This window comes from Dermochelys coriacea, chromosome 8 (assembly GCF_009764565.3).
Source record: "Dermochelys coriacea isolate rDerCor1 chromosome 8, rDerCor1.pri.v4, whole genome shotgun sequence".
Taxonomy (NCBI): Eukaryota; Metazoa; Chordata; order Testudines; family Dermochelyidae; genus Dermochelys; species Dermochelys coriacea.
In genome coordinates this window covers 71,962,945-73,116,377 of record NC_050075.1, presented here as the reverse complement: position 1 = coordinate 73,116,377, position 1,153,433 = coordinate 71,962,945, and the positions used below count along the sequence as shown (strand labels likewise).

General features: G+C 40.3%; 2 protein-coding genes and 6 long non-coding RNA genes across 15 annotated transcripts; 6 read left to right on the top strand and 2 right to left on the bottom strand.

The window, feature by feature from the left end:
• The first annotated feature begins 8,202 nt into the window (after positions 1 to 8,202).
• LOC122455455 lies at positions 8,203 to 11,583 on the top strand. Its single transcript, XR_006273669.1, has 3 exons — positions 8,203 to 8,284; positions 9,706 to 9,739; positions 11,256 to 11,583. It is a non-coding gene; the product is annotated as an uncharacterized LOC122455455 (long non-coding RNA).
• Positions 11,584 to 193,927: 182,344 nt separating this feature from the next.
• LOC122455454 lies at positions 193,928 to 219,778 on the top strand. Its single transcript, XR_006273668.1, has 3 exons — positions 193,928 to 193,987; positions 218,382 to 218,483; positions 219,492 to 219,778. It is a non-coding gene; the product is annotated as an uncharacterized LOC122455454 (long non-coding RNA).
• Positions 219,779 to 256,991: 37,213 nt separating this feature from the next.
• PTBP2 (polypyrimidine tract binding protein 2) lies at positions 256,992 to 346,302 on the top strand. Of its 6 annotated transcripts, none has more exons than XM_038412561.2 (14): positions 256,992 to 257,236; positions 259,379 to 259,409; positions 282,451 to 282,526; positions 298,579 to 298,751; positions 299,314 to 299,457; positions 303,431 to 303,595; positions 303,680 to 303,790; positions 320,771 to 320,966; positions 341,382 to 341,521; positions 343,001 to 343,034; positions 343,454 to 343,546; positions 344,234 to 344,450; positions 344,558 to 344,635; positions 344,796 to 346,302. In XM_038412561.2, exons 1-14 carry the CDS (start codon positions 257,061 to 257,063, stop codon positions 344,926 to 344,928), a joined length of 1,767 nt encoding a protein of 588 aa, XP_038268489.1. In that variant the 5' UTR covers positions 256,992 to 257,060; the 3' UTR covers positions 344,929 to 346,302. The 6 variants fall into 6 exon arrangements, with proteins under 6 accessions (XP_038268489.1, XP_038268487.1, XP_038268490.1 ...); XM_038412559.2 differs by having other exon boundaries at positions 256,995 to 257,236; positions 341,367 to 341,521; XM_038412562.2 differs by having other exon boundaries at positions 256,996 to 257,236; positions 344,799 to 346,302.
• Positions 346,303 to 479,126: 132,824 nt separating this feature from the next.
• DPYD (dihydropyrimidine dehydrogenase) lies at positions 479,127 to 1,021,847 on the bottom strand. Of its 3 annotated transcripts, XM_038414838.2 has the most exons (23): positions 1,021,660 to 1,021,847; positions 985,749 to 985,859; positions 951,195 to 951,277; positions 855,248 to 855,335; positions 841,510 to 841,671; positions 818,186 to 818,382; positions 813,857 to 813,938; positions 808,308 to 808,395; positions 756,477 to 756,584; positions 753,088 to 753,257; positions 750,296 to 750,506; positions 733,430 to 733,614; positions 722,796 to 723,011; positions 673,998 to 674,162; positions 624,169 to 624,237; positions 614,696 to 614,779; positions 594,083 to 594,203; positions 591,076 to 591,195; positions 556,498 to 556,640; positions 540,309 to 540,488; positions 497,140 to 497,286; positions 485,775 to 485,915; positions 479,127 to 480,722 (listed from the first exon to the last, which is right to left on the bottom strand). In XM_038414838.2, the coding sequence occupies exons 1-21, from the start codon at positions 1,021,696 to 1,021,698 to the stop codon at positions 497,242 to 497,244; spliced, it is 2,667 nt and encodes an 888-aa protein (XP_038270766.1). In that variant the 5' UTR covers positions 1,021,699 to 1,021,847; the 3' UTR covers positions 479,127 to 480,722; positions 485,775 to 485,915; positions 497,140 to 497,241. The 3 variants fall into 3 exon arrangements, with proteins under 3 accessions (XP_038270766.1, XP_038270770.1, XP_043346576.1); XM_038414842.2 differs by lacking the exons at positions 479,127 to 480,722; positions 485,775 to 485,915; positions 497,140 to 497,286; ... (7 more) ...; positions 722,796 to 723,011; positions 733,430 to 733,614 and adding an exon at positions 735,876 to 735,915; XM_043490641.1 differs by lacking the exons at positions 479,127 to 480,722; positions 485,775 to 485,915; positions 497,140 to 497,286; ... (10 more) ...; positions 753,088 to 753,257; positions 756,477 to 756,584 and adding an exon at positions 798,677 to 799,281.
• Positions 546,053 to 573,056, top strand: LOC122455485. The gene is made up of 3 exons (XR_006273705.1): positions 546,053 to 546,458; positions 551,101 to 551,261; positions 572,925 to 573,056. It is a non-coding gene; the product is annotated as an uncharacterized LOC122455485 (long non-coding RNA).
• LOC119860747 lies at positions 691,851 to 704,959 on the top strand. The gene is made up of 3 exons (XR_005294623.2): positions 691,851 to 692,020; positions 703,704 to 703,946; positions 704,639 to 704,959. It is a non-coding gene; the product is annotated as an uncharacterized LOC119860747 (long non-coding RNA).
• On the top strand, positions 931,502 to 951,891 carry LOC122455484. Its single transcript, XR_006273704.1, has 3 exons — positions 931,502 to 931,512; positions 932,617 to 932,620; positions 951,189 to 951,891. It is a non-coding gene; the product is annotated as an uncharacterized LOC122455484 (long non-coding RNA).
• Positions 1,021,848 to 1,100,901: 79,054 nt separating the features above from the next.
• LOC119860674 lies at positions 1,100,902 to 1,108,283 on the bottom strand. Its single transcript, XR_005294602.2, has 4 exons — positions 1,107,477 to 1,108,283; positions 1,104,709 to 1,104,822; positions 1,104,252 to 1,104,561; positions 1,100,902 to 1,103,232 (listed from the first exon to the last, which is right to left on the bottom strand). It is a non-coding gene; the product is annotated as an uncharacterized LOC119860674 (long non-coding RNA).
• Between the last annotated feature and the right edge of the window lie 45,150 nt (positions 1,108,284 to 1,153,433).

Sequence of the window (1,153,433 nt, the reverse complement as noted above, 5' to 3'; positions counted from 1 at the left end):
AGGAGAGGGGGGAGGAACTGGATGCAATACTCCAGATGTGGCCTCACCACTGCCAAATGGAGGGGAGTAATCAGTTCCCTCAATCTGCTGGCAATGCTCCTACTAATGCAGCCGTTAGCCTTCTGGGCAACAAGGGCACACTGTTGACTCATATCCAGCTTCTCGCCCGCTGTAATCCCCATCAATAGTAATTGACTATTACAACTATTTCTTAAAAAGAAAAGGAGTACTTGTGGCACCTTAGAGACTAACAAATTTATTAGAGCATAAGCTTTCGTGAGCTACAGCTCACTTCATCGGATGCATCCGATGAAGTGAGCTGTAGCTCACGAAAGCTTATGCTCTAATAAATTTGTTAGTCTCTAAGGTGCCACAAGTACTCCTTTTCTTTTTGCGAATACAGACTAACACGGCTGCTACTCTGAAACTATTTCTTAATTATTTGTATTAATGTAGTGTCTAGGAACCATGATGAAGGATCAGGGCTCCTGGGGACTAGACACTGGACAGACATATAATAGACATTCCCTGCCCCAGGGAGCTCTCACTCTGTACAACAGAGGAAATGTCATAGGTGGATGAAACAAACAGAATGGAGTGGCAGGGAAGAAAAAAGCAACAGTAAAATGAACAGAGTTAGCAGAAAAGCAGAAGTCACAGTTCATGGCTTGGAACTGAATTTGCTAGAAGTAATACAGGGGAGCTGCATTATCAGTGCTACTGCTTATGCACCAAAATATTAATTACAGGAGAGGTAGGGACCAGGCAAAGATGGCCTTTCTAAGCGAACATTAATTAAGAGAAATTATGTTCATAATAGTTTTTAGGCCTTAATTGTTTCACAATCAAACAACTATTTCTCTTAGTTCTTTAGACATTTGTTCAGGGGAGAAGGAAGGCTGAATTGTCCATCCGCATAATTAAAATAAACAGGTGCAGGTTATTATAACAAATATACTATGATCTATTTCACCAGTTTTTTCCAAGTGGCTGGACAATATTGACAATAAGTTGTCCAGAAGAAAGTGTTCTCTGGATATCCAGAAATCTAGTGTAGCATTAGAATTAGTGATATGGGTGGAAATGGAATAGGATGCAGACCCAGAGATAGCAGGGACCCTAGGAAGCAATGTGACTGTTTTTTCCTTTCCCACTTTCCAGTTAATTTCTTTATAAACTACTAGCCCATGACCATTAACCAGCAAGATGAGATTTCATCCAAATAATAAAACAAAAAAAGGACACTTGCAAAATACCAGCTTGTACTGGTATAGTAGATTGGTGTGGAGACACAGAATCTAAGGCAGCTTATTATGATATAGTGAATGGTCCCTAGATATTATAGTATATTCAGACCAAACATATTTTGCTTCAGTTCTCTTCCTAATTAGGAACTTTAAATAATTTTACTGTCATTGCTGTGCAATAACAATCAGGTGCAGGCAATGCCCCAAGTGTCTTGCCCTAAATATTGTAGCTCTAAATGTTCAAACAAAAAACACTTTCCCCTCTTTCTTTTGATTTGTTAACTTAAGATGAATGACTTTGCTGTCAGAGCCATGCAAGGAAAATGAAATCAATGGCAATGCCCTATGTGTTCAACCACTCAGTCTTTCTAGTCTTAGACATTAGAACAGAAACTTCAATATAAAAAAAAAATTCATATTCATTAACTTTCTAGAATCTCCTGTCGTTGTGGAATCACTGCAGCAAGTTGAAAATGATGTATGAAAGGAAAAATCCGGCCTAGCTAGTGCAGAGAGGGGGGAAAAGGAGACAGTGCTGAGCAATCATTGCTGTGCTGATTCTAGCAATGTTTAGTGCAGCCTGTGAGAGGAAAACTCATCAACGCCAGAAGATTCAGGCACAAGAAGAAAACTAATTATTTTAAGGGTTTTTTTTCGTTTCTTTATGGCTTTGCTCATTTTCTCCAGCACTCTTTCCTCTCAACCAACCAGAGTTATAGCTTTAGTTGGGCAGTGTACTAACATGTATTTTTAAAGTTTTGTTATTCTTTAGGGGTCTCCTGGATTTTTACGTCATAAATGAGACATTTGTCTTTCCCTTAGTCTCAAAATAGCTTCCTGAAGAGCCAGGAAATCAGGAAAGACCTCTCTATCATTTAGAACAGATGCTGTAGTCTAGGCTAAATCCATTTAGAGGGTGGGTGGGTAATAAAATATCTAGACATGGAAAATGGTACCTCTGTATTGAGGTACTGACATGTTTAAGAATTGTGTACGTTTGGGGAGGTGGAAGGGGGGGCTTGTCTACCCTTGGAAGTTAATGCACAGTAAGTTAGGATGTGAATTTAAAGCGCCCTAGCTATTCTGCACTAACTCCCCATGTGAACACACTTACTGAGTACTAAGGCCTTGTCTACAGTAAGTGGTTATTTTGGAATTAGCCAAGTTAATTCGAAATAAAACTGATTCCATCCACATGACCAAACCATTTTTTTGATTTAAAGGGCTCTTTAATCCGATTTCTGTACTCCACCTCAGCAAGTGGAGAAGCGCTAAAATCGAGATCACAGTTCCAAGTTATAGGTACTGTGGACGCAATTTGATGTTATTGGCCTCTGGGAGCTATCCCAGAATGCTCCCTTGTGATCACTCTGGACAACACTCTCAACTCCGATGCACTAGCCAGCTAGGCAGTAAAAGCCCCGGGAACTTTTGAATTTCATTTCCTGTTTGGTCACCATCAGCACAGTCCACCATCACATGCGACCATGCAGAGTCCACCATCACAAGAGACCACGCAGTCCTGGATTCACATGCTCCAGCATGGTCTGAACGGGAGGTACTGGATCTCATCGCATGTTGGGGAGACAAATCTGTTATGGCAGAACTACGTTCCAAAAAAAAAAACGCAAATATGTACGCAAAAGTCTCCAGGGCCATGATGGAAAGAGGCTACTCCAGGGACACAGAGCAGTGTCATACAAAAATCAAGGAGCTCAGGCAAGTGTACCAAAAAGCCAGGGAGGTGAATGGGTGCTCTGGGTCACAGCCCCATACATGTTGTTTCTACCATGAGCTGCATGCAATTATGGGGGTGACACCACCACTGTCCATGGACACCTGCAAGGGGGGAGTTGCACGGAGCGAGGAGGACAGTGCACAGGTGGCAAGTGGGGAATCCGTTTTTCCCCCCCTAGCCAGGAACTAGTCTTAACGCTGGAGCCAATAGCCTCCTTCCACTCCCAAGGCAGGCTCCTGGACCATGACCCTGGAGAAGCACTTCTGGTGAGTGAGAGCCTGATCGGAGCCGGGGGGTGGGGGGAAACCCAGCCGTGCTGGGCTGTTCGCATTTAGTTTAAAGAGCTCATCCCTGCTCAGAGCCTCATCGGAGCCACATGGTGTGTGTGTCGTGTGAAGCGATCATCTCGGAGAGCCCGCAGGCCCTCCTTTTATATGGAAAACCAACCAGGCATTGCTTGTTATGGGAAAGGGGGCCTGGCAGTTTGAAAGCATTGAAATGAATGCAGAAGAAGCAGAACCCTGCGTGCCCCTAGGGCTTACCATAGCTGCCTGCAAGCTGAATTCTGTTGCCCGGCCGCATGTGATGACTTACTCACACCAAAGTGGCAGGCACTTCAGTATAAGAGGCAAAATGTGACCTTGTACAGAAAGAAAATGTGCTGTGTACTATGAATTGCCTGTTTCACTGAGAAAGCGTGTCCCCTTTGTTCTCTAAAATGCATCTTTTAAAATACTATCCTCCCTTTTTCTCCTCCTGCAGATGCAAATGTTTCAATGCAGCCCCTATCTACTCCGTCCCAGAGGCTGGTCCAGATTAGAAAGCAGAAAAAATGAACTTGGGACGACATGTTTGCTGAGCTCATGCAGTCCTCCCACACTGATAGGGCCCAGCTGAATGCGTGGAGGCAAACAATCGCGGAGTCCCAAAAAGCGTTAAATGAACACGAAGAAAGAAGGGATGTGTGCGATGAGAGCAGGCAGGATGCTATGGTCAGGCTCATGGGGGGAGCAAACTGACATGCTCCACTGTATGGTGGATCTAATGCAGGAAAGGCAGCAAGACCACAGACTGCCGCTGCAGCCCCTGTATAACTGCTTTCCTTACTCCCCAAGTTCCATAGCCTCCTCACCTAGATGCCCAAGAACACGGGGCTGGGGGGAGAAGGCTACGGGGACCACACACAACCCCAGAGAATTGCACAAGCAGCAGAAAGCTGGCATATCTGAAATTTTGATTTGGTTTCTGGGGACTTGTACTTCCCTCCTCTTGCACCCCCCTAACTCAATACTCACCTCCTCCCCCAGTCTGCCTTCTGATTTCTCTCAATGTGTTGTGCAACAAATAATAAAGAACAGTTTTTAAACAATTGTGACTTTATTTCCTTTCATATATATAGGGGGCAGGTAACTTCAAAAGAAACAAACACAACTGTCACACCGTACCCTGGCCAGTCATGAAACTGGCTTTCAAAGCTTCTCTGATGCACAGTGCGCCCTGCTGTGCTCTTCTAATCGCCCTGTTGTCTAGCTATGTGAAACTGGCCATCAGGTGAGTTGCCTCAACTTTCCACCCCACCATAAATGTCTCCCCCGTACTCTCACAGATATTGTGGAGCACACAACAAGTAGCAATTACAATTGGAATATTGCTTGTGCTGAGATCTAACCGAGTCAGTAAATTGTGCCAGTGCACTTTCAAACGTCCAAAAGCACAATCTACCACTATTCTTCACTTGCTCAGCCTATAGTTGAACTGCTCCTTACTACTGTCCAGGGTGCCTATGTTCGGTTTCATGAGCCATGGCATTAAGGGGTAGGCTGGGTCCCCGAAGATAACTATAGGCATTTCAACATCCCCAACAGTAATTTTCTGGTCTGGGAAGTAAGTCCCTTGCTGCAGCTGTTCAAACAGACCAGAGTTCCTGAAGAGGCGAGCGTCATGCACCTTTCCTAGCCATCCCATGTTAATGTTAGTGAAACGTCCCTTGTGATCCACCAGTGTTTGCAGCACCATGGAAAAGTATCCCTTGTGGTTTACCTACTGGCCACCCCGGTGTTCTGGGGCCAACATAGGGATATGCATTCCGTCTATCGCCCCGCCGCAGTTAGGGAACCCCAGTGCATTAAAGCCATCCACAATGGTCTGCACATTTCCCAAAGTCACTACCCTTGATAGCAGCTGGTCAATTATTGCGTTGGCTACTTGCAGCACAGCAGCCCTCACACTAGAATTTCCCACTCCAAACTGATTCCGAACTGACTGGTAGCTGTCGGGCATTGCAAACTTCCACAGGGCTATGGCCACTTGCTTCTCAACTGTGAGAGCTGCTCTCACTTTGGTGTCTTTGCACTTCAGGGCAGGGGACAGCAAGTCACAAAGTTCCATGAAAATGGCCATACATATACGAAAGTTTCACAGCCACTGGGAATAATCCTATACCTGCGACACTATGCGGTCCCGCCAGTCTGTGCTTGTTTCCTGGGCCCAGAATCGGTGTTCCACGGCATGAACCTGGCCCAACACCACCATGATCTCCCAATCGCCACATGCCATCCTTCTAGGAATGTCTGTGTCCATGTCCTCATCAGTATAGTAATCACACTGTCATCGCTTCTTTGCCCGGTTTTGCAGGTACTGCACATACTGCTGGATAATATCTGAGGTATTTACAATGGTCAAAACTGCAGCGGAGAGCTGAGTGGAGTCCATGCTTGCTGCGCTATGGCGCCTGCACGGGTAATCCTGGAAAAAGGCCGTGAAACGTAGGAGAGCAGAGTGGCAGCGGAAGAGATGCTGTTTGGTTTACGATAGCTGAAAAAAGGCAGGAAATGGTTGTCTTCTCTAGCTTTCACGGAGGTGGGAGCCCAGGACAGACAACATGGAGAAGCTCGGTAGCACGGCAAGAGCGGGAGAGCAGAGTTGGCGGCGGAAGCTGTGCTGCTCAGTTAACGATGGCCGAGCAGAGTTGGTGGCAGAAGCAGTCGAAGAGGAAGAGAAAGAGTAGATACTTCTAGAGATTACATAGAAAGACGAGAGGAAATGTGAGGTGGATTCATAGTACCAGGAGAGAAGCAGTGCACTGTACTGCACTGACTGCTGAAAGCAGTATGGCATCTCCATGCCAAAAAGGTGCGAAACAATTGTCTGCCATAGCTTTCATGGAGGGAGGAGCGACTGATGACACACACCCAGAAACACCCACGAGAATGTTTTTGCCCCATCATGCACTGGGAGCTTAACCCAGAATTCCAATGGGCAGCAGGGACTGCGGGAACTGTGGGATAGCTACCCACATTGCACCACTCTGACATTCGATGCTAGCCTTGGTACTGTGGATGCACTCCGCCGAATTCATGTGCTTTAGTGGGGACGCACAAGACCGAATGTATAAAATTGCTTCCGAAAACTCGAATAGAATAATTTCAAAATAATTTTGTACTGTAGATGTACCTTAAGTGTCCTAAGGCTTACTGCACTTCAGGCTGTACTACACAATCCCATAATTCAGACTAGGGGTGTGTGAATTGCAGCTTGCCAAAGTGTTGTGCTGTAACTCCCCTGTGTGGATGCTTGTAGTGCAAATTAAAAGGTACCTAGTTCTCATTAATGTACTCCTGTCTGAAGTTCCTAAGGCACAGTGTTTAGGACATCAGGATCCTATGAGCTACAGTGTACCACTGAAACTTCTTCATGCTTCTCACTCATAGATTATTCAATTTTTTGTAAGGTGCTTTTACTTACTGATTTTAGGGTCAGGCTTTTGTAATTTATGCACTATTTAACAGTTATGCTATTATTCACATATATATCAGTGGGCAGAAGCAGGTGGTTTTTCCTTTTGTTTTGAATAAAGGTAAATATTTTTTCATCTCCATCTCTATTTCTATGTGATATATTTTAAGTCACTGTGATGCTCAATGTTTCTTCAGCAAAGGTAATCAACCTCCAAAGCAATTAACCTGCACTGCTTTACTTCCAGACACAACCACTTTATTACATTTAGCATATCTAATATGTTTTTGATGTTTGCACACAAATGCACTCTGTTGCTGAAGCCCAAATTTTCAGGCTGCTTTTTTGTCCTCTCTTTTTCTGAAAATGTTGTTTAAAACAAACTAAACAAAAAGCCCAATCTCTACCATGTTCCAGCCGCCAGCACTATACCTCCTATTCAAACAAAACTTGTTTTCCTTTTTGATCTTCAGAAATCTACCTTCAGAATTTTTCAAACACTGCAATGCATCAAACGCTACAGCAGATGGTGCTTTTTGATGATGTCTTTCTACATGAAGCAACATTTTGTAGTGTATGCTGCATTATCAAAAAATCAAACATGTAATTATGCAAATATGTATGCCTTTATAATAATCAAGTTTTATTGTAAATGGTTGATGCACATCAATTTGATCCTGTAGTGCTGCTTTAAGTGCAGTTTAAGTGGCTTTTCAGTGTACCCAGAGGCAACACAAATGCATCTCTGGAATATTAATAAAATCCTGAATCTCTGAGACTCCAACTGGTATAGTGTTGCTTATCCTGATTGAAACTAAATGCTAATCCTTTCCTTTATTTAAAAAAATCCCCTTTGTTATTTAAAACACTGATATTAGTGTGATATGAAGGGCCATTTTATTTTAAATTGTATTGTAATGTAGTTGTTAAATTAATGCCTAATCATATTATATTCAGTTTCCACAATGTAAATTTGATGAGACATGAATCCAATAATTTTACAGCCGTGAATATACTGATCTATTTTAACATGTCCAGTTTTTCTAATTCTGTAAATTTATATAGTAAATGTCTGTTCAGGTTTCAATCTTGGATGCTGTAGCCTTCTAAATAGCTGATTCCTCAATGTTCACTTGAGATGGGTTTGATTGTAAAATTTGTGAAGCTTAATACTTCTGAATAATTTTTTTTCAACCAGGATTTCAACAGCCATAATGAAGCACAAACTTTATTACTGGTCTGATCTGGCTTTTATACATTGATTAACTTCATTGGTCTAATGACACCCATCTCTATGAATGCACATGCACACATTCTGTTGTAGTTAAACCAAGCAGATGGACTGTGGATACTGATAATCCATGATTGTAAATTCTGTTTTGCTTTTTTGTCCCACATGATGTGAAAGACGAGATACAAAAGGAACAGATTATTTTGCTTGTGAGAGGAAATGGCTCTGTAATGTGCTTCTTCTCCTTCCAGGTCCTTTAGGCTGGATGTTTGCTTTATTTATTGGGTTTGCTATAAATAGAGGCTCTGCTCCTCTGTATCCCTGCTTCATAAGGTAAAGAATGTATGCACTCCTTTCGTTGTGTTCTTCTGGCTTTCCACAGACCTCTCCAGAGTTAATTTTTTGTATAGTCTGTGCAGCTTGATTGAGGTTTTTGTCCCCCTTTATTATGGATTTTTGCATTTAATTTACCTTTCCTTCAGTCTAATTCTCCCACTTCTTAACTGATATTTTCGCTTCATATTGCTAACCCCTGTGTTTCTATCCTGTGTCCCCGCCTTGTCTTCTCTCAACCCTATTTTTAGCTCCCTCTTTTGTGTGTGTTGCAACCATCTCCACTTTTTCCTGTCAAATATTTTCTTCCTTCTTTTCCATCCTTCTCTTCAGCTGCTGTTTTCCCAACTCTTTTTCCAATTTCCACATTTAGTTTCATAATCTTACCTTAAGTGTTTTTCTTCCTCAGTCTTACTTCCTTCTCTTTCCTTTACTGTATCTCTCTGTCTTCATTCTTCCTGTTGTTTCTTCATTCCCCCCCCCCCGTTTGTCTCCACTCACAGTAATTTGAAATATTGCAGGAATTAACTGCCTTTGTGAAATTTTATTGACATTGCTATGAGACATTGCAGCTGCTGACATGATATTTTCACTACCAAGTCATCCCCTAAACCTAGAGGATAAGAATTTCTTAAGGCATCAAAACACAGCTTTAGAATGCACCCCAGAATATTGACAAGCAAGGTCTCAATACAGATCACCAAATGATGGTGTCTAGAGTCATTTTCAATAGATTTGGCAAGTTTTAGGAGAATTTTCTTTCAAAAAGAGAGGATTTCCCCATCCCCAATTAGCATCCTTGTGCTTTGGGAAATTGAAACTGTGAGGACAAAAAGGGATTTGCATCTGAGCATACACTAGGCCGAAATAATTTCTAGGTACAGTTTTTTATATTTAACATGTAAAATCACAGAAACTTTGATTTTAAAGTGAAATGCCATAGTAATAAAATCCTGCAGCAATAAACTGTCTTCTCATACCAAATGGATAGATGACTCTATAAGGTCAGATCTGATGGGGGAAAAAATATTTTTCAAGGAAAAAACAGCTTTCAGGAGACCTAAAACATTAGAAGAGTTTCAATTATATTTAAAAGCTATGTAAATAATAGAAACCACTTTTGTAAATGTAAGCTGCAACTCTCCTTCAAACAATGCAATCTTTCTTCCAGTCTGTGCAATCTGGAAAGTGAAATTTACTGATCAGTCTCTTTTCATCAGCTGCAGGAAATGCAACAAATCTTGAACAGTAAAAACTAAATTCAATGTTTAAAATTTCAATTTTAAAGTATTTTTAGCAAGGGTGAAGAATTTTGTTTTTAAATGCATTAAAACCTGATAGTGTCCCTTTAAATGTGTATCTTGTATATCCATAGTATTAAAGCAAATAAGCTGCTTGACTAACCTTGTTTGATTATGCAGAGAGGAAATCATCTAGATGTTTGAAGCTGAACAAGTGAGTGGCTTTTATCAGTACTCTAAATCTGTTTGTATCAGAAAAATCAATTGTACCACTGCCTTTTGATTGTGTTTAATATGTAAATACCAAACAATATCCTGCTCAGCTTCTGCTTTAATTTCAGCTCAGGTGACATTACAAGCTTAGTTTAAGGATAAAAACATAATAGTAATATAATCCACATCCAATACCTTGATTTCAATAGCAAAGCAAATCATGCGATCACATACTTTCTGAAAGTTTTCTTATAAGATTTCTTCTATATTGGAGAATGCTACAAATGCAATTCACCTAGGTCCTATGGGTGACAAAGCTTTAATTAGCTACCCATAGTTTTCTAATGTGATTTTTGCACTTCTAAAAACAGAAATGGAGATCGATATACTTTCATAAATGCCGGTTGTAATTACATTACTGATGGTTTGTAGACTTCTAGGCTTTCCATGTAACTTTCTAAAGAATATGTTGATATTTGAAGGGGATGATGTCTGAAACATATTTTAAAACTGGAAAACATTTTCTGTTCAACTGTCTTTAAATAAGAGGATGATATGCAGAATTTCATAAAAGTGTTCATTTTCATACTGAAAATAAACCATATAGAAAGTAATGCTCAGTAATTGCCTGGTTCTATATATGAAAACATCTGATTAGGGAGGTGGCTAGCAATTTGCCAGGGATTTGCATGCAAGCAAACAAGCTAAATTTGGGCAAAATGGTGGGTTTACTACTTCCAACTGCTTGCATGGTGTATAGATCATGATATCCCTTGGTTTTACTTTAAAATGTATCTCCCACACTTCACTACTACTCCAGATACTCTGATGGTTCACCTTAGTCCTGCCTTGACAGGCTCCAACCCTTAGGGTTGTATTTTTTAAAAGAATTAGCTTTAGGGTTTTTGAATGTCTTTAGAGATTCTATATCCAGAACCCTGGATCCTGACCCATCCTCATTCTGATCTTCAGGAAAGTTCTGATATGAATTTCACAACTTTGACCCCATCACAAAATGTAATATTTCATAACAAACTCTTGTGCTAAATTCCCCAACATACCTCCAAATGAGAATCACTTATCAAAATAATGATTTCATTTACATGCTATAGATTCAGCCATTTGTAAATATACCACTCTTCTTGGGATGATGCATCCATATCCAAAGTCTGAAGCAATATCCTCACATGTGCATTTACTCTGTGGTCGGTCTTACTCTGAAATAGCTTCTATGTTGAAAATAAAATCACTATTTTGGAAAACAAAGCTAATATTAGCAGCAGCAGTGGATTTTTTCCACCAGCAAACTCTACCAAATCCCACCATTTTCCACTCCCTTCTTTCTTGAAATTTCTCAGTGCAGAGGTAAAATTATAGGCATGCATCATATCTTATTCAATGTTTTCTATTTTTTTAATGTATACATTACAAAGCCCTCCCCAGCTCCCCGCCCCAAGCCCCCCCCCCCACCTATTCAAGTTTCTGACTCTTTTGACATTCATTAAATCCACAATCAGACAAACAAGAAGAAAACTGGAAGCCTCTCATCACCTCCAAAAATGCAGAAAACATCAAATTCAAGTGTCAACAGAACTCCAAATTGTACCCCATCCTCTGAACAAACATGAGCCTATATTCTAACCTAAGACAAGTATGGGCTTTTCTGTCTAATGGTCTACAGATTCTGGCTTCTTTTTTTTTAAGCAAGCGTAAAGTTTACATTGTCAGCAACTGCCCCTCTTTTTAATCAGAGGAGCTCCAGCTTGAGCTCTGCACAAGGAAGAAGGTGGGTCTCTCAGATAGATTCGTTCAAAACCTTAAATTTCACAATGGACAGTCAAATTTACAACACCCTCTTTAGTGTTATCTAGACAAATAATATATGAATATTGCTTGTTGCCAGGGAGGTTTTTCTTATATGATGGTTTTATTATATGATCTTTGTTTATTTTTTCCCCTCAGTCATTCAATGAGGAAACAAAAAACATACTATGTGATTTATGGAACCAATCAAAACTAACAACACAATTCATTTAGTGAGCCAGTGAGTACGAGAAATTGGAAAGAAGCAATTCAATAATTTTGAAAAAATCCACAGTCTGTTCTGGGAACAGAAAAAGAAAAATGTGATGAATAAAACCCTGATCCCACAATCTGCTTTGTATGAGTGAACCCCGTGACTGCAGGAAGCCCCATCAAAATCAGTGGTATTCCTCGTAGGCACAAGGTTTTGGCTGCTTGGAACAGGTTGTGGGATTGGGGCGTCAATTCTGATTAGAAGTATGCAAAAACCATCTCTTCTGGGTTTGGTTATGAATCTGAAATTGTTTCCTTGTATGTTTGAACAAATCCAAGTTGAATTTCAATGGAGTCTCCTTCACATGACTGCTGAGGAAGGATTTATGTTTCTGGATAGGAGCCAGATAAAATTTGTTCTTTTGGGTGACTACTTTGTGTTTTGTGGCTTTAATCTGACACTTAGGTAGCAGGAACCCCATATTTTCCAACACCACAGAACTTCTCATAGTCCCAATGTTCTATGTCTTGTCTGGTAAAGGTTCCATTAGAACGTACTGCCATTTTTGTGGTTGTTGCTCAGATCTTGTCCAAACTAAGAGGAATCTATAGTACAGGGAAGTAGTATTAGTATACTGTACTGTACTTTACAACAGGCCAAAGAATATACCCAGCCTAAGGTAGTGAGGCTAGCCAGAACTGACAATCAAATGTTAAATAATTAAATTGACTTAGCTATTAATTGTAAGTGAATGTTGTTTTAATTACACTTTAATAATGCCATGCCCTTTATAACCCAAATTAATGTTTTCTGTGTCTCTGTTTTTGAAGTACATGTCAGTTTAATTAAACTATGAATGGTAGACAGATTTTTAAGTACTTTATATTCTTCACTAAATTGTATCTGTTCAACAAGCATAAACAGGAAAATAGACTCAGTTAGGAGCAGATTCACGTTCTGCCTGGTAAATCATTCATCGTCAGATAAGATGATGAGGGGTGCTTGTTTTTCTGTATGCTCCCAGTGATAAACAAATCCACTTTTATACTATAATATTCATTGAAAAAAAACTATAAGGCTACTCATTTTGAATGTTATCCACAGGCCTGAAAATTGTTCATTGTGTTTCTGTAAAGTCCATGTACAGACAGCAATATCATCAGGGTTTGAGGGTTGTTCACACTTAGTCCATTTTTGTTTGTGGTGCTTATTAGTGAAATATTTTTGTGACCTAAGATATGATACTCTCAGGGCAAGGAATGAGGAGTATTTTTGTTAGCCTTGCTGTATTGCCGAATTGTGACTAGGATCTATTAAGAGGTATTTGATTTGACAGAAATTTATATTTTTGTCAAGTAAATGTTGAACAAAGCCTAACCTTCAGTTGGATACAACTCAAGAGAACTAATCAATAATTATTCTTTAAAGATTAAAAAAGGCTGGAAGTGTGATGAGTACATTCCTTTAGTGATAAGGTATACAAATTTGTAGCTCTTAATTGGCTAAGACACAGAATTTGGGAGAACAGGGTAGTGAGACTTCACTTACAAGATAACAGGTTTCAGAGTAGCAGCCCTGTTAGTCTGTATTCGCAAAAAAGAAAAGGAGTACTTGTGGCACCTTAGAGACTAACAAATTTATTTGAGCATAAGCTTTCGTGAGCTACAGCTCACTGCATCCAATGAAGTGAGCTGTAGCTCATGAAAGCTTATGCTCAAATAAATTTGTTAGTCTCTAAGGTGCCACAAGTATTCCTTTTCACTTACAAGATAAATGGTTATTATACATTCCATTGCATATAATATAGGCAGCCAAAGCTGTGACTTATTTTAACTGAGACAGCTATGCCCTTCCTTTGTATGGCAGATCAATCAATAGCTGGGCATGTGATCTTGTTCACTATTATGTTAGTAATGAAACCCTCGTGTGATGTGACAACTGTAGAATAACATTTGGTCACAAAGCTGGTGTTAACAAGCACAACTGGCACTCTGGTAATTAGAATGATTTCTGGTCTACTTTCACAGATTGTCGATAAATGCAGTAAACAACAGGCTGCTTTCTTTCAGAACAAGTTATATTAAGTCATCATATACTTGGCAATGGAGCTATTGTACCATACTCTTTCTTTTTTTTATTCAGACTAGGGCGAAATGGAGAGACATTTCTTTTGTGACAAATAAAATCACATTCCCTAATAGAAACTTTATATTCTTTATGCAGTGATCACCTAATTAACCTCAGAATTTGACTGTTGGAAAGGTAATTTATTTTTCAGTTGCACTTTAAAGGTAGACAGATGTAAGTGCTCTTCCTATAACTTCCAATAGTCCCTTGTCTGACAGAGCAACATATGCTACAGAGTGGGATGTATTTTGTGGCCTGTTTATGCTCTCCAGAAGCACTACACAACAAGTGGAATAAATATTGTTTGGAGGTAAACTGAGATTTTGGAAGCTCTTCACATGTTGTCCAGAGACACATGCTTGATCACATTCAATAACTGTAAAATTTATTACATTAAACAAAATGTCCAAATTCAGGCTTTTATTGAACCAACTTCTGCGGGGGTGAGAGACAAGCTGGGACCGACATGTCGACAACTACACTACATAGTATTTCATTCTGCCTTGTTATATGCAGGTGCAACTCCCCATTCACTTAGATAGGAGTTGTGCCTAGTTTCATCCTGTATACCCAACATATTCTATTTCACTCTCTTTATGAAAATACTTGAAAGTTAGATATCACTTGGTCTATTCACCTGTACAGGGGAGTAAGGAGGAGTTAGGACACTCCCTGTCTCCCCCAGGCTACCTGGGCCTTGGGTCTGTGCATATAGGAAGCAAGTGGGTGTGGAGGGATAGGAAATGGCTGGGGCCTTGGCTCCATCTCCTACTCATTGATGAGTAGAGGATAGAGCCAGCTGATGTTTGGGGTACCATAGCTGGTGTGGTATATAGACCAACAACAAATCACTGCACCCCCCCGTCCCTTCCACTCTGGAGCAAGAAGGAATCGGGAGAGGAATCACAACTCATTGGCATGTGTCTGTGTCACAATATTTCCTAGGGCTGCTTTTGGGTGCTTCATCTTTTACATCACTTTTTACTCAAAGCTGTGTCTCAAGTAAAAATCTAGCCCTAAATAGTTCCTCAAGAATTCTTGCTGCCACCTCTTGAGCCAAGAGTATCCATTGAATCACGCTGTCATTGCTGAGAACCCAAAATGAAAAATACCCGAAAACGAACTTCAAAATATCATCTTGACCATGGAACCACGCCCTCCAGAACAAAGCTGGCCTCATACAGCTTGACACACATCCCATTAAGACCTTGCCTAACCTTGACCATCCTGTTTGCTGACCTAATTTCCATACCCAGGATGGCTTCCTGATTTTTTTTAATCTGATTGTCACTTTCCAAAAATAATTTACAATTTGAAAATAGAAGAACCCTCAAATGTAATGTCATTCAGTTTAAAAAATGAGAATTGTCAAACTGGGAGATTATGAGAAAGGAGATGCATCAGTGTAGAGCTGGCCAGAATTTCTTTTTCTTTTCATTGCAAAATTGAAAACCAAAAAGCTTCCGGCTGAAATCCAAAAGCTGATGATTTGGAAACTTTTTTCATTCAGAAGTTTTTTAATTAAAATGAAACATTTCAACATTCCTGAATGTAAACATTTCATTTTGGTCCATACATCTGTGCTCTTTGAAATGGGACTAGCTCTAAGCACGTTAAGGAACTGTTAACACGTGTCAGAAAGGACAGTTTGCCTGCAGCAGACTAGCATGAGGAAGATTCACACCCTGCCTTGCTCAGTCTAATTGCTTATGGAGACAAACCCTAAATTCCTCAGGAGGAGGGGAAATGGTGCACAATGCCCAAATTAATTTATGGAAGAAGATAACTTAAGAAAATAAATTGGGATAGGATGAGAAACACAAAGGATATAAAAGGACTTTGTGCTTTTTTTTAAAGTCTCCATAATAACAAACTTCACAACTTTCACATGCAGAAAAAGTTTGCTTCAGCTTGTATTTTGCTCAAAGCATGTTTCAAAAGTTGTGTTATGCAGGGAATCTAATATTTCAAAATGCATCCAAGTTAAACATATTGATTCAAGGAGAGTGTCCTTTAATCATAAGCTTGCTAGCTTACTCAGTATGGCACTCTTCAAGAGTAGAAGAGCTTGTTTTTACAAGTTTATCAAATATTGATTTCAAGATGAAGATTTCTCTGTAGGAAATACAAGCTGAGCGAGGACTAATAATGCCACTTGTTTTTACACCACTCAAAACTTTTCATGTTGTAACTCTTCAAAGACTAGTTGCACTATCAATACATGTTTCTTTGATAAATGCTGTTTTTTAACACCTGTTTTTAACATCTCCTCCCCCCTTCTTCTTAATTGTAGCCTACTGAGGAAAAAGAAGGACTTTCTTTGAGCAGATGCACTTGATATTCCATAGGACTGGTTGGCAGAGAAGCTATACCTTCTTGAGATCAGACAACAGGCGGGTTGCGAATTGTATAGGCTTGTTATATTAGTCATAGGAATTCTCTATGAATGCTTGATCATCAAGAAGACAAGCTTCATCAGTTCATTTACAGAAACTCAGTATAAGAACTATAGTTTCATAGGATCAAGTTAGTAGTCATTCCCTGAATTAGTTTAACTGTGTCAGTTGTAAGAATTATTTGAATATGGCAGTTCCATGAGAACACAATAAAGGGCCTTATCCTGTAAGTTGCTGAGCACTATCAACTCCCATTAACTTTAGTGGGAGTTGAACGATGCATAGCAATTTGCAAGAGGATCAGGCCCCTAAGGAATTGCTGGTTACAAAGGACACTTGAATTAACAACCTCTCTAAATTTAATTTGTAACATTACCTGGCTTCATTATCACTATATCATTATAACCCTATTTCTCCGGTGTGTGTGTGTGCGTGCATGTGTGTGTGTGTATAACTTCAGTACCTGAAAAGATAATGGAGCAAAAAATCAAACAATCAATTTGTAAGTATCCTAGAAGAAAATAAGGTGATAAGTAACAGTCAACATGGCTTTGTCAAGAATAAATCATGTCAAATCAACCTAATATCCTTCTCAGACGGGGTAACAAGTCTTGTGGATGGGGAGAAGCTGTAGATATGATATGTCTCAACTTTAGTAAGTCTTTTTTCATACCGTCTCACCTGATAGTCTCATAAACAAACCAGAGAATATAGCCTAGATGAACCTACTATAAGATGGGTGTACAACTAATTGGAAAAACATAAAGTAGTTATCAATGGTTCACAGTCAAGTTGGAGGGGCATATCAAGTGGGGCCCTGCTGGGAATGGTCCTCGTCCCAATTCTGTTCAATGTCGTCTTCAATGATTTGGATAATATCATAGAGAGTACACTTATAAGCTGGAAGGGGTTGCTTTGGAGGACAGAATTAGAATTCAGAATGATCTTGACAAACTGGAGAAGTGTTCTGAAATAAATAAGATGAAATTCAATAAGGATGAATGCAGAGTACTGCACTTAGGAAGAAATAATCAGTTGCACAAATACAAGATGGGAAATGGGAGTTATAGTGGATTACAAACTAAATATGAGTCATCAATGCAATGCTATTGGGGAAAAAAAGCAAACATCATTCTGGGATGCATTAGCAGGAGTGTTGGAAGCAAGACATAATTCTTCCACTCTACTATACACTGATAAAGCCTCAATTGGAGTATTTTGTTCAGTTCAGGGCATCACACTTCGGGAAGGATGTGGACAAATTGGAATAAGTCCAGAGGAGAGCAACAAAAATGATTAAAGGTCTAGAAAACATGATCTACAAGGAAAGATTGAAAACATTGGTGGAGAAGAGAAGACTGAGGGATACATAAGTCTTCAAGAATGTAAAAGGTTGTTTTTAAAGAGGAGGCTGATAAATCGTTCTCCTTAACCACTGAGGACAGGACAAGAAGTAATCGGCTTAAATTGCTGCAAGGGAAATTTAGGTTAGACATTGGGGAAAACTTCCTAACTGTAAGGGTAGTCAAGCATTGGAACAAATTACCGAGGTGGGTTGTGGAATCTGCATCATTGGAGGTTTTTAAGCACAGGTTAGACAAACACCTGTCCGGGATGGTCTAACATGGGGTTCTCGCAACCAAATTTTCAGTGGCCTCAGAGTGTGGCTGCCAACTCTTGCTCGTGGCCACTGTGACAATTTTTCCTAAAATGCTTAATTAACTTTGGGAAAAACAAATAAATACACACATCCAAATCATTGTAATTTATTTATGTAGCAAGAAGGTATTAGGAAGTAGAGCTCCCCGTTCAGTGCACCCAAACTTTGCTCTTATATTTGTGCTCGCAGTGTGTCATGGAGTGGGAGCCCCTCACCCTGCCGGGGAGCTGCCAAGCCCTGCAGCAGCCTGGAGCCATTGAGCTATTGCAATAGCTACAGCAACTGAAAACCATGAGTGCGGCCCCAGGTGGGGGAAGTGCCAACCCCTCTCTTTCCCTGCCTCCTGCAGCCCTTCTCTGAGAGTCCACCATGGGGAAGATGGGTCAGGAACTCACTGGCTACCTGCAGAATCCCAGGCTCTCTGTGCCTTGGCTGGGTGGGAGTGGGAGAGCTGCCCAGGGGATTGCCCTCATGACTGAATGCCGCAGCTGCCTCCACTGATGAGAGCCGCCTCCAGCACCGTGAACTCTGGTGCCACATGTCTCCAGAGGCATTGCCCAGAGCCACTGAGGAGGCTGCATGGTGCAGGGCTCCAATCCCTGCTGGTGGTGCCAGTGCAAACACCAATATGGTGCATCTCGCTGCCCTTGTTAACAGCCAGTCAGGAGCAACAGCTGGGTGCTGCAGGGAGACGCCACTGCTTTGCCACATCCAATCTCCGCCCATGCTTTGGCTGCAAAATAATCCAGTGGTGGCCACATTTGAGAAATGCTAGATAATATTTAGCCCTGCCTCAGTACAAGGGACTGGAGTAGATGACCTATCAAGGTCCCTTCCAGTTCTACATTTCTGTGATTCTATTATTTCATTTTTCTCTGTGAAAAATGTCTAGGAGATCTTGGCCCAGAATAAGCTGCCCATTATCATTTTGAACTCTACAGAGACACAGCATGTGAAGTATTTGGCCATTTTGCTATTTTTTGTTTTATTTAACATGCTTTGTTTGAATGCATGGCTCTGAGAAGCACAACACTATTTTTTCCCCCATGGGAATCTATTGACAAAAGGCTCAGATATATTGCTGATGTGGCATCAAGACTATGTTCAGCTGTCAATGGGAGTTCCTAAGGGATGAATCTTCTGTGCTGGAGGGTGGAAATCAGAAAATAAAATCCTAGTTGCTGCAGTAGATTGGGTTCAAGCAACAGTAGCTGTGGTAAATAATAAGTGTGTTCAAATAACACACAAGATGGATGGTTCAGTAGAGCAAATGTGAAAGAACTATACATTTGGAGGAACAATCTGTGCAATCTGAGAGTAGATGGAGAAACTCGACAAGCAGTTGCTTGTCCTTCTAGACTCATTTTGTACTCCAGGCTTTTGAAGAGAGACATACCACACAAATTACTTTGTTACAGGATGGAGATTTGGCATGCTTCCAGCTATATTGCTAAAAAATATTGCATTCAGTTACGTATATTTATACAGGTGCAACTGAGAGTGTGTACAAATAGGTTTTGTGGAGAGAAAGAGCATACCAAATTTATTTTATAAGAATATATATTGAATTCTAAATGGGTTTAAAATATTTTCATAGGTAAGATTAAAATGTATTTCTAGATCAACAGTGAAATTGCTGCTGATTTTCAAAGAAACGAAAAGAGCAAAGTGTGATTATGGACAAAGAAGTGTCTTTATAAATGCCATCCTGGCATTCTGTGTTTATTTTCCATCAGTTACTTCCATATCAGATTTGTTCAGTGTACAAGTCAACATAATTTTTTCTAAGTGCCTACTTCGCAGCTCAACCTAGTTTCTGAAAATCAAGCTTAGTTGTTGATGCCTTGCACTTAACTTCATCACCAACCTTCAGCAAAATATACACATTCTGGAATCGGAATAAAGCACCAATGTTGATGACATTGCACTAGGTGGTATATACTACATCTTACTGTTCCACATCCTTTCTGGTTCTTCTGTGCTGACAAAAAATAAAAACTTGAGTTTGTTAGCAAGCTGAACAGGTATGACTCACAAGACAAAGGCCAATCTCCTACTGCAGGGTTTCCCAAACTTGTTCTGCGGCTTGTGCAGGGAAAGCCCCTGGTGGGCCAGGCTGGTTTGTTTACCGGCCGTGTCTGCAGATTTGGCCGATCGCAGCTCCCACTGGCCACGGTTCACAGCTGCAGGCCAATGGGGAGCTGCAGGAAGCGGCAAGGGCTGAGGGACGTACCGGCTGCTGCTTCCTGCAGCCCCCATTGGCCTGGAGGAGTGAACCGTGGCCAGTGGGAGCCACCTGTGGACGCAGCAGGTAAACAAACTGGCCTGGCATGCCAGGAGCTTTCCCTGAACGAACGGTGTCCCAAGTTTGGGAAACACTGTCCTATTGATTCATGTGCCTAACTGCCATTAACATTAATGAGTGTTATGGACATTTATTGATGAGAGAACAGGCACTTCAGGAAGCAGATAAATGTAAGTAATACGTTGACATTTTTATAGAGTCACTTTTCTGATTGTAACAATCAAGTAATTGAAGGTTTAGACTCCCTGAAAATAAAAACTGAATAATGTGTTTATATTAATAGCTGGTAAAATCTAGTGAGGAACATTCCATCTGTTATTCATGGAGATTGTCAGTATCTCTGTTTGGGAGAACAAGGTACCATCATATCTCCGATGAATGGTTGTTAGGCTTACGCTTAATAAAACATCTCTTGACCCCAATTCTCTCACTAATCATCTCCCAGCTTTCATCTTTCCTGCAGGGAAAGTTAGTGAGAAAATTGTCATGAGGGAAACTCTGTCATTAGTTGAAGTTCTCTGATTTCCTTGACTCCTTTTAGTATGATTTTTTTTTAAAAGCCTGTGTGGGCATGGAAAAGGGATAGTGTGGGCCTTCTTGGTAAGTGATCTTGTAGTGACAAAGATGGTGCTGACTCTTTAGGTCTTTCAGCAATTTTTTTTTGATAGATCTAGAGCATATGATCTATTCTATTAATGTGGCTAATGGATGGCTCAGCTCTTTCTACTCAAAGTGGTATTAACAGGGACCTATTGCACTAAGACCTGTTTCATGAGGGATACTGCAGAGTTACCTTCCTGGCCAGTATGCATGTGGGGGCTGCAGTGCCATTAATAGGCTGATTACTATTAGAAGTCATATTAATATTACATTAGTACCTCATGTCGCAGTCATCTAGGTGCTTTATAAATAAACAATGAGCACAACCCCTGCCCCAGAGATCTCTCAGTCTAGGCAGTAACACTCAGAGATGTACTGTACAATTTATCGGTTTTTCACAATTTCTTCCCCAGATTGGGATGTGTGAGGTAGTATCTGAATTTCCATCCAAATCAAGATGACTGGATTGGAAAACCACCCAGAGAAGATGGCAACTCAGCTGAAGGATTCATAATGCAGGCTCCCTGAGTAGTGTCAGGCAGCTTCTGGATTTCCAGGTAGCAGCTGGAGCCAAGAATGCTTTTTTCCCCTTTGGCTTTTGATTGAGAGATTATAATCTTTTCTCCTGCTTTCGGCTGCAGTCACCCATCTTTTATCACCCCCACATTGGATTATTGCAATATGCTCTATTTAGGGCATATTTTCCAGGTTCATTTTTAAGGGTTGAGTTTTTGATTTATAAATCCCTTTTCAGCTAGGGTTTAATTAGGGCTTGATTAAAGAATAGGAACCATAGGCCCATGTGTAACCTTTGGTGGGCTAGAATTTACTTTGCAGTCCTTCTCTAGTGCCTAAAACCCCCCAACTCCCATAGAAAACCAAATTCAGACCCAGAATTCAGTCAATAAGGATTTTCAGCAAGGATTGCATAGGGTCAACCTCCCCACAACCAAGTCCAAAAGAACAAAAGGAATGAATTTAAGAATTAAGTACCAACTTTATAAAATTTTATAATGAAAAAACAAACACTAATAACTTAATTTATGCAACATAATGAGGCTACTTTATAATCCACATTACATTATTTTCACAGTTATACATAAACATAAATAAAACAAATTAAATTTAAAAAGTTCACTGTGTTTATGTGAGAACTGACAAGTAACTCAGAGTTCCCAAAAATGTAGGTTGAGTTCATCTGAGTCTTGCTTACAGTCTTTGATCACTAAAATCTGTACAGTCTACTGAGTCAAAAGCATGGCATCAGTATCTTCTCTCCTCTTGCTTGTAGAAACATCCAACTGGAATCCATACAGACTCTTCCTCCTCCTCTGCTGAAATCACTCAGTTAATCATCTCACTAATTAACCAAATGCTCAGATTAAGTATATAAATAAAAAAACCTGTTACAAGAAAAATACAAAACTGAGAATAGCTAAATATAAATGACTCTTTCCCCATCTTCACATTTAATGTCATAAAAATAAAGGGAAGGCTAACCACCTTTAAATCCCTCCTGGCCAGAGGAAAAACCCTTTCACCTGTAAAGGGTTAAGAAGCTAAAGATAACCTGGCTGGCACCTGACCAAAATGACCAATGAGGAGACAAGATATTTTCAAAGCGGGGGGGGGGACAAAGGGTTCTCTCTGTCTGTGTGAGTCTTTTGCCAGGACCAGAGCAGGAATGCAGGTCAGAACTCCTGTAAAAAATCAGTGAGCAATCTAGTTAGATTCTGTTTTGTTTAAATGGCTGATAAAATAAGCTGTGCTGAATGGAATGTATATTCCTGTTTTTGTGTCTTTTTGTAACTTAAGGTTTTGCCTAGAGGGATTCTCTATGTTTTGACTCTGATTACCCTGTAAGGTATTTACCATCCTGATTTTACAGAGGTGATTCTTTTACTTTTTCTTCAATTAAAATTCTTCTTTTAAGATCCTGATTGCCTTTTCATTGTTCTTAAGATCCAAGGGTTTGGATCTATGTTCACCTATGCAAATTGGTGAGGATTTTTATCAAAACTTCCCCAGGAAAGGGGGGTGTAGGGCTTGGGGGATTTAGGGGGGGGAAACGTTTCCAAGTGGGCTCTTTCCCTGTTATATATTTGTTAGACGCTTGGTGGTGGCAGCAATAAAGTCCAGGAACAAAAGGTAAAATAGTTTGTACCTTGGGGAAGTTTTAACCTAAGCTGGTAAAAATAAGCTTAGGGGGGTTTTCATGCAGGTCCCCTCATCTGTACCCTAGAGTTCAGAGTGGGGAAGGAACCTTGACACAAGAAAAATACAAAACTGAGAATAGCTAAATATAAATGACTCTTTCCCCATCATCACATTTAAATAAGAGAAGAGTTGCTGAATCATATTCAATGGGTGAGACAATTTAACTAAAACAGTTTGGCTAAAATCAAATGACTAGGATTGTCGATTCATTACGGTAATTACAGTTAACTCATGCGACTAACTCAAAAAATTAATCGTGATTAATTGCACTGCTGAACAATAAAATATCAATTGAAATGTATTAAATATTTTGGATTTTGTTTACATTTTCAAATATATTAATTTCTATTACAACACAGAATACAAAGTGTACAGTACTTGCATTATATTATTTTTATTACAAATATTTGCAATGTGAATGATAAACAAAAGATAGTATTTTTTACTTCACTTCAAACAAGTACTGTAGTACAATCTCTTTATCATGAAAATGTAACTTACAAATGTAGATTTTGTTGTTCTTACATAACTGCACTCATAAATAAAACAATGTAAAACTTTATAGCCTACAAGTCCACTCAGGCCTACTTCTTGTTCAGCCAATCACTAAGGCAAACAAGTTTGTTTACATTTATGGGAGATACTGCTGCCTGCTTCTGATTTACAATGTTACCTGAAAGTGAGAACAGGTGTTTGCATGGCACTTTTGTAGCCGGAGTTGCAAGGTATTTACGTGCCAGATATGCTATATGTTCATAAGCCCCTTCATACTTCGGCCACCGTTCCAGAGGACATGCTTCCATAATGATGACACTTATTAGAAAAAGTGTTAATTAAATTTGTGACTGAACTCTCTGGGGGAGGATTGTGTCTCTGGCTCTGTTTTACTCGCATTCTGCCATATATTTCATGTTCTAGTACTGTAGTCTTGGATGACGTCTCAGCATCCATTGTTTGTTTTAAGAACACTTTCACTGCAGATTTGATAAAACACAAAGACGGTACCAATGTGAGATTTCTAAAGATAGCTGCAGCACTCGACCCAAGGTTTAAGAATCTGAAGTGCCTTCCAAAATTTGAGAGGGATGAGGTGTAGAGCATGCTTTCAGAAGTCTTAAAAGAGCAACACTCCGATGCGGAAACTACAGAACACGAACCACCAAAAAAGAAAATCAGCCTTCTGGTGGCATCTGACTCGGAGGGTGAAAATGAACATGCATCGGTCTGCACTGCTTTGGATTGTTATCGAGCAGAACCTGTCATCAGCATGGATACGTGTCCTCCAGAATGGTGATTGAAGCATGAAGGGACATATGAATTTTTAGTGCATCTGGCATATAAATATCTTGTGAGACCAGCTACAACAGTGCCATGTGAATGCCTGTACTCACTTTCAGGTGACATTGTCTCCTGCAAATGTAAACAAACTTATTTGTCTGTGCAATTGGCAGAATAAGAAATAGGACTGAGAGACTTGTAGGCTCAAAAGTTTTACATTGTTTTGTTTTTGAATGCAGTTTTTTTGTACATAATTCTACATTTGCAAGTTCAACTTTCATGATAAAAAGATTGCACTACAGAACTTGTAGTAGGTGAATTGAAAAATACTATTTTGGCTTTTATAGTGCAAATATTGGTAATAAAAATAAATATAAAGTGAGCACTTTACACTTCGTATTCTGTGTTGTACTTGAAATCAATATATTTGAAAATGTAGAAAACCTCCACAAATATTTAAATAAATAGTTTTCTATTGTTGTTTAACAGTGTGATTAATCACGATTAATTTTTTTAATCATGCGATTAAAAATAATCGTGATTAATCACTTGATAGCCCTACAAATAACATTTTGAATATACAATTAAAATAAAAGCAATTATGTTTCCCTTCCAATTTCCCCTTTCTTGGATTAATACTGTATGGGCTCGTTAGGGTTATCCTTGGAGGGTTAACAATATCACTAATCTGCTGCAAAATGCTTCCGGAGAAGTGGGCGGTGAAGAAACCAGCTTGCATTCTATCCCTGTGGCTCAGCTTCTCTCAGCCCACACAGGAGACATGGCCTTTTGTAAAGCAGCTCCCCTGACTACTTTCCTCAGCGGAGTCCGAGTCAAGCTACAGAGGACCTATTGAGCATACCCAAACTACCCACCCAATTCCAGAAATTTCTGGGTGTGGAGTGCTAGTTGTGCATTTGCTCAGCAGCAATGACCCAGGCACAACTTATTCCTACCATGTTAAAGTGGCAGTGCTTTAATGTGGCAGTGTAGTCATGGCACCAGTGCTGGAAGAGAAACCATCTCCATGAGGGGAGAAAGTTGCAGTGCAGTAAAGTGCCAGTGTAGACAAACCCTATGTAATAGCTCCCTGTTATGCATGTGTAACCTACGTGCCTAAGACCTAACCTCCTGCAGTCATGTGATTGCATCAGACACTAACCTTTTATTTAAAAACTAACTTTCTAGACCTTGTGGTTGTGAACTTTCTAGACCTTGAAAAATTTGACTTAAATGTAACCAATGCAGTGGCATCTGCCTGAGTCTGCAGACAGCCTGAAACAATAGCTCTAAGAGAGGCGAATTTCTCCATGTCTCTCAAAGGGGGGTATTACTGTGATGAACTGTTTGAGGGTCCCCCTGCCAGCCACCACCCAACAGAGGACTGTGTGTGTGTGCCAGGTGCTTGGGTTAGCATTGCAAAGCCTCTCTGCTATCACTTCTGCCTCTTTGGGAAAAGGATGGGGACTCCTTCTGCTGTCCCATCTGCTTCCCATGGGAGAGAAGCCCCCTGCTGTCACTTCTGGTGATGGTGGGTGGAAAGCGGACCCCTGTGCTGCTGCTCTTCTGAGTGGACAAAGGTGACGCTGCTACTCCAAGTGAAGTCAGGGCCCTGGCTTAGGGGAGAAGCTGTGGTGGCAAAGCTATGGGAGGGTCCTGCGTTTTGGTGTGCCTACAGCTGCCAGTTACTTGAAACAGGACCTTGGTTCAGGCTGTTTTACAGAGTGCCTCACTACCTATGTTCCATCCCAAGAGCTGAGATCAATTGGGGTGTGCTCATTGGCAATCCCTAGATATGTCTGGTGTGGCTGGAGGGGGAGCAATGAATAGGCCATTCTCCACAGAGTGCCCTTGCCTCTGGAACTTGCTTCCCACATTCTTCTGACCCAGCCTTAGTTACATGACCTTCTTTGCAATTAGCAAGGTCTGGCTACTTACCCAGTCTTTCTCCTGTGGGGGTGGATTTCCTGGCATGTTCCAGACATTGTGTCAATTTAGTTACATTTTAATTTTTGTCATGTTCATAATTGTACTCATGTGCCAAGAGGTCAGCATAGATAGCTTGATAAACTGAAAATGCTAACAGAAAATCCAATCAAGTGAACATCATTTGGTTTTTGATGGCTTTACCTCTCCTTGTTTCAAGCCCAGGAGGCAACCTTAAAGCTGATGAAAAGATAAATTCAATTACACTTAAAACTGACTTTGGCTGTTAGTATTCATCCTGCCCTTACCTAGCGTTGCCATCCATCCTATTGCAATCATTTAAATTTGCTCCAATAGTAGTTTGCCTATTAGCTTTGCTAATGAATTTACTAGTGCAAAAGACCACTTGCAGGGCTACCCTAAACATAATGAATGTAATTATTTAGCACAAAACCAGGGCAGCCTCTCTTTCTCTCTTGACAAGAATAATTCTTTGTTCTCTCATTAGCCATGTGCCTTGGTCTCAGTAAACTAGTTATTGACCTGCTCATTTAAGGAGCTTCACTCTAAATGCTGCTTCCCTTATTTAACTCAGTTAAGTTCCTATAAATTCTCCTTACCATGCAGTACTAGCATGTAAAAAGTAGCCATTGCTCATTTGTTGTGAAGAAAACTAGAAGACAGAAAGTGATTCTTAGATAGATGCTCAGCCTCCTGAGTCCTGCTTGCTTTCCCCTGGTTATAATGGATACAAAACTGTATGGTGCTTAGTAGACATCATGTAAACGCTATAGGAAATCTGAGCCAATGAATTATGGAGACAGACCCCTACTGAGTACTGTGTGTCTGAACAGACTGCAGATAGAAAACAGCTTAAGCAAGTGTCTTTCACATGACAAGAATACATAAATTAGAAATGAATTGAGAATGTTTGATTAATTTTTTAGTCATCTTAGAACCAGAGTACCACTGATTGTGATATATATAAACCACTAATTACTCTCAATATGTTGAAGACCTATATAGAATTATTTTGTATGTGCATAGCTTCTATCATCATTTACTTTTTTAAAGTCACATCACATTGGGTCACATTGGTCCTGATGTCTTTCTGTCAGGTAGGATGTGTTAAGACTTAATAAGATGAGACTTGCATAGCATAATGTGAAACAACATTGGATGACGTGTTAGAAATGAAAAGAAATCTGCAGCATTACATCCATTGCCTGGCACACTCCACTGCAGAAATTCAGTGCGAGTTACACATATCCTAAGAAGGAAGAATAGGGACACAATTTGAATCTTTCTTTCTTTTTTTTTCTTTTCTTTATTTTATATATAAAAATAAAACAAGTAAGAGTTAAAATCGAGTGTCCCTATTCTTCCTTCTTAGGAAGTTTGTAACTCACACTGAAAATATATGTACACACACACACACAATAATTTCTTTAATAGAACAGCTTTTAGGGCAAGTGTTTGCTATCAGAAAGTTTACTTTGCAAGATGCTGGTATTTTTCCACTTCTCCTAGGTAGATTCAGGAAATAACTGCTGAATTTTAAATTTAGCATTTGTCTGTAGGAATTTAATTGTGCTGCAAGAAGTTAACAATAAACACCCCACTTTGGGGAAACCTTGTTAACATTTTTATGACATTTTTATGTTTGAATAATGGTGCTTTAATATATATCTTTCTTGACTGCAATTCCCAGAGTCCTTATAAGAGTAACTTGGCTTGATAGCTCAAGAATTCTAAGCTAAAGAGGAGACAAATTAGGAAGGAGTCTACTGGGGGAAAACAAGATGGGATGAACTACTAAGTATGGTGTGCGGCGTTCAGAGGTACAGCCTTCATCTTGAGATTGAGGACTTTCTGTGGCCCAACTCTGCAGTCTTATCTATGAAGGCAGACCCCCGGCAGCCATGTGGATCCCAATTGTTTTCCATGGGACTTCATGCAGGCACAAGGCTCTGCTCATATGTCTCAGACTGCAGGATCAGGACTTATATTCATACCCACAGTTCATACACATACACAGTATGTGTAACTCCACTAAAGTCAGTGGAAATATGCCAGTGTAAAACTGGTGTAACTAAAGCAGTGAATCAGGCCCAATATTTTTCAGATTAGCAGGAGGTAACAGGGAGGCTTGCTTTTAAGGGCTAGAGGAGTTAGTTAGCCTACTCTGATTATGATGGAGATGCACTTGGGTTGGATCAGGTGATTCCAGTAAAGGCCCACACTTACCTTCACAGATCCAAACACACCAGAAATCTGTTATCTACAGCCAGGCACTCAGATACCACAGAACATCCCGCATCTTGGCAGGGGGTCAGACTTAGATGATTCTTGAAGTCCCTTCTAAGCCTATGGCTCTATGATTCTAAGAGCAGCAGGAGGCTACAGTGAAGGGGTGGTTGCTTGCTGAGTTTGCCAGAGGTGCAGGAGGCCTGGGAGGTAAGCTGGGAAAGAGAGGCTCTGTTCTTTGGGCTCTAAGACCCACATGATAATGGCTGTGTTGTTTTCAGTGTTGGTTTACTGCTTTGGGAGAATGACTAACAGCTAAAAGCCTGGCTAGAAGGCTCTGTGAGACTATTTCTTTAGTGTGAATGCAATAGGAGCACCTGAAGAGGGAGAAATTGTTAGCAGGGCACCAGAGAGTGACCACAGGCTGTGTGGGGGTCCACAGGAGGTGGCTGACTGTACTATGCTGAAAAACTGCAGCTACCTCCCCTGTATAAATAAACACCAAAAAAACCATCAAACAAAACAAACCCTCAAAGATTTTGCTACAGAAGACACTAGAAATTCTCACTTGTAGTGGACTGAATATTTCTTGGAAGGGATGATTTGTTTTGGATGCCATCCCTTTTCTGATATAGCATCGAGTCTTATTTGAGAGAGTAGCAAATGATGCCAAGGCTATGCCGCACAGCCTTTTCCCCTGCTCCTAGCACAGAGGATGTTAGATCTTGATTTCAAAACGATAAAAGGCATCACATATTTCCTGTTTACTGATATATTTCTGGATCACATAGTTGCTCTCTGCAGATCCAAGCTAGCAATTTAATATGAAGCACATCAGTAAGTAAAGAAAATAAGACAACTGCCATCCTTTAATTCTATTCCCCTATTTCTTCCAACCTCTAATAGTCATTGCTTTTCTATGGGAAATGATTTGGCACTGAAATATTATAAGTTGCAAGAAGATGATTAATACATCTCATTTCTTGCCAGATGTTCCCATTACATCATCAGTAACTAAACCTTGCAGTTTACATTTTAGATATTTATTACAAAAATCATATTTGAGGCTAGTTTGAATTTAGACAGAGAATCCTGTTAATAAATGATTCTTTTCTAGGACTGTCCCTAATGGTAGGTTTATAAAGATTTATTCAGTTACATTTTAAACCATAAATTGCAGATAAGAATCCAATATGATACTGTGATACAACTGAATATCAGTATATTATTTATAATATATTTGATACTTCCACAGTTAGATAAGTGAGGAATGATGCAAAACATGGTGTGTACGATATGAGACAGCTGCAGACTTCGAGCGTAGTTATGCCTATGCCTATGCATATGCAGAGGCAGAACTGTGCTGGGGCTGGGGAGAAGTGCGTTACCCAAGCCTTTTACTTAAAAATTGAACAAAAATTGTTAAGGTACCAATGAGAGACATGCGTATATAGAACCCCACAATGCCCTTTTTACAGTCACTTTTTAGATTAGAACTTCACTGTAAAAGGGATTTGGGCCATGGCTTCCTCTTCATTCTTGACTTCAACTAGCTTCATTAGGCCACTAAAAAAAGAAAAGGCACTTCTCTGACATTTTACAGGCTTTTGATTACAGTATTTTAAATGACCCTTCAAGAAGCCATTACTTATTGCAGCTTGTTGAGACTTTGGGGAATTTATAACTGGAGTTATTATTTTTACTATTATTATTGGTGGAGAAGTATCACGATTGAGGCCTCAATGTACTAGGGAACACACAAGAAGACGTAGCCTCTGCCACAAAGATCTTACAATCTACTGGGAAGCAAAACAATAGGGAAGAAAGGGAGAGGTGGGGAAAAAAGAAACAGTGATTTCATAGTCTAGTTTTGAGTACAATTTGATGGATTTGAAAACATTTTTTCTTTACTATAAATACATAAGAAAAACATAAACTAATATCCTCAGGCTAGGATGCTAATTTTGAAGCATTGCAGCAGAAGTGGGTCTTGAGAGATATGAAGGAGGAGCCAAAATCATGGTATTATATGAAATATAAACACTTAAGAGTCTGTAAATGAATGTGATGTATTTTGCTCCAGCGTTCATCCAACAGAAGGGAAAATCTGTCTCTGCATGCTGTAAGATTATCATTAGTTTTTAATAGTATTAATGTTTATTATTGATAGATGATTGACTTTAAGTGCCTCATAAATAATGATGTGGATTTCTGGTGTCCGCCTTAGATTTGTATGCAAGGCCAGTGGGAGTAACTTTCACTCTTTAGAGGGACAATGCATGAATTCCTGGAGGTATGCTATACTATAAGCTTTAAGACTTCTCACATTTTAGCACTGAAAAACTTGCAATGATTTTTGACCCTTTCTTAGGCCATATAGATTGTTCTGAAGCCTCAGGATGACGGGAAGTTCATCACCATTCTTTTGGTTAATCCGGGACTGCTGGAAGGTGCATTACTCACTCTAAGGCCCTGTTGGATTTCATAACACTTAAACACCTGTGTCCATCAAATAGAACACACAGGATCTCAGCCAGAGCTGTTCTTGACTTTGTAATTTCATTGACTGACAGTTTAATATCTATTTATTTTCACATCTGACTCCAGTAAAAACAGGCTGGCATCCTGAATGTCAGGCTATTATGCTGACAACTGTATTTCTTCATTATTTTAGGAAGGGGGAGAAAAGGATTCTTCAAAAGTAAAGAGTTCTTTTCAAGCACCATAACTGTAATAAAGACCAAATTATAGTTCATATATAATTGGCAGTAACTAGTGATAGGTTGCTTGCATATATTTATATAAGAGAGGGGGCATACAATTTTAGCTTAACTCGTAAAACTAACTCTTACTTCTCTACTTTGAAATGAGATGTATAATTATATTCTTTAAATAGCTGGAATAGCTGCCATTATTATGGTATTTTATAAACAATGTTTTCTTTGCTGAAATTAAATGCTTAGAATAGGGTTTCTTATTTTGATCAAATTTTGTTCAGCCTCTAAACAGAAACAAGTGGTTTTTTTCCATCCAGATTCTGTAATATTGAAACTACTTAAGAAAAATGTTTCAAGAAGAGTGAAATATAAATCAAATCTTTAAATCAAAGGCTGTGATGGAATTCAGAAGGAGAAAAACAGAGCATAAAAATGCTTGGGCACTGGCCAAAAAGTAATGATTCTGTAATAATGTTCTCCAGATGTTAGGCGGCTAAACCAGTCCAAAATTGTAGTTGCTTATATACTGTCAATCATTCTATACTATATAAGCAGAAAACTGTTGTTTTTAGTTCAGTGGGTTGTGATTAGTACTGTAATTATTCCAACTCCCCAGAACTTGTTAGATATTTGTGGGTTCTCTCATTCTAGCAAACACTGGTAACAGTGTACATTACCACTGAGTTACATGGGGTGCATCCACTGAAGAACAGCCCTGTTATTACACACAGTTACACAAACCTACTTCATTCCCTGAACTACTGTGTTATTACAACTTGTAAGAAAGAAACCAACATGTCTTTGTAAAACACTTTGAGATACGCTGAGTATGAAATACAAACTCCACTCTATACAGAAAATAATTATTCACAACATTAACACTTTTTACCTTTGTAGTATAGCTCCATGGAATCGTATTCACTTCAGTCTGGCTTCTTAGCAGTTACAATGTAATTACTATCATTAATTTTAAGATTCCTGAACGCAGTAGTTTTGGAGAGTTTATGAGGTAGTCTTTTTTAGTAGCTCATAAGGGCCTGATCCCAGTGCCTGCATAGCTTGGCTATATGAGAATCTGAACTGAGTGCAGGGTAGCACAAAGATGTGCTTTGGGGGTGAGGAGCATAATCTTCCATCTTTACCTGGGTGCAGAGCTCAGAGTATAATAACCTACCCGGCAGCGCACTATATTTGATGTTAGGCTACTGTATCTATGTAGGTGTGGATGAACTTACCACACATTACCCCTTCCCTGGCTCCCGCCTCATCCCAAATTCTTCCCTGCATCTGCTCTATCTGTACCTGGGCTCTCTCCAAATAGTGCAGCTTTGCACTTTGTTCTTACTGCATTCAGTGCCTTATATCACCTCTTCCTTGGTAGAGAAGCTTTAGCCCTGAAAATGTTACAGAGAACTTTGGTATTTCTGTCCCATAACGTCCAACAGAATTGCACTAATTACACAAGATGATATAAGTCAGAGGACATCTCAAAACCAGAGATGATGCCGTTTACAAATGGTTGTGATACAAATGAAAGATCCAAAGGATTAGCTTTTTGTGTCAACTTGGATAAAGTAAGTGTTTCTTCTAGCTCTGTTCTTAACATTTTGCACATCATCTGAGAGACTGTAAGGCAAAGACGTTTCCTTGCAAACTAAAAACATTTAGGAGCAGTTTTTCTAAGTTATTAGGCACCTAAAGATGGAGATAGACACATAGGGGGATTTTCATAAGTGCCTAGCTCACATAGAAATCAATTTGAATTAAATGCCTAAACACTTGTGAAAATCCCACTAAGCACCTACCTGCATCTGTAAGTGCCTAAATACCCTTAAATATTTGGCCCTCAGTGGGCTAAGGCATTATTTGAATTCAGTGCATTCTGCTATAAAAGAAAGAAAGTATAGTATCTTAAAAACAAGCCATTGGAGCATGTTTGTGATGGAAGAAATAGAGAAACAATACAAGCCGTTGTAATTGCATGATCAGCATTGTGAGATTTTTGCATCCTCAGATGAGAAAAGGTGTCTGTACAGGGAGGTGAAGGAGCAACATTTTAAATACTGGTGAATGATTGGTATTTTGAGTGTGTTTAGCATATAGTCAAGAGTGCGGCAAGGACAAATGGGAACCTTATATGGATAAAATAAAATAGAACAGGATTTTAAAAGCTTATGCAATTTTCTATTATAATGACACCCTTAATAACAATATGGTATCTCTGCAGAGATATAAACAAACAGAATACAAAATGAGATAATATCATAAAACAGATGCTTTATTTGTAGTGCAAGTGCCGTGAAACATATACCAACTTTAAATAAACACAATAAATGCAATACAAAAGTTTGTTTCCTTTGTTACATGGATATCTTTTATTGTGTAATTCTCTTATTGTTACAAAAATAATTTATAACATGATTCATGTTTCTGTAGCCATATGTAATATCTGACCTACAATTTACCATCACTGATTATAAATATATAGAAATTGGGAATGAGATGGTGGGATTTATTTGTTAATTGAAGCTGTAGTACCAATAAAGTGAGCATTTACAGAACGGATGGTTGCTGGCATTAGATGTTATAGTCATCTCATGCATCTTACTGCGGTCTATTGCTTGTATTTTGCATGTATGTTGCTGTTAGCTGAATTAAAAGGAACTTTAATATCCGATTAAAAATTAAGTTTGTCTCCTTTACAGTACAAATGGGCAAAATAGTTCAGCAAAAATAAGAGCTGACCTGAACCTGTACCCAAAGCTCCAAGTAAATTAAAGCTAAAAAATTGTTTGGGTTTAAAGAAATAATATAGGTTTTATTTATGTACTTTGTCTTCTAATTACTTATTATTTATTCATTCTTCTTGCATGTCTTTGCCTTTCCTCATTTCAGATGACAGTAGGAAAAACTGAAATTCTCACAAGAGTGACTTTTCTCAGACAATTTTCAGTCTAGTTTTTTTTTTGATGCATGCGTGTATTTTTAAATCAGTATTAAATTTGTTGACTCCTAAATGAGCTTGCTCTTTCATTTTGAGAGAGGAATAAAAGGAGTACTTCAATGAATTTCCTACACCATTCATTATATTGCATGTCTTGATCATGTCCCTGGTTATCCATCTCCTCTATATGCTAAAGGATAGATCTTTACTTCTGAGAAGCTATACAGATTTACACTAACTCGAGAGCGGGCACTAATGTTTTAAATGTTTCTTCCTATAGCATTGGAAACGTTTCTAAGCCTCTCATAATTTTGTTGTCCTTTACACAATATCATTTTTCCTATCTCTACAATTTGCACTATTCTGCTCCATCTCCCAGCTCATTCTGTCCCGTAAGCCAGTGTTTCTCAATAGCCAGTCTGTGGCAGTATCCTTGCTGGTCCCTGAGATTTCCCTAATACAGAATATTAATATTTAAAATGTAAAGTTTTTTTTGTATTAATTTACTTATTTCTGAACATTAACTAATAAATAATCAGACTTGGTTGCCATGGTGCTGATAGGCAAAGCATCTTTGTGTGAATTTGTTGGAAGGCAGTGTTAGCAGTGAGAGAAATTTAAATTTTAGTAAAACTTTTGCTTAGCTAAATCAGACAAGGTCATTGTCAAAGCAGTTACCTCTGGATCCATTTTTTAGAACTCCAGAAGTTCAGAAAAACATAATAGAAATGCAAGTGACTTTGAATGTGATAAAGAAGAAGGGTTAGAAAAGAAAAGGAAATGGTTTGTCCTTCAATAAAAATATGATTAGTCTTACATTAAGTATGGTTTTGTTTCTTTGTTGCAAGTGAGGACGTAGAATGCCCAAAACCTCTCTGTGTTGTGTGTGGCACGACTCTGAGCAATGATGCTATGAAACCTTGAAAAATGATTTGACACTTTGAAACTAAACATCCGAATTTAAAAGAAAAGCAAGTGGAATTCTTCCAATGGACTCAAGATGAAGTGAAGGGGCAAAAGAAACCTATTGCATACCGCTGCAACATCAAATGAAGGTATGTTAAAAGCATAATTTCTGCTGTCCCTATGCATAGCTAAATGCAAATTGCCATTTAAAGTTGGTGAAGAACTAATCCTGCCTTTAGTAATACATGCCTGTCACAAATTCTTGGGTGAGGCAGCTGCCAAAAAGTGAGTTGCATTTCACTGACGAATAATACTGTTCCACATTGAGTCACTGACATTGCAGAAGATAGTGAAGCTCAGTTGGTAGAAAGGGTGAGAGCATTAAGTTGTTTTGCAATTGATTTGGATAAGTTAACAGACATTTCTAATGCAGCAGTTCTTGTTTGTGTGCTATGTCTATGAAGACACATTTCATGAAGATCTACTCTGCTGTAAAGAACTGCCACAAAACACAGCAGATGCTGAAATCTTCTGAGTCCTAAATGAGTATGTGACAGGACACAAACTTCAGAAGGACCCCTGCATTGGCATTTGCATGGATGAAATAGTTTCAATGATAGGAAGTCATTCAAGTGTAATGGTGAAAGTGATGGAAGTTGCCTTGACTACTCCAGCAACACTGCTTTATTCATTCAGAGGTCTTGGCAGCCAAGAAATCATCTCCAGAGCCTAATGATCGCCTCAGTATAGTTGTTAAAATTGTGAATTTTGTGAAAGCAAATGGACTCAATTCTTGCCTCTTTGCTACAATGAAGAAATGGGGTTTGAACACATCACTTATTCTTACAACCTGAGGGGTGCAGTGGTTATCCCATGGCAAAGTATTCAACTGAGTGTATGAACTGTGATGTGAACTTGAAACCTTTCTATCTCAAAAGAAGTCTCCTCTGGCAGCATATTTTCAGGATTTACAATGGCTTGCCAAACTTGCATATTTGGCAGATTGAGCTGATTGAAATGATCAGATATATCTCTCTAAGCGGGAAGTATGTCGAGTGTCTTTGTATTGGCTGAAAAGATCACAGCCTTTAAAAAAACCTAAACAAAACTCTAAGTCTGGAAAGAGAGAGTCAGATGCAACTATTGTGACATGTTCCCATCTATTGCATTTCTGGCTATTGATGACAGAAAGGTGTGGATCTGCCTCTCATATGTGAAATAATTGCATCACATCTAAAATCAGCCTTCCAAAAGTTTGAGGACTATTTCGCATCCGACTCTGATCCACAGAAAGGAAAGCAATGCATTTGTGATTCTTTCTCCTCTCTAGAAACTGAAACTTTTTTGTCACCATCATTGGAGGACAAGTTGCTGGAACTGTCAAGTGATGAGGGTCTGAAGTTACAGTTTCATGAAGTGACTCTACTTATTTTCTACATGAAAGTCAGAAGTGAATATTCACAACTCAGTGAACTCGCTGTCAAAACTTTGCTCCCGTTCCATTCCATGTACCTCTGAAAAATTGGATTTTCATTGATGATTGCAACGAAAACCAAATACTGCAACTGGCTCAGCGTTGGAAAGACCCTCTGAGCGTCCTTGTCAAACATTCATCCCTGGATTGAAAGACTTGTGTCTACAAGACAGGCACAAACATCTCATTAACAGTATGGTGAGCAAATCCATCTGATTTTTTTTGAAATTTTTAAAAAACTAAATCAATTGAATGATCTCTAATGCACAAAATGAAGTATACTGTTGTAGAGAAAATTATTGGTACCCTTCATTGAAACAATGTTTAAAAATCAGGTTAACATTTTTGTATCGCACAGCTGGTCGAACTGGACTTTATTTTAACAAATAAACAGAACTGGAGTAGTAGCCCTGTGTTGGTTATATGACTGTCCAACACCTTGACAGATGGTGGTGCTTAGCAATGGTATAGGAAAGGAGCCCAATGTGCAAGCAGCAAATCTTCGCACAATGGCTACAAGTTCACTTGCCAGATGGAAGTTGATGCATACTCTGGACCACCTGCAGGCCTCAGCCTGGGCTCCCTGATGGCTTGCTCTCTATAGTGATTGTACCAGTCTTAACCCAGCTTCTCCAAACTGAACGATTTGTGGGTAGGATTGTCCCAGTTGTCACTGGGAATGCTGAATTTCTTGAGCCCTTGCTTGACCTTGTTGCTGTATCAGAGCTTTGGCTTTACTCTGTGTCACAGGCAGTTCTTAAACTGGCCATAGAACACAGCCTGGTCAGATTATCTTGAGCCATGAAGTCTGAAGTCATGGTATTAGATGAGCTCAGCTTTCATGGAGAAACAAAGTCAGGGTCTTGCACAGGAGTGATAAAAGCAAATTGTGTTGGTAAGCAAGTAAAAAATGCTTTACATGCAGATAGTACAGAAAAGAAATGCCTGGCAATATTGGAAAAAACAGCAAGAAGTACCAGTGAAACACTCTCTCTTCCTTTTTTTTTTCTCCTGTCTTAAGTGATCCATGACAGTGTAGGAAGGCAGCAAGCTGGTTCCTGGTATCAAAAAGGTTGAGAAACACTGGCATAAGCAATACTGGGTATAACAAGCTCACTACTGCCATCCAGTCTTCAGCCTCAACTCTTCCCAATCCCCTACATAGACTTAGTCTCCCTTTGTCTTGGCTTAAGCATAGATTCACAGATTCTCTTTTCATGTTCAGCATCTCCTATTGCCCTGCTTTCTCCCCAGCAGATGGATGGGATAGTTGATCTAGGATGTGTGTTGCTAATAAGTTGGACAGAACATCAGTGTGGAAGCTGAAGTCACTGAATATGAGTGTGTAGAATTTTAAGGAGAAAGAGAGCAATTATTTTTGCCTTTCACTTTCACTGAGTGATCCCTTCTGTTCTGCTTGATTTTAAGGACCACAGAAGTTGGCTCCTTATAGGAAATATTTATTTCCTATTGTGTTTGGCATTATTTTAAAATAATTTGTGAAGCTGAATGAATATGATGAGAGTGGAACATTTGGTGAGGGTAACAAAGTTCATATTCAAAGGAGCTATACTGGAGAATTAACATACCTGCCTTTTGCTGCAATATCTGTCTCACATTGCCACGTACTATGGAATAATTCTGATGCTCCCGTTCTTTTATTTCACAACTGATCAAGACAGTGTACCACAGATGTTCCCCTTATTGTTTAAAGGGGGAAAAAAGCAGTTTGATATGTCATTTATCAGGCTGAATACCCCTTTACCTTACCCAATGCAGGTTTAAATCTTGAACAGGGCACATAGTTCAAACTTGCCTTGAGCATAGTAAGGAAGTAATTACATAGCTGTCGAGAGAAACCCTAATATCATTACAGATAACCTGAATGCCCAAGCAATCACTGGCTATTATTTTAAATGGTTTCAAAATACATTTTAAAAATCTTAAATTCAAATCATATGGAAATAATTCAAGTTATCAGAAAAGTGTTTTGAGATAATTCTAAATGTCAGTGTAGCGTATTTGTGACTATTGGAATTTTAAACAGAGTTGCATAATATCTTTCATGAAGTAAATGTCATTTTGGTAAACTAAAAGGGACAACAATATTGAATATTGAAAGGTCATTTAAAGCGGTGAGTTGGTTTTAGTTACTATTATTAAAGATCCAACTTTATTACCTTTACACAACATTATCCCACCAAACCCTATAAAAACTTTGGCAGCAAAGCATGTCTGATTTATATACACACACACACACACACACACACACTGTTCTCTCTGTCTCCATAATTCTGAGATCTTTGATTCTTTTTTTGTGAGTACCAATTTCTCTAGTGACTAGCACTAGATGATCCTCACTCTGCTTCTGCTACAGTGCATCAAAAGAGTCATACGTTACAGTTGCAGTCAATGCTGCAAACTAGAAAGAACCTCTCATTTTTGCATTCCATTTCTGCCTCCCACATATGACATATATCACTTTGCAAACAATTGTTTAATAGTTTTGAACTGCTTAGGAAATTGGCAGCTTATTCCATTTGTATAAAAGGAAAATTAACACTATGAAGTGTCTTGTGCAGTTACGATAGCATCTTGCCTTTGTTTTCAATTAAATATAATCTCTCTATCCTCCCTTTCTCCATCCATCCATCCATCCATCCATCCATGAATGACCTAATGGTATTAATATTCTACAGACTGGACAGATTCATTTAGGAGCAAATATTGCCCCTCTCTCTGTAGCTGCAGAGGCTTCCCTTGCAGCAGGATCAGTGTAGGGTGATGATGGTGGAGGAATGAATTCTTGGGGGGTTGGGAGAGATGTATACACCCTGTTGTGGCACAGAGCTCAGATTTGGAGTGGTGCCCTGAATGTTTGCAGCAGGGGTCAGGGTAGGTGAGTATGGGACTATGGGAGAAGCAGGCAGGAACATTCACTGTTATGGAAAATTTTCCTTTTTTTCACAACGTGTAATAGCAGAGGGAGATACTGCTCTATGGCCTGGAGGAGGGTTCCTCCCCCACAATCCTCTGTTAAACTGTCTGTTGTATAGCCCAGTACTTGAGCTGTGTGCTGCCTGGGTATATTTGGTCCTTAATAACTGAGCCACCTACTCACAGATGTTAACAAATATTAGTAGTAAAAGAATGCAAATTAAAGCAGCCAGCCAGGATTTATTTTGGAAGCCTGTCTGAAATCAAAGCAAACTTTAAAGAAGAGATGAGGGGTAGTTTGGCAGATTTTGCTCTTTGTTAATGTTTTTCACTTAGCATCATGTCGGTTCCTATGCTCACAATGGAGTGTATATGCTTCTTTTCTATTAATTTTCCAGACCAGCTTTATTTCCAATAGATCTAATACAAGAGGGACTACTGTTATTCCTGTCTAGAATTTGCAGACTGGTTTCAGAGTAGGGTTCCCTTTAAAGTGCACACCTGTGGCGCAGCTGCATGCACCTTTTAGCAGTCTCTGCACTATGCTCTTCCAGTGGCGCTCCCCTTGCTTACCTGCTATAGCCTCAGAGCCTGGAGAATGAGGGAAGCCCACATGAGAACTACAGCTTCCAGCTCTTCCTGAAATTGGGCCGGTCTGGGGAAAGCATGCTACGCGTGAAGATTGTGATAGCATTCTCCCATGCCTTAGAGGGGGAATAAACATCCTTTGCCCTACCCTTAGGTGCGGCAGTGGGAAAATCATCCTGGGCCCTCCACTCCCATCTGTAGGGTTTAAATATTACAGGAACTTGTTGCAGAAAAATAGACTGACTTAGAAAGGGAACAATGGAGTAGACTTCTCATCCTGATGGAAGGGAAAAAGCCTAAGGGCTGAAAGACCTGACAGCCATTGATCCTTTGAGGGGAGGGAAGTTGGGAGCAGAGACTCCCCACTACAGCTGGGTTTTTTAAGTGGAGGAGGAAGGGAACAGAGTTGTCCATGTGCTGCTTCTGTTACCTCAAGAACAGAGGTGGGAGCCAAGGAGCAAAATGAGACAGCAAGTAAAATAACCCCGTGATGCTGTTCTTTCTTCAGAATGGGAAGAGGAGCTAGAAAGCAAAGTGACCTGGGAGCTCTTTTAGCTAATATACAAGGAAGGTATCCCAAAATGAGCCTGTGTACAAGGCTCCATGTGGAGGGGGTGGTTGAATGTGTAAGTGGGTGCATGGAGAACTAAGTGTCTTTGTACTCAGAAGAATCCATTTTGCATTTACTTTATCTGTCTCCTGTGTCTTCTCTGTGGTTACCAAATGCAATTTTTTGGTTGCAAAAATGACAAAGAAATTGCATGCAGATTTTCAGGATCAGTTTTAAGATAATACCAGTTTTGTCTTTGAAAACTGCCTTATCCTTTTTAGACAACTGTATGTGTGTGAGGAGGGGAACATGAGGAATCTGCAGAATATTTCTCTTTTCACAGAATCAGGGGGGAAATGTAATTTTTATGTGAATTGTATGAATTATTTTGCACAAACTAAAACCTGACTAGAGCAGATGTGTCCAACTGTGAAGTTTCTCACTAGCATGGCAATGAAAAATTTACCACTTGTGGCGGCTGTAAAGATAGACATAATGCAATATTAATATTGGAGTACTACAGCAATGTCTGTGTTGAACCTCTGAGCATACTCAGTGCAAACTAAATGTTTCTAGAAGCCTGAGCAAAATCAGGCCAAAACTTGGGCTACAGTTTAGCTGACTTGAACAACCTCCTGATGTCAGTGTAGCCAGTCATAGGAGAATCATCCAACTGTGGGAGGAGCCTCGAGTCATCATAACTTCTTTCCCATCATCCTCCTGGCTCCTCACAAGGAGGGAATGGCTGGGGAAAGGGGGCACTTCTGCAGTTTCCTTGTCTACCTGCAATCTCTGATGCCATGTTGGTCCCTTGGAACCATTGTTAGGTGACAGATTAGAGCTGCCTAAGGGAACCGGCCCGGTACCCTAGGATTAGGTTAGCGCAAAGATGGCTCAAAGCTGCAGCCAAGGATGTGGGCCTCTGCTGATTTCAGTACTCAGACAATTAACAAATGTGCCATGTCTTCACTCCAGCCAACCTGTTTCCTGAGTCCTTTCAGTAGTAATTCCTGATGACCAAAACATATGCTCCTTATACCCACAGTAGTGTTAGTAATTGATTCTCTGACAGCAGCGGGACAGTCAGGTACTGTAGGGAGGTGGAAGGGCAGCTACATTGGAATGAAGTTCCCCCTAGCCTTTTTTTATAATCTAGACAGGCCTAGAAATCAAATGCCCAGGACTAGAGCTAGTAGGCTACTAACAAAACCTGGCTTTTAATTGACAATATAACTCATGAAACTGCAGAGTGACAAACTTAATTTTATTTTTCTGTCAAATGGAAATAATGACACAAAACAATTCAATTTATTGGTTTTCTTAATGCTGTGAAGTTTTTCACAAGCTCTCTGTAAATGTTGTAAGAGTCTCTCACAAAACTTAAGTCAAAATATTAAATTACTTACTTATGGCTGGAGAGGCCCTTTTCAGAAAATCTTAACTTTCTCTCCTGACGTTTGGATGAAAATCCCAAACCTACAAGCACTTACATTGAGAATTTACCTTTCTCCTCTCTGGATATCCCTGACTCTTCTTGAATGAAAGGTTTTTAAAATGCTGTTTTCCATGCTGAATGTTTTCTCCTCTGGGAGTCAGGGCCACTGATGATTTCACTAATCTAAAGTTAAGCTTACCTCACACACACTAAAGTAAAATTGTACAGTGGCCATGAAGATGAGCAGAGTGTTTCTTTGCTTTCAGCAGTTCTGTTGGTTCCATGATTGAAGCAGTTTCTTCCCTAATAGCTCTGTGCTCTGACGTTAAGGCAGTTTTTGATCTTGGTCTGCACATGGGAGCATCAGAGCTGTCATGATCTTAAAAACTGAAGTTTGCAAGCCCCAACAGGGGCTTCTTTGTGGCCCATGTGAATGTTTTAGGAAAGCATGTATTTTGATGCTCATGATAAAGAGACATAGTGTAGAAACACTGTCCCAAACTAACAAAAAAATAAACACAAAGCCCATCCATGTGAGTTATTGGAAGTGTGTTACAATGCTATGAAAAAAGCCAGGGTTTGATTTCCAGCCTCTCCTCTCCTGGACTAGTAACCTACTTGACAGTACTTGATGCTTTGCTTTCAGGTAGAGGGCAATGCTTCACATCCCTTTACAGTGAAACTTTTGGTAGATCAAGGAGTGGCAATGGCAGACTCTGAAGAGAAACTCCATCAGTCCCCTACAGCTGGAAAGATGATGGCTCTTCCACAGTTCCTTTAGGCAAAGAGGACATTAAGGTGGTGATGATGGAGGAGGAGGAAGATGATGGTGCAGTATTTCAGGTCTCCATCAGGAATGCAGGGGACTCCTTACATTAAGAAAATGTTTAAAATCTGAAAGATAGTATTTCTACCCATTTTGCCTTTTATAAATATTCGGTACTGAACACTCTAAATGTGGTGCAGGGAATATGATTAAAAGAGTTGAAATGCTTTTATTACTTAAATATCAGCTTTGTATAATATATATTCAAAAGCAGATAATCATCTAAAGGTGATATTTAATATAACACTGTTCTTTTTTTTTTTTTTTTAAATTTCTTATACGTCTTACCACTGTCTGAGGCAATGCTCCAGTGACTACTGAAATATAATAGCTGCTTTCTCTCTCAGTACACAATTTGACAGCATTTATTCTTTCCTTCAGTGAACATAATTACTTCACATATGGAATCTGTGATAGCCTACAGGCATCTGAGAGAAACCAGAATCATACAATCTGTCCCCTTTGTGAGCTTAATTTACATTCACAAGTGTCATTTTAACAGTGCTGGCACCATGTAGGATAAAAATTACAGGTCAGCTGCAGCATGTCACAGGGAACTGTGCTTAAGTCAATAACATGGTATTATTACATTCTGGATAATTTTACAAGGTAAATCTCACAGGAGGAATTTGACCCCTATTTCTTAGTTTTCTGCTTTTTGGTTTTCCCCATAAGGTAATTCATTTAGAAATGAATGTTGCAGAGCTGCAAACATACTAACAGTTGGTCTGCAGCAAATATTTGTACTGTGTACCATATCCTTCAGGATAACTTTGTAACATCATTTAAGGTCAGAGTGAAGCTGGCATGTTTTAAAGTTTGCACTGTTCACTCTTGTAAGTGATTTTTGTTCTGATTCATGTAATCAAAATACTAAAACTTGTAGCCTTCTGCCCTTTAATTTTGCTCAGTTGACAGAGAGATTTTAGAGTATTGTGTGACTGACCCTTTTTTCTGGCTGGCTAAGATAGCGCAATACTAGACATTGTGTAGTGTCTCTTGTAAAAAGGAAAATTGGTGTGAGAGATGGGGAGAGATGTTGTGTATACAGGTATAAAAAGAATATGCAATTTCTCCTTCCAGCACCAGTAATATAAATAGAGATACATCAACTGGGCTGTTTAACTGCAGGTGAGAATATCCATATTTGGATTGTGACAGGGTCAGGCCAGATGGCTACAGGAGAGTGATAGAAGGCAGATATATTAGCCCCAGGTTAAGTAGGTCCCTTTTCCCTGGGTAAGGTAACAGGGAAGGTTCCAGAACAATCAGGAACTTTCTGGAAACAATTAAGGCAAACAGGCTGATTAGAACACCTGCAGCCAATCAAGAGGCTGCCAGAATCAATTAAGACAGGCAGGCTAATCAGGGCACCTGGGTTTAAAAAGGAGCTCACTTCAGTTTGTGGTGTGCGTGCAAGGAGCTGGAAGCAAGAGGCACAAGAAGCTGAGAGTGAGAAGGCATACTACTAGAAGACTGAGAAGTACAAGCATTATCAGACATCAGGAGGAAGGTCCTGTGGTGAGAATAAAGAAGGTGTTGGGAGGAGGCCAGGGGGAAGTACCCCAGGGCGTTGTAGCTGTCATGCAGCTGTTACAGGAGCCACTGTAGACAGCTGCAATCCAGAGGGCCCTGAGCTGGAACCCAGGTTCCCCCCAATCCCAACTCCCTATTTGATACCGAGGAGTTGACCAGGACTGTGGGTTCCACCAGAGGGGAAGGTCTCTGGCCTGTTCCCCGATCCACTAGGTGAATCAGCAGAGACTGCGGGGATTGTTCTTCCTTTTCCCAATGCTGGCCAGTGATGAGGCTAACTGAGTGAACGGCAGACTTGAGTCACGAAAGTGGCCTAACTGAGGGCTGCTGTGAATGTCTGAGGCAAGCAAATCCTCCAATAAGCACAGGACCCACCAAGGCAGAGGAGGAACTTTGTCACGGGATATAGACTCTTGGATACTGCTACCTACTCAAAGTTATTCTTAAAAGGTAATCTGGGTTACAAATGACACTTAAGTAAATCTGAAAAAATCAATTACATATTATCATTTTTTCATAAAAGTAATCTATTACTGATTACTAAATAAGTCATGACTCTCAAAAGGCTCCACAATTTGTTTTGAAGAAGCACCCAAAAGTTCATATGCTTAACCAAGGTCTTTCTAGTCTTCAGACCAAACACATACCCCTTCACTTTCTCTATCCAGCACTCATTCCTTTCCCCTCTGCAATAAGCAGCTCTTATGTGCTGTTAGTATTGTTTGTTCTAATAGCACAAATTGAAAAACTCACATTTGTAATGATTTGTTTCCATTTCATCAAAATTACGGGTCATTGAGTGAAAAATGAGGGTGACTACAAGTGAAGATTACTTCTGCCAAACTACTTAGTGTCCTATGTTAATAAAGACCACAACAAAATGGGAGTAGAGGGGGTAACATTTCCTGTGTATATTGGTAAGACCATTGCTGGAATACTGTGTCCCATTTAAAGGATGCTGAAAAATTGGACACAAATGATTTGAGAACTACTCAGGTCATCAAAAACTATTGTCTATAAGTACCTATATGGAGAGAGTATTTCTAATATTAATGTAGTAGATCAAATGACAATGGCTGGAATTTGAAATTAGACAAATTCAAACTCGAAATAAAATGCAAATATTAAGTGAAGGTAAATAGCCATTGGGAAGTAGTAGATTACCATGAGAATAGTAAATTATCTGTCAGCTGAAGTCTTTCAGTCAAAATTGGATGTTCCCATGCAAGATATCCTCTAGTTCAACCAGAAGTAATAGGCTTGATATAGGAATTCTGAATGAAATTCTATAGCCGGTGTTATGCAGGAGGTCAGACTAATCCATAATGGTCCCTTCTGGCCTTAAATCTATCGAGCCAAATCCTGAAGTCTTTATTCAGCCTTTTATTAGGAAAACTCCCATTTAAGTGAATTGAAGTTTTCCTGAATAAGGACCCAAAAGATTTGGCCTACAAAAGAAAATAACATTCCAAAACCCTTTTTATCTTAAGCAGGAGTTTTCAGTTTTGCTTTTACCCATTAAATTATTACATGCTTGAAAGGCTAGGTCAGGAAGCAAAAGATATGGAAGGCAGCGTGATGTTATTCTTTCTGCCCCTAGAATATTATTCCCTGTTTGTCTGTCACTGGGGAAGACAGCAATGTATGTGCAATACATACCTCTTAATAGGCATATGAAAAATCTTACTGATAAGCATACAAGGTGGATTTTAAAACAAAGGTGATACTGCCATAGCAACACCACATTCACTGGGATACCCAGTGGTTAACCTATCCTCAGACTCCAAAATTAATAGAATATTTGCTTGTAGAATGAGAATGATCTTTGTGCTTTTTTCATATAAATTGACAATCATGGTCAAGTTCCTACTGGACTGATGTTCCTACCTCTGAAAACATTTCACAGTTGGCACATCTTCCTGACAGTAGCTTCAGTGGTAACCCATTGAATGAGCCACTGAGACCAAACTGCTTTCTCAGATTTAGACCTGGACCCACCCTCTCAGCCCTAGTAACTGGTCCCTTCTTGTCGGGTACAAGGCACATTGTGAGGGTGCTCCATGGAAGCTTTCGCTGCTGCTGCCTGTTTTGTGGATACATGTTGTGGAGGTCTCCAGTGCTGTCAAGAAAGCATCACCTTTCATAAGACACTAAATTCATAGATTCATAGATACTAAGGTCAGAAGGGACCATTCTGATCATCTAGTCTGACCTCCTGCACAGTGCAGGCCACAGAATCTCACCCACCCACTCCTATGAAAAACCTCACCCATGTCTGAGCTATTGAAGTCCTTAAATCATGGTTTAAAGACTTCAAGGAGCAGAGAAGCCTCCCTCAAGTCAACCATGCCCCATGCTACAGAGGAAGGCGAAAAACCTCCAGGGCCTCTCCAATCTGCCCTGGAGGAAAATTCCTTCCCGACCCCAAATATGGCAATCAGCTAAACCCTGAGCATATGGGCAAGATTCACCAGCCAGATACTACAGAAAATTCTTTCCTGGGTAACTCAGATCCCATCCATCTAATATCCCATCTCAGGGGATTTGGCCTATTTACCCTGAATATTTAAAGATCAATTACTTACCAAAATCCCATTATCCCATCATACCATCTCCTCTATAAACTTGTCGAGTAGAATCTTAAAACCAGATAGATCTTTTGCCCCCACTGCTTCCCTTGGAAGGCTATTCCAAAACTTCACTCCTCTGATGGTTAAAAACCTTCGTCTGATTTCAAGTCTAAACTTCCTGGTGGCCAGTTTATACCCATTTGTTCTTGTGTCCACATTGGTGCTGAGCTGAAATAATTCCTCTCCCTCTCCTGTATTTATCCCTCTGATATATTTATAGAGAGCAATCATATCTCCCCTCAACCTTCTTTTAGTTAGGCTAAACGAGCCAAGCTCCTTAAGTCTCCTTTCATAAGACAAGTTTTCCATTCCTCGGATCATCCTAGTAGCCCTTCTCTGTACCTGCTCCAGCTTGAATTCATCCTTTTTAAACATGGGAGACCAGAACTGCACACAGTATTCTAGGTGAGGTCTGACCAGTGCCTTGTATAACGGTACTAAAACCTCCTTATCCCTACTGGAAATGCCTCTCCTGATGCATCCCAAAACCGCATTAGCTTTCTTCACAGCCATATCACATTGACAGCTCATAGTCATCCTATGACCAACCAATACTCCAAGGTCCTTCTCCTCTTCTGTTACTTCTAATTGATGCATCCCCAATTTATAACTAAAATTCTTGTTATTAATCCCTAAATGCATAACCTTACACTTCTCACTATTAAATTTCATCCTATTACTATTACTCTAGTTTACAAGGTCATCCAGATCCTCCTGTATAATATCCCGATCCTTCTCCGAATTGGCAATACCTCCCAGCTTTGTATCATCTGCAAACTTTATTAACACACTCCCACTTTTTGTGCCAAGGTCAGTAATAAAAAGATTAAATAAGATTGGTCCCAAAACCGATCCCTGAGGAACTCCACTGGTAACCTCCCTCCAACCTGACAGTTCGCCTTTCAGTAGGACCTGTTGCAGTCTCCCCTTTAACCAATTCCTTATCCACCTTTTGATGTTCATATTGATCCCCATCTTCTCCAATTTAACTAATAATTCCCCATGTGGCACGGTATCAAATGCCTTACTGAAATCTAGGTAAATTAGATCCACTGCATTTCCTTTATCTAAAAAATCTGTTACCTTTTCAAAAAAGGAGATTAGGTTGGTTTGGCATGATCTACCTTTTGTAAAACCATGTTGTATTTTGTCCCATTTACCATTGACTTCAATGTCCTTAACTAATTTCTCCTTCAAAATTTTTTCCAGGACCTTGCATACTACAGATGTCAAACTAACTGGCCTGTAGTTACCCGGATCACTTTTTTTTCCTTTCTTAAAAATAGGAACTAAATTAGCAATTCTCCAATCATTCGGTACTACTCCTGAGTTTACAGATTCATTAAAAATTCTTGCTAATGGGCTTGCAATTTCAGGTGCCAATTCCTTTAATATTCTTGGATGAAGATTATCTGGGCCCCCTGATTTAGTCCCATTAAGCTGTTTCAGTTTCGCTTCTACCTCAGATATGGTAATATGTACCTCCTTATCCTCATTCCCATTTGTCATGCTACCATTATCCCTAAGATCCTCTTTAGCCTTATTAAAGCCTGAGGCAAAGTATTTGTTTAGATATTGGGCCATGCCTAGATTATCTTTAACCTCCACTCCATCCTCACTGTTTAGCGGCCCCACTTCTTCTTTCTTAGTTTTCTTCTTATTTATATGGCTATAGAACCTTTTACTATTGGTTTTAATTCCCTTTGCAAGGTCCAACTCTACTCGACTTTTAGCCCGTCTCACTTTATCCCTACATGTTCTGACCTCAATTAGGTAGCTTTCCTTGCTGATCCCTCCCATCTTCCACTCCCTGTATGCTTTCTGCTTCTTCTTAATCACCTCTCTAAGATGCTTGCTCATCCAGCTTGGTCTACAACTCCTTCCTATGAATGTTTTCCCCTTTTCTTGGGATACAGGCTTCCGATAGCTTCTGCAGCTTTGATTTAAAGTAATCCCAGGCCTCCTCTACCTTTAGATCCATAAGTTCTTCAGTCCAATCCACTTCCCTAACTAATTTCCTTAATTTTTGAAAGTCAGCCCTTTTGAAATCAAAAACCTTAGTTGCAGATTTATTTTTGTTAATCCTTCCATTTAGTTTGAACTGAATTAGCTCATGATCACTTGAGCCAAGATTATTCCCTACAACCATTTCTTCTATAAGGTCCTCGCTACTCACCAAAATTAAATCTACAATGGCATCCCCTCTAGTCGGTTCAGCAACTACTTGATGAAGGAATCCATCAGCTATCGCATCTAGGAAAATCTGAGCCCTATTATTATTACGAGCACTGGTCCTCCAGTCTATATCTGGGAAGTTAAAGTCTCCCATGATCACGCAGTTTCCATTAGTATTTACTTTATTAAAGACATTAAAAAGGGCTCTATCCATATCCAAATTAGATCCCGGCGGTCTATAGCACACCCCAAGCACTATCGTAGGAGAGGCTTTACTAGTTTTCTTCCCCAATGTAATTTTTGCCCAGAGGGACTCTGTCTTATCCATTGCATCGCTTCTTATTTCTTTACATTCTACCTCATCATTGATATACAATGCTACTCCACCACCTTTACCTTTGTTTCTGTGTTTCCTAAACAGCACATACCCTTCAATACCTGTAGTCCAGTCATGACTACTATTCCACCATGTTTCTGTTATCCCTATAATATCTGGTTTCACTTCCTGCACCAGTAGCTCTAGTTCCTCCATTTTGTTACCTAGGCTCCTTGCATTGGTGTTTAAACATCTTAATTTTTGCTGTTTGGCCTTGCTCACATTTTGTACCCTATTAGGCACAGTCATTCTACAGCCAGTATAACCTATTAGACTAGTATCCACACTGCCCTCGCTCCTTATATACATTCTCCTACCCACAGCTGTATCCTTTCTTACTTCGTCTTCTTCCCTCTCAATGCTAAAATCTGGCGTGGAGATTTCCTGGACATCTCCCATCTATCTCCCCCTAATTCCTAGTTTAAAGCTCTCTTTATCAGTTGTCCCAGCCTCGATCCTAGAAGTCTATTTCCTTCCCTACTCAGATGAAGTCCATCCCGAGAGAACTGTCCTCTGTCCATGAATGCCTCCCAGTGGCCATACGTCCCAAAGCCCTCCTTATAGCACCACTGCCTAAGCCATCTGTTGACAGTCATAATCTTGTCACACCTTTGTTGCCCTTCTCTAGGAACAGGAAGGGTCCCGCTAAAGATCACCTGAGCCTCAATTTCCTTAAGCGTCTTCCCCAGGTTAAATTAACTTTAAAGAAACAAAAAGTTTATCCATGAAAAGTGTATGGACTTTCGTATTAATGTATTAAGTGAACAATCCCACAGCCAAAGCATAACTAGCAAATTTTAGGCACATTGCTAGTTCCCATCAACAATGTAATTACAGTATATTAAATTCCATCTCTGGCATTCAGTCAGCTGGGAGGATGTAATTGGGAAGCCAGCTAGTCCCATCAATGACTTATAAAGCTCAGGATTCCTAAAGTGGTTTCTGCCAGGCATTGGGGTTCTAAATAAACCTTTTATATTCTCTGCAGTTTAGTGCCCATAAAAAGTGACAGACTGGAAACCAAAGCCCCATATATATCCACATAAAAACTACATTCCTCAGCCCTGTTTTGAGGATGGATCACTTCTGTGGGTGAGAGTGGTTTGGTTTCTATGTCCAATCAATGTCTTTGTTCTCTGCTGCGACTGTTAACCTGGTGGCTAGATGCTACTGTGCTGGCAATTAGTATTAGACTGGCTGAGGTTTTTGTGAAGTAGATGAATATCTGTCTGCTAGGAAGTACACTGAGATCACCAACTGATTTCAGATTGGCTACTGGACAGCGATCCGGTGGTAATAATTTTCATTCATATGGCTTGGATCAGATTAGACTCTATGATAGGCTTTGGACATAAACTGTCAATTTTGCTTTTCCAAAGAAAATCAAAACAAAACAAAAAAACCCAACAACCCAGTGAAATTTTGTACAGGTGAATTTTTCTTGAGTCAAATGAAAATCCTGCACTAGACTGGGAATTGGCCTTGCTTTGCCTGACAATAATTGCTACTGTTTCCCTACATTATCCACAATCCATCGTGCCCTCAGAATACATGTTCTTCACTGTTTTAGTGTCATTATGACAGAGAGAAGAACCCTGATTTTAGATCAACCAGTCTTCCATGCCTCACTTATAGAAAGCTGAGTAAAGAAAAATCTACCGATTATATATGTGCCTTTTTAATTTACCACTCAGAGGATGAGGCTGAACAGTAATGGTGATTAACGTGATTTTAACATAGATTAAGTGTTTTTTTCTTCTGAACTGTCATTTAATCTTATTTCTCCTCCTCCTTCCTTAAAAACAGACGTCTGATCTCTGGTTTGTTCATAAATACAATATCAAACACCTCCTGTATGCCTCAGATGTAAAGCACAGCTGCATATGTGCCACTGCTGAGTCACCTGTAGAATGCTCTGCCTGTCAGTTGTTTTACACAGTGGCGGTTAGCAGAGGAATCTGCTAGAGAGAAAGGCAGAGTCTACAATGTAATTAAGAAGATTTTTGCCTTCCCACTGCTCTCCGTTATCTATTCTTCTTGTCATGTTTCCCCTGGCTTTTTACCTTCCTGAAATAAAATTTTACTTGGTGAGAAAACAATGCTTCCAATCCAGTCGTTTTTGGGGAGCTGACCACCAGACATCCTTTTTAAAGTGCTAATTGCCTAAAGATTGTTCACAAATATTTTGTTGCTATTAGCAGGTGAAATGGTTTTGACTCCACTGTATCTCAAGAAACATCTTCAGCAGCTGTTAGCTCTGGTGACATCTTTTAGTGAGGGCATATTGGTGATACTCCAGTGTCATTGCTGCTTGCTCCCATTTCTATATTTAAGATTGATTTTATATATGTATGTTTGAGTGTGGGTATCTGCTGTATGCTTGTGTGTATGTATGAATGAGAGAGAGAGCAAGAGATAGAGAAATTGATTTTTAAGTTAATTTTCCTAAAGTTTGGGATGGAGGGTGTATTTGTGCCTTACAAAATAGAACCTTTAACTTTGTTTCCATGCTATTAAAATTAGCTTTTTGTTTATACATGAAAAAATCTTTGAAGGCCTTTTCAGAAAAGATGTGCAGTATGTCTATCTGCCCTAAACTACAGCTTTGCAAAGTTTTTTCTCTGTGAATTTTTTTTGTTAATGTTAACTGACTTAGTAACAGAAATCCTGCACTTACACAGGTACCCCATCCCACTTTTACACACATTTTCTACATTGCTCTCTCATTTCCTTTCCCCATATATAACCAGTCCCTTCCATTCACTCCTGCTTATTCAATACATTCATCTACACATTCTCATTCCACCCAACCGTTACACCACATACACTCAAACATACACCTACACTGCACCCACTCAATTGCACATCCATCCTGTGCGTGTGCATACACACATTCTGCATTCACCCACGCACTCCCATTTGTCCACGCTTACATTGACCCCCTACACTTTCACTCCTGCATTCACTGACATTCACACCCACATACCTACTCTTGTCCGTGGGCTTGCACATGGCCACACACAGTAACACACCCAACAGCTCATGCATCAAACTCCCATCAACTCACATACTCTCTCATTCATTATCACTCACTCGCCCACCTACCCTTTGTCACCTACATTCTTGTGTATGCCACATCCACACATAACCTTGCCCATACTCTGCCCAGGGGACTGGCAGGGAGGGAGGAGTTCTCAGCCTTTTATTGGCAGGATCATTGGAAATCCCTTTCACAGTCCTTGTTTATCTATGTCTATAGCAGCATTTCTCAAATGCAGCCACTGTGCCCGCATGCGGTCATTAGCAGATTTTTTTGTGGCCACGACAGCCTCCAGAGCATGGGAGGAGATTTGGGGTGGCAAAGCAGCAGCTCCTCCCTGCAGCACTCAGCTATTGCTCCTCAATAGCTGTTACCAAGGGCAGAGGGATGTACTGCCTTGCTGCTTGCAGTGGAGCCACCATCAGGGATCAGGGTCTTGGTGGCTCTCGGCAGCGCCTCTGGAGACTCGTGGGGCCGATGTGTGCAGTACTGGAGGCGACTCTTGTCAGTGGTGGCAGCTGTGATGTTTAGTCGCTGGGGTTCTCCTCCCACTCATCTTTCCTGGGGTGGGCTCTCACTGAAGGGTGCAGGGAGGTAGGGACAGAGAGATGGGTTTATCAGAGTGGCCATCAGCAAGAGCTGCTAAGTGGCACCTGGAATAGAGCTGCAAAGGGGGCTGGCTGATTGACTCAGGGAATATCGGGGCAGCACTTTGGTCCTGCACGGTTGCCTCAAGTCCTTTGCAATTTTTAATTAATATTTATTTCTTTAATATGGTACTGTTGCTGTTCTTAAGAGCTGCCTCTTGTAGCGGTTGATGTCAGACTCTAGCTACATTTCAAATGTTGCCCTGGTGTGTAATTTGGCTGGAGTCTGAGAGATATAGAAACCTTAGACAATTTATAAAAAAAATGTTAAAAGGAGCCATTTTGAAGGCCTTTTTAACGAAAATAATTGTTTTAAGGTTCTTAGAACAGACAGCATGTGAGAATTGTAGGTAAACCTGAAGTTTGAAAACAGGAGGATTTGTTTCTTTATGAGGGGAAATTAAAAATATCAGTCTTAAAACGGCATGCTAACTGCAGCAAGCCTGTCATTTCCCCATCATACTGAGACTTTCTTCTGTAATTAGGAGGAGGAAGACAAGAGGACGTTGGCAGTCTGTTTCACTAAACCCTTCATAAGGCATAAGTTAATACAATGAGCTCAATGGGAATTGAAGATGGTCTCATCTCCCAGAATCAGATCCCTAATCTTTTTTTAATCTGTAGATCACAATCCAAAATGAAGGCAAAGTCACTTACCTTAAAGGGGTCCTTCTTTGAGATAGGAAAACATGCACAGGGTCGGTCCTAGATCAAATGATGACTTAGGTGAGGCGTGTCTCTGGCGTCCCCAAGCTTTATTTGTTAAACTTTTGAATACCATTATTTTTTATTGCATTTGTAGTCCGTTTTATGATTTGCATGCATGATTTGTCCCTGTCATATAAGACGATAAATTTTCACACTAGGATCTGTGAATCTGTATTTATTCATGCCATATATAAGCAAATAAAAAATGTTTCCTCTAAGCTTATAGAAACTTTTTAATGTTAAGAATAATTGAAATGTATTAACATCAAGAAATTGAACTGTGCACAACAATGGGTGGACCAGTTTTAAATAGTGTTACAGAGGGTGACAGCCTTAGAATGTTACCCCTTTAGATTTGCCCTTGCTGCAATCTAGATTGCAATTGAGCTTTTTGCTTTCTATACTGAGCCCCAGAAGGCTTCTTCAGGGAATCTTTTATTTTCTACAGGGGAAAATAGAGTATTAGGGAGAGCAAAAGTCTATATTCCATAGTCTTAGAAAGTCATCAAACATTACATGTAAAGCATGGCAAAAGAGCAGGTTTTTTTTTATATTGTTGAGTAGATAGAGGTTTGATAGATATATAATATGCTATAAGACTCTTTTTTTCCCGTACACATGTGCTGTTGGAGATTGTTGTTGTTTGAATGGAATGAGCATGGTGAGTGGCTATATTGCAGGCAGAAAAGCAATGCTGATGGGCATTCAGTCCTATTCCCCTTTTGTTAGTGCAGTGGACTACAAGAAGAAGTAACTTCATTATTTAAAACTTACTATCAGTAATGGGTTTGGGCAAAACCAGGTGTATCTTACTTACATATTTTGATTTCTTTGCTGTTAATGCCTACCTTGACCTTCCCATCATTGTGCTGTGCATAGTATTTACTAAATGTATTTTTATTTTGTGCATGGCTCACACATGTACAAGGCATGTGCAACTACTTGCCATGGAAGAATCCTGTAATTGCAACTGGTGTGTTTGAACTGAGCCCTTTAGCTTTATCCATTTAACCATTATAGGTGACCAGACAATTTTGCAACAGTTTTTTTCTATCTCCCAGGGGCTAAATTAAGTGGAATATCAGCAATTTTCACCATGAATGAATTTGGCCCCTTTTTTCCTATTTAAGAAATATTGCCAAACACTTCACAAAAATTAGAACTTTGAATTTAGAATGCTAGGGAACTGCCTCCTCTACTATGTACAATTTCAAACAAAATATTTATTGTGAATGTATCCGATTAATCATGTTTATTAATTATAATTGTCAAGTATTATTCATCTGTTATAAAACAAATTCTTTACTGGAAAACCATACCAAAATAATGTTGTTTTTCAAACAGAAATAACTTAAATTGAAATAAGACCCTCTAATACCACCATCTATGCAAGTAAATTACTTTCAAAGTAATTAAATATGCATATCTGGGCTATGTAATGTACAGATGAACCAAGTTTTATGGTGGCAATATGCTTATAAATCCCTTAGGTATTAAAGATGAAGAATCAATGGCATTTTGTATTCGTACAACCATGAATAAGAAGAAAAATGATATTTTGGCTGTTGCATAATTTTTAGGAATGTATATTTTTATTAACTTTTACTAGTTAATTAGTATTTTTGGCAAATAGAAAATACAGTCACTATATCTATTATCTGACATTTCACAGAGACTTAGCGCTCCATAAGATATTTTAATGTTGTATCTGTGTCTGAATTTATGACCGTAACACACTCGCTTATCTTCTGCAGGTACCTAGGAAACAGAGCAATGCTGAGAAACCAAAATCATTATGTTGAGTGAATTCATTACTGTTGGACTCGTCCCTCCATGAAATAGCACTATGCAGCCAATTGGAGTTCATGGTCACAGCCCTTTCTTGGATCATCAGGGTTTATAGTCCATAACAAATACAAATACAGAACGAAACAATAACAATATGCTACCTCTGACCTACTATTCCATCTTATGAGATTTTGTCTCTGTCATATATGCCAGAGTATAGTGACTGACTGACTGTACCCTTTGTTAAGAGGCAGCCTGTGCCCTGCCGATGGATTTCAGCATTCCATTGCACCAAAATGGAGCAGTCACTTAGGATGCAGAAAATTGTGAGGGACATGCTGGCTAATTGAGATAGGATCTCAAAAAAAAAAAGTACTGTTGGTTATGGCCTAACATGAATATTAGCTGCTGCTATATCTATTACAACATCAGTGACTTGTTTTTATAAGATTCTGCTTCCTAGAGGTGTGTAGAAGTTGAACTGGGACTGCTAAACACTACTGAAATGTTCAGCTAAGCAAAGCTGTCACCAGGAGGTCTGTTTTCCAAGATGAATAATTTAGCCCAATTTGCAGGCAAAGGTACCATAAAAGAAAGTTGAAATTTCTATATTTGGACATTCTAATCCACCCTTTGAGAAGATAATATGGCCATTTATATGCCTACCAAATTGATCATGGAAATGCAGGATTTGGCCAGTCCATATTTGCAAATTAGCCTCTCATACTTCACATAGAGATTACTCAGTAAATATTGCAAAATATTCATCTATTAAGCATATAACTTCTTTAAAATCCACATTAAATTCCTATTTGAGATGCTCCATTTTAAGCTTTAGCTCACATGCAGCATTCTCCAGAGGAACCTCATATTCAGCGTAACCCCATGAGATCAGTAACAAACACAGGGCATTAGATCAGTTCTTTGGTGTCTCTTTATATTTAATCCCAAAGCGAACACTGGTGAACAGGTGGCAACAAGGGCTGCATTTCTATGGTTTAAACTTTGTGCTCATCTATGTGAACCTGCATGGATGTGTGGCATTTAAGATCAGCTGCTGCCACCCACCTATATTACCAGATGGGAAACTTGATGAGACCTGCAGTGTGGACAGCTTCGGGGGAGAGAGGGGGGAGTTGTATGCCTGGGAACACAGACATGGGCCCCTCTTCCAGAAGGAGATGGGAGCTGATTGGCCCCTCACTGCCCCCCTCATTAATTTAGAGCTCTGCCCAGGATTTTTCTCCCTTTATCTGCCCCACCCTTCCTCCCAGTAGTTGTAATATAAAAGCTGAGATTTTAAGATGCTACGCGTTTGACTGATCACCTGTTTTGGAGTCAGGAAGGAATTTTTCCTATTGGGGCCAAATTGACAGAGACACAATGGGATTTTTTGCCTTCCTTGCAGAATCATGACACACATTTGGTCAAGTAGCATGAGGATTTAGAAATTAATATTAGTAATTTGTAAGAATGTGTTTTTTTAAATTCATTGCAAAGTGTGGCTGGTGTCCAGTTTTAAGGCCAAAAGGGCCAGGTTTCAGGCATGGGCAGCAGGTAACATAGGCCTCCCCAAACAGCCTGGCATGGCCCCACCCACACTTCGCCCCCAAGCTCTCTCCTGCCTGCTTCCAGTTCCCTTCCCGCTTTTCTGTGGCAGAGAGACTTAAGCAGGCAGGCTAGGGACAGTGCTCAGAAGGCCCGAGGCTGGAGATGCTGGGGTAGGCAGCCTGGTGCTGGTGCTTACAAAGCCTAAGGCTGGGGGCACTGGGGCTGGGCCAGTGCCATGCCACATGTCCATCTGCCCACCTGGTGCTGGGAACTCAATGCTTGCCCTGCGCTCCAGGGATGGGGATGCTCCAGTCACCTGGCCTACCTGGTGCTCCTGGGGGGTGGGCTGGCAGCCGCAGCATCGGTGTATGCTCTGTGGGCTCCAGCAAGAGAAGGGCAGGGCCTTGGGCAGAGGGGAAGGAGCCTGGGGCTAGCCTCCCCCATCGGCGCATTCACGAACCACCCATGCTCAGTGGTGAAAGAGACTTGAGATTTCACTGGTGGACCTGTAGCCTAGGAGAGAAGGGGAAAAGTGAAGTCTTCACAAACCAAGGTTGTTCTCTGATACCCTCTATCCTCGTGGGGGTGAGAGGATTCAGTGAGCTGAATCCTAGTGTAGGCTGAGGAGAGACTCCCTTGAGTTATGGGTTATATGGTGTGAGCCCTGGAACCCTTGCACTGGTCCCTCTTAAATGTCTGGTATGTACCAGAAATGGAAGCAGGGCATAAAGCTGTGTGAATAACTGATTGCTCCCGTCACTGGAAGCTCTGAAAACCTTCAGTCCAGGTCTAACTGAAACTGAAATTTTTCAAAAAGAAAAGCAGTACCGGTGGCACCTTAGAGACTAACAAATTTATTAGAGCATAAGCTTTCGTGAGCTACAGCTCACTTCATCGGATGAACTCACGAAAGCTTATGCTCTAATAAATTTGTTAGTCTCTAAGGTGCCACCGGTACTCCTTTTCTTTTTGCGAATACAGACTAACACGGCTGCTACTCTGAAACCTGAAATTTTTCAGAAGTTTCAACTAATCGAAAAAGTTTTTAAAATGTAGGTTTAGGTCAAACAAAACATTTAGTTCAACCCAAAACTAATGTTTTGTTTTGGACATTTTTAGCCCTTTTTAATAAGTCAGTAGGTGAGAGAGAGAGAGATTCTGTAGTGAAGGGATTAGGGCATTCACCTGGGAGGGGGACAAGCACACTCCAATCTTTGCCCCAGAGCAGGGATTTTAGCTTTGGTCTCTGACATCCCAGGTAAGTTCCCTAACTACTGGGCTATAAAAAGGCAGCTGTTGCCACCTTCTCCTTGGTTTTGTGGATGGGGCCTGTATCTTCTTGTGAATCTAGCTTAAAAAAAAATCAAACACTTCATTTTGATAATGTTGATCTGTTTAGAGACTTCTAGAATTTTTTCTTTTTTCATTTCAACAGAGTTTGGCACAGTTGACACCAATTCACAAAATATTTAAGTTTAAAAAAGTTTTAGCCAATTTTTTTTACCCAGTTCTAGTATAAACCTCCTCCCCAGTGTTCAGTTAATAAAGTTATAGCCTGCTGCTTAAATCCATCCCTGTGTCTTTCTTCATTCACCTGCCTATCCGGGTCAGTGTGCTGCTGCTTTTATACACTATGACATTCTTTAGAAGAGCAGGTTTTTGATTTTTCTTAATTAATTGACACTCCAGCAAATGTAGTCAAAGTTTGGGGCAACAGAGTGTATCATCTGCTAGAATTAGGCTTGGCAAAATTTTATTTTTTATAATTTTGACATAATATTGATGATTATTAAACTTATTTTTTTATTTTTGATTTAAATTTTCACAGTTGTGGGAAATTATTGGGGTGGATCTGTGACGGGGTGGGACTCACCCTTGCAGCCCCTCCTGCTGGTCATCCAGGGAATTATTGTTTCCAGGCTCCAGAGTGCCTTCTGCAGGCCAATATTGTGCTTGCCGTTGGGCCCCGAGACCCTCCCGGACCCTGGTGCCCCTTTCACGCCAGGGTGCTGCCCCCTGGCAGTAACCCAACAGATCTGGGTCTTCCCCAACCTGGGGGAACCCCCACCCTCTATCCTTGCCTTGTCTCAGTCTTTGGCTACTGCCAGTCACCATCTAGCCCCTGCTCCCTGGGGCAGACTGCAGTACAATTGCCACTCATCATTGGCAAGGAAGGTCCAGACCTGCTGTTTCTGCCTACCCTTGGGTTGCTCTCTGCAACCTCAGTACCCTTTTCCTAGGCCTTCATCAAGGCCTGCAACCTGGGGGTTTCTAAGGCTGGAGCTCCCCAGCTCCTCTGGCTTTTCCCCAGCCCTGCTCCACTGATAGGTACCCAGCTCAGCTCCCAGCAGTCAGGCCCCTCTTTCTCAACATCTAGAGAAAGTGTCTGTGTCCTCCTGGCCCACTGCCCTCTTATAAAGGCCAGCTGGGCCCTGACTGGGGTGTGGCGGCAGCTGTGGCTGTTCCCCCAATCAGCTGAGGTTTGCTGCTTTCCCTAGCAGCAGCCCTCTTGCAGCCTCAGCCCTCTCCCAGGGCTTATTTCAAGCCCTTCAGAGCAGGAGTGGGTGATCACCCCCCTACAGGATCATGTAATTATTATTTAATCATAGTAGACATTGAGATTCAAAAAGTTAAACTTCATAATCATTTACACACACATTGTCAATATCACGTGTCAAAATATACAAAGTAAATAGCCTTAAATCAAACTCTAAGTTCTCATATAGCATTTTTCTTTCTTTGCCTCTCTGTAAATTTTGATGGATAGCAATGGAAATAGTTTTTCTTTAGTTTGTGTGTGTATGGTGACATTGACATTTTTCAACAATTATTAATAAAAAATGGAATCCTTCCAAGCCTAGGTATAATGTAGCAATATGATGAAGGGTCCAGCAGTATCCTGTGTATTTTCAAGCATGGTTTATGCTAGAGATGGTTGCATCTGTCTATGTTCACAGCCCTAATTCCCATTACACAAACACTCTGTGACTTGGGAGTTTTAATCCTTAACCAACTGATTCCCTAAGATTTGCATCTGGGGAGTGACCATTGTCTACACGTGCTACTGATCCCCACCAACTTCTGCCTAGCCTACAGAGCACTGCACATGCATGTGCTTTACTTCAAGGGCTCTTCTGTCGCAGCTGTCTCCAGAATTCAAGTACATAAAAGATTGTTCTTCGTAACCTCTGAGGATAGGACAAGAAGCAATGGGCTTAAATTGCAGCAAGGGTGGTTTAGGTTGAACATTAGGAAAAACATCCTAACTTTCAGAGTGGTTAAGGACTGGAATAAATTGCCTAGCGAGGTTGTGGAATCTCCATCATTGGGGATTTTCAAGAGCGGGTGGACAAACACCTGTCAGGGATGGTCTAGATAATATTTAGTCCTGCCTTGAGTGCAGGGGACTGGACTAGAAGACTTTTCGAGCTCTCTTCCAGTTCTGTGAATCTATGAATTCCTCACCAAGGAGGGTTCCACAGTATGCAGGAAAAAGCCGCAGCAGGATATGGAAGGGAATACCTCGTCCTCTGAGGTACTGGTTTTTTGGAAATAGGTAGCGAGAACAAGCTCTATAGGGCCCTACAGGACTCACAAGTAGAAACGAATGTTGAGACCAAGGTGTAGTTTGTCTCATTATAGATGTAATCCCCTCTGGATATATATTATTCTAAGACTCTAGGGAACACGAGCTGGACTATAGCAGCAATGACTGCAGAGGCTCAGGACTCTGTTACTCAGGTTGTCTAGAGTCCTGGGTGGCGATAGAACAGGTTGGTAGTTACTTCCAGAACCAATCATAACCTAGAATTCAGAGACAAAAAGGTTTCATTTTACTTTCAGTTTTAGTTGTTGTTGTGTTGGAATGGAGCAGAGAGAGAGAGAAGCATCACAGCCTGGGAGGTCCCCATTAAGCTTCCCATACCTATCCAAAAAGAAACTGAATTCTGTTGACAGTTACTGGATTGTTGAAGGGTATTAGCCCAGCAGAGACCGGCAGCCCAGGAGGCCGAGGACTGATTCCAGGTAAGTCTATCAAGAGCCATCCTAATTTTCCATTTGACTCCAGACCAGAGAACCTCAGGATGTTACTGCTCTTTTCGGGTGAAGACCTCCTAAGAAATCCCATGCCTCGTTATTTTTTATGTGAGTTTTAAGTGAAATTTAAATTTACAAAGACAGCCAACAATTATAGCACGGCAACACTCAGTATAGAATTGATTCTTAACTCTCTATCTGCCTTGGCAGGTGCTGAGAGGAAATGGGGTGGTAAATGTTGAAAGGGGGAGGGTTTAAGGTATTGTTGCATTTTATTATTCTAGTGACTCCTATTCTTTCCTTATACCTTATCCTTATCCCTATACCTAATAAAGTCCCCCTTGTTGCTGTATTGTTACTTTGGACATTGTGATAGTTAGTTATTTTATTCCATATGTATTGGACTACACTCCTAGTTTATTATTTGGTTGTAAACATTTTCTGAAAGGGCAGCAGACTGACTAGGTTGCCAAGATACAGAACGCAGGACCCATACCTCTTGGTTGAGAGAGAAGAAGCTGCTCCAAGCAGCAAGCAATAGGGAGAAGACTTACGCCACACTTCAGGCTTGGGGTCACATGTGGACAAGGGGCCAGCAATGAAATTTAGACCTGGATTCAGATTCAGATTCTGAATGCATGCATATACATGACACCAGTGCAAAATATATGTATATATTAGAGGAGTTCAGAAGCAGAGTTTTGGTTCAAGCTCAGGCTTTTGTTAAAATATTCACAAATCAGCACTGTGGGTGCTGGAGCATGATTTCCATTAATTGTGTCATCCAGAGGTAATCCAGAAGTGACATCACATCACAGGTCATTCATTGGGTATCCTGTGTTACGTTAGGGGTATTCGAATTCTCTCAATGTATAAGCACTATCTCCCATTTATACTCCCCCCCCCACACATCTAGTTTCCAGTTACTTAGACAAAATTGAGTAAAGAAGCTTCTACCTGAAACCTTTTTGCAGGTCGTGGTGCTTTTAAAGCGTTAAAAGCTTTTTTTGCTGAAAAGGTGCCTATTTTCTTATCATATTTTTTCTGGAAAAAGGACATCATTTGAAGTTCCTTTTAGGCAGCTACATTTCATTGTAATACATTATGCCAGGACACATCACTCACATGAAGATTTTATGGACGGAAAAAATGCCCTTTCAGATGCCCCCACTCACCCCAACCTTTGAAATGTGGTGGTTTAACAAAAAACCCTACTTTACCAAAAGAATTATGATACTTGAAAAACTGTATTATGATTGCATCTGCCTCGATTACATAAATGTTACTATTTAAGGAGGAATATAGAACTTAATGTGGAGAACTTAGTCATTGTAAAAAAAAAACCCTGATGTTTTTGACCTTTACTGGTGTGTTTTGAATGTTTTTTGGTTTTGTTTTGTTTGCAAAATGGTCCTGTGCTATTTCTTATGGTTACTGTAAGACGAGAAACGGGCTGAATTTAAATGAAAATGAGGTGTCTAAAGGAAAGTGGGCTTCAGTGTCACATAAGAAGCACTGTACATTTCCATTTTCTCTGATCCTCCAGCTCGCATAAGGTTTCACCTCTTCACCTTTGAACAAGATTGCACTAACTTTTATCTTTAGTTTTGTTCAATTCCACAGAAGGAGCTGCTTGAAACATGTTATCATTTTAGATGTTCTTTAAGAAAAAAAAAAGAAAAGAAAGATGATTGAAAGCTGTGCCCTGGACTAAAAGCTGTAGATTTTGACTTGAACATGGGCTTTGAAGCTAATGCATTATCAAGAGCCGTTTCTGTACATAAAAAACACAGATGTTTGTTTATTTTCACGGGCATTTTTAACATTGAATTCCACTTTATTTAAACATTTATCTGTAGTAATGACATATTTAAAATATTTTGCCCTTTCTCTGTTTTTATTCAGACTTCTTTGCTTATATACTAAGACTGCTATTTGAGCCTCAGTAATATCGTGATATTAATTCATGATACTGGCATTTAATATATTATTATAATTGCTATGTAAGCAAAACAATAACTTAGGTTCTTGATTTTTCTTCAAGATCTAGGAACAGGTAAGAGGACAAAATGTGAAGTATGAGATTGTCAAGAAATCACTCTTAAATTAGCAAAAATACAGATAATGCCAAAATAGAGATTTACTCATTCATTGGCATGGTTGTTATTATCCTACTACAAGCCAAATATTCACCTGAATGTTTAGGTGCTTTGAATCACAGGTAGCATTGTTTGGAGACATTCCTCCTGTCTCTTGATGTAGAGTGGTTGCCAGAGTCAAGCGTTCCGAGGAAGGTTTGATTCAAGCTTAATTCTAAGAGTGGGCAAAGGTTTGAGGTTGTGTTAGGGAAGTTATTTTATTCTAAACTGGTTTACCCAAAGTTATCTCTGTGGCCCTGTATTGAATCAGAGTGGCCTCCCTCCAGACTCGATAGCAAAGGAATGCTACCCTTCCCCTGTTGGGAAGAGTCAAACCCACCCTACCCTCCTCACTGGAAGTACCAAGGTGGGACAGGAAATATCAAAGGAGGACCTTGTATATATCTACATCTGTAAGTCATTCATGCGTTGGACATATAGCATCCACCTCCATCCACTCTTGAACATCAGCTATCCCACTTTGAGCCATAAGTTCCCTGTAGACTCGTTCTGCCTCCATGGCCTCTTCTTCTGTAAAACCTTAAAATTGTTCTCATCTTCATCTTCTTCCTCATCTTGGTTGTCGTCGCTTTCAGTGACAAAAGCACTTTTGAGACCATGATGCCAACATTTCTCTATCATTGACGGAGTGATTGCTAGCCAGGCTGTCTCGCCTAAGTTAAATACATCCAGCAAATTCAGTTTCTTGATTACATCCATTATGCTACTGTTGTCCTCAACAATTTTCTTTACTAAGGCTTTACGATAGTTCATTTTAAATGTGTCTATAATGCCTTGATTGAGGGACTCTATTTTGGACATCGTGTTCTTAGGAAGGTAGCTCACCTTTATCTTCCCGTCTTTGCTGGTTAAAGTCTCAAGTGGGGGGTGGGCGGGACAGTTGTCAAGTAGGAGCAATGCCTTTGGGCTCCAGGTTTTGTCTGCGTAGGTGGCTCCGGACAGCTGGTACAAAATATTTATTAAACCATTCCTCGAAAATATCCAATGTCATCCAGGCATTTTTTGAATGGCGATGAATGAAAGCAAATCCATGTTCTTATGGTGGAAAGCCCTAGGTGACCTGGATTTGCCTATGCACAGAGGTTTAAGTTTATGTCAACCGGTTTTATTCACGCAGAAAAGTATTGTGTCTCTCTCTTTTATCAACTTAAAACCTTTGGCCTTTTGTTCTTCGGTCCTAGAAGCAAGTGTTCTATCTGGCAGCTTACGGTAACATAAGCTGGTTTCATCAGCATTATAGATTTGCTCCGGAGCATGACGATCTCTTGTAACTTTAGCGGGTATTCGTCGCAAGCTTTTGTATCTGCAGAATGCGTCTCTCCTGAAATTGTGACTTGCTGAATGCCATAACTTTTTAAAAATGATTAAGCCATCCACTGCTAGTTTTAAATTAATTACCTTGATGTGCAGAAGCATCCTCACCCGAGCGTCTTATATTGAGATCCTTCTTCAATTTCTCCATTTGTTTCCTTATAATGTCACCGGAAATTGGCATGCCATTGGAGCGTTCTTGGGTAAACCACGTAAATACTGCTCTATCTAGTTGGTTATCCTGGGCAGTTTTTAGGCGCTTCCTTTCCAGGCCTTCACTTTCATCCAGTTCAACTAGCATTGATCGTAGTTTTTCCTCATCTTTGACCTACCCCCTTAATGTTGATTCCCCCACTCCTACGTCTTTTGAGACCTTCGCTTGGCTCATTCCTGATTTCAGTCTGTCCAAAGCTTCCAATTTTTCTTTGACTGCCCATGCCTTTCATTTCCATGCCTGTGAACTACTTGTCATCACATCAGTGGTATTTTAATATTAATGCTAATAATTTTTTTCAATTGTTTAGAAAATATCAGCACAAAGTTACAATGTTTCCAAAATACAAATAGTGAGACAACTTAAGCTTAATAGATACTGCACACAATTTAGAAATGAGATTAAAATAAGTGGGAGAGATGAGAACACCTAATTGGACCATGGGCAGACAACATACGTTTACCCCTGCCTTCTCATTGTTGCACATTCGTTCCACAACTTTGATACATGCACATTTGTACAATGTACTGTATGTATGTAATTTGATACAAGCCACATTTTAAGAGCTGAGGCGCCATCACAGATGGTTTTGTAACAATTTTAAACTGGCAAGGCGGCAGCAGGTTCGTCAATGACAAAGTTAGACTGAACTTTTGTTTTTGATAAATTAGTCATGGTTATAAATACAAAGGCCATTTTTATTGTAATGGCCATTGAAAATTAGCTACCACCTCCCACATGGTTTTGTTGTCCATGAAATGAATTTAAACTTTCAATGATTTTAAACTATCAATGGATTTAAACTGTCAATGTTATAACTTTAATTAAGACTTGCAGACAAGACTGGTTTTTATGCAATGAAGATTGGAGTGAAAGTTTAAAAATGCTGTAAATGCGCTCAGCTTTGTATTTCGACTTTCGAACCAAGGCAGGCTTGTAAAAATATACATACTGAATATGTATGCAGTAATCATTACATGTATAAACTGGGATTAAACAGAATAAAAGTACTGTATGTTATAGATGAGACAGAAAACCATTTTTGCTTTACTGCGTTATATCCGAATCCGTGTTATATCGGATCATGTTATATTGGGGTAGAGGTGTACTGGCCATTCCAGACTTGTATTAAACTTGCAAGGTTACAGCTTTTCTCTGACCTTGGATTGGTAGATGCTGCCACCACCCAAGTGCAAAATCCCTTTGAGAACCCAGGAAGGTGCACTTGGGAATTCCTTCCTGTGGGGTACCCTCAACCCCTTTTATCCCTCCTCCGGGGAAGAGCTGAGAAGACAAACAAAGGAAATCAGCTGTTGCCACCAGCTAATTAAACAATATGTGCACAAACCTCTTAAGACACAAAATCCAAATCTGTTCTTAAAAAAGGTAAATTTTATAAATTAAAAAAAAGAAGAAAATATAACTGGGACTTAGGCTTTTGCTAGATTTAAAAAAAACAACAACTAAAAGAATAGCTCTCTTGAGGTCCAGCTTAAAGGTTACCAGCAAAATAAAAGCAGCTGGGGTTAGCACAGAGGAGTCCACAAGCCATAAAGAGATAAAAAGAGATAAACCCTAATTGTGTCGTCCTTGACATTCCCTGATCTACTTGAATATCTGGGGTTTCAAATAAGTAGTTTCTAGGTATGATACTGATGATTTTTCATACCTGCACAAGCTTCTCGTAGCATAACTGCTCCATCTGCCTCTCCCCGAGAACAACAACAGAACAGACAAAAGGGGAGTCTTGTTTGAATTTTTAAAAGTTCTAGCCTTCCTATTGTTCTTTTGGTCAGGTGCCCACTCACTTCTTTTTACCTGTGTGTAGACTTTTTAACCCTTTACAGGTAGAGCAATTAGAGAACAGCTACTAAGAGGGATTTTATAGCTACTGGCTGTCTGGGTGTCCATAAAAGGGAGCTACCCCTCCTCCCCCCTCATTTATCATAGGAGCCATGCTGGCTGAGTTGGATAGGAAGTAGCCCAGGGAACCAGACTTTGGTCCAGTTGTACTGCCAGGAAACGAAGCAGCATGTTTGTGTTTCCCTGCTGATACAGTGGCGGGACCACCCGCCACTCACAGGGCCTTGGGCTGGGACCCAGGGGGAGCAGGTTGGGGCCAGGTCCCCCAAACCGTTCTGCCACTGACTCCCCTGCTGCTAACCCCACACCTGGGTTGACTGCACACTTCCCCTAGACAGAAGGCCTGTACCTGTTGATTGCTGTCTGCTCCAGACAGGGGGTTGTGGGCTGTAGACTGCTTGTTGCTCTGTCCCAGCCAGTGGGGCCAATGAGTCCATCTATTGTTGTCTGCAGTAGTGTGGTGGAGTTGTCTTCCTCCTCACTTGAAAGTGAGGGACCACTACAAACCTATTCAGTCCTTGTACACTCTGAGTCTACCACCAAAAGCACCTATTTTGAGTTTGATTTTAGTACTAAGGATGCCCATCACTACAGTTAGGGTCAGTTGGCAGATGCTATCACTAGGTTCCAAAGTCTCCATTTCGTGACCTGTGACGCGTTTCTTCAGGTGGGGGGCTCTTCCCATGCAATTCATTTCCCTTGACAGCTGTTAAATCCAGATTAATAGCCACATTAACTTTATTTAGCATTTGATTCCTCTTGTTTTATTCCAGATTAATAGCCACATTAATTTTGTTTAGCATTTCATTCCTCATGCTTTATTCTTAGCTTTGCTATGCAAACAGATTTTTCTTCCCTATGGCCTCTCATTTTCTCTTCACGTAAGTATCATAAAGATTTTTACCTCAAAAAAGTTTAAGACTCAAATGACTGAAATTAGGAATTGCAGAAAATTGATAAGAGAAGCAAAGGGACACAAAGAGAAATCTGAGGTCAGCAGAGTTAAGGACAATAGGGAGGAGTTTTTAAAATATATTAGGAACAAAAAGAATCCTAACAATGATATTGGTCCATTACTAGATGGAAATAGTAGAATAATCAATAATAATGGAGAAAAGGCAGAAGTGTTCAATAAATATTTCTGTTCTGTATTTGGGGGAAAACAGATGCTATAGTCTCCTTTTAAGTAATTACAACACTTCCCATTCCACTAGCATCTCTGGGATGTTAACCAGAAGCCATTAAATTCATTTTTAAATCTGCAGGCCCAGATAACTTGCAACTGAGAGTTTTTAAAAAGAGCTGACTGAGGAGCTTGCTGGATGATTAATGTTGATTTTCAATACATCTTGGAGCACTGGGGAAATTCCAGAAGATTGGAAGAAACCTAATGGGCATCTTTTTAACCCTTTTTAAAAATTTGATCTTGGTAATTATAGGCCTGTGAGCCCAACATCGATTGTAGGCAAGATAATAGAGCAGCTGCTATAGGTCTTGATAAATAAAGTATTAAAGGAGAGTAATGTAATTAATGCAAATCAACATGGGTTTATGGAAAATAGATCTTGTCAAACTAACTTGATATCTTTTTTTATGATGAGATTACAAAGCTTAGTTGATAAAAGTAATAGTGTTGACATAATATACCTATCTATCTATCTATCTATCTATCTATCTATCTATCTATCTATCTCAATAGCTAAGTGTAAAGGGAGAATTGTCATCAAGTGAGTGTGTTTCCAGTGGGATCCTACTGGGATTGGTTCTTGGCCCTACACTATTTAACATTTTTATCAATGACTTGGAAGAAAACATAACATCACCACTTATAAAGTTTGCAGGTGACACAAAAATTAGGATGAATAATGAAGACTACAGGTCACTGATTCAGAGTGATCTGATTCACTTGGTAAACTGGGTGCAAGCAACCAATATGCATTTCAATATAGTTAAATGTAAATGTATACATCTAGGAACAAAAAATGTAAGCCATGCATATAGAATGGGGGACTGTATCCCAGGAAGCAGTGACTATGAAAAAGATTTGGGGGTTGTGATGGATAGTCTGCTGAACATGAGCGCCCAATATTATGATGTGGTCAAAAGAGCTAATCAGATCCTGGTATGCATAAACAGAATCTCAAGTAGAAGTAGGGATGTTATTTTACCTCTGTATTTAGCATTTGTATGGCTGCTGCTGGAATACTGTGTCCAGTTCTGGTACCCACTATTCAAGAAGGATGTTGTTAAATTGGAGAGGGTTCAGAGAAGAGCCCTGAGAATGATTTAAAGGATTAGAAAACATGCCTTATAGTGATAAACTGAAAGAGCTCAATCTGTTTAGCTCAGCAAAAAGACAGCTTAAGGGGTGACTTGATTACAGTCTATACATATCTACATGGGGAACAAATATTTTATAATGGGTTCTTCAATCTATCAGAGAAAGGTATAAAATGATCCCGTGGCTGGAAGTTGAAACTAGACAAATTCAGGCTGGAAAAAAAAGTGTATATTTTTGACAGTGAGGGTAACTAACCATTGGACGAATTTATCAAGGGTCATGGTGAATTCTTCATCACTGAAAGTTTTCAAATCAAGATTGGATGCTTTTATAAAACACATACTCTAGGAATTATCTTGGGGAATGTATTGCCTGTGTTAGACAGGAATTCAGACTAGATGATCACAATAGTCCCTTCTGGCCTTGGAATCTATGTTCTCATGAAAAAAATTGTTAAAAGAAATGATCTGCATATCATATCATATCTGGTCTGAATTTATAGAAAATCTATTCTACATAGACACTATTCATGTTGTTACTTAGGAAGTAAGAAAAAAATCTTACTTTTCTCAAATGTCCATCTTCTTCCCAGCAATTCCTGTTCTCCCGTGAGCTTTTTGCAGGACACTATGCCAGAGACCTAGTCTCCAGTATCAAGTGTTTCATTTCATCCTCCTCCTTTAGTCTGCCTGGACACCATCAGTTATACTTTTGGTACTTGATCTTTTTCCCACTGTTCCTCACTACCAAAGGTATTTGCACAGATATCCATTCTCTGAAGGATCTGATGGTTTCTTATTAACTGTAATGCCCATTGCGTCATGCCCAAATCCATTCAGGACTGGATTTGCTGCGGGTCAGGTTCTGTTTTTCCTGTCCCGCTGTTGCTCACAACTTATTTTGAAAGTGTTCTTGCTGTCTTCCAGTCCCACATTCCCCTCTTGTTTCCTCTCACCAATGAGCCTCACTTGTGAACTGCTTCCATGCTGACCAGCTTCTCTTGGTGTCTGATCCATTTATACATAGTTGTTCATAATTCATCTATCTACTCTAGATCTACAATACCTGTTGCCAGGAGCTACCAGCAAGTTTCAGCTGGCTGGTAGCAGATTACAAAGGTCAGATTGCCTTCTGGGCTGGGGTATTGGCAGTGGAGAACCTTGTCAGCTGCAACAGAAACCAGTGTGTTTACGATGGAATTTCAAGACATCTCACTGAACAAGGAATTCCCCAGTACCACTAACCAGACCCAAGAGAAAATCAGAGCATTGGGGATGATCTACAGGAGGACAAAATAATAGATATGGGAGGGCATCAACATATTGTCAGTTTAGTGAGTAAATAAACCACATTATGAGAGACTGTCCTAGTGCATGTCTGCAATGTTTAGTGGACACAATCTTGGTTCCCAGCATTGTTATGTCCAGAAAATGTCTTTGGAAGCCAATGAGACCAAGGCTGCCACATCCAGAACCTCAGGTCCCAAAGAACTCCTCTCAAGTGTCAGGACCTGTTCAGAGACATGCAGCCTGATCCACTCTGGTAGGCAGTGCAGGTAGAACTATGACCAGGCAGAGCTAGTAGAGCACCAGGCATTAGGCTCTGTAGCCTGATAAAACCAGTCTGGTTCTTGTGAAACATTTTCTGATGGGTTTCAGAGTAGCAGCCGTGTTAGTCTGTATTCGCAAAAAGAAAAGCAGTACTTGTGGCACCTTAGAGACTAACAAATTTATTAGAGCATAAGCTTTCATGAGCTACAGCTCACTTCATCGGATGCATTTGGTGGAAAAAACAGTGTCTCTTTTTTAACAGAGGAGAGATTTATATACACACACAGAGAACATGAAACAATGGGTTTATCATACACACTGTAAGGAGAGTGATCACTTAAGATAAGCCATCATGTGCCAGCAATGCCCCTCTGCCATGTACATTGGCCAAACTGGACAGTCTCTATGTAAAAGAATGAATGGACACAAATCAGACGTCAAGAATTATAACATTCAAAAACCAGTTGGAGAACACTTCAATCTCTCTGGTCACTCGATTACAGACCTAAGAGTGGCTATCCTTCAACAAAAAAGCTTCAAAAACAGACTCCAACAAGAGACTGCTGAATTGGAATTAATTTGCAAACTGGATACAATTAACTTAGGCTTGAATAGAGACTGGGAATAGATGAGTCATTACACAAAGTAAAACTATTTCCCCATGGTATTTCTCCCCCCCCCCACTGTTCCTCTGATATTCTTGTTAACTGCTACCTTGCTTGTCACCATGAAAGGTTTTCCTCCTTTCCCCCCTCCCCCCCCGCTGCTGGTGATGGCTTATCTTAAGTGATCACTCTCCTTACAGTGCGTATGATAAACCCATTGTTTCATGTTCTCTGTGTGTGTATATAAATCTCTCCTCTGTTTTTTCCACCAAATGCATCCGATGAAGTGAGCTGTAGCTCACGAAAGCTTATGCTCTAATAAATTTGTTAGTCTCTAAGGTGCCACAAGTACTGCTTTTCATTTTCTGATGGGAATTCCCTCCACGATGTACTGCTATTGCCATTAAAAAATTCAGCAACAGTGACATATCTTAAAATTCATGAGGTTTGAGATTTTCAGTCTACATACAGGGCTAGCATCTATTGGGCAATGTGAGTCATTCTCCCAAATTAAATAAGATTTACTTTTCTTTTTCAAGGAAAATGCAAAGCACATGAGATTTAAATTGCTACAATAATGATTACCAACATTAGCACAACATAAACTTATTTAAATGACAAATTAAAATACATTAGAATATTAATTGTGATTTACTGCTGGGTTCTTTCATTCAAAGTAAAAAAAAAAGCTCTTTGGTTTATTTTGTAGGATTTTTTAAAACATACTCTAAGAGTAGCATTAAGCAGTGTCAAGGTATTGGGCATTTCTTGGGTGCTTGAAGGCATTAGAGCCTTCCCCTCTGCCTTGCCCTTTGTTTAGTCATTTATACCTCTGCAAAGTGAGTGCAAAGTAGATGTAAAATCAGAGTGGGAGCATTCTACACTCACTTTGCAAGGTGTAAATGACCACACAATGTACAAGGGAGGCTTTAAGTCTGCACTGCATGTCCCACAACGTATACAACGTACCAGCAACGTACCACAGCCAATTAATGCATCTTGTGTTGTGACTTATTGCCTGTCTGGGGAAGATGAAATGCTAGTAGGCTCTATGCTCTGTTTCAAGTCAATTAAAGGCCATTAGACCACTAGAAAGTGATAGGTTTCAGAGTAGCAGCCGTGTTAGTCTGTATTCGCAAAAAGAAAAGGAGTACTTGTGGCACCTTAGAGACTAACAAATTTATTAGAGCATAAGCTTTCATGAGCTACAGCTCACTTCATCGGATGCATTTGGTGGAAAAAACAGAGGAGAGATTTATATACACACACACCGAGAACATGAAACAATGGGTTTATCATACACACTGTAAGGAGAGTGATCACTTAAGATAAGCCATCACCAGCAGCAGGGGGGGAAAGGAGGAAAACCTTTCATGGTGACAAGCAGGTAGGCTAATTCCAGCAGTTAACAAGAATATCAGAGGAACAGTGGGGGGTGGGGTGGGAGGGAGAAATACCATGGGGAAATAGTTTTACTTTGTGTAATGACTCATCCATTCCCAGTCTCTATTCAAGCCTAAGTTAATTGTATCCAGTTTGCAAATTAATTCCAATTCAGCAGTCTCTCGTTGGAGTCTGTTTTTGAAGCTTTTTTGTTAAAGTATAGCCACTCTTAGGTCTGTGATCGAGTGACCAGAGAGATTGAAGTGTTCTCCAACTGGTTTTTGAATGTTATAATTCTTGACATCTGATTTGTGTCCATTCATTCTTTTACGTAGAGACTGTCCAGTTTGGCCAATGTACATGGCAGAGGGGCATTGCTGGCACATGATGGCATATATCACATTGGTAGATGCGCAGGTGAACGAGCCTCTGATAGTGTGGCTGATGTGATTAGGCCCTATGATGGTATCCCCTGAATAGATATGTGGACAGAGTTGGCAACGGGCTTTGTTGCAAGGATAGGTTCCTGGGTTAGTGGTTCTGTTGTGTGGTGTGTGGTTGCTGGTGAGTATTTGCTTCAGATTGGGGGGCTGTCTGTAAGCAAGGACTGGTCTGTCTCCCAAGATCTGTGAGAGTGATGGCTCGTCCTTCAGGATAGGTTGTAGATCCTTGATGATGCGTTGGAGAGGTTTTAGTTGGGGGCTGAAGGTGATGGCTAGTGGCGTTCTGTTGTTTTCTTTCTTGGGCCTGTCCTGTAGTAGGTGACTTCTGGGTACTCTTCTGGCTCTGTCAATCTGTTTCTTCACTTCAGCAGGTGGGTATTGTAGTTGTAGGAATGCATGATAGAGATCTTGTAGGTGTTTGTCTCTGTCTGACAAATGCGGTTATATCGTAGCGCTTGGCTGTAGACAATGGATCGAGTGGTATGATCTGGATGAAAGCTAGAGGCATGTATGTAGGAATAGCGGTCAGTAGATTTCCGATATAGGGTGGTGTTTATGTGACCATCGCTTATTAGCACCGTAGTGTCCAGGAAGTGGATCTCTTGTGTGGACTGGTCCAGGCTGAGGTTGATGGTGGGATGGAAATTGTTGAAATCATGGTGGAATTCCTCAAGAGCTTCTTTTCCATGGATCCAGATGATGAAGATGTCATCAATGTAGCGCAAGTAGAGTAGGGGCATTAGGGGATGAGAGCTGAGGAAGCGTTGTTCTAAGTCAGCCATAAAAATGTTGGCATACTGTGGGGCCATGTGGGTACCCATCGCAGTGCCGCTGATTTGAAGGTATACATTGTCACCAAATGTGAAATAGTTATGGGTCAGGACAAAGTCACAAAGTTCTGCCACCAGGTTAGCCGTGACAGTATCGGGGATACTGTTCCTGACAGCTTGTAGTCCATCTTTGTGTGGAATGTTGGTGTAGAGGGCTTCTACATCCATAGTGGCTAGGATGGTGTTTTTAGGAAGATCACCAATGGACTGTAGTTTCCTCAGGAAATCGGTGGTGTCTCGAAGATAGGTGGGAGTGCTGGTAACGAAAGGCCTGAGGAGGGAGTCTACATAGGGAATCCCATGTAGAACTGAACGGAATTCCTTAGGTTTCTGTTTTCTTTTCCATATTTAACATCATGCAAATATCTGCTTAAAAACATGCACACACTTTGCCATGGATTGTCACTCTGGCAAGGGTTCAGTCTTATCTTTCTGTCACCCAATCTTTTCTTAGGGGAATGCATTAACATTATCCTGCGCTGCACTCCCTTCAGGCACAGCCCAACATAGTTCTAAACTGACAAGAAATATAATTGTGAAAATGGTTGCAAATTCTGTAGGGCTCAGTCTTGCGAGGTGCTGAGCATTCTGGCCTCAAGCTATGATTCAGGAAGTTACATAAGCATGTGCATAACTTTAAGCATGCCCCCATTCAAATAAATGGGACTACTCATGTGCCAAAAAGTATGTGCATGCTGAAGTGTTTTGCTTGATCAGGGCCAGAGTGCTGAGCATCTCACAGAGTGAGCCCTTAACAAAAGCTGTAAAGAGAGAAAAGAAAATTACAGTCACTCCTGGTTACTCAGAACACGAATTAGCTTTTAAAAAGCTGCTTTAGATAATTTAGGCATTTTGTGTACTACAGCAAGACATGAATTATAAAAATGCTAATAATAATGTAATTCAGTTAGGGTACCCTTGAAATTAGACCCCTTCTGAGAGGCTGCACTGTATAATGATAATACTCTGCCATTTGTTTCACACATTTAACACTTCAAAATGGGAAATTTTGTTTAAAAAAACCCATACAAATCCCAAAACTACCAGATGTTCCAGTGACCTGAATGTTGACTTTAAAAGAAGACACAACGAGATATTATGTCAGGGTCAACAGCACAAATTAATCCATGTTATTCTGCTGTCTCATTCTGCCTCATCTTACATATGAACAAGACCTATGACTTTTGCATTGTTAGGGTGCAAGTATTTTTCTACATGGGGGAGCTTTCAGGGTAGAGGTTTTGGACCCACTGCCACTAATCCTCAACTCACCCTGAAGTAATTAGATTCTTGCTTGAGTAATTTGAATGAAAAATGCTGCATTTTTATTGGGGCTGGGAAATGGGAATTAACATATTTAGAGCACTAGTAAGAGTAGAAAGAAGAGGGGTCTTGATAGCAAAATAGAAGTATGTTTTGCTGTTAATTACATCTCCTGTGCGTTTAATGACTTAAACAACCCTCCTCTGTATATTTGTATTCATTATGCTTTTACATTTACTTAAACATATTAGTGATCAATGTGACCCAAGTTTACAAACATTAAAAACTATTTCAAGTGATAATTTACTCAAAACAGTCTTTTTGTCTCATTTTAAATCCCTTCTTTTTTTGCTCCTTTACTTCTCTTGCAACTGCAAAGATGGTAGGATGACAGTGACCCCAAAAGTGAACCTGTGATTTGTTTTTCATTGATTTATGGGCTTGTAGTCAATAAACTTTATAAAGGAAAGTATCAGACTGAGCAATCAATCAAAGATAAGCAGATTCCTGTCCTTTAAAAGCATTTCACCCCAGTAAGAGAGAGCCTCATTCATCTTTTGCAAGCACTCTTGCAGCTTATAATTGAGAGAGAATTCATTGCTGACTACAGGCAGTTTTGCAACAAAACTAGTGTTGCATATGAGCTGAGATTTTTAAAATTCATGACACCGGTAGCCTTCACTGCCATTTGTAAGTTGCCATATCATTTGCAATCTCAAAAATGCTAGGCTGTCTCTTTGCATATTATTGCCAATTGTTTCTCTCTCTACAGTGTTTTCAAGGCAACATTGCGGTTTTAAACTCTCAGAGGTATGGACTGTCATTCTGTAGCATTTAGACAAATTAGCATTTGTCTTCTTTTATCAGTCTACAAAACAAAACATAAAAAAGAGACACTGTTTTTTCCACCAAATGTATCCGATGAAGTGAGCTGTAGCTCACGAAAGCTTATGCTCTAATAAATTTGTTAGTCTCTAAGGTGCCACAAGTACTCCTTTTCTTTTTGCGAATACAGACTAACACGGCTGCTACTCTGAAACCTATAAAAAAGACTGTGTTCCCATTTGCTCTTATAGTAGAGTCTGAATTTTCTCTACCAATAAGGCAAGTGTTATCATGCATGTTTTGCTGTCAGTAGCACAGATGGTGTGCATATGCAGATTGGTGATTTTCTAATCCATATAGTGGCATTTGGGAATATATGTAAGTATTGTAATAATGCATTAGTCAGGAGTGATGTTGTAACACACTGAGATCATACACATAAATCTAAGACACCATGTCTAGACGCTCCAGGGAAGATGGCATGCCATGGGTTAGAGCAGGCATTAAGGGAGTGCAATATTTCAGATATGATGGGAATATAATGCAATTTGCAGACTTTAATAAAACCATTGGGGAATTAATTTCAGTAAGGGAACATTCTCTCCAAAAACATTCATATTCTTAGTTTGCTCCATGGATAATCAGAATGAGAAACTCTTTACCTGTTATCTCAGGCATAAACACAGTATGATATCTGTGAATTGTGCTAGATCTTTAATGTGCCGAATATGAAAATAATCCCTTTATAGGTAGTGCTTTTGCAGTATAAAACTGCATTATGCAAACAATGCACAGACAGCATAAACCTTGGGGATTCAGAATTTGAAGAGTTTACAAATTAACCTTGTGAGTGTTGGTTTGAGCATGCTCAGAGAGTGCACTCACTGACCAACTGAACCTGCAAAGTTTTAATTACTAGCTTTTGATGATAAAGTATTAAATTAGGATGTGGAATTTATACTTGTTTTGCATATATGTCCCTTTTCTGCTGAAAAGTTACAGATTTTTTTTAACTCCCTTTGCTACCTTGGCTGACTTTGGCTATTTTGCTGCCTGTATCACTCTTGGCATATAATTTTAATCAACCAACCTCTGTTTAAATTTCTGCCAGTTGGTAGCTACTCACAAGCAAGTAACTTGCCGAACCATTCCAGCAATGCTGTGATAAAAATGGCACTTTAAACCTGGTCAAGGATGACAATCATAAGTATTTTCAAGCAGCGAACTCAAATGGAATACATAACATAATAAAAAGAGCTTTTGGTCAGTGAAATTTGGCCAGTGGCCATGTTGGAATTTAAGAGATTCTTATAACAGTAGTCCTATCAGTTAGATTTCCACTTAAAAGTTGTCTTCAGTAATAGCTCCATCAACCCAGCTATGCCATGTCATTGGAAAGTTGAACATAGAGCCTTTAACACAGCTGAAGATTTTAAATTAAAATTAACACACTCCTGGTCACAATACCCAGTGAAATTTGTGTCCACTGCCCCCAATACTACCACATGGTTCTAGTTTCTGGGGAGACTCTACTAGGCCTTGTTAGGTGTGGCTCATTAAGTGTTTCTTACAAATATCTTAAGTGAAAGGTACATTCACACATCAGTCTGAATGATGTTTTTACTCAACCCATAACAAGGTTTCACTCAGCTCATAACAGTACCAGAGGGAAAATACTTTGGAACCTACAGCCATGTCTACACATACAGCGCTGCAACAGTGCAGCTGTACCGATACAGCTATGCCACTAGGATGTGTGGTGAAGACGCTTTATGCTGGTGGGAGAGAGCTCTTCTGTCGGTATAAAAAACCCACCCCCATGAGCAGCATAAGCTATGTCTGCTGGAGAAGTTTTGCCAACATCGGTGGTAATATAGAAATAGCCTAAGTCTGAAACATTAGAGGCTTAATGATAAATCTTAGGTTTTTAATCTATACTAGTGTGATATTACCCAGGATACAATCTGGACCAATGAATACCTGTGTCCCCTCGGTTCTCCAATCCAGAGTGCCTTTTACACTGCTTTGCTCTGGAGTTACCACTCCTGGTCTGCTCACACACACCCTCCAGCATGTAAGTTACTCCCAGTTATATTGTTTGAGTGCGATAGACAGGCACTCCTGAATTACGCTACAGAAAAACACCAGCAATTTCCCAGTCCCAGACTTTCCCCAGAAATGTATTTCTTGTACTGCCGAGCTCTTTCCTGGATAATACAAGCTCAGATAAAGTCCCTCATTTATTAATAGAAAATGATATGCATAAATCCTCTTCTCCCAAATGGAGTTTCCTAAACACTTCAGTCCAAACACACTGGTTAGATAGAACAGTAAAACAAATTTATTAACTACAAAAGGATAGATTTTTAAGTGCTTGCCAGTAATAAGCCACAAAAGTCAGAAATGGTTACAAGAAAATAAAAGTAAAATGCAATGGATGCCCTAACTTAACAAGTTAAGCAAATTCAAAGCAAAGGTCTCTCACACCCACATATTTCAGCAATCTTTTTGGCTGAATGTCTTTCAGTTAGGATCCCTCCCCCAGTCCAATGCTGCTTCCTTGGTTCTTCAAGGGTCGTTGATGGTGTAGATAGAGAGAGAAATTGAGTCATCTGCTCTCCTCTCTCATAACTCTTTCTCTTCCTTGAGAATCATCTCTAGCTGAGGTTCAGGAGACAGAAAGTTTGTGTAGAGAGGAACCCACAGCCATTTCTTTGTCAAGATGTAGATTTTGCCCACACCCTCTTTCCTACCATAGAATAGCCACTTAACCAGGTGATGATCCAATTGATTTTGTTGGCACCTGGATGAGGCATCAGCTAGCCTTTTGTCTCTGGGGAAGTGGTTTGTGACTGCTCTCCAGACTTGGAACATGTCCTAATAATATCATACAGTAGAATCTTATAACTTTACATACGATATTGCCACACATTTTACCAGGTCAATAATGATCAGAAAATTATGAGTTTTCAAATGATACCCCACACGGCATATTTTGTACAAAATGTATCATAGTCTTGTAAAAGGGGTGAACAAAGAGGTATAGACTATCACAACTTGTTTCACTGGAGGGATATTACTGGAAGGTGCTGGGAACCCAGAATTGCAGTAGAGCCACAAGGCCTCCACATGGATAGCAATGGCTTCTTGTTAATCTCCTGGGATCTTCAAGGATTCTGGGTGGTTCCCATGGCTTTTTCATTGGTGAACCTATTCTCCCCATCTCTCCCAAATAATAATGCAAGAGAACCACCATGAGGGGATCCTCATGGATATTTCCTTGCTCTAAGCCCTCCTGTGGCCTTTACCATTTTGGCTCTTTATTATGATATTTGCCCTCTTTTTGTCTCTTCCTTTCATCCATCTGATTCTATCTATGCTCATTCTTCACTTTGTTACATATTCATTTCTGTGTCTCTCATCATCACAGGTATCACATAATAAAGTATCTATGGCTTCAATAGCATGTTACTGATCATTATTTAAGCTTACTTTTTGCTGTCAAGGCCAGAAATGTATTTTTATCTCAAAAGGTCCTTTTCCTTCTATCTTGCCTTACGTTGGCACTGGATGTTTGCTAAAATTCTGCTCTGCTCATGCTGAAGATTTTATTCCACCTATTTTGAATATTGCCTTTCTCTCTTTTATGATCTTCCTATGTCCTTACTTTCGAAACTTAAGACTCCAGACAGTCTGAAATTTAATATGCAGTATTTAAAAAAGAATATGTTAACTTGTTAGTTTTGGAATGCATTACTAATACCAGTTCTAGTAAATGAACCGCACCACTGCTTGAATTCCATAAAATATGACATTTAAGCCAAATGCTAATGATCATAAGAACCAAATCCTGAACCCAGATTCTATGATGAGTAGCATGCCCAGGCTCTGGGCACACATAAGGTCAGGGAAAGGAATTCTTTTCTCCATGGAGGCTACTGCAGTCTAATGTCTAGTAGCGCCTACCTATCAGATAGACCTCTGTCAGGGGAGAATGGGAGAATCCCTAAAGCAATAGATCCTGTAGTCTGCCCAGGCCTCCCACCCACTTCACACTTCCTCACAGAGAGATTGCACAAAGCTTGGCTCTATGTCATACAGATGTATTCTTTCTCTGCATCACTTCCCTCTGAATCCAGCCCTTTTTGTCTTGAGCAGTAGAATCCCACTAGTTCCACTGTCGGGGGCTCTGCATGGAGGAACTGACATGGAGTGAGAGCTGGATTTGCCCCTCTCCCTGATGTTTATGTATCTAAATATGTTTTGAAACAAAGGCATTATATGGGCCTAATTTTCCTCTCATGGTGTAAATCAGGAGTATCTCCATAGTGGCGTTTTTTTTTCCACCAAATGCATCCGATGAAGTGAGCTGTAGCTCACGAAAGCTTATGCTCTAATAAATTTGTTAGTCTCTAAGGTGCCACAAGTACTCCTTTTCTTTTTATAGTGGCCAATGGCATTTCACCAGTGTAAACCTGGTGTAGGTGAGACTAGACTGAAGCTCTTAATAAATCAGTACAATGTAATGTAAATGTACAAAAGTGTTGGAAGGTATTGCTACTGTGCCCATTATCTCCTCCCCTTTGGTGCCCACTATCATTGTGCAGTTATCCCCAGATGGGAATACGGTCTTCATAGTCTTCTCTGAGGCAGTAATTCAGGTTTTTCCATGCCCTATGTGACACTGCACTCCATATTCTTCATAGAGATATTATTATGATACGATTATGACATAGTTATGATGTGTTTTATGCAAGATAATCATGTGAGATGTCACTGGAAAAGTTATGATTTGCGGAATATGATTATCCTATTTGTATGCAAGTATCATTTTTGTATCTGAAGTTATAAATATTGACTGTATCTGTATCTCACATGTAGTTACACCTGGGTAATGCCTACTAGACAAAAGGTTCTCAGTCTAGATGGTTGGCTGGGAAGGGCCCATTCAAGTTAATGAGCCATTAGAGAGAACAATAGGCCTTAGGAGAAGCTATGGGGAGCCTGGGGAGCAACCTGGGGAGCCTTCCTGAGGACACCACTGACAGCCTCCGAGTAATGGAGGCTGTGACACTACAGGGACATCTGACCAGGTCACTTGGTGCTGGACTCCATCTTGGGATGTCAGTATTTTTCCACTGAGTGGTGTTGGAACCAAGCTTTGAAACAAAGGGTTCCTGCCATATGCAAAAGCTATATAAGGCAGGGGAGTAGTATCATTGTGGTTCTTCACTGACTCCCACACCTAAAGAGATTCCTGGAAACACCTCAGGAACAAAGACTGAACTCAGGGAAGTGCTGGACCCTGGCTAAAGGGATTTTTAGCCTCAGAATTGAACACCTGGGGATTCCAAGGTGTAAGCAAGTGCAACTTGCAGCCTCTTTGTATCATCACTTAGGGTGAGAATCTGCTATTCATAGCCGATCTATGTAGTGTATTAAGCTTAGTTTGTGTTTTTTGTTTATTTGATAGGTAATTTGCTTTGATCTGTTTGCTATCCTTATAATCTACATCTGCATGGAACTGCAGCTGCGTGTGTCCCTACCTGTATGTGTGCTGGTGAAAGTGCAGGCTGGAGCATGTCATAGAATCTTAGAGTTGGAAAGGACCTCAAAGCAGGACCAATCCCCAATTTTTGCCCCAGATCGCTAAATGGCCCCCTCAAGGATTGAACTCATAAACCTGGGTTTAGCAGGCCAATGCTCAAACCACTGAGCTATCCCTCCCCCCAGTAGTACAGTGTAAAAGGGAACTCAGGCTGGTGGGTCTGGGGGCTCAGTGATATTCCAGTTCCAAGTGGCACCCCGGAAGGAACCGTCACACCGTAATCATGAGGAATGCAGAAAAGCTAAATGTATTACCATTGTCCTCCTGCAGACATCTTCCTGTAGACCAGGAAAGCCACAAAGCAGTCACCTTAACCTTGCACTTGGTCTCTTGCCTGATTAGATGAATTGCAGTTTTATTGTTGCTCCCAAACCTAGAGCTCTTACATGATGGCGGTACTATGTACCTGAACTCACCAATGCTTTACACATTTTATCAATATTGTTTTCTCTAGCTAGAAATTTGAGACCTGATATCACATCCTATGAATAATATTGATTCTGTTCAGGCTGAAAAACTATTTAATTCCACATCAGCTCACCTTGTTATTCAAATACACTACTTTGGAAATTCAAGGCATGAGTCTGTACTTCATTATACCACTTTTATATTGTCTAAATGTAAAACTGATGTAACTAGTCAGGAATCAGATCTTTTGAATATAAATGACATCTAATTCCTACTTTAAAATAATTTTCAAAAGTCTGGATTAAATTGACAAATACATAAAGCTGAATGTAAGTCCTCATCTTATCTCAGATATTGCAGATAATATGGGACAATATAAAATGAATATGGAATACTACAAAAGCCTTAAATAAATGGCATGTGAGTTGCAGTGTCTAGGCTAAAAATAAAAAGTTAACAATGGATTTTCTGCCAAAGCTCTGAATAAACTGGCATTTTTCAATTTAAGTCTCAATGATTATCTGTTTACTTCTGGTTTGCTCCTTTGAACAATTTTATTTTATTTTCATAATTTATTTTTTGGAAAAAATAAATAATTTTAAAAAATAATTGTTTATCAGATAAATGTGTTCTAGACAACACTGTTCATAGACATTTGCCTACTGATGGACTGAAATGGCTTCAAGCAGATGTGGTTATTTCATAACAGCATGGTTTTTCCATTTGTTTTTTTAACATCCTTCCTGCACCGATGTTGGTGCACAGGGCAGAAAACAGTTTCTTCCATTCCTCTCCATCATTTACTGCTGCTTCCATTTGGATAACTTTTAAAACCATATAATTTATTCGCTAGATTTCAGTGGTTTCTAAGGTGTTACCTAAATTTGTGTTAACATAGTGAACTTTAAGTTTTAATACACATTTTCCTGAACTTTCTTTTGTAATCAATAAGAAGTACAAAGATTGTGGTACAATGATGTTGTGTTCTGAAATGAACAATAATATTATAGAATAAGATGAAAAAATAAAAAGCTGAAGGTCAGTGTTCCATCCTTTACTTGCTCCATTGTGTTCAAGTGACATTATACTAAATATCTATGAGTAGCCCAAATCTCAAAAGTTAGTGCCAAAACCAAAAACCTGTGTTTTCTGATGAGACAACATTTTGAATGCATTCCACAGTGTCCAGCCCCATATTTAGAACCTGAAATCAACCTTTGGCTCATACCATAATGTGACAGATTCAGACCAGAAGAATATAAGGCAGTGCTGGAAGGCAGGTATATCAGCCTTCAGAATGAGCAGGCCCTTGTTCCCTAGATAGCCAAACAAAGGCTACTCCAGGCCAATTAAGACACCTGAGGCCAATTAACCAGTTAAGGCCCTTAGGCTAATGGAGACAGCTAGAACCAATCAAGGTCCCACTTATACTGTTTAAAATCTCTCTTTCCACCGCCCTCCAGGAGGTTGAGGTGAAAGGAGCTGGAGAAGAGGAAGCATTGCTGAATCCTGAGGTGTAAGGGTGAAGCTAGGAAAAGGGGACCACGGGGGAAGTGGCCCAGGGAATCAAAGCGGTATCAGTGTGAAGGGAAAACCACCAACAGCTGCTACCATTATGGTCCCCAGGCTGGAACCCGGAATAGAGGGCAGGCCCGGGTTCCCCCCCGCCACCCCATACTCTACAGAGATCCCCTGGAGAAGGGAAGCAGGACTCGGTCCAGGCAGGAGGCTGAACTGTGTCTACTGAGCTCTACAAATCAACAGAGACTGTGGGATAGTCCCCCTTCCTAGCTCCCATACTGGCCGGTGATGAAAGTAACTCAATAGGCTGTGACTCTTGCTGCTACACTGAGAAAGGGAGGTCACATTGGGGCCTTATCGAGTTTCTGAGGCCACTGAAATGGCCCAGAAGCACGGGACCCACCAATACAGGCTCGGGACTTTGTCACAGTAAATTTTTATTTTATGTGCTTAGGTGTCAGTTTGAGCATCCAAAATTGAGATTTGGGAATCCTATTACATCAAATCTGTTTGAAATTTTAGGCCATGTGTAAAATGTCTGAAATTAGATCTTGTATGATCTAGTATACAATGGATTCATTTCATTTATATATGCAGATGCAACAATGAAAATTGAGGGTGTTGCTTTTTAAGTCTGGGGTATGTTATATAAATAATAATGAGAATGCAGTTGTTATCCTCAATATTTAATTTCCAAGGTTTTGTAGGTTTGTGTAATATTGCTTACATGTAACTTTAAAAAAAAATTGTTAATTGCCTTCTCATTATAACAAAGTCAAAATATCACATTGCTCAATTACATTTTATGGAGGAAACACTGAAAAACAGTTATAGGAAGATAAGCCTATGGATTCTTAAGAAAATTATGACAAAAGGCTAAGCATCTCTCCTTTATAATTATGAAAATTAGATTTTGCTAGTATTTTTCCTTCAAAATCTGTTTCATCTCATGGCTGTTAAGCTATGTATACGTAAGAAAAACAAATCTATTTTGTATAGAACCTAGACAGAAAGTACACACGTTTGCTTTTCAAGGGAATGCCCATCAGAATTTGTGGTAGGCGTCTAAATGTGGAGGTAAGTAATAAGCAGATATTGACTTCTGTTGAGATCAATATTGAGATTTGTTGACCTAAAGAGGTTAAAATTGACTGAAGAGTAGGACAGTAAATCTTGTAATTGACCAAAAAGCAGAAGTCAATATATGTATTATTATAAACATTTTTCTTTTGGTGGAGATAATAGGGGTGGAATGGTTTTAAGATTTTAAATTTATATGGCCATGATAAGTGTATTGTTTGTTATTTAGCCAACTGATATAGAATTCCTGCCATTTTTTGTAATTATAGCTGCATCATGTTGCAGAATTAAAGCTCATACCAACTGTCTAATCATAAACCCTTATTTTCATTGTTGTATAACTCAGCAATAAAAGATTTTCATCAGATTGAAATTTGACATACAATATCTCTGTGTAGGAGTCATTTTTATTTGAGAAGGGTGAAAGAAGAAATTTGGGGATGGGGGGAAAACACTTTTTGAGTTTTAAAAGACTAAAGAAAAAACTATTTTTAAAATACTCTTTGATGCTCATATAATTCAAAATTGCATTTGTTTTGTTAAACTTTTGCAAACTACTTTCACTCTACATCTATCTTTGTTTCTGTACAAAGCAAGAAATTACTTGATTTAATAAAATGTTGGTAATGCAAAAATATATGTTCAGTTCTTCCAAATATTATTAACCTTAAGTCAGGCTTGATATGCTTCCATTCTAAACTTATTTTGTTCTGCATGCTGTATTTTCTTTTATGTGCTTGCATTTGACTATCCATACGTGTTTTAGATCACCCATTAAATTTAAACTCTGCCTGTTCACATTTTAGTTAATGCATTAGAATTTAGTCCAGTGACTGAAATATCATTCCCAGAGTACACTTTTAAAAATTGAATAAGAAAACTGAAATCTAACACCCTGAAAACCATTTTAAAAAATTTAAAAAGTCACCATTGTGATTTAGGACCATAAAAGCCACAATTATGGTAGAATATGAGTAATATCTAACACAGCATGATACCTTGTTAACCAGCTTTCCAATGCATCTCATCATTGGAGAACACTTTGTGTGACCCATTTCCCACCATAACTATATATTTTTTCGTTTCAGTGCTTTTCGTTTTTTGGCTAGTGAGTTACATTTACATCTACTTGTGTCTTTGCTACCAACACCTATGCTCCAACTTAACTTTGAAATTTTTACTGCAAACTCCTTTCCTCCATTCTCCCTGATCCATTTATCAGTCCCCTCTGGTCTATCCAAAATGCTCTCATCAAAATCATCTTCCTTATCCATGTACTCCATGAATATCCATGACATACTATGTCACCTGCATCTGCAGGCCTCATCCAAAGCCCATTGCAGTCAGGGGAAAGATACTCACTGACTTCTGTGGACTTTGGATCAAGTCCTGACACCCTCCCTTGTTTAGTATATCACACTGAAACTGTTTGTACTCTCATTTCAGGCCCTGCACAACTCTTCCCCTGCCTACATGTTTGACCTCATCCTGGCTCCTGTCATGTTTCTCCCCACCTCCTTTGCTTCTCCAGTAAGAATGACACCAACCACAGCCCTACATCAAATTAATTTACAGTTTCCTTTTTCATTCTTCTAGTGATGGATAGACCTGAATTTGGAAATAGTTTTGGTGCCCCCAAAATACATTTTTGGAGAATTAACTATTCACCAAAAGAAAATTTCCCAGCACTACATCGGGGCCTAGTAAGCAAGAAGGGTTTAACTGGCAGTTCTGATCATTTATGTATTTGTTGCGGAGGTATGGTACAGGACTGATTGAGAATACAAGAAATAATTCACTTTACAGTCCTGAGAAACATCAGCACCGCTTATGCCTACATAATACCCCAAAGAGCTTTCTTATTGATTCAAATAATGTATCACTTATACATTATATGGAAAGACAGGCAGGGATGTATTTCACATTAAATGATTAAATATCCTGGTCTGGCCAGGAAAGCCTGACACTGAATGATGTAACTTGGAATCCAAATATAGACAACCAAATTCCTGCAGTGTTCTAACCTGTCCTGTCCTTGTCAGCCACTCTAGAAGCCTCTCAAAAGCTGTTTAAATATTCAGAGGCAGAATACTCTGAAATTGCTTTGTTGAAGCACACCCAACTCTGGGAAAATGCTGACATTTCAGAAACCACAGCACATAGTTATATTGCTGCTCAACTTGCCACAGTTCCCTTCCTTTGTCTTTGCTAATTCTTAGGTCAGTTTTAAATATTCTGACAACTTTTGATGCTCAAAATCTTCCAGGATCACAAAATATCCACATGATCTCCAGTCTACTGAAGCTTCATGTGTATCTTCTGAAAAGACAATTTCCAGCCTTCCCCTTTGCTATGCATATACTATTAAATAACATATATTGAACTATATTTGTTGCAATGTGTTTTATTGGTTAGCACCAAGGTGATGCTGGGGCTGATAGTATCTTAAATATATAGTCATGATGTGGAAGTAATGTGTCTGCTCCAGCTCCTATTAAGTGAATAATAAAATTCCTATTGACTTCAATAGGAGCAGGCCCATGGATACTGAGGGACTGTTTAAAAACTGTAAATTATAATTCTCAGATCCTATGTCTAACTCACATGTGATTGTTACAGGAAAATCAGCTGCAGTTAGTTTTATGAACTGCCTAAATGACTGCATTGCCTGTGATGGTCTCCATGTACAAATGTGTTCTCAACAAGTGAGCTGTAAAATTAACTTTGCCAAGTAAACAAGGAAATGCTACCTTCAATAATGTGCTTTTCTTCAAAACCAGACTGGCGCTCTGTCTCCTGCCAACTGAGACATACCTTATTGACTTGGATGTAGTATTTAAGTAAAGTATTTGCAGATAATATATATTGGCTTATCTGAGCTGCTAAAAATTGGATTGAATGTTCCATCTGAAAATAATACTTGGTTTCCGGCTGGAAATTAGTAAATCTGTGACTTCTCCAGGAGTGCAGCATGTTACCTTTCCTGATCACGATGAGTCATTTGGGCTTGCAAATGGGATATTACACAGATACAATGTCATATAATGCCACGTAGTCATATTAAACATGCCTTTAAAATGTGCTGCAGTGGTGTGTGCTGTGTTCTAGTGTTAGTGTCCATAATGTTCTTGAACCAGCAAACCTCATAATCAGCCAGCCAATCATAATTCTATTCTTTAGTTGTTTTTGATATCAAAGATTCTTCTACTGCTGCAGAATCACTTTGCTTGAGTTAGGGATATAAATAACTGATAATAATAATCTCTCCGTTGTTTACTTCTTGCATCAGAAAATGGTTGACCATAGAACAGTGTTGAACAAGGGAAAACCAAACTCCAACTAACTTACAGTTACAGAAGGGTGCGTGGATAGTGAGTTGTGAATATGGAAATACTTCCAGCTTCATTAAGCTTGTAAGCCTAAAGCAAGCTTTATTAAAGTCATTGGAGGATGTTACATAAGAATGGCCATACTGGATCAGACCAAAGGTCCATTTAGCCCAGTATCAGGTCTTCCAACAGTGGCCAATGCCAGGTGCCCCAGAGGGAATGAACAGAACAGGTAATCATCAAGTGATCCATGCCCTGTCGCCCATTCCCAGCTTCTGGCAAACAGAGGTTAGGGACATCATCCCTGCCCATCTTGGCTAATAGCCATTGATGGACCTATCCTCCATGAATTTATCTAGTTCTTTTTTGAACCCTATTCTAGTCTTGGTCTTCACAACATCCTCTGGGAAAGAGTTTCACAGGTTGGCTGTTGTGTGAAGAAATACTTCCTTTTGCTTGTTTTAACCCTGCTACCTATTCATTTCATTTGATGACCCCTAGTTTTCGTGTTATGAGAGGTAGTAAATAACACTTCCTTATTTACTTGCGCCGTACCAGTCATAATTTTATAGACCTCTATCATATCTCCCCTTAGTTGTCTCTTTTCCAAGATGAAAAGTCCCAGTTTATTAATCTCTCCTCATACAGAAGCTGTTCTATACCCCTAATAATTTTTGTTGCCCTTTTCTGAAGCTTTTCCAATTGCAATATATCTTTTTTGAGATGATGCGACCACATCTGCACGCAGTATTCAAGTTGTGGGCGTACCATGGATTTATATAGAGGCAATGTGATATTTTCTATCTTATTATCTATCTCTTTCTTAATGATTCCCAACATTCTGTTTGCTTTTTTGATGGCTGCTGCACACTGAGTGGATGTTTTCAGAGAACTATTCACGAGTCCAAGATCTCTTGTGGGTGGTAACAGCTAATTTAGACCTCATGATTTTATATGTATAGTTGGGATTATTTTTTCCAATGTGCATTACTTTGCATGTATCAATATGGAATTTCATCTGCCATTTTGTTGCCCAGGCACCCAGTTTTGTGAGATCCCTTTATAGCTCTTTGCAATCTGCTTTGGATTTAAATATCTTGAGTAGTTTTGTATCATCTGCACATTTTGCCACCTCACTGTTTATCCCTTTTTCCAGATCATTTCTGTTGAAGAGAGAAGAATTTGAAGATCACCAATGCAAATTGATTCTAGCTGTTCTATGAGATTCATGGGAAGGCTGTGCTTTAATTTTTTCTCTCTAAAGCACAGTGCACATCTCTGGCACTATATAAAATGATACATAATCATGAGAATATTGTTTTGAACTTTCTCTCTGACTGCAGTCCAGCCTACCTTTTCAAGAAAGCAGGTACGCCTTGTCTATCGGTGGCACACATTCATCAGTTCCTTGATAAAATGTTACAATAGACGTGTAGTTTGTGGTTATCACTTAGAGTTATATGCAGGAAGAAAGAGACTCACTAGCAACTCTCCCATAAAACAAGTTCAGTGCTGAGACCAGATCATCATCTTTCTTTTCCTCCCTCACCTGCAGTTTCTGTTATAATCAATAGTACGGTTTAGGGTCCTAGCTCTGTGCTGCTTGTTGCTCAGATATATTTAAAAGAGGATTTCAAATGGCTACTTTTTGTTACTTAATCCCTGCTCCCCTCGCCCCACAAGCTCACGAGCTTGCTGGTTCACTAGAGTTGGCAACCAAGTAAATATTTTTTCAGCTCTAGTTATGGTTTGTGCCTTTGAGAGATGACTGATAGTTCAGTTCAGACATTTGAAATTCAAGTGAAGTTGCAAGTGGAAACTGGTGGCTCATTACATTATGAGTCTGGGCAAATAGAAAGGTGCAGAAAGTGCCTACGTATAATAATTGGAAGATATTTACCTTTGCTGAGGTCAAGATCACAATTTATTAACTGAAGAGGTAAATATTGACTGAAACTTTGGACAGCTCCCCGCTCCCTCCTTTTTTCTTTTTTTTTTTACCTAGAGAAGGTTGTAGAGAACTTGCTGAATGACTCAATTGCCATGTAGTGAGTTAGAGACTCACTTTTGCATTTTGCCTGCACTTTTTGCTCATTTTGAGTTATGATTCTTCTGAGGGCAAAGAGATTTACAGTGTATTTTAGAGGGATATTTAAAATAATGCTAATTATTGGGGATTTAATTGATTCTGTTATTCAGAAACCACAAGCCTTTTACTGAAATAGTTTTCTGATCCTAAGGGCTTTTACAGTCTATTACAACCTTAAACTGACTGTACTTGGTTCTTTACTTTCCCTCACATTCTCTCTGACATCTAAGAATCCATTTTGTAACATCTAAAAACACCATGGTATTTTTAGAAGTGGTGACTCCTTGTGCCACTGACAGCCTTTTCACTCTTGAGAAAAGGCTTTTTTAGTTGAATTATTCACCAGCCTTCTTACTCAGAGAGCTCTGTTTAGCTAGAGTTGACATCTCAACACTATACTGCTGTTCTGCCTGGAAAAACTAGGGTTTGTCAGATTGTACTCCACCCAACAGCTGTTTCATCCTGCTGATGGGATGTGACATACTGTACAACATCCAATGGTAGCAAATGTGCAGGTACACAACCAGACAGGCTCCTTTTGTACTTTACCTTTTCTACTCTTTCAACAAACCACTGTACTCCTTGAGTAAGCCCTCTTACGGTTGGGGTTAAACTTAAATATTATCTATCAAAATATATATTTCATAACACACACAAAAAAACCTTCCACCAGAGAAAGTATGTGCTTTTGCTAAGAAACATATTTTGGGCTCCTAAGATATTTGTGATGCTATTCTTTACAGCCTGCCTGATAACTCTAAATTACATTAATGCCCATTCCAGGTATTTGGAGATGATTTTGAATTAGTTGTCTGTAAAAACATATCACTGCAGCTTTTGCACTTAACTTTTTAAAAGATTTGTTTATCCTTATTTGCTGCTGTTACTGATATTTTTGTGGAGCATGATAATGTGCTCAGTGCTTTACAGACGGACAAGAAGAAATGATCCCTGCCCCAGAGAACTTGCAATTTTCCAGGAATTCAGAAACATATAATTTGGTTCAGACACAAATGACGCACTGTGTTCTGAGCACCTTCCCTAAGCAACCAGCCCAAGGTAACGCCAAACATTTTAAATTGTTAAATTAACCTGGATTCACAACCTCCTCTCCAGTATAACTAAAGATTATTCAGACTTGGGTGTAGATCCAGCAGCACTCTCTGCTGTGGAATTCAATGCTGTTTCTCGTATTTAATTTCTCTGGGCCAGCTCAGGCCCTCCTGACACATGCACATGTCTCCCCTGTTCTACTTGGAAGGAAGGGCCTGTCAGCCACTTCTGTAGCACATCCCTCCTTCAACACCCAGTGCAAAAGCCGGAGTAAAGTTAGCACAATCACAGACTATAATAACTTTGCCCAGAAGCCCCCTCCTTTGGGTTCTGGAGGCAGCCTGCCATCAGAGGCGCCATCTGAGGCACAGAGCTGCTGTGGAAATACAAGGCCCCTGCATGTATGAACCTGTGCTACCCCCATCACTGAGCACGTTAGGTTTGTGGCCAGACTCTGCTTTCTTCCATGTAGGGGTGTGATCAGGCACTCTGTTTTAACTTTTATTTTCCCTTTCACTCTAGTCTTTCTGCCCCTTTATGGATATGTCTACACTGCTGTCTCTGGCCTGTGGGACTCAGGATAAGAGGCTGGAGCCTGAGCTGAAATGTTTACAATTAAACAGCCCCAAAGCCCAGGCCCTACGAGCCCAAGTCAGCTGGCATGGGCTAGCTGCAGGTGTCTAATTGCAATGTAGACAAATCATATGTTCTTTGTGTGAGTCTAGGGAAGTCCTAGTTTGTTTCTATTCAGTGTTTTTCCTCACCTTTTCTTATTCTTCTCTCATTTCCTTAGATGATAGACTCATTTCTTTTGTTGTGTTGTTGTGATTAGGAAATTGGTTTGTTAGTTTCTGAATATACTCTCGTTAATTTTTTCACCCCACTGTTAAATACCTCGTTTCCAATGGGCAGTGCTGGAGTGCAGTGGGGTCCTTTGTATTTTTAAACATTACAAAGTAACTGAAGCTTTTAGCATGCCAACATTACTTAGTGAGAATCAGAAATACCCTTCTAAAGCAATTATTGGATCATGCTGGAAAATCCACCTATGAATAGAGTTATATTTAAAGAGTGAAGTCATAGTTAATTCAAATAATCTATATGTTCCAGAAGGACATAAGTCTTTAGTACAGATGTATGTTTAAACCTTTCTGTGCTTTGAAAACCCCAAAACATAAGAACTTAAACTGATTATGGAATTAAGGTTTTCCTGTCTACAAAATGTTTAAATTATTTTGCAGAACTGGAGCATTCATTCCAGCAGTGCTACAATTTAGGTAAAGAGAGATTATGTTTCATATTGAATATTTAAGAGAGATTAAATCAATCTGGCATAGTGCCTCATATATGATCTGATCAAAAGACTCCCATTGACTTCAGGGGGCTTTGGATGAGGCTCAGGGCATGGCTACACTTGCAGATGTAGAGAGCTTTTAGTTAAACCAGCCTTTGGAGAACACAGTGGGGAAAGCACTGCAATCTGTCCACATTGACAGCTACAAGTGCACTGGTGTGGCCACATTAGCAGCTCTTGCAATGGCCAGAGAGAGTGGTGCATTGTGGTAGCTATCCCAGCATGCAAATGGCTGCAACATGCTTTTCCAATGAGGGGAGTGGAGTGTGACAGGTAATGTGTTGTATGTATGTGTGGGGGAGAAAGTGTGTTTTTGGGGGGGGGCTGAGAGTATGTCAGCATGCTGTCTTGTAAATTCAGACAGCAGCAGACCTCCCCTCCTCCCTCGCCCCCCCTCACTCTTACACACACACACACACACACCCCATTCCACAGTAATGGTTGCTTTGTCTCGGAGCAGATAAGCATGTCAGCTGTCAGAAACGCAGCTTTCAAAGGGCATATCTGCATTCCTGCAGCAATTCCAGAATAATGACAAGAGTGGCCACTTGACTTAAGGGGATTATGGGACGTTTCCGGAGGCTGATCAGAGCACAGTAATGCAACACCTCATTCACACTGGCGCCCAGGCGTTTTAGCCAACGTGCAACAAGCGTTAATCTTCTCACTGAGGTAGAGTACCAGGAGCACTCTAGCCGTGGAGTCAGAGCACTCTATGTGCCTTGCCAGTGTGGACAGGTAGTGAGCTAGGGCACCCAGGGCTGCTTTAATGCGTTCTAACTCACAAGTGTAGTCAAGCCCTCAGAAAACACTTTTTGATTTGGGATTACAGCAAGGTAAACGTGCTAAAGGAAATGAGTTTGAAGGACTTATCACGGTTCCCAATGGAAACGAATCCACATCACAAAAATATTGTATGGGCCTGATCTAAAGCCCATTGAAGTCAATGGAAGTATTTGAATCAGGTCGTACATGCTGCTCTACATATAGCTTGACATAATTTAAAGTGATTGTCAGCTTTAGGATACTGCTTTATATGACTATTTAAAATTGTCCTTTGCTTCAATCTCTTCCATGTGTAAAATCTCACCTGTTTTGGGCCATGGTTCAAATAATAGCATGTAAGAGCTACAACAATCTACCTTCTATTCAGTGCCACCGGACTCCTCATTGCTTCTATTCAGAATGATAGCCCTGCCCATTTAACAAATGCATTCACTGTATTTAAGTTTAAATGGTTCATTTCCCTTTGCTGTCTATCTGTCAGCTGCAGAGTTCTCCCCCAGTATCTCCTCTATGGTCCAGTATTAAATAGTTTTAAACAAGGTTCAGACCTTGTTATACAGAGACTTCAGCATGCTTAGTACCATGGCAAATACATCATGAAAAATCTTTTAAACATTTTTTTTAAAGATACAGAAAAGAAAGAAAAATAGTTAGTATTTTGAATGCAAAGTATTAAATAAGGCTTTCATTTAAACAACATCCCTTGTTCCTTTTCCCTTCAGCTGTAGAGTATTTGGAAGGGGGAAAATCACATTGTTTACAATCTCTCAGATAGTAATAACTGTCCTTTTGGGGGGAAAGAGGAAAAGTTGGGCTGGAGCTATTATTATTGCTGCTGCCAGGGCCGGCTCTAGGAACCAGCTAAGGAAGCTGGTGCCTGGGGTGGCAAATCAGAAGGGGCCGCACTTTGGCCATTCTTGGGGCAGAACTCCAGCGTTTTCTTTTTAAATTTTTTCCTTCCTTGGTGGCACTTCGGCGGCAGCTTTTTTATTTTTTCTTCTTTGGTGGCCGTTTTTGTTGCTGATTGGTTTTGCTTCGCTGCTTGGGATGGCAAAAAAGGTAGAGCCAGCCCTGGCTGCTGCTGTTAAAGTCTGATCCTGGTTCCCAGAAGACAAAACAAGACAAACGCACATGAGGGGAGAGAAAAGAATAGTCAAGGGAGAAAATGCAGCTTCTGTCTTTGGTGTTGACTCTCACTTGCAATCTTACTGCGGGAGAGAAACAGGCACAGCACATAGGTTTATCAGCCACTCTGAGATATGGCAAACTTGTACCAGCATTGGGTGGTTTAGGGCACTGCTTTTAGTTGTCTTTCTGGTCACAAGCTTCCAGCAGTGTTTGACCAGCCTAGCCAGATTCTTATTAGACAGAAGGTAAAAGGAGAGTTCTAGGAAAGAGAAGAAATAAGGTGGGGAAAGAAAAGGACAATTGTGTGTGTCAGGATGGTGGGGGAAACAACAAAGGTTCACATCTCAAGTATTCGGGATTCAGCCAGACCCACTGGAGGTGGCAATATCATCTGGGTCCCTCTCTCTGGCCCAATCTGCTTATCATAGCTCTCAGGATCAGGATGACGGAGGCCTAATAATGTCAGGGTGGATCCTGGGGTCCCAGGAGATGGTGGGGTGGCAACCATGAGGATAAAGCTCACTTCTTCCTCCTCTTGCAGTCAGCAATTGTTGCATTCTCTTAATTCCCCACCCATCTCTTTTCTTTTAAGGACCCCAAAAAGTGAGTAAAGGGAGGAACAGCCCAACCCCTTATTATTCTGTTCACAAGTTAGGCCTAGTTTCTGATACATCAGTTTTGGGTTATTGATTTCTGGGCCCACATTTCTCTTGTTTACCTGCCATTCTCTTAACACAGGGATTAAATTGTATCAGTAGGCCCTTTTTTTGGGGGGGGGGACTAATTTAGTCTTTCTATTCCACTTTTGCACCTTTTCCTGTCAACATTTATTGTTATAAATTATGAATTTTTTTTAACTTCTACTCATTTCTTACAGTTGAGTTTACAATTAGGGTAAATCTGTAAACTCCCTTATTACAATAGGTCATGCTCTCCCCATTCTGCCTCTACTAAGAAGAGTGATGGGCAGCGCATGAACTGCCTGAGGCCCTGCCCCTTCCAAGCACCCCACCAGAGGAGCCGCCTACCACAACCACCAGCCCCCGCCCCAGGCTAGAGCCTCTAGCCCCTGAGTGACCCCAGCCACCCCCTTGAGCACCCAGAGGGTGAGTAGCACAGCCCCAATCCCTGAGCACCAGGAGGGTGGGCGGGCGGCACAGCCTGAGACGGGCCCACCCCTCCAGGGGGACTGGAGCTGCACCAACCAGAAGCAGGAGGAGGGCCTGGGGGTGGAGCATGGGCGGGGCCACACTTGGCTGTTTGGGGAGGCACAGTCTCCCCCAGCCTATGATACCCCCACCCATAAGTAGATTCAATGGACTGTCTTCCTTGTGAGGAAAATCCATTCCCCACCTCCACAGCTGTGATTTTGCCTTTGGAAGTTGTGACGGGGCTGTTAGCAGCTATAAATAGGACCCCTTTTGGGAACCAGCACTTGGTCACTTAGAGCCTTCAGGGCACTGGGTAGTTCGATTAGGAAAGAGTTAAATAGTCTGTGTTTGGAAGGTTAGTGGGGATTACTTGCACACATAGGAATCTGATGAGGTAATTAATGCACCAGCTGAATAGCTCAGAGAAGAAAGCAAGCAGTATAAAAGACTGCGTCAGGGAGCAGAAGGGAGGCTGTTCTGTCTGCTGCTATATTTTGTTGTACCTGGAACATAAGGCAAGAAATACTAACAAAGATGCTTAGTGAAGGTATCTGGTGAGGTGCATGTGCTGCTTAATCATTGGAAGGGCTTATCAACCAGAGTTTCCAGGGCTGGAGGTAGAACCTGTCTAGGCAGCTGAACAGATTAGTTGGTTATTTGTTAGATGGAGTTCAGCTGGCTTGGGAACTTGGCTTTAGATATCTATCATACATAATAATTAAGAATCCAGTTTTATATGTCGCAAGAGATTTAAATATATTATTTATTTGATTATGGAAACTCCATTTAGGTGCATCATCTAATTTTCAGCAAAGTCCTGCACATTTTTACCTTAGTTTCCAGCTGGGTTGAATGGTACATAAAGAGGTCATGACTCCAAAGGTCATGCTATAAATCAGTGGTTCAGTGTGGATTAGAGCCTCATCTGATGTAAACTGTCAGAGTTCTACTGAAGCCAACAGTCATGAAAATTTACACCAGCTGAAGATCTGCCCCAGGAGTGTGCAATTCCCCATTTATTTTTATTCCAACCACTAGACCAATCATATAGCTTCCTCTAATTTTAGAGGTTTATTGAAAGTAGGGAGATATTATTAATGGTCTTCTAACAAATTTTCTTCAACCACTGCTTCAAAAGTGGAGCAGTGTTTTACTTTTACTTACTTTTAAAACATACACCTTCACACTTTATATACACACCACAGACAATTTAGTTTAATTTAAATTTAGATTTTGCCCTCACCAAAGAGTGATGTGCCCTGTATATTTTTTTTACTGCCAGATCATGATTTACTAACACCATTTGGGGGGTTAAAGAGTGCATGACCTTTCTCCATATTAATATTTAAAGCTTACCTTGCACACACAATCAGATGCTGACACAAATCTCACAGGACTAAGGTTCTTAACCTTTCAAAGAAGCAATGCCACATTGAAATACGTACAGTATTACTAAATTCAAAACAGAATATGTAACACATGTCCCAGTAGCCGATATGAGTCTGCAAATTTCATTCTGTGCAAAGCAGTTTCACAAAAATCTATTTATTTAAAAGAGAAATGCAGTACCACGAAGGCCAACACTTGACATCATAGCAAAGGCCAACAGCATAATGTGAGGCACAGCAGGAACAAGAGTAATTTTACCATTCGGTCCTCAGTACAAGAGCCGTTTAGGGCCCTTTTCAAAGTAATACATAGATTTTGCTCTTTTTAAAAGGTGAGCATTTACTTACGGTTTTGTACGGATGCAAATTAAAATAATTAAGAAACCAGGTGATTGTTTTTGCAACTGAATCAGCTCCAAGTGCGAATACCTCGCAGTTTTACCAGCTAACCCAGCTGATGGGAAAAAGAGACCTGAGTTATTTAATAGAAAGCCAAGTTGTTTATGATTAACCTTTTGTAGTGTAGTACTAATCTGAATGCATTTATTTTTCACAATTTTAGCACGCATGTAACTTGTCACTGTGAGAACCAAAATTATCTATTGGGCATCATTTGTCAACCCCATAATATCTAAGCACTACACACAAATTAAAAAAACATGAATTAAAAAATGGAGTTGGCTAGGTGTGGGGGGTGACAACTGAGTTTCACATCCTGTTCTGGGTGTATTCAGACCCCCTGATTGAGCGTAATGTTAGCTCTCCATCATGCTAAAGGTCTAATCTGGGGCTAATTTTTGAGTGTTCCATAGAACCGCCTTCATTTGAGGAATGCAGTAGCAAATAAGTGAGTTTTACATAGGCTTGGCAGAATTTGATTTTTATTTTTATAATATCAACAGATATTGATGTTTGTTTTAAAGAAGGGGTGGGCAAACTGCAGCCCACAGGCCACATCCAGCCCAACAGACCATTTAATCTGGCCCACAGCTCCAGCTGGGGAGCAGGGTTGGGGGTTTACCCCGCTCTGCGCCCTCCCAGGAAGCAACTGGCATGACCCCCTCCAGTTCCTACGTAGTACAAGGACATGTGGCCAGGCGGCTCTGCGTGCTGCCCTGTCCACAGGCGCCACCCTCACAGCTCCCATTGGCTGTGCAGTTCCCAGCCAATGGGAGTTGCCGGGGTGGTGCCTGCAGACAGGGCAACGCACAGAGCCGCCTGGCCACACCTCGGAGCCGGAGTGGGGACATACTTCCAGGAGCTACTTGCAGTAAGTGCTGCCTGGAGCCTGCACACCGGAGCCCCCACTGCACCCCAATCCCCTGCCACAACCTTATTCCCATCCTGTGAACCCCTCAATCCCAGCCCAGAGCTCCCTCTTGTACTCCAAGCCCCTCATTCCAGCCCCACTCTAGAGCCCGCACCCCCAGCCAGAGCCCTCATCTATCCCTGTGCCCCTATCCCCTGCTCCAGCCCTGATCCCCCTCCCACCCTCCGAATCCCTTGGTCCCAGTCTGGAGCCCCCTCCTGCACCCCAAACTCCTCATCCCCAGCCCCACCCCAGAGCCCTCACCCCTCACACCACAATCCAGAGCCCCCTCCTGCACTCTGAACTCCTCATTTCTGGCCACACCCAAGAGAAATAGTGCAACTGTAGTAGTGATTTGAAGCCTATAAAGTGACACTCACAGATACTGATCATTACAGTCTGTTATATTCGCCAGCTGTTAGCGAACAGCCAGAATTCTGGTAACCTCTGATCACTTTGTCTGCCCTTTATCCTGCCATATACATACAGTAGCTGTAATAAAGAGGATATGGGGACAGCTGTTTGGGAACTCTGGGCCTTGCCAGAGTTGGCATTGTAGGGAAAATAAAGCCCTCACTTCTCTGACACACTGTGCTGCTTGCTGGGAGCTCTGTAGGCTCTCAATTGATCACATGTGCTGATTGGGGTAGTGGTATAAAAAAGTATAACCCTTTCTACCCGATCTTGACTTGTGGTGTTTCAGACTTAATAGGTTCAGGTTGGTCCTGCACCTGGAAATATAACGTCAAATAAACTTTACCATCTTTGCAAGTGATGGTGGTTCATCTCTTGGGTTTAGTCCTGCACAGCCTCAAAGAGTTTTAATATTGCTTTTCTTTCTGCTTTCTACCCAGGCAATAGACTTTCTAAGGTGATCTCTTTCATCTTCTTCCTTTTTCCAGACTATGTCCTCTCCAACCCCCTAGAGGTGGCATGAGATAAGGAAGAAAGCACAATAAAGTATTATAACTTATAGTTAGTCAGCAATGATAAAGGAAAAGCAAAGGCGATGTGGATGCTTTTGCTCTTATGACAGTTCTATACACTTTGACTTTCTTTGTTAGACAGGTTATACAATCAGCTAACAAAGAATTTTCCTCTAAATCTGTAACTACTGGTGCTTCTAAGAAGGAACTATATTTACTGCAATTTATTCTTTGCAAACAAGATTTGATCCATTTGATTCTAAGTCAAATGCTGTTTCACTCAAAGACTAATTTAGAACACCGTATTGATAAATCTCAGAAAGATTTTAGTGAGTCACAGCATAACTTGAGTGTGAAATCACTCACAGGAGTAATCATTAAAGACAAAATAATATTATAGTGAGAACTTGAGAATCCGAAACATTTTGCAAAATCATACAATATTCATATTTTAGGTATTCCTGATAACATAAATGGGACTGAACTAACTGATAAGCTTTCTCATCTAAAGAATTCACTTACTGATTCACTCCTATTCATTTTTAAACTTTTTTGCATTCCCATTAAGTCCCCCTAAATATTCTTGTTACTGGTTCAATGCTTTCAACCAGTATTCTCATGACTTCTTTAGGATGTACACTTGATTATGAATGATTCATACATTGAGCTTGGAAAACTAAGGTTAACATCTCTTTCAGTGTTGAGAGAGTGAACATCTTTCCTAGCACTAAAAACAATTCCACCAATAAGAAAGATGTCTCATTTTAAAATTTGAAATTCTCCGTGTATCTGTTAGGTTTCCAGCTAAACTCAGACTCATTAGGAAATGACAAGATCTTTTAGCTATCTGGGCGAAATTTTTTAGGCACCCAAAATTATTTTTTCATACAATTTTTTGAAATTGCCAGTGAACTGAAAAAATGCATTATTTTCTCAGCTCTATTCTTTATCTTGTATACATGATCAGACTAATAATAAATAATATAAACCAGAGCACTGGGATATTGGTAGCTGTCTCCTTCTTCCTCGACCCTCTAAACTCCGTCAGCATGCCTGGGGAGATGGAAAGGCCCTGATAATTATTACCCTTTGGGGACTTTTTTGGGGACATTATTCTATATGTTTGGTACAGATGGTGCTTGGTGCCTCAGTTTATATAATGGGGATAGTATACCAACATTCCTCCTTTTGTGAAGTGCTTTGAAAGTACATATTAGGAGTGCTACATAAGAGGTAGGTATGATGATGATGCACTTTGTTTTATGTAATACACAACTGCATATTTAGAATGTCTTGGCACAGTGAGAGGAGGGGGGATAGGTCAACACAGACTGAAGAAGTAGGTGCTAGACCCAGGATTCCCCTTTGGCCATTCCCCGTCTCCTATGCTAGCACTGCAATAAGATGAGATTTTACAGCTTCTCTTCGGAGTAGAAGGTAGGGCAAGGGCCAGCATATGGGGACATCTGCTGAGAGAATAAAATACAATAAATACCAGTATAATGGGATGAAATATGTATTGGTTTGTACAGCAGACATTGATTATTCAGTTTGATCTACTGCAAAAGTAAGTCTAAACATAATTGTAAATTAAAGTCAAAGCACTTGCTCTTCTTTTTCAACTTCAGTCTTTTATTTTTTTTTCCAGAAATATCTTGATCTCATGATTAAACTGTGAGAAATTTGGCGGGGGGAAAGTATTTTTAAATGAGATCTACCAGGGTGTCCCCTAGGACTAAAATTTTAACTGAGCTTGTATTAATTACTATTGCACTTACTGTTAGGCCAGCTCCATGCTGAGTTAAGGGCTTGGGGCTTTTATCTAACCCTCCCTTTCCCTCTGTTTGTTCTTCATATAGGATGATAAGAACCCCTACAGTATGCAAATGTATAATGCATTCTATTCTTGTTTCTTTAGACATAAAAGGTTTTTTTAAAAAGGCGAGTTGAAGATATGGGAATAAAGATGTAAATCTTCAGAAACAGGAAAACTACACTTCCTCTGACACTTCACAAACGAAGCATGGTTTTCATAAAGAGAAGTTTGTTAGGAAACCCATGGAGATCAGAATTTCCGTAATTTGCCAGGGAAAAAAATATGTAACACATGTCACTGTATTTTCTTCAGAACTGCAATCCCCACGAGACCAAAGTCTTTACTACTTAATCACTGCGGTAATTAGAGATGAGATTGGTGAATGTTAGTTGAACGTTGTGTCACTTTAAATGTTAAAGCACTTTCACATTATTTTCCCATTTCCTTCCTTCATTCTCATCTGTCCACTGTCTGATTAGATACTAACAGAGCTGACCTTTTCTCTGATGCCTGGTCAGCTTTGCTGTTTGTGTATTAAGAGCTGCATTGGTTTGCACTGATATAAGGAGAGAGTAAATTACTATCTTTATTATTTTTACATTAATTTTCCAAAAAACTAATACAGTGGTTAGTACACAAGATATGTTATGTAAATCAAAACATTGAGAACCATACAAAGAATTCCACTGACATATAACATACAATGCCTTGAAACCTACACAATCTATATGAGATTTATTGCATTGCAGGATCAATGATAGCTGCTACGGTGATATAAATAGTAGTGATGAGCCCTTAAAACATGCTAAAAATCCTCACACAGCAGTATGATTAAATCATGTCTGAGTGAAGTACACATCTATAAATCCAGAATAATTTAACTGGATTCTGGGATCTGATCAACGTATAATGCAGGGAAAGGTACAGAACTTCCCTGTTTCTGAGCCCCCTGAGGGGCTACTCGAACTGAACATGCTGTGTCTCATGGCCACCTGTGAGCCCTGGGAAGCAGACAATAGCTGCAGTGTTCTGCAATTCAGCCATGTCCCCTCCACACCTATGTTCTGCTCTGACCACTCCTCCTTTCAAACTCAGAGCATGGTTAGTGTAGAGACTACACTATTATTTCAGGTGTGCACTAACCAGGGAGGCTCCCCATGCAAGGGGTATTCTCAAGAGTTGTTTTTGCCGCCTTTATGTTGCCAGTACAGTATAAAGATGCCTCAGTGCTCTGTAGCTAAGAGTAAAGGAGGCAACCAAGTGGCTAGCCAAAAGCAAAAGTCACTGCAAACCTCTATCAGAAGGGTTTTTTTTTTAAATATAATCTTTTCACAGATATTATGGTTTTTTTGCTTCCTGACATCTCAGATCTCTGCTTGTCAATTTTTTTAGCTACTATTTAATAAAGGTGCAAAATAAATCTGACAGAAGTGGCTGTAAAACTGAAAACTAAGTAGGCAAGTGTCATTCACTTGCCTAGTATCAAATATCACAAACTACTTTGAATGACTTATCATAGGCTGCAGTATACAATGGAAGATTTCTGTGGCTATTCTTTTAGGCTGAGATTGTCCTTTACACTTTTGATCTTAATCTTTATTTTTCAAAACATCAACTCAAAGTTGTTTTTTAATGTTGCTTTCTTGAATAGCCTTTGATGAAGAGATGGAGCCTTTCAAAGGTTAGATCTGGACAACCGAGCAATGGCACAGCTATGATGCATCTTAAATCTCTCTCTCCTCCCCCCCGGCCACTTCTTGAACTTACATGGCTTAGAGTCCTTCTTGATGTTCATACTGTTGAAATTGGCTGAACTGTCTCTCAGGATCTGCTTTGGTCTTTGCCAAAAAGAAGCTCTAAATTCTATTCCTGGCCCATAGACTCATTTCTTACAGATAGAAGCAGAAAATCAATGGGATCTAAAGTTCATCTTAAATGACAAGTTTTATGACTAAAGACCTCTTTTGAGAAAATGTGACAGATTATAATGGCTTTTGAAATGCTTTAAGAAGAGGGAAATACACAATAAAAATTACATGCAAAGAAAGAAAAATATAATTCAATAAGTATGTTTTAAGTACTAACAACAATTATGCTTCTAAATACTTACTCCACTTTAGACAAATCTTTGCTTTGAGTCATGCACAACATATTGCTAAGAGAAAATAATTTTAAGAGTCAATTATGATTGATTTACTGCACTATTATTATAAAAAATAAGAAATCTGAAAGGTGCACACTAAAAATATCAGCAAAATAGACACACAGGTGCAGTAATGTAGCTGACTATGTTAATTGTTTGTTTATATTATTGTCATTCCAAAGGGTTCCAGTCAGGGATTGAAGTGCCATTATTGTAGGCACAGTACAAACACTTCTTCATGTGACACTCCCTGCCCCAAAAAGTTTATAGTTTAGATTACAATCATAATCATAAGGATGTGCAGTGTAACTATTCTACAGTTCACTGGAATTCTACATTAGTCTACATGCAGACATACTATGTGTGACAAAGATCTGGTTAAATACATAATACAATGCCAAAAATAACTACTGTGCAATAATGATACAATAATCAATTTTATAACTGACACCTAGGCTTTGTTAGGGAAGTAATAGTAATACACATGTACCAACTTCTGATTTTCTCAGATATGAGAAATGCCACACCAGTCTAAGTGAAATGAGGAAAATAATTAATGCATTATAGAAACCTATAAAACTTGCCAAAGTAGCTTTCCTATACAGAATAATATTAAAGTTTTAAGGTCTAAAATCTGACATACTGTAGCTGGCCCCCATCGCCATAGTATCTGAGCAATTTACAATCTTTTATGTACTTATCCTCAGGTTACCCCTGTGAGGTAGCAAACTGCTATTATCTCCTTTTTACAGATGGGAAATTCAGGCACAGAGAGGCTAAATGACTTGCCCATGGTCACACAGGAAGTCTCTAATGGAGCAGAGACTTGAACCCAAGTGGGAGTGTCTCACCTTCCTCTGCAGTACATGGGCGTGGGTTACATGCCAGATTATCCGGGTATATCTCATTTAATAATTTCCCTGCCATTGCAAGGGCCTTGAGCACTGGTACACCCTATTCTGTCCCTCCTATTCTCTTCCTGTGGCACATAACAATCTAGTTTCCTGTAGGATGTAATACTTTGGTCTAATTTTGGTTGTTGGGATTAGTGTGTGAGTGATGGGTGGTGTTGGTGGCTTTTTATATATAGGCAGTCAGTGTAAAAAAGTCCCCTTTGGGTGTTCCTCCCACCTAGTTGGAGCCCCTGGACTCTCACAGTTATCAGTACTGGGTGGACCCAGCACAGGTCCCCCTATCTTGGGTCTTACAATGGACCCCACCCTTTCTGGGCCTTCTTCTTACTGTTGGGGATCAAAAGGGAAACAACTATTTCACTGCAACTCTTCACTGCATCCTTCACAGAGGATGAACTCTTCCCGGAGCCAACTCAAAAGAGAAACAACCAGTGGTATCTTTTTACTTCAGAAGTATGGTCTAGCAATTTTATAGGGGTCGGTCCTTCTGCTGAATTGGGCTCTCCCTGTCAGGCTTACCCTGGGAGTTCACTGTACTCCTCATATGGTTGGGGAGTGGGGATCTCCAGTATGGGAGTTGCTCCTGCTGCTCCAGGAGCCACTCCAGCCATTTGTGGCTCAGGGGTATCCTTCCCCCTTTGCTGACCCAGCTTCCTCTTTTTTTAAAGGCCTTCTTCCTGCCATGCATGATTGGGGAGGCAGAAGGGTGGGATTACACACAGCCCCTTCCCTATCAGTATGGTATTTATACATCCCATCACAGTCAGACTAGGTGATCTAGTGGTCTCTTCTGGCCTTAAACTCTAGGACTCCTAAATTCTAGGCTAGTGTCCTCTACTGGACCACCCAATGTACCATTGAAAAAGTTTCTCTTTCCAAGGGTATACAGCTCCTATTTTGAGACTTGGCAGGTCACAGAGTTACCAAGCCTTGAACCTCTTACTGTTGCAGGACTGAATATTGCCTGTGCCAAGGTAGGATAATTTAGAGGGGAAATTCCAAAATTTGTTTGCTTTTTTCCTCCAATATTAGGCCTCCATAGATTTTAAAACAACGATACAAAACCATGCATAAAAATCTCAAATTATGGACAAGCAACAAACACATTATAAAAGAACCCAATTATTTTTCCATTTGGTGAGCCTAAAAAAGAAAAAACTTACTTGGGATAATTTATAATGGCATTCTTTCAATACAATGCACTTGTCATTTTTTATTAATCTTTATAATTAATACTAATCTCATACTGTGATTTGTAAAAAAATCTCTCTCTCAAAATTGTGTTATATTTATAAGTGTATTTCCATGGATACAAATAGGGAAGAATTTTTAAACAGGTTTTGCTATACAAAATCCAAAGGGCTCAGCTATTTAAACTCACCTTTGCCCTATAATTGGGCACAGATTAATTAACAAAATGTTTTCCCCAAAATACTCCTGCACCCTCATTATTATGTATGCAACCAGGACACACCAGCAATATGGAAATAAAAGGTACCTTTAAACTTTACTATGGCAACATATTTTACTATCCTGGTTATTCTTGCAGCTGTGATAAAATAATCCCCAAAGAAGTTGAAGTTTGCTATTTCCATAGCTTGTCTGTTACTTTAGGAGTAAAGACTTGCAGTCGGCCAATCAGATTACATCTGTCATAGTGCCACACAGCTTTATTGTCTCAACCTCTGGAGAACCTAATTACTTAAGTATTTCTTGAATAAATTTAAGAAACAGTCATAGTCCATTTGTAAAAGAACATCTATTACCTCTAGTGCAAAATGCTTTGCCAGAGGTTGGGATAATAAAAGCTGCATGAATGTCAATCCTATTACTAAATGGCCAGGAGACAGTCTATATGAAATGTACTAAAAAAAAAAGTATAAGACAAAACCTGAGTGGCTAAAAAACTGGATCAACACTGAAAGGCTTTGTGACTAGATGTGCATTCAGAGAAGTTTGCCTGAACACCTGCTGCTGCATTTTAGTGAGAAATTCAGTTCAAACCTTAAACTAGGGCTGAGCCTTCAGGTTCCAAAGTCTGCCAAAAATAGTAGTAATTGCGTAAAGCTGAATATCTTGATATTTTAATTGTTTTGTTTTCACAGGTTTTAATGAGTCTCAGTCCAATTTATAGGGGCAATATAAAAAGAGGTCTGGTCTCATGCTATTTACATCCTCTAGGAACTGAAACATTATGAGACGACTAGCTCTCACATTGTTTTAAAATGTGTCTTTCAAAAAAGCCAGTGAAAATGTATACACATATAGCATTTGGAGTCACATTCTGCTCTGATACACATCGTTGTAAACTGATTTGGTTGCATAGACTGTACACAGGGACAGAATTTGAACCCAGTACAAATCACTCGGTCCCAACCATGAGCCTTGTCTAAAAATTTGTTCCATTTGAATTAGAATAGCAGGAGGAGTTACACACCATAAATTAAGAACTAAATTCTGGGCAGCAGTATAGTACCAGGTGGTACTCTGAGTACCTACTCTGCTCTATTGCTTTACTCTGCTTTAACCCTCCTTATCATAGACCACTGAAGTTTTGTGCTCGATTTGGTAAAGCATTCCTACTTTTTTCAGTTGCAATGACAGTCCAGTTGTGAAGTTTGGGGCACATGTTAAAAATGAGCCTTGTCAGAGAAGAGACAAAACTGCTAACGTAACAATCCCTATAGTAATGAAGATTCAGTTATTTCTGATTTCGCGATGCTCTCCATCTCTTTCTAAACACAGGATGTAATTTATCCTGGCCTGTGGAAAAAAACCATCCTTTTCTCATCTGAAATAAGTAACCCTTTATCTCTCTCTGAGATCGTCAAGCTCCTTCCCCCCCCAAAAGCAAAGCATTTGGTTTCTGCAAGAAAGGGAAAAGACAATTGTGAAATATACTTCATTTGGTGATTTTAAATCCACAGCGTATTTTAGACGTTATTCTTGCTTCTGTCAAAGGAATTCCAGTGTGTTTGGAAAAAAGCCACAGACTATAAAAATAAGCTTCCTTTTAAATCCGTGTCACAGTAAACTGTCATGGAGTGTTTTATAAAAACATGAAATTTCCATATTTTCTTCAGAAAAGATAATCACTGGTGAGATAGGTCTCACACAAAGTTCTGAATTTCTGCTTGTGGTCCAGACCAAAGGAAAAGTACAAAACTGTAAATGTTTGTCCTCTAAAAACAGCTAACCTCCTGCTCTAAATACTCTATATTTTAAATGTACTTTACATGAACTTGTGTATCCAAGTGAGACATCTCCAAGACATGTTATAGATTTTAAAACACAGATTAAGGTGGACACACAAGATCAACTAAAATTACCAACCAAAAGAGTGTAGTCTTTGGAGTAGTCTATTTCTCCCCTATGTGGGAGTTATACATACAGAAATAGAGGGATTGATGTATCCAGAGCAAGGTTCAAGTACAGCACAGGTGAAACTGCTACCAATTGTTCTGTGGCCTATGGCTATGTAAAATGAGTTTGTGCCCTCAGTCCAGTTCCCTACGTCTAGTTCATAAATACCATCACCACAACTGTCCCCCTTGTTCTCAGTCTTAGCAGAGAGGTCAAGGACTGAATGGTTATGGAGACTGAGTTATCGTCTCAGTCCTTTGATGGACTTTACTAGGTCTGTCTCTGTTACCATAGTTTCCATTTTGTTCTCTTGATAAGAAAAAGAAGCATTTTAGTGTGTGTTTCACAGAGGCCTTGATCAGTCAATTGACATAGGTTCCTTGCCTGCAGTGAGGTTTAAGGGAGTGTGAAGTGACTATGCTGAGGCCTGTAGAGTGGAGGTAAAAAATCAGTCTTTTTTATTTTTGTGCTTGCTTTTTAGGCTTGTCTCTGTTGCTTGATAGCTGCTGTGCATTATAGTCACATGCAAGGGAAAGGACACATTTAATGCAGTTAGATAAGATCTCAGGATAAAGTGTATAATTCGTGGCTCATTTCAGAAGCTCGCAAATGTTGTCTCCATTAATGTGCCTATTAAGCTTTTTTGCTGCAGCATCTTTAAACAGTGTCCCACTAACATTAGTTTTTCCCCTTCTCCCTGGTCTCTCAATTCCATTTTAAAATTTCAGGGCTGCAAGGACAATATCTTTCCTTTACCAATGCACTTACAAGTCATAAAGGCTTTGTGTGCAGTTAAAACCAAATAATAATAACCCTTCTGTACAACCAATGGCTGACTTCAACATTATTGGTTGGTTTTTTTTAAAGATCCATAACTGTCTTAAATCACTGCTCCCTCCAGCACTAAAGAAGCTATAAAAATTTCAGGGACAAGCCTTTACTGTCTATCACTACTTCCTATTTTATTGTCAGTAGCAATTTCAATTCATTTTATTTCTGTGTCAGTGTCACTCCAACTTTTCTCCTCAGCTCTATATTGTGGCGAGAACTCAGCGGTAATGCAGTTATATAAAATAATATTCCCTGTTTCTACTCCTTTTATTTAATAAATAGGTACCACAAGCCCATCTGCAAAAATCCAGCACAACAAAAATTCTTAAAAGGCAGCTTGTATTTCTCTTAACCTAATTGCTATCCTCTGCTCAAAGGATAGGGAACCCTTTTTATTTCTGTTTTAACCTCCATACAGAGCATGACAAGCTTGACGACTCATGGTGTTTAAGTCATTACATTACCAGTCTAACTTCTTCACTCTCATATCCGTTCCAGATTATACACTATTCACATACAATCATAGACATGTAGGGCTGAAAGGGAACTTGAGAGATCAGCTAGTTCGAGCCCCCTGCACTGTGGCAGGACCAAGTATACCTAGGACATCCCTGACAGCTATATGTCTAACTTATTCTTAAAAACCTCCAATGATGGGGATTCCACAGCCTTCCTTGGCAACCTTTCCAGTACTTAACTATCTTTATAGTTTTTGGAAGTTTTTCCCTAATATCTATCCTAAATCTCCCTGGCTGTAGATTAACTTCTTATTGCTTGTTGTACCTTCAGTGGAATGGAGAACAATTGATCACCGTCCTCTTTATAACAGCCCCTTGTGACGGGTTCATTCACAGAGACCCCTTGGACTGTCACCTGACGTGCTGGAATTACCTCAAAGCCCATTTTCCCTGCCAGCTTGGGACTCCAGAATCCTGCCTTGTTGAGCCAGACACACTAGTCTGCTGCAACACAGACCCAGGTCTGGTCCACGCCGCAAAGCTGCAGACTTTAACCAAAAACTGCTCAGCAGGTCACCTATCTCCAGCACCCAGACACCCAGTTCCCAATGGATCCACACCCCAATAAAATCAATTTACTCTGTATAAAGCTTATACAGGGTAAACTGATCAATTGTCCACCCTCTATAACACTGATAGAGAGAGAGGCACAAGCTGTTTGCTCCCCCAGGTATTAATCTCTTACTCCGGGTTTACTAATAAACAAAAGTGATTTTATTAAGTATAAGAAGTAGGATTTAAGTGGTTTCAAGTAACAAAAGACAGAACAAAGTAAGTCACCAAGCAAAATAAAGCAAAAACACACAAGGTCTAAGCTTAATACATTAAGAAACTGTTAACAGGTAAAATCTCACCCCATATGTTCTAATAAGCCTTCTTTCACAGACTAGACTCCTTCCTAGTCTGAGCCAAATCCTTTCCTCTGGTACAGTCCTTGCTAGCAGACATCTTAGGTGGAAGCTAGAGGTTTTCTCATGACTGGAAGTCCCCTTATTTTGTTCCACCCCCTTTTATAGCTTTGGCACCAGGCAGAATCTTTTGTCTCTCTTGGTCCCCTCCCCTCTTTCTAAATGGAAAGCACCAGGTTTAAGATTGATTGCAGTGTCAGGTGACATGGTCACATGTCCTGTGAGACCTCATTCTTCATTAGCCATGGGCTGGCCAACATGTACACTGGCAGGCTTGCAGGTAAATAAAGCCATTCACAACCAATTGTCCTAATCAATGGGAGTCGTCAAGATTCTAAGCCACCATCAATGGCCCACACTTTGCTAATTTCAATAGGACCTCAGAGTTATACTTCATATTTCTAGCTTCAGATACAGGAATGATACATACATACAAATAGGAGGAATATATTCAGAAGATTATAAGCTTTGTAATGATATCTTACAAGAGACCTTTTGCATAAAGCATATTCCAGTTACATCGTATTCACACTTATAAGCATATTCCATAAAACATATGGAGTGCAACATCACACCCTAACATCTCTGAAGACCGTTATCAGGTCTCCCCCCAGCTGTCTTTTCTTAAGACTAAACATGCCCTGCTTTTGTAACCCCTCTCCATTGGTCAGGTTTTCTAAATCTTTTATCATTTTTGTTTCTCTCCTCTGGACTCTCTCCAATTTGTCCACCATTCTTAAAGTGTAGCGCCCAGAATTGGACATAATATTTAATCTGAGGCCTCACCAGTGCTAAATAGAGTGGGACAATTACTTCCCATGTCTTACATATGACACTCCTGTAAATACACCCCAGAATGAAGTTAACCTTGTTTGCAACTACATCACATCATTGGCTCATACTCAATTTGTGAGCCACTATAGCCCCTGGCTAACATGACTAACCCAGCTTGTTTTAATGTACTTCTAGATTGGTTTGTATATGTTAATGTTGGGGGCAAACTAAATGAGAGCAATAAAGTTTAGCTGCCCACATAAAATCAAAAGGCCTGAGCCTACTCGGAGATAGGCATGTGAGGCTACCATTGAAGTCAACAGGAAACCATTTGTGTGTGTATACAGGGGCAAAATTTCAGCTAACAATCAGGCCACATCCAATGGTACCAACCCATATGTTTGCCTATTGGCTGATCTAATAGTTTGTCATTTAAATATGACCCTGAGGAAATCTGAGACCCACATTCTTTCTAGGGCATAATCAGTTTCACATCCTGCCTGCCTAGAAACAGTGATCCTGTTTTGTGCAACCACTCTGAAGAAAAGGGGCCCTTTCAAGCGTTCTAACAGATTGATATATGGAGGTGAAATGAATGGATGACAATAAGACAAGGATCAATGACTCTTTGAGGGTTACTTACTTGTTTCTATAGAGATCAAAACTTGCATTATGAACTGCTAACACACAGCTTCTTGCATTCCACCCTTCCATTTCCTATCAGCTAAATCATGTGCAGCAGATATCCTGCTGGGACTACAACCCCATCCTTAAATTCTGTTTCTGTGGCCTAAGCCTATTTTTCTGGGCTCTAACATTGCAGGATCAAATAGGCTTTGTCTTTCTCTTTCCCTTGAGGATTTTCTGCCTACCTAGAAAAGGTGCCTTAACACTTAAAATACTCAGCTTCCAATGCTCCAGCTCAAAGCAGCAATATAATGGACATGAATGGGACTGTCTTAAGCTCTGTCTTCTCTCTGAGTTTTCATGGCTCCTCTTGTGCAACCTGACCTTCTATCTGGCTCCTTGAAGACTATAGGCCATGTTTTGTGCTCCTGTTACTTTCTGGTTCTTTACCATTAGTTCTGTTTCTCCTTAGCTTCTTGGCCTCTCTTTCCATCTATAGCTTAATGCAATGGGCCACAGGAGACCCCTCTCATCACAGTTTAAGGCTTTTACATCTACCTCATACAGGGTATGAAGACCTTCCCTTTTAATGTGGCTTTCCTCACTTCATGTTACAGCACCGCTAAGAGCTCACCCATATCACCTTGATTAAGTAGGCTACATGAAAGTTGTGTAATACCATCTTTCTGTACTACCAGTATAACTGAGGCTATGTCTACACTGGCAACTGAACAACACTTTTGTCTTTCAGAGCTGTTAAAAAACACGCCGCCCCCCCCCAAAAGAGACACAAGTTTTGTCAATGACAAGCACCAGTGTGAGCAGTACTTTGTCAGCAGGAGTTTTCTCCTGCTGACAAAGCTAACCCCGGTCAGTGTGTGTGTGGGGGTGTGTGTGTGTGGAAGTTTTTTGTCAGCAGGAGAGCTGACAAATAGCGGCTACACAGCATGCCTTTTAGTGGCACTGCTGTAGTGACACAGTCATGTTGCTGAGAGCTGTGTCGTGTAGCCATAGCCTAAGACCTTGACTGACTAATATTAATTTGCTTTAATTATCTAACCTCGCACACCAAGGAAATGGGGCTACCGTGATAACATGGATCACACTGCTAGATACACTGAATATGCTATGTTTCTGAATAGACTCTATATTGTTGTTACTGAACTCACTTTGCACTGTATCTAATTTTTTGACGTGAGAAATGTAGAGCCTATATTGTGTGTTGTAAAAGCCTTGAGATAGTCACTCTTGTTGTTGTATTTCCAAGAATTCTGTGTCTCACTCTGAACAGTGATGAGGCTTTTCTCTCTTATGATTAGCTTCAACCATGAGCAATGCAACCAGCTGATTTGAGCTCTGTGTTGTGCAGGAGGACTTCATGCCCATGCAATACACTGGCCAGACTGTCCCTGTTTCCAGCTCTGGGAACTCTCTGCCTGATCTCCCAGTCTAGTGACACATACCAGAGAGGAAGGCATCTCACCACTTGGCTCAATCCCACCATTCAGCAGCAGAAATGGGGAGGCAGCTCTACAGTGTTTCCAGCTAATCTCCCTTCACCCAGTAATAGGACTGAGAGATCAGGCACCTTTCTGTCCAGATCCCTTCCTCCTTTGACAGTAGAGAAAATAGGGAAATGTGGTCTAGATGAAATTACTATAAGGTGGGTGCACAGCTGGTAGAAAGCAGTGTTCCTCTAATTTTTCTCATGCATGTGCAGAATGAATTTTGCTATGTGCTATTTTTGATGTGTGACACATCACCTCCATATTGGTGCACATAACAAAATTCATGTGGTGGGGGTGCAGCTGAGGGGTTCAGAGTGTGGGCGGGGCCTCAGGGCTAGGGCAGAGGGTTGGGGTATATGGAGGGGTGAGGGCTCTGGCTGGGCGTGTGGGCTTGGAGTAGGGCCGGTGATGAGGGGCTCACGGCTGGGGCAGAGGGTTGGGGTGGGGGAGTGAGGGCTCTGGTTGGGAGTGCGGGCTCTGGGTTGGGCCGGGGATGAGGGGTTTGGGGTGCATGCTGCCCTGGGGCTCTGGTGAGGAGAGAGGACTCCTCCCAGTTCTCTCTCCCTGCAGCAGTAACTTTGCTGGGGGGGAGAGGCACCTCTCCCCCAGCCGTGGCAGGTCCAGGCTGGGTTGGGGTCAGGGAAGGGGCACCTCTCCGCCGGCCGTGGCAGGTCCGGGCTGGGGGAGAGTCATCTCTACCCGTCGTAGCCTGAGCGCCTGCACAGCACTTAATAGGCTGCTGTGCAGCTTAGAGAGAACTTAGGTTGAAAGACTGTATTCAAAATGTAGTTATCAATGGTTTGCTGTCAAACTGGGAGGCTTATCTAGTGGGGTCCCAAAGGGTCAGTCCTGGGTCTGGTACTATTCAATATTTTCATTAATTACTTGGATGATGGAGGGGAGAATATGCTTATACAATTTGTAGATGACAATTTAGGAGGCATTGCAAGCACTTGGGAGGGCAAGATTAGAATTCAAAATGACCTTGACAAATTGGAGAATTGGTCTGAAATTAACAAGATGAAATTCAATAAGACAAGTGCAAAGTACTACAATTAGGAGGAAAAAAATAAATGCACAACTACAAAGTATGAGATAATTGGCTAGATGGTAATACTGCTGAGCTGGGGTTTATAGTGGATCACAGATTGAATATGAGTCAACTATGTGACGATGCAGTTGTGAAAAAGACTAATATCTTTTGGGGTGTGTTAATAGGTGTTTTGTATGTAAGACACGGGAGGTACCGGTACTCTACTTGGCAATGGTGAATACTTGGCCTCAGCTGGAGTATTGTGTCCAATTCTGGATCCACACTTTAGGAAAGATGGAGAGCAACAAAAATTATGAAAGGTCACATTTTCTAAACCTATGGGGAAAGATTAAAAAAACTGGTCATGTTTTAGTCTTGAGAAAAGAAGACTGAAGGCGATTTGATAGCAGTCTTCAGATATGTTAAGGGCTGTTATAAAGAAGATGGTGATCAGTTGTTCTCCATCTTCACTGAAGGTAGGACAAGAAGTAATGGTCTTAATCTGCAGCAAGAGAGATTTACGGTAGATATGAGGAAAAACTATGAAAAGAGGAAGGCAACTCACAGCTTGATTTCCTCTCTCCCTGCCTTACCTCCCGAGATCATGAAGGCTGGCCCTGATCTTTCCCATACAACATCGCCTATGTTGATGTTTTTGTACCTTGATTGGAAAGGAGAGAACTCCTTTGTTGGCTCTGGGCTCTCCCTCTGATGAACAGTCTCCTGATGATGGCAGAGAGCTTTAGTTTGAGTATAACTTCTTTAACTTAGACAGTATGCTCCCAGTCTTGCAGTGGGACCTGTTTACTAATGTATTGGAAAACAGGTGATGACACAATTCCCCCAAGATGGTAAAAGCACAATTCAATATTAGTGTTGTCTGGGCCTAATTGTGTTTAGCCATGTCCAAAAACCCAGCAAACACCCTTGTGCAAAAATCCTTGTGCACATTCCTCCACTCCAATACAACCGCATATGTAATTTAGTTGGACACTTTGAAGGGAGGTTTCATTTCCTTTTCTTGCTATATCATTTTAAAGGGTCCCTTCTGGCCCTAAAATCTATGAATCTGAATGTTTAAGGACTGATTCTGCTCCCATGTTCACAGTTTTCCACCATTGACTTTGATGTGTAACTCCACTGATTTCCAATGGATTTACTTCTGGTGTCTCTCTACTAGTGTAAATTAACTACTGGTGTGAATATTAGGGAACAACCTCATGTTAAAATTCTCTACCACTCCTTCCCCCATTACAATGTCTAGAGGTTTATAAGTATTACATTTGGATTTGACTTTTTCCTAATCGTATTTCCATTACTGAAGAAAATGGACAGCACTCAAGACTGTCCATTCTTTTCCATGTTCAAACCCTTCTCCCTCTGCATTGCTGCTTATTAGTAATGCTGATGGTCTGGGAAGTGCTAACCTGGATCTGGATTCCTTAGCTTTTATCAGCCATAAAAGGGACACAAGTATAATATGAGGTTCGTGGTGATTTCTTTCTTAAGCGCAGCATGTTCTAAAGTGCCCAGTAATGTACAGTATATAGAAAATGTTAATATCTATTAAACATAGAGAATGCTACATGTTCTGGGTACTTTATACAGTGGCTCTCAACCAGGAATCCATGAGCCCTTTCAAGGGGGCCACAGGGCCCCGCGGCTGAAGCCCGATCCCCGGCACTGCCCGCGAGGCTGAAGCTGAGGGAGGCACAGGGCTAAAGTCCCGATCCCCAGCGCCCCCTGCGGGGTTGAAGCCGATGGAGGCATGGGAGGGAGGCCATGGAGCTCAATCTGGGAGGTTCTAGGCTTAATCCTGGAGTCCCGAGCCCTGATGCTCCTACGGGGCAGAAGCCCTGAGCCAGGGTGGGCACAGTTGGGGACACAGAGGCCATTGCCATTCCTGCCCTGATCTGCAGCGCAAGATCAAGGAAGTCCCTGGGGCAGCTCCAGACATCCCCCATCTCTTCTCCCCACTCCCTGGCCAGGTTGGAGGTGGGAAGCCAGAGCTAGGCAGTGTGGGGCAGCTGCTGTTCTGACTGGTGTCATGAAGCAGGCAACCTCAGTGTTCCTTTCTCTCCTGCTCATGCCCCAGGTTGAAGCTGCTTCTCAGCTCCCAGTCCCCTTTGGTCCCCAAGAGGTAGCTGGTAGAGCCCCCAGATCGGGAGACCCGGCTCCATGGCTGGAAGACCCCTCCAGGAACAGGGACCGGAAGGGAGTCCTCCCAGCACTCAGCCCCTAATATCCCTCTCCTTAGACCCTGAGCTATGCCCTCTCTGCATCCTGAGCTACCCCCTGCCCACACATAGCCGTTAGCCAGCCCCGTCCAAGCATCCTGAGCTACCCCCTCTCTGCACCCCCAACCATTCCATGTGTGTACACAGCCCTACCAACCCCCTCCCTGTACCCTAAGCTGTTTTCAAACTTTTTGAGCTAAGCCCCCCCCAGCTTTTGAGTTATAATTTAAATATATAAACTCCCTCCCTGGGCCCCATCATGTGGAGTTGGCTTGAATCCTGCTGACTCCTGACCCTCCCCCCCAGTAGAAGTCAAACTACGCCTATGCCCAAGGCCCCTGCCCCGAGTCCCTTCCCACCCCGCCCCACCCCTGCCCTGCTGGGCCCTCAAGTTTTTATAGTATGTCGAGCAGGGCGTCAGAGAGAAAAAGGTTGAGAACCCTTGCCTTACACAGAAAAAATGTGGACTTTTTATATTCAGTTCCTAGGTGCCAATTTCCTTGGTTTTCCCCCTTAGGTTTTTCAGTCTGTTGCAGTATGTCACAAAAGAAACTTCATACATTCTGCTGCTCCTTTCCCCAGTTTCATGGGATACAGGAGAATAAGTCACTGACCACTCACCCTCTGGAAGTACCTGTCAGGGACTTTCCCCAGGCTCACATTTTTGGTTCAAGAACAAGTTACAAAAAATAAGAGTTACTGGAGTTTTAAAACCCATTTTCCTTGCTATCTAGGGTTCTGTTAAAGCTTTCCTCTTAAGAAGCTTATAATAATATAAATAACCTATAGAAAAACTGGTCTTCAATCTGTTCCTATAAATTCCTACAGGTCCATGGGTTCAGGAATTGTATATTGAAACCATCAGCACCTGCAGGCCTCAGAGTCAGAGATAACTATCAGACAATTCTCTCCTATCAAAAATACTCTAGTATATTCAAAATGGAGAGTGGAGATGGGGAGGAAAAGGGAAGAGATGAACCAAAGAAGTGCACTCGGAGCAAAGAAAGGAAGCAGGTGCCCCAGGAGTATGGGCTGAGGAAAGAGGCCTCTGTGTCTCATAACTCCAGTAGCTGAGCTACAGTTAGCTGCCTCTACAGTGCCAATGACCATCTGGCTTAATGAGTTCCTTGGCTGCCCTTCTCTGTGTACACATCTTCCCTTCAGTTTGTGAGGATCCAGGCCATCACTTCACCTTCTAGGGCCACTTTCGCAGAAATAGCAGCCATTTTAGCAACAGCAGCTAAGCTAGGCATCCTCCTTTGCAGATCATTTGGATTTCTCCTATTTGATTGGCTTTGTACTGGTACAGCTTTTGGCTGATAGCACTGAATACCACTGCCAGGACAGGCTGCATACTGCAATGTTGTACCTACCTGGCTTTCAGAGATGCGCAGGAAATAATTAGTGAAAACTAATGAAGAAAAATGGAGTACAGTAGGTTCAGCCAGCTGCATCTGAGTATGAAATGGATCCATTGTAAAACAAAATAAAACATGGTACAGTGGCATTGCAGAAGCTCCAAATTCTTAAAGGGATACTGTCAGATTTCCAAGATACCAGAGAACAAATATACCTACAGTACTTGTTAAAATGTCTGGAATATTATTAATCATGTTTATTACAGTAGTTCCTTGCCCAACCAGGATCAGGGCCCAATTTGTGGGGCACTGTACAAGACACAGACTAAGATAGTCCCTGCCCTGAAGAGCTTACAATCTAAATAGACAAAACAGACATGGCAGGGGAAAGAAACCGAGTGATCAATGTGATGGCAGCAAACATGTTAGTTCCATAATTTTTGAGAGGAAGGAGTTTATTTAGGAGGGGAAAAGCTAAACAGACAAAGGAATGGAGAGAGTTGAGAGGAACAGAACAGGTGAGAATGGGAAAGCTAGCAGGGACAGTTGTGGAGTGAGGCTGAGGTGAAGAGGCTGAGATAGGGGAATGAAAGCAGTTGGAGCAAACAGCCCATCAGTACTGGATAGAGAGAGAACACAATAATTGGGCAGACTGAAAAAATACCCTACGTGTTCAATCCAGAATTCATATAATGTAACACAGCAGTTCTCAACTGGGAGTCTGCATCTCCCGGGGGTCGCAAGCCTTTTCAAGGGGGCTGCAGGGCCCCGTGGCTGAAGCCCCGATCCCCAGCACCCCCCACAGGGCTGAAGCTGGGGGAGGCACAGGGCTGAAGCCCCGATGCCCAGCGCCCCACATGGGGCTGAATCTGGGAGGCATGGGGCTGAATCCTGGAGTCCGAGCCTTGATGCTTCTTTGGAACAGAAGCCCTGAGCCCATTGTGGGCAGAGCTGGGGACATGGAAGGCATTGCCCCTCCTGTCCCAAACTGCAGCACAAGATCAAGGAAATAGAATACATTGGTCTCTAACAATACTTTATTAATCCAAAGTTCTTAAAGCCTGTCTGGTCAACATTACTTTTTTGTTTTTTTTTTAAAAGCCATTTTAAATTGCAGAATTCTAAAAATAAAATAAAAGAAAGTGTGACGGGTTGGATCACAGAAACCCTCGTGGGGCTGCCAACTGATGTGCCAAGACTACTTCCGCCCCTGCTTTCCCTGCCAGCTTGGGACTCCAGAACCCTGGCTGTTTGTGCCAGACATGCTTGCCAGTCACAAACACAGACCCAGGTCTGAACCATGTCCCACAAACTGCAAGGTTAACTGAAAGCAGCTTAAGAAGTGTTCCTGTCTTTGACACTCAGATGCCCAACTCCCAATGGGGTCCAAACCCCAAATAAATCCATCTAAGCCTGTATAAAGCTTATACAGGGTAAACTCATAAATTGTTCGGCCTCTATAATACTGATAGAGAGAGATGCACAGCTGTTTGACCCTCCCCCAGGTATTAATGCATACTCTGGGTTAAATAATAAGTAAAAAGTGATTTTTTTAAATACAGAAAGTAGGATTTAAGTGGTTCCAAATAGTAACAGACAGAACAAAGTGAATTACCAAGCAAAATAAAATAGAACACACAAGTCTATGCCTAATACAGTAAGAAAACTGAATACAGATAAAACCTCACCCTCAGAGGTCTTCCAGTAAGATTCCTTTTACAGACTAGTCTCCTTCTAGTCTGGGTCCAGCAATCACTCACACCCCCTTGGTTACTGTCCTTTGTTCCAGTTTCTTTCAGGTATCCTTTGAGGGTGGAGAGGCTAACACTTGAGCCAACTGAACACAAAATGGAGGGGTCTCCCAGAGGTTTAAATAGACTTTCTCTTGTGGGTGGACACCTCTCCCTCTCACTGTGTAGAATCCCAGCTATAAGATGGAGTTTTGGAGTCACATGGGCAAGTCACATGTCCATGCATGGACTCAGAATTTATGGGTTGCAGCCATGGTTCACATGCTACCTTGAATGTCCTCAGGTAGACTTCTTATGTGGTTTGGAGCCTTCCAAGCTCCATTGTCCATTAAGTGTTTCTTGATTGAGCACTTATCTTGCAATTCCTTTCTAAAGAAGCTGCCCAAATGCCTTACTAAGGCTACTTAAAATCAAACCAGTACACTGCTAATATTCATAACTTTGAATACTAAAATGATAATTGCCTACAAATAGAATGAATAGATTCAGTATATACAGATATATGTTACATGGCATATGTAGCATAAAATGTATTCCAGTTATGTTATATATACATTCATAAGCATATTTCCATAAAGCCTTGTGGAGTGCAATGTCACAGAAAGTACACACTAAAATAGGTCAATTTAATCTTTTCCTTGCAATGCTATAATTCACAAAAGAGTCAAATGAATTGTAGTCAAAATGAATTAAAAAATAAAGCCCTGAAAAACAATATTCCCTTTGGACTATCTGATAGACCATGGAATGGAAAATACTAACAACTTCCTATTATAAATACTTAGGAAAGGGCATCTTGAATACTTAGCAGTAGAAAAAATCAGGACAGACAGAGGTACTCTAAAATAGGCTAGAAAATGCCTGCATGATAATAGGATTGATACAAGAATAATGTGTTTTCTTTGCATCTAAAATCATGATGCTACTTTGTCTTGGTTTTACTGGGGTTCTCTCTCCACCCCTACTTTTGAAACAAATTACTTTTATCAGGAACATTCACTGATACTTTGCTGTTAAAATGCTTGCTAGAAATATCCAACACATGCAGAGAAAATTATCTCTAAAGGTTAACACAGTGAGATTCATACATAAAATGTCAAAGGACAGCTCACATCTTCCCTTTCTCTTTCCCCTCCACCCCTCAAAAAAATCACTCAGTGGCTGTCAGAGACAGTAATCAAAGCTTTTAAGTACTGGGGGCACTACCAGATATCAGCAGTACTCAGTGGTGTTAGAGCTGTACAATGTGTGCTGTGCTTCTGCAAATGTGAGAAGCAGAGCTGTGAGAGCTGTGAAACCCACCTAACAGGCAGGATCCTGTTTCTTTCAAAATAATCCTCCCTGAACTCTTCAAGACAGACAGCCTAAGATGGGCTCAATTTAAATCAACGGATGATCTGAGGGTGGAAAATTGAGGGTGGAAAGATATTAGAACTTAGTCATAGAAGAAACATATAGGACTCTGATGCCAGTCATTATTATTTGAAGGATGCAATAATATCTAGCAAGGAATGTCTGATACAATGAGATCTGCAATAAGACATTATGGGCAAAGGGGAAGGCCCATTTGCCCTGTAATGGTGCAATACAATAATGGAGGGTGTTAGAGTGCATTTGGTCAGTTGCTTCATGACATTACAGGGACACAAAAAAATTAGCTCCCCAGGCTTTGATAACTTCATGTCAGTTATAGTGTATTGTATTCCCTCACATTCATAATTATTCTCTTTCCCTAAAAAGAGAGACGTGTTGTAACAAACCAGTAGTTAATTAACTGTTCCCAGTCATTGCAATATGTGGGCACTAGATTACCAAGCCAGAAAGCCAGGGCAGATCAGAGATGCTACAAGATTTATGGCCAGATTGGATTTTTTCACTACATTGTAGCCTTTTATTCTGAATGGATTCTATACATCTAACATCACAAACATCATCAGAAACTATGGGCCTTTCTTCAAACAGTTTTGCATGTAACTACTCACATGAATAGTCCCACTGAACTTAATGCACTGCTCATGGGTGCAAGTGTTTGCTGGATCTGGCTCTATTGCAGCAGTCACTGGAGCAGCAAGGAAGATTCTCCCTCTTTACTGCAAAGAATATCAGTTATTCTCCACATTGTGGTTTTGCTTAAAACTGTTTGTTGCTTACGAACATTCCCCACTGCATTCCAGCTATAGGCTGGAAAAACTGCAGCAGATACTATATAATCAGGACAGGCCACATGTCCAAGTCTTCTCTTCTGGTCATCTGAACCTCACAGCTACTCAGCCTTATAGAATTATCCAGCCTGAACCTTTGAATGAATTCCCAGATTTATACCACAGGGATGCAAACTTCTTACCTTGTCTGAAACATGGAAGAGAATCTCTTAGGTGCTGAGCACACACACATGTTAACCCCCACTAATTAGTGTCACACACTATGAATGTACAGTGGCAATGTCCCTTCATGACAGTGGTTTCTGCCATCTCTCTCACACACGCACGCACGCTAGGGCACCACAATAGTCATCTACTATATTGTTTAATGGGAATTAGAAGGAAATGAGCTGTTAGCCACTTCAGTTGCTCTGAGGTTTATTCTAACATGCAGCAGTCATGGGTCTTTTATATGACAGATGTGCTTTTTTCATTGTCAACCGTAGCACATACTATAAAACATTCACCAATCTCAGGGCCAAAATTCATCTTTTTTAATGTCCTGTCTGCAGGTATTTCTCAAAACACTGATAGGCCTGGATTTACTTGGGGTTTTTTTGTTTTGCTTTTTTTTCTGTTGTCTGATGTGGCCTCTTTCCATGATTCCTAAACTTGCCACAAGTGCCCAACAAACTTCCAGACATACACAATGGTTAGATGTTATAGCAACGGTCTCTGCTTTTCCTGTTGTGCATGCCCCAGTGTACATGTATATGGCCTTGAATCACACAGGGAGAAGTCTCTCTCAATCTGGCATTTCCTATCTCAATTTGTGTTCGACTAGATTTTTTTCCTATAGGCCTTCTACAGACTTTCATTTAGTGACTTTAATTGGTACAGATGTTTTGCATCTCTAACACAGGATGTTAGTAAAGTGTCGCTCCTTAAGACAATCATATACTGTGTAAGCTAGTTCAAGCAATGTGCAGTTCATGCAAATGTGTTCATTTTCTCGCTCACATTGTTTTATATCACTGGGTCCATGTCAGTGATAAAGCCATGGAGGACACTTTGGGAGTGAATAAGACTATTATCTGTTCTTTAAGCTTTGATAATGTGTTGACTCTTAAATATGCTTTGGTAAAACCTGCACAGAATGGAAGTCTTGTACACCTTTTCTGTCATTTATAGTGGCTGAAAGCTATATATTGAGAAGTTTCTCTTTTTATCTATATATCCCAGTGGTTCTCAAATTAGGGGTGCCACTTGTTCAGGGAAAGCCCTGGCGGGCCAGGCTGGTTTGTTTACCTGCCGCGTCCACAGGTTCGGCTGATCGCGGCTCCCACTGGCCAAGGTTCGCTGCTCCAGGCCAATGGGGGCTGCGGGAAGTGGTGCGGGCCAAGCGATGTGCTGGCCACCCTTCCCGCAGCCCCCATTGGCCTGGAGCGGCGAACCATGGCCAGTGGGAGCTGCAATAGGTCAAACCTGTGGACGCAGCAGGTAAACAAACCGGCCCGGCCCATCCTTTCCCTGAACAAGTGGCTCTCTAGTTTGAGAAACACTGATATATCCTATCAGTTTTCATGTTAATATGGTTATAGCTGCTATCTGGCACTTGGCTTTATTCTGTTTGCCACTGTATTATACAGGTGCAGCATTGTGACAGTTGCAAAAAAAAAAAATCTCAGATGATACATGAAACTTTGGTGCCATGACAAGCAAAATAATTTAAGGCCCCTTTTGTTCATCTAAGTGCATAACAGGAAACCATGAATCTTAGGTTCATAAGACCCGGATTTTGGGGCCTATCAAACCCTTAAAGCCTAGTTTTGGAGGGCCCACAAATGTAAAGGAGATTCTCAGCTTTCGTTTTGTTACAAACAAGTTTATATCCCTCTCCCATATGTATCACCTTAACAAAATGAATTGATATACATCAATGTAAAGCCATCACTGGGGTTGAAGGTGTGTTACTATTTTTTTTTCCAAAAGATAAAGTTATTCTCAGTCCCCAGGGCAGCCTCCCAGGGCTAGCCATTAGGCTGTGGCTTCAGTTTTCACACAAGTCCCTCCTTTTTTGAGAAGACCCCAAATCTGTTTGTGGCTGTGAAGTGCAATGCTGCCTGATTGCCACAGGAAACCAGCTGGGAGGAAGCATATGGCAGCCATAAAGCCATCAGTGGCAGAATCAGTTATTCTGCTGACCAGTCAGTGTGTTGTCTGCCACAAAATGGGGCAATTTGATAGCATGAGAGGCTGCATGGTCTACTGGACAAAGCCCAGGACTGATAACTAGGGGTTCCTGTTTTCCTGTCTAGTTCTGACATATGTTCCCTTGGAAGTCTTGGTAAATCACTTAATTTTTCTCCTTAGTTTCCCCGCATCTGTGAAATAGAAGTGAGGATAAATCCATGAATATTTTCGAGATGCTCAGATACTATAGTAGTGAGGGCCATATGAGAACCAACCTAGACAGACTACTGTCCTATTCCCTGTTCTTAAAGTGTTGGGGAGTTACATTAGTTTGTGAACATGCTATCTTTTCTTCAGTGTAAGATCATAGCATTGTTAGGTTTCACACCTATTTTTATTCCTTTACAGCACTTTCTGCATTAACCATGAAATCAGAAACACCACTATATTGATCCATCCAAGGATATTATTGGGGATCCTGATGACTGATGGAGGATAAAAATAGAGAATACTAGCTGCCATACCAGGCCTCTCAACTGACTCAACTTCAAGTTTTAAGCTCAACTGATAAACCTTGTGTAAGTGTTATTGCATTTGTAGTATTTGCGAAAGGTGTTGGCTTAATAGCCTCAGAGATCCAAGACCTAAATGCAAAGAACAACTGTGTATGGTCAGCAGCTTGGTGCCTCAAACTTGACGTGGAAGGATTATCTTTAGGACTGAGATGATAAGTCCATACATTAGAGGCTTTTAAGAAAAGGTTAGACAACTGCCTGTCAGGAATGCTCCAATTATTATGTAGTCCTGCCTTGAGTTCCGGGGATTGGACTAGATCAGGGGTTTTAAAACCGTAGGTCGTGACCCAGAACTGGGTCGCAGAATGGAAGGCGCTGGGTCGCAGTGGCTCTGGTCACCACCGCCGACTGGGCCGTTAAAAGTCCCATTGGTAGTGCTGCCTGGCTAAGTCCTACCTGTTCTGACACCATGCTGTGCCCCGGAAGTGGCCATCAGCAGGTCTGGCTCCTAGGCAGGGGGCCATGGGGCTCCACGCGTTGCCCCTGCTCCGAGCACTGGCTCTGAACTCCCATTGGCCAGTTCCTGGCCAATGGGAGCTGGAGGGGGCGGTGCCTGTGAGTGAGAGCCACGCAGAGCTGCTTCCGCACCTCCACCTAGGAGCCGGACCTGCTGCTGGTCGCTTCTGTGGTGCAGCGCAGTCTGTGGTGCCAGAAGAGGCAGGAAGCCTGCCTTAGCACCCCCTGCAGTGCTGCTGACCAGGAGCCGCCAGAGATAAGCCCATGCCCCAACCCCACATCCCAATCCCCTGCCCCAGCCCTGACCCTCCCCAAACCCAGAGCCCCTTCCAGAAGCCTTAACCCCTCATCCCCGGGCCCACCCCAGAGCCTGCACCCCCAGCGCAGATGTCGTGAATAGTGTGAATGTTGTGGCTCAGGCTTTCAAACCCACCTGACCTCCTAGGCTTGAGAGCCCAAGCTGCAACATTCACACTATTTTTCATGCACTAGCTGGAGCCTGCTAGTGTGAGTCAGTCTAGCCAGGTTGGGAGGCACGCTTCCAGTTCCATTGTAGACATACTCTTAGTGAGAAAAGGCTTCACATTATATGGATGGGGCTTGCGAAGGAGCCAAATGAACATACAACAGCTAAACTTGCAGCACTCTTAAAGCTTTTTTGGTCATTCCCACTAATTAACAAACCACCCATCACCATCGGTATTTTCTGAAAGGGTAAACTGCAATGACTGAGATTTAAAACCAAGCTAGCAAAAATGCCTAAAAGCAACTCTAAAATGCCAGCCAGGACTATTTCCAATCCAAAGATCAATGCTTATGCTGGCTGGAGGTCCAGTGATAGTAGAAGAGTCACAGGCGAGATGAACCCTATCAGAACTAAGCATACACACAGCAGGCCTCTATAATAGCAATGCTAGAAGACAAGTTTTAAAGGTCAGAATTATTAAAGGACATTAATTAGCAATCAGACTATGTTCAAACTGCCTTAGCAAATTTAGGCACTATGTATGGCCACATGCTGAAGAAGGTGCAGCCAGCTGAAACATATCAGTATACTTTAAAACAAAATGTATCCTGCTCAGAACAAAGCTTGAAAAACATAATGAGAAAACAATGTGACTTCCCACAGATTGGATATGGTGGTGGCAGTACATAAGCTACTGCAGAACAAGGTATTAGTTAACCAGATGAGAATAAATAAACTCAGAATCTTAGGCTCCCTATCAGGGAAGGAATGAAAAGAAGGGGAATCCTCTTCTGAACAAAAGCTACGGTGTCAGATAAATGAGGAGTGCCTACAATAAGAGAAGTCTATCAAAACAGAGAATGAATACAGTTTTTAGGTCCTGATGTGAAATCCACTGAAGACAATGGTGGTCCTTCTGTTGGCTTTAGTGGATCCTGGATTTGGCCCTTAGCAAGCCCAGTAAGATAGTCATTTCTGTCATGGATTTCAGGTATAGAGACAGAATCCTGAAACTGACCAACACAAAAGGAGAGAGAAGTTAGAACAGAAACAGTATACTGATTTCCGCAGTGCTTGGATCAAATGTATAATCTAAGAGCATGGCCAACCAGAACATGGAAGCCTCTGTGTTTATAGTAGTGCAGTTAGACAACAGCATTTCGCCTGTAGGTCAAATATTACTGCTTTGAGATGTATTCTGTTATGGGGCTAGGGAAATACCTGCTCAAACTGGTAATATCTTACCTTTTAACATGATAAAAGAAAACTATTGGAGAAAACTGATTCACCTACATACATTGTTTTAAGTTTCTTGCATTTTATTAGAGGTGTGGCCAGAGAATTCAGAGCTAAATCTGGATTTAACACTCCAAATTCTGAAGGTGTTTGAATTATGGTTTTAACTTGGTGTATTATAGATATAAAGGCTGTCTATAGAATTTGGATCTGAATTTGGATTTCAATTCTAAACACTGAACCTGCCAAAGCCTGGGGAACTAATTGTTAGATTTCTTGTCTCTCTCTCTCTCATTGTCATTCTTTTCCCCAGCATTGGGCCTCAGCAGATTAAGCAGTGCATTACACGTTCTACACATAAGGTGCAAAGACTTTACTGCGTGTAATTAGCCAAGAGCCTTTAATTTGGGGATGTTTTCTTATGCTATAGATAAGAGGTTGAAGTAGAAACAATACAAATTGGAAAGCTATAGTGGGTATGTTTTTAACCTTGTGAATGGCTCGGGAACCCTCCCTCCCCCCAAGGAGGACATATCTTAGAAACAGAGAATCTCCAGCCCAAAGTCAAATGTATTTAATATCTCAGGTATGGATTTCAATTGGACTGGCTCAACATCCACTGATAAAAACAGCATAAGACTTCTATTTTTGATGGGGTCATGTAGATTGAGGTGAGAACTCTCCAAAGATTATCTGCTGAATGCCAGTTTTTAATGAATCCAATTTGTCTTTCTTTATTAAGTCTGCTATTATCCCTGTTTAGTCTTGTCACCAGCCCATTAGCTAGAATGTTCATAGCACAATTTAGAAGAGAAATTAGCCTATAAGAGCAGCACTTATCATCAGTCAGTTTGCAGTTTATTTAATATAGTTTATAGTTTATGAATTCAAGAAAATGTAGCCTTCTATTTGGAAATGAATAACTGCTCTGTACAGGGCAAAATAAGGGGGTTGCATTCAAATGAGAAATGTGTAGAAATAACACCGTGTTGGTAATATATGTACAGCTATGTGGCTATTCCAATGAATCAGCATACCTACAAGCACAGCTATTTCAAGCCTATAACTTGGGACCAGGAGGTTCTTTAGTAATAAGTGGATCTGGATGACATTTTTTTTGGCCCATAGTTTTTCCATTGAAAAATGCAGTTTCATGTTGACTGACACTGTTCATGAATTTAGGTAAAATTTGGCAAATAGTTTTCAGGTAAAGAAAAGAGGAGGGGTAGAATTCCAAAAAAGTCAAAACATTATGTTTTGACATTTTCAAAATGAAATGTTTCAGCTTTTCATTTTGAAATAATGCTTTATTTAAAAGTTTAGCTCTATCTAAACAATCAAAACAAAACAAAAGGGTGGTAAACACCTGGAAATGAAACAAAACATTTAGTTTCAGGACAAACAAAATGTTCTGTTCAACCCAAAATGAATATTTTTTTCAATTCTTCGGTTTGGCAACTGAACCAAAAAGTCAAATTATTCACCAAGCTCTAGTTAGTAATAAGTGATTGTCCACAAGTTTGGCATCCAATTTCAATAGGATAAGCATCCAAACAATTAGTCAAGCCTGTTGGGTGATGGAATATTTAAATACCCCAGAGGTGGTTAAACACCATGTAAATGGGATAAGTATAAAGCCTTAGAGTAGGGTTTGCAAAATGACTTGATTTTGTCCAACTTGAAAATACTGTGAGAAGAGCCTTTCTTATGTCAGTTATGTATTTCCATTTTTTTCAAATCCCAAAATATCAGGCGTAAGCTGTATTAAACATGCTCTTAAAATGATATACCAACATTTTTCAAAATTCCAGAAGATTTCAGTTCAATGTCATTGCTGAGTGAAGATTTGGGCAGTGGCAATCAGCCTTACAGAGCTGTACAGCCACTTCATCAACGAATGGAGTCACAGAGAGCCATGAATTAATCATGAAATGATGCCCTGGCATTGTTTTGTGATGCTCAACATGACTTCGCCATGTGTTGATGTAACACCATGATGCAAATGTTGCAAATATTTGGACACCACATCATGATTATTTTGTGCTATCTGTTCAACATCAACTTTCTCTCTCTCTCTCCTCCCCGCTTTGCTGCTTATCCCCATCCTAGTTGATAGGCAGGAATTTTGGCATTTCTTTTCTTCCACCTTCTTTTCTACAGCTACTGAGATGGAGAATTAAGGAGGGATCCTGATAACTCCATTCTGTTTGCTTAGTGCTCCCACATCAACTTGTGTGTGAGGAACAGTGTGAGGAACCCTCCTGTGACCACAGCAAGCACAGCTCCAATCACATCCTTCTGTTTCACAAGAGTCTCAGAAGATGCCCAGAAGAGTTTCATGTAGCTCTAGGACCACAGGGTGCTATAGAGAATCCCATTAGGTAATCAGGGTTGATTAAATTGACTGAGCTATGAGAGAGCACCATCCCCTCTCCCTCCCCAATGTTGGATAGGATTGCAAGGAGACATTTCCCTATCCATCTGAAATTCAGTTCCCTCTTGAATTTTTTGGATAATTTGTTAAACTCATAAGCTACCATGTTAGCTTCTCATTAAGGATAATTTAGATGAAGTAAATTCATCTCTTGCAAACTAAAGTTAAAAAAAAACTCTGCAGTTTTCCTGTGTTTTTTCTCAAGCTCAGACACCTTTTTCTTTTCTTTCAGGCAAATGCACTAGGACCCCTTCACCTTCCATTCCTTCAGCCACTCGACAGCATGAGTCTCTAACAAAGTTAGGGGCAACTGACAATTTAAATCTACTTTCAGCTATGGCTGAAAAGTCTATTGTAGATGCAACCTTGAGTTTTCATTCTATAAAGGTCTACTCCATTCTTACCACCCACACAACTGCTACAATTTCCTGTCTGTACTTCCCAGCTGCCTTGGGAATCTTTTATTCTGCCCCATCTAGAAGATGTATGCAGTCATAAAATTCTATGACTCATGTAACATGCTATTTACATTGGTGATAATGAGGATTGTGATCAAATTGGAGATGGAAAATTTAATCAGTCTAATTCCGGGTTGTTCTTCCTGCTATTTTACTAGAATACACAAGAGGCTGCTGAAAGCCAGCATTTGTTTTGGGATATAAGCTAATGTTCTGTTTTAAAAAATGTTCTTTAAGGGCTGTAGAATGTTAAATAAAGTTGATCAAGGTCTGTCCTAAGTTGACATAAACGAAAGAAAAATTATAGATAAAGGGATGTTAATTCTTTGTGGTTTGTTTGAATTAGGATGATAATAATTGAAAATTGTTGAATTGGATAGTATTTCAGTGGTATCTCTTTCCAGTGCCTAGTGATCAGAATTGCACAATACAAAAACTACCCCCATAGTTGACATTGATGCCTATGGTTTGACAGCTCTGGAAATGAAAGTTATCTATCCAAAGAACTGGTACATACTTCCCTAAAACAGCTTGGCAGCATGCCTAGTCCTGGCATGCTAAATTTCGGGGGTGAATGCAGTACATTATCCACATACAGTCAGGCCCTTCTGCTAAATGTGCCAGCAGGGTGCCAAGTGTGGGAATGTGGACATAAACAAGAGAAGCAGATTAAGATCACAAACTAATTTCACAATTAATTACTGAATGGTATTACTCAGATAACTTTGGAACACTACTAACCTGAGCCAAATATAAACCAGTGACTTGGAGGTGAAAAGCTACATATACTTTTTACCAGTTGCCTGAGACATACAGTCCCCATCTGCTAATAATAGATATCAGTATCTATTTTGTTGTGCAAATATTTGTTCAAATGTTTAGTCTGTTGTTTAGTATAATTGTTTTTATTGTGGTCATTAGCTTTCATTTTCTACTTAGGGATTCCTTAAATCCTATCTTGGAGCCCGAAGGATCATTGTCCTTCCATTCATCTGCCTTCACTTGTCCGTTTCTCCATATGCCTCCACTAGCTCCCTCTGCTAGAATGCTACCACTAGAATCAGCTGGTGAAACACTAGAAAACAATGGCAGGCATGCCTTCTATCCTACCCCATTGAATCCAATACAATGGAACTGAAAGGGGTATAAATTGGGGCAGAATTTGTCTCACTTAATTTTATTTATATTACTGTAGTTCTTAGAGGTCCCGGTCAGAAATTAGGGTTGCACTGTGACCAGCATTGTACAAACAAATAAAGGGCAATCCCACATCACCTGTAGCATGGCCAGGAATGGAACTGAGTTTCTTGGACATATATATGGGGTTCCAAATCTCCAATCTCTTACTGATAGATAGGCTCCCTTTGTCTGGTGATTTTAAGAGGAATTCATGAACTTTAAAATCTGATACTGATGATCTTTTTTGGACTAGGGATATTGAATTCTAGTTTATCGAAGTAGACAGAAGAAGACTTGATGGTTGATAGCTAGATAGGTAAAACATCCAGATGCAGAGCTATACTAAAGGTTTGATAGTCCCTAGACACGGATTTGTGATCTCGGTCCTCTTCGTTTTGAAAATGAGACACATAAAAATGACATGCATTTTAGAAAACTTTATAATATATTATTATCTAATATAAAAATCAGTTAATGAAATGCAACCAAATGAAAATAGCTCAGGATATTAAGTAGAAACAAAATATACATTCTCTTTATGACACTAATCAATGGTATCTGTGAAGAAACAATAAGAGTACAGCATTATTAGCATTAGGAATATTTTATAACATTTTATGGACCAATCCTGCCGTTATATCTGTATAGACTGATTCCTCTGTCAGCTCAGCCCTCTTCTTCCTACCCAAAATTTTTTCATCTTGGAAAAATTCCCATTTTTAGGAGGCTTGTTATAAGGCCACATGGTATGGACCTTTGACTGATTAGCAGTTATATAGCAAGGTCCCTTTATGCTGCCATAGAAGCAAGAAAAATTGAAAAGTAAATCACAGTTAATGTATTGCATTAAATAACAAAATGTTCCCAGTCTTCCCAGCTGCCCTCATAAGTCACCAGAAAACTTTTTTAAAAAAGCAAAGAAACCTTCCACTTTTTGAACCGTTTCCTTTTCAACAGTATTGTGCAATTATGCCTCTTCAGAGGCAGTTAATTTGTAAGCAGAATATCAATAATTTATAAGAGTATTAAGGGTATTGATCAACAAGAAGAGAAACGTGCTTGATTTCTTTCTTCAATCCATAAAAAACCCTTTACTCTTCAAATATAAGGCAAGTATAGTATGGTTTAAATACATATTTAGCAATTGTTTTCCTATTTAAAGTGCAATCATTCATCACGGAGCTAGTGGTAACTTAAAAGAGCTTTGTTGGGATTGAAATACAAGCATTTAAAATAAATGACTCTTCTTCCTATCTTGGCTTCACACCTTCTATCATGCTATCCCCCAAGCTTTGAAAGAGCCTCCCACATCCGTGCATCAAACGCTCACTTTCTCTTCCTCCAAAGGCTTCTGAAAAACCCATTTCTTTGGAGAAGCTTTTGAAGTTGATTCCAGTAACTATGACCTTCACCCAGTAATAAATGATGTGGATCCCTACTGAAGGCAATGAATTCCATGCATATGTGGAGCTCATTACTGTATTAGGGCCTTGATCTCCTCACCTGCTCATGTCCAAACCATTCCCCCGTTAGAGATAGACTCTGACCTTCAAAGACTTACAGGTGTGTTTAATTGTAGACATTGTGAATAGTGCTATTGAAGTTAATGAGGATCTTAGTAAGTGCAGGAGTCTACCTATGTAGAGCTCACTGCATTATTGGGGCATTATTCTCTTCACCTACCTGAACCATTCCCCTATGTTATCAGAGTTGTCTGACTAAGGCTTTATCCTCTGCGTCCTCAGTGCAGGATCTGGCCTTTAGATTGTAGGACCTTTGAGGTAGATGCGGACATTGGCTTTTTTGAAAATGTACACAATGTAATTTACATTCCTCTCTTTCTGTGTCAGAGAGAGGATCAAGAATTATATAAATCAGGGAAAATAAATGATTGGTGAATAATTTTATTAATCAGATTCCTTTTGGAACACTGATCTCATTATTTGTTTGCCAGACAAGCTTCTATTAAATCTATTCAAACTTAAAAAACTAAAACAAAAACAAAAAACAAGCAAATAGCATTGAACTGAGCTATAATTAGGGTAGCTGAGAAAGACTTGTATAATTAGCTGGGCTTTGTTTATTATTATTCCTGATAGTTGGAATTGTTTTCCACATGTAATGGGGCAACAGCAGTGGTAAAGCTAAGAACCTTTGATTTCCAGTTTAATAATGAATGGTCCAGTCTTGCCATGTTTACTTGTGTAAGTAAGAAATACTTGTGTTAACAGAGCCATTGAAGACAATAGGGATTACTCATGTCAACTAGTGTTACTCACAGATGAAGGCCTTCCAGGATCAGGTCTATTAGTGTAGAAATAAATGTTTAACACAGGCCATAAAAACTCCCCCCCACATAATTCCGAGAGCATGTAATTTAGAAAACATACAATATTGATTTTAAAATTGTCTGTCAGTGATGGAAAATTCACCATGACCCTTGATAAATTGTTCCAATGGTTTAATTTCCATCACTTTGAAAAATTATGGTTTGTCCAGTCTGAATTTGTCTAGCTTCAACTTCCAGCCATTGGATCATATCATCCTCATTATTAAATATTTATTCCCCATGTAGATACTTATAAACTGTAATCAAGTCACCCCTTAATCTTCTCTTTAAGTTAAATAGATTGAGCTCTTTAATTCTATCACTATACGGAATAATTTTTAATCCTTTAATCATTCTCAAGGCTCTTCTCTGAACCCTCTCCAATTTATCAACATCCTTTTTGAATTGTGAGCACAAGAATTGGACACGGTAGTCCAGCAGCATTCTTACCAGTGCCAAATATAAAGGTAAAATAACAATTCTACTCCTATTTGAGATTCCACTGTTTATACATCTCAGGATTGCATTAGCTCTTTTGGTCACAGCATCACATTGGAAGCTCATATTCAGTTGATTATGCACCATGACCCCCAAATGGTTTTCAGAATCACTGCTTCCCAGAGCAGAGTCCCCATCCTATAAGTAAAGCCTACATTCTTTTTTCCTAGATATATACATTTATCTTTAGCTGTATTAAAACACATATTGGTTGCTTGTACCCAGTTTACCAAGTGATCCAGATCACTCTGAATTGGTGACCTGTCCTCTTCACTATTTATCACTGCCTCAATTTTTGTGTCGTCTTCAAATTTTATCAAAAATTTGTTTTGTTTTCTTCCAGGTTGCTCAGAAAAATGTCAAATAGTGTAGAGCCAAGAACTTACCTCTGTAGGACCCCACTGGAAACACCTGCTCAATGATCATTCACCATTTACAGTTAGATTTTGAGACTTATCTGTTAGCCAGTTTTTAATCCATTTAATGTGTGTTGTGTTAATTTTATATTCTAGTATTTTTAATCAAAATGTTGTGCAGTACCAAGTCAAATGCCTTACAGAAACCTAGGTATATTATGTCAATACTGTTTCCTTTATCAATCAAATTTCGCAATCTCATCAAAAAAAGATATCAAGTTAGTTTGACAGGATCTCATTTCTATAACCACATGTTGATTTCCATTACTCTCCTTTAATTTCAAACTGAATAATAAAAAGATGCAAATCTACACAGCAACAACAGAAAACCCTTTGCATCAGACTTCTGAAACCCAAAGCCTTTGGTTATTGCACAGCTTTACTAATGAGTGTGTTGCGACTGAGAGTGCTGTACAACTGTCACCATACTGATGAAGTGATTATAATTGCAGTGCCCAAAACTTGATGCTCCAAAGGGGAAGCACAGTGTGGACAACAAACAGCTAACATGTTTTAAAAAATTGCACCTGTCTAGTTTAGGTGTAAAGAGCTGTTTAAAATCATGTTCAGTAAATTGTGTTTGTGCTTTTAAAAAGGACTTCGTTTCCTAGTGTAATTAAGGCCTTATTTTGTTACTTTTGACTTCTTCCTAAAACCTTCCCCCACTCCTGCCCCCACCTCATTCTCCATGCAAGATCTTGCCAACTCTTTCAAGTCCACTATTGAAAGTCTATGGACAAACCTGTGCAGAACATAGATTTCTGCAAACAGGAAGTGAATCATACAAAGTGGAGGCTTGCGCCAAGGGTTTGCCCATACACATCTTGCTTATTTATTTTTGTATTTAAAAAACGTCTATAGGCAAGAGAATATTGCTGCTGTGGAAGTATTGTGACAAATTATGATTACAAAAATATCATGTGGCCACCAGTTTACATAGCGCTGTCATGTGGCTTTTCTGTGAAAGAAACTGGAAAAGACCGGGAAGGTAATGCTGCAAATATGAGATAGAGCAATTGATTTTTGTTTTCAGAGTATCACCACTTCCCCGTCCTCCCAGTTTAATTCTTGTTTAGAGGAGTATTTTAGAAAGTAGTGTGTGAGAAGGATACCTACACATGATATTACCTTCTGCATCATATATCCCAAATCCTTCATACAGATGTGGCAATAAGCTCCAGAATATGGTTTCTTTGGAAAGAGGCATTTGCTAGATCATTGATTCTAATTTCAAGAGAACTAATATCTGCTCTCATCTAGGAAAATAATAACTGTTACAACTTGAGGTTGTTTGGAATTCATTATGAAGCTGTGTGAAAGAGCATGTGCGTTAAACAGGTTCAGTGCTAATTAATACCTAGACTTCTAAGGAAGTAGCTCCTTGCTCCTGGGGTTAGGCAGTGTGTGAAAAGAACAATAACCAGGGAGCTGTCTGCAGGCTGTTTCAGGAATGAAGCAGAGAAGGAGTTCATATAAACTTTAGGAAACAAAGCTTCAATCCTGTTCCCTTTCAAGTCAATGGACATTTTTCCAATGACTTCAATGGAAGCAGGATGAAGTGTACACTCTCATTCCCACTGGTACCAAGTCAGTAGGATTACAGCAATATAATTAAGAACATAATTTGGCCCTAGATCTTCAAAGCTTAGGAAAAGTTGCCACACAGTGTTTTCTGTCTGACAGGTCTTCAGCGTGAGTTGGTTTTTCCTGAGAGAACTTGCATTATCTCATTTTGCATTCAGGCTAGAAATCACAGAATGAAAGCTACAAGAATTTCTTGACTAACCTTTCTGTCTGTCTGTCTGTCTTTCTCTCCCTGGGAATGATTTCTCTTCATCAGCTCAGTTGCAAAGACTTTTGTTCATTTGGGTCATTGTAGCTGGTCGCTCCTGTGTCTGTTGGTGAAGTCTAGATTTACATGAAGCACAAAGTTTTAACAATATTTGGAAAATGAGTTCCCAGGATCACTTTTCTCCAGCATTTGATGTGGAAAGCAGTGGTCTCTGATGCCCTAATAATCAGCCTCATTTTCATAATATTCAAGAATCAACTGAACAATCATCTTTGCTCATTTTATTACCATTAAAGAATTTCTAATAATTTTAATCACTGCTGAATTACTTGCAGCTTTCTTTAAAGTTTAGTCAATAAGAAGATTAAAATATAAATGCCATTAAATGTGCTTTAAATATCATTCCCATTGAAATACTTCCAGGTCCTGTATCCTCTTAAAAATAATCCCCATTCAAAACAGAAAGGAAATGTCATTCATATGAGTTTCTTCTAAATTTAAGCTCTGATTATACAAGGAATTATGTACAATAGCTTTGAAAAACTGACAATTAAAAAAACACACACACAACACCAGATCCTTTTATTTATGACATTTTAAACCCTCATCACATTAAGGAAAATTTTCAGCATTGTTGTATCTTGTGCTGCCAGCCTCGCTTTTAAGTTTTCACTGGGCAACTTCATATGAATTGATGGTCCTATAAATATAAATTTAAATTCAATCAAGCGGTTATTTGAAGGTTGTGTGAAGATGGGCTGGGAGTATCTTGGTTCTCAGTGTAAGGGACTGTGGTGTAGGCAGTCTGTGCTACTGGTCACAGCTGGGCTGGGGTCCACACATCAAGGACTGTAGTTGGTGAGCAGTGGTCAGAGGGATTGCTAGAGCTGAGTTCAAAGAAGCAAGAGTCAGGGTTAGAGACCAAGCTAAAGTCAGGAGGCAAGAGTCAGAGTCAGGCTGGGATCAGAGACTAGAGATCAGGAGATGAAGTGAGGTCTGGAGTCACAGCAGACCAGAAGTCTGTGTGGTTGTCCAGACAACTTCCTGGACTACCCTCCACGGTTAAATAGTGTTCTTGGCCAATCAGAGGGCCACAGGATATTGTCACTCTGGATCCCTCGGGCGGTACTTCCTGCAGTGCCTACTCTTCACATTACTCCCTGGCTGGGGATCTTCCTGGCCTCCCAGTGGCACGGTGGGAATGTCAGCCATCCCAGGCTCTGCAGACTCGACTTCTAGTCCACAGATCCTTACACTCAGTCCTTCCTCCCCTCAGCTTTGCAAGGGAGGAAATAACAATAAGTGTTGTTATAAAACTTTACATCTTCACAAGGCTGTAGAAACATCAGCTAGTTGAATTCTCACAACACTCTTGTGTGGAAGGGCAAGTGCTATCATCACCATTTTACAGACGGGGAAACAGAAGCATGGAGGGGAAGTGATCCATACCTGGCTCCAACTAACTCAATAGCAAAATTCCAGTTGTCTTCACTGGGAGGAGGATCATGCCCTAAATGACTTGCTCAAGGCCACACAGCAAGTCAAAAGTGGCCATAATAGGAGAATGAAGTGGGCTTGATTCCTGTCTACACTAATGCCATGAAAAAGGCTTAGGGCCTGATTCACAAGGGGGTTTAAGCACCTAACTGCCCTTTAGTCACCTAAATCCAACATTTAGGCACCACTGGCATTCAAAAGCCCCCATTCAGCTGCCACCTAATCCTGTAGGTGCCTTAATTCCCTAGGCACGTAAGTTTCCCCTGATAATGTCCCCTAGGTACTTACATTTCTGCTGATAGGCATACACCGAGCTACCTCAGTCCTGACACCACTCAGCAGTGTGGCCTCACACCTTCATTCACACCTAAACCCCAGCAGATTCACAAGGTAGGGTCCCTCATCCATCTGACCTCCAGGGCCCGATCTGGTAGATGTGTCTCAGAGACAGCTTTACAGCACGTCTACCAGATCAGGCCCCACACAATACACAGCAGTGGAGTGGAGCTAGGTGCTGCCCTCCAGCCTGGAGTTAGGCACCTAACTCAGTCTGAGAGGCTAGGCCTTAGCATTTTCTTCTGGCTGGCTTAGGCAGTTACTTACTCGCTGTGCTGAATGTCTGTGAATTCCTTTTTCAGGCACCCAACTCGCCCCATGCATTAGACAGGGTGCCTGGGCACCTAACTTGGAGCTGTGAATTCCACTTGGAGGGAGGGCACAATACAAAGCCCAAACTAAGTCCCCCTTGTGAATTTGGCCCTGGTAAATGAGACTCAGTGCCAGCCCCAGGAGTTCCTGTGGCCCATTTCTGTTCTTACTTCATTAGATGACCACAGTGCCTCCCCTCTGAAGTCTGTGATAAGTTTTGTAGGTCTCAGGTATTTCAAGCCAGTCACCTAGTATGCAAGGTAGAAAATTGGGCTGGAGAGCTTTAGAGTCACTCTTCCCCCATGTTCTATGTTCTTAGATTCAGCCTTTTCATAGACAAAACCTGGAAAAGCCTCAATGGTAACTATAAAACCTTTCAGCTAAACAATAGTGTGGTGGTGTTCAGTGATCACTCAGTGCTTGCAAGAACTCTGCTTAGTCTGTGTCCAGTTTCAATTGGCTGTACATAACAACTAGAGCTTCACAGTGCCCCACCCAGCCTCCGTGTCTGGAAAGCTCAGCCTTAAAGGAACAGTCTCCAATATTACAGTGTGTGTAATGGGGGTTGGCCCCTGGGGCTCCTGAGATACCATCCAACTCAGGAAAATTACCAAATACAATCAAATAAAAGAAATTCCAGGTATACATGTTTAAATGAGTAGAATAGCTCTTCCAGAGAAATAGGCCCTGTGGGGGAAGCTTCTCAGTGCCCCAGATTGTGACACTCACATGCCAGTAGGGGACTGCAAAGCAGCAGCAGGACTTCAGGGATGATGCTTGCACTTCACTGAATGGCTCAGCTGTCACAGCAGAGAACTGAGGGGTACTTTGATATGTGCTCTTAGGTAGTCAGAGTATGTCTGTGAGAGATCAGGGCTCATTACTGTCAGGAGGAAAAAGTTTCTCGGCAGGACCAGTGAATGTTTGCCCCGTGGTTGCAAATAGTAAATCTTCACGCCTGGTGGTGATGTGCGGCATGCAAGCAACTCAAGGACACAATGTGCTCATTCCTTCGTACTGTAAAATAGGAAATAGCAATGGGAAGGAGGATGGCAGAGATGGCATTGGGCTGAAGAAGAGAAGGAATGACTAGTCATGACTTAACAACTGGAGGAAGGGTTATGATATGAACACAGGGTTCATATGATATGACCCAAGGACCTCTTGTGCCAACTGGCAGAGGGACGGGGCACATAAATGTTACAGGGAGCCCATGTCTGGTATTTACATTCTAGTTCACCAAAGTGTGTCATGTAAGATTTCCATTGAAAACCTGTGTCACATAGGTCTTCGTAATCTTTGCAAAATGTATGTGTGGATAGTATGTAAGGAAATGTGTGAGTGTGTGTGTGTGTGTGTGTGTGTGTGTATATGTATACACAAAAATACAAAATTATGTTCTGAAGGCTTTGTAGTTAAAGGCAGGTCACCCCCCAGAGGTAGCGTGGCTTAAGTCAGATTCTACCTGACAGGCGATGGAAGATACTTATCTCCCTTGCTGACCATTTTCTATTGCATGTCTTACAATGGACAAGTTAGTTTGCCTACTGAGGCAAGTCTACACTTAAAACACTGCATCAGTCCATTTGCACTGGTCCAGTTGTACTGTATCAGTCCAGTTGCACCAATGCAACAGTCTTTAATGCAGCACTTTAATGAAGAGGCTGTATGCTGGCAGGGAAGAGCTCTTCCATTAGTGTAGTTAATCCACTGCCCCTAGAGGCAGTAGCTGTGCTGGTGGGAGAAACTCTCCTGCCGACATAGTGCTGTCTACACGGGAGGTTAGGTCAGTTATAACTACATCACTCTGGGTGTGGATTTTTCACGCCCCCAGGTGACATAATTATACCAATATAGGTCAGTAGTGTAGAACAGACCTCAGTCAAATGCTAATGAAGAGACTGTGGGGACTTCAGAAGGAACATTAACAGGAAGAGGAAACAGCCAAGGGAGAGGGAGGAAGACCAATCCTGTTTTACAGGTAAAGAGCAAAGGACTGGTCTGGTATATCTAGAAGGTACCCTTCATCACGTGGAGGCAGGTTAACAGTGGGCTTTGGCTCATAAAAGGAAGGTCTTAGCCTTCCTGGTTGAAAACATTGTAAGAAGGACTTTGTGGTAAGAAGTACATTAGTAGACAAGAAGGCCTCTTATTAATTGAGTTTAGGCTCCAGAATGCAATTTATTTTATATGAAACCTGTTGTTTCCAGTATTTCTGTTTGCTATCGTATGAATCTCTGTTCTCTGCTAAATAAACATACATTCTCTAGAAACAAATCTAGGTGCTGTGTGTTAAGCGGAGCAGTGTTTGAAGGCACAATTAGGAAGCAGCGATGTAATGTTCCTTTGGGAACACTGGGTCTAGTAATTATGTGAGTTTCCAGTGGATAAGGGTCTAGACATCACGAGGGGGGATGCTTGGGGGTTGATGTTTGCTTATGTCTAGCCTTCATGAGGGACAGCGGAGCCCATGTGGCCTGAGAGAAGAGTGCTTGTGTTGCCTGTGGCTGGGAGAGTCAGAGACCCCTGTCGGGTACAGACAAGGTTTCCTCATGCTGAGGGCAGGTGTAGCCTCACAACTCTGGATGTCCCTGTGAAGCATCACATGGATTGAATCATAGGCTGGATAGTTTGAAATGAAGAGAATCATACATGCTTGTTTGAAAGGAGGGAGCATTCATGAGTAAGGAGTTTCAGTTAAAGTTTGGAGAAGTTTCTGCTCTTCTGGATGCATCTCCTGAATAAATTGAGCTTCTGATACTTTTAAAGGTTCACCTGTCACTAGGTCTAATCGCGGATCTGAACCCAGGATATTCAGAATACAACCCTGGTGCACACAGTGCATTAACCAACTGTACCATCGAGGCTCTTCCCTGGCTTTTATTTAGGTGGCTAATCCAAAGTGCCCAGACTGGGGTGGGGGTGGGGGAGAGAGAGTTTGTTTGTGAGTGAGTGTTTGGCTTATCTCTAGTGGAAATATACAAGTGGTTGCATACAGATGGTCCCTGATAAATATTGATTGTGGATTATACCATAAATGTGTGCTGAAGCTATGAACTAATGAGAAACACTGAAGCAAACATGTTTAGGACAAAAGCTTTTAAAAGCAGGCCAAGAGAATTCTCATTCCAAAAACAAGTGACATGCATCTATTCTTTCTCCACTTGGCTAAGCAACAGCAGGAATGTTTCCTACTAAACAGCCTCATTAACATAAGCATAACTACAGGGTAAATTTTCAAGCTCATTCCAAGTGAATTCAAGTGGGGGGGAAATATTCTTTTAATATGCGCAATTCATGCAGACAATGATATGAAGCTAATTCATTTCATCATATTATCACCATATCATATTAACTTAAAAGAAATAATAATGCAACATGGAAATGTTTGCATATTAGAGACAACTCTCATTGTACCCTATTAGCACCATATCATATTAGTATTGCATTAGGCTATTATGCTCCAGTGCTAAAATGATGAAATCCCACTGTGAAAACTGATATTGAATTCTTGTAATGTTTCAGAACCATTTTTAGCACTGCATATAAATAATTCATGGGAGCAGATCTAATGAATTGATGTGGGGAAAAAATTCCTTGACATTGTGAGAGTATTTATGAATGTGAAGTCATGAACGGGATTTTTTTTTTAGTGGAGATGGGCTGGGACTGAAATATCTGGCTTATCACCATCCCCTGCTTATGCATTAAGCATATAATGCTGGAGTGGGCAGCCATGTTTATGTGTTAATCCTGCAAATGTGGTGTCTTAAAGGTGGCTGTGTCACAGTGTGGGCCAATGTGATGATGATCCACCAGGAAATTCTGCAGAATGGTGTAGCTCCGTGAAGCATTAGAATATGGTGCCTGAGTAAGCAAAAGCCCAGCATACGCAAGTCCTTTGGAATATCTCTGCAATCTGTGATACTTGTCTGGATCACCTGTAGATTTTTGCTTGCTTTCTGAAAATGAGATTGTATGATTTTCCAGTGTTTGTCTGAGAAGCACTGAGCTCGGCCTTTCAAAGCCACCTGATTGTTGATTGCTTGCAAAGAACCTCTGAATTAGAAAGCATTTGGCTATGCATGCAGAGAAGAAGTGGTTATGGTGAAATATAGAGCAAGGGCAGATGACCTGCTTTCAGTTGTTTGAATGGCAGATTGATCTTCAATTTACTCCTTTGTTACAAGACTCTGGGGCTCACTCTGCTTATGTTTGAGTTTCCTCATGTCCCATTTTTAATTGCCTGCTTAAATGTCAGATCCCGCAATCTATTCTAGACTATATTTCCAAGCAGCATCACCTTACAAAGCTGCAGAACTGGATAATAACCAGTTGGTTACTAAAACTAACTTGAACCCTAAAAGTCAGTTTCCTTTTCTTAGGCTTTGAGGATTTAGAACCCAATTCTATTCTATTCTTAGGTACATTGGTGCAAACCCAGAGTAATGCTATTGACTTAAATTGATTTATTATAGATTTACATAGGTGCAATTGAGAACAGAGGTTGGCCCATTGTTTCAGTAGCTTTCAGAAGTTCAGCAGAGTACCCATATGGTGTCAGGGCATATAGTAAACTTAGATGGACAACCTCCTCTGGGATAATGAACACTATATCAAAAAATTTTACCATTCCCCATGTTTACTTTTCTTTATTACAAACCTGAATGCACCAACCGAGCTTCCACTAAAGATCAAGGAAGCAAGCTTAGGAAAAATATTTGCCCATATGCACAGCAGGTAACGATTTTGCAGAAAACGTCTATAAAAATCAGTAGGAGTCATGCGCTGTGCACTAGTTTGTACATTTAAGGTCTAAATTTTCACTACTGAGCCACAGGGCATTTTGGGTTTCACAAGAGCCTGGGAGGTGTCACTGCATCATGGCCATATTCATAACATTTTTTTTATTTTGAGTGAAAGAGGATTTGGTGAAACAGTCTTGAGATCCCAGTAATGACTAAATCAGAGAAAGAGTAGATTAGGGAGATGCAAAATTTAAAAGTACACTGTGATCTATTTACAGAACTTACCAGTTGTTTTCTTTAGGTTGGGTTGGGAAGGAGATCCAATAGAGAGAAGGGCCACCGTAACATTTTGGGAAAAAGTTTGCTTCTCCCTCAGCTCACCTTTTTTCTCTCCACTCTCAATTTTAATTTTTCCACCCCTTTTCTCCAGAAGATACTGCTACAGCCTCTGCAGCAGGTGCTGTTACAGCTCTACTTAGTTTTCAGTTTTCATGTCCAAAACATGAACATTTTGCAAAATGTCTCAGTTTTTCCAAATGATTCCCAAAGTGAGATTGTATTCTATTTGCCAGAAGAGCACGTTGGTTTCTTTAGTGAATCAGAAAAATTTAACTTCAGCTAGTCAAAAGGACAACTTTCCATATATTACAAACTGCTTTTTCATTTCTGCCTGGGGAAGATATTTAGGGGGAGAAAGCATTTTATTGTGGATGAGCCTTTTTTGTGCTGAGCTCCAGATCCTAAAGTGTAATGATAGTGTCCACCATGGTATTAATTTACTTTGGACTGGATTGCTCGTGTTTGGGGAGGTTTTAGTATGGTTGGGTGAACAGTTTAGCAAAAAGACCAAGCTAGGTCTAGCATGGTGAGTTCAAGTTGCTCGAACTGAACATTGCATCACACACCAGGCCATACTGGTTTCAGAGAGTTCAGTGCTGGAGCATGAGGAGGAGGTCAGCTGCTTCCCCATAGCCAGATCAAAGGATTGCATGCTCAGGTTTCAGAGCTTCTCAGAGTGCTGGCTCCTAAGCTAGAACCACAATGGGAAAGTATTTACCTCATGATATGAAGACCATCACACAGTAACACAATTTGGGTTTGGCAAAATTTGAACTTTTAAATTTGACCTAGCTTCTTTGTTTGGCCCCTCCTAATTGTCACTTGTGAGGGCATGTGTACTGTGGTAGAGAAAATAATTTGAATGCTGGCTGGAGTAAAGATATAAGGTGCCATAAATAAATGACACTTCAGAGAGGATAATTCTTGTGGTATCCCTTCCTCCCTCTAATATTAAACATTACAATAAGCCACACATAAACTTTACATCTATTTATAATTTATTTACAAGAGACCATTTTCTCTGTGATACTGCATAGTTTTCATGCAGGCTAGAGCATTTGTGTGATCTATACCAAAAAGTAATGGGTGTGTTAAATTTTGGCGTATGACCCAACATTGAAATATTCTCCTGAGTGGCAACATTATATTTCACTGAATTCTTTTCATTAATCTTGATGGGAAAGAGACCCTAAACAGTTACAACAAAATTGGGCTGTTTTGGAGACTGTTTTTACAGCCAATGTATTCTTTTAAAGGATTCTACCATCCTTTTGTGGTTTACTAAATTTGTTTATACAGCTTGAAAACACAGATCAGTACAACCTAATTTTTTTCCTGTTGCTGTTTTTCATGGATAGTTACTGTGAATTATTTTGCGTGAGTATGACAATAATTACTCATGAGTAATTGCATAACTATAAATCTCAAACTTGCTTATCATAATTATGTATCATTGAATATAATGACATGATGGTAACGCTAGTTATTAATGAATACTGCACTGTACTTCTTTTTTAATTGTGAATTTATTGCTGGAGAAAGGTGCCAGATTGGTGTTTTGTGAATGAAAATCCTCTAGGCAGACACAGGACTGATGATAGCAGTGCAGTTCCCATACGTTTTCCCACCAGTTCACTTCAACCCTGACCCATGAGACCACCACAAAGGCCTGGTCTATGTTTAAAACTTAGTTCAACATAGGTACAATTCTCAGAGGTGTTAAAGATCCCCAACCCTGAGCTCTACAGTATGCCATCCTAATTGCCCATGTAGGTGCACTGAGGTGGATTGAAGAATGCTCTTGTTGATCTAGCTACTGTCACTCGGGTAACTGGTATTCCTACACCAAATGGAAAAGCCCCTTCTGTCACTGTAGGCGGTGTCTACACTATGGGATTATGCTGACATAGCTATGGCTCCATAGCTATGTAGCTATAGTCCCCGTTGTGTAGATATGGCCTAAGAGTGAGAGAGTTGTTCAACATCAGCCACATTCAGTCCTTTGTGCCTCTGATCAGATTGCCAACAAGAGTACCTCCTGTGATGGGTTTTGGATGCACATCTCCTGGAATCTGAAGTGAGATCACAGATTGATTTCATATAGGCCACAAAGCAACCATCAAATGGTAATGACTTCCGATCACTACCAACCTGGGCTGGATTTGCATAGTCCAATGGTGAAAAGCTTTGTATTCCACTACCAGTTTCCAGAGCCATGCAGTCCTTCTGTGCTGTATAGCAGCATTTTCTAAAGTTTTGAAAGCTAATCTCCCACTCCAGGAAGATAAAACCAGTTGCACCCTCTGCCATCTTTCCATGGGGAAATTTGCCTTCCATTATCCCCTCACTACTCCGTAGTGGCACGACCCATACTTGGGGGAAATGCTGCTGTACATTAACAACTAATGTTTAACAAGTGTTTAATTACAGATTTGGCAATAATTTCACGCAGACATTTAATATGAGGTTTTATTACAAGTGAAAACATTTAATTGTTGGAATTATGTTTGAAATTTTAGACATTTTAAAAACAACCCTTCCAACTGCATATAGGATTTCAAGCAATGATCTCTATTATGACAGTATATTTTTAGCTATGTCTAAATTATCTATTTTCCCCCTGCCTTCTCCCCCCCACCCCCCAAAAAAAACCCCAACTAGTTAACACAGAGTTTAGAGGCCAGATTTTGGTGCAACTCAGGAAGAGGTTGAGCAAAGGTGGTTTTACACTACCATCACATTCGCATGATTATGACTTGGCTCCTAGTGTAAGTTAGAGCAGCCCCAGGGCCTGTTCTAACTTGTGTCCACCTCTCTACAGTTGTCTGTGTGCTGCCCGGGAGCTAAGATTCCCTGTAACTCTGAGCACTATGAACATACTCCTTCCCATCCCTTGGCCTGCTCCCAGAGCCTGCAAGAGGCACAGGCTACATCAGCTAACATCTGTTTTGTGTAGGGTGACCAGACGTCCCGATAAAATCGGGACTGTCCCGATTTTTAGGTCTTTGTCCCGTGTCCTGACCGATGCATGGTTGGGATGCTATTTGTCCCAATATTGCACCTTTGGCCACTCCGGCGTTTTGTTTTTTTTTTCTTCGGCAACTCCGGCTGCTTTTTTTTTTTTTTTTTTGGCTTCTCCCGATGTGTCCCGATATTTTCTCCATTTAATCTGGTCACCCTAGTCTTGTGCTGCTCCTGCACCAGGCCCATTGTAGCCCCCCTTTACGTGGCTGGGAAGTATGTGGGGGAGGAGGGGCAGAGCTTGGGCCAATATCCAAACCTAGATTGCTAAACTACAAGTAAATTGGCAATTAGATTGTGCAGCAATCTATCTATAGTCTTCCTCTTAACCTTTCACTTCATCACTCTCCAAAAATGTAGCCTTCACTACTTTGTGTCTGTTTTCACTATATTTACCAGAATCAAAATCTGAAAATATACAAGATTTACGATGTCCACACACATATGAACTGCTAATTTCTCTTTTAATGATTTAATGTCTCTTAAAAACAGATGAGTTTGACTAACAAAACTCTTGGAGGAGTACTAGCTGACTTCAACAAATCATTTATCCCTTTCTAATTGTTGTAGGGTTCTCTAAAATTCATGTGGGTTCAACTCAAGCTTATAGAAATGAGCCAGAGCTGCCAAGTTCAGATCCAGATCCAAACCTCCCCAGAGTTTGAGGGACATAGATCCAGTGTTCTGGTACAAACCCATCTCTAAGCAAAAGCATGAGGAGAAGTGCAGTTTCAGCTCAGAACTTGCTCATAGCAACATGGAGAAGGGAGGGGAACTATCTTCATAGCAAGGAAGAAAACCGCAGCAACAGCAGAAGCAAGTGCTTCAGCCTTAAAGAGACAAGTGACAGCTCAGCTTTTAGATGGGAAGAAACAGTATAATTCTGAAGGAATTGCTTAGATGGAGGTTATAGTTTAAATGACATTGCAGAGAAGTTTGGTTTTTGGAAACACGGGCAGCTGGGTCAAGCGGATCCAGAAATCTGAAATATTCTGGATGGCCTTTGGTTTAGTTGTGGAAAGAGAAGCTTATCATCTAAGTTTGCTGTTCTGTAGCATGGCTGATACATCGGATGACAGTCCAAATGAGCTACCTCATGCGGCTAGATTTCACTAACCTGATGCTCCTTTGTTGCTCACAAAAGGGCAAAATTTAACAGAAGAGCTGCTATGTTAAATAGGAAGGAAGAAGACTAGTGCCAGGTTATGGGGCAAGCACAAAATGGGTTTGTGGGAGACTGAAGATTCTATACTGATGGTAGATTACAGGAGCAGAATCAGCAATGCCCAAGAAAAGAGGTGCAGGGCAGGAAATAGAAACGGAGTGAAGCTGCATGATGGTTACGAAGAACTGTTGGAGCTGTCTAGGCTGGGAGTGCTACTAACAGAGGGATCAGGGATACCATCAAAGGAACAATCTTGTGGTACACATAACAGACCAACAGTGAATGGACAAAACCTTGAATTTGAAGTGGACAGTGGAAGAGCTGTTAGGGTAATTTCAGAAAAGAACTGCAAGGATGAGGCTCTGCAAAGAGCTGAACGAGATCCTGCATTGTCCAGTAACTGTGCATTGGCTGTTGGTCTCTTTTATGTTCAAAAGGAAGCTAGAGAAAGGAGAGAATCACTCTCAACAAACAGGACATGTAATAAAGGGTTTTGAAACACCACTACTAGGGCTGCAAGTGGTACATGGCCTGCACCTACAGGTCTTGGAAAGTTGTATAGCATCTTTGTTCAAAAGAGAGCGATACAAAAAGTATAGCCACAAGTTATTACTGGCAGTGCAGTACACAATAATGCTCCCGTCCTGCTTCCATTGAAGTCAACAGCAGAGCTCCCCTTGATTTTAACCCCAACAACTATGATTCTCTTTGCTCTTATTCAGCACCACAATACACGCAGACATCCCTTCCGGGGAAAACCAAAGAAGAATTCAAGAAAATGTACAGTACTCTGGTCATTTCCCAAAGAGAGGATCCCACCAAGCAATACAGCAAAGCTGGCTGGTAAGATATGGCCCTCACACAGCTGAACAGACACATGTATAGAGAGTGCATCCTGCATTTGGCCAGATATCAGCTATGTAGTCAAAAGCCAAGTTACAGTCAAACCTTGCTCATTTGTACCAGTGACTGGGAACCCTCTGAGAATTACTAATTTTTATCAAATTACTGAGAAATTTGAGCATTATTGTGTAGCACACTTTTTGTCACTTATAAATAATTAATATTCTTTATTCACTTACTTTGACCAGGGTCTTTTTTTAAAAGTAAGAGAGTGCTCCATTGCTGACTAGTTTGCACTGTAGCGTGTTTTGTAAAAACAAGGATTGCTGTTAATCTAGCCCTCTGTTATTAAATCTTTTCTAAGACATAGGCAGGGAGTGCCTTTTATTTTTTAAAATGTAAACTATAAAAAGCATTGATTGGTGAGATTCCACTGTAGTCCCAAAACTAACTGACTCAGCAGCAGGCTTTTGGCAAATCCCTTCTTCAAAAGTGAGAATACCAGTAACTACATTTGTCAACCTGTTCTGGAAGTGCTGTTTTAATCAACTCTCATTTGGCATAATATCAGCTCTAGAAATTTTTCAAAAGCAAAATCTCTCAAATCATGATAAAATTATCTTTGCTACTGAAGATGTTCCGGACATGGTGGAGACCACACTGAAGATTTATTATTTTTAAAATGTCCCCAGTATGTCTGGCACTGAGACACCACCTTTAACATGGCCTCACAGTGAATAAGCAATACAAATTTAGGGAAAAGGAGATCATATCTGTAGGTCAAAAGTTCAGCAAAAATGAGAAAATTCAAGGCAAAGCTGAATGCCAAGTGTAAAGGGGGGGGAGGGGAGAGGTGTCATTATTATTACCCTAATTGCTTTTTTGGTTCAGATGCCTATAAAGGCAAAGGTTTGGGTCAGTTAATGTCATGGACTCTCAATGCTGATAACAGACTTGCCCTGCTCTGCACATAGGCACATGGCCCCCGGATGCTGGAGCCCCAAGTCTCCCCTTACCCCCCCCACGGCCGGAGGAGCTCCGGCCTGCCCGCCTCAGCTGTGCCAGCCGCCCCCAGCAAGTGCCAGGCCGGCCCCAGCTCTTGGTCAAGCCACTGGCCCCAGCTCCTGGCCAAGCTACCAGCTCCCCCAAGCACCAGGCTGGTCCCAGCACTGCCCCAGGCAGCCAACTCCAGCAGCAAGCGAGGCCCCTGACGCAAACCCTCGCCCATCTGGGCCGGCCTAGCCCGAGTGCTGCCTTGGGTCACCCCTGGCTGCCGGCAGCCTGAGATCCAGGTTGCAGCCTGGAGCTGAGTGCACCTGCTGGTTTAAGGGTACGGGGAAGAGGGAGGGATCTCGGGGAAGAGAGTGGGCGGGATCCAGGGAGGCTTAGCATGCCCTGGCCTTCAATACCCGCCACCGTGTATAGGCAATTGTTTCCTATATTAAAACAAGTGATCTGATGTTCCAGTAGCTTACAGATACCTATATCTGACCAGTAAACGTTTGTAAGTCTATAATTAGTTATCATAGTTTAAACAGATTGAGAAAGTAACTGGAGCCTTTTTGAATAAACATAATTGTCAGTATAGCAAGACCCCTGCATTATGAATTCCACCATGATTGCTGTTGCAGAGATGGCATTAGACGAATATCATTTTGTCAATTAACCTTTTTCAATTCATAGTTTTATTATAACCTAGAAGAGTCCATTTATGAAGACTTTTTTTACATGACTCTTGCTGCGTTAAATATTTCTACTTGCTCTTTACCCTTTGAATATATTTGGTTACACTTGCCTGGCATAATGTATAATCCTAGGTCACAAAGCTGTAGCAAACCCTTTTAATTTATGGAGGGTTTCATTTTAGCCTACTATTATAAAGATGTCAAAATTGCCTAAATTTCTGACAATAACATCAGGCTGGCTAAGGACACACAAATAACTGTGTTCCTGTGACCAACAACTTTACCATCATTTAAGCTTTGTTTATGTAACCGGCAGGGCACCCACTTTTCTTGACTAATTAATAATTAAAAAAATACTCATCGCCCAGTATAATGCTCTGAATAATTACTCTGTAATAACTGAAAAGCACCATGTCAAACTCAATATATCCCAAAATATTTTTCTTTCCTAATTATACTTTACTATTAATACAAGGCATAGTCAATAATTGATTAAAATAATAATATGATGAGATTGGCTGCTTCTACAAATAAAGTTTGTTTACACTATACTTGGTGTTTTTCCACTGAAAGAGAAAAAGAATACTACCTATTTTAAAACTGTTAAATAATGTCACAAAAACTGTTCCCTGGACTCTCTATATATTTTAAAAATAATACTTCATTGTTGAGGGAAAAAAGCAATAATTGCTATTTATGGAGGACCTACACAAAAACAATATTTTAAGATTAACTCCTCTCTTCATTGGCTTTGAAGCAGGAGTCAGCTAACAATACAACTTGCCCTTGCTGTGCTGACAGAGTCCAGTGTGCAAAAAAGAAATTAAACAAAAAAAGACATTTTAATTTCAAGGTTCACTGGAAAAAAACATGAAAAAAAAATCAATGTTTGCCAAATCGAAAGACAAATTCAGAAGGGAAATAAAAATATTTATTTACAAGATTGAGGGTTTTATAAATAATGGGGAGTTGAAAAAACAAAAAGAAAATATGTCAGTCTTAGTTCTGGATATCTGTGTAAAATTTCTGATTATTCATGTATAATACAAGACATCACGAAAACAGACAATTATATTGTTAACAGTTCCATATTTATTAGAAAAAATTATAATAATAAGGCTAGTCACCAATGTGCATGAATTTAAAGTGAATGATACTGCAAGGTATTTGGAATACCCTACTCAGATCATATTGCTTGTGGCTTTCTTCCTTAGAATTTCACAATTTTCCACTCTTCTTTTATTCTCTCTCTCTCACACTAGGCAACTATTCTTCTTAAATTCTTCTCCTACGTGGAAAAAAACACTCTTTTCCTTCGCAGGCCCTCCATGCTGCTTTCTAAATAGATCAAAGACTTCTGAATACAAAAAACAATGGCCAGGTCTAGAGCTGGATGGTGAACTGGGTTTCTGGTTTGGATAGTTTTCACTCTGAATAATAAGCATGTGACTCTGCCTAAGGAATAGGGTGATATGTGCTTTAGAAATGCTGATGGATCAGTGAGATAGAATCCATTTTGTACACTGCTACTTTTTCGCTCCCATTTCGCTATCAAATCTCTGTGTGTGGGTACCACTAAGAAGGGTCCTGGATTCCTCTGAGGCTAAACTGTTTATTTTATTATTACCATATAGCAGCACAGGTGTGCCTGGTGCTTTACAGATAAGTAAGAAGACAAGGTCCTTGCCCTGATGAGTTTAGAATCTATCTTATATAAACAACACAATAAAACTGATATCATTTCTGGAGGTAGAGTGGGGTCACCTGACAATGTAGTTGTCCCTTGATAAATTTGCCAGAGAATGATTCCACTCCTTGGCGAGCCCTGTTATACCGCTAGAATAATTATTGAGCATACCCAGGGGAGTAGGCAGTTTGCTTTGGCATGTTGCCTTACCACTAATTTAATATTGGCTCATCTCCAGTCCTGATATATGGTATGTGCGGGTTTTTTTCAGTTCTGGAGCCACTGTTTGTTTTTAAAATGGGGAACGAAGACTGGCTTTTCTGAACAATTCTTTGTAAGAGTTTGTGCTAACATCCTGCTATTCTGATGTTTTCCATATGGGGGCACGAATGTAACTGGACACTGCAGCTACAGCACCAGCAGTGTTAATTCTCATACTCAGTCCTAATGACTTTGGAGGGCTTTACGAATCTAGACAGGGAGCATCAACTGATTTATTTCTTTTTTCTTGTTATTTTTCTCTCCATTTGTTCACTAAGTTATTAACCACAAACAGAGAGAAAAGATAAAAAAACCCAGACACTTCGATAATAAGAGGAAAATGTCTCTCAATGCCAGGGCTTTCTACTATACCACACAGATGACAGGGTAAAGCTTTCTCTTGGACAGAGAAAATCATGGTCAGAGAGCCCGCAGCCAATGAATCCTTTGGGACAGATTTTCTGTTTATGATATTCTAGCTCCTGTTAGGCAGTCTCTATAAGGAAAGCCAGAAGAGAGAGCTCAAGCTTCACCTATTCATAATATTCCACCCTCCATCCCCCCTCTAAAAACCCTCCCAAACCAAACAGCCCACTAACCCACTGACATTGTTTTAATTTCATAACAATGGGTAATTCTAAGTAACTTTGGTATTTAGTATTTTATCTAGATTAAAAACCTAATTTCCATCAGTGTTTTTAATGAGCCCCAATTTAATCTAGACAGGAGAGGGAAGGCAAGAAAAACAGAGAGAGAACAACAACTGATTGCTTTTGTTGTGAAATGTACATTGCTCCTTCCTTTTGGAAGGGAGGTGCATAAGGTCAGGGATGGAGCTATTGTTTCTTCGGTGCCATCTGGAGCTTCCAAAATCTGAACAATGCCTGTGATCACAAAACAAACATACACACAAAACAATTCCTCCAAATTAACCACCAATATTTTTAATTAGAGTCTCCAAACACATGGTCTCCTTTTGCAAGCCCTTATGTAAATGTATAGTCCCTGTGAAGGCAACTGACTTTTCATATGAATCAAAGGTTACAGGATCAGGCCTGTATTTTCCATCATATTTGGAAAGCCTTTCTCCCTATTTGTCATTCGACAGTCAGATACCAGAGTCATCTATAACAATATTTATCACTTACATTTTGTTTCTAACATTCAAAGCACTTTATAAACTTTATCAGTTTAATTCTCACAACAGCTGAGAGTGGTAGTATTGGTATCTTCACTTTACAGCTGGGGGAAAGATGGGATGAGGAGGTTAAGAGTTATTCAAAACCAGAATGGAAGATCTAGGATTATGAGATCTAGGATTAAAACTCAGGATTTTACAATAACCAGCCCCTTACTTAAGTCACTAGACTATACTTCTCTCTTTCCTTCTCTGCTTTCAGTATAATAGTAAAGATTTCCCTTCTTCCGGGCTTCTTATGAAGTCTGCAGACATTGGGCTAGACCTGCTGAATGGTATCAAAAACATTGATAAATTCTATATATTTAGCCAAGTTGCCACCCCTACATTGTACTAGCCTGATGATTGCAGACTATGCTGGTGCGTTATAGAATTTGTCAATGTTTTTGGTACTATTCAGTTGGTCTGCAGCTTATTCCAGGAAGATTTTAAAACTTGCAGGGACATGGCTCAGATCCTCATCTTATGTAAATCAGCACGACTCCACTGACTTTAATAAAGCTATGCTGATTTACACTAGCTGAAGATCTAGCCCAGTGTCTGCCAATATGAGAAGCAATGAATGAAGTGTCAATAGATAAAACTATAATCACAATTTTGGGAAAGGAAATCAACAGCTACTGTACAAGAAGATTTTCAGTCTAATAAATTAAACTAAATTAGGCTGCCACACTGAATGGTGGCATAAAGCCATGGTTGCTGGCATGATATAACATTATCACATAATAGGTGAATATGACATGTACAGTAGGTGTTGATTTCCTCTCTCAAAATTGTGATTACAGCCTTAACTACTGACACTTCATTCACTACCAGTTCCTCAGCTCCCTTCTCCCATGCTGACAAGAAATAGCAGGCAACCTAAAATTGTAGGCCTTGGAAGGATCATATGAACATACTGAACACACTGATGATGATTAATTGGTTTCCTTAGCAACTGAGAATTCTGAGATTATATTCCCTTGATTATTGGTGTGTTCAGTGTTAATGTGAATAGTGGAGAGGAACCAAAGTAGAAGTGTAGCATCCATTAATTGCGTGCTCCCACAAGGACTGAAAGAATACCCACTCTCAGCAGACTACCTGACCCACAACAATGAGATGGTGCTCTTTAAAACTCCAGCCTAATAACAGACACAACCCTCATTTTGTAAAAAAGCAGGCAAGAGCCTTTATTATACGGAAAGAGTTTGAATCAATATATATAACTCAAAGAATGCCAGCTCTTATTCACAGGGGGGAATCACCTTTCCCACTGTTATTATGCCACCTTGTTAACATATGGGGCCGGATTCTCTGCTGCCTCACACCTTATGTAGTCATTTACATCTGTGCAAAATGGGAATACAAGGTTATCATATTAGAATTTTCCCTGCACTTATACCAGTGGTAGCAATATACATCCATTTTGCACTCACTTTGCATAGCTGTAAATGATTACACAAGGTGCAAGCATTAGCGGGTCAGACCAATGGGAGGTTTTGGTGAGCAAGGAATGCAGGCCCTTGATGGAGCAAAATAATGTCAGTTTCTCTTCCCCAAAGCCACCCAGTAACATTCAGCTTCAATATTCTGCTTTTTCTTCACATGCAGGAGATGCTACTGAGATCAACGGGAGTCCCTCACATGTAGGGAATGCAGAATATGAGAGCTGAATACCTCTGACCTTCATGGTAAGAAATTTTCCATAGATCTGTAAGTACAATGATGTTAATGTCAGGCTTCCAATGGGGCATTATAAACCGTGAGGGGTGCACATGTGTGTTTGTTAAAAAAAATACTAATATTGCTTTAAAAAAATAAAAAATCAGAGAGGCCAGTACACTTGGATATTTTGCTTACAATTATGGTGCACTATGAAAGGAAGACATTATGCATATAGAACAGTCATAACAATTCTCCTGATCACTTGTTCATTTACTTGTTCATTTACAGTTCATTCTCCCGATTTACTTGTTCATGCAACATACAACTGAAGCCTCCTGCTAGCACTTGGACACAAAGTAAGAGACTACTCATTTCAAAGTAAGCCTTATACTTTGTTGTCTTATAGGAGGTTTCTTTCCCCCTCCACTTTTTACTGATTTCTGTGTAAGCTCATAATGGGCTAGATTCTGCCCGCGCTTACCCTCTCTGTCACATTACTGAGACCAGTGGGGTTAACTGATGACAGCATTGGGCCCACTGTCCTACATTTATTTCACAATTTGTATTTTATTAAGTATACTTCCTCTAAAACATGTAGACACAAAACTTCAGGTCATCAGAGAAGCCATTTTCCTGCACACCTCTGGCTGCAGTGCTGCTGATACAGGTGAGAGCAGAGTTTGAAAGCAGTGGAACACCATGGGACCCACTTGCAAGGAAGTGAGTACGTTGAAAGAAATAGGAGATGGGCTTATCCCTGAACATATTGGAGAAAAGGAGATTGCTGACTAAACAGGAGAAGCTTCAATTCAACACCAAACATTATGTTCATGTTTCCTTTTTCAGTTTAGCTGTTACTGCTGCTTAGTGTGAGTGTGGCTTACTGAATCAATACTACTGGGTGACTCATTTATGGTCAGGAGAAGTGGCAAAGGAGCCAGCAAACACAGTAAAAAACAGGGGAGTTTGAGTGGGAGTTCTGTGGGAGGCAGCAAGCCTCTATTACTTAGGGGCAGTGAATTCTTGTGTGGGTTTTATTTTTCAGTTTGCAGAAGCTGGTAGGGGGCAGTATGCTGTGAGAGAAGCAGAGCAGGGCTTACTTGTTTTGGGCTCTCATAAAGGCAGTGAAGCAGCCAGCCAGCAGCACAGGACCCAGCAAACAGAGCTGAAAACAGGGAAGTTTGAGTGGGAGTTTGTAAGGGGAGTTTCGGGGAAAGAGTGCAGTGTTCAGGTTTTGTTTTGGCATTGGTTTGGGGTTTTCTGTGTTTTGCTTTCCTTCACAGGAGTTTAGGCAGGAAGGCTATGACAAATGCAGAGGCAGCAGTGGTAGCGACCCAAGGAATGGAAGAGACAATGAAGATGACTGGCTGTGGAAGCTGCGGGATGTACGTTGCTCTGGAGTGGATACCCAAAAAGAGCTTTGTTTGCATGACGTGCCGCCTGACAGAGTTGATGGAAGAGAAGATGCAAGGTTTGGAGATGCAGGTGGAAACTATGGTTGAATTGTGAGGGGATTCAAGCAGATTATAGAGAGAAGGCAAGAAGAAACTGAAGGGAAAACTCAAGACTTGCAGATGCAAGCTGCACTGGAGAACTGTGAAAGTAGACGGCTGGAGGAGGAAAGTGGAAGCATGTGACTATGGGAACCAAGCAGAGGAAAAGACCAGCTAGTGAATGAGAAATAGAGCTCAGGAACAGGTTTGCTGAGCTGGAAAATGAAGAAGGAGCACAGCAGGCAGTAACACAAGATGGGAGGGCAAGGAAGAAGATAAGAGCGGCTAGTCCTACAAGAAGAGGGGAAGAGTCAATGGAGATAGCCAGAGTTCTGAGTCCCAGGAGGACAGAGGCTGACTCTCAGAAGATTACAAGTGAGAAAAAAAGACAAGAGGACTTGCAGCCAGAAAGACCAGGAGGAAGGTCAGAGAATCACTAACACCAGGAAGAGGCAGGCCTATGAGATTGGTGACTCTCTCTTAAAAAGAACTGACAGTCAAGTCACCTGAGTTGATCTGGAGAACAGAAGGGTGTGCTGGGAGCTAAATTATGAGATGTGGACCTGAGGCTGAGGAGGAACCTAACGGGAGCAGAAAAAAATCCACTGAATGTCCTTCACGTGGACAAATGATACAGCTAGATTCTCACTAGAATGCATCAAGGGAGACTATATCAGGCTGGGGAAGATGCTTAAAGAAATGGAGGCTCAGGTGATCTTCAATGGGATTGTACCTGTCCCAAGAGGAGGAGAATGAAGGTGAGACAAGATTATGATGATCAACGGATGGCTCAGGCAGTGGTGCTATAAGGAGGACTTTGTTCGACCACTGGGAGGACTGTTCTCATGGACTCCCTCTGAGTAGGGAGGGAAACAAACTTCTGGGATGGAGGTTGGCACAATGATTAAAAGAGCTTTAAACTAGGAAGTTGGGGGAGAGGGTTGGAAGATGCTCCTGATTCTAATATTGACTGGAAAATCAAGAAAGAAAGAAAATACAACAATGGAGTAAGAAAGAGCAGTGGGTAGGAGAATGGACATTAAGAGGAAAGATAGTGCCAATACCAATTACACTAACAGTCAAGTAGGCAATATTGGCAGAAGAATGACTGTACCTAATCGGGTGGAATCTGGGCAAAGCCAGGCAGAAACAACTAAGATGTTTGTACACCAATGCAAGGAGCCTAGGTAACAAAATGGAGAAATTATAATTACAGGTGCTGGAAATGAAACCAGATTTTATAAAGATAACAGAAAGAGACATGGTGGAATAGTAGTTATTACTGGAGTATAGGTATTGAAGGATATGTGCTGTTCAGGAAAGATAGAAATACAGGTAAAGATAGTGGAGTAGCATTATATATTAATCATGAGATAGACTGTAAAGAAACTAGAAGTGATGGATTGGATAAGACAGTCTGATTGTATCAAAATCACTTTGGGGAAGAAAGTTACTAGTAACTCAACCATCATAGTGCTTGGGGTATGCTACAGACCCTCAGAATTTGATATGGATAGAGACCTCTTTAATGTTTTTAGTAAAATAAATAGTACTGGGAATTGTGTAATTATGGGAGATTTTAACTTCCCAGATATAGATTAGAGGACAAGTGCTACTAATAATAGCAGGGCCCAGATTTTCCTGGATGTGGTAGCTGACAAACTTCTTCAACAAATAGTTGCAAAACCTACAAGATGTGATGCCATTTTTGCCATTTGATATTTTTGAGTAGTGAGAACCTCCTAGAAGTATTGGTTGTAGGGGACAACCTTGGTTTGAGTGATCATGAGCTAATTCAGTTTAAACTAAATGGAAGGATAAACAAAAATAGATCTGCAACTAGAGTTCTTGATTTTTAAAGGGCAAACTTAAAAAAATTAAGGGAATTGGTTAGGGAAGTGAACTGGACTGAAGAACTCAAGGATCTGAATATGGAGAAGGCTTGGAATTCTTTAAATCTAAGTTGCAGAAGCTAGCTGAAGTCTGTATCCCAAGCAAGGGGGGAAAATTCGTATTGCAGACCAAACTGGATGAGTAAGTATCTCAGACAGGTTATTAAGAGAAAGCATAAAGCCTACAAGGAATGGAAGATGGGAAGGATCAGCAAGGAAAGCTACCTCTTGGAGGTCAGAAACTGTAGGGACAAAGTGAGAACTGCCAAAAGCCAATTGGAGTTGGACCTTGCACAGGAAATCAAAACCAATAGTAAAAAGTTCTATGGCCATAGAAAGAAAAAGAAAAATAGGAAAGAAAGAAGTAGGTCTGCTACACCCTGAGGATGAGGTGGAGATTAAAGATAATCTAGGCATGGCCCAACATCTAAATGAATGCCTTAGTTTTGAATAAGGGTATTGAGGAGATTAGGGACAGTGTCAAGGTGGCTAATGGAAAGGAGGATATGGAAGCAGAAAATACCACATCTGAGATGGAAGGCAAACTCAAACAGCTTAATGGGACTAAGGCTTGGTCTACATGCTGGAGCCATGAAATTGACAAGAAAAGCGGGGCTGTCACCACGGGATGGGGGTGGCCCCCCATGCTCCCCACTCCCAGCTGAGCTGCGCCTGCCTGACCTGGAGCTGCTGCCTGGGCTCTTCACTCCCTGAGCTGGGCTGCATCCACCTGGCTCCCTGCTCCAACCTGGACTGCTGCCCAGGGCTTCCGCTCCCTGCTGGATGCCCAGCTGCACGGATGGTCCCGGCTCCCTGCTGGGAGTCCGGCAGCATCGATGCTTCCCCCTCCCCTCTGGGAGCTCGGGAGCCACCTGGACTGCGGGTACAGAGCTCCCCGCTGGGAGCCGAGGCAGCAGCTGAGGTGCCGAGAGTCTGCGGGGGCAGCCAGGCTCCCAGCAAGGAGCCTGTGAGTGGAGTGGAGAGGCTAGGCTCTCAGCCCCCCACACTGCCCCCTGAAGTCGGGGGAAGCACTCCTGGTAAGGACATGCACCACCGCCAGAAGGAGGGTAGTGTGTATATGAGCCACTGAAGTGATGACTGTGGTGGTTGTAAGTCGACCTAATATAGGTCGTCTTAAGTTTCTAGTGTAGACATGCCCTAAATCAGGGGGCCCAAATAATCTCCGTCCAAGAATATTAAAGGAGCTGGCACATGAAATTGCAAGCCCAATAGCAAGGATTTTGAATGAATCTGTAAACTTGGAGGTCATACCCTATGACTGGAGAATTGCTAATCTAGTTCTTATTTTTAAGAACAGGGGAAAAGGTGATCTGTGAAACTACAGGTCTATTAGTTTGACCTCAATTGTATGAAAGGTCTTGGAACAAATTTAGAAACAGAAAGTAGATAAGGACACAGAGGTAAACAGTAATTGGGATAAAATACAACATGGTTTTAAATGCATCCGATGAAGTGAGCTGTAGCTCACGAAAGCTTATGCTCTAATAAATTTGTTAGTCTCTAAGGTGCCACAAGTACTCCTTTTCTTTTTGCGAACATGGTTTTACAAAAGGTAGATCGTGCCAGACAAACCTGACCTTTCTTTGATTTTTTTAGACAAAGGAAATGCAGTAGATCTAATCTACCTGGATTTCAGTAGGGCTTTTGATACAGTCTCACATGGGAAATTATTAGTTAAATTGGAGAAGATGGGGATTAATATGAAAACTGAAAGGTGGATGAGGAAGTGGTTAAAGGAGTCATACTGAAAGGTGAACTGTCAGACTGAAGGAAGATTACCCGTGGAGTTCCTCAGGGATCAGTCTTTGGACCAATCTTATTTAACATTTTTATTAATGACCTTGGCACAAAAAGTGGGAGTGTGCTAATAAAATCTGTGGATGAAAGTTCGGAGGTGTTGCCAACATGGAAGAGGACCAGAATATCATACAAGAAGATCTGGATGACCTTGAAAACTGGAGTAATGTAAGTGGGATGAAATTATTTGTGCAAAGTGCAAGGTCCTGCACTTAGGGACTAACAACAAGAATTTTTGCTATAAGCTGGGGACTTATCAATTGGAAGTGACAGAGGAAAAGGAAGCCCCGGGTATATTCGTTGATCACATGGCTATGAGCTGCCAATGTGATGCGGCTGTGAAAAAAGGCTAATGCAATCTTAGGATGCATCAGGCTAGGTATTTCCAGTAGATATATGGAAGTGTTAGTACCATTATATAAGGCACCTCATCTGGAATACTGTGTGCACTTCTGATCTCCCATGTTTAAGAAGGACAAATTCAGATTGGAACAGGTGCAGGGAAGGGTTTAGGATGATCAGAGGAATTGAAAACCTACCTTGTGAGAGGAGACTCAAAGAGCCTAACCAAACTAAATCTGAGTGGAGATATGATTGCTCTCTATAAAGACTTCAGAGGGATAAACACCAGGGAAGGAGTGGAGTTATTTAAGTTAACAGTGTTGACACAAGAAAATGAATATAAACTGGCCATCAACAACTTTAGGCTTCAAACTAGATGAAAGTTTCTAACTATCAGAATAGTAGAGCTGGAACAGCCTTCCAAGGGAAGCTTCCAGACAGCTGCAGCGGCACAGGAGCTAGCAAACAGAGCTCTAAACAGAGGAGTTTGAGTGGAAGTTCTGTTGGAGAAGAAGGTAGTTGTACTTGGTTTTGTATTTTTAGTATTTGTGTATGTGTGTAGGGGTTTTGTGCTGGAAGAGCAGCTGAGCCTGATTAGGGGGTGGGGCTTTGTGCTGAGAGAGCAGCTGAGCCCTGCCTAGGGGGTGGGGCTTCTGACTAGGGGCCCTATAAAGATAGCCAGCCAATCAGGCAGCGGCACAGACAGCTGCAGTAGCACAGGAGCTAACAAACAAAGCTCTAAACAAGGGAGTTTAGATTGTGGTGCTTGTTTGGGGTTTGCTTTTGCTGGGGGTGTGTGGTCTTTTTGGTGTGGCTTGTGTTTCCCGGATTAACAGGATTTAGGTGGGAAGGAGATGACAGATACAGAGGCAGCTGTGGGAGTGACTCCTGTAGTGGAAAACACATTGAGGATGACTGGATGTGGAAGCTGTGGTATGTACATGAGCCTGGAGGGGGGAACCGGTAAGAGTTTTTTCTGCATGAAATGTCATCTGATAGAGCTGATGGAGGAAAAGATCTGAGGTTTGGAGATGCAGGTGGAAAGTCTGGTTGAGTTTAGGAAGGGGTTTGAGCAGATGATGGAGCAAAGATATGAGGTATCTGAAGGGAAAAGCTCAGACTCACAGATGGAAGCAGAGCTGGGGAATTCTGAGGAGAGACTGGATGAGGAAAGTGGTCAGTGGAAACATGTGACTCAAAGAACCAGGCAGAGAAAAAGACGGGCTAGTGAAGGAGAAATAGAGCTTAGGAACAGGTTTGCAGAGTTGGAAAATGAAGAAGGGGCTCAGCAGGTAGTCACTGAAGGTGGAAGGGCAAGGAAGAAGAGAAGAGAGGCTAGTCCTATAGAAAAAGGGGAAGAGTCAAGGGAGACTACACCAAATATGAGCCCCAGGAGGATACAGGATGGGTTGAAGAAGATTGTAAGGGAAAATAAGAATGGAAAGAACTTGCAGCCAGAGGGAACAGGGGAGAGACTGGAGAATAGCACTGTCACCAGGAAAAGGCAGGTCTATGTGATCAGGGACTCTTTATTGAGAAGAATAGACAGGCCTGTAACTAGAGCTGATCCTGAGAATAGAAGGGTGTGCTGTCTTCCGGGTGCTAAGATACGGGATGTAGACCTGAGGTTGAAAAGGATCCTAAAGGGAGCGGGAAAGAATCCCCTAATTATCCTTCATGTGGGAACAAATGATATGGCTAGATTCTCGCTGGAAAGTATTAAGGGAGACTATGCTAGGCTGGGGAAGACGCTTAAGGAAATTGAGGCTCAGGTGATCTTTAGCGGGATCCTTCCTGTTCCTAGAGAAGGGCAACAAAGGTCTGACAAGATTATGACTGTCAACAGATGGCTTAGGCAGTGGTGCTATAAGGAGGGCTTTGGGATGTATGACCACTGGGAGGCATTCATGGACAGAGGTCAGTTCTCTCGGGATGGACTTCATCTGAGTAGGGAAGGAAATAGACTTCTAGGATCGAGGCTGGCACAACTGATAAAGAGAGCTTTAAACTCGGAATTGGGGGGAGATGGATGGGAGACGTCCAGAAAATCTCCACGCCAGATTTTAGCATTGAGAGGGAAGAAGACTAAGTAAGAAAGGATACAGCCGTGGGTAGGAGAATGTATATAAGGAGCGAGGGCGGTGTGGATACTAGTCTAATAGGTTATACTGGCTGTAGAATGACTGTGCCTAATAGGGTACAAAATGTGAGTGAGTCCAAACAGCAAAAATTAAGATGTTTGTACACCAATGCGAGGAGTCTAGGTAACAAAATGGAGGAACTAGAGCTACTGGTGCAGGAAGTGAAACCAGATATTATAGAGATAACAGAAACATGATGGAATAGTAGTCATGACTGGACTACAGGTATTGAAGGGTATGTGCTCTTTAGGAAAGACAGAAACAAAGGTAAAGGAGGTGGAGTAGCACTGTATATCAATGATGAGGTAGAATGTAAAGAAATAAGAAGCGATGCAATGGATAAGACAGAGTCCGTGTGGGCAAAAATTACAACTAGTAAAGCCTCTCCTACGATAGTGCTTCGGGTGTGCTATAGACCTCCGGGATCTAATTTGGATATGGATAGAGCCCTTTTTAATGTTTTTAATAAAGTAAATACTAATGGAAACTGCATGATCATGGGAGACTTTAACTTCCCAGATATAGACTGGAGGACCAGTGCTAGTAATAATAATAGGGCTCAGATTTTCCTAGATGCAATAGCTGATGGATTCCTTCATCAAGTAGTTGCTGAACCGACTAGAGGGGATGCCATTTTAGATTTAATTTTGGTGAGTAGTGAGGACCTCATAGAAGAAATGGTTGTAGGGGACAATCTTGGGTCAAGTGATCATGAGCTAATTCAGTTCAAACTAAATGGAAGGATTAACAAAAATAAATCTGCAACTAAGGTTTTTGATTTCAAAAGGGCTGACTTTCAAAAATTAAGGAAATTAGTTAGGGAAGTGGATTGGACTGAAGAACTTATGGATCTAAAGGTAGAGGAGGCCTGGGATTACTTTAAATCAAAGCTGCAGAAGCTATCGGAAGCCTGTATCCCAAGAAAGGGGAAAACATTCATAGGAAGGAGTTGTAGACCAAGCTGGATGAGCAAGCATCTTAGAGAGGTGATTAAGAAGAAGCAGAAAGCATACAGGGGGTGGAAGATGGGAGGGATCAGCAAGGAAAGCTACCTAATTGAGGTCAGAACATGTAGGGATAAAGTGAGACGGGCTAAAAGTCGAGTAGAGTTGGACCTTGCAAAGGGAATTAAAACCAATAGTAAAAGGTTCTATAGCCATATAAATAAGAAGAAAACTAAGAAAGAAGAAGTGGGGCTGCTTAACACTGAGGATGGAGTGGAGGTTAAAGATAATCTAGGCATGGCCCAATATCTAAACAAATACTTTGCCCCAGTCTTTAATAAGGGTAAAGAGGATCTTAGGGATAATGGTAGCATGACAAATGGGAAGGAGGATATAGAGGTAGATATTACCATATCAGAGGTAGAAGCGAAACTGAAACAGCTTAATGGGACTAAATTGGGGGGGCCCAGATAATCTTCATCCAAGAATATTAAAGGAATTGGCACCTGAAATTGCAAGCCCATTAGCAAGAATTTTTAATGAATCTGTAAACTCAGGAATAGTACCGAATGATTGGAGAATTGTTAATATAGTTCCTATTTTTAAGAAAGGAAAAAAAAGTGATCCGGGTAACTACAGGCCAGTTAGTTTGACATCTGTAGTATGCAAGGTCCTGGAAAAAATTTTGAAGGAGAAATTAGTTAAGGACATTGAAGTCAATGGTAAATGGGACAAAATACAACATGGTTTTACAAAAGGTAGATCGTGCCAAACCAACCTAATCTCCTTTTTTGAAAAAGTAACAGACTTTTTAGATAAAGGAAATGCAGTGGATCTAACTTACCTAGATTTCAGTAAGGCATTTGATACCGTGCCACATGGGGAATTATTAGTTAAATTGGAGAAGATGGGGATCAATATGAACATCAAAAGGTGGATAAGGAATTGGTTAAAGGGGAGACTGCAACGGGTCCTACTGAAAGGCGAACTGTCAGGTTGGAGGGAGGTTACCAGTGGAGTTCCTCAGGGATCGGTTTTGGGACCAATCTTATTTAATCTTTTTATTACTGACCTTGGCACAAAAAGTGGGAGTGTGCTAATCAAGTTTGCAGATGATACAAAGCTGGGAGGTATTGCCAATTCAGGGAAGGATCGGGATCTTATACAGGAGGATCTGGATTACCTTGTAAACTGGAGTAATAGTAATAGGATGAAATTTAATAGTGAGAAGTGTAAGGTTATGCATTTAGGGATTAATAACAAGAATTTTAGCTATAAGTTGGGGACGCATCAATTAGAAGTAACGGAAGAGGAGAAGGACCTTGGAGTATTGGTTGATCATAGGATGACTGTGAGCTGCCAATGTGATATGGCTGTGAAAAAAGCTAATGCGGTTTTGGGATGCATCAGGAGAGGCATTTCCAGTAGGGATAAGGAGGTTTTAGTACCGTTATACAAGGCACTGGTGAGACCTCACCTAGAATACTGTGTGCATGTTTAAAAAGGATGAATTCAAACTGGAGCAGGTACAGAGAAGGGCTACTAGGATGATCCGAGGAATGGAAAACTTGTCTTATGAAAGGAGACTTAAAGAGCTTGGCTTGTTTAGCCTAACTAAAAGAAGGTTGAGGGGAGATATGATTGCTCTCTATAAATATATCAGAGGGATAAATATAGGAGAGGGAGAGGAATTATTTAAGCTCAGCACCAACCAAGTGAAGTTTTGGAATAGCCTTCCAAGGGAAGCAGTGGGGGCAAAAGATCTATCTGGCTTTAAGATTCTACTCGATAAGTTTATGGAGGAGATGGTATGATGGGATAATGGGATTTTGGTAAGTAATTGATCTTTAAATATTTAGGGTAAATAGGCCAAATCCCCTGAGATGGGATATTAGATGGATGGGATCTGAGTTACTATAGAAAATTCTTTCCTGGGTATCTGGCTGGTGAATCTTGCCCATATGCTCAGGGTTTAGCTGATTGCCATATTTGGGGTCAGGAAGGAATTTTCCTCCAGGACAGATTGGAGAGGCCCTGGAGGTTTTTCGCCTTCCTCTGTAGCATGGGGCATGGTTGACTTGAGGGAGGCTTCTCTGCTCCTTGAAGTCTTTGAACCATGATTTAAGGACTTCAATAGCTCAGACATGGGTGAGGTTTTTCATAGGAGTGGGTGGGTGAGATTCTGTGGCCTGCGCTGTGCAGGAGGTCAGATTAGATGATCAGAATGGTCCCTTCTGACCTTAGTATCTATGTATCTATGAATCTATAAGGGCAGTAAAACACCTAACTGGCTTCAAGACTGAGCTTGATAAGTTTATGGTAGGGATGGTATGATGAAACTGCCTACAATCAGGTCCAACTCTACCTTTTTTGCCACCCCAAGCAGTGAAAAAACCTGTGGCCGCCGACTTGCCACCGTGGATGGCAGGAGAGAGAGGAAGCTGTCACCAAATTGCCACCACAGCCGGCGGAATAGAGAAGCTGCCGCAGAATTGCCGCCGCTGCGGAAACTCTGCCGCCCCTTTCTGACTGCTTCCCCAAGCATCTGCTTGGAATGCTGGTGCCTGGAGCCAGCCCTGCCTACAATGGCAGGTAGCTGATCTGTGACTGCTAGTAGGAAATATGGCCTGTGATGAGACACTTCATGGGAAGGGCTCTGAATTACTACAGAGAATTCTTTCCCAGGTGTCTGGCTGCTGGGTCTTGCCAAAATGCTCAGGTCCAACTAAGTACCATCTCTGAGGTCAAAAAGGAATTTCTCCCCAGGTCAGATTGGCAGAAACCCTAGAGTGCGGGTTGTTTTTTGTTGTTGTTAGGTTTTTTTGGCCTTTCTCCGCAGCTTGGGGCACACGTCACTTGCAGGTTTAAACTTGTGTAAATTCTCTGTAATTTAAAGTCTTTAAACCATGATTTGAGGACTTCAGTAACTCAGCCAGAGGTTATATGTCTATCACAGGAGTGGGTGGGTGTACTTCTGTGGCCTGCAATGTGCAGGAGGTCAGACTAGATGAACATGATGGTCCCTTCTGACCTTAAAGTCTATGAGAAGTTTGGCTGGGTTGTTTTTGTTTTGAGGAAAAGCCAGGAGTACTTAACACTGAGTAATAATTACTGACCCTGCCCCCACACATTTTTGCCATTATGGACCACATTAATTATATTCCCATTTTCACATTCTCCTTAAGAAACAAATAGTGCTGCCATCTTCACTCTTACCCAGTACGATTTCTATATAAAAATGACCAGCTGCTATGTTATAGAGAAGTTACTACTATTGCTGTTGAAATGGGGAATGTATCAGAAATAACCTGACTGACCTGCTACTATTATCTCAGAATCAAATTGTGGACCAGATCATTCCCACATCCCCATCTTCACTATCCAGGCCCAGAGGAAAGTCTCCATGCATGGACCTCCTCCCTACTGCACAGAAGGAGGTGGACTTATGTGGAGGTGCCAGCTATATTCCTGGCATATCTGGTCCCTCATGGGTTAGGCTCTGCACTGAGGGCGAATAGGAACTGGTAGGGCAGTAGGGATGCTAGGATAGTACCCATTGCCCTGTACCCCTGGCTGTGGAGAGATTCCCTGAGAAGAATAATGTAACAGTTTCAGGGTAACTGCACCTGGATTTTCCCCTCTGTGGTCTCTCGAGGGCACTCACTTAGAGATTTCTGGCTCCTAGCCATAACCTCTCCTGGGTGGAGACTTGCATTTCACTTCCTTCTGAGCAGGGGTTTTAAGGCTGCACATCTCCCTGCTCTACACAATATCCCCAGCAAGCCAGTCTGCCTAAAAGGCCAGTGCCTGTGTTTTGCTTTCTCTCTCAGGGCTATGAACAGTGTATTGCCAGCAGTTACAAGCACAATTATCATTAAGGTAAAAGCATTATAGCAAAGGTATATAAAACCAGACATGCTGAACCTACAGACATGCTGAAAAGCTTACTAAAGGTCACCCCCCGCGCCAATATAGGAATCTGATAGGTGTCAGTCCTTCAAATCCCACAACTGGGTTTTCCCTATGGTTACAACTTTATATCAGTCTTTAGATCAGAAACCAGGACAAAGGCCCCAAGTCAGTTTAATCTCAGGCTGTTTATCCAAAAGTTCCTTTTTCTTGGTGTCTGGAGAATCCAGTTTCAACCAGAATATGTGAACTTCCCCAAGAGGTGGCAACTCTCTGGAGGTGTTATAACCTGAGTGATTTGCCTTAATCATGCCCTATTATTTTCATTTCCTGAAGGAGATGTAGAAACCCTCCCTGCCATGGAGTACACATGATCCCTGGCCCACAATGATACATAATACATACTTAATGCAATATGGGCTTCCAGAGATACTGCAGGAAGTTGCCCATCAGTTACAGATAATACAATATTATTTTTTCTGCCGAGTTCCTACCATCAGCTGTGAGCCAAGCTCCAGTGGAACTGTACTGGGAGGGAGCCAAGCTCCTTCAGTAGCCTAGAGATGGGGCAGGAGGAAAAAGATTTCCCTGTGGCTTGCCTTGGCCTCTTGTAGATTCCCGTAGATCTGCCAGCATGGGAATAGGCCCCATTCCAATATCCATGGATAAGAGTAAGTCCATACTGCCAGAGATTTCCTCCTTCCTGCATGGGGGTATGTTCTGGGCCTCTGTGTACTACATACTAGACCAGCGGTTCTCAAACTATGGGTTTAATGGGGTCGCCGAGTTGGCTTAAACTTATTGGGGCCCAGGGCTGAAGCCTGAACCCCTCTGCCCTGAGGTCTTCAGCCCTGGGTGGCAGAGCTCAGGTTACACGGCCCCTGCCTGGGGCTGAAGCCCCTAAGCTTCAGCTTTGGCAGCCCCTCTCAGAGCAGTGTAGCTTGTGCTTTGTCCCCCCCCCACTCCCTTTCCCCCCACCCCCAGGCAGTGCGTCTTGGGTGGGCTCAGTTTTTGGTCCCCCCTCCTGGGATCGTGTAATAATTTTTGTTGTCAGAAGGGGGTCACGGTGCAATGAAGTTTGTGAACCCCTGTACTAGACTTCAAGGGCTTTTCACTGGTCCTATTGTAATGTGGAATTTTCAGCTATTTTTCTAAATATCATTTTTGTATCATCACATTTCTGTTCAAGGTGCCCATCATTAAACTCTGTCTGAGCTCAAAAACATGTAGCACTATTGTCCAAAGGAATTCTACATTCATATCAAAGACATTAGGTGAATTACCCTTACTCTCTTGTTACAGCTGCATGGGGTAGCCAGGGTGAAGTCAAATCATAGCAACACTTCCAAATATATTATAAACCCAACACAAATGTCCTTAGACACTTCACAAATTGAACTCTCATATACACTTACTGATATAGTGCCACCATATTAAAGGTGTTGAAATACACATTGTGTAAGCCTGAGGGGAAATACAAAATTAATGCAGGGAATACTGCATCTTGTGGACTCTGTAGGCCATATACATAAAATAGTATCTTGAGGTCTTAGCACACCATTTTCACGGCTATCAAAGCTAACTCTGTTCCACTCTATGCTAGTATAATGTCATAATAGTAAATAACTGAATAACAGCTCCCCACTCGTAGCTGGGCACTTCCATACTAGGAATCTTTAGATTTGCAACTATTGACTTTTAGCAATGCCTTCAGACTATTAGTTTTGAAACGACATATTTGCACAGACTTCCTAAATGTAACTTGTCTTTGGGTCTCCCTTATTTAAAAATATAATCATTTGATATGGTTTTCAAAGTATTAACAAAGCTTACTGTAAGCCAAATTCCAATGGAGCCACATTAATTTACACTAGCAAATAATCTCTAAACCTGTCCTGTCCCTTCAAGAATTAGGGAACAACTAAGGTGGCTATTGGCAGAGCCATTTTGTAAATGCTACCATGGGATTGCCTAATTCTCCCCCTCTCCCAAGAGATCTTTTTAGAAATGAATAAACAACTATCAGATAAAAACATATTTACCTGATGTAAACATCAGCAGGAACACTGCTATTTGTGAATGCTATTCTAAAACAGTAAAAAGAACAGGAGTACTTGTGGCACCTTAGAGACTAACAAATTCATTTGAGCATAAGCTTTCATGGGCATGCATCCAATGAAGTGGGCTGTAGCCCACGAAAGCTTATGCTCAAATAAATTTGTTAGTCTCTAAGGTGCCACAAGTACTCCTGTTCTTTTTGCAGATACAGACTAACACGGTTGCTACTCTGAAACCATTCTAAAACAGTGTATTCCTTCTGTTTCCAGGCACAGCATAAACAAAGGACTAGTGGCTTGGATAGCTTGTTTTTGTCAAATATATGATAACCCTTTTAAGTTACACAATTCAAATCCCTAGGTCAGCCCTTCAGAAGTTTCTCCCTGCCTGAGACAGGAAATGAACTGAGGTGTTGAGTCAGATCGGTGCTCTTTATACATGGAGCTGATGTCATCAAGCTTTTAGTATGTTTTTGTCTCCATCTGCTGGTCGGAGATCTCATCCACTCTTTGCATAGCAATATTTGAACAGCGGAGAAAACAAAATTTGAATAGAAAATATTTAGTCCTGCCATGAGTGCAGGGAACTGGACTTGATGACCTCTTGAGGTCCCTTCCAGTTCTATGATTCCATGATAATATTTTTAAAACACTTCACAGACTTACTGTTGCTGCCTTTTTAAGCTCTTCCTATTTTACAAAAGGAAAAGGATGAACTCAGTGATATGAAACTAACTAGTTATATTTGAAATATTGATGACATACATTTTCTGAAATATGGTAACAGGGTATTACTGGATGCTGTATGCATGTTTATGCTCTCTGTAATGTTTGATTAATGTGCACCTAATCCTTCATTCTGCTAATAGACCATAATATATCTTATCAAGAGATGGATTATCAGACCACTGGTATTAGTGGTTTAGAGAAGTCCATTTATAATGCAGCATCATCAGCTACTGTGTCTTCAGCAAGTAATTCTTGCCTAGAAAGCTGTTTCACTAAAAATGATTATTTTGCCAATTTGATTTTTTTGCTTTGAATATGTTTTTCAGAAGGCAAGCTAATCTATCCTAAAAGACTCATAATATTAGCAAAACATAAATGGAAAATAAACAAGGAAAACCCTTAAAAATCTGAACTATATTTGTCCAAGACTTTGAATTTAGACATGCAAATGATGTATTGGTAAAAAATTAGAGTACTTAACTGATCCATGCTGCTCTTCGTTGCAGAAAATAGATGCTATTTATACATCTTTGTGTTCGGCATTCCATTTTTCTTTCAGGGTTGTCTGTTGCCATCCCTAATTTTCATCATTTTCTATATAAAATTGTTTTGAACCATATCACTTTTCATAATTTCTCAAAGTTGCTTAGTTAAAAAATTCTGTTAATTATCTATATAATAAGATTTCCGGATTGTCACTCTGAAGCCTAGAATGTCTGTTGTATCAGTAGGAAGTGATGGAAACAGCTACAAGCATGGTTGAGAACTCTTTTTGTTCAGCATATCACCAGGTTCAATCATCACTGGCATAGGTCCATCAATGGCTATTAGCCAGGATGGGCAGGGGTGGTGACCCTAGCCTCTTTGCCAGAAGCTGGGAACGGGCAACAGGGGATGGATCACTTGATGATTACCTGTTCTGTTCTTTCCCTCTGGGACACCTGGCATTGGCCACTGTCGGAAGACAGGATACTAGGTGGACCTTTGGTCTGACCCAGCATAGCCGTTCTTATTCACAGTTTGTTACCATCCATTTTTAAATTCTTAGCCCTTTCAATTTAAGAATTACCCTGTGTGATGTACAGCTAGAGTAAGGCATGTATCCATACTATGCAGAGAGACCAAAACAGTTGTGATATCAGATGTCAACCAGTCACCATCCTTACTCTACAGCTAATTTGCATGCACAAATGTCATTGATGATGAAATATGGAGATGGCACAAATGATGATTACTTGGCCCAAATAGCATACCTATGTGACCGAATGGGCTTTCAGCTACTAGCAAAAAGTAATTGTCACAGTCCCTGGATAAACTGCCCCTGCTGAAACTCTGTTCCAGTCCCCCCATGTGCACCCCTTTCAAATGGCAAGCTTGTGCATATACTTTTCTGTGGGATGGAATCCTGTGATCCAGCCACTCTCTGATCTTGGTTGCCAACCATGTTATTTAGCAGACCTAAATATTATGTTATTTAGCAGTTTTCCTCCAGGAGCCTGTGGACAGTAACAGTATACTATGACACGGGCACATATTGGTACACAATGCTTAAAGAAGTGGATTTAAAATAACAGACCTATATCTATATTTTCTTATCCATGGCTGGCATTCCCCTTGAGCCCATAGGATAGACCTGACTTAGCCATGGTGCCTCTCTGTTCTCCCTGTCCACCATGTTACAGCTTGTTTGCTGCAGACCCCTGACTCTCAGGCAGTCTCTATATGAGTGTCAGTCTCAGAGTGGGCTGACCACCTCTCCCTCCACCTTTGTAGGGCAAATCTTTTAACAGACCATTGTCTTATGATCTCCAGATGCTTAGCCTTGGCAAACAGCCCTGTTGTCAGGGTTGGGACTGAGGGAGTCCCTCTTCACAGCTATAAACCTGGCTATTGTGTTGGAGATGTTCCTTATCTAGGACATTGTTTTGCCTTTCCTGCCTGGTTTGTTTAGCAATTACTTTTGATCTAACTATGCATTCAGGCAGGGTAAAAATCACACCAAAAATCTGATGAGAATATACTATTTATATAAAAAAACCCCAGCCATTTCTCAAGTCTTCACCATAATAACAACCATTATCCTTTGTCTGTCTTGTCTATGTAGGCCCTTATCACCCACAGCGTTTAAGTTTAGGGGTCTTCTGCACTGAGTTTGCATTGAATTCAAGGCTCAGACCCTTAAAAGTGGAGCCGTTAGGAGCACGGACTTTTCTTGGTATGTTTTGCACAGCACAATGGGGCAACTAGAGGCTATCATAAGGCAAACAAAATAACAATTTACAGCAATCGGTTTACAACTGGATTCGTTTAGTAGAAAAGATGTTGTGAATTAGCTTGCTCCATAATAACTCCCCTTATGAAAAATGGTATATTTGATTATCCTTTAAAGGCTTTAAAGTTGATAGGCTCTAATTATGACTCTCTTGCTCACACAGTCATCAGTAACTTGGAATCCCAAGCGTGCTGTGTTTGTCATGTGCCTTCTATAAATATTTGTGTCCAAATTCTGACCTCCAATCTGCACAAGGAAAAAATGACAATTTTTGGGTACCCACTCAGAGGTGGGTGCCCTGCAATTTCTGAAAATCAGGTCCCTTAAAGGGGTCTCAAGTTGGGCACCCAAAAACTGAGGCATCCAATATTACTAGCCACTTTTATAAATGTAGGCTATGACTCCCATTGAGTCCATTGGCAACTGTGCATGAAGGCAAAATTTAGCTCTTTGGTTTTACAGTGGTTTCAGCTTCAACCCATGTTGCAGGAGGATGACAGTCTTTTCAATATTAGATATATATTTTCCACGTAAATTACATTTAGGGAGATAGTAATACGTATCTGGCATTTGTCAGCCTTGACAGATGGGAGATTTTTAAATGCACTTCTATATATCTGCAGAATACTGACCTATGTTTCCTTACAAATTACTACTCTCTGAATTGTTTTAATACTATTCCTGTTTGAATAAGGCAGCGGTGGTGCACTCTTTATGGCTCTGAAGGCCTGACAAAGGGTGAGCTAGGCCTTTAAGTGAGGTTCCACCCCCTAATTGGCCTGTACCTGCTTCCTCCAAGGTCACAGGACTACCACAGAGCCTTCTTGGAGAGGAAGTGGAAATAGATGCTTAGCCACTTTCTCAGTGTAGAGGTATAGTTAAAAAGCTTGTGGGAGGTCCTCTGTGAGAAAATAATCAGGGCCTGGGTAGGGTCTATAGTGGGATTCCTGTTGAAAGGGAACTGAGAAAGAAAACAATAGGAGGGACTGGGAAGTTGGCCGGCCAGGCTAGGAATCAAACCTACTTGTGGGGTAAGAGTGAAGTAGAGTATTTTGATCCTGGAGCAGAAAGCTATTTCTCTGCATTTTGCTGGGGTAAACGGAGGCTACTCTGTATCTCAGCACTAATTACTTGGAGATAGTGAGTGGAAAATCTGATTAGTAAAAGGAGTGAAGGGACTTGTTTGATTTGTCTGAGCTGTCTGCTCACCTTGGGGGGGGGGGGGAGTTTTGTTTTTGACTAGAGGCCAAAAGCATCAAGCTACCAATGACTATTCGAAGTGAGGAGAAGCTGAAATAGCAGCCACATCTGATAATACAATAAGTAAGTACACATATCAGGGTGCCACGTTAGCAATTTATCAGGAGTTCAAGGGTTGCAGTTAATTTGCATGTACTTATTTAGTGCCAGGGCATTCTCCTAAATGGAAAAACAAGGTAGGGACAGGAGGCTCCAAGTGGTTCTACTAAGGAAGCTCCATCTGGTCATAACAACAAACAAACAACAACAAAAAAACCCACTTTTCTTTTTGATGACTAAGAAATATGTGCAAACCCCAAAACCTTATGATGTAGCCCTGTCAAACCCAACTCTTTGTGCTAATGCTCTATGTTGGAAAACTCCCCCAAACAGGTGCCTTTTCCAGAGGTCTGTGTTATGAAGCACCTAGTTCACTTTGGGAAAGAATAAATTAATAGCCCATATCCTGAGCTGGTGTAAATCTGAGTAGCCCCACTGATGTCAATACTACATTGACTTACATCAGTTGAGGTTCTGCCCCACTATTTGCAAGAGAGGAAGTTGTTAGTATACAGTGGGTTGGGTTCAACATTAAAAAATCAGTTTGCTGTTTATGAATGCTATGGGATGTGCTACAGAGAACTGTGTCCCACACACTTCCTCATTTCCCTGTGTTGAAAGCTGCACTATAAATAGGATGTAATTATCTAGGAAATCATTTGTCTTTTAAAAAGACATATACTCAATAAAAATATTCATCAACTTTCTACCATGTTCCAGATTAACAGAGAAAAAACACCATGGAAACACCAAATGGTACAGATAAGGAAGTTCTGAAATACCTAGACCTCCCTTAATGCTAACTTAAAATTCATACAGTTTTTTTTTTAAAATTATCCCCCTCTTTATTGTGTTACTAATAATACCTTGATTGAAACCTGGTTTGTTTGAAGGAAAGGAAGGTTTGCTAGGGCATCCCTACACCCTGGTGATTTCTGGCTGCTGCATAAACTCCTTAGGGCTATTAGCATGCAGAGAAAGTCAGAGCAATCCATGGAGAACTGGTGTGATATAGAGAAGTACCAGGATTGGTAGAGCACAAAGGTAACTTAGATCCAGACCATCCTCATCATCATGCATCATTTGGCTGCAGCTGAGTATCTGGGCTCTGATATCTAAAGCAAATGTCACTAAGTAACAACTCTTACTCCTAAGGCCCCAGCTTTTATAAGATTATCAAACATGTCCTCTTTCCCATTTTGGACTGAGTTTGTGGTTTTTGTTTTGTTTTTTATTGCGACTTTCTGGCTACTCAAACAACCATAAACTGTTCCAGGGTATAGGATCATGACAGCACAAATTTAGGATTAGTGTGAACAACAACTAATTAACAAGAGTAGACAGCACCCAGTGAGGAAATAACTTGACTAATCAATAACATATCAAAAGGAAAGCCCCTGTAAAGTAAACACAACTCTGGTAAATTGCATTGATTTCAAGGTTTGTTTAAATGTGACAACAGCTCTTGATATCCAGCAAAGTTTCAGGAAAAGCCTGAAAAAATTCAAATCTCATGAGTTACATTACAGCATGGATGTAAATAGTGGAGTGGCAGAGAAGTGTAAAAAGTTTCATCCTTTATTTTTTATCTTTTACAATTTTGTTGTAAGCTTGGATTCAATGGGCCAGATCCTGCTGTCACTCATGCCACACTAACCCTACTGAAACCATGGGTATCAGTGGGAGCTAGAGTTGGTCTAAGAAGCCTAGATAATATTTTAAGGGCGTGTGATGGGGTAGACTAGGCCTAGAGGCCTGCTGCTGGAGGCCTCAGGGTCCTGCCACACCCATACCAGGAAAAGAGTAGTAGATGAGTCCTCCAAGTTGCATAGAGAGGCTGCATGGGACACAACCAATCAGGGGGAGGCTGCAAGAAGCAAGCCATTCAGAGGGTTGCAGGTTAGTATAAAAGGAGCTGCAATGCAGACCACTGTTAGTTGCTGCTTGGAGTCTGAGGAGTGATGGTGGTGCTCCTAGTGGGCTGAAGGATTGCAGCGCAGCCAGGACCCAGGGAAGTGAGAAAGAACTCCTGGATGGCTGCTGGGCCTGAACATAGAAGGGCCCAGAGCTAAGGGTAAAGTATTTGTGAAGGCTGGGGCTGGGGGGAAGTGACCCAGGGAACTGAAAGCAGATTAGTTAAAGGGACATGGAGGCACATTGCTGCAATTCTTAGGGTCCATGGGGTTTGAGCTGAAGTGGTGGGTGGCTCAGGCTCCTTCCCTCCCTCCCCATAGGCCTCTGGGAAAGTTTCCTACTATTGGACAGCGATAAACTCCCAGAAGGGGACCTGAACTGTTAAGAGGCTCAGCTGGAGCCAGAGTGGGCAAAAAGCCTCGGGGGTGGGGGGAAGCTTGGCCACCTACCAGGGCCAGGTGCATTTAAACACTTTGTTGGACTAATACCCCAGAAGGGGTTTGTTTGAGCTGTTTCCATACAGACTACGTGTGACTTGGCCAGAGAGCTGACTCATTAGAAACTGCCAGAAGGGGTCACCACAGATTGAAAGAGGTGCAGACACACACCTGAACAAGGGGATGTTTGAGAGGTGGGTGCCATGCCATTACAGGCAGTAAAACAATCAATGTATCTAATATGTGGAGAAGAGAGGGTGAGGGGAAGTTTCAGCATTGCAGTAGCAAGCCAATTGATGTAGTGGAGTAGAAGACTAGCTAGCAGCATAGAATAATGAAAACTTTCTTTCCCTGGAAATAATAGATTATAAAAATGAGAATGTGGCAGTTTCTTGTCTCTTCCATCCATACTGATCTGTGCCACTTGCTTTGACTTTGGAAATAACTTTTTAAGTCTGCAGTCATGTGTCTGGGTGGATTGTGTCACTTCTCACAGATTAAAAAGGGTTGGGCTAGGTCAGTACGTTGATGGATAACCCAAGACCTGCTCACTGAGTGATATTTTTAACACTGTTAGACTGAGGTATGCTTATTTAACTGTCTTCATTTGGTTATTATCTCTGGGTTGTTAGAAAAGTTATGGTCAGAATAATAGGTATCTGACATCCCAAAGAAAGAAATAGACAATGAGATCTTAGTACATGTGGTGTTCCCATCAGTGTAGTGCCTGAGTATTTGGCTGATGCCACATGCTGTATTAGAAATGTAAAGCCAGAGTCACTCAGATAATCCCCTGCAGCAGCCTTCTTAAAAATACTGAAAACAGAGTTTGGAACAACACTGTGTGATGTTTGACATCCGCATCTATAACATAGGGGGGAGAGATAGCTCAGTGGTTTGCGCATTGGCCTGCTAAACCCAGAGTTGTGAGTTCAATCCTTGAGGGGGCCATTTAGGGATTTGGGGCAAAAATTGGGGATTGGTTTTGGTTTGAGCAGGGGGTTGGACTAGATGACCTCCTGAGGTCCCTTCCACCCCTGATATTCTATGATTCTATGAGTTCCTAGCAAGAACTTAAGGGTTGACTCCTCAGCTTCTGTTCTGGCTCTGTTGCTGAGGCAAAGCAACTGAAAAGATGTCCTTAAGGGACAACTGAGGACTTCCCCATGAGGCCCATTTCTCCCCTCATGTAGTTTCTGCAGACCTGAAGCAGCTCCAAGTTACATCAGGGCCATTTGGCTTCCCAGCCATCAGACCAAGATCAGAGAAGCAGATTTTTGTTCTGCTTTTCTCAATTGTGCCACATGTAAACTTGGCAAAGCTGTTTTCAACCCTACCATTCAACCTCCCACTCCTTTCTGTGACATTCTAGAAAAAGTTATATGCATAGCGATTCTAGTCGTGGGACTCAACACATAGTCTGGTCCATCTTTTACTGTATTTATCAATCAACCATGTTCTGAAGTTCTTCCTCTAAAATATGGCTACTAGTAAAAGAGCACTGTTATCACAGGAAGCCATCTGAAGTGGCTTATGTAATAAATATAGCTTCTCAATTGGAAGCTACTTTTAAGTGACATTGAAGTAGTAGTATGTAATTCTCTTGCATACTGGTGTCTGAAATGAAAAGTCTGTCTTGTAATCTGTCAATCATTTAAGATGTTCTCAGTCCAGTGTTGTTCAGCAATCAGTTTTGGTGCAGCTGGAAATGTTGTTACCAACTGATGAGCAAGTTTGAACGCTGAAAATAAAGAATGCCATTCATTCTTCAAGGTAAAGAGGGAGACTCTTCATCCAGTAGATGCTGCCACTGTTACAGCTGCTATTATAGCTTCTGACACTGATAGTGATGAGAGGTGCATAATGTCAATACAAGACGAGAGGCTACACAACAAAGTGAAAAGGAATCCTCTGAACATGAATCCCGTGACACCCCAGTAGCACTTAATAGCCATGACTTTCCTGGCTAGACATAGGACTAAAAGGCCAGGCATTTGTATCAATTAAATTACTACCCAACTAATAAATAAACACAGCAACTTGTTAATTAGTTGGATGTTTATTATATTGACTCTCTAGTAATTTGTGTTGCCTTTCATTTTCAGTAAGTGCATTAAATGGTGCTATTTTCCCTTTTTAGATTTATATTTTTTTCTTCAGTTAAATATAGTAGATATTTAGTGAGAAGAATTTACGGCTGGACCAGGTTTTCAAGTGCAGTTATAATCTTCCACTATAAACAGGGAATGTATTAGGATTAATTCCCACCATCAAATTACCACGGGTGCATCTCTGCCAGTAGTGGTGCAATAATGGGAGCTACCCAGAAAAAACTAGTATAGAGAAAGCTCCTGACTGAACGCAAAGTCTGCAGTTGTATATTCTCTGCATACCTCACAGGAGCTGAGAATAGTCTGAGCCTAGGGATTCACCATTGCCACAGCTCCTCATTAAAACTACTTTATTCTAATAAGAGATAAAGCACCTGCCCACCCTGTTGTATGTAAATGTTGCTATTTAGTATATGTATCTGTCCAGGTTTTTAAAACAGAAGCCAGAGTCCCAACCCATTGCTCTCATCAATGCCATAGGTAGAAGAGATGAGGGGAACCCCACACTGTGTGAGATATGGAGACATACCCCCTCATTGTACAATTTTCCTAGCTACATGGACTTCCCATCAACCCACACTGTTGCAACTCTAGTGTGTTCCAATTTAATTTAATCCCGCAAAACTAGACTTCTGAGATGCTGGATGGACAGACTTTCTCACGCATTTGCTAGTTTTGCCAGATGGAAAAAAATCCCTTCCAGACCCCCAAACAAACCCTAATGATCACCCTAGCCCCTGATTTTATAAGAGATTAAGCCCATTAGGTATGGGTGAGGCTGGAACAGAACCAAACTGGCAACTCGCCAGCAGCAAGAGCAAGGAGAAGTCACCCCATTCTCTCACCCTGGCAGGTGAGAGCCAATCAGCTAGCCCCTCACAGCCCTGCTATCCAATGGTAACAGGAGTAAGTGGGTCACGTTCAGTACAGTAGCTGGATGTCATGTGGGATAGTGCCCAGCAGGAGAGAGGGGAAGGAACAAGAAAGGACCAGAGCCCTGCTCTTCACTATACACATGCTGTGGGCAGGGGGAACTAACAAGAGTGCATGGAGTGACTGGGGCAGTGCTACCACTTGGGAATATCTTCTCTCCCTGCCACCTAACCAGATTTGGGAAATGTTCTCATTGCCTCTGACCCCATCAAAATCTCTCACTGGCAAGTGAGGTGAGCATTTCTCTCTTCCGTTGAGCCAGAGCTGATGGAAGAAAAGAACTGAGGTTTGGAGATGCAGGTGGAAAGTCTGGTTGAGTTTAGGAAAGGGTTTGAGCAGATTATGGAGCAAAGACATGAGGTATCTGAAGGGAAAAGCTCAGACTTACAGACGGAAGCAGGGCTGGGGAATTCTGAGGAGAGACTGGATGAGGAAAGTGGTCAGTGGAAGCATGTGACTAAAAGAACCAGGCAGAGGAAAAGACGGGCTAGTGAAGGAGAAATAGAGCTCAAGAACAGGTTTGCAGAGTTGGAAAATGAAGGGGCTCAGCAGGTAGTCACTGAAGGTGGAAGGGCAAGGAAGAAGAGAAGAGTGGCTAGTCCTATAAGAAAAGGGGAAGAGTCAGTGGAGACTACACCATATATGAGCCCCAGGAGGATACAGGATGGGTTGAACAGGATTACAAGGGAAAATAGGAATGGAAAGAACTTGCAGCCAGAGGGAACAGGGGAGAGACTGGAGAATAGCACTGTCACCAGGAAAAGGCAGGTCTATGTGATCGGGAACTCTTTACTGAGAATAGACAGGCCTGTAACCAGAGCTGATCCAGAGAAAAGAAGAATATGGTGTCTTCCAGGTGCTAAGATACGGGATGTAGACCTGAGGTTGAAAAGGATCCTAAAGGGAGCAGGAAAGAATCCCCAAATTATCCTTCATGTGGGAACAAATGATATGGCTAGATTCTCGCTGGAAAGTATTAAGGGAGACTGTGCTAGACTGGGGAAGACGCTTAAGGAAATAGGCTCAGGTAATCTTTAGTGGGATTTTGCCTGTTCCTAGAGAAGGGCAACAAAGGTGTGACAAGATTATGACCATCAACAGATAGCTTAGGCAGTGGTGCTATAGGGAGGGCTTTGGGATGTATGGCCACTGAGAGGCATTCATGGTCCGAGGACAGATCTCTCGGGATGGACTTCATCTGAGTAGGGAAGGAAATAGACTTCTAGGATCAAGGCTGGCACAACTGATAAAGAAAGCTTTAAAATAGAAATTTGGGAGAGATAATTGGGAGATGTCCAGGTAACCTCCACGCCGGCTTTTAGCATTGAGAGGGAAGAAAACGAAGTAAGAAAGGATACAGCCATGGGTAGGAGAATGTATATAAGGAGGAAGGGCAGTGTGGATACCAGTCTAATTGGTTATACTGGTTGTAGAATGACCGTGCCTAATAGGGTACAAAATGTGATCAAGGCCAAACAGCAAAAATTAAGATGTTTGTACATCAATGCAAGAAGCGTAGGTAACAAAATGGAGGAACTAGAGCTACTGGTGCAGGAAATAAACCAGATATAGGGATAACAGAAATATGGTGGAATAGTTGTCATGACTGGACTACAGGTATTGAGTATGTGCTGTTTAGGAAAGACCGAAATAAAGGTAAAGGTGGTGGAGTAGCATTGTATATCAATGATGACATAGAATGTAAAGAAATAAGAAGCGATGGAATTGATAAGACAGAGTCCGTCTGTGCAAAAATTATATTGGGGAAGAAAACTATTGGCGCATCCCGGGATAGTGCTTGGGGTGTGCTATAGACCGCTGGGATCTAATTTGGATATGGATAGAGCCCTTTTTAATGTTTTTGATAAAGTAAATACAAATGGAAACTGTGTGATCATGGGAGACTTTAACTTCCCAGATATAGACTGGAGGACCAGTGCTAGTAATAATAATAGGGCTCAGATTTTCCTAGATGCAATAGCTGATGGATTCCTTCATCAAGTAGTTGCTGAACCGACTAGAAGGGATGCCATTTTAGATTTGGTTTTGGTGAGTAGTGAGGGACTCATAGAAGAAATGGTTGTAGGGGATAATCTTGGCTCAAGTGATCATGAGCTAATTCAGTTCAAACTGAACAGAAGGATTAACAAAAATAAATCTGCAACGAGGCTTTTTTATTTCAAAAGGTCTGACTTGCAAAAATTAAGGAAATTTAGTTAGGAAAGTGGATTGGACTGAAGAACTTATGAATCTAAAGGCAGAGGAGGTCTGGGATTACTTTAAATCAAAGCTGCAGAAGCTATCGGAAGCGTACATCCCAAGAAAGGGGAAAAAATTCATAGGCAGGAGTTGTAGACCAAGCTGGATGAGCAAGCATCTTAGAGAGATGATTAAGAAGAAGCAGAAAGTGTACAGGGAGTGGAAGATGGGAGGGATCAGCAAGGAAAGCTACCGAATTGAGGTCAGAACATGTAGGGATAAAGTGAGGAAGGCTAAAAGTCGAGTAGAGTTGGGCCTTGCAAAGGGAATTAAAACCAATAGCAAAAGGTTCTATAGCCATATAAATAAGAAGAAAACTAAGAAAGAAGTGGGGCCGCTAAACAGTGAGGATGGAGTGGAGGTTAAAGATAATCTAGGCATGGCCCAATATCTAAACAAATACTTTGCCCCAGTCTTTAATAAGGGTAAAGAGGATCTTGGGGATAATGGTAGCATGACAATTGGGAATGAGGGATGGAGGCAGATATTACCATATCTGAGGTAGAAGCAAAACTGAAACAGCTTAATGGGACTAAACTGGAGGGCCCAGATAATCTTCATCCAAGAGTATTAAAGGACTTGGTACCCAAAATTGCAAGCCCATTAGCAAGAATTTTTAATGAATCTGTAAACTCGGGGGTTGTACCGTATGACTGCAGAATTGCTAACATAGTTCCTATTTTTAAGGGGGCAGGGGAAGTGATCCGGGTAACTACAGGCCTGTTTGACATCTGTAATATGCAAGGTCTTGGAAAAAATGTTGAAGGAGAAAGTAGTTAAGGACACTGAAGTCAATGGTAAATGGGACAAAATACAACATGGTTTTACAAAAGGTAGATTGTGCCAAACCAACCTGATCTCCTTCTTTGAGAGAGTAAATTTTTTTTCTTTTTTAGACAAAGGAAATGCAGTGGATTTAATTTACCTAGATTTCAGTAAGGCGTTTGATACTGTGCCACATAGGGAATTATTAGTTAAATTGGAAAAGATGGGGATCAATATGAAAATTGAAAGGTGGATAAGGAATTAGTTAAAGGGGAGACTACAATGGCTCCTACTGAAAGGTGAACTGTCAGGCTGGAAGGAGGTTACCAATGGAGTTCCTCAAGGATCAGTTTTATTTCTGACCTCGGCACGAAAAGTGGGAGTGTGCTAATAAAGTTTGCGGATGATACAAAGCTGGGAGGTATTGCCAATTTAGAAAGGATCGGGATATCATACAGGAGAATCTGGATCACCTTGTAAATTGGAGTAATAGGATGAAATTTAATAGTGAGAAGTGTAAGGTGATGCATTTATGGATTAATAACAAGAATTTTAATTATAAGCTGGGGATGCATCAATTAGAAGTAATGGAGAAGAAGGACCTTGGAGTATTGGTTGATCATAGGATGACTGAGCCGCCAATGTGATATGGCCGTGAAAAAAGCTAATGCGGTCTTGGGATGCATCAGGAGAGTTATTTCCAGTAGAGATAAGGAGGTTTTAGTACCATTATACAAGGCACTGGTGAGACCTCACCTGGAATACTGTGTACAGTTCTGGTTTCCCATGTTTAAGAAGCATGAATTCAAACTGGAACAGGTACAGAGAAGGGCTACTAGGATGATCTGAGGAATGGAACACTTGTCTTATGAAAGGAGACTTAAGGAGCTTGGCTTGTTTAGTCTAACTAAAAGAAGGTTGAGGGGAGATGTGATTGCTCTCTATAAATATATCAGAGGGATAAATACCAGAGAGGGAGAGGAATTATTTAAGCTCAGTACCAATGTGGACACAAGAATAAATGGATATAAACTGGTCATTGAGAAGTTCAGACTTGAAATTAGATGAAGGTTTCTAACCATCAGAGGAGTGAAGTTTTGGAATAGCCTTCCAAGGGAAGCAGTGGGGGCAAAAGATCTATCTGGCTTTAAGATTAAACTTGATAAGTTTATGGAGGAGATAGTATGATGGGATAACATGATTTTGGTAATTGATCTTTAATATTCGTGGTAAATAGGCCTGATGGGATGTTAGATACCCAGGAAAGAATTTTCTGTAGTATGTGGTTGGTGAATCTTGCCCATACGCTCAGGGTTTAGCTGATTGCCATATTTGGGGTCAGGAAGGAATTTTCCTCCAGGGCAGGTTGGAAGAGACCCTGGAGTTTTTTCGCCTTCCTCTGTAGCATGGGGCATGGGTCACTTGCTGGAGGATTCTCTGCTCCTTGAAGTCTTTAAACCACGATTTGAGGACTTCAATAGCTCAGACATAGGTGAGAGGTTTTTTCACAGGAGCTGGTGGGTGAGATTCTGTGGCCTGCGTTGTGCAGGAGCTCGGACTAGATAATCATAAATGGTCCGCTTCTGACCTTAATATCTATGAATCTGTAACATGATTTCTTGGCTTCTCCTGGACTGTGTGTTTCTACCTCTTCTCCCCACCCCCGCCCCTACGTTATGGACCTTAGCCTAAGACTATTTTTTATCAGTTTAACTAAGGAAAATTTTATCTCTAGCTTTTCATGGAGCAGTCTCTACCTATGCTTCATTGCATCTTCCAAACTGACATCCTGCATTGTAATCCCATGACCATCACTTGCATCTCTTCTTATTTCCAATGGTACTATAGGGCTATCTCTAACTATAAATGACATCCCATAGTAATTAACCTATCAATGGTTCCTTGCCTGATATGCATTTGTGAGGTGAACATGTTCACTTTGGAATGAATATATTGTGATTTCGGAACTGTCATCATCTGGTTCTTTGGCAACCATATTAAGTTAAAGGCTTTGTGGGGTACCTTTGAGACCTATTAATTGGAAATATGAAACCAAAGTTTTCATACAGGTCCTGAAAGATAGGAACGTAGGTCCATTGTTAGAGACTCAAATGAAAGTGACCCGCATTTCAGAAGCGCTAACTGTTCATGGCCTCATTAATGGTTTTCTGAAGCTTTGCCTCTGGAAATGCAAAAATGCTTATCCCTTTCAACTTGCCCCCATTTTTGCCACAGGGTAAATATTCAGACATAAAGGCCAGAACATTCTTTCACTGCTGTGAAGGACAGCGGAGCACTTTTACTTTTGCAAAGCTTCAAACAAGCCTTCCTTTTACTGAAAAGAGAGATTTCAGTTACAGAATCAGTTGTCCATCATGAATACAAAGTGTCCTCAACCTTGACTCTGTCTTGCACTCGTTAACTTAGATTACATCAGGCCCTGCTTAGTTTCTGCAATTTTGAATAGGTGTCAGACAAATGATTTTTTTTAATCGGTCTTCAGTACTCTGGCTTGACTTGCAACCTAGCATTTGTCTTCACTGCAAACTTCACACAAGTTCTAACTTAGGTGTTGGTCCATGCTTGAGTCCTGTCCCCACACACAAACTTAATGAGAATTTGGTGATGCTTTTACTAAAGCTGGTCAGAAAAATTCTAACAACATTTTTTATTGACCAAGGCAAATTTCAAGCTAAATGTTTTGTGGAGATGGCTTCACTCAATGACGTTCACTGGAGCCCTGCTTTGGGGCAGCCTATCAGGCAAATTGCCTCAGGGTTAGGGACACTAGGGCTTCCAGGGCGTGAGATTCTGGGACTATCCACCAGGTGGGAAGACATTGCTTTTGGCAACATAAAAATGTCTCCTAAATAATCACATTCTTTATTGGCAAAAGCCCTAGTCTAAATATAGCTATACCAGCAAAATTGTGTTTTTGCCAATACATTGTCATATCGTATAATTATAGAGACAAACCTTTTCTACTCTAAACCTAGCTTAGGTGTCATTTCTTTTTATAATTGTCTGTGCTTTATGCTTAATTGGCTAGGACCTTCAGTATCACTTCTGAAGCTTCAGGCTGATGGGGAGTGGAGGGATTTATTTAAAAAAAAAAAGTGCTCAGATTCTCCCTCCACCCCCCCCATTTTATTTAAATCAGCCAGCTCTCTAATATTTTCGTATAAATGTGCTTAAAATTAGTGTACAAGTCTATTTAAAATGCAAACTAACCAGCCTGGCCCTGTTAGAAGCAGCAGTTAGGCTTGCATTTGTGAGGCTGTAACAATTAGACCATCTCCTTCCTAAAATTGAATCAAGTTTTTGTTTTTGCAGCAACAAGGAACAAAACCTGGAATTTATCTTATTACAAGGCCTACTCTGGCTTGGTTGGTAAATTTCAATTTTTATTTACTTTTCTTCACCCCACTCTCCCCCAAATGCCTACTTTTGAATTCCCTGGCTGCAGTCTTATCATTTGCAAGTCTTTTATTCTCCTTCAGAAGACAAAATCAAGTCACTAAGTTTGCAAAGCTCTGAAAGTTGCTAAATGGCCCATTTTGGGGTTGTTGGAAAATGGAACTGTTGCTTGTTTTCTTGGCAAAAGCAATGCTTTGGGACAACTTTGAACCTGTTATGTATCTGTGTTCTAAACAGAGGTCTGTGGTGACTAGAGGTAGGAAATTTTGCAGCAAACTGAGGCTCAGCCTTTTGAATGCTCAGCAGGACACTTAGGCCTTATTGACAATAAAAATGCTTTGCTGGGACTGGTATTCCAGCATAGCTAAACTGGCTGAGCCCCTTAGTATAAATGCAGTTTATGCCAACACAAAAGGGATTTTTCTTTTGGTGTAATAACATCAACTCCCCAAATGACATTAGCTCTGTCAACAGAAGCAAGTTTGTCAGCATAGTTGTATCTACGCTGGTGGTTTTATTGACATAGCTATGTTGGCTAGGGGTGGTTTGGTTTTGTTTTGTTTCACACCTCTGACCAACAGCCTTACTCTTTAGTCCCACATCCTTGCCCTGAGACATTTATATAGCTAGGCCCATCCTCCTCCCCTTTGACTGACTGGCAGCTCTGACCTGTTGCTCTGCTGAGCTGCTTCTTTCCCCTACTCATTTGCTTCCCACTCAGCCTCCTCTCTGCCAGTATAACTCATGGTTTTTAGCTCTGGAGGTCCCCAGTTCAATCCCTGGTGTGTTGGTCAGGAGGCCATGCATCACAGTGCTACTGTGTCTGACATTAGACATACTTCCTGTAGGCATGAAACTTGCCATTTTTCTTGGCCAGATAGCAATTTTACTTGTTCTGGACAAAAGGAATCTTTCTAATCTTTCCATCAAGGACTCTGCCACTTGGAGTGTTAGGTCCACATAACATACTGTAAAGAGGATGGGTTTGTAAAAAGTCAGGGGCAGCATTTAGCAATCAGAACTATAGTAGAAAGGACTCTGGGAAGATGGCTGGGTTGAGAGGATGGGGTGAGGATGATTCTCTCAGTTGACTGGAAAGACCCCTATTTAAAACCTTTTCTTTAGAGAGTGGCTGAAATAAGCTCTGGTATTTGGCCCTTAACAGAACTGGACACTTTTTTATATTGATTTTTCTGTTTTACAGTAAAGCACATCACATCTAGGCAGATCTTAAATACATTTGTGGAGAATCTTTTCCTGATTCTGACCAGCCTGTCACTTTTATGGACAGTAGAGTCCTACAAAGAGTCCCGATGAAACTTGACTTTGCTATCCTATGGTATCCCAGCATTCAAAACAGAGCAAATGTTCTCCAGAAATACTATCTGCTGATCCTACCAGTATGTCAGAACGTATAGGTCGGGAGCACTAAGACATTTTTTTTTATGAATGTGTTAATTTCCAACTGGTAGTTTGGTAGTCTATAAAATTGAAATACTGTATCATTATCTGAGTTTTCTTTACATCATTTTTATATTGAACAAACACTACATACTAAATTCCCAAAGTGAGATGGGGGGAACAAGGGCTATAAGTCCCACTAAAAACCCTCACAGTGACAGGAAATGCGTGTTTAATTCTCTACCTTCTGTGCTGAACCTGTAGTGCAACAGAACAAGGTACCAGTGCTGGAAAACTACAAAGACTTCAGTCTTCCCTGGGAATCCTTAGGGCATAGTTTAAGGAAACAGGGTCATGTGTTGGACATTGTGTCTTGTGTGATGGTGTCATTATCTCTTATGTATTAGCAGGCTACTAATGCTGACATCTAATTAGCACCAAGAAATGATTAACTCTCAACAGGGTCAAGGGAGAGAACTAAAATAGATCCTGATGTGAGCAATTAGGTCTTATTAAATAAATTAAAATACTAGTGAATCTAAGTTCACTCTCTAGCAATATTATTTTTGTCTGTACTGCACACTGATGGCAGAAATCATGATGATGTAGTGTTGCATCCACTATTTAAATTTAAACAGCCACATAATCCAAACAGATAGCATAAAAAACCCTCCTGAGCTTTGTCTAATGGACAATTTATCATGCAAACATATGCATTCATTAGGAAAAAATTTTATTCAAATATCAGTAAAATAAATGGAGTCTGTTCAGATTCCTTGTTTCTGTAACTGGATGTTCTAGACTATGGAAACTAAGTATATAAAAGATGCTTAAATACACCCTCATAATATGCTAACATTTATGTTTGTGCTTTTTTTGCAAAGTAGTGTGAACAGCTCATAGATGGCAAATCAGATAAACATGGAGCGGTCAGCCACTAATATGTTTTTACGAGCCACCATTGGCCAATTAATTTCTCTCCTATTTTTAATAGGGCAGAAGTTTGTTCAATCTGAGTTTGTCATGTAAAATGTACCTACCTAGGCTAATAAAGCCAGTGCATTCAACCAAGCCTAATCTGCATGCAGTTCCCCTACGTATATTGTAGTAAGGGGTTGTCTTTTAGTGTATTAGCAGATCTCCAAATATCACTACAAAGATGAGAAACCCATGTTCTATTCTCGCATGCTCTCAGTCTGGAAAGCTTGTTAATTGGATTTGTTTAAATGTTAACCCTATTTAATTCAGACTCCTTTAATGTAGTGAGGTGAGTTCATGGCAGATTCCTCTAGACATAATTACATTTCAAAAAGTTTGGAGTCTGGTTTGGTTAAGCACCAGAAGTCTGGATGCATATCCCAAGTTAATTTTAAAATTATGGCGTTTCCTTCATCTCGCTTCCCTCTGACTCTCCCCACTCTCCACACTGGGCCATCCTCTACTGTTTTACAGACCTCCTTCACTATTCCTGTGATTTAAAAGCCCATGTTAGACTCGGGTATATAAATTGAAAAGAAACGGCAAATTTTCTTTAAATTTTAAGGGCACAATTTTGTAATGGTCTCTGTAATTCACAAGCAAATATTGTGGATACATCCCATTTGTAAGCAGAAAGCCTTTGTTTTAATACGCAGTTTGTGTAGACATACAGTTACCTTATTTTGTCACACCAACAGGCATTTGTGAACTGTACGTGCATCCTTTGTGGGGATGTTGCTGGAGCCTTGCAGGAAATTTGGGCCTTCAAAAGGAACCATTTAAAAACAGCTTGGATGAAGGAAAGGCTATTGGGTCATTCTATTGCTAGAAGGAAGAGAAGTCCAGCCAGCCTCCTTTCAAGCCCCAAAATACATGACCAGAGGATGGAAAGGCTGCTCAACTTTTCTCAAAGTCTTGTGGGTAGACTTAAGAAGGGGCTGGCTGCCTGCCTCCTCCCCCACGCTATGTGATGAGGTAGTAGGCACTTGCAAAGGCATCTCTGGGGTGTGCAAGCTTCAGCTAAACTAGACTGCCCTTTGCAGGGGTATCCCACTGCTAGAAGAGTAGGGAATGTCTCACTAATCCTCTCTCCCCAAGAGGCATTCCTACTGCGGGTCAGATTTGGAAGGAAGCTTGCCGTGAACCCATACTAAACCCAGTTTATGAACGGGTTCTCTTGGGTTTTCATTTGAATGATGGTCAGAGTTGCAAAGAGTCGGGAAACTTCAGTTTCCCAGCAAACCAGCTCACTTGATTACTATCCTGAAAATATTCCTTATAAGGATGACCATCTAAGGCTTTGTCTACACTAGCACTTTTGTTGGTAAAACTTTTATCAGCCTGAGATATGAAAAAACACCCTCCTGACTGACATAAGTTTCACCAACAAAAGTGCTGATGTAGACAGCACTATGTCAACAGGAGAGGCTCTCCTGCCAACATAGCTAATGCCGCATGTTGGGGGTGGTTTAATTATACCGGGAGGAGAACTCTCTCCTGCCGGCAAAGAGCAGCTACATGGGATACCTGTATCACTGTAAGGACTATAGTGTAGAGATAGCATAGGCTATCCTTTGATGCAGCAGTCCTCCTTACCTGATTTTGCTTGCAGGGTATGGAGTTAATTCATTTGAAATAGGCAATTTTTAGCAAACTCAGAGGCTAATTTAATACATTTATTTAAATCTGAACATTCAGGATTTTTGATGTTTTGCTTTATACTCTGTTATTGAGCAAATAAATATGAGGGATCAGCTAACATGCAAAGCATTAAAGCAGTGAGAAATTTGCCTCAGTACTTAGCATTAAAACATTTGGGTTTTAGACCATGACTTGAAAAAGTTATCATAAACACTAACAAATGCAAAGCAGCTTTCAAGATGACTTTTGTTATAGGCATATTCCTGAACTATTCATCTGTTAAATGCATTTTGCCTTGAATCATATGTCATGTTGCCAAAAAGAGTTGTTTCCATGCCAACTTGTTTGCAACATGGGGGGGGGGGGGGAATCAAAGCTACTAACATCTGCAAGATGTCGATACTGATATAAACCACTTGCAATGAAAAACACAGGACTGCGGAAGGGTTTGCCAAATAGACACTATATATAGGGTAGAATATCATAAACTGACTATTTCCATTCCTTTTTTGGCTGCAGTCTTGATCTAATCTCCTTGCCAGAAAAGCTTTGCAGCAAAAGAAACATCAATACCCTCCCAAGTGCAATTCTCTAGCAGGAATTACTGACTTTTTTTTTTTTTAACTCAAGCACTTACAAAAGCCACTTAATTTAAAACACATAAGAACTAGTGTAAGAAATAGCTGCCTCACTTTCCACATTTCCTTTCAATTCTTGCTGCGGCCAGGTCTCTTTTTGTAAAGACTCTATTCATTAGTAAGATTAATGAGACCTGGTGTCTGAGACAGGATTCCATTTCATAGCCACTACTATCTCCACATTCCCTTTTTTCATATAAAATAAGATTGTTCATTTATTACTTAGTATTATGAAATGCCATGGGCTACAGCTCTGAAGCTTGAACAGTTCAAATATCTAGGTATATTTAATTTTGAGATTATCAAGGAGCTGTTGTATTGCTAGTGCAGTCAGAGGCAGCAAGAGCTTTTTGGCTTGAAGGTGTTAAAACATGTCTAACTTTTAAAACCTTCCTCAGACACATAGGTAGAAATCCATTATATTTGTAGAGTATTGTTTGTGCTTAACTTGGATGCAGCACATGATATATGCTGTGTATATCTCCCTATAATTACACACTATTGCAGTTGCTAGTAGTACTTCAGTTTCTGAAACAGCTTACATGATAGCCCCTTGTTTTCATATGCTCTGGTCTTTCCAAAACATCCATCTTTGAGGATGAAATTGTCCATGCTTTTGGCAAGTATAAGCAATAGCCCTTCAGCTATTACATGTGGAAGAGTGCATGTATATATGACTTTTAAATACCATATTGTCACATCAACAGGCATTGATTAACAGAATTAGGGTAACTGTATGTGTACACAAACTGTATTTAAAAAACACAGGCTTTCTGCTTGAAAATGGGATGTATAGCCACAACACTTGCTTGTGAATTACAGAGGCCATTACAAAAGGAAAAATTAATCAAAATACATTTTTTTTAACAGAGCTACAGCAAAAACAGTTGAAGTTTGAAACTGTGCGTATGGACTGTATGGTTTGTGAACTATTTTAGCAATGCGCCTGGAAGCCTTGGATCCTAGAGGATCTCCCAGTTTATCGCAATCTCTGGCGGCAGCACACTGTGGCTGCCTAAGGCTACCCTGGCCCCACACTACTCCTGGAAGTGGCCACTGCAGTCCTGGGGGGCAGGGGTCTCCCTCTGCGCACACTACTCCTGCCTGGAAGCACCACCCCCGCAGCTCCCATTGGCTGGGAGAGCTGTGGGGGCGGTGCTTGCAGAGAGGGGCAGCATGCAGAGCCACATGCCCCCTGCCCTTTCCACCCCAGGGGCACCTTGGCCCCTTCTGGGAGTGGTAGGCAGGAAGCCTGTCTTAGCCTTGCTGCACCTGCTGCTGACTGGGAGCCACCGGAGGTAACTGCTGCCCAGTGGGAGGCTGCACCCCAACCCCCATCCCTGACCCCCCTCCTGGAGCCAGCACCCCAAGCCCCCTCCCAGAGCCAGCACCCCATACCCCCTTCTGCACTCCACCCCCCTGCCCCAGCTCTGAACCCCCCAGAGCCTGTACCCCCTCCTGCACCCCAATACTCCACTCCAGCCTGCAGCCCCCTCCTGCTCCCCAACCCCCTGTCCCAGGCTCAGCCCAGAGCCCACACCCTCTCCCGAACCCCAACCCTCTGCCCCAGCCCAGTGACAGTGAATGAATGTGGAGGAAAGTGAGCAATGGGGGGGGGAAACAAAGTGAGTGGGGCCTCCGGGAAGGGGCAGGGTAGATTCTTAGAGTCAAAAAGTGATGTTGGGCATAAAAAGGTTGGAGACCACTGCATTAGGCTATTCCCTGCAAAATGCTGAAATATCTCACTGAAACACCTGTGGCAAAAGCCTCTCAAAAGAAGAGGCCCTTAATATCAAAGACAAGGAAAACATTGTGGTAGGGATAAGGCAGGAATTTTGTAGAATTTTTTAGGGTGTGGTCATAAATTTGGCTGCATTTCATAATCTAAGATTTCTAATTTAAAGAAGTTTTGCTGTCTTGGATACAAACATCACAATGTAAACTTTTAACCTGCCTCTGTTAATCCAGTTTACAAAAAGCTGTCTCCAACTAACCAATAACAGGAGCAAAGGTGGACACTTGTTTGGGTTTTTTTTTAACCTCATTATTCACTTCATTGAGGTTTGACCTTCAGACCACAATTGGGACCATTTAAATGCTTGCATAATTACAGTAAAAGATGCTTAAAGGGAAATGAAATGCTGTAATCCTTGTTATACAAAGGAAAGCTGTGAAATACAGAACTTAAGCTTCCAACAGCAATGGCCCTTTCACATATTTATTTTATATTTTTGTTTTTCTGGTTACATGTGCAGCTTGCTATATATCACTCATATTTTAAAATATATACATTTAACCAGAAAAATAAATATAAATAAATGTTTAACATTGTCTCTTAATTGAGGGTTACTATCAACATAAAAAAATCTCACTTCTATGAGAGTACTGTAATTGAAAGCGATGAGAGGGAAAAATTATTTTCTGCAATTTTTTAAAAGTATATTTAAAATAGTATGGTCAATCAATTCCTCTTTTTAATATGGAGTTTCCACACAGGAGGAGAGAAACATCTTTAGAAATAGGACAATGTGATTGTAAAACTATAGAAACTGGCATTGGGACTCAAACCTGAAACAATTTCAAAAATCAAATTAAAAAATAAACTCAATTTCAAGTTGATGCTCTTATCTGATGTTAATGCTGGAACCATAACTTAGCACTTTGTGATTGTTCTGTTTCTCTTTGCTTTACTGCAATGGGGGCTGCATGTTATGTACGATTACTAATATTACAAAGAAATAGACTGGTCTTGAATAGGTGGGTATATTTTAAACTGGAGGACAGTGTTAAATTAACGGAGATAACGTTTTAATAAAATGGCTGAATAAAAAGTGACAATTCAAAATGAGAACCTGCTCTGAGGATATGTGTGGAATGGTCCATATGTTAAATGTTCTACCCATTACTCCCTCCCTTACTTGTAATCGTGGAGTGTGCCAAGCTCTTCATCTTTATAAAAAGAACCGGAGTACTTGTGGCACCTTAGAGACTAACAAATTTTATTAGAGCATAAGCTTTCGTGCTTCATAGGATGCATAGAATGGAACATCTATAAGAAGATAGATATACACACATACAGATAAGTTGTAAGTTACCATACAAATAGTAAAGGAGTACTTGTGGCACCTTAGAGACTAACAAATTTATTTGAGCATAAGCTTTTGTGAGCTACAGCTCAATTCATCCGATGAAGTGAGCTGTAGCTCACAAAAGCTTATGCTCAAATAAATTAGTGAGAGGATAATTAGTTAAGATGAGCTATTATCAGCAGGAGGAACTTTTGTAGTGATGATCAAGATGGCTCATTTAGACAGTTGACAAGAAGGTGTGAGGATACTTACCATGGGGAAATAGATTCAATATATGTAATGACCCAGCCGCTCCCAGTCTCGATTCAAACCCAAGTTAATGGTATCTAGCTTGCATATTAATTCAAGCTCAGGAGTTTCTCGTTAATCTGTTTTTGAAGCTTTTCTGTTGCAAAATTGCCACCCTTTGTTGCAAGGATAGGTTCCTGGGTTAGTGTTTTTGTTGTGTGGCTGCTGGAGAGTTTTTGCACTTGCAGACAGCCCCCCAACCTGAAGCAAATACTCTCCACCAAACACACATCACACAACAAAAACACTAACCCAGGAACCCATCCTTGCAGCAAAGCCTGATATCTGTTCAGGGGACACCATCAGCCCTAATCACATCAGCCACACTATCAGAGGCTCGTTCACCTGCAGATCTACCAATGTGATATATGCCATCACGTGCCAGCAATGCCTCTCTGCCATGTACATTGGCCAAACCAGACTGTCTCTACACAAAAGAATAAATGGACACAAATCTGATATCAGGAATCATAACATTCAAAAACCAGTAGGAGAACACTTCAACTTCTCTGGCCACTCAGTAACAGACTTCAGGGTGGCAATTTTGTAACAGAAAAGCTTCAAAAACAGATTAACAAGAAACTGCTGAGCTTGAATTAATATGCAAACTAGATACCATTAACTTGGGTTTGAATAGTGGCTGGGTCATTACACATATTAAATCTATTTCCTTAAGTATCCTTACACCTTCTCATCAGTTTTCATCTTTATATCATTCAGTCCCTAATAATGTGTAATGTCGGGGAGGTCAGGTCACTGGCATGACACCTCACAATGGTAACCTTTCAAAGTTTCAAACCTTTCAAAACTCAAAGTGGACATTTTGAGATAATTGATCTAGTTGCACAATTAGGCTCTCTTAGGATATGTATAAGCACATAACATAGTCTACCAAAGGGGATGATCATGTCATGTTACCCCTTCAAATGCACATTTAATTTCGTTTTTGAGTCCCTTTCCGGATTGCATTGCTATTTGTGATAGACTCAGGCCACTTGGGTACAGCAGAGTAGTAGAAGGCAGATATACTAGCCACTGGATAAGCAGTTTTCTGTTCCCTGACTGACCAGAGCAGGTACTGCTCAGGCTAAGGAGAACACCTGACTCTAAATAATCTGCAAAGAGTCAGGTGAGGCTGTTAAGCTAATGTGAACACCTGACTCTAATTAAGGCCCCTCTGATACTATAAAAGGGCTCACTATAGTCAGGCCATAGAGAGCCAGAGGAGAGGAAGTGCAGCTGAAGGACTGGGTAATGAAGACACCCTCAAATCACTGGAAAGGGAGCCCTGAAGTAAGGGTGAAGAAGGCATTAAGAGAGAAAAGCAGGGGAGCTGTGGGGAAGTGGCCCAGGGAAATGTAGCAACTCTGGCAGTGAAAGGTTGGCTGCCAACACCTGCTGCCATTAGGGTCCCTGGGCCAGAACCCAGAGTAGAGGGCGGGCCATGGTTCCCCCCCCCAAACCCACCACTACAGAAACACCTCCTGGGAGGGTCAGGACAGGAGGCTAAACTGTTCTTGAATAAGCCCGTAGGGACAACAGAGACTGTGGGAGTTCTCTCGCCAACCTTCTTGCTGGCTTATGATGAAAAGGGCTCAGTAAACTGTACCATTAGAGAGAGAAGGGCTATGTGGAGAGTCACAGTGAGCCTTTGAGGCTAGCATAAACCACCTGGAAGTGTGGGACCCATAGGGACAAGGTCGGAGCTCTGCCATACATTATAAAAATGTAGTTTTGATCACATACTTTGATATTCTGACTTCATCCATAGGGACACACCCTCGCTACATGTTCAAACAAATCCATAAGTTGCCAGCCATTTTTTCTAACTGGCTCTATGCCCACCCGTGCCTATGCCTACCTTCCCCCAACCTTCCTTGGGTGTGAAAAATTCAGGAGTGAGGATCTGAAAGACTAGGGCTCCCCTCTAGTGAACCATAGTAGGACAACCACCTTAACAAGCTGCTTTCATAATGGAGTGACAAGCTTCAATTGTCAGGCAAAACTGCCCCTCTCCCTGCTCATTTCGTGCCCACTGTTAATAATACTTAGGTCTTGTATAGTGCTTTTCATCAGTAGATCTCTGTGCTTTGCAAAGGAGATCACTATCACTATCTGCATTTTACAGATGGGGAAACTGAGGCACAGAGCAGGGGAGTGACTTCTCCATGGTCACCCAGGAGACAAGTGGCAGAGTCTGGAATAGAATCCAGGTCTTCTGATGCTCAGTCCAGGGCTCTATCCACTAAGAAATACTGCCTAGACTATGATATGGTTGAAGGCAGCAGAGAGTGGGAAAGAATTGTGGGCAAAGTTATCTGAAAAGTGGAAAGCTTGTTCCTTTGCTGCAAGGGAGGGGGATTTTTGTATGAGAACTCTCCTGTGGTTCCCCAGAGCCTATTGATTTGAATAAGCTTCAGACTGGGCCCAAGGCCCACTCTGACACACCCTATCATGCCTATCAAACTGGGACTCCCACTGCTGAAACTACTTATGTTCAAGAGATGAAGCATTTAGGAAATAAGGGAGAGAGGCTAATAAGGGCTGTAGCTAGGGAATCTGGGATAGAGACTATGCAGGGGCAATTTAAATTTACATATTGATTGGTTACTTAATCTTTGTGGGGTTTTTTATTATTATTTTATTGAGGGTTTTGATTTTTTTCAGTAGTCTCCCTGGCAATACTCCAGGTGAAATCTAGATCTTATTAGTTCTTTGGCTACGTTTATACTAGTTAAGATCACAATTCAGTTCATTATCTGATTTCAGGACAACTTTCATTTCCACAATGTATAACCACCTTCTATGACAATCACTAGCTTGAATTTAGTGATTATTAATCAGAACGGTGTCTTGAACTACTATTGGAATTTTGGAAATGTTTTCATTATTCTAGGCTTCATTAGGGGAAGTCTAGGCTGGCAGCTGAACTGGTTAGCTTCCAATATGTTTTACCTTGTTAAGCTATTTTTTAGTTTTGACTGAGTATTTTTTTTTCCTGATTCAAGCTTTTAGCCACAATTCTCAAGGTCTTTGACACCTCAGTATTTTTGCTTGTTATAATTGCTGCATTTGTTATCATTTTTATAAGAGTGACAGACATTGACAATTTCTCCTGTGATGATCCTGGGGTTGTAATAATCGGGAAATTCAGACGGGCTCCAGTTCTTACATTAGGCTTAACATCTTTGAAAATACATTTGTATTCAAACAACTTGAGCGTGTTGTTCTGACTTTGCTGTGCTTTCAGTGCAAGATTTAAGAAGATTCTCTTCTGGGATTTCAACGTGATAATTCAAATGAAATAGTTTTAAAGTTGGAAATTGGTCATTTAGAGTGAAACTGAAGGTGCTTTTTATTAGATCAGTCAGTACAATTGATTACAATTCGTTATTTTTGTTAGGCTTCCAAGGTTCCACAAGTTAGTTATTCTGCACTTACATTTCTATAGGTTCCTTTTTGGTGCTTTGTGAGGAGGAATTATTCATTCCATTTTCACCATCATAATGTGCATATACCTCAAGGTTTAATATTATGCCTCTTGCTGTTTTCACTACCTATTGGTGCCATTTGTTATGTTCCTGGCATTCACATGGAGAAGTTAGATAAAAATATAACCTTCCAGAAAGAGTATTTTGTAATATAACATTATTTTTATTTGTAGAATTCAGAATGATAGCACACAGGAACCAAAAATCAGAGAGACGCAAGGAAGGCTGCTCCCTAAGAGAGAGATGCATAATTCACCCCACGTCATTCTAGGCTGTCTGTAAGCAGACTGACTGCTACTAGACCTTGCATAATGACAGGTTTCAGAGTAGCAGCAGCGTTAGTCTGCATTCGCAAAAAGAAAAGGAGTACTTGTGGCACCTTAGAGACTAACAAATTTATTAGAGCATAAGCTTTCGTGAGCTACAGCTCACTTCATCGGATGCATTTGGTGAAGTGAGCTGTAGCTCACGAAAGCTTATGCTCTAATAAATTTGTTAGTCTCTAAGGTGCCACAAGTACTCCTTTTCTTTTTGCTACTAGACCCTGATTGCATGCTTCTTCCTTGCAGGCTAAGGGGTTCTGCAGGGACCAGGAAAACTCCCTGAGCACTTAAAGTGAAAGCTTACTGTTTTCAATATACTGCCATCTTACTGAATCTGAGATTTGCTTACTGCTGTTGGCTGAAGATGTCAGGATGAGGATTTGAGTCTTGACACTGAGATAATATCTGTAATCTAATCTTTCACTTTTAAGATATTTTATGATTGTGTTAAAAACATTATAATTACACATGGACAAGATTAGAATTTTTTCCTGACTCCAATGGACAGAATTAGCATTCAAATCCTGATTCACTTCACTATTATAAATAAAATCCTATTTCTTTAAATCCTGATCCAAACCCTATTCTCTTCCAGGGTTTGGATTGGGCCCTTAGACATTGAAAAGTACTTTTTTTTTCTTTTCTTTTCTTTATTATTCTGATTTTTCTCTTAGTGCTGATATTGGGATATTAGCAACAGCACTTCATACAGTTATTAGCAGCCTAATCTTTCAAAAGGATAAAAGGGGCTATTTGAATGTGGATACAACTTAGTCCCTGGCCCTGTAATTCCTCCACTGAACCCTTGTAACAGTGTTTTGGCTCATCTTCCTGATTCTTCCATCTCTTACTTATAATCTTCATATTTCTCAAGTGGCTCATCTCCGACTTTGTTCATCTCATAATGTGCTCCACTGCGAGGGCCCGATTTCCAAGACCATGGCACCTACAGTTGGGGCCAGATTTTCAAAAGAGCTCTGCCACCATTTAGGCACATTGTTGTTTGTTTGTTTTTGGTAATGCCCACAATGTGCTAGATGCTTTCCAAACGCTTATGCACAGTCCCTGCTTTGAGAAGCTCACAATCAAACATGCTCAGCAGCCAGCCACTTAGCCCTTATTTAAGTGCCTAAATGGTATATGAGGGCACTCAATGCTTTGCAGGAGGTTGTTTGGCACTTTGCAGACTGGAACCAGTACTGAGTACAATTCTGCTCCACCTGCCTTAATTAAATAACACAACAGCCTTTGTGTGGTTGGTCAAGACAGATTTCACTCATAATAAAAGTAATGTATCAGATAAGTTGAATGAATATAATCCATTTAGGTTGTACTCAAATGCAGGGCATGAAAGTTTAGTAATTTTTGTCTTAAATAATTGCCCCTCCACGATGCTGCTGTGTTTAAATTAGGGTGGAATGTCTGCAAGTACTCTATCTTTAGATAAATGGGATATATCCCTGTGCAGATGCTAGAATAGATAATGCTCTCATTTTTACAGAAGTTTCATCACAATACCAAACAGCATTGTCCTGCAGGGATACAAAAAGCACTGGCTTTGCTTCAATCATGTAAAATAAGCATTATGTAATTATGCTGCCTTTTGTCCCAATAAAGTCTTGAAATAAGCAACGAACGCTATGCACTTTCCAGCGGTAAATAGAAATGCATCTGCTTTGATTTCTCCCAAACTTTGCATAATTGCTTTGATCTTTATCATGAATTACATTTCAGCACATATTAAGTTTCGTGGTCTATGTTGTCAGTTTAAAATTTGGGGTTTGGGCACAGATATTACAGACAAAATCAGAGGAACAGGATCAGAATATATTCTGCACTAAAGTAGCTGGTCTAAATAGCAGCAGTACTGATGTACATTGCATCTCAAAGAGAGAGAGATCACGAGTTACATCACTATGCTTTTGAAATAGGCTTTATAAATTCTATTTCAAAAGCTTGGGATAATTGGTGTTGCACTTTAATACTCAAATGGGGAAACCATCCTGTAAGCATGTTTACTGGTGTTAAATGGCTTCAATAGAAGCTGCACTACAAACCGGGGCTGTGCAACAAAACACAAATACATAAAACCTAACTCAACTTCTCTAGTAAAAAGTGATACTATATAATATGATGTACTCCGAATATAGGATTCATTTCTGGAGCATGGATATTAAGTTTAAAAAGCCCAACACACATACTTCTTTTGAAAAGTTTAGCCTGGTCATCAAGAACCTTTATATGAGGCCATTAATACTAAAAAGAAATCTACTGCCAAGATATTGCAGTAAAGGACTAAATTGAAAGTAGAACAGGAGAGTCGTCTTGCTACACTGTGCCAATTATATTACCACATTGTTTCTTCACTGCAAGACTGATAAGAATTTACAAGTGCCTAGAGCCCAAGGGACTTGACCATGTCTGGTGAAAACTAGAAATCGATAGGAGTCTATAATCGCAAGCAAACTGCATCATTTTCATTGGGGTGAAAGATGACAGGCTTCACGTTGATGCTACAGAAACTGTTACGCCAAATGTATTTCTGGAAGCTTTCTCATCATGAGCAATACATTACTATCGCACAATACAAGCACCTGTTTTCTTATTAAAGGATCTCTTAGTGAAGTAAATGACTTGCCTTTTAAAAACAAAGGACAACACATTATTAGCCTTTCCATTAAGAAATGAATATTTTGTAGGTTAAGATAAAAAGATTTATTTTCTGAATATGGTCTGTATTTATTGGCAATCCTTGTGAATGGGCAAATGTTCTACAGCTTTTGTCAGTATACCACAAATTCCTCTCAATTCTAGCTTGAAGCAAACTCCATCTCCAAAGCTGAGAGGTAATTTAGTCTCCAGGGTTATTCAGCATGGACTTTTGCTTAAGCAAAGCCTACCAATTCAATGTGACGATGAGAATCACTATCCACTAGGGGCCAAACTAAAACCACCAAACATTCGATTTCATTGCTGAAACTCTTTTATTCTCCCTCCCCAGTTGGAATTACATACATCTTTATTTTCCTTGATTTTGAGCCCATTACATGACACATTCAATTCTACACTGTCCTTGAGCTTTGTAAATTTTACACTGAAACTAAAAGGTTCAGTTGTTCTATAAAAATATGCAGTAATTATGAATACTATGACTGGCTATGTCCATAGGGCAGGCAGGATGCTAAAAGTGAGCCTATGGATAATAAACATAACAAAGATGTCAGTTTCTAGACATGGGGAAACAGTATCAGTTGAGGGATTTGAAAACACTTAGTTAGCTTGCAATATTGCAAAAACCGAATCTAGTCTACCTACTCCATTGAGGTAGGGATTGTGGGTGCACGATGACCACTCTCAGCAGAAGTTTAGTTTATTGAAGGCCTGATCCAAAGCCCACTGAAGTCAATGGAAAGACTCCAGTTTGCAATGCTTATCCTGGGGTCTTTTTGGTAAAATATACTTCTTAGGCTGAATTTTCAGAAACTTCCATTAATTACTTCCTGCAGTTTTTTCACAGTAATTTTGTGAGTGATCTGAAAGACAGGTGCTCTCAAACTGCAAGGTAGATTTATTTATTATTAGCCCCTCGAAGTTCCTGCTGAGGTCAGGCCCCGTTTTCTGAGGTATAAGAACACATTGTAAGCGATGGTACCTGAGTAAAATTTTCAAAAGTGACTTTGAGGCACCAGATTCTAAGAGGAATTTAGGAGCCTAACTGCCTTGTTCTTCTTCAAGAAGTGTCTCTGGGGTGCTCCACTTTAGATGAATCTGCATACCTGTGCCTGCGATTGGAGAATTTCAGTAGCAATGCCTGGTAGGGTCACACACGCTGTCCCCATCTTGCACCACCTCTGGTGGTTACATAGCGCTGTGTGACTTAACTCCCCTCCCCCCCATGGCTTGAGACTGAGCAATGGGCAGTGCCTCCAAGTTTTGCCTTTATCTTAAGTATTGGATTTAGTAGTTAGCTACCTTTCTCTTCCCCATTTATTTTTTTAAAAAACATTTTTTTTCCTTAGATTAAGTATCTTATACCCTTTAGCATAGTGTAGATACCCTCCCTCATGGAAGAAACATTATTCGAAGGGGCATGCCTGGATCCCCAGATTTTAAATGCTGCCTAACTTTCCAGGAGTCAGTCCCAGTCTCTGACACACTTGCAGTGTGTCCACTGTCTCAGTGAAACGCACGTTTTGCAATAGTGCTCCCACTGCCATAATCTTAAGATTTGTGCACCAGAAAAATCATTAACTAAAACTCCTCTTGGTGGAGAAGTCTCTGCCCAGTGTCTAATCTGGGATCACGGACCCCTTCTGTGCACTGCTTTCCAGCAGCAGCATCTGACAGACATTCACCACGACCCTCTCAGAGAAAAGAGTACACCGCTAAAAGAGGTGGCAAAAAAATGGGCTAGGACTTCTTCTCAAGAATTTGCTAAAAAGAGATGATCCCTGACCCAGATGCTATCAGTACCGACCGCACCACGGCAGACCACTTCTGAAGAGGTGGGATCCTCTGGTACCGTGACAAAGATCCTAAGCAGGCAGGCTCGGAAACTTACCATCTTTTTTTCAGCACTGCCGGAGCATCTCAAACATGCAGTGCAGCAGTCTGTGATGCCACCTTCTGCCTCTGTTGCACACCGTGCAATCTTCAGTACTGACAACCACTGTAATTTCATCGGCCACAGTGGCCCTACTTGGATCCATGGATGGCATACTGTCACCGCTATTCTAAGCCTCCCAGTACCCACAGGGAAAGAGTGAGACATTCTCCATCACCTTCAATACCTGGACTCTGAATCCCCGGATGAGGCACTTGGAGGACTGGAGGAGACTTCTGGTCAGGAGGTCACCCCAGCTACCAATTTTTTCCTCCTCTCCCCAGACAAAGGCATCCTGTCCCCACCACCCTTGATGCGTGATGATTTTAAATAATTCCAAGAGCTGTTTAAGTGGATTGCAGACCCATTAGAAATACCACTGGAAGAATCTGCAGTCTCTCAACACAAGTTGTTGGACATTCTGCACACGTCAGCTTCATCCAGTATTGTTCTCTCTATATCTGAGGTGCTCATGGACCTGGCCAAGACCATCAGCAGAGCCCAGCAACAATTCCACCCACTTGTAAAAGAGTGGACAAAAATATTACATGCCCTCCAAGGGAATGGAATTTTTCTTTTCACACCCCACACCAAACTCTGGTGGTAGAGGCCATGAATGAATGGGACAGACAACATAACTCCAGATCCACCCCACATGATAGGGACTGGAAGCAATTAGATCTCTTTGGGCATAAGGCCTACTCATCAGCAACCCTACAATTCAGAATCACCACTCTGTGACATGGATGGCCAAATACAACCATTCCAATTATTCAGAGATGTCTGAATGTATTGATTATCTGTCTGAGGACAAAAAAAGAGCAATTTAAAGCAGTCATCTGAGAAATCCACTGTCTAGCTTGAACAGCCTTACAAGCCTCTCTCAATTCGGCAGACACAGCAGCGCAATCCATCGTCACAGCCATAGTCATGTGGCAAGCTTCCTGGCTCTACCTCTCTGGTTTCCCCAAAGAGGTACAATCCACCACAGAGGATGTCTCATTTGAGTGAATGAAACTGGTCACAGCTAAGACTGAGTCACTTCACACCCTAAAAGACTCCAGGGCTCCTATTCCCATTATTTCTTAACCCAGGGAAAAAAAACCAGGATGGAGGACCATTCTCAAGCTAAGGATGTCCAGTAAATTTATGAAGACCAAACAGTTCAGGATGGTCATGCTAGCAACAATAATCCCAGCACTAGAATAAGGGGACTGGTTTTTGATCTCTTGGATGCCTTGATCTCCAGGATGCCTATTTTCACATTACAATATACCCTTCACACAGAAGGTTTCTCATATTTGTTCTGGGACAACCAATACACAGTAGTCCCTTTCGGACTGTCTATGGCTCCCCGGGTGTTCTCCAAAGTTCTTGCAGTGGTGGTGGCTCACCTCCGCAGAAAAGGGGTTGTAATAGCGGTGACCAGGATGACTGCTTACTCCAAGCCTCTACTTGAGAATATGCCTTAGAAGCTACCCAAAAGACAATAGCTCTCTTCACACAATGAGGTCTACAAATAAAAAAGCAAAAATCAATGCTTATACCAGTACAGAGACTAGAATTCATTGGGACTTACCTTGATGCTCAGGAGGCCACAGCCTCTCTACCACCACACAGATTCACACAGTCACTCTATTCAATCTGATCACTTCAACACAAACCAGCCCAAAGACATCAGCCAGGACCTGCCTTCAACTATTAGGCCATATGTCAGCAATGACATTTGTGGTGAAGTATACCAGGCTACACGTGCATTGCCTTCAAGGCTGGCTAAAGACAGTTTTACAATCTGCACAGACATGGTGTGACGTTGCACTCTACATGTTTTATGAAAATATGTCTGTGTGAATATAATGGAATATGCTTTATGCGAAAGGTCTCTTGTAAGGTATCATTACAAAGTTTATAATCTACTGAGTGTGTTCATCCTATTTGTATGAATGTATCATTCTTGTATCTGAAGCTAGAAATATGAAGTATTACTCTGATGTCCTATTGTAATTATGCAAAGTGTGGGCCATTAATGGTGGTTTAGAATCTTGATGGCTCCCGTTGACCAGAACAATTGGTTGTAAATGGCTCTGTTTACTTATAAGCCTTCCTGTGTTTCTGTGAGTCAGGCCAGAAAGAATGGAGGCTTGGGTCTCACAGGACATGTGACCCAGTCACCTGGTACTGGAATCCATCTTAAACCTGGTGCTTTTCCATTTAGAAGGAGGGGTGGGGATCCAGAGAGACGCAAGATTCCCGCCTTGTGCCAAAGCTATAAAAGAGGGGTGGAACAGAACAAAGGGGGTTGCCAGTCATGAGAGATGCCCTAGTTGCCACTTGAGCTGGGACTGAGGAGGAATCTTAGTCTGTGAAAGAAGCTTATTGGAACATCTCTGAGGGTGAGGTTTACCTGTATTCAGTTTCTTAAATGTATTAGGCTTAGACTTGCTTGTTTTGTTTTGTTTTTGCTTGGTAACTTACTTTGTTCTGTCTGTCGTTACTTAAAACCACTTAAATCCTACTTTTTATACTTAATAAAATCACTTTTGTTTATTAATTAAACCAGAGTAAGTGATTAATACCTGGGGGAGCAAAGAGCTGTGCATATCTCTCTGTCAATGTTATAGAGGGAGGACAATTTTTGAGTTTACCTTGTATAAGCTTTATACAGAGTAAAATGGATTTATTTGGGGTTTGGATCCCATGGGGAGCTGGGAGCTGGAGATGGGAATACCTGCTGAGTGGTTTTTGGTTAAAGCTTTGGGGGCATGGTTCAGACCCTAGGTCTTTGTTGCAGCAGGCTTGCATGTCTGACTCAACAAGACAGGGTTCTGGAGTCCCAAGCTGGGCATGGAAAATGGGCTCAGAGGTAGTTTCAGCAGGTCAGGTGACAGTCCCAAGGAGATCTCTGTGATCAAACCCATCACACACAATATAAACAAGTGCCTTATGATGACAATCCAAATTAAAAAAAACCTCTAAACCATGGACTCGACCACACGATGTTTGTGGAGCAGTTCTCTTCACACAGACCTCGTCCATCAATGATACTTACAATGGATGTTTCTTTAATAGGTTGGGGAGCATACTTGCACAACCACACAAGGCAGGTTGTCCCCCTCAGAATCTAAAACTACTGGAACTATGAGCAGTAAGCAAGGCACGCTCACATTTCCTGCCCATGATCAGGAACAAAACCATAAAAGTGTTGATGGACAACAATGCTTGTGTGTTTTATATGAAACCAACAAGAAGGGGTACAATCGCACTCCCTATGCACAGAAGCAATGAGATTGTGGAACTGGTGCATCTATCACAACATCTCTGCCTCCTACCAAACAGGATGCCAAAACACCACTGTGGACGCATTGAGCAGAAAAGTCTCTCAGGACCATAAATGGAAAATAAACACCAAGTTATTACAGAGGACATTTGAATGCTGGGGTTCTCCAACTATAGACTTCTTTGCTACAACCCAGAATGCCAAGTGCCTACACTTTTGCTGAAGAGCAGGCTTGAGACCCCAATCTCTGGATGATACTTTCTCATCAAATGGGATGCACCTATACTGTAGACGTTTTTCCCCCAAGCCCTTTCCTATCCATGGTCATACAAAAGATAAGGACTGAAAAATCCAGAGTCATTTGATATGTGGCAATCATGGTTTTCCATCAATGTTGACGAGTTCTCAGTCTTCAGTCACATTACCACTAAATAATTCCTCAAAGGTGTTTGTAACCTTTAAGGTTCCATGGGGGCTTGTATTTTGTGATTAATCTAATGCTTCGATGCCTTACTGTACCCCATTTGAACTCTTGGTGATGTGTTCTCTTCTCCACCTCTCAATGAAGGTGGCTTCTTTGTCACCATCACATCTATGTGATGAGTCGGAGAACTTGGGGCTGTCATGGCACACCCCCATAAGAAATATACTTCAAAAACAAGCTAACTCTAAGGCCACATACAAAATTTTACCTAAAATAGTTTCCTCATTCTGTCTCCCATCGTTCTTCACAAAATCTCATGGGAAGAAACAAGAAATGATGTTCCACACCCTGGATGTCAGAAGGGCACTAGCATTTTACACTGAAAGGACTAAATTCTTCAGAAAGTCATCAAAGTTAGATCTTTCTATCATAGAAAGAAATAAAGGAGCCGCCATATCCAAGCAAAGGCTGTTGAAATGGATCTCCTGGATGCATCTACCTTTGCACTACCACCAACTATAATCCCCACTTGGGCCCCTGCACATGCCACCAGATCATTTTCTATATCAATAGCTTACCTCAAGAATGTACCCATCATGGACATCTGTAAAGCAGCAACCTGTGTGTCAGTGCATATATTTAGAGCACCAAAAAATAGAGCGGGACTTTGACATCAGATGCTGTGCTTAGAATTACTGTCTTATCCATCACAAATGCAACTCTGAAACCCCTTCCTTCCAATGAAGGGCACTGGAGCACCTATAGGAACACTCCTTGAAGATAAGTTACTCACCCTGTGCAGTAACAGAGGCTCTTTGAGATGGTTGTCCCTCTGAGTGCTCCACTACCCACCCTCGTTCCCTCTACTTCAGAGTTTCCTGCTAGAGACTCTGATGGAAAAGGAACTGGGAGGCTGGTCACTCAGCTCTAGGTAACCATTGGAGGTGGCATGAGATGGGGATAATGCATGTGCAGCCCAACCAGGCACTGCTACTGAAATTCTCCAGTTGCAGGGGCAGGGATGCATATTCACCTAAAGTGGGGCATGTATGGGGACAAACTCAAAGTTACTGCACAGAGTTGCTGAACAGTGTGAGTAACTTTCTCTTATGTGCTGAAGTCCAACATTAAGGCTCCACTGACCATTCACATCACTGCTCAGCTGCCACCTAACCCTACGGGTGCCTCAATTCCCTATGCACCTACATTGTGCATACCCAACAGTGAAAAAGCTGCCTATGTTCTGATGCCACCTCTCAGCTAATGAGCTGTTTGGTACTCTAGGGATTCATAAACTTGGCATTCTTTACCTATCTCGCCTGAGGGGCCTGATCCAGTAGGCATGCTCTGAACATGCCTACCCTGCTCAAAATGCAACTGGGCCAAGCAGGTTGGGAACCTTTTGTTGAGGAGATGGGTGGGTGTCCCAAGCTCCCCAATAGCCCAGTGGTTAGAGCACTCACCTGGGATGTGGGACACCCAGATTTGAAGCAGAGGCTTAGAGTATTCTGGGTGGGGGAGTCTCTCAATCTCTCCTGTTTGGAGGATCAGGTTCAAGTCCCTGCTTCCACATCCCAGGCAAGTGTCCTAACCCCTGGATTATTGACTATAATGAAGTCTGTCTGTTCTGTCTCGGTCTCTCTGCATCTTAGCCAGACAGACCAAATTCCAGAAGAGGATTCACAGTTGAGAATCTGGAGTGCAGGGAAGCACCTCCCTTCATCCCAAAATGAGGTGCCTAATTACCTCAGAGGACTCAGTCCTCTCCTCAGTATTTCCTCTTGGCTACCTTAGACAGCTCCCTGCTGACCTTGTTGGCTTCTCTGAACCCCTCTTTTAGGGATTCAATGCACGAGGAGCCTGTGTGCCTAATACAGGGCTATGAATTCCACTGGTGCTAAGTCACTTAGGTGCTATTGAAAATCTTATACCTGTCCTGAAGATTTTACAGCTTAAATAAACAAGATGGACAAAGTGTAGAAAAATGTTATGGATGAAGAACTGAAGTACAGAGAGAGGAAGTGACTAGCTCAAAACCCATTAGTGGCTGTCCTAATACTTGCAAATAGCAAATGATCACAAAATAATGGTGAACCGAACTTTGGTGTTTCATGAAACTATTCACCAATTACTTTTTGTATTAGACTGCACATAGGACTGTTCAAATATCTATCTAGAAGTAATTAATATCTAACAGGAAGACTGTGCCAGGCCTAGGAATTGAACTGATGAGAGTCATAGTCTAGGGCATTAGCCACAAGACGATCCAATCTCTCTGATAATTGGAATTGTTGTTTTTGTATGCAAATTGCATCTTTTGGAGGCTACCATTGAACTAAAATCAGGGGTACTCTATTAATGACTGGTTGATTGCTTTTGTTTGATGTTCTAATTCTACCACACAACAATGGGATTTTATAGCAACAGCAAAGAGTTGGAAGTCAATGCTGTGAGTCTGTTCTGACCCAGAGGGTCAGGATGGGGATGGGGCTGGGGCCGGGGCCGGGGCCGGGGGGGGGGTAAGGAGTACATTGAGCACCCTCTAGACTGCTGCTGCTACTGAGCTTAAGTATCGTTCTGGTAACTTCTGCAGCCAATCAGGTGGCTCAGTCAATCAGACTGCACATAAGTAGGACATGGATCTGAATTGCTCCTGGTTTTGGTCTTGCAAGACAAAACCCATGCTGACTAGATTTTTTGCAAGACCAAAACCACCCTTTCAGTTCATACTTTGTTTTAATTGAAAAAGAAGTTAGCTAAAACCAGAACCCAAAGTTCCTGAAATTGAAAGATTTGTAGAAAATGAGATCTGAATCTGAAATGTCCAAATCTGCTTTTGGACTGGCAAAACCAAAACATAACCAACGCGAGGGGGGACAGTCTTCACAGGAAAGATGGACTCAAGCCACAAAATATGTTCCCCTTTTTTTCTGAAGATACACAACATTTTTACTGGGGATAAAATATGTTATGTGCCTGAGATCTAGTTAGATATTTTGAATTATAACTATTAAACTTGGTTGAATAACACAACAAGTGATTTGTGAATATTTTCATGAACAATGGTACTGAGTGTGGTTCACCATTATTTTGGGGATAATATGATTTGCCAGTAGCAAGAAGACAGTTGCCAGCAATTTGTTAAAATGCTAATGACTCCTAAAGATTTTACAAATTTTAACATAAGTAAATTTAATGTGAATTTTTGGATGAATAAATTGCATTACTTGGTGTTTTTAGATTAAATTTTCTAAGTAGGAGAATAATAATCAGAGACCAGGAACAATACCATGTGACCAATCACAAGCACAAAAGTAACAGTTGAAGTCAACTCAATCTAAATGTGTTTGCATGAGTTATTTGGATACTAACAAATATATTTGCAGGAACTGAGATCAGCCTACAAATGGGGAGAGCGGGGAGTGCTAAATTTGCAATAAGTAGTTTGATCAGCTCTAACTACTGTGTGTACTGGTGCTAAGTAGCAGAACATACTTTGCCTCAGTCTTTAATAAGGCTAAAGAGGATCTTGGGGATAATGGTAGCATGACAAATGGAAATGAGGATATGGAGGCAGATATTACCATATATGAGGTAGAAGCGAAACTGAAACAGCTTAATGGGACTAAATTGGGGGGGCCCAGATAATCTTCATCCAAGAATATTAAAGGAATTGGCACCTGAAATTGCAAGCCCATTAGCAAGAATTTTTAATGAATCTGTAAACTCAGGAGTAGTACCGAATGATTGGAGAATTGCTAATATAGTTCCTATTTTTAAGAAAGGAAAAAAAAGTGATCCGGGTAACTACAGGCCAGTTAGTTTGACATCTGTAGTATGCAAGGTCCTGGAAAAAATTTTGAAGGAGAAATTAGTTAAGGACATTGAAGTAAATGGGACAAAATACAACATGGTTTTACAAAAGGTAGATTGTGCCAAACCAACCTAATCTCCTTTTTTGAAAAAGTAACAGAACTTTTAGATAAAGGAAACGCAGTGGATCTAATTTACCTAGATTTCAGTAAGGCATTTGATACCGTGCCACATGGGGAATTATTAGTTAAATTGGAGAAGATGGGGATCAATATGAACATCAAAAGGTGGATAAGGAATTGGTTAAAGGGGAGACTGCAACGGGTCCTACTGAAAGGCGAACTGTCAGGTTGGAGGGAGGTTACCAGTGGAGTTCCTCAGGGATCGGTTTTGGGACCAATCTTATTTAATCTTTTTATTACTGACCTTGGCACAAAAAGTGGGAGTGTGCTAATAAAGTTTGCAGATGATACAACGCTGGGAGATATTGCCAATTCAGAGAAGGATCGGGATATTATACAGGAGGATCTGGATGACCTTTCTAAACTGGAGTAATAGTAATAGGATGAAATTTAATAGTGAGAAGTGTAAGGTTATGCATTTAGGGATTAATAACAAGAATTTTAGTTATAAGTTGGGGACGCATCAATTAGAAGTAACGGAAGAGGAGAAGGACCTTGGAGTACTGGTTGATCATAGGATGACTATGAGCTGCCAATGTGATATGGCTGTGAAAAAAGCTAATGTGGTTTTGGGATGCATCAGGAGAGGCATTTCCAATAGGGATAAGGAAGTTTTAGTACCATTATACAAGGCACTGGTGAGACCTCACCCAGAATACCGTGTGCAGTTCTGGTCTCCCATGTTTAAAAAGGATGAATTCAAACTGGAGCAGGTACAGAGAAGGGCTACTAGGATGATCCGAGGAATGGAAAACTTGTCTTATGAAACAAAAAGAAAAGCAGTACTTGTGGCACCTTAGAGACTAACAAATTTATTAGAGCATAAGCTTTCGTGAGCTACAGCTCACTTCATCGGATACATCCGACGAAGTGAGCTGTAGCTCACGAAAGCTTATGCTCTAATAAATTTGTTAGTCTCTAAGGTGCCACAAGTACTGCTTTTCTTTTTGCGAATACAGACTAACACGGCTGCTACTCTGAAACTTGTCTTATGAAAGGAGACTTAAGGAGCTTGGCTTGTTTAGCCTAACTAAAAGAAGGTTGAGGGGAGATATGATTGCTCTCTATAAATATATCAGAGGGATAAATACAGGAGAAGGAGAGGAATTATTTCAACTCAGCACCAATGTGGACACAAGAACAAATGGATATAAACTGGCCACCAGGAAGTTTAGACTTGAAATTAGATGAAGGTTTTTAACCATCAGAGGAGTGAAGTTTTGGAATAGCCTTCCAAGGAAAGCAGTGGGGGCAAAAGATCTATCTGGTTTTAAGATTCTGCTCGATAAGTTTATGGAGGAGATGGTATGATGGGATAATGGGATTTTGGTAAGTAATTGATCTTTAAATATTCAGGGTAAATAGGACTAATCCCCTGAGATGGGATATTAGATGGATGGGATCTGAGTTACCCAGGAAAGAATTTTCTGTAGTATCTGGCTGGTGAATCTTGCCCATATGCTCAGGGTTTAGCTGATTGCCATATTTGGGGTCGGGAAGGAATTTTCCTCCAGGGCAGATTGGAGAGGCCCTGGAGGCTTTTCGCCTTCCTCTGTAGCATGGGGCATGGGTGACTTGAGGGAGGCTTCTCTGCTCCTTGAAGTCTTTAAACCATGATTTAAGGACTTCAATAGCTCAGACATAGGTGAGGTTTTTTGTAGGAGTGAGCGGGTGAGATTCTGTGGCCTGCGCTGTGCAGAAGGTCGGACTAGATGATCAGAATGGTTCCTTCTGACCTTAGTATCTATGAATCCAGGAAAAACGGATTCTTTCCTTTGTCACAGCTAACTGAATGGATCTAATTCAAAGGACTCTTGCACACTTAAATCTTGCATGTTTTACTAACCTATACTAATCTCCCACAGATAATGGATGAGCAAGATTTGCCAGATTTGACCCCATTGGGGAAAAGTTCAAATTTCTACCTTTTCTGCTGGTGAATGGAAAAATACTTTTGCTTTACAAGTTCTGATTTCATGTCAAAATCCCTAAAAGCATAGAGTTTTAAACCCTCAATCTTATTCAAAGAGGTCTTTCAACTTCAGTCTGAATCTACATCAGTGGTGACTCTGAATCCTCCGAAGGTCATTATGGAATGGCTACATCATCAGGGAAAATTAGTAGTTAAGTTTAGTTGGAACAAATGGGAGAAATGCTGCAAGTTAAATGGATTTCATGACGTTACTTTTACTCTGGGTGGTAGTTCCAAATAATGGAATTATGCTGGTATAATTATCCAGATATTATGAACCTGTATCTAGGGGTTTTCCATAACAAGATTTCTTAGAAAATCATTGATATAATTTGTATTCACAACAGGTATTGGTCACAGACAAATCCACCCATTCAGCAATTTGGTAAATCTCCTATTACCCATCATAGAAGAATTGGGATTAATATATTTAGCTTGTAAAACAATGCAGTCCGTCTCTGAATTGCAATCAGAATTTATACATTAACTATCATATATGCTAAATAGGTTGTAAATCAATTCCTTAGGTTATTAAAATTCTAGTCTATCACCTACACTTTGAAGGCTATCGGTAGTCTGATGTTGGTAGTGCAATCAGCTGCCAACTGGATTTGCTGGAGGAAGTTGAGAAGTGAATTCTCTAGCAGAGAGATTCCACTTTGGGGTGGAGAAGAAGCTTTAACTTGCAAACAGCTTCCAGAAATCCAGTAGAGGTATTTGGAAAAACCCCTTAATTGATGATCTATAAAAGTCTAAATGACTATTCCAGCACAAGTTGGAGTCGTAGCTTAGCTAGAATGTCGATGATTATAAATCTATATTCTTCAAGTGTGCACAGGACTAATAGGTAATTATGCTGCATGTTTGATGCATTCTGTTCTGGAAACCCTGTGCTAACTCCACACTAAAAATAACCTATTAGTTACAAGGGGAAAAACACTAGCAGCCTTCAAATATAAATAAATAAAATCCAGCATTTTAAACTCCTAAATGTATGTGACATATATTTATAGGTTAATAGTACCTTTGAGGACATAAAACTGTCAGTGATTAACAGTATATTTATTTTTTACAAGAGCTGTTATAAAATTCACACATTTCTTATCTCCTAAATTATAATTAATCTGCTTGTGTGTATTGCCCATCCCAAGATTTCTGCTGTGCAAAACTGGCATTTCTCATTAAAATGAATCCTGGAGGCATTTTGTTTATTGTTTAGACTGTGAGAATTGCTAACTTTTTTTTTCACTCTGTTTTCTAAATGTTAAATGTAAAAGAGTAACACATTATTATGCATTCTATATCACAAAAAAAGTAAAATTGCTGAATGGCACTTGTAGAAGATGTATCCTCTTTTAAATCTTTGTTATAAAGATATGTCCTAAACGGAGAGAGAGTAAAATCTAGAAGTCAACTGATCCTCTTTTTATGTGCAATTCAGTTGTGCCTTTCTACAGTGTTTTAAGGGGTTATTTCAACAGCATTCTAGGTGTTTGTTTATTGAAATGCTGCCTGTGATAAAAGAACATTTATATGTCTTTTATGCATCTCTTCCCTCATGTCACAGATAATTATTTATTAATATAAACCCTGCCAAGAGGATTGGCTGTATCAGGAGTAGAGCAGTGAAATAATAACCTAATAAAATTCTACCAAGGCTGCTCTTGTCGCATCGCAAGTTGAGAAAACCAGTAGTTGTATTTTTATCACACTAATTCCTAAATTCAAGAACAGGTTTTTTGTTTAACTGTGCTAAGAACATAAAAACAGGCTTTAGCTATTCCATTAGGATAGTCTCTTTCTGTTAATTGATCAAAGAGTTGGTAATGTCAGCACTGCTCTACATATATGCCTATAGCAGTTCTTCAGTATTTACACAATGATGAGGATTATGGTTAGTGAGGCTGCTTGTAGTTGTTTAAAATCAGCTGTCACATGAGTGAAATGAACAGTGTAATGTACATTGGGAAGATTTGCTCTCCTCCCCACAACTACATCAGTGTTATGTAGGGGCCTCTTACATGACTCTTGATCTAAATATTTTCCTCCTTGTGTTCAGACTGGTGATGCTACTATTACCACGTACACAGTATGTAGCCTATACATAAACACATTAAGCAACATCTTGGCTTAATAAATACTGGGATTCACAAGGCTGACTGAAAGGTTCATGCTTGCATTTGGCCATTTGTTTACATTTCTAGCCAGATATTCATCAGAGGGCTGGCCAATATGACGGTTAAAAAAGTTTATCTGGAGCATTCCAAAAGAAATGGAAAGCTTTGAAATTTAGGAAGCATTTTGTATAAATACAAATTTTGTGATTTCTAAACTTGCAACTATTTTATTAGTGAGGAATTTGAATGATTATTTTTTTCTCAAGTGGCAACTTGGGCCCTGATCCTGAACCTATAGAACCTTTCCATTGACTTCACAATGTGGTTGTGGTTAGGCCTTTTGGGAATATCAATAAACTCTTAAAAAATATAAACTTTGGATGAAAAGAAAACCGAGATACATGAATCTGGAGAGCTAATGTGCACTAAATCAGTCAAAGGTAAGAAAAATTAAGTTAAAGCTAACTCATAAAATGTGCTGAACCCTCTGTCTCTGGCCCAGCAAAACTTCAGTGACTTCAGTAGGACTACTGGTGTTTAAGCATGTGCTTAAATACTCTGCTGGATCAGAACCACAGCAACTTTCAGAATCAAGCCCATATTTATCTCCTTTTAGGAAAAATTGTTTCTACAACTTCAATATCAAAGTTCATGGTGATCCTTACTGTGCTTTCAGCTTCTGATATCAGTATCTTTATGCTTTCCATTTACTACATTTCCATTTTAATAATCCCTCAATATTTCACAGAAGTAACAACCCTGCAAGTATCAGAAAGACAACTTTCCTGATGTTTCTCCTCTAGTGTTCAAATGTTATATTTACTCTGGCAAAACCTGAAGGGAGTTGTCTGCAAAATTATAGACTTTAACCACCACAGAAAATAAATGCCACGTTCCGTGAGCAGGAACCAACAGGGTTTTTTTTCTTTTCATTTATTTGACCAAAGAGTCTAGCCGAGGAAAACTTAGTCTGCTCGAAAAGTGATCAGCTTGTCTCAGCTCTGGCTTCAAAGAAAAGATTGTCTTTTGGAAAGAGAAATAATCATCTTTTTCTGATCAGAAGATTATTTAGTTTGGAGTGGACTGTTATCTCAGAATAAATGAGAAACAGCTAAAGTAGCTAAATGAAAACTCGGAGACAATTTTTTGCTTTGTACCAAAAGTGGTGGGAATATTATACAAATGGGTGTATTTTCATTGACTCAATTTGATGGCACTTTCCTTCAAAGCTATGAAGCAGCACAGATTCCCTGCTTATTTGATAGCCATCAAAGTCCCCAAAAGGAAATATATTTTCAAATGCCTTTGAGTGTTAATGGTGTCCTTCATGTATGTGGGACCACAAACAATACAGTGGATAAAACAAAAATGTCCTATTCCTGTTGTGTAATGAGTTCCTACTGCAAATAGTTGGCAGTTTATTTAAATCCTTCCCAGTTTGGGAGTGAATGAATGTGAATAATTGACAAAGTTGTTTAAATAGAATAACTGAAGATGGTGACTGTCTTAAAGTGTATCAAGATTCCTTTGCAATGGGATTCTAAAATGCGTAGCCTGCTTGGTTTCAAATCAAAGTGAACATCCTCATCAATCATTCAGCAGGGAGTACACTGTAATCCTCAAACTTCTTAGTGATTAAAAATTGGTTGGATCACTTTGAGCATCAACTTTATCATGTGATATCATCTTAAAGTAACTAGCAAGCCATTGGCCTCTCCAAACCACCCTACCTGAACTAGAGGAGGCCATGCCCTGATTCTCATGGGTGACTTTAATTTTCCTGATATCTGCTGGGAGAGCAATACAGCGGTGCATAGACAATCCAGGAAGTTTTTGGAAAGCGTAGGGGACAATTTCCTGGTGCAAGTGCTAGGGGAGCCAACTAGGGGGAGCGCTTTTCTTGACCTGCTGCTCACAAACCGGGTAGAATTAGTGGGGGAAGCAAAAGTGGATGGGAATCTGGGAGGCAGTGACCATGAGTTGGTTGAGTTCAGGATCCTGACGCAGGGAAGAAAGGTAAGCAGCAGGATACGGACCCTGGACTTCAGGAAAGCAGACTTTGACTCCCTCAGGGAACAGATGGCCAGGATCCCCTGGGGGACTAACATGAAAGGGAAGGGAGTCCAGGAGAGCTGGCTGTATTTCAAGGAATCCCTGTTGAGGTTACAGGGACAAACCATCCCGATGAGTCGAAAGAATAGTAAATATGGCAGGCGACCAGCTTGGCTTAATGGTGAAATCCTAGCGGATCTTAAACATAAAAAAGAAGCTTACAAGAAGTGGAAGGTTGGACATATGACCAGGGAAGAGTATAAAAATATTGCTCGGCAATGTAGGAAAGATATCAGGAGGGCCAAATCGCACCTGGAGCTGCAGCTAGCAAGAGATGTCAAGAGTAACAAGAAGGGTTTCTTCAGGTATGTTGGCAACAAGAAGAAAGCCAAGGAAAGTGTGGGCCCCTTACTGAATGAGGGAGGCAAGCTAGTGACAGAGGATGTGGAAAAAGCTAATGTACTCAATGCTTTTTTTGCCTCTGTTTTCACTAACAAGGTCAGCTCCCAGACTGCTGTGCTGGGCAACACAAAACGGGGAAGAGATGGCCAGCCCTCTGTAGAGATAGAGGTGGTTAGGGACTATTTAGAAAAGCTGGACGTGCACAAGTCCATGGGGCCGGACGAATTGCATCCGAGAGTGCTGAAGGAATTGGCGGCTGTGATTGCAGAGCCCTTGGCCATTATCTTTGAAAACTCGTGGCGAACGGGGGAAGTCCCGGATGACTGGAAAAAAGGCTAATGTAGTGCCCATCTTTAAAAAAAGGGAAGAAGGAGGATCCTGGGAACTACAGGCCGGTCAGCCTCACCTCAGTCCCTGGAAAAATCAGGGAGCAGGTCCTCAAAGAATCAATCCTGAAGCACTTAGAGGAGAGGAAAGTGATCAGGAACAGTCAGCATGGATTCACCAAGGGAAGGTCATGCCTGACTAATCTAATCGCCTTTTATGATGAGATTACTGGTTCTGTGGATGAAGGGAAAGCAGTGGATGTATTGTTTCTTGACTTTAGCAAAGCTTTTGACACGGTCTCCCACAGCATTCTTGTCAGCAAGTTAAGGAAGTATGGGCTGGATGAATGCACTATAAGGTGGGTAGAAAGCTGGCTAGATTGTCGGGCTCAACGGGTAGTGATCAATGGCTCCATGTCTAGTTGGCAGCCGGTGTCAAGTGGAGTGCCCCAGGGGTCGGTCCTGGGGCCCGTTTTGTTCAATATCTTCATAAATGACCTGGAGGATGGTGTGGATTGCACTCTCAGCAAATTTGCGGATGATACTAAACTGGGAGGAGTGGTAGATACGCTGGAGGGGAGAGATAGGATACAGAAGGACCTAGACAAATTGGAGGATTGGGCCAAAAGAAATCTAATGAGGTTCAATAAGGATAAATGCAGGGTCCTGCACTTAGAATGGAAGAATCCAATGCACCGCTACAGACTAGGGACCGAATGGCTCGGCAGCAGTTCTGCGGAAAAGGACCTAGGGGTGACAGTGGACGAGAAGCTGGATATGAGTCAGCAGTGTGCCCTTGTTGCCAAGAAGGCCAATGGCATTTTGGGATGTATAAGTAGGGGCATAGCGAGCAGATCGAGGGACGTGATCGTTCCCCTCTATTCGACACTGGTGAGGCCTCATCTGGAGTACTGTGTCCAGTTTTGGGCCCCACACTACAGGAAGGATGTGGATAAATTGGAAAGAGTACAACGAAGGGCAACGAAAATGATTAGGGGTCTAGAGCACATGACTTATGAGGAGAGGCTGAGGGAGCTGGGATTGTTTAGTCTGCAGAAGAGAAGAATGAGGGGGGATTTGATAGCTGCTTTCAACTACCTGAAAGGGGGTTTCAAAGAGGATGGCTCTAGACTGTTCTCAATGGTAGCAGATGACAGAACGAGGAGTAATGGTCTCAAGTTGCAATGGGGGAGGTTTAGATTGGATATTAGGAAAAACTTTTTCACTAAGAGGGTGGTGAAACACTGGAATGCGTTACCTAGGGAGGTGGTAGAATCTCCTTCCTTAGAGGTTTTTAAGGTCAGGCTTGACAAAGCCCTGGCTGGGATGATTTAACTGGGACTTGGTCCTGCTTTGAGCAGGGGGTTGGACTAGATGACCTTCTGGGGTCCCTTCCAACCCTGATATTCTATGATTCTATGATTCTATGCCATTTACTTGATAAAGTGTCCCCTGTACCATACCTTAAACCACATGCACATTAGTTCGTAAAGCAAAATTTAATGAATTCCTTTTTAAATGACCAGTGGAAAATCAAATCCTTCAGTTCAGTTTCCAAAAAAGAGGAAAATATCCTTGAACTATTTAATTTAAAAAGCACCCAAAAAAATTGGTCACATCCCAAACAGTTACTCAAATATAGAAGTCTGGAACCATTTTAGTAGATTAAACTCTAATCCTTCTTCCCTAAAGTGGAAATGCTATTTGATTAAACTAATTAAGATTTGATTAATTTGATTGATTTCTGACACAGTATTAGTTTAGAGTGTAGTTTCCTAAAGGTTGAAGAAGGTGACAACATAGAAACAATTCTATTTTATTCTCATTATTAAAAATAGAAACAAGGAGAGAAGTTCTAAATTTAGTACCAAAACTGTCTGTTAAATTGAATTTGCCTTCAAAAACAAGATTAAATGTTTAGTAAGTAGGCTATTTTTGTAATGAATGAGCTGAAATTCAATATCCTTCAATAAGCTTTTGCCCTGCATGAATAGAGCCTGATCACAACTGCCTGTTTTTAGTTAAGACCTGTTTTTTTAGCAACTTCTGCTTGAGAATAAAACTAATAGCAGCAATGAGATACCACTACACCCCAAAACACAGGTTTAACTACATAGAATGTTCTCTGAATCCAGGAACCATCTGTATTCTTCTTAAATTATAGAATACACAAGTAAGTTAATCCCTCAGTGTTTTGACATCACATTAGAGAAATATTCAGCTTTGGGAACTTTTACTAACCAATAAGAATATGAATGTAGTTACTTCACTTTAATATTACACAATCTGGCTTATGGGAAGTAAGTCATTCCTACCGTATCATAATTCTCTTGTTCTTGCCAGCCACACTTCTATAGGTAGGTATTTGATTTTTTTTTTACCATATTGATAAAATACATTTGTTAGGTGAGCTTGCAAGGATTTTAAAGAGGTAATCTATCTTTGATTAATTTCTTTAAACATTCATTCGTTCACTGCTGAAGTGGGCTGGATACATACAATTTTATTTGGATCTGAAAGACTCTGATCCCATTACAAATTTCCTGAACTATTTGTTCCGTGGTGTTTATTTTAAATAATTTTATCTGACGTCTCCATTACCAAGAATTGAGGTCCAGGTGCTGGAGATCTGAGTTCTTGAATTCTGCTTATGTCATAAATAAAAATAAATTTGATAGTTTCATCCTAGTCTCCATTTATCGTAGAAATATGATATCCACATATCAGAGAAATGCCATGCAGTTAGGCATGACTGGCAGTCCTCTGCTCAAGAAAGACCCAAGACTGAAGTATCAGGGATGTTGCAGGTTAGACTCAAGATGCACTGGTAAAAACAGTGGGACAGTTTACATAATCTACACTAATGTGAACTATGAGTCCTGCTTCTGTTGCATTCACTGGAAAAAACTCCTATTGGCTTTCATAGCGCATGGCCAGGCATAGTGCCTGATCCTGCTAGTTCCATTAGCACTGAAAACACTGACAAATTTAAAAAAATAACAAAATGGAAAGGATCCTGCCTTATTGGCTGGCACATACACACAAAAAAGATGTGCTGGTAGTTCATAAAGGAATGAGAGATCACTTAAAGTGAAGAGGTTGGCTTCATCGAGGGTTGGCTAAACTGGGTCCTATGTGAGCACTACGGATGAACCAGTGATTTTCCTGATTTTCTTATTCATATGACATGAACTCAAAATGCTTTTTTTGTTTGATTCAGGTTGTCATGTATTTGAAGTGTTTTACAGACTTATTAAAATTTCAACTTATTTCCAGAAAAGACAAACTTCATCACTGGCAAGGAGTGTCTAATTTTGTGTTTAAAATTTCACTACATGTAATTCTGCATTGAACTTCTATACAGCTTACAAAAGTAAGATATTCTATCTACCACATTTATGTTTCAACTCCCCAAATTAAGGCAATCTATACAGAAATGTTCATTTATTAGCAACTGGTGTTTGACAGTTTATTTCATGTAAGCCTCCAGCTTTCCTTGGCAAGCTTATTTGCATAATGTGTTATTATGTCTAAATGGAAAACTAAATGCCTCCATGTTGTCTTTAAATGACAAGTGCTTGTCAGCTTCATGCAATATTCAGAAGTAATAGATCCAAATCACAACAGCACTCACTGAGATGTTTAAAAAAACTTCTTGTGTATCCTTCCTTGACAAATTTACACTTTGATACAGAATTGTCAATTAGAGTTTCCATGTGTTAAACAGTTCAGTTCAACTGTGAAGGAATTTACTGTAGCTTTATTCAGCAGTGCTTTGAGTAATTACAATTCACACTGCTATTTCTTTCTTTGAGACAGTGCAGCTCAGGGAATAATCTTCAGATGACCTTGTCAAGATATATCCAAGAACTGTGGCTTTAATTATTTTTGAAAACATGAATGCTCCATGACAATGGTTATGAGATCCCTGGAATATCTCTTATGAAGTTCACATTTTAAATAGTCCTTGGGTATGAAATTTTAAAACTTACACATCTATGTATTGAACTGTGATTTCTTAAAATAGAAAACTGGCATTTTGTATATTGTTTCAGGTTACCAAAGGCTTCATAAATAAAAGGACTAAGAATCAATACCAATGTAAACCTCATCTCTATTGCACATGTGTCCTGGGTATCTACAGAATATTAACTACTCTCATAAAGTCCTGTCTTAAACTTCCACCATGTACTAAGCACATTGTAAATCCTGAAGTGGAGTCCTTAGGTTAGTGGTGGGGTTTTTTGGGGGGGTTGTTTTAAAATCTGGGGGCATGGGGTATCTGTTGTGTTGATAAGGGAGGTTGAAGGTTGTCTAGGGAGATGTTAATGAAGTTGTTGTTCACTGTTACAACTCTAAACAGTTAAGTGTGGTCTAGGGTTTTGTGTCAAATTATGCCATCTTATTTCCATCATAACAATCACCGTTATTTTTTAAATTCTTTATTAAAGATGCAGAAAAAGAAGAAAAACAGTTTTAAACATGTGAAATGTAAAATATTAAGTAAGACTTTCAATTTAATGGCATTCCTTATTCCCTTTTCCTTTTTGTTGTATAACATCTTTTGTAGGGGGAAACTTGCTGTTTGACAGGCTTTTTTAGATGGTATCAAAGATACTCCGTTATTTTGGGGGTAAAGTGAAAATATTACTTGAGATGATCTGGAGCTCATCTAGAACAGTTGTTGCTGATGCTGATCCTCCTTTTTTTTTTTTAAAAAAAAAAGACAAAACCAAAGAAACACACAAAAAGGGCGAAAAGAAGAATAGCAAAGAGAGTAAATGCAGCTTCTATCCTTGGTGCTGCCTCTTATTCGCAACCTTGCTGCTGGAGAAACATTGACATTCAGCACATGGTCTTATCAGCCATTCTGAGACCTAGTAAACTTGTACCAGAGTGTTGCTTTAGCTTCCTCTTTGGTCACAGGCTTACAATAGTGTTGTAAAGGTGGGCTTGTCTTGGGTGGCTCAACCACATTCTTTTTACATGGAATACAAAAGAAGAAAGAGTGGAAAGAGGAGAAATAAGACGGGGTGTTTCTGGACATCATTTATCTGGAGGTCACTAAATGGGAGGCATTGGGGAGAACAAGAACTCAATCCTTATATCCCAAGTGTTCAGGATTTGGCCAAAGCCAGCGGAGGGGGTGATGTCAACAGTTCACTTTCTTGCCTGGTCTAGTTAGGATGCCTTTCAGGATCAGGATGGCAAAGGCTTATTGGAGTCATGGTGGATCCGAGGGTCCCAGGAGATGGTGGGGATGTCAGTCATGATAATAAAGCTTGCTGTGTCCAATCTCTGTCACCCCTCTTCCATTTAGTGATCCTCAGACAAGCAATATCCAGGAAAGAGTCACAACCTAATCTCACTAACATTAACCATTCCAGACACATTTTGGTGCTTTCAATTATGAATATTTTTTCTCATTTCTAGAATCTTTCAGCTCATTGCTATGCCAACATATGACTTTACCTGTCTTACAGAACTCTTCTCGCAAGTCCCTTTAATCTAAGCAGTCCACTTTGTACCCATCTGTTTGTCTTCAACTTTCCTTGATGTTCATAAACAATTTTATGTTACTTTGGCAACTTAGAATAAGGCCTCTGCACAACAAATTGTCCAGTGATAACCAGTCTCTCTCTCTCATATATAAATTTTAAGCATAAAGAAAACCTGGCTTCTGTTCATGGTGTGTACAATAGTTGTGGAAATGAATTGGTAGCCTTTCTATTTGTTGAGATTGTTGTGCATTATCACCAGGAGCATGGCTTGAGACATGACACTTAGACTGAGCAAGGTGCCCAGTTGTGATACACTAAAAGAGACTGAAGACACGAGTTGCAAGCTGAGCCTCCGCAAGATAGCTCCTTGTGTTCTGCATTTTGTGTAAACCTTTAAGGCTGAAAATGTGCATAGTCACCTTTTTTCTCAGTGAAAATCTGTCCGACACTTTTAATCGGTCCTCAAATATTCAAATCTTAAGGCTGAGTACCATATTGGCTGACTTACTCTGTACCCTCTCTCTTCTCTAAGATAGATGTTTGAGATGACGCTTTGTTTTCAGGACAGGCAAGGCAATGTTGACAAGAAACCAGAAGTCTCACCCAAACCTGAATGACTGGGGCTCATTCCAATGCTGCATTCATTCTGTATATTAACTTGTGGTAGGAAATTAAATGTGATGGTTTCATCTGACTCATCAATTTATTAACCCCAACCCCTTTCCTTGCATAACCGCAGTGTAATCCCTGCCTTGCTAGGAGATTCTGCATTTGAAAAGTCTTTTGTTCAGAGTAATATGTGTCTCTACTTCATTTGTTCCAAAGACCTGTTCATGAATCTGGAAGTGATCTTCCCAAGAGACCAAAACTGATAGTTCTTGGGATTTCTTATTTTCATAGTTTTTTTTTTCTGCTTTTCATATCACATTTATTTATTTTTAATACATATTTCTTATCCATACACTAACACTGTATGGAAATACTTATTTCCACAGTAAAATGTATTCTATTTTGTTAAGCTTTTATTAGGACCGTTCTTTAACAGGATCAAAAGCAACTTGAACCCTCTTTGGTAACTTTCCAGTGATCATTTACATACCACACAATTGACCTGCACTAGCAAGAACACCTTTCACACCATTCGAAAAGTTCTGATGCAAAACCTACCCCTTGCACAATACAATTAATAGGAAAGGCTATCAGAGTATGTGTATAATGAATCTGGGAGCGGGCCTCCCAGCCCAGTCCACAGACTAATGACTGTGCACTAAAAATAGCTGTGTAGGTGTACCAACTCAGACAGAGCTTGGGCTCTCAAGCACATCCCATCCCCCAGGTTTGAGAATTCAAGCTCTAATCTGAGTCGGTATGTCAAAAAACGTCTACACAGCTATTTTTAGTTTGCTAGCCTGAGCTCCAGTAACAAATCTGTGACTGGGAGACGCACTGCATCTGGGGGTGAAAGACAAATGCTAAGTCTTCAAGTACAATACTTTCATTAAAGAGCTGAATAAAGATCCGGTCTGAAAGGCAACAGTGTGATAAAATGTGTGAATTCCTGAGGGCTTGCAGAAACAGGCACAGATTCTGTGCTAGATTCTGCAGTGCATGGCTGAAAATCAAGTGATGGTTGATGAGCTGAGTGTTTTTTAGAACTAGAGCTTGGAGTTTTTTCAAAACTGGTTGGTAATCTATTTAACAAGCTTTGTTTTGCAGCTTTATGTCAGGGTTGGGAGCACAGCTGGAGGGTTGTGAGTTATTGTTAATTAGGGACAGACCTGAATCTGGTGTAACAGTGAATCCACTGAAAAGGAAGACTGCAAACAGGCAATTCCCTAAGGGAGTTCAGAGAGGCAATATAAAATAATGGAATGGTTCAGCAGTTTTATTAAAAAAGAATAAAGTCCTGAGGTCTGACTAGGGTATTTTGCCAAAAACTCCAGCCAGTGCAACCAGTGATTTAATTGAGACTAGTGCTAAAATCCTTGGCACCCTTATTGTAGACAATGAAGCTAATTAAACCCACATTTATGAATTGTTTTGGTCACCCCAAAGCTGTGCTATTTGGCAAAAAAAAAAAAAAAAAAAAAAGGCTTTGCGTGAAAACTTTCATCCAGCTATTCTAGTGACCACTGGGCATGGATCTTTACCTTCCCAAAGGCATTCTCTCTTCTGCCTCCTAAGCAGCCACTCTTTGAATTCTCTCAAGGAATAGAAACTATACAGCCACATGCCACAGATAACAAACAGCCAAAATCCACAGTTAACCAAACGATTTGTTCCCATAAAGTGTTCAGTGAACATTTTGTTAATAACAAAGATGTTAATAAAAAAAAATCTAGTACTAGTTAGCGAATAATTCACAAATGGCAATAAGGGTTCAGTTTGTGGGAGAATTTATTCACAATGAATAATTCAATCTGCTCTAGCTAACTGTACATTAACTTCTGTGAGCGGATCTGAAAATTTGAAGTCTGGAACTTTTATATTCAGTAATGTCAAGAAAATTCTGCATGCCAAGTGGCAACTTAAATCGCCTCTTTGGCTGTAGTTTCTCAAAATAATGCACAGCATCAAGTTCATATGTTGTTTAGCTTTCTCTGGTTTTTTTTTTAAAGTTTGTTCAAAAATAAATAAATTAAGATTTATAGTTTCATCTTGATGTGTAATGATTTTTATGTGCAACTCCCTGTGCATCAAAATGAGAATTAACCCCCCTGGTGTCTGAAACTGTGTACAGTTGCATCAGAAAGCTTTTTATTTCTGTTAATCTACCCTTGTTGAAAGAATAGATTTAATTATCTGAAGAGATTGCAATCAGAATAGATCTTAAGGTAAAAGAAAAGTAGCTAGCAATATGAAAATTTTAAAAGCATTACTATTAATTTTTTTATCCTATTACAGAAAAGGTTTTTTTAAAATAAAAAAATCACCCTTCTTATGATAACCTTTATTTAAGATTAATTGTGCATCTAGAACTCTCAATGAAGGATGCAACATTCAAGGAAACCATGTTGAGTTTCAGTAATTTCTAAAGTCCAGTGATATTAAAATGAAATGGGACCCTCAAGCCAACTTTGGAGGTGGGCAATTATGACACATTACTGTATGAATCACACACTGTGATTAAACTATTAGGAGGTACTCAGCATTAGCACTTGCTTTGAAAGGGGCACTGATTACCATTTGTACTATGCATTTTGGTAATCAGAAATCATTTTAGAAAATACCACATTAACTGAACAAATATCCCCCTACCTGCACTACATTTACTGATTTTCCCCCTCCCCACACTAACATTATGCATGTAAGTAAATAAAATTACGTTTTCCTACATGGTATTAGCACTTCATCAGGTACTTAGCTCACCAAATCAGTGTTCTGTCAGAGGAAAGCAGGACCATTGTATTACAGAACAAATACTTTAAAATACCTCCAATCTAATTTTTTAACTTTGATTTTGAGTTTGGCTGCAAACACAATTTATAAATCATCAGTCACTTGTGATTTATAAAAATGGCTTTATCCTCTCGTATGGCTAACAGGAAGTGGCAACATCCACTTTAGAACTCCTGACTTATTTCTACTAAATTGCTGTTGATCAGCTTTCAGGAATTCATTTTGTGGAGGAATCTTCAGGGTCTATCTTCTTGTAAAACATTAATGGGCATGTATTCTGCAAAAAAACTAAATTTTCTGGCATATTTTGACACCTAGAACTATGGGTAATTTAAGGAACTTTGAGCTAACTATTGTACAAAATATTAATTTTACTGCAGCATTTTTGTCAATGACCTCCATGCATATTTTTATGCACATGCGTGCATACACACACAACTTTTTTACTCAAGTCTTTGCACAATCATATTATGATACTGTGACAGAATGCTGAGCAATAGCACCTGAGGCAGCAGTCTGATCACTGCAAATCCAGTTAGTTACCTCAGAGCACACTTGAGTATGGGAACTACTCCCAATTGATGGGCTGGGTGGGTTTTAAAAGGCTAATTAACTCATTCACCCAGATGGTACAAAAGGCACAGGATGGTAGTATGAAGGGGAGGAAAAGAAAAGAGCAGCAGCTTGTAGAGTCAGAGCTGTGAGTGCTATTTCAGCTCTTTACATCAGGAGCTGAGGTCTTCATGTTACTGTTGGAATAGGTTGCATAGAGTGTAAAGGTAATAGAAAAGACCACTGTAAATAAATAGCATGGGGTGTTATACTAGAAGAAGCTACTAGCTATTTGCTGGCTAGAAAGTAGTAGGAGAAAGTCCATCCAGCCACACATGTGGGCTTGTCTGGGATCTTAGTTGGTATTTGGGTGTGGTGGCTTGAACAATGGAGGAGACCCTGAAAAACAATAGGAGGAGATGCTGAAGATTCTAAAAAGCTTCTAGCAGTCTCACCATCTGGCGAGGCAGGCCTTGCTCGCCAGGCAGGCTGAGTAACAGAAGAGTCGGCAGGACTTAATAGGAGAACAAGCCAACATGCAGCAGCTTTTCCAGAAGGTGGTGAGTCCTCTAGTGGAGAATGGCAACTGAGCACAGTCCATGGGGATCTGTATGATGGGCCATGTTCCTGGACCCTGTTGCTAGCCCCTTATTTGACCAGGGAGCTCAAGTCACCTCTATCACTGAATGATGAGCAGGTCAGATACTAAGAGGGTCAAGGCGGCCATCCTAGATTGAGTCAGCCTCTCCAGTGAGAAATACAGCCCAAACCTTTGAGGTTCGAAGTGGACTGGAGTGGTGTGGTCCTGGGCCTTTGACTAAATGGTGGTAGACTAGGCCATCCATTGGCTGAGGCCAGACACTCAAATGGTGGGGGAGTTAATGAAGTCTCTGCTGTTGGAACAGTTTATTTGGGGCCTCCCTGAGATTATATAGGTGTGGGTTAGATAGCAGCAACCTGCCACTTTGGATGCCTCTGTAAAATGATGGAGGCATTCATAGAGGTTGCCTTCCCGCAGCAAGAGGGTTGATCCTATAGAGGATCAGAAGTTTGGGGAACCCAAAGCCATCTCTGAGGGGAAGAAGGAAGAGCTCCAGCTGGGTCTCAACCGATTACCTGTTTTCAATGTGGACATCCAGGATCCATGGGGGAAAAAATACTGCCCATACTTGGAATGTAGTTTTGCAGCTAGTTCAAGACGGCAGGAAAGGCCAAATGAAAGACATTGTCCACCATTCCAGTAATGGCAGGAAGGAAACCCCCAAAAGGCATGGTAGACACAGCCTCCACTTGCTCTCTGATCTAGAAGGAGTTGGTGAAACCCCACTGATTCCATGGGCAAGTGAGAGACTAGAGTGTCCGGGGGCACAAGAGTGCTGCACTGTGGCAGAGGTACCCCTGTCAATCCAGGGAAGGTTTAATTGAAAGCGCAGTGGGGTAGTGAAGCGACTGCCTCTACCTAAACTGATTGGAGATCCTGCCCACTGTGGGAGGAGAAAGTAGTGTTTTGAGCCCCAGCTGGAGAAACCGAGAACTTGAGGAGGAAATGGAACAGGAAAGGAAAACCAAACTGGTGGGAGCAAATTTAGAACCCCCTAGACCAATGGTTTTCAAAGCCGGTCCGCCACTTGTTCAGGGAAAGCCCTTGGCGGGCCAGGCCGGTTTGTTTACCTGCCGAGTCCGCAGGTTCGGCCAATCGCGGCTCCCACTGGCCGTGATTCGCCACTCCAGGCTAATGGGGGCTGGGGGAAGTGGCGTGGGCCGAGGAGTTTGCTGGCCGCCCTTCCCGCAGCCCCCATTGGCCTGGAGCGGCAAACTGCGGCCAGTGGGAGCCACGATCGGCCGAACCTGCGGACGCGGCAGGTAAACAAATTGGCCCACCAGGGGCTTTCCCTGAACAAGCTGCAGACCGGCTTTGAGAAACACTGCCCTAGACAACAGAGCTTTCGGCCCTACCCAGCTGAAAGGGGAAGAAAAGATTCCCCCAAAAAACTGAGGGGTGGGGATAGACATCCTGAGATCCTTAAAGACAGAGGGATGCATGGAATCCTCCACACTGCAGCCCCAAGGAGAAGAAGCCCAGGTGTGGTTGTGAGAGCCCAAGGCCCTGAGCAATCAGTGGAGGAGGGGAGTGCCCTCAGTCCACCACCAGATACAACAGGGGAGAATAGGGAGAGCAATTCCCCAGAACACCCATGGTGTGATGACTTGTGGGCCGTAATGGAGGTGGCCTCTCCCCACCAAGTGTGATTTCTGTGGGTAGAAAACGTGTGGGCACCACAATGATCTAGCTGATCACCCTGGGGTAGGGATTCTCAAACTTCATTGCACCGTGACCCCCTTCTGACTACAAAAATTACTATATGACCCCAGGAGTGGGGACCTGAGCCTGCCCAAGCCCCGCTGCCCCGAAGGCTTTGGCTTCAGCCCCAGGCAATGGGGCTCCAGCAAATCTAACGCCAGCCCTGGTGACCCTATTAAAATGGGGTTGTATCCCACTTTGGGGTCCTGACCCAGTTTGAGAACTGCTGCCCTAGGGACTTAGACTCCATCCTGGAGGATGGTTAATAAGCAATAAGCAAGGGAGAGCATGGGGAAAGAAAAAGCTGATGGACAGGTAAGGTGGGGGGAGATGTGACAGAGTGCTGAACCAGCAGTCTGATTGCTGTGTTTCCAACTAGATGGGTGTGCTTGGTGGAACTGACTATGGGAACTGCCCCCAATTGATAGACTGTGATGGGCTGGAGGGAGTTAAGAAGCTAATTAACTTATTACGGTAGAACCTCAGAGTTGCAAACACCTCAAGAATGGAGGTCGTTCGTGACTCTGAAACGTTTGTAACTCTGAACAAAACATTGTTCTTTCAAAAGTATACAACTGAACATTGGTTTAAGATAGCTTCTTTACTATGCAGAAGAAAAGTGCTGCTTTTAACCATCTTAATTTAAATGAAACAAGCACAGAAAGTTTCCTTACCTTGTCAAAAAAATTTAAAACTTTCTTTTTTTTTTTTTGAGTTTACATGTAACGTAGCACTGTGCTGTATTTGCTTTTTTCCCCCTCTGCTGATGTCTGATTACGTCCTTCCAGTTCCAAATGAGGTGTGTGGTTGACTGATCAGTTTGTAACGCTGGTATTTGTAACTCCAAGGTTCTATTGTAGCTCAGATGGTACAAAAGGCACAGGAAGGAAGTGCGAGGAGGGTGGGGAGGATGTGGGGAAGAGAGAAAGCAGACTTGTAGTTTCAGGACCATGAGTGACCTTTCCCCTCCTTCCCTCAGGAGCTGAGGGCTCCATGTTATTGTTGGAATGCAGTTGTATAGTCTGTTAAAGTGGCGGAAAAGAACACTGTATATTGCATGAGGCATCTAACCAGAAGGTCTCCAAGCCATTGGTGAGCTAGACAGTACCTAGAGGCAAGTCGACCCTGCTGCATTATATTCTATCATTTAATGTTGCACATTTTATTATAAAATCTCAGAAACATACTGACAAAAAGGAATGGGAAGAGAAAATGAGCAGTTGCTCAGAACAGTTGTAAGCTTACAAAAAACTAGCTGCCCACTCATGATTTTTTTTGGTAATATATAATCTAAAGAAAGTGCAACTCAAGTCCTAAAATGCCTCTGGCAGTTGAGTACAAACTTAATGCCTTAAAGATGCAAACTCATCATCACTATATTTTGATCATCATCTCTTCTTGTTCATCCTGCCGTACCATTTTGATTGCTTAACATAAGGTCTAATGTCAAGTAATAATAAAGCAATTACAAGAATTACACTTCATTCTAAAGTGCACTAGGCAAGGACTAAATTAAAGGACATAATTAATAAAAATGTATTTAGGACAAAATATGTTTTAATCCCTATATTTCTGCCAGCATCAACTAAGTTGGCATTCATTCAAGTGCTAGGTGTATATGTGAGCATACTAGCCTTCCCCACACAGCCCCTCCAGTAACTTCAGGAAGCCAAGCCAGATTCCCATTTCATCCAAGTCCCACCCCGTTGAAGTTCTAGCAATGAAAATGAAGCAGTATTTGTATTGTTATGATCTTTCATAGGGTTTTTTTTCCTCTTCAAAGGGAGACTGTACCAAGTTCTAATTAAAAGCACCCATTCATTTATTGTTATGGAATGGTCATAATTTTACTGATAAATTCCTCAGGCTTTTTTTGAACTTACTAACAATTTATGATTTCCTATACTGAATAAAGTCTCGTACAATACCTGTAGGTAGGACAGTTATTAAAAGAGAAAACATGGACTCGTGGCTAAAGCACAAGTCTGGGAATCAGGAGAACTGGGTTTTTATTCCTGAGTCTATAACACTGTACCTGTGTGGTCTTGGGCACTTAACCTCTCCTTTCTCCAGCTGCCATATCTGTGAAATGGGGATGATATACTTCCCTAACTCCTGGACCATTATAAAAATTAATCCATCAATGTTTTGTAAAGTTCTTAGGGATACCTCTTGAAGAAATGGAAAGGAAATGCAAACTATTTATTTAATTACCCCCTTATTAGTTCACAAACCCAAGTTGCTAATGGTCAAATCAAAATTCTCATTCATTCACTTTACTCTCAGAGAAGTTGTAACCAGTCAAAATCTGCATGTTGTCCCAATTTCTCTCAACTTACCAGTTTTTACTTGGCCAGGTTTGTACCTCACAACTCTTGTTTAATAGATGGGGCCAAATTCAGCACTCATTTACAATTCCACTGAAGTCAGTAGGGATAGGACCTAAGTCAGCAGTGAGTTTAGCCCATGTCACATGTATCAAATCCAAAACCAGTAGTAAAAATCATAATTCAGCAAAGTTGGAGAAGTACCATTTGAAATAAATACATTGGGCTTGATTTTGAATAAGGTTAGGCATGCATTTGTGACTAATTTGTGTGCCTAATTATCATGACTATGTGCAAATCAAGTAATTATGCAGGCAAATAACCATAATTAGTTTTATGTGTAATTATTCAATTACCATGTACAATGACTGTAACTGGGTGTGCAAATTAACCATGCAATTGTGCATGCTTGCTCAGCAGACACTTATGTGCCTAATCTTTTTAAAAATCACACTCATCTGAGTCTTTTCCACTTTCTCTTCCACTGCATGAGTGTTCTTATTGCAAGAGTTTTCTACTAGCAATGCTATTGCTATAGGTGAAGACTTGGAAGCACTATCATTCTGTTCCCTCCATGTTCTGGTGATTTTTAACTTTCCTTCCCAAAATACCTTTTATGCTGACAGACATTTCTCATGTTTGTTCTTCTCATAGATTCAATTTTTGTTTAATTGAGTGGGGAACTAAGGTGTATTGAAATATATTCAGTCATTTTTCAAACATGAACAATTTTTTAACCATGTAAGAATATATCAAAATGCCTCTTCGTGCTCAGAAAATGCAATGATTTACTGTTAAAACATCAAACTTGGCATGCACCTAGTCCTCAGTGAAGAAAGGATGCTGAACTACATTAGAGAACTTTTTAAATAATGCTAATAAAGAAACCTACTGCATGGGACATATTGTGGGTTCAATTTTCAAAAGCACGCAGCTCCAATTGAAGTTAGTGGCAAAACTCCCATTGGCTTCAGTAAATCAGCCTTAAGGCATTATTTGACTTTTAGTATCAGGCATACTGACTTTTTGCCAGTCTTATGTTGTTTGCCTTACTATGTGAAGGCCCTGATTCAGGAAACATTGCATGTTTTTAACTTCAAGCACATGCATTTAAAGCCCACTGACTTCATTAAGACTTAACCACGGGCTTACCTGAATAAAGATACTTTCCTGAATCGGGGCCTAAATGCAGGAAGCTTGCTTGTACAGAGCTTCTAGAGGGTCTACTTCACTACCATCTAAGGATGGGACAGAACCATAAATTTCAACTCTTGTACAAAATTGTGAAATTTGATACTCATAGGAATGCCATTCTCATTTTATTTTTAAAAATTCAAAAATCTTTGTAGTTGAGTTCTTAAATGCAGGAAAGTAAGGACACTCAAATGTGTGGCTCACTCTAAGCCACCCTAAGTTATGGAGCTCCAGAAGCTGCTATAAGTGACCGTTTCAGTCTTACTGCAATCATGTTCTGCTCAGCTTCCCAAGAGACTCATTCTGTGCCTGTGTATTCCTCTCATTCCTCCCTTGTGTTCAGGGTGTAACACATTCCGTCTGATTAGACTGGACACCGGTTCTTTAGTACTTCTGCCTGCCACAGTATTCATAGATACCTTCCCCTCCCCATCTCTTTGGGTGGCATTGTAAGGGGAAATAAGTGCCACTTCCTCCATAGTGTATTGAGAAGTCTTCTCAAAGTTACTCTTCTTAACAAAAGGACTTTGTTTCCATTGGTTCTGGTTTTTGTGTCTTGTGTGAGTGATGCATCTTCCCCCAGCCCATGGATACTCATCTCATTGTCTTTAGTAAGCAAAGTTTAACTTGCTCCTGTGATAATGATCTGACTTTTTGTCACAAGATCATGAGCTTTCATCACAAAGGAGCTTGGATATTTGCAGATTCTATTCAGGTGTAATGGGACTGTGGTCCCCTTACTAACATTCACTGGGGGTGTTTTGGTTGGCAGCCCCAGTACTAAAAGAAAGGGGAAGGGTCAATGAGAAATCAGGACCCTGAGACCGACAGTCCCCAGAACCAATGGGGAGAGGCCAATGCTCCAAGTCACCCTGAGGTGGGCAGGCTAATCAAGGAGTCAGGAAACCAGGGTTAGTCCCCTCCTCTGTGCGAGCTGGAATTGCCTGGGTCAGACAGAATGGGGCCAAGGTAAGGAGAGAGCAGGGACCTAAGCTGAGCTGGGGAGCAGAGTTGTTCCAGCCAGAGGGGCCAGAAAAGCAGCCCAGAGACAGCAGACTTTCTTCTGGGAGCAGAGCTGCAGCCCCAAAGCCAGAGGCACAGCCTAGAGAGAGCAGACTTGCCCTGGGAGAAGAGCTGCAGCAACCAGAGCCAGAGGGGCCAGAAAAGCAGCCCATGAAGCAGGTCACTGCTGGGAGCAGAGTCACAGAAGCAGCCCACATAGCAGACTTGTGCCGGGAGGGGAGCTGCAGCAACCAGAGCCAGAGGGGCCAGAGACACAGCCCAGGGAGCTGGAGGCAGAGCAGCAGCTGTGCTGAGGCAGAGTGGAGCTGAGACAGAGTGGTGGGGCTACAGCAGTCCAGAGCTGGATGCGGTGAGCAGCTGGGGAGAGTGAAGGGGACCCTGGGCAGCAGGCCCAGCGCAGGGAGATGTCTCAGCCAAGAGGCTCTGCAGGCCAGACTTGGAGGGGGATCGTAACCCTGACAGGGTGGGGGCGATGCTGGGAAGAAGGATGCTGCCACTTAGAGCTTGAGGGGGGTGTGGCCACTGCCCTAGCAACCCTGCAGCACAGCCAGAGCCGGAGAAGGAGGCCTGGGACTTACAAGGAGCAGACTGTGAACTGCCCGGACATTCCAGAGACACTGTTTGTGATGTTCCCTGCCACAGAGTGGGTTAATGTTTTCCTTCAACCTTTCCCATTTTTCCTTATTCCTTTTAAAGCTAATTGCTGATTTAAATAAATTTTTGCTTTAAATCATATGTTATGATCAGTGGGGTTAGGGAAGTGACCAGTGCAGAGAGAGTACCCTGGAGTGGGGACACCCTAGCCCCTGTCCTAGGTGACCACAGCAGAGTTGGGGGTCGAGCCCCCCAGGAATCCTGGGCCCAGCCTTGTTAGGGTTACAAGGACATACCAGGCAGGAGAGTGGAAGGGGACTCCTCGAGGGCAGGAAGGCCTCTGGGTAAAGGAAGTGGGAGCGAGGACTCAGATCCTTTCGCTAGCCCATTTCACCAGGGTAGTGCAGAAGCCAGGAAAGTTCCCCACAATAGCAGGACCATTCCGCTGCTTAAACAGGTATCAATTCCTCCAGCAATGGCAAGAGAGACAGGCTGTTTAATAGTGCATAGTGCCAGTATGCAATAGTTAAAAGAAGTGAAAATACTTTCCCAGTTGAAAATGCAGAGGGAATTTAGGCAGGCAGAATGTGCTTACTTGCAGAGAATTAACAAGCCACATATTGTGCTGCACCTGGGAAGGGGGAGGGCACTATCAAAGACCTGCTATGTCTCCCTGAGTCTCTGCCAGACTCGTTGCATCACATTGACATGTCTGCCATTTAGTGCAGCTTAGAGCAGCCCTCAATGTTCCCCAAAGGATCAGCTGCCTTTGGCAATGTGCTCTGTCCCTTCCCCTTCCCGGTTAAAACACATACTCCTGTTCCAGTGGCTACAGAAACAATGCGGGTTGCGCCCAGCCTCCACTTTTGCAGAGCTTGTCTGAGGCTGGGTACTACTAGATCTTTAATGACCATAAGTGATCGAGATCTTGGTTTTATGTGTCATGTGAAAGGTGGCATTTTCATAAGCACACTGCTCTCTTAACACCATGCTTGAGCACGGTGTCAATATTGACTCGGTGTGAAGAATGCCATCTACTGAATCTGCAGCACCACTTCCTAAAACACCTCAAGGTTCCTTGGTGGTCTCACATGATCAATGTAGTAGCCCAGCCTCTTTAGCTGGTGAATAGTTTCTGAGTTCCGTTATTACACAATTGAAAAACATGCAGTCCATTCTTTAAACATATAAGATATTAGGAATTCATTCCCCATAAAGTTTAGCTACTTTATGAAAAAACTATCCCTTTGCTTCTTGAAATTATCACAATAGATAGAATATGGAGAGCAAGTATCTTCACATATCTACAGAATAATTTTGAATTATAACCTCTAGAAGAGGATAATTTTGAAATATCCATAAATGAGAATAATTGGATTGAGTTCCTACACAGTAATATGGACACTGAATTTGAAGTGGAGAGACAAATCTGTAATTATAAACAATAAAACATTGGAAGTTGTCATTTTACACTTTTGCTGACTTTACAGAGCTGCAGCTGCCTTATGGAAAGCTTTGCTAGACACTTTATTGTGGTGAAACAATTCTGCTTATATAGCCTATATTTTCCATATTTATTTATCCTTATTCTGTGTAAGTGCAGACATTTGCATTAAAAAAGTGTCTTTGTTTCTTAAGAGTTCATCTGCTTTGCTGCTTATCATGCACACACTGAGAAAATGAGAACAGTGAGAAACCACATTTCCCTCAGGTTAAGAATGCCTTCTGCCATAATAAACAGGAGCAACCTGGTGATCATATCTGACCTAGTGCCCCGCCTCCTCCTTATTGAGACAGATTCAGTCAAAGATGTTGCATGTGATTGACAGGATATGACCTTGGGGAAACTCAGGAGAATTCAGGACAAATTGGAATTCTAAGTAATTTATTTGGAATTAAAAATATTACTCCAGCTGTTTATAAAAATCTTCCCTCACAAGACGTCCTCACACCAACACTGGAAAGATTAATCTCCAATAATTGCGCAACCCCCCCCCCAAACCTGATAGCATTAGATTAAAATATAATGATTTATTAGGGTTGGGATGGATATTACAATTGTATATTTAAAGGGGAATCTCTACTACATGATCTTTGTGTTAGGAACTCGGATTTTGATGAAACTCTACTAGTGATTTCTGTGCAGTATTTCTTTTTAGTTATTGAATACATTGTACTGAATTAAGAACCATTAAGTAAATATTACTTGTGTTGTGGTGATGTCCTAAGTGCTGTCAACACATAAAACAGCCCATGCCCCCAAAGAATTTACAGTTGAAGAATTAATTCAATCTAATGTACTAGTTGTAAATAACGAGTGTGCAATTTTTTTAAGCTGACACTGGGTCTGATTTTCAGAGGTTTTAGGTACTCATACAATTGCAGTTGAAATCAATGAGAACAGTTGGTGCTCGTTATCTGAGGCCCACTGAATTTAGAACTTGCATAGCCCAAAGCACATCTTCAAAGTGTTTTAACTGTTCTTGACAGCACCTATGTGAGTCAGATAAACACTATTTCCATTTTACAAAGAGGGCTGCATTGGAGCAAATTAAGCTTTGGTTTAAGCAGATACAACAACTGTTAAAGTTACTTGGTGCTGCATCTTCTTAAGCCAGAGCTGAATTTGTTCTAGAGAAGTTACGTGACTGGCCCAACGTCACATAGCCACTTAGTTTTAGATCTAGGGCTTGAACCTCATCTCTGAGTGTTGTATTAACCTAAGTGTATTGCAGTTTCTTTAATACTTGGTCCACTATGACTCACTATGTTGTTAGGATTTCTAGTATCTTGATATTTTAGCAAAAGGTGAAATAGCAGGCAATATTAATAATAAACCATGAATTCCTGAAGGACAGATATCTTATCATCTAGGTCCTGATTCTATTCTCATTGTAGTCAATTGCAAGACTATTATAGTGGGAGCTAGGTTGATAGTAATGCTTTAGAACAGTGGAGAGGAGGGTAGCCAGAAATACAAATGCTATGTACCAAAGAATATAATTTAAGGGCTAAAGTATCATTTCACCTCAACTTTTATATGCATACACACACCATGTTAGTGTCTGTCAAGCTGCTACCTAAGTTCGGCATTTCTTGATTCATGCATGTACATAGCTCTGAGTGCACAAAACGCAGAAGCTATGTATATAAATGGTGGTGCACGCTCAAAACTAAAGATCACACTGAAATGTTAGCCCTTAACATAAGGGGTCAGCAACCTTTCAGAAGTGGTGTGCCGAGTCTTCATTTATTCACTCTAATTTAAGGTTTTGTGTGCCAGTAATATATTTTAACGTTTTTAGGTCTCTTTCTATAAGTCTATAATATATAACTTAACTCTTGTTATATGTAAAGTAAATAAGATTTTTAAAATGTTTAAGAAGTTTCATTTTAAATTAAGTTAAAATGCAGAACCCCCAGACTGGTGGCCAGGACCTGGGCAGTGTGAGTGTCACTGGAAAATCAGCTTGCGTGCCACAGGTTGCCTACCCCTGCCTTAAATCATAGTAAGGTGTAATGACACATAATACACCAATAAACAAAATATTTTCATAATGGCAATCCATGCAACTGGAAAGAAGGAGATTTTGTACGTGACAATGACTTTACTATATGCTTGTTGCATTCTTTGAAAATGGAGCCTGTGGCATTAAAAAACAAGAAAACTAACAATTTGCTCACCCCAGAAGTCTTCTTTCAAATGACAGTGCCAAATGAGCTTTCATATGTATTCCTCATTTCACCTGTGCTGGGGAAGACTTCTGCAATTTGGAAATGTGAGGCTGCAAGTCACTTACGGCCAAATTTGCACATGAAGCACCCCCAGCCATGAGGCTGAACTTGTAAAATATATGAAGGGGCAGCAAAAGGCATCTTGGCCCTTGAACCACACAGCTCCTCCAAGGAAGATACTTCAGCCATGTAGCCAGAGTAGGTATGAATGCTCCTTCCTAACCCCACACAGCAGTATAGATGTCTAAGAGGATCTACTGCTTTGCAGATACTCATCCCTTTCTCTTGTAGGGAACGTAGGCCGTATTTGGATTTAAGCCTCAGTAACTTTAGTTGGCCAAATGTTCAATGATATTTAGCATTATTAAAAGATGTTTGAAGCAGCTTTCTGGCTTGTAGGCCAGTGGATATTAGGGTAAGGTAATCTGCTTGCCGAAACCTCTGCCCCCATTTCTTAGAGTTGCTTTCCTACTGTCATCATTAACTCATTGTCATGAGGAACTGCGGGAATGGATGGATGTGCAAATGGTGTTGAGTCATTAATTATATGTAAACAATGGAGATACCTCTCCTTAGGCCCAAAATATCTGTATGCCTACCAGCTACTTATCACATGGTAGTTCTTGTATCCTTTTGTTGAGAGACATCTGTTTGCTGTTATCAATTAATTGTTACAAGACACACAAAGCTAATCTGGAATCTTCAGTATGACTTCAAGATGCCAGATCACTGGCTCTCAGAGGGGGCATGGATCAGTGTACATGTCACGCTCCCCATCAGTGCCCGGCCGGGGCCGCGGAAGCTAATGATCCACCCAACTGACCAAATTCAGTGATGAACCCTGGTCACATGTCACCGGGGACATGTTGTGCATACTCTAAGAAGTGGCTCCCTCAAATTACATCTGCCAGGCTGTAACACCTAATTGGTCTTTGAAGATATCAGGGTATCCCCTGAGGAGGAGTAAGAGGAAACTGATCCCTACAAAAGACCCAAACCATGGAATTGAAGTGTCTTGCATTGATAACACCCAAAGTTGCATCCTGCCCTGTGCCCTGGACCAGCCATCCAAAGAAGGTGAGGTGAAAGACTCCAATCACTGGCTAAACCAAGCCTGAAGTCTTCACATGTGGGAGGGAAGCTTGGCTTCTCTCAGAGTTGTAAAGCTTTAAAATGTATCCAATCGTTGATAGAAATACTGGTAAATATCAATTTAATTCCAAATTAAGATTAAGTATGTGAGCTAAGATGTTGAGGAAAAGAGGTGAAAATCCTTCTGTAGAGCAATTTGAGGACACATATTCGACTAGGGTGACCATATGTCCCATTTTCACTGGGACAATCTCTTTTATTTTTTTTTTAAGCCCTGTCCTGACCATCCTGATTTTTTTGGCAAAAGTGGGCATTTGTCCTGTTTGCTCTTGCTGACATGATTGGCAAGAGCAAATGGGACAAATGCTCACTTTTGTCAGAAAACTGGGACATCCTGCAGGGTGGGCAAGCGGCGATTCCCAACCCAAGCAGGGAAGGGGAAGGCAGGGCTTGAGTGAGCAGCAATACCAGTCCTAGCCTTGTGTAGGGGAGCAAGCAGCTCAGGCAAGTAGCTCAGGCCAGCCCCTTTTGGGGGAGGAATGGGGGCTCAGGAGAGCGAATTGGGTCAGCCCTGCACCGGGGGCGGGTTGGTGGGGAGGGGAGGCAAGTGGCTTGGGCCAGCCTGTGCAGCGGTGGGTCGGGGCTTGGGCTAGCCCCACTCAGTATCCCGTTTTCCCTTTGGGAATATGGTCACCCTATATTAGACAGACACCCTCTCATACTGTTTGACCCTCACTGTTCCCCAAAGTAGACACTGACACAGAAGCTTATTGGTGGTTCATTTCTCTGTGTCTGCAACACTTGTCAGGCTTTTGACATACTCACTACACCTAACATGTTGTTGTCATAATCTGTATCTAAAGGTGTAAAGTAAGGTATCCTATACAAACTGGTAACATACTGGTTCCGAAAATTATTGTGTGGTGTATATATGGTGTATGTATGGGGTGTGGCAAAGTTATAAATATGTGCTAGAATTATGTTCTTAATGTGTCTGGAAAACAATGCATAAGTCAAGTCTGCCCTAGCCAAAGAATATGTAGTGGTGTGTCTGACCAGCCTGGCAATCAGGCAGAGATAATGACGATAAATTTATGTATAAGATAAACAAAGCTAACAAGCCAGGGAGAAGATAGCAGGAAAGAGACTTTGTCTGGGCTTAATTCTCAAAAAAACACATCTCAAAGGTTTACTGAACCTAAAAGAAGGGGAGAGAACTCCTACGTTGTCCTTCACTTGAAGTAGCCTAAAGCACTGGGTTTCATGTATTGGGTCCTGCCTAAAGGTCTAGCCAGCCATGTTGCAAGATTATGGTACAAAACTTCTTTGAACAAAGGGCTCTAGTTTGTCAAGTTTTAGTCTCAGAAGCATATTTTTACTTCTGTTAGTAACTGTTTCTAACCTTACTCCTTATACTTGCTGTCACTTAAATCTGTCCTTTAGTTAATAAACATGTTTTACTTTTACCATAAACCAACTCAGTGCTTTGATTGAAGTGGATGTCAACCCCAGTTAAGCTTGTCAACCCCAGTTAAGCTAACATGCTACTGTCTCTTTAAAGAGCAGCAAACTTGATAAGGTTTTGTGGATGCCAAGAGGGGCTGAGCACTGCAGCAAAAGAAATCTCTGAGGAACTCAGGAACTGGGGTTCACGGTTACCTGGTAGGCAAGGTTTGGACTGGCAGAGTCCTGAAGAGTTTGTTGACAAGTCAAACAAGCTAGTGTGTTAGCTTCCTGGCATGTAGTTTAGCAACAACAAATCTTTCACTTGCTCAGGCTGAGAGGGGTAACACAGTGGCTCACAGTTCTGGGGACCCCAGTAGATTGTCACAAACACTAATCCCTTAAATCTATTGTCTGAACAGTAAAATCTCTAAATTAAATGAGTGTTCTAAAACTGTTATAACTTGGGATTCTATAAATCATTTTAAATCGGTGCAAAACTGCGAGAAAGATGCAGGCATGTTTAAATGAGGTAAGGAAATAGATTAAATAAGCTTCACTGTCCACATAAATTGCATCAAACTTTTGTTTCAGGGACAGAGCAGCCAAAGGACAATGCTACCAAGAATGTGGTTCTAGGATTTGTTTCCTCTGTTATAAGACTTTAGTATCCTCATATATCTGTCTATTAAGATATTTAAAGGTGTTTTGTAAATTCCTTGGATAACTGTAACATCTAATTTTTCTATTGATGATCTACTGATGATCACATGAAATACTTTTGCACTGTTAAATATGATAATGAACAGGAAGCATTTGTTGGTCAGTAGTTTAGACAGGATTTACTTTTGCTTTGAGAGTATGTAGGTGGGCCCTTTTGACTGGATTACAGAAAGTGAGTGTAGTAAATAAAATCTGATCCCAAATATATTCCATTCAAATGTCATAAAAGAAAAGAGACCTCTTCAGCCTGTGAAGATGTGGTAGCTGTAAAATGAACCACTTTAGGAAATGATTAGTCATTTAAATGATCAAATTAAATGACACTGATTCCAAACCACTGACTTCTGTAGTATTATGTCCATGTTGTGATTGCCCCGTATCTTTAAATTTACCATTAAAACAGATGGTCCTTATCTAACTAACATATCTAGTTGTATTGCTATCATAGCATTATCAGGGATGGGTGGACTGTAAATAAAAGTATTCCAAACCCTCACACATCATCTAAATCATATTCCGTTTTTTGGTGGATGACCTGTACACAGAGTAATGGAAATACTTTTTTTTCCCCTCTCTGGATTTGAATCACTCTCACAACTCTTGATCAGTTGTGGAGCTCCTATAGCAATAAGTAAGATAAAGGATGTACTTGGTTTACAATAACATGGTGATATTGCATATTTTCTTTCTGCATTTATGTGAACCAAAGTACATTAGCAGCGTATAGCATCCTGTTATGGAACTCTTTGAAGAAATATAATTAGTTTTCTTGGCATGTCACAATAGGAAACAGGAACTTGAAGATCTATTGGATAGCATATCCCATACCCTAGAACAGTGGTTCCCAAACTTGTTCCGCCGCTTGTGCAGGGAAAGCCCCTGGTGGGCTGCGCCGGTTTGTTTACCTGCCACGTCTGCAGGTTCAGCCGATCGCAGCTCGCAGTGGCCGCGGTTTACTGCTCCAATGCTCCTTCAGCCCGCGCCGCTTGCATCAGCTCCCATAGACCTGGAGTAGCGAACCGTGGCCAGTGGAAGCCACGATTGGCCAAACCTGCGGATGCGGCAGGTAAACAAACCTGCCGGGCCCGCCAGGGGCTTTCCCTGCACAAGCAGCGGAACAAGTTTGGGAACCGCTGCCGTAGAAGAATTAAACATTCTGCTTCAGAACCTTGTGATTTTCCTGAGAAAATGTAGCGTTGGTGATTGAAATGTGTTGGCTTTTTCAGTCTTCTTTTGGTGCATAGTATTAAATCCAGGTACTGGGAATGAATGTTTATTACTTTTATTAAATATCAGGCATTTACAGAGACACAGGAGAATAGATGTAATCACAGGAAAGAAACTTGCCTCTGAATTTTTATACCATGTGTCTTCAAACTCCCATTGCTAACAGACATTGTACAAAACCAGAATTAGTAAGGGCACTGCTACTTCCATTTTTTTTTTTTTTGAGCAAAGATGTGATCACAAGGTATCGATTTTACTTGAACTTTGTGGCTATGTACTTAAAAGATGACTAGGAAATTTTCATTTGGATCAGCCGATGGGCCCAGAGGTGAGTCAGCTCAGGACTGCAATATGGATGTATGGAAGTGTCTTCATCCACATGTGAGCAAAGTTCTATGCAGAAACTATATTAAATTCTTAAAGGCAAGCAAAGCTACTTTGTTAGGTAGTCCTTTAGATAGTCTTACAGTTTGTTTTGATCTGATGATATCATTTGCATTGGGAGTGAAGTATGGCAATAGAAAACTCATAAGGACAGCATCAGTGGAATAGATATAGAAAAGAAAAGGTTAAAATTCTTTTTAAGTCTTCCATGCTTGTAAATGTGAGAGTTATTGCTGTGAAAAAGGAAGGGGACATAGCACGAAAATAAGTATACAATCCTGTTTCAGAAAGTTTGTTAAAAGCAACAATGATTATTAAACACAGTATTTTGGGTTTTATTGTCTCAGGAGCAAATCCTGTTCCTTTTCTCTTGAGGGCAGCAGGGTTTGCATCTATCACTGCCTATGCAGCTGAGGGTAGAGTACTCTACAGAACAGATCTACAGAATGGGGGGAAGATTTGCTCCGTCAGACAGTTCCCCAGTACCTAGCTCCGCTATTTGGCCTGTATGTGGGACTGGTCCTTAGTGAGCTATAATGATCTCCATTGTGGCTGGTAAGGGGGAATTTGCATTCAGAATAAAAGGGAGGAGTCTATGGGCAGGGAGCCCTGTGTGATTTCAGTTACCTGATTTGCTTCTTGAAGATTCTGGGTGGTGGTGGAATATTTGGCAAATGGAGATAGGAGTGGTGGGAAACAGAGGGAAAAGGAACCTTGGCTGGGTCTGGCTAAACCAGTTCTTGTTCATCTAAATTTTTCTGGAGCATTACTTTATGGATTAACAAAAACAATAAGGAGTCCTTGTGGCACCTTAGAGACTAACAAATTTATTTGGGCATAAGCTTTCATGAGCTAAAACCCACTTCAGTGGATGCATGGAGTGGAAAATACAGTAGAGAAGTATAAATACACAGCATATGAAAAGATGGGAGTTGCCTTACCAAGTGGGGTGTCAGTGCTAACGAGCCAATTCAATTAAGGTGGAAGTGGACTATTCTCAATTGCTGGCACATGATGGCATATATTTCAATGCTCCTCTGCCATGTACATTGGCCAAACTGGACAGTCTCTATGCAAAAGAATAAATGGACACAAATCTGACATCAAGAATTATAACATTCAAAAACCAGTAGGAGAACACTTCAATCTCCCTGGATACTCAATAACAGACTTCAAAGTGGCAATTCTTCAATAAAAAAACTTCAGAAACGGACTCCAACGAGAAACTGCAAAACTGGAATTAATTTGAAAACTGGACACCATCAAATTAGGCCTGAGTAAAGACTGGGAGTGGATGGTCACTACAAAAACTAATTTTCCCCCTGCTGATACAGCTTCTTGTCAGCTCTTTGAAATGGGCCACCTTGATTACATTGAACTCGTTAGCACTACAAAAGTGATTTTTCCTCCCTTCTTGTCAACTGTTGAGAATAGCCCACTTCCACCTTAATTGAATTGGCTCGTTAGCATTGACCCCCCTCCCAACTTGGTAAGGCAACTCCCACCTTTTCATATGCTGTGTATTTATACCTCTCTACTATATTTTCCACTCCATGCATCTGATGAAGTGGGTTTTAGCCCACAAAATACATTATGCCCAAATAAATTTGTTAGTCTCTAAGGTGCCACAAGGACTCCTCGTTGTTTTTCTTGACACAGACTGACACGGCTACCATTCTGAAACCTGTCATTATTCACGGATTAAGGATCCCTACAATGGACCTCAGTTTGCTTAACTCCAACTGATATTAATGGAAGTTCCATATGAGCTGGAGAATTCGGTGTTTATAAAAAAAAATTAAATCTGATTACATGTAGGATCAATTACAGTGTCTCGTACTGATTAGCTCTTACTCTAATACTAATAGCTAATACTCTCTTCTACTTGGCATGAAGTGTTAATAGTCGTCTTTTTTTATTGCATACAGTTTCAGAGGAGTAACAAAATTAATTTTGTGATCAATCCACAGTCATGAGGAAGTTATGAGACTTAGCTGACCTTTTGCATTAGTTTTGTTCATAATAATTGACTAATAGGGAGCTGCAGATTAATGTTTTTGGTATTAGTCCAAATACCAAATTTAGTTGAGATTTTAATATAGCTCTTACCTGATCCCTAAGCAGTGTACAAAATTAAAATCACAAGGATAAATGTCCTTCATACACTTAAAATACAAACAATAGGAAGAATAAAAATAATTTACTGTCATGAAGAGCAACTACAATACTGTCAGTGTAGAATGCAGATAACATTGTGAAATGTTACTGTTTTCTATTTTAATGGTACATCAAATTATTCACTAATTACTGTTAGTACATTGCATGTTTAACAATTATTTATTTATTTAAAGTATGCACACGGTGCTTAGCAAATAATGAATAATGTTGGTACTTCACTGCACGATGTCAGCACTTAACTAATAATAGTGATAGATAAAAATAAAGCACTGATTAATACCCAATATGTAACGAACACTATTTTAAGTTAGTCAAAGCTTGGGCTCTCAGAAAATAATCGAGATGGCCCTGTAAGGATTCAGCACTTTTATAAAAAAACAAAACAAAACAAATAAAAAAACATACCTATCAGTTATCCATATCCAAATGCAAAATTCCAACCTCTGGGCATGTGAGTATGTTAGATACACATGTCCACTCAATAAGCTCACCAAATAAGCTCTTAGATAGGCAGATTTGCAATGTATGGTGGCAATTCAGACGATGTAATCTGCTACATCAGTGCATAGCCCATTCACATGCACTGAACTAGGTGCTGTACGGAGCAACATCAAACCCAGAATGGCAGTGGGATATGACATTTCCTGAAACACCTTTGAACCGATGCCCATCAATGGTTATCCAAATTCCTGACGTGGCTTGTTAAGGAGGGTAACCTGCCAAGGATCTGGAAAGTGATTGCCCTTCTAAAACCCAGAAAGGACCTACACAGTGCAGCAAGCTACTGACCAATCTCTTTGCTATTTGTCGTCTTCAAAGTCCTATTCTCCAGCATATATCTCCAGATGCGGAGACAACGCTCAATATCAACCAAGCTGGCTTCCAGAAGGGTCAAAGCACATGCAATCAAGTTCTAGCTCTCTCTACATATATAAAAATGGGTTTCAACAGAATTTGACGACAGGAGCTGTTGTCTCAGACCTGATAGCGGCCTACGATGCAGTATGGCATCCTGATCTTCTGGTAAAACTGGCAAGAGCTCTCCCAGCATGGGTGGTGGACAGTGTTGAACACCTACTTCATGAGAGGCCTTTTTGGGTACACATGGGACATAAAACAAGTGCAAAATCCAATGGCTTACCCTAAGGTTCCATGCTTGCGACCACCTTGTTCAATTTTTACACAAATGACCGTTGACTCGGTCACGCATGTTTATCTATACTGATGACATCTCCTGCAGTACCCAGTAATGCTCTTTCACTGGATTAGAGAACATCTAGAATGCCAGCCTGGCCAAATTGGCAGACTATTGTAGCGGTTGGTGCCTCCAACCAAGTGTGACCAAGACGGTTTTGAGTGTCTTCCACCTCTACAACATACTCACTAACCATGAGTTAGATGTCTTCCTCTGCAGAGAACGAATGGAACATGAGGCAAAAAACAATCTATCTTGGTGTCACACTGGACCACTCTTTGACTTACCACTCTTTGACCATCTAAAAAGGACTGCTGCCAAAGTCAGGATCAGGAATAATCTAATCAGCAAATTAGCCAGTTCAACATGGGGTACAGGTGCACAGAAACACTTCTCACATAAGCTCTGGCTCTGTGCTGTTGCTCAGTGGAATACTGTACCCTTGTGTGGTGCCATTTGCCTCACACTAAATTGGTCAACATCAAAATGAACTTGACCATGTGCATTATTACAGACACCCTGTGCCCCTCTTCTATTTCATGGTTAACAGATCTGAACAACATAACTCCTCCATGCATTTGTTGCAGAGAGTCTACAGCCAGATTGGTGGAAAAACTACGTGCCAATCCAGGTCTCCTACTGTACACAGACATCTTCAGTCACCCCAGAGCACAACTTATATTGAGGTGTCCAGTGTGGTCTTAACTGTCAGATTGGAATCTGTCAGAAGCAACCCTATGGAAATGATAAATGTTCAGCTAGAGACTTTTGGAATGGTTTCCTTGTCACTGATCTGACCGTTTGACCACTGGGATTTAACCTGCCATTCACCTTTGGACTCTGCTGAATAGGTTCCTAACTGGCCAAGGAATATGAGCAGCCAACCTCTTCACATGAGGTCTGTGCAATGGCCCACTTTGTCAGCGTGGTCTCCATCACATGTTGTCAATGCATGTCCACTAACCAGACTTCATTGTGGCCTTAGGGTCCTACATTCTACTGATGAAGTTGCTGTCAGGTGGCATGGCAAGCACTGCAAACGCTAGAAGAAGATGATGAGCACTCAGTGCTACGATGCACATTGATTGCTGTTAGACTTTGCAGGATCAGGGCCTTTGTTTGTATTGTTGTTTCTATAAGTATCATTTTACCTGGATACTATTGTAGAATATTTCCATTAAAAAAGGGAAAATTAGCATCTAAAGCATTTACTATTCAACCAAGTGCACAAAAAGGTACCACAAAGGAATAAATTTTCTAACCAAAATGAAGAAAATAAAAGTTTTGCTGGAAGCAAATGCTGTTTAGATAAACAACAGTATATGTGCATTTTTCAGCATGGAAATTGCTCTTTAGTAAGGTCCTTCACTAATAGTATGAAAATGTGTTTATAGAGCCTGTAAGTGGTTTCTATAATAAGATTTTCTTAAAATGGGTTGGAATATTGAATTAAGTTCTATAGAAATGCTTGAAGTATAGTTGTAACTAACTTACAAATGATACATTATAAACAGGTTTCAGAGTAGCAGCCGTGTTAGTCTGTATTCGCATCAGATCCCATCCGATGAAGTGAGCTGTAGCTCACGAAAGCTTATGCTCAAATAAATTTGTTAGTCTCTAAGGTGCCACAAGTACTCCTTTTCTTTTTACATTATAAACTCTATCAGAAAAAAATAATTTTCATTTCCATCAAAGTAGTTTTGTGTGGCTTTGAAGTGGTAAGCATGGGGTACTTTATATTGCAATTTATATTGTCTTGAATACTTAGGGACAGATTCTATGCTTGTGATCTGGCTGTTTTGTATTGCAGTACCAGCATAGCCTGGCTCTAAAGATGGATGAATAGTGTGACCAGGACACCTTATGGCTTGCTGCTCTTGGGCAGCCATGGCACAGGGTCACTGGCCTGCAATGAGCAGCTATAGGATCACGGGACTGCAAAAGTGAGCTTTAAGATACCTTTGCATACATTTTCTGCATTTTTGGTTGTAGTTGAGTATCCTGTGTTTTAAAATTATAACCAGATGTTTAACCAGTGATACCTGAGGACATAATGCACACCAGATGAATCAAGTCAAAACCTGATCCATGTTGTGTGTAAATCAAAAAGGGACAGCAGGTTGCATGTAATCTTTAACATAATGACACTAGTCTACTGAGATGCTCTAATAAATTTGTTAGTCTCTAAGGTTCCACAAGTACTCCTTTTCTTTTTGAGGTATTTTAGACTCAGTAATCAATACTTGGAATTTTTTACATTTGTTTGCCCTCCAATTTAGGGGCAGATTCTGCTAAACTTGTTCACCTTCAGATGGCTTTGGATATGGTATGTTCTCTCCCATCTGATCCAAGGCCTGTTGTGCCTCCAAAATACCAGCCAAATAGATAACAAGGTCTGTTTGTCCATAGCCTCAGCTGGGTCTTAAAGATCTCTTGTAATATTAGTTCATATTTTTGATCCCATGTGTTGTAGTGATTCTGATCTGGGGAACCCCAAAGCATATAAGTAATAATCTACTCTTCCACTGACCAGTTGTGTGACCTGGGGCTATCTACTTCAGTTTCTCAGCTTCCTCATCTGTAAAATGGGAATAATGATACTGCTCTTCCTTTGTAAAGTGCCTTGAGATCTACAGATGAAAAGTACTACATCAGAGCTAAGTATTATTATTATTAATTATGGAAATTTGGCATTTAGCCTTAACTAATCTTTTCAATTCCTATTCTAGCTTAATCCCAGGTAGAGAACATTGTAGGTAGCTATAGGCTTGAAGGTCAAAGGCATGGATTACTATGGCAAGACCTGCATGTCAGCCTCTGAGTCAACCATAGTTGGAAAAAGACACTTCATGCCATAGTTCTCATTTCAGAATCCAGGAGCAGTAATGGATGCAAACAGAAAAGATACTTACGTTTTCTGTTGATATTTTGCTAAGATATATGGCTACTATGAATTCCCACTCAATTAAAATTTATCAATGGTATTGCTGCTAAACTGGGAACTTGTGATACTGAGGAAGACAAGGATCAGTTGCTTGTTGAATATTCAGTGTGCCAAACTGCAGATACTGATGCATCCTCTACCCCTCTAGCACCCCCCCAACCCCATTGCAGCAAATGGACGGTAACCTCATATTACGAGTTATTGGAGCAGCATTCTTAAACTGTGCTATAGAACAGATGTACTGCCTCTTCGGGAGATTGATGAGAATTCTGCTGTGACTGCCACACTCCAGTGCAGAGCACTTGCGGTCATTTAGCATGTTAAGAAAGGTCAAAGCAAGATTACATCAGTCTCTGAACCTAAAAACTCAGAACTCTTTGTTACCTATTAGGATGAATGGAAAAAAAGCTGTGTTTTCATGTGCAACATCCCAAAGAATTGCTTGACACAGAAAAGAAATGTACTGCTACTTAATATAAGGAGCACTTGTCTAGATCTCTCAAAACTAGATCTCTCAAAGCAAGTACAACAGTATAGTATTGTCAAGCTGCCTTTTTTGGCAAGGATGACTTCCTCAACAAATTGTATATAGCTTTAAGTAATGAAGCTCTTATATTAAAAATTCATATATTTGCTTTACTTTGTTAATTGGTAATGAATTTGACAGTTTAAAATAAGAATTATGGATGTAGGATGAAATAATACATGCATTTAAAGAAGAGTACTGGATCATGATGTACACACACACTCCATAAAACAGGATAATAATAAATAAATAATGCATGCATTTTTAAAGGCTGGTGTGTCACATCACTCTAGATGGTATTTGAGGGTTATGAGAATATCTCTGTGTGCAGAAATTTGCAAGAAGCCTGAAAAAGAACTTGTGTTGTCGAGGGGCAAGGAAGATGTACTCAAGAAAATGAGGCTTAAGAAGAGATACAAATGAAGGAGTATTGCATCTTAAAACATGCACTCAGAGTGCTTGACATCAGCACATCAGTGTGAGGCATTGTAGTCTAGTTGATAAGGCGCTGGACTGGGAGTCAGGAGACCTGGGTTCCAGGCTCAGCTCTATTACTAACTTGCTATGTGACCCTAGGCAAGCCACTGCAACTCTCTCTGCCTTTGTATCCCCTCCCATGGTTCTTCTGTCATGTTGTTGTGTTTAAATTGTGAGATTGTCAGGGGAGAGACTATGTTTTGTCCAGGGCCTAGCACAATAAGGCCCTGATCTTGACTGGAACCTCAGCTGTGCTAGTTTAATATGAATAATAAACACTTCTGCCTTATTTTCACCTTCTTTTAAATATTTTTGTTTCTGACCATTAGCTGCTTTTTGTCTATTTAAATCATACACACAAGTTTTCTTGTATCTTTTTTCCCCCTTTCCCATGCAGTTTAAGGACCCTATTCTAGACCCCCACTTCAATACCTGTGGTGCAATCTAGCTCCTTAAATCCCAAACAGTAGACTACTAAATGTCTGCAGTGTTTTAAATCATAAGAAGGTAAACCAAGTGTGTATCTACCTAAGCTACATTTAATATATATACATACAAAAACAATTTAAAAAAATGTAAAGTTAAGCAATCAAAAGTTAGGAAATTCCAGAATTAAGGTTGCTTTTGTTAATTCAGCCCCCTTGTATGTATTCATTATGATACAGTCTTTAATTACATGATCTCACACTCTTTTTCTACAGTACCCCAATATCATTCAGTGCACAAGATGGATGGTGCTCAGGGAAAGAATCAAGATTATGTACAGTCTGATCCTGCTCCCATTTAAATCAGTGGCAAAACTCCCTCCAAGTCAAGCTTCTTAATCTCCAGCAATGAGTCAGCTCAGTCTGCTCTTCCTTGCTGCCTGTGTGTTAGCAGGGAGCACACTTAGAGCACAAGAGAGAATTTTTCTGCCCTCGTTTCTTGTGCCCTGTATCACAACAGCCCCAGCTGTGAGGAGCAATTTTAGGGAAATGGTGCTACCCCCGCAGTCTTGGCGAGGCCTTGGTCAGTGCAGATAGTATCTTCAAAGAATTTAGAAGCCAAACTCTAACAAGGCTCTGCTGACAATGTGCAAACAGTTTTTGTTAGTGGCTCATAACTTGGTGAGTGTATTTTCACAGGCTGGGAAAAGGCATATCCCTGACCCTGACACCACTGTGACTTCCCTCCCCCTTGCCAAATTTCAAGAGCCTGCTCCAAAACATGGAGGCACTAGAGCATCTCAAACAGTTATAAGGATTTTTTAACATGGGAGAAGTAGTGTATTTTTCCTGACCTCATTCAATGAAACTACTGAACTGCTTTTACTGGAAGAAAAAAAAATTGACTTGAGAGACATAGCCTAGATGGAAAATAGTTACGTTTGAAAAAAATTATAAGCAACTGAAAACAGGATATCACAATGGAAAATGTAAGGCAATCAGGCTATAGCTGTTGCTGTCTGTCCTTGGTATAAGATGGCGATATCACCCTTTCCCATGGATAAACCTATGGGAGACAACTTGCGATAAAAAACATTATTACTTTGTACTTTATTACAATGTAAGAATGCAACATCCATGAAAATAGTGCTTTGACAGTAAACAATCGGATTTTTGAAAATAAGACGACTGAATCAGGATTTAAAAAAGACAAAATGCTGTAGCCTAAATCTGTACCAGTGGGGCGCCTTTCACTCTCAAGGGCATGCTGTGTGGGTGCTAAATGCAGAATCACCATTAAAGACACCTGCATTAGACATCCAGTGTAAGAGTGACTTCCAACCTGAGTGACTTAACCCATTTCAGGGTCAGATTGTGATCCCCTTTACATTGGTATGTGTGGTAATTGTTCCTTGGGTTCAGGTGTACAGGAGTCCACCAAGTTAAGGAGCCATGTTACTTGCAATGCAGAGTAGCAAACCACAGTATACTAACCAGCTCTGTCTCTAATAGTGAAAGACAGTCATTTTTGCAATGCTAGGATACGTTTACAGTAACTAAATAAACGAGACTAAGAACTATACCTAAACATAATTTAAGATCACTTAAATGTATGGCTAACAGGAGTTCCATTGCTATTTGACCAGTCAAACCACAGTGGAACAACCATGCTCTATATTAGGTAGGGATACAAACCAGATAATTTAAAATAAAACAATTTCCAATACAATTCCCCCACCCACCCCTTCAGGCTAGTGAGCCAAATTATATTCAAACTCAGTTTGGCTATAACTAAGTGATAAATCCAGTCCTTAGAACTGTGTAGACAGCCTTTGTCATGCTTGTTTTGATGTCACTATATATCAGTTGCCTTTTGTACAGTTACTTTAATGCTAAACGCAGGCCAGCACTTAAGGAGACATCCTATGGAGACAGGAGGTTTTACAGGCTGTGTTAGTTTAAGAAATGTAGAAAAAGGAAGGGACTTGCCTCTGTGTCCTGTAGCCTCAATAAAGGATCAATTTTGTGTTCAGTACAAGTGACTCCTGTCTCCTCTCTATCATGATAGAACACAACACACGGTAGAAACAACTTTCAAATCCAATCTAGGCTAGATTTCAAGCACAGCTGCAAGAATCTATTCCACTACCAATCTGCTGAAACATTAAGTTTCTTCTGACAGGGACAAAACAGTGTGGATTAAAATATGTATGTGGTTGATTTCACCAGTTACAGATGTTTGGTGAAATACACCCGACCCTCCCATCCCCCAAGCTTGGGGCCCTGGTACAATTGTTCTCCCTTTCCCCGCCTCTTGTCAGGCCTAGTCATCGGTGTGTAATGTTTGTGACAAAAAGTCAAACCAATCTCCAGGCTTGAGGAAGGAGAATGTGCACATGTGCCTTTTCCCCCTATCGTGATTGTTTATATTTTCATGGACAATAAAGTTTTAGGTACAACAACTGAGTGCACAAAATCAAAGTGCAAACAATCACACGTAACGTTATACAAACTTTTAACATAACTTAATGGGGTGAAACTTTTAAAATTCAGCTTAGTCTGTTGTGGCTACAAATACACCAATCTGATTTTTCACAGGTCAGTGTATGTGAAGCTGTGGTTTTCCTTATTGTATCCCAGCATGAAGTGGGAGGGGTTAGGATGTATTTCATAATGCAACATGGTATGCCCTCCAAGCCCTTTATTCATGGTCTGATGCAGCACTGGCTTATAGGATCTTGCAGATTATGTCCTACATCTTCTTGCTCCTCCTCCTCAGGACCAGGCATTCTGCAGGTGTGGAAGGGGCACCTTTAAGGCCGCCACACCAGAAGCTGCTGATAAAAACACACACATACATATTAGATTTACAGTCATAATTAAAAGGGAAAGATAAGTTTCAAAATTCCCTTCCCTTATTCCCAATAATACTTTGAATAAGAAATGCTTATTGACACTTGAGTTTTGGAGTGCACAGCACTGTCTCCAGCACCAACCATGGTGAGTATGGCCTACTGGGGTGGGGCAGTGGATTTTCTTTTGCATGAAGCTGTAAAATTCTGGCCCCTCTTCTATGGTATAAGTACAGAGTAATGGCAATGAATATTTGCACTATTTTCACAGGCAATCGTGATTTTGGCTATCTCACTCCTGAGGGTCACAAAGGCACAGTGAAAACAACTGGTAGCTTTTGGCTATCTCACCCCGAAGCTCCCAAGGCCTCTATGCCACTAGCCGCATTCATCACAGAGTGGTGTGGGAAAGTGTCCTATCATGGAGAAAGAAATAAGGCTGACATCCCTAGACCTTCCGGAGAGGACAGCAGAATATCTCCGTGAAAGTTTTATCAAGATTTCTCAGCAGATGCTGACTATATTCCTATTTGTTCTATCTCAAAATGAGCACAGGACACTGAATCAATGTGATTTATGTAATTCAACTGCCATAGTACTGTTCAGAAAGACAAGATGGTTAGATAATATCTTTTATTGGACCAACAGAAGTGAGAGAAGCTTTTGAGCTTACACAGAGCCCTTCTTCAGGGACCTGAAGACTAGTTCTGTGTAAGCTCAAAAGCTTGTCTCTCTCACCAACAGAAGTTGGTCCAATAAAAGATATTACCTCACTTACTTTGTCTCTCTGGTATTGTGGGATTGACATGGCTACACCAACTCTGCATATAGTATTGTTCGAGAATTTGGCTTGAATTTACTTCCTAACTTCTTATCTTGTCAGAGTAAAACAGTGAAAAATCAGTCTCTTTGTTTTATAATATGGGTGCCATCTGGGCATGGGGAAGGAGGAAGAGGAAGGAAAAGTAAATAAAATAAAAAGTAAGGAAAATTGCCTGCACACTCTTATCTAAGCTCCCTTTCCCTTCATCAGTGGGCTCATTTGAGCTCACTTGACAAGACTGGCTAGAGTTCTGTGAAGTTTCAAACAGGTTCCGGCTCATGGCATGGTAGGAGTCCCCCACTGCGTTTCCCTACTCCTGCTCCTCCTCCTCCTTGCTTTTCAATGCAGTGGTCTCCATCTTGGGCTCCTCTGAGGTATCCATAGTGGTCCGTGGAGTGGTCACCACCAAGTATGGCACACAATTCATCGTAAAAGCAGCAGGTCTGTGGGGCAGCATCAGATTTCCTGTTGCCCTCTCTCACTTTGTGGTATTCCTAGTGAAGGTCCTTTACTTTCATGTGGCATTGCTGCTGATCCTTATTATACTCCTTAGCTTGCATCCTCCATGCAATCTACTCAGAGATATCCATGTTTCTAGGGCTGTTCCATATCTGTGCTTGCATAACCTCTTCTCCCCACAGGCCCAGGAAATCGAGTTCTTCCTGCCTACTCCAGGCAATAGTGCATCTATTACGTGTGTGTGTGTGGTGATTGTTGGTCAGACGCACTCACAAAGGTGAGCTGCTAAGTATGTTCGCCAAGGTGGGCAACAAGCAAAGTACATTTAAAATTTTTTTTGAAAGGGTGGGGGGAAGGCTTTCAGTATATGTGACACCTCAACTGTAGAGTTTTAAATTATGAGCAGAGCGGTCACCGTAGTGGGGACTGGGGCATTGTGGGATAGTGGCTGGAGGACTGTTCGGGTTGACACTGGTCATGCAGTGTCTACACTCACACTACATCTATCAAAGTTGGTTGAACAAGGATAGACCGGGGTGGGCAACCTGCAGGCCACGAGACTGTTTGTTGTCATTGATCGCAGCTCCCAGTGGCCACAGTTCACTGTTCCCAGCCAATAGGAGCTGCAGGAAGCGGTGCCCAGCACATCCCTACCAAAACGATGAGGCAGGACCCAAGAAATCATGAGATTGGCTTAAAAATCATGAGAATATTTTTTTAAACAAAATGCATGTTGAATTCTTTTTATTTTCCTGCTGGTTTTTGAGCTTTTGGTTCACATTTTTTAAGCTTTTCTCCATAATTACAAAGGCTAGAAACTTATTTTTTTTCAAAGAAATAAAAGTTGAGATTCTCCCATAATCAGCTGTCTCTAGGAGCCTTGGATATAAGTAAAACATCAAATATTGCAAGACTCATGCTAAAACAGAGAGAGTTTGCAACATTGTGAAACCAAACACGCTACTTAATGGCCGTGTAGTGTAAATATACCTATTTTAGATTTAGACCCAAATCCTGCAATGTATAACATTGCAGGACTGTTGTAGCCATGAGGAGTCCCAATGACTTCAGAAGGATCATTGACCAATAACGCTAATGACTCTCATGTATTGCATAATGTGCACTAATCCACCTGCATATTGTACAATACAGGATTTAGGCTTTAAATTATATGTTCATTTTAATACCAATTAAAGTACATTTGTTGTCAGCTTTGCCATTGGTTTAGGGCAGTACAAGCGATTGTGTGCAATCTTTAATTGTTTGGGGGGGGAGGGGGGAACATATAGCATGCTTGGTGGTTTTGCTTTTTTGTTCATCGGGTGTCTTAAGAGTGGTTGATATCTACGACTAACTGCACTAGCTGCGATAATTATTATGTTGTGTACAATAACATGTCTACGTTTTCATTGCTCATGTTTCAGGACATAAGCTAATAATTATCAATTTAAAACAAGAAGAATTTCTTTCCACTCCTTTCGAATACTGTTCCAAAATTAGGTGCGTTATGAGATTTCCTTTGAAGCACCCTACGCTGGCGAATTGGAGAGGCAGGATACTACAGAAGATGGATTATTGATGGCAATTCCTCTCCAAAATTTTCCATTACAAGAGGAGAAAGACTTTAACTACTCCCTCTCCTGCCCCAGAAATGAAGGAGATGTGGCACTAAGTTTGCACAGTCTCTTCCTGCAACAAAAAGAAAAGGAGTACTTGTGGCACCTTAGAGACTAACAAATTTATTTGAGCATAAGCTTTCATGAGCTACAGCTCACTTCATCGGATGCATTTGGTGGAAAATACAGTGGGGAGATTTATATACACACACAGAGAACATGAAACAATGGGTTTTATCATACACACTGTAAGGAGAGTGATCACATAAGATGAGCCATCACCAGCAGCAGGCGGGGGAAAGGAGGAAAACCTTTCATGGTGACAAGCAAAGTAAGCCATTTCCAGCAGTTAGCAAGAACATGTGAGGAACAGTGGGGGGTGGGGTGGGAGGGAGAAATAACATGGGGAAATAGTTTTACTTTGTGTAATGACTCATCCATTCCCAGTCTATATTCAAGCCTAAGTTAATTGTATCCAGTTTGCAAATTAATTCCAATTCAGCAGTCTGTCGGTGGAGTCTGTTTTTGAAGCTTTTTTGTTGAAGGATAGCCACTCTCAGGTCTGTAATCGAGTGACCGGAGAGATTGAAGTGTTCTCCGACTGGTTTTTGAATTCTTGACGTCTGATTTCTGTTCATTTATTCTTTTACGTAGAGACTGTCCAGTTTGACCAATGTACATGGCAGAGGGGCATTGCTGGCACATGATGGCATATATCACATTGGTAGATGCACAGGTGAAGGAGCCTCTGATGGTGTGGCTGATGTGATTAGGCCCTATGATGGTATCCCCTGAATAGATATGTGGACAGAGTTGGCAACGGGCTTTGTTGCAAGGATAGGTTCCTGGGTTAGTGGTTTTGTTGTGTGGTGTGTGGTTGCTGGTGAGTATTTGCTTCAGATTGGGGGGCTGTCTGTAAGCAAGGACTGGCCTGTCTCCAAAGATCTGTGAGACTGATGGGTCATCCTTCAGGATAGGTTGTAGATCCTTGATGATGTGTTGGAGAGGTTTTAGTTGGGGGCTGAAGGTGATGGCTAGTGGCGTTCTGTTCTTTTCTTTGTTGGGCCTGTCCTGTAGTAGGTGAGTTCTGGGTACTCTTCTGACTTTATCAATCTGTTTCTTCACTTCAGCAGGTGCGTATTGTAGTTGTAGGAATGCATGATAGAGATCTTGTAGGTGTTTGTCTCTGTCTGAGGGGTTGGAGCAAATGCGGTTATATCGTAGAGCTTGGCTGTAGACAATGGATCGTGTGGTATGATCTGGATGAAAGCTAGAGGCATGTAGGTAGGAAGAGCGGTCAGTAGGTTTCCGATATAGGGTGGTGTTTATGTGACCATCGCTTATTAGCACTGTAGTGTCCAGGAAGTGGATCTCTTGTGTGGAATGGTCCAGGCTGAGGTTGATGGTGGGATGGAAATTGTTGAAATCATTGTGGAATTGCTCAAGGGCTTCTTTTCCATGGGTCCAGATGATGAAGATAGGTTTCAGAGTAGCAGCCATGTTAGTCTGTATTCGCAAAAAGAAAAGGAGTACTTGTGGCACCTTAGAGACTAACAAATTTATTAGAGCATAAGCTTTTGTGAGCTACAGCTCACTTCATCGGATGCATTCAATACTGGATACAATTAACTTAGGCTTGAGTAGAGACTGGGAATGGATGAGTCATTACACAAAGTAAAACTATTTCCCCATGTTACTTCTCCCCTCCACCTCACCCCCCACTGTTCCTCAGATGTTCTTGCTAACTGCTGGAAATGGCCTACCTTGCTTGTCACCATGAAAGGTTTTCCTCCTTAAGTGATCGTTCTCCTTACAGTGTGTATGATAAACCCATTGTTTCATGTTCTCTGTGTGTGTATATCAATCTCCCCACTGTATTTTCCACCAAATGCATCCGCTGAAGGGAGCTGTAGCTCACAGAAGCTTATGCTCAAATAAATTTGTTAGTCTCTAAGATGCCAGAAGTCCTCCTTTTCTTTTTGCGAATACAGACTAACACGGCTGCTACTCTGATTCCTGCAACAAGTGATGCCTGGCACCACGGCTGGAGCCTGCGGAATCCAATCCAAATCCCCATGCATCACATCTGGCCCTTGTTTCTTCTCAGGCTCAGCCTGGTCGCAGGGCTGAGACGTCTCTCCCCAGCTACAGGAGCCAGACTTTGAGGGAAGGCCAGAGAGCGGGCCTCCAGTCAGCAGCGCTGGGAGATGGATGGGAGCTGGGCCTAGGAGTGGGCCTTGTGGGCAGCAAGGCTAGGAAACCGCCTTGCATGTTTCGCCTGCTTTGCCCCGCCCCTCGGGGGGAGACTAGTTTGGCTCAGACAGGCAGGTGACGAGGGGCATCGCAGAAGCGCCAGTAGCTTCTGCTACTGAGCATGCGCAGATCGCACGGGCATGCCCAGTGACAACGAGGGAGCCCAATCTGATGGGGAGCAGAGCCTGGCGTTCGGCAACCATCGGCGGTTTCCGTGGGGGCCCGGCCGCCATTTTCTCGTTGCCTCTCTCCTCTCGCTGCCCGCGCGGCTCCCAGCCCTGCTCGCCAGCGCTTTGTCTTGTTCGGCGATGGACGGGTGAGTAACGGGGCGGTCGGTGGTGGAGCGGGTGCCGCCGCCGCGCCTGCCGGTTTATTGTTGCCTTCCCGTCGGGGGCTGGGCAGAGCGGGGCTCGCTCCCCTGCCCGTGGGTGTCTGGGAGGAGCAGGGTTCCCAGCACACCCCACTGAATAACGGGGATTAGCTCCTGGATCCTCCCTGGGGGGCAGCTGGAGAGCGACTGGGGCCCAGTGAGGATGCGGGCGGGGGGCGAGCCTCTGTATAACGCGGACTCCGATGCGTGGCTGGGGCGGGTCCGTTCCTGACTCACCCAGGGCTGCGTGAGCCGTTATTTAGCGCCCTGTTCATTCTGCGCCCCTGTAAATGGGGTGGGGGGGGTGTCCCCGTTCCCGCTCTCTTATCCCCTTCCCCTCATTTGTGAGGTTAGGGGAAACGCTCTGAACAAGACCCCTGCTGTTTTAGAGCTGGCCAGAGAGGAGGAGGAGCAGCAGCAGCAGGAGGAGGAGGCAGATGTCAAGCTCTTTTGTTTTCAATAGCTGCTTAATAGCCCCCTGCTTTTATTTTTTAAGGTAGAAAGATGCCTTTGTGTATACTGGAGACAGGCAGTCAAAGCCCAAGTAGAGAATGGTTTGCAGGCGTCAACCATATGGGACAGCAAGGGCCTTCATTCGTGGCAGGGAGCTTGGGTGGGTAGTTGTACACAAGGCCCTCTTTTCATTGGGGCTGGGAACCGCAGCTGATGTTTATAGCTACTGTCAGCATAAACACTTGTACTTGTGCTGCATTTTACTGCTCCCATTTAATTTGCCTCCCTCTTTTGAGACCAATAAAACAGTCTGTTGTGTTTGTGTGATAGAGGTATAACCTATTGGTAGTGTGATTTTTAAAGTCTTTTTATGATTGTTTATCAACGTAATGTTGGTGTTACAAACCCTGTCTAAAAAGTTAATCCTTTGTGCTACCCACACATTGAAACCTATGGAAGTGGCATGCTGTACTTCGATGAAGTGAGCTGTAGCTCACGAAAGCTTATGCTCTAATAAATTTGTTAGTCTCTAAGGTGCCACAAGTACTCCTTTTCTTTTTGCGAATACAGACTAACACGGCTGCTACTCTGAAATTTACCACATTTTGTTTTTAACATTTTATGATATTTGTTTTGTTATGATCAATCATTTGTTACAATTTGTTACAATGATACAATCATTTGTTATGATTAATTTGGGTATCCTGTCTATATTCTGTTTTGGGTTGTTATATTCTGCCTACCCAGGGCTAGTTCCTGCAAATGGATCTAGGAGAGAGATCACTTGATCGTTACCTGTTAGGTTCACTCCCTCTGGGGCACTTGGCATTGGCCACTGTTGGCAGACAGGATACTGGGCTGGATGGCCCTTTGGTCTGACCCAGTATGGCCATTCGTATATTCTTATAAGAGCATGTCTGTGCTGTTGTTCCACTGGGTGTAGGATGCCATTTGTAGGATCTAGCCTTCAATGTGCTCATCATTTTTAGTTCAGAAATAGTATTAATCACTTTCTGCCCTGAACTGTTCTGTAAGGATCACTGTTAAAGAATGAACAAAAAGGTTCTCTTATGTACTACACCTGTCCTTAAATTCTCCTATTCTCACCCTATCCATTGTCCCACAAAGTTCAGAGACCCCCCTCTTCAGACTTTCTGGCATTGGCCAAAATGGATATCTATCAGACTCTAGAAGGAGAAGGCTGGATGGGGTGTGTTTCCTCTCTGACTGTGGGACCTATTTTCTCTCACTTCTTAAGTTCTCTGTCCAGACAGAGCTCCTTTGGGTAGCGTTCATTGACATCATGGACGCCTTTTGTAGCTGTGGGCACTCTCAGGGATTCTCTGTTCAGTGTGCCTTCTGGATATCTTGTATTCTGAACCTTTGAGCCCACTCCCACTCCCATTCCTGTTTTGTTTTTTGTTGACCCCTCTCCTCTTTTGAGGGCGTGGTCTTTGCTATTTTAATAGGCAGAGCCACCAATGTTTTTAAATACTAAAGTTAATTAAAATATATTAAGAGTTCAGTTTTATGGGGAAATCATACTTATTTTGAGGGTCAATCTGTGGATTGAAAACTCGGACATGTTTCTTACTGTTAAATCAGGTTTCTTGTTTTTTTGTTTTTGTTTTGCAGCATTGTCACTGATGTTGCAGTTGGCGTGAAGGTAGGATGTGAATCTAGCTGATGATAAACTCGCAACCTGTTAATACGATATATGTTAATTTGTGGAGTTGAAGTGCACTGCAAGATTTTAATAAGTGATTGTCAGCTGACATTTTGTCATCAAAATGTGCTTTAATAAACAGAAAACTTTGAGTTGGAAACTGACTAGAAATGAGAGAATCTGTTATAATTATCAAGACCAGTCAAGTGGATGGCAGATTAATATGGTGATATATACTTATTCTAAAGATTATTCCAACAGATGTATTTCCTCAGAAATAATGTTTGGGCAACATTCTGTTCTCATTGCTGCATGATGACCTTAAAAGCTGATTTTTCCTCCTCTCCCTACCTGCAAACAACTCCAAATGAGGTCAACAAGAATTGGATACCTGTAATGGGAGCAGCATATGGCAATGAAGTTTTGACCTGCAGATCTGAGAGCAGAAGTTCACTGTGGTTTTTTTTTTTTTTTTTTTTTAACCTCCAAACTCCCATTTCCTCATTGGTACACTTCTTGTAACTGAAGAACTTTCATATATTTCATAGTTAATTTCAGTTAGCTCTCTGATTCTTTCACTCTTGAAATAAATTTTGCATTCAGGAATCAGATCAATACTTCGTAGGAGCTGAAGGGAACAATGGCACAGGGCTAGCCTTGAACTATACAGACAAATATGTTGCCACGTGCACAATTTCTGAACAGATGAGAGAGTTTTCTAGTGTGTATATTACTTGTTGAAGAACATATTTGGGATTATGGAGTGAACAGAGCAACATTCTTTCATTATGAAGTAAACTCTTGAAAGTAGCAGTCCATAAAATAAAGTTTCAGCTGCACTAGAAACAACTGAACTGCACAAGTTCAGCACTTTAACCCCTTTCAGTATCAGTCTCTTAGGAATGCCCTGAGTTATGTGTAATGAAATAATTCCTGTTTAATCATGTATTGTTTGAAAGGATCCTTTGTTTTTACATCCTGGGTACGTAAAGGTAACGCTTTCCCTTCATTGTAAGACCATCACATTCTTAGAATTCTAAGTTGTAGTTCATGTTGATAAGTGTAGCTGTTGATGTGACATGTTCAGACCAAATTGAGGCCACTTATCTGAAGTGTGTTTTAAAATATATATGAAATTCCCTCATATCCATCTGCCTATGAAATGTAAACATTTCAGTGGGGCTATTTATTTTGTTTATCTTATTGTGGAAGATGTAGTGTCATGAGTTTAAGCAAGATTGGCAAACTACAATAGTCATAAAGGGAGGAGCCTTTAGAGAAGAAGCCTCAAAAATTAGGTCAGAGATCTAGAGTAATTTATAGACAGGGAAATAGTCATGGGCACCTGATAGTGTTAAAGAGGCATGCACCTCTCCTTTTTTTCTTTAAGATAGACTTTGTGGTATGTGTTTTTAAAGGGAAAAAGCATCTATTTTCACAGACAGGGAAAGTACAGAATAAGAGCTAGTCTTTGAAGAAAGCAATTACAAGCCAGTAAGCCTAACTTAAGGCAGATTGGTTGAAACTGTAGTAAAGAACAGAAATATAGATGAACATGATATGGTGGGCAAGAGTTAACATGCCTTTTATAAGGGGAAATCATGCCTCAACAATGTATTAGCATTCTTTGAGGGGGTCAACAAGCACGTGGACAAGGGTGAACCAGTGGGTATAGTGTACTTGAACTTTCAGAAAGTCTTTGACAAAGTCCCCCACCAAAGGCTCTTAAGCAAACTAAACAGTCATTGGATAAGAGGGAAGTCATTGGATCCTCTCATGGATCAGAAATTGGCTGAAAGATGGGAAACGAAGAGGAATAATGGTCAGTTTTCAGAATGGAGAGAGGTAAATAATGGTGTTCCTGAGAGATCTGTACTGGGACAAGTGCTGGTCAAGATATTTGTAAATGATCTGGAAAAAGGGATAAACAGTGAGGCGGCAAAGTTTGCAGATGATATAAAATTACTTAAAATAGTTAAGTCGAAAGCAGATTGCGAAGAGTTACAAAGGGATCTCACAAAACTGGGAGATTGGGCAACAAAATGGCCAATGAAAATCAGTGTTGATAAATGCAAAGTAATACATATTGGAAAACATAATCCCAACTATACATAGAAAATGATGGGGCCTAAAATTAGCTGTTACCACTCAAGAAAGAGCTCTTGGAGTCATTGTGATTAGTTCTCTGAAAACATCAGCTGAATGCGCAAGGGCAGTCAAAAAAGCTAACAACTTTAAGAACCATTATGAAAGGGATAGATAATAAATAAATATAATGCCACTATATAAATCCATGGTATGCCCACAGCTATTGCGTACAGTTCTGGTCGCCCCATCTTGAAAAAGGTATCTTAGAAATGGAAAAGACAGAGAAGGGCAACAAAAATGATTGGGGTATGGAACAGCTTTCATATGAGGAGAGATTAAAAAGAATTGCACTGTTAGTCTTAAAAAAGAGGCAACTAAGGTCTATAAAATCAAGAATGGTGTAGAGAAAGTGAATAAGGAAGTTTAATTTACTCCTTCACAGAACACAAGAACCAGGGGTCACCCAATTAAATTGATAGGCAGCAGTTTTAAAACAAACAAAAGTAAGTACTTCTTCACACAACACACAGTCGGCCTTTGGAATTTGTTGCCAGGGGATGTTATAAAGGCCAAAAGTATAACTGGCTTCAAAAAAAAATTAGGTAAGTTCATAGAGGATAGACCCCTCAAGGCTATTTGCCAATGGTCAGGGACGCAACCCCATTCTCTGGGTGTCCCTAAACCTCTGACTGCCATAAACTGGCACTGGACAACATGGGATGAATCACTCTATAATTGCCCTGTTCTGTTCATTCCTTTTGAAGCAGTCATTTGCCACTGTCAGAAGACAGGATACTGGGCTAGACAGACAATTGGTCTGATCCAGTATGGCCATTCTTATGTTCTTATAAGTGAGCCAGACTAAAGCTATGTTTATACTACAAATTTATGTTGACTCGAGTTACATCAGCATACAGCTGCCGTAGTTAGCACATCGCTTATGCACATGCATACTTGACTCCTTGTGCTGGCAGTGCGTGTATTCACTGGGAGTACTTGTGTCAATGCAGAGTACAGTGCACAATGGGTAGGCAATCTCACTCTGCAACTCGACACTATCAGCTCACTAATTTTTGGGGAGTTTTGGCAATGCATGATGGGGCCAAAATGAGTCACATGCAGTGACTGGGAGCATGGGTCAACGTCCCAGTTTGCAACTGTCTCCGTCCCATAATTGTATCTGTATCCCATAATTTTCGTGTCTTTTTTTCAAAATCCCACAAACCCGCTTGTCCCTCCTTGCTGTCTGCCATCTTAAACAGAAGCATGAAGCCTGCACAGTTCTGAACTATTGTCAGGAACATTTAAAGCACAGGGTTCACGATCCTGTAGTATTTGCATAGCCGCAAGAAGACCTGAAGGTGGGTGTGGGGGGGCATAACAATTCCTTGAAGGACAGATTGTCATGGGACAATCAATGGAATCAATGGAATATTGTTGGCGGTATGCATGGAACAGATGCACCGCTTCTGGACCTGAGAAACAAGCACTGACTGACTGGTGGGATCGCATCGTAATGCAAGTTTGGGATGATGAGCAGTGGCTGCAGAACTTTTGGATGTACAAGGCTATGTGCCTGGATCTGTGTAGGGAGCTTACCCCAGCCCTTCAGCACAGGACACCAAAATGAGACCTGCACTGACAGTGGAGAAGTGAGTGGTGCTCACAAGTGTAGAAACTTGGGACACCAGATTGTTACTTGTCTGAAAACAATTTGGAGTCAGGAAATCCACCGTGGGGGTTGTTGTCATGCGAGTGTACAGAGCCTTTAAATGCCTCATGCTGTGCAGGATTGTGACTTTGCAATTTGCAGGACATACTGGATGGCTTTGCAACTGTGAGGTTCCTGAACTTTGGTGGAACAATAGATGGCATGCATATCCCTGTTTTGGCACCAGACCATGTACTGAGTACATCAATAGAAAGGGCTGCTTTTCTATGGTTATGAAATCATAGGTGGATCACTCGGGACGCTTCACCGACATCAGTGTTGGGTCCGGGAAGGTGCATGACACTTACATCTTTGAGAACAGAGGACTGTTCAGAAAGCTACACGGATGGATTCTTTTCCCTTACTGACAGATTGCCACTGGCAATATTGAAATGCCACCCCTTGCTCCCCTGGCTCATGAAGCCATAGACTGGTCACCTCGACAGCACCAAGGAACGATTCAGCTACTGGCTCAGCAGGTATCGAGTGGCAGTTGACTGTACGGTTGCTCATTTGAAGGGTCGCTGGTGTTGCCTACTCACAAGATTGGACCTCAGGGAGAAAAATATCCCAATGTTTGTAGCTGCTTGCTGCATAATATGTGTGAAGCAAAAGGGGAAAAGTTTCTGCCGGGATGGAGGGCAGAGGTGGAGTGGCTGTCTGCTGAATTTGAACAGGGCTATTAGAAGAGGTAAACATGGAGCTATACAGCTCAGGGAGGCTTTGAAAGGCAATTTTAACCGTGCGTGAAGTAATGTGTGGGGGTGTTGTATGCTCTATCTGGCCCTGCTCTTTTGTGGTCTGGTAGGAATTGTGTGGTGATTACTGTACATGTAGGAATATAATAATGTCAGCTCACCTATTATTTTGGTTTGTGACTGATCCTCTGAGTTGTATGATACAGTGCAGTAACAGGTAATTGGTTACTTTCTGAACTGCTGAGCATTCAGCAGCATATGTTGTGAATTAATAAAGATGAATTATGTTCCAAATAATAAACTTGTATTATGTAATAAAATCAGTGCAAAAGAACCCCTGCAATTTTAAAACACATACATTGAAAATTTAATACATTTTTTTAAATTAATAGAACAGAACTTTTGAAGAGGAAAGAACATTGATGTCCATTTCAGCTACCCCATGTATCTGTCATGGCTTTTATAAGTCTGTGTATATGAAGCTGTGTTGTCTTTAATGACTCCCAGGGCAGAGTGGTATGGAGAGTACATTGATCTTTGATGCCATGTGGAATGTTGGTGGGGGAGAAAGGGAGGGGTATAGGGAGATCCCAATATTGAGTTTTCAGTGGGCTGCAGAGGGAGGCGAACTTGGGGTTGTTGATTTCGCAGATCCACCAGAGTCTGTAGGATCTGTGTTTGCTGCCTGAGAAGCCCTATTATGTCCTGGTACATCTCCGTCTCCTTTTTCCTGCTGGGACTCCTGGGCCTTTCTCCTTTACCACTCTTTCCTTCTCTAGACTATCTGCAATGTTCATTCTCCAGGTCCTGTGCTCATGGTCCAATGCAGCGGGCTTGCAGGATCTCATTGAACATGTCATAGAATCATAGATCATAAGGTTAGAAGGGGCTCACAAGGTCATCTAGTCTAGTCTGCTGCCAAGATACAGGATTTGTTGAGTCTAAACTATCCAAGACAGGTGGCTATCCAATCTCCTTTTGAAAACCTCCAGTGAAGGAGCTTTCATGAGCTCCGTAGGCAGTCTGTTCCATTGTCCTACTGTTCTTACAGTTAGAAAATTTTTCCTGAGATTTAATCTACATCTGCTGTGCTGTAATTTGAACCCATTGCCTCTTGTCCTGCCCTCTTTGACAGGAGAGAACAGTTTTTCTCTTATCTTTTTTACGGCAGCCTTTCATATATTTGAAGAATACTCTCATGTCCCCCTCCCCCCACCTCAGCCTCATCTTTTCCAAGCTAAACGTACCCAGTTCCTTCAGCCTTTGCTCATATGGTTTGCTTTCCAGCCCTTTGATCATCTTTGATATATCTTTATCATGTGTCTCTGGATCTTTCCAGTTTCTCCACATCCTTTCTATACATTGGTGACCAAAATTGGACACAGTACTCCAGCTGAGTATGGAGTACTCAGTACTATGGAGTACTAACCTAAAATTGCATTTGCTTTTTTTTTTTTGCAACAGCATCATACTGTTGATTCATATTGAGGCTGTGATCCACCACAACTCCCAGATCCTTTTCAGCAGTGTTGCTGCCAAGCCAGTTATCCCCCATTCTGTATTTGTGCATTTAGTTTTTCTTCCCGAAGTATAGCACCTTACATTTGGCTTTGTTGAATTTAATGTTGTTGTTTATAGCCCAGTTCTCCAATTTATTAAGATCCCTTTGAATTTTAGCTCTATCTTCCAAAGTGTTTGCAACCCTCCCGCTCCCAGCTTTGTGTCATCTGCAAATTTGATCAGTATGCCCTTTATTCCTACATCCAGGTCATTTAACCAATTATGTTTCTGCTTAATGGTAGTTTCACTGAGTATGTATTTCTCCAGCTTACTTACCAGAAAGTTATGTGGAACTGTGTCAAAAGCCTTGCTAAAGTCCACGTATATTATGTCCACTGCATTCCTCCTCTCCACCTAACCAGTTACCCTGTAAAAGAAGGAAATCAAATTAGTTTGGCATGATTTGTTCTTAGTAAATTCATGTTGGCTGCTAGTGATTACCCCTTCATCTTCCAGGTATCTACAAATTAATAGAGCCCCTCAAATTTATGTCTGTCTGCTTTGTATCCATGGATATCAGCAGACCATTTTTGCGCATCACAGCTTGGATGCAGATACAAATTTTTTTATCTGCACAGGGCTCTGCAGCACACACTCACCCGAATGGAGCGGCTGTCACCCAGCCTGCAGGCTCCAGCTTGGCTCTCTGAATCATGCAGCAGCAGGCTGGGCATTCTGGGAGTTGTTGTAGCCAGCTTGCTTGGAAAGAGGAGGTAAACTGCAACTCCCAGAAGGGAGTGAGCCGTGAGCCAAGTGCCATTTTGAAGGTGTGGTTGTTCTTTAAATGAGCAGGCGGCTATAGCTGTGTGCATTAGAGCCTCTGCAACTGTGTGAGGGTCTCCAAGTCTCCCCCCCCCCCCACGGGGAGGGCGGCACTACATAGAATTGTAGCCTCCCTGCCCATAGCAGGTACGGCAGGGGCAGAACAGGTGGCAGGGTAGGAGGTCTCTGGGGAGAAGTGGTGCTGGGGTGGGCAGTTGTGGGCTTGACACAGTCCTGTGTCATTGCTGCACAGTGACCCTGTGGAGCTGTTTAGAGCCCTGCAAGTCTCCAGCTATCCACGGACAATTTTTGCAAATCAGATGCAGATGCATCTTTTTGTATCCACGCAGGGCTATACAAATTAAATGTTTTATACATTGCTCTAGTAGCTTTCCAGGTATTGAGGTCAGGCTGACTGATCTATAGTTCCCCAGCTCCTCCTTCTCTCCCCCCCCCCCACTTTTTAAAGATGGGCACTTTGTTAGCCCCTCTCCTGTCATCCATGAGTTTGCAGATTTTGTCAGTGGCTTTGAGATTTCTTCAGCATCCTGAACTGAACAGCATCAGGCCCTGCTGACTTGCGTTCATTCAAATTAGTCAGAAGATCTGACATATTGTTTATTTATCCTTATCTGCATCCCTTCCCGTTTATTGGCAATGATAACATGAATGAACAACGAACAAAGTTATTGTGAGAAGACTGAAACAAAGTAGGCATTGAGCAGCTCTGCCTTCCTGTAATCTTCTGTTACCAGCTCACCACCTCCATTGAGCAGTGAGCCCACACCTTTCATGATCTTTCTTTTGTTGTGTGACTTATCTGTAGAGCTCCTTCTTGTTATCTCTCTCATTTCTTGCCAGCTGTAACTCACTCTGTGCCTTGGCTTTCCTGATTTTGTCCCTGTTTGCTTGCGCTATTCCCATGTATGCTTCCTTGGTGACATGCCCCTCCTTCCATTTCCTGTATGTATCCCTTTTGGTTTTTCCATAGCTAAAAGGTTCCTGATGTGGCCATGTTGGCCTCCTGTGGCTCTTATCTTTCCTCTGCATAGGAATAACTTGATATTGAACTGCTAATATTTTGTAGGAATTGTCAGCCCCCTTTGACTTCTTTTCTTCCTAATTGGTCTTTCCATGGCACCTTGACTATCATTTCTCTGAGTTGGATGAAATCTGCCTTTCTGAAATCCAGTGCCCTTGTTTTGCTGTTCTCATGTCCTCCTTTCCTTAGGATCTTGAATTCTATGAAATCCTGATCGCTTCCTTCCTTATTCCTGACTACCTTCATGTTCGCAACTGATTCATCCCTGTTGATCAACACGAGATCCAAAATGGATGACTTCCTTCTTGTTTCTTTAACTTTTTCAAATCAGAAAGTTGTTCCCTACACATGCTAAAAACGTGCAGGACATACTGTGTTTTGCTGTAATTGTTTTCTAACAGATATCAGGAAAGTTGAAATCCTCCATTAATACTAGCTCATCTCAGCTGATCTTGTTTCCTGCTTGTAGGATGCCTCGTCCACTTCCTTCTCTTGATTTGGTTGTCTATAATAAACCCCCACCATAACATCGCTATTGTTCTTTTCCTTTTCTATCCTCACCCAGAGACTCTCAGTAGGTCTGCAGCGCACTTCCTTTTGGACCTTAAAGCAAGTTTATATACATTCTTGACGTACAGTGCAAAACCACCTCCATTTTCCTATTCCTATCCTTCCGGGACAAGCTATATCCCTCAGTGCTAGTACACCAGTCATGGGAGTTGTCCCACAAAGTCTCTGTAATGCCAATTAAGTCATAATTTTCTACATATACCGTGACTTGCAGTTCATCCTGCTTATTCCCCATACTCCTTGGATTGGTATACAGACGTTGAAGATATTTTGAAGACTGTCCTGTTGCTTTTCTTTTTGCCTCCTTAATGCAGTTGTGGTTTCTAGTCCCTTCTCCAGAATGTAGCCCCTTTCTCTTGACTTCATTACTTGAGCTTAGGTGTGAATTGTCCAGTTTTTTGTCATCGGACCTAGTTTCAAGCTCTCCTTACTGGGTTAGCCAGAGAATGTCCAAAGATGCTCTTCTCAATGTTTGGTAGATGGAGTTCATCCCAGTACAGTAATTCTCTTTCCTGGAACATCAGCTCGCTGTCAAAGAAGCGAAAACATTCTCACCATTACCGTGCATAGCCATGGTTTTATATTCACAATTTGATGGTCCCTGCCCAGGCCTTTTTCTTCAGGAGGGAGGATGGATGAGAACACCACTTGCATCCCAGACTCTTTTATCCTTCTTCCTAGAGTCATGTAGTGATCCACTCAAGGTCATTCTTGGCAGTATCGTTGTTGCCCATGTGGATAAGTGGGAAGGGGTAGAGGTCCAAGGGCTTGATGAATCTCGGAAGACTCTCTGTCATGTCCTGAATTCTAGTTCCAGGCAAGCAGCACGCTTCTCAGGATTCCTGGTCCCAGACGGCAGATAGATCCCTCTCCCACTTAGGAGGGAGTCCCTGACCACCCCAACCCTTCTCCTCCTCTTGGGGTTGGTGGTCATGGAAGTCCCGTCCCTATGGCAATGCATCCCATGCCTTCTGGTCAACGGGGTCCCCTAGAGCCTTCCCTTAGATGACTCTTCCAAGGCATTCTCAACCTGTGCAGAGAGCCTAAAAGCAGTTGTTTTGCCTCTATATGTGTTGGGAGTATACTGGCTCTCATTCTTCTTCTGGAGGTCACACACTGACAGTTTTCTTCCCTGTTCTTCAGTCCCCCCGCACTGCTGTCTCAGATTCTTGGGCATACTGTGCTTACAGTATCAAATCTTGACTTCTTTCCAGGAAGTCTTTTTTTTTTTTTTTTTTTTCTTCCTCCCAGTGCAATGCAGGGTCAATACTTTGGCTTTCAGTTCTTTAACCTTTTCTTGCAGTATGGAGACCAGCTTGCACTTTGTGCAGATGGAAGTCGCTTCTTTCCTCCGGGAGAAAGACAAATATGACACATTCTTTGCAGCTGATCTCTCATGACCCATATATTTTTTTCCTTGTAATGTACCAAGAGCCTCTTCAGATGATGTATTTAGCGGGGTGGATTTGATTTAAATCACTAGTCAGGAAGACTCTATTTAATCATGGATTTCTACATAAAAGTGCACTCTTGTTGGTTGTTATAACCTTACTACATAGTCTTCACAACTCAGAGATAGATGTAGGCTTCAGATTTAGATTTAGAAAAATGCTATACATTTTTAAAGTGATTTATTTTGAAAATTTTTCAGATTAGTTTTACAGCGATATCAAAAAATAAATGATTGTTTGGTTATTTCAATTACCAAAGGTAATTGAAGCAGTTCACCTCTCAGTGACTTCATAAATATCGATCTTCAATTCAACAGGTTAATATTTGGAGGATTTTCTTGCCATGCTGTATTGGGAGGAGAACATCAGCAGACAGACATTTTAAATTTTTATTTAACTAAAACAACAAAAATATAACATTTTAACAAAACAAGCATATGAATTTTTGACCCTGGTATTGAGAATATTTGCAAGAAAATGATCTGGAGATAGTGCTTGTAAATGCTTGTAATTTAACTCTGTCATTGCATGTTTCTCACTCAGTTCCTTCCAAATTTCAACAGCATTGGCAATAAAACAGCTATTTCCCTGCATTTTGTTCAAAGCTACAGAAATAGGCTTCAGGGTACTCCGCATGTGTTCAACATTTCTATTAAGCCCAGTGTTGGCAACTTTGGCTGTGACTGTGAACAAAATAGTGAAAAAATAGATGGCACTAACTGTCATCCGATTAGGCCCGTTGTTGATATAGTATTCAAAACATTCCACTACTGAGTTCCATCGCACATCTTGTGGGAGAATTAGGTTGATTCCTCCCACTTTTTTCAGAACAGCTGCTGCAAAGTGGTTGTTATGGAAGTATTTTGCAATTTCAACAACTTTTATTTATTTATTTATTTATTTTATTTAGCTTTTATTTCTGAAACACTGAAGGTCTTTGGCTAGGAGGTGCATCAAATGAGCACTGCAACCGTATGTTGTTAGCTTGGGACTCTCCTCTAAATAATTTCTTCTCATGTTGGATACATCTGCAGCATTGTCTGTGACCAAGCTGCATACTAGACAATTGAATTTTTTTTTCCACAGCTTGTTATAGCATTTACTGCTACTTCTTGTAAGTATTCTGCTGTGCGTGTATTTCCTGATGGATTAATTGTTTCTGTAAGGAAGACATTCCCTTCTTCTGTTGTCACACAAGCATGTACAACAGGATCATTGTGGACATGGGTCCACCCATCAAGACTCGGGTTAACAGTTTTACTCTCTAGACCTTTTCCCTACTGCTCAATTTCTCTTCAATACATTTTATCCAGCAATTTGCCTGCAACATCTACTCTGTTGGGTGGACTGTATCCTGGTCTTTAATGAATAAACCATGTTAATGAAGTGTGGGTTCTCAATCATGCGGAAAGAGAGTTTGTTGTAGAAACAAACCGGGCGATTTTTTTCATCAGTTACCTCTTATTGTAATCTGCTAGTTCTTATCACAAACTTATCTGTGGTTGTTTCTGGATGATGGCGGTTGTGTGTGTGGTGTGTTTTTTTTGTTTGTTTGTTTTTTTGCTATGGGTGATATACAGTGGCTATGTGAATTACATGATTTGACTGAAACACTATCATTGGCAGATAACTCTGAAACTATAGAAAATGATGGTGATCTTGAAGGTGGATAGTTTTCAGAAACCTGTATGTTGAGGATGGATTCTCGTAAACAAAATAAGTGAATGCAGTTATTTAATCATTATTACCATACTGCTCATTTGGTATTACTCATTGCATTCATGACACTCAGTACTACTTTAAAGGTGAAATTGTAAAAGGAAGTTCTGCCTATTTCAGCTTTTTTTTTTATCACAACTGCATCTGAAATGGTTACCATAGAGTAACAACTATATTTTTTGCTCAAACATGAGAATTCAAGAATAGTCCAGAAGGAAGACAAGCAGTCCTTAAAAAAAGAAGTATGAAATAAAAAAGTTTACCAACTTGAAGATCCTGCATGTTCAGACATGTTCCTTTCATCATCTTGAACACAGCTTCTTCCTGAGAAGGAACACTTCTCATGATGTTGTTTCATTCGGGCAAACAGGCCTTGCATTTCTTTGTTGCACTGTTTGCATTTTGCACGCATGCCTGTCTTACTCACAGGTAGAGGAACTTCATTAAAATATTCCCAAACTGGGTCTCTCTTTACAGCTTTCTGCCATTATAGGTTTTCCCCTCTAGTGAGAGAATGGTACGATAGATCTCAAATCAATCAAGGGCTACACTCAGAAAGACCTCAAGACTTCTGGAATGTGCTGCTCATACAGTTTCACTTTTGTTTCTACTGCCTGTCCCTCCCTTCTCACATTTATCTCCAGACTTACTGTCCAGATCTATTCTGCCCCCAACAATCTTCTATTCATTGAACTTTTTGGAAGTTTTCACTCTCTCTAGAGAGAGGTAAGGGAGTGACTCTATGTAAACAAATTTGCAGCGGGACAATAGGGTTGAGGTCTGTTGTTTCTCACCTCTATATATTTATTTTAAAACATTTTTGCTGTTAACAAGCATGTTATCTCTGGTGACATAAATCCACAGTTTGAGAACTGTAAAACTAAGCATCTCTAATGGTATCTTCTAGACTGAGCACTGAGTCCCATTGGGTAGATAGATTATTTAGGTTAATCTTTCTACAGAAGCCTCTGGAACCTCATAAAATTGGGTCCCTAATCCATGAACTATTGGAACTCATTTACAAAACTTTTTTTAAAAATTACATGAATATATTGTCTCATACTATAGAATTAGAATTTATAATCCCTATTCTATGAGGAGATACATTATAGCTCAAAGATATTTTAATTAAAACTATTTTTAGATGGGTTTTTTCCTCAAAAAGCATCTTGCCAAAAAATCCAATTTAAATATTAAAAAATCATTTTTTTAAAAATCATTGATTTTTATCCATCCTGAACATAAGAATGGCCATACTGAGTCAAACCAAAGGGCCATCCAGCCCAGTATCCTGTCTGCCGACAGTGGCCAATGCCAGGTGCCCCAAAGGGAGAGAACATAACAGGTAATGATCAAGTGATTGCTCTCCGCCATCCATCTCCACCTTCTGACAAACAGAGGCTAGGGACATCATTCCTTACCCATCCTTTCTCTTTTAAACCGTTACAGTCCTAGCCTTCACCACCTCCTCAGGCAAGGAGTTCCACAGGTTGACTGTGCTCTGTGTGGTAAACTTCCTTTTATTTGTTTTAAACATTTTGCCCATTAATTTAATTTGGTGGCACCTAGTTCTTATATTATGGGAACAAGGAAATAACTTTTTTCCATATTCACTTTCTCCACACCACTCATGATTTTATATACCTCTATCGTATTCCCCTTTAGTCTCCTCTTTTCCAGGCTGAAAAATCCTAGTCTCTTTAATCTGTCCTCGTATGGGACCCATTCCAAACCCCTAATCGTTTGTTGCCCTTCTCTGAAACTTTTCTAATGCCAGTATATCTTTTTTGACATGAGGAGACCACATCTGTACACAGTATTCAAGATGTGAGAGTACCATGGATTTATATAAGGGCAATAAGATATTCTCTGTCTTATTCTTTATCCCTTTTTTAATGATTCCTGCATGGACGTCTTCAGAGAACTAGCCACGATAACTCCAAGATCTCTTGACTGATTAGTTGTACTAAGTTAGCCCCCATCATATTGTATGTTTAGTTGGGGTTATTTTTTTCAGTGTGCGTACTTTACATTTATCCACATTAAATTTCATTTGCCATTTTGTTGCCCAATCACTTAGTTTTGTGAGATCTTTTTGAAGTTCTTCACAGTCTGCTTTGGTCTTGACGATCTAGTCAAGTTTAGTATCGTCAACAAACTTTGCAATCTCACGTTTACCCCTTTCTCCAAATCATTTATGAATAAGGTGAATAGGATTGGTCCTAGGACTGACGTTGGGGACCACCACTAGTTACTGCTCTCCATTCTGAAAATTTACCATTTATTCCTACCCTTTGTTCCCTGTCTTTTAACCAGTTCTCAATCCATGAAAGGATCTTCCCTCTTATCCCATGACAACTTAATTTACGTAAGAGCCTTTGGTGACGGACCTAGTCAAAGGCTTTCTGGAAATCTAAGTACACTATGTCCACTGGATCCCCCTTGTCCACATGTTTGTTGACTCCCTCAAAAAACTTTAATAGATTAGTAAGACATGATCTCCCTTTACAGAAACCATGTCGACTTTTGCACAACAATTTATGTTCTTCTATGTGTCTGATAATTTTATTCTTAGTTTCAACTAATTTGCCCAATATGGACGTTAGATTTACCGGTCTGTAATTTCCAGGATCACCTCTAGAGCCCTTCTTAAATATTGGTGTTACATTAGCTATCTTCCAGTCATTGGGTACAGTAGCTGATTTAAAGCACAGGTTACAAACCATAGTTAATAGTTCCGCAATTTCACATTGGAGTTCTTTCAGAACTCTTGGGTGAATGCCATCTGGTCCCGGTGACTTGTTACTGTTAAGTTTCTCAATGAATTCCAAAACCACCTCTAGTGACACTTCAATCTGTGATGATTCCTCAGATTTGTCACCTACAAAAGATGGCTCAGGTTTGGGAATCTCCCTAACATCTTCAGCTATGAAGACTGAAGCAAAGAATTCATTTAGTTTCTCTGCGATGACTATCATCTTTAAGCGCTCCTTTTGTAACTCAATCGTCCCCACTGGTTGTTTAGCAGGCTTCCAGCTTCTGATGTACTTAAAAAACATTTTGCTATTACCTTTTGAGTTTTTGGCTAGCTGTTCTTCAAACTCCTTTTTGGCTTTTCCAATTACATTTTTACACTTAATTTGGAAGTGTTTATGCTCCTTTCTATTTACCTCAGTAGGATTTGATTTCCACTTTTTAAAAGATGCCTTTTTATCTCTCACTGCTTCTTTTACATGGTTATTAAGCCACTGTGGCTCTTTTTTAGTTCTTTTACTGTGTTTTTTAATTTGAGGTATACATTTAAGTTGAGCCTCTATTATGGTGTCCTTGAAAAGTGTCCATGCAGCTTGCAGGGATTTCACTCAAGTCACTGTACCTTTTTAATTTCTGTTTAACTAACCTCCACATTTTTGCATAGTTCCTCTTTCCGAAATTAAATGGCACAGTGTTGGGCTGCTGAGGTGTTCTTCCCACCATAGGAATGTTAATTGTTGTTATATTATGGTCACTATTTCCAAGCGGTCCTGTTATAGTTACCTCTTGGACCAGATCCTGCACTCCACTGAGGACTAGGTCATGAATTGCCTCTCTTCTTGTGGGTTCCTGCACCAGCTGCTCCGAGAAGCAGTCATTTAAAGTATCAAGAAATTTTGTATTTTCTTTTTGTCCTGAGGTGACATGTACCTAGTCAATATGGGGATAACTGAAATCCCCCACTATTATTAAGTTCTTTATTTTGATAGCCTCTCTAATCTCCCTTAGCATTTCATCGTTACTATCACCGTCCTGGTCAGGTGGTTGATTAATAAGAATATAACTGTAGGGATCTATTAGAGCATGGGATTACTATCCATAGAGATTCTGTGGAACATGTGGATTTATTGAAGATTTTTACTTCATTTGATTCTACATTTTCTACTTCCTGGTATTTTACTGTTCCCAGAAGCCTGAAAGGCAAAAAATCTGTGGGCTCTCTCCCTAGGTGAACTTACAGGCAAACTCCTCTGTTTGCTTCTCCTCTGTTCACTGCTCACTAGGTTGGCAACTTGCTGCCTTTTTTTAAGGCTGCTGGCTCAAAGCAAGTTGCCTAGGCTTGACGCCTCACCTGGTTCACACTTGAGTCAAAGCTCTCCAAAGTCACACTTTTTTGAACAAACAAGCATGCAGTCAAGCAGTCCCTGCAGTTAGCACTAGGCAAACATAGTCAAACAAATGGTCACAGCAAACAGACACTCAAATATTCACCCCACCAGCTCACAACACAGCCCCACTAATGCAGCATCTACCTCAAGAGCACTGACCATAGTTCACCTTGGATGGTTCCTAGGCAATTTTTCCTGTTTGCTGCTCATCCTGAGTCCTCTTCTTTCTCCTGCTTATCTGGCTGAGGCGCTCGATGGGTGTGGAGGAGACTACACTGAAGGGCGCAGTGGTAGCAGCTGCAGATAAAACACTTGGATGTACCATAGTCTGTGTAGTCACGATGGAAAGCAAAATTTAAGATGCAGAACTCACTCCATTTGCTCCCCTAAAGTTTTAGGCACTATATTCTCCGTTCTGCTTGGGATTGTTTGTGCACCATGCCAGCACCCGTTGTAGTGAGTATGTCCCACCCCCTTTGCCCCTGCTGGAGTTTGGGGAAATGAGGAAGGAATTACTCGGTTGCATGAATCTAGAAGTATAGTGTAATGACACTGAATACTGGTACTGTTTTCCACAGGCAGTGGTGGCTTTAGCTCAGGAGTGGGCAAACGTTTTGGCCTGAGGGCCACATCTGTGTATGGAAATTGTATGGTGGGCCATGAATGCTCACGAAATTGGGGTTGGGTGCAGGAGGGGGTGAAGACTCTGGCTGGGGGTGCAGACTCTGGGATGGGGCTGGGGATGAGGGGTTGGGGGTGCAGGAGGGGGATCAGAGTTGGGACTGAGGGGTTCGGAGGGTGGGAGAGGGACCAGGGCAGGGGGTTGGGGCCTGGGAGGAGGTCAAGGGTTCAGGCTCTGGATGGCATTTACCTCAAGCAGCTCTTGGAATCAACGACTTTCTCCTTCCGGCTCCTATGCAGAGGTGTTGGCAGGCGGCTCTGTGCGCTGCCCCATCCGCAGACACCGACCCTGCAGCTCCCACTGGCTGTGGTTCCTCATACTGACTGGGTAAATGTCACCTCAGGATGGAATGCAGAGAAATTTCTAGTCCCCATTAATAACTGCTTCCTGGGGCAGCTACTTCTGGAACTCACAAGGAAAGAGGCAATTTGTGATTTAGTCTTACGTGGTGCACAGGATCTGGTCCAACTGCTCAATATAGCTGAACTGCTCAGTAGTAGCTACCATAACTGTGCAGCTCTTCTCTCTGGTCTGATAGAGTCCAGGTTGAGTGATCTGCAGGGTACAGTGCAAGACACATCTCCTTCCTCAGGCATATGTATATATACATATTTAAATATGCACATTGTGGTTTAAGTTTCCAAAATCTAAGTGCGATTCAGATGCATCTAATTTTAATGAAATATGTATCTGAATCTAGATTGCTCTGAAAATCTCATTTTATACTCTGTTATACAGATATAGGTGGCTTTTTAACATGTGATTGGTTATAATCGAAGGAGGTATTCTCTTCTGCGGGGAGCTGAAATGGAGAAGATATGAGAGAAGGAGATGTAAAGGATCTGAGGTCTGCTGGGGTGCAAAGCAGTGTTCCCTCTAATTTTTCCCACCCATGTGCGGAATGAATTTTGTTATGTGCTCCAATATGGAGGTAATGTGTCACACATCACCTTCGCATCGAAGCACATAACAAAATTCATGTGGTGAGGGTGGTGCCAAGGGGTTTGGAGTGTGGGAGGGGGCTCTGGGCTGGGGCAGAGGGTTGGGGTGCAAGCTCTGGAGATGAGGGGCTGAGATTTGAGGTGTGAGGGCTCTGGCTGGAGTTGTGAGCTCTGGGGTGAGGACAGGGATGAGGGGCTCAGAGAATTGGGGTACAAGGGGTGAGGGCTCTGGGGTGGGGCCAAGGATGAGGGACTTGAGGTGCAGGAGGGTGCTCAGGGGCTATGGTGGGGAGAGAAGACCCCCACAGGTTTCTCTTCGCAGCAGCAGCACCTGGGCTGGTGGGGAGGCACCTCTCCCCGCCACAGCAGCTCTGGGGTTGGAGCTGCAGGATGGGATCCCATTCCCTGGCCCCAGCAGGTCTGGACTGGGGAGGGCCATCCTGGCTGGAGCCTGGCTGCTTTGACTGTGCCACCCCGCCGCAGCAGGTCTGAGCTTCCCAGCCGTGGCTGGGTCCAGGTCACTCTGGCCGTGCTTGAGGCTGGTCCAAGCTACACCTCAGCAGAGTTGGGAATGGAGGAAGGGCGTCTTGTGCCCCAGCTGCACCAGGTTGGGGGCTGGGGAAGGGGCACCCCTCCACTGACCGCAGCAGGTCCCCAGGCAGGTTCCTTGAGCGCCTGAGCGGTGCTCAATAGGCTGCTGCGCAGCCGTGCACCTTACAGGAAATTTTGGTGAGAAGTGAGAGAGGGAGAGGACTTATAGGACAAATGAAGACAGGTATTCATGTAATGTCCAATTAGTTACAGAAAGACAAGTGAATTTAAAAACAAATTACAGCAATGAGTTACCAATTGTTGGTGGAATACAGAATTGTTGGGCTGGTCTATGCACAGTTCTTGTCCTGATTTAACTAAACGGTATTTAAATCAGTAAAAACTGTGTGTAGACAAGTCTTTTGTCTATATGGTGATGTGGCAGAGATGAAACTGGGGATTGTTGTAGCATACCTGTGAACCTGCATGGAATTTCTTTTGGACAGTAGGTAGGATGAGAATGTGTACAGATGTAACTCATACTCCTGGGGCCCTGGCCTTGGGGGGTCAAATGATAGTATGTTGCTGTATGAAGTGAGTTGGCTTCTGTTAGTTATTTTTGGAGCAGATTGAGGATATTGCTGTTTGAGGTCAGTGTGTAAGGTAAGATGTCTATTCATAAATGCACTTCCTCTTCACTACATAAGCATAAACAAAATATATGCATGCTGTATTTCACTAAAAAATCATCATGTGACAATGGAATATTAATGAAATTCATATCTATCGCTCATGCAAATTAAAATATGTAAATGAGTGCTTATTTTTCTGTGCCCTCTCCTTCCCCCCCAATATACTAACTCAAACTCTTAGTATTTTCATCTCTCTGGAGGCAATATTTTTTTTTTTTTTTTTAATGCCTAAAGACACTTTTTATAGTTTGGATTTGCTAGAAACCCTGAAGAAGGATGACTCTAGCTATTGGAATGGCAGTCTGGTTATTTTGAACTTTTTTTTTTTTTTTTTTGAATGCTGCTGCTACTCCATCATACTACTAGTTTTCAGTTGCTTGCAGATGCTGTTAGAAGCTAAGGGTACATCTACACTTCAATAAAAAACCTGTGGTAGCAAGTCTCAGAGCCTGGTCAATTGACTCAGGCCAGCTGCGACTCTGCTGTGGGTCTTTTATTGCATACCTGAGTGTTTCACAGTGGTGTTATGCTCATGGTTCGGCATATGCCCCTAGGCTGAGACGAACTGTGGTAAATGTACAATGTAACTAAAACTACCGTTTAACATTTTTCTCCTTTCTTTCATCACAGAAAAAAGTGTCCTATGCTCTACTTAACATAGATATGTATCATCGGTAAATCAAAATCTCTCCCAAGAATTAACAGAATTTATTTTTTAATTATTATATCCCCATCACCAGATTGTAATTAAAAACTGTTTTGATACTAATTGTATCACAGTATAGTAGATAATGTTGGCTTTTACTACTAAGTTTGAAAGAGAGGGATAGTTTTGTTCATTTGTTGACTGTAGTAACACCATTCACTTTGTTTTGTTTATTTCCATTGTCACAAGAGACTGAAAATTTGAGTGATGCTTTTAATAAGCCTTCTTTAACCTAAACAAATCTGTTATGTTAGGTACAATAATTGACTTCCAAAAAGTTTTTCTCTACTTAAGAGTTAATAAAAAATTGGGCAGACAACTTATGGTTGTATATTTTTAGACTTCCAGAAATTTTTTGACAGGTCCTCATGAGGCAATTAATTGCTACCAAGTTTTATGAAGTCCAGTAATAGATTTAAAAAAAATGTTTGAGAATTTGCTGCTTATTTCTACTCTTTGCTTCTTAAATGTGGAAAGAGATTTGTACTAGAGTTAAAATATATTATTCTGGAGATGTCGGAAAAATAGTTGACAATAGATTTTTTGCCAGCCTGACTCGTGGTTAGACTTCTGGGGATTTTGATGACACTAATGGCCTGATAAAACTAGGAAGGTATGTAACATAACCTCTGTCATTCAGATTAGACGCTTTTTCAAAGTAATGTGTCTTGGGACAAACCATTTTGAAACTATTTATAATATGGGTTCTAAATTAGTTGCAATATTTAAAGCAAAGATCTAGACACTGGCTAGTCACTGTACTTTCTTCCTTCTTACCTATAGTTTTGTCCTATAATTTTTGAAAGAACTAAAAGATTTGATTGTATTTGTTGTGCAGTGATATTATACACAGTTACACGTTGCCTACATTCCACTTCTTTTAATTTTGATATTTCATATTTACAGTCCATGAAGCAATTTATGCTTCTGAAGTTTGTAGATTGCTTTTGGGAATCGCATATTGAAGGCTTAAGTTGACAGATGAATCTTTTTTTTGAAAATTTGGTCCTGCATGAGGAATCCCACAATGTCACTTTTATACAGCTGCTTTTCTGGGTAGAACCACACTTTAAATATTTTTCTTCACATCTCTGGTGAAAGGCTGCACTGACGGGTACAGGATGAGATAGGAAGAACAAAACTGAATTTCAAGGCATGAGTGAGGATCATTTAAAAGAGGCTGGGTCTAATAAACTCCATGTTTAAGTTGTAAAATAGTAGTTCATCAGGTAGTTTGTTCTGTACATTCTTCCCTTTGTAGAGTAAATACGTAGAGTTAGTGTTCTGGCGTTTACTTAAGACAGATCAGGATTACATGATTTTAAGAGTTGTTTGCCAAGTCTGAAATAGCATCCATCGTTCCAAAACAAAAAGAAAATATCTTGGGAAGTAAGGGACTTGAAAGCCTTCTAGACTCAAAATTGCATGTGCCTAGATCCAGCACTGGTAGAGATGTGGCCTGTGTTGTCGTCTATGTTCAGGCATGAGAATGAGCAAGTAATTGCCCTCAAATGAAGCAATGAAAACAGAATCTGAATATATCCATGTCAGTACAGTGGGTAGCATGGGAATTCACTTTGGATGCAGTGGAAGGGCTGTCTTACAAGCAAACTGAAGTACTAGTATATTACAGGTTCTTTTTGAGGAACTACCATAGGTTTTTTTGTTTTTGTTTTGTTTTTAAACTGTGTATAATCTATTTAGTAGTAGTAATAACTGAGGTTTGTTTGTTTTTTATGATAGCTGCCATTACTAGTTACTTTTGTCCATTGCAAACAGGTAAAATTCCTCAGTGGAAATATATTGGTGGGCTGATGGCTCAGAAGTGCAGATATTTTTTAAATTCAAGCATCCTGTCTTCCATGATTTTACTTCCATAATTTTGATGTCAAACTATGATATTCTATCCTTAGTAAATATTGGGGTAGAAATTTAGATCTTCAGAGAGAGAGAGAGAGAGAGAACGAACATTTCAATGAGTTCCATCTTCTATATTTCAGTCATCTTTGTATTTAAGAACAGTCTTGTAGAGTGAATAATGGAAAGGTTCCATATCTTCTCTGAGTCGCCTTTCAGTTTTGTCTGTTTTAAGTTCATTCTTTTGATCTAATTAAAAATGATTTCCTTTGACAGTGCCAAGACTCGTTGCTGTTTTCTTTTATTAAATTTAAAGTCAAATCATGTTGCCAATTTGAACCCAAAAATGTGTAGAGCAGAATCTAGAATCAACAAGGGTGTGAGGCAAACTAAAATTATTCAGGAATAGTCTGTGTAAATAACTTTGAGAACCAGTGCTCAAAACTGAATAAGCTTAGTGACCAGAATGGCTTGTATGTTATGGATCTTAGATATGGAATACTTCAAAATGTGTTATATTTTGATATTTCTCTTCATATTCACATGCATGTGTGTATATATAATATATACACTAATATTACAGTTTGGGCTTGATTATATGCATCCTGGTATAAGCATACCACTTAGTATTGTGATATTCTCAGATTAGTTTAGTATGTATTTATTATTTAGAACGAAGAACTATCCAAAATATACAGGATGCTTTTCAAACAGAGGTAGATAATACCTGTCTCAAGGCAGCACAGTCTGAAACATCTTGATTATTATAAAGATTTTGTAAGTAAAGCGGTTTGTGGTCAGTACTCAGAATGGAAACACAGATTTCACGCAGAGTAATATTTGGTGATTCAGTAGCTGGCACTCATAGTTTTTAGTAATGACCCAATGGGCATTGGTACTATTGGAGATACCTTTGAATTAAGACACAAAAGTGAGGTCCTAACCTCTTTTGGACATAAAAAATCCAGTAGCCTTTTAATGATGACATGCAAAGGAGGGGAGGTTTATGTCCTTTTAAATTCATTTTGGCTTATGAGGAAGGCCTGAAAGATTTAAAACAAACAAACACAAAATCCTGCTTGTTTTACATTAGGCGTCTGGGTGTTTTTTCTGTCCTGTAAGGAAATGAAACCTGATCACTGAGAAGTGAAATATATATTTTTAAGTATTTAGACTGCTTCAGACTTATTTTTAACACCTATTATTTAACTCAAATGCTTGGGGGAAAAGGATCCCTCTTTAAGGATTCAACACCAAATCTCCTCTGATATCTGCGTTCCACATTGAAATCATCCAAAAAGAAGACTAAGAAAGAATAGACGATGTTCTTCATATTTTTGTGAAGTTTAAACCAAAAAGAAGTCCATCCTCCACCCAAAAAAAAATTTTTTTTTTTAGGGTTCCTTTATGTATTATAAAGAAGTGCAAAACATCACAGTCTGCTTTGAACTGTTTCTGATAGGAGTACTAGCCCTAGCACTTTGGTCAAATTCTAATTTCAGTATTTGCCTGAATTCCCCATTTAGTTTCAGTGGATAAAATATTAATAACTTCCTATTCTAAAATATTTCAGAAGTTATGTACTGCTCTTGTGGGACAGCTCTTGTGGTCCCTAGAGATTGCATTTCAGCTGTGGATGAAGTGATTGTGTGTATGGAATTATTTGAATTGAGAGATGCTATGTAAATATACTGTATTATCTAGATTTTAATTTTTTTATTTACTGTCACTTTTCTGAAAGGGGAGAATCTCCCAAACCTTAATAGGTTATGTAACTTCATTTAAAGCTCTCTGAAGGGATATGCCCTGTCAAACTGATATTTTTAGTATCAACATTAAAGATGACAAAAATAGAGGGGAAAAAACTCTTACTGTCTCTTTCTTTTTAGAGAGGATCTGACGAACTTCTTTCAGGCAGTGTACTCAATAGTCCGAACTCTAACATGAGCAGCATGGTAGTTACTGGTAAGTGTTTCAAAGGAGAAATCTAACATTATATCTCAGAATCTTTTCCTGTTTACAAGGGGAAAATAGTAAAATAGATTCCATCCTATTGTACAAGATTGTTGGCATGCACCAGACTATAGCAACCCTGTATCTACATTGAAACACTCAACAAATATTTGAAAAGAGTAAACCAATTAAATTAATGGAAATTTACAGATGATGAAACAATTCTTAGGGCTGGAGAACTGGATGGGACATGAAAGTAATTACACTTTTTAATATGGAATGAGTTATGAAATTCTCTTCAAATTAAGGAGTGTTACGAGCAAACAGTGGCTAACAGGACCCGCTATAGGAATTTAACTTTGTCACGTGTAGGCATCCATTTGTCTGGGCATCCCTGCTGGATTAGCCTGCTCATTTCACAGTAGTGGAATAACTTTATGAATAATTAAAATTCTAATAACTCCTAAGGTAGACTGCCACAGCTCTGGACTCTGATCCTATTTCACTGCCTTAGTATGGAAGCAGCTTTAGGCTCACAGCAGCACTTCAATGCAGCGTGTTAAGTGTTCCTTTGTCAAACTGCTGGGGACTCCAAATAAATTGGCTTTTCACTAACTGAAACCTGTTCCCCTTTCTTTATAACTTCCTAACAACTATTTCAGAGTGTATCTGTCAAAGGAGCTTTGCTCAGGCTATTGTTTTGGCACACCTACCATTTAAAGTCTTTCTCATTCTGGTGGCAGAGTGGTTTAGTTTATACCTCTAATCTGTTAGTGGGTGATCTAAATAGTTGTAATCAAGAAGCCGTAGCTCACCACTTTACTGTGGATGGTGAATTCTCCCCAGCAGTGCAGCAGGGTTGTCTAGTAGCTCCTACTACCAATGGACCATATCATCACTAATCCTGCTGTAAAAGGTGGCACTTTCCTCCCTGAGTGCTTATCACTGTGGCATAGCTTTAAAATCACTACAGAGAGCCTATAAATTATTTTTAGATTAAAGAGAGGTTTCTGAACACCAGTGCTTTACCCAGCTCTCCTAGTTTCCTTTTTGCTTCTGGAAGATGTCCCTATTTCTTTTCTAGGTATCCTTGGACACAATAATGGTATGTTTGAGTTAGAAAGTGTCGTGACTTTCCATCTTTTCTTTACAGTCTTTTCCATCTTCTGGGAAAAACTATGATTCCTACTCCCAAACTTTCTATGCATTTCCAAGGGAAACATGCAGGTCATCAGGACTAAATCCACATTATTTAGTCAAAGAAGATTTTAAACCAAAGCTCTATATTATTGTCAAGTTTTACTGCTACATGACAGTTAATGTCACTTTTCAAATGAGCCAATATTAAAACACAAATTTGAGAGAACTAAATTAGTTTAAATTGACTGCAAAATGGAAATGCTGCTTTCTACCTAAATTGATCCATCCTTCCAGGCTCTTGCAAGGGCCACCAGTTGGTTGTGAAAGACTTTAATGTATTCAAATGGAACAAATACACTCAAGATTTTTGTTGAAAAATATTCATTTACCACACTATTGGGCTTTAAAAAAAATTATGATCAGGATTTTAAAATGTGATTTGAGTATCCAGCTTAAAACACATAATAGGGCTTAATTTTCAGAGAAATGGGGTTTGGCACTTTGAGAAAATCAGAGCCTTTCAAGGTATTTCAAGGTAGTTATTCAGAATCACTAGTCGCTTTTGGAAAATCTTAGCCCATACTTTTATTTTACAGTCAAACTAGCCACAAGTTTCAATGAACTGAATAATCTTAACCTGAGCTCTTTTATCGTGCCCAGATCCATTGCCCATTCTAATGGTAATAGTAAATATTGGAAAAAGAGGAGGGAACTCTAAAAGAAATATAAGCATCCCTAACAAAGATGCTCCTGAACGCAGTAATACAATTATGTCATTTTCAAAGGAGACTCTTGAAAATATCCTTGGAGAAAACTTTCAGGAATTCATCAAAATGTAACCTGTTTCCTCAGTCCAGCTCTCTTATGAGACATAAGCCTCTGAACAGAAAATATAGACTTACTCACACAACTTGTCTGGTGAGATCTAATGGACAATTCTTCCGGCTGTATCCAGGTGAAAATTTTCCTACTTTGCAAGCGAGAGGTCAGTACAGATTCTTTTCAACCACTCATAATATAAATGATCAACTAAGGCATAATTAAGCCTAAAAGGGAAACCAAGCTTTTTTCTTCTTCAAATTCTTGACCAGGTCTTCTTAAGGCACATGTGTTCGAAATGTCATTTTAAAATGTATTATAGGTCAATAGACTAATAAGTTCCCCTCTAATCTTTCTTCTCTGCATATATATATATATATATATATATATATATATATATATATATATATATATATATATATATATATATATATAAAATAGTATTGACATGAGTCAGAGATCTGCGATCACACTCAAAGCATCATGAATGTGAAGCCCTTATAAAGAGAGGATATAATCCATGATCACTCTATTTGTAAAGGAAGCATGATTTGGAACAGTAGCTACTCGAAAAATGGCTCTACCTTCCTCTTTTACACTGTGTAGTTCTCAAGAACTTTCTCTTTCTGATTAGTCTTGGTCTTCATTTTCTACTATTCCTGGGAAACAAGGTGTATTTATGACCTTGTCACTTCCTTCATCAGATTCCATAATACTGTCCAAGCTGATTCTTCATAGAAGAAGAGACGGAAGAGGGCAATTTACATTTCTGTAACCAGGGTGTGACCTATTGGTCACAATGCACCTGAAAGCAACTTAGGTTCACACAGCCCAAAGAGTCTACCTACCACTAGTACCACAGCCCAAAGAGTCTATCTACCAACAGTGATTCATAATGAAGGGATTTTTTGTTCTTTAAAGCCTTCTCTCTCATTTCTTCCCTCTCTGGTCCTACACCTTATAAAGCACTGAAAAATGTTTTTGTAAAAATAATAAATAATTGCACAACAAGAAGCAAGAGATCAGATTTTTTTTCACTTAAACATGTCTAAATTTTTAGATTGGGATTTTCAAAGGAACCCAAGGGAATTAGGCAGCCAGTTTCCATTTAATTCAGTGGGATTTGAGCACCAAATTCCCCTAGTCTCTTTTGAAAATCCCCATCATAATTCTTTTCAAATAGACGGTGAATGATGTGAAAGATACATACCTTCTCTTTCCTTTAAGGATGTCTGTACATCAGCCTTTTTTCCCATTTTTTCATATTGTCTGGGTAACTTGCAAAATAAAACGAGGTAAAGAATCTGTAATTCTTATTGCATCATTATTGGTCTCCCAGGCCATCGTCGCCCACGATCATGAAGACATGTTTGTGGAAAAACTTGAACATTTTGCTCTGACCTTGGCAGGTTGAAAATAATAGTTTAGAATCTAAGAGAACGGAGCCAAAAATAACTCTGTTAAACAGTGGTAAACATTCTGCAACCAGAACATACAAGAGGAATTGGAGTACTTGGCTTCCAAAGTACACAGACCTTCACCAAAACAGACTTAAAATCAAACACTCTAATTTATGTTCCTTTCAGAAAGGAATTCATTCTCAATTGTCCAGAGGTCCAGATTTCTTTATTCCATGTTATTTCTAGTATCAATACTTTTACACCTACTTCTGCACCCGTGCATCTCCCATTTCCTCAAAGTGTTAGGGTGCAGTTGTCAACCCCAGAAATGTTTGTATTTCACATAAGCTATATTACTATATCAAAATTAGTTTTTCAAGTGATTTGTGAATTCTTTGGATGAAAAGCACATAACATTTGAGAAGAAAATCCTAGATGCTAGAATAGATTGTTTTAAAGGTGAAGACAAGAACTATGAGTTGATCTAACAACTACGTATTCTGGAAAGCAGTTTTGTCTTTGCTTAAGATTAAAGGTCAGGGCTCTGAGTTTTTCTAGCAATAATTGATGACATTTACACCTACAGCTGAGAGCTGCACTGTGTGTTAAATTCTCCCATCAAAAGCACAGATAAAAGCTATTGGAGTAAATGTTGTCCATCAATTCTGAAGCTGGTGTAAAATGCCATTCTTGTTTCTTATTTTAAATTAGTTAGGTTCAGAAGTCTTTGGAGAGCATGAGCCTCCTTCCAGAGTTTATGAAATCATCCTTTTTATATTGATGTATGGCAGATATTGACTCACTGAACTCTAGGAAATGGACCAGAATGGAAACAAGGAAATATTAGAATTTTACCTCAATTTTGGGTATTCTGCAGGGCATCAAGGTCATAAGTCCTGCACTAACTGCTCTTAAACTGATGTCTCTAACAATATGCTTCCCTATGCTTTTCACTAGGCAACTAAGAAGGCAGATGTTGCATGCCCAATAAATACTTCCTTAGCTGTGTACTTTGCATATGGGGGGAAAAATTGCTCTTATTCTAAGGTTTAACTATAAAACACGTTTATTTTCTATAGAACAAGGAAAACGTGCATCTCCTCTGTGGTGTGCTATTTCTGTGACAAATTTAATCTTCTGAAACTTTATTCCTTTCAACTATAGGGCTGCTCAATAAAAATTGCAGGAATATTTTTATGTATGGAAAAGTATGCCTGTTTTCTAGTTCCTTGTCCTTGGAAACAGCCAAACTGTATTTCCTGAAATCTGCAAAATCTTACCTCTCTTCTCTATCCCCATGCCCCCGCACTCACCCCCCCCAAATAAATGAATCAGTGGGCAGACACAAAGAATGGAAAATTTCAGCCTGAGGGGATTAAAGTTCCTGAAAGTTGAGTGGACTGGAAACAAGGGATTAGACTGGAAACAGTTATCCAACTTTAATAGTAGCAGTGGCTGCTGCTGCGCCTATAATTCAGTGTAGAAAACTCCATCAGTGCAAAACATCTGAAAAAATGTATTGATATTAAACCCACTAAACTTTGGGGAATTAACAATCCAGTGTCTGTGGTAACATTTAACTCTGTCTCATTAGAGATATGCTTTGATAGATATTTAATTGCGTTCACAAAACACTTAGCAATGTGACATACAAGTGATCATGTATATCTTAAAATACGGTTTAACAATGCTAATTTGATATCCTTTATACGAAGAGATGCATTGTTATAAATTGATGGATGAATTTATATGTCCTGTTTTTATAAAGCCACAGCTAAACTGACAGTGGTTAACAATAAAATGTTATAAATACAAGTACTTGAGTAACTAAGTTCACAAATTAATAATTTTTAATAGTATCTGCTGGAAGTTTTAAAAAATTACTACCCATCCTAAATTTTGGTGATATATCGGCCAGATTATCATTATCTAGTAATGTAAATGTGGCATTTATGATTATCATACAGATGTGCTTATGCATACATTTAAGCTCACAAGCAAAAACTGTTTAAAAATAAGCTTTATGCTTGAAAGTGTGTTTTTAGTGGAATCTAACTAAAACATCAAGAATTGTAACTTGGTTTATGAAACTTTATATAATGGCAAAAGAGAAAAACCTAAACAGTAAATCTGGAAGTGAATAGTTAAGGAATTTACTGCTTTTTAATGCTACTTAATTCATCTTTATCCCACCTAATTTATATTGCATACCCAACCTTAATTTTGATCCATAACATTGTAAAAATATATTTAAAGTTCAAAATTCCTATATTAATAGTACTATATTGTATTCAGAGGATCCATTTCCAATTCACTATAACATTAACATACCCACTGCTACTCACTACCAAAATCCCTACCTGCTAGGTACTACACACAATAGAGACAAAAATGTAACTTGAAGCTTTTATGTCTGTGTGTGTGTGTGTGTGTGCGTGAAATCTGTGTGCTTGGCTTAACTGGTAGACATTTACCTCCTTGAGCCAGGAATTCCGACAGACCCAACATTCCACTTCTGTCTAATAAACAGTTGTATAAATCGCTGTCCGTATATGTCTTCTATTTGCCGGTCTACAAACCCACTGCAAGTTATTTCTTTAGATCAATTGGTAGAAATTTATTCTATGAATCTGAAGGTGTGGCATCAAACCCTGTTTGTGATACGTTCTGAAAAAAATAATCTCTAATTATTTGATTGCATACTATCATAATGCATTTTCTCAAGAGAGCAGAATTAAGGTTACATGGGTAACCTTAATTTTGGCATTTCCCAACTTTGAGTGCCTGATTTTGCAATCTTAATATTCTTAACATATTTTGTGTTTGTAGTATATCCAGGGGATCCCCTCTGATTAAGTGTTTATTTGAAAACAATAGAAGGATAGGTTCTGTGCATCACAACTAGGTGGATTATCTGTGCCTTGGATTTCTCTGTTCTTGTTATCTTGATGTCTGGTAAATTGCTCAATAAGATGCAATTTTTCTATCGTATATAGTTTATTAATGAACTAAAATGAATAATCACAATTATGTAATATTAAACAAATCAAATAAATCTAATTCTCAGGTTAATTAAACAATACCAAATAGGATAATAATTCCTTGTAACTCTTTAAATCTGGTAAAATGGCAGTCTTTGTTTAGCTGTCAGTCACAAAATAGGAGGGCATTTCCATTCTCAGTCCCAATTTATATGACTTTGTTTGTCAAAAACTCACACAGTGAAGATTAATTCACTTCCATGTTAAACATGAAACAGTTAAGGTAAAGAGAACAGTTCGTCAGGATTTAAGCACATAATCTTAATCCATAACATTTAAATGTGAGATTTGTTTTTTAAATTAGAAAAGGTACTTAATTTAGTTTTTGTTCCTGTAGCTGAGCTCATGTGGGTTTACAAATAATCTCACACACTTACTCTCACTTAACTATCAAGTGCCTAATAAGGAGAGAACACCAGACCTTCTAGGAGTGTTTTCCTGCTGGAAAAAATAAAATCAAAACACATGTGATACTTATAGAAGTTGATTTATGTTGTTATGGTTTCATGCATTTTCGGGAAGCTAATAATGATTAGCTGGTAACATTTTCAAAACAGCTTGTTAATGTTGATGGAATTGTTAGAAGCTGATTCCTCATGGCTATCAAGACTTGGATTTTACAAGTTATTGGACTCCTGCCCATTGGTTGGTTGCCAGGCAGGGAGTGGAGAAAACATAGGCTGCCTTGGCAAGCATGGACTGGCATCATATAGCCAGAAGCAATATGGTTTCCTTTTCCTCCAGGTCTTAAAGATGACAGCCTGGCTGGCTCTCAAGAAAACCCATCCTTAGAAGTTCTTTGGCAAGTCAGAATGTGGCACTGTCACTCTGAAATCACTGACGTCACCCAATGGGGATTGATTGGGTCAACTTTATGCAAATGAAGAACTTTCCCATTACAGTAAATGTTGGCTTGGAAAGTCCCACAATTAATTATTTTATTTTATTTTTGGAAAAAAATGGGCAGTCATTTTACAGATCAAAAAAGTATTTTGTGATGCATGCAGGTAGAGTCAATCAACTTAGGAAAAAGAAAAGGAGTACTTGTGGCACCTTAGAGACTAACAAATTTATTAGAGCATAAGCTTTCGTGAGCTACAGCTCACTTCATCGGATGCATTTTCCGATGAAGTGAGCTGTAGCTCACGAAAGCTTATGCTCTAATAAATTTGTTAGTCTCTAAGGTGCCACAAGTACTCCTTTTCTTTTTGCGAATACAGACTAACACGGCTGCTACTCTGAAACTTAGGAAAAGTGACTCTAGATTCTCTGTCAACAAGGTCACCATGTCTCATAAAGTAACTTAAAAATTTCACAAATAACAAGTGCAAAGATGAGCTTAAAAGTTAGAATTAAAATTATTCTTCAGACATACTGGACCTTCTTTATTTCACAGTTAGTGCTGGCAGTTTAACTTTAGACAGCATTTTTTATTCAAAAATCTGGGTGAAAGATAAAACTGTAAACTGTAAAAAGTAGTCTTTTTAAACAAAATTCCCAGTTTTTGGTACAATAGTTATATAGGCTCTGTTGTGATTACAAGTGGATGCCTTGAGATATTGCTAATGGTCTGTGACGATCACCAGTTTGAATCCAGCCTGGCTCTGTAGGGACTGAAAGTTACCGTATAATGGATGTTGTGTGACTCTGTGTTCCAACTCCTAAATCATAAACTCATCACCATGCTTTTTACTGACTGATTCAGATAAGCCAGGAACTGCATGGGTAGCTATTTACCTGTAAAGAAAGTAGTTCCAGATCAGGTTGAGGCATGTTAGCAAGGCAGTGTATATGGGAAGCTTACTCTGCCACTGTGCTATAGATAAGCAGAGGACTTCATTTACCAGAGCTGGAAACTTGTAGGAATGCTAAATCTCTATATATTTTTTAAGATGAAGTTTAGAGTTATATGCACAATATTGGTAAATATACACATTATTTAATGGATTGATTTACATGAAGTGTTCGTGTGACCATGACTAAGTGTCCATAATGTTTTCCCCAAAATGTGGCAACCTGAAACGTTAAGTGGCTCTAAAAAGTCTCTGTACATTACAGAGGTGACTATAGTGACTCCATAATGAAGTCTGCAATAAAATTTGAAATTGTAGGAAAGATTAAATCCATTTTCTTTTATGTTCGGTATTTCACTATTGAGCTTGGTGTCAATACCCCTTCTGAGACTTAAGACTGAATTTTCAGAAAAGTTAAAAGTAAATCTGTTCACTAGTTCAAGTTAGCAATCAAAAATTTCTTTTTGAAATTTAGACTTGCAGTCTCAGCTCCTTTTCTGTTTCCTCCAAGTCAGTGGTTCCCAACCTTTTTTCTGCCATGGCACACCTTGAGTTCCAGGGGCTCTTCCTCATCCTGGCTGGTGGCTGACAGTGGATAGGGGAGGGGCAGAGGATCTGATCTGTTGCTCATACAGAAGTGGAGGGGGGAAGAGAGGGAGTTTGAACTCCGATTGCTCTGCCCCTGGAGGAGGTGGGGCAGTGAGGCAGCTTCCCCAACCTTGTTCTCACTTGCAGTTTTTCAAAAAATTCCCCAGCACACCTGTTCGGACTTGATGGCACACCAGTTGGGAAACATTGCTCTAAGTATGATAAGTGTCTTGGACATGACACTTAAAACTTCAGGTCCATGTATCTCTTTTGGATATAAACTAATTATGACGGGATCCTCAGGGTGCAGCCAGGGACTGTTTTAACTGCCTTAACTCTTTTCAGCCTGGGCTGTCTCTCTCAATGCCTTGCTAGTGACAAGCAGCAAGTCCCTCTAGGTGCTATGATCACTCAGCACAACCACATGTAGAGCCCCCCCATCCCAGCTAGATTGCATGAATGCTCCCTGAGCCACTCATGAATCACATAGAAAAAGGCATCGGCCGAATCCCACCTGCTCCCACCACTATATCTCAGGAATATATCGTCTTGCATTGCTCAAGATGAGCGGTGCAAATTTATTAATTGGTTCACCACTTCATCAGCGGAAAGTGGATATACATCAGCCTTTGCAAACCTGAGCACATTTGCCACACACTTCAGGCAAACTCACTGGTAAAGATAAATAGTAAAATAAGTTTATTGACTACAAATGATAGATTTTAAGTGATAGGCAAAAAGTCTGAGTTAGTTACCAAAAGAAAAAAAAATATAAGCACACAGTCTAAACTCTCAACTCTATTAGACTGGGCAACATCTAGATTAAGCAGTTTTTCTCACCCCACTGGATATTGCAGTTCATAGTACACAGATTTCACCCTTGAAACCTGGGCCAGTCTCCTCTGTTGGAGTCTTAAGTCTTCTCAGTGTCCTTGTTGCTTGCAGCATAGGTGGGGGAAGGGGAGGCCAAGCATGTGGCCACTGTGTTCTGTTTTATACCCTTAGTCCATGTGCTTGTAGAACACAAGTACAGGCATGTCTCATGGGCATTGCTGAGTCTCCCAGGCAAGGTTGAGCAATTCCCCTGATGCAGCCTCTTGCAGGTGAATCATTGTATTGTAGCTCCCTTGCTGGACAGTGGCTGGTGATGTCTGTTCAACAGCACCCACCTTGCTATTGGTTACCTTCCTTGTCAATCTGGGTGCCTCCCAATCCCCCAGCATATTTTAGTGAAAATCATACAACATGATTCTTATAATTTCAAATGCATTGGCGATGCACATATTTAGATATGATCTGCTGAAAGACACTGTTCTGACCTTTCCCCTGATACCTCACATGGCATGCTTTATATGCAATATTACACTTACATACAGATGAGGAATATGTGGGTTACAAGATGCTCCTCCAAGGTATAGTAGATCATACTCATTTTATTTAACTATTAGATATTTGCATTGTTTCAGATTAAAAATTTGTAATAAATGTGATGGTCTTAATCATGGTCAGTTATTTTAATCATGCTTAATGCATTTTCACTAGTGACTTTTTTTTTTCTATATCTGTATCTTAATGTCAAACAGTAAAAATTCAGTTTTCATCTAAGGAATAGCTAACTCTTTTGAAGACTTCTGTGTGCAGTATTAATACAATAACTTATCTCCACAATTGCCTCATTCTGGGAACATATTTGTGCATGAGAGAGATCCTATTCCCAGTTTCAGGCTCTTTATCAGACCTATTAAAATTAATCATCCATATTAAGAAATATGCTAGAATATTTAATTTACAATCTTAACAGGATCATTTAATTATGCATCCAATATAATACAGATGTTTGTAACATAGTGCCTGACAAAATTAATTTTCATATTTCCATTCAGCTGAAAATATGAAACTTGATTTATTCAGACTGCTGAATACGGAGGGGGGGATCCCAATTTTGATTCTTTTGTCCTTTCTGTGTGAGGAGGTCATTTTGAAGAAATTGAGGTTATTTGAGTTCATCAGTTATATTTATCAGATTTTAGCCAATGAATTAATATCAACTGTTATATTTGTGCATATATACAAGAGAATTATAGTTAAGATTGAGATGGTAAATTGTAACTCCACAAGAGAAACAATAGGTGAAAATGTAACTTTTTTTTAATAGACAGGTATTCTTCCAGGGCATAAACCTTGCCCAAAACTACACAGAAGTTGCTATGGCCTAGGTAATGTAGGCTGAGCAAATATGGGTAAGGGAACTACTGGGCATTCACTGTAGGAGGAAGAAAGAGAAAATGTTTGATACAGTAGGTCATTTGTATCACAACATAGCAAGGAGATGTCTAATTTTGTAAATGTAATTTTCAGATTAAATCTTCAGTTACATCTCCTCCTTTTTTCACAGTAACGTTAAATTAAATTGCCATATGAAAGTTTTACTGATGGATTTCATTTTTGTCTAACATAGATTGTTTTGACCTCAGAACACTTACAAAATTGTGTTTGGTTTTTTTTAATGCTTCAACAAAAAAGGAAAAGTGACAATTCATGGTAGTGGTTTTTTTTGTTTTTGTTTGTTTGTTTTTCAAATTAGCTATTTCCAACATGAAGTTGGCCCATAGTTCATTGCTTGGTATTATTCTGGACTTTGGGATTCACTGTTTTCTTTCTAAAGCAGCTCTGACTTCTGAGTTGGCTCCAGGACGGTCTCTGCAGCCTGTATGATTGAGAGCCACATGCTCCAGATGATCTGTCATCTATTGGTTGCATTTAACATGGCTTTTATTGAGGATGTGTGTGATTCTCTGTTCTTTGGATCTGATCCCTGACCCTCTTGGTTGCTTAAAAGAAAGCTAAGTGGTTGTTTTGCCCTTCATAGGAATTATCAATTCCTTGCTGAAGGAGTGAAAGGTCCTGACTGTTCTTCACAGGTAACTTCAAGAACTCAGTTTATGCTAAATAAACAAAGTTTCTAATCTTTGAGAGGAGATTAAGCCGCAAAGAACCTTCTGCATCTAATAGACTTAAAATAGTAGCATATGTATAGCATGCCCATCAGTCTCTTAAATTGTTGCTGGTTATTCAGCATCTTGGAGTTCTGTGTATAGATTTGGAAAAGTGATGACGGTACTTTTGAGAAGGGGGGTGTATGTGGGTTTATTTTCTTCAGTGAAATTCCAAGCGATAATCATTTTGTTAGCTATTGTAGAGAGTACTTTTAACTAACAGACTACTAAATGGTATGTAACTAAATATTGAGTACATTTTACCTAGAGAGAGCTTTGGGATTTTCCCATCCTGTAGATGTCTTTTGAAAATGGGATTTGTTTGGAATTGGCAACAGGGATAATATTAAACAAATAATTCAGCTTAGTAACAATGATCATTTGGATAATGTTGGTTTTTCCACAGTGAGTTGCAGATATTTTTCCTTGTAAAATTAATTTTTATCTTTTCCAGAAAATTAGCAATGGAGGAGGAGGTTAATCTTGATTAGGCTTTTTAGATCTGGTGAAAGTTAGATTTCATGATGATACAGGCCTGTGGGGCAGTCAGCTATTTAAAGTGCCAAATACTGTAATTGTAATTTTTGGCAGAATTGAAACACTGACATTTCTCCTGGCTTGCCCATATTTATTTACTTAGCCTGTTGCATCAGGGAAGACCTTTTACGCTGACCTGCTGTTTCCTTAATCCATCTGTGATTGAGATGAGCCACAGTACATAATCGCTACAGCCACTCAATAGTTGATTACGTAGGTATACCGTTGTTAAAATGACTGAACATTTTCTAACAATAATTGAGTTTACCTTCAAGCGGTTTTGAACAACATCTGTTTTTTCATGTATTAAAATGGGATCATCATTCCCTTTTTCCCCACAATATATCATTAAGCTTTATCTCTTGTTGAGAAATATCATTTAAAATAAGTGAGAGACTACGCAGAGTAAGGTGGAGAGGTTTCCTTCGGTGCTTCTAATAACAGTTTTGAAAACTGAATGAATGTCATATTTTCAAACTCAATATTTTTAGTTTGAAAGTTCATTTTAATACATACTTTGTAAAAATGTACAAAGGGCAGTGTTACTCAATCCATGACTCATGTAAGACACATTGGTTTCTGCTGGCTGGCAAAGAGAGCGATGAAGCAAAACATGACTGCTTTCTGTTAGCAGGTGAAATTAGAATTTGAGAAACTGCATGTCTTATCTGTTGGAACTCCATCCTTTTCCATGAGATGTTGGGTAAACTGCTTTCTGTTGTTACATGCAACAGTCTCCTCATTTGATGAGCTGAGGTGGAGACAACCATCCATTTCTCACTCTGAGCCACAAGTTAAAGGGAATCTCTGTATGTTTTCATTTTAAACAATCAGCAACCTGGAATTTCTCACAGAGTATCTATGCAAAGATAAAGTGATCAGAACAAAAGTTCATTTTATACTTAGGACTCTAGATATAACTCTAATATCAAGCCACTTCAAAGTGTGGGGAGGGCAAACAATCATTTGAAATGCTAGAAGTTTGTACATTGGGTTTGAAATCTAATCTTAAATTTACCCTTCTATTTCTACAAGATCAATAGAAACTAATAATTAAAATATGCACAAATTAATGTTGATATAAAATTATAATATGTCCTTTAATACAGTGTTTCCAAAGTGGTTTTGTATGTACCCTTGTAGATTTGTGAAATACTAGATGGAGATGAGGGAGTATGGACTGACCTCTCAATTGTACTCCCGAGTCCCATATTTCATTTTCAGTCCCAGATTTCATATTCCTTAAAAACAAATAAAGTTGGTTTCTGGCTGTTCTGGTTGCTAAGAAAACCTTCAGAATGAGTCATTTTTGTAATAAATGCAAGGATGTCTGCCTGAGTTTGCAGAGAGCCTGAAATGATAACTTTGAGCTGTGAACTGTCCTCAGATGCCAGTAGTTTAAATGTCAGCATTGTTAATAATGTTACTGCTTATTAAAACATGCAAGAAAGGAGAAAACTATGTATGAAAATCTGAGTGACTGCTAAACAGCAAGCTTTTTCATCCTATCGCTAACTAATTTAAAGGTACATTGGGTTGTTTGGTATAAACAAGAAATTTCCACTTAGATGTAACAAATATAACAGTCACTGGTAATTAATACTATTGAAAACTTGAAAATCTTCTTCCAGTTTAAATAATAAATAATTTTATGCAAACATTTCTTAACATCCCATATTGAATATACTTTACTCTTTAAATAAAAATGTAAAGATGTATTTTAAGATGTAGCTTAATTTAATAAAAAATCTAAATTATGTGTATTTTTTAACACATGGTAGGACTGAAGGGAGCACAATAGTTTTCATTTTCCTGAAACATTCAGAAGTTTGACAAATGCTGTTTATTATTATAGATCAACAGTTTGCATATTTCTGCATAACTGATAACTTGGCACATAACACATATGAAGTCAAATAATACTCCCTGGAATTACTATCCGTGAAGTGACACTTAACGCTTTCCTTACAAGACTTTGAGCCCTTAGAAACAACAAGTGTAGCAGCAACTCCCTGCTGTTCACATTGAGAGAGCCTCTTTATGGGCTGGCATAGAGTCCACCCATGGTGCATAACCCCATCTGTCAATGTGTCAAAATAGCTTTTGTTAACACAGTCAGGAAACTGGACTCAATAGTATATAGTCATAATTAGTTATAATGAAATAATGTAATATATAATGAAATATAATGTAACTTAATTTTTTTTTACATTTTATTAGAAAATGTCTTTTATGCTAAATTTTCATAGAATAATCTTGAATTTTTTTAAACTTGCTTAATTTCATGAGTTTTGCCAGCTTAATTTTTATTCATGGGGGGGGGCACCCTACAAATATTTTTTTTCTTAGCTCTGGTATTACTGCTTATCCTATTAGTGAATAATTCTCTGTATAGATACCAGAATAGCTCATGGCCCCAGTTGAAGGGTGGAAGGATCCCAGAGTTCAAGCGCCAGCAGTGAAACAGCCCCACAGCCCAAACCCTGTGAGCCTGAGTTGGCTGATACAGACCAGCCATGAGATTTTCTTTGCTGCGTAGACATACCATAAGAGGTCAGGGGCAAAGCATCTGCTACTGTTTGGATTCTCCCTTCCCCCTTCATCAGTGAGGGTGCCACTACTGGAATACTGCATCCAGTTCTGCTGTTTACATTTTAAAAGGGATGTTGAAAAATTTGAAGAGGGTGCAGAGAAGAGAGAGAAACAATTTGAGGCCGGAAAAGTGCCATACTGTGAAAGACTTAAGCTCAATTTGGTTAATTTATCATAAAGAAAATGAGGTGATTTGAGGTGTAGTTGGGTAAGTTTTTGTGCAGGAGGTCAGACTACATGATCATAATGGTCCCTTCTGACCTTAAAGTCAATGATTAATGTGTAAGTATTTTTACAGGGAGACTATAAAGCACTACAGGGCTCTTTAATGTAGCAGAGAAAGTCATAACAAGAACCAATGGCTGGAAGTTAAAGCCAGACAAATACAAATTAGAAATAAGGTACACATTTTTAACAGTGGAAGTTCATTGGGACAAACTACCAAATGAAGTGGAGGGTTCTCTGGCTTTTGATGTTTTTTAAATCAAGACTGGATGCCTTATGTATTAATCAAATACAAGTTATTGGGCTCAGTACAGGGGTAAGTGAGAGAAATTCTATGGCCATTTTATCCATGGGGCAGACTAGAAAGCCTAATGGTTCCTTCTGACCTTAATACATGAATATGATGCTATAGTTAAGACTGAGAGGCTACCGTCACCACTCTGAAGACTTGAAGATGGTGGACTTCTCTATTTTCTTCCCTTTGTGGAATTCTCCAGCAACAACTCTTACTACTCAGGCTGGGCTCTGAGAGGATTTTTTTTTTTTTTAACATAAGTGCCTGCCTATCGATTTATTCTAGGTCCCCCCTCACCCCCACACACATCAAAGTGAAGTTAACTGGACTTGTTTATCAACTACATAGGTTTTTCTCTAGTCCTCTGGCAATCTCATTTGTTCTCCACAAACTTTGTCATATGATCTCTAGCAGTTTCAAATTTTTATCCGCTTGTTAGTTTCTTTAGAAATTGTAGGTAAATGTTAAATGGCTTTGCTGACATGACCGGGGTGGGGGGGGTGCATAGCTCACATGGTGACTTGAATATTTAGCCTCAAGTACAAAACGATCTTATTAGAAAAGTTTGCTTGTGTAGATATTTTTCTAAAATACTACTGACTTATAAATATGAAATGGAGTTTAAAAATGTCTTTCAGCCAATGGTAATGACAACAAGAAATTCAAAGCAGAGGATAAAATGGATGGGGCTCCTTCTCGTGTTCTTCATATCAGGAAATTGCCTGGTGAAGTGACAGAAACAGAAGTTATTGCTTTAGGCTTACCTTTTGGTAAGGTAACCAATATCCTGATGCTAAAAGGAAAAAATCAGGTATTCTTCTTGTTTCAGGGTTCCATTTATAGTACAATGACTAGGTATTTTCTCATTCCAAATATACTGGTAAAATCTTACTGAGATTAATCCAGATGTAAATGGTAAATAATTAAAATGAAAAACCTTGCATTCTTTCAGTTTGCACTCCTCTTCCAGGTGCTCCGTATTATTTCTAGTCTATTTTATGTTAGAAAGCAGTGAAAGACTAATAGTTCAGAGCAAATGACACTCAAAATATATGGCTTTCAAGCTAACCATTTAGGCCAGCCTCTTCAAAGGTATCATTTTATGTGCAGAAACCGCTGTTTGCTAAACTGGGCAGTCGTAAAATGATGTCTTTGAGGATATGGGCTTTATTTGCCAACTACCGACCCATTCCAGAGAGGTGGGGGGGGGTTTGTTGTTGTGTTGGGTTTTTTTATTTTTTTTAATTTCTTTTTGGCAAAACATGAAAAATAGAAATCTTATCAAATCCCTGCATTATGTGAATGTGTTTTATTCTAGCAATACAAAGTGTAGTGTGTAAATACTATTTTTTTTTTTAATTCTTACATTATAGGCTTTTTTGGAGCTGGCAACAGAAGAAGCAGCTATCACTATGGTTAATTACTATTCTGCTGTGACACCTCATCTTCGTAACCAACCCATCTATATTCAGTACTCTAATCATAAAGAGCTAAAGACTGATAATACACTAAACCAGGTATATTTACTGTTATGGAGTATAACAAATGCATACAATAGCAAATTAAACTTAGCATACATTCAACTATACACTATGTAGTCATGAATATATTTTTGTATAAACTAAACTTTATTTCTGATACCTGCAGTTTATTGTGATATTATGAAAGACACAGTTTGGTATTATACATGTTGCAATTATATGTTAGAATTTTATTCAAGTATTTCATGGTTAATTATTTCTAATTAAATTTGAATTTTTTTCATAAAATAAGTCTTAATATTGACTCTTGGTTTAGAAGTTACACGACTAAAACTTTAAGTTTCTTGGTTCTGGCATTTGAGAGTTCAGTACCATATGGAATTGCCCGAACACTAATGCAGAATCCTACTCCCAGTGTTTTGAATCATAAATTCAATAGTATTATTAACCTCAGTTTGTTTGGTCTGCTTTTCCCACTGTACAGTTCCTGAAGAAAAATGCATTAACGATCACCCTGGGAAAAATGTATTCAGTAACTGAGAATTTTGTTGTTTGATCTTGGATGTGTGTAGAAACTATTATTCTTTCAAAACAGTTGTAATACACTTTTTTTTAATAGAACAGGGAACTGTTTCAACGGGCAGTAAAGGTCTTCTTAGTATTTGAGGTTGCTGTATCCTACAAAGAATGGGAAAAAGAAGCATTGACCCTTCGTTGTTCAAATGCTAATATCTTCATGTTCATTTCTTGTATTCCCTCTTCGATCAGACTAATGCTGTCTGTTGTGACAGTCTACAGTTTCTATTACTCTCTTGTCATACTTAAGTCCTTTTTGTTATAATAGTGTGTTAATGGCAAATTTATTTTTTTAATTTTGTTTTTAAGAGAAGTTTTCTGGAAACTTCCCTGCTTCATAGTTTTGCTTTCTGCTAAAATTAAGTTCGGTATTAATTTCCCTCCCTGGCACTACAAACATACTAGATCTTTTGGATGTCTGAGTTTTCTCCTACCCATTAAAGAAATATTTTAGATTGTAAGTATAAAAAGTGCCAGCTGTAAGAAATGAGTACTTAAAGGTAAATAGAATGAAGTTCGTAAAGGGAATGATAAAACATTACATCAGCATGGGCAATATGTGGTGGATTCATGTACAACTTTAAACAATAGGAACGCTATCAGTCATGTATTTGCCTTTCATTTTCTTTGGGGTCCTGTGCCAATGTCCTGCCTGCTTCAGTCAACCGTCTTCTGCTCTGATGTGATGCTGTCAGCCTTTTGGCAGTATCCTTGCTTCCATACCATCTTTGTTTTAGCACTAAGTTGGCTCAGTCTTGTAAGCACCCTTATAATAAATTAATTGACAGTACAATGCTGTAAATATTCTGTGACATCACCAGCATGATATGGAGCAATATACAGAGCAGGAGCCAGTTGGCTATGATGGGGATGGACATTGTCGTACCTGCTGTGAAAACTAAAAAGGAGTTGTTGATGGGTCATGTGCAGAATATCCCATTAAGTCTGGTCTGGTGGGGCATTCACCACATAATTTTGTTACCCAAATTTGTAGGTTACATTTGAAAGCTAGGCAGTTTCATTTTTAAAATGGTCCTTTCCTTACATTTGCGACAGAGAAATGCAAAGAAAATGAGAGGATCAGTAGATTCATTGCAAAGATGAAATAGGAGAAAAGTACAAATGGTTAAGCTAAAGGGAGGAGAGAAGGAGCTGTAATTAGAAAAGATAGGGTACCTGAAACCGCCAGGTTTTTGAACTTTGAAAATAAAAACAAGTTGCCTTTATGACTGAATTTCCCATGATTGGTTGTCAGCAACATGGTTATCTATGGAAAAAGTCTAATCACAATAGGTTTATGCCTGACTAAAAAAACAAATTTAAAAGTCATTTGAATGTTTCATGTCATTTTAATAATTTTTTAAAGATATTTTGTCCTAAAAGACATGTAAACACAACAACAAATAACATTAAAGTTCGGATTTAAAAGAAACATTTTTTACCTTGTGTGCTGCAGTACCTAGGCACAACTTGGTGAGTTAAGAACAGAATGACTGCTATGATTGTGAATCTCCTTGATTGTCAGTTTGTCAGAATGAAATGTCTTAATATAGACTTTGTATATTTATAGGCTTATGTATTATGATGTTCCTAGGATCATAAGGTGAAATAGTCAATAGAATAATATGAAACTTTAAAAGAAATCAGTTTTATGTAATACTTCATAAGTTACATATGCAGCTGATTTTGCCTATTCCAACATTACATTTTTCTGAAACACCTTCAAAAGAAGGGTTTCTATACAAATATTAACTGAATGTTTTCCTCCTCCAAAACAATCCATTGCTCTTGTAATTTCTAAGCTGTAGGCGCTACACTGCAAAAGCTCATTCCAACAATCATGCTTGCTCTGGTATGCAGTCCAGTTGACCTTAGTGGAATGAAATGTAAGGAATAAGCACACATTGAAAAAAGAGTGTTTTCAGGCTCGGATGTAGAAAGCCAGAGCAGACAAATCCTCACTTATTTGAATAGTGCTGATTGAGCTCACTTGTGTGAGTAAGAGTTTGTTGTACAGCCTAAGGACCAGAACTTGCAAAAACTTCTTCCCAGGTTACCCTAAGACATAAATTTTAATTAGCACGTTACTGTTTGTTTAAAAAATAGCCTGAAACAATGAAGTAACTCAACCAAATGTTTGAGTGGCTTAAAAGTGATGTGTGTTTCATGTGTTTTTAAAAAGAAATTAACATTGTCTTCAAAATACTTTTATCTGAGTAGCATTAACTAATGCTTGACATGATACAGTAAACTTTCTTGTCCCAAGTAGTGTTCACCAGGTCTTTTTTTCTTACTTTCCTTATTCCTTAATTTGTTTGTGTGAGGAATTTCATGTAAGTTGTGGGATCTGCAGTTGTGTATTGTCTCTGGTAATACCTTCAGATTATGCAGTATGCATTCATATGTTGGTGATTGATTATGATTTTTACCTGGCATGCACATTTCTTTTCTGTTTTGTATTGTTTTACCTCTTAAAGGTACTGTAATAAAACATTAAATGAAAACCCTCTTTTTTGCATTTTTCCTCAGAAAATCATCTAACCTTTTTAAAATTTGATCAGTTGGCAATAGAAGTAGTTATATAGACATGTGCTCATGTGTTGTTACTATGTGATTATCCTAGGAATTTTTAAAACTGTGCTTGTTGCGTTAAGAAACTCTTGGGATTTTTGTTTTTTTAAAGAGGTTGGATAATACAGACTGCAAGTAGTTTGCTTATCTGTGACCACTTCATTCTGACTGTTTTCAGTTACTGTGTATTATTTCATTAAAACAGAAATTGGAATATTTTATGTTGGAAAACATTTTATGTTTTAAGTATGGAAGTACCATACTTGCATTATCTTTTCCTATCAGAACTTTTTGCTTTGTTTTGATTAACTCTAATATGAATATTGGAAATATTTTTTTTAAAAAATGTTATTCAATAAATCACATTATGATTCTGTAGTTTTTGTTTTTTGTTGTTGATTTACTCCTCATTTACTCCTCAACCTGTGGAAATATTCTTCTGAAATCCCCCAAAAGCTCGCTTTTTTCCTACTAGTAGAGCCATACTTGCTACTAGAAAGGCCAGTTATTGGCTTCAACACTTCCTGTTCAGTAAGAACCAATCATTATTTTCAGCATTACTGCCTTCACCCCTGGTGGTAGATTATGGTGGTTCCCTTTATGCTACTCTAATTTGGCATTACACTTAATTATCTAGATCTAGTAGATAGTTTAGTTTTGCTGCCATACCACTGAAGGAATATCTAAAATGTTTACCATTCTAGTGCTATGTCAGTAGGTATATTTTTAAAGACGCGAACTTTTATTGTGCCAAAGGTAACTAAATATTTGTTAGCAGTAACAATATGAATATAGCAAAAAGCTTCTGAAACTTTTTCTTGCAATACTTTCTTTATAATACATATTTTTTCTTTTTATTTAGCGGGCTCAAGCTGTTCTTCAGGCAGTGACAGCAGTACAGACAACAAATACTCCCATTAGTGGAACTACTGTTAGTGAGAGTGCAGTGACTCCAGCTCAGAGTCCAGTACTTAGAATAATTATTGACAACATGTACTACCCTGTAACCCTGGATGTTCTTCACCAAGTAAGCCAATTGTCTGTGTAACTTTTTAGTTTATATGATTTGTAATAAATTTCTATACATATATAGTCTTGTTATTTTTGACAGATATTCTCTAAATTTGGTGCTGTATTGAAGATAATCACATTCACAAAGAATAACCAATTTCAAGCTTTACTGCAATATGGTGATCCAATAAATGCACAGCAAGCAAAACTAGTAAGTACAAAATTACCTTTGGGCTAGTGAGTTATCCTGTGGTGATGGAATTATTATTTTTTGTGCAGGGTATTACCATGACACTGATTTAACCATACATTCCTGTATTAAATCTGAAGGCCAAACGGTATTTATACAATTGCTCTAAACTTGCCTAAAAAGCATAAATAATAAGCTATTTACTACATCCAAACAGTAACAAAACATTTATAAGCATCTGAGCAAAATATTTACAAACGAGCTAAACCCCAGGGTGCTTGCATCCATATTGGTTCCAACATGGTCATTTAGCAGTGAACCCTTTAAGAGGTGTTTTTGTTTTTTTTTTAATATACCCTTCAACAAACATGTAAAATCATTGCCAATTACTAACTTCAGATAAAGAACGGTTTGAGACAATTCATCCTTAGTTCTAGTCTTAATCCACATAAGATTTACAACCTCCTTTCTTCCCAAGTCCGTCCTTCCCCTCCTTCTTGCTGATGAGCAGTTTTCCATTGTATCTGGGTTCATGTAGGCTTTAACACTGGTATGCACGGTGGGAAGGCTTATGCTGGCTTCTTTTAAGACAGATTCCTTTTGTTTTATTTAAAACCATCTGCAGTCCCCCCTAAACATCAGAGGCCTTCTTTTTAGAAACTTCCCCTTATCTTACTAGTTATTCTTTGAACAGGACATCTTCTCTACTTCATTCCTTCTGGCCTTATAATTTAGTATTTTCAAGGCCTGCCTTCAGCTTGCTAGTCAGGGCCTTTCTTTACTACGCATGTATTTCTTTAACCAAACTTAAGCTAACCCTGATTCTTTAATTTCATATTTATCCTGTGTGGCTTACAAGAGATATTTGAAAAATGTGTTGGTACAAGACATTGCTAATCTTAGTAATGTCCTAAATTCTTCCACTGCTTTTTAAAGAGAGTAATCTTCATAGAGAGATGACGTATACCCTAATAATTGTTGTTTTGTGGTAGCACCTATAGGGCCCAATCAGATATCAGGACCTCACTGTGTAAGTAAAATGAATGAGTACAGTTTTTAGTGTTAAAGTATTGGGTTAAAAAAAATCCTTTAAAAAGCCAAGATCTGTCTTGAGCAACACAGATTGTGCCAGCTAAATTGAAAATTGACTGGAAAGGGGACAAAAGAGAACAAGAAATGACTTGTCCCTATTTAAATACATTTGAAGTACATTAGAAGTGAGAAGACTGTTTGACTAGGCCTTCTAAAAAAACTAGTGGGCTGCATGGGGGTCAGTTGAAAAGCATGATGAGATAGTGAAGTTGTTAAATGATTTTTCCATCATTCTTACTATAGAAGATAATGGGAAATTAATTTTCCAGTGGCAGACTTCAAAGTAATGAGAATGTGACCTTAACAGAAATTGAAGACTTAGTAAGGAAGTTAAAGAGCAATTTGAAAAACTCAAGTGATGTAAGTACTTGGAAGAGATGGTATTTATCTGAGTGTTCTGAAGAAAATAGTGAGATATTGACAAAGATGTGTGCTATGAAGCCTCTGGCCCTATGGAACTTCGCTCATTCAGATAGCATAAATAGTGGAAAATGCATTCCTCTACCACTTGTTTTCCAGGAAAATGTTATTTCCTGTGGAATAGATTCTGGACATGCTGATCTATGTTTTTATCACCACCTCTGGATTGGATCATGATATCTGCAACTGAAGTGAAGAGAGCACAAACTTCAACTTGAGCAGAACGCAACAAATTACCTCTGGGCAGAGACAAAACACACTGAGACAAGACTCTGATGTACTCTAAACTATCATGCCTCTTTTAGAGGAAGACTTCTGGACCTTGTAGATGCCTTTCAGATGCCGACATGCACAAAGTGATACTTTTCAGTCACAAACATTGTCTGAGGGGACGTTTACACTGCAGCTGACTCAGGGTCACGGAACTTGGGCTAAGGGGCTGCTTAATTGCAGTGTAGATGTTTGGGCTCAGGCGGTAGCCTGGGCTTTGAAACACTGTGACAGGGGAGGGACCCAGAGCTTGGGCTTCAGCCAAGCCCAAATGTCTGTGCCACAGTTAAAGAGCCCTTTAGCCTGAGCATGAGTCAGATGGCACAGGCCAGCTGGGGGAATCCGATTGCAGTGTAGACATACCCTTACATTTATAGAGGAAAAGCATTGCCAGTTCTCTGTATTGACACTGAGACTTGTATGAGTATTCCATATTTTAATGACAGTAGTCAGGGCCTACATGGAGCCAGGTTGGAGTGCATATGTCTCCCTTTCCGGATGATGGGCTAATTCAAGGATACTGCCATGTAGGACCCCCAAAAATAGTTTGTCTACACCATAGTTCTGTCATCCCTATCTGAATTCCTAAGTCCCAGGGTGTTCCTCAGAGACCATTTGAGGGCATCATATGTCTAGTAAAGAAGACTTGTCGTAGCTGGTCATTTTGAACCATACTTATGAGTGTTAGAATCATAGAATCATAGAATATCAGGGTTGGAAGGGACCCCAGAAGGTCATCTAGTCCAACCCCCTGCTCAAAGCAGGACCAAGTCCCAGTTAAATCATCCCAGCCAGGGCTTTGTCAAGCCTGACCTTAAAAACCTCTAAGGAAGGAGATTCTACCACCTCCCTAGGTAACGCATTCCAGTGTTTCACCACCCTCTTAGTGAAAAAGTTTTTCCTAATATCCAATCTAAACCTCCCCCATTGCAACTTGAGACCATTACTCCTCGTTCTGTCATCTGCTACCATTGAGAACAGTCTAGAGCCATCCTCTTTGAAACCCCCTTTCAGGTAGTTGAAAGCAGCTATCAAATCCCCCTCATTCTTCTCTTCTGCAGACTAAACAATCCAGCTCCCTCAGCCTCTCCTCATAAGTCATGTGCTCTAGACCCCTAATCATTTTGTTGCCCTTCGTTGTACTCTTTCCAATTTATCCACATCCTTCCTGTAGTGTGGGGCCCAAAACTGGACACAGTACTCCAGATGAGGCCTCACCAGTGTCGAATAGAGGGGAACGATCACGTCCCTCGATCTGCTCGCTATGCCCCTACTTATACAACCCAAAATGCCATTGGCCTTCTTGGCAACAAGGGCACACTGCTGACTCATATCCAGCTTCTCGTCCACTGTCACCCCTAGGTCCTTTTCCGCAGAACTGCTGCCGAGCCATTCGGTCCCTAGTCTGTAGCGGTGCATTGGATTCTTCCATCCTAAGTGCAGGACCCTGCATTTATCCTTATTGAACCTCATTAGATTTCTTTTGGCCCAATCCTCCAATTTGTCTAGGTCCTTCTGTATCCTATCCCTCCCCTCCAGCGTAACTACCACTCCTCCCAGTTTAGTATCATCCGCAAATTTGCTGAGAGTGCAATCCACACCATCCTCCAGATCATTTATGAAGATATTGAACAAAACGGGCCCCAGGACCGACCCCTGGGGCACTCCACTTGACACCGGCTGCCAACTAGACATGGAGCCATTGATCACTACCCGTTGAGCCCGACAATCTAGCCAGCTTTCTACCCACCTTATAGTGCATTCATCCAGCCCATACTTCCTTAACTTGCTGACAAGAATGCTGTGGGAGACCGTGTCAAAAGCTTTGCTAAAGTCAAGAAACAATACATCCACTGCTTTCCCTTCATCCACAGAACCAGTAATCTCATCATAAAAGGCGATTAGATTAGTCAGGCATGACCTTCCCTTGGTGAATCCATGCTGACTGTTCCTGATCACTTTCCTCTCCTCTAAGTGCTTCAGGATTGATTCTTTGAGGACCTGCTCCATGATTTTTCCAGGGACTGAGGTGAGGCTGACCGGCCTGTAGTTCCCAGGATCCTCCTTCTTCCCTTTTTTAAAGATGGGCACTACATTAGCCTTTTTCCAGTCATCCGGGACTTCCCCCGTTCGCCACGAGTTTTCAAAGATAATGGCCAAGGGCTCTGCAATCACAGCCGCCAATTCCCTCAGCACTCTCGGATGCAATTCGTCCGGCCCCATGGACTTGTGCACGTCCAGCTTTTCTAAATAGTCCCTAACCACCTCTATCTCTACAGAGGGCTGGCCATCTCTTCCCCATTTTGTGTTGCCCAGCACAGCAGTCTGGGAGCTGACCTTGTTAGTGAAAACAGAGGCAAAAAAAGCATTGAGTACATTAGCTTTTTCCACATCCTCTGTCACTAGCTTGCCTCCCTCATTCAGTAAGGGGCCCACACTTTCCTTGGCTTTCTTCTTGTTGCCAACATACCTGAAGAAACCCTTCTTGTTACTCTTGACATCTCTTGCTAGCTGCAGCTCCAGGTGCGATTTGGCCCTCCTGATATCTTTCCTACATGCCCGAGCAATATTTTTATACTCTTCCCTGGTCATATGTCCAACCTTCCACTTCTTGTAAGCTTCTTTTTTATGTTTAAGATCCGCTAGGATTTCACCATTAAGCCAAGCTGGTCGCCTGCCATATTTACTATTCTTTCGACTCATCGGGATGGTTTGTCCCTGTAACCTCAACAGGGATTCCTTGAAATACAGCCAGCTCTCCTGGACTCCCTTCCCTTTCATGTTAGTCCCCCAGGGGATCCTGGCCATCTGTTCCCTGAGGGAGTCAAAGTCTGCTTTCCTGAAGTCCAGGGTCCGTATCCTGCTGCTTACCTTTCTTCCCTGCGTCAGGATCCTGAACTCAACCAACTCATGGTCACTGCCTCCCAGATTCCCATCCACTTTTGCTTCCCCCACTAATTCTACCCGGTTTGTGAGCAGCAGGTCAAGAAAAGCGCTCCCCCTAGTTGGCTCCCCTAGCACTTGCACCAGGAAATTGTCCCCTACGCTTTCCAAAAACTTCCTGGATTGTCTATGCACCGCTGTATTGCTCTCCCAGCAGATATCAGGAAAATTAAAGTCACCCATGAGAATCAGGGCATGCGATCTAGTAGCTTCCGTGAGTTGCCGGAAGAAAGCCTCATCCACCTCATCCCCCTGGTCCGGTGGTCTATAGCAGACTCCCACCATGACATCACTCTTGTTGCACACACTTCTAAACTTAATCCAGAGACACTCAGGTTTTTCCACAGTTTCGTACCTTATGGTGGTCCCTAACTGTATACATAGTGCTTGTGACATATCTCCATATGGATAACCTCATTAAAACCTAAATCATAGTGGAAGCAAGTTCCAGAGGGACTTTCCCATCCCGTCTGAATAACTTCAGGGCAACTCTGCCCTGATGATAGTCTATGGATCATCTTCTGCTAAAACTAGACTTCCAGTTTTAACTAATGTAATTTTATAATGTGTAAGAGATGATGTCACCATGGAATGGACTAAAGATTTTCAGACATTCAGAATCCTAAAGGTGATCTTTTTTTAAATAGGCTATTATTTCTGTATAAGCAAGCAAGGAACTCTGGATTGCAGCTCCTTTGTCAGGAAGCATAGTAGATGCAAAAGCAGGCTTTGTCTTGGATTTCTCATTTTCATGGAGAAGAACATGTGCTACAAGTGGTTCCTGGATCAAGGATTTCTCTATATGATACCAGTAGATGACCATATTTGCCGGGATCCCATCTCTATACTGTGAGTGTGGAGGGTCCTATTTGCTTATCCATCAGTACCTCTGCTCTCCACCAGTGCTAGCAAAGATTCTGCCTAACCTCAGAGGAGATAAGGTTTCAGTATTCTTGAAGGTGCCCCACACTGCCCCAAGCAGTTACAGTTTTCATGTCTGCTGCAAGGGGTCATCATGTTCCCTTTGCCTCACTCCTAGCAAGAATCAACTTCTGAGATTCAGTGTTCTTGAGTTACATGCTTCAAGTTCTTACGCTTTCAAGTGGTGGCAGGAGGAATTACAGTTCTAAGTTGAAAATACAAACAAGCACATATGGATGCTTTTAAATACTCTCCATACATACCTGGCTACCCTTGTCTTTCTGGATTAAAGTCTAGTTGTATTTCTCTAATTATGACAACTCTTTCTGCCCATTGTAAGCCAGTTGAAGGAAATCTATCTGCAACCCATAGTCATCAGATTAATATAAGGCTTTACACATTTGAAACTCCTTCTCTCCCCCCCCCCACCTTTTTTGTGTGTGTGTGGCATATTACTGTGGTTTGGACATAGCTAATGATAACTGATTTTGAGCCATTTCTCTGTCTGTGAGATCAAGATTTTTATTTTTTATATAGAAGGTAACTTTCCTGGGGGCAGTGGCATTCGCTTGCTAAGTGGGTAAGCTTTCAGCTGTAATGACTGGATCTACCAAATATCAAGAGGTATGGTCGGTATTGCTAATTCATCCAATATTTCTTCCAAAGATGGGGACTGAATTCCTCCCTGTTGAGCCAATTATTCTCCTGGCACTTCTTCTGTATTTGCATGTCTGTTTTAGTGAGGTCTTTCTCCACAAGCCACATTAGAAGGCTTTGGGGATTCTACGTGTAGCAGACAAAATTTCTATCACAGGTACCATATCTAAATGGCTGGCAGACTGTATTTCCTATTGCTATCGTCAGGCAGGCCTGCAGCCCACCCTTTTCACAGTTTGTACAATGTGAGGCAAGGCAGTTCCTGATGCCAGCCTGAGTCTGTTTTTAATTTGACATGTAAAGCAGCCACATTGCAGCAACCATCATACAAAGCGTTGTTGCCTAGATAAAGCTGCTGTGGATGGAGTTTCCATTTGGTCCCACATTGCTGTTGAGCCAATGCCCAAACTCTCTCACCCTCTATTAGTTTTGTTTTTCTTCAGGCATCTCGTATTTGAATTGGCCAATTTTTGAAAGTTAGAATATTGGTCATTTTGTCTTTCTTTGTGCAGTGCCTGTTATCATATTAATTCTTTTATTCTGAGACATCCATTGATTCAGAGTGAGAATCCTATGGGGATAATGCCTTTCTAAAGGGGGAAGAGTGTGTGTATCTCTCTCGTTGGGGGTTTTTTTTCCTAAGAAATTTTTTTAGCAGTTTTTTGCGGTTAAGTTTTTTTACAACTGCAACTAGTTTGAGAGGTCTTGATTTATCCTCCATAATTAGAGAGCTGAGTAGAAGATTCTAGGAACTGAGGTAACTGCAGTCTCATGATCAGTGAGAAGGGCTTAGGTGGATAGTCCTGCTGCTACTACTGCAGCCTTTGAGCACTCAAAAGCTTTGAACTTTGGGAAATTCTGCCTTATCTTGTGCTGGGAGCAGAAGACCCAAGAGTAAGAATTCTGTGAAATAATAGTTTAAAAAAAGAAGAATTCCAGGTGAGTAATTTTTCATTGTTAATATCCACTGTGCTATCAATCTAAATGAGAATTTGAAATGATCTCATTCTTTGTTTATAGGAATATTTCAATGAATAATTATTTCAACTAGTTGTTAAAAAATGAAACTTGCCAAGAATTAAGGAAACAGGCATCAGTCAACTGGACTATCATAGATAGTGACATAGATTTCAACACAGTATTTGAATGTAGCCTTCTGTGTTTGTATGCAAGATAATTTGTATTTAATAGAATCACTTATTAATCATATATTGGTTTAATATGAGCACAATTTTTTCCAAACAAATAATAAAACTTAATCAGCTGTGAACACCTCCACTTTTATTCTCCTGTATTAAGCTCTTTAATTAGAGCTTTTTAGTCATAAGATTTGTTGCTGGGAAGTACAGAAATAGTTCTTATTAAGAACCACTGACATTCATTGAAAAATAACACTGATGTGGCTTTCTTTAAACATAAATAAAATTTGAAAATTCATATATATATGTACAGTGTTTTAGAAATTTCTAAACGGGCCTGATACATGCATCAACTCCATTTGGAATTATCAAGAACATAATTAGAAAAATACATAATTCTTTGAGTTGATACAGCCATGTATTCCACTTAGATGAGTGCACCCTCAGCACATCGTAGCTGGAGAATTTTGCCGAGCAGGACCTGTAGAGGAGTGGCACTCATGTCTTGTGACCATAGCTCCTCCTCTTGCGGTATGAAGTGGCACCACCACAAACCCCCTCAATTCCTTCTTATTGCTCATGGCTGGGATTGGAGCTGTGTGTGGTTCTTAACTTCACAACCTCTCTCTTTCTTAGTGACCTTTCTAGAAGTTAATTAGTACCCTTGGTATAATGTTAGTTTTAATTAGCTTTAGTTTAAGTATTTCCCTGGTGATGCCCTCATCAGCGTTTAAAAACTGTCCATCGTTTGAGGGAGCAATTCCCAACAACAATTCCCACATACAGTACTTGCTGTGCTTAGGCAAAGCCCACATCAAAAATTGGTGTTTGATTTGCAAATCATTCACAAGATGGACTCGGGTGACAAGGGAACTTTGTCTAAAGCAGCACCTGCTCAAACAGGCAGTGCAGCTTGCTTCAGTACCAAGGCCTCTGTTAGATCAGAGATTGCCCTCAGGTTCTCCGAGTTCTACCATTTCCTGCTCTGGAACTGGCGCCTCTCCAAAGGGACAGAGGAGTCCCTCCTCATTGAGTGTGGCGAGGAAAAGGTTGCATGAGACTGATTAAGATTGCTTCAGGTTGCGTGGGGTCTTCTCTCTTCCTTCAGAAGAGGCGCAGCTGGGTATGGTGTGAATGCTGGGCATGCAGGAAGGAGTGGGACCCATCAACCGCTCCCTGGTACCATGCAGGGAGGATGGAGACCCTGTACTGTTGACTCTGGTTCCAACCCCTGCTTCTCGATCACAGAGGTTCCACTCTACATCTCCGTCTAAGATGAAACCACTGGGCAGGTCTGTGGTGGTGACAGTTGATCTGCCACAGGGCCAGGCACCAGTGAACCTTTCCCTTGCAGTGCATCCAGAGTTTTCCCATCCAGGTCCCATCAGTCCTGGTGTAGGATCTGGCTCTGATACAGTTAACCATTTTATCTTCATCCCCAGATGATTCCATTGTGCCTGGCTCTTCCGTTCCTTTGGTAGTTGAGTATTTCAAGGCATACCAGGATCTTTCGCAGTGCATGGCTGCTTCCTTGGGTATGCAAGCAGAGTTTCTGCAGGAGAATACCCATAAATTTTTGGATATCCTGCAGCTGCCTGGCCCTATTAGTTGCCCTCCCTATGAACGATGAGCTCTGAGAGCCTGCTAAGTTCTCTGAAGCAATCCAGCTTCAGTACTGCCTATTGTACAGCATATGGAGAAATGCTATTTCATTCCGGTGCAGCGATTTGAGGGTTTTTACTTACATCCAGCCCCAGATTTCCTGGTTGTAACTGCTGTGAACCATAGAGCCCGACAGAGCAGATGTAAGTCAACTCCCAAGAATAAAGACTCTAAATGTTTGAACCTGATGTGTCCCCTGAAGCCCTGAGGGAGGAATTTCAGGCATTTATCACCAAAGGCTCGTTGGTGGCTCAGACTTCATTGCAGTCCGTGCTGCATCGCAGAGTGATGGCCTCAGTGGTGACCATGAGAAGGGCTTCCTGGCTGCTGAATCTGGGTATTGCTGCCCATGTGCAACAGGCCATAGAGGATTTACCTTTCAACTGCGAGTCCTTTTTTCCAAACAGACGAGACTCCACACTCCTTCAAGAACTCTGTGGCTATCCTACAGTCCTTGAGGGTGTATATGCCACCAGTGCAGAGATGTCACTGTGGTGGTCAGCAGCAGCATCATCTATAGTCTACATTTGGGCAGCCTTTCCCTCCCTGAGACAGCAGGACTACCCCAGACAGGGGCATAAGTCCCAGAGGAGGAGGCATTCTGCTTTTCCCAAAAGTCCTCCAGTCTCCATTTTTGACTCCTGGGACCAGAGCTGTGTTCCAGTCATTGCTCCCTTCTCCCTGCCCACTCCATTTGGGAACAGACTGCCTTGCTTTCACAATGCTTGGGTCTTGATCACCACTGATATCTGGGTTCTAAGCACTGTCAAATGGAGCTATGCCATCCAGTTCCTTTACACAGGACCACGTGCTGTGGCTGGCAGTTGGAAGCTGTGAGCTTCTAAACAAGGTTTGAAATCTAGAAGCCTCTGTTCATTGGCTTAGTCTTAGTCAGGGGCAGGGCTATCAAGAAGGCCAGGGCTTTATAAAGCCGTGAGCAAGCAACCAGGGAGCCTTGCGACCAGGGACTGCTAACAGGGAGTTTCGAGAGGGAGTTTGGAAGGGGAGTGGAAAGGGGGCAAGATATACTTGCCATTGTTTAAAAACTTTAAACTAAACTATAATCAAAATTTCTTGATTTAAACAAAAACCCTGTCATTAACCTAGGTGGCTGTAAGAGAAAATGCAGGCAGAAACCCAGCAGTAGAGTGGGGGCTATCCTGCTTGTTGCACTCAGTGTAGCATGAATGATTACCCGCCCTGTGGGTGGGTAGTGTATGTGTGCATTTAGTGCAAGGAGCTCCTGGCCCTCAGAGACCGTGTACGGGCTTTGGAGGCCAGGGTGGCAGAACTGAAGGAGCTAAAGGAGGCAGAGAGGTATGTTGATGAGGCTTTCTGGGGCACTGAAGATTTGTCCCATCTCCGGTCAGATAGCCCCTGTGCTGTTAAGGAGGATGAAAGGCCCAGAGAAGGAGAGCAGTCAACAGGAACAGAGGGAATCCTCCCATAGTTGGGACCCTCCTTCCAGATGATGATGGGGTATCCTCTTGAACTGAGGTCACCTCTCTGGGGGAGGGAACTCCATTCATTAGGAAAAGGCAGGTGTTAGTAATTGGAGATTCGATCATTAGAAACATAGATAGCTGGGTTTGTGATGACTGGGAGAACCGTATGGTGACTTGCCTGCCTGGTGCGAAGGTTGCGGATCTCTCAAGGCAATTAGATAGACTTATGTGTAGTGCTGGGGAGGAGCCGGTGGTTGTGATACATGTAGGTACCAGTGACGTAGGGAAGGGTAGGAGAGAAGTCCTGGAGACCAAATTTAGGCTGCTAGGAAAGAGACTGAAATCCAGAATCTCTATGGCGGCATTCTCAGAAATGCTTCCAGTTCCACGTACAGAGCCAGGTAGGCGGGCAGAGCTTCAGAGTCTCAATGCGTGGATAAGATGATGGTGTAGAGAGAGGAGGGGTTTAGATTTATTATGAACTTGGGAAACTTTGGGGATGGGGGAGCCTATACAGGAAGGATGGGCTTCACCTAAACCAAAGTGGATCCAGACTGCTGGCACTTAACATTAAAAAGGTTGCAGAGCAATTTTTAAACTAAGAGATGGGGGGAAAGCTGATTGCTGCAGAGGTGCATGTGGATCGGACAGAGACTTCTCTTGGAGGGTCTATTGATAGAGAATCTCTAAGTTTTAGTCAGGAGGAGAGGATGGAAAAAGACAAAGTATGGGCCAGGTCAGACGAGAAACATTCACGTAAACAGTCTGACGCATCGGAAAAGAGCAGACAAATAAACAGTGACAAGTTTTTAAAGTGCTTGTATACAAATGCTAGAAGTCTAAATAATAAGATGGGTGAACTAGAGTGCCTCGTGTTAAAGGAGGATATTGATATAATAGGCATCACAGAAACCTGGTGGAGTGAAGACAATCAACGTACACAATCATTCCGGGATACAAAATATATCGGAAGGACAGAACAGGTCGTGCGGGAGAGAGTGGGGGTGTGGAGAGTAGCACTACATGTGAAAGAAGATGTAGAATCAAATGAAGTAAAAATCTTCAATAAATCCACATGTTCCACAGAATCTCTATGGATAGTAATCCCATGCTCTAATAGATCCCTACAGTTATATTCTTATTAATCAACCACCTGACCAGGACGGTGATAGTAACGATGAAATGCTAAGGGAGATTAGAGAGGCTATCAAAATAAAGAACTTAATAATAGTGGGGGATTTCAGTTATCCCCATATTGACTAGGTACATGTCACCTCAGGACAAAAAGAAAATACAAAATTTCTTGATACTTTAAATGACTGCTTCTCGGAGCAGCTGGTGCAGGAACCCACAAGAAGAGAGGCAATTCATGACCTAGTCCTCAGTGGAGTGCAGGATCTGGTCCAAGAGGTAACTATAACAGGACCGCTTGGAAATAGTGACCATAATATAACAACAATTAACATTCCTATGGTGGGAAGAACACCTCAGCAGCCCAACACTGTGCCATTTAATTTCGGAAAGAGGAACTATGCAAAAATGTGGAGGTTAGTTAAACAGAAATTAAAAAGGTACAGTGACTTGAGTGAAATCCCTGCAAGCTGCATGGACACTTTTCAAGGACACCATAATAGAGGCTCAACTTAAATGTATACCCCAAATTAAAAACACAGTAAAAGAACTAAAAAGAGCCACAGTGGCTTAATAACCATGTAAAAGAAGCAGTGAGAGATAAAAAGGCATCTTTTAAAAAGTGGAAATCAAATCCTACTGAGGTAAATAGAAAGGAGCATAAACACTTCCAAATTAAGTGTAAAAATGTAATTGGAAAAGCCAAAAAGGAGTTTGAAGAACAGCTAGCCAAAAACTCAAAAGGTAATAGCAAAATGTTTTTTAAGTACATCAGAAGCTGGAAGCCTGCTAAACAACCAGTGGGGACGATTGAGTTACAAAAGGAGCGCTTAAAGATGATAGTCATCGCAGAGAAACTAAATGAATTCTTTGCTTCAGTCTTCATAGCTGAAGATGTTAGGGAGATTCCCAAACCTGAGCCATCTTTTGTAGGTGACAAATCTGAGGAATTATCACAGATTGAAGTGTCACTAGAGGTGGTTTTGGAATTCATTGAGAAACTTAACAGTAACAAGTCACCGGGACCAGATGGCATTCACCCAAGAGTTCTGAAAGAACTCCAATGTGAAATTGCGGAACTATTAACTATGGTTTGTAACCTGTGCTTTAAATCAGCTACTGTACCCAATGACTGGAAGATAGCTAATGTAACACCAATATTTAAGAAGGGCTCTAGAGGTGATCCTGGAAATTACAGACCGGTAAATCTAACGTCCATATTGGGCAAATTAGTTGAAACTAAGAATAAAATTATCAGACACATAGAAGAACATAAATTGTTGTGCAAAAGTCGACATGGTTTCTGTAAAGGGAGATCATGTCTTACTAATCTATTAAAGTTTTTTGAGGGAGTCAACAAACATGTGGACAAGGGGGATCCAGTGGACATAGTGTACTTAGATTTCCAGAAAGCCTTTGACTAGGTCCGTCACCAAAGGCTCTTACGTAAATTAAGTTGTCATGGGATAAGAGGGAAGATCCTTTCATGGATTGAGAACTGGTTAAAAGACAGGGAACAAAGGGTAGGAATAAATGGTAAATTTTCAGAATGGAGAGCAGTAACTAGTGGTGGTCCCCAACGTCAGTCCTAGGACCAATCCTATTCACCTTATTCATAAATGATTTGGAGAAAGGGGTAAACGTGAGATTGCAAAGTTTGTTGACGATACTAAACTTGACTAGATCGTCAAGACCAAAGCAGACTGTGAAGAACTTCAAAAAGATCTCACAAAACTAAGTGATTGGGCAACAAAATGGCAAATGAAATTTAATGTGGATAAATGTAAAGTACGCACACTGAAAAAAATAACCCCAACTAAACATACAATATGATGGGGGCTAACTTAGTACAACTAATCAGTCAAGAGATCTTGGAGTTATCGTGGCTAGTTCTCTGAAGACGTCCACGCAGTGTGTAGAGGCAGTCAAAAAAAGCAAACGGGATGTTAGGAATCATTAAAAAAGGGATAGAGAATAAGACGGAGAATATCTTATTGCCCTTATATAAATCCATGGTACGCCCACATCTTGAAAACTGCGTACAGATGTGGTCCCCTCATCTCAAAAAAGATATACTGGCATTAGAAAAGATTCAGAAAAGGACAACTAAAATGATTAGGGGTTTGGAACAGGTTCCATATGAGGAGAGATTAAAGAGGCTAGGACTTTTCAGCATGGAAAAGTGGAGACTAAGGGGGGATATGATAGAGGTATATAAAATCATGAGTGGTGTGGAGAAAGTGAATAAGGAAAAGATATTTACTTGTTCCCATAATATAAGAACTAGGGGCCACAAAATGAAATTAATGTGTAGCAGGTTTAAAACAAATAAAAGGAAGTTTTTCTTCACTCAGCGCACAGTCAACCTGTGGAACTCCTTACCTGAGGAGATTGTGAAGGCTAGAACTATAACAGGATTTAAGAGAAGATAAATTCATGGAGGTTGTCTATTAATGGCTATTAGCCAGGATGGGCAAGGAATGGTGTTCCTAGCCTCTGTTTGCCAGAGAGTGGAGATGGATGGCAGGAGAGAGATCACTTGATCATTACCTGTTAGGTTCACTCCCTCTGGGGCACCTGGCATTGGCCACTGTCGGTAGACAGGATACTGGGCTGGATGGACCTTTGGTCTGACCCAGTATGGCCATTCTTACGTTCTTATCCCCCTCCCCTCCTCCTTCCCCATCCCTATTCAGGGACACCTCTCATGAGATTCTGCTCCTCAAGTGGGATTGCTCTCTTCTGGCTTTGGGAGCAGTGGAGGGGGTTCCACTGGAACACCAGTGTTAGAGCTTCTGGTACTTTCTGGTACCCAAATTCAAGGGAGGGGGAAGATGCTTGACCTTCATGGCCTCAACAGATTTATGAGATACATGACATATTCTCCCCCATTGTCTCGGAACGACTGGTTGACTGCTCTGGACCTTCAGGATGCCAATTTTCATGTGGCAGTTTTGCCAAGCCACAGAACATTTCTTTGTTTTGTCATAGCACCATTTCCAATATGCGGTACTTCCCTTTAGCGTGTTGGGTTTTTACCAAATGCATGGTCATGGTGATGGCATACCTCAGGAAGGAAGGAATCTACAACTTCTCTTACCTGGATGTCTGTTTACTGAGTGGTAGTGTCCAGAGCGGAAGTCCTTTTCCATGTTAACACTACATGCACTTGCTCGAACATCTGGGTCTCATCCTAAACACTGGAAAGTCAACTTTGGTTCCCATTCAGAAAATTGAGTTTATTGTTGCCCTTATAGACTCTCTAAGAGTTTGATTGCATTTTTGCCAACTGACAGTTTTCAGGCAATTTGCCACCTTTGCCTCAGTCTGCAGTCTCAGCCTTTCACAAGAATTCAGATGTGCCTGAGGCTCTTGGACTCTGGGTCTATTTGCACACAGCTGGTCCAGTTTGCAAGGTTGCATTTTTGCTCCCTTCAAATGTGTCTCAGGACAGTTTACTGTCCAACTCTTCACTCGGACAGATTGGTCCATCTTCCTCCACTGGTCCTGGACATCTTGCAGTGATGGATGCTTCCAGAGGATGTTTGCCAGGCTGTTCTTTGTCCGGCCCTCGCCAACCAGGACTTTTGTCACCGATGCCTCCCTGATGGGCTGTGGAGCACGTCTGGGGCTGCTGAAAAGTCAAGGTCAGAGCTGCATATCAGTCTGATGGCACCTCAGGCCATCTACAATGTCATGCTTTTCTGGACCATATTGGGCTCAGTGGTTCACATACTTACAGACAATACCACCACAATGTATATGTGAACAAGCAAGGGAGAGCACACTCCAGTATGCTCTGCCAGAAGGCAATCAGATCGTGGTAGTTCTGATTTGTGGAGAGTATCATGTCGGTAACAGGCCGCTTCCTTAGGATCTAGAATCATCTTACCGACCATCTCAGCAGCACAGGGAGCTGGGAGCGCGGACAGGGTAAGGGGACCGAGGTGGATGCTAGCAGCCAAGGCCTGCATCAGGGCCGGCTGCCAGGACCCTGGGTGCGGGTCTAGGAGTGGAGCTGGGCAGAGCCCTAGCTGTGCCCCTTCCCCTAAAATTACTCTGCACCCCCTAGGGGGGCACACCTCACAGATTGAAGATATCTGATATACATAATGGCCACTTGCTTAAAATTAACTTTCTGGTAAAGTCCTTAAGCCCTTCATTAGCATTTCACAAGATTTCTTTGATGGGTAATTTAGTTGCAAAGGTATTTACCATGTAAATGTTTGCTATTACATTATGACAGGAATAGATAAGTGAAAATTATACAAGAAACATTCCACTAGTTTCTGTGAAGTTTAAACATCTGAATATATACTATACATTCAACAATTACTTTGATCTATCCTAATAAAAAGTAAATTGGCCTGAATACACTCTCACATCTAACAATCGCTTTTGGGTACTGTTTGTGAATCACCTAAACGGAATACATGGCTGAGTGTACTCGAGGAAGAAGAAATGGTTAAAGATATGATGCAGACGTGTATTCCATGACCCGTCTTACATCCTCTCTGCATTGTAGTCTAGTCTCTGGGTGTTCTGTGCAAAGGAACTGAGGGGGGTCGAAGCGGCACCACCTCATATAGCCGGGAAGGGATTATGGCCACAAGGCGCGAGCACCATCCCTTTGCAAGTACTGCTAGGCAAAATTCTCCAGCTCTGATGCGGTGGGCGCACACATACCTAATTGGAATGCTGCTGCATCACATATCGAACCACAGTAACAGTAAGGAGTTGTGTGTTTTAAAAAAATTATCTTAAAATAGGTGTAGTAGATCTCTTTTCCATTTATCTTTTAAGTGTTGATGCTGCTCTTGTTTAACAGCAGAACAAAAACCATTCTGCTAGAACACTGCAAATACTGTGATCCTCCACATAACCACTTTTTACATATTATTTTAATGCCTTCTATTTAGTCGTGTCTCTCTCTCTCTAATGCCCCTTTAAAAAGAATGCTTTACTGTGGTTTTAACTTTTGAAAACTTTACAGTATATCCGCATTAAACCTGAGTTAAATACCAAGCAGCGTGGAACAAGGTTGATTCAGTAGATCTGACAAACTAGGTCCCAAGTTTTACTGCACTAAAATGGTACTATAAATCTCCAGGTATTTTGGTATGCAAAATTTTTCTAGGTAAGGGAAATTAAAAAGCTTCTAGGAATGACCTTTATGAGCTACCTAATGAATTTGATCTTTATAGGTTTTTAAACTAAATAATTTTAGTTTACATGGACAAACGTGTGCTCACTTTTATCAGACTTCAACAGTTGTGACCAAGCTATATTGTATATTATTAAATACATTTTTCCTCTTTCAGGCATTAGATGGTCAAAATATTTATAATGCTTGCTGTACCCTACGGATTGATTTTTCCAAACTGGTGAATTTAAATGTGAAGTACAACAATGATAAAAGTAGGGACTATACTCGACCTGATCTTCCATCTGGTGATGGGCAACCAGCATTGGACCCAGCTATTGCTGCAGCATTTGCAAAGGAGACTTCACTTCTAGGTATGATTTTAATTTTCAAAACACTTCCCTCCCCATTCCCAATTAATCAAATGCAGTCTTTTTATTATTAATCATTGTAATTATTTAATATTTATATTATGATAGAGCCCAAAGATATGTTAGTTGTTTTCAGTTGCGTTGTGCAATTTTAGTAAGACAGACCGTTTCTGCCCCTGTAAGCTTACTGTATAAATAGATGAGAGAAACAAGAATAGGACAGAATGTACACATTATCGAAAGTTGGTATCTAGTTACTTATATTTTTTAAATTTCTCCAAACAATCCTTCCTTTTGTTCTGGTGTCAATCAACTTGCTCCACCATTTGATGACCTAAAGTATCTTCCTTTCATCCTGCCCACCTCATGGCAAAATCTTTGGGACTTGATATTGGTCTTGTTAAAGTCAAGGAAGCTTCTCTATTGATTTCATCAGGAACAGAATCTGTGTCCTTATTGGCACTGTAAGCAGGTCATGAAATTTTTGCTTGCTTTCATGTTTGCAGTGTCCATTTTCTTCAACTAAGAAAGATGACATGTTGCTTTGAGGAAGAAGTGTCATCCTGTAACTTCTATAGAAATACCAAAGAAATAAAAGAACAGATAACAAAAAGGAGACCATGTATATAAAGAAATTCCATCTTAGTATTTTATTTTTAATAATTATTGCATTTTTTCCCTTTGTATAGATCAGCACTCTTTTATCTCTAGTGCTCTGGTATGCAATCTCAAGAGCTGATAAGATATTAGAACCCATCAGAAGAAGCAACTGAGATTCCCTGAGCAGTGCATAGATAAACGTGTCATAGCTTCTAATGGTCTTCTCTGCTTGTTGGTAGAGGCGATACATTCAGTACTTACTGTACTTATGCTTTGAGAGAGAGATTTTTTTAATACACTATATCTTGTTTTTGTTTTATCATTTTAATTTGGTATCAACCCTGTAAATTTCATGATTGCATTAACTAGTAAGCATTACCCAGTTCCTGTTCTGGATGTCCTTTATACTTTGAAGTTTTAGGGTTCATTTTGTCAGCAGAGTTCAGATGGGAGTTAGAGATTTTTTTTACATGACCCAGTGAACTGTGCTGTGTTTATTATCTTACCCACTTATTGTTTGTTCCCTTTAGAGTTGGGAAGCTAGAAAGAAGGATCCAGCCATTCATGTAAAGTGCTGCATTCTGTTTTGAAGTATTTGGTTATAGGCAGAGCTGATAGCACCACCTATTACTGAGGTTGCCCAATACTTCTGATTTCAGTTGCTCTGACCCTGTTGTCAGTTGGCCAAACTTCAGTGATTTGGGCTGATAATTTCCATGCCAGATATCTGTCTCATACTGAATGTTTGTTTGTTTTTTTTTAAATATTTAGCCAAAATGGCTCAGCCATTTCTGAGAACAAGGCTAGTGGAAAATGCATTTTTTTCCCCTTGTTAAAAAATTCTGGTGCTCTTTGAGAAAGTTTAGTGCTTTGCTCCCCACCCCACCCCCACTTTAGAGCAGGGACTTGAAATTTGACAGGGGTGATCTTTGTATCAGGGATGTGCCTTTTGCCATCACACCAGTGGGGGTGGAGAATGTGAGTGGGGGAGCGAGAGGAGAAAGATTGGATGAAGAGAGGCAGGGAGCTGGGAAAGAGACTGAGAACAAAGAGCTGAAGGTTGAAGTGGGAGAACTGGGAGTGGCTGTGTGGGGACACTGGAACCAAGACAGACTCAGTGTACAGGATGGACCTGCTCTGGGGAGGAATCAGGTTGTGAAATAAAGGAGATTGTCTGTAGAATCTCTGCCATATTTATTGCAGAAGTTGGAAGGTGTGTAATGAATGAGATAGGGGATTGCAGGAACAAAGAGGATGAGTCTTATGGTTAAAGCAGTTGAATGGTGCCTTGAGAATTGGTTTATATCCCTTCCCCTGCAACAGAGTTCCTAAATGATGCTGCGCAAATTGCTTAAATCTTTCTTTTCACGGTGGTCAGTAATTGTGTGTTCCTCATTTTCTAGGTACCTGACTTGAGACCCCAGGGTCCGAGTTGTATAGGTTCTGAGCACTAACACCTTCAATTAAAGTCATTGGGACCTGTACTTTGAAAATATAAAGTGATATAGAATGCTAAGTTCTCTGAAAAAAATCAAGTTCTGGGAGTCTCAAATTGGGCACCCAAAATTAGTGAACACGTTTAATTTCTCTCTGCTTCAGTTCCCATAGGTAGTATGGGGATAATAATCCCTCATTTCACATTCTGTAATGAAAACAAATGTGAATTACTCAGATACTGTAGTAAGGATCGCCATAGAAAAGCCCACGAGGAAATTGATAATTCTATCTTTAGAGCAGGGTTTAATTAGTGTGCAGTAAAGAAGGCATGTGGGCACACAATGAACAATGAGGAGAAAACAAAATATTGAAACTACTCTGTGAGCACTGTTCATTCTGTGCACTGAATGAGGCATTGATGTAGTCTATTTCAAAAAGAACTATATTAATACGAACGAGGTACCTTTTAGTTCATGCCAGCAGGGTCTACACAGGGTATTTAGGGTGCTCTACAGTTCACACCCCCATAGACTGGACTGAGGCACTTCTAAAAGATCTATCCTATTCTAATAAGATTTAAATTACTATTTAATGACAAAATTATTTAACATAAGAACAGCCATACTGGGTCAGACCAAAGGTCAATCTAGCCCAGTATCCTGTCTTCTGACAGTGGCCAATGCCAAGTGCTTGAGAGGGACTGAAGAGAACAGGTAACCATCAAGTGATCCATCGCCTGTCACCATTCCCAGCTTCTGGCAAACAGAAAAATTGATTTTTAAAAAATTGATCTTCTTTAAAAACCATAAATGATTTTTCCAAATTATTTTAATAATCAATAGAAAATTAATAGAACCTAGGTACATGATAAATTCCCCTTACCATCATGTATTTCATGAGCATGGAGATTTATATAATTCCCTTGTCCCCCCCCCCCATGTTAATTTTGTTGGATAGGTCACTGGATTGGGACTCAGGACCCTTGAGTTCAGTTCCTGGCTTTGTTGCTGGCCTGCTGAATGACCTTGGGGAAAGACGCGCCTCTTTCTTGTGCCTCAGTTTCCCAATCTATAAAATGGGTGTAATATACAGATTTACTTTGTAAAGCCCTTTGAGATGTACAAGTGAAAAGTGCTATATAAAAGCTAGTCAGTATTATTATTAAGGCTGTCAAGCAATTTAAAAAATCTCGATTAATTGCACATTTAATCTCACTATTAAACAACAATAATAGAATACCATTTATTTAAATGTTTTGGGATGTTTTCTACATATTCAAATATATTAATTTATTTTATAACACACAATACAAAGTGTACAGTGCTCACTTTATATATTTATTTTTATTACAAATATTTGCACAATAAAAAACAAAAGATAGAGTATTTTTCAGTTTACCTAATACAAGTACTGTAGTGCAATCTCTTTATCATAAAAGTTGAACTTAAAACATAGAATTGTATGGGGGAGAAAAAAACAAAAACAAAAAAACCCTGCATTCAAAACAAAACCATGTAAAACATTAGAACCTACAAGCCCACTCAGTCCTCCTCCTTGTTCAGTTTGTTTACGTTTGTTTACATTTACAGGAGATAATGCTGCCCACTTCTTATTTACAATGTCACCTGAAAGTGAGAACAGGCATTTGCATGGCCGTGTTGTAGCCGGCGTTGCAAGATATTTACATGCCAGATGCGCTAAAGATTCATATGTCCCTTTATGCTTCAACTACCATTCCAGAGGACGTGTCCTTGCTTATGGCGGGTTCTGCTTGATTATGCATCAGTCCACGTAGCTTTGGATCATTTTCATTTTCATCATCTGAGTCAGATGCCACCTACAGAAAGTTGTTTTTCTTTTTTGGTGGTATGGGATTCTATAGTTTCCGCATCGGTGTTGCTCTTTTAAGACTTTTTTGAAAGCATGCTTCACACCTTGTCCCTCTCATATTTTGGAAGGCACTTCAGATTCTTAAACATTGGGTCGAGTGCTGTAGCTATCTTTAGAAATCTCACATTGGTACCTTCTTTGTGTTTTGTCAGATCTGCAGTGAAAGTGTTCTTAAAATGAACAACATGTGCTGGTCATCATCCGAGACTGCCATAACACGAAATATATGGCAGAATGCGGGTAAAACAGAGCAGGAGACATACATTCTCCTCTAAGGAGCTCAGTCACTAAGTAACTAACGTTTGTTTTTGTTTTTTTTTAACAAGCATCATCAGCATGGAAGCATGTCCCCTGGAATGGTGGCAAAAGCATGAAGGGGCATACGACTGTTTAGCACATCTGGCACATTTTTTAATCATGATTAATTTTTTGAGTTAATCACGTGAGTTAACTGTAATTAATCGATAGCCCTATTACAAATAAGCAAGGTGCTTTATAGAATATATAACAAAGTCCCCCATCTGAGGAGCTTACAGTATAAGTATACACATTCAAGTGACTTAAAATGAAGTGGGTGTTAGGATAGAATAATCATGATGTTGATTAAATGGCTATGTGTGCAGATTGATGAATAGCATTTTTGTAAGGTTACTTGAGGTTGATATAGAAAAGGGAGAGAAAATAATAAGAAATTAAAAGATCATTGGAGGTGATGGTAAAATGGGAGGGGGTGGGAAAACATGGTGAACAGGAATAACTTTAATACTGTACCAATGATCTTGCCTATTTTTAATCCTATCTCACTCCTCTTCTTCAGTTCTTTTTTAAAAACATTTTGTTGATTGTAGTGGAATCTGGATGATTCTTCCTGCTACTGCCTATCTTGAATATCTCAGGAATAGTCTACTTGGTTAGTAGTCTGTGTGGCTTTTGTCAAGGGGAACATGACAGGCTCTGTTCGCAGAGTAAGTATTTATAAAAGTGAAGGAATAACTGCACTGGATTGAGCCAGATATAATTATAGGTGCAGTCAAAGCTTTTCCACACTGCTGTACATATGTATCTCAGCTCTGACCTGCAGCACTCATGTTAATGTACTCTTGGGCCTTTTTTTGTTTAGTTTTTTAGAACAGATAGTAAACTGTGCTACTTTTATATGTACAAGTAGAAGGTAGGGATCACCAAACTCTGATAGAAAAAATAAGGGCTGAATTCTGATACAATGGCTCATTTTATTACATATTTGAGAATTATCACAAGATCATTTACTGATTTTTCAAGAGAAGTTTTAATTCATAACCACATGTTGAATGTAAGGGTTGAGTCCTAATAGACACTTCTTCAAATGTTAAATATAGTTTTAGCAGTCTGACTAGCATTAAAGTCCAGGAGTAAAGAATCTAAAACTGTATAAGTGGAAAACCATTGTATCCCTCTACATGTGGTTTTATTAGGACACTGACAAGCTATTTTTTATTTGGGAATATGTTTATTATTTGTATTACACTAGTGCCTAGAGCAGGGGTGGGCAAACTTTTTGGCCTGAGGGCCACATCGAATTTCCGAAATTGTATGGAGGGCCGGTTAGGCGTGGACAGGCCTCCACTCCCTATCCAACCTCCCCCCCTGCTTCTTGCCCCCTGATGGCCCCCCTGGGACTCCTGCCCCATCTAACCCCTCCTGTTCCCTGTCCCCTGATGTCCCACCCAGGACCCCTCTCCTGACTGCACCCCTTCAACCCCCTCTCCTTCCTGACTGCTCACCCTCTTCCCGCCCCACCTCCTATCCACATCCCTGACCACAACCCCGAAGTCCCCTGCCCTCTATCAGACTCGCAGATGGAAACAGGGCTGGGGAATTTTGAGGGGAGACTGGGTGAGGAAAGTGGTCAGTGGAAGCATGTGACTAAAAGGACCAGGCAGAAGAAAAGATGGGCTAGTGAAGGAGAAATAGAGCTTAGGAACAGGTTTGCAGAGTTGGAAAATGAAGAAGGGGCTCAGCAGGTACTTGTTGAAGGTGGAAGGGTAAGGAAGAAGAGAAGAGAGGCTAGTCCTACAGGAAAAGTGGAAGAGTCAAAGGAGACTACACCAAATATGAGCCCCAGGAGGATGCAGGATGGGTTGAAGAGGATTATAAGGGAAAATAGGAATGGAAAGAACTTGCAGCCAGAGGGAACAGGGGAGAGACTGGAGAATAGCACTGTCACCAGGAAAAGGCAGGTCTATGTGATCGGGGACTCTTTATTGAGAAGAATAGACAGGCCTGTAACTAGAGCTGATCCAGAGAATAGAAGGGTGTGCTGTCTTCCGGGTGCTAAGATGCGGGATGTAGAGCTGAGGTTGAAAAGGATCCTAAAGGGAGCGGGAAAGAATCCCCTAGTTATCCTTCATGTGGGAACAAATGATACGGCTAGATTCTCGCTGGAAAGTATTAAGGGAGACTATGCTAGGCTGGGGAAGACGCTTAAGGATATTGAGACTCAGGTGATCTTTAGCGGGATCCTTCCTGTTCCTAGAGAAGGGCAACAAAGGTGTGACAAGATTATGACTGTCAACAGATGGCTTAGGCAGTGGTGCTATAAGGAGGGCTTTGGGATGTATGGCCACTGGGAGGCATTCACGGACAGAGGACAGTTCTCTCGGGATGGACTTCATCTGAGTAGGGAAGGAAATAGACTTCTAGGATCGAGGCTGGCACAACTGATAAAGAGACCTTTAAACTAGGAATTAGGGGGAGATGGTTGGGAGATGTCCAGGTAATCTCCACGCCAGATTTTAACATTGAGAGGGAAGAAGATGAAGTAAGAAAGGATACAGCCGTGGGTAGGAGAATGTATATAAGGAGCGAGGGCGGTGTGGATACTAGTCCAATAGTAGTCTAATTCTACTGGCTGTAGAATGACTGTGCCTAATAGGGTACAAAATGTGAGCGAGGCCAAACAGCAAAAATTTAAGATGTTTGTACACCAATGCGAGGAGCCTAGGTAACAAAATGGAGGAATTAGAGCTACTGGTGCAGGAAGTGAAACCAGATATTATAGGGATAACAGAAACATGGTGGAATAATTGTCATGACTGGACTACAGGTATTGAAGGGTATGTGCTGTTTAGGAAAGACAGAAACAACGGTAAAGGTGGTGGAGTAGCAGTGTATATCAATGATGAGATAGAATGTAAAGAACTAAGAAGCGATGCAATGGATAAGACAGAGTCCGTCTGGGCAAAAATTACACATTGGGTAAGATAACTAGTAAAGCCTGTCCTACGATAGTGCTTGGGGTGTGCTGTAGACCTCCGGGATCTAATTTGGATATGGATAGAGCCCTTTTTAATGTTTTTAATAAAGTAAATACTAATGGAAACTGCGTGATCATGGAAGACTTTAACTTCCCAGATATAGACTGGAGGACCAGTGCTAGTAATAATAATAGGGCTCAGATTTTCCTAGATGCGATAGCTGATGGATTCCTTCATCAAGTAGTTGCTGAACCGACTAGAGGGGATGCCATTTTAGATTTAATTTTGGTGAATAGCGAGGACCTCATAGAAGAAATGGTTGTAGGGAATAATCTTGGCTCAAGTGATCATGAGCTAATTCAGTTCAAACTAAATGGAAGGATTAACAAAAATAAATCTGCAACTAAGGTTTTTGATTTCAAAAGGGCTGACTTTCAAAAATTAAGGAAATTAGTTGGGGAAGTGGATTGGACTGAAGAACTTATGGATCTAAAGGTAGAGGAGGCCTGGGATTACTTTAAATCAAAGCTGCAGAAGCTATCGGAAGCCTGTATCCCAAGAAAGGGGAAAAAATTCATAGGAAGGAGTTGTAGACCAAGCTGGATGAGCAAGCATCTTAGAGAGGTGATTAAGAAGAAGCAGAAAGCATATAGGGAGTGGAAGATGGGAGGGATCAGCAAGGAAAGCTACCTAATTGAGGTCAGAACATGTAGGGATAAAGTGAGACGAGCTAAAAGTCGAGTAGAGTTGGACCTTGCAAAGGGAATTGAAACCAATAGTAAAAGGTTCTATAGCCATATAAATAAGAAGAAAACTAAGAAAGAAGAAGTGGGGCCGCTAAACAGTGAGGATGGAGTGGAGGTTAAAGATAATCTAGGCATGGCCCAATATCTAAACAAATATTTTGCCTCAGTCTTTAATAAGGCTAAAGAGGATCTTAGGGATAATGGTAGCATGACAAATGGGAATGAGGATATGGAGGTAGGTATTACCATATCTGAGGTAGAAGCGAAACTGAAACAGCTTAATGGGACTAAATCGGGGGGTCCAGATAATCTTCATCCAAGAATATTAAAGGAATTGGCACCTGAAATTGCAAGCCCATTAGCAAGAATTTTTAATGAATCTGTAAACTCAGGAGTAGTACCGAATGATTGGAGAATTGCTAATATAGTTCCTATTTTTAAGAAAGGAAAAAAAGTGATCCAGGTAACTACAGGCCAGTTAGTTTGACATCTGTAGTATGCAAGGTCCTGGAAAAAATTTTGAAGGAGAAATTAGTTAAGGACATTGAAGTGAATGGTAAATGGGACAAAATACAACATGGTTTTACAAAAGGTAGATCGTGCCAAACCAACCTAATCTCCTTTTTTGAAAAAGTAACAGATTTTTTAGATAAAGGAAACGCAGTGGATCTAATTTACCTAGATTTCAGTAAGGCATTTGATACCGTGCCACATGGGGAATTATTAGTTAAATTGGAGAAGATGGGGATCAATATGAACATCAAAAGGTGGATAAGGAATTGGTTAAAGGGGAGACTGCAACAGGTCCTACTGAAAGGCAAACTGTCAGGTTGGAGAGAGGTTACCAGTGGAGTTCCTCAGGGATCGGTTTTGGGACCAATCTTATTTAATCTTTTTATTACTGACCTTGGCACAAAAAGTGGGAGTGTGCTAATCAAGTTTGCAGATGATACAAAGCTGGGAGGTATTGCCAATTCGGAGAAGGATCGGGATATTCTACAGGAATATCTGGAGTAATAGTAATAGGATGAAATTTAATAGTAAGTGTAAGGTTATGCATTTAGGGATTAATAACAAGAATTTTAGTTATAAGTTGGGGACGCATCAATTAGAAGTAACAGAAGAGAAGGACCTTGGAGTATTGGTTGATCATAGGATGACTATGAGCTGCCAATGTGATATGGCTGTGAAAAAAGCTAATGCAGTTTTGGGATGCATCAGGAGAGGCATTTCCAGTAGGGATAAGGAGGTTTTAGTACCGTTATACAAGGCACTGGTGAGACCTCACCTAGAATACTGTGTGCAGTTCTGGTCTCCCATGTTTAAAAAGGATGAATTCAAACTGGAGCAGGTACAGAGAAGAGCTACTAGGATGATCCGAGGAATGGAAAACTTGTCTTATGAAAGGAGACTTAAAGAGCTTGGCTTGTTTAGCCTAACTAAAAGAAGGTTGAGGGGAGAAATGAATGCTCTCTATAAATATATCAGAGGGATAAATACAGGAGAGGGAGAGGAATTATTTCAGCTCAGCACCAATGTGGACACAAGAACAAATGGGTATAAACTGGCCACCAGGAAGTTTAGACTTGAAATTAGACGAAGGTTTCTAACCATCAGAGGAGTGAAGTTTTGGAATAGCCTTCCAAGGGAAGCAGTGGGGGCAAAAGATCTATCTGGTTTTAAGATTCTACTCGATAAGTTTATGGAGGAGATGGTATGATGGGATAATTGGATTTTGGTAAGTAATTGATCTTTAAATATTCAGGGTAATAGGCCTAATCCCCTGAGATGGGATATTAGATGGATGGGATCTGAGTTACCCAGGAAAGAATTTTCTGTAGTATCTGGCTGGTGAATCTTGCCCATATGCTCAGGGTTTAGCTGATCGCCATATTTGGGGTCGGGAAGGAATTTTCCTCCAGGGCAGATTGGAGAGGCCCTGGAGGTTTTTCACTTTCCTCTGTAGCATGGGTGACTTGAGGGAGGCTTCTCTGCTCCTTGAAGTCTTTAAACCAGGATATGAGGACTTCAATAGCTCAGACATAGGTGAGGTTTTTTGTAGGAGTGGTTGGGTGAGATTCTATGGCCTTCGCTGTGCAGGAGGTCGGACTAGATGATCAGAATGGTCCCTTCTGACCTTAGTATCTATGAATCTGTGAAACTATCCAAACCCCCTCCCCCCCCCCATTCCCTGCCCGCTGCCTGGAACACCAGTGGCTGGCGGCGGCGCTACAGCTGCCCCACCCGGCTGGAGCTAGCTACGCCACTGCGCAGCACAGAGCCCCGGGTCAGGCCGCGGCTCTGCAGCTGTGCTGCCAAGAGCATTGCACCAGCAGCGCAGTGAGCTGAGGCTGTGGGGGAGGGGGACAACAGGGGAGGGGCTGGGGGCTATCCTCCCGGGCCAGGAGCTCAGGGCCCGGGCAGGAGTGTCTCGCGGGCCGTAGTTTGCACACCTCTGGCCTAGAGGACTGAGATTGAGGTTCCACTGTGCTAGGTATAGTACAAACACATATTAAGACATAATCCTTGCTCCAAACAGGTAAATCTGTAAGTATACAAGGCAGACCAAACCCATGGGAAAGTGAAACACAGTTACTGAGTTTGTAAAAGGTCACTAAGGAAGTCTGTGGAAAAGCTGGGACCTGAACCCAGAACTTGAGAGTCCTAGTCTAGTAAATTAATCACAAGTCTAGCGCTACTTTCATGTGTTTTAGCCTATTATAAACAGTTTCTTTTCTATTTTATAAGGTTTTAATTTCTTTAATGATTCTAAGCTCTCTGATAAAAATATTAGTTTACAAATGCTGCTTACTATGCAACATATATGTACACTTAAAAAACATTGATGTGCTGTGCCCACATATACTTTAGCAAAAAGAGCTGATAAGATTGCATTTCTAACAGCAAAAAACAAAAACAACCTCCTTCCCCAAAATGTATTATCCATAAATCTAGAAAGATTAAGTGCAGTTATCGACCGAATTCATGAATGCAGGGTCACTGTGTTGAAATATATTGAGATTTGCTCCATATCATGTATACTATTCTTTGATTAATTACCAGTGTATCATACTACAAATTGATGATGGTTTTTATCAAAATATTTTTACTTGATAATTCAGAATAGCCAGCTGTAAATATCTATAGAACAAGGATCACTTTTTTCCTTGGATGTGTAATTTTTCTGAACCTTCTAACCGATGAAGTCTCTGTGCTGTATAATCAGTTAGAAACCTGACATCCAAAAAGATAATCCTGGCCCTGGCAGATGATTATTCATTCATATACTGCATTCTCTGCTGCGAAGGAACGAGGTGATCAAAAATCGTTGAGATTGTAAATTGGATGTCTTTTTAATGAGCCTTTTATCTTTTGAAAGAAGGAAAATTCATTAATGGACAGAATGAAGCGTTTTCAGGTGAATTGTCAAAAGCAATAGTTGTTCTCTTGGAGTAGCATGTATTTTTTACATGATACGAAAAAAAATACATAGGAAAAATCCTCTATACAGGGAAGACCATTAGCCGTGTTCTGATATGTAAGCAGTTATATCCGATCAATATCAGTGTATTCTATATTCCAAGATACAAACTGGAGTTAAGGTTCATTAGACATAGTAATATAAGTGTAAAGTATTATAGTGATGTTATAATTATCCTCCATACAAGTATTACAAACTCTGGATATTCAGTTAAGGTTAAAATTTAAAGAAATTCAGACATAGAAACACACTGTAAAGGCATCCAAATAACCTTAACTCCCCCCTGTAATGATGCTGTGCAATAACTGTACAGTTATAACTAATGCATATAGTGTTTGTGGTCTCAGGTTAGATAAACTGATTTTTAAAGACATTATATATTTTGTTATCAGTATCACTACAGGGCAGAGTTCCCTAACTGATTTTCATACTTTAACTTTTTGGGGTTTCTTTTAAGGGTAACATTAACTGTAAATATCCTGGGTTTTTAATGCTTGTTTGCGGGATAATCTGAACATCCCAGTAACGTTTTCAACCATTAAATTACTGATATGTACTCTCAACCTTAACTCCAGTTTAACATAGTTCTGATTTGGGAATTTCCTTTTTATTTAATTAAAATGTTCATGTATGAACACTAAACAGGAATCCAAAAGAGAATGTTACAATGTGATATTTCTAATGATTTGAAGATGTATATTATAAACCTTCACTTTATTCCAACTTTTAGGGCCATTATCTCCTAACATCCAAGCTCCATATTTCACTTCCATACATATACACTACTTCCTCCTCACTATTGTCCTTCACATTTCTCTGTTCACATCCCCCCTGAGTTCCCCTTCCTAACCTTCCTGTCAAGTCAATATTGTGCTGAGAGTAGTTATTGAAAATAATTTTCATTTTTGCCGTCATCCTGCATAACTTGGTTACTTGAACAAGGATTAAAGAATAATGTTCTGCAGAGAATACCACAAAGAAGTGACTGGATAGGGTGCCATCCTCTTCCACAAAGGCAGTTTGGCTTCATTTCTATTGTTCCCAATAGGAGTTGGTGGCCATTTTGAAAGAGGGAACTGTTTGCCTCACTCCATTGAGAATAATAGTAGATAGCAACCATTTTGAAAGAGAGCATTTTTTGTGTAATTATCTGTTGTAGAATAGCAGTACCCTGAGTCCCTCCACACTCAGACTTCTGCTGCTGGGGGCAGAGGGGCCTCAGACTGCCCCAGCAGCTGCCAGTGCGACTGGCCCAGGGGCTGCCTGAGCTGCTCAGGCAGCTCCCAGGCCAACCCCAGGGGCTGCTGCAAAAGTCACAGAATCCATGACCTCTGTGACAAACTTGGAGCCTTACTGATGAGATCACTAAAAATGATTTCATTGTGATTGCTTATTTTATTTGGAAAAGCTGTCCAGCACGGTTTGGACTGACAACTGCTTACCTACGCAGGCCAGATTTGAATCGGGGGCAGTAGGGTGAATTTGTATTCTGTTATCAATCTCCCACATCATCCAGACTCTAATTTATTCTTACTAAATACTTATTTCCCTTTCTCCTCTAGACTGTGGCTATCTCTTGTGCCAGTTTTACCCAATAAAAGCAAAAATAAGGTGTTTCTTTTATTGATTGGTCTAAATCATTAATAGGGACAAATTTCAAGCATTTCATTTTTCGTTTATAGAGATCTTGCTTTTATTTGGAGGGTCCTCCTATAGATTGATTCATTTATCCTGCTCCCTGTTTGAGTTGTAATTCCATTTCATTCCCCAGAAACCTAGATCTTTTTGGATTGAAAAAAGAATTACTCATTAAAGTCTATGACGTGCTGTGTATGTCTCCTGAGACACATGCTTTAATTGTTTCCATCTGAGGGATTCTAAACTTTATAATACAAGCTTTGCTAGTCAGCTCTTGAAGGTGTGTGTGTGAGGACACAAGACTTAAGAATGTGGATCTTTAGAGGAAGGGTTCTCAGGACATATCTTTTTGGTGGCCTCAGAGTGCGGCCACCAACTCTTACTGGTGGCTGCTCAGGCAATTTTTCCTAAAATGCGTTAGGAAGAACAAATAAATATGCACATATACATGTCCAATTCAGTGTAATTTATTTATTGCTAGCTAGTAAGTCTGTTGTGAAAAGTGATACTTGTATGTTTATTAATATCACTTTTCACAGCAGCCTTACTTAGCCCTGGCAAGCCGGGGGGAGAAATTAAGCCCTGGATGGGGGGGTCAAGGGAGGTAGAGGGGGGCAGGGGCAATGCAGAAGGATTTCTGGAGGGCAGGAGAGGCAGCAGGGGGCTGGAGCCTGAAGCCCCGCGGCCAGCGGATGAAGTCTGAAGCCGTGCGGCTGGAGCCTGAAACCCTGCAGCCAGAGCCTGCCGTCCCACTACCCGAGGGCTGAAGCCAATGCCTGAGTCCCGCAAGCCCTGGGAAGGTGGGGAACTCACCTGCTGCCTGCTCCTCCAGTCTTGTGCCCCAACAGTCTTCGGGAAGGGGGGGGGGGCAGGGCCGAACCCCTACTGGCGGCCTCAGCAATCAACACCAAGATGGTGCGTCCTGAAGCAACAGGGAGGATGAGGGGCCGCTATTTTGCCCCCCCATCCCATCACAGCCCAGGAGGCTGTGGCTGCAAGAAAAGCCCCTGGTGGCCGCATGTGGCCCCAGTGGACGCATTTGAGAAACTCTGCTCTAGAGGATATAACCTTTGGAGAACATCCGCTTCAGGTCCTGGTAAGCTGTTCCTTTGTATTCTGATTTACTATGCTAATTGTTAAGAACATTATAAAAATGCAGTCATCTGTTATTTTTAATATAGTAGTAGTACACGGAAGCCTCAATCAGGATCAAATCTGTATATTTAAGGTTGGGTAAAGCTTTGTGGAAACACAGAAAAATCATTTCTAGTTAGAATCATTGTTATATCTTTTCTAAGAGGGGAAAAGGCCCTTTTCAGTAGTGGTGGGGAATTTTAATTAGTAAGGACATTTAGATGAATATTGGTAGTTTCAGTTTGCTTCTGTTTGTTCTTCCATTGAAGGTACTGATATCTTAATTATTACCTCAGGAACAAATTGATAACACAACACAGCATTTTGACATGAACCGATTGATATGCAATAGTAGGAGATACAAAACCAGAAAAGATAAATGTAGCTACATATTTATTATATGTTATACATTGTATGCCTGGGTATAAAGGGTGCACAGGAATATGTTTTGGTATGTTTTAAAGGTTTTCCAGCATAAATTAGGAATGGCTGCCTTGTGCAAATGGCAAAACCATAAGGTGAGTTATGTGGTTCATCCCAGAAGAAAGCCATTGTGTAGTCTGCACAGGGGATACAAAAATAATATTTTAGGAATGTTTTAAAAAATATTATTGGGACTTTTTTTTATCCCTTTACCTGTAAAATATCAGATACTACATTTCTAGCTGTAGAGGGCTCGAAGGGCTCCATTTCTAGCTGTCAAAAACCTCTAAAAATGGCCGTAAATAGCTTTTCCTTGCTTTAAAATGTTACTGTTTCAGGACCTTTGAGGACTAGAAGTGGGTGTTAAGTCACATTGGGAAGCTCTGCTTTCTAATGGTACAAAGCCACTGTTTTTAGCTCCTTCAGTGATTCTTAAGTGTTGTGACATTTTCATAGATAAAAATGGTCTATGTTTAAACTGTGCTAGGCTTCTACCACTTTACATGGAAAAAGTTGTGCAGTGGGCACATAGTATTGTGCCCCTTTGTCTTGTGCATCTTTACTGAATTTTTACTATGTAGCTAATGTATGCATATGTGACCTTCTTTAACTACACTTCTTGAGCTTACCGAAAACAGACATGAAAAATGGGTATGTACAACATAAAAATCTATTTCTGCATTTTTTTTATGTCTGAATTAAATTCTTTCAAAATATGTTTCCTAGGGGGACAAGTTTTAAACATTGCTCTGTTTCCTCTTATTTACATCACAAATATCTGAAATACTAATATAATTCAAAAGTATACTTAAATCAACTACTGCAATATAGCTAGCAAGGAGAATAAATGTATCATTTTTATGGCTGTCACAAAAATGTAGTGGCTCTCACAATAAAGGGAGTGGTAAAAACTCTTAAAAACAAATTGCATATTTGAAGCCCATAGTTCTCCTCCCTGTCACCCCCCACCCCCTTGGAACTACATTACAAATATCAAATGTTATGAGCAAATTACTTTGGTCTTGAATTAGTTGTACAATAGAATGCACATTTAAATTGTACAATAGGATAAATAGAAAAGGACATTCCTTCTCCAATCACCTACTTCATAATTGGCAAACCACAACAGATGCACATCAGTGTTTAGAGAACAAAATACATTTATCCTATTTCAGAGTAGCAGCTGTGTTCGTCTGTATTCGCAAAAAGAAAAGGAGTACTTGTGGCACCTTAGAGACTAACATATTTATTTGAGCATAAGCTTTCGTGAGCTACAGCTCACTTCATTGGATGCATAATAAATATGTTAGTCTCTAAGGTGCCACAAGTACTCCTTTTCTTTTTGCGAATACAGACGAACACGGCTGCTACTCTGAAATAGGATAAATGTATTTTGTTCTCTAAACACTGATGTGCATCTGTTGTGGTTTGCCAGTTATGAAGTAGGTGATTGGAGAAGGAATGTCTCGGAGGAGACCAAGCTAAAGTAAAAATACGTGTAACTTGCAGAAAAGACCAAATTCGTCATTTCTTCCCTGTAAAATATGTAAATAATGAACACAGGTGAAAGCTGCTTTGACAGATTTAACTCATGCAACTATCACTGGCCCCAGATTATACTAGAGCAGGGGTAGGCAACCTATGACACGTGTATGCAAACTGATTTTCAGTGGCACTCTCATTGCCCTGGTCCTGGCCACCAGTCCGGGGGGCTTTGCATATTAATTTAATTTTAAATTAAGCTTCTTAAACATTTTAAAAATCTTATTTACTTTGCATACAACAATAGTTTAGTTTTATATTATAGACTTATAGAAAGAGACCTTCCAAAAACGTTAAAATGTATTACTGGCACGCGAAACCTTAAATTAGAGTGAATAAATGAAGACTTGGCACACCACTTCTGAAAGGTTGCTGACCCCTGTACTAGAGGAATTACTTAGTTTTTGATTAACAAATGGTCTCTCCTTTCTGCTCCCATAATGCTACTTTCTGCCTCCTCAAAAACATTTTATTATAATTAAACTTTTTTCTGAAATAAGATTTATTTAAAAATTCGTTGTGCATACCTTTTTTCTTTAAAATACGGTTTTGATACTGTTTTTGAGGAGGCAGAAAGTAGCATTATGGGATTCCAAGTGTGCATTAATGTGACTTCCAGAACATATTTTTTCATCTTGTAAGCAAATAGATGTTTTTTTCTAACTGTCTGCTCTACAAACTTTTATGAAAGTTATGTTCTTTCTGGTTTGTAGTTTTGAGGGATTAGGGGTTCACCTTATCTCCTTCCATGGGATATGTGAAAAATTGGAGGTATTGAATAGTGATCAGTATTTTGGATATATTTTCATTTTTTCACTTCTCAGCCTCTTTATTGGCTGGTTCTGTTGCTCTAACACAGTGCCTGATATCTGTGCATTTCTTCTGTGATATAACAGCAGAACATAGCTATTTAAGGGGAAATCAGTTAATTGCCAGATGCCTCTCTGCCCTTTACCATTTGAAACATTCAGGGCACAACTTTAATTATGACTTTTGGAAAACTTTGCCACATCATTTTTATATCTAACTTACTTTTCTGTTTATTGATACATTTGTATGTAGCAGTATAAATTTGTATGGAGGTCAACTGTGGAAAAGAAAGTGAAAAGTGGATTTTGAGGAATATAGGAATTGCCATGCTGGACTACCAGTGGGCTGTCTAATCCTGTATAGTTTCTCTGACAGCGACCAGTACTACATTTCAATGGAAGATTATAGACAGCTCTCATTATGGACAATTATACAATATTGTGTCTGTGGGGGAAGTTTTTTCTTAACCCCTAGATAGCTAGTGATTGGCTTATATCTTGAAGCTTGATTGTCCATGTTCACATATTTAGCCTCTCTAATATAACTGGATGTTCTTATTCATAAAAATGTCTAATCCCTTGTTGAATCCCACTAAACTCTATGCGTTGTGCTGAAAACCAAAGCATTCTTATTGTCTTTAAACGTGTTGCCCTTTAATTTTATTAGATGCCTCCTTCCCCTTTTTCTTGAGTTATAAGAGGGACTAAATAGGATTGCCTAGTTAACCGTCTCAGTAGCATTCATTATTTTGTATACCTGTGTTATGACACTTTAGACCAGCGGTTTCCAAACTTGTTCCACCGCTTGTGCAGGGAAAGCCCCTGGCGGGCCGAGCCAGCTTGTTTATCTGCCATGTCTGCAGATTCAGCCGATTGCGGCTCCCAGTGGTCGTGGTTCGCTGCTCCAGGACAATGCGAGCTGCTGGAAGCGGCGGCCAGCGTGTCCCTCGGCCCGCGCTGCTTCCAGGAGCTCCCATTGGCCTGGAGCAGCAAACCGCGGCCACTGGGAGCCGCAATCGGCCGAATCTGTGGACCCAGCAGGTAAACAAACCTGCACAAGTGGCGGAACAAGTTTGGGAACCGCTGCTTTAGACTAATATCTTTTTAAAACTCTTCTCTTTTGAAAATCCTTTCACATCATTAATTTTAATTGCTCTTCTTTCAGACCTTCTGTATCTCTTTTGACATGGAATGACCAGAACTGAACATGTTTTTTAAGGGAGAATATAACTTGGATTTATGTAATGTCATAAAAATATTTTCAGAATTAATCTCTATCCCTAACATTGTTTTTGTTGTTTTGTTTTACCATTACTGCATAACAGTTTTACTGGCTATCCCACTCTGTCACAATAAATTAATATTATATACTTAGCTAGTCCTTTTGTCCAGCACAGTAAAATCTCAATGTGTTAATTATTTATCTCCCTTAAATTCCCCCCTGTAAAAGAAACATGATTAATGAGTTGGAGCATGGAAATTTTACTTACTTTGAGTGAAATAAACTTTGTAACCATACTTATTTTACACCTCTGCATTTTTCTTCCTGCTGCAATATCTATTTTTAGTAGTGTTGGGAATATTTTATTTTTTTATTGACGAGTGCGGTCACAATTAGCTGCTCAGTATTTACTCACTATCTGAGACTGGATAATTCTTTTGCCTTTCCCTTATCTTTATTTTTAAACAAAATTAACTCACTATGGGGAAGAAGGGAGAAAACTCAACTCAGTTCTCATCTACAAAGCAAAGATTTCTATTTAGATGCATTAGTGGTCCCAACTGGTCAAGGTTACATGGTCCCGTGTTAAATCTTTATTTAGTATCATCATCCAGGCATCAGAAGATCGCCTAGTGCAGTAGTGGCAAATAACATGCAGTAAAACAAAGTAATAAATAATTTGAACAATTATGATTTTTGTGCTAGTCTTTTCATTTTATTTGTTGGAGACCAAATAAAATGTACTTGTACAAATAAAACTAGCATGTCTAATTTACCTGTAAAAGGTAGTGCAGGCATAGCACAGGGGCACAACTTCACAGGATGGTGGGAAGGAGTGTATCCTAGGGTGACAGTATGCTCACTATGTACCCAAGGGATTCCACTGGGAAAACCCATCATAAATTAATAGTGTCCCTGTACAATGCCGTAGGTGCTTTGGAGGGGAGGAGCTGTAGTGGAGGTGGCCAATGGCAGCTGAATTCCTGAATGAACATTGTTAGGAGGCAGAGAGGCTAGGGAAGATTACCGCTATGGAGCCATGTCCCTGGACTGAATATTCCTCCGTCTTCATGGCTGGAACACTCCCCCCCCCCCCCCCACTGAGCCTAACACTGTGGGTAATATGTAGGCTACTCTATTTGCCTTGCTCTGCAAGGTTGTAACCTAGCCTAAAGCATCAAGTTGAAGTGAAGAAAGTAACAAATACCAAAGGGTAATATAAAGGAAATATAATGGTGAAGACAACTTGCATTAATATTTAGTTTCACTGACTTGACTGGTGTATTCAGGCAACAAGATTAATTAAACATCAAAAAGATTTCTTCAGATCATTTTGATAAGAACATAAAAACAGCCATACTGGGTCAGACCAAAGGTCCATCTAGCCCAGTATCCTGTCTTCCAACAGTGGCCAATACCAGGTGCATCTGAGGGAATGAACAGAACAGGTAATCATGAAGTGATCCATCCCTTCTCGCCCATTTCCAGCTTCTGGCAGACAGACGTAGGGACACCATCCCTTCCCATCCTGACTAATAGCCATTGATGGCCCTATCCTCCCTGAATTTATCTAGTTCTTTTTTGAACCCTGTTATAGTCTTGGCCTTCACAACATCCTCTGGCAAAGAGCTCCACAGGTTGGCCGTGTGGTGTGTGAAGAAATACTTCCTTTTGTTTGTTTTAACCCTGCTGCCTATTCATTTCATTTGATGACCTCTCGTTCTTGTGTTATGAGAAGGAGTAAATAACACTTCCTTATTTACTTTCTCTACACCGGTCATGATTTTATAGACCTCAATCATATCTTCCTTTAGTCGTCTCATTTCCAAGCTGAAAAGTCCCAGTCTTATTAATCTCTCCTCATACAGAAGTCATTCCATACCCGAATAATTTTTGTTGCCCTTTTCTAAACCAGATACTGTAGATATTATTAGGGAGGATTTTTGCTTTAATCTAGGAAAAAAGAGCAATATGTGTGGTTCACAAGAACTGCATTTGATTGAAAACAAAATGTTCTTTAGAGAAGTGAAGTGGCATAAGAAGTGCTTTGAAGCAAGAAAAATAGCGAGAACCCTGGGTTTTTCTCCTGATATTTATTACTGAGCCATTTCACAAAGCATTGGAAAATATGAATCGTGGAATGAATTCTTTTGTAGTGTAAACAATACAGTATTTGTACTTCTGATTTAGATATTTTTAAATGACTTGTGTGTATTTCGTAAAATATGCTTTATTTTAAAATTAGGGCTTCCTGTTGCAGCTGTTCCAGGAGCGCTGAGTCCTTTGGCTATTCCGAATGCTGCTGCTGCAGCAGCTGCGGCTGCTGCTGGCCGAGTGGGTATGCCTGGAGTCTCAGCTGGTGGCAATACAGTCCTCCTGGTTAGCAATTTAAATGAAGAGGTCAGTGAAACCATTAACCTTTTTTTTAATTATTATTCCTTATTTTTTAATCACGCTTCATTTGTGAATGTTTTCATTTTTTTGCACTTGTCTCTATTTTCACTTGCATACTTCCTAAGATCAAAGTATTTTTCTTGTTTTTTGTATGTCTAAATTAATTTTGAAACTATAAACTTTATATTTTTTTCTATTATAGTTAAATATTTTTGTTTTCCTAGGTAGCTAACAACTTAAAATATCCTTTGATATTTGGCTACCTATTTTTCCTAAGAAAAATATGGTAAATACTGCATGTTTGGCTTTCAATTTGTAATTTAAATATTTTCACAAAAACAACAAATGTATTCTAATTTGTAGATTATATTTTATGTAAAGTAGAATTGTGTTTTTCTTTTCTAATTATTTGCTGCTTCATTTCATGCTTACGTGTCACTGCATTTTTAAAATCTTAATTTATGTGAACTGCTCTAACACATTTTTCTTTGAAGGTTCTCCCAAAGATCTTGACGAGGCACTCTTCCAGTCTCTCTTAGTAATTTTTTCTTTGCAGTTATTATTCATTTGTCTTCAAAAACATTTTTCACCTTAATACTGTTATCTTTCTTGCTAACTCTAAAATCTAAGGGGTTTTATTTAGTTTTGCATTTTTACTGTCTTGTACAATTTTTTAATTGCTGTGAAAGCTGGTATGAAATGTGGGAAGTTTGATGTAGCAGTTTGTCTAGTTGGAATACTTGTTTCATTTTTAACTGGCCTCTGTTAATATGATTCATGAAGCTTATTTATCATTTGTTACCATTTTGTCATCCACAGTCTTGCATGTTTAAAATGTTTGGATCAGAGTGCCATTTTGAAAGATTTTTGCCTGCATTTCATACCCAGCCATGCTTATGCACTTGAAGTTCAAAGTTTAAAATTTCTATTGCATGCTTTTTTTTTTTCATGTTGAGATGAAATGCTGTAATTTATTCTTTGATATGGATGTACTTTACCCATATTTGTTTTGGGTGACAACATTTTACTCAGTTTTTTTCTTGTACAGTACATAAACCAACCATTTTCTGACCAAATTCCTGCATTTCCTATGTACTGACCTATATTTTATTTTTTTTGTTCCCCACTTCCTTTTTTTCTTCTGCATTGCTGTTTACCTTCCCCATTTCATCCTTCTCCTTTTGTGTTCACCTTCCCTTTCCTTGTCTTTCCTCAAATTCCCATGCCCTCCCCCGTCTTATCCTTTATTCTCCTTATCCTTGTCTACGTTCCCTGTCTTCATTCCCTATGTTCATGCTTCTGTGCTTGAACAAAATGTGTTCCTCGGACCAACTTGCCCCAATTAACCGCCTTGAACCATGATCCATGACCACCTCACCATTCTGCGGGAACCACCCTTCGTTATGGATGATCTGTTCATCTCCGTTCTTCCTCGACTCTTCTCTCTTCTTGTCTTACGCTGCTTGCTCTTCTCTCCTTCTAAAGATGGTTACGCCCCAAAGTCTGTTTACCCTCTTCGGTATGTTATTGTTAGCACTATACTTTTATTATTGATTTAATTTTTGTTTCACCTTAATTCTTATTTGTAGCTAGCACTTTTGGCTTAAAGTTGAATAGTAAAACTTCTGCTATTTTTCTTTTGCTGTTTAAAAACTTTCCATAGACACAAGATTTTCTTTTAATGCATGCTAATATATTTTGCATGGTCTTTAATTTAATATCATTCACATAGCTTTTGAGGGTTTATCAAAAATTTATTCTTTTCAAAATTCACTATTCAAAATCTTGATCTTCTTTATTCATTTGTGTGAATGTTGAGATTGAGTGGGTGATCTTGTTGATGTCTGAATGTTTCATTGATATGTCAAAATGTGCTGTTTAGTTGATTAGACTTAAAATTAATTATTCTTCTGGATTAACTCTCTGACTCTAAAAAAGGTGTTTATGGGGATGTGCAGCGTGTGAAGATTTTATACAATAAGAAAGACAGTGCTCTTATACAGATGGCAGATGGGAACCAGTCACAGCTGGGTAAGATTAGATTAATTTATGGCTCATTTAAATCTGTAAATTTAAGTATTTGAAATAATATTGTGGAAATTCAAATGAACATGTTCATATATGTCAGTCTACTCTTATTCTAGTTATTCTCAGATCCCAGACTCTCCATGAGACATGAAAACTTATTACATCAAGTCGTTTTGTATTCCAAAAATCGTATGTGTATGTGCTGCTTTATGTGAATAGAATAATAGTGTTGTTGGAGGAAAAAGAGGTGTTAGTTTATTTTTTGAACTAAACATTAACTCCAAATTCTAATCTAACCTTATGGACATCAGTCTGCTACTACACTGGCCATATCAGCACAATAGCACATGCAAAAATACCACAATTAAATCAGAGAAAATAAGTTTGATCATAAAACTAGGTAGTGGTGTGTATGTTGGTTAGTGTCATGGTGGCTTTTTCACCTGGAATAAGTTATTTGGACCATTCAAATAACAGATTAAAATTGGGTTATGTTTCCATGTTTGTTTTACTGAATACATGGCTAAACATAGCAGTGCAGTTTTGAAAACTTTACAAACTAATATTGAAATTGAATTATTTTTCTAGCTTGCAGTGTTGGCTGAAATCAGTGATTTAATGAGAAAGTATATGCCATCCTTGCAGGGTGTTGAAATGTAGCACTGAATTTAATAAACTTGTCTTTTTCAGCCATGAGTCATCTTAATGGACAAAAAATGTATGGGAAGATTATTCGAGTTACCCTTTCCAAGCATCAGACAGTACAGCTACCTCGAGAGGGACTTGATGACCAAGGGCTAACTAAAGATTTTGGTAATTCACCCTTGCATCGCTTCAAGAAACCTGGCTCAAAAAATTTTCAGAATATATTCCCTCCATCTGCAACTCTTCACCTGTCTAATATTCCGTAAGTGTTGTATGACAATAAGCCAGTGGGATTCACATAAGCCATAAAATACTAGAACCACTGATAATTAATTCTTATATGTGTGTTTTTGTTTTTCATTTTTCTAGACCATCAGTAGCAGAAGATGATCTGCGCACACTGTTTGCTAACACTGGAGGCACTGTGAAAGCATTTAAATTTTTTCAGTAAGCAAGTTTTCCTTGAATCCTTAGGTTTTGAACAAAAGATTGACTTCATATGTTTTAACAGAATGTCTTGATTAAATACTCTTCTGGAGAGGGAAGAAAGGTTTTTAGGTCCTTATTTAGTATTGGTTGAGTTCCTGATGATGTTGTTTTGTTTCAGAAGAGATCACAAGATGGCACTTCTTCAGATGTCAACAGTGGAAGAAGCTATTCAGGCTTTGATTGATCTGCATAATTACAATCTTGGAGAAAATCACCATCTGAGAGTTTCTTTCTCGAAATCAACGATTTAAAATGAGAGATAAAAAATGAGGGTGTATCGCATTGTTCAGTGTCGTCACCTATTGACTGTTCAGGAGAGTGGGGACCAGAGTTTGACTTCTGTCTTTCATGCTGTTATCATTCCTTGGTTGTTTTAAAAAAAAACATTCATAAGAAAATAAAGCAGTGATATTAACTGTTGGTTTTTCATCTGTTGTTTAGAGAAACATCATTTTGTTTAAAAGGGTTTCAAGTTAAGCCCACAGTTTTTCAAGTTAGTTGACATACGTGCCTTAAAAAGGAAAACTAGTGTTGCTAGAATTGCATTTGCTAGTAAAATGAATTTGGTTGGCTGGGGCACAGTGTTACATGAGAATTAAAATATATTTAGCCTGGGGTGTATAAAAAGGTTAAGGTTTTTGTTTCTCCTGCTTGCAACACTCCTATTACTTATTGGGTTGTCACGTACCTTTCTTTTTAATCAGATAAGATGCATTACTTTGAAAGATTAAAACACAGCATATGTTGTTTCTGCTACTTTAACTTTTTTTTGTAAATGGCCTTCTGTATTTCATGATTCTGGTCTAGATTCAGTTATGAATGTAGGCATTAGAGAAAATTAACAAGGTACAGAATATTAATTTCTTAAAGGAGAAAAAAGTGATTTCTGTGATTTTTTTTTTTTTTTTTTTTTTTTTTGAGCCCTATGTGGAAAGCATTGTGGATTCTTAACCTTTTTGTACACACTCTTGTGGGACGTATCATATAAATGTCAGCACTAAGTAATGTCTTGTTTGTGGTTGAATATTTTTCGTAGATGTTTTTGAAGTTGACATGACTTATGTGCATTTAAATATATATTGCCATCTTTAGTTTGTAATTAAGATTTGGAATATGGTTGTGGATTTCTGAGCATGTGCAGACTGGTCTTGCTAGTTCAGGAACTGGTGCATGTATTTTTCAAAGATGAAGAAAGTGTACTGCGAACACTTGCAGGAAGGTTAATTTTGTGGCAGTTTTTTAAAACTGACAACCAGGTGGGACCAAAGTTTATGTGCCTTTAGTCTTAATTTACCTTGCATTGTAATATTCAGTTTTAATAAATCTCTTCAAAATATTTTGTATTTAGAAATCGATCTGACTTTACTATAAACATGGCTCAGAATCTACAGATCAAATTAATTTGACAACAGTTCTTCTGTCAATCTGAACTGCTTAATCTGATTCTGTTTAAATGACCAATACTTTTTGAAATTGATGTACTTAGTTTCAAGATTCATAGATTCTGTTATCTATGTAGAAAAAGGTCATGTATATTTTCTATTAGTTAAGTTTTTACATCTTTAGAAATGTAAAATTCAGTATAGTTTGAAAGCGGCACAATTAAAAATTAATTTTCTAACAAAGTTGGGAGGTTTGACAGTCGTTTAATTTCATTTTGTGTGTACTCTGCTTACCTCTGTAGCATGCTCAATAAACACTTCTGTAGCTCTGTATTCACCTTTTCTGTCTTTCTCTGCTGCCTTTTCTCTCTTCTCTTCTTTGTTTTCCACTCCCACTGTGCTTCTGAATTCATGTTTATTCTCTACCAGGGTGGGAAAAGAATAATCGTAGTAGTAATTTTACAATTGTATGGCTTTATACCATAAGTAAATCTGATGCTATGAAAATACATCAGCTCCTTATTTAGAAAGACAGTAACTGCTTTGGAGGAGTACATGTATATTACACATTTCCCACCCTGTTATAACCTACTACTTTAAGGACAACTTTTATTGTGGTTTGTTAGTGCTCTTTTTCTCTCTTTTCTGTTTTAAGGAGATTTATGCACTAATAGATCTTCAGGTTTGCCATGCTGTCTTGCTGCAATTTCATCTTCCATCTTTTGTGTCTGTTAAAGGTTTTCTACTAATCATAAAATATTCTCATAGGTTAAAAAACAAAACCCCAAAGTGACCAAGTTGCTAAAGCAAATATTAGAACAGTGGACCATATTATAGATGTTGATTTTTTTTTCCCCCACTTGTTCTGAAAAACATTCAAGAAAATTCTTTTGGCAAGTTAGTTTCTACATATTTATTTTAAATTGATTTTCTTCTGCATAATAAATGTTAATTTTTCTAGGTTAAAAATAACTTAACACACAGTCCCATTGAAAGAATAACTCTAGAAGTCTGAAGTTCTGTATTGGCAAAAGCTATCAAGGTTCAAAACTTTTTTTTTGTCACTTCTTCAATACAGCTACTGTAGGTTTATTGATATCAGATTACTTTGTGACCTGGTGTCTGTTCTTTAGGATGGCTGTATAATCAATAACTATCTGACAGATAGTTAAAGGTTCCCACGTAACCTAGAGGTGTTGCATTAGTCTCCACTGTACTAAATAAAAATGCATTGCATTGAAATCTGCTTGGTCAGGAACACGCCCTAAGTATGGCTCTGAAGTTATGTTTCAGATATTGCAATCATCACTGAGACTGAACTACAAATAAAATGATTTCAACTCTGTCTGAAGCTTCGTGAACCAATTTAAAGCTTTGTATATTACAAAGTCTAATTTACAGCCTGTTGTAGACTAAAAGTCCTTCACTTGTAACAGCATGATGTTCCCTTTTATTTTTAAAAGCAGAATTTTAATGAATTAGTTTGACAGCATCCAGAACTAATAAATAATGAGACTAAATTTGTCTTCTGAATGCATGTTAAAATGTGCTCAACTGTATCTGAGGAGAAATATATGAGTTGAAAGTTACCATTCCTAGTATTCAGCTCTTGCTGAACTATTTATACTTTGAACCATCTGCATCAGATAGCTGTACAGTGACTCCTTTTCTTTTTGCGAATACAGACTAACATGGCTGCTACTCTGAAACCAGTGAAAGTTGTGTGTATAATGTAGAAATAACTTTACAATATATGCATCTGGTGAGATGTTTACAAATTTAGGGGTGTTTTTATTTGTTTAATTGAACATTGCCAAACCTATTATTCTAAGAATAGGTAGCTATAATTATTTTCTCAGGTTAAGTTCTGTTACAAAAACTCAAGCAGAAATTCTATTTGTTATAAACCCATTAACACTCATTATGAGGCTGTTTATATACATTTAAATTAAAAAAGATGGTCTTATAACTGCCATAAAGGTGTCTTCTATAAACTCAATGAAGAAAATCACTGTTCAGTTCTTGACTAACTTGAATTCTCTAATAGATGTGATAGACAATTACAAGATTATTAATTATAGAAATATGGGTACAATTTCTGTAATTGGGAAGATTATAATGATCAAAGCAACTCTTTACTGTATTGTGCAAAAAAAAAACCCCCAAAAATAAAACTGCCCTACTGTAAAGAGTGAAAAGTAAATATATTTGTTTAGATAATGCATAGATTAAATGTCCTAATTGCTGGAAGAACTGCTGGACTGAGCTGACATTATCTTTCTTACATTATTATCTAAATTATTATATAAAAAGTTGATCATTTGAAAAATCAACATTCGTATTTTTAAGATGTAAATTATTCTTAACATATGAAGAGGTCTGAATAACTTTTTAGACAGCATAAAAATAATGCAGTACCCACATCAGCTACCTTATTAGAACTTTCCAGCTCCATAGGAATTTTGATACTTTAAAATACAGAGATCTTTGCTTTGGAATATCAGCTTTAAAATAGCGGTAGTATGTTTCTTTTATGCAAAAAAATCATTTTAGGTAGCTCAAGAATTTCTCTGTGTAGATATCTCCATCATTTGGAGAGGAAGCTAGATTAATTTGCCAAACAACATTGGTCTTGGAAAGATGGGTCCAAAAACGGTTTCTTATTTGTCCGGTAGTGCAAATCCTATGCATTTATGTATGAATTAAAAAAAATATGGCAGACTTGCTCCCTTTAAATAAAGGTTTTCAGCATTAAGTGATGTTATTTAATCTGATTTTAAAATGTGTACTACTAACACATACCTTAATTCTTCAGGGGAAGTGACTGATCTCACTTGTTTTGTAAATTGCCATGTAAATTTATGCTGCTATATAGTTTTTTTAAGATTAAAAATCTTAAATTTAAGATTTAACTATTTGGCTACAGACATTACAATGTTACATTGCAAACCTGCACTAGTTTAAGAAATAAAGAAAAAACTCTTCTCGGCTCATTCAGAATAAGAACATCTAGATACAAATTTCTTTAAATAATGAGGATCTAAGTGTCATAAATCCCACACTGAAGTACAGATCAGTGAGAAGTGGTCACAAATGTATAACCAACCATTTGAAAAAGGTACTCTTGGTCATCAGTTCCAACAGCTGCCCAAATGGTGAATCTCCTGGATAAAAGAGGGGTGAACTTTCTCAATAACAGAACCCTATCCTCACATTAATTTTGCCTCGCCCTTCAGGGCTTTTGCCCAATTTAGCATACCTCTCTTTATTCTTGTTCAGGTACTGGGGAAAAAGGACATTGAGCCATATGACTAATGAAAATGAGACAGAGCTGTGTTTCATCAGCATACTTATTCTGCTGCAGCCTTCCTAAACCCCATGTGAGAGTTTATCCCTTTTTGTCCATCACATGGAGACTATTATGGCTTCATCCCTAGACGAGTCTGAACACTTGGATGGACTGCTGGTCTCTGGGTACCCAACTCTTCCTGCCAAGAGTGGTTTTTCCTGTGCCAAGAAAGCAGATCCCCTCTCCCTTTTTTGGTTTCAGATTTGTAGTAGATTTGTAATAGTGTTTGTTTCACTTTTTGAACTTCAGAGCGGATAATAGTCTTAAGCAGAAGGTTTTCTTCTTCAATGGATATGGTGTGATGGAGGAGTGGCAATGATAATTCAAATCATTTTTGAAGTTAACCATTTTAAAAGAAGCAATCCAGCGTACCTGGAAGATGGCACTCTGGAGGAAAGAGGAGATGTTTTTCTACTGACTAGAAGGGTTCCAAGAATTTTCTGGCACACTTGCTCAATCAGGACTACTTAGATAACCAGTTCTCACCATCATCATGACAAATCACTAAGGGACATGACCTTACAAATTGAGCGCCACCCAGGTTGATCTCTGGCAAGATGTTTAAGTTGCACTGATTGTATATTCAGCTTATATCCATCACTGGCAGTTTTGTCAAGCCACCAAAGCTTTTAGCACCTTTGTGATTACTGGGTGTGTAGCAGCTTTCCTTGGTACACAGGCTTCAGAATTAGTTTTCCATATTTATAATATGTCCATACGAAGGTTGAAGCAGTGTAGATGGGCTGGTAGTTCCTGGGTTCAGTTTAGAGTATTCTAGTTCAAGTGCTTGCACATGACCATTCCATTGTAGGTTTGTGTACTCACCACATGCACTGGTGCCAGAAGCTTTTCCCTCAGCAGTATCCCTAGGGGACCGGCTCTGGCGTCCTCTGGAGTGGCTCCCCCCACCCTCAGTTCCTTCTTACCGCCAGTGATGGTGCTGGAACATCTCTTGTTTTTGTAAGCCTTCTCGTTCTTAATCATTTGAGACAAACCTTTTTTGGTAAATAGTTAAAAGTTGTTAGTAGTTAGTTAGTTAGTTAGTTAAAGTTTAGTCCCGGACGCGACTCGGCCTAGAGACGGGGCATGCCCCGATCCCCAGGCTTCAAACCCTGTGATTGCTGCAAAAAACTGATGCCTATCGGTGATCCTCATAGTAGCTGTCTGAGGTGCCTGGGCAAGACCCATATCAGTGACAAGTGTCAGATCTGCAAGGGGTTCAAGCCTCAGACAAAGAAGGAGCGAGACATACATCTCCGGGTGCTCCTTACAGAGTTGACGCTAACACCGGCATCAGAGCCATCCAGGTCGGACTCTGCTCCTAATACCATGGCATTGGTACGAAGCACTACCATGCCATCTTTGGATCATAGCCAACCCCCCTTCCTCAGCACCGGCCAGGAGGCAAAGAAAGATTGGGAGGGGATGATCTCCAACATCTCATAAAGGGAAGGAGAGGGCCAGAGGGGAGCAAGGACCTGCAAAGGAAAGCTGCTCACCTCTGTGCGGGAGTTGGCCCCAGATCAGGTCGAGTGGGTTAACCCATCCCGAGATACACTTGCCACCCTGGACATGCCATCGACTCCCAAGGCCCTGCAGGTGGCGCAGGATATCTTACTGTTACCAGTGCCAGCCACAGTGGTGCCCTGTTCTAAGAGCAAACCTGCCATGGAACCTTTCCAGCAGTCCCCATCTGTGCGGCACCACTCTCCTCCTCATGGAGTCCCGCCAGCAGTTGCCCACATGGAGCTGCCAGGCCTTGGACATAGGGAGGTCAACCTGAAGGAGCCCTCACCAGTCTCTGGACTAAGGGCACTGCTCGCTGGGTTCTACACGCAGGGGGCTGGTGACTTGGCGCAGGCCCACGGAGGTGCGCCCGTCCCTGTGGCCCCGATACCAGGGCCGACCTAGTCACTTCCCAGCTGTGCGGCACCGCTCCAGGGACATAAGCCAATGGTCCCAAGAGCCTTGCCACCGGAGTGCTGAATAGATATGTGGACAGAGTTGGCTGAAGGACGACCCATCACTCTCGCAGAGCTTGGGAGACAGGCCAGTCCTTGCTTACAGACAGCCCCCCAACCTGAAGCAGTTACTCACCAGCAACCACACACCACACAACAGAACCACTAACCCAGGAACCTATCCTTGCAACAAAGCCTGTTGTCAACTCTGTCCACATATCTATTCAGGGGACACCATCATAGGGCCTAATCACATCAGCCACACTATCAGAGGCTCATTCACCTGCGCATCTACCAATGTGATATATGCCATCATGTGCCAGCAATGCCCCTCTTCCATGTACATTGGTCAAACTGGACAGTCTCTACGTAAAAGAATAAATGGACACAAATCAGACGTCAAGAATTATAATATTCAAAAACCAGTCAGCAAACACTTCAGTCTCTCTGGTCACTCGATTACAGACCTGAGGGTGGCTATCCTTCAACAAAAATACTTCAAAAACAGACTCCAACAAGAGACTGCTGAATTGGAATTAATTTGCAAACTGGATACAATTAATTTAGGCTTGAATAGAGACTAGGAGTGGATGAGTCATTATATAAAGTAAAACTATTTCCCCATGTTATTTCTCCCCCCACCCCACCCCCCACTGTTCCTCAGACGTTCTTGTTAACAGCTGGAAATGGCCCACCTTGATTATCACTACAAAAGGTTTTCCTCCTTTCCCCCCTCCTTCCTGCTGGTCATAGATCATCTTAAGTAATCACTCTCCTTACAGTGTGTATGATAAAATCCATTGTTTCATGTTTTCTGTGTAGGGGGGGGTGTGTGTGTGTGTATAAATCTCCCAACTGTATTTTCCACCGAATGCATCCGATGAAGTGAGCTGTAGCTCACGAAAGCTTATGCTCAAATAAATTTGTTAGTCTCTAAGGTGCCACAAGTACTCCTTTTTCTTTTTTGTGAATACAGACTAACACGGCTGCTACTCTGAAACTTGATGAGGAGGACATCCTGGCTGCAGTTGTTGGGCCTGTCGACGGAAGTCCAACAGTCAATACAGGACCTCCCATTCGATAGCCAAGCTCTGTTTGCTGAACAAACGGACACAAAACTGCACGGACTCAAGGACTCCCAGGTGACACTGAAGACCCTGGGCCTCTACACCCTGGGCCCGGCCAGAAAGTGGTTCAAACTGCAAGAGGCCCAGGGCTCTGGGAGCCAACTCAGGTCGGAAGCTGCCCATAAAAAGGGCAGAGGTCACAGACACCAGCAAGGTCCCCAGCCAGCATTCTCTGCCCAGTCAAGCTCTACCTGCAACCAACAGGGTTGTAGTTTTAAGCATGTGCCTGAGGGCAATGTACCATCCTGGATCCTGATTCCCTCCACTTTTCCATCTGCTGGGTCCTCAACACCATGGTGCTGGGTTATACCTTCCAATTTCTTTCTGTCCCCCCCCTCCTTCCACCCACCCCCTTCCCCTTCCCCATTCAGAGACCCTTCTCATGAGCAACTGATCACTCAAGAGGTTCAGGGCCTGCTGCAAGTGGAGGAAGTCCCTCAGAAGTACAGGGGCAAGGGATTCTACTCCTGGTACTTTCTAATCCTCTAATTAGTGGTCTGCCATTCTGGACCTGTGAGACCTCAACAAATATCTTCAGAAGTTGAAGTTCTGCATGGTCTCCCTGGCTTCCATCATCCCCTTCCTCGATGCGGGAGACTGGTACATCGCCCTGGATCTGAAAGATGCATACTTCCATGTATCAATATTTCAGGGACACAGACGATTCCTGCATTTCACAGTGGGTCTCACTCGCTACCAGTTCGTGGTGCTCCTGTTTGGTCTGGGTACAGCTCCAAGGGTGTTTACCAAATGCATGGCAATGGTGATGGCCTACCTCAGGCAGTGAGGTATCCAGGTTTACCCGTACCTCAACGACTGCTCATCACAGGCTATTCCAGGTTTCAGGTCCAACATGATGTCTAAGCGCTGCAGCTCCCGTGCTGTGCTCTGGGTCTGTTGATGATGAGGAAAAATCAACATTAGTCCCAGTACAAAGGATAGAATTCATCAGAGCAGTCCTAGACTCCACCCGTGCCAGAGCATTTCTGCTGCAGGAGAGATTCAAGACAATGGCAAGTGTCATTGCAAGCATCTCTATGTATCCCCTCACCACGGCCCAGGTTTGTGTTAGGCTGCTGGGCCACATGGCGGCATGCATTTATATCGTCCGCCATGTGAGGCTTAGGCTGAAACCCCTCCAGCAGCAGCTGTCAACCCTATCCCCACAAGGTCGCCACAATTCCACTGAAGGTACTTACCTCCCTGTAGTGGTGGACCAATCTGAGGGAGGTTCTGGAAGGAGCTCCATTTGAGTATGCAGTTTACACTGAAGCCAACCATCTGTGACAATCTGGTCAGTTCTTGTAGCTGAAAAGGCCATTCTTCTATCCTGTGTATTGGTGGCAAATGTAAAATTGGTGCTTGGAACATTTGAATGTTGTCTGAAACAGCTGAAGCAATCTTTGTCAAGCAGATGAAAATCCTGAACCTTGAGATCTGTGCTTTACATAAAGTGGGACTAACCAGGAAGTGATGAGAAGAAAGTTGAGGACTGTATGTTTTTGTTCTCAGGCCATCCAGGTTGCTTCAGCAAGGGGTAGCTATTGTACTTTGATTCAATGTCCAATGAGCATTGCAGGGATGGCTGATGTTAATGAGCAACTTATCAGTATCATAGTCTGTACCAGCTGTGGGAATCTTACCATCATTGCAGTGTATGGTCCCACCAAAAACACAGCCAATGATGTGGATAGAGATAATTTTTAGCAGCAACTACAGTCAGTCTTTAATGAAACCCCAAAAAGATGTCGTCATAATCCTAGGCATGTTTAATGTACAGATTGGAAAGGATAATGACACCTGGGGGAGTACGTTCAGGAAGCTTGGTATTGGGCAGAAGAACAGGAATGGACAGCAACTGCTGAAGTTTGCTGCTGCCAGTGACATGGTGATTGCTGACTCACTTGCATCACGCAAAGATTCACAAGCAGACCTGATGCAGCCCAGATAATTTCACCAGGACTGTTGATCATGGCCTCATTAACAATCAGCAATCATGGATGTATAAGTTCAGAGGTGCTGAACTTCACATTGACTCTTGTTTCCATGAACAAAAGTATGCCTTTGATTTCAAAGCCAGCCAGTTAATGGGCAGAAATTAGTCTGAGAAGTGGTGGATTACTCAATTGTATTTTTCACTTTTAAAAAACGTATTTACCCCATGCTCACTCTCTCAGCAAGTCCAGAGTACCATAGTTGTTCTAGCCCTCAAGTAATTTTTGGATAGCCAAGAAACTGATCACTGGCAGAGAGGCAACTCCGCTCTCTAGAAACTGGAATGGTTTAACGTACAATTAACCACTTCATCCAAGATTTGAAGACAACCAAGCGTCAGGTGCTGAGAGCAGAGACTTACTGGTAAGGCATGCCAAGTCTTGCAGGCAGAAGAATTTTCTGTCCCTAATTACCACCCACATTGTTAGGGTTCTTAAATCTGGAGGGGACTGTCTGAGCTAGAGCAAAATTTATGTAGGGGAATAAGAATGGCAACTGTCAACATATCGCTTAACTTTCCACACATGGTTAACTCAGAAGATGTGGTGGTAGTCTCTTACCTGAACAGATGCATAAGATGCCTGCCAGCCAACATGCTATCACTAGTTCTTCATTCATGGCCTTTCTATCACCAAATTTCCTGAAAATTTTTATTCCCAAACTGTCCTCCATTTTGAATTTAGAAAGCTATACTTCAGCTCTGCTTCCTTTTACCATATAAGGAGATATATCAAATGGTATCCCACAGTGGTCTGCCCTGGGTCCCGTACTATTCAATATTTTCATTAACAACTTGGATAATGGACTGGAGAATATGCTTATTATTACAGATGACACCAAGTGGAGAGGGATTGCAAACACTTTCAAGGACAGTATTGGAATTCAAAACCACTTTAACAAGTTAGAGAATTGGTCTGAAATCAACAAGATGAGATAAAGATAAGTGCAAAGTATTACACTTAGGAAGAAAAAAATCAAACGGAGAACTACAAAATGGGGAATAACTAATTAGGCAGTAGTATTGCTGAAAAGGATCTGAGGATTATAGTGGATCTCAAATTGAACATGAGACGACAATATGATATAGTTGCATAAAAGGCTAATATTCTGCTCTACTTGGCACTGGTGAATCCTCAGCTCAAGTACTGTGTCCAGTTCTGGTAGCCACAATTTAGGAAAGACGTGGACAAATTGGAGAATGTCCAGATGAATGCTACAAAAATGATAAAATGTTTAGGAAATGTGACCTATGAGGAAAGCTTAAACTGGTCATCTTTAGTCTTGAGAAAAGAAGGTTGAGGGGCATGGGGGAACTTGATAGTCTTCAAATATGTAAAGGGCTGTTGTAAAGAGGATAGTGATAAATTGTTCTCCATGTCCACTGAAGGTAGAACAAGAAGTAAGACGCTTAATCTGTAGCAAGGGAGGTTTGGGTTAGATATAAGGGAAAACTTTCTAACGATAGATTGTAAACCATGGCTTCTAATTATGTTGACTTCTTGCCCCTTGAAGTTCTCTGCTGTCCCTCTATCTTATTCACTCAGGCCAGCTCAAAGTCTACATCTATGAGAGATTAGTCACTGTGTTCTCTCAGGCTTTGAGAGGCTTTATTCTGAGCTCCTCTGTCCCCCTCCCAGTGTGCTCTTTGAGGCCACAGAGTCTAATTTAGAAGGAGGTGTCAGGAAATGGACATGAACTCCACTATTGACCTATTCCTTAAGGTGGGCACCTTTCCATGCACACAAGGAATCCTGACCTGGATCATCTCATCCTCTGCAGTCTGTCATTTTTCTTTGACTGTCTGTACATGTGATTCCATACTTGGTGTGCATGCAAAGAAATCTTTTAATCAGCAGCGATAATTGGCATCCTCCATGCCCTGGCACCCTGCTCTCCCCAGGGCATAAAGCCTGGAGTAACCCCACTTCCACTCAGTTCATTCTTATTGCCTGTGGCATAAGTTGGAGCAACCTCAGTGTCCTCTTAGTTACTGAAGCTCTACGTGTTACATAGTTGCTGTAGTTCCTGTATTTTATTTTTAATTTTTCTGTTATGTTTTAATTAACTTAATGCATGGGCTGGTGTTTGCACACACACACACACACACATAATTAGAGGTAGGCTTAGTTAGTCCTGGTACCAGGACTAAATTAAAAGTCCAAATTTTAAAACCTACCCATCTTGCCAATGGAGCAATTCCTTTGAATGATGGACATGTTAAGTGTCTCTTTTGTTTAGAAGAAGGTCATAGCACTGCAAAATGTGTAAATCATTTCCAAAACGCATCTAAAAGGCCAGAGAGGCACACTTAAATGGTTCCTGATGAGAAGTCTGAGGGGGAAATGTAAGATTCAGACGTTCTCCCAAGGGAAGTGATTCCTACTCCTTCAAAACCTCACTTTGAGTTCTCCTTCCACAAGAGACATCACTTCAGGGTTTCAGAAGTCAGAGAGCTCATTCATCATCTAGGAGTTCAAAGGCAATCTCAGATACCTTTGGAACAGTCAGTTAATGCTGTTATTTGTGAGTGGAAAGGAGTACAGCTCCATGTCTATTTCTTGGCACTGCTCCCCTTTTCTGGTACCGAGCAAGAGAACCAGTCATCACAGCAGACTGCTAAATCTGCAGTTAAACATTCAACACTGACCCTTGTACTCATCCTGCACCGAGCAAAACAATTCTCTTCTGAATAGCCTATTCTCTTCATGCTTTATTCTCAACTTTCTCTTTGCATGTATCCCTGGAAGCTCTTCAATTGGAGGGGAAAGAGAGGACTGACATGGGTTTATATAAATAGAGAAATCTCATAACAAAAAGTATTACCCATAAGTAATTTTCCCTTTGCTATCTTTCCCTCAAGTAGCCACCCTAAATTCTGAAGTTTGGTCTGACTATTGAAAATTCCTTCTGGCTAGGTTGCTGTAGATGGAAATGGGAGAATTTCTTGATTTTTTTTTTTTCTTCAAGTTCCTCCATCCTAGCCCAGGCATTCCAGTCTGTTTTCTCTTTCAATAGAGATGATGCTATCTGAATATTTCCTTATGTGTTTTTTAATAGACTTTTTAGTCAGCAAGTTTTGCACTGAGCAGAAACCATCTATCCATCCATCTCCCTCTGACAATGTCATGAGAACTCAATTTTTTTCTTTTCATCATCTGCTCATGATAGGACTGATGTCAAATGGCTGAATTACCATATAGACGGTTTTGAAAAATGAAATCAGCAGTTTTGATTTTGTCAATACCAATGTAATACTTAAATAAAACCAGTAATATTAAAACACCAGTAGCAGAACAAGAAATTTGGAAACCTTAAATGGAAAATGAGGGATTGTAAATACATAGCACAAATATGACTACACCCTAAAGATTGTCCGTCTATATATAATGTGCCTTATATAATAATGTATAGTGAATTCAAAGAGATGTCAAGTTTTAGAAGTTACAACAGGAGTTCTCAAGGCTATAATTGAACTGTCATGCACTTGTTAATCATAAACATCCACGAAGGCAGCCCAAATATTAGAGGACATTGACACTTTCATTGCATTGAAATCTAAACCATTCAAGACAGTTCATAAAATCCAGGGCCAAAAGGGACCATCATGATCATTTAGTCTGACTCTGACCTCCTGTCTAATACAGGCCATAAAACTTCCCCAAAATAATTTCTAGAATGTCTTTTTTAGGAAAAAAATCCAATCTTGATTTAAAAATGGTCAGGGATGGAGAATCCCCCACAACCCTGGTACATTTGTTCCAGTGATTAATTACTCTCACTGTTAAAAATATATGCCTTGTTTCCAGTCTGAATTTGTCTAGCTTCAACTTGTGGCCATTGGATTGTGTTATACCTTTCTCTGCTAGATTGAAAAGCTCATTGTTAAGTATTTGTTCCCCATCTAGGTACTTATAAGCTGAGATCAAGTCACCCTTTAACCTCTTTAAGATACCCGGGGCTCTTCTCTGAACCCTCTCCAATTTATGAACATCCTTCTTGAATTGTGGGCACCAGAATTGAACCTAAGATTCCAGCAGTGGTCACTCCAGTGCCAAATATAGAAGGAAAATAACCACTGTACTGCTAATCAAGATCTCCCATTTATGCATCTCAGGATCATATTAGCTTTTTTTTTTTTTTTTTTTTTAAGGCCACAGCATCACACTGGGAGCTGATGTTCAGTTAATGATCCACTATGACTCCCAAATATTTTTCAGCATCACTGCTTCCCAGGATAGAAGCTGTAAGTATGGCTACATTCTTCTTTCCTAGAGAGAGAGATTTACATTTAGCCATATTAAAACACATTGTTTGCTGCACCCAGTTTATCAAGCTATCCAGATCTAGTGACCTGTCTCCTTAATTAATTACCACTCTTCCAATTTGGTATCCTCTGTTTACCTTTTTAAAAAATGGTACAACATTAGTCTTACAAGAGACTATATAATTCATGGTCGAACATTTCCACTTTAAGTCCAGTTTGGTTGGTTGGTTGTTTTTCTGTACTAGACTTGCTATTATCCTTAACAACTTTTCGTGGATCAAGAATAACTATGGATTCCCTAGATATATCAATAAGTATTAAGAATTAGAATTGCAAATATCCAATGTCCCTCTTATGTATCTACTCAGTTATACCCAGTGGTACTCCTTTTGTCTCTTAAAAATCTGAATTTTGTTTGTTTTTTTTATTTTATTTCAAATTTTAGTTATATGTCATTTTTTCCAGGCAGGAGGGCCCACGGGGAGCCTGTGCCAAGATCCCCGGGTTTCAGGCTTTCTGCAGCCTGAGCAAAGTTTATGCCTGTCAGTGATCCTCATGCACTGTCTCAAATGTTTGGGGAAGGAACATGTTAGAGATGGATGCTCCATTTGTCGTGATTTCAAGACCAGGACAAAGAAGCTGAGTGAGGAGTACTTCCATTACATCCTGGTGGATGTCATCAGCATTGTCTAAGTCGGTGGTGTCGCATTATGAAATTTTTTTTCAGTTTGATTTTTTTAAAAAACCTAGGAAACTACACACACAGAAATTGCATTAAAATTGAATTGCCCACTGTACGTTGAAGGAGAAACAGTATGTTTTAAACTGGCCCATTCAAAAATCCAGGGAATACTTGTTATATTTAGATTAATATTTAGAAATTTTAAAAATATCAATCATGCGTCTTGTATAAACATCTAAATAAATGCAAAGAACCTGGTGGTAGGAATTGTTCTTGATCAATGAATACTAGTTTTGGCATTTTCTACAAAGATGCTTGAAAAATGTCCTTCAGCTGTATACTATTGTTTCTGTGTAGGTTTCCTGCCTTGTTTGCTGAGCTTTCTTCACGTACCACTCATTGTTCGGGGGGGGGAGGGAGCTTTGCTCTTTTTCCGCTTTTGAAAGTTTCTAGACGTTTTCCAGAATCTGTCTTAGTCTTCCCAGTTTAGATGCCCTACGTAATGACAGTAGGAACTTTGGAGTGGAAACCAAAGTTACCAGTAATGTTGTATGAAGGGAATCATTACGTAGTGAAAAGAAAAGGAGTACTTGTGGCACCTTAGAGACTAACAAATGTATTTGAGCATAAGCTTTCGTGAGCTACAGCTCACTTCATCGGAGCTGTAGCTCATGAAAGCTTATGCTCAAATAAATTTTAGTCTCTAAGGTGCCACAAGTACTCCTTTTCTTTTTGCGAATACAGACTAACACGGCTGCTACTCTGAAACCTGTCATTACGTAGTGAGCCTTAGCAGAGGCACGTTGCTTTGGCACTTGGAGCCAAGCAGGCAATCCAGCAACACCTGTGTGTACAGTTCTCAACAAGTTGTGTTTACTATTGTTTAAAAAGTATCTAGGATCTCTTCTGTTATAATAGCAAGTTGGCAATAGCTATTTCTCCCTAACAAAGACAGAACAAGCAGAGAAATGAGCTTCAATGCATATTTCCATGAGGAAGGATATGATGCAAATAGTCTCCAAATTTTTCTACCTGGCTTGGAAGCAGACCAGCCTCTTAGCTCAAAGCAATATGTCCATCATTGCAAAAGTTCTGTATCTGCTATAACTCTTCTAAAACCATTTTTTTTATTCCTGCAAGTTTTTAAAAAAGAAAATGTATGTGATATTTCTGGAGAAACAATAAAAACAAAAGGCTCAGATGGATCCGCCTAATTTTAAGACCAACTGCCAGTTTCTCCTTGCCTTCTAGAACATTTTGTTTCAGTTCCTTTCTGACTACGTTAAGCTAAGGACCGGCTCCCCATCAGAGCTGCATCCATTTAGGCCAGTTCCAGCATCCACTCCCCACAACAGATTTTGGTTTCAGTTTGGACAGTGTTTCTGTATTCGTTTGATTTGATCTTTTCCCTTACAGTTTTTCAATGCTCTGGTTTGGCTCCTCACAACCCCAGCTTCCTTCAATGCTTATAGCTGCATGCTGAAATAATCTATGAGCTTTCCTTTTTTGAGGCAGGCAGGGATTCACAGCCACTGCAGCTCATCAGGGTCATTGGCCTCATCATTTTCTTAAGCACTGACAATCCCCAGTGTACTCAGCGTGTTAATGTGAGCCTCAATGCTTTGCCATCAGAATCGCCTTTTCCTCATGTTGTGTTTTCATGGTCTCGGTGCTTTAAAAGTTTCATATTTAAATCATTTACTTTGGCACCTTCTATGAATCATGAGATTCTGTTTCTATGTTCTTATTTCAGTCATATCTAGAAGAGAAGACATGAGACATGTTTAGGGGTGAAGTCTTTTAGTTTTTCTTTGTTCCCACAGAAGATGTGCAGATTCCTGTGGGCTACCTTCCACTACTGCTTGGTAGCCAACTGTGACGCTGAGAAAAAACTATTCTCTTGCTTTCAAAAAGTATGAACTGTTTCTCCCAGCATCATATTTCCAAGCTGAAATTACTAGAAAGTGATAACTTTAAAATTCTCCTGTCACTTAGAACTGAAGACGTCCTCAGATCCTTTGGAGTTTAGTCACATAGATAACCTGAGGGTTATGTTAGGTGAGCATTTCTGGTCTTAAGTAACTCAACTCCTGACTCATCTTTGAATATGAATGTGCTAGTGCTGTCAAGCTGTTACTGCATTCGTATGTATCTAACTCTGAGAATTCAAACACATGCTATCCTTAACTGCAGTGAAAGATAGAGTGTAATGGACCTTCTGTGTAGTCCTATGGATGAGACCTAGTAATGGTAATATAGCTGTCCCTGTGCAAGTCCTCAGTACACATTTGTCCGTCAGGAATTATAGATATTTGGGGATTTGTTTTCTCAGATTTTGCACTAAGAGTTGTATCAAAAACAAAATAACCCACTAGTATTGTGAGAAAGACTGGAGGTATTTACTGATATTTGATAGTTCATTTAATTTGCAAGAGAATCAGAACAATATTGATGTTTGTCTGCTGATGTTTTAGGACTACTTGAAAGAAATGGTCTATAGCTATTCCCTTCTTGACACCATTCCCATATAGTAACTGAGAATTATTTTCATATTGGAACCTAGGTTGCATTTGTCAAGTTGAGTAGACATTTACATCTATGTGAGAGAGAGCCTTTGCCCTCCTGAAGGATTTTCCTCTTCTGAACTAGATGTTCTTGGGGGGAATGCTCTTAAACTGGTCCTTAGCCTTCAGCTTTTATGGCTGGTATAGTCAAGTCTGCCATCTGGTCTAAGGCTTGAATTTTTGCCAACACAGTGGAATATATTTCTTTTTACAAAACGAGTTTTCAGTACACACCTTACATTGCTCTCATTTTCAGGACTAAAGTAGGAATTCAGTCAGCCCCTGGGATCTTTAAAGGAGAGGTAATTACTTACCTATAATTCTCCATCTTGGGAGATGATATTTGACTGGATTCTTAAACAGATTTAGGGGATGTGAATAATGTTCCAGTGCTTTTTGTTTTCCTGATGGCCTCATCCTGCCATATAAATATACTTTTTGTGTTTATTATATTTGGAATTTGCAGAGATCTGCTGCCTTCTCATCAAGGAATTGAAACAAAGTTCTGTAGGGTCTTGAGGGACTGGCAATTGGTCTCAGAATGAAGACCTGTCTCTCAAAGGGTCAGACGTCTGTGCAGCTGAGAAAGTTTTGGCCTGTTTTGTACTAGGCAGTTGAGACTTAGGGCTTCTCTATACTGCACGCTAAATCAGAGCAGATGCGATTAATGCAGTGGCATCTATTTAGCAGGTCTGGTGAAGACACGGTGAGTCGATGGGAGCGTGCTCTCCCATGGACTTCAGTACTCCATCTCCACGAGAGCTGGAAGGTAAGACATAGCATGGTGTAGACACCGTGTTAGGTCGATATAAGCTACGTCGCTCATGGGGGTATTTTTTTCACACCCCTGATTGATGTAACTTACATCGACTTAAGCGCTAGTGTAGATCAAGCTTAAGGAGCGAGAATCTAATCAAATGAGGTCTTTGAAGAAGCAGAATTACAGATTAAACTGTTTATGATTATTTTATTTTATTAATGCATTTATTTATTTATTATAATTTTTTATTTATATTACGATAGTGCCTAGGAGTGCTAGTTGTGGACCCCAAGATTCTTGTCGACAAAGCTGTTTCAGTTAATTATATGATTGATTCCTCTCTCCAATTTTTGATCAACTTTGAAGTTATCTGGATTAGCAATTTCTAAAGATCTGGGACAAAGAAAACAGTTGTTAAAGATACTGCCAGCTGAAGGTTTAAGGTAAAATTTTCAAAAGCTCCTAAGTGACTCAAGAGCTAAGTACCATTTTCATAAGTGATTTAGGAGCTTAAATTCCATTGACTTTTAATGTGACTTTGGCTCCTAAGCGCCTTAAGTCTTTTTTTTTTAAAATGGGATTTAGGTGACTAGGTCACTTAGATGCTTTTGAAAATTTTACCTTTAGTCAGTAAATTTAAAAAAAGAGAGAGTTTAAAAGTAGATCCAGATCTTACACCTGTTCCTTAGTCCCTGTGCTAATTTTTATGGTTATTACAATGTTTAAAAAGATTTTATCTTCCCTGTTGTTCTGAGACTGAATGATTTTTGCTTTGTAAAGTTCATTGAAACCCTAACGAGCTTCCTAGGGATGAGGGAGCCCTTGATATTCTTAGGAAATTTGCCAGATTATTGTGTAGGCCATATCATCTCTTTATACCTGAATGCTGAGTCTGTCAGCATTATCTTACACTGAGACCTGCAGAGCCATGTCAAAACCACCCTAACAGGAAGCCAAAAAGTTGACCGTGGTGGTGGGCAGTTTCTAAGGAAGGGAAGCCGAGGGAGTAGTGTTTAGACTTTGAATTCCTGCACAAATACTCCAACTCTCTGTGGATGCCCTCATGTCTGAGAGCTTTCCCTGTAGATCCTGAAACAGCTTGTGGTTCGGAAGGTAAAACTCCCCAACCATTATGTGGGAAGGCAGCAGTATTAGGGCCACAGAATTTTCTACTTAACTTCAGCTAACTTAACTTTTTTATCCCCCTTATGTCTGTTAAAAATCAAAAATTGAATAAGCAATTTATAAATTGCCTTTGTCAGGCGACATTATGGAAATTATCTGAATATCATTGCTAAGCCAGGTGAGCCATTTAGAAATGCAAATGACTTAAGATATCATGAATTTAGCTGATGAAGAGCAAACTTTGATTGATTTATTAGAATCTTTTGCTGATTAGTAATTGCCTCAAATATCGTTTCTGAGATTTAAGCTATCATGTTTTTAATACACGATCTGAACATATTTATGTATATCTATAAAATCTATTATAAGCATAGAATCATAGGACTGGAAGGGACCTCGAGAGGTCTAATCCAGTCCTCTGCACTCATGGTATTTTTACATTATTAGTCCCAAACTGCCAGCAGATAACAGAATGCCAGTTGCTGAACATTTTTTGTTTTATAGGTACTAACTCTTTGGATTTGCTACTTTGTTGATATTGTTAATTACTTGATTTGTATGATGTCAGTTTCATTGATTTCCTTCAGTTTGGGATTTTTTCTCCTAGACTTTATATTTTGAAGCACTCCAACATCAAAATTCCCTTGAGAGTTGCTAACTTTCAACCTTAAAACCTTGACTTTATAATTATTTCAAGCAATGAGGCAAATGGAATAATCATAAAGTTGGAAGATTTTGAATCTCAGTTTTGTCTCAAATTAGATTATGGTTTTAAGGGTAAATAGCCTACATGCAAGGGCCTATAGGAGCTGTCTAGAAGTTAACCGCATTTACAGTTTTTCAACAATGAAAATATTCAGGTTCCCCCTGAAAAATCAGTAAGGTACATCAAAATATTGAGAATGTCTACAGATAGAGCAGTGTTTTAGCTCTCTCCATAATTTACCCATGGCGTGGGGCGGAGGGCAGAATGATGGATTACTATTAAAGCAGATTGCCATTTCTAACACTGCTACCTTCTTGAATATAGTACTTTTTGATAACCATGTTTTATTATCACAAGTATGTTATCAGTATAGTGATGCTGAAAAATTACCATTCTATGGGCACAGTACTACTAAAACTGCTGTGATTATACAAATTGCTAAATAGAGGTCAGAAGCAATACACTTAATGCTTGTTACATAATTGGATTTTTAGAGTCTTTAATTCATAACAACTGCCTGTTTCTTGAAAGTGAGTATGATCTTCCTTAGGCAAAATGCAAACATTCAACTGCTAATAAATCCAAAATTTAATGACCCCACTCTCTAAGCTGATGTCCTTTCCCCTTATTAGTTTATTTTATGACTTGTCTATACACAAAAGTTGTATCACTTTCACGTACTATAAGTACAACCGCGCTCATGCTGATGCAGTTATACCTGTATAAAGATGCTTTATCAATATTTATTCCTCTACAGAAAGTAAAATAAACCATTCCAGTGTAAAACATATATATACTGATCTAATTGCATCCTCACTAAGTGTTATACTGATTTAACCAAACAAGTTTTAAGAAAATTCTACCCCTAACCAGAATAGTTAGACCAGTATAAAAACTGTGTAGATGAGGCCTAATCTGTAGATCAGTTTACCACATGGCCTATGTTCACAGATCTTATGAACATCCATGTGAACATGAACTTGATGTTGTATTCAGCCTAAAAGGAGAACTGAGGTTATGAACATGTGATAGTGGTATTATAATACAAATTTTAATATAACCTCAACTGCTACATTCACTAAAAGCAAATGTGAACACAAAGAAGAAACAAGTATGAATACACTGTTTGGTGTATTGCCCATATAACACAGAGATTACAGTACCATAATTTGCCAAACGTTGTTTAAAATTGTGTATGGATTCACTATTTCTGCTTCTATCCTTGATATTGGAGAATTCCAGGAAGAGTGTGCCATTTTAGGCAACACAGCTCTTCTCCCAGCAATAGGACAAAGCAGTTGGTACTGCCAATGCAATATTGTCTCCTGAACAAACAAATATATAAAAATTGTAATTAAAGACTGCATTATCGTTGATGTATGCAAGGGGGCCAAATTAAGGTTGCCTCCTGGCATTATCCAATTTGAGTACTTGACTTTGCAATCATTACTCTTTTTTTTAACTTAGGTTATTCTATTTAACTTCCTACATCTTTTAAAAAGCAAAATGGAAACAGATAGAGACATAGTCAGTGATGAGCTGCCAAAATCTTAATAACAGGTTCCCTCCTCACCCTGCGAGGGGGGTCGTTGCCCACCCCTGTCCCCCGGGACTCCTGCCCCATCCAACCCTCCCCCCCCCGTGTTCCTTGACACACACACCCCCCCAGGATCCCTGCCCCATCCATCCCTGTTCCCTGACTGCCCCTAGAACCGGGCAGAAGGGTCTCGTGGGCCACTGTAGTGGATGCCCACCCCACCGCTAAGAGCCAGAGGCACCTGCTGGGGGGCAAGGTGGGGAGTCCTGGAGGTCCTTACCTGGGGCAGCTCCCAGGAAGCATCCGGCAGGTCCCTCTGGCTCCTAGGGGCAGGGGAGTGTAGCTGGGAGGGGAGCAGGGGGAGTGGCCGCTCCCCCCACTGATCACATCAAAAGTGGTGCCTTAGGTGCCAACCCCCTGGGTGGTCTGGGGCTGGAGCACCCACGGGGAAAATTTGGTGGGTGCAGAGCTCCGCGCCCGGCCCCAGCTCACCTCACCTCTGCTCTGCCTCCTCCCCTGAACGCACCGCCCCGCTCTGCTTCTCCACCCTCTCCCCCAGCTAACCACGACTCAGGTCTTTGGTGGGAAGCCTGGGAGGGCTGAGAAGCAGGTGGCGGCTTCCCGCTCATGCCGAGGGTGGCGGAGCTGAGCTGGGGTGGGGAGAGGTTCCTCTATGCCCCAACCTCTGTTACATGCTGCGGCATGGGTGGCTCTCCTCGTGCCCCCTCCCCCCCCCCCGCCCAGCTCACCTCCGCCTCCCTGGGCCTGAGCTGGAAGCCGCTTCCTGCGAAGCCTGAGGGGGGCGGAGAAGCAGGGCAGGACGCATTCAGGGGAGAAGGCGAAGCGGAGGGGAGCTGCTGGTGGGTGCTCTGCACCCACCAAATTTTCCCCTTGGATGCTCCAGGGCTGGAGCACCCATGGAGTCAGCGCCTAAGGCGCCACTTTTGGCCAGTTAAATTTAGAAGCCCTTTTAGAACCGGTTGTCCCTTGCGGAACAACCGGTTCTAAATGGGCTTCTAAATTTAATAACCGGTTCTATCAAACTGGTGCAAACCGGCTCCAGCTCACCACTGGCCATAGTCCATCATGTGGAACCATAGTTCATCATCTATATGAGTCATCAGCAGGGTGAATTCACAGCACAGAACTCTACCACTTGAGCTAAAGGAGTAACTGGTAACAATAGTAAGTTGTTATCCTTTATGGACCAGCCACTAAAGAAGAACACACACATTTTGCCAGTGGTTTGTACAACTTTTTACTAGAGAGCAGAGAGATGTTTGGAATCCTATCTGCACAGAAATCCAGGTTTCTGTTTCTGGCTCAGGGAGAGGGAAGTGAAGTGGAATGTGTCCTAATAGTTATAGAGAACACAAACAAGTGCTTTAGATTTGTCACATTCATTCTGAAAGGAAGTGTAATGAAGGAAATGACTTTCCATATCAGACATTTGGATTCTTCTCCCAACCTTGCCAGAAGTGACTTTGAGCAATCTCTGTGACCTCTGTAAAATGAGTGGATAATACTTGCTTGTCTCCTAAGGCAAGGGCATCGCATATTGCTCAATAGTAAGGGGTGTGAAGTGCATAGACTAAAACTCCTAGTTTCCTCTTGACTCCCAACGAATGCATCTTCCTCAAGTCAAGAAAGTGGGCTGGCAGTTCCTGATGCTGCTTCATTCTTTGTTCAGAGCTCTGTGCGTACCAAACCTGAGGCTTATTTTGGGTCTGGAAGCATGCTCAGTGCACCTGGTCATATAGTCAGAGCTCTACTGAAGGGGGCATGCTCAGTGCATGGAATTTTCAGAGATTTTTAGCAGCTAGCTTCTAACAAGCTCTACTGAGCATGACAAATTTGAACTTGAAATAAGACACCATTTCCTAGTAGTGAGGGTAATTTTAAACATTGGAACAGCTTGCTGGGGAGGTGGTGGATTTACAATTGTGTGGAGTCTTTAAAAACAGATTAGATACTTAAAGATATGCTTTAATCAAGTTTTGGACTAGATGGTCTTGGTGGCCTTTATAGCCTTGGAATCTATGAACCACCAGTTCTGCTCTTTCCTTCATGGGCCATGGGTAAAGAGGAGTGCCCAAAGTGCCCTCAACATGCTCAGAACACTTGCAGCTCTGCATTAAGACAGGTTTCAGAGTAGCAGCCGTGTATTCGCAAAAAGAAAAGGAGTACTTGTGGCACCTTAGAGACTAACAAATTTATTAGAGCATAAGCTTTCGTGAGCTACAGCTCACTTCATCGGATGCATTTGGTGGAAAAAACTCTACACACAAAGAATGTTGAATCAGGCAATATGAAGCGGGTCATTTGATTTGGGTAGGAGAATTGATGGTTAAAAATGTGAGAGTGTGAACAGATTGAAAAAGGTACCTACTGTGTTTGAACACAGAGCTACCTTTGTAATTCTTCTCATTTAATATTCACATCTAATTTAATTTATTTATAATCTACTGAAGAAGTATCATGCATCCGATGAAGTGAGCTGTAGCTCACGAAAGCTTATGCTCTAATAAATTTGTTAGTCTCTAAGGTGCCACAAGTACTCCTTTTCTTTTTGCATTAAGTCAATAACTGTTATCAAATATCATGCATCAGGGCTTCAGCCAGTCACCTGCAGTGGTCAGGAAGGAATATTTTTCTCAGATGCAAAATATATTTGGGGTGGAGGGGAGTTTATTTCCTTTGACACATCTAGAATCCGCCCGCCTACAATTCTCAATCCAATTCTTCCTCGGTAGCAATCCTATTTTTTTTTTATTTGATCTAGAAATTGCACTACTACTAACCCTACCATGAGCTATTCAACTCCCCTCACCAACTTACATCTGAGCTTTCATTATCCTAATTCTAACATTAGGCCTTATTTACAAATGAATTCAAGGAGGCCTAGAATGAGTAGAATAGGTAACTAGTCTAATATAAGACAACTAATTTCGAGTTAGTTAATCATGATTAAATCTCATGGGGTTCCCCAGTGACACCACTACATTTCAGCTACTACTCTGCCTTCATCAGCAGCATTACAGGTCTCTTGCTACATAAAACTCATCTAATTTCAACTTTATTATGCTTAGAAGGTATAATACTATCTTTATTTATTGCTTTATCAATCTGATCAATTCAACACCAGATGGGGAGGACCAGTGCTCTGAGGTGGTACAGGGAAGTCACTTTAAATACCTGCTGGTGTGTATTGTATTCCTAGTCACGCCATGTCTACGCTACAAAGTTTGATCAATGCAAGTTACGTTGGATAGAGCTGCTGACTTATGCATATGGCCCAGGCATGCACACACTTGAGTACTTGTATTGACACTGCACATACTCACTACAAGTGCTTATGTTAATGTAATATGCGATGCACTGTGGGTAGGTGTCCCAGTGTATCCTGCACTGCTGTCGGCTGCATGTTTTTTGGGATATCTGCAATTAGTCCAGAGATTTCTGGGACCTAGAGGTCAAATTGCCACCTTCTCTCTTTCTCCATCCAATAATGCTTTCCACATCCCATAATTTTCACATCTTTTTGAAAACTCCCATGGTCCTGTGTGCTTAATCAATTTTGGTCTTTGCCATCTCTCTGACAGAAACATGGACCCTGTGCAGCTCAACACGATTCTCATTAACATTGCTGTACAGAACACGATTCTCCTGTATTTGCAGAACATGCACAAGTGCTTGTACAATCAGGATGGTGATGAGAAAGATGCATAGATCTTCAAACACAATAACCGGATGCTGCTGGAGACAGTGGGGAAAAAAATGCCAGGTTGCTGCAGTTGTCATGAAGCAGCTCCACTTCTGGGCCCAAGAAATTGATTGGTGGGGTCCCATCATAATGCAGATTTGGGATGATGGGCAGTGGCTGTAGAACCTTTGGATGTGAAGGGCTGCATCCCTGGATCTGCGTACTGAACTCAACCCAGATCTCCAATACAGGGACACCAGAATAAGACACCCTCTGAGCACTGCCACAGGGACAGCAGCAAAGAAAGATATAACTACCTGCTCAGCAGGCACAGAATGACAGTTGAATGTGCTTTTGGTAGATTGAAGGGTTGCTGACACTGTTGGGTCATTAGAATGGACCTCAGTGAGGAAAACATCCCCTTGGTTTTAGCTGCAGTTTGGGGATTGCACAGTGTGTGTGAGACAGAAGCTACTGTTAGGGTGGAGGGGCAAGGTGAACAGGCTGTCTGCTGAATTTGAATAGCCAGGCACAAGGACTATTAGAAGAGCCAACTGTGGAGCTATACACTGAGGTAGGGCTTAAAAGACCATTCTAACAATCGGCCACAGTGGTGGTTTTCTGATGCTTTTATGAAATAGTCTCTCGTGTATATGGAGATTAAATATTGGTGAGTCTTTGCCTCCCAATATGAATTCCATCGTGCTTGGGGTAAACTAATAAAAATTCCAAACCTAGAATTTTGTGTGAAGCGAAATGGGCAACAAAAATGTAAGTGCAAACATACCAGTTTAAAAATCTTTTATCAACACGATAACAGGATGAATCATATTTTAAAAACCCAAGTAGAAACAGAAGTCAACATTCATCATGTATGTAAAACCTACTACAATTTAGTAAGCTGTGGCTACACATGCCCCAACCTGTGTAATCGGATGGCCATACCGCTTTTTGATTTTATTTTCTAACATTATACCAGTAAGACAAGCAATCAAAAGTCAATGCCTTTGTTCTGTTGTGGATGAGATAGGTACCATTTTGAAGAATTGTGGGGGTTGAGGAAGGGGAAGAACATGAGATTTCAGGCAATGAAAACCAAAAAATGATTATAAGGAAAAATGCATTTATGCACTTGCCCCCACTCTCCCTTCCCCTTCCTCAGCAGCTCATCTGCAGTCACCTGGAGGGACTGGCTTCACTCTGGTGGAGTTTCAAACTGCTCCTGGTGGTTTGATTTCCCCACTGTGTGTGTGTCTCTCCTCTTCCTTGCTGTTCGCATTAGTGGTCTCTGCCTCAGACTCCTGCGAAATGTCCACAGTTATCCCTGTGGTGCTGGTATGGTCACTGACAAGTATGTCATGCAGTTTGTTGTAAAAGCAGCAGGTCTGCAGGACAGCTTCAAATTTCTTGGTGCCCTCCCTCACCTTCTGGTATCCCTGCTGAAGTTCCTGTGCTTTCTCATGGCACTTCGGCACAGCCCTGTCATGGCTTTCTTTCAGCATCCTCTACGCAATCTGCAAATAGATGTCAATATTTCTATGGCTTTTCCATAGTTGTGCTTGCACAGCCTCTTCTCTCCACAGATCTAGTATATCAAAGACATCTTGCCTGCTTCAGGCAGAAGTGCATCTAAACCTGTGTACTTGGAGTGAGCATGGCAATCAGCAAAAGGCATTTCAAAACATGCAGGGTGTTTTAAAGGGAGGAGGATAGGAGGTCCCTGAGCCTTGGGCAGTGTAGTTCAAAATTGTGACTGGACTGACCACAGTCAGAGGGACGGAGCATTGAGGGACAGCTGCTGGAGGACGCAGTCATGCAGTGTCTACACTTGCACTGCATTGACTTAAGAAGATAAACAGTGACTATGGTGTCGCTCCTGGAGGGGTTGTTATTGCATCACTCTAATAGGGCACTTATGTTAGCCGGAGACAAATTTTGGTGTAGTCACATGCACATCTAGGTTAATGTAAGCTGACTCACATCAACTTAACTTTGTACTGTAGACCAGCCCCTAAAATATCTGCCCTATTTGGGATCCAGATTAACATAAAATGTAATCTATTTAGCAAAAATAAAAATAGAGCGAATTTGCCTTGGCAAAATAAAATCTCTTTCCACAAAGTTAGTTCTTTACAATGAGCAAATTAAAGGAATTACATTGATGGAAAATCTTACAGAATCAATGAAATAGAAAAGGAATTGAAAATATCTCCATGTACCGCAGACGTGAGAATAAAGGTGACAAACAGAATAAGACTTATAAGACACATAATCATAGCCCTTTATGTGCTACCAGTTCAACCACTGACCCAAGACCAACACCCTGCATTTTATTACAAGAGTATATTCACACTGGAATTCAAGCACACAAACATCTTTGAATCTGAAGAAGTAGAGTGGAAATTCACTAAACAAATTAAAGAAGGGCTGGAGATCAAGAACTGAACTCAGGCAGATCTATTTTATGCAAAGGGTAATAAACATAGAATAAGTTACCAGGGAAAGGAATTGGAACTAATAGAACAAATGATTTCTAGAGACACCTTGATTAGTGTGTGGAGAACAGAAGCCAAAGGGCAATTGTAAAGACTGGTGGAAAAGCAGGAGGCCAGAATTAAGGTATGTGAAGTAAGGGCAGGCATGCTGAATTAGGTGGCCTTTTCCTGTATTTACCACTGATAGTTATGATGCAACATTTTGACATACACAGAGCCTGTTCCATCCTCAGTTATCTGAACAGCCAAAATTAAAGGGGCAGGATACAGAGTGATCTTTTGCAGCTATGGATCCATCCCAAATTCCAAACTCTGGTCTGAAGGAGAGGGAGGAAACCTGTTTACATCTATTTCTTCATTGTGTCTGGCTCCTGTCCTGGCCCTGCCTCTACTCATCCCTGAGAAACCTTCCTCTTCCTTCACCTCATCTAATACTGGTTCCCTTCTCCTGAAACACCTCTGCTTCGCTGGCCCTTTCAATACCCCCTCCCAGCCCCCAAGTGAGGTGATTATCCGCACTTCAAGAGAATAATGAAAAACTACGTACAAATATAGCACAAAGCTTATTTTTAAAGCATTTCACCTAAGTATTTTATTCATGTACAGAACTGTACATTTGTTTGACAGTATATGATCTCTTGCATGATTATTGAAAACCATCCTTTATCCAATCTCATGCTTTTTTATTGGTTACAGAGCTGAGGTACCAGATAAAGATGTCCTTAAAATGGGATAGGTATACTTTTGAAACCAAGAACAGCTTCCCAACCCCCTGCCTTTTCCTTCATGCTCTCCCAAGAGACTCCTAGAAGTCCTTCGCCATAGTTGCTCCCTTTCCATTTCAAACTAATTCATATAATTGTTTTTATTCTCCACCCCAACTCCACCTACTGCTGCTTCTTTCAGAGAGAACCCATCTGCTCCCATGAGTTGCAGCTCTCCTTTCCTCCGAGATACCCCACTACTTACCACCAATGTTGGTCTCCTTCCCTCACAACCTTCCCTACTTTTCTGTTCTGAAACAGACACCCCACTCCTGACTTGAAGCTAATGGCTGTGTGATGGCGTTTATGAACCCCACACTGTACAACAAGGGGTTAAAGAGCTGCTCTGCGTTCAGCCTCACCACACCTGGAAGAGAGCCACAGACTGGAGGAGAAGTTAAAGGGGAGCAGAACAGTTCACTTGGGGCAGACCCCAGAGAAGAACAGACCATTAACCCTCCGCTCCTGAGGAAAGGGCCAAAGGAAGGCAGAAGCTTCTCCAACAATAGCCTGAAGGTTCCTGCCTGAGGGAAGGGAGGGGCATGATCCTGATACACCTTGAGAAGGAGGCATTTCCCCCATCTCTCATACTAACTCTGTTTGTTTGTGTTAATTTTTCTGGCTTTTTGTCTATGGAGTACCCTGGAAGAGGAGAGGGTTGGAAGTGACCTAGCCGGAGGACCAAGTCAGAGATAGAGGCAGATTACTATAGAGGTGGAGCAGCCAGTACAGGGAGAGCTGCCATGCCAGGCCTGGCCACAAGGAGGCACCAAGCGGTGAGTTGACCCTTCACAGCGTTTCCACCCACTGCCACTTCCATTCCCCTCCTTCAAATCATCCTTAATTCTCCCACCAGCTGCTTGTTCCGTCCTCCACCCTCTGCTACTTTCTTCTGCTTGTCCCACAGAGCACACTCACAACCAGTGTCGTTTTCTTGTCATTCACAGACACTCCCACATAAGTGACATACATACAGACACTCATGCTCCATGTCACTGCATCCTCTTGGGAACAAGGTAGCAGTCCTGCAGCAACTTAGGCTTCTAGGCCCTGTAGCTAAATGGCTGCAGTGGGGAGTGGACAGCATGCTGTGCTTTAAGGTGTCCCTTTCTCTCTCTCCCCCAGCCAGAAGACTATGGATGGGGACAAGGTGGGCTGTACCTGCAAACTGCCACAAAAGGTTGAGCTGGCGGGGGGAAGGGGGGTCTGCCTTCCAGCACAGACCCGGAACAGAGGATTCCAGGTGATGTGGACTGAGAGTTAGGGAGATGTAGGTAAAAGGGAGGGAGGATGCTTGAGGCAGTGTGGGCCTGGCAGGAAGGCAAGCAGGAAAGTGGATGCATAGCCTGAAGAGATGTGTGGGAAGGTACTAGAGGATGTTGTGGGCCACTCTCCTTCTTGAATGTGAGCAATGTTGGGGGTTGGCTACCTACACATGCTGTACAGTACACTGTCTAATTGATACTATGCTGGATGTAGATTTGTAATGTTGCGCTGGTGGTTGGCATGGCTTTATTTTATTGTCCTAAAATACTCTAGAAGCAAGACAATAAGTGTTTAAAAGATAGAGATTGTTGTTTTATTGGATAATGTTGCAAATGGAATGGGGGAAAGTGGAAAGCACAAAGTACTCTGTAATGCTGGAGGCTGTGTTGGGTTAGGGTTTGTCAGAGCAAAATGAGACCATGGAGGAAGGTCTTGTTTTGCGTTTTTTTTCACAACTGCCTGAGCCCATTTCTCACAACAAGCAGATAGGGGGATTTTGGATGTAGTAGGATTTTCTTTTCTGTCAACACACAGAAAACTTACTGAGGTATTGAAGAATGCATTGTCTGAATTATCAGAAGAAGTGACGAATCATTGAAAAGGAAAGAGGATGAGGAAAAGGAAAGAGTGGTGGCACATTAAATTGTGAGACTGTGTCAAGTAGGGCTCTTAAGGGCTTGGTTCAGGGGACAGTATTGTTCAGCACATTCATGAATGACCTTGAAGGGAAGGTTAATTTGATATTGATCAGATTTAGAAATGCTAAAAACTAGTAGATAAACATGATTTATTAAAAACACTGAGGGAATATGGTAGTTTCAGAGACATTGAACAAAACTGAAATGAGGTTTATTGTAAAGCTAGGCAAGATAGTACATTCAAGAGAGAATAATTGGCAACAGCTACAGATTAGGGAAGCCCTATTTAGAAAATAGTTGAGAGCGAGATTTGGGGATAATGGTAAATAATCATCTGACTATGAGGGCATAGTATGATGCCATTGCAAGAAATGTCCATGCTTTTCTCAGCTGTGTAGGTGAGATGACAGCTGGAATGCTGATACATGCTGGTAAGTACAACCTCTTTGCTGAAGAGAAGCAGATTTTCGGACCTTGCAGGTCAGTTTCCTATTTGGATCAGAAATGGATGCACAGAGTCAGGGTATTTTCTTAGTGCAATTTTTGTTTATGTAATGTAAACAAGTCCTGTTTCCTTGAACAGAAGTGGTAACCAACCACATCCAAGTGTCTCTTGCAGAAACCTCAGGTAAGGTACCATTTCCTTGTCCCAAAAAGCAGCTGCTGTGGACCCCCTCTCTCAAATCTCTGTATCACCAATCTCAGGCTTGTCTACCCTGCCACTTACAGCGCTGAAACATTCTTTGCTCAGTGGTGTGAAAAAACTCCCTCCTGAGCAATGCAAGTTTCAGTGCTGTAAAGTTTTCTCCTCGCAGAGGCTGGAGCTGCAACTACACATCCATGTTAAAGTGTTGCCACGGCAGTTGCTTAACAAATAGTTTTTGCTTCCAGCCTCAGCCCTGAGCTGGAAAAATCCCCTCTAGCTCAAAGCTCCACTTCAGGGGTCTCATGGCCTTCAAAGGTGAACCTGGGTATCAACCCTCTTTTTGTGCAACTGTTTTTGCAATACAAAAAGCTCAGAGCTTTAACTGCCAGACAAAGGAAATTTCTTTAACCTATAGGGACTCCTTAATGAGGGCCTGGGTGCTTATGCATCAATGACCCCTAATGGACAAGCCATCAATACCTTCTGGCAGAACAATATAAAGGAAAGCAAAATGTTTCACAGAACAGCATTCAAAACATTACAGGGGCTTGAAAATATCACTTACAAGGAATGATTTTGGAATTCAGTTTATTGGCACATGGAGTAGAAGGTTATGACAACTACACAAATATTTAAACAATATAAAAGAAGGAAAAGGACTATTTTCATTGGATACTATGAAATAAATAAAGGGGAAATTTAACATGTAAATTAGGAAAAAGTGTCTTATGAGAAGCACAATAAGACCATGATCCTATAACTGACTCATGGGAGGGCTCCTGCACCAGCGTGGAGCCCCATCAAAGTCAATGAGGCTCTGTGAGAACATAGCAGTCTTCTCACGCTTAGCTCATTGCAAGGCCAGGGGCCTAGTTACTTATTTATAGCGTTTCACGCAGATGAAAGGAAATAGTGTATAATATTGAATCAAGGAGTAGTGTAATGGGAAATATATTCATGTATACTTAAACAGCCAAGTAATTGCTCATGGTTACTATCAGAATTTCTTTTTCTATGTAATATTTTTTGCTCGCACAATGGCATATTGTTCATGGTTCTCTTTGTCATTTAAATACACAAACCTTCTTGTCAACACTCTTATTTTAACTAAGTAAACAGGGGTTTACAGCTCATTTTCCTTTCATTAAGACAGCAATAGCCTCTGCAACTAAAAGAAAAATCTATGTGAAAATCTTATTTTGCCAGTGCCTAGACAGAAATGTTGACCAGAGTAGTTGTTAATATTACTTTGAAAATGGATACTATTACAAATGCTGGGCTAAGGGATCTAAAAGTTAATCAGTTTTTTGTGTGCTTGTCCATACATATTAGACTCTTAGTGCACATGCACCCCATGCTCTTGAGGTCTGATTCTCTTGGCCAGTAGTGTCTGTTGAGGCTGTGCCTTGATTGCCCTTGCACCCCTGCCTCCCAAAGGCATAAAAGTCAGAGCAAGGCCAACAACCAGTCAGTTTCTTATGACCATCCATGGCTGTGAGATGGAACTGAGAGAACTGTGTTCTTGTCTTCTGCATTTGTGAACTTTAACCAAAAATGTTTAGTGTACTAATTAGAATAATACGTTTAATAGGCTTCTATTTGAGTACTTTTTTTTTTTGGTTCATTCAGTCTCTCATATCTCCTGGTTTTATGTATTGTTATTCCTGTGAGGCAACTCTACTCTTCAATGATGGCTATATAGCTATATTACTATATAGCACTTATCACAACATAGGGGGAGATGGAACAAACACAATTAAACAAATTTAAGATTACAGTGCATATCCTACTTGTACTGTGATTTTTCTTTGCTCTGTCTCATGAAATGAGAGTCATCTCAAACTCATTTAAATAAGCTTTTTTCCCCAAGGTTTTGGGCCAAATCCTTAGCTGGAATAAATAAGTATGGTTCCATTGATCTGGTACTAAATGCGTGTTCTCCACCTAAACATCTCCCAGAATTGTTGGGTTGTGTGTATTGAAATCATGAATTTCTAGTCACTTTCCATCAGCAAGACAAAGCAAAGGAAGATTTATTTTTGTTGGCTGCTTTCCCTAATGCACTTAGCAGCACTGACTACACTAATGTGGCTATTACAGGCTCTTCCAGCAATGAGAAGGTTTTACTTAAACAGAAAACACCCCGGGATATGAATATACAAGTTTTGTGTGATGCTAGTAACATCATCATCATTAATGTAGTTGCCAAGTAAATATGGTCCAGCCATGATACTTATACACTACAGCTGTTTCAGACTATCTGACTAATCAAGACATTCCACCTGGATCATTGATTTTTGTAGGTTACTAGCTAGAGAAATAATAATGTTACATTTTCAAACACAAGTATGTTGCCCCCTTTTCTGCCAGGGGCTGAGCGCTTCTGAAAATTTCTGAGACCTTCAACTCCTATTGACTTTAAGTGCTCAGCACCTTAAAGGCTAGAACTAATAATTTTCAGTATGGGGAAATATACCGCTTAACAGAGTGGAATGAACTTTTTGTATCTCACAATTTATGCTGCAAATGTAACCCTTTTTCTGTTAACAAGTTCTGAGAGAAGACTTTGACTTCTGAATGTGTTCAGTCTTCAGAATTTTTGGAAGAATGTTTCTGTGACTAGATTTCAACTCATGTATTTCTCATAAAGTGTTTGTCATGACAGTTGCTTTGAGTATTTGCTCTTTATAATTCACTATTCACTCTTGCTTAAAACAAAACAACCAACCAAAAAAACTTTTGTTTCCTCTTCTTGATTAATGTCACAGCCTATTCTTTTCACTGGGAGTTCTCACCAGGGCTACCTCTACAGCTGGAGCAAGGGGTGTGATTCCCAGCTCATGTAGACATACCCAAGCCTACTCTGCTCTATCTAGCATGCTAAAAATATCAGTGTAGCATGGGGAGCAACTTGGGCTAGCTGCCCAAGTATGTACCCAGGAGGGCTGGTCAGGTAAATACTGGGAACCACCACCCATGCTACCTTGATACACTGATATTTTTAGCACACTAGCTAGCATGGGTACATCTACATGAGCTGGGAATCTCACTCCCATATCCAAGTGTAGATGTAGCCTTTACATATTCTGTATTCTAACTGGTCCATTGACTCTTAAGAGCAGAGGGTGACATGACTTGTATAAATGCCTTCATGAGAGATGCAGGCAATATGTGAAACATAATCAATGTATGACATAGGATGACTATGAGCTGCCAATGTGATATGGCTGTGAAAAAAGCTAATGCGGTTTTGGGATGCATCAGGAGAGGCATTTCCAGTAGGGATAAGGAGGTTTTAGTACCGTTATACAAGGCACTGGTGAGACCTCACCTAGAATACTGTGTGCAGTTCTGGTCTCCCATGTTTAAAAAGGATGAATTCAAACTGGAGCAGGTACAGAGAAGGGCTACTAGGATGATCCGAGGAATGGAAAACTTGTCTTATGAAAGGAGACTTAAAGAGCTTGGCTTGTTTAGCCTAACTAAAAGAAGGTTGAGGGGAGAAATGATTGCTCTCTATAAATATATCAGAGGGATAAATACAGGAGAGGGAGAGGAATTATTTCAGCTCAGCACCAATGTGGACACAAGAACAAATGGGTATAAACTGGCCACCAGGAAGTTTAGACTTGAAATCAGACGAAGGTTTTTAACCATCAGAGGAGTGAAGTTTTGGAATAGCCTTCCAAGGGAAGCAGTGGGGGCAAAAGATCTATCTGGCTTTAAGATTCTACTCGTTTTCTCAGCCAAATGGCTATGAGTAAAAAGGAATCGGGTATTGTCTTTGAAAATAAGATATTCACTGACAGGTGTCCATGAAGGAGCATATGATGGAGTGCACATTTGTTAACGATCAAAGACCCCTCCATATTGTTCTCTTCAATGTGTTTATCTACTACAGCCCTTATGCTCCTCCTCTTCCTTTTCCTCTGAAGTAGCTGCTACCAGCATTGTTATCTTTTCCTTTTCTCGCTAAAGGAGAAAAATTCTGATTTGTGTCATTCACAGATGAATGCACAGGTCCATAGACACTGTCCTGTCTTGGGTCAGCATGTGATTAGAACCAGTCAGCACCACATACTCTGTACTGCAAAGGAGCTTCTCCGTCCCTGATCTCCTGCTTTTCCCAGTCAATGTATTCAAAACTACACACTTTTCTGTGTGCATTCTGCTACTGAAGAAATAACTGGGGTTGTGGTGACAAAATATCACGCTCCTAATATGGTGGTATCCATATTAGCTGTGTCCCCTGACCTCTCTCTGAAAGCCTGTATAGACCCGTTTTCTTGCCACTGCCACCTCTCTTCTTCCTTGCATGGGCTGATTGACCAGTGAGTGGAAGAGGAAGACAAAAAGAGATGACAGATGGATCCATGCTAGGGGGGAATCCAGCATCTCCACTCTTTTCTCATCTCTCCCCACTCATTCCCTCTGTGCACTGATTTGCACAGCTCATTAAGACCTACGTTCCACAGTGGGTGTGCAATCCCCCCCCCCCACACTGTATTATGTGGGCTCTCTAAATCTTGCCCACCTCCCTCATTGTATTAAAGATTTGTACTGATTCCACTAGAGGGCCTTTCACAGTTGCATATTAGGAACAACATTTGCATGAAAAAAACAAAATGTGCTCATTTCCCTATGCTTCAGGTGCATTGTTGTCCTCTCCCAGTGGCCTGTTGTGTTTTTAAGGACAATAATAGAAACACTAGTAGGGGAAAAAGAGAGCAATTTCCCATTCTTCCCCTTGAGGTGAGCAGTATAAAAATGGGCTTATTTTGTTAGAGTTCAGTGTAAGTGCTTTTCAATATACAAGATATTCTTTTGCTTGGATCCAATGTACTCCAGCAAATCAACCTCCCATTCAATTCAATTAATGTTTTTCCCACCTGTGTCTAAGAAAACTGCAGGGAGCAAGCTTTGGGTATAAAAACACAGAATGTAAGATTAAAGAGTCTATGGAGATTATCAGAAGAGAGTCTATTTTAATAACCCTCTCTGATTGCTGTGCATGAGGCGTGGAAGTACGGGGGTTTAATGTCAGTGCAGGTGCCTGTGCAATTATAATCAGAATTGAGCAGAAATATTGGTCAATAGAATCTGCACTCCTCAGGGTAGTGAGAGAACTGTAACAGGAATTAAGTCTCAGGACTTTAGGGAAGGAAACCATCTGAAAAGAATAATCAACCACATTTGTATGGAGTCTCAGATTCAGAGGGAAAACTATGTTTTAAAAAAACACAATATAAAACAGCAGTAAATTCATAGGGACCTAGATTATCATTATGTATGCAGGAAAGAAATGTTTGATTTCATGCTCATTACTGTTTTGTTTAGTAAATTCTTACTTTGTGTTTGTGATATTTATAGCAGGTGCCAATGTGAAAAGAAAGAAAGCTGTTGGTTCTAGCCTTCTTCGTACTCAGGATTGATTCTTATAAATTGGTGCAGCGTGCAGAAAATGTTTCATTAATTTTAGGCAGGTCATGGGTTGTGGAAACACATAGGGTGTTAATTGAAAATATCAGTCTACAGGTCTTTCTCCTTCTTAATTTCACAGGCTAAAAGCTGGATGAGTTTTTCTTTTTTGTCACATAATGCATGTCTAGTGTACTTTTTTAAATTAAATTTGGGCTGCTGAGTAGTTGAGGCATTACATAGAAACCTGGCTTAAAGCTCTTGATTGTTTGGCCTTTTTTTTCCTGCCTACACTATCTGTCTGTTATTTAGGATGAAAAGATTAAATGTGAATCACTTAGGTTCTGCCGTTCAATCTACTAAAATCCTGGATTGTGAGGAAAAAGCCTAATAGAATCCCATAAGACTAATAAAGAACTCTCAAGTATCATGTAATTTTATACGAAAAGAGCAGTTACTTCTCTGTTTTACAGATTTTACTATCTTAACATTCACCTTCCTTTTGGTTCAAACTGATTTACTGTTCCTTAAATCACTGGAGAGGGATGAGAGATTCAGTAATGGAAGACAAGTATTTACAGCTTTGTGTTCTGTGCTTAATATGTGTTGGGATTAATACAAGAGTTAAGTGTTAGGATTGTGAGTACAGCTGCAAAAATAACAGATATTTCAGTGCATTGGCAACTCCAAAAAGTAAGTAAGTGTATGTGTGTAACAATTGTTTGGGTTCAGTGTTGATAAATGCAAAGTAATGCACATTGGAAAATAGAATCCCAACTACACATATAAAATGATGGGGTCTAAATTAATTTACCACTCAAGAAAGAGATCTTGGAGTCACTGTGGATAGTTCTCTGAAAACATCCACTCAATGTGCAGCGGCAGTCAAAAAAAAAAAAAAAAAAAAAAAACAGAATGTTGGGAATCATTAAGAAAAGGATAAATAATAAGACAGAAAATATCATATTACCTCTATATAAATCCATGGTACGCCCACATCTTGAATACTGCATGCAGATATGACCGCCCCATATCAAAAAAGATATTTTGGAATTGGAAAAGGTTCAGAAAAGGGCAACAAAAATAATTAGGGGTATGGAACAGCTTCCAGATGAGGATAGATTAATAAGACTGGGACTTTTCAGCTTGGAAAAGAGACGACTAAGGGGGGGATATAATAGAGGTCTATAAAATCATGAGTGATATAGAGAAAGTAAATAAGGAAGTGTTATTTACTCCTTCTCATAACACTAGAACTTGGGTTACCAAATGAAATTAATAGGTATCAGGTTTAAAACGAACAAAAGGAAGTATTTTTTCACACAACGCACAGTCAACCTATGGAACTCTTTCCAAGAGGATGTTGTGAAGGCCAAGACTATAACAGGGTTCAAAAAAGAACTAGATAAGTTCATGGAGGATAGGCCAATCAATGGCTATTCGCCTGGATGGGCAGGCATGGTGTCCCTAGCCTCTGTTTGCCAGAAGCTGGGAATGGGCAACAGGATGGATCACTTGATGATTACCTGTTTTGTTCATTCCCTCTGGGGCACCTGGCATTGACCATTGTTGGAAGACAGGATACTGGGCTAGATGGACCTTGGTCTGACCCAGTATGGCCGTTCTTATGAATGTTTCATTTTGATTAAGAGCAATTTTTAGCTCTATTTTTTTAAAATGAATTTGAAGGAAATTTCTAAACAAATGTCATTCTGAATAAAACAAAATCAAAACATTTTATTTTAGAAATGTCAAAACAAAATGTTTCAACTTTGGAATTTTTTTTTGTTTACACAATTTTCAAAATCAACATGAATTTGTGAAACATTTTCATATTGCCAAATCTGCATTTCTTGCCCCCATCCCTAAAAAAGTTTTCGCCTCAAAATTTGGCCCAGCTCTAACAGTGAGTAATAATAGGGTTGTGTCTTGCCATTGGAGAGTTTAAGATCTTATAAGCCCAATCTTGTGAAATGCTGAATCTCAGAAAAACAAAGTATTTTTCAATTTATATAATGTTCATAAAGGAGGCGGAACAAAAATTGGGATATCATTCTGCCCATATCTGAAACTCCCTTTAAAGCATGATTTCAACTGAAACTTGCCCAGGCACAGCTACATATGTCAGATGTTCTCTTGCATAAATAAATTGCAGCAAAAGCACCTCTTTTGGTGCCAAATTGTTTAGTCTTTACTCAGCAAAAATGCCTAATGATGTTAAGGTAAGCTTTGACTGAGAACTACAGGATTTGGTTCTTGATGTGTAGAAGAAGGAAAATGACATTCGCACAAGTCAATTTCTTACAAATGCAGTCAATAAAGAGCACTGTCTCATTCTGCTGCTGCCATGACTGAAGCAAATTCATTTAAATTAGCATTCACACTCATGAAAATATTTTTGCATTATTGTATTATTTAACCAGCTATTGTATTTAGCACTTTGCAGTTTCAAAGATTAACTAATTTAGGACACTCTTGATGCCAAAGTAGTTTCTTGCAAGGCTAAATTATTTTCCCAAATGGTTTCCAAAGATAGTGTATCTTTTATATCCATTATTGATCACAATTGTAGTTCTTCATAATTCAAACTATGGTTGTGTATAACTGCCCATTTCACACAGAGGAACTAAATGTACAGTGCATGGTGTTTTAAATGCCTTTCGTCAGTATTTTGTTAAATATAACTTAGTCACAGGACAAGGTAACTTTACTTGAAATTGCTATTTTAATTAAAAAATGTGTTCCAAACAGCTGACAAATAATCTGCCCAATATGTATAAAATTGTATCTAATAACCGAACACCACATTGGGCCTGATCCTGTACAGCTGTTCAAGAGTAATTCTCTGATGGCCTCTGTGTATTCCTACTGTAGGATTGTGCCTTGTGGCAGTGGGCAGGTGGAACCGTCTTTCAAAGCCATGTCTGTTGGCAGATGCATGAGTGCCCTCACATCACATATTACATCAGATGCCTTGGTCTATTTATCAGAGTGCACCTCCACAGCTGCCTAAGTTTCTTTACCACTGCCACAGAGAGCGCAAGTGACCCCCAGTTGCGGCTTAGGTTATACGTAGTTTGGGGTTTAGCTTTCTCTCCTACTTTTATACAGTTCTATCTTTATTGGGTTTTAGTACACTTAGTAGTATAGTTAGGTACGACATTTTTCTTTTTTCTCCTATTCCCTCAGAGCCCTATCCTGGCACTGGGAATATGCCAGGCATTGACCCTGAGAAAAGTTCTGCATCATGTTCTGCTTCCAGAATTGGATGTACACAAACTGCTTAGGCAACTCCATGCTCTTCCACACAATGCAGGATTTTCACATTATGAGCTGGCTGGGAATGGCAGCTCAGATGGCAAGCCTATCTCAGGGCAGACAATTCACCTGCAGGCATGAGTTCCACACCCTGACTGGAATGGCCTGCTTCCTTGCTGAGACCCAAGAGACAAATGCTAGTTCTGGGTTGGCAGTAATATCTACCTGGGTCTCCTTGTTCTAAGATCGGGGTTGCTTCTGCCTGCCATTTCCCATCATTGTCTATGGCATCTATTGAGGTGTTGGTGCCTAGGCCAGTTCCTGTGCCTTTAAGTAACTCTCTGGTGTTGCGTACTTTGGTAGCTACCCCACATCCACTTCTGTGGCTCCTGCTCAGGTTCTTTAACTACCCTGTCATTGCTGGGACCTGAAGTTCGGGCAAAGAGTACTGGTTCTTCTGGTCTCCAAGAGCTCCTTCTGTCCCCTTCCCACAGCGCAGAAGTAAGGAGAAAACACTAGCTTCTTAAAAAGAAGAGGGAGAAGCACATTACCACCTGCACCTGACTTGGTGTGGGAAGCTGCAGGATAGTGTCTTCAGTGCTGGCACAGAAATGCCAGTGCCAAGCCTCTTGGTGCCAACATCTGAAGGAATCTCCCCACTGAGAACCCCTAAAATCCCATTTATATCCACTTGTTTGGGTACCAGGTTACCAGTGAAAATCCTGGCCTCTCCTTTGAAGACCATCTCTTTCAGCATTCCCTTATGCTCTTCATCTGGAGTCACACCATTACAGGCATGATCCGAGGTTCACTTAGTGCTTGCTGGGGTGATCTTCTAGGGTCTCATGGCCAGGAAACTATCCCATAGATGAATGCACAGAAGAGTCTCTGAAAGGACAACAGTAACAGGTAAATACCCTCTCTTTCTGCTGGAAGTCAATGAGTCACATATGCATAAAGGTTGCAAGATCTGGCCCAAAATTTATAAAGAGAGAATCTAAGAGAACTATTAATATTCTGAAATGAAAGCAACCTAATTATCAAACTGAATTCAAATCTAGATGGTACTTCTTTAGCTTAAAATTAGCATCAATCCTGTGGAATTCTTAAACAGGGTATTACAAAATTACCATTTTATTAAAGAAATAAAAAAAAATGATCCTGCTTTCAGCATCAAGAGACACAATCCCACAAAGTCTCTGGCAATGAGTAAACAAAAGCAGGACTGAATTAAAACTTAGGCTCTGCAGACTGATACCTGGGGCCCAGCTAATAGAGTCTATTTGATTACATCAGACTCTCAGTTTCCATTTAAAAACAAAACAGAACAAAAATACAAGTTTCTTGCTTATCATGAAAATCTGACTAATCAGTGCTATGACATTTGCTTGAGTCTGCAGAGGGCCTGAAACAGTAGCTCTCAAGAGGTTGAACTTCTCTATTGACCTCAATGGGGTGTTAAAATAAAGACCCAATGCTCTGGGATTGTGTATTGTGTGTGTATGTGACTGTAGGAGAGGTGCACAGGTCCCTCCCATATGCATGCTAGAGCTGACACACCCTGGCTTCTGGAGTAAGTAATGGAAGACTTCCTGGCTGTTCTTTAGCGGTAAGGGGACCCTGCTGCCAGTACAGAGGGGGACAAAGGGACCCCATGGCACTGCCCCACCTCTGTGACTGGCCATCCCAAGTAGGCTGCAGAGTGACAGGGAGACCTTGCATTATGGTGTGCATAGGACCCCAGACTGCCTTAAGGTGATCTTGAATAGAAGCTAATTTATAGTAATTTTCATTTAAGAACAGTTTTGAGATTTACTGAACTCACTCTTCTAAGTAATTTTGGCTGTAACTTGCTGAGGTGAGTTATTTCAGCACTCTTCCTCTAAATCAGGAATTCCCCTTTTTTACTGACATCTCAAAACTCAGTTTTAGAATAGCATCTTTGTTTACTGTTGTGACAATTCAGATGATACTCCCAGGTTGGTTGGTTCATACCCTGCTAGCAGTGTTCAGTACTTCTAGAGACATTAATATACCTTTTACGTGATACATTGCTAAGCTGCAATCCATCTGTAAAGAGAGAATGTGCACTTCTGTTTTTCATCAGTAAGATTGTTAAGAATAGGTGGAAACACCCCTAGGTCCACTAAATCATTCCCATTCAGTAGAGGTGCAATCCAATTCCCACTAAAGTCAAGGATATTTTTCCACTGATTTCAGAGGAATCTGGTTCAGGCTGTAGATAATGGTTGTGGTCATATGAGTTGTACCTTTGCATATGGACTACAAAATTCAAGGTCTGACAATATAAATTCATAGATACTAAGGTCAGAAGGGACCATTCTGATCATCTAGTCTGACCTCCTGCACAACGCAGGCCACAGAATCTCACCCAACCACTCCTACAAAAAACCTCACCTATGTCTGAGCTATTGAAGTCCTTAAATCATAGTTTAAAGACTTCAAGGAACAGAGAAGCCTCCCTCAAGTCAACCATGCCCCATGCTACAGAGGAAGGCGAAAAACCTCCAGGGCCTCTCCAATCTGCCCTGGAGGAAAATTCCTTCCCAACCCCAAATATGGCGATCAGCTAAACCCTGAGCATATGGGCAAGATTCACCAGCCAGATACTACAGAAAATTCTTTCCTGGGTAACTCAGATCCCATCCATCTAATATCCCATCTCAGGGGATTAGGTCTATTTACCCTGAATATTTAAAGATCAATTACTTACCAAAATCCCATTATCCCATCATACCATTTCCTCCATAAACTTATCAAGTAGAATCTTAAAAACAGATAGATCTTTTGCCCCCACTGCTTCCCTTGGAAGGCTATTCCAAAACTTCACTCCTCTGATGGTTAGAAACCTTCGTCTAATTTCAAGTCTAAACTTCCTGGTGGCCATTTGTTCTTGTGTCCACATTGGTGCTGAGCTGTAATAATTCCTCTCCCTCTCCTGTATTTATCCCTCTGATATATTTATAGAGAGCAATCATATCTCCCCTCAACCTTCTTTTAGTTAGGCTAAATAAACCAAGCTCCTTAAGTGTCCTTTCATAAGACAAGTTTTCCATTCCTCGGATCATCCTAGTAGCCCTTCTCTGTACCTGCTCCAGTTTGAATTCATCCTTTTTAAACATGGGAGACCAGAACTGCACACAGTATTCTAGGGGAGGTCTCACCAGTGCCTTGTATAATGGTACTAAAACCTCCTTATCCCTACTGGAAATGCCTCTCCTGATGCATCCCAAAACCGCATTAGCTTTTTTCACAGCCATATCACATTGGCAGCTCATAGTCATCCTATGATCAACCAATACTCCAAGGTCCTTCTCCTCTTCTGTTACTTCTAATTGATGCGTCCCCAACTTATAACTAAAATTCTTGTTATTAATCCCTAAATGCATAATCTTACACTTCTCACTATTAAATTTCATCCTATTACTATTACTCTAGTTTACAAGGTCATTCAGATCCTCCTGTACAATATCCCGATCCTTCTCTGAATTGGCAATACCTCCCAGCTTTGTATCATCTGCAAACTTTATTAGCACACTCCCACTTTTTGTGCCAAGGTCAGTAATAAAAAGATTAAATGAGATTGGTCCCAAAACCGATCCCTGAGGAACTCCACTGGTAACCTCCCTCCAACCTGACAGTTCTCCTTTCAGTAGGACCCGTTGCAGTCTCCCCTTTAATCAATTCCTTATCCACCTTTTGATGTTCATATTGATCCCCATCTTCTCTAATTTAACTAATAATTCCCCATGTGGCACGGTATCAAATGCCTTACTGAAATCTAGGTAAATTAGATCCACTGCGTTTCCTTTATCTAAAAGTTCTGTTACTTTTTCAAAAAAGGAGATTAGGTTGGTTTGGCACAATCTACCTTTTGTAAAACCATGTTGTATTTTGTCCCATTTACCATTGACTTCAATGTCCTTAACTAATTTCTCCTTCAAAATTTTTTCCAGGATCTTGCATACTACAGATGTCAAACTAACTGGCCTGTAGTTACCCGGATCACTTTTTTTTCCTTTCTTAAAAATAGGAACTATATTAGCAATTCTCCAATCATTCGGTACTGCTGCTGAGTTTACAGATTCATTAAAAATTCTTGCTAATGGGCTTGCAATTTCAGGGTGCCAATTCCTTTAATATTCCTGGATGAAGATTATCTGGGTCCCCTGATTTAGTCCGATTAAGCTGTTTTAGTTTCACTTCTACCTCAGATATGGTAATACCTACCTCCATATCCTCATTCCCATTTGTCATGCTACCATTATCCCTAAGATCCTCTTTAGCCTTATTAAAGCCTGAGGCAAAGTATTTGTTTAGATATTGGGCCATGGCTAGATTATCTTTAACCTCCACTCCATCCTCAGTGTTTAGCGGCCCCACTTCTTCTTTCTTAGTTGTCTTCTTATCTATATGGCTATAGAACCTTTTACTATTGGTTTTAATTCCCTTTGCAAGGTCCAACTCTACTCGACTTTTAGCCTGTCTCACTTTATCCCTACATGTTCTGACCTCAATAAGGTAGCTTTCCTTGCTGATCCCTCCCATCTTCCACTCCCTGTATGTTTTCTGCTTCTTCTTAATCACCTCTCTAAGATGCTTGTTCATCCAGCTATGTCTACAACTCCCTCCTATGAATTTTTTCCCCTTTCTTGGGATACAGGCTTCCGATAGCTTCTGCAGCTTTGATTTAAAGTAATCCCAGGCCTCCTCTACCTTTAGATCCATAAATTCTTCAGTCCAATCCACTTCCCTAACTAATTTCCTTAATTTTTGAAAGTCAGCCCTTTTGAAATCAAAATCTTTAGTTGCAGATTTATTTTGGTTAATCCTTCCATTTAGTTTGAAATGAATTAGCTCATGATCACTTGAGCCAAGATTATCCCCTACAACCATTTCTACTATGAGGTCCTCGCTACTCACCAAAATTAAATCTAAAATGGCATCCCCTCTAGTCGGTTCAGCAACTACTTGATGAAGGAATCCATCAGCTATCGCATCTAGGAAAATCTGAGCCCTATTATTATTACGAGCACTGGTCCTCCAGTCTGTATCTGGGAAGTTAGTCTCCCATGATCACGCAGTTTCCATTAGTATTTACTTTATTAAAAACATTAAAAAGGGCTCTATCCATATCCAAATTAGATCCCGGAGGTCTATAGCACACCCCAAGCACTATCGTAGGAGAGGCTTTACTAGTTATCTTCCCCAGTGTAATTTTTGCCCAGACGGACTCTGTCTTATCCATTGCATCGCTTCTTATTTCTTTACATTCTACCTCATCGTTGATATACAATGCTACTCCACCACCTTTACCGTTGTTTCTGTCTTTCCTAAACAGCACATACCCTTCAATACCTGTAGTCCAGTCATGACTACTGTTCCACCATGTTTCTGTTATCCCTATAATATCTGGTTTCACTTCCTGCACCAGTAGCTCTAGTTCCTCCATTTTGTTACCTAGGCTCCTCGCATTGGTGTACAAACATCTTAATTTTTGCTGTTTGGCCTCACTCACATTTTGTACCCTATTAGGCACAGTCATTCTACAGCCAGTATAACCTATTAGACTAGTATCCACACCGCCCTCGCTCCTTATATACATTCTCCTACCCACGGCTGTATCCTTTCTTACTTCATCTTCTTCCCTCTCAATGTTAAAATCTGGCATGGAGATTACCTGGACATCTCCCAACCATCTCCCCCTAATTCCTAGTTTAAAGCTCTCTTTATCAGTTGTGCCAGCCTCGATCCTAGAAGTCTATTTCCTTCCCTACTCAGATGAAGTCCATCCCGAGAGAACTGTCCTCTGTCCGTGAATGCCTCCCAGTGGCCATACATCCCAAAGCCCTCCTTATAGCACCACTGCCTAAGCCATCTGTTGACAGTCATAATCTTGTCACACCTTTGTTACCCTTCTCTAGGAACAGGAAGGATCCCGCTAAAGATCACCTGAGCCTCAATTTCCTTAAGCGTCTTCCCCAGCCTAGCATAGTCTCCCTTAATACTTTCCAGCGAGAATCTAGCCGTATCATTTGTTCCCACATGAAGGATAATTAGGGGATTCTTTCCCGCTCCCTTTAGGATCCTTTTCAACCTCAGGTCTACATCCCGTATCTTAGCACCCGGAAGACAGCACACCCTTCTATTCTCTGGATCAGCTCTAGTTACAGGCCTGTCTATTCTTCTCAATAAAGAGTCCCCGATCACATAGACCTGCCTTTTCCTGGTGACAGTGCTATTCTCCAGTCTCTCCCCTGTTCCCTCTGGCTGCAAGTTCTTTCTATTCCTATTTTCCCTTATAATCCTCTTCAACCCATCCTGTATCCTCCTGGGGCTCATATTTGGTGTAGTCTCCCTTGACTCTTCCGCTTTTCTTATAGGATTAGCCTCTCTTCTCTTCTTCCTTGCCCTTCCACCTTCAGTGACTACCTGCTGAGCCCCTTCTTCATTTTCCAACTCTGCAAACCTGTTCCTAAGCTCTATTTCTCCTTCACTAGCCCGTCTTTTCCTCTGCCTGGTTCTTTTAGTCACATGCTTCCACTGACCACTTTCCTCACCCAGTCTCCCCTCAAAATTCCCCAGCCCTGCTTCCATCTGTGAGTCTGAGCTTTTCCCTTCAGATACCTCATATCTTTGCTCCATCATCTGCTCAAACCCCTTCCTAAACTCAACGAGACTTTCCACCTGTATCTCCAAATCTCGGATCTTTTCCTCCATCAGCTCTATCAGACGGCATTTCATGCAGAAAAAACTCTTACCAGGTCCCCCCTCCAGGATCATGTACGTACCACAGCTTCCACATCCAGTCATCCTCAATGTGTCTTTCATTACAGGAGTCACTCCCACAGCTGCCTCCGTATCTGTCATCACCTTCCCACCTAAATCCTGTTAATCTGGGAAACACAAGTCACACCAAAAAGACCACCACCCCCCAGCAAAAGCAAACCCCAAACAAGCACCACAATACAAACTCCCCTTTCAAACTCCCCTGTTTACAGCTCTGTTTGCTAGCTTCTGTGCCACTGCCTGACTGGCTGGCTACCTTTTATAGGACCTCTAGTCAGAAGCCCCACCCCCTAAGCAGGGCTCAGCTGCTCTCCCAGCACAAAGCCCCTACACACACACACACACACACACCAAGTACTACTACCTTCTCCTCCAACAGAACTCCCACTCAAACTCCCCTGTTTACAGCTCTGTTTGCTAGCTCCTGTGCAAATATCTGTGATGATTTACGTGATCTTGTAAAACCATGTACCTGCTGAAGTTGAGGCTCTTCTGCTAACAATCCCCAAGCAATCTTAATGGAAGGTCTTCAGCAGTCCATGCCTAAAGAGCTCACAGTTTAATTAGCTTGATCTCTTCAAACTCAAAGGTTTCAGAGTAGCAGCCAAGTTAGTCTGTATTCGCAAAAAGAAAAGGAGTACTTGTGGCACCTTAGAGACTAACAAATGTACTAGGGATGCACAGGTGTAATTGAAGACATAATTCAATCTACAGAACCTTTATGACTAGCAATGATCTACAAGAAGGACAGAAACCCAGCTTGACTTTCATAGCTCAGGCTGAGTTTTCAGGCATGGTAGGTTTTTAAAAAAGTTTTATTTTTAAATTGAGTAAATTTGATATAGAAATAATTGAGGGACAATGAACATAGAACTCTAGTTTTGTAGTCACTTTTTAAGAGTAGAATCAGGCTTTAAAGTTTTATTACTTCATTCTGAATACATTTTATCCCTTTACATATCAAAGTATCTGAATGAATGCATTTATTCAAAACGAACAAACAAATTGTAATTGAACTATTGTTATTACTGAATATCAATCAACAGTGGCTGTGTGTTTATGTACACACCATGCTGTTTTTGGAATACAGATTTGTCATAATTATGTTCACAAACAGAGTAAGAGATTTAAATACATTTTGTTTATATATTCTAGTTTATCAGAATATTTGTTATTCTGGCTAGTTTTCTCTGGGATATTAGCCCCTGATGTAGCTACACTGGTACAAATCCTTAGTGTAGTTGTGTTGAACTGGTGTAAAGTGAGTCCTGCACTGGTTTCAAACTGGGGTAAGCCGTACCCATGCAAATCACTTCTTATACTCGTGAAGCATGTCTATGCTGGAATGTTACAGCCCTCTAACATTGGTGCATCTATGCAAGTGTTTCGAACTCCCACCCCACTGTCTGGGTCTTCAAAATACTTTACATGAACAGTTAGATAAGGAACCTTCCCTCTCAAAATAGGTCTGAGTTTTGATTATTAAGTCAGGCTTGATTCTACGGCACTGTGACCTTAGCCAACTTAGAAATACTTTATTAAATCCTTAAAAACTCTTCTCTGAGTGCTAAAGATCTGATCCTTCACATCCTTACTTGCACACATAGGGTGGCATTCACTCCTGTGCCTCTGGCCAGCACAAGACACATTCACAGCTGGCTAGCACTGGCCCAATCATATGTGCAAGTGGAGCCAGTCTGTGGTAGAATGAAGGAAAGGGTGACTGAGCAAAAAAAGAGCCCACAGGATGGTTGCAATGAACTATCCTTGAGAAATGTGAGCTCTGATAAACAAGCTGTCCTGACTGCACATGTGAGATTGTCAGGGTGAATCAAAACCCTCACTACCACATTGCAGAGCAGGGAGGAAACTGAAAGTGCTCCAAGTGAAGAAGCCAACCAAACTGTTGGAGCCCTAAAATGGCATTCAGAACAAAAGCCTTGCTGCATTCTGAATGTGGCTGTAAATGGCTGTGCATGCATGACTCGTGAGCAGTACATTCCTGGAAGATGACAGGAAGGAGTTTATCCAGGGATGGAGCCAGATACTGTTTAAAAATTAAAGTTTCCAAAAACAAACCCAAAGGCATTAATTCTGCAGTGTTTGATATCATCTAATTTGTTTCCAGGCTAAGCACTTAGGACTTGGGTCATTAAAAATCTCAATCCTATGTTTGTGCTATCCAAGTCCATGTAAAGCAGCACAAGCCATGAAAACTAAAGAACTGTGAATCCATAAAGCGCTAAAGAAGTTAGGACCTGAGCCTGGAAATTCTTACTCTATCGAGTAATTGCTCTGGCTCCGGATTCAGTGGGACTCTTGTGTGATGGATGATGGGTGAAATCTACCACCTAACCACCAATGTATCCTGTACACACTTTAGGCCTAGTTGTTGTGTTCATGCTATTTCTGTATTCTTTGCTGTTCTGGAAACTGGGGAGGAGGTTGCAGAGCCAGCCCTGTAGGAGGACTGGGCAGAGCTGAGTCTCCCCTCACTTTTTCTCTGGCTCACCCTGGACAGATGGACTTAGTGTACAGGTAGAATCAAGACCAAGGCTCATCTGCTCACAGCCTGATGCAGCCAGTTTCACAGGTGACAAAGCTGTCAAATCTTCATTGAAGGATGAGCAAGGGAATTGTGGGATTGCACTGGAAGGCTTAGTTACACAGTTGCAGCTTCTACATCAGGACTTGTTGGCTCTAGTGAATCCAGAATAATACTCTCTTACTAGTACTGCAATGATGCAGAGTGAAACCTTAGGGATGGCACAATGGTGAGGCTTGATCAGTTTGTGGGGAGAAAAACACTCCGCACCCATTCTTCCTCTGTGAAGCAGGTTAGTGGACTTGTGTAACGGGACTGTTGTCCTCTTACTAAAACTCAGTGGGGGTGTTTTGGTTGGCTAGCTCCCAGTACCAAAAGAAAGGGGAAGGGTCGATGGGAAATCAGGACCCTGAGACTGACCGTCTCCAGGGGCAATGGGATAAGGCCAATACTCCAGGTCAGCCTGATTAAGAGGTGGGCAGGCTAATCAAGGAGTCAGGAGGCCAGGGGGTCCTGTCCTCGGTGTGAGCTGGAATTGCCTGGGTCAGACAGACAGCACGGCTGAGCTAAGGAGAAAGCAGAGGCCCAAGCTGAGTTGGGGAGCACAGCCGTGCCAGCTAGAGGGGCCAGAAAAGCAGCCCAGGAGGCAGGTCAATACTGGAAGGAGAGTCACAGAAGCAGCCCACAGAGCAGATTTGTGCTGGGAGGGGAGCTGCAGCAACCAGAGCCAGAGGGGGCAGAGCAGCAGCAGCAGCGCTGAGGCAGAATGGAATTGGAGCAGTCCGGAGCCGGGTGTCGTGAGCAGCTGGGGAGAGGAAGGGGGGGGCCCTGGGCAGTGGGCCCAGCACAGGGGATGCCCCCAGCCAAGAGGCTCTGCAGGCCAGATTTGGAGGGGGATCGTAACCCCGACAGGGCATGGGTGATGTTGGGAAGAAGGGTTCTACAACTTAGAGAGCGTGAGGCCCCCACCAGACCAAGTGTCCGACCTGCAGCATCCCTATAGCACAGCCAGGGCATGAGAAGGGGCCTGGGATGTGTGAGGAACAGACTGAACTTGCCTTACATTCCAGAGACGCTGGTTGTGATAACCCCACTCTGTGGTACGGGGACATATTTTCCTTTAACCTTTCCCATTTTTTCCTTACAATTTTTTAAACAGCAATCAATTAAAAAAATATTTGCTTTGAACAGTATGTAATAATCAGTGGGTCAGGGAAGCATCCAGTGCAGAGAGAGCATCCCGGAGTAGGGACACCCTAGCCCCTGCCCTAAGTGACCAAAACAAGGTTGGGGGTCAAACCCCCCAGGAATCCTGGGCCCAACCTTGTTTGGGTCCTGCTTCCCTTTAAAGACTTGAACTTTGGGTTCTTGAAAGGGGAAAGGACTGTCTATGCTCCATGCTTCTCAATGAGGACTTGGTAGGATTTGGGTCTGAAAGCAAAAAGGATGTAAAAGTCCGGTGAAATAAATCCGGGTACAGCTTTATTTTAAGAACTTTTACACTCTCTGGCTTCCTTTTACTCTCTTCCCTCCCTTTCATTTTGGTGGTGATCAGGTCGTCCTGGCCCACCCAGGAATAATCTGATAGAGAATATGGGCAGTCCCACCTGTGTTGTTGATAGCAGGTTTGTGTGAAGACGTGTAGTATCACAAGACACTAAGGGTTGTGATTAAAGCTGGTTGGGAATTTTCTGGGTTTTCATCCAAAAATGTTGATTTGTTGAGTGAGAGGGAGGGAGATTGTGTGTGTGACCAGCCTCCCCAGAATACCCAATATCCTGGTGGTCAGGGCACTCAGCTGAGATGTAGGAAATCTGGGTTCGAGTCCCTGCTCTGCTAGATTCAGACCAAGGAAAGAAAGATGACTGATTTTTCCATTGTCTTGCACTTTGCATATTATTTCAATGTGACATGTTCCTCTGGTTTAAGTGAGAGACTTCTGATTTGGCAGCACTTTACACTCACTTTGCATTCACTGAGCACAAGCAAAAATGCCACTAAGTGCTAGACTGTGGAAAATCTGGCCTAATAAATAAGGCTCTCTTCCCTTCTTTTTCTAAATTCAATTTTTTCTTTGATGTCACTCCCTGCCATTGTGAAATTTCAGAAGGAGCAGGGATATGTTTTATCCTCTCCTTGCAAGCTGCGAGCCAAGTGTGGTATTGGTTTCATTACCTAGTATGACTGTTGGAGAGGGTGACTTAGGCAGACATGTTTGTGCTGTAATTTTGCTACCAGGCAGATAGCTTTTTATCAAAGGGGCTATTTTTAGATATTCTGGAATAATGTGACTTTCTATGCTTTCCTTTAGGATAAGGACTTCATGGATAAAAGTGGAGGAGGAGGGCCCTTGGAGCTCATCACTTCTAATAGAAGTAGTAGGATTATAGTCCTCTTCTTATCTGTGTGGGAAGTATTATACTTCCCACAGATCAGTTACTTAATAGTTGTGTAGAGGGTGTTAAATAATACATATTTTGAATAAACTTTAAATCACATGGAACACTTCCTTCCTCTAAACTTCATTCTTTAAGTAATGAATGAAACATCCAATTTTTTAAACAAATATCAGGCTGACATCGGATCAAGTTTCGTTTGCAACTGCATCTTCCATTGCATTTTGGAGTTTTATCTTTTTGCCACTTTCTTAAAAAAAAAAATTAAAATAAGGGTAGGCTTTTATTCTGTAGCCTCATTTTGGCAGGTAAATATAAAATTGAGTGGGCTGATCATGCACTCCCCGTCTGTCAGTTCCACCCACTATTACCAAGTGCTTAATGGAAAATTGCAGTTATTTTGTTCAGCACTGCATTGTGAAAGTTTATGTGGAAAGAAAAGACTCCTTACAATATGGAAACTATGACGTGTTTCATAATAAAGATTTTATTTACTATAAACATCTCTATGCTATACTATTGGTAATATTTATCTTTTGTGGAGAAAGTAGTGGGTTAATTTGGACTTGAAATAGATGCCCAGTGCATGACACATTGGCCAGAATTTTCCATAGTTGCCTATCGAGAGAGACATCCATATTTCAGCACTCATGTAGCCTGAATTTCCAGAAGTGCTGAATGTTCAGCATTTCATGTAAAGAGTGGTAAAAAAAGGCCATCTGCAGTGCATGAGTTCTATTGGTCATCCAGAACCCAGGAACTATGCCATGTCCCTGAGGACCATCTACTGGCACCTTATCTATTGACCAATGATTTACATATGAATTGACACATCTCATTTATGGAACACTTGTGTAACAATGAACAATCACAATTCTTGTTGAAGTCATTATGGGTTTAGATGCCTAACTTTAGACAAACGTTAAAAATGTTGGCCAATGAATACCAGTTCATGTTCCTCAGTATTACTAATTTAATAATGACCAGAATAACTTTCATGTTTTAATATACATACTTTAATGGGAGAAGTTTGACTAATACAATACATCTAAAGCTACCTGCATAGGTTGGCACTGTGAACAGCTGATCATCCCAAACAAATGGTCTTCAACATTATCTATACGGGTGTCTGAAGTACATTAGTGGCAGGTTTTAAACTTTTAAAACAGCTTGTTATTTTAGGCTTTTGCTAAACCTTTTTAAAGGCTCATGGTGACTTAAATTGTTACCATAGTCAATCTTAGCATTTGCAGTGTGCTTGTGAAACTTTTTTTTGTCTTTCCATTGAATTCAGTGGCAGTTGGAAGTCTCCACAGCTATAACAAGACATGTCCTTTTGAAACCCATTATCTATATTCTTCCCTTTTAATTACAAAGGACTGTTATAGGGTTGGAAGAACCAACTGGAGTTGTGTGTGTGTGTGTGTGTGTGTGTGTGTGTGTGTAAATATAAAATTTGACTTAATCTCATCATTCTCATATTTCCTTGGATTCTGAATCAAAATAATTCCCAGGACTTGAAAAAAGGAGACGTTCTATATTTTGTTACTTATAAGAACACTTTTTTTTCTGGTAATCAATATCTAAATGACTGGTATTGTTTCAGTGTTTTCTCCTTTAAAACACAGATCATGCAATAGTGCTAACCCATACATCTTCCCTATCAAAGATTTAATTTATTATGCTGTTCATTTATAGCTTGCGACTAGAGACCTATTGGTTGGCAAAAGAGGATGGATGGCTCCTTTATTGTGTCCTTACACAGCTGAAGGAGATAGACAATATTCATTTCCAAACTGCTAATAAATCCTAGATGGATCACAAGGTCTTTGTACTAACTTGAATAACTATTGCAAGGCATTTTCAACATGTTTCTTACCTGTTGTTTGACAGTCCTTTCTCATTCACTGTAGTTAGACTGATCACTGAGAAAGCAAATTAAAGAAAGAGGAATCTTTATAGATAGATACAGCAACTGTTATTAAGGATAAATATATAACAGAATCCCTTCCCAGAATAGGTTTTTAAATAATGTCAGTATTACAATGGTCTCTTCTGGTATTTCCTTTTCCATTCTATTTTAGAGCTTCTTTTCAAATTAAGGCAGTGAGCTGTAGCTCACGAAAGCTTATGCTCAAATAAATTTGTTAGTCTCTAAGGTGCCACAAGTACTCCTTTTCTTTTTGCAAATACAGACTAACACGGCTGCTACTCTGAAACTTCTCAAGTTAGTATTTTATGGTAGTGGACTGTGCAAAAGGCTTCAAGTGCCTATAGCACATGACTGAAAAAAAATTATATCAAAATAGGTTTGTGTTGGTAGCTTGTGACATTGGGTCTGTTAGTGCACAAAGGAAGCCCTGCTCATGGTATCCTTTATTTGCTTTGTTTTCTAGGGTTTTTTTAAGTTTACAAGCCTCAAATAATAACTGAGTAGAGCTAGAAAATTCTTGTTTAATAGTAATAGTTCAACACCTAAGTGCTCCACTCCACTAGCCAGTCATTTACTTGGAGGAGATAATCATTGCTGCTGAGTTAAAGCAATGACTGAGAAGAGATCCACTTTTTTATTTTTAAATTGCTACTATAAGTGAGGAGGCTCTCCAGGATGGCCAGGGTAAGTTTAGTGTTGCCAGCTAAAATCTGACCTTTACCTGCAGCTAACTGCATGTTAACATAACTTTATGAGTCAGGTTTGTCTACCTACTTTCAGATGTCAGCAACCACAATGAAAAGGGTGCTCAGTCATAAAAAGTCTGTTTTAAATTAATGTCTTAAATCTAAAAAACAAAATAAGGAAATTCAGAATTAAAGATGAAAATCGCTAGTCACTTTTGGCCTTAACTCGTATAACTATGTGAAGAATAATCAAGGTGCAATTATCCAAATTTTAGCCAGAGCGTTTGTCTGCATTGACAGCCTAAATTCCAATGTTCTTTTTGCAAAATCTCATCATCGCCCCCATGTACAACTGGTGAAGCTAATATTTTTAAGACATGACTTTTTTAAGTCACTGGTAACTGCAAGTAAATCCCAAAGACTACACTATACTGCAAAACAACCATGCCAGGCAAATAATGTTTCTAATCCTAAAAGATCACTATCTAAATTCTCATTTTTGAGGTATCACTTTCCAAAAAGATGACATGTCATTAGGACATGCCCTGTGGTTATGTAATGTGGGTATTAAAATACTGACTAGATGCTCATGTGTTAGAGGAGATACTTGGGGCATTTGACGTTGTCCAGATTTCTGCTTGTTTTTTTTTCAACACAGGTTGTTACTGACATTATTGTTGTTAATTACTTTCACAGTACCCAAAAGTGTGGTAGCTGATTGACACAACAAATTGTCATGGTCCCTGTCCTAAATAGTTCACAGTCTAAACTTGTGATGTGACGAGTCATGGTAACAGGGTTCCCTACAGCAGTGCTTCATCCATTCCCCATGTTGGTTCCACAGGACTATTCCTTTTCCTCTTTCTTATTTCACATGACGTCAGCAACCATTTCTATGCTCATAGATCTGCCTTTTCACTTCTCACCTGTCTACTTGCATGTTACCCTGTCAGTCTGGCATCTAATCCTGGATGTCTTGCCATCAACTCAATTTAACATAGCTAGACTTGGTGTTTCCTTCCAAACCCTCATCTGTTCCTGCATTCTCTGTCACTATTGACAATAACACCATGCATGCTGCCACTTAAGCCACTAACTGAGTGTTATCTTTGACCTTGCCCCCCCCCCCCCCGGCTCTTCCAAGCTTCTTTAATAAGAATATTTCTAATAACTAGCCATATTTTACTTTTGTCTTACTTTCATTCTCTTGAGTCTGTTGAGCTTAGTTCAAAAATGCACTTAAGGAAAATATCAACTAACTTCATCTACACATATTTTGTGTATGTGCATACACTACAAATAACACATATTAGCAAAGAACATTCCAGAAGCAACAGTACTGATGAAAGTGACTCTAGTGAGCAGAATGTGAATGCTTAATAATTTTCTTCAGCGTTTCATATGCTGTATGTAAGATGCAAAGATTGGAGGAAAACAATATTTGAGCTTCTTTAAAAATTAATTTAAATTTCTATGTGGCTGTGTCTTAATAAACAGAAGTAAGCTAAGCCACATTTCATTTATCTGCACAAAATGAGTGTCATTTCAATCAATAAATCCAATAGCAAAGAGTAAGCAATTGTAAGTCTACAGCGGCAAATGTCCAACATAGTAAATTATTAGGAATTCATTGACAGAAACTAGATTTGTGTATCTTTTTTTTTTTTTTAGTGAAAAGTGGTTTAAAAAAAAAAAAAAAAAAAAAGCACAAGAACAAATCCGCACAGACACACCCCTGGAGCCCCGACCTGGGGTATTCTATCTGCTACCCAAGATCCATAAACCTGGAAATCCTGGACGCCCCATCATCTCAGGCATTGGCACCCTGACAGCAGGATTGTCTGGCTATGTAGACTCCCTCCTCAGGCCCTTCGTTACCAGCACTCCCAGCTATCTTCGAGACACCACCGATTTCCTGAGGAAACTACAGTCCATTGGTGATCTTCCTAAAAACACCATCCTAGCCACTATGGATGTAGAAGCCCTCTACACCAACATTCCACACAAAGATGGACTACAAGCCGTCAGGAACAGTATCCCCGATACTGTCACGGCTAACCTGGTGGCTGAACTTTGTGACTTTGTCCTGACCCATAACTATTTCACATTTGGTGACAATGTATACCTTCAAATCAGCGGCACTGCGATGGGTACCCGCATGGCCCCACAGTATGCCAACATTTTTATGGCTGACTTAGAACAACGCTTCCTCAGCTCTCGTCCCCTAATGCCCCTACTCTACTTGCACTACATTGATGACATCTTCATCATCTGGACCCATGGAAAAGAAGCTCTTGAGGAATTCCACCATGATTTCAACAATTTCCATCCCACCATCAACCTCAGCCTGGACCAGTCCACACAAGAGATCCACTTCCTGGACACTACGGTGCTAATAAGCGATGGTCACATAAACACCACCCTATATCGGAAACCTACTGACCGCTATTCCTACCTACATGCCTCTAGCTTTCATCCAGATCATACCACTCGATCCATTGTCTACAGCCAAGCGCTACGATATAACCGCATTTGTCAGACAGAGACAAACACCTACAAGATCTCTATCATGCATTCCTACAACTACAATACCCACCTGCTGAAGTGAAGAAACAGATTGACAGAGCCAGAAGAGTACCCAGAAGTCACCTACTACAGGACAGGCCCAACAAAGAAAAGAACAGAACGCCACTAGCCATCACCTTCAGCCCCCAACTAAAACCTCTCCAACGCATCATCAAGGATCTACAACCTATCCTGAAGGACGAGCCATCACTCTCACAGATCTTGGGAGACAGGCCAGTCCTTGCTTACAGACAGCCCCCCAATCTGAAGCAAATACTCACCAGCAACCACACACCACACAACAGAACCACTAACCCAGGAACCTATCCTTGCAACAAAGCCCGTTGCCAACTCTGTCCACATATCTATTCAGGGGATACCATCATAGGGCCTAATCACATCAGCCACACTATCAGAGGCTCGTTCACCTGCGCATCTACCAATGTGATATATGCCATCATGTGCCAGCAATGCCCCTCTGCCATGTACATTGGCCAAACTGGACAGTCTCTACGTAAAAGAATGAATGGACACAAATCAGACGTCAAGAATTATAACATTCAAAAACCAGTTGGAGAACACTTCAATCTCTCTGGTCACTCGATCACAGACCTAAGAGTGGCTATACTTCAACAAAAAAGCTTCGAAAACAGACTCCAATGAGAGACTGCTGAATTGGAATTAATTTGCAAACTGGATACAATTAATTTAGGCTTGAATAGAGACTGGGAATGGATGAGTCATTACACAAAGTAAAACTATTTCCCCATGGTATTTCTCCCTCCCACCCCACCCCCCACTGTTCCTCTGATATTCTTGTTAACTGCTGGAATTAGCCTAACTTGCTTGTCACCATGAAAGGTTTTCCTCCTTTCCCCCCCTGCTGCTGGTGATGGCTTATCTTAAGTGATCACTCTCCTTACAGTGTGTATGATAAACCCATTGTTTCAATTTCTCTGTGTGTGTGTATATAAATCTCTCCTCTGTTTTTTCCACCAAATGCATCCGATGAAGTGAGCTGTAGCTCATGAAAGCTTATGCTCTAATAAATTTGTTAGTCTCTAAGGTGCCACAAGTACTCCTTTTCTTTTAGCTATTATATGGTAACTCTATTGGTGTGTTCCCATACAGATTTCCCCACTTGTTGCTGTTATGTAACTTTCAGCATGAGGTATATCTTAGTGTATGTGTACACACACCTCCAATCTGTTCACATAGATGATATCAGTCTCAGCAGCATGGCATCGTAGTATTTTGTCTGTCACTTGGATTCCTCAGAGCCAGAGGAGTATGCCTACCCCTCCAAACATCTCAAAAATCTCAGCAAAGCAGTCCAGAGATCTCTCAGCCAACAGCTATTCCAATGCTGGAGTCAACACTTGCCCAGCTCCTCAGCTTCCAGTAAGATAGAGTCTGGATCCAAAGTAGTAAAGGCTCTAGGATGCAGCTCTCACAAGTCACATCTTAGTCCTGCATTGTTCAGTCAGTGAGCCCACAAGGTTGTCACCAATGCCTGTATTTATAATCTTTTCCTACTGAGCTCCGATGGTGGAGGTGTGGAACCTACTAGGCTGCTTTCCCTTGATAGAAACCCTCTGCACAGCTTCTGAGACCGTTCCTGAGTATGCCCAATAATCACATCTCTTCCTCTAGATAACTCTGGGACCTTTAATGTGCTCCACCTTGCTCTCTGCACATGGTAAAGAGACACAGAGGATTCAATAAAAATCTGTCTCCTTCCCACTGTTTCAGTTCCCTCTTTAGACTTAAACTGCTACAGTGCAAGCATGAGGGTTACACAAGCATAGAATCACAGAAAGGCAGGGACCTCAAGAGGTGATCACGTCCAGTCCCCCCGTGCTGAGGCAGCACAAAGTAAACCTACAGCATCCCTGAACAGGTTGGACTAACACCTCTCCTAAAAGCCTCCCATGATGGGGATTCCACAACCTCTCTTGAAAGCCTATTCCAGAGCTTAACTAGCCTTATAGAAGTGTAGTACTGGAAGGGATGTCAGTAGGTGATCTAGTCCAGTCCCCTGCACTCAAGGCTGAACTACATAATAACTAGCCCATTCCTGGCAGGTGTTTGTATAACCTGTTCTTAAAAACCTCCAGTGACAGAATTCCCCTGCCTTCATAAGCAATTTGTTCCAGTGCTTAACCACCCTGACAGTTAGGGAGTTTTTCCTAATCTCTGACCTAAACCTCCTTGCTCCCATTGCTTCTTGTCCTATCCTCTGAGTTTAAGTAGATTAATTTTTCACCCTCCTTCTTGTAACAACCTTTTGTGTACTTGAAAACTGCTATGTCCCCTCTGTCTTCTCTTCTCCAGACTAAACCCAGTTTTTTAATCTTCCCTCATAGGTTATGTTTTCTAGATCTTTAATTATTTTTTAACAAATTTATTAGAGCATAAGCTTTCGTGAGCTACAGCTCACTTCATCGGATGCATTACGGCTGCTACTCTGAAACCTTTATTATTTTTGTTGCTCTCCTCTGGACTTTCTCCAGTTTGTCCACATCTTTCTTGAAATGTGGCACCTAGAACTGGACACAATACATTAGCTAAGACCTTATCAGTGCAGAGTAGAGTGGAAGAATTGCTTCTTGTGTCTTGCTCACAACACTCCTGCTGATGTTTGCTTTTTTTTGTTTGCAACAGTGTTCTACAGTTGACTCATATTTAGCTTGTGATCCACTATGACCCCAGATACTTTTCCACAGTACTCCTTCCTAGGCAGTCATTTCCCATTTTGTATGTGCCCCAATGAGCCTTCCTAAGTGGAGTACTTTGCATTTGTCCTTATTGAATTTCATCCTATTTACTTCAGACCATTTCTCCAGTTTGTCCAGATCATTTTGAATATTAATCCTATCCTCCAAAGCACTTGCAACCCCTCCCAGCTTGGTATCATCTGCAAACTTTGTAAATGTACTCTCTCTGCCATTATCTAAATCATTTATGAAGATATTGAATAGAACCAGACCCAGAAATGATCCCCACTTGATATGCCCTTCCAGCTTGACTGTGAACCACTGATGATTTCTCTCTGGGAATGGTTTTCCAACTGGTTATGCACCCACCTTATAGTAGCACCATCTAGATATTTCCTTACTTTGTTTGAGAAGATCATGTGAGACCGTATCAAAAGTCTTACTAAAGTCAAGGTTTACCACATCTACTTCCCACCATCCACAAGGCTTGTTATTCTGTAAAAGAAAGCTATTAGTTTGGTTTGACATGATTTATTCTTGACAAATTCATGCTGATTGTTACTTATCTTATCTACTAGATGTTTGAAAACTGATTGCTTGATTACTTTCTCCATTATCTTTCTGGATACTGAAGTTAAGATGACTAGTCTTTAATTCCCTGGGTTGTCCTTATTCCCCCTTTTATAGATTGGCACTACATTTGCCCTCTTCCAGTCCTCAGGAATCTCTCCATCTTCCATGAGTTTTCGAAGGTCATCTCTAAGAGATTTCCTCAGTCAGTTCCTTGAGTATCAGAGAATGTATTTCATCAGGCCCTTTTGACTTGAAGACCTCTAACTTGTCTAAATAATGTTAACTTGTTTTTTCCCTATTTTAGCCTCCGATGCTACTTCATAAACTGGTGTTCATCATGTTAGATGTCTAATTGCTACTGACCTTTTGGTTCTCACCAAAAGTTCAGTAGCAATTACGCTGTACCAAAAAAGTCATTTAGCACTTCTGCCATTTCCACATTTTCTGTTAGTCTCTCCCCCACCTCGTTGAGTAATGGTTCTACCCTGTCCTTGGTTTTCCTCTTGCTTCTAATGTATTTGCAGTATGTTTTCTTGTTACCCTTTGTCTCTAACTAGTTCAATCTCATTTTGTGCCTTGGCATTTCGAATTTTGTCCCTACATGCTTGAGTTGTTTGCTTATATTCATTCTTTGTAATTTGTCCTAATTTCTGCTTTTTGTAGGATTCTCTTTTGAGTTTCATATAATTGAATATCTTCTGGTTAAGCCAGGATGGTCTCTTGCCATACTTCCTATCTTTCCTATGCAATGGGATAGTTTGCTCTTGTGGCCTTAATAACGTCTCTTTGAAAAACTGCCAGCTCTCTCAAACAGTTTTTCCCCTTTGGCTTGCTTCCGGGATCTTAGCTACCAACTCCCTGAGTTTGCCAAAGTCTGCCTTCTTGAAATCCATTGTCTTTATTCTGCTGTTTTCCCTCCTACCATTCCTTAGAATCATGAACTCATCATTTCATGATCACTTTCACCCAAGATGCCCTTGGTTGGAAAGTTTCCCCCCCCCACCACCAATATGTAACCTAAATCTCCCTTGCTGCCGACTAAGCCCAGCACTACTTGTCCTACTTTCAGTGTACATGGAGAACAGTTGTCCCATTTATAACAGCCCTTAACATATTCTGAAGACTATTATCAAGTCCCTCCCCCAGTCTTCTTTTCTCAAGACTAAACATGCCCAGTTTTTTAAAGCTTTCCTCGGTCAGATTTTCTAAACTTTTTACCATTTTTTTTGCTCTCCTCTAGACTCGGTTCAATTTGTCCACATCTTTCTTAAAGTGTGGCATCCAGAATTGGACATAGTACTCTAGCTGAGGCCTTACCAGCACTGAAGAGAGTGGAACAATTGCCTCCGATGCCTTACATATGACACTCTTGTTAATGCACCCAGAATATTAATCATTTTCACAGCTGTATTTTATTGCTGACTCGTATTCAATTTGTGATCCACTATAACCCTCAGATTCTCTTACTACTGCCTAGCCAGTTATTCCTCCTTTTGTAGGTGTGCATTTGGTTTTTTGTCTTCATAAGTGTATTACTTTGCACTTGTCTCTACTGAATTTCATCTTGTTGATATCATACCAGTTCTCCAATTTGTCGAGATCATTTTGAATTCTAATCCTCTTCTCCAAAGTGCTGCAATCCCTCCCAACTTGGTGTCATCTGCACATTTTTTTAAGCATACTCTTTTCCATTAATGACAATTATTCAATAGTACTAGACCCAGGATTGACCCTGTCAAACCCCATTAGATATGCCCTCCCAGTTTGACAGCAAACCTCTGACAACTACTCTGAGTACAGTCTTTCAACCAGTTGTGCCTCCACCTTATAGTAATTTCATCTACACCACTTTTTCCTATGTGATGTGGGACTATGTAAAAAAAAAAGTTACCAAAATCAAGATGCATCATATCTATTGCTACCCCCACATTCACTAAGCCAGTAACCCTGTCAAAGAAGGAAATTAGCTTGATGTAGCATGATTTATTCTTGACTAATCCATGCTGGAAATTCCTTATAACCATATTATCCTCTAGGTAATTACAAATGTATTAATAGTTTTGTTCCAGTATCGTTCCAAGTATCAAAGTTAGGTTGACTAATCTATAATTCCCCAGTCCTATTTGGTCCTCTTTTTAAAGATAGGTACAATGTTTGCCCTTCTCCAGTCCTCTGGAACCTCACTTGTTCTCCAAAGATAGCTTCAATAGTTCTTAAATACCTTAGGATGAATTTCATCAGGCCCTGCCAACTTGAATACATCTAACTTACCTACATATTCTTTTAACCTCTTCTTTCCCTCTAGTTGTTAACCTTTTTAGTGAAGACGGAACCAAAATAGGCATGAAATGTATCAGCCTTTTTGATGTCATCAGTTATTTGCTCTCCTATCCCAGTAAGTCGAGGACCTACACTTTCCTTTGTCCTTCTCTTTCTCCTCATGTACTTAAAGAACCTCTTCTTATTGCCTTATGTCCCTTGCTAGGTGTAATTCATTTTGTGCCTTAGCGTTTCTGATTTTTTTCCCTATTTGTTGATCAATTTGCCCATATTTTAGCTTTTTGTAGGATTCATTTTTTATTTTCAGGTCATTAAAGAGCTCCTTATGAAGCCATATTGGCCTCTTACTATTCTTCCTGTCTTTCCTTCACACTGGAATAGTTTGCAGTTATCTTTAATATTGTCTCCTGGAGAAACTGCCAGCTCTCTTGAAATCCTTTTATCCCCTAAATTTTCTTCCCATGGATCCATACCTACCAGCTCTCTGAGGTTGTTAAAGTCTGCTTCTTTGAAGTCCATTGTTCTTATTCTTCCTGTGCTTAGAATCATGAAATCAATCAGTTAATGATCATTTCCACCTAAATTGCCTTCCAACTGGAGATTTGCAACCAATTCCTCTCTGTTGGTCAGAACTGAATTTAAAATGGCTGTTTCCCTGGTTACTTTCTCCACCTTCTGAAACAAAAAGTTGCCCCAATACATTCCAAGAAATTTTGTGTTTTCCCTTATTTTCCAAGAGATACCTGGGTAGTTAAAGTTCCCCATTACTACCAGGTCTTGTGTCTTTGGATATTTCTGCTGTTTGTTCTAGAAGTACCTCATCCATCTCCTTTTCCTTATTTAGTGGTCTGCAGTAGACCCCTATCATGACATCATTCCTATTTTCCCTCTTTTATCTCTGCCCAGCGACTTTCAGCTGGTCTCTCTCTCACTTCCTCCTGGACCGCAGAACAAGTGATTAAATTCTTGATTATATAATGCATATATATTATATAATAACACCTCCTTCCTTTTATGTTTTGCAACTTATTCTTCCAGTCTTTAAAAAACACTTTGTTGAGCTAAACAGTATGCAACTGAAAAAGATCCATTAGGACTAATATTTAAAATCAGTGTCAACTGCTTGTCAAACTTCTTAAAATTTCCATTTTCTTCTTACCCCTTCATGCTCTCGGTAATAACACTATATTCTGCAGTAAGTAAAATGGACTACTTCACTATCCCATCATATACTGTACTTGTGCTAAGCTTTTATATATACTTTTCATAACTTGCTGCTTACAAATCTCTCAAACTCTTTACCTTTGTGCAAATTATATGAAAGATTTTTATTGTCTCAAATTTTATTGCATCTTGGGTTGAATGCAAAAGACACTTCTGCTTGTTGACAGTATAGCTAGATCTAGTGTAAAAATCACAGATTCAAAGGTAGCTTTCTGAATTTTTTAGCATGTGAAATTTTGATGTTCTTCATCACTGCTGCCACCCACCTGTAATATTGCACATCCCTTTCTTTGTGGTCACAATAATTTCACAAGGTAATACTAAAATTACTTCCCTACTCTTTTAAATGTCATAGAAATATAGCAAGTAAAACAAAAAAGCTTTGTTTAAAATAACCTGAGCAATCTTGAGACAACTAATGTTGTATTATTTTTTAGTGAACTAAGCCTAGAGCAAATCGTACAGGAAGAGAGTAAGTTTTGAAGGCCCATGAGCACAGTGACTACTTTTCAAATCATACCACTCGATCCATTGTCTACAGCCAAGCTCTACGATATAACCGCATTTGCTCCAACCCCTCAGACAGAGACAAACACCTACAAGATCTCTATCATGCATTCCTACAACTACAATACCCACCTGCTGAAGTGAAGAAACAGATTGACAGAGCCAGAAGAGTACCCAGAAGTCACCTACTACAGGACAGGCCCAACAAAGAAAAGAACAGAACACCACTAGCCATCACCTTCAGCCCCCAACTAAAACCTCTCCAATGCATCATCAAGGATCTACAACCTATCCTGAAGGATGAGCCATCACTCTCACAGATCTTGGGAGACAGGCCAGTCCTTGCTTACAGACAGCCCCCCAATCTGAAGCAAATACTCACCAGCAACCACACACCACACAACAGAACCACTAACCCAGGAACCTATCCTTGCAACAAAGCCCGTTGCCAACTCTGTCCACATATCTATTCAGGGGATACCATCATAGGGCCTAATCACATCAGCCACACTATCAGAGGCTCGTTCACCTGCGCATCTACCAATGTGATATATGCCATCATGTGCCAGCAATGCCCCTCTGCCATGTACATTGGCCAAACTGGACAGTCTCTACGTAAAAGAATGAATGGACACAAATCAGACGTCAAGAATTATAACATTCAAAAACCAGTTGGAGAACACTTCAATCTCTCTGGTCACTTGATTACAGACCTAAGAGTGGCTATCCTTCAACAAAAAAGCTTCAAAAACAGACTCCAACGAGAGACTGCTGAATTGGAATTAATTTGCAAACTGGATACAATTAACTTAGGCTTGAATAGAGACTGGGAATGGATGAGTCATTACACAAAGTAAATCTATTTCCCCATGTTATTTCTCCCCCCCACCCCACCCCCCACTGTTCCTCTGATATTCTTGTTAACTGCTGGAATTAGCCTACCTTGCTTGTCACCATGAAAGGTTTTCCTCCTTCCCCCCCCCCCCCCGCTGCTGGTGATGGCTTATCTTAAGTGATCACTCTCCTTACAGTGTGTATGATAAACCCATTGTTTCATGTTCTCTGTGTGTGTGTATATAAATCTCTCCTCTGTTTTTTCCACCAAATGCATCCGATGAAGTGAGCTGTAGCTCATGAAAGCTTATGCTCTAATAAATTTGTTAGTCTCCAAGGTGCCACAAGTACTGCTTTTCTTTTTGCGAATACAGACTAACACGGCTGCTACTCTGAAACCTACTTTTCAAATGTATCCCACCTACAGAAACATGTCTCTGAAAAATAAATATCTGATCTACACAGTGAAAATTTATATGTTCATTATCTGTCAAAAAGTCTCATTACTTGCTTTACCTGTTAGCCTACAAACTCCACACTGTTCATTAACCTGAGTGAATGTTGCATAGACTGTCTTCTGCTGTTTTGACTTCCAATCTCAGTTGACATTTAGTCCACATTTTCAAAAATGCTCTTCAAATACATATGCATGTGTCATAAATATAAAGGAAAGGGTAAACACCTTTAAATCCCTCCTGGTCAGAGGAAAAACCCTTTCACCTGTAAAGGGTTAAGAAGCTAGAATAACCTCGCTGGCACCTGACCAAAATGACCAATGAGGAGACAAGATGCTTTCAAAGCTGGAGGTGGGGGGAGAAACAAAGGTTCTGTCTGTGTGTTGTTTTTGCCAGGAACAGAAAAGGAATGGAGTCTTAGAACTTAGTAAGTAATTTAGCTAGATATGCGTTAGATTCTGTTTTGTTTAAATGGCTGATAAAATAAGCTGTGCTGAATGGAATGTATATTACTGTTTTTGTGTCTTTTTGTAACTTAAGGTTTTGCCTAGAGGGATTCTCTATGTTTTGAATCTGATTACCCTGTAAGGTATTTAGCATCCTGATTTTACAGAGGCGATTCTTTTACTTTTTCTCCAATTAAAATTCTTCTTTTAAGAACCTGATTGCTTTTTCATTGTTCTTAAGATCCAAGGGTTTGGGTCTGTGTTCACCTATGCAAATTGGTGAGGATTTTTATCAAGTCTTCCCCAGGAAAGGGGTTGTAGGGTTTGGGAGGATTTTTGGGGGAAAGACGTTTCCAAGCGGGCTCTTTCCCTGTTATATATTTGTTAGACAATTGGTGGTGGCAGCAATAAAGTCCAAGTGCAAAGGGTAAACTAGTTTGTACCTTGGGGAAGTTTTAACCTAAGCTGGTAAAAATAAGCTTAGGGGGTTTTTCATGCAGGTCCCCACATCTGTACCCTAGAGTTCAGAGTGGGGAAGGAACCATGACAGCATGCTTGCATGGCATGACACTCATCCCCAACTGTACATGTTCAACCAGCATGTGCATGTGCAAAATGAGAAGTTTTAGCATATGAATGCAACCTAGATGCAAGTTTATAGGCCAAGCTGAGGACCAATTAACACACTTTATAGCTCAAATCCAATAATTTAAAGCAATCTGTTTTTTTTATTATTAATAGAACTAGGTGTAACTTTTTGGCTGAGACTTTTTGAGCAAAAACTACAGACTGGGCAGTACTGAAACATTTTCATGAGTTTGTTGGTTTTGCCAAATTTTCAGTAAAAAACAAAAAAACAAACAAAAACCCTTCCATAAAAATCAATGTTTTGTTTCAACCTTTTTGATTCAAAATTACTTTGATTAAAATGTCCTTTATAATATATTACAGAATATCAAATGTTTAAAAATGATCAAGATCAAAACAAAACATTTCAACTCGTAAAAATGAAACACTTTGACCCAAACAATTTTTTAACTTTCTGATTTGCTGAAAATGTTGTTTATGCTTTGACCAAACCCAACATTCCCCCGGTATTTTTGTTAATTGCCAGCAAAATGAAAAATCTATTATTTGCACAGTTCTAATACTATTAACTGGCTGGTCTGTTCATAGTCCACTCCACTCGTTCTCCAAAAGTAAAAAAACAATATAAAGGAGAATAAAATACTTACAGGTAAAATGAAAACAAAGGTTACCAAAATATATTTGATTTAATTTAAAGCCATGGTTGGGCATGTCTGCATATGTGTATACAGTATGTGGATTGTTATATATATACATCTATTTAGTGTTACTATTAGGGTTTTCATTCTGTGTTTTTCATAGTTATTTTTTCCATGGCTGTATCTTTACATGGCGATGAGGTCTCCTCTTGGGAAGTTAGCACTGTAGGGGTTGACAAAATAGCTAATAAATCTGAGGTCTACAGGGCTGTAGACAGCAAAGTACATTGGCACTTGGAGGATCACCAGTCACAGAATGTTGCAGATCTAGGAACTGTCAATACAGAGTATGAAAAATGCAAACAAAATAAAACTAGGAGAAGTTCCAGATCATTTTTCAACATGTTGAAGCAATTTTTCACATCAACATATTTCTGGCATAGTGTGGAAGACGTGTTATATTTAGGCCTTGATCCTGTGACCGTTCATCTCAATGAGAGACAATCTTTAATCAACCTGAATGGTGCAGGATTCAAGTCCTCAATGAATATATTACCAAATATAAAACAGACTGCGTGACTATGTGCTCAATACATATCTGTATTTCTTGTGTCAAAAAATTCATGTTTAAACCTTACCACATATTAGAGTTTGGTACAGATGGTTAGTGGCTGACTATATATGAGCTGTCTAAAGCCTGCTTAGTTCCTAATCCTCAGAGTCCTTTTCATTAGTGGACCAAATGGCTAGTTCAGTGTGTCCACCATCTACTCAGGACACTGAGACCTAGTTACAAGAAAAAAGATTCTTCCCAAGAATTTTTCCTGGCACTAAACTGAGTTATGTGAAGAAATTTGGGGGCAGATCTTCGATCTGTATAAATCACCATGACTCAGTGTCAATGGAACCATACTGATTTATATGAGATGGAGGGTCTTGCTGCATTATATAATATGGTTCTTTTAATACTGGGGAAAGAGTTCAAGGAGAAAATGTACTTAGAAGGTCAAGTATGGTAGAAAGCTGTCTTACTTAAAGGTATAAATCTCCCAAAGGGATACGCTTTGGACATAGTCTTCACTTGTCTGATGCTATAGGACCACACAACTTCTCACATTATACTGAGGGAGAGCTATAGAACTAAAAGCTGGGACTGCTGTGCTAGGTGGGGAGGGGTAAAATGAGCTGGGACCACTTCTTACCCTTTGCATCTAGATCTGGGTAGGGGAGCCCTCCCACGCTCTGCAGGTACTAGGATTCAGGTGGTGTCTCCCTCCCTCCAACACCGCATGACCTTGGGGAAAAAACTAGATTGGAGCCAGCCAGAGACTCCAGCAAATAGGAACGGAAACAGCCAAAGCAGGGATGTCTGGACATTCCAGTCAAAACTTAGAAAGTTCTGACTTCCTTTGCCCTGGGCTGATTGGCTGTTTGGTCCAACCTTCTCCCTCAGTCTCTTCACCTCAGCTTCACTCTACATCAACTCCTGCCTGTCTCCTCTCACCTCCTTTCCCTTTTCTATTCATTTAGCTGATGCCACTTCTTCCCGCCCCATCCTAAAATCATGGAACTTGACATTTGCTGCCATCAGTCTATTCCCTCTTCTTCATTATTCTACCCCAACCCTGTGACTTGTCTATTTTGAAAGTCATTGCCCCAAAGAGCTTACAATCTGTCTCTTTACAGTGCTTAGCACAATGGGGCCCCACCCTTGAATGGTTCTTAGGCACTGCCATGTAAATGTGATTAATAATAATGGTGTATACATTGAGTAAACTACTAAAGAAACCATTCCTTTTTGAAAAAGGCCTACGCTACAAGGCTACTGTGAAGAAGCCATGTTCTGTAGGCACTGCACACATGAGGTCCTACCCCTTCCTTGAGGATGTTTGGAAGTCCCTTTCTGAGCATTAGCAGCCCAGGTGGGGAGTTAAGAGGACGGTTGATGTGATGGGATATGTACACTACCAAGGGAATGAAAGGGTTAATGTGGGCCTGAGTGGCCACGCAACCCCTCTGGTTGCTCCTGGAGAGTTGGCCATGTCCAATTAAAGAATAATCCTAGAGAGGAGGGAGTGTGTGGCTTATATAAAAGAAGAACCCTGAAGCAGAAAGAAGGTGTCGGAAGTGAGTAAGTGAAGAATTCTGCAGTCACTCTCTGGATACTGGGGAATAAATACACTGGGGGAAGTTGGTCAGTTCTGATACAAGAGCAGGATCTGAACTTCCTGAGAGAGCCTTGGGCAGTGTTCAACTTAGGAACTGTGTAAGGGAGATTTAGAGGGATGAAATGTCAAGTCGGAAGGGTATGCAGTGTTGTTGTAGCCATGCTGGTCCCAGAATACTAGAGAGACAAGGTAGGTGAAGTAATAGCTTTTATTGGGCCAACTTTTGTTGTTGTGAGAGATAAGCTTTCACAGCGCTCTTCTTGAGGCCTGAGGAGGGTAGAAGCTGGGTTACTTTGTACTTTTGTTTTGGAATTTTTTGTTGTGGGAATTCCAAGGGAGAACCTTGCAAGTCCTGGTACTGAAAGAAGGGAGAATTTAGAGGGAGAGATGCCTGCTGACAGGTTTAGTAGGAAGTCCAGGGAGGGGGAAGCAAGGGGTTGGTGAAATGAAACTTGCATGTCCTAGGGCCCCTAGACTAGAATCCAGTATAGACAGTGGCTCTGGGTTCTCTTACCAGCCATTGGTAAGGTGGCATGAAGCTCCCACAGAAGGGGGTATGGACTTCTGGAATCACTGAGAAAATGGTGTATGGACCACTGGGCACAGAATCTTAATCAGCAACCTGGACAGAAGGCTAAGACATTTTTTTGTTGGACTTTGTTGCCCCGGAAGAGGTGGGCCAAAAGCAGGGGTGGGCAAACTTTTTGGCCCAAGAGCCACATCAGGGTTGCGAAACTGTATGGAGGGCCAGGTAGGGAAGATTGTGCCTTCCCAAACAGCCTGGCCCCCGCCCCCATCTATCCCCTCCCACTTCCTGCCCCCCTCAGAACCCCTGACCCATCTAGCCCCTGCTCCTTGTTCCCTGACTGACCCTTCCTGGAACCCCTGTCCCTAACTGCCCCCTGGGACCCCATCCCCATCCAATCCCCCATGCTCCCTCTCCCCTGACTGCTCTGACCCCTATCCACCCCCCTGGCCCCTGACAGGACTCCCACACCTATCCAACACCCCCTGTTCCCAGTCCCCTGACCGCCCCCTCGAGAACCTCTGTCCCCTGGGACCCCCTGCCCCTTATCCAACACCCTTCCCCGGCCCCCTTACCATGCTGCACAGAGCAGCAGGAGCTCTCAGCCAGGCCGCTGCGCTGCCTGGTAGGAGTGGTGGACTAGAGCGCTGGCGGCACGGCGATCTGAGGCTGCGGGGGAGAAGGGGACAGCGGGGAGGGGCCAGGGGCTAGCATCCCCGGCCGGGAGCTCAGGGGCTGGGCAGGATGGTCCCATGGGCTGGATGTTGTCCGTGGGCTGTAGTTTGCCCACCTCTAGACTAAAGTGTGACCTGAGACCACAATTGGCAGGGGCTGCTAGAGCAGGAGGAGCTGCTCTATCACACCAGTCCCACTGACTACAAATAAGTTACGAATGTAGTTAAGTACTTTGCCAGATTAGAGCCTTCTTTTGAAACCCAGGATGTGACTGCTTCTTTTAAATTGAACTGCCTTTTCCACAACAGAGTCAGCTTAATTCCTTCCTGCCTTAAACTGAGGTACGCTGTCAGATGAATGTTACATTATACACTTAACAGGTTTCTATTACAAAATCTGTAAACCAGGTGAACACAGAAAATCAGTACCCTGCTTACGGTGATGCATTCATATCCTTAAAGCAGGAAACAGTCAGAAGGAATGAGGGGTGAGGTGGAATTAGGGTAATGGAGATGAGTAAACTTGAGAAGAAAAGATAGTCTTTAACTTAACCTCTTCATGCCCCTGAAGGCTTGAGTTTAGTGAAAGCTTCCAAATGGTTCTCATTTTAACCAACCTGATGTATACCTTGAATTTAGTACATTTTCAGTGCCTTGGATAATGATCCTTTTCCCAGGATCATTCTCCTAACTCGGTTGCCTGGGCGTGTCTGGACCTCCCCTTTTCCCAGCAATTCAAAGCCTCTTTAATGGTGCCTGTGCCATCTCGTGCTCAGACTTCTGAATTTCAAACAGATTCATATCTGTTCAGGAGCTATTCACACAACAATTCAAACAAGCTTTTGTATACAGGCAATACGAAATAGATGCACACTAATGTTCCTTCAAAAGAATTTATTCTGCTTGAAAATAAATTGTATCAGTTTTAAGAGAATCAGAGACTGATTACTATGACTGATAATGCTAATACCTGGTGGTCATTAGACAAGACCATTTCCTGTTGTGATTATTGGGCACTGAATATGCAAATATTACTACTTTTCTAAAATGAAGTTAACATCAGAAAAAAAATCTGAAGGGGAGGCTTCTCTCAGGAGCAAAACATTTACACGTCGAGAGATTCCCATTAATTTCAATGGGTTTTGGATCAGGTGGGAGGATAGGTGGTATTTAGATCTTCATGTCTATTCATAACATGCGTTTGTTTATTCCATAACATGATCTTAAAGGCTCAGTCCACAATCTGGGCTTTAGGTGCACCACTTTTAGGTACCTTTTAGGCACCACTGTGACCCACTAAACCTGTATGTGATGCTTTTTTGAGTCATCCGGAACTGTTAAGTCATCTTGTTACTCCTATGCCTCAGTGTGTGAGAAATTTGCTGCTGCTAAACTGTGTCGCAGTTCCCTGATGCTCCAATTTGTTAGCCAGCCCAACCAACTCCAGAGGAGTCTGCCAGTCTTTTTCTTGCCTTGTAGGTCACTCTTAGTGGCCCTGGTTCCCAAACTCTCCAGAAGCATCTGCTTGCAGTATCCATCCCTTGTCACTGGATGCCCACAGAAATACCAAGTCTGCTGTCTCCAAAGAGACTGAGTGTGCACCCACTTACTGAGCTGACGTTGCCCAGGTCACTTTAGTATAACAGCACTGAGCAGAATGGTAATAAAACAAGACCAGATATTGAAGTGATACTAAGCAGAGATAATAGAAACAGAAAAGGGTTACAAACAAACAAGTATAACATGCCTCTAAGAGACTACATCTAACTTGAGCAGGCTCCAAGCTTTGCCTAAAGTAGTTTTCTCTCCTCAGTGTTGCAACCCACATGGTTGGGGATCCACCATTCAAAGAGTACTGACCTTTTCTTCCTCAGTGACAGATAAGACATCCTTTTGCTTCTCCTTATATTTCCCAAAGTTAATTGTCTTTATCTCAAGAGTCAGGGTGACCCTTGGGGTTCAGACTGTGTGATGTCCATCATTGTGCTGACACCAAGCTGTTCCCTCATCCTCAGTACTAACGTTTATCTCAGATGCAAATGAATTGCCCATGATACTATTTACAGTTAAATACTGTGAGAGCAATGTCTTAGGTGTAGTAAGTACATCAGGCATGATGAGTTGCTGACTGAGTAGTGAACCACCAATGGGCTTCTGTGTCTCTCTCTGCTCAGCTTCTGTCTAATTGTGTAAATACATACATCTGTGCTGTAAAATTTCACTATGTGTTTAAGTTTCTGTCTCTGGGCGTGCTTTTTGTTGTCTCAGGTAGGTGTCCAGACACTTATTTGACGCTTAAGCCCCAGTGTGATCTTCGAACCAGGTCAAGATAGGCATTGCCTCACCTATCTTGCTTGAAGGGTTCAATCTGGTAGGTGTCTCCACAAAAAACAGCCAGGGGGGAGGAGCTATGCCCTATAATTTTGGGCCCAGTGGTTAGCACACTCACCTGCATTGTGGGAAACCCCAGTTCAATTCCTGCCTCTGCCTAATGAGAAGAAATTTGCATGAGCACCCTAACTGTTAGACTATGTGATATTCTGATGTGAGGGACTCAATCTCTTCCATTAAAGTTGTTTTACTTTGTATTAAATATTAACTGGGCCAGAGAATGACTAAAAATTGCTCCCTACCCCACTGGTTAAGGCACTCACTCAACTCAGAAGTGGGGAATCCTGTTCAAATCTCTTCTCCTCAGAAGCAGAAATGGGAATTGACCTGGGGTCTCCCACATCCTGGGTGAGTATGTAACCCCTGAGGCGGTGATGAGCTGCCAAAAGCTGAAGAACCGGTTGCTTCAGTCGCTCTGGGTCTTCGGCAGCACTTCGGCGGGGGTCCTTCAGTGTCACCGAAGACCCGGAGCGACTGAAAGGCCTGCCACTGAAGTACCGCTGAAGACCTGGAGCGCTGCCAGATAACTAAAAATTAAAAAGGGATTCTCAGGGGAGCCTCCCCAGCTGAGAGCTCAGGTGGGCTGGACAGGATGGTCATGTGGGCCGGATGTGGCCCGCAGGCTGGAATTTGCCCACCTCTTTAACAACCGGTTCTAAACCAGCTTCAAAATTTAACAACCGGTTCGCGTGAACCAGTGCAAACCGGCTCCAGCTCACCACTGCCCTAGGGTGAAGCTTATATGGGAGGCTCCTCCCCCTCAACAATGTGTTGTGTGGAGTTAAGTGTGCCCCAAGGCCATTCTTGCAAAAAACAGCTTGGATGCCTGACTCCAGGAGAGGCATCCCAGCTGTCAATTGCGAGCAGAGATAGGTCTTCCTTCTGGTTGGGATTAAGGTGTGTCTAACTCCCTGAGAGGTGTGGGGTTTAGAAAAACGCACCTCTCACCAGTATCTCTTGTTGGCTAACATAGGCAACTCCTGCCTACCATGCTAGTTCTTGTGAATCCTATTCTCAGGTGTCTCTGCCCCCATGCATTGTATAGGGAGCCTAGGCACCTAACTCAGGGTTCATGGATTCTACTGGGTGGTTAGGCAGCTAACAGTTAGGCAGTGCAATACTCTGCATTGCAATGCCTAAGTCACTTTGTGCATCAGGGCCAAAGAACCCAATATTGTAGGGTCCTGACTGCTTGCTTCAAAGTAACCTCAACTTCAAATAAAATCAATGGGAGTTTAAGGTGCTTCTCAGAAGTATGCAGGGCTGGAATTGCAAAGGTATTTAGGTACCTAAAGATGCGTTCAGGCATCTAATGAGATTTCTCAAAGGCATAAGGGAGATGGGACTCAGCAACATGCAGAATCTGACACAAACTAGCATTTAAGTTTGAAAATGAAAAATATGTTCTGGTTACACAATATCAATTAAAGGTTGAGGATAATTTTAGGCTTAGCTTCATTTTCAAAATGAATGAGATTGGGGAAGATGCTCACCTATTTTCAAATTAACATTTAGTGGTTTCTGATCTTCTAAATTAGGGCATAAAAAACTTCATAAGAAGCCTTTCTATCTGACCTACTGAGAAAAGTGTTAATAAGCAGCAATCAATCCGTCAGCCAACAAATGGTTTTATTTTCACGGAGTGCAGATCTGATGCTTAAAGGGGAAATGGATAATTAAGACTTCATGTTTCAAAATATTAAATATTGATTTGTAGACATTTAGCAGCAGGCATACAGCTCTCTTGAGGGATGGCAGCAACTATCTAAAAGATTATAAAAGGTTTTAGCTCTCCTTGTAGAATTTAGCATTTATTTTTTATTTAAAATTTATGAAATGAGAGTAAAATAGATCAGGAAGTAACATCTTTCTCTGAGCAGGTGTTGTCATTACCCTATGCAGCTACTTGGAGTCAAAATGGATGTGTCTTTTTAGGTTTGTATTGGCTTCTAGTTTATTGAAGTGTCAGAAGGTTTATAAGCTCTTCAACTCCAGTTTTGATTGTTTTATCCAACTACTGTCACTTCTTATCAATATAAAAGGCAGAAATCAAATAGAGGGACCCACGGGAGGTGGAGTTTGAAACGTAACTCTCTTCTGTCACAGTTATAAGCCATGCCACCTTTGTTCATGGCAGAATATCCACAACAAGGTAATGAAGTAAGTTTTATATTGGTTAAACAAAGGCATTTGTTTGTGTTAAACAAAGGCATTTTCTCATTTTAGTAGTATGTGATTTTTACTGGCCCTATCCTTTCTTCATGACTAAGAAAAATGCTGAAAGTTGTCTTTGACAGCCTCAGTCAATTCAGGAGATTTTCAGCTTCCTTAGAATTTCCAATATTAAAACATGCTTTGTGTTTATCTGTAGTACTACGATAGAGCCCAATAATGGAGTCATTTGGAAGTCCTGTCTATGTTAACATTAAAGGAAAAAGAATCAATGTCCAGGAAGAAAGGTGAACTTTAAAAATGGCTCAGCATTTAGTGGAAGAGATAAGTTAGATACCATGAGTCCATTCATCTGGAACCCCTTTCAGTGTTGACTTGTCTGCCAAAATGGCAACACAACACTGAGTAAAACTGGGAGATTTGCTAACTGTACGTTGATGACTCCATTGACTAAAATCTTTGGAAGAATGAACAGCTTATGCATTTTTATTCAAGATAAAACTTAGTTCTTTAGCGAGTATTTTTTAAAGAATTTTGTGTGCTAGAAACTGACAAATTTTCAGTCCATTTTGTTTTAACAGGTATATTCAATTTATGGCCTAAGTGACACATCTTCACTTCACAAATAGCTGTTTTTAAGTTTGTCAGATCCATTTCAGAATGCTTTCTAGCAGAATCACTAAGTGTTTTACCATTGGATCAGCTTATTAGCATTTTTAAAAACGCATTTTACTGTACCGACGACCACAGTATGTAGGGAAGAGGAAGAGGAAATGACAGGAAAAAATTGACAGTGTGTTTGTGTCCAGTTGTGTAGAGCTTATTCTAGGTTCTGCATCATTTTCATGTCAGAGTTCCTCATCATAAGTTTTTTGTGTACTGTGGTATACAGCTTTTTGTAAGGTTTATTTTTTTAACTATTATTATTTGTGCTTATTTGACCTTTAGCTAACAGCTTGTTGGATGGGCACATTTTTATAAATTAAAATAAAAGGGCTTGGACCTGATAGGGAGGTTGCAAGCTACTGGCTGTTGATGGTGCTTAGTGCCTTTCAGTGATACACCTACAACTCATACGATCACCCCTTATGAATGAATCTGTTTCTCTTATACACAGAATCCAAGAAAACCTTCAAAATATGTGACCGAGTTTATATTCCTTTCAGCTCTCTGAAGGAAATGTTAGCTTCCCCCTACCAGATGATCTTGTGATTAAATATGAATCTGCATTCCTTTCTGACACTTCTGAAATGCTAAATGTTGTATTCAGAAGATAATGCCCCCTAAAGAGGGGAAAATATGGTGCATTGAATAATGTATACTTCATTTACAACTTGGAGTGTTATCCAACTACTGGGCATGACACTTCTTCCAGTCATAATACTGATATATACTGAGTTTTAACTACATTTTAAAATAGAACAACTGAATGATACATTCAAAATAATTCATGGAGAGGAAATAGATGTATTTCAGCATGGGAGAATATTTATGCATTATTTAATAGCAATAATGTTTGAATTTATACATTATGCAAATGTCATAATCAGGAAAATGAAAACTTGGACTGCTGCAACATCTTTAAATTTAATCATTAGGTACTTATTTGCGCATAACATTTAATACTGAACAGTGTTTCAGTATATCACTTGAAAAATTATCTGAGATTAATAGGGTATTAAAAAAAAAGTGACAAATTCCTGATTGCTGCCTTGATTCTGTTTGATAAATGTATAGACAAGTGTAAGGTCTTCAATGATGACTTAAATAAAATCCACTTTTGAAGGTGAGTCATGAGGTCTTTACATATTGTTCACATTTCACATTCTGATTTCTGCTCCCCCACCCCCAGGTCACACACACAGGCAAAAGAAAAGGATCTAAACTATAGCTTTCCACAGCCATGCTGTGGTTTATTAAAATGTCAACAAACATGTGCCAAAGCCATCAAAACTAGCAGACCCTACCATATAAAACTAAAGCAGGTTCTCCCCTCTTTTTTCTGTAAGAATGTTGGGCTCCTGCTTCTGTGGTTTTTTTGTTCTGTTTCAGGAGAGAGAAGATGGTCCAGTGGTGGGCATGCTGCAGGCTGCACACGGCCCGTCAAGGCAAGCTGTTGGTGGACCACCAGACTGTTTGTTTACATTTATACGACTGCCCGCAGCTCCCAGTGGCCGTGGTTCCCGCAGCTCCCAATGGACAGGAATGGCAAGGTGGCGCAGGCCTGGCCGCCACTTCCTGCAGCTTCCATTGGCCAGGAACAGCAAACCACAGCCACTGAGAGCTGCGGGCAGTTGTGCAATGTAAACAAACAGTCTGGTGTCCCACCAGAGGCTTGGTCTGGTGGCCCATGGGCGGCAGTTTACCAACCACTGGGTTAAGGCACTAGCCTAGGGCTTTCTAGACACTCCTTTCTTCACTATAATTTTCCTGTATGACCTTTGGCAACTCACCTAGCCTCTATGCCTCAGTTTCCCCTTCAATGTAATAACCCTGCCCTACATCATAGGGGAGTTGTGAGGATAAATACGTTAAAGATTGTGATGTAGTTAGATACTACAGAGATGCTGGGGCTAGATAAGTACCTTAGACTGGGTACAGCTCCCATCTCAAGCCATCCTGCTTTGGAATCCTATCTGTTCTACTTAAATTAAATTGTATTTCACTGCAGTATTTTGGCACCACGTTTTCTATGTAACAACTAATGTGCATTTTTTTTATAGGTAGTGTAATGCAGTTACTGTGCTGGTTGAGTCTGTGTCTCTCATCCATAGACAGCCCCAGAGAGGAAAGACCCCTGACCCAAAAAATAACCCTTGTCATTATTCCAGGGATTCTTCTTGTAGGTTAGCACAGCAGGAAAGACTGCAGGGTCATACAACAGTATTGTTTCTTGTTCTGGCTCTTCCATTCCTTCTCACTTTCTGTTTTCCTCTATGACTGACTTTGTTTTAACTACTCCTATCCATTCTAGCTGTGCACTGACTTGTATGTCCCTTATAACCATAGTGTCTGAGTGTCTCACAGACAATGAATTCCTCTTCACATCGCTACCTCTGAAGTAGAGTATTGTTCTCAGCTTATAGATGGGGAATTGAGTCACAGAGATTCAGCGACTTGTGCAAGGTCATGTAGTAAAACCTGTGGTACAGTTGGGCATTCAACACACATCTCTGAAGCCTCAGTCCAATCCCTTAACCACACAACCATCCTTCTCCAGTCACCCTGATGTGGCACCACCTTTGACCTTTTTACCTCTCATTCCCATCCTGCTAAGGAGTGCCAGGAGAGGAGGGGGAATTGACAGAGCTTGTGAAGTGAAAGGAAAAGCTGGAGTGTATAGGTATATACACTCACCCACCCTGGAGCATACCTGTCTAACCTCAGGGTTTAGGCCAAGAACCAGGTATTTGTGGGATATCTTGAACCCTTGAGCCCTCCCCTAAGATCTGTGTGCTGCAGCTGCAAAAGTGATACTGCATAGAATACAGGAAGAATGTATACTAGAACCCATCTCTCTGAACAGTTCTCAAGCTTTCAAGACTGGAGGGGATTGTGTTTTTCCTGATTAAAAAGCCCTTCATTTGTCTTTGGTCCATTTCTTCTTTGTCCATATTGCAAATAGAAATGTTGGGGATAGAAGTGTGGGAAGGAGCCAAGTTTAAAATCTCAGGCTTTCCAATTTCCTACTGCAGGCAAATATACTCTGGAGGGAATGGAAATTGGTGAGGGAATGATCTTGCTGTAATAGAAGCAGATAGGCCACACCTCATCATCTCCTTCCCACCAGGTATAGCTCCTGCTTCACCTACAAGCAGGAAGGCTGAGAGCCCAAGAAACTCCCTCACTGAGAGACCATCTCTGTCTGCTTCTCCATTTCAAATTGCCTTGTCTGAGTCCTCAATTCACCAGTTGAGAAATAGCGATAATAGTTGTATGTGTGTTCTTACTGCAATCCTTGCAATCAGCACAGCTCTCTTCAGTTTGCTTTCAGTGTGCATATCTATGTAAAAAAACCCCCATAAATGGCACTAATTAAAATCCCTGTTGGGCATCTCTGAGAGAACAAGAAGTGAATAAGCAGAGACTGAGATACCTTCTTATTTTCTAGAGGTGGCCCATTAATGTTAGAATGGAGGCACATAAATGGGGCAGTGTAGGGAAACCTGCACTCCTATTCCCTGTTGTACCAGGTGTGTGACTAAAAGAATAATCATAGTCAGGTGTAATCAATCCAGCACTTCTCATAATCACTAAATTCACATAACTGCTGAGAAACTCAGGATAGCTCTTACTGTGATGCTGGCACTTGAACACATTTTGGGCACACAACAATTTGAAATCAGTCCCCAGCCTGGAATTTCCACTCTGCAGGAGTGTTCCAGAAATGATTACCTTTTATGGTAGAGTGGATGTAACACTGCTTTTTTTTTTCTGTCATGAAGATGCTGCCAGTGCTTCCTCTATAACAAATAGGTTGTAATTCAACCACTACAATATGCACCAGGCTAAAAACTGGAATGCATGAGTTTATCTTAAAACACATCTGCAAAGAATACTGCTAATTTTCAGAGTACAAAATAATACTTAAACTCATGTTTGAATATTAACTACTCTTTACAGCATTTTAGGGCCTGATTGTGGCATAACTGTGGTAAGGCAGATGTGGAGGGGAGAGACAGCAGAATGCCTCCAGGGATACTGAGTGTACAATAGCATCTGCATCATGTGCCAGCCATGGCCCACCAGCTGATGTAAATGTGGGCAGCAGGACTGTAAAGACAGGTGTCATGTTAACTGGAATGGAAGTTTTATGCAAATGAGATGTAGTGTTATCATGGCAGCGGTTATACTAATGCCTGTTGATACAAAAGCCATTCTGTTACATGCCTATGAGAGTCCTATGTTAATGCCTATGTATGAAGAATGTGGAAGATATCTAATATTTTTTGACTTATGTGACCCTTATTGTGTTTCTTGCTAAAGGATAACTAAGGTAAGTTGATCTTTAGATGGGTTTGCATGTCTGCAGAAACCAGTCAGTAGCTTTAAATAGGTCAGTCATTAGGGCTTAACTGACAAGGCAGGCTTCAATTCTTGGAGGTTTTGTCTCTTTCCAGGTTGGGCACAACCTTCCAGTTGAGACAGGACCAGGGCCCTTCAGGCAGGAACCTTAAACAAAACTTGGAACCGTTAAAAGAGAAGCCCTGTTGAAGAGATGGGGAGATGCGGGGTCTGCAGGAGCAGAGATGTGAGTCTACAGGAGCAGGAGAATCTGGGTTAAGTTGAACTTGCCTAAATCTTCAAGGAAATGCTAAGCTTTAATACAATATGAATGTAGGCCTGGGTGGTAGTTTTAACCTGCTCTCTGACTGCTATGTTCCTATGGATAAACAAATAACACTTTCTTTTGAAGAAGCTGTCACTGAATTTTCCCATTGATGGCTGTTCCCTAAGGGAAGTCTCTGGAAGATGCCAAACCCAGTTGACTGCTAAGAAAATACAGTTCATAAACACGGGTGCTGTAGCCTGGAGACTCAGTCTAAAAATGGGGTGAATAGTGGGATTCCACTTTGAGAAGTGCAGGCACTGGGCATCTAGGAAGGGGTGCACACAAAGATAGATGTAACAAGTACAGCTAACCCTGAACTGTAACACCATATTAAACCATTGATCATGACCAGTGTTAACCAGATGTTTTTGAAGCCTGGACAAACTCAGAATGAGTTGTGTGCTTGTGCAGATAATAAAGTAATGTTCCTTTCTGAGAAGTCATATTGCACAGGGATGAAAGCAATAGCTTTCTATAGAAAGAAGGTTCAATAGAAATTGCCCCAACAAACTCCAGGATTTAATAGACAATTATAGCATTTCTATTGTGGGGGGTTTTTTTGTTTTGTTTTTTTGCACAAGCATATAGAATTCATCAGTGTTTAAACAAATGCCATATCACCATCTTGAGGTGTTTAGTGTCCCTGGCAAACCCCATACATTCCAGTGTCACTCAGGGCTTAATCCAAAACCCACTGAATTCCCTGGAAAGGCTCCGACCAGAGAGGTGCCCAGAAAGCACAAGCACAAGAAATAAGTTTCTGGCTGTCCTTTCACTGATGGTAGAGCTCCCGCCTGTGCAAAAGCAGACAGTGTCTGTCTCCAGGAGGACATTAACGATCCATAATTCTTGCATTTTGGAAAATATAACCTCTAATATGTAAACTTGTATTAACTTCAGAAGGGCTCCCCTCCCCCCCATATCAACATGTTATGGACATTATAACTACGCTTGCTTACAGCACACAGTTCCAGCATATACTAGTTTTATTCTGACACTTTTGCATACTATTATAATACATGACTTTTTAAACAAATTTTATTATATGGTGATGAAATGGTATCTTGCAGTGTCATAGAAACATGACAATGTTTCTATTGGGAATGTATAATGTATAAGTTCTCTAGTTTGTGATGAAAGTGATATTTCAATTATTTTAATGTTTCAACTTCAAGTAGGCACGTTGGTATAACATATATATATATATATATATATATATATATATATATATATCAAGTTTTCTTATTAACTGGTTTGTTATATGGTTACTGTAAACTTGCTTCCAATTCCATTGGGTTTTAATTAGAAACACTTCCCTATAACATGCAAATGTCTGGGCTCCCAAGAACAACATAATAGAGTTGGTTTGGTAATTGATCATTCCTTAAGAACAATCTGTTTCTCTTCTAGTCATGGAAAGCACTGGTATTTGCCATTCTCTCCCCACCCCCACTAGTTGGCGCTTGCTGCTTTAATAAATGCATATATTAGGTAGGTGTATGGTATTAGGTAGAGGGTCACAATGATGTTAAATTTGCTGCTGAGCAAAGGATCAGAGTGTAATGAAATCTCAAAAGCTGGGAAATGAGAATGTGCAAGTGTAAATAATGTATTAATTATTGAAAGCTGAGGGACTGAAAATTCCTATTTAGTCATGACATCTTCATTTTCATGCTGACTGACAGCATTTCGGGTATTTTTATTTTAATGAAAGGTTCTCCTCAAGATAGTACTTCTAATTTTCAGTAAAACTGTCAATAGTTATTTTTCATCTTCATTCTTTCTTTATTCCCGTGCATATATTGTAGGTGCTCAGTTTGGGAAGGGAACTGGGAGGAAAAAAATCCACTTATTTTGTAAAATAGAGTAGTAGAGGCAGATTATGCTAGAAAAGGGGATTTTTTTTCTCCTTCTCCAACAAAAAGATACAATACAGAAGTGCACAAAAAAATTAGACTCACTGGTTATTTATGGAAGCAAAGATATAATCCAATGAGACTCTTACTAGCCCAGAGTCCACTTCTGCCACCCTTAGGGTATGCCTATACATTGAGCAGGAGGCATAATTTCCATTTTGAGGAGGTATTCCTAGCAACCCGGATGGTATGGACTCGGGGCAGTTAACTTTCCAGCCCCTCATGCCACTGCGGTAACACTTCTATTTTTAGCATGCTAGCTCCAGCAGAGTTAGTGTGAGTAGTGGTATGTCTCCTCCAGCTGGAAATTACACCTTCCCGCTCCAGTGTGACTTACCCTTAGTCCTGTTGAGCAGTACTTAAGGTATACAAGTAGCCATATTCATTTCAAAGTGGCTACTTTTGAGTGAAATGCTACTCAAAGTGAGTAAGGGTGACCAGAATTTGGCCCCCAGTCAACAGACTTAATAGACTCATGCTTTGCAAACATTGTGCAGAATCTAAGAATAGCAAGCAGGGCCTTAATATTTACAAACAAGGGCAGGGAAAATCTTGAAGTATAAAACTATGTTGCTGAATCTTCCCTGAAGATTAGACCTAATTAATAGCTATGAACAAAACTTTGAGGGTAAATGGGGCTCGAACCCACCAAAATTTCAGGAGCTTCCCAAAAAATTCCCACACCCCTCATTCACAGGCAGCCACTCCCTTCCAGTATTTTTTACCCTTAGATGGACACTGTTCTTCCCTTGAACCTCCTTCATTCATATGAGGTAGCACAGTGGACATCAGCCAGTGGTCAGCAGCAGTCAAGACCTCCCATGTATGTACTTATATGGCCCTCATCGCTGTGGTATCAGTCTCTTCTGTATGAATCAACAACAAAAATTCTGTCCCGCTTCTCTGCCTAAAAATGACTTTTTCCCCTCCTTTTTGCTCCTCCATTCTTTCTCCCCACCCCACTCCCCCAAAAGTGTGTAGAAACATGAAGCGCTTATTGAGAGAAAGTCAAGTCAAAGGGGTGAACTAGTGCTGGGGACACTTAGCATAAAAGACATATGAGAGGGCAGCTTGATAGCTGCCCTGGGAGACCGGTGGGTTATGAGCAAAGCACTGAGGGGAGAGAGCTAAAGATGGACTAGAAAGAGGAAAACTATTTTAAATTGCATCAACTTCTTACCAGCAGTTCTCTCTGGACTTAGTGAGTGCTGGTATATGTTGTGCTCTTGGACAGTGGATCCACTTCACGACAGCTGAAATTCTCTCTCTATCAAACTATCACAACATAGCCCAATGACATAACCCAGTTCACAAGTTGCCTTTGAAGATGCCAAAATTTGACATCTGGTTACTATAAGTCCATTGTGTACAGAACATGTACCTGAAACATTAAAAATGCCATATGTGCTGCTTAATGGATATGTCCCATTATTTCTTCCCAAGAATAAAACTTTATCAGAATACTTCCTGCTCACTCAAGCCAGTCTCCGTAGCAACAGGACTGTATACCTGTAATCTACAGATACAAGCTGCTGGAACCTCAGAATGAGACATGCCTCATCCCCTCATGTAATGGACAGTTATTTCGTATATATCAATCGCAAGTCATATTTGTATGTATGTTTGCCTGCAGCTTAGAGACCTTTTCTTATTACTTCATATATACATTTAATATCCAGTTCAAATGTAAACAAAATGCTACTTTATAGCTTTAAGATATTTCTATAAATAACACTTTTCCCCCCACAGGGAAGAATGGGTAATTCAAATTCGAATGTTGAAGAAAATATTCTTAATGAAACAAATGTACACTTTAAATCTTTATTTTAACCCCCTCCCCCTCCCACTACCTTACCCAAAAGAAAAGATTCATGTTGAACTGGCAGCCTGCAAATGGTGCATCATTTAAAAAAAATTAATATTACAACTGCATATAGAATCACTTAAATATTATTTTAATGGTAAGGTAGAAGTAATGATACACCCTTTGGCCACACAATACTGCAAATGGCGCTGCTGCTCACACCATAACTTTTAATGAAATTGAACTCACCAATAAGAAACAAATGAATACATTTTGAAGAAACCTGAAATTATTTCCTCAGGTCATTCATAAGACAGATCGTTACAGGGAAACATCTCCCTGTGCTAGGGAAGAGAAAACGTAATAGCTCACTAATGCATGGGATATTATATTGTAAGCTTTCTATGTTTATTAGCTTGTTTAAAAGAAAGCAAACCTCAACATAGAACTTAACTTGAAATAGATATAGTATACAACTTGCATAGTTAAGGCTACTCATCTATATCACACAGCAGCAAGGCATAACAATGAATCAGTTGTTCCCATGCTGTAGTGCTTGTACGTTCTTGTCTCTGCTTTTATAAATGCCCTATCTCATCCTCTTACCCTGATATTTCCAATTACTGAATGCAGGGCAAGGTAAAGGCAGAAAGTGAAATATGATTGAAAGACTTATGCATATTTTTCAAAGCTGATGGCTGCAGATTGTTAGAATTTTTAAACCTTTTTTGATGCAGCATGCTTGGGATTTTTTGGGTTTTATTCTAATGTTCATTTCTGTATCAGTGAGCATGGTGTGTCTGCTTTCAAAGCAAAATTTCCCATCCATGTTCAGCAAGTGGACAAAGTGGTTTAAAAAAAGAAGCCAGGGTCTGGTGACTCATCCTAATGCTAACTGCAATCGTCAAGGTACTTCAACAGCAACTGATAACTGGCTGAAAAGAGAAGGGAAATATCAACTTATTCGTGATTTAAAAGCAAGAGACAAGCATTAACATGTTTCTCCTTTTCTTCAAATCAAGCTGTTTCCATGTTTTTGTCTAACAAAAATCTGCCCTATAGCAGAATGTAATACTGGGAGCTTATGCAGGCTGATTTCAGGGAAACTAACAGTATTATTAGTTGTCATTGCACTTATTAGAATCACTGTAACATACACTTTTTCTAATCTAGATTGTATTTGGTTTTCATTATGATTTCTCATTACACTACAGAGAAATGGCAACAAGTTATGCTAGTAAAAGATTTGGTAGAATACTTTAGAAAAGTTGCTATACATCTGTAAAAATACACTTTGGATATAGAATCATAGAATATCAGGGTTGGAAGGGACGTCAGGAGGTCAGCTAGTTCAACCCCCCGCTCAAAGCAGAACCAATCCCCAACTAAATCATCCCAGCCAGGGCTTTGTCAAGCCTGACTTTAAAAACTTCTAAGGAAGGAGATTCTACCACCTCCTGAGGTAACACATTCCAGTGCTTCACCACCCTCCTAGTGAAAAAGTTTTTCCTAATATCCAACCTAAATCTCCCCCACTGCAACTTGAGACCATTACTCCTGGTTCTGTCATCTGCTACCACTGAGAACAGTCTAGATCCATCCTCTTTGGAACCCCCTTTCAGGTAGTTGAAAGCAGCTATCAAATCCCCCCTCATTCTTCTCTTCCGCAGACTAAACAATCCCAGTTCCCTCAGCCTCTCCTCATAAGTCATGTGAACCAGTCCCCTAATCATTTTTATTGCCCTCCGCTGGATGCTTTCTAATTTTTCCATATCCTCCTTGTAGTGTGGAGCCCAAAACTGGACACAGTACTCCAGATGAGGCCTCACCAATGTCGAATAGAGGGGAACGATCACGTCCCTCGATCTACTGGCAATGCCCCTACTTATATATCCCTAAATGCCATTGGCCTTCTTGGCAACAAGGGCACACTGTTGACTCATATCCAGCTTCTCATCCACTGTAACCTCTAGGTCCTTTTCTGCAGAATTGCTGCCTAGCCAGTCAGTCCCTAGTCTGTAGCCATGCATGGGATTCTTCCGTCCTAAGTGCAGGACTCTGCACTTGTCCTTGTTGAACCTCATCAGATTTCTTTTGGCCCAATCCTCTAATTTGTCTATCCTGTGTATCCTATCCCTACTCTCCAACGTATCTACCTCACCTCCCAGTTTAGCGTCATCTGCAAACTTGCTGAGGGTGCAATCCACGCCATCCTGCAGGTCATTAATGAAGATATATCATTCAAAGACTGAATACTGTTGGGAAATTCTGCTCTCATGCTCCTTAAAATCCAGAGTAATTTCACTGAAGTCAGTGAAGTTATTCCGGTTGTACACTACTGTAATTGAGAGCAGAATTTGGTCTTGTTTTTTTACTTATATTCACACTTCCAACATTAAGAACTGATTCTTTACCAGGAATTAAAAGTATCAATCATTGGTCTATTAGCAGCCCTGATGGAACATGGTATAACACAAAGTGTATGAGAGATAATGTATTGATTCCAGACAGGTTAAAGAAATGAATACACTATATTGATCTAGGCATGCAGGAATAAAAAAACAGATACAGGGATAGATTTAAGCAGCAGACCCCAACTTTATTATTGTTGGGGATGGAGATTGATATATGCCCAACTCCTCTCATCTACCAAGCATTTAAATGGGACCAATGCAGTGTTACAGGGCGCTCACTATATAACCAATAACTTGGGTAGACCCTCTTCAGCTGACCTCTAGGCCTCAGCTTAGTTCTGAATGCTTTCCATGAGAGAGTAAAGAGTACGAAGTGGGATAATGGTCTGTGAAGGCTTTGGGTCCCCCTTCTCTGTACAGGCACAAGGTCTACCCACAAAATCCTGGGTCTCCTCTACCTGTGGGCTCTCCCTTTTTAGCTTTTTATCTATTTTGGGTACTCGCCACTGGGGATACCAGCACTTAGCTTGTTCACACCTTCAAACGCAAACTACACGGTTGCTATTTCCTGACAAATCCAATCTCTAAGGTTCCTTGGCCACTGTCAGCTCCTGTATCTGAAAAGTGCTATCTCCCAAAGTTCCCTAAGGAGGAACCTCCTGGTTACCCCTACATGTCATTGACTTCAGCCCTGGAAAAAGTCCCTAACTCTCCTCCACTTCTCCTTCTGTGCTGCTTTCTGCTCTGGAGGAAGAGCAGGGAAGGGGACTTGGCAGATTATCCAACTACCCTTCTCCTTTAGGGCCCATTCTAACATATTGAAGGGGGATCCTATGGGCATCCCAGTTCAGAGCATCCCTACAAGGTCACTGTGTATAGACTTTTCTGGCTCCCACAGGTCAAAGTTTTGAGCCTCTAGGAAAGTCCTCATCTATTCCCCACTTTTCTTTTCTGCCCCTTGCAGTTCTGGGGTGAAGTAGGAGGGAGAACTTGACCAGAGTATCAACCGCGCTGTGAACCCCCCACCCCACTTCACCCCAGGCAAAGTCACCCACACTTGGCCAAGAAGAGACCTCAGCCAAGGGGAACGCTGTTTCTGTGTGGGCTGCTAGCCCTTGGCTGTCTGTGCTGTTGCTCTGCCTCTGGGGGTGACTTCCAGCCAGTTCTTAAGTGGGATCCTTGCTGATCAGCCAAATACCCCTGGGCATCCCCAGCATCTCCTACAGGTGTCAGCCATAGCCATGTGTAACCTCAATGCAATCATAAAGCTTCTGAATGCCTGGACAGCTTTAAATGGGGGAGAGAGGAACATGATAACCAACTGATTCCTTTATTTCCCCCCCAACCCCCGCCATCTGGTCAATGGGAGGCAGAACCCCCCCCCCATGCACAGGTATAGGGGAAGGGGCCCTGCTCTCATTTTCCTCAACCCCCACTGCCACACAGGAGTTTTCGGTATCGTTCCTTTAGTCTGGCTAAACATCTCCCTTTACTGATGTTGGGGGAGCTAATTTTTTATGGACAAGAAACACTAAAACTAATGAGTAACTGATAATTGTGAAAAAACATAGCAAATGCCCCTGTTACCAATATTTGTAGTGATTGGTTGGTTTGGTTTTTGTGTTTTTTCTAATTACAAGTCAGAAGATATTTAGTGAGGTTCCCCCCCCCCCCTTAAGGTCCCAGTTCTTAGAACCAAATTAAATGAAAATCTCAGCTCTCATTCTCGCCCTTATCCTTGTACAGACACTTCAAAACATGAACCGCAATGTCTCAAAATCAGAAGGCAAATGAACCTCAAATGTACTATAGTTAAATCTCATAATTTTAAAGCCAAATTCATGATTTTTGGCTGATCCGTCTCCTGATTTTTGAATGTTGTGTTTGCTAATCTCGTGAGCTGCATTATCTAGATTTACTGTACAGGCACCTCGATCTTTCCTAAGCTATTTGAATTTCTTGAACACATTTCTTTTATGGTATGCTGTAACATTGTGCTTTATATTTTTTTTTACGGAGCAGGTAATTTATAGTGTATCGTGGATGTTGTCTGTGTGTGGTCTACACAACAAGCTTTTGGACTAAAGAACTAAGAAAAGTGCTTTGAGAAGAAGTCTGAACAATTTTAAGGGGTTTCCTGTTGTCATAGCCTATAAAATTAATGTATCTAACACTGAGAATCATCTAAATGTTGTACAAAAATTAGCAGAAGGCACTCAATTAAGAAAAAAGTGCAATTACAGTATAAATATAAGGTACAATTCCTGATCATGAAATTTAACCTCTGTGTCATTTTAGAATGACTTAGTTAATATCCATGGTCACTGGTAGTGCTGTGCAACATGTAGTTGTTCAGGAGTGCTGCTTCATACAAACACCACTAGTTCCTACACTCCCTGATTGGTGATCAATGATATGTACCGTATGAAACAATAGGCAATGTAGCCACGTCTCATAATTTAATCCATAAATCTTTCCAGTATTTGGTTTTCTGAAAGGCCCAGTTCTTGGAGTGGTGTGATATCAGGAGTACCTCAACTTTTCATTTTAAAAAAGGAAGAGCTTGTCTAAACATGAAAGTTACTCTGGAATAAGATGGTGTGATTTTAAAGTGGATTAACTATTCCTGATTAATTCCTTGTGTGAATAATCTTATTCTGGAATGAGTGCCTTTCTCTGAATTAGTTTAATCTACTTCCAAAGTGTTTTTAAACTAAACTGAAACAAGGCACCCTTATTCTGGAATCAGAGCATCCATACAGGGAGTTAGCTCTGATTTACTATTCCTGATTATTTCAAAATAAACTGCCCTCAGCTTCTTGCTTTCAAAGTTGTGGAGAAGATCTTGAAAACATGACCCCTAAAATCACTTAGAAACCTGAAGGCAAATAAAGACCCCAAAATGTATTTAGTTTAAAAATTATGAGGTTTTTTTAATCTCCTAATATTTGGGGGCCTGAGTCATATTTTGAATGCTTTAGAGTTGCAATATTGTCATATATAAAATTACATACATGCATATAGACACAATGGGGCTCTCTTCTGTTTTGCTTGCTACAGGCTAGCCGCTTGCTGATGTCTCCCTGTGATCTCCATTTATGCAGACTGCAGGAATGGATGAACCAGGTGGCAAACAATAGAGGAGTCAGATGGCTTTCCCATTCCTATTAATGCACAAGGTCAGTGTAACTTACTTTTACATATGGTTTTGGATTCTGTTTTCTTTGTTCAACTATGCTTAATTTGATTCCAAAGTGCCTCATTTTTGATTTATGCGTAAATTTAGCTCCTCTGTAAGGTGCTGGATTGACAGTGTTGGATAAAGAAAAACCCTTTCCTATAGAATCCTTTCAGCACAAACAGAGGCAGTGGGATCTTTCCCCCTGCCATCTTAATGATGGTCCTGAGCCCTGACTTGCAGGGACCATTCTTGAGTGAGATGATAGTCTAGTCTCCTCCCTCATTCAATCCTTGGTATTCCTGCTATGAGGCCGACAGGGTGCCTAATATGGTGCTGGGTTTTATGATGCAGATGTTTTCTCACTATGAACTGGATTGAGACCACTAACTTATTTCACAGATCCACGTTTGAAAAAGCATTTACATTAATATTAAAATTGAATCTCAGACCTTTAAAATCCCAGAATGTTTTAGGGTTCTATATCACTTCCTTACAGCTCATGTCAAGAGTGGGTATATAATGTGGGGAGGATGGAGAGAACTCTTTTCTGGCTACCCTGCTGTTCTAGAAGGAACAAATTGGTGCCTCCTAGGAAAATCTTTCACATGTTTCCAAAAAACTAGTAAGACCAACTGGGTAATGTTTAGATTCTTTGTTATAATTCTTGTTTATTTCTGTAAATAATTGCACTTCAGCACAATCCTATTCCTATAAGCACATTAAAAAAATCCTATAAAGTAGTGACACTCTTCACATTGTTGTACAATGGGTCTGTCTTTTAACAGTATGGTAGATTAATCAAAAGCACCTAGTCAAAGTAATAAAAATGTCCTGTCAGGCTTTGCTGACCAAGTGAACACAATTAGCAAGACAAATCCAGTAGAGAATTTACGGCAAATGCTGATATTCATTGACTTTCAATTAAAAATATAAGAACTACACATCAAATGAAAGGAGGACTGTGTCCTGGTGATCCTCAGCCAGATTTATGACTAATGTACCGCAGGAGAGATTTTACTCTAAGTGCAGGTGAGTTTTTCATTCAGAGTGCAGCTTTAGAATTAAGTTAATTGAGTGATGAAGGAATCTTCTTTTTGACCTCTTGTCAAACAAAACAAACAAAAAAAAGCTCCCTTAAATGGGCTTAGCTAATCAAAGCAGTATGAACAGGTACTGTGGGTTGTTGGGTTTTTGTTTAATAACAATCTCAAATAATTTAAATGGCAACATAATAACCTTATTCTGTCTTATTCTGATTTTAAAATCAGAACATTTCCCCCTTAGTACAGTTAATAGGGTCAAGTCTATGAGTCTGTGCTGGTTACCATGCCTTCAGTCATGTGGAATCCAAACAGCCATTATAATTTGTTTCTAAACAGATCAAGCGCTATTTACCGTCTCAATGTTTTGTGCACAGCTGGGTGTCTGGCAAATGTCCAATATCCATTAACATTTAAAAATTAGTCCCATAATGCATCTTTTCCATGGCTTGAGGAGTATACACACTGACACATGTTGGGAACCAATTATACTTGCACCACCATTAGTCTGGCTGCATTCAACTTCCTAGTAAATGAGAGCTAATTTAGTTTCCAGAATGGTATCTCTTAAATTCTTACAATGACCTTAGAGACAGCCTAAGATTTAAAGTGAAAGGAAATGCTCAGACAGAATAATGCCGTTTTTTCCCCGAAACCTAACAGGTCTTTATTATGACTGTTCCCAGCCCCTGTGCCTGTCTCTCAGAAACAGATTCCTCTAATTCAGTACTTCAAAAATTCATGAGCAGAGTTTGTTTGGGAACACATTAGATTAATAGAATAACCTAACCACCCCACTTCCTTTGATCAGGGCAGCTAATGGAAATTTTTACATTAGCAAAAAAATTAAGGCTTGTCTCTAGCTCCTTGGGTTACCATGTTCTATTTGGCCTATAAGCTGACAAGGAATAAATACTGACTTTTCCAATAGTGTTAGTACTTTTCCTAGGCAACATAACACTGTACAAGTAAAAACCAGTCTGCCAATTATAGCTCTTAAGTGGTTGAATGAAAATGGAGAAATACAAAAGTACTTTCTGCGAAGTGTTATCCGGAAACCTCTGCTGCCTTAGAAAATTCCTTTGATGATAATATAGGTGCAATGGGCAGTCTAGCTTGGCTGCTAAGATAGTGAGGACAGAAGGATGGCTCTCTTTTCTTTTTGTTCTTTCCCTTGCTACGTATCAGCTCAGCTCTCAGCAGTCAGGATCTAGACTGACTGCCAGCTGTTGCTGCTGCCTCTGCTGCAATATACTGTACAAAGCTATCTTAGCTCACTTAGTCTATGTCATGCTGTTTAACAAAGCTAAGTTGCTCATGCAGAATACTACCTATGCCACAGGATTTTAGAATTCAGAGATGGTTTTACAATTTTGCATTAACATTCAACAAAACTGTTTAGAACGAGCTTACGAAAACTTCAGGAAAGAAATAATTTCAAAATATCCACAAAGCAATACAGCAAAGCACACATTAGGCACTAGCATGCTAGATTCTGCTTCCTGGTACATCAGTGAATGTCTAGAATTAATTATCCACCTTATTTAGTCATTTAAACTGAGTTGTCAGAGGTGCTCTGTTTTATGCCAGGTTGAAGGTTTCATATGCGGTATTTACAGGTATTGAACAAGTACAAGAACTGCTACACACATACAAGTCAGAACTTCCCTTTGTGAAGTGTTCCTTTAAAGCATCATAGCTCCATTCTTTTATGCATATTTTGTGCAAAATAGGTTTTAATTGAACTGTCTTATTCTTTGAAGGCTGCCCTTTTGGAAGGGTTTATTGTATAGTCTAATATTTACAGATATTTTTTCTACTGTATTTCTCTCAAAATATATGGCTTTGTTCAGATCCCGGCATGTAGAAAAAAAACCTTCTTATAGTCTGTTCTACAATAATACATTTTCATGCATCATTGGCACTACAATGCTTCATTTAGTGTATTGATTAACATTCCTGTTTTATTAGGACTTGTTGGTTTCTCATACCTTTTTATTGTTTGGGGAGTTCAAACATTGTCCTCTAAATTTACAGTACATAGGAGATTAGACAGTAATAGACTAAATTAATAAAGAAGATGCTGAGCAATTTTGTTGGCTTCATGAACCTATCGCTTTATGACAGTGACCATTTTTGTATTTATGTAGTATGCAGCCACTACTACAGTCTGTGGGCTACCATGAATCCCATTGAAGTCTGATTAACATTTCTGAGGCAGATCCCACCTTGCTTGTTTGTTTGGGTTTTTTTTAACGGTGTAAATCGGAGGAGGGAGAAGATACATTTCTTCCCTCTTCTAAGTCTTGACAGTCTGTCTTGATTTTCATCTAGTGGATTTAACAAAGTAAAATGGGAGCCAATTTTAATTTTTTAATTAATGTCAATAGTTTGTTCAGACTAATATATGGTGTTAATTAAAGAAAATATAGTGACAATCTTGAAAGATAAATGCATTTCTTCAGTTTAATTAGTTAGTTTCCTATTAAGGATCAACTCTGCAGAGGTCAATGATCTTTCAGGACATCCTGGAAGAATTGAACAATTAGCTTGATTTTTTTTTTTTTTTTTTTTTACTGAATATGGAACTTGTGACACAATATGCAATCTATTTAATAAAAAAAAACCTCTTAAGGCATATCCTAATCTACATGAGAGTCTCTTGCTGTAGGCAAAAGTGGAGTAATCCAATGCACCTCATGGAACCCAGATAGCCTGTCTGTCTTGATAGAAAACAATCATGACTTCAAAACATGAAAAGAAAAGTCTCTCGTGTTAAGAAATGCAGAATAACTGAACTCAGTTTGAACCTTAAGAAAAACTCCATTTGATTTTTTTTTTAAGAAACTAAACCAAATTACTCAGGTTTGACTACATTAGACTGGTGACAAACATAGTAATTTTAGCTAATTGAGGAAGAGTATATAGTATTACTGCTAGCTGAAAAAGCAAGTGTAATACTCAAACTATAAGTTAAGTTAACTTAGAGATTCTGGCATACACCTACAGCTCTGGAGGGAAAAAAATCTGTTTCCTAGATGCTGAACCTAAAGTAGGGACAAAATTGAGTTAAAATACATACTACTCAGAGATTTATTACAAAAACCTGGGTTCAGGTAAAGAGGGAAAAGACCAGAAAATAATCTTCCATTTCTATATAAAAGCAGTAAACATATTATCTCCAGTTGCACAACTCTTCACAAAAGATGATGACAGGAAAGGTAGTGGCGCTAGAAACCACAGAGAAACAAGGTACCCGCATGGCCCCACAGTATGCCAACATTTTTATGGCTGACTTAGAACAATGCTTCCTTAGCTCTCGTCCCCCAACTCTACTTGCACTACACTGATGACATCTTCATGATCTGGACCCATGGAAAAGAAGCCCTTGAGGAATTCCACCATGATTTCAACAATTTCCATCCCACTATCAACCTCAGCCTGGACCAGTCCACACGAGATCCACTTCCTGGACACTACAGTGCTAATAAGCGATGGTCACATAAACACCACCTATACCAGAAACCTACTGACCACTATTTCTACCTACATGCCTCCAGCTTTCATCCAGATCACACCACACGATCCATTGTCTACAGCCAAGCTCTAAGATACAAACGCATTTGCTCCCATCCCTCAGACAGAGACAAACACCTACAAGATCTCTATCAATCATTTTTAAAACTATAATACACACCTGCTGAAGTGAAGAAACAGATTGACAGAGCCAGTCACTACTACAGGACAGACCCAACAAAGAAAATAACAGAACGCCACTAGCCGTCACCTTCAGCCCCTAACTAAATCCTCTCCAGGGCATCATCAAAGATCTACAACCTATCCTGAAAAATAATCCCTCACTCTCACAGAGCTTGGGAAACAGACCAGTCCTCACTTAGACAGCCCCCCAACCTGAAGCAAATACTCTGCAGCAACCACACAACAAAAACACTAACTCAGGAACCTATCCTTGCAACAAAGCCCGATGCCAAGTCTGTCCACATATTTATTCAAGTGACACCATCATAGCACCTAATCACATTAGCCATGCCATTAGGTTCGTTCACCTGCACATTTACCAATGTGATATATGCCATCATGTGCCAGCAATGCCCCTCTGCCATGCACATTGGCCAAACCGGACAGTCTCCATGCAAAAGAATAAATGGATACAAATCTGACATCAGGAATCATAACATTCAAAAACCGGTAGGAGAACACTTCAACCTCTTGGCCACTCAGTAAAAGACTTAAGGGTGGCAATTTTGCAACAGAAAACTTCAAAAACAGACTCCAGTGATAAACTGCTGAGCTTGAATTAATATGCAAACTAGATACCATTAACTTGGGTTTGAATAGAGACTGGGAGTGGCTGGGTCATTACACATATTGAATCTATTTCCTTAAGTTAAGTATCCTCACACCTTCTTGTCAACTGTCTAAATGGGCCATCTTGAGTCTCACTACAAACGTTTTTTTCTCCTGCTGATAATAGCTCATCTTAATTAATTAGCCTCTTACAGTTTGTATGGCAACTTCCCCCTTCTCTGTATGTGTGTGTATATTAATCTTATTATTATATGTTCCATTCTATGCATCCGATGAAGTAGGTTGTAGTCCACAAAAGCTTATGCTCTAATCAATTTGTTAGTCTCTAAGGTACCACAAGTAGTCCTGTTCTTTTTGTGGATGCAGACTAACACAGCTGCTACTCTGAAATGTGTGAAAGACGCTCTGTGCTGAGGCAGGAATAGGCGCGATTTGCTTGGTTTATTACCTGCATACTGCCTGGCAGTAGCTTTCTCAAAACCATTGCCATCTTGAATCATCACTGTGATAGTCTATGACCAATCCAGAAGATGAACCCTCAGACCATACTGGGAGGCAGTGATAAGAACCAACAATGGATCTCAAAGGGAAATGCAGGACGCCTACAAAAAACAGCTGTTAGACACATCTTCTAACCATATTACTACTAGTTTAGCAGCATTACTTTGTTCAAAAATTGTCCAAAACCAGCTTGTTCATTGTTAAGGAATTGCAAATATTCAAAATTTTTGCCAGATGGGTTACGTTCATAAGTCAGGTGACAATGCTGCTGGTCCCTGGTTGAATGATTTATGTAACTTGCCAACAGTGTGAATTTCAAATGGCATATTCGAATGTAAAGTTTTAAATGTACACTCTTTGTTCCCTTATTGTAGAATTCAAAATTTAGCATTAGAGCTAAAAATGTGCTTTTCATAAGAAACTTGCTCTCCTATGGGATGAGTGCTCAAATTTATGAAGGCAAACAGAAAAACACTCAATCAAATTGAAATTTGCTTTCAAATTGGAACAAATCTTCAATAGCATTTGTTTTGCACTGTTCTCCCAACTATAAAATAAATTGATTTATCTTCTATTTTTGAAGGATGAGAGTAGCAAAGTAGGTGTAGCTGAGTAGAAGGGTAAGTGTGGGCAGCTTTAAGGGCTGTAGGAAGACAAAGTAAGAAGGAAAGAAATCCTATAGAATAAAAAAGGCAGAGCAGAGAAGCAGATGGTTCCATGAGAATCAAAGAAACATTTGCAAGGAGAATAAAATACAGCAGAAACAATTTTAATATTCATAAGAATCCAAACGAATTCCTATTGACTTCAATGGAAGGTGGATTGGGCTCTTCAGTGCAAAAGTGCTTGCAGCATGCTTTTAGCACATTTTGTGAATATAATTGTAGAGTTGGGGGAGAGAAGTGAATATTACTTTCTTGGGGCTTGTCTCCTCTGAGAAAGTAATAAAGGTATTGCATGTGTTGTGTGTGGAATAATTGTCACCTTGAATTGTCCTAACAAATTCTCAGCTTTTATGTCAAGGAAGAAGATTCTCTGGAGTTTAGCACTCAACAGAACAGTCTAACCAGTCTAGAAGATAGCAGGCTTTTCAACACAGCTCTCTCTTCTGCCTCAGACACAGGTGCAAGCTGGAACATTAGTTTAATAACCCAGGCACTTGGAATTCTAATTATCCACATGGAATAGAAACAAATAACTAATCCTTTAGATGCTGGATTAAAATATAAATCTGCAAATTACATGTGCCAACAGTATGCCTTCAAGAATGGACAATTCACATTTATTACTGTGGTAATGCTTAGGGGCTGCTGTCCCTTTGTGCTAGGCACAGTGCATACGCATAATAAAGACAGTCCCTCCACCAAAACCCTACCATCTGAGTGACTAAACAATTTTTTGTATTTGAGGTCCATAAATTCTTTACCAAATATAATGGTAGGGGAAAACATTGCATGGACACAGCATGCTGCCATTTCTGACTTGAGATTTGAATCAGAAACAGGATACGGGATTTCAAACTCTGAGCTCAGAACAAGATCCAAATTTTGTAGTTTTGGTGCAAGCAATAAGGGCCTGAACCAAAACTTCTAAGATGAACGTGGTTAGATGCACTCCCTACTATGATATCACAGTCATTTTAGGAGCTCATCAGGCAGAGGCAACTGTCTACTTGGACTGCTGGATGCAAATTACATTAATTTCAACCAAGTTTTGACTCTTCTGCACTATGAGGATCAATACAGGGGAAAGTTTGATATAAACTTCTGGGGTTTCCACATCTCTTCTTTTTACATTACCTTACACCAGTCAGACCTTGTGAAAACTGCAGAGGCAAAACAACCTCAAAAGGCAGGTACAGTATTAGCCAGGTAGAATGTTGTTGCTCTATACATCTGTGATTCTGGATACAAAGATGTGATTAAGTAACACTGGAGGACTATAGATGCCTACCTGGCTCAACAGAGACTTGGGGAAGTCTGTGTACCATCATGAAACTCCTTTTAACACTTGTCTATAGAAGTAGTGTGCAAAGTGAATGAGATCATCCCTTTCCTTTGCTTCATGCAGGGACACTTTAAAGTAGCTGATGTAGTTATAGGGCCTTTAGTGGACATCATGTTAATCACAATGAAAGATGACCCCAGCATAAAGTACAATAAAGAATCAGAGTTCAAAATGCTCGCTATTTTTTTTTTAGGTCCCACATTCAAAGACATCATAACTGCTCTTCTCACAGGGTGAGGATGACCGAGAATGCTACAGACAGATTCTTAAGGGTAAGTCTGTTAACTGTAGGTTTCAGAGTAGCAGCTGTGTTAGTTTGTATTCGCAAAAATAAAAGGAGTACTTGTGGCACCTTAGAGACTAACAAATTTATTTGAGCATAAGCTTTCATGAGCTACAGCTCACTTCATCAGATGCATTCAGTGGAAAATACAGTGGGGAGATTTATATAAATAGAGAACATGAAACAATGGGTGTTACCATACACACTGTAAAGAGAGTGATCACTTAAGATGAGCTATTACCAGCAGGAGAGTGGGGGTGGGGGGAGGGTTCCACAAGCTTCATGGCCTCCCTTCGGTCAAGTCACTCACCATGGGATTGGTTCCCAGATTCTGGCCTGCGGAAGAACACTCTACAGTCCCAAAGGGAGTTGACCTGCATCTCATTTGTAATTGTTTTCCTTTACAAAGTGAACTTAGCACCCCTGAGAGGTGCTGGTTGGTTATCCTTGGGGCTGAAGTCTTTTATTTATTCATAGCACAAGTATACAAAGACAGCAGTGGCCCAAGCTTCTCCACACTATACTGTCAGTAGGCCTAAAATCTGATGAAGAGGAACCACCCTTCAAGCCATTATCTCTCTGGGCTGGGACATGGAGTAGTGGGTGGCCCAGGTTCTGCTCCCGCCCCAGCTCCCCCCCTGACTTGCCACTGGGGAAGTGGCTAGACAGTAGACTGTGGTTGCCACTGAGAGAAATGTATGGACGGGGGAAGGGGGGAGCACAGAGTGTGGCACAGCAAGAGCTGTATCACTGAAGAGGACACTGTAGTCCTTGGAGAGACGTGGCTCCAGGAGAAGCAGCAGCAATGCACAGAGCACCACGAAAGCAAGGCACAGAGCTAATCCCATATCAGCCATGAGGAGGCACCGCAGTGGTGAGTTGCACCCCGTCACAGGATCCCATGGTGGTAGGCACAATGGACAGACTTGTAATATAGACAGTACCTGTCCCAAAGAGCTTATAGTATAAAAAGACCAGCTATGATAGGTAGGTGAAACAAACAAGTGGGTGGGGGAGGGAAAGGAAGCTGAGGCAACAAGGCTAGCACCATGTTTCAGGTCTCCCTTTTCACTCTCCCTACTACTTGTGTATTTAGTAGGAGGAGATTTCAAAGGCATAAAGGACAGTGGGGCGCCTGATTCTCAATGAAGGTCCGTGAGAGAGAGCTGTCCTTTGTGCCTTTGAACATTTAATGTTGGGATTAGGTCAAGAAAGTAGCTGGTGGTGCTCAGGTTTCCTGGGAGGAAGTAGTTATTTTTAGTGGTGTTGGCATTCCTCTTGATTCTTTCATTTATTTACTTCACTGCATGCTACAGAGTGGTTTTTCTGATTTTCCCATTACCCACCCTACTACTTTCTTTCCCATGAATTTAGGTAAGCACAATTCATTGGAGTTTTAGTAAATATCTCCAAATGTAACACATCATACAATTTTTTTTCCATATCTTGATTTTTGTCTGACTCTCCCGCCCACCCCCCAGTGAAAATTATCCATTTCACAACAAACATCATGAAAAGCAAAACTCAGTATTTTCTACCACCAATAATGACACAAGTGTTTTGAAGCCATAACAAAGATGGGAGAAAATACAACATGTTGAGATGAAAGAACAAAGATGCAGGGCTGGTTAAATACCTGGGAATCTCTCACTTTACACTGGGTTACCAGCAAGCCAAAGCTAAATATTCTGTGAGCTGCTGACAATGTACTGGGGAGAGTGGGTGATGGCTCTGTTCATAAACCGTTCATATCAGTTGGTGAGGGTATCTACAGTCTATCTAAGAAAGCATGAAAGGAAAACATTAACAAGAACCTCTAAAGTGGCAAGTAGATGCAGTGAGGTGAGCTTTACCATACGAGTGAAGGAGGAGGCGCCTGCTAAAAGGTTAACTCTCACTCTTAAGTTGTAAATGTATATGTGAATCATAGATTAAAATGTGAGCCACTTATAAGCATTTACTCTGTTGTTTGAGACACAGAGCTGAAACTTTCTGAGCCAGACTTTTCTTCACTAAAGCACTCTTTATTGTCTTTAACAAGGGACTGTTCACAAGGAAAACACATCTGCAGCCTGTTTCCTGTCATATTTGAGAGGCAACTTGTATAGTACATTACAAGTCCAAAAGGAGAATGATTAGTAAGCAACAGGAGCCTTGTCAAGTTCAATGTGAGTCAAGTTTACCAAAGGAAAGGCAGCTGAATTTTCACCACAAGTGACTGTATTATCAGCCACTGCAATTTATGACATGTTAGAATGGCAGAAATTATTTAAAAAAATAAATTCAGTGCATCAGAAGATATTGTTGCAATTTATTACCTGGTCATTGGAAGACTTTTTCAAGCAAGTTACTTTGTCCCCCGAGTGGGCAAAATTCTCTAGGAAATAATATGAAGAGCTACATTGCTGTCAACTGTACAAATTCATCAAGGAATGAAAATAATACAAGATTGGTTTTTATACTGACACATCCCCTTTTATTTGAATGAAAGTTCTTGGAGCCTAAAGTTGTATCCAAACAGAAAAATAACCTGGGAGTTTTAATTTAGCATTGACTGAACCTGTCAGATTTTACCTTAATGAGGCTCAGATCTGAGGACAGGAAAGGGGAAAAAAAGGGCAGTGTGATAATGTACACAGTACAATAATTGGATCAAGCTGAGGCAGTGCTGGTACTTAATGTCAGCAGAAGGTACAGATGAAAGGGCTGTCACTTGCAAATTGTTTGAGGTATTTCAGTTTTCTTTATATAACATTTATCTTTGTAGATTTTTTTATTAAAGAAAATATGCATACTTCTTCTGAAATTATAACAATATGAAGGTGCTATAGTATTCAGTAAATATTACTACCACTAAATTAGACAATAATATGAAGAGGAAAGAGAACAAGGAACAGCAAGCCAAAAGGAAATTAATTAATACAAGAACAGGAGAGGCAAGAATAACACTAAAATTTTATAGAGAGATTTCAATCCTATAGTCTGTACTCAGTCTTTACTCACTTATTTCAATGGGAGTTTTTCCTGAATAAACAGTGAAGGATCAGGCCCAGTATTTATTTCCAAAAGAAGTTCTTATACACATAATAATTTATATATTTCTCTCTCATACCAAGACATTTCAGTTAATGTGATCCTTCTTTCCTGTTAGGTTTTTTGATTTTGTATGACTTGTGGTCAGTTTTCACTTCTGTAAATTCCATATATATATACTTTACAGTGATGCCTCCACAAGCAAAACATATTAGTCTCTCCACTGGGTATGAGTGTGAGCCACACAATTTTGAATCTCAGACAAGCGTACAAATTGTAGGGGGCACCTACTGTCGTGCATGTAATGGTCATGACTGTGGCAGTTTGTATCAAATTGTAATCTAGACAAAAATAGGATCAACATATGTTTTTTAGGAACCCCCGATCCTCCCAACTCACCTGTGCAGAGGGATCAGAGTGCTTATGCACCCTACAAGTGGACGAGCAGCCTCTGCATCTCCCCTCCTCCACCCAAAGAGATTAGAAACCTTTAACCCTCCATGCAAATGGCTGGAGAGACCCTGCATCATCATGCAAAGGGGATGGGAAGCCCCCATTCCCTGCCATCCCCAGGCCCAGGCAGGGAGAGCCCCCATTTCTACCCTTCTGAGCTGCTGCTGGTGGTGGTGTTGCCTTCAGAACTGGGTGGCCAGAGAGCGGCAGCGTTCATGTTGTTGTCTGCGATGCAAGAGGACTATATTTTTTTTAAGCCTGCCCTGCAATTCCCATCCCCACCTGCTCCTGCATGGTTTCTTGAATCTTTATCCAGCTCCTGCTATTATGGCAGCAGGTCCTGCAGGATCCCAGTCCCCACTGCAGGGCTGTATTGTCACTTTCCATTGGGATGAGCTAGCATGGTCCTTTGCACATTTACAGAGTTTTGTTGACCTTAATGGGCCTCTATGGGTACCTAAGATTCCATGTTAATAGATTCTGTGGCCCAAGTTTGTACTACACAGTTGTACTACACAGTACAAACTTGGGCCACAGATCTTGCATCAGAATCTATTAACGTGGAATCTTAGGCACCCATAAGGGCCCATTAAGGTCAACAAAACTCTGTACCTAGAACTCCAATTATGTCTTCGCATAAGAGTGCAATGTAAAAACTGGAAGCCTTTCTCTGGGGGCAGTCTTTTTTCCTTGGTTATTCTACTATCCTTGTCAGGAATCTGGAAAGAATATCTGTCCCCAGGACACCACAGAGACCAGTATAATTGTGTAATCCACATTGGTTAGTAAATTACTTTAAGGATAAGATTCCCCATGGATGCTGATTATTGTTTAAGATTTGGGGAAAAAAACCAAACCAACCCCCACCAGTTTACCTTTGACTTCTGTATGATGTAAAAGGGCAGTCTGCCACTTTAAAGGCCAGGAGGCCTGCATAGCAGCTGGCACTCTTTTGGAGGGAAGCCCAGCAGGCAAGTGCTGGGAATCATCTGGCCCAGCTGTAAAACATATAGCAGCTGGGTCTGGTTTCCAGCCAGAGGATTAAATGAAGGACCTGGAGTCACAAGGCTGGTGGAGAGCAGGAGAGGGCTGGGAATGCTCACTCTCGTGGGTGCTGCAGAAGGTTGTGAGAGGGCAGGAAAGCCCTGAGAATCTCTCCTAGGCTGGAGAAAAGTCCAGTACATTAAGCTACTGGAGTCTAGAGGGCTCTACAAATTTAGCTGAAAAACAAGACAGTTGCTATTGTTGTTCCAGTCCCCCTCTCCCCCACCAATATACACACAGATTTTTTTGTCTATTTGTGTGTTAAAGAACAAACCAAGCTTTGAGGAAAAGGCTACAGACTGAATTGGGCATGGTCAATTGTTTGTCCCAGCAGGCTGGCAATCAGATCCACCAGGCTACATCTGGATTCTGTATTGTCTATAGTGGTCATCTACTATTGTAAGGCCTGGTCTACACAGCGTTTTTGTACTACTATAACTATTTCAGTTAGGGGTGTGACTTTTGTAATGATATACTGGCACAACTCCTAGTGTGGATGTAGTTATGTCAATATAAAGGCAGTCTATACTGGTATAGCTTATTCTTCTTCTGATATGGGAATAGCTTAACTGCTATAAAGCACTTTTATACTGATATAACTGTGTCCATACTGGGGGGGGGGAGAGAGAGCGTGGAGGTGTTCTACCACTCTAGATATACTGCTATAGTTAAAGAAGTACAACTTTTTAGAACAGACAAAGCCTAGGAGCATTTGCTTTGCTTTTCTTGCATGTGAAACTTTCCAAATAGTATCTTGCATGTTTTGCACTTTTCAGAATTTCTTGCTTAAAGGACAATCCAATTAAGGTTTGTCCATAAATTACATAATACGTTTTCTGGGTGTTTTTTTCCCCAAGAGCCCCTGAGTCCTTGTAAGAAACACCCCGAATTAAGGACACATGCACCCCCTTATTCATTACATAATTGATTGACAACCCTTTGCATACCTTCAAGATCCATTACATCACATTGTTTCAAAGATATCTACTATTCTACTGATAAGGCTTTCATTCATACTTGGAAACAAGGGAGATCGCTTTCTTTAAAAGAAAAATACAAACCAGGTGGCCATTTTTAAAGTACACAATATTCTCTTGGTCTCTAGCCTCACTGATACAGTAACTGACATGCCAACACTCAGTTTCTCATTCCTCCTTCCATTGATATTAATGGGTACGATAACATTTTGACCTTCTTGTGCTCTTCATGTTGCTCCTACTTCTCTTCCATCTAGAAAAATGTCTCTGAAATGTGGGTAAGACTATCATGCCATCTGTTGGAGACATTAATATCCCTGATCCATTTTCATTCTTTATTAGTAGACAATATATGAAATGTATAACCAGAATACTACTATTTCTGTTTGCACTTCGTGCATTACCCTTTCTTCACACATTTATCTTCCAGACAGGCCAAAGGAAGTAAATGCTGTATTTCATGTCTGTGTGGAGGGATGTCATCCCTAGAAGTATATGCATTTGAAGCAATATGTTCTGCATCACTGACAAAAGAGAAGACTTTGTTAGGCACAGCCTGGTGTGTTGTCATATTCAGTACTTAAAGGGAGGAGTGGAACTCAGAAACAACCATGACTTCCTTGAAATTAAAAGAAAAACTGTTCTCATGATTGTTTGAACAAGAAAGAAATGTTGCGGGGAAGGATAAGCTTAAGGATAGAAAGAAAGCAGTTGGTCTGTCTGAGCCTGTTCTGTATTTGTCAGTCTAACCCTAATCACTCTTAATTTATCATATTTGTGCCCTCAGCTCCTCAGTTTAGACTTGCTGTTCAACTTTATTAAAATCCCCTTACATTTTTCTTCTAGTTTACAGCTTTAATTGTACATTCTGAGTTTACAAACCTGGGTGGGGGCTGCACTACAATAAAATGTAGGAAGCTATTCAAGATAATACTTTTTTATTTATTTTTTTCTTTTTAGTTCTGACCCCAGTCGACATTGTATTCTCTTGATATACTTTAAACACACAGATACTCCAAGAGGCAGAGTGCTAGTACTTCAAGAATGTTGCAAGTTTCTGTCATAACAAAACCTTGTAGTCTCTGTGTCACCATTAAAAAGTTTTATTCCCCTCTGGTTTCTCTTCCTACTTGGGGATGCAAACTAATGTGTACTTGCATTTCATGCAGATTCACTCACTTAGCTGCAACAGCTAATATGTAGAGACTGAGTAAAGTTGCCAGCATTTACACAGGAAGTCATAGCAAACCTTCCTGAACCTTCATTAAATTATCATATATTCCAGTTTCTCTAATATGATTTTTCTTCAAATCTCGCCAGTGTACTAACATGAATACAAAAATGTTTTCTCCCACCTACATTTATCAGTTATAACTCTATCTTCCGTAATTCAATGCAAAGCCCTTACTTCCCTGTTCAATTTGCGGAGAAGAGATGGCCAAAATCAAACAACTGCATTTTAGAGTAAAAATTAAATTTCTTAGCAAAGTAAATATTTATCCACAGTGATTGCTAAATGGCTTGCTTCTACTAAAAAAAAATCTTTATAACTGCAAATTCTAGCTAGATTCACAGATGCTAAGAGATACCTCTGATTTTTTTTGAACCTGGTCTTGCATACATTGAACAGATCATTTAGAACAGTAAATGATGGTGGCTTACATAGCATGTCCCTATTTCTATAAAAACAACCTTTTAAGTCAATTATCTAATGTTTTTACATTGATCCTCACTAGCTCTAGCATCTCCCCTAAATACATCACCAACAGGATGGGCTCTTGACAAATGCACAAAATAGGATCCTTAATATAGTCACACTCACACTGCCCAGAACAAAACACTTGCCATACACATGATATGACTAACCAACTCTGAACAATAAAACCTTAGGTGTCTTGAGAACGATGATAACATAGGATGATAAGAACTTGTAATCCACCTTGCATGCTGGAAAAGTTCAATTTAAAGCCATGTGGGGAAGAGTATATTCCCATGTGTGGGAGAGGAATCAATGAACTTCTGGTTCTGATCCAGAAGCCACACCCAAAATGTCATAGCAAATCAGGAAGACCACTTTTTTTGCTGGGGGTGGGGGGAAGGCGACTGAGATTTCAGGGTTTCCAGACACTTGGAATGTGGAAGTATTTCCAAATTGGAATACAGGGGAAGTCATTTCCAGGTAAGGGACAATCCATAAATTATGTAACACATTTTTTATGGTTTTCAAGACCCACCCACCTTCTTGTAACACGGAAAGAAACATGAAAAATTAAGGGCACACCTACCCCTAATTTATGGTAAGCTCCCAACATAATTTATGGAAGGCTCCTGACAAGGCCAAGCAACTATGTCCAGGACCTGCCTGAGGAGTGTCAGGTAGGCTGAGGTCTAAGTTGGAATTGAGGCGGTGTATGGAGTCATCCTTTTCTAATGTATGCAAAAGACATTGAGGACTTGATGGTGAGATTCAAGAGTCCCTAGTCTTAAAGTGTAGTTCTAGCATAAAAAAGTGTCATATTCAGTGATATTACTGATTTGCATTCCAGAGTTCCTCATTTTACAACAGAAATATATATATCTTCCCCCCACCCCATACTCAGCATACATCTGACTAGCAAACTGATTTATTTCCATCTTTCACATCATCACCACTAATAAAGGCTCTGCTAGTCATATTAAGTCCTCAGTGGCAGATGTGCCTCCACATCAGTTGTCTTCAATTATCAAGTGTGCACAACCACTTACAGTGCATAACACTGTAATGGGATTACACTGGGGAGCAGCCATAAGGGTGAAGTTTTCCCTTCTAAAAAGAGAACAAAGCAGTAACTTGGCCCAGAATAGCACACAGAAGGAATATTGTCTCCCTTCTGCAGCTGTTCTTCCTGTAGCTAGGACCCTGGATAGCGCAGGCATGAAAAGAATGGGGATCCATTTAATGCTGCTTGGGTCTCCTTTGTTTTTCTTTTTTCCTCTTTCACTCTGGTTTCCTATAAGGGAAAAGAAAGAGCAAGACAGGATTAGCAGGGTGTGAGGTGGCTGCTGCTTTGTGATTCAAGAATGGAGAAGGCAAAGAACTAAGATGAAGTTCTGTGTCCTATGTACCATCTCTGCTTCACAGATCTTTGCTTCCTGATTCCTGACAGGTAGAACCATAATTCTATCTGTAAGGGCTGTTGCCAGGTAAGATGGGAAACGAGGGCCATATGGCAAAATGAAATTATCTATGCTGTAAAAAGAGATGTGACAAAGGAGTTTGTCTGGAATTATTATTATTATTTGAGGAGACAACTGAAAAGTACAATTTCCCTGCAAGACCTGCAGTGAGGAATTTTGCAGGCTGCATAATCATGCAGAGACTCACGGAGCCCCCTATTAGAAAGCATTACCTCCTGCTAAGCATGTCCTATATCCTGTAGGAATGCTTTGCCCTTTCCAGCTGTCTTCAGCTGTGAATGTATTTTCTAAATTACTGCTGACTGATTCACCTGAAGTTTAGTTCAAACTATGTTTGTGATGAAATCCTCTGAACTGAAGTTCTGTTTTAACCAGATTCAACTTAATTGTGATAGGGCATGTAGTTTCAAAAGTAAACCAACAAAGGTATTTTAAGAGGACCCTATAGGTAGAACAATTCTCAGCATAATCCTTATGCTAGACCCTGGCACTGTTCTACCTTTTAGAACATGAGTGCAACTCCAAATTGAAGTTGGAACTTGCCATGAAGCTGCTTCTATATGCCTGAGAGCAGAATTGAGCCCACCAAGGATAATGTCCTATCTCCTTTTTTCATCACAGAAGGGCGTGGCTTATGAAAAACATTATTCACTTCTCAATTACAGGCACACCAATTTAGAAGGAGGGGTTTGTTAAATCTATGTTGGAAAATCTGTAGCACTGAGTTCGTCACTAGTTTCATATACCCTTTGTGATAATCTGAACACGAATGTTCAACTGTGCTTGACTTTACAATATAGCTGAACGGTTCATTTCACAGCAAAATCTGAAAGGAACAAAGAAGGAATAAGAGATAAGAATGAAAATTCCAACAGGCTGTAGATTGCTGGTATAATTTGGTGTGAAAGGGTTGTATAGTTAATTTTGTTTTTGATGGGAGATGTAAGGAAAACTATCATTAGAAAATGCTGCAAGAGATTTGTAATAATGATGGATAATGTTTACTAATATTTAATCTAATGTGTTATTAACATGAATTGTCACACAGATTTTAAAAATTAAGAACTAATACAAGCACTTCATATTTCTCAATGACAAAAAAGGAGGTGGTGGTCACTATTGTATGGGTTTATTCTATTTATTTGCATTGTAGTAGTGACGAGAGGCTCCAACGCAATTGGAAATCCATAGTATTAGGAGCTGTATAGAAACATCACAAGATGGTCCCTGCTCCAAAGGTTTAAAGTGTCAGGCCCTGACCCTGCACTGAGCTTTGTAATGCAAGATTCCTGAACTGTTCATGGATGAAGCTTTATGTTCTAAATAAGTATTTATGAATATGATTTACTTTAGGCTTTCTGAAAAATCTCTTCCTAATAAATCATGCTCAGTAGCTTAGCACCGTTACTTCTTTCAAGAAATTACCCTCATAGCAAGGGAGCTTTAGAGTTAATATTTACAATTTAAGTGATGAAATTTATTATTTTAAAAATCTATGTAGGAGCCAGGTGTTTGGGGTAGTAGGTAGTGTAGCCAAGTGGGAAAGCCCTGGGGTCCAGACTAGGGAGGCAAGAGTTAAAGGACAGAGTTCGTAAACTGCTGGGGCTCATTAATCCCCCAGAAGCCCAGCCTGTAATACAGAGACAAAGTTGACAAGGACAAAGTTGAAACAGTCCCCACTGTTAGGGGAGTGGGAAGCAGTCCTGGGTGGTCAGATTAGGGAAAGGGAAAATACTATTAACAGACTTTGTATACAGTCTTGTTGTTGCCATGTCGGTCCCAGGATATTAGAGAGATGAGGTGGATAAAATAATATTTTTATTGGACCAAATTCTGTTGGTGGGAGAGAGAAGTTGATCCAGTAAAAGATATTACTTCATCCACCTTGTTTGTTTTTCCTGTGTTTGATTATAGCTTGTCTAGAAAGGCTTTATGCTAAGCAAGTAAAGGAAACCTGAAGAGTCTGAGGAGGAAGTGAGCAAGTCAGGAATCCTGGGGGCTGATGGCCTGAGTGAATGTGTGTAAAAGACCCGTAGTTAAGGCACTCACCTGAGATGTGGGAGGTCTGGGTTCAAGTTGCTGCTGAAAATCAGGCAGAGCAGGGATTTGAACTCAGGTGTTTCACATCCAGGCTGAGGGGCCTAACTACGGGGCTGTAAAGGGGAAGGTGTGACTGTCTCTTTACAAAAAACTTGGCCTGGTGTAGAGGCTTAACTCCAGGCATAGGTTCATAGCTGAGAATCCCCACCTTAGATAAGCACCTCTATCTCCCTGTGGATCTGCGCCCTGAACTCCTCTCCTTTCTTCTGCATTTCACTCCTGGTTAGCTGAGGCAGTTCCTGGCTCAAATTGCCAGCTTCTCTGAATCCCTTTCTTAGGGTATGTCTACAGTATGAAATTATTTCAAAATTATTCTACTCGAATTTTCGGAAGAGATTTTATCCATTTGGTCTTGTGTATCCCCACTAAAGTGTGTGAATTTGGCAGAGTGCATCCACAGTAGCATTGAATGTCAGAGCGGTGCACTGTGGGTAGCTATCCCACAGTTCCCACAGTCTCTGCTGCCCATTGGAATTCTGGGTTAAGCTCCCAGTGCATGATGGGGCAAGAACATTCTCGCAAGCGTTTCTGGGTGTGTGTCGTCAGTCGCTCCTCCTGCCATGAAAGCTACGTCAACCAATCGTTTTGCACCTTTCTGGCATGTAGACACCATACTGCTTTCAGCAGACAGTGCAGTACAGTGCACCGCTTCTCTCCTGGTACTATGAATCCACCTCACATTTTCTCTCATCTTTCTATGTAATCTCTAGAAGTATCTACTCTTTCTCTTCCTCATCAACTGCTTCCACTGCCAACTCAGTTCGGCCATCATTAACCGAGCAGCACAGCTTCCGCTGCCAACTCTGCTCTCCTGCTCTTGCTGTGTTCCCGAGCTTCTCCATGTTATCTGTCCTGGGCTCCCGCCTCCATGAAAACTACAGAAGACAACCATTTCCCATCTTTTTCTGGCTATCGTGAACCAAACAGCACCTCTTCTGCTGCCACTCTGCTCTCCTACGTTTCGCACCATTTTTCCAGGATTACCCATGCAGGCGCCATAGCGTGGCAATCATGGGGCCCGCTTAGATCTCCACTGCAGTTTTGACCATTGTAAATACCTCGTGCATTATCCAGCAGTATGTGCAGTACCTGCAAAACCGGGCAAGGAAGTGATGACAGCATAATTACGATAGTGATGAGGACATGGACACAGACATTCCTAGAAGTATGGCATGTGGCGATTGGGAGATCATGGTGGCACTGGGCCAAGTTCATGCCATGGAATGCCGATTCTGGGCCCGGGAAACAAGCACAGACTGGTGGGACTGCATAGAGTTGCAGGTATGGATGATTCCCAGTGGCTGCAAAACTTTGATATCGTAGGGCCACCTTCATGGAATTTTGTGACTTGCTGTCCCCTGCCCTGAAGTGCAAAGACACCAAAATGAGAGCAGACCTCACAGTTGAGAAGCGAGTGGCCATAGCCCTGTCATAAATATAAAGGGAAGGGTAAACACCTTTAAAATCCCTCCTGGCCAGAGGAAAAGCTCTTTCACCTGTAAAGGGTTAAGAAGCTAGGATAACCTCACTGGCACCTGACCAGAATGACCAATGAGGAGACGAGATACTTTCAAAGCTGGAGGGGGGGAGAAACAAATAGTCTGTGTCTGTCTGGGTGAGGCTTTTGCTGGGACAGAACAGGAATGGAGTCTTAGAATTTAGTAAGTAATCTAGCTAGATATGCATTAGATTATGATTTCTTTAAATGACTGAGAAAATAAGCTGTGCTGAATAGAATGGATATTCCTGTTTTTGTGTCTTTTTGTAACTTAAGGTTTTGCCTAGAGGGATTCTCTATGTTCTGAATCTAATTATCCTGTGAGGTATTTACCATCCTGATTTTACCGAGGTGATTCTTTTTACCTTTTCTTCTATTAAAATTCTACTTTTAAGAAACTGAATGTTTTTTCATTGTTCTTAAGATCCAAGGGTTTGGGTCTGTGGTCACCTATGCAAATTGGTGAGGTTTTTTACCAAACCTTCCCCAGGAAAGGGGGTGCAAGGTTTTGGTGAGCATTTTGGGGGGAAAGACATTTCCAAACGGCTCTTTCCTAATAAAAAACCCAGTTAGACATTTGGTGGTGGCAGCAAAAGTCCAAGGGCAAAAGGTAAACTAGTTTGTACCTTGGGTAAGTTTTAACCTAAGCTGGTAAAAGTAAGCTTAGGAGGTTTTCATGCAGGTCCCCACATCTGTACCCTAGAGTTCAGAGTGCGGAAAGAACCTTGCCAAGCCCTGTGGAAGCTTTCAATGCCTGACAGCTACCAGTCAGTTGGGAATCAGTTTGGAGTGGGCAAATCTACTGTGGGGGCTGCTGTGCTGCAAGTAACCAATGCAATCATTGACCAGCTGCTATCAAGGGTAGTGACTTTGGGAAATGTGCAGACCATTGTGGATGGCTTTAATGCGCTGGGGTTCCCTAACTGCGGCGGGACTGTAGACGGAACAGCTATCCCTATCTTGGCCTCAGAACACTGGGGCGGCCAGTAGGTAAACTGCAAGGGATACTTTTCCATGGTGCTGCAAGCACTAGTGGATCACAAAGGATGTTTCACCAACATCAACGTGGGATGCCCGGGAAAGATGCATGACACTCGCATCTTGAGGAACACTGGTCTGTTTGAACAGCTGCAGAAAGGGACTTACTTCCCAGACCAGAAAATTACTGTTGGATGTTGAAATGCCTATAGTTATCCTCAGGGACCCAGCCTATCCCTTAATGCCATGGCTCATGAAGCCGTACGCAGGCACCCTGGACAGTAGTAAGGAGCAGTTCAACTATAGGCTGAGCAAGTGCAGAGTGGTGGTAGAATGTGCTTTTGGATGTTTGAAAGCGCGCTGGCGCAGTTTACTGACTCAGTTAGATCTCGGCACAACCGATGTTCCAATTGTAATTGCTGCTTGTTGTGTGCTTCACAATATCTGTGAGAGTACGGGGGAGACATTTATGGCAGGGTGGGATGTTGAGGCAACTTGCCTGGTGGCCAATTTCACACAGCCAGACAACAGGGCGATTAGAAGAGCGCAGCAAGGCGTGCTGTGCATCAGAGAAGCTTTGAAAACCAGTTTCATGACTGGCCAGGGTACGATGTGACAGTTGTGTGTGTTTCTCTTGAATTTACCTGCCCCCTATATATATGAAAGGAAATAAAGTCACAATTGTTTAAAAAACATTCTTTATTATTTGTTACACAACACATTGAGAGAAGGCAGACCGGGGGAAGGGGAAGTGAAGGACAAGTCCAGAAACCAAATCAAAATTTTGGATATGCCAGCTTTCTGCTGCTTGTGCAATCCTCTGGGGTTGAGTGTGTGGATCCCTATAGCTTCCCCCCCCCCCCCCGTGTTCTTGGGCATCTGGGGTGAGGAGGCTATGGAACTTGGGGAGGAGGGAGTGCGGTTATACAGGGGCTGCAGCAGCAGTCTGTGATCTTGATGCCTTTCCCGCATTAGATCCACCATACACTGGAGCATGTCAGTTTGCTCCCCTGAGCTTGACCATAGCATCCTGCCTGCTCTCATCGCACATGGCCCTCCCCTCTTCATATTCATGTAACGCTTTTTGGGACTCCACAATTGTTTGCCTCCACGCATTCAGCTGGGCCCTATCAGTGCGGGAGGACTGCATGAGCTTGGCGAACATGTTGTCCTGAGTTCGTTTTTTTCTGCCTTCTAATCTGGACCGATCTCTGGGACGGAGTAGATAGGGGCTGCGTTGAAACATTTGCACCTGCGGGAGGAGAAAAATGGAGGGTAGTATTTTAAAAGATACATTTTAGAGAACAAAGGGGACACTCTTTCTCAGTGAAACAGGCAATTCATAGTACACAGCACATGTTCCTTCTGAACAAGGTCGCATTTTGCCTCTTTACTGAAGTCCCTGCCACTTTGGTGTGAGTAAGCCATCACATGCGACCGGGCAACAGAATTCAGCTTGCAGGCAGCCATGGTAAGCCCTATGGGCACGAAGGGTTCTGCTTCTTCCGCATTCATTTCAATGCTTTCAAACTGCCAGGCTCCTTTTCCCATAGCAAGCAATGCCTGGTGGGTTTTCCATATAAAAGGAGGGCCTGCAGGCTCTCTGGGATGATCACTTCACACACCGCCCCCCCTTCCACACCCACCGCATGGCTCCGATGAGGCTCTGAGCAGGGATGAGCCCTTTAAACTAAACGTGAACAGCCCAGCATGGCTGGGTTTTCTCCCACTCCCCACCGCATGGCTCCGATCAGGCTCTCACTCACCAGAAGTGCCTTATCCAGGGTCATGGTCTGGGAGCCTGCATTGGAAATACGGGGAGGATATTGGGTCCAGCGTTAAGACTAGTTCCTGGCAAGGGGAGAAAACAGATTCCCCACTTGCTGCCTGTGCACTGTCCTCCTCCTCCTCCTCCTCTTCATCCTCCAATAACTCATCCTCGCTCCGTGCAACTCCCCCTTGCAGGTGTCCACAGACAGTGGTGGGGTAATGGTGGCATCACCCCCTATAATTGCATGCAGCTCACGGTAGAAGCAGCATGTATGGGGCTGTGATCCAGAGCGCCCGTTCGCCTCCCTGGCTTTTTGGTACATTTGCCTGAGCTCCTTGATTTTTGTACGACACTGCTCTGTGTCCCTGGAGTAGCCTCTTTCCATCATGGCCCTGGAGACTTTTGCGTACGTATTTGCGTTTCTTTTTTTGGAACGTAGTTCTTCCATAACGGATTCATCTCCCCAGCATGCAAAGAGATCCATTACCTCCCACTTGGACCATTCTGGAGCTCGTCTGTGAATCTGGGACTCTGCATGGTCACCTGTGATGGTGGACTGTGCTGATGGTAACCAAACAGGAAATGAAATTCAATAGTTACCGGGGATTTTACTGCCAACCTGGCTAGTGCATCAGAGTTGAGAGTGTTGTCCAGAGCATTCTGAGATAACTCCAGGAGGCCAATATCATTTAATTGCATCCACAGTACCTGTAACCCGGAACTGCGATCTCAATTTTAGTGCTACTCCACTTGCCGAGATAGAGTACAGAAATAGGATTAAAGAGCCCTTTAAATTGAAAAAAATGGTTTGGTCGTGTGGATGGAATCAGTTTTATTTTGAATTAACTTGGCTAATTCTGAAATTACTGCATACTGTAAAGCAGGCCTTAGGTGACCAACTCTCCCCATACAATGCTTGGGGATTCTGGGCTCCTAACTAGGGGCTGTGACTTCCACGAGGCAGCAGGGCACCTAGGAGTTAGGCACTGAAATTTCCTTTGTGAAAGTAACCCATGGTATGTAACAGGAATTCAGTTATATGATGGGACCTAGGTAACAAACCTTCAAAGGATTGGAATGTGGGGGGAGGAGGGAAGAGTGAGTTAATAGCATTGTCCTATGAAGAGTAGGTCTGATAAACAAGATTATCTATAATGAGATTATCCTTGGACAGGATAAACAACTGATGAGTTCATGGGAGTCTGAGGCAATCTTTAAACAATTGTGGTAACAGGTGGGAAACTGAAGTAAGGTGAAGCAGTTTTGGCATCAGCCGAAGAGGACTGCTAATAAACAAGGGCCTCTTTTTACCTTAAAGGATGGCAACTGTAGACAAAAGGGAGGACATTAGTAATGCATTTGGTTAGAGGCACTTGATGTGAATGGACATAACATGCATCAAAAAATTGTCTCTGCTGAGTTAAATATTATATTACAGATGAATGTATTTGTGAGACGTTTCTGTGGTATTCCTAACAATGGCAGATTGTTTTCTGGCCTCTGCCATAGCTGCTCACTGGTGTTTATTAATGGAAAACGCAAAAGTAGGTTGGGTTTTACCAATATAGTCATCCAGCTGTGAACAGCATGAATGCAGGGCAGTGTGGTGCTCCCCCCGTGAGTAATTTAAATCCTATATTGACTAGCTACTGTGGACTTATGACAGCTGCTATGCCTGGCAGTCAGTATCTCATAAAACATCTCTTTGATTAACAGCAGGTCTAGAAACGTGCAAAATAGATGAAAAATACAAATAATGTGTCATTAAACAATGACAGACAGAATACAATGGGCCATATTCTGGGTTTGTGCTGTTCCGAGGATATCTGAGATTCTTGTCTAATATAGATTAAGGGGAAACATACTGATGTAATTAATCTGTTTTAAAAAGAGAAGAGTAAGGCTAGTCAGTAAATGGGTGGAAGGAGGAAGGATAGTTTTGTGTTTAAAACATGGGAATAGTTTCTATCCTTGACTCTGCTACAGCCTTCCTGTGTGACCTTGGACAAGTCACTTGGCCTTAATTTCTCCACCTGCAAAATTAGAATGAAATGCTTCTACTCTACCTTTTGGGGTTGTGATGCCTAATTCATTAATGTTTGGAAAAAGCATTCTGACGTCATCAGGGCAGAGATAAGGAAATGAAAATTATGGTTACCTCACCATGTTGTGTTCAGGGACAACTGAAATTCTTGCAATGGTTAGGCCAAACCATAGCAGTTAAAGACACAGGGTCTGATCTTCCACATATAAGATATGAATAACTCCCATTGAAGTCAGTAGATATCCATCGTGCATGGGAGAACTGGACAGTCAGTTTTCAGTTTTAGCTCTTATATTTGTAGATTTAAGTCATCATGACACATGGGTTAATTCTGCATCTCCCATGAGCCTGCTGTCCCTGCTACAGAATGTGGGCCACTCATAGAAGCCAGAATTATTTACTTTTTAGCAAACAGCATTTACATTCCTGCCAGTGCAGTGCTCTGATGATTTTTTTTTCTTAATTTTCTGGGACAAATATCAGTATAGTTCATTGTTTTTCAGATATTCAAAATCAAAAGCCACATTAGTGTTTTAAATTAAATATTAAGATTATTCGACTTTCAGTAATCTTTTAGTCTTCTTCATATGATGAACCCATTTAAATTCTGATTTTATCACAAGGAAAAGCATAACCTTAAAACTGTTTCACCCAACCTATATTCTTTTTTCTATTGCTTTTTACTAGTACCAAGTGCTTCAACTATGAATTTAGCATCAGACTGGAATTATGTTGCCTGAATTTGATAAAGCTGTGCATTAAGTGGAAAAAGTCTGTACTATGCCAGAAATAATTTTCTTTTCTATTCCATTTCATAGTTTGTGGTGCATTTTAAATATATATTAAATTTATATATAAATTTTACAAACTGACTCAGAATAAGTCTTAACATGAAAGACTTTAAGGCAGATGTAAAGGATATATTAGAGGATTCACATTATTAAGAGCCTTGTGCCACATAAAAATTCAAAGTATATTGCAGACTTCAGAATTAAGCAAAACACATCAAACTCTGTGTGTGCAAAGAGTGAAGAAATTCATTTAGAGTTTAAGTCCAGATGGGACCAGTACGATCACTTAGTCTGACCTTATGAATAAAATGGGCTACACAATTGTATCCAGTAAATCCTGCATCAAGCCCAATAACTGGTGGAAATTGTTTGCTTGAATTGCATCTGAAATACGAAGTTAGGTAAAGAGCAGGTGGAATAGTTCTGTGTATTAACTTGTTACAGTGTAAACTGAGAGTTGGAGTAAGACAAGGAATATTAGTATTTGCTGTATTTCTCTTTCTCAGAAACCCCTATCACTGGTGTCTCAGTTCAGAACTTCACTTGTTGGTTAGTTCCCATTCTCCAAATGCTATTATGTCACAGAGGGAACATTAGCCCAGAAATAATTAGTGTGGCAATTTGGCACTCACTCTGCACATTACATCTAGCAGTTGCACACACCGTTATCCATGGAAATCAGCTGGCTCATACTAAGAATTAGTTTAATAATGGAACCTGATTTCTTGCTGAGTCTATTAACCTAGGCTCCATAGTTGAGATTCCTTTCTTTTGGTGATGGAAACTCCTATTAGAAAAGGAAAGTTAAATGAAGCCTTTTCCTAGCAACAAAATGCTTTGGACTTTCCTAAGGATTATGGACTTAACATCTATGCAAAGTCTATATAGTACAAGTGCTGGTTGATATTTACAGTCCAAGGAGCATGATAGCGTCAAACTGATATATTTCACCAAAATACAAAAGTGTCAGACAGTAGTGAAGCCACAGTACAGTACATCATACTCAATATGTATTAAATTATTAGATTTAAATCAATGGACATATTATTTTATTTTAAAATACAGTAATGATATAGAGCCATGAAGGTCCATTAACCAGTTAGTAAATACCATTTGTGCTGTAAGGAGCTGTGCGGCATCACAATGGGAAGCACTCTGACTCAAGGATGCCCCCTGGTGCATAGAGTACCTGCTACTACACCCCTTTAGAGTAGACAAATGTTAAAGTAATGGGGGGGGTAGGTGAGATATAGGAGCACAGTTTGACTTCCTTTCCCAGGCTTGGGTAAGCAGCATGCCCACACACTTCCACTCCTCCTTGCCTGATGAGGTGAGAGCTCTACCTCCTGTTTTATGCTGTTTTAATCACTGCCTTCATGGGGTATGCCCTCTTCCCCCTGTTTGTCAGTCTCATTCTATGGGCCTATGCATGGAAAAGCCTTCACTGCTTAAGAAACTCCAACTAGTATAGATTACTGTAGCAAGTTTCCTCAACAACACAGGCTATTGTGAGCTCATTAAACCTGTTCTCTGCTCTCTGCACTGGCTTCCTATACAATTTCAAATCAATTTCAAGGTCTCGGTCCTTATCTTCAAAGCACTCAATGGCCTGAGTCAAGGGTATCTAAAAGACCACCTGGAACTCTGGGATAAAGATTTGAGTCAATAACACTGCTTCTCTGGTGCAAGAGCACTTGCTATAATAAGGGATAAAGCTTGTCTCAGGGATCAGTCTGAGACAATGGAGTGAACTTCCTCAGGAACAAAGTACGATCACAAATTGCACCACCTTCTACTCCAGGGGTAGGTCTACACTTACAGCTGTGTGTAGAGTACAGACAGTGCACACCAGCTAGCATGAGTACAAGTAACAGTGTAGACAGTGAGGCAGTGCTTAGGTGAGTAGAATAGACATGCGCCAGAATGCTACAGTTTATACCCTACGCAGATAGTTCATGTCAAAACACTGCACCCCACATCTATTTTTAGCAGTGTAGTGTCCTGCTGCTTCTCCCCCGCCCCCCGGCCAAAGCCTTTCACTGCCACAGGAAGCTACACATTGCAGCATGGATGCAGCCTGCCTTTCACTGCCACGGGTAGTTTAAATGTGCTGTACACACCACCACCAGTGTAGACAAGGTCTAAGTGCAAGGTGCATTGCTTTGACTTTATATTAGAAAGGCAAACACATAGCCGCATGTATATGTACAAAAAACTAACACCAAACCAACCAAAACAAGACAGTCCACTGCACACACCTCTATCCTAGGGAGAGAATAGGAAAATAAACGACGACGAGAGAGGTGCTAGGCATGTTGCTTGAGGCACTATGGAAGGTGCTCACATATTATACAGTGATGACTGTGGTATAGGAACCTGAAGAGAAAAGCGTAGGTAGGGTTCTACTGCCTCACTGCATCTGGTAGGCTGCTGCATGAGGATTAGACAGAATCCGTCCCAAACTGTATTTATTGGAGCAGATTACAAGTTGCACTCTTGCCCCTTTTGAACAACTTCAGTGTCACAAAGGGGCCAGAAAACAGCCAGGTATCCCTGTGCGTTGGGTAGTCCCCAACTAGTGCACTCCCACTCCCCTGCAACTTCTGGTGTAGGAGCTATGCCCATGCTTCTCCGAGCTCTAGCTGGTGACTAACCTGTTACCAGCCAGTATATTTTAGAGCACCATCGAGTCTGCTCTAAAGTGCACCAGGGCCAAACCCAGTATAGACCTCCGTCCAGAATCAGCGCTACAAATGGTCCCCTCTGTCGCCCCTCTTTCCCTCCCCCCCCCCCGCCCAGCTTCTTTAGCCACAGCCAGTAGACGCTGAGAATCTAGCTGATTAATTACCAGCATTATTACAATGAATTAATAACAGGTCATATAAAAATGTTGCCAGTCATGAAGTTAATGCATAAGCTAGGTTTTTAAATAATTGTTAGAATTTGTTTTGAAAAAATGTGATAAACAAATATTTCTAGAGCGTGTCATTTAGCTGGAGCCATCTATGATGTAGATCCTTAGCTTTTGAGAGCATAATTTAAGTCCCGGTAATGCTAGAATGCTCACTGTCACAGCCAAGGTAGTCTTTGTCATTAGCAATAACTTGTAGATCTTAAGCTCTGACAGCCGCATCTTTTGCTTTCAGTGTGATGTTATCCCATACCTAGCTGTTGTAACACTCACTTTTTTTTGTGGGTTTAACTCATAATGTGCTATCATCACTAGGACTAGGCCTTACTTGCAATACTTGCTATGTCATTTGGATGTTTTATAGGTTCATGGTCACATTTCCTTTACATTAATCTTTTAACTGGTCAGGAAAAAAAGTCTTTCATGGGTTTAAAGATGAGAAACCACCCAGCTGGATAAACCAGCTCCATGCCATCAGTTTTTGATGATGTAAAGATGGGACAAATGTATTAGTTTGTAATAGTTACCCCTTTCCCCCAGAAATAGTTCCCGTAAATATAATTAGCAAGTAATTTACAAGCGTGAATTGGTGGAAATGGATACCGTGTGCATTATCTGCTGCATAGTGGATCTTAAATGTTCCTATTCCCCTAAAAAAATCAAGTGAATATCTTTGTTATTCTGATAGATGGTCCAGGTCGTTTGCAAAATTGTTCCACACACATTTCATGGAGAGTTTTCAAAACACTATCAAATAATTTGTGGGTCTGAGAAAATAAATGTTAAATGTAATGGGGCATATAACAGCAGCAAAAATCTGCCCAGCATGGAGGTGTAACTGCTGTCTCAGTTTCCATTCACTGGGTAGCAAATATTCCTCTGACTAGATCAGAGATTTGAAGAGGCTTTTTTCTTTGGCACATCGAGAGACACCTCTTCTTTCCAGGGAAATTAGAAAATCCAAACCCACAGAAATCTTCATCCCTTCCTGGAGTGGTCCTTTAATCAGCTCTTCCTTAGTGGAAGAGGATTCTGCCCAACCCACTCTTCCCCGCCAGGTGGCACCATAGGAATGTAGGGAAGGCTTGGTACTTCTAACTTAGCTCCTGCCCCAAGGATCTCATAAGTAATGCAGCTGGCTGTTTGCCTCACTTGTCCTCGTAAAAGCTCCCTACAATGGCTGACTTGCCTTTTACTCTGACCCTTCTCACTGGTAGACTTCTAGTATACCTTCCTAGGCTTGTTCAGGCTTGGTGGCACTTGCTCTTAAAGGGGGCCAGCACGTTTTATCACGTGGCATGTTTGAACAGGCAGGGCTTTTAGCCGCTGTTACTACACTGCTTCTTCCCGTCACACTATCTGAATTTACCATAAAAGCATCAAGAGCAGAGAAGCTGTTATTATCTGTGTCACACAAATGGGGGTTTCTGCAGGTAACAGTGATTAAAGGAGACTTGCAACGGAAGAGCCAATGTATTTGTGCTACTTGGGGCTTTTTCATGATGTATGTGTATTTATAAAGAAGGCCTGAAAGGGTGTGGTTTAGAGAACTAGTGTGTTAGTGGAGAACGAGTGAGTTTGGTGTAATCACAGAAGACAAGAGTCCAAAACCAGAGCAACTGAGACAGAAGGAAACTTTAGTCAGATTACTGAAAGCTTAGTGGACCAGAATCTCCCTAGTGCTGTGATTACTTTACAGCACACGCTGGAGCAAACTGGTTCTAAATCTAGGCTAGCCAGGAGGTTCCCGCAGTGTAGTTGGATTCTCTGGTAGTAATGTGACCAGTGTAGTGGTTCCCCCTACACCCTCTGGTTGCTGAGCCAAGTGTGTCCCTGCCTCTTGAGCCCATAGGTACCTGGTACATTAATAGTAACCAGCAATGGTACATAGGTAGCTGGTACTATGAATGGTAACCAGCAAAAGAATATGTCTAGCTGAGGGTCAGAACTGAAGGAGATCAAACATCTGTCACGCATAACACAGCTGTATTGTTTTTGAATATATTCAACTAGTGAAGAACTTTATAATCTACAGACAGGAATATAGCCTAATGTGTCTGTTCTTTTTCTTGCTCACTGTTCAGCCACTGCTGATCTGTTTACGTGCCACTCTCCTCAGGCTTTAGGCCCACAAATAAATTGTATTACACATGCAGTAATTCCAACTCTCTGCATGGGGGAAGGGAGGACGTATAGCTGTCAATCTTCAATGATGATGCTTGCTTGAACTGCAGTGCGATTAACACACACCTGATGCTGGTTCAGGAGGCACCGTATGGAGTTTGTAGTGGTACTAACTGATAAACATTCACTGAATGGTAGTTTGTCCTAATTGTAATACTTCAGTATTGGCAGCCTTTAACTCCCACCAGATTTCTAATTCTCATAGTGTTTATGGCTGCCAAATTAGGCCATCTGTAAACAGTAACACTTAAGACTCTCACCAATTCATAGTGCTAATATTTTTAAAAATAAGTTTGATCATCTGCAGCTATATGAAGGAGGAAATCATCACATGCCTCCTCCTGGTACATGCACTCTTCCATTCTGCCATACTTGCCCATGGCTTAATAACCCTCAACTACCTTGCCACATCAAGTTAAACTTGTGCCTGTACCTTTTTGAAAGCATGTTTTGGCAAATGGTGTAAAGAAGTCCAACATATCCTGTTGTGTTCCAAAAGGATAAAGGGGAATTGACAGAGCAGCATCAGCTCACGAGTATTGCTGGATTATTCTGTTTATTCCACATAGTTCTACGGAATTAAAATGATATTTAAATTAATAATAAAAGTCAGGGAGGACACACTCATGGATTGAGGCAGTGAACTCTTACAAAAGTCAACGCAATTAAAAAAGGAAATGATACAGCATTCAAATGCATAGAATTGCAGGATGAGGTTTGCAAAAGACTTCAGTCCAGGTTTGCATTTCAGCATTCTGGCTGTGCCTAGATTCACCACACACAAAACCACAGATTTAAAAAAGAAGTCTGCTGTGTGGGATCCACGTTTTACTTTAAAGAGCTATGGCCAGTAGCACTGCATTAGTCACAATTTGCGACTGAGTCACCAGTAAGTTATAGCAGTGACTGTAATGAGTGCAAATAGATTGTAGACATCACCCTTGTAACACATGGTTGTTACTGATTCCAAAGAAAAGAAGAGTCTTGTACTTTGAAAGCAGCCCTTGTTTTGTAATGAAAACTAAAACTTGTACTGAAGCTCTAGGTGTCATTTATCATTCGGGTTGATCCTTTCACTTTCAGTGCAACAGTTCTAGAGGATATGGAATGCAAATTTTAAGTGCCTCAAAGCATCATTTCCTTACAAATACTACTGTTGTAGCTGCAGCTTCAAAAGATGCCCTGTGTATAGAAAAAAACCCCTAATATGCCACAAATGGCATGCTAAAAACTAAATAAAATATCATCTCATGTCGGTGAAGTATGTTTGCTTTCACTTGGCTTTGTCTTCCACTTATAAATAATGCAGCCACTGACTCATGGTGCTATCTCTAGATTGCAGCCTGAAAATTTCTGTCCCTGTTCTGGTCTAGAGACGCTATTGGATCTGAGTGGAACTGACTGGAAAAATGGGATGGGGGGGAATTCCTATTAATGTTTTTGTGGGAAAATTTCCCCCATTTTTCCTAGAAAAAAATTCAGAAATTGAAAATGTTCAACTAGCTTTAATTATGGACTGCGCTATGGGAAAGCAAGGGCATAGAAGGAATATGCATTTGGACCTGGAAATTGTGTGGTTTATGGTCAGTCTTAATTCTTATGCCAATGAAATCCAAGGTCTTGGGCCTGCAGCTGAGAAAGCTCTGTATCCTGTGTCCATGAGGCTGACCCTTGAGGTGGATAGTTTCATTGTTCCTGAGCAGTGGAGCTCTCAAAGATGGTTATGGTATCATCAGAGACAAATTGGTGGCACTGATGGATGCTCGCCTGTGATCAATGGAGAAAGGACAAACACCTGTATTCAAAACTTTTTCCCGCCGTCAGTATGGATGTGCTCACTGAGACACAGGTTGCTGAATAAGGTGTGCTCCTGCATTCTGATTGCAATGTATTCAGGGCGGCTGTTTTCAAGCCAAAGTATTTTGCACTGCAATAATCTAGCCTGAAGGTAATGAAAATACCTATGACAAAGCCAACCAGACAGTCCAGGGTGTAATTTACTAGTTGGTCACAGGAGGCAGCATGCATACATTGTGACCAATGCTATGTGAGAATCTAATGCCAGTGAGAACTTTAGAGAACCACTAGGCTGCAGACTTTGAGGACTTCAAAAGATGCCCCATGAGGACATTCTTTACTGATAAAGATATCATAATGGCAGCAAGCTCTTGAATGCATTCCCTTTTGCTGTGAGCAATAACCCTATTTCATTTGGAGTTAATTTCAGGCTACACATCCTCCGGTATTTGCTGATCTACGCCATGCAGTGGGATAGATGGATAATGGCAGTGTTCACATATGCATAAAGAATTAACAATGTTGAGTATCTTTTGCATGTTGGTGCTATTTGAACCCAGAGAGAGAGAGAATTTCATTCAGTGGCAGCATGTAAATATTGAATAGGACTTGAGAGAGTACTGGTCCTCATGACAGAAGTGGAAGGTTGGACATATGACCAGGGAAGAGTATAAAAATATTGCTCGGGCATGTAGGAAAGATATCAGGAGGGCCAAATCGCACCTGGAGCTGCAGCTAGCAAGAGATGTCAAGAGTAACAAGAAGGGTTTCTTCAGGTATGTTGGCAACAAGAAGAAAGCCAAGGAAAGTGTGGGCCCCTTACTGAATGAGGGAGGCAAGCTAGTGACAGAGGATGTGGAAAAAGCTAATGTACTCAATGCTTTTTTTGCTTCTGTTTTCACTAACAAGGTCAGCTCCCAGACTGCTGTGCTGGGCAACACAAAATGGGGAAGAGATGGCCAGCCCTCTGTAGAGATAGAGGTGGTTAGGGACTATTTAGAAAAGCTGGACGTGCACAAGTCCATGGGGCCGGACGAATTGCATCCGAGAGTGCTGAAGGAATTGGCGACTGTGATTGCAGAGCCCTTGGCCATTATCTTTGAAAACTCGTGGCGAACGGGGGAAGTCCCGGATGACTGGAAAAAGGCTAATGCAGTGCCCATCTTTAAAAAAGGGAAGAAGGAGGATCCTGGAAACTACAGGCCAGTCAGCCTCACCTCAGTCCCTGGAAAAATCATGGAGCAGGTCCTCAAAGAATCAATCCTGAAGCACTTAGAGGAGAGGAAAGTGATCAGGAACAGTCAGCATGGATTCACCAAGGGAAGGTCATGCCTGACTAATCTAATCGCCTTTTATGATGAGATTACTGGTTCTGTGGATGAAGGGAAAGCAGTGGATGTATTGTTTCTTGACTTTAGCAAAGCTTTTGACACGGTCTCCCACAGCATTCTTGTCAGCAAGTTAAGGAAGTATGGGCTGGATGAATGTACTATAAGGTGGGTAGAAAGCTGGCTAGATTGTCGGGCTCAACGGGTAGTGATCAATGGCTCCATGTCTAGTTGGCAGCCGGTGTCAAGTGGAGTGCCCCAGGGGTCGGTCCTGGGGCCCGTTTTGTTCAATATCTTCATAAATGATCTGGAGGATGGTGTGGATTGCACTCTCAGCAAATTTGCGGATGATACTAAACTGGGAGGAGTGGTAGATACGCTGGAGGGGAGGGATAGGATACAGAAGGACCTAGACAAATTGGAGGATTGGGCCAAAAGAAATCTAATGAGGTTCAATAAGGATAAGTGCAGGGTCCTGCACTTAGGATGGAAGAATCCAATGCACCGCTACAGACTAGGGACCGAATGGCTCGGCAGCAGTTCTGCGGAAAAGGACCTAGGGGTGACAGTGGACGAGAAGCTGGATATGAGTCAGCAGTGTGCCCTTGTTGCCAAGAAGGCCAATGGCATTTTGGGATGTATAAGTAGGGGCATAGCGAGCAGATCGAGGGACGTGATCGTTCCCCTCTATTCGACACTGGTGAGGCCTCATCTGGAGTACTGTGTCCAGTTTTGGGCCCCACACACAGGAAGGATGTGGATAAATTGGAAAGAGTACAACGAAGGGCAACGAAAATGATTAGGGGTCTAGAGCACATGACTTATGAGGAGAGGCTGAGGGAGCTGGGATTGTTTAGTCTGCAGAAGAGAAGAATGAGGGGGGATTTGATAGCTGCTTTCAACTACCTGAAAGGGGGTTTCAAAGAGGATGGCTCTAGACTGTTCTCAATGGTAGCAGATGACAGAACGAGGAGTAATGGTCTCAAGTTGCAATGGGGGAGGTTTAGATTGGATATTAGGAAAACTTTTTCACTAAGAGGGTGGTGAAACACTGGAATGCGTTACCTAGGGAGGTGGTAGAATCTCCTTCCTTAGAGGTTTTTAAGGTCAGGCTTGACAAAGCCCTGGCTGGGATGATTTAACTGGGACTTGGTCCTGCTTTGAGCAGGGGGTTGGACTAGATGACCTTCTGGGGTCCCTTCCAACCCTGATATTCTATGATTCTATGATTCTATGATGCTCCACACATGAAGGCTCTTCTGCCAAGGGGGCAGGTGCTCATTCCCATCCTGTGGGTATAGGCCTCTAGAAAGTATTCAGCCCACATCAGAGTTCCCTGACCCCTTCCCCCACCCCTCCGTCACAGTTCTGCAGAAGGATAGCAATAACCAGTGACTTTCCATGGTGACTGCATTGACCCATTTTAAGGGTATGGGTACAGATGTGTCCTTTTTATACAGGGATCACAGGAGAAGGTCCCTTAGTGCTTCTGACACTGTTTCTCCTTCACAACCTGGCTTGAAGCCTAATAGGGAAAGATCTATGCTATTTGCTGTGGACAAATATACCTGGAGATGGCTCTTCACTAGTGGTTCAATTAACTTGCTTAGAAATAGGAGTTTGAAATGTGTAACTCTATATGGAATGTATAACAGATAAATACATGTAAGCCTGTTTATTTGCTTAAACTTTCTTTCAGAAATGTTCCACCACTGTTTAAATAAGGCCCTGAGTCCTTTCTTACTGAAATTCTATAATATTATATAATCACTTTATTTTTGTTTGTAGTCAAATCTGGCTAATTGAGTGCATATATAACAACAATAACAGTTTTCTTTCCCTCCTTTATGAATATGTCACCAATTTTATTTTGTTTAGTGATTAATTGCAATTTTAATTGTTCCTCTAGAAATGATTTTTTTTCCACATACAGTGATGTCCACTAGAAAGTTGGAATAGGAAATAATAATTGCTGCATCTCTGATACCACTGTATGCTAATGGCTGGTAAATTTTGAGTACTAAATAAGAAATGCTACAGTATCACTGATATTGTAATGTGGTAAGTGTTGGTAAATGCTGACATTTTAATGCCACCCACTTTCCTTGTAAGGCCTCAAATCCATATCATAGATAATCAGGATAAAGCCAGACATCTGAGCATAGAAACACATCTCTTCAAGTTTTGCAACTCAGCAGCACGTATGCTATCATAACCTGAAGGTTACATTTTTCATTCATTACAAAAAGACGGCTGTAGACCACAATGGAGTAAGGTATTCAAATATTTATGTAACATTGGTGATAAAATGTCAGTAGTAATATAAACATTTGGATTGCAGTGTACCACTCAAATCTTAAGGCTGACAGGAAACTAGTTAACAAGCTTTGGAATTCCTGACACATTAGGGATACATACTTTCTTTAGATAGCTAGTTAATAGCTATAAGCTAGGCAATAGCTTACATCATGCATTAAATTACTTGTGAGTGAAACAATTAGAAAATCCAAACAATTAGTGAGATATTGCATGTGGTAGCCTTACTGCAAACTGACAAAGCTTTTTCCAGAGCTCCTTGGATTTAGTGAAACGCTGCCCTCTTGTGCTGAAGAAGGAAGCAACGCCAAGAATATCATATCCTGGCAGAATGATGCAATTTGTCAGCTAATGCAATTTTGGGGCCTGATCCTGAGCAGTACCATCGACTTTGATGAGACTACTTTACCTTTAGTGTTCCTGTTTATTATTTTTAATGGGAAATATATGATTTACTTAGTTATTTTAAACATAACTATTTTTATGTTATATTTATATTTTATAAATTATAAATATATATAATAATATAAAATTATATATATATATTTTACATACAAGGATCAAACCCAAGACCTCAGTTGCTCAAGAGCTCAGGGGCTGGCTTTGCATTATGTGTATAAAGTGCCTATCACAAGGCATGCTCAGTCCATGACTGGGATATGTAGTTACTGTCTCAGTGCAAATAAATACATAAGTAATCATTAATAGCTGTAAAGACATTTGGAAGCAACATGCGAGAATGATTAGGAAAATCCTTTCTTTCTGCATATAGTTAAAAGTACATTAACATACAACAATGTCATCATTCTTACATATCCATTTTGTTAAATGAATTAGGTGTAGAAACTGTTGGTATCAAGCAAGAAATAAGTACAAAAGATTTGCAGCAAAAGGTGAAATGAAATCATACTTAATACTTACATACCTTATTACATATTCAACGTGCTGAATGCAGTATTTTACCTCCATTTTACAGACTGGCAAATGGAGGCATTGAAATGAAGAGAGACTGATTTTTAAACTACAATTTGAAATTACAAAAGATAGAACAGACTAGGTGTGTCACCCTGTATAGTGATTACAACTCTGTGAGAAAAAAGTAACATTTAGGTTTAGATCACATTTGGGGATTTATGAGTTCTTTATTAATCACTACAGAACAGATCCTCAGCTGGTGTTAATTGTCATAGTTCCCATGGATCTGCCCCTGAATTCACAAGCCTACCATTGCCTGACTAGAAAGTACAGTTTACTGTTTCAAAAGACCAGAAAATAGCATTTTGCAATATTAAAAGCAAATTAGACCTGTATTACTAAGTGGCTGGAAGGATGCCTTCACTATATATTGAACAACACAAGGCAGTGAGAGCATTCGGCACAGGTGCTTTTCCCATACATGAGGAGTGTTTGTTTTGAGGTTCTTGTACCACTGGTTGAAATGCGATCCTTCACCCTGCCAGCTTCATTATTATGAATGTTCTCCTGCTGAGTCTTTGGGCATGTCTTACACAATGCAGTCCCTGGGAGGAATGAGTTAAAAGGTAATTCAAGTAGAGACCCCAGCATAAGTGAACAATATAGATTCCACCAGCACTTGTAGATTATATAGTTTGTTAATTTCTGTTTCAGTGAATGTATAAACTGTCCTATGGCAGCCAATACCCCAGTGTGCTGTTACTTATAAGATTTGCCATTTTAATGAAAGGACCTATACCTATAACATCTGCTTTGTTTCCAGTAAAACTTTAGTTTCATATTACTAACTTTAGTGCTAGATTAGCAAAAACAAATTCTAATGCCATTATAATGGCCATGGCCAGGACATTGGCAATAAAGATAAATTTCAGAGAGTTCTTCCTATGTATCTTGCACTGAAAGATGTTTTGGAAGGACAACAACACAATGGCTCAGTTCCTGCACTGCACCGGGTATCTGCTACCTGCAAAGCAGCCCGAAATCAGCATATCCAGTTTTAGAAGGCTCCTCCCCTCTGTTCTGGGAGGGATCTGCTGGTGGCCTAGAGCTAGCAGGTTCATGTGCCACCACTTCCCTCTCTGTTGTGTTGTGTATTTGGGGAGGAGTTGGATGTGATTAGAGGGGGTCTCTTATGTCTGGCTGATCCTTAGGTCCCATAGCAGTCCCTTGAGCCCATTCAGAGCTAGAACAGTCTTTAAGTTGCTCAGACTTACACTGAAGGTATTGCAAAGGAGAGAATGAAGTCATTTTTGCATCTCCCTTCTGAGGTGCATTGTGTGCACGCCCATCAGAACTAAGGATCAACCCCACCCCCCAGAGTGTACCAGTATAAATGTAAATGTGCAATGAACCCCCACATGGTATACTGCTGTAGTGGTAGTGCCTTCCTCCTGACAAGTGGACTTTTTGAAATTAAAATTTCCTTGCAATGGGACATTTGCTCTCATTCGCCACCACAAACTGTGGGCACAACTGGGAGCACATTATTACTAATATAGTGTGTATCACTGCACCTGCTTTTAAAACTATGGCTTAGCAACATTTTGGGTAACATACATTGATGAGGGACCCATTAGCATTTACAATAGAACACATCTTGTCAATCTTAGCGCACAGGGCTGATCAGAAACAAGTGCTTTTCATTATTATATGAGGTTAAATGACTATTTTCCTGCTTTCAGAGGTTGCTGGTTCTGAAATTTGTTTCCCTACTCAGGGGACACTTAACAGAAGCCAGCCAATGAAACCAAGGTAAATTTAATTATAAAATATACAGCTTTTTTTAAAATCTCCACAACCTTTTGAAGCACTGAGAAAATATTTGGGGATAGGGAGAGAAAGGATACAAACTCACCAAACGTATTGAAGCCTGAATGTGGATTATCCAGGAGTGTAGAAATGAATAAATGTGTTTTATTCTATTATATTAATGAAATGGTTAATTCTGTTGCCATAGCAACAAAGAACAGCCATGATAAAAAGCTAAAGGTCTATACATAATGCCTGATACAAGGTCTCTCTAATTCTAAAGCTGATTTTCTTAGCTACAATAGAAGTGATATGTGTTTTCAATATCATCTTAAGCTTGCACTTCAAATCCTCTAGCTAATCCAATAAATAGACCAGTAGTATAAAATGGCATATATGTTTGTATATAGTAAACCTTATGAAAGAGGTTTACCTGTGCACAATCTTAAGGAAGGATCTGGAGAGTAGAAAGAGGGGCTCTTTAAAAAGGGGGAAAATAAAAGAAAGGAAAAAAGAGACTGTTTTGAATATGAAGGCAAATCAGGAAATATGCTACACTAGGAATGGGCTGCAATTATTAAACTCACTATTACATATCAAATCACTGGAAAGATAGCGGAGATATTTATTAAGAAATAATTGAACTTAAAATCTTATAAGGTGGCTCACATTTACAAAGGTAAGACTTTATTTTCTTTTCATTTATATTTTGCAAACACAAGGTCGTAGACACAATTATTAAGAAAACTCCCAAATGCTAAAAAAAATGGGAGTACCATATTTTATGATAAAAACTGTTGTCAGGAAATCATTTTTGTTTTCATTTGTCTCCAGACAAAAAAAAGAAAACCCTCTGTTTCTTCAGCAGTGTTTATGTGTGGTGGTGGAGGGGAGTTGCTACTAATTCTTGCTTGAGATTCAGCGATACATTAAGGGAAAATAGTGATTTCTACTTCTCTCTTCATTTCTTTGGACTGCCTAGATTGGATCCTGTGGGTGCTTAGGAAGGAAGTAAATGGGATTTGAGGGTACTCAGCACCTTGCAGCACTGAGCCCTCTGCTCTTGATGCAACTGTAGATCAAAATGGAAGACCAGTTATATTCTTGGCACTTACCACTTCTTTAGCTATAATAAGATTTGTCAAACTTGGAATCAGCCTAAATTTTCATAAAACAAAAGAGAATATTACTCTCCTTTGAAAGAAACTGCAGCTGTTGACTCCAACCACAGAAATCAGACATATAAAATTCTGTACCTAGCACCCTCATAATCAAAGTGGATGATTTTATCTTCAGGCCATCTAATTTGCATGATAATGTCAGCTCATTTCCTGTGAAACATTAACTTTCAGCGATTGGATATCATTTTCTTCAGTTACCGGGCCTAAACCTCTCTCCAATAAGTGCAAGTAAAAGCTGTGATTACAAGTAGTGTCAAGAAGAGAAGGGTGAGGAAAATGTTCTTTAGGTGATGATGAGTTCTAGTTGTTCATGTGTAAATTTGTTGAGGGCCATCCAAAAGAGAAATTTGTCATTGCCTGCTTATTTCTAGAGTGAAATGTAACAATAGATCTCTCGGTTTTAAGGAGGAACTCTGAGGACTAGTTTTAACAATATCAACTTTAATGTCCCTGAAAACAAAAATGCTTTGTTTAAACATATTACAAAACAATGGCTGCTGTTGTCTGTAATAAACATGCATTTGAAAAACATGAAATTACATTGCTTATGGCCCCAATCCCAGGCTATGCCTGAGAATTACATGGTACCTCCCAAGCAGGGTGTGGCACACTGGTGGATTTAAACCACTATTTGCTCCTTTCATACTGGTGTTGCTGTGTGCCCCGGCACAAGTAAAGCAGCCGCAGGGGAGTTCTAACATATCTCAGCTTCCTGTGGCCCCAACGGACCATTATAGCAGCCACAATGCACAGGAACCCCGCTCAAGATCCTTCGCCTCCAGCCATGGGGGGCTGAGCCAGAAGAAGCTGTTATGCTGAATCTCCCCAAGTTTGTGAATCTACCCTATGTTGGAGTTCCCTGTGCTGTGCTGATTAGAGCTGTTTCTTCAGTTCTGCAGGGACACACACAACCCCATTGAAGCCAAAGGTTTGTTAGTGGTTTTGAGAAATCCATTTTACAGAAATGAGGTTTTCCAACTGCCATGCTGTAATAGGAAGGGGATCTCCTCTTCACATCCAGGGGGTAAGTTTAAATTGTTTGATTCCTATTTACCTGGTAGGGTACATAGAATCATTTTGCAAATAATTAGTAACTTTACAATGAAAAGAAGACTGTATTTTGACACAATACCTTTATTTTGCTTAACTAGAATCCTCTGCATTCATAATTTTTATTTTGCTTAGGGACCATATCCTCAAGGAAGTAATCTGCTTTCATTTGCTGAGGAAAAACTGCAAGTTCATTGCACTGCAAAAGCTGTAAATTATACTCCAATGTCACCAAAAAAAAAAAATTCCCAGCAGAATTAGGACTCCAAATGTTGTTTCTATGATCAAGCAAAGGTAGCCTGGAAATTTGAGAGGACTTGCATACAAACCAGAGGATAGATTTATTAATAACTTTTCTCAGAGGACTAAATGTACAATACACAAATTCTTCAGAAAAAAGAGAAAATGGTAATTATATAAAAGACCCAGAAGCAACTCTAAAGTTGCCAATCCAGCTGCCTAGAGAGTGTGCCAGGTTGCCAGATGTTGCCAATGAAAACATATCTTCCACAGTTCATCAAAGAAACAGAGCAGCATGGTGAAGTAAAACTGCTTCCAAGAAATAAATTTTTATCTAAAAGGACTATTTTATATGTGGAAAAATATAAAATATTAACAAAATATCCAGCCCCCATGTTACAGTTCATAAAAATGAAGCAGAAAGATTTAACATTTAGAATAGTTTGTCATTCTAATTAGCTATGTTTGTCACTATATTTATATATCCTGCTACACACTGTAGGTGTAATCTTGGACTGCATTAGGCCAGATCTTTTTTGCTGCAACCACAGGGAAGTACGGATGGGAAAAGTGGTGTGTGGCTGGATTGACCATGAATCTGGAAAGCCCTAGCTGTTACAGAAACGCATAGACAGGCACCACAAGTAAGACAGGCACCTTTAGGCTGCTCTGGCACCAGCTTCCCAGGATTAGGAGAGCGCAGACATGATTTAGTTCTAGCAGATCCTTGGATCATCTGAGAACTGGTGACAAGCCTACTACCTGGTTACAACGTGTAACCCCTAGTCTCTGGAATAAATGATGTAGTGCAGCAATAGTTCCAAAAAAATCATGCTGTTTGTTCCTCTTCCACATAGCTTTATGGCGGAAAGGGAACATAAACAAGACTTCATCTGATAAGTCTTTAATGTACATGTATACTGCGATGCACTGTGTAGTTGTAATCTCATCAATATAGTCCAAACATGATTTCCATGCACAAAAGTCTGTTTTTAATTTTGTTGACAGCTCAAACTATTTAATTTACAAACATGAACACTTTTTTCTCTAAATGCCATTTAATTCTTCAGAAATATGTTTTGTCAAGCCTATACCTTGAAAATATTGTACTTGCTCATCTTAGTGAGTCCAAAAACAAACTGCTCATATAGTTTGCTAGCAGGGCAAAGCTTTTTCCAGTGAACCTGCATGAGTGCATTGGGATTCACAAAGGCAGATTTGGCAGCTAGTCTACGGAGTTCTTGGACTGCCATGCATACATTTAACTTGAAGCTCTCTCTCTATTCAGGAATATGATGTGACTAAGAATGCATTAGTAGAGCAGACTGGGATGAGCTATGGTATTTCTAGTATAATTTACTTTGTCAGGTATGGGGGCTACACTATTTTATAAGGATTGCTTGTCTTGGTGTTAGTCAAGAATCTGACCCATCCATATTTCCTTAAACATGCAAATAAATCATTGAACTATAGGAGCTCACTTTGTATCCTAACACTGTTGAAAATTCACATGCCTGACTACAGTATTTGCAATGTAAGTCAGATTCTTTGTTTTGTTTCTCTGACTCATTAAACAAGGACAAAGGCCTGTTAGGTGAAGGACTTTGGCATGACTTTGTTAAACAGGTTGCCAAATTTCACCTCATCCTGATGACTCAAAGGACAGTCAGCAAGAAATGTAGGAGGTCCTTGTGGAGCCCTGTCTATGGATTCCTACAATGTGATTTACCATTGTTTGTCAAAGTTAGAAAGCATTAGTTAATAAATGCATTTGGAAACAAAAATATTACCTCAGATTGTGGATATAACAAGAGGAAAAAAACCCTCTGAACTGCATGACTGTTCTTACCCTCCCCAGTAAATGAATTGTAGTTTTGACTATGTTAGATACATCATGAAGAAATGATGCATGGGTTTTACCCCTCCAAAGTTGACTTGATAGCTGCTCAGGCACACAGGTGCATCAATTGGCCTACACTGCCTAATGACGTATTGTAGCAAAAGCCTGGATTTCGGCTGCTACATATGTGATGATGTTTTTGCTAGTATGCCATCTATTGCTGTATATGTTTATGATACTTTTGGCAGGTCTCTTATGGTGCTATATATTGATGACAAGCCATTTTACCAAGTGGGACAGTCTCCAGTAGAGTAGTGAAGTCAGGTAAGGCAAAGAAATGGATGTATAGCATGTAGCACGGTAGAGTGAGCAAATGTAGCACCCCAGAACAGAATTACATAACATGACAAAGATGGCTGTGTGCTTTCTGACATCCCATAGAAAAGTTAAAGGGCACCAATATGGCTTGGAATAACATGTTCACCATTTCATACATCTACTAACCATGGTCATAAGATGATAGCTGCAGAGGTTCTGAATACAGGCAGTCCTCGGACTTATGACACAGTTGGTTCCTGAACATTGCATTGTAAGTTGAAACGTTGTAACACAGAACCGCAATACACTCCATTGCAGGACCGAGTGTCGTAAAGTCGAAACCAATTGTCATAAGTTGAATCGGGGGGGGCAATTCAAAAATGTTGTAAGTGCCGTTCGTCGTTAAGTTGAACACCGTAAAGTCGAGGACTTCCTGTACCATTTTTATGCAACCCTCACTCAAGCATACACTGCTTCTCAACCAGCTTCTTGATTGAAGGAGATTCAGAGGCTGTATGTTTAGAATCTCAAGACTTAGCTCCTCCTATAATGTTCCCAACCGATGGAGTTTGTTCTCATGGTGAAAGCCCTTCAGCTGAGATACGGATAAGATATTATTATGGGATATAGAGGCCCAAGGCCTCCAACAAAATGCCATGGAAATATTTGCTAAGCAACACAAACATTTGTTACCACTTCAGTGTGCAAACAGTGAAAAGAGAGAGCAAGAGAAAGCTTTTAGTTGAGTCTCTGAAGTCCATAACTGCCAAAGGGTCACATCAAGTAAGAGTGAGCTGTCAGACTATGCCTGAGTAGAGGAGATACTTTCTGCAGGGTAAATGACCCATTAAAAAAAGCTAGACAGGCAAAATGTGTGTGTGTGGAGGAGGAGGAGTCAGAGCGTGGAAAAGAAGGATGAAGATAAAAGAGGACCGAGATTTTTGAGAGGGGTGAGGAGCACGTAACATGGCACCCTAAACAATTAATAAGTGTGCATAGTAACTTCACTTATTAATTATCTTGGAGTGAATTTTAGGATCATGAAAGACCATCTGACAGCAAACTTAAAATGCCACACACAAGAAAACCTGTTCAGTAAATGAATATATGCAAAAAAACCCAAGTTGATTAATGCTGTTTATTTATAATTAGGAATACATATGTAAACAGAAGAACAGAAAATTCTGAAATGGGTATAATCAAAGGTTATGAATTTTCCTGTTCACATAATTAACTGAACAGATACATTATTATTATGAACGTATGGCTTTATTGCAGACATGGGTAAAGAAAATAGCAATACATTTGTATGAGACAGCTCCTAGTGAGAATGAAAAATAGGCTAAGGCTCTTTAGCAATACTGGCAAATCTATATTTTGTTTGGGCTGTAAGATTACTGTAGCCAAACATAACCACTAAGGATGAATAATGGCGGGGGGAATAACCCAGTACATGTACCATAGAAGCTACATCTTCAGTATGAGCTAGAGGTGTGATTCCCAGCTTGCATACACGTACTCGTGCTAGCATGAGTATAAATAGCAGTGTAGCTGCCGTAGCACAGACAGCGGAGGCACAGCTCGTGCTAGGTCGATGGGAACTAGCACGAATATGTTTACTTGAGCTGGAAATCACACCCCTAACTCATAGTGTAGATGTAGCCATAGAGAGACACAGAGAGGTAACATATTCCATTCTCAAGTAATTAAATCTTTGAACAATAGCTGCTGAAGCATTAATTGGCATAATTAAAAAGTTATTTATTTAGAATATGTCTATGCAGAAAACAGGTTGCTAATAATCAAAACCTGAGGTAACACCTGGATTTTGTAATAACACAGTTTAAACAATTTTAAGAAGTGTGCTGTGATTGTTTAATAGAGGAAATCTAAATCTAGACACCAATTCAAGTAAAAAATGTGAAGAGTTCAATATAGGTCAATAATTAGCAAATTTATTTTTAGAAGAGTCTAATGTAAAGTTGAATTGAGGAAGCATTAAGAAAATACTATACTGTACACTGTAGCAGTTGAAAGTGATCAGTCCAGATTGAAATGCTATTTTAAAGCGCCTTTCACTTCTTTTCATAGACAAATAGCACCCTGCATTGCTTTGTTTGCATAGTATGTAGCTAATTACAATTTCAAAGAAACTTCTTAAAAATTAAATGTAATGTTTAATTACAAAATGTCTCCTTGGAAACAGTTTCCTTGTATGTTGAATTGCAGTTAGTTAAAAAATGCTCAATTATGTTTAAAACTAGAAACTCTATAAAGGTTAAACATCAGATACAGAAATTTGCAAAAGAAAAAGTTGTGCTTTACATAACGAACAACTGACAGTTAATAACTGACTAACTGCTGCTGCTCTGAAACCTAAGAAAATAGTTTGCCTTAAAATAATCACTGGAGAAAATAGCCATCATTATAAGGACTATCAACATTATGTGTTTTAATACAGTTAAAATTTCAAGTACTAATTGGAAAGCAAATTTACTGCATCAAGGAAATGTAAAGTTCACATTAACTCCTGGACTGATCACCTCAACACACTGGGTTCACAGCTAAGGGCAGGCCTCTCTTTGGTTCATAAGGTGTTGTCCTGGAAACCATTCTGATGCAGTCAATAATAGGGCAGACACTGAGACACAGATTGCAGCCTGTACAACTGTCAGTAACAGTGGGCAGGTGGGTTTCTGGATCAAACTGTATAGCCTGCAAAGAGAAATAAATAGTACTGATGTCACTTATCGAAAAGGTCAAAAATAGCCCCATTTTAGTATCTGCATTTTATGTACTACAGTACTCTGTACTTCAAGACGTGTGTGTGTGTGATACTGCACTGCAGCTATAGCAACAGTTTAAATTCTAGGGAAAAAACACTTTAAAATTAGAAATATAGGGCCAATTTACTCTCTTCTGAAAGCTCTGCATCATAAGTTGAGTTACACAAAGGATGAATATGGCCCACAAAATTTAAATTTCCATTAAGATATTTTTCCTTCATGGGAGGAAAATGTTTCATAACACAGCAATTCACCAGGTTTATTGGTACAGTAGAGATATCCAGACCAGTCCTGTATGGATTCTACGCGAGACTGCAAATACCATCATGGGTGGTTTTTTTTTTTTTTTTTACTTTTATTCTCTGCAAGATGCAACAATCTAATTTAATAAAATCTAGCGAGGAATGGCACATACTTTGCCACTTGTGATTCATTTTATTTGCAAGCCTTAGAAAGTTAAAAGGGATATCTAGGGTGGGAGAAGACAGGGCTGCTTAATTTCTGACATTTCCAAGGACTGAGCCCTCATTAATGATTAGTGTGAAAATTATTTTTAATACGAAGTCATAATTGTAGTTTCAATAAGGCACCTATAAAAGACCAGGTTAAAAAACAAAATCATACTAACTTCAAACTCTTCATTGATTAAGGAACAAACTGAGTAAAAAAGAAACAAACAAAATGTTGGCTATGTAAATTAGAGGAGGAAACTTTGTACAGGCAGAGAGCTAAAGTGGAAAATTCAGGGAATTCCATGTTAAAAGTTTCCCCTACAACTTTCATTCTTCCCTTGCAATGTATTAATAGTAAGATCTTCTGATGTATGATGATGATTGGGGCTCTGAATGAGGCCTTTTCCTACTCTACTGTACCAGCATTAATCAAAGGAGACTCATGGGGCATAAGACTTACACAGGCATGCATCTTCATGCCCTGGGAGTAGGTACAGTGATGTCAATGAAATTACTGACACTGTGTAAAGTGAAATGTACACAGGTATTTCCAATATTGGGAACTTGGTGAGATTCTCTTCAATTACTTGCAGGCAGGCTTTGGAGGAAAGGGAGTATTCGTTTCCTTCTGAAATCACAGGCAGTGTTTTTAGGAGAGGTTCTACAGTTTGCTCCAGAAGCAGCACTGACTGCTTTAAATATGGCCTTCTCTGGGCCTTCCCAAGCTCTGACACTCAAGAACACAAGAGATCTGAGGTTTCCCAATTTGTATTTTGTTGTTCCACTAGTAAAGAGGCCCATGAATATAGTAGCAGTAGGCTGACATCTCACTCTCAAAGGGTTAACTGAACCAGTCTGAACCTCCAAGTTCTGGTCTGGTTTGAGAGACAAATAAAGGTTTTGTATGTTAGAAGGACTGGTTCATCTATCTCTAATGACAATGCATTTCTTGAAGGGGATAGTACATGGCGATGTGGCAATGATTAACTCAGAAGTTCTGATTCATTTGTGCTCAACTTCACATTAATTACACATTTTTGCTGTAGTCATACAAAGTGAAGTCTCTGCAGAAACTAAAGGATGGGTATGTCCAGTAAGCTGAATATGTCGGAAACACAAAATCTGCATTCAGCAGAAGACAAATTGTTTTTTTTTTATGTTTGATCCCTTTGCAAGTAAGAGATGAAAAAAAATGTTCTTTGCATCATGAAAAGCTTTAGGGGTCTGTCTGGTTTGTTTGGGATTTTTTTGGTTACTGCTGATTTTTTTAAAGTTATATCAAAGCAAGTTTCATTAAATGTGAAATCAATTCTTACCTCCCTAAGGGCTACATCCTCCCCTATGGTGGGAAATCTTATGGAAGGGAAACACTACTGCAAAACTTCCATGCACTTCAGAGAGAAAAGGCAGTTTCTTGTGGATGCTAAAGGCAGTGCTGCTTTCTCCTTTTCATGGGCATAATAATTAGAAGCGAAGAGGCAGCAACAGCCACCTCTTTAACCACAAAGAGAGTAAGGAGACAAAAGTAGATATAGGACCATATCTCCTGCCGATGTAAATCAGTGTAGCTTCACTAAAGTGAAGATTCATATCAGCTGAGGATCTGAGCCATGGTCTCTATCTTAAATCAGTGTCTTCTCCTATGCATGGCTCACTGGCCCCCTTCACACTCTTGCCACCATTGTGGGTTTGGAGGTATGCGACCATGGTCCTCAGCCACACCTGTACATTCCTACCTGCTATGTAGAAAGGTCTTTATATTATGTATTTTGGATTAATCTGGCACATAGAACCTGTAATTTAGGTAGGTGTTTTAAGTAAATTTTTCCAGTTTAGCCCATGGAAGATTGTTTGGGGTATCTAGCCTTACTATAAATATGGTTTCAGAGTAGCAGCCGTGTTGGTCTGTATTCGCAAAAAGAAAGAAGTACTTGTGGCACCTTAGAGACTAACAAATTTATTTGAGCATAAGCTTTTGTGAGCTACAGCTCACTTCATCGGATGCATTTGGTGGAAAATACAGTGGGGAGATTTATATAACCACACAGAGAACATGAAACAATGGGTTTTATCATACACACTGTAAGGAGAGTGATCACTTAAGATAAGCCATCACCAGCGGGGTGAGGGGGGGGAGAGGAGGAAAACCTTTCATGGTGACAAGCAAGGTAAGCCATTTCCAGCAGTTAACAAGAACATCTGAGGAACAGTGGGGAGTGGGGTGGGGGGAGAAATAACATGGGGAAATAGTTTTACTTTATGTAAATATGTGTAAATTGTGTAAATATAAATATGGTACTATTTTAAAGTAAAATCCCCCAACACTGCAGTATTGTCATTGTAAGGGCCAGTATTTTAGATTGTTACTGTAGAATACTGTAGACATTTTATAAGGGCATCACCATAATGATCTTTTGTAACAGAGATACAGTTATTGTGGCCTGTTCTTGTCCTCTGTGTCCCACACAATCCTATCATATTGTGCGCTGCTTGGTTTTTGTGCTTTCTGTGCATTAGCCCTCCCCCCCCCCTTTTTTTTGGAATGCCCTCTAGGGAGTCAGATGCATTGTTTTTATGAGTGTTTCATTTTCTGGTAACCTCTGTTATCTAAATGAACGTTACAAACTACTTGCTTGGTGCCTGCAAGCCTTATGATATCCGCATATTACCAGCTAAACCTTGCCAGACTTGTAGTCTGATCTGTCTGCCCACCTCAGCGAAAACTCACCCCCCTCCAGCCCTGAAAAACTGCCAGTGGACATGCTACAGCAATAGCTGTGTAAGAGGAAAACAAGTGCTGCCCTTGTGCATGTTTTATTAATCTAGCACTGTTGTCCAGTGTGTATTCATGTTTCTCTATTTGTGTAAGGACCCAGAGGACCGCTAATGTCCTTACACAGAGTGCTTAAAAGACTTATCATGGTTTAACTGCTTTATTTACCAAACAAATTTTGATTCAAAATGACAAAAATGGCTTTTGAATTTGAATTTTAAAACTGCATTTGCATTTACAACATTAAAACCATTTCCTATTGGGATAATTTTTGCTAATAAAATAGCTTAGGGTAGTTGGGTGAAAGCTTAGGTCTCATGACTCTCCCATTACTATGACATGGTTTGGTGGACTGAATGGAGATTTGAACCAAGGAACTCTGCTCTATAGGGCTTGACCCTGCAGTAGAGCAGAGGAATGCTGTGAAAGCCTGCGGAGCTTTGCTACTTATGATCCAGCTAAGGGGAGAGGGCCCTGCAGGCTCCTAGGCCAGGAGGAACACTCAGCATCATTACTAAAAAATTAGGCTACTGCCATAGCAAAGTCTGGGTTTTGATTAAATATTCAGTTTATCAGTTTTTTTAAGTGCTTGGCTTTTTCCCAGATTAATTGTTGTGGTAAGTGATTTTTACAAAGACAGGTTTATTTCTCTTACTATATTTAGTTAAAAATCAGTGTTACTACCAAACATACTGAATTCAAAATAAAGTAAAAGCCACTGAAAAATATAACATTGTAGCCTAGTTAAAATACAGCCTCCTATACTGGCTGTGCAGGAGTCATGAAAATTAATACTGCAAGGAGTATTGACTTCATAGGGATTCTAGTGGATCCTGCTTTGGTTTGAGAAAAGAACAGGTCACCTAAAATGGCTGATCCCGGCTCTTATCTTATCTTCTTATTGGATGGGTAAGTCCCTCAAAATCCTGCAGATGTGCAATGGTAGGGCAAGGAATAGTTCACAGAATTAACAGTGAATTTCATAGAACCATATATTACTGTACATAGTAGAATTCAAGGAATAAATAGTTTGCTTTGAACAATTCTCCCAAAATAATCTCTCAAAATAATGACATATGCCAGGTGCAGTGATCTCTGGACCTATCAACCTACCAGGCCCTCTCTTTCTTTAATCCCTGTGGAAGTTTAATTCTCATATTGGGGGTTGATTCCACAGTAAGCTGGAAATCTTCCCAAATCAGAGCTGATTCCAGTTAGTTAGTTTGACAAACCTCAGGCAAGATTTAGATTTCTGAAACCGGTATCTGGCAGGTTGGCCATATTTCTTCTTTCCACTGCCCTGTGGGTTTTAGCAGGGGAGAATCCTGCCCCTCTCCCTTAGTTACCTGAGAACCTTTGAAGAATTGAATTTGCAGCAGTCCCATTTGGGTCCTTCTTTATTTACTTGCCCATCAAAACGAAAAAACCAAACAAAGTAAAAACAAAAACTCCTGGATGATGTAGATGTCATAGAGATAACTTCTGAGGGGACTAAAAGAGGTTGTGAAGTGGAGTTTCAGTTTCTATATTCAACAGAAATCTCCAACAAAGTCCACAATAACTGGTGCTATGGACACCCCTACAATTGGATCAGCCAGGGTTCTCTTAGTATAGCTTGGGAGCATGCTGGTGTTAAAAGCCGATATTTTATACAGCTATTTTTCACATGCTTGTTAACAGAAGGTGGATTGTTTCTGTCTCAGCAACAGAAAGATAACTCACTGTGCCTTTTTGCTAATTACAGCCATGTTCTTACCTGGTAGCCAGAATCATTACAGGTCATGTAGCATTTGCCACAGTTGATGCACATTTCCTTGTCAATCAGAGCCACAACTTGATCTGTGTTGTTAAGCTCACCATATGTTCCAATGTACTGCAGTGCTTTTCCAATTACATCCTAGGGAGAAAAAACGGAATCATTTAGAAGATACCCAAGTTTTGGGTTTTTTTATAGTTTTGTTGTTGATTTTTATGGCCATATAAGAGCACTCTACAGTATTTTAACATGGGAGTTTCTTGCAGACACTACAGCAATGTTTACAGTTTTTGAAATAAATGTTAAACTTTGCCAAGTTTCACACTTCCTCTATTGTAAAATGTAGATAAAGGGTATTGAATATATATAAATAAACTGCAGGCAGGATCTACAAGTGTCTGTCTGTCCACATTTAGCACTTGAGTTAAATGCACTATGTAATTAACTTTTGCTTAGCCACCATTGTGTAGCACTACAGGGAAAAGAGAAGTGACATGACACATGCAATTCTGGTGTCCTTGGTCACTTTTCATTAGCACAGATTTAAGAACTCACTGCAGGAAAAGAAAGGGGCCCATCCTTAAACACACATAGGACAAAAGAGAACAACAATTGCTTTTCTCTCCTTAGAAGACAAGCAAGTGGCTTGAAAATCAGCTTTTTATGCAAAACTTACAATACCGGGGCCTCATTCTGCAAAACCGTTATTCACGGAAACAACACTTTTGCTTTCAAGGGGGACTACCTGTGTGGAATGGAAGTTTTGCGATCCCTAATACTTGTTGAATAAAAGCATACAATTATACTTAGAGAAGGCTAAATGGTGGACACATCAGATGCAAACAGTTCCATCTCTCTTAATAAACAAAAAGTAGAAAACATTAATGTAAACCACTTTGTGCTTCCTGTGTGTTGTGCTTGTCAGCACTTTAGTAGGGTGGGGTAAAGCATTATATTCCCATTTTACACGTGGAATGAATACCAAGATGCACATAGAAGTTCAATGACATGTCAAGATTACAGAGTGAGTTGATAGCAGAGAGGGGAATAGGACTCGAGGCTCTAGGGATTAATTTAAACTGTCCTCAGCTATCCCCCAAAGGAAAACACTGTAGAGTATGTTACAGTGATTGTCTTTTGTTTTTCTCACATGATGCAAAACATTCCCATGCCATTTGTTCATTGTGCCAGCAATGCCCCTCTGCATGTACATTGGCCAAACTGGACAGTCTCTATGCAAAAGAATAAAGTGGACCACAAATCTGACCTCAGGGAATCATAACATTCAAACACTGGTAGGAGAACACTTCAGCCTCCTCTGGCCACTCAGTAAAAGACTTAAGGGTGGCATTCTGCAACAGCAAAGCTTAAAAAACAGACTCCAACGAGAAACTGCTGAGCTTGAATTAATATGCAAACTAGATACCATTAACTTGGGTTTGAATAGACTGGGAGTGGCTGGGTCATTACACATATTGAATCTATTTCCTTAAGTTAAGTATCCTCACACCTTCTTGTCAACTGTCTAATTGGGCCATCTTGATTATCACTACGCAAGTTTTTTCTCCTGCTATAATAGCTCATCTTAATTAATTAGCCTCTTACAGTTTGTATGGCAACTTCCCCCTTCTCTGTATGTGTGTGTATATTAATCATCTTACTATATGTTCCATTCTATGCATCGGATGAAGTGTGCTGTTAAAGCTTATGCTCTAACAAATTTTTTAGTCTCTAAGGTGCCACAAGTACTCCTGTTGTTATTGTTCTTTTTGTTTATTTGTTCATCAGATTAAGTGGAACGTTGCTTGACATGTGAAGCACGCAAGACACTTCAGCAACAGAGAAAAACAGTTGTAACTGTTTTATAAAGCATAGCAGAACACAGTGTTTAGTGGTACTCAGGCTTGCTATCTCTGTGTCCCTTCCTTGCAGTAACCATACAGGTAACCCACGCAGTGAGGGGCAGGGAGACTCCTTACTCTGTCTGTGATTTGGGAACATGGTCACTGGGTCAATAACTATGACATTCCACTGCGCAAAACTCTCTCCTGAGGGAGTTGTAGCAGCTGCAGGCAGCCCAATCAGTAGCTGATGGTCTGCAGTAGCGTCCGAGGAGCTGCTGCAAAGGTTTCTCCATAACATTCCTGGTGGAAACATTCTAGCACAAAGCTCATTGCAGAGGGTGACCTGATTTCACCTTTGACAAGCAAATGGGGTGATTCGCTATCTTGCCCTGAATCCATATATACAATCAACTGTGCCCAAAGCAAATGGAAAGTATTCCCTGTCTCACATCCTGTCTGCACAAAAAAAAACTGTGTACTTATATATATCTATATTAAAAGTTGTATTCTACAGTACTTGTATTAAAAAGCTGCCCTAGTTACACTATATTCCAAGCACAGGGAAACCGGGTATTTAAGATACTGCTGTGTGCTAACTGTTAGCATATGCTGAATTTTTAATGCCCTATATTTTTAATGTGTGTACTGGCATTGGCAGTAAAAGAATGTTACTGTGTTACTAGCCTTATGGACAGTCCATCTCTTGGGGGAAAATATAACTGGAATTCAACCAAATCATGAAAATCAACAAAACTCTCAACTTTCCCCATTGGACAGGCAACCCCCATACATATCTATGACTTAATATGCCTTGCTGCATTGTCTGATTTGCTAAAAAACCATTGACAGAAGTTGTTGATTATGGCAATTCCACTTTGTGTGGAACAAGTGATGTCAGGATTGGGATTTACGCTGTTATAGGCTATTTAAACTTCCTGGCTTTCTGACTGGTGGTGGGACTGAACACCAACACATTTTTTAAAAGGCTGCATAGTTCTGTAAGGTGCCTAGATACTTTGCGAAGGGTGCTCTCTAAATTGACTTTTAACGAAGGACCAGAGTTGCAAAATCTGTTAAATATGTTAAAGATTCTACATAATTAAGATAAAATTTGGACTACATAATGAAAGCTGTGTGACACTAAGGTAATTTTATCTCTTGCTTCAAAAATATGCATAACTAAAAGTATGTTATAGGAGCAGCAGTACTGAATTTCTACTAATTTTCCATACTAGATCAGGTAATAATTGTGATTATCATTATGGTTTGATCCGAGCCAGTTGAAACCCCCAGCAGGTTAAGTTACATATGAGAAAACAGACAACTCTGTCTAGAACTGCCACACAAGAACTGCACTTCAAACAGTTTAGGTATCATCTGCATGATCAAAAATATCTGATGTAAAATTCCCCACTTTTTCCTCTTGTAGTCTTCAATGGAACATGCAAAAATACTTATTATCCGGAATACAAGGCATTTTATCAATGTACCTTGCATCAAGTTTTGAATATTGAATGCATCAATTTCCTATTCCAACCTATTGTAATCTCTCAAAAATGTCCATTGTGAAATATGTAAATGTATATTAGTAATCTGCTGTTATTTATATTTGTATTACTTATTAAATTAACCCATATCCAAAGCCTTATTGTCTAAAATTTCAGAAACCACAAATTGCTGCAGGACTGGGATTCAGAAACTAGAGATTTTATAATTATTCGGAATGACCTTATTTTCAGAGATGCTCAGCACTCCCAGATCACCCAGATGCTACCTCTCAAAAACAAGATACATATATCTTAGCTGTTATGACTGCAAAGGGAAGCTTCAAAATGTGAATTAATGTAAACTGATGCTGCCTGGTCCTTCCTGAGCCTGCGTAGAGGTTGAGGGGTGTGAATAGCTCCCATTCATCGCCAGAAGCTGGCCTGAACTCTGAGACTTAACAATGATAATTTAAATGACAATATTATTATAGTATGAGGTGACAGTTTCAGCTAATGCACACTAGCCATCACTATGCAATGCAGTAGCAGAATCTGCGTGGGGGCATGGGGGAGGGAAATTTCTGTCAATGGTTGCTAAGTCAACCACCATATCCGCACACAGAAAGAAAAGGAAAGTGCAGATGCAGCTCTTTCCCAGTGCCAAATTATTCAACTGCCTTTTCTGTAACACCTCAACGCCTGCATAAGTGCTTTAACTGTTCTTTGCCAACAGTTGAGACCTTCAGCTCTCACTTGACAACAACTACAGGGTATTAGTGCCTTTTCCGCATAACAATATGGCACATTGAACATTTGAGGATAGCATAAATATGAATAGAAATTTTTTCATAAGTATTTTCATATTTAACTTAGAAAAAGAGAGTGTGTGCATTTTCCAGGTTGCTACTGAATTCAGTTTGGGAATCTTGCAGAGACCAAGGAATCTTATTTCAAAAATCAGATGCATGCTTGCTAAAGAGTACATATGCACTTGTTCGTATTATACCTGTGTAAGTGGGGGAATAGTCCCGCTCTTGTGGGGAACTTTCCTGGCTTCTGTACTACCCCCGGTGAAGTGGGCTAGCGAAAGGAATCTGAGGCCTCGCTCCCACGTCCTTTACCCAGTGGCCTCCCTGCCCTTGAGGGCTCCCCTTCCACTCTCCTGTCTGGCAGAGTCCTCATAAACCCAACAAGGCTGGGCCCAGGATTCCTGGGGGCTCGACCCCCAACCTTGCTGTGGTCACCTAGGACAGGGGCTAGGGTGTCCCCACTCCAGGGTACTGGCACTTCTCTGACCCACTGACCATTACATACAATTTGAAGCAAATGCAAGTTATTTAATCAACGATTAATTTTAAAAAGAATAAGGGAAAATGGGAAAGGTTAAAGGAAACACATCAGCCCGCTCTGTGGCAGGGAACATCACAACCAGCGTCTCTGGAATGTCCGGGCAGTTCACAGTCTGTTCCTTGTAAGTCCCAGGCCTTCTTCTCAGGCCTGGCTGTGCTGCAGGATGCTGTGGGTTGGACACTTGCTCTGGTGGTGGCCACACGCTCTCAGGCTCTAGGTGGTAGGACCCTTCTTCCCAGTGTCACCCCCGCCCTGTCAGGGTTATGATCCTAGCCTGGGCTGCAGAACCTCTTGGCTGAGGCGTCTCCCTGTGCTGGGCCCACTGCCCAGGGTCCCCCTCGCTCTCCCCAGCTGCTCACCACACGCAGCTCTAGATGCTCCAGCCCCAGCTGCACCACTCTGTCTTTGCACTGCTGCTGCTGCTCTGCCTCCAGCTCCCTGGGCTGCTTCTTTGGCCCCTCTGGCTCTGGCTGCTGCAGCTCTGCTTCCAGGGCAGGTCTGCTCTGCAGGCTGCTTCTGTGACTCTGCTCCCAGCGCTGACTTGCTCCCTGGGCTGCTTCTTTGGCCCCTCTGGCTCTGGTTGCTGCAGCTCTCCTCCCAGGGCAAGTCTGCTCTCTCTGGGTTGTGCCTCTGGCTTTGGGGCTGCAGCTCTGCTCCCAGGACAGGGTCTGCTCTCTCTGGGCTGCTTTTCTGGTCCCTCTGGATCTGACCCAGCCCTGCTCCCCAGCTCAGCTTGGGCACCTGCTTTCTCCTTAGCTCAGCTCCACTCTGTCTGACCCAGGCAATTCCAGCTCACACGGAGGACGGGACCTCCCTGGCCTCCTGACTCCCTGATTAGCCTGCCTGCCCTGTCATTCAGGCTGACCTGGAGCATTGGCCTCTCCCATTGTTCCTGTGGGCTGTCAGTCTCAGGGTCCTGATTCCCCATCGACCCTCCCCCTTTTAGTACTGGAGCTAGCCAACCAAAACACCCCCACTGAATGTTAGTAAGGGGGCAACAGTCCCCTTACACCTGTCACAGTTTTAAATATATGTCTTAGTGTAATCAATTGGTCTATCGCAATATGAGATACTATGTGATCTCTTCATTGACTAATAGATGCAAAGTCCTCCATTGTGTGTCATGAATCCACACAGTGTCTCTGTGTACTAAATTTTATATCTTGATTTTAGAGTTTGCTGAAATTATATAAAACCAGTGTATCATATAAGTGATGCAGCTTTCCATTGACTACTCATGGTCTTTACGTATCGACACAGAGAGATTTCTGATGGTAAAAGGTTCTAACAGACAAAGGTATAGCAAGATCCAGTGGCTGGAATGTGAAGCTAGACAAATTCAAAATAGAAATAGGGTGCACATTTTTCCAGTGTACATAATTAACCTGGAACAATTTACCTAGAGATATGGTGGATTCTTCTAACACGGGAAGGTTTTAAATCAAGATTGGATGTCTATCTGAAAGCTATGCTCTAGTTCAAGAATCCTTTATGGACTTGATTCAAGAACTACTTTGTGTAATTTTACGTGCTGTGTTATGCAGAAGGTCAGATTAGATGATTATAATAGTCCAGTGTTAGGAAACCTAGGCATTCCCATAAGTATATGGAATAAATTAAGCTTAAGGAATCTTCCCCAGAGATGACAATTAAAAAATGGTGTGTGTTGTGCTAAGTTTTTCAAACTTTTAGCAAACTCCCATGCTGCTTCTTACAGCACACATGAATACACCGGGGTGGGAATTTAGCATCTCAACTATGGAGGAGGAGATGTTTACCACAATATGCTGTGTCAAACATATACATATTACAAACTGTAAAGAGTCATTGTTGTGGCTCCAAAATATTGTGAAAATTATTTTGATACTGTTGGATGGTTCTTTTTTTTATTAGTGCCATCTTTGGAGCAAGATCTTTGTCTTTATTTAGCGGTAAAGTGCCATGTATATTTAGATGAGTAAAGAAACACTGATAGTACTTATATGATGTTTTACAGGTGCAATGTCTCAAAATACCTCAGAGCTTCTTGCTTGGATCAAAAAGTAAATGTTTGAAAAAAAAATAGTAAAGCAAAAAATAGCTGGCTTTTTTGTTTCAAGTGCAGTTACACACCAAAAAAATGACTCTAAATGGCATCACAGGGTTCCATGTTTATTGTCTCTCAATGGCCTCCAGATTAAATTTTCACAGTTTACAGTATGATGATGTTTTTGCTAATTACCAGCCCTGAAAACACAGGGCAGGTTCTGAAAGTCAAGCTGTGTTCTTTCTTGCTTGTGCATTACCACCAGCAATAAAATTCTGCAAGCTAAATTCTGTCCTTAATTATTCTATATGCAATCACACTGGTTTTGAATTCTTCCCTCAGTTTTACCTGTGCAGCCCTGTTCTCATCAATAGGGATGCACAGGTATAACTGAGAGCAGAATTTGGTTTGGCAACTGCAATTAATTAGCAATTCTGTTGCTTAGCAGTGAATCAGAGTAGAATCCATTAGCTATTGACTTACTGGTGCTAACAAGAGTAAAAACAGTTAAAACTCATTTTGTCAAGAAAGTAAATAGATATGATTTTGAATACACACAAGGAGCAGCTCTGTTGAGTAAGATGGTGTTGGTTTTAAACAGTGACTTTTATTACTATAACTGCACTTTAAATGGTAACTTGTAAAGTATTTTAAGGTGATTAGCTTTTCATTAACCATATTAGCAAAACTGTATTTTAAAATAAAATTCACAGTTCATGCTTGGTTTACTGTTGGGTTTGCTGACTGGCTGTCTCTCTTTGTCGCTTGTTTCACACAGATTACATTGTAAAACACAATGTGCCCAAGAGATGAGGGACATAAATTAAAAGGAATCCTTTTATTACAGGACAGTGCACAATACTAGTATTATGTCTCCTAGATTAAATCCAAAGAGAGCACATATGTCTGTGATCTTATTGTTTATTTTCAGATCTAAAGAGCCATTTGGGCATATTATACAAGTGAATGAAAGGTTCATCAGCTAGATACTTTGAGCACTCACACGTCAACAGCAACATTGAGTAGGGGTCACAAAGTAAAAGTCTGGGGTATATAAGGTGGAAGACTGGTGGGTGCTAAATTAGTATAAGAGAAAAATAAAGCCTATTCTACGAAAAGGCTAAACAGGTTCTCAAATCTGTGAGAGCATGATGGTGATGATGAACTAAGCACTGAAGAAAATGCTTCAACATCAAGCAATAAATATATTTATAATGCATTCTTATGTTTATATAGCAATATTTATCCTGAAGCATCTCAAATAAGTTATTTATTTCTGTATAGGCATTTGTATAGTTCTTATGATCATAGCATTTGAGTGCTTTACAACCTATACATCCATAGATTGTAAAAAGAATCAGTCACTCCAGGGGAGTCCCGCTATTAGGGAGTAATTAAAGAGAATAAGTACAGTGCTGAGAAGCTAAATGATTTGCATTAGTCTTCACCACAGAAGATGCTGGGGAGATACCTACTCCTTCTGATAATGAAAGTGAGTTGCTATCAGAGGCAGAGGTATCAAAAGAGAAGCTGGAACAAACTGATAAATGAAAGAGGAACTGGACACCAGGACCTCAGGCTACAACCCGAGAGTTCTGATGGGTGAGCTTGAGCTGCTAACAAAAATATGCAATCTCATGAAAATCAGCCAATAGACTGAAAGATAGCAAATGTTGCATCTGTCTTTTCAAAAAGGGCTGCTCTGTGATTTACAAATCTGTAAGGTTTACTGTGGTAAAGCAAGTCAACTGATTGATATGTTAACTAGATACAGAATTCAAACAAACAACAAAAAAAACCAACAACTTAGAATTATATGATAGACACAAGACAATATGTGTAAAGGAAATTGTGCTTCTTGAGTCTATTAGAATTCCTTGAGCCATGCCAACAAAAGTAGTGAATAAGGAGAAGCAGTCAGCAACTTTTATTTGGACTTTCAGAAAGTCTGTTTTAGATACTATTATGGAAAATATGGAGTCTTGGTGATGGCTTAGAATCTTGCTAAAAGGCAGAAAATAAAGAATGGAAATAAAATGATCAATTTTCAAAATGATAAAAGGTTAACACAAGGGGATGCTGCAAAGTTTTGTTCTAGGACTGGTGATGTTTAATATGTTTAGCAGTGCTCTGGAAAAGAGGATGAAAGTGAGCTGGCAAAATCTGCATTGCGTTTAGATTAGACAATATTACAGAAGCCCTGAAATACTTCAGATTTACCTTACAAAACTAGGCAAATGATGGCAGGTGACATTCAATGTTGGCAAAAGCAAATAATGCACATCAGAATGAATACTCTGAACTACTTATGCCAGTTGAGATGATATAACTTAATTGAAGCCACTCAGGAAAATGAGTAGGGCATCAATGTAGACAGCTTAATGAAAACCTCTGTTCAGTATGTCATGGTGCTCAAAAAACAGGCAAAATGTTAGGATACACAGAGAACAGAACAGAAGAAAACATGGCCAATATTATACCATTGTACAAATCAATAGTATACAAAGCCCTAGAACAACCTGTTTAGTTCGAGTAATCCCATCTTTAAAAAGTTATGTTTAAAAACAGAGTAGATTCAGAAACAGAAATGAAAGACATTATGGCCATGGAAAAAAGGAGGAGCAGTGAAAGAGATGTACAAAATAATGAAATGTATAAATCAGCAAAACTGTATACACGAACAATCGATGAAATGGAAAGAGAACAAAATCGAAAATCAATCAAATACTTAAAAACACAATTTACCTCTGGAACTCATTGCAACAAGATATCATTGAAATCAGTGCCTCAGTAGGATTCAGAAAAGGATTAGACGTAGATGGATAATGAGAACATCCAGAGTTACATTTGTTTAAGAAGGGATATAAATCCTCATTCTTCAGGGCACAGATCTGATAAGGAACAGTTAGAAAGTAACTTCACTTGGCAGTTTGTTCCATAATAAGTCCACTATGGTTTTTCTTGCATCTTCCTTTGAAGTATCTGGACCAGTCACTGTTGAAGACAGGATACTGGACTAGATGAACCACTGGTCTGATCCAGTATGCCTATTTCTATGGCCCTTGTTTTCTCTCTCTATGTAGGTATTTAGGAATCACTTCATCCACTAATATAATACAACCATCTTTGGCTGCTGTTAATAAACACACACCACACTGCACAATGTTTTGAGTCAGGAGATGAATATCACATCAAATTTAAACTATAGGGGTGGGGACAAAAAGGGGAATTTGGCAGATTGTAAATACTCCATATTAGAATTTTGGCCAAGAAATCAGAAATACATCAGTACTTTTACATGGGATCTTTTAATGACCACATTAGTTTTTAGTCACAGCAGCACAGTGTCTGAACACCATTCTGGAGCACTGGCTCAATACCAGAAGAAAGGAAATAATATAATTACTGAGTCATATATGGCTGCCTGCAGCACCCTGGGTGTGAACAGTGGGCCTCCTATCCACTTACTGATCTAACTCAAAATGAAACCAAAAAAGAAGTGGAGGTCAATAGAGCCGTGCACCTGTTTGACACAAGATGCAGAAGTGCTCAAAATTATCCTATTTTGACTTCTAGCTGTGTTGGCAAACTCTGAACATAATGTGTATTTGCAAACTTTTTGCAAAAGCTTTTCCCTCTCTCTGCATAGTTATAAATTTTATTAAACCACCGTTTGTGGTGTATTTCAAGTTCAAGCTTCATTTCTTGGGTTAGTTCACAAAGATGAGGTCACATGATGAAAGTCGCATGGTATTTCTCCTTTGTCCTTGATTGACTGAAATTCCTCTATGTGATCAGGAGGGTTAGCAGAAGTCATTTTCATTTTGTATCATAGAGAGAGGCTGCACTTATTTGAACTGATCGAGATAGATTTTGTTTTTCTTTTTAGCCCTGGGGTCTATCTGATTGCAATATGAAGTGGCCTTAGAACACTTATCTTCTATAATTTCCCTACTGGAATTATTGGCTACTGTGTCATTATTATGGAGGGGAAGGAGCAGGGAGAGCTCGGGTATATAGGAATGAACATTAGGTTGTGACATATGAGACCTGAGAGTTGAGGCTTTATTTTGACCTTATCACTGAGTCACTCTGTGACTTAGGAAAAATCAGGAGAAATCATTTAGGTCAAAATTTTCAAGTTTTAGGTATCCAGCTTGAAAACCTAGGTCCTGATTTTTATACATGCTGAGAACCTGCTATTTCAATTGAAAGCGGGAGAGATCTGAGCACTTAGCACCTCTAAAAATCGAGATCTAGGTGTCTCAAATTGAGCAGCCAAAAAATGGATGCATCCAGAATTAATGGAGACTTGTGAAACATTTTACCTTACATTTATTCCTCAAAAATACCATCTTCTCCCCACATGCACCTTTATTGTTCTGCTTCCCAGATGCCTGTTGAATTTGACAAGTGTCATTAGGGAGAAGAACACACACTTCTACATGTGAAACACAACTCTTTTCCCAACAACTTTGTTTAAAAGCTCTGGAGAGCCTGCATAGAAAACACTGGTTTGTCTTTTTCTTGACACTTTATTTTCATGTTGTATAACAAGCTTACAAACACAATAACCAAACTCAACAGCCAATAATAATTGTTTGCATCAGCTGTGCGGTGGCTGATCACTATTAAATATATTTATTTAATTCTGTTACCTTGACTGCTGGAATGGGCTTCTTGGGAATAAAATGCTTTTTCTCTCAGGCAGTAACAACAGTTGTGGTTTGCTGCTTCAGTTTAAATCTTGTTCTCAGATATTATCTTTTGCGCTGCTCAAGGTAAGGTCCAAAACTAGGCAGTTTCTAATTGAAAACCAGAAAATATGCTATTAAGCAAGTATATAAAACACATAAATGAATATTCACAAAGGGCCAAATCCCAGGTCTTGCTGAGCGTTGATTCATTCTTATGCAGGAAGGCTCCCATTGAAGTTGAAGGGATTCTTACTAAGAAATGAATAAAACTGAGACATAACTTCAAAATCTGACCTCAAAACAATACAGAGTTTGAATATTAAATCATAATATACTGTAACAAAAAATGGCTGTACTGCAGACAACATTCACAAACTCCTATCCTCCCATGGTGTAGTTGTATTGTACATAATATAATATTGATCACCTTGTATAAATAATTCAAACTCACTTTATTCTTACAGTCCATGGAAAAGATATGTATTATATATTATATAATCATAAAAGTAAAGATCAGCTTAAGAAAACTCCACCATTGTTCAATATTATACCCACTATGATACCCTATTATACTAACTATAGTTTAAAGGTACATGGATGTGCCCATTGACTTTATAAAGCACACACAAATCCTTGTGATAACAATGCCTCGAAGTTATCTGGGCCTGTTGTAGTAATGCTAACAAATGCCAAGTGAACACTAAGATGATTTATTTTATTAATTTCATAATTCTACCTCTATTCACAGTCCTCACTCTCTTTTACGTACTTTAATGTCTGGGCTTGCTTAGACAAATACTGCTGCTGGAAGACATCTCTGAATGCCAAAATGTTCTGTCTCAGCCAACAGCCTAGAACTGCTGGTTCAAGTTTTCAAAGGATTACTAGAGACCCTCTCACCCACAATCATTTGTCTAGATGGTAGAGATTTGAAAACTACTGCTTACTAAGACCACGTGACCGAATAAGTTGCTGTGAATTAAAAATGACTGAAAAACCTGGTTCCTACTTATGAAACAGAATAAGCCCTGGAAAACTAGTTTTTTTTTTTATTATTTGAGAGCATTTAAATGAGTGAATAAACTTAGCTCAGAGTCTAGTCTAAGTGCAGTGCAATTATATTACAGTAATTAGTATTTAGTAGCAGGGGATAATATCCTAGATTGTTATGATGAGCATTCATTGTAATAATTTCAGCACGTCAAGCATGTCCAACTGGAAACAATGTCATCACACAGGTTTCAGAGTAGCAGCCATGTTAGTCTGTATTTGCAAAAAGAAAAGGAGTACTTGTGGCACCTTAGAGACTAACAAATTTATTTGAGCATAAACTTTCGTAGCTAGTAGCTCACGAAAGCTTATACTCAAATAAATTTGTTAGTCTCTAAGATGCCACAAGTACTCAATGTCATCACCATAATTTAAAGGGACAATGTCAACATGAATTTTTAAAATAAATTCTTAAAAAACATTCCAGGGTTTGATGCAGTACCTTTTTGGTAGTATCCTCTGAATATTTTTTAAATACTTTAATTAAAAATAATATTAACAGTTATTCTATTCCTCTGATGGTATTTACATGGAAAAATTCCTCACCAGTAATTTTTTCCACACAGGAGTCCCACTTTTGGGGTGTCAGCTTCCTCAAGTGACAAAGGGTGGATCTCCCTAAGTTGTCTGGTTTTTGGCAATCTAAGTCTGCTAACTGGCAGTTTGGCACAAGTGCATTTTCTGTTCTCCTGGAACCTTCTCATTTCTCAAGTGTGCTGGAAGCAAGAGTCCTCTTAAAGATCCCAATTATGTAAATCACATTGTGTGCATTCTCCAGAATTCAGGAGATGGAGATCACCTCAAGAATGGAAATAAACTTAGGCTTGACAGCCCCTACAAAACAGAAACTCTAACTTTGAGGGGAGGTGAGTGAAGGAGTGGAAAAGGTATATGGTAACTTCGAAGAAGCAGAATTATAGATAAATAATTTCCCTTTCTTTACAGATGCCAAAACACAGGAGTCCCATTTTTGGAGAGTAAAAGAGTGAGGAATGTCTTACAATTAACTTGTATAAAATTCTGCAAGCAGAAATAAGAACAGAACTAATATTTACTCCTGGGGGAATTCTGCGCCAAAAAATTAAAAATTCTGCAAATTCTATTTGTCAAAATAACACTGTATAATCACCCCAGTTTCAATTATTTTGGTAATTTATTTCAAAATACCTGTCAGCAAGTATGATAATAATACAGACACACACAGAAATTCACCCAAGAGTTAAGGTTAAAGAAACCCCTATAACAACCCAGTTCCTGTTTCTCTGCCCCCTCCACCACAGGGCCCAGTCGTGCCCTCCCACCCCCCAAGCCCAGCGACTCACACTCCCTACTTGGCTGAGCCCAGTGTGGGGCCCTCCCCGGCCCAGACACTCAGACCTCCTACTCCCCAGAGCCTAGGGATCCAGAGGGAGAAACAGCCTGATGCTTGGTTCCAGGCTTGCACGGTATTTTCTGAACGCCACCATCTCCTTCCTTCAGGGAATGCTGGAAACTGCAGCTGCCAGGAACCCTCCAGCTCCTCCTTCCCCACCCCCCACCCTGGTAGTGTCTCCTACTTGCAAGCTGGGCTCTGCCAGGTCCAGCAACCCCTAGTGGCAGCCAGCAGCACTGCAGCCCATTTCTGTGGGGGGGGGAAAGGAAATTCTGTGCACACAACGTTAATTTCTGCAAAATTCTAAATTGTGCAGTGGCACAGAATTCCCCTACGAGTAATATATCAAAGTAAAAGAAGGCCTGTTCAGAAAGAGCCAACCTGAACAGATAGTGCTGGGGAAAGGAGAGTTTGAATCCTTTCCATCTAAACTATTGGCTCCAAAGATCACGGAAAGATCCCCTATTCTTAGCAATGAACATGTACTGTTTGCAAATTGAAAAGACCCAAGGCTGATACCATAGCCTCAGTAGGGCAAATGATGACAGAAAACTTTTCTTGCAGTATTGTCAGGATGTATCAGCTAGAAAAGTATATCTATGGCCTTCAGAAATTTTTTGAAACAGTCTTGTGCTGGCTTCTGATTAGTTTCCGGAAGGAATTTAAGGCATTGGTTTTGACCTCTATAAATGATGTAATACCTATGTAACTGAGAGCCTGCTGTTCCTCTGTATACTACTGATGCAAAAGTGGTGCTGAAGCTAAAACCTTATGAATGAAAAGGGAAGGAGACTGATGAGACAGCATTTTTGAGAAGGATCTTGATTCTTCCTTTGTATAGTTAGGGAATCAGTTTTCTGACTTTTAGGGCATGTTATAAGTCTAATTTATTTTGTCAGGTTTTTAGTGAAGTGACAGGCTCAGGGATGGATATTTGTTGTTCTGATGATGGATGGCTGCTAAACTCGGATCATCTTTGGGGATGATGAGCAAATCTTTGTGTTGTTGATCCTGAACTTTTACTTTTACATATTTTTAATATTTGACAAGCTCCAAAAGCTTAAAGACGGACCTGTGAGAATGCATTTTAAAATATGAAGTATAAATATATAACATAATAATTTTGTTGAAAGTGGAAAGCCCACCGTTTGTGTGATTAATTAAGGGTACAAATTAGAGACGTGTGAATTATTGAGGCAAAAGCCTTTCTTCATCAAAGAAATGCACAAATCAGTTTTGACATGGAAAGTTTCAAACACTACAGTTTACATAATTGCTGGTAGAATGGAGAGAGGCCATTTTGAGATGGGTCTAATTTCACCTCGTGCCATGAGGATGTTTCTGCTGATGTGTTAAATATTAAAAGGGAAAAACTGATCATTTCAGTTTAGGGCCTGTGGTAACTCACAACAGACAACCAAATTTTATCAAACGTGCTTTATGATTGATTTTTTCCCCAGTCAGCCAGAGACAATTTCCATCTGAAAATATTACTTTTGCTAATATTCTGAGAGAGTAAAATTAGTATTTCTTTAACTATAAACAACACCTCACTGCATAGCTCAGGAACTCAGGAAATGGTTTATAGAGGGTTTCTCTTGCAAATAGTGTACAGACAGTCAGAAAGGTGATAAGACTGCTCATCTTTCAATGCTTTCATTTCAGACAGCTTGGCTTCGAATGCTACGTGAGGCAGTATGCAATTTTTTATTGAACTGAATTATTAGATATGCTAAAAATGGAGCTGTTGAATTAACTACTGAAAAGCTGGATATTTAAGATGGGGGGTTTCATTAAAGCTGTCACTTCACTTAGAGGGGGATTTTGAAAAACACACAAGGTGTTTAGGAATACAAGTCTCATTGAAAGCACAGTCACTTGGTCTTGTGCTCCTAAATCCCTTGGGTGCTTTTGAAATTTCTCCCAAGATTTCTTGAATATATGTTTTGAGATATTTTTTAAATTTCCAAAATAAAATGTAACTAAACTCCCTACAGATTAGGATATTTTTTACATTAATACCTGCACAGAAAAAAAGATTCAGTGTGAATATTTGAATTGTTTCATGGATGTGCAATCACTGGACTTAACAGATCAGTTAGAACATATTTTTGCCTCTGTAGATAGTTTATTTCTACTGTAGGGGGTATCAGCAGTGGGGCCGGGAGAGAGGGGGAGCAAAAAGGGACAGTAAAAAGGTATTCAAAATCTCAGTTCATTATTTTCATACCGTAAGATTGTAACTGCCATCCAAAACAAGGTGCTGGAAGTATTATGCTGTACATTTTTAAAGAAAGGAAAAACTTCTTGCTAAAGACTTCCAAAAGCTGCATTGTAACTGATGAACAGTACAAGTCTCTAGCAGCATTGTGGTTTTTGTTTCAGTAGTTTCTATAGGGATTCATCATTGATGAATTTGTTCTCACCGAGAAGCTAAATCCTGCTCATTTAAAGATACCGTATCTCCCACTAAAACTGTCTCTATCCAGATATAAAAGCATTACACAGCCAATAGAGAACTGACAACATAATGAATCAACAATGAAACCTTAAGCTAGCAAAGCTTTAAGGTGAATAAGTTTGTTTGACTATAATGTATTCATGGCTCAATCTAAAGGTAATCGAGCATATTATGAATTAGAAAAAGTGTTCGTTCCCTAACGGTAAAAGGCAGTGGGTAACTTACATTTTAAATGGCCATCATGTTGACAGGAGAAGCAGCAAGTAGCCTAAATGGAGAGGAGACACCATGATCTAGTGGACAGCGCACTGGACTGAGAGTCAGAAGACCCAGATTTTATTCCCAACTCTGCAGTGATCCACTGCGTAACCTTGGGCAAATCACTTCACCTCTCTGTGCTTCTGTTATGTCTTGTCTGTTTAGATTATAAACTCATAAAGGCAGGAAGTGTCTCTTGCAATGTGGCATGTACAATACCTAGTACAAGTGTGCCCTAAGTTCAGTTGGGACCTCTAGGTACCACTATGATACAAATAAAAATATCACATTTTAAAGAACTGTGCTGGATCTGGTATATTTTATCCTACTCATATTTTCTTAATATAAAAAGAACACGGAAAAATAATTGTTTCATAAATGGGATTCTAATAGGGAACAGTAGAGGAAAGACCTCAAATTTATATAAGCAGTCTGTAAACATCTGGTGATTTAGGGAGAAGAGGGGTTTGTCACAGCTCTTTACAAAACCTTTTTCCATCATGACTGAAGACATTTCCATGTCAGACATAACTTTCATTTATCCAATTTCCATGACATGTGGGTCTTGTTCTTATATATGCAGGCACATAGCCATTTATTTTGTAAATTTACCCTGTGCACTTATAAGTTCTAATGATTTTACATGATACCAAGTGATGAATCTCCATGTATCCGGAAGAGCAGAATTGAAGTCAAATTGTCTTATTTAGTATATTTTATATTTTTTCAAGAGTACACATTACTCTGCACATAGCAAAACTGCTGAGAGAGGGCATGACAACCAAAGAAATAAAAGCATGACATCTGCTGAAATGCTAGAATATCAGAAACAGTCAACATGGTTTTAAAGAGAAAAATGTATGGGAGTGGTAGTGACAACTACAGGAACATGGTCCCCCATACTTTGCAATTACATAGCTATGCAAATGGCTATATAAATCTTCTCTTTGTAAAGTCACTGCATAAATCATTGGCAGCGCTCTATAAAATCAACCAAAATGCTGCCTTCTCTGTTCTTGAGTTTCTCTCCCTGCAATTTGCTTTTCTGCCTGCCTGTTGCTTTGTTGAGTGCTTTCCCTCACTGAGTCCTCTGCAGCTGCTCCCAGAATGCAATCCTTGAAAGGGACAGAGTGGGAAGCAGAGAAAGGAAATTGTGCTTCCTCCATGAGAGCTGCAGGAAAACACAGATGGCCAGCACACCTGGCCACGTTCTTATGGGGCAGGGGTTCAACTGATCTTAACTGCACTGGCTCCACAAACACCTATCTTACCTGTGGACCAATAAAAGAGAAGAGTTCCACCCATGTGACTCTTAGCAGGTCTGCAACTGTGAAGGCTTCTGCCTGGCTTTTGGGAGCTTAGCGAGATAGGCAGCTGGGGAGAGAAAGCTAAGCGAGTTGGAGCTATGGAGATTCTTGACCAGATTGGTGAGAGGGATTACCAGAGGAGTTTGGAAAGGCTGTGGGAAAATAAACTTGGAGCAGAAGGGCAGAGAGCCATGGGAACCATTAAAATTTCAACTAGTTACGCAGCTGCCCCCACTAGGAAATTCATTAAAATGTAAATCAGGTTTGTGTGGATCACAGCACAAAGTTTTTAAGATTGTCTGTCTCCCACTTGATCATGTGGAAATTTTGTATGCCTGATGCACAAATTTTTACCTGTGAACCTGGTTTCAGTTTTATTTGTTTCCTCCAGCTGCTTTTGAAAACCTCTTGGACTGTTTCCTTCAAGGCAATGTGCATTTAAGATGGCTGCATAACCTAGAGTCCTTACCACATGATTTAAGTCTAACATGTTGCATAGTATTCCAGACCTTGACAATAATTAAGGCTACATAATATTTTCCATTCTAATCCCATTTCCAGACTCTCGTAACTTTCAAAAACATCTGCCCTGGATGGTAAAATTTTTCCTGGATTGATGTCTGCCTGAAGATGATTTCCCTCCCTCCTCCCCACAAAATGTGAGAAAAGTGGTTCCATTATTTCCAAGAGGGAAGAACATGAAAACAGACACATCTCTCAGTATAAAAACAGCTTTATGATGTTTTTGGAAAAAGCTGTTAAACTAAAAGAGCTATGGGTAGAAAGTTGAAATTTGTCACAGGAAGAGTTGTCACTGAGACAAACTGTCTTTGAGAGTTCCAGTGAAAAGTGGTTTTGCAGGGTCTGAGTTCTGAGTCTTTGAAAATGACATATTGTGCATACACAGAACATTTTGCATGGACTTTTCTTGGTAAGCTCATAAAGTGCACAACTAATGAACACCAAATATCAATGACAATGGAAGAAATGAAATTGATTAATATTAATTCTTATTCTTTTGGACTAGATTCCCTGAAAAGCCAGGGCCCTTTTATCTGGCAGTGGAAAAGGACCATCAACTGGCTGAATTACCACAGCAGCGGACTCCCACAGAACAGAGGTGTTATCCACCTGGCATAAGAGTTATGTAGGGTCCGCATAGGCGGCTCATACAATCCATCCCTAGCCTCAAATAAGCATAGGAAATGTGCAGGAGGCAAGTCAAGGAGGCATGGCAGGAGCATGCTGCTCTTCAGCAATCTCCAACTGATAGACAGCTCCTTGGTGCTATAGACTAGATCTCCAAAGCTGCTCTAAGCAATGCCCAGGCCAGGGCCAGCATAGTGCTGCAAACAGCACCTTTGTAAGCTCCTTACCCCTACGATGCCAAGCAGTAGTGGGCAGAGCAGAAAATGTATCCCTTTGAATTCAGCAATTCACACACTCTCATTGCCCTGTTTCTCTATGCTGAATCTTCATTTAGACTACTGTCCTCATGGAGGAAGAAATTACTTTCAGAATAAAAGACAGAAGAAAAGGCTTTCTGAAATTCTTTACAGAGTATTATGCCTTTTAGTTATTTTGTTATGCTTTGAGTTTTCTCTTTGTACCTTTGTTTTATCTGCTTTGTCATCATTTCTTTCCAAATACTATACAACTGTTCCTCAGATGCTTGTTTCTTGTAATCTCTATTCTCTAAAAGTTGTGTGGATACCATTTTGTCTATTCTCTAAACCATGTTTATCATAAGCAGGTGAGCTCACCCCCCCATCCACTACAATTCTGAGATCTGGACACAAGACTAAATGTCACTTTAGTCTGTAATTTAGGAAACCACATTATCATGGTTTCACAATGATGTATATAGCACCACTTTTGTGCCTGGGTGCTATAGCTGCTATTTTAAATAACTGCATACAATTATTCTCTTGTATCCTGTTTTTTCAATCATTGCCAGCATTTTCTCCATGAGTTAGACATCACTAGCCAGTTATTCTCACTGTTGTGACTCAGCTGTTTTGTTTTTACACCACTTTATATAGAGAAAAGTGAAAGATTTTAGGATTCCTGGTTGCTGTAGTGCAGCAAAATCTTTATGTTCCACAGTATAAAGTTTCTCTAGCATGAAATATTCATTAGATAAAAAAGGAGTTAACATAGCAAACTTCTGTGCTTACAGTCAAAAGATTTAATAACATCGATGCAAAAGTGTTACCTTCAAAGGGGGTGGGGGTGGGAGGAGGAGCAGAAGATAAAGATTTGAGCACATTACTGTGCTACTTCATGAACATCTGGCAGTCTGTCATTTAATAGACAACAACATCTTCTCTAAACAGAAGAGACTTGAATTCATCAGGGGTTCCTGTAGTACAGTATGTGCTTAACTTAAGTACCTGCTTTCTGTGATTTCCATAGATTATCATATTCATGACACTGTGGAGTGAAAGCATTTTTCTCACTTTCTAACCAGAACATGAAAAAGAAATTAAAATATTGGCAGGCACTTTGTCTCTAGTTTGTTGGACATATAAGAAAAGGACTCTCCACCCATTTATGCTAATGAAATTCTGTCAGCTAAGCAGCATTGTAACAAAGATGACAGCAGAATGTCTATTAATAATACCTGACAGGCTAGCAAAGACAACTGTATTCAAGTGGTTTCTTTCAATAAACACAGATCAATTGTGCCTTAGAATTAGGAAAGCTTTGCGTAAATACCAGTTTATCATTTATTTGTACCTAAAAAAAATCCATTAACCCAAAATTCAATTTTTTTTGGATGGGATACATACTACACATAGGCACACCCGGCTTATGTGCTGCTGATATCAATGTGGTAAACTGCACTGCCAAATGAAAAACAATAATTACTATACACTTTTGACTGACCTACCTGCCACCCTGGTCATTAATCCTGATGTTCAGATACCACAGTGATGGGCACCCTTATAAAACCAACCACTGTCATGGCTTTAACTTTCCCTTTCTGAGGCAAATTTACTGAGGAGATGGTAGTTTACTAACTCCAGCAGCACCTAATATCTGTGAGTATTCTGGGCCCTTTCCAAACAGGCTTCAGACCAATTACAGTATGGAAGTGGTAAATCAGAATAAAAATCTCTTTATGTCTATTGGCAAAAGACACATATCCATGCTGATACTGCCAGTTCTATTTGGAGCACTGTCAATCATGAAATTTCCTTGTTTAGGCCCACAATAACTGGGAGCCAGAAGATTTGGTTAGCTGGTAGGAGTTTTAGTTTCCCCTGAAGGGTGATCATGAGAACATACTAGCATTTTACCATTGAGATTCCAGAAGAATGGATTCCTGTAAGGCTCAATGCTGGCACCAACTTTATTTAATGTGTTCATCAATGACCTACTGATCACCATCTCTGGGCAGTTCATGTATGCCAATGATAGTTGTTACAGAGTTCTGTAACTTGTCATGAATCCAATGGAACATGATTATGTGTCACAATTGGAACGGATTGGAAAATAACCCTTCCCTCTTGGGCTCAGGTTGGGTTGCCTCTGGTGACCTTTTCCAGCCCTTAAGTTGATGTGGCAGCAGCCTGGCCCCAAGTCTTTCCCAAAGATCTGCATATGGGTAGGGGTCGGAAGTCATCCATATGTGCAATCTCACTGTGGCTGCACAAAGTCGGGAGAGTTGACTTTGATACATCATAATGCCCTGTCCCTGGATCCATGAAGAACATACTGTACAATCATGAAGCTGTTTGAAAGCAGGACTGGGGGGACCAGTCTCTTCCCTCAGAAATCTGAGAATCCATATAAAAGTTAATACAATTTCAAAATGTATTCACTTTGTATGGAGCTCCTCCTACAGCAGAAATCTTGTCAGTACAGCTCCACCAGAACCATTCTGTCAAGGAAGCAAGAAGACTGAGGCAGTGGAAAGTATCTATATAGATGTCCCTGGGCCTCTGGCAGAAATCCACAGGTTCTGAGGACCATTCCATATGGCTTTGACTACACTAGGCAAAGAATCCATGGCTGACTGGGGTGTCAAGAACAGTTGAACTATTGCTGAACATGTATAGCTACAAATGTAGCTAGTGACAATCTATGTTCAGTGACAGATATGTTCCCTGGTGTAGATAAGACTTGTATGTGGTTGAGGGGGAGTGTACCATTTCAATTTTAAAGAACAATCTGGTGGAAACTCCACAAGGGGACCATTGTTTCCTCCTCCCTGAATGTGTGTGGCTTTTTTTTTTTGCATAGGGGAATGATTTGGCCAAGATTGTGAACAGCAAAGTATCTCAGCACATCTAGAATTAAACTCCACTTTTTCCTGGTAGATTATATAACACTCTCTCTCTCTCTATATATATAATATAATACTAATAGACTATTTAAATGCAAACCATTACTAATAATTCCTAAGTAAACCTTCTTCCACTTCAGAATCATTGTAATCCATCTCTTATGCTGGATAAACTGCCGTACTTATCCTGCTTACTGCACAGGCTATAATGCTTCTCCTTATTCATCTCTCATACATGGTAATCCTTCTACCTCTACTTTACAGCTTTCTAATTTAAATGTAAAATATTCACTGCAGACAAAAGAGTCCTAGTGTAAACAACAACACTTATGGTTAAGACTGAGGCACTTACCATTGTCTTTTAAAGTCTTTAAGGCACAAACTAGACAATATGGTGATTTGAATCATCAGTTGATTATCTGACCTCATCTACATTTTATGCTAACATTCATGCAGAAATAAGCCCTAAGAATGACATTTAGCGGCAAGTCCAATAGTCTCTCTTTAGTCAGAAATCCCACTGAAGGGGGTGCAGAATTAAGAGAACATGGTGAACATTTTCCCATGATTTTTGTTGTTATTGTTTCATGTGGGCAATTTTATGCCCCACAAAAATTGGTTTCCTGGGAAAATTAACATAATTGGCTATTTTGATAGATCATATAAAATATGAACTGTTAAAGCAATCATTTGCTTGGTTTCTGCAATTTTTTTGCTAGGAAATATCTTTATTTGAACTAAAATGACCAATTTTTGAGCAAAAAAAATGAAGAATAAACCGTTTAGTGAAATAAGCACATTTTCAAGTTCATTACAAATTTTGAAAAAAAACACAGATTTTGAAGTTTTGCCTTTCATTGAACATTTATTTCATACATCTCCAAGTGGGAGTTTACATGAAGAGAGTACTAGGTCAGGACAGCAGGATTTGGCCTTCTGTTTTTCATTATTTATATTTCAGTAGCACCCAGGACCCCCAGTCATGGACCTTGACCCCACTGTAATAGACACACACAGAACAAAAAGGCTGACTATTCTTTCATTCTGTTGCACAGATTAAAGCTGTGACTTTCTTCACAGCTGACGAGTGAGTCATTGGATAACAACAGGAATTCAATTTTGTCTAAATAGAAGTTATTGGGATAAAGGCTGCACTGACTGATACCCTATATAAGCATAATAAAGTCACTGAGCCTGATTCTGATCACAGTTATATCCTTTTTATCCTGGTCTAAAATAGTTGAGTTCAGTAAAACATCCTTCATTTATACCAGGAGGAGAATCAACCCCTTTACTTCACTGGGGTTGCACAGAATATCTGTCATTGCAAAGTCTGGCAATTATCTTCAGGCAATCTTACCGTCTTCTGGAATACAATAACGTATCCTGATATAAGACAATTGTGCGTCAGTTTAGGTCTTGTAAGTCATTCTACACTTTTTCTAAAAAAAAAAGTACATTATGGTGCTAATCACAGTTCAGAATGGTATGCCCCCTCCAGCAATTTATGGGGAAAGAAGCAGCTTAATCCAACTCTGGGGTCAGAGAACAAATGGATAGTGTTTTATAATATAGCTGACTTATTGTGGAATTCAAACTTCCAAATGTGGTTGAACATGAATAAATACAGTGGTCAGTCAGGACAAATTATTCAGTTTAATTGTTTTGCATTATTAATTACAAATACCAGGAAAAAGATTCTTTTCAGTATTTTGTAATTGTCAAAGGTGCTTAGATCCATTTAAAAATAGTATATATTATAAACAAGCCTAGTTAATGCAAGAAGAAAGTAAAATCTTTTAAATACTTTAGAATACCGTATCAGCTAAATGTTGAGAAGATTTATCATTGTTAAACATTAATTTTTGTTTAGTGTATAAGGGGAAAGGGTCATTCATTTAACAGATTTATTCATATAAGGATCCCCTAATAAATTCTGCATGAGAGTCAAATGCATTGGTGCAAGAACACATTAATTTTGTTAACAGATAAATTAGTGCCTATTCATTTTAAAACTGAATGTGGTTTATTTGTACTTTAGTAGCTATTGTTAACACCAAGTACATGCTTTTTATGCTTATTCTAAATAAATCTGATATTCATTTTTATTGACAATGCAATTTAGATTATATATCAGATTTTTATTATAAATCCCTAGTTTTTGAGGGATTATAAATTTGCAAGGAACAAGGGGTGAGGGGGTAAGAAACCAATTCCAGGATAAAGCTTTGCCTCATATGGAACTTTCACTACTTGCACACTGTGAGATGAATGTGGGCCATGAAAGACAATGAAGATATTTAATTTGTTTTCACTGTATTCTGCCATGGGGGGCATATTCCATACCTCCCTTCATGGATCTAGAGGAGCCAGGCAGAGGACAATGCTGTTTTATTGTTATCTGGTTCTGCAATGTTGGGGCAGGGGAAGTGCAGGGGAGGAGAGTGCTGAATTTGGAGACATTCTGCAACGAGGAAGTGTGGACCCTTTGTTTACTGTGGAGCCCAAATCTGCAGGACCTCACTATGCCCCATCACATAAAGTGGGTTGAGGGGAGCAGTAAGAATGGGGCCAGTGAATCTCTTAATCAGAAGCCCCCTTGCTCCTGCACCAGGGAAGGCTGCAGATGCTAAGGGAGGCTTGAAGATTTAATGGACTGCACTTCCACAGTCCTCAGAATTCCTCATCAATATTCCTACAGCAAACATGGGTGCCTCTATATCAGAATACTCTGTCTACTGAACTCCATTTTCTCACACACCCCCCTTTGCCTTTGAGGAAGACATAGCCCTCCACTCTCCCTCTATGGATATGCCTTCGCTACAGGTGGAAGTGTAATTTCCAGCTCAGGCAGATGTATCATGCTAGCTCTCGAGTTAGCATGCTAAAAAGAGCCATGTAGCTGCGGTGCTAGCCACGCAATGACACTCTCATCTGAAACCCTAAATTCATAATCCTGCTGCCCCAGCCACATTGCTGTTTTTAACACACTAGTTTGATCAGAGCTAGTGTGGGTATGTCTACTTGAGCTGGAAATTACCCTACAGCACCAATGAAGACATATAATAATTTTTCGATTAAACTGTATTTAGGCTGGGATTTTCAAAGGATTCTAAGAGACTTAGGTGTCCAAATCCCCTTGAATATCAAAGGGATTTGGGCTTCTAAATCTCTTAGGCTCCTTTGAAATATTCAGTCTTAACATGTGGTGTTGGGTTGGATGACAAGGTGGGGTGGATCACGTCTGTTATGAGCATAAGCATAGGGAGTTATGATCCCTAGTAGTACCAATAAGAATTAAGTTCTCCAGCTCCTGTGATTTGCTAAACTCCTTGGCATCAAAGCCTATATGCTTTACTTAACTTCCTCAATAGTTCTGGGGCTGGCACCACTGTACAGTTTGAATGTCTTCCCAGGGAAATAAAAATTGATCCTCACTTTTGAGAGAATCATAGAAATGAAGGCTAGGAAGGGATCTCGAGAAGTTAATTAAGTTCAGCCCCCTGCGCTATAGCAGGACCAAATATCTAGACCATCTGACAGTGGTTTGTCCAACCTAAGCTTAAAAACCTCCAGTGATGGGGATTCCACAACTTCCCTTGGGAGTCTTTTCCAGAGTTTAACTACCCTTATAGTTAGAAAGTTTTTTCCTAATATCTAACCTAAATCTCCCTTGCTGCAGATGAAGCCCATTACTTCTTGTCCTGCTTTCAGTGGACATGGAGAACAGTAGATCACAATTCTCCTTATAACATCCCTTAAAATGTATGAAGATTGTTACCAGGTCCCTCCTCAGTCTTCTTTTCCCAGTTGTTTTAACATTTCCTCATAGGTCAGGTCTTCTAAACCTTTTATCATTTTTGTTGCTCTCTCCAATTTGTTCACACAGTATTCCAGCTGAGGCCTCATTTGTCCTTCTTTGGACAAGAGAGTCTTAGTCTGGAGAAAAGAAGACTAAGGTGGTACATGCTAACAGTTTTCAAGTACATAAATTGTCATTACAAAGAGGAAGGAGAAAAATTTGTTCTCTAACCTCTCAGGATAGGACAAGAAGCAATGGGCTTAAATTGCAACAAGGGCAGTTTAGATTGGCCATTAGGAAAAACTTGCTAACTGACAGGGTGGTTAAGCACTGGAATAAATTGCCGAGGAAGGTTGTGGAATCTCCATCATTGGAGATTTTTAAGAGTAAGTTAGACAAACACTTGTCAGGGATGATCTAGATAATACGTAGTCCTGCCTTGAGTGCCAGAGACTAGACTACAAGATTTCTCAAGGTCCCTTCCAGTCCTATGATTCTATTATTCTCCGCTTGTAGGAGAAGCCATTTGATTAGCTTGGTGTGCACCTGCAGAACATTTGGAGGAAATAGCTGAGGAAAGTAGTTTTGCATTTAGTTCTGACAGTAGGGTACGTATGACCATTTTTATCTCTTGTGGGCATGAGTTCTATAATCTGGATCCAACTCCTAAGAACCTTGTATAATCTCTGAATGCAAATATAAAGGGATAACCAGCTGGTGCTTGTGACTCACTGCTGAACAGTTCTCTTTTAGGTCATACTATATTTTGTTTGCTGTAAAACTGCACACAAAATGCCATCTTGATTCATTTAAATTTCTTAAAAATTCTAACCGGATCTGAAGAGAAATAGTTTACAAACCATTTAAAATAATTATATAAAATTTCTCCTGAATAAAATAACCATAACTCATTACAAAAGTTACATATTCACTAAATCAATGCAAACTTTTTCTACATCACCATCTAGTAACATTGAGATGCCAATGCTTAGATACCAAAGTGATAGCTACTATATAAAATCCAAAAGTAGACGGAGAAGTGTATATTAGAATCAAGTTTTCAGATCTTCCACAAAACCTCTCTTGAATATCTGGCTATCTTCTAGAAGTGACATTACAACATCTGTATTCTAAAATCCTAATTTGATTAGATTTTCACTGAAGACAATCAATCGAAGAACTAGATTTTAAAAAATTTAACAAGCAAATCATCTGAGTAAGACAATACATATAACATGCATACATTTGTGCGCATTCCAAAAAAGTTACATTTTCAATTCCTATAATAGCTGTGAGATGAGTTTTGAATATTTTATTAGTTGACTTTGCAAATTTGTGTGAACAGTTATGCAGGCATGTAAACAGGCTCAGTTTCTCCATTTTTAGAATGCTATGATATTAGGCCATTCTCCTAGATATTGGACATGCACTCCTTAAGCATAAATAATTAACATACTGTGATAGAGCAGGGCCAGGGAGCAGTGGGAGGGAGATATATAAGCCCTATGTTGATCAAGGCCTGATTCCCTGTAGACTAGGGAAAGGTTACTACAGGTCAATTGGAGTACCTGTAGCCAATTAAGGCCCTGTCAGAGAGCTAATAAAAATCCCCTGCTTCAGTTAGACAGGGGAAGAAAGAGAGATGACTAGAGTTTGGAAGAGTATTGCTGTGAAGTGGAAGACCAAAGGACTAGAGAAAAAGAGACCCTGCCCAAGCAGAGCAGGGAGACTCTCCCTAGCATCAAGGACCGAGGGTAACCCTACCCCAGGGAGAAAAGGGTAAGAAGCCCGTGGAGCTGAAGAGGCTGGGACTCAGAGTAGGGAGCGGACCCTGACCCCTTCCCTGCTTCCCTCCTCTCCTGCCTTCCCAGGGCACTAGCGGAGGCCTCGGCACCCAAGAACAGGGTAACGAGGTGGTGCCCCACCCCATCCCACCAAGGAAAAGCACAGGACCCACCACAATAGCAGTAGCTGTTTGCCACAATATATAAACATTTGCTTTCTTCTTTGCTTTGAGATATGTGCTCATTGAAGTATTTCATGCAATTAAACAGCCATATGCATGAAGCAGAAAACAATATATATGTATAAGAAAAATAATTTCTGCCCTGCTCCTGCAAACACTGACACACAGGCTGAAATTTAAACGAGTACCTCCATTGATTTCAACGGGACTACCCATATGCTTAAGGTTCAGCACCTGTGTAAGAAGAGTCTGGAGGATCAGGGCCATAGGTCTCATAGTAGAATACTAAGTTTAGCTCTCAGGTGTGTGTGCATGGCTCCAGCAGACTGCATTACAGGAGTTATATAGCTGCACACTGAAAAGCAGAATTTAGCCCAGAGTGTACACTTTTTTTGTATGGTTTAAAAGAACAAGACATGTCTTCAGCTTGTCAGCATTCAAATAGCTCCTAAATAATACACTTTATTTTGGATGAGGGATCATAGGAGTCCTGTAGTGCTTGTATATTCAAAAACATAGTATTTTAAAACACATCTTCATTTAAATTGTAAAAAATGAAATGATTTGTATTTCTTTAGGTAATTTGTCTTTTTGAGGTTGTGCCAGATATTTATAGTGATTCAATCTAAAGCTTCTGTAAAAATCATCCATGGGTACTGCAGCTGTAAGATGAAGAGGAAAACAAATTTGCTACTTCTCCTGAGAACAGCATCTCTAAGTTAATGCTATGTACAATAAAACTACTTCTACAAAGACCTCAGCTGATGTAATTTCTCTCTCTACAGGTGATACATGTCTTCTGTGTGTCTGACTTTTTTTTCCCCTTCATCTTACAGAGATCCGATACATTTACCTATAGCCCCTATGAATATCTGGAACTGCTTGAATTTGTGCCCAGCCGCAAATGGTTCCAAAGGGCAATTTCAGGAGCCAGGGGTAGGCAGGGCCCAATGTCAAAGATGGATTAAGGTAATCCATGGCTTTAACCCCTACATTATGATCTCCTCCCCACACCTCTTGAGGAGGTAGTGGCAGGAGCCATTCGCACAAGAGCTGACTGGTGGAGGTCATGCCACCACTCCTGTCTGAGCAGGCTGGGGCTTTCTACCTTTCTCAACACCATCTTCTGTCTTCAGGTGAACAGAGGTGCATCCTGGAGGAAGGATAAGTCAGATACCACCCACCCAAGCAGAGACTGTGTATGTGTATGTGCGGGAGCCCTGCTGACACCATTCCATCAGAGCCACAATGAGATGGCAGCAGAAAGTCATACGCTAAATAATCACCTCTGAGTTGGGGGCCTCCAGAGTAGTAGGTTTCAGTATTAACAGCCCACTAAATTAAGTGGGATAGTTGGCAACTCTTCTTTATCATTTCAGGTTGTCTGTAGACTGAGGCAGACATTGTTCAGTGTTCAAGTGTAAAAAGAGAGACAGCCAACACAGTGCAACCTTAAGGCTTTGTTCTTTCCTCCTAGATGCTGTTCTCTCACCTAAAATACTTCCTAAAACAGAATTCTTTAAGTTCTTATACTATAGAACTCCTATGGGAAAACTTTATCATCACATCCCTTAAGTCACCTTTAGCTGAGATAGCAAAATTTAACACAAATTCCATAACCTTCTTTACTAAACATTCTATTAGAGCCCCTGCCAAGTCTGTGTGTGTGTGTGTGTGTGTGTGACAAAAAAAAAGAAACTTAACATTAACTCTTTGTAAATTGATTAACTCAGAAGTTGCTTGGCAACTAAGGATTTTCCCCTGGGCTTGGGTGATGGGTTCTTCTTTCACAACTTATTATTGTACAAAAGCTTATGTATACCTTGGAAGCACTTTGATGCTGGAGGCAGTGAGAAACTTTCTTGTGACAACAAGAGACTACCTGGTACTTGGTTTTTCTGGTGGTGTGGTGTTTTGAGTTTGTCTAGATATCAATTGGTTTGCTCATTGGCTTATGTTCCTTTCACGTCCTGCTGCTCAAGTCTCAGTGGAGTGCATATTTCACCATCCTCTATGTCCATGTCTTAAAGGGCACATGTATTGGCAGTTCTGACAAAATATATGCCTACCCACTGCTTCAGTATATAAATGAGGATTTATCTGTTCAATACATGTAATCTGCTTCAAGGTGCATGATTATCCTGAAGAAATAGTTTGCTTCTGACAGGGTCTCCAGGTTGTAGCTCTGGCAGGTCTTTAGCCTGTTGGTCATAGTAGACTTTGGCCTTTGCATATCTCTCTTCCTTTTTGTGTGCTATTCCTTCTACCACTGCTAGTTGTAATGATACTGGAGCTATGGGGTTGGGTGTCTTGACTACAAATGTTATACTGAGCTACTATTAATGACTCATGTGGAGTGTCTCCCCATGCAAGGATGGCTTGCTTTATATTTTCTTTGCTTTTTTCACTTCTCTTTAATAAGGTCTGAGCAATTTTAACTGCTGATTCAGCTTTGCCATTTAATTAGTTGATGATGATGCGATATGACTGAATTCCCATTCCCAGGAAAATTGTACAAATTCACTGTAAGTAAATAGGGGTCTGTTGTCTAAAACTACAGACTTTGGGATACCATGCCTGCTAAAATGTTTCATTGCTTTGTCTACAATGGACACTGCAGTAGGGTTCTGACAGTTCATCTGGTTCCTAAAAGTATGAATAGAAGTTTACGATAATGAGGTAATTTATGTGGTTTGCAGGGAAAAGGTCCATTGCCACTCTGCTCCAAGATCTGTTGGGATTTCTGTGTATTCTCATTATTTCTTTTTGCTACTTGGTCGGCATTTCCCCATTTATATTACAACTGCTCATCAGGTCTCAAATATCCTTGGTCACATTTGGTCAGCATAAATGTTTCTGGCTCCAAATATACGCTTCTAATGCCAGAATGGCTGCAATGTATCCTTAAGAAAATTTCCGTCTCAATGATCTGGGTATTATGATTCAACTATCTTCATATATGATACAATCTTGGATGCTCAATTCATTTTGATAATTACAGTATTTTTGGGAAGCAAGATAAGACTTCTTCTCTGATGTCTGGCCGTCTAGACAGAATGATGGATGGAAACGCTTGTAGATCTTTGTTTTGTATTATATCTCAGATTATTTCTAGTACTTGTCTTGAAAATGGCACATAACCAACTTGATGCTTTTATGTCTTTCTGTGTTTTCTGAATTTCTGTCAGGTTCAAAATCTCATTCTTGTTCAATTACTGTATTTTTATGCTGCAAGGCTGCTCTGGATAAGAAATCAATATGTACATCTCAGTAGTGAGCATCTTTCTTGTAGTGAGCATCTAAGTTGCAGTTTCAGTGGCATGCACAGAATGTATTTTGGGATCACTAGCTGTGGCTCTTTAAAAATGCTCTCTAATGGTTCATGATCACTTTCTTTTTGAATGGTTTCCTGTGCTTGTACATACTGGTCAATGACACTTCACATGAAAACAAATATTGAAAGACATTCCTTTTCAGTTTGGGCACATCTTCATTCCTTTGGGGATTGTGACCTTGGTATGAAAGCTCACAGTGCCTGGTAATTGTCAGTTTAGAAACAGTCTGAAACACAGCTTCCACTAGATGTGTGGGAACAGCTAGTTGCTTGTAGTATAATCTTCAGATGGACTCTTTGAGCCTGTGGGTCAGCCTTCCACTTGTCAATTTGCATCTCTCTGAGTCCAAAGCAAGCTGACTTCCTCAGGAAGGGGTACCAATAAACTGAGAGTTCTATTTCTGTTAGCCTCTTGCAAGCTCTGTATCTCCATCAGGAATTTCCTCTGGAAGAGGTATAACTTATATTCAAATAGCCATTACTGCTTCTGTGGGCTGGTCCTCAAATTCAGCCACCTCTTTCGCCTCTAGTTATACTGACATCCCACTTTCTCATAGCATCACCAGGATAGAACATTGGATTCGGCCCCTTTCTGGCAATGGTGGATCTAGAAGTTCTCTTTAACAACTACTCAGTCATAGCTCCCTCTGGAGATTGTAACTGTAGAATCCAATAGTCATAGCCAATCAGTTCATAACAACAACTTTGACCTATAAAGATAGGGGTGGTGGAACTAATCCTAGTTCTCACAACTTACCAATAGCTCTCTTCTGGTAGCACGGTAACCATGTCCCCACTAAAGCAGGGAACAGCTATAATAGCTTACCCATTCAGTCACTATCCCAGAGGTAATCAGAAAACAGGGTAGCATAACTGGTAGCAATGTCTATGGTGACAGGCTGGTCAGATCAAGGAAAAGCAAGCACAGATGACTTGACAACGACATCTTTTGGTTGATATATGGCTTTTCCACAGTTTAGTTGAACTGACGACTTTTTTTATTCTCTGCAAGTAAGTGCTAGGGTTGTACAAGGACTTCGCCTACAAAATCAGTTGCACTTCCTCAGATGAATCTCAGGGAGGTAAAACAAATTTACCCAGGATTTATAAGAAGGTGGACCCTTTTGAAGGTTGCAGTAAAGGATGTTCAGATAGACCAGATAACTCCAGGGTTAAGCGCAATTTGCAAGTAAACCTTGGGAGCTGAAGTGGAACACTCACATCAATGATCTTAGAGCATCAGAAAAAGGCTTGGCAGAATTAGATTTTTATTGTTTTCTATTTTTGATGGATAATATTGATGCTTATTTTTAATCTTTTTATTTTTATCAGTTTAAATTTTCACAGTTGTGGGGAATTATGGGGGGGTCAGAAAATTAATGACAGTTGACATTGAGATTCAAAAAATTAAGGCTTTATAACTGTTAAAGTTATATGAAAGTATATATCCTAAAATCAAACTGTAATAAGTTTTCAAGCAGCATTTCTTACTTTGTCTATTGGTAAATTTAGATTATCAACTAAAATATTTTTTCATTGGTTTGTGTGTGTTTGGGGAAATGGACATTTACTGATATTTACCAATACACACCTAATTCTTCTGAATCTACTCCATAAATATGGGTAATGGGCATCCCCAGCTGCAGCACTCTCATAGCCATCATCTAGGGATGAAGGTGAATGTGCATGTTTGCCAGCCCAACAGCAAAACAGCTGCAGAAGGAAGCTACTTTGCTTTTTACTAACATGATTATTTGTTTTCCCTAAATCTCTTATAAAGGTCCTTATGAAAACATAAACTTTATCAGTAGGGTTGATGAATTTTCCTATTTTATTAACTTTATTAAGTAACATTTTAGAGAGGAATTGTTTTCCAGATGACAACTCTGGGGACAGTTTATCCATAGAACAATAGCCACTTTTGGTCACTACATCTTTGTCCTAATCTGAACTGATGGCTCACATCACATCCAGTCCTCCTAGTCTGGTTGTATCTCCGGTATTTTAAATTGAGTTAGTTATTTTTATACTATTTTTGATGAGGAAAACATGGTTATTTGAACTATGTTTCCCTAGAATAAGTAAAACATTGCAAAAAGATAAATATCAGAAAGCAGTTTCATATTTATTTTCACATAGATAAAACTAGGTAATTTCTTCAATACACCAACAAATACGTAAGCTTCCTTTAAACAACTATTTACTGGGATAGTTAAAAACTAAACTCAAATATTTTCATTTTCTTCATACTAAAAAGATTTCTAGCTCTTCATGACTGCTGCATTCAAAAAGAAACCAAATGCAATAAAAGTATTTGTGCCTAACGTTTTAATTCAGTGTTCAATAATTCCCATTTCTTTGCATTATTTTTGCTTTATTATACTTATAATACTCTGAAATATATCTATAAAACTTTACAACCCTTTTCCAATGGCATATGGTGTGAGTTGTGAAGGGAAACATGTTTATGAGCTGAAAGATGTTAAGAAAATTTAAAGTAGGATAGGGACAGTTGACTGTGGTTATGTGCTGAGGAGATAGTGCATCAGTTACTACCTACCTAAATACTGCCTCTTCTATTCCATCACGAAATGGGAATGTAGAAATATGCCATATTTACCAGATAATATCACTTTTTGGTGTTTCAGGTGTCTCGATAAGTCACCTTGTATATTTAATCATGTGTTTAAAAAATTAATGAACTGAGTGAATACTCCTTTCACCGGAGATGTGGAAGTAAGTATTCAAGTTGCCTAACTATAACGATCTTCTTTGTCACAACTCAATCCATCCAGCCCCACTGTCTGGATGGACATCAGTCTGGATGACATCCTTTTTGACACTGAGATCCCGCAATCTGGCCACTGAAACCCTGGAACAACTGTCTTAGACTCCTGAATTCCTTACTTGCTTAGGCATGTTCCCCCAACTCCCAAGTTCACCTGGTTGTGGGAGCGCTGGTTCCAGTTACATCCTTCAGGGACAACATAACAGTAAAACAAGGAAACTCAAGCCTTGCAAAGGAATTTCTCACACACACACAAACTTTACTCCTAAAGAGCACAAGAGAGTTACAAATCTATGGGAAAAAAAAAACTCCTGAACACAAGCCCTGCTCAGTCTGACCTCAACTCCTCCAGCCCCCCGTGAGTCCTCAATTTTCTTTGATTTTTTTTTTTAAGACCCGGCAGTCCTTCTGGTCAACTTTGCCTTCCTGTCTTCTATCATCAGTGAAATGGCCTGCTTTGCATAGAGAGCATTCCTCTTTTTAAAAGGGCTTCTGACACCTTTCTAGTCCCTGTGCTTTCACCAGTGAATTTCCTGATAGGCTTCTGGGCTGAAAGGCATTCAAAGTCAACAGCCCTGCTGGCAGCAAACTAATTCTATTGGGAGTAGTACCATTTAATGGTGATGACCCTTGATCGCTGTCAGTTTCCAAGACATAGTCTATCCACCAGGTGTCAAGTTCCTGCTACAAAATGAATCCTCAAAGCCACATTGAAAGTTACATTCAAAATGGATGTTGAACTATAAGAGGGCATTCACATAATCAAAATGGAATTCATAAGTTGACACAGATATATCCCCCAAATCATCACACTATGCAATTAAAAATAGTGGGGGGAGATGTAATGGAACTGTCCCCATCTTAATGGATGCAGAGAAACAGTCTTGCATGCCTTCTGCAGTATGATGGCTAACATGTCTCTGATTGTCATTACAACTGTTGCAGATTCCTTTGCAAAGAAAAGAATTAGAGGCACACAGGCTCAGATACTTCAAAGCAGAACACCAGAGAATACAATAATAATTATATTAAAAACATGTAAACATAAGCTTTCTCCTCCAGTCGCTTTCTCCTGGTAGTTAAGGCTACAAGACAGAGGTAGGCCTAGAAGTATGCCTACATGCTGTGCTGCAGGAGCAGAGCCTAAGTTATGAGTTTTTTATTACAATGATTGCAGTCTTTCAAGTGAATGATTATGACTTTGTACAGACAGACATGGGACGTATGGCATGTGAGGAATTAATTAGGACTGTGGTCCATATTATTGAGAATGGTAGCTCAGAAAGACCATTGCTAATTCCTTGAGGGTGCGCTTTCGAAATGTTGATTATGAGAGCACCACTCACCCTACATTTATTAAAGGACTCTTGGCTTTTCCCTTTTTAATCATTTTCAGCAGTTTCTCATTTTTACATTGGTGTCTGACGTAGGCAGTCAGACCTTGTGGTCAGAGCAGTGGTAGTCATGCCTAGTGGTCAGGAGCCAGAGAATGAGGCAGTTGGGAATCAAGCCAAAGGTCCGGAGTGGGGCATGGAAGCAGGGATCTGAAACAAGGCTGGAGGGCCGGAACCAGGAACAGGATGGGAAGGCAGGAATCAAGGAGAAAGCAGAGCTCAGGAGTCAGACAAGAGGGCAGATTCCAATGTAGCAACCAACCAAGGATTCACCTAGTTGTTCAGACAACTTCCTGTGCCTCCTTCTGGTTTAAATAGAGACTATACCAATTGAAGAATCTCCCTTCTTCATATGCAGTCCCTATGGTGAAGTAGGTCCACAAGCCCACACTCCCTACTCGTCCCCGTGAGCTTCTGAGGACTGCCTGAGGACCCACAGTCAAGACCCATTATCCTTCACAACTGACTTAAAAGATAGCAAATGCATTGGTCACAGTTTTTAGGCATAAAAAAGAAAATGTAGATATATTGGAGCTGATAGACCTTTGTAGTTTTAAAGTGTTTTTTCTTGTTTCCATGAAAAATTTTAAAATGGACAATTAATTTCACAAGCACTGAAATCCAAAGTCCATTATAATAAAAAAAAAAGGACTCCCATTGACTTCAAGTAGTTTAAATCAGGCTCTTAGTCCTGAAGCTGGAAAGATGCATTGCAGTGTAACTTTAATATTTTAAATTAAAGGATAAAGGCTCATTCATAAAGTAGCTACATTGACATCATCTTTCCTTTGATTTTAGATTCTATGCTACATACCACAGTGACAAGTGCCATATATTAGACAGTAACCAGAGTCCAGCTATTGTACATTGAAATCAAAGGCCTCAATTCTAAGGATTTGAAAAAATTGTATAGTTGAGAGCAGATCTGGATTTCTCATGAATCCAGGTGTCATGTGTGTTGATTTTTAAGAAAAAAAACTTTATTGATTTTGTGTATAATAAATCAGCAAGTTGGAAAAAAACAGATTAACACAGTAATAGACAAATGCATTAATTATTCAAAGCAGTCAAAAGGCATGAAACAAAATTATAAATGGGGAAAATGAAGACACATGGTATGACATACCCCGGCCAATTATGTACGGGTTATATGAAGATCTCCAACATGAAGACTGAAATAAAAGATGTGATATATCAAAAAAATAAAGGGAGCTAATTCATTAAAACTTGTCTGCAGAGCTGAATTGAAGGGCAAACAAGGTCTCAACTATGCGTAGTATTACAGCCACCATCTTAATAATAGCTAAATTAGTGTCTTTAAACATCAACCCTCTGACTACCCAAATGCAATCAGTGTGAATGAGATTCCAGGAAATCAATAAAGTCTTGCCAGACCCTTTCAAACTGTTACAGAACCCTGATGGGTCCCCGAGTAGCAGATTATAGGTTGATGGTAATTACTCCCTGAAACAGCCTAAACTAGGTTCCACAGCCTTAATGAATTCTGTATGGTATGAATAGGTCAGTAGGGTGCAGAAACCTTTTCTCTCAACTCCCTCATATAGAAATTGAATCCCAACATTTTATGTTAAAAGAAAAGGAGCACTTGTGGCACCTTAGAAACTAACAAATTTATTTGAGCATAAGCTTTCGTGAGCTACAGCTCACTTCATCAGATGCATTCAGTGGAAAATTTTATGTTAATAAATTCAGAGATTCGGGGCACTGACCTTTGGGTAATATTTGAATAATATGTGGTGGGAGGGATAGAAAACTTTTAGTACATTTGTCCATCACAATTCAAAGTATTGCTCAAGAACTGAAACTAGTGGCTGGCTCAACAATAGGGGAAAATATGCAAAACTTTAAATTTGTTTGTTAGGGAAGAGAATGTAAGTGGTTGGCGGGGGTGCTGGAACAATTTTTATAGTTCAGGTGCTGAGATCATTGAACCAACTATAATCCCTGTATATGATGGAAACCATGTCAAGCCAGGGGGTGTAGCAGCATGCCCAGCATCCCTAGTTCCACCACCTATGGTGGTTGGGGGAAGAGAAGCTTAAAGATCCTGCATTATTGTAGACTACTATTGCAAAATGTGGCAGAATAAAGAAGTTTTAAAAGGATGGGAAAGGCCAACAGTAGTAGAAGTCATAGAAGAACCATTTTTATGAGGCGGTGACACTGCATGTTGGCAGGCTTGAATTCAGCTATCAGCCTTTCTGATCTTATCATAATACAGTACATGGTCTTCAAAATGTTTCAGTGGCACGTGATAACTAGATAATGTTAGCACAGTATAGGAAGTACAACTTATACTGAGATATTTTTATATATATAGGGAATACTGTAAATACTGAGGTGGTAATATCTAGGAAAAAATTGTAAGTTCTGGAAGGGTAGCCACTGTAGGCCATGAAAATCAGAAAAAAAAATCTTGCTAACAGACTAATACAGCTTCCTGCCAATGTAGGATTGGCCCCTGCAGTATATTTGCTAGTGTTTATCCAATTTAGTTTTAAAGGAACCCATACATGAGACTTCCATCACTTTCATAAAGAGGCCAATATATAATTTAATCCATTTTCCTGTCAGGAATATTTTCCTCATATTCACCCAAAATTTATTCTTTCTTAATTTCAACTCATTACTACTAATTATATCCCATAACCCTACACCAAATGATTCCTCTCTCTCCTGGGTGTTTAGTGCCTTCCAAAATTTGTGGACTGTTGTGATCTCCATCCCTCAAAAACACACACATACATAGTTATCCTTTATACATCATATATATAATATTACACACACACTTACAGTTATCCTATATATACAGTAAAAAGGATAACTCTCTGTGTGGGTATGAATGAGTGTGAGTGTGTGTGTGTATATATATTAAATGTATTTTAGCTCTTTTAACCTTTCCCCATAAATCAATCCCTCCAGCCCCCTGGTGCAGCTTCCACCACCCACATTTGGGACTGTGCTTACAGGCTCAAACTACTCCTAAAAGAGCAAAAGATGTGTTTTAATGTCAAGATAATTAACTTTAAAAACACATTTGTAATTGTTTCTATGACAGTCAAAGCATAATGGACTATTAAGAGAACACTAAACAGAAATTAACAAACAAAAAAGATAAATAATACCTAGAACAACAGATTTTTAGGTTTAAAATCCATCTCTCTTCTGGTGTCTATGATCAATAGCACAAGAATAGTTATACAATTATCTTATACTGAACACAGTTGCTATAATACTAGTCTGAAATGTTTCACCAGACCAAAATTTAATGTGATATGCTCTTTCCAGTTCTGCAAATACACACGAGTAATTTTATGTGTGTGCCTAGTTGCATTCAACTCACTGGGAACACTCATATGCATGAAGGCAGCTTTACGAACAGTAGCTACCTGTAAATAAAGAGGATTACTATTATTATTATTATAATAAATATTTCTATGCCATCTAGATATTTTTAGGACATAGAATTTATTCATACAAGGCTATGTCTTATGTAATATCAGGCATCATATCAGCGCAAAACAAATACTAAGATGGTGATGGGCATCTTAGAAATACAAATCATTACAAATCTAGTCTTATCACTAAGAGGTAGCTACTGTAGGTAGTCTACTATATACAACATCAGTTTCTCATGCTAGTCATTATAGTTTAAATATTTAAAAGCACTCTCTCTCTTTTGGGGGGTGCAATTTGCATGATCAAAATCTGCACTTACAAAGGAATAGTTTTCCATTAGTTGCTGGCACAAATTCTCGTACTTGAACTTGAGACAATTAGTTATCAGTCATTACAGATCTGGGTTGTATTCAAATATGTTACCCCAATGAGAGAGGTTCTATGGCTATTAAAAAATCCCTTGAATGAGTAAGTCTTCTAAAAACTACTTTTTGGTGTAAATCAAATTCCCAACATGGCACTGGCCAAAATATGAAAGTTTTACCCATTAAGTTTTTGCCAAAACAGATGAAGATCTAAAATTTTGTGAGTTTCACCTAGCAAGGAAAATATTTGTGCATAGTTGTTGTAGCACTAAAGTTGCTAGAGAACAGAAGATTTGAAAGGAGAGAGAGAGACTTGCTCTCAATGAATATGAAAAATGTGCCCTCCTCTGCCATTGAGGAAAATTCTTCCACCTGTAACTGCTGCCTGATTGCTATGAAGAATGCTTTATCACCAAGATCCAGACATCCTTTAATATGGGATTATTCCTGTCATGACCCTCTGGTCATCAAACCACAGTGTCTTTTGTCATGAAACAACTATCCAATAAGGAATAATCAGGAATAGGCCTGTAGCATATCTTCACCTGCTTACGCTCACAGTAGGAGTAGGAAAATCTTCCCCTTCCTATTAGTTTATAAGCTGTTCTAACCCACTTTGGAAAATAGTAACATTTCTTTAATTTGCAGCACAACAACCTGTTTTTCACATTGCACCACAACTTGAAAAGAGCAGCACTTATTTCAAAGAAATTAAAAGCACTAACAGGTAGTACCAATCGTTAGCGACATAACAGAACCCATAACTGGTATAGTAACTATCCATTGATTCTTCTGCATATTTCCAGAGTAAATTGATAGGAACACAGTCTGAGAGGTGGACACAATTTTACTCCCATTTGAGTTTTGATATTATCTTCAGTACAACCAAGGACAGGCCCTAAATTCTGGTGTTGATTCTTGTTTCATAAACCATGGCAAACAAGCCTCAATGGTACAAAACCCCACAAATGGCATATGCTTAAATAATGCTGAATTCCTCATGATCTAACCATTTTGTAATTTAAAATGTCTTAATTCTATCAATGTCCATATAAACATTATTCAACTACAAAATGTCCTTAGAACAAATTAAGAGATTAAGCGTATTGTTTACTTTTTACTTTTCAAATCATATTTCTGTTTTAGAAAGGAACAAGATTATGCACTCACATATGGGAAAAGTGTTGCACCAAAAGTACGCAGGAAAAATAAAGTCATTGGAAATATTTTGCAGACTTGAAAATATATGTCTGAAATAGTAGCGATGCAGTCAATTTTTTTCTTGTCATTTTCATACATATATCATTTAGGTTGCCTTCTTTATGTAGACAACGTAAACTAAAGGTTATTTTGAATTGTTTTATCCTAACTAACCCTAAGTAACTAAGAATTTAATAGTGTTAAGGAATGATGATACATACAAAGATGTTATGTGTGGCACTGGGGAGGTAAAGGGGTAAGTGTGCATGGTTAATAGGAAAAGATGTCAAAAAATGAAGCATAATAATAGTGCAATTTATCCTTGCTAAATGTACTGCAGTGTGCTATAATTAAATATGAAAACCTAAATTATCTCTATGTTCGGCTGTCATAATTTAACAGGGAGTGCACATGTTCTAATCTAATGGCTGATTTTTTTCTCCATGTGCAGCATATTAAAATGTATATTAGCCTCAAGGTGCATAAACACAAATAATAGACCAAGGTTTGGCCTGTGGAGAAAAAAATCCATACTCAAATGCCGTCAAGTAGCTGGTGATGCAGGGGAAAACACTCACTTAGCCTCATTAAGCCAAAGCTCTCTTTTGCTTGTCTTTGTTCTGCATGACAGCAGCCTCTTTGTTGTATAATAATTCATTCCAAGTTCGTTCCAAGTTACCGAAACTGGTGAACTGTGGCCATTTTAATGAGAAGTATTGGTGGTATGCATAATCTGGAAGCACGTGGACCAGGCAATCACAGAACACCGCAGCCAGCAAAATGAGATACTGTTGAAATCACAAATTTGTCAAGTTGTTTTTGGACAGGGTATTATAATAAGCATTAAAATATGCATCCTATTACTCCACATCTGCCAGTCAAAGATCACTGTAATGAATGCATGCTGCAGGGTATGACCAGGCCGTTTTCCTAAGTAAAACAAACTGTAGAGTACAAAAAAAAATTATGTATTTTTGGCAGTGCCTGACTTTTCTCTTTTTTAAAATCTTTTGCATCAGGAGTTGGATTATCCTAGCATGATGTCCATTGTCAGCAGTGAATGCTGTAAAACCACCACAGTCAAGAAGTTAACATGGATACATTGTTTTTAGTGGCCACATTAGTGACTAGAGAATATAACCCTACACTCAGGTGCTTATAGCCAATTTAGCATATAGTATATATAAACACTCTCAAAGATTAATCCTAGCTTTTGTTTTATGCATTTCTCCTGCAAATGGCTTAGCTGTTAGAGATGTTATATTTTTATATAACAACCTGTGGTTTCAGTAAAAAGTGCCACAATAGAGAATCACAACATGAACTTCCATAATAGTCTAGTTAGGAAAAAAAAGTTAATGTTACAGAAGTACTGTTTTTACTAATTTTTTGGGCCCGGGATTTCTCATAAGTGTTTCTGGTTGGCAAATGCTGGGAAAGTTCACCCAGGGCAACAAACCTGCTAAGATCTACCTTGCTCCAAGGTGTCTATCAACAACTTTAGGTCCTGATTGCCTCGGGTCATGCCCTACCGCAATTCCATCAGATTGTTAACTACATGACTGTGGAAGTTTCTCCCTAGTTTCAAGGAAGGAGTGTTGAAGAGGAGGGGTAGGGGGAAGCAGTACCTTTCGCTATTGATCAGGAATCCCAGTAAACATTTTTGTAGCACCTCTTTGACTCTCTCCAGCCCAATAACCATATTTGAAAATAACCATTAGAAATTACAATGGGAAGTTTTCATAATACCTTAACACAAGAGTCAGTTTTTCCTTGATTAGTGATGAGACTACATTTATGTGGATCTAGCTGGTTGACAGAGTTCTATTTCAGAGGTAAAGGCTTGGTAATATAAAAAAAGAGTTATGCAGCTCGAACTTCAATCTTTCTTTTCTCACCCCCCAGAAGCAGTGATAGGGTACAGGGAGACATTTCTCCATCAGCACTCACAGATATATCTTGTTTAGTTTTGCCTTTGATCAGCCAGGCCATGAGCCAGCTTGTCTTCTCATTTCTGGTTAGGAATGTTAATCCTGCCTTCATTGGGCTGCATGTTCCTTGTGAAGGACAGAAAACAAGGAGCTAATTTGCATGGGTTCTTTTCTCCATGTGGAGTCAGAAATGTATCACTGCACTTTGTTGTTGTTTGATCTGAGGCTTCCATATGAGACTGACCTTTCCTTCTCTTATAAAACTAGTAGTGCAGTATTTTATAGTAATGTTCCCAAACATTAGGGTGAATCCATAGCCTAGGAATTCAGTGGGAATTTTGCTCCCATTAAGACTTAAATGGGTCCCAAGATTTTTGCCTATATCATATAATACTCAGAAGCCGGGGAGTGATTGTTGTATTGAAGTCACTTTTTAAAATAAGAGACTGTTTGTGTTTTGGATCATTTCTATACAATGCGATAGTATTTATAATATAAGGACTTTTAGATAGTGCCTGCCACGAGGCTAGAATTCACCAGGCCTTTCTGCAGATTCAGAAGACAGAGACTTTAGGTTACTATGCTGGTATTGGAAGGCCACAGAGATTTTAACTTAAATGAGAGGTCCGTGACGTCCAGTGTATGCCAAAGGACAGACTAGCTACCCTTTACTATGTTTCACTTTAGGAGTCTAGCAATTTTCTCTGATTACACCCAGATGGAATCTTCAATATCCTGGAACTTATTATCTCTCTCATACTTGCAGATGGAGACCACCTACTATTGACATGCTTTTATAATAAAATTTCTTCAAATCTCGTTTTTAGCACTGTCCTAATTGATGATGAGACGTTAAATAAAAATCAATCTGTTCTGCCTTTCAAATACTTATTAAACAAGATGTATTTATCTTTCTCATTTCTTTATAGAGTCTTCTAGAACTCTCACCTTTGGATGATATTTACTCAAACAAACTTTGATTTTTGCAAAGTTTCTAAATGCTGGGTTAAATCTAGTGTCATTCCTTATGTGTTTAATATCTTTTACAAAGCCCCTACTAGCCAATTTAATATGCAGGCTTATTTTCACTATTAAACTACTTAGCATATCTGCAGGTCACTAAGTGAAGTATGAGTTTTATATTTGATGTTAGTGAAACCGCTCTAAAGACACATGCTATAACTCTTTTGTTACCACCAGCTGACACCAATGTATTTCTTGGGCATAATTACTTCAGGTCTCTGGAGTAAGATCAGTATGCAACTAATGACAGATTTCTGGGAGAAGCAGACAGGATGAGACAGTGACTACACATATGAGATCAAATTATGCCCCTGGGGAATACTGTACCCTGCCTAGATACCCTATGACAACACACTTATCTTAATTACTCTTATACCTACACCTTTTGGAAAAACACAGGAACATGTATTTTAAAACACAATTCTGTTAAGTTTGGATGATAGAGACATATAATTATATACAAACATATGTTATAGATCTGTTTTACAGTCATAGTAATAACTTTGGCTCATGAAAGAACATTGTTCATCTTGTCCATCAGTCTGAATGGGTCATGTACCTGATAAAAAAGCCTAAAGACATCTGAGATAAGTATGCTTTTACAAAGGTTTATTTTTTTTTCCTAGAGGGAGTCAGTAGGAAAGATCTCTGATGTCATCACCACCACCCCTTCCTCTCACTTTGGTGTCTGTTATTTGCACAATGAGATTATATCTGAGACAAGCCCAAGTCAATTTATCTTTTGCATTTAAACAATAGATTGGTAGTAATGGATGATCTTAACAATAGTTGTCTGTGCCAAGGCCTCAAGTATTTGCATCTTAAACAACCCATCAGAAAAAGAAAAAGTGGTCCTAAAAAGCATGGAGGTAAAAGATAAGTTTTGTCTTTCTCTTCTAGTCTGATAAAAGATCTAAGCTTTCACTTCCTCTGCAGTGGTCATGGATAAAAGTATATCTACCATAAAGAAGAAGGGTTTAAATTATTGGGGCTATATTTAATGGTATTAGAAACCTATAGGACACTGAATGAAAAATACCATAAAAAGCTAAAAGTTAAAATTTACCAAAGATTACAATTTTATGATATCCTAAATAGTGATGTTATTCTTGATATTTAGAACAGAAACTAACTACAGTATCTCAGATACAGCACTATGGATACTATTGTTACATGGTAACTTCTTAATGATGAATGTGAAGGTATAAGGGATACCATTCCTCCAGGGTCAGAGGCCTGCAGTTAGCTGGCTGGCTGACTAGATCCACCTTCTGCACCTGGAAAAAGAGCTGGAACTTAACTGGCTGATGCTCATAAAAGAGGGCAGCAGGAGATGAAGGGGAAGATTGCAATATCCTCCAGAAAGCTGAGGGGCTGTGTGCCCAATGGACTGCTATTGGAACTATTGCCGAGAGAGGAATTGCTCCAGAAACCAAATGGACAGAAGGGAGACTGTGTGAAATCCTTTTATTACTGAGGCTCTGAAGTAAGAGCCAGAAAATTTGCTGAACTTACTGGTGTGATGGAGTGACTTGGTGAAGGAACTACTCCGCCTGCAGAGACTTTGAGGGAAGAATTTGTGAGGTTTTGATATATTTTTTTTTTCCTTAAGAAAGTTTGGAATAAGAACTAACCCAGTTGGAAACTGCTTCCCTGGCTTCTATTAGAGAGCTTCAAATAGAATTATCTCAGGGAACAAGCTGTCTCAGCAAGATTAAAACCTGGTCTGGTAAGAGAAGGGAGGTATAAGGTATCATAGAATCATAGAATCATAGAATATCAGGGTTGGAAGGGACCCCAGAAGGTCATCTAGTCCAACCCCCTGCTCAAAGCAGGACCAAGTCCCAGTTAAATCATCCTAGCCAGGGCTTTGTCAAGCCTGACCTTAAAAACCTCTAAGGAAGGAGATTCTACCACCTCCCTAGGTAACACATTCCAGTGTTTCACCACCCTCTTAGTGAAAAAGTTTTTCCTAATATCCAATCTAAACCTCCCCCATTGCAACTTGAGACCATTACTCCTCGTTCTGTCATCTGCTACCATTGAGAACAGTCTAGAGCCATCCTCTTTGAAACCCCCTTTCAGGTAGTTGAAAGCAGCTATCAAATCCCCCTCATTCTTCTCTTCTGCAGACTAAACAATCCCAGCTCCCTCAGCCTCTCCTCATAAGTCATGTGCTCTAGACCCCTAATCATTTTTGTTGCCCTTCGCTGTACTCTTTCCAATTTATCCACATCCTTCTTGTAGTGTGGGGCCCAAAACTGGACACAGTACTCCAGATGAGGCCTCACCAGTGTCGAATAGAGGGGAACGATCACGTCCCTCGATCTGCTCGCTATGCCCCTACTTATACATCCCAAAATGCCATTGGCCTTCTTGGCAACAAGGGCACACTGCTGACTCATATCCAGCTTCTCGTCCACTGTCACCCCTAGGTCCTTTTCCGCAGAACTGCTGCCGAGCCATTCGGTCCCTAGTCTGTAGCGGTGCATTGGATTCTTCCATCCTAAGTGCAGGACCCTGCACTTATCCTTATTGAACCTCATTAGATTTCTTTTGGCCCAATCTTCCAATTTGTCTAGGTCCTTCTGTATCCTATCCCTCCCCTCCAGCGTATCTACCACTCCTCCCAGTTTAGTATCATCCGCAAATTTGCTGAGAGTGCAATCCACACCATCCTCCAGATCATTTATGAAGATATTGAACAAAACGGGCCCCAGGACCGACCCCTGGGGCACTCCACTTGACACCGGCTGCCAACTAGACATGGAGCCATTGATCACTACCCGTTGAGCCCGACAATCTAGCCAGCTTTCTACCCACCTTATAGTGCATTCATCCAGCCCATACTTCCTTAACTTGCTGACAAGAATGCTGTGGGAGACCGTGTCAAAAGCTTTGCTAAAGTCAAGAAACAATACATCCACTGCTTTCCCTTCATCCACAGAACCAGTAATCTCATCATAAAAGGCGATTAGATTAGTCAGGCATGACCTTCCCTTGGTGAATCCATGCTGACTGTTCCTGATCACTTTCCCTCCTCTAAGTGCTTCAGGATTGATTCTTTGAGGACCTGCTCCATGATTTTTCCAGGGACTGAGGTGAGGCTGACCGGCCTGTAGTTCCCAGGATCCTCCTTCTTCCCTTTTTTAAAGATGGGCACTACATTAGCCTTTTTCCAGTCATCCGGGACTTCCCCCGTTCGCCACGAGTTTTCAAAGAATGGCCAAGGGCTCTGCAATCACAGCCGCCAATTCCCTCAGCACTCTCGGATGCAATTCGTCCGGCCCCATGGACTTGTGCACGTCCAGCTTTTCTAAATAGTCCCTAACCACCTCTATCTCTACAGAGGGCTGGCCATCTCTTCCCCATTTTGTGATGCCCAGCACAGCAGTCTGGGAGCTGACCTTGTTAGTGAAAACAGAGGCAAAAAAAGCATTGAGTACATTAGCTTTTTCCACATCCTCTGTCACTAGCTTGCCTCCCTCATTCAGTAAGGGGCCCACACTTTCCTTGGCTTTCTTCTTGTTGCCAACATACCTGAAGAAACTTCTTGTTACTCTTGACATCTCTTGCTAGCTGCAGCTCCAGGTGCGATTTGGCCCTCCTGATATTTCCTACATGCCCGAGCAATATTTTATACTCTTCCCTGGTCATATGTCCAACCTTCCACTTCTTGTAAGCTTCTTTTTTATGTTTAAGATCCGCTAGGATTTCACCATTAAGCCAAGCTGGTCGCCTGCCATATTTACTATTCTTTCGACTCATCGGGATGGTTTGTCCCTGTAACCTCAACAGGGATTCCTTGAAATACAGCCAGCTCTCCTGGACTCCCTTCCCTTTCATGTTAGTCCCCCAGGGGATCCTGGCCATCTGTTCCCTGAGGGAGTCAAAGTCTGCTTTCCTGAAGTCCAGGGTCCGTATCCTGCTGCTTACCTTTCTTCCCTGCGTCAGGATCCTGAACTCAACCAACTCATGGTCACTGCCTCCCAGATTCCCATCCACTTTTGCTTCCCCCACTAATTCTACCCGGTTTGTGAGCAGCAGGTCAAGAAAAGCGCTCCCCCTAGTTGGCTCCCTAGCACTTGCACCAGGAAATTGTCCCCTACGCTTTCCAAAAACTTCCTGGATTGTCTATGCACCGCTGTATTGCTCTCCCAGCAGATATCAGGAAAATTAAAGTCACCCATGAGAATCAGGGCATGCGATCTAGTAGCTTCTGTGAGTTGCCGGAAGAAAGCCTCATCCACCTCATCCCCCTGGTCCGGTGGTCTATAGCAGACTCCCACCATGACATCACTCTTGTTGCACACACTTCTAAACTTAATCCAGAGACAATCCAATGGTAGATCCAATCCTTTCCAGTGACCACACCAGCCCCAATCATACCGCACCCAGGGGACCTCTACAGGCCTCAAACCTAAACCTAGCCTGGGGAGACCCTACTGGCCCCAGCTCTAACCCTAGCTTGGGGAGCCTTACTGGGTACAACAAAAGCACTACCCCAGGGACCACTACAGGGCACAACCCTAACCCTTGCCATGGAGCATTGCTGACCACTCTAACCCTCAGGAAGCCTTACTATCCTGAATCCTAATCCTAGGACCTCTACAGACCTTGACACTAACTTTAAACCTTGGAAGACTTACCAGCCCCATTCCCAACTCTAGACTGTGGAGCCTTGCCAGCCCAAACCCTAATCCTAGCTCAGGGAGCCTCACCGGTTCCAAGTCTTAGAATCACAGAATATCAGGGTTTGAAGGGACCTCAGGAGGTCAGCTAGTCCAACCCCCTGCTCAAAGCAGGACCAATCCCCAACTAAATCATCCCAGCCAGGGCTTTGTCAAGCCTGACCTTTAAAACCTCTAAGGAAGGAGATTCCACCACTTCCCTAAGTAACGCATTCCAGTGCTTCACCACCCTCCTAGTGAAAAAGTTTTTCCTAATATCCAACCTAAACCTCCCCCACTGCAACTTGAGACCATTACTCCTTGTTCTGTCATCTGCTACCACTGAGAACAGTCTAGATCCATCCTCTTTGGAACCCCCTTTCAGGTAGTTGAAAGCAGCTATCAAATCCCCCCTCATTCTTCTCTTCTGCAGACAAAACAATTCCAGTTCCCTCAGCCTCTCCTCATAAGTCATGTGTGCCAGTCCCCTAATCATTTTTGTTGCCCTCCGCTGGATGCTTTCCAATTTTTCCACATCCTTTTTTTGGTGTGGGGCCCTGTCAAGGTTTCTTCCCCACTCTGAATTCTAAGGTACAGATGTGAGGACCTGCATGAAAGACCCTCTAAGCTTATTCTTACCAGTTTAGGTTAAAACTTCCCCAAGGTACAAATTTTTACCTTTTGTCCTTGAACCTTTATGCTGCCACCACCAAAGTGTCTAAAAAAATATCAGGGGAAGTGCCCACTTGGAAATATCTGCCCCGCAAAAAACTACACCCCCTTTCCTGGGGAAGGCTTGATAAAAATCCTCACCAATTTGCATAGGTGAATATAGACCCAAACCCTTGGATCTTAAGAACAATGAAAAGCAATCAGGTTCTTAAAAGAAGAATTTTAATTGAAGAAAAAGTAAAAGAATCCCCTCTGTAAAATCAGGATGGTAAATATTTTACAGGGTAATCAGATTCAAAACATAGAGAATCTTCTAGGCAAAACTTTAAGTTACAAAAAGACACAAAAACAGGAATATACATTCCATTCAGCACAACTTATTTTATCAGCCATTTAAACAAAACAGAATCTAACACATATCTAACTAGATTGCTTACTAACTCTTTACAGGAGTTCTGACCTGCATTCCTGCTCTGGTCCTGTCAAATGCATTACACACACAGAGAGGACCCTTTGTTCCCCCCCTCCCCCAGCTTTGAAAGTATCTTGTCTCCTCATTGGTCATTTTGGGTCTGGTGCCAGCGAGATTATCTTAGCTTCTGAACCCTTTACGGGTGAAAGGGTTTTTCCTCTGGCCAGGAGGGATTTAAAGGTGTTTACCTTTCCCATTATATTTATGATAGGCCCAAAACTGGACACAGTACTCCAGATTAGGCCTCACCTAATCGAATAGAGGGAAACGATCACATCCCTCGATCTGCTGGCAATGCCCCTACTTATACAGCCCAAAATGCCATTAGCCTTCTTGGCAATAAGGGCACACAGTTGACTCATATCCAGCTTCTCATCCACTCTAATCCCTAGGTCCTTTTCTGAAGAACTGCTGCCTAGCCATTCGGTCCCTAGTCTGTAGCAGTGCATGGGATTCTTCTGTCCTAAGTGCAGGACTCTGCACGTGTCCTTGTTGAACCTCATCAGATTTCTTTTGGCCCAATCCTCTAATTTGTCTAGGTCCCTCTGTATCCTATCCCTACCCTCTAGTATATCTACCACTCCTCCCAGTTTAGTGTCAGCTGCAAACTTGCTGAGGGTGCAGTCCACGCCATCCTCCAGATCATTAATGAAGATATTAAACAAAACTGGCCCCAGGACTGACCCTTGGGGCACTCTGCTTGATACCAGCTGCCAACTAGACATGGAGCCATTGATCACTACTTGTTGAGCCCGATGATCTAGCCAGCTTTCTATCCACCTTACAATCCATTCATCCAGCCCATACTTCTTTAACTTGCTGGCAAGAATACTGTGGGAGACCGCATCAAAAACTTTGCTAAAGTCAAGGAATATCACGTCCACTGCTTTCCCCTCATACACAGAACCAGTTATCTTATCATAGAAGACAATTAGATTAGTCAGGCATGACTTGCCCTTGGTGAATCCATGCTGACTGTTCCTGATCACTTTCCTCTCCTCTAAGTTCTTCAGAATTGATTCCTTGAGGACCTGCTCCATGATTTTTCCAGGGACTGAGGTAAGACGGGCCTGTAGTTCCCCGGATCCTCTTTTTTCCTTTTTTTAAAGATGGGCACTACATTAGCCTTTTTCCAGTCGTCCAGGAACTACCCCAATCGCCATGAGTTTTCAAAGATAATGGCCAATGGCTCTGCAATCACATCTGCCAACTCCTTTAGCACTCTTGGATGCAGCGCATCCAGCCCATGGACTTGTGCTCATTCAGCTTTTCTAAATAGTCCTGAACCACTTCTTTCTCCACAGAGGCTGGTCACCTGTTCTCCATACTGTGCTGCCCAGTGCAGTAGTCTGGGAGTTGACCTTGCTCATCAAGACAGAGGCAAAAAAAGCATTAAGTACATTAGCTTTTTCCACATCCTCTGTCACTAGGTTGCCTCCCTCATTCAATAAGGAGCCAACAGTTTCCTTGACTTTCTTCTTGTTGCTGACATACCTGAAGAAACCCTTCTTGTTACTCTTAACTTCTCTTGCTAGCTGCAACTCCAGGTGTGATTTGGCCTTCCCGATTTCACTCCTGCATGCCTGAGCAATATTTTTATACTCCTCCCTGGTCATTTGTTCAATATTGCCCTTTCCTTTCCAATTTCAATACATCTTTTTTGAGATAGGGCAACCAGCTCTGCACGCAACACTCAATATGATATTTTCTGCCTTATTTTCTATCCCTTTCCTATAGATTCCCAACATTCTGTTTGCTTTTTTGACTGCTGTTGCACATTGAATGGATGTTTTCAGAAAACTATCCACAATTACGTCAAGATCATTTTCTTGATTGGTAACAGCTAATGTAGACCCGTCATTTTATATGTATAGTTGGAATTATGTTTTCCAATGTGCATTACTTTGCATTTATTGACATAGAATTTCATCTGCCATTGTGTTGCCCAGTCACCCAGTTTTGTGAGATCCCTTTGTAACGCTTCAGTCTGCTTTAAATTTAAATATCTTGTGTAGTTTTGTATTATCTGCACATTTTGCCACCTTTTTCCAGATCATTTATGAATATGTTGAATAGCACTGGTCCCTGTACAGACTCCTGGGGGCCATCACTATTTACCTCTCTCCATTCTGAAAATTGACTATTTAGTCCTACCCTTTGTTTCCTATCTTTTTACCAGCTACTGATCCATGAGAGGACCTTCCCTCTTATCCCATGACAACTTACTTTGCTTAAGAGCCTTTAACACAGTATTTGTGGTTTTCTCTATATTTGGAACAGGAAATACCATGATCAGTTTAACTAATATGGTGACCATTCTGGACACTATTACAATATGGGCATTGCAAAGCAGCTCCAGTTCAATGTCATGAGTATCTCTTACAAGGAGCTTTGCATCCATCGTTTTACTCATATCAGCTAGCACTGGAGGTTCCTAGAGCAGTAATCTGCTAGTAGACCATCTGCTTTGACCTGAACCTGATGGAAGAAATAGATTACTAATAGCACAGGGAATTACTGTGGATGGCAACATTCTGTTTACTAAAATAGATACTACCACAAACAGATCTAGCTGGTCAGGGCTGGTGTCTATACAAGCATAAATTTACTTCTCTCAGATGTAGACATGTCTTAACTCTAAAAGTCCCCCTCTGTGATCTTATTGTTGAAAACTATACCTATTTCTAGTTGTTTCTCTCCGGTCTCCACTTCTATTCAGGGACTGATCCTCTGTTCCCACTGAAGGCAATAGGAATTCTGTCACTAACTAAATGGAAGAGTATCTGCCCCTTACATTTTTACATTGACTGTTCAGTATATCTGACAGTTTTTATTACTAGTAGAATATATTAGCCACATAGCTTTAAGATGCACAATACTGTCACTTTTCTTGTTTGTCTTTCTTATAGGTCCTACTGAATGAATTAGCTTTCAAGTCACATTAAAACCAAGACACATTTGAATAACTCTTTATAAAATATTTGTAAACCAGAATGTAGGATTTTGGCTGTCAAATTTTTATTACATGATATGCTTACATAGCTCTTGTATTAGTAAGAATTTTTACAGTACCTCGGTTTGTCACCTTCTCCTTGGTTTTGGATTTGATTTAGAGAAGGAATCAGATTTACATTCTATATCAGCTACTTAAAATTCTAAGTATGGAGCTATTTGGATTTGAATATATATGAACCTATAGTGCTTAGCTGAATTTGTAGGTACAGTACATGGAATCCAATACTGATGATAATTTATGAAGGTAAGAACACTGATTCCTATAATATTGCAAACTTAGTTTATGATAACGTAATTAGTTACACTAATAACACTGCTTAAGCACAGTCTTGCTAATTATGATTTTATAAATATTAATGATATCTAGCCTGGGTGTTTGATTCTCTCTAGTAGAGTCATTCATCATGGTATTTCCCTTATATCCAGGCTGCATTATTTTTCTTCCTTTTCCTCTTATTTGTTCATTACTGGACATGCAGTCACCCTGAACTTGGGAATGAAATATAATATACTATTATCTCTTCAATGGTTCAGCCTGGATAAACTTTACATTTTGTCATCTGGTAGCAATGGTCCAATGATATAATTTTGTATTAAAGGCAATCAAATACAAAGTCAGTTATAATCTGTATCTCTTGCTCTTTTAAAATGTCTAACATAGCCAGAAAACTAGATTACATAGGACTTTGTTTTTATTCTTTTTCATGTGACCTGTTTCAAGTTAAGATTTCTTTGAATTATTAAATGCTTCCTGAAAGCATCTTTTCATACTACCTTTTTAAAGTTAATTATTGATGTAGTGACAAGCTGAAAAGAGTAAAAATTTTATTTTTTTTCCCTTTTCATTCAGAAGGACATGAAAAATATCTTCTGACAATGGCTGTCTATTTAGTATAATAAAAAGGTAATACTAAGATAGAATACTGAATGTTGTTTTAGGGGAAGAATTGTTAACATCACTGTATTATACAAAGTATAAATGCAGTGTGTATTTCTCTGACGATATCTGTTAAAGAGACAGTTGGGACATAACCTTGTGAGCTGGGGTTTAACCACATAAACATAAGCAGCTGAAAGGAAACAGATTAGAATTTTTTTTTAAAACACTAGTATTCAGAGCTTTAGGAATAGGATTGTCTTTTCCACAGAAAGATAACATTATAATTTTCAGACCACTACAGGGAACCAAAAAAAGAAAAAAAAAAGCACTAATCTCCTGCTGAAAAGAACTCCAGTCAACAGAATGATAAGCAGAGATTTGGAGGCATTTGACACTGCAAATCCTATTCTTTTGTAATTCTTTACTTTTTACAACATTTTCAACAGGGTTATATTAGACTTTTAGAAGGATAATCAATAGCCATGATGCCATAGCTGAAACCACTCTTCAAATTGATCCCCTCTAGTAACTTGAAACAAAGGCACAGACTCACTGCTATGGTGAAATTTTGATTGGTGCAGGGGGCAGTAAAGTGCCATTAGGGAGCTAGATATATCTCCCTGATTCTGAGCATGGATCTGCAGGATGCCTAGTGTAAGGAAGAACAGACTTGGGGCTGCTGCAATCCACACCAGCTGGCCAGAGTCCCCAACAAGACTACTGGAGCAAAGAAGAAGAATGATCTAGTGGCTAGGATGCTAGCCTAGAAGTTCAGAGACCTGAGTTAAAGTCCCTGCTCTACCACAGACTTCTTGTGGTAGACCCTCAGACAAGTTACTTAGTCTTTCTACGACTCAGTTTCTGCCCTGTAAAATTGGGATAATAGCATTTTCCCACCTCAGATGTTCTAAGGATAAATCCATTAGAAATTGTGAAGAGCTCAGATACTACAGTAATGGGGCAGATGGAACCCAGCAGGTAAACTGGCTCTGTGCCAGCTAAAAGCTCTCTCATGCTGGGAGATTTCTGCGATCGCCGATCTATTTGCTTCTGGGGTCCTTTGCGCCACCAGAGTGTTGCAAAAGGGTTAGAACATACTACAGATTCTGATCCAAAATCAGCCATGCAAATCTGAATTAAAAAGTACAATGAAGAGAGAATTTCTAATATTTTTAAATATAGAATGTAAAGACAAAAAGTAAATCATGCTACTGTCAAAGAAGTGGTGACATCATGTCAATGGTAACAGGACAATATGATGTCAAGTCAGTAGTAATATGACATCACAAATTGCCTGGTGACTATTCAGAAGGAGACAAAAGACCTCATACCAACTAATTTTGATGTCAATGGCGACAAAATATGGCCATTGGGATAAAAAGCATAACTCATCATATGAAACTATGCTTGAAGCCAAAAGCTGGTACCATTAGACAGGAATCTCAGTGTAACAGCATACCTTTCCAATCAGATCAGCAATTTTGGGTACTGGCTTTCCTTTCTGATGGCACATGGTTGCAGGACTCTGTCCATCCCAGTCTTGAAGCTCCTCAATGCTTTTCAGATAAAGTAGGGCTCTCAGTCCTGTGCAGTAGTCCTCAATCACAGTGAAATCTTGATTCTGTACTGCACTGCACACCTACAAAACACACACCCAGCAATCAACAACAAATTTCCAATGATATATGAGATTACTTGTGCTGTTTGAACTTATTGATGTTCAGTGGCTTTAAATGCAACTATATTATGAACATAAGAATAAACGGAACTCAGGAATTCAAGCTGATAACAAGTTCCTTGTCCTTGTGTCACCACCAGTGTAGAGCTGGAACATGAATTCTCACCCCAAACACAGCTAGGCCCACCAAACAAGTGGGAGAAGGCCTCCCCAAACAGCACATGCCATCCAGGAAAAGAACACTTTACAGTGCAGGAAGATTAAGATCTCTGTATTAGTATTATAATTTGCGTTGTGGTAGCACCTAGAGGTTAGGGGTCCATTGTGCTTGGCACTCTACAAACATATAACAAATAGATGGTTCCTGTTCTGAAGACCTGGCAGACACAGTAGAAACAGCAGAAGGATGCTCTTATGACCAATACCTAAAACTTTTTCTATCTCTGCTAAGCCCAACTCGTGGCTATCAGGCCAACTTAAAACTAACCAACCACAGTGACCCTGGAAATGAAATGATAATACTTGACCAAAAACCCCCATGACTGTTCTACTGACTGTCTCCCAGGGCCCAAGCTGTAGCTCATTCATCAGTGACTGAACTGTCTGATGGGCATCAACCATCAAAGAGCGTAGTGGATATAGCCTGGGCAGCTAAAAGCCCAAATTCAGCTATGAAAAATCTCCAAAAGACATCAAATATGGCAATAAGTATCATCTGATACCAGTTTCAGAAATCCCAACCAGAGCACTAAAATGAACTGGAGACACCACCAACAGGCTCCATAAACCAAGTTGAGTGCTTTCTCTCTCTCTCTCTCTCTCTCACACACACACACACACACACACACACACACACACACACAATTCCTGCCCAAAGTGTTGGTCCTTGGTATTACCAAGCACAAGTGGACAAAGCATTAGTCAGGATCCCATCCCAAGACCATGAGAATTTTTTTTTTAAAAAATGGGATTGGTTTCGTTTATCTTATGATTTTTGAGCCTTTAGGATTCACATTTAAAGGTCTTTTCTGTGATCCTGAGAACTAGAAATGTACTTGAAAAAAAATAAACACAAAAAACTGAGATCCTCTCATAATCAGTGGATTTCAGGAACTTGGTCTTCAAAAATAAACAAGCAAAACACCCCCAAAGACTGTGAGGCTGGCACTACAATTGAAAAGATTTACAATCCTGGGGTTGTAAAAGTATGTCTACACTGCAAAAAAATAAATGTCTCAGAACCCAAGTCTACAGACTCAGGCTCATGCTATGGTGCTATAAATAGCCATGTAGACATTGCAGATTGGGCTAGAGCTCAGGCTCTGAAGCCGAGAGGGGATAGGCTTCAGAGCCTGAGCTCCAGCCTGAGCTAGACAATCCAAATGTCTATTTTCAGTGTTGTAGTGTGAGCCCGAGTCTGTAGACCTGGCTCTGCTGAGCTGTGGTGTGTGTTTTTTGTTTTTGTTTCCAAAGATTTACAATCACTTGGCATGAGTACTCTGTATTGCTAGGCCTTACTGGCTGGCTCCCTTCCAACTCATATGAAGAACATGAAGGGGAGGGGTCAGCTGAAGTATCCAATGAAGGTGAAATAAGCACTGTGAAGGTGAAAGAAGCCCAATCAATACTGTATCCTCTTAAAGAGGAACCACCAATTTTCCTGCTGTACAAACTGTAGATATATTAGGTAAATCTTTGGATAGAGTATCAGGCACCAGGCTAAGTCAGTGTTTTCAGGGACTGATATAAGCTTTTATTCATATGTAGACATCAGAAAAGCAGTAGTACTCCTGCATAAGACATGCATGTAATGAATAAAACAATGAAATGGTCACCTACTTCAAGACAACATAAACACACACACAATACTCTAAAACTAAATCATAAGGTTCACTAGATATTTGATTTCACCACTTAGGGGAAAAAAAGACCTAGGTAACATATCAGCATTTTACACATGGTTTCACAAACTAATACAAGCTGCAGTTCAGAAGAAGAAAGGTACATTTTAAAATATTGTACACCACAGCTTTGCAGGAAAAAAGGGAAATAACTATAAAATATGCACAAGAACATTTCCTATGCAGCCCATTTACATTACACAAAATCTGTTTCTCTGGAGAAACAGGGTGAGCATTAATTAGGTCTGTTATGCCTTCCATAGATTTGGAGATTTTCTTTTCAGAGCAATTATAGAGAACATCATAATAATTTCCTCCACAGGTTATTTAACTGAAAACTCAACTGATGCTTTATTTAATCCTCTTTCTTCGCTAAAGGGTTCTATTTTTTTTTAGCATATGTGTAATACTTTTATTAGCTATTTAAAAAATATTTAAAATGTAAGAAAAAATACAGTTAAAAGCTATGCTATTTCATGTCACTTAAAACAAGTTCAGATTATGTTGTTGAGTTTCTGAAATATTTTGACAGGATGTGTACACATGAGATACATTGGAGGATACCTGTTATAACCTTATAAGTAGAGAGGCTTTTAATTTTTACCATATTATGGTGCAACATTATGAATTGAAATAACCTAAGAATGTGCAGAAGATGATAGCAAACTAAAAATCAGAAGGGTTGTTGTGATAATTTAAATTTACTCTAATTGCGAGCTCAACTGTAAAAATATAGACTGTAATCAAGTCACCCCTTAACCTTCTCTTTGTTAAACTAAATTCATAGAATCATAGAATATTAGGGTTGGAAGGGACCTCAAGAGGTCATCTAGTCCAACCCCCGCTCAAAGCAGGATCAATCCCCAATTTTTGCCCCACATCCCTAAATGGCCCCCTCAAGGAGTGAACTCACACCCTGGGTTTAGTAGGCCAATGCTCAATCCCCTGAGCTATCCCTCCCCTAAAATGTGAAAATTCATAAGATATCACAATAACCTATAATGAAAATGAAAAAGCTGAATTACTCTAAACAAAAAAGACTACATGTACAACTCAAGGACTGTGTTGCAAACATGACTGGCAAACAACAGAATGCTGTCTGGAAACTAATGAACCAAAACCGGTGTGTTGGAAACGAGGCATCACTGTTGGACAAACTGATATAGGGAGGGGCTATTCCACTTATCATTCCCTTTTTGGATCATTAAAGAGACTTTTTTGGGGAAAAGAACAACCAGGGGCCACTGAAGCAAACTTCACCCTCATGGCTGCCTACCCTCACTATCTCGTGGGATCCTGGACCTTCGTCATCCTAACCTGAGAGATGTCCTGCCCAGCCTATGCCAGACTGAGGGACCTAGACAATATTGCCACTGATACTGGCTAAAGTTGAATCCCAAACACGACCTGAGATGAAATGGGATCGGGCTTTAACAAAAACAGCAGCAGCAACAAGAAGCTCCAGCTCATTTCAACCAACTTCTTTTCCATTACCCACAAGAATAATTATTACCAATTTTGATATCATTTAAAAGACTGTCAAACAAGGGCTTTTTCCCCTTCTCAAACTCTCTCCAGTTAAAGGGAAAGGGAACAAGGTATATTGTTAAAATAAAAGCCTTACTTAGCATTTCAAATACTGTTTTTCCTTCTTTTCTGTATCTTTAATAAAAGGTTAAAAGGATTTTTAAAGGTATGTTTGTCATGGTACTAAGCAGGCTGAGTATACCGAACCTTGTTTAATAGTATTTAATGTTGGACAGGGACAGACACAACACCACTGGGAGGATGGGGGCTGGGGAATGGAGGGACTGTGCTTCCAATCCTTTACACACACAAATAAATATATTGAGAAATTTTATCTCAGATAACCTAAGAATAAATTCTAAGGGCTTGATCCTGAGCTGCATAATGCAAGGGTAACTCATTAAATTAAATGTACTTTATATGATATCACTGGGAATGCACCTCTGGAATGCACCACAGGATCAAACTCTGTGAAACTGCAAGTGTGAGAGGCAAACATACATTGCAGGAACCCTATTTATGTACAGTATAAGAAATTACCAGCCTAATATATGGATAAATAACTATGGATACATCTATATAATTTTGTCAATGGGATCTGGAAAAAACTCAGCAGTGAGCTAGAGAGAATGTGTTAGCAGAGTTCTTTTTATTACTTATGCGTTTGTTTTTAATAATTAGCTTCTATTTGAAACATTTTTATTCACATTCCGTATTTTTAAAAAATGATGTTATCAATAATGTGCATTTATTACATCAGTAATAATGAAACTTTACAAATGGCCTGCTGGGTTTTTATAATCATCATTACAAAACACAATTCCTGAAGACTTTACTGAGGTACATTTCCTACTGGGTTCACTGGATGTTGCCGAGAGCAACTGCTTTTGAGGGAAATACCCACACATCAGTGTGTCAATGTTTTGTTTTGTTCTCTGCAGAAAAAGCTGCAGGGCTGCCCCAAACTCAGCATATTCCATAGGATCTGTGGGAGGTTAGGGCCATCCATGCAAAGTCCCTGGGTCCCTGCACTGAGCCAGGACCCTGTAATAGCCCCTACCAACTCACTAGCTGTGCAGTTCCATTTAAAGACTTCCCCAGATGGTGAACGCCTTCTTGGGAGAAGTGGCAGGGGAGGAGAGGATTATTTGGAAAAGATATTTCAGGTAGGAGGTGTATTATCTTTTTCATATAATTTCTGTGGGGTTGGATGGGGGAAGATGTATACCTCTCTCTAGTCCCAATCCTGTTCCCCTCTCTCCTCACCCTGGAGCTTCAGTCTTCACCTTCCCCACCAGGATGGACTCTGGAGTCCATGGAGAAACTTCTGCAGAATCCAGGGTGGTTGTGGAAGAGCTGGTGCCACAGAGGCAGCAGTGAATGTTAGCCCCACTCTCCTTCAGTTCCATCCCTGCCCTGTATCTCCTCACACAATTCCAAGCTAAGGAGATGCAGAAAGTTTACTGTCCCTTTACAGCACTCATGGAGCAAAGAGCTGGAGAAAGCCAGATAATCTGACCCTATATGTTTATTACACTTTTAATTTTCAAGTGGTGTAAATATTCGTGCAATGATTAGATTGTGATAACAAAAATGCTTCAGTGCTGAGTATCGTCAAGGCAATGTTTCTAATTCTCCATCACGATCAGTCCTGGTTAGCAGTAGCACTCCTATTCTAACCTGTCTCAAAGCACTACTGGGGCTCTCTATCATTACTGAATTCACACCATTCATAGCTTAGAAGTAGCGGGGAGAAAATTTTATTTTTCCTTCCATCAAAAATATATGCTTTGCTCTCTGTTGGAAAATGGGCACAAAATAATAGTAATTGTAATGAAAAGAGGTACACTAGATAAACAGACTGGTAGTGGAGATACACAGTCAGATAAGGAGATTGATGGGTATATATTTGTATATACACATGCAAATCACTAAGGTTGACTGTTCTACCATATTAGTTTCCATTTGTTGTAGCTATACAACATCAAAGCACTGATGTCCCTATCTATTGCATTTAGCGGTAATTTAATGGACTACCAAAAGAAATCAAAGGGAGAGTTTCTAAGTAGTTTCCTGGCAATTGAGACAGCAGGCTCTTTCATCTGCACTGTAACTGTGGCAGTGCATTGATTTAAACTCCTTCTGAGATCTCAAATGCTTTTATATTCTTAGGCCTCTCTGGGCAGCTTTTTATTCCCCCAAGTGATAAAATTCTAGCATTTAGCAGAATGCCATCTTACTTCTCCCAAAAGGAAGAGACTTATTTCAGCGTTGCTACTAAACTGCACAAGATCTCTAAATAAAATAGCTCCTGAAATGCCATTCTATTAGAAATTCTGCCTTTGACTTCACACATTCTAATATTCTGACTCTAGCAATGGGATAAACAACAAAAATTCCTCTTGAGTACCTTCGAAAGGTTCTGCAATGGATAAGCAGTTTTGCTTTTATATTAATTTGGATGAGTTTGCTTTGAAATGTTCCTCACTGATATGCCCAGAAGGTAAGGAAAAGAGTTACTCAGACTCTTTGATTTTGTATTATAATATGTATCTAATCTTAAACATATTTATCATCATCATTTAATGCAATTGTTTTCATTATAAATTCTTCCTGAGCACTGTTAAATACATAAATCTACCTTTTTGTCTGAGAAGTATTTATGAATATCTTTAGGCTATTTTTTTCAATGTACAGTTGAGATCATTGTCTTTTTGTTTAGTTTCTATTGGCTTAGGTTATATTGAAGACAGACTGTAGTACATAAAAGCAATACAAGGTGCTTCATGAAGGGACCAACCCAAGCCTTGCTAGCTAATGGGTGTAATCTAATATTCCTGAGAAAACTAGGACATTCATGATGGGTAAACGTGCAATTTAAATCTTGGTAATGCTTACAGATGATTTTAAAAACTGTATCTTCTGTAGCTAGTAGCAGACTACTCAACACCGTGAAGAACATTCTTGGCCACATAGTGAAAAATGCTGCATAACCATTGCACATGAAGATGAATAAATCTATTTTGCAGTTTCTAAGCAATGATTTAGATGGACACAGAAAATCTTCAAAGAATCAGGAAATCAAAAAGAGCACATCCAGCACCCCTAGACTATTTCAGCATCTACTTATAATGTGGGGTGTGTGTAATAAGAATGTAAGCATCCAGATATAATGTTCTAGGGCAAAGGTTCTCCAACTGTCATCTTTAGACTGCTAGTAGTCTGCAGATGGTGGTCCATGGAGAGCTGTCTGGTCACATTATTCTGGCTCCCCCTCCCCCTTTATAGCTGTAAATTAAATTACAACAGCTAAAAATACATTGTATACTTTCCTAAAATTATTTCTCTATATAAGCAATTGCTGTAGTTGCCTGGAAGATATTACATGATTGTGAGAATGAGGGGAGGTGGTATATGAGACAATGGTTCACACTCTAAAAAAGTTTGAGAACCTCTATTCTAAAAGAACAAGTTCATGATTAAGCAAAATCTTCTTAAGTATTGCTAAAATATAGATAAAATTATTTTATTTATTCACATTAGCTGCTAAACTACTCTAGGGATATAGGGTAGCAGATGGGATGCTATTTAACAAGGTTTGAGAATGCAGTATCAAGATGCAAGTCTGAGTTGGATGAGAGTTTCTTATTCTTCTTTTTAACATTACAGCTGAACAAAGGTACATAAAGATTCTGATTGTCCATTTAGATTCTGTAAGCAGCTTGGAGGGATCAAATTCTGTGAGAGTTGTGCTGATCTGCAGATTAAAAAGGCATGCTCTGCATTACTTTCATGTGAGACTATGGTATTCTGTTAGTTCTAGGAGCTACAGAGCGAACCCCTATACAGTACATGGGCACATGCAGGATTTTACAATCACAACCATCTATTCAGGAAAACAAATATGATTTCAAATGCCTTGAGCATTACAGCTATGACCAATAATCTCATGATCAGTCACACATAATGAATTGTACCATTGTATTGTTGGTGGTATGCAATGCGAAGGAGATGCTTGTAGGCAAACACGCTAAAAAGCAGCATGTAAACAGACCAAGCACGTTTAGATTCTACACCTGTCTTTAACTTCATCATGTCCTTGTGGAATATCAGAAGGCACAAAGCTCTATACTGTGCCAAGGAGTAGGAAAATATTGTGGAGGGAAATTAAATCCTCCAATCTTCCTACATGCATTTCAGCAGCTGGTACAGCATCAGATCAGTAGCTGTGTCATGCAGTTACAGGACCATTGGCACTATTCTCCTGACCCACCTTCTCAAGACCTCCAAAGATAGATCTCCTCTTCATCAAGCTCCCTAAACCTGGCAGCTTAATTTTGAAAGGCAGATCCAGGTTATTCTGAAAGAGTCAGTAATGATGAAGTGAGCTGTAGCTCACGGAAGCTTATGCTCAAATAAATTTGTTAGTCTCTAAGGTGCCACAAGTACTCCTTTTCTTTTTGCGAATACAGACTAACATGGCTGCTACTCTGAAAAAAGTAACCCTTCTAAAATCCAATTCACTTTCTACCTCAAAAATCATATTCATACATACGGAGAAATTATTATTATTGGTGCAGTGAAATAAAAAATAATGCTAGAAAGTCAGGAATTCCATCAATTCTTGACTTCTCTCTGGATGGATTTTCCTTGGCCCTAAGAGTTAGCACCATAAAAGGACACATGTCAGTAATGAACAGCATCATTAACTCATAGACAGACAGGTTCAAGTAGCTGCTCAGCATGACTCAGAAAAAAGGTTCTCATTCCAGACCATTCTGAACAGGCAACGAAAGAATCTGAACCTACATCCCAGGCCAGTGCTACAGAGAAAATCTCTCTCTCTCTCTTTCACACACACATGAACAACTTGAGAACCTGATGAAATATTAATTGACATCGATAAGTTTCCGTGAAGCATTTTGGTTTCAACAAACTGGCATTTTTCTATGGAAAAAACTTTCATCTAAACATTTCCAACCAGCTCTAATGAGCATCTTCTCTTGATGCACATCCTCATGTGGCCTGATTTTTGAAACCTGCACATCTATCAAAACCAACCAGCAAACCAATTTTCCCATCTTCGGACCTCAATTTAGTCTGGCAATGATTAACCTCTCATCCCTGTGAGTCTCTCCCTTCAGTACTGTTTTATTTTATTTCAGCTACAATTGCTTTGATCCTTTATCAGCATGGCTGTAGGAATTTGTGAACTAGCTACTATTCCTGTTGAAGAACGAAATTCATGTGAATAAACAGTTCTGACCCTCTGAGGCCTATGATAAAAACTCACTTTCACACTTCCCAAGAGATTTTTCTTTCCCCTTTCGCTGCTCAAATAGTAAGTATCAGAAGGAAAAGAAATGGCATAACCTGGATGTTGAGAGAAGTTAAAACCTTTCCTAAATGTACTGCGAGTTTCAGATAATCTGTTTCTCTGTTTCCTTCTCATTCCAATTCCTTGTTCTAATTGCATGGATAAAAGAACCTCTCTCAACATAGATCAAGTGCTGTATTAGGGAGAACTATGGTGTTACAAGAAAATTAAGGCATCAAGGATCTTTCTTCCAAATTATTTGCTTCATCGTGGGAAGAAGAAGATTTTACTAAAACTGAGAAAATTTGCAGACCAGCCACTTGGTCATGTAGTCAAACTGATCAATGGTATACAGAGTTATCACTCAACTAGAGTGGTCCCCAAAGTAAGTCTACATATGGCACAGGTGCTATACTTCATGATTACACACACACTTCTTTGCCTTACTCTCCTTTTCTTCTTTTCATTGTTTGCTACTTCGCAGCAGCAAAGGATCAGTGGAGCTGCCATGATGTAGAATGGGAAATTTTTTTACATGCACATTTCCTTTCCACAACTGGCATCTCCATGAATCTTCCATTCCCTCGTCTCTCAGAGAGGTGCAGATTTCTTCATTCTCACATCTCTGGGTGGTTATTTGTTTTATGACTTACTGTTGTGAATACAAGTCCAAAAATTGCAAAGAGTTGAAACCTCCCCTATTTTGCTATACAAAAGCTTGTTTATTCACACACAAAACTGTCAGGCTGTTATAAAAATCCCTCAGTTAAATGCCTCAGTAATACACTTGCTAGGGAAAAAATCCTGTCAATCTGAGTCCTAGAACCTAACAGCCTCTGGCTACCAGTTATCAAAGGACGTTACCAGAAAGCCAACTGTTCCTTGTTTGAGAGAGTTTATCTCAGGAACCAACAGCAGAAATGTCCTTGCTGGTCTTCAGTGTCATGACATAATATAAGGGAGGAGGCAGTTTTTTTCACTAATCAAGTCCCTGACCATTTGGGGCTTTATACATTGAATCAGCACCTTGAATTTGACATAAGCAGGCAGAGCAGAATGTGGGGCAGTGAGATGGTCACAGTGGCAGCCTCATTTACCAGCAGATTGCTTTTTTCATTGTATACTTCTGCATACAGCAGGAAGGGAGTTCAAGGGTATTGTTATCCCATGTGTGGGCTAACCATATCATGGGGCACAGTGTGAGGAGGATAGAAGTCTCTCAAGGAGACGATAACACCCACTCTGGGACAGATGGGTGAGGAGTTGACAAGCAAGGTAGGCAAGTGGGTAGAACCTTGAGTCAGCCCCACCAATGTGCTAATGAGTGCATCTGAGCTGGCACAGAAGGGAAAGCAACAAGTCAGGTATGGGTCTGACACAGTTTACTTCCTTCCTGCAGCAAGAGAGGAGCTAGGGACTAAATTGTGATTTTCTGAGTCACAATCTAGCCTGCAGTCTGTTTCTGAAGCAGAACAGTTATGTGGTGCCTCTTAGCCAGGGCTTTGTGGCAAAGCCACAGTCTAGTTCTTAGGAGCTAGGCAACAGAAGCAGTAGCATTCCAGGTGGCACAGAAACACCCCTAGAGTGTTTTCCGGAAATCGAGCCTGGAGGTGATGGAGACATGCATGACCATGACCTATACATTTTATAACAGTCTAAAAAGTTGTTTGAAAAGACCTATTGTTCTTTTTAAGTTTTGCAACTAAATAGTAAAGATTTACTAAAAATATGCCATGCCAGGGTATAAATTCAGGAGCCTCTACCATGAAAAATGCACACTGCAGAAAGTAACCTCTTTGTTCTATCCCTTTTTTGTTATATCTGCTAGAAATAATGACTGCAGAATCTCTTTCAACAAAAGGTCATTTATGTCAATGGACGAAACACAGAGGATCAGATCACCTGCAGTAATTGCAAATTAATGCTCTACTGCTAATGCATTAACTACATAATATTGATCTAAAATTGAATCATACAGGCTACTGTGAAGTGAGTTTTACTTTAGAATTTTTGTGCTTTTATGGCTTTTCTCACAATACATTTTCTCTTTCCACTGGAATTTTCTATAATTGTCTCCATTTTTAGTTTCCTACAGTGTAATGACTTCTGAAAATGCATGTCTGTTCCTCAAAGGCCTTTCAAACAATGTACCAAATCATCAACATGACATGGTAAACATGATGCAAGTGACATATAAAAACAGATGGAAAACCTTATTTTTATAAATCAAAACTTTAGGAGAAAGCTTGCTTAAAAAGAAAAAAGAAGTTACTTCAATGACACTCTATAACAACCCTTCAGTAAGAGACCAAACCTCAAAATGATCAGTCAAAAATCAGTGAGAGCTTTGGGTATACATGAAATGCAGGATTGGGCACATGTGGATAACATAATTACTTATGTTTATTTCATGTTTATGTTGAAAAGAAATAGGTAGACTGAGATATGCTATGACAAAGCACAATACTAAGAGATCAGTGGTGGAAGCATTTAAATGCATCCAAGATCTGATTGAAAAGATAAAAAATAAATGTTCTTTCCAACCATTCCTGAAATACACAAATTGGAAGAGCTATCTGTTTGTTTTATATATTTTAACTTCCAGATAATGTGTAAACCCTTGGGGTTTAGAGATCATGGCCCCTTTAAAACCTTTCCCTGGGGAAGAGAATGTTGATTTTTCCGGGGCATTGAGAGAGGGAGAGTGGAAGGGTGTGTTTGTCTGTAGCTCCAGACAAAAGGGCTACAGCAAGTGTAACCCACATACCTGGGTGTGGTGTTCTGTCCCATCTAATGGCACTGAGACTACTTAGAGAGAGAGATAAAATGAGTCTGCTCTACAGCCTTAGTTAATAGCCAGTTGGCTTTTAGCTCATGCTATAAAGGCTCATGCACTAAGCTCCAGAGGTCCCCAGAGGTCTTCCAGAAACTCTCCCGTCAACTTACCTTACTCTTCTCGTTGTGGTTAGAGTACAGGGGTCGACTGGAGAGTGATCTGCTGTTGATTTTGCAGGTCTTCACTAGACCCGCTAAATTGACTGCTGGTGGATTGATCTCAGAGCATCAATCACGGCTGTAGTATAGACATAGCCTGAGTGTAGATGCACTGCTTAGTCTGCCCTTTCATATGGTGGTACCACTGGGCCTGGGGGCCTCATGTTGAGTGTAACCCTGTTTTACTACTCCCCCCCCCACCCCCTTGTTGTTTTTTCTCCATTCATCCTTCTGTAAATAAATATTTCCCTTCCCTGTATTCATTGTACTGTCCTGGTGTGCATGTGTGATCACTGCAGGGGACTTGAAACAGGTTTTTCCCTGCTGCATTCCTGAGCACCCCTTTTCTTGGCCAGAGCTGCCTGAAGAGTAAACTCCATCTTGGCCACATAGGTGCTAAAGTTACAAATAGTTAAATTGATCTGCATCTATTATAAACTTCCTTTATTGTGTAAGCAATCTTGAAATTATATATATGAAAATGTTGTGCTCCTCCTCCCAAAAGAGAAGCTAGATCAAATGCACTTCTAAACACTGAAATGACATCAGCGATGAAGAGGTGACTGGGCCAAACTTCAATGAGTGCCATTGGACCTGATGCATGGGGTTGCCACGCAGGGGTGCAATTTTCAGAGAGGCTGTTCTCCATGTTGGTGGGGAGCAGAGGCACATAGGTCTGACTGCAGAGAGGCTGGTCCCTGCTGCAAGTGCCAGCATCCAAGGGCTGACCATTCTGAGATGAGCTCCCGAGAGCCCACCGTGGCAGGGAGTTGTGGCGCAGGGGAAGCCTATGCCACTGCCATTGGGACAGAGGTGCCTGGTCTGCATGTTCCTGCCCATTCTGGACTGTGCTAGCAATTCCCTTCTGGGGACCCTAGGTATGGGGGAAGCAGGGCTGGATGCGGGGTGGAGTTGCAGTTTTGGTTATATCTCATTCCATCTAGATATCAAATATGAACGTCAGTGTTGTTCTGATCAGATATTTTTGGCACCATCCTCTGCTGAAGGTTTTATGTTTTTCCCACCCTCTTCTACTTCTTCCCTTAGACAGGGGAAATATCTAAGGTCAATATCATTTTGGTTTAAGAGCAGATTACATCCATTTATCTTAAGTCCATTACTCACTGACTCCAGCTAGGCTGAAATAAGCCACTCTTAAACCAAAGTAAGTGTCTACACAAGGTTTTGCACCCATTTATCTAAATCAGTTTTTAAAATGATTTAAATTAAAGCAAGGCAACTTTCTGGTATAAAGAAACCCTAAGAGGGGAAAATAGTCATTGTCTCTGTTGAGGAAATGATGCTGTAAATAGATGAGCCTTGCAATGTTCTCTAAAGGAGGTGTCCAGCCCCGTGTTTTATGCACAAAGCTCCACACTGAACATGAATCAACTTTAATCAGCCAGTACTTAATTAGCATTCAAAAATTATTCTGAGTTTTCTAGGTTCAGCAAATGATTCTTTAATTAGCCACTCCAGAAACAATACCCATTCCACTCTCTCTGTATTTAGTTACATTTTAGAATTCTCCATTATCTTCAGGGACATGTCTACACACAAGAAACCCCTCCTCACACACAGATACGCAATCTGTATTAAGGAAAAATGCATAACTCTACATTTTGGTCTAGGTTCAGTTCAAATTAGCGGCCATACATGAAATGAATGTGTAGTTCTGAAAACACTTCCTTGTTGATCATACTTTTGTTGTAGACAAATATTGTACTAGAAGTAGCATCATATGATTGTTTTGTGCGTGTGTAAGTGTAAGAGACACAGAACTGAAGTAGCACTGAGACTGTTACTCAGACAAGGTAGCTTCCTGAACCCTTTACTGTAAAAGGAGAGTTTGAAATAACCTAATAGAAGTTTTAAAAAATAATAACATTAGTAAAGCAGATAGACAAAACAAGTTACAGGATATAAATCTCCCCACTGTATTTTCCACTGAATGTATCCGATGAAGTGAGCTGTAGCTCCTGAAAGCTTATGCTCAAATAAATTTGTTATTCTCTAAGGTGCCACAAGTCCTCCTTTTCTTTTTGAGGATAACCTTGTGTACTCTTCTACCTCTTTGATGCTAATACAGAGAATTCAGGATTGTCAGGGCATGTGAACCTCCTCCTATTGCTACTTCTTCCTCCGAAAGGTTCCAGATTACACCACTATCTCCCCTTAAATGCAGAACATTTCACCACATCTACTTGCTCCCAGGGCTATTCAATTTGCCATCTGCCCTGACAACTTTGCGATAGTAACTGGAGCATCAGACCTCCTGTTAGAGATCCCACAAATGCCTAGTACTGCGTGACTCTTCAGGGCTTATGTAAATAACCTCACCAATAAATTTGCCCAGGACTTTCTCTCCACCACAGCAAACCTGGGACTGGCCTTTGCTGTCATTGCAGCTATCCAGTAAGGCCAGCCACAGCCTGGATCTAATTTTCAGTGCCAAAGGTATTGGAAATGAAGGCACAATTGTCATGTTGTAGACCAGAAGTGGGCAAACTATGGCCCGCTCCAGTGCTCTGGCCGAAGCGCTGGGTTGGGGTCCGGACCACGCGGCTCGGCCCTGCTCCTGAGCTCCAGCTGAGGTGCTGGGTTGGGGGCTGGACACGCAGCTCGGCCCCACTCCGGCCAGAGTGCTGGGTCACCAGTGCTCCGGTTGGGGCACTGGATTGGGGGCCACACCCCTCGGCTCCTGGAAGCATTGGCATGGCCCTGCTCCGGCTCCTGCACACTCCAATGGGAGCTGCAGGGGCAGTGCCTGTGGATGGGACAGCATGCAGAGCCACCTAGCCATACATCTGCATAGGAGCTGGAGAAGGGACATGCCACTGCTTCTGGGAGCCACTTGAGGTAAGTACCGCTCGAAGCCTGTACCCCCTGAGCCTTTCCCCATGCCCCAACCCCCCTGCCCCAGCCCTGATCCCCCTCCTGCTATCCAAACTCCTCGATCCCAGCCCGGAGCACCCTCCTGCACCCCAAACCTCTCAGCCCCACTCCCAGTTGGACGCTGCACTCCTTCCCGCACCCCTGCCCCAGCCCTGATCCCCCTCCCGCCCTCCGAACCCCTTGGTCCCAGCCCAGAGCACCCTCCTACACCCCAAACTCTTCATCCCCAGCCCTACCCAGAGCCCACACCCCAACCCCAATTTTGTGAGCATTCATGGCCTGTCATACAATTTCTATTCCCCGATGTGGCCCTCGGGCAAAAAGTTTGCCCACCCCTATTGTCGGCTGACTATCACCTCCTCCAAACATAAGTTTCCCCCTTCATTTAGATGCAACGTACACTATGTGTTCCTTCCCCGATTAGGTATCAATCCTGCAGCCTTCCAACGATACACGGCATAGAAGATTAGTCTCCACCCTAACACCAAGGGGTTTATGTCCTGGTGAAAGAAACGCTATGACCACCTATTACCCACAACAACTGTCCTCCTCCTCTACATATCACAGTGGTTTTCAGACAACTGCTCAATGCAGGCAAAATGCTGAAGTGCCAATGGACCTCCTAGGATCCATACTACTAATACCTCCTGTTAATGAAAAATCTATCACTCATACTAAAGTCTGCCTAGTGCTTAAGAAAACATCAGCCAATGCAACCAACTACTGCAAACTATTTAACATCCCATTCCTTAGCCATGACTGTGATGCCAACAACATGTAAAGGATGCATAGCTCTGCATTTTTTGTCACCCAAAACAAGTGCTTGAGGGAGATTGGTGCCTGGATGAAGAACAGCTATTTCAAACTGAATGCAGGTTGGACCAAAAGTAGAGCCATTTGGAATTCCCTTCAGTGCTCAATAAGACACAGGATGAAAACTCCCTGTTCCAAAGAGCTTATGCTGGCCAAGTCAGAAATTGAAAACACACGATGTACTGGGAAGCACAAATGTATTAATTTCAGTTGCTTAACAAGGGAAAGTGATTTAATTTCAAAACTTTTTAGGTTAGAGAAAAACATACTACTTTACTTTTAAAAAGCTAGCCTTTTCCCAGGTCAGCACAATAAGTTATGGGGTATCCACTCTATCACTGAACATATTAAGTGAATGGCTCCTAGCAATGAGCATGGAGCTAACAATATGAACATTTGTTCCAATGGATCAATTATGTTAATGTGTCCTTTTTTCTAATTTGAGTTGAAATCTTTAGTTTTAAGATAAATTACAGTTCTGTGATAAATTACTAATTATAATTTTTAAAGGAAAAAAAACTACCTGTAGAACAGAAGCACCACTGTGGAGAAATTGCAGCCCACTCTCAGCTGAATCAATTCCTCCAGTTGCTAAGATGGGAAATCCTGGAAGAGCATGAGCTATAGCAGATACTGCTCGCAGGGCTATGGGCCTAATAGCACTTCCTAAAGAAAATCAAAATACAGTGTTAGCATGTTGGAATACTCAGCACTTAGATATGATGTGTGCATGCCCATCATGGGATGGCAGTGTTGTACTAGACAAACCATTAATATCAAGAACTAATATCTAATTCTAATATCTAAAATATATTAATTTGTAAATCGACATGTATCAGGTTTTGAATAGTATTATTACAGGTAAAAGTGTTAGGAACGTGGGTGTAATAACCCTAAAATTGAAGACAGAAACACTTGCATATTTAACTGGATAAAACATAAAACTTGGCTGCAACATTTAAGCATCTGTTTTAAAAGAACAAGGAACAATATAATTAGAAACAGAAAACAATTCCATACAGTAAATTATAGACATACAACTCTAAATTTCCACATAAGGGATAAGGCTGCTGTATGAACACACATATTGTGCAAATAAGGGAAGATTTTGAAAGTGTTTTGACGGAATCTGAATCAAACATTTTGTTTAAAACTACCATTGCCAAATGCACTTTGACATTTTGGATATTATTAATACATATCCCCTAGTGAATACATTCAAGGTATTGGTTTCTCCTTTAAGAAGCCAAGCTTTGACCAGATTATTCCCTAAAATTGCATGGTAGTATTCACATGAGCAAAGTTATTCACCTGCATACATATTTGTAGGACTGGGGCCTAAATTTTCAAAGTGGTACATGGGGATTTGCCCACTCAATTTCTTGAGCCATTTATGGGAATCATGATAAAACCCTAGTGCATTGCGTAGACAATTTACTCCATTGTGTTTAAAGTATATTGATGTTATATGAGTATTAACACACACATAAGAATACAACATGTACTAGACAGTAAATAATGCTGGTTGCTCGCATATATTCAGCTATTTATATTTTTAGACTATTTGGGATGTATTTAAACTACCAAAAGCTTTTTTATATTAAAGTATCCAGTTAATTTAGAATAAAAATACAATGTATTAGAGGGTGTTTTGCAGTAGTGCAGGGACTGTACATTGCACTGGCAAGCAGTATAGGGAAGAATACTTCACTAACAAGGAGATTGACTAGGGGTCTGTCTAGATTAGAGGAAAAAGGGTGTTTTTATTGAGTAGTTAACTTGAGGTAAATAACATGATATGAAACACCTCAATACTTTATGTAGACACAATGTAACACTATTACAACTGTATTAGCTGGTCAGGGTGAGCCTCAGAGTCCCCATTTGTTCTGCTCTTGGGGCAAAGGACCAAGGCAGTCAGTAATAAAGACCAGTGGGGGAAGAAGAGGAGGGAGGACCAAGGAATTGTAGGAAGATGAAGAAAAAGAAGGAGGGAAAGAAGCATGAGAAGAGCAGGATGTTTCCAGTTCCTCCTCATGCCCTCTTCTGTTTACACCATTGTCCTCATTCCAGAAAGGAACTGCTTTCTCTTTCACCACAGAGAGGTTTGACTGTTGTTGTCTTTTACCCTTGTGTGTGATTATGTTTCTAAAAGAGAAACTTTGTAGTCTACTAGCTGGATTTTTAATCTGCTAAAGGGATAGTCTTTGGCAACTTTTAATTTTCAACAGATAACATATTTATTTGTGTAACCGGGGGGGAAAGCAGAGGCCCCATAACATTGACCGCAACAGATGCACTCTCCTCTCCCTCTACTATCCCATCTGAAAGTAAAAATCTTAACACATGCATACTACAGCCATAAATAGCTGCCCTGCTGGGGATCTCCAAAGGACCTGAGGTCAATCTAGCAGTCTGCATCTAGAGACTTGTCCACCTTTTTCATGCATCACACTTTTTAATTTTTTTAGACAATGGTCAGCTCTAGTGTGGCAACTACCACCAGTACGTTGGTATCTGTTCACTGCTATCACAGCACACCGGGTTCGGCAGACAGAGTGAATGAGCAGTACAGCTTTGCACATCAGCACAGGGTCTAGGGCCTGTCAGTTTGTTTTAAACAGGGATGCTGTAGTTTTCCAGCAGAATTTTTTCATTTTCAAAGGACATTGTTTGCCAATGTAATTTTTCCAACAGAAAACTGAAAATTTGGTTTGCTTTAACCATTTCAAATCCCCTCTTTCTTCAGCTCAGGTTGCCTCCAGCAAAATGTCACCTCCTCCTAACAAATCACTGATACAGGCAAAACTGGGCTTCACAAACAGGCTGTCTGACAAGCATGTCCCGTCAACACGCGTTACAAAATCAGCATCCAAATGCCTCGATAAATTGTCTCTACTGACATCTGCTCCTGACTCAGCATATGAATTATCTTCTTGAGTTATGCCATCTCCAGCTGCTTCAGCACTGATCCCACCTCATTATTTACCAACCTGACATCTCCTCCCCCTTCCAACAACTGTACTCTGTTTTTTACATCACATCCACACCTGGGTGAGAAGCAGCCTTCAACTGCCTGATAAGTCTGCCTCCTTAATGCGTGTCTTCAAGGTATGCTGGATATTCTTGAATATCTGGATTATTGATCGAGAATATGAGGTGTTCTGTGCCATGCATAGGTACCATTTTTGCACTGAAGTTATGCCTTGCTCGATCAACAACATTAGAGAGGTTACAAATGAAATCTTCACCATGAACATTTTAGAAATATGAATGGACACACTTAGCTCAATGTGCAGATAGAGTTTTCTGCCAGTACTGGTGTGCTTTAGGGGGCAACTGAATGATGGTTCACAAAAGTTGGGAATTTTAATGAAAATCCATAATAGAACCTAAGTAAAGATCACAGCAAAACAGACTCACAAAGAGAGCAGACTGTTGGCACCAAAATTTCTAGTGAGCACTAATGGTGTGGTAGTTGCAGTCCGTTTAGCTAGATCAATCATAATGAGATTGAAAAAAGAAAAGGAGTACTTGTGGCACCTTAGAGACTAACAAATTTATTAGAGCATAAGCTTTCGTGAGCTACAGCTCACTTCATCGGATGCATTTGGTGGAAAAAACAGAGGAGAGATTTATATACACACACATAAATCTCTCCTCTGTTTTTTCCACCAAATGCATCCGATGAAGTGAGCTGTAGCTCACGAAAGCTTATGCTCTAATAAATTTGTTAGTCTCTAAGGTGCCACAAGTACTCCTTTTCTTTTTGCGAATACAGACTAACACGGCTGCTACTCTGAAACCAATGAGATTGAAAGATTATCTGTAAAATGAGACAATAGGTACTTGCTCTTAGACATAGTACAGCACCATTGCAGAGATGATGGTCAAGTCTTACAGAATGACTAAGCTCAGAATGATGGCATCACGCAAGAAATTTTTCATGCATTTGTTTATTAAGTCATCTAAAATGTGGACCAAAAATATACATTACACAAGCAAAACCATTCAGAAGTGAGCTGATCAAGAAATAAGCACACAAAATGCTTCAACAACTCAATCTTTCTGAGCAAGACTGAAAATGAACATAAGAAATGCCATACCATTGAGCCATATAGTCCTAAATTCAGTCTCTGACAGTGTCCAAAAACAGAAGCTTCAGAGTGGAGTACAAATAACCCAGAAATAGGCTATATATATATTGCCCATGGGGAAAATTTTTTCTAATCCACATCAGTTAAAGGCTGGCTTATACCTCAAGGCAGGAAAGGTTATTCCCCTTCCATTTTTTTAAATATTGGTGAGACTCTGGATGTTCTCATATTTCATATAAATATCCCATCCCTTTTTAAATCATGTCAAACACTTGCCATCAATATCTTGTGGCAATGAGTTCCACAGAAGAATTCCACTTTATGTGAAGAAATGTCTTTTTTGTCTGTTTTAATTTGCTGCCTATTTAAATAAATTTCCCCTTGAACAATGGATACTGGGGAGAAAGGTTAGTACATGACCATTTGTTAAGTGCTTGCACAATAAAGTAATCAGAAAGGACTTCCTTCAGCTTAACAAAATCAGCGGTGTGACTGCAACAACACAGCAGAGAAGATAGTGACTGAGTTGCAAGCTGTGTGGATCTCATTGAATTTATAGTTTGGGGCTTTGATGAGCTAGTGTAATGAATGGATATTTTTCTGGAGCTCAGACACTCATTTCCAGTGAGTTACCAGTTGTCTTTCTATCCACTGTGGAAGTTGTTGTCTAAATTTGATAATCAGTAAATCTAGTGATAAACGTTTGGGTACAATTTCAAAGGTACAATATTCATCAATAACTCAGCTAAAAGAACAACAAAATCATGTCAACACTGCTTCTAATGACAGCAACTAAATGGCTCTTATGACATTCAAAGGGCTGACTGACATGTGTGCCATTGTTATTCCAACAATTTTTTCTTAGTATTCTGGAGGGCACAAAAAGAACGTACAAGGAGCTTCCATCACACTTTATCATCTTACTCAAAACACATGGAAGCCTTCTTGTGTTGCAGAAAAAGTGTCAGGTCTAGAACACAGTGCACCACAATTGACTGACTTGTGGCAGAAAACATACTGTATTTTGAAATACTGAAACACAGAAAAAAAAGGAATAAAATAAATAAATAAAGAGTGATTTCAATAAATATTTGCAAAAGCAAAATAAATGGGCAGTGATGTTGGCCTAGAGTTTTATTTTTCAATGCCAAGGGAGTTGAAAGGATAATTGGTCCCATTACATAATGGTCTCTTGATGAGGAAGGAGAGGTAGAGGAGGACTGGAGGAAAGCAAATATAACTCCAGTCTTCCAACAGGCTTTATGACACAGTCATGATATAACATGAAGAAAAAGTCTAAATCTAACAACAGGCAAGAGGAAATACAAACTAACAAAAATTCAACACTAAGGTTTCATAGAGTGGAAAATGTCTGGTAAATCAGATGGAATTTTAAAAAAACTAATTATGGTCCCAATCCAGCAACACGTTTCAACACTTGGGACTTCAATGAGATTACTCCATGCTTAAAGTTTAGTACATGACAAAGTGATTTGATATATTGGGGTTTATAATTCCACTAGGTCAGTGTCAGTAGCTAAGAGAGTTGCTAGCACAACACTCCTTTGATAGCAACATGACAGTGATTATCAAGGGCTGGATGGGGTATGCCATATAGCTTACTGTAAAATAAAGAACTTCTAGGTCTGATGTACAAAGCCCATTTATCCAGGCCTCAAACACAGGACCAAGATTTGAATGTAAGAGAGAGAAACAGATGTATGTGGTGGAGATGACATTCTACTGCATGTTGAAAACTCCTCTTTTTCAGTATCTCATTAAAATGCAATACAACTGCTATTATTTAAAGCTAAACAATGAAAAAAATTCTAAAATTTAAAAAACTATTTATTTTTCTGCTGAATAATTAGGGCTTCTGCTTTGTTTTTGATTTTAAAACACAGTCAGAGTTCATGATTAAAATGGAGGGAAGTTACGGAAATGCAGCATAATAAAATATATCGAGTGTCACAGGCATTATTTTGATCAAATAATCTCCTCTCCCTATTTAGTGCAAATAACTAGAACTGTGCTGCTATGGTAACAGTGAACAGATACCAACATAGTGGTAGTGGTTGCCACACCAGGGATTATATTTGTTTAAAAAAAATGCTGTTCTTTCCTGGGAGGAGGGAGACTTCACCTCTGTTGGAGGAATTAAGGTGCTTGCCAAGAGTTTACTGGTCTTGTTCTTGGTGTCAATGGGGCTCCTTTTCATTGTTAGTGTTCAGTCTTGCAAAGTGTTGAGCTCCTTCAGCTCTGAAATTATGGGAAGCTGAAGGCACTTGGAACTGCCAAAAATTGCTATGCACCTTGCAGAATCAAGCGTGCAAGGCCAGACCCAATGCACTTTGAGTTCAGTAAAAAGACTCCCATTGATGTCAAGGACTTCCCAAGCAATCTAGTTTCACCTGGAAGCTCTGATAGCTCTCAGTCAAACTGGTTCAGCTGTTCACCATCACATCTACCCACCAATGTGAAAACAAATCCCTCTATCTCAGAAGTAATGGATATTAGGCTTGATACACATTTACACTAAGGCCACTTTTCACAACTCTGGCAGCATAAAAGGGCCTTAAACTACAAACACTTTAAGGGCACTTTACATTGCCAGAGCAGCTGTAAAAGGCCCTTAGGATAAACAAGAATCAAGCCCTCCCCACATTTAAAAAAACAGGTCAGTGTGGGAATTCCTAACTCCTGTGACAATAATGGCAAAGTTACACACAAATACTATATAATTATTTGTATTTTTTCATATATTTATTTTTTCTACCATTTTGTTTGAATCTTGAAATTGTATACTTGGCCTTTTTAATTCAGCTATATACACTAACCAAAGAAACAGACAAACAAGAAAATCCCCAATATCGATCAAGCAATAGCTGGCATAACACTGAAATTAGGTCGTAATTCTTAGTTCTTTGTATAGCAATGTAAAATTTAGTTTTAATGTATTTATGTTACAGTAATTACACTGTGGATTTTCTTTACAAATGTAAATTCAGATTTGTACTACAGTAGACTAAACTTTACAAAGAAAAAAGAAGCTGATACTAAGTATTCACATTATTTGTAATGAACTACAAATATTTTTGATGACTGTGCTGCTATGAAAAGAAAAACAAAAATCTACTCACCATCTCCCTGCATATATATTCTAGCAAAGTAGTTGACACTGTTATCTTCCCAGAAGCTAAATTCATAAAACAAGGGAAGGGGGAAAAAAAGAGTGAGAGAGAGAGAGAACACATGCGAGAGAGCAAATATCAGAGATAGGGAAAAAAGGTAGAATGGGAATAGATCTGGGAAAGTTCACCATTCAGTTACTGCAAATAATCAGTTCCCGTAAATAGTAACAGAATGAGAAAGTTTGAAGATTAGACCAAAACAAATAAAGGAAATCTAATCTGATCTAAAGGGAACATTCTGCACATGATTGTATTGTATAATCCTGATATTTAAAAGAAACTTTATATAGATAATCCATATTTTAAATAACTCAAACAAATGTACAAGACAAGACATTTGCATCTAATTCATTATTTGTCATAATTATTCTATATACTCTTTCTCTCTCCCTCCTGTAGGTGGCCACCATAAACTACACTTATCAAATAACTCATTAGCAGGGTTTTCAATACTGTCATATCCAGATAATTAGCAATTTATTTAAATAACCAATTTCTGTAGAAATAATTGCCATGGAATGCCCTGAACCTACTTTTTATGAACTATAATAAAAGTGTTAAAATAATCCCTGACATTTGCAAATGCCATTAGTTCACCTTTCCTTTTGATAGTGCTATGGCATTATGTTTAAACAATTACCCGATAATGCAGCAGTTTAATGAAATAGTGCAGCAAGCACATCCTTCAAAATGGCCAGTGAATACATTTATATGCAGAAGAAAATTCAGTGAACAGACATGTCTGGAGAGAAATATGATATACAGCTAGTATAAAACCCCAGAATGAAAGCTATTAGTACCACATAATGCTCAAAGAACTAGTAAACAGATGATGCACCAAAATGTCATGTTCAAGATGGATGCGGCCTATAGTTTAGGCGTACAATTCAGAATCAGATTTATCAAGGAACCTGGATAACTCTTCTATCAGTGGCACCTATCTCTTCCAGAATCAGTTTGGTCCATCACAAATTTATATAATAATAGATATTTGCTAAATTTACTAATAAATTATTTACTGATTCTAGATCTTGTTAACAAATAAAGTTTTTGATTTTGCAGTATAGTCCAGCATATGACATTTCAGTAAATCCCTGGGTTCTCCAAAATAAAGAAGGGTATTTCCCTGAGTATTTCCATTCAAAACTTTTAATTACATGTTCATTTCTCAAAAAGAATCTTTAAGGGAATATTTGCTTTATAGGCCACATCAGAATGGTGTCTACAATATCTTAGATAATTAGCCATCATCTTTAAAGCAAGGACTGACTCTGACTGGTATTTGGTTTTAATTATCATATTTCAATGGTGAAATCCCAGCTCCATGAAGTTAAAGGCAAAATTCCCATTGACTTCAATGAGGGAAGGATTTTACCCCAAAACTTCAGAACTAGGATTACCACCCTGCCACATTTAGGACAGTGTCTGGGTCACTACAGTCTGCCACTCAATTTTGTTCTCAGCTAATGATATTCTCAGCCAGTTATGTCCTCCAGAGGAGATGGAAATGAAGGATGATCTACATTTTCTTTGCTAATTGTTTGTCTTTTCCTTTGCCTTGTGTCAAAAGGCTGTCCTTCAGGATTTTAATGTTTTTGAGTCCATTCTGTGGACGTCTATGAACACCAATAATTATTTTGCTCCACTTTCTCCCTCAAAACAAAAAATGAAAATGCAGGAAATGTTGGCATCAACTATGATCTAAAACAAAGAGGAAAAAGTGGCCTTTTCAGTTTTCCCCCTTCCTGAATTATTAGTGATGATTATTTATGAACCTTCCGTTGTAAAGTTCATAAAATCACCAGAGTTCTTATTCAATAAATGTTTAGTTGCCATAGGAGATTTCTTTAAATTAATAAATGTTAGATTTGGGGATCAGAGAGAAAATAAAATTTTTCTTACCTGTAAATGTTATTTCCCTAGTGGACAAGATCAGTTTCTAACTTGATAGGTTTTCACTTACATCACACTTTAAAAGAGAGGAGGAAACAACAGGGTTGCAGGATTTTGGGGTGCTCATACAAGGCCTCTGGAGGGAGCTCCTAATGTACCCAGCCACGAATGTCACAGTATTTACTATCACACATACTTACAATCTGGGAAATGTGAGTGACCCAGTGAGAATAAAACTGATTAGAGAAGTCTAGCTCAGGTAAAGGGAAAAAAATTTATCCAGAAAGACAGGCAAGTCTTTGGGGGTAGGGACCTTCTTTTACTCTGTCTTTTGCAGCACCTACCAGAATGAGGCCCTGATCCTGATTGTACCTGACTGTAAAATAATACAAATAAAAATGGCAATCATCACTGAGATAAACTCCCAAAATAGCACTAAGGGAGGGAACATCTGAGGAATACTTTGTTCATCAGAGAAACATCATTCATAGATGCCTTACAAGATAGTCTCCCAATGGATAGATCGGTTTCTACTTAGATAGGTTCTGTGCCTCATTCACTCAACCAAAGGGCACAATTACTTCTTTAGAACACAAAGTACACAGACACTACTCATTCTGAAGCCTGAAGCTGCATCTGCAGATAGCCACCGAGCTGAACACATCTATATATCTACACTTGGAGTGAGGGTGTGATTTCCAGCTTGTGTAGACATTGTGCCACTGATTCCCACCAAGCTAGCATACTAAAATTAGTAGAGTAGCCAGGGAGTGGTGAGTGGCAGCATGGGCTAATCACTCTGGGTACAAAACGCCCAAGTCCTACGGGTACATACTTGGCACAGGCAGCCCGTGCTGCCACTTGCTGCTGCCTGTGCTATTGTGGCTATGCTACTATGTTTAGTGTGCTAGCACGATAAGAGCTAGCACGATAAGAGCTAGCACAAGCATATCTATGTGAGTTGGGAATCGCACCCCCAAATCTAACTGTAGACATATTTTTGCTAGTCACACAGCAGCTTACAGATTGGCTCTAGGGATGCAATGCCTCTATTTGTCTGGGAGATGGCATTAGATATATCAGAATGGGCTTTAGCTCCCTACCGGACAATGCCTACCCTGGACAATATGGCTTCAGTTCTAAAAACCATTTAAGTGTGTGTGTCTAAATTAATCCCTGTTCAACCAAATATTTCAGCATATGCTTAACCCTAAGCAATGAGTCTTAACCCTGTGTCCAAGAGCTTGGTGGAACAGTGCAGGACTGCTGAACTGGGGCCTTTAAGTCTCTAAAATTCATTTTAAAATGTTAATGCTGCTGAGAACATCTGTGACAACTCCTTGTGGTGATAACCTTGGTGGTATTCGAAAGGCTTTAGATATACGTTAATCAGCATTTATCTAGGACTGCTCCCAGCTGTTTGGTGAACAAGATTATAAATGCAACAGAAAATGAAAGAAATAAGACCTAAAAAGCTCAGAAATCTCAAATACAGGGTTTCTTTCCCCACTAATGTACCCAAACATCAGAGTTTTCAGGCTTATCTATTCTATGGATCTGTCTCATACAGTTGCTAGTGGTTTAATAATATGACATCTTAATAAAATAAAACTAAAACAAACACCACCACCAAAAGACTACTGATCTGCTAGGAAGGCAAGAATAATACCATTGTGGGACAAATGACCCTTTTATTTTAGTTGAATGGATTGTTTGCCAACGTACCAATGTAAAACATGTACACTCAATAAACAGATATATTTCCATATTCACATCTACATAAATGGAGTGGATGACACGTCCCCTGAGAAAACCTGTTATTTCAATACTTCAAGTGAAAAGTGTTAAAATAAATGGCTCATCACATACAAGTGTTAAAATAAATGTTTATTTCAACACTCTGCGTGTCATACCCGTATATTTCAACACTTGCCATTTCTCAAGAGACATGCAACCAGGAATAGGAGAGATATAGATAACACAGGACAATTGAAAAAAGTTTGTGTGGTACATGATGATTGGGATGCTCTTTACAAATTAAAATGATAAGTGGGAGATACCTTGAAAGTACTGGGAATCTGTTTGCGCTTGTAAGGTGGTAGGCTCTCACCAGCCAAGGAAAGAACCAGTATTACACCATTTCAAGAGCCAGGTTTCAGAGCAGCAGCCGTGTTAGTCTGTATCCGCAAAAAGAACGGAGTACTTGTGGCACCTTAGAGACTAACAAATTTATTTGAGCATAAGCTTTCATGAGCTACAGCTCACTTCATCGGACACATGCAGTGGAAAATACAGCGGGGAGATTTTATATATACAGAGAACATGAAACATTGGGGGTTACCATACTCACTATAACGAGAGTGATCAAGTAAGGTGAGCTATTACCAGCAGGAGAGGGAAAAAAAAACCTTTTGTAGTGATAATCAAGATGGGCCATCTCCAGCAGTTGACAAGAATGTGTGAGGAACAGTGTGGGGAGGGGGAGGGGGGATAAACATGGGGAAATTGTTTTACTTTGTGTAATGACACATCCACTCCCAGTCTTTATTCAAGCCTAATTTAATGGTGTCCAGTTTGCAAATTAATTCCAATTCAGCTGTCTCTCATTGGAGTCTGTTTCTGAAATTTTTTGTTGAAGAATTGCCACTTTTAGGTCTGAAGTCAAGTGACCAAAGAGATTGAAGTGTTCTCCGACTGGTTTTTGAATGTTATAATTCTTGACATCTGATTTGTGTCCATTTATTCTTTTGCTTAGAGACTATCTGGTTTGGCCAATGTACATGGCAGAGGGGCATTGCTGGCACATTATGGCATATATCACATTGATAGATGTGCAGGTCAACAAGCCTGTGATAGTGTGGCTGATGAGATTCGGCCCTATGATGTTGTCCCCTGAATAAATATGTGGACACAGTTGGCAACGGGCTTTGTTGCAAGGATAGGTTCCTGGGTTAGTGGTTTTGTTGTGTGGTGTGTGGTTGCTGGTGAGTATTTGCTTCAGGTTGGGGGGCTGTCTGTAAGCAAGGACTGGTCTGTCTCCAAGATCTGAGAGAGTGATGGATCATCCTTCAGGATAGTAGATTGTAGATTGTAGATCCTTGATGATGTGTTGGAGAGGTTTTAGTTGGGAGCTGAAGGTGATGGCTAGTGGTGTTCTGGTATTTTCTTTGTTGGGCCTGTCTTGTAGTAGGTAACTTCTGGGTACTCTTCTGGCTCTGTCAATCTGTTTCTTCACTTCAGCAGGTGGGTATTGTAGTTGTAAGGACGCTTGATAGAGATCTTGTAGGTGTTTGTCTCTGTCTGAGGAGTTGGAGCAAATGCGGTTGTATCGTAGAGCTTGGCTGTAGACAATGGGTCATGTGGTGTGGTCTGGATGAAAGCTGGAGGCATGTAGGTAGGCATAGCAGTCAGTAGGTTTCTGGTATAGGGTGGTGTTTATGTGACCATTGCTTATTAGCACCGTAGTGTCCAGGAAGAGGATCTCTTGTGTGGACTGGTCCAGGCTGAGGTTGATGGTGGGATGGAAATTGTTGAAATCATGGTGGAATTCCTCAAGGGCTTCTTTTCCATGGGTCCAGATGATGAAGATGTCATCAGTGTAGTGCAAGTAGATTAGGGGCATTAGGGGACGAGAGCTGAGGAAGCGTTGTTCTAAGTCAGCCATAAAAATGTTGGCATATATGGGGTCATGCGAATACCCATAGCAGTGCCGCTGATTTGAAGGTATACATTGTCCCCAAATGTGAAATAGTTATGGGTGAGGACAAAGTCACAAAGTTCAGCAACCAGGTTTGCTGTGACATTATTGGGGATACTTGCCTTCCTCTGTAGCATGGGGCATGGTTGCCTTGAGGGGGCTTCTCTGCTCCTTGAAGTCTTTGAACCATGATTTAAGGTCTTCAATAGCTCAGACATGGGTGAGGTTTTTCATAGGAGTGGGTGGGTGAGATTCTGTGGCCTGCGCTGTGCAGGTCGGACTAGATGATCAGAATGGTCCCTTCTGACCTTAGTATCTATGAATCTATAAGGTATACATTGTCCCCAAATGTGAAATAGTTATGGGTGAGGAAAAGTCACAAAGTTCAGCAACCAGGTTTGCTGTGACATTATTGGGGATACTGTTCCTGATAGACTTGTAGTCCATCTTTGTGTGGAATGTTGGTGTAGAGGGCTTCTACATCCATAGTGGCCAGGATGGTGTTTTCAGGAAGATCGCTGATAGATTGTAGTTTCCTCAGGAAGTCAGTGGTGTCTCGAAGATAGCTGGGAATGCTGGTAGTGTAGGGCCTGAGAAGGAAATCTACATAGCCAGACAATCCTGCTGTCAGGGTGCCAATGCCTGAGATGATGGGGCGTCCAGGATTTCCAGGTTTATGGATCTTGGATAGCAGACAGAATACCCCTGGTCGGGGTTCTATTTCCCCATGTTTATTGCCCCCCTACTGTTCCTCATATGTTCTTGTCAACTGCTGGAAATGGCCCATCTTGATTATCACTACAAAAGGTTTCCTCCCCTCCCCCCCACTCTCTTGCTGGTAATAGCTCACCTTACCCGATCACTCTTGTTACAGTGTGTATGGTAACACCCATTGTTTCATGTTCTCTGTGTATATAAATCTCCCCACTGTATTTTCCACTGCATGCATCCGATGAAGTGAGCTGTAGCTCACGAAAGCTTATGCTCAAATAAATTTGTTAGTCTCTAAGGTGCCACAAGTCCTCCTTTCCTTCCTTGGGGAGATGGGAAGGAATTTTTTCCTGCAGCGCCAGAGTAGCCAAGGTGAGATGGGGTTTTTGCCGTCCTCACAGCAGGTTGGGAGCTTAGTTGGGGTGAACATGAATTGAGAGTTAGGCTATGATGTCACAACTCATTATGTAAGTAAGTGAGAGACAGATGTCCGGTGCAGGTACTCTGCAGGGAAGGGATACGGTGATCAGATAAAATGGACTGGTAAAAGGAGTTATGGGAGGTATTCTTTAAAGAAGTGGAAATGGGGGGGGATGTTTTGGAGTTCCTATGACTGGTATGGCAGCGGGGTTGGCCTTGTATCCCTTCCCTTTACAGCCCCCCTTGACCCTCATTTGAGGGGTGGGAATGGCAGAGCCCCAGGAGTAGATTAGCTGGTGACCAGGATAGGTAAAGGGGGAAGGCTGACAGCAGCACCTCCTACCACTGGTATATGTAAATAATTATGGAATTACCTGCACTGTATGCTTTTATCGGCTGGGTACTCCCAAGCATTTAGGAACCCAGTTGTGGCCAAATTAAATTACATCCCTCGTCTCCAGTTGTTCTTCCACCACAGCCAGACAATGGAAGTCCAGCAAGCCCCCACTTTTGCATAGTGTCTTTTGACATCAATCTGTGTTAACAGCACAGGCAGGATGTAGCAAGAAAATATTCAAAAACCTCAGTGAGCCATCTCAGGGTAATATGTTTTGATAGCTTGTAAACCTGTACAACTGAGGGACAGGCCTTTGGAAACCTCTAACAATCAAGGGGAGAAGGCTGCACAGATTCTAGCAAGAGGGATATGGCCACAGGAGGGCAAATAACTCATTTTGTGGCCTGTTTATTTTGTTGGACTTTTGTTTACCTGGGAGGGAAGAGCTATTTATTGGTTTGGCTGGAGGGCTAACCTAAATTAAGCTACCCAAAGCAAGGAGAGACTCTGGCAGCAACATAGCTAGACAATGAGGAGGAGGAGGACTGGTGTTGATCAGTGGCTGTCCCTGAGGAATTAAAGATGAGACCCTGCTTCAGCAACCTACAAACAAATTCACTATCTCAAACCAAGACACTGCAAAGTTACAGACTCTCTGTATATATACACATCTCTCTCTCAGTACATATAGTAAAAAGTTATCTTCCACCAGTGTCACCTTTGGCAGAAAAAATACTATAATTATTTTATAGCTGAATGGTGTACAATGCAATGGAAGTTCTTCACTGGAAAAAATACTATGTTTTCAGTCTCTTACTTTCTTCAGCGGTGACTAGTTCCAGAAAGATGAGGTATCATCATTCTTCTGAAGGCATTGTAGGATATAAGATTGGTCCTCAGAAGTTGGCAACATATAATAAATGTACTTTATTCCTAAACATCAATCAGTTTCAAGAATGGCAGTTGCTTGCAGAATAGTAATAATAGAAATATTCAGCTAATAACTACCACAGGCATTAAAACACTGGATGACAGATGTGAAGTGTTCTTGTATAATTATGGTTTCATAACTAGATACATCTGTTCCTAATATTTAATTCCTTATATTTCTGTATTTTTGTAATGAAATTTACATGACAGCATTAAGTTGTTTTTTTTAAAAACTAAACCAAGAGACAGCTGATACCTCTGCCTTTAATTAAACTTGGGTATTATATGTAAGGATGGCAATTTCCCAGAATGACTTGTTTCTCTAAAGTGATAAGAGTACAACATATAGCCTAAATCAATTAAAAAAAAAGAAACATGTTGAAAGACTCCTGCCATTATTTTAGCTGAGAGTGTTTAGTTAGCAGAAGGGTATTGGGTAATACCCTAATGGAAAATGGAATAGTAGCATGTTGGAGCTACATAATCTAATAGAGAGACAAGGTAGGTGAGGTAATATCTTTTATTGGTCAGTAGAGTAAAAGAACCTTGGTCTTCATTTTTTCTGAACTATAAAAGCTCTCGATATGTAATACAGGATAATAAATAATGTAAGTTTATATTTACATCAGTCCCATTTATGACCAACCTTCATAACAATGGTCAGTATGACAATACTGACTTCAAGATGGAGCCTTATATTGTATTTTGATTCTGGCTTTTGCATCAATGACAGTTATACCAGGATTAATATACATAAGGACTCAATTGTTCAATTTATTCAGAAGCAACACTAAGGGTATGTCTACACTACCCGTCGGATTGGCGGGCAGCGATCTATTCTAGATGTGATAAATCGACTCCTGAGCGCTCTCCTGTCGACTCTTGTACTCCACTGCCATGAGAGGAGCAGTGGAGTCAACGGGGGAGCGGCGGCAGTTGACTCATCGTGGTGAAGACACCATGGTAAGTTGATCTAAGTACGTTTAAATTGAGTAACTTAGATTGATCCCCACCCCCACAGCCCAGTGTAAAGGGATACAGGGAAATATCAGTGTACTGCTCCAGCTGATTATTTTAATAGTTATCCAATGAGGGCATCTCAAAGGATGAGTAAGGAACTTAATTTTCATATATATTCAGTCTCCTGGCCTCCATTAAAAAAAACCTGACAAAATACAAAACAGCCCCTAAGAGTGCTCAGTGAATGTCTTCTTTGAAACACTGTTCACTGATCAAAACTGAACTGAATTAACTCAAATCCATGGGCCCACCAAGAAAACACCCATTTGATTTGAAAATAAACTTAGAACATTTCTCATGGCTACTGTAATAAGACCAGCAATATTTGCTGTTTATATAACACCTTTTGATATCAGACAATATCAAAACATTTTACAAAGGTACTAGAATCTCATATTACAGAAGAGGAGACTGAGGTGCAGAGGGGAAGAGTCGGGTGCATTTCGCCCAGATATCCCTTGCTCTTGCCAAGAAATCACACTGCCATCTCCGCCAAAGGGGCCAGTATTTAATTAACAGTGAAATAAATAATACTTGTTACCATGGAAAGCAGTAAATCCATGAAGAATGGTAAACTGCTGCCAAAGCAGTGCAGTTAACAACCCATTCACCCACCAGATACCAGCCATATAATTTTTATTTCTATTTCTTTAGGTGATTTCATTTATCTCCTTAATATGCCCAGCACTAGCGATGGACTGAACTACAAAAGCTGGATGTAGATTTTGAGCCCCCAAAAGCTCAGTTATGCTTGGATCTAGGATTTTGATTCAGCCCATAATAAAGATACATAGAAAAATCAGATCCTGATCTGAACCTGGGTTTGGATTGTAACCTTTCTGCTTCCAAATTTGGGAGTGTTCTTTGATCTGATGGTTCAATTCAGGAGTCAAATGCAACTTTACTTTGTGGTACTTGTTGTTATTTTGTATTCAATGTGCTTTAAGAACACAGCGGTCCTCTTCACATGCCAGCAGGACACTCCTTGTGAGCTAGCTCAGGTGACGGCTGTTATCAAGTAAATTACACACTAAGGGTCCAATCCTGCAAACTGATCCTCATGGATGGATGCTTATGTCCACTTGGAACCCACTGAAGTCAGTGGGCTCCACACAAATATAGGAGTCTTCCTATTCACGGCAACTTAAAGAATCGGAGCATTACTGTGCTCACTCATGGACACTTTTCATTTCTTTCTTTCAGTCAATCTAAAAGGAAAGACCTTCATACTGAAAGCATTTCTTTGTTTTAGCCTAAGGAAAATATCTTTGGACAAAAGGAAAAATTGCTTCCTTTTTCTTGTTGGACATGCAATATTGAGAAGGAATTCTGAATATTATTACTAAAGAAACTTTTATAACAGGCAACATTTGTATGAACTATCATTGATAAATTTTGTATGGAATGTTCATTGAGGAAAACTCACAAAAACATAAATGTTTAATGCGAAATTCTAACACATCTGTCCAGCATGATAAAGCCAGCATTTAAATCCAATACACCACAGAGCCTAGACAAATGCATTTTTGGAATCAAAACAAATACTGGCAATTTAAGAAAAAACTATGAAACACACATAAAGGCTGAACCATACCATATGTTGCACAATACATCTGGTAGTCAATTTAGTTTATCCACCAAATTTCTTAGGAGCACAAAGAGGCTTAAATTCTTTACTCAGAAATTTAACAAGTAAACAGTAAGCTTTATAAACAGGATGTATTTACAATTAGAAAAAAATAACAATTTGTGATATTTTTTTGCTACATAATCTTCTTAATTGTATCCTGTAATGAATTTATGTTTAAGCTTAGCTTTTGACCCCTGCCTTTCAGGGACTGATAGTTTGGGATGTGGTTGTTATAATAGTACAAAAGATTATTAATATCTATAAGCCCTTTTACTTTTAATAGTTACTTTTTATGTTGGGAAGTTTGAAATCATGCATGTTTTATGGCACCATATATACACACTGTATAATAGTAAAGATGTATCTACCTTCAGTATACAAGCAGCCTTGGAAGTATTTTATTCTCAAATCAAATTAATTCATGGTTACAGCATTTAAGATACATTGGAAATCCCTAATTCAAGTGGACAGTATCACCTATAAAACCAAAATAAATGGAGTAGGATAATAGTTTTCAGACTTGGGTTACAGTGTCAATGCAGAGACTTGAGCTCTGTTAATTCAGCAAGCTTGATCTTGCTTGCCAGAGCATGCCTGTCAATATTTAGCTCCCAGGGAGCATGTCACGAGTCTTTACGAAAACTAGCTTAAATACAAAATACTACCGCAGCTGCTGTGATCCTTTTTCTAACACTGAGATTAAACTGCTGAAATTTGTTTTGAGCTTTTTAAACCAGGAAACGTGTTTTCCATACACCTACTGTAACAAGAATATGAGAAATAGCATTAAGGGATTGCAAATGCGGTTATTAGGGTTTATTAAAATATAGAAAAATACTAGATATTTTTACATCAGGCATGTAAATTCCACTTTGACTTTTTTCTCTCTGACATGAGATTAGAAAACAGGCAAAGTTAGAATCAGTTGCTTTGATGCCTTTGGAAAAAGTCTGTAATGCAGATGAGCCACATAAATCCCCCAAATTTTCTAAAATGATCAAGCTTCATGCCTATCAGCCTGTGAGGAGACCTGCATGCCAAAGCTCTGTTTGCCAATACATCAGACTTTCAGTATGTCACTTTTTCCTTTAGGACTCCTGCCTGTAAGGCTCCCCAAACACCAAGAAAATGTCACCAATCACCGTTGGGGCAGTTGGGAGCAGACTTGAAGGATCTGCCAGGAGCAAAGGTGTCCCGGTGGGGAGGGTGGCACCCAGGAGCAGCTGAGCAATGCAGAAGGTGAAAGCAGTGGGAAAGCACTAGTGCTTCCATGCCTTCCCCACTTGACAGACCTCTTTTGGTTTGTCAGAGAGGAATCCCACCGATGTGACCCACTGAGGACTTCCAGAGGTTTTCACAAGCTTCTCCGGGAGATGGGGGAGAAGATAAGGGGGAAGACAGCCTCCCTCATGACCTTCTTAAACACTTAAAACTACTAGCAAATCAATAAGTATGCTGCTGCACAGTATACTTTCAGAGGTGCAAAGCAGCAGCCTAGAATAACCAGCAGTGAACATGGTCTCTTCGTATTCCAACTTTCAAAATCCCCTCTTTGTTAGGATTTCAGGAAACCATTTAGTTTAATAGAGAAAGCAACTATGCAGATTCTACATCTTTCCCCAAGAGTGTACACTCCTGACACACAAAGTTTTTCAAAGGCTACAAAAGGAATACCCCTTGTTAAAATACAGGCAGCATAGCACTGGGCAACTGTCCACAGATCAGTGGAAATACTGCCAGGGCCGGCACAATCAACAGTCATGCATCTGATGTGGCAGCTATTCTTAAGGGTGGCAGTCAATATTCAGGCATGAGAATTGCTGGGATGAGCTCACCTAGGATGACCAGACAGCAAGTGTGAAAAATCAGGACAGGGGATGGGGTAATAGGTGCTTATATAAGACAAAACCCCAACTATCAGGACTGTCCCGATAAAATCAGTAACCTTAAGCTCACCACAAACAGATCATGGATTGATAATCAGCCTATTTTCTCCCGAATCCAGTCAGTGATGTCTACAGGACCTTGAAGCACATAGGCATGGCTGTTCACAGCTGAACATCTTGTTGTGTTTTCACCAATGCACATAATTGTCAAATGTAAGTTAAGGCTGCCTCTCCTTTTGGTAATCTCCCTTTTTGGTTTGTTAGCACTGCATCCGTGGAATGTCTTAACTTCGCTGAGATTGGTATGGTACTGTAGAAACCAAGTAATTGTATTTCCTGATCTCTTGACACTAAACACACCTTTTTCACATACCTTTCCATATTTGCCATCTGTACATACTACAGTCACTTGGGAGCATGACTCAAACTCTGAAGTATCTAGTTTCAACAGGGCACCAACCTTAATGTTTTCACCTGCTCCCTCTGTGACTCAATAATGGTGGTTTAATCCTTAACGGTCAGCTCCCTTGTGGATTTAAAGCCAGGTCTTTTAACAATGAGCTTTATACAGTGTATGTAAATGGAGAAGACTCCTTCAATTATCTGGGAATATAGATATTGCAAATGGGTGATTAACTAGCACACAGAATTATTACAGTAGTTTTCCTATAGGATTTTTGCATGTATTTATTGCTTTTAAGTAGAATGCTTATGCAGTTCCTTTTGTACAATACTGTTCCTTGCAAGAATATACACATATTAAAATGCAAATGCGTTGGTTGACTATTATATAGTGGTTGCATTTATCTGAAAACATGCAAGGCCAAAAAAATGTCCCTGTGGTTGTGAAATAGTGTAGTGAACATGTTCGGTGATAACTCATCGGAGATGTGGTAATGTGCAATGAAATACAAAACCAAGATCTAGTTTTCCTAGAACAAATCTGCCTATTTTTCCCCTTCTCTATTTTCTGCTTGCAGTGTTAGGATTTGCTCACCATCCAAGTAGGATATTAAAAAATACAGAATGCTAGCAGGATTTAGCCAAATAAAAATGTGCTCACTAGGGTGAAATCACAACAAATCACAGCTAACTAAAGCTCGGGAAATAACAAAGGTGATTCACAAGAGTGCTGGGATGGAGGGCGATAACAGAAGCAGGGGAAACACTCCCTCCCCAATAATTAACTTCCTGCCTCCTCCAAAAATCTCAACACTCTCTCTCTCTCTCTTTTTTTTTTTTTTACTAAACCTCTGTAGAACTCACTCGCTAGCTGGAGCGCCCTCATGTTGCTGGGTAGTAGAATCTTTTTCTTTGACCCCCCATGCTAACAGCTGTTCTGGCCCTGGCTCCTTCTTAAAACTCAGCTCTCTAGCCAGGACACATTCAATCTCACCCCTTCCAGGGCATCAGTGTCCCATACAACTCTAGTTATCAACGCAGTATCTTCTACCGATCCTAGGCTCCTCTGCAGTCCCACTATCCTCACAGTTTCCCAGGCTTCCCCTCCAGAATCTCCCAACAGAATGTAGAAAACCCCAAACAAACCAAACCCAACTACAACCACCATTGCCCATAAGGGTTGAGTTTTCAATCCTGCTCAGTTTCCCCAGCTCCCTATCCCTGTTGGGGACACAAACACACAGGGCTATTTCCTTGGAGTCTTGCCCCTTTCTCAGAGCCTACCATCACAGCTAGCTCCTCTCCTTCAGCCTCTCTACAGTTCCTGTCTGGGAGTGACACTCTTTTTTTCTTGGCTTTTCTGTCCTGGGTCCCTCTCCTAGACCTTCCCATGTACTTTTCACTTCCTTCCTTAATAAAGATGACCCAACTGTTTCCCAGCTGTGTCTGACAACAAATTAAGTCTGATACAACCTCCAGGTGCAGCAAGGCGGGCTAACTGAGCTCTCAGATTCCTGTGAATCCTTTGTTCACCTGTATGGAGTCAGAGCCTCTCACCGTTTTTATTGAAAAGACGTAAAATGAAGCCTGGGTTTGAAAGTAGAGCTTGGCAAAATTTTCTGACCAAAACGTTTACTGAAGTGAAAAATGCAGAACAATGCGCTGGTTTTGGTGTTGATTTAATCAAATGTTTTCAGGTGAAAACAAAACATTTTTTAAAAAATGAAATATTTCAATGTATATTTCATATTGACTTTTTGAAATGAGACTTCAATCTTTTGATTCAAAATTACTTTTTGTCTCAAAATTTTCTGTAATATTTAAAAGTAACAAAATTCTTAAAATAAAAAAATTTTTATTCTGGGTTAAACAAAATGTTTTATTCAACCCCAAAATTACTTTTTAAAAAAAACTTTTCACTTAGCTAGCTTTTTTTACGTTTGTTTTTAGTTGTTTTCTCAACCTGAAGAGAGATTTTTCTCTCAATTTTTTGGAATTGCCAGTGAACTGAAAAATCCATTCTTTGCCCAGCTCCAGTTGAAAGTTTGTCCAGATGGTTTTTCCTAGAATACATGCACGATTCACAATCCCCATCATAAATCCCTAATGCTGGGTTTATTTGAGGTTTTTTAAATTTTTTAACTGTGAAATTCCTGGGCCCTGGTTTACATGCAGGAACCCAAGGAAGGGAGCACAAGCTGACTCAGTGCCTAAACTGTTAGAGTTAGCACAACTTCCTTCCCAGTCACTGGCCAGCTGCCTGCAGATGAGCTGGTTTCACCACTGTGTTGTTAATTCATTCTCAATCAGTGAAGAGGCCATCTCAGTGGAGGAGCCAGCTGAGCAGCTGATGTTGGTTACAGAAGATGATGGGACACATTCTCAACAGTGACAATGGAGCTCCTCCCACATCTCTCAGAAGTGCAGCTGCCTCCTGTGAGTGAGTGAGTGTGGATGGGAAAGGACAAGAAGAGGCACTTCTGAATTATAAAATGCTTAATTCTTTATCCTTAACTCAGGCTTTCCTGGCTCTTCTTCATTTTTCAGTTCTTCACTTACTGAATGTATGTGGTGCATGTGTTGGGGGGTTTTTTTTGGCCAAAGTAATAGATACAACTTTACAATCTTAACTGCATCCTAAAGTATCTCTATCAGAGAATGTTCTTTAAATGGTTTTCTTTGAAGAAATGTAAGAACTTGCTGTAGATCTTTCTGATGAAAAGAGATTATTGCTCTGAATACAAAAGTGATCAAAACAAACATATGACATTCAGTGAAATACTAGAAATCAGTATTCAAAAATAAGTACTGCCCTGGAAAAGACTAGGACCTAATTGACCCACAGCAGGTCAGCACTCAAAGTTTTTAAATCTGCTAGTTCAGCTGTACACCAGAGTTGTTTACAAACTCTGCCATATCCTTGACCTTGTTGGAGATAAAGTTAGAAAACATTTGTGCTGTGAACAACAAGTAAAGTGTATAAGCTCCATGGGAGACAATAAACCATTCTCATTAATTCTACCACAAGGTTTCATGTGGAATTCAAAGTCAACAGAAATAATTTGGAAATTAATTGATCTTTAAATATTCATGGTAAATAGACCTAATCCCCTGAGATGGGATATTAGATGGGTGGGATCTGAGTTACCCAGGGAAGAATTTTCTGTAGTATCTGACTGGTGAATATTGCCCATATGCTCAGGGTTTAGCTGATTGCCGTATTTGGGGTTGGGAAGGAATTTTCCTCCAGGGCAGATTGGAAGAGGCCCTGGAGGTTTTTTGCCTTCCTCTGTAGCATACGGCACGGGTCACTTGAGGGAGGAATTCTCTGTTCCTTGAAGTCTTTAAACCACGATTAGAGGACTTCAATAGCTCAAACATAGGTGAGGTTTTTCGTAGGAGTGGGTGGGTGAGATTCTGTGGCCTGCATTGTGCAGGAGGTCAGACTAGATGATCAGAATGGTCCCTCCTGACCTTAGTATCTATGAATCACCTGCAGGTCTGATAAAGTCAGCAGCAAAGGATCTTACAATATCTACATCTGAATTCAACCACACCTAGACCCTATTTCCTGGGCCAGCTCCTCCCCCTCCTTCTTACATCAAGGCTCAGTGAATTCTCAAACCCTGTCTTCTAGTATGGTTCCATCATCAACTGACAAAGGCTTGCAATAGTGCATGGTCAGCAAACACTTGCTGGCCACCTGATTAAGCTGAAACAATCTCCCAAAATGCTCATCTGGGTCACCAGATCATAGCACTGACACACCAGTCCCAGCCACTTACGCATACTGATTCATAAGCAGTCCCTGCTCTCATACCAAAAGCTTGGATCCTCCTGCATTAAAAATATCTGCATGGCTGGGGTTTTTTGTTTTTTTTTGAATCTGCAAGAGTGACTCCTGCTGGCTTCCAAATGCAATGTACCTCACTTCCACCAGCTTACACATACTGTGCATCTGTTTAACTTCCCCTCTTTCCTTGCAATTAATAAAATAATGAATAATAATAATGAATAATAATAATAAAAATATGTTACAATTTGTATTAACTACTACAGGATACCATACATGTACCTGGCTCTAGCTCCTATTACTGCTTTGGAGACTGGACAGCTGATTAGCATTCCTTAGCACCCCTAATCAGGGAGAGGCAGCCTGTGCAGTCATAATGCACCTTGTCCCCAAACCTTAGGCCCACTTCCTGGTAGTGAAAATCCACCCCATAAATGCTACCCCCCCATACTCCAATTGTACAGCAGCCCTTCACGCCTCCCCATTTATTTTTCTCCCTCACTGTTGCCCCAGGCAATCTGACCAGTCTATTCAATCTAAATCCTCCAGTCCTCACTCTATATTTGGACACAATTCTAAGTGGGATACCAGGGGGAGTAAGGTGTGAAAGATTTGGCCTGAAGACTGCCATACACATACTATGTATCTTATGAGGTGCTGAGACTTGGTGCAAAACAAAAACTTTGCAACAGGCTTTACCAAAGCTTTTTACTCTTTGAAATTCTTTATATTTTACTTTCACTGCCTTATTACAGTGAATGGAAAAATACTTAAATATCAAGTGATTTTCCAATAAAAATAATAATTTTGTATAAAACACTTAAAACAACTATGACATGTAGGATGAACTCAAAAGTTAACTGCAATAGAAGTTTTGTTTGATTTGTAACCTTCCTGCCAGGTGGAGTTGGCAACAACAAAGGCTGGGTTAAATATCTAGGGGTTCCTTTTGACAATACGACACTGAACTGGCTCGAGCTCCAACCCAGTAATCTGGAAAAATTACACATGACCCTTGGGTGCTACTAAGAGGCAATGCTTCCCCACGCACAAATACTGAGTCTGTGTATGGAAAAGAAAACTTTTAATAAAAGAGGAAAGGAACCTGGCATTAAATTAGGAAAACACCTGATCATTAGCAACCCCTCTCCCCCCACCCGAGTACATTGGGCAGTGTTCCTTTGCTCAGTCTGTCACCTTGTGGTGTGAAAGTCCAACAACAAATGTTCTTTTAACATGCTAGTCTCCTCTCTCTCCACCACACATGACTCATAGTTGTCCTTGGTCAGCATCGATCCAGAGTTCAGAGGTGTGTTCGCATGAGTTCACCTCCCACCCTGTGCAAGTTGGCATCAAGCAACCCTTCAGCTGCTGCTGCTGTGTCATTTACTCTGTGTTTACCCACTGGCACCCGCCACTCCATGGTCACTCATTCTCACGCTGGCCACTTCGCTGGCAGCTCAGTGGTCATTCACTTCATCACCGGCTGCTCCACCGTCATTCACTCTGCCATTGGCTGCTCTGTCATTAGCTGCTCCGCCATCATTCACTCCATTGCTGGCTGCTCCATCATCATTCACTCCGCCATTGCCCTCTCTACTGGGATGTCTTGAGGTCCAATCACTTAACACAGCTCTCAGTGATTTCATCTGTTTGTGGGGGAGCCTCACTGCTAATGCAGGTTGGGCAGTCTCTTTCACCAGAGACACTATTCCATAGAAGGTCTAATGCTTAGACCTGGTTATTAATGATTTCAGCTCTAGTGATCCATAACAAAAGACTCTCAATTAAGTCTTAATCACTCTGTCATTATAAGGGGGGAGTCAAATGGTGTTTAGGGCCCTGAGGCAGAACCCACACCACCAGATAGAAACACCTGTCCCCACCCTCTCTCATCTCCACTGGGCTTTGGCAAGCTTACATCTTGCTTAGCAAGCACAGTTAAGTTGAGGGCGAACCCCTCAATCAGGGCATGCCAAGCACAGTTCTGCTCCCCTTTATTTACACAACAAGGATAACAGCATTTTATTACCCCTGCACCTAATAACAAAGTGATTTGCAATCCAATGCCAGCCAAAAGCAATCATTTGGGCAAGGCAGTGCCATCATGCTGCACATGTAGGCAGAGTGGGTGTGTCTATGCAAACAAGGTCAGTTCCTGAAGTCTTCTCCCCCAGCTCATCACTAGAGAGCTTATTCAGACCCTACTTACAGATAGCTTTAAGAAGTATTACTAGTAAAAGAACAGATCCAAAATATTTTGAAGGATTTTTTGCATGTGCTTGTTTAAAATTAAAAGTGCCTCATAATCTAAAATGTAAGAGAGAGGTTCATTCTCTACTGGAGCTGTTCTGCTTTCTCAGAATGTTAACCCTGCAGCCATAACCAATACCAATAGTCCCAATCCTGTTCCTGGTACTAGGAGCAGAATTAGTCTCATACATAGCCGACAAAGTTCACATAATTTGTACATTCATGTCTTTTCACCACTGTAAACAGTTTTGAAAAAAAATAAAAATATAAACCCAAACGTATTTTCTTTATCTATTCATTTTCCCCTCCCTTTACTTCAACAGAAGAGACTGGCAAATATTTGGAAAAATAAGGAGATTCATGCAGGAACCAGGGTAAAGTTATTCAATGTCATTGTGATGCCCACTTTGTTCTCTGCTTCTGAAACTTGGCAAATGCTACAACAGGAAACTTAACACATTCCATCAGAGATGCTTACATAGAATACTTGGTGTCCGCTGGTGAGATAAAGTAACTAATGCTGAGGTATTACAAAAGACTGGGCAACAGATTATAGAAAAAAAAAAGCTGATGTGCTTTGGGCATGTGGTATAGATGTAAAAAAATTGTATTTTCCTAGACAAGTCCTCTATATTGGATACCACTTTGTGAAAAATTGAATATAGGAGGACAACAGATGATATATAAGAAAACCATTAAGAAAGATGTTGCTCTCATGGAAGCAGACTTCAATGGAGCAAGAAATGTGGCACTAGACAGATGGAGGTGGAAAAACTGGGTTACCGTATGGTTCACAAGGCATGGAAGCATCTAATAATAAATAATAATAATAATTAATATTTTTCTTCAATAAACTAGTTACATCCATAAATTGTTCTTGCTAACTGCAGAGTGTAAAATGTTATAACTGTCTATCCTAATGACATCAAATGCTACGTTCTGTTTTATGAGGAAACCTGGTGCAATGTATTTCACTACTTTAACTGCATGCATTAATTCCCATGCCATTGATGCCATTTTGATCCAGATTAAAACTAAATGCATTATTGCACGGCATTTCTGGATAGAGTAGTTCATTGTCATTCTCTTTTCATACCATTTATGAAAGTGTCTGAATAAAATATATCATTTCAGCCAAATGACTCTTTGACACTAGTCTTCACTCTAGTAGGGAGTACTGCCATAATAAATATAATGTGGTACCTCAATGGATAACTGTTCATTTAAAAAAAACCCATAATTTGAAAATGAAATATTTTCACTGGAGACATTTTATATAAATTTTGATGTAAACAATAAAAACTACATGGTGTTCAACAACAGTAGCATGCATATTAATCTAATCACGTTATTAAAACAGCAGTGTATGACCAATTACCGTTGTATGCTGCAACTTTAAAAAACTATCCTGTAAAGAATAGCAATAGTTAATGCTGACTGGATAGTTTTCTAGGGGTATGAAACAAATACATTGCTTTTAATCTGAAAACAACACTGGATGTTTCTGTCTGATAGTTGGAGGATTCAAACCAGCTAACAGATAAACTTGCTGAAGAATCTCATTCTAGTCATGCCCTCCTTTCCTAATTTCCCTTTTCTCTGTTTTGTCTTCTTTGCCTGTTCCTCAGGGAACTGAGTGATTGATAGCCTAATCCAATGACTGTATTACAGCTGCCTCAACTTGGACTCTTTTCCTTATCATTAGCAGTTAGCCTATGGTTAAATTCACAGCTCACTGCTTGGTACAGCCCCTGAGATTTAAGGGTCTGGCCTTTAGAAAATATTTAACATAAAACTGAAATCTTGACATACTGAGAAATCAGTTCTCTGTAAGGCTTCGTTAATTAATCCAGTGTACTGTACCACTGTTCTAGATGAGACTGTGACATGGTGAACTGCTGCTGAAAGTCACAGCAATTTTTCCAAGTGCAGCAGATGTGCACAAATATGTGAAAATATAAATTCAATGTATAACAACGATATGAGCCAGATGAACTTTGCTTTTGGAGTAAAGGGTTTTTTTTATTAATTTCAAGTTAGGAATGAACTCTTTGAAGCCAACAGAAGGAGGAAATATTCCCATATTTAAATGCTTTATCCAAATATCTGTGCTTCAATCTTAATAGATGATTAGTTTAGTCCTTCGATGGATAAATTTAATTAGTTTTTTTAAAAATGATTATTAAAATATGGGTTATATTTATTAAATGTTTTAGTTTCTGTAAATATACTAGGAAATATTAAAAGTGGAAAGAAAAAGATGCTCAGTTATGTGACCTTATCTGCAGAATAATTCTTATTTTAAAAATGGCTATGGAAAGGATGTAGACCTTGATCTACGTTGTAAACCTTTGCCCTAGTTCCAGTCAGTCGATGAGCTGCAAGCTTCTATGAAAATGGCAGCTGAGTCCCAGATGAAAAATTATGCATCTCATAAACTGCTATTCTGCTGAAATGTCAAGCTACGGCAGGTCTGTACCTCAAACTCAGCACTTGGCATTTTCCTTCTGTCTGCTTTGTTGCCATGAAGCAAACATGAACAGTGAGGATTTGTGTAGGGCAGGTAGCAGGCAAGCTCACTGTCAAAAATCTATTATTAGGGCTCTGATCTCTTTTGCACAGACCAGTGACGGCAGTACACTGAGAGAAATCAGGCTGCAGCAAAGACATAACAGAAAAAAGAGAATTCTTTGTGAATCTGTACATAATATATGTAAATGAGACTTTAATGGCTGAGCTACACTTAACAGAAATAATAACCCCAAATTAAAGCTCCAATATGTATTTATTCTGTACTCCTGTTCTACACTGTTCTCTAAATACATTTTAATATATACTCTTTAATGTGTTTCTCATTGTATATTTATGCTAACATAAGTGTATATACATATATTATTTATTTCCAATGATAGACAGATTTCCATTAATGTCTATTGATCAAAATCAGCACCATGCAGTCACTGAGAAAGATGTGATTATGAAAGTGAAAGCTCTTATTTTTTTCAGATTTTCTTTTAATGTGTCATTGACTTAAATAAAAAACAACACTACTTTTACATTCAACTTTCTCCCCTTCAATTGAATTTATACATTTAAATAGATTCGAATATATGTTTCTATTAATAATGCCAATTATTTCATAGAATATGTAACACCCTGTGTTTCCTTAAAAGACATAATTGGAGTTTCACTGTGTTTTTCATAAAAAGAAACGGCTCCACTAAATTACTTGAAAGGTAACTAAAATTAAGAACCAGAGCTGAATTGTAACAATTATATGTTCTCACATTTGTTAACTGAACCTACTATTGATATGTTCCTTCCAAGATTTCCTGATGGTCAGCCATAGTTCTTATGAGAAGAAATGTACTGTAAAAGTTCAACAAAGCTATACCTTTGTCATTCTCCCTTATGCTGACACACATACAAACATAAATTTTAGTACACTATATTATAGTTACATAAAACAACATTATAGTAACCTTAAAAAAATACTACAGTGTTCTACAGTAATGGCAATATCACTATTATAAAATGGGTTCAGGGAAATACTGTAGAATACTGCCAGAATATTTATCACACTAACATTAAGGGGTACATACTTAGCACATTGTGTAGGGTTTTAGTTTTTTAACTACTTTTAACAGAAGTATTTTGCTGAAGTCCAGCACATGGTGTTATAAATTTATTCTTAAGGATCTGGCATGGGGGGCAGGGCGGCGGGATACAGGAAGCCAGAGACCTCAAAAGTTAATTCTTAACCCACTTCATTTTGCCTATAACAGGTACTCTGTATTTTTATAAAAACAAAACACATCTGGAATATGTAAATACCATGTGAAAGCTTATGGCAAAATTTCAGATTTTTTTTTCTGTTTAAAGTTAAGTTTAAAAAGAAAAACACCTAACACCTTTAGTACCTATAAAACACACAATTTTCAAATTATTTACTATTTACTTTGTAGACTGTAACATCTCTCTCAGAGCCAGCCATAACTATTTCTTGTGCAAATACATGTAATAGGAATTAACTTTAAAACAATATTTAATATTGCACATGTACAGGAAGTACTAATACTAAAATGCTTATTGAATGTCTTATAAAATGAAACAATAGTCTTGATCCTGCAAGCACATATGATCAGTTTAATGCATGTGAGTAGTCCCAGATCTCAGTATTGTTCCCTTAACAGTTAGGAGAAACTTCCCTTCACTAAACATGGGAGTTGCATTGTGTGAGGAAGTAGGCAGCTGCTGGGATCTCATTTAAGGAAGTTGATGAATTAGGGTTGCCAACTTTCTGATTGCAGAAAACCGAACACAGCTGCCCCGCCCCTACCCTGCTGCTTCCCAAGTCCCCGCCCATGCCCCACCCCTTCTCCAAGGTCCTCATCTCCGCTCAGTCCATCCTCCCTCCCTCAGTCGCTCACTCTCCCCGACCTAACCCCAGGCTAGGCAGGGAGTTGAGGTGCACGAAGGGGTGAGGGCTCTGGGGTGGGGCCAGAAATGAGGTGTTTGGAGTGTGGGATGGGACTCCAGCCTGGGGCAGAGGGATAGGGTGTGGGAGGGGGTATGGGCTCTGGTCTGGGGGTGCAGGCTCTGGGGTGGGGACAGAAATGAGGGATTCAAGGTGCAGGGGGCTCTGGGCTGGGAGGGAGGTTGGGGTGCATGCAGAGTCTGGCTGGGGGTGCAAACTCTGGTGTGGGGATGGAGCTGAGGGGGTTCGGAGTGTGTGGAGTTGCATGCTCTGGGAGGAAGTTTGGGTGTGGGAGAGGGCTCAAGGCTGGGGCAGGGGGTTGAAGTGTATGAGGGGTGCAGGCTCTGGGAGAGAGTTAGGGTGCGGGAGGGGATTCCAACATGGGGCAGGGAGTTGGAATGCAGGCTCCGGGTGGCGCTTACCTCAGGCAGCTCCCAGAAGCGGTTGGCAGGTCCAGCTCCTAGGCAGAGGCGCAGCGTGCTGCCCTTACCTGCAGGTGGCTCCCCACAGCTCTCATTGGCCATGGCTCCCAGCCAATGGGAGTTATGCAGCTGGCACTTGGGGCAGGGGCTGTAAGTGGAGCCCCGGTGGCCGTCCCTCCACCTAGGAGCCAGAGGGAAATGCTGGCTGTTTCCAGGAGCTGTGTGGACCCAGAGTAGGCAAGGAGCCTATCTTAGCCCCACTGCACCACCGACTAGGCTTTTAACAGCACAGTCATCGGTGCTGACTGGAGTCGCCTGGATCCCTTTTCAACTGGGTGCTTCTGGTCGAAAACCGAATGCCTGGCAACCCTACGATGAATATAATGTTATTCCCTCCCTAAAGAGGTGGCACAGGAGACTATGGGTATACTCTGGCCTTAGAGCTGTGTTGTGGTTGCATTGCAGCAATGGTGTTTTATTGCAAACTGTGGGGGAAGGATTCTTTGCCCTTGAACTCCATAGACCTCTCCAGCATAAAGCCCAGTTACTATATTTCATCTGTGATCTGGGTTTAGGATTTGACAACCAAGGAGTAGTTTCCAGTGCCAAAGTAATCAAATCAACAATACAATGAGAGAAACAAAAATGCTTGTTTCAGAGTAGCAGCCATGTTAGTCTGTATTCGCAAAAAGAAAAGGAGTACTTGTGGCACCTTAGAGACTAACAAATTTATTTGAGCATAAGCTTTCGTGAGCTACAGCTCACGATGAACCGTATAGATTTTTGTTGCTCTTTCAAAAGTAGAAAAAAACATCACATCATCTTTTGGGGCTAAAATTTGTCTTTGATGTAAGTCTAAGTCAGTGGTGAATATGGCCCATTTCTTTACAAGATTTACAAAAGCAAAACACTTGAGTGGTTACTGTCTTTTTAGAAGATCCCCACTATACAGAACATACACACTAGTTGTGGAGAAGCTATCTGGATAATAGATATTAGAGATGGAAAGATCCTATCTTGTGGTCATCTAGATCATCCACATCTAGATGATTGTTGCCTGCAATAGATTATGCTGTGCTTTGTTCAGTCTAGTTTGAAATGGACTTGTGGTACTTCTTATCAAGGGTTTCCCCTCAGCAGGGATGTACAGTGTAAGGTAATATGTCCAGTTGTTGTGTTTTCTATGCTACTCCTGAAGTTTTCCATGCATGCCATTCTCTAGTATTTTATTATTCTTGTATTACTGAATGGAATACATTATTTTAATAGAATTAGCTCCAAATTATACATTTACAAGTTTAATAAAAACCTACATTACAGAGTGAATGGTAAAGTCTGTCAATACCCTTATCCAGATGTGGCCTGACTTTTCCATTTCCTATATAGAGGATAAAGGATGTGCCATGACCATGGTAAAAACTGCAGAAACTTCTTTTATGAACTGTTCCCATTTGGCTATCTCTCTCTTTCTCTGCCTTGTACAGAAGTGACTACATCTGGAAGGGCTGTAATTACCCATCCTTTCATGGGAAAGATCTCATTTGAAAGAAGTTATATTTTAAAATTCCTATCAAAGAATTAGGGTGTGAAAAATATTTTCCTTTGATTTATTTAAAAGGAATAAAAAGGCCAATCAAAACAGCTGTTTAGAGAATTCACTGCCTAGAATTACAGTGTAGTCTCAGAGATGTGCTTCTGTCATCTTTTTAAATCTCTTTCCAGAGACAGCAGTTTAATAAGAATGTAAAAGAATAATATAAATCAAGTCTATAGGCATGTAAGTGGTCTTATCTCCATTTAACAGACATGGAAACTAAAGAATGGAAGGTCAAGTGTCTGGCTTAGGGCCACACAACAGGACCTCGTTGAAGCTTCTAGGAATAGAACCCAAGACTTCTGCCTCCTAGTTTCTTGCTCTAAGAACTAGACATACTTCCTCTGTTCTTTATGTTCCTATTAAGACAGTTGGTTAGCTCTCTTCTGAATTATTTTAGCACTTTTATACATTTGTACATTATTAGACCATGGTCCTGCAATTCACAGATGTATCACTATGTCTGTATATAGCCCTCTTGACTTTATTGGAGCTTTATGGCATTCCTGCATACAGTGAGCTGGAGGATTGGGACCTTAGTGATGTTATTTATAGTCCAGGGAACTTTATTTAATTGTCTACACAGATGTATTCTCAAAATATACCCAAACTGACTGGGCTGAGTGCTTTTCTTTTCTTTTCCTTTCCTTTTCTTTTTATTTTTTTAAGAAGACACTTAGGTTGGTGCTATGAGTGTAAGACTGCATCCCAAACCACTATCTTCTGTTTCTTTTGATATGTGTATAGCTTGAGAAATGAAAAAAAAAACCCTTTTTTATATATATGTTTTTAAACTAAAAACCCAAACCTCTCCCAGGTTGCGATCTGTTATGATACCAAAAGTGATTTTTATAGCAGAATTATAAACCATGAAAATATAGAAATGCTGAGAAGCTCTTAGGTACAGCTGAGCATTCAGGTGCTGCTATAATGTACACAATATACATGTTTTAAATTTGTGACACAAAGGACACACTTTTCATAATGTTGTAATTTTATGGTTTTATTAGACTGACTTATGGGTAGGAAGGAATATTCAGAAATTGCAGCTTAAACGAGAAAATGGGAATAGTGTTAGCTTTATAAAATACTACTGTAATAGTTCTTTTATTAATTTTTAATGCACAGCACCCACTGTGACCTCCTTTTTTCTTTTGCTGTCAACATGGCAGTCTGGAAAAATTGAAATGGGCTGACAGAAAGCCTAGAGTACTACAACCCTAACATTGTGTATCTGATCTCTCTCTCTCTCTCTGCATCCTCCATTCTGCATATCAATAATATTTTAATGCCTTGTTTGACAATCATTATGAAATAATCATTATACAATAAGCAGGTTTTTTAAATCCTTGCACTGTAGAATAGAGGTGCCCTTAAAAACTTTTGGATGTTATTTAGTTATCCAAGGCAACAGGTAATTTACCACTGTATATGATTTGTACACATTAAAGTCAATTAAAAAAACCAACCCATTATCTTTGACCCTCTATGTTCTCGAAGTATAATATAACTACATGAAATAAAGCATTTTTGGTCTGTCCAATTTCCTCCAAATAAAATTCAGCAGTGCTTTACTTGAACAGTGGCATGCTATTATGTTATGTATATTTACTACTTTCTCTATCACCATGGAAATTAATCTTCACACCAGTACAGTCAAGAAGCTCACAGCATTGTCTTTGCAGGACCCAGTTCCTGTTGTCACAGTGACAGTGTGCACAAGGTCAACAGATTAATACATTAGTGAGGATAGGCAATGAATTTGAGTATAAAACTTTTTGTTGTTGGTTTTAAAATCAAATCCTGAATCATCACACTGAAACACAAGTATAAATATTACAAAGGAACAGGATGTATAATATGCATATATTTACTAAATGTGATATATTGTTTTTATCATGGTGGAAAGAAAATAAAAGGATTTATCGTAAGTGGATTTCAGTGTGGTAGGTGAAAGGTTCAGTCTATAATACACATACTGCATTGAATGTTTATATTTTTCCCTTACAATGCCCTTTCATTAGCCTCTGTCTAACATGTGGCCTGACAATTGTGACAGAATGAAAAATTCTAGGAAAACTGTGGGTCACAAGAGAAGAGATTTTCCTCCCTCTCCAGTGACCCTATCGCAGTGTTCTGTTGCAGTGTTTTACCATTAAGGAAAGGGCAATACAAGAGTCTTCACACTCAATCTGTTCCATCTGTCATGACTATTAGAAACATTGACCATTAGTGAGCTTTAAGAATTCAGCACTACTGCAGACATGATATTCTAGCCCACTACAAGGACCTCCCGATGTTTTGTCAGCCTCAAAGGAAGCATTATGGATCAAAAAGGCAACACTTACCAGACACGCCACCATATGTGGTCTTCTTTTCTCCACCAACTGCAGGCCAAGGTATGCAGTCTGCTTTCAGTCCCATCAGTCCTGACACAGTGTTCGTGGCTGTCACACCATCTGCACCACCTGGGAAAGAAATAACATTCACTTTTTGTTAAACATCTTGTACAAGTACAACAGAGGAAAATGAACATAGAAATAGTAAAGTTGTTAGATATTTAGGCCCAGAGCCCCATCTGAGGCCAAAGAGCACAGTGCAAATCAGGAGGAGGTGTGAAAGGGGGCTTTAAAACCAATCTTGGGTTGGCTAGGTATTGAGCTAGTCCCCTCGAAAAAGTAAGACAGTTGAGCATAGGAACTCCTAAAACAGATCTCTTTTGTCCTTGGCCATGCTCCTTTTGCTGGATGAGACATAGGATTTGCCACACTATCTCCACAGCATTGGAGATCCCCCTGCATTGAGATGATGTTCTAATGACTGGCTATACTGGCTAATGAACCGTATTGTGCTAGTGGATCTGGACCTTAATCTTATTACACATTGTGAATATGGAGGTTACTCACCTGTAACTGGATTTTCTTAGAGATGTGTGGTCCATGTGCCTGAGTCTGGAACTTCTAACAAGCAGTGTCTGTTGGCCCAGACATACGCAGTAATTCATCTCATGCTCTAGATTGAGGGCATAAGAGGAAACGTTGGCTGGTGTCCCTTTAGTTTCTCCTCTTACCGTGAATCAAGAAGGATTTGAAGCAGAGGGCCACACAACTTGAAGAACTTCTAGTTACAGATAAGTAAGCTCCATTTCTTCTTTGAGTGCTGGTCCCTATCTGTATTCCAGACAAGCAGCATTCAGATTAGAGGAGGGTGCGAGGATTCTGGTGAGGAAGATGCTTGAAATATTGCAGTTCCCACAGTTGCATCCACAGTGGAAGTTTGAACTAGCAAATAATGTTTAGTGAAAGTCTGAATTGAACTCCACGTAGCTGCCCTGCATATGTCCAGCAATGGTAATTCCTGCAGTAATGCATCAGAGGCAGATTATGCTTTGGTGGAATATGCTTTTATTCTGCCAGATGGAGGGATATGAGCTACTTGTAGCAGATGATGATGCACCCAGAAACCCATTTGGAGGTCCTCTGTGAGGATACAGTTTGTCCTCACAAACTCTCTCCTATGGTGAGAAATAGACCAGGAAACTTTCTGAGAGATTTGGTCTTCTGCAGGTAAATTAATAAGGAGTGTCCGATGTGGAAAGAATGGAGCTTCCTCCCTTTAACAAAGGCATGGGGTTTCAGGAAGAAAAGAGGTAAGTGAACAGCTTAGTTGACATGAAATTCTGAAATAACATTGGGTAGGAATTTAGGATGCAATCGAAGAAAGACTTTTTTCTTGTGAAAAACAGTATATGAGCTTGCCATGAGATGGACCTGCAATGAGCTAATGAGTTCTTTGAAAACTGAAGGTTATCCAAAATGAGTGGGATACCTGAAGACTTTAGAGACGGCTGCCTGGCTGCCTGCTATGAGTCCATGTTTCCTTGTAGCGAGGTATCAGGTTCTAGTTGAGATGTTCCTACGAGATCTGATAGTTGGTGATATGGAATTGTAAGCCCATAGAAGAAAAGATCTTTCTCCCTAAAAGGTCCCACCTCTTTAAGGCCTTATCAGCTGGAGTTGTCTTGGGATGCTGCAACCTTGCTCTCCGCTGGCTGCATGTACCACCAGAGAGTTGGGTGCTGGGATGCGGGAGAAGAGAAATTCAGCCTCCTTGAAGGAGATAAAATAGTGCCTATTGGCCCTTTTAGGAATATTGGCACATGAGGCTGAGGTGTACCAGACCTTACAATAGCCTTGTTAAACGGGAGTACTGCCTTGCTCTGGCCTGTAGGCTGCAGAATATCTAAGAGCCAATGTTGGAAGTCCTTACACTCCTCCAATGGTATCTGGAGGTCTTTGGAAATGTGAATGGACAGGGGGGTCTCCCTGGCTTGAAACACAGTGAGGCCACATAGCCTTCTCCATAAGGTGTTTTCTTAATCTAAGATCATGAATTTATGATGGAAAAGAGTGGCAGTTGCTGCACTTCGCAGCAATATTCGTCTCTCCAGACAGTAGAGACAATGTTGGTGCTTGTCATTCACAGAAAAGGAGTAGGGGGAGGAGAGACAGTTCTTGAACCTTGGGACTCCGGGCACATCCCAGACTCTTAGAACAAACACTATCTATACTAATTATACTAAGAACTCTAATTATGCTAATATGAACTATAAGCGATTTTCAAATTTATTTGCAGAGTAATAATAGTAAAACCTGGAGAAACCCATGGATGCAGGGATTCTGACTCAGGCCACATGGCAATAAGAAGGAACTAGAGAGGCATTGGTTTGCACTGCCTCTTATGACATCGATTTGAAGCATGAGGTGAACTACTGTGTATATGCAGGCCAAAGGACACTGCTTGCTCAAAATTCTGGACTTGGGTGCATGGCATGCATACACACCCATGTGAGGTATACACAGAGGGACAAGCATTCAATGAAGAAATTATGGTTACACAAAGAGAAATGCAGTGAAACTATTAAGTGGGCCTAACTGACTAAGTCTATTATCTGTTTGGACAAATTGTATTTACCAGGACGGAGCATTTTGAAAACTGAAAAAATGGATATAAAAACCCCATAAAATTTGGTCTTACTCCAAAATGCTAAACATGGTAAATAAATGTTGGCCACATTATACATATAAAATCATGCTTTTATATCTCTATATCTATATCACCAACCGCTCTTTCTAGATAGATAGATAGACGTTTACTCTACAGTATTCACTTTATATGTTAATAAACTAGAATATACAGAGAGCAAAATTGTATAGACAACCTTTAATAGCAAGCACTATGCTTACTCTAAATATTTTAAACAATCTGTTTCATTCTAGCTTTTATTAATATTTGTTACTGCTTTGAGCAATAAAGCTGCAAGTCAATATAATTACATGCATTTGAGTTTGTTACCTTCCTGGGCAGCCACTGCAATATTCACAATATCAGTGACATTTGGGGTCAGCTTTGCAAAGAAAGGAATCTGAACAGCTTGTCTAACCCAGCGACAGATGTTTCGGACTAGCTCTGGATTCTGTTCAAATAGGGCAGATAAATATAGGACATATTTAAAAGTAATATGATTTAAATGTATAGATATGCAATAGCAAAACTTTATGACAATCTGCTGTACTGTGGTTTTCTGAAATTACACTTCACAATTGTATCTTGTCTTATTAGTTAACTTAGGTTAACACAGTAAAAGTGAACTGCAAATCCATTACAGAAGAAGAGTTAGATCGCATAAAACAAAGAAAAAGAAATCTTTACCAAGAGACAAAGATACCGTAGAATGTTCACTTACCAATGGGATAAAATAAAACTTCAGGTAACAAGAAATATATTTAACCCATTAATACAAAAATTATCTTTTTTCTATATTGTTTCTCATTCCATGTAAATAATCACTGTAATACAAAATAACACCATCCTGAACCTTCCAGCCCTTATGCATTTCAGATTTCTACACCCTCCATTAATTCAGAATATAGATTAGGATGGCAAAAAATGTAATGAAAAATCAAAATCTTTTCTTTTAAAGCTAGAAATAGAAATCTTCATGCTTTGACTTCTTATGCTTGCCAGGCTCACTTCAGTGGCAGTAGTGTGCTTTGATTCTGGCCTATGCAATAAGTATGGGTGGATGTTTGTTTTTAAATATAACATTTAGTACAAGCTTTTCCCCCTGACACTTACTGATAATGCTTTTTAATAAGTTACCCTAAAATTTGGAACTCATTATTGACTTTGCTAATCTGATTCAGGTGTGTTAAAATGTTTTCAGAAAAACTAAAAGGTGCTATTACGAGATGCAGTATAAACTTGTTACCTGCGTATAGTTTAACTGCAACCCTGGCTATTGTTTATATTTACTAATTCTTTATCTTTGGCACAGATCATTAAATCTGTCATACATAAAAAGATGATTTTCATTTGGATATTAATTGCAACAGATATCCAACATTGTCATTGCTATGAAAATATAATGGGCTTAAGATGAGGCTACATTATAAAGTTCACTTGATTTTGAAGATTTCAGTTTAACAAATCTTGTCCTCCTGCACAGGAAAAATGTGCCACTGTTTTTTTTATTTGACCTTGAACAATTAAATATAAACATTACACCAATATATACAGTGCATCTACACAGCATACAATGCCTTTTCATGAACAGAAAAATCATGAGACTTAGCTCTGCAAATTCCAACTAATAAAAATGGTGATTTACCCTGCACATGTAACTTTCATGCAATATTTATAACAGCTGCATTTATAACAGCTGGATTATGAGAGCAGTTGCATCTTTGTGAGTTTCATTCTCAGTTATAAATTTCCTTGAGCCCAGTGAAGAAAGAGAACCTCTAGAAGAATGATGTTAATTCTTTCCCATAGACATTCTGACAATAATGTAAAAGATGTTTGTACTATATAACTCATAATGATGGTCTATTAGCGCTTGCCATGCTACCATAAAAGTACTGTCTCACTACAGCACACTTAAGCTTTTAAACACATATCAGTCCTTTTAATTCACCTTGAACACATCATTACATCCATGTTTACTTCATCCTAGCCATTAAAATTTGCTAGTGTGTTTTTTGTAATAAATATTCATGTCACCTTCTTTTAGTTAACCTGGGCTTTTCAAAATGTGCAAAATAAGAATAGTTACATGCTACCCCAATGTCTAGATTTAGAGGCAGGAATTTGAATTCTTACTATTAGACCTCCAGCATCAAACATCCACCCTAGATGGCCTGATTAACAAATGCCACTAAAATGCATCAAATACTCAGATTCCAGAATCTAAATTTTCATTTAAAAAAATCAGATTTTTGTCAAAGAACTTGATTGTAAAGATAACCTTCCAAATGAACTGTGCATAAATTGATACCCTCTTGTCTTTCTGAGTCTGCTGATGGCTTGAAACATTAGTTCTGTGTACTCCCCACCCCTTGGTATGGGGTGAGGATGTTGAACATAATTCCAGTAATGACACTGGTGTTAGCATTAATAATTTAATTAATGGAAAATGGAAGGGTGTAGCAGCAAAGCCCATGAAGACCAGGAACTGAGAGTTATTTCAGGGAAGGAGATACAGATGGAAGAAAAGAGGAGTCATAAAAAACAGAGAAGAGGAAGAAATATGAGAAAGAAAGATGGGGAAAGAAGAGGAACAAAGTGGAGATATAGTGGTAGTCCTCACAGTAAGGATGTTTAATCAAGGGACCTGAGGAGATGTGGCTTGAGTAACAGGAATAGGATCAAAAGATAAAATATTTTATGACCACAGTCAGACAAATGCATTTTGGGAACATCTGGAAGACAATTCATATACATTTGCCATTTTAAAATGAGATGATATTTGTCAGAAAACTAGAAGCCACAACAGAAATTTTCCCAGGAATTTCAGAAAGAAACTGTACTGTTCAATACAGTACATTAGCTAATCTTGCCTACCTACAATTACATAAAATGGACCAAACTTTACAGTCTTCAGTCAGTCCTTAATTACTTTAGTGGAAGCAGTTTTGCCTGTATAGGGACAGGGGAAGGACTGAAGGATTTGGGCGGCTGCAATTACAGAAAGTACAGAGTGTGACTCTTCTGCCAGCCAAAATCCTGAATGTGGTTACTCAGTAATGCATACTTATCTAGAAATACAGGAATTACCACACTGGATCATGCCAGTGATTCATCTAAATGCATAATCCTGTCTTTGATAATGGTCAATTGCAGACGCTTCAGAGAAAGATGCGAGACACCATGTAGGAGATCTGCTTACGAGGAACTTTCTTCTCAACTCTTATTAATTACTAGCTGTCTTATGCCCTGAAGTGCAAGGTTTTAGTTACATTTGATAAGATAAAAACATTTTCAAGTCTGTCAATATCTATATTAATCTCTAATTCTTTTTTGAATACCACAAAGCTCTTCTATTAATGATATATTATAGCAATGAGTTTTATAGGTTAATCATGCAGTGTATAAAAAAATCCTTTTAACAGTATTACATTTTACCTTTCAATTTCATTGCGTCCCTTCTCCTTATTCTTATTACGGACAAGTTAAGCTGATTTTGGAATTAGCACTTATCATAGTTACAGGGCGAGCTACGCATTACACAGGTTTTGCTATCTTCAGCCTTCTCAGTTTGAACCATACAGTCCTACCACTCCAGGACTGGGTCTCTGGGCTGCAGCCCCTGTTTACCAACTCTGATGTACAACAGGACCAACTGTGTCTGGCACCTGTTAACACTTCTCCTCCAGAAGAAGCTGATGACAATGGCTGATTAATGTGACTGAAAACCAGCTCCTTCAAAAAACACAGCATTATCTATTCACCCCAAAAGTTAATAGCACTCAGAGCATATGGTAAAAACAATACAGGTTTGTATGCATATTTCCCGTCATCTAAATCTTAATCTTTCCTTGCGGGATTTGTAAATTCCATTCAGCCCTGTTATCTCATTATCTCCATCTCTAGACTTGCCCTCTGCATTCTTTTCCTCCTCATTGTTTCCCTTCAGGGCAGCTGCTGACAGCCCACTCAACCCTCTCTTCTTCCCTAGGCTCAGCATATTTAAGATTTAGCATCTCCTATATTCCTTGGTTTGGCCTAGGAAGAGTAAACTTTACCAGCCCAGTTGGAGCCAGGCCAGGAGTATTCCCCAACTAATAGTTTTCCCATTGTTCCGCCACAAAAGCATTCTCTATAATAGTACTTATCTTTGCCATTTCTTCATTTCTACCACTTGCTGCCTCCTTTGATTTAACTTTATGCAGCCAGACAGGAGAATATCACACAGGTAAACGAAGGCACATGTGATATTTATAAAAAATAATGCACATAACTCCCTCAATCTGGATAGTAAAAAAGTTACACTACGTAGTGTGGGTACCTTTAGGACAAGGAAGAATGGCTTGTATGATGTAAGATAGGGAAGCAGCAAGATGGAGCCAGCGAAAGTGAGACTTAACATAACCAGGACCCCTCTCCTCCCTCTGGAGCTCCACAGATGGAGTGCTTGCAAGACTGGGCCATTACATTTTAATTTTAGAAATTTATTCACCTAACTCTAAAAAACTCAACAATCTACCACGGAGAGTGTCAGTGAGGAAGCTCACAGTGGGCCCATCACATCTAAGACACTCCCTCTCTTCCAGTGGCTTCCTCTAATGAAGAGACTCCGTTCTTGGCCTTGCTTTGTTGTGCTTGTTAGAGGTGAATAAGGAGTACTGCAGTAACTCTCACACCTTTGTTGGGTTGGGGGCAGTAAGGATTAGGATCCATATAGGAAAGCTTGGGAGATGGAGGCATAGTCATTTCCCTAGACTCCCCCTTCATTCAAGCAGCTCCAAGACAGCTGCTCACGGAGAAGATCTGGGATTTCTTTGATCCCCTGTCCAAGCCAACAGGATTTGTTGGTCCAGTGTGTAGCCAATTTACATAATGTACGTGGCTACCACACTTCTTCCCTTCAGATAAACCAGGACTAGGATCTAGCCTTTAAAAGACTGGGATTTTAAGAATGGCCATTTTAAAGTTTCATGGTATCTGTGTTTGATGATTCACTCTCTTGCTCTTGCTTCCAACATTTCTTAAAAAAAGCAAAGGGGTTCACCTTAAATCATTGCAAATAGATGTCTTCAGAGTCTCTTTCCAGTATCCAAGTTCTGCTTTTCAGATTACTAAGACTCTGTTCCATGTAATATACAAAAAAGTAATCTCTTCTCTTCCCACCTCTGGGAAGTCCAAAATTACCTTCATAAAACTGCCTAAATTTCATAGTACCTAATTACAGAATTGCAATTAATCACTACAGGAAAAGAGACATAATTTGTGAATTTCACAGCTAATCTTATTGTATCCTCTTATCCTAGCAAGGGGCTTTTTAGTTTATGCATTGTCCCATTTCAAACTTAATTAAAACTAACAATTTATTTAAAGCCTGTCAAATTAGGGGGAAAATTTCCCAGGGTGGGAGAAAAATAACTCTCTCCTTATAGTCTGAGTAAAATATTTCCTCATTTCTCAGGAAATTTGACAAGAGAGAATTCAGTCAACATCTTCCACCAGCCACAGCTGTCAAAAGAGACAGCAAAGGGGGAGCTTAACTGAATGCAGGAGTGATGGTACTCATAGTTATACATGTTGTTATTTATGAATGTTGGGTAACATTTTCTGAAGTACCTAAGGTCTAGCTCCTAAAAAGGCAGTTAGGTGCCTAAAATCCAGGGAAATTAATAGGAGTTAGGTGCCAAAATACCCTTCTGAATGCAGAAAATTCCAGCCTCAAATTTAGAGGAGATTTTGAAAATGTGCACTTTATATCTGAAGACTTATTTCCCCTCTCGGCCTTCTCTTCTTTAGACTAAACAGGCCTTATTCTTTTAATCTTTCCTCATAGGTCACGTTTCCTAGAATTCTTATCATAGTTGCTGCTCTCCTCTGAACTCTCTCCAACTTGTTCATATCTTTCTTAAAGTATGGTGCCCAAAACTGGATACAGTACTCCAACTGGCGCCTCACCAGCACAGAGGAGAGCAGAACAATTACCTCAGGTGTCTTACATGTGATGCTCCTGTTAATACAACCTCCTGTATAACATGGCTAGTCTCAATTTTTTAAAAAATTGCCTTTCTTACTCACACAAAGACAAGACTATTTAAAGATCATGCCCATATAAACTTGCATGAAAACAACAGAGGCTTGCCTGAGTAAGGAATGAGTAAAAACTGAAGATGAGCATCAGGATTTAGCCCTATAATTCTTATTCTCTTAATTACCCTATAAAAACCAAGAAAAAGACCAGATTCTAGCTTTGTTCTCAGTCTTAAAAGAAATAAAGCCCCAACATGAAGGTAAAGCTGTAAGCAGGGTGTCATGACTTGAGCAGGTGTTGTTCAGATCAGTCACTTTTAATTTCCACTCTGTAGAGCCTAATGGAGATAGATTCTCTCCTTTTTCCAATCATACCAACTGTCGTTGGACAGAATCAAGTCACTTTGGACTAGGGCCATGCTTTTTGTCATGGCTGAGTTGAGACATCAAAGTTCTGAGTCCCATTCTACCATTAGAAGAAACAACAGCAGCTTCTAAGACGTTGCCAGAACTGGACAGCCACCCTACTGGTGTTCAGAAAGAAACCCTGCATGCATATAGCTTATTTAAAGACTTTATAACAATACTCAGCTCCAGTACAAAGCCTCAAATCAAAATCCAGTGGAGCATTAAAAAATACAGTTCTCTAAATTCATAAAAATTTATGACAGAAAACAGGACTTCTGAATAAGCTTCGTTCAAGAACATCCCCATCTTCTATCCTCTTAATTTTATTCAATCTTGTAACTCCGTCTAGTTTGCCCTCTCTCCTGAACAACTAATTTAATTTCTGAGAGGCGCCAGAAATAAAGTCTGTTTTACTACCATGTTTCATCTTATAATTAACAATTTTGATATAGATCATCTTGAAAAACATTATTTTGATCCCCTCCCTTCTCTAGGTTTTCAAACAGCTTTTTTGTAGGGTTTCATAAATATGTGATAAATACTTTGTTTACCATCTTTCCCCATTACAATTTGAACAATTGAAACCTGAGAAAAATTACTATAGCATTTTTTACTTGCACACAGTATTGCAGCTGCACAATAGAACACTTTTAGCAGTTAAAAACACATCAGACTATGCTTCACATTTTAACGTATCTCATCTAATAGCTGCCAGTATTAACACAGGTCAGTATCTAAACTCAAGAATACATTTATCAAAGTGATGCATGGGAGCTCCACTTTGAATTCCTTGTTAGCACAAAACTCCTACACATTGCTTTGAAAAGGTACCATTTAAAGACTGGAAATTAACCAACTTAATGACAAGGTCAAAAATCAGCATGAAAGTTTTGACTGACCAAATACACAAAGTCTAAAATATAGATTATTGAAAGTTGAAGCAATGATAAGAGGATTGTCAGTAGCAAAAACAGGGGTAGCTCAAAATGTTTTAAGTTGTCTTTATTTAGTAGCCTTTGCAATTATTCCCTTTTTCAGCTCATGTAAAGGCTTTATTGTTTTGGGTGTTTTTCTTCCCCACCGTGCAGAAAAAGACAATTCAATTTATTTTGATGACAGAGCCTTGCTTCTACACAGAGAGTGGAACCATGCTGCATTTCGTTAGCTCAGATTTGGCTTTTTTAATTTAAAAATGTGAAAACCCCCCAAACATACCAATGTCTATAAAACAAACTAATTTTAAAATGCCTGTATTCCCTTAATCTTAAATAGAGTTTTTTTTTTAATTTCTACAGCCATCTTCCATGCATTGGGAAAGGCTTCCTTTTGTTTGACTGGGATAGATCAGGTAGGATTGGTAACTACAATTTACAGCTATTGATTTCATTCAACATTAAAGGACCAAAATTCAACCATTATTCTCATCAGTTGTCACAGCAAAGGTTAATAATAGTTGAATTTTGGACTGTAAGAGTGAAGCATGGATTGACAGCTGAAATTAGCAAACTGTTTCATTCAGAGACTAAGTCAATACTCAGGTCTAAATATTCCAAGTTCAAAAATTGAAATAGTGCATTAAAATGTTTATAAACTATGCGGTGTGAGTGGAAAGAATTATTCATTGACAATATCAGAACATTTAAGTTGATAGCTAATAAAAAAGACATTTCTCCCCTCACAGAAGAACATATTTCATCTTGGTTGTTTCTATATGACCAAAATAATGCTTCTCATATCACTATAAAAAAGTGGTATACAGCATGATTAAACAATATTTCAACTCTTTAGTTCATGCAGAGGTTACCTGCTAGAGGGCATAAAGGTTTGATTAGGTTTATGTCGTACATGAGAAATTTTAAAGGAAAGAATATAACACTCCTTTAAATATACGAGCACTGTAGCTACAAATAGCTTTTTCTTGTAGTCAGGTAGGCAATCTCTTAGTCCCTTTACTATAAATAAATAGGTAGAATATAACAGGTACTTCAGGAAATCATAAATCCTTCATGCTCCAGTGGCAAGTTAAAGAATGTAAAGTCTATGTATTGACTAGAATTTCCCACCGCTTTTAAAAATAGTCATAATTTGCATCTTTATTCAGTTTGGATACACTATAAATGGTCTGTTTTCAAATTAATTTCACTAACCATAGCATGAGTTGAGCCAAAATGCAAAGATAAAGCTGGAGCCTATTCTAGAAAATTCAGACATGGGTAGTGAAGAGACTAGTGAGTACACTGTTAATTCATACTTACAGTACTCAGTGTTGGCATACAAATAAAATCTGTAGTAAGTAACTGATATTAAGATGATGTGTACTGAGTGTAACCTTTGTTAGATACCTTCTACTATGTGTCAGGATGAAAGATTTCAAATTGTTGAACTTTTCATACCCTCCTGCTTGTTGTTGATCACATCCTTTTTAAGAAATCTTGTCTATAGGGTATCATAGGTATTAACAACTCCAATGCTTTACACAAAGGTAGGAGCAAGGCATGTGTAATTAGTATGTTGTGATCATTAAAAACCATTGTAATTATGCAGTCTACTGAAATGTCTCCTGAATTTTCTACATTTCATTAGTATTACGACTTTCAGAGTATTAGAGGGTGACTACAAGAGTAAGAGCAAATTGTCAGAAGCTTTTAAGAAAGCTGTGCTTTCCCTTCTGCTTTGTGAAGCACTCACTTCCTGTGCCCTCTGTGTTGGTTCCCAAGACAACAAAATTCTCATTAAAAAAACCCCCCCAAATCCTTCTCATGTCCTTTCCAAGTGGGCCAGCATGACTGATGTTTTGGCCTGATTGACCTTCACTATACCTTCTATGATTCATATGGGCAATTCCTGCTGAAGAGTCCGTAATCATGATAAAAATAAAAAGGAAAATAAAGAGATCTCTACCACCAGTGTTCTTTCACATATACATGAACTTGAAGGCAGGGTCACAATTAAGGTTTCTAAGAAAATCCATTCACAGGGAATGTTTTCCATAGACAAACAAAATGTTACTACACACACAACAGGTAAATGACCTATTACCAAATATAACATGATTTTAAAATTTTGAATATACTGGTAATACTGTTAACATTAGTATGCTATCTATACTCCACTTCTATGTTCTGTTTTGTGTTTTGAGTAATTCAATTAAAAATCCTACAAACCAATAACAACCATGTTGTCAAACTCCAATTTAAAATTACAGAATAATGCTTTGATAATGAATTTATTAAGCTTCACATTTCTTCTAGTGTGTGTGAAAATCACAATTCTTAAGGCAAATTAACAACTAACTGCCTTACCTCATTATTAAGTATTGTCTCCTCCTATATGATATGAAATGTATACTTTATGAGCACTCTGTTTCATACAAACGACATTTCAGGGGAGGGAAGGAAATGATACACTTTAAAAACAACATCTCACTACTCCCGAATCCTACAAGAATAATCGTAGCACTATAATAATCCAAGCACTACAGTTTGGTGGTCAAGGTCTGTCTAGTAGTGAAAATACAGTGAGTTCACTTAATCTCATGGGATTTTCAGTGAAATATATCAGGAATCAGTCATTATGGGTATTATTTTAAGAGCAGCTTAAAAACGGGATTCAAAAGCGAAGGGAAGGGAATCATAATGAGAACAGACATTAAAGGAACACAAGGAGGAGGAGAAACTAGCAAAGAGAAAACAAACAGGTGAAGAGAAAAGACATAGTAATAGCAGAAAATTGAATATATCTGGTAAGAATCCACAACAAGATGAAGACATTGGATTAAATGGACCTGTCATAAATATAAAGGTTTTGCATGTCTCAAAGTCAAAGAAACAGGTCCCATCCTTCTGAGGCCTGGCCAGATATTACAGGCGATTTGTACCGCAATACAGCCAAATCGCCGCCCCACTGACAGACCTAACCAAAAAGAAACAGCCAAATGCAGTTCAGCGGACTGAAGAGTGTCAGAAGGCCTTTAGCCAGCTTAAAGCGACCCTCATGTCTGATCTTCTGCTAAGGGCCCCAGACTTTGACAAACCGTTCCTAGTAACAACAGATGTGTCCGAGCGAGGTGTGGGAGCAGTTTTAATGCAGGAAGGACCGAATCAAGAGTTCCATCCTGTCGTGTTTCTTAGCAAGAAGCTGTCTGAGAGGGAAAGCCACTGGTCAATCAGTGAAAAGGAATGTTATGCCATTGTCTAAGCTCTGGAAAAGCTACGCCCGTATGTTTGGGGATGGCATTTCCACCTGCAAACTGACCATGCTGCGCTACAGTGGCTTCATACCACCACGGGAAATAACAAAAAACGTATTCGGTGGAGTTTAGCTCGCCAAGATTTTGATTTTGACATACAACACATCTCAGGAGCTTCTAACAAAGTGGCTGATGCACTCTCCCATGAAAGTTTCCCAGAATCAACTGGTTAAAATCGTCCTTGAGATGTGGAAAACATTGTTAGTCCTTATACAGTTAGTAGTATATTTAGAGGTGCATGTGTCTTATTAACTCTGTTTTCTCCTAGAGCTCCAGGAAAAAAATCACAGCCAGTGTTTCACCCTATCTGTGATTTGGGGAGCGTGTCATAAATATAAAGGGAAGGGTAACCACCTTTCTGTATACAGTGTTATAAAATCCCTCCTGGCCAGAGGCAAACCCTTTCACCTGTAAACAGTTAAGAAGCTAAGATAACCTCGCTGGCACCTGACCCAAAATGACCAATGAGGGGACAAGATACTTTCAAATCTGGAGTGGGGGGAGGAACAAAGGGTTTGTCTGTCTGTGTGATGCTTTTGTCGGGAACAGATCAGGAATGCAGCCTTACAACTCCTGTTAAGTTAGTAAGTAATCTAGCTAGAAATGTGTTAGATTTACTTTTGTTTAATGGCTGGTAAAATAAGCTGTGCTGGATGGAATGTATATCCCTGTTTTTGTGTCTTTTTGTAACTTAAGGTTCTGCCTAGAGGGATTCTCTATGTTTTGAATCTGATTACCCTGTAAGGTATTTACTATTCTGATTTTACAGAGGTGATTCTTTTATCTTTTCTTTAATTAATATTCCTCTTTTAAGAACCTGATTGATTTTTTTCTCTTGTTCTTAAGATCCAAGGGTTTGGGTCTGTGTTCACCTGTACAAATTGGTGAGGATTCTTATCAAGCCTTCCCCAGGAAAGGAGGTGTAGGTTTTGGGGGGATATTTTGGAGAAAACGTCTCCAAGTGGGCTCTTTCTCTGGTCTTTGTGTAAGAAGCTTGGTGGTGGCAGCATACTGTTCAAGGACAAGGCAAAGTGTGTACCTTGGGGAAGTTTTTAACCTAAGCTGGTAAGAATAAGCTTAGGGGGTCTTTCATGTAGGTCCCCACATCTGTACCCTAGAGTTCAGAATGGGGAAGGAACCTTGACAGCACCACTGGTATATTGTAGCTACTGTAGTAATTCCTGTGTTCCTAGAAAGAAAGAGAGATCAGAAAAAAGCAACAGAAAAAAAAATTAGAGTTAATGGAAATTGAAACATAGCAGGCAAGAAAGACAAAGATGACATAGATGCACAAAAGCATGGAAAGTAGAAGAGGAAAAGTAGTAAAAATAGAAACTGAGAAAACAGAGTAAGAGAAGTAGATAAGGAAATAATGGAACAGGAGAAAAAGTAAGATACATACAGAATATAAGAAGAAAATGAAGATTCAGAATGAGGTTTTCAAAGGTGCACAGATTTTTTGCATGCCCAATTATATTGATACACATAAAATTAATGGGAATTGGGTGCTCTGAAAATCTCAGCCCACATTGTGCCACCACAAGGGGGTGGACTGGAATCCAACTTGCTCTAAAGTACACAGTTTCAGAGCACATATTTCTAAACACTAAGGTCAAAGCAGAAAAGCAGCCCAGGGCTGGCTGGACTCACCTAGATGTGATCCTTCAATGCTTCATAGGTTTTACAGAGAAGAGGTGAATGACGAGGGTATGTGGGTGGAGTGGAATTCTATTAGAGAAGTGGCAAAAGGAGCACAGAAGTTGCTGGAACTGTCAGAGAAGGAGGAATGTTGGGAGAGATCAGATAAGAGAGAGTGGAATGGTTTGTTTAGCAGAACAAACTGAATTTTTGGCTTTAGTGAAAATACTACCATTGCAAAAACCCTGTTATTTCAGAAATTGGATTTTGTACCAGTTGTCCTATTGTTTGGACAGCCTTTGGCATTAGTCTACACGATGTCTAAAACTGTTGTCTTGATGAAGATGAATGCCTTCTGAATGGCTGTACTGGCTTACCAGGAGACTTTTTTGCTTTATTTGATCAAGTAAACTGCATAGCAATACAACAGCTACTTTACTGGGGGAAGTAAATCCATGAGTCAGCATTCAGCAGCTGCAATCTAGATGATTATGCCAAAAGCAAATTGCACATCCATGGTTACTGCTCCTCTCATGCAGTAGAACTGACATGATCATTCTAGAATACCAACTTGTTGGCTAGTCATTTTAGGTGCCGATCTAACTTTTGCCTACATTTTGGAGCAGTCACAAAGAAAGGCATGCGGCACAAATACAGCACTATGATCATCACTGATAAAAGCAGTGATGAACGCAAATTCCTATTGTATAGAGTAACAAAACGTAATGGAGATTCTCAGACAGTACCTGAAATGGGGGAACTTGCAGAATAAAGATTCACTTTTCATTGCTAAGACACTTCAGTTGAGAACAGTAGTGTTTTAACAAGAAACCACCAGTTCTAATCCTTTATACAGTGCCTAATAGTTAAATTACTTCTCTCTAAGTACTTATACAATTTCCATTGCTGGAGTGCTTGGGTACCTCCCAAGACCATACAGTTGAAAACAACAATAATTTCTCTCTTTCTTGTCCTTCCTTCTGTTAGAGAAACGACTTTGATGAGTTTACTTTATAGGTCTGTTTGCGTGAGAGAGGTGTTTTGAACATGATGTGGTTAGTATTACCACAAAACACTGCTGCATTGAGTATACAAATTCTCTGCGGGTGTAAACTGACACTTCTCCACTGACTTGGGTGGAGGTGCACTGATTTTCCCCAAGAGAATATTTGGTCTAGTGTGTGTCTTCCTTTAATTCACTGATTAAAGAAAATCAAATGTGGTAAGGGAGAAAGAGAGCATACAAAACCCTGCCTGCCTCCTCCCCTATACTAAACAAGAACAAAATGGTTAATACAAGTGAAAAATAAGACACAGAACTTCTGAAACAATAAGAGAAAATATTCCCACTACTGCTTTGGTACACTCCCATTGTTCTTTGAATAATTTGGTTCAGTAATTAATACAAAAGTGAAGAGGTAGAACTAATGCTGCAAGGAGGACTGAATGAACTCTGCTAAACCAACATATTGTTGGATGAAATAATGCTACACAAGCAAACATATAATCACATTTTGTTTGGGGGATCATGTATTTAAAATAGTAACATCTCCTCACTGGCATAGCAGCAGTAAATTATTTTGTGATGCTGTGCACCTCAATTAAGAAGCAGACTCATCATTTCTATTTCCAAGGGAGGATGGTGTAAATCTAAGAGTGTCACATAGCTAGATTTGATCTCTGTAACCAGTGGCTTTCTATTTGAAGATTTCTGCACTTTTGCATAAAGCAATGCAGGCTTTAAGACGCTCAACTGCCTTCCTAATTGTAGGCAATATACCATAAACACAGCCAAATGGAGTTTAAGTAAAATTAATGAATTAAAGTTAATAAATATATTATTTATATAATTTATTAAAATTAATAAATATAAGAAGTTTTACAACAGCAAGCTTCTTTTAGATATGAACTGAGTAGTTAAATTACTATTTAAATGGTGGTGAGCTGGAGTTTGGTGCTTACAGTCCATTTATGCCAATGGAAATTAATTTCCTTCCAAAATAAAACCCCTACAGCTGAATTTGCAAAATATGCATGCCGTATATGGGCAGATAGTAAGGATTAGTTGCTAGGAAATATTCATAAACAATAGTGTCATAAACTTTAAAATGTATGGTAATAGCACACTGTTTTTGCTCCTGCATACAATAAATGAACCATCTCTTTGAAAATAAAATTTAGAAGCATACTGTGTACTCACAGAGGTTGACCAAATGTATCTGTTTTCGCTGAACTCTTGAAAAAGCGCACTTAGATCTCCTCACCATAATGACTACCTCTTTCCGAGTTACAAGGAAAATACTTGTGCTTTTTTTTGTTTCCTAGTCCTTCCATATCTCTAGTACGATTATTGCAAAAACTCTTGGCTAAAAATTTAGTAAAGCAAACTCTTCTGCTCTTTCCCCACTCCTCATTAGGCTAGTGAGAAACACAATAACTTTTGAAGACCTTGGATGTGAATTATCACAGACCATCTTGTTGTTAAGTTTTTTAGTAGATGTGACATTAAACATGTTGGATCTGAGGTTCCATCTGAACAACAACAAAAAACCTTCTACGGGAGAGAACATCAAACCTAACTTATCAGATCAATCAGCTAATGTAACCGTTTGCTTCTCCATCTGAGAATAACTGAATATAATGCAAGACTTTTCTGGAATAAACATGTAGAGCTTAAAGCTGTGAAATATATGTTTTTTCCATCACAATAATGGTAGCACACCTGTAACGTTCTTTTCAGGAAGATGATTTAACAAAGAATCTGAAAGAATTTTGGCATGGCTCCCAACATAAAGACTTTTTTTTCTGAAGAGAAAAAGCCTGTAGTGAAATCTTATCTGCAATCAGTGATAATATGGGAAAAACAATGTCTAACTTTAACAAGGTCTTCTGGATTGAAATGTGAGCACTATCACTTTCAGTGCTCAGGTGGGTTTATCATTTGTATTAACTGTTGTCAAACTATAATTACTACAGCACTGAGCTAGGATAAGTGATGAACATGGGAAAAATACTGTAGTTTTAAAAATGACACTCCGTGTACCAGGTGGTCTATACATTTATTATTATATAAACATTGAAAGGCTACATTACTACTGTTCTGAGGAAGTCAGCACAGTAGCACTACATAATTAACGATAAAGTTTCTGTTGACCTTCTTAACAGTATCAAAAGGACCTTACCAAATCCACAGCCATGAAAAATGAGTCACGGACTGTGAAATCTGGACTTTTCTGTGCTTTTATCCAATGCTATACAGATTTCACGGGGGAGACCAGTGTTTCTCAAATTAGGGATCCTGACACAAAAGGGAGTTGCAGGGGGTTGCATGGTTATTTTAGGAAGGTCGCGGTATTCCACCCTTATTTCTGCACTGCCTTCGGAGCTGTGACTGGAGAGTGGCAGCTGTTGGCCAGATGCCCAGCTCTGAAAGAGGCGCCCTGCCAAAAGCAGAGTAGAAGTAAGGGTGGCAATACCATACCATACCACCCATACTTCTGTGCTGCTGCCTTCAGAGCTGGGTGACTGGAGAGTGGCGGCAGCTGACTGAGGGCCCAGCTCTTCAGGCAGCAGTGCAGAAGTAAGGGTGGCAATACCATATCATGCCATCCTTACTTCTGCACTGCTGCTGCTGATGGCTCTGCCTTCAAAGCTGGTCTCCTGGCCAGCAGCCACCTCTCTCCAGCTTCCCAGTTCTGAAGGCAGCGCAAAAGTAAGGGTAGCAGTACTACAAAGCCTCCCCTACAATAACTTTGTGATCACCCCACAATTCCATTTTGGGTCAGGACCCCTACACTTACAAAACCGTGAAATTTCAAATCTAAATAGCTGAAATCATGAAATTTGTGATTTTTAAAATCCTATGACCATGAAATTGACCAAAATGGACTGTGAATTTGGTAGGGCCCTAAGTATAAACAGACTCTGATATATTTGTAAATTGTTATAAAAGAAATAGAAACTAAAACTTTATTACCATTAACCAGTGTTAATAAATGAAATTGAAATTTCATACATGCTTTAAGTAACATATTGACAGCAATACAGATGCCTCTTAAAATTACCTTCTGGAAAACTACACTATTTAGGTGTCAGAATGTCTTCATTAATGGCTTGGAATTAACATCACATAAAAAGCTGAGTGTCATAATGCAGGATAAACAAATGTCCATTTTAGGCCAAACTCCCCTCCTTGTTCTCTGAATAAATCTGGAAATAATTCTTAAAATTTACTGAGGTGTAAAACATTAGAGGTGGCAGAGGGTGGGCAATAAATAGGGCAGAGAAAAATGGAACCGGTTCCCAGATTTCTAAACATGTCCCAATTCCCACAAATTGCACAGACTGAAATGAGGAGCAAATGTAGACAGTATGATTAACATTTAAGAAGAAAAACACATCAATCTTTATCACACTAAACACAGCTAAAATACATATATACTTTTCTAGCATTATCTTTCCATGTAAGCAAGCAACTGCTGTAGTTATCCCAAGGATATTATGCAGTCATGAATGAGATGGGAGGAAGCCCATAGGACAGTCTCTCCATTAAGATGTGGCCCATGCTGTGAAGAAAGTTTGAGAACTCCCGATTGATGGAACTAACAGGATAGCTCTACTGTCTCTAGCGCCGCCTTGTTGTTTTCCCAGAGAGTATCCTTTTTCCAAAAGATTCACAGTCTCACTTGGCTCAACTGCATCCACTTACTTCTCACCTGGGGATGCCGCTGAAAACACCTATTGGGATTTAACTCAGAATACTACATGGCACTGTTTGACTTAACATGGTGTACCCCATGGAGTACCACATGGGAAGATTACATTTTGGATAAGGAACCCCTTTGGTGGATCACTGAAAGACTTGTGATACCCCCTTTATTCAGTCCTTACTTCAGCAAACCTCATTGGAAGTTGATAAAAATTTGCCCGAGCTAGGTCCAAAACACTGAGGAAGAACTTCACAATTTTGCTTTGTATGTGTGTATATATATATATATTTGGCTAAAGAACTTAAACTGTGTTCTGGTCTCTCACAGCTGCTGCTCCGAGGCAGTTAGATAAAGAAAAATATATATTTAAATGAGAGTAGTAAGAATAAACATTAAAAATATCCATATTGTACGGAGAACAGAGAAATGCTATTAATATACAAACATATATGCATATGTAATGTAATCCTATTGGTTTACAAAGCCAAACTCCTCTGAGCAGTGTCACAAATCTACATGATAGCCAGGTATGCTCAAATTTTGAATTTGGTTCTCTGATTTTACACTAGTTGAAAGATATGTAAAAACTCATGTAGGCAGACAGCTCCCTACTGACTACACTTCTAAGCAGCTTCACATGCATACATTACTCCAGCCAGCTAACGTTGGATGTAATTTACGCTCAAAAAATGAGCCTGAAATCTGTCTATTTCTGTTTCAATGAGAAGCCCTTCAGGGTCTTCTCTGACCAAATGACACCCCCTTAAGAGGCTATGGAATGACACATTGAGACAATCCACAAATGCATAACTTGCTCCCATAATGAGATATGCAGTGCAGATTTGAAGTCAGAATTTGGCTAATCAACAAGTCAGATATGGTTATTGCAGATGTTTGTTGTTGCTTTTGATCAAATGCACCTTGTAAAAAAACCTATAACAGCTGTGACAGACTTGGAACCTTTTATAAATTTTCATTTCTTTTTTTTTAATCATAACTTTGAGAACTGACCACTGTACATACACACCGTACTTGTCATTAAAAGTAATATAGGCAATGAAGGATATTGATACCATGTTCCAGGAAATAATCTTTTCTAGATACTATATCTGGTGGAACTGTAAACCTGAGAATCAACTGAAGTGTGTACATAGTCCCATTGAAATTCTTATGACCCCTATTGTATACAAGGTCGAGGGTTTAAAAATAAAACTTTATAGTTAACTTGCCTCATCAGAACTTAGGTTCTGGATTGTTTTAGGTTCAGCTGAAGATGCAGGGGTAAAATAGAGGGCATCTATTGGATTTGCACCCCGATAGATAGGTAGATAGATAGATAGATAGATAGATAGATAGATAGATAGATAAAAACTACATTAAAGTGACAAAATCAAGCATTCAAAAGTTAGGAAATGCCAGACTTAAAGGTGGCAGTGCTAAGCTTTGTTCAGACCCCTTGTGCATATGCAATGTGATAGTCTTTAACGACATGATCCTATACTGTTTTTCTCACAGGATTCCTGCCTGCATTCAAGTCAGGCAGCTTCCTCCTCCATACTGCCTGAGAGTCACCACCCTGCACTTTAAGCAGGGAGGGGTTTGTCTGTCTGGCTGCGAGAAGAGGGCAATGCTTTCTGGCTTGGGGGGAGGAGGGGAGATATAAAATTGCTGGAAAAGCAGTCAGTATGGTGGATGACTCACCACCTAGAAATGAGGGGTTTAAAAAGGTAAGCCAGGGCCTGGATCCTCCCAGCATCACTTGGAACAGGCTGGGCAGCACCCCTCCCTATTTAGGTCACAAATATGCTGGGTGTTTACCTATATCTGCTGTGGGGCGAAAAACCCCCAACTTCACCTGGCCAGTATGGTGATAACGGAAAAATTCCTTCCCATATTGGCCAGGTGCAGCTGGAGGTTTTTTGCCTTCCTCGCAGCAGGTTCAGGTGGGCTCTGTTCATGCAGAGCATGACGGGCGGTAGTCCATATCACACAACTCTTTATTTAAGTGTATAGTGGATGTTCAGGCACATAAATTAAGGCACAAAAGATAAATGGATAAATGGCTTGGAAAAGGAATTAAGGAGAGGTGCTTGGTAATTGAGGGTGCTGCAGGCAGTTGGGGACTCCTCTGATTGGTAGGCAGGGAGCCAACCCCCCTCATTATAGTCCACCGTAACCCCTCCTATAGTGGGGGGGGGTCGGTAAGGTCCTGGCAAGGGAATTGCTGGAGGGACCTGGATGAAAAGGACGGGGGGAGCTGGTGGAAGCCCCCTCCCCCCCAAATTCCCTGAAATTGGACGTTCCCGGCAGTGGATCTTCTGGATGGACATGAGCAGAAGGGGTGGGGGGGCACTGGAACCCCCCCAACCCGGTTAATTGTGGAGTTTTCAACTGCACTAGTCCCAGACATCTAATAATAAAGTTGTGGCCTGATTAAACCTATATCTAATATCTCCTGTCATTCTTTCGGCATAGCCAGACAACCAGCAGGGGAAGATCTGAGAGCACAGGAGAGATTGTTTCTCTGCTCTTAGTTCTGGTGGCCAGTGCTACAGTGGCCTGCAGCAATGATTGCAGGTAAAATCTGGCTCAGCATCTGTAATCCTTGGTTGGAGCACACTCTGTTCAGAGGGAATCTTCGGAGAAAGTATCTGAGAAACCCAAAAAGTCTCTACTGCGCATGTGCAAACTGAGATTTTTCAAAGGCTTATAACTTGGCCAAATTTGAGCAGTTTTCCCAGAAAACAGCATAGATGCATTTCTAACACAAAACAATCCTCCTTCCCCCACCTCCACCACATTTCAGGCCCTTGCTCCAATGCATGGAGGTGGTAGAGCTTTTCAATGAAATGGATATAAGAATTTTTTTAAACAAGGGCAAAACAACATTTTCCCTTAATCTCACTTTCAGCAACTACTGAATCATTTTTGCTGAACATTTCTAAAATAATTCAGCCTGACACAAACACCTGACAAGGAAAATTTCAGCCCAAATGGTTAAATTTTCACAAAGCTATAAGTAGCCTTGGCAGATATTTTTAAAATAAGTTTATTTTTTTAATAATTTTTATCCATTTAAATTTTAAGTTGCAAGAAATTATGCAGGAATCAGACAATAGTTATTTAATGATAGATGTTGAGATTCAAAAAGGTAAAGCTTTATAACTATTAAGACACAAATTGTCAACATCACGTCAAAATATACCAAGTAAATATCCTAAAATCAAACTCTAATAAGTTCTCAAGCAGCATTTTTCTGATTTTGCCTATCTGTATATTTTTGATTATTGATGGAAACATTTTTTGTGTGTATGGTGAAATTGACATTTACTAACATTTACTGATAAATATGTAATCCTTCCAAGCCTAATTATTAAGTACTGAAAGCAGGGTTTTATAATGAAAAGTGTTGGACAACCCTTCTAGGTGGTACTACCAACCCCACCAATAATAAATATAGTTCAAATTCTTTTGCAATTTCCAAAATACAATTAAGGAATTAGGATCATATGCTAAAGAACATATAATACTATTTGTGTTGTGTTCCCTGTACCATATAATCACTATGAATTTAAACAGTTTGCACTGTGTAGTTCCAGAAGATATGGATCAACATTAATTAATAAGTAAAGACATTGCACTGAAAAATCAGCAAATTCTCTGCTTCTACAAACTATTTGTTTTAATATTGTTTTCTTTCAAATACAAATGTATTTTCATCCTCTATAAAACTAAACACTTTGTGTAATCTCAGCTTCTGTCACTTTCCACTTTTTAAGCACTATAAATATTTAAACAAGGTAGACCTGAAAATCTCAAACCAGTAATTTTCTCCGTATGTCTTTGCCCCTGAGGTATAACTATTAATGCACTAGCACTGCATTGACATAAAAGAGATAGCTATTAAAGTCCTACCTGCCCACAGGCCAGGCCCATGCCTCTCTCCCCCATGCCATGAGGACAGGATAAATTTAACTCCAGGGCATCTGCACCGGAAGCCTGTAAGACATGCACATACACATACACAAAGTTAATCATAAATTTTATACTCTTACATTCAGGTATTTTTGGAACTTGACACAGATCACTTATGTTAAATGCAAGATTCTTTTTCTGTCAACCTTTTTTTTTTGGTGTTTAATAATAAATAAATACAAGCTAGAGTTGTTTGGAAATATCTATCAGTCACTTAAGTGGAGAGACCATTATGAAAGGGTATTGTAGTGTTCTGAGGAAAAATCAGAAATTCAAAGTAAAAATTAAATTTATAAAGAAAAAAAGTAAATATTTTATTTAAATATAAATATTTAAGGACACTTCAAAACCCAATTTTTTTAGATTGTTTACTCATGTTGGAACGTGATTTTTATTTTTCAAATTTTCAGATTGCTGGGCTCAGAAAAAATGGGTAAGATATTGGAATATTTCTTTATGAGGGTGGGACAAAAATCAGGAATAGTTCTGGTATCATGAAAACCACAACAGCTATAAGAAATAACACTCAATAAACCAGATTTTTACATTTGAATCGGACAGAAAATGCATATATACAAAGATGATAGCTAATAGTTTATAGGGTGGCCTTTTACATCAAGTTCAAATAAATTTTTACTTATACAAGTGTATCAGCATAGAAAGCTTACACCTCAAAGGGTTTGGCATGGCTCAGATAATAAACACTCTAACATTTGGATGCTTTTCTGAATTCTACTGAAGCCTCTTGGTTCTACAAAATTAGTTGGGAAACTGTGCGATAACAGGTTTCCTTGTGGCATTTCAATACCTCTGCTGCTGTTCCTAGCTGAAACCTGGACAGGCAGCGGAATAAGAGGATGCATAATAATGAAAGTAAAGTTAATCAAACTTCAAATGTTAAAAAACACTGTGTTTAAGTTTGAGATATGCTGAAATTCAGGACAGTGCTCTTATTTTATCGTAACCAGTTTGCCCATCTGTATAACTGACTAAAACTGAAGAGGGACTAAAGGATCCATCATGATTAAATGAGATGCGCAGAAGAACTTTATTCAAAACTCAGCAAGAGTTTAGGGAAGTCACAATTCTGTAAAATGAAATCCATTATCTTCAGCTGAAGAAACTATTTATGCAGTTCTCAGTCTTAGGAACTCAGAACCTCTGCTCAGGTGCTGATAACTGCAGGAAGACCATCAGGAAAACTTCATTTTCTCTTGTTCAATTCCACTACTGTACAGCCTCTTTGCAGAAGAGTTTTGAACCTTTGTCCACAGGCAGAACATCATTGCAAAATTGGTTCTTCGTATTTGCCACCATGTGTCTGTTTCAGATTAACAGGAAGATTAATAGTTTTTAACTCTGATTTTATGTCACAGGGATACCTTAGCCCTGGAGCAGCATCTGGCAAATCAAAACAAAAACATACTACTAAATTACTGTGCTTCACCTCCTACTGTGTGGTTGTTACGGAATCCCCCACTACAACTATACTGAGCCCTATTAAGCACTACTTATACATTGCAACAATACATTTGTTGCCAACTGTGTCCACATATCTATTCAGGGGACACCGTCATAGGACCTAATCACATCAGCCACACTATCACAGTCTCGTTCACCTGCACATCTGCCAATGTGATATATGCCAGCAGCCCCTCTGCCATGTACATTGGTCAAACTAGACAGTTTCTACGTAAAAGAATAAATGGACACAAATCAGATGTCAAGAATTATACATTCAAAAACCAGTCGGAGAACACTTCAATCTCTTTGGTCACGCGAGTACAGACCTAAAAGCAGCAATTCTTCAGCAAAAAAACTTCAAAAACAGACTCCAGCGAGAGACTGCTGAATTGGAATTAACTTGCAAACTGGACACCATTAAATTAGGCTTGAATAAAGACTGGGAGTGGATGTGTCATTACATAAAGTAAAACTATTTCTCTGTGTTTATCCCCCCCACCCTCCACTGTGCCTCACATGTTCTTGTCAACTGCTGGAAATGGCCCACCTTGATTATCACTACAAAAGGTTTTCCCCCCCCCAACTCTCTTGCTGGTAATAGCTCACCTTTCCTGATCACTCTTGTTATAGTGTGTACGGTAACACCCATTGTTTCATGTTCTCTATGTATATAAATCTCCCCACTGTATTTTCCACTGCATGCATCCAATGAAGTGAGCTGTAGCTCACGAAAGCTTATGCTCAAATAAATTTGTTAGTCTCTAAGGTGCCACAAGTACTCCTTTTCTTTTTGAAGAATAGGTAGGGACTCTCGGAGGGGCAGGAGATGGAGGATAGTCCCTTGGTCTTTTGGATTTGTTGAAAGAGAGCCTACAATTAGTATAGAAAAATCTTAAACAAGCCTCTTAGCCTTATTTGAAGTTATATGTGCAACAACAAATTGTGAATAACATCACTATGATCCTAGGCAACCCTGTGTTCACACACTACACACAACTGCAATAAGTTTTGCACAAAATATGTGTTGTGAGATATCACTTGAAAATTAACACTACACTGGTCAATAATATCACTGTAAAATATGTGTAGCAATGTTGCATATGAAATTATGTATACTCATAATATTATGCTTTAAACTCTATGACTAAAAGGTGTTTAAACCAGGCACATCATGGGGAGTTGATAAACAGGGTTTCTGCAGACAAAGGAAAGAGGATAATAAGGTATGGCCCAAATTCATTGGGCCATTCATTTGTATTGGAGGAAGAGAGAGTTTGCATAGTAGCATCTACCAATGAGGAAGGAACCAGCATGGAGCTGTAGCTTCCAGACCCGATGGCTCCTTTACTCAGCATGAGCTAATGAACTTTATCTGTGGCTACCCTTCAGAAGAATACATTTCAAAGGTTCACTGAGCTATAAACAGAGGGGAGTGAACCCCTAGGTTATCCATCACTTTAAGGAGACAAAGAAACAAAGAAATTTGAACTCTGTGATGGGTACTGGCCAGACCGGCCAGTAAAACGCTTGAAAGCACTTTGATTGAGAGAAAAAACATCTTGAACAAAGACAGTAACTTGCTAGATTATGTTTTATACTTCTAGATCTGTTTTTCATTTTTATTTGCTATTCCTTTATTTCTTTTACTTGGTATCTCTTAATCCGTGATCTGTTGTTAATAAATTTCCATTGTAAATCATTAGTGTTGGCTAAACGCAGTAAAGCGTGTGATTTTAGTAAGCTGATAGGTTGGAATGTTATACAGCAGGGATGGGCAAACAATGGCCCACAGGCCGGATCCAGCCCTCAAGCTCCCACTGGGGAGTGGTGTCTGAGGCTTGCCCTGCACCAGTGCTCCTGCCAGGGAGCAGGGTCGGGGGGCTGCTCCATGCGGCTCCTGGAAACAGCAGCATTGCCCCCCCCAGCTCCTACATGCTCCAATGGCCCCCTCTGGAGCTCCAATGGGAGCTGCGGGGGTGGTACCTGCAGATGGGGCAGAGTGAGGAGCTGCCTGGCCACACCTCCACATAGGAGCTGGAGAAGGGACATGCTGCTGCTTCTGAGAACTGCTTGAGGTAAGCGCCGCCTGTATCCTGAGCCTCTCCCCATGCCCCAACCTCCTGCCCCAGCCCTGATCCCCCTCCCACCCTCTGAACCCCTCAATCCCAGCTCAGAGCATCCTCCTGAACCCCAAACCCCTCATCCGGAGCCCTCACCCCCATCGCACCCCACTCCTCCGCCTCATCCCAGAGCCCCCTCCTGTACCCTGACCTCCTTATTTCTGGCCCCACCCCAGAGCCTGCACCCCCAACTAGAGCTCTCACCCCCACCCCAATTTTGTGAGCATTCATGGCCCGCCGTACCATTTCTTTTCCCAGATGTGGCCCTTGGGCCAAAAAGTTTGCCCACCCCGTTATACAGTCTCTGTAGAGATAGTGAACCTAATACTTTTTCTGTAAGAGTCCAGTGAGAGGGTCTGGACCCTGCAGGAAGATGATGTGGGCAAGTTTCGGGCTTGAAAGGTACTAAGGTCAACCTGCAAGGAGTATTCAAGTGAACAAAGACAGGGTGAAGTTTGTGGGCTGCTGGCTGGCTGTTTGGGTCAGTTGCACAGTCACAAGACATCCAGGATTACAAAGCAGACATTGACTGAACCCCTTAGTAGCTTGGATAAACCCCCAAATGTCTCAATTACTAAAATGATCTATTTATAAAGATTATACCTGGTTCACGTTTTGTGTTGGCATGGAGAGGTGTTTAGTAGTTCAGTTTGCAACCTCTTCTCTATGCCTCAGACCTGATAATCTTGAAAACTTTGTTGGAATCAACCCTCTATAAACATTAAAATGGTGGTTAAACTAAATTCATGCATAATTTGTTCATCAGGAAAAGCTGATGTCTGCTTCCATTGATTAGTAGGAAGAAGGGAAGATACTTAAACATTTTTAGAAGCAATATATAATAGAAAGATGAAAACATGGGAGAAATCACAAAGAAATATTTATAATAAGCTACAAGGAAATTAAAAGGTCAGACACTATTTAAAGAATGTTCTTCTTCATAATAAATCAACCAAGTTCCCTCTTTGAGTTGATACTGTGAAATGCTCCAAAATCAGACACTAGCCACTGCACATTTAGACAACAAGTCAGAAAGAGGTTCAGTAGTTGCTGGTACACACAGATAACTCCTGTGCTCCGAAGACTAATCATGAAAGTTAGTGGTAAATATTTCCCAACTGCAGAAGTGGATTCCGTAACTATATATGCTGTACAATTGCTTGCATCAGGACATAGTGTTTGTTATTGACCTCAGAAATAAAAATAATTTAAGAGTAGAGAACAAGAAAAAGCCCATGCAAGGTCCAATTAAGAATAAATAATATTTCCCAAAATGTGTCGGACCTTTTCTTTAAGGTAATTAGCATAAATTAAAAATAAAAAAATACTGACAGAAATGATGACAGCAAACAAAAACATTTCATCTCCTCACCAAGTAACTCTGTCAGAGACCTCAAGACACAGTATTCATTCCCTTTGTCTTGTACTTACCCCAAAACTAGAATTCTGTTCTGCATTTACATTTTTTCTTACTGAACTGGAGTAACTTTTGCCTGCTGTGTGGCACGTTTAAGCAGCTTTGAATGAATGTGATCATGGGAAAAGCTATCCATCATTTTCATGAGCCTTCTACTTCCTAGTCAGCTCTGCAACTTGTGACTATGAACCTGTTGTGACTTTTGTTATTGGCTTCCATGACAAGCTGACCTTTAACATGAATAGGTCGGTCTCCTGTGGAGACAGAATTCACAACCTTCTGGGGCTTATGCACTCTGGAAGGCCACATTTATTATCTTCTGGATAGCGTCTTAAATATGGTACAGAAATATTACTGCATTTTATTATTTCATTATGCATGTCCATAACATGCTAGGTTCTTTCCAAGCTGCACACGTTAAGAAATACTTTGACCAGGTAAGTTATGTCACATTTTACAAAATATATTTATCCAACAACTCCATCGTTTCCAAAGTGCTATTGCTAATACAACTGCAGATTCAAAATGTGTCTTTTTTCAAATTGATAGCAATTACAGATTAAAAGAACACTAAGCATTTTTGCCTTATAGAAAAAAAAAGAAGAGGAGTAAGCAGCATGATAAAGCCATTCATCATAGTCAGTTTAAAAGTGGTAAAGCTCATGTCAAGCATGGATTCCACAAAAGATTTCATGGTCAATTAAATAAATACTGGTATAAAATGGACCTAGTGTTGAAGATCACAAAGCCAATTACTGATAATGTTTAATTTCACTTCCCTAAATCCCCAAAGTGATTTTTTTCTTCATAGGTTTAAAATGAGCAAAGGAAATAGAGAAGCATCATTCCAGATCACTCTAAGAGGCTTTAGAAGGCTTTGTGAAGAAAAACCAATTATATACATAGAATCTAGCTATATACATATATGCACACACACACACACACATATATACACTCATCAGGACCGTCTCTAGGCACCAGCAAAGCAAGCATGTGCTTGGGGTGGCACAATTCCAGGGGCGGCATTCCGGCCATCCTTATTTTTTATTTATTTTTTTGCTTGGGCAATTGCGCTCTCGAAGCTTGGGGGAGCAAAAAATCTAGAGCCGGCCCCAACACTCATAAACATATGCACTCCCCCAATTACTTACACGTGTGGTATTTATAATGTAATTAATTCTGATCTAAAGCTAAGAATAGGACTAGCTAATTGGTTTTTCTTCATGAAGGGCATTAAAGATTTGGAAATATACCTCTCTATTTCCTGTGGACATTGTAAACCTGTGAGAAAAAAATCTGTTTCATATTTAAAAATATGCTGTCTTAATCAAGTGTTTCTTATGATATTGAGACTTCAATCACCCTGATATCTGCTGGGAGAGCAATACAGCGGTGTACAGACAATCCAGGAAGTTTTTGGAAAGTGTAGGGGACAATTTCCTGGTGAAAGTGCTGGAGGAACCAACTAGGGGCAGAGCTTTTCTTGACCTGCTGCTCACAAACTGGGAAGAATTAGCAGGGGAAGCAAAAATGGATGGGAACCTGGGTGGCAGTGACCAGGAGATGGTCAAATTCAGGATCCTGACACACGGAGGAAAGGAGAGCAGCAGAATACGGACCCTGGACATCAGAAAAGCAGACTTTGACTCCCTCAGGGAACTGATGGGCAGGATACCCTGGGAGAATAACATGAGGGAGAAAGGAGTCCAGGAGAGTTGGCTGTATTTTAAAGAATCCTTATTGAGGTTACAGGGACAAACCATCCCGATGTGTAGAAAGAATAATAAATATGGCAGGCGACCAGCTTGGCTTAACAGTGAAATCCTTGCTGATCTTAAACACACAAAAAAAGCTTACAAGAAGTGGAAGATTGGACAAATGACCAGGGAAGAGTATAAAAATATTGCTCGGGCGTGCAGGAGTGAAATCAGGAAGGCCAAATCACACCTGGAGTTGCAGCTAGCAAGAGATGTTAAGAGTAACAAGAAGGGTTTCTTCAGGTATGTCAGCAACAAGAAGAAAGTCAAGGAATGGGCCCCTTACTGAATGAGGGAGGCAACCTAGTGACAGAGGATGTGGAAAAGGCTAATGTATTCAATGCTTTTTTTGCCTCTGTCTTGACGAACAAGGTCAACTCCCAGACTGCTGCACTGGGCAGCACAGAATGGGGAGGAGGTGACCAGCCCTCTGTGGAGAAAGAAGTGGTTCGGGACTATTTAGAAAAGCTGGACGAGCACAAGTCCATGGGGCTGGATGCGCTGCATCAGAGAGTGCTAAAGGAGTTGGCGGATGTGATTGCAGAGCCATTGGCCATCATCTCTGAAAACTCATGGCCATCGGGGGAAGTCCAGGATGACTGGAAAAAGGCTAATGTATTGCCCATCTTTAAAAAAGGGAAGGAGGAGGATCCTGGAAACTACAGGACAGTCAGCCTCACCTCAGTTCCTGGAAAAATCATGGAGCAGGTCCTCAAGGAATCAATTCTGAAGCACTTAGAGGAGAGGAAAGTGATCAGGAACAGTCAGCATGGATTCACCAAGGACAAGTCATGCCTGATTATCTAATTGCCTTCTATGATGAGATAACTGGCTCTGTGGATGAAGAGAAAGTAGTGGACATGTTGTTCCTTGACTTTCAGAAAGCTTTTGACATGGTCTCCCACAGTATTCTTGCCGGCAAGTTAAAGAAGTATGGGCTGGATGAATGGACTATAAGGTGGATAGAAAGTTGGCTAGATCATCGGGCTCAATGGGTAGTGATAAATGGCTCCATGTCTAATTGGCAGCCGGTATCAAGTGGAGTGCCCCAAGGGTTGGTCCTCGAGCCGGTTTTGTTCAATATCTTCAAAAATGATCTGGAGGATGATGTGGATTGCACCCTCAGCAAGTTTGCAGATGACACTAAACTGGGAGGAGAGGCAGATACGCTGGAGGATAGGGATAGGATACAGAGGGCCCTAGACAAATTAGAGGATTGAGCCAAAAGAAATCTGATGAGGTTCAACAAGGACAAGTGCAGAGTCCTGCACTTAGGACGGAAGAATCCCATGCACCACTACAGAGTAGGGACCGAATGGCTCAGCAGCAGTTCTGCAGAAAAGGATCTAGGGGTTACAGTGGATGAGAAGCTGGATATAAGTCAACAGTGTGCCCTTGTTGCCAAGACGGCCAATGGCATTTTGGAATGTATAAGTAGGGGCATTGCCAGCAGATCGAGGGATGTGGTCGTTCCCCTCTATTCAACATTGGTGAGGCCTCATCTGCAGTACTGTGTTCAGTTTTGGGCCCCACACTACAAGAAGGATGTGGAAAAATTGGAAAGAGTCCAGCGGAGGGCAACAAAAATTATTAGGGGACTGGACACATGACTTATGAGGAGAGGCTGAGGGAACTGGGATTGTTTAGTCTGCGGAAGAGAAGAATGAGGGGGGATTTGATAGCTGCTTTCAACAACCTGAAAGGGGGTTCCAAAGAGGATGGATCTAGACTGTTCTCAGTGGTAGCAGATGACAGAACAAGGAGTAATGGTCTCAAGTTGCAGTGGGGGAGGTTTAGGTTGGATATTAGGAAAAAATGTTTTCACTAGGAGAGTGGTGAAACACTGGAATGCGTTACCTAGGGAGGTGGTGGAATCTCCTTCCTTAGAGGTTTTAAAGGTCAGGCTTGACAAAGCCCTGGCTGGGATGATTTAGTTGGGGATTGGTCCTGCTTTGAGCCGGGGGTTGGACTAGATGACCTCCTGAGGTCCCTTCCAACCCTGATATTCTATGATTCTATGATATTCACCATGGACATAAATATATTTAATAGCCTTTTTTCCTTCAAATTGAAATACAAATTTCAGGCATATGGTTGGTTGTTTGCATTTATGCAAGATTGGATTTATATTACAGAAAACCTGCTGACTGCTATTATATACAATGGCTTTCTTTGCTATCATTTTGGCAAGTCTGTATTAAAACTAGAATAGCATTAAATGAGTCTTTTATACTTTAAATATTCAAGAGGTTTATATTCAAAATTTCTTCTGGTGCTGTCAAACTAGTGTGCCTGTAGTCAAGGTAAGATCAAGTTAGGCTCTCAAAGGTAGAATTAAATTTTATCAGGACATTCATCATAATATACAGTTTGCTTAAAATGCAAATAAAAAGTATGTGGATTCAGAGACTAAAGGCTTTTCAGGTCGTGTGTAAAAATCCAAGGGACGGCTTTTATGGAATAGCTGTTCTTTAAATTTACACTTCCTTCATTTTAATGAAAATACAGAACAAACAAATTATGATGGACATGCTTTAAATGTTCATTTTTTACTTTGAATCTATTTCTTCTGTAGAGATTCTTATTGCAGCTCTTTATTTAAGAGGAAGAAAAATAAGACAAAAGAGATGAGGAAACGTATTATGGAACCATTACCTCAGCCATTTTTGAAAGTTCAGTCCAGTCATCCTTGTTGTAGCTGCACATGATACTGGCAATTACAATCTGAAAAGAAAATACATACAATAATTTGTAAGCTGCTATATATGTGAATTATACCTACTATATATAATGACAAAGAATCCTGTTGTACTTCCAACCAGTAACTATTATAGCACTATATCTGCATATCCAAATCACTGAAGGCAAAACAGATCCACAGATTATCAATGTTTTCAGTATTAAAAAACAATTATTCAGCAAAGCTGGCAATACTACACAACCTTAATTTTACAGTAGTTTACATTGTCATCAACATATAGAGTCCAATTCTGCTCCCAAACAGTCAATGAGACAGAAGCAGGCCTAAGCACGGTATCTTACAGGCGCATTACCGAACCTAGCTGTTTACTGGGGACAAAACTGTAATTTTAACAGTTTATTATTACTTACTATATCAACAGTATTCTAGGAACTTTACAGATAGGTAAGAAGACATGTTTCTGCTCCAAAGAGTTAACAATCTAGATTGGCAGCACAGAAATTCAAAACTCCCATTGATGTTAATGAAGCTAGGATTTGACCCAGGGTTGAGGGGATGTAACGCTGATATTCACTATATGTTTGAGTAGCTCCACCAAATATACGTTTTTAAAATGTCTGGATCTTCTAATCTCTAGTTTAATCCCCCCCCCCCCCCCCCCCGTGAAGGGAAGAGAGGGGATAGCAGGCCATTCAGAGTAAGTTTGTTTTAATGAGGGAAAGGCAGTAGGAAAGAGTGTTACTCATGCATAAAGTTACAAAAAGCCTAAAGTCTTTGCAGAATTGGGGTCTAATTTATTGTTCACTTTCACCTCCTGGCAATTTTCAGTGCTATTGTTTCCAGGTTTCTCCCTCTAAGATTATTTGCATTCTTTTTCCTGAAGACGATTTGGCTTTCATTTTTCCAAGGTGAATTTCATTTATTTTCTGGCCATTGTTGCAGTCTCTCAAGGTCTTTGTCTGTTATTTCTCTTTCCTCCCTGTTGTTCTCTACACCTCTCAGTTTTTGTATCTGTGAATATAATTAAGTGCTGATTATCTCAGCTTCCAGATCATTAAAGGTTTAAAATAAAACTGGATCTAACATGTCGTCTCTGATACTCCAGCTAGATACCTCTCTCTAACTCAATACATTGTTGGTATGGGCCTTCAGCCAATTTCCAATTTATGTGACGGTATCCAGTGAACTGATACTAGCAGACAGAATCTGCCCTGGACTGCCAGATCTTAGGAGACTCCATCATATACTTTGAGGGACATCAGAAGAATGAGGGTGTCATATTTTCTGCTGGCATAAATCACTGAAGTCAATAGAGTTACACCAGCAGAGAATTTAGCCCAAGAGACCCTACAGAGGGCAGAAATATAGGAAGAGGTTAGAAGGAAAAAAGCAGAATTGAAGAGAAACATGGCATTCAAGTTAAAAAGTCCATTGAGGCAGGATTAGTCAGAGAAATTACAGAAAGATAGTGGTGGACTATTTTGTGTACAAAAGGACAGCCATAGATAGTAAAGAAGATACATTTTTTTAATGTTTAAGACAGTTTGAGATGTAGCTTTGTTCAGAGGTAGGATTGATGTTTGGGCTGGATCTTTTACTGATCTGAACCATTTTGGTCATCTCTGTATCTGGGATAAGAATAGCATTTGGATTCTGTGGGCAAAATCCTTCCCTCAGCAAAGGCTATGGTGGTCAGATTTTATTACTTGTTTACTTGTGAGGGAGATGTTTAAAAAGTCTCTTTTTAAAAAAAAACACCATAAGAACAGCCATACTGGGTCAAACCAAAGGTCCATTTAGCCCAATATCCTGTCTTCCAACAGTGGCCAATACCAGGTGCTTCTGAGGGAATGAGCAGAACAGATAATCATGAAGTGATCCATCCCTTCTCACCCATTCCCAGCTTCTGGCAAACAGAGGCTAGGGACACCATCCCTGCCCATCCTGGCTAATAGCCATTGATAGACCTATCCTCCATGAATTTATCTAGTTCCCTCTGTGCAAATTTGACGGTTGGAAAATATGTGGAAGACGAGATATTTAAGCTCTCCAGGGAAGTGGGGGAAAGGAGCAGGAGAAACAATGATCACAGTTCCATGGAAAATAAAAAGAGTTGCCCAAAGAACAATTCAACTGCCAAAAGCAGTTTCATGCTTTTATAATGAAGAAATGTGAAATATAAATCTCTCTTTTTCTTCAATAAAAATGAAAAACTGCATTGTTCTAAAGAGTTGTTTTTGTTTTTTTCCTTTTTCTGGCAAAATAAAAGTTTTTGAAGTACGATATTTCTCCTATTAATATATTAAAGGTATATATCTTTAGTTGCATACCTACTAGCATAAATATAAAAAACGAATTCTTGATTAAACATGTGCAGTCACAGTTGAAGTGTTTTATTGCACCCCTTAAAATATATGAGAGGAATAACATGTCAATTTCTATTAATGAAATTCCTTTATAACACATTTTTTAAAAAAGCAAAAATCTTTATATAGTTACAGGACAGGAAGTTCTATGGCCTGTATTATTCCAGAGTTTAGACTCGATGATCACAATTGTCCTTTCTGGTACTGAAATCTATGAACTCTATTTCATAAGCATTTAAGCTATCTTGGAAAACTCAAGATGACTTAAGTGCTTATAAAACAAACATCAAAAAGAATAAATACTTTTTAACAAGGCAGTTTTTTGTATTAAATATCCAAGAGCATCAAAACTTGAAGCTCATTGTGTTTCATACTTCATTATGAAAACTAAGTTTAGGAAAGTATGTATATATTCAGAAACTGAAGCATAAAGAACTGTATAAGAGCTGCACTGGCTAGATGCTGGCCAAGAATCCATGTCTTGTGAAATTTCCAATTTCTGGAAGCTGACTAAAACAGAAAGATATCCTGACAACATGAAATTTAAAAAAAAAATTTTTTACATTCTGGAGTCACAATCTGAAGTACATTGGAAATCTAGGAAACAATTCAAGTTCAACTTAAACTATTATTTTTTTTAGCAGGGAAAAGCTGTAGAGCAACAAAGGTGAATAAGTATAATTATAAGTAGATGAGTTAGATTTCCTCAAGTGTTATTAATGAATTCTGAAAATTCTACTGGGAATATACGAAGAAGGAGGAACAAGATATATGGTGTTTCAAGGAGCTGTTAATTAAGAAAACATAGAATCATAGATGATTCGGGTTGAAAGAGACCTCAGGAGGTCATCTAGTCCGACCCAGTGGTGAGCTGGAGCTGGTCTGCGCGAAACGATTGTTAAATTTAGAAGCAATTTTAGAACTGGTTGTTAGGGTTCCCTGAGCTCCTGGCCGGGGAGGCTTCCCCAGTCCCTCCCCTGCCTTCCCCCCTCTCACAGAGCCTCAGCATGCGGCGCCACCAGCGCCAGCGCTCTGGACGGCTCCTGGGCAGCTCTGCAGTGCCTGCCGCTTTGAGCAGCATGGTAAGGGGATGGGGCTGTGAGCTCTAGCGGGCCGTGCGGCATCCATACATGCTGCCCTGAGCAGCATGGTAAGGGGGCTGGGCTGGGCTGGGGCTGGGAGGAGAGGTTGGATAAGGAGCAGGGAGCGGTTGGAGGGGGTGGAGGTTCTGGGGGGGCGTCAGGGATGGGGTGGGGTTGGGTAGGCAGTCGCCGCCCCAGAAAGTCCCAGCCAGACTGGGGCTCGGCTGGGGCAGCCCCATAGGCCAAGGGGGCCCCGACTTGCGGCGCTAGGGAGGGTGCATGATGTAGGACTCAGTGTTATAGAAGGGGGCTTTTGGAGACAGAGCTGGCTCTAGGCACCAGCAAAACAAGCAGGTGCTTGGGGTGGCACATTTCTAGGGGCGGCATTCCAGTGCCGGTCATAGAGCCCCTAGAAATGTGCCCCCGTCGCCCCAGCTCGTGTCTGCTCTGCCTCCGCCTGCTCCCCTGAGCATGCCGCCGCTGCTCCGCTTCTCTCCCCTCCCTCCCAGGCTTGCCACAGGTGAAACAGCTGTTTCGCGCAGCAAGGCAGGGAGAAGCCGAGCAGTGGCGCGGTCGGGGGAGGCAGCAGTGGTGGAGTGGAGATGAGCTGGGGTGGGGAGCGGTTCCTCTATCCCCCCCCGTTATTTCCTGTGCTCCCCCCACCCACCCTTGCTCACCTCCGCTCCACCTACTCCCCTGAAAGCGCTGCCTCTCCCTCGCCTGAGAGGGAGGAGGGAGAAGCGGAGCTGTGGCATGTTCAGGGGAGCAGGCAGAGCAGAGGTGAGTTAGGGCAGGGGTAGTGGGGGGAAGCCATAGGGAGCATTGGGGGTGGGGGAAATGCAGCATGCCCGGGGGAGGAGGCAGGGTCGGGGATTTGGGGAAGGGGTTGGAAAGGGGCGGAGCAGGGAGTGGGGGGGCATGAAAAAAAAGCAGGGGCAGCCAAAAATTTTTTGCTTGGGGCGGCAAAAATCCTAGAGCTGGCCCTCGTTGGAGAAGGGGCTTGGTGCTAGAGGGGGGTGCATGAAGCAGCACCGTTTGGGGGGCATGGGCTATGGAAGGGCTGCGAGGCCCCACGTCCTGTCTCGGGGCAGGGGCCGCGCTGCGGCTGGTACCTGCGCTGCGCAGCCATCCAAGCAGCCGCTCCACGGCCCCACGCACAGAGGCCGATCCGATGCCTCCTCGCTCAGCAGCCGCAGCCAAGCTTCATGCTGCTTCCTGTCCACCCCAGGAAGCGCAACCAGCTGCGCTGGACAGGGAGATCAGGCACCATGTGTCGGGGCGCCACGTAGGGCAGGGGAGCCAGGCCCCTGGCAGCAGCAGCCTCCTCTGCCCCAGGAGCTGGGCAGGGCCAGCTGGTGCCATGGCTGGGGGCTGCCTTGGGTATGCTGGGGCAAGCCCTCCTCCTTCCCCCAGTCTCTCCCACTCCTGCGCTGTGGGGCTGTCCAACCTCTGCCACTTGGGGGCGCTCACATCTCACGGTGGGGAGTCAGGCAGACAGCAGCCTTTGCCTGCAGGGAGCCGCCACCCCACATGCCTGGAGTGACCTCACTGATACAAGAGCTGCAGGACTCCTGCACCACCAACAGGCACCTGGGATGGAGAACGTGCCTGGGGAGGGCAGGGGAGCAGGACAGAGCCTGGGGGGAAGGATGGAGCCTGGGGGTGGGGGTGGGAGAGGGCAGGACAGAGGCACATCCCTTAAATCAGAACTTTTCATAGGGAACCGGTTGTTAAGATTTTGGCAGCTCATCACTGGTCCAACCCCCTGCTCAAATCAGGACTAACCCCAACTAAATCATCCCAGCCAGGGCTTTGTCAAGCTAGGCCTTAAAAAGCTCTAAGGATGGAGATTCCACCACCTCCCTAGGTAACCCATTTTTCAGTGCTTCACCACCCTCCTACTGAAGTAGTTTTTATTTCTAATATCTAAGCTAGACCTCCCCTAGTGCAACTTGAGACCATTGCTCCTTGTTCTGTCAGATGCCACCACTGAGAAACAGCCTAGCTCCATCCTCTTTTGAACCCCCCCGTCAGGTAGTTGAAGGCTGCTATCAAATCCCCCCTCTTCTCTTCTGCAGACTAAATAAGCCCAGTTCCCTCAGCCTCTCCTCATAAGTCATCAGCCTCAGCTCCCTAATCATTTTCATTGCCCTCTGCTGGACTCTCTCCAATTTGTCCACATCCTTTCTGTAGTTGGGGGCCCAAAACTGGAAGCAATACTCCAGATGTGGCCTCACCTGTGCCAAATGGAGGGGACATGTTTATTAAATAATGATTAATGTTAGTATTCATATTTAAAATTATGTATGTATCTGTCTAACATAGTGGATAATGGTAATAATAATATAGTTCAGGGATCGGCAACCTTTCGCATGCAGCCTGTCAGGGAAAGCCGCTGGTGGGCCGGGACAGTTTGTTAACCTGCAGCATTTGCAGGTTCAGCCGATCGCAGCTCCCACTGGCCACGGTTCGCCGTTCTAGGCCAATGGGGGCTGCAGGAAGCAGTGCAGGCTGAGGGACGTGCTGCGCACTGCTTCACGCAGCCCCCATTGGCCTGAAACAGCGAACTATGGCCAGTGGGAGATGCGATCGGCCGAACCTGCGGACACGGCAGGTAAACAAACCATCCCGGCCCACCAGTGGCTTTCCCTGACGGCTCATGTGCCAAAGGTTGTCGATCCCTGATATCGTTGAAAGCAGAAATTGCATTTCCACTGTAAATGTTCTTGTGAAAAATATAATGAAAAAGTTTTTAAAATAATATTTTTGTTTTATTCTCTTTTTCCTAATGTTCTCTTACAACTTGAAATTAAAACTGATTTTCTTATTTCAAACCCAATTGTCCACTTTTGTAAACAGTCCTTACTCAAGGGACTACTCCCTCAGATGAGACTGTGACAAATAATATGAGAGCTACTCTTGTAGGCAACGATTTATCCTTTTTCATTTGATAAATATTGCTTTTTCTGCATTTCTAATGCAGCACGGGGCAAGATTTCTCAGTTTTGTTTAAATCCTTTCTTTCGTTCATCAGCATCAGTGATACTAGTACAGCTCTGGGAACAGGGTTCATTACTTAACTTGTGTTCCTTCTACTAGCATTCTCACAAAAAAGCCTCTGTAGTTAGGCTAATTTCACTTGATATCAATAACCAAATCTTGTTTTAATAGCCAGGTAGGGCACTTTGGTGATGTCAGAGGCATGTATTCATGCCCAACAACACAGGGCTGGGAATTTATCAAGAAAATGCAGAGTAAAACCCATACACTTACTATATACAATGGATGGAAAATAAGGAAAGTGAAAAGGACAAAGGGTAAAAATCATTCCTTTCATTTTTTTAGTGTAAAATAATATACCCATTAATTGCAAATTTATCAATCCTCTCCTCCCTGTTCTAGCACTTATAGACTATTGACCTCTAAAATGCCAGTTTGAAAAAGTATATGAACCTGCAGAGCAATTTCCTACAAACATATCTTTAGAATTTAAGCATCCAATGACAATTTTCAAAAAATTTGTAAAGGTAGAGTGACGCGCAGCCTAGACCTTGTCTCCCAAGGACCAGCTCAGAATGAATTTTTATATTTGAGTCCTGTCAGGAGTCCAGAAAAGAGAATTCATAAGAGAAATACAGAGAAAACTTTAATTGTGATTATTTGAACAATGGTTTTGAGATAAATCTTAGGCCAAGTCTTGCTCACCTTACTTACATAAGTAGTCTATTGACTAACTAATAGAGCATTGTTCTGGGCCAAGGTGCTCGAAGCACCACAGGCCTGGCAGAAGTACTTTGAGAAAAAACGAGGCTTACACACAGCTGTGAGTTATTGGCTTTATTGAAGGTTAGTGATTTACCCGCAACGGGGACTTCAAGCGTTGCAGTTACGAAGGCGGGGAACCCAGCACACTGGAGCTCTGCCTGAGATGGAGTCCAACGGAGGGGCAGACAGTCAGTGTTAATAAGCACTATACAAAAACAGCTTATAAGTATAGAATTAGGTATTTTTTAAAGAGGGGGGCTTTTTGCTACCTGGCGAAGAGCCATGCAAAGCAGCTATGTTTTTTAATAACTATTTATATTTTATAATAAAAGAAGCTGTGTCCTTTGGCTCGAGAAAGCAGAAATTTCCTAGCTAAGCCATAAAGTTTTTCACAGTTTTTTACACTTTTTTTTTTGCTTTCTTAAGCAATGTTAACGACTATGAGAATACAGTGCGGAGGGGAAACCGCGCACAGCACTGGGAGACTAGGCCACGGCCGCAAAGGCAGCAAAAAATACAAGCCAAGAAGACGGAACGAATACATAGACGCGACTACATTGTATTGAGTGGGACCTAAAGCATACAAATTTGTATATGTAATAATTTTATTAATTGTTTTTAGTAAGGAATAGTGCTGGACGAGGGTCAGGTTTGTGCAGACGCCGATGAAACAGGTTTTCATCACGGCACCCACGGCATACGTACGCGGTAAGAAAATGACGTTGCATTAACAGCACTTTGGGCTAACATTAACCAGGTATTTACGGAGGAGGTGGTAGCTCTTGCAGTGGTGAATTTTATAAGGAGCACTGCAACAAACGGGAGAGCGAGACCATGCAGGGATAGTCTTCCCCTTCTGGGAGTATGTATGCCCATCCTTCTCCGGTGATGAGGACTACGGCAGCTTGCGATTCTTGCTGCGGTACCGTTCTCCACACGTTAGCCAATACGTGCCACTCAGTCTCGCTTGGGATGCTGGTTTTTAGACTTACGGGAAGTAAAGGGAACAGATTACACAGGGCTTTTTCTTGCTTTTATTGCATTGGCCGCTGTATTTCAGTGGGCCTTGGAGGTTTTAGCCTTTGTGTGGGCGTCTGTACCCTCAAGTCTAGGAAGCATGTCAGGAGCCATTCTTTGCCAGAGTAATGATTCATGGAGGGCCACTACAAGCTGGTGCAACTCAGAACATCCCTTATTTGCTCTAAGTTGCATGAAGTACCAGTGTCAGAATTGTGGTGGTGAAAAGGTGCTGTAGTGATGTGGCTAGAGTAGCGCCCCCTTGTGGACCTTTCAGATGCCCTGATGAGATCATGGATCTCCACAGGGAGGTGACGCGGGGAAGGGGAGAGAAGAAGTCACTATCTCCAGTGTCCATTGCGATGGGCTCTGGTCCATTAGCTAATTGTTCCTTCAGTCCTATTCTCTTCTGCAGGACTGGAGGGGCTTAGCCCTGAAATGCTCTAAAACAAAAAGCAAACCCAACTCAATACTGGGCCTCCCACCAGTCTTTCTGTGAGGCGTCCCTGCCCTTTCCTTTGGGCTCAGTTCCCAAACAGTCTCTTACCCATGTGTCACTTGCTCCTTGGGGTCTAACTGCTCCTCCCCAGTGGATGCTTGGACTAGCAGGCTCATATCTCCATAACTTGGCAAGCAAAGCTCCCTTTAAGCAAAGATGCAGAGCTCTAGCTTCCTTCCTAGTCAGCTCTGAACTTATCCAGGCTCTCTCCTTTTATTCCCCCCTCCAGGCTTGGCACTGGCTGCAGATACAGCAGTGGCGGGGCTAGCTGGCCCCATCGGCTCTCCTTAACCCCTTCTCTGCTGGTGTGGGAGTGCCTTAAATTTTTTCCCATATGAATTTGGCCCATTAAACTCAAGGTTTTCCCCCCCAAACTGCTGTGAATTCTTCAGGTATAGCTCATCACTTTGGTGGAAAAAAAATACTAATCAAACTGGAATGAATGTGTCATATGTTAGCAATTTGTCAAAGATTTGTCAGACTATCATGCTGCTTTCTATTATTATGTCTTATTTGCTCTACAGGAGCATCTAGCAGTACCACTCATAGACCAGAATCCCATTCTGCTAAGTGCTGTACAAACATAGAAGAAAAAGACAGTCGCTGCCCTAAAGAGCTTACTATCAAAGCATATGGCAAGAGACAAGTGAATACAGACAGACAGACAAGTGGGAGCGCAAAATGAAACAATGAGACAATAAATAAATAATTGCAGCTTCCTATTTCCAAATCATTGATTTGGATAATTTTTTTTACTCTCCACCTTGCCTCTTCATCAGGCTCTTGGAGTCTCACCTGTTTCCATCTGCTGTACAAAATTCTTTTGTGCACAGCTGCATGGAATCTTACAATCTGAATTGCTAGTTTATACAATGAAAAAGTTTCTAAAATACATCTCACCAGAAAGAATATTCTGTTTACAATAAATATTACACACACACTTAAATGTACAGTAGTGAAAAATAATCAGTGTACAACAGATGTGTTCTTGTTAAAAACTACTTTTAGGAGCCAGTTAAATTGTGTTGCCTTGTAGACCTGTCCAGGTTTTTATTTTACTTTGATTTTTCATTGCAGTTTTTGATTTGTTGCAGAACAGGAATAAAAATAAGCTTCTTATTAAAAACTACCTAGAATAGCAAATCCCATGCAATAAGAGCATTAACAATTGTAAACCCTGTCATGTCTCTGAGAAGCAGAGGAATTATCTTGTTATCAATTTAATAATGGAACATTGAAGTAAATGATGCCATCCACTGACACCAGTAACACTCTCTCTCCTGGGAAATTCATGTCTGTAGGAACTGTCAATCTAGATGGATATGGACATATTAAACATTGTACCTTCAGTCCATAAATCTATTCTTTCTATGCTGCCTTAATAAAAAGATTCTGCATGGTGATAAATACAAGCAATGCAGAATGTCTTGACATTCCTGACCTACAGTCCTCCTATTTAAAAAAAATCTTTCAGAGAGTGGATATTAAATAATTTAACAATCTCTAACTTTCCCTTGTTTTTCTTCATAACTTGTATTTAAAATATCTTCAAGAGTTTTTAAGTCAATGAAGATTGAATAATTACATAAGGATGCAAATAGTGACTAATGCTGATTATTATCCAACTGTCTTTGTTTAAAAAGCTAGCTGCTTACAGTCCTATCTTTGCTGCTTTTATACCTTCTCCACTGGTTTTTCAAACTGATGTGGAAACAATATACGATACAGCTAAAAACAAACAAACAAACAAAAACTCACACACGGGGAGGTGGGGACGGGGAATATTTCAGCAAGCAAATAAGACCCAAAAAGTTATACGCACAAAAATGGGATCTTTTGTTCGCAGGGGGAAAACATCAACATGAATGGAAAAGAACAAAAAGGACCCCTTCTGAGGCTAAACTGGAATGTTTATTTTCAAAGTAGGGAAAAATTGATCCTGTGACAATGTTCAGTTATGATGACTCCAGTTCTATTACATCAAATGACAGATGTAGACTTAATCAGATTACTGGATGGATGTTGGTGAGGTAGACTGGGATATAACTCCAAATTAAGGCACATAGTTGCTAAGATCCAATGTAAGTCCTCAGGCAAATGAAAACTGGGAGTTGGAGACAAGCCAATTTCTCAATAAAATAATAAAATGTTGTTGCTTTTGCTGAAACAGGAAGCTAAACAGACCACATCTGATGAGCTGTCACCTGATATAATAGACCAGCAGCTTGATTTCCAGAGATGTTCTCCACCCACAATTCCCTTTGAAATCAGTCAGAGTTGTAGGAGCACTGCACAAATGAGGAAGGCCCAAATCACAAGTTCTACGTAGTGCTTATTGTAGACACGATAGGTGCAAGTGATAGAACAATACTAGTGAATAAATCCGTCAGCCACAGCAACACCGGAATCCAGTGAATTTTCATGGAGAGCTGGCTGGAAAATTATACTTTTTTCCTGTGGAAAATGTTGTTGGCCGAAAAACTGGGAAAAAATTGTTTAAAACCCATAACATTTTCAATGAAAAAGAATTGACCATAGACTGAAAAATTTTAGGAGTTCAGGTTTTTGATTTAAAATATCAAATGTTTTAGAGGAAAGAAGACACTGTCCGTGAAAATCTTTGTTTAATCAAAAACCCAATTTTTCATCAAAAAACAATTTCAAGAGAACATTTTTAATCGGCTTTACAAATGTGAAATACAAATGAAAAGAAACTGAAGGGCCAAAACAATGAGACATTATAAAACAACCACATCTCTTCTCAGGGCACTCACTAATGAACACATTTTGAATAAATGAAAAAAAGGCCACCAATACAAGTCCCCAGATGCAGATGTCCAATGAAGGCAAAATCAGTACCTGGAGAGAACACTTTAGGGAGATGGGAAAGCTGCAGGTGATCAGAAAATCCATATGGGGTTTATGGGGGAGCCTCAAGAGGTTCATCAGTTCAGATAAACTCCTCAAAAGTTATCTGATGGCTGCAAACTGGCCTGGAAATTCAACAAGATCTTTGGGATTTATATTTAAGGTAAGGATGAAAATGACAAAGGAATAACTGTTCCCTCAGTCTCTCAGCCTTTTTGGTACTCAACAAAACAGAATACATATGTGTAAATACATGAATATTAATGAAGGGAAAAATACACAGTCTAAACAAGATTGAATCTGGGAGAGACGTAAAGGTTTGGGTCTGAATCCATTCTTAGATAACTAGATAACTAGAATTTACAGTTCCTGCAGGATGCTGCAAAGTTTGTAACACCTATGCAAGAGTACCTTTTGGGCAGTGACACTATCAAGAGAAAGCAAGGAAGGCCATTGTACGATCGAAAGAGCTAATGGAAAGAGATTATATCTGGTTTTACAATATTTCAGACACAAACTATAACATGCAGCTAAAAGTTACAAACAGGGTGCTGACACTTTATTGATACTTAAGATACATATGGAAAGACAAAACAGGGAAGAGGAACCCCAATTAGTTGGTTTTTCCCCCAATATGGATTTTTGAACATCCATCGATGGTACTTATACAGCTCCCATTAGTATCTGAGCTCCTCACAGCCTTAACTCCTCTCCATTTTAAGCTAATCTTCATTTTACAGATGGGGAACTGAGGTGCAGAAAGCCACAATGACTTGTCAAGGTTGCACAGGAAATTTACACAAGCCGTTTTGAAATGAGAGAGCTGTTTTCAGTGGTAGTTCCCAAACACCAGAGGTCTGGGCACTTGTAGATAAAATAAATAGATTCACTTATTTTTCCATTTAAATATAGTTCGTAGCTAATGGTGCAACAGTCATTTGCCATGGAAGGAGCAGCACAGTGGCCAAACTCTTTTACATGGAGTGCATTAGATATATTTCTTTATACCACTGTATCTCCTACTCATTGTGCCCCCCTTGCCACACGACCTGAGCACTGATCTCTCCATTGCTCTCTCTCCCTCTTCATATGTTTCTTTTTCCTTCATTTCTCTCTACCATTTCTCTCTTTTTCCCCACCCCTTTCCCAGGTTCCCATCTCTCTCTCTCTCTCTCTCTCTCTGTGTTCATCTTGGCCAAGTGTTCCTCTTGCTGTCTCCTCTGCCCCCTCCACACACACAGGTCTCATCTACTTTCTCCACTGCCCCTGAGCACAACTGGTCAAATCTCTTTTTGGCAATCGAATTTTGCAAACGAATAATCCTTTTTTTTCCACTGAATAATCCTTTAGGGGTTCTCCTCTCAACCCGGTTATTGAGTCAGCTCTACATATGCTGTTCCTCTGGTGTAATCACTCTCCTCTTTCCATCCCAAAGAAGTCTATCCTACTCAACCCTTCTCCCTTTTATCCTCTGCTTGTCTTCACCGACACCTCCCTGAAGTCCCATGGCAGACAGAGGTTAAAGGGGTATCCCAGGGTTGAGGGAGAAAGGAGAAACACGTCTGTGCCCTACTGTCTTTTATTCTTCACCTTCTCCCATTACACATCACTGGAATGTTACAGCAGGGATTGGGAGAGATGCATGAGTTGGTGAATGCAGGGTTGCTTCCTCCTCTACCCACTCTTTCTGTTTCCATGCCCTGCTCCTTGCACCGCTCTCCTCCCTGTGATGCAGTGAAGGGAAAGGAAGCACCATTGGGTGAGGAGTAAAGTCAGGGACAGGAGGAAAGGTTGTTCTGCCTGCCTGAAGAAAATATACCTTAACACACTTAAAACTGCCTTCACCAAATAAGGACACTTCACCACAGAAGTAGATCGCATCATGTAATCGGCCACCCAAATAACCCAAGAGAATCTGCTTCAATATAGAAATAAAATCCCCGCTGATCGCACACCTCTAGATATCACTTACTACCCCACAGTGGAACCCATATAGGGTATCAAACAACTACAACCCATACTCAATGGGGACCCCATCCTGAGAGAAATGTTTCCTGAAACCCGACTTCTGGCTTTCAAACAGTCCCCCAACCTCTCCAAACTCATCAGGCGGTGTGCAGACCCATAGATCACAATTTTGTCACAGATACTTTTAATAAAAGTCACAGACAGGTTATGGCTTCCATTAATTTTTCTTTATTGCCCATGACCTGTCTGTGATTTTTACTAAAAATATCTGAGACAAAATCTTAGCCTTACTTAAAATGTGTGTTAATTACTTAGCTAAACACCTTGCTCCACCTTGTATTTTGCTGTGATAATGGGAGCACCTTTCCAGTCCTAAAGAAGAGCTCTGTGTGGCTCGAAAGCTTGTCTCTTTCACAACAGAAGTTGGTCCAGTAAAAGGTACTACCTCACCCACCTTGTCTCTTTAAAGAAACTGTTATTCAGTGAAATCCATCCTGCAAAATAGGAAATCCACTGCAGGTCACATGGGATTTTAAGCTCTGGAAAAGCTTTATTCAATTTAAAAAACTACAATTACTTTACCTCCCAATGCCACACATTTCCTTACCTTCAACATCTGTGCTTTTAGGTCACAATTCAGGAAAGCATGCACTGATGGGAGTAATCATGTACTTAAAGCTAAGCACGGGCTAAATTGCTTTGCTGAACTGAGACCTAAAAGCACAAGTGAAAGTAAGCAATACGAATCAAGACAGAACATACATAGAGCAGGTATGGCCATAGCTAATTGAATGCTAACTATATGTACAGAAATAATAGCAGCTAAAATGGACACATTTATTTTCGATATGATCATCATTCTGTGAAGTCAGTATGTCCTTATCCTTTCACAAAAGGGTCTGGTAAAGCAACTCTGCCACTTTGACTTCACTGAATGACAGTCCAGTCATATTGTGGGAGAGTGCTCGCTTTAGCTATCAATACCATACTGCAGCCTCCCACGGCCGTACCTCACAAACAAAATGATTCATACTATGATTCCCCACAACTTTTAAGTAATGAGAATTACAGGGAATTACAGATCCAATCATGGCATACTTTTTGTGGACAGCAGAATTAATACCCAGCTCTAAAAAAGAAGTCCAAATTCAAATATTCTCTATTGTTGCAACTACTAGCTATGTCCCACTGCCTCAAGGTATCTAATGTGCCATTGCCTGAAGGACATTGCTGTAGGAAAATGATGCTGAATTTAATTCTTCCTCAAGTCTAAGGTCTGCTTTAGGTCCTGGCATAGACTGGTATTTGTGACTTTTTCGTGTCTAGTAATTGCCTGCCTGCCTGTATCAGCATTAGTTTTTTGCTCTCAATAAATCATTTTTGTAATTTTTTTTAAAATAATTTTAGCACTTAATACTTCATGGTTTCCTCTAAGTCTTGATTAAATGGCCACACATAAATATGAGACCCATTTTATTAGGTTTCAAAAGTGGAGACAACACTGAAGAAAATGAAACATGATATAAAACTATTGATGGGTGAATGTGGTGGAGTCTAAGATTTTGTGAACCTTGCAAGCTTTTTTGGATTCACAGCATTCAAAACCAAACCAAACCAAACCCAAGCTCAAATTTTGCAAAAGCTTTTCTTCCTATAACTCAGGATTTTCTTCAAGAGCAATTACATTAAAAATAGTTTCCTAATTAAAGAGAACCCTGCACTTTCTATTAGGGAAAGGAGAACTACATCCTTAAAAAGATAGGCTGGCTGAAAGGGGTGAACTGCATAAGATACACACTGGTTCTCTATTTCATCACTGAACTTTTTCTCTCTGTATTTCCTCTTCCACAGTCTCTCCTAAGTGGGATGAAAACCCAGTAAGTCATTGTTCTGGGACACGGTGTTCGAAGCACCACAGGTCCAGCAGGAGTACTTTGAGAAAAACGAGGCTTACACACAGCTGAGAGTTATTGGCTTTATTGAAGGTTAGAGACTTACCCGCAATGGGGACTTTAAGCGTTGCAGTCATGGAGGCGGGAAACTTAGCACACCGGAGCTTTGCCTGGGACGGAGTCCGACGGAAGGGCAGACAGTTAGCATTAATAAGCATTATACAAAAATAGCTTATGAATATAAAGTTAGGTGCTTTTTAAAGGGGGGCTTTTTACTATTTGGCGAAGGGCCATGCAAAACAGCTGTGTCTTTTAAAAATTATTTTTTACAATAACAAAGCAGCTATGTCCTTTAAAAACTACTTTTATTTCACAATAACGAAGCAGCTATCTATGTCCCATAGTAACCTCTTGCCTCGAGAAAGCGGAAGTTCCCTGGCTAGGCCGTAACAAAGTTTTCCGCAGTCCCTTACAGTCATGTAGCATCATGTTCAAATCCCGAGGTGGTAGGACTTCAACATTCCCTTCTGAGAGATACGATCTGGAAATCTCGTGAGTGGGTAGTTTTATTTTTGCATACAGATATTCTAATTTACTTAAGTAGCTAGCTGTTATGTTTGATGACCCAAGCAGTCTTTTGGCTGCATTCCAGAAGCAAATAAGACACAAAATTAAGGGCAGGGAGCTGGCAATTCCCTTCAGACAAATCTCTTCTCCTTGACTGCCAGTTCCACCCACTTCTTGTTAATCTTTCAAGGAAGCAAGCCAGTGAATGCTGAGAAACCAATAACAATTTTCATTAATATGTGATCCTTTTAACTGTAATCTAACTTGTTCAGAACTATTGATGTGTTATCAGACATTTTTCTAAGTGAAAATTTAATAGTTTATGGGACTATATTTTAGTTAGAATGAAAAATATGTGAGCCCAATCACCATCCAGTATAGGAGAGGTTTTAGCACTGTCCTATTTATTGGCAGACATTCAGCCAAAAAGGTAAGTAAACTGAGAATATACACTAGATCAGATCCTGGGCTACTTTAGAACAACTTTGAGACCTTCCTTCCGACACCAAAGCTGTCCAAAAGATGATGTAACCAGGCACAGAAGGATTCCATCACAGAATATGGTGATCATCCAATTCCCCACAGTCTGCTTCTCCCACACCACTCCCTTCCATGAGGCTAACACAGAGGCCCTGGCTGGGATGTCCCTATACCCCAGTGAACCCCAGCAACAATAGTATCCCTGTGAACTTGTTGTCAACTGGCAAAACTTATAATAGTCATTAGGCAGCTCTAAATTCTGCCAGGGGACCAGATCGGTGAAAATCACCCTAGCACTGGGGGTATGCAAAGCTGGCTTAAAGCCACCTTTGCAATCTCCTTCTGCACTGCACCAGCTGCTACTTGGCCACAGACTGGGATCTGGGCCATTCTGGTAGACCAGGACCACCCACATATTGTTCAACTGTCTCATGCACTTTTTAGGAGTCCAGGACTTGCAGGTGTACTCAGCCTTTAATATGGTTCTGTGACCCATGGAGAAGACAGAATTTTGCTCAGAGTAAAGCTCCTATATCCTTACGCACCTAGAAAAAAAGTGGTCTGATTTTCAGAGGTGTTGAGCAATCCAGCTCTCACTGAAATCAACTGTAAATACTCAACCCCTTGCAAATGAGTCTACTTCTGTGGAGGTGCTTAAATATGGATTTAGGAACTGAACTTTAGGCACCCAAATTTCAAAACTGTGACCCTACTTAACTGCTATTGTATAAATTAACACAAATCAGTGTAAAGTGTTAGTTTTACCACAATCACTAAGAATATAGAGAATACTTTAAAAAGAAAATGAAATGGAAGGCAAAAGAGAAATTGCTAATGTTATCAACAATACAGTTTTAAATTTAAACAAAGATGAATAAATGTCTGCTTGCAGCTGATGTGAAAAGAAGCCTTTCAAATAGTCTCTTGAATGTAAGCTTCTAGGAAAGAAAGATGTTTAGTGCGAGATTTTTCTTTTAAACATTAAAGCAGACACTCCTCCTTCCCTCTGGATATACCTACTGTACCAGACTAGCAGACACCAAGTCTCTGTGTAGAAATGAGGGGCTCCTCTATTGGGTCAAGCTGATATTGGACACCTGAACCCGGCATGAGGGTGCTTGGTAATTAATGCTGAAGAGGTATATATATTTTTTTAACTCCAATCAGAATATACGAAGACTTAGAGTGTCTATGTAAGATGGGAACTAAAATCTGGGAACACCCGAGGTACAGCCAAGGTTGGAGAAAAAGGCTAGGAAGGATTTTATGGTGGCAATTTTTAAATCTGATTTACTAATAAAGCCAAATCATGAGTGTATTAGTAATATATACAGTAAGAGTATGATCTGTTCAGAGCACAGTGGGAATTATAACTGTTTAAGCATACTCTGCTCAGTGGAAAAGGTAGAAATATATTTAAAAAAAATAATGGTCTCAGAACCTCCCACTCCCACATCACGGGCTTTGCGAAGTGATGGATTAAAATATGAATTTAAGGCCTTGTCTACACTAGAAAGGTTTTTCCAGCAACTCCTAATGTAGACACATCTAATAGAGTTATTTTGCCAATACATCTTATACTAGTTCCCTGAATGAAATAAACTATACCAGTAATAGGATTCTTTTGCTGGAATAACTGTCTACACTAGTGCTTTTGCTGGCACAGCTATATCAAATTGAGTGTCATTTTTTTCACAGTCCTAACCAACGTAGCTATGCTAGCAACATTTAAGTCTAGATTAGGCCTAAATATTTTTCTTAATGAGGGGCAAAGAATATCACTACTGAAATGAAGTACAGAATATGGACTATGGGAGCAACATATAATTTTTGCCCTTTGAGTGTAAATTTGCTTTTTTATTATTATAATATAAATTCTGCTTAGAGAAAAATGAATTATGTAAATCACATGCACTCAGTGTCTTCTAAAAGATTAGCAGTCAGTTCTTAAAGCTATTGTACATTTTAAAAGGTCTAATTTTGAAATGTACTTAATTGACTGTAACAAACAGAATGGAAATGGGGAAGAAATATTTGGTGGATAAATGCTTTGCATAGGTAATAAGGCTGGCAGAATTTCATCATTTTTAAGAATGGTTCAATGGGTTGTTTTAAGACTTTAGTTTTTGATGGATCGTCAGCCATTAATGGGTTTAAAAACCATAAAATTTAACCATTTTATTTTTTTACTTCTGAACAGTGCCACAAGGTCATTTTTAGCTCATATGGCAATATCCACAACTTAACATTAAAACAATGATCCAGGAGCAAGGCATTTCTTAGAGATTAATGATTGGGCTGGGAGGAGGTGATGGTCTGAGGCATTGCTGAGAGCTGTTGACCCCAGCTGGTTTATACAGGGCATTTCTAGAAAGAATGAATGCTCTGTTCATTAGCCAATCAGATTGCTGGAATCATTTCTCAACATTCCATTGGACATAGATTCATAGATACTATAACAACATATAACAACTTACAACATTCAGAAGATGGTTATTTTTAAAAAAGTGCCTATATGTGTTCTTGCTAAGACATAGAGTCTCTAAAGACAAATGACAAAAGGAGAGCTCTACCTTAATAACATGAATAAAAATATGCCATTCATCATGTAATCATCAATAACTGATCATCAGATTCAGGAACAATTTTTTTTAGTACATTATATTTTAATGTGTATATTTTTAGAGCATTTCCCTTATCAGCACTCATTCTAAAAGGTTGTTTATATGTTTCTTCAAAATGGAATTTTTAGCACTGGTAATAGCTAAAAGTAATGTGAGCACAAAACCAGCTTCAGCTGACTCTGGCCGTTAAGGAGTTTGTCTTTTCCAATAATCAAGTACAGCTCTCTGCACACTTTTCAGGATGGGTCTGGTGGAGTACTCCAGAAACTGCTTTAATTTTTTCCTAGCTCTCACCCTGAGACAAAAGTTTTAAAGACCCTCTTGTAGTCTTCACAAAGCTGTGAAAACTGTCCTTTTCTAACAGGATCAATAACTTACACTGTAAACCAAAAGAATTCTTCTTTGTTTAAGTACAAATTTCCCATCTGCCTTACTGCACCATATCATGACTTACTATTTGTCAAACTTGGCTGTAAAAGTAAAACAAACAAAATAAGCTATGACTTTATAAAACACAGAAAAATAATATAACTCGGCACTAACACAGTTTGACTGGTTGTTCAACAAAGCAATAGTTTTCAAACTCAAATTATGAAACATCTCACCACATTTCTCCTCAAGGTCCTCATTTGTCACCAGAAAACTGTACACTTGATGCACATATTTACTCCTAGAACCTTCACTATATTTACTGTTGGGGTAAACAGTCTCAGTTACAAATTGCAACTTCAGATAGAAGATGTGCGTTCTCTTGAAATTCAATTTTGTCCCACAACTATTTGAACTTAGTGGCATTAGAGTCTCTGCTCTTCTATCAGATTAGTAATAAAATACTTAAAAAAAAATAAAAAAAGATATTGTGACAATGACCAGCTGCAAAGCATGCTCTTTTGGGGCCAAATTTTCAGCTGGGTTCCTTAACTTTGCAAATATTGTAGAAACACTTACAAAGACCTATTGAAAATGTGGCCTTTCAGATCTTAGCAGACTTGAAAAGAACATTTTCATTAACAATATGAAACCTCACCTGCATATATCACCTTCCAGACTCATAGATGTTAAGGTCACAAAGCACCATTGTGATCATCTAGTCTGACCTCCTGCACATTGCAGGCCACAGAACCTCACCCACTCACTCCTGAAATAGACTCCTAACCTCTGGCTGAGTTACTGAAGTCCTCAAATCATAGTTTAAAGACTTCAAGTTACAGAGAATTCACCATTTACATTCGTTTAAACTTGCAAGAGATCCATGCCCCATGCTGCAAAGGAAGGCAAAAAACTGCCAGTGTCTCAGCCCATCTGACTCAGGGGAAAATTTCTTCTGACCCCAAATAGGGCAATCAGTTAGATCCTGAGCATGTGAGCAAACTGGTGGCAAGGATCCCATGACTGATTCAATTTGAATTTAATTCTGATGTCATAATACAGTACAGGCAGTGTGGTCCAAAGGCTAGGGCACCTGACCAGGAGTTAGGAAAATTGGATTCTATTGCTGTGTCTAACACTAAGGGCTTGTTTACACAGGAAAATTTACCTATAGAATTATACGAGTATAGTTCTGCTATGTGATCTGAGGTAAAGCACTTCATCTTCTGTACCACTTTTCCCCCTCCAACCATTTGACTGTCCCACATATTTAGACAGTAAGTCTTCGGAGCAGAGATTGTATTTATGATATGTTTGTACAGTGCCTAAAACAATGGGTCCTTGATCTCAGTTGGGGCCCACTAAGTGCTACTGTAATGCGAAAACTAATAGCAGCAACAACTGTGAAGCTGGGGTGGGGAAGGGAAGAAAGGATGATTTTCTTGCTAGGCTAAATGTTTTCATTTACAAAACAGCTACATCAAAAGTAAACTGTGTGTACTGGCTATTCTAAAAATAGTTCTGTGTTTGCTGGATGCTTAAAATAAAAATGTCAGTTCAACAACAAAATCGACAGACCACTCCCTGTTCAAAGTAATATTATCAACATGAAATGTTAAAATAAAATAATATTCAAAGATATTTCCATGGGTCCCAACTGAACCTTCAACTCTAAATGTCTAAACTTCAACTAGTTTAAAATCTAAACCTAAATTTTGTATCTCTCAATCCCATTTCTATTAATATTTAGATCACAAGAGGCCTGAATACTTATTTTTTTGTGCCTCCAGGAAGAAAGCATGAGACACAGAGCTTCTCTCCTTAGACAGAAGAATGAGAACTCAAATGCATAATGTGGTAACCTTTCTGCCAATCTTAAACCAGCCTCTGTTCTTAGGCACCCATTTTTGAACATACTATTTATGCTTGCAAAAGTGCACAGGAACCACCTGCAGGTGTGTGTAAATCAGATTTCTAGTTGTACAACTCCTTAGTCACCTCACTAGCCTGGATGGGGCTTTGGTGTGTCCAGGAGTAATTGAGCGGGAGCAGGGTGAAATCTCAGCTCCCATTTGATGGGTAATAAAGTTTTCTGCCCCTAAGGGGTAGCCATTTTGGGCTTCTTGTTTGAGCCCTACCCTTCCCACTCTTAAACTAATATATGCTGGATCTCATATGATTCTAGGGGCTAGGCCTGGAAGGGATTGCTCCCGTATGACGAAATTGACAAACTACTGTGCACTTTTTTTCTGAGGGCAGTACACAAATTAGAAACAGCATTAGGAAGACAGGATTATTAAATTTACTTCTGAGGTCCAAGATCATGGTATGAGTCTAGTAGAAGAGTTTTCTCAACTCCCTAACATCCTTTACATCTATATCAGAAAAAAGAAAAGGAGTACTTGTGGCACCTTAGAGACTAACAAATTTATTAGAGCATAAGCTTTCGTGAGCTACAGCTCACTGCATCCGATGAAGTGAGCTGTAGCTCACGAAAGCTTATGCTCTAATAAATTTGTTAGTCTCTAAGGTGCCACAAGTACTCCTTTTCTTTTTGCGAATACAGACTAACACGGCTGCTAATCTGAAATCTATATCAGAGTTACTTAATCTATGCCTCAGCTGACCATCTGGTACTTTTGTACTTAGACCAACACAAGAACCCAAAATGTACTTGTGTTCTCTGAGGACCTCAAAAAGTTCCTCATAACCTTTCAGTACTCTACCTGCTGTAATACTGCAAATATTTAATCCTGAATTCTCCTCTCCTGAATTTACCCTCACATCCATAATTTTCCAGACATTTTGCTCATTTCACATGGATTTCTATCAGTGCTGCAGTGATTGACAAGTTTTTCTGAAAGCTCTTTTCCATAATTTAGAGGCCACAGCAGTGCGGAAGAGGACTTTGAAGGAGCCCTAGTGTGTATTCTGGACAAAACTATTTTCTACATCAGTTTGCACATTGAGATTTTGCATGACTTTGCTTACTGTTCTTTGATCTCCAGGAGATGCCATTTAGAGCTTTAAAAAAGTGGAGGAAATTACTTCATCCACTAGACAAAAGGGTGCCTTGTACTTTCAAATAGAGCCAGCAATGAATGTTGTGCATCATTGTAATACCATCCCAAAGCATTTATGCTTTCAATCTTACACTCCCACACTGTTTCAGAGAGGTTGATTTTAATGACATATTCTAAAAACTCCTGTCAGGGTTCCCTCCCCACTCTGAACTCTAGGGTACAGATGTGGGGCCCTGCCTGAAAGACCCCCTAAGCTTATTTCTACCTGTTTAGGTTAAAAACTCCCCAAGGCACAAATTCTTCCTTGTATCTTGGATTAGGTAATGCTGCCACCACCAAGTGATTTAGACAAACTCAGGGAAAGGACCATTTGGAGTTCCTACTCCCCTCTAATATCCCCCCAAACCCTCACACCCCCTTTCCTGGGGAGGCTTGAGAATAAATAAGATGAGCACAGACCAACCTTGGGGTTTTTAAGGACACTAAAAAAAAACCAAAAAGAAACAGAACTTTATTAGGAAGAAAAAAGGTAAAAGAAGCACCTCTGTAAAATTAGAATGGAAGATAATTTTACAGGGCAATCAGATTCAAAAACACAGAAGATTTCCCTCTGGGCCAAACTTTAAAGTTACAAAAAGAAAACCAGGAATACACCTTCCTCTCAGCCCAGAGAAAATCACAAGCCAAAACAAAAATAAGCTAACGCATTCCCTTGCTAGTACTTACTAATTCTAATGGAGTTGGATTGCTTGCTTCCTTGATCTGTGTCTGGCAAGCACACAGAACAGACAGACCAAAACCTTTCCCTCCACTCCCAGATTTGAAAGTATCTTGTCCTCTTATTGGTCCTTTTGGTCAGGTGCCAGCCAGGTTATCTGAGCTTCTTAACCCTTTACAGGTAAAAGGATTTTGTACCTCTGGCCAGGAGGGATTTTATAGTACTGTATACAGGAAGGTTGTTACCCTTCCCTTTATATTTATGACAACTCCCATCATCTCTGAGATGATGTAAACACATACACATGCTGGAAGAGTCCAAAAATAATTTAGAGTAAGCTGATGATTTAGCAACACAAATCAGAAGGTTTAAGCTGTGGCAACTAATTAAACGTTTTGATGATGAGAATAAACTGTCCATACAGCTTCGCTGATGTCCATTCATGTTAACACCATCAGATCCTTGCTGTCTGCAGTCACTGAAGGCATTATCACAATTTCAATCTTGCAGAAGGACTGTGAAAAGATTTCTCTGCATTACTGGCACATGAGCAGCACACCAAAGATGCACTGCTGCCATGAATGTTCAGCAATCTGCAGCAAAACTGATGGGCTCATGACAGCTAACCTCCGGAAAGTGAGCATAACATTTTTGCACAATGACAGAGTGGCAGCAGTGTTAGTCTGTATTCGCAAAAAGAAAAGGAGTACTTGTGGCACCTTAGAGACTAATAAATAAGCTTATGCTCAAATAAATTTGTTAGTCTCTAAGGTGCCACAAATACTCCTTTTATTTTTGCACAAAACTCTCTTGCATGGTTTATAATCTTTGACATTCCTCAACAAGTCAGTCATTCTACTGATGTATTAAATTCTGAATACTTGTGCTGAGGTAATGGAGTCATAGTTCTCAGTATGGATTGGGGCTCATTTTAATCCTCAAAATCCCAATATTGTGCATCAAATGCCTCATGTTCTATTAGATAAGTCATTTATTCAACTTTAAGGGGGTCAGTTCTTCATTAGAATGCTGGGACTCCATGTAGTGTTGAAACAGAGACTTTATTTGGCATCTGTCCTAATGGTCACTTCACATGGAGCCTCTTTTTCTTCACTTTCATTTATTTACATTATTAAAACTCTCATCTCCTCTCAAACACATTTATTTGAAACTCCCATCTGACAATTTTGGTCTTCATTTCTCTCTTCCTTCACTTTTCTCTGACCAATTCTAAAATTTATACAGTCTCTATCAGGTCATCTTTTTGTCTCTGAGACCCATGCATTGATAAGGTTTCTGAATTGTATTAATTTAGACTCACTCCTTTTCTATTCAATACTGTTTGAAAAAGAAAAACAAATTGCTCCATTTTTGCCAATTGTTGAGTAGTACTAAGGAATAGAGTTTGTCTGATCAGAGTGCACTCTCCACATTAATAAGTGTACATTTTGATAAATCCTTAAGTGCTAGATGCCACATGTGGACAACAATGAAAAACAATATTAAAAACCTGAATAGGTTCATGACCAAAATCTGTAGCCAACACTGCAGTGAACACATTTTGATGTCAGAAAGCCTCTTAATCTTTCAATTCAAGCAATGTGACAAGACAGGCAGATGGCCCATTCAAACCAGTGAAAAAAGTGACATCTTATGAAATAAGAGGGAGGCCATAAATACAGATAGGCCTAATGCACTGTCACACATAGAACCCCAGTGATTGAAGTGACACTGTTTTGGGTATCTTGGGCCCTGTGTTTTTAAAAGCTGCCTCAAATGAGGTTCTAATGCTACATAATATTTTCTTTAAATGGCCACAACTAAGTTTTCAATTAACACCTCACTGATATGAATGAGGTGCCGGTGGGACAGCATTTACAGAATTGTTCCTGTTGACTGACTGGCAACAATATTCTGCAAAGCTTCAGGCTTCAGTTAATTTTATCTTAAGTAACCTTTCACAATGTAAATCAGTGCTTTGGTCTTCTGTTAACATAGGGTATGTCTACAGAACAATTAAACACCCGTGGCTGGCCCATGTCAGCTGACTTGGGCTCATGACACTCATGCTGCCAGGCTGTAAAATTTCAGTTTAGATGTTTGGGCTCAGGCTTGGCCCGGGTTCTGGGACCCTCCCTTCTTATGGGTCCCCAGGCCCTGGCTCAAGACTGAGCCCGAATGTCTACACTGCAGTTTTGCAGCCCCACAGCCGGAGTCCCACGAGCTCAAGTCAAATAACACAGGCCCGCCACAGGTTTTGAACTGCTCTGTGGACATACCCTATGTTAACAGAGGACCAAAGGTTTACATTTACATTTTGAAAGGTTACTTAGGATATAGTTAACTGAAGCCTGAAGTTTTCATGAAATCAAATTTCTTAGCAAATGTGCCCATTCTTTCATTTCTGCCTTTCAAAGAACAAACAGTATGGATATTGAACAAATTCAGGAGAAAACAAACACCACACAGCCACAGTTTGGCTGGTGCTGTATTGAGAACCTCCACGTTATGACACAAACCCCTTCTCTTAAATCAAAATAATTCATTCTTGTGTTATCCCACCATGTGACTGAACCTGAATGTTTCATAACAACCTTCTCAGATATTAAAACTCACTGGATGTGGTTCAGAGAGGAAGCCCCTCAGAGTTTTCCTCCCCCATTATTCCAGCAGAGTGATTGGGTTTGCCTCCCTCAGAAATAAGGTGTGGGGCCTTGCCCAAATGCCTACAGATTAGCCAAAGACCAGTGGTATCTGGGTACCATAACAACTGATGCATTTGCAGCAGCTCCAATCCCTGACATCCCTCTTCCTTCCTGCTTCAAGGTGACATGGCCTCAATAGACCCAGGCTACCATGGCCTCCCCTGGCTGCAGATTCCCTCAGGATCCACTTAAAGGAGGTACCCAATAGTGCAGCGGGCTCTGCAGAACTCAGGGGCAAGAGAAGCAGCCATCTGGAATGGGGGACAGAGGAAGTGCCTCAAGATCATGAATCTAAAAGAGTGGGAAACAAGTATGAGAGAGCCAAGGGCAATGGCACTCCTTTCTTCCCTTCAAATGTCCCTTCTACTCGTGGCGTGAGAGGAAAGTGCCTGTACAAGGGATCTGCAAACTTGGCAAAGAGTCAAATATATTATTAGCTGTGACTTCATCGCTAAGCTCTGCCCTCAGGTCTTATTTTGTACAAGGCCCTGGGAAATCTAGTACTAGCCTGAGCCAAAGCTGGGATAATTTTCAGAATTTCCTTTGCACTGTAGATGACTTTCACCCTAATGGCAACTGAAAGGATGCTAATGAGGGTTTACTTTCTCGGGAGTTAATGCTTAACCCTTTGTGCAAGCAGTTAAGTTCATATTCCCTTTGTCTGAAAAAGAGGTTTTCCCTAAAACTATCTGTATTACAAAGTAAAAGTAATTACATTTCAATTCTGGTTTGGTTTTAATATTTACTATAGCAAGATAATTTTCTTTATTGTAAATCACTTTTGTGTCCTCATCTCTGCTTTGCTTTCATTTGACTGGATAATGTCATTTTTTGCTTGTTAATTAAGTTCACTCACACAATGCTCAGAAAGTGTTTTTTCCCCTCTTTTTAAAAACCTAACAAAACAATAATATGTCTAGTTTAAAACGATTTTCTAGAGGAATGAACAGGATTGTAGAAAAACAATTTCTGCAAGTTCTAATTACACAGAGCATTTCATAATAAGCATCAAGAGATTTCTACTCAGTGAACAAAAAATTGTTCTCAGTTAGCAATGAATTTATCATTATAATGATTATGGTTCTTAGTTTAATTCATGGACAAATTTGAAAAAAAATGTCTGTGAGCAAAGCAGAGTTATGCTGCTAGAGGGTACTTTTTGCATATCCATATGTAATGTAAACAACCTCTAAGATTCTATAAAAGTCAGGCAGGGTTAGAATGCTAAAGCAAAATTCATATTCTAAAAGTAATAACTCAGTAGGGATTGGATCAGGAAAAGTTAATCCTCAGAACTGTGACTACTTGGACTCATTTTAATATAGCTCCTGGCTCTCAGAAGTACTACAATTTTCTTAAACTAAACAGTTGCAGATACTACTAATTCTGAACTGGTCTCATCCACAAAATGCTGTAATATATATTCTGTGAAAGCTGTAGAACAATGTCTTTCCCAGAGGTAGAGTCATAAATTCTGCCTGGACAAATCATTGTGTATAGTACTCAGAATGGTCAAGGCCTCAAATAAAGGATGTTCATTAAAATCAAAATGATAAAATTAGGAAAATTATTTTCATATTCACACTCTGACCTGGGCCTTGGTAATGGAAGAATTACAGCACAGTAACAAATCTTTCACATGCAGCAATATCTAGGTCAAATGGGACATTTGCTCTGCATTTAACTACAACTACTTGATTCATGACATTCAAACACTTTTTTCCTGGCAGTTACCTGTATTCACGCTTCAGGAATGAGAACTGAAAATGCGAAGAAAGCATAATAAAAGCAAGGAATTGGGGCCAGTTGGCAGGAAAACTATATATTGTTTGCTTTGAAGAAACAGAAGAAACATACAAATACAGTCAACAGGAGGAAGTACAAACAAGAAAAAACTAAAACTAAACAAGCCATTTACAACACACACTTTGCTTCTCTACAAAGGAAAAAGGACACTAAACTGTCTAAACCACTACATGCCACAAGAGGCCACAACAGTGGTTCCCTTAACTCACCCAGCAATATTGTTAATCTATCCAGCTATACTCTTAGCAGAAGAGTCTGTCCTATCTCGGGGCCCCTCCATCCCCACGAACATGATACAGTTCTGCAGTGCCCTGGAATCCTACTTTCAACGCCTCTGACTCAAGGAATATTTCCAACACACCTTTGAACAGCACACTAATCCACAGAAACCTTCTTACCAACACTACAAAAAGAAGGATTTTGCGTGGACTTCTCCTGAAGGTCGAAACAACAGACTGGACTTCTACATAGAGTGCTTCCGCCGACGTGCACAGGCTGAAATTGTGGAAAAACAGCATCACTTGCTCCATAACCTCAGCCGTGTAGAACACAATGCCATCCACAGCCTCAGAAACAACTCTGACATCATAATCAAAAAGGCTGACAAAGGAGGTGCTGTTGTCATCATGAATAGGTCAGAATATGAACAAGAGGCTACTAGGCAGCTCTCCAACACCACTTTCTACAAGCCATTACCCTCTGATCCCACTGAGGGTTACCAAAAGAAACTACACCATTTGCTCAAGAAACTCCCTGAAAAAGCACAGGAACAAATCTGCACAGATACATCCCTAGAACCACGACCAGGGGTATTCTATCTGCTACCCAAGATCCATAAACCTGGAAATCCTGGACACCCCATCATCTCAGGCATTGGCATCCTGACAGCAGGATTGTCTGGCTATGTAGACTCCCTCCTCAGGCCCTATGCTACCAGCACTCCTAGCTATCTTCGAGACACCTCTGACTTCCTGAGGAAACTACAATCCATTGGTGATCTTCCAGAAAACACCAGCCTGGCCACTATGGATGTAGAAGCCCTCTACAGCAACATTCCACCCAAAGATGGACTACAAGCCATCAGGAACAGTATCCCCGATAATGTCATGGCAAACATGGTGGCTGAACTTTGTGACTTTGTCCTCACCCTTCAAGTCAGCGGTACTGCTATGGGTACCAGCATGACCCCACAGTATGCCAAACATTTTTATGGCTGACTTAGAACAACACTTCCTCAGCTCTCGTCCCCTAACACCCCTACTCTACTTACGCTACATTGATGACATCTTCATCATCTGGACCCATGGAAAAGAAGCCCTTGAGGAATTCCATCACAATTTCAACAATTTCCATCCCACCATCAACCTCAGCCTGGACCAATCCATGCAATAGATCCACTTCCTGGACACTACAGTGCTAATAAGCGATGGCCACTGTGACAAAGCTTTGTCCTTGCCTCTGTGTGTCCCTTGTTTCCTGACGGATTTCGCTAGCCTCAGAGGCTAACTGTGACCCTCCATGTAACCCTTCTCTCTCTAGAGACAAGGGTCACAGACTACTGAGCCATTTTCATCATAAGCCAGTGAGGGAGGTGAGGAGAAGTTATCCTTCCTTGCACAGTCTCTGTTGTCTCCCACTCTCAGTGATTAATCAGGGGGCAAAGGTGGAGGGGGGAGCCCACCCTCTACTCCGGGCTCCAGCCCAGGGATCTTAATAGTATCAGCTATAGTAGCTTACCTTTTAGAAACATAACATGTACAATTCCCTGGGCTACTTCCCCCACAGCAGCCCTCACTTCCTCAAGCTCCACTTCACCCTTACCTCAGGGCCTCCTTCCTTGTGCCTGATATGGTGTGTACTACTCAGCCTCTCCAACAGCACAACTTCCTCCCACAGCTCCTGACATGCACACCCACCTGACTAACTGGGAAGCTTTTAACTAGTTTCAGCCAGCCTCTGATTGGCTTCAGGTGTCCCAATCAACCTAGCCTTCTCCCTGCTTTCTGGAAAGTTCTTAATTGGCCCCAGGTGTCTTAATTGACCTGGAGCAGCTGCCATTTCACTGATCCTGGTAGCAGGGATTTGTTTAGTCTGGAGCGAATCTCTCTCTCTCTCTCTCTCACTGCTCTCCCATAGCCTTCTAGCTTGCAGGGAGGTGGGAAGCTGCTACTCCTCCTGCTGCTCTAGCTGCTCCCCTGCCTGGGCCAGACACCCCCCACCCCATTCTCTGCTACCTGGTTGCTGGACCCCCCACTCTTGGGTGCTGCTACTACTCCAACTGCAGCCCTGGGATGGGAGGGGGCTGCTAGCCCACTCCCCAGAGAGGAGGAGTGAGGAACCCCAGCCACTGCTGTTGTGGATACCACCACCACCACCACCTGAGAGAGGTCCATTCTGCCTGCCTGGACTACCACCTGGAGTTCCTGGAGCTGCTGCTGCTGCTGCAGAGGCCGCTGCCTGGAGCTGCTGAAGCCCGAGGAGGAAAAGAAGAGGATCATCTGCCAGTGGGGCAGCACCTAGAGACTTTGCAGACCACCGTGGAGGGGGCCCTAAGACTGAGTAATTTTCAAACTGTGCTCTTGCGGTGGGGGTTTTGACTGTGTTTGTAGGGACACAGGGGGTGTGGCGTGGAGCTGCCCCCTGATCCATCTGTGTGTCCCCCCCAACCCCCACCACTATTACCACCACCACTGCCCCCCTCCACCACCCCCACTGGCTGTATACCATCTGCCTCAGCTCCTGCCTCTGGACTCAGCTGCTTGCTTGGCTTGCCACGCCCTATTTCCACCCTTTGGGCCAGAAGCAGCAGCAAGCTAAAAAAGACTTGTGCAAGTGCACATGGGCACATGTGCCCCCCCTGGACTGCCTAACCCCCAGCTTTGCCTTTTACTACCTACCCCATTTGCCACTTGCTTTGCCTCCTCTTTTGCTCCAGCCCCCCTTACTAGCTTCAGTTTGTTTGCCTGCCCCGCCCATTTCCTTCTGCAGCCTTTGTTTGTTTGCCCCGCCCCAGCCTCTGAAGCTAGCCCCTTGGTTTCCCTGTTCTACCCCCAGACCGTTTAGCCCCTCGCTCCGTGTGCCCATGCCCCCTCCCATGCGCTTGTGCAACTCCCCATTTCAGTTGCAACCCTCTTCACTGCACCTTCAATGTTGTTGAATCCCCCCCCCCATAGTGCACCAAGAGGAGCCGGAATTCCACCTTGTGTCAGTGACTGACCCCTAACCCCTGATTGCCCCCCGTCCAGCCCACCCCTTTTGGCGCCCTCCTCCCCTGCCTGCAGCCTAGCGGGGAGGAGTGGTCGACCTGCTTCCCCTCTCCCCTCCTCCTTTTGGTGTCCCCCTTTCCTCCTTGTTCATGATGGCGGGGGATGAGACGGGTGAGACCCCTTCAGCAGCCCAAGCTCCCCCTCCCCCGCCTACCCCTCCGTCACCCCCTCAAGCTTCTACCTCCGCTGCCAAACCATCTGCCATCGCCCCCGCTGGGGCACCAGCAGCGACGGGCACCGGGGTGACCTCCACTGCTACCACATCTCTCCCCCCCTTAGATTTGGGGGGAGTCCCCCCAGCCGGCGGGAAGGGCCAGGGGAAGAAGAAGGGGAAGGGCCCCGCTAAAAAGACCAGGCCCTCCATGGTAGGGGCTGTCCCCGATGCCCCGGCCCCATCTCCAGCTGAGGCGCCCCTCCCCGCTGTTCCCTCCACCAGCTCTGCAGGTGTCCCTCCCCCGGCCCCGAGAGCATACGCCCAGGTGGCGGCAGCCCCCCCGCCTGCCGCTACATCATTTCTCCAGCCCACCGCCTCCGCTACCATCTATAGCGGCCGGGGCCCCTTTCCCACCATGACCAGGAAGCACGGCGTCCGTTACCTCCTGGTGCCCGCCTCACCCCACGTGGAAACCTATGTGCGGGCGTTGGCGAGGGTGGTGGGGCCCACGGCCATTGTGGCAGCCTCCAAAATGTATGGCAAGGTCGTCTTCTTCTTAGCATCGGAGGCCGCCGCCCAGGAGGCGGTGGAGAAGGGCCTGGCGGTGGGGGGCGTGTTCGTCCCCTTAGAGCCGCTAGAGGACCTGGGCGTCCGCCTGGTCCTGACCTCCGTCCCTCCCTTTCTCCCCAATGCCGCCCTGTTACCCGCCCTTTCTACCTTAGGGAAGCCCATCTCTGTCATCAGCCCTCTCCCGTTGGGCTGCAAAGACCCCGCCCTCCGTCACGTCCTCTCCTTCCGCCGGCAAGTGCAGCTTCAACTGCCGCCGGCGGCACGCGACGGAGAGGCACTGGAGGGGTCCTTCCTAGTCCCCTACCAGGGGACCCGTTACAGGGTGCATTATTCCACCGGGGAGGCCCGGTGCTACCTCTGCCGGGCGATGGGGCACGTCCGGAGGGACTGCCCCCTGGCCCGGGAAGAAGGGGCACTCAGAACCCCCGAGCCCCGGCAGGGCACCGGCCCCGTCATCGCCGACGCCCCTGGCTGCCCGGCGCCCGAAACCGCCCCTCCTCCTTCCCAGTCCACCATTCTTCCCGCTCGGGCCCAAGGGGCACCTCCCCCACTATGCCCAGACGAGCGGGAGAACCCCGCCCCCACTGCTTGCAATCTGGCGGGGCCTGTGGAGGAGGGTGCGGCAGGGACAGCGCCAAGCATGAGAGAGGGCCCGCCCCAAGGGGAATCTTCCCTCCCTTGTGCTGCACCACCGTTACCCCCTCGAGTCCCTGAGCCATCGCCTTTGCCCCCTGACACAACCCCTGCTAACCAGCCCCTGGATGATGCCATGGAGGGCTGGGCCCTAGTCCAGGGGAAGCGGGGCAAGCGGAAGGCTCGAGCTCCGCTCCTCCCATCTGACGCGGAGGCCCCCCGGAAGACCAGGAAGGGGGGCACCGATGCCGAGCCTTCCGCTCTACCCACGGGTGTGTTCCACCCACCAGAGCCGGCTGGGGAAGACGTGGCAGCACTGGAAGGCGGTATCTCCCCTCCACGGGAGTCCCTCCCCTCCAAGACCCCCGAGGCACCATCTGAAACCCCAGTGTGCCCCAAAGTAACCATCGCGTCAGGTGCCGGCGGGGAGAATCCTGGGGTAGCGGAAAATAATTTCCCCTCTATATATGAGGAGATCGAGGCCCTGGGTCTGACCCCGGTCACCCAGGGGGAGGACGATCCTATGCCAGCGGGCCTCGATCTGGGCGACTTCTTTCCAGCCCCCCTTTCCCCATACTCCCTCCCCCTAACCGTTGCTTCTGCTCCCACCTCCGAGGAGCCCCTGGACTCCTCCATCAACCCGGCTGCAGAAGGCACCCTGCTGAGAGCCACCGACACAGTTGAGGCGACGGCCAGTGCCACGCGGCTGGAACCTGAGTCACCAGGGGCATCCCTCGCTGGTGAGGAGCATTCGACCTCCTTTCCGGGAGAGGACCCTACAGAAGAAAGTCCACCTCCTGATGCCGTGGCTGCCAAATCCACCAGACAGCCTGCGCCCGGCATCGGTGAGAGCCCTCTCTCGACCCAGACTCTCACCTCTACCCCTGCCCCTGCCCTTCTCCCGCCCACCTCCCGAGATATTATTGCCACCCCTGGGACAGTCTCCTTCCCCTTTCCAACAGATGACTCCCAGGGAATGGCCTTTGTGTTTGCACGTCCCGACCCACCAGGGGCTGCTATCCTCCCTCCGCCGCCCCCTATCGCCCCAGCATTCAGGTCAACCCATCAAGAGCCCCGTCGGGGGTCCGCACCCTGTCTGCCCGTCCCGCTGGGCCAGGGGGCTGTACCAAGGGCCCCATCGGGAAGCAACCAGACCATAACCCCAGCCCCCCATGCGCTGCGAGAGGAGTTGCGGGAGTTCCTAGAAGACGTCCGTGGCTCCCGCAACAAAGTCCAGCTTGCCCTCCAGCGATGGGGGGACTTTAATCAAATCCTCCGGGCCGCAAGGGCCCTCATGGGGGAGGGGAAAAGGACCGGGAGACAGGGCGCCGCGGCCTACCAGCGGGTCCGCCACTTCCGTGACTCCTTACTCACCTACGGGGTGGGTCACGGACTGCTACGCGGCCCGCCGGAAGCCACGAGCATCCCTGCCGGCGAGGATCCCCCCCAGCCCTCCTCATGGCACCCTTTACCATCGCAACATTGAACACCCATGGCTGTAAGATGGGTCTCCGCAGGTCCCAGGTGCTCTCCTTCCTTCGAGAGGGGAGGTACTCTGTGGTTTTCCTGCAGGAGACCCATACGGATCCGACCGCCGAAGACAGCTGGCGGCTGGATTGGGGGGACAGGGTCTACTTTAGCCACCTCACAGTTCATACAGGTGGAGTGGCGACCCTGTTCTCCCCCAACCTACGGCCCGAGGTGCTGGGGGTCGCCGAGGCTGTGCCGGGTCGCCTGCTGCACCTCCGGGTCCAAATGGAGGGGCTCGTAGTCAACCTCGTCAACATCTATGCCCCAGCAGCGAGCCCAGAGCGGCTGCAATTCTATCAGCAGGCATCCGCCTTCCTCGGCACCTTGGATCCTCAGGAGTGCCTGGTCCTGGGAGGGGACTTTAACATCACCCTTGAGGAACGGGACCGCTCGGGAACCGAGCAGAGCCCGGCCGCCGTGGCCGTCCTCCAGGAGATAGTCGAACACCACTCCCTGGTGGATGTCTGGCGCGACCACCACCCGGATGACACTTCCACGTTCACCTTTGTCCGGGTGGAGGCCCATCGGTCGCGCCACTCCCGGTTGGACCGCATTTATTTATCACGCTTTCATCTTACACGAGCCCACTCCTCCAGCATCCGGCCGGCCCCATTTTCTGACCATCACATAGCCACCGTGACAGCCTCCCTCTGCGCGGAGAGGCCGGGGCCGGCCTATTGGCATTTTAACAACAGCTTGCTGGAGGATGCGGGCTTCGTGGCGTCCTTCCGGGAGTTCTGGCTGGCCTGGCGAGGGCAGCGGCGTGCCTTTCCCTCGGCACGGCGGTGGTGGGACGTAGGGAAGGTGCGCGCCCGGCTCTTCTGCCGTGACTACACCCGGGGCACCAGCCGACGGAGGGATGCAGCGATAGAGCAGTTGGAACGGGAGGTCTTAGAGCTGGAGAGGCGTCTGGCCGCCAGCCCCGAGGATCCACCCCTCTGCGGAGCGTGCCGGGAGAAGCGGGAGGAGCTCCGGAGCCTCGAGGACCATCGGGCCCGGGGTGCCTTTGTTCGATCCCGCATCCGTCTCCTTCGGGAGATGGATTGCGGCTCCCGCTTCTTCTACGCCCTGGAAAAAAAGAGGGGGGCTAAGAAACATATCATCTGCCTACTGACTGAGGATGGCACCCCCCTCACGGATCCGGTGGAGATGTGCGAGAGGGCGAGAGCCTTCTACGCAAGCCTTTTCTCCCCGGAGCCGACCGATCCTAACGCTTGCAGAGTGCTGTGGGAGGAGCTCCCGACGGTCAGCGTGGGCGACCGAGACCGGCTAGAGCTGCCTCTCACTCTGGCCGAGTTCTCGGAAGCCCTCCGTCGCATGCCCACCAATAAATCTCCGGGCATGGACGGGCTGACCGTGGAGTTCTACCGCGTGTTCTGGGACGTCCTGGGCCCAGACCTAGTCACCGTCTGGGCCGAGTCTTTGCAGAGCGGGGTCCTCCCTCTTTCGTGCAGGCGAGCCGTGCTCGCCTTATTGCCGAAGAAGGGGGACCTCCGCGATTTACGAAATTGGCGTCCCGTCTCGCTCCTCAGCACGGACTACAAAATCGTGGCAAAAGCCATCTCCCTGAGGCTAGGGTCCGTGCTGGCGGACGTGGTCCACCCAGACCAGACCTACACCGTCCCGGGCCGCAGTATCTTCGACAACCTATATCTGGTCCGGGACCTATTGGAACTTGGGTGTAGGGATGGTCTGTCGTTCGCCCTCCTGTCTTTAGATCAGGAGAAGGCGTTCGACAGGATGGATCACGGGTATCTAATGAGCACTCTGCAGGCATTTGGCTTCGGACGCAGGTTTGTGAACTTTCTCCGGGTGCTGTACGCTTCCGCAGAGTGTCTGGTAAGACTCAACTGGACCCTGACCGAACCGGTCAACTTCGGGCGAGGAGTACGGCAGGGGTGCCCCCTCTCAGGCCAGCTCTACGCTCTGGCGATCGAGCCCTTCCTCTGTCTCCTCCGAAGGAGGTTGACAGGGTTGGTGCTGAGGGAGCCGGAGCTGCGGCTGGTCCTGTCGGCGTATGCTGATGACGTGCTCCTCATGGTCCAGGACCCGGGCGACTTGGTGCGAGTGGAGGCTTGCCAGGCCATCTATTCAGCAGCCTCCTCTGCGCGGGTCAACTGGGTCAAGAGCTCTGGCTTGGTGGTAGGGGACTGGCGGCAGGCGAGCCCCCGCCCACCCGCGCTTCAAGCCATCCAGTGGAGCACGGGTCCGCTGCTCTATCTGGGCGTTTACCTTTCTGCCACGCATCCCAACTGGCAGAATTTAGAGGGCGGGGTGATAGAGCGGCTCCGGAAATGGACAGGACTGCTCCGGTGCCTCTCCCTTCGAGGGAGAGCGTTAGTGCTTAATCAACTAGTCCTGTCCATGCTTTGGTACCGGCTCAACACCCTGGTCCCGGCCCCGGCTTTCCTGACCAACCTGCGGACATCGATTCTGGAGTTCTTTTGGTCAGGACTGCACTGGGTCCCTGCAGGGGTTCTCCATCTACCTGTGGAGGAGGGAGGGCAGGGCCTCAAATGTCTGCTTACTCAGGTCCATGTCTTCCGCCTCCAGACCCTGCAGAGGCTCCTTTATGGTGCAGGTAGTCCGGCGTGGAGCATACTGGCGCACGCCTTCCTGCGCCGCTTCCGAGGGCTCCGATACGACCGACAGCTCCTTTATCTCCATCCGAGAGGTCTTCCGCGAGACCTCTCCGGGCTGCCGGTCTTCTACCAGGACCTCCTCCGGACCTGGAAACTCTTTACAACGAGCAGGTCCGTGGCGGCCACCGAGGGGGCAGATCTCCTCGCGGAGCCCCTGCTACACAACCCCCAGCTCCGTTTGCAGGTGGCGGAGTCCCGCTCGGTGCGCCAGAGGTTGGTCCTGGCAGAGGTCACAAGAGTCGGAGACCTCCTGGACTATGACCGGGGAGACTGGCTGGATCCCCTAACCTTCGCTCAGCGCATGGGGCTTTCCAGACCTTGTACTCCCCGAGGCATACTTCAGGAGGTGAAGGCCGCTTTGCCGCCCGCTGCTCGGGTTTATCTCGACCGGGTCCTGCACGAGGGCACGCCCCGCCCACCCACTACCCCAGGCCCGCCGGACCTTTTAATTGGACCCCTCCCCCGTGGACCCAACCGATCCCTTCACCCCTTCACTAGAAGCCGGCTGCACGAGATGCAGCCGGTCTGTTTTCAAACCGCGCCAAGAAAACATCTCTACACGCTCGTGCTCCACACCCTTCACGCCCGCACCCTCGTGTCCCGCCCCGATACAAAATGGCGGGACCTCCTGCCACCTTTGGAGGGTGCAGAGCCCCGGTGGGGCAGCCTATTTTCCATCTTAGTCCCAAAGCCCGCCGGGGATGTCAGTTGGCGGCTCCTTCACGGAGCCGTGAGCACGGGCGTGTACTTGGCGCGGTTCACCACAATCCCAGACACCTGCCCCTTTTGCGGCGTGAGGGATACCCTGGCACATGTCTACCTGGAGTGTGCCAGGCTGCAGCCCCTATTCCGGCTCCTCACCAATATCTTATTACGTTTTTGGTTGCACTTCTCCCCTCACCTTCTCATTTATGCACTCCCTATCCGTGGCCCCACAAAGTCCCGGGATCTCCTGGTCAACCTCCTCCTGGCCCTAGCTAAAATGGCCATCTACAAAACCAGAGTGAGGAGGTTGGCCGATGGAGTCTCCTGTGACTGTGGGGCCTATTTCCTATCCTCGGTCCGTTCACGTATCCAGGCAGAGTTCCTTTGGGCGGCGTCCTCTGACTCCCTTGACGCCTTTAAGGAGCAGTGGGCGCTGTCCGGGGTTCTCTGCTCGGTGTCCCCGTCTGGTTCCCTTTGTTTGACCCTTTGACCGCACTCCTGTCTCTGTTATTTTATTAGTTGTCCCCCGGAATTTTTTGGGTATCTAGGTCCTGTGGATCCCCCTTTTAGGCTGGGGGGGACCCTTTAGCAGTGGACGGGCTTCGCCCGCCCACTTCCCGGATCCCAATAAGACTGCTCTCCCATAGCCTTCTAGCTTGCAGGGAGGTGGGAAGCTGCTACTCCTCCTGCTGCTCTAGCTGCTCCCCTGCCTGGGCCAGACACCCCCCACCCCATTCTCTGCTACCTGGTTGCTGGACCCCCCACTCTTGGGTGCTGCTACTACTCCAACTGCAGCCCTGGGATGGGAGGGGGCTGCTAGCCCACTCCCCAGAGAGGAGGAGTGAGGAACCCCAGCCACTGCTGTTGTGGATACCACCACCACCACCACCTGAGAGAGGTCCATTCTGCCTGCCTGGACTACCACCTGGAGTTCCTGGAGCTGCTGCTGCTGCTGCAGAGGCCGCTGCCTGGAGCTGCTGAAGCCCGAGGAGGAGAAGAAGAGGATCATCTGCCAGTGGGGAGCACCTAGAGACTTTGCAGACCACCGTGGAGGGGGCCCTAAGACTGAGTAATTTTCAAACTGTGCTCTTGTGGTGGGGGTCCTGACTGTGTTTCCAGGGACACAGGGGGTGTGGCGTGGAGCTGCTCCCCTATCCATCTGTGTCCCCCCAACCCCCACCACTACTACCACCACCGCTGCCCCCTCCACCACTCCCACTGGCTGTATACCATCTGCCTCAGCTCCTGCCTCTGGACTCAGCTGCTTGCTTGGCTTGCCACGCCCGATTTCCACCCTTTGGGCCAGAAATGGCAGCCAGCTTAAAAAAGACTTGTGCAAGTGCACGTGGGCACATGTGCCCCCCCAGGACTGCCTACCCCCCCAGCTTTGCCCTTTACTACCTGCCCCATTTGCCACTTGTAGCTTTGCCACCCCTTTTGCCCCAGCCCCCCTTACTAGCTTCAGTTTGTTTGCCTGCCCCGCCCATTTCCTTCTGCAGCCTTTGTTTGTTTGCCCCGCCCCAGCCTCTGAGGCTAGCCCCTTGGTTTCCCTGTTCTACCTCCAGACCGCTTAGCCCCTCGCTCCGTGTGCCCATGCCCCCTCCCATGCGCTTGTGCAACTCCCCATTTTAGTTTCAACCCTTTTCACTGCACCCCGAATGTTGTTGTATCCCCCCCTCCCCTGGTGCACCAAGAGGAGCCGAAATTCCACCTTGTGTCGGTGACGGACCCCTAACCCCTGATTGCCCCCCGTCCAGCCCACCCCTTTTGGTGCCCTCCCCCCTGCCTGCAGCCTAGCAGGGAGGAGTGGTCGACCTGCTTCCCCTCTCCCCTGGTGTCTCCCCTTCCCTCCCTGCTCATGATGGCGGGGGATGAGATGGGTGGGGCCTCTCCAGCAGCCTGAGCTGCCCCTCCCCCGCCTGCCCCTCTGTCACCCCCCCAAGCTTCTACCTCCGCTGCTGAACCATCTGCCACCGCCCCCGCTGGGGCACCAGCAGCGACGGGCACCGGGGTGACCTCCACAGCTGCCATATCTCTCCCCCCCTCAGATTGGGGGGGAGTCCCCCCAGCCGGCGGGAAGGGCCAGGGGAAGAAGAAGGGGAAGGGCCCCGCTAAAAAGACCAGGCCCTCCATGGTAGGGGCTGTCCCCGATGCCCCGGCCCCATCTCCAGCTGAGGCGCCCCTCCCCGCTGTTCCCTCCACCAGCTCTGCAGGTGTCCCTCCCCCGGCCCCGAGAGCATACGCCCAGGTGGCGGCAGCCCCCCCGCCTGCCGCTACATCATTTCTCCAGCCCACCGCCTCCGCTACCATCTATAGCGGCCGGGGCCCCTTTCCCACCATGACCAGGAAGCATGGCATTCGTTGCCTCCTGGTGCCTGCCTCGCCCCATGTGGAGACCTATGTGCGGGCGTTGGCGAGGGTGGTGGGGCCTACGGCCATTGTGGCGGCCTCCAAAATGTATGGCAAGGTTGTCTTCTTCTTAACATCGGAGGCCGCCACCCAGGAGGCGGTGGAGAAGGGCCTGGTGGTGGGGGGCGTTTTTGTCCCCTTAGAGCCGCTAGAGGACCTGGGCGTCCGCCTGGTCCTGACCTCTGTCCCTCCCTTTCTTCCCAATGCCGCCCTGTTACCCGCCCTCTCTACCCTGGGGAAGCCCATCTCTGTCATCAGCCCTCTCCCATTGGGCTGCAAAGACCCTGCCCTCCGTCACGTCCTCTTGTTCCGCCGGCAAGTGCAGCTTCAACTGCCGCCGGCAGCGTGTGATGGAGAGGCGCTGGAGAGGTCATTCCTAGTCCCCCACCAGGGAGCCCGTTACCGGATGCATTATTCCACGGGGGAGGCCCGGTGCTACCTCTGCAGGGCGATGGGGCACGTCCGGAGAGACTGCCCCCTGGCCCAGCAAGGAGGGGAATCCGGGACCACTGAGCCCCGGCAGGGCACCGGCCCCATCATCGCCGGCACCCCTAACTGCCTGGCGCCCGAAACCACCCCTCCTCCTTCCCAGTCCACCATTGCTCCCGCTCAGGCCCAAGGGGCACCTCCCCAACTATGCTCAGACAAGCGGGAGAGCCCCGCCCCCGCTGCTTACAATCTGGCAGGACCTGTGGAGGAGGTTGCGGCAGGGACACCGCCGGGCATGGGAGAGGGCCCGCCCCAAGGGGAATCTTCCCTCCCTTGTGCTGCCCCACCGTTACCCCCTCAAGTCGCTGAGCCATCGCTTCTGCCCCCTGACACAACCCCGGCTAGCCAGCCCCGAGATGATGCCATGCAGGGCTGGGCCCTAGTTCAGGGGAAGTGGGGCAAGCAGAAGGCTCGAGCTCCGCTCCTCCCTCTTATGCAGAGGCCCCCCGGAAGACCAGGAAGGGGGGCACCGATGCCGAGCCTTCCGCTTTACCCACGGGTGTGTTCCATCCACCGGTGCCGACTGGGGAAGACGTGGCAGCACTGGAAGGTGGTATCTCCCCTCCATGGGAGTCCCTCTCCTCCAAGGCCCCCGAGGCTCCATCTGAAACCTCAGTGTGCCCCGAGGCAACAGTTGCGTCAGGTGGCAGCGGGGAGAATCCCGGGGTGGCGGAAACTGATCTCCCATCAATATACGAGGAGATCAAGGCCCTGGGTCTGACCTCGGTCACCCAGGGGGAGGACGACCCTATGCCAGCGGGCCTCGATATAGGTGACTTCACTCCAGCCCCCCTTTCCCAATGCTCCCTCCCCCTAACCATTGCTTCCGCTCCCACCTCCGAGAGGCCCCTGGACTCCTCCATCAACCCGGCTGCAGATGGCACCCCACTGTGGGCCGCCGAACGTGTTGAGGCGACGGCCAGTGCCACACAGCCGGGACCTGAGCCACCAGGGGCACCCGTCGTTGGTGAGGAGCATTCGACTTCCTTTCCGGGAGAGGGCCCTACAGGGGAGAGTCCACCCCCTGATGCCGTGGCTGCCAAATCCACCATAGAGCCTGCACCCGGCATCACTGAGAGCCCTCTCCCCAGCCAAAATCTCACCTCTAATCTTGCCCCTGCCCCTGTCCCTATCCCGTCCATATCCCGAGATGTTATTGCCGGCCCTGGGGCTGTCTCCTTCCCCTTGCCAACAGATGACCCCCAGGGAGCGGCCTTTGTGTTTACCCGTCCCGACCTACTAGGGGCTGCTATCCTCCCTCCGCCACCCCCTATCGCCCCAGCATTCAGGTCAACTCATCAGGAGCCCTGTCGGGGGTCCGCACCCTGTCTGCCCGTCTCGGTGGGCCGCGGGGCTGTACCAAGGGCCCCGTCGGGGATTAACCAAACCATAACCCCAGCCCCCCATGCGCTGCGAGAGGAGTTGTGGGAGTTTCTAGAAGACGTCCTTGGCTCCCGCAACAAAGTCCAGCTTGCCCTCCAGCGATGGGGAGACTTTAATCAAATCCTCCGGGCCTCAAGGGCCCTCATGGGGGAGGGTAAAAGGACCGGGAGGCAGGGCGCCGCGGCCTACCAGTGGGTCCACCTCTTCCGTGACTCCTTACTCACCTACGGGGTGGGTCACGTACTGCTACGCGGCCCGCCGGGAGCCATGAGCATCCCTGCCGGCGAGGATCCCCCCCAGCCCTCCTCATGGCACCCTTTACCATCGCAACATTGAACACCCGCGGCTGTAGGATGGGTCTCCGCAGGTCCCAGGTGCTCTTCTTCCTTCAGGAGGGGAGGTACTCTGTGGTTTTCCTGCAGGAGACCCATACGGATCCGACCGCCGAAGACAGCTGGCGGCTGGATTGGGGGGACAGGGTCTACTTTAGCCACCTCGCAGTTCGTATGGCTGGAGTGGTGACCCTGTTCTCCCCCGACCTATGGCTCGAGGTGCTGGGGGTCGCCCAGGCTGTACCGGGCCGCCTGCTGCACCTCCGGGTCCGCATGGAGAGGCTCGTTGTCAACCTCGTCAACATTTATGCCCCAGCAGCGAGCCCGGAGCAGCTGCAATTCTATCAGCAGGTGTCCGCCTTCCTTGGCACCTTGGATCCTCAGGAGTGTCTGGTCCTGGGAGGGGACTTTAACATCACCCTTGAGGAGCGGGACTGATCGGGGACCGAGCAGAGCCCGGCTGCCGTCGCCGTCCTCCAGGAGATAGTCGAACACCACACCCTAGTGGACGTCTGGCACGACCACCACCCGGATGACACTTCCTCATTCACCTTTGTCCGGGTGGAGGCCCATCGGTTGCGCCACTCCTGGTTGGACCGCATTTATTTATCACGCTTTCATCTTTCACGAGCCCATCCTCCAGCATCCGGCCGGCCCCATTTTCTGACCATCATATAGCCACCGTGACAGCCTCCCTCTGCGCGGAGAGGCCAGGGCCGGCCTACTGGCATTTAACAACAGCTTGCTGGAGGATGCGGGCTTTGTGGCATCCTTCCGGGAGTTCTGGCTGGCCTGGCGAGGGCAGCGGCGTGCCTTTCCCTCGGTGCGGCGGTGGTGGGACTTAGGGAAGGTGTGCGCCCGGCTCTTCTGCCGTGACTACACCCGGGGCGCCAGCCGATGGAGGGATGCGGCGATAGAGCAGTTGGAACGAGAGGTCTTAGAGCTGGAGAGGCGTCTGGCCGCCAGCCCTGAGGATCCACCCCTTTGCGGAGCGTGCCGGGAGAAGTGGGAGGAGCTCCGGACCCTCGGGGACCATCGGGCCCAGGGTGCCTTTGTTCGATCCCGCATCCATCTCCTTCGGGAGATGGATCGCGGCTCCCGCTTCCTCTACGCCCTGGAGAAAAAGAGGGGGGCTAAAAAACATGTCATCTGCCTACTGGCAGAAGATGGCACCCCCCTCACGGATCCGGTGGAGATGTGCGGGAGGGCGAGAGCCTTCTACACAAGCCTTTTCTCCCCGGATCCGACCGATCCTTAAGCTTGCAGAGTGCTCTGGGAGGAGCTCCCGATGGTCAGCGCGGGTGACCGAGACTGGCTAGAGCTGCCTCTCACTCTGGCCGAATTCTCGGAAGCCCTCCATCGCATGCCCATCAAGAAATCTCCGGGCATGGACGGGCTGACCGTGGAGTTCTACCGCATGTTCTGGGACGTCCTGGGCCCAGACCTAGTCACCGTCTGGGCCGAGTCTTTGCAAAGCGGGGTCCTCCCGGTTTCGTGCAGGCGAGCCGTGCTGGCCTTATTGCTGAAGAAGGGGGACCTCCGCGATTTATGAAATTGGCGTCCCGTCTCGCTCCTCAGCACGGACTACACGACTACTAAGTCGTGGCAAAAGCCATCTCGCTGTGGCTAGGGTCCATGCTGGCGGACGTGATCCACCCAGACCAGACCTACACCGTCCCGGGCCGCAGCATCTTCGACAACCTATATCTGGTCCGGGAACTATTGGAACTTGTGTGTAGGGATGGTCTGTCATTCGCCCTCCTCTCCTTAGATCAGGAGAAGGCGTTCGACAGGGTGGATCACGGGTATCTTCTCAGCACTCAGCAGGCGTTTGGCTTCGGACCCCAGTTTGTGGGTTTTCTCCGGGAGCTGTACGCCTCCGCAGAGTGTTTGGTCATGCTCAACTGGACCCTGAACGAACCGGTCAGCTTCGGGCGAGGAGTACGGCAGGGGTGCCCCCTCTCGGGCCAGCTGTACGCTCTGGCGATCGAGCCCTTCCTCTGTCTCCTCCGAAGGAGGTTGAGAGGGTTGGTGCTGCGGGAGCCGGAGCTGCGGCTGGTCCTGTCGGCGTACGCTGATGACATGCTCCTCATGGTCCAGGACCCAGGCGACTTGGCGCGGGTGGAGGCTTGCCAGGCCATCTATTCGGCAGCCTCTCCGCGTGGGTCAATTGGGTTAAAAGCTCTGGCTTCATGGTAGGGGACTGGCGGCAGGTGAGCTCCCTCCCACCCGCACTTCAGGCCATCCGGTGGAGCACGGGTCCGCTGCTCTATTTCAGCGTTTACCTTTCTGCCACGCATCCCTCTCCACCGGAGAACTGGCAGAATTTAGAGGGTGGGGTGATAGAGCGGCTCCGGAAATGGACAGAACTACACCGGTGCCTGTCCCTTCAAGGGAGAGCGTTAGTTCTTAATCAACTCGTCCTGTCCATGCTCTGGTACCGGCTCAACACCCTGGTCCCGGCCCCGGGTTTCCTGGCCAACCTCCAGACATCGATTCTGGAGTTCTTTTGGTCAGGACTGCACTGGGTCCCTGCAGGGGTTTTCCATCTACCTCTGGAGGAGGAAGGGCAGGGCCTAAAATGTCTGCTTACTCAGGTCCATGTCTTCCACCTCCAGACCCTGTGGAGGCTCCTTTACGGTGCAGGTAGTCCGGCGTGGAGCATACAGGCGCACGACTTCCTGCGCCACTTCTGAGGGCTCCGATACGACCGGCAGCTCCTTTATCTCCATCCGAGAGGTCTTCCGCGAGACCTCTCCGGGCTGCTGGTCTTCTACCAGGACCTCCTCCAGACCTGGAAACTCTTTTCAATGACCAGGTCCGTGGCGGCCACTGAGGGGGCAGATCTCCTCGCGGAGCCCCTGCTACACAACCTCCAGCTCCGTGTGCAGGTGGCAGAGTCCCGCTCGGTGTGCCAGAGGTTGATCCTGGCAGAGGTCACAAGAGTCGGAGACCTCCTGGACCATGACCGGGGAGACTGGCTGGATCCCCTGACACTTGCTCAGCGCATGAGGCTTTCCAGACCTTGTAGTCCCCGGCGCATACTTCAGGAGGTGAAGGCCGCTTTGCCGCCCGCTGCTTGGGTTCATCTCGACCAGGTCCTGCACGAGGGCACGCCCCGCCCACCCGCTACCCCAGGCCCGCCGGACCTTTTAATTGGACCCCTGCCCCGTGGACCCAACCGACCCCTTCACCCCTTCACTAGAAGCCGGCTGCACAAGATGCAGCCGATCTGCTTTCAAACCGCACCAAGAAAACATCTCTACACGCTCGTGCTCCACACCCTTCATGCCCGCATCCTCGTGTCCCGCCCCGATACAAAATGGTGGGACCTCCTGTCACCTTTGGAGGGTGAGGAGCCCCGGTGGGACAGCCTATATTCCACCTTAGTCCCAAGGCCCGCCGGGGATGTCAGTTGGCGGCTCCTTCACGGAGCCGTGAGCACGGGCATGTACTTGGCGCGGTTCACTTCAATCCCAGACACCTCCCCCTTTTGCGGCGTGAGGGATACCCTGGCACATGTATACTTGGAGTGTGCCAGGCTGCAGCCCCTATTCCGGCTCCTCACTAATATTTTATTACGTTTTTGGTTGCACTTCTCCCCTCACCTTCTCATTTATGCGCTCCCTATCCGTGGCCCCACAAAGTCACGGGATCTCCTGGTCAACCTCCTCCTGGCCCTAGCTAAAATGGCCATCTATAAAACCAGAGTGAGGAGGTTGGCCGATGGAGTCTCCTGTGACTGTGGGGTCTATTTCCTATCCTCGGTCCGTTCACGTATCCGGGCAGAGTTTCTCTGGGCGGCGTCCTCTGACTCCCTTGACGCCTGTGAGGAGCAGTGGGCGCTGTCTGGGGTTCTCTGCTCGGTGTCCCCGTCCGGTTCCCTTCGTTTGACCCTTTGATCGCACTCCTGTCCCTGTTGTTTCATTAGTTGTCCCCTGGAATTTTTTGGGTATCTAGGTCCTGTGGATCCCCCTTTTAGGCTGGGGGGGATCCTTTAGCAGTGGACGGGCTTCTCCTTCTTCTTCCCGGATCCCAATAAGACTACTTTTCTAAAGCCATCTGGCCTTGCCCTGTCACAACACCTAAACACCACCCTACACTGGAAACCTACTGACCACTATATTTACCTACATGCCTCCAGCTTTCATCCAGACCACATCACATGATCCATTGTCGACAGCCAAGCTCTAAGATACAACCACATTTGCTCCAATCCCTCAGACAGAGACAAACACCTACAAGATCTCTATCATGCATTCTTAAAACTACAATACTCACCTGCTGAAGTGAAGAAACAGATTGACAGAGCCAGAAGAATACCCAGAAATCACCTAATTCAGGACAGGCCCAACAAAGAAAGTAACAGAAAGCCACTAGCCATCACCTTCAGCCCCCAACTAAAACCTCTCCAGCGCATCATCAAGGATCTACAACCTATCCTGAAGGACGACCCCTCACTCTCACAGATCTTGGGAGACAGGCCAGTCCTCTCTTACAGACAGCTCCCCAACCTGAAGCAAATACTCACCAGCCACCCACACCACACAACAAAAACACTAACCCAGGAACCTATCCTTGCAACAAAGCCTGTTGCCAACTCTGTCCCATATCTATTCAAGGAACACCATCGTAGGGCCTAATCACATCAGCCACACCATCACAGGCTCGTTCACCTGCGCATCTACCAATGTGATATATGCCAGCAGTGCCCCTCTGCCATGTACATTGGTCAAACTGGACAGTTTCTACGTAAAAGAATAAATGGACACAAATCAGACATCAAGAATTATAACATTCAAAAACCAGTCGGAGAACACTTCAACCTCCCTGGTCACTCAGTTTCAGACCTAAAAGTCACAATTCTCCAAGAAAAAACTTCAAAAACAGACTCCAACGAGAAACTGCAGAATTGGAATTAATTTGCAAACTGGACACCATTAAATCAGGCTTGTATAAAGACTGGGAGTGGATGGGTCATTACACAAAGTAAAAAAACTATTTCCCCATGCTAATTTTTCCCCTACTGTTACTCACACCTTCTTGCAACTGTTTGAAATGGGCCATCCTTATTATCACAACAAAAGTTTTTTTTTCCCCTGCAGAATAGCCCACCTTAATTGATTGACCTCGTTACAGTTGGTATGGCAACACCCATTTTTTCATGTTCTCTGTGTATATATATCTTCCTACTGTATTTTCCACTGCATGCATCCGAAGAAGTGGGTTTTAGTACATGAAAGCTTATACCTAAAGAAATTTGTTAGTCTCTAAGATGCCACAAATACTCCTCAGGTTTTTTTGCAAGAAGAAAGTGTTAGCCTGTTTAAAAAGTATATTTAAATATGTAGAAACTTGTTCTCATTGTTCTGGTTTCTCTGTTCTTGTACACTCTAGATAGATGTACTAGACTACATTATAGTTTATTCTCCCACTTGCTGGTGATCTCTCTCTTGCAGTTCCTTAATTTCACACATAACAATGAAGTTTCATCTGAGGCAAACAACTAGTATTCAATGGACAAGGCATTTGTTTCTGCCAGCACACGGGTTGATTAATCCTGACTTCAATGACTCTTTTCCTGGTAGCCTGGCAGAGGAGATGGATATACAAGAGAAAAGAAAGTGTATCCTAAAAATGGTTCCAAATGCATTGAATGCCATTACCTAAAATTCTGAAGCTCCTCTCATAAGTTAAATGTGTTCCTGCTCTGAACCAGGCAGAGCAGGGCCTTGAACCTGAGTCTCTGACATGCCAGGGGAGTGCCCTAAACACTACAGAGTCAATCTTTCTTTCGTGGTTTCTCTCTGCCCCTGTTAGACCTGTTCCAGTATCCATAAATAAAAAATATTCACTAGGCCAGAGGAAGACTGACTGACTCTTTGGCACTATGGTTGGGCGCTTACCTAGGATATGGGATACCCAGTTCGAAGTTTCTGCTCTGCCAGAATCTGAGCAAGGACTGGAACCTAAGTCTCACACATCCTCACATAAGTGAGTGCCTTAGCTACCAGACTATTGGCTATTCTGAGGTCTCTTTCTCTTTCATGAAAAATTCTTAAAGGTCTATGAAGCCCTTGCAAAATGGAAATTTTGTTTACTTGGGAAGCTCTCGTGGTATAGCTGATTTGTAGTATAACTGTGTACCCACTAGGGGTTGTACTTATATAACTATTTTGCTAAAATTTTGCTAAAAAAAGGCTTACCCGTAACAGAAAGTGTTATTCTGGTACATTATATGTGCGTAGACCAGGCCTATGTTTATGGGACCTAAATCATCTGCTCAGTCTTGATTAAAGGGTCTAGGCATTTCACAGGTCATTCTGAGTATGTATCTGGCCTAACATGATTGGTTATTCTCAAGGATGAGCAGTTCTGTCTGGTTGAACTGAGTTTTCTTAACCCAAACTCAACTCCCTTACCTCTGGTTACACAATATTCATTTATTGACAATCCATAGTCAGTATGTCACAGATTACTTACTCTCGACTGATGCTTAAAACTAATTATTGACTGCACTGAACACTTGTAAGGATTTGTACCAAGTGATGTGTGAATGACAATGAAAATAAGAGGAAGTACTGTTAGTATCGGAGTCACTGTGTTGTTAATTGTTTTAAGCCTCTAATCACGCTTAATGTGTATTAGAAGTACCCAGAAAACTGAGCAGAACCAGACTGAGCTAAATGCTTGTGAAGGGAGAAATCCATTCCAGCCACGTCAATCTTGAGTTTTCAGGCTCTGTAAAGTTTGGGGGCAGATTGCTCGGGGAAGTGATTTCCACTCTGAACCTAGCACAAGGGTGCATGGCTGATGCACAGCCATCTCAAAAATACTATTCTAATGGGCTAGAATAGTGGCTGTACCCAATCTATTCCATCTGCACGAGGTATTGGGGCCACTGAATCTATCCTTGTCTGCCCCCAAAATGGCATTCTGGGCAGGGTTGGTGTTGAACAGAACATAAGAACATAAGAACGGCTATACTGGTTCAGACCAAAGGTCCATCCAGCCCAGTATCCTGTCTACCGACAGTGGCCAATGCCAGGTGCCCCAGAGGGAGTGAACCTAACAGGTAATGATCAAGTGATCTCTCTCCTGCCATCCATCTTCACTCTCTGACAAACAGAGGCTAGGGACACCATTCCTTGCCCATCCTGGCTAATAGCCATTATTGGACTTAACCTCCATGAATTTATCTAGTTCTCTTTTAAACCCTGTTATAGCCTACCAGTCCTATAGTCAGGCAAAGAGTTCCACAGGTTGACAGTGTGCTATGTGAAGAACAACTTCCTTTTATTTGTTTTAAACCTGCTGCCCATTAATTTCATTTGGTGGCCCCTAAGTTCTTATATTATGGGAACAAGTAAATAACTTTTCCTTATTCACTTTCTCCACACCACTCATGATTTTATATACCTCTATCGTATCTCCCCTTAGTCTCCTCTTTTCCAAGCTGAAAAGTCCTATCCTCTTTAATCTCTCCTCATATGGGACTCTTGTATATCTTCCAAACCCCTAATCATTTTAGTTGCCCTTCTCTGAACCTTTTCTAATGCCAGTATGTCTTTTTGAAATGTTGGAGACACTTTGGTGCACAGACACCCAACACCATCACTCAGCTGGGAGACTTTCCACACGAGTGCAAAATCAGTCCACCAAAACAAGTATTAATGCGTCTCTTTTTTTCATCTGTTTGTGTGGTGTCTGTGTAGCATCCTTTTAACCAAGCTTGCTATTGTAGAGATTGTTCTGATGAGTTCTTAAGTGGATGTTTACTTTTTTTGTAGTCTGTTCTTACAACAGCAAAGCGATTGGCAAATTCTTTAATAAAATATATTACATACATCCATATTTATGAATCTATGAACTGAATGCTTTCAATATACATACAACATTCTTATGTTTGAGTTGTACTCACCTGGTTGGGAAAGTCAGCCTTCAGTTCAGTGACACTTTTACACCAATATTCTGCAGTTTTCTCGCTGATAAGCTCGATATTTAGGAAAGAGCCTTGACCTGGGCCATACATGGGGCCTGATGTAATTCCACGTATAATTCTTGGAGAAACATTGGTTACAATATCCTGTTAAAACATAGTAAAAAACTTTCAGATTGATTTACAAAGTAAGAAAAAACAAAAAAAACACATTCCCATAGTGTCTATAAATGGTGTATATACTACATTATATTAATGAAAGGGAAACCATCCATTTAAAACACACAATTCCATCCAAAATGTTATATGCACTTTTGTTGCAAGTAACACCTAAGATTAGAGACTAAGTAAAAAAATGTTGTTGTCCCTCTGCAGTTTGATAATGCTTTGTGCATTCCAGAGCACTCTGTGCATATGTAATCCACTGGTGAGTTGCAAGTCCGCTCCTGCCCATGTTGATCACAGAAGATATGAGTTGTTACAGATCCCAGCTACAGAGCTTTGGCTCTTTAACTCAAGCTGTAGCAGCTCATGCTTTTAGCTTTGGAAGTCCCTGATTCAATCCCTGGTATGTCAGTCAAGCTGGTGGCTGTCACATAAATCCTAGGTGAGCCCACACTTACATGATGGCTATTATCTTGGCTGACACACTGGGGACTGAACAGGGGATCTCCAGAGCTAAAAGCATGAGCTGCCTGAGCTAAAGGCCAAGGCTCTGTAGCTAGGGGCTGTAACAATTTATCCTCTCTGAACTGGCAGAGAGAGGACCAGTAACACGCATTCATCAGTGTTACTCACCAGCAACCACACACCACACAAAAAAACACTAACCCAGGAACCTATCCTTGCAACAAAGCCTGTTGCCAACTCTGTCCACATATCTATTCAAGGGACACCATCATAGGACTTAAATCACACCAGCCACACTATCAGAGGCTCGTTCATGCACATCTACCAATGTGATATATGCCATCATGTGCCAGCAATGCCCCTCTGCCATGTACATTGGTCAAACTGGACAGTCTCTACGCAAAAGAATAAATGGATACAAATCAGATGTCAAGAATTATTCAAAAACCAGTCGGAGAACACTTCAACCTCCCTGGACACTCAATTACAGACATAAAAGTCGCAATTATTCAACAAAAAAAACTTCAAAACCAGACTTCAACGAGAAACTGCAGAATGGAATTAATTTGCAAACCGGACACCATTAAATTAGGCTTGAATAAAGACTGGAAGTGGATGAGTCATTACACAAACTAAAAACAATTTCCCCCTGCTAATTTTCCCCCTATTGTTACTCACACCTTCTTGTCAACTGTTTGAAATGGGCCATCCTGATTATCCCTACAAAAGTTTTTTTTTTCTTCTGCTCGTAATAGCCCTCTTTAATCAATTATTCTCGTTAGAGTTGGTATTGCAACCCCCATTTTTTTCATGTTCTCTGTGTGTGTGTGTGTGTGTATATATATATCTTCCTACTTTATTTTCCACTGCATGCATTTGATGAAGTGGTGTTTAGCCCACAAAAGCTTACGCCTAAAGAAATTTGTTAGTCTCTAAGGTGCCACAAGTACTCCTGTTCATTTTGCTCAGACAGACTAACATGGCTACCGCTCTGAAATTCATCAGTGGGTTATTCATAGTCAGGTTTCAGAGTAGCAGCCATGTTAGTCTGTATTCACAAAATGAACAGGAGTACTTGTGGCACCTTAGAGACTAAGGTGCCACAAGTCCTGTTCTTTATTCATCGTCAGTTTCACTGTTTCCTCTGTATTAGCTGGCTGCCCTTGTTATCTGTGAGTTACTTACAGGCACAAAATTGCAGAATCTGGTCCTAAGGATGAAACTGACTAAACTATTACTGGGAGTAGGAATGGAATTCATTCCCCAAACACAGGTGCAGCTTGTAAACACTATTCTAGCATACAAACTGCTATAGTGACTGGTGACTTTCTGCCCCCCTTATCTAGTGTAGCGGGTTATTGTATCTCTATAATTATGGATCCAAGGGCCTTATCCCTATACTGCTCAAAAGAGCCCCTCTGTATCCCAGCTACGTCCCCTCTGCAGCATACAGGGGTTGCAGCCATCTTGGTATGCAAAAGGGTCTACACAGGTCTTTTGTGAGCCAATGAATTTTGTGGAAAATGTATTTCATTATATTTATGCCAGTTCATTGTGGTATATGCAGATATGAGACTGTAATGCCTTTTGTTTTCTATGTCCTACATCTTTAAATTTCTGTGTCGCAAGTTTAGCAGCCATCTTGTTCTCACAGTTACTGCAGCCTGTGAAAGAGCATATGCACACACAACACAGAGTGCTCTCTCTCATGACAACTTTCTTTATGTTTTCTTTTGTTTTTCCTCAGTTTAGACTGGAAGTACATATTTTGCTTTAAGTGTAAACATACCACTACAAGCTTTTTAAGCTATATAAGAAAAACCACAAACAAAGTATCATTTAAACAATATATTTTTGTTTTAAAGTAGAATATGTGTATGATTGTAAAAAAACCTTTCATGTAGGTCCCAATCCTTCAACTGCATATACCCAGGCACAGTTCTGCATCCCAGTAAAGGCAAACCCTGAGTTTTATGCTACACTGAAGTCAAAGTGGGGGTCTTTATGAGAAAAAGTGGTCCAGGAATGTAAGAGCAGCATTGAAGCTCCAGCCATCAAAAGAAAAGGCCCTGGGTATTAGCAGTACCAGTACATCAGACTTCAACCTCATAATGTGGGGTAAGAAAGATAGATAATATATACATACATACATACATACATAAACAGTAGCTACAAATTAAAATCCAGTGTTGTAAAACATCATTTTCCCCCTCAGATTAATATAAGATCATCACATCATTTCATAACAGACAGTAAACAAATACAAAATTAACTTGTTTGTTGGGAATAATTTAAGCTACAATTCACAAATGCCTTACATCTATATTAAGATCTGTAATATTCTGACGTTATTTAAAATTAAAGAGAAACATAGATGGAAAATGCTTCTTTTGCCAATTTCTAATTAAAAATAATTTTGAACAAAGGTCAGTTGGTTAAGGATTTATCAGAAATTATTTGTTTAAGTACCCCTCCTCACCGCCTTGTCACTTTTAGTTAGATAACATGAACCCCCATTAGTATATAGCAATTAAGGTCAATTTGCATATTTTAATTAGGAACCATCCCCTATAAAACTATTAGGGTAATAGGCATACTAACTGGATTTCATAACATTTGGACATTTTTTCCAACTAGATAGACAGGAAACCTTAATTAGCATTAATTAGCGCTTATCTGCATATGTTTGATAAGGAATACCCCCGCCACAAAAGATTATTTATTCCTGAATCTGCCAAATGCTAGAGTTGCAGAGGATAAAGGATTTTTCTTCACATTGTATGTAAATGTCTGGTAATTTTCATTTGTTTTCACATTTGAATCATTTTCTCTTTTTCTTTCTCCTCTCTGTGTACATTGAAATATCTTGGGTAAATATGTACATTCACATGCACAGAAATCATACCATGTAATTTGCATTAGTTACTCTACTACCATTCCCATAAACATTCTGTAATCTCAGAACAAAACCCATTCAGTCTACCTACTATTAATATTCTCTTATATTGCAAACATATATTCACTCAACTCCTCAGCTTCACTTTCACAAAAATTGTCCAGTGAATCCTCTGAACATGACAGAGAAAAACAGGATTGCAAATATTGTGGTTAACACAGATATCATGATAGTTTAGAGCAGGCATGCATTATATTTTCCTCTCCTGTCCCCCATCCCTTGAGCATTAGTAAATAATTCCCATTGTCTTCCTATTAAATTACTTCACAAATGCCTGTGCTTTGACCTCAGCCCAGGATTCTACTCATAACAGTAGGGACCAGTGATGAAAAGGGGACAGCCCTAGTGGCAAGGGTATGAGACACTTGCTGAGGGACATAGGATAGCTCCTCCCTCCCCTTTGGAGTCTCTGGCAGCCATTGGCCAGCTGGGGGTGGGGATGAGTGTGTAGGACTGGGGAGTTTTTTGTCTGCCTTGCAGCACCTTGAAGTCACAGTAGGTTAGGCAGAAACATGCTTGGTATTCAACTGAGATACTTGGTTGAGTCGTTAATTTGTTGCAACTGGTGGGCAGTTTACAGTGCAATTAAAAGGATAAAATGAATGGTTCCAAGAAGTAAAAGATGTTGGTGATGGGTTTTGGGCTCATGAGATAGGGAGAGCCCTCGCAGGCCAATGGCATGACCCTTCTGCAACCTCTGTCCCCCTTGAGGAAGATAGGGTGTGGGGGTTGGTTGAGCTGAATCTGGGGTAGGCTGAGGAGAGTCTACTCCAAGTTATGGATTATATGGTAGGAGCTCTGTAGCTCCTGCACTAGAACCAATTAAATACCTGGTATAGGAGAGTATGGGTGCTGGTCAGGTGACACCGCTCCTGTGTTTACCTTTAATAAAAGTTGTGGCTTGCCGCTTAAAATACATTCATGTGTCTGTCCTCATTTCACCGCTGTGTCCACACCAAGCCTGTGTTTCACATCATCCAGAAAGAAAAAGGTGCCAGCTCAGCAAGCAAAAGGTGCTAGTCAGTAACCTCATAGGGTATTTCCACACTGCAATAAAAGACCCATGGTATGGCCATGGCTGGACCGGGTCAGATGGCTTGACCTTGCGGGGCTCAAGCTGCAGGACTATAAAATTGCAGTGTAGCCACTGAGGCTCAGGGTGGAGCCCGGGCTCTGAGACTCAGTGCTGCAGGTTTTTTACTGCAGTGTGGACATACCCACACAGGCTTAGGACATGATAACAGCTCCTGCAGTCTACCACCTTACTATGAATATTTTGTTCTCTCTTTCTTCCAGGATCCTTTTCATTTTCACCAATAGACTGAGTTGCAAGAATGGTATGTAAAAAAATCAATCAAGCAAAAGAAAACAAAATCTTCCCAGTAGAATTAGCAAGGAGTATCTATCCAGAACCTCCTTTGCCATCACCTTCCTCCTCCCAATCTCTCATCACAACTACAAAAGCACAATAGGGAATCCATTAGACAGAGGATCTAGAGATCACTGGTTCAGAGCTGTGTTTCAGCCAACCTGTTCTCTTTTTCAATGACAGAAATGTGTTTCTAACAACAGCACAGCTTCTCACCGACATTTGCTAAGGCCCTCATTACATGGAAAATCATGTTATCTAAGATTTTTAAACAGTCTCTTCCAAAACTAGAAGTTCAGTTCAGGATGCTCAGGTATCCTCACTGCTTCATCCCCAAGAAAGTGTTAGAGGATTTATTTTTTTTGCCACTTTGTTTCAACCTGTGATTTTCTTCTTGTTATAAGTATGGTGTGGGCAAATATCACAACCTGTGATTCCCGCTCATCTCTTAATCTTCAAGGAGAGAATTTTATCATCATATAAATCTGTTTTTGCTACTACTGTATTTAAAGAAGTACATGAAAATGGAATCTAAACAGAGAAGCTTGAAAGGTGGCACGTCGTGCCCTGATCCTAAAAAGGCTCATTATGATAAATGGGTAACCTAGATGAATGGAGTTTCCCTGGTCCTTGGATGCAGCTATAATTTTAGATGTCTGTGGGAAATGGGGAGTTGGAAAGGTGCTGAACACTCATCCCAAAAACCACAAAAACATTACCCAAGGTGATACCATTTCCTCTTATCTCCACATGCTATGGAAGTAATAATCAGCCAAAGTACAATTAAACAGCATGAAACCTTCATATCCCTTAAAAAGCAAGGATAGAAGACTCTTAGTGAACAGCCACCCAGACAGTTCAATGCTTGTTTTTGTCCCAAGCGTAATTAAAGACAAAGCCATGGAAAAAAACATGGCTGGGAAATCAGAGTGACAAAGGCAAATAAATACAATGGCTCACAGGACATTTGTTTGTTTCCAGTGGAAGTCTTTCAAACCACTACAGATTTCAGGTTTAGAAAAAACTATCTTCCTCAGTGGATTCCAACAAGACACACATTATGCCGGGGAGCTACAACAAGCCAAGAGAAAGACACACAAGGGACTGGCTGCAAATGCGATCAGCCTGTGTGGCAGCAATTTCTCAGCCGCTGAACCACGAGGGCTACACAAGGGAGGGGGGGCTCTTTACCTCTCAGAAAGGACACCAAACAGATCCCACATCTCCTCAAATGAAGAAAAGGAGTACCGGTGGCACCTTAGAGACTAACAAATTTATTAGAGCATAAGCTTTCGTGAGCTGACGTGAGCTGTAGCTCACGAAAGCTTATGCTCTAATAAATTTGTTAGTCTCTAAGGTGCCACAAGTACTCCTTTTCTTTTTGCGAATACAGACTAACACGGCTGCTACTCTGAAACCTCCTCAAATGAAGTTCATCATATTGGTAAAGAAAGCATAGATGAAAACACCACCATTGCTTAATATCTTTCCCCACCCTCTTTCTGCTTGTGATCATAAGGTGTATGCTGGGAACTGGACACCGTGCTAGATTTGGGGATTCCTATTTGTACCTATTAATTTTTATTTTTAATGGGAACAGTAAATGGAGTTGATTCCAGTGCCTTGACCTAGGTCCATGTGCTCCAGACCATGCGCCAGCCACACTGGAGCAAATATTTTCCACCTAGGTTCCTGAATTCTGAAGTACTCTGATGTAGCTGTCCATGAATTCTGAGACAAATTCATAAAACTAAAAAACCTGGAAGTTTTCAACAAATTAAATAAAGTATACAACCAGTATATCAGCCCATGTCTTATTTTATTATATGAATAACTTATTCTACACTGTTCCTCATTTTCTGTTAATGATTGCACTAGATTTTTGCATTATCAAGGCATAACTGCATTATGTAGTTGTTGTTTTAGGCTTTATGTGGACTCATGAAGACAACACTTCATCTACAAAAAGAAAAGGAGTACTTGTGGCACCTTAGAGACTAACAAATTTATTTGAGCATAAGCTTTCGTGAGCTACAGCTCACTTCTTCATCTACAGAGTTCACAGTTTTATCTTCACAACCATGTGTCCTAGAAATTTTTTTTTAAATCAAAGCTGGAGCAAAATTTTGTGGCAAGAGGCTAGTTGGAGTGATTTCTGTAGCTGCAGAATACATGGGACCCCCACAAAAGGTACATAACCTAATGTCATGCCTCTTCAGTGCATGTAATTATATTGTGCAAACATATTAGAAAAGAAACCTTCTATATGAATTTTGCTTATTTGGCAAGTTTAAATCAGACCTCTGATACCTTTGTATTAATTTGCTGAAGGTACTGACCTTGACACACTTTGCTTTTAGGCACTATTTTGTAAAAGAATATCTTAGCTAAAGAGTTTTAAAAACAGCTAAAAGAATTTTTAAAAAAGCTTAAGGGAACCAATAATATACAAATATATTCAGGATCTGGAAATAAAAAGGTAAGTATTCAATGTACCCTTTTACAAATAAACAAACTTCAGTTTGTTATGCATGCATTTGTCAGTGAAAAACAGATGTTTTGCATTACAAATGTTCACAGGTCTTGGATAAGAATCTTGGTTTTGCTAAAGAAATTGAATCACATTATAAAAAGTGCTATAATATATTCTTTTTTCACTCTGGGTTGCTTTTGAAAGGTGCTGAGAACTCAAAGCTCTCACTGGTTACAGGGGATGTTGAAGGAATTCAGTACATTGCAGCATTGGGCCCCCAAGCCAAGGGAAGTATTTAAGTGCTCAGAACTAAGCTTTTCTCAAGTTTAGAACATGAAACCAACCAAATTGTGTTTATTGAACTATGTGATCTTTGCCAATTTCTTTTCATTGATAAAAGAAAAGATTTAACCAAATGATCATGTTACTACCTTTTAAAAAGTTAATTTATTTGACCTTTCTTTCATCCAGGGAGCTATGGTTTTATGTTCACTAAGTGGATAGGATTCAGAACATTACTGTGGTTCCTACTTACTAAATGTCAATGCAGGAACTAAGATAGCCACAATGGCTTCATTGTGAACAGGAGGATAAATCTACATAAATATCTTATTAAGCTACTATATGTAAAACTATCTAAGTACAATGTACTTGTAGGCAAAGTTAGTACAGACAATCAATTGTGGCATAAAAGAACAGATTTTCTATTCCCAGAATATTACACTGAATACAGTACCACCCTTATTATTAAAATATGAGGAGTAGGGTTTCAGAAAAGCTACATGAATTTAGGCAAATTATTCTGAATTCCCCTTCCCCAGATTTTATAAAGTCCATGGGAAAACAAATTCTATGGGAAAAGCATTTCATTTGCTTAAAGCAGGAGGGTCTTGATCTTTCCAATAGCATTGGGCAATTTTTTTTAAAGTTATAAAACCAGCCTTACTTGCAATGGCCCTATATTTTTGCCATTATTACAACTATGCATTTTTTCCATTATTAAAAAAAATAGTATTTTTCAGACTTTCAGTTACAGGGCAAGGAAGTTTGGAATGCAGATATCTTTGTCAAATACTTGGAGAACTTGAAACTCATTCACTTCTAAAAGTGGATGATCATATAAACAGTGACCCCTCAACCATTTTATATGGATTGGGAGTGCCAAAGTGATCCTTGTTATAGCTGAATGATAAAAAGCTCAAAACAACTCTAACATTCATGCTTCACTTGAAGCAGAATCAAGTACGTGCATAGTGAAACAATATTTTGATGCCAGCCTCCATCGCACACTTGTTAGACTTTCAAACAAGCACCTTTGTGCTTTCTCCCATGCTGCCCCTCATGCTAGAAGGTGCTCCCATCTGCAAGGCTACCTCATGATCCACCTTCAAAATCCTTCTAAAAAACTATTCTTTGCTTACACAAAACTTAAGAGTTAAACTGCTGGAGTGCTTAGTCCACAGACCATCATGCCAAGCAATATTGACTCATTCTTTCCTTGAACTCCCCCACCTGTGCATATCTGTTGTCTCTTGTCTCAGACTACAAATTTTTTGGCACGGGGAAGGTCTTTTTTGATTGTTCTCTGTTTGTACAGTGCCTAGCACCATGGGGTCCTGGTCCATGACTAGGGATCCTTGGTGCTATGATAATATATACATACAAATAAACACACAAAAATAAAGTGTCTCTGTTTTATATGCGTTTTCAAAATAGACTTAATTTGCTCAAAAAGAACAGGAGTACTTGTGGCACCTTAGAGCAGGGGTCTCAAACACGTGGCAGGGGGTTCGGCTGCAGGAGGGGTTCGGGGGGGGGTCCGGCCTGGCGCGCACCGGGGGCAGTGCAGGCTTCCTCCCTGCCTGCCTGCCTTGCCCCCGCGCTGCTCAGGGAAGAGGCCGGGACCTGCGGGGGGTGGGGGCACAGGAGTCTGCCCAGCCAATGGGAGCTTCGGTGGAGGTACCTGGAGGAGCGGCCAGGGCAACACACAGACCCCTGTGCCCGCCCCCCTCCCCCAGGTCCAGGTCGCTTCCCAGAGCAGCGCGGGGGCAGGGCAGACAGGCAGGGAGCCTGGCCTGCCCCCAGTGCATGCAGGGCTGGACCTGCCCCCCAAACCCCTCCTGCAGCCGAACCCCCTGTCCTGAGCCCCTGCTGCACCCCACACCCCTTCTTCACCCCAATCCCCGCCGCACCCCTTCTGTACCCCAACCCCCTGCCCTGAGCCCCCTGCCACACCTCACACTCCTCCTGCACCCCGACCCCCTGCTCTGAGACCCCTAGCTTCATTCCCAAAAAAGCACCTATCATTATTACTTGCTTAGAATACCACTTCAATGTCTGTAATTTTTAGATAAGAGGAAATCACAACTGGCAACTTATGATTACGATAGCACAAGGTCAAAATCATGTAGAGAATCATGTGAGATTAAAGTATACGAAAAGTGTTTTGAACTGTACTCATATTAGACATGCTCCTGGGACAATTTCATCCCCACTCAAATGCCACGGACTTGGGATGAAGTCAATGCAGTTTGGCCAAATTGCAGAGTCCACAGGACAGCAGCAAAATGATAAAAGGTTTAGAAAACCTGATCTCTGAGGAAAGGTTAAAAAATGTGATTGTTAGGTTTCCAGAAAAGAAGACTGAGGGGAACCTGATAATCTTCAAATATATTAAAGGCTTTTATAAAGAGGATGGTGATCAATTGTTCTCCATGCCAATGGAAGGTAGGGTAAAAAGCAATGGGCTTAATCTGCAACAAAGAGTTTTAGGTTAGATATTTGGGAAAATGTTCTAACTGTAAGTATAGTTTAGTACTGAAACAGGTTACCGAGGGAGGTTGTGGAATCCCAGTCATTATTGGATTTTCAGAAAAGATTAGACAAACACCTATCAGGGATGGTCTAGGTAAAATTAGTTCTGCCTCAGCATGCAGGGACAGACTAGATAACTTATCAAGGTCCCTTCCAGACCTAGATTTCTATGATTCATAATAGATTTCAACTTCCCTTTCCAGGGATTTCTTCTCTAGTTATCTAGCTCCCTCCAGACTTCTTCCAAGACCCTAAATGGACAGAATGCCAACAACTTGTGCTCCTTCCTAATATCTTATTGTTATGAGAGAAGAAAGTTATTTATATACCTTCGCTCCCTTTCCCAGCATGCCTTGCTATGGTAGCCTACAATTCTTAGCAGCTCTGGGACTACAGTTCCAAACATATTCCTTGGCACTGGGCAGAGAGTTTGAACAGGGAAGTGCTGGATCCAGTGGCTATCTACAATTTGTATCTCCTGGTGAGGATAAAAGAGAATCACATAATTCCACTGACTTTTGCTTGGTTTCGATTATTTTTTATTTTGTATGTTAAAAAAAAAGAGTCCCCATGGGGAGGTCACCACATTGAATAAAAAGAGATCTATTAAATGGACTTATATGCTACTAAATAGTATGTGACATGACTGTAAGTGAAACTGTAATTGTTTTTTAAAAAAATTTCAGCTGCTGCCAGGCATTGAAGTGGTGGGTGCCATTAATGTGTCTTTAAATAAAATAACTTTTAACTAAGGAGGTATTTAAATTGTATTTCGTAACCCAAACAAATTTGTATGCAAATGTAACAACTCCTCGCCAGAGGCTATTACAGATGCTTGAACTCAAAGAGTCCACTAAAAGAGTAATCCTTCAACAGGTTGTAGCACTAGGCTCTTATCGAGGCTAGCCACTACAGGGGGACATGTAATACAAGCTGATAGAGTGGACTACCGAACATTAAACATTTTGTTATGTTTTGTATTTTTCTTGGTCTTCATAACCTCATGTGCTTCAGGGAAGAACCTTTGTGTTATTACACCTCCTAGCACAATGCAGAGGTGTGCCAATGTAGAAAAAAAATCAAAGCTGGTAAAGAAAGGAGACTGAAAAAAACTTAATCACTGCTGCCCATTAGGGACTTGGTAAACAACAAAACAAACTTCTTTAAAATGTTCAGTGAAGAATGTGTGTTCTGTAGAAAGAAAGTTCAAAGTAAAATAAAATCATACAAACCCCAGAAAATTAATATCCTTGGCTTCCTTGATTTGTAAAAGAAAATACTCTGGTGCCTTTGCTAAAAAATAAACAATAAAACCAAAACTGAACAAAACTCTTGTGAAACTTACACCCATTAATTAGAGGAACTGTACAATCTGATTACCTAAATGTCTATAATGGCTGTACATTGGGAGGATTTTTTTTTAAAATCAACAATAAAAGTAAGATAAATCTAAAAGGAGAAAAATGTATATGCATTTTTTTTTAGTTTCTAGCTAAGTGATATACTTAAAAGAAAAAGTTACATTGAATCTGGAGGACTCTTTTTCATTGTCACACAAAATTACATTCTCTTGAACAGATGTAGAGCAAAAACTAAAATATGTAAGATAAATAGTAGCAAAATTTAAAAACTAAAAGACAAATTTACCATATTTTCTTTCTCCAAGTCTGATATGCTTATTCAGTTATATTCTTCTAGACATTAGGATGTAAAGATGTTTGTAATGTAATTACTTAACATCATTTTTAAAACGTATTATGTCCTACAGCACTTAGCCTTGGCAAACAATTACTAGATATCACATTCAACAGAATTAAAAAAGCAATCCATCACAAGGTTAAAACTAGTCTTAGAACAATAGATGCTTACAAAGCAATTCCAAACTCTAAACTGCTTTATATCAGTTTCTTCTGATGGCGGGTTGAGGGGAGGGGAGAAAGAAAGAGGAAAAAGGGGGAAAAAAAGGATATTTGAAGAACGTATTGCCTATTTTCTATATAGCCACATATTATATAAAATCTGTGACAGAACATTAAATGGTATAATGTATGATGAAACTTTTGCTATTAAACCGAAGTTTAGTCCAAAATTTCACCCATGGAAGAAAAGAGGAACAGACTTAGAATTCTTAAACTTAAAAGGTAATAAAGTGTATTATGGCACCCACTTTTGTGTCTGGTCCTGCATTGCATTATAGACAGAACTCCTATAGCTTAAAGTTCTGAATTGATAAATCACATCAATCAGTTGGTTAAACCACTGATGAGATATAATAGTCAGTAATTGTTTCAAATAATCATTTTTTTTTAGTAAAAAGACAGAAGAACAAACAAAAAAACAATAAAACATCCGAAACTCTACAAGGAAAGTGTGTGGTTAATTGACAATCCATTGTTATGCATTTTATAAACAAAGCTTAAAGACTGATTCTTTACTCCAAATGTAAGTCCTGTTATGATGGATTCCCATACTTGGAGACTAGTATCTTTGGAATGGTGTCCAAAAATGGTCCAGTGACATTTCCAATTGATCAATGAAATAAAAAAATAGTACTGTACTATCACTGAAGAGCAACTGGCATATAAAATGACATACAAGATAAACATTCAATATAGAGCTGGCTGGGAATTGTCTGTCAAAATGTTTTTTATGGAAAATGAGGTTTTTGCAAAATTTAAATTTTCCATGAGAAATGTTTTTGATTTTTCACTTTGTTTCTGGTTGGTTGAATGATAATCTCACTAAGCTGCTGTAATGCCCCATTCTCCCCTATAGCCTGGGTTCATCTCCCAGGATATATCACAGTAACAGGACTCATGAGGGCACTATGGCACATCATGGGAAATGCAGTTTGGCCAGGGAACCTGGCCCACAGGAGTGAATGTAGTTCAGGTGTATCATATCCCCAACTCCCATGAGACACTGTGGTGGTTCACGTGCATGCAGATGAACACTGACCTAACTCAAAACATTTTGTTTATCTTTGGGTCAACAAACTGAAATGAAACATTTAGATTCTGAAATTAATAAACATTTCACTTCAACATTTCCTAATTGCATTTTTTGGAAATTTTATTTCCTCAAAATATTTCAATATCTTGACTTTTTTTGGGTCCTAACTCATGCCAGAAACAAATGTCAAAATACAGGAATTTCCTACAAGATGGAAATTCCGTTGTTTGATCGGGTCTTATTTAATGCAAAGTGGAATAAGATCTCTCTCAACACCTTATCAGAAAAAAACGAGAGACATTTAGAACATATTTAAATCTACTAAATGGCTCCTTAATCACAAGGGTAAAACAATGGATCTATGCAGCCAAAATGACAAGATAGCCAGTACTGAGAAAGATGACTAAGGATATGATCAGCAGCGCCATACCTATTTATGCCATGGCTCCAACATGTACAATAATTCCAAGGTGCATGGGGCTTCAAGTGATCTCAGTTGTAGTAGCATGCTCTAACCTATTGATATACATGGCACACATCATGTCAAAACGGACACAGTTTTACATGGACAACAGTTGAATGAATTGATTGGATTCAATAATTTTTCAAGATTTGCTCTGAACTTAGACATCTAATATAGGAACACACCTGAGAAGCATGGGTGAGCAAATAATTTCAGGATTCTGTTTCAATGTGATCAGAGATTAGAACTACTTGAGCACTTCTGCTTGCCTTCATCAGTTGTTTGTAAAGGGAAAGATTCCCCCTCAGTCTCTGATTTAGAGTTTAGCCTCAGAGAGATTTCTGTTGAGACCTCAAAAGTACAGCAGCTTCGTCTTGGTTCTTGAGCTCTGAAAAATCAGCTAGCAGATTGCTTCAAAGATGTCAAACTGCTGCTTGGATCTGCTAAGTGAGATTTGTGCTAAAGTGGAAAATGAACAATACAGTTTTGACTGGATAGGGGGAACATCGCTCATTTCTGAAACTTTTGAAGACTTCAACCTCCAGATTCCCCATGCTTACTCTGAACAGGACTTATGAGCTGCTTTAGTGTAGACTAGCCTGGTATATTTTCACTTTGAGCTGATTGCTTGAGGCAACATTTTCTGGCAGATCTTGTTTCCAGAGAAGTTTTGGTACTCCTGAGATTCCACAAATATTGAATGTAACTATCAGTGGGAGATGTCATCTGATCATGCTCTGGGCAGTGCTTGCATCTCCCCAGTTACTTCCCCTGTTGTCTGTAAAAGATGACCCAGAAACAATACCAGAGAAGAAAAATCAGATACATAAAAAGAAAAAAACCCAAGCCTGTGAGATATATAGCCTTGATGTGCATCAAACAAAGCAGGATATAAGTGTAGGGATTTATTTTACTTTTACCTTTTGGAAATTTATTGAAATATAAATTGCTCTGACTTCTTAAGATGATTTCTTAGCTTATTATCATAACCATTATTAGCAATTATCCAAAAATCATTACTTAACAAAAAGCTGAAAAGTTAATTGTTTTAATATTTTTGGCTGCTACTGAAATGCAGTATTCAGTTTCACTGAAAATCAAAGGTAGCCAGGGCTAATTGTTCTTACTGACACTGTCAGCCACAGAAAATACAGAACTCTGAAAATCAGTCATCAGGAAATTAACAAGCTTGTGTCTACAATAAATCTAAATGCCACAATAAAACAAACAGTGACTGTCATACTATTTTCTAATGTCTTGAAACTAAGTAACAACTCAGACTTAATCAATTACAAGTTGTGGCTTTGGTATTATACCTAAAAATCTATTTGTGTAGCTTGTATTGAAGTACTTGATTAGCTTTCTAAAAAAACCCATACCTCTAACTCATTACTTAAAATATGGATAAGCAATAGCATAAAAGTGAATATTTCATGATAATAACTTTGAGCAGATGCTCAAACGGGGACATCAATATGAGATTGGATTCTACTATCTTGACACACAGAAAGAGGTTGCAGTGTTAGTCTTTAGTGTGGTGGTAGAATGTAATGAAAGAGAACCATACATATTGATATTAATTGCATATTTTGAGCTGTAACCCAAAATCTGATTTCTCTGCTTGAATTCTAAAATACCTTCTTATTGCTTTTAGCTGGGAAGACTTTCGACTGGACAGCAAGGAATGAGAGTTTCAGAGTAGCAGCTGTGTTAGTCTGTATTCGCAAAAAGAAAAGGAGTACTTGTGGCACCTTAGCGACTAACAAATTTATTTGAGCATAAGCTTTTGTGAGCTACAGCTCACTTCATCGGATGCATTCCAAGGAATGAGAGAAGCCCAAACGCATATGTGGCGGGGTGGGAGGCTAGCTCTCAGCCCCCTTCAGTTCTCTGCTTTGCCATTGGCTGGCTAAAGGGGGATGGGGACAGCTGACTGGCTACTATGTTTCCCCCCTTGCCTATCTGAGCTAAGCCCAGGCTTTGTAAATGCTGCCTTCCCTCCCCTTATAGCTGTAGATTAGGAGCTGTGCCACTTGGGATGATGCAGGTCTGACTGAGGGCCTCTTTTTAGGGGTCAGGAAGGAATTTTTCCTATTGGGCCTTGTGGGTTTTTTCACCCTTCCCAGAGCCTTTCAATCGCAGAACTGGGTTAGAAGCAATGGAATTTGAGGTTTATATCATGCTGTTATGATTTCTGATTTGTTGAAACTTGTGGCTGGGGTCCAATGTAATGCCCCTTCCCAAAGTCAGAACATAAGAATGGCCCTACTGAGTCAGACCAAAGGTCCATCTAGCCCAGTATCCTGTCTTCCAACAGTGGCCAATGCCAGGTGCCCCAGAGGGAATGAACAGAACAGTAATCATCAGGTGATCCATCCCCTGTCACTCATTCCCAGTTTCTGGCAAACGGAGGCTAGTATCTTGAATAAACTTGCGGCCTGCATTCAAACCCATCCCCATCTGTCAATTGTTCACCTGCTTGTCCTGGTCAATGGGGTCTGTCAGTTTCAACCCCTGCCCCTACAGTAGGGAGACTATCATCAGACCAGTGATCACAACTCATTGAGGCTGAATGGATCTAACCACCCAACAACGAAACAGCCATCTTGGGAGCATTCTCCTGGATAGATCCTAATGGATACTCCTGCTGACTGGAAAAATACAGTGTGAATAATGTGGGTCGAAGAGAACCAGACTTCGGGCATTCTAAAGTTCTGGTGCCACTGCGGGTCATCACAGGTCTCCAGCACTCTCCTGTCCCACAAGTCACTGCTAGTTGTCAGAAACCAAAAGCACTGAATGGAGCTGCTCGAGGAAAGGATCTATGCAGTGGGCCTGCTCAGTGTCAGCCACCTCTTTATATGGTGCGCTTAGAGCCCTTGTTCTGTACCCCACTTTGCCTAGACACATTTGAAGCATTCTGCACATTTATATTCATCACCATGGGGATTGCAGCATTAGCCAAGCTACTTCATGCTGCCTGCCTGATAACACTTGCTTTGAAAACAGCGCTGGCTTGCAGACACGAGAAGGATGATAGGATGAAGAGGAATCATGGGAATTATTAGTTTGTCCCCAAAACCCACAATTCCATTACATTCCTATCAGACTCCCACAATGCACAACATGCAAAATCCCAGAATTCATACAGATGAGCAGCTGAGAAAACACACCATGGGATACAGATCTGACCAGAATGCTAAGCATTAATTGCAAAACAGCACTGTGGTATGTGGCAGCTAAAATATGAGGCAACATTTACTTGAGCACAGAATAACAATGAGGTGTGTACAATTGGCTTGTGCAATTGGCTTGTGCAACAGTTGTTGCAAATCACTTAATACGGATAAACAAAACTCACACAGACAAGCAGGGCCAGCCTTATGGAAAATGGCACTCTGGACGAACTTGCATTTTGGTGCCCTGACCCCTGTGAGAGTGGCACTCCCCCATTGCCCATGGCATCCATGTGCTCCCCAGGCTCCCCACCCTCTCTTCCCCCTTAACCCCTGCCCCCTTTGCCCCACCTGCTCCTGAACCCCTAATCCCTACACCCCCTTCACTCCCAACCTCTGTCCCCTCCTGTGCCCTAAACCCTACACTGTCATCTTCACCCCTAATCCCTGCACCTCCCTCCTGTTCCCCTAACCCTTGCACTGCACATGCCCTCTGACCACAACCCCTGCCCTCCCCCTGCACCCCAACACCTGCCCTAACTCCTGCACTCTGCCCCCTTCATCCCAACCCCTGCACTCTCCTCCTGTATCCTAATGCCTGCACCTCCCTCCTGAGCCCCTAACTCCTTCAGTGTCCCCTTCATACCAACTCCTGCCCCCTATCCCTGCACTGTGCATACCCCCTTCACTCTAAGACCTGTCCCCTCTTGTGCCCTAACCCTGCACTAAACCCCCTTCACTCCTATCCGCTGCACCTCTCTCCTGAGCCCCTAGCCCCTGCACTGTCCCCCTTTGCCGCAACCTTTGTATCCCCCTCCTGCACCCACATGGGGAACCTGACCTGGATGCACAAAGCGGCTGCCATTACTGCTGTGATAAATGAAGTGTGTGTGTGGGGGGGGAATAGCTCCCTTTTATGGACACCCAGCCAGTCACTTACCTATAAAGTCCCTCTTGGTGGCTGTTCTCTGCTTGCTTTACCTGTAAAGGGTTAACAAAGTTCCCCAGGTAAAGGAAAAGGAGTGGGCACCTGACCAAAAAAGCCAATGGGAGGGCTAGAACTTTTTAAAATGGGGGAAAAAAAAAAACCCTTCCCTTTGTCTGCCTGTTGTGGTTCTCCAGGAAAGAGCGGAGACACAGAGCAGCAATGCTGTAAGCAGCTTTAAAATCAGGTACGAAAAAAACATCAAATCATACCTCAACCCTACTTATCTGAAATTCCAAATGTGTAAGTAGATCAGAAATGTTTGGAAAGACGCGATTAGGGTTATTTCTTATTGGCTTGTGGACACCTCTGTGCTAACCCCAGATGCTTTTGTTTGCTTGTAACCTTTAAGCTGAACCCCCAAAAAAGCTATTTTGGTTGCTTAATTTTTGGAATTGTTCTTTTAAGCCTAAATTCTAGACATATTTTCCTTCTTTTTGATTTTAATAAAATTTACCTCTTTGAAGAACAGGATTGGATTTTTGGTGTCCTAAGAGGTTTGGCATAAGTTGTTTAATTAGCTGGTGGCAACATCTGATTTCCTTTGTTTTTTCTTTCTCAGCTCTTCCTCCCGGAGGGGGAGAGGTGGAAGGGCTTTAGGCTACCTGGGTTCAAGGGTTTTTTTGCATTTGGGTGGCGGCAATGTTTTCCAAATCAAGTTCAGAGAAAAGCTGTAATCTTGGGAGTGCAATACAAGCCTGGAGTGGCAAGTATTAATTTTTAAAATCCTTGCTGGCCCCCACCTGCACTCCAAGTGCCCGAGTGGGGAATCAGCCTTGAGAGCTGCTCACTCCTTCCTGGACTGCTGCTCCTCCGCCCTGCAGGAGGCTGTGAGGGGGGGAGCAAGGAGCAATGTCAGGGCTTCCTGCATCCAGGTCACTTTTCCTGCTGGCTGTGTAAGGGGAAGGCAGAAGAGTAGAAGCTCCTGATGCCTCAACACAGCCCTGGTGGGGAAGTGACCTGGATGCAAGGAGCCTTGGTGTGCGTGTTGGGGGAGTGTGTGAAGGTGTGTGTGTTGTGTTGAGGGGAATGTGTGTGCCTGAGAGAGTGTATGAGTGCGCTGTCTCTTTAAGAAAGAACTCATGGTCAGGAGCCTGAACTAGGCTTGTTCAGACACAAGCAGCTGCCAGCAGCTCAGGACCCAGAGAGGCAGCAGCACAGAGATTCCCCCTGTCCCATCACCCCAGCTTAGTGGAAATTGGGTACACGGGTGTGGGGGGAGGGGGACACCCCGCCATCAGCCCCCCACACAGAGCAGACAGGACGACACTCCCTGTCCAGAATGGCCAGGGTAGGGTGACCAGATGTCCCGGTTTTATAGGGACAGTCCTGATTTTTGGGTCTTTTTCTTATATAGGCTCCTATTACCCCCCTACCCCGTCCTGATTTTTCACACTTGCTGTCTGGTCATCCTAGGCCAGGGGTGACTCCAGGGACGAACGGGCCGGGGAGCAGGAACAGTGGCGGCTGCGCACGTGGAGCAGGGTGGCGGAGGGGCACCCCTGCTCTGGAGGAGTCACCTGGCTTGGATGGCTGATCATCCAACTGCCCCCTGCAGCTCAGGTCTCTCCCCCTCCCCCATGCTGCTGCTCGCCTGCCTGCCTGCCCACCCTGCCGCCTCTGTCAGCCCAGCTGGCCCTCGGCAGCAGGGAATCCAAACCCTGCGCACGGCGCCCCTTGGGTGGGCCACGGGCGGGGCCCGTACCACCCACCCTTCAGGCAAGTGGGGAAGAACAATAGAACATGCTGTGATGACTGAGGGGTTGGAGAGGGAGTCACAGGGGGATATGGGCTTGCTAGGCAGAACGTAATGCAGTGTAGCTGTAGCCGTATTGATCCTAAAGAAGAGTTCTATGTGGCTCAAAAGCTTCTCTCTCTCTCTCACCAACAGAAGTTGGTCCAATAAAAAATATTACCTCACCCACCTTGTCTCAATCCGAATGTAAGTTGTTTCTGTTCCTTTCCTGTAATTTAAAAGGAAACCCTATCTAATGTAGCTTGTAGTTAAGAGTCAGATTAGATGAGACTCACAATGAGTGGAGGATGTTTGTTATTTTAAAATCTTTTTTCTCTAATATTCTATTCCAATTGCTTTGTTTTAATAAGGCTGCTGGTGAATAGCACAGGCCATAGGTTGTTGGAGGAATGAAACACAGGTGTCCGAAACCCAGCTGGATTTGAGGGAGATAACCAATTGTTACAGAGGGCAGAGCAGGACTCTGGTCTAAGCTAGGATAGTCATGCGATTCCACCCGGAGACAGTTAAAGATAAGACTAACACTTGATAGACCAGAAAGGGGACAGAAAAGAAGCTAGCTCTCTAATGGTGACAAGCAGATAATTGGAATGGTAACTGATTAGCAATGAGAAATGGTGTTCTTTAAAGAATAAATTCCAAACATCCAAAATGTAATTGTCAACATATAGATGTGCAAATTAGGGGAAAAAACAAACCAAAGAGCTATAATATCAGTAAATTAAACATCAAAATTTATACTTAAAAAAAGAAAAACAAAGAGGCAACTATTTATTTAAGAAAATACTTCATGTTTTAGCAAAGCTCCTGTCATCAACTCTGGACACCTGTACCAGGCTCATTTATTGCCTAATTAAATATTAACAAATCTTGATCCAATCTGTGGCATAATTTTAATTACCGTTTCTCTTAGGAAAGCCACATAATCACTTTTCTATAGCCTGTTCTAGAGGCGGTTTTTGTAAAACCCGTTAGTAAATTGTGATCCATCACTAAAATATTTTCTCCAGATTGCAATAGTAAATCAAGCCACTCCATTACTCTGGAGTGCTGGGAGACTTTCTATTTAAAGAAGCAAACTTTGTTCTTTAATAATCAAATTTAGAAATCTTCATAGAATCATAGAATCATAGAATATCAGGGTTGGAAGGGACCCCAGAAGGTCATCTAGTCCAACCCCCTGCTCAAAGCAGGACCAAGTCCCAGTTAAATCATCCCAGCCAGGGCTTTGTCAAGCCTGACCTTAAAAACCTCTAAGGAAGGAGATTCTACCACCTCCCTAAGGTAACGCATTCCAGTGTTTCACCACCCTCTTAGTGAAAAAGTTTTTCCTACTATCCAATCTAAACCTCCCCCATTGCAACTTGAGACCATTACTCCTCGTTCTGTCATCTGCTACCATTGAGAACAGTCTAGAGCCATCCTCTTTGAAACCCCCTTTCAGGTAGTTGAAAGCAGCTATCAAATCCCCCCCTCATTCTTCTCTTCTGCAGACTAAACAATCCCAGCTCCCTCAGCCTCTCCTCATAAGTCATGTGCTCTAGACCCCTAATCATTTTCGTTGCCCTTCGTTGTACTCTTTCCAATTTATCCACATCCTTCCTGTAGTGTGGGGCCCAAAACTGGACACAGTACTCCAGATGAGGCCTCACCAGTGTCGAATAGAGGGGAACGATCACGTCCCTCGATCTGCTCGCTATGCCCCTACTTATACATCCCAAAATGCCATTGGCCTTCTTGGCAACAAGGGCACACTGCTGACTCATATCCAGCTTCTCGTCCACTGTCACCCCTAGGTCCTTTTCCGCAGAACTGCTGCCGAGCCATTCGGTCCCTAGTCTGTAGCGGTGCATTGGATTCTTCCATCCTAAGTGCAGGACCCTGCACTTATCCTTATTGAACCTCATTAGATTTCTTTTGGCCCAATCCTCCAATTTGTCTAGGTCCTTCTGTATCCTATCCCTCCCCTCCAGCGTATCTACCACTCCTCCCAGTTTAGTATCATCCGCAAATTTGCTGAGAGGCAATCCACACCATCCTCCAGATCATTTATGAAGATATTGAACAAAACGGGCCCCAGGACCGACCCCTGGGGCACTCCACTTGACACCGGCTGCCAACTAGACATGGAGCCATTGATCACTACCCGTTGAGCCCGACAATCTAGCCAGCTTTCTACCCACCTTATAGTGCATTCATCCAGCTCATACTTCCTTAACTTGCTGACAAGAATGCTGTGGGAGACCGTGTCAAAAGCTTTGCTAAAGTCAAGAAACAATACATCCACTGCTTTCCCTTCATCCACAGAACCAGAATCTCATCATAAAAGGCGATTAGATTAGTCAGGCATGACCTTCCCTTGGTGATCCATGCTGACTGTTCCTGATCACTTTCCTCTCCTCTAAGTGCTTCAGGATTGATTCTTTGAGGACCTGCTCCATGATTTTTCCAGGGACTGAGGTGAGGCTGACCGGCCTGTAGTTCCCAGGATCCTCCTTCTTCCCTTTTTTAAAGATGGGCACTACATTAGCCTTTTTCCAGTCATCCGGGACTTCCCCCGTTCGCCACGAGTTTTCAAAGATAATGGCCAAGGGCTCTGCAATCACAGCCGCCAATTCCTTCAGCACTCTCGGATGCAATTCGGCCGGCCCCCTGGACTTGTGCACGTCCCGCTTTTCTAAATAGTCCCTAACCACCTCTATCTCTACAGAGGGCTGGCCATCTCTTCCCCATTTTGTGATGCCCAGCACAGCAGTCTGGGAGCTGACCTGTTAGTGATGGGGGGGAAAGCACAACCCTTGTTAAAATCCTAGCACAAAGAATCAATGTTACAGACACTCTAAAACATGACCAATTATTTTTTTAAATATGTGAATAATCCACAATATTTTTATTGCTGGATGAAGCAACAAACAGAGAATCAGCATTACCTTCTGAGCATATATTTAAATTTTCTGCTGGAATGACTTGCAAATATCAAAGCATGTTTCATAGTTACCTGCAACATTTTCTCTTTCCACCAAGGATTAAGAATGTTTACATTCTATAAACATAGATTAGCATCATTACATATTTAGGGTGAGAAACATGTGTAAAATATATAATCCAGTTGGGAATGAACTTAAATTGGCATGTACTTAATTTCAGTATGTGCTTAACCAGATCCAGTTACAGAGAACGAGGTCTTGATTTGACTTTTGGGAAGGTAGGAGGGCCTGGTACAGTAGAAGAAATATTTTTCCAGGTTCCCATGATAAATTAGTATAAGTGCTATTCACTAAATTTCCAATTTGATATCACAAGATTTTCAATCATCTTTATTTGTTTTAAACACATTTCTTCTCTCTTTAGGCAAAATTCCTATTGAAGCCAAAGGGAGTTTTGCCTAGGAAGGACTGCAAGACTGGGGCCATTTATCAGTACTGTTTCTTTGAATCTGATTACCTACAGTGCTGCATGTTTAACATAATTGTGGAAAATATAAACCATGAAATGTCAATCCCAGCTAATTTGATCTTGATCCTAATCCAGCACTTCTACATTCTGTAAGAGATTCAAACCATTTTAATTCAATACTTGCTGTTACAGAGGATCTTTATTATAGATTTTGATCTTGGCTTAGAGGCTTCGTCTACTAAAAGTCATTAAATTAAGCAATGTTTCCTTATGTATTGGCTATGCAATATGCAGAGTCAAAAACCAGTACTGCCCACAAAATGGCCTGTTTTTATTTTGTTTTAATAATGATGTAAAAATGAAAACAATTGACATAAACAATCACAGTAGATCTAATCTAACGTAAATTAGTAATTAGTTACCAGAAGAGATAAAATTAAGACACAGTTTATGTGAGTGAAACATGAAGACTCTTTTGTAGTTATTTTTCTATGAAGCAATTTGTAAAAGCTTTTAAATCATATTTCACACACACTGAAACAAATGAATGTTCTAACTATAATGGTGGTTCTCCTATAACCGTAACATGGACTCTTAATCACTCATTGGCCTGAAAACAGGATTATGGGGGCAAATCAGCCCTCACCTTTATGGCTAGAGTTCAGTCGATAGCATTTTTAGTGAACATTCTTTACTTGCTTTACTGCACTATATGGCTTGTTTTCCATGAGACTGATTTTAAAAGCTTAGATAAGAGTTTATACAAACAAACATGTCTTTTACTCCTTTGTAAGCTTTTAAAATATCCACCTATATAAATTTACTGAAAATTGAATTATTCTGAGACTATGATGTCACCACGATTTGAAAACACTGGAGGCCTTTGATTCCTCAGGGCATGGCATATTAGAACAGGATATAAGCAGGAGAGTGGGATTTCAAGCATAGCTCTCCATAGAGCACTGGTCAAGGAAGCGAATATAACCTGGCTGACAAAAGTGTGGCTCCCAGCACACTTGATCTGCTATCTGGGAGCAAGGTCTGGCTCCTGTCCCATCTACATTATTGTGGTCAAGAGCACACAAAAGAGGTTGCATTCTTCTCCTTTTTGAAGGAGCAATAAATTTAGCTGCCAGATGCAGCCAATCTCTACCTGCCTCAGTTGTATTCCTCTGAGCCACACGAGGGTTTACACTGCCATTTGAGTCATAATTTACTTTAAACTAAAAATTATTTTTGTAGACTGTTGTGCCAATACACAAAGAACATATATGAATACACAAAGAACGTATATGCTGAAAATGAGATTCCTTATTTCAGAACTTGTTTGGAAATTCCTTTAATATAATAACCACTTTTTTGTACTGCACTTACACAACCCACTACCACCTTTGAGAAGAAAAAATCTCACTTTTTATTTAAATGTGTGTCATCCTGTTACCTTGTGATAATTTGGGTCACAAAGATGATGCCACATGTACTTAATTGGTCCAGTCCTGCAATCAATCCATATTGAAAACTCCCTTAACTTCCATAGGCACTTCATACATGGAATGATTGCAAGATCAGATCCCTTGTAAAATAATATACATTTTTAAAGTAGCTTTTTTCCCCAGAAGTAGAAGCATGCTGAGAATAGCAAACTACCTTCACAGTACACACACTGATATCAGTAATCTTGCTCCTTGTCAAAATACTTCCTATACAAATGCAAGTGCTGACTGTTTGAGACACTTAAAAAAAGGACTTTTATATCTCTCTGCTATCATACTTCTCCATGTTAATAGAACATAAATTGTTTGTGAGTATACAAGCACCTCTGCATTTAAAAAAAAACAAAAAACAAAACCACCACCACCAGAATCTATACCAAAAACTCATCTTCTCCTCATTAGATATCACTTTGAATATTTAACCAACTTTATGGATAAAAGAGCATTTTTCTGTTTTAAATCATCAATCCTAGCATATCTAGACTCACTTTCTTTTTTAAGCGAAGATAAGTTACCCAATTAAAAACTAAATGAGCTATTTTTGTTAGTTGATTGGACATAGAGTTCACATAATAAATCAACAGGAGTTTTATATGCTAGTCTATGTGGCTAACCTCAAGCAGCACTTGTATCTATTGCTTGTGTGATCAGAAGACAATAAAATATTTTATCATCTGATCATCTGAAGAAACTCAAAAGACTGAAATGTCTTTGAAATACACAGGCATTTGTATATCAAATTACTGCTGAAATCCCCAACCAGAGTAACTCTTGCACAATCCATTTGAATATAGCTTCAATATTCAAAAAAATCAATAATTTAAACCACAGGTTGAACATTTTACTGCTTCCACTGCATACTGTCATTTTTCGAAATGAAAATGCTAATGGCACTAAAGGGGAAAGCTCCAGTCAGAAGCGATGCATGAATGCAAGCATGAAATGGCTAAAATACTGGTTTGGTCTCTTCCCATCCCCCCAATCACCCCATCTAGGACAAAACAACTTAAAATCAACAACTGTCATTTTAGCACTTCTAAGAAATGTGGTTTGTGTGTGCTTATATTTTTGTGTATGACCAGTTAAATATAAAAGACATTTCATAGTAAACATGAATCCTGAATGTAATACATTTAAGTCATATTATTAAGTTGCATTGTTTATGCATATCTCTAAGCTAACATCTGAAAACATTGGCTAGACCACTGATAAGCACTTTTCCGTGTATAGTAAAGCCTGCATGTGTTATGCACATGAAGAAGTTGAAAGTATGTATTATAAATACTCAGCAATCCAAAGCACGCTGCATAAATACACATGACCTATGATGGTTTGCTTTGAAAAGTGTGTGTAACCCAATACACATTATATGAAATCTGCATGACCAAAATGGTATGGCCACTATGGGAGAAATTATAAGCAACAAACAGATTGAGTGGGTAAATGAAGCAGGTATGTCCAGACCAGGAGAACTGGAAAGAGAGAGCTCATTGATGATAAGGGGTCTAGAATAGGAGGAAGCAAAGCCACTTGTAGAGATTGTCTGATAATAAAGGACGGTTCATCCCATGTATGGATTGCAAGGTCAGATATAGTCTGTGCACAGCCTGAAAGTGACTGCTGCTATCGGCAATTCTTCAATATTATTAGACACCTAAGGAAATTCTAAGGGACAAACTTTGTTAGTTGGATTAGAGAAATAATATATTACTTTCTCAACCAAAAATATCTCCAGAGAAGCTATGTTATCAATATATTCAAGGGTTAGCCTGGAAATTCCAAAGTTCATTTTGGAGAAGTCATGACACATTTAACAGTATACAGATAACCAGCTATATGGCAGCTAAAGAAACTTAACTTTTTCCTTTAGCACTGCCATCATGAACATTCATAAACTCCGTTGATAACCTCATCCAACCTTCACAAAAATTAATCTACCCACTGACCATAACCAATAATTAATTTAAATCTCAAAATGATAAACTGCTTCAAACTAGGAAAAACCAGAACATTTCATTTAGAAAATTTCAGAACAACTATTTTGAAAATTTTCTTTGAAAAGATACTGAATGGGAAATTGATCAAAACCAGTCCTCTCTGCCAACACTTTTGGTTTTGACAAATCAGCATTTCCTAGTGAAAAATGTTCTGCCAAAAGATTCCTGACCAGCTCTATTGAATATCGTATTTTCAAATCAGAGCGGTCGTGTAGACTCCAGCCCTTCATCATAGCCAGACATAGCCCATGAAAAAGATGTATTTTTAACAATTTGTGAATGGACAATAACATACTGAGGGGGAAATCATTACTTCTGGTCCCAAAGACTCCAAGTACAAGTCATAAGGACACAGAGTTGAAGTATATTCACAAATCTCCTTGGCAGAGATCACGACACCTCTATAGAAAGAACAAATTTACCATGATGACAGAGCATCACTTTGTATATTGAAAACTTGTGACTAGGAAAACAGTTATAAAATTGAATGAAAGTAATTGATGTTACAAGGGCAGAATTAAGGTTGCTTGTGTAAACATAGCTTTGTATTTGCATGATTTTAATTGTTTAGGGATTTTTAAAGTAAAGCTTTACTTAGAATGAGGAGGTTAGTCACCCTGTGCAGTAACTGACATTCTTCGAGATGAATGTCCCTGGGGGTGCTCCACTTCAGGTCAAGGTGTGTCCCAGCGCCTTTGATCGGAGATTTCTATAGCAGTACCCCCATGGGCTGTGCACGTGCTGTGTCTGCCCCTCGAGCTGTCAGTGTTAGAATAGTGCGTGCACTGCCCAGGCTCCTCAGTTCCTTCTCTACAACCGAGTGCGTTATGAATTTCAAAGTAGAGGGGAGGAGGGCGGGTAGTGGAGCACCCAGAGGGACACTCCTCTCAAAGAACGTCAGTTATTGCACAGGGTGAGTAAACTCCTCCTCTTATTCTTTGAGAGATGTCCCTGAGGGTACTCCACTTCAGGTGACTGAAAAGCAGCATGCCTTAGGATGGTTGGGACTTCGGATGAGGCAAGAAGGCTGTTGATAAGATAGCTCTACCCAATCTGGTGTCGGACGCTGCAGTGTGGATGAGAGTGTAGTGATTGGCGAAGGTAAGGTTCAATGCCTTGCATTTGTCAGACAGTGGGACATTACGGAGAAAGGCCGTGGAAGTGGAGACAGTTCTTGTAGAGCGTATGTCCTAATTGATGTAGGAGGGTGTATTTGTCTCAGTTGGTAACAAAGGCGTATGCAGTCAGCAACCCATTTGGAAAGTCTCGGTGCAGAGATAGTGTTTCCCTGTGAGCCTTGAGTAGTAGAGACAAAAAGTCTGGGGGGTTTTCTAAACGATTTTGTTCTATCCAGTTAAGAGGATAATGCTCTGCGAACAGCAAGAGTGTGCATTGCTGTTTCAAAGGCGTTAGTGTGAGGTATTGGGGAAAATTTTGGGAGGTGCATAGGCTCATTGAGGTGAAAGGAAGAGTGTAGCTTAGGTAGGAACTTTGGATGAGTGTGGAGAGTGACCTTATCGCAGAAGAACGTGGTATACGGAGGGTCTGCCATAAGCACCCCCATTTCGCCTACTCGTCTGGAAGACATGATTGCTATGAGGAAGGCGGTCTTCATGGATAGGTGAAGAAGGGAGCAGGTAGCCATTGGTTCAAAGGGTTTATCCATCAGGGCTTTGAGGACTAGGTGTAGATCCCAAGGTGCAGTAGGCGGTTTCATATCTGGGTATAACGTCTGGATACTCTTCAGGAACCTTTGGTGATTGGATGGGCAAAGGACCGTAATGTTGTCAATCTTATGGTGAAAGGCGGTGATTGCCGTGAGGTGGACCTTAAGTGAGCTCATGGAGAGGTCAGATGTTTTAAGGCATAACAAGTAATCCAGTATCAGTGGGAGTGGAAGCAGAAACTGGAGAAGTCTGTTTGTCAGCGCACCAAGATGTGAACCGTTTCCATTTATGCAAGTAGGTAGTGTGCGTGTTGTGTGTTCTGCTGTGTAGAAGGACAGTGCTCCTTCCTTCAGACATGTTGGTCTGAACATGTTAACGCCTCACTAGAAAACCATTGATTAGCCAGGCCCTCAAGTGGAGACTTGCATAGGGTGAAAGAGTTGTCCCCGGCGTTGTGAAGGGAGATTGCCTGAGGAATGGTGGCTTGACCGACATGTGCATGAGAAAGGAGTACCATGGTTGTCTGGGCCATACTGGGCTATGAGAATGATGTTGGCTCTGTCTGTTCATATCTTCTGAATTACTCTGTTCAAAAGAGGCATTGATGGGAACGCATACATGAGAGATTTGGTCTATGGGAGCATAAAGGCGTCTCCCATGAGTGTTTCCCCAGGCCTGCTCTGAAGCAGAATGTCGGGCATTTTTTGTTCGTTGCTGTGGCAAACAGATCCTGTTGGGGATAAACCCAGGTCTGGAAAATGTTGGAAAGAATGGTGTTGTGGAGTTCCCACTCATGCTGTATGGGGAACAATCAGCTGAGCTCGTCTGAGGTGGTATTCTGAACACCTGGCAGATATGCGGCGGAGATATGGATATTGTGTTGAAGGCACCAATTCCAAAGTTTTACCGTCTCTGTGCAGAGGGAGTGGGACCGGGCTCTGCCCTGTCTGTTGACACAAAACATGCACGCAGTCTTGTCTGTCATGATTCGAATTCAGCAGTTTCAGATGATGGGAAGGCAATGGAGGCAGGCATTACGTACGGCTCTGAACTCTAGCAAATTTATGTGAAGCCTGGTTTCTGAAGTGGCCCAGAGGCCCTGAGTTGTGAGGTGGCCCATGTGTGCTCCCCATCCTGTGAGGGATGCATCTGTAGTGATGGTAATTGAAGGGGGATCTTGTCAGAAGGGAATCCCAGTACAGAGGTAGATGGGAGAGGTCCACCACAGAAGTGAGTCCTTGACTTTCTGGGGCATAGTTAATAACTTGTTTAGCCTGTGTGTGTTTGGTTTGTATACCATGGCTAACCAACCCTGAAGGCATCGCATATACAGGTGAGCATTTGTGACCACAAATGTGCAAGCAGCCATGTGTCCCAAGAGCTGCAGGGAGTCTTGGACTGTAGTCTGTGGGCTGGCATGTATCTGGGTAATAAGGGTGCCAATTGTGTGGAATCTGTCCTTGGGAAGAGATGCAAGACCAGTAGTGGAATTGAGGTGGGCGCCAATGAAGTTGATTTGTTGGATAGGTTGTAAGGTAGATTTGTTTTTGTTTATTTGCAGGCCCACAGTGCAGAAGCAGTGAAGGTTGCAAGAGTTGCGTGGTTCACTTCTAACTGAGTGGGGCACTTGAGAAGACAATCATCCAGATAAAGGAATATGAGGACCCCTTTTTTTCTGAGATGTGCTATTGCAACTCCTAGCACCTTTGAGAAGACACATGGTGCAGTGGAGAGGCCAAATGGGAGGATCTGTATTGGTATTGTTGCATTCCCCGGCAAACCTGAGGAAACGTCGATGGTCAGGGTGGGTAGTAACATGGAAATATGTGTTTTGGAGGTCGAGGGTTGAAAACCAATCTCCTTGCTCCAGCGTCAGAATTATCATTGGGAGAGTAACCATCCGGAATTTCTGTTTCTTGACAAACTTGTTCGAATGCTGAAGATCAAGATAAGGTGTCAACCACTGTTTTTCTTTTCCGTCAAGAAATAGTGGGAGTAAAACCCTTTCCCTCTGTGTTGAGGGGGTACTTCCTCTATTGCTCCGAGATGTATGAGGTGTTGTACCTTCTGACGGAGCAATTATTCATGAGAGGGGTCCCTGAAGAGGGATGGGGTGGGAGGGTGGGTGGGAGGTAAGGAGAGGAAGGAGATGGCATAACCCGATCTGATGATTTCCTTGACCCATTCCAGGTCTGTAGTGATGGTTTTCCAGTTGGCCAGGAATGGACGCAAACTGTGTCCAAACATATGGTTGGTGGGAGCTGGCGCTGGAGAGGGTGCGAGGTTTTCTATATCCTCGACCAAGACTTCAAATTTGTTTATTTGGGTTAGGAGGGTGGGTCGCTACTGTTTGCGGAGGGTGACATCATTGGTTCCTGGGTCTATGTCATTGTTGTTGTTGAGTATCATATTGTCTTAAAAGTGGATGTTGCACAAAGGTATGGTAACGCGGTCATTGATATGGCTGATATCTATATTGTCTTTTCTTTGAGGCAGGTGTTTGGATGCCTAAGGATTGGATTGTGGCATGTGAGTCCTTCATGGAGTGAAGGATCTCATTGGTCGAAGAAGTGAAGAGCTTATCTCCATCAAAGGGGAGATCTTTGACAGTATTCTGTATCTCCTTTTGAAAGGAGGAAGAAGCAAACCACGAGGCCCACTGCATGATGACGGCTTGGCTGTGGATCTGGCAACTGCGTCCGCAGCATCAAGGGCAACTTGAAGAGCTGTCCGGGAGATCAATTGACCCTCGGATACACTGCTTTAAACTGTTGTTGTTTATCCTCTGACATATCATCAATAAATTGCATTACTTTAGCATAATTTTTGTGGTCATATTTTGCTAAGAGCACCGCATAGTTCGCTACTCTAAATTGAAAAAGTGGAAGAATAATACACTTAGCGGCCAAAGGAGTCCAATCTCTTGTTATCTTTGTCAGATGGGTGGATCAGAAGTGTTGGTATTTATTTTTCTGGTTTGCCATGTCGATCACTAGCGAATTAGGTGAGGGGTGCATAAATAGAAACTCGGAACCCTTAGATGGGACAAAATATTTGCGGTCCAGTCTCTTGCTAGTGGGGGTTATTGTGGCTGGGGTCTGCCAAATAGTTTTAGCAGGTTCCATAATGGCCCCATTGATTGGTAGGGCTATTTTGGAGGAGACTGTAGCTTGCAAGATGTTGGTAAACTCATGGTGGGTTTCAGGTGCCTCCTCCAGGGTAATCTTCAGCTCCTCCACTGCTCTTTTAAACAACTCTTGAAAGTGAGTGAGCTGCTCAGTAGTGGGAGGTGGTGGGGGTACCATGGCATCTTGTGGTAGTATCGCTGTAGAGGAGGTGTGCAGGGTAGTGTCCTCTGTAGGGGTGGCGGCCACTTCAGGTCTTATCTGGGTTTCAGTTTAAGCTGGCAGTGGGGAGGGTCTGACAACTTTCCTCCTGGCAGCCCACAGAGTACCTGAGTGTGTTGTGATGTAGGCCCATGGACCCCAGTGTGGCAATTGCCCTGGGGGGTGGGCATAGGTGGTCCCATCCAGGGATTGCCATACTAGTGAGGATAGCCGTGAGGATATGGAGAATGTGCTTTAATGCATCTCCCAGTTGCAGGTAACTGAACCTGGGGAGAATACTTGAGAGGAAAACATCTGTTCATCATATTCCTCTTCCTCCTCCTCATTGGAGAGGCTTGATGTAGTGGGGAGTATTGAAGGTAGGGTGCTGAAGGTCTCGGTGATACACTAGTGCCGAGGAGACTCAGGGAAGTGGGACACCCTTGATTCTTCTGGCTGTAAAAACTGAGGTGGAGCTGTCTGACCAGGAGCTTGTGCCAGTGTAGATGGCGGAGGCAGAGTCTGCTGGGGCATCTGCTGATGCACTGAAGGGTGTCCCGGGGGTGCAAGCTGCCTCAGAGGAGTAGGTGCCCCTGGGGTAGGCACTGTAAGGGCAGCTGGAGACCTCAGGAGGCTTGGTTCCGAGAGAGTCGGCTGCAAAGCGATTCCGCATGATCAAGGGACGGTGCCGCGGCTGCTGCTTGTGTTCTTGGCACCGTAGCAGCAATTGGCACCATAGTGACAGAGGTGGCTGAGGGAAAGCGGAAAGAGGTGGGCAACTGAAAGCCCTGAGCCTCGGCACCAGGTAGTGGGGCAGCCGACTCATGGTCAGTCCTGAGGTGCCTGCCGAGTTAAAAGGTACTGAGTCGCAGAGCGGCAGTTACCGGAGACAGGAGAGCCGGTTTTAACTTCTTCCCCGAGGAGCGGTCCCTGAGGGGGGAGGAAGCTGACCTTTTTTGCTTTGGCTTTGCCTCTGGAGAGTGTTTGCTGGCCAGGGTCAGATGCAGGTCTGAGAGAGTTTTCCAGGAGGAGCATTTTAAGTCTGAGTTCCCTGTCCTTGGGGGTCCATGCTTCAGTTTGGCACAGTGGGTGCATTATTGGGGTACATGAGACTCTCCCAAACAGCATACACACTGCAAATGACCATACAAGATGGGGATGGCATCCTTACAGGAGGCGCATCTCTTGAAGCCTGGGGAGCCAGGCATGTCCGTAACGGCTGAGGTGTTTTTTTTTTTTTTAAAAAAATGTAACAGCTAATATATCTTGTCTAAATGATACCTCTAATGACTAAACACTATCTAAATAAAATGAGAAACAAACTAACTAGCTAATCTCAAAGAGCACTGCTGAACTCCGCCTCTAGCCGGGGACGGTAGAGAAGGAACTGAGAAGCCCGGGCTATGCACGTGCTATTCTAACACTGACAGCTTGAGAGGCAAGCACAGCGCATGCACGGCCCATAGGGGTACTGCTGTAGAAATCTTCGATCAAAGGCACTGGGATGCACCTTGACCTGAAGTGGAGCACCCACAGGGACATCTCTCGAAGAAGAATTGCAGGTTATAGTTGCTTTACAACTTCATAGAATTTATGGCCAGAAGGGACCATGAAACAATCTAGATCACCTAGTGTGACCTCCATTAAATTCTACTCAGTTACCTCTATGTTCAGACCAATAACTTGGGTTAAACTAAATTATTTCAGTCCTTGTTTTTCCTGAGAAATGAATAAAATTCTAAACGATATTTTGGTTGAAATAATTAATAGATTTGTTTAATCTTAGCTCCAGGTACATGGCATTTTTCCTCTGGGAATAAGTAATGTAATATTTATGTCCTTTAGGAAATACGAAATGCACGTACAAAATTCAGATGTGGACTCCAATATTCTGTGGACATCAGTGAGAGATCTATGAATGTAGAACAGTTCATCACAGTTAAAATATGCCATGAGAATAAGAGAAGATAATTTTTTTATTGAGATTTGTATTAACCCATTTCAGATTCTGGGCACTCATGACAAACTCTTAAAAGTAAAATTCATACATAATAGAGTCATCAATTGACCTACCAAAAGCACTACCCCTTGCAGCAACTAAATATAATAATAATTCCCATCAAGAAAACCCCCACCAGAATTCCAACATGACCCTTTTCCAAACTCCATGAGAACTAAGGAAAAAAGATGAACCTTGCAGCATGTTGTGAAAGTTAACATACTCAGGTTGTTATGGACCAAACTGAAGGAATAAGAAGTCTGAAGTTGTGGGGCCAACTGGTAAATTCCCTCCAGCAGCTCCCTTCTCTTTTGCACCAGTGGAACTTTAGCACTGTGCATCCACTGACCACAACTGTGGCGGTAAGGAGAAAGATGGTCTCTTAAAAGCAGGCTATTTAGGGCTTTCTAGGTAAAACTAAAATAAAACGGCAAAATCAATCTGGAAACCAGTAGGAGGCCAGTGCAGATCAGAGAGCACTGCTTCAATATGCTCACAGACTGATACACTACTTAACAAGTAGGCCACCAGATTCTGCACCAGCTACAGTTTCTGGATAGATTTAAGAAGTCATCCCCATTAGTAGTTTAATCTTGAAATACCAAATGTATAGATGACTGTTTTCAGGTCTGCATCCAAAAGAAATAGATGCAGTCTTCTGGCTGTGAGAAGTTGAAAAAGCCATCCTAGCTGCTGCTGCTGATCTTCTAATAGCAGCAGGGAGTCTAATTACATCCCTAGATTGTGAACCTCATTCACAACTGGTTGACACACACCCTCAGTCAAAGGGGCTGATATTTCTCATGACATATCCTCTAGACATTTCTCTCAACTAACCAGCATCACCTCTGTCATGTTTGGATTGACATTCACCCAGCTTGCTGTCTTCTATGCCCGTGTCTTCCCCAAGCACTGAATAATGCAAGCACTGTTCCAGCTGAATCAGCTGAGAGGTATGAAGATGAGTTTTGGCACACTGAACACATTTCAAACCATATCTCTTTACTTATTCCTTCTAATACCCACATACATTCCTTAAGAGGGGTGACAAGATGGAACCCCACAGAACCCCAAAGCAGGGCACACCCAAAGAAAAGAAGCAGTTACCCAATACACATCTGAGAATGCCAGTTTGCTGACATGAGTTTCTCTGTCTATGCTATTTAAAGATGAGGTATAGTTAAGAAAGGAGACAGGTGAGGCACTTTACACTGGGGGAAAATTTGTTAATTGGTACTTGGAAAATTTTTGGCTTTCAATCTAAACAACTTAAGTGCATAAACGATATAATGATGAGCACTTAATAACTGCTTGTAAAAATATGAATAATTTTAGCAATGGTTTCTAGAGAAATTAGGAGTTACTGCACACTTTGTAGGAGCAGCAATTCAGCTACAATAACTTTTTGTTGTTATTCAAAGACACTGATGTTGCAGTTGGGTTTTGTTTCTTAGACTGAAAAATAATACATTAACTATATTACATGAATTATCAGCTTCATCTTTCTCAGTCTTCCCATGAATTATTAAATCATGGTTCATTCTAGAATATGCCAAAAGTTCCTTTTGAAAGATGCAAAAAAGGAACAATTATCCTCTTAACACTTATTCTGTCTTCAGAAAGTGAAATGCATGAGCAACACCTCCATTTGGTGCCACACTAGAGAAAATGAAAGTAAATCCGACGATGGCAATGTGTGCTTTCAGTTTCTGTAGTCCGATGGCAAACTGGCAGAGTAAGCTCCGGCATTCTACTATCAAAGATTAAAAAATAGTTTCTTATACACATGAAGGAACACTTCCTGTGAAAAATTAAGAAAAAATGCCTTTGAAATTGGGGATGGGATAACATTTAACTTACCACTATTAACAAACCGTCCAAGGTGAAGGGCTTCTCACACAGGAAAGAAACCAGTAGAACTGAATGAAGATTTTTGGCGCTGGGGGAATTCATATTCAGATACACTGAAAAATGTCATGAATTCATGTTGATTTTGCTTAATTGTTTTAGTTGGAAAAAAAACTTACAAAAAATTCCCTTCAAAATGAAAGTGTTTGCTTTGACATTTTCAAAACAAAATATTTTGATTTTTTCAATTTGAAACAACTTTTTGTTTGGAAATTTCCTTTTTTAAAAAAAATATAAAAATAATTGCTCTAAGTTGAAATGAAACATTTTGTTTGTTTGTCTCAAACGAAATGTTTTGTTCAATCCAAAATAATAATTTGACAAACATTGAAAAATATAATTTTCAGTTCAGCCCAGAATTAAATTTATATTTTGGATTTGCCAGTGAACCATTTGTTGAAACCAGTCCTCATAATGCATTACACTTAGGATTGTTTAAAATATACAGTTCACAATTTTGAGAAGAAATAAAATATATAATATTTTTAAAGGATTTTTGTTTTAAAGGAGTTATCAACTTTTATTGCCTGCTGGTGTGCCCTTATCAGGACCCTTCGGATTTATCAAATAATTGACCCTCTCTCTGATTTTATGCTAAGAATCAGACAATCTAATTCACATATCCTCTACTGTGCAAAAATTGACAAAAGAGGAAAACTACATGTGTCATCTCCTCAAAGGAAATGAGTTGCTGACCTCATGATTAGCTGTGTAGAGCCCTGAGGATTGATGGATGGGTGTCCAGGAGAATTCTGCCATTATTCTACGAGTTTGCTCAAATATTTTTCCAAGGAAAAAATTATACAGTATTCCACAGTTTTGCAAGGGAAGCTTGCAATACAGAACCACAGCACTAGTTGTGCATATTCAGGGAGAGAGAAGTAACAGTCACAGAATGGAAGGAGTTCCAATGACAGAATCCCTTACAATAAAAATGTTAGGATCTTCTCCAGCCTGATTATTACACTTTATTACCTGATTATTACCTTTTTTGCCAGGTGATAGGTAACATATAACTCATGGTTTTGACTGAAGAAAATTCAATAGTCTCACCAGCCATGTTAATTTCTGAATTTGTTCTACTACTCTATGATACATAGTGAAGATAAACCACTCCACTCTTCCAGAAAGGGGAATTATTCATATGAATTATTATATACTGTGTATATGCAAAAATGAATAGATGGACCTTCAAGTTCATATTTCATAGCTGTGACTATGAAATGATTACTAGGCATGATAAATTTTACTAAATACAAATAATTATTCTGAAGAAATTATATATCCTTTTAAAATTTAATTTAGAATGTTTGGGTTTTCTGCATTTAGTCCCATGATGCCTATGAAGGGTTTTGTTTATTTATTTTTTGCTAATACATAAGAGTAAATTAAATCTGTGCACTGCATTAGGGCTCAATCTTGCATGATGCCAAGGCCCTGATATAGCAAAGCACTTAAGCATGTGCTTAACTTTAAGTATGTCAGTACGCCCATTTATTTTATTGGGACTCATAGGCCTAAAGTAAAACACAGGCTTAAATGATTTTCTGAATTGGGGGCTTTAACTCAGCATGTACATTTCAGCCCTAAAGAAGTTTCCTATTGATTTCCATGGGCTTTCGATCAGGCCAAATAAAACACTGTATAAGCAAAATCAGGCAGGTTTGCTATAGCACTTTAACTAGAATTTTGAAAAATAGTTTTTTCTAAAATAAAGAATATTGTGTAACCATAATACTAAAATCTCAACAGAAGGCTGTTAGGATGGAATATGGACTGTTTCAGTAACCATACTATATTTATGCATAGCTCATACGCATGAGCGATGAGCTTGAAAATCATATCATTTTGTAAAAAACAGCAGTAAGATATGTTCATATTATAACAATGCAATACCAATGTTCAACTGTCTATTTAAATGATTTAGTTTTACTCTAATGGTTGGCACTCCACAACATTTTATTATAATACATTGCACAGAATGTGAATAACCTTGCATAACATAATGACAGGTTTCAGAGTAGCAGCCATGTTAGTCTGTATTCGCAAAAAGAAAAGGAGTACTTGTGGCACCTTAGAGACTAACAAATTTATTAGAGCATAAGCTTTCGTGAGCTACAGCTCACTTCATCGGATGCATTTGGTGGAAAAAACAGAGGGGAGATTGATATACACACCAATTGTGTATATCAATCTCCCCTCAGTTTTTTCCACCAAATGCATCCGATGAAGTGAGCTGTAGCTCACGAAAGCTTATGCTCTAATAAATTTGTTAGTCTCTAAGGTGCCACAAGTACTCCTTTTCTTTTAACCTTGCGTAAGTAACTGCAGTATATTTTTGCATCTATTTTGATTCTTAACTAACATTGTTCTAAGGAGAGTCCAATAAAAGTGCACACTGTATATTTTTATATATAAACTCATATACTGGATAAAACACGACAACGGCAAACCACTAATATTCCTTAAAAGTAAAAAAGAAAGCCTTATTTTATTCAGAGCTTCCAGAGTTTTTAGATACATTTCTTAATTTGCCCACTGCCATATAGCTACAGAACGCTAACAAAACCCTCAGTGTTCACATGACAACTCTTGTTGACAACCCTTGTTCAAATGCATCCTTATTCTGTCATCTACTGGCAGTGTGCTTTCTAGTCATGTTCTCTGCCAGTGCTTACCAGTTTGCCAATTACACAAGCTGCTTCCCAGACATCAGACAAAAATTCCACAAGACTGCTGTGAAAGCGTACCCTAATTAACCATCAGCTTAATTAGACAATTTACTGTGTAATTAGCAGGCAATTAGTCAACACCTCTCAGATCTTATTGACTGCTGTGACAGCCTTCCCTACTCTGCACATTCCAATACACAACTACCACCATGTTTCTAGCACTCTCAAATCCTTGTACAACAGAGTTCTGGACAAAAAGAAGTGAATAATATTACATAACTAGAGAAAAAAATCAATATGTAGGTTGTCCATTTATTGAACTGTTTACCAGCTTGAATTTTTTAGTACTAGAAGGCCACCTGCTGAAATAAGAAACTGAGGAAACGTTTTGTTTTTTTTTGTTTTTTTTACTTATAGCATGTTTTAGTGTGATAATTTCATGTAAAACCCTTTATAGTGCATTAAATTATAGCAGAAGCCAGACAAACAGAGGCATTGGCAGTAGTTTATAGAAAAAATACATAGTAAAATGTACTTGCACAATTTTCTACAGATTAAGTATACAATATAGAGTTACAGTGAAAATTTCCTGGTAGATGGTATCTAAATATGTAGCTAAGTTTTGTACCTTCTGTTTTATGTTTACTTACGTTTCTATTTATACTCTGAATTGCAAGACTGTACTTTGTAGTTAGATTACCTTTGTGATATAAAAAGTCAGACAATAGATATGTACTGGGGCATAACACAATGATATCAATATAAGTAAATGGAACAAAAATGGCAAGGTTTTACACATATGAATCAAAAGTTGTATGTCTTTATATTGTATCAGCTGAGAAATTTTATGTGATAGTGTAATTAAACACAATTAAAATGCACATGCTAAAGCATTAAGATTGTTTTTTCCCTCCTTTCTATAGATTATAAATTGTATTTTGATATGACTATAGTATTTTGGACAAGTGCTCTGAACCTGGGGTAAGGGATATACATATTTACATGTGCAAAAATCACACACATTGACTGTGTGATAGACTCCAGAATTCATGACCACATTATATTAATATTTTGATAAAATATAATGAAAGTTGCAAATCAGAATTGAAGATTGGTGGGAAGTGTTGTTTAGAATGAACTAACACAATACAATACTTTAGCTATAGTTATTTTAATATAAGCAGTGCTTCAGGTATTTAAAAATATGGGACTTCATTTTGCTCTTCCACTAATGACAATCAGGAGTAAAATCACCCATGTCAGTATCAGGTATGCCAGCAAAGAATGTAGAAGAGCAAGGGCTTGATTTTCCTATGCCTTACACTGCTTTTACACTGATATGATTTAACTGACTTGAACTAAATTAGTTTTCACACCAATTTTATTGAAGTCAGGGCAAGCTTGTCTCTATGAGGACATTCAGGAAAATTAATCTGAATTAGCTAAAGATCTGAATTAAAAGTGAATTAGTTAAACAGTATTAAACCCCTACATGGACACACTCATTCAGAATTAAAGTGGCCTTAATTTGGTTTAGGCTAATTCATTTGGGAAATTACTCAAGAGTTAAGAGGAAAGACATAAATTTGCAGAAAAGCCCCTAGTCCTCATACACAAACTGTACTAAGTTCAATAAAATCGGTGTGAAAACTGATTGAGTTAAATCACTGCAAACCACTGTGTGGACACACACATCATTTTAAAACTAGTTACATCAGTTTCTCTTATGCCTGTAAATTTACCAGTGTAAACTGAATCAATACACCAGGTTTACTTTGAGTTCAGTGTACCCACACAGGATTTTGAACCACTGTGAATAAATCAGTTTAAAATCACAGCTTTAGCTAAACTGGCACAATATTCCAACAGGCATGATCTGCTCCATTGTGTGGAATGTATTGTGCATTCAATTAGGGGGCACATGTTTTCTCTCCATAATACACCTGATGGGATGGGCAAGGAAGTTCTCAGACTGCCCATGGGTATGGTAGTCTCAAAGTGGCTGGATGAAACAAGGAAAACTTGGGTAGCTGAGTTTGCAGAAGAGACTATGGCTAACAGCAACATCTAGGCCATCTCCTTTATCACACAACTCACTTAATTATTTTTCCTTCTTTTCTATGGTCAACAGAGAGAGTAAAGCTGTAGGAGGTTAAACATTGTTAACAAACAGAAGCAACAGACAAGACCAGAAAAGAAGGGAAGCAACAGACCAGAAGAGAGGGAAGAAAAAAATATGGCAGGGAAAGAAAAATAATTCAACCAAAATGAGACCAATACTTTTACATTACAAATCATTTTTAATGTAAGTTTAGTGCTAAAATGATACAAAATAAAAATACATTATTAAAATGTAAAAATACAATGTTAGTCCATAGCCATGTAAACACTTATTCAATTGCTTAACTTTAAGTCAATGGAACTACTCATTTGTCTAAAGTTAAGCAAGTGCATAAGCATTTGCAGGATAGGTGACTTGATCTGGACATGAAAATGTGGATGTGTAAAAATGATGGAAAAAGTACCCTAAACAAACTGGTGAAAAAGCAGGGTGCACACAATGATTAAAAAAAAAGTTTGGGGAAAACTTCCATATCTTGTAAGGGCCATATAAATCCTGGCTAAAACTACAGACCTCAAGGGTTCTGATAAAAGGCAGAATGGTTACTCCAAAAGCAGAAGTTTGAATGAACTATGATATGAAAAACTCTACATGTCAATATAGACAGAGAAACAAAAAATAGTTCAACAAAATGTTGAACCAAGAAAATGAAAATAAAAAAAAAATCTAAATTGCATACATATGTTAGAAATGAGCCCTGTCAATTTCTAACATATGTAGAGCCTGTATTTTTAACTGAAATCCTTTGTTATAGAATATTATTTCAGATTTTGTCAAGAGTGCTGTAAGTCTCCTTAGAGGATATCAATTTACTGTAGCTGATCAACTGTGATCTGCAAAATTTAATACAAGTATGTTATACATTTGTGTTTTTCAAGATACTGGACTTAGGGTCACCAGACATCCTGATATTAGGGGCTTTGTCTTATATGTCCCCCCCACCAAAAAAAAAGAAAAAAAGAAAAGTGTCCTTATTTTTCCCCACTTGTTATCTGGTCACCTTAACTGGGCCTGATATTCAGAAGCGCTGAACACTCCAAATTAAGTCAACAGGAGCTGCGGCACTCAGCACTGTAAATCAGACCTACTGTAACCATTTTAGAAAAAAAACGTGGCATACATTGGAGGAAGAATCAGTTATTTTATACAAAAGTAATACAAGACTATACAGCTTGTTAATTTGAGATGATTTGTAAAAAAGGAAGTTGTTGGGAAATGCTTGGGACTTTTAACCAAGATTTAGCTAATTGTAAAGATTTACATGTGTTTTTAATGCCACTGAATTATTAAATCGCAAACAGGTTATGCAGCCTGGCATCCCACTCCTTGTAGGAATCTGGGCTTGTGGAGCTATGTTGTGTGCAGATTCACTGACCATAACCCTGACATGCCACATCCCACTCTGTGTTCCATTGCAGAGTTGTCATGGAGTTGTGCATCTTCCTGTGGGAATAATAGAGCTCCTCTCTGTGGGTTTTGTGCTTTGGGTTTTGTGCTCTGGGCATCCCATTATCCAGCAGTTGGAAAAATATTACAAAATCACGAGGATGTGGCTATTTGTGTTCCTAAAACTGTAAAGGTTTCAGAGTAGCAGCCGTGTTAGTCTATATTCTCAAAAAGAAAAGGAGTACTTGTGGCACCTTAGAGACTAACAAATTTATTTGAGCATAAGCTTTCGTGAGCTACAGCTCACTTCATCGGATGCATCCAATGAAGTGAGCTGTAGCTCACGAAAGCTTATGCTCAAATAAATTTTTTAGTCTCTAAGGTGCCACAAGTACTCCTTTTTTTTGGAAAACTGTAAATGCCACCATGAGAAATCCATTCTACAAATGGGGATTTTTCTTTTCTTTAAAAGACTTCTGAATTCTGCTTTTTTACAAACATATTCCACCGTCTTCAGCACTTCAAAATGGTAGACAATATAATCTGACTCATTAATGGTAAAAATTATCCTTACAAATATGGGGCTATACTCACCCCTCTTCCACTGACTTCAAGGAGTAGGATCAGTACTTACACCTACTCAGGGAGGAAGACTTCAGTGGAGTTACACCAGGGATGAATTTAGGTCCCCCTCCCTCTTAAGTACCCAATACACTAAATATTCACAGATAGATTTCCTGGTCCCTCTACTTCTATTGTGCTGCTGAAGGTATGCATGATACAGGCTACATCCTCTTACATCCCAATGGGTCTACAGGTGACCTAGTTGGCCTTTATGCCATGCCCCAGCAATCCCTGGTGTAAGAGGGGTAGGGGGGAGAGGGTGTGGCACTAGCCGGAATGCAGAGCACTCCGGAGTTCCTCAGCTGGCTCAGTTCAAGTTGTCAGAGTTGAGAACAGCCTCTAACATGCTTTAAAAAGTTACTGTAAACTCTGCCAGGGCTGGGCTAAAACTAGGCAAAGCAGAGAATTTGGCCCTTAAACTGATCATACCAGGGAAATGAGGTACTGAAAGATTATGCGAAAGACTTTTTTACCTGCCTTTTGCTCAGACTTTCAGCATGAATGTCTTTTCTTCGTAACTGAGTAACATTTCTCTATTTAAATATACAAGTTAAGTAGACTCTTTTTGACATAGTGGGTTGTTTAATAATAACTGCATATTATTTTATGTCCCCAGGATAAATTTTACTTCATTTGTTAATCTTTGATGTACTTTAAACATCTAAATCTAAATATCAGTCAGCCAGCCATAGAATGTTATATTCCTCATTGCAACTCTTCTCAAATTCACAGTTTATATTTTCAGAATCAGTAGAGCATTTATAAAACAATAAAAAATTCAAGTCACAGGCAAGCTGTGTGTGCTAAGAAATCCTGTAAAATTTTGTGTTTTTTTTGTTCAAGAATGTAGTTAATAAAAGTTATTCTTGATGTTATTTAGTAGAAAGGCAAACCATCTTTTTTATATTTGACATTAACAATCTGATCATTTGTCTCCCCAAAGAAAGCCCATACAGGCCACACAATAAAGAATAGTAATATTTCTGTTTACTGAGATATCAACTGGCATTTCACAGCAAGTCAATGGTCTATCTTCACTACAGCATACTAGACCTCAATCTGGCATCTACAAATGTCAGGAGCATATAAAAAAATTATAGGATGAAAATCCAAAGCATGTTTTTAATTTCTAAAAAAGGAAACATAGTTCACCTAAACATATTTGCTGTAGAAATCAATGCAATATTCAGCTGTCACTCTAGAAAAACAACAAGGGAGTGATGCTGTCAGTAGGACAGGATAATAAAATTTCAAGCAGATGTTCAGGCAGGGCTCTAATTCTCGCTGAACTCCCTTGGTAAGCATTTAATTTCTTTATCATATGCAAGCTAGGTAAATTGTACTTCATCAAAACTGTATTGTGAAATATTAATATTTCATATTATAGCAAAACTCCACAGAATAACCTTTGTCATATTAAGAACATCAGAATTTCAAATGTCAAGGTTCTGCATTTTAATACATCTTAAATAGTTTTCTGGATTGGCACCATATATATAACTACTTTAATCTAAATTATTGTGTTGTAATATCATTCATATATATATAGATATAGATATAGATATATATTTATATATTTAACACAGGTTCACTTCAGTGAAATACTAATGGTATGGAAAACAATATGTCACTAACACAATTTTACCACCTATAATTACAAAGAGAGGTAAATGGAGTACAAATGTACACATACTCAACTAGCTGAAGCATGAATCAGTGCGTTGTAATAACAGCATGCTGAAATGTAGTACTTTTGGGTCAAATTAATGCACAATATACAACATCCTTCATTTAGATATGGTTTGCGAAAATATAGTGTAGAATTTATTACTATGTATTGTACAGATATAAATTGATGAGTAAATACTTTCTTGCAATATAATGTTTTAGTTGAAATTTAATTCACTTTTAATCATTAGTCTGTTTTTAAAACTGGCAATGCAACCTGCAGCATACAAATTAAAAAAATAGTGAGGTTTAGAATGAAGTTAGTCTTCACATTTCTGCTGTTACTCCTCATAAAGGCAACTGCTTCTACATTACTGAAAGCAACAGCATCACAAATCAATGCATGTCACAACAGAGTAAAGACAGATGTCTCTGATTAATCAGAATTAAATTTTTACAAGTGAAGGAAGCATCTAAAAATCAAAGTGAACATTCTGCCATTCCACTTCTGTTTTTTTCTTTTGCTCCTTTAGTTATACAGTGCAGTGAGAAAACCACAACTGAATCCATAATTTTAAAAAATTACAAATTTTGATACAAATTCTTCAATAGAATATATTAAAAATCAACTCTAACATAGAACAGTAAATGTCTCAAATTTTAATTTTAAAAAATTAATTAAAGAACAGTCTTGTATAAATTTTCTGACTATAGATTTTGATTTAAGAGAAATTCCATTTCTATGTATGGTGCAATATCCAGATAGAAAAAACAAACAAATTCCAACATATCGTTTTAAGAATTATCACCAGATGATACTCTTTTTAATTAAGCTAAGAGATTTCTCCCGTTGCAGGTAGCTATCTGCTTTTCAGAAATGGTTCTGAAAATAGTAAAGATTGGTATATGAATATAGGTAAATGTATTTTAAATAGGTTTACTAGTAACTAAATTCTTTATGTGGACTTTATTTTATCTTATCCTTCCCTCCACCTTTTTCCTCTAATTTCTTACCAACTGAATTTATACATAGTAACTTTGAAGCACAGAAGCTCCGAATAAGACAAAACTAGTATTTCAGCAATACCTCAGGGAGGGAAGAAAGTTGGGGGGAAAGTGAGGAGAATGACCGCCCTGCACTGAAAGCGGGGGGCTCTTGTCCAGGCTTGCTGGAGGAAGACAGTAGTGCTTTGTAGGGGTTGGGGGAGAAAAAGGTCAGAAACTGCTGCAAAGAGGTGGTGTTGGTCAGCTTTGAAGCACTGACTCACCCCCTTGGAACTTAAGGGTGAAAGGCTTTAAAGGTGCAAGCTCTGGCATTGGAAACCCCTTTCTCCACGCAGCAGGCAAGGCAGCACCCACCCTCCCTCTCTTGAGGTGTGATTATTTGGTGGGTATAAACCAGCAGTGCAAATAGGCCAGAAACACACAGCAGCAGCCTGGCAAGAGGAGAGGGCTGGGGGTTCTGCTCCTTTCCCCGCTGGGAGGGGCAGCAGAGAAAGGAGCAGAATGCCGGCAGCTTCTCCAGCGGCTGTAGTCCTCCGCCCCCCAGGCTCACCTCCCCCAGCCCTGTCTCCCCAGGTAACATGGGAGGGATGTGGAAAGGGGACTGGAAGAGCATGGGGGCCCCGGGCTGGGGGCGGGGCAGTGAGGAATCAGATGGAGGGTCACTTGGGGAGGTCACATGCACCCCTTAGCTGGTGCATCCCCTTCTCCCCCCGTACCAGTAAGACATGGGTTTTACTTGTACCACTGGTTTGAACCTGCTAGGGGCATTGTGCTAGTCGCTCCTTTTTAGCGGGGCTGGGAAGGAATTTTTTCCCTCACCCCCATATTGGCTTCAGTGGCGTGGGGGTTTTTCGTCTTCCCCACAGCAGGTCTTAGGGAACATCTATTATGGTGAGCACAAAAGGTGGTAGGCTATATGTCACAACTTATTTGGTGAGCGTGGGGTGGATGTCCAGTGCAGATAAAAGACTTTAAACAGAGATGCTGATTAAAGGAAGGGAATGGTGTGGGGTTTGGGGCTCCTATAGTTGAACCCACCCTTTCTTATAGTCCACCTTACCCCTCCTATGGGGGTGGATGGTAAGGTCCCCAGCAATGGATTTGCTGGAGGGACCTGAATGGAAAAAAGAGCGGGAGCTGGTGGAATCTCTCCGCCCCAGGGTAATTACAAGATAAACAGGGTTTACCTGCACTGTACACTTGTATCTGCTGGGCAGACCCAGATATCTAATAATAAAGTTGTGACCTGATTAAATCCATACCAAGTGTTTCCTGTCCTTCTTTCGGTATAGCTGGACAAGGAAGAGAGTGTGCTTAAAGGGGCATATTTGTTCTCTGCTGTTTTCCTTGCCCAGTGAGAATCTGCTTTAGAATTAGTGATCCCTGTTTCTTTAAAAGATCAGAGCTACTTGATATTAATTAGTACAGATATTCACAGATATACTGTACTTCGATTTTGTAAACTTAAAATCCACAAATTTTACATTTATATACATATATTTATATATCACAATCCAATAGTTTATAATTAACACCTGTTTTACACTGTAATAACATGTACCTTCGAAAATATTTAACATGGCATTTATTTAAATATTTACTAAAATATTATTTGTTCCAGTGTTAGACTGAGAATTTCTGTGTAATACTCATTGTTGAAATAAGAACTGTTGCACCTCACTGAACTTGTCTTCCTATTTGAAATATTTTTAGTATTTTAATAATATTAATACTTTGTTGTTTACATAAACAGAAACAATTGCATTTCTTTTTGCATCTAACATCTCTGTATCTCAAAGCACACCACAAACATTAAGGCTCAACACCTCTTGGAGGTGTTGTCAAGAGTATAATGGTATAAAAATCACTTCAGCCAACTCTTGGGTGGGACATGACAATTGTTCTATAGAACACAGCAATGCTACTCCAGAGCTTAGGGCCAGAAATGAATAACACTATATCCAACTAAGACTTCCAGGGAAATTTACCTAGGCAGATTGTAATCATCCAAGTTTGAATGAGTCAAGGGCACTTTTCCCAACCTCCTTTTCTCTTATATTAAAATAATACCATAAAATAATAATGACTACTTTCAGAACCTTGGTTTTACTGAACATCTGATCTGAAAGACATCAAGCAAAAGCCTCACCTCTGGCGGCACGATTACTGGAGCCCCATGATAAGTCACCGGTTCAGTACTGACTCTGACAAAAGTGTAATGTAGTGAAAGGCCAACACTACTTCCTGTAACGTGTATTCCTCCAAAGAAGCCTACCCAAATACTAACCTAGCTCACACCTGCTTAACTTATGAGATCTGATATAGTCACAGTGCAAGGTAACATAGCTGTAGGCATATGTGATTAATAAACAATTCTCAGTTTTGGCTGGATCCTGCCATCAACTTAGACACTCAATTAACTGAAATTAACAGGGAGTTCCATGCAAACACTGACGGCAGGGGATGCTTCAATTAAACCTCTTCCCTTAAAATGTTTCAGTAAGAAAAATATCTGCTTGTGTTGTACTCAATGGACCAGTTCTGGATTTCCATTACTTAGGTATAAATCCAGAGTAGCAATGACTTCTGTGGAGTTACTTCATCTTGGTTGCATGACAGAGATCAAATTTTGACCACACATATTTTGTAAGGACACTCTTGCTGCTCCCTTTCTCTTATCATTTTACACTCTCTCTGGATGATCTCATTTACTCATATTACTTCAACTACCATCTCTACAGAGATGCCTCACAAATTTGCCTCTTTCCTCTTGATAAGTCCCCATCCACCCAATTCTGCATCTCAGCTGCCTCACTGACATCTTCTCACTGCCACAGGAAACTTAACATGGCCAAAGCTGAGCTCCTTATCTTTCCTCCAAGTTCTCAAGTACATCCTATTCTCTGTTGCTTTTCAACACCACAATCATGCTCCATACTACTCAGACCTGCAACTTGGGGTTCATCTTTGACTCCTACCTCTTCCTTTACCCACACAGTCAAGCCATGTCCAAAACTTGTTGCCTCTTCCTCCAAAACATTTCTAAGATTTGTATTTTTCTTTCAGTGTTTACAGTTAAAATTCTTGCTCAATCCCTCACTTTCCCATCTTGATTGTTACAACCTCCTCCTTCTCTTAGCCTAACACTCATGGTACCCACTGCCAATATGTACAAAATACTGCCATTAAGATAATCTTCCTTGGCCATCACTTGGATCTTGTCTTACACTAGATTCTGCTCTCCTACTGCTTCGTATTCAAGCTTCTTGTCCTTGCATTCCAGGCCTTCAGTAGAGCCCTGCTCTTCCCTATCTTTCTGTCTTGTCTTATATTGCTACCATTCCTAAACTCCCCTAGTGATTCCAACATCTGCATAGATACATAAATCCATTGCTCACACAATAATTTCTTTGACTGCATCCTGATAGCTCTTACATGTGGAAAGGTCTTTGTGAGCTGTTCAATTCAAATCCTGCCTGAAAACCCATTTCCATTATGATTCCTAAAAGAAACTATCTAACTAGTAGTGGAAAGGCTTGGGGGTTAAGTGGGGATAGTCTATATGTATTATCAGCAAAATAGAAACAAATTGTTATCAAACATTGTTTTATCAAAAGGAGGCCAACCTCCCCCTTGATAAAGCAATCAAAACCCTCTCCTGATATACTTTGTCTATCTGTTCATTTTGTCTTTTTTAGACTGGGAATGCTTTGGAATGGAGACTGTGCCTTGTTTGGAGTCTACAGCACCTAGCACTCGATGGGTACTGCCAGAAGCAAATAACTGAGTAGTAATAGTAGCCCTGGAAAAGTAGGTAGAATATTAATAGAACCCTAAAAGCTTTTTAGCTGATTGGATATAATACTTATTTATATTCTCAAAACATTTAGATCATGACTAGAACATACCATGAAATTACATATGCCTTAACATATTTCCTTACCTTATCGAGGGAGAATGTTTTGGTCAGAGCAAATCCCCATCCTGCTTCAAATGCTCTTCGAATCATTGGGGAACTAGTAGTTGGAGTTGCACTGGCAAGACCGAAGGGATTTGGAAACTTCAGTCCAGCCACTTCAACACTGATGTCTACCAAATCAACAGGAGTATAGAAGAGAGGTAATTCTGGAGTAGTAGAAACTGCAGCACCGTATAAAGACTGTAAAAACAAATTTACAAATATTTTTGTCATCTGAATTTTATATGATTTCTTGTTAGCATGAGGGAAAAAAATCACTCATATACTTAAAATATTCTAATATTTTATGCTTGCAGTGATGAAAACATTTAGCTGGCAAAAAGTCATACGTCAAACATCTTCATTTTAAAAGGGAAGGTGGTGTTGATGCTGAAATATTATTTCAATGTATTACTCTGAAATAAATAAATAAATATTATTTTAAAATAAAATAACTTTGTTAAAGCAACAGTTACAATGAAACATGCATATGTACAGTTTATCAAAGATACTCTGAGTTAATGTTCCAAGGCCATTGTTAACTGAGCCTTGTGAAGCCTAGACATTGTAGTATTGACTAAAGGAACACCAAAGGTAAGCAATGGGACTGAGAAACTGAGTTTTCTACTATAGACCACAATGCTGCAAAGATTTATGCCCCTTAAAGTTTAATTGAAGTCAGTATAACAATTCACAGTCTGTGAATTAAATGTGAGCAAGTCTTCGCAGAATTGAGGCCTCAGTCTTACACGTACATTTATTTTCTTTTACAAGTAAAATCTTTGCTTCCCATCAATTTTAAAATAGATCTCTATTTTTTTTAAAAACTGGTGTAAGTCTCATTTCTAGCAACTACACATTATTTACATTTTAATGATTAATGTTCTCAAATTTTTAAACACTGTGGGAGAGAAGAGTTAATATACCATTTCCAAAATGACGACAAACATCAGTTGACACCTGATCAACCTCTGGGGTGGTTAGGGTATCTGGGATTCAATGCTGCATCCTATACTCATTGAAAGAGGTCTTTTTAGAACCACTAGGACTATTCACATGAATAAGTGCTTCAATATTGGGATTAACTATATCATACGACACAACTGTTGCTTAGATACACGAAAGAGGGAAGAATCCAGTAATCATAAAGAGTGAAAGTGTTCCACGTGCAGTATCACTTAGCAACCTGCCATCACTGGCTCAATATTCATCCAGGCTCCTACACACCATAAAAAACAATGTGAATCAGGCATAACTGACAGTAGCACTGTAGTAAAGTACTACTCAATGTGATATTGTAAGGATGTCAGAATCAGGCCCTAATTCTGGATTGGTAGCTAGAAACTGGACCAAAGAAGAGCAAACAATATAAATGTTGTAGTTATGTTTTCTAACAGTTTTAAAAATATCTCAGCCAGTTGATTTTTTTTAAAAGAGAAAATATACATATGAATGCATGCGTCAATAAAAAATTATAAGGAATTTTTGCACACAGACTCATTGCACATTTTATTCCCCAGAACTGACTCAATCAACCCTAACATAGCTGGCTTTTGACTATCAAGTAAATAATGCCCATTTACAAACAATAGAAATATTTGACTAGCCATAATCACTTTGAAGGTGTTGTTACAGTAGAGCAATCCTTAAGAACTGACCAGATCAGTGGCTTTGCTTCACAATGCCTGGATCATTACAGGTGTGTTCTCTTGCTCTTAAGCATGGCAAACATAATGAACAGGCAGTGGGCTCAGCCTTTGGAGAAGAAACACCCTAACAAGCTGGCAAATATAGGAGTTGTGTGGATGGACACTGAGCAGAATCCTATCTAGTTCATGATGGATGGAATTAAGCTCTGTGCCACGAAGGGTATATCTACACTGCAATTAAAAACCCATGACTGGTTTATGCCAGCTAACTTGGGCTCATGATGCTGAGGCTAAGGGGTTGTTTAATTGTGGTGTAGATGTTTGGGCTCAGGCTGTACCCCAGGCTCTAGGACCCTGTGAGGTGGGAGGGTCCAAGAGCTCAGAATGCAGCCTGAGACTGAATGTCTACCCTGCAATTAAACAGCCCTTTATCCTGAGTCCTGAAAGCCTGAATCTGCTGGCACGGGGCAGCCGCAGGCGTCTAATTGCAGTGCAGACATATCCTAAGAACCTTGAACTTGAGTCAGTAAAGCCAAAGGGGAAAAAATGGAGGGGTTCTCAACTCCTTGAGATGCGCACACACACAAAGAAATCTCTTATGTAAGGACGGAGCTGATACTCCAAGGACTCTGTAAAATCTTCCAACCCTTGAGTTGCTGCCCTTTGTTTTGTTTTTAAAGAGCTTATTTACTCCATTTTTCACTTATGCATGTTACTACAAGGCTATGGAGGGGATGAGAACTACTATAGATTTTTCAAGGGCTTTAATTAAAGGAAGTCTTGATGCAGAACCTCAAAATCTACTCATGTCCTCCCAAATTTAAAAAGCTATATTCAAATCACCTGACCCTTTGAATTTTCATCCCAGGTAGGGTCCAAATCCAGAAGTGGCATGTTGGGGCAGATTCCTGGCTAGTGTAATACAACTGAAGTTAATGGAACTATACCAACAGAAAATTTGGAGCTGTGGATGTTATCCAAAATGGCAGAAATCGCTTGAGAAAAGCTGATTTTGTCGGATTCCAGCCATTTGGGACCAAATTTCCCTGATGCAATGACCTCTTTCTGGGTAGTGCCCTTTACATTGCTAGCCATACCAAAGACAGCAAGAGTATGGGGCAAAATGGAATTACTGAACTATTTCCTTCCATACAGGCCACTCAGTGCATTCAACATATTATACTCCCCAGAGCTCTGGGGTATGTCTACACTGGAATAAGAAGCCTGTGGCTGGCCTGTGCCAGCTGACTTGGTCTTGCAGGGCTCAGGCTAAGGGGCTGTTTAATTGCAGTGAAGGCTTTCAGGCGCGGGATGCAGCTCAAGCTCTGGGACTCTCCCACCCTACATAAGAACAGCCCTACTGGGTCAGCCAAAGGTCTATCTAGCCCAGTATCCTGTCTTCCAACAGTGGCCAATGCCAGGTTGGAATGGCCTTCCAACAGTGGCCAATGCCCCAGAGGGAATGAACAGAACAGGTAATCATCAAGTGATCCATCCCCTGTTACTCATTTCCAGCTTCTGGCAAACAGAGGCTAGGGACACCATTCCCTACAGAGTGCTAAAGCCCGGGTGCCAACCAGAGCCCAAACATCTATACTGCAATTTAAACATCCCCATAGCCTGAACCCCACAAGGCGATTCAGCTGGCATGGGCTAGCCATGGGTTTTTAATTGCAGTGTAGACATACCCTGAGAGGTAACATGCCTACCTGAGTCATAGTGCTTAGCAGAGCATCCGCTGGGGAACTCCAGAGTTCCACGCCCCAAACTAAGGGCCATGACTTCAAGGTACTATTGTGACCTATTATTTGAATATCTGAGTAACCAGCTGCTATTTTTCTTTTCTGTTATGAATTACAAAAAACAAACAAACTTGATAGCTCAGAAATTTGGTATTAGGATACAAAATCTTTCACCCCAAGGTCACAGGCTGAAATCGGGTGTAGGTCAGGGGAGTGACAGAAATTCATTACTATCATCTAGCTGTGAGGTGGCTTGTGTTCTCAGTGTAGTTTTTACTGGACAAGATGTTCATTCTCAACTGGCACCATTATTGGTACAAAGTGAAGGACAGGAGCTTAGCGTATAAACCATGCATAGTACAGTGAGGAAAGAAAACAAAGGATTTAATGGGGAGTGGTGGTGTTGGAAGAGTGAGGCAAACAGTTGAAAACAAGCAATGCATTCAGGGCTAGACTATGATGTGACTATCTGCTCTGAGTAAAGGGGTGGTGCATAGTAAACTTATGCCTCTTTTCCTTTCTGCAAGCAGACTGCGGATATTTATTAAGTTTTTGATTATTCAAAATTGTTCAAATGTGGTATGTAAATACATTTCAGCCTGTGGACTGCTCTCGAACTGCTCAATCCTGGTATGCCTCAAAATAGTCGTTATTCAAAATTCAGTATTTGATTAAAAGAAAAGGAGTACTTGTGGCATCTTAGAGACTAACAAATTTATTTGAGCATAAGCTTTCGTGAGCTACAGCTCACTTCATTGGATGCATAGTTGCTTAAGCCATGTCGTCCTGTTTCTGTTTCCTGGCTGGATGACTTAATCTTCAAAAGCTACCTTTCACTGCCACATGAAATGAATTTTGTTTCAAATGAATCTTAGCTAAAGGCGACAAAGGTGCATTCTGTATAAATAAAATATGGCTTGTACAAGATAAGAAACCCTCCTCTAATGAAAGGAATTTGGGACACGCAGATTGATTTGCCCATGTAAGAACAGGAAAGCTTTGGGGCATGCTGGCCTGCAAACTAGTTGATCACCAGGATTTCCAGCCATCCACTGAAACATCTCCAACTATAGACCTTTTCCCCTGACATTAGGATTCTGCACTCTCCTAAAAACCCTTGGTAAACCGCCTGGAGAGAGAAAAAAGATGAGACTCCACTTAGATGCAAAAATGCATTGACTCCACCAAAAGCTGCTTACTTCTGGTGCTCCACTCCCTGTTAATGAGGGTCTCTGCTGTCTGTTTTGTCATAGTGGTTTGTAAACCACTTTTACAGCCTGAACATCTCCAACAGCCTGATAGTATACTTCCACACCTATGATGATCGCTGGCCCGACAAGGAGGTTTCTAAGATGGGTCTTTCATCCCAAGAGACTGGCATAGGTGGTGACAAGAATTAGGGAATCCAGGTAAGTAAATCAAAATGACAAAATATGCACTGCTATAAGATGAGGCCGAGGGTTCAACAGTCAGTAGCAATGCTTCCTGCAGATTTATCTTCCCCTCCTCTTGTCACACTTCCTTTTGCTCTATTTTTATGTTTGTTTTGCTTCTCTTAACCTCTCTGTTCAGCACAATGCTCATAAAGGAATTAAATTTACTAAGTCATGATGTGTTATTTTCTCACAAAGCAAACCTTTCAACAAATTAAAATGCTATATAGGTTCCTAATAGGAAAAAATAAGCTTTATAATGAAGGATTGACCTGATACTGCACACATAGTAAAAGAAAACCTGTAGGCAAACCTTTAGAAAAAGAAGATAAAAATGCTTGCCAATTCTTCTCTAATTTGCTGTCAACCAGTTGAGTCTACAATTGTGGGAATTCAGATTCCTGGTTACCATGTCTCCAGGGTTCTTTGAAAAGCATGCCAACATCCATAAACATTTTGCATGCATTGGTCTTCTTTCTTCTGATCTGGATACTCCTGCAGACAAGACAGTGTGCTCCGTAGTGAAGAGCACAGGACCAGGAGACAGGAAGATCCTGCGTTTTAAAACTTTCACACTGATTCGCTGTGTGGCCTTGAGCAAGTAATTTCACCTGTCTCTGTCTGTTTCCTTAGCTGTGGATAACTACTTGACCACCTACTTCATGGCATTAGTATATATAGTCAATGTCTACATAGTGCCTTCAACACACAGAGCACTAAAAAAAAATGCTAAGTTTCATCAACATAATTGGTTTACTGAGAGCCTTCTCCTCTGCAGCCTGGAACAATTTTCCTGCATCTTTACACTTCATTGATTCTCTCATTTAAAATCTCATCCAAAAAACATGTCTATTCTTCCTTGCCCATACTCACTCTCTTTTCTATTATTTAGCTGTGTAATTCTATTATTTACAATCAGTCACCAAAACATTTTGTATGAAAGACACTATTCAAATTAAACAATTGTATTGAATTGCAGTGTGTTATCGCCTGCCTGTGGATCCTTTAAGAACTTGAATAGGCTTTGTAAATATGCACTTATTCATTCTAAAATTACATATTTGTTGAAGCACAATAGGAGAAGTCCTATATCTCAGAGATATGAATTAACACCATACTGTTACCCCTTTTGACTCAACCTGTTACCCAATATTTGAGGTCTTGGGGGTTGTTTCCTTTAGAATAGTGGTTCTAAAACGTTTGTACTCCTGACTCCTTTCACATAGGAAGTCTCTGAGTGCAACCCCCCCCCATAAATTAAACACACATTTTTATATATTTAACATATTATAAATGCTGGAGGAAAAGTGTGGTTTGAGAGTGGAGGCTAACAGCTTGCAACCCGCCCATGGAATAACCTTGCAACCCTCTGATGGGTCCCGACCCCCAGTTTGAGAACCCATGGTTTAGAAGAAGAAATTGATGATGGAGTCAGGTATTTCTTCAGTGCAATCTTATTTATTTACAAAGTATGTACAAAGTCTTATTTTCCTAAACACTGCAGGAATTAACAACAGGAGGTTTTTCGCTCACAGACCAAGCCTCTTTTGAGCCAGCACCACAGAAAATGCTCTCTCTCAGGGCCACACTCCCAGTGCTTTTCTAGCTGTCTCCTTGTCTTTCTGTTTCTTTCTACCTGCTTCCTGGTTGTTTCTGACTCACACATACATGCAGCTGAAATCAAATAAGTCACCAGCTACCTTCTGTTTGCATACAATTTAGTCCCTAGGGCAGCATTTTCCAATGTTTCAGCTAACAAGGGGGGCATTTAATTGTTCCCTCATTTAGCCTGAATAGAAGGGAGCCAACATGACCAACAGCTTCAAAGATAAGCCTGAGGAAATGGCCAATCTTCATAAAAGAAATACGGTCCAGGCTCACGAGATATAAAATTCACATTATTTATTTATTGCATGGGAAAGTTGGGGGGAGATCTGCTTTAAGTAGAACAATAGCAGTGCCCTTAAAATGGGGGATGTTTTGGTCGCCACTTCCAGCAGCTCCCATGGCCAAGAGCAGCGAACTGCAGCTACTGAGAGCCGTGATCGGCGGAATCTGCAGATGCGTCAGGTAAACAAACTGGCCCGCCCCACCGGGGCTTTCCCTGCACAAGTGGCAGAACAAGTTTGGGAACCCCTGGTATAACTACATCACTCAGGAGTGTGGAAAATCCACCCCCCTGAACAACGCAGTCATACCAACCTAGTTCCTAGCCAGTGCTATGTTGACGTGAGGGCTTCTTCCATTGACTGAGCTACTGCCTCTTGGGAGGTGGAGTACCTATGCTGCCAGGAGCAGCTCTCCTGTCTGTGTTTGCTGCATCTTCATTAACCTCCTGCAGCACTGTAAGTATAGATAAGCCCTAAATAAATTAGCAAAATTAAGCACGGAAACCATTACATATTCATGCCATAACAAACAAAATCTAGACCTCAGGAAATACTCTGAGTGGTGGGCAGCCTGGTAAATGTGGTTACTTCTACGTGGATCATTATCTTCCTCTAACTTTGAATTACATTGATTCTATTTAGAATGTATAGGAAAGTTCTAATGGAACAGTCAGACCAGGAAGGGACAAAAGTACTTCCCATCCTCAGTTGGTTTTGTCTGGTCTTCTTTAGGGCCATAAAGATACAGAGTTCAGCCAAACCTGTGCTTTTCAAGCTGGTGGAAGAATGCTGAGAAGCAAGGAATGTTTAGTTTGTTACTGATGGAGAACATCAAGTATGAGATCAGCCAAGATGCTTCTGTAAATAATTCCTAGTTTTGAACATAAGGCATTCCCTTTGGAGAGCCCTTGACTCTGGAACTCACACTTCTCTTGAATGCATGCCAGAGTTTGAATGATTTGAGCTTCAGGGCACATGTAAAGCCCATCTGTTTGCTCAGCCTTTTGCCTGAACTAGGCTGAGGAGTGTGCTGTTTAAAGGAAACGACAAGCAATTAACTGGGATGCTGTTTTTTTTTTAATTTAATGTTTTATTGTGGTCTAGAATTGTTTGGATTGGTCTTTTGATGCTGCCACGCGCGGACTGCATGCTAGTTATATTTTTATTAGTACTAGTACAGTCAGTCGCTTGGGAAACGGGCAATTATTTTTTATAAATACAAATAGATACATTGTACATAGAACAGCTGAAACCTAAAATGAGCCTTTTTACTAAATCAAACACTAAGACTGTGAAGAAATTGTCAGCTTTACAATCCTGTACATGAGAGAAAGTCAATCTATTTCATGAGGGTATTTTTATCTAAAGCAGGGGAGGATTCAACAGTTAGTTCAAAATTGAGAAACACTTTACATATATATGTATGTGTACGCACACACAGAGCCATGTGTTAGGCATAAGTGCTAAATATAAGTGCTAGAAAATTGTGATCTGGCTCTAAATCACAACTCCCTAAAAATGAAGTCCCTGATCCTGTTACTAAGATTGCAACTGATGCAAATATTGGCAAAGTAACTGCCAAATTATAAAAAGAAAAGGAGTACTTGTGGCACCTTAGAGACTAACAAATTTATTAGAGCATAAGCTTTCGTGAGCTACAGCTCACTGCATCCGATGAAGTGAGCTGTAGCTCACGAAAGCTTATGCTCTAATAAATTTGTTAGTCTCTAAGGTGCCACAAGTACTCCTTTTCTTTTTGCGAATACAGACTAACACGGCTGCTACTCTGAAACCTGCCAAATTATAGTCTTCCCCACCACAGCAGCCAGATTTTACAGGGACCGTACATCCAAATAAATGCCTCTTGGCTACCTATTCATCTAGCAGCTGGAAAGATGACACTTGACATTTGGATACTTTCCTGTGAAGATTGCTGCAAGGCTTTCCCATTAGCTTCCTGGTGAGACTGTAAGGTCGAATAAGCTGCCTCAAAACCTGCAAAGGGTAACCGAAGCACTCTAATATCAAGTCTGTTTGATTTAAAATTCTAAATTCTCAGGCCACAACTTTTCAGACTCCCTTTAAAATGCTCAGTATATTCCACTATACTGAATGTTTTAGAGGAATAAAAAAATGTCCTTCGATGGCAATGCAGTTATAAGAGATGCTTTGAGTGATGCAGGTTTTCATGAGAAGTTGGAAAGGGAATAAGGAGAGAGGGAGGAGATACCCTCACTAGGGTCACAGAGTTGCCAAAATAAATGTACTCACACATCAAAGCGTAGAATGTTTAACATTAAGTATTTGGACAGGGTCTAAAAATACAGCTGACAAACACTGCTTCAGTATAAATGAGAAATATATGTACTGATAGTGAAAACAAGCTTTGAGCCATACAGTATTTTTATGAAGCCACATCAGACTGAAACAATATGAAGCTGCGCGCACGCACAGTGTCTCATAAGGGATGGGGGGGAAAAAGGAATTGCACTGCTACTACCTCAGTTGTTCAAATCCATTTTCCTTGGAAAATATTTTCTTCTCTGTTTGTTCCAAAGAATTCTTCGTACTACAAACATTTTTTTTATCGGCTGCCTTTCCACACAAAGGCCAAGGTCTCTGGTCTGCTATGGTCCCTCTGCACCTGATCTAAGACTATAGCTTGATCACTATGCCTGTTTTTACATTAAACCAGGGGGAGAGAAGAGCAGATCACAGCTCTCACTCTGTATCATCTCTACAGCATACAAAGGGGAAATGCTTAGTCACCTAGTTGCTCAAGGGTTTAAACCCATTAAACCCCATTTCTTTGCACTGGTTTTCTCCATGAATTAGGTTTTGTATTTGCCTTGCTCCAGTAGCCCCATTAGCAGCTTTTTCAGAGCTGGACTGCAATCCCTCTTTTGTGTGCGTGCACGCACACTTTTTGTTAAGCATTGGTACACTTGCACTCTATAAATAATAGTATCTTCCCCAGGTAATAACAATGACCATATTTAATTTATACTTTCTGTGCTGTTCAGAGGTTCTTTTAAATATTGATGGGCTTCCCCCCCCCCATACCTAAATCACATTTCTGCATATACTGATTATTGTGGAAGAAGCCATAGCAGACCAGAGACCTTGGTGGAACTCTGAGTTGGAGAGAAGAATATTGTTAAGATTTACACATTTTTAAAAAAAAAATCTAATTTCAATGTACCAAAGCCATTTTTGTTACTATACATCTATAGTTTTAATTATCTAATACAGAGGCTCTCAAACTGGGAAGTGGGCCCCCCGGGGGGGGGACTCACAATGCATTTGGGGAGGGAGGGAGAGGGGCATGACAAGCTTTAGGGGGGGAAATTACTGCGTACACCTGATTCCTCCAGACATATCAGGTCCTCAGATGGCGCTGTGCATTTTGACAGATTTCTGTTAAGCTTGAAAAGAATTATACAAAGCCGTTGCCATCTGTACATTAATCCATTTGCTATGACATGGTGTGCACATTTAATTGTAAGCATCAACCACAATCATAGTTTTGCATTTGCTCTTATTACAATGAATCACTGGCTCTGTTTGAATCAATGCTTTACTGTTTTTAATATTTAGTGAGCGTTGAATGTTGATTCTTTATTTGTCAGTATATGTACTTGTGTGGCAGGAGGGGAAGGTGTAAACTATTACAGCCACAAAAAAGGGAGGCACAATAAAATAAGTTTGAGAATCATTGATCTAACAGATTTGCAATGCACGAATCTCCAGAGTATCTAGATGTCCATTACTCAAAACCTACATATTTAATTCTAAAAATGCATGGCAATTATTTCAATAACCAGGAAAAAAGCAAACCAATAAATGCGTGTGTGAAAACAGATATTAAGTTGCAGCTGGAAAGGAAAACTACTTTTAAAGACCCACCTGTATGTATCTGTGCATATACCAGGAAGCTTGTTTTCCGTCGTTCACTGATTCCACTGTAGTGTTAGCTAAACCTCCAATGTCACCACCAGCAAAAACCCATGGTTCACTGGTTTGCATGGTCTCTGGATCCATTTCAGGAAGACCCCATCTATTAAACTGGATAGGATTCATGGCTTCTTTTACTGTATTTAAGTGAAAGATAAAAAGATACTAAGTAGATGATCTGGAGATAGTTTAACAGCTTTACTAAGCAATTGTTGCTACAATCTGTATATAGACAATGATAAAAGTAAGAAATAAAACATTATTTTAAAATGTTGGCCACTTATGCTAGAAATGGGAACCATTGTTACAGTCTGTATCACTGTGTTTCTACTTTGACTTCCAGTAGAGTTAATCGAGAAGTGTATTTATTATGGCAATTCACATGCAAAGGTCCAATGCAGGGGTGGCCAACCTGTGGCTCTGGAGCCACATGTGGCTCTTCAGAAATTAATATGCAGCTCCTAGTATAGGCACCGGCTCCGGGGCTGGAGCTATAGGTGTCAACTTTCCAATGTACTGGGGAGTGTTCACTGCTCAACCCCTGACTCTGCCACAGGCCCTGCCCCCACTCCATCTCTTCCAGCCTCCTACCCTGAGCCTCCCATGCCCTCGCCCCTCCTCCTCCCCCGCCCCCCAGTCTCCTGCATGCCATGAAACAGCTGATTGGGAGGTGCAGGGAGGTGCTGATCTGTGAGCCTGCCAGTGGGTTGGAGGCGCTGGGAGCGGGTGTGGGGGAGGGGAAGCAGATAGGCGGCTGCTGATGTATTACTGTGGCTCTTTGGCAATGTGCATTGGTAAATTCTGGCTCCTCAGGCTCAGGTTGGCCACCCCGGTCCAATGTCTAGCATATGGAATGAATATGCAACAAGTGTCATAACAGAAATCATTTCTCATGTGTCTGCTAAGTTAGGTATTTGCAAGAGATAACTGTACAGGAATATCATGCGGGGAAGAAAGAGGTGGTGTTAACTGTGCCAGAAGGAACAAACTGACTCTGATACGCTATTGATCACTTCCTGAGCACAAACTACAAATCCTGCACAGACTTTATATTGAGATTTACAAGAATACTCAGCGCTGGCTTTCCTCACCTACAACTGACGTCACTGGGAGTTTTACCATTAACATCAATGGATGCAGAGTTAGGCTAATGTTCTGCACTTTTTAAAATCCTACCCTAGTCACCATTGGTGAACAAGGGGCATTCTCACCTTCTTTTATCCTAGCATCATCCATTCATCCCATCCTCATTTGTCTATGCACTCATCCACATTGTATCCAAAATACCTTTCTACTTTCCAGCATAACAAACCTATACACTTGGTAGTTTTTAAAGTTGTTGCCCTCCCAGCCTCTGACTCATGTCCCTTTGATCCAGACACAGCAGTGAAATGATGACAGACATATGGATGGATTTTAAGTGGCAGGCTGCAACTTTTATTAAACTTAAACACAGGGGAGGGGCACTACTCGTCCATCACCCAGAGCTTCCTAGACCAGGCATATAATTGCTTCCAGTGTGGGGGTTACAGGGCTCTTACCATATAACACATAACTTGGGGTAGACTCTCCTCAGCCTACCCTTCAGGACTCAGCATGCTCTGAGTCCTACCATCCTTCCCCTGCCCCTCATGAGAGACAGAGGGGTGGGGACTTCAGCCCATAAGGGCCAAAAGGTCTGACCTGACCTTGGACCACAAGCTCTCATGAGCCCAAAGCCCACCACCACCATCCCAGTATTTTACTTCTGGGAACCATTCATTTTATCCTTTTAACCACATTGGAAACTGGCCTCAATTGCAAAACATTAACAACTCAACCAAGTACCTCAGTTAAGTACTAGGTGAATTCCTGCTTAACCCACTAGGTCTTGAAGAAAGAAAAGGAGTACTTGTGGCACCTTAGAGACTAACAAATTTATTTGAGCATAAGCTTTCGTGAGCTACATTGGATGCATCCAATGAATTGAGCTGTAGCTCACAAAAGCTTATGCTCAAATAAATTTGTTAGTCTCTAAGGTGCCACAAGTACTCCTTTTCTTTTTATGAATACAAACTAACACGGCTGCTACTCTGAAATAGGTCTTGAAGGTGCTTCAAGGAAGCACCCTGGTTCTCTGCCAATTGTCCCGTAGGAGAAAAAATTTGTTCCTGATCCATAAACAGGTGATCGCGGCATTTGTCAGGATGTATCCTGAGACTGAATAGTGTGGGGCTGCTGAAATGGAGCTGAAAGAAGATCCACAGGGCTCTCACCCCAGATTAAATTCTGGGAGCTAGGGAATGCTGGTGAATCAGCACCCCTCTCCCCTACTGTCCAATCAATGCCAGAGACTCCAAGGGGTGGGGAGGAGCTACCTGGTATCCCTCAGCAAGTGTCTCCCTTCCTTCTTGCTGAAGCTGTCCCCTTTCACCATCAGGCCACTCATGTTCCCCCACCTGTTGAGGCAGATGGATGGCATTTTTGAAGTTTAGAACTGAAAAAGAATGATTTTCCATATCTGTTCTTGTAACAGTTTCTTCAGATCTTCAATATTTATACACAGCAATGATCAAAACAGTCTTCCCTCACAACAGAAATGACCCTCTGCCATTTTTAGAAAGTTAATTATTAGGCAATTATTGTAGAAAATTTTGAGACAAAACGTTTTTCCACCTGAAAAAGCTATTTAATTTAAACTGAAACTTCCCTGGGGAATATGATGATTTTGACAAAATTTTGCTTCTGAATTTTTTTTTAATAAAAAAAGCAATTCAACAGGGTTAAGAAACCCTCTCTCAACATTTTCAGAATAAAATGTTTCACTTTTTCATTTCAGAATGAGTTTTTGGATTGAATTTTTTTTATTTTTATAAATATAAACATTTTTAAAATAGCAAGTCAAAATCAGAATGAAATGTTTCATTGACTCAAAACAATTTTTTTTCAGGAATTTTGTTGTGTGGGAACTTTTTGAAATTCATTTCCATTCCAAGCAAGCTAGATTTCAAAACTGCAGAATCTCCCACATTACTCTAGGAATTTTTAGCATGCTGTTCTGTTTAATCTTTCCATTTTAGACACCATTATCAAAGTGTCATCTGAAACCTCCCAATCTTTTTCCCCACAATCTTTAATGTATTTATTTTCACAATACCCCTCTGAGGTACAATTATACCCATTTTAAAAATGGGGAATGAGGAACAAAGAGACGTGGCCTAGGTCATACTGGAAGTTCGTGGTGGAAGAGCAAATTGAATCCTGGTCTCCCAAGATCCTGGCTAGAAATCTAGCCACTGGACTACCGTTTCTTCTCAGTCTATAAATCTCCATCCACTCTTCTTTTTATTTTAGGAAAATAAATCACAAAAAATCACTATCACAAAAAATCTCCAAAAAAACACCCACAGCGTGGTATCATTGACTGACCACCTGCTTTGGGAGAAGAGGTCACGAAAAAGTGTGTGCGCGCGCGCGCGCTCATGAATTATATGCCTGAAGACAACTGAAAAATAAAAAAATTAAAATAGGAGTGGTTACGATGTTAACTACAGAATGGGAAGCCCACGTACCTGATTCACCACTATGTTTGTTTAGTTTTATGCCATCGCAATTTCAGTGGAGTTACACGGACAGAAATCTGGAGTAATGCAAGGGTGAATCAGACCCCCCAAAGTGTAAATCACATGGGAAGAAATATATGCTGTTAAAACAGAAAGCAACTATTTTCTCCTCTTTTCCTATGGAACATTATTGCAGAAAAGATATCTTCAGTTCTCTTATTTGTGACACACACAGAGCAGATGGACAGATTGTACATAAAACAGAGCTGAAATGCACAGAACAACACACTACTTTTTATACTTCATGGAATAGTACAAATGGGACATGAATACAAATAGCAAAACTTAAGATCATCCCACCGCCATCTACTAAAGGTCATCTTTCTCAATACAAAACATTTTAACTGTGTATTATTTTCCTACTTTAACTTTTAAATTAGCTTCTTTATAAATACAAAGACATTTTAATGTAGATTTATAACGAAAAAATATTTTCAAATAAATACTTGTAGCAAATCTTGAAGCCATGTATCAAAATGAGCTATTTTATATAGCTTTAACTATATTGTGACACCCAAATTTCTGCAATAAAATGCAGTTTAAAACTGCAGTGTTCCCCAGGGACATATCACTAGCAGATGCAGATTGCCAAGGTCAATTAAACTGATGTAGCTGTGCTGTCATATATGTAAAAGAGAAACCTGCTAGCATATGACAAGAATATTTCTCAGTATTTATAGAAAAATGTCAAATATGTGTTGTGTTTTTACTTGAGATGGGCGTAAGTGGGTATATTTTGGGTTGGCAAAACCTTAGTCAGGTTTTATCTTTCCAAAGTCAAAACCAAAACCACCTGTAGTTTTAGGTTTGGATTTAGAGATTTAGCAATATGTTGGAATCCACATTTTTCTCTCCTCATTTGCAATGTTGCCAATTTACATAATCCCCTTCCTCACTTAAAAAATTCTTACCCTTCACCTAGAACTATAATGGGGTAAAATAAAAAAGCATGCAGCCTCACAGACGGAACATTATGAATCTACCTAGTATAGAGGAGCAGTTGGACCACATACTGTATGCTGTTAATGGCCTGCATTGCCAAAACATGCATAGATCCATGCAGTAAGCCAAGCCCAGGCATTAGCAAAGTATATGTAGAAGCACACTGTTTAGCCATCTTCTAACATTGCTAAGACATAGACATATGGGAGTCTGCCACCAGCACTAAGACATGAGAGCAAACTCTTAGTATTGTCCAGAGGTGAAAGTAAGCTGGTATGGTGGACCGGTTTTCCCAAATTGCAATTTAAAGCCCTCTGGTAGTGGCGGCGGGGCTCTGGAGGGGATTTAAAGGGCCAGGGCAGTAGCGGGTGCCGGAGCCCCGAGCCCTTTAAATCTCTACCTGAGCCCTGCTGCCCGAGACATGGGGTAGCGGCGGTGGGGCTCTGGCGGGCATTTAAAGGGCCCCTGGGCTCCAGCTGCTGCTACCACCCCGGCCCTTTAAATCCTCTCCAGAGCCCTGCTGCCAAAGCCCTAGGGTAGCGGTCGCGGGGCTCCGGAGGGGATTTAAAGGGCCAGGGCAGTAGTGGCTGCCGGAGCCCCAAGCCCTTTAAATCCCTACCTGAGCCCTGCTGCCCGAGACCTGGGGTAGCGGCAGTGGGGCTCTGGCAGGCATTTAAAGGGCCCCTGGGCTCCAGCTGCTGCTACTGCCCCGGCCCTTTAAATCCTCTCCGGAGCCCTGCTGCCAAAGCCCTAGGGTAGTGGTGGCGGGACTCCAGAGGGGATTTAAAAGGCTGGAGCTCCGGAGCCCTTTAAATTCCTGACAGAGTCCAGCTGCTGCTACCCCAGGGCTCAGGCAGCAGGCTCAGGCAGGGATTTAAAGGGCTCGGAGCTCTGGCAGCCACTACCACAGCGGAGCCCCAGGCCCTTTAAAGCTCTGCCAGAGCCCTGAGCCCCGGGGTAGCGGTGGCAGCTGGGAGCCCCCAGGGCTCCTCAGTGATTTAAAGGGCCTGGGCTCTGCTGCAGTAGCAGCAGCTGGAGCTCTGGGCCCTTTAAATCACCCCGAGCCCAAGGGCTCCCAGCCGCCTCTGCAGCTTGGGGGTGATTTAAAGGGCCCAGGGTTTGGGGGTGATTGGGGGTGATTTAAAGGTCCTGGGGCTCCCAGCCACCACTACCACAGCTGGAGCCCTAGACCTTTTAAATCAAGAGGCCCTGCCTCTTCCGGTTGAGACCATGCCCCCTGCTCAGGACTCCGGCATACCGGTAAGTCCTCTAACTTACTTTCACCCCTGGTATTGCCCAAATATATGTTCAAGCACACAGCAAACCTAAAGCCCTTCTTGAATATCCCCTCCCAACTTCCTTTCCAGGCTCCATACCATGCCCTCCCCTTCCAGAATCAAACACACTCTGGGGATATGGAGATAATTGGGAGCAGGTGAGATTTCTGCTGGATGGGAAAAGAGGTGGAGAGTATCTCTTTGTGTGAGAGCGGAGTCCATTCAGAGGCAAAATACTATACTGGGAAAGAAAGATACAAGCACAATATACTCTGTCACATATTTCTTTTCACTCTTCACATACCTAGGACCCAGACCCAAAGTTCTTTTTGCAACCAAGTTAGATCCAAAATCACAGGCAGCAGTTTGGATTCACTATTCCACACTGTAACACACTCTCAAAACTAAATGAAAACGGCACCAGTTTGGGCCTCCTCCGAGGTATAAAGTATTAAAATAGAGTAACCGCTTCTGGTGCTGAAACTTGACACAGTATTTCACTTTGAAAAATAGCTGCTAAACATGCAAAATAATTGCTTTTCATAGTATTCTTTGTAAACATCAGTGTTCTAGCTTATTATTCAAAGTTTAAAGACTTACTGATTGCAAAAAATACATTTGTGGTTGAATTTGGCAAAAAACCCCAAAACTAAACTAAAGCCTGGACACTCCTAGTAGCTGAATACAAAAATATCTGAGAAGGTTTTACTTAAAAATATTTAAACAATCACAATATCACACCAAACATAACCTTCAGACTGAGGCATTTTCTTCAACTTTGAAAAGGAAGTTTCAAAAGGAAAATGCAAAACGATCCTTAACTATAGTGGGAATATAGTTACTGGGAATACTTCAGTAACATTTATGCAGCAATACATTAGCTTTCATTTAATATCTCAAACTGACTGTGGTTCAGGAAAGTATTTGATCATTAGGCCTGTGACCAGAGCTTTCTGGAGAACAGAAGGCTGTGTTGTCTATTGGGAGCTAAGATATGGGATGTGGATCTGGGGCTGAAGAAGATCCTAATGGGAGCAGGAAAGAATCCACTAATTGTCCTTCATTTGGGAACAAATAATACTGTTAGAATCTCACTGGGACACATCAAGAAAGACTACCTCAGGCTGGGGAATATACCTAAAGAAATGGAGGCTCAGGTGATCTTCAGTGGGATTCTTCAGTCTCTAGAGGAGGAGAGTGAAGGTAAGACAAGATTATGCTGATCAATAGATGGCTGACGCAATGGTGCTACACGGAGGCTTTGGGATGTTCAACTACTGGGACGCATTCACAGACAAAGGGCTCCCATAAATCTGGGATGGGCTCCCATAAATCTGAATAAATCTGAATCCCATCTGAATAGGGAGGATAACAGGCTTCTGGGATGGAGGTTGGCACAACTGCTTACATGAATTTTAAACCTGGAATTTGGGGGAGATGGTTGGGAGATGCTCATGCAATTTCCATGCCTGATTCCGATATTGAGAGGAAGGAAAGTCAAGTAGAAGCGAATACAGGAAAGGCAAAAGGAACAACAGAGGGTAGGAGAATGGACAACAAGGGGAAATACAGTGCTAAAACTAATTACAGTAACCATCAAGTAGGCAATACTGGCAGTAAAATTACTAATCTGGTGAGGAATTAAAACATTGGTAAATGTTAATTGGGATAAAATACAAGAGACAATGGATCATACTGAAAGATGAACTGTCAGGCTAGAGAGAGGTTACTAGTGGAGCTCATCAGGGATCAGTCTTGAGTGCAGTCTTATTTAACATTTTCATTAATGATTTCACCTCCTCTGCTGTGTGTGTAAATCGCTTCCCAGTCACTGTGGGGAGCCCCTGGGCCCTTTAAATCACCGTCCGAGCCCTGCCGCCACTACATCAGGGCTCAGGCAGTGGGGCTCGGACGGCGCTTTAAAGGGCCGGGGCTCCCCACAGTGGCAGGAGTCCCGGGCCGTTTAAAGTTGCGCCTGAGCCCTGCCACCGCTACTCCGGGGCTCCGGCACCCAGGCTCGGGCAGCAATTTAAAGGGCCCGGAGCTCCGCTGCGGTGGTGGTAGCTGGAGTCCCGGGCCCTTTAAATCACACCCCTGAGCCCTGAGGCTCTCAGCCGCCTCTGTTGCTGGGAGCTCCAGGGGTGATTTAAAGGCCCTGCCTCTTCCGGTTGAAGCCACGCCCTCCTTCAGAACTCCAGCGTACCAGTAAATCCTTTAAATTACTTTCACCCCGGCCAGCAGCCAAGTGGGAATCTGGCTGTGAAATGTTGGATCCCACCTACAGTTAGTTACTAAAAGTTAAAGTTACCTAAAGTTACTTAGGTAACTTATTATTAGACAAGGAGTTTTATCTAATATAGAAGCATAAAGCCCGAGGTTGCATCTTTATGTTTGTTTTCTGTGTAACTTGTATCTGTTGGCTCTCTCTTACTTTTTCATCTTTGAATTTGTGGGTTTTTCTATTAAATAAACATTTTGTTAATTTTTATCCCAAGCAGGTCTCTAGTGTGCAAACTGTGTGGAGGGTGTGCACCAAAGTAAGCTAGTGTTTAGGGGAATGGTTTTACATTTTGGAGGGTGATGAACCAGAGGGGAAAAGTCTAGTACTTGAGAACTAAGGAAGGACATATTTGGGGAAATTTGGGATTGGAAAAGCTGTTGGTGTCATCCTGCAAGAAGTAATTAGGCTGGTGGAAGCCAGTAAGTCTTTGTGATTGTGGGCAGGCTACTAGGTGTCACGGATCTGACCCATAGCAGCACAATATTAAGGCATCCCAAGGTTAAAGGGCAGGGGGTGACAGAACACCCTGACCTGTGTGATCCCCAAAACATCCCAAAGAACTTAAGTCTTCACAGACTGAGCTGCCCTTCATGAAGACCCTCATTCCCGCCCCCCAGAGAAGGAGGGTAAGAGGATTCAGAAGCAGGCTGAATACTTGGAGGCAGGCTGAATGACCCAATCCAGGCTATTTGCCATAGAGGCCATTTAACACTGAATTGGACCCAAATTAAATGTTTCGTTTTTTGTTTTTGGTTTACCCTCTCCCATTAAAGTTTAAGAAGTTGTGGTCTTTCACTTTAAAATCCATCCCTGTGTCTGTGTTTCATTCTTCTGAAACTTCTGATCAAATATATGTATATAATTGAAAGGGATCCTTCTGGATGAAAGACAGTACAACTGAATTATTCTATTGTCAACAAGTGACACTATCAAAAACACCACAAAGGGAAAGCATCTAATGTGTATTCCACATTTGGTGTATTCATAGTGCAAATAAACATAAATGGAAAGGCAGCAGCAAACTATACCACTTGCAAAAACAATATTATTAAAAAAGAATACTGAAAAATATTTTAATTAACAAAACAAACTGAATGGAAAAGATTCCTCAAATAAAGCTTTAAAAGTGAGTCTGTGTGAGTTTGACTGCCATGACTAATTATATTGCCATGTAATGTGTGTTCAATTTGAGCTTATTTAAATAGCAGAAATGCTCATTAGCTGCAGTATATCTGAGAAGCTTCAGTAAACAGTTTAATGGTTTTTATGTTTAACCATTTTCATAATTCCTGTAATTTTGGCTTTAGACGCTCATTAATATTACTTTTGATATTCATCTTACAGACCTCTTTACTGTGAAAGGGTATCAAGTACTTCAGTACAATCTGAAAATACAGTAACTCACTTAATCATATGTGTAAAAATATAGCTACCTTACATGTAAAAAGTCTGATTCACTGCCAATACAATCCATATTGTAAGCTGCAGAAGCAATAAATCTGCCAGAAGCAATGGTACAAGCACATTCCACCTACCATCCCTGGCCAATTGTGGGCTGCCCTGACCTGTATCAGCTTCCCAAAGCAGGCAAGGCAGGTGAGGCTAGGTCCACACAGGCTGGGAAATGTGCCTATTTGTTCTCTAAGCAGCTCCATCAGCAAAGCTCCTATGGAAGCCTGGCTGTAAAATTAATGGCAGCAATTCTGCTATTGTCCCACCACCAGTGCAGATGTTCTGCAGGTGAAGGAGTGTACAACTTGTCATTACACAAACAACGTCAATAGCCGAACTCCTATTGATTTAAATGGGACTAGGATTTGAACCCTTTGTAAATTGTGATATTACTCTGCCCACAGTGTACTTTTCTGTAGACAGAGGACTTTACTCTCCAAGACTGCAAATCTGTCATCTTTCCTAAGCACTAAATTATTTTTAAAAAATACACTCCAAAAGTTGGCAACTTTTCTGCCTCTGAAAATACTACTGCTTATCTAGAAAACATCAGTTAGGAACCAGGACAAAGGCCTCGCAACACCAATTATTTAGAAATTGTAAAACTGTAAATCTGAAGATCTCACAAACCAATATGTAAACTGTATTTTGCAAATATTCTATCTAATATTGTTGTTATATCACATGCTGTTCTCTCTGTCACCTTGATGCTTAATGCACCCTTTTAAAATGGCATGGAATTGAAGATAAACTATTTCTTTTCCCTTTTAAAATAATTTGTATGCTACATCCCCACTCATGCAAGTTACCACTTTATAAAACCAAAAAAAAACCCCAAAACAAAATCAGATGCAGATCCTAGATCCTGCCAATAAAGTTTATGGAATTTATGTTTGTTTAGGAAAAAATGAAACACAAAATTTGATACTTTTGCATATCTAAAACAAAAAAAAAGAGGGAAATATCATTTTCCATATGTGGCCTATATTCTATATAAATGAAGAACATAACATGTGCAATCTTAGGGACTGATGTCAAACTTAAGGTTTATAATACTGTCCCAGAATAAGAACATATGTGATACCAACTACTAGTGAAAGCTGGCATATAATAAGTAAAAGCTCAGAATAGTTATTCATAAGGGAGAAAAACCTGTTCTTGGTCAGTTATCAGGAAAAGAAAAAACAATTAGAGAACATGTGCTTTATAGGCATTGTCTATGGCAACCTTTAGTAATACTATGCTGGCCTAGGGTGACCAGAGAGCAAATGTGAAAAATCGGGACGGGGGTGGAGGGTAATAGGATCCTATATAACAAAAATACCCAAAAATCGGGACATCTGGTCACTCTATGCTGGACTCAAAATAGTTTAGTAACTGCTATCTGTCCTACCCTCTTTTAAACAATCCCAAAGAAACAGGAGGCAAAATCTGCATGAAAATTCTCCATATTATCATGCTGTCCCCCATCATTGTTTCACTGGAAAGAAAAGCAATGTGCCTGTAGGGCAAATACAAATCCACTTCATACATCTGGGGCAAATTTTTACCACTGAAGTCAGTGGAGTGATGCCAGGGGTTCTTTTGGCTCACTGTGCTTAGGTAAACACGCTTTGTCTACTGAAGTTCTGAAACACGATGATTACACAAAAATAAATAGTAAAAGCAAGATAACTGAAAGTTATGATTATCTGCTAATTTGTATTGTTGTGCCAAGGTATACAATTCCAGCAAATATGCTACACAAGATTTTGATAGCTAATAGCTAATTATAACAAAGGATTTTTTTTTTTGCTGTTGTCAAGGCTGATTCCCCATTCTGGCACTTCAAGTGCAGAAGGTGGGGGACCACAAGGATTCTAAAAATTAATACTGGCCACTCCAGGCTTGTATTAAACTCTCAAGGTTACAGCTTCTCTCTGATCTTGGATGGGTAGATGCTGCCACCACCCAAGTGCAAAAAACCCCTTTTGACCCAGGAAGGCACACTTGGGAATGCCTCCCTGTGGGGTACCCTCAAGCCCTTTCATCCCCACCTCTAGGGAAGAGCTGAGAAAGAAAACAAAGGAAATCAGCTGTTGCCACCAGCTAATTAAACAACATATGCACAAAATCCAATCCTGTTCTTAAAGAAGGTAACTTTTAGTAAAAACAAAAAGAAAGGAAATGCATCTGGAACATTTTTTAAAAAAAACTCTAGCAAAAAGCCTATTACAAAATTAAGCATCAAAATTGCTTTCTTGAGGTCCATTTTAAAGGTTACAAGCAAAACAAAAGCACCTGGGGTTAGCACAGAGGAGTCCACAAGCCATAAAGAAATAAAAGAGAGAAACCCTAATCACGTCTTCCTAGACATTCCCTGATCTACTTATGTATCTGGGGGGGTTTCAAATAAGTAGTTTCTAGGTATGATTTGATGGTTTTTCATACCTCGCTTAAAGCTTCTTACAGCATAGTCCCAGCCCTGTCCCTGCTCTCTGGGAGAACAACCACAGACAGACAAAAGTTTTCAATTTTAAAAAGTTCTAGCCTTCCCATTGGCTCTTTTGGCCAGGTGCCCACTTAATTCCTTTTACCTATGCATGCAGTCAGACTTTTTAACCCTTTATAGGCAAAGCAAGTAGAGAACAATTACTAAGAGGGATTTTATAGCTAACTGGCTGGCTGGGTGTCCATAAAAGGAAGCTACCCCCCTCCTTCATTTATCACAACTGTGTATATACTAGAATACTTGCTTTTCAGCATTTATGTTTGGACCTTTGTAGTATTTCTTTTAATTTGTTAAAGAAGATAAAGAACATACATTTCTTACCAAGAAATTGTGGGAGTGGCTCCTTTCTACTCCTGCCTGCTAAACAGAATTTTGAATGAAACTAGCATTGTCAATGGCATCTCCTGCATTAGCTCTGGACTACACTTGTGGCAAATGTACTATTTTCTCTTCACAATTTTTTCATGGAAAAACCATCCTGTCCTTCCCTCACCCCCCTAAATAGGGGAAAAGTTGAAGCAGCAAACTGGTGCTGTCCCTTCTCTTTCAAAAAAAAAATTGTTGTGTGAGGCCTGGGCCTTAAAATCAACTAGTCTTCTATTTAGTAGCATACAGAGAATTATATGCAGCACCATTAAGAGATACAGTTTAATACAAGGAATTATGTTCTTATTTATTGGGTAAACTGTAATTTGGAATGGTTCCAGAGGATACTCCTGTAACTCACTTGCACATTTTAGGCTCCAAAATGGCAAAACAGGAAAGCAGGGAGAGTCAGTGAAAGGGCAAAGCTCCCCTGAGGCTGTTTATTTTATTCAGGCCCAATCATAAAATTGTTTCCTGGCCACAATGTGCTGCTCAGTGGAAATGCAGACTGTGCCTGCAAAAAAAAACTTCCTTTCACCAAAATAAACAAGCAAGAAAACATCAGATGCCAGTATTTCTCCTCTTCAAGAATCTAGTATAAACAACAACCTGATTTTTAGCAGTGGTGTTTTACTGTTTTCACCAGTGGTGCTTAGGTTTTTTAATACAGTTCTACATGGCAACTGTCCAGCTCTCTCAGTTAGCTTCCCAAACATATAATGGACTCTGCAGTTCTCCCAAGATTTTGTGAAAAAATTAAAAATATATTTCTCTGAGCCCAAAGGGCAAATAAAGTAAAAACCAGAATGCTTGAAAATGTAATGGCATTGTATTTTAACAAAACTTCAAACAGCAAATACCTCCCTATGAGCATGAGGAACCTGAGCTGTAAAATTACTAGTTCATCTGCAACAGTGAGAAACATCATGATGACAATAATGGACTGACAGAACCTTTCCATCCTAAGTTCCATTCCTATTCAGGGCAGCAGATAACCATATGCTTAAGTCACAGTGAGCTAAACTTCAAGCATGTGCTTCAGTCCTGTCTTGAGAGAATGACTTTCTGAATCAGGGCTTAAATCCTGTTTTCATTTATTTTTAAACTTCTGATGTGCCAAGGATCTAAGTTCTCAATGAGCATGAGTGTATTTGAATTAATTCAAGACTGCTGGTTAACAAAGAGGTGTAAAGAATTGAAAATGATGTATCCACAAAAAATAGTAATTTATTTTCATAGTTTATTTATTTTTAACTTTTCCAGTATGTGAGAGAAATTTCTGCACTCAGCTTGCTAAACCAGTAGCAGTATCCACAGACACATCATGTGAAACTGAGGTATGTTGCCCATCCAAAGGAAAAAGACTCATTCCACAATCTACCGGAATCATGATTTTGTTCTTATCAAACTACAGCATGTTGCTAAAGAGAACTCGTAAATGGGTAATTTGACAGGCAAATGGGCATTAGGTTCCCCATCTTTTGAAAGGGTTATAGTTAGTGGTAGTATAATTCACTGGTAAGCATGTGTTATTGGTCCCCCTCTGTGCAAATCCGCAAAGGATATGATTTGTTATACTCATCAGCTATAGAGCTTAGGATCAAGCTGTAGCAGCTCATGCTTTTAGGTTTGGATGTCCCTTGTTCAAAACCTCAGTGTCAGCCAAAATGACAACTGTTGCATTAGGCCCCATCAACCCATCAAGTTAAAGCTGAAGCAAGATTGAGTGTGGGAATACCTATACTCAAGGTAGAGTAACCTTTTAGCCTGGCACCCAAGAACCAACACAAAATTTCCCACTGATACAGGCAATTTTTTTATTTACCCCAAAAGATTTGAGAAAACCTTCCCAAAGACCTTCTAAATAGCAAGAATTGATGAGGATTTTGAAATGGCTTTTTGAAAATATTCTCTAATTAAAGTTAATTCCATCAAGACAGTGGCTCATGACTCCATTAAAAATTCAAACCCTAGCTTTTCTTTGTACTTCCTTGGTGAGATTGATCGCTAGACCATAAGCAACACATGTATTAAATTCTTTATATGACAACATATCACCAAGTGGAAGGGTTATCCCCACTCACAAAAAGAGTCATCAGTGTCCCACATGCTTCTTATTTACTCCTTTGACCATTAGATAACTGCACAACAGAAGTTTGCACAGAATGAGCATCACTGTGAGTACTATGGATGCAATTTCCTTGTAGATAACAGCACAGTTTGAATTAAATTATCAAAAATCATTGGTTACGTACCCAATAAGTGAACACCTGTAAATTAAATTTACAGATACCTCAAAGGAATGGCTTTGCCCCCTTTCTTTTATTGTAGTAGAGAATCTAAAATCTAATAATACGTTGGATTAAAAATTGTAAACATTGTTCCTTGGTATCACTATTATTGAATGGGAAGTACTGGATATCTGATTTGTGTTACAGACAGCTCTATTGACATCTGTCAGCAACATTCTGGAATTCTTAATATGTTCTTATAGCTGCTCTTCATTACCTAATGTTTTGTCTTCCTTGTAAAGGTCAGTAAAATCTTCTTATTCCATCAATTGTTCTAGAAAACTCAAAAGCAAGTCTTTATTTCTCTTCCAAAAAATGTCCATGTAAAGGTATTTACAGAAAAAAAGAGGTAAAAATGTCCTTATATGAAGCTGCAGGACAACCAGATATATTGCTAGACTCAGCTTGGATGGTTTTGGATTTACAACTTGTCTGTGATTAAGAAGGTACAGAAGTCTTTGCCATGTTATGAGGTTTTGAGTTGTATTTTGCACTGTCTAAGAGAACCAAAGTCTCTGTGGCCAGTGTGATGCTACGAGGATTTCCAAAACTTTTTTTGGCCTTATCCTCTGAAGTACTTTAAAATAGCAAATGGGAAGGAGTACATAGTATGAGTCTGGTCCATTTCTGTATCAGAGCATCCATGCCCAAAATTTCAGGATGACATGTCATGGAATAATTTCCTGGTATTACTATACATGGAGGAGATGTACAGGTCCATCTCTGGGACTCCCACCATCTAGATCACCTTTATGAATACTTCCCAGTTCAGGCTCAATTAATTGTGGTCCATCTCTCTTCTACTGAGTCAGCTGGCTTTGGTATTTAATATGCTTTTGATGTATGATGCTTTTAAGGAGCTTAGAATCCTTTCAATCTGTTCAAAGAGAAGCCAAGCTTCTTCCATCAGTTTTCAGCTCTTGATTTTTCAGCCTCAAGTCCTTAAGGAGTGTATGTGTGAAACAGCTGGGATCCCTGCCCAGTCCTGAGCAATACAGAGAGCATCCATCCATCCCATCACAGCAGCCCATAGTTCTTTTTAAGGAATGATTACAGTGAGAAAAAGAGAAAATAACATCATACTACTGCAAATGTCTTTCAGTTATAGATGGGTATGCACTGTAACATTTGCATCTACATCTCATTTGTGAGGGGTGTTTGGATCTTGAGTTTTGGGTCAGACCCATCTTTAGTTATATCTGCTTAGTTTGCTAATGTCAAGATGAAGACTATAGAGCCTATATAGCTGTGGATAGGCAAGCTGTATTAATTTCTTCTTGCATTAAGAACAGAATTGCCCATTTACATTCTGTTTCCATATTCCTTCTTTTTCAGTGATATATGAAGCAGTCAGAACGCAGCTTGATTTTCAGACAACCTCTTGAATTTGCAATTATGGCACCTAGTGTATTTTAAATTTTCTCTTGCAGACTGAATTAATTTGACAAGGAAGTTACTTATACAGAATAAGTACCTAAATCTGTAAGATGTTGGGGGGAAAATAGGCAGACTTGCAATGGCTAAGAACCATTTAAGATTAAGCCTCAAAATGGAATGCTGTAATGTCATTCACTAAAGGATCACTTTTCCAAAATTAACTGCACTTGGAAAGGTTGATGATCTGCAAATATCTCTTGGCTAGATACCACACTGAGTGGTGCCTTAGAAATACCAAAGACTGGATTTTGGATCGATCTCTTTTACTCTGTTATAATTTACGGACTATGTTCCACAATAATATTCTCACACATTCTAACGCAGCACTCCATAACTTACATGCAAAGGTGCCTTCAAGTGATTAGTTATTTTGAGTACTCAACTTGAAATACCATAAAAGAGACAGATCACAAGGCAGGTGCTCAACACTTTCTAAAAACTGGGTCTCTTTAAAATGTCGCAAGTTGTGCAAACAAAAACGGAGGCATCCAGCCCAAATTACTTCTCAGTTTTGAACATTTAGACTTAAGAGCCCAATTCCACCCTCCCACAACCCACTTATCCAGTTGTAATTGAGGACAAAATTTAGGAGAGGAAAGCCAAAGTTCCCAAACTGTAAATAGTAATAGTACTAAAATAATAACAGACTGTTATATAGCATATTACAGCTGAGCATTACCTTTAGGGTCACCTAAAACTGAACCAAAGGCACTGATCACCACATCTGTTTTCAAACGGACAATCTGATCCTCATCTTCAATCCAGTGTCCAGCTTCAACTTGCTCAGTTCGAACAAATTCCATAGCAACAATTCGTCCACCTTTCACTACAAGCTTCCGAGGTGAGAGGAAAGGAAGAAATTCACACTTTTCTTCTTTTGCAAGTTCCATCTGTGGAAAAAGAAAAGTCATACAAAGATGATGATGTCTTCATAAAAAGATTTTGATTTATGAAGTTTGCATATATTCCATATCTAGCAAAATATATTGTTGTGTAGAGCTATGGTCTATTCTTGATACTTACTCCAAAGTCTCCAATGATATTGAGTGGATCAGCATATCCACCAATGGCGAAGAGTATTAATTTTTCATATTTTCTCCTCTGTTACTCTGCATTTAGACTGGTGTGGTTCCTTTGATGTCAATGGAATTACCCTACATAACAAGGTGTGTTGGTCTTTTAAGGACAGGTCTAGGTGAGCACAGATTCAGTACTGACTGCAGCCTAGATGGGGAGTAGGCCTGCACTGAATGCTAGGTAGAAGTGGTCATAAATTGGGGGTGGGGGTAGGGTTTTGTCAAAAACAAACTAAATTTTCCTCTGAAAAAATAATTTGTCTCTAGCTTATAGATATTATCAACTGGAATTTTTGCTAAGTGTATGACCTTGCACTTTGCACAATTAAACTTCATCCCCTTTCTATTATTCCAGTTTTCAAGGTCATTCAAATCTGCTTGTATGCTATTCCAGTGCTTTGTGTCATCAGCAAATTCTATTACCTCACTCCCACTTTTTGTACCAAGGTCATAAACAAAAATATTAAGTAAGATTGGCCCCAAGACTGATCCCTAAGGAACTCTGCTGGAACCTCTCTCCAGCCTGATAATTCACCTTTCAGGTTTACCAGCAGTAGTCTCCCCTTTAACCAGTTCCTTACCCATCATCTCTGGATTCTCATATTAATCACCAACTTCACTAATTTAATTAATAATTTCCCATGTGGAACTATATCAAATGCTTTATTGAAATCCAGGTAGTTTAGAACTACTGCATTTGCTATGCTTAGAAAATTGATTAGGCTGGTCTGGCACGATCTACCTTTGTCAAACCTTGTTTTATTTTATACCAATTACCATTTACCTTTGTACCTTTTAATTACTACCTCTTTCAAAATTTGTTCTAAGACCTTGCATACAATTGAGGCCAATTAATGAGCCTGTAGTTTCCCACATTATTTTTCCCCTCCCCCGTCTTTCTTAAATATAGATAGTATATTTGAAATTCTCCAGCTGGGATTTGGCCCTACATGATTATATGACAAATAATCTCTTCCATACCTGTGATATTCTACAGCATTTCAGCATCTAGCAGTGTTTGAAACCTCAATAATGGCTATGCTTGATTAGGGGCAATTTTTACTTTATTAATTTCTAATCTGTAGTGTGATTTAGTTAATAGGTATAATTAGAGACTTTATGAATGACAACTTTAAAAATACAAAGATTTTCACAAAAAGAAAAGGAGTACTTGTGGCACCTTAGAGACTAACAAATTTATTAGAGCATAAGCTTTCGTGAGCTACAGCTCACTTCATCGGATGCCGTGAGCTGTAGCTCACGAAAGCTTATGCTCTAATAAATTTGTTAGTCTCTAAGGTGCCACAAGTACTCCTTATTTTTTTGCTAATACAGACTAACACGGCTGCTACTCTGAAAGATTTTCACATACACTCACAAAGAGATCATGGGAGTCTGAATACTGATGAACTGAAAAACAGATCAGTACATGAACTACATTTTATCTCAATAAACTTTATTTATTTATGTATTTATTTCAAGAATCCCCCATCCCAACTTGAGTGATTCCTTTACAGCAAGGAAAACAGAATTAAATTATGCACATTGAGATATTACATTGCTTATTGTGTACCGTCATCCCCTTTGTGTAGCTATTACGTCTCCAAATATGTACACTTTCTCTTAAAAAGACAGGATCAATTTCACATAAATTCCATGACTGAGGTACATTACATGTCTCATTAGTATAAATTATGCAACAATCCAAAGTATGTGCCACATAAATTATAATCAAATAAGACCACCAAAATCTAATAATTGAAGACGAATGAAAAATGTTTCTTAATAAAATATGTTTATCAAAATCAAGTTAAGTATAGAAATATATGCTGAATGCCATCGCTCACCAAGCCTTTGATAGGCATTCAACACATAAAGAACCTTTTTACATGTCTTTATAAGTTCCTAGCAGTTGTCTGGATCATTGCGATTCATTAAGTATGTCCCAGAAGTGCAACTTTTTTGGGAAATCAGATTCCTGAAAACTCACCAGTAACACTAGAATGGCCCACAATGATAAAGGTACACCTCATCATTTGATATCTCAGGTGCATATGTGTGTTTAAACATTTCTAAATATTTTATAGTTTATAAACAAAGGACCAAAATTTGCCCTCAGATACGCAAGAGCAACTTTCATTGACTTCATGGAGAATTGCACAAGCATAACTGAGGGCATAATTTGACACAGACACAACATAAAATGAGCCTCAGACTTTGAATAAACATTTACAAATTTCAATTTCATTTTGATGAATTAAACCTTATGTTACAGTGTTTTAAGTACTTTGCACAAGTTGGGCCCAACTTGATAATCATCGTTCCATCTCATAAAATAATCTCATAAAATCAGTCTTATTACTACTACAAAAACATTCTGATTGTTCAGTTTTACCTCCTCGGGGACAGCCCTGATATTAGTGAATCCCTTTCTGAAGACCACAAATACACGGCGAGCTCCACAGCGTAAAGCAGATGTTGCACAATCAAAAGCAGTGTCTCCTGCTCCAAGTACAATTACAGTTCCCTGTATCAATGGCAATGGAGAGTGACAGGCACACATTCCTGAATGATGAAAAGAAAACCCCATTTTCAAGTAGTGAACAATTTCTGCATGACAACTCAAAAGATACTTATACTCAAAGCAGTGTAAAATTGCATCTTGCAGTTTTCGAGCATGGAGTGTCACTATCAAATTATTCTGCTTCATTGAAAGACAGTTTTATTCCCACTTTTAAGATATGCTCATATATATATAATTTCATAGCCAGTACCCTTAGCAGCAGTGCCTGCCCATCATGGAGGGTTATAAACTACAATACATTTTTAAGAATGTAGGCTCTGTCATACTGGATTCAATCAATTTGAGGTCATCACTCAAAAATTAAACTTTTGACTAATTTCATCAGATTCATTATTCTCCTAAGTAAAAAAAATATTTATAGTTATAACGAGTGACACTCTGTATTTTTCTTACAGCTTTTGATTTGTTTATTTCCCCATCTGATAATTTAATAATATTGGTCTCTTAGCCACCAGAATTAAGTAACTTTTATAAAAGACTCTGAATATATCCTGATTATGGCATGGTTCTCATAAGCCATTCCCTATGGCAGCTGAACACAATGCAGTAAGATTATTATTCTTACAATAATTTCTAGGGTACCTTGTTCTTAACTAAGTGCTTAATCTATATTGGTTTTCTATAGACTTTATTTGCAAAAAGAAACAGAGAGAATTAGGATTTTCTAAGTATTCATTATCCAGGGTGCTCTATTTGATAATTCACTTATAAGAGATTAAGTAAAACTAAAATGCATATGCTCCATATATTGGATTGCACTTTAGCATCAGTTTAAATGTAACTAACTGCTGATTAGACAAATTACAGTAATTTTTAAAATTATAGCATAAATAATATTAAGCTACAATCTCAATGAGTTGGTGATGGTTTCATTCAGAAGAATTTGTGCTGACCATATAATCAGTGCTCTCTAAGTCTGAACTTTGTGCTATACCAGTTGTGAATTTTTACAGCAAGGGTGCAGAAGCACAAATATCCATTTCTTTCAAGAAAATAATTCTTTAAATTTAAATTCACAAAAAAAACCCAAAGATATTCTGATCCGCAAAACCCTCTCCACTTGGAAACGGTACCACATACTGCAAGACTTGGTCATTTTTCCATGTGGCTTTGGCTTGGGGCTTTGATTACTTTACTATATCTATTTCTGTCTAGAATAATTTATCTCCAAAAGAATTTATCTCCAAAGTGAATTCAGTCTGATGAAAGGTGGTAGATTGACAGCAATGGAAAATGAACTCCTTTATTTTACAAGCACAATATGAGAAGAAGACAGTGCAATGCATGTCTATGACACCATTCCAACATGCCTAGAAATACCACTTCAAATGAACTAAAGTTTAGTTACAATGCCTTTCAGATCTTGGTTTCTCTCCCAGATAAGGCCCCAATCCTGCAAATGACTCCACGTGGGTGCAGGATCTGCCCACACGTAATGACTTGTAGGATTGGGGCCTAAAATGTTAATGGGGATACTCACATGTATAAATCTTTGCAGGATTGGGGGTTTAAATAGGGGGCATGTGTAGATATTTATATATTGCAAACAATTATTTTAATGTGGAGGCCTATTTCTTGGAACCAATTTGAGGGAATATAAATTCATAAGCAATGGAGCTGAAAATTGAAAGAGTTTAGGGGGAGTGTTGCAAATTGGGAGAAAATATATGTATTGTAGGGGAGTCTAATCACTGGAGAATTGTCATCTTGGAAATAAGAAAAAAAATTGTGTTAGGTGACTAAATATTATTTTCAAATTCTGTGTTTTAAATACCATGAAGCGCTTAGAGCCTTGGACAGGCACCAGAAAAAGCAATGTACTGTATGTAAAACAGATACATTTATTAATGTAGGATACCAAATACCTGGAGAGTATTGATGACAGTATTTTATAGTGATCTGAGACACTGGTCTGTTTCCTCAAAATTTATACTTAGTCTTTTTAGAATAAATCAAATAAAATTCATTTTATCTTCTAGCAAATACAATCTCAATGAGAGATGGCATTTTTAATGAACTTGCAAACACATATGTATGTGAGTAACTTTAAGGATACTAGTTCTATATTGTATTTTAGAAAATAAATCTGTGTATTTTATGACTGTTTCAAGGTAGTGGTTTTTATTTTTATATGGTTTTATTTTTATTAAATCAAGAAATGTTTTATAGCTTTATAGTTCTCCATCACATCTATTTTAGCAAAGTCCTTCTCAACGATTTCCTCCTCCGCCCATTTTTGTTTTTAAATTTATTTTCAGCTTAAGAAAATGGACAAAAGTAACCTATTTAACATTGCAGATGAGGAATGGAATAAAGAAGGGATAAATCTTTCTTTCTGCAACACTTCCACGTTGTACTAAAAAGGGTTAACATAAAATTTCACTTTTATAAGCAGAAAATAAAGTCCCTGCAACAGACAATTTGTGCAAGATGTTTGTGGGGAACTGTGTTAAGTAAGCAGGCAACCACATTCAACATCATGTGAACTTTCTGAATGGTCTTCAGGTGCAGTTCCATGTAGAGCACATTGAACTGATCCATTCTGGTAGGTGATAATGGCATAACTATTGTATACAGATTGTACTGTATATAAGAATATAGAAATAATCATTTGACTAACACACGGTCATATACTGACACACACAGTCAAGCAGTGTGTGATTTTATTTTTAAAGAGGACAATTCTTAATGTTTAAAAAGGCATAACACAACCCATAATCTATATAGACTAATGTTTCTCAAGTTTTCAAGCTGGCAACCACTTATTTAACCTCAAAAGTTTTCATGACCACTTACATTTACTAGAAAAGTGCATAAAATATATCAGTGATAATCATGATAAGCCTATGTCATTATCCAAATATAATTTGATGTTAATATTTATAATTTAGTATATAATTATTTATAGCAATTTATAATATCTATCTCACACTCATGCTCTAACTTTATTTCATTTTCTTTGTTGTAGAATTGAATATCAAATATTCAATGACTTGAGCCTCCCTGATTGTCTTTTATCATCCCTAAGAGGGTTGTGACACAACAATCTAAACCATACATCCTTCTGCATTTACACATGCCCCTTTATTGGATTTACCACTGTACAAGTGTCTGTGTACTGTGGAACTCCACTAACTACTAATATAATTGCTAACCATCTATTGAACATGTTTAAAATGATGTATTATATATACACACACCTGGTTTACTTGCCATTGCTACCAGTGGTAGAAAGTCTTTAGATGTGTAGAAACCTTGGTCCATTTTCAGTCCTTGGAATATACTATCCTTGTTTGGCTCTGGTAAACCTAATACATACAATTTTAAGCAGATCATTTAGAAAACTTCAAAGATTAAAAAACAAGAGTTAAGCAGGACAAACAGTCTTAAAAACCTTCAAAATACCAACAGTTTTACCAAACGAGGGGCCTTACCAAACCACCTTGCATCTGAAAATAACACCACAATGCTAACCAGTCAGTTTAATCAATTAGGAAGGGGCATAAGTACCAAAATTGCACATCTGCCCTGAGCACATTTGTACATCATCATCAGTGGTTGTTCTTGATTTATTTTCTGGAACCTGCAAGTTCTTATTGGTCTTTATTTATTTATTTATGTTCATTAATAACATATAGTTACAACAGCAGTATGCAATAAAGTAGAGAGACTTCACAATTAAACCAAAAGATTGCAAAAGATGTCTTTCCATTTCTGTGCAGCTGGGTAGCAGAGAAAATGGATTTAGATGGCATGGCAGTTAGGAAGTTATTTTTAATCCAAATTGAATGAAATAACACGACATTTTCAATAAAAGTCTTGACTTTTATATCTAAAGAGGAAACACTTAGATTAATAAAATACTCTCTAATACATTAACTTTTAAAATCATTAGATAATTGATGTATGTAATTGTAAAATAATTAGTAATTATATAGCATAAAAAAAATCGAGCAAAACATTTTTTCATCAGAAAGTACTGACTCATAAAAACTGAAACTGTTCACGGGAAAAAGAGTTGATTTTGCTCTATTTCCCAATTTGAAAAAAAGAATTGGGGGTGGGGGGGCAGGACAGTTGCCTCTTCACTGTTGATGCCTTTTTCCAAATCATTTATGAATATGCTGAATGGCACTGGTCCCAGTACAGATTCTTGGGGGACCCTGCTATTTACTTCTCTCCACTAAGAAAACTGACCATTTAGTCCTATCCTTTGTTTCCCATCTTTTAATCAGTTACTGATCCATGAGAGGATGCCCCAGGACTGCTTATTATCCCATGACTGCTTACTTTGCTTAAGAGCCTGTGGTGAAGGGTCTTGTCAAATGTTTACTGAAAGTCCAAGTTACAACATTACCCAGGACTGGTGAACAGCTGTGTCCCCTCAATTCTCCAATATGGGGTGCTTTTACTCTGCTTTGGTGTGAGAGCAACCACTCCTGGCCAGGCTCACGGACAACCTCTAACATGTAAACTGCTTCTATCTGATTTATATCAGTGCTTCTAGCCACCCACTCCTGAATTATATTGCAGAGTGACACCAGCAAATTCCCAGTCCCAGACATGTCCCCAGAAATGTGCATCATGTATTCTCCAGTACCCTCCTTGACAATACAAGCTCACAGAAAGTCTATTGTTTCATTAATAGAAAATGATATGCACAAACCTTGTTATTTCAAATGAAATTTCCAAACACTTCAATCTAAGCACACACTGGTTTAGATAAAACAAAAGTTTATTAGCTACAGAAAGATAGCTTTTAAGTGATTACAATTAATGAGGCACAAAAGTCAGAACTGGTTACAAAGAAATAAAAAGGTAAAATGCAAACTAATACGTAATTTAACAAACTAAGTGAGCTTAAAGTAAAAGGTTTCTCTCACCATATGCTTACAGCAGTCTGACTGGATTACTTCAGCCAAGAACCACTCCCCCAGTTCAATTATGCTTCCTTTGTCTTTCAAATGTTGATGCCATGAGTAGAGATGAGCGGACAGAGGTAATTTGGAGCCTCTGTTCCTCATTTATTATTACTTTTCCTCCTCTTTGAGGATCCTCTCCACCTGGGGTTCAGGTGACAACCAGTCTGTTCCTTTGCCAAGATGTAAATTACTCACTCGCACCCTTTTTTCTGCCAAAGAATCGCCACTTAAACAAGTGAAAGTCCACTTGATTTTGTTGACACTTGACTGAGGCATCAGTTTGCCTTTCGTCTCTGAGGAACTGATTTCATAGATTCATAGATACTAAGGTCAGAAGGGACCATTCTGATCATCTAGTCCGACCGCCTGCACAGCGCAGGCCACAGAATCTCACCCACCCACTCCTACGAAAAACCTCACCTATGTCTGAGCTATTGAAGTCCTTAAACCATGGTTTAAAGACCATTTGTTCTTGTGTCCACATTGGTGCTGAGCTTTAATAATTCCTCTCCCTCTCCTGTATTTATCCCTCTGATATATTTATAGAGAGCAATCATATCTCCCCTCAACCTTCTTTTAGTTAGGCTAAACAAGCCAAGCTCCTTAAGTCTCCTTTCATAAGACAAGTTTTCCATTCCTCAGATCATCCTAGTAGGCCTTCTCTGTACCTGCTCCAGTTTGAATTCATCCTTTTTAAACATGGGAGACCAGAACTGCACACAGTATTCTAGGGGAGGTCTCACCAGTGCCTTCTATAATGGTACTAAAACCTCCTTATCCCTACTGGAAATGCCTCTCCTGATGCATCCCAAAACCGTGTTAGCTTTTTTCACAGCCATATCACATTGGCAGCTCATAGTCATCCTATGATCAACCAATACTCCAAGGTCCTTCTCCTCTTCCGTTACTTCTAATTGATGCGTCCCCAACTTATAACTAAAATTCTTTTTATTAATCCCTAAATGCATAACCTTACACTTCTCACTATTAAATTTCATCCTATTACTATTACTCCAGTTTACAAGGTCATCCAGATCCTCCTGTATAATATCCCGATCCTTCCCTGAATTGGCAATACCTCCCAGCTTGGTATCATCTGCAAACTTTATTAGCACACTCCCACTTTCTGTGCCAAGGTCAATAATAAAAAGATTAAATAAGATTGGTCCCAAAACCGATCCCTGATGAACTCCACTGGTAACCTCCCTCCAACCTGACAGTTCGCCTTTCAGTAGGACCTGTTGCAGTCTTCCCTTTAACCAATTCCTTATCCACCTTTTGATGTTCATATTGATCCCCATCTTCTCCAATTTAACTAATAATTCCCCATGTGGCACGGTATCAAATGCCTTACTGAAATCTAGGTAAATTAGATCCACTGCATTTCCTTTATCTAAAAAATCTGTTACTTGATTTGTGCTGCTTCCTCAGATTTGGAATATGCCTTAATAATATCATACAATAGAATCTTATAACTTTACAAACAAGGTTGCCACGCATATTTTACCAGGACAATAATGATCAGCAAACTGTGAATTTTCAAACAATACCTCACAAGGCATACTTTGTACATAATTTATCATAGTCTTGTAAAAGTGGTAAACATTAGGGATACAGGTTTCAGAGTAGCAGCTGTGTTAGTCTGTATTCGCAAAAAGAAAAGGAGTACTTGTGGCACCTTAGAGACTAACAAATTTATTAGAGCATAAGCTTTCGTGAGTTACAGCTCACTTCATCGGATGCATTTGGTGGAAAATACAGTGGGGAGATTTATATACACACACAGAGAACATGAAACAATGGGTTTTATCATACACACTGTAAGGAGCGTGATCATTTAAGATAAGCCATCACCAGCAGCAGGGGGGGGAAAGGAGGAAAACCTTTCATGGTGACAAGCAAGCTAGGCTATTTCCAGCAGTTAACAAGAATATCTGAGGAACAGTGGGGGGGGGGGGGGGAAATAACATGGGGAAATAGTTTTACTTTGTGTAATGACTCATCCATTCCCAGTCTCTATTCAAGCCTAAGTTAATTGTATCCAGTTTGCAAATTAATTCCAATTCAGCAGTCTCTCGTTGGAGTCTGTTTTTGAAGCTTTTTTGTTGAAGGATAGCCACTCTTAGGTCTGTAATCGAGTGACCGGAGAGACTGAAGTGTTCTCCAACTGGTTTTTGAATGTTATAATTCTTGACATCTGATTTGTGTCCATTCATTCTTTTACGTAGAGACTGTCCAGTTTGACCAATGTACATGGCAGAAGGGCAATGCTGGCACATGATGGCATATATCACATTGGTAGATGCGCAGGTGAACGAACCTCTGATAGTGTGGCTGATGTGATTAGGCCCTATGATGGTGTCCCCTGAATAGATATGTGGACAGAGTTGGCAACGGGCTTTGTTGCAAGGATAGGTTCCTGGGTTAGTGGTTCTGTTGTGTGGTGTGTGGTTGCTGGTGAGTATTTGCTTCAGATTGGGAGGCTGTCTGTAAGCAAGGACTGGCCTGTCTCCCAAGATCTGTGAGAGTGATGGGTCGTCCTTCAGGATAGGTTGTAGATCCTTGATGATGCGTTGGAGAGGTTTTAGTTGGGGGCTGAAGGTGATGGCTAGTGGCGTTCTGTTCTTTTCTTTGTTGGGCCTGTCCTGTAGTACTGGGTACTCTTCTGGCTCTGGGTACTTCTGACTTCTGGGTACTCTTCTGGCTCTGTCAATCTGTTTCTTCACTTCAGCAGGTGGGTATTGTAGTTGTAGGAATGCATGATAGAGATCTTGTCAGTGTTTGTCTCTGTCTGAGGGGTTGGAGCAAATGCAGTTATATCGTAGAGCTTGGCTGTAGACAATGGATCATGTGGTATGATCTGGATGAAAGCTAGAGGCATGTAGGTAGGAATAGCGGTCAGTAGGTTTCCGATATAGGGTGGTGTTTATGTGACCATCGCTTATTAGCACCACAGTGTCCAGGAAGTGGATCTCTTGTGTGCACTGGTCCAGGCTGAGACCAGTTGGAGAACACTTCAATGTCTCCGGTCACTCAATTACAGACCTAAGAGTGGCTATCCTTCAACAAAAAAGCTTCAAAAACAGACTCCAACGAGAGACTGCTGAATTGGAATTAATTTGCAAACTGGATACAATTAACTTAGGTTTGAACAGAGACTGGGAATGGATGAGTCATTACACAAAGTAAAACTATTTCCCCATGTTATTTCTCCCCCTCCACCCCACCCACCACTGTTCCTCAGATATTCTTGTTAACTGCTGGAAATAGCCTACCTTGCTTGTCACCATGAAAGGTTTTCCTCCTTCCCCACTCCTGCTGCTGGTGATGGCTTATCTTAAGTGATCACTCTCCTTACAGTAAAGGAGTACTTTTGGCACCTTAGAGACTAACAAATTTATTAGAGCGTAAGCTTTCGTGAGCTACAGCTCACTTCATCGGATGCATGAAGTGAGCTGTAGCTCACGAAAGCTTATGCTCTAATAAATTTGTTAGTCTCTAAGGTGCCACAAGTACTCCTTTTCTTTTTGCGAATACAGACTAACACGGCTGCTACTATGAAACCTCTCCTTACAGTGTGTATGATAAAACCCATTGTTTCATGTTCTCTGTGTGTGTATATCAATCTCCCCCCTGTATTTTCCACCAAATGCATCCGATGAAGTGAGCTGTAACTCACGAAAGCTTACGCTCTAATAAATTTGTTAGTCTCTAAGGTGCCACAAGTATTCCTTTTCTTATTAGGGATACAGTCTGTCACACAAGTATATTACATCCACTAGATCACCCTTGTTCACGTTTCTTGACACCCTCAGAGAACTCTAACAGATTGGTGAGGCATGATTTTCCTTTACAAAAGCAGTGTTGAATCTTCCCAAAGATATTGCGATCATTTGTGTTTCTATTCATTCTGTTATTTACTATAGTTTTAACCAATTTGCCTGGTATTAGAGTTACAGCTTAATGGACCTCTGGATCCTTTTTTAAAAATCAGTGTGAAAATAGCTATCTCCAGTCATCTGGTACAGAGGATGATTTCAGTGATAGGTAACATACCATAGTTGGTAGTTCTGCAATTTCGTATCTGAGTTCCTTCAGAACTCTAAGATGAATACGATTTGGTCCTAGTGACTTATTATTGTTTAATTTATCAATTTGTTAATTTATCTACTTTATTCGCACCTCAATCTGGGACAGTTCATCAGATGTCACCTAAAAAGAATGGCTGAAGTGTGGAACCTCCCTTACATCCTCTGCAGTGAAGACCAACGCAAAGAATTCATTTAGTTTCTCTGCAACAGCCTTATCTTCCTATAGTACTCCTTTAGCACCTCAATCATCCAGTAGGCCTCACTGATTGTTTGGCAGGCTTCTTGCTTCCAATGTACTTACAAAAACTTTTGCTGTTAGTTTGTGTCTCTTTTGCTAGTTGCTCTTCAAATTATTTTTTGGCATGATTCATGATTTTTGAACACGCGGCTGGAAATACCACGTCTATAGCTAGATGTTGAGAAAAATCCAGTAAGGAAACACTTGTGCAAATTCAGTGTATAACAGATCAGAACCCCTAAATATCATACTTCTCTGGAAGTAAGAACATTTGCTAATGAACAATGAATAAGGGATAGGCTCAGGTGCTGCCAGTTAACTGGTGTGTATTTATTAAGAGTATGTAAAATATATCTATGAAATGGTCCAAAAATTATACAGATTGTGATTGCTCTTTCTCCCCTGCTATTCATATGTTGTTTTATCATTCTAAAATGGGTACCACAATAAGCAGCCCTACAGCACTGCGCTTTTCTCTCTCTAACTCTCAGTGCTTAAGCCTCTTCCCAAAAGGCTGAGGAGAGAGTTGAGAGAGAGATCTGAGCAACTGCTGCTACTGGGTTTTACACTACCAGAGGTGACATTCCATCCTCGAGCCGTGTGCAAAACTCATTGACATTAACATGCGTTCCAGTGTGAATTAAAGGTAATATGTGGCCCTAATCTCTCCCCCACAACCTTCAAAAATGAAAACAATACTCCCCCAAACCAAAAGAACTCTCATCCCTTTTTACCAGTGCAATCTCGCTCTCTAACTGAGCTTGATTCTACTCCTATTAAAGTCAGTGACATAACTCTCACTAATCTTAAGTGAATCAGAATCAGACCAAGAGTCTAATGCTAATGGGCCAGATTCATTGCTGGTCCAATACTACTGAAACCAATGGAACTGGATCAAGCATGAATTTGGCCCAAGAGCTTTTATCTGACTACTGTGATAACAAAATAGAATACTAGGGATCTACTGCTTAGCATCCATTTTATGACAGGTTTCAGAGTAGCAGCCGTGTTAGTCTGTATTGTTCAGTGTCAGATATCTTGAATATTATTTTACTTTCATTTCCTTTGTATTGTCACATAAATTGTTAAAGACATTTCAGTTAAATTCTCCTCTGTTTTTCATTGTGGAGCTTTGGACAGCAACAGTTTACTTAATTGTCAAGAACCCTTTTTTAATGAAAAATTACCAAATTCATGGGGGGCGGGGCTTGTGGGAGGAATGAAGTGGTTTGCATTTCCATGCATCAGATTTTTAATAAATCACAACCATGTGTTGTGAATTCTGCTACTAAATCCCATACCCCTGGAAAATATCACTGTTCGCTTATGTGTGCATCTTGTTTTTCAAGTATGATCAACACAACTTTTATTTACATACAGTGGAACTTCAGAGTTACAAACACCAGAGTTACAAACTGAGTGGTCAACCACACCTCATTTAGAACCGGAAGTATACAATCAAACAGCAGCAGAAACAAAACAAAACAAAAACAAAAGCAGCAAATACATTAGAAAACTGTGTTAAATATACACTACTGAAAAAAAGAGGGAAAGTTTAAAAATAGATTTGACAAAGTAAGGAAACTGTTTCTGTGCTTGTTTCATGTAAATTAAGATAGGTAAAAGCAGCATTTTCTTCTGCATAGTAAAGTTTCAAAGCTGTATTAAGTAAATGTTCAGTTGTAAACGTTTTGAAAGAACAACCATAATGTTGTGTTCAGAGTTATGAACAACCTCCATTCCCGAGGTGTTCGCAACTCTGAGGTTCTCCTGTACATATACTGAATATGGATTTTACAACTTTAAAAAAAAACAGGAACAAATGAACCAAAAACCCCACAAATCAACCACCAGTGAGTGAAAAGAAATTCCCAGAGAAGCAGACAATGTCTGTGGAAATGTCTCCTCATTCTTGCTTGACCAGGGGGAACGACTGTGGAGTATTGTGCGGGGAGGGGGGGAGAAATGGGGATGTCTTCTTTGTGAGGTTTTGGAGTTGAGCACAGACTGGGCTAGAGGGACAGGGTGGGGCTCATTGGACTCAGCTATGGACCAGCACCGCCGTAATTATAGACAGGGTTGGTAATACTGCTATTAGTGGGGTGTCTCAATACTTTCCATTATAAATCCATGTTCAGTTGCTTATAACTCTGTCAAACATTGTCCATTTGGGCAGAAATTTTCCATGGCGGGTATTTGCCTCAGCATGAATTACTTTTGGAAAATGTCAGTCAAAATGTAGCCATTTCTGAGACAGAGGCTAGGAAAAAAACACATTGTTTTGCCCTAAATTTTGATTTTAGCAGTTAAATATCTCCAGAGATTCCATCCTCACTGTCACTGTTCTTCCCTTCTTAAAATGATGTATTAGGCTAAATGAATAAATGACATACTTGGCCTCCCACAGGGAGCATCCATATACCTATTTTTTTCTGCTGAAAAGAGCCTTTTTTAATTAACAAAGACACCTATGTTTCCACTATGTCCCTAACTTTTTATGCACTCAGCTCTCTCATGGCCTCTCATACTTCCATAGCAAATATTTCAGATATACACCTCTGCTTGATAAATTTCTCAGTTTGCCAGGAAATTAACAAACACTGGTACTGTATGATCACCAAAGAGCAAAGTGCATGACAGAGAAGAATATATATATTTAAAATTCTGTTCCTATAAGAATCCTTTATTATTCTGGAATGCTCTACTCCTCCTCAATATGTCTGGGTTGTGATCGGGGGAAAGGAGATCAAAAATCTATGCACAAAAATCTGTTTTATTCTATGTCACTGTGCAAACTGTATTACACATTTTAAGTACATTAAAGTACTTCCGGAAAAGATAATATTAAAACAGTAGCTTTTCATAAATGTCAAAAACTTAGTTTTCCCTAGACATAAGATCCATATGTGTATTCAGTTTTACATGTTCCATTTATTTATTTACATCCGTTTCTGATTAACGGGATTAAGTACTGACAATTTTGCTGTCAATCCATCAATGATTTAGGTGTACTAAAATGCAACATTATGCTACTGCTTACTCCAACTGTAGAACACTACTTATTATACTAATGCTGTATTAAAATTCATTCTAACACAACTACTGGAATAATATTAAACAAAGTTGTTGGTATCTAAAGAGTTACTCACTGTATATTTTTAAAGGCTTAATCCTGAGAGATGCAATTCCCAATAAAGTTGTGGGTACTCTGCAGGTGCTCCACATCTCTCAAGGTCAGGCTATTAGTGATTAGCGCATTAGTAAATACTTTTGAGGCTTATATTTTTAAAGGATCTTTCTCTTTTCTGCTGGAGAAGCCTTTTTTATGGTGGCAGCTTTGTTACTTCCTGTTGTGCAGTTCAATAGAGTATGTTTTTAGGTGGCTGATTTTTTTGTTTGTTATGTATGTTGATGGAGATAAGTGTTTTAATTACTTTTTTAATGTCTATGCTTTTGTATTTTTCTCCTCTCCCCCTTTTATTTCCTGCTGTTGAGATTACTGCCTCATCTCCACAGCAGGTGGCTCTTTCAAATTTGTTTTCTTTATAAACCTGGTAGATTTATTTTGTAATATAACTGCTTCTTTTTACTGTTTTTTATTAATGATTTCTTTACTCTGGGATAGGGTCTACTTGCACAGTCCTAAAGAGTAATTCCCTAATGATAGCTAGGGCTTTGTTAATAAAAAAAAAGTAGAAAAGTGGAGGGAAATCACTACAATGCACCTGGATTACAAAGGAACGACTTAGATGGAGTTGTGGTAGTGAGTTTGATCCCCCATTCCCTCCCTTGCTTCATTCCAGGTGGGAAAGCAGTGCATAAGGAGCCTGAGAAAAGTCCCTCATGCCAGGTAGAGCTGAGCACTTCAGTGTGTTGCGGGATTGGGACCCTACCTCATAACCTGCCTCTCTATATTGATGCACAAGCACTGAATGGTAGCAGCGAGTGACTGCTGACTGCTTTCCTGCAGCCTTCCCCAGCAGCCCCCAAAGACACCTCTCTCTTCCTAGAGAGTAACTATACTTTCTCAGCAGCAGCCAGCTACCTGGCTTTATATAGTCCCTGCCTGTTCCCGCACAGGTGAGCCTGTCCATAAGTAGCTGATTCCAGCCTATAACTCCCCTTCTTGCAGCTTAATTAGCTGATTGGGCCCACCTGACCTAATTCAGCTCTTGCAGGGCTAGTGTGGGGAATATACCCCATCACACATGTATTTGAAGTAAGGGTCAAGTCAAGGGTGCTAGTAAATTAAACAGTAGTCTCTGAAAAAGGGCTTCCTGGAACAGAAAGGCTTCTATGAAGTAAGCCTTATTCACACTGAATGATGAATGCGGGAATCTACCTACCTTCCCTCTGGGTTCTGTGCTGCCTAGTACCGCTTATGGCAGGACTAAAAGAGCTGAAACAATTTGCTATGTTTCTTGATTTGCTGAATCTGAGACTTCTACAAGTTGTAATACAGAGTAACTGAAGAAACATCTGCTCTAAAAAATAATGCGGAAGATTACTGCAAACCTTTCTTATGTCATCTTAGCAAAGTTTGTTATACTGGCTACAAATCTGAAAAGGTCACAAGGGAAAATGAATTTAGTGACCTCAGCTTGGGGTCAAGGTCAGCCCTAGTGTAAGCATGTGCATCTCCACTAAGGAAACAGCGCTAGCTTCACACTGATTATTCTAGGGTTTAATTTGACTTTTAGTCCCTTTTGGATAGTTGGTCACTTCAGACAAGCTGTCACCACTGATGAGCATGTTGATGTAGCATGGATTCAGAAGTAGCATTCTGTCCAAAAGCAGTGGGGTGGAAATCAGGAATGGAATGGAAAAAATCCAACTTCTTTTTATTGCTGGCTTATCTACTTAAAAAACTGCATACCGATGCACCTTTCCTAACTTATAGGGATCCATACTGGCACATGAAAGTGATCTAAGTGAATGGGAATCTGCATCGGGAACAATCAGATAGAATATACCCTATATATAAAAATATACCCTTCATATGAAGTATTGATATGGCAACATTTGAACAAAATCTTTAAAAGCTGGATCAATATAATTCACATACAGTAAATGTACTGGGAGGTGAGTACAATCAGTGCAAGCCTCTGGAAAACACATTCACATGGAAAGAAGTTTTAGACAAAAAGTCACATGCATTCAGTTGGCATCAGAAAGAAAAGCTATTAACATCAATGTTCTTCACTGTGCTGAGAAGGAAAGGTTGAAAGCCAATAGTGGCAACTCTATATTAGTGACATTTATTATTAATGGTAGTATTCTGGAATCATATTATAGGTCAGGTCCTCAGCAGATGTAAATTGACAAAGCTCCCTTGAAATAAATGGAACGACAACAATTTATACCAGCTGAAGGTCTGACCCTGTATGTAATACAGTATTGATATACCACCCGATTAATATATAAAGTATACCAAGTGTAAAATGTATTGATATTTATAATGTTCTTTAATTCTGTATTTCTTTTCTTAAAGTCACTGAGTAGAATAACTGAGAATTGCAAAAAAAATCTAATTTTTTTAATATTCAGTTTAGCTCCACTTGGATTATAATTTGTTATTCAGTATAATTTATTTAGTGTCCTTAAAACTGTATACATAGGAAGACTGTATAAGTAGTGGGCCAGGTTATCTATGGCTTTGCACCTAGTGTGGTCAATTACATTTGTGTAAAATATTTGTAAAATGCTAACAACCTGATAAGAGAATCAGGCCCTCTAAATATTAATTGTAGATAGTATGGCCTCTTGCCTCTCACCCAGCTAATTCCTATTTTTACATGTTTGAAGAGGCATTGATCTCACTGAAATATGGCACATGTTCTGGACCTAATTTCTCAAATGGGACAGCAATATCCAAATGTATGTTGACCTTGAGCTATAAAAGTGCAATTTTTTTTTAAGTGCTACCACATAGCACTAGAATCTTACATCTGAAATTTAAATACAGGAAGCAAATAGTCCGCCCCCCCCCTCAGTTCTTTGGAAACTTAGTATAACATCAATACTGCTGTTTAACTTAAATTTTGAGAATATTAATATAGCCGTTTTGTGCACATGAAAGAACAAAAAGCATACTCTAAAGACTGGTAGGTAATTATTCACATATCATTCCACCTATGCTGTATTTCCAAATTTAGGTAAACCATTTCTACATATACTAAAAATGATGCCTTGTAAAAAGATTTCTAAGCACTATTAACTTGTCTACAGCTCAGATCTAGGACTGAAAACCTATCATCAGTGCATTCTGATGAAAAGATAATAATTAAAGTCTTCCCCTTGCCCCCTTACAGCACAGCATTTGACCTATGATAAAACAACCTATCAAATTTCAATTCATTATTTCTACCTAAAGGGCTTTGCCCACTCACACAAAAATATCTCTCTTTTTGTCAGGTTTAAACTATACCTGTCCCAACTGCTATGAAGGCTCATAGCTCTCATCCCTCAAAAATTGCCAAATAGCATCAAGCAACATAACCTCTCCAGCCTCCAATGACCTCTGCAATCAATAATATTTGTAACGTGTAACAGCAGTTAAGTAGAACAGAAGCCATGCACTATGCTCGTTAACCACATTGAGCTGTGATACTACAGCCTGCTCCCTTGTGTCTCTTGTGATAAATTTTAATCTTTGGACCAAGAATAAAAGAATGCAGACCCATGTTTCTAAATTCATCTCAAAAAGACATTATAGACTGTATGTCTGCAGAGAGAACGAAAGATTTAATTCAACCAGCAGTTCAAGGAAATAATATATCTAAACTATCATTCCTTCTCATTACCCTTAGTGCTGTTTGTGTCTTCAGTTGACAATACTAAACACAGAAAAATACACATGCAATGGGTTAAAAAAAAGCTCTCTGTTAAAATACTACTGACCTCACACTTGGAAAGGCAACCCCCATCCTTTAATGTATTTATACCTGCTCTTATATTTTCCACTTCATGCATCTGATGAAGTGGGTTTAGCCCACGAAAGCTTATGCCCCAATAAATTTGTTAGTCTCTTTGGTGCCACAAGGGCAACTCATTGTTTTTGCTAATACAACTAACATGGTTACCACTCTGAAACCTATCAGGTAACAGTTATTCATGAGAGTGGTATCCACCGATGCCACTATAGGTAAGTTTGTGTCAGTATTTCTATTATAGTCACTTTGTTTACAGGTTCATAAATTGACTGCTAGCATTCATTCCGTGTGGAAAATTGGAATATACAGTAAATAAACAAACCAACCCCACAAATTATAAAAGTTAGTCTGTCATTTTTAAATTAAACAATTATTGTGAAAAAATCTGGTTTCAGATGTTGTTGGCACTCGTAACCCAAAATTGGTTTTGTTTAAAAGAAAATAAATTTGTCCGCCAATTAGTCCAAAACATTTACAACTGTGTCTGAATGCAGGACATCAGACAAGTGACTTTGGAAAATTACTATTACACTGAAGGCACCGTCTGGATCTGTCAAGGAAATACTTTACACATTACCAGTGTTATAACTATATATTTATAGTAGGTGATCCAATGGCTCCTTAACAGTTGCAAACCCTTGCACCACCTATCAAAACTTTGCATGTGAATTTACTTTATTGTTCACCTTTTTAAAGTACCATTACAAGGACACTTTCATCATGTTTAGTCTCTAACATCTTCTATCAATTTAGAGAAATTGCATACAGAATCTGTATATATGGCTGTGGAGTAATAAGCCTGTGGAGTAATTAGCACAGGCTTTATTTTCCCACATGCCATGTATTGGTATGGATAACACTATCACAAATATGAAATTCTTGTAACAATCAAATCAAAAACAAACCAATGGGGGAGGTCAGTGAGGCCCCAGTTCAAGAAAGTATCCTTACTCAGAAAAGCATCCTTAGAAAATGATTACATGCTTTTTTTGAATTGGGGCCTGAGGTAAGAGTATTATGTAAGTACTCTCTCTACATGACATACTACAAAGCGTGAGAAGTTGTCAAACACCAAACAGATATCTAATAGAGGTAGCACATGTATCTATGTACTTTCATATAAATGACATGAGAGTGCATCATCATACCTTGTAGATAATCCTCTTCTGACTGAAGTCAAATCACAAAAACCCCAGTTATGGTGTTTTTCTTAAGTTTTTCCTTTTTCCATTGTTTGAAGGTGAACACTAGGTCCTTATTCCCTATCTCAACTAGAGTTGTCAACATTCTAATTGCACAAAACCAAACACCCTAGCCCTGCTCCTTCCTAGAGGTCCCGTCTCCTGCCCCCCGCTCACTACATTCCCCCTCCCTCAGTGGCTCGTTCTTCCCCACCCTCACTCACTTTCACTGGGCTGGGGCAAGGGGTTAGGGTGTGGGAGGGGGTGCGGGCTCCAGGGTGGGGCCAGAAATGAGGGGTTCAGAGTGTGGGAGGGGGCTCCAGGCTGAGGCAGGGAATTGGGGTTCAGGAGGGGGTAAGGGCTCTGGGATGCGGCTGGGGATGAGGGGTTTGGGGTATAGGAGGGGGCTCCAGGATGAGGGGTAGGGCCAAGGGATATAGAACATGGCAAGGGGCTGCAGGTTGAGGCAGGGGGTTGGGGTGCAGGATGGGGTATTGGCTCTGAGCTGGGGATGAGAGGTTCAGGGTGTGGGGTGGGCTCTGGGCTGGGGCAGTGGGGTGGGGTGCAGGGGGGGAGGGTTCTGGTTGGGGGTACAAGCTCTGGGGTGGGGTGCAGGGGGGGGAGGGTTCTGGTTGGGGGTACAAGCTCTGGGGTGGGGCCAGGGATGAGGGATTTAGGATGCAGGAGGGGTCTCTGGGTGGGGGGGGCTCAGGGCTGGGGCTGGGGGTTGGGGTGTGGGCTTACCTTGGGCGGATCCCAGTTGGCAGTGCTGTGGGTCTAAGGCAGACTCCCTGCCTGTCCTGGCTCCCCGCTGCACCTCAGAAACGGCTGGCAGCAGATCCAGATCCTAGGAGGGGAGCCAGGAAGCTCTGCACACTGCTTTCACTTGCAGGCACCGCCCCCCTCCCAGCTCCCATTGGCCACAGTTCCCGGACACCGGCAACCCTAGTCTCAACAGTAGTATGCCTTCTGTTTATTGCAACATGTTGTGCATAGTGAAAAAAATGTTATTTTCTCTTAAAGAATAAATGTTCTAGAGTTATTTGTTGATTACAATATTTTTGTATGGTATCTCTCTTCTTATTATTCCCTGGTGCTTCATACATTGTTGTCCTCAGACAGGGTTCTAGAACATGGCACTCCAAACCAAATTAATCTCCAACATGGGGATAACTACTGGCTGAACACTAACCAGGTGTAAAGAGGGTGCAGATCTTCCAAATTCTCCCTCACCCAAATATTCAGCACCCATAATTTAGGGGAATATTGAATATTTAAAACTGGCACTTGCAGGTATGTAGAAATCTGCTGGGAGATCCACAGACTTATCTCCTTAAGAGTCCATTCTTTTTGTTGGCTAAGACAAATATCAGAGTATTTATTCTTCCCTTGATGCACATGTGTAATCCCATTAATGTTAATGGAAGTTACACACAACCATCCAGGGGAGAATAGACCCCTTGATGTTATATTAATGCATATTTTGTATTCAGTATTGTACAGCAATAAGATTCACATAACAAGAACAAGAAGCATCTAATCAATAAATAGAAAATCAAGTTACAAGGTCCCAACAGGTCCCTCTAACAAGGATTTCTCTCTGAAATGTTCACGCTTGTCTAATGCTGATGCTTTTAATCCTTTCACACCAGTGCGTCTAACATTCTTGCCATTAGCACTAATGTAGAACAAATGAACATTTTACACCAGGATATCCACTCCCTCCAAAGTAAGCTTTAGGAATATAAATTTATTTTCCCCAGGTGGCTGAAAAACTACAAAGTTATTCATTTAAAAATTATTAGCATATAAAATCATTATTATTGCTGCAGTTAATGTACAGTTCTCTGACAACCTTTTGGACCATAACAATTAAGAAAGACAGCATCCTTAATGAAGTTACAAAACAGATTGTTTATTAAATAGCAAATTATATCTTTAATTAACTTTAAATGTTATATCCAATGAAAAAATTCATAAATCTCAGGACAAATATGTCAGCTATAGAGTATACATTTTGCTCCTCTATGGATCCTAAACAGCACTTTTAATTTGCTTACAGGTTTCTATTGTATGTAAATGTGCTCCTCAAATTACTTTCTAGTATCCAAGTTGAAAGCCTTTAGAATAAATTTAAAAAGCAGCTTCTCGTCTTTTCTTTTCTTTTCTAAACAAATTTAGCTTTTATGAAATGCAGGTAATTGGTAGTTCTAGCAAATGCAACCATTTTATTAATCCACAAGGGGTAAGAATTCAGTTTTCCATTGGTGTCTAAAAATCAGTTTTATTAGAATGAAGAAGAGATTTTAGGTTAACCATAATCTTTTATATCCTTGTCTTCTTTTCAGCTCAGGGATAAAATTGCACAGAATTATCAAGGGCTTTTATGATATAGTTTCATGTCTATAAAAATGTATTGAGCTAAACCTAAACATTCTGTGGTGGATAAACAAAGTAGACCAAAACCAAAAATCTCTGTGTACTGTTAATATACCGTGTGATAATCCAAATTGCTCTACATTGGGGCTCAAACCATGGAAGTGCTGTAAGAGTTTAATGCAGAGTGAACTTAGTGCAGTGGTAAGCTTGCTCAACAATTTACAGGATCAGGTCCTCCGTGAAAGAATGCATATTTAGGGTCAAATCCATGGGCTACTGAAGTCAATGGTAAAACTCCCATTGACTTCAGCAAGACAAGGATTTAGTCATAAGGGATTTGTTTATATATTATTAAGTATTATTATTATTAATACTATTAATTTTTTGCATTAACGCAGCACCTAGGAGCCCTAGTCATGGACCAAGACTGCCCCCCTTGTGGTAGGCATTAAACAAACACTAATGCAGTCAAATTTGCTAATGCCAACATAAATTTGCCACTGCATATTTTGACATTATCTGCAATCTTCAATTAGCTCTCAGACCCTCATGCTAACCAAAAACTTAGCAAAGCAGAGGAATTATTTCCGATTTGTTTTAGCTTTGTTAAAGTCTATCAGTACTCTTGTTTAACATAACTATCATCCATACAAGCCATAAAACGAGGCCGAGCAGAGACAATTATTCAATGCAGATATTGTAACTGAAAAAGTAAAAAATTGCTTGCGCCACTTGGGCAGTGTTCAATAATTGATAAAATGGTGTTTATAGCAGGAAATCAGTGATTTTCACCTGACATAAAACAGGAAATCATTTCATGTCGATAGAGCTTACACAGCCACTGTTATACTGAACATGTACAAAATGTTTTTATGCATGGAAAAATCTTTCCATGGAGAGTCATATTCTACTCCCTCGTCTCCCTTCATTGGGACTACTTGTGCATAAATCAAGTAGAACTTAGCTCTAACTGAGATGGTTTCATAAGGCAAGTTGATACATCTAGTGGGGATCAGGTATATCTGAAAAAGCAATCCAAAACCAACCAAACAAAAAAGCTTTCTTGTAGAAATCAAGAGTAGGGGTAAAATTTTCAAAACTAAGTGAATTAGGAGACTAAGTCCCATTTTAAAGGGCTGAAATGACTTCTTGAGTTTAAGTTCCATTGACTTTCAAGTGTCTAAGTGCTATGCCATGTTTGAAAAGGGGACTTAGGCTCCTAATTCACTTAGACACTTTTTATAAAAAGATTTCCCTAAGGCTTGAAAAATCACTGACCCACTTACCAGTAGTAAATGGAAAGGTTACCTTTAATCTCTCATTTTTTAAAAAATCTAGCCCTTAAAACAGCTTATAGCCTACAAGAAAGATCAGCGAACACACAACCCCTCACAAACACACACACACTTGCAATTCCAACACAGTCCTCAATACACCACACATAACAGCCAGAAGGTTTTGGACAGTTTAACCTAATTAAGACTTCCCTACATAGCAGCCATAAGGCTTTATTCGGGGAGAAGAGAGCCAGAAGATGGTAAAAATACAAATGCATCAGACACCTATTGACCAAGTTCATATAAAAGTCTCCAGTCAGAATCTAGAGGCAGCAACCTAGCAGAAACCATCAGCCTTCTTCTCAGCAGCTAGAGGTATAAGGGAGTTCAGATTTTCTCTCACCAGGGCACTGCACCTGGTCCTTACACATGAAGCCTTCAACTATAGTCTTTCATTAACATGTCTGCCTGATAGGTTTTCCAGTTAATGGGTATTTGGTATTTTTTTTTTAACTCTCATAAAGACAATGTTCCTGGGAAGTCCTGGAAGTGAGGCTTAACTTTAAACCAAAGAACAGTTCCTTGTGTGTATTATCCTGCAATGTGCTGAATGTGCTTAAGTCCCTGTGAAGCCAATGACAGCTGAGGACACTAAGCAAGTATTCTTCCCTCCGATTAACAATACCCACATTCACTTGCCACCTCACTGCCCCTTTGTATATGAGCAGCTGAGTTCTATTTGCCTTATTCATTCACATAACTCTTGCTCAGTTATCAGCCACGTAAGGAGACAGAATTGAGCTAAAGACTTTCAAGATGCAAAATGAAACCTTCATACATTTGTCTTTCCTTCTCAGATGATTTAAGCTATTAGACAAAATTTCAAAAGTGTCTTTCCTAAATATTATCATTTATAGTCATGGGTGTTGTAATATAATTACCATTGCTATGAAAAAAATACTTTTGATCAGCATATTCAGTATCATTCCTCGTATCTGATTGTGGACAGTTCTCCCCTATTTTTCAACTATGAAACTCTGACATGCTTTATGCCTATGTTCTATGCAAATATCCCATGATGCACATGGGAAAGCACACTTTGCACACCCACTGCCACATTTATAAAACTGTCCTTCAGCAATTTAGCATCACCAAACAACTGATAATGACCCTCTGCAACAGTAATTTTAAGCAGGAAAACGCAAACTGGTTTGACTTTGCATGTGAAGTTCCAGACTGTGCCCACTTTGAATGTCTGCTTTGCAGGGAAAAGAGGCATCAACAGTCAAAAAATGGACACAAGAGGCCTTTAGTTAATAGTCATCAGTAGTACAAGAATGACTAGACTGGGATAAAATGGTTCTCCTGTTCTGTACTAAGAAAACCTATTCCTGCCTAGTGCATTCTGGAAACTGTTTCTTTATTAGTGATTATAGTACATATATACATAGAGTTGTGTTATTCATTTATATATTCAAATGCAAAAATCACATCAGGCCCAAACATTTATAGTGTGTGTGTGACAAGTATAATACAAATAAATACACTGATTGTATAGTACCATATAGAAAATGAATGTCAAGAGCAATATCCCCACAAACAGTAGTTCCCTTTAAATATAATGATGTCCAAGATACCTCTGTTTTCCCCTCATATTTATTTTATGGGAAAAACATGCAGCACACTCACAAATCTGTAGGCAAATGGTGGAATTAGAGTGACCTGTACAATGTGCAAATTAAATATCAAGCATTGACTTGTGTTATAATGGTAACCAATGTGATAAATTCAAAAACAAAAATAAAGTCATTTGCAGATGTTGACAGCTGAGGAGCAATGTAATGAAATAAGTCAAATTATTTCCAAGTATATTGGAATGTACAACTGTTCAAAGGCATGAAATGAATGAATGCATTTCTAAATGCAATCCTTCCAAGATAAAACAAGATTAGTATTGAGCCACATAGGGATAGTTTGGGACCCTGGATATTTATTATTTATTCATTCAATCATTTACACAAACAGACAAAATTATTGTGCTGAAACACAGATTCCCCAGTATGCAGATGTTTACAAAATTGAGAGGCACATTAACTAATAATGAAACATGCAATCATATATCAAACTCAGATTATCTAATACCTGGATTAACAGATCATGGAGCCAGATAAATAGAGAATGAGGTCTGCAGCAAATGAGGGCATTGTGACAGAGTAATCTGCCTGCTTAAGGGAAGCGGTCAGCCCATCATGTGGCATAGCCCTTTCAGATTTTGAAAAGATCCTATGTATATATACACACAAGGACTTGAAGACACTGACAGAGACGAAGTGATCATGGAAATAAGTGGCCCTTGGTAGGCTATCCTGTCACTGTGTCTTTAAAGGCCTGGGGTGCGAGAGACTTGCACAGAAAGCAGGGTGAGGCTCCCTGCTCACCCAACCAATTGGGGATGAGCTGCGGGAAGGAAACCAGCATAAAGGCTCCCACAGGACAGGGCAGAAACAGCTAGAGGAGGCTGGCCTGCTGAGTGCTCTGGGCCTGAGGATTAATTGGAGAAAAGGCTTCAGTGAGAGAGACGCTGGCTACAGCGCTACATCTGGCCAATTTATAGACCAGCTCCACCAGTTGAGGAAACCTGTGGAAGGAGAGGGAGAGGGTCTGGTTAAAATACAGACCAGCTCCATGGAGGAAAGCTGGGGACTCTGCTTTTCAGAGAGCTGACAAGAATCTTATTTTGACCTAGACTGGGGTGATCTGGGGCAACTAACCAAAGTGAGCTACGCTTGGCAGACTCCATAAAGGGGCACATAGAATCATAGGACTGGAAGGGACCTCAAGAGGTCATCTAATCCAGTTCCCTGCACTCATGGCAGGACTAAGTATTATCTAAATCATTCCTGACCGGTATTTGTCTAACCTGCTCTTAAAAATCTACAATGATGGAGATTCCACAACTTCCCAAGGCGATTTATTCCAGTGCTTAACCACCCTGACAGTTAGGAAGTTTTTTTCTAATGCCCAATCTAAACCTCCCTTGCTGCAATTTAAGCCCATTGCTTCTTGTCCTATCCTCAGAGGTTAAAAAGAACAATTCTTCTCCCTCCTCCTTTTAACAACCTTTTATGTACTTGAAAACTGTTATCATGTCCCCTCTGAGTCTTCTCTTTTCCAAACAAACCCAATTTTTTTCAATTTTCCTCATAGGCCACGTTTTCTAGACCTTTAATCATTTTTGTTGCTCTTCTCTGGACTTTCTCCAATTTGTCCACATCTTTCCTGAAATGTGGTGCCCAGAACTGGACAAAATACTCCAGTTGAGGCCTAATTAGCATGGAGTAGAGCGGAAGAATTACTCCTCGTGTCTTGCTTACAACACTCCTGCCAATACATCCCAGAATGATGTTTGCTTTTTTTGCAACAGTTGACTCAGTTTTACACTGTTGACTCATATTTAGCTTGTGGTCCACTATGACACCCAAATCCTCTTCCGCAGTATTCCTTCCTAGACAGTCATTTCCCATTTTGTATGTGTGCAACTGATTGTTCCTTCCTAAATCAAGTACTTTGCATTTGTCCTCATTGACTTTCATCCTATTTACTTCAGACCATTTCTCCAGTTTGTCCAGATCATTTTGAATTTTAATTCTATCCTCCAAAGCACTTGTAACCCCTCCCAGTTTGGTATCGTCTGCAAACTTTGTAAGTGTACTCTTTAGGCCGTTATCTAAATCATTGATGAAGATATTGAACAGAACCGGACCCAAAATTGATCCCTGTGGGACCCCACTCATTATGCCCTTCCAGCATGACTGTGAACCATTGATAACTACTCTCTGGGAATGGTTTTCCAAACAGTTTTGCACCCACCTTACAGTAGCTCCATCCAGGTTGCATTTCCCTAGTTTGTTTATGAGATAGTCATGCGAGACAATATCAAAAGCTTTACTAAAATCATGATACACCATGTCTACTGCTTCCCCCCATCCACAATGCTTGTTATCCTGTCAAAGAAAACTATCAGTCTGGTTTGATATGATTTGTTCTTGACAAATTCATGCTCACGGTTACTTATCACCTTATCTTCTAGATGTTTGTAAATTGCTTAATTATTTGCTTCATTATCTTTCTGGGTACAGAAGTTAAGCTCACTGGTCTGTAATTCCCCAGGTTGTCCTTATTTCCCTTTTTATAGATTGGCACTATATTTTCCCTTCTGGAATCTTTCCTGTCTTCCATGACTTTTCAAAGATAATCGCTAATGGCTCAGATATCTCCTCAGTCAGCTCCATAAGTATTCCAGGATGCATTTCATCAGGCCCTGGTGATTTGAAGACATTAATTTGGCTAAGTAATTTTTAACTTATTCTTTTCCTATTTTAACCTCGAACCTACATCATTTTCACTGGCATTCACTATGTTAGGCGTCCAGTCACCACCAACCTTCTTGGTGAAAACCGAAATAAAGAAGTCAATAAGCACCTCTGCCATTTCCACATTTTCTGTTATTGTTTCCCCCGCCCCTCATTGAGTAACAGGCCTACCCTGTCCTTGGTCTTCCTATTGCTTCTAATGTATTTGTAGAAAGTTTTCTTGTTACACTTTATGAGTCTAGCTAGTTTGATATCCTTTTATAGACCACCGGACCAGGGGGATGAGGTGGATGAGGCTTTCTTCCGGCAACTCACGGAAGCTACTAGATCGCATGCCCTGATTCTCATGGGTGACTTTAATTTTCCTGATATCTGCTGGGAGAGCAATACAGCGGTGCATAGACAATCCAGGAAGTTTTTGGAAAGCGTAGGGGACAATTTCCTGGTGCAAGTGCTAGGGGAGCCAACTAGGGGGAGCGCTTTTCTTGACCTGCTGCTCACAAACCGGGTAGAATTAGTGGGGGAAGCAAAAGTGGATGGGAATCTGGGAGGCAGTGACCATGAGTTGGTTGAGTTCAGGATCCTGACGCAGGGAAGAAAGGTAAGCAGCAGGATACGGACCCTGGACTTCAGGAAAGCAGACTTTGACTCCCTCAGGGAACAGATGGCCAGGATCCCCTGGGGGACTAACATGAAAGGGAAGGGAGTCCAGGAGAGCTGGCTGTATTTCAAGGAATCCCTGTTGAGGTTACAGGGACAAACCATCCCGATGAGTCGAAAGAATAGTAAATATGGCAGGCGACCAGCTTGGCTTAATGGTGAAATCCTAGCGGATCTTAAACATAAAAAAGAAGCTTACAAGAAGTGGAAGGTTGGACATATGACCAGGGAAGAGTATAAAAATATTGCTCGGGCATGTAGGAAAGATATCAGGAGGGCCAAATCGCACCTGGAGCTGCAGCTAGCAAGAGATGTCAAGAGTAACAAGAAGGGTTTCTTCAGGTATGTTGGCAACAAGAAGAAAGCCAAGGAAAGTGTGGGCCCCTTACTGAATGAGGGAGGCAAGCTAGTGACAGAGGATGTGGAAAAAGCTAATGTACTCAATGCTTTTTTTGCCTCTGTTTTCACTAACAAGGTCAGCTCCCAGACTGCTGTGCTGGGCATCACAAAATGGGGAAGAGATGGCCAGCCCTCTGTAGAGATAGAGGTGGTTAGGGACTATTTAGAAAAGCTGGACGTGCACAAGTCCATGGGGCCGGACGAATTGCATCCGAGAGTGCTGAGGGAATTGGCGGCTGTGATTGCAGAGCCCTTGGCCATTATCTTTGAAAACTCGTGGCGAACAGGGGAAGTCCCGGATGACTGGAAAAAGGCTAATGTAGTGCCCATCTTTAAAAAAGGGAAGAAGGAGGATCCTGGGAACTACAGGCCGGTCAGCCTCACCTCAGTCCCTGGAAAAATCATGGAGCAGGTCCTCAAAGAATCAATCCTGAAGCACTTAGAGGAGAGGAAAGTGATCAGGAACAGTCAGCATGGATTCACCAAGGGAAGGTCATGCCTGACTAATCTAATCGCCTTTTATGATGAGATTACTGGTTCTGTGGATGAAGGGAAAGCAGTGGATGTATTGTTTCTTGACTTTAGCAAAGCTTTTGACACGGTCTCCCACAGCATTCTTGTCAGCAAGTTAAGGAAGTATGGGCTGGATGAATGCACTATAAGGTGGGTAGAAAGCTGGCTAGATTGTCGGGCTCAACGGGTAGTGATCAATGGCTCCGTGTCTAGTTGGCAGCCGGTGTCAAGTGGAGTGCCCCAGGGGTCGGTCCTGGGGCCCGTTTTGTTCAATATCTTCATAAATGATCTGGAGGATGGTGTGGATTGCACTCTCAGCAAATTTGCGGATGATACTAAACTGGGAGGAGTGGTAGATACGCTGGAGGGGAGGGATAGGATACAGAAGGACCTAGACAAATTGGAAGATTGGGCCAAAAGAAATCTGATGAGGTTCAACAAGGACAAAGTGCAGGGTCCTGCACTTAGGACGGAAGAATCCCATGCACTGCTACAGACTAGGGACCGAATGGCTAGGCAGCAGTTCTGCGGAAAAGGGCCTACGGGTTACAGTGGATGAAAAGCTGGATATGAGTCAGCAGTGTGCCCTTGTTGCCAAGAAGGCCAATGGCATTTTGGGATGTATAAGTAGGGGCATAGCGAGCAGATTGAGGGACGTGATCGTTCCCCTCTATTCGACATTGATGAGGCCTCATCTGGAGTACTGTGTCCAGTTTTGGGCCCCACACTACAAGAAGGATGTGGAAAAATTGGATAGAGTCCAACGGAGGGCAACAAAAATGATTAGGGGGCTGGAGCACATGACTTATGAGGAGAGGCTGAGGGAACTGGGATTGTTTTGTCTGCAGAAGAGAAGAATGAGGGGGGATTTGATAGCTGCTTTCAACTACCTGAAAGGAGGTTCCAAAGAGGATGGCTCTAGTCTGTTCTCAGTGGTAGCAGATGACAGAACGAGGAGCAATGGTCTCAAGTTGCAGTGGGGGAGGTTTAGGTTGGATGTTAGGAAAAACTTTTTCATTAGGAGGATGGTGAAGCACTGGAATGGGTTACCTAGGGAGGTGGTGGAATCTCCTTCCTTAGAGGTTTTCAAGGTCTGACCATTTCAAGTTGTTCAAATTTGGTATGTTGTATGTTATCTCTTGAAAGATTTTTGCCTTTGAACTTATTCTAAATTCAGCTTTCATTGATGCCACTGCAATTCTGTTATGTTCAGTACTATTGCACACTGAACGAAGTGTAATGAAGGGGTTTTTTGTTTGTTTGTTTGTTTGTTTGTTTTAAGGGGAAATTAATTGAGGGAAAGATCACCCCTTACCTCTGGAGAGGACTAAGGGAACAGAATGTGAGGTTTACCCACATGGAATTTTCTCCGAAATTGTTTCATTGGGCAGGAAGAGGGAAGAGTTTGAGCAGCTCTTAGTGGAATAGATTGAAGGTCTGGCACCAAAGCCCCACGGGTCTACTCTTCAGGACTTGCTATTTGTGCATATAGAAATGTCATGCTTCTGCATCCCATGTCACCTGCACATTATTTTTACTACTGCTAGTAGTTTTACTGTGACACCTACATTCCCAAATCTGTGGCAGTTACACTTTGTAGTTTGAAGCGTTCAATTAAAGAGGCAGAGATAAAATTGTTTGGGTGCTGGGCATTGAGACTTCTGTTTAATGATCTCTACATGTGAATTTGATATTAAAGTTGGTGTTATTGTTAATTATAACCTTTGCTTGTGATTTACATAGTTTTTAATATTTGGTGTTTTAATTATATGTTTAATGGTAGGTCCTTTCTTGAATTTCACTTAGCAACCTTAATTGTGACTTTATAAAATTTTGAAATAAAAGATATTAACTGGCATGGATAGTTCATATGAAAATTTTTGTCCTTTGGTTGACAAAGTAATGTATCCCGAAGAACAATTCTCTCAGCTTGTGGCTTTTATGGATTATTTTAAAGATATAATGATAAAATAACTAAATATAATGAAAATGCTATACAAGAGATAGAAGAGGAGAGGTAAGAAATGGAGGACACTATCTCTGACAAAGATAAGCAAGAATGGAGGAAAAATGCAAATGAATAGTTCCTCTCTAAATATACTAGGTCTATAAACTCTGAAAGAAGTTTTCATAAAAAATCAGATTATTTCACCAGTACCAGAAAACAAACAAACAAAAACAGTGCAATAGTTTTCCACAGTAGTTCTTCATGCCAAGTAATGTATAATCTTGATCCTGCAAAAGGATCCATTCATGCAAACACTCTGTTACAGAGTGCTATTGATTTCATTAGGGACACCACAGGGGTTTAGGGCTCCATGTGCTTGGACTTTTTAAAAGTGTAGGGCCTATGAGTTCAATCTAGAATAAGTACCTCACTGGTATCTGAAATAATCATTTCTGATGATATACAAATATATCAGCATACAATTGTACTGACTTTAATATGAAAACTCATTCCAAATTAATCCTCACTAATTAATATGGAAACAAGTACCTAATGGATATAGAGAGGGATGATTTTATTTTTTAAGGACAAAAATAAAACAAATCATAGCAAGCAAACCACAGTAAGTACTATATTAACTGGTAAATGGCACCAGCAACTCAATGAAAATAAATATTCAATAGTACACTTAGGAGAAAAGAATAAAAAATTACTCTATGCAAGTAAAGCTGGTAGAAATTTTTACAAAAAAATAAAAATTGACCAATTTTGTACAGATTTTTATTTCCATTTTTCAACCAGCTGTAATAATAGCACATTGCCCAGGAGAGAGATTCAGGAGATAATTAAACTTTAGGTGCAATTATTTACCTATGTTATAAATATTATACACCTATTTTATACACCAAATTAAGTAGATAGGTTTGCTTTTAGTATTAAAAGATCTCCACACATTTCATTCATATAACACATTTTACTCACTTTCCAGGGAAGATGATCTTGGAAAATGTAGCCAAAATAGTTACATAAGCCTTCTGCATTACATTTTCATTACTTCAATTTTTGTTTGTTTCTAAGTATTACTTATGTTTTTCAGTGTTAATTTTTTGCATGCACATAATTCTATTTTTTCTCTTGTTGCATGGTGCTATATCCAACTTTTCTTTCACTGACCCCACAAAGATTTATGCTCATATTTAACTTATGCACTGTAAGTCCCATTAAAATCAATGGGACTACTCACAGTGAATAAAGTTAAGCATGTGCATAAACATCTTTGTGGGATTGGGGCCTAAGGTGGTGGGGTTTGGTTTGGCTTGGCTTGTGTTTACATGCATAGGTTTCAGTTCCTACAACTGCTCCCACATTTCTTAAGACTTCATCCCTAATTATGAGTGTGGAGATCTACTATGAGCCGCTGATTTTGTCCTATATGTTGGTATGGCAGCAAACAAAGTAGGAGGCTTTGCTTTGCATACAGAATTTTGAGGCAGATTTTGCAGGAAATAGGTATGCTTTTCAGTGTACAAGCAACAACAGGACATGGTCATTAGTCTCCTTCCCCACCCCATATCCCTCAATGCCACTGGTTGTTAACACGTAGGGTTTTTCAGGGGTAGAGTAAAAAAATCAAAAAGACATACTGCACTCCTGTCACTACACTGGTCAGTGGGCAACAAAAGACAGCCATCTAAATTAGTAGCATTTTAGAACCATAAATGTCTGATTAACTGAATCAACAAAGAGTTCATAAGCAAATAAATGTTTGATTTAAACATGAGGGGACAAATCCCGCAGTTCTCACTCAAACAGCACATCCGGCCTGAGGATACTACAAGCACAAAATGAAAGTTTGTGAACAATTATTTCACATGAGCTGCAGGAGGTATTTAGCTATAAAGATTTATTAATTTACTGGCACTTAATGTGTGCTACATGAGCACTTTCCACACAAACAGGAGGACAACATTCCTGGAGAAGCTTACCATGTAAACCCATATATATTCAAAGGGATATGAGATGAGATGAAGAATGAAAGATGATCATCACAGACATGCAGAAAGAGAGAAAAAGATACAAGGATGTAGTTTAATTAGGCTTCAACTTCATTGGTATATCTCATCTGGGACCTACACAACAGTGGCAGCCCTCCACTGTAAGAACTACCAGCTCCCCACTCCCAATCCATTGCTGGAATCCCACTGCCCTCCCCTTGTAAGAGGGTTAATGGGCTGGGGAGAAGAGGTTGTCTCCTCACTGTAGCTGACACTAGCAACTCTAACCCTATTCCTCAGCTTCTTTAGAGGATGCCTTCCACTAAGTCGACTTCCAATTTTAATTTATCAGGGATCTAGACTCGCTATGGATCAAGCACCTGCACTGGACACCTGCCACCAAGAGATGACAGCAATTAGCTTGTCTGACTCCCCCAATTTATTTAGATAGGGCTTTGGAATTTATATATCTGCATTGGATGGAGTGGAGTGAAAATCTGACACCCTCTCAGTGTCCAAAAAAACCCAAAAAACAAAAAAAACCCCACACAACTAAGGGCTGGTAAGCTGAGTCATAGTACTACAAAAGTGGGAGAAGGCTAGAATTTGGTCCAACCAAAGAACTACAGACAATGTGGGCACTTCTGGTGCCAGGCCACTGTTCCCGCACTGGGAGGGAATTACCTCAGAATAGGAAATTTCAGTTCATGGCAATGTCAAAGAGCACCGTATTGCTGAGATTTCTTTGATGAAGTGGGATCCCATTTGTTGAGAATTGGAGTGATTGCATAGACAGAACAGCTTGGAAGAAGAACCCAGCATGTTATGCCTACCAATGACAGCATCCAAAGGGGATGGAGGTCAGCAAGTATATATGTGCTAACTTTTCCTGTTTACCGCATCCTTCAGGACACAGGAGCTGATGACTGGATGTGCTGTGTAACAGGAAGCCTTGAGCCAGCCAGGCCTGGTTAAATAGCCCTGCCTGTTCCATAATTAGGTGCCTCCTAGATTGAGATGGTGGGACTAATGGGGTCAGGAATTAGACTGATAAAAGGCCCTCATGGAAAGGGCTGGGAGGACTCAGTGAGAGGAACCAGAGGGAGCTGGTTGGGCTCCTTTGGAAGGCTCTGGGGGTAGGGTCTGCAGGAAGAGGGAAAGCACCCTGGGAGTCTACACTCTATAACAGAGCAAGGAAAGACTTAAATGTAGTCTAGAATGGGCTGAGAACTGAGCCTAGAAGGTGGGCTGAAGGGTAGCCCAAGAGGGACAGAGGAATCGTACGTCTGGACATTTATCTGGACTTTTGTTATCCCAAAAGGGGTTACATTTGTTTAGTGACTTAGCTTGGTTTATCATGATCAAGACCACTTCTCCAACAGCCATACTAAAACCTGATACCAAGGTTCTGTTAATCCAGTATCCTCCTGCAAAGTATACAGCCCAGTAAACAACCCAAATTAGCCTATGATGTCAATTTACCCATGGTACCAAGGACTCTAGTGTCAAATTCGAAGAAGGCTCACTCATGTCCTCAAGTGGAGTTGAAGTGAATTCCTTCATGCTTTCAAAGTGCTTTTAGCATTGTATTAAGACAGAACTGGTCAAGAAATGAGGTTCCAGAGGTCGATCCACACCTGAAAAGGCTCCTTGCTGGTTTCCTGCACCAACTCTCAAATTCTTCCCACCTCATACTCTGAGTGACTTGAAAAACAGACAGTTACCAACATGGACCATTTCACCTTTCAGGCCCAACTCTCATCCAATCCTCCTTTAAAGAAAAGCTATTGCACTGCTTCAGATATGGTCCAAAACTCAATAAATCTCCATCTCTTAATATATCCTTAATAATACATTTACTCTGGCCATGACTGAGGAGACAGTCAATAGCAAAGAGAAAGGGTACCACCCAGGGTGTGAAAATTAAGATGGTCATGCTTGTATTCATGCAAATTAATCTTCCTGGATGCCTCAGCCTTCCTCGCCAGTTTACAGTGAGCAGAGACACCAAACTCAGGCACATGTAACTGCAACAGGCTGCTCTGTTACTTCCTCACAGCTTTTTTTTTTCTCCTGTTACTCCAGGCATGAGAGAGGGGGGCTCCAGCCAGGAAGACAGGGTTTAAATACCCTCCTTCAGGCGTACAGCTGCCAATGGCCTACCTGAGCCCCACCAGCCAGCCCACCAGCTGAATAAGTACAGTGAAAAGCTATTAAGAAGAAACATCAAGAGGACTGAAGGAAAATAAAGAACAGACTTTCTTTCAGGTTGGTTTGTTTGAGAGATGTTTTATAACCTTTGGACCGAATTTCTCGTTATATTAAAAAGAAAAGTAATGTTTTGAAATGGCAAAGATGGAGAATCACAGAACTTGTAAAATTCAGAAGGGGGGCAATAAGAATATTATAATGTATTTTATACGTAACATAATTGCTGATATTTTGGATAATAAATACCCTTGAAATTAAGATCTGAATTACACATAAATATAGTCATAGGGCTGTGCTTCAAAAATCTCAAACTCATGCTCTATTTTCATCTAACAGTGAAGCCAAGAGTGAATAACCACAAGCCCATGTAACTCTTCTACAGTAAGAATAACTAATATATGAGGGAGTGAAATGAAAAGAGCTGGCAATGCATTTCCCCCCCAGCATATCAAGCAGGTTTTCATAAGGAAGCAATGGTCATCAATCACTACCTCATTACCAACCTGTCATCTGGGCTTAGGCTAAATGTATTCTGGCTTGCTGCCATACTAAATGTTCAATGAAACATCCTTAAGGCTCTCTACAAGTTCAGCTGAAGTCGCACATGCTATACATCAAAGAGGAACATTAGTGTTATCATAGCTTAATAAATACTGCCATTCTGGCAATGTAATCCTATGTTCTAGAGCTATCTACCATTCCCAATATTATACTGCTTAAGTAAACAATCTTGCTGTCCTGTGTTAAGTTTATTTAGTGAAAATGCATGCACAGATAATTAGTCATATTGTTATAGATATGCTTCCATCCCTGCTGAAGAACAAACGCGAGCAAAACTAGCATAGTATTTTAAAGCACACAAAGTTTATCCTGAAATGTTTGTTCATAATGTATGCATATTATAATTTATTACCCAGGATTTATGTTTTTGCTTGGCCAGGAAATTGTGATGAGAGTCAAGTAGCCCCAAATATCATCAGTCTTTTTCAAAAAATCATATTGACTTAAATATTGGCCTATTGTACAGGTGTGAGAATGAAACACAGTAACTGAGGCTGTGTCAGCATTTCTGATACAAGGTGAAAAGATTGCAATTATTTACTGCTGGCATAATCCTTACTTTTGTGAGTAATTCCATTGACTTCAATGAGAATACTCACAGAAGTGAGGTTACTTAAGTGCATATATGCTTGTAGGAGTAAGTCCTACATCTGTTTTATTGTCAGGTTAAAATGTCATTAAAAATGCATCTAGATTCAAATATGACAGAAGTTTCAGACAAAATATGCATTAAGCCCCCCACTCTCCACCCCCAATGTAGAAAGAGTTTGGCTATTGATAAAATATTCTAATGTTAAAAGCAGTTCAGGAAGCTTTTTTGCACTCTTATGATTTAAAACAACCACAACTTTGATTTAAAATATTCAATTTGGCATGTGATTAGGCCATAATGTTGTATAATTAAAATGTGAAAAGTGACTCCAACATGTGTTCAGTCATAGTTTTTCCAAATTATTTAGATTCTTTATAGTGATTTTAAATGTGATGACGCTGTATAGATTTTTTTCAAAAAGGTACTCAAAGACAAGCTAAAAAAATCAATGCCATATTTGCAAGTCTCATTAGATCCTCACAAAACCAAGATCTTTTCATAGGGCCACAGCATTCAACATTTCTATGCCTAACCCTCCCAACCCGAACCTAGCATAAGTAGTTGTTGCAAAAAGTTAACAAGCCTGAGTTCAGTGGGAGGGTATAATCATTAAGAACAATAAAAAACAGACATTTAAGGGCCCACCAATTGAATAAAATAGGTCTAGAATTTATTCTGAAGTGTTTGAAATTGAAACATTATTGAATAGATGGTAGAAAGACTGAGTGTTTTATGAAGCCCCCAAGATTATTTACTATAAAGGTATTTTTGCTCCATTGAATGAATAAACATCATAATTGTCTCATAAAAGGTGATTTCTTTCAGCTATCCACTGCAACAAGGTGGCTTTCTTTTTTCTTAAAGAAAAACAAAATTGCTACCTCATGAGTGTGTACCATGTGCATGCAGGTTGTGCTGAGCTGTGTCTATCACAGAGATAAAGCAGAGATTACTTTGCCTCACAAACGCACCATTTAAAATAATCATAACATCTCCTCTTCTCCATTTAGGCCCTAAACCTGCTGCTAAACCACATGAGGTGACCCTTAAATTCCATGGAGCCCCACTGACTTTAATGGGGATTCTTGCAGTCAGACTGGCCCACACATGCACTTTTCTTCTTCTCCTGCACACTGACTCCCAGTCTGCAGGTGAAGTATTTAGACTCTGGAGATCTAGCAGGAGAAACAAGATCGAAGTCAAGGACCCCTTACTCAAGAACCACGCCTTCAGACCCTTTATATTTAAACCAAGGGCCTATTAGCACAAGCATATCTGCTGATGACATCTGGTGCAGAATCACAAAAGTCAAGAGGGGGGTCTTGCAGGTATAGAAACCCCAGACTGTTAGGCCTTTATAGGTTAAATCTGGAATTTTAAATTGCATTGGGAAAACAAACTGGAAGCCAGTCAGTTCTTGAACGCAGGGAACACCAAGTATTTTAAACACATTACTTAATTAAATTCAACACCACACTATGAGATAGGCAAGTATTATATTAGTTTTACATATAACTGGGACAAAGAGATTAAGTGACTTGCCTGAAGTCACAAACTCTGTCTGTGGCAGAGCTAACAATAAAATCCAAGGCTCTTTACTTATTGTGCCCTATTCTGACACATCCTCCTAAGCATAAACAATTTTAAAAGGGGAGAATAAAATCTATGTAAAAGGTAAGTATGATTTATCTTCCTTTCTTCCTTCAGACTGAAATGCAAATTTCCTAGCTCTAAGTCTTAACCCTAGATCAGGGGTGGGCAAACTACAGCCTGCGGGCCGGATCCGGTCCCTCAGGGCTTTGGATCCGGCCCGCGAGATTGCCACCCGTGGCGCCGCAGGCCCTGCTCCGCTCCAGGTAAAAGCGGCGCCGGGCTGGAACCTGTACCCCGAACTTCTCCTGCCCCCTGCACCCCAACTCCCTGCCCTGAGCCCCCTGCCTGCACCACAACCCCCTGCCGCACCCCACACCCCAACCCCCTGCCCTGAGCCCCCTCCCGCACTCTGCACCCCCTCCTGCACCCCGACCCCCTGCCCCAGCCCTACATTCGTGGCCCTGCATGCAATTTCCCCACCCAGATGTGGCCCTTGGGCCAAAAAGTTTGCCCACCATTCTTTCTGACATAGAGACTGTGGATATCTTAAGCCTATCATGGCCCCACCTCCTTTCTTCTACTTTGGGAGCAGCATCAGGCCCTCAGAGCAACAGCTTCTTCTAGACCACTTTGGCACCATCCCAATTCTTATAGCTCCCCAGTTACTCTTATGTTAAAATCATCCTTGGGTACTTAAGGAACTAGCTAAAGCAACCTTGGAACATTTAGCAATTATCTTTGAAAAGAGAAGATAGGTGAGAAGGGCAATCATAGTACCTATCTTTAAAAGGGGGGAAAACAGAGGACCCAAGCAATAATGGACCAGTCAGTCTAACTTTGATACATGGAAAGATATTAAATAATCAATTTGTAAGCAGCTAGAAGATAATAGTGTTATAGGATAATAGCTAACATGGATTTGTCAAGAGGAAATCATGCTAAAACAACTTATTTTCCCTCTGGCTTAGTGGAAAGAGGGGAAGCAGTAGAAATGATATACTCTGGTTTTAGGAAGGCTTTTGACAGTCCCACATAACATTCTAATAAGCAGACTAGGGAAATGTGGTCTAGATGGAATTATAATAAAGTAGGTGCACAACTGGTTTAAAGATCATATTCAAATAGTAGTTATTAATGGTTCCCTGTCAGACTGGGAGGATGCATATAGTGGGGTTCCACAGATCTGGTACTATTTAATATTTTCATTAATTATTTGGATGATGATGTGGAATGTATGCTTATAAAATTTGCAGATGACACCAACCTGGGAGAATTTGCAAGTACTTTGGAGGACAGAATTACAATTAAATACAACCTGGACAAATTAGAGAATTAGTCTGAAATCAACAGAGACAAGTACAAAGAATTACACTTAGAGAGGAAAAATAATCAAATACGGAACTACAAAATGGGGAATAATTGGCTAGGCAGTAGTACTGCTGAAAAGGATCTGGGGCTTATAGTGGGATCACAATTTAACGTGAATCAACAGTGTAAAAAAAAGGCTAATTTCATTTTGGGGTGTATTAACAGAAGAGTTGTATGTAAGATACTGGAGGTAATTGTCCTGCTTTGCTCAGCACTGGTGAGGTCTCAGCTGGAGTACTTTGTCCAATTCTGGCCACTATAATCTAGGAAAGAAATGCACAAACTGGAGAGAGTTCAGAGGAATCTTTTTTATCAAAAATGATAAAAGATTTAGAAAATCTCACCTATGAGGAAAGGTTAAAAAAACTGGACATGTTTGCTGTTGTGTAAAGAAGACTGAGGGGGACCTAATAGTCTTCAAATATGTTAAGGACTTTTATAAAGAGGACTGTGATCACTTGTTTCATGTCCACTGGAAGTAGGAAAAGAAGTAACAGGCTTAATCTGCAGCAAGGGAGATTTAGGCTAGATATTAGAAAAAAAATTCTTTGCTAACCATAAGGATAGATAAGAATTGCAATAGACTTCCAAGGTCCTTTTGTGCTGACCCCGTGCTTTTCCTAGTCTTTGCTTCTGATGTCTTCAACTTGGTTCTTAAATTAAATTATAGGAACAACTGCATGGCACTGCTGTAAACTATGACTATCTAATTCATCTCTTTCCAAAATTTACAAGTGTTAGGGTACTGCCAGAGCTCAGAAGACTTTAGTGTTCAGTAGTTATTCCATATGAACACCGGCTGCAGAAATACTCCCCAAACCTCATTGTTGGCATAATACTATAATTGCACTCAACTTGTAGGTTGAAAGGTCACTACTTCAGCATACTCAGGTTGCGGCTTTCATTTTAAATGAAAGGCACTGTTATCACTGATGGAGTGCTACTTTGTCAAATCCTGGGACAGTAAAACCAGATGTCCATTGCTCTCATAATTGCTTAAACTAAGTAGAACATCTTAAGAAAATTACTTCTAATGCCTAGGGAGAAGAGAAACCAACTTTGACATGAACTTATGCTTATACCTCAAAGCTGAGAGGTATAACTCATGGAACCCAAAGAAGTGGCTGAAGGCATGGACTGAGGAAAGATGAAGTTCCTCTTTTATTTTTATATTTATAAATATGCAGCATATTACAGATGTCATAAAAGGAGAATCGAACATGAAAAGGCCTTTTTTCCCCTATCCTATTTGACTCCCACTGGAGAGGAACCTGTAAGAATAGAACAGCGTGAGGAGAAAAGCAGCTATAAGTCTGTTTGGAGAAAATAAGGACTAGGAATTATAAATCTAACAGGTCACAAACAAAATTTTCCTAAAAATAATTCTCCCTAAATACCCAAACATACTGCAATCAATGTTCACTGGTAAGTCATTCTGCTAACGAAACTCTAAACCCTATAGCCCTTCAACAGGTCAATATAGAGAGGGTATGTGTGACATTACAATCCATATTCTTTATGGAAATATGGTTATAATATGGATATGACATAACAGACATACTTTATGCAAGATGGGTCTTGTCAGGTATCACTGGAAAGGTTATGATTTACTGAATGCGATTATCCAATTTATATGCATGTATCATTTCTGTATCTAAAGTTAGGAATATGGACTATGTAACAATTACAACTGGGTGTGTATTGGAAAGACACTCACCAGACGACAGACCATCAGATTTGATGGGCCATAAGGAAGGAACAAGACCATGAAGATACTAATGTCTCTCCCTCCTGGGAGGCATCTGGGTACTACTATGTCACGTGATCTTATCACCTGGTACTAAATATTATCTGGGACTTCTTGTAACTTTCCACTGAAAGGGAAGGGGGGGTCAAATTTGGGAAACAAAGGATTCCCACCTTATGTAAATCTTATCTAAGGGTGGAGAGGAAGGCAAACGGGACTCCTCCTCTCCATGGCCTGTCTGTCCAAGAAGAAAGACTGCTAAAGTGCTAAAGACACCTGAACGGAAGGCAAGGGGGGAGACCATACTGAGACAGGGGTCCAGTCTGAAAAGAAATATAACTGGAAGTTTAAACCACAGAAACTTTGCAACCTGCCTAAAATAACATTTAGGATAAGAAACTATATTTTGTAAGCTGCTTCTTAAGTATATTGAACTTAGCTTGCGTATTTTGTTTTATTTGCTCAGTAATCTGCTCTGTTCTATCTGTTATCGCTTATATTCACTTAAAATTCACCTTTTGTAGTTGTTAAACTTATTTCTTGTTTATAATATAACCCTGTGTGTACAATTTATAATTGGGTGGAGGGTAAGAGGTTGAGCATACCGTCCTCCACATTGAGGAGGAGGCGGATTTCACAATATATCTTTGAGTCTGCACTCCAAGGGAGGTGGACACCTGAGTGCTGGAGCAAATCTCTTAAATTGAGCCTTCCCAGAACTGATCTCAGTGTGTGTTTCGTTCTGCAGTTGGGTGTGGCTCTGCCTGTGTGGGTGTTGGAGAAGGCTTAATAGCTTGGCTTAGCAGGACAGGTGCCCAGGCTGGCATAACAGGCAGGCTCAGTGGTATCTCAACACATCAGGTGGCACCTTAAGGAGGGCAACCTGTCACAGTATGTAATATTTATAAAAGGACACATTCTTTGTAAACGTAATCAGATTTTTCACCCAACCATTTTGTCCTTTTCCATGAAGATCTGTCTCTGCAACTGTTCAGCCCACTGTCCAGCTACCAGTTCACCCCAATGCAAGAGATCAGCGCCGTGCCCTCATAAAAAATATTTCAAACACTCATTCTTGACACAGCACTAGATGATGCCCTTGTTTTATTTGTCTGAGCAGAAGAGCGAGAGGGATTAAGTCCACTGCTCAACTGAGTGAGACCTATCCAAATATTGGGTATGGGTTTGCTGTGGAGTGCAGACCGTGGTCTCTGAATACTTCCTGTTTGGAGCAAGTAGGCAGAGCCTTGGTCTGCTCCCAGTCACTAGCCAGGCACGAGGAGCAGAAGTACGCTCCACCATTTCAAGCACTGGAGCAACTTTTCTCCCAGGGGAAAAGAAGTAGAATTTGTGCCTCGGCAGGGGCATCTCTGAAGCATACTGCCTTCCAAACAACTTCTGAGATGGTATGGTTTATCTAGCATCCCTTGCCCAGTGCTCAGTCTAGGCATGATCTACCCCTTAAGGGCTGACTGAACTAGACAATAAAAACATAGCTTTGTGCCCCTCCCCCCCAAGAGAAACATATTAAAAATTACTGTATGGACAAAATAAACTCCTATATAGCAATGAGACACAATAGGGTTTTCATTAGTGGGTAACAATGCAAACATTGGCTGAATGATGAAGCACAAGACTGAGAAAGCTTACCCCACAGCTGAACCTAAATGTTTGTTCTAAATCTCGCCTCTTTGGTCACGAAACTGAATGAGGAGCATTAATATAGTTCCTGCTTCACCCTACAAAAAAACATTCTGGGTGTAATTTAAAGCAGTTCACTCAGTTCTATAACGCTGTTGAGCACTGTGGTTGGGCTAGAGGAAGATGTTTCTTTTCATCACTGCCAAAATCTCTCCCCCAAATAAAGGCTAAATGACTAAAATAACTAAGCCCAAAGGATGAAGTTCAAACTGGTGCAGCTGCCCAGTGCATTGCCATTTTTGGAAGTACAGGCCAGCCTTGTGGAGGTGGGAGATCTGAAACATCCTGTGCTTTATAGAAGAAGGCTCCATGACAGCTCTTAATAGGCCAATGTGGAAGGATCCCAGTAGGGACAGGCCGAGGAAAGGACACTGGATCTGAGCTTGCACAACAGGGAGAGTGTGGAAAGGATCAGGCTACTATTCCAGCCCATAGCCTGAAACAGCATCAGTGGAAGAGACTAATCCTAGGGTTAAGGGAAGTGAAACCCACATGTCCCAGCCCCTGCTCAATTCCACACATGCAGTCCATTTAGTATAGCTTTGTGCAGGGAGAGCAGAATTTCACCCTTACTGAAACGCACAGTATTTTTTCCAATTTTTAATTACTTGTTTTCTTAAAATAAATTGAGAATAAGCAACTACATTAATGAAACAGTAGGATTAAATTACACAAAAGTCAGGACAACTGGAGTTAAGGTTCCTTTAATCTCTTCTTTTGTATGCACATACTGCATTAGGAAATCTCATTAGTTGATCTCCCAGCTTATCCACGGGAAAGCCCTGTAGACATTTAAAGTTAAAGCAAAAGGTGCCACATAAATATAAATCAGCACAAAATTAAACCTATTAGCATAGTCTTCCTGGAAGAGCAATGTATCACTTGAATTATATCATAGTATATTTTTTGTCATGAAATAAGGTAGCATGCACATTGTAATAATGGGTCTGATTCTCCCTTCTTACCAGTTTAACATCAGTATAACTTTATTGACTTCAGTGAACCTCTGATTTATCTGAGCCTTAGAAGACACTCAGGCCCAATCATGTAGCAAGCATACTGTGTTGTAACACATCCACAAAAAGATAGAGCAAAGGTTGCTGTGAACCCTAAGTCTGAGTTTTCCTGACTTCAACCTTAATATTACATCAGTGCAGTTTCTCACTTCTAATATATTTTTTAAAAGAGAAGCTTTTTTGTCCATATGTGTAATTTCAGTAGTTGTATATAATGCAAAATATGAACATTTAAGGGAAGTTACACCACATTAAGTTTAACCCTCATTTCTGTCTTGGATGATAGATGCAAGAATTCCAACTGAGTTGATTTTATGAACCAGTTAAATGATTTGTATTCAGAACAACATTAAAAATCCCCATGACAAAGTGTACTTGAACAAAAATATTCTGCTTGTGACACATCCCTTACAAGTAATGGGTTTTCATTTTTCACATGTTGCATCTCATTTATTTTATTCAGGCACACATAGTTAAATCTGCAAGATATGGCAAGCTTCCAATACCTGTGAAATAATAAATCATTTCTTACAGATGCTTTCACCCGCTGCAAGGCTGCCGCTCATTAATCAAACATTATCAGTTTCGATAAGTGGCCAGTGCTAAACAGGAAAGGCAGTTCGTTTTGAGTTTTGACTTTTATTCACTGGTTAGTCCCTGACCCTTAGTACTACTGGATGCTTGTTACAAATATTGAAACCCCTACCATGCAGCAGATTTTACTACAAGGAATTCTGAAGTGTGTTATAAAAGGAGAAAAAATATTTTTCCTCCTAGGATTAAAGGGAACAAAATCATACTTGTCTTCTAAAACACAGTAAGATCCATTTCAAAACTCGCTTCTCCATCCCATAAGTAATATATGAACATGTAAGCAAAGATATAGTCTGTCACATTTGAAATGCTGTAATAATCCTATATTAGCCACTATGGAAGATGTATCTTTTTCCATTTTAAATTATTAAAACTTCATTTCTAAAAACAGAACCCCTATACCCTTATGAACATAACTCTTTGACAATGCAAAGAAAATGGAACAATGGAAGCAACATGATATCAGATTTATTATTAATTATTGTTATTATTATTGTTATGTTTGCAAACAGTTAGAAATTATTAGATTACTGGCAATTGTTCCTCTTTATAAAATCCCATTTTGCATGATTTTCCTGTCAATTTATTATTTTGACCTTAGCACATAATTTTTCAAATTTGGGGCTAAAAGTTAAGTTTGGGTGGACACCATAATTTGGATGAAGTGAAGGATGGAGGATTATATGTTTTATGACCCATGAGGAACAAACATTTGAAAGCATCACGCAAGCACACATAGTCATGTTTTCTCTGTATGACAATCAGATGATCACAGCTAAACCTAGTTAAATAAAGGACATAAAGCACACTTCTCCACATGCACAGTGGAGCTTAAAAAGTAGTGTATCAGACACACAATTACTTACATCTAACCCTTCCACCTTACTTAATATTTATATTTTCTTTATGTAATTTTTCAAATGTAAAAATATTGTAATGTATTTCTTGACTAAATTCGAAACAATATGGTTAAAATGTATTAAATAAAATGAATTTTCTAATGTTGTAACCATTTTGCTCCCAGGATATGAAAAAGTCATGGTGGGTGAAGTAATACCTTTTATTGGACCAACTTCTGTCACCCATCTTGCCTCTATGAATTTTCTAAAGTATTCATACATTTAACTGCTTCAAACAATATGAACCAAATGTAAACACTAAATTGATTTTCACATTGCATTTAGATGGGCATGTTCTTTCAGAAAGCAGTCAGCATCTTAGAAACAGATAGGAGAGAGTTTTGTGAAACATCTGCAATAGCGATTGTTATGGTAAGTAGTTTCTTGGTAGGAAAGATAAGTAAATAAGAGAATGAAAATCTGTGTAATTTGCAAGTGAATAGGTTAAGGATGCCCAAGGGCAGATCTTTAGTATTTTCTGAAAGTGTCTTAAGATTATTAACAATAAATAAGTTGTTTTGTACATCTGAGCCCAAAAAGCTTCCAATGTCTAGCATTGCTGATATGTATTAAGGAGGTTCCACTAATATCAAGAGGATCAGTGTAGAATCAGAAGAGCAGATTACAATGAATGCCATTAGCAGAAAGATTCCTTGAAAATAAGAATTCCTTTTTTCTGTGAAAAGGGACAAAAATTACTGTTCTCTACAAATAAACTCACACTGCATAGATAAAGAAGTGAAAGCACCCAATATGAATGGGTTTTTGTACAGAGCTCTTTTTCTAATGCAATTCTGTTTCCTTTGTTTTGAGGAGATTTTAAAAAATGTTTGATTCAAGTGTTGTACAAGGACAGTATATTAACTATGTCAAATTTATTGTATTAGAACTGATTTATGGTCAGTTTTGTTTACGGATGTACATCATAATATTGTAATGCCCTTCATATCACAGTAGTGAAAATAAAAATTAACTCAATATGGAAGGAATTTGATAATAGACTGTGTCTTAGATCACACTAAGGTGAAATTCTACTTACTTCCACAGGGCCCACACTCAGGTTCAATGCATTCCTTGAGCCGTCAGCATGGGGCTGAGTGGTGCATATAGGCTTATTTGAGCTTCTGCATTGGTCATTCTAGATTTAAGTACACAATCTAGTGCAGGGGAATTCCTCCGTTAATGGATAGATGTAACTACAGCTTCTTTTTGACACAGCTCATGATGGAGAGATTACTTTAAATTTAAATAGTAGTTAATAGATAAATAACTCTGCTTCCATGTGGACTTTATGGGCATGTTAATGGTCAGTTTGTTTCTAGCTGCTCTCTGATAACAATGGAATAGTATATTCTCTATTCACATCCAGGCTATGTCTAAATTCTGCCATTCTTTCCTTCACAACATCAGCTAAAACTCATCTATGCCTTCAGGTTCAGTCTTGATTATTTCAGCAGCAGCAGCATCTTTGGTCTTCCTGAAGCCCTTCACAACTAAAATGATCTTCCTGGATTTTAATCTCTCAATGGCCCCTCATTCTGCATCCCATAACCTTGAAACTCCAAGCCTGATTCGCCATGGCTCTGCAACTTGTGTTTTTATTTACACTTATTTTATTTTATTTTATTTATTTACTGCGAAGTGGGGAAAACGGCCCTTTATGTCCTCTCTTTCCACGCACTACATGTTTTAGACACACTTTGCTTGTCTGGTCTTGTCTCCCAGTCAATTGCCCCATGCCCCTTCTGATGCACCAGTGATGCCAGCCTTAATACCCAACTGATCTGCTTCTCCCACAGGTATCTCTTTTTTCATGTTGGCTCCTATATGCAGAGCTGAGCTGGCCCATGAGACCACTACTGTCTTCATTAAAAATCCCTCCAGAAAACTCCCTTCTTCTCTAAAGCCTATTGCAAGTGACTTATGATATTGTTTATCTACAACTGTCATCAAAACTGACCAGAACCAGCAAGCTGGACAAGTTTTATCTTGAATAACCAGGTGATCATAGCTCTATTAGCCTCACTTGTCCTGGCACCATCCCTCTCTATCTTTTTCTCTGTCACTCGCTGTGTTATGTCTGAAATTTAGACTGTAAGTTCTTTGGAGGCAGAGTCTGTCTTCTGTGAATACTGTTGGGAGCGATAAAATAACACTGCACAAAACCAAAATAAAGGCATAGAAACAAGAACAAACGGGAAACATTTCCTTAGCCAGCAGAGTCTAATGGCTTAATCCTGCAAGATACACAGTGTTTTTGTCCTTGAATCCAGCAAAGCACCTAAGTGTGTGCTTAACTTTAAGCACGTGTATTACTTTACTGGATCAGCATCAGAGCGCTCAGAGAACAGAACCCTAAGTTATGATACACTGAGGCACCAAGTAACAGCATCTATCACTTCTGAAATACAGCAACCAATGGGAAAAGTCTGGAAGCAATTTCAAATGAAACTGGCTTCCTCGCTCTTCTCTTTCGAAGTGACAAGTTTAGTAGCAAGTGAAGGAAAAAGGAAAAAATGCAAATAGCAAAGGAAAAAGAAAAAAACAGAATGAAGTGAGACAGAAAAACAATTTTACATGCTATTTTTTTCCTCCATAAATCTGTGTTCTGGCCATGGGCCTATGCACCTCATATGCAGATATCATGGCCTCCAAATTTAGTTTATGGATCAGGAGTAAGATGCACACTTTCTTTCTGTAGCACCAGCAAAATGAACATCTGTTCACTTTTTGCCACATAGGTTTGTAGTTGGGTGGGTGGGTGTGAACAGAGCTCTCGTTGTGTAATATTCTTCCCATCTGCACACCAGGTGGCACTGCATAGTTAATCAGAAGATAAGAACAGGCATGAGGAGATTACTTACTTTTGGGGGATAAGATAGTAAATCAATCTCACAACTTTTAAAAAATGAGGTGCATCAGTGCTTGGATTTTTAATTTATTTTTGGTGTGTAATTTTGTTACAATCAATGAGATTATCGGAAGACACCATTGTTTTAATACTATGTTAATTAACAATGAATGACTGCAATTACTGAAGTTCTGTACATGAGGTCTTTGATCTATTCCCTTTGATATATTGATTTAACCCTTGCAGGTAGGACATACTATACAGTATAAAGGGCTCTCTCTTGGATATATTTTGTATGCTCATGTAAAACATTAACTAAATTTGCATTAAATGATATTGCCTCTGGGGAATCTAGAATGTTATAACAGGTGCTCTAGAAATCCAATATCACATTATAAAGGAAGAAATCGTGTTTTTTTACAAACCAAATGTTAACTGTTTCCAAGTGCAACAGAGTATCTTACTGTATGTAAAACTAACAAAACTAGTATGAAATTAGAGAGGGAAAATACCCTGTTAGATAATGAATTATTCACCCCCCTGCAACTACAGGAGTGATTATTTGCTACTGTATATTTTACAGTGTTTTCTCCAGGCAAATTGTAAAAGACTCAAGCAATGGAACTTGCATCACTTCCTTTGGCAGATTTAATTCCTGCTCATTTTCATCTCAAAATGCTTGATCTCACTGTCCTTGCTTTATACCCTATCTCCTTGGACCACCCTAAACAATGATGTTCCTCCTTAGTGTTCACATACTTTGGATTTTTGGTAAGTTCTTTTGGCCCAAGATATAAATATTTAGTGCCAAACTGCGTAACCCATACTCACATGGGTGCCTTACTTACTGAAGTAGTCCAACTGAAGTCAGCATGACTGTTCATCTGAAAAAGGGTGCATTCATGTTAGTAAGGATTGCACAAATGGGCTTTATGTAGGAGTGAACGCCATACTGAAATTCATGCAGTGGCTTTTTTATGTGCTGATGTTTCAAACATGCAACATTTTTATAGAAATATTTTTCTATCAGACTAGATGTTCTAAGGCAAATCAAGTCAACCATTAGCTGACAACTAAATGCTATTAGCTAAAAGGATTCACAAACCAGATTTTTGCTGTTTGCTGATAGAGCCAACATGTTTGGATATGGACTGAAAGAGGTATGAATGTTCATTCTAGTTCTGCTTTGTCAGTTAAAGAAGCATGTTACCTTTTAGGTAATGATATAGAATAAGGGTAAAAATTTTCAAAAGCACCTAATAGACTTAAATGCCATTATAAAAAGTTACTTAGGGATTTAGGATTCTAAGGGTAAGTCTACACTGAATGCTCCTTTCATCAGCGTGTAGAGTACATTCTTGCCTAGCCCCTCTAGCATGGGTATAAAGAGAGGGTAGGCAGAGGCATGGTTTAAGCAAGTAGAATAAAAATATGAATATGTATGTGAGTGCATACCGTGCACACTTTCTACTCATCCAGGCTGCACCTCCCCGTCTACACTTCCATTTTTAGCAGTATAGTGTCCCACTGCCTCCCCACTGTTAAGCCTTTCCCTACCACAGTTAAAGGCTCTGGCAGCTCCCCACTGCTGTAGCTCTTCCCTTCGGCTTCCCCTCTGCCAGAGCCTTTCCTCACAGCAGTGAAAGACTCTGGTAGCAGGGAGCTGCTGAAGCCTTTCCCTGCTGCCTCCCCTCTTCCAGAGCCTTTCACTGGCATGTTGCTACATGCAGCAAGTGTGAGTGCAGTCTGCTTTTCTCTGCAGGATGTAGCTACACATATACTATGTGCTGCCACCAGTGGTTCATAGTGTAAACCTAGCCTTAAGGTATGTCTATCCTGGAACTGGCAGTGTGATTTCCAGCTCAAGCAGAAGTACCTGGAGTAGCCACAGCTGCATGGGAAGCAGAATCGGCTAGCCATTCCACATACATACCTAGAGTTTCAGACAGCATTATACTCAGGTCAGCTAGCCGGTGCTGGTATAGTTGTGACTACACTATTATTTTTAGCACAATAGCTTGGTCAATGCTAGTGTGGGTGTGTTCACCTGAAATGAAAATTACACCTCCAGATCCAGTGTAGACACTCACAGTCTCATTGAAGTCCATGGAACTTAAGTATCTAAGTCACTTTTGAAAATGGGAATTAGGCACTTTTCAAAAATTTTTGCCTAAAGAGATAATCAAAAGTAAAGACTTTCTCTCTCTCTCTCTCTCTCTCTCTCTCTCTCTATTCTTGTGAACTAAAGGAGGGAAGTGTAAATGCTATTTAAAAACCCTAAACTGTAGTGCAGATGTTACAGTCCATCTCTGTAATAAGAGCAGTCTCTGTATAAGTCTGCATAGGAAGGATATGCTCGTATCTTTACTGTTTGCATGTTTTAAAAGTTATTTAACAGTAGTTTAACTGCTGTTAAAATATTTATGCCTTTTCATTTTTATTCAAATAAATATTTGTATACAAAGTAACTGTGTTGTATTCTTTCTTCAAAAGTGACTGTATAATGCTTTCTGAGGTCCTGAAAGAGTCCTGGCCTGCAAATAATTTAGCTGACCTTCAAGAGGAAACGTAATAAAAAAAGAAGTAATCAGTCCAAAAAAGCAACCAAAAGATACAGTAACACAGAACACTCAAGCTGTTCTGTCTCCTTAGGACCTACCGTGATACTTCCCCAGAGTACCCAGGGTTGTGAAGCACCTCGCTACCATCTGCCCTTAGGAGCAAGCCTTGTCTGTGCTTGCCAGGGGTCAGCTAAGAACCCCAGCCACAGACAACACAAGCACTCCCCTCTCTCCCTACAGAGATCCTGCTGTCCCTCATGCAGGTTAGCTATAGGCACACTCCAACCTCCAAGTCGTCCAACCACACCCCTGGAATGTCCAGCCCCTGATCCTCTAAACACTCAGAGAATCCACACGTTCAATTCTCACAAAGGAATTGTACATACCAGGTTATCAATTTCACTTCAGGATCACTGCTCCACTTACACTCACAACACTTATTTATGTTTATAGTGAAAACAAGAATAAGTTTATTTAGCAAAGATTAGTGAGTCAATAAGAAGTAAGTAGGATTAATGGAAACAAAGGGTTACATATAAAATAAAATCATAACACACATTCTAGAGCTTAAACTTAAGTACCAAGATGCTCTCTTATTTAATAAGCTACTGCTTATTAAAAGTCCTTTTAACAGCATTTTGCAATGAGGATGGCTGAGACCCTCCTTTTATGAAATCAAGCTTCTAGCAGTTTGTCTCTCCAGACGAAGGATGTCAGGGTGTATCTCTGCATCCCTAGATATATCAGACCAGTCCTTTGTTCCTAACTTGTAAATAGGGTCCCCTCCACCCATTCACTTTTTCCTATTAATTTCTTTTTCTGAAGTCCCCACAATCTCTTCATTAGCACTTGACTCAGTATGTAAATAGACTTTCATTATAAAAGATCCACAATACACAATAGTCAACTTGGGACATAAGTGTCTTTCACAAAGATTATGAGTTAGCTGTAGCTCACGAAAGCTTATGCTCTAATAAATTTGTTAGTCTCTAAGGTGCCACGGGTACTCCTTTTCTTTTTGCAAATACAGACTAACACGGCTGCTACTCTGAAACCGATGAACATTGTGACACAGACTTTCAGTAGAAATCTTACATGACACAGTTTGTTGAACTAGAATGTAAATACTAGGTCCAGAGGATCCCTGTAAACCTATGCACCCCGTGACCTCTGCCAGTTAGTGCTGACAGGTCCTTGGGTCACACCTACCTCTTGCTGCCCTATACTGCAGTCTTCAAGGGCTATATACGCTGTCTAGTTCATCACCCCATGATCTCTCTCACACAAATGCCAATTCTCTGCTGACCTTGGGTCTCCATAATACTTACACATGGCAGCTACTGATTTGAATTATTTCTTGTAAAGAAATTTCTTGCCAAGTTTTCAAATTGATTTGTAAACTTGGTCACAGAAATTCTGCTTGTGTATCTCTCTGCATAAGCAAAGCTTGCACTATGCAGGTAACTGAGTCTTACTATCTCATCCCAATGGGTAAAATAAGAGTTTTCTGTCCATAAATTCAGAGACCCACTTGCAAACTTAACCATAAAAGTGTAACTGAAAGATTTAATTCATCTTGGTTAGGTTTTAAAAACAGTAGAGGAAATGTTAAAAGTTAAAACCCATTGCTAGCAGACAGTTTGAGTCTCAGAATAACATTTTTAAGCATTCACTGCCAGCCATGTGTTTCTATGCTTAATTGCCATTTTTAAAAACACTTATTAAACTACAATGCCAAAAGCTTTAGAAATTGAGCATTTAGCTAAATGGAAGTGAAAAGCAACAACCATTGAGGGTGAGTAAGCGCAATGGAAACCTGCCATATTGATTTAAATTGCTCCTCCTCTCCTCCCCCCTGCTGCAGCCTTCCAGTCCTGTGTAGAAACTGTCAATTGTACTAATTTCTATGATCATTTTTTGTTCTATGCAAATGGGATGTGCCCCCAAAATTAACTTTTATTATTGACTTGAGGCATGATGTGAATTCAGCTTTACAAGGGTAAAAAGCTGTAATTCACTTTCACTTTGCCCTTCTGAATTATAATGTTCAGTAAAACACATGAGGTGATGTGTGCCACCAGAATCTGCTAAGCAGAGATCTCTGTGGAAAGAAAACTGAAAGTGGGCTTACAGGACCACATAAGGGGCAGGGATGAAGCAAGCAACTCACTGAATCCTCCAGAAACAACAGGAACATAGTGTTAACTCAGTCCACATAATGGGATAATGGTAGGCTGAAGGAAGCAATTGGAATACATGGGAAGGCTAATATCATCCCCTTTGATTGATAGTGCGTGCTTGCCATGTGTTACTTGAGTATGCAGTCTGGAGGTTATGTTGGATCCCCATCTGCTGTTGGACGATCACATTGCTGCAATGTCCAGGCGTGCTTTTTGCTTATTTGCTTTCTCTTGGATACAGACCATGCTATGGTAATGCATGCATTTGTCACCTCACGCTCCCTATGAATTATTACACGGCACTCTATGTGGACTACATCTTATCTGGAAAATTAAGCAGGTGCAGAATGCAGCAGCTCGTACATTAAGTGATAACTCTTGGAAACAGCATATATTATCAGTGCTCCATGACATATATTGGCTGTCAATTTGTTTCTAGGTAGAGTTTATGGTGTTTTTTTACCCTATAAACATCGAAATGCTATAGGATCTGCCTACTTGAGAGACTATCTCTTCTTATGGCAGTATGTCACAGCTGCAATTCATAGAAGACTTCAAGCTTGATTCGTTTCATTATAAAAAGAAAGGGAGTTAATGATAAAACATTCTCTGTAAGGGTTCCTTTCCCAAGATCTGAAATAGCTCAAATTTGTTCAGGGCACACTGAAAAGCCTATCTATTTGAGTGGCAATAGGCTGAAGGGCTGACACAGGTGAGGACAAGATTTGTTTGGTTGAAAAACATGGTGCAGGTTGTAATGCGTACTGGCCACATGGTTAATGGTCAGATGATGGGTGACAGGATTCAGAGAAGAAGTGCTTCCTGCTCTGGTCGAATTCTACTTTGTGGCTCCAATGTTCTTTTGCTTTTAAATATATGCAAAGGGTACCCAGAGCTTTTGGTTGGGTTCCCTTTTGCATGGAGTTAGCACAAGACCCAATTCTAAAGTTATTAAAGAAATAAATGGAGAGGTTGAGATCTTTGACCCCACACAGAAGCCTCACCACATGCTTTTCTTCCATATACTTGCTAATATTAGGGATACAACCTTAAACATGCCTCCTACGATGCCTACTTTCCACATGTGCTCTCTCCTCCTCACTTAGACCCATTTCACCCCCTAGTCCATGACACATTCCTCTTCCTGATGCAAAATTCCAGCCCTGTGATGTTCAGGGTTCTCTAGACAATTTCAGCCTTCACCTGCCTCGAAGACATTTGTCTCCACATGGATGCTCACTCACCCCATCAAACTTCTGGACACTTGTTCACTCCCATATCTCCAAGTTCTTCCTCACTTCCAAGAGGCATTCCCTTGAAAGGACCCACTACTCTGTGAAAAACTCACATACTCCTCTTCCCACCTAGACACCCATCTTCTTTCAATCATCTATTCCCTTTTACTTCCACTCCTCTGATAGAGAAAATTGAGAACAGCCTGGTCTTATTCTACTAAGTGATTGATCTTTTGAACTGAATTATTACAAGCTTACAAAACTGTATTTGATGCAAGCAACGTTATTAAAAATTTTTGCTTCCAACATTCAAGTTAATGTCCAACCTGTGGTTCCTCCCCCCCCCATAAAAGTTTAGTAGACTAAGAACACAAACAGAAAAACCAGTGCTCAGAATCAACATATATAAAGATCTTTAGTGGAACGCATAATAAATATTCTTTTGTGCTATACACCCAGCAGATCCAGACACACAGTGGGCTCAGTTTGCACTTGCCCTTCCATCTTCCTCCACCCATGCTCAGGATCTAAGTGGAATGAGGATCACTGCTCACAAAAAGAAAGTGCTGGTGAGAGCTCCAGGCAGCACTCCACAAGGGGGCGTAACAAGTTGGCTTAGGGGCATAGTCAAGGACTCAATCCTTCTTACATGTCTGCCAGCCTCTGGCAGCAAGGGTTGTTGTGAGTTCACAGTACCTTTCACCAGCCCATGTATGGAGTGTTATACACTCTGTTCCCCTTCTGTTTCCTAATGCATTCTGTTTACATGTGGCCGAAGCAACTGGTGCACACTACCTCCGCTTGTCTACTAGAACTCTGCACCTGCTCACTTACCCACCACTTCTCTCAGAAGTAAAACCACTATTTGGCTCTGTATATTTATTTATCTGTATTATTATTTATATGTCTAGATTTACATAAAATTAAATGCCTTTATTTAAAAAATGTTGTGTGCCAGGATAACCTTATTGAGTGTAAGCAAGAAGACAATCTCTCTATAGATAAGATCCAGCCATTCTACAGGTAAAATACACAGTGGTAAATTGACAATTAACCAGTAGTGACAAAGAAATTTTCAAATGTTTGAATAAATCTATGTTGTAATATCTAACAATGCTGATGCTGTAAGGATGGATGTTTATTCTAGCTATTAAATATTGAGAAAACAAATGCTCATTTATGCATTTCCCTCCTAACTTCCAGGATTTTATAAAGCAAAAGAGTTAGCAGAGGAATAGTCATGTTGATTAAAACATAAAAGAAGATAACCTGGCATATTGTCCTGTGTACAATTATACAGAAATATGACCTCATGGAAATTCCTACGTGTGGAATGTCTCTAACAATGAGAGGATTTAGGATTATATAAATCACAATGGTTGGTAGTACAGTATAATCATATGAGAGAATGAACCTGGCAAAGCTTATTATCCTGAATATCCAGATGGTAAACAACAGTTGTCGCTGTACTAAGAATTACATCTCTCTAATCAATAATAGGAAGGAACAGTTGGACAACTTATTTCCTATTATGTTCACTTAGACAATGTCTAGATCAATAAAGAGCATTAAGCCTCATGCCAACAGTAGACAGTATATGTTCAACATGGCTCTCATATGTTAGGGATGGGTAGTGCTGTATTCCAAAATACTTTTAATACATAACCTAATATAATTAAGCTAGCAGTAATGGTTTAAATATCAGATGGGTATTTTTATAATGGGAGTGGAGATGAAATTATTATTTTAGTTTAAGTAGAATTCAAAGCCAACTTATTTTGTTAAAGCCAACCCCCAGCATAATTCAATTTAGCTCTGAAATCTACCTCTGAAGGATGGTCGATTCTTCTTATAGGGGAAAGAAAAAGCAATAAAGCACAGTATCACCAGCTTACATATTCACTAGCTAATTATGGGGGTATAGTAAGCTGTTCACAAAAATTGAAAATTGTGCTCGCATATCCCTCAGGCCAGAATGGCAATTATTGCTAGTAACTTTCAGTACATCCACTTTTGAAACTTTTCACTAAACAATAAGTAAAGCCAATCAAACTAAATTTCTGAAGGGCTTGTTGAACTAGCATATGAATTGTTTAAGTTTATGTCTGAACAAATTTAAGTTAAAACAAATAATCCCTCCCCACCCAAAAAAATTAAACTAACAAAAAAACCCACTGCAACGGTACTCTGACTCTCTTTCCAACTTTCAGAGTGAAAGAATAAAGGTGCAAAGTTCTTCCTCCATCAGTAAGGAAAATGGAAGCAACAGTGGAAAGCATTGCTTCTGGTTATTTAACTTTGCGATTTGAAAGCCATCTCATGGGAAGCAACTGAACTCTCTTAGTAAGCTCTCATGAATATATCTATTTTTCAAAAGCTTCATCAAACTGAGAAAACCTGTAAGCTGTTTTGATCCTAGTTTTATAATTTATTACACACACATATATAGAGTAAGCTGCATAGAGTGTTTAGATGAGTAATTGGAGAAGAATTTCAGTACTTTCAAAGTTCATGAAAAGTGTTGGAAATTGGTGTCTGTTGGTTACAGATATAGTAAGAGCTGGCTGCAGCAGTGCAAGCTTCTTGATTCTATCATACCTATGTCTTTCAATCCTGATCAACCCTACAGGGAGCCCAAGGTACAATAGGTTAGGTCTGTGCATAACACTATTTAGTCTTTGGTCTCTGTTGAGACTTCCAGACACATTGCCATTTAATGCCAATTGTTATGGAGTTTTTTATTATATGCTTACCTGTCCACTAAGAACCATACAAATCATTTCACATTTACCAGTGAATTGCCATCAGGCAGCAACAGCTTGCAGTAACTGCCAGGGAGAGCCAGATTCAAACCAGTCAAACAGATGAGATAATTTTTTTCTTACCACATCATCTGGTTTACACTGAAGACATTTAAACTTGTCTTACTAAGATACTGAAATACAGCCCATTTATTTGCAGAAAATCATTCTCATTTTCAACAAAACAAAATAAAGGAAAATAAGACATTCCTACCTATTCCAATGAAGACTGCTTTGTAGCCATCTTCCTTCAAGGTGTTAATTGTCATTCCTTCTATTCCAAGGCCTTTACCACAAACTATCTAACATAAAACATTAGAAAGATTTATTAAGTAATCTGAAATTGATCATTAAAAATTGGTTTAATTTCTATCATGCTCCTCTTACTGGCATCTCAAAAAGTTTCATAATGATCAATTAATCAAATAAATAAAATATTTTTTTCAAGCTAGTCTTACAGGGCCAGACCCTCAGATCTCATCAAAGTCGGGTAGTGGGCATAAAATGGCTTAAAGTCACCTTTGTATTCCCCTGATAGTGGGGGCAGCCGAGGGTCTATTTGGTTCCTGGCATAACAGCAGCCAGCAACAAGCAAACAAACAGAAAAAGAAAGAAAAAACCTGTTCATGGAACACAACAGCACAGCAAAATGGTAGTTTTAAATGGTTGTAATTGATACTGGTTTGGTAAAGAAATATCCCCACATGAAACTCAGGATTTAAGAAACCTCATCTGGGAGCAAGGCACCAGTCTAGGGAAGGTGTGGTAAACAGAACAATCATCCAGCACATTAATCAGGAAAAAGTCTTGGGGGTTACTGTGAAAAAATCATTGACGCCACCAGTGTATTGCATAGAAGTAAAAAAAAAGAGGAAACAAGATACTAGATAGGATTAACAGCAGTCAGAATATCAAACAAATAAGGTGATCTTACATGCAGTACTAGTCACTGTACCAAAGGAAGGGTAAGATAGCCTCATTGGGGATGCAGCAAAAATTAAACTAATTTAAGATTCTGCAACTGGACCTCTCACACCAAGAAGCCCTGCTCAAGTGAATGGTGCTCTTTGTGGGCATAAGGACCCACCTATGCAGATTCAACAACAGGATTGGGGCTTAAAACAACATTAGGTTTGATGAATCTTTATTCTGTGGAAATATTAAGGGGACTGTACTTCCTCTCAAGGAAAAAGATAAGAATTCAAGAGAACCTAATAGATTTTTTCAAAATTAAAAACATAAGAACAGCCATACTGGGTCAGATCAAAGGTCCAGCTAGCCCAGTATCCTGTCTTACGACAGTAGCCAATGCCAAATGCTTCAGAGGGAATGAACAGAACAGGCAATCATCATGTGATCCATCCCGTTGCCCATTCCCAGCTTCTGGCAAACAGAGGCTAGGGGCATCATCCCTGCCCATCCTGGCTATTAGCCTTTGATGGACCTATCCTTCATGAATTTATCTAGCTCTTTTTTTGAACCCTGTTATAGTCTTCGCCTTCACAAGATCCTCTGGCAAAGAGTCCCACAGGTTGACTGTGTGTTGTGTGAAGAAATTCTTCCTTTTGTTTATTTTAAACCTGCTACCTATTAATTTCATTTGGTGACCCCTAGTTCTTGTGTTATGAGAAGGAGTAAATAACACTTCCTTTTTTACTTACTCCACACCAGTCATGATTTTATAGACCTCTATCATATATCTCCCCTTAGTCGTCTCTTTTCCAAGCTGGAAAGTCCCAGTCTTATTAATATTTTCTCATACGAAAGCTGTTCCATACCCCTAATCATTTTTGTTGCCCTTTTCTGAACCTTTTCCAAGTCCAGTATATCTTTTTTGAGATGGAGCGACCACATTTGCACGCAGTATTCAAGATGTAGGCATACTATGGATTTATATAGAAGCAATATGATATTTTCTGCCTTATTATCTATGCATTTCTAAATGATTCCCAACATTCTGTTCACTTTTTTGACTGCTCCTGCACATGGAGTGAATATTTTCAGAGAACTATCCACAATGACTCCAAGCTCTCTTGAGTGATAACAGCTAATTTAGATGTATAATTGGGATTATGTCTTCTAGTGCGCGTTGCTTTGCATTTATCAACATTGAACTTAATCTGCCATTTTGTTCCCCAATCACCCAGTTTTGTGAGATCCCCTTGTAGCTCTTCACAGTCTGCTTTGGACTTAACTATCTTGAATAGTTTTGCATTATCTGCAAATTTTGAATAGGACTCATCCCAGTATAGACCTTTGGGGGACACCACTATTTACCTCTCTCCATTCTGAAAACTGACCATTTATCCCTACCCTTTGTTTCCCATCTTTTAACCAGTTAAGGATGGAATTAATCATTTGGGTTTGTAATTGCATTTGTTTAATCATATTTCTTCTAAATAATCAATGGTGCTCACAGTCACTTGCTTCACTGGCTGGAGTGAATCAAAATATGTAAAAATAGGAATAAATGCAAACGAATTTATTTCACTGGTAGTAGGTTCACAAAGAGCAATAAATAAAAACAACAAGCACTTAGAACTGCTCATTGTTAGATCTCAAAGAACTTTACAAAGGATAAGAATCATATTCCCCATTTTCCAGCTGAGGAAACTGAGGCCCAAAATGGGAAGTCATTTGTTCAAGGTCACACACCAAGTCTTTAGCAAAACTGTGATTAGCAATCAAGCCTCCTTATTCCTGTTCCTGTGCTCTGTACAATGGACCATGGTGCCTGAGGAGCATGGGCCAAAACTTATCTTAAAACAATACAAATGGGTTCTGAAGCAAAGAGAATAAATGAGCTCAAGAGAAACCTAGGCTTGTTTCTGGAGAAGACAGTGGACTGAGGGATTGATTCGCCAGTTTAACTGGTATAAACCCATTGAAATCAGCAGAATTACTTTAGATTTATACTAGCAGAAGTAAGGGCAAAATTTGGCCCTTTTGTTATTAAAGAAAATGCTAGTGTGTTTCGTCTACATCTTAAATGGCATAACAGGGCTCATGCAGCCTTCATTGTGCTGTGCTAGTGAGCACTTCAGTAAAGAACTTCTGAGGGGGACTGCATGTCCATGTATGCTGTTGAAGATAACTGTGCGGCAGAGCTCACAAGGAAACGCATACAATACAGGTCAAAAGTGGGCATGTCAGAGCAGCTGCCAGAGGATCTGCACAGAGCATAAATACCCAAAAGAAAATCAGATCTAGGAGGAGAACATCAGGCTAAAATGCATGTCTGCCCTACACCTTACTTCCTTTTGATGGTTAGTATTTCTTATTCTAGGTCTCTCAAATTTTCTTCGTTCAGGACAATCGTAATTTTAGTTTCTTGTGTGTCAAATTTTATTTCTCTATTCTCACACTTTTTGCCCCACTTCATCAGTGCAACAAAAATTACATTGAATCTAATGGCTAGAGTCTCTAGTGTCTGTCTATTATATTGTCTTCATTTAAGATTTAAATATTTCCGCGTGGCCTTTCGGGTTAAAACAGTCAGCTTGGCCCAACAGGGTGAATTTAGCTTAAACAGGAAAGGAACAATTGTAAATACATGCATGATTCTTTCTAGCTTTTGGTTTTGTTCATTTTCATTGTTACTCCTATACTTGTGATGCTCCACTGTATAAATACTTTTTATAATGCTGCCTCTCTCACTCTTATTGAATTTATCTGAATTCCCTTTTAGAAATTTATGAAGATGTGTTTTCCCCGTCCCTGAAAACATGGAGGATGGAAAATGTAATAAATTTTATTTAAGGACTGACCCTTTCTTATTTTCTCCTTTTATAGATTAGGTATAAAAAGCTGTGTGTAGTTGTGATCCTTTTGACTATAGACTGTATATTCAATGGGTACAAAATACCACCTATGACTTAGTATACATTTTTATTCTAATATGTACATATATTATGAAAACTTAATAATGGAATTTAAACTTCACTACTAATTTTATGTGAGGATTTGCAATCCCTTAAGGCCTAGTCCTGTAACCTTTATCTATCTGAGTAATTCCTACTGAAGTCAACCGAATTACTCACATAAATAAGTAATACTTAGTATTTATACAGTATTGCATTTTCATCAAAGATCTCAAAATGGCTTACACAAAGGTACGTAAAATACTCCCATTTTATAGAGGCACAAAGCTGAGGTACTTAGTTAAGTGGCTTGCCCAATGTCACAGAGCTAATCAATGACCTAGTTTAGAATAGACTCCAGGGTAAAATTCTGTGCTGCAGAATTAAGTGGCACAGCACGGAACTCTCACCTTGGGAGGAGGGAGTGGCCATGTTGGCTTTAAGCTCTCAATTTTGTACTGCTCCAAAACTTCTGGAATAACGAACAGACTTGGGGGCTGGTCTAAATTTTGCAGCCTGTCGTCTACTGATTATGAGCCATAGCACAGTCTAAAATCTCTGTAATGCTACATTCTGTGACTCCTCCCTGATATGCCCAATGCCTTCAGATTTCCCTCTAGTATTCCCCTCTCTGTCACAGCTTCTGAGGGGATGCTTAGAAGGCAGCCGTATGGCTATCTTTCACAGTCTGGAACCAGGGTAATCGTCTCTTGACAAGATCTGGGCTTTTATGCTATGTCTACACTGCAGCTGGAGGCATGCCTCATAACACAGATAGACAGATATGTGCTAGCTCTCCTTGACCTAGCACACTAAAAATAGCAGCATGAACATTGCTTCAAGGATAGCAGCGTGGACTAGCCACCTGAATACAATCCATCTGACCCCAAATCCCCACCCATACTGTAATGTCCACACAGCTATTTTTACTGTGCTATTTGAAATGGAGCTAGCATGGGTCTGTCTACCCAAGCTGGGAGGCATGCTCCCAGCCATAGTGTAGACTAACCTTACAGTCCCTTTATACCACTCCAGGCCTTTTACTGAGCATAGAGGTGTTGAAGGGGTGGGGGGTGAGGATCTCACCCTAGGTCTCATGATTCCCAGTCTGCTGCACTATCCACTGGACCAATATAAACGACTATGAGTTAGGATTACTTATATGATTCTTATATGACCTTAATCAGTGAAAAAGTTTTATCTAGTCTTCTGTGTAAGGGTTTGATCCTGAGATATGTTCCACACACATAACTTCTAGTAAAATGAGCAGGAGTTATACACACTAAATACATCTCTACAACAAACACTGAATGAACAATAAAACAACATTCCCATTATCTAAAAATAATCAAGAAGTGTTGTTTGTTTAATAAAATACAGCCAGTGCAAAACTATTGCTTTCCAAGAAGTTGAATTACTGTTATTGTTTATAACAGATCATGTCACTACTTTGTTAATTTAATGCATGTAATAAGTAAAATAAACATCAATGTGAGATTGCATTACAAGCCATTAAAAGAAAACTGGGTTGGAGGGAGAAGTGTCTAATACAAATGTATTAAGTAGTACCAAACATGCATGAAAACAACTTGATTAAAGAAATCAAATCATTCCAATAGCTACATTGAACCCCTAAAGCAATTTAGGAATTTGTTTCTTACAGACAATTAATCACATGCAGGCATGCCAGATGAGAACTATTGATTGCCCTTTTCCAAACTAGTGGCATTCAGACAGCAGACAGACAAATGCCCTGAGCAAGAGGAAGCATCTTCCTGCCTCTGCCTAGCATAGCTTTTAATTGTTCTTCACTAATGTGCATGACATTTTGCTGTTAATCTTTGACAGAGCTCTTGCTCCTTTTCCTTTGAGCTATACATAGGCAGATTATAGTTTTCATTACCTTCACTCCAAGGTCCTTCATAAGCTCAGCTTCGAAATTCACTACATCATATGGCAACCGGAATTGAGGGATTTCAGATGTACTAGAAAAAACAAAAGAGACTGTGAAACAATTGACAGTTATTAAAGAGTCAAGGCTTTTCAGTTACTAAACATTAAACACATACTGTGCAAATCTTGTGAATTTTGTGTCCATACAACGATGATTTTCAAGTATTTAACAGAACTGTGAAGGAACATGACTCATCTAATTAAAGAGATTCAGTATTGACAAACCAAAATCATCCACCTCCAAATAGGAAACAAAAAATTATTTTCTTTTTTATCCTTTTTTACATAAGCCCTTTTACGTGTTAACAAGAATTCTAAATACTGTTTAACATTGTCCAGTGCTGTTTATTGCATATCTCTGTTAACCAGTAACTACAACCAGTTTGATAAAAAAACTAAGAGGTTGATCAGTTTCTCAGCGAATCACAACTACATTCCTTCTTCAGTAACAATATCTAAAGCGAACTACTTTTGCTTTCTATAAAGATTAAAAATACAGTGTCACAAGAGGTTGTAACCATTAATAGCTAATCCTTTTCTATATTTATAAACACTTTCTATGCTGAATGTGCCCACCTAACAGAGAAAGATTCTAGCCACAAATGATGAAGTTACCCAATAATTAATAGTCAAACTTCCATTTTTTTTTAAGTTGGATGTCTAAATTATTTTCTAGTCAATGCTAGGCACATTTCACCCTCCAGTTATATTCTACACGTTTCCTTACATTCTAATACACTGTACAAAGTCAGTAATTTGAAATAGGGTCTTATTCCAGACTCACGTTTACTATTTAAATTAATGTATGTTTTTACTTTGCTCTTTTTTTCTTTGTTCCTGTTTTCAATGAGGATGTTGAAGCCTTCTTCAGTGTCCCAATACCATAGATTTACTGTCTCAGGGGTATTAATATATAGGGCCAGATCCTCAGCTAGCATAAATCTGCACTGACTTTGATGGGACTATCCCAATTTATAACCAGCTAACAGTCTGGCCCATTAAGTCTAGTGAAGACCACTTTAAATGTCTTCATTCAATAAAGATAAAATGATACAACATCCAGAAGGTGAAAGACACTCCTAAAGCTTCTGGAAACTAATCTCTTACTAAAATTAATATAGTTATAATTTCCGTAACAAAACCCTGGGACAGAAAGATTTGTAGTAGCTCCATTTTACATATTATTATTGGCCACTCCAACCCCTTTACATCTAACTCTGACACATTGGCAGGTTTCATTTATTTTAAGGCTTGTCAACCATAAATACATAGCAAAAAAGTTGACTTTACTACTTTCTTTTATGGTTTCAAATACTGACCATCTTGGTGCTCTTCTGCCCCACATGGAACTAAAAGCATTCTATATTTGAAATGTATGTATCATGACAATGCAACTTCCATGTCACAGTAAGAAAAGAGTCCAAGACAAAGGATAACAAAATAGAGATTCAATAAAGAAATCCATTAAAATAACAAAATCTTATTTCTCAACCCATAAATATATTTGTTGAAGGCCTTTCATTTTCTCAGATATGAGAGGGGGCCAGTATACCACTGGTAGTATTCAGTAGCTGTCTCTATTCCCAAGAATATTTTCCTTAATTCCTTTAAAAAGGAGTGTGTGTGTGTGTGAGAGCATGTGTGAGAAAGAGAGAGAGATCAATACTGTTGCACTTTGATGTTATAGAAATTGGAATAATCTGCTGTCTTTCTCCCAGATAAATATTCTTCATACTAACTATAATCCTGATATACATGCTCAGAAAAAAAAGAGCCTAAAAAAACACCAACACTGCATCTATAAGGCAATTGATTCCAAATACAAAAGTAATTTGGCCTTTTTAGCCACTTTGAATTATTTACAAAGTCACTTAAAACAGAATCCGGGGCAGCTGAATTTGTTAAAAAATATTAGCAAGGTACTGTGGTCACAGTTACGGGTGACAGCTCTCAGATTAACTTCCCTTCTAAACCAATGTCAAAGTGAGAGCAAAAGTAGTTAAATCCATGTTCTGTCTTTATTCCAAATGTGGAACTCCCATTAAATGTCAATGGGTGTTTTGCACAAAGAATGAGAGTAAAGCATTGCCATGATTTAGGGCTGCTACTAATCTTGTGATCTTCCAGAATGGAAAGTGGAAAAGAAGATCACAGACCACATGAGAATGGGTGACTCCTCAAGTAAGGCCTTTTGGAAGGAGACAAGGTGACTGAAATTTAAATTTAATTCACTAAGAAATGTTATGAATGGGCACAAAGTAAAGTTCACATTGCTCAGATTACACATGCATTGATATATATTTCATGTAACTGAAGAAAGGGTTACTTTAAATTAATAACAAAGTTGCAGCATTGAACACAAAGTAGATGTGAATTGTCAACAGAATAAAGTGATAGTGTAAGAAACAGCCTTTTTTTAAAAAGTGACTACATTGACTTTCAATAAAATATTTTTAAAAACCAAAACATGCTACTTCATTAAGTGGACAGATACGTCTTGCATAAAATCTACAATCCCCTATGGCAGTTGATGTTAGTAAAATGAGTCTGTGTGGTGAAGTGTCTATAACACAATCAGCTAAATTAACACTTTTGATAATTAGGCAGAACAGTTTTGAACCTAAATGGAAGTCATCAGCTCTACTTTTCTAGGATTGCTTAACTCTCTGTAACCTCCAGAGATTAAATATTTGACACTGAGGATCAAATTCATTCTGGTGTCAACTCCATTAACTTCAGTGGTGTTGCACCAAGGACAGATTTGGTTCTCCTTTTTACACTTCACTGTGTTTTTTTTTAAATGTGTGATATTTTATTTGTGTGCTGACATTACATTTACCCAGTATTCAAATTCTAAAATATATTAACACACATTTAGAGATGTCACCAGTCTTGGAAGACATAATCACAATTACAGTCATAATGGGAGAAATTCATCCCTCAGTGCAGAGGACCTGTTAAAATACTTTCTATGTGGTGATGGTGTAAGTGATGTTCTAGTGGTGCAGAAAGATTGCAGTACTGTCCTGCACCCTGACTGAAGAAATGGATTCTATCCTTCCATTGTATAGTTACCTGCAAAAATCCCATTTAGTCGGGCTTTGTAAAAGGCTAGGGAAATCAGGTGTGAATTTCACCCTTACAGAATGATTTATTGAAGTTATAAACACAGATTTCACTCCAACTCTATGTGATGATTGCTTTGTGTTTATTTTCATGTATATTTGCATAGGGAACTTCATAAAATCATTCTAAATGTAGAGATTTCCACCACATTAAAATGCTTTTAAATTATGTTAAACAACTCTATTCATTATTGCACGTGGTAGAGCTAGAATCACAGCAATTCATCATCCTTTAAATATAACTTTTGGACTTAGGGGAGGGTGTTCATCACTAAATTTTCTAAAGGATTCATCTGGTAATACCTGTGAATACTGCAGCTTTGTATTTTATAGAGCAGACTAAAAGTGGGTAGAGAACACCCATCCAGTATTTCTCAGAATCACCACACAGAAGTGGCTACTCATGGCTGTCAGAAGTAAACAAAAGATATTTTGCGTCTTGGATTACCATTTAAATGAAAAGAGATGTGACATTAATCTTTTTAAAATATGCAGACATAGTGGGCCTGATTCTTTGCTCTTTCAACTGGTGTAATGGAGTGAAGAATCAGGCCATTTAGCATGTGACATTCCAATGTATTAAAAGTCTGAAACACTGTACATTGTTGTTTACTAATGCAATAAATGAGCCATTAAAATAGTTAATATTCGGCCATTTAGAGACAAAATTCAAAAAAAAATGTATAGCCACTTTTTGTGCATGCTTCTCTAGCACCTGAGCAAAGCCTCATATAAGTATATACCTCAAGGATTTGCATACACAGATACTGATGTGATTGTCCAACCTCCACTGGCAAAAGCATGTATGCCCTTTTGAGAAGGCAGATCTCAGTTCCAATTCTTTGCATACCTCCATGGCTAAATGAAAAAGCTGCAGATGTGAGAACTATGTTTCCCTTCATAACTGTCATATATTAGTCTACCTTTTAACATAATTTGGTTCTTTATAGTCACAGAACTTGAATGGAATTTTCAAACATATGTGCAACTAAGGACAATATTTAACATGGATGAGGAATGTTGTTTGTTTTTTTAAGTGAATCTTTAAAATTTGTCATCATCTCCCCTGAGTTTCTGGTTTGACCAGAGTTGAATAATCTGTATTTCATATGCTACCCACAACCACAGAAAACAGCCATTTGCCCAGTTTTTACCTTAAGCCACCAATGTATTCCTGTTTTTCAAATATGGTGATGTCTGAGTAACCTAATCGAGCCAAAAAAGAAGCACAACTTATACTTGCAGGCCCAGCACCAAAGAGAGCTAACTTCACATTGTAGGCTTCAGGTATCTTTGCTGGGGGAGGTAAGAAAGGGCTTCTAATCTGAGGAATATTCATAGCTTTGAACACCTAAAAAGAAATACATTTAAGTAGTTAAATACTGTACAATAACAACCCCAATATTCAAACTTTATTACAAATGGCTTTAAAATACTGATCACAGTGTAATTTTCTGCTAGTATTATTACAATTTTTTTATTTCAGTCCATTAAAATAGACGACCATTATATAAATGCATACAAATGTTCATTTGGATCCATGTCCGGGGAAAGGCATTTCTTATGGAAAATCTTCCACTGCACAGCAAATAGACTCCTCCTCCCATCTCCAATTTGCCAGTCAATCGTGCCTGTCTGAAAAGTTACTCCCCTAGCTCCCTTCACCCTTTGTGCACCAGTACAGCTCAGAGCAGGATTTAGTTATCAAAGACTATATCAATATGGCAAACACAATTGCAGGATGTTTTATAATAATCTCCCATGACTTCCCATCCCATGTAACCTTTCATGTTACAGCAGCATTTTGTTCTCAGTTTTAGTTTCTTTAGGGGTTCTTTTCGGTCTTTACAAAGCTAGTAATCTAGGGTGATATTCTCAGATGGTATAAACCATGATAGCTCTATTGGCACCTTAAAAGGACCAAAGGACATGATCATAAAAGGAGACATTATTGGAGAAATTAGCAATATGTCAACCATGCTCAAGCATCACCACTTATTTTTCCCTTCATAATATCAAATTTATAATAGTAATAAGTAGGGATCCTAGAAATGCATTTGCCATGGAAGAAATGCGGAATTTGCAATTTTTACAGAGAATCTTTAGTTTTTACATTTTGTGAAAAAATAAAAAACATACAGTAGAACCCCATGCCACTAGTGCACACACAGGGATATGGGGATGCTTCAGCTCTATACTGTGGGGCTCCCACTATCAGATTTCATTTTAATAGCAGAAAAACTTTTTTTTTTGGATTTTTATGGGTTTTAGTGGAGAATTTTGGTTTTTTGATCATGGAAAACTAGGATACCTGGTAATAAGATACCATGCATGGAATATTTCTTTATTTCATTTCTCAGGGGATCAAATCACTTGGCCTTCAGCCTGATACTTTATACTGCCACCAAATTCATACAACAATAGAAACTAAAATACCTGGAATTACTCTGCTTGCATGAGTAATTAGAAAGTAGGGAAATCCCAGAAAGTAATATAGTGTGCACAATTAAATATAGCCTGCAATGATGAAAAGTCTGCACAGAGTCCCAACGTTACTTTAGGATTGAGATTTATGGGAAACAAAATTCAGGGATGGAGAAAATCCCCATCTGAGAAGGAGAACACTGCAAAAAAACAAAAGATGTGGAGCCCCTTGCTGTTCAAGCCTCCTTCAAACCAGGGTCCAGATTAGCCTTATTGTTAAAGAAAAATGTTTTTGTGATTAATGCACTAGATGGAAACTCTAGATCTGTCTCTGCCACAGATTTTCTGTGCGTCTCTTGGGCAAGCCACATAGGTCCAGATTTCAAAGGTATTTAGATGTCTAAAGAAGTAGACAGGCATCTAGTTGTGTTTTCAAAAGCTCCTAAGCACTTGTCTATTGATTTTAATGGGAATTAGGTGCTTTTGAAAATCCCATGTGGTTCTTATCTGCTTCTTTAGGTACCTAAAGACCTCTGAAAATGTAGGCTTCAGAGCCAGATTTTCAAAGATGATCAGTGATTTTGGGTGCCACAATTTGAGGTCTCTAATTTGGAATAACTTAAATGGGACTGATTTTCAGAGGTCAGGTGAGAATTTTCTCTAATATTTAGGCCAATGGGGGTTGCAAGAATCAGCACAGACCGAGGGATATGCTGGCTGCCACTTCCCGCAGCCCCCATTGGCCTGGAACAGCAAACTGCGGCCAGTGGGAGCTGCAATCAGCCAAACGTGCAGACACTGCAGATAAACAAACTGTCCCGGCCTGCCAATGGATTTCCCTGACCGGTGACATGCCAAAGGTTGCTGATCCCTGTACTAGATCATTCACACCTAGCAATCAATGACCAAGAGGAAGGAGGTTAATCCCCCCTCCACACACACACTTTCTCTCTCTCTCTCTCTCTCTCTCTTTTAGCAGGGAAGCGGAGCAGAAATCAGCTTGAGAACAAAGGACGGAGAGATGATCGGCAATGGGAAATGAGTGGACTTCTGGAAGAGGCTGGCTGCTTTCACCTGGGACTGACAAAAGGGTCAGAGAGAGACTGATGCGGTAATGGAGCCCATTACAAGTCAAGAGAGACAGAAGCAGTACTGGAGTCCATTACAGCTCAGTTGGTAGATGGCTCTGACTTGGCGAGATGAACTATGTCTTATCCTTCATTTCTATATGCTAATCTAAGGACTTTCCAACGCTATGTTCCATTTGACTAATAACCCCTACTGTTTTGAAAACACTGCTTGGTGTCACTGCAAATATGCTAAGATGCATTAGTCCCTGAAGAGCGTATAAGCCTATGAGGAGGAGCCTATCTCACTTGGACTCACTGAGCAGAACTCACAGTGTGAAACAGGAGTGCTTGAGCCCAGAGGCTTGGTCTCCGAGTTCGGGAGGCAGTGTGGCCTACCCTGAAGGAAGATTGGGGCCCCTTGGGGGTCTGGCAGACTGAAGGGGTTCCTGTTTAAAAGCTGGGGCATAGCACTGATTCTGGGGTCTATGACAAAGCCACTAGCTGTTATAACTGAAAATATCACTTAGGCAGTTATTTCTTTACAATGAAAAAACATCACAAAGTTTGTTCACGCTTCGCATTTTTAAACAGTTTAAAACAGATACAGAGACAGATTCTAGATTCATTGGAGCAGATTCTGCCTGGCCCTTACATGACCACAGTGTGTAACAGCAGGAAGAAGGACTCTCTCTGCCTTCTGCTGACTGTGTAAGGACAAGGCAGAATTGCAGCCCCTAAACATTTTTCATGTAGAATCCTGCCCTTGCTAGCTTGTGCATACAGGAAAAAGAGTTATAGCCCATTCAATCTCTGGCACTTCTGGGGCATTTTGGATCCCAGTTCTGTATCTTGGTAACAGTCTCGTACATGGGTGCAACAGTTTGTGCTATCAATGAAAAATCTCAGTGCATCACACTAGAGAGAGCCCTGGGAATCACTCTGCTTTTCTAAGAGAGAGCATCTTTCAGTATTTCCCAGGGGCAGTTCAGCACCATATGTATATATGTATATATATATACATATACATTTATACATTTATATATATATATAAAAACTCCAAATGCATGGCTGTGCCCTGCAGGCACCATCTAGCCCTTTGTAAATGTATACTGTTAATAAACTCATCACTATAAGTGTGGGTGACATCTAGCACAGTCTCCTCAGAAATGGGGAAGTGCATATTCTTTTCAAGTTAAACTTTGGCACAATAAACTTATGAACTGAAATTTTCATTTATGGTTTGAATAAACGTTCATTTTCTTCACACTGACTTGAGAACTCTCAGCTAGGTAAACCAATGACTAAAAAACAAAAAAAATTACCAGCCTTTGTAAACTGACATTGCATTTTAACAAACTGCTAGAAGCAAGAAATAGATAATTGTTTAAAAAAGAATCATTTATATCTGACAACTCAATATAGGAGGGTTTAATGTGGTTATTAATGGATTTCACAGGCTGAAAAGCTTGCATCGTACTGTGAAACCAGACTGTGTTAAGTAAAATGGAATAGGATTTTTTGTAAAATGTGTCCTTTATTAAATTAATATAGAAGAAGGTAGCGGCTTCCTTGATATTACATTTCCATTAGTTTTTATATATTAAAGGCACATGCATTTGTATTAGAATGCTAGTCAGTAATATAAATTATGTACCTAGTATAATTTAATATATAAATTATGCAGTATGTATATAAAAATATTATTCAAGTACATTATCTTTATTTTTAAATACATTGTTCAGCAAATAGAAGCACTAACTGAAATGGTATAGACCTACGTCAGACTCATAATCTAACCAATTGTTATAGTAAATGGTGGAGGGGGTGGAAATCGGGTATTACTGCAATGTTAAGGTTCAGAAATCAAGCAATCATGCAGGAAATTCTAAAAGTCAAGTCTGAATGCTCAACCTTAATTCTGTCTCCTTGTGCATAGGCTAAAACTGTCTTTACACAGTGGAGCCTGCTATATCTTGCCATCTGGAGTTCAATGGGAGTTTTGCATTTTAAGGCTGTTAAGGCCCATAGTGTGAAAATTGCAAATTGCCTTCAGTATATTTCAAAAAAATTTCACTCATTTTACAGTGAAGTTTCACTACGTTATAATTCAAGAGATTAAATTTCACTGGGTTCCACTGTGCAAATCCTATTGGAAGGAAATTATTTCCCCATACCAAGTAAGTGTAAAATACCACCTTACATGTGAATACCATCTCCCCTTCTTCCTCTGCCCTGACTGTAGTCAAGTTATAAAGAAATTTTATGACTACCTTGGCAAAGAGAGGTAAAGTGCAATCCTTAGTAGGACTTTTACCAGTCAGGGATTTTCTCTTTCCCTTGTAATCTCTAACAAATGCCGTCCTGCTTTCCACACTCCCTATGCATGTTTGTCTCTGCATGAAGAATTAAAACACTTCCTCCCGCCACTTCTTTAATGCATTTCAGCCATAGGTCTTGGCTGTTCCTGCAGCAAACTCTGATGCTCCACTGCCCCAAATGAGAAAAACCACCTACCCAAGGTTGCACAGTAGATCTGTTGCAAGGCCAGGGTAAGAATTCAGTCCATCATCCTAACCACTAAGCCATATTGCCTCCTTATCCATATATTTCAAAAGGGCCACACTTCAACTCCAGGTTCTCTTCATACATTACTTTTGTGTACATACAAAAGGTTGTGAACCAATTTTCTTATGTGCTTTTCAGCTTGCGTTTTCTGGGTTTGTCCAATTGTCCTGTTCTTTCTTCTCCTTTTCACCATTTTCTCCCCCCACCCCCCAAGAAAGGGTGAAATCATCCACATATTTTCCCACATCATCCACAGATTTTTCAAAATCTCCATTACAGCCTCACCTCAAGGGCTCTATCCATTCCTGCCCATGATCTTGTGGTATCTAGTGCCACCATGCTTTGAAGGTGCGACTTTAAATTTGGCAGAGAGGTGGCTATGGTGTAAGGGATGTATCTTTTGCTATCCATTTGCACATAGATTCATAGATTCATAGATACTAAGGTCAGAAGGGACCATTCTGATCATCTAGTCCGACCTCCTGCACAGCGCAGGCCACAGAATCTCACCCACCCACTCCTATGAAAAACCTCACCCATGTCTGAGCTATTGAAGTCCTTAAATCATGGTTCAAAGACTTCAAGGAGCAGAGAAGCCTCCCTCAAGTCAACCATGCCCCATGCTACAGAGGAAGGCGAAAAACCTCCAGGGCCTCTCCAATCTGCCCTGAAGGAAAACTCCTTCCCGACCCCAAATATGGCAATCAGCTAAACCCTGAGCATATGGGCAAGATTCACCAGCCAGATACCCAGGAAAGAATTTTCTATAGTAACTCAGATCCCATCCATCTAATATCCCATCTCAGGGGATTAGGCCTATTTACCCTGAATATTTAAAGATCAATTATTTACCAAAATCCCATTATCCCATCATACCATCTCCTCCATAAACTTATCGAGTAGAATCTTAATGCCAGACAGATCTTTTGCCCCCACTGCTTCCCTTGGAAGGCTATTCCAAAACTTCACTCCTCTGATGGTTAAAAACCTTCGTCTGATTTCAAGTCTAAACTTCCTGGTGGCCAGTTTATACCCATTTGTTCTTGTGTCCACATTGGTGCTGAGCTTAAATAATTCCTCTCCCTCTCCTGTATTTATCCCTCTGATATATTTATAGAGAGCAATCATATCTCCCCTCAACCTTCTTTTAGTTAGGCTAAACAAGCCAAGCTCTTTAAGTCTCCTTTCATAAGACAAGTTTTCCATTCCTCGGATCATCCTAGTAGCCCTTCTCTGTACCTGCTCCTTTGTTTGAATTCTAAAGTTTGAATTCATCCTTTTTAAACATGGGAGACCAGAACTGCACACAGTATTCTAGGGGAGGTCTCACCAGTGCCTTGTATAACGGTACTAAAACCTCCTTATCCCTACTGGAAATGCCTCTCCTGATGCATCCCAAAACCGCATTAGCTTTTTTCACAGCCATATCACATTGGCAGCTCATAGTCATCCTATGATCAACCAATACTCCAAGGTCCTTCTCCTCTTCTGTTACTTCTAATTGATGCGTCCCCAACTTATAGCTAAAATTCTTGTTATTAATCCCTAAATGCATAACCTTACACTTCTCACTATTAAATTTCATCCTATTACTATTACTCCAGTTTACAAGGTCATCCAGATCCTCCTGTATAATATCCCGATCCTTCTCCGAATTGGCAATACCTCCCAGCTTTGTATCATCTGCAAACTTTATTAGCACACTCCCACTTTTTGTGCCAAGGTCAGTAATAAAAAGATTAAATAAGATTGGTCCCAAAACCGATCCCTGAGGAACTCCACTGGTAACCTCCCTCCAACCTGACATTTCGCCTTTCAGTAGGACCCGTTGCAGTCTCCCCTTTAACCAATTCCTTATCCACCTTTTGATGTTCATATTGATCCCCATCTTCTCCAATTTAACTAATAATTCCCCATGTGGCACGGTATCAAATGCCTTACTGAAATCTAGGTAAATTAGATCCACTGCATTTCCTTTATCTAAAAAATCTGTTACTTTTTCAAAAAAGGAGATTAGGTTGGTTTGGCACAATCTACCTTTTGTAAAACCATGTTGTATTTTGTCCCATTTACCATTGACTTCAATGTCCTTAACTAATTTCTCCTTCAAAATTTTTTCCAGGACCTTGCATACTACAGATGTCAAACGAACTGGCCTGTAGTTACCCGGATCACTTTTTTTTCCTTTCTTAAAAATAGGAACTATATTAGCAATTCTCCAATCATTCGGTACTATTCCTGAGTTTACAGTTTAAAAATTTAAAAATTTTTTTTTTTTTAAATTTTTTAAAAATTTAAAAATTCTTGCTAATGGGCTTGCAATTTCAGGTGCCAATTCCTTTAATATTCTTGGATGAAGATTATCTGGGCTCCCTGATTTAGTCCCATTAAGCTGTTTCAGTTTCGCTTCTACCTCTGATATGGTAATATCTACCTCTATATCCTCCTTCCCATTTGTCATGCTACCATTATCCCCAAGATCCTCTTTAGCCTTATTAAAGACTGAGGCAAAGTATTTGTTTAGATATTGGGCCATGCCTAGATTAACCTCCACTCCATCCTCAGTGTTAAGCGGCCCCACTTCTTCCTTTTTAGTTTTCTTCTTATTTATATGGCTATAGAACCTTTTACTATTGGTTTTAATTCCCTTTGCAAGGTCCAACTCTACTCGACTTTTAGCCTGTCTCACTTGATCCCTACATGTTCTGACCTCAATTAGGTAGCTTTCCTGGCTGATCCCTCCCATCTTCCACTCCCTGTATGCTTTCTGCTTCTTCTTAATCACCTCTCTAAGATGCTTGCTCATCCAGCTTGGTCTACAACTCCTTCCTATGAATTTTTTCCCCTTTCTTGGGATACAGGCTTCCGATAGCTTCTGCAGTTTTGATTTAAAGTAATCCCAGGCCTCCTCTACCTTTAGATCCATAAGTTCTTCAGTCCAATCCACTTCCCTAACTAATTTCCTTAATTTTTGAAAGTCAGCCCTTTTGAAATCAAAAACCCTAGTTGCAGATTTATTTTTGTTAATCCTTCCATTTAGTTTGAACTGAATTAGCTCATGATCACTTGAGCCAAGATTGTCCCCTACAACCATTTCTTCTATAAGGTCCTCGCTACTCACCAAAATTAAATCTAAAATGGCATCCCCTCTAGTCGGTTCAGCAACTACTTGATGAAGGAATCCATCAGCTATCGCATTTAGGAAAATCTGAGCCCTATTATTATTACTAGCACTGGTCCTCCAGTCTATGTCTGGGAAGTTAAAGTCTCCCATGATCACGCAGTTTCCATTAGTATTTACTTTATTAAAGACATTAAAAAGGGCTGTATCCATATCCAAATTAGATCCCGGAGGTCTATAGCACACCCCAAGCACTCTCGTAGGAGAGGCTTTATTAGTTTTCTTCCCCAATGTAATTTTTGCCCAGACAGACTCTCTCTTATCCATTGCATCGCTTCTTATTTCTTTACATTCTACCTCATCATTGATATACAATGCTACTCCACCCCCTTTACCTTTGTTTCTGTCTTTCCTAAAGAGCACATACCCTTCAATACCTGTAGTCCAGTCATGACTACTATTCCACCATGTTTCTGTTATCCCTATAATATCTGGTTTCACTTCCTGCACCAGTAGCTCTAGTTCCTCCATTTTGTTACCTAGACTCCTCGCATTGGTGTACAAACATCTTAATTTTTGCTGTTTGGCCTCACTCACATTTTGTACCCTATTAGGCACAGTCATTCTACATCCAGTATAACCTATTAGACTAGTATCCACACTGCCCTCACTCCTCATATACATTCTCCTACCCACGGCGGTATCCATTCTTACTTCATCTTCTTCCCTCTCAATGCTAAAATCTGGCGTGGAGATTTTCTGGACATCTCCCATCCATCTCCCCCCAATTCCTAGTTTAAAGCTCTCTTTATACATGCTCAGTAGCAATTTACTAGACTTTCCACAAAGTTTCCATCTTCATTGGGCATTTTCCAGCCCAAGGCTGCAAGAGGGCTGAGCAGGATTTTCCCTGCAATCACAATTTCTGACTTCTCCATGCCATACCGGGTCTGGGCCTAGGCCCTGAATTGAGAACAGGAAGCCTGTTTTTCTTGTGCTATCACTGTCCTGTCCCACCCTGTTCCATCTTCAGAGCAGAGTTTGAATAGTGTGCAGCATGGGGCCACAGACTGAACACTGAGGATAAAACAAAACGTTGAATAAAACTCACTAAGTGAGTACTATCATACTGTTCTCTGAATGAGGCGCAGTTCCTGGGGGAGGGAAATAGTATGTGATCATGTAAGTAAAGAATATATAACAATGCCAACAAAGAAGGGAGCTGAATTAAGGTTGCATAGCCAACTTAAATTTTGGCATTTCTAAACTTTTGAGCGCTTGACTTTGCAACCTTAATAAAATTATTTTTAATGTAGGTTTGTGTGTGTGCTATAATATAAACTGAATATTCTTCATATACAATGCTCCTAATAGCACACATACATTATACAACTGTAGCCTCTAATGTACAATTCAGTGTTAATTTATACCTCAAACAGTTTATTTTATGCAAACTGAGTAATTTTCTAGTTGTCTATTACATTTTATCAGTTTAAAAAGTTAATTAATTTCTAATGTATTTTAGTACAAATTTTTCTTATGGTCACTATTTTCAATTCACATAATGCTCTTTGTATTAACAACATCAATGTTGTGAATTGCAAATCTGAATTAGGCAGCCCATTTCATCTCTAGATTTACTATTATTAGCAGCACATCTGACACATAAACAAACATAAAATGTTGGGGAAAATCGCAGCAACAATGCTTCCCGTAATCTACTATAATTCCAGAACAGCTAAAATTAATTTATTTTAAAAATGAACAAAACTGAATTAAAATGAAAAATTGTTTTGGGTAGTTGTATTGTTTTTAGTAGTTAAAAATCTAAAATCAGAAGACATATTCCAAACTATAGTTAATTCATAAGAATCATAAGAACATGAGAATGGCCATACTGGGTCAGACCAATGTTACATCTAGCCCAGTATCATAGGCGCTGATTCCGTGGGTGCTCCAGGTTTGGAGCACTCATGGGGAAAAATTAGTAGGTGTTCTGCACCCACTGGCAGCCAAGCTCCCCACTCCTCGCCTCCATTCTCCCACCCCCCACCCCACAGCGTGCCGCATCCCCACTCCGTCTCCTCCCTCCCAGCGCTTTCTGCCACCCCGCCAAGGGTGGTGCAGGGGCAGGAAGAGGCGGAGCAGGGGCGGCGGGGGGGGTCGAGCACCCACCAGGCAGAGGGGAAGTTGGTGCCTATGCCCAGTATCCTGTTTTCCAGCAGGGTCGGTGCCAGATGATTTGGAGGGAATGAACTCAACAGGGCAATTTATCACAGCCCATGTCATCTAGTCCCAGATTCTGGCAGTCAGAAGTTTAGGGACACACCATCAGGGACACACCCTGACCAACTTGGCTAATAGTCATTGATGGACATATCCTCCATGAACATATCTAATTCTTTTTTTGAACCCAGTTATACTTTTGGCTTTCACAACATCCTCTGGCAATGAACTCCACAGGCTGACAGTGCATTGTGTAAAGAAGTACTTCCTTATGAGTATTTTAAACCTATGTCATTGAGCGACCCTTGGTTCTTGTGTTATGTGAAGGGGTAAATAACACTTCCCTGTTCACTTTTTGCCACACTATTCATGATTTTATAGACCTCTCTCATATCCTGCCCCCCTTCCCCGCCGTTGCCTCTTTTCTAAGCTGAAAGCTCCCAGTCTTTTTAATCTCTCCTAATAGGGAAGCTGTTCCATGCACTCAATCATTTGTGTTGCCCTTCGCTGTACTTTTTCCAATTCTAATATCTCTTTTTTGAGTAATTTTGTATCATTTGCAAATTTTGCCACCTCACTATTCACCCCCTTTTTCAGATCATTTAGGAATATGTTGAACAACACTAGTTCCAGTAGAGATTCTTGGGGGACCCTGCTATTTACCTCTCTCTACTGTGAAACCTGACCATTTAGTCCTATGCTTTGTTTCCTATCTTTTAACCAGTTACTGATCTGTGAGAGGACCTTCCTTCTTATCCCATGACTGCCTAATTTGCTTAAAACCTTTGGTGAGGGACCTTGTCAAAGGCTTTCTGAAAATCCAAGTACACTATATCCACTGGATCCTCCATGTCCAAGTTTGCTGATGACCACAAAGAATTCTAGTAGACGGGAGAGGCATGATTTCCCTTTAAAAAAGCTATGTTGACTCTTCCCCAAGATATCACATTCATATGCGTGTGTGTGAGAGACAATTCTGTTCTTTACTATAGTTTCATCTAATTTGCCTGGTACTGAAGTTAAATGGTCTGTCAGTGCTTGGATCACATTTGAAGTCTTTTTTTTTTAAGTCATCACATTAGTTAATTTCTAGTCATCTGGTACAGAAGCTGATTTAAGCAACAGGTTACATATCAGTTAGCAGTTCTGCAGTTTCATATTTGAGCTCTTCAGAACTCTTGGGTGACTTACTCTTGGGTCCTAGTGACTTACTGCTGTTTAATTCATTATTTTGTTCCAAAGCTTCCTCTACAGACACTTCAATCTATGAGAGTTCCTCAAATTTGTCACCTGAAAGGAATGGCTGAGATGTGGGAATCTTCCTCACATCCTCTGCAGTGAAGATCGATGCAAAGAATTAATTTAGCTTCTCCACAATGGCCTTTTCTTCCTTGAATGCTCCTTTAGCACCTTGATTGTCCAGTGGCCCCTCAAATTGTTAGGCAGGCTTCCTTCTTCTGATGTACTTAAAAAAATTGTTGTTGTTAGTTTTTGTGCCTTCTGCTAGTTGCTTTTCAAATTTCTTTTTTGCCTGCCTAATTATACTTTTACATTTGACATGCCAGAGTTTATGTTCCTTTCTGTTTTCCACAACAAGTTTTGACTTCCAATTTTTAAAAGACGTATTTATGTCTCTAGCTGCCTCTTTTACTTTACTTAGCCACAGTATTTCTTTTTCTGGTCCTGTACTGATGTTTTTTTAATTTGGGGTATAACATAGTTTGAGCCTCCATGATGGTTTTTTTTTTTAAAGTTTCCTTGTAGCTTGCAGGCATTTCACTCGCTACTGTTCCGTTTAATTTTCATTTAAATATTTTCCCCATTTTTATAGTTACCCTTTTTGAAGTTAAATGCTACTGTGGAGGGTTTCTTTAGTATTTCCCCCCCTCCCACAAGGATGTTATATTTAATTACATTATGGTCACTATTACCAGGCAGTTCAGCTATCCACCTCTTGGACAAGATCCTGTGTGCCACTTAATACTAAATCAAGAATTGCTTCCCACCTTGTGGGTTCCAGGACTAGCTGCTCCTAGAAGAAATCATTAATGGTGTCTAGAAATTTTATCTCTGCATCCCATCCTGCGGTGACATGCTCCCAGTCAAGGGGGATAATAGAAATCCCTCATTATTTTTGCTTTTTCTGTTTTTGTAGCCTCTCTAATCTCCCTGAGCATTTCACAGTTACCATCACCATTCTGATCAAGTGGTTGGTAGTATATTCCTTCTGCTATACTCTTATTATTCAAGAATGAAATTTCCAACCACAGAGATTCTACAGTATTGTTTGATTCATTTAATGTTTTTACTTTATTTGACTCTATGTTTTCTTTCACATATAGTGCCACTCCACCACCAGAACAACCTACTCTGTCATCCTATATATTTTGTATCCATGGCCCACTGATTATCATCATTCCACCATACACTCAAATTCACCCATCTTAATATTTAGACTTCTTGCAGTTGCTTGCAACCACTTATAAAATTCATTAATATTTAGTTGGCTGCCTTCATGTGACTATTCATCTTTCATTTGACTGTTCCTCTTCAGTTTCTATCTGTACTTTACCAACTTCTATCCTTTCCTTTTTACTATGATATATGGAATCCCCTTTAAGAAATCCGCCCCTGAGGGATGTCTCTGTCCAAACCATGTGCTCCTTTCCACCTGTCGCCTTTCCCTACCCCTTACTTTAAAAACTCCTCTACAAACGTTTTAGTTTTACATGCCAGCAATCTGGTTCCCTTTTGGTTTAGGTGGAGTCCACCATTCCTGTACAGGCTCCTCCTTTTCTAAAAAGTTCCCCAGTTCCTAGGCCTTGGCTACACTTGCAAGTTACAGCGCAATAAAGGAGCCCCATGTCCACTAGCTCATTACCTGTCCACACTAGCAAGGCACGTAAAGCGCTCTGACTCTGTGGCTAAAGTGCTCCTGGTACTCCACCTCGGCGAGTGGAATAACGTTTGCTGCGTCCCTGCTGGAGCACCGCAACACTAGTGTGGACGACCAGGTCCTATAGTGCACTCTGATCAGCCGCCAGAAGTGACCCACAATGCCTGTGCTAGCCACTCTGGTCATCACTTTGAATTCTACTGCCCTGCCCTCAGGTGACCAACCATCAGACCCGCCCTATAAATTCTCTGGGAATTTTAAAATATCCCTTGCTGTTTGCTCATGCTGTCAGTGAATCTTTCCAGGTGACCATGCCTCCACGTGCCAGGCAAGCCCCAGTATGGAGCAATGGTGAGTTGCTGGACCTCATCAGTGTTTGGGGGGAAGAAGCTGTCCAGTCCCAGCTGCACTCCAGCTGTAGGAACTAGGATACCTTTGGGCAGATATCAAGGGATATGATGGAAAAGGGCCATGACCGGGACGCACTGCAGTGCAGGGGTTAAAGTGAAGGAGCTGCGGAATGCCTACCACAAAGCCCGCGAGGCAAACAGCTGCTCCGGTGCTGCCCCCGTGACCTTGCGTTTCTACAAAGAGTTGGACGCAATACCTGGGGTGACCCCACCTCCATTCCGGGGACCACCATGGACACTTCAGAGCCCAGTGCAACAAGGCAGGAGGAGGAGGAGGAGCAGCCAGCAAAGCGGGAGCGAGGGTGCTGAAGTGGAGGAAGACACCCCAGCATCCGTAGATGCATGCAGCCAGGAGCTGTTCTCAAGCCAGGAGGAAGGTAGCCAGTCGCGGCGGCCGGTGCTCGGGGAAGGACAAACACCAGAGGAGGTGCCCAGTAAGCGGTTTTCATTTTTGGAAGGAAGTTATTCAGTGCGGGCTCTTGGGGCGAGGAGGGTTAGGGCTGCATGCATGCCTAGATTCGGAATAGGGCGTTGATGTACTCTCTCACATCGCGTAATCGGCCTCAGTGATCTCTTCAAAGGTCTCATCCTGAACTTGGGCAATACACTTGTGCAGATTTCTCGGGAGAGCCACTGTGGTCCTTGTCCCAGTCAGGCTAACTTATCCATGCCACTGTGCCGTGAGGGGCCAGGGGACCATTGCTGCACACAGGCAAACTGCATATGGGCCAGGGCGGAAGCCCCATTGCAGTAGAAGACCCTCCCTTGCTTCCCAGGTCATCCTCAGCAGCGAGATATCTTCCAGGATGAACTCCTGTGGAAAATGTGGGAACAGTATTCAATATAGGGCCCCCTGCCACTGTTGGCTCTCCCCAAGGCACAGAAACCCAGAGGACAGTACAGCTGTAAAACAATCAGTCACGCTTGACCCTGTGCTTACTCACCATTTTGGGGCTCCCGTGGGTTATGTGCACTCACTTTGGGATGGGCAAATTATGCTATTGTGTAGACTGTGCATGCCCTTAAGTACAGGGGAATCATTGCTCTGTCTGGTGTGAACAATGCTGCCTCTGTTAAGTGTTGTATTTTGCATTTACAGATGCAACCTTGAGATCTCAGCCATGCGTGTAATCACCAGCCAAAAGTCTCCAAAGAATCAGAAAGAGGCCATATGGAAGCAAGGAAGACTTGTTGCATGAAGTAATGCAGCATTCAATAATGAAAATCAAAAAGTGCAGGAGTGGCGGCAGAGTGAAAGGAGGGTCTGCCAGCAGAATGCGGATCGCCGGCACCAAAGCACGGAGCAGCTGATAAGCATCATGGAGCACCAAGCGGACTCGATATGGGCGCTCGTTACAATGCAGGCGGAGCACTATTGCGCCTGCCCCCCCCAACAGTCCTTTTCCCAAAACTCATTCCCTTGTGCCCCCATGTCCCCTTCCACCCACTTCCCCCAACATCCGGTTTCTTACCGCCACCAGCTGCCTCCAACACCTGTAGCTTCACTACCCAGCCCTAAAAACTATGACCCTTACTCACTGCACTCAAGCCCCATCACCATGCAGTATAGCCATCCTGAAGTGCAGCACTCATTGCACAGCACTCCAGACAGGAAATACACAAATCTGTGATTGTATCATTCCCCACCCCCTTGCCCTTTCCGTTTCCCAAGCAGTTGTTTCTCTTTTCAATAAATGCATTTTCTTTTCAATAAATGGATTTTTTGGCTTTGAAAACATTCTTTATTATTGCATAAAGTAAAAGATACCTTAGCCCAGGAAAGAAAAAGGCACTGCAAGTCAGTGTAGCAAACACAGATTCCTACTAACATTGGAAGCACTGCACTTCACTGCCATGCAGGACACCAGACATTACTGGTGGCTTTCAGCCTCAAATTGCTCCCTCAAGGCATCCCTAATCCTTGCAGCCCCGCACTGGTCCCCTCTAATAGCCCTGCTCTCTGGCTGTTCAAATTCAGCCTCCAGGTGTTGAACCTCTGAGTTCCATGCCTGAGTTGAATCTTTCACCCTTCCCTTCACAAATGTTATGGAAGGTACAGCATGCGTATATAACCGCAAGGATGCTGTCATCGGCCAGGTCCAGCTTCCCATACAGAGAGCTCCAGCGGCCCTTTAAACGGCCAAAAGCACACTTCACAGTCATTCTGCACCAGCTCAGCCTGTTCTTGAACTGCTCCTTGCTGCTCTCAAGGCTCCCTGTGTAGGGTTTCATGAGCCATGGCATTAAAGGGTAAGTGGGGTCTCCAAGGATCACAATGGGCATTTCGACTTCCCCTACGGTGATCTTCTGGTCTGGGAAAAAAGTTCCGGCTTGCACATTCCTGAACAGGCCAGTGTTCCAAAAGATGCATGCGTCATGCACCTTTCCAGGCCAGCCTGTGTTAATGTCAATAAAATGCCCACAGTGATCCACAAGCACCTGAAGAACCATCGAGAAATACCCTTTCCGATTAACATACTCAGAGGCTAGGTGGGCTGGTGCCAGAATTGGAATATGCATGCCATCTATCACTCCTCTGCAGTTAGGGAAACCCATTTGTGCAAAGCCAGCAACAAATGTCATGCACCTCATCCAGAGTCATGGTTCTTATGAGCAGGATGCGATTAATGGCCCTGCAAACTTGCATCAACACAATTCCAATGGTTGACTTCCCCACTCCAAACTGGTTAGCAACCGATTGGTCTGGAATTGCCAGCTTCCAGATTGCAATAGCCACCCGCTCCTCCACAATCAGGGCAGCTCTCAATCTCATGTCCTTGTGTCGCAGGGTGGGGGGGGAGCACCTCACATAGTCCCATGAAAGTGGCTTTTCTCATTCGAAAGTTCTGCAGCCACTGCTTGTCATCCCAGACTTGCATGATAATATGATCCAGATAGTGCTTGTTTCCAGAGCCCAAAAGCGGTATTCCACGATGGTGAGCACGTCCGTGAATGCCACAAGCAAACTCGTATCATATGCGTTACTCAAGTCCTCACTGTCACTTTGGATCATAAGGAATAACTCGACTGCCAAACGTGACGTGCTGGTGAAACTCATCAGCATACTCCTCAGCAGTTCGGGCCCCATTTCCGCAAACCGAAAGGGAAGACAGAGTGCGCAGTACAAAAACCAATATGGTTTTACAATATGAAATATGGCGCCAAATGTGGACGAAAGCAAAGGGAATGGTGGGATGCAAACTGATGAATCACAGGGCATTGGGACAGGACCCAGAATGCCCCACACTCCCCGCCCCCTTCCCACAAGCCACAGCACCAGAATGGGAAGAGGTGCTCTGTGGGATAGCTGCCCGTAATACACCGCTCCCAACACCACTGCAAGTGCCGCAAATGTGACCATGCCAGTGCGCTTGCAGCTGTCAGTGTGGACAGACTGCAGCACTTTCCCTACTGTGCTGTACGAAGGCGGATTTAACTCACAGCGCTCTACATCTGCAAATGTAGCCATGCCCTAAATCGCTCCTCTGAACATCATCATATTATCCACACATTGAGACCCTGCAGTTCTGCCTAACGGACCCTGCATGTGGAACTGGAAGCATCTGAGAGAATGTTACCATAAATGCCCTGGACTTTAATCTCTTACCTAGCAGACTAAATTTGGCTTCCAGGATCTCTATACTATCTTTCCCTACTGCAACCACTGGCTCCTCCCCAGCACTGCATATAAATAAAATACCCAGCTAGCTTTTTAAAAATGGAACCCATACATTCTAACAAAGATTTTATATTCTATTGTATTACAAAAGAAAACAGCATATGTACAATTCATTTTCTTGAATTTGAAAGCTGGTAAACTTTCTCAAGGCACCTTAAGTACAACAATATCCTTCAATAACAAACTCTATACAAGTGTGGGATGGGGAAATTAAAGCCAGACCATTCAGTTTTCAGAGTTTATAAATTCTATTGGCTTTACCAAGCCATGCTTGTAAGTCTCTTGTTCTGGAGTTAATTAGCTTGATACCTCCTGAAACCATCTGTTTTCCTTATATAAGGCCTCTTGAATGCTGTGTTGTCCTTAACTGAATCTCTAGAAGCTGAATAAACTGTTTATACCACACTAAGTTCTTAGTGTGATATAAAAAGTTAAAGCTACTATAAGCCCTTAGAGCAGTTTAAGGGACCCTATGGTTCAAGTCTTAATGAAATCTACAAAATAAGTCAAATTTAACAATTCTCATTTCAACAAATTCTGAGTTGTCTGAATACCATATTCCTTAGTGGAAAGTATAGAAGATTTTCTTTCTCCCCATGCATGCATAATTCAAAGATGGCTAGACAATTTTGCTCAAATTTATCTTTGGACTGAGACCAATAATTTGTTTGGGAAAAGTTATGGAAGAGTGGGGATAGAATGGAAGATGGATCTCAACTTTAAACTAGAACTGCAGCTCTGATAACCCCTAATATAAACTGAAGTATATAATAGATTGGATTCATAACTGGGAGTCACAGTACATCTATACAGCAATACACCTTCTGGGATGATTAGCAGTTCTATTTAATAACCCACCCTCAATTTCTTGACCACCTCTTCAGCAACAAAATAACTGATTCCAAAAATCTGTGAAAAGTAAGGAGACACTTAAAAGGATTCAGTTGTTAGTAAATAACCTAAGCTTCAACTTCACCATTGTGTAGTGCACATATCTGGAGCCCCATACTTAACAGGAAGTGAAGATATCTTGATTAAAAAGTTTTTAAAACTGTGCTTCATTAACACTTCATTAAGAGTAATGTAATGCCAAGCAGCTATTAGAGCAGACTTCAGCTAGGTTAGCTTGAAATATTTTAGCACATAACTGAATTATTCTAATATTGTTTTGTTAGTAGCTCACCAACTGACAATAAATATATTTTCCAGGTAATAAAGCCAGTGAATTTTAAAAGCTGATTGTACTATCGTCACACATTCCAATAAATTCCCATTGGAGCTTGTCTGAATGAATGCTGTAGGCAGGAGTGCATTATTAATGTACATTTGAACATATTATTAAAGTAAAAATAACAATGTGGACTAATTTTAATTACATAAAATATTAAGCAAAGTACAGATATCTGTAGCCTTCCTGAAGTTGTAAAATATTATTCTCACTCAAGTAGTTTTGTTTACTAGCAATGTATGGTCCAGGAAATAAAGGCTTTTCCATAGTCCATATCTATGAGCAGTTACTTAAAACTGACCACTTTTTTTTTCACCAGCAGAAATTAAACCACTAATTCTGCACATATTTGTGAAGATCAGTAAGTGCCTACAAAATTGAGGCCCAAGGCCTCACACAAAGACAACTCAAATTCTGTAAGCCTAAATAATATTTAGAAAACATATACTGCTTATATTCAAAGCACTTTACAAATGTTAGCAATCCTCAGCTCTGTCAAGTAGTTAAGTGAATATTGTTATACCTGTTTTACAAGCTGGTTAACTGAGACAGAAGGTAAAATCCTGGCCCTGTCAATATCACAACTCCCATTTACTTCAATAGAGCCAGAATTTCATCCTGATAGTTGAAGTGACTTGTCCAACAACTCAGAGAGAGTCTGTTTCAGTACCAGATTGAGAAATCTGAAGTCCCTGGATCCACATCGTGTGCTGCGGCACTAAATCCTGCCTATCACTTCAAACAAGCTGCACAATTTTATATTTTACTCAGTCTTTTTAGACTTCAACTTGATTTCAGATTAAGAATGAAAGCAATCCTTAAAAAAAATGGTTTCATCAAGACAAATTAAAAAAAAAATTAGCAGAGAGTAATGCTCAGTTCTCATTTTGATGGGTAATCTCAGGAGGTGATGTAAGTATCAGAATAGCAATCCAGTTTCCCTGTGAACACTTAAAGTCAGAGAAGCCACTATCAAATCTATCTAATAGCAACTACCCACAAATAACTTGCCTCTAGGAAAATGTTCTATTAAATCTCCTTTCCCAATTGCTTCATGCTGTAACAACAACCAGACAATATCCTTAAAGAGGGTCAAAGCCTCCATGGGGTAAGGAGAAGAGAGTCAGGGCAGAACATGGTCCAGACAGTATTTAAGTATAGAAATAATCCACTTTTTTATTTAGGTTCTGCTGTTCTATTCAGAATAATTCATTGGAAACCATGAAAAATTAATTTTGAACTCAATAATATTAATCAGAAATATATTATTTGTTAGACTTCTTACCAATACATCAATAAATAACAGTCAAATAAATTGCATTTCACTTTTGCTCCAAGCCTAAAAAGGTACTTAAACGTTGAGAAAGAAGTAAATTTTAGTACATTCTGTGGGTTTCATATTCATACAGCTAGACCTGTATTTACTGTCACTATACTCTACAGTGCAGAGTTCCACGTAACTTGCATTCCAAGAAATAGAAATATTTCATGATTTTAAAAGCAACTAGGTAATGGGGAGGAGGGGGAGAATGAAGGGAGAGACAGACATTAATATAATTTTGACCTGTGCAGCAGAAGGTCTAACCTGAGTTCTTGACACTCCCTTCATTTATCACAGTGAGTTTTTACTACACACTATTCTCTAGCTGCAATTGTTACCTTGGTAATTGCACACAACATACACATTCTATATCACAAACACAAAGTGTATAACATTAAATGTTGTCCAGTTTCACATTTAACTGTCAGGATCTAGATTCTTTTTATTTAAATGCATTTATCTTTTTTTATTTGATTACAGTATCTTCTTTAAAATGAGGCATATAGTTACAAAAATGCGGAGGTGAATACAAAAAGTGCAATAAGTGGGAGGTTTCATATTTTGTGTTTTAAAATATGCAAGACAAATATTTTACATTAGTGAGTTTTATCTGCCGTATGAACAGATTAGTCATTGTACAGAAACACAAAAGGGACATACGTCATACCCATGTATTTTCCCGTTTTAATTTGCATTCTTGCTATACTGCAAATTAGTCTTCATCTCAGCAACTGAATAGTGTGCCTTTTTATTATTACTCTGTCTTGTAATGAATCACATATATTATCCTCAGATTAATTCTATGCAAAAATTGTTAAACTTGGTTTTAAGCACAATGTAGTTTTTAGTAAATAAGACACTAGGAAAAAAAAACTTTTACACAGTACATGAGAAGCACCATTGATGTGCCGCTCACATTAATATCCCCACATGTTGCTTGTCTAAAATACACAATTTGAAAGCATTCATGTAAATAAATGTATATACACACTTAAACGTTTGCAGAATCAGAACCATTTGTGTTATTGGTAATGACTTAAGATTCCTTCAGTACTTGTACAGATGCATGTACTGATTTTTTTTAAATGTTAGTTACACAGAACTGTTAGTACTGATATTTCTTTCTATTGAATAAGTTGAATATCTTCCAAGATTTCTACAACTCAAATACTAAAGAACTCTTCTGTCTTACCTGGTAGAAATTAAACTGTCAGTGCTAAAGTCAATATTTATTACAAATATGACTGCATACTACTGCTAGTTATGATTACTATAGTGTATACAAAGTCATCAAAAACAATAAACTGCAATAAATCTAAAATCTTATTAAGTTGTAAAATAACAATAGCTATATTTTCAGATTGCTAAAAATAAAGAAATTGTATGTAGAAAAGACAATACAAAAAGTGCACTTCAGTAAATTTTAAAACTACTACGCAGAATTACACAGCATCACTTTATTGTGTTAGGGCTTTAGATACTAATACATCACTTTAAACAAAACTTAAAACACTGTGGTGAAAGCCATTCTGAGCTATTCATTCTGTCCTGCAGTTTTAGCATCAATCATTGTGCCAGCACTGAGCTTTTTTTAATAGATTTCTAAAGATTTTTGAAGAAGAATGGCAGATATTTAGCAAAATCTATCAAGCCATAATTCCCTCCTATTAATCATGGCATTAAGACTAAAGGGAAAGACAAATCAATTTTTAACAGATATACTTGCATTTCGTTTCTAAACAGTAATATTTCACTATTATATCTATCATATACTTGACAAGCATTTAATCTATTTCTTTTATGTAAGCCTTATGTCTTGCAGCAAATATTATAGTTTTATGCATACGGGCCAGAGTCATTAAAGAGCTGATTATATTGTCCCTTGACTATTATGATCCAGTCATTCAATATAAAGGTAAGACAAAAAGTTACAAACTGTCATTGGCTGTCATTGGTCTAGTCCACTAGATGAGCATTCTGATCCAAGTCCTCCTGATACCACTCTTGTAGGCCCAAACTTTAACTCAATCAATGTGTGTCTGTTGCTTTGGGAGCAGAGGAGAAAGGCAGTTCAAAACAGAATACAGAGGAGTCACAGAGGGATTCCAGAAACTCCATGACATGTCTTAGCAGGAGCATGAAAGGAGATGTGCAGACAGGTTGAGGGAGTATGCCAATGACCTTTGCAGACAGATACTTTGACCATAAACAGCGCAAAGGGGACATGAAGCCTATGAGCTGTACGAAAGGCAAAGCCTGCCTATGCAGATACACAATCAGATGCTCTCAGGGACGGGGAATAAAGATTCTATTCTATACCTGTGGGTCAGCCTTTTTCCCAGGCTTTGTGGAGGGGACCAAAATTTCAACCTCCATTTATAAATATGGTCCATTAAATGGGTCATCATATATAAAAGATCATGACTGATTCTGTAATCATGGGGGGGGGGGGAAACGAGGAGTACTTGTGGCACCTTAGAGACTAACACAGCTACCACTCTGAAACCTGTAATCATGGGGTTAATTATAAAATATACAGGGTGTAAACATTATATAAGCACACATTTTATTCATATAGAGTGACACCCTCTCTTCTTTTTTCAGAGCCCAGGTATGCAGGTCTTGTACAAATGATCAGAAGAGATTAAATCCTTCATATCACCTGAGACCATGAATCTGACACAGCGTCTCCATGGCCACTACAGCAGCTCATAAGTTAGAGGAGCATCTGCCACCCTTTTCCTTCCTCTCAAGGAAAAATTTGGATAGTGGATCCATGCAATCACAAATCCACTAGCTGTGTCCCTTCCCTGAGTCCCTCATGGAGGCTCTCTGAACCTAAACACCTTTCCCCGCCACAAAGTGGAAGTGCACTACTTTTGCTGCCTTTTTGGGTTCTCTCTGCCCCATGTGGAAGAGTTAGGGAGTGGCATAAGGAAATAGGTTTTGGCCCTAAATAAGTTCATATATTTGCAATGTAAAGCCATTTCAATACATAAATAAAATAAATAAATAAATGTACATACATATGAACTTAAAAACATATTTAAATAAAAGAAGCCTTAACCTAACTTCTAACAGCACCTTAAATAATTTAAAAAATGAAAGTTTGTTCAATCCAGTTTCCTCTCTCTATTAAAAATCTTAGAGTGTGGTGGTGTAATGAGTCAAATCACACTCCAGGACTTTCACTGTGCTATAGCAGTATCCACATGGGATGTTACGGGTGGCAAGCTGGTTTGTTGCGCAGTAACCTGCTGTGTAGACAAGCTCAAATTTTAAATTGCCTTCTTGATTACAACTAGTTCTCTACATGTTCTTATGAAATAACTGATTGTGAAAAGCTATTTTCAATAGCTAAATTACTGAATGTTTTTCAAGGAAAGTACTAGTTATTTTAATCCATTATATTTTTACTTTAGCAATATAGCATATTCCAACATGTTTGATTTAACGAAATCACCAATAAGAAATTTAATCATTAGAAAATTATTTGGTTCATATGTAAAGATACCAGCCATCTGTATGTCTTACATACCTCAGTAGCAAACTGCTGCAATCCACCAATATTAATTGGTCCCTCCTCCGTAGCATATAAATTGCATCCACCTACACAAAGATCTGAGGTTGGACATACCATTCCGCATGTCAGGCCCAGTGGGTTGTCAGAAAGAATCATTTTGGCAGCTCCATAATAGTTCTGCATGAAGAAAACAAAATCAACAATAATACCATATAAAAGGGAAGCGGAGATTCAAGAGAGGAAATCCAAAATTTTGTTCCTTTTATGTGGCTAGTAGAATAACACTGCACCTTTGATAAAATTTAAAGACACAAATTTGTCACATATGTGTATTACCAATCATGGTTGAAAAGGCATTGAGGACAAATTCAGAACACATCTCACCGTACGGCAGGCTAAGAATATTTCAATTATTTCTTTTTTATTATAAAAATATTCTAATTTGTTTTATGTTGGTTTTCAGTTATTTTTCTAGGGTTGTGTAGTGGATTTACAGTTTTATTTTAAACATAACATGTTGTGCGTATTACACTCCAGTATGTGCTCTCTCCATTCCTAAGTCAATTATGCAGCTGGTGAACAGAGACACTATGCAATTTCTCTCTCCATTCACTCACTTCCTAATAAATAACAACACCAACAACAACTATCAAGAAGATCCCAGGAAACATTTGTGTGCCAGAGGTTTCCCTAACGACCACCACTGATCATGGGAAGATGAAAGTCACACCTATGTAGGGGACCAGCACCAGGCTCATGCACTAATTAAGAGGCCTGGAGGGCTGGTGCTCGCAAATGCAGATGAGAGTGAGCACCATTCCAACCCTCTCCAAACTACAAACAACTGCAAGAAGAAAGGTCTTGTTTTCCATTCTCTCTAGCCATCTCTTTTACATCTCATTCTCCAGTAACTTTTTAATGAAAATTGTTTTCAGAGTCGGTCTAACACTATACTGGTCTGTGCCAGGGAGTCATTCTCCCAACCAGGACGATAATTGGCTCAGAAGAATCAGATGTTGTAGAGCCAGTGGGAAGGGCTCATTGACAGGTGCCCTTCACAGTGAAGAGTTTATTTTCAAACATTTAGCAGAATAATACGTGTGCAATGTGCATCTTCAAAGGAAACAATATCCCACAGTGTGAGACTCAAGTAATGAACATGCAGAGCATTTTCCAGATTTGATTATGTAAAAAAATGTGGGTTACAAAAAAAAAAGTCATATACGATTGAAAAAGTTCTAATTAAGCAAGACGCACATTAAAGGACTGGTCATAACGTTCAGAGGCTCAACCAGATGATGCAGTCAGGGACAGTGAGTTCCAGTAGGGCTCCAATGTTTACGAAACAAGTTTGTAGAAGTAGCTGAGCCTTTCTTCTACATATTGCAGAGCCTACTCCACTGGCCATTCCATGATTACACAGATCACAAAGCCATGCATACATTTTCAACAGGGTTTCCTCCTAAATTACTACACCAATTGGAAGCTCTAACTTGGACAAAAAGGAAAAAATTGGTTAATTAAGCGAGTCATTTGTGCAAGGACTTCCTTCAGCTGTTTTGTCTGTGGTGACAGATAAGTGAGATATTGGGCCTGATTCCCATTTATGTTTTCCACTTTTCACTGCTCTGGCAATGTAAAGGGGCCTAGAAGTGGCTGTTAATTAACCTGATTAAAAATGTAATTTACACCCACTTTATGGCTCCTTTATTCTGCCAGAGCAGTGTAACAGATCTTCAATGTAAATGAGAATCCAGCACATTAAGTTCAATATTTAATATTGGCTAGAGGAATTGTTTCCTTGTTTCTCTGAAAAAGGACCACCCAGAGCTAAATTGTTGGGCATTTTTTTTTAAGAATTCGAACAAGCTAGTTTTCATTACTTTCAAATGTTGGTTTTGCTTCACATTCTGCTGGGTTTCTTCATATGGGGGCAGGGGAAGGAGGGCTGTTGTGTCCAGGATGGTTGTGTGTGTTGATTTCAGCTTTGGTACAAGAGAAAGAATTACAATAACCAAATGTAACTTCATCTAAGAAAGATAATTAAGGATTCATAAATCTTTGAATTAAAATTAAAATTGGTGCATACAGATAATTAACATCCTTAGTTTATCATATTAACTAACTATTCCTCTTAAGAATCATTTTTTATCATAGGTTGGTACAATGTTCACAATATTTTCTTTTAAGACAGAATATATATATATATATATATATATATATATATATATATATATAAAATAGTTAAAACCTTTTCATGTTGCTTCAATGGCACCCTCCTTAGAAATCTCCTTTATTTGATTTCAATCATGTTGATTGTTTGCTGTGCTATTGAATTATGATCTTGATTAAATTTAAGCTGAGGAACATTACTTATTGATTTGATATCCAGCCATTACATATCTTTATATATATAGACTTTTACAATACGAGAGCTGTGAGATATGCCCCACACATCACAATGCCAAGTAGTAAAACGATATGCACTGAATGTATAAAATGTTTTGTGGTGTTAACATTTTTAAGTGAATGTAGTTATCAATAAAAAGGTACCAAACTGACAAAGCTAGAGCTCATAGAGTACTATTTATTCAGAGAACAAGCATACCAAAAGCAGCAGCTTTGCAAGCTTTCCACACAGATTCAACACTACGCCTCAACCTGATGCTAAAGGGATCACCTCTAGAAGTGAAAGGGGAATTTAGGTTCAATGCTCACTCAGCCTCTCTGCTTAGGCTGCTAAAAAGAAAGCCAATTAGTGTCAATTCTACTGGTGGCAGTTCTGTAATGTGGACATATGTCTACTCAGAAACAACATAGTATCAACATCATAGTCAGTGCAACCTAGTGGACAGAGCACTGGACTGGGGAACAACAGGCCTGTATTCTAGTCCTAGCCCTGCAACTAGCCTGCTGGGTGACCTTGGGCAAACCACTTCACTTCCGTATGCCTCAGGTCTCCTCACGTTTGAAACAGGGATAATAAGGGCCTCCACTATAATGAGAGCTAGCTATTCATTTATTAGTATAAGTCATTTTACAGGGTCTCCTTAATAGGTATCAGATGGTAACTTTCAAGATGAAATCCTTGTCACCTTTCCAAGTGAGTTGCCCAAGTAACTTCAAACTTAGGATTTGCTTTCAGTCTGTTCTGAGCTGTACTTGATTTGAACTGGTAATCTTAGTGAAAAGCTCTCATGTTCTATTACCCCAGTTTTGTAGTACAATAAAATATTTAGATGTTTTCTGTATTGTATTTAAGTATAATATGGAACAGTATTTATTTTAAAATATTTTTTCTAAAATAATTACTATGTTTCAGATAAGCTATCACAGTTTTTAATCAGTCACTGAACCAAATCCTCAATTTCTGATCCTGTCCAAATTCACCCATCATGAACGGCTAACTAGCCCATTTGGGAGAATTTTATTGTGATGTTATACAGATCCTGCTGCTATAAGCTATGTTTTCAGGAAACCTATAATGTTTCTCATAATTGTGCATAACTGTCATTTGCTGAAACAGCAACTTTATTCCAGAAAGGAAATTTTAGGACAACACAAGGTAGGTTGTCCTAAGGAAGCATATAGTATTAGTAAAAGACATTTTAGAAATATGAAGAATTTAGAATTATAGATCGGAGGTAGGTGATTTGGATTTTTCCACATACCTTTGCTTAGTTGACTTACTAGTTATATTAGTGCTTGCTTGCCGAAGACCAACTATGCTACTTTATAGGCACTCAAGTTACTAATTATCAACTACAAACACTGCGGAAAAGAGAGGAAAATCCTTAGTACAACAGCTAAAATACTTTGCAACTCTGTGATGGTTTGTTTCTGTGTATTTATCCCTTCTTTACTATACTGATTTCTCATGGAACACATGCCAGACATCATTAGAAAGAATACATTTTTCTAAACTTTTACAAAAACTAATCAGGAAAGGAAGTATAATCTAGTTTTAATATGCTGCTGAAAATTATAGTACTATTGTACTACAGCAACAAGCCATTTTGCATATGGCAGAGACAAATTAACAAATAATGAATATGAATACTTTGTACTTATATGACACCATCCATCTGAAGATCTTTAAGTGATTTATGGTGGGAACCCTTAAAATCTTGCCAATTTTAATTGAGATAGTTACCTCAGTATCTTCAGTCTTTTCTGATACTTCTTATATAAGGAAAGTACCTCTAATATTGAAAATACTGACATTATATAATTGCAAACACTTATTTATCACTTATTCCAATTCTCAATTAATGGGAGTCTTGATCATATTCATATAACACAACCATAACAATTATTTTACAGAGCCCAAGGATGTGCCAGATCCCTCACAAAAGAGGAAAGGTGATCTGACCCCTACGCGGAGGAGTTTATGAATTAATATCAGACATGATGCAGCAAGGAGTAGCTAGACAGTGCAATTGGAGGGAGGATGACTCAGCAAAGGCTACTAGACAACCTAAAACAAAAATAATTTAGAAGTAAAATAGTTTGGGATATTTTTAAATACATACAAATAAATAAGCAGATGACACAGTTCGCTAATCCTTGTAAACATCAGGGAGGAAGCGGGTCGAGAACTAGAATGCTTTGGTGATTGTTTTATTTAAATGGAATAAATGCCTCCTCATGCCTTGATGCATAAAATATATTTTCCTAGGCACTTCCACAGAAAGAAATTAATCTAACTGGATAGGATGTTTTTTGGTTTCCTTCATCAAAATGCCAATAAATACAACTTGGTAAGAGAGAGAACAGAAACAAGCCTTACACAGACATCAATAATCAGTGGAAAGCAGGCAGAGAAGGATCTCCACATGTATCACTTGGAAGTATTACATAATTTGCATGCAAATGAGACTTTTTTTACTTGAGAAAACCTACTAAAACATGTAGGATCAATATGGTAAGATGAAAAGAAATTACATTTATTATCAGGAAATTCTTACAGCATCTATTCATTCATCTAATTTAAGCACACTTCATATAAATTTCACATAGATCATGACTTTCTGATATTGTAGTTTTCTCAGATACAACAAAGTGACTGCAGGATTGTGTTCTGTATAAAAAGAATGAAAGCACTGGCTTAGCCAGGATGTGGAGATGGGGTGGAGTGAAAGCAGAAAGGTAGGAAGGAAAGGGAGGGGAGGGAATAAAACAGCGTTCACTTCTTTTTTTGATTCTTGGTGAAATGGACACAATTACAAAACAAAATTTCCAAGAAAATTACTTTCACCTCTTGTCCACGGTTATCTATGTTTTCTTAAGTTTTTACAAAAATCAAAATGTGTTGGGTCAAATATTGTTGTTTAAAATGACATAAGGAACAAGAATTAAAAAACGTATATTGATAAAGAAGATAGGTATCAACAACCCAACATATTTATATCTATGCACATCAGTTCAAATTTGAATAAACTCACCCCCCTATTATTTCAAAGTAGAATGGAACAAAACAGAAGTTATCAAATATCACATATATTCTATATTACAATGCTGCTGATATTTAATCAATCCAGAAAACTTTCACATCATTTGATTTATGTCATCATAACAGGACTGTAATTTCACACAGTGTCACTATCTTTTTATGAAAAAGAGGGAAAGGAATATCCGGTACTGTCATTTTGTTCTTTGTAGTCTAGAATGTGAGAGATTCCTTAATTGACACAGTGTCATCGTAACAAGTCTATTCCACATAATTATACTATGGCAACTGAAACCAGTTGTCAGCCATTCCATTACACTAACTACAAATAGACTTCTCAAGAAAAATCACTGTTTCAAGTACATCAATTTAACACCATTACTATTTTTCTTTTAAATGTTTTTTTGAACTTAGTGACTTGAAATATGTAAAGATTAAGAAAGAAAACTGAGTAAAACTGTACTTTCAAAAACATGGAGCCCCATGAATTTTTCTTAAAAACTGTAATGCATTTTTTCAGTTCTTACCAATTTTACAGCCGCTTAAGACTCTTTTACAATCTACTAATTGTATTAACAGTATCACAATTATACTATTTTACATCAGAATTCTGAGTCATCATTTTATAAGACATTCTCAATGGGATGTAGATGTCCCTCTGGAGTGGGGGAGGAATTATTCTATTCTCTCCATTCCTCTTGCTTATCACAATCCTGTTTCTTTCTCTTCTCCACCTCCCTTTCAACCTCACATAGCATCTCTCCCATTCACAATCTTTCCCCCTGTTCCCTCACTGTTTCCTGTCTCCCATTTCCCTTATTATATTTGCACCCTTATTTTCCCTCACTTTCCATTTATAAGATCCTATCCATAACATTTCCACTCTCTTTTAACCCCCCCTCTCAGCCTCCTGCAGTACACATTCCCCATAACCCTCAGTCTTCCTCCCTACACCCCATATTACCCAATCTCTCTGTCTCTCCTATGCAATCTACATTTCCCCCAGGCCCTTTAGTCTCTTCTTACCCCATGCATTTCTCTGAACCTCTCGCTTGCACACTACTTCCCTCTGTACCCTCTCTGGCTCCTCCAGCACTTTGTCAAGCTCCCTCATGCTCACCACATTCCCCTACCTCTTCATAGTTTCCTGTCCAGCCTCTTATCCACAAAATACATCTTTCCTGAGGGAAGCCAGTCTTCAGTTTTGCTAAAAATAATGGGAGTTGATAACCATCTTTGCTAAGTGAAGACTACATGCAAAGACTGTTGGGAAATGATGCCCATGTTGATTCAAGGCTGTTTGGCTTCAGCCCCGAAATTCCAGGTACATCTTAACATAGCAACAGTTATGTGGAGCCCATTTCTGCTCCCTGGCTCAGACTTTTATACTGCTGGCTTTCTTCTAAGAGCTACCTAGCTGGTAAGCTAATTACCTCATTAGCACATCAGGCTCCCTACAGGTACAAGTAATCCCTTGTACATTCCCAAAATACAAACTACCTAAATCCCTGCTACTCTAACTACACCCAGTATCCTTTTACTGGGTTCTCACTCACCAGGATGCTGGCTTCCAAAGGGATCAATTGATAGCATCCTGTCACAATCAGTATCCACTGATTCCTATGGCTAATACCGTTCACAGGAATCTATAGCACCAGCACAGTCTTGTCAGAACAACTGGTAGATACTGAAGGTACCAGACAATGAGACACACTGAGACTGTCTCACTGCACACTCAGGTAGACTATGCAATTGTAGGACAGGATGGAAAGCAGGGTTGGGGAAAATCAGGGAGTTGATTGTCACTCCCTGATTCCTGAGGCCCCAACAATACCTAAAAGTTGCTTCCGGGCAGCAATAAGATCCACAACTGCTATAAGGTCCTTTAATGGATCCTACCCCGTGGGGGACTGCTTGTGGAGCTTCATTCTGCCGTGCCCTCTTCTCTGCCTCAACAAACTGGGATAGGGACAATGGGGCAGAGGCTCAGGGCACAAGCTTGCTGGCTGGGTCTAAAATCCTAACACCACTCTTGCAAGTAGGTAAGACACAAGAAAAAAAATCCTTCTCCTATAGCTTGTAAGTACTTGTATCTTTGCAGATTTAATTTTAAATTACAAGATCAATAAAACATGACACGCTTAATCTTTAGAACAATTTTTTTAAAATTCAACAACTACATTTTAAACACCATAGTTAAATATAAATGGTCTCCAAAAAGCAGTTTAGAAAGAATACTTGTCTGTCATCTTTTTTTAAAAAAAAATAAACTAAAGTTTAAAAAAATAAACTAATATTCACAGTATGGTGAATCTAAAGTTGCATCTCACCTATTGAGAGATTCAATTGCAAACAACAGTCTGTAGGAAGCCTACTGAGTAATGCTGACTGGGAAGACACAATAGAATAGATTGTACCTTTGGAAAGTAGAGCTGTAATCCAGTTTGTATGAAAAGGAAGAATGTAAGTTTTGGTATAAACTCTACTGAATCACAGAAGCCTGACACAATACAGCACAAGTGACATCCTTTTCTCAAAGAGGCCCAAGGCTCATTGAGCCTAGCAATTCAATTACCCTCTCAACCCAGAAAGAACACCTCCCCTCCCCCCCGCCCGAGTTAAGGTCTACTTGCAGAGCACCTTGAAATGGCCTATGTTGTACAAGGCCTGTAAATATCTAAAAAGCCTCAGGCTTTAGAGAACAAGAATCCCTGACCTTTTATGATTGCTCAGTAGTTTTTTTTACCACAAAACATACTACATAGAATGGAGTCCTTAAATAGCTGACAAAAGAATACATTTTCAGTAAGCCACTGTTTAAACAGCTTTGTTTATAATAAAACCAGTTTAAAAGAATACCTGAGTGTCATACTACCAACTACTTTGTGAAAGAATATGGATACAATGAAGGATAGGCAAACTGTTTTGTACAGTATGATTTAGGGCATGTTTACACTACAGCTGCTACAGCAGCAGAGCTACAGTGTTCCAGCTGTGCTGCCATAGTGTGGATGCTGCCTGTATCAATGAAAGAGGTTTTCCCATCAATGCAATTAATCCACCTCTCCGAGGGGTGGTAGCTAGGTCAACAAAAGAATCCTTCCATCAACCTAGCTGCGTCTAAACTGGGGGTTAGGTTGGCCTAACTACAGTACTCAGGGCAAGAAATTTTTCACAGCCCTGAGTGACATAACTAGGTCAATCTAATTTTAAGTGTAGACCAGGCCTTTAAGTATTTTACATTTTAATTTAACAAAAAGATGATTAAGGGGTGACTTGATTACAATTCACAAGTATCTACATGGGGAACAAATATTTAAAATGGGCACTTCGATCCAGCAGAGAAAGGTATTATAAAATCCAGTGGCTGAAAGTTGAAGCTAGACAAATTCAGTCTGAAAATAAGGCATACATTTTTATCAGGGAGGGTAATCAATCACTGGAACAATTTACCAAGAGTCATGGCGGTTTCTCCATCACTAAACATTTTTAAATCAAGGTTGGATGTTTTTCTAAAATATGTGCTCTAGGAATTATTTTAGAGAAGTTCTATAGCCTGTGTTACAGAGGATGTCAAACTAGATGATTACAACAGTCCCCTCTGGCCTTGGAATCCATGAAACCTTCCTTCTCCCTGCACATCACCATTTTGAGATTTAAGCCACTCTGGAAATTCTCTTAGCTACAGTATTGTCTGCAAATATAATCTGCTCTGGAGCTTCCTCCAGATAAGGGAGGAAGACTCTCTATTGAAGAGGGCGAGGAAGTTGCTGGGCTAGATGTGCTTGAGGGCATTAGAAAGGTCAGATGGTGAAGGAACCTACTGCGGGAGAACAGGAGCTTGTTGTGGGGTGAGAGAGGAATATGTTAAGGACAGGAGTAGATTTGAAGAAGGGGGACCTCAACAGGTCCAGCTAGGCATCCAGATTTTCTGGATTTCTTACTAAAAACTTGAATCTTCCAAGTTTCAACCTTTCACTGGTCAAGAGAATATTTTGTCTAGACACCAACAGGAGTCTTCATAGGTAATCAGATTAAAAATTATTAACAGTTGTTTATTTACAAGATGCAAATGACAGAAGATATTTCAAAGTAAAATATTTTTCATCAAAAATGGTCTCTTTAGAAAATGATTTTTTAACAAAACACTACATATTGTCAATTCACATTTGTCAAAATGTGAGTTTCTTTAAAATCTTATATCAATTTTTTTCAGTCAACAAAAAAGTTTTGATGGCACTTTCAATGATGATTTTAATCAAAGAAAAAATCAATTGAAAATTCTGCAAAACAATTTGAGGAACCAAAAATTTAGTCTATTTCAAATTTTTCAAAATGAAAACAAATTTCAAATGTATTCACTAAAACTAGCTTTTCTGCTTTTTTGATCAGTTCTAAAAATGTCATATACATACTTATAATCATCCACAAATCCACATAGATGGCAGAGTGACTTAGAGCAGGGGTTGGAAACTTTCGGCATGTGGCCTGTCAGGGTAATCCACTGGCGGGCCATGAGACATTTTGTTTACGTTGATTATCTCCAGGCGTGGCCACATGCAGCTTGCAGTGGGCATGGTTCGCCATTCCCGGCCAATGGGAGCTGCAGGAAGTGGCGGCCAGCACGGCCCTGCAGCCTGTACCACTTCCCACAGCTCCCATTGGCTGGGAACAGCGAACCACAGCCACTGGGACCTTCAGGGGGCTGTGCCTGTGGATAGTCAACATAAACAAACTGTCTGGTGGCCCGCCAGCAGATTACCCTGATGGGCCATGGGCCGAAGGTTGCTGACCTCTGACCTAGAGGAAATGGCCTAGGACTAGAAGGGTGGAGAGACGGATTCTAATCTCAGCTCTACCTCTGTCCTTCTGTGTGATCTTGAGCAAGTCATTTCACCTTTGTGTGCCTCTGTTTATCTCCCACCCTTTGCCTCTCTTGTCTACTTAAGCTGTAAACTGAGGCAGGGACAATGTCTCTCTGTGTGTTTGTACAGTTTCTAGCAGATTGGGATCCTGATCTAAACTGGGGCCTGTCAGTAAATTAGTAGGGGCTAGAAAATGATAGGAGACAGGGAGATTTGCATCTAAAGGTTCTTGAGAGTAGAGATTGTAGAGTATTGTGTCCCTAGGAAGCTGGTAGGAGCATGAACGGGGGGAGGTATAGGCATTGGTGGTGACTTGAGAGCAGGATGGAGAAGGGAGAATCTCTCTGGTCACTTCTGCACGGCACCATCGCCTAGACTGGTTCCTGAGCATATCAGTTTGTTTCATTGGGGGACTTTTTTTTAAACTACTAATGTTAATTTTAATTTACAGTACACCTGTAACACTGAGATACTCATGCAGCTGGGCAACTTTAGATTTCCTCCACATGGGCTAGGATAAGAGAGTGTAACATAAGGCTGTATGTAACTTCATTCTGGGAATTGAGAACACTGAGGTGCAGAGCTGATTTTACAGACGCAGTAAATGACTATATATCTTTGTCCTAACATTTTGGCCAGCACAATGAGGAAAGCGTAATCACTTGATTTTTTTTTAAGCCATCATTGTGTTGTGTTCAACAATACTGTCAGTCTTGTCACATTTTTCAGGCACCAGCGTCAGGCAAAAAATATTGTTGAGCCCTTCTCTGTAAAAGTTACTGCTTCTGAAAGGAGACTGTAGTTGTGGGCATGGAGGGTCCCTAAGAGCCAGGCAAGTCAGGCTATGACTGCACGTTAGTAATTGCAAAGTAATTTGAGGTTTTAGATTTTCCCCTAAGAAACACTGAAGTTCTTTAGAGAATGGCTGTGCTATGCCATTCTTTTTCCTGATAAAGTAGCAACTGGTCAAGTTACTCATGCTGGGCCAAACCACAGATTGACTGAGTGTTTTATGACATAAAACAATCACACAGAACTAAGTGTTAAGGAAAGTACCAGAACTATATAGCCCGTACACAACTGGTGTAATCCTGGCCCTATTTAAGTCAATAGGAGTCTTCCTGTTGATTTCAGCTGGGTCAGGATTTTACCCAACACCATTAAAATCAGATTCTTAATATTATCTCGACATGCCTGTAGCAGGATGCAATCCCAGAACATTTCCCGTCCTTGTGGCACTGCAGTCACCATGCCTCAGTTTCCCCTCATTGGTGATGGTTCTCTTGGACTTCAGCATAGTTCAATTGCTGAGGTGACCATGATAATGAAAGTCCAAAGAAATACAGCTCTCCCTTTAAGCTCAGGCCCATGCTGCACACAACAGCCTTCAACTTTTCATCTTCCAGCCCTTCAGGGTTCTTGTCGATCACTTCTTTCTCCTCTTAACAGCAGGGGTCTCTGTACATTCTCTCAGGGTAATAGCATAGGGGGAACCCACCCCCACCCTTTACTCTGGGTTCCCTGCCATTGGAACCCTAAACAACTGGGCTATCTGCCCTGTAACTCAAACCCTTATTCACTCTCTTTCCCTCCCAGCACCTCTTCTTATGTACCTATGTACTCTCTCTGGAGAGTCTTTTCTCTCAGGTCTTTCCTAGTCCCAAACCCATCATCTCCCTTGGGACAGAGTTACCAGAGCCCTCCTTCCTTGGGCTTTACTGTAATCCTAGCAGGCTTCTTTCAGCCCTAGCTTCCCCTTGGAAAAGGATAACCAAGCCTGCCTTCCTGAAGCTGTGCTTCACTTCAGAAAGACTTCCACAAGCCCTGGATATCCATTTTAACTCACAGCTCCTCCCTGTATGTCTCTCATAGCTCCCCCTTTGACTGAACTCAGATTAGGTCTCTGACTCACACCTGGTCCCCATTCCCAGTTAGGTTCTGCTAATTCTTCCTGAACACCAATTCTTAAAAGAGACATTACCCTTGAAGGGGAGAAACTATATGCTACAATGCTTCCATATTGAAATTTGCTTTAGGTATTAGGGTACGATAATGTAGTGAGAAGGGAAAAACCAATAGATTCATTACTGCTTTGAATCTTCTCTGTTCAGGGCTTCTTTGTTTCACTATATTTCAAGGATGCATTAAGAAGTGATATGCCTCAAAGTAGTACAGTACCAGTGAAAACAGATGCCTGGCATTCAAAAAAATAAATGCTGCGTTGGCATAACAGATTATATAACAGAGCAGTCTATATGCAGATGCCGAACACAATTCCACAATAATTGTTAACCATGTTAACATATAATTATGTTATAAATGACATATGTCTTAATAACTCCTTTTGTCCCAATGTTGATTGTCAATATATAGAATTTACTGTGAGGGTTTCAGCTCAAATAATATGCAACATGTAATAAAAACAAGTTAACTCACCCAAAATGTGGCTTACCCTCAATGTGTAAATGAAACCCACTTTTCTCTCATTTTACCTATGTGGACTCCAGCACCGGCAGAATGTGTGTCTGAGACAGGTAGCAGGAGATGGGGCCAGCTGCTTCTATAAACCTCTCACCCAAAACTGCCTCAAGCCCTCCCAGTAGTTCCCAAGTTTGGATGGAGTAACAGCAAATCAAGCGTGACCAAAAGACTTAAATGAGTTTTTAAATGGTAAGTGGTAACTAATATCTTTTCAGGATTAGAATGTCCCTCACAGCCTGATTAATACAGACATGTATTTTCATGTTAGCTGTGCAACCAGCTTCAACGTTTGTATTTTTGATTGTTAAACGGTACTTACACATCTGAAGGCAACAGAAAGTATCTTTCTTCTCCATTAACAGGATAGCATTTGGAAACACTCCACCTTATTAAAGTTGATTCTATTTATTGTTGTAATAATTTATTAATATTATTGGGTTTTGTGAATAAAAAATGATAAAGCTTATTTACTTGAACCATAGTAATGAAAAACATTCATCCCTGAGATGAGCACCTGCATGCCAAGTGTCAGCCCAAAGCAAATTTTATTAAGAACATTTTAATCATTTCCTGAAAATATTTATTCTCTAATGGAAAAAAAATGTCTTGTAACTATAACGGCTCAGTCAGGTAACAATACAGTGAATTTATTACACTGAAGTGTTTCGTTTTGTCAATACTATTAATTGATTAAATCCATCCAAAACAAATATCTGAAAGAAAAATAAATCTGTTGAAGAAACAGATTTACCGTACAGTCTTTGCATTTGCAATATCACCAAAGAACAATATCAGTAAGAATTAAAAATTAAGAAGAATCTGTTAAATTTGATCATACCTGTTCTAAACATTATTTTATTAGAGTCTACAAAGATAAGGACTGTAATTCAATCACACAAAGAGAAAGCAAGCAACTGCTGTTCTTGCGTTTCATTTACTACTGTGAGCCTGCTTTTACCTTGTTTGCAATACTTGTGATAAATGTCTTGATGTCTAGATTAGTTGGGCAGCTCTTCTGACAGGGGGCATCTGTACACTTTAAGCACCTAGGGAAAAAATTAAATGAGTTAAGGAGACAGAGTACAAATACTGCCAATAGCATAAGTTTTTTCATGTACACATTAATAGTTTATGTCTAAAAAAATAATAATATTTTACATTTCTATAGAGACTTTCATATAAGTATTTCAAAGTGTTTTATAAACATTATTAAATTAATTCTCAGAACAATTTAGTGAGGTAAGTTTTATCATCCCCCTTTTAAAGGTGGGGATGTTCAAGCACAGATATGTTAAATAAATAGCCTAAGCCACACAAGAAGGCTGCGATGAGCCAAAAAGAGAACTCTGATCTCTTTGGTTGGGTGTTTTAGCCAGAAGAGCATCCTTCTTCTATAACAAGCAGATCCATAAAATCCACTATTCTGAATGTGCAATCTATTGCTATATTACATACACAAATATGTTAAAAGAATGTTAAGGCTGAAAAGTTAAGCACTCAAAAGATAGGTAATGCCACAATTTTTATTATCCATTGAACATTATTTGGGAGCCCTTGTGCCATGCACAGTCTTATTATATAATCATACTATTTTTTCCATTGGACCCCTGCCTTGTTCAGTGCACAGGATGGATAATGCTCACTGAATGAGTAGCTATTTGATTTTGCTCTTTATTTGTATTCCTCATTATTCAATGCATGGGCACAAGCCTTATTTACTAAATACCATTCAAACCCTGCTCTGAAGAGAATTATTAATTTCATCATAGTGGTATTCATCACTGTAGTATCTGCTTCACAAACAGCTAATATATCCTCACAATCTGAAAATATTTTTTTTTCTAGACCTGGCTCTATAACAAATTCTTCTGTGATCTTAGGCAAGGTCTGTGTGCCTTAGTTTTCCCAACTGTAAAACAGAAGAAATTCAGTAATGAAGTTCTATAGGTGTAACTGAGAGTATAATTTTGAAAACTGAATAATCAGATATATACAGTTTTATGATACTTTTACAGGAAATATGATAAAAATAATTCATGATTTATATGGTTCACCATGTTTCTGTCCCAGTGAAAAAGAATGGCTGCTAAATATTGGGTCTCTTATTTTGTGCAATTACTTTAATGAGTTAGTTTAAGTGTTAGATAAAAGGACAAATTTTTACTTCTAAACTGTGGGTTTACAATCTATGTCTTCAGGAGTACAAATCAGCATTCCTATGGCAACATGCACTGAAGTTGACTGGAGTTCTGAATGAATATCCGAGGGCAGATCGGTAACCTTTTTCCCCTCCATGACAAATTATATTATATAATAAAATACACAGTCTTACGTAGCAGTGATTAACGACTCATTCTTTCAAAAGCATCCATGTGGGCATACAGGTTTGAGTTCACCTCCACAAGTCCTTTTATAGGATTGGACCCTAAAGAATAATCTAATTGATGCATGATTTTAAAAAAAGCAAGCATCAGCTAAAGAGTTAAAATGATACCCTGTTAAAATATTTTTCTAAGGGTTTTTTTTTTTGGCTTTACACTTTAGTGAAATATCAGAGACCAAATGCCACACTACTCATAATCTGAGAATTCATTTAATTATTCTGGATATTTTTCAGCATAGTTATATGTCTATGTCAACTTATAGAAAATAGCAAAAATAAAATTTTTCAGGTCTAACATGGCTACTCGTACAGCATTCCCAAATCTCCCATTATTATTTAGTAATAAATATTACCATTATAGTACAGCCACAAGGATTAGGGTCCCATTATGCTGGATGCTGTGCAAACATAGCAAGAGATCATCTTAGTCGTAGGGGGCTTACAGTCTAAAAACACAATGAGTTGCAGAGTCCAGGACAGGGTTAAAACATATAAGCAAATGCATATAATGAATAATTGGTAGAGATTTGTTAGTTAATGTATTGTAAGTGTTTATGGGGTTTTTTGTTTGTTTGTTTGTTCATTCATTGGTTTGTTCCAATTGGTCGTAAAGTAAGTGAGTAAGAAAAGGAAAAAGTCACAGCTTGTCACTTACCTCACCATAATTAGCAGTCAGTATTTTATGGACATCATTTCAGAGAAGAATTAACTGGGAATTTGGAGAAGGATATGGTAATATAAGGTGACCAGACAGCAAATGTGAAAAATGAGGACGGGGTGGGGGGTAGTAGGAGCCTATATAAGAAAAAGACCCAAAAATTGGGACTGTCCCTCTAAAATCTGGACATCTGGTCACCCTATGGTAACAGTTTGGATTTTATCACAGAGGGTTTTTTCCCATGCATTTGAGGAAGCACGGAAGAATAAGTGATCTTAGTACTCTAAGCAGACTTGATGGGAGCAAGGTTGTAGTATACAAGGCAAGAAAAGAAGAGGTTGTAGTAATCGAGATGTGATATGATGATGGCTTGTCTGACAGTTTTGGCTGTTTCGACAGAGAGGTGAGAACAGACTTCAGAATCACAAGAAAGAAAAAAGCAGCCAGCCATTCTGTTATGTCTTTTCTCCACCACTGCCCTACCTCAAGACAGTTTTTAAAATGCAATAGCTCTTTAGGCTGGTCTGTGTGGACTACCCTTAAAACAAAGTATATTTATATTAAAAATGAATAGAAAGGTCCCATAATAGGATAGCCAATGTATAGATTAATGGTTGTGTTTATTATCTTTACCAAATAATTTCTTTTTTTATTATTATTGAGATGGTTCACAAATAACAGCTGTTGAAAACATCAGGTGTTAATGAGGCAGGGCAAAGCAAACCTGAATCATAGCTTTTTGGGGGGGGAGGGTAAGGGGGGTGCCATGAATATGCCAGTAGGCTCACTCTGATAATAATACCATCTTCCAGTTCTCTGAGTGCTCTGCAGACTAAAGTGCATGAGGCTGCCATTAATCCCACTTATCACACTGACAGCTCAGTAATTACACTACTGCTATAGTCAGGTACTGTAGTCCTAATAAAATATCAGCCACTGCATGGAATGCATACTGGTGAGATGTTTTATTAAACTTGGGGGGTTGATCATCAAGTGACATTAGTGTTGACCTATTTTTCTATTTGACAATAAATTATCCTTTGACCATGCCATAATAGATATTATAGAGTGCATTTAATGTACCAAACAGCAAAGGTACTGCATTCCAATGAGCTAGGCAAATGGCATAAATACAATAGTAGAAATGCATGCCAGAATATCATTACCTAAATTGCTTTAAGTGACTGATATTGTGAAAAATCAGAGACAGTACTGTACTTAGGGGAATATGTCAACATTTGCTGTAAACCTCAATACTACATATATTTTCCCTTATAAATTAATGGCCAAGATTACATTTTTGTTTTACCTTGCCCCTTTTGAAATTCCCCTTTACTTTATGAAAGCCCCTTCTACTTTTCAAAGGTACTCTGTTATTATGTGCTTGGTTTAAAATGCACTATAAGCAACAGAATCAATAAATAAAAAATCTCCAATCCATTTGTCACAACTAATGCATTTAAACGTATAACAATACATTCACATTTTAAAATAAAGCAAAATGACCTTGATTTATTTATCAGTAGTAATATCTGTCCTAGAGATAACAAAAATTTAAACCTATATACATATTTATATTTAGGCATATCTAAATCACACATGTAAATTAACATACTTACATCTTCATAACAATGAAATACAACAAACTCTTCCACTTATCAATACATGTTAAACACTTTCTCCCCACATCTGTCCTTGGAATGACAATTAAATCATTGAGAAAGACATAAAAGTTCTATGATATTGTACCATTTTAAAAGACAGAGGCTATTCACTATTCTGAGAGCCAGCTCAAGACCAATGCACTGCTTAAGCACTACTAAAACCCTATTTTGAGACCTTAAGTGGCGTTCCACTCTAGACTGAGTTTTACCCATGGTAACCAATATTTAAAATGTTTTGTAAGAGGGGGCAGACCAGGAGCGGATTTACCAGGAAACAAACTGTGTGGTGGCACGGGGCCCGCAACAACAGGGGCCCCCCCACACCCTCCCATACCACAACCGCGTGCCCCAGCCCAGAGCCCACACCCCGCACCCAAACTCCCTCCTAGAGTCCACACCCAAACTCCCTCCCAGAGCCCAACCCCCTAACCCTGCCCCAATCAAGGTACCTCACTTTATTTTCATTTACTTCCCATTACTTATAATATAGGAGGAGGAAGAAGAAAAAAGTATGAAAAATGGGAGGGGGGATAAGAGAGAATGTTCTTTTTCTTGGTTGGGTCTTGAGGGGGGGGCCCCAAAAATGAAGCTGCACACAGAGTCCTACTAACTCTCAATCTGCCACTGAACAAGGTAGCAGACATGAAAATAGTCATTTGGAAAGTTGCAGTCCAAAAGGAAGTGAAGCAACCAACTCAGAGAGAAGACAATGTATTGTACAGCAACTGAGACAAAAGATATCATATATAGAGAAAATTACACATTTGAAACATAAATGTACTCCAAAACCCCAATCATTAGCCACCTTAGATAAGATTGCATTTGCATTCTCACTTTTGAAGTAGGCACAGGTAAACTAATTGTCTTATGTGAATAAAGCTAGGTATAAAACATTTATACCAATTAACCATTTTTGCGAAGTATTTACACAAGAGAATGCTCTGTTGTGTACCTTTAATGTTATAGGGTCATAGAAATGTAGGACTAGAAAGAACATTGAGAAGACATCAAGTCCAGCCCTCTGAGCTGAGCTAGGATCAAGTAAACCTAGACTACCCCTGACAGGTGTTCATCCAACCTGTTCTTAAAAACCTTTGAGGATGGGGATTCAACTACTTCCCTTGGAAGCCTATTCCAGACATTAACTGCCCTTATAGTTAGAAAGTTTTTCCTAATATCTAACCTAAATTTCCCTTGCAAGATTAAATCCATAACTCCTTGTCCTATCTTCAGTGTATATGGAGATCAATCAATTACAGTCCTATTTATAACAGCCCTTGACATTTGCGAAGACTTATCAGGTGCCCCTTTAGTCTTCATTTCTCAAGACTAAACGTGCCCAGTTTTTAACATTACCTTATAGGCAGGTTTTCCAAACCTTTTATCATTTTTGTTGCTCTCATCCAGAGTCTCTCAAATTTGTGCACATTTTTCCTAAAGTGTGGTACTCCAGCTGAGACCTCACCAGTGCTGTGTAGAACAAGACAATTACCTCCAGTTTCTTACATACAACACTCCTGTTAATATACCCAGAATAATATTATCCCTTTTCACCACTGCATCACATTGCTGGCTCATATTCATTCTGTGATCCCTATAACCCCAAGATCCTTTTCAGCAGTACTATCGCCTAGCTAGTTATTCCCTATTTTGTAGTTGTGCATTTGATTTTTCCTTCCTAAGTGAAGTACTTTGCACTTTGAACTTCATCTTGTTCAATTCAGATCAATTATCCAATTAGTCAAGGATCTTTTGAACTCTAATTCTGTCCTCCAAAATCCTTGCAACTCCTCCCAACTTGGTGTCATCTGCAAATTTTATAAGCATATTCTCCATCCCATTATCCTAGTCATTAATGAAAATATTGAATATTACCAGACCCAGGACTGATCCCTGTGGGACCCAACTGGTTATGCATTCTCAGTTTGTCAGCAAATCATTGATAACTACTATCTGAGTAAGGTCTTTCAACTAGTTGTGCACCCACGCACAGTAAATTCATCTAGACCATATTTCCTTAGTTTGCCAATGAGATGTCAAGTGGCACTGTCAAAAGCTTTACTAAAATCAAGATATATCATGTGTACTGCTTCCCTTCATCCACTAATCTAGTAATCCTGCCAAAAAAATAATTACTGTATATACTTGTTCATAAGCAGAATTTTTTTAGAAAAAAAGGGAAGCATCAGAGAAGGGGGTCAGCTTATGAATGGGTATAGAGAGGGGGAGAGGTGGGAAACAGCCCCCCTGCCCCAACAGAGTGGGCAAGGAGAGGCAGCACAGCCAGCAGTGCCAGAAGGGAAGAGGTGGGGCCAGAGTCTCTCCTCTTATGGCCACACTGCTCTCTGTGTGAGGGTCCTGGGCTAGGGGTGGGGTGGGAAGGGGTTACACGGGGAGGGGTCATGTAGGGGGCTGTCACAGGGGTTACTTCCCAGACCCCCAGTTTCTCCCCCCCAAAATATTTCCCCACCAGTTGTTGTCCTGGTCTGTCAGGGTAAGTTGCTGACAGGTCGGGACGTTTTGTTTACTTAGGTTTACTTCCATGCCTGTGGATGCTCAAGGTAAATAAACGGTCTCGGCCCACCAGCAGCTTATCCTGATGGGCTGGGAGCCAAAGTTTGCCAACCCCTGAATTATAGGGTCGATTTATGAATGGGTCATAAAAATTTGCAATTTTTACTCATCCATCTTGGGGGGGTCGGCTTATAAACAAACCAGCTTATGATAGAATATATACGGTAGGTTGGTTTGGCATGATTTGTTCTTGACAAATCCATGTTGGTTATTTCATATACTCCTATTATTTTCTAGGTGCTTACAAACTGATTGTTTAATAATTTGTTCCAGTATCTTTCCAGGTATCAACATTAGGCTGACTGGTCTATAGTTCCCAAGTTTTCATTTGTTCCTCTTTTTACAGACAGGTACTATGTTTGCCCTTCTCCAGTCCTCTGGGATTTTACCCATCCTCCATGAGTTCTGCAGGATAATTGCTAATGGTTCCGAGATTCCTTCAGCTAATTCCCTAGAATGACTTTCACCAGGCCCTGCCTACTTGAATACCTCTTACTTATCCAAATATTCTTTAATCTGTTCTATCCCTATTTTGGCTTGTGTTCCTTCTTAATTTTGTTAATATTAATTGTGATGAGTATCTGGTCACTATTAACCTTTTTAGTGAAGCAAAATAGGCATTAAACACCTCAGCTTTCTTGATGTCATTAGTTATTAGCTCTCCTCCCCTGCTAAGTAGAAGACCTATGCTTTCCTTTGCGTTTCCCCTGCTCCTAATGTCTTTAAAGATCCTCTTCTTATTGCCTTTATGTCCCTTGCTGCGTATAACTCATTTTGTGTCTTAGCATTTCTGATTTTCTCTCTACATGTTTGTGCTATTCTTTTGTACTCCTCCTTAGCAATTAGTCCAACTAGTCCTTCCACTTTTTTGTAGGATTCCTTTTTGATTGTTAGGTGATGGAGCCATATTCTTCCTATCTTTCCTTCACACAGAGACAGTTTGCAATTGTGCCTTTAATATTATCTGCTTGGGAAACTCCCAGCCTTCCTGAACTATTGTTTCCCTGAGATTTTCTTCCCATGAGACTTTACTTACCAGGTCTGAGTTTGTGAAGTCTGCTTTTTTAAAGTCCATCATCCTTATTCTCCTGCTCTCACATGTTTCTTTCCTTAGAATCATTAAATCTATCAGTTCATGATCACTTTCACCAAAATCACCTTCCACCTTCACATTCACAACCAATTCCTCCTGGTGGTCAGAATCAAGTCTAAAATGGCTGCCCCTCTGGTTACCTCCTCCAACTTCTGAAACAAAAAGTTGTCTCCAATAGATTCCAAGAACTTATTAGAAATTTTGTGTTTTGCTGTATTACTTTTCTAACAGATATCTGGGTAATTAAAGTCCCCCATTACCACCAGGTCTTGTATTTTGGACATTTCTGTCATTTTTTCTAGAAATCCCTCATCCACCTTCTCATCTTGATTAGGTGGTAGACCCTTCCATGATATCATCTGTACTTTATACCCCTTTTATCTTTACCCAGAAACTTTCAAATGGTTTGCCTCCTACCTCCTTCTGGTCTCTCAGAACAAGTATATGTCTTGTTCATGTGTAATGTAACACCTCCTCCCTTTTTATCCTGTCTGTCCTTCCTAAACAAGCTATACTCTTCAATACCAATGTTTCAGGTGTAAACTTATCCCACCAAGTCTCTGTGATACCAATTAAATCATAATTTAGCTTACAGACTAATACTTCCAGTTCTTCCTGTTTATTCCCTATACTCCTTGCATTTGTGTATAGACATCTAAGATGTTGAGCACATTTCCTCCTCTTGTTGCTTCTATAATACCTAGTAATTTTCTATGTCCCCCTACAACATCTAACCCTCAGTTAAGGGAACACGTTTTATGCTTTCCTGTGGGTTTCTGTCACTTGCCCGCATTTAACCTAGTTTAAAGCTCTCCTCACTGGCAAGTCAGTGCATGAAGATGCTCTTCCCCTTCTTGGCCAGGTGAACCTCATCGCTTCCCAGGAAACCTTCCTCCAGGAATGACATCCCATGGTTGAGGAAACCTAAGCCCTCCCGGCAACACCATCTGCACAACCATGCATTCACCTCCAGGATGTATGAGGGTCCTTATCCTCAACCGGTACAATAGACAAGAACACAACTTGCACTCCCAATCCCTTCACCCTTGCTCCTAGAACTCTGTAATGGTGATCTGCTCAGAGGCATACCTGGCCTTATCATTAGTGTCCAAATGGATGAGCGGCATGGGGTAGTGGTCAGAGGGACTTACTGTAATATCTTCGGCATGGGCTCCAGACAGACAGCACACCTCCCGGGGCACCACATCATATAATTGTGTAATGACAGATGCCCACATGTTCCAACATAATACACATGTAAAAACTTGAACTTTCAATTTCTTATTTAGAAGAGTCAGGTATTTGTGTGTACGTTCACATTGATCAATGTAGCTATTCTGAATTTGCACCAGCTCAGGATTTGGTCCACTAGCTGTAAGAGAAGTGTAAGCTACTCATTCATCTCAAAAGAATGTTCACTTTGAAGCCTAATCATGACAACTTTATATGTCAGCATTCTTCCTAAGAACTCTGAGTGTCTGGGACCAGTTTCTGAATGAGTTCCCTGAACTTTGAACAGGAGATGAGCAACATGTTGAAAAATAAGAGATACCTCTTTCAAAGGGACACTCTTAGAGAGGAGAGAGAGCTTCACTGCCCTCTTCCCTAAGAGAAACAGGCCACCTAAGGACTTCCTAACTCATGTCTTCCCTCTGCAGTTTTATCCTTTGGCTTTTAAGAGCTCTCTTGTGACTTTCGGAGGTCAGCTGTCTTCCTCCCCTCTTACTGTTCCTCCAATAGCAACTGGGGTGATCGTAATCAGGTACCTGTGGAGGGATAAGAGGATCTGCTGTTGCAATCCTTTCCCACACATCCATACACAGAGGCCTAAATGTAGAGATAGCAGGATGCACTGCTGAAACCTTGAAGAGGGAGAAGACACGGATCTACTACTGCCAACTCCCAAGCCCAATTCATGAAGAAGATCCGCTACTTATGGCAAAAGATTACTTTGGGGCCTGTAATGAAATAAGGATGGGACTGAGATAGACTGTGGGTATAATAGGTAGCGAAGTTCAGGGCTTGACTCCACAAACAATTAGATAATGGAAAGCTGAGGTCTGACTCTAACTGGCAATAGTCTGCCATGGGATAACGGTTCATGCACAATTTGCTCCTGCGTGTTAAGACTTTCATTAGAGCACTCTGGTCTAGTCCTCTTTGAAACAAACTGTTAATGCGCATCAGCAGAGTGCACTCAAACAGTTAGACCACAGCAGTCTAGTGCAAACAAGATACACACTCCGAATTAAATGTTCACAAGGGAAATTAAACAAGGGAAATTGGGAATCTTTCTATAGGGAAATTGGGAATTATTGCGTCAGGGAAAACAGGCATTAAACCCTCTCAATGTTTTCAAGTCAATTCCATTTTAAATCCTGAGCTAAAATTTCTATTCAATTATGATTACTATCATCAAGAGTTTATGTCCACAGCCTTACCACCTTGAATTGTCATCCTGTCATGTTTCACAAGCTTAGACTCAGTGAAGGGGAAGCTATACATTTGCAAAAAATGGTGCTGGGTGTTTAGCACTCTTCCCTATGAGCTCATACAGAACCAATATACATATCTAGCAATATTAGGACCCCTTGATTCTGGAGGTGCCACTTTATCTTTTGGACAAAACATAACTGAGGTCCCAACTATTTCAAGGTTATTAAAAGAAAGATTCCATGTTACTTTTTTGCAGTGCCCAAGTGTGATTCCGTTATTTAAATTTTTAGAATAGACTCTGAATACATTTCCAAGATTTTCTCTGCAGCCATGAGGGCTAGAAAGGTCTCTCATTTAAAAAAAAATAATCTGAGATTCTCATTGTAGCAAGCTTGATGGAATGTGAAGGGAGCAGTACAAGTTGAAACAGGGAAGAGTTTGGAGGAACACCAGGAAGTGTACAAGGCTAGAATACCAGCTTCAGTTGCAGCATCTCTGTAAATAGCTCTGTTAATAAAGTTTAGTTTTAGAAACATGAGTCCTCGTGTTATTACCCAGCATGTGGTATATGAAACACTCATGAAATAACATGACTCCGGGAGGTGAGGGTTGAAGAAAAACATCAAATCATGAAAGCTGGCAAGACTGTTTCTGCTTTCTTCAAAAACAGAACTCCCTGAGAACAGCACTCGCATCTCTTCCTGCACCCAGAAGTCCACAGCCCTTCTACGCTTCCAAAACCTCCAGCTCTCCTGCACACTATTACCCTTTATCCATTCAGTCCCCCCTTCCCTCTGTAGGTGTGTGTCTACCTCCTCCTGTCTCACACAGGCCGGAGAATCCAGTCATGGTGGGGAAGAGGAAGACCGTGCCCCTTTGTTCTCCCTTCTCACTTAGCCAAGACAAGGTGGTCAGAGGGCGAAGAGTGGAGGGAGGCAAGCAGCAGAAGCAGAGACAAACAGGAATTTGCTGCTGGCTGCAAAAAGAAGAGGCAGCAGCAGACTGAATTTCTCTGCTGCCAGGAGATAAACAATGCAAGGATGCGGGGGGGAGCCCTCCTCAGAGCTGAGAGCTGGTCTTGGGAGACTATGAAAGTGAATATGCCTACATAAGCCATATAGAAATAGAACCTAAATCTCTCCCTCCACCCATGCCACTGCTTTTCTCCTTTCTCTACTGGTTCCAGTACTCCATGCCTGACCACTTTTTTATTCTTTCTCTCTCCACTTCTCAATTTCATCTCTGTGTCCCTCTTCAGAATCAGGAACTTCCCCCCCCTTCTGTATCCCCTTGGCTCTCTCCCCACTTCCTGCAGTCTCCGTTATCAACTCATCTGAGCTCTCCCTCTTTCTTTCACAGAGTATCTCCTCCACCTTTCTTACAATCTCTCCTTTATTCCACTGTGGCCCCTCTTCTCTTTGTCTCCCTTGAACTTCTTCCCTCCTCACCTGTGGTTACCCTCTTCGCAACCCTGGGGTCCCATCCTTTGATATTTGGCTTTTCTTGTCTCTCTCACCCATTAGGGGTCTCTTTCCTTCTTTTATCTTTCTCTACTCTTAACCATCCCTAGAGTTTCTCTCCGTGTCTCAAATCAGTCTAACTCATTGAGTCTCACTCACTCACGCATTCTTCTCTACTTCCATCCCCTTCTTTCCTGCCACCAGGAATCCCTAAATATCCTGCTTCCAGACCCAACTACACTATCCTTCTGCCTGAGCATGCCACAGTCCCTATAGTAACCTTTGCACCAGCTCCTTCTAACCACCACCATTCCTTCCACACCTGTGCCCTAGTTCTTCCTGCCCTCATGTCCTCCCAAGGCTCTGACTCCGGTAAACTCCCCAGCAACGTCTCCTATGCCTGCCTGGCTCTGTCTTCTCTGCATCTGTGCTCAGACTGAGGGAGGAGGCAGAGAGCTAGCTGCCTCACCACAGCTACTGCTGGCAGGAGAAGAGAAGTAAAGTACTGAGAATTTCTTTCAAAACCCTACTCGGTGCGGGAAATTCAGCCTGGGGAAGTTGCAAGGAGTATGTTGGGAGGCAGTACTCCTAACACCTAGCCATGGTGATAGGTCTGGTCCTAGCCAAATTCCATAATGGGTAATTATATTCTGCCTCTTTGAATTTCTTCTGCCATTTCATTCAGATGCAGTATTATTTTTATCTTATCTCACACTGTAATATACTGTTGCAGTATAGTCTCAAAGATTACCATGTTTCACCCTCTTCACCTTACATTGCATGTATATCAATTCTTTCCTTTTACTTCTGTAAAGTAATTTACAATGCTTCAGAATGAGGAATGTTCTATAAATGAATTAATTAAAGAAAATAACAATGGATTAAGGCATTTTGTAGCAAGTAGCATGGATATCATGCCAATGCAGAAGAGAATCAGTATCCTTCAGATGTATCAGAAATCCCTGCAACTACTTTTCTCAAATATAAGGCAAGTCATATCCATTGTGTTATGTTTCTCTCAGATGGGGCTTGAAAACTGGTGAGTAACATAAACAGTTTAAATTTCTATTAGCAAATATGTTTTGTGTGGCCTAATAAGCAAATCAATAATATTGTTATAATAGTGTTTTTAGTATGACCAGAGCTGAAATCCATGTTTTGTATTTTTCTCCCTCTCTCTCCTCTTCCCCGCATCTGATTTCTTCTTTTGAAGTTTTAGGAGGGTGATTTTATTAGTATTGTTTTTAATCTAGATTTTATTTTTGTAATCTGTTTATTATATATTGCCCTACAGCACCCTGGGTTCCTTGGCTTTATAAATAAAATTATTATGATAATATGTCTCACAAATAAAAAATGCTACCTATGTGAAGGAATATAATCCACTCAGTTTATGTATCTGTGTCTTCCAGTGAATGTCACAAACCTACATGCTACTCCCCTTGAGTGTTAGATTTTGCATTTGAATACCTGAGGTATACAGTTCCTGACAAGTATGTACAAACTCATGTTTTCACACAGCTTCCTTTTGCCAACTGTCTATGCCCTCTTATGTGTACTGATGATTCCACCTCAGGGCTCTATAACTTAAAGTCAAAAAGTGAGTTTGACTACTTCAGGAGGTACATTTTTCCATTGCAGAGGGCAAGCTCAAATGACAACAGAGATTCACTACCAGATTGATATGCTACAAATTTAACTGAATTACAATGCAGTTTACTTAGAATAGCTGAAAAAGCCATAACTGCATTGAATTACAATTACAGAAAAACTCATGTATATCCAAGGGCTGGAAATCAAAAATGCTCTGAAAAAGATAGTGCTTTGGTTGCCAGTCTCACATTTTCATCTGTTGTTAAAACTGCTGGAAAGATCTATTGTTCTCTCCAGCGCTGTTGGTTGGGAATTTTTCAACTAAATGTTTTTTAGTCAGAAATGCAGATTCAGTGAAATAAAAACTTTTATGGAAAAATACTAGTTTCAATGAAACTCTTGTTGGGAAAGGTTTCTCAGGTCCAGGAGGGAATTTCTGGATGGGGGGAGGGGAAGAAAGTGGCACCCCTCCCAAAATAGACTGGTGGTTTTGGTAGTCACCTCGGATAAGGGAGATCCAGTTTCAAGTACTTGCTCTGCCTAATTCAGACCAAGTATTGAACCTGTGTCCCAAGCCCAGGTAATGCCCCTAACCACTGCCTATAGGGTCTGGGTCGGTCTCTCTCTCGCTCAGTGAGCATTTATTTATTTATACAAAGTGGAAACACTCCAACAGAAGAGACTGAGAGTCAGATCCTATAGGCCATGGTAGGAGACACACCTGGGATGTGGATATGAATCAGGCAGAGCAAGGACTTGAATCTGGGTCTCCCAGATTCCAGGTGACTACCCTAACCACATGTTGTTAGCTATTGTGGGTTGGTTTGTACACTTGCTCTCCCTTGTCCTCCCTCCCTCACACCAACAAACACCAGGGGACCAATTCTGATATTATACTAATTTTACATCAAGGAACTTACATAATTTTATTTAGTGGAGTTATATCTGATTTACATCTCCAGACAAATATTTTTTAAAATATTAAAAATGATTTAAGACGGGAAAACAATTGAATTCAACGAAGTAAAAAAAATATGGGGTAAATTTTCAGAAAAATGACCTACCTTTCTCAAGCTTTATTTACATTTTCCTTTTTACACTTGAAGTTCTGGCTAGTTGCATCCCCAGTTGTGGATTACATGAGTAATAAAAGATGCAGCTATTGATGTTTGTGCCTGTAGCTCATTTTGAGGGTGCCAATTACATTTGTAAACAGGGACTCCAGGCCTAAACTTGGCTGATATTATACCAGTTATAGACTATTCTGACTGAATGAACCTGCACTTTATTGGAAGAAGATAAATTAGCTAGATAACTTCTTGCAATTAGTCTAAAAACAGAAAGAACTCTTCCATTATTTGTAACATGAAAGGTTGTAAAAGAGATGAGAACCAGTATGTCTGTGAAAGTCTAACTGCTTTAAATTAAACCACAACACTGTTAATTTTAAACATTACTATTTTTCCTGTTTAATATTAAGAATGTAATTGTACTTTTCTAGGAAGATGGATCATACTCTAATCTTTATTAAACTGTATGTTAATACTTCTATACACATTTCCAGAGCATAGCGTCATATGTAGTAAAACACTTAAATGAATCAAACTGTATCACAAAATCTCTATGAGTAGAAATTCCATGCTTGAACAATGAGGAGTATATCAGTAGAAATATACTACCAACCAGCTGACCAGGATAGTGATGGTGGTTGTGAAATGCTCAGGGAGACTAGAGAGGCTATAAAAACAGAAAACCCCAAAATAAAGGAGGATTTCAACTATCCCTATATTGAATGGATACATGTCACATTAGGATTGGGATGGGATGTGGAGACAAAATTTCTACATACCACTATAATGACAGGTTTCAGAGTAGCAGCTGTGTTAGTCTGTATCCACAAAAAGAAGTACTTGTGGCACCTTAGAATTATAACATTCAAAAACCGTCGGAGAACAGTCAGAGAACACTTCAATCTCTTTGGTCATTTGATTACAGACCTAAAAGTGGCAATTCTTCAACAAAAAAATTTTATGAAACAGACTCCAACGAGAGTCTACTGAATTGAAATTACTTTGCAAACTGGATACAATTAACTTAGGCTTGAATAAAGACTGGGAGTGGACGTGTCATTACACAAAGTAAAACTATTTTCCCATGTTTATTGCCCCCCCCCACTGTTCCTCACACGTTCTTGTCAACTGCTGGAAATGGCCCACCTTGATTATCATTACAAAAGGTTCCCCCTGCCCCACCCGCTCTCATGCTGGTAATAACTCGCCTTACCTGATCACTCTGGTTACAGTGTGTATGGTAACATCCATTGTTTCATGTTCTCTGTGTATATAAATCTCCCCACTGTATTTTCCACTACATGCATTCAATGAAGTGAGCTGCAGCTCACGAAAGCTTAGGCTCAAATAAATTTGTTAGTCTCTAAGGTGCCACAAGTCCTCCTTTTCTTTTTACATACCACTAATGACTGCTTCTTGGAGCAGCTAGTCCTGGAACTCACAAGAGGGGAGGTAAACAGAATAAAACAGGCAGTTAGAAGGGGGAAAAAATCCTTTACAAATTGGAAGCAAAACCCTACTGAGGAAAATAGAAAGTACCAACAAATATAAACTTTGCCAAGTCAAATGTAAAAGTATAATTAGGAAGGCCAAAAAAAAAGAGTTTGAAAAGCAACTAGCAAAAGGCATAAAAACTAACAGAAACATTTTTAAGTACATTAGAAGTAGGAAGCCTGTCAAACAATCAGTGGTGCTACGAAAGCACTCAAGAAAGAAAAGGCCACTGCCGAGAATCTAAATGAATTCTTTGAATCAGTCTTCACTGGAGAGGATATGAGGGAAATCACCACACTGAAGACATGAGGAGTACTTGTGGCATCTTAGAGACTAACAAATTTATTTGAGCATAAGCTAAAGCCCACTTCACCATGGCTACTGCTCTGAAAACTGAAAACACTGTTTTTATGTGACAATTCTGAGGAACTGTCACAGACTGGGGTGCCAACAGAAGAGGTTTTGAAACATATTGATAAATTAAACAGTAATAAGTCACCAGGACCAGATGGTATTCACCCAAGAGCTCTGAAGGAATTCAAATATGAAACCACAGAATTACAAACTGTGGTATTTAGCCCATCGCTTATATCAATTTCTGTACCAGGAACTGCAGGAAAGATCTATATAGGAGTGCAGGAAAGTTAATATTATGTAGATTTTTTTAAAAGGCATTAAAGACAATCCTGGCAGTTGAAAGCCAGAAGCTTAGCTTCAGTACCAGGCAAACTGGTTGAAACTACAGAAAAGAACAGAATTATCAGATCCATAGATGATCACGATATCTTGAGGAAGAATCAAAACTGCTTTTGTAAAAGGAAATCATGCCTCACCAGCCTATTAGAATTCTTCGACGGAGTCTACAAGAATGTAGATAAGGGCGATCAATTGATATAGTGGACTTGGTCTTTCAGAAAGTCTTTTACGAGGTTCCACACCAAAGGCTCTTCAGCTAAGTAAGAATCATGAGTTAAGAAAGAAGTAAGGGAATAAAACACTCGAAACAAAGGTTCTGACTAAATGGTCAGTTTTCAGAGTGGAGAGAGGTAAACAGTGGGGTCCCCCCAGGATCTGTACTGTAACTAGAGCTGGCAACATATTCCTAAATATTCTGGAAAAAGAGGTGAACAGTGAGGTGGCGAAGTTTGCAAACGATACAAAATTACTCAAGACAGTTAAATCCAAAGCTGACTGTGAAGAGTTACAAAGGGATCTCACAAAATTGGGCAATAAAAAGGGAAATAAAATTCAATGTTGATGAATGCAAACTGATGCATATTAGAAAACATAATTCCACCTATTCATACAAAATGATGGGATCTAAATGGGCTGTTACCATTGAAGGAAGAGATCATGGAGTCATTGTGGATAGTTCTCTGAAAACATTTGCTCAATGTGCAGCTGCAGTTGAAAAAAGCTAACAATGTTGGGAACCATTAGGAAAGGGATAAGTTAGACAGAAGATATAATGCCACCATATACATCCATGCTACACCCATACCTTCACAAAATCCATGCTACATTACACCCCTTCGCAAAAAAAGATAGATTAGAATTGGAAAAAAGTACAGAGAAGGGCAACAAAGATGATTACAGATGTGGAACAGCTTCCACATGAGGAGAGATGAAAAAGGCTGGGACTGTTCAGCTTAGACAAGAGACCACTCGGGGGGAAATGATAGAGGTCTATAAAACCTGAATGATGTGTCAAAAGTGAATAAGGAAGTGTTAGTTACGCCTTCACCTAGCACAAGAACCAGGGGTCAAGCAATGAAATTAAAAATCAGTACGGTTAAAACAAACATAAGGAAGTACTTCTTCACATAAAGCACAGTCAACCTGTGGAACTTGTTGCCAGGGGATGTTGTGAAGGCCAAAAGTATAACTGGGTTCAAAAAAAGAATTATGTAAATTCATGGAGCATAGGTCCATCAACGACTAATAACCAAGATGGTCAGGGATGCAACCCCATGCTTTGTGTATCCCTAAAACTTTGACTGCCAGAAGCTGGGGATGGACAACAGGAGATGGATGATACAATAATTGCCGTGTCCTGCTCATTCTCTCTGAAGCATCTGGGACTAGCCCCTGCCAAAAGAGAAGATACTGGGCAAGACAGACCATTCTGTCCAATTCTTATGTTCATAATGTAAACTTTTAAAAAATATACTAACAATAATACAACTCACCTCATTTTGATTTAGATATGATTAACCTTCAAAAGTTGTTAACATATTTTTAATCTGTTACTGATCTGGAAATAGTAATTAAATCTAAACTCTGTAAAACAACTAATATTTCTAGCCACCCTGCAAACACATTCTGTGAATATGTTATTGAGCATTACACCTAACTTGTATATATATTTATAATACACACACTCACACTATAACACATATTAGTAACCAAGAAGTGTTATTTAGTTAGAAATCAAGATGTACTCTACTAAATCCCTGGACATACAGCACTTTCCACCTTCCATACCAAGCGTTTCTGGTTCAACCACACCTAGCTTTACAGAGTTTTTAAACCAGTATACTGGTGATCACCATAATAGCAGTCCCCTTCACATAGGAGAAAACTGTTACATTATGTTCAAATTCCTTTTTTTAATTCTCTACAGACAGACAGAATAGGTTGACAGAAATTACAGTTTTTATTATAGCTTTGCTAATACATAATAATCTTTTTTCACCTGAACTATTCTCCCAGCAGTCTTATAGGCTTTTTGACTTATATCAAGGATCATTTCTAGTATTCTTAGGAAAGAAGAAATTTTTATGTGGCATTATCCATATGTTGCATAAATTATATTTTCAAATTTTGAAACACCTGTTGTTTATCTCAATGACAGTGGAACTCCTTAAGGACTCAATTCAGAAAAAAAAAAAGAATTACTGTTCCGCAAGTTAAGTCACAAACATTTTTCTGTATTGGAGAACCTGCATCTTGTATGCCCCACTTGCAAAGAAAAATTGTTCTGTACAATATGCCATTAACTTCAATAGTTTACATCTAATCTCTCTATTTATGCAGGAAACATTATTTAACACTAATATTTAGTAGAGAAAAATCCATCAGTTTAACACTCTAATGAACTATGATAAAGTTTAATATAACCAAAATCTATACATTGCAAATTTAATAAAATGGCATCAGTTAAGGTTTAAAAATATTGAAGGGACTGATTTCCTTACTACAGTGCCACAGAGACCACAAAGACCATACATGGAGACTTCATACTTAGTACAGCAACTCATGCATGCCAGTAATGCTGCTCAAATGAATACATACATCTCTAATTCAAAGATTACTTGTGCAAGTAAGGCCGCAGGAGGGGCTGGAACAGCAGGATAAGGTAATGTTTCTTTATTTTATATTTGAGGGCCAAAAAATTCACCAGTCCTCCTCTTGCAATCACCAACCACATGTCTTTCAGCAACTGATTCAGCTGTGGACCAGTCTTCTATAGGAGATTATGCTAATCCAGACTATAATCACTTTCACGATATACTAAAAACCTCTCCTCTTTACTAACGCATTCCCATCACTACCAGCATGATAATGGCATTAGAGAGAAAAAAGGCAGGTAAGACAGAAGGACAGGAATCTTTTCTGAATTTCACTAGAGACCTCAGCATGTAGATTCAAGTTTTTGAGAAAGCACATAGACACTACCATGATGGGCACTATAGAAAACACACAGATGCATGTTTGCTACTTGTCTGGAGTCCTAGAAGGGATAAGAGAGTGACTGGCTTACAAAACGTCAAGGTTTCTGGCCAGGATTCTATGTGGAGAGGCAAAGGCTAGCCAGCAGAACCATAAAACAGCTGGAGTCCATTAGCCTCTCAGGAAGCCAATCTGGAGCACATAAAAGAAAATGCAAGCTAACAGCAGGGATTTAGGATAAAGAAGGTGTGCTTCTCACAGAAGTACACTCCTAACCTTCAACTTATACCTGCTTTGTTTGCAATCTATGTAAAGCCTTTCCCCTTCAGAGCAGAAAGTAAAAGACTGTTTGTAACATAGTTAAAAGGTTTTAATTTTGCCTTCTGTTGTGATTATTGGGTCTAAACATTTCTTAATTATAAGATCAACTGTAAAACATATATGAAAATTCATAAGATGTCACAATAACCTATACCTTTTTGCCTGCTTGGGAATTAGGTCAAGTTCTTTTCAATAGGTCAAGTTCTTTTCAATAATGAATGTTATAAACACATACAAGAAAAGAGAGAGAGAATTAGCCCAAACAAACAAACAAAAGCAAAAAGCCTATTGATATGATTCAAAGACCAGGTTGAGATTGGATTTAATAAAGAAGAAATGGGTCCAGAAATTAATGGACCAAAATTAGTTTGATGAATATTAGGCCTAAAATAATGGACAAAATAATGAGGGGATATATTACGCTGCCCACTTTCCCCCTTTTGGAGTTCTTTAAAAGAGATTTAGAAAAAAATCTCATTGCAACGCAGCTCATCATTTTCATCTCAGTTTCCCAGCTTGTCTCATCCCAGCTCATTTTGATTCATCTCATTCTCCCAGACCTCAAGGGAGAGGGAGCACAGCAGATCAAAGGATTTTCTTCCCACGAGGAATGCCTTGCTCTTGTTTAAACAACTTTGGTTTTCATCTATGAATCCTGAAAGTCACCCATAACTATTTCACATTTGGGGACAATGTATACCTTAAAATCAGCGGCACAGCGATGGGTACTCGCATGGCCCCACAGTATGCCAACATTTTTATGGCTGACTTAGAACAACACTTCCTCAGCTCTCATTCTCTAATGCCCCTACTCCACTTGCGCTACATTGATGACATCTTCATCATCTGGACCCATGGAAAAGAAGCCCTTGAGGAATTCCCCCATGAGTTCAACAATTTCCATCCCACCATCAACCTCAGCAGGGACCAGTCCACACAAGAGATCCACTTCCTGGACACTACGGTGCTAATAAGCGATGGTCACATAAACACCACCCTATATCGGAAACCTACTGACCGCTATTCCTACCTACATGCCTCCAGCTTTCATCCAGACCACACCACATGATCCATTATCTACAGCCAAGCTCTACGATACAACCACATTTGCTCCAACCCCTCAGACAGAGACAAACACCTACAAGATCTCTATCAAGCATTCTTACAACTACAATACCCACCTGCTGAACTGAAGAAACAGATTGACAGAGCCAGAAGAGTACCCAGTAGTCACCTACTACAGGACAGGCCCAACAAAGAAAGTAACAGAACGCCACTAGCCATCACCTTCAGCCCCCAACTAAAAGATCTCCAGCGCATCATCAAGGATCTACAACCTATCCTGAAGGATGACCCATCACTCTCACAGATCTTGGGAGACAGGCCAGTCCTTGCTTACAGACAGCCTCCCAACCTGAAGCAAATATTCACCAGCAACCACACACCACACAACAGAACCACTAACCCAGGAACCTATCCTTGCAACAAAGCCCGTTGCCAACTCTGTCCACATACCTTTTCAGGGGACACCATCATAGGGCCTAATCACATCAGCCACACTATCAGAGGCTCATTCACCTGCACATCTACAAGTGTGATATATGCCATCATGTGACAGCAATGCCCCTCTGCCTTGTACACAAATCAGATGTCAACAATTATAACATTCAAAAACCAGTCGGAAAACACTTCAATCTCTTTGTTCACTCGATTACAGATCTAAAATTTGCAATATTACAACAAAAAAACTTCAAAAACAGACTCCAACGACAGACTGCTGAACTGGAATTAATTTGCAAACTGGACACCATTAAATTAGGCTTGAATAAAGACTGGGAGTGGATGTGTCATTACACAAAGTAAAACTATTTCCCCATGTTTATTTTTTCCCCTACGGTTCCTCACACGTTCTTGTCAACTGCTGGAAATGGCCCATCTTGATTATCACTACAAAAGGTTTTTTTTTTCTCCTGCTGGTAATAGTTCACCTTAACTGATCACTCTCATTATAGTGTGTATGGTAACACCCATTGTTTCATGTTCTCTGTGTATATAAAATCTTCCTACTGTATTTTCCACTGCATGCATCCGATGAAGTGGGCTGTAGCCCACAAAAGTTTATGCTCAAATAAATTTGTTAGTCTCTAAGGTGCCACAAGTACTCCTGTTCTTTTTGCGGATACAGATTAACATGGCTGCTACTCTGAAACCTGCCATATCATCATGACATCCAGTCCTTAGTCCATCAATGGGAAAACCTAACTGCCAGCACCACAGTGGCATGTAAGATCTTATTCTGTCTTCCTTCCCTTTTGTGTTACTTTCTGTCCTGCTTCTTTCCACCTATCCCATCGCTCACTCTCTTTTCATGGGAATCCTGAAATCAACTGCACTGAATCAGCATAGTGAGATGAAATGACCACAACCCTGCCATGACTATAGAGAAAGGACCCAAACTACAACATCCCTGACTGGAATGTGAGCCTGTCTCCAAGCAACAGGTGTCCTGGCTGACCTGCCCGCCTAAAGCATCCATTCATAACTGACCAGCTGCCAGTGTTTCAAGAGCATCAACAAAACCTGTATTTCCCCCATCTTTTCTATCCTTTCTCTCTTCCACCTTGTGTCTGCCTGTTTGTTGAAAACAGAAGAGAATATGCTTTATGCATCAAGACAAAGTAAAATTAAACTTTTCCTTTTCATCAAACAAAGAGTGTCAGTGAAATTAAGAGACTGATATTTTATCTCTAAAAGGAGAACTTTAATAGATTTTGATTACAATGGTTTTGCATAATTACTCAATTTCAGTTTCAATATAAATGTTTGTCTTAACTTATGTGGATTTTAAGTGGATTTTTAATCAGTATACTTTCAACTTTAGAATGAATGCTTTTGAGTGTTTGTCAAGAAATCGAGTAAACCAGAACCTATGTAGAACATCCCCGCCCCAAAGCTATGTATCTATGTTTTAACATTGCACAGTGGAAGAGTTTATAACACCTAACATTATAACACAACTCTTTTGGCTCCAATGGACTGTAGTTTCCTCAGGAAATCGGTGGTGTCTCGAAGATAGCTGGGAGTGCTGGTAACGAAGGGCCTGAGGAGGGAGGGAGACTTCGTTACCAGCACTCCCAGCTATCTTCGAGACACCACCGATTTCCTGAGGAAACTACAGTCCATTGGTGATCTTCCTAAAAACACCATCCTAGCCACTATGGATGTAGAAGCCCTCTACACCAACATTCCACACAAAGATGGACTACAAGCCGTCAGGAACAGTATCCCCGATACTGTCACGGTTAACCTGGTGGCAGAACTTTGTGACTTTGTCCTGACCCATAACTATTTCACATTTGGTGACAATGTATACCTTCAAATCAGCGGCACTGCGATGGGTACCCGCATGGCCCCACAGTATGCCAACATTTTTATGGCTGACTTAGAACAACGCTTCCTCAGCTCTCGTCCCCTAATGCCCCTACTCTACTTGCGCTACATTGATGACATCTTTATCATCTGGACCCATGGAAAAGAAGCTCTTGAGGAATTCCACCATGATTTCAACAATTTCCATCCCACCATCAACCTCAGCCTGGACCAGTCCACAGAAGAGATCCACTTCCTGGACACTACGGTGCTAATAAGCGATGGTCACATAAACACCACCCTATATCGGAAACCTACTGACCGCTATTCCTACCTACATGCCTCTAGCTTTCATCCAGATCATACCACTCGATCCATTGTCTACAGCCAAGCGCTACGATATAACCGCATTTGCTCCAACCCCTCAGACAGAGACAAACACCTACAAGATCTCTATCATGCATTCCTACAACTACAATACCCACCTGCTGAAGTGAAGAAACAGATTGACAGAGCCAGAAGAGTACCCAGAAGTCACCTACTACAGGACAGGCCCAACAAAGAAAACAACAGAACGCCACTAGCCATCACCTTCAGCCCCCAACTAAAACCTCTCCAACGCATCATCAAGGATCTACAACCTATCCTGAAGGACGAGCCATCGCTCTCTCAGATCTTGGGAGACAGACCAGTCCTTGCTTACAGACAGCCCCCCAATCTGAAGCAAATACTCACCAGCAACCACACACCACACAACAGAACCACTAACCCAGGAACCTATCCTTGCAACAAAGCCCGTTGCCAACTCTGTCCACATATCTATTCAGGGGATACCATCATAGGGCCTAATCACATCAGCCACACTATCAGAGGCTCGTTCACCTGCGCATCTACCAATGTGATATATGCCATCATGTGCCAGCAATGCCCCTCTGCCATGTACATTGGCCAAACTGGACAGTCTCTACGTAAAAGAATGAATGGACACAAATCAGACGTCAAGAATTATAACATTCAAAAACCAGTTGGAGAACACTTCAATCTCTCTGGTCACTCGATCACAGACCTAAGAGTGGCTATACTTCAACAAAAAAGCTTCAAAAACAGACTCCAACGAGAGACTGCTGAATTGGAATTAATTTGCAAACTGGATACAATTAACTTAGGCTTGAATAGAGACTAGGAATGGATGAGTCATTACACAAAGTAAAACTATTTCCCCATGGTATTTCTCCCTCCCACCCCACCCCCCACTGTTCCTCTGATATTCTTGTTAACTGCTGGAATTAGCCTACCTGCTTGTCACCATGAAAGGTTTTCCTCCTTCCCCCCCCTGCTGTTGGTGATGGCTTATTTTAAGTGATCACTCTCCTTACAGTGTGTATGATAAACCCATTGTTTCATGTTCTCTGTGTGTGTGTATATAAATCTCTCCTCTGTTTTTTCCACCAAATGCATCCGATGAAGTGAGCTGTAGCTCACGAAAGCTTATGCTCTAATAAATTTGTTAGTCTCTAAGGTGCCACAAGTACTCCTTTTCTTTTTGCGAATACAGACTAACACAGCTGCTACTCTGAAACCTCATCTAGTAGCGTCTCGCCCATCGTCATTCTCGCCTCCACCTCTAGGACCCATGTCCCTCTCCAGACCATGGCATCATCTTCTGGACACAGCCCTCCAGCTGTGCCCCACTCGGTTCTCTCCCCCCCTTCCGGGGGACCTGACAGCCCTCAGTCCAGCCATTTGCCTCAGTGGCAAAGGTGGGCAAAAGGGAGGGGGGTACCCAGGCCCGCCCACTACTCCAGTCTCAGCCCAGGGACCCTATAGCCGGTAGCCATGTACCTGCCCCTCCTCCTATTCCGCCGTCAGTTTCCCTAGGCTACTTCCCCACAGCCCTAGCACTTTCTCCACCCTTGTATCAGGGCCTCAATCTGGCAGCTGTCAGGCTGGAGCTCCCTCTTGCATGCCTGACCCTGCCCAGCACTACTTTGTCCATGTTGCTGTCTCTCTCAACCCTCCTACCTACCAGCCAGTCCTCCTCCCTTGGCTTCCAGGGAGAAAGCTCAGTTCTGCTCAGCAGCTCTTTTTATATGGGCCAGCCTGGCCCTGGATTAGCTGCTCCACTAAGACTTCTCCCTATTGGCTGGCTCAATAAGCCCTCTTCTAATTGGCTGGGTTCTGCCCAGCTTCCCCAAGACTGCTTTAATCCTTCTTCTGCCTGTGTGGGGCAGCCGCCCCACCACATGGACACAATATTCCAATTGAGACCTTATCAGCATGGAATAGAGCAGAATAATTACTTTTTGTGTCTTGCTTACAACACTCCTGCTAATTCATCCCAGAATGATGGTCAGGGTTTTGGGGTTTTTTTGCAACATTGTTGACTCATATTTAGCTTATGATGCACTATATCCCCCACATCTCTTTCCGCAGTACTTCTTCCTAGGCAGTCATTTCCCATTTTGTACATGTGCAACTGATTGGTCCTTCCAAAGTGGAGTACTTTGCATTGTACTTATTGAATTTCATCCTATTTACTTAAGACCTTTTCTCCAGGTTGTCCCGGTTATTTTGAATTTTAATCCTATCTTCTAAAGCACTGCAAGTTCTCCCAGCTTGGCATCATCTCCACACTTTATAAGTAGTACTCTTTATTCCATTATCTAACTCATTTCTGAAGATATTGAACAGAACCATAACCAGGACCGATCACTGTGGGACCCCACTCAATATGCCTAGCCAGCTTGACTGAACCACTGCTAAATACTCTCTGGGAATGGTTTTCCAACTAGTTATGCACCCACCTTATAGTAGCTCCATATAGGCTGTAATTCCCTTGTTTGTTTAGGAGAAGGTCATGCAAGACAGTATCAAACGCCTTACTAAAGTCAAGATATACCACATCTACCACTTCCCCCCATCCACAAGGCTTGTTATCCTGTCAAAGAAAGCAATTAAGTTGGTTTGACACAATTTGTTCTTGACAAATCCATGGTGACTGTTACTTATCTCCTTATTATCTTCTGGGGCTTTACACATTCATTGCTTAATTATTTGCTCCATTATCTTTCTTAGTACTGAAGTTAAGCTGACTGGTCTGTATTCCCTGGGTTGTTCTTATTTCCCTTTTTATATACTAGCACTATAATGCCATTTTCCAGTCCTCTGGAAAATTCCCATCTTCAATGACTTTTTTAAGATAATCGCTAATGGCTCAGATATCTCCTCTGTCAGCTCCGTAAATATTCTAAGATGCATTTCATCAGGCCCTGGTGACTTGAAGACATCTAACTTGTCTAATGCATCCGATGAAGTGAGCTGTAGCTCATGAAAGCTTATGCTCAAATAAATTTGTTAGTCTCCAAGGTGCCACAAGTACTCCTTTTCTTTTAACTTGTCTAAATAATTTTTAGTTGTTCTTTCCCTATTTTAGCCTCAGATGCTAATTCATTTTCACTGGCATTCACTATATTAGACGTCCAATCGCTACAAGCCTTTTTGGTGAAAACTAAAACAAAAACGTCATTTAGCGCTTCTGCCATTTCCACATTTTATGTTATTATCTTCCCCCTATCCTCCACCAACTTAGTAATGGGCTACCCTGTCCTTGGTCTTCCTCTTGCTTCTAATGTATGTGTAGAATGTTTTGTTGAACTTCTAATTTTGTCCCTACATTCCCAGATTCCAAGTCCTAGATTCCAAAGTGCAAGGTGGGTTGAGTTCCCTTCTCTTGGTACTGAGAGACTGCTCTATGACAGTGCACAATGTCTACTGTATTTAACATTTATGCACACCTGTTCACATTTTCTGTTTTTCTGCTGAATGCTTTGAATGGTTCTGTGTACATTAGGATGTATGCCATGAAGGACAAGGCAAATGGTCCTTCTCCTATGGGGAGATGGGCTTGTACAGTTAGGATGGCCTCAGTAGAAGGAAATCCAGTCTTTCAGGGGGACAGGCAGGTAAGACTAGTCAGGAGAGTGTTTAACAACAAAAGAAGGGGAATGAACAAGCATTTGACACAAAAATTAAGATGTTGAGAAAAATTAATGGACTTGAAGAGATCTATTAATTGCCTATATATCAATGTTTGGAGCCTGAGTAATAAAAGAAAGGCATCAGGCTTGCTCATATGTGCATAAATTTGATCTTGTTGGTATTAGTGAAACCTGGTGGGGTGATTTGCATGATTGGAATGTTGAAATCACTGGTTAATCTTTTTAGGAAGCATAAGGCAGGCAAAACTGTAAGGAAAGTGGCACAGTATGTCAAAAATGTCATTATCTGTTTCTGAGTCACTAACAACCTGAAAGCAAATGATCTCAAATACTTACGTATTAATAACCTAAGAGATAAAGCAAAACATGGGTTACCAGCTGGTGTCTGCTACAGACCACCAAATTGCACTAGAGAACAGGATAACTGGCTTCTTAAGTGCCTCTCTATGACATGTAAAAAAAAAGCTGCATCATTATGGAAGATTTCAATCTGAGTGACATGTGCTGGAGGTCTCAGTAGTAAAACTTCCTTAGAATTTCTAAAAGCTATGATAATTCCATAATTCAAAAAAATATTCCACTGAATATGTAGAATGCTATATTAGACCATCATATGATAATTGTGATATAGTTTCCATTTCAACAGTAACTCAGGAGGATGTTAAACAGCAGCTACTAAAGTCAGACATTTTAAAATCAGTAGGTCTGGATAATCAGCAGGTCTGGATAATCCAAAAGTTTAAAAAGAACTGGTGAAACAGCTCTATGGATGGTTAATGTTGATTTTCAAAAAGTCTTGCGCTCTGGGGAAGTTGCAGAGGAACCAGAAGTAAAGTAAAGTTAAACCATTATTTTAAAAGGGTTGAGAGGACAACCCAGCTAAGTACCAGCCTGACATCAATCCCAGGTAAAAATAATGAAATGTTTGACACAGTACTTCCTTAATACAAATTTATAGGAGAGTAAGATAAATAATGTCCATCAGCATGGGTTTATGGAAAAGAAACTTGTCAAACTAACTTGATATCATTTTTGAGAGACTCAAGGAACTCAAGCCATTTAACTAATCAAAAGGAAGAGAAGATTATGGGGTGACTCTCAGTCTATAAGCACCTAAACATGCAGAACAGAAATTTGATAATATAAGACTCTTCATTCTAGCAGACAAAGGTATAACAAGATCCAGTGGCTAGAAGTTGAAGCTAGACAAATGCACACTAGACGTAAGGCATACAATTTTATGTTAAGGTAATCACCTATTGGAACAACTTGCAAGGGTTGTGGGTTGATTTTCCATCACTAGACATTTTAAAAGAGAGATTTGGATGTATTTCTAAAAAATATGCTGTAGTTCAGCCACCACTATTGGAATATCCTGTGTTATGAAGGAGGTCAGAGTAGATCACAACAGTCCCTTCTGGCCTACCAACACTACAAAAAGAAGGATTCTGGGTGGACTCCTCCTGAAGGTCGAAACAGCAGACTAGACTTCTACATAGAGTGCTTCCGCCGACGTGCACGGGCTGAAATTGTGGAAAAGCAGCATTACTTGCCCCATAACCTCAGCTATGCAGAACACAATGCCATCCAAAGCCTCAGGAACAACTCGGATGAAATGCATCCGATGAAGTGAGCTGTAGCTCACGAAAGCTTATGCTCTAATAAATTTGTTAGTCTCTAAGGTGCCACAAGTACTCCTTTTCTTTTTGCAAATACAGCCTAACACGGCTGCTACTCTGAAAAAAGGAACAACTCTGACATCATAATCAAAAAGGCTGACAAAGGAGGTGCTGTCATCATCATGAATAGGTCAGAATATGAACAAGAGGCTACTAGGCAGCTCTCCAATACCACTTTCTACAAGCCATTACCCTCTGATCCCATTGAGGGTTACCAAAAGAAACTACAGCATTTGCTCTAGAAACTCCCTGAAAAAGCACAGAATAAATCCGCAAAGACACACCCCTGGAACCCCGACCTGGGGTATTCTGTCTGCTACCCAAGATCCATAAACTTGGAAATCCTGGACGCCCCATCATCTCAGGCATTGGCACCCTGACAGCAGGATTGTCCGGCTATGTAGACTCCCACCTCAGGCCCTACGTTACCAGCACTCCCAGCTATCTTCGAGACACCACTGACTTCCTGAGGAAACTACAATCCATCGATGATCTTCCTAAAAACACCATCCTAGCCACTATTGATGTAGAAGCCCTCTACACCAACATTCCACACAAAGATGGACTACAAGCCTTCAGGAACAGTATCCTCAATAATGTCACGGCTAACCTAATGGCTGAACTTTGTCCTCACCCATAACTATTTCATATTTGGGGACAATGTATACCTTAAAATCAGCGGCACGGCGATGGATACTCGCATGGCCCCACAGTATGACAACATTTTTATGGCTGACTTAGAACAATGCTTCCTCAGCTCTCGTCCCCTAATGCCCCAACTCTACTTATGCTACATTGATGACATCTTCATCATCTGGACCCATGGAAAAGAAGCCCTTGAGGAATTCCACCATGATTTCAACAATTTCCATCCCAACATCAACCTCAGCCTGGACCAAGAGATCCACTTCCTGGACACTACGGTGCTAATAAGCAATTGTCACATAAACACCACCCTATGTCGGAAACCTACTGACCGCTATTCCTACCTACATGCCTCCAGCTTTCATCCAGATCACACCACACGATCCATTGTCTACAGCCAAGCTCTACGGTATAACTGCATTTGCTCCAACCCCTCAGACAGAGACAAACACCTACAAGATCTCTATCATGCATTCTTACAACTACAATACCCACCTGCTGAACTGAAGAAACAGATTGACAGAGCCAGAAGAGTACCCAGAAGTCACCTACTACAGGACAGGCCCAACAAAGAAAACAACAGAACGCCACTAGCCATCACCTTCAGCCCCCAACTAAAACCTCTCCAATGCATCATCAAGGATCTACAACCTATCCTGAAGGATGACCCATCACTCTCACAGATCTTGGGAGACAGGCCAGTCCTTGCTTACAGACAGCCTCCCAACCTGAAGCAAATACTTACCAGCAACCACACAACAGAACCACTAACCCAGGAACCTATCTTTGCAACAAAGCCCGTTGCCAACTCTGTCCACATATCTATTCAGGGGGCACCATCATAGGGCCCAATCACATCAGCCACACTATCACAGGCTCGTTCACCTGCATATCTACCAATCTGATATATGCCATCATGTGCCAGCAATGCCCCTCTGCCATGTACATTGATCAAACTGGACAGTGTCTACGTAAAAGAATAAATGGACACAAATCAGATGTCAAGAATTATAACATTCAAAAACCAGTCGGAGAACACTTCAGTCTCTCTGGTCACTTGATTACAGACCTGAGGATGGCTATCCTTCAACAAAAAAACTTCAAAAACAGACTCCAACGAGAGACTGCTGAATTGGAATTAATTTGCAAACTTTTGGGAGTGGATGAGTCATTACACAAAGTAAAACTATTTCCCCATGTTATTTCTCCCCCACCCCATCCCCCACTGTTCCTCAGACGTTCTTGTTAACTGCTGGAAATGGCCCACCTTGCTTGTCACCATGAGAGGTTTTCCTTCTCCCCCCCCCACCCGCTGGTGATGGCTCATCTTAATTGATCACTCTCCTTACGGTGTGTGTGATAAAACCCATTGTTTCATGTTCTGTGTGTGTGTGTATATAAATCTTCCCACTGTATTTTCCACCGAACGCATCTGATGAAGTGAGCTGTAGCTCATGAAAGCTTATGCTCAAATAAATTTGTTAGTCTCTAAGGTGCCACAAGTACTCCTTTTCTTTTTGCTAATACAGACTAACACGGCTGCTACTCTGAAACCTTCTGGCCTTGAAATCCATGTATCTATTAAATGTCCTGCTATGCTTTCATACTATCAATGCAGATACTCACTTTAACCACTGCCACATTGACTATATGCCTCATCTCAAAAAGCTAAAGGGCTACAGCGAGAGGAAATATGTAAAGCAATTACCCCCCTAGACAAAGCTAACCTTTTTCAGTACGTGAAATTGGAGGGAATTTGTTAAATATGAGGAATGATAGGAATAATTGGATAAAAATATTTATCACCTGGAGTGAAAACAACTCTCATTCAAATTCACAGTTATAAATTGAGGTGGTGGCAATAATGCCCCTAAAAACACATTTTCTAGTAGGCTAGGCAGAGGGCTGGGAGTCAGGCAATCTTGAGTCCTAATCCCACCCTTCTCACTTGCTGTCCTGAAGAGTACTTTGTATTAATATGGTATTTTTCAAACATCTGAGAAATCTTTACTGAAAAAGCCCAGCCGCCTTCTGATTAGAATAAGGTTTGCTAGTTTGAGCTCCTCACCTAGTTTTATCTGTCGTGATGTGATATATGACCTCTGAAGAACCCAGAATGTAAGCCATTTGGGCCTTTACAAGTTAAAAACAAAATGTTAAATTGAATACAAAATCAAGCTGATAGCCAATTCAGACCATGGAGTACATGGAGTGTGGTACTAAGCAATTCAGCAAATCAATTCATGTGGTCTAAAGGTATAGCCCTATGTAGACTGTAGTGCAGTAACACATTTTGGAAGGGACAAAAGCACAGATTACTACAGTGAGATCTATGTCTGAAAGGAAAGGTCACAATCTCCTGGTAAGATCTGGATGAAGAAAAGCATTTGTGGCTGCCACCTGAGCCTCCAAAAGGACCCATGGATCCAATCAGACTTTCAGATCATGAACCGGAGTGATAACAGCCAGGTTCACATCCTTCCAATCAAGAGAGCACATATCTTTGCCTCTTCTTCTGATTGTTATTCCCAATCAACCAGCATTATCTGGGTGTTAGTTGTGCTATGTCTCAGCCAGTGTCAGCTCATCCAATGATAAACCCTGCAAGGTTCCGAGCACTCTGGACCACACTGGCAAATCACTTAACCATGCTTTAACACGTATGTTGTCCCATTGACTTTAACTGGACTGTGCACATGTCTGAAGCTAAGTCTATGCTTGAGAGAATTGCTGGAGCAACCCAGACTGCTGAACATCTTGAAGGACTGAGCTCCAAGGACCCAAATTAGCAAAGATTCTATTCTACCTGTTATACCTCCCCATTTTAAATTAAGGCCATTAAATATTTTCGAATGATATGCTAATCTTGAGCATCTTCCACAGGAGACGATCCAAAAATGGCCTTGTTGTAATCAGATGGCATACATTCCATTTCTAAATTAGTTTCCTCTAAATAATAAGATGTGTAACAGTAAGTTGTTCCATTTTCTTTCACAAATAAAGGATGTTGCCTATGTCATTACTGCACAGTAAGACATTAAGGTAACATTTCATTTATATAGCTCAGCTAGACAGATCTAGACATAAAAGAAAATATGATTGCTATATTTTTTTCTAAATTTCTATCTCTGCAAATTGCACACAACTTACACATTCTTTTTAATCATAGCAAAGGACTATGTCTCTGCTTACAACAGATGAGAGTCAGAAATAGATGGCATTTCCATGTATGCTTCAACATTAGTGCTAGTGTTAAAGTGGCCTTGCTTTTCTGTCCTAAATTTGACCTTGCTTTTCTGCCCTAAATTTATTCAAAAACCCATGATTCAAAAAGGTATCCCCCGATAAAAATAAAAAAGCCATTATGACACAGCAATAGAAATAACACAGGCAAACTGCAGTGGTCAGCACAGAGAATAAGGAAACTCCTATGAATGCCATAATAAATCAATTTTGCCTGATAATACATGAAAGTCTTAGTTACCTGTTTACAAACCTCAGTAAAGTTAATAATCTCCATGAACTCCACTCCACTCCCCCCCCCCCAAAAAAAAGCTGAATGATCACTATACATTTGCATGATCAAAATTTTGCTACGAACATCTTCGGTGAAGTATACCTCTCCATGGAGCTACCGAGATATGGGGTATTTAAATGAAACCAACACATAATTTAAACTTCATTTTAAATCAAAAAGCAAAATATGCTGTTAATATGGAGGATACCAAGGCTCACTCTACAAATTTGAATCATTCTGACCTGTGACAAATCAGAATTAGAAACTGGGGCTTTTGAGTATATGGCTAGTATAATGAAGCAAGGGCAGCACCTATTCCTTCTTTATCATTGTTTAAATTATCCAAAGTAGAAATAAACTTCATACTTAAAAAACATTTAATTGTCAAAATAATTAGAAGTTATTTTAGAGTTTCACTGACAAGAGGATGGTCTAGATGACCTAATAGATATATCTGATCTCTAATTTCCACTATTCTGCTCAATCATGACCTTCAAGAATGGCAAATGTATGTCTGCTTATCTATCTTTAGTTGAGGTTTACCACAGACATAAGCAAACTCTACAGAGTTTAAGTATTTTTTAGTATTACAGGACTAGTTAAGTACTGTTTTTTCTGTAATATAAACCCATTCTTTTTCCCCAATGAAGATTACATTAAGAGGAAAAAAAAAAGCTAATGTAAAGAGACACTTCTGACATATATTATAGATTAAAGAACACCACCTGATAACCAGTACAAGTGGTTACCATATGAGAGAAAACTAAATTTTTAGTTAGTTAGGCTGCTAAATCCATATTCAGGTACCTAAATAAAGGATCTGATGTCCAAAAGTGCTGACCACTTAGCAATTCCCATGGACTTAAAAATGGATGAAGATTCAAGAGAAGAGAATAATTTTATCTGAACAAATGAGAGTGGGAAATGTCTGGCAGACAGGGACTGTCAATGTCCAACAAGCATACAGTTGGTAACTGGAACATGTTGAGCGGAACTATGATTAGTGAGAGTAAATATTTGCTATAAGGAAGTCTAAAAAACACAAATATTTTTGGTCTTCAGTCCTATACCTCAAGCAGAGGGGAAAGGATTTTTAAATGTTTTTTTAAAAAATCTGTATAAAAAGCAATGTATCTGTCTCATTACTTTACCCTTTGGAGCTACTGGTATAACAAAGACAAAACATTTTCTGAGATGTCTCAACTGTCAAGTACTGTCTTGAAAATGTTAAAAGGGACAGTTTTTCAGAACAATGCAGCTCAGGGAATTTTAGGACTGAGTAATAAAAACATTAATCTTTTCTATCTTCCATGGTTTGTTGATAAATCACTCTATTGAATATTTGGCGTTAGACTACTTTTTATATACTCATAGTGTTAGACTTATGCTGCATATAGCAATCCAACAACTGTAAATTTAGTGCAGCTGAAAATTATACTGTTCCTATTTCCCAAAGGCATGGCATTTTTAAAATCATGTTGGGAGGATTTAAATGCTTCTTTTCAGTAGTTCAGTCACTTTTGCTACAAATGAGCAGATGTCTGCCTTTTGGCTATTCTTTCTTTTATGTAGTTATTTGAAAACAATTAAAGAAAAAAGTTATAGTTGATTATATAGCATGTACAATATTACAGGCCAGATTCTGTATTCCCAGTTCAGGCAGAATTCCCAGAGACATCAATGGAAGTTTGAGAAAGGCATGAGGGACAAGGTCATCAGTATATAATCCAGTCCACTATTTCTGTTTACCATTGATGGTTGATAACATCACAATCCTCCCCTGCCCAGGCCTATAACCTGGGGTTATCTTTGCTCTTTTCTACACAAGAGGAACTAGAGCTTGATCAATGTGCCTTGATCACTTCTAGCAATTTCAAGCCCTAGGCTTTGTAGGCTGCTGTGAAGCAGCTTGTGATCCACCTGATGATAGTGTCCTTAGCCCACTTTATTCCTTAATAGTGTAGGTGATAGGCTATGGAAAAGGTTTGAGACTTGTGGTACAACATTATTCTCTCTAGATACTATTTCAGTGCCCTTTAGGGATATCTAGAGAGTGCTGGTATACCACCTGCATGCCAACATGAGAAGATGATTGCTTTCAATTATGCAATACAAAGGATGACCTGGGGTGAAAGGTTTTTTGTAGTTTTAGGAAGACTCTGTCCACACATACAATTCAGCATTGTTTTTCAGTGGACAAGGTGCTTAGTTCCAAGGTGATTCTTACTATTGGGAATAGTCTCTTAAATCTCAAGAAACAAGGAAACCTAACCCATTGGATCATTTGGGGGCCTTTAAGATGAGATTCGGGTTCCAGGTTGAGTTATAGTAAGCGGGATGTTGATCATCATATGTAGCCAACAACATATTCAGAAACCTAGAGAGACAAAGGTGTTTGGAGATTTTTCTTTTGAAGTCATACTCTGCAATACAGTATATCACTTGTACCTTGTGCAATTTGTGGACATGGCATTTGGCAGAAACTACAGGATTTGAGCAATTGGTGTTTCCTTGAGGTTTACCTTTTACTCTAAACCCCAATGTTTAAATCTCAAAATATATTCTGGAGAATACCATAGCTGTAGACAACATTCTAGAGGGATGGAGCTGTATTTTTTCCTGATAGGCATCACTCTTGCCCCTTATTTCACTCTCAGCAACCAGACTGCTAAGTTCAGTTTTGATTGATCTGGGTATATGTTTGGGCCTTGTTTAAGAATGTCTGATCATGGTAAGAGTTTGATCAGTTTGTGTGTCTTCCTCTTTACTATTTCTGTAAAGTCAAGCCTTCTTGTGCAGTAGGCTATAATTAGAATCACATATGCCTTTTGCGATTTGATCTTTTGTTCCCCCTTGAGAGAAGTGGAAGCAGCGAGAATAGACAGAAGAGTTATGGCTAGACATAGAGGACTGTGTTCACAGCAGTGGTTTTGTGGTACTTTATTTTAGAATTGTACATCTGTATCTTGGGGTTATTTCAGGAAGTGAACGGGGCAGTTGTGTATGCCCTAGATCTCCAGCTGTCTTGATGCATCCTTTACCTACTGCTAAACCATTCCGCTCTTTCACTGAGCAATTCCCTTACATGGGCTGGTTTTAATGAGGATAAGCTTTTACATAACTATTTGAACAGGAACCAACACTCCTTTCATGAAAGATCTGCTTCTGGGCCCCTATGCCACATGCCTGCTCACCTTAGGGATAACTGTGTTGTTGTGACTTCAGACACTATGTGCCTTTCCCCCAATGTTCTGTAGGGAGCTAGGCTTAGAAAGGCTAGTCTCATTGTTCTGAACTCAAGCCAAATGATATTGTTCAGGGTTATATGCATTTCTCTCCAATATTTCTAATGCGCCCATCAATAGGGAACAGTTTTGTGCTTGTATTGGAATAATGCCCAGTTGTGATTCCCAGCCAGTTAGCCTTGCATATGTGGTGATTGTTTCTCTGAATGGTATTGGGAGATGCGCCCTTATAATCATGGGGGAAGGGGAAGGGATTGGTTGCTCAGCGTATGCCTCTGTGTTGAGTCCAAATTTTCTCTCATGCATCTGCCCCCATCTTCTGAAACATGCATCTCCAGATAATGGAGATTCATGGAGCTCATTGAAGTTTAGACACGATGGACTAGATCACACTCTTGATACAAACATTTTCAAGTTTACATTCCCTTTTATAGTTATTTTCTGTAGGAACCCAAGATCCCACAATGTACAGGTAACAGCATGAATAAAGGTGGGTACAAAATGGTCTTCCTATGCCATAAAAATTTTCAAGATTTTGACAGTCATACCAAAAAACTGAAATCTCAAAAAAAAATGGGAATTAAAAAAATCAGTTTGGCTCAATTAAAACATTTTGACCCATTTTATTTTTTAAACACATTTGCTCTAATTAGCTTACATTTCCCAATTAATCATTTTGAACCAGAAAACCAGAATTTTCCATTAGAAAATGTCAAAATATTTTGACAACTTCAAAATTAGAGTAAACATTTTTGTCCAAACTGATGCTTACCCCCTAAAAAGTTTTGATGAATCAGCATTTCTCAATTAAAAAAACACCATTTTATTGAAAAATTCCCAACCAGCTCTTGCCAGAAATTTCTTGTTGCAAAAAAGTACTGCCTTATTATGGAGAATTTTATTTTGGCAAAATCACCACTTTTTTCTGTGACCATGGTTCCTGGCATGTTTCAAAATGTAGCAGGTTCAATGATATTAAGAATTCCCCAGACAAGATGACCAATATAGAAGGTATCAGAAACTACAGGGTTTCCATCCTGAGTCTTAGGTACATCTGCTTTTCAATTAAACACTTGCCCATCCCAGCTGACTTGGGTCATGGGGCTCAGGCTATTGGGGTGTTTAACTATAATGTAGATGTTTAGGCTTGGGCCAGAGCCTGGGCTCTGGGACCCTCCCCCAATACACAGTCCGAGAGCCCGGGCTCCAGCCAAAGCATCTATACTCCAGTTAAACAGCCACTTAGCCTGAGTCCCATGAGCCCAAATCAGCTGGCACGGGCAAGCCCAATGTTGAATTGCAGAGCAGACATATTCTATGAAAAAAAAATTAAAGTATATCCAAAGTAACACTTCACTTTATGGTAGTGGTTCCACTGCTCTAAGTGGAAAATGCAGTTTGATGGTTTGAAACATACTATGTGCACGAATGGATCTTTTGTCAAGAATTCCAGGAAACAGACTCTGCTCACTATTTTTAATAACCACTTGACCAAAATAGCAAATTTGCTCTCAATCCAGAAAATTGAGTTAGTGACTATTCTGCTAATAGTCACAAAGTTCTCTCTCTTTCTACAGCAGTCATTAGTGGAGGGTATGGTGGCACCTTATGGTAAAATCTCCTCTGTCTTTATCTTGTTCAGTTTCTTGTCCATGGCTTAATCCTTGTAAACTCCGGGGGAAATTTTCAAAGGCACAACTGGAAATCAGGCATACAACTCCCATTGGAAAAAAGAAATCAACATAATTTGGGAGTGTAATTCCCATTTGTGCCTTTGAAACTATCTCCCCAAATCCTTCCTGGTGTGCTTAGCCTGCTGAAACCCAAGAGATGTGTTCAGTAGTTTTTACAGAGAACACAAATACAGAAGTGGTTTGCTAATGCTAAAAATTTGCACACTACATAAAAGATGTAGTGATCTTTTCCTGCTTCCCAGCAAAGAGGCGAGGATACTGTTGTAGTGAGTTGTCCTATTATTAACACTTCAGTATCCTTACAAAATACAGTTGAGTCCATTTACTAATACCGTGCATTATGAAGTATTAGCGTAAATAGCTAACACTGAACCACCATTGTTCAAATAGATTAAGTACATTATGTGATGCATTATTCTCAGGGTTTTATTGTGTTTGTTCACTTACTTGCTAATTTGCACAATTCAGCACTTCATAACAGGGTCTCCTTGTCATTAGTGCAAATTAGGAATCTTCTACTGCATAATTAAAATGTGGATTAAATTTGTATATTTATATTGAATGTTTGCTTTTGTGTGAAGAAGAAAAAAAGATTTTTGCATGGTAAAATGAGATTAGGATTCTCACTTGGCATCTGGAAATAATTCTAGATTAGCTCATATCCATTTTTCTTTGGGTCAGACTGATGACTTCACTATTCCCATCACCTGTATTTCTGATGCACAAGATTTGGGAATTATGGTTTCCATGAATTACTGCTGTTGGTACCCTCTAAATAGTTTCCATTCCAAATATTACTTAAATTGAGATCATTTTTATGAAATGCTTCCATTAGATGGCTCATAGTACCCTTATTCCAGCATTGCTATACATCTTTTAATCCTTCTCTAACCTTTACATCTGTTACATACTATATTCCTTGTAAATCACTACTTGCAGGTAAATCAGTAAACGGAGCTGTTTTAAAGATTTCTAATGGGAATTAAAGAAAAAAAAAGTTTTTCCTCAATCAAATCATTGTCCCAGACTAGTCTGCAATACTAGTTTGTAGCAGTAATGGTGATGGTTCTCTGTAAGCTTTTTGAGGTAGTGACTGTTCCCGCCCTGCATTTTGTACAGCGCATAGCACAATGGCGTCCTGGTCCATGACGGAGTTCTAGGTGCTACCACAATGCCTTTATTGTGACTGAGGTCCAATGTATTTGTCCTGTTACATCACTAAAGACATTGAACTACTATCAATTATTATTATATTATTTAACTCTGACTTACCATTATAAAACTAAAATAAAGTTCACCTAAGGTTCTAGAATTTTCAGTGTTCCTCCTATTACATAGCATGGAGTTTCTCTCTGTGTGAACCAAAAGATATGGAATTAGTTCAGCTAACATCAATCAACTATATGTGACAAATGCCCTCAAGTACTTCACCTTTTTGCATAGTCAGTTCATAATAGCTCATGCTAATATCTACTAAATATTTTATTAATTTACCATGAATATAAAGTATGACATTATCATCATACTCTTGGAGAAATAAGAGATTAAATTACTGACACTGTGTGTCTGAAGGGGAAGAAAGATGAGGCGGAGAAGGAGAAAGAAATGTTGAGCAGGGGAGATACAGAGAGGAAAAAGAAACAGGAAGAGCTCAGAGCATTAGCCAGTCTAGGAACTTGGGCCCCACGGCTTACTTTCAGGGAACTCTGAGGGACAATGGACTCAAATTCTGCAGCAGGGAACCCTCGATGTCACTGTAATATTAATTAGGTTAATTTGCTGATTTCCCCCCCGATTGCTAAGTCTTCTCCAGAGTTGCAACAATATATTTTATGGAACCCGTAAGTAATCCCTTGAGTGATATTCCCAAAAGCATAATATTTCACATTATGTTTTATGAAAGTATATGAACTATTTCAATAGCATTGCTCTGTGTTCCGCATAATAACTGCATAGTGTGCTGTCTTCAGCAATTTCAGAACTACTGAAGGGTTAAAATCCATTGCTGATGTAATAACCTGGTATATGGATTTGTGTACAGGCCCAAAATCCAGAGTTTGGTCAAGAGGTCAGAGGCCTACCAATAGCTAAGAGAAAGCAGAATAACCAAAGACAACCTTGCTTTTGCTAAGATATGCCTGGCAGCAAAACGCCAGATGTTGGGGACAATAATTGTGTCTTATTCAAAGTTGCAAATAAAACAAAGAAGCCCTGTTTCTGTTGCATTAGTTTCTTCTGCAGGGAGATGTTCTTTCCACACATCCAACCTTGAGTTTATGAAAGGTTCAAGCATGTCAGTATAAGATATGGCCTCCTTCCACCTCCCTTTCCTAGGGACCGATGCCTGCCTTAAAACACAAATGAACAACTTGAAAGAAACTCTATTGCTATATACTTTCACTGTTTCTTTGCTTTTACCCCTAGATATGTGTCTGTTGGACAATCAAAAGGAGCTACTTCATTCCTATGGATGAGAATTCATACAAATCAGAATTCAACAAATATATTTTATACTAATACATTTATTAAAGTACTAATTAAATGTTAAATGTTAATTTGTCGACTTGAGACTATGGGTAGAGACATTATGTAACCTTTGACCATTGGCTACTGTGCTACCATGTCTTGCTGCTAGACCTATCCGGGGAAGTGGGACTGCCTACTACATCACTTTCCCCCGCCCATGGAAAATCCATATATTCCATTGTAATCAATTGATTGACAGTGTCTCTGAGCCTAATAAGTAAAGTGACACTCCGTCAGCGCTGTATGTAATAAACTCCTGTGCTTGACCTCTACACGGTGTGGATTTATGTCCTTCAACTACTACCTCTGTAAGGGACATATGAATGTTTAGCATATCTGGCACATAAATGCCTTGCACTGCCAGCTAAAAAAGTGCCATGTGAACACCTGTTCTGACTTTCAGGTGACATTGTAACCACGAAGTGGGCAGCATTATCTCTTGCAAATGTAAACAAACTTGTTTTTCTGAGCAATTGGCTGAAGAAGAAGTAGGACTGAGTGGACTTGTAGGCTCTAAAGTTTTACATTATTTTGGTTTTGAGTACAAAAAAAATCGACATCTGTAAGTTGCACTTTCATGATAAAGATATTGCACTACAGTACTTGTATTTTTCAGTTCACCTCATACTATTTCTTTTGTTTATCATTTTTACAATGCAAATACTTGTAATAAAAATAATATAGAGTGAGCACTGTACACTTTGCATTCTGTATTGTAATGCATTCTGTAGAAAAACATCCAAAAATATTTAATACATTTCACTGAAGTTAGAGCTGCAGAGTACATACAACTCTGAGTGACCTGGATTCCATTCTGATTCACATCATCGTCAACGAAGTTATTAACTTTCAACTAAAGAGTCTTTATTACTGGTATTCAGGCAAAAGCAAGAAAAAAGTATAACTTGTCTTCCAGACCCCTAGTGAAGTTTAGAAAGCTACCTTTTAGTAGACATTTTTTAGAAAAGGAAAACCAACTTATAAATGGAGCAAAATAAATATGGAAGCCACTGAGAGAAATATGGAATCCCATGATGCAATTTTTAAAATGCTTGTACTCTGTAAGGTGATGTTTTAATAATTTGAAGTAACATAAATTTTTTACACTTGTGATATAGTGCATTGTTGTGAATGAACATTGACTAGAATACCATAGTAATTGCACTGACTTTAACACTTTCATGAGAACAAATTGCATAAAGTAGCTAGAAAATCAGCTATATTTATTTGCATGTCAAAAAAGTTGCTTTCTAGAACTGGAGCTTAAATATGAAACCAATACACCATGTTTCAATCCCTATTAGAGACAGACAAGGTCCCAACTGTACAGTTATAGTGATATTAGGCAATCAAATACTTTTCCTATTTAAAATGATGCTGGTACAATTTATTAGAGTGCTTCAAATATGTTACATTCTCTAACACATGATGGCAAATTTATGTTGGACACTGGTGCTAAGATTCTCTTTTCAATCTTCTATAGAACATAACTTGGATAATTCCTAGTGTTCAAGGAGACTAACAACCTTGGTACTATGCATATTTTATTTAAAAAAAATACTTGTCTGATCCTCTAGCCCCAGTGAAAGCAGACTACATTCCAGAAAAAACAGCTCATGTCTGAAATTATTGGTTCCAAAGAGAAAAATTCATAGCTTGGCTTTTAAAAAAATAAATAAATAAAATCAATTCACATGACATCCTACTCCACTGTATCTAAGTGAAACGCCAATTTTTTTCAGTAAACAAGAGTCGCCTTTTAAACTGATCACAGATCTTACAGTTGTGTTTTAAAAGTATCTCTTCCTTAATGATTTTCTTTATCAATTTGATAGGCAGTCCCATTAGATCTAAGTACCCAATTCACAATCTCCCTGGTCTTCGTATCTAATAGATGCCCTGTCAAATTGATAAGGAAAGCATTAAGGTGCAATATGGTAGGCATACATGTTTGTTCATAGTATTACATAGCCATTATCTTTTACAGCTGCTTCCTTTTTCGTTCTAAAGATTCCAAAGGACTAGACAGAAGTAAAGAAGATTAAACTATTATTAATCTACTGCCTTCAGAATATCATAAGTAAAATGTAGTGTTTTGTATACTGTGATTAGTACACAATGATTAATTTTAATTGTAAATATTGTATCAAAATGAATCAGATCAGAGAGTACTAGAATGCATTTTAATGTTTTTTTTTAGACAGAAGTCTAAACAGGGAATTCACTGGGCATCTAAATTAATCCATCAGCAATAGAGTAAAACAACACTCCAATTTTCCAATTCTACGCAACAGCACTCAGAGTTATAATCTCACTTCCAGTTTGACTTAAAGTCAGCTAACTTCTTTACCTGTTACAATCCTGATTAATAAAACTGCAAATATTCTCATTATAAATAAACTGAACTGTTTAATGTCAACACTTTATTACAAATTACTACAGTGATTTCCTTGGTATTCATTGCGTGCTGCAAAAAAATCGAAAGGTATTTCATGTTGACAAAATGTTATGATAGAAGTTAGCAAGCATATACACATTTGTTTACAGTAAGATACACAAATCAAATATTTTATTCTTATTGGGGTTGGCACAATCAGTGTTAATAAAAGTAGCAGTGCTATCTTGGAGCTATGGCCTGCAAATAAAGACCTCTGAAAAAGCACTATGCAGAAAGAAACTTTACAATTCCACTTGTTCTCCCAGGGATCCATCTGTTTTGTCTATCCCTACTACAGCACACAACAGAGAAAGGCTTGACCATAGTATCTAATAATTCCATTGAATACTTCTGGAGGCCCTTCAAATGGGGGAAGGGGGCAATTTCCTTCCTGAAGTACAAGTGTAATTTAAATTCTTCTAAAGCACTTTAAGTCTAATTATGTTCATACTATTCTTTTAAGAAAATCCTAAATATAACATGAATAAACAAAAGTGTGCTACTTATACTGGGAGGGGTACCGGACGGGTGGAGCTAATAAAAATTCCTGTTCTCGGAAAGCATGTTAGTAAACAGATCTTCATGCCTGGGTCCATACTCTCAGAGAGGGACTGGAAGACAGTGTATTCCTTGCACAGCAGTCACTCATGCCTCCAGCCATCAGTCCCATTTCTGAGCACCAGTTCAAGTATTTCCAGTAAAAGTATTTCCAGATCTGTGGAGAAGGTAGGTGGGTGAGGGGAAAATTTATAACATACTGTGCCAATTGAAAACGAAAATTACAGGTAAGCGCATTAATCAATTCCTACACCTCAAAACCGGGCAGGGGGACAAGGGAACCCAAAACAAAACCTCCAAGAATTTATCTATAAAAGACTAAGTAGTAGCAAGAGATTTCTACAAAATGGAGAGTTGAAGGTACAGAATAATATACATACAATCCACTACATATATGAATAGATATATTAAAAATGAGAGTGTAACGTATGTGAGGAAACAATCTATGGTGATGAAGAAAGATAGATTTTTATTGGCATGAGTTTTGAATGGCTGCATTACCCATGAATGCCAACAAAATTTGTATCCCACAACCATATAACGTATTCTATATCTGTCACACATTAAAGAAAGCTATTTTCAAAATTCTTGAAAGTTTTTAAACATTATTTTAGGGCTGTATCCCTGCTGCTGCACTGCTAGGTGGCTTAGTTACCATGGTCTACAGCCCCAGCTGGTGTAAATGGGCGTCGCTCCACTGAAATCAATGGACCTGGAAACAAACTGTTAGTTCCTCTGTCCCATCTCCTGCAGTTCAGGATTGCTTCCTACATTTTCTAGTTTTTAATCCAGTCAAGTTGTTAAAGCATGATCTTGAGATAGGCACAAAACTGGGAATCAAGAAGTCTGGGTTCCAATTTCTGGTTCTATCACCTACTGCCTGTGTGACCTTGATTTAGTTATTTAATCTCTCTTTGTCCTAGATCTACATCTGGGCGTAATAATACAGCTCTACCTTAAAAGAAGTTGTTGTGATCATAAATCCACTCCTGTTTGCTCTAATACTCGGGTGAAGGGAGCCCCCAAAATATGGATAGTGGGGTGTTGCTTTTTTTAAAAAACAGACCTTTTCATCTCCCTCCAATGTGTCAATATTTGCCTTGATAAGACCCACTCAAAATTAAAACACAGTATTCCAGATGACAAAATTTCATTGGCTTCTTTTCCCCATCAAATTTCATAGATTCTTGACTAATTTTCTATTCTCTATAATCCCTAAAATATTACTATTTTCCAGGTTTCTCCCCCACTGAATATTCATATTTCATAGTACTGTTTCTCCAGATACATTAGTAGGCAATTTTCCTGGTTGAACCACAGTTTAGGTTCTACCCGTTTCCATTCTCTGTAGGTTCCTTTCTATTTCTTTGTCCTGAACACTGTTCACAACTCCTTCAATTTAAGATCAACTGCAAATATCATAAATGTGCTTTTTCCCCATCTCCTCCAAGTCAGCTGTGTAGATATTAAACGAGATCAGACCTAACACACTACTCAACATCTTTCCCACAATTAACATTGCCCATTTTATTTACATTTATACTTAAATGACAACAAATTATAAGAACCTTTCATATTTTATATTTCATCTTAAAAATCAGTTTCCAAAAGTATCACTAAAGCACCAGTGAAAAATACTGTTGAGGTCATGTCTGTTTTACATTTATTAATTATACCATCATCACCTTATGGTTCCAGTAATAAAGGATTATTTTGCTTTTCTGCAATCCATTATATTTTATTTTATAAATTATGCAATTATAAAACAGTTTGGCTATCATTACTCTTTCTTAAATATATTATTCAGTTTTATTAATGTAACTGAGGTGAAGACATTAACATTCATGCAAGAACAACATTCTGAGTTGGTCAAAAACATATTTAAATTTGAGACTAAAAATGTTTGTACATCCTTAAAAGTGAACTGAAAAACATGTTACTTGTTTAGACCAAGACATATCAAAGTTCAGAATTCTGAGTCTAAAAGCAGCACAGAGGGCTGAATTGCTAGTACTTTTAGGTTTCCATAACTTCACATGTTGCCAGAGAAACACAGACCTCTAAATTTAAAGCCCTGGTTGGTAAGTAAACCACAAATTAAATTCAGCCATTTTGCTTTATAATATATTTGAAATTTAAGTGATTCTGAATTAAGATCATAGATAAAACTAAACTAAGTTTTCCATTCATCTTTAGCAAAATTTACAAAATAGATCATTTAGTTTTCCAATTTTTTTAATAATGAGATTAACTTTGCAGCTGATAAATAAAAATCTTTTTAAATCAGAATAATTGTCTTTATATTACTAATAGACTATCATCTTAGTTTCTTGCACAAACAAGTTCAACTAATTGCTGAATTAAAACAATATGTAATTATGAATTTCAGAGTTTGGTGAACCTGTTCATTTAAGATCCAAAATAACAGTATATATTCTCAGGATTGAATGGTCTCGTTTTTTCTGTGGCTAAATAGCTTTAGTTTTCAGTTCATTTATCCTAAGCACTACACAACAGAAAGTCAACAAGCACATATAGCTTATTGTTGTATTGGGTATTCTAATTTCTTTGATGCTGATGAAATCTCTAAGCACATGTAGGAAATTCTGATACAACTATTAGGAGAGAGCATAAACAAAGACTTTTCCCCAGAACAAGCCTAGGAAAACAGAGGGTGATTTCAGCATGCCCTGAAGGTAATCAGACCCAGAAGTTGGCTGACAAAGGTGCAATATGAGCACGGCCCCCTTTCACTTAAAGCAAGGTTTATGGCATTAGGGCAGGGGTTGGCAAACTTTTTGGCCTGAGGGCCACATCAGGGTTGCAAAACTATATGGAGGGCTGGGTAAGGAAGACTGTGCCTCTCCAAACAGCCTGGCCCCCACTCCCTATCTGCCCCCTCCCACTTCCCATCCTCTGACTGCCCCCCTCAGAACCCCCAACCCATCCAACCCCCACTGCTCTTTGTCCCCGACTGCCCTCTCCTGGGACCCCAGCCCCTAACCACCCCCCAGGAACCCACCCCCTATCCAACCGCCCTTTGCTCCCTGTCCCCCGACTGCCCCCTGGGACCTCCCACTCCCTGCCCCCTTATCATGCCAGAGCCAACCACACCACCGCACTGTCTGGCAGGAGCGGTGGGCCAGAGCGCTGGCGGCGCAGGGCACTGAGGCTGCAGGGGAGGGGAACAATGGGGGGGGGCAGGGACTAGCCTCCCCGTCTGGGATCTCAGGGGGCAGGCAGGACGGTCCCGCAGGCCGGATGTGGCCCACGGGCTGTAGTTTGCCCACTTCTGCATTAGTGTCTAAAATGATGACAGTTGGTGCATCATCAGCTCCTGTATCACACAAGGAAAGAAGTGGTTCTGAAAAGTACCCTCCAACTATTTGGTGATTTGCAAGTAAAACACCTTATATAGAATTAGAAGTAGTATGCATCCTTCAGTCTCGAGATGGGTATGCGCCCCTTAGAGGTAAAGAATTTACTCGATTTTATGGCAGTCGTGAACGTGGCTGAAGAGACCCACTCGAGAGAGACAATCTCTGCCGCATCTGTCGCATTTAAAGGTGATGTTTCGACCCTTCGGGCTCTGCCTTCTGCGAGCTCTTTTCTCCTCTGCTAAGCTGGACTGCTTCCACTCATAACTCCAGAGACCTTTGTTAAGCTCTTGTTTTCAAAGGCTGCGGTCTTGAGTGTGATCTTCCCTTTTGTCCACATCCATGTCCATTTCTTTGAGGTCTCGCTTGCACATATCCTTGAAACACAATTTTGGGGGGCCTTTGGGTCTTTTTCCAGATGCCAATTCGCCGTAGAGAATGTCCTTTGAGATACGCCCATCATTCATTCAGCACACATGTCTTTTGAGGAGTGTTTGCATGCTGGGTATGCTGGCCCATTTGAGCACCTCAGTGTTGGTGACTCTGTCCCTCCAGGAGATTCCGAAGACTCGATAAAGGCAATGCATATGAAAGCTGTTGAGCCTCTTTTCCTGATGAGGATATAAGGTCCATGTCTTGCTCCCATACAAAAGTGTGCTGATAACACATGCACAATACACACAGATCTTTGTAAAAAGAAAAGGAGTACTTGTGGCACCTTAAAGACTAACAAATTTATTAGAGCATAAGCTTTCGTGAGCTACAGCTCACTTCATCTTTTTGTGTTCTGTCAGTTTGTTGTTTTGCCATACCCTCTTGTTCAGTCTAGACATTGTTGTGGCGGCTTTTCCAATGCGGATGATTTCCGTTTCAAGTGAAAGGTTGACTGCGATAGGAGACCCCAGGTATGTGAACTCATTCACCACTTCAAGTTCATAGTTGTTGATCTTGATGGAAGGTGCTTTTTCAACTCCTTCGCACATTATGTTAGTCTTTTTACGCTTATAGTAAGCCCAAAGTCTTGGCAGGCTTTGGAAAAACTGTCCATTAGGCTTTGAAGATAAACTTCTGTGTGGGCTGTCTCTGCTGCATCATCAGCAAAGAGAAGGTGTTGGATAATGATCTCCCAAGTCTCGGTTTTAGATCTAAGTCTTGCAAGATTGAACAGATTTCCATCAAATCTTGTGTGCAAGTAGATTCCCCCAGTTGAGGAACCAAAAGCTTTTTTCAGTAGCAGAGAGAAGAAGATCCCAAACAGAGTTGGGGAAAGTACATAGCCTTGCTTAACTCCTCTACGAATCTGGAAAGCTTCAGACACTGAGCTGTAGTATTGGACTATGTCATACATGTTTTCATGGAAGGATGAAAACCCCTTACATAGCACCCAGAAATCAACAGGCAGCCTATTCAGATCACAGAGCACAGGTGTCGTGTGCAAGGAAAACTCATTAATAAGCATGCAATCATATTCTACACAAGCTTCAGTTTCCAAGTAGTCTTAAAGCAGAACCTCATGCAGTAACCCTATGTAAAGCTGTCAAAGGAGAATACACCTCACCACAGTTCTGTAAATGCAATATAAAATCAAATCTGTAAAAGCTGCTAACAGACAAAAAGAAACTGGTCATAAGGTTAGAACTGAATGATTATTGCCAGTGAATAAAACGTATTTTGCTCTCAAGCACTTCACTGAGTAGTTTTATCAATGCATTTAATATGATCCAAAGTCTATCTATCATTTACATCTCTGTATAATCCATAGAATCCATGGCCAGAAGGGGGGTGTAATGGGGTGATGGCATTTTATCCCAGTTTTTGTTCTAACAAAATCTGTGGCCAGGCTGCTCTTCAGGTGGTCTGCAAATGGACCCCCTGAGAAAGGTTGTATGGCAGAGCCCCGGGGGGCTAAGCAGCCAGTTAGCCATTGCCCCACATACACTTGCCAAGCATAACACTTCTTGCACCCAGCAGGAATTGTCTGCATGAAAGAAGGAATGTGGGGTCACAGTTGGCCAAAATGCAGGTTCACATTAGTTCTCCTTTTACAGCATTAATTCTACACCTTCTTTGATAAATGTAAATTGACTTTATCTGGAACAGTAAGCAAATAATGAAACAAACTAGAATGAGAATCAGAGCTAACTATGCACAAAATAAAATGGTAATTTTTCAGCCAGGCAATACAGAATAGCAAAGAAAAACAGAATCTTTACCTTTTTCATTAAAGAAAATTGACAAAAGGAACACATGCTTCTGCTGTTTACCTAGTTTTTAGCCAACAAAGTCAAACATATATGGACTAGATCCTCAGCTTGCATAAATCAGCTTTTCAATGGAACTATGTTGATTTATACCAGATGAGGAACTGACTTATCTACATGTAGTACAAAATGTAGGGGATGACAATTATTTTACTGTCATATAAAAAGAAAAATATAGGTTTGGCTCTGTTTAATTCAACAGCAAACAGTTTCTCTTCTTCTCCTGGCCCCCTCCAGCTGTTTTCTGAGTTAACTCATACCAAAATATCTTAAATGTTTTTAGGAACAGATAGTTTGAAATACTGAATATTCCAAGAAAAAATATTTGTACTTTCTGCATGGTGAAGCTAAGCGGGACAAATGCTTTTCCCTTCAGCCGTGTGTGCCAATAAAAAAAATGACAGCCTCCCTCCATACCCTTAGATAGTTTATTTATGCCACTGAGGCGGATAATATTTGAGGCATCTAAGTGGAGTCCTTTGGCATTTCTGGAGCAGCTAATGTGAGCTCATCCAGCTGGATCCTACAGCCCTTATGTGCGTCCCTCTAATTAGTCTTTGCCACTTTCATGCTCTAATCATCCTATGTCCGTTCCACGGAAACGGTTTTTGGACTGGCAATTCCACTGACCACCCTTTCCAGCAGTAGTGTTGTGCTACACAAAAGGAGCTTATGAACTTTCATTACAACGCGTATAAAAATAGACCTAGCTCAGAATAATGAGCAAGAAGACAGAGGATAAGACTTTTCAAAAGCATCAAAGGGAGGTTCTTAATTCTCAATGAAAGTCGGGCACCTTTTGAAAATCCCACCCATTATTGAACAATTTCAGATATATTGGTTGGATAGTAAAATGACTTTACATGAGAATTTTCTTATCCAACTATGTGTTAATTTAATATGTTACCTGTTTAGCCTCAATATATTCATATTTATAAGTAACAGTAGTAAACAATCCCTCTGAGTTTGAGGATGACAGTCTTTCAGAAAATGATAGCCAGTTATCACTGGGGAATCTGCAGGTGGCTAAATTACCCAATTTGGGATCCATAGATCTTGTCACAATTGGGAATATTTCCCAATGGAAGGGGCAGATTTTAATTGCTGAGTTGGGCTTCAGCACTTCTTTCCTCCTTTCCTGTTTCTCCATTTCCTGTCATCTCTACTGTGTTTTGAAATACTGGGATCCTTGCCACAAGGCCCCTTTCCATTTTGGTTGGTTGAGGGTTTGGGTTTCTTGTGAATTAATGTCACTCTTACACATGAAGATGTCACTCTTACACTTCTTCATGTTGGCTCTGAAGATGTCTTTGAAATGTTTTTTTTTTGCTCATTCCTCATCCGTTGGCCAGGGCTCAATTGTGAGAACATGACCTGTTTTGAGAATCAATTTTCTGGCATTCAAAGAACATGACCAGCCAACCAAGTTGGCAGTGGATGATCATAGCTTCAATGCTGGAGGTCTAGCCTGGGGACAGAACACTGGGCTGGTGCGTCAGTCATCCCACTTAATTCAGAAGATCTTGCAGAGGTACCATTGATGGTATCATTCAAGAACCTTGAGGTGTCTACTGTATATGACCCAAGTTTTAGCACTGTACAAGAGAGCAACGCTAATAACGGCCTGGTACACAAGAAGCTTGGTTTGGTTCTTGATGTCATGATCTTTAAAGATACATTTTCTCAAGTGTCCGAAAGCTGCACTGGTGCATTGAAGGCAGTGTTGAATTTCCTTGTCAATGTCATCTTTCTGTAACAGTTAGCTGCTTAGGTAAAGGAAGTGCACAATGTTCTCCAAGGTCTCTTTATTTTTACAAGTAACACCAAATTCAATAATCAGGCTAGTATTAAAAGTTAATATAATTAGGAAAGAGAGCAAATGCTACAAAAATAGTCATGGAAATATTTCACTTTAGAGTTTTTGGGCTCCTACAGGCTACCCACTAGAAAAATCAAACAGTTTCTATTTCTTTTAAAACTCAAGAGGAAAAAAAATCCACACAAAAACAAAACATCACATGTGCCTGAGTACATGCAGTTAGGATTAATTACTGTTTTGTTGTTAGACTACTCAGGTTTTAAATCAACAGAATTCTACTCTTCTGCAGATTGCAATGGTGACATCTGTAAAAGTTAGTGCTGTTTTTAACTCCTCCAGGCACTGCAGCACCTGGAGAAGCCATGGGAAGGAACCATGGATCCTTCTTAAAATTACTGCTGCAGCTGTCAACTCAGAAGGCAGTATACAAGGACTTATACCAGCAACCAGCATTCTTTAGATTTTCATTCTGTCCTCTCAAGTAAATTCTATCAAAAGCACTAGGAAATCTGTGATAACCATACAACTTGTCACATGGCAAAAGAATATCATCATGCATTGGACTGACACAGCTCAAAGCTTCTAAGGCAGGGGTAGTCTATTTTTTGTCAAGGTCCAAAATTCTTGGTCAAGATACAATCAAGGTCCAGACTTCAGAGAAAATAATAAAAAACCCCAACAACAACAATAATAACAATAAAGATTTCGGGGTATGTTCAAAAGCATCTGGCAGTCTGCATTTGGCCCATGATCCACTTATTCACTACAGTTTTCTAAGGCTTACCACATGATCAGCTGTAAAGAGTCAGGCCCTGATCCTGAAAAAATGTATTTGCTTAAGTTAACACATTGTGACTTCAACAGGACCACTCAGCATGTGCAGTTAAGTGCATGCATAATCTTTGGGCCCTAGTTTTCTCATTTTTAGCTTTTTTAGTCTCTTCTCCCTCCCACTCCCATTCTCACTGATTTTAAATATTTGAACAGCATTTCTCTATTAATGAAACATACAGTAATGTAATACATGAGGTCATAAAAACTGAGTCTTTGTGCCTGTTACATTCATTAATTGCTTTTGATATTCTTGCATCAGTTTAACTATCTGGACTTTAATAGCACCTCTGTTAGCATAAATCATATCTGGAAAAAGATAAAAAATAATTTTTGTATAACTGTTTGTTTTTCTTTTCCCCTTTTTCCCTGGAACTACAACTACTTAGTGATCAAAATAGTTTATTATTTTTCACTTCTTGTGCAAAAGTTTTCAGACACTCAATGTGCAGTAAAAGCCATTTTCCCTTCTCCAACACCACATTGCAGATATGGCTGCTGGAACAATTTGCATAGTGGGGTGCTGAGAGCCATTGAACCAAACTGTAAATCCTGTATATGATGGAAACGTCAACGCAGGGTGTTGGCAGCACCTCCAACACCCCTAGTTCCAGCACATATACTTGCAGAACACTGTCAGCTTTAACAATCTGGCTAACTCACTTTGCTTTGTGGTTTGTGGATGTTCTCTCTCTCTTTCTCCCGCCCATCAGATATGTGAATGTGTCTGTTTTCTAGATATAGACTCCAGGGTCTGATTTTATTCCCATTGAAGGCAATAGCAACACTCCCATTGACTTTAGTAGTGCAGGATCAAGCCCCTATACATCAGTCTACCTATAATCCACAAAATACTTAATCATGTGCCTAAAGTTAAGTATGCACGCATGTGCCATAGACTTCCATGAGACTTATTCAAATGCTTAAAGTTAAGCATATGCATAACCACTTTACTGAGTAGGGATGGACTCAAGCATAGGCTTAAGTGCTTTGCTATAACTATGCAGGTGCAAGCCCTGGTGAAGATATGCTGGTGTAAAAAGTGGCTTGTACTGGTGCAGCTTATCCCAGTTTGAACCCGGAGTAACCATATCAGTGCAACCCAGAGTTTACATGAATGCAGTATGTCCACACTAGTTGTTTGTGCAACTGCAGCTATTTCTGTGTAGCTACACTAGTGCAAACAGATAAATATTTGGCTCCCTTGCCAAACTACAGAGCATATCACAAACAGTACAAGAAACCAGAATAGTGCAATTATTCAGACTGTTCTTTAGTAGTACATAATTTTGTGAGAATGTTACTAAACAGCTTAATGACAGGCATAGCTGAGACAGCCAACCTATTTCCTCCAGGTCAGGTTCCTGCCAGATTTTTTAGCAAGTAAATATAGCCCCAAAAGACTGAAATAAGTCTTGATAAGAAGTGGCAGAAAAGGGCAGGTGCAAGGAGCTGTCTTAGTGTTGTTGGTGTTTTCTTTTTTAAATTATAGTTAATCAGACCCTTTTTAAGGCCCCAATCCGGCAATGAGCTCCATGCAAAATATAAGAGTCAGTCCTGTGCCTGGTTTCAGAATAGCAGCCGTGTTAGTCTGTATTCGCAAAAAGAAAAGGAGTACTTGTGGCACCTTAGAGACTAACAAATTTATTAGAGCATAAGCTTTCGTGAGCTACAGCTCACTTCATCGGATGCATCTGGTGGAAAAAACAGAGGGGAGATTGATATACACACACAGAGAACATGAAACAATGGGTTTATCATACACACTGTAAGGAGAGTGATCACTTAAGATAAGCCATCACCAGTGGCGGGGGGGGGGGGGGGGGAAAGAGGAGGAAAACCTTTCATGGTGACAAGGTAGGCTATTTCCAGCAGTTAACAAGAATATCTGAGGAACAGTGGGGGGTGGGGTGCCTGAGAATATTTTAAAGTAAAATAAGCTTCGCAGATGTATCTCAAATCCACTCCAATTCCAATATAAGATATCATATCCTAAAGAGTTAATGATGAAATCTGGTTGGAACATACTACCACAAGGAGAGAGAGAACTGGCTGTTTTTCATAATATACTGCTGTAGCCCTATTTATTACTACTGCAAACACTGTGTCAGCATTTCCCTTATTTCCCTTGTGTTACTGCAAATGCTCCGAGAACTATGGATAAGAGCGCAATATAAACTTTAAGAGTATTAGCATTAGCAAATGTGATTTTTTTTTTGCCAATTAGATTTTTTTTTTTAATGTTCTTAACTCAACCTTGGGTTGGTGCAATGAAAAGGAAAAAAAAGGAGGAAAAAAGATTCCAAACTGCTGTTTTGCAGCAAATAGTTCCAGTGGGCAGCAGAGTTTCAGGGATAGTTTTATCCTAGGGAGAGAAACTTTCATATGTAAAAAGAAAAGGAGTACTTGTAGCACCTTAGAGACTAACAAATTTATTAGAGCATAAGCTTTCGTGAGCTACAGCTCACTTCATATGTAAGTTACAGGTGTCACACTCATTTATGGAGAGGCTCAAATGTTGATTTTAACATTAATCAGAAGGTTTACATTTATGACAATTTATTACCTTCAATCCACAGTGGATCTCCCACGGATGTCAATGGGAAGTTTGCACAAAAATCAGGAATAGAATATGGTTCATGGATTTAGTTATCACTGTTCATTATTTGTTCAGCATCTTATTGTTGCACTCAGCATAACTTAATGGAGAAATATGCTCCCCTACGAACATAACTATTTCTTCACTTTGTTTATCCTCCCTCTCATTCAGCTTTGTACATGACCTATGATCTTTTTTTCCACATTTCCTTTCTGGAAGCAGCTCCCAGTCCCTGCGCCTCTGTAGATTTCACCTCCGGCCCCATAATATCCGCTGGAACGATTAGCAATTAAATAGATAATCATGCTTACATGAAAGCGTCATCACCAAGCTCTAAAGTTAAAACCCAAATGAGATTAATGGGGGCAGAGGGATTCACACCTCTCAGAGCCATTGTTTTAGGATATCTGAAGAAATGGGAAAACAACATTGGTTCATATTTCAAATGTTACTTTGCCAGCCATGAAGGCTGAACATATGCCCCACCCCCTTTTTTTAAATGAAAGATTAGAATCTTCAAAATCTGAATGTCACATGGATCACATAAATATATCACACAGGCTGGTTCAAGCTTGTGGGCCAGATAACTGACATCCCTGGTGTAAGGTGACCCTTTACAACTCTCCAAACTACAGATCAACATCTTTAGAAATGATTAACTTTGCTGTAGTCAGTGGCTTTTTTTTTTTTTTTTTTTTTACACTTAAAAGAGGCTGTCACAGATCCACAGTAGGGGTGCTATGCTCCCACTATCAAACAATCACTTGGAGGAACCCCTTCAAATTGCCAGACCTCTAAAGGGGTCCCAATCTTCCTTTGCGGTAGGCCACACTGCCTCTGAGATTGAGCCTCCAGGCTCCAGCACTCCTGCTTCAAACTATGAGCTCTAGTCAGTGAATTCAACTGAGACAGACTCCTAGTTAAAGATTTGTACACTCTGCAGAGACTAATGCACCTCAGCAAGTATTTGCAGGATCCCAAGCTGCATTTTAAATTCTACTCTGCTTTGATTAGTCAACTGGAATGCAGCATCGGAAGTCCTTAGATTAGCACAGAGAAATGAAGGCTAAAGCTTAGCCCATTTTGGTCAAGCCAGCATCATCCACCAGCCAAGCTATAGCAGATTCCATTTTAGACTCTCTCTCTCTGACCCCTTAGAAAGTCCAAGGTGAGAGCAACCAGCCTCTTCCAGAAGCCAACACTTCATCCCATGCCTGTCATGTCTCAATCCTTTGTCACCAGGCAAGGCCATGCTGAGTTTACAAACCCATCTGCTGGACCTTCCTACTATGAGTATCAATTGTTCAATTCTTGTCCCGCTGGACCCACTGTTGATCTAGGTCAGTTTCCACCAGTTGTTTAATGACCCTATTCATTGAGGCCCACACAGAAAAGCCACATCCACTCTATGTCCCGTGCTGCCCTATATCAAAATCTTCTCTCTCTGGTAGTTCAGCATAGACATGTCTTTATCTAGAACAAACTTTTTTGAAGCACAAAGACTTAGTAGGGTTACATTCTATAAGGCAGACCAAAACTGAAATTATTAAATGAAAAATTAATTGGGACATGGGTGTAGGTCTCAAAGATCAAGAGTACACAATAACAAGTCTTCAGTCTGATTTAGTATTAGAGAGAATAAGACTCCATCTTGAAATGTTGAGTCAATGAGGTACGTGCTAATTTGGATTCTTTGGGCCAAATTCAGAAGTGAAAGTGAGTCAACATTGGTCTAATTTATATGCTAAGGAAGCTGAAAGAAGGTGCAAGTTAAAACACCTCAGACTGTTAGACTCTCACTCGCTTTTAAAAAAAATAAGCTAGCACCCTCCTCGCAATTGCTTTGCCTTCTGCATTCCTCTCTTGAGGACATTCAGTATTTAAGGCACTATGCAAAGAAATGCAAGCTGCATGTGGCTAGGAGTCTAATGGAATCTGAGTCCAAGGGAATCTAGCAATCCAAACTAGAATGATTTACGACTTCTTCCAGCCTGCCTCTACCATTTAGACCCACTTGTCTTGAGAATTTCAGAACAGCTGGACTGTATGAAAAGGTTTAACAGTGGTGGTACCACCAGTATCAGAACTGCTGTTCCTTAGTTAAGCAAAGTGGGAAACTGCTCTATAGAGTTCACAAATTCCACACCTACTTATCAGGACAGACTGCTAATTGATTTGCCCCTTATTTCAGAGTTTCAATGATATGAAAGACCATTAGAGGATCTTACCCTCTAAATCTAACATTTAATTCCATAACATTTTACTTGATCAGATCTTCATTATTTCATTATCCACATTATCACTGCTGTAACCTCATTTTTATTGACCATCCTGACACCCACATCTTCCCCTTACAATCCATTCAAAATGCAGCAACTAAGATTGTCTTTATGACTACGTCATTACCATTCCCTTTGAATCCCTCCATTGGCTCCTCATTTTCCAGTGTGTGAAATTCAAGTTTCTGGTCCTCATCTTGAAAGGCCCTTCACAATTTTGTACCTGTCTACTTATCCGCTAATGTCTGTTGTACCGCCCTCTGCTCCCTCCAACGATGCCAACCACAAATACCTACTTGTGGGCATAGCTATTATACTGTTACTACATATTACTTACGAACTCTAACTGATCTTATTATATTATTCTTATCCTCTCTATGCATTCTATACCTTTTGTGTCAGATTGTGAATCCTTTACTTACATTGAGTTACTCCTGAGTAACTACTCACCCATGTAGCCTCACTGAAGTCAGTGGGACTCTTCATACAATTAACTGCCCACCAGTGTGTATAAACGATCCACAATCTGACCCATGACTTGTTACACTCACTTGTTGCATTTTGTTTCAAATTAGACTGGAAGCTTTTGGGGATAGAGACTTAAAATGGAGCCCTAACACTGACTTGGGCTTGACACCAATGCAAATATGTAACAGAAATTGATAACAAAAATATCATCTAATTAATGGTTAATTGTTTAAATATATTTCACTTTGATCTTATAATATGTGGGAACACATTATTTTAAGATTAACCATCATTCTGTAATTTGTTCAACTTTAAAATAAAGTTTTTCTTTAAAAAATACCCTCTGCTTTTCAAATAGCCTTCAGAGAGCAAAAATCTTTCATTTTTCAAATCTATTGATTTGAACAATACCTATATTCTGTACAACAGATTGATAGTATTTAAAAAGCACTTTTGGAGGAAAAGGTCAAAATGGACATTTCCAAGGATGCAATCTAGATGCTGCAGACATATCTATATCTATTTAGTATGATATGAAGCATTTTCACACATTGTTTTGATGCTATGTATGGTACATGATTCATTCTAGGGAATCACTTAGAATGGTATTTTACAAAAATGGAAGGAAATAACTACTTGCACATATATCTGTGATTCAAAACCTTCATTTAAGCAATGATACCTATCCATCACCAATATCCTTTGCTTTAATAGCAGTTCTTTAGGTATAATGAGAGAACCTAAATATGCAATGTGTTTACAGCACATCAGACATTCATTAGTATTCATTAATAGATTTCTGCAACTACCAGAGAAAGAGATGGCCTTTCCTTGTAGGCCAGTGCAACCTGAGTACAAGGATGGGTACCCAATGTGCCCTTTAGATCTTAGGTTATCATGCCCTCAGTAAAAAAAAAAAAAAAAAAAAAAAAAAATCTGCTTCCATAAGACGCATTTTTCTAGGTATTTTTAAAGAAAAAACATTTTTGTTTATAATAAATTAATAATAAATTTCAGCAAAAGCATTTTTCCAGGTACTTGCAATTTTTAAATTATTTATTGCTAATATTGCTGCTAAGTTCCTGCCCAACTTAATTTTTCCTCTCAGTTGGCAACCTTTGATTACACACACTTGACAGTTAATGGAAGGTCATAATCGTATGAAATTTGATGTTAAAACAACAAATATCTCACATGATCTCTGAATATCAGGGGTTCCACAATCTATAATTAGAAGTTACAATGCAAGAAATCCGTGAAAATTTACATCCCATCCAAGTAAGTGTCTTTTTATTTCAATGAGGCATAGAGATAAAACATGCTTACTCTGATCTGAATTACTGTACTGTTCTTGTTAAAAACCACCATCTGTCAGAGATTATCCTATTTTACACAGAGGGAACATGCATTAATTATTAATCCTATTCCTCATAGAAATGTACTCACACAAGATCAGGACCATCCTCAGTGTGACAGAAGTATTAGTGTTCTTAGCAGGTAGCCTCTGGATGGAACTTGGAATGGATCCCTGGAGTGCTCTCAACAAATGAGCTGTTTCAGGGCCAGCTTGCTGGCCATAAGGTAGGGCTCTGTACTGTCATACAGGAAACAAAGGTTGAATTCCCAGGAGCAGAGTCTGATTCTGTGAGACATCACAAACAAGGTGTACTGTAGAAGCCATACAGTTAGGGGCTTGCCCCTGCAAGGGGCTGAGCACTGGCATGATCCAGCAGAGTACTTACACATGTGCTTAAATTAAAGGACTATGTCGTTATGTTGACTTCAGTGGGACTTTTCAGATTAAAATTTAAATTAAATTTGTGATTAAGTGCTTTCTTGGATTGGGCCAAAATGCAGGTTCACAACCTTCATGGCTGGTGTTAGAGGGAACACATTGCTATACACTCAGACTTGGTGTGGCAGATCTGTCCTGTCCTTTGTAATGAGACATTGAGGACAGATGAGTTAAGTAGAGATAAATAACGGGGACTTCAGTGCTCTACACTGGACTATGTAAAAGGGGCCATTTTTCAAAGAAAGTTTCATACTCCCATTTCATTTTCCACATAACACTAGTATCATGCAGTTCCTGATTCTTGTTTTGTTCTCATGTTCCTTGAGTTTACATTGCTTGACTCTGACTTTCACCTTCCAGGGTGGATTGATTTAAACCAATGCAATTTAAATCACCAATTTTAATCATGCACTTCAGTTATTTTCCTAAAGAAAGGTTGATTCTCATTGGCTGGTAGCTATTAAAGCATGTTGATTTACAACTAAGGCTTTGTCTATACAGCACACCTCTTTCAGGCATGTAGTGTATGTACGTGGGTAGCCCTCCAGTACGAGTTTAAGTAGAAGTGAAGTTGGTGAGGCACGGCACACAAACACATCTGAAGTTATGAGAATACCTGAATACATACCCTACACACAGCTCTCCACTTGCCCATTCTGGGCCTTCCCTTCTTCACTGCTATTTTTAGCCATGTAGTGTCCCTCTGCCTTCCAGCTGCTGGAGTCTTTCCCTGCTTCAGAAAAAGACTCTGCCAGCAGGGAAAGGCTCTGGAGCCTGGAAAGGGTCTACTAGCCCCCCATTGCTGGAGCCTTCCCCTGCTGCAGGTAAGGACTCCAGAAGTGGGGAGGCAGTGGGGAAAGGCTTTACTAGCTCACTGCTCCTAGAGCCCTTCCCCGCTGCAGGAAAAACGCTGGTAGAAGGAAAAGGTTCAAGCAGGGGGGAGGCAGTGGGAAAAAGCTGAGTCTTCCCCCCCCAGAGCCTTTCACTGACACATGTAGCTACACACAGCCGGGTGTATGCAGCCTGATTTTCACTGCAGCATGTAGCTACATGCTATTCATACACCACCATGTGTAGTACAGACATAGGGCAGGTCTGCACTGGTACAGCTGTGAGCATTAGCACTTCAGTGATGACGCTACTACGCTGATGGAAGGGCTTCTCCCATCAGTGTACATAATCCACCTCTGCAAGAGGCGGGAGCTATGTTAATGGGACAAGCCCTCCCATCAACACAGCGCTCTCTACCCCGGGAGCTAGGTTGATATAATACGTAGCTCAGGGTGTGGATTTTTTACATCCCTGAGTGACATAGTTATACCGATGTAAGTTTGTAGTGTAGATCTGGGATTTGTCTAAGTATTACTTTTGCACTACATTTTGTGCTTCTTTTTGCTAACCAAGACAATACGGTATAGCTATACATATTTATTTAAGCAATTATATAGCTTAATTAAACATATTAAGTCTTAATTTTCATATTTTATTATGCTAGAAAATGGTGAATCATGTATTTCTTATTTACTAGGTAAAATTTTTACTTGCAATTTATATCAAGCTCTATTCGATGGAAATTCAAATTAAATTAAAAATTCACAAAAAATAGAATTGCATTTTATTTTTTATTAAATAAAACTACATTAAATTCTCTCGATATATAAAAGAAGTTTATCTTTTTTTAAATCAAAACATGCTTTGCATTTAAAACTCACTGATTTATTAAACAAAAGTAGTATTATCTGTGGTTAGTGAATTGAACTGGTCATTTTGGTTACCATGTCCTTCAAGATTTTAGAACTAAATTAACAGATTAATAGATTTCCAAAACTGGAAGGAACTACTGTGAGCATGCAGACTAACTTTCTGTATAGAGACCATAGAACTTCCCCAAAATAATTACTAAAGCATATCTTTTATAAAACATCCAATCTTGATTTAAAAGTTGCCAGCAATGGAGAATCCACCCAATCATATGTAAATTGTTCCAGTAGTTAATTACCTTCAATGTAAAAAAAATTAAAATCACTCCTGATTTCTAGTCTAAATTTGTTTAGCTTCAACTTCCAGCCATTGACTCATGTTATACATTTCTCTGCTAGACTGAAGATTAAATATTTGTTCCCCATGTAAGTACTTAGTGTAATCAAACCTTCTCTTTGTTAAACTAATTAGATTGTGCTCCTTGAGTCTCACGATAAGGCGTGCTTTTTAACCCTTTAATCATTCTTGTGGCTCTTCTCTAAACCCTCTTCAATTTATCAACATCCTTCTTGAACTGTAGACAGCTGAACTGTACTCCAGCTGTGGTCACACCAGTGCCAAAAACAGAAATACAATAATGTCTCTACTCCTTCTTGAGATTCCCCTTGAGATTATGCATCCAACCATTACATTAGCCCTCTTGGCCACAGCATCGCACTGGGTACTCATGTTCAGATGATTATCCATCATGCCTTCCAAAGTTTTTCAGACTCAATGCTTCACAGGATAGAGTCCCCCATCCTCAAAATATGGAGTACATTCCGTTTTCAGGGATGTGTACATTTAGATTTAACCATATTAAAAACACATATTGTTTGCTTGCACTCTGCTTACTAAACAATTCACATCACTCTATTAGTGACCTGTTCTCTTCATTATTTACCACTCCCCCATCTATTATGTCACCTGCAAACTTTATCAGTGAGGTTTTATGTTTTCTTCCTAGAAGAGCTCATCCATAAATCTAGTTTTTATTCACAAACTGGAAGAAGAAAACACACTTGCTGTTTTTTCAGCTCCCAAATGATTTCTTAACTTTGACTAAACTAGTCATTGAACAGAAGTAGTTGAATAAACCTAAACAAGGAAAAAATATTCCTCCTGAACCTGCACAAGAGGATACTACTGTCAAAAGCTGGTTTAGCTCTTCAACAGACTCTGGTTCCAAGTACTTAGCCAGTAACTAACACTACTTCAGTCGTTTGACTTTATAACTTGCAACAAACATGTACTGTTTAATATTAGTTTTTTGCATTTAATATAAATTATTATAATAGCTTATAAATTTAACCCTTAACAGTTTGACAATTTCAAATTTAATTTAAATAGGTTTATTTTAAGAAAATTAACCTGAATTTAAAAAAAAATCAGATTTTTTTTAAAAAAAATAGGGTGCATTTTTTTTAAAAAAAATCTTCCATTTTTATCTGCCCTGCTGCCTTTGGTTCAACATAATTAGCTCTAAGCTTCAATCTTGAGCTAAAGTTAAATTTCCTTGATGCATTCCACCTTTTAACATCTCTGTGGGAAAAACTGTAAAGAAAGACTATTGAGCAAAGTAAAGACTCACAAAAAAGTCCTGTGTTTTAGGGATTGCTAATTTAAGACTGCAACACAGATTCCTAGACTGAATTTGGCACAATGACATCCATCTGTGAAAAAGCTCCTGTCTTGCACTTTGTGAAGAGCAAAAACAAAATTTTACAGGATTTCCAAAGAAAAGTAAAGTAACAGTGGCCAATACTCCTGTCACATATATAAAGGGAAGGGTAACAACCTTCCTGTATACTGTACTATAAAATCCCTCCTGGCCAGAAGCACAAAACCCTTTTACCTGTAAAAGGTTAAGAAGCTCAGGTAACCTGGCTGGCACCTGACCGAAAGGAACAATAAGGGGACAAGATACTTTCAAATTGGTGGCGGGGGAAGGGGGGAAAGGTTTTGGTCTGTCTGTTCTGTGTGCTTGCCGAACACAGATCAAGGAAGCAAGCAATCCAACCCCATTAGAATTAGTATTAGCAAGGGGCACAATGCATTAGCTTATTTTTGTTTTGGCTTGTGATTTTCTCTGCATCGAGAGGAAGGTGTACTCCTGGTTTTCTTTTTGTAACTTTAAAGTTTGGCCCAGAGGTAAATCCTCTGTGTTTTTGAATCTGATTGACCTGTAAGATTATCTTCCATTCTAATTTTACAGAGGTGCTTCATTTACCTTTTTTCTTTCTAATAAAGTTCTGTTTCTTTTAGAATCTGATTGGGGTATTTTTTAGTGTCCTAAAAAACCCAAGGTTGGTCTGTGCTCATCTTGTTTATTCTCAAGCCTCCTCAGGAAAGGGGGTGTGAGGGCTTGGGGGGATATTAGAGGGGAGTAGGAACTCCAAGTGGTCCTTTCTCTGAGTTTGTCTAAATCACTTGGTGGTGGCAGCATTACCTAATCCAAAGTAGAAGGGAGAATTTGTGCCTTGGGGAGTTTTTAACCTAAGCTGGTAGAAATAAGATTAGTGGGGTCTCTCATGCAGGTCCCCATGTCTGTATCCTAGAATTCAGAGTGGGGAGGGAACCCTGAGAACTCCACTAAACCATCCTTGAAAAATGCAAGGACTAGTCAGGTACAGAGATCCCAAAACTATGTTCTATCCACTGCTTTCACATATGTTTCCCTTTGATAGGGTGCATGTACCCAATATCTAACAGGACAAGGAAGGGGTTAAAGTCCTTCACTGAGAAAAGTGGAGAATATCTGCCCTGCCAACCCTGGGAAATCTGTCTGAGCTGCCAAGCATGGAGGGATGGCACTCCATTGGAACTCATTAAGGAGACAGTATACAGGAGGGGATCCAGCTAGTAATTTACTATGGGGGCAGAAGTGACATGAATATCTTTCTGCACCAACCTGTAAAAATATATTAGCTCTGAAGCCAAGGAACAGAAAATAACCAACTCTGCCTGAAAGGAGATAGGTTGTTTGTTTTAATTTAGTACCAACATTTTCCACTGGATAAGAGGAACTATTTATATTCTTCAGAGCAAATAAACATATTTATTTATTTTCAGTGCTTTGCATAAAGAGACCATAGGTTTACTGTCTAGAAGCTAGAGGGCCATGGTTTCTAATACGGTAAAAAGAGATGGCTGTGCATAAAGCCCTAAAGTTTTTTGTGACTCTTTTCCCGTGGGTGGAACATTAAAGAATACCATTTTCCCATTTGCTCTGATACCCATTTGTTTCCGGGGAACGTGGATTGTGATATATTGGAGGATGCATGTCAGATTCCTGTGTTTAAAGTTTTCATCAGTCAGCACGAAGGGTTCTTGTAATGATTTCCCTAATTCTCATGCAGCTTGCCCTGTCTCTTAATACAGCTAAACCTTCCCTGACAGAGAGAACTTTATCCACAGACACAGGAAATATTTCTGAAGAGCAACATTTGCTCTGTGTTAAGCACCAGATTGCACCAAGAGACAAATATATTTAAAAAATCCTAGGTGAAGATATTCTATGATCTCTCAACACTCCTAAAAAAAATTGTTTACCTACCCTAACACAATTATCAATATATTCAACATCTTTGTATTTAGACTTCAAGCATTTCTGTATAAGCACTTGTACATATACTCAGGTACCAAGTGCACACATTTGCAGCAAGTGCATGTAACATGGGTTTGCTTGCCAAGTGAGGTTGCCTCCCTCCTTGTCTACAGTTATGAAAAAGTGCTTATGTGGGGAAACAAAATTAATATATTCCCCAGTCCCCCCAGTCTGCCTTGTCAGCCAGCACACGCACTGTTGGGGCCCAGCATTTATTGTAGGAAAAGTAAGAACAGCAGCCTCTGAGCCTCCTTTTTAAATACTGGCACAACCGCACGGGATGCAGAGCCATCCCAGTCCCTATTTCTCCTGTGGCCCTATCCATAATCCCCAATTCAGGGTTTTAAATTGACTGTGCAGTCTGCTAAGCACTATGACCATTCACTAGCCAGATGTAAATTATGGGAGGGAGTAGCAAATCTGCCTTGTCTAACACTGCACATCTCCAGCAGTTTCTCTACAACAAGGGATGGAAAGAAACTGAATACGCTGGACTCATCACCTCCACGGCCTCTCAGTCTCTGGATTCAAGGAAAGAAGTAGTCATAGTGGCAACCCCCATCAGCAGCTTCTTCAGTAACACACTGATGGGAAAAGTGTGATGGCACGCAACTAACTATTGATAAAACATACAAGTTCTTCTACAGAAATGCTAGTTCTCATATTGACTCGGTACATGTCGTAGGTGCCACCTCCGTGGGTGCTTCAGGGCTGGAGCACGCATAGAAAAGAAATCAGTGGGTGCTCAGCACCCACCTCCCTCTCCCAGTGCCTCCCAACCGTGAGCGGCCCCGCCAATCAACTCCTCCCCCTCCCTCCAGCATCTCCCACCCGCCACGATCAGTTGTTTTGCGGCATGCAGGATGCGCTGGGGTAAAGGTGGTGCTCAGAGGAAGGGGTGGACCCGGGTGGGAAGAGGCGGGGAAGAGGCAGGGTGGGGGCAGAAAGAGGTGGAGTGGTGGTGGCAGCAGGGCCTGGGTGGAGTGGGGGCTTGGGGAAGGGGGTGGGTGGTATAGGAGCTAGGGACGGAACGGGGGGATTGAGCACCTCCGGGGCCCACAGGAAACTGGCGCCTGTGGTACATGTCACCTCAGGATGGGATGCAGAGATAAAATGTCTAGACACCATTAATGACTGCTTCTTGGAGCAGCTTGTCCTGGAACGCACAAAGTGAGAGGCAATTCTTGATTTAGTTCCAAGTGGAGCACAGGATCTTGTCCATGAGGTAAATACAGCTGAACCACGCAATAATAGCAAACATAATGTAATTAGATTTAACACCCTTGTAGGGAAGGAAAATATCAAAGAAACCCAACACAGTAGAATTTAACTTCAAAAAAGGGAACTACAAAAGTATGAAGAAGCTAGTTAAACAGAAATAAGGGAACAGTCACAAGCTGTGTTCCCTCTAAACTGCGTGGCCAGGCGGCCACTCAGAGTGATTCAAGTGCCACACACTTGATTAGCAGAGCCACGCACATACAGCAGCATGTGATCAGGTGTCCCTTCCCCTGGTGCTTTGTAGCCACATTGCTCCTGCAGCTGCTCCCAGGACCCTCCTGCTGCCGTGCAGAGCGGGGGTGGAGGAGGGTGCTGATATCAGCGTGTTCCCCCCTCCCACTCCTGTATCCCATCTCCACAGAGCAAGGGAGAAGGGACTGGGGGCTCAGGACTCGAGCAGGAGAGAGCTGCTGTGGTTTAAGGTTTGAACCAGCCTTTTGGGTGGTGAGTGAGTGAGTGCCTAAAAGAAACAGCACACGGTCTCTCAGAAACTTCCCCAGCAGCCAGCATACATACTGTCTCTGTGTCAGACACAAACACAGTCTTTCACACTCACCTCCCAACACATACTTGTATTATTGTTATTGTTACTTCTTGGTACTTCCTGCAGTGCAATATATTCTCTGTAATTTTATTCTTTCAAAGTGTGTTATCTTAAGTTTTTTGACTGGTCTATGCAGTTCATAATTTTTATTTCTTTCTTACACTTAAATTTAATTCTTTGAGTAGTGAGTTCTAAAATGCCTAACTTGTCCTGGCTGGTGTAATTATCCCTATGGTAACTTTAAATATATATGTTATATCTAGGTTTTTGTTTCTAATGGTGGCACACATCCACACATACCTCAGTGCACAAAACAAAATTTATTCCGCTCATGGATGGAAAAAATTAGAGGGAACATTGGTCACAAGGGTGAAAGGCATACAAAGGAAAGCAGACTATTTAAAAACTCCCATAATACAGGCTCAGACTAAATGTATACCTCAAATCCAGAAAACAGGACAAGAACCAAAAAAATGCCCCAAGGCCAAACAGCAGAGAAAAAGAAGTACAGAAAGGCAAAAAAGCATCCTTTAAAAATTGGGAGTCAACTCCTACTGAGCAAAATAGAAATAAGCTCTGGCAAGTCAAGTGTAAAAGTATAATACGGCTGGCCAAAAAAATAATTTGAGGAGCAACTAGGTAAAGATGAAAAATATGCTGTTAGTTTTTGTAAGTACATCAGAAGCAAGAAGCCTGCCAAACAATCAGTGGGGCCACTGGACCAGTGAGGTGATAAAGGAGCACTTAAGAGAGACAACACCATTGAAAAGAAGCTGAATAAATTCTTTGCATCAGTCTTCACTGCAAAGGCTGGGGGGGGGGGGATTCCCACACCCAAGCCATTGTTTTTATGTGACAAATTAGAGGAACTGAGGTATCATTAGAGGTGTGGAACAAATTGACAAATTGAATAGTAATACGTCACCAGGGCCAGATGGTATTCACCCACGAGTTCTGAAGGAATTAGATTCATAGATAATAAGGTCAGAAGGGACCATTCTGATCATCTAGTCCGACCTCCTGCACAGCGCAGGCCACAGAATCTCACCCACCCACTCCTATGAAAAACCTCACCCATGTCTGAGCTATTGAAGTCCTTAAATCATGGTTCAAAGACTTCAAGGAGCAGAGAAGCCTCCCTCAAGTCAACCATGCCCCATGCTACAGAGGAAGGCGAAAAACCTCCAGGGCCTCTCCAATCTGCCCTGAAGGAAAATTCCTTCCCGACCCCAAACATGGCAATCAGCTAAACCCTGAGCATATGGGCAAGATTCACCAGCCAGATACCCAGGAAAGAATTTTCTATAGTAACTCAGATCCCATCCATCTAATATCCCATCTCAGGGGATTTGGCCTATTTATCCTGAATATTTAAAGATCAATTACTTACCAAAATCCCATTATCCCATCATACCATCTCCTCCATAAACTTATCGAGTAGAATCTTAAAGCCAGATAGATCTTTTGCCCCCACTGCTTCCCTTGGAAGGCTATTCCAAAATTTCACTCCTCGGATGGTTAAAAACCTTCGTCTGATTTCAAGTCTAAACTTCCTGGTGGCCAGTTTATACCCATTTGTTCTTGTGTCCACATTGGTGCTGAGCTGAAATAATTCCTCTCCCTCTCCTGTATTTATCCCTCTGATATATTTATAGAGAGCAATCATATCTCCCCTCAACCTTCTTTTAGTTAGGCTAAACAAGCCAAGCTCTTTAAGTCTCCTTTCATAAGACAAGTTTTCCATTCCTCGGATCATCCTAGTAGCCCTTCTCTGTACCTGCTCCAGTTTGAATTCATCCTTTTTAAACATGGGAGACCAGAACTGCACACAGTATTCTAGGGGAGGTCTCACCAGTGCCTTGTATAACGGTACTAAAACCTCCTTATCCCTACTGGAAATGCCTCTCCTGATGCATCCCAAAACCGCATTAGCTTTTTTCACAGCCATATCACATTGGCAGCTCATAGTCATCCTATGATCAACCAATACTCCAAGGTCCTTCTCCTCTTCCGTTACTTCTAATTGATGCGTCCCCAACTTATAGCTAAAATTCTTGTTATTAATCCCTAAATGCACAACCTTACACTTCTCACTATTAAATTTCATCCTATTACTATTACTCCAGTTTACAAGGTCATCCAGATCCTCCTGTATAATATCCCGATCCTTCTCCGAATTGGCAATTAAAATATGAAACCACAGAACCACTGCAAATGTTATGTGGATTTTTTAAAAAGACACTGAAGAAATCCTGGCAGTTGGAAGCCAGAAGTTTAACTTCAATACCAGGCAAACTGGTTGAAATTATAGCGAAGAACAGAATTATCAGACACAGATGATCATGATATCTTGGGGAAGAGTCAACATTGCTATTGTAAAGGGAAGTCATGTGTCACCAATCTATTAGAATTCTTTGATGGATTCAACAACCATGTGGATAAGAGTGATCCAATTGACATAGTGGACTTGGTCTTTCAGAAAGCCTTTCATAAGGTTGCACATGAAAGGCTCTTCAGCAAAGTCATGAGACAAGAAAAAAGGTCCTCTCATGGGTCAATAAGTGAATAAAAGACAGGAAACAAAGAAAAGGACTAAATGAATAGGCATAGTTTGATTTCTATATGGGGGGGCGACTCCAGTCAGGCCAATGGGGCCACACTTGGGGGGGGAAGGGGGAAGAAAATTCTGTGCCTGCCCACAGGAGTGCCATTTCAGATTTATTTATTTTGAGGAGCGGCAACTTTAACCATAATTCCAGGGGGCTACTTAGGCAACGGAAAACTCTAGGGTTTTCTTTGTTTTAAGATAATAACATGAAAATTATCTGAAAATTATCTGACAGGAGCACTTTATCTAATTCCTGTATCAAGAAAGAAAATTAAAATTAAATATTAGACCCACTCAGCTCTGATACTAACATGTTCTGACATCTGGTGGAAAGTCACTTAAGGGACACTGGTTAGGTTTAAAATTGTAATGCATATTCTTACTCAGATATTCTTACTGAAGTCAGAAATGACCATCATGATCATCTAGTCTGCATCTTGCAGGCCACAAAACCTCACCCAATCACTCCTGTAATATCCCCTAAGCTCTAGCTGAGTAACTGACATCCTCAAATCATGGTTTAAGACTGCAAGTTACAGAGGATTCATCATTTACACTAGTATAAAACTGCAAGTGACCCATGCCCCATGCTGCAGAGGAAGGCAAAAAAACAACAACAGGGTCTCTGATAATCTGACCTGGGGGAAAATTCCTTCCCGACCCCATATATGGTGATCAGTTAGACTCTTAGCAAGTAGGCAAGACCCACCAGGAAGATATCTGGTAAAGAATTATCTGTAGTAATTCAGAGCACCCCCTCCCCGCCCCCTCCATCTAGTGTCCCGTCTCCAGCCATTGGGGATTTTTGCTACAGGCAGTCAAGGGTGGGCCACACGCCACTGTAGGCAGTCCTGTCATCCATCCCCTCTATAAACTCATCAAGCTCAGTTTTGAAGCCATTTAGGTTTTTTGCCCCCACTGCTCTTCTTGGGAGGCTGCTCCAGAACTATACTCCTCTGATGGTTAGATTTCAACCTAATTTCAAGCCTAAACTTGTGGATGGCTAGTTAATAGCCATTTGTTCTGGAGTTCACATTGTTGCTTAATTTAAATAACTCCTCTCCCTCCCTGTTTTTTATCCCTCTGATACATCTATAGAGAGTAATCATATGGTTAGGCTAAACAAGCCAAGCTCTTTGAGTCTCCTTTCATAAGGTAGGTTTTCCATTCCTCCAGTCATCCTAATAGCCCTTCTCTGCATCTGTTCCAGTTTAAATTCATATTTCTTAAACATGAAAGACCAGAACTGTACACAGTACTCCAGATGAGATGTCACCAGTGCCTTGTAAAATGGTAGGTTTCAGAGTAGCAGCCGTGTTAGTCTGTATTCGCAAAAAGAAAAGGAGTACTTGTGGCACCTTAGAGACTAACAAATTTATTAGAGCATAAGCTTTCGTGAGCTACAGCTCACTTCATCGGATGCATTGTAAAATGGTACTAACACTTCCCTGTCTCTACTGGAAGTACCTCGCCTGATGCACGCCAGGACTGTGTTAGCCTTTTTCATGGCTGCATCACATTGATGACTCATAGTCATCCTGTGATCAACCAATACATCCAGGTCTTTCGCCTCCTCTGTCATTTCCAATCGAAAAGTCCCCAACTTATAGCAAAAATTCTTGTTATTAGTCCCTAAATACATGACCTTGTGCTTTGCACTATTAAATTTCATCCCATTTCTATTACTACAGTTTACAAGGTCACCAGTAAACAGTGTCATCTGTAAATTTTAATAGTACATACCCACTTTTTGTGCCAAGGTCAGTAATAAAAATATTAAATACGATTGGTCCCAAGACTGATCCCTGAGGAATTCCACTAGTAACCTCCCTCCAGCCCGACAGCTCACCTTTCGGTATGACCTCTTGCAGTCTCCCCTTTAATCAGTTCCTTTTCCACTTTTCAGTTCTCATATTAATCCCCATCTTCTCCAGTTTAACTAATAATTTCTCATGTGGAACTGTATCAAATGCCTTACTGACATCCAGGTAGATTAGGTCTACTGCATTTCTTTTGTCTAAAAAATCAGTTATCTTATCAAAGAAAGATATCAGTAACTTTTGTCACTACCTCTTGAATAGGACAATTGAAAAAATTGTAGAAAAATCTACAATTACTTTCTATCATTTAGCAAAAAGAACGAGGAGTACTTGTGGCACCTTAGAGACTAACAAATTTATTTGGGCATAAACTTTTCTGGGCTAAAACCTACTTACTTTTTTCAGTTCACCAAGCTTGGAACAGACCATTTAACTTTATGAAATAGCCTAACAGCCCTTTCTTATCTTAATCAGCTGTTAATTACTCTTGTTATAAACAAATTCTGAGTCCACGCCTCAGGGCCCAAGCTGGGAGAACTCTCCTGTCTCCTCTGCAGAACTGATTATATTGCATTATAAAGCTGCCTGCCTGAGGCTTGCAGTTTGGGGGGGGAGGGAGAGGAGAACGCCTCCCCCCCCATGTCCCACCCCATATCCTCCCATGACTAAGTGGTCAGTTTTCACAGTGGACAGAGGTACATAGCTGGGTCCCCCCCAAGGATCTGTACTGCAACCATAGGTGCCGGCTTCCTCTGGGCCCCGGGGCATGGCAAAGTTTGCAGATGATACAAAATTACTCAAGTTTCAGAGTAGCAGCCCTGTTAGTCTGTATTCGCAAAAAGAAAAGGAGTACTTGTGGCACCTTAGAGACTAACAAATTTATTAGAGCATAAGCTTTCGTGAGCTACAGCTCACTTCATCGGATGCATTTGGTGGAAAAAACAGAGGAGAGATTTATATACACACACACAGAGAACATGAAACAATGGGTTTATCATACACACTGTAAGGAGAGTGATCACTTAAGATAAGCCATCACCAGCGGGGGGGGGGGGGGGGGGGGGGAGAGGAAAACCTTTCATGGTGACAAGCAAGGTAGGCTAATTCCAGAAGTTAACAAGAATATCAGAGGAACATTGGGGGGTGGGGTGGGAGGGAGAAATACCATGGGGAAATAGTTTTACTTTGTGTAATGACTCATCCATTCCCAGTCTCTATTCAAGCCTAAGTTAATTGTATCCAGTTTGCAAATTAATTCCAATTCAGCAGTCTCTCTTTGGAGTCTGTTTTTGAAGCTTTTTTGTTGAAGTATAGCCACTCTAAGATCTGTGATCGAGTGACCAGAGAGATTGAAGTGTTCTCCAACTGGTTTTTGAATGTTATAATTCTTGACGTCTGATTTGTGTCCAAAAATTCAAAAATGTTTCCATTCTGAAACTGAACAAAAAATTTTGAAGTTTCCTATTCCAGAAGAGATATTGTTTAGAGTTGATGAAAATGTTTAGTTTCAATAGAACTGAAATGTTTCGTTTAGAGTTCAACTTTATATTACATTACATAATACAAAAATTTAAAATGGAAATGAAATGTCATTTTGAAATGGGAAAAAAATCAAAATCTTCTTTAACAGAAAGGTTGAAACTCCAACATAGGTGGCAATCACGTAGCCTCTGCTTTCTCCATATATCCCCTGACAGAGATGAGCTGTCCAGCACATATGTGCTTATGCCTGGGTTGTTAATCAACCAATTATTTAATCAGAGGTCTTTTCATACTATTGTATCCATAAAGAAAAGGAGTACTTGTGGCACCTTAGAGACTAACAAATTTATTAGAGCATAAGCTTTCGTGAGCTACAGCTCACTTCATCGGATGCATTTGGTGGGGGAAAAAAAAAAAAAAACATATTGTATCCATGTGATTTTGTAATGCAACTAGACAATGCCTCATGCACAGGGCCAGGAGCAACAACTCAATCCAGCCCTAGTGATATGTCTTCCTATCTCTATGTAAAAAAATTAAAGGTGTTGAATTTCTCATTCTTTCTTGCTAGAAGGCTGAGGCACAAACAGCAGACTCAATGCAACAGCACTGAACAAACTCAAAAGAGTCCTTTAATAAGAACAACTTTTTCAAGGCTTTCCTTTCTGCTGATATTTGAGTGTTTCTTTGCAGGAAAGAGCACAAGGGTACCTTTTGTTTCTACCAGCACGTTCAGACTGGAAATAACTGAAAAACAGCAGATACTTGTTTTTTCCGCAAATTTAGCCTCTGATTTGCTTCATATTCCGATCCAGATACGATTCAGGCCAGACATTTGTTTAACAAAAAATTGTGGAGGTAGGTTTTTTAAAGGTGGGTTGATCTTCAGACTCAAATTCATTCAGATATTTCTCTGAAGTACAAAATACTAAGCTAGAAAAGGGAAAGCACATCGCATCCTAAAGGAATGGCATGAGTATTTGCATAGTTGTCACAAAAGTAATAATTACACTGATACACCAGGGGAACAATGGTAATTTCACAGTAGCCCATGTTGCTATTATCACCCTATATCCTGATAACTGTGAAATTAATTTGTGGCACCACTGTATGTGTGAGCCATAAGCTGTTCCCTAGGTAACATTATGCTACTATTGAGAAGGAATGTTTGGCAGTAAAATGGGTAGCAGCAAACTGATTATACAAGAAGAAAGTGTCTCTATATACAAATAACCTGGCAATCAGTGAAGATGAGGAAAAGGACTCTATTGCTTTCTAAGAAGGGAGTTTATGCTATTAACTGACCATTATTCATTGACTGGAATATTCAAATATAAAACAAAGTGAGAAAATTACTATATTGTATTTAGTGTCAAAGCCCATTGTTTTAAAATGCAGCCAAGAAACAGTACAAAAAATGTTGAACACTTTTGTTTCCCTATCGAGTCATTTTCCAGATTAACTGTTAAATGACTATTTTGAGTATAAAAGCAAATTCTGATATTTAGTAGAATAAAAGTTACATTTTTAAGTGATAAAAATACAGGTGTCACAGATCTGGGGATGTGCCTTTAGCTTCCTTGGGCTGGGCAGAGTTTAGGCCCTCCCTGACTTTGGGCCTGATTTCTGACACTCCTCTTCACAGTGAGGACCCCACAGCCCAATTTCTCCAGCCTTCAAAACTAGTGCCGTCTCTCCCAAGACCCCTCCCCAATCCAAGCAGCTCCTACACCTGCACTGGGATTCTGGGAAATGCGAGAGATTTTACTATTTTTAATATTTTTCTCCTCAGGTGCACGTGACAGTGAAAGGCAACAGACACACAGACATTAGGATTCCAAAACACCCTTGCTCTTTACTTAGGTAGATATACAGAGATATACACTGACCTACACAAAATACTGAACACACCTACATGCATTCCCCTGCTTCAGGTTCCTCACCACTATGGAAAATCCTTTGAGCTTAGAAAGAGTTATCTGAGAATCCATCCCCTGCACCTCATGGTTTCTCTTCAGAATCATGATCAGGTCACTTTCTTTGTCCTTGGCTGGTCCCACAATTGAACTGGATCCTACCTGCAGCCATCTGATTGTTTATATAATACTTTACATGTGCAGAATGGGTTACTGACATAAGAGACGACATCCCTGCCCCAAAGACATTCGAAAATTAAAGTTCAATCTTGTAAATTGTTGAGCAGTTTTGTTGGGAGGTACCTACGGCCCTCGCTGTCCAATAAGTAAAGAGAAGAGGAGCATACTAACCACCTCAGCAGGCTCTTGGCACCTTGCAGTATTGTTCCCTTTATAAAGGCACAACATAACCAGAAATAATAAATTGGTAGCAACAGCAGCAGTGGTATTTGTGGAGAAACCAAAAATAAAATCAAAGGGCTAGTTAGTGAGTGTCTGTCTGTCTACCAAAGCGGTCTTTCTTTGTTTTTAAAGGCACCTTAAGTTAAACTGTGTGCTAACAGGTAGTAAAATCTCCTTACAAAAACCATCAGGAAAGCCCTGACTTCAAGAAACATATCCATAAGTGGAATCTGTGTAAGGGGAGTCAGTGGTGGGAGCAAAATGTTTGGTCAATAATAGGAATACCGAATCAAAATAAACTTTTCTATCATTCTGTTGGGTATCACACAGCTGTATTTGTGAGGCAGTGTATAAAGAGAAGGTATGTACGATTATTCATGTCAAGTTTGGACACATTTTATTCTTTAACCTAAAGCTTGCCTCTATGAAGCCCATGTAGCTAAGGCTATGTTTGTATCTGTCCGTGAGAAAGCTGTTGAAACAATAGCAGCACTTCTTATACACAGAGATTCAGTGGGATTTTGTTCCTGAGAAAAAGCAACATCTCAATGTCAGTGCTAGTCATCAGAGCAAAACAAGGTGGTGAGCAGACACTGTGATCTACTATATCCAGGGATGAGCATGTTTTGTCACTGCGGTTTTGATCTTTATCTCTGACTGATATTCCTTTTGTGATTGTTACCACAAGATATTGCCCCAAGAACCCCAACAGACAATGTTCAAATATGCTTTTTCAATCCAAAACAGAGCTTTCTGAACTTTAAAAACAGCCCTTGTGATCTTAAGCCAGCTTTCAGAGTCCTAAAAGGGGCTAATCTAGTATTCTTCGTTAAACACAGGCACATGCCATACTAAAATTATGTCATTGCTCAGAGGAAAACTTTGACCACCCTCTAATTAATTATATATCCACAAGGCAATAAGCTCATTGACTCCTAGTCCCCAGGAACTGCACTGCACCCCTTGCCAAATCTACACCTGTCCCCATTCTCCCAACATTCACAAGCATTTCTTCTTTACCCATTTGCAATCATGTGACCTATTTTTTTTGCAAAGCTCCTCAGGTTTCTTAAATCCACATATGAGCTCTACATAACATCTGTAGGAAAACTTTGCATTAACTAGATGGGCTACCTGAGCCTATCTGGTTAGATGCCTGCTGGTCTCGGTGCTGTTAAGTTTTCCCCATGGGAATTATCACCCATTAATATTTTGTCTGCAAGTTTCCTGCTGTGCTAGTGTCTTATAGACTCTTTATTCTCAATTTGCAATCAATGGTTATTTTCTTCTACCTACATGACATTGCTTTTGGCTCAGGGAGTATGGGCCAAGCTTATTTAGCTGGCATCTTAACCCCTGTACATGCACCAGACTCTCTTCTTTATTTTCTTTTCTATGCTCTTCAGGTACCAGTGCTGAAACAATGCATAAATCAGCTAGAACTTACTTCTCAGAAACATGAGTGCTGCAGGTGACAAGCAACCTTTCCTGCATTGGATCAATGATGTTAAAGGCATCTAGAAATGCTTTCTTTAAAAAAAGATATAAGTGTATTACTTTAGATCCATGGAAGGCTATGAAAACTCGTAGCAATTGCTACTCCCCTACTGTAAGCCCAAACTTGTAGTCTCCGGCAACATTTTTGTGGCTATGGGGCATTACATATTTTAATGCGTTAATTAACCCAGGCCACATTAAACATGACTGGATACTTAACATATGATGGTGGTTTAGTGAACTACTTGAAACTGATGGTGCCAGTACTATCTGAGGTAGACAAATGTTTGCATAAAAAAGATCCACCCTAGATATTAGCGTTAATAGATATCCTCATTGGCAATTTCAGTAAAGAGGTGAAGGATTAATTTCATATAGACCCTGAACTATTCTTAATATTTCCTAGGGTGTGGGTCTTCCAAGTCAAATTTGAAGTACGCTGGCAGACAGTGTACAAAGTTTATAAAGCCACTCCCCATACTGTATTTCTTTTGCTGAGAGATTATTTTACTTTCTGGCCAGTGCAAAATCAAACAGAAAAAGAATAAATTTAAAAAGGAGGAGATGTACCTAACTACTTTAATTTTAAAACTTTTCAGGGAAAGGCTCTGTATCTATAGGCAAATCTGTTAAAGATGAAGAGTGGACCAATGGCAAGATTCTCCAGTTTGACCCAGCAAGGAAATTCTGGAAGGCAAGTTAGTCACAAGTGAAAAAGCTGCTTCATTACCCTATCTCCCCTGGATCTGTGCTACCTGGCCAATGGTTGACTGATTATGCTGCTAAAGCACTGGGATCAAGCATCTTCACAGTCCTCAGAACCCAAGGAAAAAGCATTATATTCTCTTCATATTTTAACTCCCTGTTATTATTTCTAGTATCTGCAGGATCTTCTTTCAAAAATTGATGAACACCTGTATTGTCCCACAAGATTATTGCTTCCAGACTGAACCAGTTTCACAAAAATAAGGTGTAGTGGGAAAAGAAAGTGTACACTGAAGTTCTATCGAGCTAGAAATAGTACTTAATAACTAAATCTTTAGTGATGCTGTAGCACATCATTCACATGCATGTTTGTTAAAGTTTCTACAGAAAACCATTACTTACTTAAAATTAAGGTATGAAATCCTTGCCACAAAATGAAATCAAGGGTACAAGGATACATAAGATACAATTACCTCATTTATGCAACTGAGGTTATTAGCCTATATATGAAGTCTTTAAAATAACTTCCATTTGCACCTAAATTCTAACTGCAGATTTGATGCATTATCTAGGAAGAAGGCCACATTTCCTGCTGTGCTAAACTTACTGAAACATATAGAAAAACAGCATTGCTGTGTGATTTCCCTGCTTTACTACTTTGTAATTGGACCACACTACAGGAATGATGCTTTTTTGTACCATAACATTGAGTTACCATGATAATCTTATGGTTTCATGCTCTCAGCATAAAGGCATCTGGAATTACTGTTTTATATCAAGGATAAAAAGAGTATGACAGAATGAAAAGCATTGCTCGAAAGTCTGATTTCAAAGCTCTGTTCATGATTGCAGGTTTTTTTTAAATAAAAAGAAAAATTCACATTTCTTTACACTGTTGCATTTATGATAGATGAACTATGTAGCAGCACTTACCATAGAGATTGCCTATGCCTTTCCATTCTAACAGCAAGATTCTCACTTGCCCTATGGTGCCCAGGCAGAAGAATAAGAGTACATAAGGTGGATAGCAGATTAGAGGAGAGAATAGCCTCAGTGGGGCAACTACTCTCCCTTCTGCAGACCTGGGCAGGGATTGGACAGTATCAAGTAGGGAGTTGGGGGGATGGAGGGAACCCGGGCCCGTCCTCTACTCCAGATACCAGCCCAGGGCCCTGTGGATTGCAGCTGTCTACAGTGGCTCTTGTAACAGCTTTGTGACAGCTACAACTCCTTGGGCTACTTCCCCATGACCTCCTCCCAACACCTTCTTTATTCTCACCACAGGACTTTCTTCCCGATGTCTGATAATGCTTGTACTTCTCAGTCTTCCAGTAGTGCGCCTTCTCACCCTCAGCTTCTTGCGCCTCTTGCTCTCAGCTCCTCACACACACCACAAACTGAAGTGAGCTCCTTTTTAAACCCAGGTGCCCCGATTAGCCTGCCTTAATTGATTTTAGCAGCTTCTTGATTGGCTGCAGGTGTTCTAATGAGCCTGTCTACCTTAATTGTTTTCAGAAAGTTCCTGATTGTTCTTGAACCTTCCCTGTTACCTTACCCAGGGAAAAGGGACCTACTTAACCTGGGGCTAATATATCTGACTTCAATTAGTCTCCTGTAGCCATCTGGCCCGACCCTGTCACCTAGCACAAAGTTTAATGAAACAGGAAAAATGAAATTCAGTCACATTGATCTTCATGACACACTATTGAAAGACAGAATACAATGTGTTTTTCCAAATGTAGAGATCGCACTATGTATTTTTCTAACATTGATGATTACTAACTGCTCCCCAGAACGCTCTTTTTTATCAGTTGAAAAGAATAAAAAACACTCAGAGAACAACAAGGTGTCAAGACAGACTTGATTCACTTTCCTTATTGTGTATGGAAGTGGACATGCTTCATCGAGTCAGCTTCGATGAACTTACCCAGAATTTTGCAATCAGAAAATCTAGAAAGAAGCTATTTTAATTCAGCATACATGTACTTTTTGTGTCATTTCGAAAAATAAAATTTTATTTTACGGTATAGTATTGTTTTTATTTTGAATTACATATGTGGGGGCACTATAATCTTTTCAGTGCTTAGGGCCTCTAAAGGTCTTAATCTGGCCCTGAAATAGTTAGTATGGCTGGCCAGGAATTTTTAATCAAAATGTTTTTTGATGGAAAATGCAGCTACTGAAAACTTTCAGTTTTGCCAAAATTTTTGGATTTTCTACCCATAAAGTCTAAACAAAATATAGTTTCAGTCTGGGTGGTCCTGAATTGAAACATTTCAATTTTCAAACCAAATCTAAACATTTAGCTTCAAGTCAAGTCAACTGTGTCCATATGAACTGCCACAATGTCTCACAGGAATTGTAGGTTGGGTGCCTCATGATCCTATTCTTCTCAACAGGTCAGGTTCCCTGACTAGTCATCTCCCATGATGCACTGCATCTTATGGGTGCTTCGTAAGAGTCCCATCACTGCAATGCATCATGGAAACTAGTCCAGTTGAGGACCCTATCTCAGAGGAGAGTAGGAGCATGAAGCACCCTAACTACAACTCCCATTAGGAGGCACCCTGACAGGTCAAGCAGACAATTTAATTTTGAACTGAACCAAAATTCAACATTTCATTTTGGTTTGACAAACTACTGTAAATGTTTTGATATTTCCAAATAGAATTTTTTTCAGAACTTTGTATCAATTTTTTATTTTTATGGAATAGATTGTCCTGATTTGGGATGAAAACGTATCAGAATGATAGAAATTTTTCAACCAGCTCTGTTAGTTAATGGTTAAGATGCCAGTAGACAGTGCTCAGGAATATGTAACATAGTTCCTAGGTTTTGCAGGACCAGTAAAATTGGTTGTGCATTGTAATGGCTTCCTTTGTACAACTCTCTATACTAGCACTTATACTTAACACTTCCAAAAATAGGGCTACTTTTATTTAAACACCAAAATATGGATTTAGGAGCCTAATCTTAGACACCAACATTAAAAATCTTTGGGTTGTATTTTCAAAGGCACCTAAGGAAATTGGGTGCCTAACTGAGTTAGGCACCTTTGAAAATTTCATTGTTTGCCCTTAGTTTTTGCAATCCAACCATGGTATTTCAAAAAGGTACTCACCAGCAGTCAAAACGCTTGTAACACTTTCAATGGCTTTGGAAAGAGTCAGGCTGAGCCCTGTTATTCAAGCAATGAGTGGTTTCCTGACAGAAATCACAGACTTTTAAAGCAGATTAGATCCCAAAGTCCATAGTCAGGCAATGGTAAAGACAACATTTTCAAAACAGGAAATACTTTATTTTTCTCTCTTCAGAAGACTAAAAGGCTAGGATTTTCACAGCCCCCTTAGGGAATTTAGCCACACAGCTTCCAGTAATTTCAATAGCAGTTTTGCATCTGAACTAGATAGACAGATTTGAAAATATCTGCTAAAATGAGAGCTATGCAGGAATTAGAATTTCTGTTTAGCAAAAATGTTCCATGGCATGACAATTTTGTAAAGATTCCTTTTCAGGAGAACTGAAAATGGAATTTTCTGAAAAATTCCACCTGGAGAACTAGGCCACCCAGGGAGCTAAGCAACCTGGCAGTCCATGAGGGAAGCAACCAGGGAGCTGGGCAGTTTGCTGGCCCACCATTCAGCTCGCCAGTGGAAGAGCTGACAGAAAACATGCCTGCTAGCCTAGTTTCCAACTGAAGTTTGAAAAGAATCATCATCTTCCGCAAGAAAATTGTTCTATTGGATAATTTTCAACCAGCTCCAGCAAAGATGTATATTTTAATGTCAAATTTGCTTCCCATTCAATTACTTTATTGTGAAAAAGACTGACAATAAAAACTTTTTTCAATGAAATAGTGTTGATTTAAGTGGCACATTTCATTTCAATAATCCTTTTTGATTTCCCCAAATACCTTCAAGACAAACAAACAGGATATAATTCAGAAGTCTTCTGAGGAGTGGCTGATTAATATTGATTAAAGTTAAATATCCCGGGGCATAGTTGGACCCAGGTTTACAATCTGAAAAATCAGAATATGGTGACATAATACAGCAAAGCAAAAAAAAAAAAAAAAAGCAAATTCAGTAAAATCTTCTCAGCTTATCCACAAGCCAATAGACAACATCTATGAGTAAACCACACCATGTATGACCTATAAACAAATTACTTCTAAGTTGCAGAGATTTATATGACAACATAAGTAACTATGCTATGCAGCATACTACGAAATAAAGACTCACTCTCTCGAGGAATGGAGAAAACTAGCGCTGCTTAAACCATATGCATAAATATATCTACCAACAGACTCTAGAGTATTAGTAGTAACAGTTATATCCATAGTGCCAATAGTGAGCCAAGCACTTTACAAACAGATATGGAGACAACATACCTGCCTGCCTCAAAGAGCTTACATGAATTTAAACAGAAGTGGGATGTAATGAAGCAGTTTGTATAATTTTCTGAAGTTTTGCACTTCTTTCGGTATCTTGGCTTTCTTCAGATTTCTTTCCCAGGGTTATCTGTGCCCTGATACAGCAAAATGAACTACATATTGTGACAAGGTTCCTCCTCTGCCTTGGTGGATCCTGTGCTTATTGGCAGATTTTCTCGCCTCAGAGGTTCACGGCAGCCCTCAGTTTGGCCACTTTCATTTTCAAATATGCCGTTCACTCAGTTAGCCTCATCACTGGCCAGCATGGGGAAAGGAAGAAGAACAATCCCCGCAGTCTCTGCTGATCCACCTAGTGGATCGGGGAACAAGCCAGAGACCTTCCCCTCTGGTGGAACCCACAGTCCAGTTCAACTCCTCCGGTATCAAGTAAGGAGTTGGGGGGATGGAGGGATGGGGGAAACCCGGGCCCTCCTCTACTGCGGGTTTCAGCCCAGGGCTCTGTGGATTGCAGTTGTCTACAGTGGCTCTTGTAACAGCTGTGTGACAGCTACAACTCCTTGGGCTACTTCCCCATGATCTCCTCCCAACACCTTCTTTATTCTCACCACAGGACCTTCCTCCTGATGTCTTGATAATGCTTGTATTTCTCAGTCTTCCAGTAGTGCGCCTTTTTACTCTCAGCTTCTTACGCCTCTTGCTCTCAGCTCCTCATACGCACCACAAACTGAAGTGAGCTCCTTTTTAAACCCAGGTGCCCCGATTAGCCTGCCTTAATTGATTTTAGCAGCTTCTTGATTGGCTGCAGGTGTTCTAATGAGCCTGTCTGCCTTAATTGTTTTCAGAAAGTTCCTGATTGTTCTTGAACCTTCCCTGTTACCTTACCCAGGGAAAAGGGACTTATTTAACCTGGGGCTAATATATCTGACTTCAATTTCTCTCCTGTAGCCATCTGGCCCGACCCTGTCACAATATGTAGATAATGGAACCCACATGGAGTCCACTGACTGCAACAGGTCTCCACAAAGGCTCAGAGGAACAAGAGAGTGGGAGAAAGACACAAAGTGGATGGATGGTTTATTGTGTGGCTTGATGAAATAAAGGACTGAAGATGGTCAAGAGCAGAATTAGCAGCTGGCAAATTTATTACAAAAATAGAAGTTATAAAGAATTGGTCTCTAACCACACATAGAGGAGATGTTAAAAGAAAAAGAGGGCTGTAAGTAACAAGCTTTGTGAAATACATAACATCACACTGCAGGTGGGTTGGTGGTAGCGGAGACTGAACCCAGGACCTGTGTGTAAATGCATGAGCCTCTAACTGCCTAACTAAAATACCCAGCTGTGTTAGCCAAAGCAGTAGCAGGCTCATCAACCTCTGTATATGACTAACCACAATTAGAGTACAGAACACAGTGTGTGTGTGTGTGTGTGTGTGTGTGTGTAGATTCACTGTCAAAATTATCTGTGACAGTGTGAACTGTCACAGGGCGGGGTAGGAGGAACCACTTGATTCCAGTTGAACAATTCTTCCAAAGGACGCTGGAAGTGGGAGAGGTCAGGAGTCTATATTAGCCAGACACAGTCATTTCATAAAAAGAGGAGCTGCAGCAGTGGCAACACACAAGAAGACTGAAGATTGAAGGAGTGCCAACGGAAAAAAACAGATCCAGAGAGGGGTAGGAGAAGCGGCAATCACCCTGAGAAAAAGGAACAGAATTTGGGAAGAGTTGGGCATGAGCTGGCGCCTGCCCCCCTAGTGAACTGTGGACTTGCCCCAGAGGTAAAGGAACTTGGGGGGGGAGGGGAAATTGTGTAGAGATGATGATGAGCAAAATACTGATGCATCCTTTTAATAAAGTTCTCCTACAGTTTCTCTGGCATCTTTTACCTACCCCCAGCCTTTCTGTGGTGATCAGGTCACCCTGGCCCACCAGGCAATGGCTTGGGTCACATTTGGAGCTGTGGGATTTGCAACTTTGTCAGAGAAGCAACTCACCTTCGTGATTGTCTGCCAAACTCCCTGGGGCTGGTGAAAATCTATTGGTTCACACTGTTCACACCTCCAAAACATGAAATCAGATTGTAAAACCTAAAAAGCCAGGAGTAGGTTGTGTGGGGAAGAACATACACATCTGAAAAGCAACTGTGAACTCTACACATGTAGCACAAATGTTTTCAAAAGAAATGAGCTGTGTAACTAAAGGAGCTAAAATCCTGCCAGTCTATATTGTATGGAATTGCTTGAGCTCTCTAGATCTCAGATCCCTGGCCATTAATTGTATCTGAAAGCAAATCTAAAGAAATATTTAAAGTGTCTAACTTTGTTTTAGAAAATAATAAAGGGAGATAGATGGAGGGCTCTCAGCTTGCTTTAGTGTGTTTTTTTCTACTCTAACAATTTGCATATCTAACAATCCAGCTACTGACAGTATGACACTGCACCAATGCCTTCCTTCTTTGGAGTCTTTGTGATAAGCCATCTGCCACAGTGGTTTTCAAAACTTTCTTTCGCTACCAACATCAGACATGGGCTCCTGCGGTTTGCTAAAAAGCAAAAATTTTGACTCTTATCCAATATGGTTTTTCACTTAAATCAAGACTAATGGGCTCAAAAAGCAAAAAAAGATTTCTCCCCCATCCTCACAAATTGCAAGAAAAGTTCTTCTCTCTCCACTCCAAGATATTGTTATTAATGACACATGTACACACATGTCAATGATGTGCTTACAATACATGGACAAGATCATGATAGGCACAACCACAGGAAATGAGAGGAACACATCCCCCCATCAGCTTTTGACCATCCTGTTGTTGCCATCTTCAGGTTGAGTCCAGGTGTTATGCATATTTACTCCTAGTCACCCTGCCTCATTAAAAGTGTGTGTGTGTGTGTGTGTGTGTGTGTGTGTGTGTGTGTGTGTGTGTGTGTGTGTGTGTGTGTGTGTGTGTGTGTGTGTGTGTGTGTGTGTGTGTGTGTGTGTGTGTGTGTGTGTGTGATACCAGCTCTGTTAAAGACTTTGAAAAATAAGATTTGGATCATGCCCCTAAGAGCCATGATGAAAATTAATAAAGCATTTAATAGGTTTCCATGATACAGCTTCTCAGAACTAGAGAAACTTACTTAATCCAGGCTGAAAACTGCAGTTCTGTTCTTGCTAAACTTCTATTTTCAGTTCCTTCAACATAATACACAGAGTGTAAATAGAACTATGGTGTTAGATTGTGCTTTTAGCAAAAATAAAAGCATTGGTGCTTCTAATATTCATAGAAAATTACTAATAACCTACATAGGGTGGAATCCAGGATATGGGCCTAAACACATGGTATTAATTGCATTCACATACATATAAAATGCCGTCACAAGTTGGTGTTTACAGGAATTTGATAGGACCTGAAAGATGGCTAATGAGCTAAGCTGATTTTTTTCTTGAGAACTTTGAAGAGACCTTAGTAAACTTTTCTACAATTTGCCAAAGCTGTCACATTCCCACCTGTCAACAGCACAAGTATTGCATTTCTTTACTAATTACAATAATATCAATATGAAGTGGTGTTGTAGCCGTATCAGTCCTTGGATATTAGAGAGACAAAGTGGGTGGTGAGAGAATCAAGCTTTCACACTACACACCTTGTCTTTTTCAGCAGGAGAAGTTGGTCAAATAAATGATACTACCTCACCCATTTTGTCTCAATAATATCAATGACATAATAGACAAAATATAATCTATTTTTCCTGTAAATCACAACAGTGATGATGAAATTGCTTTTCTTATTAGAAATCTTACTAGATCTTCCTGAAATAGTTTATATGAAACATGTTTTAAATAAGCAAAATGTTACTTACATAACCACATGATTGGTAATGATAATATGGGATTTAAATATACATTTTTAAACAATTGAATATTTTTAAATTAATAAAACTAGTATTTAGATTATGTTTTCCTGCTAGATGCTTTTATTCCTTAGATATCTTATAAGGGTAGCTCAGTTCTTGGATTCAAAGCAATTATTAAGTCTGGATTACAAAGCAAGATGTACTTCACTGTGATATTCTACAGAACTCAATAGAAATTTATAACCACGAGTCATGATCATGTACTGTACATCACCTTAGGTCAGTTAAAATTACAGAACTTCAGTTTATTCTAGACAGGTGATTGAAGAAATGTTCAAGGGAAATCACAATCTCTCTAAACTCCCCTGATCCCCCTCACTATGGTATTCTCTAAGGAGTCAGGCTTATTCTCCGATTTACCTCACCAGCTCAAAGTAAATTCAAATTCCCAGATGAAAAATCAGAAATTATATACTATATCTTGGACAACATGGGCACAACAGCATATAAACCTATATAAGCTTCTAAGACCATATAAACTTGGAAAAACAATTTAACATCAAAATTTCCTGTCAAGGTATTATAAAGTAGACTACTTTGTTGAAGATCAATCTCACAATCAAGCTCAAAACGAGACAGTTTATGGTTTTCTTGATTTATATTTTAATTATATATAAGGCAGTGCAATCACTTTCTAAAGCACTGGAGATAAACACTGTGGAAATACAATGACAAGAAACTCACTGTGAGTTATACTACAACTAAAACCATGTGCTCCCCATATTTCAAAACTGTGCTTATTGTTTTTTGAAATTGCAAATCAAATATTAAGTACTCTAATTTATTCTTATAATAACTAGCAATTTAAGCGGTATATAAAGATGAAACACAAGGTCTAATATCTGTTGAAGACTGCAGATTACTAGAAATCAAACAATGTAATGCTATAGATCCACTCTATGTTCTAGGATGCGTTTAGCAAATGTACAGTGTCATAACCTGATCCAGCTCAGCTTTCTGGACAGACACACACCATTGTGTTGTGATATGCTCCAACCTCTCAACTGCATGTGCTTGTAAGACCCCTGCATTTGGATAGTGATTGGTCAGTGTTCCTAGTTGTGGGCTTCTCAGGTGCACTCCCAGATGCAGACCCCCTATGTTTGACATCCTTCTTGGGCAGTGGTACCCTGCAGTCAAGGCACCTAGACCCTGGAACCAGTGCCTCAGCCCTCCCAAACCACTAGTAGCTTAGACATGCTCTCTGAGAGTCCATTTGGCTGTGGGAGACGAACAAACACAGGGTCAGCAAAGCAATTTCATAGCCACCAGGACTTAAGCACATGAAAGTTAAAAAGCACATAAAAGTTATAGATCTATGGAAAACAACCCACAGTCCTGAACACAATCTCCTGGGCATCCTAAGTGTCCTGGTCAGTGTCCTTAGGCAAGGCAGTCTCTCCTGTCTTTACTCTTTAGCAAGTTCTGCTTATGAGGGATGATGGAATGGCCTCCTTGTTTAAAAATGCAGCCACATTTTACAACAGTCTGTCCCATTTCTGACCCAGCCCCATAACCAATTGGTTTGTGTCGCTGTTCCTGTGTCCCAAGGGTTTGCACTGGTTATTGACGGTCATTCAAAGTTGGCCCTCATGGTAGAAAACCTATTGTTCCAGTAGGGAAGTGTCATTCAGTGTTGATGGCTGTCTCATTATTGGCCCTCTTCGAGGTGTCCCACAATCTAGCATGAATACATAATGTGGAATAGACTGACCTTGTAAAGATTAGACTGATTTTCAGCACCATATGTCTCAACCCAACATCAAGGTTCCACTACACAGTGAGGGGCACAGTGAATGTTACAATCACAAAATGGTGTTCTCAAAACAATATGGAGTTCACAATTTGACCCAGACAACTTAACCCCTATCTGTCAGATACAGTATAGATCTTTCTCCTTGTTTTGTAATACATTTAGGTATAGTACTACCAAAAGTAGCAAAGTGCTTCAAATGTTCTCTAGCTATTCCTATACTGGGCATACAAAATACCATACAAAATATAATTGGCTACACAGGCATGTTCAGCACCTTCCATAAATTGCCACGTAATTAATTACTATGAATAAAAGTTATGTAAAATGATCCTCATCACGTGATGTCGATAAACATTGGAAATTCTAAGGAAAGTATGACCTCTTATCTTAATTTCCAGGAAGAAACAGAATATATTTAACTATCAGAAATGTATAGTGAGTAACATTTAGAACTTGAGAACATTTCAACGCAGCTGAAAACAAAACCACAACATGATCTCCAAATTGAAAGTAGTGTCCAAATGATTGATTTGCTTTATCAAGGCCAAGATTTTAAAAAGTCACCATGATTTTTGGGTCCCAGTGTTTTTTTGGGTGCTTAACTTGAAACATTTTAAAGGACCCTGAATTTTTTTCTTCTGGAGTTGCTATAATCATATAAGAGGGTACAGCATAGTTACACTTAGGAGGAAAGAGGAAACAAAGCAACTTTCAGTAAATCCCTAGGAAGTACCACTTAGCTCTCCCAAGTCAAGAAATGTCCCAAGCAGCATCTGAACAACAGATAAAATTATAAACAATGTGCATGGATAAAAATGGATGGATGAAGTTGGATGAAAACTATGATAAATATCATGTTAGCAAGTAGTTGCTCATTGTCAAATATCATTCCTGTTGGGGAAATTAAGATTAAACACTGGCAATATATCAGGGAAGGATGGGAATGTTTGTCTCTGGGAAATTTTTATTGATGCAGACCTTGTAGAAACACCTAAAATGAAATTCATCATCTGCTGGAGAAGGCAAGACCAAGACCCTTTAGAGTAACCCCACTTTTCAAATGTATCCCAGATTTTAGACTACATTAAGAGGAAACTGATTATTACTAGCCCCATGACAAACAGGAACAGAACTGAATCAGAACTGAACGGTTCCTGTAGATTATGGTCCTAGCAAAGTGAGGTAGGTATAGTCTGATATCCACACTCTTCTTATAAGAGAATAAGGGACATGTGTGTCAAAAATGCATTACATAATTAATTCCATTCCATCCTGTCCAATTTTCCTCCTCTAGCTCTTACAGATGGGAATGGAAATATATCTGTCCTGTCTTGCTCAGGAATGTATATACCGGTAATGCAAATTTGAATATCTTTGTACAAAACTACAGAAAGGTCTAAACTAGTTAATAAGGAGGGACTTAACGACATCTACACCAGGTATCCAAAAATTAATGGTTTTATTTTGTACTCATGAACTTGTAATCATACTCAGACAATTTCCCCAAGAAACCACCTACCCATATAAGGATACCATTCACAAAAGTAGGAGATAGATTCATCTAGAATTAGGAAACACAAATGTATGTCCGCTCAGCCACTCCTGATACCTCACTGCTTGCCAGCATAAACCATTTTGTCCTTGTTGGTAAGGTAAACAAACACATGCAGACCATCAGAGAAATCTCATGGGATACTGATAGAGGCACCGTTTGTCTAATGTTCTCTACTTTTCGACAGAGAAAATTTACATTAGATGTAATGCCCAACTGAATATTACTTATGTAGCACCCAAAAATTTGTTACAACCTTTTAAGATATATAATAATTCAGGCCTCTGCCATGAAGCACTTTCATTTAAAATAGTAATATATAGTTAGAGAGAATGAAAGGGAGTAGCACAGAACCTTCTATCCTTTCCCATTCCCCCACCAAAAAAAAATTTTCCTTCTGAATTTTACCTTTGACTTTATTGTAGATTCTTGCCCCCAAGTCTCTGTTTACTATTTTTCTTTTAACCTTAGCCTGACTGAGAAGGAAAACCAAAACCATTTCTCATAAAACCCAATTTACATTTCTAATACTAATCACTCTCAGGACTGCTCTAACTTGTACACCTGCAGGTAACACCAGCACTTCCCGCCCGCCCCAGCTCATGCCCCTCCATATGCCATATTTGACAAGGCTTCAGGAGACAGCATAAAGAAAACAGGAATTTTGATGCAGCACTTAAGTTTCTTGCATGCATCTTTTGCTCTTCCAGAATAGCAGAAAGAAGCTTTACAGAGGACCAGGATTTGTCTCTTCTATAGTGGATCTATGTTAAGATCAAATTGAGCCCTATTTAGGGTACGTTTAATATTCTTACACACAGACATTATACATAAACTTTTATGCTATTGTTTCTTTCAAATTACTGTATAAAATACCAAACAAGATGAAAGTAATACATATTCAAAATATCTAAACCACTAGTTTTTCCACTTGTAAAACACGGATTCAAAAATTAATTTCCTTTTATGGTTTACTTAAGCTTTGCAATTACATTAAAATATGATAGTATATCCACAATGGTGTATTTATTAACAAGATTAACAAAACATTATAATCATACCAGCACTTCAATTATGTGTACTTAAAATTAAACCAAATTCTCACAATACCAATCATTATTCCCTGAATAATGTTAACTATTTGCAGCTCATTATCCACTTCATGATCTAGGTGTAAAATAATATGCAAAATTACAACTAGGAGCATTTCCTAGGCTTTAGTATTATAGATATTCTCTGATTTTAAAAATATTTTACACATTTAAAATTATATATAATATCTTACATTTTTACATCTTAAATTTTTTTTGGTGGGGGAATGGGAAAGGATAGAAGGTTCTGTGCTACTCCCTTTCATTCTCTCTAACTATATACACACACACAAAACCCTAAGAAATGTGTTTTTCATTTCATTCTTAATTTAAATATTTAAATTAAGAATTTAAATATACTTAAAATTTAAGTCGATTTTCTGTAGGGTTGTAAAAGCTAACTAACCTAAAGCATACAAGCTCAGTCATCACCCGGACAAACAAATGACTTGGAAGCCGAGGGAGGGCAAGAAGTATGAAATCAGAACAAATGCACACTATAATTCACAGAACAGGAAATTATATGATGAACTGGAAGAATAAGACATTTATTGGAACATGGAATATAAGAGCATTACACCAGGCTGGTGGACTTGCAGTAATAATGCACAAACAGAAAAGATACGCGTGCAATATAATCTGTCCATGTGAAATGAGATGGGAAGGCACAGGAGAATTCTACCATGATGAACACAGGCTACTGACCCTGGGAAAAGAAGACAGTGGATGCCAGGACAGAGTCATATTAGTGCTAAATCCGAAGGCAAACCAGGCTCTGTGGCATTTAACTCAATATCTCCTCGTACACTGAAGATGCGATTTAGACTCATGTCCAGTGCAGTCACAATAGTACAAGTATATGCGCTGACCTCAGCAGCTCCCAAGAAAAGGTACATTTGGACTCAGGGAACAAAACAAAGAGGAAAAAAGGCTACTACATTTCTGCCTCAGTAACAACCTGGTGCTAATGAATATGATATTGCCACAAAGAAAGCTGTGAAGGAAGTGGACTTGGATATCACTTGATCAGCAAATAAAGAACATGACAGACTTCATACTTGTGAATCACAGATGGAAATTAAGTATATTGTTGTGCAGATCATTTGCAGCCAATAGTGGATTTTAAATTAGTCCTAGCATCCATGAGGTTGAGCATGCATGAGAGCAATCAAAAAGTGTCAAGAATTAATATCTATGACATGGACAAATTGAAAGAGCCAGATATAAGGAAACAATATGAAAAAGCCCTGTGGAAAAACACCACATCTCTAGTGAAAGAAAAAATGAATGTTGATGAGACATGTAACAGTGTAAAAAACAGGATTACGATGACAGCAGTTGATCTAGTGCTCGTCTACAAATACAAAAAGAAGAAATCAGGCTGACTCTAGGAGGAGATGCAGAGTCCTGATCAGGGCTGGAAGGGGTTGAGTCAGGTCTTCCACTCTTGGGAGAGCACTTGACCAAGAGGGTCCTGCAGATGGGAGCGATTCTCATGAGAGGCACAGGTGGTTGGACCCACGATGCTGGAAGAGGAGGTGACGAAGGAGGAAGAGCACCTAATGCTTCTCTTCCAGGAATAAATAAAGTTGCAGAAGAAACTAGCTGATACAGAGAAGAGATGTACTCTGTTGGTCACACAGTGTAACAAAAGGAATGCCAGTAACTCCTTCATCAGTTGACTTCTCACCATTGTAGCTGAACTCTATGAGCAGGAGCAGTATAGTGATCTGAAGATAAAGACTGGGGACAAACGGATCAGTGCTCACAGTCCACAGTGAGACTTAAGAGTCTAGCCAGCCTAGTGTCAACTGCGGAGTTGGATCTGTCAGATACTGACCCCAAGGTGACCATATCAATGCTGTGCTGGATCTACAGAGATGAGCTAGAGCTGAGAGAAGATGATGTATTCTTGACAAAACTGATGAAATTAGCTAATCCGTTTCAACTACAGCTCCTCAGGGAAAGGCGTGAAAAAGGAGTCACATCAGCAGTAAACGTCAGGAACTGTATTTGTTTCTATCAGATTGCAGAGGTGCTGAATACTAGCACTTTAATGAACTACTGTGCTGAAATAATTGCTAGTTACTGGGATGACTTGTGGAAAGAAGACTTCAGCAGTATGAGTGCTCAGCTGTTGTACAAAATGTTCAAATCCAAGACTGATTATCCTTTGCACAAAGCTATTAAAGTGAAGAGAAAGACACAGTTTTCCTGTATCTTCCTGAAATGAATTCACAGCTGTCTGGGAAGCTCAATGAACTGGATCATACTGGAGACCTTACTTTAGATCTACCCCTTTCTCTCAAAGACTGGAAAGCATTAGTGTGGATATGGTGAACAAGAAAAGCTGGAGTCTGCTACACAAAGCCTTCCAAAGAAGAGATAAGTTTGCTGCAAATTTTCTCATTAAAAATAGTTCCCATATGGATGTTGCTACACTGGGAAAACAGGAGACTGCTCTGCACCTTGTGGCATCATGCAGTTCCAAGAAGCATTTGCCAGCTGTGATGTCAGAGATGACAAAGATTACAGTGTCCTTCTTATAGGCTGGAGCCAATCCAAACATGCAAGACTGCAAAGGAAGGACCCCATTACGTGCATCAACTGTTGTTACGATTGATCCTCTATTCAGTCAGCTTTTCCAGTGCAAACAACTAGACTTAGAACTGAAGAAGGCTTGCAAGTCAGTATGTCACAGTGTCTGTCCTGTCTCAGTGTAGGGACCAGAGAGATTAAATCAAAAGTGAAGACTGATAGAAACAACTGGACAAGCAAACAATGTAAAAGAAGAAAAGGAGTACTTGTGGCACCTTAGCTACTAACAAATTTATTTGAGCATAAGCTTTCGTGAGCTACAGCTCACTTCATCGGATGCAATAAGTGGAAAATACAGTGGGTAGATTTACACAGAGAACATGTAGATACACAGAGAACATGAAACAATGGGTGTTATCATACACACTGTAAGGAGAGTGATCACTTAAGATGAGCTATTACCAGCAAGGGGGGGGGAGGAAGAAAACCTTTAGTATTGATAATCAAGGTAGGCCATTTCCAGCAGTTGACAAGAACGTCTGAGGACACCATCAGAGGGCCTAATCATGTCAGCCACACTATCGGTGGCTCGTTCACCTGCACATCTACCAATGTGATATATGCCATCATGTGCCAGCAATGCCCCTCTGCCATGTACATTGGTCAAACTGGACAGTCTCTACGTAAAAGAATAAACGGACACAAATCAGATGTCAAGAATTATAACGTTCAAAAACCAGTTGGAGAACACTTCAATCTCTCTGGTCACCCGATTACAGACCTAAGAGTGGCTATTCTTCAGCAAAAAAAACTTCAAAAACAGACTCCAATGAGAGACTGCTGAATTGGAATTAATTTGCAAACTGGATACAATTAACTTAGGCTTGAATAGAGACTGGGAGTGGATGGGTCATTACACAAAGTAAAACTATTTCCCCATGTTTATCCCCCCACCCCACCCCCCACTGTTCCTCACACGTTCTTGTCAACTGCTGGAAATGGCCCACCTTGATTATCACTACCAAAGGTTTTCTTCCTTCCCCCCCCCCCCGATTGCTGGTAATAGCTCATCTTAAGTGATCACTCTCCTTACAGTGTGTATGATAAAACCCATTGTTTCATGTTCTCTATGTATATAAATTAACCCACTGTATTTTCCACTGAATGCATCCGATGAAGTGAGCTGTAGCGCACGAAAGTTTATGCTCAAATAAATTTGTTAGTCTCTAAGGTGCCACAAGAACTCCTTTTCTTTTTGCGAATACAAACTAACATGGCTGCTACTCTGAAACCTGTCATAATGTAAAAGAAGAGGAAGAATATGTGAAGAGAAATGAAACACAGGGGTTTTACTGCAAGATAAGAGAACTAAATGGGGCATATGAGTTGAAGATGTTGGCAGTGAAAAACAGGCAGGGGCAAATAATTGAGGATGAACAACCAAAGAATAAGTGATCGAAAAACATTTTGAAGAGCTGTACAATGTACAGAACACACTAAATAAACAGTTCTGGAAAAACTTCCCAGTACAAATGAGGGAGAACAGATACCAAAATTCTAAGTAGTAAAAATCTTGACAAAGTTTTAAAAAGAAAAAGGGAAGTGACAACATAACTGCAGAGCTGCCGGAAACACACAGTAAAAGTGATCCCAAGCTATTTAACAAGATTCACAAACGAGGAAGTGCTGAGAGAATGCGGGAAAGCGATAATAGTACTGATCTATAAAAAAGGAGATAAGAAAAACTACAGATGAATCAGCTTATTGAGCATGCCAGAAAAAGCATTCACCAAGATGTTCCAGAAGAGAATGAGGAGGTACATGGAAGTGGTGCTTGCAGAGGAACAGGTGCGAGTCAGGATGAAATACAATACATCCATTATTTGTGATAAGACAGATATTGGAGAAGTACATGGAACACAACTAAACCTGTTACTATTTTACAGATGTCAAACAGACTTTTAATAGCTTTTGGCAAAAAGGGTTTTGGCAAGCCTTGAGAAAACATGGCAACCCTGAGAAATTGACCAAGATGTTAGAAAACACCTACAGCAAGTTGACAAGGGTGGTGAGAGTACACAAGAAGCTAAAAGAATGGTTCACAATGACCATTGAAGACAAGGATGCACGTTATTGCCAGATTTGTTCAACTTGGTATTGGAAGCCATAATGGCTGTAGCGCTAAGAGTAGAAACAGGAAGAGTCATGTTATGTGGGCAGAGAGTGGATAAACTTAGATTCACAGATGATATTGAGCTCACAGAATTTACCAAGGAGGATTTATTGAGAATAACTGACAAAGTAGACTAGGAAAGCAGAACATTTGAAATGAAGCTCAGTACAGAGAATACAATAATTATGGCAACTGGAAGACAAGAGGAAGAGGTAAAGATCCAACATGGAGACAAAGAACTAGAACAAGTGGAAACATTTGTGTACATTGTCAATACCGAACTCTCCACTTGTCATTTTACACATCTCTAAGGTTTATCGGAGATCCAAACCAGAAAATTAAGCATTCAGGGACATGCGTGACTTTCTGGCACTTCTGAAAACTGTGGTGCCCTAGAACAATGAATGTTCATCCATATATACAGTTTATTCACTTGTGACAGATATGAGGACTTACCTCTGTGTTATATGAAGTTATTCAAGTATGATCAACTGAAACTTGCTAATACAAGTGAGAAGTGTTTTATTTAATTCTTCAACAACACAAGAAAATTCAGCTGAATGAAAGCTGCTTATAAGATGAAAAAGAGGATTGTAATATTATATGATGTGTGTCACACCTCTCAGTGAAACAAAAGGCATTTCCCAGTCTGGTTTGTCCGCTAAGAGATGAAATAGCTGAAAAGGAAGTTTGTGACAAGTCTTAAACCATTTTGGTGCTTCTAAGCAAACCTAGCATATAGAACAACACACACGTCCAAAACAGCCCCTTGTATCAAAGTATACAACCTTTTAAATTCTGTCATTCCATGGCCATAGAATTTTGACCACCAGAGAAAGCATGTAGCAAATTCTAACAGTAACTAACTTTGGTGAGCCACATGCCACAAAATGCTGCCACTGTAACTGAAATGTTGTGACACGGACTGTTAGAAACAGACCGTCTTCTTGAAATCTAGTCTGTTTAAAAGTAGTTTCACATGCCACATCTGCCCCCAAATCACTTTTCTATGTTTACTGTTGTTTTCTCTCTCCTGTTGCAGTGTGAAAGACCCACACAAACAGAGGAAACAGACTGGCTATACAGAAGCAAGACCAAACATGACTACACAGAGACTGCTCTCAAATGCATGAAGTAAAGAAAATGAAAAACCAAAAATAACTTATCTAATCTTCAATTTCAATTGTTATGTGAACAATAGTAAGTGAAAATATTCAGATAGAAGTGGATTTGTTGTTCAAGTAATAAGAGCTTTCAAAACAGCCAGGATTGGATTTCATGTGTGAACACTCTTGAGAACAGTTATTTACACTGTTGTTCATGGGAAGCAAGAGCACTGTGAACAAGACTGTAGATAAAAACTTGCTCATCTGAATATCCATAAATTTAAAGGGATTATGAATACTAACCAAATGAATTGGTGACGTGTTTGTATACAGACTCAGACTTGTTGTTGAATTTGTCCAAATCTTAAAATTACTCTCTTTGACACCAAAGAGAAGTTAAATGAAGTGGGGTCTGCATTGCTACACATTTTTGCCCCTGTTAAGATTTTCCTTTTACTGCCCTGCTTTCAGGGTCTCTTACTGGCACATAAACTTCCATTATCATTTACATCACCTCTGAAATTGGTCAAATTAGTTTTCAAAGAATAAAAGATACTTCAGAAACCCTGAACCCAAATCAGCCACACTTTAGTCACATCGAGTAGTACCTTGCTTTGGGCCCAGTACAAATGACTTTAATTGGACTACTCTTGGAGCAAGGCACTACCCAGCATGAGTAAGGATGGCAGAATTAGATCCATTTGTTCAGCAATTCTAATTTATTTTAAAAAATTCTAAGCATAATGCTAGATACTGAATGTATAAAATAAAGGGAGCTTCAGTATAAAGTACTGTGTTAAAAAGATTGTGCTTACTTTGCAAGATGGAAACCATTGATTTTTAAAAAAAAAAAAAATACAGTAATGTAATCCTGTTAAAGTCTAATAGAAAAAGAAAGTACACGGGCCACTATATATAGAAAGTTAAATACAAATTAGGAGCAAATACAGCACCACTGTACAATTTCTTTAACACTTACACAATTTAGATGAACAATATTTTCATTCATTCACACAGTTCAGTATAAATATAAAACAAGGTACCCCTTAAGCATTTTAAGTAACAAATTAAACATTTACGTTTTTTACTGTGCAGTGAGGCTTAACATTTATGCAGCTTCAAAACCAAAGTACAGCCTCAAGGGATGCCTCTCCACTGACAAATTAATACCTTAGAGAATAGAGCTGAATGGTGGCAATGAACTCATTTGTTCCCCCAATAATGAAGAATGACTCTTTCTTTACCACATCTGTGACTGTTGCTATGGTGACCCAGACTTACCTCATTGCTTCTCGAAGTGCCCCACGTTCACTAAGAGTCGTATGCTTGATGTCATCAAAATTATTTTCCAGCATCTCACAGTTCTGCAATAAATGGAAAAATCCAGATTAGATTCTTAAGCAGCATTCTAGCATCATAAATTATATTCACTGTAGTGCAAACATAACTGATTTATATTGTTTATATATTCACACAAATTATGCATTCTCTTTTAATTGCATAGAAGTCATTAAAAGCGACACTGTGAATTCCGTAACAAAGTAAGAACAAAAGCTTATGATACGGTTGTCCTGGAAATCCTTTTATCAGTGTTCTATAGTGTGGTATATAGAATTTTCTTCTATATCAATTTTTTTTAAGGAATAACAGATGTGTTCTTTTGCAGTAAAAAATACTACAAAACTACTATTATATCTAACAGGCTAACTTATAAATGTGGCAAAGTAGAAATACCATATGCTGAATTTAGACATCAGAATCTATACATTAAATTCTGTACAATGAAACATTCCGTATTACATGAAAAGACTAATCATCCTAAATTCTATGAGTTTCAAACTTTAAAATAGTGTGTTTATAAAGATATCACAACAGCTGATTAAGTTTCTTTTTTCCAAACTGAAGAAGCAAAGGCTCTAGTATTTCCAAATGAAAAGATTCTAGTATTTCCATTTCATTAAAATGAAATTAGCAATTCTGTGAGAATAACATTTTTTTAAAAAAATACCAAAATAGGCCTCTCCTTATGTAACCTGTTAATTCTTAACAAACATATACAAAGCTCCACGATTCAGAGTGCTGCCCCTTTTTTCCTCTCTAAATTCCTATTGAAACAATAGGCCTGATTCTATATTGCTATGTACCATCTGAAGTCATTTATAACTTTACAAAGTGACTACCTTTTAGGAGGCATGATATAGAGTTTTAGAGAAATACAACACAATTATTATTATTCAATGATTATTTTAATTCCACACTTATAATTGCTAAAATAACATGTTCATCAGAATCAAAATTAAGCTTACACAAAACAATTTACATTTTGAATTTACATTTATTTACACTGTATTCTTATTTTACGTGTAGTTTATGATTGTTTATAATATTTAGATGAATTTTACAGTGCACATCTTAAAAGATAAAAAAGGACAAATGGATCATATGAACGTAATACCCTTCTTCTCCGTCAACACATTTTACATTTTCATAATTATATTCAATCTATGGCTATCACAATTATTATTATATATCTGGCATGAAAGAAAAAATACTAATCAGTCTTCTGTATGTAACTTTATTAAAAGGTCTTATGAGCTGGTCCAGCTAATATCAGAATTAGTCTTTTACTTTGAACTAATGCTACAAAAATTAATACTATTAAACAGCTTACTTTATATGCAATAAAAAAATTTCAAATCAGTAAAAATAATCTGAAGCAAACTTATATGTGTAAGGAACTTTCTCCATGTCATCTCTTTTTTTAAATGCCATTTAAAAACCACTGCATGCTACCACATTACCAAGATGGTCATTGGATTAAGTTTTTTCCTCACTTGCAGTACAATCAGTACTCCTTTTTATGGTAAAATTCTTCTCACCACACTCATTCGGTCAATGAGAGTACTCAAGTCAGTACTCTCAGTACAACTCAGTAAGGCAAGCAGAATTTAGCCCTACAAGAAAATATTTCTTTATTTAGATTTGTGTGCATTGTTCTTTGGGCTGTAAACTCATATGCAGACAGGTCATTTCTATAAAATACATCTGAGAAATTCAATCTGGCAATGCCAGTATTTCACAGAAATATAAGGCTGAAGGATCCTCAAGAGGTCTTCTAGTCTATCCCCCAGGGCTGTGGCAGGATTAAGAATACCCAGACTATTCCTGTCAGATGTTCGTGCAACCTGTACTTAAAAACCTCCAATGATGGCAATTCCATATAAGCACTCCTGATCCACCATAACCCACAAACAAAGCTGTGTGAAAAATTGTTTTTTTTTTATTTGCTGAAACACACACACACACACACACAAATACACTTTTCAGAAAGCCAAGTAGTAAAAGCAATTTATTTTGGGTCAAATGAAACATTTATTTTGATCTGAACCAAAATGTTTTGTTCTGATTTTGACATTTATATTTATTTTAAAAAACCCTAAAGGAAATTTCAACAAAAAAGACATTTCAAATCAAAGAATCTAAATGCTATTTCAAAAATGACCAAACAAAATCTTTTCATTTTTTCAGAATTTTTTAACTTTTTTTGTTTGTTTTTAATTAAGCATTTTTGCTGTATGTACACAAATTCATGAAATTTTTCAGGTGACCCGAATCTGCATTATTTGCCAACAAAAGTTTTGGGCAACACATTTTCTCCAGGTCTATTCAACGCTAAATGCCTCTTCACAACCAAATCAAATCATACCTTCTACTCCTCCAAAAAAGCTGTGGTAAGAGACAGGATTTGGGGCATGCCCTGTGTGACAAGTTGGATCACAGAAACCCCCTTGGGAATTGCCAGCTGATATGCCAAGACTACTTCTGCTCCTGGTTTCCTGCCCTGGCAGTTTAGGAGTCCAGCATCCTGTCTTGCTGAGCCGGACACAGACCAACACAGACTCAGGGTCTGAACCTCGTGCCCCAAAGCTGCAAACTTAACTAAAAGCTACATACAGAAGTGTTCCTGTCTTTAACACTCAGATGCCCAGCTCCCAATGGGTTCCAAACCCCAAATAAACATATAAATTGTTCGCCCTCTATAACATTGATAAAGAGGTATGCACGTCTGTTTGCTTCTCCCCCCCCCCAAGTATTAACACATCCTCTGGGTTAATTAATAAGTAAAAAGTGATTTTATTAAATATAGAAAGTAGGATTTAAGTGGTCCCAAGTAGTAACAGACAGAACAAAGTGAATTACCAAGCAAAATAAAATAAAACACAAGTCTAAGTCTAGTATAGTAGTAAAACTGAATACAGAAAAATCTCACCCTCAGAGATGTTTCAATAAAGTTTCTTTGACAGACTGGATGCCTTCCTAGTCTGGGCATAATCCTTTCCCCTGGTACAGCCCTTGTTCTAGCTCAGGTGGCAGTTAGGGGATATCTCATGATGGCTGCCTCACTTTGTTCTGTTCCACCCACTTATATATCTTTTGCATAAGGCGGGAATCCTTTGTCCCTCTCTGGGTTCCCACCCCCTCCCTCTCAATGGAAAAGCACCAAGTTGAAGATGGATTTCAGTTCAGGTGACATGATCACATGTCACTGTAAGACTTCATTACCCACTTGCCAGCACACACACATACAGGAAGACATACAAGTAAAACAGAGCCATCTGCAGTCAATTGTCCTAGTTGATGGGAGCCATCAAGATTCCAAATCACCATTAATGGCCCACACTTTGCATAATTACAATACGCCCTCAGAGTTATATTTTATATTTCTAGTTTCAGATACAAGAGTGATACATTTAGACAAATAGGATGATCTCACTCAGTAGATTATAAGCTTTGTAATGATACCTTACAAAAGACTTTTTGCATGAAGCATATTTCAGTTACATTATATTCAAACTCATCAGTATATTTTCATAAAATCATACAGAGTGCAATGTCACACCCTGAAACTCAACAGCCACAAGCTCTGTTGCTCAAAAGTGAAGAAGGAAGACAAGTTCAAGAGCATAGGGCCCTTCATTGAGAACACCCTACTTCCAGCCAGACACCATCTAGGAACCATGAGCTTGAATGTCCCAGCCGTCCCATATTATGGGTATAAAATATGAAGAGAGACACGCAGGAAAATAATACAGGATTTTACAGAGCAAAATCAGCCCCCTTTCAATTGCACCTGTAAACAAATTGGAATACATTACCAGCAGTGCTCCAGAGATTCCAAGTGGAAAGTACCACCAAAGTCTACTCTAGCCAACTTTCCTCATGGTCTACGTAGAGCACATTACATTTGTTTAGTTGGAGAGTAACATAGGCAGTAAATCCACATTCAAAGAAAAGTTTGCAATCTTCTAGCCTAGCAAAGGGCTAAAGAATAAGCTCCCTTGACCGCTAATATCTGGACATCCAAGCATAGCCAAGGAATCAACAAAGCACCCAATTTACAGACTTAGACCAATAAATGCAATCTTTTTTTGAGACAGAAGATTTTACTCCTGTCATTTCAATCAATTGCTTTCAACCAACATTACCTTTGTCTTTCCCAGTTTGAATTGCAACCAACTAGCTGTCATCCAAGGCCCAATCTTGGCTAGACACTGGAAGAGCCATCAACTTCACCATGCAGAGCAGATGAACTAGAGACTAGGACAAGCATCCTGTGAACTAGGACAAGCATCCCATACCACTAAATTATCTCCCTCTGTGGTTTTTCATACATGTGAGTGGACATAGCAGTACACCTCAGAAGAAAGCCCTAGGGGCAGCAGAGCAATCATCCAATCCTCTGAGAGAAAATAGAATGGAGCTACTCCGTCCACACCTATCAAGGTATTCAGGTGCACCTTTATGATGTATACAAGAATCAGCATGGACACTTGATTTCTTTAACCATCTCTGAAAGGATATCATTGTCCCACAAGACTAGTACAGTCTTTTATTCTTATCATACATAAATGATAAGATTTCATTCAGCACCCCTTGCAAACACACACAAGCATAAGACCTTGTTGATCAGTTAAGCACAGATATGACTTTCACCACCAGCTATCTTAAAGCTATTTAAAAATACTTTTTCAGGGGAGAATGGCAATTGTGTACGGTTTGCAACCATCATTCCTAATTAGTGGGATTCAATAATCAAAGTAACTTTTTGTTCAAAGTCTTGAATTTTCTGGATATCCATGAACTACTCAGAAAAGGATACTCAACCCAAGCAGCCTTATCCACTTGTATGTGAGGATCAGAAACGAAATCCTCAGTCTGCAATAGCTAGGGCCACTACTGCAGTACATGGGCAGAAGTAACAGCAGCAGGCTATTGCTTCCCCATAAAAATGTTTATGGAACACCTGCCCACTGGTGACTCGCTACCTTCAAGTTTTGGTTCCAATGATTCCAAAGATATAAGTAAATAAAAATTAAAGTCAGCTTTTGGCTGAGAACAAGCATAAAAAATTTCAGCCGACAAAAAAGGATTTTTCAAAAAGTTATGAACATATGAAAAACAGGAAATTCCAACACAAGTTTAATCATGCTCTTAACTACAGCATGGTGAATGCCACAACTTGGACAAACCATGAGCAGGATGAATTGTACATTCAGAAGCCTTAAAGGAAAAAAAAAGGATAAAACTCACTCTACTGTATATATCAATAAAGGCTAGATTAATATCATAAATATTTTGCATAGGACAGTTGTGGTTTTTTGGTCCACAACACTGCAAAGACTTAAATATAATTAATTAAACTCCCAGGTGTTCAGGTTTCAGCAGCAATTATAGTACAAAATGTAACCACAAGCAATGAAAAAAATTGTCTTTGGTGGCTTTCTGCCAAGTTATTCCCCATGCGTCTAGATAAGGTCTAAAAGTTTCAAGTGCGATTGAATAATTATATAGTATTTTATATCTTAGTTCTGTTAACATTCATATAGTGATATATGATACCAAATCAAACAACACCCCAAAGAGGTTTATGATAGCAAAGCAAATACAAGGAGACATGATTAAAGTCAAAACTAAATGAAACAAGGTCATTAGACTTTGTGCTATTGTTCATAAAACCAGAAGGTAACGAATCCCTAAAATCTATTTTAAAAAAATTCTAACGTAACTCACTTCAAATAAAAGGTCAGGTTTCAGGTTCTGAAATGAACTGGAAGCGAGAGGGATCAGAAAGAAGTTCAGATACATAAATAAGTGATTTATTTAACAGATATTAAACCTGAACTAAAGCATACTGTATCAAAATGGAAAAACATTCCTGGAGACTCAAGACCTCATTTCCACAGGGAATAAATTGAACCTATTAAATTTCATCCTGTCTCTCTACAAAATAATAATAATTACCACATTTAAATAAACCCATTATCACATATTATGAAAAAATACAAAAGCTCACCATTCTATCCACCTTCTTCACGACCATACAGGTTACTACAGAAAGACTAAATATAAGAACATTGAATACAAAGAGAATATTACAATAATACCACAGAAAAGTCCTTTTCGCCCTCCGCCAGCCCCCACTCAAGAGCTGCCAATGACTGCAGGAGGCAGGTCCTGGTCTCAACCCAGAAAATCCCCATCCTTCAGACTTACTGAACATTGGCATCATCTGATGGCTTCCCCGGGACACTAATGGAACTTGAATCTATGCCATGGGGAACACAGGAAGGAAGGCATGTTATGGGAGCAAAGCAGAGCAAATTGATGGAGCAACTGTACAGTGAGGGATGAAGAGGAAGGATGGATATGGGGGAAGAAGGGAGATGAATTAAAAAACCCAAATACTAACATGACCTGTACCTAGCATAACCAGGAACATTTTGCTATCATTTGTATATTGCAATTTGTTTTCCTTATCTACATAGATTGTAAGATCTTTTGGGCAGTGACTGTGTCTTCCTGAACTATGTTTGTACCACACGTAGCACATTTTTAACTAATAAATAACAATAGCAACTTGAGATCTGGACACAAACTTCACAAAATGGGACTCTGCCTCTAACAGCCTGAGCAAGGCCAAGGACTCTAAAACACCTTCAAACATGGGGCAAATTCAGAATTTCCCAGATCAGGCCCTTGACTGTTAATAAGGGTTGAACTAATGAGATGTCTTACACCATGTGTAAGAATCACTTGTGTCTTAGGTTTGTGACAGAAGTGAAGTCTTACTTTCAAAAATGTCTTTCTAACCCTTCAACAGCCTCATGCTTCTGTAAAGTGGTCTGTACTTCCTAGCTGTGTCCTGCCTTTTCTCCGGTTAGTGTTACAAAAGTATTCTTTATTCAAACTCCTAGGCTCAAAGCCGGATCCTGAAGTACCTCCTGGCTCTGAAACTCACAGACCATCTAAAACAGTGCTACTCAAAATGGTGGTCTGCGGACTGATACCAGTACATGAGCCATCGGCTGCCGGTCTGCGCGCACATTGGAAAAAAATTGCCAGTCCCCCACATCAGATAGCTTGAGAAGCACTGATCTAAAACACACTTGTGCTGCCTAGTGTCATCACACAGAGTATCCCTAAGTCACAGCAGGCACTGTTACTACACTACACCATGGAGGGCTTAGGAGTCTGAGTTTTGACAAGATCATTATCCCATAACCCAAGCTAAACCATCCTGTGAGCTATTACTGATCAAGGAACTGATCCCACTCCCATTGAAATCAATTGCAAATCTGTCATTGACTCAGATGAGGGCAGGATCATGCTCTAAGCCATTTTCTGGTAGTTTAACTATATCCTGAAATACTTTACATAAGAATTTCAAAGATATCAGTATTACAGATAAGGTCTTACACACATTTCTAGTAGTTGGGGAAAAAATATTTTGATCTGACAATAGCTATAAGACCTATTCTAAAGCTGCCTGTATCACTGAAGTTGAGAAGATATCTTATCCTACTTGACATGCTACAAATCAAAATCTTTTTTTAAAGTACCCTCTACTTTTTTGTGGAGAGTGTCTTTAGGTAGAAATACTGTTGTCCCGTGGTACTACTGAATTCTTTAAGTTAAATGGTACAGCTTTTTTTCTTATTTTAAGAAATATTAACCACTTTGCTTAGGAAGATCAAGCTTCCTCCAAATATTTATGGAGGCAAATCCTACAATGTTTAGTGAGGAAAACCTCCCATAATATCAATGGGAATGCTGCTTGAGTAAAGACTGCTAGAAATGTACAGTGGTTCCTATCTAAAAAATTAACAGCTCTAAGCTCTGAGGCTTGAATTTTCTGATGCTGCTGATGCTAGAGCAAGATGCTACAAAGGGTGCACTTTCATGCCACCTTAAAAAAAGGGTACATAAACATAGTTTTAGTTACAAATATAATATTCTTCAGATATTCGACATATGAGGATATCTAATTTTTTTCATTAATAGCCAGATCTCAAGACCACTGAAGTCAATGAGAATCTTTTGATTTACTTCAACTGGCATTACACCTGACAAATGGCATTGGTGTAAAGCCTCAAACAAGACCTATACATAAATTATTCCTTATTTTAAAACCCAAAAGCCTGCTTCTGTAGCAAATGGTGAATAATTTTCAATATTCTGAGTTTAGAAGTACTGAGTATATGGGGTTATTTGTTTTCAAAAGTTGCCTTGGTTCCTAGGGAAGCGATATGAGATTTGTTCCAAATGTAGGTATTGCTTCAGCAGTGAAATCCTCATTGCATAACTGGGGTTAATTGCTGTGCTTTGGAGGTTTATTTCTTTGCAATGTTAATAAAAATGTTCCACATGTTCATGCTGTTTTATTAATTTTTTTTCTTTGCCCACTTTACTCCAACAGGCATATCTCAAAGAACATTTCTGAGGGAAAAAAAAATCTTCCAACAAACAACAAGGTTGGATCCAATAGCATTTTTTTTTTCATTTTTGCCTTTTTTATCTTCCACCAATTCTCAGGATGATAACCGGACATTTCCTTTTCTTAAATCAGAAGAAACCTCAGCAACAAAGTCTAATTGTGCCTGTCTGTTCCACAACAGAGGAGGAGCATGAACAATTTTGCACTTGAGAACCCCCTTTAAAGCAAAGAACTCTGGAAGCTAAGTTACAAATCAGCACTTGCATCTCTCTTCTGTTCTGTTTGTTGTCATAGGGCACACCGAGCTTTCTTTTCCTGTGTCATATCAGACAAAACCAACAACAGAAATGGGACCAAGAGACTGATCTGCAATTTAGATTTCAACCACTGAATCTCAACATCCTACCCATACTTTCAAAGATGAGGAGCCTTAGTTTGTGGTTCACGTGCTTATGTCAGTTTTGAACAGGACACTGATTCAGGATCCCAGAAAAACTGTTTTAGACTTTTACATAAAAACTATGAAGCACTTTCAGAAACTTTCTGGCCAAAATTTTCAGAAGGAAATCACTCAAGGCCAGATTTTCAAAATAGCTCAGATCCCACGTAGGCACCAAAATAAGTGACCAGATTTTCAGAAGAGCTCAGTAGATTAGGTATCCATTGACGTTACAATGACAGGTGCTGGTTGCTGATCACTTTTAAAAACCTGGCCCTTATTTAAGTGGATAAATGGGACTTAAGCTCTTTGGGAAATCAGCCCTACTTGTGGGTGCTGATCACTTGGAAATTTGGCCCTGAACTTGTTTCAAAATCTGTCTTTACATTGCCAAACCCCTTGTTTCATGAAGTTACTGCCTGAGTCACCTAATTACTGTTAATATAATACCCAATACTTGATAGGTTTAGCAAGGCACTCTGAATCTTAGTCACTTTAGAAGTATTTTCATTTCTTGCCTTGTAATATATTTGGATTTCACACCTCAAAATCGCAGTACAAACATTAACTAATTAATCCTCACATCATCCTTGAAGTAGAGAAGTATCATCCCACTTATATAGTGAGGGAAACTAAAGCAGAGAGAGAAAGAGAGACTATGTGACTTGCCCAAGGCTACCCAGCATGACAGTGGCAGAGCCAAGATTAGAACGAGGGAGGAGTTTTCCAATTCCCAGTCCTGTGCTTATCTCAGAATGATCCTGGCCACAAGAAGCTGACAGCTGAAATTGCATACTGTTAAAGCAGAATAGATATGATTACAATTCCACTGAGGAAACTAAACTGGTGCCAAAATTAAGAGATTCATAGATATTAAGATCAGAAGGGATGACATCATAGCATAAAAGCATTGATTAGCAAAAATCAATGACTCGTAAAATGCTCACAGCAAGGTCTAAAAAACATGCCCATGGAGCACTTTCTTGTAATTCAATGTGGTGTCTCACCATACTTCTTAGCTACCTTTACCCAGGACAGTGCTCTTTTAGAGCTCTTCCCAACAAAAGCTGCTATTTTCATTTCCCCTCCACCACTTGCAGATCACAGGAATATATGGATTTCTGTGTTTAAGTTCTAGTCTTGTCTAAATGCAAATTATTAATATTAGTCATAGAGAAAGGTATTTCTCACTATACAAAATAGACATGATCCAAAGCCCACAGAAGTCAAGGGAACTTTTTTCATCAACTTCAATGGAATTTGGATCAGGTCCTATTAGAGTTTCTTTTCAGACACACTCTAGTATAAAAAGCAAGAACATAAAGACATGCGGTACGTTTGCTCTTAATTTTCTAAAATGACATGCAGCTGAGTATTCAGTAGTACCCCCTGAATGCATATACACCTAGATTTTTGGGTGTTGAAGTTGAGACACCTTATGCCTGATTTTCAAGTCTACTGAAGACCTACAGCTTCCACTGTAGATTCATCAACATCTTTGCAAATCAGGCAAAAGATGTCTCAACTTGGGCTCCAAAAAACCAACCAAAAAAAAAAAGGCGAACAAAAACAACCCATGTGGACAGCAATATCCGTGAACATGAAAATTTGGGGCATACTGTATAATCAGCCTCCTTAAAAACATTTATAACACTCAGACAGTGGGCTTCTGAGGATGATTTTATAATGAATATGGAGTGTGTATCTCCCTATTGATCTGCTTACTGATATATAACATGTTAGCACTGATAATCACTTGTTATTCTGGAAAATCTCTAAATTATTTAATCAGTAGAAAACTTTAGAAATAACTGCCTTGTGTTTTATAAACCCGAAGCAAATTTATAAAAGGAATTTAAACTGTAATATATTGCTGCAAGGATAATTATTAAGGGAAAACACAGCTGACATTTTCTGATTTATGCACACAATCAGAGATGGAGTCCAAGGACTGTGACATAATTATCTTCATGCTAACAATTTTTGTAAATCTCTTGACAGAATTTTAGCTAATTTTAAAATGCCTTCTGAAGATTAGCACTTAAAATTGTTGGGGAAAATAGCACAATTTATTAGCAAGGGTATAATTGTAAACCTTCCAAATACTCATTGTGAATATCATTTAGACAGTAACTCCTGCTTTAGCAGCTGGTATATAAGACTCCAGTTTATGGAATCTTGAAACAACAGAGAATGGAATCTAATTAAACAGAATTACATGCCAAACAAAAATTATTAAAAACAGTCTAATAGACAATTGTTATGAATTTAGACATCTATGCCAACTTCTTTCAATACGAACTTATGTAACTGTTAAAGCAAAAGCTTTGTTCCTATAAAACCTAGACACTGTTAGCTTACTTTTTCTTTTCTTTTCTTTTTTTTTTTGAGACTTGGAACAGATTGCCTTTCTGCACTGAAACACCACAAAAAGCTAAATGCTGCCATTGATCTCCTTTCACAGATTAAGCACCCATCTGCTATTAGATAAAATGATTAAAACGTATTTTTCATTTATTGTAGTGTTGCTGCTATGATTCATTAAAATTATACAGTTGTTATATTTCTAAATAGGAAAACCCCTAGAAACTTTGCTATAGTAACATAAATTAGATCACATAGATGTCATTTGCTAAAGGGTAACCTAGCATCCATTTGACTCATCCATGGAATATGCTCTTTTTTAAAAAAACGTGTTTGATAAATATTGTAAAACTGTACATTCTGCATAATAAAGACCTACTAAATTCCTCCCAATTTGCTCTAACTCCTTCTGGTATGTTCTCAAGAGGTTCTTATTGCAAAGCAGGGAGTAGAGGCAGCTTAAAATGATACATGACCAGCTGTTCACTAAGAAAAGAAATCAAATTTTTATTTTTTTAATGTACATATTCCTATTATCTTGAGAAAGACCATCTTGAGCTCTTGGATGTTTACATAACATTTGACACTACATCATTCATAATATATGAATATTTGTTATAAAGCAATCTTTACATTACTTTATACATTCACTCTATCCAAATGGGTTCTTTAAATGATTTTGAACATTCTACAGGAGCCATCTATATACAACTATGTCTATCAATACCTCAACAATAGCAGATACTCTTCCAATAGAAAAGGAGTCTTCAGTTTTTGTAATCAATAAAAGTCAATACAAGAAAATGTGTTAACTAAGATCCTGGGGGGTAATCAATGCCTCATTAGCCTAACAGCATTACCTTGTTCACTCAGTGTTCCAGAAAAATATTCTCTTTAATGTACTGTGACATTGTACATATATGAAAATGCACCATATAACTCATTCTTAATGTCTTCCACATAAACATGTGGTCCCCAAAAGTCAGAGTATTATTGTAAGAGTGGTATTGATAGGAGAATGCTTTCCTGAGAGCTGTTTTGGAACGCTACAGAAATTTTAGAAATGTTTTTAATAATATATTAACTGTTATCAGTGCTGTCAGTGTAACTGGAAATTTCTAACTGGTGGGAAAGCACTTCAGATTTTACTTTCTCAATTTAAAAAAACAATAACAACAGAATTCCTTAAACCTAAAAGGCACGTAATTAAATCACAAGGTAAATTAATTAAAATTTTTAAAAAATAAAGCACCACACTTCCACTGTAACTAAAGCTGTGAAAACCCTTCCAATTTCAGTTGAGACAGCATTCTGCTAACTCTTCTGTCAGTGTAGTCCATGTGCAAATTTCAAATGGTAAATTCATAAAGCTGTTCACATTCACACAAATGCAGAGTATCATCCTTCCTTTCAAACTGTTTCCAGGGCAAATGCAGACACCATGTGCTTCAGCTGGGGAACAACATATCTGATAATATTGATACAGTGAAGAGAAGAAAGACACGTCTGAAAGAAGCAGTGGGACAAAGCACACAGCATAACTAACACAGAGTAAACCAGAGAACCCAAGAGGGAAGAACAAAAACATGTAGAAAATGTGGCAAGACAGCAAAGCCATTGCTGAAAACAATATCCAGCAAAAGAAGCAGACAAGACAAGAAATGCCATTAAATAGAATGTCTACTGCCCTGCATCCTCAGAGGTGGAGAAGCTTTGTCTGAGCAAACGGGAAAGAAAATCCTTTAGCTCCCCTCAAGGATTGAATCCCCCTGATTTTCCTCCTTTCCTCGTGGCATTCAACTTCTTTCTGGGCTAGAGGAGTGGAGTCCTTGGCCAGTTCACCGGATAGAAGGATGCAGCAGTAATACAATATCTCCTGTGCTAGTGAAGGGAAGTTTTAATCCCTTTCCCCTGTACAAGGTGCCAATTTATAACTGAGAATAACAGCTCAACCCTCCTTCTTTTGGGATTAAAATACAACCAGATCTTTAGGCCTTGATGTGAGCATTTTACGAGTCATTGATTTTTGCTAATCAATGCTTTTATGCTAGAATTTAATCCTCATGGTCAGATTGGCCTGGGCACGGAGAGGGTTTTCACCTCCCTCTTAACAGCCAGGGACCCAGTGGGTAGGTTAGGTTGTAAAATGCATAATGTTGCAATTTGGCAGGTGCCCAGTTGAATTAATTATTCAGCAATAGTCCAGTTCTCTGATGAACCAGAATCGGAAGTGAATTAGGAGGCGGCATCTCCTAAACAAGGTGGTGAATGAGGCTGGGGCTCCCAAATGTCTGCTGCAGCAGGATGGCCAAGCCCTTTTCCCCGTACTCCTCAAACTCTCAAATGAGGGGAGGACGGTGGGTCCCAGCAACGGTGCTGGAACCAGTTTAAAGGTTTATAGGGGGTAGGCCTGAGAACAGCCCTCTCCCAGGTGGTATAAATTACTGGTGGAAGATTTCCTGGTGTCTTGTCTTTCTTCCTGAGATGTCTGAGACAGTAACATGCAAGTCAGCAAGCACAGTGGAAGCAATGCAACTGGGGAGTACTTCTGATGATGCCATACCCTTAGGGGATATTATCCTCAACAGAATGGATAGTTACAAGCTTCAACCAAGAGCAAGAGAAAGATCTCCCTCCAAGAAGTCCCTCGATTTATTAACTCCTCCATACAACACATCCAAGCACCCTTTAGATACTAAAAGATCAGAACTCTCGGAGTTTAACTCCACTCATTTGAGTGCAAACTCCTAACCGCTGCATGAATGAAGGATTCCACCATTGTTGATTTGAAGCCAAAGCTTTATTGAATGTGACTGCATAGACTCACTGTGGAAATCAATGATTAAACAGAATTATTTTACAGCACCCACCCACACAAGTGCAGGAGAAGAAAAGCAAACTCACACGGTGTAACATAAAATATCACCCTGAATAAACTCAGCTATAATTTGTGCACCTAACAGCTAACTCACTTGTGTATTCTCCCATAATCATCCCTTGGAAACAAACAAATGACTGCAAATGAATGAATTACTGCATAAAAACAAATGAGGGGGCCCAATTTGGAAAAGGGTCTGGAAGGGAAGTTAGAGGGCCAACAATGATTGTTCTTAACACGAGTGTGAAAGGGAAACAACAAAGCTTTAGAGGGCTTTTGAAAAGTGGGGAGGGACAAAATTAGATAGAATTTAGTGTGATGTTAGGTCACACCACAGAACTCAACACAACAAAAGCAAGATCACCTGCTGACTTCAGGTACATCAATGGAATCCTTAAATAGTGGGTGAGCCAAATATTTGTCAGAACACGGCTCAAGGAGAAAGCTCTGACCAACACTCTTAAGGTCTTTAAAACATAGACGCGCTAATTTAAAGTCAATCTGCCACTTCGTAACAAGCCAATGCAAAGAACACACAACTAGAATATTATGACTGTGATAGGTCAAATCAGCAAGTGGTCAAGGTGCTGCATACGATGAAACAAGCCTACCGAGACAACTATACAGGCAGAATTACAATAGACTGCTTTAAAGAGGGGCCTCCAAGGACAGCAGCTGGGGTTGAGTTGAGAACAGCACGGAAAACAGATGAGAATGCAGAGGGACAGGGCCTCTGCACAGATCGTTTTGTGGGATCCATGAATTCTGAGTTCTAAATACCCTTCCCATTGTGCAGGAGGGGAGAGCAAACCTTACCCCCCCCCCTCTTTACCCCAATGGAACAATCATGGGAGAACTCTGCAAGAACCATCGCCCTCCCTGGAATATATGATGCAGTAACTGGTAAAGAAGGCAAGGTGCCCCTCATTTGGGAACAGGGCACTACGCACTTCAGTCCAACACTCAAAGAAAATTCAGATATCTGGAAAATTCTCCTTGTACAAATGAAAACCATCAATCATGTGAGGCAACATATGACACAATAATACTGAAGGCACTTCCTGCTAACTGGGTGAAGAGCAGAGAAAGCAGACTGTGGATTGACTTCTATCCTGGAATACTACACAAGCTGAGTGCAGTCTTGTGGCAACACAACAGAAGACTTCGAGAACAATGAAACAAATTTCCCCCTGTGACATTTGAGGATCCTTACTGTAGTAGAAAGTGAGAGCCTGAGATATGAGGCCTGGTGTAAGGCCGTAGGCCTGAACTTAAATCAGGCCATGCTGATATAAAGCAAAGTTGTCAAGAGTCAAGCTATAAGTAAAAGTGAGGCCCTTTTACAAAACATACCTACTTGCAGAACTTGGCGAGAACAGAGCTGGTGTTGCACAAACACAAGCACTCCTAGGGATTAAGTAGTCACATAAACACATTCCAGAAGGATAGTGCCAGAACACCCCAATACAGGGTTATGGTGTAAACACACTCCTCAGAGATGATGCAAAGACACACTGACCCCTCTTAAAGATAAGGTCAGGATGACAGGGTGATGAATAGAGAGGTTTTGATTAAACCAAAAGGTACAAGGTAAAGGGTGGTAACTAACCACGTCATAGGGGCAATACGTAACTGTTTTTATCAGTGTATAAAAGAGGGGTTTCAGAGGGAGTGTCTTTGTCCAGCCAGAGGGAATGGAAGTCCCACCATTCACTGGGCTGAGTCCATTGCAATGGACATACATGTCTTAGTATCCTCATAGAGTCTGCCAGGTGTTATTACCATGCTTCATTGACAATAAACCTGACCGAATGCCTTCGCTACAGAAACTGAGTCCATGGTCTTTGGGGCAGTATGATTGGAGCCTGCTGTACAGGCTATCTGGCCAGAGCCACTGCAGCACACAGAGAGAACACACACACAGCCAACAACTAAAGACACTTACCACAGGTCAGGCCAAATATAAAATAAAAATAAGACTGTTCTCAAAGAAATTACTTAAAAGTAATAAGTGAACTTGGAAACTGCCTGCCAGAGTCAAAGGCACAAGCACTAGGACTATGAGAACATATTTTTCTCCAGATTTTTCCAGTGCAACTGAAATACAGCTTCTCTACCTCCAAAATCAGATGAAGTCAGCTTTTTCCCAATGACGGTGACCCTCTATCACACAGGATAGGCTCAAACAGTCAGAAAAACAAAACTACCATGCAACTTGCCCCTACTGGTTGTAAGAGTAACTTGGACCAACTGAAAAAGACTGCAGTCAGTGAAGGCCACTCCCTATGTGAGGATGCTGTGGTAAGTTATCACTTGCATTTTATACCAGATTTTGCCACCACTGCCATTCCTCCCAGGACACTGAAGGAGGAAGTGGTGACTGTCAGTGCTCTGAAGCTTGTGAAAAAGCTATAGGCTCCATAAACAGATATCAGAAAAATGCTACCCAGCTCTCATATTTTGATTCATATTATAGAATCATAGATATAAGGTCCCTTCCGACTCTACAAGTGCCTGCAGTACTTAGGGCAGGACCAAGTAAACCTAGACCATCCCTGACAGGTGTTTGTCCAACCTCCAATTAAGGGGATTCCACAACCTCCCTTGGAAATCTATTCCAGAGTTTAAATGTCCTGATAGTTAGAAAGTTTTTCCTAATCTCTAACCTAAATCTCCCTTGCTGCAGATTAATCCCATTACTTCTTGTCCTACCTTCAGTGGACATGGAGAACTGACTACCATCCTCTTTATAACAGACTTTAACGCATATAAGACGATTTATTAGATCCGCCACTCAGTCTGCATTTCTCAAAACTAAACGTTCCCAGATTTTTTAATCTTTCCTCATATGCTGGATTTTTTAAACCTATCATCATTTTTTTGTTGGTCTCCTCTGGACTCTCTCCAATTTATCCACATTTTTCATAAAGTGTGGTGACCAGAACTGGACACAGTACTCCAGAGAGGCCTCAACCAGTGCCAAGAGGTCTCATATACGACACTCCTATTAATACACTAATGATATTAGCCTTTTTTTTTTTTCAACTGTGTCTCATTTCTGACTCACCCAATTTGTGATCCACTATACTCCCACATAGCCAGGTATTCCCTCTTTTGTAGTTGAGCATTTGCACCTGTCTTGGTTGAATTTCTTCTTGTTGATTTCAGACAAATTCTTTCATTTTTCAAGGTTATTTTGAATTTTAATCCTGTCCTCCAAAGTGCCTGCAACTTTTCCCAGTTTGGTGTCATCCGCAAATTTTATAAGCAAATTCTCCATTCTATTATCCAAGTCATTAATGAAAATATAGAATAATACCTGACCAGGACAGACCCCTGCACGATGCCACTAAATATTCTAACCCAGTTTGTCAGCAAACCACTGATAACTATTTTTAAAGTACAGTCTTTCAACCAGTTGTGTACTCCCGAATAGTAATTTCATCTAGACCACATTTCCCTAGTTTGCTTATGAGAACATCATGTGGGACTGTATCAAAAGCCTTACTAAAATCAAGATATATCATGTCTGCTGCTTCCTTCTTACCCACTAAGTCAGTAACCTCATTGAAAAAGGAAATTAGGTTAGTCTGGCATGATAAGTTCTCAACAAATCCATGCTGGCTATTCCTTATAAACCTATCATTCTCAAGGTGCTTACAAATTGATTTTTTAATAATTTGTTCCAATATTTTTCCACATTTGAATTGATGTGATTTTGGATTACAAATTACTGTACTATCTGGGAAATGGAACAGAATCCAGCAGATTGCATCTCCCAGGATCTACTCAAATAGACAGATTTAAAAATAAATATGACAAGATCATAATACAAATAATATAATTTATTTCTCTGTACCGCACCTCTCATACTTGAGGATGATGAAAAAGACATTTGCATCAGAATTCATATTTTTGCTGTAATAAAGTGTTTACATATTACTGAATGACAGAAGACTTCATTGTCTCATTCAATAACACCAGATGAGACAGAAGAATGTCACAGATGTAAAACGCAAATGATGTTTTTCAGTGTCATCATGCCTTAATCCTTTTATGTATTTTAGGCTTTCCTTGTGCTCGCTCTGACGTCAGCCAGAAACATTAAGCATATGTTGGAGTGAGTCCACAATTCACATACTTAGGGGAGAAAGCAGAGTCTAGATTCTTAATTTCCATCTTCCATGAGATGAGGACACAGTCCCTTTTTCAAAGGGATTTTCAAAGCATTCTAGGGGATTTAGATAGCTCTTCCATTAATTTCTCTCTAAGACAGCTAGTCTAGGAACAAGTTGCTGCCATTTTTGCAAAAGCACCTTGAAAATAAACTATATCAATGTAAGAGGACTATAGCTATACATGTTTTTATACCATATTCATGAGTGTAGTATCTGAGATTTTGTTGTAGCATACCACTGCAAATGTGCAGTAAATCAAGAACCTCATTGTCCCTGTGGTATCAGGAAAAGACCAGAAAGAACATGAAATTAGAATGCAGCTACAAGAAAAAATAGGAAAAGCTGGCAAAGGGAAAAAGGAAAATCATATGTCCATACAACATACATGATATACAATACACTTTTTCCTCTTACTAAACATACTTTGCTCCTGTTAATCCTTTTTCAGAAGATCAGAGACACAGGTTATTTTTATGGTTGTGCTACTTATAAAATCTTCACCATCTGATCTGTCACCTAATTATAAATAATTAAGAATGTATTTCAGTCAAAATTAAATGAGAAAAAAGAAAATCATTTTCAATAAGCATAATGTTCTTTGTATAAGATACTATGGCTCTCTAATAATTCTTAACATTTTTCCAGCACAAATCCGGAGAAAAAGAATCACACTTATTTCTCTTTTTTCATGAGAAGCAACTTAAAAATAAGAATTTTACTGTGTAGCACAAAGAACAGAGAGGAAAGGTGGTTGGGGCATTGGCCTGGGATGTGGAAGACGCAGGTTCAATTCTCTGCATCACCTCGGACTTCCCACATAATCTTTGGCAAGTCATTTAGCTTCTTTGTGCCTCAGTTCCCCTTTTGTAAAACAGGGATGATAATGCATAGAGTGATCAGACAGCAAGTATGAAAAATCAGATGGGGGTGGGAGGAAATATGAGCTTATATAAGAAAAAGATGCAAAATTCAGGGCTGTCCCTTTAAAATCGGGACATCTTGTCACCCTAATAATGTATGGTGATAATACCTCACAAAAGTCCCAAAGAGGAGACGGGGTATCACTGGGATAAAAAGACAGCCACTAAAATGTCATGAAATGATGCTCCTCTGATGAAAATGGTCATGGGAATCACATACAGAGCAAAAAACAAAATTTTATATAGTGACTATCATAACCAAGGTAGCCAAAGCTCTTAACACATTACATGATACTGCCAGTAATAGTAGTAGGTGAACACAGCTTTGACAATGCTTTCTCCTTACACAGCCTTGACCATTAGAAACCACCACAAAAGACCTCAATTTCGTGTGCCAGCTGATGGACAAGGACATCTAGCAATGCAATACCTTGATTTTGACAATAATGATTGCTTGCTAGCTTTGTTTTCCTATTTACTGCCTGATTGACATGGTCTTCACTTCCACTGGGAGCATCCACGGTCTTGTCCTGAAGAACCTTCCTCTGCAACATAATCATGCTTTGGAGCCCCATGAATATTGCCTTCCCCATGAATGCAGTCTTTGAAACCTTTTTAAACTGCTGTATAAAAAACCAGAAGGGGTGCTATTGAGCAACAGGAGGCACTCCAGCTACTCCCAGGGCAGTCATTCCACATCAATTGCCGGGCAAGCAAGGAAATCTAAGGTTCGTATTTTCAAAAAGACACCGGAAGTGTGGCTCCTAAATATGAATTTAGGCAACTAAATAAGTGGCCAGTGTCCTGTAGAGCAAGACCTCTAGGAAGTGTACAGATGCCATATTGCCTGTACACTCTCCATGTAGACTTTGGTTTCCTGTGACACTTTCAGCAAGGTTTCAGAGTAGCAGCCGTGTTAGTCTGTATTCGCAAAAAGAAAAGGAGTACTTGTGGCACCTTGGAGACTAACAAATTTATTAGAGCATAAGCTTTCGTGAGCTACAGCTCACTTCATCCGATGCATTTGGTGGAAAAAGCAGAGGAGAGATTTATATATACACACACACACACACACACACACACACACACACACACACACACACACACACCATGAAACAATGGGTTTATCATACACACTGTAAGGAGAGTGATCACTTAAGATAAGCCATCACCAGCAGCAGGGGGGGGAAAGGAGGAAAACCTTTCATGGTGACAAGCAAGGTAGGCTAATTCCAGCAGTTAACAAGAATATCAGAGGAACAGTGGGGGGTGGGGTGGGAGGGAGAAATACCATGGGGAAATAGTTTTACTTTGTGTAATGACTCATCCATTCCCAGTCTCTATTCAAGCCTAAATTAATTGTATCCAGTTTGCAAATTAATTCCAATTCAGCAGTCTCTCGTTGGAGTCTGTTTTTGAAGCTTTTTTGCTGAAGGATAGCCACTCTTAGGTCTGTGATTGAGTGACAAGGATCTACAACCTATCCTGAAGGACGAGCCATCACTCTCACAGATCTTGGGAGACAGACCAGTCCTTGCTTACAGACAGCCCCCCAATCTGAAGCAAATACTCACCAGCAACCACACACCACACAACAGAACCACTAATCCAGGAACCTATCCTTGCAACAAAGCCCGTTGCCAACTCTGTCCACATATCTATTCAGGGGATACCATCATAGGGCCTAATCACATCAGCCACACTATCAGAGGCTCCTTCACCTGCGCATCTACCAATGTGATATATGCCATCATGTGCCAGCAATGCCCCTCTGCCATGTACATTGGCCAAACTGGACAGTCTCTACGTAAAAGAATGAATGGACACAAATCAGACGTCAAGAATTATAACATTCAAAAACCAGCTGGAGAACACTTCAATCTCTCTGGTCACTCGATCACAGACCTAAGAGTGGCTATACTTCAACAAAAAAGCTTCAAAAACAGACTCCAACGAGAGACTGCTGAATTGGAATTAATTTGCAAACTGGATACAATTAACTTAGGCTTGAATAGAGACTGGGAATGGATGAGTCATTACACAAAGTAAAACTATTTCCCCATGGTATTTCCCCCCCCCTGCTGCTGGTGATGGCTTATCTTAAGTGATCACTCTCCTTACAGTGTGTATGATAAACCCATTGTTTCATGTTCTCTGTGTGTGTGTGTGTGTGTGTGTGTGTGTGTGTGTGTGTGTGTGTGTGTGTGTGTGTGTGTGTGTGTGTGTGTGTGTGTGTGTGTGTGTGTGTGTGTAAATCTCTCCTCTGCTTTTTCCACCAAATGCATCCGATGAAGTGAGCTGTAGCTCACGAAAGCTTATGCTCTAATAAATTTGTTAGTCTCTAAGGTGCCACAAGTACTCCTTTACTTTCAGCAAGGGAACAGAAAGAAAGAAACCCAGGACAGGGTAGCTCCAGGGTGAAGCTACATGGAGCAGTAGGAACTTTTCTTTACCTCATTTCTGTATATAGTTTCTAATCGTAACAAATGGTCTATCTTGAAACCAGCCTGCTAGTCAGTAAGATATTACAGCCAGATCTTCAGAAGTGCTGAGAATCCAGCCGTTCTGATGGACCCCAAAGGGAGTCACAGGGTGCTCAGCATTTTGAAATCCAGACCAGTCTCTAATCTGTTTTTTTCTGTCAAATTTCCTGTTTAACAAAATGCTGCATGTGATACGCCTCTGAAGTTCCAAAATAGATTTGTATGGTACTGGAATGTATTATCTGAGAAATAGGATATGATCTTGTAATTAAAGGATCCTAATGGATATGCAGAAGGATCTGAGTTAAGGTCACATATTAAATCCTATCTTAACATTTTCCCAAACTGAAGAGTTGAAAGATCTGATCTTGCGAACACTTACATATATGCTTAATTGTAAGTAGAAGAGCAGTCCCATTCTCTTCAATGGGATCATAAGCATGTTTGTAGTATCTGTGCCTAAATTTGTACTCTTAACTTAATACATTCATGTACTTTTTGTACTTAAATCCAATATTATTTAAATAGTACAATGCATATTAATGTTTAGATTTGTGTCCCATTGACTTAGATGCCTTAGTCCCATCATCTTATGCTCCTAAATCACTCAGGTAGTTTTGAATTTTATCCTAAAATCTCTAACACTGAATAGTTCTGAACAAATCTGAAACTCTTATTGTATCCTTTTATAGCAAACATTGGATCCATTAGCCATTCCCCAACTCCCAAAAGGTGTTACCATTGTTGCAAAGGCCTAAGCAGAGCGGTAGGAAAAAGTGGAGCAATTAGAGATACCAGTCATTCACTTAAAACAATTTATGCTTTTTTCTCTGCAAGCCCTTTTCATCTGTAAGTTTCTAATTCCTTTTCTCATATAACCATGTCCCCCATTCCCTTGTGTTTACTTCGTTTGTGTTTTCCATTTCAAATTTTTCTTCAATAGTGCCCTATCTTTTCCTTTTTCATTTTATTGCTTGGGGTTTTTTCCTCTTGTTCTCTTTCCCCTTGTTTGTTTGTTTTTCTTTCTTTCTCCTTTATTCTTCACTAATTATTTCATGTCTCCTGATTCTTTCCATTTTATAAATGTGTTGTGACTTTTTATTTAGTTCGTTATTGCATTCCTTTATTCTGCTTCTGCAGCTTTCTGATTTCTGTGTGCTTGCCTAACTACGGCTCCAAGCAGGACATTCTCAAATTGAAGAATAAATAAATTAAAAGAAAAATACTATCTGTGGTAGTGTTGTGTTGCCTAGCAACAGTGTGAGCCTCTCCACATCTTTTCTAGAGCCCTGGTGGTAAGGATGCTTTTCAGACTTATTGCTACAAACATATGCAAGATCTTATTCACATTGTTTGGCTGTTCACTGACAAATGCACAGGAAGATATAAAAGACAAAATGGTAAACTCTACAAAGTGAGCATCAGGAACTAGGCTTCCCAACTAGCACAATAGATCATAATAAGCTCTTTGGTGCAGGATCCCCTGCCTTGTTACATGGTCTATAAAACACAAGGTAACTACATTATTTAAATAAAATTAAACATTTCTTCTTTTTCAATTCAGGCACTTACGAGTTACTAAAAAACTCTCCACGGACAACTGGGTTTACATATATAGGTATAAATAGTCAATTAAACATTCAAAATAAGCTTTCTTTTTCTTCCAATCTTTCTAAAAAGCTTTAATCTACATAAAGACAAAAGAGCACTCTCCAATTTCTATAAAATGGAAAAAAAATACAAAGCAGCTTTATGAAGCCTTGAAAGCATAATGGGATTATCAAAGAAATTGTGTTTGTTCCTAAAGCATTTGAACAAAATCCTGAGAGATGCTTATCATCTGCAATTCCCACTGACTTCAGATGTGATATAAGTAGAAGATTCAGTAACCCCCCAATTTAAAAAATAGACCAATTTGCTAACGTTATGTTTACACTACAGCCTATGTCAGTATAATTTATGTCACATAGGGGTGTGAATGACCCCGAGTGACATAAATTACACCGACATAAGCACTTGTGTATGCAGCGCTACGTCAGCAGGAGAGCTTCTCCCACCAACATAGCTTGTGCCGTTCATGGAGGAGCTGAAGCGCTGTACATGTAGACATGCCCTTAGAAAAGTTCATTGGTACCAACGGCACTCACATAGCTCTACAACAGACAAATATCTGATTTTAGAGGTTGATTTATCATGATCTGCTAGAGAGTTAGAAATTTATGTTTGACCTCATATTTTTCAAACAATATAAGGCATTTGATTCCAGCTCAAGAGAACAGATGCTAAACTCACATCAGACTTGCTCCCCTCTCTGGCAACAATGATGGAATCCTTGAAGAAGACAATGGCAGCCTTGCCTGAAGAAAGGAATTTTCATGCTCTTTAGATGGGAATGGATGTGCTTGTATGGCCATAGGAGGCAAGTACTTTTAAGAAATCTGGAGTTAAGGAAAAAAATATAACAAGGGTAAGGCCTGGCCTACACTAGAAAATTATGTCAGTTTAACTACATCACCCAGGGTGTGAAAAATCCCCTGCTCAGACAGCGCTGGGTTGACAGAAGAATTCTTCCATCAATCTAGCTACTGCCTCTTGGGGACAAGGATTACCTATGCCTGTTGGGTTATGCAGGCTTCCTTGAGGATGTGGATTGAGAAGTCAGATATGGAATGATTATTTTGTGAAAAGCATTTGCCCATGGGTGATAGGGTATTTTTTACCTTTTGTCGTTTTTCTATGCGAGTTCATTTTAGAGCATAGTGATTGTCTAGTTTCACCCACACAGTTGTTATTGGGGCATTTACTGCACTGGATGAGGCAAATCACATGTGATAGGCATGTGTAGAACCCATGGATCTTGAAAGATGTTTTGTGGGGGAATTGATCATCATAGCACTGGAGATATGACTGCAGATTTTGCCTCTGTTATGGTTGGTGCTGCTTTGAAGTTGGTGGTTCGTGGTTTGTGGAGAGCTTGCTGCTGCTGCTGCTGAGTTTGGTGAGTTGTTTGAAGGCCAGAAGAGGGGATTTCAAGAAAGATTTCTTTCAGGAATTAAACACTGAAGGAGAGGTAGATGCTGCTGGTAGTAGAGCACACTGGAATATTGTTTCTTAGATGGCACAACACAACAGAGAAGCAACATTCAGGCTGTAAAGCCAAGCACTCAAAATTTAAGAAATGCCAGAATTAAGATTGCCTGTGCAACCATATTCTGGCCCTCTTGTGCACATGCATTATAATATAGTCTCTAATTACGTGATTACATGGCTGCTTCACCAGTGCTAACACTGTTCCTGTCTCCTCTACCTGCATCTGCATCCAGACAAAGAACCTGACCATGGATGCCTCTACCCAGACCCTGGTGTGGATTTTCAAAGTCTGTGTCCCGACTGTCAGAAAGACAGGCCGGTGTGAAAGGTGTCTGCTGGTGGAATCTCTCAGGAAGCAGGTGAGAGAACAGCAGGAGGAGGTGGCTACGCTGAGGAGCGCCTGTGCACATGAGGAATTCATTGTGAATATTCATATGGAGATGTCCAAGGCTGAGGAAGCTATCCAGCTAGAAAAGACTGCTGACATACCCACGGAGGAGGATGATACAGTTCTGTCACAGGGAGGACACTGGCACCAGGCAGTGCTCCATACCTACTCCCAACTCACCACTACAGTGATGAAGACTGTTATGCTGCCTTGGCAATGAGCCATGAGGAATTGCCCCCAAAGGCGGTGGAGGAGAAGCCATGTACCCCGAAGGCTGGAAGGGATCACAATGACCTCATCCAGGAAGAAACATAGGGTAGTGGTGGTTGGTGACTCTCTTCTGAGAAGGACCGAGGTACCCATCTGTCAGCCTGACATGGTATCCTAGGAGGTATGCTGCCTGCTAGGGGCCTGTATCCAACACATTACAGAGGGATTGTTGAGAATTATCCGGCTCTCTGACTACTAACCCCTGCTACTCATCCATGTGAGCACTAATGATTCTATGAGGTATGACCCTGAGCAGATCAGAAGTTACTACAGGGCTCTGGAGTAAGGATGAAGGAGCTGAGGGCACAGGTGATATTCTCTTTGAGGCTTCCAGTCAAGGGTAGAAGCCTAGGTAGAGACAGATGCATCCTGGAGATGAACACCTGGCTGCGAGGACAGTGTGCACAGGCAACCTTAATTCTGTCATTTCCTAACTTTTCAGTGCTTGACTTCGTAACTTTCATAATGTTCTCTTAAGTCAGTTTGTGGTGTGTGTAATTTTCTAGTCTTTTAAAAAAGCAAATTGAAAAAATGTAAAATTCCTCATGTAGAATCACATTGCCACATGTATTATCAGCAGGATTGGAACCTTTAGATCCATAACCTCTGCTACTTAACTTAATGGAGTAACCAATAGCAATAGCAGGTGATCATCCTCTCGGTCGACCAGCATGAAACAAATGGGACACTTTGCCATCAGGTATCACAGATATTTGCTGATAGCAAAAGAAACTCAGGAATCTTGGGTTCCATTCCAGGCTCTGAAGGAGGGCATGCTCTAGTAGACTCAGAATCTACTGCCTATTCCTCACAAGTTTGACTCATTCTACTTTATCCGTGCCAAGCTGTCTCTTCCCTGCCTCCTTGTCCCACACCCATTCTCCCCACATAATCAGTCTCAGTCCCCATTCCACAGATTTCTCACCTTAGCCCCAGTCTCCTTACCCCACCAGTTTCAGTTCCCACCCTCCTGGCTCCTCATCCAATATTTCCCTCTCCTCCTCCTCCTCAACCCCAGCCTCCAGTTGCCACTCCTGTCAAACTAACAACTGGGTCTTATCACGAGAAATGTTGGGCAACCTTAATAATAGGCAACGCCACTTGCGCAAGAAGCAGTCACCATTTCTTATCTCCAGCCAGTGACCACAAGCAAGCACTACCGTACACACACACTTCTGAAGAGTATTAAGACTTCCGCGATACACTGAGGCAGCTACATGTTAAGTGTGAAGAATGGCTTAAGCTTTGGTTCTCTCTGTACCCTCTGATCTGATCAACTCTAATAAAGAGATAAATATTAATCATGCTTTTTTAAGACATGGGATTTGTTCATAGGTCAGATGATGTACATTGTCTTCATTTGATTTTTCATTATTTCTTTTGTGAACAGACATATGGGAACATTTGACCCAAACCAAAATCCCAGATTGGGATGATCCCAACTTTGGTAGAAAATACGAAATACAGGCCTGCATCTGAATTTTGTGGCTCACCACATGCTCTAAAATAGGAGAAACCCAATGACAAATCTGAAGACTCCTGAATATTTTCATAGGAGGTTGTAGATAGTTTAAAAAACCAGGTCAGGGTCATAGTAGGCCAGAAATTACCTTTGATTATTTAAAATATAAACAAGCCAAACCATAGAGAGAAACTCCTCTCCCATATAAGAGAACTTTGTATTTCATCTTGTGCCAATCGTCAGCAAAAAAGTATCCAAACTCTCAGACTGTTTCAGACTCCCTTGGGAGGTATTCACCACTGAATCAATATGAAGCAAAGGACTGGAAAACTAAAAAGATAAAGCAAAGGGGGTTTATTCACTTGGATCTTTCAGCAGATGTTGGCAGACCTGCCTCAGTCTCTCAGAGTCTCTCTCTGTCTTGTAGGAAAAGGGGAATATATAATCTATGCCCTATTTCCCAGCATGGCTTTCCAGAAGCTAGGACTATTAATATGGCACTCATGGCAGATTACATCCCTCAGCCTATACAGCTCTCCTAATTCTCAGGGAGACTGGCTGGAATTGCCAGTATCCAGCCTTACTAATCCCTCACTACTGCTTAGGGAAGGGCAGACACTGCAACTGTTCCAGTGCCCTGCAACTATGTGTGTGCTCTGCATGAAGAGGGGCTCACAAGGGAAGGAAAAAGCTTTTTACACCCTTACACCCTCAGCACACTCATTAAAAAAGCCAGACACAATGTCACCATTAGGACATAATGTACTTATGACTCTATAACAGAAAAGTTACATTAGGGAAAGGGCTAATCTGTAGCAGGCAGGCAGATTTCATAACAGCTGATAAATTTTGATGATTATGTCTTAAGGACAAATTCCAACTAAGATAAATAGAAGCCAAGTGCTGTAACGTGTATCTTATAGAAATATCTGGGATAAATCATTTTCATGTACAGATATAATGTAAGCCACAGTCACACTTGAATAAAATGTCTAGAAAACACAGCGTATGGTACCTATACAAAGAAATGCAAAGTAATTAGTGTGTCTGAAAAATGCATGAGTTGGAATTTGCTAAATGATTAAACTGCTACATTGTAAAGTCCCTATAAATATTTAATTATTGAGACTATGAGTAAAAGATAAGATCTCTTGACATTACTTTTCAACTCTTACTGATACTCAAAGTAATCCATGTTTTATTCATGTAAATTGCTTGTACATACAGTCAATCATGAGTAGAAAAAAACATTCTCAAATTTTCTAATCATGTCAACAGATCCTAATGTAACATTTTCCACATTTGGGAATCAGAGCATTTTATTTAAGCAAATCACTCTGGCCATGATACCACAAAGCACAGCCTGAGCAGACATCAGTTCCAAGAATCAGATGTCAAAGTGCTCCCTCTAATGTCCCTTAATCATCACACCGATTAGTGGCTGAATAGTGATGTGATTAAAAAGACTATTGCCATCGTATACCTATTCATACTACTAGCATTCTACGTATGTTCCACCGATTAGTATTTGAATAGGGTAGCGATTAGATAAACATCTGCTATTGTATACCTTTTCAGAAAAGAGCTAAACTAGCATGTGTATACACACACACACACACACACACACACACACACACACACACACACACACACACAAACAAATAAATATTTAGCAAACGTGAACTATAGGTCTAAGTTGTAAAGATAATTGAACATATTTCCTTTAATAAGTGCTCTCTATTTTGCAATATTTAGGAATATTTTTATAAATATACTAAATGTTTCATTAATACAGCTTTGGAGCTGGTCAAATTATTCAATGCAAATCATTTATCCAAAGTTTCCTATTCTCAAGTTCTGGGCAAACTGACTGATATTTATTTATTTGTAATATGAACAATTTATCTTTCAGGCCACCAGTTATCTGTGAACAGTTTATTTAGATTATTCTCTAACTGTGGTGTACAACTGGTCACCAAAGTAGCATATTTTTCCAGTTCCCTTACTGGACTACAAATATTTAAAAGAGAAGAGAAACAGCATATAGCTGAAAATTTTCTACCCTTGCTTCTGCGTGTTTATGGAAATTTATACAAACAGCAGTCATTCCTCAAACATTTGTGTTAATAAAAACTCATTTGTGCAAATTTTCACAAACAGTTACAGAGATACAAAGTGAAAAGCTGTTTGACATTTGAACAAGTATTTATTAGTACTCAAACAAACATCACCAGGTATATCATATAACATATTGCATGTCTCGGCCTACAACACACTGCACAAAGAGACTTAATAGTTTGTACTTTAACATGTCACAGACTAAACAATCAATTTTTTTATATTTCCAATATTTAGGAGGAGCTACAGAAAAATTAAATCAAACTGCTTTGACCAAAAGTGATACCCTTGGAAGAAATAGCTGCACTTAAAAATGGTTTGGCTATTGGAAGATGTTGATCAGGTTTAGTAAATGCAAGCACAAAGAACAGCGCTACTCTGCCAGAAGTTCAATACAGACAAAGGCTATGGCAATTAATAATCCAATGTCCCCCTTCTTGCCTTTTTCTTTTGTTGAATTACATCCAACTTTTCCATCTGAAGCAATTCCTAATATTGTTCTATAGGTACATCAATAAAGTGTATAAGCAGTTTCAAGCAGTGTTTGAGAAGAAATGCTGAATTGATGGTTTAGACTATATCCTCTTCCTCATCAAAACCTCTCCTCAATATTCACGAACCTCCTTCAGCCTGGGACACAGAATGTGCTGTCCAACTGAACTCAGATTTCTCCAGTGAGTAATAAATCATAAAAAAAAAATATGTAGGGTCAAAAAACGTTTTCATTTACAACAGTGCACCTCTCTCAATCCAATGGGGTCCAACAGATCTAAATGAGGACAGAATTTGGTTCATACATATTGAAATGTGAAATGCCTCCTAATATATACCCAACAGAATAAAGTATGCACATCTGGTGCAGTGTTTATTCGATAAGAAGCCTTTGTGGCAGGAAAACTATGAGATACCCAGAGCAATCCTGTGAATAGAAATAGTCTCTCAATAGGGCCCACAGATCTCGAATTAGTGTCACAACTCATCTCCTTCCTAGGTTTTTGTCTATTGGTGATTCAAAGACAGTAACAAAACCAAAACCTCAGCCTAAATTTCTTCCTCAAGCATGGCTTTTTTTAGGATGATTGCCAGGACGGCCTCCCTCTGGCTCAAATAAACACTTCCCTTGTTCTTTCTGGTTGGGAATGATCGGTTCCACCCACCAGCAAGAATCAGTGTAACTACCTGAATCTTTAATACAGTTGTTTATCACCTAAATCTCAGGTGACTAAGCAAACGAGCCATGCATTCCTATATAAGATCTTAAAAGTCTGAAAGCTGTTTTATAAATACCAATGACTTATTTCCTCTATAGTTTCTAGGGGACGTTGACTGGCTTCCATCTACTGATAGAAACTGATTTTAAACAATAGCCTGGTTGTCTGACATAATAAACAAGTCACAATACTCACTTAAAGCACAAAGAATCTTCTTTAAGGATAATACATTTTAGCTTTTTTGATGCTTGGAAGGATATTAACATTTAGTTTCTACTTTCAGGGCAACCAAAAATGTCTCACAGCAGACTAGGAGTTAAAATTTTGTTTGTGTGATTATTCTGAGAAAATATGTAAGTCTGCCATCTGGAAGCATTTTAGACATTACAAAGTCACTGTGTGCATGCCTCAGCAGATGCAGCTTTTGTTCACAGAGTTTTGAGGGCTGTTAATTTAATTAGTTCTGTATTTTCATACACCCACCCTTCCTCCAGTGGTAATTCTACCCAGTCCCTATAAGTATAGTTTGATGTAAAACTGATGCGAAGGGCCAAATTCTGACCTAATGTAAATACAAACTGATGCAGTTACCATGGACTTCAAATAGAGTTAAATAATTCTTATAAACAGGTCAGAATTGGATCAATCACAGGATGACTATGAGCTACCAATGTGATGTGGCTATGAAAAAGACAAATGAGATCCTAGGATGTATTAGGTGAGACATTTCCTGTAGAGATAGAGAAGTATTTATGCAGTTGTATAAGGCACTAGGAAGACTTCATCTGGAATTCTGTGTACAATTCTTGTCACCCATGCTCATGAAAGATTAATTTAAACTGGAACAGGTGCAGAGAAGAGCTATTAGGATGATCAGAGCAATGGAAGGCATATCTTCAGAGAGAAAACTAAAAGAGCTTGGCTTGATTAGTCCAGCAAAAAAAGAAGGCTGAGAGGAGATACGATTGCTATCTATAAATATATTGGGAGTAAATGCCAAGAAGGATGAAGAGCTATTTACACTAAAGGATAATGTTGCCACACCTGAACAAATGGATATAAACTTGCCACAAACAAATTCAGGCTGCAAAGTAGAAGAAGGTTTCTAATCAGCAGAGGGGTTCTGGAACAGCCACCCAAAAGATGTAGTGGGTGCAAACCATTGAATTAGTTTTATGAGTAAGCTAGACAATTTTATGAGTGCAATTGTACAATGGGGTTGTTTGTGGTAGTGGGGGACAGTTTTCAACAGCCCTAGGGCTCACTTTCAGTTTCTGTCTTATATGCCTAAAACTCATACCTTAGGTTGTCAGCCAGCTGCTGGCTGGGGTGAGGAAGGAATTTTTTATCTCTTCCCATTTTTTTTTTTAATCTCCTTCCCCGAAGGGTCAGGGTTGGCCATGGCTAGAGATGCAGCATTGGGCAGCATGGGCCTGGTCTGAGATGGCACCAAACATTCCCTCCTTCAGGTGCTTGGCTGGCAGATTCTTATGCTCAGGGTCTAACTGATGGCCATCATACGTGGGGTTAGGATGGCATTTTCCCCCAGGTCAGATTGGCAGTGACCTTGGAGTTTTATTGCCTTACTCTGCATAAGAACAGCCATACTGGGTCAGATCAAAGGTCTGTTTAGTCCAGTATCCTGTCTTCCAACAGGGGTCAATGCCAGGTATCTCAGAGGGAATGAACAGAACAGGTAATCATCAAGTGATCCATCCCATCGCCCATTCCCAGCTTCTTGCAAACAGAGGCTAGGGACATCATTTCTGCCCATCCTGCCTATTGATGGATCTATCCTCCATGAATGTATCTAGTTTTTGATCCCTGTTATAGTCTTGGCCTTCACATGTCTGACAATTTTGTTCTTTAATATAGTGTAGTTTCAACCAGTTTGCCCGGTACTGAAGTGAGGCTTATCAGCCTGTAATTGCCGGGATCACCTCTAGAGCCCTTTTTAAAAATTGGCATAACATTAGCTATCCTCCAGTCATTTGATACCGAACCTGATTTAAATGAGAGGTTACAGATGACAGTTAGTAGTCCTATAATTTCACATTTGAGCTCCTTCAGAACTCTTGGGTGAATACCATCTGGTCCTGGTGACTTATTACTGTTTAGTTTATCAGTTTGTTCCAAGACCTCCTAATGTTACCTCAATCTGTGACAGTCCCTCAGATCTGTCACCTAAAAAGAATGGCTCATGTTTGGAAATCTCCCTCACATTCTCACCCATGAAGACCCATGCAAGAATTCATTTAATTTCTCCGCAATAGCCTTATCGTCCCTCCTTTAGCATCTTAATTGTCCAATGGCCCCACTAGTTGTTTAGCAGGCTTCCTGCTTCTGATGTATTTAAATTTTTTTGCTATTACTTTTTGAGTCTTTGGCTAGCTGTTCTTCAAATTTTTTTTTGGCCTTCCTAATTATATTTTTACACATTTGGGTCACTTGCCAGGATTATCTAGGTATATCTCACTTAATCATTTCCCTGTCACTGGGGAAGCTTCGAGCACTGGGGCACTTTGGTCCCTCCATTCTTTGCCTGTGGCACATAATAGTCTAGTCTCCTGTGGGTTTATTACATTTTGCTTGTTGGGTTTAGCATGTGAGTGCTGGCAGTGTTGGTGGCCTGTAATACACAGGAGTTCAGACTGGATGATACAGTGGTTCCTTCTGGCCTTAAGCTCTTTGATTGAGAAATTTACCTGCAAATGCCTTCCTATGCAATCAATTCCCATCCCTCCCAATGTTTGTTTACAATAGATTCCTTACTTGAAGAAGGCTAAAGGAGGGTTAAACAATTCTCTACAATTTGATTTATATTGACCAGAGAGTCCAGAAAGGCAGAGACATTTCCAGTGAGTTTTTGTATCTTACTAACTGCATCCATTTAACTGGATACCAGGTAAAGTTTTCTTTGCTTGCTTGTGTGGGGGGCTTTTTGAAGCAAGAGGGAATGTATGAGGGGACTGTTTGTTTTTTAATGTAGTTACACAACCCTGTGACAGGGGGAAATGTTTAACCAAGTTTTAAAATAGGGACTATTTTCTGGATAGAAATGCAAAACTCCCTTCAAATTTTGTACTGGCATTTTAAAATTTTGCCCCATTTATGAACTAAAAAATAGGAAATTTCTAGCAGAAATTATACACATTATAACTACAGCGTATTACCATGCAAGTCCATTTTTAAAATATGAGTATACATACTGGTTACAACTAAGGCTTTGATCATGCAATGAGCAACTTGTGAGCAGACTCTTGTGCCAGTACAGAGTCCCATTGAACACAAAGGGTCTTTACACAGGAGCAGTACCCTCCCCTCTCCCAGAATCCAACTGTAGAAACAAATCCCAAGATTATGTAAAAGATTCACCCAGAACCCTGAAAGAATGAAAAGTTACATGATGTCTCAGATTCTGTTTCAAATTCCATCACCCACCACGGTCCACAAATGTTTCCTGGGGCTTCTAATGTTTTCACATCCCCGTAAGTTTAAGAGCATCAGAAGCTTTGAGAGCGTACTAGAAGTACACTTGCCAAGACGAGGAGGAAGAAGCAGGAAAGTGGGGCATTTGCTTAGATGTTTCACTGCTATCAATGAAAGAGGACCTAAATATAACAGGCATTTTTAAAACATGGTAGATTGCGGGAAAAAACCCATACAATTGGATATGATAATAGAGATTACGCAACAGAATATATAGTAAGGTTAAATATTAGTTCATAAGGGTGGTGGTGTAATACTCTACCTAAAAAATTCCATAAAACCTAATGAGATAAGTCATTTGAGTTGAGAGGACTATCCTGCACAATCTGGAGGGAAACAGTACAAATACGTGACAGGCATTCTTGATCAGGTGGGATATCAAAGAGGCAACCATTAATAAAATATAATGGAAGACTTAACTACTATCATATAAAATTGGTCAAATATCATATTGGAGCAAAGAACATACCTAGATCAATAAAGGCAATGTCTAAAATAGTAGGGACATACAAGAATTCAGAAAGTTTATAATGATAAATCCTATTTCATGCAAAGAGAAAAAGAGGAATAATTTAAAATCTGGGGCCAGATTCTGATCTCATTTACACTGGAGTAAATCACTGAAGTCAGTGCAGTTACCCCCAAATTCCAGAGGTCTAATCATATGGCTGCTTAACTATGTGGGAAACGCAACTCTGAATTTTCTGACTTTTTTCCAACCTTAACAATGAATTAACATTTTCCAGATCTATCATAAGTACAGTACTTACTGAACCGCTCTTATCAGCATTCCTTTTCCAGTGTTTCTTGTCCTGTTTCTTTGCTGCACTTGAACATAGAGTTGCATGAGTTTGCATACGGGGATTTAAAGCCAGAAGGTTCTGTAGAAAGAGAAAAAAATATTTTAAAATTCAGATAAAAAGCTAATACAATTTTTTAAAATGAACAGTGCTCAACTGATCCCACTTCAAAGCACAAATGAATATTTTACAACAATGTTAAAAAACAGATAATAAAAAACAGGACTCAACAATAGATCAACTTCAAATTAATTTGTTTAGATTCTTTCCTGTTCCAGTCTATACATTCTAGATTTTGATTATTTGAGGTACTGCTACATTTTAAAAAAAGAAAACAGTATGACATCTAGTGGCAGCTCCAATCTGAATTTATAATAAATTCTATTGTTGTATGCTTCTTACCTCCCGTATATACGTATACCATGTAATTCTTTTTCATTATATTGTCTAGGTAAAACCCTACATTCTGAGAATAAAGACCACAGAGTGTTGCTTCATTGTTTCTAATCCCTAGGAACATGCTTGTGTGTCCTAGTGAGAAGCTATACAATGTAAATTAATTCCTTCTCTCTCATTAGGTTTTCCTGTGGTATAGCACAAATAAACATTTGGAACATAGAAATAAAAGTCTTAATTGATCACTTCAAGACTGCACTCAAAATCAGACAGAGACAGACAATTAATTGAGTCCCAGTTCTTCCAGTGACAAGGGTTAGTATTAGGGCTGTCAAGTGACTAAAAAAATTAATTGTGATTAATTGTACTGTTAAACAATAATAGAATTCCATTTATTTAAATATTTTTGGATGTTTTCTACATTTTCAAATATATTGGTTTCAATTACAACACAGAACACTAAGTGGATAATGCGTACTTTACATTTATTTTTGATTACAAATATTTGTGCTATAAAAACAAAAGAAATAGTATTTTTCAGTTCACCTCATACAAGTACTGTAATACAATCTCTTTATCATGAAAGTTGAATTTACAATGTAGAATTATGTATAAAACATAACTGCATGTAAAAATAAAACAAAGTCCACTCAGTCCTACTTCTTGTTCAGTTAGTCACTCAGAGAAACAAGTCTGTTTACATTTGCAGGAGATAATGCTGCCCGCTTCTCTTTTACAATGTTAACTGAAAGTGAGAACAGGTGTTCACATGGCACTGTTGTAGCCAGCGTCGCAAGATATTTATGTGCCAGATGCATTAAAAATTCATATGTCCTTTCATGCTTCAATCACCATTCCAAAGGACATGCATCCATGCTAATGAGGGGTTCTGCTTGAAAACGATCCAAAGCAGCGTCGACTGACACATGTTCACTTTTGACATCTGAGTCAGATGCCACCTGCAGAGGACTGATTTTCTTTTTTGGTGGTTCGGGTTCTGTAGTTTCCACATCGGAGTGTTGCTCTTTGAAGACTTCTGAAAGCGTGCTCCACAACTTATCCCCCTCAGATTTTGGAAGGCACTTCAGATTCTTAAACCTTAGGCTGAATGCTGTAGCTATCTTTAGAAATCTCACATTGGTATCTTATTTGCGCTTTGTCAAATTTGCAGTGAAAGTGTTCTTAAAACAAACAACATGCTGTGTCATCATCTGAGACTGCTATAAGATGAAATGCATGTAAAACAGAGCAGGAGACATACTATTCTTCCCCAAGGAGTTCAGTCACAAATTTAATTAACACATTATTTTTTAACGAGCATCATCAGCATGGAAGCATGTCCTCTGGAATGGTGGCCAAAGCATGAAGGTGTATACGAATGTTTTGTATATCTGGCACGTAAATACCTTGCAATGCTGTCTACAAAAGTGCCATGCAAATGCCTGTTCTCACTTTCAGGTGACATTGTAAAGAAGAAGCAGGCAGCATTATCTCCCATAAATGTAAACGAATTTGTTTGTCTTACTGACTGACTGAACAAGAAGTAGGACTTAGTGGACTTGTAGGCTATAGAGTTGTACATTGCGTAACTGCACTCAAAAACAAAACAGAAAAAAAAAACCTACATTTGTAAGTTGCACTTCCACGATACAGAGATTACATTACGGTATTGTATGAGGTGAATTGAAAAATACTATTTCTTTTATCATTTTTACAGTGCAAATATTTGTAATAAAAATAATAATATAAAGTGAGCACTGTACACTTTGTATTCTGCATTGTAATTGAAATAAATATATTTGAAAATGTAGAAAAATATCCAAAAATATTTAATACATTTCAATTGGTATTTTATTGTTTAACAGTGCGATTTAAACTGTGATTAATTTTTTTAATTGCGATTAATTTTTTGAGCTAATCGTGTAAGTCAACTGGGATTAATTGACAGCCCTAGTTAATATATGTGTGAATTTCATAAACTTTTGTCAATAGGTCCCTCATCCCTACCTATGGTTACATGCATCATTCCTCACATTTTATAAATAAAGCAACTGAAAGGTTATTCTGGTAGAGCTGAGAATTGATCCATCTCTTATCCATTTAGCCACATTACCTTTCAGAATGCCAAATTTACATTCCTGATTGCCCTTTTGATAACCATTCTCTAACTACTAGATCGTACCCCCTTCCTAGAGCATGAGAGGCCAGTAGGTAGATTCCTAATACTCTGCTGCCATCTAGCATATAGTTATGTCACTCATTTGCAAAGTGTGTCTACGTCCCCCTCTAGTGGCTGCACCACATAAAGGATAAGAGACTACTAGTGTTACCAGTTAGCCCTTACTTCAATTGATCAACATGGATGGTGTGCATTCAAACGATTCAAACCCTACTGATGACCCCTGTGGGGAATATTGCTGGTTGCATTCACTGGAATTTTAGTTTTTTCTAGTTTTCCTTTACAAAAAAAGCACACACACACAAACACAACTCCAACTCCATACTTCCCCATCATGGGGAATGAGATGTGTGTATTTTCCTACTGTACATGTTGAAGATGTGTGGGGCTCTTAAAATGAAAGTGGTGAAGGTGATACAAGGAGGTGGGGGATGTCACAGAGACTCTGATAGGGCATTTCCTTGTTGTTAAGGGGTTGTATGGATGGGTGCTCCCTTCAGGAAAGCTTTTTCTGTTGAGGATTGTTCAGGTGGATTTTTTCCCTCTTTCTTAATATGAAGTCGAGTGCAGTGGCACGCATCTGTAATCCCAGCTACTTGGGAGGCTGAGGCTGGTGGATCACTCAGGGGTTCTGGGCTGAGGTGCGCTATGCAGATCGGTTGTCCAGTGCCACTGACAGCCTGGCCAGCGTGTGGCTGAAGGACTGGCTAGAAAACCATAAATTATGTGTTGTGATTAGCACTCTCTTAGTGAGGGCTGATGGACCGACTGATCAAGGTGTTCTTAATATGAAAATCTCATATACTAATTAAATGAATGTTGCATGTTTACTCTAGAATCTGAGTACTAATTTACTCAGTAAAATGTAAGATCAATACCTAATTCAAAAGCCTTGCTACAAACAGACATACACAAGCAATCACAGTAATTTTTCTTTTTAAAAAAAAATATTACAGAGCGATAAAGACAAGGGGTTCAATTTTCAAAAGTATCTAAGTGACTTGGGAGCCTAAATCCAATTTTCAAATGTGACACAGAAACCTAAATCCCATTAACTTTCAATAAGTCACTCTAAGAGCCTAAATCACTCAGATACTTTTGAAAATGTTACCCTATATCTTTTATAGTTGTGTTACATAGTATTCTTAGCTATGTGTAACACATTATTCTCAGTATCTCAGCAGGCTCTGAAATGAGTTATACATTTCTAGTAATATACTGTAACAGATGTACTCCTTTGGGTATGGATCCATTTGGTTTAAAACTTGGAACAAATGGTTGGGTAAACCAACAAAGGAAGAATCCACATATGTACATGATCTTCATTGCCCGCCAAATACAGGAAAAGTCTCAGAAGCAAAATCAGGACCGGTACATCACCTTCATCGATTTGACAAAGGCCTTCTTCGACTTCGTCAATTGTGAAGCCCTGTGGAAGATGTTGGCCAGATTTGGGTGCCCTCAAATTTATTAAATTCCAAAGGCTTCTTCATGATCAGATGACTGCCACTGTTCTCTCTAATGGCCTGGAGATGGACCCCTTTTGGGGTTAAGCAAGGATGCGTTATTGTCCCAATCCTGTTCTCCATCTATTTAGAGGTCATTTTGGTCCTCGTTAAAGACCAATGGAGTTGACATTCAATACGGAATGGGTGGGTGACTTTTTAATCTTCGACTTCTCCGCTCGAAGTCCTTAGGGCATCTATTACTGATCTTCAGTATGCTGACGACTGTGCATCATCGCACATACTGAGAATGATCTTCAGACCACACTTGATTTTTTATACAAACTTAATGAAGTCTAGGATACTCACTCAATATTGAGAAGATGAAAGTGCTCCATCAGCCTGCTTCAGGCATTCCATTCCACATGACCACAACAAATCACTATTGAGGGACAGACTATGGAGACAGTCGAGCACTTCTGCTACCTCAACAGCCAACTCTCTCAAAATGCAAAAATTGACAGTGAGATCCAGTACACAAGTGCTTCCTTTGGGAAATTGCTTTCCCAGACGTTTTCACAGACTGTGACCTATGGTAGGACACCAAATCCAGGTCTATGAAACAATTTTTATTCCTACACTCCTTTATGGATGCAAAATCTGGGTGACCTATTGACAGCACTTCAAGAGTCTGCAGATGTTCCACCAACGATGCCTCCAGAAGATCTTTTGCATCAAGTGGGAAGATTGCTGCACTAACACCAGTATCCTCACTGAAGCCAATGTCACCAGCATTGAAGCAATGATCATCATGCACCAACTCCCCTGGGCTGGACATTGTGTGCGGATGCCAGACTCTTGCCTTCCAAAACAAGTCCTCTACTCTCAGCTCAACCATGGTCAGAGATCCCATGGTTGTCAGAAGAAATGCTACAAAGACACACTGAAAGCATACCTTAAGAAAACTGATGTGGACATCACAAGCTGGAAAGAGCAAGCTACCAACCAACCTCAATGGCACCACATCCTCCATCAGGCAGTGAGCCACTTCGAGAAGAAATGCCTTACCCTCGAAGCCGAAAAGAGAGAGAGAAGGAAGGAAAAAGAAAGAACTTTCTCCCAGCAGGCAGCTAACCTGCCAGGAAATGTCTGTACCTACTGTGGGCAAATTTGCGGTTCCAGGATCGGACTGCTGAGTCATCTCAGGACCCATATGTAAATCTGTGGTAGAGATTATCCTCAAATCGAGGGATTGCCGATGATGGTCATGGATTAATGAACAGAACAGCTCCATGGTGCCATTTCTGACTTCCTTTAAAATTCACTTATGGGGGGGAGGAGCAGGAGGAGAGGGGACCACTAATAATAATCCATGTCAATGATTTGCTTGTGCATGGTCAGTGCTTTACAAAAGCTAGATTATTATAATATGTGAAAGATATTGGTTGGGTTCCCAGAGATCTTTTCTGCTTGGTTCCCCAAGAACTCAGTTCAGCTCCAGTCTTATCACTTTAATTTTTTTTTAATTTGGCATACAGCAAAACTATGCTGAGTTGATCAGACTCAAGACTATGGGGGGGGAAAGGGGAGGAGGAGAGTATATAGCATATCACACACAAAGTTACATAGCAAACCTAAAAAAAATACATTCAACTTTGTAAAAGTATTGAAACACTAGAAGGGTTAACTAACTAAGCTAAGACTGAAAGGAGACATTGCCTATTGTCCAAAGAGTGCCTGCCTTAGCTTTGCAATTCTGAATGAAAGATTTGGATGGATTTTTAGTAGAATTTTTTTTAAAAAAATTTACATATACTTTTAACATTTTTTAAAAATGGTTGTTTTTAATTTTGCCTTTTTTGCTATGTTGTAAACAGTTTATACAAGAAAATTTAAATATTTTAAATTTGCTTGGCTTAGCCTTGCCAGCTGAGCCTTTGATTTTTTTAATATGGTTTTATATTTCTGAAATTTTCCTTTTGTAAATTGCAAGTTTGAGCAGATTTGGGTTGCTTACATTTTTAAATTGCAATTTTTTATTTATTATTTACATTTTAAGTAAGTTTTGGGTTTTTGTGTGTTTGTGTTTTATACAGGCAAGATAACATTTTTGGCCTGGGCTCTAATTATTCAGTATTTTCGGTATACGTTTTGTTCCACTGCTATTTTTATTTTATTTTTGTATTTTAGTTATTTGAGATTTTAGTAAGCTTACTGTTACACATAACTTTTTTTGACAGGCAGTTTTAACTGCTGTATTATTTATTTATTTTTAAAACTACCATTTATTTATTAATGTTTGTGTACACACGTGCACCTAGGTTATATCCCTACTGTGGAAGCAGTTAAGCCATGTAGAAATCTCTAATTTTTAAAGTGATGTTAACTAAACTATTCAGAGTTAAACAATATAAATTGGATTATTGCTCATAAATATGAGAACAGCCAACACAACTGATTATCCATAGACACATTATTTGGGAAGGGCCCATTTTTCTGAATGGCTGTAAATGCTTTCAAAGGAAAAAGATACTGGTGGTATTTGTCACCATTTGACCTCCCCTTTGCATAATTTATTTGATTACTAAAAAGAAAAGGAGTACTTGTGGCACCTTAGAGACTAACAAATTTATTTGAACATAAGCTTTCGTGGGGCACAAGTACTCCTTTTCTTTCTGCGGATACAGACTAACACGGCTGTTACTCTGAAACCTTTAATTACTAAGGATCTCATGGGCATGGCTACACTGACTTTTACTGCCATAACTAGGTTTTTTTCTTCAATTCAGCATTTTTTAAATCTTTCACTGTTCTTTTTAACATTTATTACTTTTACTACCCCTATTTAGTCTCCTCCAAGTTCTATCATGTTAATTTGTGTAAGATTCTTTTAACTGTACATATGTTTTTAAAAATTACTTTAATTTTTTAATGTTTAATAAAAAAAACTTTTCAAGACCTTGCTAGCTACTAAATTTTGGGATTGTAACTCTAATTTTTTAGAGCATCACATTTTTAACTGACTTTTTCTTTGTGGCTTTAAGCTTATCTTTTATATCTTTTGCATTTTTAACTTAGTACTAAATTAATATACGTGATTCATAATCAGTATATTCCCATCTAGAAAGCAATGCATGACAAAATGAAAGTGTGTTTTAATAGTGTAGGCCTGGCTTGACATGAATAATCAATGAGGTGAGACCTCATTTCTTGGGTGACAGGATTAGGGAGGTATCTGGATCAGCAGGCTAGAAATAGAATGTCCGTACTAGCTAAGCTGTACTCACTAAATTCAGTTCTTGAAGGACAGCTGCTTTTTACTTTGACTATATGGATATAGGTAGCAGACATTATGTTTTCCCTGACCTTTTAGGTATGTTTTTATTTAGGTGGGGGGTTTTTTTGCTTTTTACAACTTTGATTTGCTTTTTATGCTTTTTGCATTCATTTCCTAACATGGTACATTTTATTTGTAAAGTTTTAGCCACCAGTAATAATCCTTGTAAGACTGCCGCTTTGATTTGGTTTCTTTACTGTAGAATAAACAAAAACCAAAACTGAATGCATCCGATGAAGTGAGCTGTAGCTCACGAAAGCTTATGATCAAATACATTTGTTAGTCTCTAAGGTGCCACAAGTACTCCTTTTCTTTTTGCAAAAACACCTTGATTTTTTTTCCATGACTACCAATTGGCTCTATTTGAAAGTTTCAGTGGCATTCAACTGATTTTTGCTGCACTCTGCCAATAATTTTTAAGAGAGACCTCTGATGTCCTTTGTCAAGAATTTTTTTAAAATAAATTCTTTAAAAATTTTAAATAAATTCTTGGAGTTCTTTTCACCCAGTCCCAATCTCCCCATAGTACTTCTCTGGGGAGTCTGTAGCGTCCGCCCTTCGATTTAAACCACTTCTTCAGCATGGAACCAATTTCCTCCTATTTAAATCCTTTTAAACCTTTCCAGTGCCATTTCCCTTAATGCTAGGGGTGTATATGTTTCCTGCCCCAAACAAGCGGATCTAAGTCACGGCACCACTAAGTTGGGATTCCCCCAAGATCTCTTCCACATGGTTCCCCAAAAACTCAGTTCAACTCCAGTCTCATCATCACTCAGGTTCCTTTATTTGGCATACAGCAAAACTACACTAAATTGAAAAGACTCAAGCATAGGGGGTGGGTATAGGGCACACAACATATCCAAAATTGCATAGCAAACCTCTTCCTTTATATACATTTACATATTACATTGCATTTACTGTACATTTCATTACATGTTTCAGGATTGGCTTGATTAGTTTATCAGAACCAATACTTGTACAGCATTCTCTGACTACATACTGTCCATGTACGACTTACTCTTTACCTCTGCTTTATGTTCTAACTTATCTTGTCCATTGTAAATCATTCTCCCTTATATTAGCTCATAGGGACATTCTATTCCCAGCCTGCTGATCCAGTTACCACCCTAATCCTGTCACCCAAGAAATGAGATCTCACCTATGTCCAATTATTCTTGTCAAGCCTACACTATTAAAACACACTTTTATTTTACCATGCATTGCTTTCTAGATGGGAATATATTCATTATGAATCATGTATATTGATTTAGGTTGCAAAGTTCTAAAATGTTATAAACTGCTCATATGTAATATATAAGAGAATTAGTGACATATAATGATGACTGATTTTTTAAAAAAAGTTGATAGCTGTGATAAATGGTTATGTTGATATACGTAGGGGCAGTAACATTACTTCTGAGAATAAATAAACTGTAAAATATTCATTAAATGTTTATTACTACACACCTACTTTAAAACTGTAATTAAAAAGTACACAGTGTAAAATGTTGAACTAATCTTCTATATGATTTAATGAAAATGTGAGGATAATGAAACAACAAGATACATTATGGTGAACAATATATCAGTAATTTGATATAATAATCCACAATTTAAAATTATTTAAAAGTAGTCATTCTGGACAGGAATTCTTGTCTCCCAGTCTCCTATTCAACCACACTCAGAGTTGCAGTATTTTCAAGTAAATTGAACAGAAGACTTGATAAACCAGGAATTACAGAGCTCCAATATAGGCTTTTGATCTTAGGTAAATCATTTAGTCATTCTGTATCTCAATTTCCAACATCTGTGAAATGGGTATTACATGAAACTGCAACTAACTCTAGTCTCAGCAACCAGTCACCTTCCAACAAGGTCACAGGGTGCTGTGGCAATTAATTTTCTATTTAAATGTCTATTCAGCACTGTAAAATGTAAAGCTGCTGAAGTGCTAAGGATTATCACATATGTTCTAATAGCAACAGGATGACCAGAGTGAGTATTTGATGGTATTGACAGGAGAGAGACACTCTTGAGCTCCTTCTTTGCTGTCAGTGTTTGAATGTCCTGGGTGTCTTTTCACCTCTATCCAGACAGCAGTGGGAGACCCCAAGCCATAGGATGGGGGAAATGGAGGCTGGACCCTGCCTCAATTTCATGGACAAAGCGAGGTGTTCCTTTATTGAAATATAAATTCCTCAACCAAAGGAGAGGACACCACAGCAGATTCTTGCATGGCCAAGTCCTTTGAGTATGGCTAGACTGAGGCTAAGGGTAGCCTACCCCCTTTGTACTGGGCTTTGGAGAATGCCATATACCACACTGGGCCAGTTACCGCTGTGATTTTTGTTGGTTTCAGACTGTGTTTATATTAAGTTGCATACTCTTTTCGATCATATCACTGTGTATCTGTAGCACATTAACTGTTGCATCCAACATCATTGATAAACCAATGTTCTTCTATCCTCTCCGCTAAAATCCATATGCTTTTCTTTCTCTATGGGCCAAATGTCAAACATAGTGTAAACAGGCACAATCCCAACAACTCTAATCAGCTTCCAGGTTTAGTTTTTATGATATCTAGACTTAGAATTAGGCCTGTTTCTTGATCAGTATCTGTTCTGGTTCAGTGTGTCCCATCTTTCTGCCATAGCTGATGCAATTCTCTCCTAAAAACCTATCTTTCCTTTTGACTGATTCTCTTTATATTTTAAGATGTTTTGATATGCAGCATCTTCTATACATGGCACCACAAAGAGTACTGTACTACAGAATACCATTAGCAAGGTAATCTTAGGAAACCCATCCTTGTAGTCAAACTTCGTCTATGAAAACTAGCAGCAGATGTCCCCAGTCAAAACTTGAAAAAAAATCAAACAAAACCTAGAGGGGTTTGCTCGTTACAGAATGAAGGTCTTTTTAGAATGACTGCAATATTCCAGACATTGTAATCAGCAAGAAAAAGTTAATCCTTTGGTTCCTCTGACTAGTTCTCTATTACACACACAGTCACCAAAAAACCAACTCCCACTGAAATCAGTGAGAGTTATATTGTCTAACAGTAGAATTTATGCCTTAATATTCAGTAACTCTTCTTACTATAGGTAGATCAAAGACTAAAGATAGACTGAGTACTCAGTGTGTAAAAAGTTGCTGTCAGACCGTAATTTTTCTATCACGTGGTGCAATACTAAAGCAGTATAGGTGGAGCACATAAACCAATTTATTCACATCATGGATTCTCCTTAGAATCCTCTCTAGTTCAGACCCTTTAGACAACTAGAATGTCACTGGACAAATTCATCACAGGCATAAAAAGGTACAATCCCACTGAAGTCACTGGAGACACAATCATTTATGTAAGCAACGAACTCGGTTCCATGGGTTATTTTGTCTGTTTATAAATACGAAAACATGCTTAACTAGATCAGTCCTTACAGAAATATGGCATGCTGCATCTTACTCTTATTGCCTTACAGAACATCCTTAGCTAAACTGCTTTAAATGTATCAAGTAAGATTTGCTAGTAGAGTAGGGAATGCACGTGAAGAGCAATTTAGCCCAGCCCATTACATTAATCTACCCAATTTCCTTAAAAAAAAGTTATAATATCTCTCACAACAAGAAACATTAAATGTATTGCAAGATATATATCTTTACTAATGAGCATAATGGGAATATTTTTACTGTTTCCCTAAAATTAGTGAGCATTCTGAACAGTTAATTTCAGTACTGTATGAGTGTTGATACACTCTAAGAGCTTGTATACACTACTGTGGGGGGATCGATCTAACATACACAATTTCAGCTACGTGAATAGCGTAGCTGAAGTCGACGTACTTCGATCTACTAAGTCGACAGCTGACACTCCCGTCGACTGCGCTTGTGCTTCTCATTCTGGTGGCGTATCAGAGTAGACCGGAGAGTGTTCAGCGGTCAATGTATCGCGTCTATACTAGACACGATAAATCGACCCCTGCTGGATCGATCACTGCCCGCCAATCTGGCCGGTAGTGTAGACAAGCCCTGAGAAACAAGTACCTGATTCTATTCGCAGTCTAGTTACAGGTTGCTGAGCTGAATTCACTTTGGGCCAATGGTGCACCAGCACTGAGGCTCCCCTACTACAAGCTGAAATCACAAAAGAGCTAAACTTACTAAGAGCTGAAATCACTGAGTGTTGTGTTAAGTAGTGGGGGAGCCTGAAGATATATTGCGGAGCAGTTTGTGGGATGGCTGGAGTGGCTCATGGGATGGCGAGCAGAGCAGAACAGAGTGGCTCTTGGAGCAGAGCAGTTCGCAGGGACAGCCGAAGCGGCTCATGGGACGGCTGGCAGGGCGGAGTGATTCGTGGGACAGCTGGCGGAGCGGAGCACCATGGAGAGGTGGGGCAATCGGCTTTGCACCACATAAGGTGCCCCTTAAGCCCCCCCCATCTCCACCCAGGTTGGGAGGTAAAACTCTGCAGATAAACTTTCAAACTCTGGTGCTGCACTGACCAGGGACAGAGACTTTTGGTTTGGATTTTTGGGACTTTGGATGACTTTGCAGGACTCAAGAACCAAAGGGAAAGGTCACGCCCCAATTTGCTTGGGTGGGTTTTTTGCTCATGGGTTGTGTTATGAATCCTGTTGGTGGTGTTTTCCCAACATAATGCCACATTGTTTCTCTCTGTTATTAAAAGGCTTTTGCTACACTCAGACTCTGTGCTTGCGAGAGGGGAAGTATTGCCTCTTGGAGGCGCCCAGCAGGAGTGGTATATATTTGTCCCAGATCACTGGGTGGCCGGTTTTGCATTGTGTTATTGGAATGGAACCCCTAGATACTGAACCCGGCCCTTGTTGCTGACAACTCTGATGGGCAGAAGGGTTACATATGATTTAAAATAGCATTTCACCATATACATCACCTAACCCACTCAACTGATTTACAGATGTAGAATAAAGCATACATAGAGACGATGAGCCACATACAGCCCTCAGTCCACATCCATGAGAATCATGGATATAAAAATGAAAGTTTCACTATGAGATGAATGAGGAAACTGTCTGGTCCCATAAGAATTCATAATCCAGGAAGAAAAGTTAAGATTTCAAAAATACAACCTGTGGAACCATGCAAATATCGGTATGGTCTGCTCTGCCAGTGGCTGTTTCATAATGCAAGGAATGTAGGTAAGTCCATCTAGTGGCTTTGCACATTTCTATACTAAAAAACTGATTTTCTGCCCAGGAAAAAATTATTCCTGTAATGGAATATCTGATGGTTACTTTTTGGAGGATCACTCCTTACTTCAAATATATATTTCGCTAATGAAGGCCAAACATATGAAGAGATGACACCTTTTCTATTTTTTTTTTTTTTTTTTTTTTACCTACAGCTACCTAAACTTGGACTGTGGTGTTTTAAAACCCCAAAAATGAACAAGGAACCCCATTGTTGATAGGGTATCTTGTGGTAAGTCCATTATAACAGTGCTCCAGTGTGTGTACTACCTGCCTGTTGGTATTAAAAAGGCATTGAGGTATTATATTTTTTCCCTGAAACCCCTAAAGGTTTGGAATTTGCCCATTTGACAGGCCACCTCTCCCATGTATGAGGATGTTGCGGTTGTGATCACTTGATTGAAACCAAATCTTGGCCACTTTTGGCCATTAAAAAGTCTATAATATTTTTCACAAGAGTAGATAATGTTAGCCCTACCATATTCGGGCACAATTCCAGGTATGTAATTGCATTCTGCTTACTTACAATTTCATTCATATATGGTAATCTTCACTTCCAATGCATTCCTTAAGGACTGGTACTTTTTATCTGAGAAATTATGGGTGAGGCTACTCCTTCAGACAACAAATAATGATTTAGGGTACTTGAACGAAAGACAATATACAAATTTCAGTCATTAAGTCCTCTATAGTTTATCGCAGTATAGAGCCAATCCCTTGACATGCTAAAAGGTTTATTCCTATCAATAGTACCAGACATTTAGAAAGTAACTGGATTTCTTCTGCATGGCAATATACTGTCTTATAACAATATAGAGGTTTTTATTCTGAAGGATCCCAAAATACTCTGCAAATACATCTTAATATCAGATTTCTGAAATCAAGCCCTCAAAACTCAGAAAATTCCATTAACTAAAGAAGTTGTATAACATAAGATGTAGATTAAAAGTTAATACATTGGGGGGGTGTATATATATATATATATATATATATATATATATATATATATATATATATATATATATATATATCTCCACAAATATATATATATTCACAAAGAAAATAAGGTGACATATATGCATATGGTAGCAAGACCTAGATCACTTACAGCAGGCATAAGAAAAGGCTAAACACCTTCCACACCCACTGTCTTTGCCATATTCTAAATCAAGTGGGAAAGCAAAGTTCCTGATACCAACGTACTTGCAAAATTGCCAAGCCTAATCGCTATTTTCAAACAGACGTCTCTGTTGACTTGTCAGCTGCATTAAATGGACAATTACACGTTCCAAAGGATCTCCTGTATGGAGAACTTGAGGATGGTCACTGGGCTAGTCTAGGCTCAGATTCAAGGAGTTTGCAGGAGGGACTTGAAAACTTTCAATAATTGACATTGGAAGCTCAGAAGATGCAGCGAGCAACAGGCTATACTGGAGGGCTGCGCTACGCCGCACCAGTGAGTGAAAGAAAGTCTAAGAGAGGTGGCTGAGAGAGAACAAAGCGCAGCAGGCCTGAAGCACTAATAGTGCGTCAGCTTCATCTTCTGGCCCTGTGCTTACAGCTGCATTATCTGTGATAAGGACCGTTGCTCAAGAATTGGACTTTTCAGCAACTCGCAATGCTGTAGCACAACACATAGTAACTGAACTGCTTTGCCACTTACAGCGTATTTAAGATGGATGGTTACCATTCAAGCATATGTGCAACATGGCCTGATTAGTGTGTTAGCCTAACCTTAAACTTTTGGAATCTCTTGACTGAATGCTTGATTTCTAAACCTTAACGTTGCATTAATGCTAGGTTTTTTGTGTTGAAATTCTCTCAGATTTATAAATGCAAAGTAAAGAGAAGAGAGTTGACAAACAACAAAATATGATATTTGTCTTCAGATATTACAGAAACTACTGGCAAAAACAATGAAGTGTGTACTGGTAAATTCCTTGAAACAGAAGTATTTAGCAGGACATCACCAAAAAGGTAGCTGACCGTAACAAAGGCTTCTTTGACCTGACCCTATATAAAATAAGAACTGTATCAAGCAAACACTTACACATGCTTTATTTTGAATATGCAAGTTCTTCCTTTGAATTCAGTGGAACTATTCACATGTTAACGTTTAAGCACATGAATGTTTGCAGGACAGGAGTCTAAACTGCTTAAACAAATTCAAATCCATTCGACCTCAGAACAGAATTCCAAAGTCTAACCCTTCTCTGAGGATGCCATGCCCTGCCACCAGACCACATTTTAAATAACTGCTTTCACATGATATATGTCAGCTTTCACTGTACATTCAAAGTCACAGGGAAATTCAATTCGGGTTAATATACCAAATTCAGCCAAGGAATAAGCAACCGAAATTCTCAGAGATGATTCTGGCATTATGTATTCATTCTATTGGCCAAAAATTCAATTTAACTTACCTATTAAAAGTAGAAGAAATGTTTAAATTTCAGTGCATTCATACTACTACAGTATTTACAATTTACTCACATTTCTAGAGAACTGACTATACATTTAAAAAAAAAAGTAATTTTAACATTTAAATATATTTAATCTTCCCTTTATACCATGCAGCCTTGTCATCAAAAAACTATTGACAACTGTTCTCTCATCATGCAAAAGATCATGATGCACAAAAAGAATAAAAGAGGTGGTAGCTTTAATTCCAAGTTCCTTGACTGGAGTGAAAAATTGTAATCTTAATTTTTTATCAAAGAACCAATTTCAAACCTCAGAAACCACGTTGACAGTGTACACTTCTGTAATGGGGCTTAAACTTCTTGTCTCCACTCCATCACATTTTTCTGAACAAGAATCCCTTGTCATTGATTTGTATGACTTCTCTGTTGCACAAGGAACTCACAAGAGCTTTGTAACTGCTCTCTAGCTTGTAGGTAAATGTATTTAATTGAATTGTTCACTGCCAGTAAAAAATGATTTCCTTGCATGTGCATTTACATCTTATAATATACTGCTGAAAGATAAAAAGTATTTCAAGAGACAATACAGATCTAAACAGAAAGCAAATTCTGTTGTTTTGGCAATTAAATTTTCAACCAATACCATAAGTGTGCACTGCTTTTCTTTACACTGCGAGTAAGTCCTTGTCCCCCACCTCCCAAATAGCCAAACTGCACTGATTAAAGTACCCATTCCATAAAAAAGTACAGGTGCTTGCTCAACACAAAAGCAAACTTGCATTGGAGATGAGTCAGTTAACGAAAAGTTAATGTTTCACTGACTTTGTTCATGAGAGGAATTAGCATTGACATTATTGCTCTATTAAGTTTAATCATTAGCAAAACTAGTGGAACTCTGGCCAAGCAAAGCAACATTTTGAAGACTTGTTACACATGATTTCCAGAGTCTAATAAATAAACCTCATCCACAAACAATCCACAGTGACAAAACGCATACTGTGGGTCTAGAACATGAAGTGCTCAAAAAACAGATTGCATAATCATTTGGACTCTGTTCCAAGAACATGCCAAATATCCATCAGCATAGAATTTCTAACTCCCTGATGTTCCATGAAAAAGTCCCAGACCAAACTGGGGAAAACTTTCCTATGTTATGATTGAAGTACAAACATAAAAATGCCAATTGTATCTATATAATATGATGCAAAACAAACAAATAATTCATTATCAATTATGTCTATGATATACTGCTTTGTTTTTATTTTCTGTGGGTATCTGTTGATACATTCAGCAGACCCTGATCATAAAAGAAATAAGAGAGTCAACAGGTAGGAGAGGAAAGGAAAACAAATACCCAGAGAGGGATTGGTTAATCATAACACATTTTAAAAAGTAAGGGTCTGAACTTTGTAATTATGTATCAAAATATTCTCAACTAGTTGAGTATTAAAAAAAAAAGAACAACAACAACACAGGCCAGCTTTAAAGAGCCAACTGTGACAGCTGAACTATACAGGGTAACAGGGGACTGTAGCCAAGTTTTATATTTACTGTTTCATTGTCTCTTTGTCAGAGTCATGAAGTGGTAATCTCTACATTTCTTTGCTTCAAATTTTGACATCCAGCATGTCCTGCTGAAGAGGACATAAGCACCACAGATCAGCAGTGGCCTGTGTGGGGAATAAAAGGTAATTTCCATTTTTCCCATATTCAGCAATTACAAAATATAAACCTTATGAATATAAATGACTGTGTGTGTGTGTGAGGGACAGAACTGATGCAGTTTGGTATATAATGGATTTACTGGCAAAAATGGAGATAGCCATATTACAGGCAAGTCATCCTAAACAAATGCCCATGTGACATTACCCAGGGTACAATCTGGACTGTTGGACTATCTGAGCTTCCTAGCCTGATGAAAGGGTTATTCTTCTGTGACAGACCCAGACCAGGGGAGTATAGGAGTCTGGTAGAAGGCAAATATACTGGCCACTGGATGAACAGTTTTCTGTTCCCTGAGTGACCAGAGCAGGGGCTGCCCTAGAGTAATCAGGAACCTGCTAGAACCAATTAAGACAGGCAAGCTAATCAAGACACCTGGAGCCAATTAAGAACTTTCTAGAATCAGTTATGGCAGGCAGGCTAATCAGGACACCTGGTTTAAAAAGGACCTCCCATCAGTTAGTAGGGGCGCATGGCAGGAGCAGGGAGTGAGATGGTGTGCTGCTGGAGGAGTGAAGCAGTTGAGCGTGATCAGGATTCAGGAGGAAGATCCTGCAGTGAGGCTAAAGAAGGTGCTGGGGGAAGGCCATGGGGAAGTAGCCCAGGGAGTTGTAGCTGTCACGCAGCTGATACAGAGAATATTGTAGACAACTGCTATCCACAGGGCCCTGGGCTGGAACCTGGTGTAAAGGGTGGACCCAGGTTCTCCCCATTCTGCCAACTCCTGATCGGACACAGGAGGAGTTGACCTGGTCTGTGAGAAACACCATAAGGGAAGGTCTAAATTGGAAAGGGATCTGTCCTGCCCCTGACCCACTAGGTGGGATACAGAGACTGCGGGGATTGTTCTCTGTTTCCCCCCATGCTGGCCAGTGATGAGGTTAGCTGAGTGGATGGCAGGTTTGAGCTACTACCAAAAGTGGCCAAACTGAGGGCTGCCATGAATCTCTGAGGCGAGCAATCCACCAATAAGCGCAGGACCCATTAAAGCAGAGGAGGAACTTTGTCACACTTCCTAATATTCAGATGGATCTCAACTAATACAATTCTGCTTCTTTCTCTTCCGAATCTTATTTTCTTCTCTACAACTCAAAGCTTCACTTTTCCTTCTTGCTCTAGCCTTAACCTTTTTCTTCGTCATTGAGGTTAGACCAGTCTCTTTTCTCCTTTGGATTTTAAGACTGGTCTCAAACACCTTTTTCATCTTGGAAGAGGTTACCTGTCCTTTTTCTTCTCTTTGGAATTATTTTGTTTGTCAATTTCTAGAACAAAGTGACCACTTACCAGTCCGTCATTAAAGTTTCAGTGGCAGTTTAAAAGCTGTTGTTACAGACTTGTCCACATCCTGTGTAAACTCTGGGACTGTAGAAAGGAAGCACATTCTTCCTGATGTAAGCAGTAGCAATGTTAAAGCTCTCCAGTGAATCTTTGCTGGGAGCCCACCATTTGTGCCTAAATTGAAGCTAGCAGATTACCTACCTACCTCCCTCCAAAATACTGAAGATTTAGGTACTTGTACCATAGCTATTCATAAAAATTAAGGCTGAAATTAGACCTTGAGGTTACCTACAGCTACATATGCAAACAACAGTATCTCTGATTCTCTGCCAAATCCTCATATCAGTTAGTAGTAACAAATCTTAAGAGCTAATACTTAGGCTCAAAACGGTGAGTTAGGATAGAGCAGCGAACCAGAGCTCCATTTCCTCTGTGCTAAATCAAACATTTAATGTAACTTTTGTACTCCTCCCTCTTCTCACCAAACCAACAGCTGAAGGTGAGTTACTTTGACACAGATATTGGTTGCCTCTAAGGAGGGTTTTCCTTTAACCTTAAAACAATGAATGGGACTGCTTCACCCCATCACACAAAGCTATAGCACTCTCTTTTTGGCATTTCATTTGACATTATATTGGATGTACTGACACTGTCTGTTTTATTATAAATAATAACATTTAAAATGACAAAAATACTTCATAAATTCAGCATTTCAAGATTAGTTTATGGATTAAAGCAAACACTTGTTTTATTTCCAAGGCAAAATTCCATGAGCTCAGTATTTAAAGTCATGCATTTTCCCAATTTTACTGTCATTGAAATAGATTTCTTTTCAAAAGATATCAGGAAATTATCACTTCATTTTTGATACAAAGCCTCTTACATGTCAGCTGTCATTTTTCAAAAATCATACTGAAAATGGTGTTTCTAGGCAGAGTTCAGTTGCAGCGTAATAAGTAATAATTTCATCAGTTAGCAGCATTCAGCATCCACTGAGAGTTCTCTCACTATTATTTTATTCACAGAACCTTTGAGGAAGGAGCATGCTATAAAGATCCATTTATCCTTCAAGGTTTTTCATAAATGCGGCATACATCTTAGAAAACAATTGGTTATTATTCTTTCTCAATTTAAATAACTATAATAACTTCCAGGTGTAAAACCTCTTTTTGTACTTTCCTTTTACTCATATTACAGGTCTACACTTTTAATAATCTAGTCTAATGTTTCCACCTACTTTTGCACATGTATTCTGGAGTTTTCCATGGATGCTATGCACGACTGGCTAGAGCATATTTAGCTTCTATTGTTAGAACAGAATAGAATCTGGTTTTGGATAATCCCCTTCATAATCAAGGCAATGCCAAACAGTTTATAATGAGCTAGATGCCAATATAGACACTAGAAGTGCAGTAACTATAGAGGAAAATGTCTAATATATTCCCCCTTCCCTCCAGAGTCCTCAATGTCTGTATCAGTCCATTCCCCACATCCTCAAGGTCATGTTCTGGCTTTCATCCTTTTATTTGGAGACTGCAAAGGCTTCCCCCTCAGTGCACAACATAACTTTCCTTAATTAGACAAAGGGATTGCTGTTGAACAACCTGGTTCTTAATGCTGCAGTAAGCTGAGCCCTCTATGAGTTTTTTTTTTGAATGAATTGTGGGAGAACCTGTCTGTCCTTCCTGGGTACATGGTGGAAAATGTGAGAAGTCATTTGAGGACTAGAAGCAGTCAAGTGGTGCCAGCCTACATTCACACTGGTTAGTAACTGACGAGTTGTACTTGCTTGAGTTCTAGCATATAACCCTTCTCAGGCTAGCCAATTCCTGTCAGAAGCACCACCACACTCGACTGAGTTTTGTGTACGGACAAGACTCAAAAGGGCAACACTCAAATTAAAATTCAGTTCAAGTTTGCAGTATAAAAGCCCCTGATTAACTGCCAGTTAGTTCTAGTTACCTAACACCTTTGTAAACGATAATCTAGACACTCCATCAATGTTTTTAGCTGCTCCTAAGCCAAAGAAACCATTGTCATACCAAAAGAGCTACTGACTGATTTCCCTGCTGTGTGTTATCTACAAGTTGATGGAAAACTGAAAAGGAAAGGTTTTGCTGATACAGACTAACACGGCTATCATCCTGAAACCTGAAAAGGAAGAGAATCCCACTCCTGTGGATCAGGAGTGTGACACCATGGCTGATCTCTCAACACCCTTTTGCTACGACAGCTCACACATTCTTGGACCAGAGCAATACTGGCCTTTTAATATGCCAGGGAATGGAAAACTATTTCCTTTCAGAGTAGAAACATTGGTGGGAAAGAGTCTAACAGAATAAGTAAATTCAAGAGTCTGTTGCTACACCTGCCTCCTTGTCCAGTTAATTGTAGATCCTGATCAGGACGTACAGACTACTCTCTGGCTTGTCCAAGTTGCTACAGCTATGTGCCAGCTTGGCGTGGTTTCCTCCCATGCTGTGACAGTGGGGCAGTGTTGCAAACAATAACTCATGTGGTGGAAGAGTGCCTAACATGACATCTAAAACGTCATTTACAATGCCTTACCTCCCTTGATACACAGGCCATCCTCTGGTTATGGAACCTGGACACAAGAGAGCTGAATGTTTGTAGTTTATCCTAGGCTAAACCCTAAGGCAAACTAAACACATCCATGAATTATCTGTAGCCCATCAACTCAAATTATAGTAGGTTTATTTAGACAGGGCTGGAACAGCTAACACATTAGAATGCAATTTGCCCTATCACCACATTTTTAACTAATATTTTTTAAAAGACATTAAGTAACATTTTTAAAACACCTTCTATCCTAGTGCAGACAGGCCTCAAGTTACTTGCTTTGATATTTAACCCCAGCTTGCTTATCTAGAACTGTTTATATATCTCTGTGGAGAGAATTTCCTACGTGATTCGCTATTATAAGTCAACCAAAAAAAAAAGGTTTAAGACCATGTTTTTAGTTATGACACAAACTGACAAAAAAGAAAGGAATTAAAGGTTAAAATTGCCACTCAGACCTGAAATTGCTTCTTATGCCAGGTTATAATATACATTTGTCTATTCTGAAGGCAAAAGTGACTATTTTTTGTTTCCACTGCCAATTACTTTGTAGAAAGAGCCAGGGAGTCTTATTTATTTCACCACTGTCACCCATGGATGCTGTATATTTGTGGATATGGATAGTTTCTTGGTTTTCCCCTACTGAGTCAGAGCATCATGTTTGTCCTGGATATAGGTATGTGTGACAAAAATCTCCTCGCAGATCTGCACAGCAGATTTCCACAGATATTTCATAACTGGAAGTTCTGCATATGTAATAACAGGAGAGTACCAGCAGAGAGCTGTGCTTTGCATATGGGGAGAGAATTGTGCCCTTGGTTTACAAATGATCTCAACTGAAAATGAAGTGACTTTGAATAGTATATCCACACAAATTCCACCAGCTGAGGATATGACAAGACATTCATGGCCAAAGGTTTCCTAGTCCTACATGTTTCATTTCTGCACCAAAGCACATATTCCCCTAAACCTCATACAAAGGGCCAAATCCTACCTTTCTTATTGGAAGCAGGGCTGGGTTGACAACAAAGCCTATAACACTGCAGTAATGTGATAAAAAGGAATAGAAATTGTATTCTAATAAGGGGAGGGAGGTTGCTAGGCAACCAGGAGGAAGAGAAAGCAGTTTTTGATTTGAACTCTGTGCCGTCAAAGGGTTAGTATAGTCAGAACAAACAGGGCACATTTAATCCAGCTTGTCGGCAGTCATCATTAATTCAGCTCTGACTTCATGAACATTTTAAGCAGAGGTACGTTACAAGCAGAAGTGTCAGCTGTGTCTGAGTGCCCTATGGCACGGGGCAAGATGGCACAGGACAGGTGAGTGGAGATTAAAAATGCTGCCCATTTGAAGAAGAGCAGCATATGCCTCTGGCTAGCACATACTGCATCATGCATGTAAACTAGTTTGTGGGGGAGGAGGGAGATGGCCATGCACCCTTGGGTCCAGGCAGACCATAGTCCCCTTTCTTTATGCTTTATTGAAGGCTGTGCAGATGTTCTATCTAGATGCTACCAGGGTGCAGTTTTTCACCATTCTTACAGGGGAGGGATAGCTCAGTGCTTTGAGCATTGGCCTGTTAAACCCAGGGTTGTGAGTTCAATCCTTGAGGAGGCCATTTAGGGATCTGAGGCAAAAATTGGGGAGTGGTCCTGCTTTGAGCAGAGGGTTGGACTAGATGATCTCCTGAGGTCCCTTCCAACACTGATATTCTATGATCTCTACCAGCTGTATAAATATGGTACTTTACAATTCAAGGCCCTGTGTATACTGCATATACATACATCTATGTTGAGGAATCTGGTTATAAAGTTAAAACATGGTTGTCCCTTAACTAGGTTCCCTGTTGCCAGCCCTTGTGATGTTTTCACAAGTCTCATGATATTCTTGGTTTTTCATAAAGCCCCAGCTCCTAAAAGCCTGCAATTGGGTGAGAATCGTTCTTTTTAAGTAGTAAGTAGTTTCTAGACCTCACTGGTTGCAGAGAAAAGCTTGAAAATGTGACAAGTATATTTAAAGGCTCAGAAACCAGAAGGAAAGTGAAAAGACCCAAAAGGTGGTGGTGGTGGTGGTTTGTTTTTTTTGTTTTTTTGTTTTTTTGTTTTTTTTTTAAGTCTTATGACTTTGTGGTGCCTAACTCAAGTTTTGAATATTTGGGTTAGCAATACTGTATTTGTAGTGCAGACAAAATCCTAAAGTGCATACAACTCTGGGAATACATCTACACTGAGATAAAAGACATACAGCATGGCCACTGCTGGCCCAGGCTCACAGGGCTTGGGCTGTGGGGCCATAAAATTGGAGTGTAGACTTCGGGCTTTGAGACCCTGCGAGTGTGGAGGGATCTCAGATCTGGGCTCAGAGACTTGGTGCTGCAGGCTGTCAATAGAAGTTGAATACACAAAATAATGAGAGAGGACAGAATATGCCCCAAATGAAGGGCTTTCCCATTCTACCAATCATTCAAGGCTTCAGCCTACTGTCTGAGCCACCATTTTGTTGACATGTTTCTGGGAAATAAAGGACCTGATCCTGCAAATACTCACATACATGCTTAACTTTAAACATGGGCATGTTTGCAGGATCAGGGCCATATTCTGCAATAGTTAATAAAGTGCTTGCTCAACATGGCGACTGTCTTTTATTTTAAGGTAAAAAAGTTGGCATAAGATCTAGAAGGTGTACAGTAGAATCAGTTCTTCGAAAGTGTGAGATCTCAATATCAATTCAAAAATTATAATAAAATGTTTTAATTATAGATCATTACAAACTTCTCTGCATCTTTACTGAATATTTTGATAAAGCTAAAGTATGTTATAGCTAGGATGATTAAAAACATAATAGAATAATATATTTAACTAGTTAGTTATATTACAAATGTTCAGATTAAAGAAATCCCAGTAGGTATTTGCTTTTTAATGCCCAAGGACAAACAAATGTCAGGAAGATAACCTCTCCTTGGCCATAAAATCATCTGTATTACCCCAATAATGCTTATACAAATTCAGAAAAGCTGCATTTTAAACTTTATTTTGCTTTAAACTTTCTATGCCAATTTTTTTATACTATGTTTTGAAAAACGGACATAAACTTGATTGTTGTGACTGTTGCTTTGTAAAGAATATTTTATAGACATTTTATAGGAGTTTTAACTGTAAAGACTGCAACTGGTAAACAATTTGTTCAAACCATAAAACTTTGGGTAAGGAGGGCCTGAATCAACCTCATCTTCTTTTCCAATAAAAACCTTTGCTTCTGTCTTAGAACCCCAGAGAAAAACCATGTAGTTGGAAATGTTTTAAGCCTCTTTTTATTTCCAGAGTTTTGAAATGGTAAACACCTTTGTGAAAAGCACTTGCAACTGCTAGATAAATACTAAGCTCGTAATATCATTGCTATGTAAATGGTAAAATGCTTTATGTATCAATATGGAATCTAATGACCTTGCTAAACGAATTACTAATGTAAGATGCCATTTAAATATAGAATATTTATAATAATATGAAATTGATTGATTAATTACTAGCAGTGCTCAAGCAACCCCTCACCCAAACTCAGGAAGACAACACTCATCCCTTCAAAAACTGTTAAAGAATCCACAACTTCTTTAGCTTAAATAGTTAAAAACTTTGAGTAATTTACTTTAAAAATAAGTGCTTTGAGAACTGTTAATATTAAAAAACAGAAGCATTTGGATTTTCTAAAAACAGAATTGTAATTCCAGTTTAACTCTAACAAAAAAAAATCCACGAAGTCTCAGAAAATGGATTGAATATATTAAAGTTAAAACACTAGTCTTAAAGAATCTCCCACTACAAAGACAGAGGAATAGAACTGTCAAGAAATAAATTAGAATCCCAATGTATATATGCATTAACAAACTACATATTCATAAGACGAAGATGCTCCTAATGACAATCCAGGAGGGTACTGAGCCAATGAAAGGGTGGCAGAAACCAAATTTAAATTTAAAGCCTGAAAAAGCTGTGTTTTTCCCTTAGAAGGTATAAAATCTCTGACAGTAAGCACCCCTCACACACATACTCTGTGCTACCCTGGTAATACAGCAAGTACTCACCAACTTATTCTGTCCATCTCTACAAGCACACTGCCATGACAGCTCAGAGAAACAGAAAAAGACTCAAGAAGAAACCAACCCAAAGAAAACCTCCTCAAGACTTCAAGATGGATTAGTGAGAGAAAGTTAACAAGACACCATCAAGGGATTAGATTTCAAAACTCTTGTAATTATTTTATTGGACTATTGAAATGCAATTATAACAAACTATTAATAGTTTCTTCTGTTAATCAACAAATGATTAAACCATGTATACCCAGAAAGGAAACAAGGGCTAACCTTTGGTGAACAGAGAAATAGTGGGATTTAATTGGATTTAAAATTCTTGATATTCATAATTTGTCTGTCTCAATACAGCTCATGGCTTCTTCTAAGCAGCTGATTTAATTTTTTTTTATTTCATAGGATTTAGTGAAGGCTGCTTACTTTGCACAATTACAACCTAGCTGATTACTAACAATAAACAACAAACAAATAAAACTCTCCATTAAGCAAAACCCTCTTGCCCATTTATAAGCCTTCTTAGCTATGTAAGGATATACTAAGACTAAGTCATCCTAGGCACTCTGTCACCCTACACACTACTACAATGATATTGGCACAAAATTAGCCTTCTGAGGTATCATTTGAAAACTACCACCACACCGGTTATTAATCTCATTGTAAAATGCATGTGTCAACTTTATATGTGAAGTTACGAATACCCTCTATATGGCATTACTAGAACATGTTTAAGATCAGACAGTCCAGTCTAGGTCAACGTGATGATCAGCCTGTTCTATAAAAGGAATGTGAGTTTACCTCAGTTTACATATTAGCAATAAACAAAGCCGTGTTTATTCTAATCCTGAACACATGAAACAGAAAATTAACATTGTTCCTGCACCCCAGAGACAGGAGACTGAGTCACCACAATGCCTTCTGACTTGTAAGACAAATACAACCCTTTGTGGATATGAGAAAGAGTCCATCTCAGCTGAGAGCTTCTTAACGAGGCTTTGATCCCTAAGCCCTTTAGCACCCATCAACCCTTAACCGGGGACGGGGCTACTCAGGAAGACCAGGGCTTTAAAAAGCCCTCTCCTAAGTGACCAAGGAGCTAACGAAAAGAAGCGGCTAACGGGAGTTTTGCAAGGGAGTTTACAGGGAGAGCGTGGTGGGGGGGCTACATACATTTAACATTCCTTAAACTTTGTTAAACTTAAGCAAAAAACCACCCCCTAATAAAAACAAAAGCAACAACTAAGGAATAAGCTGCAGGAGTAAAAAGAGAATGCAGGCAGAAGTCCAGCAACAGAGTAGGGGTTACCTAGTTTATTGCACCCAATGCAGCATGTATGATTACTTGCCCTATGGGCAGGTGGTGTATGTATGCATTCGGTGCAAGGAGCTCCTGGCCCTCAGAGACCATGTATGGGCTTTGGAGACCAGGGTGGCTGAGCAGGACGAGCTAAGGGAGACAGAGAGGTACATAGATGATAGTTTCCAGGACACAGCACAATGGTCCCACCCCCGGTCTGACAACACCTGTGCTGTTGAGGAGAACATCCAGCTGGAGCAGAGGGAAACGATCCCATAGTTGGGACCCTCCTTCCAGATGATGTTGTGGTATCCTCTCGCACTGAGGATATGTCTCCAAGGGAGGGAACTCCAGTTATTAGGGAGAGACAGGTATTAGTAATGGGCGAGTTGATCATTAGAAACATAGATAGAGGGGTTTGCGACGCATGGTGACTTGCCTGTGGATCTCTCGAGACATCTAGATAGACTTATGTGTAGTGCTGGGAAGGAGCCGGTGGTCATGGTACATGTAGGTACCAATGACATAGGGAAAGATAGGAGAGATGTCCTGGAGGCCAAATTTAGGCTGCTAGATAAGAGATTGAAGTCCAGGACCTCCATGGTAGCATTCTCTGAAATGCTTCCAGTTCCACACGCAGGTCCAGTTAGATTGCAGGGTCTCAATGCATGGATGAGACAATGGTGTAGGGAGGACGGGTTTAGATTTAGTAGGAGCTAGGGAAACTTTTGGGAAAGGGGGAGCCTATACAGGAAGGATGGGCTTCAACTAAACCAAAATGGAACCATATTGCTGGTGCTTAAAATTAAAAAGGTCATAGAGCATTTTTTAAGCTAAGGGCTGGGGGAAAACCAACCGGTGTGGAGGAGCATGTGGTTCGGACAGCAACATCCCTTAGGGGAGGATCTATTAATGGAGATTCTCTATGTCCTAGTAAGGAGGAGAATATGGAAGATAAAATACAGGTAGGATCTGATGAGAAACAGTCAAATGAAAAAAAGTCTCATTCAATTATATCATGTAATGGGAAACAGCTAAAAAGTTACAAGTTTTTAAAGTACTTATATACCAATGCTAGAAGTCTAAATAATAAGATGGGTGAACTAGAGTGTCTCGTATTAAATGAGGATATTGATATAATAAGGCTTCACAGAAACTTAGTGGAATGAGGATAATCAATGGGACACATTAATACCAGGGTATAAAATATATCAGAAGGACAGAACACTATATGTGAAAGAAATCGTAGAATCAAAGGAAGTAAAAATCTTAAGTGAACCAAACTGTACCATAAATCTCTATGGATAGTAATTCCATGCTCAAGTAAGAAGAATATAGCAGTAGGGATATATTACCAATCACTTGACCAGGATGGTGATAGTGACTGTGAAATGCTCAGGGAGATTAGAGAGGCTATTAAAATAAAAAAACTCAATAATAATGGGGAATTTCAACTATCCTCATATTGATTGGGTACATATCACCTCAGAACTGGATGCAAACTAAAGTTTCTTGATACCTTAAATGACCGCTTCTTGGAGCAGCTAGACCTGGAACCCACAAGAGGAAAGGCAATTCTTGATTAGTCCTAAGTGGAGCACAGGATCAGGTCCAAGAGGTGAATATAGCTGGACCACTTGGTGATAGTGACCATAATATAATTAAATTTAACATCCCTGTGGTGAGGAAAACACCAATGCGGCCAAACACTGTAGCATTTAATTTCAGAAAGGGGAGCTACACAAAAATGAGGAAGTTAGTTAAACAGAAATTAAAAGGCACAGCACCAAAATTAAAATTCATGCAAGCTGCATAAAGACACCATAAAAGAGGCTCAACCTAAACGTATACCACAAATTAAAAAACACAGTAAGAGAACAAAAAAAGAGCCACTGTGGCTAAACAACAAGGTAAAAGAAGCACTGAGAAGCAAAATGGCATCCTTTAAACAGTGGAAGTTAAATCCTAGTGAGGAGAACAGAAAGGAGAATAAACCCTGGCAAATGAAGTGTAAAAATATAATTAGGAAGGCCAAAAAAAAATTTGAAGAACAGCTAGCCAAAGACTCAAAGTAATAGCACAAAAAATTAAATACATCAGAAGCAGGAAGCCTGCTAAACAACCAGTGAGGCCACTGAACAATTGAGATGCTAAAGGAGCACTCAAGGACGATAAGGCCATTGCAGAGAAACTTTGCATTCTTTGCATCGGTCTTCACTTTTGAGGATGTGAGGGAGATTCTCAAACATGAGCCATTCTTTTTAAGTGACAAATCTGAGGAACTGTCCCAGATTGAGGTGTCATTAGAGAAGGTTTTGGAACTGATAAACTATACAGTAATAAGTCACCAGGACCAGATGGTATTCACCCAAGAGTTCTGAAGGAATTCAAATGTGAAATTGCACAACTACTAACTCTAGTCTGTAACCTATCACTTAAATTGGCTTCTGTACCAAATGACTGGAGGATAGCTAATGTGATGCCAATTTTTAGAAAGGGTGATCCTAGCAATTACAGGCCGGTAAGCCTGACTTCAGTACCAAGCAAACTGGTTGTGCAAAACTGTCAGACAAATAGATGAACATATGTTGATTCTTCCTGAACAAATTGTTTTTTGTAAAGGGAAATCATGCCTCACCAATCTGCTACAATTCTTTGAGGGGATCAGCAAGCATGTGGACAGGGGAGATCCAGTGGATACGGTGTATTTACATTTTCAGAAAGTCTTTGACAAGGTCCCTCACCAAAGGCTATTAAGCAAAGTAAGCAGTCATGGGATAAGAGGGAAGGTTCTGTCATCGATTGGGTAACTGGTTAAAAGACAGGAAACAAAGGGTAGGAATAAATGGTCAGTTTAGAAAAGTACACAGATACTGGGTTAGATGGACCTTTGGTCTGAACCAGCATGGCTGTTCTTATGTTCTTAAAACACAACTTGCTCCTCAGAATCAAATTTGGTTGTGATTCTGTTGGGGGGTGGGGAGAGAAAGGGGGGCAGGAGATAAGGGCATTTCACAAGGCTTTCCTTTCCAGTGGTTAGTCTGCTGTCTATATGCTGGAGTCAGGCTTTGCAGTGGTGATTCCTGGCTAAAGAATGAGATGAATGCCTAGAATACTCTCATAGCTATTTCCTAATATCCATGCTGATGTCTGACTTCTGAGAATGAGCTGAAAGGTCTGAAGGACTAAAACTCTGATTTGACCATGCTTTAAAGTGGCTACCTGGGAATTATCTGCTCATGTAAGCGTCTAAACTTTTGTTATTTGCATATATAATGTACTATGCATTAATAGCACTGAAACTATCTGTTTTAAACTTTCTATTTTTTTTAGTTTCATCAACCAAAGATAGTAAGTATGTGATGCATTTCTTTCCCGCATAACTCTTTTTTCATTCTGTATACATGTAACCTATCCTTGGCTTCATTTGTCTTACTGTTAATATTAATAAAACATCTGTGTTTATTACATCATCATGTTGTATTCCTTGCTGCACTTTGATTTTTTGATTTATGTCCTTGTCTCTGGTTTAGCCCATATATATATATGATAAAATGAATAACTTGTCAGTTCCAAGGTACTTTTGAAAGATGCCCCAGACTGTCAAATGTTTTGGCATTTTTCCTCATCACAGATAGTTTGCCTTCCTCCATGCTGACACATTTAATTAAGTCCTTGATCCAGGCTGACCCTGTGGAGAGCCTTCTCATCCATAGTGATTCAATCCATTTTGGCCAGCAGTACTGTGTGTATGCAGTACATGTGCAAAGTGCAACTTGCAAAGGGCCAAATTTTGCCTAATATGCACAGGTCAGTAGTAAGGGCACTGTGGAGTTTCCCAGAGCTACTTGGTTCACAGCAGACATGTTCCTCCTGGAACAATGCTCCTTCAGGGCTGCAGCCTATGCTATTTTTTGAAGGCTGATGTTAGGGGGGATGGGGTCCTGGATCAGCACATGAAACAGTTAATGCACTCAAAACTCAGGGATTACAGTTGTAGCTATCTCCATTATAGAGGGAAGGAGGGATGCTTCTTGTGCCATGCTCCTGGTTGTGTGTGCACAGTACAGAGTGTCCTGTGTCCCTCACCTCTTAGTTGCATTTTACCAGCCTGGTGTATGCATTATAAAGCAATAGAGCAGCTGAGCTGGCAGAAGTTGTGCTCTTCTCTGGTGCTGTGTGTGTACTGGGCACTGCAAAGGGCAGCTTATAAAAGAGTGCAGCAAATTTCACTTTGTAGGTTCATAGCTCCCAGAGCAGGTGAGAAGGGGCATTAAAGAAAAGGGGTTGCTTAAAAACAAAGAACTATAATACAGCATCCTCTAAGGGAGAAGTAGGCCAAATCTTGGGAGATGGGGGCATAGTGTGAAAACATAGGAAAGGTTGATTAAGATAATACAAAAAGGGAGCCCTGTTGTCCTGAATGTCCTTTTCTTGCTCTTAAAAACAGGGCAAAGATTATGTAAATAAATTTATGCAATTGGCTATCTTTGATCCAGATTGATTTTTTTTTAATTCCAGAAAGCTTCTACTGTTGCAACTTCTGTGAATGATTAAAATACCTGCTATTTGCTTGAAGATGTACAGTTTAAAATTAAAATACCAGTTTAATTTGTAGTGTTGTTCTGAAGCTGTGGCTAGTCGTTCCCTGTCTGTTCACTACTCAGAACACTATTCCCATATAATTAACCATATGTATCTAAGGTCAAGTGATGAATGATCAGTAAGGAAATGAAATTTTCTGTTTACCCATTTTGCTTTATGGGTTCCCATATAGAGGTGTTTTGTTTTTTAGTGTAGTAAACTCTTAGCTGAACAGAACAATAATTATAGTGTGATTAGTAAAAGATCAGGCAAGATTATAGTCCAAATTTGTCATTCCTATTTTGAAAGAGTTCTTTTAAAAACTCATTGGGAGTCTGAAAGGGGTCATTTAAAACTGTTGGATGCCAAGGAATTTTATTTTAAAAATAACTAAAAATATTTAGTCTGGAGAAACAAGAAATGGGAGGCCAGCTCTTACTAATAGTTTCTCTTATTGCCAATTCAGGAATGTGACTCCCACTGTGTTAGTCACGGGAGTTGTTTTACACATCTTGGGGGACACCCTTGGTTGAGACCCAGCAAAACAATCACAAATTATTAACCATGGCTATTTTATTATTAAAGAAAGGAAAAGAAAACATTAAACAAAACAACACTAATGACAGAACATGATAAACTGTGACTTCTGTTACAATCGCTTCTATATGTCTCTATGGAGAGCTTTTAACAGCGATTACACACTTGAGAGTGGAACCGCCTTTGCGGGAGGGGGAGCACTTTTCTCTTGGTCAGTTCAGACCAAGGTCGTCTTTCCCCAAATTACTGTGAATGCAGTTGTAACACTGTTGGGGACACCCAGAACTGTGAGCCATTGTTACCTCTCATAATGACAGGTTTCAGAGTAGCAGCCGTGTTAGTCTGTATTCGCAAAAAGAAAAGGAGTACTTGTGGCACCTTAGAGACTAACAAATTTATTAGAGCATAAGCTTTCATGAGCTACAGCTCACTTCATCGGATGCATTTAATGTGCCTCAACAAGAGAGCCTTGCTAGAGATTACTGTGTCCGTGAGCGCCGCACCACACCAGTCTGTCTTTCTCACCAGCAAACAGGCTCTGCTGGCCCAAGCCTCACCTAGCAGGTAACAATCTGTGAACTCCAGCCCCGGAGCTCCCCAGATATTGCAATGCATGGCCCCATTGCTGTTCGTTCACAGAAGATACCAAGTTTGCTGCTCTTCTAAAGAGTTACATCAGCTTATTAACATAACAGCGGTAAATACACCTTGCCCTTCAAGCACAATAGTGAGTTGATTTATAGTAAAAATAAAACAAGTTTCTTTACAAGAAGACATAGATTAAGTGACACCAAGTAGCAGTGATCAAAGTAGAAATGGTTAGAATCAAATAAAAATGAAACATCTAAAAGAATAAAACAATCTAGCAAGATACAGTTTCTGTTCAAGATGGTTTTCTCTCACGTATTGTCCACTTTCCTTTCTAGTCTGGCTGGGACCCATCACAGAGATCAAAAAATTTGATTCCTTTGTCTCCTAAGCTGAAGTATAAGAACATAAGAATGGCCATAATGGGTCAGCCCAAAGATCCATCTATCCCAGTAGCCTGTCTTACGATAGTGGCCAATGTCAGGTGCCCCAGAGGGAATGAACAGAACAGATAATCATCAAGTGATCCATTCCCTGTCGTTCATGGCAAACAAAAGCTAGAGACACCATCCCCGCTCACCCTGGCTAATAGCCATTGATGGACCTATCCTCCGTGAATGTATCTAGTTCTTTTTTGAACCCTGTTATAGTCTTGGACTTCACAACATCCTCTGGCAAAGAGTTCCACAGGCTGACTGTGCGTGTGTTGTGTGAAAAAAGACTTTTTGTTTTGTTTTGTTTTAAACCTGCTGCCTATTAATTTCATTTGGCGGCCCCTAGTTCTTGTGTTATGAGAAGGAATAAATAACACTTCTTTATTTACTTTCTCCACACCAGTCATGATTTTATAGACCTCAATCATATTCCCCCCCCACACACACAAGTTATCTCTTTTCCAAGCTGAAAAGTCAGTCTTATTAATCCCTTCTTATACGGAAGCCATTCCATACCCCTAATTATTTTTGTTGCCCGTTTCTGAACCTTTTCCAATTCCAACAGATCTTTTTTCAGATGAGGTGACCACATCTGCACGCACTTTTCAAGATGTGGGAGTACCATGGATTTATATAGAGGCAATATGATATTTTCTGTCTTACTATCTATCCCTGTCTTAATGATTCCCAACATTCTGTTTGCTTTTTTCACGGCCGCTGCACGTTAAGTGTATGTTTTCAGAGAACTGTCCACAATGACTCCAAGATCTCTTTCTTGAGTGGTAACAGCTAATTTAGATCCCATCATTTTAAATGTATAGTTTATTTTGCATTTATCAACATTGAATTTCATCTGCCATTTTGTTGCCCAGTCACCCAGTTTTGAGAGATCCTTTTGTAGCTCTTCACAGTCTGCCTGGGACTTAACTATCTTGACTATTTTTGTATCATCTGCAAATCTTGCCACCTCACTGTTTACCCCTCTTTCCAGATAATTTATGATTATGTTTAATAGGACTGGTCCCAGTACAAACCCTGGGGGACACCACTATTTACCTCTTTCCATTCTGAAAACTGACCATTTATTCCTACCCTTTGTTTCCTATCTTTTAACCAGTTACCAATCCAGAGGACCTTCCCTCTTATCCCATAACAGCTTACCTTGCTAAAGAACCTTTGGTGAGGGACCTTGTCAAAGGCTTTCTGAAAATCTAAATACACTATATCCACTGGGTCCCTCTTGTCCACATGCTTGTGGAACCGTCAAAGAATTCTAGCAGATTGGTGAGGTATGATTTCACTTTACAAAAATCGTGTTGACTCTTCCCCAACAAATTATGTTCATTTATGTGTCTGACAATTTTGTTCTTGACTATGGTTTCAACCAGTTTGCCTGGTACTGAAGTCAGGTTTACTGGCCTGTAATGGCTGGGATCACCTCTGGAGCTCTTTTTAAAAACTGGTGTCACATTAGCTATCCTCCAGTTATTTGGTACAGAAGCTGGTTAAAATGATAGGTTACAGACTACAGTTAATAGTTTTGCAATATAACATTTGAGTTCCTTCAGAATTCTTGGATGGGCTTTTTATTGTGTGTGTCTGTGAGGTGTGCTGTTATTATTTAGCATTGTGTAATTAACTTGGGTAAACGTGTCTGCTTTGACAGAGGGCAGTATTTATGTTCATAATACAGGGGATAGTTTTCCATACACACACACCTCTACAAACACTGATCCTAATGTCAGGGAATGAGGGAGATGGCAAACCTGCCTCTGGTGATCACTAGTTGGTCAGAGAAAGACAGAAATGTTAATTACATAATTTTGTGAAGGTGGGAAACCCACTGAAGTTGAGTTAGAATCCACTAAGCAAGTGTTGCTTTTTAGATGAGAGCTTTTTGTATGGAGGAAGGAGTAGAAAGGGTCCCATGCTGGATATGTGGTAGGTTTATATTTTTGTGAAGGGTTCCTGTGGAAAAAATACACTAAATAAATCAAATCATGTAATTAAAGACTATTGCAATGTCTATGTTCATGGGCAACCTTAGTTTTGCATTTCCTAACTTCTGAGTTCTTGACTTGACAATCTTAACCTTCTTTTAACTTATTTTAAATGTAATTTCCTTTTTAAGAAAACCACTGAATATGCAAAGATAGCATGGGCATTGGGCAGGATAAGAATGGATACCCTTCCTCTTTCAGCAGGGACTCAACCAATTTACCCTTGCAGAATCTCTAACCTTGAGGTCAAAGAACCTACAGAGAAGGGCTCATACACATTTCAGCCTATCATTTCATTTTGACTGTACTGTTACTAAAATGACTCACAAAAGTGTAATATAATAGACAGGGCTGGATTTGGAGTTGGTGACCCAGGCACCTGCCTGGGGTGCCAGGCTTGGGGTGCTGTTTTTGTTGTCAGCAACAAAAGGGAAAATAGAATGGTTTAAGTAACATATTTCAGGTATTCCATATGTGGATTCATTTTTCACAAACCTCCTAGAATGTTCTGGACCTTTGAAAATTTTGTGGAACCTTCCAGACTCCTGACAACTACATTTTCCTTAAACCTCCTATAACGTTGTCGCGGGCGTATAAGGGTCAGGGCGTACCAGTCAGTCAGTGAGATATAAGAATGAACTGATGTGAAGTAAGAGCCAATCTGTGATACTGTGAACCTTGTTTCATTTTGTAATTGTGAAGGTGTACTTGTCTTTTAAGATGTTAAGCATGTAAGTAGCAACTAATAAAAGTGCATATTTAAATAAGACGCCAGAGATATCTATTGAACCATTATCTATGCAACAATAAGAAAGAAATACTGTTACTACTTTTGCCATGCTTAACAAATAATGTTTGAGGACAGTTCAATTTCTTGAAGTTAGTACATTTCAGTATTTTTAATTAAAAAGTTTCTATAACCTTAGAGGAAAAGTTATTTTTATTTGCTTATATATGGCATGAATAAAATACAGATTTACAGATTCTAGCTTGCAAATTTATTGTCTTATACGACAGGGATTAATCATGCACGCAAATCACGCATCAAAGTTGTGAAGTCAGCTGCAAATGGAATACAAAACAAGTTATTCAAAGTTTAACAAATGGGAGGGCGCCTTTAAGATGCTCCTTGCCTGGGGCACCATTTTGGTATAGGGTCGGCCCTGACAATAGACTCTCTTGATGAGATTACTGATCATAAATTTCTTTGTTTCCATTGAATCTGAAACCTAAAATTTGGTACCTGCGTCTTTTATGGACTACTTAATACAGGGAAAGGGGTGAGGAGCGGCCACATTTGACCTGCGACATCAGGGTCTTATGGGATTTCAACCACTCAAGACACTCAAAGAACAATTCATTTTGTTAAAGAGATTACCTTTCCTGCCTGACTGATCTGAATGAGTACTTAAAAAACAAACAATAAAGTTTATACTTTCCACCTGAAAGTGAGATAGATACAAGCCTCTTTCAAAGTAGCTTCCCAAATGCACCAGCACAATTATCGGGTATGGTGTTGAATTATTAACACATGACCATTCAACGACCTCGAAGTTGGCTTCGGAGTCACCTTTCTCAAAGCAACGGGAAACAAGAGGCAAGGTGGGGGAAGTTTTTGGATCGGGAGAGTGATTCAAGACCGAGTGCTGCAAAGCCTACATTGCTGCAATGTCCAACTTTGCGCTACCCCTCCGGGCGGGAGGAGCCACCGGCTTCCCTGGGTCCAACTTTGGGGGGCGGCCCCGCTGCGCACAGCCCCACCCCACACGGGTACCTCAATGTCCACCGGGTCCCGGCTGAGCACGCGAGCCATGGTGTCCTCCTCGGAGCCGTCCGTCCCCTGCGCCGCAGAGCTCCTGCCTGGGCAGAGCGGGGGAGGAGCAGCAGCGGCGGGCGGGGCGAGCCCAGCGCCGCCCTGGGGGCGGGCTCCTGCCTGCGCGGGCGGCGGTCGCTCCCCGCCCTCGCTCTGGCCCTGGCCGCGGGCTCTCAGGCGGGGCCGAGGGTGAACGGGGCGAGCGCGTAAGCTGGGGCGGAGCATGGGCAAAGCCGCCCCTGTGCCGTACGGAGCACTCAGCGCTTTCACGGGAAGCGAGAGCGGCCGCGCCGCACAAGCACGACCCGCCCGAGCCAGGGCAGGGGAGGCGGGCCACAGAACCCACTCCGGGCTAGCGCGCGGGCGTCTGCTCCCGCAGGCTGCTACAGCGGCCTCGAAGGAGCGACGTTTGCTCGCTGGGAGTTCCCTGAGCCTCGGGGCCCGCAGCTACACGTGGGTTTAGGTGAACAACCTTCGCCCGGCTTCAGTCAGGCCGAATAAGGGCAGTTTTCCCTGAGAAAGGTGCAGGGAGGTGCTGTGTCTTGAAATGAGCGCACAAGGTGGGCGAGGTAACGGCGTGTAGCGGCCCCTCCTCGGGGGCATTACCTCACTCGCTCTCCTGGCACCCACAGGGCCACGCCACCCTTGCATAGAAACATGGAAGTGAGCGCCTATTGGAAAGTTCCCTAGCTGCCCACAGAGCGCCAGGCCTGGCCCTGGCTTTTAAGCAACCCTTCCCAATAAGCACCAAACGACCCACTACTCTTGTCAAGATTTTTTTTCTGCATTTCATGAGAGCAGAGAGATGGGCAGTGGGACCAGTCTTTGCCTGGGGCATGCAATGGGGTGGAGGCTCCTTGCACTTCTGTGATTGCTTCACTCCAACACCAATCTGCCTGCCCTTTGGTATATGAGCAAGATTTATGTCCATGCTGATAACTAGGTGTAAGCGGGGGAATAGTCCTGCTAGGGTGGGGAACTTTCCTGGCTTCTGCACTACCCTGGTGAAGTGGGCTAGCGAAAGGATCTGAGGCCTCGCTCCCGCTTTCTTTAACCAGAGGCCTCCCTGCCCTTGAGGACTCCCCTTCCACTCTCCTGTCTGGCAGAGTCCTCGTAATCCCAACAAGGCTGGGCCCATCGGATTCCTGGGGGGGCTCAACCCCCAACCCTGCTGTGGTTGTCCCCACTCCAGAGTACTCTCTCTGTACTGAGCACTTCTCTGACTCACTGATCATTACATACAATTTGAAGCAAATGCCTCTGACTCACTGATCATTACCTACAATTTGAAGCAAATGCAAGTTATTTAATCAACGATTAATTTTAAAAAGAATAAGGGAAAATGGGAAAGGTTAAAGGAAACACATCAGCCCGCTCTGTGGCAGGGAACATCACAAACAGCGTCTCTGGAATGTCCGGGCAGTTCACAGTCTGCTCCTTGTAAGTCCCAGGCCTTCTTCTCAGGCCCTGGCGGTGCTGCAGGGATGCTGTGGGTTGGACACTCTCTCTGGTGGTAGCCACACGCTCTCAGGCTCTAGGTGGCAGGGCCCTTCTTCCCACCCTGTCAGGGTTACCAGTCCCTCTCCAAGTCTGGCATGCAAAGCCTTCTGGCCAAGGCATCTCCCTGTCCTGGGCCCACTGTCCAGGGTCCCCACTTGCTCTCCCCAGCTGCTCACGACACCCAACTCCGGACTGCTCCAGCCCCAGCTCCAGCTCCACTCTGCCTCAGCACAGCTGCTGCTCTGCCTCCAGCTCCCTGGGCTGCTTCTCTGGCCCTTCTGGCTCTGGTTGCTACAGGTCTGCTCTGCAGGCTGCTTCTGTGACTCTGCTCCCAGCAGTGACCTGCTTCGTGGGATGCTTTTCTGGCCTCTCTGGCTCTGGTTGCTGCAGCTCTCCTCCCAGGGCAAGTCTGCTCTCTCTGGCTGTGCCTCTGGCTTTGGGACTGCAGCTCTGCTCCCAGGACAGGGTCTGCTCTCTCTGGGCTGCTTTTCTGGTCCTTCTGGATCTGGCACAGCCCTGCTCCCCAGCTCAGTTTGGGCGCCTGCTTTCTCCTTAGCTCGGCCCCACTCTGTCTGACCCAGGCAATTCCAACTCACATGGAAGACGGGACCTCCTTGGCCTCCTGACACCCTGGGTAGCCTGCCTGCCCTGTCATTCAGGCTGACCTGGAGCATTGGCCTCTCCCCATTGCTCCTAGGGACTAGCAGTCTCAGGGTCCTGATTCCCCCTCGACCCTCCCCCCTTTTAGAACTGGGAGCTAGCAACTAAAACACCCCCACTGAATGTTAGTAAGGGGGCAACAGTCCCCTTGCATAGGCACTGTGTATTCATGAGAACTGCTCTTGATTTTATCTTTGTCTCTTTCAGGACAAAGGTTAAAGAGGACGAACTTTTCTCCCGTTGTAAAAAGCCCATAAAAACAGTTTCTGGACATTGATAGTACCTCTGGGCACTTATTTATCCCCATTTCTCTCCCTTGAAGTGCTGAGGGTTTGCCTTTTAGAGGGCCAAAAGGGTTTCTCACTATACTGTTACTTTATTTCCTCCAACCCTTGCATATGAAGAGTTTGAGATTTCCCATGTAGATTTAATTTCTTGCTTGCCAGCTGCAGCAATAACCTTCTGTTGCTTTTTAGCTCCTCTGCATAGCTTACAGGTATATGCTAGATAAGGCGCAGACATAAGTTAAGGCACTAAAGCAATACGCCTACAGGCCTGAGGCCTGTAAGACAATAGCTTACTTCAGAGGTTCTCTAACTGTAGCAACCCAAGAACCCTCATTTTGATTTAAAAATTTTCAGGGACCCCACCCTGACTCAGCCCTTGCCCCTTCCCAAGACCTCCTCCCTCTGTCACCCACTCTCCCCCACCCTCACACACTTTCATCAGGCTGGGGCAGAAAGTTGGGGTGTGGGGGAGGGGTTCTGGGAGGGAGCAGGGGTGCAGGCTCTGGGAGGGGGCAAGGGGTTGGAGTGTGGGCTCCACCCGGGCGGTGCTTAGCGCGGGCAGCTTCCAAAAGGTGACTAGTACATCCCTCTGGCAGTGGCTCCTAGGCAGGAGGGGAATTCTCCAAGCACTGCCTATGCCTGCAGGCACCACCCCTGCTGTTCCCATTGGCCAGAGTTCCTGGCCAATGGAAGCTATAGGGGTGGCGCTTGGGGCAGGGACAACATGCAGAGACCTCTTGCTTTCCCCCCTGCAGGGGCTGCAGGGACATGCCAGCCACTTCCAGGAACAGCACGGAGCTGAAGCAGGTACGGAGCCTGATTTATCCCCACTGCACTGTTGGACTTTTAGCATGCAGGAGACACTGAGAAGGAGAGGAAGAGGGAGGAGTTGATTAGCAGGGCCCATGGACCCCCCTGGGGAACCTTTGGGGACCCCACCCCATAGGTCCACAGACCCCAGTTTGAGAAACACAGGCTTAGCTAGACAAGACATAAGGCCTTCACATTCTACTGGTTAAGTGTATACCCCAGTTCCTACGAGAACACTGTAGCAACTAAATTCCTAACGTAGCCACGAGATTTTCATTTGTAGCCGATTGGTATGTTTTAAGTGAGGAAAATCTGCCGATGTCTGACTACAAGAGTGCCATGGTAACTGACATGTTGTAATATGCTTGAGGTAAAAGGCCTAGTAACGGCTGGGAGAAGAGCACCCCACCACTAGTAGGGTCGGGAAATACAAATAAGGAGAAAGGGAAGAAACCCCTACTGAATATAACATTAGGCATAGCAGTATCAGCGTAACACGGGATTGGCAACCTTTGGCATGCAACCTGCCAGGATAAGCCCCTTGGCGGGCCGGGCTGGTTTGTTTACCTGCCACGTCCGCAGGTTCAGCCAATTGCAGCTCCCACTGGCTGCGGTTCACTGTACCAAGCCAATGGGAGCTGCGGGAAGCGGTGGACAGCACATCCCTCGTCCCGCACCACTTCTCGCAGCCCCCATTGGCCTGGGACAGCGAACCGCGGCCAGTGGGAGCTGCAATCAGCTGAACCTGCGGACGTGGCAGGTAAACAAACCAGCCTGGCCCGCCAGAGGGCTTACCCTGGCAGGCCGCATGCCAAAGGTTGCCGATCACTGGCGTAATACATTATACAAGTTGTATCCCAGCCTGTGTGCTTAAGAGTGGGGAGAGATGTAGCTCTTGCATGATGAGGAGGATAATGGCTAACATTTCAGGTTCTTCTGCAAGGAATGGAGAGAGTATATGAATGCTCAGATGTACATTCACTACTACCTCTAACTACCTTGCTGTGTTGGAATGTTTGTGACTCTTAACTATTATTAATAAAACTACTACAAATACAGAAGGTTTTTCTTAAAAGTGTGAGTGTTGCAACTGCACACATTGCAACTGAATAGTAATTCTAATAGGTGGGCCTGATCATGGGACAAGAAGCTATCAAACCTCAGTGTTAACTTAGAATTCTTAAGTAACTAATGCACAATCTATGGATCAGGCAACAGGTATCATGTCTGAACTGGGACCCCAAAGGGGGTGACCCCCAATCTGTGGCTTAAGCCCAGGAAAGATTGAGCTTATCTTTGGTAACAAATCTAAGTTAAAATCTACATCTCTCTGTACAGTTTGGTGACTGTCACAAACACTAATTCTCCAGAGTATGGGACTTCCCTTTCTCTGCTGCTGTTCCCCTTTTCTGTTTCCTTTGCTTCTAGTATATTACTTCTGGGGTTTTAAAAACAAAACAAAACAAAAAAACCTACACAGCCCACCTTTGTAATAGATACTCTGTGGTCGCACACTCTTCCCTCCCTCCTCCCATAGAGGAGCACTCAAGATCTTCAGCTTTGGACTTCCTTGGCATGCCAGAGGCGGGATAGGACCCTTGTGGATCACCACCTGTCTTCCCACCTCTAGGTCTCAAGAGGAATTGTTAATGTGAGAGCGTGCACATGAGATGATATGGGACATCAGCCTGTCTGCACTCTAGTTACATTCTCATTTGTTGTTACTAACTAGTCATTTGACTTCAGCATCTCACAAGAAGCGGATTCCATGTGGTCTGGGGGTATATACACCCATGTAAAGGGGGGCCTGGTAAATTGAACTGTTTGAGAATAAGTAAAATAAGTACCTAAAGTTGAACAAACAGTAGCATCAGGGCTTAGTAACCCACAGTCTGAGGTGGTGGGAAGCTGATTTTATTTTAGGCACCAATAGGCCCCAGTAATTTAGAATCTGTCTAGATCTGTGAGTAAACTGGCACAGTTCAGCAAAAGTTCCACAGCTCTTCCAGACTGTAACCCAGAGCCATCCATGATGAAGAAACCATGCAAGCTTGCACTTAAGTATCACAGCGCCTGGTAGGTCCCAACAAGGTAAATAGCCCCTGTGCCACTAGACCGCATGCTAGCTGACAAGGAAAAAGAGGAAGCAACCCTCTGGCATTTAACTCAAGATGTATGCCCCCGTCTAATAGGGACAGAGCCAACTTAGCCTTTGGGAGTATTCAGAGTTGAGAAATTGTTGAAGCCAGTTAACTAGGCAATGGGGTTACCGTTTTGGGAGGGACACTTCCACATTAATTGCCAAGTATCATGCAGACTTAGAATTGAGCGAGTGAGGAGTCAGCCAAGACTTCTGGTGACCCAGCTTTGGTTGCCTGAAACATGGCAGTAGTAGTTTTGTACTAATACAAACTAAGGATCATGGAGGAGGTGTAATAGAAACGGAACATAGCCAAGCTATTTTTAATCACCCTCATCCAGAGAGTTTCATGTGTCGGGGGCCCAGGAAGCTGTGTCACATTGCTTTGGAAGTGGATTAACTGCCCGTGACAAAGTCCAGGAGACTAAATCCAATATGGTAAGTATTAGAGGACCAAAGAAAAAGAAATCTCTGATTACCAGAAAAAATAAAAAGCTTAGTTCCCTATAGGTCTTAGACACCTTGTAACTGTGCATTTTGTAATCCATGGAAAATTTCCTGTAGTCGGGCAGGCCAACAGTTTTTGTGCTTTTAATTTGTAATTCTTAAGTAATCTTCAGCATCAAAAGCTAACAGGAAAAAAGTCAAAGGCTATTTGGCCAGTAGCCAATACATTGCCAAAGAGAAAGTGCTTCTTATTTTCAGGAGGGGGTGGGAAGGGAAGCAAGTGAAGCAAATTGCTTCTAGCCTAAGTTTGGCTGAATGAAGTTAGAACTGGTGACCCATAAAATATCTAATAAATATATTTTAAAAATCTAAAAATATTAACATATATGATTCAGCATCCTTTTAGACAAGGCTATACCTGATATAAATCTAAAAAAGTAACTTCATAAATAGAAGTAGGGTAAAAGTAGGGTGACCAGATGTCCCGTTTTTATAGGGAAGCCCCATTTTTGGGGACTTTTTCTTATATAGGCAGCTATTACCCCTCACTCCCTGTCCTGTTTTTTCACAGTTGCTATCTGGTCACCCTAGGTAAAAGTAAACCCTGCTCACTACCCCTCTAACCTTAGAGGTATGGCCTGGGGAGAAACAGGAAAAGAAGCAAAAAGGTTAAAACCCTTACAATTTATCTTGTTCTGATGCCTGCATAGGCCAAATTGCAGCCACATAATTTAGTGGGTTCAAATTTTCAGTTAGTTAATGAACCTATTCTTGATATAACTAATCAGTTGTTGTGCATCATTAACTCCAAGCTAAATATGTTAGGAATTGCAACTAACATGTCCATGATAAAAGCCATACAACATATAATCTGTTTTTTTTACACAGGAATTATTCTTTTAATCAATTACTCAAACCTCTAAAACTGCTACCCACAGCTTAAGTCCTGGTTATTACTCTAGGTCCTGATTCAAAGTAAAATGTTCAACTTATTTCTTGGTCATTTTTCTAAATAAGCCATTTGTCAATATCTTTCAACCCACATGTTTTTTAATATAGGATGTGATGACTCTACTTCTTAACTAGACTATTTAACATATAGATAATATATGTTCTTAATATATATAGAACATATATGTTCTTGAAAACAGTGTCAACAATACAAATTAGCAATTACTAATCCTTAATAGGAACCTTCTAATTTTTAAAATCAAGAGGATATTCGTGATGGTTTTAACACATTTACCATATGCAGAACAAAGGATTCATGCCATACTGTACTCGTTGCTGACAAGCAGTAATCCTATTCACAAGGTAGGATAAGTGAGAGGAAAAGAAGTCACCATGGTGTATTTACAAAAATTGAATTAATCCAATATGCAAAAATTAACAAACTTAACAAAATAGGAATGTGCATAAATTGAATGTGACTGATTAACACTCTTGGTATAGGTGTAGCCACCTGCCATCCCAGAGATGTTGATTAGCAGAAAGACCTTTTCCCAGTTTACCAAAGGTGACATAGTTACATTCACAAGCTCATAGCCAAGGGTCACTTCTGCCTATTATGTTCTTTATAACTTGATAGGGCTTATTAGGGGTTGATTCCCTTGCTTACACTACTGGAGTAGGGGAACTGATTTAACCATTAAGACCCCTTTTAAGTACTTATCTTTTCAAATATATAAACTGACACTATTAGTCTAGGAGATAACCAAAACATGGGAAGGTATTTACATTCATACACTTCTGAGTGAGCTGGTAGCAACCTCTATATTTAAGTTGCCTAACTTAAAAAAAGATTAAGTACTAACACCTCCATTATTTGCAGCAGGGCTTTGAAGCAGGGATAAAGCCTTGGGACTAGAGCCATGCCATTCACTTGTCCCAAAAGTCAGACTTAGTTTAGTTATGAACTTTTAAAAAATTGCTATTCCGTTGCTTATGCTGATCAGGTAATATTTGGCAGCATGCAATTACTAATTTGACACATGAAATTCTAAAGAACCAGGCTCATACAGCAGCACCACCACACTACTGGGAATGCCTGGGAGCAGCTGTAGCTGAGGGGGAGGCAGGGCTGCACCTGGCTTCCCCCAATCCAACAAGTAGGCCCTAGCAACCCATCCCCAACTCTCCGATAACAGGCTTTTCCTGTTGCCAAGCCAATGTAGTTAGTTCAAATGGTAGAGATAAGTGCCAAAAGTTCAAGGTTCAAATCCTGCTGACTGTAGGATTATTACTGTTACACAGAGGAACAAGATGAACACAAATTCTATTAAAAAGACTGAGAAAATTTCAGCCTGAACGTTGTGTTTTTGTATGTAGAGTCAAGTACTCAAAAGATTAAGAAATGCCAGATTTAAGAATGCCAGTACCATCTTAATTCATCTCCCTCGTGCTTATAACATTGTGCTATAGCCTTTAACCATATGCTCCCTTTTATTGGCATAGATCCCCTGCCTGCTTCATTGCTCACGATGGACAAACAAGGAGCAGAATTAAAGTTACATGTACAGCCTTAAATTTGGCATTTTGTAACTTTAGGCTGCCGAGTCGTCTACTAAAATAACATTTTAATGTAGGTTTTGTTCTGTTTGTTTTTTAAGGTGGTGACTTAACAGTAAATTGGCCAAATTCAGTGGTGGGTCCCAGAAAGTCTGGAGGGATTCCAAGTTGGTAAAAGGTACACATTCTTCTGAGTGCTTCAGTATTTGCTGTCCCCCAGATTTACTTGCTCCTCCTAATCCTTATCTCTAAATTTGGCCCACTGAGTGCCACATACACTTCCTTGGACTCATTTGACTGATCTACTGAGGGACCAAAAGAGGAGATTAGCAAGAAAAGCAGCTAACTGAAGGATATAAGAATGTGTAGTCTGCCCTACTCTTTAATTTACACATTCTTCTGGTTCCTGGGCATCTCAGCATTTGTCTAGACTAAGTTACTACACAGCAAACTGGGGTGTAAAGCTACACTGCAACTTTTGCTGGCTGCCTCCATAGTCCATAGTCCACTCACTGCTACGGATGGCATGTGCAGATCGATGTAAATTCTAACACTGCCTAATATTGGACTTCACCTACAAATGGAATTATTGTTGAAAAATAGCAACAAGAACTGGGACTTGCTCTGAAAGGTCTATTGAATGGTTATTGGTTCTGAAAGCTCCTTGGAACTAATCATGCGTTAATGGGATTTCTCTGTTCACATAAAAGCATGGACCATAAGATCTAGATTCCCACTGTGTAGGACAAGTCTCTTCCAGAGCAAACTGGAGGCTGCAGCTCCACTGTCTACCACCACAACAAATCTATTGTTTCCTGTGCTGGAATCCCTCCCTCTGGTGGTGTCAACAGGGGGGAGATAGAGGGAATGTGCTGGAGGAAGTCTCAATATTGATGCAAAATTAGCATTGTATAATTTATTCTTTATATCATTAGGTGTTCAGATTTAATAACAGTGGAGACAAGTTTAAGAACTCTTTCTACATACTTGTAGATACACGTGGAGAATAGCTGCTTATATTTGTTTTTAGTTGCTGGTTTTATTTAATAACTTTCAGCATAATTAAAGAAATTTAGAAAAATTTCCACCTTTTCCTAATATGTGACAAGCCCAAGAAGCTTCAAGGAGATTACCTCCTCCTTGCCTATATATCTTTATTTATAACCCCCAGGTCCAACTGCAGACTCAAATGCAGTTTTTTAACTTCCATATTGTTGTAATATTCTACATAGCTATTTCATGTAATGTTAGTTATTGTATCGAGTGTTTGGGATGAGTTTTTACTTGGGAGTAAACCTACTTCAGATTGCCTTTTTATCAAACAGTTTGTATGATTACAGGCATCCAACATGAGAGTCCCTCAGCCTCCTCCCCATTGTTAATGACTATGGGAATATTGTTTTTCCTAGGATTTCAAACAGAAACGTTAGAAGGCATATGTAGTCATCTGGTTTGTCAAGGCCACAAAAAAAAACTAAGCCCAGAGGCCTCCTCCTTCCCCCATACAGAAAGAAAGAGGGACTTCAGTTTTAAACTAAAATACAAAGAATTCTAGGAGCGTGCATATTAGAAACATTTATACACATTTTGATCTTCATGTCATTTAAGGACCACATGTATAGTTGGGAAATGTTTTGTGGAAGATGTTTGTTTATTACTTAAGTGCTTAGAAATAGTGTAAACTTCTAAATGTTTGTTTAAATAAAAATTTGTAAATACAAACCTTATAATAAGTGCCTGATACCATTGCCATATAAATAGTAAGATGTTTTATGTATTAATATAGCATCAAAATAACCAGTTACTAGATTAAGTCCCCATTAATTATATAATATTGTAATTAATTGGGTAATTTATCTGGTAGTCCTTAAAGGGAACAAGAACTCTCTCCAAGAATTGAGACAGTATCTGAAGACTATCTAAGCTAAAGACAAATTATATAAAGTCTTTATTTAAAAGTAAGGATATTTGTATTTAAAACAGAATTTCAACTCTTATTAAATCCCAATAAAAATAAAGGAATCTCTCAAATGATGGGCTAAATAAGAGTTCAAAATTGTAAGGGATGTTGAGACAGTTCCACCCATAAGAAGACACAAATACCACCATTGCATGTGCAAAGAAATTACATTTTCATGAGCTGATGTTACCAGGACTATTCCATGACAGTTTTAAACCAATGAAAGTGTGGCAGCAACAAATATTTAAATCCAGCCAAGCATGAAGGAGTGTGTCTTTCACCGCCCTCCAGTCAAGCTATGAAAGGAGTAGAGTATAAATCTCTGAATTAAGCAAGCAGCATGCTACTCCCATCTCTTCACTTCCAGCTGCATTCCCGTTTCACTTTTATCTCAGCCTATCATCTCATCTATTTCAAGCAAGCAAACAGTAACAAGACAAAAAAGCTACAATAAAGCATTAAGCAGCAGCCAAAATGTATGTTGCCATCACCCTTTGGGATGAGCTGCACCAGGTGTGGATAGCCCATCCATTGACCTCGACAGATGAAGTTATGTCCTGCTTTTGCAGTGTTACTTTTCCACAGGCTCTCAGAGCACATGGCACAGGTCTAGCCTTTGGGAATGGCCTTGCCCAACACAACCAGCCTCATTATTATGCCCATTACCAAACTCATGTCTGTTCTAAATACAGATTTGCATTTTTCTTTCTATTCCCCCCAATGTCAGTCATGTGATGTACCACACTCCAATCAAATTTATTCTCATATAGCCAGTTTCTGCCCATCAGCAGGGGGCCATTTTCTTCAATTATAAATGTATCTGTTAATTGTTAAATCAATTTGTAAGTTACAGTGACAGGAAATCTTCATATAATTCTGTAAAAAGTTTCACCGCAGGAAGCATTTTTTGTACACCCCTTCAGAAACCACAGACTTGGCCCTCCTGTATCTATTTCCATTTTCAATATTACATCATTTACTTTTACATTAAGATAATATGGGAGAAGGGGACAAGTTGTATGTTCATTTTCCATCATGTACTATCTCACACATCCTTTCATCCAGGGCTCTGAAGCAGATTGTCCCAACTCCTCCAGCCATGTAACTAGTTCAGTGGCTCGAGCTGTAGGCACTGAGGGCTTCCTCTCAGCATATCCTTTGGTGTACTACAGTGCACTGTGGCAAGCCTGGTGTGGCATCTCCTCTTATTGCACTTTTACTCCCATGCATTAAAGCAATACTGCTTGTGATAGTGTGATGTCCGTAAACAGTAGAAACACAGCTCCCTCCACAATCCAGGGAGACGTAATGATCTGTGTAATCATCCTTTTCGCCTGCCTGCTGATGCCTTTCTTCCTAGACTCACCTCAGTGAGGTCAGTTTATTTTCAAATTTTGGCACCTCTCTTTGTGGATTTAAAGAGCAGTGTGCACAGCTCCCTCTAGTGGCACTTCCTTGTTGTATGCAACATTCAGTCACTACTTAATTCACGGAAATTTACTCCAAAAGACTAATTGGTTTACTTTACTGCAGAAGACCACCAGGTTCTTGGGGTAAAGAAGTTAAAAAAAAAAAAAGCAGCACAGTACATGTGGTTTTAGCCACCAGGGTTAGGAATACAACCCTTTATTTATCAGTCTCTAACATTTTTATGAAAGCATTGCTTAAATCTAAGTATGTTGCAAAAACCTCCCTGTTCCATTAAATTGGAGGAGACAGTCCATATTGCCACGCGTAACCATTTTATATATGTACTCTTAAAATATCCCATCCTTGTCACTAGTTGTTACATTCACAGCATATAAACAGATGTTAGATAAACATAAAGGTTATTTCTTAAGATCCAGAGCCTTAACACACATGAATCAAAGAGAGAGAAAGCAGGCTGCTCCCAAGGCGGAGGCATATAATTCACTACATCTTGCTTCAGGCTGGCTCTTCCTGTGCCAGGAAACCCCCTTACAAACTTAAATTGTTACCTTATAAAATTTAAGAATTTTTAGTACACTAAAGAATTAGATTTAAAGTTTCCTTGTAATAATTTGAGTGGGATATTGAAATGTAAGTGAAGTACAGTTTAGTAAATAAGTAACAGCTTCTCTTGTTAAACAGGAAAATGGTTTAGACTATGTATTCTTGGAAAGGACACATACGCTAACCTTGAAAAAGAAATAGATTCAATTTGAATTTAAAAATATTCGTTAGAGCTCCTTGAATGGCTTCTTTCAAGTAACTGAATTTAAATATTTTCTTTGGTTTCATGAGGATTAGTTAAGATCACTCACCTTTGCCTATTTATAAACTGTTTCAGTCATCCATCTTAATTGAAACTTTCAAACCATTAAACAAGATTCCTTTACCCATCCATAACCTTTTGCATTCTCTATGATACAGTAAACCAGGACCTACTACTAATTTTGAAAATAAAATACCTTTGACCTTGACTCATTCAGAAAGGAGTGCCCCCATCAGAGGTAGGCCCGCTCAAAAGTGTAATCTATGTTAACAGCTCTCTACAGAGAGACATACAGGAGATTGTAACAGAAGTAACCAGGTTTTATTACACGTGTTTTGTTAAATTTCTTTCTATAAAAAGATAGTCCTATTTAGTTGTGATGATTTTACTTGTGGCATCTAAGGCATGGCAAAGATCCCCAAGTAACTAAGTGGGAGTCAAATCCTTCAAAGGGCACTGAGAGATGGTTAAGATTAGAGAAACAAGAAATGTTAGGTCAAGTTTATACATTTTCAGTGATTTTTGGAATAAAATTTGGCATTCAACATCCTTTCTACCCTACAGGGCATGACGGGAAGTGGAATGTAGTGAGGCTCTGTTATACTGGATTTCTAGTGGAATAAGGTCCTTGAAGGATTGAAGAGGAAAAAAAAAAAATCAAGGAGCTGTGCATGGTCCCTTCACAGATCTCCTCCATGAGTTTAAAGTGAGAGCTATCATAAAATAGTCCAGACAATAGTGATTCTGGGGGAAAAAAATATAGCAGTCAATATTGCCTCACAGTGGTGTACAAGTAGTTGTGTGACTCCTATCTCCCACTAATTCCAACAAGTAACTAAATCCTTGTGCATCTCTTCATAAATTTAGAAGTAAGTGTGTGATTTAAATTTCCATTAGCAAATGTTCAGCCTAAATCTGCATTGCAAATCTGCCCCTTTACAGTGGGATTTTGCAGTGGTCTCCAGAGAAGGTAGCTATGCAGAATAACCCACTACATCCTGCAGTACATAAGCACAACAGGGTGTGTTGTAGATGGAACTATAAATTCCTCTTTTTGGGGAGGAGGCAGGATGGTAAACACAAACCCTTACCGTTCCTTTGATATGGCTTTTGTGCTTTACAATTCCATATCCAAATAAAAAAAAAAAGTAAAGTCACATAAAATGGCCACCCTGTGAGCTTTGATAAGTATCCAAATTCATTTTAAACTAAAATGAACTGCTGTTTAGTGAGTCCACTAATTTATTCCAGCCATCTGTAGCAGTGTAAACAAAAGCTTTTCTCCAAAAATGCTTCATACTTTTTAAAAACTTCAATATGATCATCATGAACAAAAAACACGAGGGAAGAGAACCCACATATTTTCACACCACAAACATCTTTGTCAGTGGTCATCACACAACTCAGAGGTATTAAAAAGTAAAGCATTCTTCTGGCATAGTGTAATGTTTTCTATTTAAATGCCACCAAATGTTTCTTCTAAGATATTGTGGTAGGTGGAAAGATTTGGCACTCAATTCTTTCTGTCCATGGTAATGACATATTTTAGGCAAATCCTATGTTGCTGAGTTTGAGTCTAAGTATTAGGTTCATACTTCTTGTATTGACTAACTAGAAGACTGTCCTCCATGCACACCTCTGTCAAATTGTCCATCTGCAGTTAGACACTTTCCTTCTCCCTGCCCTACCCCGCGACATGCTGTGGTCGCTATGTTGCTAGAATATAGGTAGAGAGGCTGTATTGCATGCATGTGTGTAAACAGAAACTCCCATAAGGCCTGATTATTCAAAGGTACTGAGCACCTGCAGATCCTTTCTATGTACATGGTACTTGAGTATGCTGAGCATCCCTGCAAATCAGCCCTAACATACTGTATATGTAAGAAAAATACATTGGGCCTCATTTTAGAGGAATAACCACCCAGTTACGCTGAGCCAAATCCCTTCTGTGGATATTTCTCTATGGAAGGACCATGTCACCATTTCAAGTCACTGAGTTTCCACAGAGTTACCCCATCAGGGGTGAAGTAGTTTGCCCTCTTCTCTCAACACCTTGTAGAACGAGCAGAAGATGTGACCTTCCAAACTGACCAATTTCTGGTCTTCATAGGAAAAGTCTCATGGATTTTGGAAGAGTCATGAAGCGCTGTTCCATTCACACAAAGACTGAGTGCATCTGTGCTACTTCTACAGCCCCTGTGGCAACATGCCTCCCCCCCCCCCCCAAGGGCTTGCATGAGCTCCACTTTGGGAGCTGGTTTCAGTGTCTGGGTGGGATGGGGTGGGATGGGGAGAGAAAATAAGAGTATGTTGGAGAATGGGGACCTTATCAGATATATAAAAGGGCTTTCAGGTTTCAAGTGACATGCAGCTTTGAAGACTAGCTACCCACTCCCATGACTGTGGTGCCCCAACCATGCAGAACAAGCTTCCATTAACTTATGCTCTAGTTTTATTAGAGAAGCAGATGCAACACATCCTTGATTAGGTAACAACTGGAACATTTATTCCAGTACATATTTAGAGGTGATGCCCTGCCTAGCTCATGGCTGCCCAGAATAAGCTACCCGTCTCTTCCAATCCAGAGGGAAGCACACAAGGAGGTCACAAAGAGGTCTGCCTCTTTCAGAGCCTGACACCTCATATACCATCTACAACAGATCACTATACGTACACCCTGGGACAAAGCTATTTGGGTGGAAATTCTGTAGTTTTACTGTGCTCCACAGATTAATAAAAAAAACCAGGATCTGAACTGGTTGTTTATGTCATTTAGAAAATAGTCCTGGTACTCTCAGCAACCAGAGTTCTATTGAACTGGACTTTGACAGCCTTGCAAATATTTCGTAAGATATGAGTCTTTGACACACACCCAAAAAAAGGTATTTACAGTAGGCTACTATTTGTGATTACCAGACAGCCTTCACTTAACTAACAAGTTCTTAGCTTTCAAAGTGTTTTCCTCCCTTTTTTCAATTTCCAGATCTGAGAGATAACAAATGCAATTGTTCCTAAATTTACAGTATTCCCTTTTCATTACAATTCACACTTTGTATCTTCATTACTCCCAGAAGCCACTATATTGTTTTTCATGAATTGAGACCTCAGCCTTACACTAAGATACTGACTAGATCAGTTTTAGCTTCAGAAAGGAGGCAAGGGTAAAGTCTTTTCCCCCCACCCCTAAAAGTTTTCAAATAAATTAACTATTGCTTGGGCTTTTTATATTAATATGTTAATAAGTACATTACAAAAGAAAACATATGCTAGCATGTAGTATCCACTAATATGGTAAAGTAGTTTTGTAGACAGGGTTTACTTAAATAAATAAATAAACTAACTTACTTTTAATAATAGAGACAAACTTACATCATCTGATCTTGTAAGAAGAGCATTTTCCTTCAATCTCCCTGGCATTAGCATGTGTGATAGATTAATCCCCACTGGACTGTTTGTACTGACCTTGCTTACAATATAGACCTATTTTCTTGAATTAGAGGTAACGTGATTTACATGTTATATTAGTTCTTTTGTTCTGTCTCAGCACATGAGCTATATATTAAAATACATATTCCAATTTGGAGTTATTGCAGTACACAATAGTTAGTTTTGTTTTTCTTGGAAGCCAAATACATACTGTTTTTTTATTAAAATGATATCTATGCAATATCTGACTTTACCATTGCTCCTTGCAAATGGGATAAACAGGATTTTGAGAGGGGTTTTTTTTTGCAAGTGAACTCTTTGTCCTATAAAAAGAGTCTATGAATTACTGTCATATCCAGACCTCCATTAACTTCCAATTCTGTTTACGTTGGGCTGTGAATGTTGCAGTTCCAGCCCTATACACAATGCAAAGTGCTGCTTTAAATTTAACAGTTAATAATTTAAAAGTGTGAAATTAAATATCTCTTCAGGTCTGGGAACATGCCTTTCTGTGAGTCTGTACAGTACTTGGCACAATAGGGCCCTCATCCTGAATGGGGCTGCTGCATGCTATCAAAACAAGTCATACAAATAAGTACAATAATAAATATTTAGTAGGTCATGCAATGAGACACTGTTGGAAAAAGCCTTTAGGACAAGAAAGTGCTCTAAGGTCCTTAATTTAGGACTACATAAGTTATTGCTGGCTGCAAAACCAGTGACTGAAAAGAGGAACCTGTTGGAGGGAAATTGAAGCCAGCAATTGAGCAGGGGAAAGCAAAGCAAGTTTAACACAGGTGGAAGTGGTAAAAATAGAGGTATTTAGCCACCTAAAGATGCAGATAAGCACTTCAGGTTAGGCACTTTGGAGGGCACCTAGTGGGATTTATCTGCTTCTTTAGGAATCTAATTACCTTTGAAAATATGATCCATCATGGTTCCACAGCAAGCCTGCCTCCTCCCCAGAACCCATATCTGCCTCTGCATATGAATTCCATTTGGAAACCTGTAGGAATTTTGGAGAAAGATAGGAAGGGGGAAGGGTTGAGGAATAGCCACTCAATGGAATACTTCCCTAGGAAATTTACTGTTGCTAGAATCAATTTAGCTCTTCATTCCTGCTGGCTGCAATGGAGGAATATTAGAGCAGGACTCCTTCAGAGTCCCCTTCATGTACAGCCTCTAAGATCATAACATGCACACTGAAGTGGACATTAAAAATGAAGTTACTTATATATAGGTGCATATGTATGATGGGTGGAATGCCTATTCTCATTAATATAAAACCTATTTATGTAGTAGAAACCAGCATGCATACAAAGCATTTAAAATGTTTATATTTGCGCTAATAAAAACAGAATTAGAAGTATCTGGAAAAGGCCCATTGGGGTCTCAGTCTTATCCATAGGCTCTACTAGGGACTTCACCTATAATAAAGGAGGGCAGTATTTGAATAGAGATCTCAAGTACACAATTCCTGCTGATGACTATAAGAGCTAAGAGCAGGATTTAATGCTGAACCTCTTAAAAAAAAGGTTTTCATTTGTTTTGCTATATCAAAAAGAAAAGAAGTTTCTCTTCCCGCCAGCTGTCAGGAAATATTTTCTTCTTAGGAGAAAAGAGTTAATATTCTAACAATAGAAACTTATTCCTCTGTGCGGTCTGTATGCTGGAAATTCATATTTTGCTTAGTAATCAGAGTTTAATTATTGTTCAAGAAAATCTGTGTGACCAGGCCCACTGACAAATGTTAAGATGTGCAAGAAGGATAGGCTATGCTCTGATGTGCACATGTAACTCCTAATAATACTAATAGACAGTTGCCATGAAGGGGAGAATATATCTTATGCCTTAAACTACATCTTTTTAATACCTTACAGAAATTCACATTTTGAAACAATTTTCTTATGCACTGCAATTGTCAACCAAGTAACAGCAATTCTAATACATTCATCTTAATCCAGCGTTTGAGGAGCTTGAAAAATTGGAATCTAAACAGCAGCCTCTTTTTGAAAGGACCAGCTGGAGTTCTATTTCTAATTTGCTATGAAGAATTAAGTGAACCCTATACCCCAGAGTGTTTGACACAGAAGTCAACTGACTCTTGCAGTCCCATCACTTGAAAAGTTGCCCCCTAATTTACTCAGTTTATTAGTTTCTACTCCTGAGAAGACTAAATAATTGGCATCTCAATGAAAAACTTCATTGGTACTACAATGCCACAATTATGACTGATTTTAAAGACGTAGGAAGAGGAGCACTGTTGGAATACTGGATCACCCCAAGGGCTTGTAATGGGACATGAAGCTTCCTTTCTGGCTCACCAGTTCAAATCTAGTCCTGTGGAGATTACCTATTTGATGGCTGCTCAATACCCTAGTTGGTATTTCACTCCAGTCCCTAGTGGGCAAGTATCCACATGTGATAGGAACCAGCCCTTTCACTGAACAGGGGAAAGCAGCAATAAGTTACAATCCATTCTTATGTTATTTCACCCTTTCCCAATAATGAACAGTTAGAATTTACCTGTGAAGAAAGGTAGTGAAGCACCTCCACGGCAGATAGGCCCTTAGCAGTTTGGTGCCCAGAAAGCAAATGGGAAAAGTAGGAAAACAAAACCTAAATGAGGTTTTCCATAGAGCAGCAGCTTTAGGAAAGGAGTTGTTTTCGGATTAGCTTGCCATTGGCCAGGTAACTCTTACCTGCCCAGGAGGGAGCTGCTTTCTAGTAGGCTGCCTGGAAGCCAGCTGACCTCTTTTCACCCAAGTTCTACACGAGCTGGTCAGGAAAAACATGTGGGAAATGAAGGAAAGCTGTTAGAAGATATACCTATAAATATCATTCAGCTCCATCCAAGGACTAGGGGATATAAAAGGAAAAAGGACAGTGAGGTTCTTTCCTAATGGAAGATTGGATAACTGATGCTCATATATATAATAGCAATACTTGTTCTCCAAGTGTGAGTGTTCTTGGTGTACTAACAGTCTAAAATCAGGCTGATCTAGTCTATTGGACCATTTTGACAAAGTTCCATGAGCACATTGCACTACATCATAACTACCATTACAATTGGTAATAATTACCACCTCGCTGACTGTATCAGAAGAAAGACACTAAGCATGGAATAAGTAGAAGGAATGAACTCCTGCAGAAGGTGCATGCAACACATTAATGGGGGAAATTTTCACTACTGCTTCCAGAGCGAATAGCTTTAATCCCAACTTTTTCTAGTGAAAGTCATTAGGATAAGCCAGCCTGTATCATCACTTCCCCTTGAATTTAATTAATTGAACAAGAGATCACTATATCAAGCCAAGCTGAGTCAATGTTATTAGAAAATTCTCCTTATCCAAGCTCATTTGCACTATGGCAAGTAATCCATTATCACAAGTACTGCCAATCAACCCTTAGTTTGCTTCTTCTTCCCCCATAACATACCTAATGGTATGAGCCTGCTGTCAGGTGGATAAACCACCTTGACACCTTCCCTTCTCCCCATTCCTCAAGAAAGCACTCATGCCTCAGTTCTTTGCCTCCAATCTTTAGTCTCACTATTCCACACCATTTCATCAAATTCCCCTGTGCTGACTCATCTTCCATTAAACCCTATGCAGAATATCAGTCCAGCCAACCATAACATTTGCAAATATAACTTTTACACAGAGCAAGTCCCTCTCTTTTACACAATTGTTGTTTCAACCAGATATTATATAAAAGGGGCTGTCACAAGAAGATCCCAACTTGCAGGAACAAAATCAGAATCTACTATTGCCACACCATTCCTTTTTGCACCATGCACTGTCTCTCAGGCAGTGCTGGATCTAAGCCAAGCAGCAATTGCATGGTGTTGCTGAAGCTGTCTGTTAAGCTTATTTCACAAAGAAGTGCCAGCAAAATAATGTGATTTTTGCTCTTACATTCCATGTCCAATATATCCAAAAACTCCCTTTCCCAGATCTGTAAGAATGATCACCTCTCACAATGACAGCTCCTAAACATCCCAGATTTTAGCCTGCCAAACTGCATAATAATCACCTGTTATGACAGCCGAACCCTTGTCGATGGAATGACTGCCCCAGTCCTGCATAAATATATTTCAAAAATCACTTGAATATCTTCCATATTCCTTGGCATGTTTTAAGCACCCATATACTGCCAAAGCAATTTAATTTTAAAAAGATTTCAGCAACTGACATGATCAAAAACATGTGATGTGATATTACACTCACTGTAAATTAGAGTCTGTATCTTTGCTGCTGGGCATATTTAATATAATCAAAGAAAAAGAGCACAGAATGAGAATCTTTCTGTAGTCATAGAAGGAATCAATAATGGTCACATAACTGAAGCTATTATAAACAAATGAAGCAATGCACCATTGGGTAGATTCTTAGCCAGTGTAAATTGTCAGAGTTCCATTGAAGTCAATGGAGCTATGATAACTTATACCAACTGAGAATATACTCTCATTTCTGCAATTGAACCATGGTATAAGAGTGACTGTCGGATCTGTTTGTTGCATTTATCGGTTATCTCATCTTATTCTTATATTGGGAGCTCTGTGTTAACACATAACAGAGAGGGCCTTGATATATGACTGGGGCCCCTTGGTGATTCCATAATAAATAATATAATTTGCTTTAGGCCTGATTCTGCAACTCTTGCTTGTGTTGGATATATTAATGGGCCAACTAATATGTGCTACTTGTTAGGAATGCACGCTGTGATCATACAAGATATAGCTGAGTACCCTCAATGGGAGTTGAAACTGCCCAGGGTCAGTGGGATTTGAGGATTCCCAATATCTTACAGGGATGAGTCCTAACTGGTTTTGCTTTCTCTACAACACAGTTGCTTTTAAATCTACATCTCCAGTTCATGCTGCTTCCACACCAAAATGAACTAGTAATATTTGAGAATGTAATTCTAGACTAGAGCTGTATGCAGAAGAGAAATTGGGTATCTGAATATGAATATTGTAGGATCTACATATACTGATGACTTGTTATACATCTTTTAAAAAGGTGGAAACAGGAGATTTGAACTAGATGACTTTATGTCTAGAATGCCTTTGTCTAATGTGTTAGAGGGAAATATGATTTTCAATTAGAAGATTTCATAGCTTTTATTTAATTTAAAATATTTTATAAATAGGGTAGTACCTATGGATTATGATTTTTAATTTTGAAATGTTAATTTAGTAGTTACTTATACTATCAACCAACCAATAAAGTTTATATTTTATCACTAGGGTAACAGTGAATCATTACATTTAAAAATTGAAAAACTTATATACTGATGAATTTGAATTCCCTGATGCACATTGCTGAAGGGATCTTTTCAAAGCATATCTAATATTGCAGAAGATCAGTCTAGGTGTTTGATGATAACTTGCTACAAAATTATCCAGTTAGAAATGTTATTCATCAAGACACCACTGGGTTCTGGAAAGACTGAGAAACTCTACAATGGAGTGTTTGCAAACATGGGCAACTTGGTTGCCTGAGGTTTAAATGACAAAGTATTGATTAAAGTCTCTCTCTCAGTTAAGTTTTTCCCATTTAAAAGAGGGTAATCAATGCCGTTTATGTTTCTATTATAAGAGACTATAAAAGGACAGAATTTCCTCTCCGTTAGGGTTGCTTCATGCTACCCCATTGTAACTGCCCACAGGTAGGGTTGCCAGGTATCTGATTTTCAACTGGAACACCCAGTCAAAAAGGGACCCTGGCGGCTCCAGTCAGCACTGCTGACCGGGCCATTAAAAGTCCAGTCGGTGGCACAGCAGGGATAAGGCAGGATCCCAGCATGCCTTGGCTCCATGCAGCTCCCAGAAGCAGCGGAACACCCCCCTTCCAGCTCCTATGCATAGGGGCAGCCAGAGGGCTCTGCACACTGCCCCTGCCCCAAGCGCCGCTCTGCAGCTCTGATTGACTGGGAACGGCAGCCAGCAGGAGTGGTGCCTGCAGAGGGGGCAGTACGCAGAGCCGCCTGGCTATGCCTCCACGTAGGAGCCAGAGTGGGGACATGCTGCTGCTTCCGGGAGCTACCTAAGGTAAGCACAGCCTGGATCCTGTACCCTGATCTACTCCTGCGCCCCAACCCTGATCTCCCTCCCATCCTCTGAACCCCTCAGCCACAGCCCAGAGCCCCCTCCTGCACCCCAAATCCCTCATCCCTGGCCCCATCCCAGAGCCCGCACTGTCAGCCGGAGCCCTCATTCCAATCCCCTGCCCGGTGAAAATGTGCAAGTGAGGGAGGGTGGGGTAAGCGAACAACCAATGGAGGGGGCATGGAGTGAGCAGGGGCAGGGCCTCAGATGAGGGGCAGGGCAAGGGTGCTCAGTTTTGTGCGAGTAGAAAGTTGGCAACCCTACCAACAGGAAAAACACAATGGTTTATTAGCTAATCTGCCAACCTATCCCTGCTGCCATGCACTTTACAATGGGGTATGTGAGTGGGCTTCATGCTGATGCCAGAGATTCCCCTGTGACTATGACCACCCATTGGGAACCACCGGCAACTGGCATTAGAGCAGCCTAAGTTACACTGGGGAACCGGACTGACTCACAGCCAGGTCAGAATCAGAAACCGAAGTGGTGGGTTAAAGCTTCTGCTGCAACCTCACACTCCTGAGTACTCCCCAGCCACAGATCAAGACCTTGGTTTTCTGTACATTGTAAGATATCCCATTTAAAGCATAGCTGATTTATGTGCACTGTGAAATTATAGAGATATGATCGTATCATCCAGTTTTCTGTTAACAGAAGAACAATACAGAGGGATTGAGGATTTACTTCAGATTTACTTTTAGTTAACTTTTTCATGACTGAAGGGTGCTGGCAGCCCTCAATGCACAAAAGAGGTGAAATGCAGGCCCAACTGAAGCGAATGGGAGTTTTGCCATTGACTTCAGTGGGGCCAGGATATCACCCAACATGTACAGCACAGACAGTAGCCCTGCAGAGTTTCCAATGCTATCTAAGTCCAGAACTGGGGTCTGGTTCATGTCCATTGGATCTTCCTCACAAGGCTGCCAACAGTGATTCCTATTGTGAGGTAGATGAATGTCCACTAACAACTGGACTGAGACTACCAACGTTGTTTGTAGGACATCAGACGCTTAAGAGTGAACTTCTAACCTTGTGTAAGAGCTAAACTATATCAGTAACAGAATATGGGCTTGATTCTACTCCTGCTAACTTCACTAGAGGCCCAAGCAAACCTTATATAGAGAACTGAAGACTGCAAATTTATTTTAAAATATTTCAAATTCCATCCACCCCAATGCTTATTGGCCATATTACGAAGTTCAAAGCTTTGTGCTTCCTTTGCTACTGATGATGACATTTTTAAACACAGAAGTGCAGTACAGTGTTCAGAATTCAAATGTATCTGAGCCAGATTTTGTGCACAGTAACCTAACATTATGCACCTCAATTAATGTGTGGGCCTCTAAGTAATTGGCATCATTTTCACAGGCACTGAGCAGCTGCAGCTCCCATTGAAGTTACTTTTACTTTGTTACTGATTTAGGATTTTAAGAACTTTTTATTTTAGGGTTTTTTTTAAACAAGAGACTTGCATCCCAGCTTTCAGACTGATGTCCAAAGCAGAATAAATTAGTCTCAAGATTCATCAGCAGCATTAAGTCATCACCCTCTACCTGTTCTCTGCCCACCTCAAATGAACAGAGCGGTGGGAGGTTTCTCAGAAATACAGATAAACGCCTATGTGTGTTTGTCTCTTAAACTTTTTTCTTTTCCAAGAAAGACCTTGGTATGTTCTCTTGTGCCTCCCACTTTCTCCATCCTGCCTCAGCCTCCGGCTTTTTGTGTTTAGGTTTCCTACTTCTTCTTCTCCACCCCAATGCTTTTAAATGCCAGAGTAGAACCCACTTACTGCCTGTGCTCTTCTCCCCAGTCCCCCCTTTACATTTCCCCCACCCCATATTCTGTTGTTCCTTCCCTGCCTCTGTTCTTATCTTTTGTAATTCTCTCTTGCAGCTTGTTCTGACTTTGAGCTCTTTCCCTGAGACACCCTACCCTGCTATTCAGCATAATTACTTTCTCTCCAATTAGTGGTGGATTCATTCTTCTCACTCCAAGAGAAAATGAGTGAGCTCATTGCCAGATTGGATAAGTAAGTACTCTTTTTTAAATAAATGAATACCTTGCTCAAGTAGTGCCTAAGATGAACTGTGTGTTTTTATATATAAGATTCATCTAGTTGTGAGATTTTTTTGGAAGTATTATTTATGCTCTTGCTGTATTTATTCGAGTAATTAACAGGTCCACAGAGCATAAAGGAAGACTACTATATTTAAAGAAGGGATCCATTACCTTCTGTCCGATGGGTCCTGTCTCTCTTGGGATGCACAACATGTTGATGAGTGGTAGTCAGGCTTATGTTTGGAGATAGCCCAGGGCACCAAGTGGGCCTTGACAAAATATCTTTCTGAAAGAGAAGGTTTGGAAATAATGGAATTAATCCAGCCACAATGCAGGCTGGATTAGTGGTTCCTTCTAGTCAGGATGATTTTATTAGTTAGCTTCTCAATTTTCAGCTACTTAGAAGAAGAAACATGCCAGTGGGGGATAATATAGCTTTTCTTTTCTTTGTGTCTGCCACAACAGAAAAACATTAAGAAATATTTCATGCATATCAAATTACTTTTATTTATGGTGTATTTCACAATGTATGTCACCTCCCATTACCAAGTGTGCTGCAGCAAGGTGTGAAGTTAATGTAACATCACACTGAATGCAACATCTTTACTCCATGGGGAAGTATACTGTAAGTGCTAAACTGCTGGTAAAACAAACATACTCTAAAAACTAGGAGGATATGGAGATGTCTAATCTACAGTTGAACATGTTTCACATTACTGCATGCACAGAGACCCAGGGAAATAGTCCTCCATGCATTAAAATGAAAAATAAAATGTTTAGTAAACAAAGGGGGGGGGAGTTAACAGGCCAGATTCTTAACTGTGGTAAATGAGTGAAGCTCAGCTGCAATTAATACTAGTTAAGGATTTGGCTCATTTTGTGACAGACATCATTAGAACATGAAGCAGAGGAAGTCCACTACTAGAAACTGTCATTTACAATCTTCAGCAAAACACTAGAACCTTCCTGAGCCTAGCAACTCTTCTTCAATCCTCCTACAGGCTATCCACCTAAAGAATCTCCATAATGCAAAGCATGCTACAGAAACCACCCCATTTCCTGTAGCTCTATACTTATACAGCTGAGCCTTTATGGGAATCAGGTGTTCATCAGGAAATCACCTGATCCCTTCCCAGAGGGGTGTACTAATCCCCTCTACCAGGCCCAAACACCTGTTTCTAAAGGGGTCCACTTCAGAACAAGTCTATCTGGCTCCAGGCTCACTGGACCTTAAAGAGACAGACTACCCTCTTACAGCATACTTACATATTTTTCTGAAACAGGGTCTAAATACAGTGACTAGCAGCATCCCTGCTAATTTGACACTAGCCTTTTGTCAACTGAGATTATGAATTGTTGCAAATATATGATTTTTAGGTGGCCTGAAGATTATGATGAAGTCCACAAACTCATTGTCACTCAGATTTGAGTCAAGATCTCCCAAACCAATACTTAGTCTCCAGATTGCAGCTTTCCTCTGCATCCCTGGTGGAGACCTGACTCTCCCAGTGTCTTTGCTGTGTGGTCCCTTTAAGTGAAAGTTTATTTTGACTTTTTATATGAAGCAGAGCAGAATGTCATACTAACCAATACAGAAGATTATGGATTTGACAGAGCACAATGTAGATCAAAACAGTTTTAATCATTACCCCCTGTTTTAATTACTACTTGACACATTATCTCTATTGTCCTTCTACAAGTATCCTTTTTGAATTAAATATTAAAGACGAGTCACAGCTGAAAATATATGCAGTCTACAAAGAAAATGCCTTTGAACTATTTAAAATGATTTATTGTCCACATTTCTTTATGAATATTTATTTGCCATAACGAAAGCAATTTATTGAAGAGAAAACATGAGGCCCAGTTAACTGAACATTTGCATACCCTATTGGTTAAAAAAAAAAGGGGAAAATGTAATGCTAAACTCATTCTAATTCTATATATTTCCTATTTACAGTAGCTAATTCAAAATATTGCATGTGGGCAGAATGCACATGTTGGGTCTCTTAGGAATTCAGAAACTGAAAAGGAGAGATAAATGACCTACAAATAAGTGTGCCAATCTCTTATATGTTTTAATTCAGAAAAACATAGATGTTCTAACATATGTCATGTGTATTGTTAAGCTTTGGATAGAGCTTATCCTTTTGCTTCCAAAATATTCCAAATGGTTATCACAGCTTCCCATTTTCAACAAAAACATGTGCTATAGGTCCTGATCCTGCAAGGTGCTGAGGGTCTGCAGCAATCTGGCAGGCACCCCTGGACTCCCACTGAAATCAAGGAGAGGTGAAGGTACTCAGCATCTTGCAGGATAGTGCCCTTTGTCTGTAAGTATGAACACATAACACCAAATGAAAGATCACACACAATGATTAGGGACACTGCCGTCTCCTGTTTGTCAGCAGAGGAACAAAGTGATTTGCAGGATTTGATCAGCTGCCCAAAATTTAAGATTTTACCATAATGAATACAGAATTAATTCTCATATAAGAAAAGCAATCACACACTGAAATTAAAGTGAAAAACACACCCTGTAACATCTTTGCAGCGTTCTGATAGAGAGGTACAATATGGTCCTGGACAGAATTGATATTGATTTTCATGTTTTCTTTTCTTTTAGATTATTTAAAGCTGTTTCTTTTAAGTACTAGAATGCAAATGAAGAAGTTGGATTAGTATCAACAATTCAATAAAGAATTTCAACAGTTTTTTACAATAAAACTTTATTTGTATCAGAACGGTTACATATTGTATTTGAAAAGGGTGAATTTAAGATCTAATAATACTAGATTAAAGATGGTTATGTGGTTAAAACATAGACCTTGGACTTGTCACTTAACCTCTCTGAGCCTCAATTTCCTCCTCTGTGAAACTGGAATAATAGTAATCCCCTACCTGAAAGCAGGTTGTGAGACTAATTCATTAACATTTGCAAATTACTTTTTGATTCTCAGATGAAATGTACTATAGAAGTGCAAAGTATTATTATAATTTACTCTCTATGTCTATTGAGTTTTGCAACAGAGAACACAATGCATTGTTCTCTCTGATTTGTCTGAATACCACAGTCTAAAATTCTAGCTGTTGAGTTTTTCTAGTAATCAGTAACAGGCACACTGCGTTATCTGTAGTTTATATTCAGGTTAACTTCCAGGCCTTCTTTAAACTTCTGCTTTTACAGTGTTGTACAAATAATTAGGTCTCAGGTGGCTGTGTGGTGTAATGGAGAGAGCCTTGGCCTTCTTGAGGGTGAAAGGATTCAGAGGTACTGGCTTTGCATCCTGGCAGAGTTGCAGTTCTTTTAACAGTGGGGGTAATTAACCATATGAACAATTAACCCGGGGTTGTGCTGGATTCTTTATCTACGGCAACTTTGAAATCAAGATTAGAAGTTTTAGTAAGAGATATGCTGTAGTTCAAATGAGAATTAATTCAGGGAAGTTCTATGGCCTGTGTTATGTAGGAAGTCAGACTAGATGATCATAGTGGTCCTTTCTGGCCTTATATTCTATGAATCAACATAATCCTGTGAGCTAGCTGAATAGAATTACACTTACTGTGCCTATGAATACACTAAATCACAGACAGTGTTTACATTGTCCAAGGTCACAGTTCGTATTAGAGCCAGGAATAGACCCCAGGAATTGTGACTCCAAGTCCCATGCTCTAAAATTGGCTACCTAGTTTTGAAACACATCATCATATATTCTGAAGTATTCTTTAGTTATATATAATTGGAAATCTACTGCAGACAAAATGCCTGCTTATGTTCCCGGGTAACACAAAACTTTCTACTAGTAGTCTACCAGATCCTCAGTTTACTTGCAAAAGCAAAACCATTATTCACAAGTGAAGCTATCCAGATACATTTCCTCTGGTTATTATCTGCTGGATAGCTGGAATCTAATGGCTAAAATCTATATCTACTTAACATAAAAACTACTGGATATGATACTGGTATCTTGTAGTTCCAATCAACCTCCTGGTATTATAGTAGTGCTTTTATTTAACTGTATTTCTACTGCGCTCAGTCTGCTAGAGTTATGCTAGTTATTTTACATGGCATCTGCATTGTATATTGTATAATTGAAAAGTCAACACAGCCCTGAGGCAGCATCACAATGGGACGTGAGTAGTCAGTAGCATAATTCAGAAGAACCAGACAGGCAGGCAACAACAGAGGGGAGCCACTGGCAACAACTGAATGTACCTGCATAGCAGTCAGGTTGAATCAGTATTGTAGAAGGTCTAGTAGCCCATGGAGCGAGACATGCCAAGACATGTAGTACTGGCAACAATCAAATAAAGCAGTGCAGCAGTCAGAGAGAATCTGGACTCAGGATGTGATAACACCATATGATGTCATGGTGCAGGATAAGTGATGTGTCACTATCTGTGAATATCTTTGTCACATATAATCAACCCTTTGTAGGGTAATTCTGATCCATTTGCTGGATAGTTTCTGTTGCTGTGAGGATTATTAAATACAAAGCTAATAGCAAGTTGCTCTGTTCATCTGTTTTTTAAAGAGTATTTCAGAAACACACCATATATAAGTATCTGGCAGTTATTTGAATATTCCTAATCAGAATTAAATGCAATTACTCAAATTAAATGGCTACACTGGGATGAAGTATCTTTTCCTATTAGCTGCTGTGGAAAGACAAATGACCACAGATGTGGTAAAATGGGAGTGGTATGAAGAAATGAAATATTTCTTAACTGTACTGTCAACTTTTTTTCTATGTGTTCCTTCTCACAACCTTAATTAGCATGTGACATCTATTCATGTGGCCAGGATATGATCCTTGTGACCTGAAATGCTGTCACAGAGGCAGGTGATTTTCTCCATGAAGCAGGCAAATAGGTCTTTAAAGTGGGCCGTGCTAGGTTCTGTAACTGAGCAGATGGAAGTCTGGGCTAACAAATCAATTCAAAATATGCAAATATTTGGCCCTACATACTACAGCAATGCTACTGGAACCTGAACCCTCACTACAGAATACCAGAGGGAGGGACAACATAAGAATGGCCATACTGAGTCAGATCAAAGGTCCATCTAGCCCAGTATCCTGTCTTCCAACAGTTGGCAAGGAAGGTACTTCAGAGAGAATGATCAGAACAAGTAATCATCAAGTGATCCATCCCTTGTCGCCCATTCCCAGCTTCTAGCAAACAGAGGCTAGGGACACCTGCCCATCCTGGCTAATAGCCATTGATGGACCTATTCTCCATGAATTTATTTAGTTCTTTTTTGTAATAGTCTTGGCCTTCACAACATCCATTGGCAAAGAGTTCCGCAGGTTGACTGTGCATTGTGTGAAAAAATACTTCCTTTGTTTGTTTTAAACCTTCTGCCTATTAATTGTCTAGTTCAGGGCATCTTAATTTGTGGGAGCATGACCATGAAATGGATTCCCAGAGATCAATTGTTGAGTCATACCCCACTAGTTGGGAATCTCCCCCTTTCCAAAAAAAATCAGTAATATCACACTGGACTTGGCCCAGTAGAAGCCAAGTCAGGAAAGCAAGGAGCAACTCATTTCCTTTCTTCTTTCTGCATCACCCCTGTTCCCCCCCTTATTGTTCCCTGCCCCACTTCCTCCGGTGTGAGTGCACACTATTTGTAGCACTGGGACTCCTGTGCAAGTTTACTATTTGTGTTTCTGGGGCAGGCAGGTCTAGGCCAGCCCATAAATAAAGGCCCACTCCATGAATTAAGGGGGGAGGAATCACTGTGTGAGTACAGAGGATAAGTGAGAAGCCTTTTATCGTTGTCCATCCCACTAGATCCACCCTGCACACTGAGTGCATGCCCCCATCCATACTTCTACACTCATTCTGCCTGCAGGAATCCTCTGCCCAGCAGCTAAAGTAACCCATGTTTCTTGCTGTGACCCCAATGTCTCAGACTTCTGAAGGACTATGTAATTTTAATATATCATAGTAAAAGAAACCTGCAGGTGGTTTTTCTGTCCTGGGTGGAAAGAAGCTGAATATCAGTGGTCTAAATGGCAAATGCCTGGGACTGAGAGCTAGGGTTCCTGTCTTGTGTCCCTCACTATTGTGACTTTTTGCAAGTAAGGAAACCATTTTCTGCCTCAGTTTAGCCATCTGTAACATAGATCTAATAATGCATATTTCCTGCTCCAGCTACTGTCTTAATTAATTATTGTTTGTAAAGTTCTTGGAAATTCTCAAATAATAGGAGTTATTATGTGTGCAAAGGATTGTCACTTTTAATGATAAAATAATACAGCTATATGCTTATTTCTTTTTCCCTCTTTCATTTTATCTCTTAATTTCTGTTATTCTTCTTTTTCTATCTTCTCTGCAACTATGGGGAGAATCAGTATTCATATTATTGCAGGAAACTTATTTAGATAGTCAGTCAGTGGCAGGACATATTACTTAGATCATCCAAGATAAATACTTTTAATTAAGTAAATTTCCTATACAATTCACTATAGACAATCCCATCATAATGGGCATTACTTCTGCATACTAAATCTTAATCTTCACCAACTCTGAATGAACTTTGTACAACTCCTATATAAAATGTATGCGTATTGTAAAGCTGCCAGCCTTTATATTCAGCAATATGACAACAGATCTATGGCTAACAAATTTTACTGCCAGTCAAAATTCGTATCAGATATGTAAATGAGGTCAAATCCATGCTGGCATATTATTTTCAGTTTTTATTAAAAGGTTAAATTGGGATTATCATAAACTCTCTCTTCAGGTTCCTTAATAAAAAAATATTACAGTTAAAATCTGATGAGATTTCCTGGAAGCATTTTTTGAAGGTTGTAACAGCAATAAAGCCAGCAGGCCCTTTGCAGCAATAGTAAGTATTTACTGAGCAAGAGATGAATGCTTCTTTCCAGTTATTTTAATCATTTTACAGTCTATGGATTTTCTAAATCTATATCTAAAAAAACACCACTGTAACCAATGCCCTCTCCACCAATATCTGAGGACATCACAGTTTGGAAGTATTTTTTTCTTGTGACACCACAGTTCTGATTGTCTATTCTGTTTATACCATATTTAGGCCAAATTCTGCTGCTTCTACTCATACCGGGTATCCACATACTTGGTCTAATTGAAATCAGTGTAGTAAGGTATGACTAAGTGTGAATACATGTAGCAGAATGTGGTTCTGAGAATTCAATGGACTGTTCAATTTTGTCACTTGGGGAGGCACTAGGGTCCAATGGAAAGGGCACTGAACAGGGAATCAAGAGATCTGGATTCTGTTCCTAGTTCTGCCACTGACCTACTGTGGGATCTTGGGCAAATCACTTAATCTCTCTGTGCCTCCATTTTCCCTCTCTCCTTTTGTCTATCTTGTATCTATTAAGATTATAAGATTCTCAGGGCAGAGATTGGCTCTCACTGTAGGTTTGCACAGTACGGCCTCAGTCTCAATTAGGGCCTCTAGTTGCTATCATCATAAAAACAAATGAATTGATAATGCTAATAATTGATCCGTTTCTATAGTAGGGTCTTAATGGAGGAAAGTCCTCTCCTTTCAGGACTCTTCATCCTTTAGTTCTCCCTTTGCTTACTCAGCTGGAGTTGAGAGGCTGGCTTTGTAAATCAGACAAAACTTATCATATAAATAGGAACATACATCTTTGATTATAGTGAGTACTGCCTTGTCTACAATTTACCCTCTCTGCAGTAAAGGACCCAACATGATTAAGCAAAGAAATGATAGATTACAAAGTATGTGTCAGGATAGGAAAAAGATATTTTGCATCTAACTAGGAGATGATCATAAAAAAAAATGAAAATCCAGAAGAAAAATATTTGAACATACAATAAACAAGCTACCCTGCTGTTGCCTTATCTGACATTGTTGCTCCTCTTGTTCATACTACTGTAGCAAATGAAGTTGTAACCTGCAATGTCTTAATTGTAGAAAGCTATCATACTTATTTTAATTATATGAATATTGTTAAGATATGTTCATATGTTCTATTACCAAACAACCTGGTCAGTAATGCCAGCAGCCTTTTTGATTTTGGTGGGAAATGCCACATTCCGCCACTGAACTCTCCCAAATTGTAGAGCTGTATGGGATATTTCTCAGAGATGTTAAAAACACTGCTGTTTTGCTGAATAACAATACTTAGCTCCTACTGAGCACTTGAAATCTCAAAGTACTTCACAAAGATGGACCGGTGTTATTATCCTTATACAGACAGGGAAACTCAGGCATAGAGAAATTTAGTGACTTGCCCAAAGTTACACAAGAAGTCCATTGCAGTGCAGAAATATGGCTAAGGTTTTTTAACTCCACATTCTGTGCTTTAGCTACTGCTGCTGCTTTTTGCCTTTGACATTATCACCCACAGTACTGTGCCACTGCAACAGAATTACATACAATGGTCACAATACGGGAAGGTGCTTTGATGATGGCAAATGTAGATACCACAACAAACAGTGCAGCTAAGTATCCCAATTTTTGAGTTAGAGCTTGACGTGTATGATATTTACCTACTTCTCTCATGTCTCTGGTCATTTCTGGGTCTGATCTCACTAACTGGACATTCTTTGCATCATATGATGAAATTCTGTGCTAACATTCAGATGATAGGGAGTGCTGGCAGTTTTCCTATAGATGTGTCATTGATGGAAAGAGCAATTCTATAATAAGCCCATGATGAAAAACCTATCAATTGACTTAGTACCACATTGCCATGGCAACAATGTAATGTTAATGAAATTGTGACAGTTTATGGAACTTTATAAAATGGGCTGCCTAAAAGAAGGAATCTTACGAGTCACCAAATATTTCAAACCGTGGTAATAATATTATAACCACATGCATTGTGACTTGTTCGCGTGATTTTAAATACATTTATTTTTGCAAGAGCAACAGCACCCTATAAGAAGTGAGATTATACAGGAAAACCTGCTCTTTTAAGTGCTTGATGGCACAGACTTCAGCCTTGTACTATGCCACTGCAACAGAATTACATACAATGATCACAATAGAAAAATGTGCTTTGATGATGGCAAATGTAGATATCACAACAAACAGTGCAGCTAAGTATCCCAATTTTGAGTTAGATCTTGACATGTATGATATTTACTAAATTCTCTCATGTCTCTGGTCATTGCTGGGTCTGGTCTCACTAACTAGACATTCTTTGCATCGTATGATGAAATTCTGTACTAGAATTCAGATGATAGGGAGGGACTGTCCCTCCATGTCCCACTGCAGAAGAAGTATTCATGTTTCTGGAAAGTCAGGAAATCTTCAAATTTGTCTGAGGTTCCTCTTTTCCAAACTTGCCAGGTCAGCCAAGTCGCTGTGCCACGCTTTCATCTCTAGAGGCCATCTGCTCTTCCATCTAAAGTAATATGAGTCATTTGGCTACAAGTATTGCTCTAGAGAACCAAGCTTTCTGAGTTGATTAATTCCTACCAGATGGAAGCCGCGATGTTGCTCTCCTTTTCCCTCCCTGTTCCCTTCCTTCCTTTCCTTTTTTGTTTCTCCCTTATTTTGTGGGGGAGGTTGGAGGGGAAATCAATTATAGATAGATAGATTAGATAAAGAATGAAGATCTCCTGGCAAAATCACACATCTCCTCATATGTTGTTATTGCTTGTTTAATCAGTTACAGAAATCTATGAAATAGACTAATTTGGCATTTGATCACTTTATGTATAATGATTCTCTCGGTAGAGTTGGTTGAAACTTTTTGTATGTAAACTTTTCCATCAAAAAAGTCATTTTGTCAAAATCCAAACATTTTGCAGAAATGTGCCAATTCTGACAACCTTTTTGACCGAAAAAGGTTTTGTTGGTGGCAGCAGCAGTGATCCCTATGTCTCTCTCCTCTCACCACCCCCCCATCTTCATGCACATACTACCTGTCATCAGAGTAAAAAAGAAAAGGAGTACTTGTGGAAGCTTAGAGACTAACAAATTTATTAGAGCATAAGCTTTCGTGAGCTACAGCTCACTTATGCTCTAATAAATTTGTTAGTCTCTAAGGTGCCACAAGTACTCCTTTTCTTTTTGCGAATACAGACTAACACGGCCGCTACTCTGAAACCTGTCATCAGAGTGTGACACAGGACAAAGTGATAACGATAAGCTGTGAGGGACCCAGGAAAAGTGGTGGTAATTCCTGAAGGGGAATTGTCCCTTCTGCAGAAAATTCTGAGGTCAATGTTTCATTTTGAGTTGGAATGGAACAAACTGTGGAACACTCAGAATTTCCCATAGTATAGAAATTTCCTTTTCAGGCCATCTTTACTCTTGTCAATTTTGTTTCTATTTTTTTTCTCCCAGCAAAATTTTCATTTTTTTTATGTACATGCTGCAACCTTTCCTCATTGTTTTCTCCTTGGAAATTAAGAGTAAAATTCATATCAATCCACAGAGTCAGTATTATAGGACTTAAAGCCAGATCCAGCAGGTGAAACTGTAAGCAGTGAAGTCCATGAGGACTGGGGATGTGAAGTCCAACCCCCTTCAAACTGGGGCCAGGGCATGGCACTGTAACACAGCCCTCCACAGCAATCACTGCTCTGTCCCATGGCTTTGAATAATGGCTGCACTCTTTCAGGTTACTCATGCTGAGGCCACTATATTTAAACAATCATGAAACTTGGGACCCTCCTTATTCCTATCCCTGACCTGCTGTCCACACTGTCCTTTGAGAGATTGGTGCAGCACCCACTTCACAACATACAGGGCCCCTTGTCTGGGGTGAAATGCTCCCAAAACATATATGGATAGGGATAATAATACCTAGCTTTTATATAGTGCTTTTCATCTATAGACCTTAAAGCTCTTTACAAATGAGGTCAATGTTATTATCCCCATTTTACAGATGGGCAAACTGAGGCACAGGGAGGTAAGTGACTTGCCCAAGGTCACCCAGCAAAGCAGGGACAGAACCAGAAATTTAACCTAGGTCTTCTGAATCCCAGTCCAGTGCTCTATCCCCTAAGTGCTCCATCTTCAGTCTATAAAACTTGCTCCTGATTTTGAATCTATACTAGACCATCAGTAAAAATAAATGTTGAAAATGTCCACAGCAGTAAACTGTGGAAATAATGTGAAAAACAGAATCTTTTAGTTAATACACCTTCCACCCCAAAATCAAATATTCAACTTGGATATGTGTACTCTTCCATATGACAGTGAATTGTGCTCCAGAAGTCTGAGACCACACATACGTATTTAACAATAATAATATTGAGATATTAAGTAATACATAATGTATTTCAATATTGCTCCATTTGGTAACAGCTGGCTCCAAAACCTATTAAAGTCAATGTGAGTCTTTCTATTAACTTTAATGGGCTTGGATCAGTCCTTACTATGGGTTCTTTTAAAAAGTTGAAATATTTTGGAGGAGTTGGAAAAGGAAGAAGTTAATAAAGCTTTGTTATCTCTAAGGCTTGTGAGAAAGCTCTGCATTGAATTCATGAGTTGATAAAAATAATTTAACTTAATATCTATTTTGCATTGGATGGCAGTTTTATTAAGCAGAACCAACAACCAGCATTATTCAGGGTTGTAACCAGCTCATTAAAAATGACCTCATTTTCCCTAATTTTATTTTAACTTTTAGACTAAGCCTTGCTGGGATTGTTAAAATGGTTACAGTTAGGCTTTTAAAGAATTTAAACGCTATGGAAGCATAAGTCTTCAGAAAGTTAAGTACAATATTGCTGTATGCTTGCTGTTAAAATACTGCTAATGTCAGAGCTTCTGCAAGACATTTAGGTGAAGTTTCAGACAGTCCAATTTAGGAATTACAGCATCACATTTAATTGCTTATTGTCTTTGATGTAACATTTCTGTGTCCTTGTTTCATAAAATGTAAATGATGATGAATTGTTGCTTTACTTCCAAGTCTGCATGTATACCACTTAAAAAAGTACATGGCAAAGCATCTTGGCAAGGGCACTGATGAAGAAATCTGACAAGAAGAAATATTTTTCAGACATCCAGTGACAGAGATGCAGACACCAGCCATGTTAAATTATCCTTGAATGAAAATAAGATGCAAACTGTGGCATCTAAGCAGATGTTAGCAGGATGTTAAACCCTCACTAACCCTCACCTAATAGGCTTAATCTTAAATGTATGGTATTTAACATTAAGGAAGTAAGGAGTGTATATTTACCAATGCATGCTGGGGATAAGTCTAGCTCTGCTGAGGTTTATTGCCCTTTGATGTATCTTGAACAGTCCTAAAGGCACCTTGGGTTGTGTTTCATATATTCCACTAAGATTGTAACAGCAATGTAGAATAATTCTTTGGCCCAAAATTTCAAAGGTGCCTCAATCTTCCCTTTAAATAAGTGCCTGTAATTTTTTTAATGCCCAAACAGCACTAGTTGCTTAGCTACTTGAATTGCTCATGCTAATGCTGCTTACAGTTGCAGATTTTGGGGGTTGCAAATTTAGATGTTATTTTTGAATGCATGACCCATAGAATAAGAAAGAACCCCACATGAACCATTTAATGCTGACAAACACATTCTTTGCAGGTTAATATGTAATAAATGAATGTTCTAAAGGCTTTGTTTACCATAGGATGTTACTGTATGTAAGTGTGAGCCACAAAAAATAACTTTTTTTTATTTTTCATTGTTTAATATTCCCCAGAACTCCTCCAGAATAGTACAAAAAGTCAGATTCTCTTATGAGAGCATCCTGTTTATGAAATCTTTTCTCTTTGAAATTCTGATCCTTTTTTATTCAGTCACAATATTATTAATTCGGCTATCAGGATGTACAGTGCAGTGCTGAAAAGCATTAATTATGCTGTTATCCAAAGATAATTTGATTGTCTGTAAGTATATTTTACTATGACAATGGTTTCAGCCATTATGGTCCCACTTGAAGTTATGACTTGAAAAATCTTATGTTATTCATGTTATCCCTATATTGGTTTCACAGTATATGTTTAAATACATGTTAAAAACATGGTGTGGTGTGCAGCTGTGCCACTTTGTTCTGTGATTTCATCAGATTCCACAAGGTAGGATAGGTCAGTAATTGGATGGAACATCTATGATGAACCCCTAGGTTCTGTAGGAAGAACTGCTGGTGGTGACTCAGTAGGTGAACTCCCGTCTGAGTCAGTACTATTGGGCCAATGCATCAGCATTGTACTATCATGAGCTAGTCTGGTCGAAGTGCTGATCTTCAGATAAGACATAAAGCTGAGGTTCTGATCTAATGAGGTCACTAAAAATTCCATGTCACTTTTCACAAGTGTTAACCCCTTGGGTTCTCTTTACATTCTGACTGGGACAATTACATTCTAGCTGCTTGAATACCCCAGGTAATCTCAGTTGTATATGGCACTGTTTTCTTCACTCCCTAAAATGCTGCCTGGTGTTGCTGCCCTATTAAACAGCTATTCTCTTTCACCCAGATGTGTCTGCATTTCATTGGTGGATGATGTGATTCCTGTGCACAGTTTGGAAAGTGCTTTGGGATCCTTCAGGGTGAAAAGCATTACATAATACAACACGGGCTAGATTTATTCAGGACTTAACCCAGCATAGCCTCTGGTGAAGGGGTAGGGGGATAGTCTGCCAGAGGAAAAGGATGCAGAGGTGGAAAGCCTCAAGCCTGGAGGTAATAAAGGGCCAGTGGAATCCAAAAAGTTGGTGGCACTCGCTGGGAAAAGGGTCTAGTTAGATAGCCACAGAGTACCCTTATTCAGAGCTTCTCCTTAGTGACTCCCACTGATTAAACTTCTGTGGAAGCCTGGTGGAAATTAAAGCTGCCACATCTCTGGTAGGTATAGTGATGTGTGAGGGCAGAATTAATATCACTTATTCTGTGTGGAGGTGAATCACTCCAAGAGCACAAAGGGCTTAACTGGCTCCGGAAGGTGTAATTTACACCTCCCCCTACCATTGTGCTAGATTCATTGTTATTCATTATTTGATGCAGAGAAAATTAATGTTGAGTGAGTGGCTTATAAAATTGATATAAGGGTTCAGTCCTCATTTGGGGAGCTAAAGCATAGGGAGAAAGTGGCTTTAAACCTCTTTTCTGATCCCCTGATCCTGAGCCAGCCATAGGCTGAAACAACTCCTAGCACAACATAGAAAAGCTTCTAAGGTGACAGGGATATTGATATGTAAAAGCATGACGGTTAGCAGAGAACAAAGGAGAGCTGGTCCTACTGTGGGTGATGTGGAGATGCTAATTTGGGGTGATAAAACCCAAAGATGGACAGGGAATACAATTATGTGGATATGTCTTGGTAAATTCTAAAAATGGAAGAGGAAAAAGCAGAACGTGAAGCTGTCTAAAACATAGAATAGAATCCTGAATGGTTTGGGATACAGGCAATAAATATAGTATGCACAATACTGGGAACATCACCTGTGGGTGAGATAAGAAGCCAGGCATGTCAAATAAACCTGCGAATCAGGTTTAGTGGAACATGATCCAGCCCACATAGATTCATAGATACTAAGGTCAGAAGGGACCATTCTGATCATCTAGTCTGACCTCCTGCACAGCGCAGGCCACAGAATCTCACCCACCCACTCCTATGAAAAACCTCACCCATGTCTGAGCTATTGAAGTCCTTAAATCATGGTTCAAAGACTTCAAGGAGCAGAGAAGCCTCCCTCAAGTCAACCATGCCCCATGCTACAGAGGAATGATTCCTAAGCTTGTGTGTCTTTGCAAAGCCAATCGTTACAAAGGTAGGAAGTCAGTCTCTAAAACTGTATTATGTTTATCATTCTCTCCAGATAAATTTTGGATTTACAGATACAGATCTTTGGGTGCTAAAGCTCCACTGAGGCTAATAGAACTATTCAGATTTATACAAGCTGAGGAGCTCACCTGTCCCACAGATATATGGGAAATCACCTGGGCCCACTGAAGAGAACTGAGTTTTAGAGTCATAAGGTAACACAGCTTTAGTGAACTGGGCTTATTCTTAATACTGTTACAACATGTCTATGTCACAATTTTAAAATGTGATAAATTTTGCCCTTGAAAATTCTGGGTGAAGAAACACCTGTATTACAGTTAAAATACTCAAAGAGATATAACGTCAGGCTCTTTGGCTGAGCTTCTCTTTGTATAATACTCCTGCACAAACCAACAGCATTTGCCTCTATGAGAGAAAGGGCTTATCTACAAAGAGAATAATAGATAGGCTGCACTGATAAATTCAGAAATAATTCTACTGACAGTTTCTCCTTCCTCTTCTGATGTATGGAGTCACTGGACTCTAAGATTATTTTCTCCTCTGTTTCACTTCAGCTAATTGTTTTTGTAGTTTTAAGACTATGACTCCCAGAACAGAATTATATTATATTGAAAATTTTGAAATTATCCACCGCCATAACAACAAAGCAATTATTTTGTTTTCTGAAAGAAAACTAATATGAAATTGTCTTTCTGTTATTGGGGCAGATTAAGAATTGCAATTTTTTCTAATGCTCAAATATATATATATATATATATATATATATCAAGCTTCTTTAAAGAAGCCACAATGAGCCATCCTGATGTCAGTTAATGATGGCATTTAAGGCTTTTAAACAGCTATGACATTTTGCTGTTTGTCTGACTAACAAGTGTTAATATATTACACATGCTACGTAACACCCTTGTCCTTCCATGATAATCACTTCAGTTTCCAAGACTGTCTCATCACAACATGTACTCAAAGTGCTTGATCTCATCCAGAGGTCAGTGGCTCCAGAAGATCCTTTTGAACTTTTTGTCAGTTAAAATCCAGAGCGAAATTGAAGCCCAATTTCAGGAAAATATCCAGGCTCTAACTGTATCCCTCAGACTGCTTAAGGGGTTGCTTTTATGACTTTAAATAGTTTCCTGAATCCTGTCAGAATTTTGTGTCCTTTTATATGGAAGTTATTGAAGTTCAGAAACTTCATTTTTCTCTTAACAATCTGAGAAATGTTGGGAAAATCCGTGATTGCTGGTTTCATTATAAGTGACCTTGATTTTGTTTTTACTCTTTAATTTCAGACTGGACAGAATCAGATAAATTTTCTTCAGCATTTGGGATAAAAATCTGCTGAATAATTTGTTTTTATTTCCAATATGCACTTTAACAAAGAACTCCGTAGTGATAAACTCGTTTCAGCCAGTAACTTCGAGCATTAAAGACCAAATCAAAAACTCACAGCAATCTCACAGTCTACATACATTCTAATGCCAAAAACTGAACAATTAGCACATAGTATTGGTGCTTTGTTCATTAAAAAATTAACATCCTCATTACTATGTAGTGACATTGTGGCATTTGAAGGAGCATGCCAGGCCCAGTAGCACACTAGACATTTGGGACCAGATTTATTAATGGGATTGAGTGGCCAAATCTGTGAGCTCTATCATCTCACTAAGGAAATGTTTGTGTCGATTACTCAGGAGTCAGCAAGTCAGTGCACAACCACAGCCGCAGAAGTTATTTTGAATCCTTTTCAGCCTCTGTGTAGCTCTGGCTTTTGTACACTAGGCTTGGGAAGTGGGAAGATGTTCTATATCTGTACTATTCCCAGAACATTGTTCATAGGGCAGGGCTGGTGGATAGAACATCACATGTGGACTCAAAAAAGCCTGGGTTCTATTCTCAGCTCTACTACCATTTTGCTGGGTGACATTGGGAGAGTCAAGTTACCACTCTGTGCCACAGTTTCCCCATCTGTAAAACTGGGATAAGATACTGACCTCATTTGTAAGGCTCTTTGAGATCTAGTGATAAAGAGTGGTATGTGTGAGCTTGGTGTTATTATCAAATGCAGATCCTTGGCACTGGCAGTTTATGTGCAATACTAGAAAACAGTGCACACAGTAACAATGTAATCAGTCAGCTTTATTGGAACAAAAGTGGAAATTGCAAGATTAGGGCAAAGCCTACTATACCTCTCATGAGCTAAGTAACACTGTATTCATACACAGTAGCATAGGAACACATCTCACTCCCCATACACATCACATAAAACAAACAATAGGAATATTTGCATGACAGTGTACAAGTCTTTTACTGAGCTTCCTCATGAACACACAGAAGAATGAGCTTCACAATAAACACATCCTCTAGACAGTCAGTGTTACAAATAAATATTATATAGTCTTCTGAGCCACACTATTGGTTAGAGTCACTCCAAATGCCTTTGGAAATCAATCATTAATAGAAATGTATATAGAAAAGTGATTGTCCACACCTGAAAAAGATTACTTATATATAATTAGTCTCTTTAAAATGAGACCCAGAAGCTCCTTGTAATCGTGCTATAGTGCATTTCCTACATGGAAGTTTGATTAGGATTACAAGGCCTCAGAACAATGACACACCTGCAGCCCAGCAAGACATTGGATGGTACCTGTATTTCTTGATAAGAATGTGATGTGGGCATGTAACATACATGTTATCAACTGAAAATATATTGACACATCTGATAGTTGTTTGTGATATTTGGTCCGGAATATTATATGCCAATTGTTAGCTGTGACATTCCAAGTGTGCTGTGTTCTTTTCTCTTCACAGGTATCAATGCCACCTACTCCAAATGCAGCTCAAAAAATGTCATAATGATAATATTTTTGTCATAATTTGCACATGGTGTATAAACTGGTTCAGGCCACAGTGGCAGTTTAGCCTCTCATAATGAGTATTAATGCACAATCAATTTAATCTCTGTTTCTGAAAGACTAATGTATTCAGCTAAAAGGTAAGTGGCTGGACATTTTTTAAGTGCTGCTGTGAAGTATGTGGGCATATTTTCTTATGCTATCAAAAAGAACATATGGGACCTAGACTCTATCTTTCACAAGCATGGAATATTGGAGAACATGTCCCCTGGAGACAATCAGTATGATGTTCTTGGTCACTAATGTTTGCTTCCAGACTTTAATAGTTAATGGATTTAGCAAGGATGGTGTGATCGGGGGAGTTGGAGGTTGCAGGGGCTCCTGCCTCATGGCTGCAGTTCAGGGAGCAATAGTCCCACCTAGTGGCTGCAGTTCAGGTGGTGGGAGGGTAGGGAAACCCTGGCCCTCCCACTCCACTGGGTTCCCATCCAGGCCTTATGAGTCTGGTTCAGCAGCTTACCTGTCTCTGAATGGTGTCAGCCACCAGTCAGCTTCCCTGGGCTACTTCCTACTATAATCCGTATCCCATGCAGTCACGACCCTTCTCTGGGAAAGGTCACCTTCTGGATTTTCAGTCCTTGTCCCAGTTGTTGGGTGCTGTGGCTCCCCTGCTCACTGGCTCAATGCAAGCTCAGCTCCATTCCTCCTCCCCAAGGAGCTCCCAGGACACATCCTTTTCCCTGATTTGCCCAGCCTAGACTGAGCTGCCTGGCTGGCTTTTAAACCCCACCTTCAACCCAAAAGTGCTCAGCAAGAGGGGAGGGGAGGGGCCTCCTTGGTCCATAGCTGTTTCTTAAACCCCTCCTGTCCAGTGAGGGGTTTATACACCCTGTCACAGATGGTCAAGTAGTGAGATGCTAAACAGCAATAGAGATTAAATACTGACTTTTAACCTCTGAGTCCATCCTGCAGCTATAAACTAGTATTTTTACTTTAGTTCTGTTACATCAACTATAATTTAAGCAGTTAGTAGTGTTTGGATGAAAAGATATATTAGTTAGGATTACAAAAAATCTCATGCTTATCTCTAAGGGAGGTTCTGACATATAAAATGTTTATACAATTCTGTAGTGAATGGTAAATCTGCTGTGAGTAAGCCAGCAGTTTGGAAGAATGCTGCTCTATAGTGTACTCTAAACACACAGATAGGGCTAAATTGTCAAAGGGTGGAGGTCCGTTTGTGTGTACCAAAAATATTAGTGCAATGGTACTCACTTTAGAGAATGCAATTCTCAGTGTTGTGTGCGCAAATCAAGGAGCCGGGTATGTGTTTGATCACTTAAGCAGCCATTACCTATGCAATTTGAACTCACAAAAGCAGTTGCATGTTTGCACAAAGCTATTTGCACATAGTCTCCCTCCATTTGAAAAATTGGTCCAAACTGTTTATTTAGGCAGTATGTGCACTAAGTAATATATTATTATACATGTTTTAAAAACGTTTAAAAAATCAAGCAGAACAATAATACAGAAGTAAAACAAAACATGGTTATAATGTTTGATTTTTCTTTAAAACTATTTATGCTTGATTTAAAACAACAAAATGGAGATGAGGAAAATGTAGAAGGGATTAAAGTTGTCTTATTCAAGGAAGGCATACTAGGGCTTGTCTACACTGCCCCACAGTTCAGACTATGGGGGTATGAACAGACATGCACCAAAGTGCTGGGTGTAATTCCCCTGCGTGGACCCTGTGGGCGTGAACTAAAAGATTCCTAGTTTGCATTAATGTAGACCTCTTCAAACGAGACCACACTGAAGAGAACTAGGAATCTTTTGGTTTGTGCCAGCAGCATCCATGTGGGGGGAATTACAGTACAGAACACTGGTGCACACTGCTATTATCTGACACTGCCCTGAATTGCAGTGCAATGTAGACAAGGGTTTAATGTGATATACAGCAGTAGACTTTAGACAGTAAACACTTGGGGCAGGGACCTTGTCTTCACACATGCCTGACAAACACCTAGTATATAATTGGTACTATAACAGTAATAATATAATAGGAATTGATGAATAATTAATAGTTAATCATAAATAACTAAAATATCGATCTGACTCTCCATGCTGTCCCTAATTGTACATAGTTTTTAAACTCATTACTTCTCCAAACTTTTTCATTTCACTGACCACTCCAATATGTAGGGATCTGCTTATGGACTATCCCTACACTCAACACCCAATCCCCCACTGCTTGGTTCTCAAAATGTTTCATCCTACAGACCACCAAGTCGGATTCTGTGGACCAGAGTTTAACAGACACTATTCTTACTTACTAATAAAATAGGTTAAAATACCATTAAAATTCTGACTTGAACTTTAAAATGCCATGAAATTCAGAGTTAAGGCTACTCCTTGCATCCTCGGTTCATACAGTTCTACCTCCGTAATGCCAGAAGAATAGTAAATAAAATCACAGACAGGACCTTAACAACTGAAATATGCAGACACTTTGACATGATAAAATTAAAGAGCCTATTCCTGCAGGACTGACTCAGACCAAACTCAAATTGGCTTCACTGGGAGTCTGACCACCATCAAGACTACAGGATGAGGCACTATCTGAGAAACCTTAGTTCTGAATTTCTCTAATGGCTTTAAATCAATCTCTTACATACTATTGGGTCTGATGTTATAGCTACTCCATGCAGAATTGTTATTGAGTTGTGTGTGGAATGGATGCAGCCCATTAAAATTTATTTTGTAAGTTTATATCTAGGAACCACAACATTAAGGCTAAAAATTTCACAGATCTTTCAGGAATCCATTATCGACTGCAGTGTTTCCCAAACTTGGGATGCCGCTTGTTCAGGGAAAGCCCCTGGCGGGCCGGGCCAGTTTGTTTACCTGCCGCGTCTGCAGGTTCGGCCAATCGCAACTCCCACTGGCCGTGGTTCACCACTGCAGGCCAATGGGGGCTGGAAGCAGCACGGCCGGCCCGCCAGGTGCTTTCCCTGAACAAGCGGCGTCCCAAGTTTGGGAAACACTGATGTAGTGATATGGATCAGTACTTCAGTGTTCACTTTTACTGTACCTAAAAGGACCATATCAGGTTTTTTAGGCCCTGAATTGGATACAACTTTTGATTGTTATCAGCTGATGAAGACAAAGTAAAAAAAAAAAAAGATAAAATCATGATATTTTCAAATTTCAAGTAAGGTATTTACCAAAAATTGGATCGTTTACAAAAAAGGAACATTTATACATAAAACAATAGTTGAGACTATTCTTTTGAACCTTTGATCACTGAGATTAGAGAAATTGATGTCTATGTGTCATATCAATATACGAGCTACAGGGATCCTTAACCCCTGGATTGTTGGCATGATATATCGCTAAGGTCTATTGTGGCAAATGTTTGCACTTTTAAGTTAACACTGAGTACTATATTTTCAAGGAAAATTGCATATGATAAATCCTTCTTATTAAATATTGAAACACATTACTCTACATTATAGACTGGCAGTTATGTTTTATTTTATAGGCAAACTCTTCCACATTCTAACACCACCAAAAGTCTCCAAAACCTCAAAACCTCTTTGGTTCTCTTGCCTAGATTTTTTAAAAAGGCCAAATGTAAATAAAAGAGATTTGGAGGTGAAATGGTTTGGGGGCTGAGCAGCTGGCTAAGAAATAACCTCCATAAGAAATGAGACTTAAAAACTTATAATGGAATTGCTTACGGAGACCACAGCTACCCTAGGGGGAGCTGCTCTCATAATGAATGTCCATGCATGATGTAAATCTCAATTCTAATGGTGCTGGATTAGTGACTTCTATCAGAGGTGGGTAGTGCATTCTTAACTGATTTCTAAAAGCACAATCTTTATCCTTCATTGACACCTATCCATTTCATGAGGTTATTGGCTTTCAACATATCTTGTTAGACGTTATAATGACACAGAATTTTGGCACTGATTGATGTGAATCGATGTTGCATTAGTTCATCAAGATTACAAATCATGTTGCAGTGAATAGCATTTCACTTTTGCTGCATCATGACATGAGGCTTATAATATTCACTCTGGGGCCTATAGAGTGCCTGGTATCCATCTCTTGGATAAATAATTGAAGACATTGTTGAGAAATCATATCTAATTATGAGGATCTGTGCTCAATAAGTGCCCTCTGATTTGAATTGTATTTGTATTTTGATGGGTATTGATTTTAGGAGTTGGAGAGATGAATAATACATTTCACCTTTCTCCACTGTTCCTAGCAATATGCTGAGAGAAGTAATGAAGGAACAGTTTTTTGATGGGAACAATGTCATTGGAGACCACAGCAAGAAAAAACCCATAGAAAAACACATGGAGAAGTTACAGGAACTCCTAAATCAGAGGCAGTGTGGTCTAGTCAATACAGCATTTGTCTGAAAGTCAAGAGATGTGAGTTCTATCTCTTGCTCTGCAGCTGACTTGCTATGTCAACCCTAGGTAAGTCATTTAACCTCTGAGTGCCTCTGTTACAATGGGGATTAAAATGCCCGCCTTTGGAAAGGACTTTGAGATCTCTGGATGAAAAGAGGTGTGTATATATAAATGTTAGTTAATATTATTAATATTCTGCACATATCTTTTCATGAAGTTTCCAAGCAATGATCAGTGAGATTGAGATTTGCCTTTCTGTGAAATAGATACAGGGAGTGTGGTCTCCAACCTCACAAATGTCCCAAGATCCATGGTGAAATCTCATAATTCAGGGCATAAACACTGGGCTGGAGCATTCACACAGAGGATTAAACCTCTGTGCTACTTTCTGAATCCTCCCTAGCAGGGTGAGTCTTCTATTTACTATTTGCTATTCATGGTGTGTGAGTGGTCTCCTAAATCACATGATTTTGCTTCTGCTGCCTGAATGGATGACAAACTTTTTAATCCAGGGAATAATGATTAATGCAGAGTGAATAGTGATGAGTACTCTCGATTGAGCAGGTATCCTCTTGTTCATTTATGAATGCTGGTATCCATACAAAGAACAGCCACTCCTCTAACATGCGTGTGAATATTTGTGAATAAGGAAGAACAAAAGAGCAAAACCACAGTGGAAATGAACAACAGTTTGGAATTCAAATAGATATTATGAATGCTGTTTTTCACCATCCAACCAACTGCAACAAGCAGTGTGAGCACATGAGATAGTGATCATTAAAGAAAGGCATAAAAAGCTTTATTTTTTACCCAACATGCCATCTCTGATTAGAAAGGAAATCAGTAGGCTCCATTGTGCAATACAATAAATCATGGCATCAAAGTAAGCCTCAAAATGCCCTCTCAATTGTAGGCAAGCTGTACCAGTCACAAGGAGAGAGACAATGAAAATACAATAAATTGAAATAGTAATTTTTCAGCACTGTGTAAATACTATAAACATTTTTAATTCAACGATAAGCAGGATCAGCAGCAGTGAAAGCTGAAGATTTGCTGAATATCAATGGGGAAACTGTAAAATGTATTCTCCCTAAACGAAGCTGAAAGACCAAATGAGCAAAGACATTCTGTGCAAAACTGAGAGATTTCTTTTAATATATCTCAAAGAGTCAGCGGGCTTAATTTTTTGTTCTTTTATCATATCTGTCTCACTGTAAATGAAATATCTGGTTTAGTAGGTGCTGTACCGTGCACATAAAAGTCACGTTATGGTCTTGTAAAAATAGAAATGATATTTAAGCAATTCTAATTATTATTTGAATATGTATCGTTAAAAAAAATCCCAGAGTGCATGGTTGGGAGTCAAGACCTTAAGCCCTGCAATGGAAAGATCCATTTCATGTTGAAGAAGAGAGAATTCAGCATGCATTCCAGTCTTCAGTCTCTCCCAGGGAAAGATTTAAATAATGGATGGTGGGTTTCTTTGTGGTGTGTTTCCTTTTTTGGTTTCAGAGTAGCAGCATCCGATGAAGTGAGCTGTAGCTCATGAAAGCTTATGCTCAAATAAATTTGTTAGTCTCTAAGGTGCCACAAGTACTCCTTTTCTTTTTTGGTTAGTATTTTACATTTTTTAATGAAGTATTACCTATATTATAAGGGCCACATTCATATTTTAAAACTTATGAATGTTATGTAATTCATCTGCCTATCCAGTAAGATGTCACTGTCAACAAATTCAGAGAAATTGAGGCTGGCTAACATGTTGATGAGGTGTTTTAGAACACATAGCTGCATGCATAAGAATGGACCTGTTTGAACATCTCTTTTTTTTTTTCCTCATTAAACATTCATCCGAGGAATTTTTCTGGGAGCCTTATTCAGTAAAGTAGCACTAGTCACTTTTTCGTTCCCAAAGTAGCAGTAAAATGGAAGCGCAGAGGGGGAAACACATCAGAGAGACTCATTCTATCTTCCTTCAGCCAGATGTAACAATTTACCTGCTGTGTCATCTTTTTACAATGGACAACAGGAGAAATATTAATTATGCAGAATGTATTTTACAAAGAAATAAACATGTGTGATGTGCTCACTTGACACAAAACATTCTTTTCTTTTCAAACAAAATAAAATATGAATTTAGTGAGTTTTGTTTTAAGAAGGTGCCAGATATCTCACGGGTATCCTATATAGCAGTGGTTCTCAACCAGGGATCCAGGGACCCTTGGAGGGCTGTGGGTAGGTTTCAGGAGTCTGCCAAGCAGGGCCAGCAATAGACTTGTTGGGGCCCAGGGCAGAAAGCTGATGCCCCACTGCTTGGGTCTGAAGCCCAGGGCCCTAAGCCCCACCACCTAGGGCTGAAGCTGAAGTCTGAGTAATGGAGCTTTGTGGAGGGGCATGGCGCCCAGGGAATTGCCCTGTTTGCTACCTTCTAATGCTGGTCCTGGCTTTTATATGCAGAAAACCAGTTGTTGTGGCACAGGTAGACCATGGAGTTTTTATAGCATGTTGGGGGGCCTCAGAAAGAACAAGGTTGAGAACCCCTGCTATAGAGCAAGGTCTTGCTCCCATTCAAGTTAATGAGAGGACCATATACATTACCAGAATAACTATACTGAATGTTGAAATGCTCCATGACTCCCAGATATTTTCAATTAGCTTTGGCCAGCCTGATCCTCTGCAGCTCCTGTCTTATAAATTGTATGTGATTTTCTTCAATAAATATATATATTTTGCCTTTTGAATCTCTGAATCTCTGAGCCCATTTGTGAGTTGCACGTCTTTTAGAATCTTAATGGAGAAGTAGCAACATGCAACTGAAAAATAAATGCTTTTAATGACTAGGGAAAGTATATATTTCATCAAGAAAAGTATGTTTTAAAGTAAAACACAAGCTCCTGAAGCATCAAAATGCTCCACATTTTCTGCAGTGCATGCTATAGCTATTGACATACTGTTGGTTTTCTGTGTCCCAAGTTGCATGAATTATTACTGTCATTCAACATTTTATATTCCTAGTTCCATAGCCTACAGCAACACTTATTGTTAGCTGTTGCAGACTATATCAGACCTTTGGCAATGCCCGTTATTGATCAAGCACTGTTCAGTGTTTGCCTGCTAAGTAATGCAAGGATGTGCTAATTTTCTAAAACATAAAATTCACAAGTTACTTTGTTTATGATTTCCAGTCCTTTTAGAGACATCAAGCTTTAAACCAGAGCTCACAGAATGCCTGAACCTGCACTTCCCCATCTGAAACAAAATTGATGGTTAAATTATGAGTTTTAGTTTCTATAAAATAAAATATGTTGTGCACTACTGAATAAAATGAAAACAGACCTTGCATCACTAATTAACATTATTCATTGGAAAGTTATTAGTAAATACACATTGAATGTGAACCAAACACAATAGTGAAATGTGACAGTCATACTATTCAGCTGTTTGTTATAATCTTACAGTCAGATTTATTATTCTTTTTTAAAAAAAATTACCCAGCTAATATAGGTATTAGGGTATCTATCTATTAGGTATTCTAGTATCAGGGATTCTAGTATCAGGAAAAAGGGTCAAAGGGATTTGTAGTTATAGGTTTCCTGGAAATGAAAATATATTGATTCTGATTTGGATTAAGTTCCTAGAAGGTGGCAGGAACATGGGTTTGTTTGAGTGATAACAGAGGTGCTGTAAATCACAAAGCACCAGAGGAATGCGACTAGTAAATGCCTGAGGGCTTGGTACTCCTGAAAGCACTTACAGCTGGGGCAGTGCTTCGGGGTCTGATCCAAAGAGAGACTACAGGATCAGGCCCTTGAGCACTATGCCCAGTAAATGATTGCCGGTTTTGGCCCTAATCTGGGAGGGATAGTTTCATCCTCTACCTCCCCTTTTTCTCCTTTCCCTGCTTCTCTTTTATTCTCTACCCCTCCTCTCTTTCTCTGTCTTCCTTCCGGCACTGTCTCCTTCTACTTTCATGCCCCCACCTCACTCTCCCCTTAGCAGCAGCATCCTCAGTGGGCTTCAAAAATGCAGCAGCTCCTGCTGCTCAGCTAGAGGAGCAGAACCTGTGGTGGCTTCTCTTCTGAAAGCTGCTCCTGCTCATGCCATTGCCATGGCAGAAGGAAAGTAGAACGAAGCAAAGGAGAGAGTATAAGGAGAGGAGATGAAGGGAAGAAATGGATGGAAAGGGTTTTAATGTGGAAATATAGACACTCTAGACAAAAGCATTTTTTTCTTGTCTCTACTTTCTAAAAATCCCCTGCAATAGCCACAGACAATGGAATCTGTTCTCAATATTTTTTATCTTTATTACTTACTTCTTCAGTTTGCACTGCAGTTTGTTATTATACAACAACATTGTTTACACTATTTTGTTTTGGAGTCACTTTTACGCAGATGAATATTTTCTAAATGTAGGGGGCCAAATCCTCAGCTGGGGTCAATTAATTGGCATACAGCCACTGATGCCAAGGGAGCACTGTCTGTTTGCACAAGCTGAGGACCTGGCATGTTATATTTAAATGTGTCAGGTTTATTTATGTTGTTCAATAAGCCTCTCTGGGCTAGACAGTGATCCGACAATCTGATCTGAGTAAGAGGCAGCAGCAGGTAGCTGTGCAGCCCCTACAACAGACATGGGAAGGAATTGGGACTCAGAGTAACAATTCAGGTAATGGTTCCCCACTTGCTCCAGTACCAGTATCCAATTGCTTCCCCCTGTGCCAACTGAATTGCACAGGCTGTGGTGCTGAGGGTGGGTCAAGTGAAGACTTCACTACATACAGTCCAGGCCTGTGACTGCCCACTCTTCATCTGCTTGCGTAGCTTGAACAGTCTGCTGTCCCACCCCCATACTGTTAGCCATGGGGCACTTTTGCCTCCTGTAGGACAAATTATGATCTTGAGAAGAGTTCACTTACACACTCAAGAATGAGTTTTCATCAGCCAATGCATGTGCACTTTGGGTGTGTTGACCCGTGACTTGTGCATTAGCACATCCAGGTTGTGTTTATACTGGTGAATGCACACATCCTGTTGTGCCCTATTGCTTACACATATCCCCCTATATGTATGGTCTGTCACAAGTACAATTTACTGAGGATATGAAATGAGTCTGAGGCAATTTCATCACTAGTGAGAGGCATACTTGGAGTGCACAGTGGCTGAAATACTATCTAGTAGAGAGGGTCCCAGCCCTCCACTCCTTCAACACATGAGCAATTACTGTTGTTTGGAAATTTCTTAGAGTGGAGAAGTGACTCAAACTCTACAGCCAGATCTTCAGTGTGTTGCAAAAGGAAAAGGCTGTGGATCAGCTTCTGCCCTCAGATTGACCAAAGATCAATGGGAGCTGTCTGCATGAAACTCAAGGAGAATTTGAACCACTGAGTCTTTGTTTAATTAGAGAGGCAAATGGGAAACCACACAGTTTATGTCTGATTTATAGTCCTTTCCGAAAAGGACCGACTTACTCCCTCCACAGCACTCTTGACTCCTGCTAGACATGGAAAAGAGCAACTCTAGGCCCGATTATCTCCTGCACTGAGGTTGTCTCAGCACAGGGGAAAAGTGTGCTCTGGCCGTCAGGGAGCCCGTTATGATTTTCAAGCCACAGCTGTTTGTGGCCCCAGCTCTAATATACATTTGAACAGCCTAGGGGATGCTTTAATTTATACCAGCTGGTTATGAGTCCTAAGAGATCAGCTGAGAAATGGTGGAGCACAGCTGCACTCCTCTCCCAACATATCCCCTCTTTCTCTCTTCTGGCATGCTCCTGTACCAGACTTGGGGAGATGACCTGGTTTAGGATCCTCTCTTACATCAGCTAAACCCCCGACCCACACCAGTGGAATTCTCAGCAGAGCAGCTGCAGTCAGATTCTGATCCTGTTGTGCTGTCTATGCCAGTGGTTTTCAGCCTGTGGTCTGCAGACCTCTGGGGGTCTGCAGACAATGTCTAAGGGGTCCACAAAAGGTTGTCATTAACATAGAACAGTGGTTTTCGACCTGTGGTCTGCAGATCAAAGGGGTCTGCACCTCCATTTGAAATATCTGAGGGATATGCAAATGGAAAAAGGTTGATAACCACTGGCGTAAGCAGTGTAACAGGACCAGAACAGGTGGGGAATATCTGTTTTTTTGTGTTCGGAAATTAACGTGGATCACTATATGGCAATGCAGAGAGCATTACAATGAGTGCACCAGTAGTCACATATTCTGACAATTTATTGGTTTTGGAGTAAAATAAGTGGTTAAAAACGTTATTTTTTTCTCATGACATTTGCTTTGATTATCTCATGTCTCTGGAGTTATGCCAATAACAATGGGGAAGGAGGGAGAAGAGAAGCAGGAGACGGAGACAGTGAGAAAAGGGGTAAGGAGGGGAGGGGGGGAAATACCTTGATGGTTTAAACATTTCTATGCCTGTTAGCAAACTATGATTCACTGATTTACTTACAAAACCTCTGTTGTGGTTTGAACTGGGGAATTCTCTAGGGTTTGTGTACTGTCAAGCCTTTTTGGCTCTAATTCTTGAGACAATACAGCGCTTCAGACCTGACATCCTCAGAAAGTGTCAAGCAGCCATGAGCATGATTATTGTAACTGTGATCCTTGCTTTCCACTTCAGAGAAAGAAAGCTATCACTCTCTCCTGAAGAGCTTTTAAGTGTTCCAGTTGTCTCTGTTAAGGGGATCTTCCTGTGGATGCCAGTCTTTGCCCAATTCCTCTAAAGTATATTGCAAGGGCTAGATTAAAGCAAATGGATAAACTGCTACACAGTATCTCTCTCTAGCCTTCCAATCTCTCCTTACCCCTTTTCTCACTGTCTCCATCTCCTGCTTCTCTTCTCCCTCCTTCCCCATTGTTATTGGCATTGAGTCCCAAGAAGCTCTATATTTCCTTGACACGTCCCATTGGAAGCACTGGATCATGTACCATAACTGGATGGAATGCAGTCATTGTTACAATAATGAAGTTGCTAGTACTGTCACTATCCATTGTAACAGAGCACCACACCTCTTTAATGTGTTTGCCTAGTCTTTAGTACTGATGGATGTACACTGCCACACCTTTGCAATGATAAGATTCCTGGAAGCCCCAGATGACACTATTACAGAGTGTTATAAATTCTGTTTATCTGAATGTATAAGCAGTTAGTTCTTCAGAGGATGCTTATCATCAGCTATAATGCATTTCTGCTAAGATGTTAAGCGTATCACTAATAAAAATTCTGTTTTGCCTAAGTCTCTCTCTCTTTAACTGGAATCACCTCTCTAGGGATAAAGCTGCTACCTGCAAACAAACAAATTACATAGCACCCAAATGTTACCTTGATGACTCTGTCATGACTTTTTGAAGGAAGGGCTTGTCACCTGTCCCTCTTATCCAAGGATTGTCCCATTTTTAGGTGGCTATTCCCAGAAATCTCTGTGTCTCCCTGGACAATAAGAGCCCTGGGTTTTGTTAGTGACACTCCTGCTGTTGCCCACACTGGCTCTCCCAGCCCCTGGTGGCTGCAGTACAGGGAGCCATGATGTGGAGGCATTTGTGCAGGGGGAGCTCTGGCTCTGGAGTGTCTGGGAGACATGAAGATGAGGTGGCTCATGGACAGCAAGTGTGACGGGGGAGCTTGGGGTCTACAGCATGCGATCACCACCGTGGCAGCCACCACCAGGGGAGAGTGGGTAGATCCAGCAGCCGTTGCATTCTGCTAAGTGAGGTTGCTGCCGTGAGCAGCATGGGGAGCACAAGCCTGTGGGGGCTGGTGCCCTCTCCTGGGGGAGGGATGAGGAGACAGTGCCCTGGTTGGGGGGACAGGTAGATGTCCTAGTTTTTTGCACTTCAGAGTGACAGCCCTATTGTGGGACAGAATTTACTCAACAGTAGAAGTGTTTAGCTTCTGGGCCAGCTTGAGGGCAAAGTCCATTGGTGTTAGGCTAGCTTGCCAAATCAGTAGAGCCTCTTAGGCAACCTTCTCTCAGCAAGGAATCGATTTCCTGTCTAAAAAAAAAATCTCAGGTAAATTGACTTTTATGAAAGCAGTCTTGGCTTGTCTCTGCAGTCCTGCAGTGAAGTGTGAATTGCGGAGTGAACTGAAGGGTTGTGCTGTAATTGCCCTGTGTAGACCCTGCTAGCATGAACTAAAAAGTGCCTAGTTCCCATTAACATACTCCCATTCCAAACAGGACGACAGTAATGTGAACTAGTTTTAGTTTTCGCTCGCAGGGGACAGCTTCATGGGACAGTTACAGCACAACACGTTAGTGGGTGCTGCAGTTCACACCCCGATAGTCTGCATGGCCGGACTGTTTAGACAAACCCTCAGCCACCTCTTGGGCTGTGGCAGTCTGGAAGAAGGGGTGATTCTCTGCAGACTCTCTTGCATTCCCTTGACCTGACAACTGGATGCCACTGGTTCTCTGTCTGATGACCTCCTATTTCAGATATATCTTTGATGAAGCTTTCAACAGGGTGAGCTTAAATTTTGTATAGCTCCATATGAAATAAGACAAGTGAGGCCACATCTAGTTCCCTTTTCAGGAACTGCTTGACTGTCTGATGTGAACTGAATTAATTGACATGGGCAGTACAGTACTCATCACTGACACCACTGGGTCACACCAAGTACTCTTTGGGCAGCAGGTGGCTTGTTCTGTTCCATGAAGCAGATGCACTGGCTCTTCATATGCTTGCAAGACCTAGCAGCCCTTGTATTCATGCCTGTCTTTCATGTGTAATGTATAAAGGCTGCTGGAGTGTGCAAACCAGGCATCAAGCAAGGAAATGAAATCAAAATAAAAGTTAACAAGCGGGGAGTAGAGACAGGCACTAGAGAAGCAAAGGAATGTAATCTCTGCCGCAGCTTTTTGTTGGCAGAGACTAATGGGACCACAAACTGGGAACGAGGTTGGCCTGTGTGTGTGGCAAGAGGCCTCTGGAACACTGCAGCCCTTAGTAGCTGCATAGGTTGCACAGGCCTCATGTCTTGGCTTTGGATGAGCCAATCACAATAAGTACTGAGAGGGCTGATAGTCCCAGATCTCCAGTTATAAAGTAGGACATAGTTTCTGTGTCTGTGCAGTTTACTCAGCCTCTAGGCTGGTGTGTCATCAGATTAAATCTGATCTGTGTAGTACTCCAAAACTCTAATGTTGTGTCTTTTGGAAACTTCTGTGCTTTGGAAGCAAAGGACCTAATTCTGCTCTAGTTCTATTGACCTCAGTGGAATTACTGATGATTTACACCAGCACAAGTGAGAAGAAAATCAGGCCAACAGTACTTTTCACTGAATCCTAATATTCAATTTGATTAAATTAAAATATACACTAGTACAGCAGACACTGGAGCCCAGCAAATATTTCTTATAATTTTATATATTTATTTATTTATTTATAATTCTATCATGGAAGATTAAAAATATCTACTATCTGTCCACCTACCTGTGACTCAGTAATCAATTTTAATGAGCTATTAATTTTATTATGCATATAGATTATATGAAAGCAACCCAAACTGCTAAAAATACTGCTAAAAAACCTGTATTCTGGAATAATTTTTAAAAGCCAAAATATTTTTCCCAGTTAGGTAAAAGAGAATTAGCCTGGCTCTGCAATCTTGTATACAAATTTTTAGCCTGAAGTAAATGTTTTGTAGCTCAGATTAAAAATCCTTGAAAATAGGTGACTATGATGGAAACACTTAAAAGGCCCTTCAGTTAAATATATTTTGAAGTATACTGCTGTCATTCCACACATACATGTTAATTGTAAAATAAAATGCTATAACTGCATCAGAGATTTGTTTGTCGGTGTTTGCGTATAGGATATTAATGTGATACCATAACAAGCCATAAAAACAAAAATCAAAGGGCTTATGATGACACATGAACACGATCCTCAGATGTGTTATCATTCAGGATCGTTCCATTTTTTTAATGTGAATCATTATCCTACCCGGATTAAAATGGAAAAGAGAACTATTCCTTTGTCCTCATCCAACTGCTATTTGTTCTTCTCTTTGTTTCCATCTCCGTCTGTCCAACTCCTTCATTTCTCATCATAGCTGCCTTAGCTTCCTGTTATTTCTGCTTTCAATCAATTTGTGTTAAACTATCACTGTTGTAGATGACACTCTACTTTATTTCTCTGTTCCTACTGCTCAGACGGAAGCAGACTCAGCGGTGCCATTCTAACTAATGAAGGTTATTTAAGAATGGCTCAAACCCTTTTAAAAACTAATGGCTCAATCCTTGCTCAGGGCAAACTCCCAGGACTGGTTACCATAATATATTACTAAAATAGAAATGCTATCGCTGTGCCTGTATTGTTGGCTGAAGACATGTCTTCACACTTGGTATTTGTTATTAAAATATTATTCCTTAAATGAGCTTTCCTTTGCTAAAAATGCAAGATACACCCTGGATTCTGCATTGTGTTTTGAACATCTATAGATATCAATTCCTTTTATAATTTACAGATTATTGCCCAAATTCAGACACTGATTTCACAACCTCACACTGCAGCTCATGTTTTTTGCTACTGCTGCTGCTGCTTTTTTTCAACATCTCCACCTTTGGTTATTGCAATATCTTGTTTTATGACCTTCCCAGAAAATTATTTATAGTTTCAAGCTTGTGCAAAAAGCTGCTTCTAAAATGTTAACACTCACAAAGTGGACTTTGGTATGTTACTCGAGTCCTTAGAGAATTACGCTGGTTCCCTGTTAAACATAAAATTGATTTTAAAATTGCTTTGATGACTTGGAAAGCGATGCACAAATTGGGATCAGTGTGTATATCAAAGCTACTGTCTTTGTGTGAGCTTAGTTGATGTTTGAGATTATCAGAAGACAGCCTCTTGGTTATTTCAAAAGACAAGTTAAAGATTGATGGAACACATGCTTTTAGTTCTTGTTCACCTGAAATCTGGAATTCACTCCTGCCAGGTTAGGAAATGTTGAGTCAATAAATTCATTCAAATCTGATCTTAAATCTTGTCTTTTTAACTCGGGTTTATTTTTATTGATTGAGCTCTCTTTGCACTTTCTGGTTTGATGGTAAAGCTCTTTGGGTTGCTTTTTCACAAGGACACCTTATTAGCCTTTTCTGTATTGAGGTTTGTTTAATCTTCAGCTTTTATAATGTGTTAAGGTGTGGAATAGAAACATTAGTTTCCATCATTTATAGCTGCTGTTCTAAGGCAGCATAATGAAAGCAAAGATATTCTATAAACACAGAAAAAAAATCCAGAAACTGCAGGCATTTGTAGAGATGTATTGATTTTAGTTAGCCATATCCCACTGGCAGTTTGTATTAAAGCACTGGACACATATTGTACTTTTAAAAGCTCATTCCTCTAAATCACAATAACCTGTAAATTTCATGACTGTAAGTCTCAGATAGTTCAGTATAACTAACTGGTGTACACCGATGAACATCCATTTATAAAAACCAACAGAACATGCCAGAAAGTGGTCAGGTAACACATTTGCTTCATCTTCTGTGATGGTTTTGTAAACTATAAAAATGTTGAAATTTAACAAGGAAATGGGGCTTACTCATGTAGCTAACAGCACGAGTTTGGACAATGTGCATGAACAGATACGATCATGCAAAATCCCAGTGCCTTATAGCGTTAGCCTGAGAGGTATTTCTACCATAGATCAAGAAATTTTGCAAGCCCTTCCTCTTTACCCAAATCAAAAATAGGGTAGGGGAAGGACTGTAAATAATTCCTTCTAAAAATTCTCAAAGTCACTTCCTTGCTACTTACCTCTAAAGTCCAGGCTGACGTGTAGAGCCAAGAATTAAATAAAAATACAGTTTACTAATCTCAATATTCTCTTTGTCTATTCTTGCCTTTCCTTTGCTTTTTTCAATTTCTCTAGTACCTTCTCTTTCTCGTCTCCTATTTCACACTTTCATTTATCTCCCCTTTTTTTTCTTTTGCCTCTTTTCTATGGTTTTCTCTTCACACTTTATTTCCTGTCCTCTTCAACTGTGCTTCCCCCCTCCTCTACCTCATTTTTCTTTCCTCAAGTCCCCTATCCCTTTCCCTAATGTTGCATCTCGCTCTCACTCTCTCTCCCTCCATGGCAAGGGAGGTGGGCGACAGTGTAATTTATTTGACCTCTCTGTAACGTACCTGGAGCTGGGCAAATAGCAAAAAATAGTGATTTGTCAAATATTTTATTTAAAAATGTCACAAGATGCTTTAGGTATGTGATCCAAAGCCTAAATCAGTGGGAAGTCTTTCCATTGATTTAATGTACTTTGGATCAGGCCTCAAATGTATTACTCAAAGAATATATAAATGAATGATTCAGCTGGCTCTACAAGCTGGTGAAATGCTAGGAACAATATTTCTTTGAAGACATCTACAAAATTAATGACATTATTTTATGAATACTGTTTGTCTAGCTCTGTATTTATCACATGGATCTATCGATCTCTCTAGTCACATGTGCAAACACACTCTATTGGCATTGAAATAGATCAATTCATCTGTTTATTAGGGTGCATCTTTCTGTACATTTTGTGATGCAATAAGGTCTCAGATTTCTGCTTTTAAATCACAGTCCAGCACTGAGGAAAGTGCAAAGCTCCACAGCTGTAGTGAGAACTCCCACAAAAATATTCACTCTAGCCATTCCCATTATATCACATCTTTCATACGATGTAGTAATTTATATCTCAGACTTAATACAAGAAGCCTAGTCCCAAGTACAATAATGTCTGGAGAACAACATTCAGAAGCAGGAAATTACAAGCAGGCTGACAGGTTTTTAAGTGTTATTTAAAGCCAAGAAGATTATGCTCTTGGTTACCCAATTCCTTTGTTTGGGAAGCGGCATGGTGCTAATAAATCTAAAGTTTATTTTGAAGATTAATATCAAGCACTGCAAAAGACAAATGGAATTTATAAACCTTTGTATTTTATAATTGTTTCTACACAGGACTGGAATGTTGAATCACACTGAAATCATTTTTTTTTCCTGTGAGAAGCATCAGAATTCTAAGTAGCTTAATTTTCTCTACTCAGTGCCTGATATATAATCTCCAATGATCACTATTCTGGTTAGATTTGAAGGGCCTGATTCTCCTCTCATTTGCACCAGTGGAAATGAGAAGTAAAGGCACTTAAATAAGTAGAATTCTACCATTGTGAAACCAGTATAAATGAGATCAGAATCAGACGTGAGGTACCTAGTTCTCATTGAGCTATCTACAAGGTGTTTGGGGACACTATTATTATAAGTATTTCTTGGTATTTCATTTAAGGAGGAAATAGTCTTGGTTTAAAAATCTTGCAACACTCAGATTTATCAGTGTTCAAATCTGCTATGCAATTAAGATTTGTTTTTTATTGATTTACATTATTGCACAAACTACTTTGCTCGGAGCTGTCAGTCAGATAGTTTCAAGAATCATTACCAAAGCGTTAGGGAGTTACATTTACAATGTACAGCAATCCATTTTAATCCAAAAAAAAATAGAGCTTGCTGAAGTGTATATTTTTTTCCCTATTCTGTTTCCATGGAATTTGGAAGAAATGCTTAAGCAATTATGTTGCCTGAATCCTGCTTCTGAGCCTGGTGCTAAATGGAGAAGGGGGAGCAGGTTATCAAAAACAACTCAAGATAAGGGACAAATATGAATTCCTTGACTCAACAAGCAAATGACACCTATCCTCTGCCACCCACATGTCAATCTGGTTGCTCAGATTTTTGCTATGGCTTGAATTGAAGGAGGGATGGGAGTGGATCAGGGAGACTTTTTGGCGGAATGGGTTTGTGAATATTGAGCCAATGTAAGAGTATGGCTGTTTTCTTTTTCAGTTAATGTTCAACTGCATGTAGCTTTTAATGCAGTTGGGAAATCAATAAATAAAAATAAAATAAATAACAGGACCACAACCAGATGCATAAAAAGAAAGATGCTGATTTGCTGATGCTTTGACTTGATGCCTTCTCTTTTATACCTTTCAATTACTTTCAGTTCTTCCCTTTTAAACCGAGACACATGTTTTTTTTGTAAACACCACCAAATCCTTAGATTTGGAGTGTTAACATTTATTATTGAAAATAATTCATTGAGTCTCTCATCTATGTTACGTTAAAATGCTCTTTGATTACACAGGACGTTTTACACACATACAAGAGAAATCCTGGAGCCAAATGCACTATGGGCCAGTTTATGCTATAAGGACACAGCCCTGTGTATGGGAAAAGGTCAGCCTCACTGCCCCTATACGACATTGTTCCAAAGCTCCCGGGAACCAGAGGTGCTGCTTTCAGAGCACAACTAGCGCTCTCTTCTATGATTGGCCACTAGTGTGAATGGGAAAGTGTGAGTATGGGCACGCTGTCTCCTTGCCCCTTTTGGAGAGTATAGATACCATGTTTGAACCAGCCTTAATCAAGGCATGCAAGGACATCCCTGTGCATTTCTTGTACCCTCCCCTGTACACACCTACTCAGGGTCATCACAGACTGGCCCTAGGAAATGATAATATTAAAATTCCGTACCAAAAAGTATGTTAACTACATTATTCAGGTTGCAAAGCATAACACTCAGAAGTTACAAGACATGAGAATAAAAGCAACCCATGTAGCCTTAGCTCAGCCCCTCTTGTGCATAAGCCTTATAATGTTGTCTTTAATCACATGATCACATATTTAATCAAATAATTGATTAAATAATCAAATGATTATTGCTGTTTTCATGAAAGGATGGGGTTTTGTTGGTTGAGCTGCATAGTCCACTGATCCTGTCCATCTCAACACCAAAATTCTACGTATGCTCTCATACAAGGATTCCCCACCTACTCCTGCATTCTGTGTGGCACATCAGTAAAAGTTCCTTGTATTTGATATACAATATATGCAGTATAGGACTGCACCGTTTTATCTGGAGTCAAGATACTATATTGCTCTGGTTGGGCGAGCCAGAATCACTTCCCCCCCCCCCACAGACATAAACTGGAAAGAGTAGGATTATGAAGATTATGAAGAAAACAAAAGAATAAATTCTATTTTAGTATTTATCATAGGCTTTTCCATTCTGTCACACAGATACTATAGCCTAACCTATATATGTAGTTCATACTGCTAGTGTAATTAAATAACTAGCCCCTTCGAATTACTGACCTGCTGCAATGTGTATATGTGTTTGTGTGTATTGCAATCTCTTGTAAAACAGAAGCGCTTAATCTTACAATGTTAACTTGTCATAATAAATAAATGCCTTTCTGCTTGAGAAAAATCTTTGCTTATTTCATATCATTTGTCAATCATGATATCTAAATTTGGAGAGCATGAATTGTTTAATAAATGTGATTTTCAGTCAGCTTCTACATTTAAGTAGAATCTTCTGAATGCTAACAGTGAATAGAAAACAATTAGGGTTATAGTTCAAACTAACGCCTTGTTAAAAATAGGAATAATTATTACTGTAATGTGTTTTCCAGTGGGCAGTAGCTCGTTTTCATGAGGAGATCTAGTAGTTCTTACTCAGGAAAAACTCCCATTGAAATGAATGAGAGTTTGCTTGAGTACAGACTTCAGGATTGGGCATTGGATGACACGCATGGCCACAAGGGCAGAACATGGTGTTTTCAGTTTAAACAGAGAGGAAATAAATGGCTGCATTACTAATCACCCAAAAAGATGTCCAGGAGAAACAATAGCAAATAAGAAAGACTAGCATATGACATACTTGTGGTGAAATATTTAATACTGTAAATAACATATATTCTCTCTTTGGTTCTGATCATTTTAGTTAGGGTATTTAACATGAGACTTACACACACTTATATTCCAATACAAGTGATCGTTTACATTCATTCATTCATTGAACAATATTTTATAAAGTACCAGGGCCCTGAGTCTAATCAGACTGGCCCCAATCCTGGAGTCCTTCTTCAGGCAAGCCTGCCATTAGTTTTGCACCAGTGTAACACCACTATCTTAAGTGGAGTTATTCTTAATTTACCCTGGTTTACCTAAAATCAAGATCAAGCCTCTAAAAGTTTTTTCTTTCCTCTTACTTTTTTTTCCATCCTCAATGTAACTCCCACTTGGAGTTTGCCAGATCCTGGCACTCTGGATTGAGCCTTTAGGGTATCCAGACCTATGGATTAAAATAATAATAGTTACCAGAGCCCTTGGACACCATTTCCCAGCATGCTTGGAGTCAGGGGTGGGGACAGAATGGACTGGAAACTCCTGCTGAGACCAATTGGGAGGCTTCTGCATGGGTTGATATGATCAAGGAGTTTGCTGTGCCAATGATGAGCCAGGGCTACTCAGCCCCCTCAGTGCAAGGGAAGATGCTGACTCAGAGGCAAAGGAACTAGGTTTTGTTTCAGTTTTGTCTACTTGAGTTTGGGAGCTGAGAGGGAAGCAAAATGGCTTATAGACCCCTCACCACAAAAAGGAGTCTTTGAACTGCTGTGAGATCTAGTGCATGGGCCAGGCAGTTCCAGCCCTGCAGAAACCAGCCTCCAGAGTGGCAGAGAGCTGATTCAGAGCTGGGTACGAAAAGCCAGCTTAGACCCTGCACAGAACTCCAGACCAAGGATCCAGGAGAGAGCCCTGTCCCACCAAGCGGTGAAGGCAGAGTAAAGGATACCCTTTTTAAAGTCAGCCAGTGTTCACAGCACTGCAGCACTTATCTCCAGACTCATCCTCACTGTGTCATCTGCCTGGGAAGGTGCCAGGGAAGAATTGTGAGTGATGGGAGGTGGGAGACTTGTTCATTTGTTTATATTCTAATGCTTATTATTTATCCCTAACTCTTTCCTTCCTCAGATCCTATTTTTCTGCTCTGAATAAAGTCCATGATTTGTTATACTGTTATATTCTGGGTGTCCTAAATCTTTGCAAGGGTTATGTTCATGTACTGTATTTTATTCATCTTGCCAGCAGTAGTAGCATTATTCATTTCCCCAAGGGATAGCACCCAGTGACTCAAGAAGAGTAAGGAGTCTCCTTGGGTAGAGGCACGAGGGGTCACAAAAAAAGAGCCCAGGACCTAACCCATGTCAGGAGAGGGGAGAAGCCACTCCAGGTTGCAAGCATCAGAGAGGAGGCATGAATCAAAGCATGTATTTAACGTATTTCCTGTAAGAGAATACAGAATGGCAAATATCAGCGCAACTCCTTGTTTGTTCACCTAGGCACTCAGTGAAGAGATTGAAGAGGATGCTGTCCCATGTAATGATATCCAAACAAGCACAATCATCAAGCATATACAGCCTCTTCACCTATCAGATCACTCTACACATGCAGGGCCAGATTCTGAGCTCACTTACACCATTGTTAATCCAGAGGAGCTCCACTCAAGTCAGTGAAGTTACTCCTGAGTTACGGCAGCACACCTGAGATCAGAACCTGGCTTGATAAAAATATCTAATACGATAATAATATTCATAAGATACATTTAATCTTTTCTAATTAACAATATTTTTCAAAGGTAAAAATCCTTGTTTCAGCTGCTTGCCTGGCTGCCTGCCTGTTCTTTCTGTGCTCTTTTGCTTCTATGCTGCCACTCTCTCTTTGGCTAAATCTAGTATTTAAGGACTGTATGTTCCTTTCCTTAGCCCAAGCGTGTACAAATAGAGAGATGACGTAAACATGTTAATTGTTTCTTTTGGACATTCTGCCATATGCTCCCTTTGGTAAAGCCATAGCATGCCCTCCTGTGGTAAAATCTGAAGGATAGGCAGAGTCTGAGAGAGGATACCCCTTCACTGGCTATGGGACCTCCCCCTGGAAAAAGGCTGTCCCCAGCCCTGGTGAATCCCCAGAAGTCCATGGGAGGCCAGTCTATCTGTGTGGAGGTGCTGTAGTTCCACACTGGCTTTGACTCCTGGCAGCACTCCACACCCCAGCGTGGCTTCATTAGGATTCCCCCGTTGATGTGGCTGCCAGGGGCTGTGTGGAAAAGACCCTACAGGCCCAGTCTGCATTGTCGTCTCTGGGGCTCTCCGTGGGAGCAGAGTGGGGATGATGCAGCCTGGCCCCACCACTAGTCTTCATCACCTCTCCAGAGTAGGTGACAGAGCTAAAGCATCCAGTGAAGAAAGGCTGGTGTTGCAGAAACAGAGCCTCCCACTTCCACAGACATGCTCTATAAGAGGCGGGAGTTCTACTTCCCCTCCATATGTGGATCTCAGGAACAATCCCACTGGAAAGGGATCAGTAGCTGCTTAGAAATGATAAGAAATATGTGGGGCCAAAGACGCACACAGAAGCCAAGGAATCTATGGGAGAAGCAGGTTCAAGTATGATGGATCTCTAGGCCTTTGTGCGGCTCTCATGGACTCCCTGGCTCTGTGGTCTTTCTGGCCACCTTCCTGTTCCCAGATGGCACAGCTGCCTCTGCACCATGCTGACATTTTACTCTGCCTTAGCAGCTTGCACTTATGAGCCCCCTCTGGTGGGGTTCGTGGAGCACATGGGTAAGGCAATGTGTTGCCCAATGGAGTGTCTTGTTTATTCCAATCCTGAGCCAGGATTTTATCTTTGCCACGAAAATATATAGCTATTACATCATGGGAACTTCTTTCCTTATAGATTTTATTTTCAGTGGTTAAAACACTGGTTTGGGGAGGTGGATTTATATGTCAGGGTCTGTAGGGGAGGGATAATCCTGCCAACAAAATGTATGGACCCTCTTTCCCTGCCTGCTCCAGATAGGGGGCAATTTTTTTTTCTAACAGTCTTTCCCCACAGTTGAGTGGCCCACAGTGCTCCACTCCGATTAACTGCAGTGCTTGATATTTGTTAGGAATTTAGTTTCAGTTATTCTGACAATTCTGAACAGTTACCCCATTTTTTTCCAGCTGTTCTTTTGATGCCAGCCATGCAGATATTCATAGTATAGACCATCAAAGGAAACCTTTGTTCCTGCCCCAGTGGAGAACAAGGTAGCCTGAATCTTTGTTTGTGTTTTACCTGGCGAGACTCCTCGAATGCTGACAATGATTTGGGCCAAATTAGATGTGTGGACCTTGATGGTGCAAGGTAATAATGGCATCACTTCTATTGAGTAAGAAATAAATGTATACTGACTAAACAAATCACTCTTCTCATTCTTGTGCAGAGCCTTGGGCATTTCAAAAGGTTTCCAAAAGAGCCACAATAGCTCATGTCAAGGTCTGAGCCCTGTAGAACCAGAAACATAATTAGTTCCAAAAGTAGATGGCCCCTTCAGTAGCTATAAAGAAGTGCTGCCATTATTCACCCTCTTGGGATCTCTGTCTGCCTTTCAGCTTCCCCTAATACCTGATGTGAAAGCCACAACAGCAGGAAAATGTTGTGGGGATGAAGGTGCCTTATGAATCCTTCTGCACCAAGCAGACTATGTAAACTGACTTGCAAAATCCCACTTTCATTTCATGAGTTCACCCCCATCTTAGTTTCAATGTGAAGGATTAAAGGCTCTATGCCTGCCCCCATCCTTGCCCCTAGTGCAGGTGATATGTTAAGGACAGCATGGAGGTGAAGATGGGGTGAGAGGGGCCAATGCTTTGGCTATTTAGCAGCATCATAATAGGCCACAGAGGAGCAATGCTGGAGCTGCTCTAAGTTGTACCAGGAAGTAAGCAGGCACTTGGCCTAAGCCTGAATTAGGCACAAAGGTGGCTTTTCTAGTGCAGGAAAATGACTAAGGGAGAATCCAGCCCCCTGTGGATCCTAAATGCACACATACTGCAATTACTATAATGTCATTCAAACAGATATGCCATTGTTGCTATTTCTTTTGCTGCTGCAATTTACGGTTTTATTGAGATATTGTCCAGAAAAGGGATATACCTGGAAAATAGCATTATATCCATATTGAAAACTGGTGATATCCCCAAGGAACCCCAAGGGTCTGCTGCTTATTCCTCTGCCATGGGATGAACTGTTAGAAACCAAAATAAGATAGAGCTAAAGAATTTGCAATGGCTGTATGTGGCAATGATAGCATCAGCAGTCCTAGTGACAGTCCAGATGTAGAGGGCCAAATTCTCTGCTGGCACAACTGCTGCCACTGGCATAAATTGGCACCTCTCCAGCCTGTGGCAGTTTATAGCAGCACAGAATCTGGCCCATGTCCTCAGAACAGCAACCCTGAGCTGAGCTCTCATAAAAAGTTGAGGACAGAAAGGAAGAACTGCTTGAAAGGAGGTAGAAGAATAGTTTGTTCCTACTCTTCTACTGAAAAACTTCCTCTCATCCTACAGTAGAGGTGTTATTTCCAAGTTGGCACATGGCAGATACCTATTTACAACGGGCCTTATTCTGCACCTTAGTCAGGTGCCATAATACCTTACTCTGCAAATAGTCCCATGGAAATCACTACTATTCTCCTGCAGCACCTTCTGCCCTCTGAAGAGTTCTCTAACTGGGTTCAGATGGCACCTGAAGAGTTAGTGCCTCCATGCATGACACCTTCAGTGAGATTTTCAGTTATGTAATCTCTACAACGGTTGGACAATGGAGAGAAGAATGGAGAAGGAAGAAGGGAAGATAGCCCTCTGATGCTCAGTATTATCTGTGTTTCCCCCCCCCCCAATCCCCCGTGTCTAGCAAAAAGAGTGTAATCCAGTGGATGCACTGCCCGTATTATCTGTGCATAAAGAGTGCCAAGATTGGTTCCAGGCTTATCACAGCTCAATGTGCTACTGTTACTTACTATGAATAGTATCTTAATCTGGGTATAGTCCCATTAATTTCTGAATGAGGCCCTATATTTTTTTTGTTTTCTTTTGTGGGGGCAGGCTGGAACGTGCTATATGAGAATGGTTCTGGCTTCTTCAAGCACTGACTCCATTGTGAAGAAGGCATATCAGTGCAAGATTACTACTCTGTCTCCACAAGAAATGTGAGTCGTTCTCGGCCCGAAAATCCAACAGATATCATACCAAATACCTTGTATGTCACACAATTTGTATGCCTCTGCTAAGTCAGCTGCTGAACATACCACAAGGTGGTTGCTTCACTTAACACAAATGGTGAGGGGTGTGCAAAGGAGGCCATTAATTAAAAATGGGACGGATCCTCACCTGATGTAAATGGGCATAGCTTCATTGGCGCCAGTAGAAATATGCCAATTTATACCAGCTCAGGGTCTGCCTCAAAATTTTCTGAATGATAAATAACCATATCATTTTCTTCTCGCTGCTTTCTTTTTATCATTTTTTTTTTACTTTTGCTGTTTGGCACTGAGAATGCTTCTGGGGCAATCCTTTGATCTAAACTCAAGCACTCATTTTGGGGAAATTAATACTTTGCACTTTAGCAACACTTAACATCTCTGATTCCCACTAGAAGATGACAACTAACTTTCTTCCATGTAGATACAATAAAATTGCTCACTGGAATCTATTCCTCGTTCCCACCCTGTTTTGTTGTTACGCTATTAGCTGGTGGCCAGCAGAACCTCCACTGGCCCCAAATAAAGTACTTGTAAAATGTCTCCTATCCACCTTCTCCCTCATTATTATTTTTTTGAATTCTCCATTGTCTATGATTAAACTTTCCGTAGACATACCTGCCTGGTAAGCATTGTTTTAATTTTAAACAAAAAAACAAGCGCTTTCTCTCTCCAGCTGGAATTTCCCAAGATCAACCAGGTTCAGTGTTTTCATCAAATGTGTTTGGATGGAGTAAACTGTGTTTAAGTTATCATTTAGTGATGTGAAGATTTAATTTCATGATGGCATTAAGGTAGACATTTCCTTTTTATTTACACAACACCAAGGGTTAATAAGGTTACCATAAATGTAATCTTTGGTAGCTCAACAACAGAGTATTTCAGGATTGCTGCAAAGCTGGATTTTAACTCTTTTAATCCCATTATTGTTGATAACCTTATCAACATAGGACCCCACAATAGAGTATGTAGAGACACCCTGGAACTGTACAGTTCATTTATGCTTGCCGAAGGAAGAGCTAGACAGTTGCTTGGTTGGTGCCTGCAGTGAGTTTCACAGTTTGTGGTAAGGCTGCAATTTTACTTTTAAATTCCTTATCAGATATCTTTGCCAAGAAAAACACTGATCAATGGCATACATTGGTGGGGCAATGCAAGGTTGCGCTAATTCCCTCCTCCCTTGAGGCAACTGCTCCAAGAATCAGTCCACTAGTCTGGCAAGTTAAGGTACAGAAACTTACTGCTAATTGCGGTGTTTACAATTCCCAACTTGTTTTCAGGCACCAACAGTCTAACTGCATCCTCTTGAGTGCATCAAGAGACACTTGCTGGCAGTAGTTTGCTAAGGTTCCAGTCTGGCTACATTAATTACTGTTAACTTATTTTTTGTGTATTGGGTAGAAGCTTTCGTTAGCTATTTTAAGGATTTAAATTATCTTTCTATGCCATTAAAGACATAGCACCCTTAGTTATATGCTGTCATAAATCTCTATAATATACTTAGTTTGGAAACACTAATTGTAGGGCATTTGTTTGTGAGCTGCCAAATATAATAAGGATAGATATCATAAAATTCGCACCAGAAAATGAAGGGCTATGTCTTGCCTTTGAAATAAAACAAACCACCTCACAAGGTGGTAATGCTCATTTTTAGGACTTTTCACTGAACACTTGATTAGACAGAAAGAATAAACAAAACATCTTGCAATGTATGATTATATCAACCTGTTCAGGCTTTATATAATACATCTTTGTTTTACAATACGGCTTTGAAAAAATGGCATTTATTCAGAAAATACATAAAAGATTGTATGACATCAAACAACTATGCTCCAGACCTTCAATGGAGATGCCCCAGTTTACATCAGTGAGGGATTTGGTCCTGTATTTCTAAAGGCTATGCATCAGGCTGCTTAAGTGAATGTACTCAGTTAGGCCCCACTTCATCAGAATGTTTCAACATGCTCTTAACTTTAAGCATGCACTTAAGTCTCATTGAAGTCAATTGGACTTAAGCATTTGCCTAAGTTAAGCATGTGTTTAAGTGCTTTGCTGAGTAGGGATGAATTACTGATTCATGGCCCCAAAAACCATCATATTTGTATATTTTATTAGAATGTCACAATTTATAATGTCACATTTTGGTGTTTTCTGCTTTTTCTATTTCTGCAGAGCTGGTACCATGACACCAAAATTGGAACATAGACTGACAGGTTTTAAGCAGAATTCTTCTCTGAAATCATAATGTTGGCATCTTCAATGACAATTATAAAAAGATGCTTAGGATTTAGGATTTGCATGGATCTTTGAATCTGAAATGTCCTGTCACCCAAAGCTTGTTCTTTCCAGCCAGAAGGGAAGTACATTCATGGGGTAGCATGGAGAAATTTCTTGTTCTGGACCTATTCTGTGTACAAACAGAGGCTACCAAATTCCAGATATGTTAGTGTTCCCTTTCATAAGAAATAAATTACCTTAAAAGAAAAAGGAAAAAGAGTCACAGAGATTGCTGGAGCTGTATTCAAATATGATTTAAAATAAGGAAAATGCGTTTCATAGGCTAGGCTAATTTCCAATGGATGTTTGTTCACTTTACAACACTACCATACAATTTGGCTCCATATGCCATAAATGGCAGACTCTGTTTATGTGAAATTGCCAGAACGGACACAGCAGAGTTGCTTTAAATCAAGATTTCAGGTTGTTTGGCAGAACTGAGTGAGAACCTGGCATGATGCATATCCATACTATGCCTTGTTCCCTCAGAGTTCGCTGTCAGTCTCCCAATTTTATAAAAAAGTCAATTAATCATTTTCATTTTAAAATAAGGGGCATGAAATCACAGGAATCTGTTTTGCTTTTTCCTTAACCGCTTTTTACTCTTAATTTAGCAACAATCATATTGGAAAAAAGAATCCATGGTGTTTTCTTTATAGGACCCAAAACTTATGCACAGATGCTTGCAGCAGGACTGCAGGAATACAACTGTAGTCTCTGAGTCACTAACCTGTAGCTTCAGGTGATATGCAACTAAAGCAGTAGGAAGTATCCAAGATGAATCACGAACAATACTGGCATTGTGTCCCTTCATCTGCAAACATTTCCTTTATCTTCATATGACAATTTTGTTTGCATATGACATGTTACACTGGGCTTGATTGTAAACTAAGATATGCATCAGCACATAACCCTTTTCTTAAATACCCACTAGTGAGCCTATTTACATCAAATCTATAATGTCTTTTCAAAGGTACACCTTGATGCACATCTCTATGTCTGAAATTAAAATCTAATTTTAAAAAATGGGATCATAAAGTCAGGATCATAATTCAGATCATGTTTAAGCTGCCTAAATGTGTTATTTGGAATGTTTTATAAACCCCCAAGCACCCTGCAGCTCTCAAAAGTCAGGCTACTTTTAGATGCTTAAATATGAATTTAGGAGCTGAACTTCAGGCCCCAGTTTATTAAAATCTTGACCGAAATGACTAATATCAGATCAAATCTGACACCTTCTTTTCTGTCATATAGAGACTCCTACCTCTACTCATGGAGTCCTAAAAATACCTGCCAGTTTACTTGCCCTTCAACATTTCCTTAGCATGATCATGAACCTCCAGCTCCGGAGGGCTGCACCTTTGGAGCACATTCTTAAATGGCTCTGTAAGTTACTGTTAAGCAAGGTGCACTGTTCAGAAGAAAATATTATGGGAGGAAATTTAAGTGTATGAAAATTTGAGGGGTACAGGAAGGGTGGATGCAAAGAAACTCCAAGAAGGTAATGGACTGAAAAGAGCAGAACACAAACTGACGGTAAAGCCAAATTGTTCTCTCACATACAGTGGAGAAAAAAATCCAGAATTAATCCATTTTCACCATTGGAGCTAGTTTGGATTTACTCTGATGTGAGAGCAGATTTTGTCCCTAAAATAAAACACAAAAAGCATTAAAAGCAGTTCCTTTATGCAAAGGATAACAAATGTGTGGAACTAACTACCTAAGCCAATAAAGACTACATCTGTGAACGTATTCCAAAAGGAATTGGACAGACCTTTTAGAAGAAAGAAATACTAAAGGATACAAACCCTAGCTAAAGTAAATAGGTAGAAGGAAGGATGGATTCATAGAGGTCATATGTCCTAAATTACTGCTATAATGCTCCCTCCTACCCCCATGCCTTTATCTAAGCATAATAAGTTTGATTTCTCACTTTTTGTATTATATATGGTTATATTCTAAAGAGATCTGGCCAATTTCCACCCAATTTATAATATAGCACAGAGAATCCTGATTCTTCTTATTTGCATAAGATGTATATTATCCATACTGGATTGGTGAAGAAAAAAGCTTTAGAGCGTATGGACAAATCCCACTGAAGTAAAAAGAAGAATATAGCACAAAAGTGCCTTTTAGGTTGAACTGGTTTTTAGGATTACTTTTGAATGCCAAATTTATGACAAACTTTTCATAGGTGAGTGACTATTCATTGCCATACCAGTGTGCATGTTAAAGCTGCACCTGAATACAATTGTTTCAATGTCCATGATAGAGACTTATGCAGCCAATAAAACACTGGACTTGGCTTTATTACATCAGCAATCTTTATTGTAGGTAAAAATGAAATGTTACTGATCAAAGTCTCCAGTGTATTAGACAATAGATTTTGACCATCAGACTGTTTATGCCCTCTTATTCCATGGTCCTTCTTGAACACATTTTTCTTTTGGTAAAGGCAATGAAAATTTCACCATCTATTTAGGTTCAGCAGATCAGTTATTGAGTACTAGTATTTTTTTCTGCAAACCCATATTTATTTGGTTGCACCTTAAAGACTAACAGATTTATTTGGGCATAAGCTTTTGTGGGTAAAAAACCCACCTCATCAGATGCCGGATGCATCTGAAGAAGTGGTTTTTTACTCACGAAAGCTTATGCCCAAATAAATCTGTTAATCTTTAAGATGCCACCTGAACTCCTTGTTGTTTTTGTGGCTACAGACTAACACGGCTACCCCCCGATATTTATTTGGTTGGATTTTCCCTTCAGAATATCACTGTCCTACTAGGTAGCATTTATTGATGTTCTTCACCATAGATCCGTCTTTTGAGCACTGTAGTTGATTTTCCTTGGCATGTTAAGCTTTATGGTGTGTCCCTTCTCCCCCTTGCCTGAATATTTGCCATGGTTCTAAGAATAGAAGATATGGATGCAGGTACAGGTAGGGTTCCCTAACACAGCTATGTATGAACTCAATCATTTCCAGTGTTCAGTGTGTAGATAGATGTTGTCTCACATTATTGATGCATAATGCATTGGGTTATATGAGTCTTGCCTGCTTTCCTTTTATGGTTGAAAGGAGGCATCCAGGCCTATATTTGAAGTCTGTGCACATGTCTGTCAAACCACATGGGGATGAATATTTTGCACTCTAGTTTCTTGTTAAATGGTATGCAGCCATTGCAGCTACATTGCCATGTCAAGGATCTATGGGAATAAAAAGCACATATAATTTTTTAAAAATAAATTATAATAGAAATCCAATGCTTTTGCTCTAATTTTGCTATGCCTTTTAAAGTCTCTAGACCAGATCCTAGCCTGATATAAATGACATATCTCCTTTGACGTCAGGAGAACTGCACTGATTTACACTAATGGATAGTTTGGTCACTTATTTAAAAATAAAAATTCCTAGAGGAAGGAATATGATTCTAACCCATTGTCCCCTCACTACTCTAGCTGTAGTACATTGATTCTTGCAAGTTAAGTTCTGTTTGGTCAGCTACAAGTTTGATACTGAATTGTGTAATACAAAGCCAGCTGTCGATATTTTAGAAAGCCATTCCTCACACTTCTCAGCAGCAAACAGCCCATCACTAAGAAGGCCAAGCCTTGTCAGGATGAGCTGCTGACTTCTATGAAACAAAATTCTGACCTAATCGCTAGCTCTGGAATTAATCTCAGAAGAGAGGTTTTCATAGGAAAAAAGCAGAGCTATTATGCTGAGCCAATATTTATGTTTTGCAATAAATAAATATGTGAAATATTCTAAATATAATTAAATGTGGTAATAGTTAAAGTCCAAAAGCTCAAGCTAAATTTTTTTTTGGCCTCCCGGGCTATTCCAGATCAAATTTGATCCTGCTTCCTTTATATTTCTGTTAAACACCCATTGAATCAAGAAGACTATTAACATGAGTAATAGAGCAGCATGAGTGGCTAAATGTTCAGATAGACATGAAGAGTTAATTCCTACTTTCAAGGAGACCTGTAAAAAATAAAGTTTTGTTTGTGCCCTTTTGCCCATAGTCTTTGTGATGCACAAAGGAGACCTGAATGTTGTTTTTCTCTTGTGTCAACCTTAGAAATACTAGGGTTTGTATGTCCAGGTTTTACAGAGGAACTCTAGTAAATGAATGACTGAAGACCTAGTTTTTATGACATCACAAGAGACATAATGGGATTATGACATCACGAGAGACAAGAAATTGAAACATGAGCAGTTGAGAGGGGAAATGATTTTTAGTCAATTTGTGTAAAAAAACTTTTGTTTTTCATTTGTTTTATTAATCCCTACTTAACTCAGATTTTGACAAACATGGGAGAAAAGCTCTTGTTCTTAAAGATTCAAAAAATCTCTGCTTCTTCAATTGATGTCTGACAAAGCTCCCACTACATTTCCCTAGTATTTCCCCAGTATTTCCCCAAGTCCTTTAAGAAAAATGGGGAATTCAATGTGCCTGACATTTCTAAAGTAAAATACAAATTGATAAAACCCTTACATCACAAAAGAGGGGAGAGAAGGCACAAGCACATTTTTTCCTTTGCAGGTCACCTTTAACTATTATAGCAGGGAGTGCAAACAGTTATCTCAATAAAATGGCAGCTGCTGAACTGTATAATTATAGATTTTAGAGAAAGGTTGTTCTACATCATGGTTGAAGAGGTCATATGCTTAGAACAACCGTATGAATTACTTTTTAAAGTATAACTATTAAAATTTTTGTCTCCAAAGTGTGTAACGTATTAATGAATCAAGTCTCCTGGCTCTTATCTGTTGCCATTTGTCTTTTCAAAAAAGTCTATAATGAATAATGACAGTGATACACTTTTAAAATATGAATTTTCAATCAACCAGTAACTTCTTGGTAAGATAATGTGAATCCTTACAAAGACATTGCTATTTGATAATGTGATATAAGTCATATGAGATCTACATTTGCTATGTAAATGTTCATATAAGATGCAACAAGATGGTTCTTTTTGGTTACAGACTGTACAATTAAATAATGTTCAGTTCTAGTTCAGGATATTCCTGTATCTCCCATTAAAGAAGACCAATCCCACAGTAATCATTTTGCCATTGATTTTCAGTTATTTAAAAGACTGGTTTGAACTCCAGAGATTAATGAATTTTGTGGTATTTTCCTACCTTATCAAGAGAACTGTTAATATTACAAACAAAGGTTACGAATCAGTATTTTTTAATATTAAAGGAAATTCAGCTAGAGTATTTCAACATTGATTTCATACCTAATGTTTAATAATTTGAAAGGGGGTATACATTACATATAAATTCAAATAAAGTAATACAGAACAATATTATGGTGACAACTGACTTAGAAACAGATAAGAGATTAAGGTGGACATGAGTTTCTACAGTGCATCTGAAATATATTCACTTTAAGAGAGTTACTTGGAAACTTTAAAAAGACAATAATGGCCCTACTTCTTTCTAATGGCACAAAATATGAGAGAAATACCTGAGTCATTTCAATTTCATAGAATCATATCACAGAACTTAGAGATGGGAAAGACCTCCAAAATTTAATCTCCCTGACAATGCAGGATGATTGTTCCCTGCAGTACCTTTTCCAGTAGTTTGGCCAGTCTAGTTTTAAATTTCCCAAGTCAAGGGACTTCCCCTTATAGGCTATTTCACTGCTTTCAAAAGTCTCCAACTGGCTAAAATGGGAGCAGCTTTGGGCCCACTTAAAGGGACTTTTTCTTGATATCCAACTGGAATTGTACCTTTCTTAATTTCATCCCATGTGTCCCAGACATGCCCTCATGCACCACCCTAAAAAGGCACTCTCCCTTCTAGAATTGAAATCTTGGCTATTGCTTCCATTTATAGAATCATAGAATATCAGGGTTGGAAGGGACCTCAGGAGGTCATCTAGTCCAACCCCCTGCTCAAAACAGGACCAATCCCCTATTTTTGCCTCAGATCCCTAAATGGCCCCCTCAAGGATTGAACTCACAAGCCTGGGTTTAACAGGCCAAAGTTCAAACCACTGAGCTATACTTCCCCCTCCTTTAACTATCTTACTTTTTCCTAATAAATCAATCCACCCACCCCTTGGATTATTTTTTCTGTTCTTCTCTCATCTGCCACCAACTGATCACAATATTTTTGGAAATATAATCCCCAGACTAAATGTAATAATCCAATTGAGATCACATACACAGCTGTTGAATGATTTTTCCTCTCTGTTTTATGACACAATATCTCTGCACATTCAGCCCCAAATGCCATTAGTGGTTTTTGCTGCCATATCATTTTGCAAAGTAATGTCTAATTTGCTCTCCACTATCACCTCTAGGCCTTTTACAACTTTACACTTCTCCAGGATTCTGTCTCCCTTTGAATACTTGTGTTTCAGGCTATTTCTCAGAGTTGGTCTGAGTCCTGATTTTTTTCCAATCTGAGTCCTTTTGTTATTTTCCACCTATTACCCTAATTTCTCTATTCATATTGTTTCATTTCATATCTATGAATGCTAGTTATATGATAAAATGCACAATAGACCGATGAGACATTGAGTTTTGAACAACTTTGGTTTCAAAATCATAAACATTAAAGGAATGTAAGGTTCGGGGGAGATTCTCTAATAAATGTTTACATATTTAAATGTTTGAGGGGATAAAGGTTGAATCCTGTAACATTTTGTGATAATTTGTAATTGGTGTTATGGTTACGGTTTCAACAAAATGTTAGCAGATAATATAATAGCTAAATGTAATAAATCTCTTCTTTTTGCTTTATAATAAAATGTTACATTTTAAAAAATTGATACAAAAGCCCATTGTATAATTGTATACAATGCTTATAAAACACAAAATTCCAACTGTATAGCTATACAATAATGTGAGATTGAAATCTAAAGGAAAAGACCTGTTTGTTCAGTCCTCATGAAGCATAATTAAAGGTGCAGAGGGATAGATGACAGATTACGTGTGTTTCTTTAAGAAAATTCTCTGAATTTTAGCAGTCACCTAGGCTGGTGAAGTGCAATTAATTGTTATAGAAATAACTGGAGCATAAAATCTGAATGGCGAGTGCCTGTTCCTACGTATTATGTGAACCCCAAATGCCCTTTGAAATCAGCGAGGCTCTTGGATGCATCAGAAAGCAGGATTGATCAGAAAGGAATAAAACCTGCCTAACCTGATGCAATCTGACTATTGTGCTGTACAAATTTGCTTGTGGGAGGAGTCTATTGAACACCAATCACAGTCTACTGTTGCAGTCCTTGCTGAGGTCAGTGGGACTTTAGCCTACATTGGGACTGCAAGAGTGAGACTTCTTTTTGTTTGTATCAGACTTATAGCAGCAAGATCCATTTTTCATATATTTGCCCCTCTGTAAATTGTATCAGAGAGGTGTTTGTTATGGGAAAGAGTATATGAAATCAGATTGAAGTGCACACCAATTAATTGAGGACCTGAGCCGGAAAACACTTACTACCAAGGGCAATGCTAGCTACTCCGAGTAGACCTAAGCAGGGTGTTTCTTTGACTGCAATGGAAAATAGAAATGAATTCTCCTATCTTTAATAAAGCAAATCTTCTCTTGGGACATATTCTGCTTTCATTTGTGCCCATGCAATGGGGTTATACAGACTTAATGGCCCATTCCTACAAAGGGTTGAGCAGTCTCACTTCCTGTTGAAATCAGCGGGAGCTGAAAGCATTCAGCATCTCTCAAGAATGGCTCAGCACTTTGCAGGATCAGACTTCTAAGTCAGGGTAGCATTTGATTGTTTTTATGGACTTACTCCTAAAGCCAGTTACGTTTACAAAAGAAGGCCCTGATCCTTCAAAGAATTACACACCAGTAACTTTAGACAAATAATAGCCCTATTGACTACTCATATGTGTAAAGTTACTCCAATATGCACGTCTTTACAGGATTATGACATTTACAGAACAGATTAAACTTTCAGTGGTCAGGATTCACATGTAAAAGTAGTGAAATAAATGTTGTAAATCTTGTTAAAAACCTTCAGAACTAGGACCCAATCCTGCCGACAATAAAGTAAGTTGGTGTTATGCCATTGACTTGAATGGGAGAATTGAGCCCTGAATGCTTTAGCTGTATACATGAGTAACCTTGTTCCCACAAGAAGTCCCACTGAAGCCAAATGTTCACAGAATCAGGCCCTTAGTATGCACAGCTTATTCTTATTGACTTGGAAGTCAAGCCTAGCTGATTTTTATGAGTTCAGATGAAAATGTGTGTGTCAGATCCCAAGAGTTACTACTGAAACTCAAAGGTTGTTTCTTTAAGAAGGCTGTTGGGAAATGTTTAATTGCTCAATAACATAATGGCTGCTAGAATTACAACATTTTCCAGCTAATTTTGATGACCAACCTAATATTTCTCTGATCAGACCTTATATTTCAGCTGTTATTAAACACATAACATAGCAATCCCCTAAATATTTTAGAGGGAAAAAATCTACAATCATCAAAATGTTAATTTAGACAATGACTAAGAGTACATGCATTAAAAATGCATCAGACCTATCATTATTCAGCAGAAACAGCTAATTGTATTAAACAGAAAGTAGCTATAAGAAACAAAGTACACCGAGATGTTTTGCTACGCTTATATTTATGGATAAAACTAAATCCAATGTTTACTGCACAAGATACTCAACCAAAAAGAAAAAAGCAAACAAAACCACATCCTTTGTGTGATGAAAGGGGAATTCATGATAATACTCTAAGTCATGACTCAAGGGAAAATGTCAACTAAAAGCTTAGATCAGAGGAAGGTTTATAATACAAATCTGGCATTTCAATTGCTGTTCTTGTAGCAATTATGAACATAGGTGTGTTACAGTGCTAAAACTGACTATTATTTAGCAACTGATCTTCTTAGCTTTCTGCCTGACTTTTCAAAGTGCAATTTCACATTTTTTCTGCAGCCGCTGAACATAGGAAACTACAAATAAAAAATCTGCTTTCAAGTGGTATTAGAGAACCAAGATCATCACAGTGCTGTTATCAAAAGAAATGTCTAAAGAATAACAGATCTACATATGTCTATATCACAATGAGGGCTACACTCTCTATTGAAGGGTAGCAGTGTGAAATAATTAAGCAGAATTAATAAATATAATAATAATTAATTATTAATTAATAATTAAGCAGAATCTTTCGACTGCTATGCAAGGGAAAGAAATTCTCGATGAGCCCCACCTTATATGCGCAAATCCATCACCACTAAAATCTTGACTATCAATGTTAACAATAATCATAATAATAACTGAGTGTCTGGAAGGCTCCATCCTAAAAAATCCTATTTCCTTAACACACTGCTGTGTTTGCCTTAAAATGGCTATTAATCTAATTCACTGGGCTCACATTTATACATGGGTAGCACCAAAAAAACTGGATTTATCTACGTGTTTGAAGAGAGAAGGAAAAAAAGCCTGGGTGGATTATGCCTAGCTCCCCACTATTACCAGTATAGAAAGAAAGAAAGAAAGAAAGAAAGAAAGAAAGAAAGAAAGAAAGAAAGAAAGAAAGAAAGAAACATGTGGATGAGTGCGCCTGTGTGCCTATCTAATGTCTCTGTGTCTACTGTATGTGGGGTGGGGCGGAGAGAGAGTGAGCTGGAAGGTGAGGGGTATGAATGCCATGACTTTTATTTCCAACCTGAGCCCTGCAGTTTAAAGGCTAACCCACCTTCCACCCCGAACTCCAGCTGTGCTGCTAAGGTATGTTGGCTGGAATAAGTGGGCCGATTGCACCTGTTTTGTCCAAACTATGCCCCACCTTTGTTACCTTATAAACGTGGGAAGGTTAGCCCTGCAGCCTGTTTTGTTTTTCACATCAGCCTGCCTGCCACTTGCATTTCAGGATACTATATTCCATACACTTCCTGGGATAAGGCCCCTCTATGAACCTATCCCTTCTATGTAGCCGACAGGGATCTCTTTGCCTACATTTGATTTTACACACAGAGATCAAACTGTCAACCCCCGCTCTGTGGCTGTGATACACTCGGGAGAACTTCAGGGCCACAACTATAAACCACAAACTTCGGGGCTGTGTGGTGGGCTGGGATTATTGACTGACAAAAGAAGGAAAACGTGAGCTTAAGCAGCCAGGTTATTTATTTTACTGTCACCTAAAGCATAAATGGTATTGGGAGACGAGGACTTCAGGATTTAGTTCGGCGCTAGTAGTAAAGAAAGCGCATTTTAGCACTATTCAACCTTTGCACACCCGGCTGCAGCTGAGTGAAGACGGCTTATTGTTACAAGGTAACACACGACAGGCTCAGGCTCAGGCTCAGCCAGTGTCAACACCTGAATCCGGCTGAATAGCACATACAACGTAGTTACTCTACAGATTCACATCTTGAGCAGGACTGACCAGTGGGGAATGGCAGCCTCTGCAAAGAGGTTATTTTCTAAAGCAAACGAGTTAATTCCCAAGATAAATCAGCCATTTGTGATTTAAGATTTTAATTTCCTCCCTTTCTTTCTAAGGCTCGTCGCTTTTTGCTGCTACATAATATTGTTAAAAATAAAAAAAGCTCTTAAACTGTCAAATCCATCTGCACTGTTCTAGTGCTGCATCCCGTTGGGAACTTAGGCGTGAGTCTGGAGAAAGGCTATTGGTGTTGATTAATCATTCTAGATCGATCACTACGACAAGGTCCAGAATATTGTGTGGTTCAGTTAAATAGGCTTTGCTGTGATTTCCTTTAGATTTAGGTCTCCCGCCTTGGGATTTTCTGACATTCCCCCAAGAATCCTTTCTCGTGAGTCCTTGCCGCAGGTTTTAGCCAGTGCCCGGGTATGATGGACAATGGACCTTCCCTCAGCACCGATCGCAGAAGTATCAAGATGGACAAACCCCCTTTCTTTCCTTTCGTGGGTTCTCTCTGAAAAGGGGAGGTAGCTTGCTAGTCATAAAAATCAAAGCAAAGCTAGGCAGTGCCTATTGTGCTGTCGCCATAAAAGGCTCCTTCCAAAAGGTACCTGCCTTCGTTTCCCTACACTGGGCCACATGCATCAAACTCTCGTTTTAGTCCAGAGAAGGTGCTGTGAAGAGCTCGAAAGCAGCCGTCTGGGCGACAGGCACCATGGCAAGAACAGTGACAGGCTAGCAAGAAAGTTGGGCTCCCTGAAGCGCGTCGGCGGGACAAAATCTACGTGAAACTATCGCCTTTTGAGCTCAACAAAATTCAAACTGTGCAACAACCCCCCAAAAAGACCCCAGAAGGATTTTGTTGTTGTTGTTGTTTGGCCTTCTTGCGTCTGCCTGTTATTTCTTAATATTGCATTGCCCCAAAGGGCTCCGTTCTGGCTATGGGCGGCGGTTGCAGAAGGCCACAGACCATACCAGCAGTTTGCAATGTTAAAAAGGGGACCATGGGGCTGTACTTTGACTTGGAGGCAGATTTGCTACCAAAAAAAAAAGAAAAAGTTTGCCCTGTTCTTGTCAGGAAAGAGTTATGAGCGAAAGCTGGCAATTTAGGGCGGAGGTTCATTTGCTTAGTTAAGGGAAAAGATGAAGCGAGGGAATGAGCAGAAATCAGAAAATACTCTGAGATGGGGAAGATTTAACTCAACAGCAAATTCCCCGTCCATCGCTGTCTAGCTGTGCCTATATGAATGCTCCAGCTGGTGTAACATCTTTGGGTAGCTGCCCTTTAGCTTAGCTCCTGTCACTTGAGTTCCCCGGGAATTCATGCGACCTGTAGCGTTCTACAGGAGGCCAGGAGATCTCTTTGGAGTCTTTATTTGCTCCTCTGCATTCCTGGCATTGAGTACAGCGAAGCGATTAGCATGGACAGAAAAAAGAAACTGGGGCTCTAGGGCACTCGCTGGGGTGCTAGGGGTGGCCCCATGTTGCTTCCTGCCAAGTGCAGGACTTGACAGCGTTTCCCATGTCTCTGTCTTTAGCAGGAAAGGTGGAGTTTTGTCTTTTCTTTGCCCAGCTACTGAGTTGAGCTTCCCTGAATCCGTAGAGGAGGATTAGGGCGAGAATGCAGGCAGATGGGTGCGCTGTGCGGTCCCAGACCCCGGGAGCATCACACCGAGGAGAGCGCAGCACTGGGGGAAGCTGGGTGAGCTCTATAGTGGGGTCTCTTACACCAGGGGCCAATCCCACGGAGGAGTGAGCCCCCTCGACTGCCAGGATCAGGCCCTATGAAGGAGAATAAAAAGGAACCATGTTCGGAGCCATGTTTGAAATGTTACAATGCACTGGCAGCGCGGGCGGGCGGACTGTGTGCTCTGGGTATGATGCCCTGCGAACTGAATTTGCACAGGCCAAATAGTGCCTAGGCTGCTTGCTTAGCACGTGGCGAGTGCCAGACCCACACTGGGAATAAAGGTACCTACGTGTAAACCGATCATCAGCAAACCACGGCTTGTGCCCCTCCCGACGCCGCTTTGTCGTGCGCTCCCCATGCCGGGGTCTGCACTGCGCCAGGGAGCGTTTCCCTGCTCGCCTTCTCTAGGGGCATCAGCGCAAGAGGCTCCAAGGGGTAGCGGCCAACGCAAGTCTCCATCCTGCGGCCCCTGCGCGCCCAAACCTCCCACGGAAACCAGTGTAATCTCCAGTGGAAGCCAATGGGCAGGACGCCTGCGCACGAGTCGCGGGATAGGGCCCCCCCTGAGCGCGTCTAACCGGCCTTCAGCCCTGTCCCCAGCCCTCGACACCTGCCCGCCGGCATCGTGAGACCAGCAAGGCGGCTCCCTACAGACCCCTTGGCAACAATGCAGCTCAAGCAACAGATGACGAAGCCGATCTCAGGGGACTCCCCTTTTCTCCCCCCGGGTTTAGGTCGCGGCAGGTTTTCTCTCCGCTCTGCCTAGCCCAGAGCCATCGCCTTACGCTCTGCTAAACGCCCAAATCAGAAAGGCCGCTCAGTATTTCACAGCACTGATGGGAAGGGGGACACATGAGGACAAAGGTCATAGTCACAACCCCCCTCTGCCCCCGGCTCGGCACTGTCCCAGCCAGACCTGGGCTTGGCTCTGCAGCCCCTCACACGCTTTGGGGAAAGAGAAGGGGGGGGGGACACACTAGTCTAGGATGCAGAAGACTAGACTCATCACCAGAGTCTCCTACCCCTGCCGCGTAGATAGCAACCCCTAGGATCACCTAATCACAGACACAGAGACATAGCAAAGTGCAGGAAAAGATCAAAAAGGGGCTACCTTGGCAACTATAGTAGATTAGGAGCCAGCTGCTGGGCTGGGGGCGGCCGCTGCCTGCCTGCCTGCCGCGGGTACTCTCCTCGACTACGCGTATTCTTAAGCAATAACAACGTAATCCGTATTATCCACCCAAGAATACCCGTCACCGAAGAGAGTCAGAAATCTGCCGAGGCTGCTGCTGTTGCTGGAACTGCTGCACCGGGGCAATAAATCCATAACTATATTTCCCCTACAGAGGAAGGAGAAGGAGAATCCACAGAGTTGCTGAGTGATCCCGTCCCATTATCCAGTGGTTGCTGTACTTCCAGTCCTGGAAAGGAAAAGGGAGAAGCGAGCTTTTAATACACACGCCTGCATCCCCTCTGCTGTACTGCTGCCTTGGTGGAGCAGCAGGCTCTGGTAGACAAGGTGAGAAGGAATTCAATACATAAACAAACAAAAGTAAGGTTGAATTTACCTGATGATTTCCTGATTTCTTCCTCTGTGCTTGCCTGGCATCCTATTCCCATCTGTGTGCTCCATCAGTTCTCTCTGGGTGCTTGGAATAGATGTCACTTACAGCAACAGATGCCTGTGAAGTAGATGCACAGTTAAGCAAACAAATTTTACAAATCTGTTTGCTTAGGTGGCTTTGGGGGAACTCAGATAAAGAAGCAGCTGCCTGAGAGAATTTCATCTGTGCATTTGGAAATTCATCTTACAAGTCCTGACTTACACTCCCCCACTGCATCATCCAATACATAAATAAACTAGCCAACTAAATAAAAGCATTAGATCCCTCTACGATTAGGCACTTCGTTTCAGGCCTGTCTGATGAGCTAACAGCTAAGGCGAAAAATACTTCGCAGTATGAAATCATTAAACTTCCTTTCACCCATGTGTCTCCAAAGAGAATATCTGGCACCCATTGAATCGACAAGCTGGTTCCGTTTGAATGGGTTAGGCATCGTTTTGTAGTACCCTAACTTGTGATAACACTGTCGCCGTTCTAATATACACTTCCCATGCATTACTGTGCAACTGGCGAGAACACCTCCATAGTGACATCTTATCACCTCTACATTCCTGCAAACATTTTCAAAGGAGAATCGGAAAAAAGTTATTCCCAAATTGAGCCTGAGATTCTGATGGTCAGAGACAGTAGTTCTGTTAATGTTCTCTTATCAACATGGCTCTTACCGGGGGTGGGGGCGGGGGCTTCGTTTCATGATCCTGCTGCGGATACTGTGATAATAAAGGTTTATTGTTCTCCTACTAAATAGAAAGGATATCTGAAACGTCATTGCACAATATACTTTGCATTTCATTAGGAAGTTCCCGATTTTGTTTCACCCAAGCTGTTAATATTAAGAGCAGCGTCCTTCTAGAAAAGGATGGGGGGGGGGCCTCTGAAACCTGGCAATACAGTTAGATTTTGCAAATTGTGTGGGTACTATACACTTCTATGTATATTATATACTTCTTCAGTCATGAGTAATTATGCAGCATGCATGGCTCTTACTATCCAGTGTGTTCTGTAACTGACCAGCTTGTTGATCCGACTGCAATTGAAATTAATATAAAATGTTTCCAATTATTTCAGATTCCTTCTTTAACATTACTTCTTGGATTTCCTGACATATGCTTCCTACAAACACATTCAAGGGGCTAGCATTTTTGTTTGTGGATTGTTACACAGACCGTTTCCTGAATGAATGAATGAATAAATGAATAAATAAATAAATAATACAAATGAACATGGCTTTGGTAGCTACATGAAAACACAATTTCCGTTCACTCGTCTATATTTTAATCTCATTTCGGTGGACTTTCTAATATACCTTGAACACTGGAGGCTCTGAAGTTGCATTTTAAATGGCAGATAGAAAATAAATAATAAACAAATTATCATTGTCTCTACTGTAACGTTTAAGGTTGCCTGACAGATTGTTCCGGCAGTCGAGCTAAAATAACTGATGCAGCGGGTTTCCTTCAGCTTGAACAAAAGCCGTTTGAGAAAGTCAAATGCACCGGTTCATGAAGAAAACATTGCATAGAGTTAAAGCTGAACCAATACTCTTTGAAATTCGAATAAAGACACAACTCCACAATAAAGACCCTCGCCTCCACGAATGCATCAATAAATAGACGTCCAAACTTTTTTCGAATATAATTCTTGCGCAAGACCTGTATAATGCGAATAATGTTATAGTTTCCTTTATAAGATTGCTCCCCTCTCTTTCCGATGCCTTAGCACCCCTCCCCACGAATACGGATCGTTCCTAAACTTAATCCTGCAGTCCCCCGGTTTAACACTCCAAAGCAGTGATTGCCTTGCTCCGCGCATCCCCCTCGCCTCCGCCCCTCCCCGCTATACAGCACCTACCAAAATGGTTGAATGCATTCAGCACCCGGAGCGAGTGGACAGTTCAGTCCTTGGAGGCTCCCGGCGGCGCCAGCAACGCAAGTGAAAGCTCTGAGCACTAAGCAAAGCTTGCGACTGCTTCGCTGGGGCAGCCTGACTTACGAGAACACCATTTCCTACGAGACCACTGGCGCTGGGTGCATATTCAATCCAAACCTCCTTAAACTGTCGGATCTCCCCCCACCCCACCCGTCCCCCGCCCTCCACCCCCCTCCCAAGCCAGTGCACACACACACATACCCACTCGACACGCCAGGAATAAAAATCCCCGCCATCGCTGGCGTTTTGCTGATCAATTTACACCTTTGCCTCTGCAGACTGCGGATGCCCTTAGCGAAGCTCGCGTCGCTATTAAGTACCTTTGTTCCTGGATTCTTGCAAGCCATGTTTATTCGGACCTCCCTCCCTGCTTCCCCGCCGTAATAACGGGAGGTGTCGGAGCCCTCCAGCCAATGCCCCTTCAAGGCACCGCTTCAAATATCATGGTGATTACTGGGTGGGGGGGGGGAGTGGAGGGGCGGAAAGGGAGATTTCACAATTAAGCAATCGGGAATAGAGCTTTAAACCGAGCTAGAGAGCTGCCCGGTTTTGCCAAACGGAGCGAAATTCAGGGGAGGGGTGATATCAATGAATAGGGAGACGCGATGTCTCTCTGTCCGGAATATTATTGCGAATTAGGGTGTCCGCAGGCAGCGGGGAGAGGGAGAAAGGAAAGGTTTCTCCTGGTTAAACATGCTGCCTCCGTTAAAAATCTCTGAGATTTCGCTCCTCGTCACATACCCAAGTAACTGCCACAAATCCACCTCTATTGAGACGCTTACCCTTTAAATCCAGGTTTCAAGCAGAACTCCAACTGTGTGTAAAACCAGGGAGTCATCTGATATGTGGCGGGGAATAGGCTCCGGGCAGCAGAACGCGGCTCTCTCTCCTGGTGCCGGATTACTGTGCCCTGGGAGCGAAGCCCGGCGCCTCTGGCTGGCCGTGCCCAGTTGCCTTCACTCATCGGCGGCTGCTGGTGCTTTCCGAGTCCCCGGCGATCGCCTTTCAGATGATGTGAGCTTCCAGAGAAGGAGTCGGAGAGAGAGAAGGAAAAAAATCGCCTAATGCAATCAAATCGATCTGATCTACACCATCTGTCGCCTGCCACTACATACAAACGTTAAAATAGGAAAACGGGAGACACTGACAGCTCAAGAAGGTTGGTCTGCAGAGTTCATTTTTAGCAGAGCATAATTGGCTATGGGCAGCATACAGTTACCAAAGCTGCTGTTAACCATCCAGTAGTGGATCCCAAACATGCTAATGGTGGATTAATTGAGGAAGACCTGACGTGCAAGCTTCATAGTCTCTTATTCATGACTTCCCAATGGGAAAGGACCAATGCCGTGTGGGACTATGGTAACATACAGTCAAAAAGCTGCTAAGAAAATGGCTCTGTGTTCATAGCACCTCTCTCTGATAACAAACATATGTCGACCAGAGCCGTTTAGCCGGATGGGGGAAATGAAATTTTCTTGACCAGGGTTAGCAATTCCCATCGCTTGCACTTAAAGAAAAGTAAAATACAGCCTGTAAGTCTAAAAGGCTTTAACATGTTTGTCTCAGGATTCTCATCTAGAAAGGCAGAACACTCCTGTACAACTGGGGGATAAAAAAAAAATTACTTCTTCTTACTGTGATCAAAGTACATCCATAGCAAGTAGCTAAAAATGCAGAGATGCTAATTTCACCAGGATTGACGCAAGGTCGTTTTAATGCCAGGAACCCTTTTGACTTTTTCCTATGGGAAAGGCTTTTGGGCAAGACATTTCCGATCCTTGAAATTTGGCATAATCTTAGTTAAATATGATTTTTGAGGGAGGGCGGAGAGATGGCGTGTGTGAATGTGTTCAGATCTGCAGACACTCTTGCTGCCAAAACTCCAATTTGCTTGCAGTTTCTAGTCTTTCTCGACTATTTTTTTAATATATAGATAGAGCGAGATGAAGAGAATATACACCCCATCGTTATTTTCTATTCTTGTCTCTAATAAATACATCACTAATAGTAAAAAATGTTCCCACTGCACAGAAAAAAACAGATTTTTAAAAATTATTTTAAACATAAAGAAAATACAATTTGGGGTGCATTTCTCTGAGGAAGAATTTAGAGGGGGAAAATAAAAAATAATGCAAGTAAGATGATTGCTGTTCACATGCTTAGTGCTGAAAGGAAAGCTTAGACAATGGCCACATGTGCCCAGACTTATTAGCACTGAATACGGCACTTAGTGATTTTATTCTCATTGTATAGAGTCTACACGTTTCTCCTGTCATCGCTGGATCATCAGGAAGCTCCTGTTCATTTCCACCTTTACCATATAATCAGCAGATAATAAATAAATATTTAAATAAATAATCATCCGAATGTCTGAATGTAAATGTTCCAGTAAACAATTAGTGCTTAGGGTAATTCTGGGGTTAACTGCATGTGTCTTCTGGAAATTTGTGTTAATCTCTTTAGAATAAACCTAACAGTTATGAATTAGATTAGCCTTGAAAATGTAGCCTAAAGACAAATCAAACAATTTACCCAATCTTTTGTTTCAGTATACATTAATTAAGCACTACTGCCTAACTGCACAGATTTCTTGGGTCAGAGCCACAGATCCGAGCCTAAAATGCCTTTATTATCATTTGCGTCCAACTATTGCCCTCTGCAGGTCATGCTCCAAGACCTAGGTAAAGCTATTGCACATCCGAGAGAAACGTATGGCAATCACGTTATTTTAGACTTTGTCCCCATATTTAAAGAGTCAACTTTTCGTATTACATTTGTTTCCATTTGGACTTTTATAACTTGTAAATCAGGGAACCCATGTTTTAGAAGCAGGTGCTCTTTGTGGATTGCGTTAGATATTTATTAATATATATATAATATATGTGCCTTCAATCTTATGGCCTCCTTTCACTCTGGCCAAGGAACCAGAAAAAGTCAAGGTGCCAGTTTTGAACCTTGTTTTCTTAGTATAGGACAAGAAAGCTCTCTGGGCAAATTCCCACTGGTGCTTTCTTCTCTGGGTATCTCAGGAAAATGTGGACATGACACACAAACAGTGTGAGATTCTTCCTCGCTCCAAGGAGCTCTTCCGACTTTCCGAGTGTAACTGGAAACTTTCTCCCTATTAAAACTAAAGTTTGTCGGACTCACGCCCTGAGAATTCGCTTGGCAAACCACGCAAGTCATTAATAAGCCGTTCTGACTGTAGACTGGACAGCTTGGAACTGCCTAGAGAAACAACAGAGCTCGCCTCCCAGCCACCCAAAGAAGAACGTCCATTGCCTCTTGATAAGAGATCATTTCATATTTCTGTAGGGAAATTTCTATAATTTTTGATTCTCTGTCAGGTATGATTTCCGCAATGACAATTCGCTGTACTTCAGACCTGTATTCTCCATCACAACAGAGCACCCAATCAATAGCATGCAAAATATCCTGCCAGAGTCACAGGAAATGCTAAAGCCGTCTAATTATTAATTGCGAGGCTAAAGATCATTTGATAGCATCTCTCCTTTACAAAGATCAGTGGTACGATAACAAGCCTTTCCTTCCGTTGTTGTCCTGTTTGGACAAAGAGCTATAATAAAATTCTGTAATAACAAATAACAGTATTGACACAGTGTTAATTTTTTTTAAAAAAAATTACCACTGCCCCCATAAACTGAGTGACAACATTCATTGAGAAGAGGAGCATAATGATGTCACCAAAGCGCAGCAGGCCACTTGCTGGAAAGAGTCCAACTGTGCCCCTCAACCCTAAAAACAAATTGCATCTTATTATCTTTTATATTCCGATCTCTTTAGAAACATCGACTTATATGTCCCAAAGGAGCTGGGAAATTACGCTATGACTACAATAATATAATCGTGGCCAATTCGCAGACCGTCCAGGGGGAGAATTCCCCCATTTTAGAGAGTTTTTAATGTTATCTTGCCTCTTGTTTTGGAGAAATCTTTATTTACCCTACACAGGAAGGAAGATGTCTCTTATTGCTTCCTATCCTAAGTACTGGAAAGATGCATTGCTACTGGGCGGACCGCTCTTCCTCTGACTTTAATTAAATGCAAAAATTATTCCCGCCATGCAATCCGCGCTCTCTGATGTAAAGATCTGGTGCAGTTCGTTCCTATGTTCGCACAGGCAATCTTCCCCTAGCCTCCTAGCAATTTAAGTCTAATGAACTCCAAGAAAATGCTCGCACATGTTGCTTCCTTCTCATTTGGTATCTTTACAAGGAGAGCAGAATATGTAAGGGGAATAAAATGCAGCCTTGTTAGGAACTTTCGACAGTCACCAAGTTCAGCAGCCCTTTGGCCCGCGGAGCAGGACATTGCAGTTTTGCCTCCGTGTCCATTTGGTTTTTTGTTTAATGAACTTTCGGCCCTTACGGGTGATTTTCTGTGTGCGCCCGCGCGCTTTAATCAGCCGCTTTTCAGCTCAGAGTTCTATTTTCAAACGCCAGGGAAAGAAGCTGCTGTAGGAAAATGCACCATCTCCGCAGATGTTTCAGACAAACCGGCGGAGAGACGCTCATTAAAGCGCTAAAATTGCCTTTGTTTGTGCTGCGGAGAGAAGTTGTGTGGCACAATACCAGCTAACGATCTTAAAACGGGGAGCGCTTCCTGAGAGGGGATATCGCCCTAGTGCATCTCTGGTTCCGAGATGCAAACCGTGCACGGCCCATTAGCCCGGCGCGTCCCCAGAGGGGGGAAAGACCACCAAGCTCTGTGACACGCCCCCCCCTTCAAGTACCCTTCAGATCCAGGACTGAGAGAGAGATCGGAGTGATGGAGGGTGCAGGAACTGGCTCATTGAGATGCAGCTCACGGAGCAGATAAAGGGCAATGCTTAAGACCGATCATATATTCCATTGGAACAGGCCGCCCGGGCCACGCTAAGGGGCCGCGGCGTCTCCCAGAGGAGGGAAATGTGCGCGTGTAGGAAATGCGTGCGGGGGGAAACCGAGCGCCGCTGGCGGCAGCAGCAAAGTGCAAGTCCAGGAGCCGCGCTGCCTCGCGGTGCCCCACCATTGTGTGGCTGCCGCTGCAGCTCCACTTCGCGCACCCCCCCGCCCGCCCCCAACGCACACGTCCTTGCACGCACCCCAGCGGTGCGCGCGTTGTAAATGGCCCTCCCGTGCAGAGGACTCTGCCTCGCCTTTCGGGGCACCTGCCACGACCAGGCTGCCAGCCTCGGAGCCGAGCAGGGATTATTAGCAGGGCGCCAGAGCAAAGCTTTGGTAAGGAGGAGGGAAAGGGGCAGCGGCACGCACGGGGCAGCCTGCCCTGCAGAGCTGAGCCCTGCGCGCGGGGCTCCGATCTCGCCGGGCGATGACGCCTGCTCCCTGTGGCTCGTTAGCGTTTACACTTGGCCTCCCTCCCTCTCCGCTCCGCTCCTCCCCAGCCCGGTCGCCGCCGAAGCCGGCACGCGTTAGGCAGAGCGAAGGAGCCCCCTGCTGGCCGGACGGGAGGAAGCGCAGAGCCGAACCTTCCAATGCCGAGCGGGTGTGCGGGACCCGGGGCTCCCCCGCTCTCCCCCCCCCCCACCGCATAGAGCGGGGGGGGGGGGGAGGGAGGGGTGCAGACACGGAAACCGTCTTTCCCCTCTGCTTTGTGCAGAGCTGGGCTGGGCGAGTCTGCTCTGGCGGTCGAATCAATGGCCCACCGCCACCAGCATGATGCTCCTGTTCCTGGAAGCACTAATCATTGCAATGGGGGAAAGTTTACTGGGCTGACTGGGATACATTTCGTACTCGCTGCCCTAGATGGAGAGAGGCTGGATTGCGGCTACTGTTTGGTTCTAATAAATCCCCACCCCATATTTGAGTCCTCCCTCCCGCATACAAGCTATCCGTGGGCTGGAGTTTAATCCAGACATCTGGAAGCTGCCCAAGGTCTCTAGGAGAAGCCTAAAGGGGCTATTATACCGCATCAAACCAGTTCGGTGTCTTTGGGAAGCAGAGTGCTACAAACTGGGTTGCGTTTGAAAGCCGAGCTAGGCGACTTGCTTCGAACGGCCGGTTGCATTCATTGTTCAGCGGAGGTTCTTAGAAGCCCCGTTCCTTACTTTTCACTCAAACCTTGACATGTGGTTATGCATGAATGTGCGTTTATTGCCTGTGGTTGTTTACTGAAAGAGACGCTCTCTTATGCACAGGGCAACGAGAATGCAGAGAGAAGACGGATCAGCCCCACACCTGGTTCAAAGAGGCAGCCCGAACAACAGTGGCCAGTTGTAGTTGAGTACCAGGACAGGGGACTATGAGAGCAATCCTATACGTTACGGCTCCTGCCACTGGGATATGCACACATTTCACTGCCTTTTGGGACAGAAAAAAAATACGATCTAGATTTATTATAAAACAGCAGCAGCCAAAGAGATAATCATCATATTGAGGAGATCCACTGAAAACAAAGCTTCGCAGAAGGACGTGATGTCTATAAACCACGTATGCCACACACATCATTGGAGCAAGGGTCTTCCGCGGTGGGAGTGGCCGGCCTGTCTGCTGGCATCGAGAAGCTCTGCCCAGTGTCTTTACTCTTTGGGGAATTAAAGACATACGAACCCTGACAAAAGACTGAAATGATGTCAGCAGTTTTAGCTGAAAGCAGGTGCAGGGATGGCTAAAATACACTGCCTCAGCAGAACCTCTCTGATGCCTCCTGGCCTGCCATGAACAGCAGTCACTTCTCTGTCGGGTCTTGGTCATAAAGGATTCCAGAATCAAGCCTAGTTTGGCAAGTTAAATCTTGGCTCATATTTTGCCACGTGGTAGCAGTGAATGATAACCTGAAAAAAATGTCATAACAGGGATCCTTGCATGTCAAAACATATATGATATAATATATGAAATATTAATTGATGAAAGGTTTTGACTGTCTAATTATTCTTCCAATATCTTTACCCATATTGCCAAATTCACAGAGATGTCTAAGCTTGGTCATGTTCAGTGTGTAACTTATAAAATCTCAGTTCAGATCTTCACTCTGAAAACAGAGTTTTCAAAAAGATCATGAATTGTGCTTCCTTTTCAGCTAGGGTTGACTGAGGCATAAGTCACATAGGCAAAGGGCCACAGTTTTCCCAGCTTTGAATTCTTTGCAATCAGCTGGACACATAGGCCTGTAATGTTTGTGGTTTGTAACTTAGCAAAATATGGAGGAGGATCTTGTGTTTAAGGCACTGGACTGGAAACCAAGTTTGAATCTAGGTTTGAATCCCACCTCTGCCAAGTCATAGAATCTCTCTGTTCCTCCTTTCCCCATATTCCAAAGATGGATAATAATACTCCTTTCTCTTCCTTGCTTGTTCATATTATATGCTTTCAGGCTAAAGAATGTCTTCTATTAAGTATAGATATAGCATCTAGAACAAAGAAGCACCAAACTCATTTGTGATTTTTAGGCACTATAGTTAAGATATAACAGCTAGTCATATAAAACTCTGTTAAGGTGATGTCAGTAAACATAGTTGGAACTGAAATTCCACCCTTCTCTCACCTTGGTGTGCTGAGGATTTGAGGTTCAAGCAGTATGTAAAAAAAAATGTTCTGAGGTCATTTGCATAGAAACATATAATCTCTGCAGTCATTGGTAGAATCAAATATATTTAAGGAAAAAATTTAGGTCTTACCTCTGATTTTCCAGCTTTTGGTTGGTTGAAGCCAGCTTCTCTGCTGAGTTATTTTGCATATATTAAAATAATCACTTTCACTCTGAGATTTTCTTTGCCAAGTTTCATTCCAAATGACAGTCTTTTGACCAACTAATAAATTACTGTAATGAGACTAAAAAGGGAAATGCTGACAGATCCTTAGCTACAGCCAGTACCAGTAGGGGCTATTATTCTAATAAATGTTATCACTGTCTTTTGCCATACAAGTGTGAGGATTTGAGAATAAAAGCAGAAATAGAGAGCACAGAATGGAGTTGAGGCAAAGCAACAATATTTATGGGAGTAATTATCACAGAGAAAAACTGGAAAAATATGACTACAGCAAATTGTAGCTCTCTCAGATATATTTTTATAAGAAATAGCTCAGCTGAGACTGACCCTAAATGAACACTGAACTGGGAGTGTCAGACACTGATTCTCAGGAGGCTGATATAAGCAGATCCTTTGAGCAGATCAGGCTCCAGCTCTAGCATATTAGATATCTGGGTGTTCAACATCCTACCCTTTCTTGTTGGGAGTTTCTGAAGTGGCACTAACAAAATGAGAGCGTGTCTACTCTCCCATCGGAAAATGTCAAAAATGACCATGGGGCTAAGGTGTTATCCCTAAAGCTGCTGTGATTGAAAAAAATCATCCCTCAGAGCAGAGGTGGTTCACTTTCCAAAATTAGAGAGATACTTCCTTATCAGTTGTGGACAGACAGGCCACTGAACAGCCTCTAAATGACACTCAGACAGTATAGCATTACCATGTAAATAGGGTAATGTGACCTCACAATTTGATATGACAACAATGAAAATACATTTGTTGCTTTTTTCTGCTAATCCATTTGTTACAACTGCTGCCCTCCCCCTTGGTCTTCTTGACCCTCATTTCCTTCCTGGCCTCTTGATGGCTCTGGTCCATTTGGTCACTTTGCCTCACATGTGGCATGCCACCTTAGGGAATGTTCCTATAATCAGCACAGATTCATAGAGTCATGCTTTGTGTGAGATCAGGCAGAAAGATGAGCTCTCTGATCAGACCCTGGTGTCTACTAGAAAAATATACTGCACCCTAAAGAACTGCATGTGGCTCTACTGCGAAACTGAATATTACAAGTTGAGAGGGAGTTCCTATCCTCTGGAATTGTTTAGAAGGAGATAACTCCATCTAGGGAAAGCAATGGGATGAAAATCCTCTCTCTCAAGAAAGGATGAATTGTTTCAAGGAGCCTAGGCAACATCAAACCCCACCGTTAGGTACAGAGGAGGTAAGAACATGCTTTAGGCAGACAGTTGTGAGTAAGCCTGAGAACTAAGCCTGCTGCAGGCTCTCTGCACCAAGGTGAATGTTACCCCTTATGAGTAAATTAAGTTTTATGAAATAATTTTTCAGCATCGGAATCCATGATCTATTATCTAACATGCTTTGGGCAGCTAATATTTTACAACTGACATTCATCTGTCTATAGAACCTATAGCCCATATTGTTTGGAAACAAACGAATCACCAACTAAAGTAATGAATTATTATTGTTTTTTAAATGTGCCCTCCTTTGGATGGATTAGATGCATCCAAGAAATTCTGCACGCAGCTTGAGAACTCTGTAGGTGTTGTTGCTGCTCTAAATCTGTCTGTGAGAAGAATTATAAATGGTATTTACCTTTTAATTAAACAAAGCATCTTGCAAATTAAACACATGCTCTTGCACATCAAAATTTAGTTAGCGTCTCTTTTTATTGTGCATCCTATGGCACCCTAGCAGTATACTGAGTCTACAGCCAATACATGAATACACACTGCTAGTTCCCCCCTCCTCTGCACTTTGTGCACTATATATTAGATTTGTTCACATCCAAGGAAAACATTCTGTAATTTGCCTTTAATAATTAAGCAGCTCTCCTGCTTACTGTTCTTTTCTGCTTAAAATGTGGAAGTATATTTGTGTGCCCTAGAAGGGCAAAGAAGCAGTTTTGGACATTATCTGATGTGTGTCTTATTATCTTACGTAGGAAATTTGACAGTGAATGATAGAACACCTTAGAGGTTTTTAAGAGAATGATAAAGGCAGTGAGGTTTCGCATGAATGTAGAGTCTAGTTCCTAATAGCTAAATACATTTTTACATGCATCATACTAATTTGACATTTATAATTCACTATAATACTGAGTCTCTGTCATTTTCTTGCTGTCAAGATCTCCACATTTGAAAATAAAGGTCCTTTCTATATGTATTTGAACTCCAGCATTCAGTTCTCTCCCCCCTTCCTTATAAGGTAGTCATCATACATTTTGTCTGGTCCACATGAACTGTGCCTTTGGTGAAATGTATGTAATTCAAGCATATCTGTCCAAAGCAAGTTCTTCTCTCTTCTCTTCCTTAGCTGTGAATCTACTTATTTAAACTCCATCCATAAATTCTATTTGAAAATACAGGAAGACAAATCAATTCATGACAGAATGAAACTAAAACAATTAAGAAACTATCCCAGTTGCAATATCAGACAGAAAGCAACTTTTATCAAGAAACAATAACACTGTGTACATAGAATCATAGAATATCAGGGTTGGAAGGGACGTCAGGAGGTCATCTAGTCCAATCCCCTGCTCAAAGCAGGACCAATCCCCAACTAAATCATCCCAGCCAGGGCTTTGTCAAGCCTGACCTTAAAAACCTCAAAGGAAGGAGATTTCACCACCTCCCTAGGTAACACATTCCAGTGCTTCATCACCCTCCTAGTGAAAAAGTTTTTCCTAGTCTCCAACCTAAACCTCCTCCACTGCAACTTGAGACAATTACTCCTCGTTCTGTCATCTACTACCACTGAGAACAGTCTAGATCCATCCTCTTTGGAACCCCCTTTCAGGTAGTTGAAAGCAGCTATCAAATCCCCCCTCATTCTTCTCTTCCACAGACTAAACAATCCCAATTCCCTCAGCCTCTCCTCATAAGTCATGTGTTCCAGTCCCCTAATCATTGTTGTTGCCCTCTACTGGAGGTTTTCCATTTTTTTCACGTCCTTCTTGTAGTGTGGGGCTCAAAACTGAACACAGTACTCCGGATGTGGCCTCACCAATGTTGAATAGAGGGGAATGATCACGTCCCTTGATCTGCTGGCAATGCCCCTACTTATACAGCCCAAAATGTCATTGGCCTTCTTGGCAACAAGGGCACACTGTTGACTCATATCCAGCTTCTTGTCCACTGTAACCCCTAGGTCCTTTTCTGCAGAACTGCTGCCGAGCCATTCGGTCCCTAGTCTGCAGCGGTACATGCAAGCACTCTGCACTTGTCCTTGTTGAACCTCATCAGATCTCTTTTGGCCCAGTCCTTTAATTTGTCTAGGTCCCTCTGTATCCTATCCCTACCCTCCAGCGTATCTACCTCTCCTCCCAGTTTAGTGTCATCTACAAACTTGCTGAGGGTGCAATCCAAACCATCCTCTAGATCATTAATGAAGATATTGAACAAAACTGGCCCCAGGACCGGCCATTGGGGCACTCCACTTGATACCAGACATGGATACCGGACAACTAGATATGGAGTCATTGATCACTGCCCGTTGAGCCCAATGATCTATCCACCTTATAGTCCATTCATCCAGCCCATAATTCTTTAACTTGCTGACAAGAATACTGTGGGAGACCGTGTCAAAAGCTTTGCTAAAGTCAAGGAATAACACGTCCACTGCTTTCCCTTCATCCACAGAGCCAGTTATCTCATCATAGAAGGCAATTAGATTAGTCAGGCATGACTTGCTGATTAATAATAATAAAACTATGCTGACTGTTCCTGATCACTTTCCTCTCCTCTAAGTTCTTCAGAATTGATTCTTTGAGGACCTGCTCCATGATTTTTCCAGGGACTGAGGTGAGGCTGACTGGCCTGTAGTTCCCCGGATCCTCCTTCTTCTCTTTTTTAAAGATGGGCACTACATTAGCCTTTTTCCAATCATTCAGGACCTCCCCCGATTGCCATGAGTTTTCAAAGATAATGGCCAATGGCTCTGCAATCACATCCGCCAACTCCTTTAGCAATCTCGGATGCAGCGCATCCAGCCCCTTGGACTTGTGCTCATCCAGCTTTTCTAAATAGTCCCGAACCACTTCTTTCTCCACAGAAGGCTGGTCACCTTCTTCATATGCTGTGCTGCCCAGTGCAGTAGTCCGGGAGCTGACCTTGTTCATGAAGACACAGGCAAAAAAAGCATTGAGTACATTAGCTTTTTCCACATCCTCTGTCACTAGGTTGCCTCCCGCATTCAGTAAGGGGCCCACGCTTTCCTTGACTTTCTTCTTGTTGCTAACATACCTGAAGAAACCCTTCTTGTTACTCTTAACATCTCTTGCTAGCTGCAACTCCAGGTGTGATTTGGCCTTCCTGATTTTACTCCTGCATGCCTGAGCAATATTTTTATACTCCTCCCTGGTCATTTGTCCAATCTTCCATTTCTTGTAAGCTTCTTTTTTGTGTTTAAGATCAGCAAGGATTTCACTGTTAAGCCAAGCTGGTCGCCTGCCATATTTACTATTCTTTCTGCACATTGGGATGGTTTGTTTCTGTAACCCCAATAAGCATTCTTTAAAATAGAGCCAGCTCTCCTGGACTCCTTTCCTCCTCATGTTATTCTCCCAGGTATCCTGCCCATCAGTTCCCTGAGGGAGTCAAAGTCTGCTTTTCTGAAGTCCAGGGTCCGTATTCTGCTGCTCTCCTTTCTTCCTTGTGTCAGGATCCTGAACTCGACCATCTTATGGTCACTGCCTCCCAGGTTCCCATCCACTTTTGCTTCCCCTACTAATTCTTCCCGGTTTGTGTACAGTGCAATGCAAGGCATATAGCATCTTTCACACAAAGAACTAAAACACTTGACAGACATTTTTGCTTCATAGTACCCTGATAAACTAAGTATTATTATAGCTATTTTACAGTTGGAATAATTGAGCAGAGATAAAATAAGAGACTTGCTGAGGTTACATAGTGAATCAGTCAGATAGCTACAACTGGAATGCAGGAGTACTGGTCCTGATCTGAAGCTTATTGGAACCAATGAAAAGACTTCATGGTTTTGGATTAGCCCCTCTCAATTCCAATTCTCACCTCTAGCCACTTTATCACAGTTGCACATGAGCAACTGACATGCTAGTGCACTTATGCCTGATATTCTATTTTGTTGTTGAATGTATTTGAGATTTAATATAGTTGAAATGAAACCCTTCAAGTGGAATGTTGTCACAGGGTAAATGCCTCCTGCTTTGAAAAGATGCACCTTAAAACAATGGTCTCATGATGCTAAATGAATGCTGAGATGAGATAAGTTATTTACTGGAGCTGTTGGAAACAATTATGGCCCCATTGTTTTACTTATTTTTGAAGTTGGAGACATTGAAATGGTTTTATTTCTATCGAATCACTGTATTCAGTGAATAAAGGGCAAATCAATTGTTGCTGATGCAGCAGAGTGATCGTTGTCCACTGCACCTTTATTCAAAAAATATTTTCAGAATTACTTCAAAAGAGGGCAAGAGGCTATTTCTGATTTTCAGCTGATCAGAAACAAGTTAATTAATAAAGGTACCTGCAACTATTTTTAATGTTTCCTAAATTTTTGATAGAAACCATCAAGTTAGAGAAGAGTTGGAGAAGAAACTATAGACCAATACATTAAAAGAAACATGAGACAAACAGGAAATAAGAGGATGTTTTATATTTAATAATTATTTCTAAAAGAACAAAGAAATATGAACCCCGATGTCTACCCAACTGCTCATGATGGTAGATAAAAGCATTGAAAGTGTTGTGACAACCAACCCTATCTTTACATTTCTGGAGGTGGGTTCAGGAAGCCAGGATTGCTGTGTTGTGACTGGTAATGGAGCTTTTTGCTTCCTCTTTATCTCATTTAGAAAACCATATCTCATGTTGTCTTGTTTAAATGTTTCACAGTTTAACTGGATAGGATTTTCAATTGTGAAGAAAATCTGTATTAGCTAACAAATATTGATCATTACTTCCGCTGATGTGTAAAATGTATCTGGGCTGCAGAGGTGAATTTCTCTTCAGTTTTTTTTCTTTTATAGTCTTTCTATTGATCCTCAAGGTTCCACTTGGTTTACTCAAGAATAATGCAAGAAATGAAGACACTTAACTCTTTCTCAGAACTGCCCAGTCTGTGCAATATTTTTGTGCCACATGTTGGGTTTAGTTTTTCTCATTGCTTCATAATTTATTCTAAAAATATTTTGGGCAGTAAGTATTACCAAAAAAAAGCTGAAAAAAGCTGTTCTGAAAATATAAGTAAAATTAAACAGCATGTAAGTCTTTTTATGTATAGCAGAGAGGCCAAGTGACTCAACTAATTACTCATTTTAAAACCAAAATAACTTATGGGAACATATTTTATATTTTTATGTTAAATATATTTTGTTTATGTTCTTTAATTCATAAGAGCCATAGTTGGAAATCCTTATTTTCTTTTCATCTCTTACTCAGGCAAAATTCCTGTTGATGTCAATGAGAATTTTAAGTGATTAAAAACTGAATAAGAATTTCAGAATTTCGCCCCTGGTGAGGGGCATCTCTGTAAACAGAATAACTAAGGGAATTTCCAGGACTTTTTCCATGGTGCCTGAATTTGTTAGTTAGAATTCTTCCAAAACATGAGAAGAACCATATGTTGCCATGGTTATACATAAAGTAAAACTTGACACAATGATAAGGAAATAGCTAAACAGCTAAAACTCTATTGTAAGAGTTCAGCAATGTATGTGAACAATCTTTACAGCCATAAGAATATGCTGTTTTTCTATCAGCTGAACAAATTCTTGAAGCAGATTAAAATCAGGGGACCTCCAAAGTACTCTGCATTGTCCCACTCTGTTAAACCTTTGATATCCTAGACCTGGTCATGTGACCCAGAACATGTGTCAAAACACTACCTGCCCTCCCACCCCCTAGCTCCCCACCATCCTCCACTAGTGGTTTCCTCAAGCATTCCACAGATTGGAATAAGCCCCCTTATCCAACCAATCAGACAGGGAGTCACAGGCCAGCCACCAATTGCAGTCTAAATCAGCTCCACAATTTACTCTCCTGTAAGGCCTATCTGCTTGCATACTGACAGAAACAGGACATGACATGGGTACACAATAGCCAAGTTTTTTTCAAACTTGGGTGCCTAAAGGTTGTTCTGCATAATGGTGAATTTCACTCTTATTGTAAAAAGAAAAGGAGTACGGCTGCTACTCTGAAACTCTTATTGTACTCGCTAATACTGTATTTAGAACACTGCAAGAGAGAGTTCACTAGTATGCATCCATTTATCTCCACATATGAGTTATATCTTCTATTTTCTGATCCTATTACTTCCAAATCAGCTATGAGAATGTATATTTCAAGAATAGAAGACAAATATGAGACAAGCACACCTCATTAAGCATTCTATATGCAGGCAGAATTGGGAAGCCGGGGATTCCTTAGTGTCTCATTCTCAGCAGGTTTGCAAAAAATAAAACCCAGAATCATTTCAATGTATTCAGAAGCAGTGCAAACAAAATTATATAAATCTCAAGTGTTTCCTATTATCTTCCATCCTTACTCAGCTTCCAGCAACAACTTCTGACATTTATCAGAAGATGTAGTAACTAGAAAGTAGATGGGGGAAGGTGTATGCTGGAAATTTTGCTTGCACAAGAACTGTGGGATTAAACATCTTCTCTCTTCCTTAGAAAATAATTGCCAAATAGGAGTTGTGGTTCTAGGGTAGGATTCTTGCCTTAAGATCAAGAAGTCCCAGGTCGATATCCTGGATAAGCCCTCACAGCTATTATAAAAATTATGGTTCATTTATAAAAGAAGGATGGTCTTGTGGTTAAGGCACTTGCCCAGGAGTTAGGGCTTGTCTACACAAACAGTTAGTTTGTGGCAAAATGGAATGTGAAGATACCCTGCACTAGGCTGCTGTGGTCTAACGGTTCATGTGCAGAGGGCATTACCAGGTTGTTAAAGTGCTCTGAGCTAGTCCCATTTCCAAGAGGACTAAATCAAAGCACTCTAATGAACTGTTAATGTGTGTCAGCAGGGTCTACATAGACAGTTAATCCACACCCCAGCTTTCTGCCAGCTAAATGTTAATGTACACAAGACCTTAGATTATTTTAGTTCAATTCCCTGCTCTGCTACCCACTCACCGTGACCTTGTGTCATTCACTTAATTTGTCTGTGCTTCAGTTCCACATTTGTAAAATGGTGGTAATTATACTCCCTTTCTACCATCCTTTCTCTATCAGACTATATACTCTTTGGAGTAAAGATGAAGTGAGCGGTAGCTCACGAAAGCTTATGCTCAAATAAATTTGTTAGTCTCTAAGGTGCCACAAGTACTCCTTTTCTTTTTGCGAATACAGACTAATACGGCTGCTACTCTGAAACCACTCTTTGGAGTGGGGACTAGAGCTTTGTACAGCATTTAGCACAACAGGGTTCCATTCTAAGCAATGCTGTAATTCAAATAATAATAAAGGTGTTATAACAGCTGAAAACTGAAGTGTTGGTCTTATTTCTAACATTTTGTCCAAAGGGAGGGTGGACATTTCCAGGCTGGATTAAGGCTTCTAGGAAAGGTAAGGTAGTGAAAGTGATTCATTTAATTCCTAAGGAAAGGGGCTCCTTTGTATTTTATCATTTGGCAGGCCTCTTCCAATTCCTCTTCTTTTCCCATCGGAATGGAAGGTGGGAACCAGGAACCTCTTGGTACCAACTGGCGGAAGGCACAGAGGTGCATGAGGGTGACAAGGATTCTCTGGGGCTGGTAGCTACATGACCAGAATGCCATGTAAGGTCTCTACTGAAAGTTTGTGTCAAACTGATCTTCATAATCATTGTGAACTTTATGTACAGATAATATGTAAAGAGTTGTGTGTGTATATAAACACACCTACATACGTATCCTGAAAATTGTGTTCTTAAGGTATGTAAGACAAGTCGTCAGAAGGTGATGAACAGTTTCTGTTCAGACAAGGTATAGGAGACACTTATCTCCCTGGCTGACCATTGTGTATTGTGTGTCTTGCAATGGAAGTCTGTTTGCATATGACATCACCAGCGAATCATGATTACTAGGTCAACAAGAGATCGCAAAATCTACAGAGAAACGTCCACATAGTCCAGTTTATGACTAACATCAAAGAATTAGTCTGGTATATCAGGAGAATGCAAGAAGACACCCAATATTCTGCCTAGGAAGTAAACTGACAATGGGCTTGCTTCATGAACAGAAAAGAACAGCCAAACCTGGCAGTAATCAATTGGAAGGATTTTGGGTGAGCTTTTGCTTTTATGACATAATAATCTCCTATTACTTAAGTTTAGACTCTAGTGTGATTTTATTGTACGTAACCCTTTGTTTCCAATATTTCTGCTTGATATGATTTGAATCTCCATTCTCTGTTAATAAATTTATACTTGCTTTCTCTAGCTCTGTGTAGCTTGAAAGTTTGTCTCTTTCCCCAAAGTAAGTGGGTCCAATGAAAGATATTACCTCAACCACCGTGTCTCATGTCTCTCTAATATCCTGGACCAACACAGATCCATTTGGGAACAGTTGGTCTGTTAATTCAGGTTTCAGAGTAGCAGCTGTGTTAGTCTGTATTCGCAAAAAGAAAAGGAGTACTTGTGGCACCTTAGAGACTAACAAATTTATTAGAGCATAAGCTTTCGTGAGCTACAGCTCACTTCATCGGATGCATTTGGATGCATCCGATGAAGTGAGCTGTAGCTCACGAAAGCTTATGCTCTAATAAATTTGTTAGTCTCTAAGGTGCCACAAGTACTCCTTTTCTTTCTGTTAATTCAGTGAGCATCCCATGGATCAGAGGCTGGAGACTGCAGGAGGATGCTTAGATACACACCAACCTTCGAGTCCTCTATTGCTCACCTGCAGGTAGCCAGTGGGGCCTGTGTAGGCTGAGAGGGAAATACTTGTGCTGCCTATGGCTGGGGATGTCAGGAGCTGACCCCTGGCAGGTACAGACAAAGCTTCCTCATGCTAACGGCTGGTGGTAGCAAGGTGCTTCACAACCCTGGATATTCCCAGCAAGCAACACAGAAGGTTCCCTTTTCACAGCAAGGATTAAGAGGGGGAAATAAAAAGGATATTGTACAGCTTTCACTTTTTGCCTCTAATGGGTTAATGTTAGTTTCAGATTTCAGGAACTTATGGATGCACATGTCTTCAGCTGAAATAAGGATGCAGTTGCCTTGTGAGAACTTTTCCCAATAATTTTCTTAAGAAAGGAATGAAATTGAAAGACAAGAGAAGACTTTGTAATGGCCTTCAGTAAGTAAGGAATGTTGGAGCAACATCTCCCAGGCACCAGCCATACTAACTACTGAGCAAAACAACAAGTGGTAGTCAGAGGTGTTGTCTTACAGATGTAAAAGACATCGTGACAGTTTAGAATGTGAAACAGTGAAGCACACAAGTCCCAATCAATAGACAATGCGGAGTTTGGAGAGAAGACAGCAATGACAGGAAGCATCTGTGCTCTGGTAGCCTCAACAATGAACACACACATTAAAAATATGAAGCACTATCAATCAGTGGCATTGGAACAATTTGTATAGTGGGGGTGCTGAAAGCCATTGAACCAAACTGTAAACCCTGTATATGTTGGAAACCACTTCAAGCCAGGGGGGTGCTGCCACACCCCCATCAGTCCTAGTTCCAGCACCATTGCTATCGATGGCTCTAAACCGAACACTAGAGGCAAAATCTTGCAGTTATTTCTCTGGTAAACTGCCATTGCCTGAATGAGAATTGAAAAATTTTGCTCTAGGCTATTAAGAATACTGCTAATAAATTGAAATAAAATTTCTCATTAGCTTTTACTCTTTGCAGTCATATCAGATGCATGTTAAAGCTGTAGTTGGCTGTAGCAGTAGTCAGGGTTTGCCAATGTTGAGACATATTCAATTTCCCTGTAATGTGTAGACACAGTCCCAAATTCTCTCCATTACTGTTACAATCTGTTTACCTTTACAACAGCCTTCCAGGCTCCATTGTATTAAGCAGGCTAGTGACACAGAGTCAGTATATATCAAAAGTCAAGCCCCCTTGTCAATAACAATAATACTTATAATACTGGAAGTAGAATAACTTTATATAACCCTTTACTGTTCAAGACAAGTCTTTATCCAAATCACTCGGCCATATGAATAAAAGCAAATGATGCAGATGAAAACTAATAAACTGGGGAGATGGGCAGCTGTGCAGAGTAAGGATAAATCTCAGCAAGTGACCATAGAGCTCAGTTATTTAAAGCCTTCTCTTACTCACAGTAAGATGAGTTTAAGAAAATAAACACAGTTCAGTTATTTCCAATGTTTCTTTGTATGTAACTCTAGCTATGGATTCTCCAGTTGAATCTTAAAGAACAAGTGTAGCTGGAAGCATGTAGGACTGCCTGAAGCCAAGTTACAGTAAAGGTGTAGGTTTGTGCAGAAATTAGGAGTCTGTCCAGGGTCTGTTAAAGTCTTTGGGAAGACTCCCATTGATATCAGTGGGAGTTGGATTGGACCCAGATTGAAGACACTGAAGAATCTGTTTTCACTTGCCCTGAACATTAAAAGTTGCACAATCAATGTGCTAGCTCTTCAGAAAAAAACAATAACAAAAAGCTACCATTGTGTTGTATTTTCCCACAGCATAAAAAAAAAGAAATGTGCTCACATCATATGTGCTTCACTTTCTGCTTTCTCTTTTGTCCCCACTGAAATGTGCTTTCTATCTTTTTCAAAAACAAAAAAGGATACATCAGGTTTAAAAAAAATGTTCCTAGACAATGAAAAACAAAGCAGTATATTCTATGTTAAATCAACATTGTGATGAGGGATGAATACAACTCATTGTACTAGATTTTTTCTTGAAAATTATTAAAATTCATAGCTCAGAGTTATGAGTGCTTCTTTAAGAAAGGTACTTATGTTATCCCCAAAATAGCACCCGTGCCATGTGATGTTTCAGTTGCCATGGTTACCACAAATTTGTTATTTAACAGCAAAGAAAATAGATGCACAAAACATGCTAATTATAACTGGTACAAATCTTTCTAAATGTTTTATATGAATATGCATGTGTGTTTGATGCATACGGAATTAGGAATGCCCTTTCTCAAATAATCCTGCAAGTTTTTAGAGTATTTTTGTACCTGACTGCCAAGTACAGTGTGTGGCTATTACAGCACAGAGAAAAAGGAGATTGAAAAATTGCAGTCGGGGTAATTTATATAAAACAGTGCAGTTTTCTATTCAAAAAGCTTGAGATTCCTGCAGACCAAAGATGTTTTTAAATCTATTGAATCTTTGTACTTTTAAAGGACTTTTGATGCATTTGGTTTGTTTTTTCTTTTCTCCTCTCTTTCCCTGTGTGAAAAAGGCTTCATTTCTGGATTGAAATGTCTGAGAAACAAGTCTAAGAATGTTTTAAGTGAAGCTGCATATTACTAAATTGATATGTTAATATGAATGGAATAACTGACTTCCCGACAAAGTACTGTACACCAATTATCATTGCTAAAAGAGCTACTTCTAAAGATAGATACATACCCATGTACCTTGCACACTGTAATACTATGAGCAAAACATCAAGGGCTAGCTTGTGCTTTTGGCATAGCACCCAGGATAAGGGGTAGTTCATAGACAAAGTTTTTCCTAGGGCTCTCCAGTTATACAGTAAGGAAGATGGTGCTGTTATGGGGGGTGCCTAGAGTCATGTCTTTGACTTTTCCATGCCCATTCTCTGCCCAGTTACTCCCAGAGAGAAGCATCTGGGGCATAGTCTCTACTCTTCCTCAAGTGTTGCAGCTGTAATACTTGACAGTCCTAATGCTGTCAGCACAAGAGGGGAGGGAGGAATCCTTACTTTCTTCATAGCTATGTTGGAAAGGGTCTCAATTGACTTCTATATTAAACAAGACCATGACTGTGAGTTCTTGTGAAAGAACAACTAATGCAAGGCAGATATTGGACAGCTGCAGGATGCTTACATTGGCAGAGCAAGCACTGTCAGCAATTCATAGTGCAGATGGGTCAGTGCTTCACATCCCCACAGCCCAATGTTGGCTAGAATTGGATACCCGTGGCTACAGACTTGGCTTCCAATACCTTCCTGATGAAAGGAAGATGATCTATGAAACTCTGGGGCAGTATTATCATAACATGGTCTTTGCCACACTCTTGTATTGTTGCTAAAAATATGATCACTCTTGCTGAGACGTGGTGGGTGAGGTAACATCTTTTATTGGACCAACTTTTGTTGGTGAGAGAGATAAGCTTTTGAGCTTACACAGAGCTCTTCTTCAGGGCAACATGGCTACCACAACACTGCATCACTCTTGCTGTCATTTGAACTCAAGCCCTATTTCTTTTAAAGGCATATATTTCTTCTTTTATGATGATACACTGGCGGAGTTAAGGTCACATGCATGTGTTGTGCTCCCAAGTGATCACATTAAGCAATATGAATCATGCAGTCAGTCATTTATTTATAGCACATTTTTTTCACTTTCACACCCAAAGCACATGGTAGTTGGCTACTGTATTTCAGACATTGCCATGTGTCAGCGATATTGACTGGAAAACCTTCTATGCAGCTTGCTGTCACACAGCTATCGATATCAGCTGTAACAAGATAAGATGTTATAGCATCATAATTCTGTCTGATGCAAGGTAATCTTTGATATTTTACCATCTTGAGAATATTATAATATATACTTAGTTTGATAAATAATATCCTTTTACCAGTTAAGTTGGTTAAAGGCAAGTGCAAGTTAAATTGGTGATGGTGTAGCAACTATCATCATAACTGGAAAAAAATAAAGTTTTCCTCTTCTCCGGAGGGAGGGTGGTGGGTTCTCAGCAATGAGTTGGGGACCAGCTGTGGTGATGGGGGACTGACTGCGGCTCTCCATCCGGTGAAAACAATTAAGTAAGGAACAATGATGTGGACTGTATGAGTTATTGCTGGATAGTCCCCAGATGAGTTAATAAAATTACAGGCTAATTAAACCACATCCCTTGTATCTTGTCAGCCTTTCTGAATGTCCAGGATAACAGCTTAATTCATACACAGGCTTTTGTACATTCTATGCATAAGTGTGCACTCTTTCATCCTTAGTGACTGTGAAGGAAGCCATATTAACAGCACTGGAAAATGAAGTCCTCTAACAACAAAGAGGTGCAGAGTGGACAATGAGAATGGAAGATTCCCAATACTGACCCACAAATGTGCCTTACAACTCTTAGGGCCAGCTATTATGATGAGAGGGCAATTCAGTTTTGGGGTACTCTCTTGAGGCTTCCTCACAAGTCAGTTGGTCAATTAGAGTCAATATTTTGTAAAAAATTAACTTTTTTGAAAAAATTACAAAATTGACCCAAAATCAGCACCACACACACATGCTACGGTAAGTGGCTACTGCTTCATTCATATAATAATTCATAAAATATTTTAATCAGATGGAAAAATATGTGTCATCAGAAAATGAGTTACATAAAGTCAGGAACCCAATAATACACTCACTGAAGTTTTCTTTTCCAATCATATGCTACTATCCACAGAAGGATCAGCCTGCAACTTCATAACACTTCTCCACTTTTTATTGGCATTAAATGCTTGAGCAGATTACCTGTATTAATTACTAATATCTCTTCCATTTTAGGAGGCAGTGCTGTTGTATTCCATTGTGCTGTTTGATTACACTTATGGCTAACCTTTCTGAAAAAATAATTTCCACACAACAATAAAAGTATTGTCTTGATTTTAAACCAACCAAAACATCCTATGATCTGATTTTCAATCATATATATGAGAGTCACTTATGAACAGAGAAGTAGAAGAGGGAAATGTCAAAAGGGTAGGCCAGTCAGTGCAATAGACAGCTAGCCATCTCCTCCTGCTTCATATACAGGGCTGAATACTCATGCACCAAACCTGTGTTTTCATTTAGTATTATTTACTTGCCTCCTGCTGGCTTTCTACTTCCCTGTTCTCTCCTGATCTATCTTTTATGCTACATGTATTGCGTCTAGTGGAATTATGATGGTATGGATTTCTATTCTCAGACACAGCTAATTTATCGTATTGCATACCATGGGTTTATCAGTGCCATCTTAGAGTGACTGCTGTATTGGCATCAGTTTTTAGTTTCACTGAAGTGAAGAGGGTAATCTGCCAATTCCGTACAAAGATTTTCTGCAGCAAGAATGGGGAGCAACTTGAAGGCCATGATTGTTTTCCATGTAAATGGCTGTTTTGGTTTGTGTTTACATGATTATCTGTAATTGATTTGTATGCCTAACTACAATCGCCTCAAGCTGTTTTTAATTAGTTTGTTCTCAATACAATACTAGGGATTATCCATACACAGCATCACAAACCACTTTAGAAAGAGTCAGCCATAAACTGAAGTGAATAGGAAGGTTCTTAATGGGCGATTTAAAGGGAAGAAGTAACTCCCACAATCAGAGAATGTGAGGCTACATTCACAGGTGGATCTGTGGGTGCTATTCCCAAATTGAGTAGACATACTCATGTTCACTCTCATTGAGCCAGTTATGCAAGCAGCATAGTTTAAAGCTGCTTCCCTGCAGCTACTATGGAAGTTATCATAGGGCTGGACAGAGTACAATCAGGGAGTTATGATTGGATTCCTATCAGAAAAGCCCAGGCACAGTGGAAACACAATTTGCTGCTACATAACTGACTCATATGGTGCAATTAAATTCCCAGACAAAACTGAATGTATTGTCTAGTGATTGAAGCAGACTGGCCTCCTCTCATCTTCAATTTTGCTTTATCAATTAAGATAAATCACTTAACCTCTCTGTGCCTCAGTTGAACCTTCTGTAAAATGGATATACTAGCTCTAGACATGTGTCATCAAAACTGATGGGCAATCACTGGTCAAGTGGCCATTCTTGGCAATGAAGGAGGGCAGGAAAAGATTGATCTGCATTTTAGCAAACAACAACATGAAAGCTCTTTCATCAAGAGACTCCATATCTCCATCCTCATAGCTGGAAGGAATTTCATCTAGAGGTAACCTTCAGGAAAATTCTTTTCAGATGGTGACTGGATTATAAAAGTGAGGGGACAAAAACACCCCAGGTTATCTCTTTTTCTCTCTCCCTTTCTCCCTTCCGATCTCACTCTCTTTCCTCTAAGAAGACAAAGGAACCAGACTTTTGACTTTGGGAGAGATCTTGACATGAAAATTTTCACAATGTTGCTGGGAACATGTGGCAAGGATTTTACCTTGAACCAAGTCTAATTTGGTAAGTTTTAGCTACTGGAAAGCTTTTTATCTTTATTTTTCTTGTAAACTTTTCTGACTTTAATATCTTATACTTGTACTCATTTAAAACCTATCTCTTGGTAGTTATATAAACTTGTTTCATTTTTTAGTCTGAATTAATCCACTGTTGTGTTTAAACTGAACTGTTGAATAACTATTTAAAGTAGCGGGCTGTTGGATATTGACTCCTTATAGGGACAACAGGCCTCAAATATCTGAACTGTCCAGGAGAGGGCTGGACAGTGCAGAAAACATATTTTGGAGAAAATTCAGGCCTGAGAATGTACTGGGTCACCCTGCAAGTAGTAACCAGGGCTGCTGGATGCCAGAGAGTGACTAGTGTGTTGCTGACAGGCTGCTGGGGTCAGAGCTGCTGGACTAGGACTGCAGCTATACACAGACAATCAGAGTATGACCTGCATGATGTTTATGAATGGCCCAGTTTGGATGCAACAACAGCAAAGCACTGTGAGGCACCCAAATTTTCAGGGCAGGTGGTGACACAACCCCTCACTGGTGTGGATTGCACCCCGGAATATGATAGGGGTGTAGTCTAAACAGGATTTATACAGAGTATACTATTTTAACTGAGATTTATTTTTTAAGCACTGGTGTAACAGTGTTAAGGGAGTTTCAAGTGTGGTGGCTGGGAACAGTCAAAGACTGGTTACAGCTTGGTTTCTGTTTGCTTATTTTGGGTAAGGAAAATAGAAATAGCAAGGCACAATATGAGTGCCAGAAAAGCAACTATAAAACTAGAGCTGGCCAGGTTGGAGAAAGAACAAAAAGGCAAAGAGCGTGAATACCAAAATTGGCAAGCAGACCTGAGAACCAAAGCTGTAGGGCAGGTGGTGACAACTCCTCACTGATCTGAACTGCACCATGGAATGTGACAATAGTATCATGGAAAAATGTATGGAACACTATGGGAAAATGTAGCTATTTCTGAACTCCTAATATACAACTTTCATTAATAGTCCGATTTTGAACCTGTTTAAATATTTGCACTTTTTGATCATGGAGCTGAGATGAATAACTTTTGAGAGGCATATTCTGATGGATGAAATAATCTATGGATATTATCAATACAGAATGCACAGATGGAGATATTTGTCTGACCTTTTTATAGCTCTGAGTCCTTCCTGTGCCATCAGATGTTGCTGAGGGCATGAACAAGGTTCTGCCATCCATGGGACATCCTTTACCTCTCTTCCCTGTTGTTAAATTCCATAAATTTTCTCTTTATACCAGATAAAATCAAATATGTTATCACCATCTGTGCTATACTATACATGTTAACTACATTATGAGTGGAAATGTACATAGACAGTAATGGTTTACAAGAAACAATTATTAATTTCCACATAGATATATGTTTTCATGGGCTTTTTAACCTTTTAAATAATAATTAAAATAGCAGCTATGACACTATTTTTGTGCCCTTGAAAGTATCATATTTTTAAATTAACTATTAAAAAGGAAATAAATGGTGCTATATTAAGGGTCACATAAAGGGGAAGTAAAAGGGGAAATAAAGGCATTTATAATGTCAGCAGAAGTTTGTGGGCCTGATTCACCACTTTATTGGTCCGATGGCATGCTGGTAAAACTCCACTGACTGCACTGGAGTAATGCAGTAGTGAATCATGCCCACTGACTGCACAGTGGCCATTGTAGTTTTGCAGGTTAGAGTACATCTAGCTTTTCTAACTGGTTACAGTCAGGCTGGTAATTATGTAGACACATTGAAAAAAAAATAGTTCTAGTATGTTTCTCACTGGCAATTAGGATTTTGGGATATCTGATCGTCTCTTAGTGAGACTTTTTTCTGGAAGAAGTGGTCCTTTTCATCTGCTGGTGGTCTGGCAGCCGCATTCTTCCTAATCTTAGCTTCTGGGCATCAGGGAACCTGATGACGATAATTCCCTACCCTCATTCTGGAGACATTTGTCTCACCTTGTATGAAAAATCCTTTTTTTAACCAACGCTTAGAAACTTCTCAGATCAGTTTCATTTGTAAAGTAAGCAAATTCCTTAAAGCAAAATTAAACTCTACACACTGTGGTACAGAATCCATATGATCAATAAACACTAGTGATATCGGAGGTCGATTTTTGCAAGACATAAAAGAATTGGGTCTCAGCCAAGTATTGTCTTCTCTTTTAGGTAGCCAGGCTAACACCAGGGTAGATAGCATCTTTACAATCATACTTCAATCAGTACTCTAACTTACACCAATAATAAGATGAGATGAGTCTCTTTCAAATGAAAGGAACTGAAGGTCTTCATAGCACATGGTTAGAAAACACAATATTAAACAGGATTTAAAATCTCACTGTTGCTATCCTATTACCAGAGTTTGATTCTAAGGGCTGGGAATCTGTCTGTAAGCATTTCACTCAGACAAAAGAGAGTCAACTAATATTTTCTGAAATGAACACAGCCCTGGATGTATTTTAACTATCCAGCTTAGATTCAGAGTATTGCTTGGTTGTATAAAAAGAAAAAGTTTGCATTATAGGTAAAAAAGATAGTTAAAAGGACACTGCCAAATAGCTTTGGCAAATATTGGAACTACATTCTCCTAAACATTTACCAATGTCTTGAGCAATGTTGTCTGAATTTCCAATAAATATTCTTCATATTTTTTATTTCTAAATCCACCACTCTCTCACTGATAATCTAAAAGTAACAATGTTTTTATGTAGGACCTATAATGTTTTGTGCTTGCTGAAGCAGAATTTCAGAGGGAGCATATGTAATTCACAAACCCTATTATCATAGTTGTGTTGACATCATTGAGAAATCTGATGCACATATAACAAAGTAAATAAAATAGAGGTATGTTTGTTTGTTTCATAATAAGCAAATAGAAGCTAAATGGAAAAGCACAAACTCAATAGAGTCTTAAGCAGGCATTAAAAAAAGAAAGTAGAAGAAAATTAGAAATGTATAACTATGGAGACTAAATAAAAATATTATTTAAAAAGAACTAGTCATCAGTATCTCTTTAACATGATGATAAGCACGTGAAAGGGAGGGAGAACTAACTCTGGACAACCCAGTTTAAGTATGTGTTGGAACAAAGATGACGAGATTAAATAGTTATTTACTGAAAAAGGTGACACACAATACGACTAAAATTATGAGATAAATGGTAGTTTTGTGTGTGGAATAAAGACACAATATGTTCTTTGATAATGATGATTTATTTATACAGCTACACAGGTGCACATGACATTGATAAATAAAGGAGTTCACAATCTACCTGAACACAACCCAGAAGAGATGATAAAGAGAGGGGGTGCTAAGATGGCACATGACATAGTGTAAGCACTTCTGTGCTCTGCAGGCAGTATTCTGAGCATTAAAAAATGTAAAAAAAGTATGACTTAGATGTTTCAAAAATGAGAGATTAGCTATACTGAGTAGACCCAGGCTCTAGTCATTGCTTATGGCCTCTGAATAAGTTTCCCTACACAACAAATGTCACAACACTGTTAATTTGAGCAGTGAACATTCCTGCAGTTCCAATTTTCATTCCTCCAGAATAACAACACAGTAGAATGGTTTAAATTACTATGAAAAGATCAGTTACAATAATTTTTGCTTAATTTCTTAATGTAAAAATTTTAGGAGTGCTTATAGAATTGCCATTTATTTAGCTGTTGTTTCACTAAATAATCAGCTTCCAAAGGTATAAATGATATTTTTATGTATTATTAATTAATATCTGCATAGTGGGAGAGCCTCGGACCCCCAGTCATAGATCAGGACTCCATTGTGCTAGGCACTGTACAAACATAGAACCATCTCTGCTGCAACAAGCTTACAATCTAAGTATAAGACTAGAGACAACAGATGGCTTCAGACACAGTTTTGTGGAACATAGTAACAATGCCTGACTATTGAAAACAACAAATACACTTTATTTTTTACTTTTTTCCTTTGTCTTCAGATTCACATCTAGAAAGATGGTTATCTTTTCCCTTTGAAAGTCAATGTCTTATTATTCCAAATGCATGTAGAATCCTCTCCTTATCTCAGAGCTTCTTTCATGTTGCAACCATAGGATTGTTACTTATGGATTCCTTGGTTTATTTTGGGTGAGTCAGCATGAATGGTGTCATTTTTTTCCTAGCAAATCCAAAAAACCACATTCAATTTCTCATAAAATCTATGGACTTTTTTTTCTTTCAGAGCCCCACTGTTAGACCAAAAATCCTTAACAAGTCTTGGCTTTCACTTGGTCTTCTAAAATATTAGATCTTTAGTTCTGAAATTAATTCAATTTCAATAACTTTAAATAATTATCCCAACTTGTTTTTATTCCCAGGGTGTGATTCTGATCTCACTTAGACCAGTTTTCTACAGATGTAAGTCCACTAACTGCTGTGGAGTTCCTTTTGATTTACACCAGTGTAAATGTGATCAGAATGGGAGGACACAGTGGACTTTTTTCAGCCTATTAACATCTCTCTCTCTCTGTAGATCATCCACTGATCCAGACTGCTGCTATGTGTTTTCCTTTCCATCACTGTAAATTCAGACTACATTGAGTAAGCTTTGCTCTCTAAGAAGCTTATTATTAAGTTTATTAGTTCATCATTCACAGATTCCAGTAAGGATCTAACGGCCCTAACTTGCAAGGTGCTCAGCATCCCAGTGAAGTCAATGGGAATTGAGAAAGACAATACAGCACTCCATGGGATTGGGCCTTTAAAGAGCTAGCTGTCATTGCCAAGGTTGGTGAAGAAAAGGTCTGGGTCAGGATATCTCTGGTGTACGTGTGCCTTGAAGAAATCTTCCATGGTAATTTTATTTTTTCCCTTCTGGCAATTTTTTAAAAGTTTTCCTTGCTGTTTGCAAGTCCTGCTGCAAAAATCCACCACTAATGCATTTTTTATCAAATAAAATAACTAACTAGATGATATGTTCCAAGTGGAATCTTTAAATTATCTCCTTGAAAGTTTGAGTGTAGGATTTACGACTGACAGGTTACATATGTCATTATCTCCTTTATGGCTGGAATCTGTTTCAAAAAGAATATAGAGTTTGTGTTGGTATTATCATAATCAATTCTGACAGTGATATTATTGGATTTACTTGAATTTCTGAACACCATCATTTCTTATCGTTGTTTTAAATCTTCTTGGATATTGTGCAGCCTACATAGTATCTTTTATGATTTTCTCATCCATTTACCTAACCTGAACAAATGAGATTACTAAATGATGGTAAAACTATCCATGATTTTTTTCTGAACTACAATAAAATACGGTGCAAATTATTTAGCATATTATAATGACTGAAAGGTCTATACAGGTGCAAGTTAATTTGAAAACCAGAAGAAAGCATGCTCACATCTAGTTAGCATCCTTTTGAATATAAATCAGATTAAACATATATCAAACTAAAAGCATGAAATCAGGACAGGGCCAAATGGCATTCCGAATGAAACTGGACAATGCTACCAAAGAATACAGTTCTATATGTGGTTCAGCCATCCGAGTCCTTTATAAAATTGCTCAGTTGACACACAGGTATGTTGAAATCATGCACACATCTTGTAGGCTGCAGTGCAGTATGGACAATAAAAAGGAATAAGCTGCTTAATGGTGTGAGATACTTCCTACAAACTATAGTCTCTCTTTCTCTTTCTTTCTCTCACTCTTCGTGATATAACTGTAGTTTTTCTTTTTCCCCCACTTGCCTGACTTCTCTTTTACTTTTTCCCCACTGGAAAATATGATTAACGCCAATGTCGGATCTGCTTAAATGCAGGATGATCATCTCATCCTCCAGTGTCTATATCCTGAAGAGACTATAAACCCCAATACCAGTGCACAGATGTAATTGTTCCAGGGGATTCCACTAGTATTAAAGCAATGCACCTCCAAAACATGTACATGATGCTGTAATTCCTCTTAATAATTATACTGTGTGCTGATGACATAAACAACATACTCCAAGTTCACTCTTGTGGTTTATGACCCTGGAATTCCTTGATAAAATTCAGAGTAGCAGCTGTGTTAGTCTGTATTCGCAAAAAGAAAAGGAGAACTTGTGGCACCTTAGAGACTAACAAATTTATTTGAGCATAAGCTTTCGTGAGCTACAGCTCTTCTCTGTACCTTTTCCATTTCTAATATATGTTTTCTGAGATGGAACTACCAGAACTGCACACAGTATTTAAGATGCAGGTGTACCATGGATTTATATAGTGGTATGAGGATATTTTCTGTCTTATTATCTATCCCTTTCCTAATGGTTCCAAACATTCTGCTAGTTTTACTTAATGCCACTGCACATTGAGTGGATGTTTTCAGAGAACAATCCACCATGGCTCCAAGATCTCTTTCTTGAGTGGTAACAGCTAATTTAGATGCCATTATTTAGTATGTATAGTTGGGATTATATTTTCAATATGCATTACTTTGTGAGAAGTGAGCTGTAGCTCACGAAAGCTTATGCTCTAATAAATTTGTTAGTCTCTAAGGTGCCACAAGTACTCCTTTTCTTTTTGAGATCCCTTTGTAACTCTTCACAGTCTACTTTGGAGTTAACTATATTGAATAATTTTCTGTCTTCTGCAAACTTTGCCAGCTCACTAAATACCCATTTTTCCAGATCATTTATGAATATGTGAACAGCACTTGTCTCAGTACAAATCCTTGGGGGACCCCACTATTTACTTCTCTTCACAATGAAAACTGATCATTTATTCTTACCCTTTGTTTCCTATCCTTTAACCAGTTACTGATCCATGAGAGGACCTTCCATCTTATCCCATGAGAGTCTACTGTGCTTAAGAGTCTTTGGTGAGGAACCGTGGCTAAGGCTTTTTGAAAATCCAAGTGCACTATGTCCACTGGATCACCCTGGTCCACAGATTTGTTGACCATCTCAAAGTCTTCTAATAGATTAGTGAGGCATGATTTCCTTTTACAAAAGCCGTGTTGATTGTTCACCAACATATTGTGTTCATCTATGTGTCTGATAATTCTGTTCTAGTACTGAAGTTAAGCTTACTGGCCTGTAATTGCCAGGTTTGCCTCTGGAAACTTTTGTGTTTTTTTTAAATCAGCTTTACTTTAGTTATGCACCAATCATCTGGTACAGAGACTGCCAAAGGAAGCTGCCAACACTTTTTCCTTCATAATCAGTACCCAAGAATGATCTGTAACATATCAAAGGTGAGGCAGAAAATGTTGTCCTAGTTGAACAGTAATATCTTCATGTCACACCTGGATGCCACAATGATGGATGCATTAGAAATTCACAAATAGATTGCTCCTATTCATTGTTCTAGGCATGTTTGTTCTTTGGTGGAATGGACTGCAATACAGAGTTAAAATAAGAGCCAAGAGTCAATAATGTATATATTGCTAATTTATAGCTGTTTGCTAAAGAAAAGCAGACAAATTTTTCACTGTGAAAAGTATCGTTCAATAGAGCTTGATTCTGCAACCCTTACTTTCTTTAATTAGCACCTAACTCATGGGCCAAATGGTGATATCCTTACTCATAGTGAGGAGTACACCTTACTCCTCAATAGTTCCATTGATTTCAGTGGCATTAATTGAGGAGTAAAATACTTCTCAGTGTGAGCAAAGAAATCAGAGTCTTGCCCCATGTGAGCAGCCCAACTGATTTAGGAATCATCAGCTTGTGATCTAGCACATTGCAAAGACAGCATGTTGTTGCTCTGTGCTTGGAGCCACCTGGGAGGGAGACCATGACTTAAGAAGTCAAAATCTCCTTCTCAGCATGCCTACAGCTCCAAGGAAGGTCTATACCCCGTCACACTCCATCTATAACTATACTGCTGGGTGCATTTTAGGGGTGTGTGGAGTCAAAGCTCTGCCCACTTTGTACTACCTCCCCCTCCTAGCACAGCTGGAAGGGAAAGAATGGAGATGTAGCAGCTCTGCAGAGCCTGTTTCCCCCTGCGCACAGGAAGCAGTGGTATGGCACATTGGTGTAAGGGGGCACCTTATAGCCCCCCTATGCCATTGGTTAGGCCACAATCTGTCCCTTTAATAATAAATTGCTACTTAAGAGTAGGCCTTTAGCAGGTGAAATTCTTTGCTCTTTGCAGTGTGCTTATATAACATTATGTCCTGCTTCCTGTGAAAATCAGAACTTTCCCTTCTGCAGTACAACTTTAGTAGGATCTTGTCTTTCATTTAACTTCTTTACCTGTACAGGGTGAGATTTTCAGAGCCATCTAGGAAATCTTTGCCATACATTATTACTAATACTAGGAAGCTGCCCATAACTTTTAAGTTACTAGGACACATTGCAAAGTTCACTAAACTCAGAGAATGACAGGTGATCGATATGTTAAGCAATTAGTACCAAATATACAGCAAATGATGCTAATATCATTGATGAAAAGTGTGATATTTAGGCAGAATGTAGATTGATGCCAGAAAATGCTCTCTACTGTGTGAAATAATCAAGTAAAATACTTGATCGATGTATTATATAGTCTATTTACATAAGTTGGATTCAATACACTTACACGATATTTGCATCAGAGACATATCTATAGTCAACCAATGGAAAAGAATACATGATTTTACGAACATGCTTATACATTAACAATATTACTTGGCAATCTGATGTTTCAAGACCCAGGGTGAATTACTTATTAAAAACCCATATACTGCTATCTGTCTTTATCTTTCTTTCTGTGTGAGCCATAATGACTCTGATTGTTTTCAAAATTACATTTGGACAGGATATGACTGTTACATGAAACCTCTCAAACCAATATCATTTCCCTCACTCATAAAATACATTATACTGGTGGGTGCATTGAGCCAAATCATTAATGAAAGCTTAACCTAACCTTTGTGCTTCTGGACTAGCAGTTACAGCAAATTGCTGTAAGAATTTGCTTAAAACATGAAATTGACATGATTACAAATATTTATATTAGGTTCACTTATTTTCTTGGAGATTCTCTAGGCATCCCCATTTTTAATGGTTAGTAATTTACAGGAGGGTTAGGTACTGTGTAGAAAAAAGGAAATGTTCTCAGTTTAACACTGTTTATAAATGCAGACTGATGATAAATTAGCTGCATGTGATCAAATTAAACAATGTTTGTTTTAAAACTTGAATCCAGAATACATGATAAAAGATAAAATATATGTGCTTGTTTTGAATTTGGAAAAAGGAGAGCTGATGGCAAATGTTAGTAAAGTCTAAAGACAGATACTTCATAGAGAGTGATAACTGTAGCCCCATTTCAGGAGGAGACCTAAGCATATGCTTAACTTTAAGCACACACATCCAATAACAGACAAATAAAACCCACCAATCACTTCCTCCCCTAAAAAGCCAAGACCTCCTAGGGTTCCCACTGTAGAAACAAACAGTATGATATGGGTGAAAAACACTGCCTTGTAAAGGGTGTTAATCTCATCTTCAAGGTGTGTAGGATGAATTTAACAGGCAGTTCCTCTGCATAGCAGACAGTTGCACCCATAAGGATAGTTTGTTTGCAGCTGGTCCTGTGGCTCACTCAATTCTCAGTAGTGGCTCTAAGTAGCTGCATATGCACTGCATACCCTGACCTTGCCTCAACTGGCAAGGTCAGGATATGTGGGAAGGGTAGCTAACAGCTGCAGCAAATGTTAGTGAAGGGCATGGCTGACCCTCCAAGTGCATGCTAAGGAATTCCAGTCAAAAACTTGGTGAATACTAGGCCATAGAAACCAAACAAAGAATGGAAAAGACTTAATTTGTCCCCATCATAGTGCTAAGCTGAGAGATGGGAATCAAAGAAGAAGAAGAATCTCATCTCCTCCAAGTTTATGAATAGGGTGTCTCCAAATGAACCCACTCCAATCTCTCCCTGCCCCTTCTTTTGAGTCTCTTATTACAGGGCAAGAATTTCTCCCCCTCTCCAGAAAGGGAACACCATCCTCACACTCATGATTGGTAAGATCAGGCACTGAGCAAAAGCTCACAGAAGAGCTATCTAGTTCCCAAGAATCAGAAAATAGTAGGAACAATTTTCCTGGAAGAAAAATGTGTTCCATTAATTGTATGTACAAACTGGCAAGTACAACTCAATAATGTTAGCCTTGCCATAAGTACTGCCATCTCCTCTGCGCCAAACTTTTGAGGAAGGTAAACATCACAGGAGCGGGTTTTACTTCATTTCTTCCTCTTCCACTCCTTCTAGGCACCTACTCTCCTCTACCTCTGTCACTTGATATTCCTGAGAATATCAAAACGCAAGGCACACAAGATTTGTGCACACAAGAAATCAGGTGATGCCATGTGATCACATAACACACAAGGTAGATTAGGGTAATATAGAGGGTCCATGTTCTACATAAATTGCAAAAAATTTAGAGTGTAGAACTGAAAATCTACTATCATAGATACACAGTTTATAGTGTATAAGCCATGGGAGTTTTGGCATATTTCATCTCCTACATCATCAAACACAGAAAGTGTGCCATAGAAGATGAACTATCATCCAGGAAAGCCCTGGCTTGGAGTGCCTGGAGAAAGATGCTGTCTCACAGAACATGGTGGAGTGCTGCTGAGTGTTTGAGTGGCATTACATATTTACATTTCCTGTGGGATTAGATGCCTAAAACCTAATTACTAAATAAAATAATAAAATACTAATAATAATTCAATAAAATAAAAATAGGGAACTAAAACCTTATTGGGGAATTGAAAAGGCGTAAGAGGGGTATTCCGACAGAAAAGATCTACTCCATAAAAATATAATTGACTCAATATTATACAACCATACCTACTGACTTGGAAAGTCTCTGTGTAAAATGCACTTCACATTCATGGAGATGAAACTATGGTGCCTTTCAGCTATCTCTGCACCCTCCTGATCTACTGCTACAGGGACTGGAGAGAAGCCTGGTGTAACTTAAACAATCTTGAGGACCCGTCTTAGTTACAGCAGCTTCCCAGGGCTCCTGTCTAGACTGCTGTGCTGGCCATAATCTCTGCTGTGCTGTGTGCTCTTGCCAAGCCTCCAACCCACCTCATCCTCACCCAGCACCACCTTTGCCTGGCCCCTACACCATGCCATATGAGGGGGCCCTTGGAAGGAGCCTTATGACTGTCTTCTGCAGTGACTGCACCACAGGAATTACCCCCCAACAGATTCAGCACTTTGACCCCCCCCACAACAGTACAGATTTTTTTTACCCGGCATGAAGTGGCTAAAGCAGCAGTGAGGAGCTCAACCTCTGTCCATACAAAATTACAGAACAGTCCAACTGCTGTGCAGCTGTTCTGGAAAAAAAAAAGAAACAAAAGAATTTAAAAATTATATTATGAAAAGGTTCCTTCATTTGAAGGAAAAATTCATAGTTGATGCCAATCTATAATGATCTGAAATACATCTAAAGAAAGAACTTCTGGAATTCCCTCCCTGCCTTTAATTGCAGACTTGACGGGATGAAAATTCCCTACTTGCTTGGTCGGAGGCTTTTGAAATGAATTTAAGGTCTGTTTCTGCAACTTACACTAAAAGCATTAGCTAACCCTGGATAGATTGATTTCAATGTGGACTGCACTTGGAACCTCTGGTTTTAAAAACATCAGTCTCTGCTACCTGAGCTAAAGAACCATTTCCTTAGCACAATGGCTGTAGCTGAATCATAAAGCAGTATGACACGTGCACCTGCATCAGTATCTTTCCTTCAGTGTGCCCAGAAATAGTTCAAAAAGTCTTTCTGAATACAAAATGGCCCTTGTGGGGTTACTTTATAACAAAAAAGAGCCCTGTGTATATAAACTAATCCTAACAGACACAAAGACCCAATACCGAGTCCCACAACCGTAGTCTAGGCAGCACATCAGGTAGAACCCTGGCATCCCTCACTGAGCCCCGCCTCTCCGGTACGGCTCCGGCATCCCTCACCACACCTTATTTCCAGTCTACAGCCCTCTCTGGCTCTTTAACTGCAGCTCTCCTGCTCTGAAGACCAACAGACATCTGCCTCAGCTGCTCTCAGACTTCAGCCCTCAGGCCATGGCTGTCTTGATGAGGAAGGTCAACAGGCTAGCCCCTCCACTGGCTTCCTAGCTCTTAACTCTTTTCAGCTCTGGCTCAAGAAGATCCACAGGCTTCTACCTCTCCACCCTTTTCATTCTCCCAGCACTGGCTCGGGAATTCTTTGCAAGCAAAGAAGCCCCTCAACCTGCCCCCCCCCACCAATTCCTCCCGCTTCCCAGGGAGGACCTACCGAGCTTTCCACTCCTCACAGATTCTCTCGGTCCCAAGCAGCTCTCAGCTGCTCCTTTATTGTGTCTGTCTGTGCTCGCAAGACTCTCTCGTACCAGATCTTTCTCCTTTTGTATTCTCCCTGATCCTATATAGCCTCAGGTGCTGTTCCAACTTCTTAATTGGCCAAACTGGAAGCACTTGTTTTGGCAAGGGGAGGTTCACCTGCTTCATTTACAGGTGCTAGCTATGCTGTTACAGTGGCCTGGCCACTAGAGGGGGACAAAGAGCACCACTGTGTCAGCATGGTTACATATTCATTAAATGCAGGATCATGACTTTATTAACGGTTACGAAAAATTAAAACAGAGATGGGGAGATTAGGAAGATGAGGGAACAGAAGTCAGATCAAAATGAGTTGCCTAGCATACTTTTGGATGCACAATAAATAAACAAATAATAATACACGATGGTATCATATTTCTTCTAAGAGCTCTCTCTGTTATTACCTCTAGCAATGGGAGCTATCCATGCTGCTCAGAGAAAGATACTAAGTAATACAGCAAATATTTTCTTTGTTAAACAGGACCCAACTCAAAGTTTATAATACAGTGCTGTAGTTAGTGCTGTCAGGCAGCTTGGAATGGAAGCTGGCAGATGTTCTTCCAAATGGTTATTGCTGTATGTGCAGGCCAGAAGTGGTAAGCTAAGAAATCTTTTTTTAATTTGAACTCTTTCCAATTTCATTCAGCAGGATACTGGCAGACCACTTTCGTGTGTTAATTATTTCTGCCCTGATCGCCTGGCAACACATAGCACTGGAGCGACAGTATCACACTTCACCATTTGTTAATGCTTCCAGCTGAACACAGAAAGAAATTGGAATAAAGAAGGTTCATGTGGAGAAGAAACTCATGAAGATGGGGGTAGAGAAAGAAAGTGGTAGTAAGGACTCAAGTGGAATAGTTGGATTCATTACACTGAAAGTTTAGGAAGTCTTAAGAACTTAGAATGATACAGTACATTACTCATTGGAAACCATTTGTTCGGCCTGATTCTGAACTAAGTTGCACAGGTGTAAATCTGGAGTATTTTCAGTGAGGTCAGAAGTTAATCAAGGAGAATACTAAATGCCTGATTATGGAAGATGGCCTCTACATTCCTGGCACAAAGGATAGGATTTACATATCTAATTACCACATTGCCCCCTTGAATCAGAGTGTTGATTGGCTAAATCCTAACATTTTGCACCAGCAGTAAATTACAGCCAAGTGCCAAAATGTGGGACCAATTAAATATGGGTGCAAAACTGGCTGGAAGTCTGAGGGCATTTGGAGGCCAATCAATAAAAAATAGAAAGTGATATGATTAAGCCTACAGTAAAGAGTAAAGACTGAAAAAATGTGGAAGGCAATATTATGCATAAGAGTCTACTCAAAGAGCTGGACTTGGGGAACAGCTCAGTAGGGTTTAATCAAAGGCTGTTTCTTTGACATGAGATGCTAGCTTGATAAAAAGAATATTGGCACGGTTTGATACTCTTAGCTAGCGTCCATCCTATTAAATGGATTATGAAAATTTTCTGCAGAAGAAGCATTTATATGAGCAGAAGGATGTTTCCATTTGGGTAGCATTCACAAATATCAGGATCTGAATTTAGTAGCAGGCCCTTGGAGATTCTGCTTTGGTAACACACATACTCTGGAGCTATGCCATAACTGTACAGGTTATACTACTGGAAACTGAGGGGTCAGGTCTGTGGGAACTGAGCTGAAGTCAATGTAGCTGTGCCCATTATGCTAGCAATGAATTTGGCCCTGAGTTGTCTTAGATCAAATTAACCGGAGACTATTTGACAGATCCTGCAAAGTGCTGAGCACTTATTACATTATGCTGAAGCACCCTAATCTTGCACTGAAGTAAACAGAATGACTTCACATGGGTCTTGAACATAATGGGCACCATTCTGGATCTGCTAAGGAAATGACCAGGTCCTGTCTGAACAAATATAAACCTCTGAGTGGTTATATCAGAATCCTGTTTGAAGTAGTGGTTACTAGTAAATCATAGAAAGAAGGGGAAAAGGTTGATAAGAACATGAAAAATTACAAGCCTGCCTTAGTCTGATGGCACTACAGCTCCTAGTTGTGATAATATGTGATATATAATGGTAGTGAACTATCAGTTACTGAATAACTACTAAGAGTCAAATTCTGTCTTCAGCTACACGTCATTGGGGTTACAAAGGCAGAAGTGAACCTTAAAAGAGACATTGTCACCTATAACAATGATCATGTTGCTATACAGTAAAAAAATTTAAAAAAAAATCCAGATGAAGCTAACATTTCTCACTTTTTGAAATTCTGAAGAAAACATGTTATTTTTGCTCTGTGCATTAACCATGCAGACTTTTCCCCAGACAACTATGTGGCTGATCAAACTGTAGTGAAAGTGCTCCAAAAGTTAGTTGGAAATGTTAAAAAATAGCTTGACAAACCAGCGAGAGAGCATCACAGTGTTGTTTCCTCACTTTAGACACTTACATCACAAAAACTCCCCTGCCTGCTTGGAAACAATATTTTCCAAGCTGGTATCTATAGCAGAACTAGAAACATTATTCCTCCATTACCTCCTCTCTTCATATAATTATTTAGTCTAGGTAATCAGTGTATGATAACTAATCTTGAATTCATGTGAAGCTGATAGTAAGGAATAGAGGTCAAAATATGTGAAAGTATTGAAATTAATAGATGAGCTATGCAGGAATAAAGGGGTGTGAGTGTGTGGGTGGGTGTGGGTATGGGTGCATGTGAACTAGGCCATGATGGCAGTAGGTTGAATGGAATACATTTCACCCATAGAGGTGGCCCTGAAATGTTTTCATTGTGTAGGGCACATCTTAGTATACTAAACTGCTCAAGATAGTTAAGACCAAAGCAGACTGTGAAGAACTTCAAAAAGATCTTACAAAACTAAGTGATTGGGCAACAAAATGGCAAACAAAATTTAATGTGGATAAATGTAAAGTAATGCACGTTGGAAAAAATAACCCCAACTATACATACAGTATGATGGGGGCTAATTTAGCTACAACTAATCAGGAAAGAGATCTTGGAGTCATTGTGGATAGTTCTCTGAAGATGTCCATGCAGTGTGCAGTGGCAATCAAAAAAGCAATCAGGATGTTAGGAAACATTAAAAAAGGGAGAGAGAATAAAATGGAGAATATCTTATTGCCCTTATATAAATCCATGGTACGCCCACATCTTGAATACTGCGTACAGATGTGGTCTCCTCATCTCAAAAAAGATGTACTGGCATTAGAAAAGGTTCAGAGAAGGGCAACTAAAATGAGTAGGGGTTTGGAATGGGTTCCATATGAGGAGAGATTAAAGAGCTAGGACAGAGGTTCTCAAACTAGGGGCATCGCTTCTTCAGGGAAGCAGCGCAAGCTGAGGGATGTGCTGGCCGCCCTTCCCGCAGCCCCCATTGCCCTGCCCACCAGGGGCTTTCCCATTTGTTTACTTGCCACACAGGTTTGGCCACTTGTGGCTCCCACTGGCCGTGGTTTGCTGCTCCAGGCCAATGGGGTCTGTGGGAAGCTGTGCGGGCTGAGGCATGCACCGGCCGCCCTTCCCGCAGCCCCCATTTGCCTGGAGTGGCAAACCACGGCCAGTGGGAGCCACGATCAGCTGAACCTGCGGACATGGCAGGTAAACAAACCGGCCCAGACCACCAGGGGCTTTCACTGAACAACCAGCGCCCCTAGTTTGAGAACAACTGGGCTAGGACTTCTCAGCTTGGAAAAGAGGAGACTAAGGGGGGATATGATAGAGGTATATAAAATCATGAGTGGTGTAGAGAAAGTGAGTAAGGAAAAGTTATTTACTTGTTCCCATAATATAAGAACTGGGGCCACCAAAATGAAATTAATGGGTAGAAGGTTTAAAATAAATAAAAGGAAGTTCTTCACACAGCGCACAGTCAACCTGTGGAACTCCTTGCCTGAGGAGGTTGTGAAGGCTAGGACTATAACAGGGTTTAAAAGAGAACTAGATAAATTCATGGAGGTTAAATCCATAAATGGCTATTAGCCAGAATGTGTAAGGAATGGTGTCCCTAGCCTCTGTTTGGAGATTGATGTCAAGAGAGAAATCACTTGATCATTACCTGTTAGGTTCACTCCCTCTTTGGCACCTGGCATTGGTGACTTTCGGCAGACAGGATACTGGGCTGGATGGACCTCTGGTCTGACCGAGTATGGACATTCTCATGTTCTTAGTACAAATTGTCTCATGAGCCAAGTGCAGTCCTGCAGACCATGTGGAGTCCTGCAGTCCTTGGCGATCCTTGGTACAAGCACAGTTATTGTTTCCATGGAAAAGTAGTATTAGCATAGTATTGAAAGTTCTTTCAGCTGTCTTTTTGTATAATGAGCAGCTGGAAACAAGGACAGTTAGCATTATATGACCAACCAACTCTTCACACAGACCACCAGTAGGTGCCCCATGGATCAGATTGAGAACCACAAATATTTATTACTATGAAAGAACAGAGAGCATTTTATTCATTGGAAAAACAAAACAACATATACAAGTATGTCAGGGTAAGCCCAGCATGGAAGAAATGTTGTCAAGGAGTTACATCAGAGAATTGGGAGTCCAGAGATCTGGGTTCAGGTTATGGCTCTATTGAAACCTTGTTGTGTGAATAAGCCACTTGCCTTATTTCCCAGCATGGATGTGTTTGTGCAGCAGTGACCCAAGAAGCTCCAGCTCTGAGGGAGGAGAACAATTCTGCAGCCTGGGGTGAAGATACCTGTCCTCCTTGTCTTCAGTACAATTCCTGGTGAACAGTGGCGTAAGCAGGCTGTACACTGGCCCCAGGGTTTGCCCCATTGTGGGCAAAAGTTATTGTTTGTAAATTGCTATCATGGAGAAGTGTAAAGCCTTAACTAGAAGCCACTGTAGTTATGCAAAGTAGGATTAATAGGATTAGTTATTAGAATTCAGACTAATTATATAAAACATGTCTCTAGAACTTCGCTCTGTGGATCTGAAGTTGGTGCTGTTCTCCTTTCTGTTCGTGAGGTTTCATGTTATTGATTTATTTCACATGCTGAATGATCTTTTTTCTTTATATTTAGTAGTGTAGATAAGCTACATCCTTGGAAACATTTTCAAAGATGTCTCTAAATTCGCACCCCAAATTTTCCATGTGGAGCCATTTCTCACATGCACAAAGCCCACAGGTATAATGAGGTAGCACCTAACCCATGTTATACACAAGCTAACAATGTAGACAGAAAGAGTCCCCGCCCTGAAGAATTTTACTTAGATGACAACATATCTCCTTAAACCATTTATGCTTTCAAATGTCATTTTTAGGCACATTAAGTACCTGCTTTTCAGAAGAGATGAGCAACCACAACTCAGCTGAAGTCAATGGTATCTGCTGGTGCCCAGGCCCAAGATTTGCCTGCACAGTTTTAGAAGGCCATAAGAAGATAGGGGACTGAAAACTATCCCTCATCTTGCTGACCACGCTTGCTGATATGTGTTGCCTAAGAAAAAAGTTCATGTTCTAAAAAGAATATTCCATAATCCTGGAATGTTCTTAAATCCTGGGTGAAATTATTCTATGTCCATTTGGGAAAATACAAAGCATATTTAATGCCTACCTATCTAGGTACTTAAACAGCCCCTATCACCATAGCATCTGAACATCTCACACTCATTAATAGACTTCTCCTCCTACACAACCCCTGTGAGGTACACAAGTATTAGGCACAGGGAAATTAAGTTCCTTGGTCAAAATCACAGATGAAATCTGTGGCAGAGACAGGAATTGGACTCAGATCAACCAAGTTCCAGTTCAATACATTAGCTTTTAGATGAACCTTCCTCCACCTTTCAGGATCAGAAGATGTGAAAACACAAATATGTGAATATTTATATATTCATGCAGACCTATTTTGTCAACATTTTATTGTTCAGTGCACTCTCTTCTTTCTTTCTTTCTTTCTTTCTTTCTTTCTTTCTTTCTTTCTTTCTTTCTTTCTTTCTTTCTCCTGGACACTTTTTGGAAAAACAAACAAACCAAACAAATCCCCCCAATACCTAAATCCCTTCTGAGGGATGTTTAAGAACACAACTCATACTCATCTCTGTTTCTCTGCTACACTGAGTTGGCTTTTAGGTGGCCTAATACTTATCAAATAAAATAATATGTTCACAACAGGACCATGAGCAGAGAATCCTGAGATTTTGCAGATCTTGTGTGCTTGGAAAAATCTGGAATTTCTATAAATTTGTTTGGGCATAATTCACATTTATTATTAATTATTATTATTATTATTGGACTGATAGGGTGTGAGTACTGCACAGAGCACAAAGGAGACTGCTTTGAGAGTCTTATAATCTAATAATGGAAGGAAAAAAACTATACATGAGACAGAAAACTCTGGGTAATCAGGAAGTAGAAGCATCTCATAAGCTTGGGCACTGGACTAACCACGACAGTCTTACTGGAAAAAGGAGAGATGTGTCACTTTTGGACACTTGTATTACTTTTTTTAGTCATAATTCTCCCTACTACTAAGAGCTAAGCAGGAACATCCAGAAGGAGCTATTGGACAGGCAGCCAAAGATGCAAGTCTGATCAATGAGGTAGAGATTAATCTGTTAAATCTTTTAGGCTCCATTGATGTCAAAAGATCAATTTACCCCTGCTGAGGACCAGGCCTTATATCAACAGTTTGAAATTAATATTTTGAGATATTCATTTTATATCAGCTATTTATTTTCTGCTGACTGCTTCTGTGCATAATTGAACATATACATGGTCAAATCCTAAATATGAGATACTCAGTATATCCTGTAATCCAAGATACGAGCCAAAACTTGATGACTTTGAGTCAATGACAATATTCTCATTTGCTTCAGTGAAACCAGGATTTGGGCCTATGTACACATTACAGGTTGAATTAAATGTAAAATTCTAATCTTAAAAATGAATTGTAGATCAGTCAGTTTTGTACAAACAATTGAGGGATTTTATGGAATCACAAACAGCCAGTAATATAGTCTTTATCTAATGCATCACAATTCAAAAATATAATAAAAACTAAAGCAAACGAAGTCTTTAAAATGAGTGAATCCAGCTGTACAGTGCAAAATATTCATTGTATTTAGACATACAGTAGGTATTCTGAAAGTTCTATTTTGATCCCCACCTCCCCAATAGTCTTTTCATCAGATTGCCCAGGCAAAATGCATTGAACCCTTAAACACCGGTGTGCGGTTTTGAGCAATCATTAAATATCTGCAGGAGTTAATGCAAAGGAATGGACTTTGAATGAAAATAAAAAATAGGAAATTGTACTTCTGATCTTGACTTCATCCTCACACATCACTGAACACATTTTAGCTCTGTTCATCTTTATTGTATATAAACTAGGGCTGTCAAACGATAAAAAAATTAATTGCAATTAATCGCACAATACAAAAATTAATCGCTCTGTTAAACAATAATAGAATGCTATTTAAATATTTTGGATGTTTTCTACATTTTCAAATATATTGATTTCAATTACAACACAGAATACAAAGTGTACAGTGCTCACTTTATATTTATTTTTGATTACAAGTATTTGCACTGTAAAGAACACAAAATAAATAGTATTTTTCAATTCACCTAATACAAATACTGTAGTGCAATTTCTTCATAATGAAAGTTGAACTTAAAAATGTATACTTATGCACAAAAAAACCCCTGCATTCAAAAATAAAACAACGTACAATTTTAGAGCCTGCAAGTCCATTCAGTCCTACTTCTTATTTAGCCAATCGCTTAGACAAACAAGTTTGTTTACATTTGCAGGAGATAATGCTGCCCACTTCTTGTTCACAATGTCACCTGAAAGCGAGAATAGGCGTTCTCATGGCACAGTTGTAGCTGATGTCACAAGATATTTATGATCCAGATGCGCTAAAGATTCATATTTCTCTTCATGCTTTAAACATCATTCCATGTACATGCGTCCATGCTGATGATGGATTCTACTCGATAACAATCCAAAGCAGACTGACGCATGTTCATTTTCATTATCTAAGTCAGATGCCACCAGCAGAAGGCTAATTTTCTTTTTGATGGTTCTGGTTCTGTAGTTTCTGCATTGGAGTGTTGCTCTTTTAAGAGTTCTGAAAGAATGTTCCACACCTCATCCCTCTCAAATTTTGTAAGGCACTTCAGATTCTTAATCCTTGGATCAAGTGCTGTAGCTATGTTTAGAAATCTCACATTGGTACCTTCTTTCTGTTTTGTGAAATCTGCAGTGAAAGTGTTCTTAAAATGAACAACATGTGCTGGGTCATTATCTGAGACTGCTATATGGCAGAATGTGGGTAAAACAGAGCAGGGGACATACAATTCTCCCTCAATTAGTTCAGTCACAAATTTAATTAATGCATTATTTTTTTTAACGAGCGTCATCAGCATGGAAGCATGTCCTCTAAAACGGTGGCCAAAACATGAAGGGGCATACAAATGTTTATCATATCTGGCATGTAAATACCTTGCAATGCCGGCGACAAAAGTGCCATGGAAATGTCTGTTCTCACTTTCTGGTGACATTGTAAATAAGAAGAGGGCAGCATTATCTCCTGTAAATGTAAACAAACTTGTTTGTCTTAGCAATTGGCTCAACAAGAAGTAGGACTGAATGGACTTGTAGGCTCTGAAGTTTTACACTGTTTTGATTTTGAGTGCACTAATGTAACAAAAAAAATCTACATTTGTAAGTTGCACTTTCACGACAAAGATTGCACTACAGTACTTGTATGAGGTAAATTGAATAATACTATTTCTTTTGTTTATCATTTTTACAGTGCAAATATTTGTAATAAAAATAATATACACTTTGATTTCAATTACAACACAGAATACAATATATATGAAAATGTAGAAAAACTCTAAAATATTTAATAAATTTCAACGGTATTTTATTGTTTAATAGTGCGATTAAAACAGTGATTAATTGTGATTAATTTTTAATCACAATTCATTTTTTGAGTTAATCGTGTGAGTTAACTGTGATTAATCGACAGCCCTAACATAAACCAAACACTGAAAACAACAATCCTCATCCAACTGTCATCTATCATTACTAATGGCAAGGTAGCTTCTGTTCTAAAGTCACAAGTAAAAAAGACTATTTCATTGTAATGTTCCAGTTCTCTATGCTTCCCCTTAAAATAGGATATCCTACAAATGATCACTACTGACAGCAACATACGTTTGTAATAGAATTCCAGCTTGATTCTCTAGCTTTTATAACTGACACGTCTTTTGTTTTTCCTCTACAGGTCATGTAGCTGTGTTAGCTGAGTATTTGTTCCAAAGCACGTCAAAAATACATGACTGCATAGTACAGAGCTGGGAGAACTAGTGGCAGCAAACAGTCTATTTGACAACGTTAGCCCTTTTCTTTTTTTCAAATTATCCATGAACACAGGCTTTCACATTTTACAATGTTCTTGTTCTCAGAAATTATTCAGTGAATGCTTTATGCAAACCAACTCCAGCATAGAGATTGCTTACAAATTATTCACAAGTACTGCTCAGAACATTCACTATTTGTAATTTGCTGCTGGCTAGAGCTGTTCAGAACATGTGGGTTTTTTCCCCCATGAAAAATGTTGACTTTTCAGGGAAAATTTGTAAACTGAAATATTTTGATTTGGGAAGGCCACCAGAGTTCATCTCTCAGGATGCATCATAATCTCCCTTCCAATAATGGGTTGTTACCCCCACCCCCCGATAACACTATTAATTCCTTTTTCCTAAGCTTTTGAAATTTCTTTCCCCCCTTATTCCATTGCTGTGCTCATTGCCTTACAGGCTATCTGAGAAAGCTCAATAACATGTCAGCTTGCTCCAGCCGAGGCTGAAACCTACCCCCACCTGCCTTCTGCACTCCCATCTCTCCCCAAGAAATTCTGATTTTTTCCCCAGAAACGTCATATTTAATGTTTAATGTTTTCCATGAAATGCCAGACAACCATGAAAATAATGCAGCCTTTATTATGACATTTGAATCTTAAGTGGAACTCCTCCCAGAACAACAATTTGGGATCCCTCAAACTTTCTGGGTTCTATTGCAGAAGCCACCTGATCCCAATAGAGCAACAAAAGCATATATGTAGCTAAGCCTTGTATGTTTGCACAGTTAGTAAACATGGTTAATTGGAACCCAGCTCTATCCTTGTGGGTCCCTCATATTATTAATGTGGTGTAGAGAGAAAAGACACAGCTTGACTACTCACAGAAGTAAAATTAAGCACATGCATAAATGGTTGCAGGATTGGGCATTGGAGCTTTCTTTATCATGGATAAAACTAATATGTGCTCTTCTGGGAAGAAAAAGAGAAAACAGAAGATAATTTTTCTGCTCAGACATTGGGAAAAGGATCCAAGAATATTTAATGTGTGAAAATAGGGCTCCAGTGCTG

Excerpts from the sequence above, each read along its gene's own strand:
- PTBP2 (XM_038412559.2), top strand. The coding sequence starts at position 257,061 with ATGCCCAGTGACAACGAGGGAGCCCAATCTGATGGGGAGCAGAGCCTG. Across the intron at positions 282,527-298,578 it reads GAGCAGCATGGTAGTTACTG|CCAATGGTAATGACAACAAG; the intron begins GTAAGTGTTTCA and ends AATGTCTTTCAG. Across the intron at positions 303,791-320,770 it reads ATGCACAGCAAGCAAAACTA|GCATTAGATGGTCAAAATAT; the intron begins GTAAGTACAAAA and ends TTCCTCTTTCAG.
- DPYD (XM_038414838.2), bottom strand. The coding sequence starts at position 1,021,698 with ATGGCTCGCGTGCTCAGCCGGGACCCGGTGGACATTGAG. Across the intron at positions 750,507-753,087 it reads TCAGGGCTGTCCCCGAGGAG|ATGGAACTTGCAAAAGAAGA; the intron begins GTAAAACTGAAC and ends CTTTTTCCACAG. Across the intron at positions 497,287-540,308 it reads TTGCTGATCTGATTGGAAAG|AAACTGCCTAGTTTTGGACC; the intron begins GTATGCTGTTAC and ends GTTTTCAATTAG.